The sequence below is a fragment of the Pleurodeles waltl genome, chromosome 6 (assembly GCF_031143425.1).
Source record: "Pleurodeles waltl isolate 20211129_DDA chromosome 6, aPleWal1.hap1.20221129, whole genome shotgun sequence".
Lineage (NCBI taxonomy): Eukaryota > Metazoa > Chordata > Amphibia > Caudata > Salamandridae > Pleurodeles > Pleurodeles waltl.
The window spans coordinates 1,082,640,159-1,083,656,885 of NC_090445.1; the positions used below are offsets into that span (position 1 = coordinate 1,082,640,159).

Consider the following 1,016,727-nt stretch of genomic DNA (forward strand, 5'->3'; position numbering starts at 1 on the left):
GGGCGAAAATGGTCCTGGGTTACTTCTGTTCTGGTTCAGGGAGAACCTGGCCTGGCAGCTAGGGCTGAACCATTGCCAATGGAGCAGGGTCGTGATGTATTTACATATGGCTGGGTCCAAACTGAGGTGGCGTGGTGGGCAAAAGAATGATGGATTGAATGCTACCACGAGCAGTTGTCAGTGGTTAGACATATTGCAAGCATTTATCATCACCTTTTGTATGTTTGATGTAATGCCCCAAGTGGCAAGGGTATGCCCAGATGTGGGTTGCGTGCTCACTGTGACACTAGTGTCAAGCTACACCCGACTGATAAGCCCCAATGAGGGCAGACATCTGTCTTGGGTTGCTTGTGTTCCAGTTCAGGGAGGACCTGGTCTGCCATTTTGGGCTGGACTGTTTTTATTCAGCAGCATTATGACTGATTTGCATATGTCTGGGTCCAAAGGTGGTAGTACTGTGGGCAAAATTAATGATGGTTTGGAATGCTACCCCAGGTGATTGCTAGTGTTTAGACAAACGTCAAGCCTTCATCCTGTCACCTTTTGTTGCTTTTCTTTCACCAAGATAACCTGTGGTAGAAAAGTTGAGAGCCAAATGTGTCTAACTAATTGTCAGCTTTGGTGACCTAATTATCATGGAACAGGATGAGGCTTTATCTGTCTAGGGTGATCCATCTCATGCAGGAACTAGGGTTTGTAATCAGCGAAAGAATTCAGTGATGATTCCAACCCAACGTATAGCTTTTTTGTGGTTTCCAGGTTGACTCTCTCAAAGCCGAGCTACAGTTGCCCACACAAAATATGATAGACATCAATAAGGAGCTGAAAGCAGATCTGGCCAAGCAGACCCTGATTTTGAGTCTAGTAGTCCGGACTGTTGGCCTCTAAGACCCAGATTTACAAAAGTGTCACTCAAAACAGCGCAGAAGCCACAAATGCTGCATTGCATGACAGGGAAGAGATCAGGAGAATGCAAGATATATACAGAGATATGACACTCTTCCTAGTCCCTGTGCAGAAGTTTGCTGCCAAGCACCACACACACCCCTTTGTGCTATAGTTTAAGGGTGTGTGCATGAGTCTAGCATAGGTTTTGTACTGGAAGGTTTACTTTCCAGTACAAAATACTATTCCTAGATCAGTTTTAAAATTTCTTAATACACAATGCCCATGTCCCATAGAGTATGTGTATAGAAACTCAGTAATAAAACATTTACTAGCCGCAATACTAAACTGATGGAGGAAAGCAGTTGCTTGCCAAATGCCTTAATCCTCTTGGATTCTCCACCCGAACAGGGTGTGAATGAGTGTGAAAGAGTTGGAATTCACTTTATTGGTTTAGGACTGTACAACAAGGTGTAGGAGGCTGGCCTGGTTTGTAGTGTACCTATGGTACTTACACCTTATACCAGGTCCAGTTATCCCTTATTAGTGTAGTGTAGGCAGTGTCCAGAAACAAGGCTCTCTAGAGGTAGCTGTGGATGAGCAGCCAAGGCTTATCTATGAGACATGCAAAGCTCATGCAATACCACTGTAATCACATAGTACTCGCACACATGAAAGAAAATCCTCAATGTTACAAGAATAAAGGTACTTCATTTCGGTGACACAAATGCCAAATATACCATAGAAACTATAGTCCCTCAGGAAGTAAGTAATACACAAATTATATACACTAGTGTGCAAAACAGGTGTAAAAACAGAAAACAGTGCAATTAGTGAAAATCACAATAGTTAGAAATGGGCCTGCTGGGAACACAAGCCACATACTAAGAAAGTGGAATGTGAATGTCGGTTTCCCACCTAGGCAAGTGTAGTGTGTTGAGGGGAACTGGGAGTATAAAAAAAAATCAAAGGTAAGTACTAGAACCAACGCCAGTGCCCAGGAAATTAGGAGTAAAGCACAGTAACCTTTCCAGAACACACAAAACGAGAAAAAAGATTATGCAAGAACCAGAAGAGACTGCAAGACACCAACAGTGGATTCCGGGACCAGAAGACCCGTGGAAGAAGGGGTCCAAGTCCAAGAAGCACAGAAGAGTACAGGGAGAACAGGAGCCCCTGCTAATCCGGATGAAGGTGCACGAAGAAGAACCACCAGTGAAGAAGAACAGTTAGTATTGCACCCAAGAATACAGGGCTCCTGGTTGGTGCAAGTGATGTCCCACGCCGGATGGAAGATTGCAGTCTGGTTTTTGTCGCTGGAGTCTGCCAACAAGCCTTGGCATACGCAAAGCTCGCAGTTAGCAAAAACTGGTGCTGCCCGAGACCAGGAAGTACCAGGTGGACTCTACCCTTTGGGGGAGTCGAAGGGGGTTCTCAGCAACTCAGAGAGCCCACAGAAGGTTAGGCAGTGTGCACAGGAGTCCCACAGCATGGGGCTAAAAGAAGGTGCAAACCCAGACCCAGTCAGCCTTATGACAAAGGCTGCTATGCCGCGGGAGAACCACTCAGGAAGCTGTGCGTCGCAGAATAGAGTGCTGGGGGCCGGAGCAGCAAGATGCACAAATAACTTTGTTGAAGTATGCCAACAAGCCTTGGCAACTGCAAAACATGCGGTGCATGAGGGTACTGTCTTGCGTGGGGAGGCAAGCTCATACCTCCACCAAAGTTGGACAGTAGGAAGTCAGGACCGTCAGAACCACTTCTGTCCACCACCTATGATGCAGGATCCACGCAGCTCAGCAGGAGAGAGGATCCACATAGCCGGTCGTCATTGTAATGTGTGCCTGCTGAAGCAGGGGAGGGACTCCTTCACCCCAAGGGAGATTCCATCGCTCTTCTGGTGCAGGCTGAAGACATGCTGTCCTCAGAGGATGCACAACCGGGAAACAGTTGCAGTTCTGGCAGGAGCTGAAGATACAATGTTGCAGAAGGCATCTTGCTTCTTTGTTGCAGTTTGTAGAGTTCCTGGATGGTCCAGATCTAGTTTCTTCGGCAAGAAGTTGAAGTGGAGGATCCAGAGGATTCCTGCTGGAGTCTTGCAATCCAAATCTGAAGAACCACCTGAAGTAGAGACCCTAAATAGCCCTGAAAGGGGGATTGGTCAGCTACACGGGTAAGCACCTATCAGGGGAGGGCTCTGATGTCACCTGCTGGCACTGGCCACTCAGATGCTCCCAGAGTCCCTGCCAACTTGAAATCGAAAATGGCAAAACCCAAGGACCCTCTGGAGGAGCTGTCACTCCCTTTTCCTTTGTCCAGTTTCACACTAAAGCAGGGACTGGGGGTCCCTGAATCGGTGTAGACTGGATTATGCAAGGAGGGCACCAAATGTGCCCTTCAAAGCATTTCCTGTGGCTTGGGGAGGCTACCCCTCCAAAGCGTGTAACACCTATTTCCAAAGGGAGAGGGTGTAACACCCCTCTCCCAAAGGAAATCCTTTATTCTGCCTTCCTGGGCTTGAGCTTTTCAAGCAACAGGAGGGCAGAAACCTGTCTGTGAGGTGGCAGCAGCTGGGGCTGCCTGGAAAACCTCAGAAGGCTGTAAGGGCAGTACCGGAGGTCCTCTAAGGAGACCCCAGAGTGCATGGGATCATACAACCAGTGCTTGCAAAAGCATGGGGGTATGATTCCTACATGTGTGATACCAAACATGCCTATGTTCGGAGTTACCATTATGTAGCTGGGGGTGCAGGGGTGCCCTCACACACAGGTACTTTGCACCATGTCCTCAGGGCCGGAGGGCCTGTCATAGGGGTGACTTATAAGTGACCTGGTGCAGTGTCAATGGCAGTGAAAGGGCGCATGCGCCTTTTCACGCAGGCTGCAACGCCAGTCCTGCAGAAGCCTTTGCATGGGCTCCCTTTGGGTGGCAAAATATATGCTGCAGCCCGTAGGGATCCCCTGGAACCCCAATGCCCTAAGTACCAAGGTACCGTATACTAGGGACTTATAAGGGGGCACCAATATGCCAGTTGTGGTTGAAATACTGTGTTAACAGTATCCTACAACCAATTTCAGAAGGAGAGAGCATAACTACTGGGGTCCTGATTACCAAGATCCCAGTAGACCCAGTCAAACACACTGACAAACGGGCCAAAAGTGGGGGTAACCAAGCTAGAAAGAGGCTACTTTCCTACACAATGATCTCTGGAGTAGGATGTTTAGTAAGAAAATCATGATTGCCGGTCTGTAATGCCTGTCTGTCTGCCTATTCACTGGTTGGTAGGTATAGAGCTTTCACCAAGTGACCTTCAAGATATCAGTGAGGGTGTTGGTAAAAGAGCAAGGGCTCAAACTTAGCTGGCCCAGGTAGTAAAGTCTCTGTAAGGACGTTTGTTTTGGTCTCATCTGAAGGCAGCTGTAAATCTAGCTACACAGCAACCCTCCAGACCCCTACTTCAAAAGAGGCACATTTTTGTATTGGTGGCTCAAGTGGGACTCAAGCCCTACCTAAGGAGGTGACAAGCCTACTGGCAACTTGCAAATCCTTATAGAAAGCCTCATCTGTGTAGTGAGATGGAGAAAGACATCCCCACCATCATCATCGATGTGCTTGGTTATCCCTTGCTTTAGCATATGGTCAGAGTCTGGGCCCAAAAAAGAATGGAGCCTCTGCTGGTGCGTATACTACATGGCCGAGGCACTGGGTCAGAATCTGGGCGCATGTCGTTTGTCTACGCTTTTAGAATTTCTCAGTGATGCATTGGTCCAAATTGATCTGCAGTTGGTTGCATGTCTGATATCCTCTTCTGCTGTGGTGTTGTTGAAAGCCCAGAAAACTGACACCACACTGGGATGAGCTGAAGAATCAGCTCGGCAACTGGAGATTTTGAAGGTGTATGACTGAAAATGTAACACCTTTATTTTTAGGTTCAGCGTAGTGGAGTGTAGTTGAGACCCACTTCACCTTTTTATGTTTGTGCTTGGACTTTGATTTCTACTATGAGCACTAAGGTGACTGCTCACGGGAACTGACTTTGGGACCGTATCTGAGTCCGCGCCCACAGCTTGATTTAGAAACATGACTTATACGAACACTTGACTTCTTGTGTTCAGCCACATACAGCTTCACCTCCCTCTCCTTGTTTGCTTTTGGGTGCATGAGGGCACATTTATGGCACAACTTCACATCGTGGCCCAAGCACAGACACACCTCCTTTTGGTGTGTGACCGACATCTGTTTTTTATGGTTGCAGCATGTTTTGAAACCTGTTACTTGGGTGAGGACATCTTTCCATAGCACAAAGGGATTCATTTTAGGTCAGCAGGAAGGAGTGGGTGGCACTTATATGCAGCTCTGTTCCATCACTTCCAGGGCAGTATGGAGCCAATGCAGAGCGTCACCTACTGGCACACAGGAGCATTTTTAAAGAAAAATGTACAGATCCAGTCTGATGTATGGGGAGTATTAAAAGCTGAGGAGCCTGCAGCTAGGCGTACCCATCAAAAATGCCCAAGTTGAAAGAGCACATAGTGAAAGTATTTCAGGGTTTTAAATTAGCTAAAGCCCCAGGTCCATATGGCTTACAAATGAGTTCTACATGATTAGGCTATCCTGTCTTAGGTTGAAACAATATTAACTGATAAAACGCAACCAAAATGGCTCTCATTAGTGTAAACCTATATACACTGATAAATCCCTGAACACCCACAAACTAAAATGCTATTCATAGAAAGGAAAATGAGATTTAATGAGTTACTCTTATTTCTTCTTGGAGGGGACAATGCATTGTAACTTTAATTTGCAAGGTAGCAGCAAAGAATACTGGTCTAAGCTTATTCTGCTTGAGTTTTGTTGTTTACGGATGTCACTAAACCACAGTTTCTATTTTTTGTTGCTTACAGTATTGTTTTCTTGGATTAAAGGGGCAGGATTTAGAAGCATGTTCTGATTAGTGAAATGACAGTCACATAGGAATCATGGGAAATATAAACTATCACATTAAATCCATAGACACAGAATGGGTAAAACTCTTTCACACATCAGCCGCCATTTCCAACAAGTTATGCTAGGACGTGAACTGGCACACATCCTACGCTTCAAACATTCAATTCAAAGAGTAGTGCAGATACCTGTGAAAAGAGTGCTGTCACCATGGACATGGGATACTGGTGATAACACAACACTTATCAAGAAAATTCACACTTCCAAGGAGCCCCATTGTTATGTGTGATATCTTCAGCTAATACTGGCTGTTGACTCAACTACACTTTATAGCTGGGGCTTTAAAGCCCATAATTACAATGCTAACAGCAACATGTCACATCCTAGAATATAATGTAGTGTTCGTTAAAAGGTAGTGACTCACCTAAAGTGAGACTTTTGCCAAGGGGACAGCTATGAATGCCTACACAACAACATCACCACCTTATTGTAGTAAGGCAAAGAGTGAAGAAAAGCAGTGGCAAGCATACTTCAGGCATCACGTTTCAAGTACCTTAGAATGCAGGGCTAGAAATTAATCTGGTGTAGTTCAGAATAGTAAATGTTTCACAAGGAACTATACTGTTGCAGGCTTGCCCACTCCTACAATGTTATAATATTCAGTAAGGTGTAGGCGAATGATCTCCCATTGTGTCCAGGAATTTGTTTATTAGAACATTTTATTATAGCACTCTTACTGTTTAATCAATTAATAGTCCTGTCAGAGTTGATGTGAGAGGTAATGAGATGCAATCTATGCTTAAACAGTCTAACATAAATCCATTGGACATGCTCCAGATGGAAAGACACTACATACCCTGCATTACTTTTCATTTAAATTTAAAAAGTGCTTTAAAACAAGATTTTGTTTGACACTGGAAACAAAGTTTTTGTCTATTGTGGCAGTTGCTAAACACTGATTTCAAAAGATTTGGAAAACACTGAGAAAACACCACTGACATTCATATAAAATAAACACTGAAAACAGATTTGTTCACTAGTCCTACGCCCTTGGTAAAAGTCTTTAACAAGATCCAACTCACTAAAAAAGTTACCACAACCATCGCTGAAGCCAATATGCCTATACCACTAATTCTTCAGCCAGGCAATAAAGCCATGGACTTCATTTTGCACTGGCCAATATCTCTTCTAAATACAGATGGTAAGCTGTTGACCTGAATCCTAGTGTCAAAACTACTGGGAGTGATACACTGTTTGACCCACCCACCCACAACAAACTTGTCTTTTAGCTGGCAAGCACACCAAGGATAACACTAAGCCAGCATTATACCTCATAGGCATAAGAATACAAAGGCGGAAGAAAGGTGATATTTCTGTCGCTGGATGCACAGAGTGCCTTTGGCAGAATGGACTGGATTTTCCATGGGATACGGTCTCTGTGATCAGATTAGAAAACATCCTTGAGTATGCTGTGGCAGTGTGGAGCTCTTGGCAGTTTGTATTAGTGCTAATGATAACGTCAGCCAATGAGAAGTTGCAGCTGGATCTTTCTTCCATCCCTTCCTTCAGGAAACAACAGAGACTTCCCTCCTGCCACCCGAGATGTAGGCTAGGTTTTTTTTCGTACTGTTGGGTGTGTGTGTGTGTGTGTGTGTGTACATGCATGTACGTATGAATGCTTGTGTTTTTGTGTGTGCATACTTTGAATGGCTATGGGTGTGTAGGAAGTTGGCTCTGTATATACTATTTCAAAGTAAGAAATAGTGTGCACAGAGTCCAAGGGTTCCCCTTAAAGGTAAGATAGTGGCAAAAACAGATGATCTAATGCTCTATTTTGTGGTAGTGTGGTCGAGCAGTAGGCTTATCAGAGTGTAGTGTTAAGCATTTGTTGTACACACACAGGCAATAAATGCGAAACACACACTCAAAGACAAATTCAAGGCCAATAGGTTTTTATATAGAATTTTTTTTTATTAGTTTATTTTAAGAACCACAGGTTCAAGATTTACAAACAATACTTTAAATGGAAGGTATTTCGCTCAGGTATTCTAAGAACTTTAAATAATCACAATAGCATGTACAGTTTTGACAAAAATGGCAATAAGCTATTTTAAAAGTGGACACAGTGCAAAAATCAACAGTTCCTGGGGGAGGTAAGTAATTGTTAAGTTCACAGGTAAGTAAAACACTTACAGGGTTCAAAGTTGAGTCCAAGGTAGCCCACCGTTGGGGGTTCCGAGCAACCCCAAAGCTACCACACCAGCAGCTCAGGGCCGGTCAGGTGCAGATGTCAAAGTGGTGCCCAAAACACATAGGCCTCAATGGAAACAGGGGTGCCCTGGTTCCAGTCTGCCAGCAGGTAAGTACCTGCGTCCGTCGCAGGGCAGACCAGGGGGGTTTTGTAGGGCACTGGGGGGGACACAAGCAGGCACAGAAAGTACACCCTCAGTGGCACAGGGGCGGCCGGGTGCAGAGTGCAAACAGGCGTCGGGTTTCAGATAGGAATCAATGGGGAGACCCGGGGGTCTCTTCAACGATGCAGTCAGGCACAGGGGGTGCTCCTCGGGGTAGCCACCACCTGGGCTAGGCAGAGGGTCGCCTGGGGGTCGCTCCTGCACTTGAGTTCAGTTCCTTCAGGTACTGGGGGTTGCGGGTGCAGTGCTGTTTCCAGGTGTCGGGTTCCTTAAAGCAGGCAGCCGCGGTCAGGGGGAGCCTCTGGATTTCCTCTGCAGGCGTCGCTGTGGGGGCCCAGGGGTGTCAACTATGGCTGCTCATGGGCTCGCAGTCGCCGGGTAGTCCTCCATGTAGTGTTGATTTTCCGCAGGTCGAGCCAGGGGCGTCGGGTGCAGAGTGGAAAGTCTCACGCTTCCGGCAGGAAACGTGTGGTCTTTAAAAGTTGCTTCTTTGTTTCAAAAAGTTGCAGTTTCTTGAACAGGGCCGCTGTTCTCTGGAGCTTCTTGGTCCTATAGATGCAGGGTAGTCCTCTGAGGCTTCAGAGGTCGCTGGACCCTGTTGGATGCGTCGCTGTTGCAGTTTTCTTCAAAGTAGGGAGACAGGCCGGTGGGGCTGGGGCCAAATCAGTTGTCGTCTCCGTCTTCACTGCAGGGCTTCAGGTCATCAGTTCTTCTTCTTCTTTAGGTTGCAGGGATCTATCTTCCTCGGTTCTGGGAGCCCCTAAATACTGAATTTAGGGTGTGTGTTTAGGTCTGGGAGGGCATTAGCCAATGGCTACTGTCCTTGAGGGTGGCTACACCCTCTTTGTGCCTCCTCCCTGTGGCGAGGGGAGCACATCCCTAATCCTATTGGGGGAATCCTCCATCTGCAAGATGGAGGATTTCTAAAAGTAAGAGTCACCTCAGGACACCTTAGGGGCTGTCCTGACTGGTGGGTGACTCCTCCTTGTTTTCCTCATTATCTCCTCCAGCCTTGCCGCCAAATGTGGGGGCAGTGGCCGGAGGGGCGGGCATCTCCACTAGCTGGGATGTCCTGTGGCGCTGTAACAAAGGGGGTGAGCCTTTGAAGATCACCACCAGGTGTTACAGTTCCTGCAGGGGGAGGTGAGAAGCACCTCCACCCAGTACAGGCTTTGTTCCTGGCCACAGAGTGACAAAGGCACTCTCCCCATGTGGCCAGCAACATGTCTGGTGTGTGGCAGGCTGTCAAAAACTAGTCAGCCTACACTAGAAGTCGGGTATGTTTTCAGGGGGCATCTCTAAGATGCCCTCTGGGTGTATTTCACAATAAAGTGCACACTGGCATCAGTGTGAATTTATTGTGCTGAGAAGTTTGATACCAATCTTCCCAGTTTTCAGTGTAGCCATTATGGTGCTGTAGAGTTCGTGTTTGACAGACTCCCAGACCATATACTCTCATGGCTACCTTGCACTTACAATGTCTAAGGTTTTGCTTAGACACTGTAGGGGCATAGTGCTCATGCACATATGCCCTCACCTGTGGTATAGTGCACCCTGCCTTAGGGCTGTAAAGCCTGCTAGAGGGGTGACTTACCTATGCCACAGGCAGTGTGAGGTTGGCATGGCACTCTGAGGGGAGTGCCATGTCGACTTAGTCATATTCTCCCCACGAGCACACACAAGCTGGCAAGCAGTGTGTATGTGCTGAGTGAGGGATCCCCAGGGTGGCATAAGACATGCTGCAGCCCTTAGAGACCTTCCCTGGCATCAGGGCCCTTGGTACCAGGGGTAGCAGTTACAAGGGACTTCCCTGAATGCCAGGGTTGTACCAGTTGTGGAGACAAAGGTACAGTTTAGGGAAAGAACACTGGTGCTGGGGCCTGGTTAGCAGGGTCCCAGCACACTTTCAAATCATAACTTGGCATCAGCAAAGGCAAAAGGTCAGGGGGTAACCATGCCAAGGAGGCATTTCCTTACAGTGTGTGTATGTGCTCAAAGTGAGTATGTATGTGAAAGAAAGTTTGCATGTGTTTCAGCCCCCCTCCTGCAGTACATTAAGGGCCACCACTAAATGTGAGGACTCAGACGCTTCCAGTTGAATCTTAAGAATACCTGACAACAACTTGCAGTTTATTGTACCCAGAGCCACAGAAGCGGAGGTGCAGAATAGCTGGGACTATGTAACAGAGTAAGTCCTCTTTAAGGCAGTGCTTAATTTGAGCCAGTGGTTTCCTGTACTCGGCAACAGCATTTTATTGTCAAGACTGATTCTTATAACTTTTAGCCTGTCACATGGTGGAGCTGTCTATCTAATGTTGTGAGGAGCACAACAACAGTTGTTTTAATACTTAAAAATACATTAAAATCCCTAATACCTGCCATCCAGACCTTTAAGAATAGCTCGGGCGGCATGTATTAGTCATTTTTAATGCATATTTAATCACTGATTTGTCCTATTTGTATGAGTGTGATGGTTAGTTGTGATGGTACTGTCGTTAGCAGCGCTAGTGTGGGCAATGGGTGGTGCAAGCTGCCGTAGCCTTCTGACAAGGGCCTTTCACTTATTTATTATTTTGTTTTTACAAATTAAGTACTGCTGTAAGGAAATCTTTCATTACGAAATGTGCTCCATCCCCCATCTATACATCTTCTCTGGACAAGGACAATCAGTATTTTGACATCTTCAGTGACTGCCACCTGCTAACCAGACCCTGTCACATATGTAATGTGTGATGTTTTTTGTTTTCCAGCTGTCATAACTGTCACCTTTGTAAGGCAACTTTCTGTGTACAGCTCCCCAGTTCATCTGAACAGAATACAGATATGGGAGGCAAGAGTAAAGAATATATTTCCCAAACTACTTTAAAACATAACATGAGTCCAGATTGCCTGTTTACCCAGGAATCTCTGCTCCAGGATATGCTTGCTGCTATAGAGAGTGTAATGTGATAATGATTTTGTAAAGATTGGGAAATGCTGTCATGACCAAATGTGGATTTGGTAATTGGTAAGCTGTACTGAAAAGACTAGTGGTGAAATTAAACTCTAGTTACCAAATTACTTTATTATAATTATGAAACATGAAATGTATTTAGTCTGAGCTCAGCTGCTGTACTTTCCTATGAGATTCAGATTACGGTCTGGAATCATACTTATACGAGGATGACTTGGCACTCCATCTGCCACTTCAAAGGACAGGCCACATAATACTCAGAGTGTACCGAAGGAGTCTCAGAGACCCTGAACAGTGGGGCACCTGTGCTTGACCTAGAAACTGTGGCACCTTTTGCCCTTTGGAAATGAGGCCATGCCCTCCGGTTGATGTGGGACAAGTGTTTTTTTTTTTCAAGATGCATTTTATTGCATTTTGTAGAGCAACAGTCGAGAAACCACCCCATCCCCTTAAGATCAATATATATGGTATCTCTTTGACCAAGTCTTATCTGCCCTGCCCCGCATCACCCTCTCTCATCTCGCTAAACCTCACCCTGCGTACTGGCGAATTTCAGACTCGAGGAGATCCACCCTAGCAGATCCCAGAAGAAGGTAAATCCCTCTGTAGCACATCCAGTCCATATCTTTGTGTACTTTTGAGGGAAGCCTCTGGCCAGATAAACTGTTCTTTCCATGGTCGTGCAGTGATCAAACCCACTCTTCCACTTCCTGACTGCCAGGGGCCTCACCTCTCTCCACAGTGTAAACTTGTGCCTAGCAGCATCTAACTCAGGGTTTACATGTAGTAGTGGTAATTTAGGGTCCTGGGGAATCCTCTATCCCATGGCCAACCCCAGACAGGAGAGTACCTGTGTCAGAAGCGTGATATGCACAGGCAACTCTGAGTTGTATGTAGGAGGTCGCTGCTGGGTGCCTCACACACCTGAGACAGGCCAGGGACACAATCATCCCCATCTCCCACAATCTTTGTCTGGTAAGATGGTCCCTATGGTGGAGCTTCAGCTGTATTAGGCACAGTCCGGAAGGAATCGCCGAGTGCCGCGGGCCCGCCTCGCTGCCGCCCACTCTTCCTCTGGGAGCGATCCTAGGTCACGCTCCCAGGCGACTCGCATTAGGATGAATGAGCCCCTTGTTTTATTAATTATTTTACCAAAGACCTATGTCACCTTATGATCTTCCAATTCCACAAGGAGCAACTTCTCCTCAAACGGATTAAACTCTAGGAGGTCCTCCAACCTGGAGATGTGAGGGGACAGGACGTGTCTGAGCTGCAGGTACCAGTAGACTTGGCTGCGTTGCAGTCTAAGTTCCTCCTGTAATGACTAATCAGGCTTCACAATCATCCCCTCCATCTTGTCTCTTAGTGTTTAGAACCCTATCTTGTTCCATTTCCTAACCCTTGCAAATTAGCTGCCTGCCTAAGGACTGTGCCCTCCCACAGAGGCAGCAGCTTCACCTAGCAGTCACCCCAACTGTGTCAGGGTGGTTCTCCACAGATTAAGCACTACTTTAGTTGCTTGCTGGAGAGTGAGGTGCACCCACCTGCTTTATAGCAAGTGGGAATTGGCACTCCCTCAAGAGCCCATTTCTCGGAAGCATAGGCCGGGTTGTCTGAGGCATCTCACCACCATTCACTATTCTTAGGTGAGAGGCTCTATAATTTCTGACACCCCTCCTTCGAGTGTTGATTTAAAGCACTTGGCCAGAGCTATACACAGGAGGCCTTCCTTCCATTGGAAGTTACGAAGTAGAGAATTAATTTTGCATAAAGGTGGGCTATACTAAGGGTAATTCTGTAGGTGATACAGAAATCATGGCACCAGCACCATCTTGAAGATGGACGATCTGCCAAGGAACAGTATAGGGAGTGCCATCCATGTCTGTAGATCAGTCAAGAGCCTTTCCATTAATGGTTCCTCTCCCAAACGAGCTTAGGCACTTGAGTAATAAAAACTCCTTGATTTCTGAAGCCCTGTGTTGCTATCTGTAGGTTTGACACCCATTCTAGGTCTTGTGGCTAAATGTTAGCTGGGAATAGGATGGACTTGGATCCATTTATTTGAAGTGAAGACATCTCCCTGAAGATCAGCTAGAGCCAGAGCACCTGTGGGCCAGATTCCTCCAGGTTTGTTAAGAATAAGAGGACATCATCTGCATACTGGACAGTCCAGTCGAATACTCAAATCCTCTAATCTGAGCTTCAATACAAAACCATTCCACAAGGAGCTCTATAAGCTATAGCAGAGAGAAATGGGGAGAAGGGGCAGCCCTGTCTGGTTCACCTATGAATCTGGAAGGGCTTTAATACTTCCTGTCCCACTCTGACTTGGGAATAGAGGCCTGTATATAAGGAGTTGGACATACTGTAAGACTTTAGGGCCAAAAATAATGCATTTGAGCAGGAGAAGCAAATGCTCCCACCCAACCGTGTTGAAGGCCTTTTCTATATCTGTCAAGAGAACCTCTGGTGGATTAACCAGCACTAGGAGGTTGTGGAGGTGGCGTATTCAGTGTCTAATTGCCCTGTGCAGCATAAACTCTGCCTGATCGGGATGGACCAGGGAAGGCACCACTCCCACCAGGCACTGCACATGGGCCTTTACAATGATTTTGACCTCAGTGTTCAGGAAGGAGATGGGATAATGAGAAGAACAGCAGTCCGGTGGGCGCTCCGGCCTTAGGATCACCACAATCTTGGCATCTCGCTTATCAGGAGGCAGACTATCAGTCTTTACTGCCTCTGCCAGCATTCGATCTAGGAGTTCCCCTAAAAGGTTCATATAAGATTTGTAGAATCCTGGGGGAACGCCATTGGGGCTGGAGGCTTTGCCCGCACTAATTTGGCCAAGGGCTGCGGTGAGCTCCCCCACTATGAGGCAGTTTTTTAGGGACAACTACTCCAAGCTCAAGAGACTTCATAGGAGAAGGTCGTTGACGAAGTTCACCATCCCTCAGTGCGAGACACTGCCTCACTTAGCATCAGAGGTTAACAACAAAATTAGCTTTACTACATCAGTCAACACCTTGTTAAGTTTCCCCAACTCAGTGCCCTATCCTTTTCCCCTTAATTAGGCTAGAGAGCAGGCAGTATCAGAGTGCATGGGTTTGCAATCTGTTGCACAAATTAATAATTATTGTTATTCCTTTCATATTGTACTCCTAACTATCGATGGTCCAGGTCCTGGGATGCACTTTGCTGGCACAGTGCATGTTATTGCTTCCTGCAGGTTGTCATGGGCTGACTAGAAACCCTGTGCTGGTTGTGTGTTCCGATATCAAATAATGGTTATAATTGTAATACATGCTTGCAGAATAGCACAGATGAAATCCCAAGGAGTGCCTGTAACAGACCTCGATTGTACCGTGGGCAGAGGGACCCTGGGATTTGGGTCTGGCTGAACTTTGGTCGGCCTTGGATTGAATCCGGTGTCTTGAGGCCAAAACCTTCAATCACCGCTTCCAATGAGGGTGATAAATATTGAGTTAGACTTCGGGTTATACCAAATAGTTTATTTTTAAACGAGACAGCGTGTGGTCTTAAAACAGACTTACTAAATATCCTTGTGGATCCATTAAAAATTATTTAGATGTCAACTTTGTGCAGGACTCTTCTAGAAATATGACTGCTTAATTATGTTAAGTGTTTTTTGCATATGGTTCCGTTCGGTGTCTTTTTTTTTTTAATTGTTTTTACACATGATTGTATTGTGTTTTCAGTGAGTTTTGCACACGGCTAGTAGACTTTTGAGTCTTTTTCTTTGAAGGCACATGTTTTCCTCCTTTGAACTAGACAGAGGTCTTGTCTGTCCTTACACATCCAATGCCTGCTTCTGCCTTGGGCTCACCCTGGATCCCAGGCTGCTGAGGTCAGATAGGCGGCTCAACCCAAGAGTGACCCTCAGCTGACCACAGAGGGCATATCTCAGGATATCTCATTACAAGTGGCAACAGCACCTGGTGTGGAGGAAGTCACCCCATCAGGAGTGGGATTCTTGATATAAGGATGTGTTTATCTGTAAGGCTTACTGTAGAGTACAGCTGGTAATTTCAGTTATGGTTATAGACATTTCTGTAATGCCCTAATATGGTCATAGGCACTTTTCAAATGTCATCATATGGAACCTAGCCTGCTGCAAACCAAGAAGCACTTCAGATTGAAATAGCAGTATGTATAAAGCACCGTCTGTTTCTGGCCTAGTTTTTTTAATGCACATCTCAGTCGCAACTTGCGCGCTGTCCAGTTTTTAGAAGAGATGCAGGTTATTGTGCTAATGATGGAGTTAGATATCTGTTTCTCTGACAGTGATGGATAACAAAGTGGTTTTCGAATCCTCCTAAATGTGCATACTTCCGTATATATGTGTCTGACTACTGTTGCATCTATGTTAAAGGCGCCTTAAGGCAGCCTCTCGGCGCAAGGGCCAGATTTATGGTAATAGGACCACTCTGCATGGGGCGTGAAGGTGATACAAATGTAGTCAGTGTTGCTTTTTAAAAAACAGCCTGAAAAATATAGTGGGTTTGTGAAAGCCACATAAAAGGAATAGTTAACCCATATTTGGAAATATGATATGGATGTTTATTTAACCTCCCTGGGATGAGGGCCAGATGCATGAGCCTTTGCACAGTATGGACATTGCTGCCAAAGCTGAGGAAACGTTCAGTTTGGTTTTCCGCCAGTTGTACTCAAGCCAGATGGCGGGAGATATTGTGGTTTCTAATTTATGTTGGGGAAACCGTGGTGTCAGGCCAGTTGTGTTATGAAGACAGCATTGTGCATTTATGAAATTTCTTGCAGTTTAGAAAGCATTTTTAAACCGTTTTGGGAGAAGAAAAATGCCCAAAAATAGGTTTTGTAGGAAAACGCTGGATTTCCTGCTTCAGGTTTGTAAGTTTTTAAAAAGTCAAACAAAATCTGCACATATCCTGTGCCATTCTGTTTGACATCCTCTTGGAGAGAGCGGTGTAAGTGAAATATAGTCAAGCTAGCTTGAAGCCTATCTTATCCTTATTGGGAAGCCACTATAGGAATTTCCTTGTCGTAAAGACACAGTCAACACTTTTCAGGCCATTGCCAGCCTAACTGCATGTTCCCTGCCAACTGCAAACAAGGTTGCCCTCATTCCGGTAAACTGGCAGAGAGAGAGTTGCGATAATTCTGCCTGGCATTGACGAGTTCCCATTACAACAACGTTTGTCTTCAACATAGGTGTTTTCAACATTTTCAAGTTTCTGGAAACAATTCCATGTTTACAGTAGTAATGATCTGAGGTATAAGAGACAAGAAGGAGGTAAAAAAAAATCACCTTGATTTCTACGTTGGTCAATGATGTTATTGGTTTTGCCAAAGTAAATTTCAGAAGTTCTTTGGCAGTATAGCCTTTGTGTCAGGGGATCTTCCCAAAGGTAGTATTGAGCTGTAACTGGCTGTTCTCATACAGCCCTCGATGATTTCAAGCCAGTTTGTCAGCCAGAGCACAAACTTTTACGTATATTTAAAATGCAATTCATGTATTTTCATAGCATAAACAAGACCCATGAGCATTGCGTCACTCTTTATCGCAGCATGGAAAGGAAATGGAAAGTTAGGTTTCCTAATTTACACACTATCAACAAACCTTTTAATGTGATGTAAAAGCAAACTGGAGTTGATGTAGGCCTTAACTGAGAATGCCAATGGTCTGTGATGTTGGCATCTTCTTGACTATGGTCTGTAAAGCTGATCTCTTCTTGAGTATGGCATATGAGGCTTACATCTTCCTGATTATGGTGTGTGATATTGATCTCTTCTTGACTATGGCTTGTAACATCTATGTCACCTTGACTGTGGTCTGTAAAGATGATGCCTTCTTGACAATGGTCTGTGACATTGATGTTCTTGACTTGGGTCTGTGACGCTTATGCTGTTCTTGCCACTGCATTTATTCAGCATGAAGCCCGATTGGTTGACTGAGCCATGCCTTGTGACGCTAAGGCCTGCAGGACTGGGTTTGAGGCAGTTACTTGTTGTACATACAGGTTGTGCCATAAAATACCATCCACAGAATGATGTGCTCAAAGATATTAGTCCTTATTGCTGTGCCAGAGATTAGTTTCTCTAGTTTATTGCGGAGAGACTCTCAGGCATTCTGTTCAGCATGGGTTAAGGCTACACACAGGAGGTGTTTACAGCTGGGGTACAGAGTTTCACAGGTGGAACATACAGCACAGGTATGGAACTTCATGGGGGTGTGCTCAGTACATGCAAAAAATGTAAACGTAGATAGAGTTCTTCACAGTTGACAAGTTAAGCACAGGTAGAGAGCTCAACTAAGAATGCGCTGAGCAAGGTAGAGTGCTTCAGAAAGGGCGAGCTAGATGTCGGTAGACAGATCCACTGGATGTGTGCTCAACAAGCGCAGAGTGCTTCACAGTGGGCAAGATAAGCATAGGTAGAAATCTCTAGGGACATGCTGAGCATGGGTAGCATGCTTAACAGTGTGCGAGTAAGACATGAGTAGATTGCTTCGTAGTGTGCGAGTAAGACAGAGAGTTTCTGTGATTTCTATTGTGTTTAGAAACCCACTGCATCACCTGTTTTTGCCTTGATAAAGCCAAATTTGGGAGTGTGCAACAAGCAGTTTTCAGTGTTTGTTACAATCTTTCCCTTACCTGTAAAGTAGACTCTGCTAGCTTGGAAGTGTGGATTCGGCCTGTCAGTATTCAAGGAGATTCTGAATAGAGCAGCAGCTCTTGCCTCCATTCCAACAGGGTCTGGGCCTTGCTGATTGGCTCTTTGAGTCCCAGGCAAACTGCGCCCTCCTCCTATACCTGCCCTGGCCCCTTAAGTTTGTGTAGGGAACCCCAAGAGAGACCACCTCCAGTTTGTGAGCCCAGCTTTTTCCCTGTGCCCTAATACAGCCCAGTGATTAATGATTCCTAGGAGACTTAGGTAAGGAGCCCCAGACTTTTCTGGTAAATCTTATTATTTGTTTAAAAGTGTTTTCTACCCGCTACCCGTACCTGTTTACTGTATACTTTCTGTGTTTCAGGCAGTGTGGCCTTTTTAAAGTGCTGTTTTATTTAGCCATGACTGTTTGAAATTTCCCTCCTAGTTTGTGGCAAAAGACTGCACAAAGCCCTCCCTTCTTTTTTAAGTAAAAAGGCTACATACACCTCAGTGGCTAACCAGAGTGTGTATAGGAGACTGCTTAATCTGTTTCTGTGATTTAAATTGTGTTTAGAAACAGTATGCGTCACCTGTTTTTGCCTTGAAAAAGCCACATTTCTGAGTGCACAACAAGCAGTATTTCGGTGTTTTTTACAATCTCTCCCTTACCTGGAAAGTAGACTCTGCTAGCTTGGAAGTGTAGATTCAGCCTGTCTGAATCCAAGGAGATTCTGAATACAGCAGCAACTCCCTCCTCCCTTCCCACAGGGACTGGGGCTTCAGTTAACTTGGCCCTTATATATGTTTATAATGGTTGTTGTATATGGTGTTGTGATAGGTTGTTGGGGGGTTGGTCTTTCTATTGGCTTAGGGATTAGGGTTGGCTTTGTCATTGGTACTAGGGTTGAGACTCCTATTGGTTATTAGGGTTGGGTTTATGATTGGTACTAGGGTTGAGATTCCTTTAACACGTATGATCCAAAGTGGGTCCAGCACTCTCTTTCTAGATGCCCTATTTTACGGGATATGGGTTACCAAGGAGGTGTGGACCCCTTATGTTAGCCTCAGTATGTTGAATTTAGCAACAGAGTATTGGTAAACCCATATTTCAATTGATTAGTTCATATCTTGACCTTCACAGTTCTAGGTTAAGTTAACATATCCAGCCAGGTCAGTAGATCCAAGGAAGATTTATTTTGAAGTACATAGATAATAAAGAGCCAATATAACGTGCATAAAAGATTAACAAACACCTACACGTGTTTCGCCCCCTACTGGTATATGTACTTGGGGCTTTCTCAAGGCTGTTCAAATATTCTTAATATTAATAGTCTTAAGACTATCGGTTCCTAATCAAGGGATTTCTCCTGTGAATTTGCTTGATGTGTTCCTTGATCAATCTAACATGATAATGAGGCCTTATAAGAATTCACCTTAAGAATATTTGAACAGCCTTGAGAATGCCCCAGGTACATATACCACTAGGATTGAGATTCCTATTGGTTCCTAGTTATTAGGGTTGAGTTTGCGATTGGTACTAGGGTTGAGAGTCCTATTGGTTCCTGTTTTTTAGCGTTGGGTTTGTGATTGGTACTAGGGTTGAGATTCCTATTGGTTCCTGGTTATTAGGGTGGGGGATGTGATTGGTTGTCAGGATTAGGGGTATGATTGGTGAGAATATGGTTGGGTCTCACATTGGTTGAGAGATTTAGAGTTACAAATCTGATATTGGCCAGTAGGGCTATTTAAGCCTAGGGCTCAATGCGTCTCAGCCCGGGCGTCAAGGCTAAGGGCAGAGAGAACAAGGGCAGAGAGGACAAGGACATTTGCCTGTTTGGGTCTGTTTGGGACTGGTCAGGCCTAGGGCCAGAAATGCTGCCCAAATCTCTATTGACCAGAAAGGACTTTACTCCCTACACATCAATCAACATGCAAGCACATTATCAGCAGACAACCAACTCTTGCATCACAAACTGACCTCATACAGATTGCAGTGTCTCATCAACCAACACAATACCCCATATACAACACCTATACACATATCCACCACAACTACAACAGAAAAACACCTTCATTCTCGCAGCAAACACTACTCTGTCCATTCCACTAACACAACCTGCCATTACCCACACAACACAAAACCACATTATACATTACTTTCAGCCATCCACTTACACACTCCCTTGTTCATACAAACCAACAGCACTATCCTCTATTTCCTACTGCCAGACCCCCTTTTATCATGACAATACCTAAAAACTCAGCCTTCCAACACACCATCTACAAACACCCTTCCCCTCTCTTCACAAATTACACACAACCATACAATCCCCACACTCCACTCCACATAATACCTCTTCCAGTCATCATAAATAACACAAACTCCCCTGACACACACCCATCCCCTCTTACACACCTGATACACTCATCTCCAAAACACATCAACACCCCCTGTAATACTCTAATACCACTCACCATCACTAACTCACATAAAAATCCTTCACAGAAAACCATTACATCAATACCCCGTCTCACTATTCCACAAAACCAATACAGACCACACACATCAGCACATCAAAATAACACAAACTTTCATTATACATTCCATCACACCAGTCCCACCCTCATGACTACACAAAGAATACAAATCCTGACCAATCTTTACCCCTACATTCTGACTCTTCACAAACATCTACTACAAACACCCCCAACACAACAACATTCATTCACGGCCTCTCATCCATTGCACAATTTAGAGCCTTACATTATGATCCACATACTGCTCCACCACCCCTAAGCCATACTCCTTACACACTAAACAAACACAAGCAAAATAAACAACATGCCACTCTTAACAACCGTGCATCCCCTTGTCTATTACATAAGGCTACCCTACAAAAAAAGTACACTTTTCATGTCTCTCTCAGCCACCAAGTCCACCACTGACACACACAGACTCAACAAAATGCCTCCTAAGCCTGCTGGAAGAGGAACACTATATTGAAAAATAGGAATCTTGTGACCCTCACACAGTTATCACAACTAACAACACACCTGCTACAAGCTCAAAATATACTGATCACCCTTCTCCTAAACAAAACAACATCGCCACTAACACACTTTTTCTAAGCTGTCCTCTCATAAATGTTCGATCACTCTCAAAAACCAAGCACCACATCAACGACTTGCTCACGGACACACAACCTGACTAAACAGGACAAAAGGAAACCAACACCTAGGAGAAACACAAAACTTAAAAAGATAAAGCAACAAATCAGAAGGTTGCAGCGGACCTGGCTCAAAACAAACAACATTCAAGACAAACTTTAGCTACACAAACTTAACAGAATATACAAATCATCAATCAAAAAAGCTAAAAACAGGTACTACTCACGCAGAATTCAAAATGTTAAATATGCAACCAAATAATTTTATAAAATTCTCAATTAATTTTGAAAACCTAAATGCATGGAAGGAAGTCATCCCACTACTCAAGATTTCACAAACAAACTGGCAACTCATTACACAACCAAGGCAGACACATTGGACTCCTATTTAAAACAGAAGAAAACAATCAGAACCAACCCCTTTCCTAAAATACCCTTTAAGAATAAACCAACCCAGGAACATGACGGACGCTTAGTATCAGAGCTCCGTCGAGGCCTTAATTAATCCTGAGTAAATCAACATCCTCCAGGGTGCCAAGAGTGCGATCCTGAAGCTGCGGAGCCGGGTTGGCAGTTGGGACCACCGGATCGAGAGGAAGAGCCGTAAGACGAACCCAGGCGACCGGGACCCAGCGCGAGAGTGATCCCGAGCTGGGCCGGGCCAGTGTTATGAAGAGTGAGCAGCGTTCGGCAGAGGTGAGGAGAACCGGACGCCGGTGGGTGACCCCAGGTGAGACAGGCTACGTGCTGCTTGCTGCGGATGAGACGCAGGGCTCCCTTGGCTGCTCCCGGGGCAGCGACGACCTGGTTGCCGAGACCTGCGGAGGGAAGCAGGTGGGATCCAATAAAACTCAGCATCTTCCCGGAGCCGGGTATACGATCTTGAAAGTGCATAGCCGGGCTGGCCGCCGAGACCACCGGGCCGAATGGAAGAACTCCGGTGACGAATCCGGGTGACCGGGACCCGGCGAGCGTGTGCGCCCGGACTAGGCCGGTCCGGGGTTACGAAGCGCGAGCAGCGCTGGGCAGAGAGGAGGAGAGCCGGGCGACAGTCAGTGACTCCGGGTGCGGCTAAGGCTGAGGCTACGTGCTGCTTGATGCGGCTGGGGCGGGGAACTCCTCTGGTTACCTCCGGGGGAGCGACGACCCGGCTGCCGAGACCGGTGGAGGGAAGCAGGCCAGGAAGGCCCCGGCTGGGCCGGACCAGAGTTACGAAGCACAAGCAGCATTGGGCAGAGGTGAGGAGAGCTGGACGCCGGTGAGTGACTCCAGGTGAGGCTGAGGCTACGTGCTGCTTGATGCGGCTGGGGTGGGGAACTCCTCTGGATACCTCCGGGGGAGCGACGACCCGGCTGCCGAGACTGGTGGAGGGAAGCAGACCAGGAAGGCCCAGGCTGGGCCGGACCAGAGTTACGAAGCACGAGCAGCGTTGGGCAGAGGTGCGGAGAGCTGGATGCCAGTGAGTGCCTCCAGGTGAGGCTACGTGCTGCTTGCTGCGGCAGAGGCGTGGAACTCCCCTGGGGGGGCGACGACCCGGCCACTGAGATCGGTCGAGGGAAGCCTACCGGGAAGGCCCCGGCTGGGCCGGACCGGAGTTACAAAGCACAAGCAGAGTTGGGCAGAGGTAAGGAGAGCCGAGCGCCAGTGAGTGACTCCGGGTGAGGTTGAGGCTGCGTGCTGCTAGCTGCAGATGAGACGTGGAACTCCTCTGGTGGCTCCCGGGGGAGCGACGACTCGACAGGCGGGGTCCAATACGAGTGCCGCAGGGAGAGGAGGCATGATGAGGGGCGCCGCAAACGAGCACAGATATGGTACCGCCGCTGGAAGGCCCTGCTGGCCTGGGCCGTGAGGACCCACCTCTCCGAGACAACTTGATTGGAACCAGGCTTGCACATTCTGGCAACCGGTCCGAAGGGCCGGAGATCAGACCAATTGGTCTGATCTGAGAATGAATACCCCCATCCCCAGCCGGTGAGTGGGTCACCACCCTGTTCGACATCTAGCCCACAGCAACACGAGTCCCGAATGTCTTCCAAGGGTAAGACCAGAAGCAAGACATTGCATTGTAATCCTATAAGTACACAACAGAAAGAGACCATGGGGGACTTCGCGCAACCAACGGTTCAGGCAACCCTGGAGAAGATCCTGGGGGCCATTGAAGACACAAAGATAACTTTACGACAAGACATTAACCAAGTGGCAGTGGAGCTAGGGTTGCTGAGGGCAGACCACACCAAACTGGCAGGCAGAGTGAAAGCCATAGAGACAGACCTAGCAGAGCTCACTCCAAAACACGAAAACCTTGCAGCCTCAGTTCTACAGCTGACAGACTGTGTACACCGCCTCGAACGCCGCGTGGAAGATGCAGAAGGCAGGAACCGCAGGAACAACATTCGGGTGGTGGGCCTTCCAGAGGGAGTGGAAGGTTCCGACATGGTGAAATTCCTCGAAGGATGGCTACGCACAGTCGTGGCGCCGGATCACCTTACGGCCTTTTTCTCCCTGGAGAGAGCACACCGAGTCCCCTCGAGACCTTTGGCGCCGGGGAGGCCACCGCAGGTGGTGGTGGCGAAGTTAATGCATTATAGAGACAGGGACTGTCTGCTCCGTAGAGCCAGAGAAGCGGGCCGTTTGAAGTTGAAAACAGCGCGGTGACGCTATTCCCGGACTTCACCTTGGAAGTCCAGTTGAAACGTGCCTCGTTCTTGACCGTGAAAAAAGCCCTCCGCGAGGAGGGGATCCAGTACTCACTCCTCTTCCCAGCCAAACTACGAGTGGTCCTGGATGGCAAAACGGTGTTTCTACAATCGCCAGAGGAAGCATGGGAATGGTTGGAGTTGAGGGGCCTGACAGCGGGCCGCCACGAACAGCCCGGACGAGCCGCCCGCAGAGGTAAGAAGAGACAGCGCAATAGGGATCGGCTGCCCGCAGGGCCAACCAGGGCCCAGAGAGAGTCAGCGAAGATAGAGGCCCTGGATGCGGTGGCCTCGGTGTGCGGGAGTGCGCCCTCACAGGTCAATAGTGCAAAAGACTCGGACGTGGCGTCGGTCTCTTCAGAAGGAGGCTCCAGCTACCCCGGCGACGCCCCTATAGTGACTCCCCAAACTTCGGATGAACTGGCATAAGTGTCTTCCCGACTGGCACGGGAGGATAACAATACTTTGTTGAAGAGGCCTCGACGACCTCGCAGCCACCCCCTCAACCGGTTTCTCGGCCATTCAATCGGAATGGCGAGAACTCAAACTGACTTGTTGTTATTACTGCACTGTTGCAATGTTAACTGGGCAACCTACAGTTTGAGAGGTGCCCTGGGGTTGGGGCTTACAATTTAGTTCTTTGATGGTGGCACTAAGGTTACGATTTACTCACATTAAACTTAACGAGGAGGGTAGGGAACTAAGGCACGGGAAGGAAGGGGGGAACAATGCGGTTCACCACACACCGACATGGCTAGTTATTCATTCTTGACCTGGAACGTCAGGGGACTGGGTTTGCCCTCTAAGAGACATTGTGTACTCTCGTACTTGAAACGGAGGGGGGTACATGTCGGCCTGCTGCAAGAAACCCACCTCACAGCTAATGAGATTGATAAATTGAAGCGCAGATGGAGGGGTCAGATCTTCGCTACTAAATACTCAGCCTACACCAGGGGAGCATTAGTGTGGATAAGAGCGGGGGTTCCTTTTGAGGTTACATCCACCTAAATTGACCACGAAGGTAGGTTTGTGATGGTGGGGGGCCTCCTACATGGTGTACCAACTACCCTATGCAGCATTTACGCCCCCCAATCAGGACCAAATCCCCTTTTTACAGCAATTGTCTAGACATCTTACACGTAGAAACGGGGAGGAATTATTCATCGGAGGAGATTTCAACAGTGTGGTAGATGTGGACATGGACCGTTCCACCCCGCCGCTTAAGCGGGTGATAACACATAAAATAGCAAGCCATTCCAGAGATTGGATGCTGAGTTGGGGACTGATAGACGCTTGGCGTGCCCAACACCCGACAGACAGGGACTACTCATACTATTCTAGCTTACACCGCCTACACACTAGGATAGATAGGATCCTATGCTCTGCACAGGCTACACAAAATGTAACTCACACGGAATACCTAGGTCGCACCCTGTCCGATCATAACTTCTTATTACTGGTATGGAAGGCAACTGAGGATAGGCCCCCCATTCCGTTGTGGAGATTACGTCCGTCTGCCCTGGAGGACCAGTCATACAGAGAGTTACTCTGCTCCCATATAACAGATCATGTTACCCTTAATGCCAGATCAGCAACATCTAGGGGCATAGAATGGGAAACCCTCAAGGTAGCGGTGAGAGGCCAATGCATGAGCCAGACTGATAGAAAGAGCAGCATGGGCCCAGATGTCACAGTTCAATGAAGACAATTCCATACTTTCAGACTACTAAACTGGATTCCTCCTAGGAAGAGGCATTGAATCGGCACTCATAGCAGTCTGGGATGATCTTAAAAACACAGTCAACCATAAAGGAGTTCAACCAAATACATTCAACAAACAAACCTCCGTCAAGATTGGCACCCCACCTTAGAACACCACCATACAAGAAAAAGACTATAGGTGGTACATCCTTCTCCGTTCAAGCAGCCAAACTATGGAATTCATTACCCCCAAATATAAGATCCATGGATAACGATCTTGTCTTCAGAAGACTACTCAAGAGTTGGCTCTTTACTTCATAACCACCATATTTAAACAGCAATGGACCTCATATGCCTGTGTTGATAAATAATATATGTGTGTGTGTGTGTGTGTATGCATGTGTATATTTGTATATGTATGTTATTCTATGTTTAACATGTTCATAGGTTATTGCATAGCTCCTAGATAAGTTGTTATATTTGATACTTATGAATCCCTGCTCTCGTTTTATATCACACTGATCAAATGTTTTATTATCATAAGCATTTCGCTATTCAGAAATTGAGGAAAGATAAACAAATGTTAGACAAGTACACTTATTAATTAACTTAAAATATTAAAAATCTTAAAAGTCCGTTTATACAATACTATACCCATTATTATATTCCTTGAACATATATTCCCTTACTATGTATTTACATATCTATTTATTTATTACTCTACTCCTACTGTACTAGAGGAAAATGAAATAAAAATAGATAAAATAAAATCTACAAATAAAATTTAAATTATAAGTAAATAACATTAAAATAATAATTAATAAATACATTAAATAAAAATAATGATTAAAATGTATATATATATATAAAATATATATATATAAAATTATACATAAATACAAATAATATAAATTTACTTTCTTGTAAGCTTTACTTTGTCTACCCATCACCATATGTCATTTCTCTATCAATCTATCCTCCACCCCCACTCTGACTCATCCCAAACCCATTCTACCACTTTCATCTCCAAAATAACCCTGCCTAAGCTCTTCCCTCCTCTTCCACATCTAGCTCACCCAAACCTCAGTTTACTACCATGATCTCCCAAACAATCCTACTAAATTCTCCCTCCTTTATCTCACTTTTGACTCATCCAAACCCCTCCTGCTACTATGATCTCCCTAACCCTTTCCACAGACTTTTCCCTCCTCCATCTCTCCTTTACTTATCCCAAGCCTCATCCTATTACTATAAACTCGCAATTAACACTTCTGGATTCGTCCCTCCTCTGTCCCCCCATTACTCTAGTTACTCCAACTAACAAACTCACAAATCCTCTGCTCAAATTAACTCATAATAATACTAAAACTGTACTGATATTGCCCTATACTAAGCCACCACTAATTTCTCTTGGGTTCTGGAGAAGTGTGCTACTCGCCGAAAAGTGCTTCAACGCCTCGTCAGGAGTAGTAAGCGTTATATAAATACTATTACAATACAATAGAATATAAATTTGAAAAGTATTGTGCGATTAGAGAGGCTGTCTCTTTCCCACCTGTAACATTTCCCGCTTTTGAAGTCATTAGAGGCAATATCAACTGGTTATGATGTATATTTTGGCAATGTCTATGAAGCATACCTCTCGATTTATCTCCCCATTGGTATATGTGGGACTGAGATCCCACCTATGTCACCCTTGCCTAATCTGTTAAAGATTGTTGGAGGAGGGCTTGAGTATGGGCCAGGGCGGTACGTACCTCTGGATCCAGATGTCTCTGGCACAGTGTTTCTGAAATCCTGAGCTCTTTTTTCCTAAGTTAGTAATGAACTACAGATGCCTTCACCTCTCACCTGTAGAGTAGATTACGATATGGCCTTTGATAGTGGCCTTGAGCACATCCTTGAGGAGACCCGGTAAAGACACCAAATCACGATTACGGTGTAAGTATTGTTCTGTTGTCTTGACTGCCATTGCACTTCTGATCCCAGAACGATCAGGAAGACAATTGCCATCTCAGCCATGTTCTGGTGGGACCCAACTGCATCCTTATCTCCATCGGGGAGTGGTCTCATAGACCTCTAGCGTGTATATGTGCTAGACTGACATGCTGCACAACCGCTGAAGGTACATGGAAATAATCTAGTCTTGACAATGTGGCATGCGCCACTGAATAGTAGGTGTAGCGTCTTATCACCAGGGTGGCTACGTCTCAAGACATCTGAAAGCCCCAGTGCTATCATAAAAGATGCCATCAGAGCTTGGCCTCTAGAGGTTCCATCTCCGCCACGGGAGCTTTCCCACACCTTGTCCACCACCCCGTTCCAGTCTCCCCCATCACCACCAGCCCCTCAGGGAACCCACCTAGCAGCTACACCATCCTGTCTAGGAATGACACAGTCGGAGCGGGCGTAAAAACACTAACTATGGACAGCGTCAAACCATACATGTGGCCACTTACCCCGACCTACCGTCCCAGTCTATCTGTCCATACTTTCTGTGTGACAAAGGGCAAGGAATCCTTGAGCTGCATAGCCATCTCCTAGACCCTCTATTGAATCCTGAGTGGAAAACCCGCAAATAAGCATACCGAACCGGGAAAGGGGGTTTATTGTTCAATATGGTGTTTCCTGGATGAATATAATGTCTACCTGTAGTCGTTTGGCATAGTGCAATACAAGTATCCTCCTTATCCTGTCTAGTAAGCCATTCACAGACTAATCAAGTCTTCTGGAGAACCTGTAGTCATCAAGGGGGGGGAGGGAATTCTTAGTCTCCAAAGGGGGTGGGGTACTAGTTTGGGGGTCATGGACAGCACCAACTATCAACCTTTGCAAATGAACCATAATTTCCCAAATCCGCCCACTGCATACTTTGCGAACTTGAAGTATCTGTTGCAGGAGAAGCCCTCTCCCAGTACCAACTGTGTGCCAGCAAGAGCACCCCATCCCCCACCAACTGAATCCCTCCCCAGCACTATGATGTTAGCTTGTGATACTCAGTGTGGAGGTTGTATCTCCAACTGTCTGCAGTGGGTCAACTGTCTTACACCACATTAAAATGAGAATATAAACAGTAAAACTATGTCTGATGGGGAGGCCACAACTCTGTTTTGTGACTGGCGACTGTACCTCGCCAATTGATGTGTAATTCCATCTCCATCCGAGGAAGTTTTTGCAGGTCGAAATGGGCCCCTACTCTTTGCCCCACCTGGATATTGGGGAATGCTGGTCCACAAGGGAGGAGCATGAATGATTTCTCTTATGCCACTGAGTTCGAGATCTGCTTGGGGAGGATCGGAGCCCATTCCCCACAGGGACTGCGGCCCCCACTCGCTGGGAGGGTTTTGATGCCTCACAGTGACTCTTTCCTCTGTCCATCAAAACACCTCCCCTTGGGATTTAAAGAAGATTGCACAGGTAGAGCAGCATGCAGCGGATGTTGAGGTCTTAGAGTTTTCTTTTGGCCTCCGCAAAGAATTTCCACTGTTGCTGCACCAGTTTGAAATAGTCAGGGAAGATCAATATTTAGTGCGCTTGGCATAGAAGGGCCTTGTGGGAGCGAGGGTATTGCAGAATTGTGTCTCTGTCTGAATAGTTTAAGAAACGGGCAATCATGGACCTAAGATCCACCCTCTGTGGTGACCATTGTAATAAGGTTTTATGTGCCCTCTCAGTTAGGAAGCATGAGGACAAGGATTTCTTTGGCACCAGGGATCTCAACCTGCAAACCAGGAACCCCTCCAGGGTTGTCACCTCACAACCTTCCGGAAATCCCACAAATCTGAGGTTATTTTGAAGCGCTGTGCCTTCTGTGTCCTCCACTCTCGCTGAGAGCTCTCTAGAGAGTGCTGTGAGATGTAGAATAGTCTTTTTCATGTCTGCTACCATGTTCTCTACTCCCAAAACCCTCACCTCTGCCTTCAATATCCTGTCCATCACCTGACAAAGTTCTTGGTGCAGCAGCATCACATCTGCTACCACCGCTCCGATTTTGGTCTCTAGGGTCTCAAAGGCAAAACACGCAATCAGGAACTCCTAGGAGACACAAGAAAGATCCTGAGGGTCGATCCATACTAATAAGTAGCCAAGGTGCTCCTAGCGCTCCCCCTTAAGCAGGACTGGAATCAGGTCATTCTGTCTGGTATCTCAGAGAAGGGTCAGAGGGCCATAACGCCTCCAGGGCACCTCATCAGCTCCTCCCACTTTTCCTGTTCGGGCGCAGCAGGGCGAGTCTAGTGGCCTTAGCCTGTCTCCATCCTCTGGCCTCCACCAACTGCTTTACTGACTGCTTGGCACATCCACAGCTGCATCAGGAGCTGCTGCATCAGGATCGCTTTGTCTCCTTCAATCGGGCACATCACAGATACATCTCATCTCCAGCAGCAGTCTCAGAGAGAGTATTGCTGTGCATCAGGCATGGATCTTCCCCTCCAGGTGGGCAGAGGATCCCTGCAGTCACTGATCTCTGCAGGCCACCCAGTATGCCAGCAACCACTGGCCCCTCCTGCAGCCTCTCTCCGGCTTTACCATGGCACCAGCAACTTGCTCCCCTCATCCCTGCTTGGCTCCTGGGGGCTCTGTCGGCACTCTGTGGCACCCATCCCAAGCAGGGCCAGTGGGCTCCTGAAGGGGAGGGTGAGACAGAATGTATAGTGAGTTACTCAGAGCGGTTGCAGCTCATGTCCACCATGTTAGGCGGTCTGGCCATACCTTGATGTGGGCCAAATGTTGACTGTGTGGAGAAAACGTTTTTTGAAGTCCCAGAGGCCAAACATGAGGGGACATGGCTGATATTGCAAGAAGAGGGAGAGCTCCGGAAAGTTGAAACAAGGATTCAGCATTCTGAATTTTGTGTGCATGGAACTATGGGATAATTGTTATGCTAAAAGCAGGCACACATGCAGGGATTTGGGGAAGGGGGTGCTCCGTGATTTTTCAAGAGCTCTCTTACATAATATAGAAGCCTCGTAAGAAGTAGATGTCAATTTGTTTGTTGAAGAGGATTTATTTATTATCTTGGTGGATTCTGTGCTCTTATGTTTCTTTTTTTTCTGTCTTAGAGGGGCACTGCAAAGTTATCCATTCCTCAGAAAAGGGGTATTCTTGGCTTTAGTTTGTTGGAGTCATCAGTGGAGTTTGCCCTCATGGTCAGCTGACGTTTTGGTTGATAAATTCCTGCAGATTTTACAGTCCAGCTTGTGGCTCAGATAAATGCAGTAGATGCACATTTAAGTTAATCATCAGTGTAGACCCATAGATTTCCACAGGACATTAATAAGCTTCTTTTAGACATTTCCTCCATGTTAAAACATTTTTTTAATCCATTAATAAAGGGTGAGAGTAACACATGGAGAACCCTAGGAACAGGATAGCCAGGATAAATCAAAGATTTGATATTAAACTAGAATTTTCTGCCTTCAGGATGAGCAAAGAGTTGGGACACCCCTCCCCCTCCACCTTTCACACAACGTGCAGTTGAAATCGGAGAAATGCCCTCTCAGAGTGGGGAAACATGAGGTACTGTCATCTCCTTGGCTGGAGTTTGAATTATTTCCATTGAGGTGAGGGTGCTACTAAAGATACACTGCCTTGAGGTCTTTCAGACAGACTATGTGCAGATACTGCTACTATAAGGTCATCATAGAACTTCCACCTCCATGATGGGAAATGTTTCAAGCATGTGAATCTATGAAAAATCTATTGCTGTACAATGTCTTTACCCAGGTGCCATTAGAGATGCAAGGGCAAGCAGGCTGATGAGAGGTGCACTGCTTAATCTGCAGAATAAAGTGCTATATCAGTGTTTCCACACAGCACAGCTTTGCAGCAGCTTGGCAGTGGATGCTCAGTTAGTGTGCCTTTTGAGAGGAAGCACCATGGTCTCAGGGACATCCACAGACCACCCATTCAGAAGTAGGTACAATCCCACCTTGCACTTGCCTGTAGGGGTATGCTAGCCCCTTCTTCAAAGCAGGTTACGCTCCTTGCATTGAAAGTTGGAGTGACAGTTTGAACATTGCAGTATGTCTTTCAATACTGCATTGTCCGTAGTGCAGGTGGGAGTTTGTGCTTGCCCTGGAAACACTACATTAACATGTGGCCTATTAATGTAATACAGCCCTTGTTGTGGCTAGACCCAACTCTCTCTTGAGGATCTATTTGCTCTGAAAGCTCTTTTGCAGCTTAGTAACTCATCTTCACAAAACCCGTTAAACATTAGACATACCTACCCATCTACTTGGCCAACCACACTCTCAACTCTTATGTACACTGGTAACCACTCTCTTTCCATGCAGGCCTCTAGTCATCCTCCTGTTTTTAGGGGAAACCTGCAGTTACCCCACTCCACTATACTGTGTGTAGCACTGTCACCTAAGATGACAGACATGTAGGTTATTCACCCTGTAAATAATGACACCATTCCAGTGACCTAGTTCTACTTTCAACTATGTACTCTGTATGGAGGAGTAATTGAAAATATAAACAAGGGTCGAGAATAACTTTCAGCTGATGAACAACAATAGAGGGCTTTTAAAAGAAAGAACATGAAACTCATACTGTACAAGTGTCAGTTACTGTTGTTGGGGGTGGGTGTTCAAAGGAATTGTGACGGAAGTAGAAAGGCCCACATTGAGGACTTATGATGAGCCTACTAACAAGAGGAAACAAACTGAACAATCTCTTGAAATGGCAAAGTCCTACTGCTTTTGAAAAGGAAGGCATAACGTGGTTTTGATTTCCTGCCAAATAGTTCCTGCTAGTGCTATTTCTAACCAAGACAAGACAAGACAAGTGAGACAATGAAAATTCACCACCAGGTGTACAGGAAGCAGGACTGATGGTTTTCATCAGGACTGCATGGCCAAGCATAAGCCACTTATTATTATATTAGACCCTTAGGGATGGATTTTTCTGGTAGCCTGGGTTAGTAGCCCGAGATCTAGATCTCTCCTACCAAGATGCTAAGAAATCATGTGGTAGTTAAGCACTAGGCTCACTTACTGAAACAGAAGAGTCTAGAATGGTCTACAAATTGTAAATGACTCCTGCAGGTTTATGCATTAGGCCTTAAAAACAACATTTATGTGGCCATTACTACCCCTCCAAATCATGGAACATCCAGTTGAAAGTCTTAACCTCAAAACCACTCTGGAAATCTAAGGGTGCATTTAGGCCATAAAGGGCAGATTGCTCAGTCTATTAGAAACAAGCCCAGACAGAGGGATCTCTCTACTAAGGAAAGAAATGATGCACAGATATTTGGGCCCATATTTATACCTTTTTAGCGTCGCATTTGCATCATTTTTGGCCGCAAAAGCAGAGCAAACTTACAAAATACATTTGTATTTTGTAAGTTTGCGCCGTTTTTGCGTCAAAAAGCAGCGCAGATGCGGCGCAAAAAAAGTATAAATATTTGCCTTGGAGTTTTGTTTGAATGCAAACATTTGCTCTGCGAGTGGCCCCCAAAGATCACACCCATTGGAGACCACCAAACTGTTCACATTTCTCACAAGAGAGATGTGTGTCAGTGTGTTGTGGGGTGTCATATACATTTTTGAGAATGTCCCCTAATTGCACTGCAAAAGCCAGAACCCTATAATAAGTCTCACAGTCGACTAGTCAATAACATAATGTGAAAATTCGGGCCCGAAGCTGTTGATATAAAATGTTTTATGGTCTTGGCCAAGAAAAACACCCGCCATATAAAACGGGCAGAAAGCGGGGTTGTGGCCAAGATGGCAGAAAGATAATGCATTTTTTCTTCTAACCCTCACCATGGCCTAACACCCTTAAAAACAATCCTGACTCTTAGAAATTTTGGCATCCCTGGAAAGTGGGTCTCTGAACATACTGGTGGAGTGAGATGATCCCAAAGACAAATTACTGACTGAAGCCCCACTAATATACAGCTTTTCTGCAAAGCACGGGTCAGATGGCAAAGGCCTAATTGCTTCAAAGATGATGGCGCAAGTTAATCGTGCCAGCAGACAAAGAATCGGCATCTTTGAGCAGGGCGCTAATGCATGCCATGTCTGGTCAGCTGAAGCACCCTGTAATGGAGCTGCATAAGTGAAAAAAGCCATACAGAAAAATATGTTTTCCTTACTACAAAGCAAGCAGCAAGAGTGCCCAGCAGTGCCCCAAAATTGGGGAAGAGATATTCAAGCGACTAGGCACCGGGAGGCCCATCAAGGACCCCAAAGAATGAAAGTCCAGGACCTGGTGTGATGCAGTATGTTAGCAGCAGCTGGTGAGGGACTCTGGTGGTACATTGAGCCCCCACCACCACCAATAAAATCAACAAGGCCCATCAGTGCCAACCTCACCCCTTATTAGAAAACCAGTAAAAGAAAAAGGGGAGGTTATGACCCTGTCTACCTGCCTGACATTACAAAGGCATACAGATTTAGACCCCCCAGTGGTGAATTGGTACCCAATCACCAAGTGAGTGAATGAGTCCCTTACATTCACTCAGAGAAGCTAACCCACATAACAGAGTACGCCAACAGCCTACAGCACTGACCTTGGTGACAGCCTCTTCTTGGGACTCTCACAGTCTTGCCCGAATAATTGCAAACCAGGACTTCCTAATAAACTGTGGCACCTGAAGTACCAATCTGAAACCCAGGGAGGAGCGTCGGTGAGCCCTTCAACACATCCCTCTTTCATTTGGAATACGAAGAAACAACTTGGAGACCGACAGGGAGAATATGAAAGTGTGAATCCTTGACTGGTCTTAGAACTGCCATAAGAAAACATTGAGAGTCTCAACCTTTATTCTATCTGGGATCACCCTACAAGCAACAAAGCTGGAAAGCAGCAAAGCAGGACCCACAGAATGTCCTCCAAAGGAGGAACAATCCTCATAAGACATGCAAAACCATCAGGAACTAAAGTGGACACTTATTCCCATGACAAGCTGTCCGATAAAGGTAAGCCAGGCCTGACTAATGATCACCCCCTTAAGGAAGAGGGGGAAGTCACCTGGACTTTCCTCAAGAATTTAGTAAAGGAACTCAGAGATTAATTTGCACATCTTAGAAACAAACTATGACAGGAACTAGGTAAGGAAAATAAATGAACAAGTTTAGGGGACTGGTGTTAACACTAGAAGAAGCTGAAGGCAACAGAAAAGAAGAGGTGGACTTTCTCAGGAAAGAGATGCTAGAGTTAAGATACCAAGCTAAACTTGATGTCTTAAAAAAGAGGTCCAGAAGAAATAACACTAGGATACAAGGTGCCCCTGACGGTGTGAATTGCAAAAATTTGGAGTGCTTTAATCAGGGACCCTTCTACACAATCCTATACAGGACTGTGGCATGGCCCCAATTGAACTGGATCGCACCCATGGAAAAGCCCCCTTCAAACAACTGAATAACTTCCCAACTGAGATTTTAACAAGAGTACACAACGTCCAAGAGAAGAAAAGGTAGGGGCTTGAAACATCTGTTTTTAAGACCATGATAACTTTTTCAACTTTTGTCAATCATTACTCTACTGGAAATGAGGGGGATTCCACCCTTTTACACAGTGTCTAAGACAACAATAATTACTGTGCAGGTGGGGTCATCCATTTGAGATCATTTTTTTGCAGTGGCAGCAGCAAATCTGCACAACATCACTACAGAAGGCAAAGGAAGTTATGAGCCTCAAAGTTGACGAAGGAAACAAAAATGATCCACATGCTGAGGAAACAAGTCAGTGGAACAGATGGCTATCAGTAGCACACAGAGAGCAGAACAAACCAAGCACAGAAAGCATGAAGAAAGTGCATTTATTGAACAGTTTCACTCTACACTTTAGAAGACAGGCAACAGGAACATTCCAGAAGGCAGCCAACAAGAAGGTGATATGATGGCAAGAGGAGAGAATAGGGAGGGAACTCAACTTCAGAGAACAAGATCTCACACACAAAAAAACAATCAACACTCATACCCCACATCTATAGTTTGAATATTCCTTCCCCTAAATCCACACTTGCTTCCACATTAAGATATTGCTTTTAAATGAGGACACAGATCACAGTGATCTCCATTAACATGAATGTGCCAGCTAAAATTACAGGGAGTGCAGAATTATTAGGCAAGTTGTATTTTTGAGGATTAATTTTATTATTGAACAACAACCATGTTCTCAATGAACCCAAAAAACTCATTAATATCAAAACTGAATATTTTTGGAAGTAGTTTTTAGTTTGTTTTTAGTTTTAGCTATGTTAGGGGGATATCTGTGTGTGCAGGTGACTATCACTGTGCATAATTATTAGGCAATTTAACAAAAAAAAATATATACCAATTTCAATTATTTATCATTACCAGTGAAACCAATATAACATCTCAACATTCACAAATATACATTTCTGACATTCAAAAACAAAACAAAAACAAATCAGTGACCAATATAGCCACCTTTCTTTGCAAGGACACTCAAAAGCCTGCCATCCATGGATTCTGTCAGTGTTTTGATCTGTTCACCATCAACATTGCGTGCAGCAGCAACCACAGCCTCCCAGACACTGTTCAGAGAGGTGTACTGTTTTCCCTCCTTGTAAATCTCACATTTGATGATGGACCACAGGTTCTCAATGGGGTTCAGATCAGGTGAACAAGGAGGCCATGTCATTAGATTTCCTTCTTTTATACCCTTTCTTGCCAGCCACGCTGTGGAGTACTTGGACGCGTGTGATGGAGCATTGTCCTGCATGAAAATCATGTTTTTCTTGAAGGATGCAGACTTCTTCCTGTACCACTGCTTGAAGAAGGTGTCTTCCAGGAACTGGCAGTAGGACTGGGAGTTGAGCTTGACTCCATCCTCAACCCGAAAAGGCCCCACAAGCTCATCTTTGATGATACCAGCCCAAACCAGTACTCCACCTCCACCTTGCTGGCGTCTGAGTCGGACTGGAGCTCTCTGCCCTTTACCAATCCAGCCACGGGCCCATCCATCTGGCCCATCAAGACTCACTCTCATTTCAACAGTCCATAAAACCTTAGAAAAATCAGTCTTGAGATATTTCTTGGCCCAGTCTTGACGTTTCAGCTTGTGTGTCTTGTTCAGTGGTGGTCGTCTTTCAGCCTTTCTTACCTTGGCCATGTCTCTGAGTATTGCACACCTTGTGCTTTTGGGCACTCCAGTGATGTTGCAGCTCTGAAATATGGCCAAACTGGTGGCAAGTGGCATCGTGGCAGCTGCACGCTTGACTTTTCTCAGTTCATGGGCAGTTATTTTGCGCCTTGGTTTTTCCACACGCTTCTTGCGACCCTGTTGACTATTTTGAATGAAACGCTTGATTGTTCGATGATCACGCTTCAGAAGCTTTGCAATTTTAAGAGTGCTGCATCCCTCTGCAAGATATCTCACTATTTTTTACTTTTCTGAGCCTGTCAAGTCCTTCTTTTGACCCATTTTGCCAAAGGAAAGGAAGTTGCCTAATAATTATGCACACCTGATATAGGGTGTTGATGTCATTAGACCACACCCCTTCTCATTACAGAGATGCACATCACCTAATATGCTTAATTGGTAGTAGGCTTTCGAGCCTATACAGCTTGGAGTAAGACAACATGCATAAAGAGGATGATGTGGTCAAAATACTCATTTGCCTAATAATTCTGCACTCCCTGTATAAGAGTAGAAGAAGATTGAGGAACAGTATCATATGTACATAGGAGATACTCATTATAGATAGCTGTATGGAAAATGAGTTCTATATTTGTCCCTGAAACACATTTGCACCTAAGCAAAAAACAAAACTAAAGGGGTTTGAATTCTCATATGCCTGCATGTGGGGTTTACTCAGATAGGGAGTGTCTGATTCTATTTTGTCAGCATGGGCAAGCGCAGTACTGGGTGTACCAAGTCTACATCTGGTACAAACAGCACCACCATAGACTCTTTATTACCACAGGCTTTGGGAGTTATCTTAAAGGAAATCAATCTGGCCGAATGGCGGCTGTCTCTGGGTTTGACAGAGCCTGGTGAAGACACGGTGCCCATTGAGGAGATAGACTCTGGCGCAGAGAAGCACTTGGACCTGATAGATGAGCAAGATACTATCCCTACTGAAATATCAGGAGCCTATAATGGTTAACAATCATTTGCTAATGTGGCCACAACCCCCCATAGCTCATTCTCCTGCAGTCAAACACAAAAGGAAGTGTAGAAAGACTAAAAATGACAATCAGAGCCCCCCCCAACTCTGTTTCGCCTGGTTGCATTAACCAGTCTACTTCTTCAGATTAAATTCTTGGGGGTCCACATTGGAGTAAGCTCCTAGCCACCATTATCGATTTGCTAGTACCCCTCAATGAACAACTGGATAGGCTGGATATGGAGATTGGCAAAGTGTTGTTGTTCTGCCAGAAACTGCATCATAGGAGCACAGTAACTGCTAATTGTAATTGTATTTATCTAGCGCTTACCACTCCCAACGAGGCATTGAAGAGATTTTCAGTGAGTAGCACGCTAATTCAGAACCCAAAATGATTGGTGGTGGATTAGTATAGGGAAATATGATTAAGGTGTTAGTATTCATATGAGTTGATTTGAGCAGAGGATATGTCAGTGTGTTAGTAGATTTGAATAGAATAATGGAGGGATAAAGAAGGGAAGAATTGAGAAGTGTTAATTGGGAGTTTATAGTAATAGGATGAGGATTGGGATGAGTAAAGGAGAGGTGGAGGACGGAGGAATCTGGGGAAAGGGTAGTAGTAGAAGAGTGAGATAAGTGAGGGAGAAGTTAGGAGGGTTGTTTGGGAGATCATAGTAGAAAACTGAGGTTCGGGGTGAGCCAGGAGCGGCAGATGAGGGAAGAGCTCAGGCGGGGTGATTTTGGAGATCATAGTAGTAGAATGGATTTGGGATGAGTCAGAGAGTAGAGATGGAGGATAGGTTGATAGAGGTATAGGGTGATGGGGAGACAGAGTAAAGCTTATGAGAGAGAGGTTTTTTTCTTCCTCTTGTATAGTAGGACTAAAATAATAAATAGATACATAAATATATAGTAAGCAAATACATGTGTAAGGAATATAATAATTGATATATCATTTTAAGATTTGAAGTTGTGTTGTATAAACACAGACTTTAAAGATTAGCAACATTTGAGGTTCATTTATTTTTGTACTGTTCTAACAATATTTTATCTTTCCTTAATTTTCATTAGCGAAATAATTACTGATAAACTAGTTAAGATAACATTTGCTTATTGTGATAGCTAAAATGAAAGCAGGGATTCATAAGTATCTAATTTAATACCTTATCTAGGAACTATGCAATGACCTATGCATATATTAAGCTTAGGTTAATATACACATATATGCACACATGTATATGCACACACACACACACACACACACACACACACACATATATATATAAACATTTAACCATGAGCAAATATATATTTGTTAAAACAGGCTTAAAGAGTATGTACATATTTTATTATTATTATGAAATAGTAATTATACATATTTCTTAAAAATACACATATCTAGATATATATGCATAATCAGATTACAAATGTTTACCCACAAAGGGATATTTAGTCCATTGCTGTTTGGATACCGTGGTTATGAAGGAAAGAGCCAACTCTTGAGTAGCCTTCTGAAGACAAGATAGTTATCCCTGGATCTCATATTTGGGGGTTAATGAATATCCATAGTTTGCATAGATTGAACAGAGAAGGATGTACCACCTACAGAATTTTCTTGTATGGTGGTGTTTTAAGGCGGGGTGCCAATCTTGAGCTGAGGTTTCTTTGTTGAATATATTTGGTGATTTTATTCCAGAGGAAAAGCGGTCCTGTTCCATGTATTGCTTTGTTGGTGATACAAAGCAGCTTGAAGGTGGACCTTCTGGCAACCGGTAACCAATGTAGTGCCTTCAAGGCAGGGGATAAGTGGGCTTGTGGCTTTACATGTACTAGTAGTCTGGCAGCCAAGTTCTGAATGTGTTGTAGTTTTTTCATAGTAGATAGAGATGATCCATGGTAGAGGCCATTGGCGTAAACTAGTTTAGGAAGTACAAGAGAGATAGTAGCCTGGACCTTGTGTGGAAATCTGAGGTGGGGGAAAATGCGTCGCAGAGTTTTGAAGGTGATGAAACTTGATCATGCTAATTTGTCCACTTGGACATTCATTGTTAACTTGGAGTCCATGGTAATTCCAAGGTTTTTAACTTCCTTGGATACTTGAGAATGTGGCCCCAGATTGTCAGGCACACAGTGGGTCATAATTTATCTAGTCACCACATGCGAGTTTTTATGTTTTGGAAACATTCAGTTTGAGATGGCTCCACGTCACTGGCTGATCAACGACTCTGAGGCAACTGAAGATTTGTGAGTTTCCAATGTCATTGGGGCATTCCAATTTAAGGAGTATTTGCATGTCATCTACATAGTTGTAGCATGTGGGTTGTAATTCATTGATCAGTTCTGGTAATGACATCATGTAGATGTTGAAAAGCATTGGTGAAATGATTGATCCTTGAGGGACCCCCTGCTCTTGTGAAGTAGGGTTAGAATGAGAAAGGGGGAGAACAGATGACATTTGTTCTGTTTTGAAGGTAAGATCGAGAGCAGTTCTTTCTATGCCAGCTTTGTGGAGTCTTTGAATTAGGTTATTATGGTCAACAGTGTCAAAGGCAGCTGAGAGGTCCAAGAGAAGTAGTGCAGCAAATCCATTGACGTTGACTGTGTTTTTAAAATCACCCCAGATTGCGATGAGTGTAGATTCAGTGCATCTTCCTGGGCAGAATCAAGTTTGGTAGTCTGAAAGTATGGAGTCATCTTCAGTGAATTGTGACATGTGGGTGAATACTGCTCTATCAGTTTGCCCAGGAAAGGTTCATTTGTAATCCGTCTGTTGTTGTTGGGGTCCTGTGGGTACAGGATTGTTTTCTTTGATAACAAGCATATGTATGCCTTTTTAAGGTCTTCAGGAAAGTTTCCCGTTGTCAAATAATTCTCAATGATTCTTCTTGCAGGTGTGGCAGCAGAAGTAGTTAAAAGAATGTTCTTGAAGATGTGTGCTGGACAAGGGTCGGAAGGGCTGCTGGAAGGCTTGCTGGCTGTGATCAAATCCATTATTGACTTTGTGATATTTGTTTGAAGGAGTGCAGATGCTGGGTTGGCTTACTCTTGGAGGAGATTTTCGGAAACAGGTTGGTGCTGGTGGTTTTCCTTTGTTTAAATAGAAATCCAATGTGTGTAATGGTTTGCCAGTTTGTCTGTGAATTATTGAGTAATGGGATGAGTTCCTTCCAGGCAATTAGGTTTTTGACATTCATTGAGAATTTATATAATTCTTTTTTGGCAGATGTAGCATTTTGAATTCTGTCTGAGTAGTATTGTTTTTAGCTTTTTTGATTGATGATGTGTATATTCTGTTAAGTTTGTATAGGTGAAGTTTGACTTGAATGTTGTTTGTTTTGAGCCAGGTGTTGGTTTTCTTTTGTCCTGTTTAGTTTTTTTCAGTGTTAATAGGATATCAAAAGTTTTCTGTAGCTACTCAAAGCTTTGGAACAGAATTTATGGTGTCTAGATCTGTGTTGTCTGTTAGTTGTGTTTCTAAGTCTTCAAAATTGAGTTTGTTCCATGGTCGATAGATGTATGTATGTAAAGTGGTTTTGGCTGTGGTGTTTAATGTTGGAAAGTTAATAAATGGTGGTCTGACCATGTGACTGGCGTAATGCTTTGAAGGATAACTAGTTCTGGGTTTGCAAAAATGACATCTAGGATGTGTCCAGCGATGTGTGTGGGATTGTGTACAATCTTATGTAGGTTCAATGTGACTAGGCCAGTGGTGATAGTTCATGTATGTGGCACATTGGGTTTGTCAAATCACAGGTTTAGGTCCCCAAGAATGCAGAGGTTGAAGTATAACATTATAAGGATTGAAACTGTGTCTATAAATATGTATGGGAATGTTGAATTGTTAGGCGGAGGTCTCTAAAGGAGGAGAAAGTTAGAGGAGGACGTTGGTGTCTGGTTGCATTTGGTGATGAGGGTCTCACAACCTTGTATAAAAATGTTTTCTGTTTTGCTGAGATTTATTGTTTGTTTGAATATAAAAGTCCACCTCCTCTTTTGCCTATACGGTTTTGTGTGATAGTTTGATAGCCTGGAGGAACGGCTTCATACACACTGGGGCCATGTCATCTCCCAACCATTATTCTGTTATGATGCATTCTAATGTTATTCTAATGCAGCTGGCACCTCTCTACCTTATCATGGGCAGGCCTGACCCATGATTACACCAGATCTAAGCCATCAACAGGGACATACCACGGTCTATCCATCCACAAGATCAGTCTTCTGAAGGTCCTATGGATGGTTATCCACGGGATGTGAACTGTATGCATCTGATGCAGCAGATACCACCAGGGCCTATACCTTCTGCCTGCCTGGATACAAACCCATTACCTAACTCTGGCTCACTGACTCAGCCCTCCAAAGACAATCATGGTTGTTCAGACACCCATTTGACTTCATGCAATCCCGTTGCAATTAATCTGCCTCCAGCTTGTTGCCCGTATGTAACTGTTCTGGTTAATGCCCCCCCTTTACAACCAGGCCAACTAGAAACTCTAGAATTCTTGAAGAACAAAGTTGTGCATTGGTTTGGTTCCAAGGATTCATTTTCTCCAGTTAGGGCACATCAAGTACTGCTCTCAAGGAGAGTGGATTGGGTTGCCCCCCTAAGAAACAACTTTAAAGGCAATTGTATTATTGTAAATTTGAAACATCCTAGCTATCTGGGATAAATCTTTGCAAGGTCAGTGCCACCTTCTTCATTTGCCCAGTCTATGGCTCATTTTCCTCTGGGTTATTTTTACCCACACGTATGTTCCCTTATACAACTGCATCATGTTATACTGATTTCCACAAGATTGCTTGATTCTAGCTACTATGTTCATCCTCCATTGGTCTTATCCAACAGGTACCAGATTTTAGGTTCTTTAAATGATAATGATTGACTAAGCCATGATGGGCTTATCAATTAAAGGGAGGATGTCGATAAATGGAGGGGGTAGTATGATAGCCATTATTAATAAGTTGTGTCCTGCAGACCTTGTAGCTGTTCGAGTACTGGCTAAAGGCCCTCATGTTAGTGGTACTTGGTCAACTACCATTAACATCGGTGAGGATTTTAATACTACCCATCTGTATACTAATGAGGGAGTTCCAGGTGATAGTAAACAAAGCCTGGATGTGGAATGTAGGTGGCTTAATGAAAAACTTAGGTTCTGCTGAATGGGCCAACACTATACATGGTTTTGATGTTATCTGTATTCAAGAAACCTGGTGTGTGAACCCGGTGCATGTGCAAGGGTTTTCAATCTATTTTGTTGGCACTATCCCTTCTCAAGCTGGGAGGGCCAAGGGTGGGATCCAGATTCTAATTTCTAATAATCTTCCTAAAAAAAGTTAAAAAGCAACCTTTAGTGGGCCAACACTCCCAATTAATGTGATTAACTAGCAAGGGGAGTAGGGAGCAGGTGTTGATTAACTTCTATAATAATAACTTTTTTGGTGCTACATGCAGTAGGGTAGCTAATGCTTTGGACGACAGTCGTGAAACGTTTCTACATCCTATTTCTACTATTTTCATATTAGTGTGGGCTGATGATTCTAATATACAGACCTGCTCTTTCTCGGCGACAAGGGTGTGTGTATCTATTAATCAGGATAGGGAGGGCAACGTACACTTTAGTCATAACAAGTATGGGGTCACATGGAATTCTATTATTTCTTAAAAAGACCTACTGTTACTGAAATATTAATGTGATGCCAATGGGGAGGATATTCCAACCTTCACTGGGAGAAATGCCTGTTACGTTATAGATCATATACTGGTGTTTTCTGCTAACGGTATGTGTGGTCCTCCTAACATTGTCTAGTCCATATTAAGTGACCACAACCCCATCGTTCTTTTTTTCTGGGGCATGAAATGTAATGCTTTCTCTTCATGTAATAATATTACCCCCAAAAGGCCCAATGGTATGAATTAAGTGAGTGGATATTGACGCCGGCAGTATACTGTAAAAGATTGCTTCCAGGACACCCAGGAATTGAGTTATTTCCTTCAAGATACGGTGACCCCCTCTTTCCTGCTGGAATGTTTTGACCACATTATGTTTTCCACAGGGTCACTCTTGTTATGTTAATCGAAGGGTATAAAGAAAACAGAGGGTGGTTTAATCAGGTATGTAACCAGGCCTCTGCAGATTTAAGAGAGACCCTCCATAGCAACCCTAGGGACAGTGCAGCAATCAGATTCTTTCGCCTAAGGTATAAAGAGGCTCTGGTGATAAGAAAGAAAACCTTACAGGAAGAAGCCTTGGCAAAATTGGCCCTAGCTGCAGAAACTAACAACACTAAGTTGTTTTGGGAAATAGGTAATGCGCCATTCCTGGAAAATTATACTACCCCCAAGCTTTGTTCTTTTGTCTCCTGCAATGCCTGGGTGTCCCACTTTTCTGAAATGTTTTAATGAAATACAAGGGAAGGTGGCCTATAGGGGCTGGGGGAGACATGGAAATGGAAGGCCTACCCTCTGGACTTTGCTAAATAAGAGGTATTTTCTGCCCTGCATGCTAATGCAGGGCTGCATGCTAATGCAGGGGGTAGGGACCCTGGCCCAGATGGGTTGCAGATAGATGTATTCAAGTCAGCTATAGACTTATGGGGGGGGCAATTTCGACTAGGGTGTTTAATGTCGCAGTCATTGATGAGATTCCTCTTTTGTGGGGGAAAACATTATTATTGTGAAAATTTTGAGTATGGCTGTCCTGATGAGGCTGGAGGAGTGTTTTTGTCTATTCTATCCCCCTGCACAATATGGCTTTAGAAAGGGCCTTGGTACCATCGAATAATGTGTAAATCTGGACTTGCTGATTGGTAAATATACCAGAGGTAAATCAGGGGCCCTGTATCCATGCTTTGCAGATTTAAGTACTGCTTTCAACCTAGATGACCATACTATTCTCTGGTCTTCGCTGCTTACCCTCGGTGCCCAGAGGGATATTATTTGTTTTTTGGCTCGCCTGTATGAAAATGTGTCCTGCAAAGTTCACTTTGGACCACGGGGGAGTGTACTGTGCCTTTTAAAGGTTGGAGAGGTATTAGGCAAGGTTGCATCTTAGCCTCATTATTGTTTTTGTTATTTAATAAAGGGGGGGACAACTTCCTACAGTCCTTGCTGGTTGACGCTCACCCTATACCGGTGTTGTTATACGCCAATGACGCCTTCTTGTTAGCCAGGACTCCAGTGGGTTTACAGAAATTGATGAGTGCCTTTCGGGAGTTTATGAGCTCCAAGGGAATGGTAATTAACAAATCAAAGATGTTCACCATGATCTGTGGGGATAAACCAAGAAAAGGTAGAAACTTGTTTATTGATAATACTGCCATTGGCTACGTAAACTCTTTCTGCTATCTGAGGGTTTTATTTACATGCAATCGATCCTGAGCTCACCAGATTTCAAATGTCAAAGCCAAAATGAGTAGACATTTTAATGGGATTTTCAGATTTTCTAAGAAATTAGGCAATTGGCCAATTAGAGATATGGTGGAAAAATATAGAGCCAGAGTGGTGGCTACCGCTACATATGAGGCGGTCTATGGGGGGTTACAGGGTAAATATTCCTCTGCAAGTAGAGGAAGAGTTTCTTAAAACATCTCCTTTACCTACCTGCCTCGTCATTGGGAGGTAGGCTTACAGCATCTGGAGGACGTGCTTTTGGTAAGACCCTTGGTTTTATGGTATTCTATATGGGTTAAAGATTAAACAAATTTTACCAAATCGATAATTTTAGATTGCCTAAAACTGGATAATGTCTCACGTATCCCTTGGCTTACCTATATCCAGTCATCTTTTAGCACTTTCTACAAATTATCAGTATGGTCAGATCCCTTCCAAGTGCTATCACTAACTGAGAAGACCTTTAAAGAATCCTTTAAGCAGCACAGGACGGAAAGAAGAATGGGTATAGAAATAAAGACGACAACAGTTGCCCTCTATATGTCTCTTCCCCGCAATGAGGGCTGTGCAAATGATTTATCTTGGGTTAGCAATATGCAACCTCGATTGGTGCTGATAAGATTTAGCCTTGGCATTGCGCATCACCTGGTGGCTTTCCCCAACATGAAGTTGTGCCCTCCGGGGACATTCCCATGTCCGTGTGATGGCTTAAGTATTCAAAGCATGACACACTTTATGCTGCTTTGTAACTTTTATGTGCATTACAAGTGTTTTTTTTTTAATCTTAAACCTTTCTTTGCTGACCAGAATGTTAGATCTTTTAGAGTTGCTTTGAAAATTCTACTTGCAGTGAATGATCCTGCTGTATGTCATAATGCTGCACTTTACATTGTAAAGGCTATTAATGTAAGGAAAAGTATTATGTATTAGTTTGACTTTTCTCTGGCTCTTATTCAGGATTTTTATATGTACTTATGAATTTGTAATGTATTTTATGTCGGGGTTTGGAATGATTTTAATATATTTATGTTTCTATGTACTTTTATGGCTATTGCTCTTTAGCCGAATACCGTTTATGAACAAATTAGCTACACCATTATCCTAGCTTTTTATGGACTACCCAAGGTGCATAAAACCCTACACGATCTCCCCCTGAGATCTACTGTGGCTTGCATTGGGTCTCTGCTCGAACCTCTCAGTAAGTATGTTGACCGTTTCTTACATTCATTAGTGTGGAAGCACAGACCTTATATAAGACTCAGCACATATAATCTTGCTGTTGGAAGGTACTAAATTCAATAAAGATAACCAATTTCTGGTCACCCTCGACAGAGTCTTTATTTATGAATTTCCCACAAGATGACACAGTTTATGTGATCAGGAAGGTTTTGACTGCAAGAGATCTCGGTGGTGCCAATAGGGACTTTATAGTTAGGTGCGTTTCTATGGTGCTGAAAAACAACATCTTTTCTTTAAAAATGATCTATAGCTCCAATTAAAAGGTACCAGCACGAAGGCTACTTGTGCACCAAGTCTTGTTTGTCTTTATGTTGGTGAATTTAAAAACAGACATGTTCATAATGAGGTGGCCCCCTTTTTACAAGAATATCAAGTACTGTCATCTCTTTATTGATGATATTGTTTTGTATGGGGAGGCCTCAGAACTATCCTAGATGAATTTCTAGGGTGTTTTAACTTGGAGGATAAACATCTGAAATTTACAGTATATGTAAGCAACAGTAAAGTAGATTTCCTGGACCTTTCCATCAAAGACGTGGGAGGGAAACTGGAGGTGGATTTATACATCAAACCCACAGACAAGAATAAGTTACTCCATTACTCTAGTCACCATCTGAGGACACAGAGAGGCAACAGTCCGTTTTGGCAGTTACTTCGGTTGCAAAGGAACTGTACCTCTCTGGAAGATTTTTATAAACACTCAGAAATGTTAAAAAAGAAGTTTAGGGATAGGGGTTACCCTAAAAAGCTAATAAGTCACACCTTTAAAAGGGCTCAGATTTATAATAGAGAAAGCCCGTTTGATAAATCGAAGAAGACCAACAATAAAAACAGAATTGTATTTGTTGAACAACCAAATAAAGAATATAATCAATCGAAATTCGAATATACTGAATGATAATGAGGAAGGGAAATTAGGAAAACAACTGAGAATGAATAGAAACTTCAGGAGTTCACTAGTTCAAACTTATGGGAAGATAGGCCTCAGGCACAGACGACATTGGGAAGGATCAATGTAATTGGCAACTACTGATGTGGTAGTTGTAATATTTGTGATCAGTGCTATGCTTCTAAAATGATTGAATACCAGGGAGTTAGGTTCACAACAATCACACACAAGAATGGCTGTTGTAGCAATGTAGTCTATTTTTTGATGTGTCCATGTGGCTTAGGATACGTTGGTCAGACTAGCAGGGAACTGAGGCACAGATTCAGTGAGGACAAACCTGCTTTTAGGACTCAAATGATGAATGCACCCTTGGTGGACTACTTTTTAGAAAAAGGTCATGCGTGCACTGATACAAAATGGTTCATTCTACAAAAAAATAGATAACAAAACAAAAGAAGGTAATAGGGATGACTTCAGGAAATTTAGAGAACAGTTGTTCATATCCAGATTTAACACAATGAGAAAGGATCTGAATAGTAAGGAAGAGTGGGATTGTCTCACCGATAGTGTAGTTAGTCGACTGTCTGATCATTTATGGTTTGAGGAATAGTAAGGGTTGTTATCTTGTAAGATATGTGAGATATGTGAGGTCAAAAATGTTCATGCTTTCCTGCAAAGCTGCAACCTCATCCCGCAGTTTTATTATCTCTGCATCTTGTGTTAATGTTTTCCTGTATACCGTACGGAGCGCAGACAGGAAAAGCCATCCCACTTGCCCTGCTGCTTTCAGCTCCAGCTTTGCCCCTCTTAGCATCACACTCTCAACCGCATCTTCCACTAAGAGAGGAGTCACTTTCTCATCTAATGCCTCCCATATCACCGGTGCTGCCCACCGGTTCAGGAGTCCTCCCACACCAGAGAACGGGTCAGTTGCTAACCTCCCGGGAATTGATCTGGCTTCTGCCCCATGCTGCCTTCCGCTCTCTGCCTCACTTTTCTTACGTCCCCAAAGAAGCATTATTGACTTATACCCCACTCCTGCTACCAAATGTCTTATCCAGGTGACTGGTTGACACCTGTTCGGTATAAGTCAATAAGGACGCTCAATGAACGACCACACGCCAATTATAAATACAATTTAGCTTTACTAGAATTGCAGGTAAAATGTAGGCATTTAGCACATTAACAATAGTAGAATAAGAAGAGCAATGAAAAGCATCTATTTATTTATTTATATATATAAGTACACTACAAGGAGCATCTATGTGTATATATATGTATATATATATATATATATATATATATATATATATATATATATATATATGCAAAGAGTTCACTGACAGATATAAGTTTTGATTAACTGTATACTAAAATGTATCACACTACGATATTCAGGAAGCAGAATATGAATGAGTTGAATACTTCAGATAAGCTTTGATTTACTGCACACCAAAATGCATGTTTCAATTACTGCAGCAGGCTCTCACTACGATGTTCAGGAGGCAAAATATAAACGAACTGAATATTTCAGATAAGCTTTGATTTACTGCACACCAAAATGCATGTTTCAGTTATTGTAGCAGTTCACACTAAGAGGTTTAGAAAGCAAAATATAAACGAGCTGAATACTTCAGGTTATAAACACAGTGCAAGCATAAATAATCAGTCATAATAATAGAGCAGAGAAACAAAGGCCTTTCATCCCTGTGTGGAAACTTAACTTAGTCCACATGCTGGGAAGCCCTCTACCACCTGCTTGGACCTCTCTCCCCCTCGAGCACCACGAGCAAACAGGGAGGCAGCGCTGGGCCATGGCAGCTTCCACAGTTCCATCTGCGAGCTTCCAAATCCTTCACCCACACTTCAGTACTTAAATAACTCGAAGCTTGGATTCTATCTCATTCTGGCATTTTCTAGCTATGTTATCAGTACTTGGCTGCCCTTCTCCAGCCTTTGTTTTCATTCCATCTTCTCCCTGTACTCTCGTTCTCAAGGTTGAGACGGAGTCTTCTACACAAACAAGCTTGAAAATAATATCATGAACTTTTCCACGATGTTTGGGAGGGGGTTTCAACAGGCATTACACTCATCTACACTGCTCAAGCTAATTAACCCTTCGCGTTACAATGTCTTCAGCATCTTTCCCTATACTGAACACTCCACCCCTTAGATGAGCGTGATGCATGTTGAAACGGATATCATTTACTTTGACATTCCGCTAGCTAGGTTGCTACTAATACTGGTCAACGTTATTCTAAGCGCTTGCATCTTTAGTATGAAGCTGCTTTGTGCATACATATAGTATACATATAGTCTACATAGTATAGTCATTAGCGTAACACAAACAATCAATAACCAAATTAGCTGTTGTAACACTATAGTTAGCGTCTTTATAGCTCCTAGTGCCCAGCCTAAGAAGATGTCATACCAATGATGCTCAGTTATTTGCTGGTTGCATGAAGCAGTGTGCATAAGCTGTTTAGTGTTTATGGTCATCAGTATGGCTGTATCCTTGGTGTATTTAGCTGCCATATCAAATTTAGCAAAGGTAACTTGTGCGTAGTGCCTGATTGCCTCTTATCTGGGTAGCTTAACAACAAGTGAGATGTTCCACTCTAACTGCGTACGCATTTGCGTCTATAATGTGGTTATGGTGAACTTGGTCGGTACAAGATGTGAGTGCTTATGTCAATAATGCTGGTAATATTGCGCGTACACATTACTTGCTCTCCGGTGGTTTGTATAAATCCGTTAATAAGTAAGGGATGATTAGTAACGTAACATATACTCTCTGTTCCTATCTGATATAAGTCTGTGCCATTAATAGGATAAGGTAACCATTCACATTCTCCTGGTATTGGGTGAAGGCATGGGCCTAGCGCCCGTCCAGTGTGGGTACATACCCACCCCTTAGACCAATCTGCACATCTAGTGGGATCTACGGTGTGATTTGTTTGATCAATCCATTTTTTGTCAGTGTGAGGTATCCACCATTCTTCACCTATTACTACAGGGAGCAATATAAAGGGGCACCATATTTCAGGAGGAAGATTACTTCTAGCTATATCAAAATGAGCATAACACATCTCTCCCTCACAATGGAATTGTATAGGCTTTACCCATATTTCCTCAGGCAAATGCAATTGTTGTCTCCAATATTCACCTTGAAGCTGTCCCCATTCCGCTTTGAAGTCTACATACTGTTGATTAACAGTACTTTGCCATAGTATGCACTGAATTCCTTTGGACATTGTTTGGGTGCTTTGAAAGCTTTTTCCAAATTGTTCATAAGTGAAATTATGCCATTGCCAATCACGATACAACCAACGCAGGACTTTCCATACTTCTTGTGAGTGTGTAGGCCCCCATTGAGAAATTACTTTTATGGCCTCTCCTGTACTATATCCTGTAGAAGATAGCTTATTCCTAATGGCTTCAACATCAAAAGAATTCAGGGCCCCTACCCCAATTCCGGTGGCCCCAGCTACCAAGGACCCTAGATCTCTTCTATTGCGTAACTTTGGCAAGGGCCATAACTGTGGTGTCCATGGTGCACATAATAGATCATACTTTGAGACATTCCCCTTGACAAAATGTATCTGTAACACAATACGATTAATTATGCTTGCATGCAGAACTTGCTTACATCCTATTCTATATCGCATTATAGAAATGTTGCTTAAGTTGTTAACCATGCGTCTTTCGGTTATATAAAACATGAAGGCTGGTGTTCTATTGTTCATTGTAACAAACACCATGTGTCCTGGTATCACAATATTTACATATCATGTTTAGCATGTAACTCAAAGCCTGTACTGTTGCTGGCGTCCTCTCCACCTTGTTCAGTCCATTGGCATGTCAGATTTGCTGTCCAGTTACCTTCCAGGTCACAGCTTTGGCAGCCATCCACTTGCGTCCAAGTACCTCCACGTTGCAAAGTGAAACATTTCCCTGGTCATCAGTTATGTTAGCTGCTTGAGGTGCACAAGTGACATGACGGACTATATTCGATTGGACTCATACACTTTTTCCGGTTCTAATCATGAACCACGTCATCGATGCAGATGTCATAATTTATGACTGTGGGGTGAGTCTCACTGCAAGTACAAATACAGGTACATTTGAGCTCTTTAAAAGTATAATATACGTACTCCCCACCCCTTGACTCAATAGCTCTCCTGCCTCTGGCTTTTTCCCTGGATGGTTCACCCATACTTTTCTTCCTGTGCTTCCAAATCCTCCCTCACCTCTCTGGGTGTTATAGGGAGGGGGGCAGATCTTTCTTCAATGTGAGGGGTGTACGCTTGTTCACAAATCACTTGTGCAAGTCTACCATGTGCTGATAACTTTTTTAGCTGTTCTTTCAACAATTCGTTATATCTCTCAATCATGCCTACAGCTTGTGGATAATAACTAAGGTGCAAAATCCACAGAAGTCCCTGTTCCTGCGCCCAGCCCTGCACTGTTTTCCCTGAAAAGTGTATTCCCCTATCTGTTTGGATCTCATCATGTGCCCCATAATGTTTTATCAGGTAGTTTAGCCCTCGCAAAGTGGACTTTTGGTCTGCAGACTTACAGGGCATACCCAACATAAGGCCAGAGTAGGTGTCCACCATGGTCAATACGTAGCTTTTTCCTCCTTCCTTTGGTAGCGGCCCGATATAGTCCAATTGCCACACTGTAGTAGCTGCAGTTCCTCTTCTGATATGGCCGCTAGGCTTCTTTTGCAAGGGCATTTGTCTAATCTGGTTGCATGTGGGGTCTCCTTTACTGCTTTTTGAACTTGTTCTTTAGTGGCTGGAATTTGTCGTAGCTGTGCCCATGCATAAGTGCCATTCTCTCCTGGATGTCCGGATGTTGCATGGGCCCTGTTTGCTAAAGCGGCTTCAGCTTCCTCCTTGATGACCACCGTTCGCGTTTTGGCCATCTGATCTACGGTGTTGTCGAATAGAGATGCAAGTGAGGTGTCCAATGGGCAATGGGCGTCCACATGTCCCACATAGATTTGACATTTTTGCCCTTTCTCCCACATCTCTTCCCATAGCTGTTCGCCTCCCGAAATGGGGGTGCCTTTAATTTTCCATCCATCCTTGCGCCAAGTCGGGGCCCAGCTTGCTAGTCCTTGGTAAGTGGCCCGACTGTCAGTGTACACAAATGTTTTCTCTCTGATGGGGGCTTGTTCGATCACTGCTGCTACCCCCTGCCGTTCTGCAAGCTGGCTTGATTCATTATCCCCTTCTCGCAGCAACATCGTTTCTGTAGCAAGCTGGAATGCGACTGTTTGCCTTTGTCTTTTTCCTTGATAGTACCCGGCGGTACCATCTGTGAACCATGCATTTTGCCATTCTTCTTCGGTGAATTGTTCAAAAGGCGGGGCTGTCTTAAATGGTGAGGATTCCATTTCAGAGGGCTCTAGTGCAGGGGCCATTGCCTGCAAGTCCACTGCCCATAGTTTATCTTCTTGTAACTTCGACACTCCTGCTGGTCCTGGTTTTGCCCTCTGCTGCAGATACCATTTCCACTTCATGATGGCAAACTCCTGCGCTCTGCCTACTTTATTGCCAACACCTCCGTCTCTTGTCCAACCTAGTAAGGGGACCCATGTTTTTAAAGTGACCGGCCGATCATCAGTTATGCGTTCTATTTCCACTAAGGCCCAATCTTGTGGCACCCTCTTTTTTTCCTGCCTCTGCCATAGGCTCCACATCACTACATCATCTACATCATCCTGTACTATCATTTCCAGCTCAAACGGGTCTCCTTCTGTGATGGGACCTAACGTAAAAGGATTCTGTAATGCATCTTTTGCTCCAGTGTCCCACAACCTCACCAACCATTTAAACAAAGGCTCTGCAGGCATCTGCCTAAACATACGGGTTCTCTGCAACAACTCACTCTGCGTATAATCTCTTACCAAACAAGAATTCTGTATTTGCCCGCCATTCGCTCCCTTTTCACCTTCAATTTCACCTACACGTCCTTATCCACTTTCAACTCCACCTAGTTCTGTTACACGTACTTCCACCTCATCCTCCCAAGTATGTGGATCCCAATTTTCTTTGCGTACCAATGCCCTCACTTGCACAGTTAAGGGTATTTTAGGCTTCTGCCTATTCTTCTGTTTGCGTGTCAATGCCCTCACTTGCACAGTTGAGGGCATTTTAGGCTTCTGCCTACTCTTCTGTTTTGCTACTCGTACTGCTAATGCGGTGCACCTTGCCTCCATTTGATCACCCCGAGTCACTGCACTTTCTATGGTCTCTTTCATAAGTAACTGCCTTTCCTGCAAAGCTGCAACCTCATCCCGCAGTTTTATTATCTCTGCATCTTGTGTTAATGTTTTCCTGTACGGAGCGCAGACAGGAAAAGCCATCCCACTTGCCCTGCTGCTTTCAGCTCCAGCTTTGCCCCTCTTAGCATCACACTCTCAACCGCATCTTCCACTAAGAGAGGAGTCACTTTCTCATCTAATGCCTCCCATATCACCGGCGCTGCCCACCGGTTCAGGAGTCCTGCCACACCAGAGAACGGGTCAGTTGCTAACCTCCCGGGAATTGATCTGGCTTCTGCCCCATGCTGCCTTCCGCTCTCTGCCTCACTTTTCTTACGTCCCCAAAGAAGCATTATTGACTTATACCCCACTCCTGCTACCAAATGTCTTATCCAGGTGACTGGTTGACACCTGTTCGGTATAAGTCAATAAGGACGCTCAATGAACGACCACACGCCAATTATAAATACAATTTAGCTTTTTTAGAATTGCAGGTAAAATGTAGGCATTTAGCACATTAACAATAGTAGAATAAGAAGAGCAATGAAAAGCATCTATTTATTTATTTATATATATAAGTACACTACAAGGAGCATCTATGTGTATATATATATATGTATATATATATATATATATAAGCAAAGAGTTCACTGACAGATATAAGTTTTGATTAACTGTATACTAAAATGCATCACACTACGATATTCAGGAAGCAGAATATGAATGAGTTGAATACTTCAGATAAGCTTTGATTTACTGCACACCAAAATGCATGTTTCAATTACTGCAGCAGGCTCTCACTACGATGTTCAGGAGGCAAAATATAAACAAACTGAATATTTCAGATAAGCTTTGATTTACTGCACACCAAAATGCATGTTTCAGTTATTGTAGCAATTCACACTAAGAGGTTTAGAAAGCAAAATATAAACGAGCTGAATACTTCAGGTTATAAACACAGTGCAAGCATAAATAATCAGTCATAATAATAGAACAGAGAAACAAAGGCCTTTCATCCCTGTGTGGAAACTTAACTTAGTCCACATGCTGGGATGCCCTCTACCGCCTGATTGGACCTCTCTCCCCCTCAAGCACCACGAGCAAACAGGGAGGCATCGCTGGGCCATGGCAGCTTCCACAGTTCCATCTGCGAGCTTCCAAATCCCTCACCCACACTTCAGTGCTTAAATAACTCGAAGCTTGGATTCTATCTCATTCTGGCATTTTCTAGCTATGTTATCAGTACTTGGCTGCTCTGCCCTTCTCCAGCATTTGTTTTCATTCCATCTTCTCCCTGTACTCTCGTTCTCAAGGTTGAGACGGAGTCTTCTACACAAACAAGCTTGAAAATAATATCATGAACTTTTCCACGATGTTTGGGAGGGGGTTTCAACAGGCATTACACTCATCTACACTGCTCAAGCTAATTAACCCTTCGCGTTACAATGTCTTCCGCATCTTTCCCTATACTGAACATATGGGTAATGCAGCATTAAGCAGAGTTTCTTTGGATACTGCGGGCCGTTAGGAAAGCATAGTAAAATGTTGGTGGTGTCTGCCCAAGACTATGTTAACTTTCCAGGTTAGGGCTTATTCAAGAGAGGAGGTCATGTGACCATGGAGGCTATATCCGGTCATGTGATTGGAGCCAGTGTGTATCCCCTTTAAAAGAGTGATGTTAATGTCAGGCTGCTCTATTATTTTGGAGTGCTGTTAGGCGTCTACACAGCTCAAGTACGGGGTATCCCGTCTATACCGAAGGTAAGAAAAGATGGGTCTCATTGAGTACTAGTAGAGCACTTTGAGGACCGACCTATGTGGGCGGTAATTTGAGGCAGGTTGTATCCACGTAATTTAAAAGGAGTGAAATGAGTTGCTCTGATATTTATTAGACAGCGTGTAAGGTCTGTCGATTAGCAATGTAAGTAAATGAGGTAACATATAAGGCCTGTATATATCTGTCCCGATATCATAAAAAGTATGTTGTGGGTTGTATTGAGGGAAATTAAGAGAGCGCTTGATTTATAATGAAGGGGGGTGAGACATTGTATGATGAAGAATGTGGCCCTAATTCCATGTTGTTCCCTTATGGTGGTTTCGATACTGTGGAATTCCAACTCCAAATGAGTCCTGGTGGTTTCTATATGTCGAACAGGTCTATTAGCATATATATTGGATAAAGTTATATAGATAGGTCTAAATTTGTTTAAGGTCCATAATGTTAGTATTTAAAAGGGCGTTCAACTTAAAATGAGAGGGGATGGGGTACTGCATGATGTATAAAGTGCCCATCAGCCCAGGCAGTGCCCTATGGGAGTTTGGGTACTGTAAAATCTCCATTCTGGACAAGCCTTGTGGGTTTCCATATGCCGTAATAAAGGCATTAGTATATCTATCAGGGAAAGTCATATGAATAGACCTGAATTTATTCTGTTCTTACAGCTAACGAACAGTGAGAGGTGTATATACACATGTATGTATTTTAATATCCTAGTAGAGATTTGGCTTTATGAAGTTGAGAGGGACCTATACAATCTAAAAGAAGTGAAAGTATTGACTAAACATACTTCACTCATGTGATAGTGAGCTTGAATATGCTTATATAAATTTTTTAGCTATTTCTTCAAAATGTAGATCATGGAGAGAAGTATGTGGATTTCTTTTGATTTTTATAGCTGATGCCCTTCTAAAAACGAGTTGGGTGATATTTAGGCTAAAAAAGATCATGTACTATAGGTTCTCTTGGGACCAATACATGGAAAGATAGATCCCTGGAAGAATTTGACCTACTTGAGTGAGTTTCTAACGACTGAATGTGATAAGTGTGAGGGGGTTTGTGGACTTTGGCAGGCAAGACGTTGTAGAGGCCCACAGGTTGAACATTCTGTAGGAGAAGGCAGAATGAGAATGCAGATTGCTTACGTATATGGAATGTGTGAGTTGAGAGGGGCTGTGTAAGTGCCACTTCAAGAGGATACAGAATGGACTCCTGTTACCACCTTATATATGCTATGGTGGGGGAGTTTTAAAATGGGGGTATCTGGATATGATGCAAATTAAATGTACTGCATAGGATTGTGGGTGGATGGGAATTGCTTTTAATATAAACAAGTTGTATAATTTTATTTTATGTTGTTCCTATCGTGTGGGAGAATATATGTGTTGCCTTGAAGAAGGTGGTGCTAAATAACCACTGAATTGCATCAACGCTTTGATGGACTGAAACTTTGAAATGGGGGATATGACAAAATGAAGATTTGCGTGTAATGCCGTGGAACTTTGAAAGCAAAGTGCCACTAATGAATGGATCAGTCCAGATACAATCAGACTTGTTTGTGTTGTCTTGTCTGTTTCTAACTTATGTTTGTTTTTAGTCTTTTAATATCTATTTGTTACTGTGATTTTGTTTGCACTATGGGGTTTGGATGCTTTTAATTGTTCTTGAGGAAATAATAGTGGTATAAAATCCCCTTTTTGTACTGGTGGAATCTGCTATAGATACTGAAAGGGGGATTGGTGTTGTTCTTATGCACCATTAAAATTCAGTGCTTTTCAGTGTCACTGCTTGTATTTTTATAAATGTGTAGCGAGTGAGGTGATACCCCTGGTACACTGTAGAGATGTGTATTGCAATTTCCAAGGGGAAACAAATTTCAAGTGCACATATGTGGCCCAACATCCAAAATACACACAATGTTGACTTTTACCCACTACTACAGAAGGTGAGGAATGAGTTACAAAGCTGATATAATCATGGTCTGTCATGGCATTCCTGTATCACAGTAGTACAAATGACTGTATTTCTGAAGATATTGTTCTTCTTCCAGACTATACCACTTAGGTTTGAACCCCTTATCCTAAAACAGCTACAGAAGGCATTTTTGGACTATATGAGGGGCTAAGAAAATGAGAACAGTATCCAAAATTTCTTTCAGATTTATGAACGAAGGTGGTATAAGGATTTTCAATTTAAAGTCCTACTACAGGCTGCCCCATATGAGCTATCCCCTTGACTGGTCTAGGGCAGTAACAGATCACCATTGGTGATTTATTGAATAGATCTTGGCAGAAGTTTCTTTTTTATGGGAGACACGTTTGAACCCCGACAAAGCATTGACATAATTATCACAATGTCTCTGGTTAGAAGGACAACAAACCAAATATAGGACACAATTGGTAAGCCATTATGTCTCATGAAACAACCCTCACAAATTCACACAACTCTTCGACAAGTCAAATTTCACCCTGGAGATGGACAGGGAAGTCCTCTGTCTTTGGCGACAAGGGAGATGCATGTAAATAGGGGACAGGTGTTCAAATGGGGTGTTTAAAATATTTTAACTACTTGATTAAGTCAGATTATGGTCTTCCAGAAACTGAAAGATTTAGGTACCTCCAGATACAACATTGTTTTTTTTTTTTAAAAGAGAGCAAAACAAGTGGTCACCCAATCATTAACTACATTCAAGAAATTGCTTTAGAATTTGACAGATGACAGAAGCTTGTTTTCTAAACTTTACAAAATAGTTAAAGATGGGGACATACCCACTAAGAACAACAGGCGTCTTAGCTGAGAGAGAGAGAAATGGGGTTTTCCTTATTGAATGAACAATGGAAAACCCTGAAACACGAATTGCAGAAAGGAATTTGACATGTACAATGGAAAGAGGTCTCTTGTAAATATTGCACTGATGGCACTGAATCCCAGCTCACTGTAGTGAAATGTGTGTTTTGACCACTGACTTCATGTTGCACCACTTTGCACCTGGCTTAGTTGTCAAGTGTTCACCAGTTACAGACTCCAATGTGTATTCAGTTTAGCCTTAGCTTCATTCTGACTATTGACTTTATTGTAACATTAGACACTGCTAGTGATTTTACACGTTGTGCACTGTGTCTTGTTTTCGTACTTTTTTCTCACCAAGGGCTTTGGTTGATAAGAATGTACTCAGACGGCAGGGAACGGCCTTGCTTTGACTTGACATCTTGGGATTGTGGCCAAATCCCAACGTGTTATTTCCAAAGCATTCCTAAACTAGCCAGCATGTTTGAATACTTTTTGCGCAACTTGAGGGGGTTTTCCAGAAAGATGAGTTTTCGGGTTTTTAAGATATAAAAGAGACCCTGATCGACAGTAGGAGATTCAAAGACCTCAATCAGGATTCAGATGTTGGATGCCTGATATAGATTACGGGCAGAGATCTCTCTTTCTAGCAGTCGAACGGGGTCATCGGCTGGCTGGCAGGAGAAAGATGAAGCACCTGACAGGCCCTAAGGTGATGCATTTTTAATGAATTGTTTGCTTTGCATTATAGCATAGATACATATATTTGCTGTGTATAGTGCAGTGGAGAATCATTTGTGTATGTTTTCATTTCATTGTTGTGACTATTTTTAAACGTGTGCTTTCAACATGCTAATCTCCTTTTAGGAACCTTGCGTAGTGAAATAATAAATGTCTTCTTTGGACTAAGAAGTGCATTCCAGAGATTTTTTTTTGTCATTGCATGAATATTTCAGCTTGGTCATTAGTAAAGAGCAAAACACCAACCTACATACCATTAAAGATTCTCATCCTCCGTGATGGAGAGGATGCAATCAAGAGGGTACACTTACACATATACTCTGGTCCTCCTTGATCTCAGCCAGTGTTTTGGGGGGGATTCCTTAAAGCATTACAGGCAGTAACAGATGCCCCTCTACCAAAAGATCCACTCGCCAAATTTTTGGACTGCATGCTAGACACAAAATGGGAGAAATGTGGGAATCATACCAACCTAAGAAATTTACTGTTGGTTGGAAAACAACTGACCCTTGCAAGCTGGGGGCAAAGTTGAGTACCAACCCTAAAAGACTGGTATGTGAAAAATTGGCTTGTTCTGGGTAGAGAGAAAATGGCACATTTGATTTAAGACGATGGAAAACATTTAGAAAAACGTGAGGATTAGCCTTTGAACACATGGTGAAAGAATTTAGAAGACTGACTTTCCCTAGGACTTTGAGAGCTCCAACACAGACATAGATTTGATGCCACAACGCAACTATAACCTTGTGATCTAGGTAACAAAGGTATGATAATAACACGTTATTCCTGTGATATTCAGCTGCTGAATCAGGAGTGGGGAGAGTTTTGAAAGGAAATGTTTCTTTTTCTCCCTTTCATTTACCTTGTTGGAAACAATTCAGTAAAATTCATTGAAATCTTAAAAGGACAGAAAAGCCTCCAAGGAATGTGAGATTATCTTCAGCACCAGCCTGTTGATGCAAAGGAGGAGTTCCAGGGCGGGAGGGGCATGGGTGGTGAACCTGAAAGTGTTCAATAGCAGTACCTCAGTTTTTTAAAGTCTTTTTAAAAAAACTTTTGCAGCATTCAATACATTTACAGTGTAATGCAACATATTACAGAGGGCATAAAACTGCAGATGATAAATTAACTCTGACAGTGATTCGAAAACAATGTACTTAATCTGTTAGTTGCTAGTGAGTATGAGTGCTCAGTGCTCAAGATAGAATGACGTCTCATACGTTGTGGGAGATTAGACAAAATAAAGAGTTAGAAATGGTGAAAAAGAAACAGTTTGAAAAAACTGAATGGAAGAACACTTTAGCAGGCTTGTAGTTTAAAAAGACAAGGGGTGTCTGATGAGGCGAACACTTGGCATAAGTTTCAGTAATGTATGCTATCGGAACGGTTAGCAGAGAGTTAGGTTATGGGCATCCAGCAGCAAGACTGATTAAATTCAATGACCAGTGAGCGACATACAGTGCAAAGGTGGACTAATCATGGTGTCTGTGGAATCCTTAGTACTGGAGGGTGCTTTAGCTCAGGCAAAATCAGAAATGACTGTTGCTAGCTGGCAGGACATCAAGGGGGATCCATGGTGTATCATGGTGTGCGCAGTAATGTACAAGTGTAGTTTTATGATGGATATCTGTCATCCTTGGTTGTGTAGTGAGCAACCCCGCCACGTCTCATGACCTCACACCCAGATGTACTGCATTCAACCCTCAGGGCAGGCGCAGCCAAGGGTATAAATAAATAGAAGAAAGACTGCTCTGGGTCTTTGCCCATGCATCAACTAGTGGTGTGTGGTGTCTATTATTATTGTGGGGTCTGGTGGCATTCACATGCAGTCAAGATCACTGAGGAGCTGCAACATTCTTAGCGCAGCCTCGCCCGTGAATGTAATCTGGCCAGTTCCACACTGCTGCCTCCACCCAGCAGCTGGCTTCAGCGTTCTGGCCTGCGCTGTTCTGACCGCACCCTGAACCATGCCTTCTCACCCGCCTGGGCCCTGCTTTGTTTGCTGCCTCTACACTATGGCTGACTTCAGACTCCCAACTCGCAACTGTGGCAAACTTAACCTTTTTGCCAATGTGCGTAGGGGTGGCCTGTGGATCTGAGGAACCGGAGGACGTACACCACTAAAAAAGGCAGTTCAACAGCTATCCATTACTGAAGCTGGGCATCAGAGCCCAACTCCTTAGCACAAATGGCTGAATGATCCACAAGATGATGTGACCTCAGAGGAGGAAGACGTATTCCTGATATCATTCACAGAACACCTTAAAAAGCACCAATGGCTGCAGCCCACATGCCCAGTGGATGTAGCTGGCACCACCATTATGGCCCTCATTGACATGGGTGTGTCTGTGAATGATGTGTGCTATCACCAATACTGCCGTCTCTGCACCAGGCTGATGGTTATGCCCTAGTCGACCAAGATCTACACCTAAGGGGACAGCCAACTGTTAATCTGCCTCTTCAAAGGCATTGCGCTTCACCCCCTACTAGGATTGAGAGATAGGTGGTACAACTACAGCAGTACCAATTTGAAGTTGTATACGGGCAAGGCTCCTGGAACCCAGCCGATTTCCTCTCCAGACACCCGCCAGCAGATTATGAAGCAACGAAACACAACAGTGGGGCCCGAGGAATAGATGAGGCTTGACACAAGGGGCATGCCTAAAAGCTTTGAGTCTCCAGAAATGCTGTGCTCCTGAAAGTCAAATTATCTTTAAAGCCTTATGCCTCACTGAAGTCACTAAATGCTTGCTCTATTTCCAGGTGGTCTATAGTGGCGTCCTTAAGGTGGAGCAGCATATTGTCTGCATATAATGAAAATGCATGCTCCAATATGTCCCCAATGCAGGCGAATAGCTATTGGTTCCATGGCAAGGCTGAAAAGAAGAGGAGAGAGGGGGATCCCTGTCTGGTGCCATGATAGATGTCAAGGGACTCTGATATATGACTATTGACTGTGACTCGTGCTGTGGGAGTTACTATTTATTGATATAGCACTCACTACCCCTGATGTCAGCAGAGTAGTTTGATAAGGCAGACTACATGACCCCATAATTCCAGTCTTTTTAGCAGCTCAAGGAAGTATTGCGGGTCAAGAGCGATAAAGGCCTTCTTGAACTCTAAGCACTCTGCCCCAGGGAATGCCTGTGGTGCCGTCTCCATTAACGAAAAATCTGCAGCTGTTTAGGGATGTATTCCTTCCAGGAACAAACCCATTCTGGTTGAGATGTACCAGCTTGGGAAGGAGAGAAATCAGTTGATCAGGCAGAATCCTATTTTGGATTTTATAATCCGTGTTAAGGATTGCAAGAAGGTGGAAAAATGTAAGGTCAGTAGAATCTTCCCCAGCATTCAGAACAAACCCCAATAGAGACTCCCTGAGGGAAGGTGGTAAGGTACCACGTGCAACCACATATTCATATATCTTTTCTAGGTTAGGGACTAAGATCAGCAAAAGCTTGTACCAGTGTTCCAGCCATTGCGCTAAGTGTTTAGTGCTGCAGGTTGTTAGGGCTTGTAGCTTTGGGGGAATTACTTGTTCAATATGACGTCAAGAACACAGTCTTCTCCCAGGATCCAAGGGATAAGGGCCTAAGGTGCTAGGTGATGTGAAAGAGGGGTCAGGATGGAAGATTGATCTACATTAGGTTACATACTGCCACTGCATATTGCAGTCTGGATGTCTCTGTTATACCGCATATCTCCACTCCTGGTGCAAAACTACGGCCAGGCCTGATCCAGAGCAGTGTGCCAAGTGCAAATTCTGGAAAACTAGTAGAATAAAGTGGACCTCTCCACCACTTCTGGAGCCATGGGGTTTCTAAATCAGTAAGGTGCGTTTTTTGGAGAAGTGCTGTATGTGTGCACCTGTGCTGTATATAGGAATGAATAGAGTAGCACTTGCTAGGAGTATGCATTCTTCTAATGTTGCAAGTAATTACTTTATAAGGAGGCTGTGTCCTGGGGCTGTTAGTCGCCATCTGGAGACATGATAGGAGAGCGGTGATGCCCATGAAGCGGAACGGGGAATTGCCAGAGATAACGCCATGCAGCGCTCCCCTGCAAAGGTAGAGAGAAGAAGTTGAGCCCACTTTTTGCTAACCGTAGGGTTTCTAAACCCAAGAGTCAGGAAGTAAATGGCTCCCTGTCCAGACTGGCAACGCTGAATATTAAGCATTACTCTGGGGATGCTAGTACGTAGTTGCGGACGGAGGCACTGTTAGAGGCCTTGGATTGCGTACAGGGGTGAGAATGCTTAAGTAGCATGTTGCACACGTATTTAGTAATAAAGAAGGTGAATAAAACGCCTGGAGGCAAAGTTAATGATAAAGTCTATTGTAGGAGAAGTGTGGGTTTTTTTAACGTTGTGGCACAGTTCGCAGCCAGGGCAAATGACGTTGATAGTTTGTACATAAATGGCCGCAGGGGCACAAGAGATCTTGCTGAGTTAACGCGGCAATCAATAATATCGGAGTCAGGGCGACTGCACAGCAATTGATCTGGGGTGTAACAATTGGAAGGTCGTCCGTTCTGAGTATGGGCAGTTGTGAAGGGGTAATACCACTCACGCTTAAGAGCTACATCTCTGGCTTCCAGGTAGCCGCAGAAGGTAGCCACGATTTCTCGAGCTGATAGTTAATTTCTTCCACTTGGCTCTCCAGCGTGGCCCCGCCTCGCTGATCCGCCGGTTTGGAGCGGTGGCATTCCCATCTGTTACTGGCTTTTGGGATGGTCGTTGACAGCCATCGCCCGCAGTCATGAGGGTAGAAGTGGGAGGTTGTTCCGCCCGGTCGCAGGCTGCAGATGGATCCCCAAAAATTACCAATTTCGCGCAGTGAGCCTTAGCTTGGCTAGAAATGGTAAGGAATATTTGAGGCCTATTTCTCGTATTTTCTGCTTCACCCCAGTGAATGATGCACACAGATGCTGTAGTGCAGCAGTGCGATGAGGGAAAATCACTACGTGGTGGTTGTCTGTTTCCAGCGGGGCGAAACGTCTGGCTTCCTAGAGGATTGCATTGCTGGATTTGTCATGTTAGAGCTTTACCAGCATAGGACAGGGACCCGGGGAGGGAGAGTGTGAGTGTGAGTGTGAGTGTGAGAGAGAGAGAGAGAGAGAGAGAGAGAGAGAGAGAGAGAGAGAGAGAGAGAGAGAGAGAGAGTGTGTGTGTGTGTGTGTGTGTGTGCGCGCGCGCGCAATAGGTACCGCATTTGCTTGAGTTAGAGCTATTGCATTGTAAATTCGTAACTTTCTTGCCAGATAAATTGGTCAACCCTGCCTCATAATTTCGTCTTTCCTGCCATATAATTTGAGTGGCCCTCATTTAACTAAAGCACTTCCATTTACCCTCTTCCTCTGTCTGCAGCAAAAAATGAAAATGTTGCCTTTTAGCACGCTAATTTAAATCTGCCATGCTAATTCCAATAGAATACCATCTTCATCACCCCACCATCAAAGTTGCTGGCTGGCTAACCCAATTCACCAAAAAAAGACACAAGACAGACACAGAGGAGAAACAAACTAGAAGGGTCACCCAAACAAGAGTGTTAAAAAAATCATAGTGTAATAAGGATGTTAAGTTGGCCTCAATTATGGTCATAATGATGCAGGACAGACACACTGAAAAACGAGAAAGTACTTGCTATCGCAGTCTTCTGTGTGCTTCCACGTCTCCAGCCCACTTTAAACTACCAATCACTGTATTTCACACCTGGTCCTTTGAAACCCTGGAGGAGAAGTATGGAAAAAAGCAATATGAAAGGTCCTGCCCTGGCCCGACCCTTGGGCTCATAACAAATTATTGCCAGGGCTTAAGACTCATGAAGCCTAGTAACTTGGCTCCTATCTTGTTGAATCTATTTCACTAGATAGATTTTTTCTGCAAAATGAGTTGATGTGATTGATTATACTGAAACACTATAAACACTATCTGAGAAAGTGGTGTCCTGGCACTAAGGAAAGAAACCTGTGTCCCACCTTAGCAGAGCGTAGTAAATAAGAGTGTTTTAGTAGCTTCCGAAACTTTACCAAACTCTAATTCTACAGTTACAGCACTGCACTTATCCAAACTCTCTTGCGGCAGTACTCAATCATAAAGGAGGAGGGAATCTTGCACTGCAGCCGTGCTGTTCCATGCACATGTGTGGGAAACTTCTACTTTGACTGTCTGTGCTGTTGCTGCAATTTGTGCGCTATAGTATGAAGCTTGGCAAGCAGAAACTTTTCTGTGTGTGCAGCAGAAGCTTGGACTGCTATTCCCACCGCCATTATCATTCTGTGTATCTAAGGAAAGCTTGCTCTGCTGCTTCTCATACTCTGCCTGTGCTGAAAGTGCGCTGGCACAAAAAGGTAGCGAGGCCTTTCAAAACAATTTAACTATTCAGACTCGCTTACTAACAGACTTTTCCTAAAACGTGCACGGTCACAAAATATCAACTATTGGGGCTATGATGACAGAACAACAACCATATTTACCCCATGTTTGTGTATGCCTGTTGTTTTGGACATTGCACTGTTCTTCACCTTGAATACTGAGGTAACTGCTAAAATACAAGAACAACACTATAAAACACAGAAATAAACAAAGCACTTTTTGTTGAAGAGAAATGTGATCACGTCATGACTGTGGCAAGAGGGACCTCAAGATAACAAATATGCAAAAGTACCTACCATGAATGCAGCACCTTATTTGTAAGTGTATTTATATAGCGCTTACTACCCCTGGTGAGGCGTTGAAGTCCTTTTCGTCAAAGTGATGTATTGGTTTGTATGTAAAAGAAGAATGCTATGACATCAGGGGCAGTGGAATGTTGGGGCAGTGGAATGTTGGGGCAGGCTGTGACTGGGGATTGGAATGTTTTCATATGAAAGGTTGGAGTTGTGCCTGTTTGGGGATGGCGAGCACATGTATCTCTGTCTGTACATTATAACTGGAAATAAACTTGTAAGGAAAGAACAAGAAGAGCCAGTGTACTTACTTCACATGGCGACGAGCAGGATCGTAAAGCAGCAAGCATTGGACTAAGAAAACTGTATTGGAAGGCAACGCTACAGACATCAGACTGAGGATTGGAGAGCAGCTATTTTCGGACCTGCTTTGTTAAAGGCAACTTATTTTAAGCAAGTGAGGGCAGTTTTTTTTTTTATTATTATTTATTTATTTTTATTTTTCTCTTTCTCTAATACAGTTGCCTTTTGTTTATTTTGTTTGAGGCGCGTGTGTACTGCTCAAACGTTAGATTTTTCATCGCGTCGGTCCTCGCGTGCACCCCCGCATGGTTACTGGTTGCCTGGACAACATAATGCTTAATAACAATGTCTTGTGAACGTGCTGGTTCTTGCGCTGGAAGTTACATAGGAGCAGGAACAGCGCCCTTTTAATGTTAATTAGTACCAAGTACATGGTATCATTTTTACTATTCTTAACTTTTTAGCAACTTCATTGCTGAAGTTTATCCGGCACAAAGGAAAACTAACAGAAATTATTATAACAGAGATACATGTTTTGCTGAAGAAGTAAGCTAAAGAGTTATATTTTACAGCTAAAATTTTTAGTACACTATTTCTTCGAGTGGAGATTCTTCTGGTACAGGGACGTCGTTTTCTTTGCAGTTGAGTACACCAAAGGAATTTTTAGCATCTCCTGGTGAACCAGCTGTACAATGGAAGGAGTGGAAGGAATATTTTTTGAATTACATAGCAAACTTAGAAGATTGCAATGGTTTAATCTCTGCTGAAAGAAAAAAAAGGATCTTAATGCACTGCTTAGGCCCTGAAGGTCTTCGTATTTACAATCAACTACAAAAACACGATAGAGGCGATGAAGATGTGTTTCAAAGTGCTATTTTGGATTTAAATGATAATTTTTCTCCTGCTGTTTGCATTGCGGTTACTCGTCACACATTTTTCCATAGGAAACAAGAGAAACACGAGGACATAGAGAGCTACGTTTCTGCTTTAAAACATTTAGCTAGCTCATGTAGGTTTGCTGGTCTACATGATGAACTGGTACGGGACCAGATTGTAATGTATACTAAAAACAAATCTATTCAAGAGAGGTTGTGGATTGAAGGCGAATCCAGTCTAAAGGATATTATTGCCTTAGTGAAGAAAGCGGAATTATCCGAAAGATGTGCGAAAATCACTTTGGCACAGGATAAGAACTTTGAAGAAGTTGTTGCCAAAGTTAGTGATCGCAAGCACAACAAATGGTCCATGGATAAGCGGGATAATTACTTTAAAAAAGAGAAAAATCAAACTTTTGCAAAGAATCAAAAATATAACATGTCTGATCGATCCAGAAATGAGTGTTTCCGTTGCGGGAGTTCCTTTCATTCTGCAAAATTTGATGGGTGTCCAGCTAAAAATGCTAAGTGTTTGGAATGTGGAATTGTAGGCCATTTTGCTAGGGTGTGCAGTAATAAACAAATGAAGAAAGTGAACAGTAAAGTGGCCTGCATTAAGGAAGTGGTGGAAGACTGTTCTGATGACAGTGATGAAGATGTAAATTATAAACTGAGGGGTCACAAAACTGTGGTTTTGAACATTTCAGGACAAACGTCAAACAAACCCTTGTGTTGGGTATCATTTGGGGGAGTTATGCTGCAGGTGGCAGCAGACTCTGGTTCCCCATACAGTATTGTTTCAGAATGCACATGGCAAAAGCATTTTGTACATAGTTTAGGAGAACATTTAGAAACCTCTGACATTTCGCCTGAAAGTTACACTGGTGATAGAATAGATATTATTGGTTTTAGATTGCTGGTATTCAAATTTAAGCAAAGACAAGCCGTATGTAAATTATATGTGGCTAAGGATGGTCCGTCGGTATTAGGCTGGAAAGACCAAAAGAAACTGCATATTGTGCTTGATCCTAACAGTGTAGAGCAAGTCTTAGTAATGTGTGATGAAGAAGACACAAAAAAATGGGTCACACAAGAGTTTCCAGGAGTGTTCAATGGGCATGTAGGTCAACTGAAAGGCTTTATACATCAGATTAGACTAAAAAAGGATGCCAAACCAAAAATTCATAAGGTACGGAATATTCCGTTTATTGTCAGGGAAGAGGTAAAAAAAAGAGTTGGACAGGTTACAAAATTCACAGATTATAGAACCAGTTGAAGCTTCTGAGTGGGTTTCACCTTTGGTTGTTGCGCGTAAAGCTAATGGCAAAGTGCGTTTGTGTGTGGATTTGAGAGGTTTGAACAATAATATCATAGTAGATCAGTTTCCTTTGCCTCGTATTGATGAGATGTTGTCTGCCACCAGAGATGCTAAATGGTTTTCCACTTTGGACTTGTCGTCTGCTTACCACCAGGTTAGGTTGGACTATCATAGCAGACATCTTACAACTTTTTGTACACCATGGGGTTGTTTTCGTTTCAAACGTATGCCATTTGGTTTGGCGTCGGCGGCTGCAGTCTTTCAAAGGTTGATGGCGCAGTTATTTGGACATTTGCCTAATGTTACATTCTTTCAGGATGATATTTTAGTTATGGGAAGTAGCAAGAAACATCATGATAAAGAATTGAGGAATGTTTTGAACATCTTACAAGAAAAAGGTCTGACCGCAGAGATCAGTAAATGTAGGTTTGCACAGAGAAAAGTAACGTATTTAGGACATGAGATTGACCATGAAGGCATAAGACCTAAAAAAAAGTTGGTGGAAGCTATTAAGAATGCCCCATGCCCCACATCTAAAGATGATTTGAGATCCTTTTTAGGTCTAGCCGAGTTTTATTCGAAATTTGTAGAAACATTTTCAGCTAAATCCTACCAAATGAGACTGTTACTAAAAAACAAAGTGAAATTTGAATGGAATGTAAGTTGTCAGAAGGCTTTTCAGGAAATTAAGAATGCAATTGTGAGTGCTCCAATGTTGCATGGGTACGATCCAAAAGCTTGTTCTATTATCACTACGGATGCAAGTGGTAAGGGCCTTGGTAGTGTATTAACACAGAGTGACAATGTGGGTAAAGAATATGTGGTTGCATTTGCATCCCGTTCTTTGTCTCCCACAGAGGAAAAATACTCTGTAATAGAGAGAGAAACTTTGGCATGTGTATGGGCATTAGAACACTTTCGGTAATTTGTTTGGGGGCAAAAATGCACCATACGGACTGACCATAAGCCTCTTACTAAATTGTTAACTACAGAAGGTTTATGTAGAGCATCTGCGAGAATAGCTAGACTATCTATGAGACTACAAGATTTCTTATATGAAGTGCAGTATGTTCCTGGGGTAAAAAATGTTACTGCAGATTTTTTAAGTAGAATGTCCTTACCTTTAAGAGAGTTGGATCAACATCCATGGAATGACTGGTGTGTAGCTGGTGTGTTTGATGAGAATACTTTAAGCTCATTGCAAAAAGAAGAATGGATCATGGAGTATGAGAAAGACGAAGTGTTGAAAGAAGTTAAAAACAAAGTGATGTTCAGCTGGTATAATGACAAGAAAGTCAAAAGCAGTGATATGTTAAGAGCTTTTTGGGAAGTGAGAGATGAATTGAGTATTGAAGGTGATTTTGTGTGTAGAGGTGGGAAGATTATTCCCTCCTGTGGTATTAGAAATAAACTTATCGCTATTGGACATGAAGGTCATTCAGGAATATCTCGCACCAAAAGAGGAATTAAAGTACATTATTGGTGGCCAAAAATTGATGTAGAAATTGAGAGATATGTACGTGACTGCATGGAGTGTGAGAATAGTGACAAATCTCAAAAGACACTTAACCCGCCAATTTCTTCTTCAAGTTGTCCTAATATACCATGGGAAGAAGTTGCTTTAGACATTATGGGTCCTATTACGTGGCATGATGGGTCTTCAAAGTTTATTGTGGTTTTAGTTGATTTGTTTTCAAGGTGGATTGAATTTTCTGTGTTATAAAAAATTGATACCAAGGCAGTGATTAATTTTTTGGAGGAAATATTTTTGAGGGAAGGATTTCCCAGAATTTTATTGATGGACAATGGTGTTCAATTTAAATCTGAGGAAATGAAAACTTTTGCTAAAATGACTGGTATTGAACAAAGGTTTACGGCTTTATATCATCCCAGGGGGAATGCTGTATAAATAGGATTTTCAAGGGCATCATTCAAATTGCAAAGCATGGAAACAAAAGTAATATAGATTCTGAGTTAAGGAAAATGTTATGGGCTTATAGAGTGACACCTCATGAGACAATAGGTCAAAGTCCGTTTGATATAATGCGAGGTAGAATTCCATTTTCAAAGATTAACCCTGGTTGGATGCAAAGAAGCAGACAAGTACTTTGGAGCAAAGAACATGTAAGAAAGTGCATAAAGAGTTCACAAGAAAAGAACAAGAGCGTATAAATAGGATTTTCAAGGGCATCATTCAAATTGCAAAGCATGGAAACAAAAGTAATATAGATTCTGAGTTAAGGAAAATGTTATGGGCTTATAGAGTGACACCTCATGAGACAATAGGTCAAAGTCCGTTTGATATAATGCGAGGTAGAATTCCATTTTCAAAGATTAACCCTGGTTGGATGCAAAGAAGCAGACAAGTACTTTGGAGCAAAGAACATGTAAGAAAGTGCATAAAGAGTTCACAAGAAAAGAACAAGAAATATTTTAATAATAAATATGGTACTAAAGAAGCACATTTGAATGTGGGAGATTGGGTGAGAGTGAAATCCGTAAGGAAAGTGGCTAAAGGTGAGATCAAGTTTGGCGAGCCTATAAGAATTAAGAAAGTGATGAGAAATACTGTCATTTTGGATGATGGCAGTGTATATCACATGAGTCGCGTTGCTATTGCTAAGCCTTGCAAACAACAATTTGTGCAGTATGATTTGCTGGAAGGTAATAATAACAAATATTGGTGGTTGGAGTGTGATATTGATGGTAACAAAGATTCTAGAGTTATTGGGGAATTGGGAGCTAGGGGCTGTCAGGAAGGTGTCCAGACTCGTATTAATATGGGAGAATTTGAATGTAATGTGAATGAGCGTGAACAGAATAAAAATGTAGCTTGTGGTGAAGTGAAGAAAAGTTGTTTCGGCAGGGTTTTGAGAAAACCTAAGGTATTAGAAAATTTTGTGTGTGATTAAATAAAAATATATATATTTATTTATATACATATTATAATGTTTTTTTTCTTGTTTTTTTGTTATTTTTTTTAAGGGAAGGGGATGTGTAGTGATGTATTGGTTTGTATGTAAAAGAAGAATGCTATGACATCAGGGGCAGTGGAATGTTGGGGCAGTGGAATGTTGGGGCAGGCTGTGACTGGGGATTGGAATGTTTTCATATGAAAGGTTGGAGTTGTGCCGGTTTGGAGATGGCGAGCACATGTATCTCTGTCTGTACATTATAACTGGAAATAAACTTGTAAGGAAAGAACAAGAAGAGCCAGTGTACTTACTTCATAGAACAAGTTACTTATCTTCAGTAATACGTTATATGGTAGAGACTATCTTGCTGCAGATTCCTTACCTTAGAATTTCCTGGCGTCAGCTTGGAATCCGGAACTTTTGCAGAGCAATACGTTTGAGCGCACTGTTCGGATCCACGTGGCATTGTCAGCGTCATTGGAGCTGTTTGTGACATCACAGTCGCCTATAAAGGCACAACCCAGGCATGCGTATGTCAGTTCCTTTTCCATGAACTTCCACGCCAGAAGAGCAGAGCCATGGAAAGAACCAACAGTTTGTCTATGCAAAAACAAGGGCCCTGAAAGGACAATCCCTGACCATATTAGATATGTCCACATAGCGGGGAGGCATGGGTGGGTGTAAGAAATCAGCAGCTAGATAGAGTCTTTACCAGATAATGCGTTACCGAAGGTAAGTAACTTGTTCATCTGTTGGAGACCTCTAGCTGCAGATTCATTACCTTAGAATAGGTACTCAAGCCATAACCTCCTGGTGGAGGGTGGGCTGCGCACAAATCTTCTATACACTTAAAAGTCCTGGAGGACAGAACGGGCAAAGTGTCCTTCTCTATGGACCTGATTGTCCAGGCAGTAATGTCTTTCAGACATGTGCAATGATGTCCACGTTGCTACCTGACAGATATCCAGGACTGGAACACCTTGGTGTTAGTGCAGTGGTAGCAGCCCTGCCCCTGGTGGAATGAACCCCCTGGAGGCTGCTTCTTGGCCATTGCGTAGCAGATCTTAACGCAGAGAATGGCCCAGCGCAAAATGGCTAGTTTCTGCACTGCCCGACCCTTCTTTGCTCCCATGTACCCCACAAGGAGTTGGTCATCCACCAGGACTCTTTTGTGTGGTGAAGGTAGAACGACAACGTTCTTTTTGGGTCCAGTCAGTGGAGTCACTCCTCTTCCTTAGAGGAATGTGGTGGAGCAAAGAAGGTTGGCAGGGTGATGTTTTGACTCAAGTAAATTGGGGTCACCACCTTGGGGAGGAAAGAGGCACAAGTTCTGACTACCATCTTGTCTGTGAACATGGTGAGATATGGCGGTTTGGATGCAAGAGCCTGCATCTCCCTCACCCACCTGGCAGATGTTATTGCCACTAAAAAGACTCTTTTTGATGGTGAGCAGCCTGAGGGGACAGTTATGTAATGGCTCAAAGGGAGCACACATGAGAACTAGATTTAAGTCCCATTGAGGCATAAGAAAGGGTGTAGTGGAAAACATATGTACAAGCCCTTTGAGAAATCTGTGTACAATAGGTGACTTGAATAATGAAGGCTGATCAGGCAGCTGAAGGAATGCCATAGGGCGGAAAGATAGCCTTTGAGAGTGCCCAAGGCAGAACCCTGTTGGGCAAGGAATAAGATATAGAGAAGGATGTCAGAGAGAGAAGAAGAAAGAGGATCAATAAATCTTTCTGTACAATAATATACAAAGTGTTTCCAACAGCAGCCATTTACCGTCTTAGTGGAGGGATGCCTGTCTGCCAGAATACCTTTACAGACTTCAGGAGGAAAGCCAAAAGCTGTCAACTGTTGCCGCTCAATCTCCACGCATGAAGGCGCAGAGTTGACAGTTTGGCGTGGAGAACCTTCCCCTGCTGCTGCAACAGAAGATCTTCCCAAAGAGGCAGCCTGATTGGAGGATCGATGCTCATTTTCAGAAGCTCGGGATACCGGACTCTCCGCGCCCAGTCCAGAGCCACTAGGATTACTTGGGCCCACTAGTTATTGATCTTCTTGAGAACTCTGGGCAGGAGTGGTGTGGGTGGAAGGGTGTACAGAAGGCCTGAACTCCACTCGTGACAGAAAGCGTCGCTGAGCGAGTGCCACCTTGGAAACTCCAACGCACAATACTGCTGACATTGCGTGTTCTCTGCAGAGGTGGACAGATCTAACCAAGGCTCTCCCCACTGCAGAAAGAGTCCTTGCGCCACCTCCGGATGGAGATATCACTCATGATCCACTAGGCATTGACGGCTGAGTTTGTCTGCCCTGGCGCTCAGAGAACCTGCCAGGTGATGAACCATCATGGTTATGCCCAGCTGTTACAACTATGTCCAGAGACGCAGGGCATCTTGACAAAGGGTCCAGGACCCCACACCACCCTGCTTGTTGCAGTACCACATTGCAGTGGTGTTGTCTGTGAACACCTGCACCATCTTCCCTTTCACAACAGGAAGAAAGCTTTTAATGCCAGTCGGATCGCCTGGAGCTCCAGTAAATTAATATGGAGTCTGGATTCCGCCGGAAACCAGAGGCCTCAGATCTCTATCTCTCACGGATGGCCGCCCCATCCCAGAAGTGACGCATCTGTCACTACTGTGAGATCTGGTTGGGGAAGGGAGAGGAGTCTGTTTCTGACCGAATAGCAGTTCACTAACCACCACTAAAGATCTTTTGCAGTTCCCTCCGAGATCTGAACCGTGATGGTGAGATTTCCCTGACGCTGTGCCCATTGGAACTTCAGGTCCCACTGCAGAGCCCTCATATGCCATCTGGCACACTTAACTAACAGGATGCAGGAGGCCATGAGACCCAACAGCCTCAGAGTCTGTCTCACCGAAATCCAGTATAGAGGCCGAAACATCGGTATCATAACCTGATTATCCTGGACTCGCTACTCGGGAGGATAAGCCCGAAACTGCACTGTGTCCAGAACAGCTCCAATGAAACAGAGCTTCTGAGAACTTCAGCACGTTTCTAGTGAACCCCAGCGAATGCAGGAGGTTCGCCATAGTCTGAAGGTGGGTGGTGACAGCCTGTGGCGAAGGAGCCTTCAACAGTCAGTCGTAGAGATAGGGGAAGACTGAACCTGCGCAGATGAGCTGCAACCACAGCCATCACCTTTGTGAACATCTGAGGGTCACAGGTAAGGCCGAAGGGTAGCTCAGTAAACTGAAAGTGTTTGTGACATACCTTGAACTGCAAGTTGCGCCTGTGGGCAGGCACTATGGGGATGTGAAAATATGCATCCTGTAAGTCCAATGCTACCATCCAGTCTCCTTGATCTAGAGCAAACAAGACCTGAGCCAGGGTGAGCATCTTGAATTTCTCCCTTTTGAGGAAGAGATTGACATTCCGCAAATCTAGAACAGAGCAAAGACCCTTGTTCTTTTTGGGTATCAGAAAGTAGTGGGAATAACAACCACTGCCTACTTCTGATATCAGGACCCTCTCTTTGGCTCCCTTAGCCAAGAGAGCCATGACTTCATTGCAGAGCAAGACTAAGGGGGTCATTTTGACCCCGGCGGGCGGCGGTCGCCGCCCGCCTGGAGGGAACCGCCATATGGCCGCTCCGCGGTCGAAAGACCGCGGAGGCCATTCGGGCTTTCCCGCTGGGCTGGCGGGCGACCGCCAGAAGGCCGCCCGCCAGCCCAGCGGGAAACCCCTCCCCACGAGGAAGCCGGCTCCGAATGGAGCCGGCGGAGTGGGCATGTGCGACGGGTGCAGTTTGCACCCGTCGCGTATTTCAGTGTCTGCTAGGCAGACACTGAAATACACAGTGGGGCCCTCTTACGGGGGCCCCTACCGTGCCCATGCCATTGGCATGGGCACGGCAGGGGCCCCCAGGTGCCCCGCGGCACCCCCTACCGCCATCCTGTTCCTGGCGGGCGAACCGCCAGGAACAGGATGGCGGTAGGGGGTGTCAGAATCCCCCATGGCGGCGCAGCAAGCTGCGCCGCCATGGGGGATTCCAAGGGCAGCGGTAAACCGGCGGGAGACCGCCGGTTTACCCTTTCTGGCCGCGGCAGAACCGCCGCGGTCAGAATGCCCTTTGGAGCACCGCCGGTCTGTCGGCGGTGCTCCCGTGGCCGGTGACCCTGGTGGTCACCGGCCGCCAGGGTCTGAATCAGGCCCTAAGTGATCCTCCATCATCCATTCTTTTAATGGAGACATAGAGGAAGAGAAAGACTGGAAAGGGAGGGAATAGCCCCCTGTATACTCTGCAAGACCCATTTGTCCGATGTTATGGACCGCCAGTGAGGAAGATTACATTGAATCCTCCCTCTCAACTGGATGTGTGTGGCCTTGCATAATCACACTAGGAGGACTTGGGCATTGTGGGGGAGGGGGCCTGGGTGGTGGATGACTTCTGGCCAGACCCTCTGGGTCTGAAGGTACCACAACCTCATCCCCACACAGGATGCTGACCTGACGGAGGCCGGTGGCTGGTCTGGGGATGGCGTGGTTCCCTGCCCCTTCCGAAATCTCAAAAGGGGCGAAAGACGCACTGTTTTTGAGGGATTGCCAAGAGGCCCAAGGCCCTGGCCTTAGCCTGAGAATCTTTGAAACGGTCCAGCGCAGAGTCTGCTTTTTCACCAAATAGGCAGGACCCATCGAAGGGCATCTCCATAAGGTTTGCCTGGACATCCCCCGAAAAGCCAGATGTACAAAGATAGGCGTGGTGACGAAGGGCCACCATTGATGAAGTCGCTCTACCCAGCGAGTCAGTCGTGTCCAACCCACACCTAATAGTAAACTTGGCAGCATCTCTCCATCTTTGACTGCTTGTGAGAGAGTGTCCTTCACGCCCTCCGGGACCTGAGGCAGCACCTGTGCCACCGTATCCCATAAAGTATGAGAAAAACTGCCAAATAGGCATGAGGTGTTTGCTGACCTCAATGCCTGGCTGGAGGAAGAAAATATCTTCTTCCAAAGGTGGTCCAGCCTCTTGGATTCCCTGTCCGGGGGAGTGGAAGGGAAGGCACCATGGGAAGGGGAGGCTTGGACCACCAAGCTCTCCGGGGTGGGGTGTTGTGTGAGGAAGCTAGGATCATTTGGAGCTGGGCGATAGAGGAGGCCAACTGTCCTATTTACAGGTGCCCCTGTGTTGGGTCTGGACCACGTCTCCTGCAGGACATCAGTGAGGGCTTCATTAAAGGGTAACATCGGTTCCGATGTGGAAACCCCTGGCTTAGGCACCACAGTCAGGAGGTTAATACATAAGATGCTCCCTCCTTCATAGCCACAGTAGGAGGTGACAGCATGCCAGTATCTGGCGGGGTGTCCAGGCCACTGGCTTCTCCTAACTCCTCATACCAGTCCATTTGCTCCAAACCATACTCTAGAGCAGTGGTCTCCAAACATTTTAATGCCGCGCCCCCCCAGTTGAAAAATAAAAATCATTGAGCCCCCCTCAGAATTTTTCACAATTATTTTATAAAGATGGCAATGCTTAAATAGGTCTAGACCTATTTAAACATTGCAGTTAAGTACTGGTATATATATATTTGTTTATGTAATAACATGATTTTGCTTAAAACAAAGACCTGTTATCTGTATAATGCTTCTTTTGGCCAGAGTCTGCCCCCCCAGGATCACTTAAGGCCCCCCTAGCGGGCCCGCCCCCCAGTTTGAAGACCTCTGCTCTAGAGGGTCCTGAGACCTATCCCATTCCGCACCAATGCCTGGTTGATCATAATAAGACTCAGGCAATGATCTAGCCCATGTTGGAGCCATCTGCGCCGGAACTGGTGTCACACAACGCTGTTCCGGATCCGGATCATCAGGTATGAGAATGGCTCTTGCCAACGGTGGGCGCTGGTGGCACAGGGAGTGTCGACGTTGGGAACAATGCTGGAGGAGGCTGACTGTGTGGACTCTGTGTTGTTCCAGATCCGATATCGGATCCAAGAGAGACTATTGGCACCAATGCCGAAGCCACCGCATGGGACCTGATGGGGCCTCTGCCAACTCTGCATGGCCTGAAGGAGCACCAGCAGGGCCAGCCCGCTCAAATCCGAGATGCATGGCCTCGTAAAACTGTTTGAACTGAGCTGAGGCCGCTTCGGCTCCTGAAAGGGGGGGGGGGTGAAGGCTCAAAGTCAGTCGACTGGCGAGGTGAAATCGAAGACCACTTGGACTTCTTCTTCTTGTGCCTCTTCCCCGAGTGCCCAGAGGATCTTGAGTGAGATTAAGAGGACTTGGCACTCCTGGAGCGGTCCTGTGACATCCAAGGTGTTGCGCCAACTGACATTGACATCGAGTCGTGGTCTCGGTCCAAACCCGAGAGATATACCTTATGGGGGTTCGACATGGCACAGTGGCGGGCGCCACACAGCTTGAATGCTGTCTTCCTAGATAACGTTCTCACACAGACTTGAAAAAATCTTTGACAAAAAGGTCAAAAAAGGCCTGTCAAGAAAGACAAAGGATAGCTTGATTCTGGATCCGTGCTAACTGGTGCAGAAGGAAAAGAACTGACATATGCACGCCTGGGTGGTGCCTTTATAGGTGATCAGGATGTCACAAACGGCTCCAACGACGCCACGCCGATCCTAACGTTGCCAGCCAACAGCACGTGCAAGAGTGTTGCTCTTCAAAAGTTCAGGATTCCAAGCTGATGTCAGGAAATTCTAAGGTAAGGAAACTGCAGCTAGAAGTCTCTATCAGATGCAAGCTTTAAATATAGTTTTAGCGAAAGTTCAACTAAAAATAACACAGTATCTATATGAGAGGGATTTAACACCCACGCATTTAGGAGCATACCTGTGAGAAGGAAGGACTCTACATTAGTTACCTTCGCAGAGCTCTGAACCAGTGAGAGTAAGACAGGGAAGCTGACTCCATGGCCTCCCCAGGCGCCTCCAGTAACAGCCTTGCAGCCGCAAAGACCCTCGGGCCTCTTGACACCCAGCGGAAGCTGGGGTGGGACAGATAGCATGGGAGAAAAGAAAACAGTACATGAGATTCCAAAGGGTGGGGGTGGAAAGGGGCTGCCGGTGTTTAGTGCTCATATATATATATGTCTTCCCTATGGCGGCTCGACTGGTTTGGGTTGGTGCAGGAGCTGCTGACCTCTTACTGATTCATTAGTTCAAAGGCACTAGAGTTCACTAGTGAACACCAGCTGTATGCAGCAGCCTAGAAAAAGCTGAATCCTGAAGTGCATGATCCGACGAAACAAAAATAAAGATGTGCCTCAGCAGATAGGCCCTTCTTAGAACCCTCAAACAGTTACTGACTTTCCCAAGAAAGGGGAAAGGCAGGAAGCTGTAGCATAACTCCAGGTCACTTGAGAACAGATATTCCACTGCAGGACCATACCATACCTCAGTATCACTAGGAACTACATATACTACTAATAGGATTTCATTCAACTACCCAAAACACTATGGGAGTTGTCATTTTGTTTCGATTTAACAGGACTAGAGAATAGGAAAATAACGATTTGCACTAGTAAAGCCGAGGACCGTAACGTGTGACCCCCCCCCCCTCCCCCCCATCCCCATAAAGTGGCTCGGTCAGCTGGTAACTAGGCCCCTCGGGGATTAAACATAGCTTGTGACGACACAGGCCTGTCAAGAAAGTCTACTAGATGTCTACTAGTCTATAGACAAGGAAAGACCGCACTCGTGAGGCATACGGCGGAAATAATGCTCGCATAGCTTTCTCAACTGGAAAATGAAAAGTAAAACATTAGTTCCCATAAGCGAGCCGATTCAAAGTGCCATGGCCGCCATGAGCGTGAAGGAGAGACACACAAGGAAAAATGTTTGCTCACAGTCAAACATATCGCCAATCGTGCAAATATCCATGTAACAGGGTCAGTCTGCAAGGCGGCAACAAAACCTCCCCAAGACAGGACAAACGTAAAGCATGTACCAATTATATCAAAGGATTAATGAAAGGGAAGTCCACGAACAAGTGAAAGTGCTGGACGTGAGGAGAGCTTGGTTAAAAGCCCATAATACTTACAACAGGTCAAATCGCTTGTACGCTTGACCTAACAAGCGTTTGCAATACAATAGGTCTTGCATTTGTGAGCGTTAGAGTTATTAGTGTAGTAAATGACAATGTCATTTAGGTTGAGCATAGCAACGTGCAAGCGCTGCATTTCCAACGTGTTATGTATATGTGGGCTTTACCAAACCCACCTCACGCCCATCGCTTTCATTCCTTCCTGGGCTTGCTTTGCAAAAATATCTCGATGTCATTGGTGAATGCTTTACGTTTGTCATGCCTTGCAGACTGACCCTGTTACATAGATAATTGCACCATTGCCGAGATGCTTTTGTGTGTGCAAACTATTTTTGCCTTTTGTCTGTCCCCTTTGTGCTCCATGGTGTTTTGAAGTACATAAAATCAGAGGTATATGGCGTGACTGCAGTGAGAAGGAGAGTCATGGTTGTGCTTATAAGGGGCCATGTAGTGCTGCGGTACAGGACTGTGGGCATGCGCTTTTTATTCACATAGTTGTTCACGGTCTGCTATTCGAGTAGTAGATGAACCTTTTTCGCTGTGTTAGCTGGCCCAGAGCATCTATGTGCTGCTGCAGTGGTGAGGATCACACATGACCATGCTACGGAGCAGTGGAAAGTGTGCTCTTTCTGATAGGCTGTATTGGGTTATTGCTGTTCGCGGTAAAGCTCATCATCATAAAATGTGCGTCATCGCAAACAAAACACAATGCGATACAACTTTTGTAAAAGTAGCACAAGAAGAATCTTTAAAGAGAGGAGGAACACTTCGGTGCCCGTCAACTTTGGTGGAGCTGCATTTCTCTGAGCTCCCACCACTGTACCTCTGAAGGGACTCTTTCGTAATGGTCCCCAGGCCACTTTCTGTGTGTGTGTGTGATCCGCTGACTGCACAGGACTACAGCTCCCAGCATGCTCCTGTGTGCCTTCATTTCCGGGTGAAAAGTGCATTGAGGCAGTCAGCATGGTGGAGACAGTAGAGCATAAGCACAAGAATGTTGAGGTGGAGAGCACGAGCTTCAAGGCGCTAGTGAGGAGTATGAGATTATACTTACCTGTTACTTATATCTTCGCAGCCAGGCCTGTTGCCTCTCATGATATTCCGTAGGCTTGCTGCGTGCCCCCTACAGAGGGCTGGTACAAATTCCTCCCCTCTGTCTTATAGACTACAGTCCTGGCACCCTGTCCTTAAGGGATGTCGCTCACTCTTGTTATGCAGGTATACAGGGCCATTGGAATTATGTGACAGACAAAGACCAAATTATAAGGTAGGGTTGACCTATTTATGTGGCAAGAAAAATCCTATTGGGCATTAACGTACAAGTTACTTACCTTCGGTAACGAAATATGTGGTAGAGACATATTCTAGTTGCAGATTCCTTACCTTAGAATTTTACCCTAGGCGTCAGACTGGATCCGGAGATTTTTTCCTTCGAGCAATACCCTTGCGCGTCAGTAGGTGACGTCGGTCGACTCTGCAGGCTTCATAGGCGTCGTGGTCGCCGTGATGACATCGGGAGTAGTACATAGAAGACGCCCTTGCGCAGTGACGTCAGTTTCTTTTAACGACTTTCCACGCCAGAGCGCAGAGCCACTAAGAACACTGAGATTGGTGCGCCAGAGCTAAGGACCTGAAAGGGGGGAATCCCTGTCCCTAGAAATCAATTCGCAAGCGGGGAGGATGGGTGGGCGGTAAGGAATCTGTAACTAGAATATGTCTCTACCAGATATTTCGTTACCGAAGGTAAGTAACTTGTACATCTGATAGAGACTTCTAGTTGCAGATTCCTTACCTTAGAATAGATACCCAAGCAATGCCATCCTCGGTGGTGGGCTGCGAAATAAGATCATACTAGAAAGTCCTGCAGGATCGAATGATCAAAGTATCCGTCCCGACGGACCTGACTGTCCAGGCAGTAATGCTTAGCAAACGTGTGCAGAGACGCCCACTTAGCTGCCTGACAGATATCCAGGACAGGAACTCTGCGTGCTTACGCAGTGGATGCAGCAGTGGCCCTGGTAGAATGAGCCCGCAAGCCGTCAGGAGGTTGCTTTTTCGCAAAGCGTAGCACATTTTGATGCAAAGAAGCACCCATCCAGAGACGGTGCGTTTCTGCACCGCCTTCCCTTTCTTCGCACCCACATAGCCAACAAAGAGTTGATCGTCCACCCAGAAGTCTTTAGTACGATTGAGATAGAACTCCAACGCTCTTTTTGGGTCCAGACGGTGGAGTCTCTCCTCCTCATGGGAAGGATGTGGGGGTGCGTAGAAGGTAGGCAAAGGGATGGACTGGCCTACATGAGACGGTGTAACCAGCTTAGGAAGGAAGGAAGCTCTAGTGCGTAACACCACTTTGTTGGGGTGTACGGACAAGTACGGAGGCTTTGAAGAAAGGGCCTGAAGCTCACTCACCCTGCGAGCAGAGGTGATGGCAATAAGAAAGACAGTTTTGAATGTGAGGGGCCGTAAGGGACAATTATGCATAGGCTCAAAGGGAGTACACATCAGGAAAGTAAGCACAAGATTAAGATCCCACTGAGGCATGATGAAGGGAGTGGGAGGAAATAAGTGGGTGAGCTCCTTTAAGAACCTACTCACAAGAGGAGATTTAAAGAGTGAGGGCTGATCAGGAAGCCTAAGAAAGGCGGAAATGGCAGACAGATACTCCTTAAGGGTGCCCAATGCAGATCCCTGCTGGGCTAAGGAAAGAATGAATAGAAGAACCTCTGAAAGAGGGGCAGATAGGGGGTCAACAGATTTGTTGGTGCACCATGCCACAAATTTATTCCAACGACAGGCATATACAGTTTTAGTCGAGGGACGTCTGGCTGCCAAGATAACATTGCAGACTTCGGGTGGAAGGGCAAATGCCGTCAACTGTTGCCACTCAGTCTCCACGCATGAAGGCGGAGGTTAGACAGGTTCGGGTGGAGGACCGTCCCCTGCTGCTGCAACAGAAGATCCGTCCAAAGAGGCAGTATGAGTGGAGGATCGATAAACATGCTCAGTAACTCGGGATACCACACTCTTCGAGCCCAGTCCGGAGCCACCAAGATAACTTGGGCCCGGTCGCTCTTGATCTTCTAGAGAACTCTGGGCAGAAGAGGGATAGGCGGGAACGCGTAAAGGAGGCCGGAGTTCCACTCGAGATGAAAAGCGTCTCCGAGCGAGTGCCGCCTTGGAAACTCCAACACGCAAAATAGCTGAGCTTGCGCGTTCTCTGCGGAGGAGAACAGATCTAACCAAGGCTCTCCCCACTTGAGAAAGAGACCTTGTGCCACCTCCGGATGGAGATGCCATTTGTGATCGACAGTGCGTCGGCAGCTGAGTTCGTCTGCTCTGGCGTTGAGAGAGCCCACCAGCTGTTGAACAATCAGGGTAATGCCCTGATGTTCCAGCCATGTCCAGAGGTGTAGTGCCTCCTGACATAGGTCCAGGACCCTACCCTGCCTTGTTTGTTGGAGTACCACATGGCGGTAGTGTTATCCGTGAACACCTGCACCACTGTTCCTTTGAGAGAGGGAAAGAATGCTTTCAACGCAAGTCTGATCGCTCGGAGCTCCAGCATGTTTATGTGGAGTCCCAACTCCGCCGGAGACCAGAGGCCTCTGATCTCCGCCTCTCCCATGTGGCCTCCCCAACCCAGAAGCGACGCATCTGTCACTATTGAGAGATCTGGTTTGGGAAGGGAGAGGGATCTGCCATTGATCCAATTGGGATTCGAAAGCCACCACTGCAGGTCTTTCGCAGTCCCCTCTGAGATCTGGACCATGTCGGAGAGATTCCCCTGATGCTGCACCCACTGGAACTTCAAGTCCCACTGCAGAGTCCGCATATGCCACCTGGCATGTGTTACTAGCAGGATGCAGGAGGCCAAAAGGCCCAGCAGCCTCAGAGTCTGTCTCACCGAAACCCAAGACCAAGGCTGAAAGATCGGAATCATAGCCTGAATGTCTTGGACTCGCTTTTGGGGAGGATAAGCCCAGAACCGCACTGTGTCCAGAACTGCCCCGATGAAAGGGAGCGTCTGAGAGGGAGTCAGGTGTGACTTCGGCATGTTGATAGTGAACCCCAGCTGGTGCAGGAGGTTCACCGTAGTCTGAAGGTGTGAGACCACTGTCTGGGGCAAAGGCGCCTTCAACAGCCAGTCGTCTAGGTAGGGGAAGACTGGGACCCCTAACCTGCGCAGATGAGCTGCAACCACCGCCATCACTTTCGTGAACACCCGAGGGGCACTGGTAAGGCTGAAAGGGAGCATGGTAAACTGAAAGTGCTTGTGACCTACCACGAATCGTAGGTAACGTCTGTGGGCAGGCAGGATGGGGATGTTGAAATAAGCGTCCTGCAAGTCCAACACTACCATCCAGTCTTCCGGGTCCCAGGCAGACAGAACCTGAGCCAGGGTGAGAATTTTGAACTTCTCCTTCTTGAGGAAGTGGTTCAGGTCCCGAAGATCTAGGATAGGGTGCAAGCCTTTGTCCTTCTTTGGTATCCGAAAGTAGTGGGAATAACAACCACAACCTACTTCTGGCACAGGGACCCTTTCTATAGCTCCCTTGGCCAAGAGAGCCACGACTTCCTGACGGAGAAGCACCAAATGATCCTCCGAAAGGGGATGGAAGGATGGTGGCATGTGTGGTGGTGCAGATTCGAAAGGGAGGGAGTAGCCCTTACGAATAATTTGCAAAACCCACCCGTCCGTGGTGATATGTGCCCAGTGGGGCAGGTGATGGTGGATTCTGCCACCTACTGGGTGGGAGTGAGGGGACGGACTAGGAAGGTTTGGAGGCTGCTGCTGGGGCAGGGGTGGACTGGACAGACCTCTGGTTCCCTGTCCCACGACCACGTGGGATTCCACCAAGCATAGGCTGTCCAGCGTGCATGGCCCGGTGGCTGGGTTGAGGACGCGACAGGGCGCCCCTTCCGTGGCCACGAAAGGGATGAAAAGCAGACTGTGGGGGGCGTGTGGCGGCAGAAAGGCCAAGGGACCGAGCCGTAGCCCTGGACTCCTTGAACCTCTCCAAGGCCGAGTCCGATTTGTCTCCGAAGAGACGGGTGCCATCAAAGGGCATGTCCATGAGTGACTGTTGGACATCCCTCGGCAAAACAGAAGTACGTAACCAGGCATGGCGTCATAAGGCCACTGTCGTAGCAACCGATCTGCCCAGAATGTCAGTCGTATCCAGCCCACAACGGATGGTGAACTTCGCCACGCCTCTCCCATCTTTGACTGCTTGGGAGACGATAGCACGGGCCCCCTCTGATATCTACGGCAGGACTTGTGCAACCGTATCCCACAGGGAGTGGGAATAACGGCCCAAAAGGCATGCGGTGTTCACGGACCGCAGCACGAGGCTGGAGGAAGAAAATAACTTCTTACCAAATTGTTCCAGCCTTTTGGATGCCCTATCCGGGGGTGCGGAAGGGAACGCGCCAGAAGAAGAGGACGCTTGGATAACAAGAGACTGTCAGGCATAGGATGTTGGGACAGGAACTGCAGGTCGTTCGGTGCAGGCTGATGGCGGCGAGCGATCGTCCTGTTCCCAGGAGCCCCTGTGTTGGGTTTGGACCATGTACCCAAAAGGACGTCAGTGAGGGCTTCATTAAATGGGAGAAGGGGTTCAGATGTAGAAGTCCCAGGCTGAAGCACCTCCGACAGGAGGTTAGACCTGACTTCGATAGTAGGTAGCTCAAGGCCAAGGACCTCAGCCGCCCTACTAACCACCATACCATAGGTAGCTCCCTCCGCCGTAGCCATGGTAGGAGGAGACAGCACGCCAGAGTCAGGAGAAGTATCAAGACCACTGGCTTCACCCAAGTCCTGTGCCCAGTCCATAGTAGAGTCTTCCTGGTATTCATAAGGGTCCAGGGACTCCTCCAATTCCTCCCCATATTCGTACCCATAGGAAAATGGGTCGGAATCTGACCTCAGGCGAATGGGGACCACAGAGGCCGATGGTGGCGTTGGCCGACGCCGCTCCGAGTCGTCGGGAATGAGAATCGGGTCGACGTCGATAGTGGGCACTACCGACATCATGAGCGTCGCTAAATGACCCGGCGCTGGGTAAGTTCTCGACTGTGCGACCGGCGTCTGTGCGGATCCACGCACGGATCCAGAGGCGACCTCAGTGGCCGGGGCCGAAGCCGCCGGCGTGGAACCCGAAGGCCCCTCAGCCAAGCCCCTTGGGCCCAAAGGCACCGTATCGGGGTCAGCACGCCCAAAGATGAGGCACATGGCCTCGTAGAACTTTTTGAGTTGGGCAGGGGTCGCTCCGGCTCAGGGAAACTCAGGGAAGCGCGGAGTCGACCCAGACGTAGGCTCCGAGGACGGAGGCCTAGTTCGTGGACGCTCATCCCCCATCGCGTCGACCAAGCAACGGGTGAAGTCGGAGAGCGATGGGACTTCTTCTTACCTTGACCTGAAGTTTTCGAAGAAGACGAGTGGTGGTGGCTCTGCGACCGATCTCGAGACCTTCCTCTCGAGCGAGATCGAGTGCCGGGCCGCCATCAGCTTTAGGGACCGATCCCTCAAAGCCTTCGGATGCATCGCCTGGCACTCGGAGCACGACTTCGGGTCGCGCTCGAGGCACCACAGACGGACACAATGAGGGTCCGTCACCGACATCATGCAGTGGCAGTCCTCGCACGGCTTGAACCCGGTCTTCGGGGACATCCTCGACGCACCAAAGATCGCACCAAAAATAAAACGACAAAACTGTCGAATTCGCCCAAAAAATAGCCGAGGGTAGCTCTCTCTCAGATCAGCACGTGGCGCGGAAAGAAAAGAACTGACGTCACTGCGTGAGCGGCGTCTATGTACTACTCCAGACATCATCACGGCGACCACGATGCCTACGACGCCTGCGGAGTCGACCGACACCACCTACCGACGCGCAAGGCAATTGCTCAAAGAAAAAATCTCCGGATCCAGTCTGACGCCTGGGGGAAAATTCTAAGGTAAGGAATCTGCAACTAGCAGTCTCTATCAAATAACGCCAACACCTCTAACTCTTGCAAATACGAGACCTATTGCATTGCAAATGCTTGTTTTTCTATGTGTTTTGGTTTGGAGTGAAGGGATCTATGTGGCGTGTAGTTGAAACTATTTTGTATTATAGAAGCAGCACCATAAACACTTTACTCCAGACCTCTTAAACCAAATAGCATCGCAATAGCGCATTAGTCAGAAAGCCACCCCCCCTCCAAAAAAAAAGAAGGAAACCCAAAAGCATTTTACTGAAAAAAAATTAAACAAGCCAGACGTTAAAAAAATTGCCATTGGAAATGTACGATTAAAGGAGATAATCCAAGAGCGTTTTACTAAAAACAAATTTAAATGAGCCAAAGCTCCAAAACGAAATGGCATGTTAAAAGTGCCTTAATTAGAAACGGCAAGCAGCATAACATTAAACCAAAGGAGGAGCCTTTGAAGCTATATGCGTCCACATTCAAGGCTCTTAAAAGCAGTGCAGCGCAACCAGCTTCAAACCGCTATAGAAGCAGCACCATAATCACTTAACTGCAAATAAATTAAGAACCTTTGAAGCCGTATTGTCCGCATTCAAGGCTCCTAAAACACTGCAGCGAAGGCAGCTTCAAGCAGCTAGGCAAGCATCACCCTAAACACTTTCTTAAATAGCAAATACAGTGTGGTGTCAGTGAAATATATAAAGCCCAAATGTTAGTTACTAAATAAATCACACAATTGTTTTGCTAGGCAGCACGTGTTGCTGTTTTTTTTTTTTTTCCACTAACTTTTCCACCAATTGAGCTACAAAAAATTATTATTTTTGTTGAATGTGCACATTATACAACAGATGATGGATTAAGTGTCAAATGCAGCAAATGTGTATTCATGCAAAAACATTTGCAGTCACATAGAAGTATCATTCCAGTGACACATTAGTATAAAAATACACTTAATATATACCGCCAGGAGGGCCAAATTAAAAAGAAAATATGGCAAATACCAGAACGTGTACTATAAAACCCAATGCCTCCTACAGAGCCCTTACAGTGCAGCAGCTACAGGTAGACAGGTTTAGTAAATATTCTTAAATTAACCAAAATAAATCAAGAGGATAACCTGTCAAAACTCCACAACCTCATGTCCCTGAAAGAATTGCAAACCTTTAAACGTTAGTGCCAATGAATAGTCCAGCCAGCGTAATGAAGCAGCTGCTATCTGTTCATATCAATATAATGAATATGCAACTTTAAAAACATGAAATAGTCACACTTGCGATACTCCAAAAATTGCGTTATTACATATAATAATTTATCTGTCGAAAGTATATTGTTGAGTGAATTAAACAATAAAAGTATAGCATTGTTTATACATTAGAAAGCCCTTACTGTTTCCACGTTGTCATTTAAAAAAAAAAAAAAACACAATGTGGCCTTCTTTTATTGTATTTTGGTACTGATAAGAAAAGAAAAAATGCGGCTGACAGGACTAAATATTTCCCCATTAACCAATATAATCCATTTGAACTAAAAACCACTGCTGTAATCATCCAAACGATCCATAAAATATCCGCAAATGTCGGGTTTACAGATAAGCACTGATGTTTTCTAAGCATAGTCCTCTGAAGCCATGTGGCTTTGCGTACGGCCCCTTGTAGCGCCACAGCTGTGCCGGCTTCAAAACACTAAAGATGTTATGGAAAGACTCCTAGTTTAAATAAATAAAGAACAAATACAGTACATACAGGAGCGCTGCAGTTTAAATCACAGAGACTCCACATACGAAGCACAGAAGCGCTGTAGCTACAGATACACATGGCTAATGAATACCCCAAAATTATAAGGTGAAACCAGCAACAAACACAAATGCTCTGTGCATGGTCACTTTCATGAAAAGATTACACAATAGAAAATAATTAACCACCAGCTCACCAAAATATGCTTAATGAAAATAAAAAACACTATGTACCTGTGGGTTATCTTATTGCCCGCAGTCCTCAAGTAAAAAAAAAACAAAAAAACGATTTACTCAGGCTGTCTTTTGTTGGTTGTGTTTATTTAGTGTCTTTTTGTCTCCATCATCTCTTATCTTTTCCTTGTTCTTCCTGTCCAACGCTCTTGCCCGTCTTCTTCTTGTTTACAGGAGCTTAAAGTTTCTCCCTCTTGTTCCTCCCAGGTACCGAAGAGGTAGCTCCTTTGATAGAGGGTGGACCTCGGAGGATTTACAAGAGGCACTTGGTCAGGTAAGTGCTTAACTTATTGGGGAACATGCAGGAAATAGTGCTTGTGTGGGGGTTCCCAAGTAAAATGTCCGTGCGCTCAGGGGTGTCAAACAGGTGGGGTGGCTCGGGTAGGGATCACCAATTCCCTCGGGCTGAAAATGAAACGACCACAAACTCACTGTAAGGGGTAAAAGGCCGCTTTAATAGAACAGGTCTGGCAATAAAAACCTTGGCATTATAGCCTCACAAAACTACCCAAACCTCACTAATACAAAAACCATCAACTAACCCCTCCCCCTCCCTCTAAACTGACCCAACCGCCCCACCCTTTGTCCCATCCCCACCTTGCCCCAACCACCCCATTAAACATCTGTCCTGCAGTCACCTTGTCCAATTACCCTTGACCATTGCAAAATCCCTTCCCTCTCCTCTTTCTGAACTACCCCTTCCCCCCCCCCGAAAGGCCAAACAGTGCATTCCAATAAATACACAATCCATGCCAAACCTGACTATCAGCGGCAATAACATGATAAAAACCCCCACCCACCCTCAAACTCTAACCCACACTAACTAATACCCTTAAACCATGCACCCACACACCCCACAAAACAACCACATAGACCTGCCCTGTTAAAACATAGCTACCATAAAACCAAACATGCCGAAAAAGAGGGAAAAAACCCACCCCAGTGGAAAATTCTTTACCAACAAATTTTTTTGCCCAGCAAAAACTTAGGGAAATAGAATAAGCTAAAAGGGAGGGCGGGAGGGCACGAAGACCAAAACGCCCACTGGGTGTGACAACGGCCAAAGAGGCCGCCCACACCCAGCCCCTCTCCTTTATACCCCTCCCGACGTCACAACCCCAGTTCCCTCCCAAAACCAATCCCCAGTCGAGTCTGTGCAACGTTCCACCACAGCCCGATAAACCCGGGGGGAGACGGGCAAGCCCTGTGCTCCCCCCAAGTCCCCATTCTCACTCATCCTCCGTGCTCAGCAGTTTTCTCTACCCCTTCAACAAGTATCAAACCCTTGCACTCCCACCCAGCCCCCACCTTCCTATTGCCCTCTAGTGGGAGACCGGTGTTCTGCATTTAGCCGCACCCCGTCCGAATCGGGTCGGCTGTGTTATGTGCGCATGCGCACAACTGTGCGCATGCGCACCGGCGATTTTGACAATTTCGCCGTCTGGAACTGCTCCCCTCAACGGGCAGTTCTGTAGCGCATGCGCGCTTTGAATTTTTAATGAGGATGACGCGCATGCGCGTTTTGCATTTTAACGCTCGGCATTGAAAGGGGCACAACGGATTGCGGTCGGAGCAGCAGTACCGCGTTACAGACTCGTCGGAGCGGCGCTACCCCTTCTTTAAGGTCAGTACTCGTGCCAATTATATATTCTATATATATAATCTCGGCTTTCCTCTTTCAGTGACTTTCTTTTGTGTCACTGCCCTTCTACTAGTTACCTGTTCCCGAGCTGCGTCACGGCACCTCGTTGGGCCGTTAGAAGCAGCTCGGGACGCTGCACGCATTTTGTGAGCACTAAAGAATTGTCAGTTACCGCGATTAGCATTATGAAATGCGAGCCTCTGTTTAGGTGGGGCCAGGCGCGCAGGCATGAATGTTACTGTGAGTAGGGTGACCACCTGTTGGTTATTTCCACGGACTGCCTGTAATTTGGCCTTGCCGCCCGTTGTCCGCAATGAAAGGGTTAAGGGACGGTATTTGTCCATAATTTTAGCCTTTCACCAAAAGGACAACGGAGGCAGGGCCAAATTACAGGCAAATTAGTTTCCCCAACTGGACTGAAAGGCAGGGGGTCTCTTGTGCTCCGAGGCAGGGAGGGGCAGATAGATAAGACACTGCCTTCTTGCCAGGGGGTCTCCTTCCCTGAAGAAATGCAAACGTGGGCAACTGGTAAATCTGCAAACATAAAGGGGCTTGAAAACCTGCATTGACTTTAACCAAAGGAGTCACTTGAAGTTTTCTAATAGCAAAGATATTTTCTTTCAGAGAGATACTGTAATGGTGTTCCAAGGTGAGCTGTGGAGTGGGTGGTTTTATTAGACTGTTATAAATAATGTTAGTATTAGGTATAAACTATATATTAATCAAATCTGTATTTGAAAAACACTTTTTTTAAAATTTAACTGGAATGTATTTGCACATTTTGTAGCAGCCTATATTATGATGTAATTGTATTTATATAACGTTTACTACCCCCGACGAGGCATCAGTTGCATGTTTAAAACAAGGACTTACACATTCACAGTTCTTTCAGGGACATCCGACCTCATAGTACTAACAGGCATTGGCAAAGCCAATAGGTCTTGTCTACGCAAGAGTTATTGGCTTTGCCAATGTGTTTTGACCAGAGTGGCTGCTGTTTAGCATGGCTATAAGTTAGTGGCATAGTGGCGTGAAGTTCATTTAGAGTACAGTGCAGTGGGGTACTGTGCAGTTGTTTATAGTGCATTTGCGTAGAGTGCAGTGGCATGGGACAAAGTAGAGTGGAGTAGAGTGGTATACAATAGAGTGGCAGAGTGCAGTAGTGTAGAGTGGTGCAGTGGCATAGAGTGCAGAGTAGACTTGTGTAGCAGAGAGTGCAGTGGCGTAGTGTTGAGTGGTGCAGTGCAGAGTTGATTATAGTGCTGTAGAGTGCAGTTGCGTAGAGTGGATTGATGTAGAGTGGCATAGAGTGCAGTAGCGTAGAATGCAGTAGTACAGAGTAAATTGCTGTACAATGGCGGAGAGTGCAATGTTGCAGAGTAGAAGGTAGTGGTGTACAGTGTAGTTTAGAGTGCAGTGGCATGTGGTAGAGTGGCATACAATAGAGTGGCAGAGAGTGCAGTAATGCAGAGTGGTGCAGTGTCATAGAGTGCAGAGTAGACTCGTTGCAGAGTGCAGTGGCGTAGAGTGGTGCAGAGTATAGTGCCTAGAGTGCAGTGGCATAGGGTGCAGTGATGCAGTGTAGTGGCATAGAGTGCAGTAGTAAAGAATAGTGTGGTGTAGACCTCTGACCTGCTTTAGGTCTAGAGCTCACCCCCCACGTCCGCAGCACCACCCTGCTGTCTCGTGCCCCTGACCCCCGCCCACGCTGCTGCTAGCGTGTTCGAGGCCCTCCTCCACCCGCAGGCATCCTCCTGCGCCTCATCCCTGGTGTCTAGTGGGCTCTGTTTAAGCTTCACTGGACCCGTGTGCCGCTTTTCGCCGTCCTGTAAGTGTTTTTTCCTTTTGTTTCAGCGCCTTGCCTCCTTGCGCTTCTGCCCCCGATGTGCCCCTTCTGATTGCTGTACCCTGATTGTAATTTGTGCCAGAATTGTATTTTGTGACTGTTTTTGAACTTTTCCTTACTGTTTGTGCCTTGCTTTTTTCCCTGTTTTTTTTGCCCCTTGGGCGCTCCCCCTTGCCGATCCACCCTTGCCGCTGCGTCCCTGCGGTCGCGCCCCCATTCGCCGCTCCCTCCCGCCCCCCAGCTGCTCCTCCCTCCCGCCTCCCTTCTTAATGGCTGGCGCAGCACGTCGCGAGTGAGCGACCTCTGACCTGCTTTAGGTCTAGAGCTCGCCCCCCACGTCCGCAGCACCACCCTGCTGTCTCGTGCCCCTGACCCTCGCCCACGCTGCTGCTAGCGTGTTCATGGCCCTCCTCCACCCGCAGGCATCCTCCTGCGCCTCATCCCTGGTGTCTAGTGGGCTCTGTTTAAGCTTCACTTGACCCGTGTGCCGCTTTTCGCCGTCCTGTAAGTGTTTTTTCCTTTTTTTCAGCGCCTTGCCTCCTTGTGCTTCTGCCCCGTTGTGCCCCTTCTGATTGCTGTACCCCGATTGTAATTTGTGCCAGAATTGTATTTTGTGACTGTTTGAACTTTTCCTTACTGTTTGTGCCTTGCTTTTTTCCCTGTTTTTTTCGCCCCTTGGGCGCTCCCCCTTGCCGATCTACCCTTGCCGCTGCCTCCCTGCGGCCCCGCCCCCATTCGCCGCTCCCTCCTGCCTCCCAGCTGCTCCTCCCTCCCCCCTCCCTTCTTAATGGCTGGCGCTGCGCGTCGCGAGTGAGCGACCTCTGACCTGCTTTAGGTCTAGAGCTCGCCCCCCACGTCCGCAGCACCACCCTGCCGTCTCGTGCCCCTGACCCCCGCCCACGCTGCTACTAGCGTGTTCGAGGCCCTCCTCCACCCGCAGGCATCCTCCTGCGTCTCATCCCTGGTGTCTAGTGGGCTCTGTTTAAGCTTCACTTGACCCGTGTGCCGCTTTTCGCCGTCCTGTAAGTGTTTTTTTCTTTTTTCAGCTCCTTGCGCTTCTGCCCCCGTTGTGCCCCTTCTGATTGCTGTACCCCGATTGTAATTTGTGCCAGAATTGTATTTTGTGACTGTTTTTGAACTTATCCTTACTGTTTGTGCCTTGCTTTTTTCCCTGTTTTTTTCGCCCCTTGGGCGCTCCCCCTTGCCGATCTACCCTTGCCGCTGCCTCCCGCCCCCCAGCTGCTCCTCCCTCCCTCCCCCCCTCCCTTCCTAATGGCTGGCACTGCGCGTCCGCGCCTGGATTGCGCCCAGCGCCACCCCCCCCCCCCCTGGTCCTCACGCCCCCGCATCCCCAGCCTTCGCTACTCGGCCAGCGAACTCCTCGCCCTCAACCCTGGCCCATCCACAGCCTGCTTCCAGGCCACCCCGAAGCACACCAAAGGACCCTTCTCCTGCCGCACCGGCAAGTTCACCTGCAACAGAACAACGAAGCCTACAACAACCAACACCAACCACCTGAACTGCATCCTCCTCAACACACGCTCCGCACGAAAGCACGCCATCCAGCTCTGGGACCTGCTCGACACCACCGCCCCAGACGTAGCCTTCCTAACCGAAACCTGGTGGAACGACTCCTCGGCCCCAGACATCGCCCTCCCTGGCGGTTACAAGAGCACCAGAAGAGACCGCACCAACGGAATCGGTAGAGGGATAGCCATCGCCCACAAATCTACCCTCAAGATCCACACCCACATGGAAGACACCCTCAAGACAGCCAAACACCTTCATTTCCAGATCCACACGGACCCCAACACTACCCTCAGAGGAACCCTCATATACCGTCCTCCAGGACCAAGAGCCCCCTTCAGCGACACCATCTCCGACCTCGCAAGCACCCACGCCCTCGCCTCAACAGACTACATCCTCCTGGGAGACCTCAATTTCCACCTGGAGAACAACAATGACGCCAACATCGCATCTCTGACCACCAACCTCAGACTCAGACAACTGGTCAACACACCCACCCACATCGCCGGTCACACCCTAGACCCACTCTACTCTGCAAGCAACCACATCTCTTTCAGCCACACCTCCGAACTCCACTGGACCGACCACCACTGCGTCCATTTCACCTTCAAGAAAAACACCGAACACCACCGCACCCCACTACCGCCTCACCGCCGCTGGGGAAAAGTCACCATAGAAGAACAACTAACCAGCACCCTCGCCAAAAACCCACCACCCGACCCCACCGACCCGGACTCCGCCGCCATCAACCTCCAACAATGGATCCTCAACTGCGCCAACATCCTAGCACCACTCAAGAGACCCACCGTCAACCAAGAAAAGAAAAAACCAGCCTGGTTCACAGACAAACTGATCACCTCCAAACGCAACTGCCAGAAACTCAAGAAAAAATGGATCCTCGAGCGCACACCCGACAGCCTTGCAACCCTCAAGGAAGCCAACCGCGAACACCACCAACTGATCCGACTCGCCAAACGCTCCCACTTCACAGAATGCCTTAACAACAACGCACACGACTGCAAGGAACTTTTCTGCATCGTGAAAGAGCTCTCCAACCCCAACGTCAACGACGTCCCACCATCCCAGAAACTCTGCGACGCACTCTCCACCTTTTTCTACCAGAAAATCGCCGCCATCCACGACAGCCTCAACACCACACCTCCGCCAGACCCCACACCCAACAACTCCTCCCACGCCGACCGCCTCACCACCTGGACCCACGTAGATGACGCCGAAACCCGAAAGACCATGAACTCCATCCACTCAGGATCCCCCTCAGACCCCTGCCCACACCATGTCTACAACAAAGCCGACTCCACCATCGCCCCCCAACTTCGTAAGATCATCAACCTATCCTTCAACACCGCAACCTTTCCGGACAGCTGGAAGCACGCCGATATCCAAGCCTTCCTCAAGAAACCCAAGGCCGACCTCAAAAACTTCCGCCCGATCTCCCTTCTCCCCTTCCCAGCGAAGGTCATTGAGAAGATCGTCAACGCACAGCTCACCCACTACCTCGAAGGCAACTCCACCTTAGACCCCTCTAAATCCGGATTCAGACGCAATCACAGCATCGAGACTGCACTCCTTGCCGCCACAGACGACATCAGACAGCAAATGGACAACGGCGAAACTTCAGCCCTCATCCTCCTAGACCTATCTGCCGCCTTCGATACGGTCTGCCACCGCACCCTACTAACTCGTCTCCACGAAGCCGGAATTCAAGACAAAGCCCTCAACTGGATCTCCTCTTTTCTCTCCGGCAGAACCCAGAGAGTCCGACCCTCACCCTTCCGCTCCGAAGCCACCAACCTCATCTGCGGCGTCCCCCAAGGCTCCTCGCTAAGCCCAACGCTGTTCAACGTATACATGGCACCCCTCGCACAGCTGGCCCGTCAGCATAACCTCACCATCCTCTCCTACGCCGACGACACCCAGCTCATCCTTTCCCTTACTAAAGATCCACACACCGCCAAAGCCAACCTCCACGAGGGACTGAAATCCATTGCCGAATGGATGAGAAACAGCCGCCTGAAATTAAACTCCGATAAGACGGAAGTCCTCATCCTCGGACGCTCACCCTCGGCCTGGGACGACTCCTGGTGGCCCACCGTACTGGGTCCCCCACCTACTCCTGCCAACCACGCACGCAACCTCAGCTTCATCCTCTACTCCGCTCTCACCATGTCCAAACAGGTCAACGCAGTCTCCTCCTCCTGCTTCAACACCCTCCGCATGCTCTGCAGAATCTACAAGTGGATCCCGACGGAAACCAGAAAAACGGTGACTCAGGCCCTTGTCAGTAGCAGACTTGACTACGGCAACACACTCTACACAGGCATCCCAGCAAAAGACATCAAACGACTCCAGCGCATCCCGAACACATCCGCCCGCTTGATCCTCGACATACCCCGCCGATGCCACATCTCCCACCACCTGAAGGACCTCCACTGGCTCCCCGTGGACAAGAGGATCACCTTTAGACTCCTCACCCACGCGCACAAAGCACTACACGACGCCGGACCCGCCTACCTGAACAACAGACTCAACTTCTACGTCCCCCTCCTGCCAACTCCGCTCTGCCAACCTCTCCCTCGCTCCCCGAATTCAACGCAAGACCTCCGGCGGCAGATCCTTCTCCTACCTCGCCGCCAAGACCTGGAACTCACTGCCGACCTCCCTGCGTCAGACCCAGGACCTCCTCACCTTCAGGAAACTCCTCAAGACATGGCTCTTCGACCGATAGCACTCAGGGCATCTTAGAAATGCCCCCTGTATTTTACCCAATCCTTCAATGCAAGACTGACTGGTCTGTGCCAGCCTGCCACAGAGGGACTAGTTTCTGACCTCCTGGCGTGAGAGCCTTTGTGCTCTCTGAGGCCAGAAACCAAGCCTGCACTGGGTGGAGGTGCTTCACACCTCCCCCTGCAGGAACAGTAACACCTAGCAGTGAGCCACAAAGGCTCAGGCTTCGTGTTACACTGCCACAGGGCACTCTGGCTAGTGGAGATGCCCGCCCCCTGGACACAGCCCCAACTTTGGGCGGAAAGTCCGGCGGAGATAATGAGAAAAACAAGGATGTGTCACCCCCTCAGCCAGTTCCACCCCTAAGTTGACCAGAGCTGTAGTGACCCCCTCCCCCTCCTTGGAAAATCCTCCATCTTGTTTTGGAGGATTTACCCAATAAGGATAGGGATGTGCCCCCCTCCCCAAAGAGAGGCACAAGGAGGGTGTAGCCATCCTCAAGGTCAGTAGCCATTGGCTACTGCCCTCCAGCCCTAACACCCTCCTACACTCAGTATTTATGGGCGACCTTGAACCCAGGATTTCAGATTTCCTGAAAACCTAAAGGACTGCTGACCTCAAAACACCAGTGGAGAAGATGGAGACAACAACTGACTTGGCCCCAGCCCTACCTGCCTGTCTCCAGACTCAAAGAACCTGCAACAGCGACTCATCCTGCGGGACCAGCGACCTCGGCCAACTCGGGGTACTGCCCTTCAACCCAAAGGACCAAAAAACTCTAGTGGATATGGGCTCTGTCAAACAACAAGGAAGAAACCATCTTTAAAGTGACACCCACCTCACTCCTGAAGCGTGAGTCCCCACCACTCTGCACCAACGCCCCCAGCTTGTGTCCAGAGAAACCAACACTGCAGCGTGGACCCCCAAGTGACTCCAACGACGTGGCCACCCTGAGACAATCTCCCTGCATCCCCACGTGAAGCATGCAGAGAGAATCCAGAGGCTCCCCCTCACTGCAACTTCCTGGTAACAGAGATCCCAACGCCTGGAAGAAGCACCGCCCCTGCAGCCCCCAGGCCCAAGAGGAACCAACTACCGCTCCAGAAGTGACCAGCAGGCGTCCCTCATCCTAGCCCAGTCGGTGGCTGGCCCATGAAGAACCCCATGCCCTGCCTGCATCACCAGAGTGGCCCCTGAGTCCCTCCATTGATTTCTATTCAAAACCTGACACCTACTTTGCACACTGCACCTGGCTGGCCCTGTGCGCCTGTTTGGGACACCGCCCAACCCAGTGCTATACAAAACTCCCCGGGTCTGCTCCCAGAGGACGCAGGTAGTTACCTGCTAGCAGAGTGGAACCGGAGCACCCCTTTTCTCCATAAGCGCTTATGCTACTTTGACCTCTGCACTTGACCACCCCTGTGTTGCTGGTACTGGGTGTTTGTGGTTGACTTGAACCCCCAACAGTCGGCTGTCTATGCCCTGGAGACTGAACTTGTAAGTGCTTTACTTACCTGCTAAATTAACTTCTACTTACCTCCTACAGGAACTGTTGAATTTTGCAGTGTCCTCTTTTAAAATAGGTTATTTGCATATTTGCCAGAACTGTGTACCTTACTGTTTTCATTCCAAGTTCTATATTTGCTTATGCCAAGTACCTTACAATTTATGTACTTACTTGAATTCAGAATCTTGTGGTTCTAAAGTAAATTAAGAGAAGAATATTTTTCTATATAAAAAACCTATTGGTCTGGGGTTAAGTCATTGAGTGTGTGTTCATATTTACTGCCCGTGTGTGTACAACAAATGTTCCATTTAATACTTGTCTTTTAATTAAACATCACACGCAAGATAGAACATAGTGTGGCAAAATAATAGTCTTTCTTAGAACTGTGGTCTACAACTGTTTGTGTGGGCTCTTTGTCTCTTACCCACTATTATTCCTCAGTCTAGTGTGGTGACATACAGCCTGCTAGTCAATATGAGTCTTTAAAGTCACAGCATAATCTGGCTGAGGTCTATGCGTTTTTGTGCCCTCTGTTATAAAGTTTCAGTTTTAGACACCCACAGGCTCTGCACCAGAAAGTTCAAGCTTGTACACACCATGGAAGATCCACAGGCAGCTATCAAAATGTTCTGCGCTTGTGTGACTAACGCCTCAACATTTGGTGCTGGCAAGGAAGATCAGGCTATGTGGGATCGGCTCTGGATAGGGATCTTCGCAGACTTGACGGTAAAGTGCCTTTGGCTTGGTATTTTTTATTTTTTCAGTGCCAAGGTTTGTGCTGACTAACAGAAATGGGAGGGAGTCATTGGGAGGAATGGAGATGGCAAAAGCAACAGCAGTGGTCATCTACGTTAAGAAACCTGCGAAGCTCATGACCTGTTGCTATGTTCATTCAGTGTCTAATGGAGAGCTAATCTTCCTTGCTCCAGCGGGTGTTTCCATCTCTCTTCTGCACAAGCGCAGAGTAGGTTGTCCTACCTCCAGAGATAGGTTGTGGTTCTTTTTCTTTTTCATTTCTTTGTGCAGAAAAAAAACTAAAAGGTCCTTTTGGGTGGTCAGTCAACAGCTACCTCCACAAAGACAATTTCTAAATGCACACCCTGGCTGAGGTGTTGTCAGTGCTCAAACAGGATACTTTATAGTAGTGCTGGACCTTCACAATGCTTATTCACACACCCGCATCCTGAATTTTTCACACATGTTAACTGTGTTTCAAAGTGAGCAAGTAGCTTTTTAAGTTTACTGTGATCCTCTTTCGTGTCTTCACAAAACTGATGATGGTGGTGTCAGCTCATTGGCGTGGGACTATCGTCATCTTTGAGCACAAACAAAGGTTATCTTTCAGTGTTTCCAGCCTGTTTGCGGGTGCCTGACCGATCTTCCATGTTAGTCACCAGCTGTCGATAGTATTTCAAGCAGCTTGTTTCACTAGCAGCCTAAAAATGTTTTTTTAGAGCACACTGAAATCTTACATTTGTTTTTTGAGATTTTCTCGTGAACGCCATTTGAGTATAATCACTATGGCCCTCATTACAACATTGGCGGTAACACCAAAGGTCAGTGATAAACTTGCGATAACACACCGCCACGCTCAAAATACTCTCTTACAAAACACAACCACATTGGACAATTCCAAATACACGCACCTTATACACATACCCACACCACTCCCACGTCACCCACAAACCCTTACTACCTGATATATTGACGGAGGCCAGAGACACAGCACAGCAAAGATGACACCATACAGAGGCACAAAACACCATCACACACACACATCCATGCACAAAACACCACACACCCCTAAACATCACCTCAGACATCACCCACACCACCCCATGTTCACCGCAAAGACACCCCAGGTTTTCTGAGGAGGAGCTCAGGCTCATGGTGGATGAAATCATCCGGGTAGAGCCACAGCTATTCGGATCACAAGTGCAGGACACCACCATAGCTAGGAAGATGGAGCTATGGCGCAGAATCGTGGACAGGGTCAGCGCAGTGGGACAGCACCCAAGAACACGGGATAACATCAGTAAGAGGTGGAACGGCCCATGGGGGAAGGTGTGTTCCGTGGTCTCAAGACACCACATCGCGGTTCAGAGGACTGGCGGCGGACCCCCACCTCCTCCCCCACAACTAACATGGGAGGAGCAGGTCTTGGCTATACTGCATCCTGAGGGCCTCACAGGAGTAGCTGGAGGAATTGGTAAGTCAAAGCTTTCACTACTTCATCCCCCACCCTACTTGCATGCAATCACATACCCTCACCCCCCATCACTCCCAACTCCTCACAGATGTCCCACCATCTCAAACCACACATCCCAACACCAGGCCCTTCATGCAACAACAAAGCATGGATACACATCATAAATGCATGTCCACTGCACATACCCACACAGACCCCTAAACATCAAGCGCACAAGCTCCTACACAGGAATGCAACCACTGGGGTACAGGGTCACCCACCCATTGCACACCATGGAACACACAGATAAACTATGCCTTTAAACCCCCTGCAGGACCCCTAACCAACGTCACCGGACAGGATGTTCCAGACATGTCCACTCCACCCACAGAAGAGGCCCACATTGATGATAGCAGCTCTGTCCAACTGGATCTAGATGACCAGCCCGGCCCATCTGGGACCTCAGGACAGTCGGTTCCCCTCACACTGGCAGAAGCCACAACAGAGCCTCCCCCCTCTGGAAACACCAGCACCCACCGGGCCCATACCTCTGTCCCCATGACACGTCAAGCAGCAGTGTGTCCACCACTTCAGGGAACTCAGGCTAACCCACCACCACAAGAACAGCAGGGACTTGGGGGCATTGGCAGTGGGCACACGGTTCATGGGACAGAGGCCCAGGAACACAGGGGAACTGGGAGGGCTGCTGGGCAACAGGGGAGGACAGGCCTAGGGAACCCACTCTCCATGAGGCCCTCCAACGTCATGGGAACCTACCACTATTCCCAGGAGACGATGGCAACAGTACTGTCCAAGTTTCAGGAGATCCAGCGGCTGCAGGAGGAACAGTATTTGGGGTTCAGGGAGGAACTCGGATCCATCAATACCACCCTGGGCACCATTGTAGGGGGTGCTGAAGGAACTTGTGAACACCAGGAGGGACACTGTGGCACAACAAGGGGCCCCTGACACTAGCCTGGACGATGAACTGCCCACCGCCGGCACTAGTAGACAGGAGGCACCGCCACAGGACCTCGACACCAGCACCCTACCCCCTGCAGATGGAGAACCACCCCGCAAGCGGTCCCTGAGATCTAGGACAAAGACAGAGCACGATGCCAAGACCCCCGTCAAGAAATAAGACCACCCTGATTGTCATCTTTCTGTCCCACTTTGTCACCCTGTTCAACCACTAACTGCCCCAGCTCCACTTCCTGTGTCCCTTTGGACAATGCACCTGTGAAACAAATAGACTGGACTCTGCCATGGACATTCCTCCATCATCACCCCTGACCATTTTACAATCCCCTCCACTATTTAGCACTTAAATAAACACACTTAAATCACAAAACAATCTGGAGTCAGTCTGTGCTTTCACAAATGTGTATTTGCAATAACTGAGGAAAATAGCAATATCCATTGTATTGTCAGCATACCTATGTCACACCGCTCTAGTCCATGAGGAAACATAGCAGAGGTCACACAGTGGGACCCACATCTGTGAAATCGAAAGTGACAAATCAGGGTCCATACACTGGGTGAAAGTGACAGACAGATGAGAGGTAGAACAAGTGTATCAGATGTAGCAGGCAGTGATGTCGTCTTACCTGTGTCTCACTGGAAGTATTGATGAATCACCTTGTTTCTGTTGTCGATTTCCTGTTCTGCTTCCTCGTCTTCACTATCCACAGGCTCCACAGCTGCCACAAGACCTCCTTCAGGACCATCCTGCAGAAAAGGCAGCTGTCGTCGCAAAGCCAAGTTGTGCAGCATACAGCAGGCCACGATGATCTGGCACACCTTCTTTGGTGCGTAGAATAGGGAAACACCCGTCATGTAGGCACCTAAACCTGGCCTTCAGGAGGCCGAAGGTCTTTCTCTATAACCCTCCTAGTTCGCCCATGTGCCTCATTGTAGCGTTCCTCTGCCCTTGTCCTAAGATTCCTCACTGGGGTCAGTAGCCATGACAGGTTGGGGTAGCCAGAGTCATCTGCAAATGTTGTTACAACTGTTAGACACACACACTAACCCTTAGGGGCAACCCCATTCCCAGACACCTAGTCACACTATATAGGGTCCATGTCCTCACCTAATAGCCACACACAGTGCCTCTGGAGTTGCCCCATCACATAAGGGATGCTGCTATTCCTCAGAATGTAAGCGTCATGCACTGATCCAGGAAACTTGGCATTCACATGGGAGATGTACTGGTCGGCCAAACACACCATCTGCACATTCATTGAATGGTAGCTCTTCCGGTTTCCGTACACCTGTTCACTCCTGCGGGGGGGGGGCCAAGGCCACATGTGTCCCATCAATGGCACCTATGATGTTGGGGATATGTCCCAGGGCATAGAAGTCACCTTTCACTGTAGGCAAATCCTCCATCTGAGGGAGCACCATGTAGCTGTGCATGTGTTTCAGCAGGGCAGACAACACTCTGGACAACACGTTGGAGAACATAGGCTGGGACATCCCAGAGGCTATGGCCACTGTCGTCTGAAAAGACACACTTGCCAGGAAATGGAGTACTAACAGCACCTGCACTATAGGGGGGGATACCTGTGGGATGGCGGATAGCTGACATCAGGTCTGGCTCCAACTGGGCACACAGTTCATGGATTGTGGCACGGTCCAGTCTGTAGGTGACAATTACATGTCGCTCTTCCATTGTCAACAGGTCCACCAGCGGTCTGTACACCGGAGGATGCCGCCATCTCCTCACCTGCCCCAGCGGACGTACTCTGTGGAGGAGAACAGCGAGCAGAGGGTCAGCCAACACTGATGTACGAAAACACAACTTTATTGCACATATTTTTCAGTCCGATATGTGCCTGTCTTAGTGTGTATGCAAGGCCTAGGTATGTGTGACGCATTTAAACATAATGCCATGTGTCCCCCTGAAATGGCGGCTGCCTGTCCTGTAAGGTGGGACAATGGGATATGAGGTAACTGCGCTGGCGTTGTACACCGTCGCAGTAGGCGGTCGAAGACCGCGGCGCAATCCTGCATTGGTTAACATTGGGCCCTATGGGTCCCAGGAGCCAATGACGATGTACGCTGGCGGTGGCGGTACGCACCGCAGCGGACATGACCGCCATTTTCTATCTGTTCACTCACTTGATACCTGATGTTCAACAGGAGATAACCTACACTGCAAGTGCTGCTGTGACCTCAGTCTGGAAGAGACAATAGCTCATGTGTCTGGGGAAAGGGCTCCTGCCTTCACCACGGAGGAGTTTGAGAAACTAGTGGATGGGGTCCTCCCCCCGTACACGCTGCTCTACGTTCCTCCAGACAAACAGGTAAGTACACTGTGAGCATGCTGTATGGGCAATGCCTGTGTGGATGGAAGATGGAAGGGGAGAATTAGGTGTGAATGAAACGACGGTGAGTGTATGTGTGTCATGGCAAGGGTAGGAATGCGGGCCAATGACTGTGACGGTGCGGACGGGACGGTGCGGACGGTTATATCTTCTCCTTTTCCCCTGTCCTATTCCTGTAGGTCAGCGCCCACCAGAAGAAGGATATTTGGCGTGTCATCGCCAAGGAAGTCAGGACCCTGGATGTCCACCACAGACGTAGCACCCACTGCCGGAAAAGATGGGAGGACATTCGCCGCTTGAGCAAGAAGACAGCGGAGGCCCAGCAGGGGATGGCCTCCCAACAGGGGGGGTTGCTGGGGGGGGGGGGGCCGGGGGGTGGGGGGGGTGCCCGTCGCACCATGACACCCCTGATGTTCCAGATCCTGGTGGTGGCTTCCCCGGAGTTGGATGGGCGCTTGAGAGCATCACATCAGCCACAAGGGTGTGAGTACGCTCTCATTCAGCTGATTCAGCGCACATTGGAGGTGTCTGGTTGGGGGAGGTGGGCTGTGGGTACCCCTTGGCCAGGACGAGTTTTGTAGGCATGTTCCCTCCGTAAGGCAGGCTATGTGGCACCCCACCAGTGTTAAAAGCCATCTACACCTAGTCAGGCTCCTGTGACTCATGTGTGCAGCAGTCGGGCATAGGCCTTGTACCCCATGTCCCTGTGATTAATTAGGGAACTCTAAGTGCATGGCGTAGTGCAGAGGGCTGCTGTGTCTGTAGTGTCCGCCAACTGTAGCGGTATTGCATGCACTGAACATGTCTTTCTTCTGTCTTCCCCACCTTTTTGTGGTATACCTGTTCTTGTGTGCATTAGCATCATCAGGCAGAGGAGCAGTGGCACCGGAGCAGGAGGGAGCTGCATCCCACATGGCCCTGGAGGGCGAAACAGCGGACGGCGGGCGAGGGGAGTTCCACAGTGGGGACAGGAGCTGAGACCAGCGACACGGACTCCTCAGCACTGATGGCAGCCATTGTCCCGGTGTCCAGCCTCCCCCCTCCAACTTCCTCCACCCAGACCTAATTCCCTGTACCTCAGCCTATCCCAAGCACACCATCAGACCAGCATGCACACACCTCAACACACAAGGGTAGCTCTGGCAAACATAAGCACCACACATCCCACAGGCACTCACACAAGCATCATACCCATGCAGACATACCAACATCCACTGTGTCCCCCTCCTCCTCGTCTCCCTCATCCCTCCCTGTCACGTCTCCACTCACACCTGCATGCACTACATCTTCAGCCACTACGTCCATCACCACACACCGCTCATGTGCACTCACCACACCACTACCAGTCACACATCCCCAGTTTCCTCTCCCAGTGTGTCTGTGATCCCTCCTCCCAAAGTACACAAACGCAGGCACCCACCCACCCAACACCCATCCACCTCAACAGCCTCCAGCCCATGCACCTTCACCCAAATTCAGCAGATGTACACCTCCTACAACCACTACCTCTTCCTCCACTCCCAAACCCCCTCCATCTACCCTTCCCAGTGTGTCTAAAACTTTTCCTGTCAAACCTTGACCTCTTCCCCCTCACCTCCCCCACCCCTTCCGTCCCCTATGGCACGGCTTTCCAGGTCACAACCCAGCACCTCAGCCACCACATCAACGGGAAAAGTGGTGCCAGCAGTAACCGGCTTCTGGAGTGCACCAAGCAGCAGGGCAGCCAGTGTGCCAAGGAGCCAGACCACAGACAGTCCCCCACCTCAGAAACATAAGAAGTTGGCCACAGCCCGGAGGGAGAAGGGCAAAACACCTGCCACCAAGGGCTCTCCCAGGACTACAGTTGGGAGTGTGAAGACAGCTGCGCCACCATCCAAGGTGGGGAAGGGGCACAGAAAGAAAGGGAAGTCGCCGCCTACCTGCACGGCGGACAAGACCGCTTCCCAGGACACCGCCACCACCAGCACTGCTTCCCAGGACACCGCCAGCACCGCTTCCCAGAACACCGGCGCTACCATCACCGCGTCCCAGGACACCGCCGCCACCAGCACGCTCACTGAGCCACCCACCAGCACTGCAGGCCAATGAGCGCCACAAGCACCGCCGCTACTGAGGCTGCCACAATCACTGACAGTGGACACGCCACATATGCCAGTGGCACCACCGCAGATATGGCTGCCATCCTCCGTGGTCAGTCGTACGGAGCTGGTGGTCATTTTCAGGGGCCTGGACAGCTTCCATGGCCCACCGTGAGTGGAGATTCACATCCACTACCTCTGTCCTTGGCAGGATGAAGCACTCTGGGCACCAAGCCCCCTCCAGAACCAGTGGAGATTCACATCCACTACCTCAGTCCTTGGCAGGATGAAGCACGCTGGGCACAAAGCACCCTCCAGAACCAGTGGAGAAAAGCATCCACTACCTCAGTCCTTGGCAGGATGAAGCACTCTGGGCACAAACCCCCCTCCAGAACCAGGGGAGACTGTTATTCACTTGTGAGATTGTGGCTTTGCACTCCCCAGGATGCAGCAGTGGGCATGGAGCCCCCTCATAGATCTGGCGTTGTACACTCATCCGGCTGAGGTGCCCCCCCTTCCCTTCCCCCTGAGGTGCCTGTTGTATTTCGATCTGATGACCCTGCAGTGTTCGCTCCGTTTTGATTGGATATCTTGTGTGGGCCTCGCCCATGCATTTTGGGCCCAGTGGTCCACGGACTATCTATGTGCAGCACATGGACTTTAATTCTTGGTGTATATATTTGTTAATGGTGTGTATATATATTTATGAGTACTGGATTTTTATTGATCAGAATCGTTACAATCATTTCCATTGTCCTTGCATTCTTCCAGGGGCCTTGGGGGGTGTAACTGTAATGTATCAACATGTATTTGTGTGTGTATGTGTGCTGTAGTGGGTGGGGGTGTTGCGTGTGTGTGTCACTCTTTTCCCTCTCCCCTCCCCTGTGTCGTAGGTGCAATACTCACTGTGGTCTTCGCTGCTGGCGTTCGTGCTCCTGGTAGAGGAGCAGGAAGACAATGGCTGGTAGAATATGGAGTTCCGGCTCCATGGCATCCTGGTTCCTCGTATGGTGTGTAGAGGTGAGCATTTTTCCTTCCAAGTTCTTTTTCCGCCGTGTTTTTGTTCGCATTGAATCCGCCCCTGAAAAAGTGGCGGATTGGCCTCTCATGATTCTGTGGGCGATACATTGTCTTCCACCTGTCTGTTGGTGGTGACCACCATGCTGTTTGTTTGTACCACTGTGGCAGTCAGAGTGTTAAAGTGGCTGTCTATGTTGGCGGTTTCCGCCACGGTTGTGATTACATTTTTTTTACCGCCGGCCTGTTGGCTGTTTTACTGCCGCTTTAACACCGACCGCCAGGGTGGTAATGAGGACCTATAGGTTTGTTGACGATACAATATTCTTTTTTTCCCGTAATTACTTCTTACATAAGGGTTAACGAGCATCTAACCCTCTCTGTAGCCACACATTTAACTACCATCTATTGAGGCAAGCTGGTTCTCTTTTTCCAAAAGTGTTCACTCTTTCACGTTGGTCTAAATATTGTCCTGACGACTTATTCTCTACCTCCTCATTCTTACATATATTTGATCCACAGCAGTCATTCATTGTACTAAACAATGCTAAATGGATGATCAGCTTTTTATTTGCTTAATTGCTGTGAAAATTAGGCAAGCTGATGAGAGAAGAGGACCATCTCCAACTATCTTTTTCTTCCTATTAAAAGGTGCAATGCCTTGGCGAAGAAGCAGACTTCTGATGGCTTATGTGCTCCTCCCACCAGAGCGGAGGCAGCTACTGTGGAGAGATATTCTTATGGTATCCATTTTCAAAAAACGAATGTGTGGGTGCAAATTGTCAATCAGAGGAACACATTATTTACCTTTAACGTATATTCATCCATGTGATTTTATTTTTTTACTATTACGATGTTTAGATTTTCTTCAGTTTATATTTATTTTGTTATTGTAAAGAACAATGGATGCTACAAAGTACAACCAGATTCTGAATTTTATATACGCAGTAATGTGTACCCTGATGATTTCAGTAAAATAATGAAGCATGGATTACGGAGACTTTCCAAAAAAATCACCATTGATGGTAAGTTATTTTTCAAATTACTTTGGAATTAGAAAATTGTTATACATTCATACAATTTACTGTACTTGTTTGAATGAAGCTTCATGAATTGGTGATCCTTTCAATTATATTTATCTACCTACTTATGTGTTAACAAATATTGTTTATTCTTCACTAATTGGAGGTCACTCTGGAACTAACAAAACTAAAAAGAGTATTGGCAGCCATTTCTAGTAGCCAAACATGACTGATTGAACAGTGGGTGAGTTATGTGTTGCTAATCTTTCAAAATAAATTCTAGGTAAAACATTTATTTTCTTTTATGTTTTTATTGAGACATACTTGTAAAGCTATTGTTAGGCAAGTTTTTCATTCCTAATAAAGGTATTTTTGCACACATCAGTCATTTGAGCAATCAGACGCTTTTAAAGGGCGGCTTATCACCCATGGAGGCTCAAATAGCTGTTGCGGACGTGCTGCACACTCTGCGATCCATGTCTTTAGATCCTTTGTGAGCTGGTTCAGTGAGTCTGCATGTCTGAGTTTGAGTGGAAGCGTGTTTGACTGGGCTACAAGGTAAGAAAAGCATCTGCCTTCAGATGTGCTCTTCCTGATTCTGTGGATGGCAGCAAGGGTGGGTTTGGAGGATAAGATCTGCCTGGTGTTCTTTCCCTAACCGGTACCCACAATTGGCACAGCCCTGGCACACAGTTATGTCCATTGTAAATGGTACACCTGGTACCAAGGGCCTGTTGCCAAGGAAGGTCTCTAAGGGCTGCAGCATGCCGTATGACACCCTGGATACCCCTCACTCAACACAGACACACTGCTTGCCAGCTTGTGTGTGCTGGTTGGGAGAAAATGACTAAGTCGACATGGCACTCCCCTCAGGGTGCCATGCCAACCTCACACTGCCTATGGCATAGATAAGTCACCCCTCTAGCAGGCCTTACAGCCCTAAGGCAGGGTGTACTATGCCACAGGTGAGGGAATAGCTGCATGAGCACTATGCCCCTACGGTGTCTTAGCAAAACCTTGGACATTGTAATTGCAGGTTAGCCATAAGAGTATAAGGTCTGGGGGTTTAACAAGCACGAACTCCACAGTTCCATAATGTCTAAACTGAAATATGAGAAGTTTGGTATCCAACTTCTCAGCACAATAAATGCACACTGATGCCAGTGTGGTATTTGTTTTAAAATACACCCAGAGGTCATCTTAGAGAGGGACCCGGAATACCAGTCCGACTACTAGTGCTAGGCTGACCAGTTTCTGCCAGTCTGACACAACCAGATGAGTTTCTGGCAACATGGGGAGAGTACCTTTGTCAATCTGTGGCCAGGAACAAAGACTGTACTGGGTGGATATGCTTCTCACCTCCCCCTGCAGGAACTGTAACACCTCGCGGGGAGCCTCAAAGGCTCATGCCTTTTGTTACAACACCCCAGGGCATCCCAGCTAGTGGAGATGGAGTCTTCCCCCCCCCCACTTTAGGCAGCAAGGCTGGAGGAGATGATGAGGGAAACAAGGAGGAGCCACCCACCAGTCAGGACAGCCCCTAAGGTGCCCTGAGGTGACTCTTAACTTTTATAATTCCTCCATCTTGAGATTGGAAGATGCCCCCATCCCCTCAGGGTGGAGGCACCAAGAGGGTGTAGCCACCCGCAAGGGCAGTAGCCATTTGCTACTGCCCCAAGACCTAAACACACCCCTAAATTGAGTATTTAGGGGCGACCCTGAACCCAGGAAATCAGATTCCTGCAACCTGCACAAATAAGTTCTGCTGACCTGAAAGCCCCGCAGAGATGACGGAAACACCAACTGACTTGGCTCCAGCCCTACCGGCCTGTCCCCAGACTCAAACTGCACAGCAACGCATCTGTCGGGGAACAGCGACCTCTGAGGACACTGCAACATTTTTGCAAGTTTTGAAAGAACTCTCCCTTCCCGCCGGAAGCGTGAGACTTCTCACTCTGCATCCAATGCCCCCACCTCGAGCTCCAGAAAACAAATACCGCAGAGGGGCCTCCCAGGCGACTGCGATAACGTGAGTAACCTGAGTTGAATCTTGTGGTTTTAAAATAAATGTAAATATATTTCTGATGGATACAACTACCTGTGGATTCCTCACCTTGTAAAGCCTGCTTGAGTGTTGACTTACGTATACCATCGGCAGTGGTTTGTGGTGTGGCACACTGAGAGGTGCAATGTCAAATTTGCCTTTTTCTCAGCACCAGCGCACACAATCTGCAATGGCAATGTGCATGTGCTAGGTGAGTGGTCCCCAGGGTGGCATAAGTCATGCTGCAGCACTTGGGGACTTTCCAGTTAACAGGGCCCTTGGTACCGTGGGTACTTTTTACAAGGGACTTAACTGTGTACCAAGGGTGTGCTGTTGTGTGGACACAATGCTACAGTTTTGGGAAAGCACACTAGTGCTGGGGCCTGGTTAGCAGGATCCCATCACGTTCTGTCAAGTTATCACCAATATCCGACAAAAAGTGGGGGGCAACCATGCCAAGAAGGGCACTTTCCTACACAGATTCTCTGACTTTCTTCCATGACACAAAAGGAGTGTGCAACAAGACTGCAAAACCATAGACCTAAGAAGCACGACTGACGTGGTGCCAAGCCTGCTGCGCCTGGCCCTTGAGGAGCATCTGACCTGTCCTTCCACTGCAGGTTCCAAAAATCAGGGAGCGCTGTCCGTGCTTCACAAATCACCAAGAAGAACTCTTTTGGATTACATGAGCTGCTGCCCTGCATCTGCAGGCACCCAAGGAAGAACCATGAGGACCTTGACTGCCACAAACCCAACACTGGGCAACATCACTGCAGCTGAGCTGCCTAGCCCGAGTTGAAGTGGGCCAGTGGTGTCCCCATGGTCCCCAGGCGTTTCAGACACAGCCTACCCAGGCCTTGCCCTATGTGGACTTCCTGACAGCGTTTGCAGCCTGATTCTGCAGACCCCTAGCAACAGTGAGTGACAAAGACCCCATGTCTCAGGACACCTCTGCACCCGTCTGCCCTGGGCCTAGGAGAAGAGGACCAAGGCTGTCCCCACATCTCTCTGCCTCGTGAGACCTGAGGCCACTTGTTGGCTTGTTCGGACTAAACCCCAAGTCGATGCCTATAGACTGTTTCTGCGTGGCTCCTTACAACCACAAGGAACTCCAGCACCAGACCTGATGCTATAAAACACCACTGCACCTGCACCCCACAGCCTGAGGTGAAGTGGATCGGTGGTGTCCCTACGTGCCTAAGGGTCTCAAGGTTCGAAACCCACGTGGGTTCCTCTGATGTGGACTCCCAATCCATCCCTCAAGCAACTTTGTGACCAAACCGGTCCCCATAGACTAACATGGGGCACTTGACGCTGAGCTGTACCCATGCACCCTGCTGCCTGAGGTGAATGGTCCGTGTGGCCGAAGTCCAGGAGATTGATCACGTCAGTCGCTTTACTATACCTGTATGCAGTGCTAGTTCTTCCTTCATAGGATAACTTTACCACATCTGAAAAATGCACTGTATCAAGTTTTGCAAGCTGTAAAAATTAATAAATCAAAATATCAGACTTTATATAAAAGTACATGTTATTACTATAAATTGGTGTGATTTCTTTCAGTGTGTGTCTCACTTACCGTAGGAGTCGCTTGACCACACTACCGAAAAAAGGAGCATTTTGGATGTAATTTGTTCCTCTGATTGCTTTGACTTTTTGCGCAGTGTACCTCGTTTTGGTTCACTATATATGCTGCTTCCTACAATACTCACATACTCATGCACCCAGTAATACACCCACAGAGGCACTTGTGAACTCACACAGACCTGCTCAGATAATCCCCAAGCACTCACACTCACTGAGGTACTCATGCGCACACTCACAGAGCCACTCAGACTAGCGACTCGTGCACCAACTGAGTCTCTCAGACCCAAACAGAGACCGGTAACTCCGCTCTGCACAAGTTGCCCTTGCTGCCACCCCTAGAATTGGTAACAATGCAGCCAGAGGGAGATCCTTTTCCTACATCGCAGCACAGACCTGGAACATGCTACCTCGCCAACTCAGTCAGTCCCCCTCACTCTTTATATACTATATCAAAATGACATGCACAGACTCCAGGTGTTCCACAGAGGCTAAAGTAGATACTACAAATGCATTTGTTCTACACACAGACACAATAGAAGAAGCACACACTTAATGACTAAACTACAGACCAGTAGGTTTTTATATAGAAAAATAAATTTTGTTTATTTCTAGAATCACAAGATTCTCTTTGCATGTAATTACATCAATAGATATTATTTCACATATATATCAATAATAATACTTTGAATGGAATTCATATAGCATACAGTTTTTGAATAAATGCCAATAAAGCTATTTTAAATGTTGACACTGCAATTTTCAGGACACATCCTTGGGGAAGAAACTAAAGCACAGTTTTAGAGGTAAGTACTTGACTTAACAGTTTCAGTCTCTGGGGCTTAGGAAGTCCACAGCTGGGGGTTCAAGTGAACCCCAAGCTCCCAGCAACACTGGGCCGTTCGGGTGCAGAGGTCAAATTTGAGCCATTTTAAAGTGGGCTCCTACGGAGACAGGGTGCACTCTGAATCAGATCTCCCAGCAGAAAAGTACCTGTTCTTTGGTGGGCAGACCTGGGGGTAGGAGGGGGAGGGTTAGAGGGGCACTGTTGGGGCCACAAGGAGGCATCAAACGCACACCCTCAGTGGCACTATGGCAGCTGGGTGCAGGATGCAAACAAGGCATTGGTTTTCCAATAGATCTCTGTGAGGAGACCCCGTGGTCACTCAGATGCTGCATGTGAGGACCAGGGGGTCCCCTGGAGCAAACCCTAAGCTAGACAGGGAGGAATGTACCTGTGCTGGAGGTCGGGTTCTCTGGGGGCTGCGGGTGCAGTGGTCTTTTAGGCATCTGTAGGAGGCTGGCCTTCTATGCAGTGTGCAAAACTAGGCACACTATGCAGTGGGTCCAGGCGACCACACTTTGGTTTCCATGAGCAAAAATTAGACCACTTAATGCTACAATTTTTAAGGTAGGTGGTCGAGCAGTTAGGCTAATCTAGGAGATGTACTAAGCATTTGTTGTGCTCACAAAACCAATCATGCAGCACATGCACTCAATAAATAACTCGAGACCAGAGTTTATAAAAATACTTCAGTTTTATTTAATTTTTAAGACCAAGATCTTTCAAATACTTTTTTATATATTAGTTTTAAAAGTTGTAATAAAGTTAGTCTTTCTGCCCATAATTACGCATCATTGGAATCAATGTACAGTTACCATTCAAAATCGTACAATTGAGTTACCAGTCTCTTTTGTGTGTTTTTTTTTTTGCAGGGTGGTCGCAGCAGTCAGTAGGCACCTTGCACCAGCCGGAGAGCCTCTTGCGGCTCCCGTTTCCGGCGGGAGCAGTGTAGGAAACGCTTTTGGCACAGGGCCACCTGTAGGGGCCACTTGGAAAAGATGGTTTCTGGGGGTCCCCTTGGGCTGTCGAGGTCGCAAGGGTTTGGGGATCAGTGGAGCACAGCTGGTTCCTTGTTGCGGGCGCAGAGCGGCCGGATGCGGGGTGAGATCCAGAGCTGTGCGCAACTGAGTCCTTTTGGAGGTGAGTCTCTCTGGCTGCTTACAGGACACTGTGAGCATTCTGGTGGTAGGTCCCATGGTGTTATTAAAGTCCCTCTACAGGAGCTTCCTCCTGATCCTTTCAGCTCCTGGGGAGCTGGTTTGAGGTTGTCCCAGGGAATTGGCGTAACTCGGCCACTGGAGGGCACAGTGCCACCAATCTTGGCACACTTGTAGGTCACATCCGGGACGGTAGTTAGTGTGTCGTGGGGTCCGGCTGCAAATTCCGGTTGTGGACATATCGGCCAGCCAGTGAAGCGACCTTCACTGGCTTATTGGATCTTGCTTGGTTTTTGAGTGGTGCCTCCACTCAAAAGGGATATCTGGGGTGATTCTTTAAACCTGGATATTACCTGGGTTTCTTGGGCTCGGTCCAGTGTCCAGCTCCTCCACAGCAGCAATTTGCAGTTCCTGGGTGCAGCAGGCAGGGTTTGGCGCCTTTTCTTGTGCAACAGGTCTGTAGTTCTTTTGCTTTGGATCTTCTTTGGTGCAGGTCTTCTTTGTATTTTGAAATCTGATTTCTTGTTCTAGGGATGTCTAATAAATACAGAATTTAGTGGGCGTTCTAGGGGAAACCTGGTAATGTCCAATGGGACACCCACCTATGGGTGGCTCCACCCACTTTAGTGTCCACTTCCTTTGGGAAGGGTGACTTCCCTAAACTTGATTGGCTAGTTTCCTTCATTTCAAGATGGAGGAAACTGAATTTGAGGGTCCACTTCGCAGACAACACCTTAGAGGTGGTGCATGCTAGGCCGCCACTCCTAATCTTTGTGTGGTTTCCCACCTTTGCTCACTCAAAAAGTGGGTGTTTTGCAAAGTGGCAACCCCTCAGATGCTAGCAGCAGGCCTGGAGGCTCGAGTTTCAGGGGCTGTAGCCCTTTGAAGCTCACTACCGGGGTTTTGCACGTTCCTGGGGGAGTGGGTGGTTAGCTCCTCCACCAAGGGAGGGCATTGATTTACGAACCAGGGAGACTGGGCTCTCCACCAAGGTTTGAATATAGACTGTGTGGGTGTGGCAGGCTGGATGAAACCAGTCAGAAAATATGCCAGGATAGTTGTCTTTTGCAGGGGACACCTCTAAGGTGATCCCTGGGTACCTTTTATTATAAATCCAGTACTGGTACCAGTTTGAATTTATCATTCGGAGTGGTTTGATACCAAACAACCCAGGGTTCAGAGTAGCCATTATTTTGCTGGGAATCTCGTGTTGGCCAGTGTCCAGCACATACATTAAAATGGCAGCTCTATTCACTCACTATATCCCAGGTTTGCCAGGGACACAGTGGGAACATACTGCTCATTCAGCTGTGCCCTCACATATAGTATGGAGTATCCTGCCTTAGGTCTGTAAGGCCTGCTATAGGGGTGTCTTACCCATAGTTAATGCAGTGTACGGTGGACCGGGCACACAGGTAGTGTGCCAAGTAGAGTTTGTATTTTAGGTTTGCAGCAGGAGACTGTCTGCTATGGCAGTGCTGTGCACATCTTGATGCATGCCCCTTGAGGTTGTCACAATCAGTGCCACTGCCACCAGGGACTTATCCAAAGTACTGCATGCCCTGGGTACCTAAGTACCTTTTTACTAGGGACTTGTAGTGATAGCTAAACATGTATCCAATCACTTTTAAAATGTTTTATGTAAAGAACACTGGTACCGGGAACCTAGTTAGCAGGATCCCAGTGCACTCCAGTCCAAGTTGCATTCGGAAACCAGGCAAAAATGTGGAGGTGTACTGCAATAAGGTGCCAGTCTCTCACAGGGCGGGTATATTCATCCAGTGCTTTCGCGTTCAGGGGTCGGGGTCCTCTGTCTTCCCTCTGCAGGCATCTTTGTGGGGGGGTTGAAAGGTCAACCCAGGGTGGGCACTTGATCACAATCGCCTGATGATTCTTTAGCTGGTTGGGCCACGTGGTCACCGGCCGTAGGGTGTCTGGTGCAGGGTGGTCAGGACTCGCGTGTCTGGAGGTGTGCCAGAGTCCCTGGATGTTTCCTTCTTGGACAGGGCCACTGTCCACTGCAGTTCTTGGTCCTTTTGGGTGCAGGACAGACTTCTATAACTTGGTCGAGGTGGCTGGCCCCGCTGGATGCCTCACTGTTTTTGTGCAGGTTTTTTGAGGCAGTCAGTTGTCGTTGTCTTCTCTGCTGGGGGTTCAGCTCAGCAGTCCTTCTTCTTTCTTGTCAGGTCAGCCTGAATCTCATGAGCTGGGTTCAGGTAAGCCCTTAAATCCTGGATTTAGGGGGGTTACAGGGGTCAGAGGGCAGTAGCCAATGGCTACTGTCCCAGAGGGTGGCTACACCCCGTTCTTGTGTCCACTCCCTTTGGGGAGGGGGACGCAAACCTAACCCTATTGGTTTCTGTTCTCCAAACTAAGCTGGATGATTCTGCGGGGGGGGGGGCAACCTCCGCTCTGGACACCCTAGGGATGGCCATAGCTTTAGATGGCAGGGGGAGGGGTGAGTTTTGGGGGGGTCACTCCTCCCTGCTTTCCATAATTTTCCTGATCACCTTGCTGCCAAAAGTGGGGCTTTGTCCGTGTGCGGACAACTCCACTAGCTGGAGTGCCCCATGGCACTGTAACAAGAGGCTTCAGCCTTTGAGGCTCACCATCAGCTCCTGCAGGTGTGATATTGGAAATGGCCCTTTTTGCAGGGTTATCCCCAAACGTTTTGCTGCCTTCCTACAATATTTTTCTGGTCCGTTTTTGATGGTTTATTGTCTGTGCACTTCACCACTTCTAATCAGTGCGCAAGTGCTCCCTATAGAGCTTGTACCGTTTGGTTTATCCATGAGTGTCATATTTGATTTACTGGTAAGTCCCTAGTAAAGTGCACTAGAGTTGCCCAGGGACTGTAAATCAAATGATACTAGTGGGCCTGCAGCACATTAGTAGCCCTGTAACCATGGCTCGGACCTGCCACTACAGTGTTAGTGTGTGCAGTTTTAAACTGCCAATTCGACTTGGCAAGCTTACCCACTTGCCAGGCCTAAACCTTCCCTTTTTACTACTTGTCAGGCACCCCGAAGGTAGGCCCTTGGTAGCCTCATGGGCAGGTTGCAGTTTAAGGGAGTACATATATGTAGGACCTTGACTCTGTGTATATACTATTTCAAATTGAGAAGTAGTGTGCACAGAGTGCAAGGGTTCCCCTTAGAGGTAAGATAGTGGCAAAAAGAGATAATTCTAATGCTCTATTTTGTAGTAGTGTGGTTGAGCAGTAGGCTTATCAGAGGGTAGTGTTAAGCATTTGTTGTACACACACAGGCAATAAATGAGGAACACACACTCAGACTTACTCCAGGCCAATAGGTTTTTATATTGAAAAATAGCTTTTCTTAGTTTATTTTAAGAACCACAGGTTCAAGATTTACATCAAACACTTTAAATGCAAGGTACTTCACATAGATACTTTAGGAACTTTGAATAAACACAATATCATGTACAGTCTTTGTAGAAATGGCAATAAGCTATTTTAAGTGGACACAGTGCAAAAATCAACAGTTCCTGGGGGAGGTAAGTAAAGGTTAGTTTTGGAGATGAGACAGACACTTACAAGTCTCAAGTTTGGGGCATAGGCAGCCCACCATTGGGGTTTCAAGGCAACCCCAAAGTTACCACACCAGCAGCTCAGGGCTGGTCACGTGCACAGGAAATAGGTATCCAAAACACATAGGCGTCTATGGGGAACAGGGGTGCTCCGGTTCCAGTCTGCCAGCAGGTAAGTACCTGCGTCCTCTGGGGGGGGCAGACCACGGGGGTTTTGTAGAGCACCGGGGGGGGGAACACGAGAAGGCACACAAGGTACACCCTCAGCGGCACAGGGGCGGCCGGGTGCAGTGAGTAAAGCAGGCATCGGGTTTTAGGTTGAAAACAATGGAGGACCTGGGGGGTGGGGGGGTCACTCTAGCGTTGCAGGCAGGCACAGCGGGGGCTTCTCGGGACAGCCACCACCTGGGTGGGCTCGGCAGAGGGTCACCTGGGAGGCGCTCCTGCATTGAGGTTCGATTCCTTCAGGTCCTGGGGGCTGCGCGTGCAGTGTTGGTTCCAGGCGTCTGGTCCCTTGTTACATGCAGTCGCGGTCAGAGGGAGCCTCTGTATTCTCTCTGCAGGGGTCACTGTGGGGGCCCAGGGGGGTCGTCTCTGGCTACTCACAGGCTTGCAGTCGCCGGGGAGTCCTCTCTGTGGTGTTGGTTCTCTGCATCTCGAGCAGGGGACGTCTGGTGCAGAGTGTAGTGTCTCACGCTTCCGGCAGGAAATGTGCAATCTTTGGAAGTTGTTTCTTTGTTGCAAATAAGTAGCTGGTTTTGAACAGGGCTCCTGTTCACAGGAGGGTCTTGGTCCTTAGGTTCAGGGCAGTCCTCTGAGGCTTCAGAGGTCGCTGGTCCCTGTCGGATGCGTCGCTGTTGCAGTTTTCTTTGAGTCAGGCGACAGGCCAGTAGGGCTGGGTCGAACGCAGTTGTCGTCTCCGTCTTGTCTGCAGGGCTTCAGGTCAGCAGTCCTTCTTGGTTTAGGTTGCCGGATTCTAGTTTCCTAGGTTCTGGGGAGCCCCTAAATACTGAATTTAGGGGTGTGTTTAGGTCTGGGAGGGCAGTAGCCAATGGCTACTGTCCTGGAGGGTGGCTACACCCTCTTTGTGCCTCCTCGCAGTGGGGAGGAGGGCACATCCCTAATCCTATTGGGGAATCCTCCAAACTCAAGATGGAGGATTTCTAAAGGCAGGGATCACCTCAGCTCAGGACACCTTAGGGGCTGTCCTGACTGGTGGGTGGCTCCTCCTTGTTTTCCTCATTATCTCCTCCAGCCTTGCCGCCAAAAGTAGGGGCAGTGGCCGGAGGGGCGGGCATCTCCACTAGTTGGGATGCCCTGTGGTGCTGTAACAAAAGGGGAGAGCCTTTGAGGCTCACCTCCAGGTGTTAACAGTTCCTGCAGGGGGAGGTGAGAAGCACTTCCACCCAGTACAGGCTTTGTTCCTGGCCAGCAACATGTCTGGTCTGTGGCAGGCTGGCAAAAACTAGTCCGCCTACACTAGAATTCTGGTTGGCATTCAGGGGGCATCTCTAAGATGCCCTCTGGGTGTATGTTACAATAAATTGCACACTGGCATCAGTGTGCATTTATTGTGCTGATAAGTTTGATACCAAACTTCCCAGATTTCAGTGTAACCATTATGGAACTGTGGAGTTCATGTTTGACCAACTCCCAGACCATATACTCTTATGGCTACCCTGCACTTACAATGTCTAAGGTTTTGCTTGGCCACTGTATGGGCATAGTACTTATGCCCTCACCTGTGGTAGAGTGCACCCTGCCTTAGGGCTGTAAGGCCTGCTAGCGGGGTGACTTACCTATGCCACAGGCAGTGGGAGGTAGGCATGGCACTCTGAGGGGAGTGCCATGTCGACTTAGTCATTTTCTCCCCACCAGCACACAAGCTGTGAAGCAATGGGCATTAGGGGCAATAGGATTAGGGATGTGCCCTCCTCCCCACAGGGAGGAGGCACAAAGAGGGTGTAGCCACCCTCCAGGACAGTAGCCATCGGCTACTGCCCTCCCAGACCTAAACACACCCCTAAATTCAGTATTTAGGGGCACTCCAGATCCCAGGAATCAGATTCCTGCAACCTGAAGAAACGAGGAGGACTGCTGACCTACAGGCCTGCAGAGAAGACTGGCGACCAAAACTGCTTTATCCCCAGCCCTACCGGCCTGTCTCCAACTTCGAAAACCTACAACCAGCGGCGCATCCATCAGGGACCAGCTTCCTCTGAAGCCTCAAAGGACTGCCCTGGACTAAAGCACCAAGAAACTCCCTTGAACAACGGCCCTGTTCAAAACCAGCTACTTCTTTGCAACAAAGAAGCAACTTTCAAAGACTTCACGTTTCCCGCCGGAAGTGTGAGACTTCACACTCTGCACCCGACACCCCCGGCTCAAGATCCAGAGAACAAACACTACAGGGAGGACTACCCGGTGTCTGAGAGCCAGTGAGTGACAAGAGACGACCCCTCCCTGAGCCCCCACAGCGATGCCTGCAGAGAATCCAGAAGGGCCCCCTGACCGCGACCTCCAACAAGGGTCCGGCGCCTGGAACCAACACTGCACCCTCAGCCCCCAGGACCTGAAGTAACCAAACGTCAGCGCAGGAGTGACCCCCAGGTGACCCTCTGCCTTGTCCAGGTGGTGGCTGTCCCAAGAACCACCCCCTGTGCCTGCCTGCACCACTAGAGTGACCCCCAGGTCCCTCCATTGAAACCAGGCGCCTGCTTTGCACACTGCACCCGGCTGGCCCTGTGCTGCAGAGGATGTATTTTGTATGCCTACTTGTGCACCCAATCCTCCCTCCTTGCCCCCCCTCCATTTCCCCCCCCCAGTCTGCCCCTAAGGACGCAGGTACTAAATTGCTGGCAGACTGGAACCGGAGCACCCCTGTTCTCCATAGGCACCTATGTGTTTTGGGCACCACTTTGACCTCTGCACCTGACTGGCCCTGAGCTGCTGGTGTGGTAACTTTGGGGTTGCCTTGAACCCCCAACGGTGGGCTGCCTATGCCCCAGAACTGAGACTTGAAAGTGTTTTACTTACCTCCTAATCTAACCTTTACTTACCTCCCCCAGGAACTGTTGATTTTTGCACTGTCCATTTTGAAAATAGCTTATTGCCATTTTTACAAACACTGTATATGATAGTGCTTTTATTCAAAGTTCCTAAAGTATCTAAGTGAAGTACCTTACATTTAAAGTGTTAACTGTAAATCTTGAACCTGTGGTTCTTAAAATAAAATAAGAAAATATTTTTCAATATAAAAACCTATTGTACTGGAGTAAGTCTTTGTTCCTCATTTATTGCCTGTGTGTGTACAACAAATGCTTAACACTACTCTCTGATAAGCCTACTGCTCCACCACACTACCACAAATAGTGCATTAGTATTATCAGATTTTGCCACCATCTTACCTGTAAGGGGAAACCTTGGAATTTGTGTAGACTATTTCATACTTTGAAATAGTATACACAGAGCCAACTTCCTACACATGGCCCCAGAGGTTCACACTCCTACTAAAGTCTTCTGCCCACCTCAAGGACCGATAGGTTTTGTGAATCCTAAGGACTTGCGGTTCTTACTCCCTATCAGTTGGTGGATACTGCTCAGAACTCCGAGGCTACAGCTCACTGTTAGTTGCCTTTGGATTCCAGCTCATCTTCTGATCACCTGATTTCATTGGGCTGACTGGATAAGAACCAGTTTTTTCATCCATACAATGTGAGTCATAAAACTTCTTGGTACTAGAAATTGTTTATCCTCCAAATCCAGAGGGTAAAGTACATTGCGTATTTTGTTCCTCATCAGACAACCACATGAAGTCTTGTGTTTTTCCTTCACTTTCTTCTGCCTGTCATTGAAAGTCTTACTGTTACAGAAGCGGCAGCCTCCACTTCATATGTTCTGGAGAACGTAGCAAGGGTGAAAAGGACACTGTGATTTCATACCTGAAATGCCCAAAAAAGGCTCAACCATGTTGGCATTCTAAAGTCTGACCTAAGCAGGGGAAAAGGCTGTAGAGTGTTGTTTGCTGCCCCCAGTTCCCATCTCAACCAGACCTGTATTTTCCTACTTGTATCTTGTTGTATCATACAAAAGTTAAGTACTTCGAAATTGACTGAGGTTCACCTTCCATTAGAGAAACCTTTCAAAAGTCTGTGTATGGATACCTACCTTCCATAAGCCACTACTTTGCCATGCAATCATCCACAACATTTTAGTTCCACTACTTGAGGAAATCGGCGTAGTGACGTCCGTTCTTTTCTGTGCCACACGCTGATGTGGAGAAGAGAGACCCTGTTAATTTTTTAAGTGTATTGGACCCTTTTGTCTGTTTTTTGTGTTGACCCTTGGCGCATCATGATGTCCCCGAAGAACGGGTTCAAGCCTTGCGAGGCCTGTCACCATATGATGTTGGGGACAGATCGGCATCCGGTCCGTTTGTGTTTGTAGTGCAACCCGAAGTTGTGCTTTGAGTGCCAGGCCATGCACCCGAAGGCTTTGAGGGAGCGGTCCCTAAAGCTCATGAAGGCCCGACGCTCGACTCTGCATCGTTCATGGTGTCACTCATGAGTGTCTTGAGACTGTTTGAAGTCACCACCACTCATCATAATATTCATGTCATTCAGGTCAGAGAAAGAAGTCGTCAAAGAAGGCCAGGCGTTTTCCAACTTCACCGCATCGCTCAGCCGATGCGACGTGGGAGGAGTGTCCTTGCTGTGCTCCGCACCTCCCCAATTTTCCGTGAGCCAGGGCGACCCTTGCCAAACTGAAGGAGTTTTGAGGCCATGCGCCTCATATTTGATCATTCTGACCCTTCTGTGGCACCTTCGAGGCCTAGGGGTTCATATGAGGGCCCTTTTGGTTCCACGCCAGCGTCTTTGGCCTCTGCCCCCAGTGGTCCCTCCGGATCCTTGCTGACCCTGGTTGTGCCATCGCGACCTTCCCCGACACCAGCTAGGTCATCAGTGCTTCTGACATTGGTGGTGCACACGATCGACGTTGACCCAATTCTTACCCACGATGACCCGGAGAAAGAACGGTGCCTGCCGACGCTGCTTCTGACTTCGATGTGGTTCTCACCCCAGATTGGGTTTGGACCCTTATTACTATGGGTACAAATACAAGGAAGGATAGGAGGGGACGCTGGACCCTTTAGAATACCAGCTAGATAACCCTGATTTGGACTGGGGACAGGAATAGGGTGAAGCTAATGGTCTAGATACTTCTCCAGATGCTGGCATGCATTCTCCTCCTACCGTGGCTACGGCGGAGGGAACCTCTTATTCTGTTGTGGTCAGTAGGGTGGCTGAGGTCATTGACATGGAGCTGTCCACTGTAGCGGTCAGGACGAATCTCCTGACGGAGGTGCTTCAAGCTGGGGCTTCTACCGCCGAGCCTCCCCTTCAATGAAGCCCTCATTGATGTCCTTCCGGGTACTCGAGGTTCACTATAAACATGCCAAAGTCTCACCTGACTTCCTATCAGATGCTCCGTTTAATCGGGGCTGTTCTGGACACAGTGCAGTTTCGGACCTATCCTCCCAAAAAGCGAATCAAGAATATTCATGCTATGATTCTGATGTTTCAGCCTCTATCCTGGCTTTCGGTGAAAACAACTCAGAGGGTGCAGGGCCTCATGGCGTCCTGCATCCTGCTAGTGACACATGCCAGATGGCATATGCGGGCTCTTCAATGGGACTTAAGTTCCAGTGGGCACAGCATCAGTGTAATCTCTCCGACATGGTCTAGATCTCGGAGGGGACTGTGAAAGATCTGCTGTGGTGGCTTTGGAATCTGGATCTCTTGCTTCCCCAACCAGATATCTCAGTAGTGACAGATGCCTCACTACTGGGATTGGGCGGCCACATAGGAGAGGCGTAGATCATAGGCCTCTGGTCTCATGCGGATTCTGGGCCCAACATCAACCTTCTGGAGCTCCAGGGAATCACGCTTGCATTGAAATCCTTCCCTCTCTCAAAGGGTAAGTAGTGCAAGTGTTCACAGACAGCACTACTGGCATGTGGTACTGCACCAAACAGGGTGGAGTAGGGTCCTGGACCCTTTATAAAGAGGCTCTGTGATTCTGGACATGGCTGGCACATCAGGGCATATCACTGGTGGTTCAACATCTGGTGTGATCCCCAAGCGTCAGAGCAGACAAATGCAGTCATTGAGTCAGTCGATCTAGAATGGCGTCTACATCTAGAAAAGGTGCAAGGTCTCTTTCACAAATGGGGAGAGCCTTGGTTATCTGTTCGGCTCTGTAGAGAGCACTCAATGTCAGCTGTTTTGCATGTTGAAGTTTTCATGACTGCACTCGCTCTGCAACGCTTTTAGTCTTGAGTGGATCTCTGGCTTCCTTTACGCCTTCCTGCCAATACCACTTCTGGCCCAAGTAATCTTTGTGGCTCCAGACTGGGCACGGAGAGTACGGTATCCAGAGCTATTGAGCATGGCCACCGATCTTCCAGTCAGACTGCAAATTAGGGAGGCACTTCTGGTGCAGCAGCAGGGGATGGTTCTCCATCTGAAGCTGTCCAATCTTCGCCTTCCATGTGGCGATAGAGCGGCGGCAGTTGACGGCTTTTGACCTTCCACACGAAGTCTGTGAGTTTATCTTGTCAACAAGGAGTCCCTCCACCAAAATGGTATACGCTTGTCGGCATCAATTTGTGTCATGGTGTAGAAACAAGTCTCTTGATTTCCTCCACCGACCCCCTCCCCCCACCCCCGCTTCTTTCTCTGCAGATCTTTGGTTCATCATATCTTTCACCCAGTAGGGCTCTGCATTGGCACTGTTTAAAGGTTACTTGGCGGCTCTCAGCCTCCCTAATGTTGGCGGACAAACATTCTCTTTAAGTCTCCTCTTTTGGGTAGATTACTTAATGGTCTTACCCATTTGTAAACCCCCCCCACTTTAGCACGCCTCAGTAAGACCTTAATGTTGTTCTTACTTAGCTGATATGTGCTTCCTTTGAGCCATTACACAGCTGTTCTGTGCGGCTCCTTTTTCTTAAAACTGCATTTCTGATGGATACAACTACCTGTGGATTCCTCACCTAATGAATTCTCCCCATGCGCAGCATTCAACGGAAACTTCTCTCTAGCTCTGCACGTCGGCGAGGACATCACAATTGCCCGGCTCCACGTGATGTCATCGTGGCAATAAGAGGTCCTCGCCGCCGTGCTGACGTCAGTTCACTTTTTTCCGTGCCTCCGATAACGGTTACTTTTCTGTTACCTGTATCATTAGCTCTTCGGAAGGTATACTTTGTGTATTTCCAGGATGTCGGCTCCGAAAAAGTCGGGGTTCAAGCCTTGCAGGTTGCATGTCTGTGATTGATCCGCACAACGATTGTCTTTGGTGCCTCAGTTCCGATCACGACTTCCAAGAATGCGGATCCTGCCAAAAGATGAATACGAAGGCATTGAAGGAACGCGAGGCAGCTTTTCTTGGCAAGGTCCAAGAAGGAGAGGAAGCGGCACCATCGGTCCTCTTCTGTTAAGTCATCCCATAAGAAGTGACGTCATTGTGACTCCCGACATCAGTCCAGAAGTCGGTCGAGGTCTCCATCGTCCTGGCACCAAAGGTCTTGGGAAGTGAGTCCGACTGTGTCCCCCTCAACCTGCGATGCCGCAAACGTCCCCGGCCCCGTCAGTCTTTGAAGTTGTGGATCCTCAGTCATCTGGCTTCGCCGGTGCATCCTGAACCTGAAGAGTCCAGCCCGGCTCCGGGTACGGATCTTGAGGCATTCCTTAATGCCATGTCCAGATTTTTCAAAATATGGCTCCGGGAGGTGGTGCGCCGGCTGGCCCCACTGGTCCCCTGGCTTTCAATCTCGTTCCAGCTCCATATAAACCGACGCCGTTTATACCATTTTGTTTGGCTGGAGATTCAAGTCAGGCCCCTCTGCCGACAGTGTAGCCCTCGACGTCGAGGGAGAGACCTTTGATGCTGGTGTTGGAGGTGATGGGGTCGGATGTCGGCATCGGATGCGGGTGCCTTCTCCATGGCGCTGATGGATCCATCTGCGGCGTCGGTGGATCCGGAGAACCTGTCATGACGCCTTCCCAGCGCCATTCACCGACGTTGCTCTGCTCCATGACTTAGACTTTTAGAGGAGAGGGAATCTCAGCAGCAATTCCTCGAAGAAGGGGAGATCACTGACCCCCAGGGTGATTTCCCTGGGTTGGCCACAGCAAGTGGTCTTGATACCTCTCAAATATGATCTGGCCTCCCCTGATGAATATACAGAGGAGGCAGCCTCTTACCAATCTTATTAGGAAGGCCGCAGCATTTCTGGATCTACCTTTACCGACGGCGCAGGTCAAGACCAACCTTTCGACTGAGGATTTGCATTCTGCTACAGCCGTGGTGGATCCTCTTTTACCATTTAATGAAGCCCTGATGGATCCGATCGAAGAGGTTTCGAAGAAGCCTGTTTTTTTCTTTGGCTGATAGTAGGTCGGTGGCCAGGCATTATAGATCTGCACCTGGGGAACCGGAGTTTTTATCCAAACACCCTTCACCAGAGAGCTTGGTGGTGCAAGCATCCTGCTCTTCGAGTGCGGCCCCTGGTTCGTTTCCGGGAGTACCCTCGGACCGGGAATCCAAATGGATGGACCAATCGGCCAGGAAGGTGTTTTTTCTTTTTGCAGCATGGCTCTAAAATTGCCAATGCAACATGTATTCTGGGCAGGTATATCCATGCCATAATGGATGCGACGAAGACTGTACTTCCGGACATGTGCCAGGACTTGTGTAGTCTTCTTTCGGACGCTCGGGTGGCGGCTACACAGGTTATTCAGACAGGGCTGGATACCACGGACTCTATTGCAAGAGCCATGGGGACTTCCGTTGCCTCCAGACAGCATGTGTGGTTACGCACTTCCGGATTTTCGACAGACGTCCAGTCTATGTTGCTGGATCTGCCCTTTGATGGGGCAAAACTGTTTGGTTCAAAAGCGGACTCTTCGCTAGAGCGCTTTAAAGAATGTAGGGCCACAGCTAGATCTTTGGGTCTGCAGGCTGCTGCTACCCCATTTCGATCTCTTAGACGGCTGCATGTTTTTGGAAGAGGTTCTTCCTTTCGTGGGAGATCGCAGCAGTCCTCCAGCCTCCCTTATCGCTCATACAGGGGGCGGGGTAGAGTCGGCACAAGAGGTGCCACCCAGCAGCAGCACCCTTCCTCTTCCGCTGGAGGGTTACCTCAAGGAAAGAAGCCCTAGTCCTCTCACCATTGTTTCTTCTACCTCTCCGGTAGGGGGGAGGCTTTCACTCTTTCTTCCCATATGGGAGTCCATAACAACAGACTTCATCAGTTTGGTGAGAAGAGGTTACGCCCTTCCCTTTCGGGAGATTCCGCCTCACTTCCCTCCCCGTCTTTCCTTTTTGTTCTGAAGATCATCTCTTGCTGTTACAACAGGAGGTTCTCTCCCTATTATTGAAAGGTGCAGTGGAGTTGGTTCCAGAGTAAGAAAGGGGTCAGGGGTGTTATTCCAGGTACTTCCTGATCCCCAAGAAGGATGGTCATCTGAGGCCTATTTTGGACCTGAGGATTTTGAATTGGTTCCTCAAACAGGAGAAATTAAAAATGCTGACTCTATCACAGGTGCTTTTGGTGTTGGACAAGGAGGATTGGATGGTGTTGGTCGGCTTGCAGGATGCTTATTTTCACATTCTCAAGTCGCACAGGAAGTATCTCCGGTTTGTGGTAGGATCGCAGCACTACCAGTTTGCGGTCCTTCCTTTTGGTCTTACTTCCGCACCACGGGTCTTCACGAAGGTGATTGCAGTTGTTGCAGCACACCTCAGGAGAAAGGGAGTAGCAGTATTCCCTTACCTGGACGATTGGTTGATCAAAGCTGAGTCTCCAGGGCTTGTGCTGCGTCATCTGCAGCTGACAACCCAGTTGTTGTTCAGTCTGGGTGTTTCAATAAATGTGCCCAAGTCTCACCTAGAGCCCTCTCAACGTCTCCTGTTCATAGGGGCAGTACTGGACACAACATTGAATCGAGCCTTTCCTCCGCCACAGCGGATACGGGACATTCAGGCGCTGGTTCCAATGTTTCAAGAAGGAGCAGTAGTTCCGGTCCTCAAGGTCCTTTGTTTACTCGGTCTGTTCGCTTCTTGCATTCTGTTGGTCACGCATGCACACTGGCATATGAGGGCTCTTCAGTGGTGCCTCCGCAAGCAGTGGCTTCAGCACAGAGGAGATCTCGGGGAATCGATAAGGGTCTCCAGAGACACTGCAGCGGATCTCCGATGGTGGGCTGTGGAAGGCAACCTTTCTCAAGAGAAGCCGTTCTCGCAGCCAACTCTGGTGGCCACGGTGATAACGGATGCCTCCACCGTAGGGTGGGGAGCTCATCTGGAGGATCTGGAGATCAAGGGTCGTTGGTCTCCAGTAGAGCCGAGGTTTCATATTAATCTGCTGGAACTGCGGGCGATTTGTTTGGCCCTCAAGTCCTTCCTCCCTTCCCTTTGCGGTCAGTCAATTCAGATTCTGATGGACAACACAACTGCGATTTGGTATATCAACAAACGGGGGTGTAGGGTCGTACCTTCTTTGCAGAGAGGCTCTGCGACTCTGGTCCCGGGTGCGGGACCATCAGCTTTGTGTAGTGGCAAACCATTTGGCCGGGGTCTAAAACGTACATGCGGACAAGCTCAGTCGCTTCTTCTCGGACAACCACGAGTGGTGTCTGCATCCGGATCTAGTTCTTTACATCTTTCGGATGGGGTTTTTTCCCTGAATAGACCTCTTTGCCACTCGAGAATGCGCACTGTCGGTCGTTATGCAGCCTCCAGTATCCGACGCAAGGAGCGTTGGGGGGGGCGCGTTTCAGATGTCCTGGTGCGACCAGTTGCTTTACGCATTTCCTCCCATACCCTTGATTCCTCGGGTTTTGAGGAAGATTCGGCAAGACCGGGCCCAAGTCATTCTGAAAGCTCTGGATTGGCCATGAAGGGTGTGGTATGCAGACCTTCTCCGACTCACTGTACCCGCCGCTCCGTCTCCCTCTCAGGATAGACCTCCTTTCGCAGGGGCAGGTTCGACACACCACCTCCAAAGCCTGCAGCTTCATGCCTGGCGCTCGAACGGGGCAACCGGAGTTCCTTTTCTCTCCCACCGAAGGTGGTGGACGTTCTTTTATCAGCCAGACGACACTCCACCAAGTTGGTCTATGCAAGTAGGTGGGCTAATTTTGTTCGTTGGTGTGGGGAGAAGAAAATGTATCCCTTAAGTGCCCATCTTTCTGATGTTTTGTTGTTCGCGTTGTCATTGGCTCAGCGTGGTTGTGCTTTGCCCACGGTTAAGGGCTATCTTTCGGCCCTTTCGACTTTTTTTATATCTTCCAGATCAGCCCTCCCTATTCAGATCTCCTTTGGTTGTTCGATTTTTGAGGGGGCTTACTAATAAATTTCCTCCCAGGCCTTTTATTATGCCGCAGTGGGACTTGAATTTGGTGTTGACTTACTTGCTGCCCATTAGGATATTTGTTTTTCAAAACGGTGGCCATCACTTCGGCTAGACGTGTTAGCAAACTGCAGGCTCTTTCTGCTCACCCGCCTTTCACCACTTTTTATAAGGATTAGGTGGTTTTGAGGACCAGGGTGGCTTTCCTCCCCAAGGTGGTGTCTCCATTTCACTTGGGACAATCAATAACTCTCTTGACGTTCTACCCTCCTCCGCATCCATCTAAGGAGGAGGAAAGACTCCGTCGTCTGGACCCTAAGAGGGCTCTCAGTTTTTATGTCGACAGGACGCGAGAGTTCGGTTGGATGAACAACTCTTTATTGGATACGTGAGGAAGGGGAAGGCCGTCCACAAGAGAGCGATCTCCAGGTGGGCCGTTCTTTGTATTAAAATATGTTACTCATTGGCAAAGAACGATCCTCCTGAGGGGATCAGGGCTCATTCCACCAGGGCCAAGTCAACCTCATCGGCTTTGGCCAGAGGTGTTCCGATGGTGGACATCTGCAAGACTGTGACTTGGTCTTCCCTCTACACCTTTGTGAAGCATTATTGTTTGGATGCAGAGGTGCAAATGGATGGCAATTTTGCGCAGTCGGTGCTGCAGGATTTCCTAGTTTGACCAGACGGACACCCTCCGAGGTGGTACTGCTTTGGGACTCTATTCATTAGGTGAGGAATCCAAAGGTAGTTGTATCCATCAGAAGAGCAAGTTACTTACCTTCGGTAACGCTTTTTCTGGTGGATATATTAGCTACCTGTGGATTCCTCACGGTCCCTCCCGCCTCCCCGTTGTCTGTCTGGTCATACCAGGATCGGCTTGGGTGTGCACTTCAGTTTCAATGTTTCTACATATGTATATATGTTTATAGTTCACATTCAAGTTATTTTCAAGTTTGCAAACCATTCATGTTGGTATGTGCCCTTATTTAAAGAACTGTGCAAAAGTTTTTAGATGAAGATTCTCTATAAAGTTTATTCTTGTTAATCTTAAAGGGTGTAGATTGTCGATGTTCTTTATATGTTTCAAAGGCACCTAAAACATTGCATGAACTGACGTCAGCACGACGGCGAGGACCTCTTATTGCCACGATAACGTCAAGCGGAGCCGCGTGGAGTCGGGCAATTGTGATGTCCTCGCCTGACGTGCAGAGCTAGAGAGAGAAGTTTCCGTCTAATGCTGCGCATGGGGAGAATTCATTAGGTGTGGAATCCACAGTCAGCTAATGTATCCACCAGAAAAAGCATTACCAAAGGTAAGTAACTTGCTCTTCTGGTTGCCGTGATCTGTGCTCGCTGGGTGAGTGAGCTTCAGGCTCTTTCTTCTAAACCCCCGTTGTTGTCTGTTTTTCCTGACAAGGTGGGGCTCCATACGAGGGCCTCATTCCTTCACAAAGTGGTCACGCCCATTCATGAAGCCCAATCCATCACTTACCCTTTTTATTCACTCCCACATTCTTCTCACGAAGAGGAGAGACTCCACCGTCTGGATGCAAAAAGAGCCTAGGCAAATACTACCTCAATCTTACCAAAGATTTTGGGTTGGATGATGAACTCTTTTTTTGGGGGGGGGGGTACGAAGAAAGGGAAGGCGGTGCAGAAGTGTAACATCTCACGATGGGTGCTTCTTAGCATCAAAAAGTGCTACGCTTTGGCTAAGATTTTTTTAAAAAAAAAATACGTATTTATTTTTATTTATATTTTTGCCAACTTTATAGGGATTCGAGAGGTACCCATACATTGTGGGTTCCCCTGGAGGAGAACAAGAATTTATCCCAGACGACTCGGAGAGGCATCGGTCGACTGCACCATCGGCTTCAGTGGGGCCTATTCACCCAAGGTCTGATTCGGAACCTTTTTCCTATGGGGAGGAATTGGATGGATCCCTGGACCATTATGAATACCAGGATGACCATGCTGTGGACTGGGAACAGGATTTGGGCGAAGCCAGTGGTCTGGATACTTCTCCTGACGCTGGCATGCTGTCTCCTCCTACTGTGGCTACGGCGGAGGAAGCAACTTACAGTATGGTGGTCAGTAGGGCAGCTGAGGTCCTCAGCCTTGAGCTACCTACTGTGGAAGTCAGGTCTAATCTCCTGACTGAGGTGCTTCAGCCTGGGGCTTCTACTTCAGAACCCCTTCTCTCATTCAATGAGGCCCTCACAGATGTCCTTTTGGGTACATGGTCCAAACCCAACACAGGGGCTCCTGTGAACAGGACTATTGCTAGCCGCCATTGGCCTGCACCGACCGACCCAAAATTCCTGTCCCAACACCCCACTCCTGAGAGTCGTGTTATCCAGGCGCATTCCCTTCCGTACCCCCAGGATAGTGAATCCAAAAGGCTGGAACAATTTGCAAAGAAGTTTTCTTCCTGCAGCCTCGCACTGCGGTCTGTGAACACTGCATGTTTTTTGTGACGTTATACCCACTCCCTGTGGGTTACAGTTGCGCAAGTCCTGCCGCAGATACCGGAGGAGGCCCGTGCTATCGTCTCCCAAGCAGTGAAAGATGGGAGAGATGCAGAAAAGTTCACTATCCTTTGTGGGCGGGATACGAGAGACTTTCTGGGCAGATCGGTTGCAACAACAGTGGTCTTACTGTGCCATGCCTGGTTACGCACTTGTGGCTTCTTGGGGGATGTCAAACAGTCACTCATGGACATGCCCTTTGATGGCACCCGTCTCTTTGGAGACAAAGCAGACTCTGCCTTGGAGAGATTCAATGATTCCCAGTCTACGGCTCGGACCCTTGGTCTTTCCTCCGCCACTCGTCCACCGCATTCAGCTTTTCATCCATTTTGTGGAACACGGAAGGGGCACCCTGTCATGTCCTCAACCCAGCCATCGTGCCACGCACGCTGGGCAGCCTATGCATGGCCGAGGTCACGGAATTCCACATGGATGTGAGACAGGGAACCATAGGTCTGTCCATTCCACCTCTGCCCCCCCCCTTTCCCCCTGCAGTCTCCAAACCCTCCTAGTCCGTCCCGTCACTCCTACCCAGTTAGGGGCAGGATCCGCCATCACCTGCCCCACTGGGAACTTATCACCACTGATGGGTGGGTTTTGCAGATCATTCGGAAGGGCTACTCCTCCCCACCCTCCTTTGGAATCTGCAGCACCACACATGCCACCATCCTTCCATCATCTTCCGGAGGATCATTTTGTGCTTCTCCACCAGGAAGTCATGGCTCTCTTGGCCAAGGGAGCTATAGAAAGAGTCCCTGTGCCAGAAGTGGGTTGTGGTTGTTATTCCTGCTACTTTCTTATACCAACGAAGGACAAGGGCTTACATCCAATCCTAGACTTTCGGGTCCTTAACTACTTCCTCAAGAAGGAGAAATTAAAAATGGTCACCCTGGCTCATGTTCTTTCTGCCTTAGACCCATGAGACTGGATGGTAGCGTTGGACTTGCAGGACGCTTATTTTCACATCCCCATCCTGCCTGCCCACAGACGTTACCTACGATTCATGGTAGGTCACGAGCACTTTCAGTTTACCATGCTCCTTTTCGGCCTTACCAGCGCCCCTCTGGTGTTCACAAAAATGATGGCGGTGGTTGCAGCTCATCTGTGCAGGTTAGGGGTCTCAGTTTTCCCCTACCTCAATGACTGGCTGTTGAAGGCGCCTTCTCACCAGACAGTCGTCTCTCACCTTCAGACTATGGCGAACCTCCTGCACAAGCTGGGGTTCACTATAAACGTGCCGAAGTCACACCTGACTTCCTCTCAGACGCTCACTTTCATTGGAGCTGTTGTGGATACAGTGCAATTTCTCGCTTATTCTCCAGACAAGCGAGTCCAAGACCTTCAGGCTATGATTCAGATCTTTCTTTCAGCCTCGTTCTTGGGTTTCGGTGAGTGTGAGCCTGCTGGGCCTCATGGCCTCCTGTCTCCTGCTAGTACACATGCCAGATGGCATATGCGCACTCTGCAGTGGGACCTAAAGTTCCAGTGGGCGCAGCATCAGGGAAATCGCTCAGACATGGTCCAGATCTCGGAGGGGACTGCGAAAGACCTGCAGTGGTGGCTTTAGAATCCAAATTGTCAACAGCAGATCCCTCTCCATTCCCCAACCAGATCTCTCTATAGTGACAGATGTGTCACTTGTGGGTTGGTGTGGACACATGGGAGAAGCAGAGATCAGAGGCCTCTGGTTTCCGGCGGAGTCGGGCTCCACATAAAAATGCTGGAGCTCCGGGCTCCGGACAATCAGGCTTAGGTCAAAAACATTCCTTCCCTCTCTCAAAGGGAAAGTGGTGCAGGTGTTCACAGACAACACTACCGCCATGTGGTACTCCAACAGACAAAGCGGGGTAGGGTCCTGGACCCTTTGTCAGGAAGCACTACGCCTCTGGACATGGCTGGAATATCAGGGCATTACGCTGATGGTTGAACATCTGGCAGGCTCTCAACGCCAGAGCAGACAAACTCAGCCGCTGACGCACAGTCGATCACGAATGGCGTCTCTATCTGGAGGTGACGCAAGGTCTCAAGTGGGGAGAGCCTTGGTTAGATCTGTTTGCCTCCGCAGAGAACACGCAATGTCAGCTGTTTTGCACGTTGGAATTTTCGAAGACGGCACTCGCTCGGAGACGCTTTTCATCTCGAGTGGAGCTCCAGCCTCCTGTACACCTTCCCGTCTAGCCCTCTTCTACCCAGAGTTCTCAAGAAAATCAAGTACGACCGGGCCCAAGTTATCTTGGTGGCTCCGGACTGGGCTTGAAGAGTGTGGTATCCAGAGCTATTGAGCATGTCCATCCATCCTCCACTCAGACTGCCTCTTTGGGCGAATCTTCTGTCACAGCAGCAGGGGACGGTTCTCCATCGGCACCTGTCCAACCTCCACCTTCATGCGTGGAGATTGAGCTGCAACAGTTGAATGCATTTGCCCTTCCACCCAAAGTCTGCAATGTTTCTTGGCATCCATCGACTAAAACTGTATATGCCTGTCGTTGGAATAAATCTTGTGGCATGGTGTACCAACAAATCTGTTGATCACATTTGTGCCCCTCTGTCAGAGGTTCTTCTGTTCATTATTTAGCCCAGCAGGGCTCTGCTTTGGGCACCCTTAAAGGTTACCTGATCAGCCCTCACTCTTTAAATCTCCTATTGTCAGTAGGTTCTTAAAAGGGCTCACCCACTTATTATCTCCCACTCCATTCATTATGCCTCAGTGGGATCTTAATCTTGTACTTACTTATTTAATGTGTACCCCCTTTGAGCCAATGCATAATTGTCCCTTGCGGATCCTCGCATTCAAACTGTCTTTCTTTGTCGCTATCACCTCTGCTTGCAGGGTGAGTGAGCTCCAGGTGCTTTCTTCAATGCCTCCAAACTTGTCTGTACACCCTGACAAAGTGGTGTTACGCATTAGAGCTTCATTCCTTCCTAAGGTATTTACACCATTTTATGTAGGCCAGTCCATCACTTTGCCTACCTTCTACACACTCCCACACCCTTCCCATGAGAAGGGGAGAGACTCCACTGTCTGGACCCAAAAAGAGTGTTGGTGTTCTACCTCCATTGTACTAAAGATTTCCAGGTGGACAATCAACTCTTTGGCTATGTGGGTGCTAAGAAAGGGAAGGCAGTGCAAAAGCATATCATCTCTCAATGGGTGCTTCTTTGCATCAAAATGTGCTACACTTTGGCTAAAAAGCAACCTCCTGAAGGCTTGCGTGCTCATTCCAACAGAGAAATTGCGGCTTCCACTGCGTTAGCACGCGGAGTTCCTGTCCTGGATATCTGTCGGGCAGCTACATGGGCATCCCTGCACACGTTTGATAAGCATTACTGCCTGGATAGTCAGGTCCGTCGAGGCGGCTACTTTGGTCGTTCAGTCCTGCAAGACTTTCTAGTATGATCTTTGTTCGCAGCCCACCACATAGGATGGCATTGCTTGGGTATCAATTCTAAGGTAAGGAACCTGCAACTAGAAGTCTCTATCAGATGTACAGGTTAGTTACCTTCGGTATTTGAAATATCTGGTGGGAGACACATTATAGTTGCAGCTTCCTTACCGCCCACCCATCCTCCCCGCTTTGCGAAATTATTTCTGGGGACAGGTGTTCCACCCTTTCAGGTCCTTGGCTCTGTCGCACCAATCTCAGTGTTCTTAGCGGCTCTGCGCTCTGGCGTGGAAAGTCGTTAAAAGAAACTGACATCACTGCTCGAGGGCGGCGTCAATGTACTACTCCAGACGTCAACAAGGCATCAGTCGATGCCTGCGGAGTCGAACGCCACCTACAGATGCCCAAGGGTATTGCTCGAAGAAAAATCTCCAGATACAGTCTAACGCCTGGGGGGAAATTCTAAGGTAAGGAATCTGCAACTAGAATATGTCTCTACCAGATATTTCATTACCGAAGGTAAGTAATTTGTACTTTAGGCCATTTGGGAGCTTGCATAAGGGGTCGCACCCCTTATCAGTATAAAGGTTTAAAAAAAAAAACAACAAAAAAAACATGGTTTCTAGTGGCTTCTGCACCCCACCCCCTGCCAAAAGGGGCAGATCGGCCTAATTAATAAAGGCTAATCTGCCCCCTGGGGGGGCAGAAATGATCTTTTAAAAAAATTGCTTGAGGGGGGGAACAAGCCTTGCCTAAGGGGTCACTCCTGTTCTCAATATAAATAAAAGCATCCCTGGTGCCTAATGGCTTCTGCCCTCCCTGGGGGCAGATCAGCCTATTTCTGATGGATACAACTACCTGTGGATTCCTCACCTAATTAATACTCCCATTGCGCCAGCGTTCGACGGAAATCTTCTTCCTAGCTTCTGCACGTCGACGAGGACGTCGCAGTTGCCCACGCGACGCCGTCTGACGTCATACAGGCAATAAGAGGTCCTCGCCGACGTCAGTTCACTTTTTTCCGTGCCATTCGAAACGGTTATCTTCGAGGGAGCTACTGTTGCTGTTCAACAGTTACAGTGTGTTTTTTGGATCTATTTTTTTCTTTGAGATTACAATGTCGCAAAGAAAGTCAGGATTCAAGCCCTGCCATGAGTGTGGGGGCAAAATGTCGGTAACTAACTAAGACTGTTTGTGGTGTCTTAGTTCCGATCATGATGTTGACAAGTGCGATTCTTGTCAACATATGAATCCTAAGGCCCTGAAAGAGCGCGAGGCTAAGCTTTTTCTGGCGAAGTCGAAAAGGAAGGAAAAGAGACCTCATCGAAAATCCTCGTCACCGAAGTCTCTTAGGCGTCATCGGGACTCCCGGCGTCATCGAGAATCGCGGCGCCGGTCGAGTAAAGAGAGGTCGAGGTCACTATCAACTCGACGTCGGAAGACTTGGGAGGTCAGTCCCACGATCACTCCCCATCCGTCGACGCCGTTGCCTTCTCCAGCCTCACCGACTTCGCCCGGGTCATCGGGCCAACCACTTTCAGTGTTTGAGGTTCCGCAGCCTCAAATATTTTCTCCGTCGTTGCAGACGTCGACGTCGAGGTCAGTGTCGCCTTCGAACCAGGCACCCCAGTACCCAGCTTTCCCGGCCCCTGGAGCTGATTGTACCGCATTTTTAAATGCGATGTTTTCCATCTTCCAGCAGATGGCTCCAGGTGGTGGACCGGCTGGTCCTTCGGGCCCTTTGGCCTTCAACATGGGTGCTCTGGCTCCGCTTATACCGGCACCCTTTATGCCCTTTCTCCCCCTGGGGAACGTGGGCTCGGCGCCGGTATCGGCTCCGGTGGCTCCTGAGACTTCGGCTCCGGCAGCTTCGATGTTTCAACCAGTGGCGCCGTCTAGACCTCCTGCAACTCCGAAGCAGTCTTCTCTCCATGCGACTCCTCGATCGGCGTCGTTCTTCATCATCCGCTGAAGCCATGTTGACGCCGAGGATAGAGGAGAGGCTGCACTCGAGGAGGCTTGCTCTCCGCCTCCTTGAAGAGCAGGAGTACCAGAGACAAAACATGGAGGAAGGAGAGATTGAGGACTCTCATGAGGGTCTCCATGGGCTGGACACTGCTAGTGGCCTAGATACTTCCCCCGAGTGGGACTTGTCATCTCCTGGGGAGTATACAGAAGAGGCGGCCACTTTCCATTCTGTTATCAGGAAGGCAGCTAGCTTCTTGGATCTTCCTTTGCCGGTAACTGAAGCCAAGCAGAATTTGTTGACAGAGGTGTTGCACCCGGCCTCTACATCGGCAGAACCACTTTTGCCATTCAATGAGGCTTTGCTGGACCCTGTTTTGGAAGTCTGGAAGAAGCCGGGGTCTTTATCAGCTGTCAATAGATCTGTGGCTAGGAGGTATTGGGCTGCACCGGCTGACCCTGGTTTTCTTACCAGACATCCAACACCTGAAAGCTTGGTGGTCCAGGCTTCCTGCTCGGCAGGGTCTGCTCCTGGCTCTTTTCCATCTGTGCCCTCAGATAGAGACTCCAAGAAGATGGACATGGCATCCAAAAAGGTGTTCTCTTCGTGTAGCATGGCATTGAAGTCCACCACTGCTACATGTATTTTAGGAAGGTACATTTATGCCCTGATGGACGAGATTGCATCAACGCATACGGAGGTCCCTCAGGGGCTGTTAAATCTAGTATTGGACGCTCAGGCAGCTGCAACTCTGGTTATCCAATCTGGGTTGGATACAACTGACTCCATTGCTAGGGCAATGGGCACTGCTGTAGTTACGAGGAGGCAGGCTTGGCTTCGTAACTCATGATTTTCCTCTGATGTGCAGTCGACCCTACTGGACCTTCCTTTTGATGGGGACAAGCTCTTTGGTGCCAAGGCAGATTCGGCCTTAGAGAGGTTCAAGGAGAGCAAGGCCACGGCCAAGTCGCTGGGCTTGCAAGACACTTCTTCTGCCTCCTCCAGATTTTTTAGGAGGTTTCGAGGATTTGGTCGTGGCTCCTCCTTTCGAGGGAAGTTCCAGCAGCCTACCTCTGCTCTCTCCTATAGATCTTTTAGAGGGAGGGGTAGGGTCCGTACCAGGGGAGCCTCTCAGCAGCACTCTGCCTTTTCCTCTTCCTCTGGAGGGGTGCAGCAGGTGAAGCAGCCTTAGGCTTTCACCAATTCCCACTCACTCCACTCTTGTAGGGGGGAGGTTACTGAATTTTCTCCACAAGTGGGAGGTCATAACTTCAGACTCCTGGGTTACCAGCATTGTGAGAAAATGCTACACCCTTCCCTTTTGGGAGTTTCCGCCCCCCATCCCGCCCGCCCATCTTATTGTTCATAAGAACACCTCCTGTTGTTGGAACAGGAGGTTCAAGTCCTCCTTTCAAAGGAATCGGTGGAGTTGGTCCCAGAGCAGGAAAGGGGTCAAGGTTGTTATTCAAGGTACTTCCTGATTCCCAAGGAGGATGGTCGGTTGAGACCAATCCTGGACCTAAGGATCTTGAATTGGTTCCTCAAACAGGAAAAGTTCAAGATGCTGACCCTAGCTCAGGTGCTTTTGGCGTTGAACAATGGAGATTGGATGGTGTCTGTCGACTTGCAGGATGCTTACTTGCATATCCCGATACTCAGGTTGCACAGGAAGTATCTCCGTTTTGTGGTGGGGTCGCAGCACTATCAGTTTGCGGTCCTCCCGTTTGGTCTTACTTCAGCACCTCGAGTCTTCACGAAGGTGATGTCGGTGGTTGCCGCAGAGCTCAGAAGGAATGGGATAGCAGTATTTCCTTATCTAGACGACTGGTTGATCAAAGCCAGGTCTCCGGAGCTCGTGTTGCATCACCTGCAGTCGACAACCCAGTTGTTGTTCGACCTGGGCTTTTGGGTGAACATGCCCAAATCTCACCTAGAGCCCTCTCAGCGCCTCCTGTTCATAGGGGCAGTACTGGATACAACATTGAACCGAGCCTTTCCTCCGCCTCAGCGGATTCAGGACATTCAGGCGTTGATTCCAATGTTTAAAAGTGGAGCAGTCATTCCAGTCCTCAAGGTCCTACGTCTGCTCGGTCTGTTTGCTTCTTGCATACTGTTGGTCATGCATGCTCGCTGGCACATGAGGGCTCTTCAGTGGTGCCTCCGAAGGCAGTGGTCTCAACACAAAGGGGATCTCGAAGGCTCGGTGAGAATCTCCAGAGATGCTGCCATGGATTTGAAATGGTGGATTGCGGACGGCAATCTTTCCAGAGGAAGGCCGTTGTCGCAAGCTACGCCTGTGGCCACAGTAATAACGGATGCTTCCACTCTAGGGTGGGGAGCTCATCTGTGGGACGTGGAGATCAAGGGACTTTGGTCTCCAGTAGAACAGGTGTTTCATATAAATCTGTTGGAGTTACGGGCTGTACGTCTGGCTCTCAAGGCCTTCCTCCCATCCCTTCGTGGTCAGTCGGTTCAGGTCCTGACGGACAACACTACTGCGATGTGGTATATAAACAAACAGGGAGGGGTAGGGTCGTACCTTCTCTGCAGAGAAGCTCTACGGCTATGGTCCTGGGCAAAGGACCATCAGATTTGCTTGGTAGCAAATAATCTGGCCGGAGTCTTGAACGTACGTGCGGACAATCTCAGTCGCCATTTCTCGGCCGATCACGAGTGGCGTCTCCATCCAGATCAAGTCCGGTTAATCTTCCAGATGTTGGGGTTTCCTCGGATAGATCTGTTTGCCACCCGGGAGAACTCACACTGCCCGTTATTCTGCAGCCTCCAGTATCCGGTACAAGGAGCTTTGGGGGATGCGTTTCAGATGACCTGGTGCGACCAGTTGCTTTACGCGTTTCCCCCCCCATACCCTTGATTCCTTGTGTGTTGAGTAAAATTCGCCAAGACCGGGCTCAAGTCATCTTAATTGCTCCGGATTGGCCAAGGAGGGTGTGGTACTCGGACCTTCTCCAACTCTCACTGTGCCCTCCGCTCCGTCTCCCTCTCAGGGCAGACCTCCTCTCGCAGTCGCAGGGGCAGGTTTTACACCCCCACGTCCAGAACCTGCACCTTCATGCCTGGAGATTGAACGGGGCAACCTGAGTTCTTTCTCTCTCCTGCCTGATGTAGTGGATGTTATCTCATCGGCCAGGCGACACTCCACTAAATCTATCTACGCTAATAGGTGGTCTAAATTTGTGGTTTGGTGTGGAGAGAGGCAGATTGATCCCTTACGTGCTCATTTGTCAGATGTTTTATCTTTTGCTTTGTCTTTAGCACAGAGGGGTTGTGCAAGGGTTACTTGTCTCCCTTGTCAGCCTTTCTTTGTCTTCCAGACCAGCCTTCTTTATTTAAATCCCCAATAGTACTTAGATTCTTGAAGGGCCTTATGAATAAAATCCCTCCAACTCCTTTCGTTATGCCTCAATGGGATTTGACCTTGGTTCTAACTTTCCTTATGGGGGTCCCCTTTTGAGCCTATGCATTCTTGCCCCATAAAATTATTGGTTCTTAAAACGGTTTTCCTGGTTGCAATTACCTCTGCAAGGAGAGTGAGTGCGTTGCAGGCTCTATCGGTAAAACCCCCTTATACATCTTTTTATGGGGATAAGGTGGTGTTGAGGACGAAGGCTGCTTTCCTTCCGAAGGTTGTTTCACCCTTTCATTTGGCCCAGACAATTACTCTATCCACGTTTTATCCTCCGCCTCATCCGTCAAAGGAAGAAGAGAGACTACACCGCTTGGACCCAAAGAGGGCGCTAAGCTTTTATATAGACAGGACAAAGGATTTCAGGCTGGAGGATCAGCTTTTCATCGGATACGTGGGATAGAGGAGAGGAAAGGCAGTCCACAAGAGAACACTCGCCAGGTGGGTTGCTCTTTGCATTAAAATGTGTTGCTCTTTAGCAAAGAAGGATCCTCCTGATGGTATAAGAGCTCATTCCACCAGAGCTAAGTCGGCCTCTTCGGCCTTGGCTAGGGGTGTTCCTGTGGTCGACATCTGCAAGGCCGCAACTTGGTCATCCCTTCATACTTTTGCGAAGCATTACTGCTTGGACTCTGAGGTCAGAAGGGATGGCCATTTTGCACGGTCAGTGCTGCAGGATTTCTTGGTTTGACCATTCAGGCACCCACCACAGAGTGCGGTACTGCTTTGGGTCTCTATTCATTAGGTGAGGAATCCACAGGTAGTTGTATCCATCAGAAGAACGAGTTACTTACCTTCGGTAGCGACTTTTCTGGTGGATACATTAGCTACCTGTGGATTCCTCACGGTCCCACCCGCCTCCCCGTTGCCTGTTTGGTCTAAACAAGTAATTCTTGAGTGTGCTCCTCTTGGTTTTGAGGATTTGTATATATTATGTATATATGTTTATATCTATATATATATATATGTATATATATATATATATATAGTTCATTTATTTACTTGTTTAAAAAAAACAAATGGTAGGTTGAATTCTCAGAATGATGTGCTTGGAATATCATTAAATATTACTATTGTTCTTTCATCTCAATGGCCTAATATTCTCAGGCACGTAAAAAATGTTGGTACTGATGTCGGCGAGGACCTCTTATTGCCTGTATGACGTCAGACGGCATCGCATGGGCAACTGTGACGTCCTCGTCGACGTGCAGAACCTAGGAAGAAGATTTCCGTCGAATCCTGGCGCAATGGGAGTATTCATTAGGTGAGGAATACACAGGAAGCTAATGTATCCACCAGAAAAGTCTCTACCGAAGGTAAGTAACCCGTTCTTTAATAGCATTATGTCCATGGCAGTGAAGGGGTTAAGGACATGAAGACAACACCCGCTTTAGCAAGAGGTTTCTGTTGACCCAGTGACAAAGTTGATGCATGATACATTTGGGACTTTCCTATGGTAGTAGTATGACTATTTTGCCATTATCATGCTTTTGAATACTGTATTTGAGATTTAAGGTGACATTGCTATTTGCGTGCCCTCCACTTGAACGTCATATTGGTTCTGCATGGAATAGTTACAAGGTGTATTTTCTCTTCTAGGGAATGACGGCTCCAAACGGGAATGAACAAGAAGGAACTGACCATTTTTATCTCACGAAGAAAGAGGGGACATAAACATGGACTATGTTATGAATTTAGAGTTTGATAGGTTATGTGGAATACCCCTTCCCTAAGATTTCTGTGAAATAAAGGTTTTTTTTCTAATTGTAAAGGCTGCTGATTAATAAAATGGACAAAGGAAATGCATAATCCATGGCTCCGGTCTTGAGATTGAATCATAGTTCATAATTTCAATAATTATCAAAAGTAAATGTGCTTTGCTAATGTGTCCCTCATTAGTGCTGACCTACCATTAGTATTTTTTAGTGAAAGCTAACTACCCAACTGCATCTCCAATAACTTTTTTTTAACCAGTTTTAAATTGCATTTTCAATATCACAATCTTGAATAAATTACATCTATGAAAGTTACATTATCATTAGTAAAATCCGCAATCCAGCTACATCGTCATTAATAAAATAGTTTCACATCAGTATCAGCAGGAGCCCTTGGTTCAGTCCTTAAACAGCAACATTGGTAAAAACAAGTCATGTGTCGATGTTAACTCACATTCTGCCATTACCATAAGTGCTATTCAATCTTGCTATCTCAAGCAGGTACTGCAAACATTGAAAATCAACAGTGACATCCATGAAGCTATAATGGCCACTAGGAAGCTATTCGGGGACATCAAAAGGTGTAACAGAAGGGTGTTGTCACTCACCCATGGACAGGCTGGAAGGGGTTATGATGGAGGTGTGGGAATGTGGATAAAAGGGGATGGGGGGGGGTTATGTCCCCGCCAGGGTAGGTTTAAGTACGGGCCACCAACTCTTGAATGTGTGCAAGTCAAGTAATAGTGCTTCCCATTCCACATTTCTGGGGTATTTGCGTAGTCCTCATATTTCTTGCCTCCTGAGCTCCTCTCCCTGTCCCCACTTCAGTATTGCCGCACACCAGTGGGCTTTATCTAACAATACCTGGGCTTTCCAGTGCATGGCAATTAGTCTGCATGCTATCAGCAATGTTTGGTTTATAAACCGGTTCGCAGCTTTATCTGTTTTTGAGCACCTGAACAATCCCAACAGTGCAACTTCCATTGTGAACACATCCAGTCACCTCTCAGCAAGTTGGACACTGACACCCATAAGGTTACAGACTGAGCAACTCCAGAATACGTGCATCGTGTCAGCACCTGCATGTTGGCATCTCGGGCAAACAGAGGAGGACCCAAACATTTAGGACAGAGTTGCAGGAGTGAGGTAAGCTACATGAAATATATTATGCAGGATCTACTGAACTTGGTATTCTGCATCATCCTGGGGTATGTAAGTACTGTTTCCAGTATTTCCTTGTCGACTCGCCACCTAAGCCCCACTCCCTAAGGACTACATTTAACAGGTTGTGTGCGGTGTATGCTAGTGCACAAACAAACCAGGTGACAAGTCTACAGCCTCAACCCATTATATACAGTGTGTGTATGAGAGGGGGCTTATGGGGTTGCCATGGAGCCAAAGATGGCAGCCGTGGAGTAACTTTGCTCCAGGACCTGAATGCCGCAATCAACATTAATCCTGCCATTACACACACACACACACACACACGACATAGACACAGTGCTGCATCACACTGTCGACTGGCCAGAACCAACCTTGCATACCATACTGGGGCATGCCCGGCAGAGGGGGAGGGGGAGGGTGTAGGGAGCTGGCTACTACAAAGACCACAGCTGACACTAGCAGACTTTTACCCCACGGAACATGATTTTAGTCATCCTGCATACAGTGATCCAGCAACTATTGGTGCGGTAGACTTGGAACATGCCATGGGTAAACCGAAATCACCAAAACCTCACCCCCGTCCACCCTATCCCACACTCCATCATGGGGAGGAGCCTTGACACAGGGCAAAGACCTCCAGCTCTCCACAGGACTTGGGTGAAAAACAGGCCACCATCCTACTTACCAATAAATCCTCTTGCTCATCAGTAGAAGCGCACATAAAGGAGATGTGTGGAATTTGGTCTCCTTCAGAAGGACCTGCGAAAACTGGCTTCCCGGTTCACCAACACAGAAAGTAATATCACAGAGATGGTACCACAGCTGAAGACCCAAAAACAGACCACCCAAGACCTTATGGACAAAGTGCACTTGTTAGGTACATGCTGAGTCATGCCAGGCTAACGCCAAGTGAAGCATGCCAATGAAACTCATGACCAGGTTGTGACCCTGCCATTAGCAGACTACCTGTAAAAACCAAAAACCACGGGCCAGCCCATCTACTTCTTTCTTCAACACTGTAGGCGGCTTTTTAATCAGTCTGCTCCCCACTATTAACGAGGGCTTCCTGAGGCACCATACTGCAGTATCTCTCAGATTGCCAGCCTAACTCTAGCAAATACACAGCTCGAATCCACTCATAAGTGGACAAACCTTGATAACTGCTGGTGTGGTGGTCCCCTACAAGAACAGAAATCACCCTGCCTACAGGCTGGATATTACAATTGCAATCTGCCATTCTTCAGTATGTATCACTCTGACCTACACAGCTAACTGGCCACCCCTATAATATCTGTCGCCTATTCAGTGTAATAGACCAGGCATCCTCACTATATACTAGATCAGCCTAATAGTCTGTATTGATTGAGTCTTATGGAGCACCTGTTTGCGACCCTATCATCCTTCGTTCTAGGTCCATGCCTCCTAGCTTACAACAAACTACTAAACATAAACCTCCCTTCAAGGGTCCAAGTGGGCTGCCTAATATTGCCCCCCTTTCCTGTTGGTCGTGGTTAAACAGGGTTGTCCCATCTCCCCAATCCTGTTCTCCAAATCCATGTAGCCAATGGCGCACTGCCTCAGTTGGAAGAGCCCTGTTTGTGTGTGGGGGGGGGAGGAGGATACAGCTGCACGGAGGAACTTAGTGTTCCTTTATGCAAATTATGTTCTACTTTACATCTGAGACATGAAAATCAACACCTCCTGTTTGACATCTGCCTTTCAGGACTTCGAAGCGGTGACTGGGCTCCAAGTTAACTAGGGAAAATTCTATACTTTCTTGTTCCGAGGTGAAACCCCACACCGCCAGCATTGCCCCTACACCCTTAGCTTAGAAGTCCACAGCCTTCCGTTACCTGGGGTTCCACTTCACCACTTGCAGGAAGACAAATTTGAGGGCAACTCTGTCAGCAGCTCCCCAGAGCCCTCACCGGCAAGATTGCATTCTCAAAGATGATAATCCTTCCCCAATTGCAGTATTTTGTCAACGTACCAGCCTTTCCACCATACCACTTCTGTGATCTAGATCATTTGATGTGGGGGATACAATCTGGAATGTTGGGTTGACAGTGGTTCAGGGAGGTTTGAGGGGACCCATGTTTCGAGTCTTACTACCTGGTGGCACAGCTTGATTGGGTGGCTCGATGGCTGGCGGGCAAAAACACATTCAAGATCACCACTGATGATGCCCTGCTCCTTTCCTGGATGGTTGCCGTGGAAATGTCTAACCAGAAACTTTCGCCTAACAAACAAACCAGATTGCTCCATATGCCCCTAACATTGCAATACAGGGCCTCACCAGCGTGTAGGGCTCATTGACAAGAGAGCAGCTACCAGACTGGCAGGCACACTCATTTGACACAGTGGAAGACCTCTTCCAGGACGGCCAGCTTTTGACCAGGACTATGCCATCTCCCAGGACAATTCACATACTGATGCCTGCTGCCTCAATGGACTCCCTATGGTAAATCCTTACAGAAAAAACTAGACACAAAGTTGTTTGTACAATATATCAAATGGTACACGGGTGACATCTTATCATTTGGCTTTGTAAAGCCATTGGAACACTTGGACATACCCCTGATGCAACTTAGGCAGTTCTGTACGGAGAACCACAGGAGGCATTTTCATGATCATCAATGTGCCAGGGCCCTGGAATCACATAAGATGGTAAGACATAAAGCATGCTACAAGAATAACCAATAAGTGCTTCTACATAAGGGCTACCTCAACCCCTCCCCCCCCTTAACAGAATATTCCTAGTGGCACACCTCACCTGCCTGAGATGCTCTTTCCCAGTGGTGCACCTTCAACACATGCTCTAGTCCTGCTCCACATTGGCACACTTTTGGGACAAGCTGCATAGCACTTTGGCCACAGTCCCATAACTTAATGCACTGAAAAAATGGGATGCCACCGCACTAGGATTATTCCCATTGATGGAACCAACACAAAGTACAAGCCAAATTTGCTAAGCTGGCCCTCTTATTGGCCAAATGCCTCCTCTCTTTGTATTGAAAGGCCCCGCAACCGCGTCGCAGGCCCATGGCAATTGGCAGTGTCCTGCTAGGATGAGGCAGATAGGCTTGCACTACACTGTTTGTAGGCCGGCTGTATCAGACAGTGCCCCATCGCAGCAGCATGGGATGTGATGTTGCTACAATATAAGGCCCTTACAGCAGGTGCTTCCCCTTGAAAAACCCATAACTCACTAAACCACAGCCTTACCCAATGACAAAGTGGAACCTTACCCATGCCAACGGGAGGCCCCATATTGATGAAGGCATCACGATTTCATCAGTTTACCCACACAACACCTCTCAATTCCCCAGTCAGATGAGAACTTCTCTTGCAATCCCCCTATGCAGGTGTACACATCACAAAGGAGAACCGCCACCTTTCTCCTCAATCCACCCATCCCCTCCTGTTAAAGCAACCTCTCATGTAACTACCCTTTATGTGCTCACTGTCACCAGGAACTTCATACAATTAAGAAGCAACCGACACATGGCCAAAGTTTGCCTTTCTGCTCCCAATTAGAGAGTTCAGCTCTTTTTCCAAATAATTATTTCTGTTTTATTTCCCAACACAGCACTTATTACATACAGCGTAACTCTGAGTGCTCCTGAATTCCTTGACCAGCACCCTTCCACCATAGTTAGCCGCCCTCAAATTGCAAATCGTACCAGGCAATTTCCACTGCCCCAACCAGACAGCCCTCACAATGCAGTGCACATGATACCCCAAGCTGGAGTACGGCCACCCTCGAGTGACGTTCCCATGCACACGAGATTGCAAGGTACCTACATAGCTGATAGCTATGTATTGCATGATGTAATTCACTGCCAAATTTCCTTTTCCACTGTATAAACTATGTGTAATGTGTTGTTTGTCGCTGTACTGGCATATTGTCTGTGATGGCCCAGAGTATTTCCACGGTGGCCCAGCAAGCGCCCGTATGCCAAGAAATGACCTGCTGGAAGGGCATGTTCCTCCTGTAAGCATTTATAAGAAAATAATGTACCCCCCTGATACAAAGCAACTAGTGTACTTATGCCTGCCTCTACCCAGGCCCTCGTGCCCACGCTACCAAACATTTTGCTGAATGAGGTTATGTAGCTCAGTGGTATCTCAAGCAAAGAATCTGCGTGATGTATCGCAAGCTCTGATTAAAAGTCTCATGTGATCAGCAATAATCCATTAGCATCATGTGAAAGCCTGTCCTGGGGGAGGAAGATCCGCTAGACCACAAAGTGTGCTCGGGCTGCTGTGGGAGATTCAAGTTCTTCTGTGTGATGGCCTGACAAACAACTTGCCGACCAATGCACCTGGGCCGCCAACTAGTAATGTTCAAAATCTGGAGCACCAAATACCCCTTAGTCTAGGGACAACTGTAGTTTACGGAGTGCAATGTGGCAACTCCCCTTGTTTTGAATGAAACTCCTTATGGCCAAGTGTAAGGGATGGGATGTGCCTCTGGGTGACACAGACCAGGAGGTTATAGGAAAAGTAAAGTAGCAGAGGGAGCATTACCATCTTAGATAGGGACACTCTACCTTGCAAAGTGCTCCAAAAAGCCATGTGGGGATGCGGGTTGCTATGCTTCTTATAAGGTTGTCATCTATTAGATACTTTGTCTCATGATAGATGTTTATGCCAAGGTATCAAAACGTGCGGGGCTCCTAACACAAAGGATTGGAATCCACAATGAAATGCTGCTGGGGACAGTTCGGGTGCAGCATAAACAGGCATGATTTGGCACAGGTCACCCCCAGGCCAGAAGCAACATGAAACTCCAGGGGTATGTCTTGGATATCAGCTATGCCCTACTGTATGTTTCAGATGTAGAATAATGCATCATCTGCATATAACAAGACTACATGAATCTCCCCAGACAATGGGATACTCCAGGAACGCCCCTGCTGTTGGAGCCTCAGGGATAAGGGCTCCGTTGCGAGGCCAAAGAGCAGAGGGGACAGCAGACAGACTTGCCACATTCCTCTGCTCACTCATAAACAGGGGAAGATACACTGGCCAATATTCACCCGCACTGTGCGTTCAATGTATATGAGTAAAATTAACGCATCTAGTCATCCCTTGATGCCAAAAGTAGTCACGGTCAAAAACGGGCAATTTCAATCCACTATATCAAATGCTTCATGCAAGTCCAGCACCAAGCATGCAGCAAATGGCCACTGGACCACAGGAAGCTTCATTACCCTGTGCAGAAGGTGTATATTTAAAGTGGTGGTGGACCTACCTGTGTGCACCAGACGTGGCATGTGTTCACACAGCCTGCCCGCTATAACCTTGTTCAGGATTTTATAATCAGACCTCAACATAGAATGCGGGTATTAAGAGGCAAGCTCCATGGGGTCTTTCACAGGCTTGGAAAAGGATACTAAGATTTGTGGAGGGTGGGCAGAAGTCAACCGTCCGTTTGGAACTCTTGTTAAGGTTTGAGGAGTTTCAGGGCTAAAAGGTGCTTGTAGGCTTTGTAGAATTAGATTTGGAATCCATACCCAGTGTTTTATGAGTTGCTGTGCCCTGCCTGACACCGTCTCTTTCTCTCATGAAAGGGGTGCGTTAAGATCTTCCCTATCTAGTGGACGACGGACTACTAAGTTGACAGACGCAAGAAAGTGACATATTGCAACCTGACTGTCCATAATAGAGGGTCATATGCGGTCTGATAATGCATAGTAAATGCCTTGTGAATCTGACTGATTTGTGACAATTGCTGGTGAATCCCTGATTATCGTGATCTGTGTGGGCAGGTTCATGCTGCGCAGGAGCCAGGACAATAAACATCTGCATACTGCTTCGCTTGGTACGCACGGATGTCGAGGTGTTGTAGTTGCTCACTCATTTGAGCATGTCTATGCAGTGCCTTAATCATTGCACCCAGCATTGTACAGTCAGCTTGGGCCATAGTTTGCAGTGCACCCAGGGATGTCTAAATACAGGACATGTCACTGTGTGGGCCTGCCTTCACCCCTACAACCGCATGGATGCACTGACCTCTGAGGATAACTTTCATCGCTTCCCAGTCAATTACCTTGGACACAGATGTTCCCCAGTTGTCGAGTAGGCTATGGGAGAGTGTCTCTGCTGTTGTGTCACAGAATACCTTATCTCCAAGCATGGTGGGCTGTAAATGCCTAGTGGGAACCTGTGACTATGACACACCCCACTAAAACTGTACCTGGAGGGGATTAAGGTTGGAATAGGTCTTCCCCCAGATATTCTGCCCTTGATGCCAATAGCCTAGTAGCTGTGACACAGAGTATCCAATCGAATCGGATACGCAAAACATGTGGGGGGGGGAGCGGGAGAATTAAAGGAACATTCCCTAGAGTCTGAGTTCAGCAATCTCCTTCAGTCCAACCAAGTCCAGTGTTGAAGCCTACACCGGGGAGTATGGGAGTTGTAGGTGGGATCAATCACGCTGTGGGTCAACTACACACCTAAAGTCAATGATACAAGGGATGTGGGCCCATTTAGTGAATATGGAGAACAAACGTGAGAAGTAGGCCTGCTATGTTGAATGGAGGGCCCTAAATGCTTCCTAACAAGACCGTCCTCCCATCTAGTTACCCCTCGACCAGCATGGGACCGCCCTTCAGGTCAATTTTGATTACTGTGAGCCTGAAGAGAACACCTGGTCTAAGCAAGATTATGGCTCTGCAAGCAAAGCCAGACTATGTGGTATAAAACATTTCCTTCTACAGCATTTTTTAAAACGGGAACCCTCCTCTCCCATGATATGAGTCTCTTATAGCAGTGCAATTTGAACACCCCATCACCTAAGATACTGCTGAACCGCATGTCTGTTACGTGTGGAGCCCATACCATGGACATTCTACCTGATTATGCTAAGTTTAGACATGTCAGTATCCTAAGTGGGGAGAGTGTGGGCTCTGTAGCGGATCATGAGCCACATCATCACAGTTATGCAAAACTGTAAAAAAAAAAAAATCCCTACCGTGGACAGCCCTCAAACATTCTGATCACCTAAACAGTAAAAAAAAAAAAAAAAAAAAGCCTATGGATGAAAAGGTCCTGCATGTTACCAGCATGCATCATGTTTGCTAGGCAAGGGGGGTAGCCAGGCTGTCTTCAGTTTCCACAGTGTGTAAGCAGTCTGCAGTTCTACTCTGTCTGGGTCAGTTGGGACGACCTGTTACTACAATCTGATGAATACAGATTACTTCACCTGAGGTTCTTGTTGTGATATAAGCTCCTCTGCTGTTTCCCTTGTCAGCTCCTGCAGGGTTGCTGAGACCATGCTTTGACATCGGCTATGCCATCGTCTGAACAGTAAACAAGGGGTGAATGCAGTCTGCCCACAATGTAACCTCCTACCTAAAGTCTGGGTTTGTCCCTCCTTTGCCTGTTCTGGGGTAGATGCCCCTTTGAATCCAGCACCACCATGTTTGCGTGCCCAGTGCTTCTGGCGATGCGATGTTTGTGCCTCAGGTTGTCGGCATGGCAGTGAAGGGAAAGCGGATGTCTCAACCCAGTCCCAGGCATCCATGGGCTTGGTAAAGCAGTAACTTTTAATTCAAACCATGGCCTTCAGTTTAACTTGAAAAAGGAGGGAATAGTGGAGGTCAGCCTGCCTCAATCTGCACGTCACCCCCAAAAAGGGAGCCCTGCGGCACTGCACTGATATAATCCGGGAAGAGGAATACTGGCATTTTTGTAACGGAATGGCTTTGCTGTTCTAGCTGAGAGCCTGTGCACACCACTTGACCAGCAGCAATGTCAGCCCCTGCTGCACTCTACACCCAGTAATATATGTTGTAAGACCCGAATTAACCCACGTAGCAGAGGGGGACAGGCAGTCCCAGTGCTGCACTGGCAAATACTCAAGTGTGGTCACTATAGGCCCTGGGGAAAAAATGGGTGGTAGCCCACACCCACTTTCAGTCTGCACTCCTTCGTGAAGCCCGCAGTGGGGTTGTTGGTCGAAGTTCAGGCCCACTGGGTCGCCGGGATTCTCAGTAACTGGTATCAACCAAAGTCTGTTCACTGATGTGTGGTGCAAGCTCCTATGCTACGGCAGTTCTATGTAAGATGCTATCTAAGGTCGCCTAAGCCCTGAACTCCCCCGGTATCAGGCCTTGCTGTGGCCAAGAGTTTTGTGGTGGCGGGTGGGTCGCAAAAGGGAAGCGGCCTGCTTGGTCAGTTAGCATGACACCAGCACACTCTGATCCCCAAACATTCCATTTCCTGCTTGGGGGTCAACAGCGGATTTGTCAATAATCTCCCACAACTAGTCTGCTTAACCAGCAGAAAAAAAGATGTGGAGGGGTATATGGTGGAGAGGTAAGCCAGTGTATAATACCATTGAAAAATTATCATATAAGCTATTTTACAGTGGGATAAGCTTTCTTAAGTTTTAGGTATGTCTCGCCAAAGGGGTTCCAATTGCTTAGACAAAATGCCATCTGCAGTGGTAGTCTGCCTGAAAGTTTGAAATGTGTGGGTTTGAAGAGGTGTAGAGTGTTGAATGGTCCGGTATGTATTGGAGATTAGTCCTTTAGACCCGTCATATGCGCTCACTAATTTTTCAAGTCAGTATAGGATATGGTAGCCCCAGAATAATTGGAGGGGTGCAATGCCCAATGATGCATCTGGCAGTACTGTAGCCTTGTTGTTTCAGGGAGAGAGTAATAAGCCTTACACTGTTCAAATGACTTAATGGAGGCTCCCGCAAAGAGGTCTGTTAATTTCCTACACTCCTCTGCCTCCAAGCTAGTAAATAATGGAGGCAGTAGCACAAGAGTGAAATCCGGGTTGCGTGCAATTGGAGTGTTGGAGGAGGGGAAGGTAGTAAACCCTCACCCGATTCCCAACCTGTCTCATATGTCAAGTACCGTCCTAATGGGGGGTAGCTATGTAGGTGCTGAACAATGAAACATGCTTGGGTAGCCAGGCTAGAACCCAGAGGGGCTAGCAGTCCACTGACAGATCCATGTGAAACCAGTGTTGCGGCCAATTGGCCTGCGTCCAAGGTGGCAGTGTGGGAGTTAGGTTAATACCCCAATATCTTATTGTGTTAAGAGCCCATTGGATCTACTAGGGCTTGCATATCAGGGAGGTCCTTCTTGGGTATAGTTAAATTGAGCAGTATTCCATGTAGGGGCGTGTGCATGGATCCAGCCCCCCTCCATATACGCAAGACTCCATGTTCTCATAATTTACTCAATGATGGGTTGGCCACTAATTAAACCGGGCCCTTAGTTGAGCGAAACAAGTCCAGTGCAGAGCTTCTTAGCAACATGAAAAACTCCAGTTGTCTGCACATAGGATTCATTCTGCAATCTCATTTTGCACTTATCAGATACAATCTGTGACAGATGATTAGCCCTATAATAAAAGCACATTTTAGGAGACGCAGGCCTTCAGCCTCTGTGTGAGCCTACAGTTTAGTCCTCCGGGTCCTAGGTTTAGTTGACCCCCAATACAAATTGTTTTATCATTCTTTCAACACTCGGCAATAAAGATTTAGCAATTGTAAGCCACAGCATACCATGGACATAACTAAACCTTGATGAAAAGGTAATTTTTATAATCCTTCCATGAGTTATTCTTTCCGGGGGGAGGGGGGCGGTCTTGATTTCTCTTTGCCATGTTCTAGCAACAGGACATCAAAAACTCTACCTAGACCTTTTCTGCCAGAGCATCCATGTAATGTTAGGTAATAGGACGTTTGAGTATTGCAGATTTAGAATTTCAGAGGGCACACACAATAAGGCTCTGTAATGTACCCTGGCAGTCAGACTCACCGAAGAACAAAATAGCCATCCGACATGACATCATCATGTCGGAAATATTTTACAGATTGCCCAAAAAAGTGAGGCCTATTAATATAGGATGGACATAATATGTATATCTCCACGGACTTTCAAATTGGTTAGCTTCTACTGTAATCTGGAAATATCTGTACCCCAATCAGGCGGTTGACCATAGACATGATATATTTCATCTTTACTTTTATTAGTGTTATCTACATGTTGATGAATAAAAATCAGTTCTAATATGAAATATTTTACATTGGGTGCCATGTCTAGTAGAGTAGTGTTAAAGGTTGAGATCTTCATATATAATTAACTTCCTAAAGAATCGTGGCAAGTGTGTCTGTTTCTGCCCTTGAAAACACTAGACCACCTTCAGCCATATTTCGAACACCTGTATTGACGTATGAAAGTTTACGGTTAGCCTCTAATCTGACATGTATATTTTGCTCCACAACAAGTTAAACTCTGATTTAACTTAAAAAGAGAACAAATAAAAACATTTAAAATGATATGACGCAAACACATGTTCACCAATAAATGAAAATTAACACACAGTCTCAGCATCAGTTGCTGCGAATACAGTTATCAATGATATTGGAGGATTACCCACAGTCCAACCGTCATGATCTCTTGAGGTGGGGGCGTGAGGGTTGGTTAAAAACCCATTGCACTCAAAGATGTATCTAAAAATATGAAAGTAAAATATGTTTGGATACCGCCCCCCTCAGACCAGAATTCCAGCCCCTTGGACTCTAATAGTCCTTCTCACTCACCCGTGGGAAAGACTGGAAGATCTGCCCTCATTATACCTCCAGAGAACACAAAGATTATGGGACGCCAAAGGTGTTGCAAAACAAGCATTGGCAAAATCAATAGATCTCACATATGCAGGGGTGGAACCTCCGTTAGGTCGGAGGAGCATCGCCCCCGCCAGCAGCAGCAGCTGCCAAACCTCTACAATACAGCAATAAAGAACTATGTTTATTATTGTTGTATTGTAGAAGGGGTGGGGCCACGGACCCTGACGAGCACAGAGGGGGAATACTCAGTACTCCCCCTCAGTACGCATGTATGTTTAGCCGGCCGTCTCAGGCTGGGCAAACATACATGCGCACTAAGCTCTGTCCAATCCAGCAATGCAGTGCTGGGTTGGAGAGAACAGGCAGACTCTCGCAGTCTGCCTAGGAGCACCCTGGCTTGGCACTCCCCCAAATCTGAACACTTGTGTCATGATGGTAACATTTAGATTGGCCGCAGGGCAGGCTGGGAGCCTGTTCCTGTTGCCAAGGAAAGAGGTGATGCTTGGTGGTGTTGATGGCGGCAGCGCATTCAGGTAAGTTTTTTTTCTTCAATTATTAATTTTTCTTCACCCCCGCACCAGCCGCCCCCGCCACGCACTGCTCCTGCACATATGTAAACTATATTGATTTAGAAGGAGTGGAGTGGCATTGCGTTGCATGGCACTGTGTGGAGTGGAGTGTAGAGGAGTGAAATTTTATTAAGTGGACTTATGTTATGTTGCAAGAAGTATAGTGCACTGACTGAAGTGGAGTGCCTTAGCTTGGGGGAAGTGTCATTTTGTGGCCTGGAGTGTAGTGTATTGTCATTTAGTGGACTGGCATGGTTTGAAGTAGCATTGTGCAACATGTAAAAGAGTAGCATTGTGTGGATTAGAGTAGTGCGGTACATTGTGGGATGGAGTGGCACTGTGTGGCTTGGAGTGTACTGGAGTGGCATTAAGTGGTGTGGAGTTGCACTTAGAGGAGTGGAGTACGGTGCCATTGTGTAGAACAGGGGGCCTTTAAACTGGGAGGTGGGTTCCCCGGGGGGGGCCTCAAATGATCCCAGGGAGGTGAGGCACCAGGCTATGGCCAAGAGAAGCATTATGCTGAGAACCGTGCTGTGTCTTAAGCTGAAGAAAATGAGCAGTACATGCCTGACCAGAATAGTATGGTTGGCATCATGTATTTGATTGCATTTTTTATAACAGTAACACAAGTTATCTGCAATATTTAAAAAAGTTTAAACATTGCACATTTAATAGAATAATTGTGAAAGATTTGGTGTGGGTGTGTGTGTCTGTGTGGGTGTATGTGTCTGTGTGAGCCTGGGGTTAAAAAGTTTGAAGCTCAGTGGTGTAGGGTGGAGTGGCTTAGTGCTGGTGGAGTGGAGTTGGTATTGTGTGGTGTGGTATTAAGAGCGGTGTAATTGTGTGGTGTAGGGTGGCATTGTGTGGCTTGGAGTATAGTGGCATGGAGTGTAGTCATTATGTGGTGTGAGGTGTGAAGTGGTGAGGCACTGAGTATAGTGAAGTGGCACTGTGTGGCTTGCAGTTGCATTGAGTGGAGTGGAGTCATACTGGAACCCACAGATATACATGGACTTATGAGAAAAAGAGGAATAGCAATATTCCGGCCATAGACACAGAGGAGTACACCAAGTACAAAAGAGGACTACATGTTGGAATTTGAATAAGACACTATTAAGTCAATGCAGTAGCAGTAGGACAACAATAAAAGGGCAAAATAAAATGCAAAGAGTGCAAAAGAAACACACAGACCCACCAGCCAAGACATAACCGACAACAAGCATCGAGTGACAGTGCCTAGGGGCCGAGCTGAGCAATGAAAAGGGCAACTGCAGACCAAAAACGGTGCTAGGAGATGGTGGGGCAGAGAAGGAGCCCTGCTAAACAACAAATAACAAGGCATCCACTGGACTAGCAAGAACAGCTAAGGTCACACAACCAAGGGCAAAAAGAGGCCTACCGCTCTATGTGAAGAAAGTTACATAAACACAAACCAGGCTTGGCTACTATTGCGTCTCCAACAAGGTAAGAGTGAGCTACACACTAATGAAATATATTATCATGAGGTGTGAATAAACTGTCATACAGCATGAGCATTGATACATTAAGACAACAGCTCAGCTATATAAGTAAAGATAGATGCAAATGAAGCACCTTGCAGCTGATGCACGTCTCAAAGGAGTAAGTCTGTGTTGATTGCGGTAGATAGGATTGAGGTATATCCGGGTAGGCTGCAGTAGAGTGGACTGAGATACACTGGAATGGGGTAAATTGGGGAACAGTGGATTGGGGTATACTAGAGTAGATTGGAGTGGAGTAGTTTGAAGTGGGTTAAATTATAGTGGAATAGTGTAGGTTGGAGTGGAGAAGAATGGGGTATAGTGGAGTAGATTGAGGTGAAGTAGATTGTAGTGGAGTATACTGCACTAGACTGTAATGCCGTAGATTGGGGTGGAGTGGGTTAGAGTGCAGTGGTGTGTGGTACATTTTTAGTGGGATTGATTGGAGTGAAGTGGGGTAGATTGGGGTTAAATACAGAGTGGTAAAGGGGATTAGAGTGGAGTGGGCTAAACTGTAGTGGAGTACAGTGGGGTGGATTGGACTAAAGTAGAGTGGGGGTAGGTTAACATGGAGTGTGATACACTGGAGCAGAGTAGATTGGGTAATTTAGAGTATGGTAGATTGAAATGGAAGGTTTGAGTGGAGTGGCATAGATTGTAGTGCAGTGGAGTGGGGTAGATTGGGTTGTATTGAATTGGAGTGGAGTGGGGTAGAATGGAGTGTAGCGGTATGGAGTGGAGTGGCGAGCCGTGTCATAGAAAGTCTTACAGTGGAGTGTCTTGGAGTGGAGTAGCACGGTATGAAGTGAGGCTTGCATGGAGTAGAAGGGCATAGAGTGGAGCAGAGTGTTGCAGAGTGAAGTGATGTAGAGTGTTGTAGGGAGGAGTAGTGTAAAGTGGAGTGGTGTGGTGTTGCCCTACGTAGGAAGCTTATGCCCAGATGTTTATCCTGTGGTCACTGTGCCACTGAATTCAAGCTAGCCTGGCCCATAGGTGGTGATACCCTAAAAACAGTCCCAGAATGCTTGTTTATGGTCCAGGGAGGATCTGGCCTGGCATTTCAGGCTGGACTGTTCCTTGAGCAGTAGGGTAAAAACTGCTTTGCATATGGCAGGTTCCAACCTGGGGTGATATGGTGGCATGGTGGGCAAAAGAAAAGTTGTAATGGGATGCTGCCCGAGCAATTTCCATGGGCCGGGATTGATTCAAGCATTCCATCCATCACCTTGTCGTTTTTGCGTCCGGTCCAACAGCAAGCAATGAATAGGCTACAAACCCCAAAAGGTAAGCTGTATATATTGCAGAGGCAGTAAATGCACTGTGGGTAGTGCAGACCTAAGAATGGAGAGGAGGTGACCCCTAAGACATCAGACGTACGTACACTCCTAAATCCCATACATTCTTCCAGGCACCTGTGGAATTCAGCTTCCCAGAGGCCCAATAAAAACATAAAAAGAAAATGTAACGGGATATTTATAGTCTAACACATTAGCTTTGGTCCAGGGGTCCCCCTGGGACCCCACCAGGGCTTAAAGGTATTTTGTTTTTAAATATCTGCAAAATCTGCGGCTGGATCTGTAGATTTTGCAGAGGTTTAAAAAACTGGTCTCCCAAGTTTCACAGTTATTTTGCGCCAGGGTTAGCCAGGTCCTCAGGGCATTATGGCTTAAAAATAGGATGGGGGCACACAGGATCCCCCCTACTAGTGCTTTTAGAAGCCCCAGAGACCACCACCTCCCCAGGGCTAAGCTTAGTAACTATGCAAGGGCTGCGCCTAGCCCCCACATCCTGGAGACCACCACTTCCGCAGGGCTAAAAGTAAAATAATATGATAGAGGTTAAATATAACTTGTGCACTCGCCGTGCGCTGATAATTAACCCATATATTACAGCACTCATTACATCTGTTATAACAAAATTGATGTGTGGTCATAACATTTGTAGGAAAATGTTCGATGACATAACTGCATGGCGGGGCAGAGGTTCTAGTTACTGTAGCACGGCTGGGTGCGTTGCGCTGACTGTGGACTGTACGGCCTAATGGGGGAACAAAACCTTGTTGCAGCAAGCTGTACAGTTAACTAGTGCGCCAATACCGCGCAGGCCGGGCACCTCTTTATTTTATAACCTCCGCCCCGGACAACGTATGGTGTCACAGAGCAGGCAACAATGTAGGGGAGAGCCCGGGTGATTGTCTACTTCCCCCACATGTTTTAGTGAACTACTACAAAAACATTCACCCTCGAACAAGGCATATGAATAACAATAACAACCAGAGATACAAAAGAAAAGAGAGAGAAAGGAAAAGAAGATAACAGCAGGAGTTATTGGCTGTACATGCACACCAGTCACTTTTCTTTTAAACACATGAAGTCTCTTAAGACTTTGGCTGGGTTCAGGGTTGGGCAGCAGGTCGTACCTTTCACTTCTCCCCCTGTGCTTCAACCCTCGTGCGGGTCCCCGATATGGGGAACAGGACCCTTCGAGATCTTTGCTGGGACCTCCGTCACTTCCTGGTCAGCATTCATCTGGAGAACTTGGCTGTGAAACGTAGCCTCCTTCAAGCTCTTCGCCACTCTCCTCCAGCGGGTCAGCTCCTGAATCGCCATCCTGAGGCTCCACCCTCAAGAACCAAGACACATTCCGGGTCACCTGACGCCCCACTTTTGTGGCAGCCGCGATGGTCCCAGCGCTCTTCTCGACTATCTAGATGTCAGGTTCAAAAGGGGTACGGAACTTCCAACCTGGGTGGCGATCCTTCAGAATGACGGATTCCCCCACTTTTAGATCAGAATGTTTCGCCCTTCTCCTCTTGCTGGCCTAGACATTGGTCTGTTTTTGCTTCTCCTGCGTCTTGAGTATATCCAATTCAGTAGGTTGCCACTGCTCATCAGCGTATCTGCAGTCCTGTGGTGGCGAACGAAACATCAACGCTGCCGGGGCACACCCCGTCGTGCTATGGGGTGTCTGCCGGTATGCCCTCAGGAACGCATGCAGGCATATCTTGGCGTTCTCTTGCTGACTTACTCCAGTTCGTAAAGCGGGGTTCATGGTCCACATGAAGTGCTCAACATCCCCGTTTGCCTGGGGATATTGAGGGGTAATTCACCAGTGTGATATGGCAAACAAAACCTGAAACTCCTGGCCGTGAAATGGAGGACCATTGTCCATTGTTATGTCCTCCAGCAGACCCAGGAGAGCGAAAACCTTCTCCAAGACAGGATGAACATGCTCAAATGCCGTGGACGTCACCAGTTCCACCATCGGGAACCGGGCGCCCAAGTCAGTCATGACAGCCGTCAGCCATCCATCAGGAAAACTACCAAAATCCAGGCTTACCCGGGGCCATGGTCGAGTGCTGGGAGGTTTGGTCATCACTGGAGCAAGGACGGGATCTCGAGCGGTGACCGCACAGGGATCACCTGTTGGTATCAGGTCATCTACCATGGCGTTCATCCTGGGGAACCACACCTTCTCACGCAAACAGTCTTCGCTGTCCCCTGATGACCCTGGTAAGCTAATTCTACAACTCTAAGGTGTAGACTGCGGGGTATTACTAAGCGCTGGCCCTGGAGAGGAAGACCTTCTGGACTCACAAAGAGCTCCAGCCCTCACATTCCAAATCCACTGCATCGTCTTGCGCTCCTCAGAGTCAAAATCGTACTTCTTGTCAAAGAAACATTTCCATGACCGATTGGCTCAGCCGATGACTGCATCTCGGATTGAGGCATCAGTGATCTCCGTCACCATCAGTGCTGTGGGACATGCTAGGTTCACAATCATGTTTACGAAACTCTCTGTCCGTCCATCCTCCTCCTCTTCTTCTACCTGCGAGCGTGGCCGCAACAGATGGCGTGATAAGTAATCTGCAGGATTGTTGACTACAGGCCAGTAGACAATGTAAAACCGGTAGGGCTGGAGGAGCACCGCCCACCTTTCAATTCTTGGCGGGGCAATTCGGGCGGTGCCCGCAAAGAGGGATACCAGTGGTTTGTGGTTGGTAACCATCATAAATTTGTGCCCTCAAAAATACAAGTTGAAATGCTGACAGGCATTCCAGCTCAATTTGTGCATACCGGGCATCCGTTGCTGAGAGGGCCATGTTGGCATAGGCCACTGGCGTCCAGTGCTGGTGGCTCTGTCCTGCAGCAATACGGCTCCGAGCCCAATGGGGCTGTAGTCCACCATGACTTCCGTTTTCTTGTGCGGGTGGAAGTATGCAATGACCACAGAGTCCAACAGTGAACTTTTGACTGCTAGGAACGCCTTCGTGAGCTGTTGAAGAGGTTCGGAAAGTGTGGCCAGATTGGGGATGAACCTCCCACAGTACGTTGCCATACCGAGGAAGCTCCTGACTTCAGTGGCGTTGCGAGGTAAGGCTGCTCCTTGGATGGCCTCTACTTTCTTGGGGTCAACCTTCAGAAGTTCCCTTGAAAAGATGTAACCAAAAAAAGTCAATGGAGTTGTGGTACAAGGCGCATTTCTTCCGGTGCAACGTTAGTCCTGCTTCTGCTAACCTCTGGAGAGTGGCTCTCAGCTGTTTTTGATGTTCCTCTAACGTGTTGGAGAAAATTAAGATGTCGATTAATGACGCCGGTCAAACCGGACAGTGTCTCCCGTATGGCATTGTGGAAGATATGCACAGCCGAAGAGCCCCCAAAGCTAAGGCACTTGTAACGTCGCAGCACCACTTGGTTTGAGAATGTGGTGACGTTACGGCTTTCTGGGGTTAACTCCAGCTGATGGTATCCCGAGTATAGGTCCAACTTAGAGAACCACTGGGCCCTGTTAAGATCCACAACAATATCATCCATGGTGGGTGTGATGTGGTGTTCTCAATTTATGGCAATGTTGGGAAGGCGCATGTCCACACACAGGCGAATGGTGTCAGGCTGCTTAGGCTTTGGGGCGATGATGAGTGGCGACACCCATGGCGTCGGGCCGGTCACCTTCTCTATGACCCCCACTGCTCAATTGTCTGTAGTTCACTCTCCACCTGGGGTCGTAAGTGGAAAGTCACCCGCCGGTGCCTTAGGGCAATGGGTCGTACTGCAGGATCAACATGTAACTGGAACTACTTTCCTTTCAGTTTTCCTAGCCCCTGAAACAACTCCGGGAAATGGGCCAGCACCGCCTCAGCCAGGGAGTTGTGGACTTGCCGGGCAAAAAACACTAGCTCCAGGTCTTCCACCGTGTGGCATCGGAGAAGGGTTCCTTTCTTGCCTTCCAACACATGGCATTTGGCATGTGTCGAACGGCGCTCACTACCAACAGTAACCTCTATCGCCCCTCGCCGGAGTAACGGGTCCACGCCCCTATGGGCATATATCTTGGTCCAGCATGGTGTGAGCTCTGGTGGGGGAGATATCTTGCTGTATTGTTCCACATCCATAACGTTTACTGACGCCCCAGTGTCTATGAGCACTGTTGGGCCATTTAACGTTATGGTACACATGGGTGGTGGTCTCCACCTCTGGTCCAACCTGTCAGCAAACGAAACAACAAATATCTCCTTATCTTCATCATCCTCGTAGGGTTTGTTGCCTGGGTATGCGTCAACCGCCACGATCCCAGTGCCATCGTCTGGCGTAACTTGCTTTATTGCCGCCTTCCGGGCCAACATGGTCACGGATCTGGGCCACCTCCCTCGGAAAACGTTGGCAAAATCGTTGGGCTTATCACATTTGGAGAAGTTCTTTCCCTTGGCAGGGCATATTCCTGGTATCCTGTGCTCTAGACCACAGCTACCGTACCTCTTTTCCTCCACTCTCGGTGGTTGAGCCACATGCGGCTGATTGCAGCATGCTTGGACGGCGTCAACCCGTTCTTCCTTTACTGTGCCCAATTTGGCCTGGCCTGGTGCCGGAGCAGATCGCGCTAGGGCAGCATCCATGTCCTCTGCGACTATTGGACAGATTGTGTGACCTTGCAAGGATAAGTATTTCATCCAGCGATATGCCTGTATAACATCACGTTTGGGGAGGCACCGACAGACGTACAAGCTCAAACATACAGGCAGCAGCGGTATTCCTGAGCACCCTCTGACATCAGGGGGAGCGAAGACAGACGGGGATGCGCAGACAGACGGGAATGCGCAGACAGCTAGAACACCGGAAGAGAAATAGCATTTCTGCTGTTCGATCGCAATGCGATTGGGCAGCCAAAATGACCACTAGACACCAGGGAATTTTGTTTTAGGTACTGTCAATAAGGGGAGCAGCCCCTTGGGCAAGGATCGCTCCCTAGGGGTCCATATTATTTTTAGGCCATTTCTGCCGCCCCTGGTGGCAGACAGATCTAATATAATTAGGCCGATCTGCCCCGGGGGGCAGAAAGCCCCTAGACACCAGGGATACATTTTTTTTTTTTTTTTTTTTTTTTTTATGTGTGGGGAGCAACCCCTTAGGCAAGGGTCACTCCCCGGGAGCCAAATTATTTTTAGGCCAATTCTGCCCCACCTGGGGGCAGAAACCACTAGACACCAGGGAATTTTATTTTTTTAGCATGCTGACACATAAGGGGAGCGGCCCCTTGGGCAAGGGTCGCTCTCTAGGGGCCCATAATATTTTTAGCCCATTTCTGCCCAGTCCCACCAACCCCATGGGGGCAGATCGGCCTAATATAAGCCCCAAGACACCAGGGATATATATATATATATTTTTTTTTTTATATGTGGGGAGTGACTCCTTAGGCAAGGGTCACCCCCTGGGGGGGGGGAATTATTTTTAGGCCATTACTGCCCACAGGGAGGCAGAAACCACTAGACACCAGGGAATTTTTATTGTTTTTATAGTTACTCAGAAGGGGAGTGGCCCATTGGGCAAGTGCCGCTCCCAAGGAGGGGCAAAACATTTGTAGGCCATTTCTGCCCCCACGGTGGCAGATCGGCCTAATATAATTAGGACGATCTGCCCCCAGGGTGGGCAGAAAATCCCTAGAGACCAGGGATAACTTATTTTTTTGTTTATTTTTTATTTGTGGGGAGCCACCCCTTAGTCAAGGGTCACTCCCGGTGGGGCCTAATTACTTTTAGGCCATTCCTGCCTCTCCCCCCCCCAATTATTTTGGGTCTTAGTTTTACGTTTGGGCCATGAGAGCTTGGTAACTCTCAAAAGTGTGCCACTTGGAATGTTGAGGGCTGCGCTTTTTGGACTTTGGGACGCTGCCATTTAGAAACATCCACAACACCTAGACACATCTGAAAACTAAACATCTAGTTGATTCCAGGATAGTGTGCTTCACATACACCCCACACCATTTTCTTTCCCACAATGCCTTGCAAACCTCCAACTTTGCTGGGAATCACACATTTCTACTACATTTTTGTGATGGAACCTTCCGGAATCTGCAGGAATACACAAACCTCCTACCTCTCAACATTGTCTCATCTATACCGATAAAAATTATGCTGCATTTGTCAGACAACATTTTTTTTATATGAAACTGCCTTTTTTGACCCGCTTTTGTTCCCCCTCGATTTCCACATGTTTTTGGCTCTTCCCTATCACAGGCACTTGGCCCACCTACACAAGTGAGGTATCATTTTTAACGAGAGACTGAGGGGAACATTGGGTGGTAGGAAATTTGTCCCGGTGGGGTGATCCCAAACAGAAATGTTGGAAAATTTAGATTTTTTAGCTAAATGTGAGGTTTGCTGAGGATTCTGGATAAGAAAACATTGGAGGATCCACGCAAGTCAAACCTCCCTGCACTCCCTCTACAGGGAGTGCAGAATTATTAGGCAAGTTGTATTTTTGAGGATTAATTTTATTATTGAACAACAACCATGTTCTCAATGAACCCAAAAAACTCATTAATATCAAAGCTGAATATTTTTGGAAGTAGTTTTTAGTTTGTTTTTAGTTTTAGCTATGTTAGGGGGATATCTGTGTGTGCAGGTGACTATTACTGTGCATAATTATTAGGCAACTTAACAAAAAAAAATATATACCCATTTCAATTATTTATTATTACCAGTGAAACCAATATAACATCTCAACATTCACAAATATACATTTCTGACATTCAAAAACAAAACAAAAACAAATCAGTGACCAATATAGCCACCTTTCTTTGCAAGGACACTCAAAAGCCTGCCATCCATGGATTCTGTCAGTGTTTTGATCTGTTCACCATCAACATTGCGTGCAGCAGCAACCACAGCCTCCCAGACACTGTTCAGAGAGGTGTACTGTTTTCCCTCCTTGTAAATCTCACATTTGATGATGGACCACAGGTTCTCAATGGGGTTCAGATCAGGTGAACAAGGAGGCCATGTCATTAGATTTCCTTCTTTTATACCCTTTCTTGCCAGCCACGCTGTGGAGTACTTGGACGCGTGTGATGGAGCATTGTCCTGCATGAAAACCATGTTTTTCTTGAAGGATGCAGACTTCTTCCTGTACCGCTGCTTGAAGAAGGTGTCTTCCAGGAACTGGCAGTAGGACTGGGAGTTGAGCTTGACTCCATCCTCAACCCGAAAAGGCCCCACAAGCTCATCTTTGATGATACCAGCCCAAACCAGTACTCCACCTCCACCTTGCTGGCGTCTGAGTCGGACTGGAGCTCTCTGCCTTTTACCAATCCAGCCACGGGCCCATCCATCTGGCCCATCAAGACTCACTCTCATTTCATCAGTCCATAAAACCTTAGAAAAATCAGTCTTGAGATATTTCTTGGCCCAGTCTTGACGTTTCAGCTTGTGTGTCTTGTTCAGTGGTGGTCGTCTTTCAGCCTTTCTTACCTTGGCCATGTCTCTGAGTATTGCACACCTTGTGCTTTTGGGCACTCCAGTGATGTTGCAGCTCTGAAATATGGCCAAACTGGTGGCAAGTGGCATCGTGGCAGCTGCACGCTTGACTTTTCTCAGTTCATGGGCAGTTATTTTGCGCCTTGGTTTTTCCACACGCTTCTTGCGACCCTGTTGACTATTTTGAATGAAACGCTTGATTGTTCGATGATCACGCTTCAGAAGCTTTGCAATTTTAAGAGTGCTGCATCCCTCTGCAAGATATCTCACTATTTTTGACTTTTCTGAGCCTGTCAAGTCCTTCTTTTGACCCATTTTGCCAAAGGAAAGGAAGTTGCCTAATAATTATGCACACCTGATATAGGGTGTTGATGTCATTAGACCACACCCCTTCTCATTACAGAGATGCACATCACCTAATATGCTTAATTGGTAGTAGGCTTTCGAGCCTATACAGCTTGGAGTAAGACAACATGCATAAACAGGATGATGTGGTCAAAATACTCATTTGCCTAATAATTCTGCACTCCCTGTAGTGTCTATTTTTCAGAAATGTCTGGGTTTGGTAGGTTTTCCTAGATGGCTGCTGAATCCAGGAACAAAAACGCAGGTGCCCCCCTCCCCACCAAAACAGGTAGTTTTGTATTTAATAATTTTGATGTGTCCAGATAGTGTTTTGGGGCATTTTCTGTCGCAAGACCTAGGAGTACCCACACAAGTGAGGTACCATTTTTATCGGGAGACTTGGGGGAAATGCACAGGTTTGGTAGGTTTCCCTAGGTGCCGGCTGAGCTTGAAGACAAAATCCACAGCTAGGCACTTTGCTAAAAACAGCTCTGTTTGCTTTAGGAAAATGTGAAGTGTCCACGTTGTGTTTTGGGGCATTTCCTGTTGCAAGTGCTAGGCCTACTCACACAAGTGAAGTACCATTTTTATCAGGACACTTGGGGGAACGCTGGGTGGAAGGAAATTTGTGTCTCCTCTCAGATTACAGAACTTTCTGTCACTGAAATGAGAGGAACATTTTTTTTTTTGGACAAATTGTGAGTTTTGCAAAGGATTCTGGGTAAAGGAACTTGGTGAGTGCCCCACAAGCCAACCCATTCTGTAATCCCATAGGTGTCTAGTTTTCAGAAATGTCCTGGTTTGCTAGGTTTTCTTAGGTGCTGAATGAGCTAGGGGCCCAAATCCACAAGTAGGCACTTTGCAAAAAACACGTCAAATTTCAATGTAAAAATGTGATGTGTCCATGTTACGTTTCCTGTCGCAGGCACTTGGCCTACCCACGCAAGTGAGGTACCATTTTTATCAGGAGACTTGTGGGAAAACAGAATAGAAGAACAAGTGTTATTGGCCTTTGTCTTATTCAACATTTTTTCTTTCCAAATGTAAGACAGTGTGTAAAAAAGACATCTATTTGAGAAATGACCTGTAATTCAAATGCTAGTATGGGACACCGGAATTCAGAGATGTGCAAATAACCACTGCTTCTCAACACCTTATCTTGTGGCCATTTTGGAAATACAAAGGTTTTCCTGAATCCTATCTTTCAATCTTTATATTTCAGCAAATTAATTGATGTACGCCCGGAATAGAATGAAACCCCATTGCAAGGTGCAGCTCGTTTATTGGCTCGGTGTACCTAGGGTTATTGATGAACCGACAAGCCCAATATATCCCCGCAACCAGAAGAGTCCAGCAGACGTAACAGTATATTGCTTTCAAAAATCTAACTTCGCAGAAAAAAGCTACAGAGTAAAACGTGGAGAAAAAGAGTTGTTTTTTTTTTTACGTCAATTTTATTATTTTTTATTTATGTTGTTATTTCAGTAGGACAACACTGTAGGATCTACAGAAATGACCCCTTGGTGAATAATACATTTTGTCTACATTAAAATGGGGTATGTCCCAGTAAAATGCCAAAATTAGGTTGAAAAACTGCGTTTTCTGATTCAAGTCTGCCCGTTCCTGAAAGCTGGGAAGATGGTTATTTTAGCACCGCGAACCCTTTGTTGATGCCATTTTCAAGGAAAAAACCCGAGCCCTCAAGGAAAAAACACGAGCCCTCTTCTGCAGCCCTTTTTTCCCTTGTTTGAAAAAACGAAATTTTTGCTGCATTTTGGCAAATTTCTTTGTCTCCTTCATGGGAACCCAAAAAGTCTGGGTACCTGTCGATTCCCTGGGATGTGGGGAAAAAAGGACTAAAGTTTGGCTTGCGTAGCTTATGTAGACAAAACGTTATGAGGGCCTAAAAGCGAATATCCCCAAAGAGACCAAAAAATCCCTGGCACCTGAGAAGGAAAAGGCCTGGCAGCGAAGGGGTTAAACATTGGCAGCGACGGGGTTAAACACCTCGTTTGAATCTGTGTTGCTGTGAGCGCTCGCGCATGCGCAACATCGCGCTGGGGGAGCGGAGACGGGCACCCGAGCTGAAACATTCAGGAAGGAGCTGACTGAAAAAGCACCCTCTGACGTAGGGGGTGCAGATTCGGACGGGGGAGCGTCAAGCGTCAGTACACCGGTTGTAGTAAGGGCCTACCTTGTGAAGCCACGCCCCTACTGGGATGTGGCGCTAGAGTGGCCTTCTGTTGCTGTCAGCCCTTTTTCCCGGTCTCTCTCCTCCCAGCGTCCTGCCGGCAAGTCTCCTTCCGTCTTCAGGTCCTCCCTTCCTCGGCGTTCGGGTCCCGCGTCTTCAATCCCAGTGGCTGTCGTTGCTACACTCTTCTCCGGCGTTCTCCAGCCGACCTCCTCTGATCCTGCGGTGCTGCTTTTGTCCTGTTGTGGTCCGGCTGTACGTGACCCAGAAGTCCTCCTGTCTTCGGGTGGTTGGGACTTCTGCTGTTCCCCCGGGGCACAGGTCTCGGTCTTCAGGGTACTAATGGCAGGGGCCATGGCCGCGAACCTGTAACACACTACTTCCCAAAGCATCAGATAATGAAAACACAGATAACACATGGTGTCTGAAGCGAGTCCCCGCTCATCATGCCCGAAAAACACACAGATTACCCAGTGATAGTTTTCAGTCCTACTTGTTACAGAAGCTGGTACTTTTAAACAAATTAGCGTCAAAAGCAGGAGCGCCATAACATTATACAAAAGCAGGAGCCTTTGAAGCCATATGTGTCCGTATTTATAGCTCCTAAAGTGCTGCAGTGTAAAATCTTTCAGCTGCTGTAGAAGCAACGCCATAAGCACTTTACTATAAATAACCCAGACCTCTTAAAATAGCATTGAAATGTGTGTTAGTTACCATCCCGAAAAAAGGTAATTCAAATGCATTCTACTGAGAATAAATTAAACAAGCCATACGTCAAAAACAAATTGCTATCGGAAACACGCAATTAAAAGAGGTGATTCATGAGCATTTAACTGAAAACAAATTCAACAAGCCAAGACTCCAAAACGAAATGCCATCTTAAAAGCGCGTTATTCAGAAATAGAAATAAAAAAACAAGCGCGTTTTAATTTGTAAAAATTTCAAACGCGCATTTAAAGGAAGTAATAGAAGCATGGTATAGAAAAAAAATGTAGAATGTAGCAAACCAAACCTCCAAAACTAAATGGCATTGCAAAAGCGTGTTAATAATAAGAAAGCCCCCCAAAAAACCTCCAAAATGAAATGGCATCACAAAAGTGCATTAATCAGATATACTACTCAAACAATAAGTTATCCAAGTGCATTTTATTTGGAAAGGCAACAAGCACATTTTATACGGAATGCCCAAAATAACACTACTCAAACACAAACTAATCCATAAGAAAAAAAAGAGTGCACCAAAGAAACCATAAATAAACAAAGTTGGAAAAGGACATGTAACAGGGGCAGTCTGCAGGGGATGAAACTAAACAACAAAAAGAAGGGCCTCCAAAAACAAAGTCACCATTTAGAAGCAAGAATTTGTGAAGGGCACCACCAACTACAAATCACAAGAGAAGGGCATGAAAGGGAGTGATCAAAGCCCACAGAGTGAACACGAAAAGACGCCCGCATGCACGGTCTAAAGAGACCTAAAAAGGTGTCCCAGCGTGCAGAGAAAATCAAACTTTTATTCTAGGTTTGAAGGAATGTTACCAGGTCAGGGTCCTCTGCCCCGCCTCCATTACCACCTTGTGGTTGACCACTGGCACAAAGACATTAAGCAAAGAAAACTGCTTTCAAAGGCAAATGTTTATGTGTAGTCATATATCATGTCCCGTGAAGCCATATATCACATGTCCTATGAAGCACAAACTAGTACCTGCAGTGAACACACTTATTACCCTCCCAACACTTACCTATCAGGTCTATCATGATGTGTAGTGTTGGCAGATGGAAAGGAAATTCCCACAAGCAGCTTAGGGGCATGATCACATAACCCAGAGGTGGTGTCGTAAGGAGAGGCTTGGACTGCCTATCCAGCAACTGATGGCCGTTTTTGCTAGTCGGAGTTGAATGTAACTTATGGACCATGAGTGATTAACTATCAAGGCTCTTGATAGAGGGAAATCTATATCTCGTTACACATTTATAAAATGTTGCTACGTACCCGTGAGGGTACCCAGTGTAGGAAGTTGGCTCTGTATGCACTATTTCAAAGTAAGGAATAGTATGCACAGAGTCCAAGGGTTCCCCTTAGAGGTAAGATAGTGGTAAAAAGAGATAATACTAATGCTCTATTTTGTGGTAGTGTGGTCGAGCAGTAGGCTTATCAAAGGAGTAGTGTTAAGCATTTGTTGTACACACAAAAGCAATAATTGAGGAACACACACTCAGAGACAATTCCAGGCCAATAGGTTTTTGTATAGAAAAATATATTTTCTTAGTTTATTTTAAGAACCACAGGTTCAAATTTTACATGTAATATCTCAATTGAAAGGTATTGCAGGTAAGTACTTTAGGAACTTTGAATAATCACAATAGCATATATACTTTTCAAATAAAACACATATAGCTATTTTAAAACTAGACAGTGCAATTTTCACAGTTCCTAGGGGAGGTAAGTAATTGTTAGTTCTTGCAGGTTTGGGTCCAAGGTAGCCCACCTTTGGGGGTTCAGAGCTACCCCAAAGTTACCACACCAGTAGCTCAGGGATGGTCAGGTGCAGAGTTCAAAGTGGTGCCCAAAACGCATAGGCTTCAATGGAGAAGGGGGTGCCCCGGTTCCAGTCTGCCAGCAGGTAAGTACCCGCGTCTTCGGAGGGCAGACCAGGGGGTTTTGTAGGGCACCGGGGGGGACACAAGTTAGCACAGAAAGTACACCCTCAGCAGCATAGGGGCGGCCGGGTGCAGTGTGCAAACACACGTCGGGTTTTCAATTGGAATCAATGGGAGACCAAGGGGTCTCTTCAGCGATGCAGGCAGGCAAGGGGGGGGCTTCGGGGTAGCCACCACCTGGGCAAGGGAGAGGGCCTCCTGGGGGTCACTCCTGCACTGGAGTTCCGATCTTTCAGGTCCTGGGGGCTGCGGGTGCAGAGTCTTTTCCAGGCGTCGGGATCTGGGAGCCAGGCGGTCGCGGTCAGGGGGAGCCTCGGGATTCCCTCTGCAGGCGTCGCTGTGGGGGCTCAGGGGGGGCAACTCTGGCTACTCACGGTCTCGTAGTCGCCGGGGAGTCCTCCCTGAAGTGTTGTTTCTCCACAAGTCGAGCGGGGGCGTCGGGTGCAGAGTTGCAAGTCTCACGCTTCTGGCGGGAAACGCAGTTGTCTTGAAGTTGCTTCTTTGGAAACAAAGTTGCAGTCTTTGGTGAACAGGGCCGCTGTTCTCGGGAGTTTCTTGGTCCTTCTAGAGCAGGGCAGTCCTCTGAGGATTCAGAGGTCGCTGGTCCCTGGGGAGAGCGTCGCTGGAGCAGTTTCTTCAGAAGGGGGGGGTAGACAGGCCGATAGAGCTGGGGCCAGAGCAGTTGGTGTCTCCGTCTTCTCTGCAGGGTTTTTCAGCTTAGCAGTCCTCTTCTACTTAGGTTGCAGGAATCTGAGTTCCTAGGTTCAGGGGAGCCCCTAAATACAGAATTTAGGGGTGTGTTTAGGTCAGGGAGGGCAGTAGCCAATGGCTACTAGCCCTGAGGGTGGCTACACCCTCTTTGTGCCTCCTCCCAAGGGGAGGGGGTCACATTCCTATCCCTATTGGGGGGGATCCTCCATCTGCAAGATGGAGGATTCCTAAAAGTCAGAGTCACTTCAGCTCAGGTTGCCTTAGGGGCGGTCCTGACTGGCCAGTGACTCCTCCTTGTTTTTCTCATTATCTCCTCCGGCCTTGCCCCAAAAAGTGGGGCCGTGGCCGGAGGGGGCGGGCAACTCCACTAGCTGGAATGCCCTGTGGTGCTGTAACAAAGGGGGTGAGCCTTTGAGGCTCACCGCCAGGTGTTACAGCTCCTGCAAGGGGGAGGTGATAAGCATCTCCACCCAGTGCAGGCTTTGTTATTAGCCACAGAGTGACAAAGGCACTCTCCCCATGTGGCCAGCAACATGTCTCGAGTGTGGCAGGCTGCTAGAACCAGTCAGCCTACACGGGTAGTTGGTTAAGGTTTCAGTGGGGGCACCTCTAAGGTGCCCTCTGGGGTGTATTTTACAATAAAATGTACACTGGCATCAGTGTGCATTTATTGTGCTGAGAAGTTTGATACCAAACTTCCCAGTTTTCAGTGTAGCCATTATGGTGCTGTGGAGTTCGTGTAAAACAGACTCCCAGACCATATACTCTTATGGCTACCCTGCACTTACAATGTCTAAGGTTTGGCTTAGACACTGTAGGGGCACAGTGGTCATGCACTGGTGCCCTCACCTATGGTATAGTGCACCCTGCCTTAGGGCTGTAAGGCTTGCTAGAGGGGTGACTTATCTATACTGCATAGGCAGTGTGAGGTTGGCATGGCACCCTGAGGGGAGTGCCATGTCGACTTACTCGTTTTGTCCTCACCAGCACACACAAGCTGGTAAGCAGTGTGTCTGTGCTGAGTGAGGGGTCCCCAGGGTGGCATAAGATATGCTGCAGCCCTTGAGACCTTCCCTGGCATCAGGGCCCTTGGTACCAGGGGTACCAGTTACAAGGGACTTACCTGGATGCCAGGGTGTGCCAATTGTGTAAACAAAAGTACAGGTTAGGGAAAGAACACTGGTGCTGGGGCCTGATTAGCAGGCCTCAGCACACTTTCAAATCAAAACATAGCATCAGCAAAGGCAAAAAGTCAGGGGGTAACCATGCCGAGGAGGCATTTCCTTACACCCAGGCAGTGTGGTCTTGCTGGGATCAGTTGAAGAGCCCAGGTCTTGAGTCCCTTTCTATACCCGGTGTACAATGGAGATGTTTGAAGGTGGAAGGGAAGGTCGTCCCAAGGTTTGGCAGCGAGGAAGGAGAAGGAACAGCCTTCTCTGTGGCTTCTGGGAGGTGGACTTGAAAGTCGGTGAAGTTCAGGCAGTGATTGATGTGTGCTGGTCATGTAGGGTTTTGTATGTGTATATATAAGTATCTTGAATTGAATTTCTTACAGTCAGGGAGCCAATGGAGGTTTCTGAGGTGGAGTGTCGGGGTATGCTTAGGGTGGTTGACGATGAGCCTGGCCTCCGAGCTCTGAATCGTCTGGAGTCTCTTCAGGAGTTGGGTGAAGGTTCCAGCAGAGAGGGCATTTCCATAGTCCAGGTGGCTGGTGGCGAGAGCTTAAATGATGGTTTGCCTGATGCTGATGGGGATCCATCTTTTGGAGCATGCGGAGGGTGTGGAAGAAGGCAGATGAGACAGCATTGATCTGACGTTTCATGATGAGTTTGCTGTCCAAGGTGATGCCAAGGTTGCGGGTGTGGTCTGTTGGGCAGGGTGTGGGTCCGAGTGTGGGCCACCAAAATCAGCACTTATGTCTTGTCCTTGTTGAGCTTCGGGCAGTTGGTCTTCTTCCCGCAGTAACATTCTTCATGGGGCTGTGGAAGTTGGTTCACATGGTGGAGGTGTCTTTGGTGAGCGAGAGGATGAGCTGGGTGTCGTCTGTGTAGGATATGATGTTGAGGCCATGGGTTTTCAGGAGGTGATGAAAGGCCCCTGATCCCTGGTAAGAGACAATTCTGCTTCTATCATTTTTTATAAAAGAAGCAGAAGCTATGTCAGGATTTGTTCTCCCTCCCTTTGGCACCATTAGAGCTGCCTTGGCAGATCATGTTTGCTTGTCAAATTATGAAACCCCTGCAAGGATGGGGGAATCTATCCTTCAAGGGTGCAAGTACTGGGCCCTAGAAAGGATTTGAAGCCAGGTTGAATAAAGGGCATAGCACTGAACAACTGGAGTTTAATGGCCACTGAGCAGTCGGTTGTCGACAGACCGACTAAGAAGATAATTTGTTTACTATCAAACAGAAAGTCAAACACCTGTGTCTTATGAGAGAAGCAGAAAAGCCCCAGCTGATCCTGGCAATGTATGTCTACCTCATAATTCATACTAAAGGCAGCAGTTTCAAAGTGCCTTAAAGCAAGCCCAGGAAGCAGATTTGCTGTACGTTTTTCCTCATTCAGAACAGGGATATAGCCTACCAGACACCCTATCTTGTTATCACCCCTCCAATGGGTGAAGAGACTCTTTTGGCAAGCTATTTTCCCCAAAAATATGTTGCACAGGGCAGAGTAGTCCTAGTACCCCTAATTTGATTCAGCTGCGAAGCCACTTCAGCATACCTGTACAGGGCTTTAGCCTACTGAGGAACAGCACTACTCTGAGACCCTAAGTGATTAAGCCAAAAAGATACCTGTAAATATAGGGAGGAAGGGCACATCTGTAACTGATCAAGTGACTTTAGGCCACAGCGGCATCTTGGTATACAAATTAAATTAGTTTTAGACTCGAGGGTTGTCCTGTGTAAAGAACCTTGGTGTTTCCTCTGGTAAAGTTAGTATAGCCAGTTTATTTCTCAAAAGGAATTTATTAAATTGGTTCTCAGAACCAGGTACGCCACTGCCAAACCATGTGGATAAACGTCTTGGATGAGCCATGAATAAGCAACTTTGTTGTAGACTAGTTTCTAGCAATTTAGACATAAGAATAATAATGAGGAAGGCAAGGAACCAATCAAGATCAGGCAAGGCATTCCGTGAGTGATTTTCTCACTAATCTAGCCATCCTACCCAAACGGTAACTCCATCAAAGAGACTTGTTTCCATTTAATCTGTGATGAGTAAGAACTTTCTCCATAGAGCTTGGTTTGATTACATGCAGACACCTCTAACTATAAGGTATTCAAGCTTGATGAATTACTGCAACACAAAAGCTTCTTTCCTGATCATTCTTCTCATCTTGTCACAATAAAACACCTAAACCAACTTCACTGGAAATACACATCATCATTCCTGAAACATACTGGGGCAACCTGCCTCATTGCCTCTATGAAAGAATGGAAAAATCTGTTCCTACTCATCACTGCCTAAGGCAGAACATACTGCAACTACAACTATAGCCCATTCAGATAACACATCAAGTGGATCCCCCGAGTACCTGGTTAGCTCTGATTTTAATTATAGCATAGTCTCAGGAACAGTACACCGTCCACACTTGCTTGGCGAATATTCCTTTCCTGAGTTCCCGACACTACTGTAGGCTGATTGTTATCTGGCATATGAGTGGTATCCACAGCTCCCCTGATCTAAGCCTGAAAACTTCCCAGCCAACGATTGGTTGACACATCTCCGTTCTCCCTGATGGTTTAATGGACACCATTTACCTCCCTCCCTAAATACGACCTGTACCTAGCCATATTGATTAGTTAATTGCTAAGCATGGAACTATCACCTCGCCGCTGGACTCTGAAAGTTGGCTTCATCGACCTCTGGCTTAGGGAACCCTGGATCTGATGAAGTGCGGCCCACACCGCACTTAGGGGATTATTTACAAGCCCCTTGCACTGCAGTTGCGTCACACTTTATTTGGGAAAAAGTGACGCACCAGCGGTGCAAGGGTCTTGTAAATAAGTACCTTAGTGCTTTGAGCATTTTCTACCAAGCCTGAGAAACTTTCCATTATTTCCAATTTCCCATTCTCCCTACCTACACTTCAATCAGCTCACAATACCTCTTTTCATACTGCATCCTGCACACGTTATCTAACCACGTACAGGGACATATTCTCACTGGATCATAATCCTAGCTGGCAGTTGAGGCTGGAGGCAGGACCTTTTAAAAGACATGACTCAACAGACACCATACGACATCTACAATTTCTTAAGTTGGATGGCTGGGGGTGGTAACCATCCAGAAAACAGGGCATACTCTTCCTCACCAGCATCTTCATTTTAGCCCTAATGCTGGTGTGTATATTTGGAACACTTGTAAAGCACAGCAGTAGGAAGAAAGGTTTGGGTCAGGCAGCTTAGCTGTAAGGTCTGATGCCCTACCCTGGACTTAACACATCACCATTATTTCCAGTATCTGTGAAAATAGTGTATGAGAGCCATAGTCAATGAGAGTGATTCTACAATGTAGGAGAAATGGAATATCCATGAAGTTAACTTTACCCTACTTAGACGTGCTGACTTTCTTCCATTCATGTTAACAGTTACTACACCACCAGAAGAATTAATTAAACAGGAGGGCGTAAGGAAATATATTTCCTCCGATCTCTCTTCCAAGTTGCACATAAACTGATGAAACAGCATCAAGAGCACTGGGCCTGCCGAAGATGTTTCAGATGGTCACACTTCTTGGATAGTGCATCTCAAGCACTTTGGCAAGGGACTAATATGAAAGTGATGACCTCTTTAAAGAAGAAACAGTGCTCAATAAAGGAAATAGTTTATCTGGCTGCAGCGATCTTTGATGCTGTTGTCTTTTACAACTCGGAAACAATGTCAGGGGTACAATGTTCCCTGGTCCTACCTACATAAAAATAAATATGTTGAACAGCACGCCGAACATCAATATTATCAAGAATCTTCTGAGACAAAGCAGAGTGAAGCCACAGAAAGAAGACTTGGTGATAAGTGTTACTAAGGTAGGATTATTATAAGAACTTTGAAGCAAATGATGGATGTATGTGAAGAACTACATTGTCCAAGTAGTACTGATTAGGAACTGCAGCTCAGTAATGCACCTACCAGAAGTAACAGTGACTCAAAAAACACGTTTTCCAAGAAAGAAGCTCTAAGTCATATCAGGCCATGTTTCACACATCTTATGTATGAGAAAAGAGAACCTTTAGTTAAAATTATTTTTAAACAATCTTTCTGACACACTAGAAAAAATAAATTATAACTTGTCACTGACATTTGACGACTTTGTTATGGATGGGAAGGATTACTCTAATTGTTCCTGTAAGAACTGTAGACATACTTGTATACATGATTTTACCATGCACCCGTAAAAAAATATGGTAGCTTCCAGAGAGCATTTAAGGTTATTAATTCACTTAACCAAGCCCACTGGTAGAAATACAGCTACTGGTTCAACACCCATGTTGCTGGCGGAAAGACCACGACCTGGAAAAGCTAGTTCCTCAGAAAAAAGGCACTCAGTCTGACTGACTGACCCAACTGCAGGAATGGAGAATCCTACCCTTATCCTCTTTCAGGTGTTAATTCTTGAATGGAGACAACTGGCTGCATTCAAGTCGAGATAAAATAAGTCTGAGAAACAATTCTGGTGAGGATAAACAGGATTAGCATCGATTCCATTCAGTGCTGCTCACCTCCCGAAGAACCTTTTGAAGCAATTAAAGCCAAGGGGCAGGTTGCATTTGGGAACGTACCTGATGAGTGGATTCAGAGACCATCCCACAATTAAAGGAGCCTCTTACCCATCCAAGAGGCAAACCTGTTAAGAATGTAAGTGGTTCACAAAATTGTTGTCCAAATATGGGAGACCCCAGGCCTCCTGAGCTCAGCCTCAGTGGTACACGCTCAGGTTAAGCACCCTGGAAATGCAGGACACTAAGAGGAAGATGGCCTTTTGGGGAAGACTATTTTGTGTTGAGTTTCAAGTTGTTTTACTCAGATTTCTGTAACTAGCTTTTTTGATTGGAAAGACACAGAGGAGTAGAAGAATATGCTATAAGCTCTTTGCAAAATATCACCTTTGCTGCATCTCAAATTATATTCCAAAATACCTTCCCATTATTGTTTCCTACAATATATCTTTCTTGTGATTCTCTGATAGCTGTCTGTAAAACATGGTCCATAAAGGCTATATGATTGATAATCAAGGGGTTTTCAGAGCACCTTAACTGCCGGTGTTGTGCCTAAAGTCAACCAGAATGTTGCATGACCTGACAGGGTGGAAGAGCCTATGGATTTGTTTAGAAGTGCAGGGGCTAAGGATCAGTTAACTAGATAGTAATCTATTCCTGTGTGTACATTAAAAAATAACAAATATGCCCTCATTATGACTTCCACGGTCAAAACAGTTGACCGCCGAAGTCACACCCCCCCCCCAGGAGACCACCATATTATGACTCCTGGCAGCTCTCCGACATAAATTGGGCTGCGAGCTGCAAGCTGCCATACTGGCGGTCTAGTGGAGGTTGCTCCGCTGGCATCATCACAACACTGCCCGCCGTATTACAACTTTTTAATCAGCGTGGCGGTGTTGTGGTGCCGGCAGAGCAGGCCCCATGGACCCAGTTCCCTCCCGGACGACCACCAGGTAAGGTGATCGACCGACAAGGGGGTGTTGAGTGTTGTGAGCGTTTATGGGGGTGTGTGTGAATGGGGGGGGGGTTGTGTGTGTGTGCAAGTGTATGTATGCGGGGAGAGTGTTGTGGCCTGTGTGCATGAGTATGGATGTGTGCGTGTATGTGTGGACGTGTGCATTTATGTCTGTATGTGTGGTGTGTGCGTGGATTGGGGGGGGGCGGTCCATGATCGGGGGTGGGGGGCAGTATGGGATTCGGGGGGAGGGAGGGTTCAGTACAGAGATTGGGGGTGGGGGCCTCCTGATCGGGTCAGGGTGGGGAGGCGTTGGGGAGTCCTGTAGCGGTGACAGGAATTAGTATTCCTGTCGCCAGTATCCTTACCGCCAGGGATTTTGTGGCGGGGCTGCCGCCACAGAATCAATGGCAGTAAGGATACTCATACTGCGGGCGGTGTTAGGTGGACCGCCGGTCCGAAGGTAGTCAACCTTCGGCCAGGCGGTCCCACCCCCCTGGCGGTACAGGCAGTGAACTAGCTGCATAATTTGGCGGTTCTGCACGGCCACGATGTCGGCAGTCTGGCCGCCACCACCGGTGTGGCGGGACAGGACCACCAGGGTCATAATGACCCCCCATAGTCTTTTAAACTTATGCTTTAATATTAAATTTCAAAATGTGAATAGATCACATTGTGACTGATCAACAGATGTACTGTGACAACAGTTAAACTAGATAGATTGCCTACTAGAATATACTACTGTAGTAGATGGGCATCTCGCTAAGAGAAGATGTTTGAGAATATACAAAGGTAAGCAATATGTAGCAACACTTTACCACTCAAGGTTAACACTTGACAATTGTGTTGCAAAATTGGGACCAATCTTATTTCTCCCATTAAAAAGGTCCTATGGAAAGGAATATTTCATGGATTGGTCATAACAAGATATAGAAAATCAGGGTACAAGGAAAACTGACTTTACCAGATACAGTTTATTTAATATTTGTTATTTTTTTAAATCTTGAACTAGATTTACAAGGTGTCAGAGCAATAAAAGAAGAACAAGTTGCACAATAATAACAATGTAATAGCATTAAAATGAGCAGTATGTCATAGTTCTATGACTGAACAGGTAGGTAGTTGAGACCTATTCCAGGAGCAAGAATCAATGAAACAGTAAGTCTCTGTGGTCCGCCTTAATAGTCGAAAGTTAAGATGGGCTCTATTTGGTGGTAGATGGGGTGCCAAATGCTGTGCACATTTCCAGTGAAGGATTGTTTTTTTTTCTTGAGGGGGGAATTTCCAGCATGATGGTGTTCGTACTTCTCTGAAAGCATTGTCTGCCTGAGGTAATCAGTTTTTTGTTTAGGAATCTGGGCACTTCTTTGTGAATAGCTTGGCATGTCATGCATACAAACTTAAACTGGCATCTGGCTAAATCTGGTAGCCAATTGAGTTAGATCAGTAGAGGGGTGCTGTGGATGTGACCCTGTGATGAGCCTGGCTGCCGCATGGAGAGTTACTGTGAGAGGTGCTTTGTGGATTTGGAGAAAACCATAGAGAATGCAGTGGCCGTAGTCAAGTCTTGAGAAAACTAGTGCCTGAGTTTCAAGTTTGAGTTAAATTTCAGGAATGAGGTGCTTAATTCCTTTTTTTAGTTTCAATTGATGTTGTGTTACCTTCGCTTGAATGTTTGTGTGTCTGTAGGTTTAGGTGTATGTCTGATAGAAAGCCAAGTGATTTAGTGCAATTTACAGTCTTTGAATTGTGATCAGGAGAGGCCAGATCTGTGAGCCATTGTTGTATGGGTATGGAGTAGTAAGGGGAGACTGAGTAGCAAATGTTTTGATAAGGTTGAGTTTGCATTGATGGTATGTCATCTAAATTTGCATTTGTTAGCTCTGAGGCTACTTAAGCCATGGCATTTGGAGAGGTGATTTTCAAGTAAAGGGGATGTCAGCATAGAAGAGTAATATAGTGTAATTAGGCTATCCTGTTTTAGGGTTAAACCTATAATACCTGAACAATTCCCACCAAAAGGGAAGTAGTCATCATCAGTGTAAACATATATACACTGATAAACACCTGGACAAGCACAAACTAAAATGACCTTCAAAGAAAGGAAAGTCAGCGAGAATGAGCCATTTTTATTTCTTCCTGAAGGGGCCAACTCAGTCTAACCTTGTTATACAAGGTAGCAGCAAGAAAGACTGGTCTAAGATTATTCTGCTTGCTTTTCATAGCGTAGGGTTGTCACTAAAATATTGATTGTTTTGCATGCCTGTATTAAAGGTGCTGGGTTTTGGAAGAATGGTTTGGGTGTGATCAATTATTTTATGCCTCTAAGAATCAAGAAATATTAAAATAGTACATAATCTTTTCGTAATGTTTAATTATTTCGCTAATTGGTATAATGGCTGGTTCCTAGGAATCTTGGCAACAACATACTATCATATTTATCCATTGACACAGAATGGGTAAAACCCTTCGATACACCAGCCCCCTTTTCTAACAAGTCAGTATTAAGAGAAGGTCAGTTGCCAGACACCCCGTAATTTCAATGTTCATTGCAAGATGTAGTGAGGCTGCCAATATTTCCGCAGGCTTTTTGATTACTGCTTTAAATTGTACCTGTTCAGATATTGCTGGACCCTCTGGAATAGAAACTTCCCGTTTGGGAAAGTATCCAGACCACTAAAGTGCTGCAAGTTCATCAATAAGTGCTACCCGTAGGCCAAAAGAATGTCCATCTCACTTTCTTTATCTTCAGTGTGCCGTACTCTGGCACTGGTGATGAGATATGGTTGAAACTTTACTAAGGTCAGTCTGACATATAGGAAAGAAATTCTTCTAAGGAATCCTTTGGTATTCATTAGATAGGCACAAGCAATGGATTCCAAATCTGGATAAACCTATAGAGTATGTTTCATCAGCAACAAATTTTAAAGTCTTAAGATCCATGAGCCTGGAGTTAATGTCTCTCTTGTTCCACCCAACTGCTATGTTCATTTATGGTGAAGGCATCATATTTGATAATAATGTGTTCATGACACCCAGCGCGCAATTCCAAATCCACCAAGTCATACAGTCCATTTTATCAGATATCCCAGAACTCTTTCAGTTTGGTCTACACCCTTTTTCTTGTAGTGGCTCAACTTCCTAGAGAACCATCAAATGTGCAGTTCATCCCTTTCATATCACATCAATTCAAACAATTTCTATCCATATTTGGATACGCAACATTCATGATCCTGTAAGTTAAGTACTTATTTATAATTTCTCATTATATTGTATATAGCTTCTCTCTGTTGAACATCCCTAGTCTGTGCACGGGGAAAGAGGTTTGTAAAAAGAGTTTGCTGGTATTCCTTAGAAATGTTCAGTTAATGGATTTCAAAGCTCGTAGTCTTAGCAACATCCTTTCAGGTTTTTTCTGTTGCACCTAGTTATCATTGTTGCCACCCCTCGCTCCCATCGACTGGTGAAGGTACAGCCATGAATGAAAAGTCTAGTTTTGTTTAGGACCTTTTTAGGGTCGATCCTGCGTCGCATGCGCTTGTGCATGCGTTTCGCTTGCAAGACACTTTAGGACTTAGAAAAGGGCTCGGAGCCCCATTCATGTCACGTCAGTTGTCTTTCATTGGTTCGTAGGCTTGCCTGTTAAAATCTGCTTGCTTTATTTAGTGGAAGGCACGCATACGTCATGCCTTTTCCGGTGGTTAGCCCTCCTCGAGAGCAGCGATCAAGTACTGAAAACATGCGAGTCTCACTGTTTCCCGTCGGGTTTGTGGATTACTTTTTATCTGTTGTTCGCAGCGCGTTCTCGCTTGGCAGAAGTCGAGCGCTTTGCATAACATCAACCCTGTTACATAGTTAATTGCACTTTCGCCGGTTACGTAGATAATTGCACTTTTGCCGATAGGTTTCCTTACGAGTGAACTGTAACATCGCGATCAAGCAGTTTTTTTATTTTCTTTCAATGTGGAAAGAAAAATCAGGTTGGGAGTTTACAACTGCTAATAGCTGTAACTCGGAGAAATGCGAGACCCTAGTGCATTGCAAATCCTTGTTATATTTGAAATGAGACCTCTATCATGTTTTGACTAGTTAAATTAAAATATAAATGTTTATTATCTACCTTTTCCATTTTTGTTTCTTCCTTCCCGAATGCAAATATAGTATGTCTTAGAATGTTGTGGTGCGAGGATTCTGGAAAAAGGCCGTTAACCCCCTCGGTGCCTGGGGCGAGCAGGTTCCTGTGTGCCCTGGACAAGACCAGCTCGTCCTGCACCCGGCCCACACCCCCCAGTATCGAGGATGGAAGGGGAATCCCTTCCCCTTCCACCCTGACCACCCCCGGCAATCTGATGACGTCAGCGCGCTCACAGCACGCTGTCATCAGAAGCTGCCAAGGACGCGCTGGAAGCCATTTGCTTCCAGTGCGAGGGGGGAGAGGACATCCCTTGAGGTAAGTCCTTCACCTGCGGGGTTTTGAGGGGGGAAAACAGACACGGGGAAACGAAAGTTTTTCCTTTCCCCTGTGCCTGTTTTCAGTGGATTCCTGTTCCACGATCGCGGACCAGGACCGGAACACAGAGGTGTTGGCCACTGGTGCCCCCTGAAGGAAGTTGGCTCTGTATGCACTATTTCAAAGTAAGGAATAGTATACACAGAGTCCAAGGGTTCCCCTTAGAGGTAAGATAGTGGCAAAAAGAGATAATTCTAATGCTCTATTTTGTGGTAGTGTGGTCGAACAGTAGGCTTATCAGAGGGTAGTGTTAAGCATTTGCTGTACACACACAGGCAATAAATGAGGAACACACACTCAGAGACAATTCCAGGCCAATAGGTTTTTTTGTATAGAAAAATATATTTTCTTAATTTATTTTAAGAACCACAGATTCAAGATTTACATGTAATACTTAAAATGAAAGGTATTGCAGGTAGGTACTTTAGGAACTTTGAATTAGCAAAATAGCATGTACAGTTTTCACATAAATCACATATAGCTATTTTAAAACTAGACAGTGCAATTTTCAACAGTTCCTGGGGGGAGTAAGAGTTTGTTAGTTTTTGCAGGTAAGTAAACCACCTACAGGGTTCAAGTTTGGGTCCAAGGTAGCCCACCGTTGGGGGTTCAGAGCAACCCCAAAGTTTCCACACCAGCAGCTCAGGGCCGGTCAGGTGCAGCTCAAAGTGGTGCCCAAAACGCATAGGCTTCAATGGAGAAGGGGGTGCCCCGGTTCCAGTCTGCCAGCAGGTAAGTACCCGCGTCTTCGGAGGGCAGACCAGGGGGGTTTTGTAGGGCACCGGGGGGGACACAAGTCCACACAGAAAGTACACCCTCAGCGGCACGGGGGCGGCCGGGTGCAGTGTGCAAACAAGCGTCGGGTTTTCAATAGAAAGCAATGGGAGACCAAGGGGTCTCTTCAGCGATGCAGGCAGGCAAGGGGGGGCTCCTCGGGGTAGCCACCACCTGGGCAAGGGAGAGGGCCACTTTGGGGCCGCTCCTGCACTGGAGGTCAGATCCTTCAGGTCCTGGGGGCTGCGGGTGCAGTGTCCCTACCAGGCGTCGGGTTCTTAGAAGCAGGCAGTCGCGGTCAGGGGGAGCCTCGGGATTCCCTCTGCAGGCGTCGCTGTGGGGGCTCAGGGGGGGCAACTCTGGCTACTCACGGTCTCGCAGTCGCTGGGGAGTCCTCCCTGAAGTGATTGTTCTCCACAAGTCGAGCCGGGGGCGTCGGGTGCAGAGTGCCAAGTCTCATGCTTCCGGTGGGAAACGCGTGTTGTTTCAAAGTTGCTTCTTTGTTGCAAAGTTGCAGTCTTTGGTGAACAGAGCCGCTGTCCTCTGGAGTTCTTGGTCCTTCTAGATGCAGGGCAGTCCTCTGAGACTTCAGAGGTCGCTGGTCCCTGTGGAAAGCGTCGCTGGAGCAGTGTCTTTAGAAGTGGGGAGACAGGACGGTAGAGCTGGGGCCAAAGCAGTTGGTGTCTCCGTCTTCTCTGCAGGGTTTTTCAGCTTAGCAGTCCTCTTCTTCTTAGGTTGCAGGAATCTGAGTTCCTAGGTTCTGGGGAGCCCCTAAATACTGAATTTAGGGGTGTGTTTAGGTCTGGGGGGTTGGCTACTAGCCCTGAGGGTGGCTACACCCTCTTTGTGCCTGCTCCCTGAGGGGAGGGGGCACATCCCTAATCCTATTGGGGGAATCCGGAGGATTTCTAAAAGTTAGAGTCACCTCAGCTCAGGACACCTTAGGGGATGTCCTGACTGGCCAGTGTCTCCTCCTTGTTTTTCTCATTATCTCCTCCGGCCTTGCCGCCAAAAGTGGGGCCGTGGCCGGAGGGGGCGGGCAACTCCACTAGCTGGAGTGCCCTGTGGTGCTGTAACAAAGGGGATGAGCCTTTGAGGCTCACCGCCAGGTGTTACAGTTCCTGCAGGGGGAGGTGTGAAGCACCTCCACCCAGTACAGGCTTTGTTACTAGCCACAGAGTGACAAAGGCACTCTCCCCATGTGGCCAGCAACATGTCTGGTGTGTGGCAGGCTGCTAAAACTAGTCAGCCTACAATAAAATGTACACTGGCATCAGTGTGCATTTATTGTGCTGAGAAGTTTGATACCAAACTTCACAGTTTTCAGTGTAGCCATTATGGTGCTGTGGAGTTCGTGCATGACAGACTCCCAGACCATATACTCTTATGGCTACCCTGCACTTACAATGTCTAAGGTTTTGCTTAGACACTGTAGGGGCATAGTGCTCATGCACTTGTGCCCTCACCTATGGTATAGTGCACCCTGCCTTAGGGCCGTAAGGCCTGCTAGAGGGGTGACTTATCTATACTTCATAGGCAGTGTGAGGTTGGCATGGCACCCTGAGGGGAGTGCCATGTCGACTTAGTCGTTTTGTCCTCACTAGCATACACAAGCTGGCAAGCAGTGTGTCTGTGCTGAGTGAGGGGTCCCCAGGGTGGCATAAGACATGCTGCAGCCTTTAGAGACCTTCCCTGGCATCAGGGCCCTTGGTACCAGGGGCACCAGTTACAAGGACTTACCTGGATGCCAGGGTGTGCCAATTGTGTAAACAAAAGTACAGGTTAGGGAAAGAACACTGGTGCTGGGGCCTGGTTAGCAGGTCTCAGCACACTTTCAAATCAAAACTTAGCATCAGCAAAGGCAAAAAGTCAGGGGGTAACCATTTCCTTACACCCCCCTTGGGGGCAGATCAGCCTATTTTTTTAGGCCCATCTGCCCACAAGGGGGGCAGAAGCCACTTAGGCACCAGGGACAATTTATACGTTCTTGGTGTTGTGGTGTTTGTCAACTGGCGAAGTATTTGTATTTGTGAGAACAGTTTATTTCTTCTTTTTGTTCTAGTTCAAAGCATTTACTTCCTTTGCTGTGGATCCTTGCGGTTTTGGCAGTAGTTGTCCTGCGGTTTGCATAGTTGCATGTTTTAGGTAAGTGAAAGCAATTTACTCCAAAGTAGTATTGTTGACATGCATGAATGACATGTATGTAGGTGGTGTACTAAATGCAGTATTGTGTGTGAAATTGTCCTTAGATTTGAGCACAATGATATGTGTGTTGTCATATGTCTAATTTGCTTTTTTCTTTTTAGTGGGTTATCATTGGTGATTGCTGTCTCTGTGCAGAGTAGTTGCTGGTGAGTAGCTTTTTCAGACAAGTGAGTGGTATAGTTTTTTAGTACATAACTCTTTGTGATAAAGCTACACTTTGTTTATTACTTATTTTAGTGCTGGTTGTTGTTGGCAATCCATTTGTTGTTAGTGAGGATCATGGCTAGCCGCAGGATGACCGCTCAGCAGGTTGTTGGCATGCTCACTGAGTCGTGTTCAGACCATGATTACGAGACTGACTCTGCATCTGAGGCAGAGGAGGAAGTGAGAGATTCTGGCATTGAGCTTTCTGTCCGAGAGGATTCTTCTGATGAGGAATGTGAGAAAGTAGCCTCTTTCTAGCCTTGTTACCCCCACTTTTGGCCTGTTTGTGAGTGTATGTCAGGGTGTTTTCACTGTCTCACTGGGATCCTGCTAGCCAGGGCCCAGTGCTCATAGTGAAAACCCTATGTTTTCAGTATGTTTGTTATGTGTCACTGGGACCCTGCTAGCCAGGACCCCAGTGCTCATAAGTTTGTGACCTACATGTATGTGTTCCCTGTGTGGTGCCTAACTGTCTCACTGAGGCTCTGCTAACCAGAACCTCAGTGGTTATGCTCTCTCTGTACAAATTGTCACTAACAGGCTAGTGACCAATTTTACCAATTTACATTGGCATACTGGAACACCCTTATAATTCCCTAGTATATGGTACTGAGGTACCCAGGGTATTGGGGTTCCAGGAGATCCCTATGGGCTGCAGCATTTCTTTTGCCACCCATAGGGAGCTCTGACAATTCTTACACAGGCCTGCCACTGCAGCCTGAGTGAAATAACGTCCACGTTATTTCACAGCCATTTTACACTGCACTTAAGTAACTTATAAGTCACCTATATGTCTAACCTTTACCTGGTAAAGGTTGGGTGCTAAGTTACTTAGTGTGTGGGCACCCTGGCACTAGCCAAGGTGCCCCCACATTGTTCAGGGCCAATTCCCCGGACTTTGTGAGTGCGGGGACACCATTACACGCGTGCACTATACATAGGTCACTACCTATGTATAGCTTCACAATGGTAACTCCGAATATGGCCATGTAACATGTCTGAGATCATGGAATTGCCCCCCTAATGCCATCCTGGCATTGGTGAGACAATCCCATGATATCCCGGGTCTCTAGCACGGAACCCGGGTGCTGCCAAACTGCCTTTCCTGGGGTTTCACTGCAGCTGCTGCTGCTGCCAATCCCTCAGACAGGTTTCTGCCCCCCTGGGGTCCAGCCAGGCCTGGCCCAGGAAGGCAGAACAAAGGACTTCCTCAGAGAGAGGGTGTTACACCCTCTCCCTTTGGAAAAAGGTGTTAGGGCTGGGGAGGAGTAGCCTCCCCCAGCCTCTGGAAATGCTTTGATGGGCACAGATGGTGCCCATCTCTGCATAAGCCAGTCTGCAGCGGTTCAGGGATCCCTCAGCCCTGCTCTGGCGCGAAACTGGACAAAGGAAAGGGGAGTGACCACTCCCCTGACCTGCACCTCCCCTGGGAGGTGCCCAGAGCTCCTCCATTGTGCTCCAGACCTCTGCCATCTTGGAAACAGAGGTGCTGCTGGCACTCTGGACTGCTCTGAGTGGCCAGGGCCAGCAGGTGACGTCAGAGACTCCTTCTGATAGGCTCCTTCAGGTGTTGCTAGCCTATCCTCTCTCCTAAGTAGCCAAACCTCCTTTTCTGGCTATTTAGGGTCTCTGCTTTGGGGAATTCCTTAGATAACGAATGCAAGAGCTCATCAGAGTTCCTCTGCATCTCTCTCTTCACCTTCTGCCAAGGAATCGACTGCTGACTGCGCTGGAAGCCTGCAAAACTGCAACAAAGTAGCAACGACGACTACTGCGACACTGTAACGCTGATCCAGCCGCCTTCTCGACTGTTTTCCTGGTGGTGCATGCTGTGGGGGTAGTCTGCCTCCTCTCTGCACTAGAAGCTCCGAAGAAATCTCCTGTGGGTCGACGGAATCTTCCCCCTGCAACCGCAGGCACCAAAGAACTGCATCACCGGTCCTCTGGGTCTCCTCTCAGCACGACGAGCGAGGTCCCTTGAACTCAGCAACTCTGTCCAAGTGACTCCCACAGTCCAGTGACTCTTCAGTCCAAGTTTGGTGGAGGTAAGTCCTTGCCTCCCCACGCCAGACTGCATTGCTGGGAACCGCGTGTTTTGCAGCTACTCCGGCTCCTGTGCACTCCACGAAGATTTCCTTTGTGCACAGCCAAGCCTGGGTCCACGGCACTCTAACCTGCATTGCACGACCTCCTGAGTTGTCCTCCGGCGGCGTGGGACTCTCTTGTGCAACTTCGGGTGAGCACCGTTTCACTCCACTTCGTAGTGCCTGTTCTGGCACTTCTGCGGGTGCTGCCTGCTTCTGAGAGTGCTCCTTGTCTTGCTGGGCGCCCCCTCTGTCCCCTCACGCAGTTGGTGACATCCTGGTCCCTCCTGGGCCACATCAGCATCCAAAAACCCTAACCGCGAGCTTTGCAGCTAGCAAGGCTTGTCTTTCTGCGGGAAAACACTTCTGCACGACTCTTCACGACGTGGGACATCTATCCTCCAAAGGGGAAGTTTCTAGCCCTTGTCGTTCTTGCAGAATCCTCAGCTTCTACTGTCCAGTAGCAGCTTCTTTGCACCCACAGCTGGCATTTCCTGGGCATCTGCCCACTCTCAACTTGATCGTGACTTTTGGACTTGGTCCCCTTGTTCCACAGGTACCCTCGTCTGGAAATCCATCGTTGTTGCATTGCTGGTTTTTGTCTTTCCTGCAGAATTCCCCTATCACGACTTCTGTGCTCTTTGGGGAACTTTAGTGCACTTTGCACTCACTTTTCAGGGTCTTGGGGTGGGCTATGTTTCTAACCCTCACTGTTTTCTTACAGTCCCAGCGACCCTCTACAAGGTCACATAGGTTTGGGGTCCATTCGTGGTTCGCATTCCACTTTTGGAGTATATGGTTTGTGTTGCCCCTATCCCTATGTGTCCCCATTGCATCCTATTGTAACTATACATTGTTTGCACTGTTTTCTATTACTATACTGCATATTTTTGGTATTGTGTACATATATCTTGTGTATATTTGCTATCCTCATACTGAGGGTACTCACTGAGATACTTTGGCATAGTGTCATAAAAATAAAGTACCTTTATTTTTAGTATATCTGTGTATTGTGTTTTCTTATGATATTGTGCATATGACACTAGTGGTACTGTAGGAGCTTCACTCGTCTCCTAGTTCAGCCTAAGCTGCTCTGCTAAGCTACCTTTTCTATCAGCCTAAGCTGCTATACACCCCTATACACTAATAAGGGATACCTGGGCCTGGTGCAAGGTGTAAGTACCCCTTGGTACTTACTACAAGCCAGTCCAGCCTCCTACAAGGAAGCCACTCAGTGCATATGAAGGGCCTGTTTTAGAGGAGGATATTGATGTGCCAAGAGTGCAGCAGCCTGGGGCTGAAGGGTTTCCCATTAGAAGACCTGACACCTGGATTGCCCCAAACATGGAGCAGCCACAGTTACCTGCATTTACTGGTCTCCCAGAGTGTAGAGTCAATACGGAAAACTTTTTGCCTGTCAATTTATTTCACTTGTTTATGGACAATGTATTTTTGAAAGACTGTGGAGCAGACTAATTTGTATGCGGAACAATATTTGAGGGACAACACTGCCAGACTTAGGTCTCAGTCTAGAGCTACTCAGTGGGTTTCCACATATCTGGAAGAGATGAAAAAGTTTTTAGGTTTGACTTTTTTGATGGGGTTGATAAGGAAGCAGTCACTGGCTTCTTATTGGTCTACTAGTCCCTTGATGGCAATGGCTTTATTTCCTGCAACTATGACATGTAATCGCTATTTGCTTTGTCTTCGTATGCTGCATTTTGTAGACAATGCTTTAGCCTTGCTACGAGATCACCCTGATTGTGACCGTCTTTTTAGGGTTAGGTCTGTCTTTGATCATTTTGTAGATCGGTTTTCAGAGGTCTATGTTCCAGGCAAAGAGATAAGTGTGGATGAGTCTTTGGTCCTTTTCAAGGGGCGTTTAGTTTTTAAGCAGTACATTCCTAATAAGAGGGCACGGTATGGGATTAAATTGTATATGCTGTCAGAAAACAGTACAGGATACGTGTATAATTTCTGGGTCTACACTGGTAGGGATTCCAGTATTGACCCTCCTGGTTGTCCGGCCACTTTTGGAGTTAGCGAAAAAATTGTGTGGGAACTTGGTAGACGACTGTTTAACAAAGGTCACCATTTGTACGTAGATAATTTCTACACTGGAGTGCAGTTGTTCAAGGAGTTGTTTAGAGTGGACACTGTTGCTTGTGGCACAATCCGTTTTAACCGGAAAGGCTATCCAAGGGAGCTTGTCTGTAAAAAAAAAAAAAAACTTGATGCAGGACAGTGCAGTACCTTGCGGAATAATGAGCAACTAGCTCTGAAATTTTCAGACAGGAGGGATGTGTACATGCTATCTACCATCCATGATGAGAGTACTTTCCCTGTGAGTGTTTGGGGTCAGGTTGCCGAAGTGCGCAAACCTGCGTGCATTTTGGACTACAATAGGCACATGGTTGGTGTTGATAAAGTAGATCAGAGGTTGGAACCTTACACTGCTCTTCGTAAGTCTTACGTGTGGTATAAAAAGTTGGCCCTACATTTAATTCATTTGGCAACTTTTAATGCTTTTATTGTGTTCAAGGATTGTTCACCTGAGTCAAGGATGAAATTTGTTAAATTTCAGGAGTCAGTGATAGAGAACCTTATTGTGGTGGAACAGGCCAGAGTTTCTAGAGTAGCAGTGGTGAAGAATGTGGCTAGATTAAAAGATCGCCACTTTCCAGATCACGTTCCTCCCACTCCTAAGAAAGACTTGCCCACTAAGAAATGTAGAGTATGTGCCCGAAGAGGTATCCGGAGGGAGAGCCGGATGTACTGCCCCGATTGACCTTCAAAGCCTCGGCTGTGTGTGACCAGCTGTTTCAGAAATTCCCACACTGAGAAATATTTTTAGGAAATACCGTGAGCATAAACTGCCTATTTTATATTTTCATATGTTCAGTTTCATGGTTGGCATTACTGTCATGTATTTAGTTAGAGCTTTTGTGTTTGTAGTTTTTTACTTATTTTATAATTAGTTAGTGGTTTCTTTATTGTTTATAAACAAAAAAAAAGTGATGGCGGTGTGCGTGGGGTGGCGCTTGGCTGGCTGTGTGTGTGTGTGGGGTGGAGCTTGGCTGGCAGTGTGCATGGGGTGGCGCTTGGCTGGCAGTGGGCTTGGGGTGGCGCTTGGCTTGCGGTGTGCTTGGGGTGGCGCTTGGCTGGCGGTGTGCTTGGGGTGGCGCTTGGCTGGCGGTGCCAGCCTAACGTCAGTCCACACACTCCCATCAGCTAGTGTGACTGCTGTATCAGGCATGTGGGCGTATGTAAGTGATGGGCCCTTGAGTGGCGCTGTCTGTCGATGCGAGTGTTGTAATGTGCTGGGCCCGTGGCTGGCGGTGTGAATGGTCTTGTGCATGTCATGTATGAAAGGTGTGTGAATGGACTGTAAAACGGTTGGTGCCTTGACACGGTTTTACAGCTCACGAGCTGTGAGTCATTGGTTCAGTTTTTTGGCCTTTCATTTATTAACAGTGCATTTCACTTTTGTGAAATCTCTTGTTAATAAAATTTGATCTACTGAACCATCACTCACCCTTGTGCCAAATCCAACCGGTATGTGTGGTACAAATGACAAAACCTGCTCCGCTGTAATCAGGCTTCGCATCACACTTGAGACACAGTAGGTGTCTCAGGTGGGACCCAGATGATGAAGCATGCCACCAACTTCGTTGGTAGGTGAGGGATCTTTTTCACATAACCTAAGTGCGTTTCTTTTCACAATTTTAGTGTTTGGCACATCACGGACGTACGTGGACACATCAAAATGATATATTGCAAAACTACCTGTGTTTTGGGGGGGAAGGGCCACCTATGATTTTGGTTGTGGTTGCGGCCTTCATCTAGGGAAACCTACCAAACCCAGACATTTTTTTTAAATTAGACACCCCAAGGAGTCCAGGGAGGTTTGGCTTGCGTGGATCCCCCAAAAGTTTCTTACCCAGACTCCTCTTCAAACCTCAAAATCTGCTTAAAAAAGCATATTTTCCTGACATTTCTTAGTAGGATCACCTCTCCAGCACAAAATTCCTACTCCCCAGTGTTCCCCTCACTCTCCCAAGTAAAATGACACCTCACTTGTGTGGGTCTCCAAAGCAGAGTCAGCCTAAAGATGTATAAAAGAAGAATATGTGCTTATCAACTCGCTGTGCTATCCCCTCAATCCCTACATGTTTTTGGCTTTTTTCTGTTGCAGGCACCTGGCCCACCCACACAAGTGAGGTATCATTTTTATTGGAAAACTTGGGGGGACGCTGGGGGGAAGGAAATTTGTGGCTCCTCTCAGATTACGGAACTTCATGTCACCGAAATTTGAGGAAAAAGTGTTTTTGTAGCCAAATTTAGAGGTTTGCAAAGGATTCTGGGTAACAGAACCTGGTGAGAGCCCCACAACCATCTTGGGTTCCCCTAGGTCTCTAGTTTAAAAAAATGCACAGGTTTGGTAGGTTTCCCTAGGTGCCGGCTGAGCTAGAAGCCAAAATCCACAGGTAGGCACTTTGCAAAAAACACCTCTGTTATCTTTGAGAAAATGTGATGTGTCCACGTTGTGTTTTGGGGCATTTCCTGTCGTAGGCACTAGGCCTACCCACACAAGTGAGGTATGATTTTTATTGGGAGACTTGGGAGACATATAATAGCAAAACAAGTGTTACTGCCCCTTGTCTTTCTCTACATTCTTTCCTTCCAAATATAAGAGTGTGTAAAAAAGACGTCTGTTTGAGAAATGCCCTGTAATTCACATGCTAGTATGGGCACCCCGGAATTCAGAGATGTGAAAATAACCACTGTTCCTCAACACCTTATCTTGTGCCCATTTTGGAAACACAAAGGTTTTCTTAATACCTATTTTTCACTCTTTACATTTCAGCAAATGAATTGCTGTATACCCGGTATAGAATGAAAACCCACTGCTAGGTGCAGCTCGTTTATTGACTCTGGGTACCTAGGATTCTTGATGGACCTACAAGCCCTATATCTCCCTGTAACCAGAAGAGTCCAGCAGACGTAACGGTATATTGCTCTAAAAAATCTGACACTGCAGTAAAAAGTTACAGAGTAAAATGTAGAGAAAAATTGCTGTTTTTTTCACCTCAATGTCAATATTTTTTAATTTCAGTTGTTATTTTCTGTAGGAAACCCTTGTATGATCTACACAAATTACCCATTGCTGAATTCAGAATTGTGTCTACTTTTCAGAATCGTTTGAGTTTCTGGGATCCAGCATTGGTTTCAGACCCATTTCTGTCACTGACTGGAAGGAGGCTGAAAGCACAAAAAAATCGTAAAAATGGGGGATGTCCCAGTAAAATGCCAAAATTGTGTTGAAAAATTTGGTTTTCTGATTCAAGTCTGCCTGTTCCTGAAATTTGGGAAGCTGGTGATTTTAGCACCGCAAACCCTTTGTTGATGCCATTTTCAGGGGGAAAAAAAAACACAAGCCTTCTTCTGCAGCCCTTTATTCCCATTTGTTTTTAAAAAACGAAATTTTCACTGTATTTTGGCTATTTTCTTAGGCGTCCTTCAGGGGAACCCACAAAGTCTGGGTACCTCTAGAATCCCTAGAATGTTGGAAAAAAGGATGCAAATTTGGCGTGGGTAGCTTATGTGGACAAAAAGTTATGAGGGCCTAAGCGCGCCCTGCCCCAAATAGCCAAAAAAAGGCCTGGCATCTGAGGGGGAAAAGGCCTGGCAGCGAAGGGGTTAATGACATTCTGGGGAACATGGACAAGGGCACCTCTTGTGAAAAATAAAGCTTCACTTTGGAACTCCGTGTTTATTTCAATGCGACATGGAGAAATTTTGTTGATGAAGGATCAGAATGTTGCAGCTTTGTTTTCCCGATTCCAGCGGTGTGTGTGAAACTGGCAGTGTGCGTCAGTCAAAGCTATTTTGAGGAGACATTTCATATGAGTCACGGTGAGCACCTACTTATTTCCCCTCATACTCCAGCCTCATTCCGCACTTTTCCAAATTATCAAGAGGAATAGACGGTCTAATCATAATGTATATAATGTCTTCAAGCCATTACTAGTGGTTTATAGACTGTACATTCACAAAACAATTTTAAACATTCTTACCTCATACTTGATATTTTCATATCAAGCATATTACTACATTTTTACAAGACTTCAACCTCATTACTATCCAGAACTGCTTCAGAATGCAATTTGATCCACCTCTGAAGTTTTTACAAAACAAAGGGAATCCGCCAACAGAATGGAAAAAATGGAAAGAGGAGTTTATGACATATGCCAGCAACTGATGCACACAGAATGCCTGTCTAATGGAAAAAATGAAAATTAGTAGCTTACCTGTAACTGCAGTTCTCCTATATTGGTTTCTTTCATACATAGACATGCTTGACTCATTCCCCATCGTCAAGGTGGGAGTCCTACAGAACAAAAAAAGCAGTATTGAAACCCTACATAGAAGTCATTGTTAAAGGACATTCACTTTAAAAGCCTATTCACATCATTTGAAAAGACCCAAAGTCCAGCCAGTTAGATGATAGCACTCTTTAGAACCCTTGTCACAAAGGCTCCAGCCCCTCAGAGTTTCCAGCACAAGTGTGATATAATTCAGAGGAGACCTAAGGGGGGGCCTCTGTGGGGAGGAGGGTTGGTCATGTGAATCTATGAAAAATACCAGTACTGGAGAACTGCAGTTACAGGTAAGTAACTCATTTTCTTCTTCAGTAATGGATCTTTCATAGATTAATATGCTTGAATCAGAATAGCAAGAAGTTACTGTATTTATATATGTTTTATAGCATGAGCACAAGTTGCGGATGGTGGGTAACAAAATCTATATGGAAAATACCCATAATCAATTAAATAGACACGCTATACACTTAAAGTATGTAGAGCTAAAGAAGCAAACATATGAAACCAAAAGAGGCTTATCTTATTGAAATGGAAGGCATAGTATGGCATGTCAAACGACTGCATCACTGCGCTGCACTGACACCAGGTAATAATGTTGCGCAAATGAATATACATTCTTCCAAGTGGTAGCACAATAGTTTCTCCAAAGGCACTCCCACAAACAAAGCAGCTGATGTGGAAACTGCCCTAGCTAAGTGTGCCTTGGATTTAGCCAGCAGAGGCTTGCCAGCCTTTGAGTGGTAGAATGGGATTGTGGATGAGATCCATCTATTGGTGGTTGCTTTTCATGACTGTGGCACCCTTGCAAGTGTTGGTCTCATCTGAGCACACCAACAGTTGGTCAGTCCTCCTGATTTGTTTTGTGCGATGTAAGTAGAATTTCAGACATAATTTGATATCTAGCGTATGCAGAGATCTCTCTGCTGGCAATGTTGGATTTAAGAAGAAAGTTCCCAATATTATAAGCTCATTGAGATGATAATCCAAAGAGAGCGAGATGCACATTAAGACACACAAGCACCGATCCTAACTGAGCTAGCAAGAGGAGATATGGTAGTATCTCATCAGGTGATACTTACAGAGGATGTAAGTTTGATTTTTGGCACCAGAGGGAGAAACCTTTCCATTTTAGACCATAAGTTTTTGTTGTAGCATCTGCTCTAGCCTTTGAGAAAATGTCCCTGCAGTCCTGATTTAGATGTTGGAATTCATGAAATTCAGGAGCCATGCGCATAAGTGGAGAAAAGTCAGGCCCGGATGAAGGACCTGGCTCATTGTTAAGAGTGTTTCGGATGGTTGTAGGCAAATGTGGGTAGATTCCGTTAGTAGGAGAAGCTCTGTGAACCAATGTTGCCTGGGCCACCTGGGGGCCAACACTTCTCTGCTTTCTTTTTGCTGAGTATCAAAGGTACAGGGAGAAAAGCGTATGCCTAGATCCTGGACTATCTGTTTGAAAATGTATTCCCCCATGACCCTGGATGTGGATGCCAACTTGCATGGAACTGGCATTTGCGGTTCTCAGGTGTTGCAAAGAGATCCATTGCTGTCTTTCCCCAGAGAGAGAAGATCTCGTTGAGCCTCAGTTGGACCAGCTCCCATTTGCGGCGAGTGTTTTTTGTCCAGCTTAGCATGTCCGTTAAGATGTTGCTTGTTCCGGAAACATGCTCCGATCGGAGTTTTATCCTATGTGCCAGTGTCCAGCTCCAGATGTTTTGGGCTTCCCAAAGCTGTAAAGATCTTGTGCCCCCTTGGTTGTTCATATAGTGCATGCTGGTGGTATTATCTGTGCAGACCAATACAGATGCACCTTTTATTCTTGGAAGGAAAGCTTGAAGGTTGAGATAAATTGCCTTGAGCTCCAGTTGATTGATATGTATGGTTCTTTGGATCGGATACCACCTTCCCTAAATATGTAAATCCTAAAGATGTACGCCCCAGGCCTCTAGGAAAGCATCCATGGTTATGACATAGCTGGGTACTTGAGCCAGTAATGCAGGCATTTGGAAAGATGGTCTTGGTTGTGCCCACCAATTCAGAGCTGTTATCATGCTTGGTGTAATCTTCACTAGGTCGAATGATCTGATTGTATCCAGTGCTTATCTAGTTCCTCTTGCAATGGCCTTATTTTTAGGTGGGCAAAAGGGACCATGTTTATAGTTGAGGACATCATCCCTATGAGCAACTTGAACAAACACACAGAAACAGCCTTTTTTGTCTGCAGTTTAAGAGCTAGGGGCCATATGTACTAAAGCATTTTCCCCATAGACACAGAATGGGTAAAACTCTTTGATACATCTGGCCCTAAGTGTTGAAGCCTTTGCTGTCTGTCTTGCGATAGAAAAGCTTTGTCTTGGATTGTATCCAAAATGCGCCCAGGAAAATTAACCTTGTTGATGGAACAGAAAATGATTTGTGATATATGACAGTGAGTCCCAATTTGCTGAATAATACTGGGCAAGCTGTGGTGGCTTCGGACACTTGACTGGCCAATGGTGCTTTTATCAGCCATTAGTCGAGGTATGGGAATACCAGTTAACTGTTTGTCCCAAGGGACGCTGCCACAGGAACCAGGCATTTTGTGAAAATCCATGGATCGGACTTGAGGCCAAATGGGAGGACCTTAAATTGGTAATGAGGGCCAGCTACTGTAAATCTCAGGAAGTTTTGATGTTTTGGATGAATGGGGATGTGCAAGTATGCATCTTGTAAATCCAGAGTTGTCATACGGTCTCCGTGGTTGAGGAGTCACAGAATGTCTGAAAGAGTAACCATATAGAAGGATTGCTTGCTTAGACATTTGTTTATCTTCTGGAGATCTAGAATTGGTCGCCATTCCCCTGAGTTCTTTTTGATAAGGAAAAAACAGAGTAGAAAGCCATTCCCTTTTGGGGTTGGGCAGCTTTTTCTATTGCTTCTTTGCTCAACATGGCAAGGGCTTCTTTCTGAAGTAAGTCTAGACGAGGTGGGTGCACTCTCCTTGGTGGAATTATAGGTGTGCTTTTGATGAATTCCAGGGTATGACCATAGGTGTTAAGGTCTAATACGTATTTGTATGTTGTTGCCTCCCGCCAGTGATGGGAGAAGTTGGTAATATTTGCATCCATTGATGGCAATGAGTTGAGTGTTACCGACACCCGAGAAGGGTCACTGCTTCCTACTAGCTTCTTTCCCTTGAGGAGCCTGTTTTCCACTAGGCCCTTGCTTGTTGCAGGCAGTTGCAGGTGGTGGACGATAGGACTGCTGCGGTAAGATTGCCAGTATTGCTGTTGATATGGTTGGTCAAAGTGCTGATAAACCCCCTCGATATGTAGAGACTCCTCTACCCCTTGCTCTTAAAAAAGACACCTTACAAAATTGCAGTGTTCCCAACCACTTTGCTGTGTCGGGATATGTCATGATTTCCTGCAAAGCCTTGTTGATGTGCTTGCTGAAAAGGGCTTCTTGCTCATAAGCCATGTCAAGGATTTTTTATCTGACCTCAGGTCGGAAAAAGGCCACCGTTAGCCATCCTTGACGCCTCAAAACTACAGCTCCTGTTAGCTGCCGGAATCCAGTAGAGGCTATGTCCATCGTACAGTCAATTATTTTGAAGGATGTGTTCTCTCCCTCTTGAAGGATTTTCTTCACCTCAAGCCTTCTATCCTCTGGCACCAGATCTATTAGTGCCCTGATATCAGAACACACCTGCTGGTCGTACCGGCCCAATATGGCAGGGGTATTAGCAACCTGGACTGTGATGGCAAACACTGATGAAAACCTTTTCCCTCAGTTATCTAGTCATCGCCCCTCTCAATCCAGTGGGGCTGAGACAAGCTTAGAAGGGTTTTTTGAACTGTGTTGAGCAGCCTGGGAAATGACCGAGTCTGGCATTGAATGGCCCCTAAATAGGCCAGAGAATCTTCTGGAGCCTTGTATTTCTTATCAATTTGCGGCAAGACGGCTGCCACAGTACCTGTATTTTGCATGATCTTTGTGCCCTCTTCCCAGAAGTAGCCCACTATGGGAATGGCATGCACAGATTTTCTTGCTGGCGTCTTAAAATCATATAAAAAACAGTCCGACTGTTTGACTAACATCAGAAGCTGGAACCTCTTTGCAGCTCTCTCCATAAGAATATGGAAACCCCCTATATCATCTGGAAAAAAATCTACTGGTTGGTGGGGGGGTGGTGGAGATGTGGTAGGGATTTGGTAGTCATCCGATTCCTGGTGTGAGCGATCATCAGAAACCTCTCCGTCCTCCTGATCATCTAGTGAGAAAGGATCCTCCCTTGGAGGCACCACAACATTAGATGCTGGGGTCATACTGGGTGTTATTGGTGGCGGAATAGGCCCTGGTGTCATTGGTGATGGAGGTGAAAGTGGAGCAGTAAACTGCATTGGTGATAGAGGTCGAGCTGGTTCTTGAAACATTCTATGATAATCCTGCAACATGCGTCGCAGGTCTTGTAGCAACGATAGAGGCATTTGTATCATACCTTCTTGTGAAGGAGATTGGTCATGGCACTGAAGATGCTCTCCATGATGTCTGGGTCTATCAGAATATCAGGGTGGCTGATAGTGATCCTCATAGTATTGCTCTTAATCTTCATCATAGTCTTGACACGTCACATTGAGTTCTGAAGGACAGTGAGCTGTCCACAGTGGTCCCTCATCACCTGACTCTTTGAGGTCCAAAATGTGGCTTGGAGTGAGAGGGGACCCTGCTGGGAGAAGTGTGCTCTGGGATGAGGAAGGTTTTTGCACTTTATTGTCAACAACATCATTGTCAAGCCATTCATTGCCTTTAGCAGTAGTAAAGCTGTTTTTGTGGACAGGGCAGTCATTGACTGTTGTACCTGAGTCATCGACGGTGGTTTCGCCAACGAGAGCTTTGTGACGGAATAGACGCCAATGCTAAACTGGAAGGAGTTGATGGTGTTATCATTGACGCCATCGTCAATGTCACTGTTGTGACAGTCCTCATCGACAATGGTGTTATTGACTATATTTTAACATGGTTGGGAGTAGTGTGCTTTTTAGGTCCATCACTGTCTGCCTGTTATACAATACCCATTCATAGTTACGGATGAATTATAAATTGAAGTTTGGACCTTTTTGTCTCAAAGTCAGTATTCTGCAAAAATGAGGTTTGGTGTCCCAATACATAAAGAGACTACACCCGGATGTCGTACTTTTACAGGAGACACATCTTAAAGGCACACAGTGTAAATCCCTGGATAGAGGGCCCTATGTTAGGTTAGCACATGCTGGCTTTACCTCTGGCTCTTGGGGGGTGGTGATCCTGATTTGCCGGACCCCCCTTTTCATATCCTATGACAATAGACAGACCCCGCTGGTAGATATGTGGGGGTGAAAGGGTTCTGGGGCAGGCGGAAGGTTCTGTTCCTCAGCACATATGCCCACCCAGGCATCAGCCTCCTTTGCTGGAGAAATTGACAGATTTTTTGTTGGAGGCTGACTCCCCACTCTGTGTCTTGGGGGGGGGGGGGGGGGGGCGACTTTAATGACATGATGGCAACAGATATGGACAGATTCGGGACGTCTGGGTCGTCCTTTCACCCTACCCAGCTTCACTGTTTTGCTGCAGCCCTAGGATTGTCTGATATGTGGCGCAATGCCCACCCCACTGACAGGCAGTACTCTTACTTCTTGGGGGACCACAAGGTCTTTTCTAGACTAGATTATATTTTTACCCATTAAGGGGAGGTGGGGGACTATACACCAGGCAGACTATTTAGCAAGAGGTCTGTCTGACCACTCTCCCCTGGTGGTGCATCTTGGGAGTCGTGGAGATAGGGTGCAGAGATGGAGATTGGGGGTCTGGGACCTGCAAGATCTAGAGGTGGCACATGGGCTAAGGGTAGTTACTGAACTATACTTCAGGGAAAACGTGGGGTCGGTCGCATCCCCAGTAGTGCTCTGGGAAGCATACAAGACAGTGCTTTGAGATAGTGTCCAAAACGTAGTGGCTTAGAAAAGAAGGAAAGAGTCAGACACCCTAGAAAAACTTGAGCGCCAACTTCTGGCGCTCAAGGCTGCCTTGGGTCAGGAACTGGCCTGCCTGCTCTCCGAAAACTGGACTCAATGAGAGCTTTAATACAGAAAAGGGGCAGAGAGGGAGGTTAAAAGTAATTTATGTACTACCCTGCACAGGCTTTATGAAACGGGAGATAAAGCAGGGAAACTCCTAGCTTGGCTGGGAAGGAGGGAGGTGGAGGTGAGGTGGATACACAAGATAGTGAAGGAGTCAGAGTGTTTTCGGACAAAAAAATTGCAGAGGCCTTGGCCTGCTATTACCGTGATTTGTATAGGGCCTGACTATTGAAGGACGCACGTCAAATTGCAGGATATTTACAGGGCATTTCTGCTTCAGTACTGGATGCAGGGGCACAAGCAGGCTTGGAATGCAACATTACTTTGGAAGAGGTGATTGCTGCTGTGACAAGATTACACTCGGGCAAAGTCCCCAGACCCAACAGGTTTCCGGCTGAGCTACTTTCGCGATTTGGTGGTATATTAGCCCCCCAGCTTCTAAATATGTTCCTGGGGCAAGACAACAGAGAAGTCTCCCTCCTGACTTGAGGAGGGCTGAGAAAGTTATTTATAAGGCAGGAAGGCCTAAACTGTCCGGTGCAGCCTATAGACCAGTTTCCCTCCTTAATGTAGAGGTGAAAGTTCTGGCCACAATATTGGCAACACGCCTTCAAGGTGCATAGCTCCACCGATCCACAGAGACCAATTTGGCTTTATGAAGGGACGCTCCACATGATACAATCTGATGCACACCCACAGTTGGCTGAACGCAATACTGAGATCCTCATGTATTCCTGGCCCTTGACTGAGAAAGTGTTTTAGTGCGGTGCTGTGTCCCTTCTTGGAAGGCACTATGGTGAGATTTGGATTTTGCCCCTGATATCGGGAATTGGTAAGACTGCTCTACAGTGACTCAGTGGCGGCAGAGAGGGTAAATGATACCCTTTGATCTGAGTTCCCCATCACAAAGGGTACTAGGCAGGGGTGCCCCCTATCCTCCCTTTTGTTTGCCCTTACTATAGAGTCCCTGGCGTTCATGATCTGTGCCCACCCTGAAATACATGGGTTCAGACTGAGGGAGGGGGAGATTGAGGAGGAACGCATTGCATTATATGCGGATGACATACTCTTATATGTTACGAAGCCCGTAGAGTCCCTCCAATGATTTTTTCCACCTATTTGAGGAATATAGGAGCTACTTTGGTTACCGCATTAATTAGGATAAATATCTCCCATATACCCCGCTGGGGAAACAGCCTTTCATTCCCTCCCAAACCATCTTCAGTGTTCGCGGGAGGGGTTCAAGTACCTCGGTATATATATGACACATATGGTAGATCTCTGCCATGGGAACAATCTGGGTAGGGCGATGTGAGCCTGTTGAACAGACTTGAAACGCTGGGGAGTCTCCCACTCACACTAATAGGGCGTGTAGCTATGTTTAAGATGATCCCTTGCCCGAAGCTGCTATATATCTTGCAAAATACATATTACCAGATCCCCAGAGGATTCTTTGATGCTTTGGCACGAGATGTGCAACTCTTCTTGTGGGAGGGGAAGCACCCTAAAATTGCCCTCAAAACGCTACAGTGTAATAAATACAATGAGGGCCTGTCTCTCCCTGACCTAGAAGCGTACTATTGGGCAGCTCACTTTATTTACATTAATGATTGGATGTTTGCCCCAGGAGATCACCCTACGTTTAGACTGGAGAGATTGCAGTGGGAGGGGAAATCTTTTCTACACTATCTATACCGGGAGGTGGGAGATGACGCCTTTTACGAGCCACTCATGTGTCCCTCAATGCATGGTTTAGGGCTACAGCTGTACTGGGTTGGCACCACCAACCCACAAGGGAATGCCCCCACTGGGAGGGACATTGGCTACTGGAAATCAGTAAACTGCTGGTCTTTGAGGTCTGGGACCGCATTGGTATTTCCAGGGTGGGGGGCATTACCGAGGGGGAAGATATCATGCCTTTCGCTTCCTTTCAGACCAAGTGTGCGCTTAGTGGGACGCAGTTCTTGCATTATGCATGTTAGAGGCATGCATGGATAGCAGAGGGCCTTCCCGGGAGGGGACCTCTACTCCCCACTAGAAGGCAGATTATTGATGGAGAGCTTAGATACAAAAACAGTGTCTATGACATTTAGGACTATTAATAACATGCCTGACACTTCTCAGACTACGCAGCTGCTGGGAGACCGACCTAGGGGAACTAAAAGATAAGGATTGGGAGGCAGCATTGATTTTTTCACAGGAAGTAGTACTACGATAGACAACCTCTGCATGCTGTGGGAAGGGCAAAACACCTTAACTGTTTAAGATGTCACAGGTATATTGGCACCTTCCTACATACAACCTGGGGATGTCCAGTGCTTCAGGAATACTGGAAAGAAATTGAGGGAATTATGGGAGGTGTTATCGGAGCAGATATCATTAGACCACAAATGTATTCTCATGGGAATTCCTAATGACATTGACTTGCCCTGTGTTAAGCTCCTGGTTTGTGGCCTTGGACTGGTTGTGGCCAAGAGGGACATTGCCAGTCTATGGGGCTCTGAGATATGGCCAACCTTGGAAACTTGGAGAAGAGGGATCAATGTATTTATGATGGCAGAGAAGGTAACATACACCAACAGGTGCTGTACCCAGAAGTTTGGGAAGGTCTGGTGGTGGTGGGGGAGGGGGTGGATGACATTCTACTCCTTGGAGGAATAGATATACAGAGAGCCATGGCCTACTAGGACACGCTACTGAGTGCAAACGGAGGGGTACCGAGAGGCGTATGGTATGGGACGTTTATAGATGGGGAGAGAAAATACTTCCTACAATGCTTACTCGTATGCTTAAGTGAATGTGGATTGTTGGCCATTTCTAGGCAAGTGCAAATTTATCAATATGTGATGCTTCTTTGGCTATGCTATGCGCCTGTTAAAAACCAAATAAAAAGATTTAAAAAACAAACAAAACATAGTAGTCAATAACCATCCCCTCCCTAGGATCAATTTCCTATTGTCTATGTTGGATGGTACTTCCATGTTCTCTAATGCATAGCGCGTATCATCATGTGAAACTTGTACAAGAGTTAAGACCACTCTCAGCCTTTATGACACCATTTGGAGTTTCCCAATATAAGTGTATGGCCTTCAGCTTAGCCTCCGCAGCCTCAGTCTTTCGAAGAATAATGTTCCACATATTCAAAGACACAGAGGCAAATGTCTTTTGTTTTTCAGGATGACGTGTTAGTTTTTGTTAAAGACTTGGAACAGCATGATCGGTATTGACAGATGTTTGCCAAAGGCTTGCACAAAATAGGTTCTTAGTGTTGATAGATGTTGTTTATTCTGCTGAAAAGTGGATTATCTTGGACATACCATTGCAGCAGAAGGTCTCACCCCACAAGTTTATTTAGTGGAAGCTATAAGTCAAGCTCAAGCCCCTTTGTGAACCTTTAAGAAAGAATGCTGACTTTGCGTGGAGTAAAGAACAAGAGGCATTTGACTCTATAAAGCATCAGATTATGAACACTCCTACTTTGCAACCATTTTCTAGTGAAACACACTGCAATATCAAAGTTGATGCCAGTGCATACATATAGTCTTGGTGCCACTCAGTGTTCTGGGAACAGAAAATGGACTGTAGCATTTGCATCCAGAACCCTTATAAAAGTTGAAGTATGTTATTCAGTTTTCAAGAAGGAGTTAATTGCATGTGTTTGAGCTGTTGAGCACTTATGCCATTTTATACGGGGGACCAGATTTACTCTTCAGACTGATCACAACCTTCTAGTAACCATTCTTTCTTCAAAGGGGAGAGCAGCATCCTCAATCTGTATTGCTAGATCAAGCTAATGTTTACAAGTGTATAACGTTGATGTGGTACATATTCCAGGGAAATGTAACCAACCTGCAGATTACTTATCTAGATTACCTTATAAACTAGATAGATGTGAACATTTTATGGGTGAAGCAGATGTAGCGGCATGCATTGGAGATGTATGTGCTGCCAGTAGAATGGATGTGAGTGAAGAGTTTTGAGTCTCATAAGCAAGGCAAGATAAATATTTGTATGAAGTAAATGAATATACATCGAAAAGGGTTGGCTTGAACTTAAATCCTTAAGGGGAAGTCTTCCTTCTTTCCATCATGTATCCTCAGGATCGATAATGGGTTGGTATTCAATGGAGACAAACACATTCCACCTTGGGGCATGCATAAAATTTTGATTAGCCAAGGCCACCAAAGGCACTCAGGTATGTCTTCTCTAAAAAATGTAAGATAGTTTTTCTGGTGGCTCTCCAGGGATGCTGAAATAGAATGGTGTTTGAGTGCGTGTGAGATCTATTCCAACTCTGATAGGAACTTCAGAACAATGTGCACGCTAATGCAGAATGTATCCTGGCCTTGTTGTGCTTGGCAGAGGTTTACCTAGACATTGCTGGACCCTTCAAATGCCTAACCAGCACTGTGTGGTATGCCATTGTCTTGGCTGGTTATCACTCTGAATGGCCCGAGGTATTGATGACGGAGAATGCTACTACAACAGTGGAATATAGTTCACATCCCTGGAAATATCTGAGTCCTAAAATCAAGCACATTGGAATAGCACTCTACAATCCCCAGTATAATGGACAGGTAGAGAGCTTTAATAAGTATCTGAAAGATAGTATTCCTTTGGCAACTGCCAGTAAAATGCCTCCTGCCTTTGCCATTAGGAAACAATTATGGAACTAGTGTATTTCACCACTTTCTGTCACAGGTCTGTCCCCATTTTCATTATTGAAGGGAAGAGAGCTTAGCGCTGCTCTTTGCCCATGGTGACTCAAAAACAAATTGACATTCTCTAGTACTGGTTGTGCCACTAATCACACAAACAGGGCTCACTTGTGAGCAGAAAGACATTAGCATAGATCTAAAGCCCATTTTGATGTTTCCCTCAAGGCAAAAGTCCAGACATCAAAATAGCTGACTGCCAGAATTTGTAATCTCAGGAGAGTGGATGAAGGTAGAAGTAGCTCCCTTTGCCCTATGAGAGTGATAGAGATCAATAAAGGGAATTGTTATCACGTAAGATGGAAAGTATTGAAATCTTAATTGTGCATATCCTGTTAACCCATTGCTAGACCATAGTTGTTCCGATGATTGCTATGAGTGTTAATGATCATTATCAGATGTTCCATTTAGGTAGCTCTACTTCTCATGAAAGACATTGGTTCAGTTTTTGATGGAGAGAATAATACCGTGCGCACATTCGAAGATGACCATGACACCATAAATATTGCATGAGAGAACTCTGGGTCCATTGCAGAAACTGTCATAAATATTCCTCACTGAAGAATGGCCTCTTGAAAGTTCATGCAAGATTTTTAAAGTCATGCTTTGTTGAAGAAGAGAGGTGTGCCCTGTTCTTAATAGCGGAATTAAAATATAAATGTTTATTTCATACCTTTTTTATTTCCTTCGTCACTTTGTTTGGAGCTGATTACCCTTTCTGCATGGAAATACTGTACATCTTAGAATGTTGCAGTGCGAGGATTCTGTAAAAAGACTGCTAACGGAATTTTAGGGAAAATGGATATGGGCGGCTGGTATCAAAAAATAAAGGCTGCTTACTTCACATCAGCTCTCCATGTTTATTTCAATGCAACAACCTCTGGACCCTGAGTGTAACAAAGAGTTTCTCACAGTCACTGGAGTCCCTAGTCCCCACTTGTTTGTTCAGCAAATATATAACCTGTGTCCTATATGTACATATATTTTAATATATCCATTTCACTCACTATTTTTTACTCACTTTCGACAAAGATGAAAAACGTACTAAACTTCAGTAATGCCCTTTCTGTCCACTTAAAAACTGACTGGTCTTGGGGTCAAGTCTGTGGTGTCTCTTCTCCCTTTGCTGGATGTGGAGGAGAGAAGAACGTTGGTAAGATGATGGATTGGCCTAGGTGAAAAGGACTAATGACTTTCAGCAGGAAGACTGCCCTGGTTCTCAACACCTATTTCTCAGGAAAAAAAGGAGGTGACTGGCGGTTCAACCCTTAAAGGTTGTAGCTCATTGACACACATCGCTGACTGTGTAGTGATCAAGAAGACTATCTTAAAAGTCAGCAGTCGTAAAGGGCAACTGTGTAGCGGTTCAACTAGAGAGCACACAAGAACTATGAGAAATAGGATGAGGCCTCATTCAACCGTTAAGAAAGTAGTTAGGGGAAGACTGTAAGCCCTTTCAAGAATTTCCTAACTATGGGTGACTTAAATAGGGGGAGCGGGTCATGCAGGCAGAGGAATGCTAACAAAGCAGATAGGTAGCTCTTAACAGTACTCACTGCACACCCTTGCTGGGCTAGGGAAAGAGTGAAATAAAGAATGGTCCAGAAGTGTGCCCGAAGAGGGTCTGCAGAGTTGTCTACAGACTTTTTGACAAATTTGTTCCATGTGCAGAGTACATTGTCTTGGTGGAGAATCTACAGGCACATAAAATAATATCCACCACTTCAGGAGCCTAGGAAAGGGAACTCCGGTTGCTCCACCTAGTCTCCGGGCATGTACTTTGAAGCTCTGGATGCTCGTGTGCAGACACTGTACCTGAGGCTGTAAGAGGAGGTTTACCCTGTGAGGGAGATGGAGTGGTGTGAACAGGAAGAGATGTATAAGGCCTGCAAACCACACCAGTTATAGCTAGTGTCAGAATTACTTGTGCCTAGTCGAGCAGAGTATTCTTCCAGACACAAGGAATCAAGGGTATGGGAGGTAACGTATAGTGAAGTGGAAGTTCCACTTCAAGCAAAATGCATCCCACAATGCTATCTGCATCAGGTACTTCTCTGAGTGGCAAGGAGTTATACTGGAGGAGTTGCCCAGAGACTGAAGATATACTGGTCTGGTCTCCCTCTAGGTATTGGCGCCACTCGTGGTCGCCAAGATGATGCTGACCGAGATGGTCTGCTTGCACATTGAGCACTCTGGCCAGGTAATTTGCAGCTAAGCAGATCTGATGGTCCTGAGCTCAGAACCAGAGCATCTCAACAGAAAAGGTGTGATGCTACTCCCCCTTGTTTGTTGATGTACTACATTGCAATTGTATAGTCTGTCAAGATCTGGACAGACAGGCTACACAGGGAAGAAAGGAAGGCTTTGAGAGCTAGAAAATGCACTCATAATTCCAACGAATGAATGTCTAATATCGGTTCTAAAGACAAGCATGCTCTGATCTCCATTTCATTCAGATGAGCTCCTCACCCGCGAGACCAGGTACTCGTAATCACTGCTGCCACAGGAGTTTCCCTTGGGAGAGGTTTTGGTGCACACTCCAGGATCGTAGATCTGCCATAGTGTCCATGGAGATTTTGATACAGTTTTGGAGATATTCATCGTGTTAGAACCACTGCCTGTAGAGGCACCACTGGAGGGCTGTTGTGTGCCAGTGCACAGTGACCAACAGAATGCAGGACACTAGCAGACAAAGCAGGCATAAGACCATCGGGGTTGGAACGATCTCTCCATTCTGAAACATCAGAATCACAGCCTGAATGTTATGAATCCTTTGAAGAGTAGGGAAGGTCTGATTCGATGTGGTTGTAGGAATCTGGCTCTTTATATAGTGGACAACAACAAAAAAAAGAGGTCCAAAGAAACCCCAACGGAACTAGAGAGGCCGAAATGACACCCCAAATTATCTTTTGTGGTAGTGTGGGCAAGCAGTTAGGCATATCAGGGGTTAGTGCTAAGCATGTAATACACACACACAGGGAGTAAGTAAGCAACACACACAATAAAAAAATCCAACACCAAATTATAAAAATAATACATACTTTTGTATAAGTTTAGATACAAAGGCCACCGGAATCAGGAGAGTACTTTTTGAGGTATAGATTGTTAGAGTTCGCAAAAGTTGCATTTTTCTGTGGCTGCAATATTAATTTATGGGAGAGAAATCACACATGGCAAACAGTTACTTCACAGTGACTTACAGGACCAGTCTTCTGGCATTAAGGTGAGTGCAGGGCAGGGTCTTAGCCCACACTCCCAAGTCACCTCGGTCAGCACTGGAGTGGGCGGTGTTGCAGTGGTGCAGTTCAACATCGGGTGCTCAGTGTATGTCAATGGGGATCGTCGAGTCACAAAGATGCTGGAGGGCTGGATGGAGAGTCCAGTCCAGGTGAACCACCAAGGGGGTCTAAGTCTTACGATGCTCAGAGATGTCGGGGGCACCAGTGGTCCTGTTCTTCTCGGTCTGGGGTGTCTGGGTGCAGAGGTGTCTTGGACCATTGGGATTCTGTCACGGGTTAGTGGTCGCTGTAAAGGGGGCCTGCAGAAAGAGGCTGCAGACGTGGATTGGGGGTCCAGTCCAACCAAAACAACAAGTGGGCTCAGGTCTCACGAGTCTCAGGGACATAGGTACACCAGTGGTCCTCTTCTCTTCAGTCCTGGGAGACTGGGTGCAGAGGTGAAGTGGATCGTCAGGTCTCTGTCACGAGAGGCAGTCTTGGTAGGGGGGGGGGGGCTGCAGAAAGAGGATGCAGCTGCAGTCGGGAAGTCCACAGTGGGCAAACTCAAGGTGAGCTTTATCTCTGAAGTGCCTGGGAACCACGCTGACACCGTTGGCCCACTTGGTGTCAGGGGTGCTATCCAGCGTCTGATTTTGGCGATCTTTGGTCCTCACAGTTCTTCTTTGGTTGCCTGCAGATTCAGAGAAGCAGCTCCTCTATTCCAAGGCAGTTCTACTTGGTGATTTGTGAAGTACTGGCAGCACTCTCGGGTTCTTGGAGGCTGTAAAGTGGCAGCACAGGTCAGTTGCGCCTGAAGGCTCCAGTGCAGAAGGCCGGCTGGTAGGACTAGCACCAAGTCAGCTGTGCTCCTTTGTTCCAAGGTCAGCAGGCTTCTCTGTGTACTCCTTTTGTGTCCAGCGAAGATCTGATTTCCAGGTATCAGAGGACTCCCTAAATACTCAATTGAGGGGGCGTTAAGCGAGTGAGGGGTAGTAGCTAAGAGACTGCTTACACCTGGGATCATTACACCCCCTACATGACCACTGTCTTTGGGAAATGGGCATCACCCTGTCCCAGAAATCCTAAGTCCACCACACAAAAGATGGTGGAATTCCTAAGGTTGCGTTCACGTCAGGCTAGTCATTGCAGAGATGTGTCTAGCCTGGCAATGCCACCTGCATAGCTCCTTTTCCCACCTGACCAGGAGCTAAATGGGCCCTGGGGCAGGGGGGTCGGCATCTCCCTTCTGAGGGAAGCCAGATCTGCATACCAAAGGCGATGCGCTCCTTTGAAGCCTCCGGTTTTGGAATGCAGATTTGCAGGTCATCCTGTTGAAAGGTGTAGGAAAGTACCCTCTTTTTGGCATGTTACCCCCAATTTCTGCCTGATGTCAGTGTGTTTGACTGTGTCACTGGAGTCCTGCTAACCAGGACCCTAGTGCTAATGCTCTCGCCTCTCAAATTTGTCCCTACCTACTGGTAAACCCAGTATTTCATCCCAAATTAGGATCCTGGTCACCCCTTACAAGTCCATAGTATATGGTACTTAGGTACCCAGGGCATTGGAGTTCCAGGGGATCCCTATGGGCTGCAGCATTACTTTAGCCACCCATAGGGAACCCATGCAAAGGCTTCTACAGGACTGCCATTGCAGCCTGCGTGAAATGGTGCATGCACCATTTCACAGCCATTTACAGTGCACCAGGTCACTTATGTCACCTTTATGTCAGGCCTTCCAACTCTGAAGGCTGGGTGCAAAGTACCTGTGTGTGAGGGCACCCCTGCACTAGTAGAGGTGCCCCCATGTCATCCAGGACCATTTTCCCAGACTTCGTGAGTGCGGGGACGCCATTTTACGCGTGCACTGGCCATAGGTCGATACCTATGTCCAGCTTCACAATGGTAACTCCGAATATGGCCATGTAAGGTGTCCAACAGCTGGGAATTGTACCCCAATACTGATTCTAGTATTGGTTGTATAATCCCATGCACTCTGGGGCTCCACAGTGGACACCCAGTACCGCCATACCAGCCTTCTGAGGTTTTCCAGGCAGCCCCAGCTCCTGCAACCTCACAGACAGGTTTCTGCCCTCCTGTTGCTTGAGCAGGTCAAGCCCAGGAAGACAGAACAAAGTATTTCCTTTGGGAGAGGGGTGTTACACACTCTCCCTTTGAAAATAGGTGTTACAGGCATGGAAGGGGTAGCCTCCCAGAGCCTCTGGAAATGCTTTGAAGGGCACAGATGGTGCCCTCCTTGCAAAATCCAGTCTACACCAGTTCAGGGACCACCAATCCCTGCTCTGGTGCGAAACTGGACAAAGGAAAGTGGAGTGACCACTCCCCTGTCCATCACCACCCCAGGGGTGGTACCCAGAGCTCCTTTAGAGTGTCCCTGGGTTTTGCCATCTTGGATTCCAAGGTGGTGGGGCACTTTGGGGGTATCTGAGTGGCCAGTGCCAGCAGGTGACTTCAGAGACCTCCCCTGATAGGTGCTTACCTGTGTAGCTGACCAATCCCACTTTCAGAGATATTTAGGGTCTCTGTCGTGGGTGTTTCCTCAGATTCGGATTGCAAGACTCCAACAGGAATCCTCTGCATCCTTTACTTCATGTTGTACTGACTGAACCGCAGCTGAAACCTCCAGAAACTCTACAAATTGCAACAAAGAAGCAAAGACAACTTTTGCAACATTGTTGCAACATTGTATCTTCAGCTCTTGCCAGGAACTGGTCGTGCATCCTCTGAGGACTGCCTTTCTTCAGCCTGCACCAGAAGAACCGAAGGAATCTCCTGTGGAATTACAGAGTCACTTCCCTGCTTCAGCAGGCACCTATCTGCAGCGACTGGTGGTGTGGGTCCCCTCTTCTGATGACGAGCGTGGATCCAGCAACATGGGTGGTGGACTAAAGTGACCCCGACAGTCCCAAGGACCTGCAGTCCAACTTTATTCCCTCATGGTCCTGGGCAGCACCATTTTCCGCTAACCGCAAGCTTTGTGTGTACCAAGGCTTGTTGGCAGAATCCAGCGACAAAACCAGACTGCAATGATCCATCCATTGTGGGACATCTTCTGCACCAACCAGGAACCCGCATCTGTCTTCTTGGGTGCATAACTGACTTTGTCGTTTCACCAATGGTTCTTCTTTAGCACCTTCATCAGGGTTAGCAGGGGCTCTTGTTCTCCCTGGACTCTTCAGTGCTTCTTGGACTTGGTCCCCTTCTTCAACAGGTCTTCAGGTCCAGGAATCCATTGTTGGTGACTTGCAGTCTCTTCTGGGTCTTGCATAATCTTCTATCATTACTTCTTGTGTGTACTAGGAAACATACTGTGATTTACTCCTGTTTTCCTGGGATCTGGGGTGGGTTCTATTACTTACCTTTGGTGTTTTCTTACACTACCAGTGCCCCTCTACACACTACACTTGCCAATGTGGGAGTCCGACTTTCGCATTCCACTATTTTAGTATATGGTTTGTGTTCCCCCAGGCCCATTGCAAACTATTGTGATTTTCACTATTTGCACTGTTTAACTGTTTTTACAGTTATTTCTGCATTCTAGTGAATATACTGTGTGTATTACGTACCTCTTAAGGTACGTAATACACACAGTATATACACTAGAATCATTAAGGTAAGGGAACACTGAGATTCTTGCTCATCTGAGATGGGCCACAACCACCCCTCTCACTTTTGTGAAGATACGAAGGGCAGATGTGAGGCAAAGTAGAAGAATCGCAAATTGGAAATATTCAGATCCAGTTGTAAAGGAAACATTCTTCCTGTGTGACCCCCAGTTTAAGTTTTTGGAAATATGCATCCTGCAGGTCAACAGACAACATTCAGCCTCCCTCTTCTACCACAAGCAGAACCTGAGTCAAGGACAGCATTATTAATTTTTCCTTTCTGAAGAACCAGTTCAGAAACCTGAGGTGTAGGACTGGGAGAAGGGTGACACCCTTTTTCGGGAAAAGGAAGTACTGGGAATAACACCCCTGACACTGTTTCTGCTCTGGAATCACAGAACTGCAGGGTTTCTGGTGATTTTGCCCCCAGCCCGGAGGTGCAGGCTGTTTGCTGTGCTGCTGATTGAGGCACCGCTTGTCGTTGGATGAATTGCACTGGAGCTGAACTTTTTATTAAAATTCAGCAATAAGTCAAGCACCTGCTTTATTTGAATCAGGGATTGACAGCCTCTACTTGCCCTATTATACTACATTTACTATTTGACGTTTCCTCTGAAAACATGGCATTATGCAAGTTAATAATTCTAACTCTTCAGGGTCTCTTTGTAGATTACGTCCAAGGTAAAATCCAGGAAAAATATGTTGGTATTAGATAATGCTTTAAGGGCCAATGTTGGAAACCAGTACAAAATAATGCATTAGGACTTAAACTCTCAAACACTGCACCTGTTGTCACTCTTTTAGAGACTTTGCTACCAAACAATTTAGGTCATGAGGAATGAGTTAAGTTTGCTAGGTATGACTGTTAATGGTACTCATTCTGGGTTGTTAATAAATTTAGATATTAGTCCTTCCCACTCTTCCTTGTTTCCTGATGTCCTGTTAATGCAGGGCACATAAAAGGAGATTATGGAACCTTGAATCAAATTAATCAATCAGGAACATTAAAAGATATTACAACATAGTTTCAAAAAGTTAATGTATGTTTGTCAACATGTTTTTGACTTGTACGCTCTGGAAGAGACAGAGCTGGATAAAGACCCTCCCAGAACATGGATTTCATGAAAACATGGACATGCAATAAGGTGATGTCTGGCCTCCTAGGGAGAGTGAGGAATTGCCAAGACCAAAAGCATTATCATATGAATTTGTTTCACGAGGCTCAATGTTGATTAAAAAGGGTCTATTTAATTATGGCTCTTTAAATTTTAATGAAATTAACTTCTTACTAGAAACAGGGCTCCAAAAAGGTTACACTATTGTGGAAAAAATGTAGAATGGTTATATCATCTAAAAAGAATGCAAGACCAAGATTACGGCAGTAGGAGGGAGGGAAGAGGGAAACAGACAAAGCCCCTATTTCCCCAGTTTTAGCTGAAAGATCATAACCGGCAGATGGTACAAAGGGGAATAAAAAGCAGGGTAATATTGGGTCCTCTAAAAGTAATTGTAGACCTGGTGATACCATCTACAAAGTAAAAAGCTGAGGTCCAAAAATTATTAGGCACATTAGAAAGGGAGCCAACAAAAAAATACTATTTACAAAGAGGATCTTTTGAGCTTGAGAATGACAGGGATCAAATTTATTTTTTGATGTCGCTAGGAAAGGAAAGAGGGGAGAAATTGCGATCTATTGGTGGTCTCCGACAAGTAGCTTGTGAGCCACTAGTAGCTTCCAAGCTACCCATAAGTAGCTCTCCTGTGTATAGCCCAGCCTACAAAACTGAAAATGTATATTTAAAACAGACATGTAAACTTGTCTGATGTAGTCAGTATTACAATTCTAATAATATTCCTAGCTCTGGATGATTTTCATCAACATAAGTAGCTTTAACTACAAAAAGGTTAGAGACCCTGAACTGTCAGACATCAGCTCTGAAGATACTTCTGTCTGGTTTGTTGAATTTACACCTGTTAGAGACTTACTAAAAACATCCTTTTCCTCCCCTTTAAATAAAAGCAATAATACTTAAAGCATCTAAATCAATCATCAAGATTGGGTTTGAATAAAAAATTAAATCCAATGTTCATACATCTAGTAATCCAAGTGCCCAAAATAACTTTTGAAAAATAATTTGGGCCTTTTATCTTGTCAGATTGATTAATCTAAAAAAGTTAATTTTAGAGATGGCAAAGAGTGTTGCCAATCCAATTCACGGTTTAGCTCTAAAGTGAATCTTTGTATTGTACTCTCAAATGAAATACAAAGGAGTGATAAAACTCAGAATTTGTGTTAATGCAATCCATTTGCTAGCCCCTGCGACCATGAGACTTCAAACCAGTTTTCCCTTGCAGGAATGTATGTAGAATAGTATGAGGATCTCTCTCACAACCCAATGATACTTAATAGGAAAATACATAATTACGATAGAATAAATAAAGAGGGATAAAAGCAATAGAATTTTTGATCTGCACCATATTTTAGTGTTGCAGGAAACCTGGCTGTGAGAGAGACGAACAGTAAAAGGCTTTACACATTTTTTTTATTGATGGCTTTCAAACAGGGAATGGCAGATCTTCTGGGTGATTATTGATTATGGTATTAACCAAGCCGACAAATTACACTTTTGTGGTAAACTATAGCGGGTGGCTGGAGATTGATGTAGTCCATATAAGAATAAGTAAGATGGTAACAAAGGTCCAAATATTGGTTAATCCATATTGTTAGAAATGGGGTTTGTGGTTGGCTAGTCTATACACCTAAGCCAGGCAGAACTCACCCACTCTAGTCAGGGCAAGGGAGTTACACTTCCAAGATAACCCCTGCTCACCCCCTTGGTAGCTTGGCACAAGCAGTCAGGCCTGAGCGTGTAAAGAGATCGCACAACACACGTGACACAATAAATACACCAAATAGGACCACAACACCAAATTATGTAAAAATAAACTGTATTGCACAAAACATAATTAGACCATACATAACATGTCAGTAATATCCTGCTACCCAGGCAGTTGTCAGAACGTTACATAATACTGTTACTCTCCAGAGACCAGCAGTAGTCACATATAACACACAGGTTACTTAATATTCTGCAACATAAGCAGTAGTCAGGAATCACACTACTAAAGAAATGCACTTGTCATATAAATGGTGATTGAGGGTAGGGTGCAGCACACACTCCCTCTGTTTTTTCTATTGGGGCCCCTCCTGGAACCGGCGATCTCTGGGGCCCTCTCCCCGGACCACAACGGGCCCTCAAACAAGTGGGGGGCAAAGTCAGAACCCCGAAGAGGTGGCAACAGAGGAGACCTTGCGGTGCAGGGGGGCCTCCGGCGAGACTTCCGCCCGCAATCTCCAACAAACAAAATAAGGGGGCCCGGAGGGGTGGGGAGCCTCCGATGAGGCTTCCTTCCCTGCCCGGCCTCAGGAAACAACTGCGGGCCCGGTGGGGCAGGGAGCCTCCATTGAGGCTATCATCCCCACACATCTGGTCCCAGACTGGCCCGTGCCCGCCCTGGTGCGCGTGTCCCTGGCAGCCTGCCCAGGCCACTGTGGTGATTAGTCCTAAGGGAGGGCCTTCTGGTGCCCCCGGGGGCGCTCCTTGGAGCATACCCTGCCCCGGGTGCACAGATAGGAGTGCGCTCGCTCCGCTCTCACTTTCGTCGTGCCCCAGGTGCACAGGTTGGAGCGCGTTTCCGACGTGCTCGGCAATCGAAAAGTGCCTGGGTCGTAGCGGTGATAGTGGCAAGTTAAATAAGTCCCTTCAAAGCACAACACCAGTAAAACCAAAAGCGCTCCCAAGGCTCTATGGGGGCAATTAAGGCAGAGCGCTCTCCAGGCTTTTTGCTGTTAAAATGAAGCGCTCCTCTGGCGCTTCCAGCAGATGAGGGCAGGGCCCACAGCACCCAGTCCCCTGGGGGACACAGCAGAAGGAGCACAGGACAGCAGGGCCCAGCAGCAGGCCAGCACAAAGGGTTTGTTGGCAGTTCCTCCTAGTGACCCACCAGGACACAGGTCAGCACAGCAGCAGCAGTCCCAGGTGGGTCCTGGTGAATCCCTCCAGCAGCATCCTGTGTCCAGGTACAAGTAAGTTCAAGTCCAGAGTGTCTCCAAATTGTGGGGGAAAATCCCCTGTACTTATACTCAGTTTTGCAAAGCATTTCCAATGAGGGGCAGAGGGGATTTCAACCAGTTACAACTGGTTCTGGGAGTGTCCCCTCTCTCCTCCAGCACTGGCTCCAAATATCAGTTGGGGGTAAATGACCCTTTTGTGTGAAGCCAGGGCACAGCCTTTCTAAATGCAAATGCACCTCTGTAACACCTTCACCCTCCCTGTGTTCAGGTTGTCTGAAAAGTATGCACAAAGCCCAACTGTCACTGCCCAGATGTGGACTGTAGTCAAGCTTCAAAACACCAGTCATAAGCACAGAGAAATGCTCACTTTCTAGAAGTGGCATTTCTGTAACAGTAATGAAAAATCCACCTACACCAGTAAGCAGCATTTCTCACTACCATTATAACCATACCAAACATGCCTGTGTTACCCCTCATAAATCAGACAATACCCCGTAGACATAAGCATGGGCATTTCCAATGCAATCCTATGAGAAGGCAGCACTCACAGCAGTGAGAAACCAAATAGGCTGTTTGTCACTACCGGGGCAGGCCACGCTATTAGGCACATGTCCTACCTTCTACGTCCATAGCACCCTGCCCATTGGGCTAGCTAGGGCCTACCTTAGGGGTGATTTACATGTAGTAAAAGGGGAGTTCTGGGCCTGGCAAGTAGATTCAGATGCCAGGTCCCTGTGGCAGCAAACTGCGCACGCAGGTCCTGCGCTAGCAGGCCTGAGACAGGTTTGAAAGGGTACTTCAGTGGGTGGCGCAAGCAGCGCTACAGGCCCACTATTAGCATTTAATTTGAGGCCATGGGTATAGGGATACCACTGTACAAGGGACTTACAGGTAATTTAAATGTGCCAATCAAGAAAAAGCCAATCATACCACATTTACAGGGTGTAAGGAAATGCCTCCTTGGCATGGTTACCCCCTGACTTTTTGCCTTTGCTGATGCCAAGTTATGATTTGAAAGTGTGCTGAGGCCTGCTAACCAGGCCCCAGCACCAGTGTTCTTTCCCTAACCTGTACTTTTGTTTCCACAATTGGCACACCCTGGCATCCAGGTAAGTCCCTTGTAACTGGTACTCTTGGTACCAAGGACCCTGATGCCAGGGAAGGTCTCTAAGGGCTGCAGCATGTCTTATGCCACCCTGGGGACCCCTCACTCAGCACAGACACACTGCTTGCCAGCTTGTGTGTGCTAGTGGGGATAAAATGACTAAGTCGACATGGCACTCCCCTCAGGGTGCCATGCCAACCTCACACTGCCTATAGGTAAGTCACCCCTCTAGCAGACCTTACAGCCCTAAGGCAGGGTGCACTATACCATAGGTGAGGGCATAAGTGCATGAGCACTATGCCCCTACAGTGTCTAAGCAAAACCTTAGACATTGTAAGTGCAGGGTAGCCATGAGAGTATATGGTCTCGGAGTCTGCCATGCACCTAACTCCACAGCACCATAATGGCTACACTGAAAACTGTGAAGTTTGGTATCAAACTTCTCAGCACAATAAATGCACACTGATGCCAGTGTACATTTTATTGTAACATACACCCCAGAGGGCATCTTAGAGATGCCCCCTGAAACCATAACCGACTTCCAGTGTGGGCTGACTAGTTTTAGCAGCCTGCCACACACCAGACATGTTGCTGGCCACATGGGGAGAGTGCCTTTGTCACTCTGTGGCTAGTACCAAAGCCTGTACTGGGTGGAGGTGCTTCTCACCTCCCCCTGCAGGCACTGTAACACCTGGCGGTGAGCCTCAAAGGCTTACCCCCTTTGTTACAGCACCCCAGGGCACTCCAGCTAGTGGAGTTGCCCGCCCCCTCCGGCCATGGCCCCACTTTTGGCGGCAAGGCCGGAGGAGATAATGAGAAAAACAAGGAGGAGTCACTGGCCAGTCAGGACAGCCCCTAAGGTGTCCTGAGCGGAGGTGACTCTGACTTTTAGAAATCCTCCATCTTGCAGATGGAAGATTCCCCCAATAGGATTAGGGATGTGCCCCCCTCCCCTCAGGGAGGAGGCACAAAGAGGGTGTAGCCACCCTCAGGGCTAGTAGCCATTGGCTACTAACCCCCCAGACCTAAACACACCCCTAAATTGAGTATTTAGGGGCTCCCAGAACACAGCAAAATAGATTCCTGCAACCTAAGACGAAGAAGGACTGCTGAGCTGAAAAACCTGCAGAGAAGACGGAGACACCAACTGCTTTGGCCCCAGCTCTACCGGCCTGTCTCCCCACTTCTAAAGAACTGCTCCAGTGACGCGTTCCACAGGGTCCAGCGACCTCTGAAGCCTCAGAGGACTACCCTGCATCTAAAAGGACCAAGAACTCCCAAGTACAGCGGCTCTGCTCCACAAAGACTGCAACTTTGCAACAAAGAAGCAACTTTGAAAGACCACACGTTTCCCGCCGGAAGCGTGAGACTTTGCACTCTGCACCCGACGCCCCCGGCTCGACTTGTGGAGAACAAACACTACAGGGAGGACTCCCCGGCGACTGCGAGCCCGTGAGTAGTCAGAGTTGACCCCCCACAGCGACGCCTGCAGAAGGAATCCAGAGGCTCCCCCTGACCGCGACTGCCTGCTTCTAAGAACCCGACGCCTGGTAAGGACACTGCATCCGCAGCCCCCAGGACCTGAAGGATCCGGCCTCCAGTGCAGGAGCGACCCCCAGGTGGCCCTCGCCCTTGCCCAGGTGGTGGCTACCCCGAGGAGCCCCCCCCTTTGCCTGCCTGCATCGCTGAAGAGACCCCTTGGTCTCCCATTGAACTCCATTGCAAACCCGACGCCTGTTTGCACACTGCACCTGGCTGCCCCTGTGCTGCTGAGGGTGTACGTTTTGTGCTGACTTGTGTCCCCCCCCGGTGCCCTACAAAACCCCCCTGGTCTGCCCTCTGAAGACGCGGGTACTTACCTGCTGGCAGACTGGAACCGGGGCACCCCCTTCTCCATTGAAGCCTATGCGTTTTGGGCACCACTTTGACCTCTGCACCTGACCGGCCCTGAGCTGCTGGTGTGGTAACTTTGGGGTTGCTCTGAACCCCCAACGGTGGGCTACCTTGGACCCAACTTTGAACCCTGAAGGTGGTTTACTTACCTGCAAAACTAACAAACACTTACCTCTCCCCAGGAACTGTTGAAAATTGCACTGTCTAGTTTTAAAATAGCTTATTGCCATTTGTGTGAAAACTGTATATGCTATTTTGCTAATTCAAAGTTCCTAAAGTTCCTAAGTGAAATACCTTTCATTTAAAGTATTGTTTGTAAATCTTGAACCTGTGGTTCTTAAAATAAACTAAGAAAATATATTTTTCTATATAAAAACCTATTGGCCTGGAATTGTCTTTGAGTGTGTTTTCCTCATTTATTGCCTGTATGTGTACAACAAATGCTTAACACTACCCTCTGATAAGCCTACTGCTCGACCATACTACCACAAAATAGAGCATTAGAATTATCTCTTTTTGCCACTATCTTACCTCTAAGGGGAACCCTTGGACTCTGTGCATGCTATTTCTTACTTTGAAATAGTACATACAGAGCCAACTTCCTACATTGGTGGATCAGCAGTGGGGTACAAGACTTTGCATTTGCTGGACTACTCAGCCAATACCTGATCACACGACTAAATTCCAAAAATTGTCATTAGAAACTGATTTTTGAAATTTTAGCTATTTTTTAAAAAAAAATTAAAGTCCTGCTAGGGTCTTGTGTTAGTCCCTGTTAGCATTTCTTTTAGAGTTTAAAACTTTTGTAAAAGTTTGAATTAAGTTGTAGAGATAGTTTTAGATTCTTAAAAAGTATTCCAACTTTTAGAAACATAATGTCTAATGCAGAAGAGATTGTGATGGAACTCAACGTCACCCCTTACCTGCATCTTAGGATGTCAGAGTTAAGGTCTCTCTGCAAAACCAAAAAGATTAAAACTGGTTCAAACCCTACCAAAGTACAGCTCCAGGAGCATTTGGCAGAGTTCGCTAAGAACAACCCCTCTGAGGATATCTTCTCAGAGGAGGAAGCTAGTGAAGTGGAGGATTTCCCACCCCCACTCCTAGTTAGGGAGAAAAGGGTCCCTCAAACTCTGTCTCCACAAGTGATAGTCAAAGATGCTACTTCTCTCACAGGAGAGTCCAGCAACTCTGGAAGCATTAAGGGCAGCCTCAATGAAGATGACATCCTGTTAGCCAGGATGGCCAAAAGATTGGCTTTAGAGAGACAGCTCCTATCATAGAAAGGGAAAGACAAGAGATGGGTTTTGGTCCCATCAATGGTGGCAGCAACATAAATAGGGTCAGATATTCTCCTGACATGTTGAAAATCCCAAAAGGGATTGTAACTAAATATGAAGATGGTGATGACATCACCAAATGGTTCACAGCTTTTGAGAGGGCTTGTGCAACCAGAAAAGTAAACAGATCTCACTGGGGAGCTCTCGTTTGGGAAATGTTCACTGGAAAGTGTAGGGATAGACTCCTCACACTCTCTGGAAAGGATGCAGAATCCTATGACCTCATGAAGGCTACCCTGATTGAGGGCTTTGGATTCTCCACTGAGGAGTATAGAATTAGGTTCAGGGGGTCTAAAAAATCCTCGAGCCAGACCTGGGTTGATTTTGATGACTACTCAGTAAAAACACTGGATGGTTGGATTCAAGGCAGTGGTGTAAATGATTATGATGGGCTGTACAATTTATTTGTGAAAAATTTCTCCCCAAGAATTGGGAAAGAAGGCGGACCATTGGGTCAAGACTAGGGTGACCAAGACTTCCACAGGGGGTGACCAAAAGAAAGGGGTCACAAAGACTCCCCAGGGGAAGAGTGTTGAGACATCCAAAGGGAAAAGTAAAGAGTCTTCTATAGGGCCCCAAAAACCTGCTCAGGAGGCAGGGTCCAGAGCCTCTTCACAATCCAATTGTGGGTACAAGGGTAAAAACTTTGATCCCAAAAAGGCCTGGTGTCGTAGCTGTAATCAGCAAGGACACCAAACTGGAGACAAGGCCTGTCCCAAGAAAGGTTCCACTTCTAACTCTACTCCAGCTAACACTGGAATGGCCAGTCTCCAAGTGGGATCAACAGTGTGCCCAGAGCAAATCAGGGTTCACACTGAAGCTACACTAGTCTCTGAGGGTGGGGTTGATTTAGCCACACTGGCTGCCTGGCCCCCTAATATGCAAAAATACAGGCAGCAACTCTTAATTAATGGGACAAGTGTAGAAGGCCTGATGGGATACAGGTGCCATTGTCACCATGGTGACATATAAACTGGTTTCCTCTGGTCAATACCTGGCTGGACAAACTTATCTAGTCACCAACGCTGACAATCAGACTAAAGTACATCCCATGGCTATGGTAACTTTAGAGTGGGGATGGGTCAATGGCCTGAAACAGGTGGTGGTCTCCTCAAATATCCCTGTAGACTGTTTGCTTGGAAATGACCTGGAGTCCTCAGCATGGGCTGAGGTAGAACTCAAAACACATGCAGCCATGCTGGGTATCCCTGAACTGGTGTGTGTCAAGACAAGGGCACAGTGCAAGGCTCAGGGTGAAAAAGTGGTATTGGAGCCTGGAAAAAGGGCCCAACCCTCCAAGAGAAAAGGAAACAAAACTGGGGAACCAGTTTCAACACAACAAGAAAAAGAGAACCTCTCTTCCCAGGAAGAAGTTCTGCCCTTGAGGGAACTGAGCCCATGCAGTTAGAACCTTATCAGGTTGAGCTCCTAGGCCCAGGGGGACCCTCAAGGGAACAGTTGTGTAAGGGGCAAGAAACCTGCCCCTCTCTTGAAGGCCTTAGGCAGCAAGCTGCTGAAGAGTCCAAAGGAAAAATAACAGGAACACATAGTCTATTGGGAAGATGGACTCCTTTACACTGAGGGAAGAGATCCCAAACCTGGTGCCACTAGGAGAGTGGTAGTGCCTCAGGAGTTTAGGGTGTTCATTCTGACCTTAGCTCATGATATTTCTCTTGCTGGGCATTTGGGACAGACCAAGACGTGGGAGAGATTAGTCAACCACTTCTATTGGCCCAACATGTCCCAGAAGGTCAAGGAGTTTTGTGTTTCCTGTGCCACCTGTCAAGCCAGTGGTAAGACAGGTGAACACCCAAAGGCCCCCCTCATTCCACTTCCAGTGGTGGGGGTCCCCTTTGAAAGAGTGGGTGTGGACATAGTAGGTCCACTTGAACCTCCCACAGCCTCAGGGAACCCATACATACTAGTAGTAGTGGATCATGCTACTAGATACCCTGAAGCAATTCCCCTTAGGTCGACTACTGCCCCTGCAGTAGCCAAAGCACTCATTGGTATTTTTACCAGAGTGGGATTTCCTAAGGAGGTGGTGTCTGACAGAGGTACCAACTTTATGTCAGCATACCTGAAACATATGTGGAATGAGTTTGGGGTGACTTACAAATTCACCACACCATACCATCCACAAACCAATGGTCTTGTTGAAAGATTTAACAAGACATTGAAAGGCATGATCATGGGGCTCCCTGAAAAACTCAAAAGGAGATGGGATGTCCTTTTGCCATGTCTGCTTTTCGCTTACAGAGAGGTGCCTCAGAAGGGAGTAGGGTTTTCCCCTTTTGAACTTCTGTTTGGCCATCCTGTAAGGGGACCACTAACTCTTGTAAAAGAAGGCTGGGAGAGACCTCTTCATGAGGCTAAACAAGATATAGTGGACTATGTACTAGGCCTACGTTCAAGGATGGCAGAGTATATGGAAAAAGCAAGCAAAAACCTTGAGGCCAGCCAACAACTCCAGAAGTTGTGGTATGACCAAAAGGCTGCTATGGTTGAGTTTCAGCCAGGGCAGAAAGTCTGGGTTCTGGAGCCTGTGGCTCCCAGGGCACTTCAGGACAGATGGGGTGGCCCTTACCCAGTACTAGAGAGGAAGAGTCAGATCACCTACCTGGTAGACCTAGGCACTAGCAGGACCCCCAAAAGGGTGATCCATGTGAACCGCCTCAAACTCTTCCATGACAGGGCAGATGTGAATCTGTTGATGGTAACAGATGAGAACCAGGAAGCTGAGAGTGAACCTATCCCTGATCTCCTCTTCACAGACCCTAACGGTGGCTCAGTTGATGGAGTGATCTATTCAGACACCCTCTCTGGCCAACAGCAATCTGACTATAGGAAGGTCCTGCAACAGTTTGCTGCGCTCTTTTCCCTAACCCCTGGTCAGATACACCTGTGTACCCATGATGTGGACACAGGAGACAGCATGCCTGTCAAAAACAAAATTTTCAGACAGTCTGACCAAGTTAAGGAAAGCATCTAGGTGGAAGTCCACAAGATGCTGGAATTGGGAGTCATTGAGCACTCTGACAGCCCCTGGGCTAGCCCAGTGGTCTTAGTCCCCAAACCTCACACCAAAGATGGAAAGAGAGAGATGAGGTTTTGTGTGGACTACAGAGGACTTAATTCTGTCACCAAGACAGATGCCCATTCCATTCCAAGGGCAGATGAATTGATAGACAAACTAGGTGCTGCCAAATACTTAAGTACCTTTCACTTGACAGCAGAGTACTGGCAAATCAAAATGGCACCAGGAGCAAAAGACAAGGCAGCATTCTCCACACCTAATGGGCATTATCAGTTTACTGTTATGCCCTTTTGTTTAAAGAATGCCCATTGCCCCCTTCCAAAGGTTGGTGAATCAAGTCCTTGCTGGCTTGGAGTCCTTTAGTGCAGCTTATCTTGACGATATTGCTGTCTTTAGCTCCAGCTGGCAGGATCACCTGGTCCACCTGAAGAAGGTTTTGAAGGCCCTGCAAGCAGCAGGCCTCTCTATCAAGGCATCCAAATGTCAGATAGGACAGGGAACTGTGGTGTACTTGGGACACCTTGTAGTTGGAGGCCAAGTTCAGCCACTCCAGCCCAAGATCCAGACTATTTTGGACTGGGCAGCTCAAAAAACCCAGACTCAAGTCAGGGCATTCCTTGGCTTGACTGGGTACTACAGGAGGTTTGTGAAGGGATATGGATCCATAGTGACGCCCCTCACAGAACTTACCTCCAAGAAAATGCCCAAGAAGGTAAACTGGACTGTAGAATGCCAACAGGCCTTTGACACCCTGAAACAAGCAATGTGCACAGCAGCAGTTCTCAAAGCTCCAGATTACTCCAAGCAGTTCATTGTGCAGACTGATGCCTCTGAACATGGGATAGGGGCAGTTTTGTCCCAAACAAATGATGATGGCCTTGACCAGCCTGTTGCTTTCATTAGCAGGAGGTTACTCCCCAGGGAGCAGCGTTGGAGTGCCATTGAGAGGGAGGCCTTTGCTGTGGTGTGGTCCCTGTATAAGCTGAGACCATACTTCTTTGGTACTCACTTTGTAGTTCAAACTGACCACAGACCTCTCAGATGGCTAATGCAAATGAAAGGTGAAAATCCAAAACTGTTGAGGTGGTCCATCTCCCTACAGGGAATGGACTTTATAGTGGAACACAGACCTGGGACTGCCCATGCCAATGCAGATGGCCTTTCCAGATTCTTCCACTTAGAAAATGAAGACTCTCTTGGGAAAGGTTAGCCTCATCCTCTTTCGTTTGGGGGGGGGGGGGGGGGGGGTTGTGTAAGGAAATGCCTCCTTGGCATGGTTACCCCCTGACTTTTTGCCTTTGCTGATGCCAAGTTATGATTTGAAAGTGTGCTGAGGCCTGCTAACTAGGCCCCAGCACCAGTGTTCTTTCCCTAACCTGTACTTTTGTTTCCACAATTAGCACACCCTGGCATCCAGGTAAGTCCCTTGTAACTGGTACCCCTGGTACCAAGGACCCTGATGCCAGGGAAGGTCTCTAAGGGCTGCAGCATGTCTTATGCCACCCTGGGGACCCGTCACTCAGCACAGACACACTGCTTGCCAGCTTGTGTGTGCTAGTGGGAATAAAAAGACTAAGTCGACATGGCACTCCCCTCAGGGTGCCATGCCAACCTCACACTGCCTATAGGTATAAGTAAGTCACCCCTCTAGCAGGCCTTACAGCCCTAAGGCAGGGTGCACTATACCATAGGTGAGGGCATAAGTGCATGAGCACTATGCCCCTACAGTGTCTAAGCAAAACCTTAGACATTGTAAGTGCAGGGTAGCCATAAGAGTATATGGTCTGGGAGTCTGTCATGCACGAACTCCACAGCACCATAATGGCTACACTGAAAACTGTGAAGTTTGGTATCAAACTTCTCAGCACAATAAATGCACACTGATGCCAGTGTACATTTTATTGTAACATACACCCCAGAGGGCATCTTAGAGATGCCCCCTGAAACCTTAACCGACTTCCAGTGTGGGCTGACTAGTTTTAGCAGCCTGCCACACACCAGACATGTTGCTGGCCACATGGGGAGAGTGCCTTTGTCACTCTGTGGCTAGTAACAAAGCCTGTACTGGGTGGAGGTGCTTCTCACCTCCCCCTGCAGGCACTCTAACACCTGGCGGTGAGCCTCGTAGGCTCACCCCCTTTGTCACAGCACCCCAGGGCACTCCAGTTAGTGGAGTTGCCCGCCCCCTCCAGCCACGGCCTCACTTTTGGCGGCAAGGCCAGAGGAGAAAATTAGAAAAACAAGGAGGAGTCACTGGCCAGTCAGGACAGCCCCTACGGTGTCCTGAGCTGAGGTCACTCTGACTTTTAGAAATCCGGGATGTGCCCCCCTCTCATCAGGGAGGAGGCACAAAGAGGGTGTAGCCACCCTCAGGGCTAGTAGCCATTGGCTACTAACCCCCCAGACCTAAACACACCCCTAAATTGAGTATTTAGTGGCTCCCAGAACACAGCAAGATAGATTCCTGCAACCTAAGACGAAGAAGGACTGCTGAGCTGAAAAACCTGCAGAGAAGACGGAGACACCAACTGCTTTGGCCCCAGCTCTACCGGCCTGTCTCCCCACTTCTAAAGACACTGCTCCAGCGACGCGTTCCACAGGGTCCAGCGACCTCTGAAGCCTCAGAGGACTACCCTACATCTAAAAGGACCAAGAACTCCCGAGGACAGTGGCTCTGCTCCACAAAGACTGCAACTTTGCAACAAAGAAGCAACTTTGAAAGACCACACGTTTCCCGCCGGAAGCGTGAGACTTTGCACTCTGCACCCAACGCCCCCGGCTCGACTTGTGGAGAACAAACACTACAGGGAGGACTCCCCGACGACTGCGAGCCCATGTGTAGCCAGAGTTGACCCCCCCTGATCCCCCACAGCGACGCCTGCAGAAGGAATCCAGAGGCTCCCCCTGACCACGACTGCCTGCTTCTAAGAACCCGACGCCTGGTAAGGACACTGCATCCACAGCCCCCAGGACCTGAAGGATCCGACCTCCAGTGCAGGAGCGACCCCCAGGTGGCCCACTCCCTTGCCCAGTTGGTGGCTACCCCGAGGAGCCCCCCCTTGCCTGCATCGCTGAAGAGACCCCTTGGTCTCCCATTGAACTCCATTGCAAACCTGACGCCTGTTTGCACACTGCACCCGGCCGCCCCCGTGCCGCTGAGGGTGTACTTTTTGTGCTGACTTGTGTCCCCCCTGGTGCACTACAAAACCCCCCTGGTCTGTACTCCGAAGACGCGGGTACTTATCTGCTGGCAGACTGGAACCAGGGCACCCCCTTCTCCATTGAAGCTGATGCATTTTGGGCACCACTTTGACCTCTGCACCTGACCGGCCCTGAGCTGCTGGTGTGGTAACTTTGGGGTTGCCCTGAACCCCCAACGGTGGGCTACCTTGGACCCAACTTTGATCCCTGTAAGTGCTTTACTTACCTGCAAAACTAACAAACACTTACCTCCCCCAGGAACTGTTGAAAATTGCAGTGTCTAGTTTTAAAATAGCTTATTGCCATTTGTGTGAAAACTGTATATGCTATTTTGCTAATTCAAAGTTCCTAAAGTTCCTAAGTGAAATACCTTTCATTTAAAGTATTGTTTGTAAATCTTGAACCTGTGGTTCTTAAAATAAACTAAGAAAATATATTTTTCTATATAAAAACCTATTAACCTGGAATTGTCTTCGAGTGTGTGTTCCTCATTTATTGCCTGTATGTGTACAACAAATGCTTAACACTACCCTCTGATAAGCCTACTGCTCGACCACACTACCACAAAATAAAGCATTAGAATTATCTCTTTTTGCCACTATCTTACCTCTAAGGGGAACCCTTGGACTCTGTACATGCTATTTCTTACTTTGAAATAGTACAAACAGAGCCAACTTCCTACACTGGGGACCACACATGCACTTTAGCACTGATAAGCAGCGATAAAGAGTCATAACATCAGCCAAAAAGGGTCAGAAAAATTGGGAGGAGAAGACAAAAAGTTTGGGGAATGACCCTGCAGAAAGGGCAGGTCCAACACATGTACACAAAAGTGTGATTGCAACTACACCAAACTAAAATAAATAAGATCAATATTATAATTGATTCTATCAAATACAAATATCCAGGGGCAATCTAAATTATGGCTGTATATTTAAATATAAGAATGCCCTTGGTTAAGGTAGAGTAAGCTTTGAGTAACCTAATTGAGCGTTATGCTAAGCCGACTGCAACATTTCAGTGTTATGCACAGTCTAAAGAATTTAAATAGATATGTAATTGGTTTGTAATAATCGCCTGAATGGGTGCTCTCTGTAGGATTCTCCAGCCAAACAGATAGTAAGGCATGATTAACAAGTTGGCTCTACCTATTATATGCATACATATATTTGCCACTTTCAGTTGTTTTAAAACTTTATATTACTTAACTGTGAAGGAAGTGTTGGTATGTGTCATAGTGGATGTTTTAACAGTGGTCAACAGTGCTATCCTGCAAAATGGATGGGTATTGTAAGACATCAAATTTATTGTGGATTAAACCCGACTTAATGCCCAAGTCAAATTTAATTGTCACTATTAAAGAAATTTAACTTTTAGAAAGTTGCCACTCTGTGATCGTGTTTGTTCAGTGGCCTCACCCAGTCACTGTCCACCAGACAAGCATTCTGCCCACCTGGTAAGTAGTGTGAACGACTCCCAGGCTTAGGAACAATGGTTGCCTGCTGCAGGGCAAGATGTTATCTCCCCTTTGAAGGAAGCCACTTACGGTGTCAGCCCAAAAGAGAAGCTTTGAAGGCGATGTCACTTTGTATGGGCAAATAGCAATCTCACCCCTGAGGGGCTGCCCTTTGTTCAGGTAGATGGGATGGCGACAGGGACAGAGAGAGGAGACCACTGCTTACATCGTTTTTCCCATGGGCATGTAGCCCACAGGTAGCCACACTTCAAAGGCTTTTGAAACGTTGTGCCCCAGACCAAAGAAGTGACTCCAAGGGTCAGCTGGCTGACCCCCTGAACTCAACCTCAGGGATAAAAGAACTGAAGTAGCCCAAACCCTCAAGTAAGTAGCCACTTTGGAAAAATGACTACTGACTGCCACTGGGTGCCCCAAGATACCGTTCCTTGACGGTGAAAGGTTGCACCCAAGTCAGTCGGATCTGGAAGTGTTGTCTGAGTCTACAGCAGTCAACAAGAGGGACACGAGCCTCCAGCAAATTATATCACTGGGACTGCTGTGTATGGTACTGGTTGCCCAGCTGCAGCAGGCTTTCTACTGGCTCGAAGAGGACTTTGAGGGACTCCAACCTCTGTGATCAAAGTCGCAGTACCTGACCCATGGACAGAAGAACCGCAAAGGCATCTCCGTTGACCGCACAGCATCTGGAGTATTCCTGAGCCCCATCTCCTGTATCCTTAGCATCAGGACCACGCCAATGAAGTCTATGATGGTCATGGTGTAAAGCTTGGAACAGAGCTGGAAAATGGTCTGATGGTCCGGTAACTGTCCAAATCCACCCCACTGGCCCTGTCAGATCTGGTTGCCCAAACCGGGCCAGAGTAGTTGTACTAACTTTTACAAATGTTTTAAAAACGTTTTCAGACTTTACTGTTGCCAATGCTTGTTTGCAGTCTGATTAAAAATTAAGATTTATTTTTAAAAATCTGCATTTCTGGAACCCTCCAGTGGATTTTGCTCATCTTTGACTCTAAAAATTCATTACAAAAATATTTTTATAAATTGGTGTTATGTTTCTTTCTTATTTTGTTGCTTGGTACTGTTAAATGCCTTACTCTAGTTCCATGCAAGCCTGCTGGTTGTAGCCATGGCTACCCAGGGTTAAGCTTGAGGTTGTTCAAACGAGCCTAACTGGATCCAAGACAGTTTTTGCGGAGTAATCCACGTTAAGGCTGCATAGCCATACCATATAATACACCTAATCCCTCATAAAAGATATTTGCAAAAATACGTTTACAGCATCTAGAAGAATGGAGTGTAGGTAACAACTTAATGGCATTGGAACAGGGAGGCTTTCGGGAACACCATGCCATGATTAACCATTGTTTTGCCCTTTGGGATATTGTTTTAAAGTCTGTTGAGGTAAACCCAAAACTATGATGTTGCTCTGTAGACTTTTGCACGGCATTTGATACAGTGGACGTGGGCATTTATGGAAAATTTATCTAAATGGATTACGGTAAAAATGCATGGTTACACCATCTCTTTTGTCTTTATATTTCTGAATTGCCATCTTTTTTAAAAATCTGCACTTGTCCCATCACCCAACTACACCCGCCAAAAAATGTGCCATTCACATACCCTCTTGTGTGTTGATGATCTGATTATATTGGAGTGTAAAAAAATCTGCAAAGAAATTTGGATGCACTGAGAATGTACTGTAGCGAAATAAAGTGGAAAAAAGACAAAATTAAAGATATTTGGCAGGAAGTGGGTGAACTACAACTGGGTTTAAATAATGTAATTGAATAAGCCAAAACATATATTTAGGTGTATTCTTTTCAAAGAATTTAAGCTGCAACAACCATTTTAAATCTGTAAATATTAGATCGGTGGTCTTTGCTGGAATTTGTTACAATTTAGTAAAATCTATTAGGGATATTTGTTGTTGCCTCTGCTCACTGCTTATGCTTATAAGATTCCTCTTATATCTCAATATAAAAAAATGTCTGAGAACCTATAGAGAGTACCATTTTGCAAACGGATTTTGCAATTGCAAAAGGAAACAATGGTCCACTCCTGGCAAGGCAATGCAAATTAAAACTTGCAGCTTGGCCTGTTTGTGGATATATACATACAAAGGTATTTTAACAAGCTGTCAGCAGAAGAAAATGTTAATAAAATATCATATATTTGTTCTAAAGAAGCAATTAGTGAAAGAAATTGGCTGATATTCCTAAAGAAACCAATTGCAGCGTGCAGAGATAATTTTAAGGAGTTGGGTAATACTGTAACATGGGGAGTCTTTCCCTGCTAAACTGCTTTCAAAAAATTTGGTAAAGGGATTTAAAGGAAAAAAACGCCCTATGCAATGTCTTGTAATATTGGCCTGGAGTTACTGAAATGTAATTCCTCTGTATCTTTAGCTGTGGGGTATTAGGAAGCGAAGATGCATTTCAGTATTTACCTAGAATACCCTCTCCCACTTAACAGCTGTTTGTACTAACATTTAGGTTTTGTTGCAATCCCATCTATTCGATCCCTGAACTCTATATTAAGATTAAAATGAACAGAAGGCACTGTTCCTATCCACAGAATTGTAAAAGCACTTCGACTCTTGTATTAAGTGTTTGTTTGATGACTAACAATATTACAAAAAAACATTAAAACCCCTTTTGTCACCAACACAATCTTCCGCCCTTGGGCTTTTAACCAGTATTAACAGTTTAGATGTAACAATTGTGCTGTTTTTTCTTCTAGTGTTAAATTACCGCTCTAAGAGATGTAGCATAAGTTTATTGTATTATTATATTTTGTAATGTTTTCAGACTAGGTTTTTGTATACTAATTTTACGGAAATGTTGTCAAACATTTTTGTGAAACTGTTTAAACCTGCAGGTAGGCTGACACTATCTGGCCTTCCCCTTTTAGTGCAAGCAGAGCCAAGTATAGCTTTTTAACTTTTCCTTTTTGAGGAACCTGTTCAGAATCATCAGGCCAAGCATTGGGCAAAGAGCGCTGTCCTTTTAGGGGACCAGTATTTACCGGAAATAGCACGCCTAACCCTGTTCTTAATGGAGCTACGCTGTGCCGTTTTCCAGCAAGGCTTAAACTTCCTGCTGTAGGGCTTGTAACACTCGCACTTGTCTCACTCCAGTAATTTGTATCATACCAATACCGACCCGCCAACGGCGTTCTGTAACAAAACAGGCAATGTGCTACACTTAAGCGTGGATATAACTTGGCCGCTTTTATTGACATGGACAAATGTGCAATGGCCTGTAAGTATTCAATTCCGTTGATTCGGTGAACATTAGTTTCACTGCTAATCAAATCACAATTCTGTCAATACAATCATCAAACTTAGTCATGGACAAGAACAATAAATTTACAATGAATTCAAAACCAGAAATGCAGAACTAGCAGTGACTGATCGGCCTTAGAGTCCTGGCCTCTGTTTGTCATGTCTCTTTGACCCAATATGTTGCAGGCAATCCCACATTTCTTTTTGGAGAGGGCTCAGTCCATAGTGTTTGTTTTACCACGTTTCTCCAAGGGGTTGGCCTCTAATTCTTTGGATTGGGCCCAACTCGCTGCCTGGTGTGTACCTGTGCCCTGCCATCCGACCTGGCGGGTCTGGGCTGCATGGGCTGTGTTCCGCGTCCTCCCTTTAGCTAGCCTCCTTTCATCCTGACGTAAGGCATCCCCAGGTGTGTGGCCTTCCATTTGCACACCGGCTTACTAGGTGTGCTTACCATCCATTTTCGTAAAACATCCTTTTATTTCCCCTTGCCCCTTCCGTCTGTCCAGCATTGCGACTGGATGCTTTATTGTCAGGGTGGGAAGGTGGTATTTTCTTCAATCTTATCTTAAATGCCCTCCCTTGACCTCTTAATGGAATATCCTTGTTTTGCCATTGGGGGGTTTGAATGATTCAAACCCCCCCCATTGGCCGTTAGTGTCTTGCACCTTCTCCCCCAACTTGCTGTTTCGGGGGTGGGGGCGCCACAGCTGTGCTGGTGCGCCCTGCCCAAAACCGGTTAAGCAGTCCCTTTTGGGTCCAAAGCGGCCATTATGGCGCCAGCCTGTTCTGTCCCCTTCGGGGGCAGCCTTTGCTCAAGACTGGTGCTAGTGCACCAGGTCGTCATGAGTCCCTTATCTAAGTGGTGATGTGTGAACTCATTGAGAGGCAGACTCCTGTCATGATGGACGTGACGCCAGTGGAGCAAAGTGACTAGGGTTGTTCTTCTGGCAATGCTGGTTGTGTCGCCAACGGCATAGTCTTCTGCAGCCGGAAGGTGTTGGGTTCCTGTCTCGAGGGTGAAGAGGATGAAACAGTCAGTGGGGCGGTGTCGCTTGTGGAATCAAATCAGACGGCTGGAATGGTGCCCGCATCGGATACACAGTCCACGAAACTGGAGGCGAACTAAAGAATGACGTGAAGGCACTGAATGGTAAGCTGTCTGCAAGCATCCAAACGGAAAAGCCATTGTGCCAGGGGGGCAGTTAGCACTCCAGACGGGACCACGGATCTGCAAAAGATGTCAAACACAACATTTAAGAACACTGATGAATCTGCCACAGGACTGGGAAACTCCGGGTAAGGCTGACTGGACTGGAGCCTTGAAGTTAGCAATAGCCCTCACACATCCACATGGATGTCATAATTCATCATCGGGCCTGCTCCTCGTCAGACCGGCGCTGCAATGTCTGACGGGCACCCCATGAGGGGGTCTCTTTGCCAGAACACGGCCGCGGGGTAGGTTTGCTACAGGAGACCGAGGAGCTTTGAATATTTGCGCTAGTCTCCTGGCCTGTGGTTTCCTATGGAGCCTGATCCATAATGGGGGATGGTTGACCTTTACATATGACTAGCCTTACAGTTTATTCTTGTAAGTGACCGGAGACGTTGAGACTGACAGTTGGAGACTGATTGAGGTCCATATGTAAAATTAAGGAGAAGTATTGAGCTATCTGGTCCTGATGAAGCGTCATTGGATCCGTATGGACCCTTGAGACGCGAAACATGTTGACACATTAAAGGGGATGTAAGGTAGTTACCTCCCCTTGTTTTTCGATGCGATTCAGTTAGTGAATGAACATTATCTCATTCCCCACTCTCCTTGTTTTAATCTTGGCCAAGACCCTCTTAGGATCAATAAATAATTGTTTTGCATTTGGTTTTGAGCCAATTTTATTATTTTTCTCTCCTATCGATTACGTGCCTATATCTCCGTTTACGGCACCAAAACATTGAGAAAAGATCTCCAGCAAAGAGCCCCCCCCGTGGGGTGCCCTTCAGATATTGCAGCGCCGGTCTGACAAGTAGCAGGCCCGATGATGAAGCATGACATCCATGTGGCTCTTGCTTCAAACAATAGGACTTCCTTGTGTTCTCTTTTCGACCTTGGAACAGTGTATCTTTGTTTGTTAATATTAGAGTTGGGAGCGATACACTGGACCATTAATTCTCCCTGTCAGATGGAGCTGCAGGGGCCGGATCCTCTGTCTCTCCCATTGGTTCCTGGTCCGACACTGATGTTGAGGTGAAGCCAGGGGACTTGCAGACTTGTGAGTGGCGTCACCCTGATTAATGTTGCCTCCTCTTTTTATAGTCCTTCATAGATGACTCAGACGGCAGCGGTGATTCCTGTGGCATCAACCTTGGTAAGGATATTCGGCATCCGCAACGATTATCATTTACTCTTGCTATGAACATTTTTGCTTTCCGTTCCTTTGTGGCTTTAGAAGGCATCTTCCAGCATAAGTCGCAGGCCCTGACGTAGTGGTTGGATCCTAAATACTGAAGGCAAACTTCGGCCCATGACAGTACCTACATGGTTTGAAACCTGACTGAGTGTTGAAATAATTGTAAAACTGCACCTGTGGTCACAAAGATGTTCATAAAGCGGGGAAGTGGAGCCAGCACCATGTACCGGCAAACAGAGCCCTTGAAGAGTTTCCGGATTCACACTGGTGCCTGGGACATTCAAAAGATGAGGAAGTCTTATACTTCTGGGTTGCACAAACCTGGGTCTACACTAATCGACTTAAAGATTTACTAATTTGGCATTATAACCCACAGATTAAATCAAACACAACCTGCTCAAGGGAGCCAGTAGGAGGAAGAGAGAAGATAGCAGAATTAAGAACAAGCTACATACCTTTGGGAGCACCTTTTCTAGTAGAGACTAACTGCAGATTGCTCACCTTGTGAATTTCCCACCAGATTCCAAATGCTTTTCTGCAATTCCTTCGCCTAGACAGGTGGCAACGTCGGTTTCTTTGTGATCTGTTCGTGCCGTTGGACACAAAACTATGAAAATCAAACATTACAGTGTGCAGATTGTTAGATTTGTTATCTTATTAATGAACTTTCTTAGCCCCAGAGAAACAGACAAAAAGTTAGTCATCCTGTCAGTAGTCTCCAGTTTGGTCTATATAGAAGCTAAGCACCCTATGAGGGTTAAGTTGGTGGAGCTGTTTTTCCCCCCCTGGGGAGGCTGAGGCAGTGCATGGAAAGCCAGCAAGGTGATGAATTGCCCTATGTGGAAGGGTGTGACTACTTGGGCAGGAACGCTGCTTTTTGTATGGTGTATTAATTTGTCAAGGAAAAACAATGTATATTGTGGAACTACTGACAAAGCCTGGAGTTCACCCACTCGCCTAGCCAATGTTATGGCAATGTGAAAAGCAGTCTTGATGAACAGGACACGAAGAGAACAACTGCATGGGTTCGAAGGGAGTGCACATCAGGCGAGTACCAAATTAAGTCTGCTGCTGCATCACAAACTGTGTTGGCAGGGTCATGTGGATCAACCCTTTAAAAAAACACGCAACAGGTGACTTGAAGGGTGGCCCATCAGTTAAATGTAGGAAGGCTGAGCGGTAACCTTTAACTGTTGCCAAATCAAGGTTTTGCTAGGCGGGGGAAAAACAAAACAGAACACCTGACAGTTGAGCATTTAGGAGTTGGATGTTTCAGAAGGAATACCAAGCAACAAACTTTTCCCAGCGTCCAGGTTTCTTATGGACAAATGCTTGGCTGCCAAGATGACACCAACCTCTCTGGAACGTTTAAAGCCATCAGCTATTGCTGCTCAGTCTCTACACATGGAGGTGTAAGCTGTGCAGGCTCAGGTGCAAGACTTGCCTCTGCTGCAACAAGAGGTTCTCTTAAAGGGGCAACCAGATCAGAGGGCAAATGCTCGTAGGCAGAAGTTCTGCATACCACTCTCCCATGCTCAGTCCGAAGCCACTAGGATGACTTGGATCCAGTCTTTCTTGATCGCTTTTAGTACACTAGGAAGGGGATGGATGGGCGGAAACGGACAACACGACTGCCATTTGGTATTGCAACTTTCAAGATTTCGGCTGGTTGTGGGTTCTATCACAGGAGACACTGCGTTCCTGTCAGTGACTGAACACTCAGGGCATCTCCCTAATTGCTGAGCACCTGGTAGGATCATTCAACACCAGATTGGATGAACCCACCGATGTTGACTAGCGGATTACAAATGGTAGTTACACTCTGAATTGGCATGTAGTATCTTCGAGTAATGAGAACCTTAGCTTGATCTAGTCACCTCCACAGAGAATGTCCAGTGTCATAACTATTGTGCATTGGAGTTCCCAAGGCTGTTCTTCCTGAGATGCCTTCCACCAGTATTGGGAGTGGGCACCTTTGAACACCTATCAGGAGGGGTCTCTGACGTCACCTGCTGGCACTGGCCCCTCAGAGGCCTCCAGATCCTCCTCTGAGGGCTATTTAGGGTCTCTCCAGTGGACTTTTCCTCAGATAACGACTTGCAAGAATTCACCAGAGTTCCTCTGCACCTCTCTCTGACTTCTGCCAAGGATCGACCGCTGACTGCTCCAGGACACCTGCAAAAGTGCAACAAAGTAACAAGAAGACTACCAGCGACATTGTAGGGCCTAATCCTGCCGGCTTTCTCAACTGTTTCCTGGTGGTGCATGCTCTGGGGGCTGCCTGCCTTCACCCTGCACTGGAAGCCACAAAGAAATCTCCTGTGGGATGACGGAATTTTCCCCCTGCTTCAGCAGGCACCAAACTTCAGCTTCACCGGTACTATGGGACCCCTCTCATCCTGACGAGCGTAGCCCCTGGAACACAGGTGGTGGACCAAAGTGACCCAGACTGTCCAGTGGTCCAACTGTCCAAATTTGGAGGAGGTAAGTCCTTGCCTCCCCTCTCCAGACAGTAATCCTGTGCACAGCGTGAACTGCAGCTACAAGGGCTTCTGTGCACATTTTCAAGTAATCCTGCATGCACAGCCGAGCATAGGTTCCCAGCACTCTGTCCTGCGATGCTCAACTCCCTGAGTTGATCTCCAGTGTCATGGGACCTCCTTTTGCAGGGTTGAGACGGCCGCCGTGTTCAGACTTCCTGAACCCGTGTTCAAGGACTTCTGCGGGTGCTTCCTGCTTGTGCGTGGGCTCTCTACGTTGCTGAGGGCCCCCTCTGTCTCCTCACCCAATTGGCGACATCCTGGTCCTTCCTGGGCCCAGGCAGCACCCTTTTTCTCTTGCAGCTAGCAAGGCTTGTTTGCGGTATTTTGCCAAGGAAACAACTCTGCATCCTCCAGCACGCCATGGGACATCTTCTGCACAAAGGAAAAGGTCCTAGCACCTTTTGTTGTTGCAGAATCTTCAGCTTCTTCCATCCAGAGGCAGCCATTTTGCACCTTCATCTGGGTTTAGTGGGCTCCTGCCCCCGCCCCCCGGACACTTTCGTGACTCCTCGACTTGGTCCCCTTCCTTTGCAGGTCCTCAGGTCCAGGAATCCATCTTCAGTGCTTTGCAGTCTGTTGTGGTCTTTGCAAAATCCCTTATCACGACTTTAGTGTGTTTTTGGGGAAATAGTAGTACTTTACTCCTATTTTCTAGGGTTTTGGGGTGCGGTATCTTGGACACCCTTAGTGTTTTCTTACACTCCCAGCAACCCTCTACACACTACACTAGCCTAGAGGTCCATTTGTGGTTCGCATTCCACTTTCTTAGTATATGGTTTGTGTTGCCCGTAGGCCTGTTGCATCCTATTGTATTCTACAGTGTTTGGACTACTTTCTGACTGTTTTACTTACTTGATTTTGGTTTGTGTGTATATTTTGTGTATTTTACTTACCTCCTAAGGGAGTATATCCTCTGAGATATTTTTGGCACATTGTCACTGAGCCAGGCCAGCCTCCTACAGAGCACACATCAGAAAGGTGAGTACTAGATTAAGGTCCCACTGGGGCATCACAAAAAGCACAGGTGGAAACATATGCATAAGCCCTTTTAAGAATCTCTGGACAATTGGAGAATTAAACAAAGATGGCTGATCGGGCAAGTGTAGAAAAGCCGATAAGGCAGCAAGATAGCCCTTAAGAGTCCCTAAGGAAGAACCCTGCTGGGGGGCGAGTGATTGAATAAATAAAAGGATATTAGAAAGAGAAGAAGAAAGAGGATCAATAGACCTCTCTGTACAATATGAAACAAAACACTTCCACTGGCAGGCATAAATTGACAAAGTATAGGGACGCCTAGCTGCCAGAATAACATCACAGACTTCGGAAGGGAGGTCATAAACCATCAACTGTCGCCGCTCAACCTCCACGCATGAAGCAGCAAAGTTGATAGGTTCGGGTGGAGAACCTTCCCCTGTTGCTGCGACAGAAGACCCTCACGAAGAGATAACCTGATTGGAGGACTGATGCTCATTTTGAGAAGCTCTGGATAGCAAACTCTTCGTGCCCAATCCGGAGCCACAAGGGCTTGGGCCCAGTCGTTCTTGATTTTCATGAGAACTCTGGGCAGAAGTGCTATGGGCAGAAAGGAGTACAGGACGCATGAACTCCACTTGCGACGAAAAGCATTGCATAGCGACAGCCCCCTTAGAAACTCCAACGTGCAAAACTGCTGACATTGCGCGTTCTCTGCTGAGGCGAACAGATCTAACCAAGGCTCTCCCCACTGCTGAAAGTCCTTGCGCCACCTCCGGATGGAGATACCACTTGTGATCCACTAAGCATCGCCGGCTGAGTTTGTCCGCCCTGGTGTTCAGAGAACCTGCCAGGTGTTGAACCACCAGGGTTATACCCTGCTGTTTCAGCCATGTCCAGAGACACAGAACCTCTTGACAAATGGTCCACGATCCCACACCACCCTGCTTGTTGAGGTACCATATTGCGGTAGTGTTGTCCATTAACACCTGCACTACCTTCCCTTTCACAACAGGAAGAAATGCTTTTAATGCTAGACGGATCGACCAAAGCTCCAACAAGTTAATATGGAGCCCGGATTCCACCGGAGACCAGCGACCCCTGATCTCCATCTCTCCCGGATGGCCGCCCCATCCCAGAAGTGATGCATCTGTCACTACTGTGAGATCTGGTTGGGGAAGGGAGAGGAGACTGTCTATGACCCAATCGCAGTTCACTAACCACCACTGCAGATCCTTTGCAGTTCCCTCCAAGATCTGAACCACGTTGGTAAGATTTCCCTGATGCTGTGCCCATTGGAACTTCAGGTCCCACTGCAGAGCCCTCATATGCCATGTGGCATGCTTGACCAATAGGATGCAGGAAGCCATGAGTCCTAACAGTCTCAGAGTCTGTCTCACCGAAATAGAGGATAGAGGCAGAAACATCAGTATCATAACCCGAATATCCTGGACTCGCTGTTCGGGAGGATAGGCCCGATAACTCACCGTGTCCAGAACAGCTCCGATGAAAGTGAGCTTCTGAGAGGGAGTCAGGTGTGACTTCTGCACATTTATAGTGAACCCCAGTGAATGCAGGAGGTTTGCCGTCATCTGGAGATGGGTGACGAGAGCCTGGGGCATCGGAGCCCTCAGCAGCCAATCGTCTAGGTAGGGGAAGACTGAAATCCCTAACCTGCGCAGATGAGCTGCCCCCACCGCCATCACTTTGATGAACACCGAGGGGCACTGGTGAGACCGAAGGGGAGCATGGTAAACTGAAAGTGCTCGTGGCCCACCTTGAACCGCAAGTAATGCCTGTTGTCGGGCAGGATGGGGATATGAAAATGTGCATCCTGCAAGTCCAATGCTACCATCCAGTCTCCTTGGTCTAGGGCAGGCTAGACCTGAGCAAGAGTAAGCATCTTGAATTTCTCCTTCTTGAGGAAGAGATTGACGTCCCTTAAATCCAGGATACGGCGAAGGCCCTTGTTCTTTTTGGGAATCAAAAAGTAGCGGGAATAACAACCACTGCCTACTTCTGACATCAGGACCCTTTCTATAGCTCCCTTGGCCAAAAGAGCTGTAACTTCCTTGCAGAGCAAAACCAAATGGTCCTCCATCAGCTGTTCTTTTATCAGAGGGATAGGAGGGAAAGACTGGAAGGGAAGGGAATAGCCCTTCCGTATGATCTGCAAGACCCATTTGTCCGTTGTGATGGAATGCCAGTCAGGGAGATAAAATTGAACCCTTCCTCCAACTGGACAGACATGGTCCTGAGGAACCACACTAGGGTGGCTTGGGCGCTGTGGAGGGGGCTGTGTGGTGGCCGACCTCTGGCCAGACCCTCCGGGTCTGATGGTACCATGACCACGTCCCCTCCCAGGATGCTGTGAAGCCGGAGGACGTTGGCTAAATTGTAGATGGCGTGGCATCGCACCCCTTCCGAAGCCTCAAAAGGGACGGAAGACAGACTGCTGTTGAGCTGGCGCTGAGAGGCCCAAGGATCTGGCCATAGCTCGAGAATCCTTGAACCTCTCGAGAGTGGAGTCTGCCGTTTCACCAAAAAGGCGAGAGCCATCAAAGGGCATGTCCATCAAACTCGACTGGACATCCCCTGAAAAGCCAGTAGAACGAAGCCAGATGTGGCGACATAGGGCCACTGTTGACGCAATCGCTCTACTCAGCGAGTCGGTCGTGTCCTATCCACAACTGCTTGTAAACTTGGCTGCATCTCTCCCATCCCTTGACAGCCTGGGTGAGAGTGTCCTGTATGCCCTCCGGGACCTGTGGCAGCACCTGTGCCACCGTATCCCATAAAGTATCGGAAAAATGGCCCAATAGGCAAGAGGTGTTTACGGGACCTCAATGCCAGCCTGGAGAAGGAAAACAACTTCTTTCCAAGTTGGTCCAGCCTCTTGGATTCCTATCCGGAGGGGTGGAAGGGAAGGCACCACGGGAAGTGGAGGCTTGGACCACCAAGCTTTCTGGGTTGGGGTGTTGGGTAAGGAAACTAGGGTCATTTGGAGCAGGTCTAAGGCGGTGGCCGACTGTCCTATTCATAGGAGCCCCTATGCTGGGTTTGGACCATGTTCCCAGAGGGATGTCCGTTAGGGCCTCATTGAAGAGCACCATCGGCTGTGATGTAGTCACCTCTGGTTGAAGCACCTCTGTCAGGAGATTCGTCCTGACTGGCACCGTGGACAAGTCTAGGTCCAAGACCTCAGACCTATGCACCACCATAGCATAAGAAGACTCCTCCTCCGTAGCCACGTTAGGAGGAGAGAGCATGCCAGTATCTGGAGAAGTGTCCAGTCCACTGGCTTCCCCTATATCCTCATACCAACCCTGTTCTTGCTCCAATTTACATTCTAAAGGGTCCTCAGACCTCTCCCTCTCCTCTCCTGTGCCTGGCTGTTCAAAATAAGGCTCAGGCAATGATCTGAGCCTAATCGGCACCATCAGTCAGCATCGTAAAACGTCGTTCCGGCTCTGGATCATCCGGAATGAGGATGGGGCTACCACCAGTGGGCGCCGGTGGTGGAGGAAGCGTCGACGTCGGACCCGGCCGACTGTGAGAGACCCATGCCGGTCCTGATCCTCTATCGGATCCTGGAGTCTCCAACGGTGCCAAGGCCGAAGCAGCCAACATCGAATCTGATGGGGCTCCTGCTGACCCCACGGGTCCCAAAGACCCACCCGAGGGTGCAGCCCACTCAAAAACAAGGCGCATTTCCTCATAAAACTCTTATCTGAGCGGGGGTCGCTCCGGTCCCCGGAAATGTGGGAAGACGCGCCCTGGTGACGGCTCCGCAGAACCGCACTTGGAACGTCGACGTTCCATAGACGCCTCGTCCACCGATGGGCGAGCCGAAGTCGAAGTCCGCTTGGACTTCTTCTTCTTGTGCCTCTTACCTGAATGATCGGATGACCTCGAATGTGAGGAAGAGGACATGGGGCTCCGGACCCAGTGCCGCGACCTCCTCTTACTGCGGGACTATGATGACTGAAGACGGCTGTCGGGCTGCCAGAAGTTTGACGGCTCTCTCCCTCAAGGTCTTCGGAGCCATGACCTGACAGTCTGAACATAATGTCGAATCATGGTCCTTTTCCAGACACCAGTGACACACTGTGCAGATCCGTAACCAACATGGTGCCATGACATGCACTTTCTGGAAGACATGTTCAAACAATCAAGTGAAAAACCTTGACAATCGCCAAAGAAAAAGGGTAGCTCTTTCCGGATCTGCGCTTAACCGGCGTGGAAGGAAAAGAACTGACGTACGCGCCCCGGGGTGGTGCTTATATGAAAGACCGTGACTTCACAGACGGCTCCAACGCCGCCATGCGGAGCCGGATGACGCACACAGATCCGAACAACGCCACCCGACAGCGTGCGCAGGGTACTGCTCAGCAGAAAAATTCTGGATTCGAAGCGGACGCCAAGGAATTCTAAGGTGAGGAATCTGCAGCTAGAAGTCTCTATCAGATAAGGACCATAATCAAGATAGCTCAGATGAATGGAAGTCATTGTGATTTTGTCGTGTGACTTTGACACATTGATGGAAAAGTCCAACAATGTCAACAGACTGGGTGTCATTCAGAGGTGGCCTAGGACTGCTTGAGGTGTGCCTGTCTGCAGTAGCCAGTATACCCAACCTCTGCAGCTGGACTGACCACCACCATCACCTTGGTGAACACCAGAGGTGCACTGGTAAAGCCAAAGGGGAGCACAGGGAACTGAAAGTGCTCTTGGCCTACCTGAAACCACAAGAAATGCCAGTGGGACTGCAGGATGGGGACATGAAAGTTTGCAACCTTCAAGTCTGGTGCTTCCATCGAGTCTCCTGGATCCAGGGCAGACTGAACTAGGGGCAGGGTGAGCATATTTTACTTGTCCTTCTGGAGGAAGGCCCCCTCCCATCCTTTTTTGGGCACCAGAAAATGACAAGCGTCCCAATCTCTCATGCCGGAACTCTCTCTGTTGCTCCCATGGAAAAGATAGCCTGAACTTTTCTGCAGAGTAAGGACAAGTGGTCCTCAAGGAGTATTTGCGGCTTGGGTGGCATATCCGGGGATAGGACAGGGAGCTTCCGTGCTGCATGATCTGGAGCAGCAAATGGTCTGATGTGATGCTCCGCTGTCAGGGGAAGTAAAAGGTTATTTGACCTACCAGGCGATTGTGTACCTCCAAGGTCAAAATAAAGTAGTTTTGTGGCAGGTGCTGGAGTGGGGAATGGGGTTTGGGTCTAAAAGTGCTCCTGGGGGCCTATATGTTGTCAGCCTCTTCCACCTGCCTCACCATTGAAAGGACTAGAGTCCTGATGCTGCCAAGGTACATACTATTGCTTCCTCTGCTTGTAGCCCCTACCAAAGCCTCAAGAGGGGCTCTGCTTTTCTGGGGACGGGCACTCTTATTTGGAGAACTGCTGACTTGGCTGATCAAGGCCTAGAGATCAGGCAATGGCCTTGCTCTCTTTAAATCCTGCCACAGCAGAGTCAGCCTTCGCTCTAAACAGCCTTGAGCCATCAAAGGTTAACTCGATTAGGTACTGCTGAATGTCAGATAAAACTCCATGCGTGGCACCAAAGCACTACACTGGTTGCAACTGCTACCCAGGCAGCCAGTAGTGTGCAGAACAGAGACAGCATTACTAGCTCTAGATCCGCTTCGGAAGGTGCAGAAAGAAAGAAATGGATGTCTGCACACAGAGGTAATGAATACACTGGAGCCTTATGTCAAATCCAGAGTGGCACAGATTCAACATGGAGCTGCACAACACCACCTGTCAAAGTATGAGGGAACTACTGAAAAGTTTCTGAATTCAGTCTGGCCTCTGGGTAAAATTCATAAGGTATTGAATTTGTGGTTAAAAGTATATTAAAAAGCGAGAGTGCTAGAACTCGAATCGAAACCCACTATCCTTCAATCTTTCCTCTCACAGTGGTCACTACTCTGCTATGCACAGATCAGTATTTACCAAAATCCTTGCCTCTGAGGAAACAACCTCTTTTCAGGGGATACACAATGTACAGAGGTCTCAACAGGCTTCATTCCCAGTACCTTATAACAAAAATCTAGCAGACTTTACATAGAGAAATGATATAGGACTGTACTGGAAACACTGAACCCTTATTGTCTTTGGTAGTTGTTGAGCTATAGATAATTAACAGGAGCAGGAAACTATTCTGCCACCTCACTCCTGTTTTTGCCTGCACTTCCATCCTTTGGTGTTTGTCCAGGCTGTTTGTTGAGCCTAAAGATCAGCGGTGGCCGCCGCAAATCTCAAGGGGAGGGGTGGGGGGAATACCTAAACAAAAATATAATTTTTAAAAAAGTACCTTTTTTCCCCGTTGTCGCCATCGCCGCCTCCTGCTGCGTTGCTCCTCTGATCTTCTTGTGGTGTCCCAGCGAATGTTGGGACTCCATCACAGGCTCCCCAGCAATCCATGCTAAACACAGCATATAAACAGCATCAGGATTGGTCTGAGAGGCTCGGAGTGGCGCTCAGACACAAGCCTGGGGTCTGTGCTGTTTCTCCAGCCTGGATATGTATCCAGCCGGTTTGGAGAAACCTACATGTGCGTTTGTGTTTGGCCGACTTGAGATGGCCGGCCAAACCCTGAATACAGTGTTGGCTGAGCCAGCAGATGAAAGATAAAATGATAATTAAATATCGTTTTATCTTTCATCTCCTGCCTTAACCAGGGGAATGAGGCTCCTTCACCACCTCGAAGGAGCCGCCACTGCTAAAGAGAAAAGAAGTATAGCACCACCTGCAGCAGTGTCTCATACGTTCACATCTCCTCCACCGCACCAGTAAGTAACTACTTTGCAGCAAATTAGTGACACCCAGAGCTGTGAGCCCCTCTTCGGATACCTAGAATTGGATTGTGTAATTCCAATATGATGAAGCACCCAACTGGCACAGTTTTCAAATTAGTGTAATAACGCTTTTGTCGCTCGATTCAGAACTCTTAGCGGTTTCAAAGAGATGGGAACAAATACAGAGCTCACCAAGCCTTTCAGCTTTTTGCTTCTCATCACACTGCTGCTCCAATCCTGCATCTATTCTTCAAGTCTGCATGGAAGGTCTTTACGGATTGCTGTAGGCCTCTTTGACCAGGGTCAGTTCAGTGGTGTCTGGAGGGTGCCCATCCCCATATCTCTGCAGTTTCTCATGTAGACATTCATGGTGAAAAGAGCCCACTTCCTTCTGCTCTCTGTCGCTGGAGTCAGAAGTCCTTTCTAGAGGGCACATTTGAGAGGTGTGGTAGATGGTGCAGGTTCACTGTGTTTCTCACCTCTGCAGTGTCCCCGACCGAGCATGCTCCCCACCAAGGACTCCACCAACAGAAGAATCACAGACTTGAGCAGTGTTCCCATAAAGTTTCCTTGGCACGGCTGTGAATTTCCATTGGCTTAAGGTGCCATGGTTTGAGGCAAGTTAGCAAGGCAGTGGGGCAATCAGCAGGTGCCTCTCAAGATGGTAGCCATCTTGTGTCCTGAATGGAGGTACTTCACTTCAGCCACATTAAAGTCATATTTACATTTTCACAGGTTTTAGTTAATTCATAAAAACATCAGCTGTCGACCTAAACTTGCCTTTGCACCTTTTGTAAACTTACTGTAGAATAACATGGGCAAATTCTGAGTTAATGCATATTGGTGTGCAGATGAAATGGGAAAAATGTCTGGAGCAAAATCGGTAACCAGTGGGTGTCGCACCTCCTTCAGTCTCATAACTGTACTCGCAGGTCTATCCTTGTTAAAACAAATTAAATCCTAAAGATGTTCCCTAACTATCACTTGATCTATGTTGGCACTTGTCTTTTAAACATGTGTTAACACCGCTCCAACATTATATGCAGCTGGCGGCATTACAGTTCATAAAGCGAGATATCCCAAGACAACGTCTGCATTTCGATGCCAGAAGGATGTTTTGGACACAGTCCCTGGCTTACCGATGCCATACAATATTTGTGCTCAAATGGTTTGTCAACCAAGTACTAATGGAGACTTTCACCAAGAGGGAGTGGAATAGATAAAACAGTATTGTTGAGACATTTATTTTTATGATCATTGTTCTATCCAACCACAAAACATTCGATGAGCCCGATGATCCCCTGCCCCTATTGCAAGAATGCTCTTTTCCGTATTTCAATCAATAAATCAGTTGTGGGTGGTTGTCACTATATAGGATCTACATAGTGAGGAAGTAATATATATGTGCCTGTAGCCTACTAATTTGAATAGCGTGTTAATCTGATTGGCCCTTCAGAGTTAAAGTCATAACTTGTAACTTCTAATTAATTTGAAAAACCTGTTATTTCCTGAAGGAGGTCTAGTTCTGGAAGTAACTAGGGGTTGGGTGTGTATGGAACCATTATTATGGCTATAAATATGTTGTAAGAAAGCCTGCACTTTATGTTACTCGAGTAAAAATAAATAACTTATTCATTCTGATGCCCCTTGAGTTTCAGCAGATGAGGCACCGAAGGCAAACGCCTTTGTGTCACAATAACATCTTGGTGCCCATTCAGCACAATCACCACACTTTGTGGTTAACATCCTGCCCGCGCCGACTCTCTTTAGCATCGACACAACAAAGCCGTAACAGCTGAGAGGCAACAAAGAAGCACATTAATGCAAACCCCTGGGAGTTTCTGTAGCACAGCCTGCCACTAACAATGGCAGGCATGAGGCACACCTTGTTTTCTTAGAGAGTACCCGCCCTGAGTTCTCCAAGCCTACAACGTTATGTGTTTTACATTTACCACTGTACATACACATAATGGCTGCTAAAAAAAAAAGATGCACCAAATTAAGCATCCTCTTTGTGGACTTTCTTCGTGCATTTTGAACGGATTCTTAAATAAATAATGTGTGACACGTCAAAACCTGCACAAGAACACATGACAAAAGGGGCAGCTTTTCCACAAGCGTTTCAGGGGACGGCAGCCAATTGTGGGCATTCAAAGTTTACACTATAAACCACAAAGAGCTGCAATTTTTTTAGAAGTGTGTTATGTTTAAGTAGTAGAGGCAAATTATTTTCACGTATGCAACACACTTCCGGATACACTGGAGTTATTCTAAAAGTTATAAATTATAAATACTCCGATAACTCAGAATGTGGTTTATAAATGATAGAGGAGTACTGTGAACAGAATCGAAAGCCCACGTTCTCCCAGTGAAGTTCAGCACTGCTAAAGTAGGGATGCCACTCTGACTTGGTCTCAATTATTTATCACTCCACATAACGTTTTAAGAAATGAATTTAAACTTCTTCTGATTCAAAAGCCATTGAAGGAATATCAACAAACCTTGGCCGTTTTGTGTAACTACAGAATCAGTTACACACTGAAGGCCTATGTCCCAGTACAATCTCTATTCCCATCGGCGCAACCCCTCTCCCCCCCTCCTCTCCTATAGTTCACAATGCGCTATTAGGAAGCTAGGACGACCACACTAAAGTAAAAAACTGTTCACACAGGCAGTTTCAATTATAATTCGATTTTTAATTTACTCTTACTTTCTCTTGATCTGAAGCTTCAAGCTCACAGATGATTGCAAAAAAACGTATTTTGAACAAGTTATTTACAGCAATATCTTCAACCTAACCACATAAACATGGTACGTAGTATAACAGTTATTTCAATGGAAGGTGTTTGCAGAGATGATAATCTTAAAATGTGGTCAAAGTAGGAGGTTAACATCTAAGAAGTGGAGAGTGCACTGGTGTAGAGGATGTAAAGATGAAAACATTGTTTATCATTGAGATGAGGTCTAAACCAATCTCTAGCAAATAGTGTTAGCCTCCACAGAGAAGACACACACTAGTGCTTCACATGCGAGGAAAAAATAACACACTGATTTAATGTTTTTCCTCTAATGCACTCTTTGGTACACCCACATCCATGTAAACACCCTTCCATTGCCATGCTCCTGCAGAGACAATTTTCGGTACCGATATTTCACAGAACTTCCGAATAAATAATAAGAATGGCCCGTTGATAATATAGTAACTGTCATCAATGTTTTGGAATCTGGTTGTTTGTTAGGTCCTTCGTGGTTGCTTACGATATTCAAGACAGGCAGAAAAAAAAAACAGCTTTGAATCGCACTCTGGCTCCCCTGGAGGCTTACGGACATACCATACATGGTCACTGCAGAGCATCAGTCATTTTCCATGTTTTTTTGAGGACATTATAAGATGGAGGCCTGATGCAATTACATCCTGGTCCACACCAGACTTGTAGTTCTCAGGTTGGACAAAGAAAGAAGGGGACACTCTTGACCACAGAATATCATATCCCTTGTAGCATGCTTGTGAAACTCAGTTCCTTTAGTACATTCTTCATGGCATTCAAAATCTTCCCCCACGCAGTTATCAGGTAGAGATTCTTGGCAGAGGGGCAGGGGTGGACAGCAAAGGCTGTTCTCTCTGTTCTGGCCTTCTCCTATTGCTGCATCACATTTAAGAAACCTTTCAATGGTAGCAATCCTCTGCCCTCTCCTGCACCTGTATACGTTTCTACCGCCAAGCTCGATTCAGCAACTTGACCTGAGCCAATCGTTTTGTGATCATTGTAGCAAAGATAAGTCCAAAGAGGACACTACTGATGAGGATGTAGTCGTAGTCATCCTTCAAGACATCAAACTGCTTTGATGGGTAAACCCGGGTTTGGTAAATGTCCAAGCCATATGCCACCACCTAATCATGAAAAAAAAAGAAACATCACTAACACGCTAACAGGTCAAATCACCACACAAAAAGTTACATAAAAGGGCAGCATTTAGAGGTACCTGCAAAATAATGAAAGTAACAATTACTTTCCACAGTAAATCTTCCACTCCTATTTAACGGCCTCACCCAACTCCCCAGACTAATGAGGTAATAAAGTTTTTTTTTTCTTTTTTTTTTTTTAAACCTGGAAGCGCAGAGGTACACGCTAACCTGTCTGTACCAAGGCTATGCTCCAACATTCCCAAAGGATGCCCAGACTTCCACCTCTTTCTCCCTTCCACTTGAAGGTCAGACATACATAATGACCTGGGATGAAAGTTGGGGTCACCTGGCACAGAATGGTCTGCATCATTAGGATTGTTATTCCCTACAGTGAGTTACTTGTACTTACACCAGACTGGAGAGAGGATTCAAAAGTATTTAGAAAACTATTACAATGGTATCAATGGTACAGCGTCATTGTACGTCTAAATCAAATCTTTTTGTAGTGATAAAGAATAAGTTACTCAGCTTGGGTAAAGCCTTTTCTGGTGAAAACTCTAACAGAAAATTGCTCACCTTTAGAGTATCCCCAAGGTCCAGACTGGATACAGAACATATTTCATCATAGCCCCTATGCACCGGTAGGTGGCAAAGCATGGCTCTCTGTGTCAACCATGCTCGGCTACAGAACTGACAGCTGGAACCACATATAGGTGCCACCCAAGCACACAGATGTCAGCTTCTTTCTGGACACTGTCCATGCCCTCAGAGGCAGAACGCAAAGAATAAATGTTCATACTAGAGTGCAGATATCTAAAAGGGGACCTTTTTTGATAAAAGAGTTGATTCTACAGAAGAGAGAGTTGAGACGTGGTAAGGAATCTGCAGTTAGAGAGAGTATCCATCAGGAAAAAGCACTAATGAAGGTAATTAACTTATTGTTCTGATATATACTTCTAACTCCAGACCTCTCATCATTAGAATACATACAACAGTAGTACCTCTGCCATGGTGGGTCTGTGGAATGACTGACAATAAATGTCAGTAGGTCCATACAGTCAAAACGCCCTTCCTGTTGGACCTAGCTGTCAAGGTAGTAGTGCTTTCTGAATAGGTGCACTGATGCCCACGTAGTCTGACAAATATCCAGGACATGCACTCCGCATGCCGGCACAGTACTAGTGGCCTTACCTCTGGTGGACTGAGTTCTCAATCACTTCGGGGTCTGCTTCTTGGCCAATGCATAGCGAATCTTGATGCAGGCAACTAACCACCTGGATAGCATCCTCCTTTTGCAATGCCTTACATTTCATTGCCCCACAAAGATATAATAGTCCACTTGAGGAATTTTGGTGTGATAGATGTAAGAGGTCTGCATTCTTTTGGGATCCAAACGATGGCTTCTTTCCTACTCTTTTGATGGGTGAGGTGGCGCAAAAGACCCCAGGAGCATGATGGACTGGCCAATGTGAAGAAAAGTCACAACCTTCAGTTTTATAGTGAATCCTAGTGATGTAAGGAGGTTCGGTGCTGTCTGAAGGTTGTCCACGACTGATTTTGGAGAGTACGCATTCAACAGATGAGCAGCTACACACCATTACCTTTGTGAACATCCAAGCAGCACTGGTGAGGCTGAAAGAAAGTACAGCAAACTAAAAATGCTTCTGGCCTACTGTGAACCACAAGTAGCGCCTGGGCCTTTAAAAGGGGGATATGGAAATAAGCATCCTGTATGCCCAACACCACCTTCCACTCGCCGGCATCCAGGGATGATAGGACCTGGGCCAGTGTGAGCCTCTTGAATTTGTTTTTCCTCAGGAATAAACTGAGGTCTCAAAGTTCTGGAAAGGGACGGAGGCCACCATTCTTATTCAGCATAAAGAAATAGCAGTTGCACCCTGTTCCGATTTTTGCAGTATAGACACACTCTATGGCACCTTTGTCTAGGTGGTCCTCCAAAAGCCACTCTGATGAGGGTGGTGAATGTGGCAGGATGGAACAGAATGGCAGGGAATAGCCTTGTTGGACTATCTGCACGACCTATCCATTGGATGCAGTTATTGCCCCCAGCGAAGAAAATGTCTGATCCTGTCTACAACAGAGTGGTCGTGGTGTGCAGCTAAGGATAAACTAAAGCAGTCTGGAGGCTGCTACCGGAGAGGCAAGGGACTGGAACATTGTCTACTGGATCACTTGCCTTGACCCCCTGAAGAGACTGGGGGGCCTGTTGGGGTGAGGGGGCTTGACACTGTAGGCAAAACCACTATGATGCCTCGAAATGGGCAGATTTTCAGTGGATACCTCCTTGCGGGTGTGTAAAGACTGGCTGCCCACGTAGCAGCTCCTTCTTTAAAGCACTCAGTGGTGGAATATGAAAGGTCTCTCCTCTTTGGTGAGAAGACGAGGGCATATACATGAGCAAAATGCCTGAGAAAACAATTAATCTCATCCATGCATGGCGAAGAAGCACCACACTAGTGCCACACTACTCCCCCTAAGCATTCTGCTGCATCCAGGCCTGACAGATTGACACACTTGGTCACATCCTGGCTATTTTGAATTGCCTGCACCAAAATAATGTGGAATTGTTCTGGGACTGCTGGTAAAAGTTTAGTGACTGATTTCTATAAGGCACGATAATACCTGCCTAACAAGCAGCTGGTGTTGAAGGAATAATGGGTGAGGTTAGTGGAAGAATACACCCTTTCCCCAAATGCCTCAATTTTCTTTGACTGTCTGTCCGGAGGTGGGGGCAATTGATAAAGAATTGGGGTTAAACCTTCTTTTAGAGGCCTGTAATACCAAGCTGTCAGATGTAGGGTGCTGCATTAGGAAGGCAGGGTCACCCAGAGTCGGACTGTGTTGTACCACCTGTCTGTTTTACTGGTGGGAAAGAGTAAAGTTTGTTCCAAATTCCCATGAGGACTGTCTGGGCTGTAACCCCTCCATAATGACTTTGGTTTTGACATTAATGGAAATTAACTGTAGATCCTTATTTCTGATGACCATGGTGAACAAAGCAGATCCTCCGAGGGGCAGGGGTTGAGACCAGCTCCTATCAGAGGAAGAGGAATTATCCAAGCCCACCGGCCTATTGCAGGCAAAATAAGACTTATGTTGAGGGACAAACTCACCTGTACCATCACCGCCAAAAGGTGGTTTGCTCTGGTCAGAGTCCGATCTGAGAAGCTGGTGGAGCACTGAAGGCCAGCTCCTTTGCAAGGGTAGTGTTTAGTCAGTCAGAATGTGTAGGAAAGTACCATCTTGCCTGGCATGTTACCCCCATTTTTCACTGTATATATGTTGTTTTAGTTGTATGTGTCACTGGGACCCTGGTATCCCAGGGCCCCAGTGTTCATAAGTGTGCCTGGATGTGTTACCTGTGTAGTGACTAACTGTCTCACTGAGGCTCTGCTAATCAGAACCTCAGTGGTTATGCTCTCTCATTTCTTTCAAATTGTCACTAACAGGCTAGTGACCAATTTTACCAATTTACATTGGCTTACTGGAACACCCTTATAATTCCCTAGTATATGGTACTGAGGTACCCAGGGTATTGGGGTTCCAGGAGATCCCTATGGGCTGCAGCATTTCTTTTGCCACCCATAGGGAGCTCTGACAATTCTTACACAGGCCTGCCACTGCAGCCTGAGTGAAATAACGTCCACGTTATTTCACAGCCATTTTACACTGCACTTAAGTAACTTATAAGTCACCTATATGTCTAACCTTTACCTGGTAAAGGTTAGGTGCAAAGTTACTTAGTGTGAGGGCACCCTGGCACTAGCCAAGGTGCCCCCACATTGTTCAGGGCCAATTCCCCGGACTTTGTGAGTGCGGGGACACCATTACACGCGTGCACTACATATAGGTCACTACCTATATGTAGCTTCACAATGGTAACTCCGAATATGGCCATGTAACATGTCTATGATCATGGAATTGCCCCCTCTATACCATCCTGGCATAGTTGGCACAATCCCATGATCCCAGTGGTCTGTAGCACAGACCCTGGTACTGCCAAACTGCCCTTCCTGGGGTTTCACTGCAGCTGCTGCTGCTGCCAACCCCTCAGACAGGCATCTGCCCTCCTGGGGTCCAGCCAGGCCTGGCCCAGGATGGCAGAACAAAGGACTTCCTCTGAGAGAGGGTGTTACACCCTCTCCCTTTGGAAAATGGTGTGAAGGCAGGGGAGGAGTAGCCTCCCCCAGCCTCTGGAAATGCTTTCTTGGGCACAGATGTGCCCAATTCTGCATAAGCCAGTCTACACCGGTTCAGGGGACCCCTTAGCCCTGCTCTGGCGCGAAACTGGACAAAGGAAAGGGGAGTGACCACTCCCCTGACCTGCAACTCCCCTGGGAGGTGTCCAGAGCTCCTCCAGTGTGCTCCAGACCTCTGCCATCTTGGAAACAGAGGTGCTGCTGGCACACTGGACTGCTCTGAGTGGCCAGTGCCACCAGGTGACGTCAGAGACTCCTCCTGATAGGCTCCTTCAGGTGTTGCTAGCCTATCCTCTCTCCTAGATAGCCAAACCCTCTTTTCTGGCTATTTAGGGTCTCTGTCTCTGGGGAAACTTTAGATAACGAGTGCAAGAGCTCATCCGAGTTCCTCTGCATCTCTCTCTTCACCTTCTGCCAAGGAATCGACTGCTGACCGCGCTGGAAGCCTGCAAAACTGCAACATAGTAGCAAAGACGACTACTGCAACTCTGTAACGCTGATCCTGCCGCCTTCTCGACTGTTTTCCTGGTGGTGCATGCTGTGGGGGTAGTCTGCCTCCTCTCTGCACTAGAAGCTCCGAAGAAATCTCCCGTGGGTCGACGGAATCTTCCCCCTGCAACCGCAGGCACCAAAAAGCTGCATTACCGGTCCCTTGGGTCTCCTCTCAGCACGACGAGCGAGGTCCCTCGAATCCAGCAACTCTGTCCAAGTGACCCCCACAGACAAGTGACTCTTCAGTCCAAGTTTGGTGGAGGTAAATCCTTGCCTCACCTCGCTAGACTGCATTGCTGGGAACCGCGACTTTTGCAGCTACTCCGGCCTCCGTGCACTTCCGGCGGAAATCCTTTGTGCACAGTCCAGCCTGGGTCCACGGCACTCTAACCTGCATTGCACGACCTCCTAAGTTGTTCTCCGGCGACGTGGGACTTCTTTGTGCGACTTCGGGTGAGCACCGTTTCACGCATCCTCGTAGTGCCTGTTTCTGGCACTTCTCCGGGTGCTACCTGCTGCTAAGAGGGCTCCTTGTCTTGCTCGACGTCCCCTCTACCTCCTGGTCCAATTTGCGACCTCCTGGTCCCTCCTGGGCCACAGCAGCGTCCAAAAACGCTAACCGCACGATTTGCAGCTAGCAAGGCTTGTTGGCGTTCTTTCGGCGGGAAAACACTTCTGCACGACTCTCCACGGCAAGAGGGATCCGTCCACCAAAGGGGAAGTCTCTAGCCCGTTTCGTTCCTGCAGAAACCTCAGCTTCTTCTGTCCAGTAGAAGCTTCTTTGCACCCGCAGTTGGCATTTCCTGGGCATCTGCCCATCTCCGACTTGCTTGTGACTTTTTGACTTGGTCCCATTGTTCCACAGGTACCCTCGACTGGAAATCCATCGTTGTTGCATTGTTGGTTTGTGTCTTTCCTGCCTTATTCCCTATCACAAGTTCTTCGTCCTTTGGGGAACTTTAGTGCACTTTGCACTCACTTTTCAGGGTCTTGGGGAGGGTTATTTTTCTAACTTTCACTATTTTCTAATAGTCCCAGCGACCCTCTACAAGGTCACATAGGTTTGGGGTCCATTCGTGGTTCGCATTCCACTTTTGGAGTATATGGTTTGTGTTGCCCCTATCCCTATGTGTCCCCATTGCATCCTATTGTAACTATACATTGTTTGCACTGTTTTCTAAGACTATACTGCATATTTTTGGTATTGTGTACATATATCTTGTGTATATTTCCTATCCTCTCACTGAGGGTACACTCTAAGATACTTTGGCATATTGTCATAAAAATAAAGTACCTTTATTTTTAGTATAACTGTGTATTGTGTTTTCTTATGATATTGTGCATATGACACTAAGTGGTACTGTAGTAGCTTCACACGTCTCCTAGTTCAGCCTAAGCTGCTCTGCTAAGCTACCATTATCTATCAGCCTAAGCTGCTAGACACCCTATACACTAATAAGGGATAACTGGGCCTGGTGCAAGGTGCAAGTACCCCTTGGTACTCACTACAAGCCAGTCCAGCCTCCTACATTGGTTGTGCAGCGGTGGGATAAGTGCTTTGAGACTACTTACCACTCTTGTCATTGTACTTTTCATAAGAGAAAAATATACAAAACAAGTTCAGTGTGTGTACACAAAGCTAAAAAGTTTTGCATTTCCTCTTTTCACTCTTTTCTAAGTGCTGAAAAGTACTTCTAAACTTCTAAAAAGTTTTAAAAGTTTTTTTCTCTGTCTTTCTAAAAGCTCTGACAAACTTTTTTCACTTTTTCTATCACTTTAACTCTCTCTAAAAATGTCTGGCACAGGCCAAAATGTTGATCTGTCCAAACTTGCATATGATCACCTTAGCTGGAAAGGAGCAAGGAGTCTCTGCATAGAGAGAGGTTTGAGTGTAGGGAAGAATCCTTCCTTGGAACTGTTACTTAACATGCTTAGAGAACATGATAGGGCCACTATGGCACCATCTGTAGAAAAAGCAGCTAATGGTTCCCAATCTGATCCAGGGACACCCCTAGGAAAAGATTTAGGAAAGAAAAATCAGAGCCTGCCCATTACTAGACAGTCTAGCATAGTTGGTACAGATGTAGAGTCACACCATACAGATAGTGTTGTCTCACATCATAGCAAGAGCATTCATTCTCACCACATTAGAAGTGATGTTTCTGTTAACCAAGCTGTTAGGGTGCCTTCTGTAAGGGATAGGTCTCCTTCTGTCCATTCTCACCATACTTCTGTTTCAAGACATGTCCCTCCCACCCACCCTGATGACAGATTGTTAGAAAGGGAGCTCAATAGATTGAGAGTGGAACAAACCAGACTGAAGGTCAAAAAGCAACAGCTGGATTTGGATAGACAGACTTTAGAAGTAGAGAAGGAGAGACAGAAACTGGGTTTAGAAACCCATGGTGGCAGCAGCAGTATTCCCCATAGTCATCCTGCAAAAGAGCATGATTCCAGGAATCTGCACAAGATAGTTCCCCCTTATAAGGAGGGGGATGACATTAACAAGTGGTTTGCTGCACTTGAGAGGGCCTGTGCTGTACAGGATGTCCCTCAAAGGCAGTAGGCTGCTATCCTATGGCTATCATTTAGTGGAAAAGGTAGGGATAGGCTCCTTACTGTGAAAGAAAATGAAGCTAATGATTACAAAGTTCTTAAGAATGCACTCCTGGATGGTTATGGCTTAACCACTGAACAATACAGGATAAAGTTCAGAGAGACCAAAAAGGAGTCTTCACAAGACTGGGTTGATTTCATTGACCATTCAGTGAAGGCCTTGGAGGGGTGGTTACATGGCAGTAAAGTTACTGATTATGACAGCCTGTATAACTTAATCCTGAGAGAGCATATTCTTAATAATTGTGTGTCTGATTTGTTGCACCAGTACTTGGTGGACTCTGATCTGACCTCTCCCCAAGAATTGGGAAAGAAGGCAGACAAATGGGTCAGAACAAGGGTGAACAGAAAAGTTCATACAGGGGGTGACAAAGATGGCAACAAAAAGAAGGATGGTAAGTCTTCAGACAAGGGTGGGGACAAATCTAAAAATGAGTCTTCATCAGGCCCACAAAAACACTCTGGTGGGGGTGGTGGGTCCAAATCCTCCTTTAATCAAAACAAAGAAAAGAAACCATGGTGCTATTTATGTAAAGTAAAAGGCCCCATTGGACAACAGATCCCAGTTGTCCAAAGAAAAGCACCAAGCCTCCTACCACTACAACCCCTACTGCTACCCCTAGTGTCCCTACTAATAGCAGTGGTGGTGGGAGCAAACCTACTAATTGCCAATCCAAGGGAGTAGCTGGGCTCACTATTGGTAACTTAGTTGGGGTTGGCCTTGTTAGGGAGGCCACAGAGGCTGTGTTAGTCTCTGAGGGGGCTATTGATTTAGCCACCTTAGTTGCTTGTCCCCTTAATATGGATAAGTTCAAGCAGCTACCCCTAATAAATGGTGTTGAGGTTCAGGCCTACAGGGACACTGGAGCCAGTGTGACTATGGTCATAGAGAAACTGGTCCACCCTGAACAACACCTACTTGGTCACCAGTACCAAGTAACCGATGCTCACAACAACACACTTAGCCACCTCATGGCTGTTGTTAATCTCAACGGGGGGGGGGTTACTGGTCCAAAGAAAGTTGTGGTAGCCACAGATTTACCTGTAGACTGTCTACTAGGAAATGATTTGGAGACATCAGCTTGGTCAGATGTGGAGTTGGAGGCCCATACAGCAATGCTGGGCATCCCAGGGCATATTTTTGCTTTGACAAGGGCTCAGGCCAAAAAACAAAAAGGACAGGGAAGCATGGATCCTGGAACAATGGACCAAGTGCTCCCTAAAGCTAGGGCTAGTTGAAGCAAACCACTTCCTACTATCCCTCCCTCTACAGTGGATTCAACTTCTGAGGAAGAAGAATTCCCTCCCTGTGCAGAACCTACACCAGAGGAGCTTGAAGCAGACACTGCTGAGCTTTTGGGTGAAGGGGGGCCTGCCAGGGAGGAGCGGAGTGTGGCACAGCAAACCTGTCCCACATTAGAGGGTCTGAGACAGCAAGCTGTCAAACAGGCTAATGGGGATGTTAGTGACTCTCACAGAGTTTACTGGGAGGACAATCTCTTGTACACTGAGGCAAGGGATCCTAAACCTGGAGCTGCCAGGAGATTAGTGATCCCTCAGGAGTACAGAAAGTTCCTCCTAACTCTTGCTCACGACATTCCCCTAGCAGGACATCTGGGACAAATGAAAACTTGGGAAAGGCTTGTTCCCTTGTTTCATTGGCCTAGGATGTCTGAGGACACAAAAGAGTTTTGTAAGTCCTGTGAAACCTGTCAAGCCAGTGGCAAGACAGGTGGAACACCAAAGGCAACCCTTTATCCACTGCCTGTGGTTGGGGTCCCCTTTGAAAGGGTAGGGGTTGACATAGTTGGCCCCCTTGACCCTCCTACTGCTTCAGGCAATAGATTCATCTTGGTGGTAGTGGACCATGCCACAAGATACCCTGAAGCTATTCCTTTAAGGACCACAACAGCTCCTGCAGTGGCAAAGGCCCTCCTGGGAATATTTTCCAGGGTGGGCTTCCCAAAGGAAGTAGTATCAGACAGGGGAAGCAATTTCATGTCTGCATACTTAAAGGCCATGTGGAAGGAGTGTGGTGTGACTTATAAGTTCACTACACCCTATCATCCACAAACAAATGGACTGGTGGAGAGATTTAATAAAACTCTCAAAGGCATGATTATGGGTCTCCCTGAAAAACTCCGCAGGAGATGGGATATCCTTCTACCATGTCTCCTTTTTGCCTACAGGGAGGTACCCCAGAAAGGAGTGGGCTTCAGCCCATTTGAACTTCTTTTTGGACACCCTGTTAGGGGTCCACTCAAACTTGTAAAGGAGGGTTGGGAACAACCTTTAAAAGCTCCTAAGCAAGATATTGTGGACTATGTACTTGGCCTCAGATCAAGGATGGCTGAGTATATGAAAAAGGCCAGTAAAAACCTTCAGGCCAGCCAAGAGCTCCAGAAGCAATGGCATGATCAGAAGGCTGTTTTGGTTCAGTACCAACCAGGGCAGAAAGTGTGGGTCTTGGAGCCTGTGGCCCCAAGAGCACTCCAAGATAAATGGAGTGGTCCCCACACAATTGTTGAAAAGAAGGGAGAAGTCACCTATTTAGTTGACTTAGGCACTGCCAGGAGTCCCCTTAGGGTGCTCCATGTCAATCGCCTGAAACCCTACTATGACAGGGCTGATCTCACCCTGCTCATGGCAACTGATGAGGGACAGGAAGAAGACAGCGATTCTCTACCTGATCTCTTCTCTTCCACAGAACAAGATGCTCTTGTGGAAGGTGTAGTTTTGGCTGATTGTCTTACTGCTGAGCAGAAAGACCATTGCATAAATCTCCTAGATCAATTCTCTGAACTCTTCTCTACTGTGCCAGGTACCACTTCTTGGTGTGAGCACACTATAGATACTGGAGACAGTTTGCCTGTCAAAAGTAAGATCTATAGGCAGCCTGACCATGTCAGGGACTGCATAAAGCAAGAGGTGCAGAAAATGTTAGAACTAGGAGTGGTTGAGCACTCTGAAAGTCCATGGGCTTCTCCTGTGGTACTTGTACCAAAACCCCATTCCAAAGATGGAAAGAAGGAAATGCGGTTTTGTGTAGACTATAGAGGTCTCAACCTGGTAACCAAAACTGATACTCACCCTATACCCAGGGCAGATGAGCTCATAGATACACTGGCATCTGCCAAGTATCTAAGCACTTTTGATTTGACTGCAGGGTATTGGCAGATCAAATTATCAGAAGATGCTAAACCTAAAACAGCATTTTCAACCATTGGAGGACATTACCAGTTCACTGTAATGCCTTTTGGATTGAAAAATGCACCTGCCACTTTTCAGAGGTTGGTGAACACAGTCCTGCAACGGCTGGAAGCTTTCAGTGCAGCATATTTGGACGATATAGCTGTCTTTAGCTCCAGCTGGGATGATCACCTGGTCCACCTATGGAAAGTTTTGGAGGCCCTGCAAAAGGCAGGCCTCACTATCAAGGCTTCAAAGTGCCAGATAGGGCAGGGTAAGGTGGTTTATCTGGGACACCTTGTTGGTGGGGAACAGATTGCACCACTTCAGGGGAAAATCCAAACAATTATTGATTGGGTTCCCCCTACTACTCAGACTCAGGTGAGAGCCTTCCTAGGCCTCACTGGGTATTACAGGATGTTCATTAAGAACTATGGCTCCATTGCTGCCCCTCTTAATGACCTCACATCCAAGAAAATGCCTAGAAAGGTATTATGGACAGCAAACTGTCAGAAAGCTTTTGAGGAGCTGAAGCAGGCCATGTGCTCTGCACCTGTCCTGAAAAGCCCTTGTTACTCAAAAAAAATTCTATGTCCAAACTGATGCATCTGAATTAGGAGTAGGGGCAGTCCTATCACAACTTAATTCTGAGGGCCAGGATCAACCTGTTGCTTTTATTAGTAGGAGGTTGACCCCTAGAGAAAAGCGTTGGTCTGCCATTGAGAGGGAGGCCTTTGCTGTGGTCTGGGCACTGAAGAAGTTGAGGCCATACCTGTTTGGCACTCACTTCATTGTTCAGACAGACCACAAACCTCTACTTTGGCTAAAACAAATGAAAGGTGAAAATCCTAAACTGTTGAGGTGGTCCATATCCCTACAGGGAATGGACTATACAGTGGAACATAGACCTGGGAGTAGCCACTCCAATGCAGATGGACTCTCCAGATATTTCCACTTAGACAATGAAGACTCATCAGGTCATGGCTAGTCTTATTGTCCTTCGTTTGGGGGGGGGGTGGGGGGGGGGGGTTGTGTAGGAAAGTACCATCTTGCCTGGCATGTTACCCCCATTTTTCACTGTATATATGTTGTTTTAGTTGTATGTGTCACTGGGACCCTGGTATCCCAGGGCCCCAGTGCTCATAAGTGTGCCTGAATGTGTTACCTGTGTAGTGACTAACTGTCTCACTGAGGCTCTGCTAATCAGAACCTCAGTGGTTATGCTCTCTCATTTCTTTCAAATTGTCACTAACAGGCTAGTGACCAATTTTACCAATTTACATTGGCTTACTGGAACACCCTTATAATTCCCTAGTATATGGTACTGAGGTACCCAGGGTATTGGGGTTCCAGGAGATCCCTATGGGCTGCAGCATTTCTTTTGCCACCCATAGGGAGCTCTGACAATTTTTACACAGGCCTGCCACTGCAGCCTGAGTGAAATAACGTCCACGTTATTTCACAGCCATTTTACACTGCACTTAAGTAACTTATAAGTCACCTATATGTCTAACCTTTACCTGGTAAAGGTTAGGTGCAAAGTTACTTAGTCTGAGGGCACCCTGGCACTAGCCAAGGTGCCCCCACATTGTTCAGGGCCAATTCCCCGGACTTTGTGAGTGCGGGGACACCATTACACGCGTGCACTACATATAGGTCACTACCTATATGTAGCTTCACAATGGTAACTCCGAATATGGCCATGTAACATGTCTATGATCATGGAATTGCTCCCTCTATACCATCCTGGCATAGTTGGCACAATCCCATGATCCCAGTGGTCTGTAGCACAGACCCTGGTACTGCCAAACTGCCCTTCCTGGGGTTTCACTGCAGCTGCTGCTGCTGCCAACCCCTCAGACAGGCATCTGCCCTCCTGGGGTCCAGCCAGGCCTGGCCCAGGACGGCAGAACAAAGGACTTTCTCTGAGAGAGGGTGTTACACCCTCTCCCTTTGGAAAATGGTGTGAAGGCAGGGGAGGAGTAGCCTCCCCCAGCCTCTGGAAATGCTTTCTTGGGCACAGATGTGCCCAATTCTGCATAAGCCAGTCTACACCGGTTCAGGGGACCCCTTAGCCCTGCTCTGGCGCGAAACTGGACAAAGGAAAGGGGAGTGACCACTCCCCTGACCTGCACCTCCCCTGGGAGGTGTCCAGAGCTCCTCCAGTGTGCTCCAGACCTCTGCCATCTTGGAAACAGAGGTGCTGCTGGCACACTGGACTGCTCTGAGTGGCCAGTGCCACCAGGTGACGTCAGAGACTCCTCCTGATAGGCTCCTTCAGGTGTTGCTAGCCTATCCTCTCTCCTAGATAGCCAAACCCTCTTTTCTGGCTATTTAGGGTCTGTGTCTCTGGGGAAACTTTAGATAACGAGTGCAAGAGCTCATCCGAGTTCCTCTGCATCTCTCTCTTCACCTTCTGCCAAGGAATCGACTGCTGACCGCGCTGGAAGCCTGCAAAACTGCAACATAGTAGCAAAGACGACTACTGCAACTCTGTAACGCTGATCCTGCCGCCTTCTCGACTGTTTTCCTGGTGGTGCATGCTGTGGGGGTAGTCTGCCTCCTCTCTGCACTAGAAGCTCCGAAGAAATCTCCCGTGGGTCGACGGAATCTTCCCCCTGCAACCGCAGGCACCAAAAAGCTGCATTACCGGTCCCTTGGGTCTCCTCAGCACGACGAGCGAGGTCCCTCGAATCCAGCAACTCTGTCCAAATGACCCCCACAGTCCAGTGACTCTTCAGTCCAAGTTTGGTGGAGGTAAGTCCTTGCCTCACCTCGCTAGACTGCATTGCTGGGAACCGCGACTTTTGCAGCTACTCCGGCCTCCGTGCACTTCCGGCGGAAATCCTTTGTGCACAGTCCAGCCTGGGTCCACGGCACTCTAACCTGCATTGCACGACCTCCTAAGTTGTTCTCCGGCGACGTGGGACTTCTTTGTGCGACTTTGGGTGAGCACTGTTTCACGCATCCTCGTAGTGCCTGTTTCTGGCACTTCTCCGGGTGCTACCTGCTGCTAAGAGGGCTCCTTGTCTTGCTCGACGTCCCTTCTACCTCCTGGTCCAATTTGCGACCTCCTGGTCCCTCCTGGGCCACTGCAGCGTCCAAAAACGCTAACCGCACGATTTGCAGCTAGCAAGGCTTGTTGGCGTTCTTTCGGCGGGAAAACACTTCTGCACGACTCTCCACGGCAAGAGGGATCTGTCCACCAAAGGGGAAGTCTCTAGCCCGTTTCGTTCCTGCAGAAACCTCAGCTTCTTCTGTCCAGTAGAAGCTTCTTTGCACCCGCAGCTGGCATTTCCTGGGCATCTGCCCATCTCCGACTTGCTTGTGACTTTTGGACTTGGTCGCCTTGTTCCACAGGTACCCTCGACTGGAAATCCATTGTTGTTGCATTGTTGGTTTGTGTCTTTCCTGCCTTATTCCCCTATCACGACTTCTTTGTCCTTTGGGGAACTTTAGTGCACTTTGCACTCACTTTTCAGGGTCTTGGGGAGGGTTATTTTTCTAACTTTCACTATTTTCTAATAGTCCCAGCGACCCTCTACAAGGTCACATAGGTTTGGGGTCCATTCGTGGTTCGCATTCCACTTTTGGAGTATATGGTTTGTGTTGCCCCTATCCCTATGTGTCCCCATTGCATCCTATTGTAACTATACATTGTTTGCACTGTTTTCTAAGACTATACTGCATATTTTTGGTATTGTGTACATATATCTTGTGTATATTTCCTATCCTCTCACTGAGGGTACACTCTAAGATACTTTGGCATATTGTCATAAAAATAAAGTACCTTTATTTTTAGTATAACTGTGTATTGTGTTTTCTTATGATATTGTGCACATGACACTAAGTGGTACTGTAGTAGCTTCACACGTCTCCTAGTTCAGCCTAAGCTGCTCTGCTAAGCTACCATTATCTATCAGCCTAAGCTGCTAGACACCCTATACACTAATAAGGGATAACTGGGCCTGGTGCAAGGTGCAAGTACCCCTTGGTACTCACTACAAGCCAGTCCAGCCTCCTACAGAATGTATTGGTTTGGGAACGTCATAACAAAACATCGGAACTACGTCTACTGGTACTGTGGTAGAAAGCCACAAGGATTGCAGTGCTGTATGTGAAGTCAGCTCCAGAGCTGGAGCTGAAACAGAGGAGGGTTTGGTGGCACAGACTGTGCATAGGGCAGACGTTCTGACAGTAACCAGACTGGAGACCTCTATGCATTTGTGGGAGGTCAAAGGCTCGCCAGAGGGAGCTGGCACGGTGCCAAAGATGTTAAGCACAAGCTCCCTGAATGCCTCACTCTTGTGGCAATGCCGACAGACCCAGAAACTCTGGTTACATTGGGACCGGCTGTGGAATCTACTCCTCAGTAGGGGTTCAGGAGCAAGTAGGGAGCATCTTGGCCTGCTCATGCCGTCTCAGGAGGAAAGTGGCAAGGCTAATACAAGCTGGCTTGGACGTCTTGTACTTCGGAAGACTTGGTTTCAGATGATGACTTGTTACAAGACTGATCCCGAAAGCAGGAACGAGTCAGCATCCTCGACTTAGAGCAAGAAAAGGCCTTACATTACTTCCTGTAGTTTTTGAGCCTGACTTCACAGTAATAGGTAGTCTTCAGGTTCATTATGGCACCCTCTCCACATGACTTGGACTTGTGGTCCAAATCCAGACACCAGAGGCACACCTCATGGAGATCCGTCAGACATCTGTTTGCAACTCTCCTTAGAAGGTTTAAACCCTGATGGTAGCTTTAGGAGGGCGCATGGTACTTTGCTCACTGGAAATACATTTGGAGAAAAAAGCTAGTCAACTGGCAAGAAGAAAGTAGCAGGTAGCTCCAAAAACAAATCTGACTTTAGTAAGCTTGTGTAGCAGCTTTATCCATTTAGAGGAATCAGTTCCAGAGCAGAGAGGAGCAGGTGCGAAAGCACACACCACCACCTACTAGCACACAGGGATTACTCTGAAAATGTTTATGGACCCAGTCTGGCACCTAGGGATATTCTAAAGGAGGGAAATCTGCAGTTAGAAGTATCCATCACAAATTACTGTACAGTAGAGGATAGTTGCTATAACCAGTACTCACCTAGCTATCAAAAGTACAGAAATTTGTGGGGTAGTGAGGACTGTAAACCCCTAAAAAAAATTCATGCATCTCGGAAGCACACATAATATACACAGAACTGAGATGGATAGGATGCACGTTTATCACTTGTGTAAAATATAGGTCTTTTCATAAGTGTTTTGACGATTTTTATCAATTATAAAGCTGCTGAGTCCTGATTTACAGCTAAACAGCAAACCCATGTTTAAGCCCCACTTTGGGACTTTTTAAAGGGAGCAAGGATTGAAAATGGTTAATATAATGTTCAATTGGATACATATTCATTAAAAGTACATTTGTTATTCATATTAGCTATCACCTCAAGGTGCTACAAAAGTGAGGGTCTAAGTGTTGATTTAAAGAACAAGTTACCTACCTTTGATAATGAATTGTCTGATAGAGGCATATTCTAGTTGAAGATTCTTTACCCTAAAATTTCTCCCAGTTGTCACTCTGGATCTGGAGAATTTTATTTGAGCAGTACTTTGCACATCACTGTTAAGTGGCGTTGGTCGAGACTGCGCCCATCGTTGGCGTTGTGGTTGCCAGATAGGACCTTGCGGGTTGCATACAGATGCCATACCGGCATCAGTTTCACTTCATCACTTTCCACGCCAGAAGCACAGAGCAATGAAGAACACGGACTCTGGTGCGCTAGAACTAGGTACCTGAACAGGAAGTCCCTATCCCTAGAAATCAGTTTGCAGAGCAGAGAGGATGGGTGGGTCAGTAAGGAATCTGCAACTAGAATATATCTCTACCAGATAAATTGTTACTGAAGGTAAGTAACTAGTTCATCTGATAGAGACTCCTAGTTGCTGATTCCTTACCTTAGAATAGATACCCAAGCAATACCATCCCTGGAGGGTCTGCAAACCAAGCTCATACTAGGAAGTGCTGCAGGACCGAATGGGCAAAGTGCCCGTCCCTTCGGACCTGACTGTCCAGGCAGTATTGTTTAGTAAACATGTTCAGGGATGCCCACGTTGCTGCCTAGCAGATGTTCATGACTGGAATTTCATATGCTAATGCAGTGGTTGCAGCTGGCGCTCTGGTAGAACGAGCGTGCAAGCCCTTCGGGGTTGCTTTTTAGCCAATGCGTAGCACATTTTAATGCAGAGGACGACCCATCTAGAAATGGGTCTCTTCTGCACTGCCAGACCTTTCTCCACGCTGCCATAGCCTACAAAGAGTAGATCATCCACCTTGTATGATCAAGACAGAATGCCAATGCTCTTTTTGGGCCCAGAAGGAGGAGTCTCTCCTCTTCCTTAGAAGGCAAGGTGATTGATTGGCCTATATGAAAGGGTGTGACCACTTTAAGTAGAAAAGAAGACCCAGTACAAAGCACCACCTTGCCAGGGTGGATGGAGATGAAAGGTAGCTTCGAAGAAAGAACCTGCAGTTCACTCCCTCTGCCGGCAGAGGCGATAGCCACGGGGAAGACTGTTTTCACAGTAAGTAGGCGAAGTGGGCAGTTGTGAAGCAGCTCAAAGGGAGAGCACATGACATAGGCAAAATCTATCCATAATCCAAGTGGACGCTGGATCCCACATCCCCCGCCACGCAAAGGCTGAGCAGCATGTGCAGTGGCTGGTGGGGAATGGACGTGGCTGGTCTCCCCTTCCAAAGCCACCAAAGGAGTGAAAAGGAGACTGAGGAGAATGAGTGGCAGCAGCGAGACCAAGGACTGGGCCATAGCCTGAGACTCCTTAAAGCACTTGAGCACGAGTCCTCTTTGTCCCCGAAGAGACAGATGCCTTCAAAGGGTATGTCCATAAAAGTAGATTTGACAGCCCATTTAAAGCCAGATGTCTGTAACCAGACGTGGCGCCTCAAGGCCACCGTCAAAGCAACCGATTTGTCCAGTCTGTCGTATCTAGCCCACATCTGACTGTGAACTTGGCTGCGTCTCTCTCATCAGCAACAGCCTAGGAGAGAATGGCCCGGGCCTCCTCCAGGACCTGCGGAAGCACTTGTGTGACCGTGTCCCATAAAGTATGAGTGTAATGGCCCAAAAGGCATGCAGTCTTCACAGACCTCAATGCCAGGCTGGAGGAAGAAAACAGCTTCTTCCCAAGCGTCAGGCTATTGTCCTATTAACAGGAGCCCTGTACTGGGTTTGGACCAGGTACCCCACACAACATCTGTGAGGTCTTCATTTAGGGGCAAAAGGGTTTCTGACATGGAAGCCCCAGGCTGAAGTACCTCAGTCAGGAGATTGGTCCTGACAGCCACCAAAAGCAGCTCGAGGCCCAAGACCTTGGTTGCTCTCCGCACACCACTGAGTAAGAAGCCCCGTCCTCCATAGCCATGGTAGGGGAGAAAGCATACCAGCGTCAGGGGAGGTATCCAAACCGCTGGCTTCACCCAGTTTCTGAGCCTAGTCCACAGGGCCTTCAAGCTTTAATTCTAAAAGGGTTCAGTGACCTCTCCATACTCTCACCAAACTCTTACCCATAAGAATAATGGGTCAGGATCTGATTAAGGGTCCGATGTCCCTGCCGAAGTCTGAATAGATGCTGCTCCTGCTCGGTGTAGGAGTTGGTGATGAGTATAGGATCGAGGCCACCTGCAGGCCCAAGTGACATTAGGAGTCTGGATGCCAGAACCATTATCAGGGAAGGTCGCAATGGTACGACCAATGCCAGTTTGGATCCGGAAGAGGATCCCTGGGTGCCCCTCAGAGCTGAGGCCAACGCTACCGGCGTGGAACCCAGAGGGGCCCCTTCCTACCCCACTGGGCCCAAAGACTCCCTAACAGGGCTGGACTGCCAAAACATGAGACGCATGGCCTTGTAAAATTCCTGTCATTGGGCAGGGGTGGCTCTGGCTCCGGAAGACTCGAGGAGGCACATAGCCAACCCAGAAACAGGCTCCGAAGACTGAGGCCTAGAGCGAGGACGCTTCTCCTGAGTCATGCCGTCTGACCGACAGGGTGAATTTGAAGAACACTTGTGCTCCTTTGACTGCTTTTAATTGGATGAGGAGGAGGGGTGATGGCTCCGCGAGCAGTCATGGGACCTTCCTCTCAACCGGGAGCCAGATGCCGGGCCACAAGCAGCTTTGAGGACCGCTCCCTCAAAGCCTTTTGCTTCATGGCCTAACAATCAGAGCACGACTTTGGGTTGTGGTCGCGCTCCAATCGTCACAGACACACCAGGTGTGGATCTGTTGCCGACATCATGCAGTGCAGAAGTTGCAGGGCTTGAAGACGGCCTTCCTCGTCGACATCTCAACACACCAGAAGTCAAAAACTTCGACAAAAAGTTGAAAGGTCAGTCAAAAAGCAACAGTAAGGGTAGCTCTCTGTGGATCTGCATGTCGTCTGGTGCAGAAAGAAAAGAACTGATGTCAGTGTGCCAAGGTGGTGCCTATTTTCAACCCGTGACGTCATAGGCGGCGACCAAGATGCTGACGGATGGGAAGTCGACAGACGCCACCTAACGGCATGCAAGGGTACTGCTCGAAGAAAAATCTCTGGATCCAGACTGTCGCCTGGGGGAAATTCTAAGGTGAGGAATCTGCAACTACAAGTCTGTATCAGATAGGGTAATCTTATACTCTTAACATCGATTAGTCACACTTGTAACGCAAACCACAGATAAGTGCAAAAGATTATATGAAATCCCATAAGGGCACAGTCTCCTCCAGACAACATGTCATGACTATAGATTTCCACATTCAACTTTCCATGGGAGATGCTTTGGAGGGTTGGTGTTGGGTAATTTTTGGGGTGAGGCGTGGGGACAAGTAATGTTGTCTTAACTCCTTGCCACTGAATGGCTGCAGGCGATGTGTTATAAAAACTTAATAAACAAATGTGATATTTACATTACAGTGGCCAGTATAGGAAAGTAGCATCTTTCTGGCATAGTTACTCCCCAAGTTTTGCCTGGTGTCAGTGTGTTTAGACTGTAGTACACTGGGAGCCTGCTAACCAGGACCCCACTGTCAGTGCTTTCTCCCCTAAATTTAGTTCTAAAGTAACTTTTACACTGCACAATTGGCATACTGGTGTACCCATGCAAGCCCCTGGAATATGGTACTTGGGTACCCAGGGTATTGGTACACCAGTGGTCCCCATGGCCTGCAGCATGCATTGTGCCACCCATGAGGGCCCATGCAAACTGTAACTGCAGGCCTGCCATTACATCCTGCATTAAATGGTTAATGCACCTTTCATACCAGATATAAAGTTTGCTTTATATCATGGTCACTGCACTGACCCTGTAAGACACCCCTAAGGTAAGTCCTTTAGCCAAAGGGCAGGGTGCATGGTTCTAAGTCTGAAAGCACCGCCTCATAAGCAGAGATGCCACTAAAAACCCCAGACTCCATTCCCTGGGCTTTGGAAGTGTGGGGAAGCCATCTTATGTGATGTAGTGAACAATGGTCCACGAGTGGTCCTACTACATAATGGCTTCACCAAACATAGGCATGTTTGGTATAAAACATGTTGTAATCATGCAAAAACACTGAATCTAGTGTTTGCTGCATGATACCATGTACTTTGAGCTCTCCCTAGGGGGTCCCCCATGTCTGGCTGTACAGCTGCTGCCGACCTCAGACACTGTTCTGCCCTCCTGCTGCTTAGCCTAACTCGGACACGGGAAGGCAGAACAAAGTATTTCCTGTAAGATAGAGGTGTGGCCACCTCTTCTTTATAAATAGGCACCTCTGGGCTTTGATGGGGGTGCCTCTGAGCTCCACCAGACTGCTTTGAAGGGTACATTTGGTGCCCTCCTTGCATAAACTGGTTTGCACCAGTGCAAGAACCCCCGGTTCCTGCTCTTGCACAAAACTACACAAAGGACAGCGGAGCCACCTGTCCAGCTCCTCCCCTAAGGAGGAGGCACAGAGCTCTGCCAGGTGGCCACTTGATTCTGCGATCTTGGAAATAAGATGAGCAGAGGCCTTTCAGCATCTGACTGGTTGATATCCCAGGCCCCACACTGATAGGTAGGTCATTGCATTTATTGTCCAACTTCCTTTCTGGGTTTCTTAAGGGCTCCCTATAAGGGTGGGACCCTAGATGTGTTTGCAAGACGTCAGGAACCGTCTGAAAATCTCCTCTGCAAGACACTACTGAAACTTGGACACCAAAACAACTGCTGTTCTTCGCTGGAACCAGAAGGAAGACTAATTAGTAGGAGGGCTCCTACTGCAACTTTGTTTCTACTTTCTGCAAAGAATTCTGCAACCCCATGGCCGTGCATTCTCCAGAGTCAATGGCACTCTGCACTAAGGGAAGCCAGAAGGAATCTCCCTTGGAGTGAAGGGGTCACTCTCCTGCATCCGCAGGCACCTCAACAACCGGCTTGTGGATCCTGCTGTCCCACAGACTCTTCAAGACTCTGCAACACAAGTGGTGGTTCTAAGGCTCTCCAGAGGCCTGACCTATCTTCCTTGCAACTGGGAAGTTTGTGGTCCCTCTCAAGAGCTGCTTTGCTGGAACCCCTGTGCACCCCCTGTCTGTCATTACCAAGGCATGTTGGCTCTTCTGTCCGCAGACCTTCTAGGTCCAAGAAGTCCCGGCCTCCAGTACTCCTCAAACTCAGCACTTAAACAGCTCTCTCAAACTCCTGCGATGTAGGCATCCCTCCATGCTGTGCTGACGAGGCATACCTGTGACTCCTGGTGCCTGCTGCCAGAGGGTCCTGCTGGGGGGTTTCCAACAATTCCTGGGGGCTTTCCCTCTTGCTGAGGGCCTGGCCCTATCCTACCTGCCAAGGCTGGGTCACCTGCATCTTGCTGGTCCCCAAAACTCCTGCAACCTGCGCACAAAGCTTCTTAGCATTTGCCAAGGCTTATTGGTGGTCCTGCTGACCACTGACCTCTTTGCAATCTGACGACTGGAGTGAGAGAGCTCGTGGACGACTTCTGGGATCCTCCTGCGACGCCTGGACTCCACAGCTGCCCTTCATCGCCCACTCACGAATCATCACCATGAAGGGTGGGCATTGCCCTCCTGCACAGCCTTAGCATCTCTGAGTGGTCTGGACTCTGTCTCCTCTGTAAGATCCTCTTCTTCTGGAATCCACATTTGGGTTCCACAGACCTGGTCCATGGGTCGCAACACCAGCTGGACAACTGAGGTCCCCACAACTTCACCCCTATGCACCTGGGCTCCCTGGTGTAGGTACTGCACTGTTTTGGGTATCCACAGGTGGGGGCACTATGCAACCTCCCTTGTCCCGAAGGGTTTCCTCGGGGATGGGTCCTAAAACTACAACCACGACTTCCCCATGTTAGCCTATGGACACTAACCTGAGATCTCTACACAGCACATGGGCACCTGGGGAACCCTACCTAACCCTACTTACCTTTGGGGTTTTAGTACTTCCTCAGGCCTAATGGTCCTTAGGTGATAGTGTGGGCTGGGAGTGATTGTCACATTCCATTTTTTTGGTATATGGTTTGTACCTCCATATGGGTACACGTTATTTTATGAATGTACTTACCTGTTGCCAAGTATATTTTGTATGACCAAAGCTCTAGATAGGAGATATACCAAAGTTAGTTCTAGAGTGTGTTATAAAATATATTACATATTTTTCTAACACTGGTGTGGTTCTTTCCTGTGTGTACTTCACTTACTTACTGACCTGTATGGTACTTGCAATCGCTTTATCCTCCTGGATAAGCCTTAACTGCTCTCCCCAGCTATCCCTATGAGAGCTCTGGTTATCTAGAACCGCCTACTCTATCACTAAGGGTTGCCTGGACCCAGCACAGGGTGTCTCGCCTATAGGTGTACACCATATTCTGAGCCAGTCTCCTACAAATAGCCATAAAGACAATCAACAGTGCATTTAGAAATTACTGTTGTGGCTATCACCACTATGCCCCGCAAATATACACTCTCAATTAGTGTATTAATTCCACTAAAATCTTTCTTTTACACAGGTCTGTAATCACACTTTCTCAACATATTAAATTTTGATAAGTTACATCCTGTTCATTCTTATACTACTAACCTATGCATATATTAAATCCCTCCTATGTGTATCAACAAATTAAGATCCACAAATTAGGCTCATTGGGTATTATTTCACAAGACTAAATTAGTAAATTGCAAACTTTAATTAAACTAGAATTTAAAACCTATTCCAGACACATTATCTTATTGTAAATTTACGTTTGGGCATTACTCAACTTTATTTACTAGATATTTAAACTTTTGTGGATTTTGATTCCCAAGTACATTTTTGGTAATTTTAGTTGATTAAATTACCTTGTTTCTTCCTACTTCTGTTATCAAGCTTGTTAGCTACACTTATATTTGCTATAATTGTAAATGCTATGCGTCACCTTTCTGCTATTTTATGTGTCTCGAGCGTTTCCTTATGATTGGAGACGTGTTTGACTAGTCAACATAAGGCACACGATTAGCCTTTCAATCAACACAGGCTTTTTCTTTCCGTTTTGAACACTTTCATGCAATGGCTTTTGTAAATATAATAGATGTACTGAACATCAGATTTATTTTTTATACTTTTCTTCCCTCTGTAAAAGCACTTAGGTGTTGATTTTTGCTAGCAATTTAATTCTATTTACCTACATGTATTCAGTCAAATATCATTTTTCAAACAAATACCTTTCCATCTTTAGAACATTGAGAAGGACCTAGTATTCAGCACTCCGAGCAAAACAGCAGCACCTAAGGGAAAGATATTCCTCTACATTGTTTGACCAAACTGAAAGACAGGCCTACAGCTAATGGATAGATTGCAGTGCTTACAGAAAATGAGAAAGGTAAAAAAAAACAAAATGTGGATGCTTTGCAGATCACATCATCTAAAATATGTTTCTGTGCAGCCAATTATGCGGTCTTTTACCCAATTGCATTAATGCCAGCAGAGGAGGAAGTGTCCCAACACTGTACCACTCCAGGTTCTAGGGAACAACCCAACACATACCAAAACCCTTTGGAAACCCGTTTGATTAGCTTAAGAGTGCCATACCCAATGAAGGGACTGTTCCAGCAATGGGGTCACAGTTACAGTAGAAACCGGAGCATTTGGGCTTTAAGTTACAAAAAATTTAAATTGTCATAAGGGGGCATTTTCTGAGTCTCGAAAGCCTCAAATGAAACTAAGTTATCCAATATAGGGTAGATGGTGGCCCAAGAGCTACCGTGGAAGTGGGAGGGGGTGAAGAAGGGGGGCTGAGAAAGCTGCATTGAACCAGAGACTGTAGATGGTAAACACAGATTGGGTTCCTTAGACCTTAGTAAGCCAGATGTCTCAAGTCCTAGGGTTCAGGAAAAAGAACGACACTGAAGCATGGTTAGGGAATTCAAAGTTGCTACATTTCTTAAAGAGGAGTCTAAGTCTATACTGGGTCCTCATTTCCTAGTTGTACTTGCTCTTATCACCCCCCTGTGTCCTGTGGCCACAGGCGGTCTTTTGGAGTACTCTATGAGAAGGCCAAGCAGTTCATTACAAACTAGTACACCGTGGTCAGGGAAAAGAAAAAAAAACATTCAACCTGCATAAGTATTTTCTAAATTGTTTGTTGCATTTTATTTTTAACCAGGCTGTCTTGTCGCATGCCTCGAAATCTGCCAAAGCTTTATGACTTTGGCCTGAGGCCTGGGGATAGAAAGTCTAAACAAAGCACATTTACACAATGATATTGGAAAGAGCTTTGCCCGTTAAGACACAATAAATGAATTTAAGATGAATCTAAAATATAAATGCTCATCTGCTGTTCTCTAGTCACAGGTTAAGTAGCTTGTAGGGGTTTTTGTCAGATGAGGGAGGAGAGTCTACTCCAGATAACAGAAGGTTCTCATTGATAACTGAGCGTGCCCATTCCAGAAAGAGAGGGGATGGACACAAGGCATGCGATGGGAGAAAGAAGGGACTGAGAACATACATGGTGGGGATTTTTTTTGGGGGGGGAGGGGTGAGGGGGAGAGGCGGGGAATCCCATTACAAGGTACAGGATGCATCAGGAGGATGTATAGGTATATCAAAAGGAGATACGTGGGTAGGACAACAGGCTCAGCAAGGCTAACATACGCCTAACTTCGTTTAGTAGTTGCTGAAAGTGTTGCACACTTTTTATTGCAGTTACACTTGACCCTTTCCCAACAACGGTGTTACCTATATCCCAACAATTCCGCAGTCTGTTAGAATCCAGGCAATAAAATATAGCTCCAGTTTACCCTCCAAAATGGCAGTCAGAGCTCGGTAAATATAGATTTCCTACCCCCCCCAAAAAAATCAAGTTGAAAGACTGCAGATTGAAAGAAGCTGATGAATGATCCACCCTCAGCTCAAGCTTTGTACTCACTAGACAGGTGGATTCGAGACCAGAGGGAGCTGTGTAAATTCCCAGCATGCGGGACACAGTCTGGTTGTAGTTGATGAAGCGCTCAGCATGGATCTGCAGGTCTGGAGAGTAAGGTATCAGATTCTCTTCCCTATGGAAGAAAATAAACATAGGTTAAAAGGAAACTATAAAAAGTAGTGATGTCCTACAATAGGATGCTTAATCCAGGAGCAACAATATTAGCATCAAGGGTGTGAATTCCTATAGCCTGACACCCAGAAAATATTGTTTGGGATCAAGGACAAGTTTTCGTGATTATTTTGTCCTTGAGACAAGTAGGCCTAAAACTAGGCATCCCAAACCCTTTGGCTGAAAGTTTACAGTACCACATTATAGAGCAGGGAAGGGATTTGTCTGCAGGTGAGCTAATATTAGTGTCCATATGTTTATGCTGTTCAAGCTTGTATAAATGGTTCATTAATACAAAGTCTTTATTAATAGGGTGAGCACTCTAAATACATGTAAGCTCAGACTGCACTACTGACATTGGTTCCAGTAAAAACAAATGTGTACACATATTTGCAAAGTTTAACAATAGTAGGCTACATGTAATGTTGCCAAAATGCCCTCTGATTAGATGCAAATATTTGTGGAAGCTTGAAAGCAAGAGTGATGTTTTTTTGCTTTCAAAATAAAATGTTCACAAAAAACGCAACTAGGAAAAAACGTTTTGTTAAATTGCTGACATGTTAGGTACTATTTCTTTGAAACATCATTCAGTAAAATGTTTTGATGCATGCTAGTATTTCCCAAAAATATTCATGATGAAAAAAATCATTGAAACTAGTTTCAACAAGATTATGCAAACATGAAAGTAAACAAGCATTGGCAAAGCCCATAGGCATGACATTGGTGGGCAGTATTTTTGTTTTGTCAATGCTTGTTTTATTTTGACATGACTTTTGTAAAACTTTATTGTTGTGTGAGCTTCCAGGCCTTCACCATTGTAACAAACATCATCAAAAATCAAACTTGTGTTGGTCTAAAAAAACACACAATGCCACAGTAGTTACTCCCCTGAACAAAACTACTTTGTGTGCCAATATGCTCTTTGTGAAAGAGCAGAGAGCTATCACTCACAGTGAAGGCAGCAAATTGATTGAGAAAGATACAATTTTAATAAAAACAAAAAGTATTGGTTAACACCAGACCTAATTAGTGGACCAATTGGTAAAGAAAGTCACAATAGTGCACCCATGGTATATGCCTTTGCATTAGTGCAGATTTACATATTTCATTATTTCACAAGAATTTACAGAAGCAGACCATGTAATCCTACTTGTAGATAATATTTCTGAACTATATTTTAGCACGATCATTAAGCATTTGATTTACTCATGCAAAAATATTTTGAGTGTTTACAAGTTCACTTTCCCTCCAACCACATTTTTCCCAACACTGAAAGAAGTTTAACTGCTGCCCCAATCAGGAATATCCAACCTTTTCCAGTATAGGAGAGAACAGCTGGTGAAAATTCATAGAACATGCAAGTCAGTGTGTTTGCAGAGACTACAGTATTAGCCGTGGCATAATCAGAGAGACTATTATCAGAGCTCTTCTATAATGAGATTGCTACCATAATTTGTCACTGCTCTACGTGGCACCAAAGCAGCAAGTAGACTTTTTTTTTACAGAACAAGTAGATTTATGAAGGGACATGTTCTACGGACAAGTATATATTTTATTAAATTCTTCACCCCTGAGCATGCAGCCATTTCAAACAGTTCAATCATCACAAAACTTCATTCATTGACAGAAGGACAAGAAATTCAGTTTACCTATGTTGCCATACATCAAAAAGGAATTAATACAGAATGACCTCTTGAAACTGCAGCCCAGGATTTGTGACCAGGAAAATAAAGCTCATTACTGTAATTACCACTTAAAGCTCAATGACAGCCTAATGTCAGACCTTTGCTCAGTAATTATGAATTTTCAGGAATACGCCACCAAAATAGCTCAGTTGTAGGATCAATGCTCAAATACTTGCTTGCATGTAGGTAGCCCAACTATGGCCCAGTGGCAGGAAAGAAACTCAATAATGGTCAACCATTCGTGTGACTGCAATTTTGAATCGACAACCATTGATTAACAATGGCCTAACAGCAGACCCATACCTTGAAGAAGGACACACCAGCAACATTAGGGTTAAAAAAAGGTAGACCAATGGTAAAGCCCTCTCATTTTAATATAGTAACAATGTGACTGATGGTAATAGCTAGTTCATAAAATAAGCAGAGGATCATTTATTAGTAACTGTTGCCTAGGGTCCCCTTTTTGAGTGGTTCCCTCCAGTGTTCCTTTTTTGGGATTAACCTGCCGGGAACCTTGAACTCTATCAATAGGACACAGCTGTCCAGTGCTCAATATATGGGGTCAGACCCCTTAAATATGTTGAAATTGGCTTAGAATATGATTGCCACATTCAACTAATAAACATATAAAAGAGAACATATAAAATATGTTTTATTATAAACAAACTATAAATAGAAAATTTCGAAGTAAAACCAGAAGAATGACAAAGCCTTTTCATTGTAATATGGAAACAATTGGACTGATGGTGGTAGGTATTTCATAAGAAAGGCTGATCAAAGTGACCCCTTTTAAGGTGTTCACCCCCCAGTATTCCAGATTTTGAAATTAACCTGTTGATAACCCTGAAATCTACCACTAGGACAGTGCTATCCAATGCCCAATATATGTACTCTGACCCCTAAAATATTTCAAAATTGGCTTAATACCGGATTAGCACAATCAACATAGTAAAGGGTTCAGAAATAAACCCATGGTATGAAAGGTTAAACAACACTTCTGTATTGAGGCTCTTACTATGCAAACCACTAACTACAGTGCCAGTCAAAACATGGCTTCATGCCTACCCCATGTAGCCTGACAGCAGTTGCTTAAAACCCTGCTGAACAGACTGTGAAAATCCTCCATAAAACAGATAGAAAACCTTGATTTAAATATTATATAAATCACCCCTAAACACACCTTGCTGCTCACAAGGTAGGGTGCGTAGTATTTAAGAGTGGGACATTGTGTGACATTAGAAATATCATGCCCCTACCCCCAGTGACTAGGCCAAAACATCATGGTCACTGGTCATGCGGAACTTGCACAAAGGAAACCTCTAAGTGTTGATTATACACTATAATCTAAAACTTTTGACATGCACCAGCTACAAACACCATTCAAAGGCAATTTTATACTTAATGAAATTCAAATCTTAACGGTAAAGTCAGATTTTTCTTACATATTTATATAATTATAATAATATAACTTTAAAAAAATTACTTTTAACCAGACTGAAGCTGTTGGATGCTACTTTGCACTGGCTCTCTAGCACCTGTCAGCCTGCACATGGCCTGAATTAGATGTGAAAGAGGCGTGAAAACTGCTCCCATACAAGAAACAATGGCCTAGGATTGGGACGGTGCTTTCTTCCCCTGGCAGGAAGATCAGTTGGTTGGGCTCAAGAACTTAACTACAAAGCAGCCTGCTCAATATAAAATCATGCCAATAGCAATGGACTATTTGCTGGATTAATAAACCTTAATAGACTCCATACAGCACACTAATGGTCCATCCATGGGATTAGAAAATAGTACTGGCCCATACACAAAGATACAGTAATGGCCCATCCTCTGGGTCAGGACACAGTAATGGCCTATCTGCCAAATTAGGACACATTAATCAATTGTCCACAGGATCACACACATGATAATGACCATTTATTAATCAAGGGAGAGTGATAGCCCATCAACAGGATCAAGGCACAGTAATGGCCGACTTACTAAAAAGATATCAGATCCGTGGACATTTGGCTATACCACTACTTTCCTTTAGGATAGTGGCTCTGCAAAAAGATGAGTCACAGTGCCTGTAATCCTAGTACTCCTTTATGGGAATCCTGAAATCATCAACCCCAACCAGTCAGATCCACATGCCAGATCCTGGGGCACGTTTACAAAGAAAATACATTTCACATTTCTCTAAAAAGCCATTTTTCTTCTTTGAAATAAAAAAAATAATAGTCTATAAAAACAAGCTATATTGATCAATTCCATGTATTTAATTTAACATTAGACCCTTATTAAAAGGAATCTACGCGACAGGGAAAAAATACCTATTCCACAAACTTATTTTTTTTTGTAAAGGAAATTAGTGGTATACATACTTCATAGTTGCCATGTACGCTGCAGCCAATTAAGGCCAAAAATGTGACACTGCAGCTTTAAGGCTCAAAAGACCTCCGATGTCATCAAATTCTCCCAGTGACAGATGCTCCAGAGACGGGTGAATTGCTTAAGATTTCGTTGAAAATTCCCAGAAAGCAGAAATAGAATTAAAGGTAAACAACCATTCTTTCTCCTTTAATGGATCTCCACTGATAATCATAAGCAATGCATATATTAGCAAGGTGGAAGGGGAAAAGAAATCTAGACAAAGAGGTTTCTAAAGGAGGTCTACATACTTGGGAATCTGCTCTAGAGTCTATCAAGACAGTAGTTTACCAGTTAAACTCTTATGTTTTCTGTCACAAAATAAGATAAAAAAAGACTATCCAAAGACACAGAGACTGCTCTCAAGTGGGCAGTTCAGTGCTTAAAAGACCATAGTTGACAAAGAACTGTAAATTTCCCTTGTATCTTTTGTTTTGTCAAAATAAAATGTAAGTACTCTCCTCGCATTTAACGTACGGAGACATCTCTCCACACACACATACAGGATTCTGCAAAGGTGGCAGAGATACAGAATGACTGCAGTTTAAATCACTTAGGGAGAAAACTTGGATGAGCCTGCTTATCCATTCTGTTATGAATCACTGTGTAAAGTCAATGGGACTCAAATGCCTGGATCTCGCTTATCCTGTGTGCTAATACACTTGCTACAACAAAAACAGCTTTCCATGAAAGATGCTGTAGGATAGCTTTTTGAATTGGCTCAAACGGTGGATCTATGAGCCTTAAGAGATTAAAGTTCTTATCCTGCGGAGGGAAGTCTCCTTATCGGAGAAAAACTTAATTCCAGCACAAAAGTCCTTAACAACTGGGATTTTGAAAAAAGAGGTTTGTAAAGGACATTTCCTACAGGCAGTAAAATCTTCCAAATGGAACTGAATGAAAGAATTTGAAGCCCAACTTAGCCAAATAAAGAAGATGCAGTAATAGTGATTTTTCTTGACAGGTAGTGGGATTGAAGTTTGTTTTTGCCTACACCAAAAAAAAAAACGTTTCTATTTTAAGGTGCACAAAGCTCTTTTGGATGGTCATTTGCCTTCTTTTAGAATGTCCATACACTCATGCGGAAGACTTAGGTGTACCTTTAAGGAAAGAGCCAGGTTGTCAAATTCAAAGATGATAATTTGGAAATGAGGAATCTGGCTCCAATACCTCTGAAGGAGATTCACCCTGAATGGTAACCGTCTGATTGAAGGTTCCAACAGGTGAAGGAGTTCTGTGATCCACAAGTGTTGGGACAACTTTGGTGCTTTCAGAATACCCTTGGCCCCTCAGCATGTTAGTTTGATAATCACTGTTGGTGTCATGGGATTAGGTGAAAATGAATAGAGAAACTTATTGGGCTTCTAGAGCCATGGGGCACACCCCTTCGTCCCTAGTTCAGAGAACCTGGAGGCAAAGTGGTTGCATTGTTGGTTGTTAACAAAGAGATCTAATTGAGGAAACCTCCAGTTGCAGAAGCTGATTTGGAGGTCACAATAGTTTAGAATCGGCATGTGGTCTTCCTGAAATGTCCTACTCAAGACATCTGTGAGTTTTCTGAATACCTGGAAGATGAAATGCAGTGATGTGGCTTCTTAAGTTTGTAGATGGATTGAGTATCCTGGTGCAGAGCTCTAGATCTCCCTTACCCTTGCTTGGTGCACGTTTGTTGAACTGTACTTCTTAACACGTAGGGAAGTCTATCTTGAAATCTGAAAGGAAAGCGTTTAGGGTCGGCGTACAGCAGATTATACAATACAATACATTTCCTTTGAGGACCATGTTCCCAAAATCTGCCACTGATCCATATGAGCACCTCAACCAGCCATAGAGGTGTTGATCACAATCACCAGGATGTTTTGATGAAAATTCATTGTCATTCTATTTGTCTGAAAACTTGCACCACTGATCTAGATGTTGTAGTGACTTTAGTGTGAAGCTGGGCATTTGGTACCAGAAAAATGGAGGGAGCCATTCAGCTCAGAGTGAGAATATATAAAATTTGCTTCAGCGTTGGACAATTCATTTTCTAATGACGGCAACACTTCAGATGGACAGAAAGTGTAAAGGACACAATTTTTGTTTTCTCTGGGTATCTAATACCGCTCCCTCAGAGTATAGGAATGTACGGGGTAGATGGTGAATTGCCTTGATTGACCTGAAACCCCAGCTGATAAGATAGTGATAACTGTGTGTGAAAATGCGCTTAGTGTAGATATGTACAAAGATGTTCTGCCTCCTGAAGTGAGCAGCAACTATGCCATGCATTTAAAAAAAAAAAAAGTTCTTGGTGAAGGCGTGTAGCCGAACAGAAGAATCTTGGATTAGTGATACTGATTTGTTACCACATCTCAGGATTTTTCGCTGTTTTTTTGCAGTCCTTTTTGGATAGAATACATTCCTACTCTTTTTTTGTGGAGGAGGAACTCTCTCCATTACCTTTTTTTGTTGAATGATGTCAACCTCCTGTTTTAGTTTTTTGGAACAACCTTTTTTTTTTCTTGAGGTATTGCCAGTGGAGGAACTTTAATCCAAAAATGCTATTTGGTTTTGAGCGTGCTTTGGCAATAGCAGTTTTCATTGTTGTTGCTGAAATTGCACATACTTTTTTGCCTACAGAGTCCAACCATTGACGCTTCATGCCTGGAGGCACAGTACACAAAGGACCAGTGGCATGACTCCCTTTTAGCAGAAACAATCTAAATAAGGAGGGGAATCCATTCTGAAGAATTCAGGGATCCTACTCTGGAGGCATATGCTTTTTTATGATCTCAGTTGTAGAACTTTAACAGACACCGGTGTAAGAAAAAGCTCCATTGCTGGTTCTAAGAGGTCTGGGATAAATGGTCTTGAAGTAGAGTTCTTGAAGAGGTTCACTGAAGAAGGATCTCAATCACTGAGGTGGAAGTTGTAGTAGCTGAAAGATGTTCATTTTATTTACACCTACTGCCAGAACCTCTTGGAACGAGTTAATCTAATCAATTGGCAAGTCTCTGGCAGGAGGGAGAGTGACTCAAAGCTCAAGTATACCATCTAGTCCTTCATCTAGATGAAGAACATGATGATGGAGAATATGACCTGAATGTACATTTGAAACAACTTCATGACGATCATTTGGAGTAGAGATACCTTCTTGAGTGCCTGGAATGGCATGAGCAATGACATGACCTTGCTCATGACCTGCAAGGAGATTGTGAACAAGGTCAAGCGTTCTGGAACCCCATGGTGGCATCATGGGTGTTGACAACTGTAGTTTTGAAGATAGCTGAGCCCTTGTAGAAATCCTAGGAGACAGAATAGTCAAACATTTAGGTCTAGTAAGTCAAGACTTCACAGGCATAGTACGGGGAGTTTGAGGAGTATATGGAGATATTGGTGTTGGAGGATTCAGTACTTCCAGTACTGGTGCTGCTGGCATGGTAGATACGTAAGCTTCAGAACATTTGAAATCAAATGTTGTGCGTGGCCTCGGAGATGTTCTCTTCTGCAGTCATTCCACAGAACAAATTCTGAAAGAAGCTGGAGACTGTGTATCCCTCTAAGTTGGATGGTGATTTGACAACAAATGCCTACTTCTAGGGCGAACCGTTCCTCTATGGCAAAGCAGTAGTCACAGAACCTTGCTTCAAGATCATCGATCTTAAAGTAGACTACAAATTATGCTGTGTCATGACAACTTTTCTTGAATCTCCCCTCGAAGAGTCTTAAGAAATGAAAATCGAGCACAGTTCAAGGGTTCTCCTTCTCGCTCCTATGCTCTTCCTGTTTGCCCAGAGAGAGATTCCTGCAGTCTTTCGCTGTTCTTCCTGAAGCTCATGAAAGCGAATCGTCTCTCTGCCCCTCAGGGTGCACCTGGACAAAGGTCCTGCAGTGTTTGCACTGGTCAGTAACGTGCAAACCAAGTATGCAAAGAATGCACTGATCAAGAAAATTTGTTTCTGCCTCGTTTCTACCAAATCAAGGCCACTTCATAAAAAGATGGCATTTTCTGACGAAATTAAAATATTTTCTGTGAGAAAAAGACAGAAGGGTACTATTAGTCCAACTGACATCGAGCAACAGAGGTTTAAAGAAGGTTTGGAAATATTTCCAAGAGATAAAAGCAAAACATTCCAAGCTCACTGCTCCAGGAGTCTGAAAAGAGAGATGTAGCAACTGCAACAGAGAGCGTGTTGGAATACTGTACGGGTGTGATCCCTTAAAGAAGCAATGTCACTTTTTCAGCCATGAATGACTGCGGGGTATGCATGTGTCTAGATTATGCTACGTTTTCTCCCTTTGTTTCTTTTGAAATATATAGCCTGCTTTGATTGGCTGCTACATTATTTTAAGTCATTCATATACAAATATACAGCTTTCCTATACAAATGCAAATGTGAAATTTACTGTGCTTTGGGATCCCGCATGTGGATGGCGGTATTCTGTGCTTCTGATGGTTAACGGAGATGCTCTCAAGGAGAGTCTATTATCTTTTCCACCTCCATCTTGTGAGCACAGTTTCTCTGTGCCCTAAACAGTGCTTTTTTCCCCTACGCATGACCGTTTAAATTTACCTCTTAGTTTCGGTAAATTGTGTACTTTGAAACTGCTGTTTTGTTCTACCTGTGACTGTTTAAATTTGCCTTTTGGCTTCTGCAAATTGCTTACTTTCCAACTGCTGTTCTGTTCTACCCAAGACTGTTTAAATTTACCTCTTTGCTTCTGCAAATTCTGTACTTTTAAACTGCTGTTTTGTTCTACCCTTGCCTGTATACCTTTTCCTCCCAGTTTTTCCCCTATAATGTACTAGCCTGTAAACCCCACCCCGTTTCAAGGCTAAAGAAAGCAAAATACATCTCAGTGGCTAACAAGGGTGTCCTTAGGAGACTGTTTACTGTGGTTTAGGCTGTCTTTTGAACGCAAATGTAACACCTGTTTATGGCTTGTAAAAGTGATTAGTTGAAGTGCGCAAAAAGCAGTATTGCACTGGTTGCAGAGTTGGCCCTTACATGAAGTGTAGAATCAGGAAGCTACAAAGTGTGGATTGAGCCTGTCTGTGTCCAAGGAGATTCTGAACTGAAGAATACCTCCCTGCCCCCCTGATCCAGCAGCATGTGCTTAAGCTCTCTTGTCCTTTATATAAGTTTTTACTGGTTGTTGCATCTTGTGCTCTGATTGGCTGCTGGGGCTAGGGTTTCTGATTGGTGGCTAGGGTTTGAGTTCTGACTGGCTATTTGGGCTAGGCTTCTGACTGGACTGATTGCATAGGGTTTCGGATTGGGTATTAGGGCTAGGGCTATGACCAGTTAATAGGGCCAGGCTTCCCATTGGCTCTTGGGTTTAGGTCTATGGTTCTGATGGGTTAGTGTTCCCATTGGCCAATAGGGCAATTTTATCCTAGGTTTCGGGGTGTCTTCGCGCGGACGTCAAGGCTAAGGGTGGAAAGGGCAAGGGCAGTTGCTTGTCACGGCCAGGTCGGGCCTAGAGCCAGAGATGCTGCCCACTTTTTCCTGTACCAGCAACCCTCTTAAGCTTTCCACAAACATCATAACAATATCAGCAAAGGCATTCTACTCACATACCACAAACATACTTCATACTGATTTCTGTCTCTCAACAACCACTACAAAACCCCATTAACCACACCTATACACCTTTCTACCAAAACTACACCACGATCCTGTGATCAAATCTAACACTCCTAACTCTTGTCCATCCACTCTTACACACACCATACACTTCTTCAAAACACATCACCACCCCTGTGCTATACATATTCCACTCACCAGTAAAACTTTACATACAAATACTTCTATTAAAAAAAAAGAAAAAGCACACCACAAGACCTCCTCTCAGTACTACACTGAAACAAAACAAACACACATGGGCACATGAAGATCTCACACCCATACTGTCATAATACTTTCCGTCACAAATTACAAAACTATAATCCCAGGCCTAGTCACACTGAACCAACATCAAATCGTACACAAACCCACACATCGCTGGACACATCCTAGATGTCATTCTTGCAAATCCAGAACTAGTTGCCTTTGAAAGGTTTACTCCATTCAGATGGTCAGAGCACCATTTGGTAGCTTTTCAACATAAAACACCCCAAGTCAACACACCCAAGACCACCTTACGGGCATCCACCTATCAATCATGGAACAAACTCAACTATGAATACTTAGAAACACAACTAACAGCCAACACAGATCTAGACACAACAGATTTTGTTAAAAAAAAACTATGAGTGGGTACAGGGAGCTTTTAATATCCTGATACCACTAAGAACACCAAACCAGGACAACAGAAAACTAGCACCTTGGACAAATACAGAACAAGAAAAGATAAAACAACAAATCCTAAGACTGCAACAAATGTGGCTCAAAGCAAACAGCAACCAAGATAAGCTTCACCTACACAAGCTTAACAGAATATACAAACAATAATAACAAATACAAAAAAGATAATATTCAGAAAGAATTCAAAATGCTAAATGTGCAATTAAAGAATTTTACAAAATTCTCACCAAATTTCAGAAAACTAAATGCAAAGAAGGAACTCATCCTATTACTGAAGAATTCACAGACAAACTGGCAAATCATTACACAACCATAGCAGAAATGTTGGACTGCAATTTAAAACAAAGGAAAACCACCAGCAACAGCACATTTCCCAAAATCCCCTCCATGAGTAAGCCAACCCAGCCTCTGCATTACTTCAAACAAGTATCACAAAGTGAATTTATGGATCTGGTCAAAGCAAGCAGGCCTTCTGGCTGCCCTTATGGCCATTATCCACCACACATTTTCAAGAACATTCTTATATCTACCTCTGCTGCCACACCAGTAAGAAGAATCATCAATTTGTTAACAACAGGAATCTTTCCAGAGGACCTAAAATAAGCATACGTACGCCCATTATTAACCCCTACGGTGCCCTGGACGAGGTGATCTCGTCCAGGGCACCGGTTCCCAGGTACTTTGGACGAGATCACCTCGTCCTGCACCCGGGAACTGGGGGGAGCGCTAGCGCTCCCCCATGTGCTAGCCACCCCCCCCCCCAAAGCAGGGATGGAAGGGGAAGCCCTTCCCCTTCCACCCCCAACCCCCCCGTGCGTCAGCGCGCATCGCGCAATGACAATCACAGAGGGCCTCCTCCCATCGCGCTGGAAGCATTTCTCTTTCAAGCACGTGGGGGAGGCCCAGAGAGGCTTCAAAGGGAAGGAAAGGAATTTCCTTCCCTTTGAAGGCTCTCTGAGCGTTTCAAAAGCCGGATTGCTTGCAATCCGGCTTTTGAAACGCCCACTAGACACCAGGGATTTTCTTTCTTTTTTTATGAAACTGACATAAGGGAGCGACCCCTTGGGCAAGGGTCGCTCCCCCCGGGGGTGGGGGCGGTGGGGGGGGGGGGGTGGGTTCATTTTTTTTGGAAGGCCTTCAGGCAGAAACCTCTAGGCACCAGGGATCATTTTTTTTTTCTTATTGTTTTTTTTTTTTTTTTTGGAGGTGGGGCGTGACCCCTTAGGCAAGGGTCGCTCCCCTGAGGGGAAAATTTATTTTAGGCCATTTCTGCCCCCCTGGGGGGCAGATCAGCCTATTTTGATTAGGCCGATCTGCCCCCAAGGGGGGCAGAAACCACTAGGCACCGGGGATTTTTGTTTTACAGATGGGGAGCGACCCCTTGGACAAGGGTCGCTCCCCTGGAGGGGAAAATTGTATTTAGGCCATTTCTGCCCCCTTTGGGGGCAGATTGGCCGATTTTTGCTACACCAATCTGGCGATTTTTTTTTGCGCCAATGTCATGCAGGGGGAGCGACCCTGTAGGCAAGGGGGGGCAGAAACCTCTAGGTGCCAGGGCAAAGTTTTTAATTTTTTTTTTTTTTTAGAGATGGGGAGCGACCCATTAGGCAAGGGTCGCTCCCCTGGAGGGCAAATTGTATTTAGACCATTTCTGCCCCCCCTTGGGGGCAGATTGGCCGATTTGAAACCACTAGGCACCGGGGATTTTTTTTTTTTGCGCCAATGTCATGCAAGGGGAGCAACCCCGTAGGCAAGGGTCGCTCCCGGGGAGGGGTTAGGGGGGTGGGGGGCAAATTTATTTTAGGCCATTTCTGCCCACACGGGGCCGGCTGAGCTAGAGGCCAAAATCCACAGGTAGGCACTTTGCAAAAAACACCTCTGTTTTCTGTGAAAAAATGTGATGTGTCCACGTTGTGTTTTGGGCCATTTCCTTTTGTGGGCGCTAGGCCTACCCACACAAGTAAGGTACCATTTTTATCGGGAGACTTGGGGGAAGGCTGGGTGGGAGGAAATTTGTGGCTCCTCTCAGATTCCAGAACTTTCTGTCACCGAAATTAGAGGAAAAAGTGTTTTTTGGGCCACATTTTGATGTTTGCAACGGATTCTGGGTAACAGAACCTGGTCAGAGCACCACAAGTCACCCCATCTTGGATTCCCCTGGATTTCTAGTTTTCACAAATGCGCTGGTTTACTAGGTTTCCCCAGGTGCCGGCTGAGCTAGAGGCCAAAATCCACAGGTAGGCACTGTTTTCTATGAAAAAATGTGATGTGTCCACGTTGTGTTTTGGGCCATTTCCTTTCGTGTGCGCTAGGCCTACCCACACAAGTGAGGTACCATTTTTATCGGGAGACTTGGGGGAACACTGGGTGGAAGGAAATTTGTGGCTCCTCTCAGATTCCACAACTTTCTGTCACCGAAATGAATGGGAACCGTGTTTTTTTTAGCCACATTTTGAGGTTTGCACAGGATTCTGGGTAACAGAACCTGATCAGAGCCCCACAAGTCACCCCATCTTGGATTCCCCTAGGTCTCTAGTTTTAAAAAATGCACAGGTTTGGTAGGATTCCCTAGGTGCCGGCTGATCTAGAGGCCAAAATCTACAGGTAGGCACTTTGCAAAAAAAAACTCTGTTTTCTTAAAAAAAAATGTGATGTGTCCACGTTGTGTTTTGGGGCATTTCCTGTCGCGGGCGCTAGGCCTACCCACACAAGTGAGGTATCATTTTAATCGGGAGACTTGGGGGAACATAGAATAGCAAAACAAGTGTTATTGCCCCTTGTCTTTTCCTACATTTTATCCTTCCAAATATAAGAGAGTGCGTAAAAAAGACGTCTATTTGAGAAATGACCTGTAATTCACATGCTAATATGGTCACCCCGGAATTCAGAGATGTGCAAATAACCACTGCTCCTCAACACCTTATCTTGTGCCCATTTTGGAAATACAAAGGTTTTCTTGATAGCTATTTTTCACTCTTTATAGTTCAGCAAATGAATTGCTGTATACCCAGTGTAGAATGAAAACGCACTGCAGGGTGCAGCTCATTTATTGGCTCTGGGTACCTAGGGTTCTTGATGAACCTACAAGCCCTCTATATCCCGCAACCAGAACAGTCCAGCATACGTAACGGTATATTGATTTCACAAATCTGAAAGTAAAACGTAGAGAAAAATTGCTGTTTTTTTCACTTCAATTTCAATATTTTTCTTTTTCAGTTGTTATTTTATGTAGGAAACCTTGTAGGATTCTACACAAATGACCCCTTGCTGAATTCAGAATTTTTGGCTACTTTTCAGAAATGTTTAGGTTTCTGGGATCCAGCATTGGTTTCACGCCCATTTATGTCACTGACTGGAAGGAGGCTGAAAGCACCAAAAAAGAAATCGAAAAAATTGGGTATGCCCCAGTTAAATGCCAAATTTGTGTTCAAAAATTGGGTTTTCTGATTCAAGTCTGCCTGTTCCTGAAAGCTGGGAAGCTGGTGATTTTAGCACTGCAAACACTTTGTTGATGCCATTTCAGGGAAAAAACCACAAGCCTTCTTCTGCGGACACTTTTTCCCATTTTGTTTTAAAAAAACGAAATTTTCACTGTATTTTGGCAAATTTCTTGGCCTCCTTCAGGGGAACCCACAAAGTCTGGGTACCTCTAGAATCCTGAGGATGTTGGAAAAAAAGGACGCAAATTTGGCTTGGCTAGCTTATGTGGACAAAACATTATGAGGGCCTAAGCGCGAACTGCCCCAAATAGCCAAAAAAAGGCCTGGCACAGGAGGGGGAAAAGGACTGGCAGCGAAGGGGTTAAAGAAAACAAACCTGGACCCGCATGACACCAACAACTACAGACCAATTACAAATGGACATTTGCTGGGCAAACTGATCAAAAGAGCAGCATTTGCCCAAAAGTCACAATTCATTGAAGATAACTCCAGACTTTAAAATTACCAAACTGAGTTCTGCCCAGGAAAAGGCATAAAATTTGTCCTCATTGCCAGCTGGGATGACGTTAAAAACACAGTAGACCACAATGGAGTTACTGCACTACTTCTCTTGGACCACTTAGATGCATATCACACAGTTGACCATGACACCCTAATACAAAGACTCTTCAATGCCGTCTCAGAAGGGATTCCTCTCGCCTGGATTACATCCTACCTTTAAAACAGATCTAATGTCATCCATGCTCCCACTTTATAATCAAACTGTACTTACCAAAAGCAGGGGTCCCTCATGGCTCTATCATTTCACCCATGCTTTTCAACATCTACATGAAGTAATCACCGGCAATGATCAATTAATTTCAGCTCACATGCTAGAACTATGAAGATGACATACAAATACACATTCAACTGGAAAGCCCCAAAGACATTGGAAACTCAAAACTCTTCAGCTGCAGCAGAGGCGTTGATCAGTGGATGACCTGGAGCGATCTCAAATTGAATACTTCCAAAATGAGAATTCTATGTGGCGATAAGAAAAAATATGACCCACTCTGAGCCTGACAAGCTGGGACCACCTCCTAAGGTATCGAAGGACATAAGAAACCTTGCAATTACCATGGACTCCAAGTAAACAATGAATGCCCAAGGGGACAAATTAAAAAGATTCAACCTTCATCACTATGAAAACTCTGCCACACATCTTTTCCCACCTGGGATTTCCACAAAAGGTCCAGCCTACTATCCTTCTTGAAGGGTCTAAATTGGATTATGCCAATGGCCTCTGCCATGGATCATCTCCATCAACTACGAAAAGATAACAATGGATTCAGAACTTTGCTGTCAGACTACTACTATTACATGTAAAGCCACAAGCCCACATCTTCGCTGCCTTGAGGGCCCTACACTGGTTACTGGTTAGCCAAATTTAAGATCCATGGATAACTATCTAACTCAAGAGTTGGATCTTTCCTACATAACCACCATACTTAGACAGTAATCTACAGCATATCCCTGTGTACATAAACTTTCATAATTGTACGTATATATCTAGATATGCATATTTCTTTCTACAAATGTGTATAATAACTATGGTTTTTAAAATATATAGATACTTTTTAGGCCTGCTCAACAAATGTATATATTCATTACGATTGAAAATATATATAGTATTCTATACCCAACACATTCATAGGTCGTTCGTAGTTTTTTGTTTTGTTTTTCATAAGTTTTTTGATTAGAGGCTTTTGGCTATGTTTTATGTATCACAATATGTAAATATTATCATACCAATTAATCTACAAGCACTTCACTACTGAAATATTGAGGAAACAATAATTTCATTTTTTTTTTTTAAACAGTTATAAAAAAAATACACAATTAAATTAACTACAAATACTGCAACACTTGAAAGCGTAGATTTCAATAGATTATCTGAATTCCCTTTCTATGTAATAATGTATCTATATATATTTATTACTTTACTCCTACTGTACAAAAGAAAAAAAACCACTCTCACCAAGGCACTATTTTGTCTCACCCTAGACCTCTCTCAATCGAACCCCTTATCTCCAACTCTCTGGCTCACCTCAAAACGCATTCTACTATGATCTACAAAATAACCCTTCCTAGATATTTCACTCCTGTATCCCTCCTGGCTCACCCCAAACCTCAATTTAGTACTATAATCTCTCCCTACCGACTTCTCCCTGATGTATCTGTCCTTTGAACTCATCCCAAACCTCATTTTACTATGATATCCCTAATCCCTTGCTACACTTTTTTCCTCTATTTCTCCTTTATTCATCCAAAACCTGATCTTACTACTATGCTCTCCCAACTAACGCTTACTGGATTCTTCCCTCTTCTTTACCTCCATTAGTCTATTTAATCCGACTAACAGACTCACTTTTTCACTGCGCAAACTAACTCATATTTCCCTATACTAATCCACCACTAATACTTTGGGTTCCAGAGTAGCGTGTTACTCGCTGAAAAGGGCTTCAACGCCATGTCAGGGGTAGGGAGCACTATATAAATACAATATAGTAAAACACCAATTCTGCCTTGCTTTGACTGTAGAAGGTACTAAACCTTGAACAACAATGGAAAGAAATCACAAACAACTGACTCACCCTTACGGCACAGCAGGCTCAAATAACCCCGTAAAATAGAATCTAGTCTGTCTTTCTTTCGATTCACAAAGACAAATACATTCACCATTACCTTGTGTACTCAGTAGGAATTTCAGGCCGTCTAGGATCAAGCAGAGCCTTGGGTAGAGAAAGGATTGCTCCTGAAGGAAGCCCAACTATAAAGAAAAAAAAAAGCATCAGAGGAGGAGGCTAGATCATAGATACAGATGGTTAATTATAGTTTATTTCTCTGTGTGGAACAAAATAATGCCCAAATCTCCATGACGAAATTTAGAAGGGCATCTAGTGAATGTGAACACATTTTAATAATACAAACTAAGGAACAGCAACTTGGAAACATACTGTCTTAGAAAGAGTCAATCCTCATATTCAAAAAAACGATTCAGAGTCGGAAAAATTAGGTGAAACAGCACCTGTAAGGCACAAAGAGGAATTAGGAGAATAATTTGATAAATTAACACTTGGAGGGCTGCCTCTATTATATCAGATGATCATAAGTCTCTGGGCATGGGATAATGCTAATTAAAAATAAATCATCATATTAGTACACAGAACAAATGCATTCCTTTGTACTACAGACACCCTGATTTAACAATTAGGGGTTAAGCCAACATTTTTTCAAACAAAAGGAGGAAGTGTATTTCTACTTCCAAATAAGTAGGGAGGTAATGAGATATTGGAACTGCCATCTTTTTATTTAACAGAGAAATGGCAGAGGAGCAAAATTCACATGTAGAATCGGAGAGAAAGATCAAATGTGATGTTAATATTTAGTCCTTGGGAAGATGAACTATTATGGTGAATATAGACAGGTGCCTAAGATTAACCTACAATGGAGTTTTTCTCCCAATAACTGGTGCTAATCAGAGTATCAGACTGCCTGATGCACGGATGAGGAGAAGACTAGAGTGTATGGAGTTTTAATTCCATCAAAGTTTGTCCATTAGAAGATAGTCATCAGAGAGAAGCCACATAATTCAACATATCTTATGAAGTCTGTCAGTATATCACTGCATTATCTTTCACTTGTAGGAAAGTGGATTATTATGTGGTGTGGTTGTGAGGCCTCACAATGTAAAAAAGTCAATCTTTATCAGGTCCAGCTAGGTTTCTTTAAGAAAACACTCAGCTCTGTCCTGGGTGGCACAAAACAGTCCGGCTTCATGAAAGAAATAAGTGTGAAGCATGTAGAAGTACCAAAACAACAGATAAGGAAGAAACATGACACAAAAATTCATCAACAATTCATAAAACAAATAGTGTATTTTTAGCTTCAAGTGGACACTAAAACCGCAAATATATACTGACGGAAACCAGAGATAGGATTTTTGAAAAGTAAGTAAAATAATTTAACTTTAATCTTTTAGATTAAATAAATTGTTGCAGGCAGTAAGTTGCATACGGGCTAAAATACCTTTTCAAATCCTCCTGGAATAGCCACAATAGGCTATGGCCAGTCACAGAGACGACTCAGATCAAGGTGACAGTTTACCTATTGTGGTCAGCAGTCTTAGGGTCCTCAGTGCACTTTTTTGCTTCAACATGTACATCTAGGAAGTGGTCCTGATGCTGTGGATGGAGGATGCAGAGATACAAAAGCTGCTGAAGGGATACTAAAGAGATGTGGTGGAATTTTTAAGGGCTACTCTAGGACTGACAAACTTCAGGAGTTGTCTCTCGCCTCAGAACTTGATGCCCAGATTACTGCAGGGGAGTCCAGTGCAGGCCCAGTTGCCACTGGTCAGCAGGTTCAGTGGTTGCTTACAGGTTAGCTAGTCTTTTTCTTTAGGGGGCTAGAGTACACTTCAGCTTTGGCTATGGGTTTCACTGGCTTGGGGACTACTCTGGAAGATCCGGAATAGGTCACCCAGCAGGCACTTTGTCAACCTGCAGCAGACCGGGATCCCTGGCAGCTGGACTCTTGAATGGTGCAGTTTGTTTTAAGCTTTTGCCGGCCTGAGCTTAAGAGAAGGCTAGCCACCTTGCACTTGGAGTCACTTCTTCAGAACTGGCACAGGCGTAGCTATTTTCCAAAATGGGCAGAACAAGCACAGTCCTCTTTGCATGTCGCTTGGGTGTAGAAAGGGCAGTCCAGTATTTGGTGCAGACTTTTTGCTGGGTCCAAGGAGCAGTAGAGCAGTCCTTCTTCTGACTTCTTCCAGTACAGTAATGATCGGAGTACTGTGGGCCTGGGGTGCCACTTTTATGCTATCTTCTGGTTTTCAGGAGGGGAGGACGCACTAGACAATGGGGCAACAGTTCTCAGGAGTCTACCCTATCCATTCTTCCTGGGGATTTGGCTACCAAACAATCCCAGGACACCCTGCTCTACTGAATCCAAGATCGTGCAAGCCTTGTTTCCTTTTGAGGAGCCCTGGGCACAGCTCTGGGATGTACTCAGCATAATAAGCCACTCCTCCTGGGAAACTGGCTTTGCAACTGGTTTTCCTCCTCACGAGGAGAGGCCAGTCTGTCTGCCTACACAAAGGAGCAACAAACGGCGTGATCGCCATTTTCTTCACGGAGGTGGTAGCCCCTTTGATGCTGGCTATCTGTGACCACCGTCCGGAAGCCATCATGCCGGTGGTCACAACACCTCTATTCAGTTTTTTTCCTGCTCCTAGGAGCACTTCACACTTTCTAGCAGACAGGGCAGCATGGTGCCTCGAGTGACAACTGCTGCCGATAATCAAGAAAGGTTACCAAGGGTTGAGGCACAAAATGGTAACTTTCTAAAGTCTTTTTTCTATTAAAAGTTGCCTTTAATCTGATTTCAGCAACAAGTCGGACTTAACGTAATGATTAATTTGATACCTGGAGCAGTACTTTAGGTCATTCCAAAATGGAAGTTAGCCCTTAGCGCAGTGGCTAGTGAAACTCCATGTTATCCAATTAGACCACTGCCCTTGCTACAGTGCAAATGGCAAGTTTGTGTTTCTCACTATCAGGGTATATTAAGCACAAATGTATGTGCTTTGATTATTAAGCATCATGCACGGTGGGCTAACAAGGCCTTCCTACTGGGTGGATTATTTATATTAAAAAGGAAGGATTTGACCTGTCATAAAGGTTTATTTTGCCATGTCTAGATGGAAGGTTTAACACTGCTCAACTAGGCTGCAGCGTCAGCCCTAGAGCCACTGTAGTGGTGGCACAATTACCTGATATGGTCCACTTGTGAGATTTTACTTACTAGATCTGGGTACCTTCTGGACCATATACTAGGGACATAAGTAAAATGAGACAATCAGGTATTAGCCATACATACACTTAGCCGGGGGCGCGATCACGAACTGGGGCCTGGACAGCACAGCCCTTTGCCCTACAGAGTTGAAAAACCAGAAGGATGATTCTAAAAACTTGTGGCATGAGGGGGCATTATTGGGTTTGGGGGGGGGAGGGGGGGGGGGGTTTGTCGATTTATACAACTCATTTCTTTATATCTCAACCCATCAGAGAATGGCTTAAATATCATCAGCATACTTAATGCCCTTCAGCCCAAACAACAGATTTAGCAGACTCATTTAGATTACCAGTGGAAGATTACAAAGAAAAACATATTGTAAATTGCACAGCTTCTTTAAGTACATGAAGCACAATTTCTTGGCCTCATAAATAGCCAAAACAGAAGGACAACATGCTGCACGTTGCACAATTTCTTTAATTTAACCTGGCCAAGATAACTTAGAGTTAAATTAATATTATTTATCTCAGCAAAAGACATCCCATTACTGCAAAAGCAGAATCTCAAGAAGTCAACAGTGCCTGCACATTCCAATCTGGCATTATTTAACGTAAGATATCTTTTCAGAGGACAACAGTTGCCGACCACTAGCACCTTGCGCTTTCAGAGTGGGAGAATATGTTACAAATGGCAAGACAGTGACCCACAGGCGTTCCTATCCCTCCATTTAAAAAATAAGAGGACAATATGAGCTGTGCCCAAGTACCCAGCCAGATCCTGTAGGGGTACTGGGGGTCCTTTCCAGCAATCTGCACAAGGGTATCTGAGCTATTAGTGATACTACAGCCGCCCCAAGCACCCAAGTTTAAAAAATAGTTTGATAAATCATGCTCCCAAGTACGTAGCAATTTACTGCAAGCCATTCAAAGATCACCAAGGGATTTGGAGGAAGTAGAATACTTTAGCAGAGTTTTAGTCGTATTCTCAAAAACCTGGACAAAGTTAAGAAGGCAAAAAACATCTTAGGCCTAGAATGAGTACCCTTAGAGTACAGTTTTTGTTGAGATGGGCAGTCCAACCCACAGAAAAGCATTTGCAAGAGGGAGCAGGAATCTGTTGTTCTCTAACATGACTCATGAAACCCAAAAAATGAGAAGGAGCTACAAATAATACAGGAGTTGCTGACTGTAATGAAATGTACAGTCTATTTAAGTTTGATGTTGCGCAGGCATGCAAGAGTTCACATTTATATATTTGAATATGGGCTTGCTCGTGGCGATCAACGACCTGTGCGTTTGGAACGTGATTCGAGGATTGCAGTCGGAAGGCACAGGAAAAGGTCGCTACGCTGTGGGCTTCTTGATGTAAGAAATAAACTTTAGTTTTAAGGTTAACCTTTTTTCCTGCTCTGGAGTGCTGTTTACTCACACTTTTCATCTGGCGACGAGCTGAAGGAGATATTTATTTTCTCCAGGAGCCCACCAGCTTTCTTTTAGTGGATCTTGGCTGTATCGGCTGCATTTCCTCACCACAGTTGGTTCATTCCTCATCGCTGGAGGCCAGCGGTCGCTGCAATTGTTCCGGCCTAAATGGGGTGAATTTATTCTGCTGTTTTGGCAGTAGTGCTTCCTCGCGCTACCGCACATTGGCTGTCTTGCTGTAAGCCATGCCTGCCTTATTTCAAGCATGGTAGCCATATTGGATTGGGGAGAGTTTGTTTTTGGAGCAACTTAAGAGGATTATTCACGTCTGTCATTTGTCATTGGTTTTCTTCGGATTTAAGCATTAATCATCTGACGTTTTGACGATTTGTGTACCAACCATCTTACTTTGGGTTTAATTGTGAAAATAAATGTTTGGGTCAGAATTTAAGGCAATTTTTGAGCAACAGTTACTTAAACATTTCTCATTTTCCTTAAAAGGCACTACATTCCTGGTAGGTGATAATTCAGTTGTTTTACATAGTTTTTAATATTTATATTCATGGCTACTCCTCAACAAGTTGTTCAACTTTTATCATTTTTACCACTACCTGGGAAACCTATAATACATTGGAGAATTTGGTATGGCTTGTTTGAAAATTATGTAATCGTTACTGATGCTGAAAACTACACTCCCAAGAGAAAACTTGCAGTACTGTTTAGTTATTTTGGCACTGAAGGTCAATAAATGTTTGATAACCTACCCATTGTGGCACCTATATCTGGTGATGGAGTTAATTGGACTGTGTGTACAGAGGCAATAGAAAGGCTAAAGAAAACATGTAATGCTGGAGAGTTTTAACTTCATGTAAAGAAAACAAGAAGTGGACGAGACTGTGGAGGAGTACATTTCTGCTCTTAGAAATTTGGCTGCAAATTGAAATTTTGGTCCAGCGCTGGATACTTACATCAGAGATCGGTTTGTTTACAGTTGCTACTCTAAGAGAGGATCTTAAGCTGCAGGGATCCTCCTCTATCTGAAGTAATTGATATGGCAAAAGAAATTGAAAGAGAAATTGTGTCATCTAAATGTATTTCATCAGTGTTACCTAGTAACTGTAGTTAATTCCATCCAAGGTTCTGATTCAATTAATGCGCTAGCGTTCAAAAATAAGGTTAACAAACCTGAATATAAAAAGTCCACCTAAGCATGCTTCAGATGTGGTTTCACTTTGCATGTAGGCAACAGCCCTAAATGTCCTGCTTTAGGCAAACAATGCATTAAATGTCACAAAATAGGTAATTTCCAATCTGTGTGTAAAGGTAAAGTGTACTGCAGCTTAGTAGTGTTCAAATGCAGGACGCTTTTGTCCCTCTGCAGAATGATTTTGATAAAATGGGTTTAACTGTGGAGTCCGCAGATTCTATTCAACCAAGTTTCAAATATAAAGGTCCTTTTTGTCAAGTGATCATTGCTAATTGCCACACACTGAACATGATGGCTGATTCTGGTTTACCTGTTCTATTATCTCAGATCACTTTATTACGCTCAGTGGTCTGAAAAGTTTCACTTGTATAAAACGGATATTTCTCCAAAAGCATGTGGGGACAATGATATTGATATGTTAGGATTTTTCATTGAAACGTTGTTACGTTTGGGTAGACAAATTACTTCCAAAATCTATGTTGCTGTCAAGGGCAAAATTATTTTGGGCTGGCAAGACTTAGCAAAGATGGGTTTGTAGCTTGTTCCTGGTTCTGACAATCCTGCACAAGTCAATGACACTCAGATTTCTTACATATATGACACTATTGACGACTGTGTCTTAAAAACACTGCTAGATGACTTTCAAGATGTTTTTAATTCAGAAATTGGAAAAATAGACAAGTTTGAGCACGTGATAAGATTGAAGCAGAATGCTATTACTATTGCACATAAAGTCAGAGCTATTCTGTTAAGTGTGAGAGAGGATTAAAACAATTGGATAATTTGATCCTTGAAGGTGTAATTACTACCACTGTTGCTTCTGAATGGGTCAGTCCCATTATTGTAGTGCGCAAATTCGTTTATGTGCTGATCTGAGATCTCTTAACTAGAATATCATAGTTGATTGTCACCCTCTGCCAAAGATTCAAGATCTTCTTGCAAATATTGGTACTGCAAACATTTGTAGCTTATTGGATCTAAAATCTACATATCACCAAATTCCTTTAGCAACAGGGTCAACTGATCTCACTACGTTTGGGACTCCATTTGGAGCATATACATTTTTTAGATTGCCTTTCGGTCTGGCTTCTGCTGCCAGCGTCTTTCAAAACCTTATGGATCACATTTTGAAAGGAATTGACGGTATGCTGGCTTACCAAGATGATGTGCTTATTGTTTCAAAGTCTGTTTCTGAACATCTAGTTATATTAAGAAAGGTTTTGAATGTATTTGAAAAAGTTGGCATCACTTTACGTCTTAAAAACTGTAAATTTCTAACAAATGAGTTGGATTATATAGGTCATTCTACTCCTTCTGAAGGCATTAAACCTAAGTTGTCACTGACTCAAGTCCATCACTGATGTTTCCCAACCAAATGATAAAGATACGCTTAGGTCATTTCTGGGCATGACAGAGTATTATTCTCGTTTTGTTCCAGGTTATGCTCAAGTTGTGCAACCCTTATGGTCTTTGCTCAAAAAGAGCATATCTTTTGGTTGGGACTTTTCTTGTTTTGAAGCTTTCAATTATGTCAAACAGTTGATTATAAAGGCACCAGTTCTATCGTCGCATGTTTCAGATCATAAATGTATTATCACGCTTGATGCTAGCCAACAAGGTTTGGGTGCTGTCCTTTGTCAGGAACGTACTATCGGATTTGCTTCCAGGAGTCTAAAGCAGGCAGTCTCTCATTATAGTACAATTAAGAAAGAAGCTCTTGTGTTCTTGGGCTGTTGAAAAGTTCAAAACATTTATATGGGGTACTCAATTTGAAAGTTTTACAGATCATAAACCGTTATTACATTTGTTGAATGAAAATGGAGCAGAAAAAGCGTTTTCAAGATTGGTTAGGTTGCTTTCTCGCCTACAAGAGTTCAATTTTGTAATTAAATATATTTCTGGAGGTCGAAATGTCAGGGCAGACTGTTTGTCCAGGATGCCAATACAAATTGTCAGTCTAGATGATGAAAATGAAGAGATAGAATGTGTTGTGGCAACCATCGAAGATGTTTTGGACACTGGGGAGGTATTCAATATAAAGATTGGGTGGATGCATCTCAAACAGATGTAGTTTTGCAGAAAGCAATGGTTTATGTAAGAGAAGAGTGGCCAGAAGAACACACTCTGCCCAATTCTTTACAATCTTTTGCTCAAATTATAGCAGAACTTTCGTTAGTTGAAGGAGTTTTAATGCGTGCAGATCATTGTATTCCACCTGTATCTTTACGCAGTAGATTAATTGGCCTTCAGTGGATAAGAATGTTTCTCAATGGATTGACAAATGTGAAACATGCTTTGTTAGACCTGACAGCCTTAGGGTGGTCACCCCTAACTTTTTGCCTGCCTCCCTTCACTTTTTGGACACTGTTTTTGCTGGCTTTTTAGACTCTGCGCACTATACCAATGCTAACCAGTGCGAAAGTGCTTATGCTTTCTCCCTTAAAACATGGTAACCTTGAATCATACCTGATTGGACTATTAATTTACTTATAAGTCCCTAGTAATGTGCACTCTAAGTGCATAGGGCCGGTAGATTAAATGCTACTAGTGGGCTTGCAGCACTGGTTGTGCCACCCACTTAAGTAGCCCCTTTTCCTTGTCTCAGGCCTGCCATTGCAAGGCCTGTGTGTGAAGTTTCACGGTCACCTCGACTTGGCATTTAAAAGTACTTGCCAAGCCTAAACTTCCCCTTTCTCCACATATAAGTCACCTCTAATGTGTGCCCTAGGTAACCCCTAGAGCAGGGTGCTGTGTGGGTGAAAGGCAGGATATGTACCTGTGTAGTTTACATGTCCTGGTAGTGTAAAACTCCTAAATTCGTTTTTGCACTACTGTGAGGCCTGCTCCCTTCATAGGCTAACATTGGGGCTGCCCTCATACAGTATTGAAGTGGTAGCTGCTGATCTGAAAGGAGTAGGAAGGTCATATTTAGTATGGCCAGAATGGTAATATAAAATCCTGCTGACTGGTGAAGTTGGATTTAATATTACTATTCTAGAAATGCCACTTTTAGAAAGTGAGCATTTCTTTGCACTTAAATCTTTCTGTGCCTTACAATCCATGTCTGGCTGGGCTTAGTTGACAGCTCCTTGTGCATTCACTCAGACACACCCCAAACACAGGGTACTCAGCCTCACTTGCATACATCTGCATTTTGAATGAGTTTCCTGGGCTGGGAGGGTGGAGGGCCTGCTCTCACACAAAGGACTGCCACACCCCCTACTGGGACCCTGGCAGACATGATTGAACTGAAAGGGGACCTGGTGCACTTCTTAGCCACTCTTTGAAGTCTCCCCCACTTCAAAGGCACATTTGGGTATAAAACAGGGCCTCTGCCCTACCTCATCAGACACTTGCTGGAGAAGAAACCTGAACCAGAAACTACATCCTGCCAAGAAGAACTGCCTGGCTGCTCAAAGGACTCACCTGTCTGCTTTCTACAAAGGACTGCTGCCTTGCTGTTGGCCTGCTGCCTTGCTGAACTCTTGTCTGGCTGTGAAAGTGCTCTCCAAGGTCTTGGATAGAGCTTGCCTCCTGTTCCCTGAAGTCTCAGGTCCAAAAAGACTTCTCTTTTTCACTTGGACACTCCGTGCGCGAAATTTTCGACGCACAGCTTGTTCCGCGGCGAGAAAAACGCCGCACACCGACGCGACGCCTTCGGGACGACCGGAACTTCGACGCACGGCTTCGCAAGGACAACGCCGCCCGACCTCCAGAGGAGAAATCGACGCCTGCCGTGAGATCGAAATTTCGACGTGCAGCCCCGCAGAACGACGTGCAGCCCGGAAAACAAGCAGGAAAATCCACGCACAGACCCGGGACATCTGGTAATCCCCGCGATCCACAGAAAGAGACTGTCCGCGCGCCGGAAAACGACGCACGACTTCCCCGCGTGAAAAATAACGACGCAAGTCCGTGTGTGCTGGTGAGAAATCGACGCACACACCCTTTTTCCACGTATCTCTTCTTCTGTGGCCCTCTGAGGAGATTTTCCACTCCAAACCAGGTACTTTGTGCTTGAAAGAGACTTTGTTTACTTTTTAAAGACTTAAGATACTTTATATCACTTTTCAGTGATATCTCTACAATTTCACATTGCAACTTTATTCGTTTTGACCTACAATTATCCTGATAAATATTATATATTTTTCTAAACACTGTGTGGTGTATTTTTGTGGTGCTATATGGTGGTATTGTATGATTTATTGCACAAATACTTTACACATTGCCTTCTAAGTTAAGCCTGACTGCTCGTGCCAAGCTACCAGAGGGTGGGCACAGGATAATCTTGGATTGTGTGTGACTTACCCTGACTAGAGTGAGGGCTTTTGCTTGGACAGGGGGTAACCTGACTGCCAACCAAAAACCCCATTTCTAACATGCTTGTTATCTGATAAACATTGGAAAACTTCACAGATGCCGTTACATTGTGTTCCTGCCCCTGTTGAGTCCTGGAACAAGATTGCATTGGATATTACAGGTCCTTTTGATTTCTTACCCCCTGAACAAAGATTTCTAATGGTAATGGTTGACTACTATTCAAAATGGGTTTACTTTGAATTCACTAATACTCCTAACACAGCATCTGTTCAAAAGTTTTTACACAGGATTTTTAATACTGAAAGAGCACTAAAAGAATTGGTAACTGATAATGGTTCACATTTCACTTCAACTCAAATGAAAAACTTTTTAGATTCACATCACACAAAACATCTGAAGGTTGCACTGTATTCGCTTTCTTCAAATGGTCTGGTAGAAAGAATGAACAGGTTTTTGAAGGAGGGGATACAAACTACGCTGCCTGTTAATGCTTCGGTGGAAACTCTTTTGAATAAAAAACGTTTGCTCTTTTCTGATCAGCCCACACCTCACAACAGGGGTTTCTCCGTTTCGTCAGTTACGAAAAAGAGACCCTAGGACTGTAGTTTGTCCTGAATGGATTAAAGACTTAGCAGGACAACCAAAATGTTATTCATGCTCAGACTCAAATAAAATGAGAATTAACTCAATGATTAAACAAAATTTACAGAAAACTCATTTTGATGATACCCATTGTGTAAAAGAACAGAATTTCTTAGTCGGTGATTGGGTTTTAATCAAAAGTCCTGTCAGAGTTAAAAAAGGTTAATCTATATATTCTTCACCACTTCCCATATTAAAAGTATCTAAAGGTTCTTTGTTATTGGACAAAAAGGGGTGGGGCAATAGATGTGTAGTTAAACTTTCTAATGAACAAGCAAAAAAGATTTTGGATAGCAAAAACATCCAAGAAGATGGTTTACAAGATACATCTCATTTGTTTGTTAATCATAAGCAAGATATTGATATAGTCAATGATTCGGAAATTATTCATTTATCGGAGCATGGGAATGAAATTTTAGATTCATGCTTGAGAGCATCAGGAGATGATCCATCTGTTGCAGGCATGTCACAGGTTGTTGATGAAAGTCTTCACTCTCACGATAAAGTTTGCAGGCCATCACGTAATGCTTCTGTACCTTAAAAGTATAAGGATTTCTTTCGCTATTAATTTGTTATAAAATAGAATGTTTTATTTGCAAAAGAGAAAGAAGATGTAATGAAATGTACAGTCTGTTTAACTTTGATGTCGTGCAGGCGAGCACAAGTTCACATGTATATATTTGAATATGGGCTTACTCGTGGTGATCAACGACCTGTGTGTTCGGAACGTGATTCGAAGGTTGCGGTCGGAAGGCCCAGGAGAGGTCGCTATGCTGTGGGCTCCTTGATGTAAGAAATAAACTTTAGCTTTAAGGTTAACCTTTTCCTGCTCTGGAGTGCTGTTTACTCACACTTTTCATCTTAATCTGTTGTTCTCTAACATGACTAATGAAACCCCAAAAATGAGAAGGAGCTACAAATCATAAAGGAGTTGCTGACTTAACTGTGATGTATCCCTTTTTCCCCTTGACCAACTTAAGTTGTCTTTCTAAGAAAAGCCACTTACCCTCACACAACCAAAAGCAGCTAGAACCTTCCTTGAACATAGAAAGAAACTTAATGCCAAAGGTGACTTGGCGGAGATACCAGCATTTTAATCAAACTGGAATAAATATGGGATGTTGTGATGTCCTTTCTACTGGACAACATTAGTCAATGAGTTCACTATAAAAGTGAGCTATTATTGTCTTTATGGTCATTCATATTTATTACTTTTCTCACTCCCCTCCCCCACCGCAGATTCTCCTGCCCACTTTTATTCTGGAGACTAAAAGGCTGGAGACTGCAACTTTAGATGAGACGAGTAATGAGACAGTGAAGGTGAATACTGATGCTCTGTGAATATCTTATTGGATTTTGCTGCTTTATTGATGGCTGTGACCACTCAATAAAATTATTTGTTTGAACCCTATGTGACATTCTAAGCTATTTTACAGCTTGCATTGCCTTCTTAAATTCTAGGTACATCACATTAAAACTACCTTTCCCATTAGAGCTAGCGAAAGGGAAACACAAAAACAGTAACCAAAAGGAACAAGCATTTGCAATGCAGTAGGTCTTGCTTTTGCTCGAGTTCGAGCTATTGGCGTTGTAAATGTATAACTATACTTCTCTTGCCACATAACACTGTCCTCCCCCCAAAAAAACTCCTACCCGGGCAGCAGATGCGACATTCACAACTTTTCACTCTCCACAGCATTTCTTAAGAACAACAACAGTATGGTAATGGTAGTTTAAAGCCTTTCTCCCCCCTCATCTGCTACCTATAAACCATTCATTGTGTCAGAACTCCTCGATTTACAGCAACTTTACTATCAGGGTAGCGTCACTGGAGACGACCACTTGCTCAGACTAGCAGTACAAAAAGTTTCTTCCTCGTATACCCCGACCCCTCCCACTACCCTCGTGCTAAAACACCCTAGGAGCTAGCTATTGGCAGTGCCCAGCTCCCCAAGAATCCTCTGTTAATGGCAGTCGTATCATTCTTCGAAACATTTCAGGGGGCTGCTACAATCACACATGCGCCAAATTACCAGCTCTATGAATCCCATGCAGCTGATAGACAGGAGAAGTCATTCACTTTATATGACTACCGTTTCAAACTCTGCTCCTTGTCACAACTGCAGAAGAAAGTACAATATCCGTAGATTAACTCGAGTCCAGCACCGTCAGGATTGAAATTCAAACATGTCACCGCAGAAATGGAGAACGAATAGCACTTGGACACATTTCAGTATCACAAATGCGTGTGCTGAGACACTTTTGAACAGTTGATTTTGTATTTTTTTTTATGTAGAGCTTCAAATGAGAACCAAATCATAATACACCTTTTTGGACACGAGGAGATTAAGGGGGTCATTCCAACCCCGGCGGTCAAGGACCGCCGGGGATGTGGGAGCACCGCCAACAGGCTGGCGGTGCCCCGCAGGGCATTCTGACCGCGGCGGTTTGGCCGCGGTCAGACAAGGAAAACCAGCGGTCTCCCGCCGGTTTTCCGCTGCCCTGGGAATCCCCCATGGCGGCGCAGCTTGCTGCGCCGCCATGGGTGATTCCGACCCCCTCACCGCCATCCTGTTCCTGGCGGCTCCGACCGCCAGGAACAGGATGACGGTGAGGGGTGTCGTGGGGCCCCTGCAGTGCCCCCCGTAAGAGGGCCCCACTTTGTATTTCAGTGTCTGCTTTGCAGACACTGAAATACGCGACGGGTGCCACTGCACCCGTCGCACATACCCACTCCGCCGGCTCCATTCGGAGCCGGCTTCCTCGTGGGGAGGGGTTTCCTGCTGGGCTCAGAATGAGCCCCTAAGTGACTTGCCCAGGCTCGAATGATAATAATAATTGTGAGTTGAGGTCGGAAATGAAGTGTGTTTGTGTTAGCCATGGCCTGCGAAGCAGCACAATAGTGGAATGCCCAAAACTATAAAGAAACACCATACTTCCACAATCGCAAATCGGCACCATAGCGGCATGCCCCAACAAAGAAAAAACCTTACGGCCACGCAGCATGAAGCGCGCAATAGCCACACGCTCCAAGCAACGAAGAAACAGCTTACGGCCACATAGCACGAAACAGCCATTCAAAAGAAAAAAAAATAGTGTGCCAGATGAAACTATGAGCCCGATCGTGCAATCACCCATGTAACAGGGTCAGTTCTCCAGGGCAGTAACAAAGCAGCCTGAAGGCAGGACAATTGGAAGCATTTACCAATGAAAGCGTGCGCATTTTAAAAGGATGGCGAAGGAACTAATTGAAGTCATGGCCACAGATGGACGTAGTTGAAGCCCACACACAGATTACAACACGTTGGAAAAGCAGCGCTTGCAAGCTGTTCTGCTTGACCTAAACATGGCAGTCCAACCACAGGCCATCTTCTATCATTATGGCTCCTTTCTTCGCTGCTCTGCTGCCTTAACATAGGTGTCTCCTACTCTCTCAAGGATTTGGAGGTATTTCAATGATTTATGTGTGATTAACTACTCTTTCCTGTAGCACAGTGGTGCTACAGGAACGCATCTTAGCGCACTTCACACTGCACCGGTTTGCTGTACTAATTGCTGGCATATCTGGGTGCGGCAAAAGCCTCCACCCAATAGAGGGCCTCTCAGCTCGGTTTGCACCACAGAGGCGCACGAGGGCTGCGGTGATAGTGCAGCTCCGTTTGAAAACTCAAGAGTTTTCTCCACCTTGACAGCTTTAGCCAGAAAACCTGGAGCCGGATGCCCTAATTGGGGTCTGTACAGACTGGGACAATCAGCCCAGATGGCTGTGTGGGCACTCGCGTGGGTCAGTATCTTTGCCTTTGGGGTTCTAAAGACCAGTTATATCCTGTGACACTCCACCTAGGTTCTGTACTTATAAAGCAAGTCTAACACCTGCCCAGACACTGTGGGTTCAGCCCAGATGCATTACCCGTAGAGATATAAGGGTGCAATCGTCCAGGGGCTCAGACCCCCACACCCTTCCTTTCAAAGTCAGAAGCTCCATACACGCTGTACCACACCATATTGCAGTCTCTGGCTGTCACTGTAATTGACCTTAAGGCTTCCAAGGCCACCAAATGCATCTGACAGAGAGACTGTATGGAGGAAAAAACCCTTCTCTACTTCCCCCTTGATGACTAGTTCTGCAATGCTGTGGATGCGTCAATACATCAAGTAGTCACCTCAGCGATCTCTCTTTTAAAGCATAAACTCCTTTAGCTGGCCTACCACCAGCCTGATCTGCCTACCTAGTCAGATACCCCATCCACTATGCATGACGGCCCACAGCAGGAGGATTTCCCGGTCACAAACCCTCAGAAACTAAGGGCCAAATGTAAACACGTCCAAGGCATGGATATGGACGCCTCTAATTGCCTCACATGATATTTTTGTCCCACTCTGTAACCTCAGAGATTCTGAGTCCCAATTGCTTATCTCATTGGGGGTACATTGGGAAGAACTACCCCCCAGTCCGCCATGTTACATGGCGGAGGACCACTCCCAGACACATTATTCTCAGGGGGATTCAGACAGGGACCCACACAATTTAAAGCCATCCCGGACACTGGGGCTACTCCCCTCCCTGAATCTCAAACTGCAGTTACCTCTGATATGCTGGATCCCGATGACCAGATATATCCCTGCTCTTCTGAATGGGCTCCAGCAGAGAAGCTAGCAAATTAATGCTGCAAGTAGACTGGGAAAACTTCTAGAAAAAAAAAGGCTGGCTCACCTGAGGGCAGCATGTCCTCACCCAATGGCAAAGTGGGCCTAACACCAGACACAGATGCCAAGATAGCAACCTTCTAACAAAAATATGAGTTCCCAAAAAAGTTATAGATCACTCAATGTCAGGATAAATTACTTGACATTAGCGTACCCTCATGAAAATTCTTGAAATGGCTAAAGAGGCTAATCTAACAGGCTACTTATCTTCTGTAATGCATTATCTGGTAGAGACTATATATAGCTGCAGATTACTTACCTTTGAATTTCCACAGGTGTCAGACTGGACCTGGAAACTTTTGCTCGAGCAATATCCCTGCATGTGCCATCGGGTAGGGTTATTTGGTTTCGCATGGAGTTGTTGCTGGATCGGATGTCGTAGTCCGCTATGTAGTCGCCACCCAGCGTGCGGACATCAGTTACTTTCTTCACGACTTTCCACACCCGAAGGGCATAGCCATGAAGTAAACTGACAAATGTGTGTCCAAACTAGGGCCCTTAAAGGGATCAACCGAACCGTATCAAATGAGTCAAAGCAGGGAGGCATGGATGGATGTAAGGAATCTGCAGCTAGATATAGTCTCTAACAGTTCTCCATCCTGACGAGGACATCACAAAATCATGGCTCCGCTTGCAACTCCATGTGACATCACTAGAGCCATAAGAAGTCCTTGTTAGCGTGCTGATGTCAGTTTTCACCCACTTTTTTCGTGCCTTCAAGACCAAACGGGTGAAACAAACAGGGCAGATGCAACAACATGTCGCAAACCAGATACAAATATAAACAAATATGTATATGCACTGAAAAATACATATGTAATACACAAATAGATTTCTTTTTGGTATATACAAACAGGCAAAGGGGAGATGGGGGGTTAAGTGAGGAATCCACAGGTAGCTACTATATCCACCAGAATTTTTTTTTACTGAAGGTTAGTAACTTGTTCTTCTAATGGATGCATCTACCTGTGGATTCCTCACCTTTTGAACAGAATCCCCAAGCAGTTCTGCACTCAGAGGTGGGTGCCTCTATACCAAAAATTATTCTAAGACGAAATGGGCAAAGTGACCGTCCCACCTCATCTTGGAGTCCAGGCAGTAATGCATGTGTAAGCTGCCGCCTTACAAATGTCAGCAATAGGGGCAACCCCAGCCAATGCAGAGGTGGAAGATTTAGCTCTGGTGGAATGAGCTCTGATACCTTCAGTTGGCTCTGTGTTAGTCATGCCATAACAGATCTAAATGCAAAGGATGATCCATCTCGACAGTGTTGTCTTGTGGATCGCCTTTCCCTTCATCTTGCCAACATTCCCACAAAGAGCTGGTCTCCGAGTCTGAACTCTCGTGTTCTGTCTATTTAAAAGCTGAAAGCTCTCTTTGGGTCCAAGAGACGAAGCCTTTCCTCTTCCTTAGAAGGCTGGGGAAGAGAATAAAAAGTAGGGAGAGTGACAGACTGGCCCAAGTGGAAGTAAGTAAATACCTTTGGCAGGAAAGCAGCCCTGGTTCTCCTTGTTCTCAATATCAACTTATCTGCATATCAAGTGGTGAAAGGATGCTTAAGACTAAGATTCTTCAATTTGCTGACTCGCCTAGCAGACACTATCGCCACTAGGAACACTGTCTTGAATGTAAGCAATCTTAAAGGACTATTATGTAAAGGTTCAAACAGAAAACCCATTAAAAATGAAGAACTAAATTAAGATCCCACTGAGGCATTATAAACGGATTGAGGGGGATATATAATATTAAGTCCCTTAATAAATTTTAGCACTTAAACAGGGTAGGTTGGTTGGGTAAACAAAGAAAAGCTGAATGGGCAGACAAATATCCCTTAACTGTTGCAAATGCAGAACCTTGCTGCGCCAGGCAAAGTGCAAAACGTAAAATATCAGCTAAACGGGCTTTCAAAAGGTCAACAGAATATTCTTTGCATCATTTCCCAAATTTAGCCCATCTGCCAGTGTACACCGACTTGATGGAGTGTCTTCTGGCTGATAAAATAACATACACCATGTCAGGGGGGGAAGGAAAAAGAACTCCTGTTGTCCCATTCGATCGCCAGGCATGTAGGTGCAGGATCTAGAGGTTGGGGTGTGGAACCTGCCCCTGCAAGAGGAGGTCTTCCCTGTGAAGGAGACAAGGTGGAGGGCACGGTGAGAGTTGAAGGAGGTCTGTGTACCGTACCCTTCTTGGCCAATTTGGGGCTATTAATATGACTTGGGGTAGGTCTTGGCGAATCTTCCTTAGAACCAGAGAAATCAAGGGTATGGAGGGAAACGCATAAAGCAGCTGGGAAATCAAGTCCAATTGAAATGCGTTCCTCAATGCTCCCTGCAGCAGATACTGCAGGTTGCAGAATGACGGGCAGTGCATGTTCTCATGACTGGCAAACAGGTCTAACTGAGGAGTACCCCACAGCCAAAAGATGTGAAGAACATCTCCGGAGGGAGGCGCCACTCAATTAGCTGAAACATGTTGGCTGAGACTGTCCACATGTACATACAGAACTCCAGCCCAGTGATTTGCTTTAAGACAAATCCGATGGTCCTGAACTCATGACCAGAGTTGTAGAGCTTCTCTGCATAGAAGAAACAACCCTCACCTCCTTGTTTATGTACCAGAATGCAGCAGTATTTTCTGTCAAGACCTGCACTAACTGACCACAAATGGAAGAGAGGAAGGCTTTGAGAGCAAGGCCTATCACCCGCAATTTCAAAAGATTGATGTGTAACAACTGTTCCTCTGAAGACCACATTCCCTTGATCTCAAGATCCCTCAGATGTGCTCCCCACCCTAGAGTGGAGGCATCCATAATCACTGTGGCCACTGGAGGTGGGGGACAAAATGCCTTCCCTTGTGATAGATTGCTGTCCACACCCCACCATCAAAGATGCGCTGCAGTGTCTCTGAAAATTCTGACTGACAGATCTCTGTTGTGTTGTGTTGAAACCACTGTCTGCATAGATATCACTTAAGGGCCCTCATGTGCCAGCATGCAAGGGTGACCAACAGAATGAAGGGAGCAATTAGATCGAGCAGTCATTCGACCTTCAGGACTGGAACCATCACTCTAGACTGAAACATCAGAATCATAGCCTGAATGCCTTGAACCCTCTGCAGAGGAGGGTAGGCATGATTCACTGTAGTGTCCAGTACTGCCTCTACGAACAGGGTGCACAGAGGGCTCCAGGTGAGACTTGGGCACATTTATACAAAAGCCCAGTATGTACAACAACTGAGTTGTCAACTGCAAGTGATGCAACACAAACACTAGAGACTTGGCTTTGAGCGGCCAATTGTCCAGGTAAGGGAATACTGGTATGAAGACTCAAGGTGCGGAAGACCAAACCGAAGGACTGGAAACTGATAATGTTGTGACCTCCACCGTGAAAATGAGATATTTCCTGTGCAATTGCAGAACTGGAATGTGAAAATATTTATCCCGCAAATCAATTTAAACCATTCAGGCTTCCTTGTCCAGCACAAAAAGCACCTGTGCTAAGCTCAGCATTTTAAATTTCTACTGTATAAGGCGCCAATCCTGAGATCTAGTATTTGATGTAAACGACCATCCTTTTTGGGATCAGAAAAAATAGTGAGTAACATCCCTGTACTGTTCCTGCTTGCTCTGGAACTAACGTCACTGCACCCTTTAACAGCAGTTTTGGACCTCCTGTTGAAGCAGCGGGAGATGTCCTTTGGAACAAAAACTTTGTTAAAAAGGGAGGGAAGGGTAGGGTGTATCCATTTTCTACAATACTCAACACCCACAGGTCCGATGGTATGGACCTCCACTTTGGTAGAAAGTGAATTAACTGTCCTCCCACTGGTAAGGCATGCTCCAAGATGGCAGAACTAAGGCTGCTTTCTTGTAATGTTGGGCGGGGAGGAAGAGGAGGAGGAGGAGGAGGAGGAGGAGGAAGGCTCGATGGTTGGCTCCTCACGGACTCCCTTAGCCATGCCCTTTGTAGAAATTGTAAAGAGGATTGGCTGACTGTGACTTCTGGAACTCTTGTTTACCACAAAAGGAACAGTTCCAGCCAAACTCCTGGGAACTTATGTAACAGTCTGTATTGCTTAGACTGCGATTGAAGGCCTAAAGAACTCAGTGTTGTCTTGCTGACCACAAACCTCTACAAGTCAGAATCAGCCTTGGCGACAAACAGTCTTGCACCATGAAAAAGACAAATCCATTACAGGGGCTTGCACATCAGGCAAAGATCCAGACCTTCTCACCCAGGCATGCCTTCTTGTAGCGACTGAGGTTCCCATCGCCCTAGCCACTGAATCAGCCATATCCAGACCTGACTGAATGACTTGTCTCGCTGCCGCCTGGCTATCATTCAAAAGTTCTGCATAGTGCCCCTGAACATCCTCAGGCAGCTATGGAACTACAGACCTGGCAGAATTCATCAGGGCATGAATATAGCAGTCCAAAAGACATGTGGCGTTGACAGATTTCAAAGCCATACTTCCCAAAAGAAAAAACCTTCTTCGCGGATTGCTCTATTTTCTTCGACTCCCTGTCCGCTGGAGATGTCAGGAAGGACCCTGGAGTCGATTTTGAAGAACAGGAAGCTTGTAGCACCAAGCTTTCAGGTGTTGGATGACTGCTTAAAAACAGAGTATCCTGTACTTTCTGGCAATTGGACGAGACACTACCGGATCAGACAATGGTTTTTGCTAATGTCTAACACAGGCTCAGTCAAAGACTCATTGAAGGGCAGAAGTGGTTCTGACACCAAAGAAGCAGAATGAAGGACTTCTGTCAGTAAATTAGGCTTAGGTTCTGCTGTAGGAAGAGGTAACTCCAGCATGCCAGCAGCTTTTATCACCACATGATATGAAGTGACCTTAGGGGGAGGCATGTCCTTTGGTGACGATAATTCCCATTCTAGGGAAGTGTCCAGACCACTTGCCACATCCAGTTCTTCAAAGTGAGGATCATGTGACAGAATTTCACCTCCTCCAGATCAGGATCTTCCTGTGAACAGGAAAAACTTCCTTCTCTAGAAGCCATTTACATTTTCTACAGAACCTATGCCTTGACTTCAACAGCAGCACTGTACCCGACTGAGTCGATGCCGCCGGCTCCAGTATCTGCACCGAGGACTTGGACACCTGAGCATCTGAATCCACCGGGACTAGAGTCGAACGATGAGATGCTGGCATGGCTCAATCAGTGCCGATGACCCCTGTCGAGTGTCAGTCGGCGAAGGAATCACCTTCTTGGTGCTGCCAAACGCCAGGCTAACAGGCCATCAGCATGAAAGGCAGAAAAGGAGCCTGCTGATACGGTGTCAGGAAACCTCCCAGGAAGTAAGACATTGGACCCAATGTCACGCAGGCGCACCAGATGGAGTCACAATCATGGCAAAACTACTATACCAAGCATTGAGGAAGCAGGAAGGATCTGTTCTAGGAGCAGGGAAAGCTGGATACTCTTGCTCCTGTCAAGGAGGCTGAGGAATAACTTAAGTCGTTGGGACCACTTCTAGCTCCAGATGAGGCAGCATAGGTAAAACTGAAGAACTTACTGGACTCAAAGTCCAGCAAGTCACAGGGTATGGAGCCGGGGAACCTCCAGTCAACCTCGGATGCGGAGGCACCAAACCTAGAGAGACATCCCTTGATGATAGATGTCGAGAACTGTGACGCCCCTTCTTTTTGCGCTTCCTCTTAGATGACTTAGAGGAGTGGGGAGACGTGTCTCTGAGATTTACAATTGCTTCTCTTTTCTTGTCCATGAAAAGCTTCACCTCCCTCTCTTTCAGGGCCTTCAGGTTCATCTTCTGGCATATGGAAAAGGTGTCAACTTCATGGTCCAAGCTGAGACACCAAACATAGTCACTGTGAGGGTCCGTGATCAACATCTGGCCCTCACGCTCTTAATAGGGCTTGAAACTGGAATTCCCCTGACATTGTTGGAAAAAAAAAAAAAAAAGAATGTAGGAAGCTGGCTCTCTCAATATGGTGCACTAAAAAGTACACGTGCAGAGAGTCCAGTGGATCCCCAATTAATTTGCAGAGGCAAAAGTAGATAGGACTAATGCTCTATTTTGTGGTAGTAAGGGCAAGCAGTTACGCTGGTCAGAGGATAGTCCTAAGCATTCGTTCTACTCACAGAGGCAATAAATGAGACACTCAAATAATAAGTGTGAGACCAATTTAGAAAAATAATATTTTTGTTTATTTATACTTTAAACCCAAGAACTTTGATACAAGTTAAGCACCTTTTCAAGCATAAATACTTTTTAGTTTCAAAAGTCCACAGTGTAATTTCAGAGTTCTTCAATGTTAACCTATGAAGGAAAACAATGTTGAGCAAGGGTGAACAACTTTTTACGAGGCCAATCTCAGGGAGTTAAGGTAAGTACTGGGCATGGATCAGAACCACGCCAGCAGGTCACTCCGGGTATTAATTGGGCGGTGAGGTGCAGCAAGGTGTTGGGTGCCCAGTGGTTTTCTATGGGAGTTGGTCCTTGTGAAGACAGGCTGGGGCTCTGGCTAGGAAGTCAGTCGGGGACAACAAAGAGGTAGGTTGTAGACCTGGGGTGCTCGTGATGTTTGTGAACCCTTAGGTCCTTTTCTTTAAGTCCCAGGGGCAACAGATGCAGGGGTGTCCCTTTTTATTACTGTTTTTATCGATTTCATAATACAGGACCAACAAAAAAAATGCAGTGCATATCAATGCGAGTCATCACAAATATCTTCTTTGAGGACAGAGTACAGACACAATCAGAAATATGCTACAACAGCGACCAGTGCAGTAATATTGCACATCAACCTCCCATCCTAGCTAACATCTTTATGTACCCAGTCCTTATGTATGCTATAAGAGCCAGATTCACATCGCCACAGTTGGTTGTCTCAATTATATTCAACATATACAATCCATTTTTCAATCATCATCATTGTTCCTTTCAGAGCCGTTGGTTGGCTTCACCTTGCATTGTGGATGTGGGTGCAGAGGTCACTTTGGGCATCGGGTCTTTGCTGTTCCGGAAGCTACAGAGTCCTTTCTTGAGACTTTTGTGTGGAGCAGATCCACTGCTCACGGAAGTCTGAGTATTTGTGAAAGGTAGGTAGTCCTCCTGGGTTGCTTGGAGGCTCAGCTGCAGACAAGTTATCTTTTTGGGTAAGGTCCGTCGGGGTCAGCAGGCAGACCGGTGGGGCTGGTACCAAGTCAGCTGCTTTTCTATTCCTCTTCTGCAGGTGAGATTCCTCTGTGCCCTTTTCTTCGTAGGTCATCAGGATCTGAGTTCTAGGGTTCAGGGGTGCTACCTAAATACTCAATTTAGAGGCATTACACTGAGTGCCAGGTGATAGTCAATGGGCTGCCACCTTTAGGGTGACTACACCCTTTCAATGACCACTTCCGCTGGGAAATGGACATAACCCTAACCCTAACCCTGGTAGCCTAATTCCTTCCACACAAGATAGAGGAATTTGAAAACTGGTGTCCACTTCATGCCAGTCCCACCCCTAAGGTGGACAAACTGAAGTGGGCAAACATCCTAATCTGCCTTATTTTCCGGCCTGTGCTGCAGCCAAAAGTGGGGGCAGGACAGGGGATCGGTCATCTCCGCCATCTGGAGAGACTTGGGTGGCATTATAAACTCGGCTAGGTCTTTGAAGCTCTCCAACCTTAAATGTCCTTCCTGCCCGAGTGAGGTGCTATATCCACAGGTAGATGTAGCTATCAGAATTTTTTTTTACCTAAGTTAAGTAACTTGTTCATCTGATACTGACTTCTACCTGCAGATTCCTTACCTTTGAGAAGATACCCAAGCCATACCATCCTGGCAGTGGGCTGCTGACAAATGTTTAAAATCCTGCAGGACTGAACAGACAAAATGCCCATCTCTGCAGACCTACCTATCCAGCCAGTAGAGTTTTGCAAATGTGTGCAGGGATGCAAATACCAGGACTGGAACACTGTGTGCTAATGCTGTGGTCGCAGCTTTGCTCCTGGAGGATTGGGCCTCTAAACCCTTTGGAGGCTGCTTCTTGGCTAGTGCATAGCAGATTTTGCCCAGCACGGAATGGATTCTGACCTATCCAACTTTTCTTTACTCCCACGTATCCCACAATGAGTTGGTCGTCCACCTGGAACTCTTGTGCGATCAAGGTAGAATGGTAATGCTCTTTTTGTATTCAGCCAGTGGAGGTGCTCCTCTTCCTTTGAAGGATGCCGAGCAGCAAAGAAGGTGGGCAGGGTGACAGTCTATCCCAAATGAAATGGAGTCACCACCTTTGGAAGGAAAGAGGCATGGTTGCGAATCACCACTATCAGGAAACACTATGATCTATGGAGGCCTGGATGACAAAGCCTACAGTTCACTCACCCGTCGGGCAGATGGTATGGCCAAGAGAAAAGCTGTTTTGATGGTAAGCAGCATAAGGGTACAATTATGAAGTGGCAAAAAAGGAGCGCACATCAGAAATGTAAAAACAAGGTTCGGGTCCCACATCGGAAATGTAAAAAAAAAAAGGTTCAGGCATAATGAAGGGCGAAGGTGAAACATATGTAAAAGCCCTTTAAGAAACCTATTTACAACTGGGTACTTAAATAAGGAGGGTTGATCAGGAAGCCGCAGAAAAGCAGATAGAGCAGACAGCCGTCAAGAGTGCCAAGAGCAGAGCCCTGCTGTGCAAGGTACCGAAAGAAAAGAAGAACATCAGAGAGAGAAGCTGTAGAAAAGGACCTTTTTTGACATGGCTAGCACACAACTTTTGCCTGGTTTCTGATGTGGCTTTGTCTGTCCCTGCTAACGAGGTCCCTATTGCCAGATCACTTTCCCCAAAACTACACAGTTGTTTTGCACAATTGATAAACTCTTTAGCTGCCACTGTAAGTCCCTAGTAAATGGTACCCCTGGTATCTAGGGTTCTAAGGAAGGTCTTTGAGGGCTGCAGCACCAATTGTGCCACCCTCAGGGACCCCTCACTTAACCCAGACAGTGCTGCCATTGCAGAATGCATGTGTTGGTGAAAGCTAAATTGAAAACACGACCTGTCACCCATACCTGTGTGCCAGCTCCTCTATCACTGCATGTGTGAGGTCTAAGTCAACACTAAAGCTGGGCGCATATAGGCACATATGAGGGCATATGTGCATGAGCAGATATGCCCCTGCTGTGTCTGTTGATTCCGAGACACAGTAAGCGCACAGGGAAGCCATTTTGAATGCATGTGCTGGACATTGGTTATTACAAGTTCCCCAGCTACATGATGGCTTCTCTTAATCCTGGGATGTTTGGTATTAAACACCTCAGAATAATAAACCCTCACTGACCCCAGTGATGGATTTTTTAATAAATGCACACAGATGGCAACTTAGAGGTCCTTCCTGAAAACCTCCACAGCCACTAGTGTGTTCATTGACTGGTACAAACCAGTGCAGCTACCCTGACCAAGGTCTAGCCCCCTGAGGTGAGGGCTAACACTCTCTGAGGCCCAGAAAAAGGCCTGCTTTGGGTGAAGGTGAAAACACCTCATCCAGAGCAGGATGGACATACCAAGCAAGGAGCTTCAAAGGCTTTGCCGCCTTTGAAATGCAATCCAGGTCTCTCCAGATGGTGGAGATGATCGACTCCCCTGTCCTGACCCCACGTTTGGTGGAAGAACAGGCGGGAAAATTTGCTAAATTATGAGGAGTGCCCACATCATGCCAGTCTCACCCCTAAGGTGGATGAGCTAAAGTGGACACCACTTTTCAGATTCTTCCATCTTGTTTGGAAGGAATTAGGCCACTAGGGTTAGGGTTATGGCAACTTCCCAGCTGAAGTGGTCATAAGAAGAGTGTAGTCACCCTAACGGTGGTCAGCTGATTGACTACTGCCTGGCACTCCACACCTGTGAGAAAGTAGCCTCTTTCTAGCATGGTTATCCCCATTTCTGGCCTGTTTGTGAGTGTTTGTCAGTGTGTTTTGCCCGTCTCACTAGGATCCTGCTAGCCAGGACCCCAGTGCTCATAGTTTGTGGCCTATGTGTGTTGTCAGCATGCTTGACTGTGTCACTGAAGTTCTGCTAACCAGAACGCCAGTGCTTCTGCTCTGTCTACTAACTAAATTGGTCACTATAGTTTAGTGACTCTATATTCCAATTTCGATAGGCACACATGACCCCCTCCACCTTATAAGTCCCTAGTGTATGGTACCTAGGTACCCAGGGCACTGGGGTTCCTGGAGATCGGTATAGGCTGCAGAATTTCTTTGGCCACCCATAAGGAGCTCATACAAACCTTTCTTCAGGACTGCCACTGCAGCCTGAGTGAAATAGTGCACACACTATTTCACAAGCATTTTTCACTGCACCAAGTAACTTATATGTCGAACATTCATTTACTGAAGGTTAGGTGCAAAGTTACAGTGTGTGAGGGCACCCTTGCACTAGCAAAGGTGCCCCCACATTGTCCAGGGCCAACTCCCCAGACTTCGTGCATATGGGGACACCATTATAAGCGTGCACTACATATATGTCAATACATATATGTAGCTTCACAATGGTAACTCCGAATATGGCCATGTGAGGTGTCTAAGATCACAGAATCAACCCCCCAATCCAAATCTGGTATTGGGGGTGGCAATTCCATGCACTGTGGGGGCTCCACCATGGACCCCCAGTACTGCCAAACCAGCTCTCTGAGGTTTCCACGGCAGCCCAAGCTGCTGCCACCTAACAGACAGATGTCTGCTCTCCTAGGGATTGAGCAGCTCAATCCCAGGAAGGCAGAGCAATGCATTTTCTTTAGGACAGGGGTGTTACACCCTCTCCCATTGGAAATAGGTGTTACAGGCATAGGAGGGGTCTCCCACCAGAGCCTCTGGAAATGCTTTGAAGGGCACAAACGGTGCCCTCCTTGCATAATCCAGTCTACACTAGCTCAGGGACCCCAGTCCCTGCTCTGGTGTGAAACTGGACAAAGGAAAGGGGAGTGACCACTCCCCTGTCCTCCACCCCAGGGGTGGTGCCAAGAGCTCCTCCAGAGTGTACCAGGTGTTAGCCATCTTGGATTCCACGGTGTTGGGACCCACTGGAGACCTCTGAGTGGCTAGTGCCAGCAGGTGACATCAGAGACCCCTCCTGATAGGTGCATATCTGGGTAGGTAGCCAATCCCCCTCTCAGGGCTGTTTAGGGTCACTCCTCAGATTTGGTTTGCAAGATTCCTCCGGGGCTCTTCTTCACCCTCTGCTTCAGCTTCTGACCGTTGGATCAACCGCAGACTGTTCCAGGAACCGCTGTAACTGCAGCAAAGTATCCAGGACGACTCCTGTGACCTGCAACTTCAGCTTCAGACAGCATTTGCAACAGTTTCCAAGGTGTGCATGCTCTAAAGACTGCCTGTCTTCACCCTGCACCAGAAGAACCGAAGGAATTGTGGAGTGACTGAGTCACTTCCCTGCTTCAGCAGGCACCCTTCTGCGACAACAACCAGTACTTTGGGACTCCTCTCCTGATGATGAGCATGCACCCTGGAACACAGGTGGTGGACCAAAGTGACCCAGACTGTCCAAAGGTCCACTGTCCAAATTTGGTGGAGGTAAGAGCTTGCCTCCACGTGCTGCGACAGTACCCCTGTGCACCGCATCTTCTGCAGCTCCTTGGGCTTCTGTGCTTTTCTTCCAAAAGATTTTCGTGCACAGCGTAGCCCAGGTCCCCAGCAGTCCATCCTGCAACGCACAGCTCTATGAGTTGTTCTCCGGCGGTGTGGGATCCTCCAGTGTAGTATTGCGACGACCGCACTTTGCATCTTCTTTGTCCCCATGTTCTTGGACTCCCGTGGGTGCTGCCTGGTCTTTTGAGGGCTCTCTGACGTGCTGACCCCTCAGTCCGAGGTGAGACCCCCCAGGCCCCTCCTGGGTCCAGGCAGCTCCTCTTTGAAACTAACTGTGTATTTGTTTGAACCAAGGCTTGTCGGCGGAATCCAGTGACACAAACAGCCTGCATCCAACAACTCGACGTGGGACATCTCTTGCACTCATCAGGAACCTGCAGCTATCTTGTTTGGTGCAATTCTGTTCTTTTTCTTCTAACCAGAGAATCCACTTTTGCACCTTCTTCCAGGTTGGCAGGGTGCTCCTGTTCTTCCTGGACACTTCTTCGACTTCTGGACTTGGTCTCCTCTCCCCACAGGTCTTCAGGTCCAGGAATCCATTGTTTGTAGCTTATGGTCTTGCTTGGTTCTTGCATAATTCTTCATCACGACTTGTAGTGTTTTCTGAGGAAACTTGCTGTACTTTACTCCTGCTTTCCTGGGCTCTAGGGTGGGGTACTTTACTTCTCTTTGGTGTTTTCCTACACTTCCAATGCCCCTCTACAAACTACACTTGCCTAGGGGGTAATTCGACATTCGCATTCCACTATTTTAGTATATGGTTTGTGTTGCCCCTAGGCTCATTGTAATCTATTGTATTTTCTACTATTTGCACTATTCTATGACTGTTTACTTACCTGATTTTGGTTACTAGTGTACATATTGTGTATAATACTTACCTCCACAAGGAGTATTGCCTTTAAGATATTTTTGGCCTTGTGTCACTAAAATAAAGTACCTTTATTTTTGGTAACACTGAGTATTGCCTTTTATTGTGTAAAATTACTGTGTAACTATAGTGGTATTGCAGAAGCTTTGCATGTCTCATAGTTCAGACTAAACTGCTCTGCTACAGCTACCACTAGACAGCCTAAGCTGCTAGAACGCTGCCTGCATTTCACGAATAAGGGATAGCTGCACCTGGTATAATGTGTAAGTACCTTAGGTACCCACTACAAACCAGGCCAGCCTCCTACAACGCCTCTGAACTGAGTATTTAGGTCGCACCCCTGGACCCTAGAACTCAGATCCTGACTACCAACAAAGAAGGACAAAGACGAGTCAACCCCGCAGAAGAGGAAGAAGCAGCAGCTGACCAGATACCAGCCCTTCTGGCCTGCCTGCTAATCTCACAAGGCTCTGCACACAAAGATTTGTCCTGCAGCTGCAAGAAACCCAGGAAGCCTGCCTGCCTTCAAAAAAGACTCAGACTCATGTCAGCAGTGGACCTGCTCAGCAACAAAGTATCCAACAAGGACTTTGCAGCCTGGAAACTTGACAACTGAAGTTACATCTGCACCCTATGACTTCAACCCGGTGAGAAGCCCACCAACGGTGAAAGCAGGGCTGCCCTGAGCCCAAGTCCGCCCGAGTGTCACCTCTCCTGGACTCAACCAAGTCACCTGCAGCCTCTGCATGCAGGCCCTCTCTTCCCTAGCCTGGTGGTGAGAGAAAACCTCGATGCCTACATCAACCACTGCACCCGTGACCCCTGACCGTATCTGAGGAGGGTCATCAGTGCCAACAATGTCCCCCAGCTCCTGAGAGCTCGAGTCCAACCTGAGTGCACCGCTGCTGGGCTCCCCCATGATGCCTGCAACATCAACTCACAGGACCCCCCCCTGACCGGGAGTGCTCTTGGATGAGAAAACCCAACACCAAAAGACACCTCCTGCATCGGTCACCCCTGGGCACAGGAGAAGAGGACCAAAGGAGCACCTACGCCCCTGCTCACCCCAAGTCTACTACCTACCTGTTTGTTGCCCCCAACTAGCTTTCCTGCTAGAGCCTGCAGCCTGTTTGTCACTGGGTCAACCTCTCACAGGAAACCACTGGGCACCAACGCCTTACTGCACCTCTGCACCCGGCTGTCCCAGTGCTGCCTGGTATGACTCTGATCAGTGTATGGGACTTACCTTAACTCCCTGAGACTGGCTACGTGAGTCGTTGTTAACCTTGTGTTTGCTGGACATTGTTTTTCCTCTATATGATTACATTGAGAGAACTTTGAAAAAAATGGCACTGTGAATTTTTTTGAAACTACTAAGTATTTATGCTTAAAAGTCTACTTACCTGATTGTGTAGTTCTTGGGTTTGAAAACTATATAAAACAAGTTATTTTTCTAAACTGGTCTCAGATTTATTCTGAGTGTGTGCCTCATTTATTGCTTCTGACTACAGCAAATGCTTAGTACCACCCTGTGACAAGCCTAACTGTTCACCCACACTATCACAAAATGGACATTACTCCTATCTACTATTGCCTCTGTAATACCAATTGGGGATCCACTGGACTCTGCACAGTGTACGTTATTTTAGTGTACTATATAGAGAGCCAGCATCCTACGTTGGTGGAACAGAGGTGGGGTATGCAACTTTGCATTTGCTGATACCACTTGGTCAATAAGTGACTACACAAGTCAATCGAAAAATTGGCTTTATATGAATTGCATTTTTGAACTGAGTATTTTTACAAATTCATAAAAGTACTGTAAGGGCCCTGGTTAGGTCTCTGTAGATTAACAGTAAAAATCTTTAAAACTTACTTCAGCTAGGACTGCAAAAACTTGTGTTAGGATTTTGTCTCTAGCTCAAAAAGGTCCCCACTTTAGTAAAATGAGAACCTCACAGGACAGGGGTGTGAAGCTCAACATCACACCTTACCTTTAGCTTTCCCACCAGCAGTTAATGGACAGCTCCTACCAGTGAAAAGCTCCAGGAGCTACTGGCAGAGTAAGAGCACACCCGTCCTTCTGATGAGGCCGCTGTTACTGTAAATCAGGATCAAGACAACTCAAGTGAGGAGGAAGAATGGGACCCTCCACTACTTGAAAGAGGAATCTGTACCCCAACTGTCTAGGACACCTCGCTCTAGTGAGAGTGACTTTGGTTCCTCAAGGTCCAGAAAAACTCTCTTAAGAGGCACTTTTAGAGAGATTATCTAGGAGCCCTGCCCTGGAAGACAGAACTCTAACAATAGAATAAGAAAGACGAGGCAGCAATTTCATAACTAGGGACATAGCAGAGCACTGTGACCCTTAAATCCCCAAAAAAGGGATTGTCCCCAAATATAAAGAAGCTGATGCTATCTCCAAATGGTTGAGGGCCTATGAGAGGGCCGATGTTGGGAGGAAGGCAGACCACTGGGTCAAAAAAAAGGGTGACCCAACTTCCACTAGTGGGGAAGACAACACAAAGGAGACCAAAGCACCCCCCAAGGGAAAGAGGGTAACCAAAACAAGGAAATAATCAAGGAGTCTTCTAAACTTCCCAAAAACCTGCACAGGATGGTGGGCCCCAAGACTCTTCCCAACCCACTGGTGGGTACAAGAGGAAACATTTGGATACCAGAAAGGCTTGGTGCCATTACTGCAAAACCAATGGACACCAAACTTGAGATCTTAACTGTCCTAACAAAAAGAATGCCTCTAGTGCACCTGAAGTATATGCAGTGGTAAGTCTCCAGATGGCATTACAAGTAGGCCCTGATCATGTCAGTGAGCCTACTTAGGCAACTCTAGTCTCAGAGAGTGGGATTGATGTAGCTGCCCTGGCTGTCTGGTCTAGTAATCTGGCGAAATACAGACAACAGACTCGTATAAATGTGATTCAAGTTGAAGCACAGAGGCATTGGTGCCAGTGTCACCATGGTGGCTGAGCATCTGGTGTCCTCAGAACAGTACCCGAGACCTACACAGTCCTCAACACTGATAATCAGGCTAAGGAAAACCCCAACACTATAGTATCCTTAGAATGGGGAGGGGTTACTGCCCATAAGAAGGTAGTGGTATCTCCTGCTATGCCTGTGCTATGTCTGCTAGGAAATGATCCGAAGTCCTAAGCATGGGCTGAGGTAGAAAGAAAACCCCATGCAGCTATCTGGGTATCCCTGTATGGGTCTGTGTGAAAACAAGCACAAAGCAAGGCCCAGGGTGAAAAAGTAGAGTTGAAGTCTGGAATAATGGCCCAATCTACCAAGAGGGAGGGCAAAAGGTCTGTGAAGGCAGCTTCCAATCAGACAACAGAACAGGTCCCTTCGTCTCAGGGAGAAGACCTGGCAGTCCCAGAGGGAACTTAGCCTCAGGAGTCTGGAACTTACACGTCAAAGCTCCTAGGACCAGGAGGACCCTCTATGGAGGATCTGTGCTAGGGACAGAGGACCAGTCCCACTCTTGAAGGCCTGAGACAGCAAGCTGTTGATCAAGAAAAGGGAAATATCAGTGGCTCCCACAGGACCTATTGGAAGGAGGGACTCCTTTACACTGAGGCCTGAGATTCAAAACCTGGTGCCACTAGGAGAGTGGTAGTGCCTCAGCAGTTCATAGTTTCTCTTCACGTTGGCCCATGATATACCCTTAGCTGGGAATCTCGGCCAGGCAAAAACACATGGAGTAGGATGGTAAACCACTTTTACTGACCAGGTATTTCCCAGTAGGTGAAGGAGTTTTGTAACTCCTGTGCCATCTGTGAATCCAGAGACAAGACAGGTGGCCACCCAAAGGCCCACTTAATTCCACTTCTAGTGGTTGGGGTTCCCTTTGAAAGAGCGGAGATTGACATTGTCTGTCCCCTTGACTCCCCCAATAGCATCAGGGAACAGATTTAAACTGGTTGTAGTAGATCATGCAACCAGCTCCCCTGAAGCAATTTCCCTGCGGACTACTACGGCCCCTGGAGTAGCTAGGGCCTTTATTTGTGTATTTACCAGAGTGGGCTTTCCAAAGGAGGTAGTGTCCGAGAGAGGTACTAACTTCATTTCTGGATACCTAAACACATGTTGTCTGAGTGTGGTGTGACATATAATTTCACTACCCCTTAACACCCACAAACTAATGGCCTTGTTGAGAGATTCAACAAGACACTCAAAGGCATGATTGGTGGACTCCCTGAAAAACTCGGAAGGAGATGGTATGTCTTAATTCCATGCCTGCCCTTTGTTTACAGGGAAGTGTCACAGAAGGAAGTAGGGTTTCCCCCTTTTAAATTTTGTTTGGGCATCCTGTGAGCGGACCACTTTGTCTTATAAATGAGCTGATGGGAAAGACCTCTTAGAGAGCCAAAGCAAGACATTGTGGACTATGTACTTGGCCTTTGCTTTTTAGAATGGCTGAGTACATGGAAAAGACATCCAAAAACATTTAGGCCAGCCATCAGCTCCAGAAGCTCTGGTATGACCAGAAGGCTGCACTGGTGGAGTTCCAACCAGGGAAGAAGGTACGTATGTTAGAGCCTGTGACTCCTAGGGCCCTCCAAGACAAGCTGAGTGGACCCTACCCCATCCTAGAGAGAAAAAGGGGAATTCACCTACCTAGTGGACCTTGGCTTGTGCAGGAGCTTCAAAAGGGTTATCCATGTAACCCACCTGAAACCCTACCATGATAGAGCTGAGATGACCATGGCACTGATGAGGGACAGGAAGCAGAGAGGAATCTCTCCCTGATCTACTCTCCAGCTACCCAAAAGATGGCTCAGTTGAGGGGATGGTCTTTTCAGGCACCCTCACTGGCTAACAGCAGGCTGGTTATAAGCAAGTCTTCAGCAGTTTGGGGAGCTCTTCTCGTTGACCCAGGTCAGACTACCTGGTGCACTTATGATGTGGACACTGGGGAGAACTTGCCTGTCAAAAACAAAATTTAAATTTCCAGTGTGGAAAGAAAGAAATTAGGTTTTGTGTGGACTATAGGGGCCCTAAATGCTGTGACAAGAACTGATGTTCACCCTATTCCTAGGGCTCCGGAGCTAATTGACAGATTAGGGGCACCTAAATATCTCAGGACTTTTGATCATGCATCAGGCTACTGGCAGATAGGTCTGACCCCTGGAGCAAAAGAAAAATATGCATTCTCCATTCCTGATGGGCATTATCAGTTCACTTTATGCCCTTTGGACTAAAGAATGCCACTGCCCCCTTCAAAAGGCTGCTGAACAAAGTGATGGCTGGGTTAGAAGACTTCAGTGCAGCATATCTAGATGATATTGCGTTTTTTAGCTCCACCTGGCAGGATTACCTGATCCACCTGGAGAAGGTCCTTGAGGCTCTGAGAAAGGCAGGTGTAGGAGGCTGGCCTGGTGTGTGGTGGACACCTTTGGAGCTGGCACCTTATACCAAGTCCAGGCAACTCTTATTAGTAAGTGTTACAGTGTCTAGTGGTAGCAGTGGTGTGCAGCCAAGACTTATCTAGGAGGCGTGTGAAGCACTTGCAATACCATTTACCATTTTATTGTTGTCAGCCTGTCCGGCCATAACAATTTTGCACTTGCAATTACCAACACCACATAACACATTAAAAATCACGTAATAAAAACTATACTTAACAATCAATTCTTTCACGTGCGCTATCGCACGACGCCAAGAGTACCCTAAATTATCACGTAAATGCTTTGCGACAATGGCTAACCAAACGCACCGTTGTTTGTTTACATAACACACTAAACAATTCAGTAGAGGCACGATAAAGCTTAAAAATTAGACGGTATTATCCTGGAACTAATCTTGTAGGGCTGTTTGATACGACCCTCCCGCTTAATAATGTTGCAGGAAACTATCCGTCATGCCTTGTCCTGCACCATTTTTCCCAGGCAATAAACACCTATAGGACACCACTGAGCAGTTATTATGCTGAAAGCTGAGTGTGCATTGATGATCGTAACTTCCATGCCTCCAAGATGTTTGTTGAAACAGTCATCATGACGTTGTTTATCTGAACTTGCACACAACACTTCAGCTTCCTTACACTTCCCGACACCATACTTTTTAAAAAGTGGTCGTATGTACAGTTTTCTAAGTTCAAGCGTAAAGTGACATATTAAGAGGAAATGAGAGAATGTTTCTTGACCACCATAAAGGCAAGGACAGCAATCAGGTCTCCCCAAGGGAACAGGCTGCCATTTATTAGTCACTGAAATCACTGGTAGCGTAACCATGCGAAATTTAAAATAAAGAGCTCTTTTTTCCTCTGGGTAAATACTGTCTGTAGGAAGTTGGCTCTGTATATACTATTTCAAAGTAAGAAATAGTGTGCACAGAGTCCAAGGGTTCCCCTTAGAGTTAAGATAGCGTCAAAAAGAGATAATTCTAATGCTCTATTTTGAGGTAGTGTGGTCGAGCAGTAGGCTTATCAGAGGGTGGTGGTAAGCATTTGTTGTACAAACACAGGCAATAAATGAGGGACACACACTGAAAGACTTACTCCAGGCCAATAGGTTTTTATATTGAAAAATATATTTTCTTAGTTTATTTTAAGAACCACAGGTTCAAGATTTACAAGTAATACTTTAAATGTAAGGTACTTCACTTAGATACTTTAGGAACGTTGAATGAACACAATATCATGTACAGTCTTTGTAAAATTGGCAATAAGCTATTTCAAAAGTGGACACAGTGCAAAAATCAACAGTTCCTGGGTGAGGTAAGTAAAGGTTAGTTTTGAAGGGAAGTAAAACACTTACAAGCCTCAAAGTTGGGGCATAGGTAGCCCACCTAGGCAGAGGGTCGCCTGGGGGTCGCTCCTGCACTGGAGTTCGGGTGCAGTGTTGGTTCCAGGCGTCGGGTCCCTTGTTAAAGGCAGTCGCGGTCAGGGGGAGCCTCTGGATTCTCTCTGCAGGAGTCGCTGTGGGGGTCCAGGGGGGTCGTCTCTGGTTACTCACAGGCTTGCAGTCGTCGAGCAGTCCTCCCTGAGGTGTTTGTTTTCTGCAGGTCGGGGGCATCGGGTGCAGAGTGGGAAGTCTCATGCTTCCGGCGTGAAACGTGAAGTCTTTAAAGTTGCTTCTTTGCTGCAAAGAAGTTGCAGGTTTTTGAACAGGGCCGCTGTTCATGGGAGTCTCTTGGTCCTGGGGGTCAGGGCAGTCCTCTGAGGCTTCAGAGGTCGCTGGTCCCTGTCGGATGCCTCGCTGGAGCAGGTTTTCGAAGTTGGAGACAGGCCGGTAGGGTTGGGGCCAAATCAGTTGTCGTCTTCCTCCTTCTCTGCAGGCTTGTAGGTCAGCAGTCCTCCTTCTTTCTTCAGGTTGCAGGAATCTGATTTCCTGGGATCTGGGGAGCCCCTAAATACTGAATTTAGGGGTGTGTTTTTGAGGGTGGCTACACCCTCTTTGTGCCTCCTCCCTGTGGGGAGGGGGGGCACATCCCTAATCCTATTAGGGGAATCCTCCAAACTCAATATGAAGGATTTCTCAAGGCAGGGGGGGTCACCTCAGCTCAGGACACCTTAGGGGCTGTCCTGACTGGTGGGTGGTGACTCCTTGTTTTCTCATTATCTCCTCCAGCCTTGACGCCAAAAGTGGGGGCAGTGGCCGGAGGGGCTGGCATCTCCACTAGCTGGGATGCCCTGGGGTGCTGTAACAAAAGGGGTGAGCCTTTGAGGCTCACCTCCAGGTGTTCCAGTTCCTGCAGGGGGAGGTGGGAAGCATCTCCACCCAGTACAGGCTTTGTTCCTGGCCACAGAGTGACAAAGGAACTCTCCCCATGTGGCCAGCAACCTGTCTGATGTGTGGCAGGCTGGCAGGAACTGTTCAGCCTACACTGGAAGTCGGGTATGTTTTCAGGGGGCATCTCTAAGATGCCCTCTGGGTGTATTTTTACAATAAAAGGCATACTGGCATCAGTGTGCATTTATTGTACTTAGAAGTTTGATACCAAACTTCCCAGTTTTCAGTGTAGCCATTATGGAACTGTGGAGTTCGTGTTTGACAAACTCCCAGACCATATACTCTTATGGCTACCCTGCACTTACAATGTCTAAGGTTTTGCTTAGACACTGTAGGGGCATAGTGCTCATGCACATATGCCCTCACCTGTGGTATAGTGCACCCTACCTTAGGGCTGTAAGGTCTGCTAGAGGGGTGACTTACCTATGCCACAGGCAGTGTGAGGTTGGCATGGCACTCTGAGGGGAGTGCCATGTCGACTTAGTCATTTTCTCCCCACCAGCACACACAAGCTGTGAGGCAGTGTGCATGTGATGAGTGAGGGGTTCCTAGGGTGGCATAAGACATGCTGCAGTCCTTAGAGACCTTCCCTGGCATCAGGGCCCTTGGTACCAGGAGTACCAGTTACAAGGGACTTACCTGAGTGCCAGGGTTGTGCCAATTGTGGAGACAAAAGTACAGTATAGGGAAAGAACACTGGTGCTGAGGCCTGGTTAGCAGGGTCCCAGCACACTTTCAAATCATAACTTAGCATCAGCAAAGGCAAAAAGTTAGGGGGTAACATGCCAAGGAGGCATTTCCTTACACTGTCCATGAAAGCAGCTGGTTTAAGTTCTTGATTAAATAAAATATATTGCTTGAATAAAGGACTAAGTGAGTCACAAATGTTCCGTGTCTTGTGGTCCCAATATGCCTTTTTAACAGCAGCTAGGCTAAGCTTTGTGATTTTCCCTGGATGGAGCCAGAGTTCTTCCAAGCTTATCGTGACCAAGGTGGTTGAAATATGTTTAAACCAGGGCAATTTCCGATGATTTTGTAAGTTCATGATGTCGATCATTATATCTTTATATGATTTAAGCTCCTCCTTTGTCCAAATGCAAATCCAATATCTTATTGGAGCTAATGCAATGTAGTCCTCAATTTTCCTCATTTTTAAGTCTATTCTTATCACTTTCATCGGTGTGCCATTACCTAGACAAATTAATCGTCGTATAAATTTATTTTCAGTTACTTGTAATGGTGGAGTCTTTTTGAATCACCAGATCTCTGCACCATAAAGTGCAGCAGCCCTTCTTTCGTTTTATACGCAAGCAGAGCAGAACTCTGAGTGATTCCCTGAGGCTTTTGCGAATCTGAGTACAGCTCCAGCTTGTTGGGCCAGGGAAATGTTACTTTTATGAACTTGCAGATTCCATGTCAATTTATCATCCACTGGGCAGTCCAGGTAATCATAGGTCGCCACTTGGTCCAGAGACTTTATTTACCTTAAAGGTAGCTCGGATCTTCTGTTTTTGATTGAGAATCATACACTTTGTTTTACCCTCACAAATCGTCAAATTCCTCAAGGCGCAGAATGATTCGAAGCTGTTTAGCAGACAATGCATAGATATCTCAGTTCTTGCCAATAATACAGCATCATCCGTGAAAAGCAAAATAGGTATGCTTTTGTTAGCTAATTTCGGCACATCCAAATTTAAATTCCTCAGTTTTTGGCCTACTTCATTTATATGGCAATTAAAAAGGGTTGGGGCCAAGACACACCCCTGTTTGACACCACGCTGGATTGGAATCTCTGCCGTACAGTCATTTCTCAAGCTGTATCTGACCCTGGTGGTGTTTCCTGTGTGTAATAAGATTAACAGCCTTAAGATCGTTCCTGGGATTCCCATTTCCAACAGTAGTTGCCATAATATTTGGCGATCCACACTGTCAAATGCTGTTTGAAGGTCAACAAATACCAAGTACAGTGGGGAATCCTTTAAGGAGACGTATTTGGAGCAAATCATGTTCAGCTTAAAGAGTTGATCTGTTTTACCTTGGCCCCTCCTAAAACCAGCTTGATGTAACGATAATAGATCTCCTTCCTCTAGCCACTGGTCTAAGCACGACTGAATCAATTTGGCGAAAAAAATTCCAACACTGTCAAGCAATGAGATTGGCCTGTAATTACACACCATATCCCGTGGCCCCTTTTGCGTACTGGAACAACTATTGATTTCCTCCATGAAGACGGGATTTACTCAAAGTACCAAACACTATTATATAGGCGAGTTAGAGCTGGTAACCTTAAGGGTAGTTGATTATGATAGACATCTGAGGGAATACCATCTGGGCCTGCAGCGTTATGCGGCTTTTGGAGAAGGTTAGCTTGTTCGATTTCTTTCTCGCTGAATTCAAGCGGTAGCTCCATGGCGAGGGTGCAGCAAAGATTGTTTGCATAGAGTTTGCACAAGGAGAATTGTTGAGGGCTGATTCAATGTTACATGTTCAGGCACAATGGGCCACTTAGTTGCTACCACGAGATTCTCAGGGAGTAACAGTGTCTTACTTAGTTTACAGTCGCTACCATCTGACCCTTGGTTGTGGCCTATTGAATTATTAATACTTCCAGGTACAATCTTATTCTCTTCTTGATACAAGGCAGTGAAGTGCTGCACCCAGAGTTGTGGGTTGATGTTCAGCTGTAAGATTTTTGGAGGGCCTTCACATCCCCACCTGATTATCTCCCAAAACATTTTGAATTTCCAGCCGAGATTGCGTGCAAGAGATCGCTCCAGAGCTTGTGTGGAAAAGTCTTCTTCTTGTGTTGCAGTAGTTTCTTGTATTGTTGCCTGCATTCGAGAAATTGTTGCCATTAAATTTATTCAGATGCCGGTTCTTTAATGCTCGTGATAGTGCCTTTTTTCAGTTTAAGCACTCATCATCGAACCAACTCTCAGTCTCTTTAGGGGTGATTTTAAAATACCTAGTTCTTTCCTTTGAAGTATGCAATAGAAGATTATTGAATTTTTGCAGAAGGAGAGAGGACTCATTACCTGGCAGATTAAGAAAGATGGAGAGTGATGACATCCAGGTGTTACTGGGACACCCAAAAAAAGGTTTGACCACATCCGTCCTTACAATGTTTTTCCTGTTTGGTCTCAGAGCTATTGTTGGACACTTTTCTTTATATGCAGGAACTGGTTTCCGGGAGCTCATGTCGGGGTGGACCATTTCCATTAACAGCACCTCACTGTCAATCCTGTTCCCTATTTCCATATCTGTGATGTAATGCCAGGCTTCAATGTTTATTGCCATATAGTCAATAATACTTTGCCTTTTTCCAACTCGGAAAGTGGATTTGAATGCTTTGTCCGAATTAGTTCTTCCATTTATGACGCAAAACCCTCCTTTTATTAGAGCTTCAAAAATTAATTCTCCTTTCTTGGAATCTTGGCAAAGTTCAAAGGGGAGGATCGGAATATTCCAAGAGTAGTCTTCTTCTAATACTTGTTCATACCCAGGGATAGAATGGGGTTTGGTGTTAAGTCACCATATATTAATAGGAAGCTATTACAAAACTGGGAAGGGCAACCAGTCACTTGACCAGTCACAGAATTCCACTGGCCACCAGATCTTTTGTTTAGGATATGCTCCTTAAGCAGCCGCACTCCTGGCTTAACTTGAACCCAACTGATAGGTGGGAAGTACACATTCATTATTTCGAGTAACCACACCTCATGTTTTACTACTAGCCTATGGCTATCCTTGCTTAATACGACGTGGGTTGCTTCGGAATTTTCCATTGGTGAGGTTCTAACCCAGATGGTCAGGCCCCCTATTGGTCTTCCTTTATTGTGTTTAGTTGCGGGTAGGTAGAAAGTGGAAAACCCAACTAAGTTGATGGCATTGATAGACCAAGTTTCCTGGAAGCAGCTGATATCTTGTCGTTTGATAAATTCTTGCCCAGTCCTTATTCTCTGTTTTGGCTTTTAGGCCTGCAATGTTCCAGCTTAAGATTTTTAGTGGTGATCTAATTCCATCTTTTATATTCAGGTGATTCATTTTTTGCTACAAGTATGGCTGCTCTTCATACGTTTGTGGCTGTGAGATATTACCAATGATGTTTCTTGGGGAATTAACTAGCAAGCAGAACCTCATGATGCTCAAGTTTGTTCATTCATGTAGTTGTTGTTTGGAGCTAACTGCTCCTTGCAAAATCGAGCTGAAGTTATCTTTAGGCTCGTACTTGCTTGACACGTTTTGTTTTTGAGCTTTTTTAAGAAATATTGATGCATACAGTTCCTTTTGAGGAATGACAGTGGTTATTCCCAGGTCTTCATCAGACTGGACCAATTTAGGATCATATTTACTATCCATGACGAAGCCCAGACTGTTTCTGAAGATTACTCGCTATTTGACCCTTTTCTTTGTATGAATCTTACTGAGAGCAAATCTTCAGTTGTTACATTATGCAGGCCTGGCAAGGAGTTAACCAGATATAAGATATTTACCTGTTTAGAATATCTTGGCTACCCCTTGAGGAATATTCAGGAGTAAACACAATCGAATCTTCATGCTCTGTATTTCTTCCAGAATGGATCTCATTATGCTCGCAGCCTTCCTGTAACACGTCTTCCTTGGAGTTGACTTTCATCTTTCTCTTTGCTATTGGTGTTAGCTACAGGTCGTTTGGACACTAGCTCTTCCTGTTCTTTTATCCTTCCATGATGTATCTCTGTGTTCCTGTATCCTTCGTGTATTTGAGTTTTTGAGGACCAGAATTCAATTTTTACTTTATTTTCCCAGTCGAGTGCAGGGCGTGGTAGAGCGGGCAGGACATTGTCGTACCCCAACTGGCCACTGTGATTTTCTGGCCCGGCCTGAAGATGTTTTGTTTTTGTCTAGAGTGCAGGAGCCGGAGCTATTAGACTGTCGTTAGTTTCCACACAAGTCGTTGGTTTTATACTTTGTTTGCTTTCTGCGGCCTCAGAGCTCTTCAGCCTCCTAATTTTTCTTTTACTAATTACTTGTGGTGTACCCTCAACAGTAGTGTTTTGCTTTTGTTGACAATTTCCATTATAATTTCCCACTATACTTGGATGCTGTACTTGGGCTAGATGTTCTATTTCTGTAACTTCGGGATGCTTGTCTTTATTAGAACTTAACTTTAATTTTGATGTCTCTTGGCTCCGTTTTCCGTTGGCTAAGTCCTCGCTTGCCTCGTTTATCCCTGGATTTACTGCTGGATCTGTATCCAAACACTTTTTGTTCCTTATGCCATGGCTAGATGCTTGACTTTCCCTAAATCCAGTGGGTATACGGTTTATATGAGAGTGATAGGTACAGATTTTGTTACATACCAAACCTGGATTTTCATTCATGAAGTTGCCATCTTTGTCCGTTGCTTTCCCAGGGCTCTCTGTCATGATATTTTGATCTACATACTGTTGTTGGATAGGCTGTACAATTTTTAGAATTTGCCCCACTGCTCTTGACTGCCGTGTGGTGTTTTGTGCCTTTTTTGCTGTGGCTTTTTTAATTCCCCCTAGCTTTTTTCCACTTGCTTTTCCGTTTCCCTATTTGTTGAATCCTTTTATTCTGAATCTTCTTTCTTACTATACTTGAAGCTTCAATTTCTGATGCAGAGATTCGGCTCTTTCCCTCTATCTCATCTATGCAATCACTCACATCTGAGCAGCCTGTTCTATCCATTGGCGTTCTTGACGCTATTTCTGTGGGCTTACGGTTGCACACGTGTACGTTTTTGATGCTATGTTTGCAATCTTCAATTATATTGTTAATTACCTTTGGAACTTCCAGTAATTTTTCCAACAGTGGTCCACATGTTTTCCTATCTGCTGTATCGACAACAGACTGTTGCAGGAGATTTTCCCTTACAGCACCCTCTACCAGGGCCATCCTGTAGTCTTATGGTCTTTATTGTGGCTGTAAATTGTTTAGTCAGCTCAAGTTGATTAACAAGTTTAAGAGACTGGGCCATGATCGCACTTGCAATCGAGTCCAATGTTGTACATATAATTTTCATGATGCTGACAATTGGCTGATCTAATGAAAAGTTGTTTCTGCTGTCCCAATTTTGCCCATTTTGCTTATTGATTGTTTGGCCTTCCAAAATCCTGTCTTCCTTATGCCTGAGGCCTTTTATGAAATTGCCATCCAAAAAATTTAAATCCTACGATGTTATGCTGTGTAATTAGGGTTCTATGTTTCCGATTACAGAGTTATTGAGTGAGGAGAGCTCTAAACTAAATGAATTCATATGTCTGCATAGTGTAGAATTATTTTTCCCTACTTGGCCTTCAAAATAGGACTGCGGTGCTGAGAGCTTACAGGACTGCTTCATTTATAGTTGTTCCATTTCAGATCCATTCTTATTTGTATTCTGATGTACTATTGGCTCCACCTGGACACTTTCTGTTGGGGCTGTTTCTAAGGAATTCCCGGGTTTTTGTGATCCAGATTGGACTCGGGAATGATTCCTGTATAGGTCATGGCTCTTTATTTGCTATCCTAAGGAATGATCCCACTCTAATGGCTTGATTATTTCAAATTCACCACCCTTTGACGAATTATGCATTGGTTGGGATGATTGCAGTGGAGATGGGAGTATTTCCGGCTGCCAATCTTTAATTGCTCCAGTCGAGCCACCATCATATTAGCGTCGCCTTTTTCCCCCAGTAGCTGTACTGTAGGATCACTCGTCATGGAATATTGCATCTGCAACCAATCTGCGCTTGATTTAAGATAGTTGTAGTAGTTAGTTATGGTGTTTACTTTTGGCTTAGCTTTTCTTATCTCCTTGTTCCCAACTGATTCCGAAAACAACAGTGTATTCTATTGTTTCCTGCTTGGAGGAATTGTAGGACTCCCCTCAATTTCTCCCGCGTTCAGAATTGCCCACCCAGTATCTCAGGACGAGCCCTGGCCCGTTCCCCCCAATAGATCCCTTAACCTCAGTATCCTCAGTATCATCGGGGTCAGCACGGGCTGGCAAGGAGAGTTCCAGATTGGACATCCCACCCTTCTTCTCCACTAAATCACTTTCATCGCTAAGGGTTCTGAATTGGAACCCCCCTACCACAGCCTCTACTTGTCTTGCGAGTTTCCCTGGGAATGGCTGTATGATTCCGGGACCCAGATCTAGCCCACAATCTGGTTCCTGCTTAGTACATAGGAATTTAGTTGAGTGAGCTAGCGCCTCCTTAGCCATCTTTGTTTTCCCCCTTGTTCCAAACATCTTGGAAAGAACGTAACCTCCCCTTAGCTCCTTACAGTTCTCTGCGAAAGACCTTTGTTAGGTTCTCGCCGCTTAGAAAAATGTCAACAGTTTTATTTTATGGAGATGTAACTATTCCTTCAACGTCTTGCTCCTTCTCCTCTCCTCACTATTACTGTTGCTTACGCAATTTATTTGCTTATAGTTAATTGCGTTTACCTCGTCTGTTGCCTGCCGTCTGCCGCCTCCTCTCCTCTAGGCACTCAGAGCGACTCTTGAAGTACACTTGAAGTATCCACGTGCCTTGCCCCTTACGAGGCTCTAGATCCAAGCAGGCCTCAGCAACCCCCAGGGACCTGGCTTCTGGGGGTGCTTGTGTGGCTGAAATCAACTGCAGTCAAGTGGCAATCCGGCTATCAGACTGTCAGACAAGAGGCAAACAGCTGCAACATGGGCTGCTATAGATTCCCAAGCGGCAATGGCGGGAGCAAGAGGAACGTTGAGGAATGGTGAGGCCGTGGCCCACCAGTCAGCACCGACGATCTGAGCCCGGCAGCAACAGCACCAACGCAGGGGCTGCACAGCACCAGTGCAGAGAGGAGCAACACAGGCCTGCCAGCACGCCCTAGTCCAGGACCGGCTTCCCCAGGATGCAGCAATGCCACCCCGGCACAGTCAGTCTGCCTCGTCTCACCGCGAGCCATCCGGGGCCAGCGTCGGCGCCGTCAACAGCGGGTGTATCGCGTATCTCAAAGCTTCTTGCAATACCAGAGCAGTCACACGGCAAACTATCACACATTAAAGGAACCATAAAGTCTTGCAAAATAAAGGCACATTATTATAGTAACACTGAACTAAAATCCTATAGGTCATCCCCCTTCATTGAGGTAAGTACATGCAAAATATACACAGCTAAGTACTAAATGTTAGCATAGCAAGGGCCCTATAGGGGGCCAAACCATATACTAAAATAGAGGAATGTGAGATTGGGGACCAGAGGATATGGAGTAGTTAGCCAAGGGCTGGGAGATTATGGAACCCCAAGAGGTGAGTATCTAGAAGACCCCCAGTGACCAGGTGAGCAGAGGTAAATTACCTGGTCGTCCCATAGGCTAACATCGGGACTTAGGAATTGGAACAATGAAAGAACAGAACCAGGATGGTGGAACCCAACAGTGGATTACGGATGAAGAGGACCTGTAAAAGAAGGGGATAGAGTCCAGTCTACCCAGGAGTGTCCAGGCAGGGCAGGAGGCAATGCTCACTCTTTTGTGAGTTAAGATCTGGGACCACAGTGATGGGTGAAGGCCAGCTGCAGAGTCCAGGAGTTTCAGAGGAGTCCCTGAAGTCATCTCAGAGCTGTCCCTCAATGGTTGTCAGATTGCAGTTGGGTCAGTGGTCAGAAGGACCACCAACAAGTACAAGCAAATGCAAGTTGAAGCTGAATAAGATTTGCAGGGCTGAACAGGCCCAGCAAGGTCCTGGGGACTCGACCCTTGGAGGGGAGTCTGGGCCGACACTCAGAAGACAGGAGATACAGCAGAAGCAGCTGGATTCCCCCATGAGCAACCAACTGAAAGCAGGCACAGTAAGTAGCAGTGAGGCCCAGGCAGTACAACTGAGGAGGAGTCCCACTTCGCTAGAACAACAGAGGAGACTGTCTTTGGAGAGGTAGAGTGCTGAGGGCCTGGCTACCTGGAACCTGAAGATCCCTTTGAGCAGGAGTCAACAAGCCTTGGTTGCTGCAACAGTTGCGGTGCACAGGAATCCTGTCCTGGAGGAAAAAGCAAGGGCTCATCGTCTCTCAAGTTGGAGAAAAGGCAGAGGACCCAGAGGACCCCTCAGAACCACCTCCTGTGTTGGAGAATCTGCCGATCCAGAGGACAGCAGATCTGAGCAGCTGTATGTTGTTGCTTTAGGTGTCTGCAAATGCAGGGGAGTGACTATTTCACACCAAGGGAGATTCCTTCTTGCTTCTTTGATGCAGCTGAAGTTTTGCTGACCCCAGAGGACGCACAGCTGTAGAAATGTTACAAAGCGCTGACAGGAGCAGCGGAAACAATGTTGCAGGGCAAGGTTGTCTTGGTGTTGCAGTCTTGTTGTTCTTGTGAAGTCCAGCAGCGGTTTCGGTGGTCAGGAGCAGAAGAGGTTGTTGCAGAGCAGTCCTGGTGGAGTCTTGCATAACAAATCTGGGGACCCACCTGCAAGGGAGTCCCTAAATAGCCCCAAAAGGGGCTTTGTCACTTTGCAAGGTGACCACCTATCAGAGGGGGTCACAGACGTCACCTGACTAACCTGACCTCTCAAATGCTCCCAGGGGCCACTGTCCATCTTGGCTTTAAGATGGCAGAATCAAGTGTCCACCTGTAGGAGCTCTGGGCACCTCCCCTGGGGTGGTGATGGACAGGGTGAGTGGTCACTCCCCTTTCTTTTGTGTACTTTTGCTCCAGAGCAGGGGACTAGATTATGCAAGGAGGCCACCAAATGTGCCATTCAAAGCAAGCCAGAGACGCAGGGAGGCTACCCCTCCACAGCCTTGTAACAGCTATTTCCAAGGGAAAGGAGGTTGCACTCCTCTCCCACAGGAAATACTTTGTTCTGCCTTCCCCTATTTGAGCTGGTCAAGCAGTAGGAGGGCAGAACCCTGTATGGGGGCTGCAGCACTGTGGGCTGTTCGCAGACCCTGGAAGACTGGTAGAAGCTACACTAGAGGGGGTCCTCTAAGGAGTCCCCAGAGTGCATGGAATCATGTCACCAATAGTGGCATCAGTATTGGGGTATGATTCCGACATGTTTGATACCAAACATGCCTAGGTTCAGAGTTATCATTAAGTAGCTGGATCATAGGTAGTGACCCATGGCTAGTACATAGCTAAAATGGCTTTCCCGCATTCACGAAGTCCAGGGAATTGGAACTGGAATTCATAGGGGTGTCTTTCCTCCTACAGTGGTGCCCACACACAGGGATCTGCACCCTGCGCTTAGGGCTTGAAGGGCCTACCATAGGGGTGACTTACAGTGACCTGGTGAAGTGACCAGCAGTGAAAAGGAGCATGCACCTTTTCAAGCAGGCTGCAAATGGCAGGCCTGCAGACACAGTTTGCATGGGCTCCCATGGGTGGCATAATAGATGCTGCAGCACATGGGGGACCCCTGTACCGATGCCCTGAGTACCTAAGTACCATATGCTAGGGACTTACAGGGGTACACCAGTATGACAAATGTGTGGTGTCTAGGGTACTAAGGCAACCACATTTAGAGCCAAGAGCACAGTCACTGGGATACTAGTTAGCAAGATCCCAGTGAAAATAGTCTAGATCCGTACAATTCTGGACTTGGTAGCTCCAATAACCCAGACTCAAGTCATAGCATTACTAGGCTTCACTGGGTATTACAGAAGGTTTGTGAAAAGTTAAGGCTCCATTGTGGCCCCTCTCACAGAACTGACCAAGAAAATGCCAAAGAAGGTAAACTGGACAGTGAGCTGTCAAAAGGCCTTTGAAACCCTGAAAGAAGCAATTTGCTCAGCACCTGTTCTGAAAGCTCCAGATTATACTGAGCAGTTCAGGGTGAAGACAGAAGCATCTGAGCATAGGATAGGAGCAGTCCTGTCCCAAATCAATGATGATGGCCATAACCAACCTGTTGCTTTCATTAGCAGGTCACTCTCCAGAAGGCAGCATTGGAGTGTGTAGGGAGCTACGTCCTGTTTGCAGTACCTCCCCCAACACACACACTTTTTGCCTGGTTTTTGATGCAACTTTGACTGAAATGCACTGGGTGTCTGCTAACGAGGTCCCCACTACCAGTGTTCCTTTCCTAAAACAAGGCACCCAGTCACTTGATTCCCAAGTGACCAGGCTCTTCACTCCCCGTAAGTTCCTAGTAAGTGGTACCCCTGGTACCTGGGGCATGGGTACTGAAGAGGGCCCCCTCAGTCCTGTGGCACAACTTGTGCCACTCTGAGGGACCCAGAACCAACCTTATGCAGACAGCCATTGCAGGCTGTGTAACAGTATGCTTCCAAAATTGAAAACATAACATGATACCCAGTTTGTGTCATGTCCCCTAACACTGCATGCAATATATGCAAGTCACCACTCTTGCAGGCCTTACAGCCCTAAAGCAGGGTGCATTATATTACATGAGCAGATCTGCCCCTGCTAAGTCTTTATTCTCAGACATAGTAAGTGTACAGGGAAGACATTTTAAATGCATGTGCTGGACAGTGGTCATTACAAGTTCCCCAGCAACATGTTGGCTTCTCTGAATCCTGAGATAAACCCTCACTGACCCCAGTGATGGAATTATTTAAAAAATGCACACAGAGACCACCTTAGAGGCGCCCCCCTGAGAACATACCAGCTACTGGTGTGTTGACTGACTGGTCCTGACCAATTCAGCCACCAGAGCAAGTGTCTGGACCTCCATGGTGAGAGCCAGTGCTCTTGAGGACCAGAATCAAAAGCCTGCATTGGGCAAAGGTGTTACTGCCTCTCCAATGAAGGATGGATATTCCAGGGCAGGGAGCTTCAAAGGCCTTGCCGCCTTTGTGATGCGCCCCGGTACTCTCTAGATGGTGGAGATGACCAAAACCCCTGCCCTGATCCCACGTATCGTGACAGCACAGGCAGGAAGAATAGTTAAATTAGGAGTGCCCACTTCATGCCAGTCCCACCACTAAGATAGACGATCTTAAGTGGATACTAAAACAATTCCTCCATCTTGTGTGGAAGGAATTAGGCCAAGACGGTTAGGGCTATGCCCACTTACCAAAGGAAGTGGTCACACGAAGGTTGTAATCACCCTAAAGGTGAGTAGTCCATTGACTACCTCCTGGCACTCCCTGTAATGCCCCTAAATTCAGTATGTAGGTGGCAGCGTCAACCCTAGAACTCAGATTCCAGCCGACCTAAGAAAAGCCGAAAAAACACAGAAGTCACCCAGCAGAGAAGACTGATGACACCAACTGATGTGGCCCCAAGTCCTACCAGCCTACCTGCAGCCTTCAAAGAAATCTGCACCCAGAGGATGTCTGTCCTGTAGCCCAGCAACCTCTAGAGACTTGGGAGGACTGCCTGCCTTCGATAAAGACCAAAAATCACATGGACTGCGGACCTGTCCAAAAGAAACTATCTATAAAGAAGAAGTCGGCCAGAGGATCCACAAAACCTCTGCCTGGCACCACCTCAGCACCAGATGCCCCCATCCCAAGTGGCCCACCAGCTCAGTAAAGGTTCCCAGCACTTCTGACCAAGAATCCACTCTGGGCTGACCCCTGCCGGACTCCACAGCAACGCCTGCAGCCTAAATCGGAGGACTCCCCCCCCCCCCCACCCTCCCCCCCACTTCACCCCCACCCCCCCCACCTCATCCCCCTGCCAATCGCACCCTGCCTGGTAAGCTGTTTCTGATGCCAAAAGACACCCCTGCACTCTGAGACCTTGGGGAGCTGGGCTGTTGGTGTCCCTACGACTCCTGGCATCTCTACTTACCTGGGCAGCTGCGGGTTGACCTCACCCAGTCTCCTGGCCAGAGCCTGCAGCCTGTTTCTGAAAGTGATCTCCTCCATTGAATAATACTGGGTGCTTGATGTTGTGCTGGCACTCTGCACCCGGCCGCCTCTGTGCCACTGAGGGTGTAGGTTTGGTGCTGATTTGTGCCCCACCCCACCAACGGACTGCCTCAATCTCCGGAGACCAACCTCTGACACCGCTTGTACTTACCTGTGAGCAATGCGTCTTCATTCACCTCCAGTCTTTATTGATTAACATTGGGCATCCGACCCAGACTTTGACCTCTGCACACGGCCACCCTTGTGCCGTTGCGGGTGCACTCTTGGTATCAATCTGAACTTTGCCCGGTGCTAGTCTAAAACCCTGAAGATTGGATTTGTAACTAGTGTACTAACCTACAAAACCACAATCTTGTTTTGCTCCAATACGTTAACAGTGAAGACCCTGAAAATTACACTGTCAATTTTTGAAACAGCAAAAAAAATGTAATTTAAAAACTGCTTATCTTGTAACGAAGTTCTTTGGTTCAAAGCATATATAAAAGCAACTGTATTTTTCTAAATTGGTCTTGGATTTATTCTTTGAGTGTGTCTCTCATTTATTGTCTCAGTGAGTACAACAAATGCTTAGCACAACTCCTTGATAAGCCTAACTGCTCACCCACACTACCAAAAACAGAGCATTAGATCTATTTACGCCTTTGTAAGCCTTTGGGGGATCAACTGCGCTATCTGCACATATGTATCACTTTATTATTCAGTTAATTAAAACAGTTACAAAGAGCACAATTGGTAATATTAATAGAAAATGTCCACACAAAAAAAAAAAAAATCTGTTAAGCAGAAGTTCGTATTTGTCTCTGTTTCAACAAAGGTACTCAGGTTTCCTTTGGGCCTGCAGTAGCTTTGCTGTCCGTCCCAAATGACAGAGCTAGCCTCCGTCTTAGAATTGTCACATACTTTGCACATCTAGCCAAGGCCCAGGCAGCGAAGTGTGAAAAGCAGAGATTAGATGTCTTCCTGCAATTCCACGCCTTCAGTGCCAGAGCTACTAGAATTTTAACTGTCTCCTATCGGCTGCTGCAGTAGGGTAGCAGTACAGGAAGTGTAACCAACTTTCTTGGTGGTCAGAGCAGAGCCGGCAAGGTCTTTTGTCCCTGTATGTAGGTCAGGCGTGATTATAGTCCTTGATTGGCAGGGCTAGTGTTTTTATGTAGAAGATCTGGTTTCTAATTCCTGTGTTTATTGCTTCTTGGAGGTATGGTTGAGGGGCGCCAATCAAATCGGAATGGTTTAGCGATGGCACTGTTGGAGATTTGGCTGACAGTAGGTCACACTCCCAAGAGATTTCCTTTTCTCTTAAGTTAATTGATTTTTTTTCCTCAAGCACAGAGTGGCACAGTGTCTGCCAGCTGGATGGAGTTGCCCGTTTCAAAGGTCTTAAGAGCCTTACTTAGCTGTGTGAATCACGGGTTGCCCGGAGTCTCAAAGATAATTCTCAAGTGTTGTTTTAGTGTGGGCATATTGGCCTTCCTGAGCCTGGTGTAATATTTCAGGATGGCGGCTTGACAATCTATCTGCTGTGACACTAGGCCTAGTTCCAGTCTGAGCCAAGAGCGACAAGTATACATTGGTTGTTGGAAGATTTTTAGATCTGCTCTACAAGGAACTAGATCTATGGTGGATTCTAAGGACCCAGGAAATGCACAATAACCATACTGCAGAGCAGGAAGTAGAGTCGCCTTTATTACCCTCGGTATTGGGGCTGCCGAAGTGCTTCTCAGTTGATTACCCAATTGAGCGATTCCATATGAGATGGCTGTAGCACTTTGATCGCAACTTTCTGTTTCCCTGCCGTGTTATTCTCTGCGAACCAGCACCCAGAGGTAATTGTATTTCCTAGCTGTACTGATGGTCTGACTTCCCAAACGCCAGGTTGCGGTCCTTTTGTTCAGGGGCCAGAACACAGCCCTACTTTAGGCCTCTGTTGGTTTCTATTTTTCGTGATAATGTTCCTGGACCTGTTAATACACAGACCCAAGTATGGGTGTACAGCGATATGATGGCCCTTAGGAGTTGTGTGGGAATGCCCCTTGCTGACAGCTTCCTCCATAGTTTATCGCGGTCTACCATGTCAAACACTGCACTGTAGTCCACAAAGCAGCAAAATAGCAGCAGATGAATAGCGGTAACTGCTTGATGCTGCAGGTATGAGAGTGCCACAATGTTGTCCACTGTTGAGGCCCCTGTTCTGAAGCCAGATTGAAAAAAAAAGCTGGATTTGACACTCCTGTACCTAGGCTTCTAGTTGGCCCAGCAGCAATCAACGCCTCCACATCCAGGAGAGCTATTAGATGGTAGTTTGAAGATACTGAGTGGTCTCCTTTTTTATGGATTGGACAGAGTATGGACCCTCTGCAGGAGTCTGGGACGATGGTCAGCTGATACATGCTATTAAAGAGCTGAGATGACCAGTATGCTGTAGAGCAGATTTGAACAGGGAAGCTAGAAGCCCATTTGGCCCTGGGGCACCGTCTTTCCTGGTACTCTTTGGAAAAGTGATCCGGTTCCACACCTTCCGCCATCTCAGGTGCAACTGGCTGGTCTATTTAGTACTCTCGGTGTTCTTCGTCCGTTGCGGGGTGGGGGGTGTTGCTTACACTGTGAGGGAGAGCAGGTTGCGGAGTCTAATTAACCCTGGTCATGGTCGAGTCAGATTCTGGCTTGGAGGTCGAGTACAAGAGACATGAGAGACCCAAGTAGTTTGATACACCGTTCTCCCTTGTCTTATGCCCGTTCCTTAACTTATTTACATGCTCCCAGAGCTGAGCGTGATTTCGATCCTTTAGCCGCTGGAAAATAGTTTCCCATTCTTCTCAATCTTTTTCCATCTTGAGTTCCCATATTTGTTTAGGGGATCCTCTGGTTATTGTTACCGGAGACGCAGTGTCCTGTGTGCCCTGTTGTTTATGCTTGGGTAGGATACTACGTAGTGACTGCCTTGCCTTGATAATGTCTTTTGTCTGGTTGTAATGTGTTACCCCAGTTGTCCAACGACTTGTACCACCATTCGAGATTCAAGTTGGTCTCCCGACGCTGAGATTTTAACCATGAGGATATTTTAGATGCATGCTCCGGTCTCCATTTGATTCTTCTCGCAAAGTGTACTTTCTCTGTGCCCGTTGAAGCTCCAATTACGGTGAACTTCTCTACTGCCCAAGCTTGTAGATTAAGGATACATTTCAGGGGATTGTGATCGCTCTCTGCCCTCTCTGATACTTCAATTTGCTGAAGTCTTTGCATGAATTTCTCTGAGAGATACACATAGTCAATGGATGAGCCTACTTTAAAGGATGGAGGAAAGGGGCAGCCCTTCAGGTTGTTCATGTGCCCCAGGCAGGTTGAACGGAGTCTGAAAGTTGAGGGAATGTTTTAAAGTAACTGACGGCCTCTATCCTGGGAGGACACCTCTGATTGTGCATCTAATCCACTTATGTTGAAGTCTCCCAGCATGACTATTTCATAGCCAGGGTGACTGAAGATAATGGTTTCCAGGTTCTCCAGGAGTTCAAGGATTGTCGCCGTCATTGATTTCCTTGGAACGTTTATATAGCAGTTGATCAGTATCAGATCAATCTTTTCTCGATCAATGTTCACACTGCTAATGGTGATTACTTGGGCCATTTTGCTGTTGATAGTCAACTCAGAGGCTGCTAAACTGACTGAGTTTGATGAAGGTCGATAAGCCCCCAGAAAGCCGTCCAAAAATACTTGGTCGAGTGGCTGGTTGAGAGATCTCATAACAACCTGACAAGTGAGATGGAGCACACTCCCAAGTTTCTTGCACGCAGATGATGTAATTAGAGTTTTAAAGGGACCTTGCTTTACTAGATCTGGTTGTGCTCTTAAGACTTGCCACATTCCAAGAGAGGATTGACAGGGATTTACGTGAGCACAAGTGGGAGTGCTCTGTGCTCCATTTAGTTCTTGGACCTAAACATTATTTCTGTCCCATGCTTTTGTTAGAGCAAATGTGTAACCATGCAGACCTCTCTTCCATTTTGCGCCCACACTATGGTTATAGTTTGCAGGGCCTCTGTTGTTGGGGTCCAGTGATTCCTCCCCCCACTTGAGCCTCTTAAGACGGCTTTCAGCCTATCTTTGGGATCAATACTTAGGAGGATTAACAGGTATTGGTCAGGCGGAGGAATGCATAGTTTAATGCCCCAATCTGCGAAGGACTCTGTTGCGTCCCAAACAGCAACCCTCTGTGCTGAGCTTTTCCAAGTTGTTTTTGTGACCTCCCTGCTTGCATTAAGGAAGGGTGGCTCGAACCTGACCCAGTCTATGTCTTCCGAGGTGATGTGCCTGAGAGCTGGCACCTGAGAAAATAGCTGCAGTAAGTTCCTTCTGTTTAAGATATTTATGAGATTGCGAGGGATAAATATAAGTTCCAGTTCTGCTGGTTCTGATGCAGCATATCCAGCGTGCAGTGGGGTCAGTATGTCACCCTGTTGAGTGCTTGGGGATCTATCCCAGTGAGAGGTGTTCATGTCAGAAGAGACTTGAGATATGTTTGCCGCCAGGTAGTGGGCTATCTCTCTGCTGCTCGCGTAGGTGGTTGTACCGGCTATATCGGTGTGCTGTGATTGTGCTCTCCTTGTGCCAGTTTGCAGATCTGTAAGTTTTCCCTGTTTGCAGTGTGGACTGGAGTACTCCCTTGCGTCTTCAATGCTTGTGCAGGCTGTTGTCATCCTTACTGGGTTTGTTTTTGGACAGGCCCTTAGATCTTGGGTTTGGTGACCAAGGAGGGTTTCCTGAGCCCTTGGTTCAACTGATTGACCTCGTTTTCCAGTTTGTGTTGGTGGGCTAGGCCCAGTAGTTTCTGCCTCGTCCTGCTCTCCGAGAGGTACCAACTTTGTTGCTATTGTGTAATCTTGGATATGATCCGGTTGAGATAACCTGAGTGTGCCAGGTGTTAGTGTTTGTGTTTTAAGCGTAAGTTCCCCTGCCCTTCGTGAGGGGACTGACATCAATTCTGCCAGTTGGTCTTGTTGCGGGCCTTTTTTGTATTGTGTGCATCCGAAAAATTGGAAACAGCTTTTCAGTACCACTTTCTTCCAGTACTTCAGGAGCGAAGTTTATCATGTGCCTTTTGTCCGATCTCATTTGATTTCTTTGTTTCCGGCCTTGCTTTTTTATTTTTTCTGCGCTCTTCTAGTCAGGTCCGTGGTTGTGCTTTGAGGAGACTTTAAGAAGGAGTTACATGATTGCGTTGTGTCACCCTGAATGGTGGTGACTGCTTCGACATGTAGTTCCGATTTCCCATACTTATAGTGCTTTGACTCCCTAATTGGGAAAGGGGGAATGTCTGTGTTTAAGCACTGTTAAAGCAGTTGTTTGTGAAGGGGTGCTTGATGTTGCCAATGGTTCTACTGTATCTGAACCTTGGCTTTGCACCGATTGGTCTAATTGGCATAATTGGGGGGTGGGGTGGAGATGTTACTACTGTGTATTCGTCTCTTCTTGCTCTCACCTTGACTGCTCTAACTACATCACATAGTATGTTAGCTAGGGAGCTTAGCTTGTCGATAAGTGGGGAGCAGGAATATTGAGGTCCCTTCTGTGTTGCTGTGAAGTGACTCTCCATGTGCATAACCTGTGCTCTGACTTCAAGGAGGTGTGTAGCCAGGGACTGAACCAAGTCCAATTGCAACTATATCTTTCTTTGACTGCCAGTGAAGTGCCCTAGCCATGGTGCCCTGTGATGCTCTGATCGTGCTAGCTCTTCTGTGCCTGTGATGCACCGGGGGTTGGTCCACCCCCTTCCTCCCCCAAGAGCGTCTTTGCTGTTGTAGTGCAGCTGAATGTTCTGTCAATCGGCTCCTCGATATTGTTGAGGAACTGTTCAGACAGTGCTCCCAGCTCCTGGTCTGCAAGACATGTTCTGCCCTGGTTGATGGTCAAGGTTTTTGTTTCTTCCTCTGGACTCTAGGATGTCGCTAAGAGATTAGTTACTGCCGCTGACTGCCCATGTACTGGGGACCACTCAAGCGTGTGAACTACTTGGGAAATGGTTGTCATCCTATGCGTTTGATGCCCAACCCCCAGGTGGGGGGAGCAGGGCGTGGGTGTATTTGTTTGCTGTACAGCGGTGGCTGCAGTTGTAGTGAGCTCTCTGTTCGAAGATGGGGTTGGAAAGGTCCCTGCTGCTGGTTTGCTGAAGAATCAGATTATGGAGTCCTTTTCTTCCGGTCGAGCTTGCATGTGTGGTCTAGGGGGACTCTACTGCTTCACTCAGGTTCCCTAGCAGCCAGTGGCGGAGCAGTGTTTCCACCGCAATGCGTTTAAGTTGCGGGGTTGAGCAATCTCCCTTCCCTTGCCGGCGCGTGTTGTATTGCCTTTTTGGCATCACCTACTGGGAAAACAAGGCCAGCCGGAGAGCTATTGTTCCCATCTGCTCTGTAGTTTGTGCACTAAAATTTGGGCTCTAGGGCTCACGCTCTGTATCCAGTCGTTTCGAAGCGCTGCCACACCAGACGCCTCCAGACCAGCTGGTCAACCACTAGTGCGGGTTGAGTGGAGGGGCACGAGCAGACGGCAGGAGCGTGGAAGATATTATTGATGAGATTCTGGGCAGAGGTGTTAAGATATTGTCGGACTGGTTGAGGACCGGATTGAGCGCCTCTTGCATGAGCTTGTCTTCATTCAGGAGCTGCACCGCCTCACCTCCCCCTGATGTTTGCAGGCGGGAGGGAGGGAGGGGGCATGAGCACACAATTTGTGCAGAGTTCTGCGTTCTGCTGGAGCTGCGCCACCTCTCCTCACTGGGTGTCCCTGGGCGACCCTGGATGTCCACTGGTGGTTGAAAGGGGCATGAACACGCAGTTGTGCTGCAGTCTGCTGGATTCTGAGCTCTGATGGAGGGGTCCGCATCCTCCGCGTGGATCTCCTCTGTGCCTCCAGCAGCAAAACGCCTGGTCATGTACAGATGGCGGCAGTGAAAAAAAAAAAAACTCTTTAAAAAAAAAAATCTCTGCACAGTGTACTTCATTTTATTACACTATATAGAGAACCAGCTTCCCACAGAGTGCCAATGAGAAGGAAGCCTTCGCTGTGGTTTGGTCCCTGAAAAGGTTCAGGCCATATTTGTTTGGCTGTCACTTCCCTGTTCAAACTGACCACAGGCCTCTCAGACGGCTTATGCAGGTGAAAGGTGAAAGGTGAAAATACCAAAGTGTTAAGGTGGTCCATCTCCCTACAGGGAATGGACTTCACAGTGGAACACAGATCTGGGACTGATCAATGCAGATGGCCTTTTCCAGGTTCTTCCACTTAGAAGATGAAGATTCTCTAGGGGATGGTTGGTTTCATTTGGGAGGGGGGTCACGTATTAAAGTACCCTTTTTGACCAGGTTAGCTCCGACTTTTTGCCTGATTTCTGATGTGGTTTTGACTGTTAGTTTACTGAGTCCCTGCTAACCAGGTCCCCAGTGCAGGTCTCTTCCCAAAACAGCACAGTTGTTTTGCACAACTGACAGACTTTTTAGCTACTGCTTTAAGTCCCTAGTAAATGGTATCACTTGTACCTAGGGCCTGGAGTACTAAGGAAGGTCTCTGAGGGCTGCATCACCAATTATGCCACCCTCCTGGACCACTCACCTAACCCACACAGTGCTACCATTGCAGACTGCGTGTCTTGGTGCAGGCTAAATTAAAAACACAACCTGTCACTGTAGGAAAGTGCCAGCTTTCTAGCATAGTTACCACCACTTTTTGCCTTATGTCTGTTTAGACTGTAATTCACTGGGATCCTGCTAATCAGGACCCCAGTGACTGTGCCCTCTTCTAAACTTGCTAGCTGGTAAACTTTTTACACCCACAATTGGCATACTGGTGCACCCACGTAAGTCCCTAGTATATGGTACTTAGGTACCCCGGGCAGTGGTACACCAGGGGCCTCCCATGGGCTGCAGCATTTGCTATGTCACTCCACCGACAGTTTTCTGCCCTCCTGCTGCTTAGCCTGCTCAAGCAGAGTATGGCAGAAAAAAGGATTTCTTTTGGGAGTGGAAGGCAACACCCTCTCCCTTTGGAAATAGGTGTTACATGGCTTGGGAGGGGTAGCCGTCCCAAGCCACTGGTATGCTCTGAAGGGCACATTTGGTGCCCTCCTTCCATAAATCAGTTTGCACCAGTCCAGGGACCCCTGGACCCTGATCTGGCACAAAGCTGGACAATGGAAAAGGGAGTGACCACTCCCCTGTCCATCATCACCCCAGGGGTGGTGCCCAGAGCTCCTCAAGGTGGCCACTTGATTCTGCCATCTTGAACCCAAGGTGGGCAGAGGCCCTTGGGAGCAGCTGAGTGACCAGGTCAGGTAGGTGACGTCGCAGCCCCCTCCTGACAGGTGGTCACCCTGCTCGGTGACCAATCCCCCTCCCTGGGCAATTTGGGGTCTCCCTCTAGGGTGGGTACTTCAGATTTGACATGCAAGATTCCAGCAGGTCTCCTCTGCATCGTTTATATCATCTTCTGACCAATGGGACTGCAACTGGACCCTCCAGGAACTGACAATCTGCAACTCCAGCAAGGACTTCGAATGCAACATTGTTTCTCCAGCTCCTTCCAGCAATTGCAACATTTCCCTGGCTGTGCATCCACCGAGGGTGACGTGTCCTCAGCCTGCACAAGAAGCAAGAAGGAATCTCTCTTGGAGTGAAGGAGTCACTCCCTTGCATCCGCAGGCACCAATTGCAACGACGTCCGGCTGTGAGGAACTTCTCTCCTGCAAAACTGAGTGGATCCTTCAACACAGGTGGTGGTCTGTAAGACGTTGCCTCTCCTTACAGGACAGTACCCCTTGCGAAACAGGATTCTTGAAGCTAAAAAGGGTTGTTGGCTCTTCTTCTAAGGGATCTTCAGACTCCCTGTAGCCCCGTCCTCCAGCACTCCTCCCTGAAAAGCATAGTCTCCTGCCTGCTGCTCCAGTGACATGGGACTCTTCAGGCGTGCTAAGTGGGCCTTACTGCGACTCCTGTGCCTATGAGTTGCCTGTGGGGGCTGCATCCTCGTCCTCCAACTCTTCTCACGCTGAGGGTCACCATGGAACTCCCCTCCTTGGTTTGAGTCCCCCTGGACCTTTCTGGTCTCCAGCAGCTCTGCAAGTCATCTGAGACTCTAGCCTTTGGCTTGTTGGTGTTCTTTCCACACCACTGACTGACTGCAACTCTTCTTCCGACGTGGGACAGCGTCTGCATCACTTCTGGAACTCTTCTCCTGCGCTGCATAGCTGACTCCTTGTTTTCACCGTCGACCCGGTCGTGAATCTCCAGAAGGGTGGGTAGTGGGTCCCGCCCCAACTGGACACTCCAACTCGAAGTGGACTTGGTCCTCTTCATTTGCAGGTCCTCTTCTGTCAAGATCCACCTTTGGTTTCTTCCAGTCTTGCACAGCCCTTTCTCAATGTTTATCTGTGGGTTTGGGGAAATAATAGGTACTTATCTCTTCTTTCCTGCTCGCAGAGAGTTCAACAAGTGGCTTAGTCTAATGCCACTTCAAGTTGGAACATATCCAGTTCCTACAAGATATTCTACGTCTTTCAGACTGGATGAGCCATCTGGACTTGAAGGATGTGTATCTCACAATCCCTACCTTCCCGCCACACAAGGGTTTCTACAGTTCATATGTGTAGATCAACCGTACAAATTCCCCTTCCTGCCATTTGGTCTCTCCTCCGCTCCTTGGTGCTTAACCAAGGTACTGAAGCCAGCCCTGGAACACCTAAAACCTCAAGGGATACGTCCGATAGTCTATCTGGAAGATATTCTCCTTCTGGACCAATGTCCAAATAGACTTCGGGAACATCTTTAGACACTGGTGCATATTTTGCAAAGCTTGGGTTTTGTCCTCAAAGCGAAGAAGTTGTTGTTGATGTCACTGCAAAGAACTATGTTTCTGGGGTTTGTCAAGGCTCCTACCAGGCCACTCTGACTCTTCCAACAAAGAAGGTGGCAACGATTAGACAAGAACTTAGCACGCTTCTCACAAAGGAGCAGACCCTTCCTCGTCTATTCATTCAATTTGTCCGGGCCGACTCCAATACCAGGCCCGCTCCAATACCCAGTCCTTCAGCGCATGAAGGAGCACCATCTCTGCAGAGATGCAACAAATATAGAAGAGGTTCCTCTGACAGAAGAGGCAAAGGAAGAAATGAGATGGTGGCAAGCACATATAGAAGTGTAGAACTGACGAGCAATCTTTGGTTCTAATAAAGGCATCATCATAGAATCGGAAGCCAGCAGAGAAGGCTGGGGTGCTCGTTGTGGCACATTATGAGCTGGAAGGGAAGGGTCTGCTCAAGAATGACAATTACACATCAATTGTCTCGAACTTCTAGCGGGTCATTTGACATACTTTGCTGGACCAAAGCAAAAACACAATGCTGCGTGTTACTGAAGACGGACAATGTCTCTGGAGTGCGGTACGTTAATCATCTCCGTGGGACATAGTCAAAAGCACTACTGAAGCTGGTCAAGAGCTTCTGTAACTTTTACCTGGACCACAACATCTCACCGACTGTGTAACATCTTTCTGACTAAGTCAACGAGGAAGCAGAATGGAATTCCAGTTATCTCCAGGACTGGAGTCTAAGGAACCTGCATCCTTCAATGTCATAAAATGATGATGGGGCTCCTTCTCAGTGGACATGTTCGTGTAGAGAATGGAACAAAATCAGGTGATATTCTTTAAATGGAGATTGGATCTACTGGTGTTGGTGGTGATGGACGGCTTTCTCCAGGATTGCAATCAGGAGAGGGGTTACAAGTTTCCCTCGTTCACAAGGATCACAAGGCTATCAGGCTAGGTACGTAGACAGGTTGTGGACTTCGTAGTGACACCCATAAATTGGAGCTCACAAGTCTGGTATCCAGTTCTGAGGGAACTTTCTTTTGATTCTACAATATTTCTTCCCCTAGTCCCAGATCTTCTCCTGGATCCCTAGGGCAACCTGCATCACTTATTATCAGGAGAACTACTGTCTCTCATGGCGTGGAGGATTACAGGGAACAATTGAAGGTACCAGGACTTTTGCAGGAATCTCAATCCTCTTATCGAAGGCATGGCCAGACTGTACAACAAAAAGATATTGGTCTGATTGGTCAAAATGTCTGGGTTAGTGCCTCGAGGGGGACATAGATCCAGTGGGGTCTGAGGATGTTTCAATTTTGAATTTCTTGTCATCCTTGGTGGCCAACGGCACAATTTAAAGAACAGTGAACACCTTTCGCTCAGCTGTTTCAGCGAGGCCTCCTCCAATTGAAGGTTAACCATTGGGGCACATCCCTTAGTATGCAAATTGATCACAGGCATCCGTCTTTCCCTTCCCCTTGAACCAAGATACTCAGGTCTCTGGGAAGTGAACAACATCCTTAAACAAGAAGGTTAAGGATATTATTCACATCCCAGAGAACTGTCACAGAAGAGCAATACATACCTTTCTCAGAATAAATACCTTTCTCAGAAAGAACTCTCTGGTAAATTGGCCACGTTGTTCTGGGTATCTGTTGACAAAGCGCTGGACATTACAGTAAGAGTATTTACCCCGCAAGGGCTTACTTTTCATACGTCTAGAGATACAAAATGTAATTCACAATTAATTTCTTACCCAGTGTTTGATGAACATCTTGAACTATGTATGGTACTATGCATATGAAACTATGACTGAATCATTCGGACCCACAGAAGAACACCAACTCCTCACTGCACTGCAGAAACATTTTCTGTTCTATCTTCTCCGACCACTGCTAGATGGGTGATGCAGGAAGCAGGTACTGATACCTCCAGGTTTGGTGTGGATTCTGCTAGGGGTGCCATGGCATCGAACAACTTTGCTTGGGGGGCTCATCTGGAGAACTTTCTTAATGCTGCAGACTGGCCCTCAGATTCTACCTTTAAGCATTTTTACTTCAAGCTTGTGATAGACTTGGCATCTCTAGTGGTCAACAAGCTTTGACCAACCATAATCCTTGCCACCGATCCTAACATATAACAAAGAATTTCCTAGCTTTCATAAAGGAAAGTTTCAATTCATTTAAGGACTCAAAGGCGAGGGTTATCCCACCTGGACTTACACCAGCTCTCATCTAAATTGGAAGGTCAGCAGCACCTCGTCAGTCATCTTCTGGGTAGCAAGTAAAACTTTTGAACTGCTTGCATTTTGTGGATAATGTATTGGTTATTTAATACTGTTACCGCTTATAGAAATCCTATGGTCAGGACTCTTACAGTACCGTAAGACTTCATGCATCTTCTGAGAATCAGCTTTCATTAGATATTATTTGTTCTTTAGGAAACAAATCAGTCAAACATGAATAGTAAACAAGAAGAAATGGATCCTGATCACGAGAAGAAAGAGGAGACATGATGATGTTGTTGGACTGTGAATGTTCCTATTGGCTACTGTTTTTTTGTTTCTCTTTCCCTAGGTTTCATGGGAAAAGTAGTTTTAATATGATATTTAAAATGGCAGCTGTAAAAAAAAAAAAAAAAAAATAAGCAAAGAAAGCAAGCATAATCCTCACCTCAGAGTCCTTAATAGAATTGAAACTTTGTTACGAAAGCTAGGATTTTTTTCTTCCTAATGCTTTTCTTTTACATTGCTTACAATTACAAAACATACAAATATAAGTTTCCTGGTGGTATAGATAGACAGACAGCTACAATTTAGACAACAGAGCTAGCCTACTTGGCAAATAGCAACGTCTTTAAAATGTTCCATAATTGGAGAAAATAGGATTCATTTCATAATATAAGGGTGCGATTGTCCAATGCTCTGATCTTTTTTGTTTTGGCCTAAAACTGTGACAAAATAAAAGCAGACAAGGTGCAAAGAATATTAACGTGCCTCCATGTAGGCACCACAATCCCAGTGCTAAGCAGTGAGCAGGTCCAGTATGGATAGCTTTGTGTGCCAGTGGCACAGATTTTCTCAAGGTACAGGCAGTGTAGAGAAGTCGGGATGCTGATTTATAATTGAGTTTGCATAGTTTCTCAAAAGTTCCCAGGGCTCGCTGATTAAGCTGCAGTAAATGAATAATTAATGGGTACGACGAAACATAACTGCATAAATTTGCTTGGCTCCATCAACCAGAGATAAGGAGTCAAAACAGTATATTGGGCTTTGCAACATGTCAAGGGCAAAACAAGCTAGTAGGTGCTGAAATACGGCGATTTACATCCACTGACTGCTGTCAGAAGCGAGACATCTAGAGATGGAGGGCAAGTGATCACCACTCTAAAGTTTAAGAAATGTATAGCCTTTACCATCAGACCCATTCAGAAAGAAAGAGCAGATATTTAAGTCCGTAAGGTAGTTTGCAAAACTGAAGATCCTAATCCATCACTTTCTCCACCATCTCGAAAATAAAGTCATAAAAAAAAACCATATCCTAAATCCTGTGGTAATATTTCAACAGTAATAGGGGCCTAAATTCTCAGTAGATCTACCCCCCTTCCCCAACATCTCAACTTAACCTAGAATCAGGAATAGCAAATCTTTAACGCTGCACATGACCCTAAGAAACAGCAAATACGGAAACATCTAAATTCAAAGTTTCCTTAAGCTGAAACTTTGGAAGAGTAATGTCTGAAAGAGATCAGGGATCGAGTATGTGAATGGTTCTACTGCAACTGCACAGGTAAAATGGCAAATGTAACAGGAACAATGCAAAAGTGAGGCTAATGTAGGCCTTCTAGATCGTGCTTTTTAGAGTTCAATTTGTATTTTAGCTAGAAAATGTTTACTATATAAGAACATTTTGTGAAAAAGCCAATTTAAATCGCAACTAAAATAAACAGGACAAGTGTACACATAAACAGATAAGGCATATGTACATACAAACTCCTATACTCACGGAGAACATGCCGGCTTGTTATGCCTCGCTCAGTGATTGTCGCCTCCATTGCACTGATGGCCGATGGAAAGATGTAAGACTGCTGCAGAACATGAGGCATGTGTGGGTGGTCAAGGGAACTGAAAGCTGTTGTATTATACTGCTCCATCCCCTCAAAGAGTTCCAGCACCGTCAGCTCATTTCGCCGGGACTTTGTGTTCCAGAACTGGTACTAAGGAAAACAGGAGATGGAGTTTGTGAACCATGAAAGTCAGGGAACACTGTGCAGCATGTTCGACGCTGTACGACCATCTGCCCCCACAAATTACAGCATGTGGTACATCCAGGGATCATAACAAGTATCAGAGGCAATAAGACATATTATAATCTGTGCTCAACGACAGCTAGTGCGAATTGAAGAGGAGTTTGGATGCACATGGAAAAAGTGCATTACAATGGCCCAACAGAAAACAAAGCACTTACCCTGACAAAGTTGTTTAGGATGGGTAGTTGACATTTCCATAGGTTTTTTTGTCTTAGAAGTGAGATATGTCAGTGAGGGTCTAAAAGGTTTTTCATCAGAGTTTCTTATTAGGAACCAGGTGGCACACAAGGAGCTCTGAGTGCAAGTTGGAAACATCACTACTGGAAGTAATGAAACCAAGCAAGGATGAAACAGACAAAGCAAACCAGAAAACAAAGTTACAAATATAATGCCATAAGCTCCAAGAGGAGTGAAATGTAGCTTGTTTGTCGTAGTCAGATTTGTAGTGCAAAAAAGATGGGCGTTCTTTCTTCTCCTTCTTTTGCACTGCTGGCAGGACCACTTTTCTTGGATTAAGAGAGTGACTTTTTGACTGTGGCAGACACAAAAGTACTTAGTGCCCTATCTTGATTGCTTTACAACAAAACATTGCTTAGCATGCCTCTTGGGGTCTTAGGACGGAATGGTTCCCTGGCCTGTGCTTCATAGTCCAGACACCACATTCCAGTAACCTGAAGATCCACTTCAGAGATGTTTCTTAAATGACTTAAACTCCAAGGTTTTCGGAGGGAGAATGGTTTCTCACTAAAGTCAGTGCTTTTAACAAACATTAAACCAGTGAGAAAAATGCTAAGGAAATTCAGAATGGTAGAATTTAGGTCCTCTGGACAGGGTGATGCCCACTCCCCACAGGAAGTGGTCATCTGGGGGTGGGGTGGGAGGGGGGTATAGTGATTGTATGGGTAAGTAGCCCATTGGCTACTACCCTTCATTTCCCTTAACGTGCCCTAAATTGAAGGAAAAATGAAGGAGTGGACAAGAAGCCTGCTAAACCGGAACAGAGTAGCACAAATGATTTGGCAGCTACCCTGCTAGCATGCCTGCTGCACCAAACTCTCGAGGAGTGACTGACCTGTCTTGGGGCTGCAGCTTCCAAGAATCCGGGAGAGCTGCCAGTGCTTTGCAAATCACCTAGAACTCCTCCCTTGGAGCAGAGGCACTGCTTCCCTGCATCTGCAGACACCAAAGAAAGAACTGTGAGGACTCGGACTGTCACAAACCCTATGCCCGGACATCACCACTGCACACAGCCGCCTAGCCTGAGCTGAAGTGGGCCAATGGTGTCAATGTGGTCCCCAGGCCCTCCAGAGACAAAGCTCCCCTTGAGTTTGCCCACCCTGGACTTCATGATGGCATCTGCAGCCTATTTCTGTAGACCCCCCCAGCAACCACGAGTGACCTGAAGGCAAAGACCTGATGCCTCAGGACACATCTGCACCTGTCCGCCCCAGACCAGGGAGAAGAGGACCAAGGGTGTCCTGTCCCCATGCCTCAAGAGACCTGAGCCCACTTGCTGTCTGTGTCGGACTGGACCTCCAGTGCATGCCTGCAGACTGTTTATTCGGGCCCCCCTGCAACAGCAAGGAACTACAGCACCGGACCTGATGCCCGAAGACAGCACTGCACCTTGCAAACTCCCCACCCCCACAACAGCCCGAGGAGAAGTGGACCAACGGTGTCCCCACATGCTCGAGGACCTCAAAGGTCGAGCCCACCACGTGGGTTCTCCTGGACTGATCTTCCAGTCCATCCCTGCAGAACTTTGTAACTGGAGCGATCCCCATAGACTTACATGGGTGCACTCGGTGCCGAACTGCACTCCTAGGCCCAGCTACCCCAGTGACCTGCTGGTGTGGCCTTGGACCCATACTCATCCTAAATCTAGGAGATTTGACACGTAAGTTGCTGTACTATACCTGTATGAGGTGCTTGTTCTTCCTCCATAGGATAACATTACCACTTCTGAAAAATGCGGTAAAGGATCAACTTTTAAAAACGCTAAAAATTCCTAACTCGAAAAGTACTCACTGATTCCAGAGATCTTGGTATCAAAAGTTATATAAAAGTACGTGTTATTGTTATAAATTGGTGCCAGTTTTCTTTATTGTGTCTCACTGTATGAGTGCGTGCATTACATGCTTAGTACTACCCTCTGATTTTTTTGATTGAATCTGTTTTTATTGCATTGTTACATGTTTTGTATACGTTGCAATGTCATTACTGTTACAGAAAAACAGCATGTACAAGAGAAAAATTGACGATGATAGACATATGACATCATATCGTGTACACACTAAGGACTTAGTGCAGCAAGCTATTGTTTAGAGTGAGTCTAAAGGATAAGTTATTGAGCTGTCTTCTGGAGTAAACATATGTAGTTTCAAGTTGGTGCATTTCAGGGTCAGTGTACATGCGTGTGGAGTTACAGGATTGGAGGCAATACATTAGGTTCAACATTTTAAAACTGGCAATAACTAATACTTTAAGAAAGGAACAGTTAAGGAAACTGGAAAAGAGGGGGGAAAGAGAAGGTATTAAGAGGGGAAATACTGAGTCAAAGGGGCAAAAGGGAGGGAAGGGGGGAAAAAAGGAGGGGGCATACTAAAGGCATGTAGACTCAGTCAGCCTTGTTTAAATCCAAGAGGGTGTTAATGACGCTTCTCCAGTAAGATGGTGGATAAATTTGCAAATGTAGCAGAAATGGTGGCGTTGGAACGTAATAAGACACGGTCAGTGGGGAGCCAGTGGGTGCTACGCAGTGCGCCTGATGAGTCAAGTGGTGGGGGGAATTTGACGTATCAGCAGAATTGTTTGGTGTTAACGTAGTCTGATGTTCAGATGTTGTGGGTATGGGTGTGTGAAGGTCTGCCAGGATCCTGTCCCAATTAGTGGCAATTGGGTGTTTACGCAGGCCGAGATTATCCTCTCGGTGAATGGCGGCTTCTTCTGCTTGCGCCCAGACACTGAGGGATTGTAGCCATGCTTCATAGTTTGGTGGGTCTGGTGAACGCCATCAAGGGGTGACAAGCCATTTAGCTAGTGTAAGGCCTCAGTCTAGGAACCCGGGATGTGGCTTTCTGTGTTTTGCTTCTGTGGAAGAGTCCCCACATCCCAATTTTGCGGTATAGTTCAGATCACACAGTGGACAAGCAGCATAGTACCTTGATCCAATAATGATGTAGGCACAGACATGCCCATAGCACATGTATGAGGTCTGCATTTATCAAGTGACAGTGTGGGCACTCAGCATAAGTTCAGTTAGAATATCTATTAATTTTATCAGGCGTGAGGAAGGCTCTCTGTGTGATGTAGATCTGTATTAATCAAAACTGTGTTGAGCGGTATGTGTATGGGACCTTCTAGCAGGGTGGACTACTCTTTATCTGTAAAGGGTCTCCCTATGTCCACTTTCCATTGGTCACAGAGAGCCACTAATGGTTTGGAGGCATGTTGTTGAAGCTAGTATGCCAGCCAACGTATCAGATGTCTCCCGTTGCCTAACACATGTAAATACTGCAGGGTAAGGTGTGTTAAAGGTTCATGTGTTCGGTCTCCCCATGCATACTGCAGTGTGCTAATAAAGGAGCGATAAAGTAAAAACCCTCTGTAGGGTATTCCGGCATCATTTATTAGGGAATTCGTATTGGAGGAGTGTACCGTTGTCATAAAGGTCGCCCAGAGGGTGAACTCCTGCAGTGTGCCAAGGTCTTAGTACTGTCCATGTGGTGACGTGAGTGGCTTTGTGGTGCCTCCAGGAGGGCAATGGCAAAGCATAGGGAATAGCTGCCTTAGTGAGATTTAGATGGCTGCAGTAGCAGCTATATGCCACATAGTAATAGGGGCTGAGGTATAGGGCATTTGGCACAAGGGTGGAACAAGTGTAGAAGTTTAGAATGTGCCCAAGGGGAGGGATGCTGTAGCTGTTTCTGACAGGTCACTAGAAGTCAGCCATTGTGCCACCCACTGCAGCTGTGCCTCCGGGTAGTAGTGTTCTAGGTTCAGGAGTGCCAGTTCTCCTTGATTTGTCAGTTTATAGAGTTTGCAGCGAGAAGTGTTCTAAATAAACCCACAAATGACATGTTCGAATGAGCCAAAAAATAAAGTAGAAATATATAATGGGAGGATAGCAAAGAAGTACAGGAGGTGGCCATCTTAAGGAGTGCCACCCTGCCAATCACTGACAAAGGTAGTGTGTTCCAGAATGTCAACCGGAATTTGAGGGAGGTGACTGTCAGATTACCCTCGAATAGGTTGGTATCTGCATGGTAAATCTGGACCCGCAAGGTACCAAAAAGTGGCTGGCTGCCAAGATAGGGAATGGCCAAGCAGGGTGTGAACCAGGATCATATTTAGTGGAGCTTGGCAGGAAGATTTACATTTGGAACAGTTAACTTGTAGTCTGGATAGGGACATGCAATAATTAAGCGTATTTGTTATTGTCATGGTGAATAGGGCGAGGTCTTTCAAGTAGCTGAGGAGATCGTCAGCTTAAAGAGACACTGAATGGGTTCAGTCTTCCAGGGTTATGCCCCAATCATGGCTCTGTATTCACAGCTCAACACGTAGGGATTCCACAGCTAGAGTAAGGAGACGTGAGACAGGGGGCACCCCTGTCTTGTGCCTCTCTCTATCTTAAGGGGTTCTGAGATAAAGGGGCCTGTTTTTATTCTAGCTGCTGGCAAAGTGCTTAGTAGTCTTAGCTGGATGAATCGGGGCCCATTCCAAACCAAGGCAGGATATTGAATAGAAAGCAACACTCTAGGGAATCAAACATGTAAGGAAATGCCTCCTTGGCATGGTTACCCCCTGACTTTTTGCCTTTGCTGATGCTAAGTTTTGATTTGAAAGTGTGCTGAGGCCTGCTAACCAGGCCCCAGCACCAGTGTTCTTTCCCTAACCTGTACCTTTGTTTCCACAATTGGCACACCCTGGCATCCAGGTAAGTCCCTTGTAACTGGTACCCCTGGTACCAAGGGCCCTGATGCCAGGGAAGGTCTCTAAGGGCTGCAGCATGTCTTATGCCACCCTGGGGACCCCTCACTCAGCACAGACACACTGCTTGCCAGCTTGTGTGTGCTAGTGGGGACAAAACGACTAAGTTGACATGGCACTCCCCTCAGGGTGCCATGCCAACCTCACACTGCCTATAGAGTATAGATATGTCACCCCTCTAGCAGGCCTTACAACCCTAAGGCAGGGTGCACTATACCATAGGTGAGGGCATAAGTGCATGAGCACTATGCCCCTACAGTGTCTAAGCAAAGCCTTAGACATTGTAAGTGCAGGGTAGCTATAAGAGTATATGGTCTGGGAGTCTGTCATGCACGAACTCCACAGCACCATAATGGCTACATTGAAAACTGTGAAGTTTGGTATCAAACTTCTCAGCACAATAAATGCACACTGACGCCAGTGTACATTTTATTGTAACATACACCCCAGAGGGCACCTTAGAGGTGCCCCCTGAAACCTTAACCGACAACCCGTGTAGGCTGACTGGTTTTAGCAGCCTGCCACACACCAGACATGTTGCTTGCCACATGGGGAGAGTGCCTTTGTCACTCTGTGGCTAGTAACAAAGCCTGTACTGGGTGGAGGTGTTTCACACCTCCCCCTGCAGGAACTGTAACACTTGGCGGTCAGCCTCAAAGCCTCACCCCCTTTGTTACAGCACCCCAGGGCACTCCAGCTAGTGGAGTTGCCCGCCCCCTCCGGCCACGGCCCCACTTTTGGCGGCAAGGCTGGAGGAGATGATGAGAAAAACAAGGAGGAGTCACTGGCCAGTCAGGACAGCCCCTAAAGCATCCTGAGCTGAGGTGACTCTGACTTTTAGAAATCCTCCATCTTGCAGATGGAGGATTCCCCCAATAGGGATAGGAATGTGCCCCCCCCCCTCAGGGAGGAGGCACAAAGAGGGTGTAGCCACCCTCAGGGCTAGTAGCCATTGGCTACTAACCCCCCAGACCTAAACACACCCCTAAATTCAGTATTTAGGGGCTCCCCAGAACCTAGGAACTCAGATTCCTGCAACCTAAGAAGAAGAGGACTGCTAAGCTGAAAAACCCTGCAGAGAAGACGGAGACACCAACTGCTTTGGCCCCAGCTCTACCGGCCTGTCTCCCCACTTCTAAAGACACTGCTCCAGCGACGCTTTCCACAGGGACCAGCGACCTCTGAAGCCTCAGAGGACTGCCCTGCATTTAGAAGGACCAAGAACTCCTGAGGACAGAGGCTCTATTCACCAAAGACTGCAACTTTGCAACAAAGAAGCAACTTTGAAACAACACGCGTTTCCCGCCGGAAGCGTGAGACTTGGCACTCTGCACCCAACGCCCCCGGCTCGACTTATGGAGAACAATCCCTTCAGGGAGGACTCCCCGGCGACTGCGAGACCGTGAGTAGCCAGAGTTGACCCCCCTGAGCCCCCACAGCGAAGCCTGCAGAGGGAATCCCGAGGCTCCCCCTGACCGCGACTGCCTTCTTCTAAGAACCCGACGCCTGGTAAAGACACTGCACCCGCAGCCCCCAGGACCTGAAGGATCTGACCTCCAGTGCAGGAGCAACCCCCAGATGGCCCTCTCCCTTGCCCAGGTGGTGGCTACCCCGAGGAGCCCCCCCCCCCCCCCTTGCCTGCATCGCTGAAGAGACCCCTTGGTCTCCCACTGTTTTCTATTGAAAACCCGACGCTTGTTTGCACACTGCACCCGGCCGCCCCCGTGCTGCTGAGGGTGTACTTTCTGTGTGGACTTGTGTCCCCCCCCGGTGCCCTACAAAACCCCCCTGGTCTGCCCTCCGAAGACGCGGGTACCTACCTGCTGGCAGACTGGAACCGGGGCACCCCCTTCTCCATTGAAGCCTATGTGTTTTGGGCACCACTTTGACCTCTGCACCTGACCGGCCGGCCCGGAGCTGCTGGTGTGGTAACTTTGGGGTTGCTCTGAACCCCCAACGGTGGGCTACCTTGGACCCAAACTTGAACCCCGTAGGTGGTTTACTTACCTGCAAAAACTAACAAACACTTACTCCCCCCAGGAACTGTTGAAAATTGCACTGTGTCTAGTTTTAAAATAGCTATATGTGATTTATGTGAAAACTGTATATGCTATTTTGCTAATTCAAAGTTCCTAAAGTACCTTCCTGCAATACCTTTCATTTGAAGTATTACATGTAAATCTTGAACCTGTGGTTATTAAAATAAACTAAGAAAAGATACTTTTCTATACAAAAACCTATCGGCCTGGAATTGTCTCCGAGTGTGTGTTCCTCATTTATTGCTTGTGTATGTACAACAAATGCTTAACACTACTCCTTTGATAAGCCTACTGCTCGACCACACTACCACAAAATAGAGCATTAGAATTATCTCTTTTTGCCACTATCTTACCTCTAAGGGGAACCCTTGGACTATGTGCATACTATTCCTTACTTTGAAATAGTGCATACAGAGCCAACTTCCTACAGAACACTTTCTATAAATCAAGCACTAGGCATCCCACTTGGGTCCAATGGAGTGGTTAATATTTAAGGATCCGAAAGAAGCATTGTATATAAAGGGACAGGGTGCGGGCTGACACAAATCCGTTCTGGTCGGCATGCCTCAGTGTAGGGATCAGGGGTGCCAAACGTTCGCTATTATTTTAGCTAGTATTTTACAATCAGAGTTCAGCAGTCCCAACGGTATGTACGAGTGTATGATGGTTGGGTCCTTATGTGGTTTAGGCAGAGAAATTAGCATGGCGTCCCTGAGTATGACAGGGAACTGTGCTATAGCAAGAGCTTCATCAAAGCTTATGGAGATGGGGCGCAAGTTGTAGTGCATATGCTTTGTAAAATTCTGCTGACAGTGCATCTAGGCTAAGGGTTTTTCCACTGGCAAGGGCTCAGATGGCGTCTTGGATTGTCAGTGTAATAGGTTCATCTAATTACACCTTTTGGTTTAGAGTGATACAGTGGAGGGGTATATTGGAAAGAAAGGAATCAATGTCAGCTTGGAAGGATGCATGGCGGACTGGTACAGTGCCTTGGAGTGGAGGTGGAATGTCTCAGGGATCTCAGGTTGCGTGTAAAGCAATTGGCAAGCAGCTGCATTTAGTGCTGTGATGGGGTGCTGGGGTTGATCATGACAGATCAGCCAAGCGAGGAGGGAGCCTGTTCTATCTGCATCACGTGCACTTTGGCAGAGTGTGACGCATAGCTTAAGCATAGCAGCCTTTCAAGGAGTTCACAGTGTTCTTTGTGTGTCTTTACAAGCGGCAGCTGGTTATTTGGGTTTTGTGTCACCGCGGCTTCAAGGTGCAGCAGCTGGCGTTTCACAGTGAGTAACTCCCTATCTAACTGCTTGCGCATGTTCCAAGTCAGTCTCAGGCAATGGCCAAGGAGGGTCACCTTAAAGGCACCCCACTCCGTGGAGCACGAGGTAACAGAACCTTCATTTAAATCAAAGTAATCATTAATCATCAGGCTACAGAGGCTTGAAATGCAGAGTCTACGAATGCTGTGGGCTGCAGCTGCTATGTGGGGATATGGGGTCTGCATCCCAGTTTAGGTGCTAAGGATTGTGGTCTGAGTGCCTAGATAGTCAGTTTACATGATTACTGGAGCAAGATCTGTTGTACAGACCACTGTGTCAATACATACATGGCGCCCATGTGGGACTGAGTAGAAGGACTATACCCTGGTGGAGCCATTAAGAAACCGCCATATCTCTAATAGGTTCCAGTGTCGTAACCAGCATTCTAACGAAAGCGCAGTAGAGAACGCAACAGTGCGGGACAGTGGAGGGAATGACTGGTCCAGTTGTGTGTCTAAAACACTATTGAAGTTGCCTCCCAGCAACCAGAGAAGACCTTGTCAGTGAGAAAGCACATCTGTGAGTGTGCGCAGGAGGGAGTCCTGATCAGTGTTGGAAGCATAAATGCTGCCAACAAGTATGTGTCTGCCGTCTAGTCTCCCCTTAAACATAAGACGCCCTAATCATCTATGATCTCCTCTTCCTCCTCCACTAAAAACAGGATCCCAGGATGATCCTTATTAGTACCCCTCAAGCTTAGGAAGAGTTGTTTGTAGAGTAAGCCTTGCTGCGCCATCTCTATTTGAGTTTGCCGCCTCTGAGGCCATTTAGCACTACTCTCTGATATGCCTAACTACTCAAACAAAATACCCAAAAAGAGATCATTTGGGATGTCATTTGTGCCTCTGTGATACCTCTGGGGATTGCTTGGACTCTTCACATAGTGTACCTCATTTTGGTCCACTATATAAAGAGCCAGCTTCCTACCTACCACATTTATCAAATGAAGCTAGTGATGGCAGATGGAGACAGCAAGCAAACCGATACAAGGAAAGAGTTCAAAGTAAGGAAATGGGTATGTTGATTTGGGGTGGGAAAGTGGAGGTTTGATGGATCAGGAGGAAGAGCTTGTTTGACAGTCATGACTCACATGGTAGATACCAGACAATCAGTGAGGGACATAAGGAAGACAGATGGCAGATACAGCATGCAGAAACATCTTGGAGCACACGAAGCAAAGCAACACCAGATAATCGTCTACTGTCATAATTACTTACCAGCACCCAGTTCTCAGCGTGTATGATGTGCACAGGACCCTTGGCCTTTCGCTGAACAGAGGAGTGAATAATGTGCCCAGTAACACTGTCGATAAGGTATATCCCAATGAAACTGCGTTCATGGTGCAGGTCTGTGCTCTCAGTCACCACTGCCAGTAGGTTGGGGTTCAGGTACTGGGAGGAGAGAAGAAGCAATAAAAACCAGTGCAACGATTGAGATGTTTATAGTACTCCTCTAGGGTAAATTCAAAGTAAAACACATCCATACAATCAACACAAGACCTTCTTTTTTTTTTTTTAAAAGACATACCTATTTTATGAAGTAAATAGTTTCTTATCTGTAGGAGTTGTTTTTGCAGCTTGAATAATTTTCTGGATGTACATGCTGTGCATTGTTCCGCAACACAGTGGTTGGGTCTGGAATTATTTTGTATCATTGTAGTTCCTACTTCGTTTTTTTTTTTTTTTTTTTGGGTGTCAATCGCCCTATCATTTGGTGTCTAATCCAGCCTATCTTGACGCCATACACCCTCCCCAGAAGCTTCCACACGTGGTCATCTTCAGATTCATGTTGAATTTTTTGCCCCCCGTTTTGTATAGCTCCCTCATTTTCTGGGGAGGTGGGTGGGTTTCATGTGAATCCACAAAATTGTTCAAGCTGCAAAACTACTCTTACAGGTAAGAAATCATTTTGTTTTGCGGTATGAACCTTTTCTGGATTCACATGTGCATTGATTTGGAGCGGTTTTTTTTTACCCTGTGGTGGTTGGGTTGAAGGAGAGTTTGAGCTTGTAAATAAACGCATCAGTACTCTACTTGAGCTTCCTTGTTCATTTGAATGTCTCTGCAATAGTGCCTCGTAAAAGGGTGCACTTATGACCAAGTGCCAGCTCTGCAAATATCCTGTAATGGTATATCTGCGTAAAAGGATATTGTTGCACATTTTTTGCGAGTCGAGTGTGCCCTTGGTTTGATCTTGAGTTGTATTCCTGCTGTTTCATGACATCTGTATACTCTGTGAGGGTCATCTAAAAAATGCTACTCTTTTTAATTGGTTTTCCTTTGTTATTTTCTGCACGACACAGAGTTGTTTTCCTCTTCTGATTGGTCTAGTTTTCTCCATATAATACATTATAGCTCTTCTGGCATCTAGCGTGTACATTATAGCTCTTCTTGCATCTAGCATGTGCAATGCTCTTTATGCTGGAGTTTTTGGATCTTGAGAGAAACTTGGTATTTGAATTGATTGCTGCAGAAAAAATATATGACCTTCTACAGGAAACGTGGGTCTGTCCTCATGTCTATCCTCTCTTTGTGTATTTGCATGTATGGTTCTTGAATTGTGAGTGTTTGTAAGACACTTACTCTACGCAGAGACATCACTGCAATAAGGAAAGCTGTTTTTAAAGTGAACAGGTTCAGCTTTGCGAAGAGGTTCGAAAGGTGTCTTCATTATTTGCGTTAGCACTAAATTTAAGTTCCATGTAGGAGCTGATATTTTTCTTGGAGGTGCTAAACTTTTTGCTCCATCCAGGAATCTTTCGATTACTGGTGCTGTGAAGAAACTCCTTCCTGTATTGCCTCTTGTGTAAGTCACTATTGCTGCCAAATGTACTTTTAAATGAAGAATAATTTGGTTTGCTGTCCAGCAGAAGAGTAAGGTGTTGAAAGACTGTTGTTTTTCATATTGTCATGTAGTAAGACCGATCTTTGGCCCAATTTGAGTATCTTTTCCTCTTGGCTGAGTAGCATTTCCTCGTAGTTGGGCTTCTTGCTTCCCTGAGAACTGCCATTGTGTTCTCTGGCAGGTTTAAGCGACCAAACTCTGTATCCTCTGGAGCCAGGCTGCCAGACATAGCCTTTTTGGCTCTAGATGGAGAACTATTTCCCACTTGCATGGAGAGTAGATTCTGTAGACCGGGTAGTCACTGTACATTATACAGTGCTATTTCTATAAAGTCTGCAAATCAGATCTGTCTCGACCACTGTTGTACGATGAGCATTGGTGTCACTGGTGATTGTTTGCATTTGTTGATTACCTAGAAAACGTAAGCAAATTTCCCTGACCGGTCAATCGACAGAGCATTCTCCAGAGACTGAAAATAGATCTATATTTGGCATTCCCCATTGTCTGCAAGCCTGTCAGTATTATTTGGTTGCGTTCCTATTCGTGTTAAGTGGAGAGTTGCCCACTCAGCTTGTGTGCTTGTAACAATGGCCTTCTCTGACAGGTGTATTGCTGTATGTTTATCTGTCTCTGGATGGCCTACATCCACAACTCTTGAGCTAGCCTTGACAGAACAAAGGCTCTTGTTCCACCCTGTTTGTTGAGACAGAAAATCGTCGTGGTGAGGTCTGTCTGAATTAACAATGATTTTCCCTACAGCTATTTCTTGAAATGCTCTTAAGGTAAGGAACACTGTCTTTCGCTCTAGTACACTGATTTGTTGCACTGCTTCCTTTTCTCGCTAAAGTCCTCTAATCTTCAGTCTTGCCATATGTGCTTTCCAACCCATATGCAAGGCGTCTGTGGTAATGGTTATCTGAGAATGGTCTAATGATTCTGCATGGCAACCACTAGATCTTCCCAGCACCACCCTGTGACTTGTGACCATTGATTTTTAATCCATTCCTGGATTGGTCTCGTATGTAGCCTCGCATGTGGTATGAGCGTTATATGCAGGATTCCATTTTTCCCAGCATTTTCCCCCTAGTCCTCACTGTCAGAGGATGACCGTTCTGGTACTGGTGAGTTTCTGACAGTAAAGACATTTTTCTTTTCTTGTAAAAGATATACTTTCCCCCTCTCTGGAATTAATTATTGGTCGTAGCAACTATTTTTCTTGTTCCGGTGTGGGTGACAATTTCTCTCTCTTTAAAAGAAATCCCAGATTGTGTAACATTGATATCAGTAGGTCTATGTGTTCTTTGCATTTGTGTTGGGACTTTTCTTTTACCAGCCAATTGTCTAAATAAGGCTATATATGTATTCCCTGCCAATTTTAATGTGCCACCACTGCTGCCAGACACTTTGTAAACACTCTTGGTCGGAATGCTAGCACCTTGAACTGATAATGTTCTCCGTTTACCACAAAAACACAAACATTTCTTGTGCCTGTGGTTCATTGGAACATGGAGATATGCATCTTTTAGATCGATTGGTGCATAAAATCTCCCTTTTGCAGTTGTGGTATGACATCCTGCAGAGTTGTCATTTTGAATTTCTGTGTCCTTGAATTTGTTTAGGAATCTGAGATCTCGAGCTGGACTAAGATTTGTCTTATTTTGGTATTAAGAGGTATGTTGAGTAGTTTCCCTGGTTGAGCTCGTCTTCAGGCACTCTTTCCTGTTGTTTCCTTTTGAAATACTTCTTGTACTTCCTGGAATATTTTCCTCTTTTGTATGAACCCGTTTCTTTGGGGCCTTTCCGGGTGGTGTTTTGATCAGTTCTATGCAACAGCCAAATCATACAATGTGGAGTATACATTGGTCTGTTAATTCCTGCCACTTTTAGAAGAAATCGTTTATCCTCCCTATCACAGGTTTTGTGGGAGAGATAGCTGCTTTGTACAGAGTCATTTGTTAGTTGGAGTTGACGCTCCTCTTTGTGACAGCGGTCTCCCTCTTCCTATCCACTGAAAGGGTTGCCATTGAGCAGATTGATACTGCCACTGTTGAACCTGTGTTTGTGATTGGCTGAAACTATGCATCCCTTGCTGTGAGGGTTTGCCTTGCAAACTCCATTTCCCAACAGGTCTTCAAGTAAGTTTGGATCCTTTTAAGTTTCCCCTGAATTGCAATGCCCCCATAGATTTTGTGGCTTTTATAGTTGTTGTAATGTCTCAACCACCACACTTCTGAAGACTTGTTCCCCATTAAAGGGGGTGTTAAATATATTAGCTTGGACCTCGCTCATAAAACCACACATCCTTAGCCAAGTGTCTTCTTAGAGTGTTTCCGGCCATCATTTGTCTGCTTGCTGTATGTGCACCGTCTAGAGACGATTTTAGACAGGTATTTGTAATATTTTTCCCCTCCTCTGCGAGGGATAATGCGCTCTTCTTTTTGCTTTGAGATGGTAATAAAGTAAAGTAAAAAGCCTGATTGTGCTTTTTCCTCCTCCAACTGTACAATGTACTTATCTGCATCTTTTTTGATAAGCTGATTGTACATCCCGATGTTATCTGGGGGTGAAGGCCTCCAACATTAAGCGTCTAACCCCTCTTCTAGGGAGTCTGTTTCAAGGTCTTGCTACTTGGTCTCGAGGTACTCAGACCCTTCTGTGTCCCGGAGCATGCCCTGTGACTCTAGATCTTCCTCACAGAAGAGATCTTGCTCTTCATCCTCTAGAGGTTCTGGTGTTGTTGGAGGTTTGAGGTTTTTTTAAGTCCTTTATCCCTTTTGTGTGTACTGTCGAGGCTTTCGGCAGAATTCTGTACAGCCTAATAGGGGTGTCTAACTCTTTTGTCTGAAGAAATGCAGTAGTCTTGGCTTTGAGATGCTATTTCTTGCATTTGATTTCAGCAGACTGATCTTTGACTTCGAGCAGGGGCGTTTCTTTTCAAAGTCAAGGCTTCCGTTGCAGAGTTCTCACTCAATGGCTTTTTTGACTTATCGTGGCTTCTGATGTTTTTCGATGCTGTGGCCTTCTTGGAAGTGGTGCCGCCACTGGTGTCCTTCGACTGGGACTCAAGTTTTTTTTTTCAACTTCTACTTACCTTTGGTCGAAAAAATCTTTGACACCAAGGCAGCTTTTACTGAGTTAGAGCTTGATGAATGAGACTCACCCCTTCCCATGCTTCACCGGTGTTACCTGAGGTCTTTTTGTCCTTCAACTTTCGAAGTTCTACTTCAACGTCTATGACCCTCATCTGGACGTCCGATCCCTCTCCTTTGGCTACAGTGGTGAGAATATCCACCTCCTCGCTCGACAACCCCAGGTCTCTAGCGACTCCCTTTTTTTCCGGCCCTGCAAGGCGTGGTGTGCCTGCCTCGGTATCTCTCTCACCTTCAGAGTCTTTGGTTTAAACACTGCACAGGGGTTGCAGTTGTTGCATTGGTGATCTAACAGAAGATCTAATGGAAGATAGAGGAGACACACTTGGTGGCTAACCTTCGGTGCAAACTTGTGGGGACCCAACGGTGGAAAAAAATAATCTGAAAATGGCAACCACTGTGGAATATTCCGGGGAGGGTGTATGATGTGAGGAGAGGCTGGATTAGACCTCAAATGCTGGTACCATCAACAACACCAAAAAAAATAAAAAAATAAACCCAGAGGGGAAGGACTACTACTATACAAAAGAATTTCAGACCCAACCACTAGATGGCGGAATAATGCACACCATGTGAATCCACAAAAGATTCATGCTACAAAACGCAAGACAAGTTTTTTTGATGAGAAATTGTGACTCTACTGGTTCAATTGAGTCCCTGTCTGAAACTCCATTACGATGAGCTATTTGCAATCTACTAAACGAAGATTGGTACAAGCAGGGAGTTATACCGTTTTGATATTAGTACCAAAAAAGAACAATGTTTCACCAATTTTCAATCACTGCAGGACGAATTTGTTTTCTATGGAAGACGTTGAGACCAAGGGCCAGATGTAGGTAGCCTTTTGCACCTCGCAAATGGCAAAAAACGCCGCTTGCGAGGCTCAAAAGGCCTCATACGATGCAGAATCACATTTTGCGAGTCGGTACCGACTCGCAAATAGGAAGGGGTGTTCCCTTACTATTTGCGACTCGCACCGCGATGTAGAGCTGATTTGTGACTGCGAAAGCGGTTGCAACTCAACTCACAGTTACCATCCACTTGAAGTGGATGGTAACTCATTCGCAAACGGGAAGGGGTCCTCATGGGACCCCTTCCCCTTTGTGAATGCTCACAAAAATATTTTTTCAGACCAGGCAGTGGTCCTATGGACCACTGCCTACTCTGAAAAAAAACGAAACAAAAAGGTTTCGGTATTTTTTCTATTTGCAGCTCGTTTTCCTTTAAGGAAAACGGGCTGCAAACAGAAAAAAAAAACTGCTTTATTTAAAAGCAGTCACGGACATGGTGGTCTGCTGTCTCCAGCAGGCCACCATCCCCGTGAGTGCCTAGACTCGCTATGGGGTCGCAAACTGCGACCCACCTCAAATATTTATGAGGTGGGTCTTTGCGACCCCATAGCGAGTCGCAGAAGGTGCCCGAGACACATTTCTGCATTTCCTTTTGCGAGTTTCAAATTGCGAGTCGCTGGGACTCGCAATTTGCAACTCACAAACGGATACCTACCTACACCTGGCCCCAAGTGTGTCAGTCTTCCCAACCTGTGACAAGTATGTGATTCAAGACTAATCTGTTCTATTACTTGACACCACTCGAAACCAGAAAATGTCTGTTTTACTTCTCTAAGACTACTGTAAACTAAATCCAATATTCAACTATTCAACTCCCTTGAGCTCAGGGCAAGGCAAATGGCTACTATGCTTTTCTAATCCCAGAACAAAGCATGTTAACATGCCAAATCGTCTTTCAAGATCTGTGAATGCCAAGACACATCTATCTTACTCAAGACTAGGGTGTGACAACAGCTTCCACTCACGCAAAATAAGTATACTTCGCACACTATTATTCTACTCTTTTCAGACTAGTACGAGATATGTCCATTTTACGCCTAGGAAATTAGAGGAGAGCTACAGCACTTCTATTTGAAGGATACTACTATATTGTATTGTGGCATGTACACAGTATTTTGCTCCCAGTGATGAGTCCATCAAAGCACTACAATAGTGCAAGAGACATATGTTCTACTCCTCTTAGACTAGTGCAAGATATGACTAAGACATTCAAGTTCCTTCGGACCACATAAAAGCAAGATACCTCTCCTGCTTCCTAGACAATAGCACAAGGTAAGGCATACCTGTTTTACTTCGGGCTCTGGTTTAGTGTAAGATAGTAAGATACATTTGGATCTACTCCCATTTGACTAGTGAAAGAAAACCCGTTTTACTTCCCAGTGATCAGTTTAATGTTCACAAATGAACTCTACCCATGACACCAATGTAAACTATGGATATTTTGGAGACAATTGTGGTAGACCATCACCCTCCATCCCTTTTAACCTACACAAAACACCATTATTAAGATTCTTTCTAAGATTTCATCCTACATCTCAAGCCAAGATAGATGCAGGTGAGGTTTAAGAGAAAAAACAAGACATGCATCCTAGGGACAGCCCTAGATGGAAGCACGTATGACAAGCTGATACATACACTTTGGATAATAAATTGAAACACCATCTGCAGTCAACAAGTAGTGCAAATAAGATAATGTCTACATGACATGAACAATGCAACCAGCACTCACATAAGTATAGAGAAATGAATAGAGTATAACAGTGGAACAAAGCATACAGGAATCAATAAAAGAAACAGACAGTGGTATGGTACAGCACACCATACAGATTTGGCAAAAGGCTTCTGCTGGGAGTGTAAAGAGTGGTATATGATGCTTTAGTTAATACATGCTCTTTTATTTAATGAATCAAGTATGATGTTTTAATAGAATGAAGATCTTCTCAAAATCTTAGTGTCTGGAGCCCATCACTGAAAGGTCTTGAGCAGAAGGCTAATTCTGATTTCTGTGCCAGATGCCACAATGCCTCATATTTTCATGCAGAGCTAGAGGTTGATTATTTAAAAGTGACAAAGAAATCCTGTGGATGAAAGTAGTTATGAGGCCAGGAAGTCTGGAATCACTATTTGTACATTCCTTAAAATGGTGTAAAATAATGCACTTTTGGAGCGACTATCACATTGATAACTGCACCTATAATTCTTTTTTTGTTTTGCGAGAAATAAAGTAACATTTCTTTTTAAAGGCAGATTGTAGGAAACTGGAATTCTCTTTGCATATATCCCCACACTTTGTCCCTATCTGAACAACTGGATGCTGGCTCTCAACGCTGACATTGCACTGAAGCCTGCTAACCAGGCTCCGTTGGCAGTGCTCTTTCCCCTAAAATCGAAATACTCAATTGCACCCCAATTGGCAAGGACTTTAGGAACCTCTAAGTATCTAGTAAAGGGTACCTCTGGTACCTAGGGAATGGGCACTAAAGAGGGTCCCTACAGGCTGCACCATGTATGATGCAACCCTAGGTGACCCACACTAAAACACATGCAGACTGCCATTCCAGAATGCTGGATATGGTGCAAGCCATGAGTGAAAACATGACATGACACACTCATTGTGTGCCATGTCAAAATCGCTGCATATAATATATGTAAGTCACTCCTACAGCAGGTCTTAATAGTCCTAAGACAGGGTGTATTATGATTCATGTGAGGGCATATCTGAATGAGCAGATATGCCCCGGTGATGTCTAATTCCATTACTAGATACTGCAAGTGAACAGGGAAGCCATCTTAAGGTACTGGTTACTGATTATTACGAGTTACCCAGCTACATAATGGCGTCACTGAAACCTATGGTGTTTGGTATCAAACTCCTCATGGTAATAAATCTATACTGATGCCATTATTGGGTGTATTATGACATGCACCCAGGGGGCACCTCTAAGGTGCCCCCTGAAACATACTAGTCTTCTAGTGTGCTGGCTGACTGGTATCGACCAGTCTGTCACAAAAGACACGTTTCTGACTCCTTGCAGGTGAGAGCCCCCACTCTCAAAAGCCAGAAACAATGCCTGCTCTAGGGACGGTGTTATCACTTCATCCAGCAGGATGGCTAGTAAATCTGTAAACCAAGGCTAGAGGATTCAAAGTCTCTTCCACCTTCGATATGCAACTCCGGCTTCCCCCAGACCTGGGAGATGACACCCTCTGCCCGGAGGCCAATTTGGCACCAGGGCAGGTGGGAAATTAGCTATGCAAGGGGGAGTGTTGCACTACCATGCTAGCTACATTCACCTACGTGGGCTGCCTGATGTGCTACACTACGGAAGGGTTCCACCACGTTGTTTTTGGTGGAATTAGTAACTCTGGGACAGGATTATGCCCACTTCCCACAGGAAGTGGTCAGATAGGGGATCTAGTAACCACAGGTGTAAGTAGCCCATTAGTCACTACCCTACATTCCCCTAAACGCCTCTAAAATCAGTAATTAGGTGCCCCCCTGTCACCAGGAACTCAGATTCGCCTGACAAGGAGAAGAAAGAAGAGCAGACTTCTGCAAGAACTGTGGACTAGCTGTGGACTTTGGTGCCAAAACCCTGCCTACCTGCTTCTGTCCTGACAATTGCAAAGACCCAGACTCATCCTGCAGCTTGGCATCCTCCCAAAGCCTCGGAGGCCTGCCAGCACTTCGCCAACCAGTTAGCATCGCCCTTGGAGTGGAGGAGCTAATTCCCTGCACCAGCAGGCACCAACCGTGACTGTCCAGTCTACTTTTTGCTGACCATCGGGTCCACCAATGGAGCAACTCACCAGGAAGAGGATACAGAGTGTACAGGAGCGCAGCCCCCATCGACCTAGCCTGTCTTTGAGACACTGAGCCTGTGCAGAGCCTCCCTGCGTCGATGCTCAGAGTACGACTGCCAGTTGCAAGCACCAAGGTTGGTTTACTGTCCAGTCCAGACACCAACCCCACGAGACCCACCTACCGGCGAGGGACGCAAGCATAACCAAGGCCAGCACAGACAGTGGCCCTGCTGTCTTGTATTCGCCCATCTTCAGTCGACCCCCAAAAAGTGAGAGCCTCTAATGCCAGTGACCTGCCACACAAAACACCTCTGCACCCGAGCTCCGCAGCCCAGGCTCAAGAACTTCAACGGTGTCTCTATGGTCCTGAGACCCCTACAAGCCAAGCCCCCCATTGAGTTCTTTTGGATTGATTCCCCCAGTCACTATTTGCAGCCTCTTTTTACAGGTACTTTTTCCCCCACTGACTTTAGAATGTAGCATCTAAGGCTACAGCTGCTGGAAGCACATCTGCACCCGGACACACCAGCGCAGGTAAACAATAAACTGCTGTTTGTTCTAAGGACCTTGGCTCCTACTTGCCTTAGTTCCAGAATAACATTCCTGTAAGTCTTTTGCAAGTGACCGTATGCAATGTAAGCTTTATATGATAACACTATCATGTTTGAGGCTCATGTATTTTTTAAGTTTTGAAATATCACTAACTCAAAAATTACTTATCTGATTTTGAAGATCTTGGTGTCTAAATGAATATTAATGTCTCTGTTACTTTCCTAAATTGTTCTCAAGTTTCTCTTTGAGTGTGTCTTATTTATTGACTCTGTGTATTCAACAAATGCTTAACACTGCTTTTTGATAAGTAAACTGCTCGCTCACACTACCACAAAAGAGAGCACTTGGAATAATTAATTTAAGCCCTGTAAGTCAATAAGGGTCAGTAGAAAAGTACCCTTGTTTTAAGGATGGTTCCCCCCCACCACCCATTTTGCCTGCAATCAGTATGCTCTGACTGTTTTCACTGGGATCATGCTAACCAGGACCAGAGTAATTGTGCTCTCTCCCTCTAAATTTGGTTGCCCAGGACTTGGCACACCCAGGAACTAGCATACGGGTGCCCCCATATAAGCCCCTAGTATATGGTACGTAGGTACCCAAGGCATTGGGGCATCAAGGGTTTCCCATGGGCTGCAGCATGTATTATGCCACCCATGGGAGCAGATGGAAAATGTGTGTGCAGGCCTGCCATTGCAGACTCCGTGAAAAGGTGCATACACTCTTTCACTACAGGTCACTGCACTAATGACTTTAAGTCACCCCTATGCTAGGCCTTCCTAGCCCAGGGGGCAGGGCGCAAGTACCTGTGTGTGAGGGCACCCCTGCATGAGCAGAGGTGCCCCTACGAACTCAAATTCCATTACACTGGACTTTGTAAGTGTGGGGAAGCCATTTTACCTGTGTACTGCCCACCTGTGTCCAGCTACATAATGGTAACTCCAAACCTGGGCATGTTTGGTATCAAACATGTCGGAATCAAACCCCAATACTGTTGCCAGTATTGATTGTATGATTCCATGCACTCTGTGGGCTCCTTAGAGGACCCCAGTATTGCTCCTATCACTCTTCCAGGATTTTGCAAGCAGCCCACGCTGCTACCAACCTCCAGACAGGTTTGTGTCCTCCTGCTGCTTTGCTGCTTGCCCAGCTCAAGCAGGGGAAGGCAGAAGAAAGGATTTCCTGTGGGAGAGCGAGGCAACACCGTCTCCCCTTAGAAATAGGTGTGACATGGCTTGAGCGGGGAACCCCCCCCCCCCCCCCAAGCCACTGGTATGCTTCGAAGGGCACATTTTGTGCCCTCCTTGCATAAACTGGTTTGCACCAGCCCAGGGACCCCTGGTCCCTGCTTTGGCGTGAAACTGGCAAAGGAAAGGGGAGTGACCACTCCCCTGTCCATCACCACCCCAGGGGAGGTGTCTAGAGCTCCTCCAGGTGGCCATTTGGTTTTGCAATCCTGAATCCAAGATGTGCAGAGGCCCCTGGGAGCATCTGAGTGCCCAGGTCAGGTAGGTGACGTCGCAGCCCTCTCCAGATAGGTGGTCATCCTGCTAGGTGACCAATCCCCATTCCTGGGCTATTTAGGGTCTCCCATTTGGGTGGGTCCTCAGATTCCACGTGCAAGATTCCAGCAGGGCTCCTCTGCATCGTTTACTTCATCTTCTGGCCATTGGGACTCCAATTGAATCCTCCAGGAACCGACAATCTGCAACTTCAGTGAGGACTCCGCTCTGCAACATTGTTTCACTGGCACCTTCCAGCAACTGCAACATTTCTCCCACTGTGCGTCCTCTGAGGGCAGCGAGTCTTCACCCTGCACAAGAAGTAAGAAGGAATATCTCTTGGAGTGAAGGAGTCACTTCCCTGCAATTGCAGGCACCAACTGCAACAACAATCCACTTCAAGGATCTGCTCTCCTTCTCAACTGCGTGGATCCTGCATCACAGGTGGTAGTCTGGATTGGTCCCCTTTGCCCTCTCTGCCAGCTGTCCAACTTGGGAGACTAAATTCTTGCCTCTCCTTGCAGGACAGTATCCTTGTGCACTGCGACTCCTGCAGCTACCAAGGCTTGTTTTCTCATCCTCCAAGGGATCGTCAGGCTTAGTGTAGCCCCAGCCCCCAGCACCTCTTCCTGCAAAGCACTGTCTCCTGCCTGCTGCTCCAGCGACGTGGGACTGCTCTTCAGGTGTGCTGAGTGGGCCTCACTGCAACTGCCGTGCCTGCGCCAGTGGGTTGCCTGTGGGGGCTGCCTCCTCTTCTTGTGACTCTCACATCTGTTGAGGGTCACCCTGGATTCCCCTCCTTGGATCGAATCTCCTGGACCTTGTTGGTCCTCTTCAGCCTTGCAAAACCTCTTATCCATCTCTTGCATTTGCCAAGGCTTGTTGGTGGTTTTCCCACACCACTAGCCGACTGCAACCTGACCGCGACGTGATACACCACTTTCATCACTCCTGAGACTTCTCTTCAGCTTCTGTGCTTCACTAATGCCCGTTTCATTTAACGTCAACCTGGTCCGGCAACCACAGAAGGGTGGGTAGTGGCTCCTGCCACAACCGGACGCTCCATCACGAACTGGACTTGGTCCCCTTCCTTTGCAGGTCCTCTTCTGTCAGGATCCACCTTTGGGTTCTCCCACTTTTGTTTGGGTCTTGCACAATCCTTGTCCAAAGTCCTCCTGTTGGGTTTGGGGAAAACAAGGTACTTACCTCTGCTCTCCTGGTCGCTAGGGGGTCACTCTGGTACTCACCTCTTGGGGTTCCTAGTTCCTCCAGCTCCCTTCTACTGACTCCACATCCTTGGGTGCAGGACTGTATCTCGCATTCCACTTTCTTGGTATATGGTGTGGCCCTCCCCTAGGGCCTACACTATTCTCTGTTGCTTTTGCCAATGCCTATTGCTTTCTATGCTCTTTACTGATTGCTAATGTGTACATAATAGTGTTTTTATATACACATCCAGTGGGGGGACTACCTAGTAGTATTTTAGTATTTGTGTTAACATAATAAAGTACCTTTATTTTTTTTTTTTAACATTGTGCGGTTCTTTAATGTGTGATAGTGCCCTGTGACCGTAGTGGTATTGCGTAAGCTTTGCATGTCTCCTAGACAAGTCTTGGCTGCACATTCACAGCTACCTCTAGAGAGCCCTGGCTTCCTAGACACTGCCTACACTTCACTAATAGGTGAATATCTGGACCTGGTATAAGGTCATAACACCACAGGTGTTCACCACACACCAGGCCAGCTTCCCACAGAGTCACCTGGCCTGTCTGCATTATGTGCCCCTACATAGCCACCTTCCTATATAGATAAACTACTTGCCTGTGCTGTGTATGCATACTGACATAGGCTCTTTAAAATAAAGACTAACTAATCCTATGTAGGAAGCTGGCTCTGTACATACTATTTCAAAATGAGATTTAGGGGGTCATTATGACCCTGGTGATCGATGTTAATGTGGCGGTAGTACCGCCAACAGGCTGGCGGTACATACCGCCACATTATGACATTGGCGGGTTGGCTGAAGCCAAAATGTACCACACTAAGCACCATGGCGGTAGCAGCTGCTAGGCTGGAGATAATCTCAAACTGGGTGACTGCTACTGTCACGCCAGCAGCATTATGACCCTACCTACCGCCATGGTTTTCGTGGCGTTCGTAATGCAATGAAAAGCATGGCAGTAGGCCCTACCAGTGACAGGGAATTCCTTCCCTGTCAGTGGTAGGAGGTCCACTCCCCAACACTCCCTATATAAGCCATCCACTCTGCCCCCTCCATCCACTCTCCACCCTTCCAATCCCCCATACACGCACACTCACTCACACAGGCATACACGCATTCAAACATGCATGCATCCATTCATTGACGCACACCTCCATACACAAATCCAAACTTACACACAGACACTCATTCACATTTGCATTCATACACACAGTCTCACACATGCACACACAAACTAAATCCACACTACACACTCATCCCACACACTCAACACCCCCCACCCCTCCACCTGTCAGAAACCCAGCTTACCTGAATCCAGGGGGTCTTCCGGCAGGGTATGGGATGGGGCACTGCTACCTCCAGCAGCACACCGCCAGGCCGTATTATTTCTCATAATACAGCTGGCGGCGGTCTACTGGCGTGGCGCTGCTGGTGGTAGCAGTGCCACCTTAATACCGTTGCAAGCATGACCACACCTGGATTTCTGCCCTTCTTGTGGCGGAAATCTGGCTGTGGTCATATTGTGGCGGGCGGATGTTAGCTGCGGCGACGGTCTTTTGGCAGCCGTTGCCGCAGCGGTAGGCAGTTTTTACCACCAATGACATAATGAGGGCCAAATTGTGCACAAAGTCGAGGGTTTCCCCAAGAGTCTTGACAGAGAAAATAATAGATTATACTAATGCTCTATTTGTGGTAGTGTGGTCGAGCATTTAGGTTCACCAGAGGGTAGGGTTAAGCATTTGTCGTACACACACAAGCAATAACTGAAAACACACATTTAATGACTTAACTGCAGGCCAGTAGATTTTTAAATAGAAAAATATTCTTTTGTTAATTTATTTCTAGAACCACAAGATTCATTTAGCAGGTAAGTGCATCAAATGAAAGGAACTTTGCAAAGTAATAATTAGGACTGTGAATAGAATCAATATTGTACACTGTTTTCTTTAAAATGGCAAAAAGCTATTTTAAAAGTGGACACAATGCAATTTTAAAGAGTTCCTGGGGGAGGTAAGTAAAGTACAGCTTCTCAGTTAGGCACCACACACATAGGTAGCCCACCGTTGGGGGTTCAAGGTAACCCCAAACACCCAACACAGGGCAGGGCAGGTACAGAGGTTAAACAGAAGCCAAAATAATGTGGGCCCCTATGGAGACAGGGGGTACTCCGGTTCCAGTCTGCTGGCAGGTAGGTACCCGCGTTGTCAGAGGGCAGACCTAGGGGTTTTGAGGAGTACTGGAGGGGCCCCAAGTAGGGACAAAAATGACACCCTCAGCAGCACGGTGTGGAGGGGTGCAGTGTGCAAACAGAGCATCGGGTTCTCAATAGAACTCTATGGGGGGACTCGGGGTCACTTAGGCACTGCAGGCAGGACACAGGGGGGCCTCTCGGGCAAGCCACCGACTGGGCAAGGGTGAGTGCCGCCTGCTGGTCGTTGCTGCACCGGTGGTTGGTTTCCCTCTGGCCTGAGGGCTGCGGGTTCAGTGCTTTTCCAGGCATCAGATATCTTTGTCCCGGGCAGTCCCGGTCCCGGGAGGTCCTTGGGATTCCCTCTGCAGGTGTCGTCGTGGGGGTGCAGGGAGGTCAGCCCAGGGTGGGCACGTCATCTGAGTCGCCTGGGGGTCCTCTCTGGATACTTGTTTTTTCTGGACACGGGCCGGGGGCGTCAGGTGCAGAGTAGTTCGACTCATGCTTCTGGAGCGAGGTGAGAGTCCCTTTAAAGTTGGTTTATTGGTCTTCTCTTTGGACGGGTCCGCTGTCCACGAGAGTTTCTTCGCCCTCGGTGAGGCAGACCGTCCCCAGAGGCTTTTCTGCAGTCGCTGGTCCTGCAGAACATGTTGCTTATTTTCTTGCAGCTTTTCGAAGCGGGAGATGGGCTGGGGTCGAGTCAGTTGTTGTTTCCTTCTCTTCTCTGTGGAGTTTTCAGCTCAGCAGTCCTCCTTTCTTGAGGTCATCAGGAATCTGAAGGGCTGGGTTCCCGGTTGCCTCTAAATACTAAATTTACGGGTGTGTTGGGGTCAGAGGGCAATAGCCAATGGCTACTGTCCCCGAGGGGGGGCTACATCCTCCTTGTGCTCACTTCCCTCTGGGGAGGGCACACATCCCTATCCCTATTGGTCCTAATCCTCCAAAGCAAGATGGAGGATTTCTCAAGGGTTGGAGGGGGAGGTGGGGCACTTCAACTCTGGACACCCTAGGGGTGGTCCTTGCTGAGGGGGTGACGCCTCCTTGATTTTCTCATTATCCCGCTTGACTTGCCGCCAAAAAGTGGGGGCTTGTCTGGGGGGCGGGCACCTCCACGAGCTGGAATGCCCTGGGGCACTGTAACACCAGGCTTGAGCCTTTGAGGCTCACTGCCAGGTGTTGCAGTTCCTGCATGGGGAGGTGTGAAGCATCACCACCCGGGACAGGCTTTGTTTCTGACCACAGAGTGCACAAAGCACTCACCCCATGTGGTCAGAAACTCATCTGGAAGTGGCAGGCTGGCAGAGACCGGTCAGCCTTACACTAGCAGTTGGGCTAACATGCAGGGGGCATCTCTAAGATGCCCTATGTGTGCATTTTTCAATAAATCCTACACTGGCATCAGTGTGGGTTCATTGTGCTGAGAAGTTTGATACCAAACTTCCCAGTATTCAGTGTAGCCATCATGGTGCTGTGGAGCTTGTAATGACAAACTCCCAGACCATATATTAAGTATGGCTACACTGCTCTTACAATGTCGAAGAATGACTCAGACACTTTAGAGGCATAGGGCTCATGCATATATGCCCTCACCTGGGGTTAAGTGCACCCTGCCTTAGGACTGTAAGGCCTGCTAGAGGGGTGACTTACCTATGCCACAGGCAGTGGTTTGTGGGCATGGCACTCTGAGAGGAGTGCCATGTCGACTGTCTTTTCTCCCCACTAGCACACACTAGCTGCAAAGCAGTGTGCATGTACTGAGTAAGGGGTCCCTGAAGGTGGCATAGTACATGCTGCAGTCCTTAGGGACCTTCCCGGGCCACAGGGCCCTTGGTTTCAGGGGCACCTTTTACAAGGGATTTAACTGTGTGCCAGAGCTGTGTCAATTGTGGTAATAAAGGTACAGTTTTAGGGAAAGAACACTGGTGCTGGGGACTGGTTAGCATGGTCCCAGCACACTTCCAATCAAAGTTGGCATAAACACTAAGCAAAAAGCGAGGTGTGACAATCCCAACAGTGGCATTTTGCTACATCCTCCAAGAAGGGGGATGGGTGAACTATAGTTTAGCAGCCTTTGGCAGCCGTCACAAAAGAACAGCTTTTTAAACACACTCTTTTTGGGGGTTCAGGCTCAGACCAAAACTTATTTGTAGTTCGGACTCAGTTTCAAACTACAGGTTCAAAGAGTCTTATTTGAATACGGAAATGAGTGTCCTGGAGATTTACCAACCCACACAACCTCCAAAGCAGGTGCAAGAATAATCACGGGGAAGGATTTCTCAAGAAGATATTAGATCAGAATAAATATATCTAGGACCTGTCTTAGCCAAACCCCACCCCGCCAACCCCCAGTTTATTTTGAACAAACATGTTTAGAGTAAAATTCCAGACCTTTCTTATTATATAGACTCACTTGTTTTGCCCCTAAAATAACATGCTTTTGGGCCTCTTGTATAAGTCTCTGAAATTTTAGAGACTTAGAGAAAGACCACTGTTAATGTCAGGATTCATTACCATAATGTGTGTTCCCCCTCTGTCAAAACAGTGAATTTGCAATCAATGGAGATGAAAGCTCCAAGGTGACCTCTGGAGTCGTGAAGTAGTTTAATCACACACAGTATTTATAGGCTTCAAGTAAAAGCTCCACTTACAGGTTTGAGCCAACAAGGGATTTCCAATCCAAAGGCAGTTCTACTGTCTTTCTGCTTCAATGCAAAATAATTAGTAAAAAAGGACTGGAAGTTTCACCTACATGAAAACAGGTCAAGTACATGTAACAAGAGCAAAGGATTACAAGTTCAGATGTACACCAAGTCCGCTGCTGTGGTTGCCTCAACCCACATTACCAGAACATTTTAAAATACAAAACATCAAGACATAACAGGGCAGCTAAAGCAAAAGGTGGCATTTCTACTCCAAAAGAACAGGTGACAAGTTCCACATATGACACAAAAAGCTTGATGAAAATCAAGTCTTGCCGTTTTCAAAATGATGATTTAATAGAAAGGAGCAACATCATTGTTACCAAATGCCAGGAACCATGCAGGGCGAAAAACTCAAAGTCAACAAGCTTGAGCCATCCTCCCTTCAGAACTCAACCTCACATATATGGCATCCAAAAATAAAAAATGAAAAATAAAAGCAATGAAAGCTGGCACCCAAGCCAAATGATTAGTGGACTCAAAGAAAGAGTTCCACATATGTCTATTATCAGATGCATACAAAATACACTGAAGGGGTGCTTACCACTACTGTGATTACTACCGCTGAGATTACCACTGCAGGGAGTACCACTGCTGAATTACCATTACTGTGAAAACTACCTCTGAGAGTACCACTGCTCTGATTACCAACTCTGAGATTACCAGTGCTATTACCACTACTGTGATTACTGCCTCTAAAATTACCCCTGCAGAGGGTTACCACTACTGATATTACCACTACTGTGATTACTACCTCTGAAATGACCAGTGCAGGGATTACCACTGCTGACATTACCACTACTGTTATTACTACCGCTGACATTACCACTGCAGGGAGTACCACTGCTATTACCACTACTGTGATCACTACCTCCGAGATTGCCAGTGCAGGGATTACTTCTGCTCAGACTACCACCCCTGAAATGATCACTGCAGGGATTACCACTGCTAAATTACCACTATTGTAATTACTACCTCAGAGTATCACTGCAGGGATTACCACTGCTCTGATTACTAGCTCTGGAATTACCACTATTGTGATTACTACCTCTGGGATTACCCCTCCAGCGATTACCACTGCTGAGATTACCACTATTGTGATTACCACTGGTGAGATTACCACTGCAGGGAGTACCACCACTGAATTACTACTACTGTGTTTACTAACTCAGAGTACCACTGCAGGGATTACCACTGCTGAGATTACCACTACTGTGATTACTGCTTTCAAGATTACCAGTACAGGGATTACCTCTGCTCAGATTACCACAGTTGAGATTATCATTGCAGGGACTACCACTGCTGAGATTACTACTACTGAGATGACTACCTTTGAGATTACCACTGCAGGGATTACCTCTGAGATTACCACTGTAGGGAGTACCACTACTGAATTACCACTACTGTGATTACTACCTTTGAGTACCACTGCTGAGATTACCACTGATGTGATTACTATCACTGATATTACCACTAGTGGTATTACCACTACTGTGATTCCTACCTCTAGAATTACCCCTGCAGGGGTTACCACTACTGATATTACGACTACTGTGATTACTAACGCCAACATTACCACTGCAGGGGGTACCACTGATGAATTACCACTACTGTGATTACTACCTCTGAGAGTACCACTGCTGAGATTACCACTACTTCGATTATTAACTCTGAGATTACCACTGCTGATATTACCACTACTGTGATTACTACCTCTGAAATTACCCCTGCAGGGGTTACCACTGCTGAGGTTACCAGTACTGTTATTATTACATCTGAGATTACCAGTGCAGGGATTACCTCTGCTGAGATTACCACTACCGGGATTACTACCTCTGAGATTACCACTGCAGGGGTTACAAATGCTGAGGTTATCACTACTGTGATTACTACCCCAGATATTACCAGACCAGTGCAGTGATGACCTCTGCTCACATTACCACAGTTGAAACTATCACTGCAGGGATTACCAATGCTGAGATTACCACTACTGGGATTACTACCTCAGAGTACCACTGCAGGGATTACCACTGATGTGATTACCACTGATGTGATTACTACCACTGAGATTACCACTACTGATATTACCGTCATTACTAACTCTGAGATTATCACTGCAGGGATTACCACTGCTGAGATTACCACTACTGTGATTACCACCGCTGAGAGTACCACTGCAGGGAATACAACTACTGTGATTACTACCTCAGAGGACCACCGCAGGGATTACCACTACTGTGATTACTAACTCTGAGATTACCACTGCTGATATTACCCCTCCTGTGATTACTAACCTCTGAAATTATCCCTGCAGGGGGTTCCACTGCTGAGGTCACCACTACTCTGATTATTACCTCCGAGATTACCAGTGCAGGGATTACCTCTGCTGAGATTACCACAGTTGAAAGTTTCACAGCAGGAATTACCACTGCTGAGATTATCACTACTGGGATTATTACAGTTTAGATTACCACCACAGGTATTACCACTGCTGAGATTACCACTGATGGGATTACTACCACTGATATTACCACTACTGTGATTACTACCTGAGATTACCACTGCAGGGATTATCACTTCAAAGATTACCACAACATTGAGTAAAATAGATTCAAGAATAAGAGTACTGACCCTATGCTAACCTACACCTTAAAATGAAACTTTACTTTATAACTACCCACCACCCTATCTTTATGGCCATGCAGTGCCCTCTTCTTAACCCAATGGTTACATTGCGCCGGGGGTGCCAGTGGGACACCAGTACATATTTTTGAGGACCAGCACTCTTCCACTCTATCTCATGGTGACCGTGTCCATTAATCCCACCCAGGCCAAGGCATAGACATGACTGTGGCATTCTGAAATGGCAGGGAACCAAGCGCCTAATTTTCCTGCATCCATTCATATATTAAACCATTCTGTGCCCAGGTAAAGACGCTTTCATTTTCATAAAATAATATTTTGTATCATGTAAAAAGTCCAACATTTCAGGATTTTTATTGAATATTTCCCTGTTCTTTGTCCATGCACACAGGCATGCTATCAGTTTTAGGTAGACCAACCCCTTTGATATTTTAGAAGATGCTGCTTTGTTTCACTCTTTGCCTTTTATTTCGGTGGAACACTAAAAAATTTGTTCCCATGACATCGACCCTGTTACATGGATATTTGTACTTTTGCGGTTAATTGGATAATTGCACTTTTGCCGATAATTTTCACTGCAAGTGGATTTTCCTTTTGTGTGTTTGCTTTGCACTCTTGGTGGCCGTCGGCTCGCTTATGTGAAACGGTTTTACTTTTCAGTTTATGTGGCAAGAAAAGTCTGGTTAGGAGTTTACAACGCTAATAGCTTTAAACTCGAGTAAACACAAGACCTATTGCATTGCAAATGCTTGTTTCTTTTGGCATACAATAATCCATTCTCAAAAGTGCTGGTTGTGATGCCTGTTTTTTTTTTTTACGTCTAATGTATGAATGCCTATGTGCAGTGTACCCTTTCAAAATTACATATGTGTAAAAGTGGTTCCGGCCGCGATTTAAAACAGCATTGGCAATGTTGCTCAGTTTGCCTCATATAGTGAAATTATTATACTGACAGTGACAAGATTGTCCCTTACATACCTAAACAGACCATACATTCCAGAAATGTCATAAGGAGAAACCCTTCAAAAAGCATCGGACAATACACTAGGGTAAAGTTAAGACTCGATGTAACCAAGGACACACAGCTCTAGTCCTGGGCGTATTTATTTATTTAGCAGTTTGACATAGAATAACGTTATAGAAGTGATTTACATAAGCATCAGTTACATTACATAAGGTAACACTTATTTTTTTAGGCACACGGAGAGAATAAGTGATTTGCTTAGAACTGCAGGATTATAAGTAGCCAACGCTTTAACATGGTTCACTAGTTCCAAAATCTGAAAGTCCGGCAGTAAAACCACATTCTCTCCCCGCTGCTTTCTCGAACAAGAAATCAGTTTTAATAACTGAAATCAGACAAAACTGCAACTCCCAGGAAGCATGAGATTATTAAACAAAAATGCAAGGCAGGAGCATTGTGTTTTTATTGATCTTTAATAAAATGCTAACATTTAGAAGAAGGGTCAGAACGATACGCAACTCTCCAGATGATCGACAAAGTTCTGCTGAGCCCCCAGTAACACATTCTGATGGAAACTGGCTCATGACCCACACTTGGAAATCATGCTACCGTGACCCCAACTTAGACTCCTCGCCATAAACAAGTCTCAAATTGTTACAAATGTTTCGTGAACAAAGACCACGTGACAGTCAGATACGACTAGTGCCTTGGTGCACAGAAGATGCTTGTACAAATGAAACGTCTGAGCGTGGGGCGCTTCCCCAACCCTGGTGAGAGGAAAGAAGATAAATCAGGCCCAAGACTTCTTACAGCTCAAACTGCGCACAAGATAACACTCCCATATTACTGTTGTGACGAGTAGGAACACTAGAAAATATCAGATGCAAACTTCAGGGTAAAATGCTTCGGCCATTATAAAAAGGAAAATATGTATTTTGGTTGACACGTATGGCGAACGAAGGCAATTTAGGCACTATATGCACACTAACCCCAAGCGATTTAAAAATTAACGACAAAGACACTGAGCATCTATAAATGCCACACGCGCTACCCTATAAAAACTAATGCGTTATTCTCATTTTGCAAAGTTGAGGATATTCAGTACAGCCGATATGAGCGTCGTTCACTCAGCTAACATTCAACTTATTTTGGACAGTAAACTATTTTAAAAAAGTATTTTACCTTTCCTTAAACTCTTCTTCTACATGGTCATTTGTGACTGTCACTGCCTCAGCGAATATAGCACAGCATTCGTGAATCCTGGAAAAACAAGAGGCACAGAGTGCGAGCTTCCCGAGTCAGGCGGACATCGAGTCACTGGAAGGTAACACTGCTCCTCACGTGGGGCAGTCTGCCTACACTTTCGTACCCCAGCGTCCCGCGGGCTGAGCAACACTGAAAAACACTCACATACATGACGTCAGTGTGCGTTACAGTAAAGAACCGATGTGTAGTTTTTTTTCCCCCAGTGACTATGAGCGGCCTAAACAGTGGGAAAATAGCACTTAGGAGGTGCTCACATCTTAAATAGAAGAAGCATCAGTTAGAACAGCTAGCTTAGCCAATTTGCTTGAGTTGTTAAACCAACCCAACCCCCACCTCCACCTCCCCAGTGACAGCACTATGGTAGAGTACTGAAAAACTAAGAAAAAAGTAGGTCCTAAAACAGGTCTTAAAATGGGAGTTGTGGAGGAATATTAGTAACTGATCCATGCTCCGGGGAGGGATAAACAAAACAAGGGGCATGATGTATGCATGCCATGGACAAATGATGAGAAACAATGTGAGAGCAATGAAGGAGCTACCAAATGGGAAGCCTATGGGCAGGCTGAAGCGCAGGAAGTAGATACACCATGTCACTGACCTGAAAGCACCTACTTCAGGGTCTAAGGCTTTTTTCAGGATCAGATCCCTTTCCGTGTAAACTTCTCTATGGACTGCCCACTATAAAGTGGTGTCAGTCTGAACAATAATAGATTTAAAGACTGCCTACACCAAATCGATTATATTTCTCTATTTCCTAGTTTGCAATAGGAGGCAAGTAACACACTAAATATATACACTAGTTATTAGCAATAGGCATAGGAAGTGAGAGAAAACAATGCAAATGCAATTAGACAATAGTGACCCTAGGAGGAGCCCAAAACAAATTTAAAAAAATGGAATGTGAACACAGGACCCCCACCTAGATAAGTTGAATGTGTAGAGGGGGGTTGGGGTTACTAAGAAACCCCAAAGTTAAGTACCACAGTGCCCCCTACAGACCAGGAAGAAGAGAGTAAATTACTAGATTTTCCCCAAACCACCCAAAAGAAAGAAAAAGAAAATGCAACACCCCGACAAGACTGCAAGAAACCAGCAGTGGATTCCTGAAGAGGAGCACCTGTGGAAGAAGGGGACCAAGTCCAGAAGTCACAGAAGAGTAGAAGCTACTACCCACCCAGCTGTGGATGCAGGAGTTGGTCTACAGTAAGACAAAGATGGCCAGGAATGCAGCCGTGGAGCAAGTGAAGAGTTCCTGGAGGATGTAGTCAATGTCCTACACCGGATGGATGGTTGCAGTCAGTCAGTGGTGTGTGAAAGCCACCAACAAGCCGTAGAAAAGGCAGAAGTGGCGGTGAAGCAAAAGTGGAGCTGCCAGAGACCAGGAAGGTCAAGGAGGACTCAACCCACTGGGGTGGCGGGAGTGAGGGGAGGGAGGCCTAGGGGGACCCTCAGCAAGTCAGAGTCCACAGAAGAAGAGGCAGCCCCCACAGGAGACCCACTGGACGAGGAGTCACAGAGGAACCCACACAGCACTACTTGAGAGGCATGCAGAGGGCTGTGCGTCGCAGGAAGGAGAGCAGGAGCTAGACGGAGCCTGAAGATCCTGTGGATGAAATGCAAACAAGTCTTGGCAGTCACAAGAGATGGGGTGCACGGGGTACTGTCCTGTGTGGGAAGGCAAGAGCGTACCTCCACCAAAGTTGGACAGCTGGCATAGAGGACCAAGAGGACTACTACGGACCACCACCTGTGATGCAGGATCCACGCAGCTCAGGATGAGAGGAGATCCACACAGCCGGTCGTCATTGCAGTTGGTGCCTGCAGATGCAGGGGAGTGACTCCTTCCCTCCAAGGGAGATTCCTTCTTCTTTCTCATGCAGACTGAAGACTTATCACCCTCAGAGGATGAACAGCCGGAGAAATGTTGCAGAAGCTGGAAGGAGCCGTGGAAACAATGTTGCAAGTAGAGTCTTTGTCGTGGATGCAGATTGTTGGTTCCTGGAGGGTCCATTTGTGTTTCCAGTGGCTAGAAATCAAAGTAAGGTTGCAGAGGAGGTCCTGCTGGAATCTTGCAAGCCGAATCTGAAGACCCACTGAAGAGACATACCCTAAATAGCCCTGAAAGGGGACTGGTCGCCTAGCCCAGTGACTACGTATCGTGAGGGGGCTCCAACGTCACCTGCCTGACCTAGCCACTCAGATGCTCCCAGCAGTCCCTGCCATCTTTGGATTCAAGATGGCAGAACCCAAGGACCCTCAGCAGGAGCTCTGGGCACCACCCCTGAGTGGTCAGTCAGTTTCAGACCAGAGCAGGGACTGGAGGTCTGACCTTCAAAGCATACAAGTGGCTTGGGGAGGCTACCTCTCCCCAGCCACGTAACATCTATTTCCAAAGGGAGAGGGTGTAACCCCCCTCTCCCAAGGGAAATCCTTTGTTCTGCCTTCTTGGGATTGAGCTGTTCAAGCAGCAGGACGGCAGAAGTCTGTCTGAGAGGTGCCAACAACTTGGGCTGCCCGGAAAATCCCAGAAGGCTGATAGGAGCAATGCTGGGGGTCATCTAAGGAGCCCCCAGAGTGCACGGAATCATACTTCCAATACTGGCAACAGTATTGGGGTATGATTCTGACATGTATGATACCAAACATGCCCAGGTTCAGAGTTACTATTATGTAGCTGGACAAAGGTAGTAACCTATGTCCAGTACCCGCATAAAATGGAGTCCCTGCACTCACAAAGTCCATCAAAATGGCAGTGGAGTTCGTGGGGGCACCTCTGCTAGTGCACGGTTGCCCACACATAGAGGTACTTGCACCCTGCCCTCTGGGCTGGGAGGGCCTGCCACAGAGGCGACTTACGATGACCTGGTGCAGTGACCTGTAGTGAAAGTGTGCATGCACCCTGTGACGCAGGCTGAAATGGCAGGCCTGCAGAACACTTTGCACGGGCTCCTCATGGGTGACATAATACATGCTGCAGCCCATGGGTGTCCCCTGGTACCCCAATGCCCTGGGTACCATAAACTAGGGACTTACATGGGGGCACCAGTATGCCAAATTAGTGTGAAAATGGTACAAGTTACCAAGTTAGAAGGGAGAGAGCATAATCACCGGGGTTCTAGTTAGCAGGATCCCAGTGAACACAGTCAAACACATTGACAACAGGTAACACATGGGGGGTAACCATGCTAGTAAGAGGCTACTTTCCTACAATCATGGACTCTAAAAGAATATGCAAAATAATCTTTCAACATAGATGTGACCAAACCATATTCTTTATACTGTCTTTTTACTCAGGTTCGTCGGAACGCAGAGTCAACTTTTAGTACAGTCGATGGAGGTCCTACTGTAGGCAGAGTCCTATAGTAGTTTAGGAAGTGTTCTGACAGTATGGAAACCAAACAAGAAGAGACAACGGATGGAATGAGAGCTTTGGCAGATTCCCAAGGGGATCCCTTGACCTGCTGCAGCCCGGTTTATCTTGCACTGCAGGTACAGCAGATATTTGAGCCCATTCAATAGTTTGAGTCAAAGATATGGTTGCTCTAGAACCCACTTGCCTTGCCTCACTGTGTGCCTCTTGTTTGCAGCTGAGTATGGAGGCAGCAACTGTAAAAGTAGGGAAGAAGCAGAATGAGGCACTGGCTGTATAGCAAACAGACTAGAAAGGGTCAACTGTGAGAGCAACAACCCACCTTGCTGTCAAACAACCAGAACTACATCACTCACTCTCAGCTGCACATTGTTGTCTTCATAGCCTATCTTCTGGGAACAACCGTCCTCACTGGTGTTTCTTCCTGCTAGAAATCAGCTTGCAATAGGTCGTTAGCAACGAGGCTGAGGCAGTGAGCATTCATGAAGTATCAAGCATGGCCACCTTCAGGCACACAAAACATTGTGGAAGATACTGGAACACAATGTGGAATACAACAACAGTGGAATACAACAACAATGGAATAATGCTGCATCGTGTGCCTGTATTTATCAGCATGGATCAATTGAGAGGCATGGACAGTATTTGACTGAACTTTGAATTTGGCTCAGATCTGTGCGATGTGTCTTCTACTGCTTTATCAGTGCCACCATACTGTTAGCATCATTGTGGAGGACAACTGAAGAATCTTAAGCCAGACTCCCTGGTCTCTACCAGCATCCTGTACACTACAGCCACTTTATTCTAAAGAACCATCCTCCATTCTGGTCTGCAACATGCCCACACACACGTTGGCAACCTATGCAGTACCTGCCAAGTTGTAAACACTGATAAAGTTAATTCTCTTAAGAACGCAATGGGATCAGTAATTGATATCATTAAATGACTTAAAACAATCAGTCTCAGACTATCATACAGACAGGAAATGACTCAGGCCCTATGAAACCACATGCACTAGTAATGACGATGTGCGTGCAACCGAATAGCATTCACTTCATGGAAATATCTACACAGTACCAATGAATACAAACCCCAAATTCAAACAGATGCTTATAGTCAGTACCCACCTTCCACCAAATAAAATAGACTTACCTTCTCTAAGTTCACACAAACACAGAAAGGCCCAGACTTTCCACCCCTATAATCAATTACAGACAGCAACAAATATTCCTCAATGTTATCAACAATACATTAAAAGGAATTTCCACTAACTGACATGCTTTACTTAGTGTGCTGCCTTCCATAATCAAACAAACCTTATAGAGGACGCTGCGATCACCCATTACACGTCCCTGGGAATGCACATGTTCATTTGACCTTTTTCCTTTCACAGTGGTGATACGTTGAATATCTGTGGGTATTACGATCTCCCAACTCTCCTCTGTCATCAAGTCCTGAAATCAAAGGATTCAGATTGATATGTCTTGGGAAGCACTGATACATAATCAAAAGGTTGCTCATATTTAACTGTCAATATTATCCCAAAATTCATAAATTCAAAAAATGAGTACACTACACAGTATACACAATGTACTCATTTTAGTATAATCTCACTCGATTACTAAATGTAAGCACTGGAGTGAATCTTGAGAGCACAGCTAAAACAATACAGTATGTTATTTAAGCTCAGAGATGAGTTTTTATGAGCTTAGAAATGGGAAAATCTGCTTTCATTGGGAGAAGGATGAAGCCAGCAGGCTGATAAAGACAAACCAGCTTAATTTACTTAGGCCAGACTTACAGTATCAATAAACTAGAACAAGTCTATGTTGCTCTGGTTCTAGATACCTGGAAATGCCAATTGTCCTTGTGGCCCTATCATGAAAATACTATATTTACCCACATTAAAAAAAAAACAGTTTCAGAGACAAGAACTTGAGGAATTACTATCCAGATCTCAAATAAATGTGCCAATGGTACTCCATTTCTCCTTTTGGGTCAACTGCAATTAATAGTACAACCCCTGAAATGTAATATCATCCATTAAATGGGGAGGGTGGATAGCTTTAAGCTCTTACAGATTGGTGACATTTAGATCTACAACTAGGTAATTTGACATTATTTCCAAATTATGAAGGAACAGAAATATGAATTTTAAATGAGATTACTGAACTATGCATTTCCAGCCAATTCACGAAACATATGAAGCTGAAAGAGGACTGTGGTCATATTTGGGAGGACTAAATTAAATAGATGCACCATTGATTGTTAAAAAAGAATCTTGAAATAACTATTTCTGCTTAAAGAACAAGTCATTTACCTTCTGTAATGCTTTTTCTGGTGGATACAGTAGCTACCTGTGCATTCCTCACCTTCTGAATTCTCCCAATTCGCCAACATTCGACGGACATTTTCTTCCTAGCTCCACACGTTGACGAGGACGTCACAATTGCACGGCTCCGCACGCAACTCTTTGTGGAGTGTCGACAGGTCAATAAGATAACATCCACCACTTCTGGAGGGAGAGACAAAGGAACTCAGATTGCCCCGTTCAAAGATATGTAGGTGCAGGCTCTGGAGGTGGGGGTGTAGAACCTGCCCCTGCAAGAGTAGGTCTACCCTGTAAGGGAGATGAAGCAGACAGCGCAGTGAAAGTTGGAGAAGGTCTGTGTACCACACCCTTCTTGGCCAATTTGGGGCTAATAAAAGGACTATCCCGATTTTGGCGAATCTTCCTCAGAACTTGAGGAATGAAGGGTGTGAGGGGAAACAAGTAAAACAACTTGTTGCACCAACACATCTGAAACGCGTCCCCCAACGCCCCCTGCACTGGATACTGGAGGCTGCAGAACAACGGGCAGTGTACGTTCTCCTGAGTGGCAAACAGGTCTATCTGTGGAAATCCCCACATCTGGGAGATGTGAAGAACCAGGTCTGGATGGAGACGCCACTTGTGATCGGCTGAGAAATGCCGACTGAGACTGTCCGCATGTACGTTGAGAACTCCGGCCAGATGGTTTGCTATGTAAATCCAATGGTCCTGTGCCCCAGACCAGGGCCGCAGAGTCTATCTGCAGAGAAGGTACGACCCTACTACTCCCTGCTTGTTGATGTACCACATCGCGGGAGTGTTGTCTGTCAAGACTTGAACTGACTGACCGTGAATGGACGGGAGGAAGGCCTTGAGAGCCAGACGTATTGCCTGCAATACAAACAGATTGATGTGAAACATGACCTTTGATCTCCAGGTCCCCTAGATGAGCTCCTCACCCTAGAGTGGAAGCATCAGTTATGACCGTGGCCACCGGAGGTGGTAGACAAAATGGTCTTCATTGGGAAAAGTTGCCGTCCACAGCCCACCATTGTAGATCCACTGCAGCATCTCTCGAGATCGTTATCGACTTCTCGATATCCCCTTTGTGTTGAAACCACGGCCTGCGGAGGCACCACTGGAGAGCCCTCATGTGCCAACGTGAATGAGTGACCAACAGAATGCAGGAAGCGAACAGACCGAGCAGACGTAGGATCTTGAGGACTGGAACAGCCGCTCCATTCTGAAACATTGGAATCAACGGATGAATGTCCTGTACCCTCTGAAGAGGAGGGAAGGCCCGATCCAATGAAGTGTCCAGTATTGCCCCTATGAACAGGAGGCACTGAGAGGGCCCCAGGTGAGATTTGGGCACATTTACTGAAAAGCCCAGGTTGAACAACAACTGTGTTGTCATTGGCAAGGGATGCAGCACCAGCTCCGGGGACCCGGCTATGATCAGCCAATCGTCCAGGTAAGGGAATACAGATATTCCCTTCCTTCTGAGGGCCACTGCAACCACTGCCATCACCTTTGTGTAGACTCAAGGTGCGAAAGAAAGACCAAAAGGAGGGACCGCAAACTGGTAGTGTTACGACCCTACAACAAACCGGAGATACTTCCTGTGCGACTTCAGAATAGGGATATGAAAATAAGCATCCTGCAAGTCGATAGACACCACCCAGTCTCCCTTGATCATCGCAAGAAGCACCTGTGCTAGGGTCAGCATTTTGAACTTCTCCTGTTTGAGGAACCAATTCAAAATCCTCAGATCCAGGATAGGCCTCAATCAACCATGCGTCTTAGGAATCAGGAAATACCTCGAATAGTATCCCTGACTCTTTTCCTGCTCTGGAACAAACTCCACTGCACCCTTTAACAAAAGGACCTGCACCTCCTGTTCAAGCAACAGGAGATGATCTTCCTTGCAAAACGAATGACGGGGAGGGATGGGAGGGGGAAACTCCCAAAAAGGAAGGGCATAACTTTTCCCCACAATATTCAGCAACCAAGAGTCTGCTGTGATTAACTCCCACTCGTGGAAAAAATGAGATAACCTCCCCCCTACGGGAGAAACAGGATGTACTTGATGGGTTACTCCACAGGAAGAGGAAGAAGCGGACGGTTGATGAGTGGCTCCTCGCATTCTAACCATACCCTGGCCTCTATAAGACCTATAGGAGGGTTGGCAGGCAGGCTGCTGAACACTGGATTGTGGCCTTCCACGGAAAGAGGACCCCCAGCCAAAACCCCATAACCTTCGAAAAGACCTAAAGGGTGTAGACGATAAAGCTTGGAGTTCCAAAGACCTTGCAGTAGCCCTGCTGTCTTTAAACCATTCCAAAGCTGAGTCGGCTTTGGACCCAAACAACTTCTCGCCATCAAAAGCAAGGTCCATCAGAGTAGCCTGAACATCAGTGGGGGAAACCAGAAGCCCTGAGCCAGGCATGACTCCTGGTTGCCACTGAAGTGCTCATCGAACTGGCAACCGAATCTGTTGTGTCCAAGCCAGATTGATGAACCTGCTTGGCTGCCGCTTAACTGTCCAACAGGAGTTCATCAAACAGTCCCTGCACATTCTGAGGCAATCTTGGCACAACAGCTCTTGCTGAGTCCATCAGGGTATGGATATACCTCCCATTGAGAGACATCAAGGCCATACTGCACGAGAAGACCTTTTTAGCAGTTTGCTCCATACGCTTAGAGTCCCTATCTGAAGGAGTTTCAGGGAACGAACCAGGAGCAGACCGCGCATAACAAGAGGCATAACAAGAGGCTTGCACAACCAGCTCTCAGGCGTTGGATGCTGTCACAGAAACTGCAGATCCCCTGGAGCAACTCTGTACCTTTTCTAGCCACAGACCTGGAAACCACTGGAGTCGTGACAAGGTTCCCCAGATGTCCAGAATGGGCTCAGTAAGGGCATCATTAAAAGGGAGTAGAGGCTCAGAAGATGTAGCCAATGGATGCAACACCTCAGTTAAAATGTTTGTCTTTGCCTCAGATGCCTGCAAAGGAAGGTCCAAAAACTCAGCCTTTCTTATTACACTGTGGTAAGAAGCTGCCTCCGCTGTGAGCTCACCAGGGGATGAGAAATACCACTAAGAAGATGTATCCAAGCCACTTGCAGAGTCTAGGCCCTAAAATTCACCCATAAACTTTGAATTTCTCCTTCCTCCAACAGCGGTTGCCGATACTCCGGCTCCTCCAAGAGCCTCAAGGCCCTTCTTCTCGACCTCAATCTGGACTCCAAACGCGGCGTCGACAGAGAATTAGCTGACGTCGATGATACCGGTTTCAATGCAGATGGACGGTCCGGCGGAGGAGAGGGTGGAGAGACACTGTGGGTCGAACGGGATCCATCCGGCGCCAGCATCGACTCCATCGGCGCCTTCAGCTGCATCATCCGGGGTGGCGAAGTCATCGGCACTGAACCAGCACCTTCACCCGGTTAGAAGGGTACAAATGGAGCCTGCTTGACGGCACTGGTGAACCCAACGTGAATGCTAACGGACCTGTGGGACCAGCAGGCGCACCAGCGGGGGCCATAGCTCTGTTAAAAATGCTAAACATAGCATTGAGGAACGCTGATGGATCCTCTCCTGGAATCGGAAAGGCAGGAAACCTCTGCTCCTTCTGAGGCGTCTGAACAGACTCCGATGCTTGTACAACAGACTCCTGACCATGAGTGGACACAGGAGAAAACTGAGCTGTAGGGTTCGCCGGGGGCTCTGAGACCTCTATAAAAGTCGGCACCGGAGAAACCTGTGGACTCTGAGGCTGAGGAGTCACCTTAGGACTGATCTCCCACGCCGCCGTCTCAGAGGGGACCAAGACTAATCCCTGGAAGAACGGCAGCAGAGATTCGTGCTGGCATCGCTTCTTATTCAACCTCGAGGACTTATGCGAAGAAGTATCCCTCATCTTTGATCTTCGAAGACCCCCTTTGCTCCTTCTTCGCTTTTGCCAAGAAGAGCTTAGCCTCTCACTCCTTCAAGGCCTTTGGGTTCATCCACTGGCAGGACATGCATCCCTCCAAGTCGTGGTCCGAGCTCAGGCACCACAAGCAATTCTCATAAGGATCCGTCACCGACATGCGCATTCATAACAAGGCTTAAATCTGATTTTTTCGGTGGAGATATTGTAATGCTCAACAACAATTTCTCGAAACAGTAACTGTTCAAGAGGTAGGAAAAACCGTTGGCGTCGAAGGTGCGGAGAAAAGGGAACTGACGTCAGCACACCGGAGAGGACTTCTTATTGCCACAATGACGTCAGATGGAGTCGTGTGCTGAGCTGTCTGTGCATTTGTGATGTCCTTGTTGATGTGGGGCGCTAGGAAGAAAATTTCCGTCTAATGCTGGCGCATTGGGAGAATTCATAAGGTGAGGAATCGACAGGTAGTTGTATCCATGAGAATGATCAATTACAATGTTCACCCCAAAGGGAAACGATGAAAGGAAAAGGAAGTTGGTGGTGCCCACGTTCAGGGGATGCTATACATGCCAGAAGGTCTCTTTTTTAGTACTACACCTGCTAAGGTACTGCCAATAATAGACATGAATGTCCCATGTTTACAATTAAAGGCACCAGAGACTCAAGAGCCTGAAGATACCTGGCTGTGTCCATAGAAGCAAAGGGACATCTCTATGAACCAACAATATTTAGTGATGGCTTCAGGACAGTATGGGTAATCACTAACACATGAACATTTATAGTGACCACCACCCATCTGTGCTAATGGGCTTCTGAAATCAACCCCCCCAGCCCATACCAGAGGGAATAGTTGACCACCAGTACCCTGGTTGAGAAATATCCATGATCAGTACGTCCTCTTCCCACCCACCCACTCCCCCCACCCCTGCATCAACCACTAATATCCTCCCAAAAGTTGCCAGTTGTAAAAGTGATCCCCATCTGTACCACTAGACTGTCCACATCAGAACTTCTCCTGAGCATTATCTATTGCCCCCAGGGATTTTTAGCAGTGTCCTGGATCAGATGTCCATTGACTAACGTGGAGCATCCTCCTACAGTGCACCTTAGCATCCATCAGCAGTGCCCCAGAGGATCCCCTCCCCCTGCCCCATCAGTCCCCTGAAGTGTTTGTCAACTGTGGCTCAAAGTGCCATCTGTCACCATCAGTACCTCAGAGCTCCCCTCATTGGCACTCTAGTGCACTGCTCAAATGTGCCTCGAAGCACCTTTAGAACACCAAAGAGTCCATTTTTAGAATATTAATGTGTCCACCACTGGCAACTCACAGCATTAAAACATGTACCAATGGTGTTTCAAACTGTTTGCAGATGCACCCAAAGATTCAATTCCACATGTGTTTCAGAAATAAAAATGTTTTGTACCTGCTTCAGCCTGATGCCCGTCAGTTTCCCTTGCTCAGGGTCCACCAGGTACAGAAAGGTTATTGGAGCGATCTCCTGTAACTGGTGCAGTACATTCTTGGTAGATGGGAATGCAGTCACCTGTGCAGTGGGTAGAATAGTGACCAAAAACGTTAACAGTGGCTACTCAAAGGCACTGTTCAACCTAAACATGAATACAATCAAAAAAATATACCACCCATCAACACTTCAGCCAAAGACTGGGTACTACTGGGGATCTGGCTCAATGGTCTGGAAGGAGAAGACATCAAATCACTTTTGTGAACTTCTGCACCTCCTCAAAGTTCCATGTCAGAGCTTCAGAACATTAAAGTACAAAAGTCAACTAAATGGCACGTTCTGCATAAGCAACTAAAATTTGCTTTCTATGCACATTTATTTAAGAGCCAAACCTGCGGATTCATGCAGTCCACAGGAAGATAGAAAAGCACCTTAAAAAGTTTAAATAGTGAGCAGTTACTTTGTATTACTTGGAAGCAATCATAATGTCACCCAGAATTATCGGGACAATAGGAAACCTGGAGCTACTACTACTACCAGCAGCACACCCTGGAGATCATACAAACTCTTCTACAACTTCCTGCTCAGTATATTACCTAGAATGGACATTACTACCATCAGGGCACTCTGTAAACTACATTTTCTGGAGTTGATAACATTGCTCCATGCGCTCAGAGTATAGTTAGTAAATGGAATGGACTGTAGCTCACTCATCAGTCTCTATAAAGAACACCAGTTGATCTTTCTCTCAACATAAACCGCAGTGCATTACTAAAAACAGTTATGTCACCCAGGACTCATGGTATATTATATTTGCTGGATCATCAGCTATACTCCTGAGTAAGTAGATTAGCTCAAGAGTATCATATTTGCCCCAGTTCCCTGAACAATTTAATAACTAGACTTTATGCTATCACTCCCAACACTGCATACGAAGTAAATAATCTGGAGGATCATATTTGCTCCAGAACTTTCTGCTACAATACACAAGCCCACAAACACTCTCCACATTACTTCACCTGGAGATAAAATTTCACCCTTAATCAACCCATTCCTCGCTACATTACTAACCACAGATTGCATCCTCACCATATTAACAGCATTCACTAACAGGACACAATTTGGATCTGGTGCTGTTGCGCCTCTACCCATACCCTTACATTCCATGTCTTGACATCGATTTCATGTCTCCCAATAGTAATTGTACTGGGTTTATTGTGCGATTGTTTTGTTCACATTAACACATATGAATAATGCTTTTAATTACAGATAAAGTCACAGGGGTAGGATTGATGATTCAATGTTAGTTTAATATTTAGTTAGAGCACCAACAATGCCATTTTGGGTTAAGAGGACTAGTCATCCTGAGGACTCTTTTGAATATGATTAAGTACTATTATGCAATGTATTATCACTACAAAATGGTGAGCATATGCTGACTCGGATTCCAGTCCTTTGCTCACGTCTGCCACTTATATTGTGGTGTATCGCACTTGAGCCAGTGGGCAGGAGCAAGGCAGTGGAGCCGTAACGGGTCACTGAGCTGAACCATAACAATAAACATGATTACTGAAGTCAGTTCTGAGTGGGCATTTTACTGATCAGCTGTGCTGGTTCTGAGAGACGACGGGCAGGTCACGCACAGCAGGAGCAACACCCCTTTTACAGCTGGGCAACACAAGCGGGTTGCTGCTACGAGAAGATGGAAAATGTCACTTACCCAGTGTACATCTGTTCGTGGCATGAGACGCTGCAGATTCACATGCTTTGCACATCCCGCCATCTAGTGTTGGGCTCGGAGTGATACAAGTTGTTTTTCTTCGAAGAAGTCTTTTCGAGTCACGAGATCGAGGGACTCCTCCCCTTTCAGCTCCATTGCGCATGGGCGTCGACTGCATCTTAGATTGTTTTCCCCGCAGAGGGTGAGGTAGGAGTTGTGTATTATAGTAATAGTGCCCATGCAATAGAGTAAATATGTATGTACATAATGTGGTTAAAGCGATATATTTACAAATGTACAAATGTTCAAGATCAACTTCAAAACGGCTACAGGCTCCCGGGGAGGCGGGAGGGCGCATATGAATCTGCAGCGTCTCATGCCACGAACAGATGTACACTGGGTAAGTGACATTTTCCGTTCGATGGCATGTGTAGCTGCAGATACACATGCTTTGCATAGACTAGTAAGCAGTTATCTCCCCAAAAGCGGTGGCTCAGCCTGTAGGAGTTGAAGTTGTTTGAAATAAAGTTCGTAGTACTGCTTGTCCTACTATGGCTTGCTGTGTTGTTAACACATTGTAGGAAGTTGGCTCTGTATGTGCTATTTCAAAGTAAGGAATAGCATGCACAGAGTCCAAGGGTTCCCCTTAGAGGTAAAATAGTGGTAAAAATAGATAATACTAATGCTCTATTTTTGTGGTAGTGTGGTCGAGCAGTAGGCTTATCCAAGGAGTAGTGTTAAGCATTTGTTGTACATACACATAGACAATAAATGAGGTACACACACTCAGAGACAAATCCAGCCAATAGGTTTTGTTATAGAAAAATATCTTTTTTTAGTTTATTTTAAGAACCACAGGTTCAAATTTAACATGTAATATCTTGTTTGAAAGGTATTGCAGGTAAGTACATTAGGAACTTTGAATCATTTCAATTGCATGTATACTTTTCAAGTTATTCACAAATAGCTACTTTAAAAGTGGACACAGTGCAATTTTCACAGTTCCTGGGGGAGGTAAGTTTTTGTTAGTTTTACCAGGTAAGTAAGACACTTACAGGGTTCAGTTCTTGGTCCAAGGTAGCCCACCGTTGGGGGTTCAGAGCAACCCCAAAGTTACCACACCAGCAGCTCAGGGCCGGTCAGGTGCAGAGTTCAAAGTGGTGCCCAAAACGCATAGGCTTCAATGGAGAGGAGGGGGTGCCCCGGTTCCAGTCTGCCAGCAGGTAAGTACCCGCGTTTTCGGAGGGCAGACCAGGGGGGTTTTGTAGGGCACCGGGGGGGACACAAGCCCACACAGAAATTTCACCCTCAGCGGCGCGGGGGCGGCCGGGTGCAGTGTTAGAACAAGCGTCGGGTTCGCAATGGAAGTCAATGAGAGATCAAGGGATCTCTTCAGCGCTGCAGGCAGGCAAGGGGGGGCTTCCTCGGGGAAACCTCCACTTGGGCAAGGGAGAGGGACTCCTGGGGGTCACGTCTGCAGTGAAAGTCCGGTCCTTCAGGTCCTGGGGGCTGCGGGTGCAGGGTCTTTTCCGGGCGTCGGGACTTAGGTTTCAGAGAGTCGCGGTCAGGGGAAGCCTCAGGATTCCCTCTGCAGGCGGCGCTGTGGGGGCTCAGGGGGGGGACAGGTTTTGGTACTCACAGTCGTAGAGTAGTCCGGGGGTCCTCCCTGAGGTGTTGGTTCTCCACCAGCCGAGTCGGGGTCGCCGGGTGCAGTGTTGCAAGTCTCACGCTTCTTGCGGGGAGTTGCAGGGGTCTTTAAATCTGCTCCTTTGGATAAAGTTGCAGTCTTTTTGGAGCAGGTCCGCTGTCCTCAGGAGTTTCTTGTCGTCGTCGAAGCAGGGCAGTCCTCAGAGGATTCAGAGGTCGCTGGTCCCTTTGGAAGGCGTCGCTGGAGCAGAGTTTCTTTGGAAGGCAGGAGACAGGCCGGTGAGTTTCTGGAGCCAAGGCAGTTGTTGTCTTCTGGTCTTCCTCTGCAGGGGTTTTCAGCTAGGCAGTCCTTCTTCTTGTAGTTGCAGGAATCAAATTTTCTAGGGTTCAGGGTAGCCCTTAAATACTAAATTTAAGGGCGTGTTTAGGTCTGGGGGGTTAGTAGCCAATGGCTACTAGCCCTGAGGGTGGGTACACCCTCTTTGTGCCTCCTCCCAAGGGGAGGGGGTCACAATCCTAACCCTATTGGGGGAATCCTCCATCTGCAAGATGGAGGATTTCTAAAAGTTAGAGTCACCTCAGCTCAGGACACCTTAGGGGCTGTCCTGACTGGCCAGTGACGACTCCTTGTTATTCTCATTATTTTCTCCGGCCTTGCCGCCAAAAGTGGGGGCCGGGGCCGGAGGGGGCGGGCAACTCCACTAGCTGGAGTGTCCTGCGGTGCTGTGACAAAGGGGTGAGCCTTTGAGGCTCACCGCCAGGTGTTACAGCTCCTGCCTGGGGGAGGTGTTAGCATCTCCACCCAGTGCAGGCTTTGTTACTGGCCTCAGAGTGACAAAGGCACTCTCCCCATGGGGCCAGCAACATGTCTCTAGTGTGGCAGGCTGCTGGAACTAGTCAGCCTACACAGATAGTCGGTTAAGTTTCAGGGGGCACCTCTAAGGTGCCCTCTGGGGTGTATTTTGCAATAAAATGTACACTGGCATCAGTGTGCATTTATTGTGCTGAGAAGTTTGATACCAAACTTCCCAGTTTTCAGTGTAGCCATTATGGTGCTGTGGAGTTCGTGTAAAACAGACTCCCAGACCATATACTCTTATGGCTACCCTGCACTTACAAGGTCTAAGGTTTTGCTTAGACACTGTAGGGGTACAGTGCTCATGCACTGGTACCCTCACCTATGGTATAGTGCACCCTGCCTTAGGGCTGTAGGGCCTGCTAGAGGGGTGTCTTACCTATACTGCATAGGCAGTGAGAGGCTGGCATGGCACCCTGAGGGGAGTGCCATGTCGACTTACTCGTTTTGTCCTCACTAGCACACACAAGCTGGCAAGCAGTGTGTCTGTGCTGAGTGAGAGGTCTCCAGGGTGGCATAAGACATGCTGCAGCCCTTAGAGACCTTCCTTGGCATCAGGGCCCTTGGTACTAGAAGTACCAGTTACAAGGGACTTATCTGGATGCCAGGGTCTGCCAATTGTGGATACAAAAGTACAGGTTAGGGAAAGAACACTGGTGCTGGGGCCTGGTTAGCAGGCCTCAGCACACTTTCAATTGTAAACATAGCATCAGCAAAGGCAAAAAGTCAGGGGGCAACCATGCCAAGGAGGCATTTCCTTACACACATCCATGCAGTAATGCCTGGTAAACGTATGAGGCATAGACCATGTGGCTGCCTTACATATTTTGGTCACTGGAATGTTTCCTAGAAAGGCCATGGTAGCACCTTTCTTTCTAGTTGAGTGTGCCTTTGGTGTTATAGGCAGTTCTCTTTTTGCTTTGAGATAACAGGTTTGAATGCATTTAACTATCCATCTGGCAATGCCTTGTTTTGATATTGGATTCCCTGTATGAGGTTTTTGGAAAGCAACGAACAATTGTTTTGTTTTCCGAATTTGTTTTGTTCTATCAATGTAGTACATTAATGCTCTTTTGATGTCTAGTGTATGTAGTGCTCTTTCAGCTACAGAATCTGGTTCTGGAAAGAACACTGGTAGTTCTACTGTTTGATTTAAGTGGAACGGTGATATAACTTTTGGTAAGAACTTAGGATTTGTTCTTAAAACTACTTTATGCTTGTGTATCTGAATAAAGGGTTCTTGTATGGTAAATGCTTGTATTTCACTTACTCTTCTTAGAGATGTGATGGCAATTAGAAAGGCTACTTTCCATGTTAAGTATTGTATCTCACATGAGTGCATGGGTTCAAACGGTGGACCCATGAGCCGAGTTAAGACAATGTTGAGGTTCCACGAAGGAACTGGTGGTGTTCTTGGTGGGATAATTCTTTTCAGGCCCTCCATAAAAGCTTTTATGACTGGGATCCTAAATAGTGAAGTTGAGTGCGTAATTTGCAGATAAGCTGAAATTGCGGTGAGATGTATTTTAATGGATGAAAAAGCTAGCTTTGACTTTTGTAAGTGCAGTAGGTAGCTGACAATGTTTTTAGGAGATGCGTGTAAGGGTTGAATTTGATTATTATGGCAGTAATAAACAAATCTTTTCCACTTATTTGCATAGCAATGTCTTGTGGTTGGTTTTCTAGCTTGTTTTAAGACCTCCATACATTCCTGTGTAAGGTCTAGATGTCCGAATTCTAAGACTTCAGGAGCCAAATTGCTATATTCAGTGATGCTGGATTTGGGTGTCTGATCTGTTGTTTGTTTTAACAGATCTGGTCTGTTTGGTAGCTTGACATGAGGCACTACTGAGAGGTCTAGTAGTGTTGTGTACCAAGGTTGTCTTGCCCAAGTTGGTGCTATTAGTATGAGTTTGAGTTTGTTTTGACTCAATTTGTTTACCAGATATGGAAGGAGTGGGAGAGGGGGAAAAGCGTATGCAAATATCCCTGACCAACTCATCCATAACGCATTGCCCTGAGACTGATCCTGTGGGTACCTGGATGCGAAGTTTTGGCATTTTGCGTTTTCTTTTGTTGCAAATAGGTCTTTTTGTGGTGTTCCCCATCTTTGGAAGTAAGTGTTTAGTATTTGGGGGTGAATTTCCCATTCGTGGATCTGTTGGTGATCCCGAGAGAGATTGTCTGCTAACTGGTTCTGAATTCCTGGAATGAACTGCACTATTAGGCGAATGTGGTTGTGAATCGCCCAATGCCATATTTTTTGTGCCAGGAGACACAACTGTGTTGAGTGTGTTCCTCCCTGTTTGTTCAGATAATACATCATTGTCATGTTGTCTGTTTTGACAAGAATGTGTTTGTGGGTTATTATAGGTTGAAATGCTTTCAGCGCTAGAAATACTGCAAGTAGTTCTAAGTGATTTATGTGAAACTGTCTCTGCTGAGTGTCCCATTGTCCTTGGATGCTGTGCTGGTTGAGGTGTGCTCCCCACCCTACCATGGAGGCATCCGTTGTTATTACGTATTGAAGCACTGGGTCTTGAAAAGGCCGCCCTTTGTTTAAATTTATAGTGTTCCACCATTGAAGCGAGGTGTATGTTTGGCGGTCTATCAACACTAGATCTTGAAGTTGACCCTGTGCCTGTGACCACTGTGATGCTAGGCACTGTTGTAAGGGCCGCATGTGCAATCTTGCGTTTGGGACAACGGCTATGCATGAGGACATCATGCTTGTAGCTTCATCACTATTTTGACTTGTATCTTTTGTTTTGGGTGCATGGCCTGTATTATATTGTGAAATGCCTGTACCCTTTGTGGACTTGGAGTGGCAATCCCTTTTGTTGTGTTGATTGTTGCTCCTGAGTATTGTTGTATTTGACACAGCTGAAGGTGTGACTTGTTGTAGTTGAGTGAGAAACCTAGTTTGTGAAGGGTTTCTATGACCTACTTTGTGTGTAGTGAACATCGTTCCTGCGTGTTGGTTTTGATTAACCAATCGTCTAGGTACGGGAACACATGTATTTACTGTCTTCTGATATGAGCAGCCACTACTGCCAGGCATTTTGTAAAAACTCTTGGCGCAGTTGTTATCCCGAATGGCAACACTTTGAATTGGTAATGTACCCCTTTGAATACAAACCTTAAGTACTTTCTGTGTGAAGGATGTATCGGTATATGGAAGTATGCATCCTTTAGGTCTAGTGTTGTCATGTAGTCTTGTTGTTTGAGCAATGGGATTACGTCCTGCAGTGTCACCATGTGAAAGTGATCTGATTTGATGTAGATATTTAATGTTCTGAGATCTAATATAGGTCTTAGAGTTTGGTCTTTTTTGGGTATGAGAAAGTACAGTGAGTAAACTCCTGTTCCTTTCTGATGAATTGGTACCAGCTCTATTGCATCTTTTTGCAACAACGCTTGGACCTCCAGTTGTAGAAGATCCATGTGTTTTGACATGTTGTGTGTTTTCGGTTGGACATTTGGAGGGAATTCTAGAAATTCTATGCAATATCCATGCTGGATAATTGCTAGGACCCACATGTCTGTTGTTATTTCCTCCCAGTTTTTGTAGAACTTGGTTAGTCTCCCCCCCACTGCTGTTATGTGTTGGGGATTTGTGACGCCAAAGTCACTGTTTATTTTGTGGAGTTTTGGGACTTTGGAACTTCCCTCTACTCTTTGGGAACTGTCCCCCTCTATATTGTCCCCGAAAATATCCCCGCTGGTATTGGCTCTGATAAGTGGGCCTTATTTGTGAGGTTGTGGGTTCTGTGCTTTGTCCTCGAAACCCCCTCTAAACTGTGATTTTTGAAAAGTGCCTCTGCTCTGTGGGGAGTAGAGTGCGCCCATGGCTTTGGCCGTATCCGTGTCCTTTTTAAGTTTTTCGATAGCAGTGTCCTCCTCCGGCCCAAACAACTGCTGTCCGTTAAATGGCATATTCAGCACGGCTTGTTGTATTTCCGGCTTGAATCCTGATGTACGCAGCCATGCATGTCTCCGTATTGTCACTGCTGTATTTACAGGCCTAGCAGCTGTGTCTGCTGCATCCATTGCTGACCGTATCTGATTGTTCGAGATACTCTGTCCTTCCTCCACCACTTGTTGTGCTCTCTTTTGGAACTCCTTGGGCAAATGTTCTATAAAATGTTGCATTTCATCCCAATTGGCCCTATCATATCTCGCCAACAAGGCCTGTGAGTTGGCAATGCGCAATTGGTTGGCTGCTTGTGCCGCCACTCTTTTCCCCGCCGCGTCGAACTTACGACTTTCTTTGTCTGGAGGTGGTGCATCTCCTGAGGTGTGTGAGTTCGCCCTCTTGCGAGCTGCCCCTACTACCACTGAGTCTGGTGTTAACTGCTGTGTGATGTACACAGGGTCTGTTGATGGCGGTTTATATTTTTTCTCCACCCTTGGAGTAATGGCTCTGCCTTTCACAGGCTCCTCAAACACTTGTCTGGAGTGTTTTAGCATTCCAGGTAGCATGGGGAGGCTCTGGTATTAGCTATGTGTGGACGACGGTGTGTTAAATAGAAAGTCGTCTTCAATTGGCTCTGCATGCAGGGTGACATTATGAAACGCCGCTGCTCTTGACACCACTTGTGTGTAGGCGGTACTGTCCTCAGGTGGTGACGGTCTAGCTGGATAACAGTCAGGACTGTTATCTGACACTGGCGCATCTTAAAGATCCCACGCATCGGGATCATCCTAACTCATCCCTGTATGAGTTGGGGACTGCATCATTGGTGGAGTGGCTACCGGTGATGGTTGTGGAGAGCGTTGTGGAGATGGTGGAGGGGTTACTTGTCTTGCCACCTTTGCCTGTGGCTGCTTGTCTTTCTCTTGGAAGGCAAGTTTCCATTTCATTCGTATCGGAGGGAGAGTACTGATCTTCCCTGTCTCCTTTTGAATGTGGAGCCTTCTTTGAGTGTAATCTGGCTCCATTGTCTCTAGCTCCTGTCCAAATCTATGTGTTTGCATTTGTGAGGACAGGCCTTGTTCCTCTGTGTAGGAACTTGTTTTCGGTTCCGAGGCCAGATGTTTCGGTACTGAAACCTTTTCGGCTACTTTTTTCGGTTCAGACGATACTTTTTTTCTCTTCGGCGTACTGATTTCTCAGTGCCGACTTGTTTCGGTGCCGCCCTCTCGGTGCCGAGATTGCTCTGACCCGGTGTTGAGTCTGCTCTGTGCCGGTATCTCGACCGGAGTCGGATGACTTTGACACATGCATGCCCTTTTTCGGTGCTGATGCTCGGTCACCTATTTTTCGGGTTAAGCCATGGCCTGCCGGCGGTGGCGTCCCCTTGGCTTTAGTGCTCTTTGTGTGAGTTGTGTATCGACGTCTTACTCATGGTTTTCGGCGTCTGTTCAGGATCGAGCTCTTCCGAGTCCGAATCCTCGATGGAGAAGGTTTCTTCTTCTTCCTCCACGTGTTTTTGTCCTGTCGGCACTGACGCCATTTGTAGTCTTCTTGCTCTTCGGTCCCTTAAGGTCTTCCTGGACCGAAACGCTCGACAGGCCTCACAGGTATCCTCCTTGTGTTTTGGAGACAAACACAAATTACAGACCAGATGCTGATCTGTATAAGGATACTTGTTGTGACATTCGGGGCAGAAGCGGAATGGGGTCCGTTCCATTAGCCTTGTAGATGCACGTGGTCGGGCCGACCAGGCCCCGCCGGGGAATCGAAAACCCCGAAGGGCCACCGGAGCTCTTAAAAATTCAGTGTTGATCTGTTGTAACTAACCCAATACCGAACGCAAACAATACAGTCTAATTTTCTGAGATTTTCACTAACTTTCCGAACCGAAACACGGAGCGAAGAGGAACACGTCCAAACCCGATGGCGGAAAGAAAACAATCTAAGATGGAGTCAACGCCCATGTGCAATGGAGCTGAAAGGGGAGGAGTCCCTCAATCTCGTGACTCGAAAAGACTTCTTCGAAGAAAAACAACTTGTAACACTCCGAGCCCAACACTAGATGGCGGGATGTGCAAAGCATGTGTGTCTGCAGCTACACATGCCATCGAACATATAACATATATATAATTATATATATATGGAAAATGTCACTTACCCAGTGTACATCTGTTCGTGGCATGTAGTGCTGCAGATTCACATGCTATGCATAACTCTTCCGACATCTAGTGTTAGGCTCGGAGTGTTACAAGTTGTTTTTCTTCGAAGTCGTCTTTTCGGAGTCACAGGATCGAGTGACTCCTCCTCTTGGTTCCATTGCGCATGGGCATCGACTCCATTGTTAGATTGTTTTTCCGCAGAGGGTGCAGGAAGGAGTGATAGAGTATAAGAATATAAAGAGGAGTCCATGCAAGTGTAAATGTACCTACATATGTACAAATGATAAACTTAAACGACTACAGGCTTCTGGGTAGGAGGGGGCGTGCATGTGAATCTGCAACACTACATGCTACGAACAGATGTACACTGGGTAAGTGACATTTTTCATAAGATGGCATGTGTAGCTGCAGATACACATGCTATGCATAGACTACAAAGCAGTTAGTCCTCCCAAAAAAGCGGTGAGTAACCTGTAGGAGTTGAAGTTGTTTAAAATGGTGTTCTTAAGACAGCTTGGCCTACAGTGGCGTGTTGCTGTGAAAAAACATCCACACAGTTGTGTTTTGTAAACGTATGAGGAGTTGACCATGTGGCTGCTTTACATATATCAACCATTGGCATGTTCCCTAAGAATGCCATTGATGCACCTTTCTTTCTCGTAGAATGTGCTCTAGGAGTGATTAAAAGTTGTCTTTTTGCTTTGATGTAGCATGTTTGTATACATTTAACAATCCATCTTGATAAACCTTGTTTTGATATAGGATTGCCTTTATGTGGTTGTTGGAAAGCAACAAAAAGTTGTTTTGTTGTCCTAAAATCTTTGGTTCTGTCTATATAGTACATATGAGCTCTTCTGAGATCTAGGGTATGAAGAGCTCTTTCTGTCGGGCTGTGGAAATGAGACTGGCAATTCCACTGTTTGGTTGATGTGAAAAGGAGATACTACTTTTGGTAGAAATTTAGAATTTGTTCTAAGTACAACGTTATGTTTGAGCTTTTGAAAAAAAGGTTGTTCAAGAGTGAAGGCTTGTGTTTCACTAACTCTTCTTAAAGAAGTAATAGCTACAATGAAAGTGGCCTTCCATGTTAAATACTGAATTTGACAAGAGTGCATGGGTTCAGAAGGTGGTCCCACGGTCTGGTAAGTACGATATTTGGTGGTGTTCTAGGTGGAATAATGAGTTTTAATCCTTCCATGAACGCTTTAATAACAGGAATTTTGAACAGAGAAGTATGTTGAATATTTTGTAAATATGAAGATTTTGCAGTGGGGTGTATTGTGATGGGTGAGAAAGCCAAATGTGAATTTTGCAAATTAAGTAAATAGCATACAATATCTTGTATGGATGCTGTAAGTGGGTCAGTGTTTTTAGACTGACAGTAGTATACAAATCTTTTCCAGTTGTTTGCATAGCATTCTCTAGGAGTAGGTTTACATGCTTGTTTAATTACTTCCATACATTCTGGTGGAAGTTTTAGGTAACCAAATTCTATGACTTCACAAGCCAAATCGCTAGATTGAGAGCATTGGGATTTGGATGCCTGATTTGACCTTTGTTCTGGGTTAACAAATCTGGTCTGTTTGGGAGTTTGGAATGGGGTACTACAGACAGATCTAGGAGTGTTGGGTACCAATGCTGGCGTGCCCATGTTGGTGCTATTAGAATCATGGTGAGTGGTGTTTGACGTAGTTTGCTGACCAGAAAGGGAAGGAGTGGGAGAGGGGGAAAAGCGTAAGCAAATATCCCTGACCAATTAATCCATAGAACATTGCCCTTGGACAGAGGATGTGGGTGTCTGGATGCGAAGTTTAGGCATTTTGCGTTTTCGCTTGTTGGGAATAGATCTATCTCCGGTGTTCCTAACTTCTGAAAGTACTTTTGAAGTACTTGGGAGTGAATCTCCCATTAGTGTGTTTGTTGGTGATTTCTGCTTAGGTCATCTGCCAGCTGATTGTCTATCCCTGGAATGTATTGTGCTAATAGATGAATGTGATTGTGAATTGCCCATTTCCATATTGTATGGGCTAGCAGGGACCGTTGAGATGAGTGTGTCCCTCCCTGTTTGTTTAGGTAATACATGGTTGTCATGTTGTCTGTTTTTATTAGAACAGTCTTCTGTTTGAGAAGAGGATGCAATGCTTTTAGAGCAAGAAATACAGCTAATAGTTCTAGGTGGTTTATATGAAGCTGTTTCTGTTGGGCATCCCATTGCCTTGAATGGTCTGATTGTTGAGGTGAGCTCCCCAACCGATCATTGATGCGTCTGTTGTGATTATGGTCTGAGACACAGGGTCTTGGAATGACCGCCCCTTCATTAGATTGCTGCGATTCCACAATTGAAGGGACTTACATGTTTGGCAGTCCATCAACACTAGATCTTGAAGTTGACCGTGTGTCTGAGACCATTATTGTGAGAGGCACTGTTGTAAGGGCCTCATGTTTAATCTTGCATGTGGAACTAGGACTATGCAAGATGCCATCATTTATAGAATCTTCATGATACATTTTACAGCATATTGTTGATTTTGCTGTATGCGTGATATGAGATTTTGGTATCCTTTGTGTATTTGGATAAGCTAGGGCTTTTTGAGTATTTAGGATAGCACCTAGGTAAGGTTGTACTTGTGCTGGTTGAAGATGTGATTTTTGATCACTGAGAGTGAACCCTAGTGTATGCAAGGTTTCTATCACATAACAAGTGTGTTGTTGACATTGGCTAATAAAAGCAAGCAATTTTACACAATCGTCTAGATATGGAACAACGTGGATGTGTTGTCTTCTTAAGTAGGCTGCTACTACTGCTAGACATGTTGTGAACACTCTTGGAGCTGCTGTTATGCCGAATGGCAACACCTTGAAATGGTAATGTTTTCCTGCTATGACAAACCTGAGGTATTTTCTGTGAGCGAGACGGATGGGTATGTGGAAATATGCATCCTTGAGGTCTAAAGCAGTCATGTAATCTTGTTTTTGTAGTAGTGGAATGACATCTTGCAGAGTTAACAAGTGGAAATGTTCTGACAGAATGTATAGATGGAGGGGCCTGAGGTCCAAAATGGGAAGGAGAAGTGTGGAGTAGACGGGCGGGAAGGAAGTCACTGTATAGGTTGTGTTGTGGTTTGCTTTGAGGTTTGGAATTTACCTCTGCTCCTGAAATATTGGCCTCTGTAGGACCCTCTAAACCCCCCTCTGATATTTGGTTTGTTGTCCCTGCTTTGTGAGGTGGAAGCATCACTGGATTGTGGCTTAAAACCTCCTCTAAACTGGAGTCTGCAAAAGGATCCCCTGTATGGTGTGGTGTATAAAGCCCCCATTGCTTTCGCAGTATCTGAGTCTTTTCTCAGTTTCTCAATAGTGGTGTCTACTTCTGGGCCAAATAGATGTTTCTTGTCAAAATGCATATTAAGTATTGCCCATTGAATTTCTGGTTTAAACCCAGAGGAGTGTAGACATGCATGTCTTCTAATTGTGATGGCATTATTTACACTCCTTGCGGCTGTATCAGTAGCATCGAGGGCAGACCTTATCTGGTTATTGCAGATAGCTTGTCCCTCTTCTACAACCTGTTGTGCTCTCTTTTGATGCTCCTATGGGAGGTGCTGCATAAGACCTTGCATCTCGTCCCAATGAGCCCTGTCATATATGTCTAGAAGTGCCTGAGAATTGGCAATTCTTCATTGGTTAGCTGCTTGTGTGGCAACTCTTTTCCCAGCTGCATCAAATTTCCTGCTTTCCTTATCAGGAGGAGGTGCGTCTCCTGAGGACTGGCTGTTTTCTCTTTTCCTTGCCGCACTGACTACCACTGAGTCTGGAGAGACCTGATGAGTGATATAGTCTGGGTCCGTAGGAGCAGGCTTAAGAAGTAGGGAGAGGTGCTGGTTTCTCCTTTTGTTTCTGCACTTTTGCTGGTGGTTTAACAGAGTCTAACTCCTCTTGAAAAGCGACCTTTCTTTTGCTTTTTAAAGGAGGTGCAGTGATGATTCGTCCAGTCTCCTTATGTATATGGATTCTCGATTGTCTCTCATCCATAACCTCTAGTATTGGTTCAGTCTCAGTCTTTTCTTCTCAAGTTTTATGAGATTCTAGCAAGGGCTTTGGGATTTGCTTTATTTTTCCTAAAGTCCCTGCTCCTCTGTGTATGAGGATTTTTTCGGCTCCGAAATGTGGATCTCTTTTGGTCACGAAATAGTACTCAGTTGTCTCGGGTCCGAAACCAATTGCCAAATTTTCGACTCCGAGAAATGAGGTCTTTTACCGGAGTCTGAACTGGAGGTTTTAGATGATTTACTCGACTCCGAGGTGGACGGAGGAGTGGCCTTTTTCTGTGCCGACCCCAAAGGTCGGTCGCCAACAGTCTTTTTTCGGGCCGATTCCATGGCCTTACAGCAGTGGTGTACCCAAGGCCTTCAAATGTTTTTTCTGCAGGGGTGTAGGGGCAGACGTACTCACATGCTGGCCAGCTGAGATGGGTCTATCGTATTCCGATTCTGGTTAGGAGTTGGTGTCGCGGATGAAGACTACTGTCTGCGCCTGCTCTTCCTCCATGACGTTGAGATATTCGGTGCTTTTCAGCGCCATTTCGAGTCTTCGGGCTCTGCGATCTCTCAGGATCTTCTTTGATTGAAATGATCGACAGGCCTCGCATTCTTCCTCCCGATGGGTTGGAGAAAGGCACAAATTACAAACGAGGTGTTGGTCTGTATAGGGGTACTTCGTATGGTACCGAGGGCAGAATCGGAATGGAGTCTGATCCATCAGGCTTCCCACGCGGTAGGCCAGAGTTGGGCGCACGCACACCCCGAAGGGCGAGATGAAGGTTTCGGCGGTTCTACCGGTTCGATGCTAGATGGGAAACGCGATTGAAACAACACTGACGAATAGGTAGGTTTTTTGAGGTTTTCCAAATCGAAATCTCAGTGTGAGAGGAAACATATCTGAACCCGACCGCGGAAAGAAAACAATCTAACAATAGAGTCGATGCCCATGCGCACTGTAACCGAGAGGAGGAGTCACTTGATCCCGTGACTCCGAAAAGACTTCTTAGAAGAAAAACAACTTGTAACACTCTGAGCCCAACACTAGATGTCGGAAGACTTATACACAGTATGTGTATCTGCAGCTACACATGCCATTGAACATATACACATATATATATCCATCCATCCATCCTTTTGGCATGGTTAGCCCACACCTTTTGCCTGGTATATGATGTAATTTCAACTGAAAGTACACTGGGTTCCTGTTGAACAGGTCCAGAGTGCCAGATCCCTTTCCCCAAAACTGCACAGTCATTAACCCAATTGGCAAGACCTTTCGCATCCTCTATAACCCCCTAGTGAATGGTACCCCTGGTACCAAGGGCACGGGGTACTAAAAAGGGTCCCCTCAGGGAAGAAGCACGTATTGTGCCACCCTAAGGAACCCCTCACCAAGCACTAGACAGGCTGACATTGCAGGCTTCGTGTCTTGGTGCAGACAAAAGTGAAAAAACAACATGGCACACTGCCTCTGTGCCATGTCCCCTAACGTTGCATGCGATATATGCAAGTCACCCCTCTAGCAAGCCTTACAGCCCTAAGGCATGGTGCATTATATTATATCTGAGGGCATATCTGCGCAAGCCGATATGGTCCTGCTATGTCTTTGTTGATTCTCAGACAGCAAGTGACAAGGGAAGCCATTTCAAATACATGTGCTGGATACTGGTCACTAGGAGTCCTCCAGCTACATGATGACTTCTCTGAAGATAGTGATGTTTGGTATCAAACATCTCGTATTTGTGAACCCACACTAATGCCAGTGTTGGAGTTACCAATACATGCACACAGAGGGCACCTTAGAGGTGACCCCTGAAAAACTACCTACTACTAGTGTGTTAACTGACTGGCCCCGACCAGTTCAGTCACCTTAGCCAGGTTGCTGACACCCTAAGGTGACAGCCAGAGCTCTCGGGGTCCAGAGACAAAAGTATGCACTAGACGGGGTATTGACACCTATTCCAGCCAGGTAGGATCAACATTCTAGGGCAGGAAGCTTCAAAGGCCTACCCGCCTTTGTAATGTGACCCACGTCTCTCCAAATGGTCGAGATGACTAACCCACCCTATCCTTATCCCACTTTTAGCAGCAAGATAGGCAGGAAAATTAGGCAGATTAGAGGTGTGCCCACTTCATACCCGTCCCACCCCTAAGGAGGTTGAGCTGAAGGGGACACCACTTTTTAGATTCCTCCATTTTGGTTTGGAAAGAATTAGGCCACTAGGGTCAGAGTTATGCCCACTTCCGTCATAGAAAGGGAGTAGTCACCCTAAAGGTGGGCAACCTATTGGCTGCCACCTGACACCCCCTGAGACACCCATAAATTGAGTAGTTGGTGGCACCACTGAATCCCGGAACTCAGATCCTGACGACCTAAGTAGACAAAAAAGAATCGCACCTGCAGAAGAGAAGAGAAGCAGCTGACTTGGTACCAACCTCTCCGGAATGTCTGCAACCCTCAATGGATTCTGCACCAAAATATGGACAGTCCTCCAGCTGAGCCTCCAAAAACCCAGCAGGGCTTCCTGCCTTCAACAAAGACTCAAGACTCCCATGAGCAGCGGACCTGCTCCCCAAACAACTCTAAGTAAAGGACTGTGCAGCCTCCAGAACCGCAAAGACCTGACACCTGAAGTCAGAACTGCACCAGCTGTCATGACCCAAGGTGAAGTGGGCCACTGGTGCAAACAAGGTTCCCCAAGTTTCCAGAGTCCCAGTCTATCGTGGTTTCACCCTTCCTGGACTCTGTGAAATCATCTGCAGCCTTTGCATGCAGGTCCTGTAGTTTAACAGTTTAAAAATGTCAAGTATTTATTTTAGTTAGGACTAAAATCTGTTAGGAATTTTTGCCTAGCTCCAAAAAGGTGCCAAATGTAGTACAAAAATGAGTACCTCAGAGGGTATGGCTAAGGAGCTTGACCGTATCCCTTACCTCCAGCTTTCTCATAAGCAGTTAAGGACCCTCTTCAAAGGGTACAAATCAAAACGGGCTCACACTCTACCACTGAAAAGCTCCAGAAGCTGTTGGCAGAGTATGAGCAGGCCCTACTACTGATGGGGCTACTGACCCTGATGATCAGGGCAGACTGAGTGAGGAGGAGGAACTGGACCCTTCGCCATTTGAAAGAGAGGAACATGCACCTCGCAAACAGCCCAAGGTGCCTAGAGCACCTCCCTCTAGTGAGGATTGCTCAGTTTCCCTAAAGGTCCAGTGAAGAACTCTCTGAAGAGCTGAATCTTTTAGAAAGACTGGCTGGAAGAATTGCCCTGGAAGACAGAATATTGGCCATAGAAAGGGAAAGAGCAGAAATGGGGTTTCACCAAAGAATGGTGGCAGCAACTTTATAACTAGGGACAGGGTAGGACACTTTAGCCTCCAAAGGGATTGTCCTCAGATAGGAGGATGGTGATGATATCACCAAGTAGTTCAGAGCCTTTGAGAGAGTCTGTTTTTCCAGGGAGCTTAGCAAACAGCTCTCGCCTTTGGGAAATGTTCTCATGAAATTGCGGGTATAGACTCCTGACACTGAATGAGCCAGGTGCTAGGCCCTATGACCTCATGAAGGTCACCCTGATTGAAGGCTTTGGATTCACTCCTGAGTACGAAATCAGGTTTTGGGAGACTCGAAAAATCCAGAGTCTGTCCTGGTAGATATTGTAGACTTTTCAGTAAAGACACTAGGCAACTATCATATGTTGAGTGATTATGTTCAAGAGAAGTTACATCAGTACCTGGAAGATGTAGGTCCACTTTCTCCTTAAGAGCTGAGAAAGAAGGCAGACCACTGGGTCAAGACAAGGGTGACCAAAACTTCCACTGGCGGGGGAGGCCACAAAAAGGAGGCCAAAAAGCCCCCCCTCCTCCCTCACCTCCCCAAGGGAAAAGAGGGTAACCAGAACAAGGATTAAAGTGAAGAGTCTTCTAAAGGCCCCCAAAAAACTGCAAAGGAGGGTGAGTACGAGACTCTTCACAATCCAAGGGTGGGTACAATGATAAAAACTGGGATCCTAATAAGCCTTGGTGTCATGACTAAAGCCCATGGATACCAACCTGGAGACCTTATCTGTCCCAACAAAAAAATGCCTCTAGTGCACCTGCAGTAAATGCCGTAGCAATGTCAGTGAGTCTATAGATGAACTCTAGTTGAAGAGGGTGGGGTAGATGTAGCTGCCCTGGCTGTCTGGCCCAGTAATCTGGAGAGATACAGACATCAGCCACATACTAATGGGATTAGGGTTGAAGTAGTGAGAGATGCTGGTGCCAGTGTCACCATGGTGACTGAGCAACTTGTGTCCTCAGATCAATACTTGACTGGTGAGACATATACAGTCCCCAATGCTGATAAGCAGGCTAAGGTGCATCCCAGGTGATGGTATCCTTAGAATATTGGTTGGGGTGAGAAGAGAGGGTGGTTGCAGGCCAGAAGATGGTGGTGGTATCTCCTGCAATCCCTGTACAATGTCTGCTAGGCAATGATCTGGAGACCTCAGAATGGGTTAAGGTTGAAAGAAAGACCCATGCAGCTATGTTGGTATACCTGAATGGGAGTGCATCAAAACCAGAGCGTAAAGCTCAGGGTGAAAAAGAAGAGTTTGAGTCTGGAATAATGGCTCAAACTATCAAGAGAAAGGCCAAGAAGTCTGGGCAACCAGCTTACAAACAGATGCCAGAGCAGGTCGCCTCACCTCAGGGAGAAGACCTGTCAGCCCCAGAGGAAACTGAGCCCCAGGAACTTGGGCCTTATGCAACAGAGCTCTTGCACCCAGGGGGACCCTCAAGGGAAGATCTGAGCAAGGGGCAGAGCACCTATCCCACTCGAAGGCCTGAGACAACAAGCTGCTGATCAGGAGTAAGGATATATCAGTGGCTTCCACAGGACCTATTGGGAAGAGACTCCTTTTCACTGAGGCCATAAAGCTTAAACCTAGTGTCACTAGGAGTGTGGTAGTGCCTCAGCAGTTTAGAGAGCTTCTCTTCACTTTGGCCCATAAAATGCCCCCCAGCTGGACATCTGGGACTAACTAAAACATGGAGTAGGTTGGTGAACCACTTCTACTGGCCAGGGATATCCCAGAAGGTGAAGGAGTTTAGTAATTCCAGTGCCACCTGTCAAGCCAGTGGCAAGACAGGTAGCCACTCAAAGTCCCCCTTAATTCCACCTCCAGTGGTTGTGGTTCCCTTTGGAAGGGTAGAGACTGACATTGCTGGTCCCCTTGATCCTCCAACTGCATCAGGGAACAGATCTATACTGGTTGTAGTGGACCATGCAACTAGGTATCCTGAAGCAATTCCCCTGATGACTACAACTCCAGCTAGGGCTCTCATTGATATATTAACCAGAGTGGGCTTTCCAAAGAAGGTGGTGTCAGACAGAGGTACAAGCCCCATGACTGGCTATGTGAAACAGGCTGAATGTGATGTGACATATATGTTCACTACCCCACATCACCCACAAACCAATGGCCTTGTTGAGAGATTCAACAAGACATTGAAAGGTATTATTGGTGGACTCCCTGAATAACTCAGGAGATGGGCGTCTTACTTCCATGCCTACTTTTCTCTTACAGGGACGTGCCACAGAAGGGAGTATGTTTTCCCCCTTTAAACTTCTGTTTGAACATCCTGTGAGGATAACATTTTGTCTTGAAAAGGAGGGATGGGAGAGACCTCTCAGAGAACCTAAACAAGATATTGTGGACTACGTACTTGGCCTTTGCTCCAAAATGGCTGAGTATATATAAAAATCATCTAAAAACCCTGAGGCCAGCCAAGAGCTCCAGAAGCTCTGGTATGACCAAAAGGCTGCACTGGTGGAATTCCAACCAGGGCAGAAGGTGTGGGTTTTGAAGCCTGTGACTCCTAGGGCCCTCCAAGACAAGTGGAGTGGATCCTACCCTATCCTATCCCATCCCATCCCATTGAGATAAGGGGAAGTCACCAACCTGGTGGACTTTGGATTTTGCAGGACCCTCAAAAGGGTTATCCATGTCAATCACCTTTAACCCTATCACACCAGAGCTGAGATGACCATGCTCATGGTCAATGATGAGGGACAGGAAGTTGAGATTGAATCTTTCCCTGATCTCTTATCCAGCAAACCAAAAGACGGCTCAGTGGAAGGAGTGGTCTTTTCGGACACCCTCACGGACCAGCAAGTCTTGCAGAAGTATGCTGAGCTCTTCTCTCTGATCCCTGGTCAGCCTACCTGGTGTACCTGGTGTTCAGATGATGGGAGACAACTTACCTATCAAAAGAAAATAAGTTAATTACCTCTAACTGCAGTTCCCAGTATTGGTATCTTTCATAGATTCACATGCTTGAATCATTCCCCGAAGTGGAAGTCTCGTGGTACCATAATAAAGCAGTATATATATATATATATATATATATCACTTTCATAGGCTATAATGGCAAAGAAAAAGTCAGTTTAATAGCCTGCCATAGTTGGACTCTCACTCCTAGGCGAGACTGCTGGATTAGGGATGACAGTACTTTTGTTTGTGGGTAACTGAGTCACTCCTACAGCAAGTCGCAACTGTCAGCCATCCCTCCCTGCTCACAAGCAGTACCTTACCGAAACCCAAACAGTAAAAGGTGATTTCTGGCAGCCTTACATATGGACTCTAGGTTGTGACATCTCAGGGGAGTTGTGGAACTGGAGTTACCCTTTTGTCACGTTAGGAATAGGTCTCAGTCACACACAGGAGATGAAGGAAATGCAGAAAAGTTTTCAAGATATTTATTAAGAAGACTGCAATCAACGGTAAAATGCATGAGGTGCAATGATTAGGATAATGAACAATAAAAGATGCATATTTGTGAGGATGAGAGTCGTGATTACAAAAAAAAAAAAAACATTTTACAAAACACATGAGATGTAAAATCCCTATCAAAGAGAACCAAACCCCTAACCTAATCAGAGCTGGGTATGATAAACCTAGTCTGCCAGTACCATGTCCATGAGAAGCGACCCCCAACTGTCTTTACCTTGGAATGAGGTCTCTAGGTCAGACTCTGCGGTAACACAAAGGCTGTTTTCTGCAGTGAGGTGACGTGCAGCATAGATGGCGTACATGGCATCTGTAAGGAATCCCTCTGAAAACCTTGTCTGTGTGTGATGTATTTATACAGTTCATGTAGAACCCCTGATGCAGGTATGTTCCCAAACAATTGACAAGGAGGCAGACTTGTGGCGGCAATTATGTAGACAATCCGGAACAAGTGTACATTATGTTCCTGTCATAGGCAAGTGAGAAAGGGACAGGATTTGAATACCTACGTACATCACTTGATTATGACGCTGATAGGGACGCCTTCACAGAGTGGCACTGATAATGCAAATCAAAACATTTTTATAACTATAAACAATGGCAGCCATCTTAACAGAAATAATCAAATAAATGGGCTAAAAACAGAGCAAGCTAAGTAGGTTAAAGGTCACTAGGTGACGGGGGCACAGGCCTGCAAGCCAAAAGGCTAAGATAACCTCCTGAGTCCCAATAAAAACTACATTCAATTCACTACAAACCTATCTATGTCCTTTTAAAAAAAGGACCAAACTATAACTATAATTAATCTTGCAACAGCACTCTCTAGAAACACTCCCAACAGAGGTAGAGTCCCTCAGATTTTCAAGCACAAGAGGGAATACATAATCCTGAGTTAAAAGGGGAGTCTCTCTGGGGAGGAAGGTGGGCCGCATATCCATCTATGTAAGATACCAATGCTGGAGAACTGCAGTTACAGGTAAGTAACTTATTTTCTTCTCCAGTATTGGATCTTTCATAGATTCACATGCTTGAATCAGAGTAGCAAGCAGTTACTGTATTTGTACATCTCATAGTATTAACGCAAACAGCGGATGGTCGGTAGAAAATATAAAGAACATTCATATGCAATTTAATAAATATATAAACACACACATATATACACACACAATAGATTAAAATGTGAATGAATACATAAACACATGGAACCAAAAGAGGCTCCCCTTATTGAAATAAGAGGTGTAGTAAAACCTGTCCAATCGCCGTATCACTGCGCTTGCCGATTCCCAGTAATAATGCTGCAAGAATTCTATGCACACTTTTCCAAGTCGCAGCACGACATATCTTCGCCAGAGGCACTTCTGCAAATAAAGTAGTTGAGGTGAAAACTGCCCTAGCGAGTGTGCCAAAGTTTTCTCTATGAGGGGCTTGCTGGTTTTTGAGTGGCACAACTGGACTGCAGCTGGCATTCATCAGGCGTTGGTTTCCATTGTGACGGGAGCACCCTTATTAGTGTGTTCATCTGAGTCCAACAGTTGGTCAGTTCTCATGAGCTGTTTAGTGCTATTTAAATCAAATTTTAGACATCACTTGATACCCAGCGCATGAATAGACCACTGAGCTGGTGATGTTGAATTTAGGGAGAAATACCAAAATATTATAAGTATATAGCATTGATGCAAAATCCGAAGGAACATTGGGAATAAATCTTTGGATTGATTCAGAGAAGTACTAAACTACCTCTGACGTGCAAGAAGGTTCGTAAGTTGAGAAAGCGTGCAACTCCTCTACCCTATTTCTCAGAGTGAGCGCTCATAACAAGGTGACCTTTCATTTGAGGTGTGCTCGGTGAATGAGTTCGGATGAACACTTCACGAGTTGAGCTATGTTCAGGTGCCAGCACAGGGAAAAAGCCCCTTACTGAAGGAAATAACTTCTAATAATTCCTTAATGAACTGCTTGATGATTCTATAAGAGTAAAAAAGAGAAAATGTGATGAGCATCTATATCTTGATATTGCTGCAAGCTGCACCTTAACGGACGCATGTACCAACCGTGACTAAGCCAGTGAGATGAGAAAGGGTAGATCTTTGCCAGATTATGCTAGTAGAGGATGTAGGTTTGAATTCTGGCACCACAGGCGGGAACATTTCCATTAACGTTTACATGTCTTTATCGTGGTTTCCACCTCGCCTAGAGAGAATACACCTGAAGTTCTGAGGGATATTGAGATTTTGAATTCCTGCACATAACAGGAGACAGGTCGGGTCAGGATGACGGACCTGGCATTAGTTCATCATCAAAAGTTTACAGAATGTTGGTAGGTGAATGTGGTTGTATTTCGATAGCAGGAGAAGCTCTGTGAACCAATAATGTGTGGGCCACTTGGAGGCTATCAGGATTAGACACCGCTCTGTTTTCCTCTTGGTGAGAACCTTTGATATTAAAAGGTATCTGGGGAAAAAGGTAGGCATAGATCCGGACTATCTGTAGAAAAGCATTCCCCCAGGATCCTGGATGTGGCTGCCAACTTTCATAGAACTGGCATTTGTACTTTTCATTGTTGCAAAGGGATTCAGCCCCAGTTTGCCCCAGAAAAAAGAAGATTATACTTAGTGTCGACTAATCAAACTCCCATTCGTGGAGGCTGTTTTCAGTTGCTTAGCAAGTTTGCTATGAGATTTCTAGTCCAAAGAACATGTTTGGCCCGAAGAGTTATTCTGTGTGGTGTTAGCTGGATTCAGATTTCCTGAACTTCCTTGGACAGCACCAGTCATCTTGTGCCGCTTTGTTTATTCACATATTGCACGATGGTGATATTGCCCGTGCGATCTAGCACCGAAGATTCGGCTATCATGGACAGGAAAGTTTGGAGTCTGGGTAGATGGCTTTAAGCTCTAGGTTATTGATATGTTTGCTGTTCTGGAGCAGAGACAACTTTTCTTGAATTTGGAGGTTCTGTAGATGACTTCCCCAGTTTTCCAGGGAAGCATCTGTATTCTGGGGCCACCAGGCTATCTGTGTGAAATTCACCATGCCCTTGAACGATTTGTTTGATTGAATCTATTGTTTTTGTAGCTGTTCCTGTATGGCTTTCTGTAGGAAGTTGGCTCTGTATGTGCTATTTCAAAGTAAGGAATAGCATGCACAGAGTCCAAGGTTTCCCCTTAGAGGTAAAATAGTGGTAAAAATAGATAATACTAATGCTCTATTTTGTGGTAGTGTGGTCGAGCAGTAGGCTTATCCAAGGAGTAGTGTTAAGCATTTGTTGTACATACACATAGACAATAAATGAGGTACACACACTCAGAGACAAATCCAGCCAATAGGTTTTGTTATAGAAAATGAAAATGTCACTTACCCAGTGTACATCTGTTCGTGGCATCAGTCGCTGAGATTCACATGGTATGCATGAGCTCGCCATCTGGTGCTGGGTCGGAGTGTTACAAGTTGTTTTTCTTCGAAGAAGTGTTTTCGAGTCACGGGACCGAGTGACTCCTCCTTCTGTGCTCATTGCGCATGGGCGTCGACTCCATCTTCAATTGTTTTCCCCGCAGAGGGTGAGGTAGGAGTTGTACTATAGTAATAGTGCCCGCGCAATGAAAAATGTAAGTATGTACCTATTAAAGGATTAAGTAATATATATACAAATGTACAAAATTGAAGGTAACTTCTGAACTGCTACAGGCTTCCGGGGAGGTGGGTGGGTCCATGTGAATCTCAGCGACTGATGCCACGAACAGATGTACACTGAGTAAGTGACATTTTCAGTTCGATGGCATCTGTCGCTGTAGATACACATGGTATGCATAGACTAGTAAGCAGTTAGTTCCCCATAAGCGGTGGTTTAGCCTGTAGGAGTAGAAGTTGTCTGAAATAGAGTTCTTAATACAGCTTGACCTACTGTAGCTTGTTGTGCGGATAGCACATCTATACAGTAGTGTTTGGTGAATGTGTGAGGCGTAGACCAAGTGGCTGCCTTACATATTTCCTGCATTGGGATGTTTCCTAAAAAGGCCATTGAAGCACCTTTTTTCCTTGTTGAATGTGCCCTGGGAGTAATGGGCAGTTGTCTTTTTGCTTTAAGGTAGCAGATTTGGATGCATTTAACTATCCATCTGGCTATACCTTGTTTTGATATTGGGTTACCTGCATGAGGTTTTTGGAATGCAATAAATAGCTGTTTAGTTTTTCTGATGTTCTTTGTTCTGTCAATGTAGTACATTAATGCTCTTTTGACATCTAATGTATGTAGTGCTCTTTCAGCCACAGAATCTGGCTGTGGGAAAAATACTGGTAGTTCTACCGTTTGATTTAGATGGAATGGTGAAATAACTTTTGGTAAAAATTTTGGATTAGGTCGTAGGACGACCTTATTTTTATGTATTTGTATAAAAGGCTCTTGTGTTGTGAACGCTTGAATTTCACTTACTCTTCTTAGAGATGTAATGGCGATGAGAAAGGCAACTTTCCAGGTTAGGAATTGTATTCCGCAAGAGTGCATGGGTTCGAAAGGTGGGCCCATGAGTCTTGTTAGAACCACGTTTAGGTTCCATGAAGGAACAGGTGGTGTTCTTGGTGGTATAATTCTTTTAAGCCCTTCTATAAATGCTTTGATAACTGGTATCCTATACAAGGAAGTTGAATAGGTAGTTTGCAGGTATGCAGATATTGCTGCAAGGTGTATTTTAATAGAAGAGAAGGCTAGCTTTGCTTTTTGTAAATGGAGCAAGTAATTTACTATATGTTTTGGAGTTGCATCTAGCGGTTGTATCTGATTATGATGGCAGTACCAAACAAATCTTTTCCACTTACTTGCGTAGCAGTGTCTAGTGGATGGCCTTCTGGCCTGCTTTATGACTTCCATACACTCTTGGCTAAGTTGTAAGTGTCCGAATTCTAGGATTTCAGGAGCCAGATTGCTAGATTCAGCGATGCTGGGTCTGGGTGTCTGATCTGTTGGTTGTGTTGCGTTAACAGATCTGGTTTGTTGGGTAGTTTGATGTGTGGTACTACAGACAGATCTAGCAGTGTTGTGTACCAGGGTTGTCTTGCCCACGTTGGTGCTATTAAAATGAGTTTGAGTTTGTTTTGACTCAATTTGTTTACTAGGTAAGGAAGGAGAGGGAGAGGAGGAAAAGCGTAAGCAAATATTCCTGACCAGTTCATCCATAGGGCATTGCCTTGGGATTGCTTGTGTGGGTATCTGGACGCGAAGTTTTGGCATTTTGCGTTCTCTTTTGTTGCAAATAAGTCTATTTGTGGTGTTCCCCAGAGTGTGAAGTAGGTGTTCAGAATCTGTGGGTGGATTTCCCATTTGTGGACTTGCTGGTGATCTCGAGAGAGATTGTCTGCCAGCTGATTCTGGATCCCCGGAATAAACTGTGCTATTAGACCAATTTGATGGTGGATTGCCCACTTCCATATTTTTTGAGCTAACAAGCTTAACTGCGTTGAATGTGTTCCTCCTTGTTTGTTGAGATAATACATCGTTGTCATGTTGTCTGTTTTGACAAGGATGTATTTGTGGGTTATGATTGGTTGGAAAGCTTTTAGTGCTTGAAAAACTGCTAATAATTCTAGATGATTTATATGCAGTTTTGTTTGATGTATGTTCCATTGTCCTCTTATGTTGTGTTGATTGAGATGTGCTCCCCACCCTGTCATGGAAGCATCTGTTGTTATTACGTACTGTGGCACTGGGTCTTGGAAAGGCCGCCCTATGTTTAAATTTATACTGTTCCACCATAGAAGCGAGAGGTAAGTTTGGCGGTCTAGCAACACCAGATCTAGAAGGTGACCCTGTGCTTGAGACCACTGTGAGGCTAGGCACTGTTGTAAGGGCCTCATGTGCAGTCTTGCGTTTGGGACAATGGCTATGCATGAGGACATCATGCCTAGGAGCTGTAGTATTGTTCTTGCTTGTATTGTTTGGTTTGGAGACATGTGTTGAATGACTCTGTTGAAATTGTGGATCCTTTGTGGGGTTGGCGTTGCTACTCCATTTGTCGTGTCTATTATGGCTCCTAGATATTGCTGTACTTTGCTTGGCTGAATGTTGGATTTTGCAAAGTTGACGGTGAACCCTAGTTTGTAGAGGGTTTGTATGACTTGATTTGTGTGGTTTGAGCATTGTGTGAGCGAACTGGTTTTGATTAGCCAGTCGTCTAGATACGGGAACACATGTATTTGCTGCCTTCTGATGTGTGCAGCGACTACTGCTAGGCATTTTGTGAATACTCTTGGAGCGGTTGTTAAACCAAAAGGCAATACTTTGAATTGGTAATGTATTCCTTTGAATACAAACCTTAGATATTTCCTGTGTGATTGATGTATTGGTATATGGAAATATGCGTCCTTGAGGTCTAGGGTTGTCATGTAGTTGTGTTTTTTGAGCAATGGTAACACTTCTTGTAGTGTGACCATGTGAAAGTGGTCTGATTTGATGAATGTGTTTACTACTCTGAGGTCTAGAATTGGTCTCAGTGTTTCGTCCTTTTTTGGTATCAAGAAGTACAGTGAATAAACTCCTGTGTTTATTTGTGTGCTTGGTACTAATTCTATTGCATTTTTTTGCAGTAGTGCTTGAACTTCTATCTCTAGAAGCTGTGAATGGTATTTTGATAAATTTTGTGATTTTGGTGGTATGTCTGGGGGGAATTGCAGGAATTCTATGCAATAACCATGTTGGATAATTGCTAGGACCCATGTGTCTGTAGTTATTTTGTCCCATGCTTCGTAATATTGACGTATCCTCCCCCCCACTGGTGTTGTGTGGGAGGGGTGAGTGACGTGTGAGTCACTGCTTGTTGGTAGTGGTTTTGGTGCTTTGAAATCTTCCTCTATTCCTAGGGAATTGCCCCCCTCTATACTGGCCCCGAAAACCTCCCCTGTACTGTCCCTGGTAGGTGGGCGGTGCGGACTGTGAGGTGCTAGCTTGTGTGGCCTGACCCCGAAACCCTCCTCTAAAAGGTGTTTTGCGGAAGGTGTTATAAGATCCTCTGCTCTGCGGGGAGTAGAGTGCGCCCATGGCCTTGGCAGTGTCAGTGTCCTTCTTGAGCTTTTCTATGGCTGTGTCGACCTCCGGACCGAACAGAAGTTTTTCGTTGACTGGCATGTTAAGCACTGCCTGCTGAATTTCTGACTTGAATCCAGACGTTCTGAGCCATGCGTGCATACGGATGGTAACCGACGTATTAATGGTCCTTGCGGCTGTGTCTGCTGCATCCATGGAGGAGCGTATTTGATTGTTGGAAATGTTTTGACCCTCCTCAACAACCTGTTTTGCTCTTTTTTGCAGATCTTTTGGGAGATGTTCAATGAGATGCTGCATCTCATCCCAGTGGGCTCTGTCGTATCGCGCTAGCAGCGCTTGTGAATTTGCGATGCGCCACTGGTTTGCTGCTTGGACAGCAACCCTCTTCCCGGCTGCATCGAACTTCCTGCTTTCTTTATCTGGGGGAGGTGCATCCCCAGAAGTGTGTGAATTTGCCCGTTTTCTGGCAGCCCCTACTACCACAGAATCTGGTGGCAGCTGAGAGGTGATGAATACAGGGTCCGTAGGAGGCGCCTTATACTTTTTGTCCACCCTAGGCATCACTGCCCTACTTTTAACTGGCTCCTTGAAAATGTCCTTTGCATGGCGTAGCATGCCTGGGAGCATCGGCAGGCTTTGGTAGGAGCTGTGGGTTGAAGAGAGGGTGTTAAATAAAAAATCATCCTCTACTTGTTCCGAGTGGAGTTCCACATTATGGAATAGTGCTGCTCTAGCCACCACTTGTGAGTAGGCTGTGCTGTCTTCCGGTGATGATGGCCTAGTTGGGTATGTGTCTGGGCTGTTATCAGACACTGGTGCGTCGTACAAGTCCCACGCATCCTGATCTTGGTCATCGTGGCTCATGGCGGTGTGAGCTGGCGAATGTGACGGGGTGTAAGTTGGCGAAGCCGGAGTTACAGGTGGAGGTGAGGGAGGAGGTGTTACCTTTTGTGCTGTTTGTTGCTGAGAAGTAAACTGAAGCGTTCTCTTTCGTTTGACAGGTGGAAGAGTACTGATCTTCCCAGTCCCCTGCTGAATAAAGATACGCTTTTGCGTGTGATCCACGTCAGTGGATTGCAGTTCTTGTTCAAATCTATGTTTCTTCATTTGAGAAGACATAGATTCCTCCTGTTCCTCTTCTGTCTCGAACTGTCGACGCTCTTTTGGCGTGGACGCCATCTGCAGTCTTCTCGCTCGACGGTCGCGCAGAGTTTTTCGGGACCGGAACGCCCGACAGGCCTCACAGGATTCTTCGCTGTGCTCGGGTGACAGGCACAGGTTACAGACCGAGTGTAGGTCCGTATAAGGATATTTGTTGTGGCATTCGGGGCAGAATCGAAACGGGGTCCGTTCCATCGGCGTTGTTCTCCACGCGGTCGGGCCGACTAGGCCCCGACGGGGTGCCGAAATCTACCCCGAAGGGCACCGAAGCGCTTCGATGTTCAACGCGTCGTCGTATGTGTATCTCGAACCGGATCGCAACGATAGCGTCGAAAATCTTCCGTTTTCAGCTATCTTTCCGTTCCGAAACTCGGAGCGACAGGAACACGTCCGAACCCGATGGCGGAAAGAAAACAATCGAAGATGGAGTCGACGCCCATGCGCAATGAGCACAGAAGGAGGAGTCACTCGGTCCCGTGACTCGAAAACACTTCTTCGAAGAAAAACAACTTGTAACACTCCGACCCAACACCAGATGGCGAGCTCATGCATACCATGTGTATCTACAGCGACAGATGCCATCGAACATATCTTTTCTTAGTTTATTTTAAGAACCACAGGTTCAAATTTAACATGTAATATCTTGTTTGAAAGGTATTGCAGGTAAGTACATTAGGAACTTTGAATCATTTCAATTGCATGTATACTTTTCAAGTTATTCACAAATGGCTACTTTAAAAGTGGACACTTAGTGCAATTTTCACAGTTCCTGGGGGAGGTAAGTTTTTGTTAGTTTTACCAGGTAAGTAAGACACTTACAGGGTTCAGTTCTTGGTCCAAGGTAGCCCACCGTTGGGGGTTCAGAGCAACCCCAAAGTTACCACACCAGCAGCTCAGGGCCGGTCAGGTGCAGAGTTCAAAGTGGTGCCCAAAACGCATAGGCTTCAATGGAGAGAAGGGGGTGCCCCGGTTCCGGTCTGCTTGCAGGTAAGTACCCGCGTCTTCGGAGGGCAGACCAGGGGGGTTTTGTAGGGCACCGGGGGGGACACAAGCCCACACAGAAATTTCACCCTCAGCGGCGCGGTGGCGGCCGGGTGCAGTGTTAGAACAAGCGTTGGGTTCGCAATGTAAGTCAATGAGAGATCAAGGGATCTCTTCAGCGCTGCAGGCAGGCAAGGGGGGGCTTCCTCGGGGAAACCTCCACTTGGGCAAGGGAGGGGGACTCCTGGGGGTCACTTCTGCAGTGAAAGTCCGGTCCTTCAGGTCCTGGGGGCTGTGGGTGCAGGGTCTTTTCCAGGCGTCGGGACTTAGGTTTCAGAGAGTCGCGGTCAGGGGAAGCCTCGGGATTCCCTCTGCAGGCGGCGCTGTGGGGGCTCAGGGGGGGACAGGTTTTGGTACTCACAGTCGTAGAGTAGTCCGGGGGTCCTCCCTGAGGTGTTGGTTCTCCACCAGCCGAGTCGGGGTCGCCGGGTGCAGTGTTGCAAGTCTCACGCTTCTTGCGGGGAGTTGCAGGGGTCTTTAAATCTGCGCCTTTGGATAAAGTTGCAGTCTTTTTGGAGCAGGTCCGCTGTCCTCGGGAGTTTCTGGTCGTCGTCGAAGCAGGGCAGTCCTCAGAGGATTCAGAGGTCGCTGGTCCCTTTGGAAGGCGTCGCTGGAGCAGAGTTCTTTGGAAGGCAGGAGACAGGCCGGTGAGTTTCTGGAGCCAAGGCAGTTGTTGTCTTCTGGTCTTCCTCTGCAGGGGTTTTCAGCTAGGCAGTCCTTCTTCTTGTAGTTGCAGGAATCTAATTTTCAAGGGTTCAGGGTAGCCCTTAAATACTAAATTTAAGGGCGTGTTTAGGTCTGGGGGGTTAGTAGCCAATGGCTACTAGCCCTGAGGGTGGGTACACCCTCTTTGTGCCTCCTCGCAAGGGGAGGGGGTCACAATCCTAACCCTATTGGGGGAATCCTCCATCTGCAAGATGGAGGATTTCTAAAAGTTAGAGTCACCTCAGCTCAGGACACCTTAGGGGCTGTCCTGACTGGCCAGTGACTCCTCCTTGTTGCTTTCTTTGTTCCCTCCAGCCTTGCCGCCAAAAGTGGGGGCCGTGGCCGGAGGGGGCGGGCAACTCCACTAAGCTGGAGTGCCCTGCTGGGCTGTGACAAAGGGGTGAGCCTTTGAGGCTCACCGCCAGGTGTCACAGCTCCTGCCTGGGGGAGGTGTTAGCATCTCCACCCAGTGCAGGCTTTGTTACTGGCCTCAGAGTGACAAAGGCACTCTCCCCATGGGGCCAGCAACATGTCTCTAGTGTGGCAGGCTGCTGGAACTAGTCAGCCTACACAGACAGTCGGTTAAGTTTCAGGGGGCACCTCTAAGGTGCCCTCTGGGGTGTATTTTGCAATAAAATGTACACTGGCATCAGTGTGCATTTATTGTGCTGAGAAGTTTGATACCAAACTTCCCAGTTTTCAGTGTAGCCATTATGGTGCTGTGGAGTTCGTGTTTGACAAACTCCCAGACCATATACTCTTATGGCTACCCTGCACTTACAATGTCTAAGGTTTTGTTTGGACACTGTAGGGGTACCATGCTCATGCACTGGTACCCTCACCTATGGTATAGTGCACCCTGCCTTAGGGCTGTAAGGCCTGCTAGAGGGGTGACTGACCTATACTTGCATAGGCAGTGAGAGGCTGGCATGGCACCCTGAGGGGAGTGCCATGTCGACTTACTCGTTTTGTTCTCACTAGCACACACAAGCTGGCAAGCAGTGTGTCTGTGCTGAGTGAGAGGTCTCCAGGGTGGCATAAGACATGCTGCAGCCCTTAGAGACCTTCCTTGGCATCAGGGCCCTTGGTACTAGAAGTACCAGTTACAAGGGACTTATCTGGATGCCAGGGTCTGCCAATTGTGGATACAAAAGTACAGGTTAGGGAAAGAACACTGGTGCTGGGGCCTGGTTAGCAGGCCTCAGCACACTTTTAATTGTAAACATAGCATCAGCAAAGGCAAAAAGTCAGGGGGCAACCATGCCAAGGAGGCATTTCCTTACACTTTCATTTCCAGGCGTGCAAGAGGGATCATATTGACCGCTGAGGACATGATGCCCAAAAGCTAATTGAACAGATGCACTGATTTAGTTTTTCCCTGAGCCAGTTCCTAGAGCCTTCTTTGTTTGTCTTATGATAGAAAGGCTTTGTTTTGCAAAGCATAAAGTGGTGAGGCCTAGGAACAGTATCTTCTTGGATGGAGGAATTGATGATCTTTGATAATTCAAAAGAAATCTTAATTTGTGAAACAACTTTAGGCAAGCCTCTGTGGCCTTGGACGCTTGAAATGACTTTGTTGCTTTTATCAACCAATTGTCGTAGTAGGGGAATACAGTATGACCTCCTTCCTGAAAAAGCTGATTTGAAGCCAAATGGGAGAACTCTGATGAGTGGGTGGGAATGAGGAAGTATGAATACTGTAAATTCAGAGCTGCCATGGGCGAGGGTGCCCACGTAAAAGGATTGTCTCCATAAATATTTGTTTAATTTCTGGAGGTCTGAGATGGATGGCCACTCCTATGTTTTTGTGCTTCCTTGCCGAGAATGTGGACCTTTCCCTTTGGAACCTTTGGTCAGTGTAGCTAGAAATGCCTTCCAAAGGAGGTGGTGATAAGATTTGAGCCCTCGTTTTGGTGGAATAGTTGGCAGAATCTGGGTGAACTGAAACATCTGCCTATATGTGATGACATCCAGGACTTATTTGTACAATGCAATTTTCCGCCATGAATGACAACATTTATGGAATTGTTTCTCCCACAGGATGGGGTAAACTTCACCAGAACCAGAACGGTGTCACTGTAGGTAAGCTAGCCAAAGGGCTACCGAGAGGGTTGATAAGTCAGAAACACCTGGGGTACCCCTCCTTGATACGAATTAAGTGTCTCTCGCGGCTCCCTCTAAAAAAGTGTTTCTTTCAAACTTATAATATGCCAAAAGATCTTGCGGTGTCAGAGTCAGCCTTGACTGCCTGCAAGGCGTTGTCGACGTGCTTGCCAAACAGAGTGTCTGCATGGTGAGGTAAAAATATCAGATATACTTGCACCTCAGATTATAAATGTGTCCTTAAACCGTTTTTTATCTATCCTTTCGGTCTTCCGACAGACATATGTATGTGGCCATGTCTAACCACATCTGGTGGTTATACCTGACCCGCACTGCCAGTGAACTGGCAGCTCGTACAATAGCACTGGACATAGATGAGAATGTGTCTTTGCTGGTTAGGCAGGATTGTGAGTAACAGGGTTTTCAATGATTGTAATTCCTCCTGGATATATCAACAACTGGTATAGGTCTTACAGCTTTTCTATTTAAAATCATGAAGAAAAAAAACTGATTGGTTGTTTGCTATTGGAAGATTGAAGTGTTCGGCTGCTCACTCCCAAATGGTATGGAAATCACCAAAATTCATGTAGTGGAGGGATCCACCAGTTGTGGGTGTAACCTGCCTTGTAGGTCCAGTCTAGAGCTACATGGACCGGACCCATCCTCTGAAGTTGGAGGCGGAGTGGTGTAATTGCTCTCCATATATTGCTGTCTGTTGTAGACATGCTCTTATTAGGCCCCTTAATTCCTGACATTATGTTATCCTGTTTTGCTTCCGTTGACGATTATGTGCTTTTGTCTTGGTTTGTATTGTAATCGAGATAGACGTCGACGAGGCGGACGTAAACGACTAGGCTCGTTGTTGACAAGGCCTTTGTGGTAGAGGATGCAGCCCTAGACAAGGCTGTTGTAGACGATGCAGTCAAAGATGACACTGTTGTAAAGAGTGCAGACGTACACAAGACCGTCGTAGACGTGGTTACGTAGACTAGGTCATTGTAGACAAGGCCTCATAGGCGACCGTCAGATGAGGCCGTCATAGATTACCATGGTAGATGAGGCTGTCGTAGACGACCATCATAGATGAGGCAGTTGTGGACGACCTTCGTAGATGAATATTGTGGATGAGGCGGTTGTAGATGACTATCATAGTTGAGGCCATCGTAGACGACCATCATAAATGAGGCGGTTGTAGACCATCATAGCGGAGGCTGTCATGGATGACCACCGCAGATGATCGTCGTCAACAGCCACTGTAGAAGAATGTCATCAACGACTACTGTAGATGACCGTCATCGACCACATTAGATGACCACCTTAGATGACCGTTGTCAATGACCACTTGTAAGGAAATGCCTCCTTGGCATGGTTGCCCCCTGACTTTTTGCCTTTGCTGATGCTATGTTTACAATTGAAAGTGTGCTGAGGCCTGCTAACCAGGCCCCAGCACCAGTGTTCTTTCCCTAACCTGTACTTTTGTATCCACAATTGGCAGACCCTGGCATCCAGATAAGTCCCTTGTAACTGGTACTTCTAGTACCAAGGGCCCTGATGCCAAGGAAGGTCTCTAAGGGCTGCAGCATGTCTTATGCCACCCTGGAGACCTCTCACTCAGCACAGACACACTGCTTGCCAGCTTGTGTGTGCTAGTGAGGACAAAACGAGTAAGTCGACATGGCACTCCCCTCAGGGTGCCATGCCAGCCTCTCACTGCCTATGCAGTATAGGTAAGACACCCCTCTAGCAGGCCTTACAGCCCTAAGGCAGGGTGCACTATACCATAGGTGAGGGTACCAGTGCATGAGCATGGTACCCCTACAGTGTCTAAACAAAACCTTAGACATTGTAAGTGCAGGGTAGCCATAAGAGTATATGGTCTGGGAGTTTGTCAAACACGAACTCCACAGCACCATAATGGCTACACTGAAAACTGGGAAGTTTGGTATCAAACTTCTCAGCACAATAAATGCACACTGATGCCAGTGTACATTTTATTGTAAAATACACCCCAGAGGGCACCTTAGAGGTGCCCCCTGAAACTTAACCGACTATCTGTGTAGGCTGACTAGTTTTAGCAGCCTGCCACAAACCGAGACATGTTGCTGGCCCCATGGGGAGAGTGCCTTTGTCACTCTGAGGCCAGTAACAAAGCCTGCACTGGGTGGAGATGCTAACACCTCCCCCAGGCAGGAATTGTCACACCTGGCGGTGAGCCTCAAAGGCTCACCTCCTTTGTGCCAACCCAGCAGGACACTCCAGCTAGTGGAGTTGCCCGCCCCCTCCGGCCAGGCCCCACTTTTGGCGGCAAGGCCGGAGAAAATAATGAGAAAAACAAGGAGGAGTCACTGGCCAGTCAGGACAGCCCCTAAGGTGTCCTGAGCTGAGGTGACTCTGACTTTTAGAAATCCTCCATCTTGCAGATGGAGGATTCCCCCAATAGGGTTAGGATTGTGACCCCCTCCCCTTGGGAGGAGGCACAAAGAGGGTGTACCCACCCTCAGGGCTAGTAGCCATTGGCTACTAACCCCCCAGACCTAAACACGCCCTTAAATTTAGTATTTAAGGGCTACCCTGAACCCTAGAAAATTAGATTCCTGCAACTACAAGAAGAAGGACTGCCTAGCTGAAAACCCCTGCAGAGGAAGACCAGAAGACGACAACTGCCTTGGCTCCAGAAACTCACCGGCCTGTCTCCTGCCTTCCAAAGATCCTGCTCCAGCGACGCCTTCCAAAGGGACCAGCGACCTCGACATCCTCTGAGGACTGCCCCTGCTTCGAAAAGACAAGAAACTCCCGAGGACAGCGGACCTGCTCCAAGAAAAGCTGCAACTTTGTTTCCAGCAGCTTTAAAGAACCCTGCAAGCTCCCCGCAAGAAGCGTGAGACTTGCAACACTGCACCCGGCGACCCCGACTCGGTTGGTGGAGATCCGACACCTCAGGAGGGACCCCAGGACTACTCTGATACTGTGAGTACCAAAACCTGTCCCCCCTGAGCCCCCACAGCGCCGCCTGCAGAGGGAATCCCGAGGCTTCCCCTGACCGCGACTCTTTGAACCTAAAGTCCCGACGCCTGGGAGAGACCCTGCACCCGCAGCCCCCAGGACCTGAAGGACCGGACTTTCACTGGAGAAGTGACCCCCAGGAGTCCCTCTCCCTTGCCCAAGTGGAGGTTTCCCCGAGGAATCCCCCCCTTGCCTGCCTGCAGCGCTGAAGAGATCCCGAGATCTCTCATAGACTAACTTTGCGAACCCGACGCCTGTTCCTACACTGCACCCGGCCGCCCCCGCGCTGCTGAGGGTGAAATCTCTGTGTGGACTTGTGTCCCCCCCGGTGTCCTACAAAACCCCCCTGGTCTGCCCTCGAAGACGCGGGTACTTACCTGCAAGCAGACCGGAACCGGGGCACCCCCTTCTCTCCATTCTAGCCTATGTGTTTTGGGCACCACTTTGAACTCTGCACCTGACCGGCCCTGAGCTGCTGGTGTGGTGACTTTGGGGTTGCTCTGAACCCCCAACTGTGGGCTACCTTGGACCAAGAACTGAACCCTGTAAGTGTCTTACTTACCTGGTAAAACTAACCAAAACTTACCTCCCCCAGGAACTGTGAAAATTGCACTAAGTGTCCACTTTTAAAACAGCTATTTGTCAATAACTTGTAAAGTATACATGCAATTTTTATGATTTAAAGTTCCTAAAGTACTTACCTGCAATACCTTTCGAATGAGATATTACATGTAGAATTTGAACCTGTGGTTCTTAAAATAAACTAAGAAAAGATATTTTTCTATACAAAACCTATTGGCTGGATTTGTCTCTGAGTGTGTGTACCTCATTTATTGTCTATGTGTATGTACAACAAATGCTTAACACTACTCCTTGGATAAGCCTACTGCTCGACCACACTACCACAAAATAGAGCATTAGTATTATCTCTTTTTGCCACTATCTTACCTCTAAGGGGAACCCTTGGACTCTGTGCATGCTATTCCTTACTTTGAAATAGCACATACAGAGCCAACTTCCTACATTGGTGGATCAGCGGTGGGGTACAAGACTTTGCATTTGCTGGACTACTCAGCCAATACCTGATCACACGACAAATTCCAAAATTGTCATTAGAAATTCATTTTTGCAATTTGAAATTTTTCTAAATTCTTAAAAGTCCTGCTAGGGCCTTGTGTGTTAAGTCCCTGTTTAGCATTGTCTTTTAGAGTTTAAAAGTTTGTTAAAAGTTTGAAATTAGATTCTAGAAACAGTTTTAGATTCTTTAAAAAGTATTCCAACTCTTAGCAGAGTAATGTCTGATACAGAGATGCAGGTGGTGGAACTCGACACCACACCTTACCTCCATCTTAAGATGAGGGAGCTAAGGTCTCTCTGTAATATCAAAAAAATAACCATTGGCTCCAGACCTACCAAAATTCAGCTCCAGGAGCTGTTGGCAGAGTTTGAAAAAGCCAACCCCTCTGATGATGACCTCACAGAGGAAGAAATTAGTGACTTGGAGGCCAATGTCCCTCCTCCAGTCCTAAATAGGGAGAACAGGACCCCTCAAGTCCTGTCTCCAACTGTGTTAGTCAGAAATAGTGAGTCCCTCACAGGAGGGTCCCACATTTCTGAAATCACTGAGGATGCTCTCAGTGAAGATGACCTCCTGTTAGCCAGGATGGCCAAAAGATTGGCTTTAGAGAGACAGCTCCTAGCCATAGAAAGGGAAAGACAAGAGATGGGCCTAGGACCCATCAATGGTGGCAGCAATATAAATAGGGTCAGAGATTCTCCTGACATGTTAAAAATCCCCAAAGGGATTGTGACAAAATTTGAAGATGGTGATGACATCACCAAGTGGTTCACAGCTTTTGAGAGGGCTTGTGTAACCAGAAAAGTGAACAGATCTCACTGGGGTGCTCTCCTTTGGGAAATGTTCACTGGAAAGTGTAGGGATAGACTCCTCACACTCTCTGGAAAAGATGCAGAATCTTATGACCTCATGAAGGGTACCCTGATTGAGGGCTTTGGATTCTCCACTGAGGAGTACAGGATTAGGTTCAGGGGGGCTCAAAAATCCTCGAGCCAGACCTGGGTTGACTTTGTTGACTACTCAGTGAAAACACTAGATGGTTGGATTCAAGGCAGTGGTGTAAGTAATTATGATGGGCTGTACAATTTATTTGTGAAAGAACACCTGTTAAGTAATTGTTTCAATGATAAACTGCATCAGCATCTGGTAGACCTAGGACCAATTTCTCCCCAAGAATTGGGAAAGAAGGCGGACCATTGGGTCAAGACAAGGGTGTCCAAGACTTCAACAGGGGGTGACCAAAAGAAAGGGGTCACAAAGACTCCCCAGGGGAAGGGTGATGAGACAACCAAAACTAAAAATAGTAAAGAGTCTTCTACAGGCCCCCAAAAACCTGCACAGGAGGGTGGGCCCAGAGCCTCTTCACAAAACAATGGGTACAAGGGTAAAAACTTTGATCCCAAAAAGGCCTGGTGTCATGGCTGTAAACAGCATGGACACCAAACTGGAGACAAGGCCTGTCCCAAGAAAGGTTCCACTCCAAACTCCCATCCAGGTAACACTGGTATGGCTAGTCTCCAAGTGGGATCAACAGTGTGCCCAGAGCAAATCAGGGTCCACACTGAAGCTATTCTAGTTTCTGAGGGTGGGGTGGATTTAGCCACACTAGCTGTCTGGCCGCCTAACATGCAAAAATACAGACAGCAACTCTTAATTAATGGGACTAGAATAGAGGGCCTGAGGGATACAGGTGCCAGTGTCACCATGGTGACAGAGAAACTGGTTTCCCCTGGCCAATACCTGACTGGAAAAACTTACACAGTCACCAACGCTGACAATCAGAGAAAAGTACATCCCATGGCAATGGTTACTTTAGAATGGGGAGGGGTCAATGGCCTGAAACAGGTGGTGGTCTCCTCAAATATCCCAGTGGACTGTCTGCTTGGAAATGACCTGGAGTCCTCAGCATGGGCTGAGGTAGAACTAAAAACCCATGCAGCAATGCTGGGTATCCCTGAACTGGTGTGTGTGAAAACAAGAGCACAGTGCAAGGCACAGGGTGAACAAGTAGAGCTGGAGTCTGGAAGAATGGCCCAGCCTACCAAGAGGAAGGGAAAGTCAGTTGGGAAACCAACTGCAACACAGCAAAAGAAAGGGAACCTCTCTTCTCAGGAAGAAGTTCTGCCCTCTGAGGGAACTGAGCCTTTGGAGCTTGAACCTTATCAGGTTGAGCTCTTAGGCCCAGGGGGACCCTCAAGGGAGGAGCTGTGTAAGGGACAAGAAACCTGTCCCTCTCTTGAAGGCCTTAGGCAGCAAGCTGCTGAAGAGTCCAAAGGCAAGAAAAATGGAACGCATAGGGTCTATTGGGAAGATGGACTCCTGTACACTGAGGCCAGAGACCCCAAGCCTGGTGCCACTAGGAGAGTGGTAGTGCCTCAGCTGTTCAGGAAGTTCATCCTAACATTGGCCCATGACATTCCCCTTGCTGGACATTTGGGACAAACCAAGACGTGGGAGAGGTTAGTCAACCACTTCTACTGGCCCAATATGTCCAACATGGTTAAGGAGTTTTGCCTCTCCTGCCCCACCTGTCAAGCCAGTGGTAAGACAGGTGGGCATCCAAAGGCCCCCCTCATTCCACTTCCAGTGGTGGGGGTGCCCTTTGAAAGAGTGGGTGTGGACATAGTTGGTCCACTAGAACCTCCCACAGCCTCAGGAAATATGTATATCCTGGTAGTAGTGGATCATGCTACCAGGTATCCTGAAGCTATTCCCCTTAGGTCGACTACTGCCCCTGCAGTAGCCAAGGCCCTCATTGGTATCTTTACCAGAGTGGGTTTCCCTAAGGAGGTGGTGTCTGACAGAGGTACCAACTTCATGTCAGCATACCTAAAGCACATGTGGAATGAGTGTGGAGTGACTTATAAATTCACTACACCATACCATCCACAAACTAATGGCTTAGTTGAGAGATTCAACAAGACATTAAAAGGCATGATCATGGGGCTCCCAGAAAAACTCAAAAGGAGATGGGATGTCCTCTTGCCATGTCTGCTCTTCGCTTACAGAGAGGTGCCACAGAAGGGAGTAGGATTCTCACCCTTTGAACTTCTGTTTGGTCATCCTGTAAGGGGACCACTTGCCCTGGTTAAAGAAGGCTGGGAGAGACCTCTCCATGAGCCTAAACAGGACATAGTGGACTATGTACTTGGCCTTCGCTCTAGAATGGCAGAGTACATGGAAAAGGCAACCAAAAACCTTGAGGCCAGCCAACAGCTCCAGAAGTTTTGGTATGACCAAAAGGCTGCACTGGTTGAGTTCCAACCAGGGCAGAAAGTCTGGGTTCTGGAGCCTGTGGCTCCCAGGGCACTCCAGGACAAATGGAGTGGCCCTTACCCAGTACTAGAAAGGAAGAGTCAGGTCACCTACCTGGTGGACCTGGGCACAAGCAGGAGCCCCAAGAGGGTGATCCATGTGAACCGCCTTAAGCTCTTCCATGACAGGGCTGATGTGAATCTGTTGATGGTAACAGATGAGGATCAGGAGGCAGAGAGTGAACCTCTCCCTGATCTTCTGTCATCAGACCCAAAAGATGGCACAGTAGATGGAGTGATCTACTCAGACACCCTCTCTGGCCAACAGCAAGCTGATTGTAGGAGAGTCCTACAACAGTTTCCTGAACTCTTCTCCTTAACCCCTGGTCAGACACACCTGTGTACCCATGATGTGGACACAGGAGACAGCATGCCTGTCAAGAACAAAATCTTTAGACAGTCTGACCATGTTAAGGAAAGCATCAAGGTGGAAGTCCACAAGATGCTGGAATTGGGAGTAATTGAGCGCTCTGACAGCCCCTGGGCTAGCCCAGTGGTCTTAGTCCCCAAACCTCACACCAAAGATGGAAAGAAAGAGATGAGGTTTTGTGTGGACTACAGAGGGCTCAATTCTGTCACCAAGACAGATGCCCATCCAATTCCAAGAGCTGATGAGCTCATTGATAAATTAGGTGCTGCCAAATTTCTAAGTACCTTTGACTTGACAGCAGGGTACTGGCAAATAAAAATGGCACCTGGAGCAAAAGAAAAGACAGCATTCTCCACACCTGATGGGCATTATCAGTTTACTGTTATGCCCTTTGGTTTAAAGAATGCCCCTGCCACCTTCCAAAGGTTGGTGAATCAAGTCCTTGCTGGCTTGGAGTCCTTTAGCACAGCTTATCTTGATGATATTGCTGTCTTTAGCTCCACCTGGCAGGATCACCTGGTCCACCTGAAGAAGGTTTTGAAGGCTCTGCAATCTGCAGGCCTCTCTATCAAGGCATCCAAATGCCAGATAGGGCAGGGAACTGTGGTTTACTTGGGCCACCTTGTAGGTGGAGGCCAAGTTCAGCCACTCCAACCCAAGATCCAGACTATTCTGGACTGGGTAGCTCCAAAAACCCAGACTCAAGTCAGGGCATTCCTTGGCTTGACTGGGTATTACAGGAGGTTTGTGAAGGGATATGGATCCATTGTGACAGCCCTCACTGAACTCACCTCCAAGAAAATGCCCAAGAAAGTGAACTGGACTGTGGAATGCCAACAGGCCTTTGACACCCTGAAACAAGCAATGTGCTCAGCACCAGTTCTAAAAGCTCCAGATTATTCTAAGCAGTTCATTGTGCAGACTGATGCCTCTGAACATGGGATAGGGGCAGTTTTGTCCCAAACAAATGATGATGGCCTTGACCAGCCTGTTGCTTTCATTAGCAGGAGGTTACTCCCCAGGGAGCAGCGTTGGAGTGCCATTGAGAGGGAGGCCTTTGCTGTGGTTTGGTCCCTGAAGAAGCTGAGACCATACCTCTTTGGGACTCACTTCCTAGTTCAAACTGACCACAGACCTCTCAAATGGCTGATGCAAATGAAAGGTGAAAATCCTAAACTGTTGAGGTGGTCCATCTCCCTACAGGGAATGGACTTTATAGTGGAACACAGACCTGGGACTGCCCATGCCAATGCAGATGGCCTTTCCAGGTTCTTCCACTTAGAAAATGAAGACTCTCTTGGGAAAGGTTAGTCTCATCCTCTTTCGTTTGGGGGGGGGGTTGTGTAAGGAAATGCCTCCTTGGCATGGTTGCCCCCTGACTTTTTGCCTTTGCTGATGCTATGTTTACAATTGAAAGTGTGCTGAGGCCTGCTAACCAGGCCCCAGCACCAGTGTTCTTTCCCTAACCTGTACTTTTGTATCCACAATTGGCAGACCCTGGCATCCAGATAAGTCCCTTGTAACTGGTACTTCTAGTACCAAGGGCCCTGATGCCAAGGAAGGTCTCTAAGGGCTGCAGCATGTCTTATGCCACCCTGGAGACCTCTCACTCAGCACAGACACACTGCTTGCCAGCTTGTGTGTGCTAGTGAGGACAAAACGAGTAAGTCGACATGGCACTCCCCTCAGGGTGCCATGCCAGCCTCTCACTGCCTATGCAGTATAGGTAAGACACCCCTCTAGCAGGCCTTACAGCCCTAAGGCAGGGTGCACTATACCATAGGTGAGGGTACCAGTGCATGAGCATGGTACCCCTACAGTGTCTAAACAAAACCTTAGACATTGTAAGTGCAGGGTAGCCATAAGAGTATATGGTCTGGGAGTTTGTCAAACACGAACTCCACAGCACCATAATGGCTACACTGAAAACTGGGAAGTTTGGTATCAAACTTCTCAGCACAATAAATGCACACTGATGCCAGTGTACATTTTATTGTAAAATACACCCCAGAGGGCACCTTAGAGGTGCCCCCTGAAACTTAACCGACTATCTGTGTAGGCTGACTAGTTTTAGCAGCCTGCCACAAACCGAGACATGTTGCTGGCCCCATGGGGAGAGTGCCTTTGTCACTCTGAGGCCAGTAACAAAGCCTGCACTGGGTGGAGATGCTAACACCTCCCCCAGGCAGGAATTGTCACACCTGGCGGTGAGCCTCAAAGGCTCACCTCCTTTGTGCCAACCCAGCAGGACACTCCAGCTAGTGGAGTTGCCCGCCCCCTCCGGCCAGGCCCCACTTTTGGCGGCAAGGCCGGAGAAAATAATGAGAAAAACAAGGAGGAGTCACTGGCCAGTCAGGACAGCCCCTAAGGTGTCCTGAGCTGAGGTGAGACTGACTTTTAGAAATCCTCCATCTTGCAGATGGAGGATTCCCCCAATAGGGTTAGGATTGTGACCCCCTCCCCTTGGGAGGAGGCACAAAGAGGGTGTACCCACCCTCAGGGCTAGTAGCCATTGGCTACTAACCCCCCAGACCTAAACACGCCCTTAAATTTAGTATTTAAGGGCTACCCTGAACCCTAGAAAATTAGATTCCTGCAACTACAAGAAGAAGGACTGCCTAGCTGAAAACCCCTGCAGAGGAAGACCAGAAGACGACAACTGCCTTGGCTCCAGAAACTCACCGGCCTGTCTCCTGCCTTCCAAAGATCCTGCTCCAGCGACGCCTTCCAAAGGGACCAGCGACCTCGACATCCTCGGAGGACTGCCCCTGCTTCGAAAAGACAAGAAACTCCCGAGGACAGCGGACCTGCTCCAAGAAAAGCTGCAACTTTGTTTCCAGCAGCTTTAAAGAACCCTGCAAGCTCCCCGCAAGAAGCGTGAGACTTGCAACACTGCACCCGGCGACCCCGACTCGGTTGGTGGAGATCCGACACCTCAGGAGGGACCCCAGGACTACTCTGATACTGTGAGTACCAAAACCTGTCCCCCCTGAGCCCCCACAGCGCCGCCTGCAGAGGGAATCCCGAGGCTTCCCCTGACCGCGACTCTTTGAACCTAAAGTCCCGACGCCTGGGAGAGACCCTGCACCCGCAGCCCCCAGGACCTGAAGGACCGGACTTTCACTGGAGAAGTGACCCCCAGGAGTCCCTCTCCCTTGCCCAAGTGGAGGTTTCCCCGAGGAATCCCCCCCTTGCCTGCCTGCAGCGCTGAAGAGATCCCGAGATCTCTCATAGACTAACTTTGCGAACCCGACGCCTGTTCCTACACTGCACCCGGCCGCCCCCGCGCTGCTGAGGGTGAAATCTCTGTGTGGACTTGTGTCCCCCCCGGTGCCCTACAAAACCCCCCTGGTCTGCCCTCCGAAGACGCGGGTACTTACCTGCAAGCAGACCGGAACCGGGGCACCCCCTTCTCTCCATTCTAGCCTATGTGTTTTGGGCACCACTTTGAACTCTGCACCTGACCGGCCCTGAGCTGCTGGTGTGGTGACTTTGGGGTTGCTCTGAACCCCCAACGGTGGGCTACCTTGGACCAAGAACTGAACCCTGTAAGTGTCTTACTTACCTGGTAAAACTAACCAAAACTTACCTCCCCCAGGAACTGTGAAAATTGCACTAAGTGTCCACTTTTAAAACAGCTATTTGTCAATAACTTGTAAAGTATACATGCAATTTTTATGATTTAAAGTTCCTAAAGTACTTACCTGCAATACCTTTCGAATGAGATATTACATGTAGAATTTGAACCTGTGGTTCTTAAAATAAACTAAGAAAAGATATTTTTCTATACAAAAACCTATTGGCTGGATTTGTCTCTGAGTGTGTGTACCTCATTTATTGTCTATGTGTATGTACAACAAATGCTTAACACTACTCCTTGGATAAGCCTACTGCTCGACCACACTACCACAAAATAGAGCATTAGTATTATCTCTTTTTGCCACTATCTTACCTCTAAGGGGAACCCTTGGACTCTGTGCATGCTATTCCTTACTTTGAAATAGCACATACAGAGCCAACTTCCTACACCACTGTAGAGGACCGTCATAGATGAGGCTGTCGTAGTCGAATGTCATAAAAGAGGCAATCATGGAAAAAGTCACTGCAGATGAGGGCTATCGTAGACAAGGTCATCATAGACCAGGCCATTGTAGATGAGGGCTATCATAGACAAGGCTGTCATAGACCAGGCCATCATAGGTAAGGCAATAATAGTCAACATAGTTGTGGTCGTTGACAAGGTCATCGTAACTGTTAATGATGACAGCGTTTTTTAGGCACCTCACTGTAAGGTTATGAGGATCTCTCTGAGGTGTCAGGACTGAAGAGGGAGTTGAGGGTCTGTTTTTTCCAATTTTCTCTCTCTGTGAGAAGTGCCTTATGAAGACTGATATTAAGACTTTTTATGGCTTTTCTGCGCAACGTCTGGGGACCTTTGGTGTAACCTCTCCCTCTGACCTTTCCTGTGAGGTGAAGGAATCTTCACTCCTCTCATCATCAGTGACAGATTTAAGTTTCTGCAGGAAGTGAGAGTTCTTGAAGGAAAAGTTAGACATATTTTGTAGTCCTTTACCTTGTTTTCTGCTACTCTGACATAATAGTGCCAAGGTTAGAGAAATTAAATATAATCTTGGATGATCCAAAAAGAAGTCATAGCTGAGGAACTGAGCAAAGCTCAGGAAGATTCCGTTCACACGACATGCGGTAGAAAATCTGAGGGACTCAGCCTCCTTTGGGAGTGTTCTAGCGGGTGCTGTCGCCTAATTGGTTATAGTTCAAGTTTGGTCCTTTTCTTAAAAAACGACAGATAGGCTATTAAACTGACTTTTTCATTCCCATTATAGCCACGATAGTGCTATATATACTGCTTTAGTATGGTACCGTGGAACTCCCAATTCGACGGGGAATGAATAAAGCATGTGAATATATAAAAGATCCAATACTGGAGAAATAAAATGTACAGAAAGTCTGATCATGTCAAAGCGGAAGTCAGCAAGATGCTGGAATTGGGCGTCACTGAGCACTCAGAGCCTCTTGGCCAGCCCAGTCATCTTGGTCCCCAAGCCTAATTCCCCGCGTGGAAAGAAAAAATAGGTTTTCTGCAAACTATCGTGGCCTCAATGCTGTGACCAAAACAGATGCCCACCCAATTCCTAGGGCTGAAGAACTGATTGACAGGTTAGGGGCCGGTAAATATATCAGTACTCTTGAACTCTTATCACGGTACTGGCAGATAGGTCTGACCCTGACGCAAAGGAGAAATAAGCATTCTCCACTCCCGATGGGCAATGTCAGTTTACTGTTATGCTCTTTGGATTGAAGAATGTTACTGCCACCTTTCAAAAAAGTTAGTGAACAAAGTCCTTGCTGGGTTACAAGACTTTAGAGCACCATATCTTCATGATATTGCTGTCTTTAGCTCTACCTGGCAAGATCACCTGATCCACTCTAGAAAGATTCTATGGGCTCTGAAAAGTACAGGCCTCACTATCAAGGCGAGCAAGTGCCAGATACGGCAGGGTCAGGTTGTATACTTGGGACACATCTGTGGGTGAAGGCCAAGTTTAAACACTAAAACCCAAAATCCAAACTATTCTGGAATGGGTAGCTTCCAACAATCCAGACCCAGGTCTGTTCATTCCTTGGCTTGACTGGCTACTACAGGATGTTCGTGAAAGGGTAAGACATCGCTGTGGCACCTCCTAAAGAAATGACCAACAAGAAAATGCCCAAAAAGATAAACCGGTCAGTGAGCTGCCAAAAGGCCTTTGCCACCGTGAAAAAAGCAATGTGCTCAGCACCTGTTGTAAAAGCTCCAGGTTACACCAAGCAATTAATAGTGCCAACAGATGCCTCTGAACATGGGATTGGAGCAGTCCTGTCCCAACTCGATGATGATGGCCATGACCAACCTGTTTCTTTCATTAGCAAGAGGTTACTCCCCTAACAGCAGTGTTGGAGTGCCATTGAAAGGGAAGCCTTTTTTGTGGCCTGGTCCCTGAAAAAGGTGAAGCAATACATGTTTGACTCTCACTTCCTTGTTCAAACTGACCACAGGCCATCACAGATGGCTAATTCAGATGAAAGGTGAAAACCCCAAACTGCTGAAGTGATCTATATCCCTCCAGGGAATGGACGTTTAAGTAGAACATGGATCTGGGACTGACCATTCCAATGCAGATGGTCTTTCCAGGTTCTTCCACTTAGAAGATGAAGACTCTCTTGGGAACGGTTAGTTTCATCCTCTTTTTTGGGGTGGAGGATCAAGTAGGGTGCACCCTTTTTGGCAAGGGTAGCCCTCATTGCTTGCCTTGTATCTGATGTGATTTCGACTGAAAGTACACGGGGTTCCTGCTAACCAAGGCCCCAGTGCTCTTTCCCCAAAACTGCACAGTTGTTTTGCCTGTTGGCAAGACCTTTAGCACCCTTTGTAAGTCCCTAGTAAAAAGGCACCCTGGTGCCTAGTGTAGAAGGCTGGCTCATTTTATGGTGTACACCTATGCTGTGGCACCCTTACTGAGTGCAGGTATCCCTTAGTGATAGTGAATAGGTGTCCAGATAGCAGACCCTCTAAAGGGGTAGCTGAGGTGAGCAGTTAAAGCTTATCTAGGAGAAACGTAAAGCACTTGCAATACAAAAGTAGTCAGACAATAATTTAGTCACAAGAACCACACAAGTGTTGCAAAAATAAAGATACTTTATTATAGCACCGCCCCCATAGACCCATTGATAGCCGTGGGGACCATTAAATAACCCTGCCCCTCCCCCCAACCGAGCCAGCTCACCAGTCTCCCTAGGTTCCCACCCTTGGAAGATAGTTTGCTTCTGCCTGGTCAAAGCTTGGCAGGCCTCAGGTCATTCGTGGCGCGACGTTGTATGCTTGCAGGTTGTTTAGAGGCTTGGACTTTACCTCTATTTCTAGTGTATTGTCCTCTCTATATGCCTCTAAGCCCACCTCAATGGTACTGGGTTTGATAAGTTGTTTTTGCTTGCAAATTTGATGCCTCTTAGGGTTGTGGTCTAAAACCTCCTCGAAACTGAGGCTTACGAAATGACCCTCTATATGGTGTAGAATAGAGCGCACCCGTTGCCTTTTGTGTGCCTGAGTCTTTTTTTAGTTTTTCTATTGTTGTGTCTACCTCTGGCCCAAAAATATTTATAAAAGGGCATGTTTAACACAGCCTGTTGTGTTTCTGGTTTAAAACCAGAGGAGCGCAGCCATGCATGTCTACGAAATCTCGGAGCGAGAGGAAACACGTCTGAACCCGACGGTGGAAAGAAAGCAATCTAACACTGGAGTCTATGACCATGCACAATGGAACCGAGAGGAGTCGCCGCTCGATCCCATGACTCTAAAACACTTCTTCAAATAAAAACAACTTGCAACACTCCGAGCCCAACACTAGACGTTGCAATCTATATACATAGCATGTGTATCTGCAGCTACACATGCCATCGAACACATATATGGAAAATGTCACTTACCCAGTGTACATCTGTTCGTGGCATTAGTCGCTGCAGATTCACATGCTGTGCACAATCCGCCGTCTGGTGTTGGGCTCGGAGTGTTACAAGTTGTTTTTCTTCGAAGAAGTCTTTTCGAGTCACGAGACCGAGGGACTCCTCCCATTTCGATTCCATTGCGCATGGGCGTCGACTCCATCTTAGATTGTTTTCCCCGCAGAGGGTGAGGTAGGAGTTGTGTATGCTAGGAATAGTGCCCATGCAATGGAATGAATATGTATGCACATAATAAAGGTTAAAGTAATATATTTACAAATGTACAAATGCTGAAGATCTACTTCTAAACGGCTACAGGCTCCCGGGGAGGCGGGTGGGCGCATGTGAATCTGCAGCGACTAATGCCACGAACAGATGTACACTGGGTAAGTGACATTTTCCGTTTGATGGCATGTGTAGCTGCAGATACACATGCTGTGCATAGACTAGTAAGCAGTTATCTCCCCAAAAGCGGTGGTTCAGCCTGTAGGAGTTGAAGTAGTTTGAAATAATGTTCTTAGTACAGCTTGACCTACTGTGGCTTGTTGTGTAGTTAACACATCTACACAGTAGTGCTTGGTAAATGTATGAGGCGTAGACCATGTTGCTGCCTTACATATTTCGTTCATTGGAATATTTCCTAGAAAGGCCATGGTAGCACCTTTCTTTCTGGTTGAGTGTGCCTTTGGTGTAATAGGCAGCTCTCTTTTTGCTTTAAGATAGCAGGTTTGAATACACTTAACTATCCATCTAGCAATGCCTTGTTTTGAAATTGGATTTCCTGTATGAGGTTTTTGAAAGGCAATAAATAGTTGTTTTGTTTTTCTAATTAGTTTTGTCCTGTCAATGTAGTACATTAGTGCTCTTTTGATGTCTAATGTATGTAGTGCTCTTTCAGCTACAGAATCTGGTTGTGGGAAGAACACTGTTAATTCTACTGTTTGATTTAAGTGGAACGGTGAGATAACCTTTGGTAAAAATTTTGGATTTGTCCTGAGAACGACTTTATTTTTATGTATTTGAATAAATGGTTCTTGTATGGTAAATGCATGAATCTCGCTCACTCTTCTTAGAGATGTGATGGCAATCAAAAATGCAACTTTCCACGTTAAGTATTGCATTTCACAAGAATGCATGGGCTCGAAAGGTGGACCCATGAGTCTTGTTAAGACAATGTTGATGCTCCATGAAGGAACAGGTGGTGTTCTTGGTGGTATGATTCTCTTTAGGCCTTCCATAAAAGCTTTAATGACTGGTATTCTAAATAGTGAAGTTGAATGAGTAATTTGCAGGTAAGCTGATATTGCGGTGAGATGTATCTTTATGGAAGAGAAAGCTAGATTTGATTTTTGCAAATGTAGTAAATATCCTACTATATCTTTTGGAGATGCGTGTAATGGCTGAATTTGATTATTGTGGCAGTAATACACAAATCTTTTCCACTTATTTGCGTAGCAGTGTCTAGTGGTAGGTTTTCTAGCTTGTCTTATGATCTCCATACATTCTTGTGTGAGGTCTAAGTGTCCGAATTCTAGGATTTTAGGAGCCAAATTGCTAGATTCAAAGATGCTGGATTTGGATGTCTGATCTGTTGTTTGTGTTGTGTTAACAGATCTGGTTTGTTGGGTAGTTTGACATGAGGTACTACTGACAGGTCTAGTAGTGTCGTGTACCAAGGTTGCCTTGCCCATGTTGGTGCTATTAGTACGAGTTTGAGTTTGTTTTGACTCAACCTGTTTACTAGATATGGAAGGAGAGGGAGAGGGGGAAAAGCGTATGCAAAGATCCCTGACCAGTTCATCCATAGAGCATTGCCTTGGGATTGATCTTGTGGGTACCTGGATGCGAAGTTTTGGCATTTTGAGTTTTCCTTTGTTGCAAATAGATCTATTTGAGGTGTTCCCCAAATTTGAAAGTAATTGTTTAGTATTTGGAGGTGAATTTCCCATTCGTGGGTTTGTTGGTGATCTCGAGAGAGATTGTCTGCCAACTGGTTCTGAATCCCTGGAATAAATTGTGCTATTAGGCGAATGTGGTTGTGAATCGCCCAATGCCATATTTTCTGTGTTAGGAGGCACAACTGTGTTGAGTGTGTCCCTCCTTGTTTGTTTAGATAATACATTGTTGTCATGTTGTCTGTTTTGACAAGAATGTATTTTTGGGTTATTATGGGTTGAAATGCTTTTAGCGCTAGAAATACTGCTAACATTTCCAAGTGATTTATGTGAAACTGTCTCTGATGTATGTCCCATTGTCCTTGGATGCTGTGTTGATTGAGGTGTGCTCCCCACCCTGTCATGGAAGCATCTGTTGTTATGACGTATTGTGGCACTGGGTCTTGGAAAGGCCGCCCTCGGTTTAAATTTGTACTGTTCCACCATAGAAGTGAGATGTATGTTTGGCGGTCTATCAACACCAGATCTAGAAGTTGACCCTGTGCTTGTGACCATTGTGATGCTAGGCACTGTTGTAAGGGCCGCATGTGCAATCTTGCGTTTGGGACAATGGCTATGCATGAAGACATCATGCCTAGTAGTTTCATTACCATTCTGACTTGTATCTTTTGTGTTGGATACATGGCCTGTATTACTTTGTGAAATGTTTGAACCCGTTGTGGACTTGGAGTGGCAATCCCTTTTGCTGTGTTGATTGTCGCTCCTAAGTATTGCTGCGTTTGACACGGCAAAAGGTGTGACTTCACGTAGTTGATGGAGAAACCTAGCCTGTGAAGGGTTTGTATGACATATTTTGTGTGCTGTGAACACTGTTTTAGCGTGTTGGTTTTGATTAACCAATCGTCTAAGTACGGGAACACATGTATTTGCTGCCTTCTGATATGTGCAGCTACTACTGCCAGGCATTTTGTAAAAACTCTTGGCGCAGTTGTTATTCCGAATGGCAACACTTTGAATTGGTAATGTATTCCTTGGAATACGAACCTTAGGTATTTCCTGTGTGAAGGATGTATTGGTATATGGAAATACGCATCTTTTAGGTCTAATGTTGTCATGTAGTCTTGCTGTTTGAGCAGTGGTATTACGTCTTGTAACGTGACCATGTGAAAGTGGTCTGATTTTATGTAGGTATTTATTGTTCTGAGATCTAGTATTGGTCTCAGAGTTTTGTCCTTTTTGGGTATTAGAAAATACAGTGAGTAAACTCCTGTGTTTTTTTGTTGAATTGGTACTAATTCTATTGCGTCCTTTTGTAACAATGCTTGAACTTCTAGTCCTAGAAGATCTATATGTTGTTTTGACATATTGTGTGTTTTCGGTGGGACGTTTGGAGGGAATTGGCGAAATTCTATGCAATAACCATGCTGGATAATTGCTAAGACCCAAGTGTCTGTTGTTATTTCCTCCCAAAGTTTGTAAAATTGGCTTAGTCTTCCCCCCACAGGTGTTATGTGATGGGGGATGTGTGACTTGTGAGTCACTGCTTATTTTGAGGGGTTTTGGGGCCTTGGAATTTTCCTTGATTTTTTGGGAATTGGCCCCCTCTAAATTGCCCCCGAAAACCTCCCCTCTGATATTGACCCTGGTAGGTAGGCCTTGTTTGTGAGGTTGTGGTTTCTGTGGGTTGACCTCGAAACCCTCCCCTAAAAGGTGTTTTCCGAAATGTGCCTCTGCTCTGCGGGGAGTAGAGTGCGCCCATGGCTTTGGCTGTATCGGTGTTCTTCTTGAGTTTTTCGATGGCAGTGTCTACCTCCGGCCCAAACAATTGCTGTTCATTAAATGGCATATTGAGCACAGCCTGCTGGATTTCCGGTTTGAACCCAGAAGTGCGCAGCCATGCGTGCCTTCGTATTGTGACTGCAGTGTTTATTGTCCTTGCAGCTGTATCTGCTGCATCCATGGAAGACCGTATCTGATTATTTGAGATACTTTGTCCTTCTTCCACCACCTGTTGCGCTCTTTTTTGGAACTCCTTGGGTAAGTGTTCGATGAAATGTTGCATTTCATCCCAATGAGCCCTGTTGTATCTTGCCAAAAGTGCTTGTGAATTGGCGATACGCCACTGATTTGCTGCTTGTGCTGCAACCCTTTTTCCCGCAGCATCAAATTTGCGGCTCTCCTTGTCTGGAGGTGGTGCGTCGCCTGAGGTATGAGAGTTGGCTCTCTTACGAGCTGCCCCCACAACTACTGAGTCTGGTGTTAGTTGTGTTGTAATATATATTGGATCAGTGGGTGGTGGCTTATATTTTTTCTCCACCCTTGGAGTTATGGCTCTGCCTTTAACTGGATCCTGAAATATTTGTTTTGAATGTCTTAGCATTCCTGGGAGCATGGGAAGGCTTTGATACTGGCTATGGGTGGAGGATAGGGTGTTAAAGAGAAAGTCATCCTCAATTGGTTCCGAATGTAAGGACACATTGTGAAACTCGGCTGCCCTTGCGACCGCCTGTGTATAGGATGTACTGTCCTCAGGTGGTGACGGTTTTGTAGGATAAGAGTCTGGGCTATTGTCAGACACTGGAGCATCGTAGAGGTCCCATGCATCGGGATCATCCTGACTCATTGTGGTATTAGCTGGTGAGTGCATCAGTGGTGGAGTTGTTGCTGGTGATGCATGTATTGATGGTGGTGGAGACGATGGTGGGGTTGTTTTCTTTGCCACCTTTGCCTGTGGTTGCTTGTCCTTTTGTTGAAAGGCAAGTTTCCTTTTTATTTTGATTGGGGGAAGAGTGGTTATCTTCCCTGTGTCCTCATGAATATGAAGCCTTCTTTGTGTGTAGTCAGGCTCTACAGATTGAAGCTCCTCGCCAAATCAATGTAATTGGGAGGTTAATCCTTGTTCCTCTGTATAGGAACTAGTTTTCGGTTCCGATGCTGGCTGTTTCGGAACCGAAACCTTTTCAGAAGTCTTTTTAGGCTCCGAAGAAACCTTCTTTGTTTTCGGCGTGGTGTCTCGGTGCCGAAATTCTTCGGTGCCGCTGCCTCTGTGCCGAAGTTTCTCGGAGCCGCTGTCTCGGCTCCGAGGTTGCTGTGTGGCGGTATCTCGACCGGAGTCGGATGACTTCGACACCAGCATGCCCTTTTTCGGTGCCTTGGATGGGTCACCTATTTTTCGGGTTAAGCCATGGCCTGTTGGCGGTGGCGTCCCCATGGCTTTTGTAGACTTCTCGTGAGTCTTGATTTTCGACGTCTTACTCACGGTTTTGGTTGTTTCTTCGGTGTCGAGTTCTTCTGAATCCGACTCGCGGACGGAGAAAGCTTCTTCTTCCTCCTCGAAACGATCTTGACCTGTCGGCGTGGACGCCATTTGTCGTCTCCTGGCTCTTCGGTCTCTCAGCGTCTTCCTCGACCGAAACGCTCGACAGGCTTCACAAGTATCCTCCTTGTGCTCGGGGGACAAGCACAAGTTACAGACCAGATGGTGATCCGTATACGGATACTTGTGATGGCATTTTGGGCAGAAGCGGAATGGGGTCCGTTCCATGAGCCTTGAAGTCGCACGTGGCCGGGCCGACCAGGCCCCGACGGGGGATCGAAAAAACCCCGAAGGGCCACCGGAGCTCTTCAAAATTCAGTGTCGATTTGTTCTAACTAACCCGATACCGAACGCAAACAATACCGACGTTTTTTTCCGAGATTCTAACTAACTTTCCGACCCGAAACACGTAGCGAAAAGGAACACGTCCGAACCCGATGGCGGAAAAAAAACAATCTAAGATGGAGTCGACGCCCATGCGCAATGGAATCGAAGTGGGAGGAGTCCCTCGGTCTCGTGACTCGAAAAGACTTATTTGAAGAAAAACAACTTGTAACACTCCGAGCCCAACACCAGACGGCGGACTGAGCACAGCATGTGTATCTGCAGCTACACATGCCATCAAACATATATATATATATATATATATATATATATATATATATATATATATATATATATATATATATATATATATATATATATATATATATATATATATATATATATATATATATATATATATATATATATATATATATATATATATATATATATATATATATATATATATATAAATAAAATAACTTTCTTTGAGCAATGAGCAGATATTTGCAGACCTCCCTGCACAGTATTTTACCTGATCTTCACCACAAATCACCCTAAGACCACATCTGCCCACCATATGACCCATTCCCCTATAAACGACCTCATAGGAATTTTAATATGTATTACCTGAAGTTTGTCATCCACTAGTAAGAGTACTTTGGCATAATCATTATCCATAATAGGCAGCAGCAGAGACTGGAGGATGGGGCGTTGCAGAACTGGTGGTGCCACGTGACTCCATTTGCCAAAGATTGGGTTAAAAACATACAGGGAGCTCCTTCCAGTTTCCTAAACAAGGAATGACAAGAGGAATGTTGCCATCAGGTGATTGAGAGACTAAATAACAATGATGAAAAGGGAAGAGAGGCTTAAAGCTAGTTAGAGAAACAAAAGGAAGAACACATTAAAATAGCAAGTCTGGAAGAACAGCTGAGAGGAAAAGCATGGAAAGAAGCTGGAACTTGAAATATACCAGAGAAAGAAGGCTAATACAGTCGCTAACAGAGTGACAAAAGATGCCATTTAGCCAATAGTGAAAGCGTAAGGATAAAATCATGATGTCCTGAAAAGGTGGTGTACAGGGGCTTGGGGATGTGGGTGTGTGCATCAGTGTTTAATTTTATCAACTGCCTTGGTACAATAGGCAAACTAAAACTGTGTTACGTTCAGCTAGGTGCACCGGTTTGCTTTCACTACGTAGCCACAGAAAATTGCTGAATGAAATCGGAGAGTGTCCCTGCCTTAAAAGGTGCTTGAAAGACCTCTACCCAAACATGTTATCTGTTTCCTGGCTCTGTTTTTCCACTTAAGCAAAAATGCACAAGAAACAGACGAAGGCTGAATTTCACCAACACAAACCACATTGTATTTCTTAATTAGTTACAGTTCGTCTTTCCAGGTTGAACACACCACAATATTAACATAGATGTAGGCAGCAAATGTATAAAAAAAAAAACTTACAAATGTATAAACCCAAAGAATAGAAAAATACAGCCACTTTTAGAAGGGGCTGGCAAAGAATGTATTTGCAGCTGAGATGATGGGCATAAATCAAGCTCTGATGTAGTAAGAAAGATTCTAACTTTCCAGAAGACGGACCCGACCTTCAAAGCACAAATATCACTTATGACAGTACTTTGCCTTTAGCTTTTTAGCCGCGCTTAAGGAGGTGCAGAGGTAGAATAAAAATATACAGGAGAAACTGCAGTAAGTGTGTAAGTTAAACTCCCCTCATTTACATGCAAGATTTCAGTACTGGGCAATGAGCGGCTAAGACCTTACTGCTCCCAAATCTGTGCTTGCAATCCAACAGCAGTCTCCCGCTTTTCCCTCCCCTCCAACCTACCCACATTGGCTCATCATTAAATAAGCTCCATTGCACAGGTCTGAGTTCCATGGATGAAAGACTGGTCTTTGTATAGAAACTGTGGGGCAAAGGTTAGCAGTACTGAAATTACTCGATTGTTATTACTCTTTTCTTTTATTACACATAACATCTTGAGAAACAATAGTACATCATCTCTTTTAATGGGAAAATGTAAAGACATTTAGTCAAGAAACTGTAGAATCATGTTAATAGATACTTTACCAGCAAAACAACTTCTGCCCCAGTATGAGAGCATACAAAATTACTACTCTTTAATTCTCATGATTCTCAGGACCTTGGCAAAGAAATGTCATTTTTGGCCTAGAAAATGATGTTATTCAACACGGCATGGCTGATTAATCAACAGCATTGAAAGTGATGTCTGCCACACTGTTTGCACCATCTGTATTGAGTAGCTTAAGGGGCTACATATTATAGTATGCCAATGAAAGTGGACAGATTCTGGATTAGGGTGGATATTGTTAGAAGTTAATTTTTATTTGTTTTCTGGCCCTATAGTTTACTGTGGAATTTTCCCTTTATTAGGTCAAGCGCTTTTCGACCTGTTGTAATTATTCTGTGGGCTTTTAACCATGCCCATCGCTTTCACTGGTTTGTGGGCTTGCCTTTCAAAAAACCCTTGATGTCATTGGTAAATGCTTCACGTTTGTCCCACCTTCGGGACGTTTTGTTACCACCTTGCAGACTGACTCTGTTACATGGATTATTGCATGATTGCCTATATACTTCAGCACGGGCAAACTTTTTTTTTTTTGGGCCTCTCCCTTTCGTGCTCCACGGCGGCCATGGTGCTCACAGCGCAGAACTGCGCGAACTCCATAATGGTGGCAATGAAGCGCTTGTCACACTGTTACCAAATCAAAGTCATTTCTTTGGCTCTCCCATTTACACTCAATAGCTTTCACGAAAACACTTGTAATTGATAAATGCTTTACGTAAAAAACACAGACATCCTCAAAGACTCCAGACACAGCAGGAGAGCCGATACTACAATAATCCCTGCAGTCAGGAAACCTGCCCCATAATGCTTTCCAAACCATTACTTTTAGAAAAGTTTTTTGCTCATAAATCAGCCTGTGGTACCCAAGGACAATGGGACCACCTTCAAAACGTTCACGACAATGTGCTCTTTCTGTCTACATCATTTCTGGGTCCACAATCCAAATTAGTGGGGACCCCAAAATAGTAGCCCCTCTCACCATTCAGTGTCTTTTTACGTGCTCTCATTGTTGGCACTTTTGTTTTACAGCTGGGAGTAGTTTGTGTTTTAAAGGCCTTGTTTGTAATGTCATTGGAGTAGGCCTGCTAGCGTTAAAAATGTGTAATGTGCTATGCCTTCTATGGGCTAAATATATTGTTATATATGTAATTGTATTGTAATCGTATTTATATAGCGCTTACTACCCCTGACGAGGCGTCGATTACTTTCAGACATTTTCTTTTCATGTGGGTATGCCCTCTATGGGCTTACTATATGGTTACATGACCATGTTTCTTACAAATGCTATTTTCATTGTGGTGTCCTCTAGGGGCTATTCTGAGCATTCCAGTCTAATGCCAAAAGTTCATTTCTGATAAAGGGTTTTATTGGGTGTAAAGAAATGGCTCCCTGTTGCAGTTACCCCCCACTTTTTGCCTGATGCTGACTTGACTGAGAAGTGTGCTGGGACCCTGCTAACCAGGCCCGAGCACCAGTGTTCTTTCACCTAAAATGTACCCTTGTCTCCACAATTGGCTATTACCTGGCACCCAGGTAAGTCCCTTGTAACTGGTACCCCTTGTACCAAGGGCCCTGATGCAAAACGTTCACGACAATGTGCTCTTTCTGTCTACATCATTTCTGGGTCCACAATCCAAATTAGTGGGGACCCCAAAATAGTAACCCCTCTCACCATTCAGTGTCTTTTTACGTGCTCTCATTGTTGGCACTTTTGTTTTACAGCTGGGAGTAGTTTGTGTTTTAAAGGCCTTGTTTATAATGTCATTGGAGTAGGCCTGCTAGCGTTAAAAATGTGTAATGTGCTATGCCTTCTATGGGCTAAATATATTGTTATATATTGTATTGTATTGTAATCGTATTTATATAGCGCTTACTACCCCTGACGAGGCGTCGATTACTTTCAGACATTTTCTTTTCATGTGGTTATGCCCTCTATGGGCTTACTATATGGTTACATGACCATGTTTCTTACAAATGCTATTTTCATTGTGGTGTCCTCTAGGGGCTATTCTGAGCATTCCAGTCTAATGCCAAAAGTTCATTTCTGATAAAGGGTTTTATTGGGTGTAAAGAAATGGCTCCCTGTTGCAGTTACCCCCCACTTTTTGCCTGATGCTGACTTGACTGAGAAGTGTGCTGGGACCCTGCTAACCAGGCCCGAGCACCAGTGTTCTTTCACCTAAAATGTACCATTGTCTCCACAATTGGCACTTACCTGGCACCCAGGTAAGTCCCTTGTAACTGGTACCCCTGGTACCAAGGGCCCTGATGCCAGGGAAGGTCTCTAAGGGCTGCAGCATGTTTTATGCCACCCTAGGGACCCCTCACTCAGCACAGACACACTGCTTGCCAGCTTGTGTGTACTGGTGGGGAGAAAATGACCAAGTCGACATGACACTCCCCTCAGGGTGCCATGCCAACCTCACACTGCCTATGGCATAGGTAAGTCACCCCTCAAACAGGCCTTATAGCCCTAAGGCAGGGTGCACTATACCACAGGTGAGGACATAGGTGCATGAGCACTATGCCCCTACAGTGTCTAAGCAAAACCTTAGACAATGTAAGTGCAGGGTAGCCATAAGAGTATATGGTCTGGGAGTCTGTCAAAAACGAACTTCACAGGTCCATAATGGCTACAGTGAATACTGGGAAGTTTGGTACCAAACTTCTCAGAATAATAAACCCACACTGATGCCAGTGTTGGATTTATTAAAAAATGCACACAGAGGGCATCTTAGAGATGATCCCTGTATTTTACCCAATTGTTCAGTGAAGGACTGACTGGTCTGTGCCAGCCTGCTGCTGAGAGACGAGTTTCTGACCCCATGTGGTGAGAGCCTTTGTGCTCTCTGAGGACAGAAACAAAGCCTGCTCTGGGTGGAGGTGCTTCACACCTCCCCCCCTGCAGGAACTGTAACACCTAGCAGTGAGCCTCAAAGGCTCAGGCTTCGTGTTACAATGCCCCAGGGCACTCCAGCTAGTGGAGATGCCCACCCCTGGACACAGCCCCCACTTTTGGCGGCAAGTCCAGGAGAGATAATGAGAAAAACAATTAGGAGTCACTGGCCAGTCAGGACAGCCCCTAAGGTGTCCTGAGCTGAGGTGACTCTGACTTTTAGAAATCCTCCATCTTTGCAGATGGAAGATTCCTCCAATAGGAATAGGGATGTGCCCCCCTCCACTCAGGGAGGCGGCGCAAAGAGGGTGTAGTCACCCTCAAGGACAGTAGCCATTGGCTACTGCCCTCCCAGACCTAAACACACCCCTAAATTCAGTATTTAGGGGCTCCCCTGAACCTAGGAACTCAGATTCCTGCAACCTAAGAAGAAGAGGACTGCTAAGCTGAAAAACTCTGCAGAGAAGACGGAGACACCAACTGCTTTGGCCCCAGCTCTACCGGCCTGTCTCCCCACTTCTAAAGACACTGCTCCAGCGATGCTTTCCCCAGGGACCAGCGGCCTCTGAATCCTCAGAGGACTGCCCTGCTCTAGAAGGACCAAGAACTCCAGAGGACAGCGGCTCTGTTCACCCAAGACTGCAACTTTGTAACAAAGGAGCAACTTTAAAACAACTTGTGTTTCCCGTCGGAAGCGTGAGACTTGCTGCTCTGCACCCAAGGCCCCGGCTCGACTTGTGGAGATCAATCACTTCAGGGAGGACTCACCGGCGACTGCAAGACCGTGAGTAGCCAGAGTTGCCCCACCTGAGCCCCCACAGCGACGCCTGCAGAGGGAATCCAGAGTCTCCCCCTGACCGAGACTGCCTGCTCCTCAGATCCCGATGCCTGGTAAAGACTCTGCACCCGCAGCCCCCAGGCCCTGAAGGATCCGAACTCCAGTGCAGGAGTGACCCCCAGGAGGCCCTCTCCCTTGCCCAGGTGGTGGCTACCCCGAGGAGCCCCCCCCCCCTTGCCTGCATCGCTGAAGAGACCCCTTGGTCTCCCATTGATTTCAACTACAAACCTGACGCTTGTTTGCACACTGCACCCGGCTGCCCCCGTGCCGCTGAGGGTGTACTTTCTGTGCTGACTTGTGTCCCCCCCGGTGCCCTACAAAACCCCCCTGGTCTGCCCTCCGAAGACGCGGGTACTTACCTGCTGGCAGACTGGAACCAGGCCACCCCCTTCTCCATTGAAGCCTATGCGTTTTGGGCACCAATTTGACCTCTGCACCTGACCGGCCCTGAGCTGCTGGTGTGGTAACTTTGGGGTTGCTCTGAACCCCCAACGGTGGGCTACCTTGGACCCAAACTTCAACCCCGTAGGTGGTTTACTTACCTGCAAAAACTAACAAACTCTTACTCCCCCTAGGAACTGTGAAAATTGTACTGTCTAGTTTTAAAATAGCTATATGTGATTTATATGACAACTGTGTATGCTATTTTGATTATTCAAAGTTCCTAAAGTACCTACCTGCAATACCTTTCATTTGAAGTATTACATGTAAATCTTGAACCTGTGGTTCTTAAAATAAACTTAAATACAAAAACCTATTGGCCTGGAATTGTCTTTGAGTGTGTGTTCCTCATTTATTGCTTGTGTATGTACAACAAATGCTTAACACTACTCCTTTGATAAGCCTACTGCTCGACCACGCTCCCACAAAATAGAGCATTAGTATTATCTCTTTTTGCCACTATCTTACCTCTAAGGGGAACCCTTGGACTCTGTGCATACTATTCCTTACTTTGAAATAGTGCATACAGAGCCAACTTCCTATATTGGGTTTACATGATAATTGTATATGTTTTATTAATCTTTCCTTATTGCAATTAGAACCATGGTTCAGGTCAACTTAACATGCTTATTACACTGTTTGAACACTCTTGATATGTTTGGGCGACCCTTCTAGTTTATTTCTCTCGTAACTCCTCTGTGGCTGTCTTCTGTCTTTTTTGGGGGGAATTGTGTTAGCGAGCCAGGAACTCTGATGGAACTCGGATGGTGGGATGGTGAAAGTGGTAATCTGTTGGATTTAGCAAAGCAGATTTAAATTAGGAAGCTAAATGGCAACATTTTCATTTTTGGCTGTAGATAGAGGAAGAAGGTAAATGGAAATTGTTTAGTTATATGCCGGGCCACTGGAATTATGTGGCAGGAAAATAAATTATGAGCCAGGGTTGACCAACGTATGTGGCAAGAAAAGTTCAGATATGAATTTACAACACAAATAGCTCTAACTCAAGCAAATGCAAGACCTGTTGCATTGCATATGTTTTTTTTTTCTGGGTTGTGCTTTGCTTTAGCTCAGAGTTCTAATCTGACTCGTGTCAGTATGTGCTTGGACTCTGGCCTGGTATGTAGGCTGGTCTGTGAGCTCTTAGAAAGTTTGGAGAATGGAAGACTCAATACTTTCTCTTCATATTGTCCTGCCTCATTTTTCACACTTAAAACAAACTGCTGGGGAGCACTGTTGTTTCTGTATATCACTCATGAGTTTTTTTGCACTAATCTAATATTGCTATCTTGCTCTAATCCTATAGTGCCTTCAGAACCGCCATGATCTCTTATTAGCGCTGCTGGACTCAGGACAGATCTTGACACCTGAAGAAGAGTGTCTACTCTGCTTCAACAACTTTGATTTATGTCAGTGATGTGAGTTAGTCCCATTTTGCATTCCGCTAAAGTCAACTTTAAGTACTGATGAATGTCAGGATTAGCAGCATGCATGTGAGAAAAGCTTTAACAGCTACAAGAATACTTCTTTCAATCAATCAATTGATCGAGTTTATAAAGTGCGAAGCGCAGCTACCAACCTGTTAGGGTTTCAATGCTGGGGGGGGGGAGGGTGTAGCGTGTATCGGAGGTGGGTTAAAAAGCCATGGCTTCAGTTCCTTCGTGAAGCTGGGGAGGGAAGTGATTTGTTTGATGTGGATGGGTAGGGCGTTCCAGGTGGTGGTGGCGAGGTAGAAGGAGCGTCCTCCTGTTCTGGCAGGGTACCTCTGCGAAAGAGAGCTGGGCTGCGCGTAGGGTCCTGTGGGGTACATGGAAGTTGAGTCACCTGTTAAGGTAGGCAGGTCTGGTGTTGTGGAGGGCTTTGTGTGCGTAGGTGAGTGTAGGAAGTTGGCTCTGTATGTGCTATTTCAAAGTAAGGAATAGCATGCACAGAGTCCAAGGGTTCCCCTTAGAGGTAAAATAGTGGTAAAAATAGATAATACTAATGCTCTATTTTGTGGTAGTGTGGTCGAGCAGTAGGCTTATCCAAGGAGTAGTGTTAAGCATTTGTTGTACATACACATAGACAATAAATGAGGTACACACACTCAGAGACAAATCCAGCCAATAGGTTTTTGTATAAAAAAGTATCTTTTCTTAGTTTATTTTAAGAACCACAGGTTCAAATTCTACATGTAATATCTCATTCGAAAGGTATTGCAGGTAAGTACTTTAGGAACTTTAAATCATAAAAATTGCATGTATACTTTTCAAGTTATTGACAAATAGCTGTTTTAAAAGTGGACACAGTGCAATTTTCACAGTTCCTATGGGAGGTAAGTATTTGTTAGGTTAACCAGGTAAGTAGGACACTTACAGGGTTCAGTTCTTGGTCCAAGGTAGCCCACCGTTGGGGGTTCAGAGCAACCCCAAAGTCACCACACCAGCAGCTCAGGGCCGGTCAGGTGCAGAGTTCAAAGTGGTGCCCAAAACACATAGGCTAGAATGGAGAGAAGGGGGTGCCCCGGTTCCGGTCTGCTTGCAGGTAAGTACCCGCGTCTTCGGAGGGCAGACCAGGGGGGTTTTGTAGGGCACCGGGGGGGACACAAGCCCACACAGAAATTTCACCCTCAGCAGCGCGGGGGCGGCCGGGTGCAGTGTAGAAACAAGCGTCGGGTTCGCAATGTTAGTCTATGAGAGATCTCGGGATCTCTTCAGCGCTGCAGGCAGGCAAGGGGGGGATTCCTCGGGGAAACCTCCACTTGGGCAAGGGAGAGGGACTCCTGGGGGTCACTTCTCCAGTGAAAGTCCGGTCCTTCAGGTCCTGGGGGCTGCGGGTGCAGGGTCTCTCCCAGGCGTCGGGACTTTGGATTCAAAGAGTCGCGGTCAGGGGAAGCCTCGGGATTCCCTCTGCAGGCGGCGCTGTGGGGGCTCAGGGGGGACAGGTTTTGGTACTCACAGTATCAGAGTAGTCCTGGGGTCCCTCCTGAGGTGTTGGATCTCCACCAGCCGAGTCGGGGTCGCCGGGTGCAGTGTTGCAAGTCTCACGCTTCTTGCGGGGAGCTTGCAGGGTTCTTTCAAGGCTGCTGGAAACAAAGTTGCAGCCTTTCTTGGAGCAGGTCCGCTGTCCTCGGGAGTTTCTTGTCTTTTCGAAGCAGGGGCAGTCCTCAGAGGATGTCGAGGTCGCTGGTCCCTTTGGAAGGCGTCGCTGGAGCAGGATCTTTGGAAGGCAGGAGACAGGCCGGTGAGTTTCTGGAGCCAAGGCAGTTGTCGTCTTCTGGTCTTCCTCTGCAGGGGTTTTCAGCTAGGCAGTCCTTCTTCTTGTAGTTGCAGGAATCTAATTTTCTAGGGTTCAGGGTAGCCCTTAAATACTAAATTTAAGGGCGTGTTTAGGTCTGGGGGGTTAGTAGCCAATGGCTACTAGCCCTGAGGGTGGGTACACCCTCTTTGTGCCTCCTCCCAAGGGGAGGGGGTCACAATCCTAACCCTATTGGGGGAATCCTCCATCTGCAAGAGGGAGGATTTCTAAAAGTCAGAGTCACCTCAGCTCAGGACACCTTAGGGGCTGTCCTGACTGGCCAGTGACTCCTCCTTGTTGCTTTCTTTGTTCCCTCCAGCCTTGCCGCCAAAAGTGGGGGCCGTGGCCGGAGGGGGCGGGCAACTCCACTAAGCTGGAGTGCCCTGCTGGGCTGTGACAAAGGGGTGAGCCTTTGAGGCTCACCGCCAGGTGTCACAGCTCCTGCCTGGGGGAGGTGTTAGCATCTCCACCCAGTGCAGGCTTTGTTACTGGCCTCAGAGTGACAAAGGCACTCTCCCCATGGGGCCAGCAACATGTCTCTGGTGTGGCAGGCTGCTGGAACTAGTCAGCCTACACAGACAGTCGGTTAAGTTTCAGGGGGCACCTCTAAGGTGCCCTCTGTGGTGTATTTTACAATAAAATGTACACTGGCATCAGTGTGCATTTATTGTGCTGAGAAGTTTGATACCAAACTTCCCAGTTTTCAGTGTAGCCATTATGGTGCTGTGGAGTTCGTGTTTGACAGACTCCCAGACCATATACTCTTATGGCTACCCTGCACTTACAATGTCTAAGGTTTTGTTTAGACACTGTAGGGGTACCATGCTCATGCACTGGTACCCTCACCTATGGTATAGTGCACCCTGCCTTAGGGCTGTAAGGCCTGCTAGAGGGGTGGCTTACCTATACTGCATAGGCAGTGAGAGGCTGGCATGGCACCCTGAGGGGAGTGCCATGTCGACTTACTCGTTTTGTCCTCACTAGCACACACAAGCTGGCAAGCAGTGTGTCTGTGCTGAGTGAGAGGTCTCCAGGGTGGCATAAGACATGCTGCAGCCCTTAGAGACCTTCCTTGGCATCAGGGCCCTTGGTACTAGAAGTACCAGTTACAAGGGACTTATCTGGATGCCAGGGTCTGCCAATTGTGGATACAAAAGTACAGGTTAGGGAAAGAACACTGGTGCTGGGGCCTGGTTAGCAGGCCTCAGCACACTTTCAATTGTAAACATAGCATCAGCAAAGGCAAAAAGTCAGGGGGCAACCATGCCAAGGAGGCATTTCCTTACAGTGAGGATTTTAAATGTGATTGTTTTCTCAATGGGGAGCCAGTGCAATGAGATGTGGCAGTGTCAGGGTAGGTCGAGGATCAACCTGGCGGCGGCGTTCTGGATGTTTGCAGGTGAGTTTTTGTTAATTCAGGTGAAGAGTGCGTTGCCGTAATCCATTTGAAGGTCTTGCGTAGGACGCGGAGGGTGCGGAAGCAGCTGGAGGTGACTGAGTTGATATGATGGTTCATGCTGAGGTCGGGGTCCAGGATGATTCCGAGGTTGCAAGCTTGGTTGGCAGGGGTGGGTGGGTGGGTTTTCAAAGGTGGGTGGCCACCAGGAGTCGCTCCATGCGTTGGGTTGAGGGCCCAAGATGAGTACCTGAGTCTTGTTTGTGTGGACTTGATGGCAGCTATCTCTCATCCAGCTGGCGACTGCTTTCATGCCCTTGTGGAAGTTGTCTGGCCTCGTCTGGTTCGTTGGAGAGGATGAGTTGGGTGTCGTCGGCGTAGGAGATTATGTTTATTCCGTAGCTTCCAATGATGGTGGCTAGTGGGGCAATGTAGGCGTTGAACAGCGTGGGACACTCCACAGGTGGTGGGTGTAGGTTCTGTGGGGAAGGGGGAGAGTCTCACTCGTTGCGTTCTGCCAGAGAGGAAGGACTCCACCCAGTCGACGGCTTTTTCTCTAATGCCGGCTTTGTGGAGTCTTCCTATCAGGGTGTGATGGGAGGCTGTGTCAAACGCTGCAGAGAGGTCTAGTAGGGTGAGTGCCGCCATCGCTCCCTTGTCCAGTAGGGAGTGGATGTCGTCTGTTGCGGACAGGAGGGTCGTTTTTGTGCTGTGGTTTGACCTGAATCCGGATTGGGAGATGTTGAGGATGTTGTTACTTTCTAAAAACGTGGTGAGTTGGCTGTTTACTGCTTTTTCTATGACTTTCGCAGGAAATTGAATTAGGGAGATGGGCCTGACGTTTTTTAGGTTGGTGGTGTCGGCTTCCTTGTAGATGTTAATAGAACATGCATTCCAGGGACATTCCAAGCAAGGAAGTGTCAGAATGCTGTGACGCACAGGACTATACTCGTCACAACTAGGAGTGCATCTATGGTCCAAGTATACCTCCGGGGGTGCAGGCTACTATTCCAGAATAAGTGCTGTAGTCATGTTTTGTACTTTGTTTTAATACAGAGTTTGGTTTGAAAGGCAAAGTGTGTGTTATTCAATATTTTTTTTCTTTTCAGAGCAGTACCATCACTAATTTATTGGCATACATTTAATATAATTCCCTCAAAATAAAAACTGATAAGAGACATAACTGTCTTGATAAGGTTTTTTTTTTCCTTTTTTTTTTTTTTAAACACCTTTAGAAGTTTGAGCAGTAAATGCTTTACAATTCAATTGTTTGGGAGATGTGGTCACTGTGTCTGATAATTGGTCTGAGTTGGAGACTCCACCTGGTTGGCACATTTAGAAACTTGGATTTATAAACAGAGGCAGTCACCAGGATGAACAAACAGTATACAGAAGTGTAGGGAACTGTGATTTTGTTGCCATACCCCTGCCACTTCTTGCCTGGTATCTGATGCAACTTTGACTGAAGTGCACTGTGTCCTTGCCAACCAGGTCCCCAGTGCCAGTGTTCTTCCCCTAAACTGTACCATTGTTTCACCAACTGACAAATCCTTTAGCACCATCAGTAAGTCCCTAGTAAATGGTACCCCTGGTACCTAGGGCCTAAGGTGGAAAAAAGGTTCTCTAAGGGCTGCAGCACAAATTGGGCACAAATCACCAAGCACATGACAGACTACCACTGCAGGTTGCGTCTTGGTGCAGACAAAAGTGAAAAAACAACATGGAACACAGCTTGTGGCTCATGTCCCTTAACACTGCATGCAATATGTGTAAGCCATCCCTCTAGCAGGAGCATTATATTACATGAGGGCATATCTGCAAGAGCAGATATGTCACTTCTATGCCTTTGTCTATTCTTAGACATAGCAAGTGACCAGGAAAGCCATTTAAATATTTGTGCAAGACACTGGTCAATAACAGTTCCCCAGCTACATGTTTGCTTCACTGAAGATTGGGATGTTTGGTATCAAACATATCATATTGGTGAATCCACACCGATGCCAGTGTTGGATTTACCAATACATGCACCCAGAGGGCACCTTAGAGGTGCCCCCTGAAACTCTACTAGTCTCTGGTGTGTTCACTGATCAGTTTCTGCCAATGTTCTGTTTGTTACCAATGGGGACCTCAGAAAGACGTTTCCAGTCTTTAAACAGGATTAGGTAAAAATGGATTGCTTCAGCCATACAATTTTGTCATCAGCAAGCAGGAAAAAAACGCTGGCTACCAAGGTCAAGGCCAGACAGAAATGGACTTTCTGAAAGCTAAGCTCAGTGCAAGTCTTTGAACCTTGTCTTGCCTCTCCTGGGAATTAAAGGCTTTCATTTGCACTGTATCCATAACTGCTCTCAAAAAGGTGATGGTAGTCGTGAGTGTTAGATGAGACTTTTGGTCGTTCACTGTAAGACCTAAGGTATGGAACAGATTTAGATGTTGCTCTATCTCTTGTTGCTTGTTTGGATGTGTGTGCCTTTATCAACCAATCGTCCAAATAAAGGAATAATTGGACAACCTTGTGTCTCAGACAGGCCGCCACTGAAGCTCAAATTGGTGAAGATTTGAGGTGCTGACTGCAGTACGGACGGCAACACTTTGTAATGGGTGTTGGCTACCCTAAAATGCAAGAATTTCCTGCGTTTGGGGTGGATTGGAACATGGACATCGGCAAACTGGAGATCCAAGGCTGTCATAGGATCCCCTTGAGTGAGTAGATGCAGCAAATTCTTAAGAGTCACCATGCAAGACAATTGCTTCTTCAGAAATTTGAGTTGTCTTTAATCTAAGATGGAGGACCAGTCTCCAGTCTTTGGACTATTTCTAGTGCCCCTTTGTGAATCATACTGGAAATCTGCAATAGAAACTCATTCAAGTTGGAAGGTGCTGCTCCTTTCAGTGAGGGGGAGTTCTATGAAACTATGGTATGTCCTTGGGCGATGATATTGAGCAACACCTGTCGGACGTTATATGGGATCACTGATGCATTCAATTCGAAATTCTGCCCCCAATTTGAATTGACACAGTGGGGTAGTAACCAGCACCCAACAGGTCACTGTTTTGTGACAGTGTCTCTATCTCCGGAGGACAACTTTCCTCTGGTGGAATGTTTGTATGCTGTGGACAGTGGTTGTCTATGTGACTGCTGGTGTTGCTGGCCATAGGGAAGCAATATTGATCTTGGTAGGATTATTATTAGTATTTGTTATATTGATATCCTCCTCTGAATGTGGATACACCTCGGTCTCTGGCTTCCCGAAAGGCCTGTTTTCTAAATTTTAGAGTGCCTAGAGATCTGGCTGTTTCGGTGTCTGTCTTGATGGACTGAAGAGCGTCATCCACATCCTTGCCAAATAATGACTCCCTGTCATCTGGCATGTCCAAGGTCCTGGTTTGAATCTCCAGGCTGAAGGAAGTAGCCTTAAGCCATCCCCGATGTCTGAAGACAGCTGCCACCACCAACTGTCTAAAGCCTGTGGATGACATCTATGGCGCAGTCTATTATTTCTGCCACAGTGTTTCACCCTTCCTGCACAATTTTTCGAACCTCCAGTTTTGCTTCGCCCGGTAAGACGTCAATATATGTGGAGATGTCCGACTACATTTTGAGGTCATAACAGCCTAGAACCGCTAGTGAGTTTGACACTCGAATGGTAGTGGCCGCCATGGTAGAGAACCTCTTCACTACACTCTCTAGATGCCAGCCATTTCTGTCTGGTGGAGTAGAGAGGGGAGTGAACTGATTCCTAGAGTGACATTGGGCCACCAGTGAAATAAACTGAATCAGGTTTTGGTAGGCTGATTAGACAAGCAGACGAATCCTTAGGCGCATTATATTTCTTGTCTAGCCTGGGGAGGACTGCCTGTATTGATACTGGAGTCATTGTAACTTTTAAGCCTCTTCCCATATTAAATGTAAAGACAGTCTTTCTGGTTGGGTCTTTAAAATAATAGAGGAAGCACTACTAGGAGCTGAAACCTCTTGGAAGCCCGTTCCATAAGGCTATGGATTCCACTGATGTCATCAGTTGGAGAATAGACTAGTGGTGGTGTGGAAGGTGATGGTGTTTGATAGTCGTTCCTCTTGTTAGGGACGGAAGCTGTGCCCCTGATCTCACCCTCTTCTCTATCATCATCAGTGAAAGATCCATCATCCGCTGGAGGCTCAGAAAATGTAGCAGAAAATTTTGGCAGTTTAGGAGGTGCCATGAAAAAGTGGTGAAGTATGCGCTCTATGAGAGCGTGCTTGAGGAGACAGTCTGTGCGGAGGCGTCTGTGGTAACAGGGTAGCATATTCTGATTGTGGAAATCTGCAGTAACAGTCCTGCAGCATATTTTGCAAGTTGGTGAATAGCGACGCTGGCATCTGTATTGCAGGTTCCTGCTGCTGCTGTTCACTATAATCAACAAACTGTTCATTGTGCCCATATTTATCTCTCGCATTATGTTACCCATAATATTGCTGTTCTTCTTCATCCTCCTCCTGACCTTTGACACGTATCTCTGATGGGCTATGAGCCACTTTAAATGGGCTCTTCAGTCGATTGGTCTCTTGTAGACGGTCCTCTGGATGTCGACTTCATCAATGTTGTTGCTGAAGATGGTGTTGCCACAGTCACTGTTGCCACTGAATGTGCTTCCGGCGTTGATGAGGTCGCCTGCGGTACTAGCTTGTGCACTGATGAAGTGACTGACCTTGACGGGCCTTTCATGGACGTCTTCGTCAACAGTTTTTTTGTCTGGATAGCGAAGACTTTGCTGCCCGAGAGTGCAATGGTGCCATCACTGGTGATTTTGGCTTTGCAAGAAACCTAACCGATGTAATCATCGTTGATGATAGAGGCGACTGAAGGAAAGTGACATCTTTCTGGCATAGCTAGCCCCAATTTTTGCCTGATGTCAGTGGACTGTAGTTCACTGGGATGCTGCTAACTAGGACCACAGTGACTGAGCTCTCTACCCTAAATTTAATTGTTGGTAACGCTTCACACCCACAATTGGCATACTGGTGTACCCCTGTAAGTCGATAGTATATGGTACCTAGGTACACAGCGCATTGGTACACCAGGTGTGTCCCATCGGCTGCAGCATGTATTATGCAAACTGACTGCGGGCCTGCCATTGCAGCCTGCGTGAAAGCGTGCATGCACCCTTTCACTGCCAAACCTGACCACTCCACTTAGACATTGTAAGTCACCCCTATGGTATGCCCTTCAGTCCAAGGGCAGGGTACATGTTAAGAAGTGTGAGGGTATCCCTGCATGAGCAGGGTGCCCCTACAAATCAAAGGCAAATTCCTGGACTCCAAGTGTAGGGAAGTCATCTTAAGGTATGTAGTGGATCCTGGTCAACGTGAGTGGTACAACTACATAGTGGGTTCGATGAACCTAGTCATGTTTGGTATCAAACATGTTGGAATCATGCCACTACACAGATTCCAGTGTTAGTTGCATAATACTATGTACTCTGGGGGTTCCCTAGGTGATCCCCCAGTTGTGCCTGTGCAGCCTGATGAGGTCCATCTGCCAGCCCACACTGCTGCTGACCCCAGACACTGTTCTACCCTCCTGTCAGTGCACCAGGTTCAGGCTGGAGGCACAGAACAAAGGATTTCCTGCAAGGGAGGTGTGACCACCTCTTCCTGTGTATTAGGTGCCTAAGGGCTGGGGTGAGGTGGCCTCTGAGCGCCACCAGACTGCTTTGAAGGGCACATTTGGTGCCCTCCTTGCATAATCCGGTTTGCACCAGTTCAGGAACCCCTGGTTTCAGCTCTGGCACGAAACTACACAAAGGACAGGGGAGTGACCACCCCCCTTTCCAGCTCCTCCCCTAGGGAGGTGCACAGAGCCAGAGGGCCACTTGATTCTTCCATCTTGAAAACAATATGTGCAGAGGCCCCTGGGAACATCTGACTAGTTAGGCCAGGTACATGAGGGCCCCTGATCCATTCTCATAGGTGTGTCACTGCAGAGTGTGACCAATCCCCTTCTAGGGTTACATAAGGGCTCCCTCTGGGTGGCTCCTCAGATTTATCAAGCAAGACTGTACTAGGATCTCTCTCCAAGACATCTTCTGCTCCTGGCCTCTTGAACAGCTGTTGGTCTTCGCTGGAACAGACCAACTCTGCTTCTGTTGGGAAGGCTCCCACTGCAGCATTGTTTCTCCGGATACCCCAAGAATTCAGCAACATCTAAGGCTGTGCATCCTCCAGGATCACAAGGACTCTGTTTGCACCAGGATGAACAAAGGGATCTCCTATTGGAGTAAACGAGTCACTACCCTGCAACCGCAGGCACCTTAAGACAATGTTGACCAGCTGGTGGGGTCTGCTGTCCACGAACATCTGAAGATCCTACAACAGAAGTGGCGAGTCTGTGGCCTCCTCTGGGTCCTGCTTGTCTTCTATCCAACTTGTAAAACTGTAGGCCCCTGCCACTGGACTGGCAGCCCTGTGCGCCGCGACTGTTGCACTTGCCAAGACTTGTTGACTCTTCCTCCAGGAAATCTTCAGGCCCCAAGAAGCCCAACCTCCCGCACTCTACAAACCGATGACCAGCTGCTGTCCTGCAACTCCTGCGACGTATTGCTGGGCTGGTAAGGCCTCCGTGTGACTCCCTGTGTCCTGCGCTTGTGGGTTACTCGTGGGGGCTCCACTGACTTCCGTTGGCCTTCCTGTGTGGTGAGAGCCAGCCAAGGCTGCCCCTCCTGGGCAGAGTCTCCTGGACCTTGCTGGGCCCCAAAACTTTGCAAATCTCTTCTGGAACTCCTGTTTGCCAGTGCGTGTTGGTGACCAGGCTGGTCACTAACCCTCCTGCAATCAGGCAACCGTTGAGAGAGAGCGCACAGGCAACTCCTAGACCCTGTGGCTGGACCTCTTCTCCCACCGACTTGCTTGAACTTCACCTTCAGGAAGTTAGGCACTGCCACCTGCACCATTTGGGCACCTCCAAGGGCGCTGAACTCTGTCCCCTTCCTTTATAGGTCCTCCATGTCTAGAATCCATCCCTGTATTCCATCCTCCTGGTTCACGGGTTGTGACAGCAGCTGGACAATCTGAGGCAGCCAGTCTTCAGAGTGAGTCCCTTCTCCCCTCTGCATCCAGGTACCTGGTGCAGGTACTCCTGTATTCTGGGAATCCTGGGTTGGGGGCCCTCTCCATCCATCCTCGTGCCTGCTGGTTTCTTTGGGGTCCGCTGGGAAGGGTCATGAATTCCAGAAACTCCGACCAACACTTTGTGTTAGCCTATGGAACAACTGGGTGTGTAACTGCCTTACTCCTGGTTGCTGGGGTCACTTACTGTACTTACGTCTGGTGTTCCTAACTGCCCCCAGGCCCTAGCTAACTACCACACTTTGCTTGGTTGGAATCACTATTTCACATTCCACTTTTTTTAGTATATGGTTTGGTGCTCCTCTAGGGCCCTGTACATTTCTATGCTATTTGATGGTTATTTTGTGTACATACTGTAATATCCCCAAAGAGAGATATACCAATGTAAGTTTAGTAGGAGGGCTGTAGTGAAGTATCCTTTATTTTGTAACACTTGTGTGGCTCTTTCTTGTGAGTGAGTTACTGTCAGGCTACTGTGGTATTACAAGTGACTTACATTCCTCCTGGATAAGCTTTAGCTACCCCTCAAGAGCTTCTGCTATCTGGACAACTGTTCACTATCACTGAGGGTTGCCAGGACTTAGTAAAGGGTGCCACACCATAAAACTGAGTCAGCCTCCTACAGAAACGACTATATTATCATGTACAAAGCTGCTGTAGTGTTTGCTGATGTAGCGTAGAGGCAGTTACAATGAAGACTGCCATCAACGAGGCACCCGTTGATGGTGTTGACCAGAAAATATATATTTTCAGTATGAGATAATAATACTGATTTTGTCAACGCCGGCAGGGACTCCAGCTTTTTAACCTGGGCTTTCTTGGTATAAGGTGTGAAGGGTTCAGGATGAACCTTTTCTAAGGCAACCTGTGCCTTCTTGGAAGTAGCTGGACATTCCTCTGTCCTGGAATGCGAATGATGGGCTTTTTAAACGTCCAATTGTGATTATGGGGCAAACTCTCCTCAGATCTTTCTCTCTTCCTTGAAGCGAGAGTCTTTGAGGAGCTATCACTATCCTCCTCAGATAGCGGGCAGTCATTGGTTTAAGCTTCTGAAGCTGTAACAGAAGTCTGGCCTCTCTATTTCCCAAAGCCTTTTTTTTTTTTAAAGTGTGACAAATCATACAGTCTCTCAACTGGTGGTGAGGGTGATGGCAGTAGATGCATTTCTTTTGTGGGTAATCTGAGCGAAACCTTATATTCCCACAGGTGTCACAGGATCTAAAAAAAATCTTTCTTGGTAGGGGATGATGTGTTAAGTCTAATATATATCAGCCAAGAGAACAAACATTGTTTTGAAGAAAAAACTTCTCTCAAACAGGTCAGAATGAGGAAAATAAGCAGAGCTCAGAGAGAGTCCCATCACACAATGCGCAGTAGAAAGTCTGAGACTGGAGAATCTGTGGTGAAAGTTCTGTAGGGTGCTGTTGCCTGCTTGGTGGACTGGGTCATTTCTAATAACACTGATAAGCTATTAAAATGAATGTCTTTTGTATTCACTTCAATGTAGTTTTTTCCTTTACTGCTTTCTATGGTGCCGTGGGGTTCCCTCTTCGATGACAGGGAATGATTCAGGCATGTGAATCTATGAAAGATCCAAGTGTGTCTGCTACAGGATGTAGTGACTCCAAGGGTGTGTAGCCCATTCCCGTCACTCCACTTAACACCCTCTAAGTCGAGTATTTAGGTCACCCCCTGATAGCAGATCCTAAGATCTTTGCTGGACACTAAAGAACGAATGGACAAACAGGACTGGTGACCAGAGATCAGACCACTTGGCATCAACCCTGCTAGCTAGCCTGTTGAACTCGACTCTCGATGAGCAAATAACATGTCCTGCGGCAGCAGTCTCCAAGAAACCGGGAGAGCTGCCAGTGCTTCGCCAATTAGAAGAACTCCTCCCTCAGAGAAGCTGCTTTGGTGCACCTGCAGGCAACCCAAGAAAGAACTGAGGACCAAAACCCAACACAGGACAGCATCACTGCACCCGAGCCGCCTAGCCCGAGCTGAAGTGGCCAAATGGTGACAGCATAGTTCCCAGGTCCTGCAGAGACAAGGCACAAGGTGGGCCTGCCGGCAGTGGATTCCCCAATGACGTCTGCAGCCTGGTTCTGCAGACCCCCCCCAATCACAAGCAACTCCAGCACTGGACCCAATGGCAAAAGATACCACTGCACCAGAGCCCCACAGCCAGAGGAGTGAACCAACGGTGTCCTCATGTGCCAAAGGACCTCAAGGGTAGAGCCCCATGTGGGTTCCCCCGGACTGACTTTCCAGTCACAGCTTGTAGCGCTCTGTGACCGGACCAGTTCCCAATGAGGTGAATGGACACCCGATGCCGTAACACACCTCTGCATCCAGACACCCCAAAACGCCCCTCCTCCTTGGTCCTTGTCCCATACTCACCTCATGTCCAGAAGAACAGTCCTGTAAGTCAATGCTAAGTGCCTATATGCAGTATACATTTCTTTTCTGATAGGATAACATTAGGGCAGCAGAGGCTGATAAGAACCTCTGCACCCAGATGCCCCTGTGTCTCCTGAAGTGACCCGTTGGTGCTGCTTTGGACCTTGTCCCATACTTACATTAACTCCAGAAGATTGGTTCTGTAAGCTTTGGAGAGGGACACGGGTATTGATGCCTAGTGCTGCTGTATCAGTGGCGTCCAAGGCACACAAATTCAATTATTTGAAGTGACCTGCCCTTCTGCGACTACCTCCTGCCATCTTTTATACTTCTCACCTGGTAAGAACTGGAGGAGCTCCTCCATTTCTCCCCAGTGAGCCCGGTTGCAGCAGACTAACAAGGGTGGTGAGTTAGCGATACACCAGTGTGGCCTGTGCTGTGACTCTCCTGCCAGCAGCCTTTAATCTTTTTACTCTCCCTCTTAGGGGAGGGAAAGACCCCAGTGGTTTGGCTATTGGCTAGCTTACAGGCTGTGATGTCTTCCATAGTCAGGTGAAATCTGAGACCTAACGTGGAGAGGGTTAGAAGGAGCTGGTTTGTATTTCTTATCCACCCTTGGTGTGATAACTCTAGAGCGGAAAGGCTCCTAAAAAATCTTGCTTGCATGGCATAGCCTGGCAGGGAGCACTGGGAAATTTTAAATGTCCCTGTGGGTGGTAGCGAGTATCTAACACTAAATCCTGCTCAATGGCGTCTTTATGCAGCTCCACATTGTGGAACGTTGCTGCCCAGCTACTGGTATGAGGCAGGGTCTTCAGGTGGTGAAGGGCGTGTGGGGGAGAGGTCAGAGTCATTAGAGGGGACAGGGTCAGAATCATAAGAATCCCAATGGTCTGGTTCATTTTGAGGCACACCTAAATCACCAGTAGAGACATGAGGAAAACCTTGAGCAGTGTAAACTCCTGGTGTGGGTGAAGTGGGAGAATGAGGGGATGGAGGTGAAGAAGGAAGTCGAGGAGAAGGTTTACATTTTGAACTGGTAGCCTTGGTCATCTTTTTGGCTGGAAGAGGAACGTCCAAAGCCTCCTGGAAAGAAAGTTTCCGTTTGAGAAGAACAGGAGAAGGCGGCGTGGCAATACTACCTCTTGTACTCTCCTGACAAGTGTCCATGGTTTCCAGTATGGGCTCCACTCGAGAAGGGGTATTGGAAGAGTGGCCTCAGTCTGTATGTTCCAATGATTTGGGCTCTGATGTTTCGGCATCAAAGGTTTCGGTTGGTGTTGCTTGGTCGGCACCGAAATGGAGGCCGATGATTTTCTGCTCGGCGCTGAAACTCAAATCTACGTGGAGACTATTTCTCGGTCTGAGGAAAATGAAGTAGATGCCAAAGGTAGAACCTTGGACTTTGCAGCTAGTTTTAGTTTTGGTGTAGAGCCGGAGGGTGGGGCATCCAAAGTAGCCTATCAGTAACGACCATGGCCTGGTGGCAGTGGTGGACCAGTGACCTTGAGAAGGGGCTGAAGATACTTTTTTTTACAGTCCTATGGCGGGTGGAAGGGGCCACGGCACTGGGTTGAGGTGAGGTGATGTCATGGCTTTCCATGTCCAACTGAACGTCCGAGGCCAAATTGTGTTGGATGGAGAGGGAGTCTGTTCCATCAGGGTAGCATTTCCTTCGGTGCCGCGTGGAAGGTAGGCTCGAGTTTGGTGTTGGCGGCCTGACGGGCTGTCGGTCGGTGTCCGACTCGACAAACCGAAGAGAACACTAAGATGGAAGAAGCACAAACGAAAACTAAACAGTCGAAATAGGTGAAGTGTAAACGAGTTGAATGACTGAGCGGGGAGACACATGTCCGAAACTGACAGTGGAGAGTCAGTGTCCATGCGTAATATCACCTAGAGGAGGAGACACTTGATCCCATGACTCAGAACACTTCTTCGAAGAAAAACAACTGGTACCACTCCAGACCCAACTCTGGATTGCAGGAGTATACAGCGTATGCTTATTTATAGCCACACATGCCACTGAACAGTAAATTCTGGATATTACAATTAGGATATAAAAACAATGTACTTTTAAACACATTAATTAGATGTCTTTCTACACCCCTATTTTATGTAGACTTACTATTTGAAGTAATACCGGTCATTAGTTTGGGTGTGTAGGAAGCTGACCTGGTGTGTGAGGAGTACCTAAGGTACTTACACCTTATACCAGGTCCAGGTTCCGGGATTAGTGTAGTGTACGCAGAGTCTCTTAGCCAGGCTTTCTGGAGGTAGCTGTGGATGGGCAGCCAAGGCTTATCTAGGAGACATACAAAGCTCATGCAATACCACCGTAGTCACACAGCACTTACATACATGAAAGAAAACACTCAGTGTTACGAAAATAAAGGTACTCTTTTTTAGTGACACAATTATCAAAAGTACTAGATAGGCAGTTACCACAACTGGAGGTAAGTAACACACTAAATATGTACACTAGTAATCAGAAATAGGCATAAGTAGCAGTAGAAAACAGTGCAATAGCCAAAATTGACCCTAGGGGGAGCCCAAACCATATACTAAAACAAGCATTTGCAATGCAATAGGTCTTGCATTTTCTTGAGTTAGAGCTACTGGCATTGTAAATTCATAACCGGACTTTTATTGCCAGATAAATTGGTGAACCCTGCCTCATAATTTTGTCTTTTTGTGCCATAAATTCCATTGGCCCTGCATAAAACTAAAGCACTTCCATGTACCTTCTTCCTCTATCTGTAGCAAAAAAATGAAAATGTTGCTATTTAGCAGCTTTTAATTGGGCAAAGCTTAATTGAAGCACGCCAACGTTGTGTATACTGAAGGCAAATATGTGCTTACGAAATACACAATTTCCACTTAAAAACTACAGTCGAACCACAGAACACATAGGCCACACGGAAAATAAATATTTTTTAAAAGCTAATGCCTTCATATTAATACAATTGTGTCATTTAATATTTATGTTTACATGTTGTTTTACTGGTATGTCCCATATGATGTTTGGCTGCAATTTACACTGTTTAGGTGTGATTCACTTCACAAAGTTTAATAGCATCTGATAACATCGCTGCTGTTTACAGAGCAAGCCAGCCAGTCATTTACACTCATCTGTGTGATACTGCCGAACACATGCTAATGTTTCTGCTCTGTGTTTTTGTTTTTCACGTTAAACTTTCGTCTCCCGAGCAAACCTTTTTACGTTAAGTTTCTTGATTTCACAGTGTTTACGTGTAAAGAGTGACTCAAGTCCTTGTTTTCAAAATGTTTTCTACAACATGATAACATCTTGCTGTTTGAACTTTCAGCCTGGCAGCTTGTTTATAGTTTGGTGCGAAAGGACGTTTTCACATGTTAGAGTTTGCATTTCTAATAAGTTATTCTTTCTTTTGCCCACAGTAAGTCAGTGAGGCAGAAATATAACTGATGGCCCCTTTAACAGAAATAGTTTGTGCCCTGCATCGGAACAGACCGCCTCAAATTAAGCACTGCTAACATAATAAGTGTGCCTTCTTTAGATCCTTCTGGTACTCTACACAGAAGGCTGATTTATTTTTCCTTGGTAGTGAAGTCATAAGCTTTATGTTTTTAGCTTACGAGACCACCAATTGTCAAAAAGTATGTTTTTCTAGGTTCAGCCGTCACTTTACACCACACGCTAATAACTGCTGCATATAAGTTTACAAGTACTGAATTCTTAAGCAGGCTAATTTGAAATTGAAAAGAAGCAAATTTTCCAATGTTTGTGTTGTGCTTTCTGTAGGAAGTTGGCTCTGTATGTGCTATTTCAAAGTAAGGAATAGCATGCACAGAGTCCAAGGGTTCCCCTTAGAGGTAAAATAGTGGTAAAAATAGATAATACTAATGCTCTATTTTGTGGTAGTGTGGTCGAGCAGTAGGCTTATCCAAGGAGTAGTGTTAAGCATTTGTTGTACATACACATAGACAATAAATGAGGTACACACACTCAGAGACAAATCCAGCCAATAGGTTTTGTATAGAAAAATATCTTTTCTTAGTTTATTTTAAGAACCACAGGTTCAAATTCTACATGTAATATCTCATTTGAAAGGTATTGCAGGTAAGTACTTTAGGAACTTTAAATCATAAAAATTGCATGTATACTTTTCAAGTTATTGACAAATAGCTGTTTTAAAAGTGGACACTTAGTGCAATTTTCACAGTTCCTGGGGGAGGTAAGTTTTTGTTAGTTTTACCAGGTAAGTAAGACACTTACAGGGTTCAGTTCTTGGTCCAAGGTAGCCCACCGTTGGGGGTTCAGAGCAACCCCAAAGTCACCACACCAGCAGCTCAGGGCCGGTCAGGTGCAGAGTTCAAAGTGGTGCCCAAAACACATAGGCTAGAATGGAGAGAAGGGGGTGCCCCGGTTCCGGTCTGCTTGCAGGTAAGTACCCGCGTCTTCGGAGGGCAGACCAGGGGGGGTTTGTAGGGCACCGGGGGGGACACAAGCCCACACAGAAATTTCACCCTCAGCAGCGCGGGGGCGGCCGGGTGCAGTGTAGAAACAAGCGTCGGGTTTGAATTGGAAGTCAATGGGAGATCTCGGGATCTCTTCAGCGCTGCAGGCAGGCAAGGGGGGGGTTCCTCGGGGAAACCTCCACTTGGTCAAGGGAGAGGGACTCCTGGGGGTCACTCCTCCAGTGAAAGTCCGGTCCTTCAGGTCCTGGGGGCTGCGGGTGCAGGGTCTCTCCCAGGCGTCGGGACTTTGGATTCAAAGAGTCGCGGTCAGGGGAAGCCTCGGGATTCCCTCTGCAGGCGGCGCGGTGGGGGCTCAGGGGGGACAGGTTTTGGTACTCACAGTATCAGAGTAGTCCTGGGGTCCCTCCTGAGGTGTTGGATCTCCACCAGCCGAGTCGGGGTCGCCGGGTGCAGTGTTGCAAGTCTCACGCCTTTTGCGGGGAGCTTGCAGGGTTCTTTAAAGCTGCTGGAAACAAAGTTGCAGCTTTTCTTGGAGCAGGTCCGCTGTCCTCGGGAGTTTCTTGTCTTTTCGAAGCAGGGGCAGTCCTCAGAGGATGTCGAGGTCGCTGGTCCCTTTGGAAGGCGTCGCTGGAGCAGGATCTTTGGAAGGCAGGAGACAGGCCGGTGAGTTTCTGGAGCCAAGGCAGTTGTCGTCTTCTGGTCTTCCTCTGCAGGGGTTTTCAGCTAGGCAGTCCTTCTTCTTGTAGTTGCAGGAATCTAATTTTCTAGGGTTCAGGGTAGCCCTTAAATACTAAATTTAAGGGCGTGTTTAGGTCTGGGGGGTTAGTAGCCAATGGCTACTAGCCCTGAGGGTGGGTACACCCTCTTTGTGCCTCCTCCCAAGGGGAGGGGGTCACAATCCTAACCCTATTGGGGGAATCCTCCATCTGCAAGATGGAGGATTTCTAAAAGTTAGAGTCACCTCAGCTCAGGACACCTTAGGGGCTGTCCTGACTGGCCAGTGACTCCTCCTTGTTTTTCTCATTATTTTCTCCGGCCTTGCCGCCAAAAGTGGGGCCTGGCCGGAGGGGGCGGGCAACTCCACTAGCTGGAGTGTCCTGCTGGGTTGGCACAAAGGAGGTGAGCCTTTGAGGCTCACCGCCAGGTGTGACAATTCCTGCCTGGGGGAGGTGTTAGCATCTCCACCCAGTGCAGGCTTTGTTACTGGCCTCAGAGTGACAAAGGCACTCTCCCCATGGGGCCAGCAACATGTCTCGGTTTGTGGCAGGCTGCTAAAACTAGTCAGCCTACACAGATAGTCGGTTAAGTTTCAGGGGGCACCTCTAAGGTGCCCTCTGTGGTGTATTTTACAATAAAATGTACACTGGCATCAGTGTGCATTTATTGTGCTGAGAAGTTTGATACCAAACTTCCCAGTTTTCAGTGTAGCCATTATGGTGCTGTGGAGTTCGTGTTTGACAGACTCCCAGACCATATACTCTTATGGCTACCCTGCACTTACAATGTCTAAGGTTTTGTTTAGACACTGTAGGGGTACCATGCTCATGCACTGGTACCCTCACCTATGGTATAGTGCACCCTGCCTTAGGGCTGTAAGGCCTGCTAGAGGGGTGTCTTACCTATACTGCATAGGCAGTGAGAGGCTGGCATGGCACCCTGAGGGGAGTGCCATGTCGACTTACTCGTTTTTGTTCTCACTAGCACACACAAGCTGGCAAGCAGTGTGTCTGTGCTGAGTGAGAGGTCTCCAGGGTGGCATAAGACATGCTGCAGCCCTTAGAGACCTTCCTTGGCATCAGGGCCCTTGGTACTAGAAGTACCAGTTACAAGGGACTTATCTGGATGCCAGGGTCTGCCAATTGTGGATACAAAAGTACAGGTTAGGGAAAGAACACTGGTGCTGGGGCCTGGTTAGCAGGCCTCAGCACACTTTCAATTGTAAACATAGCATCAGCAAAGGCAAAAAGTCAGGGGGCAACCATGCCAAGGAGGCATTTCCTTACACAACCCCCCCCCAAACGAAAGAGGATGAGACTAACCTTTCCCAAGAGAGTCTTCATTTTCTAAGTGGAAGAACCTGGAAAGGCCATCTGCATTGGCATGGGCAGTCCCAGGTCTGTGTTCCACTATAAAGTCCATTCCCTGTAGGGAGATGGACCACCTCAACAGTTTAGGATTTTCACCTTTCATTTGCATCAGCCATTTGAGAGGTCTGTGGTCAGTTTGAACTAGGAAGTGAGTCCCAAAGAGGTATGGTCTCAGCTTCTTCAGGGACCAAACCACAGCAAAGGCCTCCCTCTCAATGGCACTCCAACGCTGCTCCCTGGGGAGTAACCTCCTGCTAATGAAAGCAACAGGCTGGTCAAGGCCATCATCATTTGTTTGGGACAAAACTGCCCCTATCCCATGTTCAGAGGCATCAGTCTGCACAATGAACTGCTTAGAATAATCTGGAGCTTTGAGAACTGGTGCTGAGCACATTGCCTGTTTCAGGGTGTCAAAGGCCTGTTGGCATTCCACAGTCCAGTTCACTTTCTTGGGCATTTTCTTGGAGGTGAGTTCAGTGAGGGCTGTCACAATGGATCCATATCCCTTCACAAACCTCCTGTAGTACCCAGTCAAGCCAAGGAATGCCCTGACTTGAGTCTGGGTTTTTGGAGCTACCCAGTCCAGAATAGTCTGGATCTTGGGTTGGAGTGGCTGAACTTGGCCTCCACCTACAAGGTGTCCCAAGTAAACCACAGTTCCCTGCCCTATCTGGCATTTGGATGCCTTGATAGAGAGGCCTGCAGATTGCAGAGCCTTCAAAACCTTCCTCAGGTGGACCAGGTGATCCTGCCAGGTGGAGCTAAAGACAGCAATATCATCAAGATAAGCTGTGCTAAAGGACTCCAAGCCAGCAAGGACTTGATTCACCAACCGTTGGAAGGTGGCAGGGGCATTCTTTAAACCAAAGGGCATAACAGTAAACTGATAATGCCCATCAGGTGTGGAGAATGCTGTCTTTTCTTTTGCTCCAGGTGCCATTTTTATTTGCCAGTACCCTGCTGTCAAGTCAAAGGTACTTAGAAATTTGGCAGCACCTAATTTATCAATGAGCTCATCAGCTCTTGGAATTGGATGGGCATCTGTCTTGGTGACAGAATTGAGCCCTCTGTAGTCCACACAAAACCTCATCTCTTTCTTTCCATCTTTGGTGTGAGGTTTGGGGACTAAGACCACTGGGCTAGCCCAGGGGCTGTCAGAGCGCTCAATCACTCCCAATTCCAGCATCTTGTGGACTTCCACCTTGATGCTTTCCTTAACATGGTCAGATTGTCTAAAGATTTTATTTTTGACAGGCATGCTGTCTCCTGTGTCCACATCATGGGTACACAGGTGTGTCTGACCAGGGGTTAAGGAGAAGAGTTCAGGAAACTGTTGTAGGACTCTCCTACAATCAGCTTGCTGTTGGCCAGAGAGGGTGTCTGAGTAGATCACTCCATCTACTGTGCCATCTTTCGGGTCTGATGACAGAAGATCAGGGAGAGGTTCACTCTCTGCCTCCTGATCCTCATCTGTTACCATTAACAGATTCACATCAGCCCTGTCATGGAAGAGCTTAAGGCGGTTCACATGGATCACCCTCTTGGGGCTCCTGCTTGTGCCCAGGTCCACCAGGTAGGTGACCTGACTCTTCCTCTCTAGCACTGGGTAAGGGCCACTCCATTTGTCCTGGAGTGCCCTGGGAGCCACAGGCTCCAGAACCCAGACTTTCTGCCCTGGTTGGAACTCAACCAGTGCAGCCTTTTGGTCATACCAAAACTTCTGGAGTTGTTGGCTGGCCTCAAGGTTTTTGGTTGCCTTTTCCATGTACTCTGCCATTCTAGAGCGAAGGCCAAGTACATAGTCCACTATGTCCTGTTTAGGCTCATGGAGAGGTCTCTCCCAGCCTTCTTTAACAAGGGCAAGTGGTCCCCTTACAGGATGACCAAACAGAAGTTCAAAGGGTGAGAATCCTACTCCCTTCTGTGGTACCTCCCTGTAAGCGAAAAGCAGACATGGCAGGAGGACATCCCATCTCCTTTTGAGCTTTTCTGGGAGCCCCATGATCATGCCTTTTAATGTCTTGTTGAATCTCTCCACCAAGCCATTAGTTTGTGGATGGTATGGTGTAGTGAATTTATAAGTCACTCCACACTCATTCCACATGTGCTTTAGGTATGCTGACATGAAGTTGGTACCTCTGTCAGACACCACCTCCTTAGGGAAACCCACTCTGGTAAAGATACCAATGAGGGCCTTGGCTACTGCAGGGGCAGTAGTCGACCTAAGGGGAATAGCTTCAGGATACCTGGTAGCATGATCCACTACTACCAGGATATACATATTTCCTGAGGCTGTGGGAGGTTCTAGTGGACCAACTATGTCCACACCCACTCTTTCAAAGGGCACCCCCACCACTGGAAGTGGAATGAGGGGGGCCTTTGGATGCCCACCTGTCTTACCACTGGCTTGACAGGTGGGGCAGGAGAGGCAAAACTCCTTAACCATGTTGGACATATTGGGCCAGTAGAAGTGGTTGACTAACCTCTCCCACGTCTTGGTTTGTCCCAAATGTCCAGCAAGGGGAATGTCATGGGCCAATGTTAGGATGAACTCTCTGAACAGCTGAGGCACTACCACTCTCCTAGTGGCACCAGGTTGGGGGTCTCTGGCCTCAGTGTACAGGAGCCCATCTTCCCAATAGACCCTATGTGTTCCATTTTTCTTGCCTTTGGACTCTTCAGCAGCTTGCTGCCTAAGGCCTTCAAGAGAGGGACAGGTTTCTTGTCCCTTACACAGCTCTTCCCTTGAGGGTCCCCCTGGGCCCAAGAGCTCAACCTGATAAGGTTCAAGCTCCAAAGGCTCAGTTCCCTCAGAGGGCAGAACTTCTTCCTGAGAAGAGAGGTTCCCTTTCTTTTGCTGTGTTGCAGTTGGTTTCCCAACTGACTTTCCTTTTCTCTTGGTAGGCTGGGCCATTCTTCCAGACTCCAGCTCTACTTGTTCACCCTGTGCCTTGCATTGTGCTCTGGTTTTCACACACACCAGTTCAGGGATACCCAGCATTGCTGCATGGGTTTTTAGTTCTACCTCAGCCCATGCTGAGGACTCCAGGTCATTTCCAAGCAGACAGTCCACTGGGATATTTGAGGAGACCACCACCTGTTTCAGGCCATTGACCCCTCCCCATTCTAAAGTAACCATTGCCATGGGATGTACTTTTCTCTGATTGTCAGCGTTGGTGACTGTGTAAGTTTTTCCAGTCAGGTATTGGCCAGGGGAAACCAGTTTCTCTGTCACCATGGTGACACTGGCACCTGTATCCCTCAGGCCCTCTATTCTAGTCCCATTAATTAAGAGTTGCTGTCTGTATTTTTGCATGTTAGGCGGCCAGACAGCTAGTGTGGCTAAATCCACCCCACCCTCAGAAACTAGAGTAGCTTCAGTGTGGACCCTGATTTGCTCTGGGCACACTGTTGATCCCACTTGGAGACTAGCCATACCAGTGTTACCTGGATGGGAGTTTGGAGTGGAACCTTTCTTGGGACAGGCCTTGTCTCCAGTTTGGTGTCCATGCTGTTTACAGCTATGACACCAGGCCTTTTTGGGATCAAAGTTTTTACCCTTGTACCCATTGTTTTGTGAAGAGGCTCTGGGCCCACCCTCCTGTGCAGGTTTTTGGGGGCCTGTAGAAGACTCTTTACTATTTTTAGTTTTGGTTGTCTCATCACCCTTCCCCTGGGGAGTCTTTGTGACCCCTTTCTTTTGGTCACCCCCTGTTGAAGTCTTGGACACCCTTGTCTTGACCCAATGGTCCGCCTTCTTTCCCAATTCTTGGGGAGAAATTGGTCCTAGGTCTACCAGATGCTGATGTAGTTTATCATTGAAACAATTACTTAACAGGTGTTCTTTCACAAATAAATTGTACAGCCCATCATAATTACTTACACCACTGCCTTGAATCCAACCATCTAGTGTTTTCACTGAGTAGTCTACAAAGTCAACCCAGGTCTGGCTCGAGGATTTTTGAGCCCCCCTGAATCTAATCCTATACTCCTCAGTGGAGAATCCAAAGCCCTCAATCAGGGTACCCTTCATGAGGTCATAAGATTCTGCATCTTGTCCAGAGAGTGTGAGGAGTCTATCCCTACACTTTCCTGTGAACATTTCCCAAAGGAGAGCACCCCAGTGAGATCTGTTCACTTTTCTGGTTACACAAGCCCTCTCAAAAGCTGTGAACCACTTGGTGATGTCATCACCATCTTCATATTTAGTTACAATCCCTTTAGGGATTTTCAACATGTCAGGAGAATCTCTGACCCTATTTATGTTGCTGCCACCATTGATGGGTCCTAGGCCCATCTCTTGTCTTTCCCTCTCTATGGCTAGGATCTGTCTTTCCAAAGCCAATCTTTTGGCCATCCTGGCTAACTGGATGTCCTCTTCACTGGGGCTATCCTCAGTGATTTCAGAGGTGTTGGTCTCTCCTGTGAGGGAACCAGCATCTCTGACTATTATTTTAGGAGTCAGGGTTTGAGGGACCCTGTTCTCCCTAGATAGGACTGGTAGGGGGGAATTTTCCTCCAAGTCACTATCCTCTTCCTCTGAGTTGCCACCCTCAGAGGGGTTGGCCTTTTCAAACTCTGCCAAAAGCTCCTGGAGCTGTATTTTGGTAGGTTTGGGGCCCATTGTTATTTTCTTTATTTTACAGAGTGACCTTAGCTCCCTCATCTTAAGATGGAGGTAAGGTGTGGTGTCGAGTTCCACCACAGTCACATCTGTGCTAGACATTTTGCTTCTAAAAGTTGGAATACTTTTTAAGAATCTACAACTGGTTCTAGAATCTAATTCAAACTTTTACAAACTTTTAAACTCTAAAAGAAATGCTAAACAGGATCTAACACAAGGCCCTAGCAGGTCTTTTAAGAATTTAGAAAACTTTTCAAATTGCAAAAATCAATTTCTAATGACAATTTTGGAATTTGTCGTGTGATCAGGTATTGGCTGAGTAGTCCAGCAAATGCAAAGTCTTGTACCCCACCGCTGATCCACCAATGTAGGAAGTTGGCTCTGTATGTGCTATTTCAAAGTAAGGAATAGCATGCACAGAGTCCAAGGGTTCCCCTTAGAGGTAAAATAGTGGTAAAAAGAGATAATACTAATGCTCTATTTTGTGGTAGTGTGGTCGAGCAGTAGGCTTATCCAAGGAGTAGTGTTAAGCATTTGTTGTACATACACATAGACAATAAATGAGGTACACACACTCAGAGACAAATCCAGCCAATAGGTTTTGTATAGAAAAATATCTTTTCTTAGTTTATTTTAAGAACCACAGGTTCAAATTCTACATGTAATATCTCATGAAAGGTATTGCAGGTAAGTACTTTAGGAACTTTAAATCATAAAAATTGCATGTATACTTTTCAAGTTATTGACAAATAGCTGTTTTAAAAGTGGACACTTAGTGCAATTTTCACAGTTCCTGGGGGAGGTAAGTTTTTGTTAGTTTTACCAGGTAAGTAAGACACTTACAGGGTTCAGTTCTTGGTCCAAGGTAGCCCACCGTTGGGGGTTCAGAGCAACCCCAAAGTCACCACACCAGCAGCTCAGGGCCGGTCAGGTGCAGAGTTCAAAGTGGTGCCCAAAACACATAGGCTAGAATGGAGAGAAGGGGGTGCCCCGGTTCCGGTCTGCTTGCAGGTAAGTACCCGCATCTTCGGAGGGCAGACCAGGGGGGGTTTGTAGGGCACCGGGGGGGACACAAGCCCACACAGAAATTTCACCCTCAGCAGCGCGGGGGCGGCCGGGTGCAGTGTAGAAACAAGCGTCGGGTTTGTAATGGAAGTCAATGGGAGATCTCGGGATCTCTTCAGCGCTGCAGGCAGGCAAGGGGGGGGTTCCTCGGGGAAACCTCCACTTGGTCAAGGGAGAGGGACTCCTGGGGGTCACTCCTCCAGTGAAAGTCCGGTCCTTCAGGTCCTGGGGGCTGCGGGTGCAGGGTCTCTCCCAGGCGTCGGGACTTTGGATTCAAAGAGTCGCGGTCAGGGGAAGCCTCGGGATTCCCTCTGCAGGCGGCGCGGTGGGGGCTCAGGGGGGACAGGTTTTGGTACTCACAGTATCAGAGTAGTCCTGGGGTCCCTCCTGAGGTGTTGGATCTCCACCAGCCGAGTCGGGGTCGCCGGGTGCAGTGTTGCAAGTCTCACGCCTTTTGCGGGGAGCTTGCAGGGTTCTTTAAAGCTGCTGGAAACAAAGTTGCAGCTTTTCTTGGAGCAGGTCCGCTGTCCTCGGGAGTTTCTTGTCTTTTCGAAGCAGGGGCAGTCCTCAGAGGATGTCGAGGTCGCTGGTCCCTTTGGAAGGCGTCGCTGGAGCAGGATCTTTGGAAGGCAGGAGACAGGCCGGTGAGTTTCTGGAGCCAAGGCAGTTGTCTTCTGGTCTTCCTCTGCAGGGGTTTTCAGCTAGGCAGTCCTTCTTCTTGTAGTTGCAGGAATCTAATTTTCTAGGGTTCAGGGTAGCCCTTAAATACTAAATTTAAGGGCGTGTTTAGGTCTGGGGGGTTAGTAGCCAATGGCTACTAGCCCTGAGGGTGGGTACACCCTCTTTGTGCCTCCTCCCAAGGGGAGGGGGTCACAATCCTAACCCTATTGGGGGAATCCTCCATCTGCAAGATGGAGGATTTCTAAAAGTTAGAGTCACCTCAGCTCAGGACACCTTAGGGGCTGTCCTGACTGGCCAGTGACTCCTCCTTGTTTTTCTCATTATTTTCTCCGGCCTTGCCGCCAAAAGTGGGGCCTGGCCGGAGGGGGCGGGCAACTCCACTAGCTGGAGTGTCCTGCTGGGTTGGCACAAAGGAGGTGAGCCTTTGAGGCTCACCGCCAGGTGTGACAATTCCTGCCTGGGGGAGGTGTTAGCATCTCCACCCAGTGCAGGCTTTGTTACTGGCCTCAGAGTGACAAAGGCACTCTCCCCATGGGGCCAGCAACATGTCTCGGTTTGTGGCAGGCTGCTAAAACTAGTCAGCCTACACAGATAGTCGGTTAAGTTTCAGGGGGCACCTCTAAGGTGCCCTCTGTGGTGTATTTTACAATAAAATGTACACTGGCATCAGTGTGCATTTATTGTGCTGAGAAGTTTGATACCAAACTTCCCAGTTTTCAGTGTAGCCATTATGGTGCTGTGGAGTTCGTGTTTGACAGACTCCCAGACCATATACTCTTATGGCTACCCTGCACTTACAATGTCTAAGGTTTTGTTTAGACACTGTAGGGGTACCATGCTCATGCACTGGTACCCTCACCTATGGTATAGTGCACCCTGCCTTAGGGCTGTAAGGCCTGCTAGAGGGGTGTCTTACCTATACTGCATAGGCAGTGAGAGGCTGGCATGGCACCCTGAGGGGAGTGCCATGTCGACTTACTCGTTTTTGTTCTCACTAGCACACACAAGCTGGCAAGCAGTGTGTCTGTGCTGAGTGAGAGGTCTCCAGGGTGGCATAAGACATGCTGCAGCCCTTAGAGACCTTCCTTGGCATCAGGGCCCTTGGTACTAGAAGTACCAGTTACAAGGGACTTATCTGGATGCCAGGGTCTGCCAATTGTGGATACAAAAGTACAGGTTAGGGAAAGAACACTGGTGCTGGGGCCTGGTTAGCAGGCCTCAGCACACTTTCAATTGTAAACATAGCATCAGCAAAGGCAAAAAGTCAGGGGGCAACCATGCCAAGGAGGCATTTCCTTACACTTTCATTTTGGTTTTGTTATGACTTTCCAAAGTCTCTCTTTTGGTCATACTAAATGCAGCGCTGTAAGCAAGAGATGAAACTTCAAATTATTATAAGGCAGTGCAGAGGGTTAATGAGGCTGCTGCAAAGAACGTGTTGTAGGCAGATCACAGACAGCATTCAATCTTCAAATGTTAAAATAACTCTGGTGATTAATGTTATTTCTGGAGAGAACTTACTTTTCTCTCGTGGAAGCTTGGACTAATAAGGTAGTGCAGAAGGTTAATGTGCCTGCTGCGAGGAACATCAACTAGACAGATCAGAACTAGCAACTAATGTAACAAGCCCACATGAAAGGCAATATTTACGAGCTGCTGGCAACAAGTGGAAACTTCACTGGAAGGACAGATGGGGATTGTTTTTTTAAATCCCTTTTCCCCTTTGGAGGTATTTCTGAAAGCAATCGAAACCAGAGGCCAGTTCAGCCCCTTCGCCCCTGACAGCCTGGGAGGATTTAGGTTTGTGCGCCGTTTCTAAGCAGTACCATAGTACCTCCATAGTGAAAAACGAAAACATGAGCTGCTCAGAATGAAATATTCCAAAAAACAAAAACAGGCTGATCGGCCCGTGCCCTTAAAACCAAGGCTGTTGTGAGAGGAAGAAAGGGCATAAAGGAAAAATAAATACAACACACACCAAATACATGACCAGTAAACAACTAATAAAAAATTAAAGTAATACAGTTTCACATAAGCGAGCTGACGGCTGCCATAAGCATCAGTATGAAGAGACACAAAAGGAAAAAGAAGTTCGTTCGCAGTCAAACAAATCAACAAAAATGCAATTAGCCATGTAACAGGGGCTATAGTCAAAGCGGTAACAAAACCTCCCTAAGGAGGGAGGAACGTAAAGCATTTACCAACGAAAAGAAAGGATTTTTGAAAGGCAAGCCTATAAACGAGTGATAGCAATGGGCGTGTGGCGGGTTTGGTTAAAAGCCCAGATACATACCAACACTTCGGAAAAGCAGCGCTTGCGCGCTGCTATGCTCAACCTAAAAATGGAATGCGAATGTAGGACCCCCACCTAGATAAGTGGAATCTGTAGGAGGGGGCTGGAGGAACTAGGAAACCCCAAAAGTAGGTACCATAGTGCCCTCCCCAGCGACCAGGACGAAACAAGTATGTTACTGGATTTTCCTCAAACTACCAGAAGAACTGAAAATGAAGATAATGCAACACCCAGAAAACACTGCAAGAAACCAGTAGTGGATTACTGGAGAGGAAGATCTGAAAAAGAAGCAGACTGAGTTGAGAAGTCACAGAAGCGTCCCGTGGCAGGAGCCACTACCCACCTATATGTGGTTGCAGGAGTTGGTAAAAGGTAAGACGAAAACGGACAGCAATGCAGCCCCCTGGAGTCGGTGAAGAGTTCCTGGAGGATGGAAGATTACAGTGTCTATGGCGTGGAAAAGGCTCCAACAAGCCTTGGCAACAGCAAGAGTCGCGGTATAGGATAAGTGGAGCTGCAGGGGACCAGCAAGGTCCAGGAGGACTCAACCCACGGGGGGAGTCTCATGGGCACCCTCAGCAAGGCAAAGAGTCCACAGCAGGAAGGGGACCCAGGAGTCGCAGAGGAGACCACGCAGCACAACTGAAGAAGGGTCCTACGACACAGGAGAAGCACACAGAGGGCTGTGCGCCGCAGGAAAGAGTGCTGGGGGGCTGCAGCTACACGGAGCCTGAAGAAGCACGTGGAGGAGACATCAACAAGCCTTGGTAGCTGCAAGTGACGCAGTGCAAGGGGGTACTGTCCTGCGTGGGATGGCAAGGGCTTACCTTCACTAAAGTTGGACAGCTGGCAGAGAGGACGAAGATGACTGGTGCCTGTGGCTACAGGGGTGTGACTCCTTAATTCCAAAGAAGATTCCTCCTTCCTTCACGTGCAGACTGAAGACTTGCTGCTGTTCTCAGAGGATGCACAACTGAGGAAATGTTGCTGAAGCCGAAAGGAGCCGTGAAAACAATGTTACAAGCAGAGTCTTCATCATGGATGCAGATTGTCGGTTCCAGGACGGTCGAGTCGCAGTTACAGTGGCCAGAAGTCAAAGTAGAGGTTACAGAGGAGTCCTGCTGGAAACTTGCAAGTCGAATCTGAGGACCCCACCCAAGAGGGAGACCCTAAATAGTCCTGGAAAGGGGATTGGTGACCTAGCCAGGTGACCACTGTAAGGAAATGCCTCCTTGGCATGGTTGCCCCCTGACTTTTTGCCTTTGCTGATGCTATGTTTACAATTGAAAGTGTGCTGAGGCCTGCTAACCAGGCCCCAGCACCAGTGTTCTTTCCCTAACCTGTACTTTTGTATCCACAATTGGCAGACCCTGGCATCCAGATAAGTCCCTTGTAACTGGTACTTCTAGTACCAAGGGCCCTGATGCCAAGGAAGGTCTCTAAGGGCTGCAGCATGTCTTATGCCACCCTGGAGACCTCTCACTCAGCACAGACACACTGCTTGCCAGCTTGTGTGTGCTAGTGAGGACAAAACGAGTAAGTCGACATGGCACTCCCCTCAGGGTGCCATGCCAGCCTCTCACTGCCTATGCAGTATAGGTAAGACACCCCTCTAGCAGGCCTTACAGCCCTAAGGCAGGGTGCACTATACCATAGGTGAGGGTACCAGTGCATGAGCATGGTACCCCTACAGTGTCTAAACAAAACCTTGGACATTGTAAGTGCAGGGTAGCCATAAGAGTATATGGTCTGGGAGTTTGTCAAACACGAACTCCACAGCACCATAATGGCTACACTGAAAACTGGGAAGTTTGGTATCAAACTTCTCAGCACAATAAATGCACACTGATGCCAGTGTACATTTTATTGTAAAATACACCCCAGAGGGCACCTTAGAGGTGCCCCCTGAAACTTAACCGACTATCTGTGTAGGCTGACTAGTTTTAGCAGCCTGCCACACACCGAGACATGTTGCTGGCCCCATGGGGAGAGTGCCTTTGTCACTCTGAGGCCAGTAACAAAGCCTGCACGGGGTGGAGATGCTAACACCTCCCCCAGGCAGGAATTGTCACACCTGGCGGTGAGCCTCAAAGGCTCACCTCCTTTGTGCCAACCCAGCAGGACACTCCAGCTAGTGGAGTTGCCCGCCCCCTCCGGCCAGGCCCCACTTTTGGCGGCAAGGCCGGAGAAAATAATGAGAATAACAAGGAGGAGTCACTGGCCAGTCAGGACAGCCCCTAAGGTGTCCTGAGCTGAGGTGACTCTAACTTTTAGAAATCCTCCATCTTGCAGATGGAGGATTCCCCCAATAGGGTTAGGATTGTGACACCCTCCCCTTGGGAGGAGGCACAAAGAGGGTGTACCCACCCTCAGGGCTAGTAGCCATTGGCTACTAACCCCCCAGACCTAAACACGCCCTTAAATTTAGTATTTAAGGGCTACCCTGAACCCTAGAAAATTAGATTCCTGCAACTACAAGAAGAAGGACTGCCTAGCTGAAAACCCCTGCAGAGGAAGACCAGAAGACGACAACTGCCTTGGCTCCAGAAACTCACCGGCCTGTCTCCTGCCTTCCAAAGATCCTGCTCCAGCGACGCCTTCCAAAGGGACCAGCGACCTCGACATCCTCTGAGGACTGCCCCTGCTTCGAAAAGACAAGAAACTCCCGAGGACAGCGGACCTGCTCCAAGAAAAGCTGCAACTTTGTTTCCAGCAGCTTTAAAGAACCCTGCAAGCTCCCCGCAAGAAGCGTGAGACTTGCAACACTGCACCCGGCGACCCCGACTCGGCTGGTGGAGATCCAACACCTCAGGAGGGACCCCAGGACTACTCTGATACTGTGAGTACCAAAACCTGTCCCCCCTGAGCCCCCACAGCGCCGCCTGCAGAGGGAATCCCGAGGCTTCCCCTGACCGCGACTCTTTGAATCCAAAGTCCCGACACCTGGGAGAGACCCTGCACCCGCAGCCCCCAGGACCTGAAGGACCGGACTTTCACTGGAGAAGTGACCCCCAGGAGTCCCTCTCCCTTGCCCAAGTGGAGGTTTCCCCGAGGAACCCCCCCCTTGCCTGCCTGCAGCGCTGAAGAGATCCCGAGATCTCTCATAGACTAACATTGCGAACCCGACGCTTGTTTCTACACTGCACCCGGACGCCCCCGCGCCGCTGAGGGTGAAATTTCTGTGTGGGCTTGTGTCCCCCCCGGTGCCCTACAAAACCCCCCTGGTCTGACCTCCGAAGACGCGGGTACTTACCTGCAAGCAGACCGGAACCGGGGCACCCCCTTCTCTCCATTCTAGCCTATGTGTTTTGGGCACCACTGTGAACTCTGCACCTGACCGGCCCTGAGCTGCTGGTGTGGTGACTTTGGGGTTGCTCTGAACCCCCAACGGTGGGCTACCTTGGACCAAGAACTAAGCCCTGTAAGTGTCTTACTTACCTGGTTAACCTAACAAATACTTACCTCCCCTAGGAACTGTGAAAATTGCACTAAGTGTCCACTTTTAAAACAGCTATTTGTGAATAACTTGAAAAGTATACATGCAATTTTGATGATTTGAAGTTCCTAAAGTACTTACCTGCAATACCTTTCGAATGAGATATTACATGTAGAATTTGAACCTGTGGTTCTTAAAATAAACTAAGAAAATATATTTTTCTATACAAAAACCTATTGGCTGGATTTGTCTCTGAGTGTGTGTACCTCATTTATTGTCTATGTGTATGTACAACAAATGCTTAACACTACTCCTTGGATAAGCCTACTGCTCGACCACACTACCACAAAATAGAGCATTAGTATTATCTATTTTTACCACTATTTTACCTCTAAGGGGAACCCTTGGACTCTGTGCATGCTATTCCTTACTTTGAAATAGCACATACAGAGCCAACTTCCTACAACCACCTACCAGGAGGGAGCTCTGACGTCACCTGCCTGACCTGGCCACTCAGATGCTCCCAGAGGCCTCTGCCCACCTTGGATTCAAGATGGCAGAATCAAGGGACCCTCTGGAGTAGCTCCGGGTACCACCCCTGGGGTGGTGCTGGACAAGGGAGTGGTCACTCCCCTTCCCATTGTTTGGTTTTGTGCCAGATCAGGGACTGGAGGTCCCTGAACCGGTGTAGACTGGTTTATGCAAGAGGGCCCCAAATGTGACTTCAAAGCATACAGGTGGCTTGGGGAGCCTACCCCTCCCAAGCTGTGTAACACCTGTTCCCAAAGGGAGAGGGTCTTACTCCCCTCTTCCAAATGAAATTCTTTGTTCTCTCTTCCTGGGCTTGAGCTGTTCAAGCAGCAGGTGGGCAGAAAACTGTCAGAGGGGTGGCAGCAGCTTGGGCTGCCCAGAAAACCCCAGAAAGCAGGTACGAGCAATGCTGGGGGTCCTCTAAGGCGCTCCCAGAGTGCACTGAATCATACTTCCAATACTAGCAATAGGACTGGCGTATGATTCTGACATGTTTGATACCAAACATGCCTAGGTTCGGAGTTACCATTATGTAGCTGGACATAGGTAGTCACCTTTGTCTAGTACACACGAAAATGGCATCCCTGCACTCACAAAGTCCATGAAAATGGGGCCAGAGTTCATTGGGGCACCTCTGCACATGCAGTGGTGCCCTCACACAGAGGTACCTGCACCCTGCCCTCTGGGCTGGAAGGGCCTACTCACTTAAAGTGACCTGGTGCAGTAACCTGTAGTGAATGCAATGGCAGGCCTGCAAATACACTTTGCATGGCTTCCCCATGGGTGGCATAATAAATGCTGCAGCCCATGGGGACCCCTGGTGCCCCAATGCCCTGGGTAACTGGGTGCTATATACTAGGGACTTAAATGGGAGCATCGGTAAGTCAAATGTGGGGTGTGTGTGGTCCAAGCAACCAAAATTAAACGGAAAGAGCATGGACACTGGGGTCCTGGTCAGTAGGTTCACAGTGAACATAGTCAAAATATACTGACAACAGGCAAAACGTGGGAGTAACCATGCCAGACAAGAGGGTACATCTTGTGTAGTGCTACGATGCAATTTAGCATTTCTCGCAACGTCTTTCGCGACTGTGTTCATAAAAGTTGGGGAGCTGTCTGGTTGTATTTAGAGTATATGACTTGCAGCAATTTCATTATGTATGTTAGCACAACACCGTCTCTCCAAGGATTGATACTGAAGTCTGTCAACTCCTGCAGAAGCAGGGCGTATGAATCCACATCTAATGTAGTTTGAGATAGGCCAAACAAACCATTTTTAATTCAATCAGGAGCAGGCAATTGAAGACAATATTGTGAGCTTGCAGTGAGCATTTCAACGTTAAACACTATTCTGCACTTCTTCATAGAATGTTATGTCCCATTATGCCAAATGCCAGCTAAGTTCTTGAGATCCCTGTATTCATTTGTTTTAAATAGGACTTAAATCATTTGCATATTAAATTTGCCATTTCTAGATGTCGAAGGATAAGGTAATAGCCTGGAGTTCAGACTGGACTGTTCCCAATGGGGCAGGGTCAAGAATAATTTGTATATGGCTGGGCCCAAACTGAGGTGGTATGGTGTGCAACATAATGATGGACTGGATGCAGCCCAAGCGATTCCCAGTGGCTGAGATTAAGTCCAGCATTTTGTCCATTACCTTGATGCTGCAGCTGATGTAAATGAAGTCGTAGCCCATAAACAGGGACTCCACAGAGATTACTCTGGTCAGACAGAGACCTTAGACATCAAAAGAGTGCCCTTGACATGAAGAGGGTATCCTGAGAACACTTTCGCTTAAGTCAAGCAAATGATTTATGAGAAGGCTAGGAGGCAACAATCTTCTACTATACAATCATGCATGGGCAAAGAGGTCAAAGGCAGTCAAATTAGCCCTGCTTGTCACTGATGTTCACTGACAAAGTTACATGACCTGTCCACTACACTAGTACACAATTGAGTGACAGAGACCAATACCTATGGGAGGTGCCACATCACAAGTATTTTCAATGCAACAGGTCTCACATTTACTTGAGTTGGAGCTATCGGCATTGTAAATGCATAACTGGACTTTTTTGCCACTTTAATTGGTCAACCCTGCTGAATATTTTGGTCATTTCTGCCACATAATTCCAAAGGCTCTGCATATAATTAAAGGGCTAGTAGGACTACTGGATTTTTTGTTTAAACAAGGTCCTTAAAACACAAACTACTCCCAGCTGAAAATATATTTACTTGGCAGTTGGTACAGGCGACAGTGCCCGCAGTTAATAAATAATTGTACTCCAAGAATGCGTGCTTACTGGATCACTGTCTCTTTACTGTCATCTGGGGAGTCGTGCAAAACACCCATGATTTTGCACACGCTTGAGGAGAGCCATCTCACACGATCTGAATGATCCTCAGTCTTGAACTGAAATGAAAATGTCACTTACCCAGTGTACATCTGTTCGTGGCATCAGTCGCTGAGATTCAAATGGTATGCATTAGCTCGCCATCTGGTGTTGGGTCGGAGTGTTACAAGTTGTTTTTCTTCGAAGAAGTGTTTTCGAGTCACTGGACCGAGTGGCTCCTCCTTCTGTGCTCATTGCGCATGGGCGTCGACTCCATCTTCGATTGTTTTCCCCGCAGAGGGTGAGGTAGGAGTTGTACTATAGTAATAGTGCCCGCGCAATGAAATGTGTAAGTATGTACCTATTAAAGGTTTAAATAATATATATACAAATGTACAAAATTGAAGGTAACTTCTGAACTGCTACAGGCTTCCGGGGAGGTGGGTGGGCCCATGTGAATCTCAGCGACTGATGCCACGAACAGATGTACACTGGGTAAGTGACATTTTCAGTTCGATGGCATCTGTCGCTGTAGATACACATGGTATGCATAGACTAGTAAGCAGTTATTTCCCCATAAGCGGTGGATTAGCCTGTAGGAGTAGAAGTTGTCTGAAATAGAGTTCTTAATACAGCTTGACCTACTGCGGCTTGTTGTGCGGATAGCACATCTATACAGTAGTGTTTGGTGAATGTGTGAGGCGTAGACCATGTGGCTGCCTTACATATTTCATGCATTGGGATGTTTCCTAAAAAGGCCATTGAAGCACCTTTTTTCCTGGTTGAATGTGCCCTGGGAGTAATGGGCAGTTGTCTTTTTGCTTTAAGGTAGCAGATTTGGATGCATTTAACAATCCATCTGGCTATACCTTGTTTTGATATTGGGTTACCTGCATGAGGTTTTTGGAATGCAATAAATAGCTGTTTAGTCTTTCTGATGTTCTTTGTTCTGTCAATGTAGTACATTAATGCTCTTTTGACATCTAATGTATGTAGTGCTCTTTCAGCCACAGAATCTGGCTGTGGGAAAAAAACAGGTAGTTCTACCGTTTGATTTAGATGGAACGGTGAAATAACTTTTGGTAAAAATTTTGGATTAGGTCGTAGGACGACCTTATTTTTATGTATTTGTATAAAAGGTTCCTGTGTTGTGAACGCTTGAATTTCACTTACTCTTCTCAGAGATGTAATGGCGATGAGAAAGGCAACTTTCCAGGTTAGGAATTGTATTCCGCAAGAGTGCATGGGTTCGAAAGGTGGGCCCATGAGTCTTGTTAGGACCACGTTTAGGTTCCATGAAGGAACAGGTGGTGTTCTTGGTGGTATAATTCTTTTAAGACCTTCTATGAATGCTTTGATGACTGGTATCCTATACAAGGAAGTTGAATAGGTAGTCTGCAGGTATGCAGATATTGCTGCAAGGTGTATTTTAATAGAAGAGAAGGCTAGCCTTGCTTTTTGTAAATGGAGCAAGTAATTTATTATATGTTTTGGAGTTGCGTCTAGTGGTTGTATCTGATTATGATGGCAGTAGCAAACAAATTTTTTCCACTTACTTGCGTAGCAGTGTCTAGTGGATGGCCTTCTGGCCTGCTTTATGACCTCCATACACTCTTGGCTAAGTTGTAAGTGTCCGAATTCTAGGATTTCAGGAGCCAGATTGCTAGATTCAGCGATGCTGGATCTGGGTGTCTGATCTGTTGGTTGTGTTGCGTTAACAGATCTGGTTTGTTCGGCAGTTTGATGTGGGGTACTACAGAAAGATCTAGCAGTGTTGTGTACCAGGGTTGTCTTGCCCACGTTGGTGCTATTAAAATGAGTTTGAGTTTGTTTTGACTCAATTTGTTCACTAGATAAGGGAGGAGAGGGAGAGGAGGAAAAGCGTAAGCAAATATTCCTGACCAGTTCATCCATAGGGCATTGCCTTGGGATTGCTTGTGTGGGTATCTGGACGCGAAGTTTTGGCATTTTGCGTTCTCTTTTGTTGCAAATAAGTCTATCTGAGGTGTTCCCCAGAGTGTGAAGTAGGTGTTCAGAATTTGTGGGTGGATTTCCCATTCGTGGACTTGTTGGTGATCTCGAGAGAGATTGTCTGCCAGTTGATTCTGGATCCCTGGAATAAACTGTGCTATGAGGCGAATTTGATGGTGGATTGCCCACTTCCATATGTTTTGAGCTAATAAGCTTAACTGCGTTGAATGTTGTAGGAAGTTGGCTCTGTACGTGCTATTTCAAAGTAAGGAATAGCATGCACAGAGTCCAAGGGTTCCCCTTAGAGGTAAGATAGTGGCAAAAAGAGATAATACTAATGCTCTATTTTGTGGTAGTGTGGTCGAGCAGTAGGCTTATCCAAGGAGTAGTGTTAAGCATTTGTTGTACATACACATAGACAATAAATGAGGTACACACACTCAGAGACAAATCCAGCCAATAGGTTTTTGTATAGAAAAATATCTTTTCTTAGTTTATTTTACGAACCACAGGTTCAAATTCTACATGTAATATCTCATTCGAAAGGTATTGCAGGTAAGTACTTTAGGAACTTTAAATCATAAAAATTGCATGTATACTTTACAAGTTATTGACAAATAGCTGCTTTAAAAGTGGACACTTAGAGCAATTTTCACAGTTCCTGGGGGAGGTAAGTTTTGGTTAGTTTTACCAGGTAAGTAAGACACTTACAGGGTTCAGTTCTTGGTCCAAGGTAGCCCACCGTTGGGGGTTCAGAGCAACCCCAAAGTCACCACACCAGCAGCTCAGGGCCGGTCAGGTGCAGAGTTCAAAGTGGTGCCCAAAACACATAGGCTAGAATGGAGAGAAGGGGGTGCCCCGGTTCCGGTCTGCTTGCAGGTAAGTACCCGCGTCTTCGGAGGGCAGACCAGGGGGGTTTTGTAGGGCACCGGGGGGGACACAAGTCCACACAGAGATTTCACCCTCAGCAGCGCGGGGGCGGCCGGGTGCAGTGTAGGAACAGGCGTCGGGTTCGCAAAGTTAGTCTATGAGAGATCTCGGGATCTCTTCAGCGCTGCAGGCAGGCAAGGGGGGGATTCCTCGGGGAAACCTCCACTTGGGCAAGGGAGAGGGACTCCTGGGGGTCACTTCTCCAGTGAAAGTCCGGTCCTTCAGGTCCTGGGGGCTGCGGGTGCAGGGTCTCTCCCAGGCGTCGGGACTTTAGGTTCAAAGAGTCGCGGTCAGGGGAAGCCTCGGGATTCCCTCTGCAGGCGGCGCTGTGGGGGCTCAGGGGGGACAGGTTTTGGTACTCACAGTATCAGAGTAGTCCTGGGGTCCCTCCTGAGGTGTCGGATCTCCACCAACCGAGTCGGGGTCGCCGGGTGCAGTGTTGCAAGTCTCACGCTTCTTGCGGGGAGCTTGCAGGGTTCTTTAAAGCTGCTGGAAACAAAGTTGCAGCTTTTCTTGGAGCAGGTCCGCTGTCCTCGGGAGTTTCTTGTCTTTTCGAAGCAGGGGCAGTCCTCAGAGGATGTCGAGGTCGCTGGTCCCTTTGGAAGGCGTCGCTGGAGCAGGATCTTTGGAAGGCAGGAGACAGGCCGGTGAGTTTCTGGAGCCAAGGCAGTTGTCGTCTTCTGGTCTTCCTCTGCAGGGGTTTTCAGCTAGGCAGTCCTTCTTCTTGTAGTTGCAGGAATCTAATTTTCTAGGGTTCAGGGTAGCCCTTAAATACTAAATTTAAGGGCGTGTTTAGGTCTGGGGGGTTAGTAGCCAATGGCTACTAGCCCTGAGGGTGGGTACACCCTCTTTGTGCCTCCTCCCAAGGGGAGGGGGTCACAATCCTAACCCTATTGGGGGAATCCTCCATCTGCAAGATGGAGGATTTCTAAAAGTCAGAGTCACCTCAGCTCAGGACACCTTAGGGGCTGTCCTGACTGGCCAGTGACTCCTCCTTGTTTTTCTCATTATTTTCTCCGGCCTTGCCGCCAAAAGTGGGGCCTGGCCGGAGGGGGCGGGCAACTCCACTAGCTGGAGTGTCCTGCTGGGTTGGCACAAAGGAGGTGAGCCTTTGAGGCTCACCGCCAGGTGTGACAATTCCTGCCTGGGGGAGGTGTTAGCATCTCCACCCAGTGCAGGCTTTGTTACTGGCCTCAGAGTGACAAAGGCACTCTCCCCATGGGGCCAGCAACATGTCTCGGTTTGTGGCAGGCTGCTAAAACTAGTCAGCCTACACAGATAGTCGGTTAAGTTTCAGGGGGCACCTCTAAGGTGCCCTCTGGGGTGTATTTTACAATAAAATGTACACTGGCATCAGTGTGCATTTATTGTGCTGAGAAGTTTGATACCAAACTTCCCAGTTTTCAGTGTAGCCATTATGGTGCTGTGGAGTTCGTGTTTGACAAACTCCCAGACCATATACTCTTATGGCTACCCTGCACTTACAATGTCTAAGGTTTTGTTTAGACACTGTAGGGGTACCATGCTCATGCACTGGTACCCTCACCTATGGTATAGTGCACCCTGCCTTAGGGCTGTAAGGCCTGCTAGAGGGGTGTCTTACCTATACTGCATAGGCAGTGAGAGGCTGGCATGGCACCCTGAGGGGAGTGCCATGTCGACTTACTCGTTTTGTCCTCACTAGCACACACAAGCTGGCAAGCAGTGTGTCTGTGCTGAGTGAGAGGTCTCCAGGGTGGCATAAGACATGCTGCAGCCCTTAGAGACCTTCCTTGGCATCAGGGCCCTTGGTACTAGAAGTACCAGTTACAAGGGACTTATCTGGATGCCAGGGTCTGCCAATTGTGGATACAAAAGTACAGGTTAGGGAAAGAACACTGGTGCTGGGGCCTGGTTAGCAGGCCTCAGCACACTTTCAATTGTAAACATAGCATCAGCAAAGGCAAAAAGTCAGGGGGCAACCATGCCAAGGAGGCATTTCCTTACAAATGTGTTCCACCTTGTTTGTTTAGATAATACTTCGTTGTCATGTTGTCTGTTTTGACAAGGATGTATTTGTGGGTTATGATTGGTTGGAAAGCTTTTAGTGCTTGAAAAACTGCTAATAATTCTAGATGATTTATATGCAGTTTTGTTTGATGTATGTTCCATTGTCCTCTTATGGTGTGTTGATTGAGATGTGCTCCCCACCCTGTCATGGAAGCATCTGTTGTTATTACGTACTGTGGCACTGGGTCTTGGAAAGGCCGCCCTTTGTTTAAATTTATACTGTTCCACCATAGAAGCGAGAGGTAAGTTTGGCGGTCTATTAACACCAGATCTAGAAGGTGACCCTGTGCTTGAGACCACTGTGAGGCTAGGCATTGTTGTAAGGGCCTCATGTGCAGTCTTGCGTTTGGGACAATGGCTATGCATGAGGACATCATGCCTAGGAGCTGTAGTATTGTTCTTGCTTGTATTGTTTGATTTGGGGACATGTGTTGAATGACTCTGTTGAAATTGTGAATTCTTTGTGGAGTTGGCGTTGCTACTCCCTTTGTCGTGTCTATTATGGCCCCTAGATATTGCTGTACTTTGCTTGGCTGAATGTTGGATTTTGCAAAGTTGACGGTGAACCCTAGTTTGTAGAGGGTTTGTATGACTTGATTTGTGTGGTTTGAGCATTGTGTGAGCGAACTGGTTTTGATTAGCCAGTCGTCTAGATACGGGAATACATGTATTTGCTGCCTTCTGATGTGTGCAGCGACTACTGCTAGGCATTTTGTGAATACCCTTGGAGCGGTTGTTAAACCGAAAGGCAATACTTTGAATTGGTAATGTATTCCTTTGAATACAAACCTTAGATATTTTCTGTGTGATTGATGTATTGGTATATGGAAATATGCGTCTTTGAGGTCTAGGGTTGTCATGTAGTTGTGTTTTTTGAGCAATGGTAACACTTCTTGTAGAGTGACCATGTGAAAGTGTTCTGATTTGATGAATGTGTTTACTACTCTGAGGTCCAGAATTGGTGTAAAGAAATGGCTCCCTGTTGCAGTTACCCCCCACTTTTTGCCTGATACTGATGCTGGCTTGACTGAGAAGAGTGCTGGGACCCTGCTAACCAGGCCCCAGCACCAGTGTTCCTTCACCTAAAATGTACCATTGTATCCACAATTGGCACACCCTGGCATTCAGATAAGTCCCTTGTAACTGGTACTTCTAGTACCAAGGGCCCTGATGCCAAGGAAGGTCTCTAAGGGCTGCAGCATGTCTTATGCCACCCTAGAGACCCCTCACTCAGCACAGACACACTGCTTACAAGCCTGTGTGTGCTAGTGAGAACGAAATGAGTAAGTCGACATGGCACTCCCCTCAGGGTGCCATGCCAGCCTCTCACTGCCTATGCAGTATAGGTAAGACACCCCTCTAGCAGGCCTTACAGCCCTAAGGCAGGGTGCACTATACCATAGGTGAGGGTACCAGTGCATGAGCATGGTACCCCTACAGTGTCTAAACAAAACCTTAGACCTTGTAAGTGCAGGGTAGCCATAAGAGTATATGGTCTGGGAGTCTGTCAAACACGAACTCCACAGCACCATAATGGCTACACTGAAAACTGGGAAGTTTGGTATCAAACTTCTCAGCACAATAAATGCACACTGATGCCAGTGTACATTTTATTGTAAAATACACCCCAGAGGGCACCTTAGAGGTGCCCCCTGAAACTTAACCGACTATCTGTGTAGGCTGACTAGTTTTAGCAGCCTGCCACAAACCGAGACATGTTGCTGGCCCCATGGGGAGAGTGCCTTTGTCACTCTGAGGCCAGTAACAAAGCCTGCACTGGGTGGAGATGCTAACACCTCCCCCAGGCAGGAATTGTCACACCTGGCGGTGAGCCTCAAAGGCTCACCTCCTTTGTGCCAACCCAGCAGGACACTCCAGCTAGTGGAGTTGCCCGCCCCCTCCGGCCAGGCCCCACTTTTGGCGGCAAGGCCGGAGAAAATAATGAGAAAAACAAGGAGGAGTCACTGGCCAGTCAGGACAGCCCCTAAGGTGTCCTGAGCTGAAGTGACTCTAACTTTTAGAAATCCTCCATCTTGCAGATGGAGGATTCCCCCAATAGGGTTAGGATTGTGACCCCCTCCCCTTGGGAGGAGGCACAAAGAGGGTGTACCCACCCTCAGGGCTAGTAGCCATTGGCTACTAACCCCCCAGACCTAAACACGCCCTTAAATTTAGTATTTAAGGGCTACCCTGAACCCTAGAAAATTAGATTCCTGCAACTACAAGAAGAAGGACTGCCTAGCTGAAAACCCCTGCAGCGGAAGACCAGAAGACGACAACTGCCTTGGCTCCAGAAACTCACCGGCCTGTCTCCTGCCTTCCAAAGATCCTGCTCCAGCGACGCCTTCCAAAGGGACCAGCGACCTCGACATCCTCTGAGGACTGCCCCTGCTTCGAAAAGACAAGAAACTCCCGAGGACAGCGGACCTGCTCCAAGAAAAGCTGCAACTTTGTTTCCAGCAGCTTTAAAGAACCCTGCAAGCTCCCCGCAAGAAGCGTGAGACTTGCAACACTGCACCAGGCGACCCCGACTCGGCTGGTGGCGATCCAACACCTCAGGAGGGACCCCAGGACTACTCTGATACTGTGAGTACCAAAACCTGTCCCCCCTGAGCCCCCACAGCGCCGCCTGCAGAGGGAATCCCGAGGCTTCCCCTGACCGCGACTCTTTGAACCTAAAGTCCCGACGCCTGGGAGAGACCCTGCACCCGCAGCCCCCAGGACCTGAAGGACCGGACTTTCACTGGAGAAGTGACCCCCAGGAGTCCCTCTCCCTTGCCCAAGTGGAGGTTTCCCCGAGGAATCCCCCCCTTGCCTGCCTGCAGCGCTGAAGAGATCCCGAGATCTCTCATAGACTAACATTGCGAACCCGACGCCTGTTCCTACACTGCACCCGGCCGCCCCCGCGCTGCTGAGGGTGAAATTTCTGTGTGGACTTGTGTCCCCCCCGGTGCCCTACAAAACCCCCCTGGTCTGCCCTCCGAAGACGCGGGTACTTACCTGCAAGCAGACCGGAACCGGGGCACCCCCTTCTCCCCATTCTAGCCTATGTGTTTTGGGCACCACTTTGAACTCTGCACCTGACCGGCCCTGAGCTGCTGGTGTGGTGACTTTGGGGTTGCTCTGAACCCCCAACGGTGGGCTACCTTGGACCAAGAACTGAACCCTGTAAGTGTCTTACTTACCTGGTAAAACTAACAAAAACTTACCTCCCCCAGGAACTGTGAAAATTGCACTGTGTCCACTTTTAAAACAGCTATTTGTCAATAACTTGTAAAGTATACATGCAATTTTTATGATTTGAAGTTCCTAAAGTACTTACCTGCAATACCTTTCGAATGAGATATTACATGTAAAATTTGAACCTGTGGTTCTTAAAATAAACTAAGAAAAGATATTTTTCTATACAAAAACCTATTGGCTGGATTTGTCTCTGAGTGTGTGTACCTCATTTATTGTCTATGTGTATGTACAACAAATGCTTAACACTACTCCTTGGATAAGCCTACTGCTCGACCACACTACCACAAAATAGAGCATTAGTATTATCTCTTTTTGCCACTATCTTACCTCTAAGGGGAACCCTTGGACTCTGTGCATGCTATTCCTTACTTTGAAATAGTGCATACAGAGCCCACTTCCTACATTGGTGGATCAGCGGTGGGGTACAAGACTTTGCATTTGCTGGACTACTCAGCCAATACCTGATCACACGACAAATTCCAAAATTGTCATTAGAAATTCATTTTTGCAATTTGAAATTTTTCTAAATTCTTAAAAGTCCTGCTAGGGCCTTGTGTGTTAAGTCCCTGTTTAGCATTGTCTTTTAGAGTTTAAAAGTTTGTTAAAAGTTTGAAATTAGATTCTAGAAACAGTTTTAGATTCTTTAAAAAGTCTTCCAACTTTTAGCAAAATAATGTCTGATACAGAGATGAATGTGGTGGAACTCGACACCACACCTTACCTCCATCTTAAGATGAGGGAGCTAAGGTCTCTCTGTAATATAAAGAAAATAACCATTGGCTCCAGACCTACCAAAATTCAGCTCCAGGAGCTGTTGGCAGAGTTTGAAAAAGCCAACCCCTCTGAGGATGACTTCACAGAGGAAGAAATTAGTGACTTGGAGGGCAATTCCCCCCTTCCAGTCCTAAATAGGGAGACCAGGGCCTCTCAAGCCCTGTCTCCAAAAATGATAGTCAGAAATGTTGCTTCCCTCACAGGAGGGTCCAGCATTTCTGAAATCACTGAGGATGCTCTCTGTGAAGATGACCCCCTGTTAGCCAGGATGGTCAAAAGATTGGCTTTGGAAAAGCAGCTCCTAGCCATAGAAAGGGAAAGAAAAGAGATGGGCCTAGGTCCCATCAATGGTGGCAGCAACTTAAATAGGGTCAGAGATTCTCCTGACATCCTAAAAATCCCCAAAGGGATTGTAACAAAATATGAAGATGGTGATGACATCACCAAATGGTTCACAGCTTTTGAGAGGGCTTGTGTAACCAGAAAAGTGAACAGATCTCACTGGGGTGCTCTCCTTTGGGAAATGTTCACTGGAAAGTGTAGGGATAGACTCCTCACACTCTCTGGAAAAGATGCAGAATCTTATGACCTCATGAAGGGTACCCTGATTGAGGGCTTTGGATTCTCCACTGAGGAGTATAGAATTAGATTCAGGGGGGCTCAAAAATCCTCGAGCCAGACCTGGGTTGATTTTGTAGACTACTCAGTAAAAACACTAGATGGTTGGTTAACTGGAAATGAAGTGTGTGACTATGTTGGGCTTTATAATTTGTTTATGAAAGAACACATTTTAAGTAACTGCTTCAATGAAAAGTTGCATCAGTATCTGGTAGACCTAGGTCCAATTTCTCCCCAAGAATTGGGAAAGAAGGCAGACCACTGGGTCAAGACTAGGGTAACCAAAACTTCCACTGGGGGTGACCAAAAGAAAGGGGTTACAAAAACTCCCCAGGAGAAAGTGGGTAACACTAGAAACAAAGAAAAAGAGTCCTCTGTTGTAAGGAAATGCCTCCTTGGCATGGTTGCCCCCTGACTTTTTGCCTTTGCTGATGCTATGTTTACAATTGAAAGTGTGCTGAGGCCTGCTAACCAGGCCCCAGCACCAGTGTTCTTTCCCTAACCTGTACTTTTGTATCCACAATTGGCAGACCCTGGCATCCAGATAAGTCCCTTGTAACTGGTATTTCTAGTACCAAGGGCCCTGATGCCAAGGAAGGTCTCTAAGGGCTGCAGCATGTCTTATGCCACCCTGGAGACCTCTCACTCAGCACAGACACACTGCTACCAGCTTGTGTGTGCTAGTGAGGACAAAACGAGTAAGTCGACATGGCACTCCCCTCAGGGTGCCATGCCAGCCTCTCACTGCCTATGCAGTATAGGTAAGACACCCCTCTAGCAGGCCTTACAGCCCTAAGGCAGGGTGCACTATACCATAGGTGAGGGTACCAGTGCATGAGCATGGTACCCCTACAGTGTCTAAACAAAACCTTAGACATTGTAAGTGCAGGGTAGCCATAAGAGTATATGGTCTGGGAGTCTGTCAAACACGAACTCCACAGCACCATAATGGCTACACTGAAAACTGGGAAGTTTGGTATCAAACTTCTCAGCACAATAAATGCACACTGATGCCAGTGTACATTTTATTGTAAAATACACCACAGAGGGCACCTTAGAGGTGCCCCCTGAAACTTAACCGACTATCTGTGTAGGCTGACTAGTTTTAGCAGCCTGCCACGAACCGAGACATGTTGCTGGCCCCATGGGGAGAGTGCCTTTGTCACTCTGAGGCCAGTAACAAAGCCTGCACTGGGTGGAGATGCTAACACCTCCCCCAGGCAGGAATTGTCACACCTGGCGGTGAGCCTCAAAGGCTCACCTCCTTTGTGCCAACCCAGCAGGACACTCCAGCTAGTGGAGTTGCCCGCCCCCTCCGGCCAGGCCCCACTTTTGGCGGCAAGGCCGGAGAAAATAATGAGAAAAACAAGGAGGAGTCACTGGCCAGTCAGGACAGCCCCTAAGGTGTCCTGAGCTGAAGTGACTCTAACTTTTAGAAATCCTCCATCTTGCAGATGGAGGATTCCCCCAATAGGGTTAGGATTGTGACCCCCTCCCCTTGGGAGGAGGCACAAAGAGGGTGTACCCACCCTCAGGGCTAGTAGCCATTGGCTACTAACCCCCCAGACCTAAACACGCCCTTAAATTTAGTATTTAAGGGCTACCCTGAACCCTAGAAAATTAGATTCCTGAAACTACAAGAAGAAGGACTGCCTAGCTGAAAAACCCCTGCAGAGGAAGACCAGAAGACGACAACTGCCTTGGCTCCAGAAACTCACCGGCCTGTCTCCTGCCTTCCAAAGATCCTGCTCCAGCGACGCCTTCCGAAGGGACCAGCGACCTCGACATCCTCTGAGGACTGCCCCTGCTTCGAAAAGACAAGAAACTCCCGAGGACAGCGGACCTGCTCCAAGAAAAGCTGCAACTTTGTTTCCAGCAGCTTTAAAGATCCCTGCAAGCTCCCCGCAAGAAGCGTGAGACTTGCAACACTGCACCCGGCGACCCCGACTCGGCTGGTGGCGATCCAACACCTCAGGAGGGACCCCAGGACTACTCTGATACTGTGAGTACCAAAACCTGTCCCCCCTGAGCCCCCACAGCGCCGCCTGCAGAGGGAATCCCGAGGCTTCCCCTGACCGCGACTCTTTGAACCTAAAGTCCCGACGCCTGGGAGAGACCCTGCACCCGCAGCCCCCAGGACCTGACGGACCGGACTTTCACTGGAGAAGTGACCCCCAGGAGTCCCTCTCCCTTGCCCAAGTGGAGGTTTCCCCGAGGAATCCCCCCCTTGCCTGCCTGCAGCGCTGCAGAGATCCCGAGATCTCTCATAGACTAACATTGCGAACCCGACGCTTGTTTCTACACTGCACCCGGCCGCCCCCGCGCCGCTGAGGGTGAAATTTCTCTGTGGACTTGTGTCCCCCCCGGTGCCCTACAAAACCCCCCTGGTCTGCCCTCCGAAGACGCGGGTACTTACCTGCAAGCAGACCGGAACCGGGGCACCCCCTTCTCTCCATTCTAGCCTATGTGTTTTGGGCACCACTTTGAACTCTGCACCTAACCGGCCCTGAGCTGCTGGTGTGGTAACTTTGGGGTTGCTCTGAACCCCCAACGGTGGGCTACCTTGGACCAAGAACTAAGCCCTGTAAGTGTCTTACTTACCTGGTTAACCTAACAAATACTTACCTCCCCTAGGAACTGTGAAAATTGCACTAAGTGTCCACTTTTAAAACAGCTATTTGTGAATAACTTGAAAAGTATACATGCAATTTTGATGATTTGAAGTTCCTAAAGTACTTACCTGCAATACCTTTCGAATGAGATATTACATGTAGAATTTGAACCTGTGGTTCTTAAAATAAACTAAGAAAAGATATTTTTCTATATAAAAACCTATTGGCTGGATTTGTCTCTGAGTGTGTGTACCTCATTTATTGTCTATGTGTATGTACAACAAATGCTTAACACTACTCCTTGGATAAGCCTACTGCTCGACCACACTACCACAAAATAGAGCATTAGTATTATCTATTTTTACCACTATTTTACCTCTAAGGGGAACCCTTGGACTCTGTGCATGCTATTCCTTACTTTGAAATAGCACATACAGAGCCAACTTCCTACATTGGTGGATCAGCGGTGGGGTACAAGACTTTGCATTTGCTGGACTACTCAGCCAATACCTGATCACACGACAAATTCCAAAATTGTCATTAGAAATTGATTTTTGCAATTTGAAAAGTTTTCTAAATTCTTAAAAGACCTGCTAGGGCCTTGTGTTAGATCCTGTTTAGCATTTCTTTTAGAGTTTAAAAGTTTGTAAAAGTTTGAATTAGATTCTAGAACCAGTTGTAGATTCTTAAAAAGTATTCCAACTTTTAGAAGCAAAATGTCTAGCACAGATGTGACTGTGGTGGAACTCGACACCACACCTTACCTCCATCTTAAGATGAGGGAGCTAAGGTCACTCTGTAAAATAAAGAAAATAACAATGGGCCCCAAACCTACCAAAATACAGCTCCAGGAGCTTCTGGCAGAGTTTGAAAAGGCCAACCCCTCTGAGGGTGGCAACTCACAGGAAGAGGATAGTGACTTGGAGGACAATTCCCCCCTACCAGTCCTATCTAGGGAGAACAGGGTCCCTCAAACCCTGACTCCAAAAATAATAGTCAGAGATGCTGGGTCCCTCACAGGAGAGACCAACACCTCTGAAATCACTGAGGATAGCCCCAGTGAAGAGGACATCCAGTTAGCCAGGATGGCCAAAAGATTGGCTTTGGAAAGACAGATCCTAGCCATAGAGAGGGAAAGACAAGAGATGGGCCTAGGACCCATCAATGGTGGCAGCAATATAAATAGGGTCAGAGATTCTCCTGACATGTTAAAAATCCCCAAAGGGATTGTGACAAAATATGAAGATGGTGATGACATCACCAAATGGTTCACAGCTTTTGAGAGGGCTTGTGTAACCAGAAAAGTGAACAGATCTCACTGGGGTGCTCTCCTTTGGGAAATGTTCACAGGAAAGTGTAGGGATAGACTCCTCACACTCTCTGGACAAGATGCAGAATCTTATGACCTCATGAAGGGTACCCTGATTGAGGGCTTTGGATTCTCCACTGAGGAGTACAGGATTAGGTTCAGGGGGGCTCAAAAATCCTCGAGCCAGACCTGGGTTGACTTTGTTGACTACTCAGTGAAAACACTAGATGGTTGGATTCAAGGCAGTGGTGTAAGTAATTATGATGGGCTGTACAATTTATTTGTGAAAGAACACCTGTTAAGTAATTGTTTCAATGATAAACTGCATCAGCATCTGGTAGACCTAGGACCAATTTCTCCCCAAGAATTGGGAAAGAAGGCGGACCATTGGGTCAAGACAAGGGTGTCCAAGACTTCAACAGGGGGTGACCAAAAGAAAGGGGTCACAAAGACTCCCCAGCAGAAGGGTGATGAGACAACCAAAACTAAAAATAGTAAAGAGTCTTCTACAGGCCCCCAAAAACCTGCACAGGAGGGTGGGCCCAGAGCCTCTTCACAAAACAATGGGTACAAGGGTAAAAACTTTGATCCCAAAAAGGCCTGGTGTCATAGCTGTAAACAGCATGGACACCAAACTGGAGACAAGGCCTGTCCCAAGAAAGGTTCCACTCCAAACTCCCATCCAGGTAACACTGGTATGGCTAGTCTCCAAGTGGGATCAACAGTGTGCCCAGAGCAAATCAGGGTCCACACTGAAGCTACTCTAGTTTCTGAGGGTGGGGTGGATTTAGCCACACTAGCTGTCTGGCCGCCTAACATGCAAAAATACAGACAGCAACTCTTAATTAATGGGACTAGAATAGAGGGCCTGAGGGATACAGGTGCCAGTGTCACCATGGTGACAGAGAAACTGGTTTCCCCTGGCCAATACCTGACTGGAAAAACTTACACAGTCACCAACTGTAGGAAGTTGGCTCTGTATGTGCTATTTCAAAGTAAGGAATAGCATGCACAGAGTCCAAGGGTTCCCCTTAGAGGTAAAATAGTGGTAAAAATAGATAATACTAATGCTCTATTTTGTGGTAGTGTGGTCGAGCAGTAGGCTTATCCAAGGAGTAGTGTTAAGCATTTGTTGTACATACACAAGACAATAAATGAGGTACACACACTCAGAGACAAATCCAGCCAATAGGTTTTTATATAGAAAAATATCTTTTCTTAGTTTATTTTAAGAACCACAGGTTCAAATTCTACATGTAATATCTCATTCGAAAGGTATTGCAGGTAAGTACTTTAGGAACTTCAAATCATCAAAATTGCATGTATACTTTTCAAGTTATTGACAAATAGCTGTTTTGAAAGTGGACACTTAGTGCAATTTTCACAGTTCCTAGGGGAGGTAAGTATTTGTTAGATTAACCAGGTAAGTAAGACACTTACAGGGCTCAGTTCTTGGTCCAAGGTAGCCCACCGTTGGGGGTTCAGAGCAACCCCAAAGTCACCACACCAGCAGCTCAGGGCCGGTCAGGTGCAGAGTCCAAAGTGGTGCCCAAAACACATAGGCTAGAATGGAGAGAAGGGGGTGCCCCGATTCCGGTCTGCTTGCAGGTAAGTACCCGCGTCTTCGGAGGGCAGACCAGGGGGGTTTTGTAGGGCACCGGGGGGGACACAAGTCCACACAGAAATTTCACCCTCAGCGGCGCGGGGGCGGCCGGGTGCAGTGTAGAAACAAGCGTCGGGTTCGCAATGTTAGTCTATGAGAGATCTCGGGATCTCTTCAGCGCTGCAGGCAGGCAAGGGGGGGATTCCTCGGGGAAACCTCCTCTTGGGCAAGGGAGAGGGACTCCTGGGGGTCACTCCTCCAGTGAAAGTCCGGTCCTTCAGGTCCTGGGGGCTGCGGGTGCAGGGTCTCTCCCAGGTGTCGGGACTTTGGATTCAAGGAGTCGCGGTCAGGGGAAGCCTCGGGATTCCCTCTGCAGGCGGCGCTGTGGGGGCTCAGGGGGGACAGGTTTTTGTACTCACAGTCTTAGAGTAGTCCTGGGGTCCCTCCTGAGGCGTCGGATCTCCACCAGCCGAGTCGGGGTCGCCGGGTGCAGTGTTGCAAGTCTCACGCTTCTTGCGGGGAGCTTGCAGGGTTCTTTAAAGCTGCTGGAAACAAAGTTGCAGCTTTTCTTGGAGCAGGTCCGCTGTCCTCGGGAGTTTCTTGTCTTTTCGAAGCAGGGGCAGTCCTCAGAGGATGTCGAGGTCGCTGGTCCCTTCGGAAGGCGTCGCTGGAGCAGGATCTTTGGAAGGCAGGAGACAGGCCGGTGAGTTTCTGGAGCCAAGGCAGTTGTCGTCTTCTGGTCTTCCTCTGCAGGGGTTTTTCAGCTAGGCAGTCCTTCTTCTTGTAGTTGCAGGAATCTGATTTTCTAGGGTTCAGGGTAGCCCTTAAATACTAAATTTAAGGGCGTGTTTTAGGTCTGGGGGGTTAGTAGCCAATGGCTACTAGCCCTGAGGGTGGGTACACCCTCTTTGTGCCTCCTCCCAAGGGGAGGGGGTCACAATCCTAACCCTATTGGGGGAATCCTCCATCTGCAAGATGGAGGATTTCTAAAAGTTAGAGTCACCTCAGCTCAGGACACCTTAGGGGCTGTCCTGACTGGCCAGTGACTCCTCCTTGTTATTCTCATTATTTTCTCCGGCCTTGCCGCCAAAAGTGGGGCCTGGCCGGAGGGGGCGGGCAACTCCACTAGCTGGAGTGTCCTGCTGGGTTGGCACAAAGGAGGTGAGCCTTTGAGGCTCACCGCCAGGTGTGACAATTCCTGCCTGGGAGAGGTGTTAGCATCTCCACCCAGTGCAGGCTTTGTTACTGGCCTCAGAGTGACAAAGGCACTCTCCCCATGGGGCCAGCAACATGTCTCGGTTTGTGGCAGGCTGCTAAAACTAGTCAGCCTACACAGATAGTCGGTTAAGTTTCAGGGGGCACCTCTAAGGTGCCCTCTGTGGTGTATTTTACAATAAAATGTACACTGGCATCAGTGTGCATTTATTGTGCTGAGAAGTTTGATACCAAACTTCCCAGTTTTCAGTGTAGCCATTATGGTGCTGTGGAGTTCGTGTAAAACAGACTCCCAGACCATATACTCTTATGGCTACCCTGCACTTACAATGTCTAAGGTTTTGTTTAGACACTGTAGGGGTACCATGCTCATGCACTGGTACCCTCACCTATGGTATAGTGCACCCTGCCTTAGGGCTGTAAGGCCTGCTAGAGGGGTGTCTTACCTATACTGCATAGGCAGTGAGAGGCTGGCATGGCACCCTGAGGGGAGTGCCATGTCGACTTACTCGTTTTGTCCTCACTAGCACACACAAGCTGGTAAGCAGTGTGTCTGGGCTGAGTGAGAGGTCTCTAGGGTGGCATAAGACATGCTGCAGCCCTTAGAGACCTTCCTTGGCATCAGGGCCCTTGGTACTAGAAGTACCAGTTACAAGGGACTTATCTGGATGCCAGGGTCTGCCAATTGTGGATACAAAAGTACAGGTTAAGGAAAGAACACTGGTGCTGGGGCCTGGTTAGCAGGCCTCAGCACACTTTCAATTGTAAACATAGCATCAGCAAAGGCAAAAAGTCAGGGGGCAACCATGCCAAGGAGGCATTTCCTTACACAACCCCCCCCCAAACGAAAGAGGATGAGACTAACCTTTCCCAAGAGAGTCTTCATTTTCTAAGTGGAAGAACCTGGAAAGGCCATCTGCATTGGCATGGGCAGTCCCAGGTCTGTGTTCCACTATAAAGTCCATTCCCTGTAGGGAGATGGACCACCTCAACAGTTTAGGATTTTCACCTTTCATTTGCATCAGCCATTTGAGAGGTCTGTGGTCAGTTTGAACTAGGAAGTGAGTCCCAAAGAGGTATGGTCTCAGCTTCTTCAGGGACCAGACCACAGCAAAGGCCTCCCTCTCAATGGCACTCCAACGCTGCTCCCTGGGGAGTAACCTCCTGCTAATGAAAGCAACAGGCTGGTCAAGGCCATCATCATTTGTTTGGGACAAAACTGCCCCTATCCCATGTTCAGAGGCATCAGTCTGCACAATGAACTGCTTAGAATAATCTGGAGCTTTGAGAACTGGTGCTGAGCACATTGCCTGTTTCAGGGTGTCAAAGGCCTGTTGGCAGTCCACAGTCCAGTTCACTTTCTTGGGCATTTTCTTGGAGGTGAGCTCAGTGAGGGCTGTCACAATGGATCCATATCCCTTCACAAACCTCCTGTAGTACCCAGTCAAGCCAAGGAATGCCCTGACTTGAGTCTGGGTTTTTGGAGCTACCCAGTCCAGAATAGTCTGGATCTTGGGTTGGAGTGGCTGAACTTGGCCTCCACCTACAAGGTGTCCCAAGTAAACCACAGTTCCCTGCCCTATCTGGCATTTGGATGCCTTGATAGAGAGGCCTGCAGATTGCAGAGCCTTTAAAACCTTCCTCAGGTGGACCAGGTGATCCTGCCAGGTGGAGCTAAAGACAGCAATATCATCAAGATAAGCTGTGCTAAAGGACTCCAAGCCAGCAAGGACTTGATTCACCAACCTTTGGAAGGTGGCAGGGGCATTCTTTAAACCAAAGGGCATAACAGTAAACTGATAATGCCCATCAGGTGTGGAGAATGCTGTCTTTTCTTTTGCTCCAGGTGCCATTTTTATTTGCCAGTACCCTGCTGTCAAGTCAAAGGTACTTAGAAATTTGGCAGCACCTAATTTATCAATGAGCTCATCAGCTCTTGGAATTGGATGAGCATCTGTCTTGGTGACAGAATTGAGCCCTCTGTAGTCCACACAAAACCTCATCTCTTTCTTTCCATCTGTGGTGTGAGGTTTGGGGACTAAGACCACTGGGCTAGCCCAGGGGCTGTCAGAGCGCTCAATGACTCCCAATTCCAGCATCTTGTGGACTTCCACCTTGATGCTTTCCTTAACATGGTCAGACTGTCTAAAGATTTTGTTCTTGACAGGCATGCTGTCTCCTGTGTCCACATCATGGGTACACAGGTGTGTCTGACCAGGGGTTAAGGAGAAGAGTTCAGGAAACTGTTGTAGGACTCTCCTACAATCAGCTTGCTGTTGGCCAGAGAGGGTGTCTGAGTAGATCACTCCATCTACTGTACCATCTTTTGGGTCTGATGACAGAAGATCAGGGAGAGGTTCACTCTCTGCCTCCTGATCCTCATCTGTTACCATCAACAGATTGACATCAGCCCTGTCGTGGAAGAGCTTAAGGCGGTTTACATGGATCACCCTTTTGGGGCTCCTGCTTGTGCCCAGGTCCACCAAGTAGGTGACCTGACTCTTCCTCTCTAGTACTGGGTAAGGGCCACTCCATTTGTCCTGGAGTGCCCTGGGAGCCACAGGCTCCAGAACCCAGACTTTCTGCCCTGGTTGGAACTCAACCAGTGCAGCCTTTTGGTCATACCAAAACTTCTGGAGCTGTTGGCTGGCCTCAAGGTTTTTGGTTGCCTTTTCCATGTACTCTGCCATTCTAGAGCGAAGGCCAAGTACATAGTCCACTATGTCCTGTTTAGGCTCATGGAGAGGTCTCTCCCAGCCTTCTTTAACAAGGGCAAGTGGTCCCCTTACAGGATGACCAAACAGAAGTTCAAAGGGTGAGAACCCTACTCCCTTCTGTGGTACTTCCCTGTAAGCGAAAAGCAGACATGGCAGGAGGACATCCCATCTCCTTTTGAGTTTTTCTGGGAGCCCCATGATCATGCCTTTTAATGTCTTGTTGAATCTCTCAACTAAGCCATTAGTTTGTGGATGGTAAGGTGTAGTGAATTTATAAGTCACTCCACACTCATTCCACATGTGCTTTAGGTATGCTGACATGAAGTTGGTACCTCTGTCAGACACCACCTCCTTAGGGAAACCCACTCTGGTAAAGATACCAATGAGGGCCTTGGCTACTGCAGGGGCAGTAGTCGACCTAAGGGGAATAGCTTCAGGATACCTGGTAGCATGATCCACTACTACCAGGATATACATATTTCCTGAGGCTGTGGGAGGTTCCAGTGGACCAACTATGTCCACACCCACTCTTTCAAAGGGCACCCCCACCACTGGAAGTGGAATGAGGGGGGCCTTTGGATGCCCACCTGTCTTACCACTGGCTTGACAGGTGGGGCAGGAGAGGCAAAACTCCTTAACCATGTTGGACATATTGGGCCAGTAGAAGTGGTTGACTAACCTCTCCCACGTCTTGGTTTGTCCCAAATGTCCAGCAAGGGGAATGTCATGGGCCAATGTTAGGATGAACTTCCTGAACAGCTGAGGCACTACCACTCTCCTAGTGGCACCAGGTTTGGGGTCTCTGGCCTCAGAGTACAGGAGTCCATCTTCCCAATAGACCCTATGTGTTCCATTTTTCTTGCCTTTGGACTCTTCAGCAGCTTGCTGCCTAAGGCCTTCAAGAGAGGGACAGGTTTCTTGTCCCTTACACAGCTCTTCCCTGGAGGGTCCCCCTGGGCCTAAGAGCTCAACCTGATAAGGTTCAAGCTCCAAAGGCTCAGTTCCCTCAGAGGGCAGAACTTCTTCCTGAGAAGAGAGGTTCCCTTTCTTTTGCTGTGTTGCAGTTGGTTTCCCAACTGACTTTCCTGTTCTCTTGGTAGGCTGGGCCATTTTTCCAGACTCCAGCTCTACTTTTTCACCCTGTGCCTTGCTTTGTGCTCTTGTTTTCACACACACCAGTTCAGGGATACCCAGCATGGCTGCATGGGTTTTTAGCTCTACCTCAGCCCATGCTGAGGACTCCAGGTCATTTCCAAGCAGACAGTCCACTGGGATATTTGAGGAGACCACCACCTGTTTCAGGCCATTGACCCCTCCCCATTCTAAAGTAACCATTGCCATGGGATGTACTTTTCTCTGATTGTCAGCGTTGGTGACTGTGTAAGTTTTTCCAGTCAGGTATTGGCCAGGGGAAACCAGTTTCTCTGTCACCATGGTGACACTGGCACCTGTATCCCTCAGGCCCTCTATTCTAGTCCCATTAATTAAGAGTTGCTGTCTGTATTTTTGCATGTTAGGCGGCCAGACAGCTAGTGTGGCTAAATCCACCCCACCCTCAGAAACTAGAGTAGCTTCAGTGTGGACCCTGATTTGCTCTGGGCACACTGTTGATCCCACTTGGAGACTAGCCATACCAGTGTTACCTGGATGGGAGTTTGGAGTGGAACCTTTCTTGGGACAGGCCTTGTCTCCAGTTTGGTGTCCATGCTGTTTACAGCTATGACACCAGGCCTTTTTGGGATCAAAGTTTTTACCCTTGTACCCATTGTTTTGTGAAGAGGCTCTGGGCCCACCCTCCTGTGCAGGTTTTTGGGGGCCTGTAGAAGACTCTTTACTATTTTTAGTTTTGGTTGTCTCATCACCCTTCTGCTGGGGAGTCTTTGTGACCCCTTTCTTTTGGTCACCCCCTGTTGAAGTCTTGGACACCCTTGTCTTGACCCAATGGTCCGCCTTCTTTCCCAATTCTTGGGGAGAAATTGGTCCTAGGTCTACCAGATGCTGATGCAGTTTATCATTGAAACAATTACTTAACAGGTGTTCTTTCACAAATAAATTGTACAGCCCATCATAATTACTTACACCACTGCCTTGAATCCAACCATCTAGTGTTTTCACTGAGTAGTCAACAAAGTCAACCCAGGTCTGGCTCGAGGATTTTTGAGCCCCCCTGAACCTAATCCTGTACTCCTCAGTGGAGAATCCAAAGCCCTCAATCAGGGTACCCTTCATGAGGTCATAAGATTCTGCATCTTGTCCAGAGAGTGTGAGGAGTCTATCCCTACACTTTCCTGTGAACATTTCCCAAAGGAGAGCACCCCAGTGAGATCTGTTCACTTTTCTGGTTACACAAGCCCTCTCAAAAGCTGTGAACCATTTGGTGATGTCATCACCATCTTCATATTTAGTTACAATCCCTTTGGGGATTTTCAACATGTCAGGAGAATCTCTGACCCTATTTATGTTGCTGCCACCATTGATGGGTCCTAGGCCCATCTCTTGTCTTTCCCTCTCTATGGCTAGGATCTGTCTTTCCAAAGCCAATCTTTTGGCCATCCTGGCTAACTGGATGTCCTCTTCACTGGAGTTATCCTCAGTGATTTCAGAGTTGTTGGTCCCTCCTGTGAGGGAACCAGCATCTCTGACTATTATTTGTGGAGTCAGGGCTTGAGAAGCCCTGCTCTCCCTAAGTAGGACTGGAGGGGGGGAATTTCCCTCCAAGTCACTATCTTCATCCTCTGAGTTGCCATCCTCAGAGGGGTTGGCCTTTTCAAACTCTGCCAACAGCTCCTGGAGCTGTACTTTGGTAGGTTTGGGGCCCATTGCTATTTTCTTTAGTTTACAGAGTGACCTTAGCTCTCTCATCTGTAGATGGAGGTAAGGTGTGGTGTCGAGTTCCACCACATTCACATCTGTGCTAGACATTATGCTTCTAAAAGTTGGAATACTTTTTAAGAAACTAAAACTGGTTCTAGAATCTAATTCAAACTTTTACAAACTTTTAAACTCTAAAAGACAATGCTAAACAGGGACTTAACACACAAGGCCCTAGCAGGACTTTTAAGAATTTAGAAAACTTTTCAAATTGCAAAAATCAATTTCTAATGACAATTTTGGAATTTGTCGTGTGATCAGGTATTGGCTGAGTAGTCCAGCAAATGCAAAGTCTTGTACCCCACCGCTGATCCACCAATGTAGGAAGTTGGCTCTGTATGTGCTATTTCAAAGTAAGGAATAGCATGCACAGAGTCCAAGGGTTCCCCTTAGAGGTAAAATAGTGGTAAAAATAGATAATACTAATGCTCTATTTTGTGGTAGTGTGGTCGAGCAGTAGGCTTATCCAAGGAGTAGTGTTAAGCATTTGTTGTACATACACAAGACAATAAATGAGGTACACACACTCAGAGACAAATCCAGCCAATAGGTTTTTATATAGAAAAATATCTTTTCTTAGTTTATTTTAAGAACCACAGGTTCAAATTCTACATGTAATATCTCATTCGAAAGGTATTGCAGGTAAGTACTTTAGGAACTTCAAATCATCAAAATTGCATGTATACTTTTCAAGTTATTGACAAATAGCTGTTTTGAAAGTGGACACTTAGTGCAATTTTCACAGTTCCTAGGGGAGGTAAGTATTTGTTAGATTAACCAGGTAAGTAAGACACTTACAGGGCTCAGTTCTTGGTCCAAGGTAGCCCACCGTTGGGGGTTCAGAGCAACCCCAAAGTCACCACACCAGCAGCTCAGGGCCGGTCAGGTGCAGAGTCCAAAGTGGTGCCCAAAACACATAGGCTAGAATGGAGAGAAGGGGGTGCCCCGATTCCGGTCTGCTTGCAGGTAAGTACCCGCGTCTTCGGAGGGCAGACCAGGGGGGTTTTGTAGGGCACCGGGGGGGACACAAGTCCACACAGAAATTTCACCCTCAGCGGCGCGGGGGCGGCCGGGTGCAGTGTAGAAACAAGCGTCGGGTTCGCAATGTTAGTCTATGAGAGATCTCGGGATCTCTTCAGCGCTGCAGGCAGGCAAGGGGGGGATTCCTCGGGGAAACCTCCTCTTGGGCAAGGGAGAGGGACTCCTGGGGGTCACTCCTCCAGTGAAAGTCCGGTCCTTCAGGTCCTGGGGGCTGCGGGTGCAGGGTCTCTCCCAGGTGTCGGGACTTTGGATTCAAGGAGTCGCGGTCAGGGGAAGCCTCGGGATTCCCTCTGCAGGCGGCGCTGTGGGGGCTCAGGGGGGACAGGTTTTTGTACTCACAGTCTTAGAGTAGTCCTGGGGTCCCTCCTGAGGCGTCGGATCTCCACCAGCCGAGTCGGGGTCGCCGGGTGCAGTGTTGCAAGTCTCACGCTTCTTGCGGGGAGCTTGCAGGGTTCTTTAAAGCTGCTGGAAACAAAGTTGCAGCTTTTCTTGGAGCAGGTCCGCTGTCCTCGGGAGTTTCTTGTCTTTTCGAAGCAGGGGCAGTCCTCAGAGGATGTCGAGGTCGCTGGTCCCTTCGGAAGGCGTCGCTGGAGCAGGATCTTTGGAAGGCAGGAGACAGGCCGGTGAGTTTCTGGAGCCAAGGCAGTTGTCGTCTTCTGGTCTTCCTCTGCAGGGGTTTTTCAGCTAGGCAGTCCTTCTTCTTGTAGTTGCAGGAATCTGATTTTCTAGGGTTCAGGGTAGCCCTTAAATACTAAATTTAAGGGCGTGTTTTAGGTCTGGGGGGTTAGTAGCCAATGGCTACTAGCCCTGAGGGTGGGTACACCCTCTTTGTGCCTCCTCCCAAGGGGAGGGGGTCACAATCCTAACCCTATTGGGGGAATCCTCCATCTGCAAGATGGAGGATTTCTAAAAGTTAGAGTCACCTCAGCTCAGGACACCTTAGGGGCTGTCCTGACTGGCCAGTGACTCCTCCTTGTTATTCTCATTATTTTCTCCGGCCTTGCCGCCAAAAGTGGGGCCTGGCCGGAGGGGGCGGGCAACTCCACTAGCTGGAGTGTCCTGCTGGGTTGGCACAAAGGAGGTGAGCCTTTGAGGCTCACCGCCAGGTGTGACAATTCCTGCCTGGGAGAGGTGTTAGCATCTCCACCCAGTGCAGGCTTTGTTACTGGCCTCAGAGTGACAAAGGCACTCTCCCCATGGGGCCAGCAACATGTCTCGGTTTGTGGCAGGCTGCTAAAACTAGTCAGCCTACACAGATAGTCGGTTAAGTTTCAGGGGGCACCTCTAAGGTGCCCTCTGTGGTGTATTTTACAATAAAATGTACACTGGCATCAGTGTGCATTTATTGTGCTGAGAAGTTTGATACCAAACTTCCCAGTTTTCAGTGTAGCCATTATGGTGCTGTGGAGTTCGTGTAAAACAGACTCCCAGACCATATACTCTTATGGCTACCCTGCACTTACAATGTCTAAGGTTTTGTTTAGACACTGTAGGGGTACCATGCTCATGCACTGGTACCCTCACCTATGGTATAGTGCACCCTGCCTTAGGGCTGTAAGGCCTGCTAGAGGGGTGTCTTACCTATACTGCATAGGCAGTGAGAGGCTGGCATGGCACCCTGAGGGGAGTGCCATGTCGACTTACTCGTTTTGTCCTCACTAGCACACACAAGCTGGTAAGCAGTGTGTCTGTGCTGAGTGAGAGGTCTCTAGGGTGGCATAAGACATGCTGCAGCCCTTAGAGACCTTCCTTGGCATCAGGGCCCTTGGTACTAGAAGTACCAGTTACAAGGGACTTATCTGGATGCCAGGGTCTGCCAATTGTGGATACAAAAGTACAGGTTAAGGAAAGAACACTGGTGCTGGGGCCTGGTTAGCAGGCCTCAGCACACTTTCAATTGTAAACATAGCATCAGCAAAGGCAAAAAGTCAGGGGGCAACCATGCCAAGGAGGCATTTCCTTACACCAACGCTGACAATCAGAGAAAAGTACATCCCATGGCAATGGTTACTTTAGAATGGGGAGGGGTCAATGGCCTGAAACAGGTGGTGGTCTCCTCAAATATCCCAGTGGACTGTCTGCTTGGAAATGACCTGGAGTCCTCAGCATGGGCTGAGGTAGAACTAAAAACCCATGCAGCAATGCTGGGTATCCCTGAACTGGTGTGTGTGAAAACAAGAGCACAGTGCAAGGCACAGGGTGAACAAGTAGAGCTGGAGTCTGGAAGAATGGCCCAGCCTACCAAGAGAAAAGGAAAGTCAGTTGGGAAACCAACTGCAACACAGCAAAAGAAAGGGAACCTCTCTTCTCAGGAAGAAGTTCTGCCCTCTGAGGGAACTGAGCCTTTGGAGCTTGAACCTTATCAGGTTGAGCTCTTGGGCCCAGGGGGACCCTCAAGGGAAGAGCTGTGTAAGGGACAAGAAACCTGTCCCTCTCTTGAAGGCCTTAGGCAGCAAGCTGCTGAAGAGTCCAAAGGCAAGAAAAATGGAACACATAGGGTCTATTGGGAAGATGGGCTCCTGTACACTGAGGCCAGAGACCCCAAACCTGGTGCCACTAGGAGAGTGGTAGTGCCTCAGCTGTTCAGAGAGTTCATCCTAACATTGGCCCATGACATTCCCCTTGCTGGACATTTGGGACAAACCAAGACGTGGGAGAGGTTAGTCAACCACTTCTACTGGCCCAATATGTCCAACATGGTTAAGGAGTTTTGCCTCTCCTGCCCCACCTGTCAAGCCAGTGGTAAGACAGGTGGGCATCCAAAGGCCCCCCCTCATTCCACTTCCTGTGGTGGGGGTGCCCTTTGAAAGAGTGGGTGTGGACATAGTTGGTCCACTAGAACCTCCCACAGCCTCAGGAAATATGTATATCCTGGTAGTAGTGGATCATGCTACCAGGTATCCTGAAGCTATTCCCCTTAGGTCGACTACTGCCCCTGCAGTAGCCAAGGCCCTCATTGGTATCTTTACCAGAGTGGGTTTCCCTAAGGAGGTGGTGTCTGACAGAGGTACCAACTTCATGTCAGCATACCTAAAGCACATGTGGAATGAGTGTGGAGTGACTTATAAATTCACTACACCATACCATCCACAAACTAATGGCTTGGTTGAGAGATTCAACAAGACATTAAAAGGCATGATCATGGGGCTCCCAGAAAAACTCAAAAGGAGATGGGATGTCCTCCTGCCATGTCTGCTTTTCGCTTACAGGGAGGTACCACAGAAGGGAGTAGGATTCTCACCCTTTGAACTTCTGTTTGGTCATCCTGTAAGGGGACCACTTGCCCTTGTTAAAGAAGGCTGGGAGAGACCTCTCCATGAGCCTAAACAGGACATAGTGGACTATGTACTTGGCCTTCGCTCTAGAATGGCAGAGTACATGGAAAAGGCAACCAAAAACCTTGAGGCCAGCCAACAACTCCAGAAGTTTTGGTATGACCAAAAGGCTGCACTGGTTGAGTTCCAACCAGGGCAGAAAGTCTGGGTTCTGGAGCCTGTGGCTCCCAGGGCACTCCAGGACAAATGGAGTGGCCCTTACCCAGTGCTAGAGAGGAAGAGTCAGGTCACCTACCTGGTGGACCTGGGCACAAGCAGGAGCCCCAAGAGGGTGATCCATGTGAACCGCCTTAAGCTCTTCCATGACAGGGCTGATGTGAATCTGTTAATGGTAACAGATGAGGATCAGGAGGCAGAGAGTGAACCTCTCCCTGATCTTCTGTCATCAGACCCAAAAGATGGCACAGTAGATGGAGTGATCTACTCAGACACCCTCTCTGGCCAACAGCAGGCTGATTGTAGGAGAGTCCTACAACAGTTTCCTGAGCTTTTCTCCCTAACCCCTGGTCAGACACACCTGTGTACCCATGATGTGGACACAGGAGACAGCATGCCTGTCAAGAACAAAATCTTCAGACAGTCTGACCATGTTAAGGAAAGCATCAAGGTGGAAGTCCACAAGATGCTGGAATTGGGAGTAATTGAGCGCTCTGACAGCCCCTGGGCTAGCCCAGTGGTCTTAGTCCCCAAACCTCACACCACAGATGGAAAGAAAGAGATGAGGTTTTGTGTGGACTACAGAGGGCTCAACTCTGTCACCAAGACAGATGCCCATCCAATTCCAAGAGCTGATGAGCTCATTGATAAATTAGGTGCTGCCAAATTTCTAAGTACCTTTGACTTGACAGCCGGGTACTGGCAAATAAAAATGGCACCTGGAGCAAAAGAAAAGACAGCATTCTCCACACCTGATGGGCATTACCAGTTTACTGTTATGCCCTTTGGTTTAAAGAATGCCCCTGCCACCTTCCAAAGGTTGGTGAATCAAGTCCTTGCTGGCTTGGAGTCCTTTAGCACAGCTTATCTTGATGATATTGCTGTCTTTAGCTCCACCTGGCAGGATCACCTGATCCACCTGAGGAAGGTTTTGAAGGCTCTGCAATCTGCAGGCCTCTCTATCAAGGCATCCAAATGCCAGATAGGGCAGGGAACTGTGGTTTACTTGGGACACCTTGTAGGTGGAGGCCAAGTTCAGCCACTCCAACCCAAGATCCAGACTATTCTGGACTGGGTAGCTCCAAAAACCCAGACTCAAGTCAGGGCATTCCTTGGCTTGACTGGGTATTACAGGAGGTTTGTGAAGGGATATGGATCCATTGTGACAGCCCTCACTGAACTCACCTCCAAGAAAATGCCCAAGAAAGTAAACTGGACTGTGGAATGCCAACAGGCCTTTGACACCCTGAAACAGGCAATGTGCTCAGCACCAGTTCTCAAAGCTCCAGATTATTCTAAGCAGTTCATTGTGCAGACTGATGCCTCTGAACATGGGATAGGGGCAGTGTTGTCCCAAACAAATGATGATGGCCTTGACCAGCCTGTTGCTTTCATTAGCAGGAGGTTACTCCCCAGGGAGCAGCGTTGGAGTGCCATTGAGAGGGAGGCCTTTGCTGTGGTTTGGTCCCTGAAGAAGCTGAGACCATACCTCTTTGGGACTCACTTCCTAGTTCAAACTGACCACAGACCTCTCAAATGGCTGATGCAAATGAAAGGTGAAAATCCTAAACTGTTGAGGTGGTCCATCTCCCTACAGGGAATGGACTTTATAGTGGAACACAGACCTGGGACTGCCCATGCCAATGCAGATGGCCTTTCCAGGTTCTTCCACTTAGAAAATGAAGACTCTCTTGGGAAAGGTTAGTCTCATCCTCTTTCGTTTGGGGGGGGGTTGTGTAAGGAAATGCCTCCTTGGCATGGTTGCCCCCTGACTTTTTGCCTTTGCTGATGCTATGTTTACAATTGAAAGTGTGCTGAGGCCTGCTAACCAGGCCCCAGCACCAGTGTTCTTTCCCTAACCTGTACTTTTGTATCCACAATTGGCAGACCCTGGCATCCAGATAAGTCCCTTGTAACTGGTACTTCTAGTACCAAGGGCCCTGATGCCAAGGAAGGTCTCTAAGGGCTGCAGCATGTCTTATGCCACCCTGGAGACCTCTCACTCAGCACAGACACACTGCTACCAGCTTGTGTGTGCTAGTGAGGACAAAACGAGTAAGTCGACATGGCACTCCCCTCAGGGTGCCATGCCAGCCTCTCACTGCCTATGCAGTATAGGTAAGACACCCCTCTAGCAGGCCTTACAGCCCTAAGGCAGGGTGCACTATACCATAGGTGAGGGTACCAGTGCATGAGCATGGTACCCCTACAGTGTCTAAACAAAACCTTAGACATTGTAAGTGCAGGGTAGCCATAAGAGTATATGGTCTGGGAGTCTGTCAAACACGAACTCCACAGCACCATAATGGCTACACTGAAAACTGGGAAGTTTGGTATCAAACTTCTCAGCACAATAAATGCACACTGATGCCAGTGTACATTTTATTGTAAAATACACCACAGAGGGCACCTTAGAGGTGCCCCCTGAAACTTAACCGACTATCTGTGTAGGCTGACTAGTTTTAGCAGCCTGCCACGAACCGAGACATGTTGCTGGCCCCATGGGGAGAGTGCCTTTGTCACTCTGAGGCCAGTAACAAAGCCTGCACTGGGTGGAGATGCTAACACCTCCCCCAGGCAGGAATTGTCACACCTGGCGGTGAGCCTCAAAGGCTCACCTCCTTTGTGCCAACCCAGCAGGACACTCCAGCTAGTGGAGTTGCCCGCCCCCTCCGGCCAGGCCCCACTTTTGGCGGCAAGGCCGGAGAAAATAATGAGAAAAACAAGGAGGAGTCACTGGCCAGTCAGGACAGCCCCTAAGGTGTCCTGAGCTGAAGTGACTCTAACTTTTAGAAATCCTCCATCTTGCAGATGGAGGATTCCCCCAATAGGGTTAGGATTGTGACCCCCTCCCCTTGGGAGGAGGCACAAAGAGGGTGTACCCACCCTCAGGGCTAGTAGCCATTGGCTACTAACCCCCCAGACCTAAACACGCCCTTAAATTTAGTATTTAAGGGCTACCCTGAACCCTAGAAAATTAGATTCCTGAAACTACAAGAAGAAGGACTGCCTAGCTGAAAAACCCCTGCAGAGGAAGACCAGAAGACGACAACTGCCTTGGCTCCAGAAACTCACCGGCCTGTCTCCTGCCTTCCAAAGATCCTGCTCCAGCGACGCCTTCCGAAGGGACCAGCGACCTCGACATCCTCTGAGGACTGCCCCTGCTTCGAAAAGACAAGAAATTCCCGAGGACAGCGGACCTGCTCCAAGAAAAGCTGCAACTTTGTTTCCAGCAGCTTTAAAGATCCCTGCAAGCTCCCCGCAAGAAGCGTGAGACTTGCAACACTGCACCCGGCGACCCCGACTCGGCTGGTGGCGATCCAACACCTCAGGAGGGACCCCAGGACTACTCTGATACTGTGAGTACCAAAACCTGTCCCCCCTGAGCCCCCACAGCGCCGCCTGCAGAGGGAATCCCGAGGCTTCCCCTGACCGCGACTCTTTGAACCTAAAGTCCCGACGCCTGGGAGAGACCCTGCACCCGCAGCCCCCAGGACCTGACGGACCGGACTTTCACTGGAGAAGTGACCCCCAGGAGTCCCTCTCCCTTGCCCAAGTGGAGGTTTCCCCGAGGAATCCCCCCCTTGCCTGCCGGCAGCGCTGCAGAGATCCCGAGATCTCTCATAGACTAACATTGCGAACCCGACGCTTGTTTCTACACTGCACCCGGCCGCCCCCGCGCCGCTGAGGGTGAAATTTCTGTGTGGACTTGTGTCCCCCCCGGTGCCCTACAAAACCCCCCTGGTCTGCCCTCCGAAGACGCGGGTACTTACCTGCAAGCAGACCGGAACCGGGGCACCCCCTTCTCTCCATTCTAGCCTATGTGTTTTGGGCACCACTTTGAACTCTGCACCTAACCGGCCCTGAGCTGCTGGTGTGGTAACTTTGGGGTTGCTCTGAACCCCCAACGGTGGGCTACCTTGGACCAAGAACTAAGCCCTGTAAGTGTCTTACTTACCTGGTTAACCTAACAAATACTTACCTCCCCTAGGAACTGTGAAAATTGCACTAAGTGTCCACTTTTAAAACAGCTATTTGTGAATAACTTGAAAAGTATACATGCAATTTTGATGATTTGAAGTTCCTAAAGTACTTACCTGCAATACCTTTCGAATGAGATATTACATGTAGAATTTGAACCTGTGGTTCTTAAAATAAACTAAGAAAAGATATTTTTCTATATAAAAACCTATTGGCTGGATTTGTCTCTGAGTGTGTGTACCTCATTTATTGTCTATGTGTATGTACAACAAATGCTTAACACTACTCCTTGGATAAGCCTACTGCTCGACCACACTACCACAAAATAGAGCATTAGTATTATCTATTTTTACCACTATTTTACCTCTAAGGGGAACCCTTGGACTCTGTGCATGCTATTCCTTACTTTGAAATAGCACATACAGAGCCAACTTCCTACATCTGTAGGCCCCCAAAAACCAGAACAGGTGGGTGGGCCCCAGGACACAACCCAAAACAAAGGTGGGTACCAGGGTAAGAACTGGGATGCCACTAAGGCATGGTGCCACAACTGTAAACAGTCTGGGCACCACACCAAGGACACTTCTTGTCCCAAAAACAAACCCCAGAACAAAATTCCTGGGGTAACCAGTGTAGCCATGGGAGATGACTCCTCAGATGAGGAGGTCTTCCTAGCCTTCAACTGGAAACAGGGCCCAACAGGTGAGTTGGAGATTCCAGAGGGAAGTAGACACTTCCACCACCTACTGGTGAATGGAATCCCAACCACTGCCCTGAGAGACACTTGTGCCAGTCACACTATTGTGCATGACAGGCTGGTGCTCTCAAACCAGTACATCCCAGGTGAGACTGCCAGGGTAAGAGTTAGCCTAGACAGGGTCACTAAGAGGCCTGTGGCTTTAGTGCCCATAGAAGTGGGTGGCACTCTTAGCTGGAGAAGGGTAGTAGTCAGTACAGACCTCCCCCTTGATTGTCTCCTTGGAAATGACTACCCAGAGGTTAGTCAGAGCCCAAGAGAGGAACTGGTCCAGTGTCAGTCCTCTCCCAAGGATTCTGGAAGTCCTGCCTCTGCAGTAAATGCAAGCAGGCCCCAGAAGAAGAAGAAAAGAAAACAGAGTAGGAAGGGTGGACAACCTTTAGCCAAGGTTACAGCAAGCCAAGGAGATTCTGCTCCAGTAGGGGAGAACTCCAAAAATGGCCCTGATAAAGTCCAACCTGACCCACAAGAAGTCCTGGCTAGTCAGGCAACTGTTAAACCTGAGTGGGTGGCTCCTCAGCTAACAGAAGAAAGAGTGGAAGAAGGGTGTTTACTACAAGATGTGGTAACCCCCCACTCTAATACAGCAGACAGGCAACCTGAACCCCAAGAGGCCTGTAACTTAGCCCCTTCCCTTTTAGGTGAAGAGCTAAAGGTGTGGTTCTGGGCACTGACAGCTGTCAGTGGCCTCTGCTGGGTGTTAGCCTTTATGGCTGCACTATCCTTAGCATGGTGGTCTGACCCCATGCCAAATAGCAAGTTAGGCCCCCTGACCCTATTGGTCATGGTGGGGTTACTCCAGCTCTGGGTAACCTCTCTGGGTAAGCTAGGGGTAACCCTGGCCAAGATAAGGTTAGCAGAGGTGGATACCTCTAAGACCAAAATAGAAAGAGTGGGTGGAGACATTGAAGAGGCAGACAAAAGGCAATTCAGGCTAGGTCCTATCACTGTGGAAGTAGGTCAGTTCCCCAAAGGGAATGACCTGAACAGAAGGATGTAAGGCAGAGTAGGCCCTGCAACTAACCAGCCTATTTCTCCTACTCTTCCTCGCCTGACAGACTAGGAAGACTCTCCCAGCTTGGGCTGAGTCTCCTGGCCTGTGGGCTGGGGGGGGCTTGTGTAAAGAAATGGCTCCCTGTTGCAGTTACCCCCCACTTTTTGCCTGATACTGATGCTGGCTTGACTGAGAAGAGTGCTGGGACCCTGCTAACCAGGCCCCAGCACCAGTGTTCCTTCACCTAAAATGTACCATTGTATCCACAATTGGCACACCCTGGCATTCAGATAAGTCCCTTGTAACTGGTACTTCTAGTACCAAGGGCCCTGATGCCAAGGAAGGTCTCTAAGGGCTGCAGCATGTCTTATGCCACCCTAGAGACCCCTCACTCAGCACAGACACACTGCTTACAAGCCTGTGTGTGCTAGTGAGAACGAAATGAGTAAGTCGACATGGCACTCCCCTCAGGGTGCCATGCCAGCCTCTCACTGCCTATGCAGTATAGGTAAGACACCCCTCTAGCAGGCCTTACAGCCCTAAGGCAGGGTGCACTATACCATAGGTGAGGGTACCAGTGCATGAGCATGGTACCCCTACAGTGTCTAAACAAAACCTTAGACCTTGTAAGTGCAGGGTAGCCATAAGAGTATATGGTCTGGGAGTCTGTCAAACACGAACTCCACAGCACCATAATGGCTACACTGAAAACTGGGAAGTTTGGTATCAAACTTCTCAGCACAATAAATGCACACTGATGCCAGTGTACATTTTATTGTAAAATACACCCCAGAGGGCACCTTAGAGGTGCCCCCTGAAACTTAACCGACTATCTGTGTAGGCTGACTAGTTTTAGCAGCCTGCCACAAACCGAGACATGTTGCTGGCCCCATGGGGAGAGTGCCTTTGTCACTCTGAGGCCAGTAACAAAGCCTGCACTGGGTGGAGATGCTAACACCTCCCCCAGGCAGGAATTGTCACACCTGGCGGTGAGCCTCAAAGGCTCACCTCCTTTGTGCCAACCCAGCAGGACACTCCAGCTAGTGGAGTTGCCCGCCCCCTCCGGCCAGGCCCCACTTTTGGCGGCAAGGCCGGAGAAAATAATGAGAAAAACAAGGAGGAGTCACTGGCCAGTCAGGACAGCCCCTAAGGTGTCCTGAGCTGAAGTGACTCTAACTTTTAGAAATCCTCCATCTTGCAGATGGAGGATTCCCCCAATAGGGTTAGGATTGTGACCCCCTCCCCTTGGGAGGAGGCACAAAGAGGGTGTACCCACCCTCAGCTCTAGTAGCCATTGGCTACTAACCCCCCAGACCTAAACACGCCCTTAAATTTAGTATTTAAGGGCTACCCTGAACCCTAGAAAATTAGATTCCTGCAACTACAAGAAGAAGGACTGCCTAGCTGAAAACCCCTGCAGCGGAAGACCAGAAGACGACAACTGCCTTGGCTCCAGAAACTCACCGGCCTGTCTCCTGCCTTCCAAAGATCCTGCTCCAGCGACGCCTTCCAAAGGGACCAGCGACCTCGACATCCTCTGAGGACTGCCCCTGCTTCGAAAAGACAAGAAACTCCCGAGGACAGCGGACCTGCTCCAAGAAAAGCTGCAACTTTGTTTCCAGCAGCTTTAAAGAACCCTGCAAGCTCCCCGCAAGAAGCGTGAGACTTGCAACACTGCACCCGGCGACCCCGACTCGGCTGGTGGCGATCCAACACCTCAGGAGGGACCCCAGGACTACTCTGATACTGTGAGTACCAAAACCTGTCCCCCCTGAGCCCCCACAGCGCCGCCTGCAGAGGGAATCCCGAGGCTTCCCCTGACCGCGACTCTTTGAACCTAAAGTCCCGACGCCTGGGAGAGACCCTGCACCCGCAGCCCCCAGGACCTGAAGGACCGGACTTTCACTGGAGAAGTGACCCCCAGGAGTCCCTCTCCCTTGCCCAAGTGGAGGTTTCCCCGAGGAATCCCCCCCTTGCCTGCCTGCAGCGCTGAAGAGATCCCGAGATCTCTCATAGACTAACATTGCGAACCCGACGCCTGTTCCTACACTGCACCCGGCCGCCCCCGCGCTGCTGAGGGTGAAATTTCTGTGTGGACTTGTGTCCCCCCCGGTGCCCTACAAAACCCCCCTGGTCTGCCCTCCGAAGACGCGGGTACTTACCTGCAAGCAGACCGGAACCGGGGCACCCCCTTCTCCCCATTCTAGCCTATGTGTTTTGGGCACCACTTTGAACTCTGCACCTGACCGGCCCTGAGCTGCTGGTGTGGTGACTTTGGGGTTGCTCTGAACCCCCAACGGTGGGCTACCTTGGACCAAGAACTGAACCCTGTAAGTGTCTTACTTACCTGGTAAAACTAACAAAAACTTACCTCCCCCAGGAACTGTGAAAATTGCACTGTGTCCACTTTTAAAACAGCTATTTGTCAATAACTTGTAAAGTATACATGCAATTTTTATGATTTGAAGTTCCTAAAGTACTTACCTGCAATACCTTTCGAATGAGATATTACATGTAAAATTTGAACCTGTGGTTCTTAAAATAAACTAAGAAAAGATATTTTTCTATACAAAAACCTATTGGCTGGAATTGTCTCTGAGTGTGTGTACCTCATTTATTGTCTATGTGTATGTACAACAAATGCTTAACACTACTCCTTGGATAAGCCTACTGCTCGACCACACTACCACAAAATAGAGCATTAGTATTATCTCTTTTTGCCACTATCTTACCTCTAAGGGGAACCCTTGGACTCTGTGCATGCTATTCCTTACTTTGAAATAGTGCATACAGAGCCAACTTCCTACAATTGGTCTCAGTGTTTTGTCCTTTTTTGGTATCAAGAAGTACAGTGAATAAACTCCTGTGTTTATTTGTGTGCTTGGTACTAATTCTATTGCATTTTTTTGCAGTAGTGCTTGAACTTCTATCTCTAGAAGCTGTGAATGGTGTTTTGATAAATTTTGTGATTTTGGTGGTATGTCTGGAGGGAATTGCAGGAATTCTATGCAATAACCATGTTGGATAATTGCTAGGACCCATGTGTCTGTAGTTATTTCCTCCCATGCTTCGTAATATTGACCTATCCTTCCCCCCACTGGTGTTGTGTGGGGGGGGTGAGTGACGTGTGAGTCACTGCTTGTTGGTAGTGGTTTTGGGGCTTTGAAATCTTCCTCTATTCTTAGGGAATTGCCCTCCTCTATACTGGCCCCGAAAGCCTCCCCTGTACTGTCCCTGGTAGGTGGACGGTGCGGACTGTGAGGTACTGGCTTGTGTGGCCTGACCCCGAAACCCTCCTCTAAAAGGTGTTTTGCGGAAGGTGGTATAAGATCCTCTGCTCTGCGGGGAGTAGAGTGCGCCCATGGCCTTGGCAGTGTCAGTGTCCTTTTTGAGCTTTTCTATGGCTGTGTCGACCTCCGGACCGAACAGCATTTTTTCGTTTACTGGCATGTTAAGTACTGCCTGCTGAATTTCCGGCTTGAATCCAGACGTTCTGAGCCATGCGTGCCTACGGATGGTAACCGACGTATTAATGGTCCTTGCGGCTGTGTCTGCTGCATCCATAGAGGAGCGTATTTGATTGTTGGAAATGTTTTGACCTTCTTCAACAACCTGTTTTGCTCTTTTTTGTAGATCTTTTGGGAGATGTTCAATGAGATGCTGCATCTCATCCCAGTGGGCTCTGTCGTATCGCGCTAGCAGCGCTTGTGAGTTTGCGATGCGCCACTGGTTTGCTGCCTGGACAGCGACCCTTTTCCCGGCTGCATCAAACTTTCTGCTTTCTTTATCTGGGGGAGGTGCATCCCCAGAAGTGTGTGAATTTGCCCGTTTTCTGGCAGCCCCTACCACCACAGAATCTGGTGGCAGCTGAGGTGATGAATACAGGGTCCGTAGGAGGCGCCTTATATTTTTTGTCCACTCTAGGCGTTACTGCCCTGCTTTTGACTGGCTCTTTGAAGATGTCCTTTGCATGGCGAAGCATGCCTGGGAGCATAGGCAGGCTTTGGTAGGAGCTGTGGGTGGAGGAGAGGGTGTTAAATAAAAAGTCATCCTCTACTTGTTCAGAGTGTAGTTCCACATTATGGAACTGAGCTGCTCTAGCCACCACTTGTGAATAGGCTGTGCTGTCCTCAGGTGGTGATGGCCTAGTTGGGTATGTGTCTGGGCTGTTATCAGACACTGGTGCATCGTACAAGTCCCACGCGTCTTGATCTTGGTCGTCGTGGCTCATGGCGGTGTGAGCTGGCGAATGTGACGGGGTGTAAGTTGGTGAAGCCGAGTTACAGGTGGAGGCGAGGGAGGAGGTGTTACCGTCTTTGCTGTTTGTTGCTGAGGAGCCTCTCGTGCTACAAACTGAAGTGTTCTCTTTCTTTTGACAGGTGGAAGGGTACTGATCTTCCCTGTCCCCTGCTGAATAAAGATACGCTTCTGCGTGTGATCCACTTCAGTGGATTGCAGTTCCTGTTCGAATCTGTGTCTTTTCATTTGTGAAGACATAGAAAGTTCTTCAGTATAGGAGCCTGAAACTGGGTCTGTTGGTGCTTTTTTCGGCTCCGAAAACCCTGTTGTTTGTTTTTTCGGCTCCGAGGTAACCTTCCTCTTCTTTTGTGCCGAAAAATCTTGGCCTCTATGATCTTCGGCGCCACTGTCTCGGCGTCGATCCGTGTCGACACCGAACTCTCGGTGTCGATGCTTCTCTTTAGCACTCTCTCGGTCCCGAGGAGGCTGCGTGCCGGTGTCTCGACCGGAGTCGGACGATCTCGACACTGAATGGGCCTTTTTCGGTGCCGATTGTTGGTCACCGTGAATTTGGGTTGAGCCATGGCCGGTTGGCAGTGGCGTCCCCTGGGCCTTTTTGCCTTTTTTAATTTCTGATCTCGACGTCTTACTCACTGTTTTTGGATGGTCGAGTTCGTCGGAGTCTGAATCCTGGATGGAAAAGGATTCCTCCTGTTCCTCTTCTGTCTCGAACTGTCGATGCTCTTTTGGCGTGGACGCCATCTGCAGTCTTCTCGCTCGACGGTCGCGCAGAGTTTTTCGGGACCGGAACGCCCGACAGGCCTCACAGGATTCTTCGCTGTGCTCGGGTGACAGGCACAGGTTACAGACCGAGTGTTGGTCCGTATAAGGATATTTGTTGTGGCATTCAGGGCAGAATCGAAACGGGGTCCGTTCCATCGGCGTTGTTCTCCACGCGGTCGGGCCGACTAGGCCCCGACGGTGTGCCGAAATCTACCCCGAAGGGCACCGAAGCGCTTCGATGTTCAATGCGTTGTCGTATGTGTTTATCTCGAACCGGATCGCAACGATACCGTCGAAAATCTTCCGTTTTCAGCTATCTTTCTGTTCCGAAACTCGGAGCGACAGGAACACGTCCAAACCCGATGGCGGAAAGAAAACAATCGAAGATGGAGTCGACGCCCATGCGCAATGAGCACAGAAGGAGGAGCCACTCGGTCCAGTGACTCGAAAACACTTCTTCGAAGAAAAACAACTTGTAACACTCCGACCCAACACCAGATGGCGAGCTAATGCATACCATGTGTATCTACAGCGACAGATGCCATCGAACTATTAGTTACAAAATATTAACCATTATACAGCATAATCAACTGTAAGCTCTCCTCGAGGTTAGTTTTATCAATACAAGTAGACACAGCTCAAGTTTGACAGACTCAAACGTGTGTAGTTCATCTAGTCAGGTTTCTGCTTTGTATGTGCAGCCTGTATTGCATTATGAAAATAAAACTACATGTCCCAAAATGTAAAGCAGAAACAAACAAATTACATTTTGAACTGGGGAGCTGGACAACTCTCCGAATACCACTCCAAGGGCTGGCTTCCAGCTTTACGATATTACAGTTGGAATGCCCTATTGAATAGTAGTCTATCATAGTAAACACACAGCAAAGCCAGGATTTCAGCACCTTAGCTGAATGTTTTCATCACAGACTGCAGCTACAGCTCATGATCTGGGGTTGGATGTTTGCACATGGTTTGGAAGTGGCCGCAGTGCACATATTTCAAAGGCATTCCTTAAGGAGTTCAGTAGAGATGTAATATTGCGCTCAAACAAATAACTATTCCTGGAGGCCCAAAAAAACGTACATCTTCAAAGTAGAAAATAGCTTTAAAGCGCTATGCAGTAACACAGCTGCTGCATATAAATGTTCAAGCACTAAATTCTGAGGCAACATAATTTTAAAGCTATATTGAGTCTATATATTCCATGTCCAGCCACTACCGGCCCCTTCAGCTCACTGTTACAGCTTTTTTTTCCCATTTGTTATGTTTTTCTGTTTAGAGATCGTACTTTTGTCTAGTGGAAGCTTGGAGTCATTATAAGGTAGAGCAGAGGGTTAATGAGCCTGCTACAAAGAACATGTACTAGGCAAATCACAAAGTACATACAATGTAAAAATAACTTTGGTGATTAATGTTCTTTCAGGAGACAGAATGGCTTTGTATTTCCGTCTTGGGGTCACATCTTGACAAATAAGTCCCTCGTGGTCTCTGCTATGTGTCCTCATGACCCTTTGTTTTGTCCATGCTCCTTACCCCATGCTTCTTACTCCACAGAGACATCATTTCCCACACCGGACACAGTGAAACCTGCCTACAGCTTAGCCGGGCATGGAAAAAAATGCTTTCCGATGTGCCTGGAAGCTCTAGCTTTAATTAAAAAAAAATCCATAAATATTTACTATGCATTATCCAAGAAGGTAATCCGGTAACCTACAGATCACCTAAATAAAAGCCAAAAGCAAAAGTGAAAGGACTTATTGGCTAACAGTGTAAACAATGTAAGCAGCGCTCCAATACCGCCAATCGAGTTCACGTTCTGAGCGCCATGGCATCCACGGAGCGCAGACAAAAGAAAAAAAGTTGTTCGCCCATGCTGAAGTATATTGGCAACTGTGCAATAAACCATGGAACAGGGTCGGTCTGCAAGGCAGTAACGAAACCGACCCAGGGCGGGAAAAACGTGAAGCATTTACCAATGACATCAAGGGATTTTTGAAAGCGAATGAAAGTGACTGGCGTGAGGTGGGCTTGGTTAAATGCCCACAGAACTTACAACAGGTCAAAGTGATTGCGTGCTCGACCTAAAAATAAGGCATATCACCAAAATGAGACTCCTCCAGACCATGAAAGAACTGCCATTTGTTAGGTTCCTTGAACACTATGGCTACCAGAGGGCCAAGCATCCAGAAGAGAACACCACCAAAGGACTAGGCCGCTAAAAGGTTCACACACCTTTTAATAGCCAGTAGGTAGTTCTAGTTAGGATCAACTTTTCCCATAGGCAAATTGTTTGTTTTGCTAAAAACGCTGGCGCCTTTTGACATATCTACACAAAATGTATAATGTACGAGTTACTTCAATTGCTGTCTGTAAAATTTTGGGGTGCTTCGTCAAGTGGGGGCTAAGAAAAAAGGGGTTTCTGTAAGGAAATGCCTCCTTGGCATTGTTACCCCCTGACTCTTTGTCTTTTGCTGATGCCAAGTTATGATTGAAAGTGTGCTGGGACCTTGCTAACCAGGCCCGAGCACCAGTGTTCTTTCCCTAAACTGTACCTTTGTCCCCACAATTGGCACAGCCCTGGCACACAGATAAGTCCCTTGTAAATGGTAGTCCTGGTACGAAAGGCCCTGATGCCAGGGAAGGTCTCTTAAGGTTGCAGCATGTCTTATGCCACCCTGGGGACCCCTCACTCAGCACATGCACACTGTCTCACACAGCTTGTGTGTGCTGGTGGGGAGAAAATGACTAAGTCGAAATGGTACTCCCCTCAGAGTGCCATGCCCACCTCACACTGCCTGGGGCATAGGTAAGTCACCCTTCTAGCAGGCCTTACAGCCCTAAGGCAAGGTGCACTATACCACAGGTGAGGACATATGGGCATGAGCACTATGCCCCTACAGTGTCTAAGCAAAACCTTAGACATTGTAAGTGCAGGGTAGCCATAAAGAGTATATGGTCTGGAAGTTTGTCAAACACGAACCCCACAGTTCCATAATGGCTACACTGAAATCTGGTATCAAACTTCTCAGCACAATAAATGCACACTGATGCCAGTGTGGAATTTATTGTACAATGCATCCAGAGGGCATCTTAGAGATGCCCTCTGAATACCACTCCGACTCCTAGTGCTAGGCTGACCAGTTTCTGCCAGCCTGCCACAACCAGACAAGTTTCTGGCCACATGGGGAGAGTGCCGTTGTCACTCTGTGGCCAGGAACAAAGCCTGTACTGGGTGGAGGTGCTTCTCACCTCCCCCTGCAGGAACTGTAACACCTGGCGGTGAGCCTCAAAGGCTCATGCTTTTTGTTACAGCACCCCAGGACATCCCACTAGTGGAGATGCATGCCCCTCCAGCCACTGCCCCCACTTTTGGCGGCGAGGCTGGAGGAGATAATGAGAAAAACCAAGGAGGAGTCACCCACCACTCAGGACAGCCCCTAAGGTGTCCTGAACTGAGGTGACCCCTGCCTTTAGAAATCCTCCATCTTGAGCTTGGAGGATTCCCCCAATGGGATTAGGGATGTGCCCCGCTCCCCTCAGGGAGGAGGCACAAAGAGGGTATAGCCACCCTCCACGACAGTAGCCATTGGCTACTGCCCTCCTGACCTAAACACGCCCCTAAATTCAGTATTTAGGGGCACCCCAGAACCCAAGAAATCAGATTCCTGCAACCTACACCAAGAAGAAGGTCTGCTGACCTTAAAACCCTGCAGAGACGACAATTGCTTTGGCCCCAGCCCTACCGGCCTGTCTCCAGACTCGAAGAAAACTGCACAGCGACGCATCTGACAGGGACCAGCGACCTCTGAAGCCTCAGAGGATTGCCCTGAACCCGAAGGACCAAGAAACTCTCATGAACAGCAACTCTATTAAAAAACAGAAACCTTTTTGCAACAAAGAAGCAACTTTTAAAGAACTCACTTTTACTGTCGGAAGCATGAGACTTCATCCTCTGCACCCGATGCCCCCGGCTCGAGCTCCAGAGAACCAACACTACAGGGAGGACTCCCAGACGACTGCGACCTCGTGAGTAACCTGAGACGACCCCCTCCCCTAGACCCCCACAGTGACGCATTCAGAGAGAATCCAGAGGCTCCCCCTGATCGCCACTGCCTGTAACAAGGAACCCGACACCTGGACCAAGCACTGCACCTGCAGCCCCCAGGACCAGAAGGAACAGAACTTCAGTGCAGGAGTGACCATCAGGCAACCCTCTGCCTAGCCCTGTTAGTGGTGGCCCTAGTCGGTGGCCCTGCCTGCACCGCTAGAGTGACCCCTGGGCCTCTCCATTTATTTCTATTACAAACCCGACACCTGCTTTGCACACTGCACCCGGCCGCCCCTGTGCCGCAGAAGGTGTGTTTTGTGTGCCTACCTGTGTCCCTCCCAGTGCTCTACAAAACCCCCCTGGTCTGCCTTCCGATGATGCAGGTACTTACCTGTTGGCAGACTGGAACCGGAGCACCCCTGTTGTTTACAGGCACCTATGTGTTTTGGGCCCTCCTTTGACCTCTGCACCTGACCGGCCCTGTGTCGCTCGTACGGTGACTTTGGGGTTGCCTTGAACCCCCAATGGTGGGCTGCCTATGCCCAGGAACTTGTAAGTGCCTTGCTTACCTAAAAAACTAACCATTACTTACCTTCCCCAGGAACTGTTGATTTTTGCACTGTGTCCACTTTAAAAAAAGCTTATTGCCATTTTAACTAAAACTGTGTACGTTTCTGCTCTAATTCAAAGTTCCTAAGTTACCTGTGTGGAGTACATTGCATTTTATGTATTTACTTAAAATCCTGAAACTTGTGGTTCTAAAATAAATTAAGAAAATATATTTTTCTCTATAAAAACTATTGGCCTGGAGTTAAGTCTTTGAGTGTGTGTTCCTCATTTATTGCCTGTGTGTGTACAACAAATACTTAACACATCCCTCTGATGAGCCTACTGCTTGACCACACTACCACAAAATAGAGCATTAGAATTATCTAATTTTGCCACTATCTTACCTCTAAGGGGAACCCTTGGACTCTGTGCACACTATCTCTCACTTTAAGATAGTATAGACAGACCCAACTACCCACAGGTTCTTAAAATGCTTTTTCGCTATGCAGTGTCTATGGGGTTTTTGCAGTTTTTAGACACGACTACAGCCTAACCGCTGAACGGAATTACACCAAATTTTGCAGAAAGGTAGATCTTGGTCTATAAAGAGCCCTTTCTGGAATTTTGTTTATATCTGTTCAGTAGTTTTAGGGTTATTAAAGAAAGAAAAATATAGATATATAAGGATGCCTATCTTACGGGTACCCGTTAGGGATATGGAGCAGAAAGCAAGGCTCTGATTGGCTGGCAGCACCCTGAAAGGAAAGCTGTGGCCGCCATTTTGTTTCTTGGCTGCATCCCAGGGGAGGAAGCAAATAAAAACACACATAAGGGGTCAGTATAGAGGAATCCTGACACCAAAGGACATAATCATGGGCATAAAATGTGCCCGAATTTTGTTTTTGGCCCATCTGGGGATCCAACTCGATGCACAGTGCAATCCCCAGGGTATATCCACAATCAAAGCAAAATACAAACGCTGTGGGATAGCGTAACTGGATGGACGGAATGCGGAATCAATCAAACATTCACCCCCAGTCACAGATCTGGGTTTAATCCATCCATTATTTTGCTCACCATGCCACCCCAGTTTGAACCCAGCCATATGCAAATCAGTCTTGACCCTGTTCCACATGGGAACAGTCCAGCCCGAACTGCCAGGCCAGGTTCTCCCTGGACCGGAAACAAGCATCCTGGGACCGGTTTCGGGGTTTCACCCCTCTTCAGCCAGGCTAGCTTGAATCCAGTGGCACAGTGAGCCCGGGACCCACGTCTGGGCATACCCGGCGCACTTAGGGCGGCAAAAGCAAAGCAAAATACAAACGCTGTGGGATAGCGTAACTGGATGGACGGAATGCGGAATCAATCAAACATTCACCCCCAGTCACAGATCTGGGTTTAATCCATCCATTATTTTGCTCACCATGCCACCCCAGTTTGAACCCAGCCATATGCAAATCAGTCTTGACCCTGTTCCACATGGGAACAGTCCAGCCCGAACTGCCAGGCCAGGTTCTCCCTGGACCGGAAACAAGCATCCTGGGACCGGTTTCGGGGTTTCACCCCTCTTCAGCCAGGCTAGCTTGAATCCAGTGGCACAGTGAGCCCGGGACCCACGTCTGGGCATACCCGGCGCACTTAGGCCGGCAAAAGCAAAGCAAAATACAAACGCTGTGGGATAGCGTAACTGGATGGACGGAATGCGGAATCAATCAAACATTCACCCCCAGTCACAGATCTGGGTTTAATCCATCCATTATTTTGCTCACCATGCCACCCCAGTTTGAACCCAGCCATATGCAAATCAGTCTTGACCCTGTTCCACATGGGAACAGTCCAGCCCGAACTGCCAGGCCAGGTTCTCCCTGGACCGGAAACAAGCATCCTGGGACCGGTTTCGGGGTTTCACCCCGTCCATCATTCTTTTGTGTTGTTAATGTCGCCCTAAGTGGGAAGGGTATGCCCAGACGTGGGTCCCGTGCTTCCCATGCCACTGGATTCAAGCTAGCCTGGCTGATGAGGGGTGAAACCCCGAAACCGGTCCCAGGATGCTTGTTTCCAGTCCAGGGAAGACCTGGCCTGGCAGTTCGGGCTGGACTGTTCCCATGGGGAACAGGGTCGAGACTGATTTGCATATGGCTGGGTCCAAACTGGAATGGCATGGGCAGCAAAAAAACGATGGATTAAACCCAGATCTGGGACTGGGGGAGAGTGTTTGCATTGTCAGCACTCCGTCCATCATTCTTTTGTGTTGTTAATGTCGCCCTAAGTGGGAAGGGTATGCCCAGACGTGGGTCCCGTGCTTCCCATGCCACTGGATTCAAGCTAGCCTGGCTGATGAGGGGTGAAACCCCGAAACCGGTCCCAGGATGCTTGTTTCCAGTCCAGGGAAGACCTGGCCTGGCAGTTCGGGCTGGACTGTTCCCATGGGGAACAGGGTCGAGACTGATTTGCATATGGCTGGGTCCAAACTGGAATGGCATAGGCAGCAAAAAAAAACAACAAAAAAAAAAAACGATGGATTAAACCCAGATCTGGGACTGGGGGAGAGTGTTTGCATTGTCAGCACTCCGTCCATCATTCTTTTGTGTTGTTTATATCCACAATCAGGATGGCCAAAGGCAGTGTGCAGTGGTAGCTGTATTAACTTATGGTAGCTACCTAATACCTTACATTTAAAAAAAAAAAAAAATCACCGAAAAAAAAAAAAAATGTTAAAGGGACATTATAGTTAAGTCAACTTTTTGTCCACACAAAACAAAAGAAACTCAGCAGTTATAGTTATGTTCATCTGAATAAACTAGAACGTGTGCCATTACGTAACTTTAGGCCACAAGTTATAGTTTAACGTAAGAAACAGTATAACTATAATTGCTTAATTTCTATGGTTTTGTGTAGGTAAAACGTCAACCTAACTATAAGATCCGCAAAACACCATTATTTTTTTCATTGAATAGTATGGAAAATGCTACTTACCCAATAGACATCAGTTCGTAGCACGTAGTGCTGTAGATTCACGTGCTTTGCATAATTCTGCCATCTAGTGTTGGGCTTGGAGTGTTACAAATTGCTTTTCTTCGAGTCACGAGTCTCCTCCCCTCAGTGATGGTGAGCATGGGCACCAAGTCCTTTGTTAGATTGTTTTCCTGCAGGAAGGTGAAGTAAAGTTTGTAGAAGTGTATATGTAGATATATGGTCAAGAAAAGAGATGTCCATGCAATGTATATAAATATTTACAATACATAATACTACAACGGCTACAGGCTTCCGGGTAGGAGGGAGGGCACATGTGAATCCACAGCACTACATGCCACGAACAGATGTCTACTGGGTAAGTAGCATTTTTTCGATGGCATGTGTAGCTGTAGATAGATATGCTTTGCATAGACTGTAAAGCAGCCCCGTACAAAGGAGGGGACTGCTTGGAGTAGTTTGGAATAGTGTTTAAGGCACTGCTTGTCCAACATTTGCTTGTTGGCAAGTTAATACATGTTCACAGTAGTGTTTAGTAAATGTGTGTGGTGTAGACCATGTGGCTGCTTTAAATATTTCTGCCATTGGTATATTCCCTAAGAATGCCATTGGAGCTCTTTTTTCCTGATGGAATGTGCTTTAGGAGTTACTGGAAACTGTCTTTTAGCTTTAAGATAGCAAGTTTGGATACATTTGACTATTCATCTTGCTAATCTATTTTTTGAAATGGGATTCCCTTTGCGAGGTTGTGAAATACCACAAAGAGTTGTTTGGATTTTCTGAAATCTTTTGTTTTGTCTATATAGTACACGAGAGCACTTTTAACATCAAGAGTGTGAAGAGTTCTTTCAGACACTGAATCTGGTTGTGGAAAGAAGATTGGCGATTTCACTGACTGATTGATATGAAAAGGGGAAACCACCTTTCGTAGGAATTTTGGATTTGTTCTAAGAACTACTTTGTTTTTGTGAATTTGAAAGAAAGGTTCTTGTAAAGTGAATGCTTGAATTTCACTAACTCTCCTTGGAGACGTGATTGCTACTAACAAGGCAACCTTCCCTGATAAAAACGGAAGAGGGCAAGAATGCATGAGTTCAAATGGTGGACTCATAAGTCTTGTGAGTACAATATTATTATTCCACACCACAGCTGGTAGAACTCTAGGTGGAATAACACTTTAAGACCCTCCATAAAAGCCTTTATAACAGGAAACCTAAACAGGGAAGTATGTTGTCGGTTCACTTCTATTTAACATTGTCTAGTTGTGGGTTTGCATGCCTCTTTTAGAATGAGCCAAATCACCAGGTTGAGTATGCTGGGACTTGGATGTCTGATTTGACCTCTCCTTTGAGTTAACAGATCTGGTCTGTTTGCTAGTTTGTGATGTGGTACTACAGACAGGTCCAATAGTGTTGTGTACCAATGTTGGTGTGCCCATATTGGAGCTATGAGTATCACAGGAAGCTAGGCTTGTTTCGTCTTTTTGATCAGAAATGGAATTAGTGGGAGAGGTGGAAAAGCGTAAGGAAATATCCATGACCAGTTTATCCATAGAACATTGCCCTTGTATTGAGGGTGTGGGTACCTGGATGCAAGGCTTTGGCATTTTGTATTTTCTTTTGAGGTGAAAAAGTATATTTGTGGTGTTACCCACATTTGGAAGTACTGTTGAATTACCTGTAGGTTCATCTCCCATTCATGTATTTGTTGTTGCGTCCTACTTAAGAGGTCCGCTAATCGATTGTGTATCCCTGGGATATACTCTGCCACTAGCTGAACATGATTGTGAACTGCCCTTTTCTAAATTGTCTGTGCTAAAAGGGACAATTGACATGAATGTGTCCAGCCCGTTTTTGTAGATATAAATTGTGGTCATATTGTCTGTCCTTAGCAACACTGTCTTGTGTGTGACTTGTGTCTGAAACGCTTTGAGTGCTAGGAATACTGCTAGTAATTCCAAGTGGTTTATGTGATAAGTTTAATGGATTGAGTACCATTTCCCTTATATAGTAAAGTTGTTGAGATGAGCTCCCCAACCCATCATTGATGCATCTGTGTTGATTATGGTGTGGGGCACAGGGTCCTGAAATAGCCACTGTTTTGATAGATTGGTGGAATTCCACCAGTGCAGAGAGTGGTAAGTTTGGCAGTCCAACAACACTAGGTCCTGAATTTGACAGTGTGCCTGAGACCATTGTTGAAAGAGACACTGCTGTAGCATGTGGAGTCTGGCATTTGGTACTATTGCTATGCATGAAGCCATCATCCCTAATAGTTTCATCACTAACTTTACTGTATAAGTGTGGTTGTATTGTAGTTGTGATATGAGATTGTGAATTGCTTGAATCCTGACTGGGTTTGAGTGTTCAGAATTGCTCTTAGACACGGTTGTATCTGTGATGGTTGCAGGTGAGATTTTTGGAAATTAATGGTGCATCCTAGATTGTGTATGGTATTTATGGTACATTGGGTATGTTGTTGACAAATTTGAAGTGTACTCTCTTTTATGAGCCAGACGTCGAGATATGGGAAGACATGTATTTGTTGTCTTGTGAGGAATGCTGCAACCACAGCTAAGCATTTGGTGAACACCCTTGGTGCTGTTGTTATCCCGAATGGTAGCACTTTGAATTGGTAGTGTTTTCCTGCTACAACAAATCTTAGATACTTTCGATGTGCTGGATGTATGGGAATGTGGAAATAAGCATCCTTGAAGTCTAATGCTGTCACGTAATCCTGTTTTTATAGTAGGGGAATGACTTCTTGTAGAGTGACCATATGAAAATGTTCTGAAAGTATGTATAGATTGGGGGGGTCTGAGATCTAAGATTGGTTTGAGAGTACCATCTTTTTTTTGGTATGAGAAAGTATAGGGAATATACTCCGGATCCCTGTTGGGATATAGGTACTAGCTCTATGGCTCCTTTAAGCAGTAGTGAATGTACCTCCTGTTTTAATAGAGTGAGATGCTCCTGAGTAAGTCTGACTGAACGCGGAGGAATGTTTGGTGGAGTGGAAATAAGTTCTAGACAAGAACCATGTTGTATAATTGATAGAACCCACTTATCAGTAGTGATGTCGTGCCATTGTGGATATAAATTTACCAGTCTTCTTCCCACGGGTGATGTAGGCTCTGTCGGAATGGTAAGAAAATCACTGTTTATTTGAGTTAGAGGAACCTCTGGAGGTGTATGGTTTCCCTCTTAATCTATTGTTGGATCCTCTGTAGGAGCCTCTAAATGATCCTCTTGTATAGAATTGTGAGGACTGTTTTTGTTGAGAGTTTGCCGTTTCTGAGGCCGATGGTTTGAAACCCCCTCTAAACTGTAGTCTACAAAAATGACCTCTAGTGGGTGTGGTATATAACGCGCCATTGCTTTGGAGGTTTCAGAGTCCTTTTTCAGTTTGTCTATGGTTGTGTCAACTTCTGGGCCAAACAGATGTTTTTTGTCAAACGGTATAATTAAAACAGCTTTCTGCAGTTTTCAACAGTGGTGTTGATTTATCTGGCTGCTGTATTAGCTGCATCCCTAGCAGAACTAATAGCATCTATTTTCTTGTTTTCTTTGTCTGGAGGGGGGAGTGTCTCCTGTGGACTGACTGTTGGCCCTTTTCCTTGCTGACCATTGAGTCAGGTGGTAACTGAGTTTTTAAACAGTGGGTCTGAGGGTACAGGGTTGTATTTTTTATCTACTCTATGAGTGATAATTATGGCCTTCATGGGTTGCTGGCAAATAACAGAAGCATGTCTGAGCATTCCGGAAGCACTGAAAGACATTGACACTCTAGCATCTACACATAACCAATATCAATGAGGAAATCTTGTTCTATTTGATCTGTATGCATCTGCACGGTATGATAGACCACAGCCAAGGCTATTTCTTGGTTATATGCAGTAGTGTCTCCTGGTGAGGAAGGTCTAGCAGGATACAATGCTGGATCATTTGGAAGAATGGGATCCGGATCATACATATAGCCTATTGATCTTTATCCTGCTGGTCATCACTGAAATCATCCCTATGCGGTGATAGTGAGGATGTGTGTGGTGACAACTGTGTTTCATATGTGAGTGATGGTGGTGGTGTGGAAGGAAGAACAGGCGAATGTGGTGGTGAAGGCTGTTTGTGTCTTGTAGCCTCTTTCTGCTCTTTATCCTTGGAGACCTTTTTTGGTAGAGGTGCATCCTTTAATGTGCCTTTAAAAGTTAATTTCCTCTTAAAGGACATTGGAGGAGAAGCAATTACTCTTCCTGGGTCCTTCTGAATGTGTAATTTTCGCCGTTTTGCGTCCATCACCCCCTAAAATAGGTTGTATGTCCATAGTTTCATGGGTAGAATTAGTTTGCTTGCTACCTACCCGTGTCTTTCGACTCCAACGGTTTATGTATAGATTGCTTGGCTTGAACTGAAAACATCAGCTCCTAAGGTGGTAATTTTTTCAGCTCTGAAGCTTTCGCTTTTGACTTTCAGCTCGATTCCGAGACACATGTAGCAGTGTGCTTGGCCAGTGCCAAATGCACTTTAGTTTTTGTTCTCGGTGCCGAACCCGAAGGTTGGTCATCCAGATTTTCTTTTCGAATCCGACCAGGGCCCGAAGGCAGTGGAGGACCGACAACTAGTGCTGGAGTCTTTTTAACTATCTTTGTATGGTGCGATGGAGCAGCTGTACTCACATACTGTGCCGGAGACATGTAGTGGATACCATCATCGGAGTGTTGATCGGAGTCCGAGTCTTGGATGGAAAACTCTGTCCCCTATTGAACTTTTTCCTGGGCATGTTCTTCACCGAAGATATCAGGTGTGTCTTCTGTGGATTGGGTCGCCATTACAAGACGATGAGCTCTACGGTTCCGGAGAGTCTTTTTAGACTGAAATGATCTGCAAGCGTCGCAGGTCTCTTCTCAATGATCAGGAGATAGAGATTACACACTGAATGTTGATTGGGGTATAGGACAGAATTGAAACTGAGTGTGTTTCATCAGCCAGACATTGAAGTAGGCCCTAAAAGGGCGAGTCCCTTGTCAGGGCGAGAATTCCACCCCGATGGTCTAAATCAGACCCAGTATAGACGGAAAAACACGATCGAAACAATACCGATAATATTATAGAAAGGTAGAGAGAGGAAACACGTCCGAACCCGACGATGGAAAGAAAACAATCTAACGAAGGACTGGATGCCCACGCGCACTATGACTGAGATCAAGTGACTCCTCCTCTCCTGACTCGAAAACCTTCTTTGAAGAAAAATAACTTGTAACACTCCGATCCTAACACTAGACGGCGGACTTATGCAAAGCATGTACATCTACAGCTACACATGCCATCGAACATATATATTCACTGAAAAAACAAAGATTAATGGGGAATTACAGTCAGGTGAAAATGTCAGTTAAAACAGTGTTTTAAACGCACAAAACCACTTAAACTCATCAGTTAAGGATATCTTAAGCCACTATAACTACTGCCCTAAAGTAACTATAAAGCACACTACCGCCATATGCAGTGTAATCAATGATGTAATTTCAGATGCTGCACTGATCAATGGTGTCATAGAACTGGTCATTAGTGATGTAATATGTGAGGTCACAAAGCGCTTCTTTTGTTAATTTAAACAGTATGTATTACCTGACATTTGATAAAAAAAGATATGTTTTGTTAACCAGGCCTGTGACTTGAACGTCTTGATATAGTAGTTGTGAGTACTGGTGCCTCAAAAAAAGAGGGTTGAAAGAGTACACATCCACAGCTTAAGTACCAACTCAAAAGACATGTTTGGCTCTTGACAACTGAGGACAACAGTTGACTCATGAAACATAGAAAAAGTAGGCCAATAGTAACGTTTTGATAGTCTATCACAAAGGACTCTTCTCCCTGGGAATCCGGATTTCAAACAATCCCTTTATTATTAAAGTGCATGGCCTGACATCTAGCACAACACGTCTTTGGGGTAATAAAAAGGCCCACAGCATATATTAAGCATTCTCGTATCATTTGTAAGCATTGGAATAAATAATGTGTCCTGCTGAAGAAACATTTGAAAGAACAAAATCAATCTGTCTTACTGTAAGAGCACTGTGGCTACTTAAGCAAACCTTTTCAAAGGTGGATTCACAGGGTAATTCCTATATATTTTTTAATCACTCTACTATTTAACATTTTTCACAGTATATTGTTAGGTTCAAGCCAAGTATCAATTAAAAATTCCTTCTCCCAAGAAGTATGGATGTTATAACTGGCACACCCTTCGGGCTGTCTATAAGTGAGACCTGCACACTATCACAGGTTCAGACCATCACTTCAAGCTTAACTGTTTTCTGAGAGTATTTCAGTAATCATATTTTTTTAACACTAAGTCATGGTTTTGGAGACTATAGGAAGGTGGCTATGTAGTCTACCAAATGTAAGAAGGCACTATGCAGATAGTTCAGGCGACCCTTATTGGTTGACATGGGTTAAAATAATAATCCTATAAGCTTTGCTCTGTGGGGGTGCAGGTGTAGAAACGTGCCCCGAGGTCACTACACCCCCTATATGACCACTTCCTGTGGGAAGCAGGCACAACCCTGACCAAGTTCCTAGTTCTACCATCACCAAGGTGGCAGACTTTCAAAATGTGTGCCTTATCAGAGCAATTCACCTTAGGGGTGTGACTGGCCTGAGAAGTTGGCACGCCTCTCTGACCTAATTTTCCCACTGGTCCAGGTGCTAAAAGGGGCATGGGGAGTTGAGGTCAGCATCTCTCCTTTGAGAGAAGCCAGATCTCCACACCGAGGGCGATGGGCTTCCCTGAAGCACCCAGGCCCAGAATGCAGATTTGCAGGTCAACTTGGTGGGTGGGGTGTGTAAACACCACTCCCAGAGCAGGCTCTGTTCTCGACTGCCCGAAAGCAAAGGTTCTCACCCTTGGGGGTCATAGGCATGTCTGATAATGGCAGGCTGGCTAAAACTAGTCAGTCAGCACACCGGTAGTTGGTAGGTTTTCCGGGGGCACTTCTAAGATGCACTCTCTGTGCATGTATTAATAAATACATCACTGGAATCAGTGAGTGTTTATTAATAAGGGATGTTTGGGCATATCTCTTATTACAGATATGCCCTTATGTGTAATATAATGCACCCTGGCTTAGGGCTGTAAGGCCTATTTTAGGGGTGACGGGCATATATTGCATGCAGTGTAATGGGACAGGGCACGGAGTCTGTGTGCCATGCTGTGCTTTCAATTTTAGCTGTACCAAGAGACACAGCCTGCAATGGCAGTTACCATGTGCTAGGAGAGGGGTCCTCGAGGGTTGCACAATACATGCTGGAGCCCTTGGGGACCCTCTTAGGTACCCATGCTATAGGTATCAGGGGTACCATTTACTAGGAATTTATGGGGGGACAAAGTTATTGTCAATTGAGGGACAATTGCACAGTTTTAGAGAAAGGAATCACGTACTGGGGGACCTGGTTACCAGGAACAGTGCACCTTCAATAAAAATTGCATCAATTACCAGGCGAAATGTGGGGGTGTCCATGTCTAAAAGGAGCACTTTCCTATTGCTACTACCAAAGACTCTCCTAAACGTTCCTAAATTCAGTATTTACGGGAGACCCTGGCACCAGGAAATCACATTCCTGCTGTCCCACAAAGGTGAAGGACACTCAAGAGCAGAAAGAGGCAAAGACTGAGGAAGAAGCAACTAACAAAACACCAGCCCTGCCGGCCTGCCTTATGTTCCCATCGAATTGCGCCAAAGACGTCTCGCACTGCAAACTGTTGTGCCTCCAAAAGCCTGAGAGGACTGCTTGCCTTCAACAAAGACCCAGAAACTCCAGTGGAGAAGCGGAGCTGCTCCCCTGCATCAACACCAAGACACATAGGAGGACTCTGGACTGCCAAAACCTGACACTGCACCTGTGCCACCTAGCCAGAGCTGGAAAAGAACCACTCTGGTCCCCTGGCCCTCCAGAGACAAAGCCTAATATGGACCTTCCCACTGTGGACTCACTGCCACCTGCAGCCTCGGTTTGAAGGCCCCCAAGACTGAAAGTACGCCCAGAGATGTAAATCTGATGCCTCAAGACACCTCTGCACCCATTGCCCCTGGCTTGTGGAGAAGAGGACCTGCGGTGTCCCCACCTCCCGAGAATCGTAAGAGTTGAGCCCACTTGCTGGATCAGCCGACTGGCCTCTCTGTCTAGACTTGCGGCCTCTTTTTAAGCATATTGATGCCCATTGCCTATCATTGGGCACCCAATGCTCTATTGCATCTCTGTACGCGGCTTTCCCAGTGCCAGTCTGTCCTTTTGGCGTGGCCTTGACCTTGCCCCATACTTACCTTAAGTCCAAGAGATTGGCCCGTAAGTAGCTGTGAAGTGTCCAAATGCAGTACATGTGCTCCCCCATAGGATAACATAGGGGAACCAATGCTGAAAAGCACTTCTGCAACCGGCTGCCCCAGTGCTGCCAGAGGTAACCTGTTGGTGCTACCTTGGACCTCCCCTCATACTTACAAAAACTGGAGTAGGGTAGTCCCTCACTTCTACTGGCCAGGTATGTCCCAGACATTGGAAGCATTTTGTAATTCCTGTCTCACCTGTCTAGCCAGTGGCAAGACAGGTGGCCACCCAAAAGTCCCCTGAATCCCACTTACAGTGGTTGGTGTCTCTGCTGAAAGGGTAGGGGTTCACGTTGTTGGCCCCCAGACCCTCCAACAGCACCTGGGAACAGATTCATACTAGTGGCAGTGGATCATGCCACCAGGTACCCTGAAGCTATAACCCTTAGGACTACCACTGCTCCTGCAGTAGCTAGGGCTCTACTCATTATCTTTACAAGAGTGGGCTTCCTGGAGTGGGTGGTATCAGAGAGTGGCAGTAACTTCATGTCTGCATACCTCAAAGCAAGTTGAATGCATGTGGAGTGACTTATAAGTTTACTACCCCATATCACCCACAAAGAAATGGTTTAGTTGAGAGTCAACAAAACCATGAAGGGCATGACTGCAGGCCCCCCTGAAAAACTCAGGCTGTGGGTCATCATGTTACCATGCTTGCTTTTCACCTACAGAGAAGTGCCACAGAAGGGAGTTGTTTTTTCACCCTTTGAACATCTGTTTGGTCATCCTGTAAAGGGACCTCTGTGTTTGGAAAGGGAAGGTTGGAAGAGACCTCTCAAAGAGCCCAAAAAAGACATTGTGGACTATGTGCTTGGCCTACATTCTAAGATGGCTCAGTACATGGAGAAGCCATCCAAATACCTTGGGGCCAGCCAAAAGGTCTAGAAGCTCTAGTATGACAAAAAGGCTCCCGTGGTGGAGTACCAACTAGGGCAGAAGATGTGGGTTTTTGAGCCAGTGGTTACCAGGGCACTTCAGGGCAAAAGGTGTGGCCCTCATCCTACCCTCGCAAAGAAGAGGGGCGTCACCTATCTGGTTGACCTAGGCACTCCCAGAAGCCCTGATAGGGTCATCTTGTTAACCACCTAAAACTCTTCCAAGACAGGGCTGATGTGAATATGCCTATGGTCAGTGATAAGGATCAGGAAGAAGAGGGTGAGCCTCTCCCTGACCTCCTCTCCCACAGCCCAAAAGATAGATCAGTTGATGGATGGTCTTTTCAGACACCTTCCCTATCCAGCAGCGAGCTGACTGCATGCACGTCGTACAGCAGTACGGTGAGCTATTTTCCCTTACCCCTGGTCAGACTAAATGGTGTGTCCATGATGTGGACACTGGGGACCATATGCCTGTCATAAGCAAAATATACAGGTGTGACAAAGTGAAGGATAACATCAGAGCTAAAGTAAGCAAGATGCTGTATTTAGGGGGTAATTGAGCCTTCTAACAGTTCCTGAGCCAGCCCAGTGGTCTTAGTCGTCAAACCTCATTCCAACGGAGGTCTCAATGCTGTCACTAAGACAGATGCACAACCTATCCCCAGAGCATATGAATTGATTGACAAGTTAGGTGTTGCCAAATTTCTGAGTACCTTTGACTTAACTGCAGGGTACTGGCAAATTAGGGTGGTACCTAGAGCAATAGAAAAGACAGCTTTCTCTACACCTGATGGGCGTTATCAGTTTACTGTTATGCACTTTGGCTTAAAGAATGCCCCTGCCACCTTCCAAAGGTTGGTGAATCAGGTCCTTGCTGGTTTGGAGTCCTTTAGTACAGCATATCTAGACAATATCGCTGTCTTTATCTCCAGCTGGCAGGATCACCTGGTCCACCTGGGGAAGGTTTTGTAGGCCTTGCAATCAGCAGGCTGCTCCATTAAAGCATCGAAGTGCATAATAGGGCAGGGCAGAGTTGTATACTTGGGTCACCTTTTAGGTGGAGGCCAAGAGCAACCTTTACAACCCAAGATCCAGACCATTCTGGACTGTGAAGCTCCAAAAACCCAGACTCAAGTCAGGGCATTCCTGGGCTTGACTGGGTACTACTGGAGGTTTGTGAAGGGGATATGAATCCATTGGGACTCCCCTCACTGAACTGACCCCTCAGAAGATGCCAAAGAAGGTAAATTGGACTCTTGACTGTCAAAAGGCCTTTGACGCCCTGAAAGAAGCGATGTGCTTAGCACCGGTTCTTAAAGCTCTAGATTATTCTAGGCAGTTCATTGTGCAGACAGATGCCTCTGAACATGGGATAGGAGCAGACCTGTCCCAAACCAATGATGATGGCCCTGACCAGCCTGTTGCTTTCATTAGCAGAAGGTTACTCCCCAGGAAGCAGCGTTGGAGTTCCATTGAGAGGGAGGCCTTTGCTGTGGTCTGGTCCCTGAGAAAGCTGAGACCATACTTGTTTGGTACTCACTTTGTTGTTCAAACCGGCCACAGACCTCTCAGATGGCTGAGGCAAAATGAAAGAAAGAACCCTAAACTTTTGAGGTGGTCCATATCCCTACAGGGAATGGACTTCGTAGTGGAACACAGACCTGGGACTGCCCATGCCAATGCAGATGGCCTTTACAGGTTCTTCCACTTAGACAATGAAGACTCTCTTGGGAAAAGTTATTCTCATCCTCTTTCATTGGTGTGGGTGGGGGTGGGGGGGGGATGAATTTGTGTAGGAAAGTGCAACTATTGGCATGGTTACCCCCCCCACCCCCCCTAATTTTTGCCTAGTGTTGATGCCAACTTTGAGTGAAAGTGGCCAGGGACCCTGCTAACCAGGCCCCAGCCCCAGTGTTATTTCCCTAAAACTGTACCTTTGTTTCCACATTTGACACAACAACCCTGGCACACAGTTAAGTCCCTTGTAAAAGGTACCCCTGGTACCAAGGGCTCCATGGCCAGGGAAGGTCTCTAAGGGCTGCAGCATGTATTATGCCATCCTAGGGGACCCCTCACCAAGCACATACACACTTGCCTTGCACCTTGTGAGTGCTGGTGAGGAGAAAAAGACAAAGTCGACACCATCTCAGGGTGCCATGGCCACGAACCACTGCCTGTGCCATGGGTAAGTCACCCCTCTAGCAGGCTTACAGCCCTACCAGGCAAGGACACAGCTGCATGAGCAATATGCCCCTACAGTGTCTAAGTCCATTCTTAGACATTGTAAGAGCAGTGTAGCCATACTGAACATATGGTCTGGGAGTTTGTCATAACGAACTCAACAGCTCCATAATGGCTTCACTGAATACTGGGAAGTTTGGTATCAAACCTCTCAACACAATAAACCCACACTGATGCCAGTGTGGAATTTATTGAAAAATGCACACAGAGGGCATTCTTAGAGATACCCCCTGTAAGTTAGAGAAACTGCTAGTGTGGGACTGACCGGTCTGTGCCAGCCTGCCACTTTCAGACAAGTTTCTGACCACATAGGGTGAGTGCCTTTGTGGTCAGAAACAAAGCCTCTCCTGGGTGTAGGTGCTTCACACCTCCCCCCTACAGGAACTGTAACGCCAGGCACTGAGTCTCAAAGTCACAATCCTTGGATTTACAGTGCCTCATGGCACTCCAGCCAGTGGAGATGCCCGCCCCCACGAACTAAGCCCCACTTTTGGCGGCAAGCCAGGCAGGAAACTTAGGGAAAACAGGAAGAAGTGACCACCCTAGCCAGGACCCCCTCCTAAGGTGACCCCCTCCCTGCAGAATCCTCCATCTTCGTTTGGAGGACAGGGACCAATAGGATTAGGTTTTTTCCGCCCTCCCCAAAGGTAGTGGGGACACGGAGGGTGTAGCCACCCTCAGGGACAGTTGCCATTGACTACTGTCTCTCTGACCCTTAAAACGCCCATAAATCTAAGATTTAAGGGCCTCCCAGAACTCAGCTCACCAGATTCCTGGTGACCTACAAGAAGAAGGACTGCTTAGATGAAACTCCCAGCAGAGAAGATGGAAGACAACAACTGCTTTGGCCCCAGCACTTCCCAGCCTGTCTCCTGCTTCAAAGAACCTGTAAAAGACCAGCTACACATCCAGCGGGGCCAGTGACATCTGCCCAACTCCAGAGGACTGCCCTACTCCCAAAAGGTCCAAGAACTCCCACCTCACTGCGGATGCGTGAGTCCTGACTCCTGTGCACCCAACAACAACAGCCCGTGTCGTGGTGGTCCACCCAGCAAGAGAGGGTCACCAGGCGATTGCAAGCAAGTGCCCACCCTGGGTTGAGCTCTCAACCGTTCCATGACAACGCCTGCAGAGGGAATCCCAAGGACCACCCTGACCGCGGAGCTCCTAAGATATCCGATGCCTAAAGACACACTGCACCCACAGCCCCCAGGCCTTGAAAAATCCGGCGCATCTACATTCAGCCGGTGGCCTTCCTCATTGTCCAACCACTGGGGTGTCCGAGACACCCCCCGGACCTCGCCTGCAACTTCTGACTGACCACCGGGGTCTCCTCATGGACCAGCAATGAAAATCCGACGTCCTGTTTGCACCCTGCACCCGGCTGCCCTGTACCACTGAGCGTGTGTGTTTGGTGCCTACTTGTGATCCCTCCAGTGCTCCTTCAAACACCTCGTGTCTGCCCTCCGAGCCATGGGTACTTACCTGCAGGCAGACCTGATTCTGAGTACCCCCTGTCTCCACCCGGGCCCACATTAAAATTTGCTCATCTTTGACCTCTGCACCCATCTGGCCTGTGTTGCTGGTGGTGGGTGTTTGGGGTTAACATGAACCCCAACTGGAGGACTTCCTAAAACCCAGAGACTGAAACTGTAAGTGTTGTACTTACCCATAAAATTATCTAACATTTCTTCCCCCCAGGAACTTTTTCTGAAAATTGTAGTGTCCATTTTTAAAACAGATGATTGTCAATAATTCTAAATCTGTATTACTTACCTATTTCAAACAAAGTACTGTTGATACCTGTGTGAAATACGAAACTTTGAAGGTGCTTGCCTACAAGTTGAATCTTGTGGTTCTAAAAGTAAATTAAGAAAATATATATTTGCTATTTACAAAACTTTGGTCTGGAATTAAGTCATTGAGTGTGTGCTTCTTCTATTGTCTGTTTGTGTACAACAAATGCTTTGCACTACCCTCTGATAAGCCTAACTGCTTGACCACACTACCACAAAGGAGAGCATTAGTATTATCTACTTTAGCCTCTGTTAAGCCTCTGAGGAATACCTGGACTCTGTGCACACTGTATCTCACTTTGATATAGTATATACAGAGCCAGCTTCCTACACTGGGTACCTAAGTACCATATACTAGGGACTTGCATAGGTGCACCAGTATGCCACTTGTCAGTGTAAAAAGAATACCAGGAACCAAATTTAGAGGGGAGAGCAGAGACATCGGGTCCTGGTTAGCAGGATTCCAGTGAACTACCGTCTAAACAAATTGACATCAGGCAAAAAGTTGGGGTAACTATGCTAGATGGCACTTTCCTACAACCTAGAGACAATGATCCAGTGCCTCAGGACACCTCTGCACCCAGCCCCCCGGACCGAGGAGAAGAGGACCAAGGGTGTCCCCCATGAGGCCTTAGCCCACTTGTTGGTTCAGTCAGACTTCACCGCCAGTACATACCTGGAGCATCTTTCTAAAGGCCCCCTGTACAGCAATTGCCTCCAGTGACAAAAACTTGATGCCTCAGGACACCTCTGCACCCGACTGCCCAGCCCCAGGAGAAGAGGACCAAAGTTGTCCTCACATCCCTGAGCACCACAAGATTAGAACCCCCTTGTTGGATCACCCGAACTGGTCTCTTCAACCCCTACCTGCAACATATTTCTAACCAGACAGATCTCCATTGACTTCCACAGGGCACTAGACACTGAACTGCACTTCTGCTACCGGCCACCCCAGTGCCGTCCAGGGTGACGTGATAATGTAGCCTAGGACCCTGCCCTATAAATCATCTTAAGTCTGGAAAATTGGTCCTGTACGTTGCTGCTGAGTACCTTTTTGCTGTATATTCTTTTCCTCCATAGGTTAACACTGCAGCTTCAGAAAATTGCAGTCTACTTTTCAAAATTATAATAATTTCTATTACAATATGTACTTACCTGGTTGTATTGGTTTTGGTGCCTAAACATATATAAAAATACCTGTTATATTTAAAAATAGGTTTGGCTCTCCTTATTGAGTCGTGTGCATCATTTATTGCCTATGTGCCTACTGCAGATGTCTAACACTCCTCGCTGACACAACCACAATACCCCTAAGAGAGCACCTTGGGATTGCCTGTCCACTTATAAGGGAACCTCTAAACTCTGCACGGTATACCTCATTTTGGTATAGCATATAAAGAGCCGGCTTCCTATATTGATTGGTTGTAGGCTCTCTCTATGACAAGCTTCATGAACTACTGAAATTCACACAACTTCAGGTAATTCATAGAAAACGTAATTCAATTTGAGTCTAACGCAGACCAGCTGGTAAATGTTTCCAGAAACAAAAATACAAAGGATCAGAGTACCAGAAGATCTCAAAATTAACTTGGAGTTAAAAACGTTTTTGAAGCAATGTTTAAGATACCATTTACCTGATTTTCCTTCAAAATTAACTTGGCAGAGGAAATCCAGCAAATACACAGAGAGCCAAAGTATAAATCTAAACAAAATGTAATGCATTTCCTGCATATTCTCTCATTAGGATGATAATTTTAAGGCTGTAGAAATCTGTGAAGCCTAATAATGTATCAATTCTGGTTAGCCTAGGCATCTCGACCAATGAAGATAGCAGAATCACCAAGTTATCCCAAGATTTAGGGAACTGGGCCAATAAATGTTTTTGTGACCTCCTTTGAGATTGAAGATCATTTGAACAGTAAAGAAAAATTCTTATTATGAACGGAAGATGCTGAGATTGACCGACCAAGTTAAAGCCAGTATGACTGGAAAAGAATTGCTTTATGAATGACAAAAATATCATCCAGAACCACTTATGCCTAGGTTCCTCTTTGAAAAAAGCAGGGCCCTAGGAATCAACAAAGCAGCAAGTTCAGTGACACCAGGGCAAAAGGGTGCAAGCATCCTCTGAGATGTAAATTATGGCTATCATTTACTATGCTAGCAGGGGCTGGCGTACAATTTTCCTTGTCCCCTGCACTCTCAGGTCAATGGCTACTTGATGACATGCCCAATACATATAGGAAGCACAGGAGGCTATAATACAAAGTAGTACTTAATGAGCAGCAGAGAAAACTCACTAGGAACTATGGGGACATTATGTACTATAAACTAAAAAACAACCAAACCTACTTTCTTTCTAGAATTTTCTGAACACCCAACTCCACCCGCTAAACCTGAACACATAGCTTTTGAATGTCTTCCTCTCCTCAGCTCTCACGGTTGTTTTTCTTTTCAACTGAAACCTCTTTTACCAAAAGGTTTATCAGAAACTTGGAAAATACAGCTTTATTTTTCTATGTACTACTTAAACAGCACCACCATTGAATAGATTTTAAATAAATGCGGAGTTGAAAAAGTCAAACAGACATATGGGTGAGAGAACAGCTGTGACTGTTTGCAAGATAATATAATTACAATGTGCAAAATATGTGAGTGAATATTCTTAGGTAGCAATCAAGAAGTTGGGTAGAAGAATAAAATCACCCAACATTGTATTGGTAAGAAAGCTGTTACACAGGTGTTAAATCATCTCATCATACAGAGGTGAGAACTGGTAGTGGCATACCTTATTATTCACTAACAGAGGGCATTAGTGGGAAAACCTTCATAGAAGGGTGTAAAATGTTGGGAACCTTACTTTGTCGGTTGCAGGACGAGGGCTTGAGGGGCAGGGGTTGTTCCTTTTGAATAGTTGCCATCTCATTTAACATTAAAGGGATCATAGGTAAGAACTCACCTTATCCTTCACCAGCAAAGTGCACTGTGGAGGGTGGGGGAAATGGGCTGTAGTTCTCTGGACCACTAGTTTGAAAGATGATCCGGGACGAACACTGGGCAAGTACTGCTTCCACACAATGGTTCCTAAACTGCTCTCAATGCCAAAAAGCTAAACAGAAGACAAGGAAGATAAAAAAAAACAGTTTAAATAAGGAACAAATTCTAAGCAATGTGAGCCAATATTGACCTCATCTTGGCCAAGAAAAACACACTGCACTTTCCTAATAAAACAACAAGTGATAAACAGAATGCCTGACTTAATCCCAGCCAATGGTAATTGCTCGGGCCGCATTCCACTCTATTGTTTGCTGCCCCTCATGTCACTTTAGACATAGGGCCACTTTATGCAGATCAGTACGGAATGTATTTCTCATGGGAACAGTCCATCCCAAACTGCCAAGCATGCCCCCCGCCCCCCCCCTATTCCCACCAGAAGAACCAACAAGAAACCCTAGACCGGTTTCACCCTCTTGAAGCCTTGTCAGTGAGGTATACCTCATGTCCCAAGTTTGTTGTAGTAAACATCTTTAGTGCAACAGGTACACCCAGATACTGGCTTCTTGTTCACTATGCCATAGTACTGAAGCTGCCCTCTACTGAAAATGCCAAAATGGGCAGAATCCATTCTGGGGTTGCTTGTGTTTCCGTCTGGAGGAAACCTTGCCTGGCAGATTGGGACAGACCACCTTCATGAGGAGCAGTGTCAGTAATTATTTCCCTAAGGACGGCCTAGTTCTAGAGTTCCACTTAACTTTACTGTTCTTCTTTGCTGTGTCTGTTTATAACCCATGTACAATTTCCCTCTCTTCCTTATAGAGGAGAGAAGTTATCCCAACTCCCATTCTGTGTTCATTACTTCTTATCAGTGGCCTTCATTTCAAATATTCTGCCCAAATTCCCATTCATGAGTTACATGTTCCTGTAGTGGTTCCCTTTAATCTACGACTTGAATCCTTTTTCTGGATGAGCAGCACAACTAAACTGCATAATCAGACTTTTTACAACTTTTGTAGACCTAGACAAATACCATCATACAACTCCTGAATATTGTTAGAGGTATTAAATACTGTAATTTACTATCTCAGTGAACACACTATTATTACTTCCAAATGTTATCATCTAACAACTAAAAATGTTCACGATCTTCCTACTTTTCCAGAAAACCAACTTATGTAAATGCAGATCTGCATCGCCACTTTGCTCACTGGGCAAACAGACCTCCATACTTACAAATCCTGTTAAATTCTTGTGTCATCCATATTCTTAAAAGACAACTAAAGGAAACATTTATTTCAATCTTACATGGATAAAGACTTTCTGTACATCCAAGAATATGAGTAACTTTAAAGTGCCAGGTGAACTTTTTTTAAACTTCGGAGGTAAAACGTTTTTTTTTTGTTTTTTTTTTAAATTAAATGTGTAAAAGTCGGAAATGCTAATAAATGAACCAAACAACACAAACCAAAGTGCCTCTCTGCACTCAACCATATCATATAGCCAAGGAAACAATGTCCACCCTAACCACTCACATCCATCTTCCCTTAGTAATTCAGCCAGAAAACCAACAACAACTTAGCAGGTGACCTATCTCTTCGAAACAAAGTAAACGGATGAGGAGCCTCAAGGCCACTCATCAATCCTAGGGAAAAACAAAAGCTGGAAGTCTAATAGTTGGTATTTGTGGAATTTCAAACTAGTATAAACTGGAAATAAACTATCTTCAATTACACTTTAGGATACATCTAGTCCTTTTTTAAGGGCTCACTAATAACATCAGTTTGCCCAGGTTTTAGATCAGACATTTGCCAAAGTCTCCTAGCACACTGCATTTTGTGCCTATCATGCTAAAGCGAAGACATGGTGACAAGTTCATGAAGTATTAAACAGCACCAACAATACTTTAATCAATGGAAGAATAAAGTACTGAAACATCTCCCACCTACACTTCTCAGTTAAATCAACTTGATTTCAAGAAATATTTCAATAATCTGCAGAACAATGTGTGAGTAGCACTGCCACAATTAAAAAAAATGTCAGCTTTCTTCAAGTCTAGGCCCACTTATAATTTAGGATGCCACATCAAATCACAAAGGCATGAAATAGTTCCTGCAACAACCATCATGCACAGAATCCATGCTCGCCCCTTCATAATTCTCAGTCTCCCCTCGCAGCCCCACACCCTCCTTACAGCACAGCTTGCACATATTTCTCTATGCTTATAAAACACTTATGTTCATGATAGTGTTGCTAACAATTATTCCCTTTAAAGCACCAGTGTTTCCCCTCATAGTACTCAAGTGTCCTACACAAATCAGTATGTGTTCCTTCACAGGCACCATAGCTGTCACACAGCTTCGGGTATCTGACAGCCTCAGTCTCCCCCATAGCCACAGGATCTTTTCCACAGCTGCAGGTCTCCAGCACAACCCCACAGTCCAGCTCGAAGCCCTTCTCATAATCCTCCTTCAGGAGTGCACTTAGTAGGTTTACAATACATATCATGATCCCCACATCTTCTCCCAAAGTGTGCCCACCTTTCCCGAAGCTGTAACCATAACCATCATCTTCTGCAAGTTGAACTCATCCCTTGCCAACGTGTCAATGTTTATCTCATTCTTTATCTGGCTCCGAGGTTTGCGGGCATCATAGAACATCTTCCAGAGGTGAGCTGTCCAAGACTGCAGGAGGATCAGCTGCGAGGACAGGCGTTTCAGGAACATTCCCAGTAGGCCATCTGCGTGAAACAGGACACAAATGATCACAGCTGCGAGCTATCAATGGACTAAGTAGCAAACAAGTGAGTTGGGGAGAAAGTTTAAAGACCCAATATCAAAGATCCACAAGATGGACACCTCAAACCCACAGGAGCTGAAAAAGTGGAACTGAGATGACAGGGACAATCAGCTGGGAAATGCGGGGACCTAATAAAGATGGAACGAGTCAGCGACTAACAGTGAGGTGGCATGGTGTCCAATAGCCCCTAAGCTATGCAAGTGACTTCCAACCATCTTTTTTTTATACTGAAAACTAAGCATGCAGACCCATTTCCCCTTACAGGACCTTCAAATTCCACCATGAATTAAGATGCTTGCTAAAAACTCAGAATAGGATTAAAATCCTGACGTGATATGAGCTCAGTTGACAGCTCTGGGGTAGGAGAAACTAATGATTGCTGAGCAAGTCAAAGACTAGCACAAGAGCTACAGAGACCTGCTGGTGGCATCAAGAGCTACTAGAGCCTTGAGAGAAAGAGACCAAAGCATAGTAAGAGTTATGGACCGTAGGATGGGCAGCATAAATCCACTAGAGCTCAGGAAAGTTAAGAGGATGGAGGAACTCACAGGTAAAGACACTCAGCAGAAATAGTCTTGAAGCTCATCATGGGCTAGGAAAATCATGAGAAGATGGAGTACATTCTCGCAAGACAATTATATCCCAAGAGTCCATACACGTGGGTAGAGAAACAGACCACCAAAAACATTTGTGGAGCTATTGGAATCAGCAAAAGAGCTCATTAGTAAATATTAACATAATGAGACAAAGGTCTGCACTTAGTAAATGTGCCATGGGGAAGGAGGTACATAAGAGGCTTCAGATAACTACAGGGCGCACACAACCTTGTGAATTACCTTGTATAGCTGATCCATGGCAGCGAAAAAATATAAGTGAAGAAATTCAGTCAGTTAAACAACAACATGCTTACAAAAGGAATAAGTGAAATAATTATGTTTATGGTTTATGGCACGCACTGTACTCACTGTACACAAGGAAGCCCGAGGGCACAGTCAATGTACACATCAAATGCTTGTATTATATAAATAGTAAATGGTTAATCACTAGATATAACAACTGAGGCACAAGATTCCAGGGCATGGAATTGCTGTTTTAACTACTTTCCCACACAATGGTGTCACCTATTAATAAAAAGCTCCTTAACCTTGTTTCACATGGTAATCACTGCCTCTGTATGGTATTCTGATTTAGGGATATTCAAAATTAGATCATTTGTTACCTTTTCAGCCTGCCTTTATTTTCTTGCCTAACATCTACTGACTCTGTTGCACAGTGGCAGAGAAAAAAGCCTATTAACTGACTGGAAAGCACTGTTCTGCAGCAACAAATACCTGAATTAGCAACCTTTATTGAATCCTGAGCACTTTCCAGGCAATCAGAAAACTCCATTTGCAGGCCGTAGCTACCATAACAGGCCCTTACAGGTAGCATGCGCTGACTGCAATCTCCTTGCCTCTCTTGACGCTCTCCTAACTTAACTTCTTCTGAAATCTGCAGTGGTGAATTAAGCTCACTGTGGACAAGGGAACAAACAGCATCTGCACAACTCCTGTTTTAACACAAGATATTCTCTATGTCAGACGGGGCTAGCCACTGCTCCTCTCCCTGTTGCACGAATGAAAATCCTAGTAGTCAGCGGAGAAACAAGAAAAGAGAGACTGACGTCCCTAAAACACTCACAGAGCCTTAAAGAAACTGACTACTGATGTGTCAGAACCAAGGCCCTGAAAGGGGAGAACCTGCCAGTGTAAATCAGTTTGCAGAGAGGGTAGGATGGTTGGGTCAATAAGGGATGTGCAGCCAAGGCCTTACCAAAGGTAACTTGTTCACCTGATAGAGACTTGTAGCTGCAGCTTGTATGAAGCTGGGTTCTGCTGGCAGTTCTCCCCCACTGTTTGCCTGTTTTTTTTGTTAATGCAACTCTGACCGAAGTACACAGGGTTTCTGCTAACCAGATCCCCAGTGCCAGTGTTTCTTCCCCAAAACAAGACACCTGGTTGCTGCATCCCCAAGTGGCAAGGCCCTTTAGCAACTCTGTAAGACCGTAGTAAATGGTACCTCTGGTAACTGCAGCCTATCTACAGATCTCTGCATGAGCTAGTCATTATTCGGCAACAGATATACAAATTTGAATTTCCCTAAATTTCAGATTAACACCAAAAATCTGAGACCACAACCTGCGGACCTTTCTGGAAAATTTGGTGCAATTCATCCAGTGGTTTGGGCCATAGTGGTGTTTAAAGCCTCTATGGTAATTTACATGAGAAACACTTTTTTTTTTTTTTTTTTAAAACCCTTCCCCCTTTCTTAGCCCCCATTTGACATATTGCCCTGAATTTTTCAATGCGCAACAAGATTAACCGGCACATTGTTTTTTGGAAAATTTCATGAAGATTCGTCAAACGGCGCCAAAGATATAGGCAAGTTGAAAAACGCTTTTCCTATCGAAACTTGGTCCTAAGTATAACTACCTTCTGGAGACCGCCAGTAGGTATAGGCATAGGTGTACACATATATATATATATATATATATATATATATATATATATGGAAAATGTCACTTACCCAGTGTACATCTGTTCGTGGCATGAGACGCTACAGATTCACATGTTTTGCACATCCCGCATCTAGTGTTGGGCTCGGAGTGTTACAAGTTGTTTTTCTTCTAAGAAGTCTTTTCAAGTCATGAAATCGAGGGACTCCTCCCCTTTCGGCTCCATTGCGCATGGGCGTCGACTCCATCTTAGATTGTTTTCCCCGCAGAGGGTGAGGTAGGAGTTGTGTATTACAGTAATAGTGCCCATGCAATGGAGTAAACATGTATGTACATAATGTAGTTTAAGGTGATATATTTACAAATTTACAAATGTTCAAGATCAACTTCGAAACAGCTACAGGCTCCCGGGGAGGCGGGTGGGCGCATGTGAATCTGCATCGTCTCATGCCACAAACAGATGTACACTGGGTAAGTGACATTTTCCGTTCGATGGCATGTGTAGCTGCAGATACACATGCTTTGCATAGACTAGTAAGCAGTTATCTCCCCAAAAGCGGTGGTTCAGCCTGTAGGAGTTGAAGTTGTTTGATACAAAGTTCGTAGTACTGCCTGGCCTACTGTGGCTTGTTGTGCTATTAACACATCCACGCAATAGTGCTTGGTAAACGTATGAGGTGTAGACCATGTGGCTGCCTTACATATCTCATTTATTGGAATGTTTCCTAGAAAGGCCATAGTAGCACCCTTCTTTCTAGTTGAGTGTGCCTTTGGTGTAATAGGCAGTTGTCTCTTTGCTTTGAGATAACAGGTTTGAATGCATTTAACTATCCATCTAGCAATGCCTTGTTTGGAAATTGGATTTCCTGAATGAGGTTTTTGGAAAGCAACAAACAATTGTTTTGTTTTCCGAATTTGTTTTGTTCTGTCAATGTAGTACATTAACGCTCTTTTGATGTCTAATGTATGTAGTGCTCTCTCAGCTACAGAATCTGGTTGTGGGAAGAACACTGGTAGTTCTACTGTTTGATTCAAGTGGAACAGTGATATGACTTTTGGTAAGAATTTTGGATCTGTCCGTAGAACTACTTTATGCTTGTGTATTTGAATAAATGGTTCTTGTATGGTAAATGCTTGGATTTCACTTACTCTTCGTAGAGATGTGATGGCAATTAGAAATGAAACTTTCCATGTTAAATATTGCATTTCACATGAGTGCATGGGCTCAAAAGGTGGCCCCATGTGTCGTGTTAAGACAATGTTGAGGTTCCATGAAGGAACTGGTGGTGTTCTTGGTGGTATAATTCTTTTTAGGCCTTCCATAAAGGCTTTAATGACTGGTATCCTAAACAGTGAAGTTGAGTGGGTAATTTGCAGGTAAGCTGAAATTGCAGTAAGATGTATTTTAATGGATGAAAAAGCTAGTTTTGGCTTTTGTAAATCCTTACGATATCTTTAGCAGATGCGTGTAAAGGTTGAATTTGATTATTATGGCAATAATAAACAAACCTTTTCCACTTATTTGCATAGCAATGTCTAGTGGTTGGTTTCCTAGATTGTTTTATGACTTCCATACATTGTTGTGTAAGGTCTAAGGGTCCGAACTCTAAGACCTCAGGAGCCAAATTGCTAGATTCAGCGATGCTGGATTGGGGTGTCTGATCTGTTGATTGTGTTGAGTTAACAGATCTGGTCCGTTTGGTAGTTTGATATGAGGTACTACTGAGAGGTCTAGTAGTGTTGTGTACCAAGGTTGTCTTGCCCAAGTTGGTGCTATGAGTATGAGTTTGAGTTTGTTTTGACTCAACTTGTTTACTAGATATGGAAGGAGGGGGAGAGGGGGAAAAGCGTATGCAAATATCCCTGACCAACTCATCCATAATGCATTGCCCAGAGACTGATCTTGTGGTACCTGGATGCGAAGTTTTGGCATTTTTTTTGCGTTTTCTTTTGTTGCAAATAGGTCTATTTGTGGTGTCCCCCAATTTTGGAAGTACGTATGTAGTACTTGGGGGTTAATCTCCCATTCATGGATCGGTTGGTGATCCCGAGAGAGATTGTCTCCTAACTGATTCTGAATCCCTGGAATGAACTGTCCTATTAGGCGAATGTGGTTGTGTATCGCCCAATGCGATATTTTCTGTGTCAGGAGACACAACTGTGTTGAGTGTGTCCCTCCATGTCTGTTTAGGTAATACATTGTTGTCATGTTGTCTGTTTTGACAAGAATGTGTTTGTGGCTTATTATTGGTTGAAATGCTTTTAACGCTAGAAATACTGCCAATAGTTCTAGGTGATTTATGTGAAGCTGTTTTTGCAGAGTGTTCCATTGTCCCTGAATGCTGTGTTGATTGAGGTGTGCTCCCCACCTTATCATGGAGGCATCTGTAGTTATTACGAACTGAGGCACTGGGTCTTGAAAAGGCCGCCCCTGGTTTAAATTTATATTGTTCCACCATTGAAGCGAGGTGTATGTTTGGCGGTCTATCAACACTAGATCTAGAAGTTGACCCTGTGCCTGTGACCATTGTGATGCTAGGCACTGTTGTAAGGGCCGCATGTGCAATCTTGCGTTTGGGACAATGGCTATGCATGAGGACATCATGCCTAGGAGTTGCATTACTATTTTGACTTGTATCCTTTGGTTTGGATACATGACCTGTATTACATTGTGAAATGCTTGTACTCTTTGTGGACTTGGCGTGGCAATCGCTCTTGCTGTGTCGATTGTTGCCCCTAAGTATTGCTGTGTCTGACACAGCTGAAGGTGTGACTTTGTGTAGTTGATTGAGAAACCTAGTTTGTGTAGGGTTTCTATGACGTACTTTGTGTGTTGCGAACACCGTTCTAGTGTGTTGGTTTTGATTAACCAATCATCTAGGTACGGGAACACATATATTTGCTGCCTTCTGATATGCGCAGCTACTACTGCCAGGCATTTTGTAAAGACTCTTGGCGCAGTAGTTATTCCGAATGGCAACACTTTGAATTGGCAGTGTACCCCTTGGAATACAAATCTTAGGTACTTTCTGTGTGAAGGATGTATTGGTATATGGAAATATGCATCCTTTAGGTCTAGTGTTGTCATGTAGTCTTGTTGTTTGAGCAGTGGGATTACGTCTTGTAATGTCACCATGTGAAAGTGGTCTGATTTGATGTAGGTATTTAATGTTCTCAGATCTAATATAGGTCTCAGTGTTTTGTCCTTTTTGGGTATGAGAAAGTACAGAGAGTAAACTCCTGTTCCTTTTTGTTGTATTGGTACTAATTCTATTGCTCCTTTCTGTAGCAATGCCTGGACCTCTAGTCCTATAAGATCCATGTGTTGTTTCGACATATTGTGTGTTTTCGGTGGGACGTTTGGAGGGAATTTGAGAAATTCTATGCAATAACCATGCTGGATAATTGCCAGTACCCAAGTGTCTGTTGTTATCTCCTCCCAATGTTTGTAAAAATTGCTTAGTCTCCCCCCCACAGGTGTTATGTGTTGGGGATTTGTGACTTGGAAGTTACTGCTTGTTTTGAGGAGTTTTGGGGCTTTGGAACTTCCCTCTATTCTTTTGGAATTGTCCCCCTCTATATTGCCCCCGAAAACTTCCCCGCTGATATTGGCTTTGATAAGTGGGCCTTGCTTGTGAGGTTGTGGGTTCTGTAGGTTGACCTCGAAACCCCCCTTTAAATTGTGTTTTGCGAAATGTGCCTCTGCTCTGTGGGGAGTAGAGTGCGCCCATGGCTTTAGCCGTATCAGTGTCCTTTTTAAGTTTCTCGATAGCAGTGTCCACCTCCGGCCCAAACAACTGCTGTCCATTAAAAGGCATATTCAGCACGGCTTGTTGTATTTCCGGCTTGAATCCTGGCGTACGCAACCATGCGTGTCTCCTTATTGTTACTGCAGTATTTACTGTCCTTGCAGATGTATCTGCTGCATCCATTGCTGACCGTATCTGATTATTTGAGATACTTTGTCCTTCCTCCACCACTTGTTGTGCCCTTTTCTGGAACTCTTTGGGTAAGTGTTCTATGAAATGCTGCATTTCATCCCAATGAGCCCTATCATATCTTGCCAGAAGTGCTTGTGAGTTGGCAATGCGCCATTGGTTTGCTGCTTGTGCTGCAACCCTTTTCCCCGCAGCGTCAAATTTGTGACTCTCCATGTCTGGAGGTGGAGTGTCTCCCGAGGTGTGAGAGTTTGCTCTCTTGCGAGCTGCCCCTACAACCACAGAGTCTGGTGTTAATTGCTGCGTAATATACACAGGGTCTGTTGGCGGTGGCTTGTACTTTTTCTCCACCCTTGAAGTTATGGCCCTGCCTTTCACAGGCTCCAGAAATACCTGTTTGGAGTGTTTTAGCATTCCAGGTAGCATAGGTAAGCTCTGGTATTGGCTATGAGTGGAGGATAGTGTATTAAACAAAAAGTCATCCTCAATCGGTTCAGCATGCAAGGTGACATTATGAAAAGCAGCTGCCCTTGAGACCACCTGCGGGTAGGATGTACTGTCCTCAGGTGGCGACGGTCTCGCTGGGTAACAGTCTGGGCTGTTATCTGATACCGGAGCATCATAAAGGTCCCATGCGTCTGCGTCATCTTGACTCATTGCAGTATGAGTCGGGGATTGCATCAGTGGTGGAGTGGCTACCGGTGATGTGTGCATTGATGGTGGTGGAGATGGTGGCGGAGTTGTTTGCCTTGCCACCTTTGCCTGTGGCTGCTTGTCCTTTTCTTGAAAGGCAAGTCTTCTTTTCATTTTAATTGGGGGAAGAGTGCTTATCTTCCCTGTGTCCTTTTGAATGTGGAGCCTCCTTTGAGTGTAGTCTGGCTCCATTGATTCTAGTTCTTGTCCGAACTTATGTCCTTGCATTTGGGAGGACAATCCCTGTTCCTCTGTGTAGGAACCTGATTTCGGTTCCGAGGCTGGATGTTTCGGAATCGAAACCTTTTCGGTCGCCTTTTTGGGCTCCGACGAAACTTTCTTTATTTTCGGCGTCGTGGTGTCTCGGTGCCGACCCATTTCGGTGCCACTGTCTCGGTGCCGAACTTGCTCGGAGCCTCTGTCTCGGGCCCGAGATTGCTGTGTGCCGGTATCTCGACCAGAGTCGGATGACTTCGACACATGCGTGCCCTTTTTCGGTGCCAATGATCGGTCACCTATCTTTCGAGTTAAGCCATGGCCTGTTGGCAGTGGCGTCTCCTGGGCTTTTGTGGTCTTCTCGTGAGTTTTATGTTTCGACGTCTTACTCACGGTTTTAGGCGTTTCTTCGGGATCGAGCTCGTCCGAGTCTGACTCCTGGATGGAGAAGGTTTCTTCTTCCTCCTCCAAATGCCTTTGTTCTGTCGGCGCCGACGCCATCTGCAGTCTTCTCGCTCTTCGGTCTCTTAATGTCTTCCTCGACTGAAACGCTCGACAGGCTTCACAAGTATCTTCCCTGTGTTCTGGAGACAAACACAAGTTACAGACCAGGTGCTGATCTTTATACGGATACTTGTTGTGACATTTTGGGCGGAAGCGGAATGGGGTCCGTTCTATCAGCCTTGAAGAGACATGTGGCTGGGCTGACCAGGCCCGACGGGGGATCGTAAAAACCCCGAAGGGCTACCGGAGCTCTTCAAAAGTCGGTGTCGATCTGTTGTAACTAACCCGATACCGATCGCAAACAATACCGACGATTTTTCCGAGATTCTAACTAACTTTCCGACCTGAAACACGAAGCGAAAAGGAACACGTCCGAACCTGATGGCGGAAAAAAAACAATCTAAGATGGAGTCGACGCCCATGCGCAATGGAGCCGAAAGGGGAGGAGTCCCTCCATCTCGTGACTCGAAAAGACTTCGAAGAAAAACAACTTGTAACACTCTGCACCCAACACTAGATGGCGGGATGTGCAAAACATGTGTATCTGCAGCTACACATGCCATCAAACACATATATATATATATATATATATATATATATATATATATATATATATATATATAAATATTATTTTACTTACTGGTGGTCGCCAGAGCGATTTTTGTTTTGCCAATAACTTTTGAACCGTTTTGATAAATCTTCATGAAATTTTCAAAACTTATACTTTGGTCAGTTCAGCTTCTGTCTTGAAAGTTTTGGGTTGATCTGTTAAGCAGTGGCCGGGAAGGGAGGGTGGGGTGGGGTATGGGGCCTGTAATGGGACTCAAAACTGTTATTCCCCATTCTACGTCAACAGATTTTTCACTTTTTTTTTTAACATGACTACAGCCCGAACCCATGAACGAAATTACACTAAATTTGGTAGAAAGCTAGCTTTTGGTCCAGAAAGCTTGCATTTTTGTGTAAATACCTTCAGTAGCTTTGGAGATATTTGAGTTTAAAAAATATAGATATCTAGGGACGTGGATCATCTGCGGATCCAACTGTCCTCGGTGCTGATATCGGATTGGCTGCCAGCACTTCAACAAGGAAGTGATGGCAGCCATCTTGGGACTCTGCTTCAGTCGAATCACAGAAAAAAGATTAGAAAAAATGAAAAAAAGAAAAAATGAAAAAAAGAAAAAGGGGCAGGGTACAGTCACCCTGACCTCTTAGCACTAATACTAGGGTCCCACATGGACCTGCCAGAGCAAAAACAAATTTTTATTTTGTAAAAAAAATTTTAAACGTCAGAAAAATCAGCAGATCCGGAACTGATATAAAAAAAAAAAAAAAAAAAAAAAAAAAAAAAAAGAACAAAAGAAAAAAAAGGGGTGGTTTCCTGCCCTCTTCTTTTAATTAGACTAGAACTGGGGAGGTCTGGGGCTTTGAAAAAGGAGAGGGGAAGAGAGCCTCCCAGGGTGATCAGAAATAATAATGCTGGGGTGGACGCACGTCCCCGCGGCCTCCACAGGAGCCCTGAAGACCACTGCCCTTCCTGGGGCTAAATACACTGAGGCCCTCATTATGACTTCGGCTGTCTTTTGCAAGAATGCCAAAGCTGCTGTGGCCAACAGATCGCCAGTGTCGGTGGTACGAAGACTGCCATATTTGGAGATGGTTTGGATTCCCACCCGTTTACTGGCAGAAATCTGACCCTGCCGTCCTGGCCGATGGAGTAAGAGAGGTGGTTCCACCACCAGCACCGCCCGCCGATGCGTAATATGGCCCGGCGGTATCCTGTACAGCGGTGTGGTGCTGGCAGACGCTAGGACCCATCCCCTCCTGGACGACCACCTTGCCAAACAGGTAAGTGGACCATCCGAAAAGGGGGGGGGGCCGCATTGGGTGTGTGTGTGTGTATGTATAGCAGGATAGGTGTGAGTGAATGCAAGTGTGTATGTATGTGTGCTTGGAGGGTGTGTGTGTGTCTGCATGTATGCGGAGGGGGGTGTTGTGGGTGCGAGTGAGTAGGTGTGTGTATTGGAATGCATGCAAGTGGGGGTACATGTGTGCAATTCTGCAAGTGAGTGGGGGTGTCTGTATATGCGTGCAGATGTTTGTATGGAAGTGTGTGGATGTGGGGGTGTTTGTATGAAGTGTGTTGATTTGGGGGTGTTTGTATGGAAGTGTGCGGATGTGGGGGTGTTTGTATGGAAGCGTGTGGACGGGTGGGAGGGGTGTGTGCATGTGGGTGGATGTGTGGGGGTGTGTGTGCAGACAGGTGGATTCCGATCGCCGGGTGCATTACCGCCAGGGTTTTCGTGGCGGAGCGACTGCTGCAAAAAGCCTGGCTGTTCGCTGCCCTGTAATATGAAGGCAGCCTTAGGCCTGCCGCCGGCCTGGATGAGCTCACCGCCGGCCCCGGCGGTTTGGCTTTGTCCAAACCCCACAATTCGTAATGTGGCAGTCTTTACTGCCGGATCCGCGTCGGTTAGATTGCTGCCATGAGTTTGGAGGTCTCATGATCGCCAAACTCATAATGAGGGCCTGAATGTGGAGGGCCTGAATGTGGAGGGACACCACCAAGCGAGGTTGGGTGGGGTCAGCAGCCCCGGGGACAGACACTTTCCTGGGGCTTACTAAATTAAGAATGCAGGGGGACCACGCAGACCACCCACAGCCCAAGGGATCGCCACCTCCCTGTAGCTAAATACATTCTGTATGTGGGAGGAGGGGGCTGAGCTGCCCGACCCGTAGCCCCGGGGACTGCCACCTCCCCAGGACTAAATACATTAAGAATGTGGGTGGGGAGGGGCACGGCCCCACCCACAGCCCAGGAACCACCAACTCCAAAGGCACTCAATTTAAATAATAAAGGTTGTCCATCATGGACCCCTGCCATGGGGTCTGCCACTTCCCAGAGACTAAATACATTAAGAATGCATTTGGTTGGGTGCGGGAGGTGGGGGCTGTAAACTTGAGGGCCATATATAGCTGTGGGCACTGCCATCCCCCGTGGGCCGACTCCTGTGTCCCGGGGTGCCTCCCCACCGGGACATAGCTGTTTACTCTGACTTGACGGGAGCTGACAGCTCGTGCCAAGTCAGAGCAAACACTCTGCTTGCAGAAAGTGACAGCTGTGAAACAGCTCTCACTTGCTACGAGTGGAGGTTTCCTCTGTTTCCTTGCCTGCAGACATGCAAGGAAACTACTGCTCTCACAGAGAGGGAGCTGCATCATTAGCAGCATCCTTTTTAGGTCGAGCGTGCAAGGGCTCTGAGTTGTTGTAATTATCTGTGGGCTTTTAACCACACCTACCGCACGCACGTCAGAATTACTCATTCATGAGTTTGCATTTCAAAAATCCTTTATCATTAGTAAATGCTTTATTTTTGTCCCTCCTTGGGTCAATTTTGTTACTGCCTTGGCCATCGACCCAATTACATAGACAATTGCACATTTGCAGATACGTTTGACCGCAAGCAACATTTTTCATCCTTCTGTGTCTCTCCTTCACACACACACTCACAAAGGCCGTGGCTTTTTGTATTGGCTTGCTTATTTCACCCTTTTTACTTTTCATTTTCAATTTATGTGGCAAGAAAAGTCCAGTTAGGAATTTACAACGCTAATATCTCTAACTCATGCAAATGCAAGACCCATTGCATTGCAAATGCTTGTTGTGACAGCAATGCCAGCTCCCGCCAGAGGCAGGGAGCTGGCTGGGACTGTGGGAGCCTTTAGGCTCCCCCTGCGGTCCCCAAACATTTTGACTGGGTGCCCTAGGGGACATCCCCACTGCCGCACCCCCTCCCTGCACTCCGCCCCCCCCACCTCCTCCCCCACACCCACCCACCAAAACCCAACCTGCCCCTCTCCTCCCCTCCACTGACAAATCATGAGATTCAGTTCAGAGAGGACCAAACATTGTGACTAATGTCACCTTTTATCAATGATGTCCTAAATCACACCTGCACACTGGTACAAATGCACGTCTCTAATGTTTTGATAACAAAATGTTAAGCTTGCAAGGTGGCCCCGTTTAAAGGTAATACATTTCTATTCATCATCCAAGAAAGGTAAACACAAAGAATAATAATTATTTTCTGTTTTTTCCTTTGGATAATAATTGGCTCTTTGATGGGTGCAAAGGTCTTCTCTTCGTCACAAGGTAGAAAAAAAAAAAAAAAAAAGATTAAACAAATCAATTTTTTTTCTTTCTATAATGGAAATATCTTCTGGTCTACACCACACAGTCAAATATTTTTGCTGCATACAGCTTTTCAGTTTGTAACAAACCTTCAAACAATACACTCTCCAAGTCCAACCCCTAGAGTCAGTTATCCAAGTTTACAAAGGTAAAGTAGTGAACAGGCACACAGCAGCATAAGATATCTGGTTGCCCTCATCCTCTATTTCTCATGCATGTTTTGGGGCTCCCTCAATAATGTATTCCTTGTGCGAGGCCATCATCCACTTTATCTCTTGTACTTTGAGGTTCAAACCTTTTTGTTGCTTCCGCCTTCAACACAACACTCTGCCGCACTACGAGTTCTCGGATCTCCTCTGCAGCTCATTGCTGTCATCTTGCAATCTCTGCTGAGGTGGGCATGCAAATAACTCGAGAATTATTACCACTCAGGACTTAAACTTGAAAATGTAACGGCCTTTTACACAATTAGGGGCTTCCAACTTCCATTTCTCTGACTTGAGTGCACAAGCTCTTGCTCAGAGAGTGGGATGCGCTTGAGAAAGTAATCTACAGCCCAGCTGTTCGGAGAGAGCTACCATGTTGAAGCCCCAGGGAGCAGACCCCCTTCATTTCACGTTTTAACAACTAGCCTACTTTTGCCAGCAGTTTCTCTTGCCCGATGTGGTTTCAGGTTCCAAGCAGAGATTCATGTTTTTGAAAACTCCAATGAATGGGAATGAAAGGAAAATGGCATTTACCCAGTGTACATCTGTTTGTGGCATGTAAAGCTGCAGATTCTCATGGTATGCATTATTCTGCCATCTAGTGTTGGGCTCACAGTGTTACAAGTGTTTTTTTTCGAAGAAGTCTTTTCGGAGTCATGGGATCGAGTGACTCCTCATCTGGGTCATGCAGAGCATGGGCATCAACTCCGTTGTTAGATTGTTTTCCCGCAAAAGGGTGTCGGAGGGACTGACAGAGTGTAATAATATAAATGTTGTATAAAAATAGTAAGTAAAAATAGATGTCCATGCAAATGTAAATGTATTTACATATGTACAAATTAGAAAAACTGCAATGACTACAGGCTTCCGGGGAGGAAGGAGGGTGCATGTGAATCTGCAGCACTACATGTCACGAACAGATGCACACTGGGTAAGTGATATTTTCTGTTTGATGGCATGTGTGGCATATGTAGCTGCAGATTCACATGCTATGCGCAGACTACAAAGCAGTTACTCTCCCCCAAGAAATGCGGTGGCTAGCATGTAGGAGTTGGAGTTGTTTGAAATAATGTTCTTAAGACAGCTTGACCAACACTGGCCTGTTTTGAAAATACATTCACACAGTAATGCTTTGTAAATATATGTGGTGTAGACCATGTGGCAGCTTTACATATGTCTGCCATTGGTATGTTTCCTAAAAATGCCGTAGATGACCCTTTCTTAGTGGAATGTGCTTTAGGTGTGATTAAAAGTTGTCTTTTTGCCTTAATGTAACATTTATGTATACATTTAACAATCCATCTTGCTAATCCTTGTTTAGAGATAGGATTCCCTTTATGTGGTTGTTGAAAAGCAAAAAAAAGCTGTTTTGTTTTTCTGAATTATTTTGTTCTGTCCACATAGTACATTAGAACTCTTTCAAGGTCAAGAGTGTGAAGGGCTCTTTCTACAGTTGAATCTGGCTGTGGGAAGAAGACTGGTAATTCCACTGTTTGGTTTATGTGAAAAGGTGATACAACTTTTGGTAGAAATTTTGGATTAGTTCTAAGTACAACTTTATGTTTGTGTACTTGGAAAAAAGGTTCTTCAAGAGTGAATGCTTGTATTTCACTAACTCTTCATAAGGAAGGAATGGCCACAAGGAAAGCACCTTTCTAGGTTAAGAATTGAATCTCACAGGAATGCATGGATTCAAAAGGTGGGCCCATTAGTCTTGTGAGTACAATATTGAGATTCCAAGCAGGAACAGGTGGTGTTCTTGGTGGAATAATACGTTTTAGTCCTTCCATGAAGGATTTTATAACTGGAACTCTAAAGAGTGAGGTGTATTGTCTGCATATATGGTGATATGGCAGGAAGAGTAATTTTGACTAGATGAGAAAGCTAAATTTGACTTCTGTAAATTAAGTAGGTAGCATACAATATCTTGTATTGATGCTGTAAGTGGGTCAGTATTTTTAAATTGACAGTAATAAATAAATTGTTTCCATTTGTTAGCATAGCATTGCCTAGTTGTAGGCTTGCATGCTTGTATGAGAACTTACATGCAGTCTAATGGAAGTTGTAGGTATCCAAATTCTATGACTTCAGAAGCCAAATCGCTAAGTTGAGAGCACTGGGATTTGGATGTCTGATTTGTCCTTTGTTTTGTGTTAACAAATCCGGTCTGTTTGGAAGTTTGTAGTGAGGTACTACTGACAGGTCTAGAAGTATTGAATACCAATTTTGTCAAGCCCATGTTGGAGCTATGAGTACCATGGTGAGAGAGGTCTGATGCAGTGTGTTGACCAGAAATAGAAGTAGTGGGAGAGGGGGAAAAGCGTAAGCACATATCCCTGACCATTTATTCCATTGAGCATTGCTCTTGGACAGAGGGTGTGGGTGTCTGGATGCGAAGTTTTCGCATTTTGTTTTTTCGCTTGTTGCGAATAGGTCTGTGTAAGGAAATGGCTCCCTGTTGCAGTTACCCCCCACTTTTTGCCTGATACTGAGGCTGACTTGACTGAGAAGTGTGCTGGGACCCTGCTAACCAGGCCCCAGAACCAGTGTTCTTTCACCTATAATGTACCATTGTTTCCACAATTGGCACACCCCTGGCGCACAGATAAGTCCCTTGTACCAGTGGTATCAAGGGCCCAGTGACCAGGGAAGGTCCGTAAGAGCTGCAGCATATGTTGTGCCACCCTAAGGCACCCTTCACCTAACATGCACACTGCCAATTGTGTGTGTTGGTGGGGAGAAAAAGGCAAAGTCGACATGGCATCCCCCTCAGGATGCCATGCACACAAAATGCTGCCTGTGGCATAGGCAAGTCACCCCTCTAGCAGGCCTTACAGCCCTAAGCCAGGGTGCACTATACCACGGGTGAGGGCATAGCTGCATGAGCAATATGCCCCTACAGTGTCTAAGTCTATTCTTAGACATAGTAATTACAGTGTGGCATTATTAAGTATATGGTCTGGGAGTTGGTCGGAAAAAAAACTCCACAGATCCATAATGGCTACACTGAATACTGGGAAGTTTGGTATCAAACTTCTCAGAATAATAACCCCACACTGATGCCAGTGTTGGATTTATTAAAAAATGCACACAGAGGGCATCTTAGAAATGCCCCCCTGTATTTTACCAATCCTTCAGTTTAGGCTGACTGGTCTGTGCCAGCCTGCTGCTGAGAGACGAGTTTCTGACCCCCTGGGGTGAGTGCCTTTGTGCTCTCTGAGGACAGAAACAAAAGGCTGCTCTGGTTGGAGGTGTTTAACACCTCCTCCCTGCAGGAACTGTAACACCTAGCAGTGAGCCTCAAAGGCTCAGGCTTCGTGTTACAATGCCACAGGGCACTCCAGCTAGTGGAGATGCCCGCCCCATGGACACAGCCCCACTTTTGGCGGCAAGTCCAGGGGAGATAATGAGAAAAACAAGGAGGAGTCACCCACCAGTCAGGACAGCCCCTAAGGTGCCCTGAGCTGAGGTGACCCCTGCCTTTAGAAAACCTCCATCTTGGTTTTGGAGGATTCCGCCAATAGGCACAGGGATGTGCCCCCCCTCCCCTCAGGGAGGGGGCACACGGCGGGTGTAGCTACCCTCAAGGACAGTAGCCATTGGCTACTGCCCCCAGACCTAAACACACCCCTAACTTGAGTACTTAGGGGTGACCCTGAACCCAGGAAAGGAGATTCCTGCAACCTTAACAAGAAGAAGGACTGCTGACCTGAAGCCCTGCAGTGAAGACAGAGATGACAACTGCTTTGGCCCTAGCCTTACCGGCCTGTCTCCCAACTTTGAAGAAAACTGCAACAGCGACGCAGAACTGCCCTGCAACCAAGGTCCAAGAAACTCCTGTGAACAGCGACCCTGTTCAACAACCTGCAACTTTCTTGCAACAAAGAAACAACTTTAAAGACTTCACGTTTCCCGCCGGAAGCGTGAGACTTTCCACTCTGCACCCGACGCCCCCGGCTTGACCTGCGGAAAACTAACGCTTCAGGGAGGACTCCCTGGCGACTGCGAGCCTGTGAGTAACCAGAGACGACCCCCCTGAGCCCCCACAGCGACGCCTGCAGATGAAATCCAGAGGCTCCCCCTGACCGCGACTGCCTGTAACACAGGACCCGACGCCTGGAACCAACACTGCACCGCAGCCCCCAGGACCTGAAGGAACCGAACTCCAGTGCAGGAGCGACCCTCAGGCGACCCTTTGCCTAGCCCAGTTGGTGGCTACCCCGAGGACCCCCCCTGTGCCTGCTTGCATCGCTGAAGTGACCCTCGGGTCCCTCGATTACTTCCTATCTAAAACACGATGCCTGTTTGCACACTGCACCCAGCCGCCCCTGTGCGGCTGAGGGTGTACTTTCTGTGCCTTCTTGTGCCCCCCCACCCCTGGTGCCCTACAAAACCCCCCTGGTCTGCCCCCCCGAGGACGCGGGTACTTACCTGCTGGCAGACTGGAAACCGGGGCACCCCTGTTCTCCATTGAAGCCTATGCGTTTTGGGCACCTCTTTGACCTCTGCACCTGACCGGCCCGGAGCTGCTGGTGTGGTAACTTTGGGGTTGCCTTGAACCCCCAACGGTGGGCTACCTATGCCCCAACTTTGAGACTCGTAAGTGTTTTACTTATTTGCAAAACTAACCTTTACTTACCTCCCCCAGGAACTGTTGATTTTTGCAGTGTCCACCTTTAAAATAGCGTATTGCCATTTTTACAAAGCCTGTACATGATACTGTGATCAATCTAAGTTCCTAGAGTATCTAAGTGAAATACCTTTCATTTGATTTTTATAGTATTACTTGTAAATCTTGAACCTGTGGTTCTTAAAATAAACTAAGAAAATATATTTTTCAATATAAAAACCTATTGGCCTGGATTAAGTCTTTGAGTGAGTGTTCCTCATTTATTGCCTGTGTGTGTACAACAAATGCTTAACACTACCCTCTGATAAGCCTACTGCTCGACCACACTACCACAAAACAGAGCATTAGAATTCTCTTTTTGCCACTATCTTACCTCTAAGGGGAACCCTTGGACTCTGTGCACACTATCCCTTACTTTGAAATATTATATACAGAGCTAACTTCCTACAGTCTATTTCTGGTGTCCCCCACTTTTGAAAGTACTTGAGTGAATTTCCCATTCGTGTATCTGTTGGTGTGTTCTGCCTAGGAGATCCACTAGCTGATTGTGTATTCCTGTGGTGTATTCTGTTAGCAGATGAATGTGAATTTCCCATTTCCATATTGTTTGGGCTAGAAGGGATAGTTGGGATGAATGTGTCCCACCTTGTTTCTTTAGGTAATACATGGTCATCATATTGTCTCTTTTTATCAAGACAGTCTTGTGTTTGAGAAGTGGTTGAAACGCTTTTAGGGCAAGGAACACAGCTAATAATTCTAAATGGTTTATGTGATAATTTAGCTGTTTTGAATCCCATTCCCCTTGAATGATAGGTTCTGGAACTCATCTCAACAACCTTATCATTGATGCATCTGTGGTTATTGTGGTCTGAGGCACAGGGTCATGAAATGACCGCCCCTTCCTTAAATTGCTGAGATTTCACCATTGAAGGGACCTGTGCATTTAATTTACCTGTCTAACTCTAGATCTTGCAATTGACCTTGTGCTTGAGACCAGTGCTGTGAGAGGCACTGTTTTAGTGTTCTCATGTTTAGCCTTGCATGCGGTACTATTGCTATGTAGGATGCCATCATTCCCAATAGTTTCATGATAAATCTTACAGTGTATGGTTGATTTGGCTGCATTTGTGGTATGAGATTTTGGAAAGCTTACAGGGAGTGCAGAATTATTAGGCAAGTTGTATTTTTGAGGATTAATTTTATTATTGAACAACAACCATGTTCTCAATGAACCCAAAAAACTCATTAATATCAAAGCTGAATATTTTTGGAAGTAGTTTTTAGTTTGTTTTTAGTTTTAGCTATGTTAGGGGGATATCTGTGTGTGCAGGTGACTATTACTGTGCATAATTATTAGGCAACTTAACAAAAAAATATATATACCCATTTCAATTATTTATTATTACCAGTTGTAAGGAAATGCCTCCTTGGCATGGTTGCCCCCTGACTTTTTGCCTTTGCTGATGCTATGTTTACAATTGAAAGTGTGCTGAGGCCTGCTAACCAGGCCCCAGCACCAGTGTTCTTTCCCTAACCTGTACTTTTGTATCCACAATTGGCAGACCCTGGCATCCAGATAAGTCCCTTGTAACTGGTACTTCTAGTACCAAGGGCCCTGATGCCAAGGAAGGTCTCTAAGGGCTGCAGCATGGCTTATGCCACCCTGGAGACCTCTCACTCAGCACAGACACACTGCTTGCCAGCTTGTGTGTGCTAGTGAGGACAAAACGAGTAAGTCGACATGGCACTCCCCTCAGGGTGCCATGCCAGCCTCTCACTGCCTATGCAGTATAGGTAAGACACCCCTCTAGCAGGCCTTACAGCCCTAAGGCAGGGTGCACTATACCATAGGTGAGGGTACCAGTGCATGAGCATGGTACCCCTACAGTGTCTAAACAAAACCTTAGACATTGTAAGTGCAGGGTAGCCATAAGAGTATATGGTCTGGGAGTCTGTTTTACACGAACTCCACAGCACCATAATGGCTACACTGAAAACTGGGAAGTTTGGTATCAAACTTCTCAGCACAATAAATGCACACTGAAGCCAGTGTACATTTTATTGTAAAATACACCCCAGAGGGCACCTTAGAGGTGCCCCCTGAAACCTATCCGACTATCTGTGTAGGCTGACTGGTTCCAGCAGCCTGCCACACTAGAGACATGTTGCTGGCCCCATGGGGAGAGTGCCTTTGTCACTCTGAGGCCAGTAACAAAGCCTGCACTGGGTGGAGATGCTAACACCTCCCCCAGGCAGGAGCTGTGACACCTGGCGGTGAGCCTCAAAGGCTCACCCCTTTGTCACAGCCCAGCAGGGCACTCCAGCTTAGTGGAGTTGCCCGCCCCCTCCGGCCACGGCCCCCACTTTTGGCGGCAAGGCTGGAGGGAACAAAGAAAGCAACAAGGAGGAGTCACTGGCCAGTCAGGACAGCCCCTAAGGTGTCCTGAGCTGAGGTGACTCTAACTTTTAGAAATCCTCCATCTTGCAGATGGAGGATTCCCCCAATAGGGTTAGGATTGTGACCCCCTCCCCTTGGGAGGAGGCACAAAGAGGGTGTACCCACCCTCAGGGCTAGTAGCCATTGGCTACTAACCCCCCAGACCTAAACACGCCCTTAAATTTAGTATTTAAGGGCTACCCTGAACCCTAGAAAATTAGATTCCTGCAACTACAAGAAGAAGGACTGCCTAGCTGAAAAACCCCTGCAGAGGAAGACCAGAAGACGACAACTGCCTTGGCTCCAGAAACTCACCGGCCTGTCTCCTGCCTTCCAAAGATCCTGCTCCAGCGACGCCTTCCAAAGGGACCAGCGACCTCGACATCCTCTGAGGACTGCCCCTGCTTCGAAAAGACAAGAAACTCCCGAGGACAGCGGACCTGCTCCAAGAAAAGCTGCAACTTTGTTTCCAGCAGCTTTAAAGAACCCTGCAAGCTCCCCGCAAAAGGCGTGAGACTTGCAACACTGCACCCGGCGACCCCGACTCGGTTGGTGGCGATCCAACACCTCAGGAGGGACCCCAGGACTACTCTAAGACCGTGAGTACAAAAACCTGTCCCCCCTGAGCCCCCACAGCGCCGCCTGCAGAGGGAATCCCGAGGCTTCCCCTGACCGCGACTCTTTGAATCCAAAGTCCCGACACCTGGGAGAGACCCTGCACCCGCAGCCCCCAGGACCTGAAGGACCGGACTTTCACTGGAGGAGTGACCCCCAGGAGTCCCTCTCCCTTGCCCAAGTGGAGGTTTCCCCGAGGAACCCCCCCCTTGCCTGCCTGCAGCGCTGAAGAGATCCCTAGATCTCCCATTGACTTCCATTACAAACCCGACGCTTGTTTCTACACTGCACCCGGCCGCCCCCGCGCTGCTGAGGGTGAAATTTCTGTGTGGGCTTGTGTCCCCCCCGGTGCCCTACAAAACCCCCCTGGTCTGCCCTCCGAAGACGCGGGTACTTACCTGCAAGCAGACCGGAACCGGGGCACCCCCTTCTCTCCATTCTAGCCTATGTGTTTTGGGCACCACTTTGAACTCTGCACCTGACCGGCCCTGAGCTGCTGGTGTGGTGACTTTGGGGTTGCTCTGAACCCCCAACGGTGGGCGACCTTGGACCAAGAACTGAGCCCTGTAAGTGTCTTACTTACCTGGTTAATCTAACAAATACTTACCTCCCCTAGGAACTGTGAAAATTGCACTAAGTGTCCACTTTTAAAACAGCTATTTGTCAATAACTTGAAAAGTATACATGCAATTTTGATGATTTGAAGTTCCTAAAGTACTTACCTGCAATACCTTTCGAATGAGATATTACATGTAGAATTTGAACCTGTGGTTCTTAAAATAAACTAAGAAAAGATATTTTTCTATATAAAAACCTATTGGCTGGATTTGTCTCTGAGTGTGTGTACCTCATTTATTGTCTTGTGTATGTACAACAAATGCTTAACACTACTCCTTGGATAAGCCTACTGCTCGACCACACTACCACAAAATAGAGCATTAGTATTATCTATTTTTACCACTATTTTACCTCTAAGGGGAACCCTTGGACTCTGTGCATGCTATTCCTTACTTTGAAATAGCACATACAGAGCCAACTTCCTACATTGGTGGATCAGCGGTGGGATACAAGACTTTGCATTTGCTGGACTACTCAGCCAATACCTGATCACACGACAAATTCCAAAATTGTCATTAGAAATTGATTTTTGCAATTTGAAAAGTTTTCTAAATTCTTAAAAGACCTGCTAGGGCCTTGTGTTAGATCCTGTTTAGCATTTCTTTTAGAGTTTAAAAGTTTGTTAAAAGTTTGAATTAGATTCTAGAACCAGTTTTAGTTTCTTAAAAAGTATTCCAACTTTTAGAAGCATAATGTCTAGCACAGATGTGAATGTGGTGGAACTCGACACCACACCTTACCTCCATCTACAGATGAGAGAGCTAAGGTCACTCTGTAAACTAAAGAAAATAGCAATGGGCCCCAAACCTACCAAAGTACAGCTCCAGGAGCTTTTGGCAGAGTTTGAAAAGGCCAACCCCTCTGAGGATGGCAACTCAGAGGATGAAGATAGTGACTTGGAGGGAAATTCCCCCCCTCCAGTCCTACTTAGGGAGAGCAGGGCTTCTCAAGCCCTGACTCCACAAATAATAGTCAGAGATGCTGGTTCCCTCACAGGAGGGACCAACAACTCTGAAATCACTGAGGATAACTCCAGTGAAGAGGACATCCAGTTAGCCAGGATGGCCAAAAGATTGGCTTTGGAAAGACAGATCCTAGCCATAGAGAGGGAAAGACAAGAGATGGGCCTAGGACCCATCAATGGTGGCAGCAATATAAATAGGGTCAGAGATTCTCCTGACATGTTGAAAATCCCCAAAGGGATTGTAACTAAATATGAAGATGGTGATGACATCACCAAATGGTTCACAGCTTTTGAGAGGGCTTGTGTAACCAGAAAAGTGAACAAATCTCACTGGGGTGCTCTCCTTTGGGAAATGTTCACAGGAAAGTGTAGGGATAGACTCCTCACACTCTCTGGACAAGATGCAGAATCTTATGACCTCATGAAGGGTACCCTGATTGAGGGCTTTGGATTCTCCACTGAGGAGTACAGGATTAGGTTCAGGGGGGCTCAAAAATCCTCGAGCCAGACCTGGGTTGACTTTGTTGACTACTCAGTGAAAACACTAGATGGTTGGATTCAAGGCAGTGGTGTAAGTAATTATGATGGGCTGTACAATTTATTTGTGAAAGAACACCTGTTAAGTAATTGTTTCAATGATAAACTGCATCAGCATCTGGTAGACCTAGGACCAATTTCTCCCCAAGAATTGGGAAAGAAGGCGGACCATTGGGTCAAGACAAGGGTGTCCAAGACTTCAACAGGGGGTGACCAAAAGAAAGGGGTCACAAAGACTCCCCAGCAGAAGGGTGATGAGACAACCAAAACTAAAAATAGTAAAGAGTCTTCTACAGGCCCCCAAAAACCTGCACAGGAGGGTGGGCCCAGAGCCTCTTCACAAAACAATGGGTACAAGGGTAAAAACTTTGATCCCAAAAAGGCCTGGTGTCATAGCTGTAAACAGCATGGACACCAAACTGGAGACAAGGCCTGTCCCAAGAAAGGTTCCACTCCAAACTCCCATCCAGGTAACACTGGTATGGCTAGTCTCCAAGTGGGATCAACAGTGTGCCCAGAGCAAATCAGGGTCCACACTGAAGCTACTCTAGTTTCTGAGGGTGGGGTGGATTTAGCCACACTAGCTGTCTGGCCGCCTAACATGCAAAAATACAGACAGCAACTCTTAATTAATGGGACTAGAATAGAGGGCCTAAGGGATACAGGTGCCAGTGTCACCATGGTGACAGAGAAACTGGTTTCCCCTGGCCAATACCTGACTGGAAAAACTTACACAGTCACCAACGCTGACAATCAGAGAAAAGTACATCCCATGGCAATGGTTACTTTAGAATGGGGAGGGGTCAATGGCCTGAAACAGGTGGTGGTCTCCTCAAATATCCCAGTGGACTGTCTGCTTGGAAATGACCTGGAGTCCTCAGCATGGGCTGAGGTAGAACTAAAAACCCATGCAGCAATGCTGGGTATCCCTGAACTGGTGTGTGTGAAAACAAGAGCACAGTGCAAGGCACAGGGTGAACAAGTAGAGCTGGAGTCTGGAAGAATGGCCCAGCCTACCAAGAGAAAAGGAAAGTCAGTTGGGAAACCAACTGCAACACAGCAAAAGAAAGGGAACCTCTCTTCTCAGGAAGAAGTTCTGCCCTCTGAGGGAACTGAGCCTTTGGAGCTTGAACCTTATCAGGTTGAGCTCTTGGGCCCAGGGGGACCCTCAAGGGAAGAGCTGTGTAAGGGACAAGAAACCTGTCCCTCTCTTGAAGGCCTTAGGCAGCAAGCTGCTGAAGAGTCCAAAGGCAAGAAAAATGGAACACATAGGGTCTATTGGGAAGATGGGCTCCTGTACACTGAGGCCAGAGACCCCAAACCTGGTGCCACTAGGAGAGTGGTAGTGCCTCAGCTGTTCAGAGAGTTCATCCTAACATTGGCCCATGACATTCCCCTTGCTGGACATTTGGGACAAACCAAGACGTGGGAGAGGTTAGTCAACCACTTCTACTGGCCCAATATGTCCAACATGGTTAAGGAGTTTTGCCTCTCCTGCCCCACCTGTCAAGCCAGTGGTAAGACAGGTGGGCATCCCAAGGCCCCCCTCATTCCACTTCCAGTGGTGGGGGTGCCCTTTGAAAGAGTGGGTGTGGACATAGTTGGTCCACTGGAACCTCCCACAGCCTCAGGAAATATGTATATCCTGGTAGTAGTGGATCATGCTACCAGGTATCCTGAAGCTATTCCCCTTAGGTCGACTACTGCCCCTGCAGTAGCCAAGGCCCTCATTGGTATCTTTACCAGAGTGGGTTTCCCTAAGGAGGTGGTGTCTGACAGAGGTACCAACTTCATGTCAGCATACCTAAAGCACATGTGGAATGAGTGTGGAGTGACTTATAAGTTCACTACACCATACCATCCACAAACTAATGGCTTAGTTGAGAGATTCAACAAGACATTAAAGGGCATGATCATGGGGCTCCCAGAAAAACTCAAAAGGAGATGGGATGTCCTCTTGCCATGTCTGCTTTTCGCTTACAGAGAGGTGCCACAGAAGGGAGTAGGATTCTCACCCTTTGAACTTCTGTTTGGTCATCCTGTAAGGGGACCACTTGCCCTTGTTAAAGAAGGCTGGGAGAGACCTCTCCATGAGCCTAAACAGGACATAGTGGACTATGTACTTGGCCTTCGCTCTAGAATGGCAGAGTACATGGAAAAGGCAACCAAAAACCTTGAGGCCAGCCAACAGCTCCAGAAGTTTTGGTATGACCAAAAGGCTGCACTGGTTGAGTTCCAACCAGGGCAGAAAGTCTGGGTTCTGGAGCCTGTGGCTCCCAGGGCACTCCAGGACAAATGGAGTGGCCCTTACCCAGTGCTAGAAAGGAAGAGTCAGGTCACCTACCTGGTGGACCTGGGCACAAGCAGGAGCCCCAAGAGGGTAATCCATGTGAACCGCCTTAAGCTCTTCCATGACAGGGCTGATGTGAATCTGTTGATGGTAACAGATGAGGATCAGGAGGCAGAGAGTGAACCTCTCCCTGATCTTCTGTCATCAGACCCAAGAGATGGCACAGTAGATGGAGTGACCTACTCAGACACCCTCTCTGGCCAACAGCAGGCTGATTGTAGGAGAGTCCTACAACAGTTTCCTGAGCTTTTCTCCCTAACCCCTGGTCAGACACACCTGTGTACCCATGATGTGGACACAGGAGACAGCATGCCTGTCAAGAACAAAATCTTCAGACAGTCTGACCATGTTAAGGAAAGCATCAAGGTGGAAGTCCACAAGATGCTGGAATTGGGAGTGATTGAGCGCTCTGACAGCCCCTGGGCTAGCCCAGTGGTCTTAGTCCCCAAACCTCACACTAAAGATGGAAAGAAAGAGATGAGGTTTTGTGTGGACTACAGAGGGCTCAACTCTGTCACCAAGACAGATGCCCATCCAATTCCAAGAGCTGATGAGCTCATTGATAAATTAGGTGCTGCCAAATTTCTAAGTACCTTTGACTTGACAGCAGGGTACTGGCAAATAAAAATGGCACCTGGAGCAAAAGAAAAGACAGCATTCTCCACACCTGATGGGCATTATCAGTTTACTGTTATGCCCTTTGGTTTAAAGAATGCCCCTGCCACCTTCCAAAGGTTGGTGAATCAAGTCCTTGCTGGCTTGGAGTCCTTTAGCACAGCTTATCTTGATGATATTGCTGTCTTTAGCTCCACCTGGCAGGATCACCTGGTCCACCTGAGGAAGGTTTTGAAGGCTCTGCAATCTGCAGGCCTCTCTATCAAGGCATCCAAATGCCAGATAGGGCAGGGAACTGTGGTTTACTTGGGACACCTTGTAGGTGGAGGCCAAGTTCAGCCACTCCAACCCAAGATCCAGACCATTCTGGACTGGGTAGCTCCAAAAACCCAGACTCAAGTCAGGGCATTCCTTGGCTTGACTGGGTACTACAGGAGGTTTGTGAAGGGATATGGATCCATTGTGACAGCCCTCACTGAGCTCACCTCCAAGAAAATGCCCAAGAAAGTGAACTGGACTGTGGACTGCCAACAGGCCTTTGACACCCTGAAACAAGCAATGTGCTCAGCACCAGTTCTCAAAGCTCCAGATTATTCTAAGCAGTTCATTGTGCAGACTGATGCCTCTGAACATGGGATAGGGGCAGTTTTGTCCCAAACAAATGATGATGGCCTTGACCAGCCTGTTGCTTTCATTAGCAGGAGGTTACTCCCCAGGGAGCAGCGTTGGAGTGCCATTGAGAGGGAGGCCTTTGCTGTGGTTTGGTCCCTGAAGAAGCTGAGACCATACCTCTTTGGGACTCACTTCCTAGTTCAAACTGACCACAGACCTCTCAAATGGCTGATGCAAATGAAAGGTGAAAATCCTAAACTGTTGAGGTGGTCCATCTCCCTACAGGGAATGGACTTTATAGTGGAACACAGACCTGGGACTGCCCATGCCAATGCAGATGGCCTTTCCAGGTTCTTCCACTTAGAAAATGAAGACTCTCTTGGGAAAGGTTAGTCTCATCCTCTTTCGTTTGGGGGGGGGTTGTGTAAGGAAATGCCTCCTTGGCATGGTTGCCCCCTGACTTTTTGCCTTTGCTGATGCTATGTTTACAATTGAAAGTGTGCTGAGGCCTGCTAACCAGGCCCCAGCACCAGTGTTCTTTCCCTAACCTGTACTTTTGTATCCACAATTGGCAGACCCTGGCATCCAGATAAGTCCCTTGTAACTGGTACTTCTAGTACCAAGGGCCCTGATGCCAAGGAAGGTCTCTAAGGGCTGCAGCATGGCTTATGCCACCCTGGAGACCTCTCACTCAGCACAGACACACTGCTTGCCAGCTTGTGTGTGCTAGTGAGGACAAAACGAGTAAGTCGACATGGCACTCCCCTCAGGGTGCCATGCCAGCCTCTCACTGCCTATGCAGTATAGGTAAGACACCCCTCTAGCAGGCCTTACAGCCCTAAGGCAGGGTGCACTATACCATAGGTGAGGGTACCAGTGCATGAGCATGGTACCCCTACAGTGTCTAAACAAAACCTTAGACATTGTAAGTGCAGGGTAGCCATAAGAGTATATGGTCTGGGAGTCTGTTTTACACGAACTCCACAGCACCATAATGGCTACACTGAAAACTGGGAAGTTTGGTATCAAACTTCTCAGCACAATAAATGCACACTGAAGCCAGTGTACATTTTATTGTAAAATACACCCCAGAGGGCACCTTAGAGGTGCCCCCTGAAACCTATCCGACTATCTGTGTAGGCTGACTGGTTCCAGCAGCCTGCCACACTAGAGACATGTTGCTGGCCCCATGGGGAGAGTGCCTTTGTCACTCTGAGGCCAGTAACAAAGCCTGCACTGGGTGGAGATGCTAACACCTCCCCCAGGCAGGAGCTGTGACACCTGGCGGTGAGCCTCAAAGGCTCACCCCTTTGTCACAGCCCAGCAGGGCACTCCAGCTTAGTGGAGTTGCCCGCCCCCTCCGGCCACGGCCCCCACTTTTGGCGGCAAGGCTGGAGGGAACAAAGAAAGCAACAAGGAGGAGTCACTGGCCAGTCAGGACAGCCCCTAAGGTGTCCTGAGCTGAGGTGACTCTAACTTTTAGAAATCCTCCATCTTGCAGATGGAGGATTCCCCCAATAGGGTTAGGATTGTGACCCCCTCCCCTTGGGAGGAGGCACAAAGAGGGTGTACCCACCCTCAGGGCTAGTAGCCATTGGCTACTAACCCCCCAGACCTAAACACGCCCTTAAATTTAGTATTTAAGGGCTACCCTGAACCCTAGAAAATTAGATTCCTGCAACTACAAGAAGAAGGACTGCCTAGCTGAAAAACCCCTGCAGAGGAAGACCAGAAGACGACAACTGCCTTGGCTCCAGAAACTCACCGGCCTGTCTCCTGCCTTCCAAAGATCCTGCTCCAGCGACGCCTTCCAAAGGGACCAGCGACCTCGACATCCTCTGAGGACTGCCCCTGCTTCGAAAAGACAAGAAACTCCCGAGGACAGCGGACCTGCTCCAAGAAAAGCTGCAACTTTGTTTCCAGCAGCTTTAAAGAACCCTGCAAGCTCCCCGCAAAAGGCGTGAGACTTGCAACACTGCACCCGGCGACCCCGACTCGGTTGGTGGCGATCCAACACCTCAGGAGGGACCCCAGGACTACTCTAAGACCGTGAGTACAAAAACCTGTCCCCCCTGAGCCCCCACAGCGCCGCCTGCAGAGGGAATCCCGAGGCTTCCCCTGACCGCGACTCTTTGAATCCAAAGTCCCGACACCTGGGAGAGACCCTGCACCCGCAGCCCCCAGGACCTGAAGGACCGGACTTTCACTGGAGGAGTGACCCCCAGGAGTCCCTCTCCCTTGCCCAAGTGGAGGTTTCCCCGAGGAACCCCCCCCTTGCCTGCCTGCAGCGCTGAAGAGATCCCTAGATCTCCCATTGACTTCCATTACAAACCCGACGCTTGTTTCTACACTGCACCCGGCCGCCCCCGCGCTGCTGAGGGTGAAATTTCTGTGTGGGCTTGTGTCCCCCCCGGTGCCCTACAAAACCCCCCTGGTCTGCCCTCCGAAGACGCGGGTACTTACCTGCAAGCAGACCGGAACCGGGGCACCCCCTTCTCTCCATTCTAGCCTATGTGTTTTGGGCACCACTTTGAACTCTGCACCTGACCGGCCCTGAGCTGCTGGTGTGGTGACTTTGGGGTTGCTCTGAACCCCCAACGGTGGGCGACCTTGGACCAAGAACTGAGCCCTGTAAGTGTCTTACTTACCTGGTTAATCTAACAAATACTTACCTCCCCTAGGAACTGTGAAAATTGCACTAAGTGTCCACTTTTAAAACAGCTATTTGTCAATAACTTGAAAAGTATACATGCAATTTTGATGATTTGAAGTTCCTAAAGTACTTACCTGCAATACCTTTCGAATGAGATATTACATGTAGAATTTGAACCTGTGGTTCTTAAAATAAACTAAGAAAAGATATTTTTCTATATAAAAACCTATTGGCTGGATTTGTCTCTGAGTGTGTGTACCTCATTTATTGTCTTGTGTATGTACAACAAATGCTTAACACTACTCCTTGGATAAGCCTACTGCTCGACCACACTACCACAAAATAGAGCATTAGTATTATCTATTTTTACCACTATTTTACCTCTAAGGGGAACCCTTGGACTCTGTGCATGCTATTCCTTACTTTGAAATAGCACATACAGAGCCAACTTCCTACACCAGTGAAACCAATATAACATCTCAACATTCACAAATATACATTTCTGACATTCAAAAACAAAACAAAAACAAATCCGTGACCAATATAGCCACCTTTCTTTGCAAGGACACTCAAAAGCCTGCCATCCATGGATTCTGTCAGTGTTTTGATCTGTTCACCATCAACATTGCGTGCAGCAGCAACCACAGCCTCCTAGACACTGTTCAGAGAGGTGTACTGTTTTCCCTCCTTGTAAATCTCACATTTGATGATGGACCACAGGTTCCCAATGGGGTTCAGATCAGGTGAACAAGGAGGCCATGTCATTAGATTTCCTTCTTTTATACCCTTTCTTGCCAGCCACGCTGTGGAGTACTTGGACGCGTGTGATGGAGCATTGTCCTGCATGAAAATCATGTTTTTCTTGAAGGATGCAGACTTCTTCCTGTACCACTGCTTGAAGAAGGTGTCTTCCAGGAACTGGCAGTAGGACTGGGAGTTGAGCTTGACTCCATCCTCAACCCGAAAAGGCCCCACAAGCTCATCTTTGATGATACCAGCCCAAACCAGTACTCCACCTCCACCTTGCTGGCGTCTGAGTCGGACTGGAGCTCTCTGCCCTTTACCAATCCAGCCACGGGCCCATCCATCTGGCCCATCAAGACTCACTCTCATTTCATCAGTCCATAAAACCTTAGAAAAATCAGTCTTGAGATATTTCTTGGCCCAGTCTTGACGTTTCAGCTTGTGTGTCTTGTTCAGTGGTGGTCGTCTTTCAGCCTTTCTTACCTTGGCCATGTCTCAAGTATTGCACACCTTGTGCTTTTGGGCACTCCAGTGATGTTGCAGCTCTGAAATATGGCCAAACTGGTGGCAAGTGGCATCGTGGCAGCTGCACGCTTGACTTTTCTCAGTTCATGGGCAGTTATTTTGCGCCTTGGTTTTTCCACACGCTTCTTGCGACCCTGTTGACTATTTTGAATGAAACGCTTGATTGTTCGATGATCACGCTTCAGAAGCTTTGCAATTTTAAGAGTGCTGCATCCCTCTGCAAGATATCTCACTATTTTTGACTTTTCTGAGCCTGTCAAGTCTTTCTTTTGACCCATTTTGCCAAAGGAAAGGAAGTTGCCTAATAATTATGCACACCTGATATAAGGTGTTGATGTCATTAGACCACACCCCTTCTCATTACAGAGATGCACATCACCTAATATGCTTAATTGGTAGTAGGCTTTCGAGCCTATACAGCTTGGAGTAAGACAACATGCATAAAGAGGATGATGTGGTCAAAATACTCATTTGCCTAATAATTCTGCACTCCCTGTATATCCTTTGTGGATTTGGATAGGCTAAGGCTTTTTGTGAATTGAGAATAACACCTACATAAAGGTTGCACCTGTGCTGGCTGAAGATGGGATGTTTGGTAGTTGAGAGTGAACCCTGGTGTATGTAGGGTCTCTATTGTGTATTGAGTGTGTTGTTGACACTGTATAAAATTGCCTGATTTTATTAGTCAATCGTCTAGATAAGGATAGACATGTATATGTTGTCTTCTTAGGTAAGCTGCTATTACTTCTAGACATTTTGTAAATACTCTGGGAGCTGTTGTCCTGCCGAATTGCAGAACTTTGAATTGGTAATTTTTTCCTGCTATTACAAATCTGAGATTTTTCTGTGAGCTGGATGGATGGGTATATGGAAATACGCATCCTTGAGATCTAATGCAGTCATGTAATCTTGCTTTTGTGTGCAATGACGTCCTGCAGAGTTACCATGTGACAGTGTTCTGACAGGATATTTAGATTTAGGGATCGGAGGTCTAGGATGGGTCTGAGATTGCCATCCTTTTTGGGACTGAGGCAGTATAGTGAGCTTACTCCTGTTACTTGTTGAGAATGTGTGACTAATTCTATTGCCTGTTTTAGTAGTAGTGATTGTACCTCTTGTTGTAATACAACATTGTGTTCTGGGGACAACTTGTGATAACGTGGAGGTACGTTTGGAGGGGTAGAAATCTATTCTAGGCAATAGCCATTGTGGATAATTGACAATACCCATTGGTCCGTGGTGATATTTTGCCATTGGGAGAGGAATTGCTGCAGTCCGCCCCCCACAGGAGATGTGTGGGATTGAGGAATGGTAAATAAGCCACTGTTTAGATGGGGTAGTGGCTTGTTTTGAGGCCTGGAATTTGCCTCTGGTTCTAAAGTGTTGGCCTCTATAAGAACCTCTAAATCCCCCTCTCTGGTACTGCTGTTTTTGCCCTTGTTTTGCCTGGGAGGTAGAAGTCCCTGTGGATTGTGGCCTGAATCCTCCTCTAAATTGTTGCCCACAAAAGGAGCCTCCGTAAGGTGTTGTATATAAGGCTACCATTGCTTTGGCAGTGTCTGAGTCCTTCCTGAGTTTTTCTATGGCAGTGTCAACCTCAGGACCAAACAGGTGTTTTTTTTATTTTATTGAAAGGCATATTCAGCACTGCCTGCTGTATTTCTGGCTTGAATCCAGAGGAACGCAGCGATGCGTGTCTGCGTATGGTGACAGCAGTATTTACGCTTCTAGCTGCTGTATCTGCAGCATCAAGGGCAGACCATATTTGGTTGTTACTTATGGCCTGACCCTCCTCAACAATCTGTTGTGCTATTTTTTTGTGTTCTTTTGGCAGGTGCTGTAGGAGTTCCTGCATCTCGTCCCAGTGGGCTCTATCATTCCTTGCTAGCAAGGCTTGCACGTTTGCAATTCACCATTGGTTTGCAGCTTGTGTCGCTACCCTCTTGCCAGCAGCATCAAATTTCCTACTCTCTGTGTCAGGGGAGAAGCATCCCCTGACGACTGGCTATTAGCCCTCTTTCTGGTGGCACTCACAACCACTGAGTCTGGAGGTACTTGGTGGGTAATGTAAGCAGGGTCTGTAGGTGCAGGCTTAAATTGTTTGTCAATGCGTGGTGTCAAATCTCACTGAGTATCTCATCCGCATACTGAATCATGCCAGATAGCATTGGGAGGCACTGATATGAGTGCTCGGAGGATAAGGTGTTAAAAAGAAAATCCTCTTCTAAAGGTTCACTGTGCATAAGCACCCCGTGGTACGCTGCTGCTCTAGAAATAACATGCTTGTATGCAGCAGTGTCTTCTGGTGGAGAAGGTTTGGAAGGGTATAAGTCCGGGTTATTGGCAGGAATAGGATCAGGATCATAGAGATCACAAGGTTCAACTGTATCACCATGAGAATATTGTAAATGAGTTGGTGAAGGCAAAGGTGGTGAGCTAGTGGGTGGTGGCGAAAAAGAAAATTGTGGTGAATGAGGGGCAGAAGTATGCATAGGTAATGGCTTCTCCTTCTGTTTAAATTTTTTTGCTGGTGGTGGAGTAGTATCTAAATGTTCTTGAAAAGCCAACTTTCTCTTGGTCTGTAGAGGAGGTGCAGTAATTATTCTGCCAGTCTCTTTATGGATATGAATCCTTGATTGGCTCTCATCCATGATTTCAAGGATTGGTTGAATCTCTGTGTCCTCAGAAACATAATCAGATGGTCTATATGACTGTTCATCAAGTGATTTTGAGCTCTACTTAAGATGGCTCGAAAGTCCTTGTTCTTCTGAATGAGAAGACTTTTTCGTCTCCTAAGAGAATAGTTGTTATTTTTTTCGGGCCCGAAAATACAGCTGATTGTTTCGTCTCCGAAGCAGGACGTCAAGGCTTCGACTCCGCAGAGTGGGGACACCGACTCGGTTCGGAAGTTGAGCTTTTGGTGGACTTGCTCGACTCCGGTATCGACAGAGGTGTGGCCTTTTTCGGCACCCAACCCGAAGGTCGGTCGACGAGAATCTTCTTTCGGGTCGAACCATGGCTCTCTGGCAGTGGTGCACCCAAGGCCTTCAAGGACTTTTTATGAGTGGGTGCACTCACGTGCTGAACAGCAGTGATGGGTCTATCTTCCTCCGAGTCGGTGTCTCTGATGGAAACTGCCGTCTGTGCCTGTTCTTCCTCCATGGTGTCGATATGTTCTGTACTCTTCGACACCATTTTGAGTCTCCTGGCTCTCCAATCACGCAGGGTCTTTTTGGTTTGAAACGATCTACAGGCCTTGCAATCCTCTTCTCGGTGATCGGGTGAAAGACACAGGTGTTGGTCTGTGTATGGAAATTTCGCATGGCAGCGGGGACAAAATCGAAATGGAGTCCGATCCATCTGGCTTCGACGTGGTAGGCCCAAACAGGCCAGAGTCGGGCGCACGCGCCCAGAAGGGTGAAATTTAGTTTTCAACTGTACTATCTGTTTGAGTCTAGGTGGAAACGCGATTGAAACAATACCGAAGGTCAAAGAAAGTTATCTAAAGTTTCCGATTCGAAATCTCGGAGTGAGAGGAAACACGTCCAAAGCCGACAGCAGAAAGAAAACAATCTAACAATGGAGTTGATGCCCATGCGCAGTATGACCGAGAAGAGGAGTCAGTCGATCCTGTGACTCCGAAAATACTTTTTCAAAGAAAAACAACTTGTAACACTCCGAGCACAACACTAGATGGCGGAATAATGCATAGCATGTGTATCTGCTGCTACACATGCCATCAACCATATACATATTCCCAGTGTACATCTGTTTGTGGCATGTAGCGTTGCAGATTTACATGCTGTGCATAGATCGCCATCTAGTGTTGGGCTCGGAGTGTTACAAGTTGTTTTTCTTCGAATAAGTCTTTGTTTTGTGGGAGTGGTACCTCTGAGGTATTAAACTTTCCTCTGGCTCTAAAGTGTTGGCCTCTGTAAGAGCCTCTAAATGACCCTCTTGGAAAATATTGCTGCGTTTGTTTGGGATAGGAGGTGGAAGCTTCTGTAGTTTGGGGTTTGAAGCCTCCCCTAAACTGTTGTTTGTGAAAGGAACCCCGAAAAGGTGTGGTATATAGGGCTCCCATGGCCTTTGCCGTGTCAGAATCCTTTCAGAGTTTTTGGATAGTAGTATCTACTTCAGGTCCGAATAGATGCTCTTTATCGAAAGGCATGTTAACCACTGCCTGCTGTATTTTGCGTTTAAACCCGGAGGATCTTAGCCATGCATGTCTACGAATTGTTAAGCTAGTGTTGATACTTGTATCAGCTGCATCAAGGGCAGATCTAATTTGATTATTAGTGATTGCTTTTCCCTCTTCAACAATTTGTTGTGCTCTCTTCTGATGTTCTTTGGGCAAATATTACAAGTCTTGCATTTCATCCCAGTGTGCACCCTTCATACCTTTCTAACAGGGCTTGGGCATTGGCAATACGCCATTGGTTATCTGATTGCGTAGCCACCCTTTTACCCGCAGCATCAAACGTCCTACTTTTCTAGTCAGTCCCCTGAAGACTGGCTATTAGCCCTTTTCCTAGCAGCACTAACCACAATGGAGTCTGGTGGTATTTGTTGGGAAATGTAGACTGGGTCTGTTGGCGCAGGCTTATATTTTTTTAAATCAATTCTTGGGGTGAAAACCCTAGTCTTGACTGGTTCCTTAAATATTTCATCAGCATGTCTAAGCATACCAGGCAGCATTGGTAAACACTGGTAGTGTGAGTGGGTGGAGGATAATGTATTAAAAAGAAAATCCTCCTCCAGTGGTTCTACGTGCATCTGAACCCCATGGTATGCAGCCGCCCTAGAAAAGACCTGAGTGTAAACTGTACTATCCTCTGGTGGTGAAGATTTAGTAGGATAGAGATCTGGGTCATTTGACAATATAGGATTTGAGTCATACAAGTCCCAAGGGTCCACTGTATCTCTCTGTGAGTAGGTGTGGGAGTGTGATGGTGAGGGTAGTGGTGGTGGGTTAGAAGGTGATGGAGAAAAAGAAAGCTGTGGCGAATGTGGTGGAGAGAGCTGTAGAGGTGAAGGCTTCTCCTTTCCTTTAAATATTTTTGCTGGTGGTGGAGCAGTGTCAAGAGTTTCTTGAAGCACCAGCTTCCTTTTGGTTTGAGGAGGAGGTGAAGCAATAATTTTTCCAGTCTCCCTATGGATATGTATCCTTCTCTGTCTACTGTCCATAACCTCCAAGAATGGCTGGATATCAGTCCTCAGACTGATATTCAGATGGTTTCAAGCCTTTAGAGGATTGCTCAGTAGTTGTCTTTGATACGTGCTTCAGACTGCTCAAAAGTCCTGCCTCTTCTGTGCAGAAGGATTTTTTCGGCTCCGAAATGGTACTTAGTTTTTTACAGTCCTGAAGATACCATCTGAGATTTCGGCTCCAAAGCTAGCTGCTGTATTTTTCGACTCCTAAGAGTGTAGACGTCGGCTCAGCTCGGAGGTAGAGCTTTTTATCTGTTTGCTCGACTCTAGCACTGAAACAGGTGTGGCCTGTAGATGGGGGTGACTTGACCTTTTTTGGCGCCGAACCAGAGGGTCGGTCGCCGACAAATTTCTTTCTGGTGGGACCATGGTTTTCATGCAGTGGTGCAGTGGTGCACCGAAGGCATTGGTAGATTTCTTGGAAGTGGGCGTAGGGGCAGGTGTATTCTCATGCTGAGCCACTGTGATAGGATGGCTGTCTTCACCTGAGGCTGCTTCGGAGTCGGTGTCCTGAATGGAAACAGCAGTCTGTGCCCACTCCTCCTCTAAGGTGTTGGTGGAATCTGTATACTTCAATGCCATTTCGAGTCTTCTTGCTCTCCGGTCACGCAATGTCTTTTTCGACCGCAACGACCGACAGGCTTCACAATCTTCTTCTCGATGTTCTGGAGAAAGACAGAGATTACATACCAAGTGCTGATCAGTGTAAGGGAATTTCTCAAGGTTTCGAGGACAAAATCGGAATGGTGCCTGATCCATCAGGCTATGGCGTAGTAGGCTTGAACAGGCTCACGTAGGGCGCAAGCGCCCGAAAGGGCGTTTTCTTGATCCCAACGGTACTATCGGATCAATTGCAGATGTAAACATGGTCGAAACAATACCAACGGTAGAATAAAGTTAAAATAAAGTTTCTGAATCCGAAGTCTCAGAGAGAGAGGAAAGACGTCCGAAACCTACGGCGGAAAGAAAACAATCTAACAAAGGAGTCGATGCCCATGCGCATTAGTCACTCGATCCCGTGACTCGAGAAAAGACTTCTTTGAAGAAAAACAGCATGTAACACTCTGAGTCCAAAACTAGATGGCAATCTACACACACACACACACACACACACACACACACCCACCCACCCCCCCCCCCCCAGTGGCTGGCACAAGGCACACTTTCCTGCTGTACTCAGAAGCAATGTGACATTCCAACTTTTATTTTAAAACGTTGGCTTTGGTTACAACTGGTAAACAACTGGTAAACAATTATAAAACAATTCATGAACAGCACTGTATAAAATAGCACAACATTATTTGCAACATTCCTACACTTGGCCTTCGTACATAATGTTATTCTTCTTGTACTGAGGTCTTCATCCTGTTGATCAAAAGAGCAGAAATCCATTTGCTCATGACCATTGTAGGAAGTTGGCTCTGTATGTGCTATTTCAAAGTAAGGAATAGCATGCACAGAGTCCAAGGGTTCCCCTTAGAGGTAAGATAGTGGCAAAAAGAGATAATACTAATGCTCTATTTTGTGGTAGTGTGGTCGAGCAGTAGGCTTATCCAAGGAGTAGTGTTAAGCATTTGTTGTACATACACATAGACAATAAATGAGGTACACACACTCAGAGACAAATCCAGCCAATAGGTTTTTGTATAGAAAAATATCTTTTCTTAGTATATTTTAAGAACCACAGGTTCAAATTCTACATGTAATATCTCATTCGAAAGGTATTGCAGGTAAGTACTTTAGGAACTTCAAATCATCAAAATTGCATGTATACTTTTCAAGTTATTCACAAATAGCTGTTTTAAAAGTGGACACAGTGCAATTTTCACAGTTCCTAGGGGAGGTAAGTATTTGTTAGGTTAACCAGGTAAGTAAGACAATTCCAGGGCTTAGTTCTTGGTCCAAGGTAGCCCACCGTTGGGGGTTCAGAGCAACCCCAAAGTCACCACACCCGCAGCTCAGGGCCGGTCAGGTGCAGAGTTCAAAGTGGTGCCCAAAACACATAGGCTAGAATGGAGAGAAGGGGGTGCCCCGGTTCCGGTCTGCTTGCAGGTAAGTACCCGCGTCTTCGGAGGGCAGACCAGGGGGGTTTTGTAGGGCACCGGGGGGGACACAAGTCCACACAGAAATTTCACCCTCAGCGGCGCGGTGGCGGCCGGGTGCAGTGTAGAAACAAGCATCGGGTTCGCAATGTTAGTCTATGAGAGATCTCGGGATCTCTTCAGGCTGCAGGCAGGCAAGGGGGGGATTCCTCGGGGAAACCTCCACTTGGGCAAGGGAGAGGGACTCCTGGGGGTCACTTCTCCAGTGAAAGTCCGGTCCTTCAGGTCCTGGGGGCTGCGGGTGCAGGGTCTCTCCCAGGCGTCGGGACTTTAGGTTCAAAGAGTCGCGGTCAGGGGAAGCCTCGGGATTCCCTCTGCAGGCGGCGCTGTGGGGGCTCAGGGGGGACAGGTTTTTGTACTCACAGTCTTAGAGTAGTCCTGGGGTCCCTCCTGAGGTGTTGGATCGCCACCAGCCGAGTCGGGGTCGCCGGGTGCAGTGTTGCAAGTCTCACGCTTCTTGCGGGGAGCTTGCAGGGTTCTTTCAAAGCTGCTGGAAACAAAGTTGCAGCCTTTCTTGGAGCAGGTCCGCTGTCCTCGGGAGTTTCTTGTCTTTTCGAAGCAGGGGCAGTCCTCAGAGGATGTCGAGGTCGCTGGTCCCTTTGGAAGGCGTCGCTGGAGCAGGATCTTTGGAAGGCAGGAGACAGGCCGGTGAGTTTCTGGAGCCAAGGCAGTTGTCGTCTTCTGGTCTTCCGCTGCAGGGGTTTTCAGCTGGGCAGTCCTTCTTCTTGTAGTTGCAGGAATCTAATTTTCTAGGGTTCAGGGTAGCCCTTAAATACTAAATTTAAGGGCGTGTTTAGGTCTGGGGGGTTAGTAGCCAATGGCTACTAGCCCTGAGGGTGGGTACACCCTCTTTGTGCCTCCTCCCAAGGGGAGGGGGTCACAATCCTAACCCTATTGGGGGAATCCTCCATCTGCAAGATGGAGGATTTCTAAAAGTTAGAGTCACTTCAGCTCAGGACACCTTAGGGGCTGTCCTGACTGGCCAGTGACTCCTCCTTGTTTTTCTCATTATTTTCTCCGGCCTTGCCGCCAAAAGTGGGGCCTGGCCGGAGGGGGCGGGCAACTCCACTAGCTGGAGTGTCCTGCTGGGTTGGCACAAAGGAGGTGAGCCTTTGAGGCTCACCGCCAGGTGTGACAATTCCTGCCTGGGGGAGGTGTTAGCATCTCCACCCAGTGCAGGCTTTGTTACTGGCCTCAGAGTGACAAAGGCACTCTCCCCATGGGGCCAGCAACATGTCTCGGTTTGTGGCAGGCTGCTAGAACTAGTCAGCCTACTCAGATAGTCGGTTAAGTTTCAGGGGGCACCTCTAAGGTGCCCTCTGGGGTGTATTTTACAATAAAATGTACACTGGCATCAGTGTGCATTTATTGTGCTGAGAAGTTTGATACCAAACTTCCCAGTTTTCAGTGTAGCCATTATGGTGCTGTGGAGTTCGTGTTTGACAGACTCCCAGACCATATACTCTTATGGCTACCCTGCACTTACAATGTCTAAGGTTTTGTTCAGACACTGTAGGGGTACCATGCTCATGCACTGGTACCCTCACCTATGGTATAGTGCACCCTGCCTTAGGGCTGTAAGGCCTGCTAGAGGGGTGTCTTACCTATACTGCATAGGCAGTGAGAGGCTGGCATGGCACCCTGAGGGGAGTGCCATGTCGACTTACTCGTTTTGTCCTCACTAGCACACACAAGCTGGCAAGCAGTGTGTCTGTGCTGAGTGAGAGGTCTCCAGGGTGGCATAAGACATGCTGCAGCCCTTAGAGACCTTCCTTGGCATCAGGGCCCTTGGTACTAGAAGTACCAGTTACAAGGGACTTATCTGGATGCCAGGGTCTGCCAATTGTGGATACAAAAGTACAGGTTAGGGAAAGAACACTGGTGCTGGGGCCTGGTTAGCAGGCCTCAGCACACTTTCAATTGTAAACATAGCATCAGCAAAGGCAAAAAGTCAGGGGGCAACCATGCCAAGGAGGCATTTCCTTACAACCATGCCTTAAAATTTTGAAGACCAAAAAAGAAACTGCTCAGTGGGTCCCACAAAAGAACCACAATCCGCAAACTCAAGAAGTCTCCCTAAGCAGGCTCCAGTTAACTCAAGTAGTGGTAAACTATCTCATCAAAATATTAGGGGTAAATGTCCAAATTTGTGTTGTAGGGTTACTCATTAAGCAATATGAAGCATCCCACTGTCTTGAACAACTAAGATATTGGTGATACGAATACTTTGCAGCGAACAGGGTAAACCTTGTTGCTTAAAACCCTACTGTATCATTGTTTTCAGTGATTACTTAAGATGGATTTCAGCCATTGTATCTTCCTGAATTGTACCTCAAAAGGAAAACAAGTGAAGCCTTCAGAAAGATTATAATTTTCGGATGACTGTGGCAAATCAATCCAAACTGTTTGCATGTGTTATAGCTAATAGCAAATGCCCCAAAGCCAGAAAGAATAAACAAAGTTGGTGCCTAATCGCTTGGGCGTGGACGCAGCTACAAAGAGTTGTCTTTTTTTTTGTTAATGATCCAGTAGTTGAATGTAAATGTCAGGACACTGCTATATCAAGTGTGACAGTAGGAAACATATTAGCTGGATTAATCATGGTGTGCAAATACTTCTTCAAAATATTTTTTTTAGATAATGTTACATGTGTCACAGACCATGAAGCTGTGATGTGTGTTACAATAGTCTACATCCATGTATGAAATGAATCGGAGTTTAGACATCCACTAACGAGCTCTTTAGTTTCATTTTTTGTGTGCAATGTAACAGTTTTATATGTATCAACTTGTTGATTAGTTTTATGCAGTTCATACTGTAGTAGATGGTCAAGAGGTTTCCATTCTCTGCTGCAGTGCTGGCAGTGACTAAACATTTACTGCGAAACAAAACACTGTACAACTTCCACACCAGCGTTCACGAGATACAATAATTGAGGATTCCTTCATGCTTTCTAAAGAACAGAAACATTGGTTTCAACACTGTGTAGCAAACTTAGGGTCTCAGTGCAAGAAGACCCAACATGCTCCATAGATTTCAAGGCTAACAAAAGTACAAAAGCACTGGCAACAGGGGCAGGAAACGCAGATTGACCAATTACTGTGGGAAAATGCTGTTAATTAGCAAACCATATGTGATGCAAAATGGCATACAGCCAGGCAAGAATATTTGCATGATTGAGCAAGTAGATTGTCAATCAATACATGGAGCTGCATTGCGACTTAGCATAATACTGTTATGGACTTTACAGTAATAAATTAGGGACGCATGGTGAACAATGTTTTGGGTATTTTATACTCTAACCTTTTTTTTAGTCACTCAGTTGATTATGATAATTTGCATGAAAAACTGCACATAATTAAATTTGCCTCATGCTAATACATTAACATGTTTGTACTTATTTTGAGGTTTCAGAGTCAGGATCTGCAACATACCGGAAGGACTACTGGGTATAACCACTAAATTATTGACATTAGTTTGGTACCTTTATGAATAAATACTATTTATAGAGTTCACTGGATGTCCTGGTGCTAAAGGTGGGTATTCGATTTTATTTCCTATCAAACAATGCATGCCAGAGCAGAAAAACCCTAAAAAAATAAATATTCACACATTATTATTATTGCCACCACCAGCTCTTTCCAAACATATTTTTGTGTCTTACTGCAATTAACTTTTTATTTTCCACACAATATCACAACTTAGTTAGGAAATGCTGGGACCAAAATGTGAAATACTTAACTTGACAGTGTCATCAGAGTACAATAAATGCAGTACATGCCTAACCCCTATTTTAGTGGGGCCTTTATTTATGTTGCCCAGGCTCTAAGGGAAGGTCAAAATGAAAATGATTTAACAGTAGCAGTGCTAACAAGAAACCCTGCTTAACACCTTTCTAGTAGGTTTTGAGAGGGGTAAGCTCAGTTTGCTCCATTGCCTCTATTTACAGATCACTGGGTAGGTATAGCAATACAGCACTTACTGACGACTCGTAACTTGGTTGGCAAGCCTAACTCATTGACCTTGCTTAAAAGGAAAAGCATTCACAGTAAAAGGAGAAGGGGAAATTTGTTTTTACTAAAGCTATCTTGACAAAAGTGGTAGGTATAATGCAATGTGCCAATGTACAATAATTTTCACAAACTGCATGCCATCGAACATGTAGTTTTCCTCCATCCATTGCCGGAGTTGAAAAACTAACACTTTGGTAAGATCTTGCTAGGACAACACCCCAGAACAAAATGTCAAGAGTTTTGTGCGTTTCTGGTAATAATTTTTGTAAGTACCAACAAAGAATCTCTCAGTGTGTCTGGGGCCCTTACAGAATGCATTCTGGAAGAAAAGGTGCCACACATCAGGAAAAGCTATTAAGCACAATAACAGTGCAATCCTCTAGGCCAATCGCTTTAGTTGAGATTTCTTAAAATTATATGTATGGTTAATATTTAGATGTTGTAGGATTCAAACAAGACATCACAAAGGAAAGCTGGTAAAATATTAAAGCTGGAGTGCTTCATAGTGTCATTAGGGGGCTGAAGCACTACACAAATTAATACAATATGATTGAAAATGTCAGAGGATTATGATGGAGATGGCATGTATGATCTTAGCTGTGGCTGGAAATATTAGCCACTTTCATAGCCAAACTGTCAGCAACTATGTTCCCACATCTAATCATTTTTAACATCTTATCTTAATCAGTCTGGTACCCAACTCTCCGTATACATCAATTAATGTTTTAGAACCACTATTTCATCTTCCTTACCACTGGTTGTTTGTCATGATATATCAACTCTAGTTACTACATTGAGCTCTTATTTGCTTTAAAATTTACTTTTGTCTAATCTAGAAGTCCTGTTCAGCCCCTCTATTGGCTTGCAGTGTGTTTCTTTTCCAAGAGACTTAGGTTTGGATTTACAGCATCTCACAAGATTGATCAACATTTAACAAAGGAAAACGAGATACAAGTAGGTGTTTTTTGGGTCACACACATAATAAAGCAGTTTGACCAACTTTTAAGTGATATGCTTGTCAAAGCCTATAAAATACAAATCTATCACGTAAGACAAAAGATCAAAAAAGTACATTACTTGTTCCCTCAATCATAAATGATCCTTGAAGCCGTTGTCACACTGAAACATTATCTTAGCAAATTTGGGATCAAACAGAAAAAGCACACACCTTGGGAAATTTGGAACCCAGATCCCACACACATGCTGATTCTTGAACTGAATGAGGAGTTAAATAAGATGATGTCAAACCACAAGAAATTCTGGGGTTCAGGTTGACTATGTACGTTTTGAGATCAAAGAGACTCATCTGCTGATAACCCAAGTTAGTTTCCAAACATTATAAAACTACAAGGCAAACATATTCTAAGCAGGTATTTATGGAGGTTGGCTGCAAAAATACACTTATAAGCTATAAACACATCTTGCACCACGTGTCTCTTATATTAGAACAAGGAAGAGATCAAGTATAGGATAGTATTGAATTAGCGACTGAACGTAACTAAAGAAGAAAGTAGCATTGGTCAATTTAAAGACGTGCTAATGTGAGTTTGTAAATATTTCCAAGTTGTCACTGAGTGACATTTTACTAGAGCATGAGGTGTTACTCTTAAAAACAAAAAAACTGCATGAATTGGGTCTTGAGTGACAATTCATCTCCTGCAGCAAAAAACACATAATAAAATGACATAATACTAAACATTATGATCCCTATCAGCCCTAAATAAAATCTACTCGCTATGGCAAGTCATATTTCATTTGGTCAAGCTATTTTTAGGACCTACACGCTCTTATGGTCAGAAAGTGAAAGGGCAATAAAGAGGTTTTTAAATCTCATCTAGTCACATTTGCTCTGTGTTTAGAGACAGAGGTCAAACGTCAGTTTGTCTTCTTAGACTTATTTTTCCTTCTGACAGCAGAGTTCCAGGATTTTGTAAGGTGAAATGTGTAACCTGCTGTACAAAGTGTGTGGAACGAAAAGCTGTTGGGTGTCAGGTTTTTCCTAACACACACCCTTTAAATACCTAAGTTAACTGTGCAGACATTTCAAAATATAATTCAGTAGTTGTGAAAGCCCATTTTTGCTGCGTATGTGTGATGAAAAAATGTTGTAACAGGATGAAAACAAATCACAACATTTTACTTGGTGATGCGCAAATAGTAAGTAGATTGTCTGAAACCTTATTTTCACAGATTATTGTTAATACACTATATAGTTTATCAGTAAAGCTGCAAGTTAGTGGGAAAGTTTTTGGTCATTTCTTGGAAATGTACTGTCTTTAAATGACAGTGCACTACCTCATCATGCTCCAGTGATATATTTATTAAAAATGAGTGTTTAAACAAAGTTGAGAAACTCACCTGCCCTCATGTCATTACTATTAGTAAGCTAGGAGGCAAGTCATGTATCATGTGTACCCTATATGTGGGATATATTCTTATTATACATGGAGCATATATTCAGTATATTTAATCAAACAGGCGATTTTTTGCACAACAGAAATGCTTAACTCACACACTTGAAGGTGGACTTGTGTGAGAATGAAGAAAAAGGCAACTCTGTAAAATAAAATATTTGCTAGGATCACACAATCTGCGACCCCTTTATGGGTCAAGTAAATTACAATTAGGTAGAGTAGATTATTCAAGTTAATCGACCTGCAGGTCTAGTAAAATTTTAATGATTTTTCGAGGCCTGTCTAAACATGCCGTACCTGCTTTCTTGCCAAACTCTCCCTCCAGCTCTGCTTGAGCACCAGTCAGGGGAAGATCAACCATCTCCATAGTTACTACCTCTGCTAAAGCCTCCTCTCGGCTCCACAAGGCTTTTCCTGAAACAAAAGATAGGATTTTATTCAAGGGACTGAAGAGGACAGAAAATACTAAAAGAGAAGAGCACCAGGAGGTATACTGGAAGAATTGAAGTGGAATATAAGTATCTGGCCTTGTTGGAGGATGGATGTACCTGTCAGAGACTATGTGAGATGGATGTATATTGTAAGAACACTATGGCAGGTAAGACAGAGGTGCATGGTCCAAAATGCAGACTTCCTTAAAATGCATGGTGTAGGAAGTTGGCTCTGTATGTGCTATTTCAAAGTAAGGAATAGCATGCACAGAGTCCAAGGGTTCCCCTTAGAGGTAAAATAGTGGTAAAAATAGATAATACTAATGCTCTATTTTGTGGTAGTGTGGTCGAGCAGTAGGCTTATCCAAGGAGTAGTGTTAAGCATTTGTTGTACATACACATAGACAATAAATGAGGTACACACACTCAGAGACAATTCCAGCCAATAGGTTTTGTATAGAAAAATATCTTTTCTTAGTTTATTTTAAGAACCACAGGTTCAAATTTAACATGTAATATCTTGTTTGAAAGGTATTGCAGGTAAGTACATTAGGAACTTTGAATCATTTCAATTGCATGTATACGTTTCAAGTTATTCACAAATAGCTATTTTAAAAGTGGACACTTAGTGCAATTTTCACAGTTCCTGGGGGAGGTAAGTTTTTGTTAGTTTTACCAGGTAAGTAAGACACTTACAGGGTTCAGTTCTTGGTCCAAGGTAGCCCACCGTTGGGGGTTCAGAGCAACCCCAAAGTTACCACACCAGCAGCTCAGGGCCGGTCAGGTGCAGAGTTCAAAAGTGGTGCCCAAAACGCATAGGCTTCAATGGAGAGAAGGGGGTGCCCCGGTTCCAGTCTGCCAGTAGGTAAGTACCCGCGTCTTCGGAGGGCAGACCAGGGGGGTTTTGTAGGGCACCGGGGGGGACACAAGCCCACACAGAAATTTCACCCTCAGCGGCGCGGGGGCGGCCGGGTGCAGTGTTAGAACAAGCGTCGGGTTCGCAATGGAAGTCAATGAGAGATCAAGGGATCTCTTCAGCGCTGCAGGCAGGCAAGGGGGGGCTTCCTCGGGGAAACCTCCACTTGGGCAAGGGAGAGGGACTCCTGGGGGTCACTTCTGCAGTGAAAGTCCGGTCCTTCAGGTCCTGGGGGCTGCGGGTGCAGGGTCTTTTCCAGGCGTCGGGACTTAGGTTTCAGAGAGTCGCGGTCAGGGGAAGCCTCGGGATTCCCTCTGCAGGCGGCGCTGTGGGGGCTCAGGTTTTGGTACTCACAGTCGTAGAGTAGTCCGGGGGTCCTCCCTGAGGTGTTTGTTCTCCACCAGCCGAGTCGGGGTCGCCGGGTGCAGTGTTGCAAGTCTCACGCTTCTTGCGGGGAGATTGCAGGGGTCTTTAAAGCTGCTCCTTTGGATAAAGTTGCAGTCTTTTTGGAGCAGGTCCGCTGTCCTCGGGAGTTTCTTGTCGTCGAAGTAGGGCAGTCCTCAGAGGATTCAGAGGTCGCTGGTCCCTTTGGAAGGCGTCGCTGGAGCAGAGTTCTTTGGAAGGCAGGAGACAGGCCGGTGAGTTTCTGGAGCCAAGGCAGTTGTTGTCTTCAGGCCTTCCTCTGCAGGGGTTTTAAGCTAGGCAGTCCTTCTTCTTGTTGTTGCAGGAATCTAGTTTCTAGGTTCAGGGAGAGCCCTTAAATACTAAATTTAAGGGCGTGTTTAGGTCTGGGGGGTTAGTAGCCAATGGCTACTAGCCCTGAGGGTGGGTACACCCTCTTTGTGCCTCCTCCCAAGGGGAGGGGGTCACATCCCTAATCCTATTGGGGGAATCCTCCATCTGCAAGATGGAGGATTTCTAAAAGTTAGAGTCACCTCAGCTCAGGACACCTTAGGGGCTCTCCTGACTGGCCAGTGACTCCTCCTTGTTATTCTCATTATTTTCTCCGGCCTTGCCGCCAAAAGTGGGGGCCGGGGCCGGAGGGGGCGGGCAACTCCACTAGCTGGAGTGTCCTGCGGTGCTGTGACAAAGGGGTGAGCCTTTGAGGCTCACCGCCAGGTGTTACAGCTCCTGCCTGGGGGAGGTGTTCGCATCTCCACCCAGTGCAGGCTTTGTTACTGGCCTCAGAGTGACAAAGGCACTCTCCCCATGGGGCCAGCAACATGTCTCTAGTGTGGCAGGCTGCTGGAACCAGTCAGCCTACACAGATAGTCGGTTAAGTTTCAGGGGGCACCTCTAAGGTGCCCTCTGTGGTGTATTTTACAATAAAATGTACACTGGCATCAGTGTGCATTTATTGTGCTGAGAAGTTTGATACCAAACTTCCCAGTTTTCAGTGTAGCCATTATGGTGCTGTGGAGTTCGTGTAAAACAGACTCCCAGACCATATACTCTTATGGCTACCCTGCACTTACAATGTCTAAGGTTTTGTTTAGACACTGTAGGGGCACAGTGCTCATGCACTGGTACCCTCACCTATGGTATAGTGCACCCTGCCTTAGGGCTGTAAGGCCTGCTAGAGGGGTGTCTTACCTATACTGCATAGGCAGTGAGAGGCTGGCATGGCACCCTGAGGGGAGTGCCATGTCGACTTACTCATTTTGTTCTCACTAGCACACACAAGCTGGTAAGCAGTGTGTCTGTGCTGAGTGAGGGGTCTCTAGGGTGGCATAATACATGCTGCAGCCCTTAGAGACCTTCCCTGGCATCAGGGCCCTTGGTACCAGAGGTACCAGTTACAAGGGACTTATCTGGATGCCAGGGTGTGCCAATTGTGGAATCAAAAGTACAGGTTAGGGAAAGAACACTGGTAGCATCAGCAAAGGCAAAAAGTCAGGGGGTAACCATGCCAAGGAGGCATTTCCTTACACATGGGCAGGATACCACACAGCAGGAAGGTAACTTGTTAGATAGAGCACTTAGCTGGAAAGTGATAGACTGACTGCAGGCAACTGAGATGAAGCTACAAAGTGGAAAGGTGACATGAGATAGAGGTACACAGTCATGCTGTTGAGATACATCAGACAGACACTGAATGGTAGAGAGGTACACAAGGTACAGAAGTACAGGGCAAAACACTGCATAAGAAGTAAATGGCTTTATGCAGAACTTGGTGCACTCTAGGAGCACTTTTACATTGATACTGATTTCACTTACAATTCTTGATTCACTGGGTGAGGGATAGACAAAACACTATGTGGGAGGGAACCAGTAGAAGATTAGACATGAAAGACAAAGAAGGACCCTGCTTTTTACTGTACCTGGCTGCTGGAGAAAAATCAGCAGGTGATCCTCAGTCTGCACCAGGCTCCGATATCCCACAGAATCATCCTTCTTCAAGTATGCCTGGATATAAAGCTGCCAAGAGAAAGCAGGACATTAGAAGGTAAATTTCTGCCTGGCAATAACGCTGACAATGTGAAGGACGACAAAATCTTTTCAGGCACTTTGGTGTCACAGTGGAGGAAATGTCAAGGAGTAGAGTTTGTGAAACAAAATCTCTTGTAGTTGCTGTTCTTTGACATATGTAATAGTGCACCCTTCCAGAAGATGTGCTTAGATTGTACCTGTAAGCTGTGGTTCAAAGTCACCGGGGATATAAGCTACCACATACATTTTAAGTGTGGTTGTTTGGAATCAAAGGGAGACTGAAATGAACAAATAGGTGAAGGAGGAAAATGGGGTCTGAAAGAAACTGAGGAAGAATGAATACTCAGAGTGGTACATTAGAAAGGGGTGTAAATGATGTAGCGCTGGAACGGGGAAGAGTTAAAGTAAGAACATTAAGTGGAACAATCAGAGGGAAAGGAGGACACTGACATTCTTCAGTATTACAATCTGGGCATTGAGATTTATAATGCTGTTCAAGACATATGTGGTATAATCTGTAATGCAGAGAGAGTTGAGCTTCCTTCTTAAGAGTAGGGAAGTGGGGGATATTCATGTTTTGTTAACGAGTTAAAAACAATGAAGTATTATACAAAAAAATTGGTAATTTGTACTTGAAAGAGTCACAGACAGAAACTTGGATGGGGTGAAGGTTACAGGAAGTGAGGACTGTTTTTTTGCCCCAGTGTGAACTTGATGTCCGTAAGTAACCCCATCCGGGTCTCTCTAGGTTGTTATGAAAAAGGCTCTTTTTTGTTCAATGTGTGGATATCAACAAGAATGTCCAGAACAACCTTGACAAGTACACAGAAATGTTAGAAACTACAGGCCTTTTAAGTAATACTGGGAAGTGGGCTGAGGAGAAAATATCTGCAAAAAGTTCAGAGAAACAAAACATGCCAAAAAGCACACCACATCCAGCAAACGCATAAACAATTTCTTACTTTTTTTGTTAACAATTTTACTACAGATGAATGTAAAACTCTTATACAAAATACAATTCAATGCAATACATGAATTCAGAGTACAGTTCAGTACTTCTACAGCTCCATTCTTCCCCTCCTAATTCCACAACAGCACTTTGCTCACTGAGCTATTTTCTTTAATAGAAATGAATCATACATAATTCAGGTGACAGTCATATTGAGACAGGATAGATTCTAACAAAAACAAACGTGCTCCATGAAACGAAGGCACAGTGATTTAGAGTATTACTTATTTCCTTTGCGACATCACAGTCATGGTTAGTTTTGACTCGGAAAACTGGCTTCTATCCTCATGTCAGGGTTGAAAAAAGGGTGAAAATGTCAGACAACATTTAATTTGTTTTTTAATTAACACTTGACAAGACAGCTGAGAAACTGCAACACAAATTCAATAAAATCCCTGTTTGGCCTTTTCAAATTATCACTGCATAACTGGAAATAAAGGTAAGTAAGTATAATCAGAGTTTGCAAGTGTGTTTTGTTTCAGAATCATGCAAGAGCCAGAACAGGTTAGGTTGTGAGACCATTTTGCTTCAAACAGTGATTTAAGAAATCCAAAATAGAACTGCCATACTCTGTGAGCTTTAATTTTTAAGAAGGTGTTGGTCTCCCCGTGATGCCTGGAACACAACCCCCCATCCTTTAACTACTGTAGACTGCATGCCAGTGAAAAGAACCCACCTAGCTCCTAAATCCCAGTTAGGGAAACAAAGCCCGTTCACAATCCTCAAGTGCCTCAATGTTTTGTATCATCTAAGGTAAGTGCCTTTATCCATTTCTGAGCATCACAAGGCATTAAGTATCTCCTTTGTTCAAAGGCTGCTCCTCACATCTCCATTTTCTCATGTCTGAAAATGTGTTAATCAAAATCTTTCTATTATCTTAAACTCCTGATTCTCTCGATCTACAGGGTTAGATGCAATGACCCAGGCATTCTACAAGGGCAGTGATAGTTAAAAACTGTTTTTTTGGGGTTTTTTTTTTAAATGGAGGCTGTTCTGCAGGCAAATTAACCTTGCACTAAACATAACTGTCCTTCTCTATGCTTCTCAAACCATACTTTTAAAACTTGAAGTAAGGGAAGCTCTGAAGCATATGCCTTCGCACTAGTTTGCAGTGATGTACTGGATGGAAACAGCTGATTGGATTACCTTTAGTGCAGTCTGAAATGATCAAATAAGCTCTGCTAAACAGAAACATTTCCCTAACGAGGACACAGAAATGCAGTATTTTGATAATTGCACAAGCTATGTTAAAAAATGTTTTAATAGGCATCTACAAAAGATCCATTGCTGGAGATATTGCTCTCCATGGCACATCTAACCCCCATTCCGCCATACACACAGGACTAAAAAGCATCACAAGCAGCACAAGTGCCAGAACAGGAACTACTTCCCATTATCACACACTTTGTGATGAATGAGCAAGGACATAACATCAGTATAAGAAGCAAGATTAGCATAGGAGCCAAACTGTTGTGGTGTGGGGCAGGGATTTCAACTTACAATAGAACCTTAAAATTAGAGAAAAAACACAGTGCTTCAGAGAGCCCAGGGAATTCTAGCTAACAACTACAAAGGGCAGATGGTCATGGCACGAAAGGCCACTGAGCATGGATGATGCAAAAGGGAAAAACAAGAGAAAAGGAAGAGAGAAAAACGTTCACCAGCTTTGGTTTCTTTGGTAAGCTTTCCTCTCCACCAAATAGTTATTTAATCCTAAAGTACATTAATACGATCACCTCAAAGACAATTTTCACCTGCCAATGGACCCTCCACAAGCCTTCTCCTGCACAAATTGCTCTAACCTCATAAAGGGGTCAAGTACAGTTTAAAGTTCTATGCGGACAAAGGTTGGACCAGCACTTTATCTCTTTCTGAAATTCCAAGTAAGCCACATTTTGAAAAAAAGGACTTGCCCACTGGATTACATCTTGCTTTCATTTCTGCCACAAAAGGCTGTTATACTTTGAGCCACAGTATGGGCTTCCTCCATCAGACACATGGGAGATATTGCAGCAGTCTTCCTCACAGACATTTGCAAAGTGACAACATGGGCCTCTCCAGAAACCTTCAACAAAGACTACTGCTTTGAAACGTAGTCAAGATTGAAGTTATAGCAGGGCAGGGAGGGGTGTGTGAATTATGCCCCACAACATGAGCCTCATTCCAGCTTCCCAGTTGTATGCATCACATTTTTACAGTATTTGAAGTTGTAATTCAAGCAAGATACATATTCTATGAAAGTTCTATTGCTGGAGAAGAAAAATGTAGACACCTTAACTACAGTTCTCTAGCACTGGTATCTTTAGTAGACTAACATGCAACCTGCCCTCTTTCATTTCTTGAGTCTTTTACTTATTCTTGACAAGGTCACAAAATCTTAGCAGTCGGGGTCTGAGAGGGCAGGGGGGACAGCTGTGTCTTTCTACCTTATTTGCTGGAGTCTGGGTCAAACAATGAGATTGACAGACTGTAGGAAGCTGGCTCTTTATATCTTGGAAGAAAAGAGGTGCATTGTGCAAACAGTCCAGCCAAACCCCAAAGGAATCACGGAGACACAACTGACATCCCAAATGCTTTCTTTTGTGTTAGTGTGGGCGAGCAGTTAGGCATATCAGAGGGTAGTGCTAAGCATGTTAGGCACGCACATAGGCAGTGAGACACACTCAAAGACATTTGACACTAATTTATAAAAGTAGCATATCTTTAAACAAAAAAAAATGTAGATACCAAGATCACCGGAATCAGGTGAGTACTTTTTGAATTATGAGTTTTTAGAGTTTGCAAAAGCTTACATTTTTCAGGAGCGGCAAGGTTATCCTATGGAGAAAGAACAAGCATTGCATATGGGTATAGTACAGCAACTTACAGGACCATTCTACTGGAATTAAGGTAAGTATGGGCTTAGGTCCACGGCCATACCGTCAGGTCACCTTGGGTGTCACTGGGGCGACTGGATTCAGTGGGGTAGTTTGGCATTGGGTTCTCTTTGTAAGTCCATGGCGATTGGCCCGGTCACAAAGATGCTGCAGTGAGGGACTGAGAGTCCAGTCTGGGAAACTACCAAGGGGGTTCAAGTCTTGTGATACGCGGGGATGCAAGGACACCAATGGTTCTGTTATCCTCGGTCTGGGGAGTCCAGATACAGAAGTGGTTTGGGCCGTCAGGTTTACAGTCATCAGGGACGGTTGCGATGGGGGTGGCACAGAAACAGGCTGCAGGTGTGGACTAGGGGTTCCTTCTGGCCAAACCAACAAGAGGGATGGGTTCTCTTGAGCCTGGGTAACGTAGGGACACTAGTGTTCCTTTCCTCGGTCCAGGCGTCCAGGTGCAGAAGTGCAGTGGACAGTCAGGTCTCTTTCACCAATGGCAGCCCTAGTGAAAGGAGGGGGTCTGCAGAAACAGGCTGCTGATGCCGCCGGGAAGTCCACAATGGGCGAAATCAAAATGGGCTTCATCTGCAGACGGCCTGGGAACCACTTGGACACCTTTGGCCCACGTGAGCTCGGTCTAGGCTGCTCAGGTGCAGTGGTGATCTCAGACTTCAGGTTTTTGGCAGTCCCGGTTCTCACAGTTCGTTCTTAGATTGCCTGCAAATGCATGGAAGCTGTTCCTCTGCTTTAAGGGAGTTCTTCTAGGCGAACTGGGAAGGAGGAGCAGCTCTCCCAGTTTCTTAGTGGCTGCACCGGCAGGGCGGGGCAGGTCAGTTGCTGCTTGATGGTCAGGTGTAGCAGGCAGGCTAGCATGGTAGTCGCCGAGTCAGTCATGCTCCTCGGTTCTCTCCTTCAGCAGGCTTCTGGTCCACTTTTTTGTATCCAGCAAAGATCTGTTTTCCTGGCACCAGAAGGTCCCCTAAAAACTAACTTTAAGGGTGTTAAGGGGAGCGAAGTGTAGTAGTGTAGGAAGTTGGCTCTGTATGTGCTATTTCAAAGTAAGGAATAGCATGCACAGAGTCCAAGGGTTCCCCTTAGAGGTAAAATAGTGGTAAAAAGAGATAATACTAATGCTCTATTTTGTGGTAGTGTGGTCGAGCAGTAGGCTTATCCAAGGAGTAGTGTTAAGCATTTGTTGTACATACACATAGACAATAAATGAGGTACACACACTCAGAGACAAATCCAGCCAATAGGTTTTGTTATAGAAAAATATCTTTTCTTAGTTTATTTTAAGAACCACAGGTTCAAATTTAACATGTAATATCTTGTTTGAAAGGTATTGCAGGTAAGTACATTAGGAACTTTGAATCATTTCAATTGCATGTATACTTTTCAAGTTATTCACAAATAGCTATTTTAAAAGTGGACACAGTGCAATTTTCACAGTTCCTGGGGGAGGTAAGTTTTTGTTAGTTTTAACAGGTAAGTAAGACACTTACAGGGTTCAGTTCTTGGTCCAAGGTAGCCCACCGTTGGGGGTTCAGAGCAACCCCAAAGTTACCACACCAGCAGCTCAGGGCCGGTCAGGTGCAGAGTTCAAAGTGGTGCCCAAAACGCATAGGCTTCAATGGAGAGAAGGGGGTGCCCCGGTTCCAGTCTGCCAGCAGGTAAGTACCCGCGTCTTCGGAGGGCAGACCAGGGGGGTTTTGTAGGGCACCGGGGGGACACAAGCCCACACAGAAATTTCACCCTCAGCGGCGCGGGGCGGCCGGGTGCAGTGTTAGAACAAGCGTCGGGTTCGCAATGGAAGTCAATGAGAGATCAAGGGATCTCTTCAGCGCTGCAGGCAGGCAAGGGGGGGCTTCCTCGGGGAAACCTCCACTTGGGCAAGGGAGAGGGACTCCTGGGGGTCACTTCTGCAGTGAAAGTCCGGTCCTTCAGGTCCTGGGGGCTGCGGGTGCAGGGTCTTTTCCAGGCGTCGGGACTTAGGTTTCAGAGAGTCGCGGTCAGGGGAAGCCTCGGGATTCCCTCTGCAGGCGGCGCTGTGGGGGCTTAGGGGGGACAGGTTTTGGTACTCACAGTCGTAGAGTAGTCCGGGGGTCCTCCCTGAGGTGTTGGTTCTCCACCAGCCGAGTCGGGGTCGCCGGGTGCAGTGTTGCAAGTCTCACGCTTCTTGCGGGGAGATTGCAGGGTCTTTAAAGCTGCTCCTTGAAACAAAGTTGCAGTCTTTTTGGAGCAGGTCCGCTGTCCTCTGGAGTTTCTTGTTATTTTCGAAGCAGGGCAGTCCTCAGAGGAGTCAGAGGTCGCTGGTCCCTTGGAAGGCGTCGCTGGAGCAGAGTTCTTTGGAAGGCAGGAGACAGGCCGGTGAGTTTCTGGAGCCAAGGCAGTTGTTGTCTTCTGGTCTTCCTCTGCAGGGGTTTTCAGCTAGGCAGTCCTTCTTGTAGTTGCAGGAATCTAATTTTCTAGGGTTCAGGGTAGCCCTTAAATACTAAATTTAAGGGCGTGTTTAGGTCTGGGGGGTTAGTAGCCAATGCTCTCTGAAGGTCCGAATCGAAACCTGCTTGGGCAGGGGTGTTACAAACCCCTCCCAACAACATAACCTGCAAATCTGCATTCCGTGGCAGGAGGCTTTGAAGAAGCCAACCACCTTTAGTATGCAGATCTGGCCTTCCTCAGAGGAAGATGCCAGTCCCCTGCTTCAGGCACCATCTGGACAGATGGGAAAATTAGCTGTGCAGGAGACGTGTTGCATTTCCAGGCTGGACACACCCATAGTGTGACCAGCCTGAAATAAACATAGCCTTAGAAATTTTACCATCTTGTGTGTGGTGGAATTTGGAATTCTGGGACAAGGTTATTCCCATTCTCCTAAGGAAGTGGTCATCTAGGGAGAATAGTGACCCCACGGATAAGTAGCCCAATGGCTACTTGTAAGGAAATGCCTCCTTGGCATGGTTGCCCCCTGACTTTTTGCCTTTGCTGATGCTATGTTTACAATTGAAAGTGTGCTGAGGCCTGCTAACCAGGCCCCAGCACCAGTGTTCTTTCCCTAACCTGTACTTTTGTATCCACAATTGGCAGACCCTGGCATGCAGATAAGTCCCTTGTAACTGGTACTTCTAGTACCAAGGGCCCTGATGCCAAGGAAGGTCTCTAAGGGCTGCAGCATGTCTTATGCCACCCTGGAGACCTCTCACTCAGCACAGACACACTGCTTGCCAGCTTGTGTGTGCTAGTGAGAACAAAACGAGTAAGTCGACATGGCACTCCCCTCAGGGTGCCATGCCAGCCTCTCACTGCCTATGCAAGTATAGGTCAGTCACCCCTCTAGCAGGCCTTACAGCCCTAAGGCAGGGTGCACTATACCATAGGTGAGGGTACCAGTGCATGAGCATGGTACCCCTACAGTGTCTAAACAAAACCTTAGACATTGTAAGTGCAGGGTAGCCCTAAGAGTATATGGTCTGGGAGTTTGTCAAACACGAACTCCACAGCACCATAATGGCTACACTGAAAACTGGGAAGTTTGGTATCAAACTTCTCAGCACAATAAATGCACACTGATGCCAGTGTACATTTTATTGTAAAATACACCACAGGGGGCACCTCTAAGTCTGTGTGGGCTGACTAGTTCCAGCAGCCTGCCACACTAGAGACATGTTGCTGGCCCCATGGGGAGAGTGCCTTTGTCACTCTGAGGCCAGTAACAAAGCCTGCACTGGGTGGAGATGCTAACACCTCCCCCAGGCAGGAGCTGTGACACCTGGCGGTGAGCCTCAAAGGCTCACCCCTTTGTCACAGCCCAGCAGGGCACTCCAGCTTAGTGGAGTTGCCCGCCCCCTCCGGCCACGGCCCCCACTTTTGGCGGCAAGGCTGGAGGGAACAAAGAAAGCAACAAGGAGGAGTCACTGGCCAGTCAGGACAGCCCCTAAGGTGTCCTGAGCTGAGGTGACTCTGACTTTTAGAAATCCTCCATCTTGCAGATGGAGGATTCCCCCAATAGGGTTAGGATTGTGACCCCCTCCCCTTGGGAGGAGGCACAAAGAGGGTGTACCCACCCTCAGGGCTAGTAGCCATTGGCTACTAACCCCCCAGACCTAAACACGCCCTTAAATTTAGTATTTAAGGGCTACCCTGAACCCTAGAAAATTAGATTCCTGCAACAACAAGAAGAAGGACTGCCTAGCTGAAAACCCCTGCAGAGGAAGACCAGAAGACAACAACTGCCTTGGCTCCAGAAACTCACCGGCCTGTCTCCTGCCTTCCAAAGAACTCTGCTCCAGCGACGCCTTCCAAAGGGACCAGCGACCTCGACATCCTCTGAGGACTGCCCCTGCTTCGAAAAGACAAGAAACTCCCGAGGACAGCGGACCTGCTCCAAGAAAGGCTGCAACTTTGTTTCCAGCAGCTTTGAAAGGACCCTGCAAGCTCCCCGCAAGAAGCGTGAGACTTGCAACACTGCACCCGGCGACCCCGACTCGGCTGGTGGAGATCCAACACCTCAGGAGGGACCCCAGGACTACTCTGATACTGTGAGTACCAAAACCTGTCCCCCCTGAGCCCCCACAGCGCCGCCTGCAGAGGGAATCCCGAGGCTTCCCCTGACCGCGACTCTTTGAATCCTAAGTCCCGACGCCTGGGAGAGACCCTGCACCCGCAGCCCCCAGGACCTGAAGGACCGGACTTTCGCTGGAGAAGTGACCCCCAGGAGTCCCTCTCCCTTGCCCAAGTGGAGGTTTCCCCGAGGAACCCCCCCCTTGCCTGCCTGCAGCGCTGAAGAGATCCGTTGATCTCTCATAGACTAACACTACAAACCCGACGCTTGTTTCTACACTGCACCCGGCCGCCCCCGCGCTGCTGAGGGTGAAATTCCTGTGTGGGCTTGTGTCCCCCCCGGTGCCCTACAAAACCCCCCTGGTCTGCCCTCCGAAGACGCGGGTACTTACCTGCTGGCAGACTGGAACCGGGGCACCCCCTTCTCCATTGAAGCCTATGTGTTTTGGGCACCACTTTGAACTCTGCACCTGACCGGCCCTGAGCTGCTGGTGTGGTGACTTTGGGGTTGCTCTGAACCCCCAACGGTGGGCTACTTTGGACCAAGAACTAAGCCCTGTAAGTGTCCTACTTACCTGGTTAACCTAACAAATACTTACCTCCCCTAGGAACTGTGAAAATTGCACTAAGTGTCCACTTTTAAAACAGCTATTTGTCAATAACTTGAAAAGTATACATGCAATTTTTATGATTTAAAGTTCCTAAAGTACTTACCTGCAATACCTTTCGAATGAGATATTACATGTAGAATTTGAACCTGTGGTTCTTAAAATAAACTAAGAAAATACATTTTTCTATACAAAAACCTATTGGCTGGATTTGTCTCTGAGTGTGTGTACCTCATTTATTGTCTATGTGTATGTACAACAAATGCTTAACACTACTCCTTGGATAAGCCTACTGCTCGACCACACTACCACAAAATAGAGCATTAGTATTATCTATTTTTACCACTATTTTACCTCTAAGGGGAACCCTTGGACTCTGTGCATGCTATTCCTTACTTTGAAATAGCACATACAGAGCCAACTTCCTACATTGGTGGATCAGCGGTGGGGTACAAGACTTTGCATTTGCTGGACTACTCAGCCAATACCTGATCACACGACAAATTCCAAAATTGTCATTAGAAATAGATTTTTGCAATTTGAAAAGTTTTCTAAATTCTTAAAAGACCTGCTAGGGCCTTGTGTTAGATCCTGTTTAGCATTTCTTTTAGAGTTTAAAAGTTTGTAAAAGTTTGAATTAGATTCTAGAACCAGTTGTAGATTCTTAAAAAGTATTCCAACTTTTAGAAGCAAAATGTCTAGCACAGATGTGACTGTGGTGGAACTCGACACCACACCTTACCTCCATCTTAAGATGAGGGAGCTAAGGTCACTCTGTAAAATAAAGAAAATAACAATGGGCCCCAAACCTACCAAAATACAGCTCCAGGAGCTTTTGGCAGAGTTTGAAAAGGCCAACCCCTCTGAGGGTGGCAACTCAGAGGAAGAGGATAGTGACTTGGAGGAAAATTCCCCCCTACCAGTCCTATCTAGGGAGAACAGGGTCCCTCAAACCCTGACTCCAAAAATAATAGTCAGAGATGCTGGTTCCCTCACAGGAGAGACCAACACCTCTGAAATCACTGAGGATAACCCCAGTGAAGAGGACATCCAGTTAGCCAGGATGGCCAAAAGATTGGCTTTGGAAAGACAGATCCTAGCCATAGAGAGGGAAAGACAAGAGATGGGCCTAGGACCCATCAATGGTGGCAGCAACATAAATAGGGTCAGAGATTCTCCTGACATGTTGAAAATCCCTAAAGGGATTGTAACTAAATATGAAGATGGTGATGACATCACCAAATGGTTCACAGCTTTTGAGAGGGCTTGTGTAACCAGAAAAGTGAACAGATCTCACTGGGGTGCTCTCCTTTGGGAAATGTTCACAGGAAAGTGTAGGGATAGACTCCTCACACTCTCTGGACAAGATGCAGAATCTTATGACCTCATGAAGGGTACCCTGATTGAGGGCTTTGGATTCTCCACTGAGGAGTATAGGATTAGATTCAGGGGGGCTCAAAAATCCTCGAGCCAGACCTGGGTTGACTTTGTAGACTACTCAGTGAAAACACTAGATGGTTGGATTCAAGGCAGTGGTGTAAGTAATTATGATGGGCTGTACAATTTATTTGTGAAAGAACACCTATTGAGTAATTGTTTCAATGATAAACTGCATCAGCATCTGGTAGACCTAGGACCAATTTCTCCCCAAGAATTGGGAAAGAAGGCGGACCATTGGGTCAAGACAAGGGTGTCCAAGACTTCAACAGGGGGTGACCAAAAGAAAGGGGTCACAAAGACTCCCCAGGGGAAGGTTGATGAGACAACCAAAACTAAAAATAGTAAAGAGTCTTCTACAGGCCCCCAAAAACCTGCACAGGAGGGTGGGCCCAGAGCCTCTTCACAAAACAATGGGTACAAGGGTAAAAACTTTGATCCCAAAAAGGCCTGGTGTCATAGCTGTAAACAGCATGGACACCAAACTGGAGACAAGGCCTGTCCCAAGAAAGGTTCCACTCCAAACTCCCATCCAGGTAACACTGGTATGGCTAGTCTCCAAGTGGGATCAACAGTGTGCCCAGAGCAAATCAGGGTCCACACTGAAGCTACTCTAGTTTCTGAGGGTGGGGTGGATTTAGCCACACTAGCTGTCTGGCCGCCTAACATGCAAAAATACAGACAGCAACTCTTAATTAATGGGACTAGAATAGAGGGCCTGAGGGATACAGGTGCCAGTGTCACCATGGTGACAGAGAAACTGGTTTCCCCTGGCCAATACCTGACTGGAAAAACTTACACAGTCACCAACGCTGACAATCAGAGAAAAGTACATCCCATGGCAATGGTTACTTTAGAATGGGGAGGGGTCAATGGCCTGAAACAGGTGGTGGTCTCCTCAAATATCCCAGTGGACTGTCTGCTTGGAAATGACCTGGAGTCCTCAGCATGGGCTGAGGTAGAACTAAAAACCCATGCAGCAATGCTGGGTATCCCTGAACTGGTGTGTGTGAAAACAAGAGCACAATGCAAGGCACAGGGTGAACAAGTAGAGCTGGAGTCTGGAAGAATGGCCCAGCCTACCAAGAGGAAAGGAAAGTCAGTTGGGAAACCAACTGCAACACAGCAAAAGAAAGGGAACCTCTCTTCTCAGGAAGAAGTTCTGCCCTCTGAGGGAACTGAGCCTTTGGAGCTTGAACCTTATCAGGTTGAGCTCTTAGGCCCAGGGGGACCCTCAAGGGAGGAGCTGTGTAAGGGACAAGAAACCTGTCCCTCTCTTGAAGGCCTTAGGCAGCAAGCTGCTGAAGAGTCCAAGGGCAAGAAAAATGGAACACATAGGGTCTATTGGGAAGATGGACTCCTGTACACTGAGGCCAGAGACCCCAAACCTGGTGCCACTAGGAGAGTGGTAGTGCCTCAGCTGTTCAGAGAGTTCATCCTAACATTGGCCCATGACATTCCCCTTGCTGGACATTTGGGACAAACCAAGACGTGGGAGAGGCTAGTCAACCACTTCTACTGGCCCAATATGTCCAACATGGTTAAGGAGTTTTGCCTCTCCTGCCCCACCTGTCAAGCCAGTGGTAAGACAGGTGGGCATCCAAAGGCCCCCCTCATTCCACTTCCAGTGGTGGGGGTTCCCTTTGAAGGAGTGGGTGTGGACATAGTTGGTCCACTAGAACCTCCCACAGCCTCAGGAAATATGTATATCCTGGTAGTAGTGGATCATGCTACCAGGTATCCTGAAGCTATTCCCCTTAGGTCGACTACTGCCCCTGCAGTAGCCAAGGCCCTCATTGGTATCTTTACCAGAGTGGGTTTCCCTAAGGAGGTGGTGTCTGACAGAGGTACCAACTTCATGTCAGCATACCTGAAACATATGTGGAATGACTTATAAATTCACTACACCTTACCATCCACAAACTAATGGCTTAGTTGAGAGATTCAACAAGACATTAAAGGGCATGATCATGGGGCTCCCAGAAAAACTCAAAAGGAGATGGGATGTCCTCCTGCCATGTCTGCTTTTCGCTTACAGGGAGGTGCCACAGAAGGGAGTAGGATTCTCACCCTTTGAACTTCTGTTTGGTCATCCTGTAAGGGGACCACTTGCTCTTGTTAAAGAAGGCTGGGAGAGACCTCTTCATGAGCCTAAACAAGACATAGTGGACTATGTACTTGGCCTTCGCTCTAGAATGGCAGAGTACATGGAAAAGGCAACCAAAAACCTTGAGGCCAGCCAACAGCTCCAGAAGTTTTGGTATGACCAAAAGGCTGCACTGGTTGAGTTCCAACCTGGACAGAAAGTCTGGGTTCTGGAGCCAGTGGCTCCCAGGGCACTCCAGGACAAATGGAGTGGCCCTTACCCAGTGCTAGAAAGGAAGAGTCAGGTCACCTACCTGGTGGACCTGGGCACAAGCAGGAGCCCCAAGAGGGTGATCCATGTGAACCGCCTTAAGCTCTTCCATGACAGGGCTGATGTGAATCTGTTGATGGTAACAGATGAGGATCAGGAGGCAGAGAGTGAACCTCTCCCTGATCTTCTGTCATCAGACCCAAAAGATGGCACAGTAGATGGAGTGATCTACTCAGACACCCTCTCTGGCCAACAGCAAGCTGATTGTAGGAGAGTCCTACAACAGTTTCCTGAACTCTTCTCCTTAACCCCTGGTCAGACACACCTGTGTACCCATGATGTGGACACAGGAGACAGCATGCCTGTCAAAAACAAAATCTTTAGACAGTCTGACCATGTTAAGGAAAGCATCAAGGTGGAAGTCCACAAGATGCTAGAATTGGGAGTAATTGAGCGCTCTGACAGCCCCTGGGCTAGCCCAGTGGTCTTAGTCCCCAAACCTCACACCAAAGATGGAAAGAAAGAGATGAGGTTTTGTGTGGACTACCGAGGGCTCAATTCTGTCACCAAGACAGATGCTCATCCAATTCCAAGAGCTGATGAGCTCATAGATAAATTAGGTGCTGCCAAATTCTTATGTACCTTTGACTTGACAGCAGGGTACTGGCAAATAAAAATGGCACCTGGAGCAAAAGAGAAAACAGCATTCTCCACACCTGATGGGCATTATCAGTTTACTGTTATGCCCTTTGGTTTAAAGAATGCCCCTGCCACCTTCCAAAGGTTGGTGAATCAAGTCCTTGCTGGCTTGGAATCCTTTAGCACAGCTTATCTTGATGATATTGCTGTATTTAGCTCACCTGGCAGGATCACCTGGTCCACCTGAAGAAGGTTTTGAAGGCTCTGCAATCTGCAGGCCTCTCTATCAAGGCATCCAAATGCCAGATAGGGCAGGGAACTGTGGTTTACTTGGGCCACCTTGTAGGTGGAGGCCAAGTTCAGCCACTCCAACCCAAGATCCAGACTATTCTGGACTGGGTAGCTCCAAAAACCCAGACTCAAGTCAGGGCATTCCTTGGCTTGACTGGGTATTACAGGAGGTTTGTGAAGGGATATGGATCCATTGTGACAGCCCTCACTGAACTCACCTCCAAGAAAATGCCCAAGAAAGTGAACTGGACTGTGGAATGCCAACAGGCCTTTGACACCCTGAAACAGGCAATGTGCTCAGCACCAGTTCTAAAAGCTCCAGATTATTCTAAGCAGTTCATTGTGCAGACAGATGCCTCTGAACATGGGATAGGGGCAGTTTTGTCCCAAACAAATGATGATGGCCTTGACCAGCCTGTTGCTTTCATTAGCAGGAGGTTACTCCCCAGGGAGCAGCGTTGGAGTGCCATTGAGAGGGAGGCCTTTGCTGTGGTTTGGTCCCTGAAGAAGCTGAGACCATACCTCTTTGGGACTCACTTCCTAGTTCAAACTGACCACAGACCTCTCAAATGGCTGATGCAAATGAAAGGTGAAAATCCTAAACTGTTGAGGTGGTCCATCTCCCTACAGGGAATGGACTTTATAGTGGAACACAGACCTGGGACTGCCCATGCCAATGCAGATGGCCTTTCCAGGTTCTTCCACTTAGAAAATGAAGACTCTCTTGGGAAAGGTTAGTCTCATCCTCTTTCGTTTGGGGGGGGGGTTGTGTAAGGAAATGCCTCCTTGGCATGGTTACCCCCTGACTTCTTGCCTTTGCTGATGCTATGTTTACAATTGAAAGTGTGCTGAGGCCTGCTAACCAGGCCCCAGCACCAGTGTTCTTTCCCTAACCTGTACTTTTGTATCCACAATTGGCAGACCCTGGCATCCAGATAAGTCCCTTGTAACTGGTACTTCTGGTACCAAGGGCCCTGATGCCAAGGAAGGTCTCTAAGGGCTGCAGCATGTCTTATGCCACCCTGGAGACCTCTCACTCAGCACAGACACACTGCTTGCAGCTTGTGTGTGCTAGTGAGGACAAAACGAGTAAGTCGACATGGCACTCCCCTCAGGGTGCCATGCCAGCCTCTCACTGCCTATGCAGTATAGGTAAGACACCCCTCTAGCAGGCCTTACAGCCCTAAGGCAGGGTGCACTATACCATAGGTGAGGGTACCAGTGCATGAGCATGGTACCCCTACAGTGTCTAAACAAAACCTTAGACATTGTAAGTGCAGGGTAGCCATAAGAGTATATGGTCTGGGAGTTTGTCAAACACGAACTCCACAGCACCATAATGGCTACACTGAAAACTGGGAAGTTTGGTATCAAACTTCTCAGCACAATAAATGCACACTGATGCCAGTGTACATTTTATTGCAAAATACACCCCAGAGGGCACCTTAGAGGTGCCCCCTGAAACTTAACCGACTGTCTGTGTAGGCTGACTAGTTCCAGCAGCCTGCCACACTAGAGACATGTTGCTGGCCCCATGGGGAGAGTGCCTTTGTCACTCTGAGGCCAGTAACAAAGCCTGCACTGAGTGGAGATGCTAACACCTCCCCCAGGCAGGAGCTGTAACACCTGGCGGTGAGCCTCAAAGGCTCACCCCTTTGTCACAGCCCAGCAGGGCACTCCAGCTTAGTGGAGTTGCCCGCCCCCTCCGGCCACGGCCCCCACTTTTGGCGGCAAGGCTGGAGGGAACAAAGAAAGCAACAAGGAGGAGTCACTGGCCAGTCAGGACAGCCCCTAAGGTGTCCTGAGCTGAAGTGACTCTAACTTTTAGAAATCCTCCATCTTGCAGATGGAGGATTCCCCCAATAGGGTTAGGATTGTGACCCCCTCCCCTTGGGAGGAGGCACAAAGAGGGTGTACCCACCCTCAGGGCTAGTAGCCATTGGCTACTAACCCCCCAGACCTAAACACGCCCTTAAATTTAGTATTTAAGGGCTACCCTGAACCCTAGAAAATTAGATTCCTGCAACTACAAGAAGAAGGACTGCCTAGCTGAAAACCCCTGCAGAGGAAGACCAGAAGACGACAACTGCCTTGGCCCCAGAAACTCACCGGCCTGTCTCCTGCCTTCCAAAGATCCTGCTCCAGCGACGCCTTCCAAAGGGACCAGCGACCTCGACATCCTCTGAGGACTGCCCCTGCTTCGAAAAGACAAGAAACTCCGAAGACAGCGGACCTGCTCCAAGAAAGGCTGCAACTTTGTTTCCAGCAGCTTTGAAAGGACCCTGCAAGCTCCCCGCAAGAAGCGTGAGACTTGCAACACTGCACCCGGCGACCCCGACTCGGCTGGTGGAGATCCAACACCTCAGGAGGGACCCCAGGACTACTCTGATACTGTGAGTACCAAAACCTGTCCCCCCTGAGCCCCCACAGCGCCGCCTGCAGAGGGAATCCCGAGGCTTCCCCTGACCGCGACTCTTTGAATCCTAAGTCCCGACGCCTGGGAGAGACCCTGCACCCGCAGCCCCCAGGACCTGAAGGACCGGACTTTCGCTGGAGAAGTGACCCCCAGGAGTCCCTCTCCCTTGCCCAAGTGGAGGTTTCCCCGAGGAACCCCCCCCTTGCCTGCCTGCAGCGCTGAAGAGATCCGTTGATCTCTCATAGACTAACACTACAAACCCGACGCTTGTTTCTACACTGCACCCGGCCGCCCCCGCGCTGCTGAGGGTGAAATTCCTGTGTGGGCTTGTGTCCCCCCCGGTGCCCTACAAAACCCCCCTGGTCTGCCCTCCGAAGACGCGGGTACTTACCTGCTGGCAGACTGGAACCGGGGCACCCCCTTCTCCATTGAAGCCTATGTGTTTTGGGCACCACTTTGAACTCTGCACCTGACCGGCCCTGAGCTGCTGGTGTGGTGACTTTGGGGTTGCTCTGAACCCCCAACGGTGGGCTACTTTGGACCAAGAACTAAGCCCTGTAAGTGTCCTACTTACCTGGTTAACCTAACAAATACTTACCTCCCCTAGGAACTGTGAAAATTGCACTAAGTGTCCACTTTTAAAACAGCTATTTGTCAATAACTTGAAAAGTATACATGCAATTTTTATGATTTAAAGTTCCTAAAGTACTTACCTGCAATACCTTTCGAATGAGATATTACATGTAGAATTTGAACCTGTGGTTCTTAAAATAAACTAAGAAAAGACATTTTTCTATACAAAAACCTATTGGCTGGATTTGTCTCTGAGTGTGTGTACCTCATTTATTGTCTATGTGTATGTACAACAAATGCTTAACACTACTCCTTGGATAAGCCTACTGCTCGACCACACTACCACAAAATAGAGCATTAGTATTATCTATTTTTACCACTATTTTACCTCTAAGGGGAACCCTTGGACTCTGTGCATGCTATTCCTTACTTTGAAATAGCACATACAGAGCCAACTTCCTACAATTAGTATTATCTATTTTTACCACTATTTTACCTCTAAGGGGAACCCTTGGACTCTGTGCATGCTATTCCTTACTTTGAAATAGCACATACAGAGCCAACTTCCTACAGTGTCGATCTGTTGTAACTAACCCGATACCGAACGCAAACAATACCGTCGAATTTTCAGAGATTCTATATTTCCGATCCGAAACGCGGAGCGAAAAGTAACACGTCCGAACCCGATGGCGGAAAAAAAACAATCTAAGATGGAGTCGACGCCCATGCGCAATGGAGCCGAAAGGGGAGGAGTCCCTCGATCTCATGACTCGAAAAGACTTCTTCGAAGAAAAACAACTTGTAACACTCCGAGCCCAACACTAGATGGCGGGATGTGCAAAGCATGTGTATCTGCAGCTACACATGCCATCGAACATATATATATATATATATATATATATATATATTCTAAACAACTTATATATATGGAAAATGTCACTTACCCAGTGTACATCTGTTTGTGGCATGTTCCGCTGCAGATTCACATGCTGTGCATATACTTCTGCCATCTAGTGCCACGATTACAATACTAGATAGGACAGCATGAGGCTGAATGATACTCCAGCATTAGTCTCCCAGCCACTGCTCTAATCACTGGCCCCAGACAACAAACACCACACCATTCAAGCCGTTGCACCATCTATTCAGATGTGAGCTGGAAAGGTGGTACATGCAGGGCCGAAAAAATACTATAGTGACTTGGTTTCTTTTTACTATAGACTTACGGGACCAAACCACTTGGGGTGAGGAAGCAAGGCATATTCTGGATGAAACATCCAATAGGACATAGACAAAAGGCCACAGGACCATACCATAGATAACCATACAGATCCTGAAACATACAAAAGGTGTAAGGTCAGAAAAGTACCATATTCAGACGCAAGATGCCTGTGGCAGAAAATATCAGAGGACCTCTGTAGGGAAAGTGTATGCCACACCCAGACAGAGACAGACAAACAAGGCGAAACAGGTGTAGAAAACACATGAGTCCAGAACAAGACCTGGGTAAGTTCAGGATGGGCACCCCAGTAAGGGGACTGCACAGGCCTTAAGGAACTGCAAGTAGTGTACAGAACAACCTTCAAGTGCAGCCAAAGTGCAGTGCCAAGGACAGAGGGTATGCTAGAATTCCTAGCAATTTACTGATAAGCAGTCATTCGGGGCTACATCCAGAGAGGTGCTTCACACAGCAAACCACAAAGAGCATGTCAATGAAGCCTAGAATATAACCCAAAATGATATTTCTCTCACTCTCAAGCGAAGTATGTGGTCTAAGGGAGAAGTAGTACTAAGAACATCCATGCTTGAGGTGTGCATTGCACAAAGTCCAGGCACATGGCTCCATAGGTTGCCTCGGGCAAAACCAAGTATGTTGTCCAAAGGGTGTCCCAGGTAAAGCCTGACTGAAAGACACAGAGTGCTTCAAGGAAAGGCAAATTTCAGGTCCAAAGGATCTGTGGCAAAAAGACTGATAGATAAGGCATTAAGACTCAGGTTGGAAGGCAACTGGTGGTTCTTTGCTATGTATCCAGGAAGCCTTAAAGCAAACATATTGAAACAAACAGGAATGAAATACACCTGCTATACAGGAAAAGAAACATTCCCGAACACACACATCAGGAATATATCAATAGCTGTACTCATTAGCAGAAAAGGAGGAAAATCCAATGAGGCACCCCCAGGTGACCGCATGGAATGGAATTGGGTGTCTGGCAACATCTGAATGCGAATGAAGACAGGACAAGGCTGGTAAGTGCATTGCCTTAGTCTTCTCCTCATACTATTTTTCTCCTGGGCAACATTTATCACAATACATGCTGCTAGTCCTGATACCCATTAGAATGGAGTAAGGTTGTTATGAAATACAAGTAAAAATGTTAAATAAAATGGTGTTGCAATTTATTACCAGCGAGTCCCAACGGCTACATCCCCACTAGCTTTTGTCAGTTCGATCCTATCAAAAACAGATAATGCCAACCATTTATTATGGAACTTGTAAAATTAACCACATTTTTTGGCAAAACAAAGTAATTTACAGTGGCTGTAGGAAGTTGGCTCTGTATGTGCTATTTCAAAGTAAGGGATAGCATGCACAGAGTCCAAGGGTTCCCCTTAGAGGTAAAATAGTGGTAAAAATAGATAATACTAATGCTCTATTTTGTGGTAGTGTGGTCGAGCAGTAGGCTTATCCAAGGAGTAGTGTTAACCATTTGTTGTACATACACAAGACAATAAATGAGGTACACACACTCAGAGACAAATCCAGCCAATAGGTTTTGTATAGAAAAATATATTTTCTTAGTTTATTTTAAGAACCACAGGTTCAAATTCTACATGTAATATCTCATTCGAAAGGTATTGCAGGTAAGTACTTTAGGAACTTCAAATCATCAAAATTGCATGTATACTTTTCAAGTTATTCACAAATAGCTGTTTTAAAAGTGGACACTTAGTGCAATTTTCACAGTTCCTAGGGGAGGTAAGTATTTGTTAGATTAACCAGGTAAGTAAGACACTTACAGGGCTTAGTTCTTGGTCCAAGGTAGCCCACCGTTGGGGGTTCAGAGCAACCCCAAAGTCACCACACCAGCAGCTCAGGGCCGGTCAGGTGCAGAGTTCAAAGTGGTGCCCAAAACGCATAGGCTAGAATGGAGAGAAGGGGGTGCCCCGGTTCCGGTCTGCTTGCAGGTAAGTACCCGCGTCTTCGGAGGGCAGACCAGGGGGGTTTTGTAGGGCACCGGGGGGGACACAAGCCCACACAGAAATTTCACCCTCAGCAGCACGGGGGCGGCCGGGTGCAGTGTAGAGACAAGCGTCGGGTTCGCAATGTTAGTCTATGAGAGATCTCGGGATCTCTTCAGCGCTGCAGGCAGGCAAGGGGGGGGTTCCTCGGGGAAACCTCCACTTGGGCAAGGGAGAGGGACTCCTGGGGGTCACTTCTCCAGTGAAAGTCCGGTCCTTCAGGTCCTGGGGGCTGCGGGTGCAGGGTCTCTCCCAGGCGTCGGGACTTAGGATTCAAAGAGTCGCGGTCAGGGGAAGCCTCGGGATTCCCTCTGCAGGCGGCGCTGTGGGGGCTCAGGGGGGACAGGTTTTGGTACTCACAGTATCAAGAGTAGTCCTGGGGTCCCTCCTGAGGTGTTGGATCTCCACCAGCCGAGTCGGGGTCGCCGGGTGCAGTGTTGCAAGTCTCACGCTTCTTGCGGGGAGCTTGCAGGGTTCTTTAAAGCTGCTGGAAACAAAGTTGCAGCTTTTCTTGGAGCAGGTCCGCTGTCCTCGGGAGTTTCTTGTCTTTTCGAAGCAGGGGCAGTCCTCAGAGGATGTCGAGGTCGCTGGTCCCTTTGGAAGGCGTCGCTGGAGCAGGATCTTTGGAAGGCAGGAGACAGGCCGGTGAGTTTCTGGAGCCAAGGCAGTTGTCGTCTTCTGGTCTTCCTCTGCAGGGGTTTTCAGCTAGGCAGTCCTTCTTCTTGTAGTTGCAGGAATCTAAATTCTTAGGTTCAGGGGAGCCCTTAAATACTAAATTTAAGGGCGTGTTTAGGTCTGGGGGGTTAGTAGCCAATGGCTACTAGCCCTGAGGGTGGGTACACCCTCTTTGTGCCTCCTCCCAAGGGGAGGGGGTCACAATCCTAACCCTATTGGGGGAATCCTCCATCTGCAAGATGGAGGATTTCTAAAAGTCAGAGTCACCTCAGCTCAGGACACCTTAGGGGCTGTCCTGACTGGCCAGTGACTCCTCCTTGTTGCTTTCTTTGTTCCCTCCAGCCTTGCCGCCAAAAGTGGGGGCCGTGGCCGGAGGGGGCGGGCAACTCCACTAAGCTGGAGTGCCCTGCTGGGCTGTGACAAAGGGGTGAGCCTTTGAGGCTCACCGCCAGGTGTTACAGCTCCTGCCTGGGGGAGGTGTTAGCATCTCCACCCAGTGCAGGCTTTGTTACTGGCCTCAGAGTGACAAAGGCACTCTCCCCATGGGGCCAGCAACATGTCTCTGGTGTGGCAGGCTGCTGGAACTAGTCAGCCTACACAGACAGTCGGTTAAGTTTCAGGGGGCACCTCTAAGGTGCCCTCTGTGGTGTATTTTACAATAAAATGTACACTGGCATCAGTGTGCATTTATTGTGCTGAGAAGTTTGATACCAAACTTCCCAGTTTTCAGTGTAGCCATTATGGTGCTGTGGAGTTCGTGTAAAACAGACTCCCAGACCATATACTCTTATGGCTACCCTGCACTTACAATGTCTAAGGTTTTGTGTAGACACTGTAGGGGCACAGTGCTCATGCACTGGTACCCTCACCTATGGTATAGTGCACCCTGCCTTAGGGCTGTAAGGCCTGCTAGAGGGGTGTCTTACCTATACTGCATAGGCAGTGAGAGGCTGGCATGGCACCCTGAGGGGAGTGCCATGTCGACTTACTCATTTTGTTCTCACTAGCACACACAGGCTTGTAAGCAGTGTGTCTGTGCTGAGTGAGGGGTCTCTAGGGTGGCATAAGACATGCTGCAGCCCTTAGAGACCTTTCTTGGCATCAGGGCCCTTGGTACTAGAAGTACCAGTTACAAGGGACTTATCTGAATGCCAGGGTGTGCCAATTGTGGATACAATGGTACATTTTAGGTGAAGGAACACTGGTGCTGGGGCCTGGTTAGCAGGGTCCCAGCACACTTCTCAGTCAAGTCAGCATCAGTATCAGGCAAAAAGTGGGGGGTAACTGCAACAGGGAGCCATTTCTTTACAGTGGCTGTCTGTCATACCTCCATTTGCACATCAGCCAACCACTCACCTTCTCAGGTCTGGCACACCCGTGCTCCAAACTGAAGGTGACCTTGGTATCTAACAGACGCCGTCCAGTTTCTGCCAAGTACAGGTTGATGTTGTAGGTCTGGTTGGGGCACAGCAAGGATTCCTAGAGGAAATAAGAGGAGTAAAATGAACATGCTGAATTCAGTATGACATAATCAGTCAATTGTTTGAGGGCAGGACATAGCCTATTCACATGTTAAGTATGAATGACACTCCCTCTCCGCAGCCCAGGAAGACTATCAATGCCTCTTCTGTCACACCCTGCACCTACTGTGTAATGGGTGTCTGGAAAGTATGCACCAAGTGGAGCCATCGCTCTGCCCCAGACGTGAATTGGAGTCAGGCTGACAAAGCACTAGTGTTGTGAGCACACCGAAATGCCCACTTTATAAAAGTGGCATTCCCACAATGGTAATAATAAATCCACCTACACCAATAAGCAGGAGTTCTCACTACCTTTCCAAACATACTGAAAATGCTCACACTATTCCTCATAGATCAGGAGATACCATTTAGACTTGTGTCAGGGCATTTCCAATGCAATCCTATGAGAGAAGCAGCACTCACAGTAGTGAGAAACGCAATAGGCTGTTTGTCACTACAAGGACTTGTAGTACATAAATACCTACTTTTTACATACACAACACCCTGCCCATAAAGCTACCAACGGCAGTCACCTTAGGGGTGACTTAGGTGTTGCAAAAGGGAGTTTAAACATTGGCAAGTATTTGACTTGCCAAGTCAGGGTGGCAGTAAACTGGGTATGCTGGCTCTGCAGTGGCAGGTCTGAGACAGGTTTGAAAGGCTAATTATATGGATGGCGCAAGATGCGTTGCAGGCCCACTAGTAGCATTTAATTTAGTCCCTGGGTAAAGGAGATACCACTGTATAAGGAACTTATTGGTAAATTAAATGTGCCAACCAGGTGTAAGCTAATCATACCACATTTAGAAGGGAAGGAACATGCACTTAAACACTGCTCAGCAGGGATAAAGTGCTCAGAGTCCTAAAGCCAACAAAAAGAGGGTCAGAAAAATAGGAGGAGGAGGGGAAAATGACTGGGGATGATCCTACAAAAAGGGCCAGGACAAATTTTCTATTTTCTTCTTTGCCAGTTACCCAGGCTTCTACAGAATAATGTACAACCACTGGTGTATGAGTAGGGTGGAATGGACAGAACTTTAAAACCATGTAGTCACAGAAAATAGTCACGTGTGTAGATCAACAACATTTTTTTTCTTAAATTGAGCCAATTGGGAAGGAAAAGCCAGACAAGAACTGTTCAAGAGCACCATCCAAGCTCTAAGGTCTGTGAAACATAGAAAGACTGACGGAAGGCTTCAGAAGTATTTCAGTTTTTTTTAATTATCTTATCAATTCATACAACTGCCAGGATTGAGTTAAATCACAATACACAAGCAACTAGCCAATATTGGTTTTGTGAGGTGCAATAACTGTCACTTCATTCAAGCTCAGTACACAGATTTATTTTTAAATATACACCAATTGATGTAAGATCAACATTATGGCACAATTTGTTTTTTCATTCAACAGTTCCCGACACTGACTTTTTCCATTTTCTTATCCAATTATAATATGAGCACCTGGGAACCAATTTCATATGATGGTCCTTGAAGTGGGATCAATATTTTCTGGTCAGTACTATAATCAAAAATAGTTTGTCAAGGTAAGTGGTTACTGTGTAGTCTGGGGCCAACATATGAAGTTATGCAAGCTGGAGGGTTGTTCATAGACATCAAATTGTGTTCAAACCGTGGGATCAATTTGAAGTCAACAAAATCTTGACCATTTTTTAGCTTAAGGACTCTAAACAGCAATGCCTTTACACTAACTACAAAGGGATGCTTGGTGTGCTCTTTGCTATTTCTGCTTGGAAGGCAAGATCTCAACTGGTAAAGTTCACAATAGAAATATGAAGCTTATAGCAGTTTTAAGATGTGCTAGATTTATACAAAATTAATGTAATGTTGCACAGACATGAGCGGGTTTTTCAAGCACTCAAATAAATGTAAGAGATTTTATTTTGTAAAATATTTTTCTGATGAATTTAAACACTTTGTAAAACAATGAATATTGTACATGTCCAAATGAACGGATATTTCAAATCGAAATAAACTAAGACCTGGCTTGAGGTAGTAGCAGTTTGCTTAAGTGAGCCCACAATGCCAATATTTTCCATATTTACCTGGATTTTGTCAACATTTACCAGTTGTGCAGAGAACCTACTTGACATGGGATCTCTTACCTGGGCATGTGTGTGACCCTCAGCATCTTGCAATCGGTCATTAGAAGAGTCCATATTCAGCCCCTGTATAAACAGAAGTCAGATTAAGCTGTGCTGGCCGAACCAAGGAGCAACAGGTGAGGGGTGTCTCTAAGAGAGCAGAATGAGAGTCTCAAAACAGATATGAAGAAGAGTGGAACATGTAATTATAAACTTCCTGGTAGAAGTAGTGTAATCTGACCAAAGGATTAAATTGACCTGCACAGCCTCTGTTGGATAGGATCAGAAAGCCCCAAGATAGCTTGTCTTCCCCTAGGTTCCCTACAGTTTACACCCGTGGTACTCAAAGTACGGCCCGCGGGCCGCCAGCGGCCCCACGGATCTAGCTTGGCGGCCCGCAGACACGTCAGACAAACGCCATATGATAATGGCCGCCGTACATAAACATAGAAGAGGGCTGCGGGAGCATGCGCAATAGTGGCTTCTTTGCGCATGCTCCCTCGGCCCTCCTCTATATTTACGTAAGGCGGCCATTATCGTATAGCGGGGTGGTTGTGCCCACTGTAAGCCCCCTCCCCCCCACGCTGTCACTCCAGTGCAGCCCTCGGCCGCAAACCATACAGCAATTTTGGCCCCCGAGCAAAAGTTAGTGAGTACCCATGGTTTACACCCTTTAAGCTCCCTTTTCCCCTCCAGCATAACTTGCTACGGAAACTAAAGAATACCTCTAGGTCATGGGTACTCACAAATATTTTCCCAGGGGCCGCACTGTTCAGTCTTTGATGTGGCCGAGGGCCTCATTGTTGCCAGCATGGTGGCGGTTGGAGGGATGGGGGGAGGGTGGGGCGGGGCAGTGGTAAAGTGTGTGTAGGGCAAGTGAAGCATATACATCTAGCGTCTGAATTGCCCAATGTGAAACCAGAGACTTGGGTATAAATCCCGGCTTCTCCACTTAACCAAATTGTGTGATCCTAGGCAAATGTTTTATTTCACTTTACCTCCTTTTTCGTTTTTCTTCATCATCACACATAAGAACCTTGAACTATGTCTTCAGGACGTATGCTGTATAAAACCTTTGGTGTCTGATTTAATAAACTATAATGTTGTTCATGTTTTATAGAAACCCAGCCCTCCCAAAGAGTTCACATACCAACTGACTTACTTGCCTTTTAGTTCACAGTTCACATTGTTGTCAGGGTGTGGGGGATGGAAGGGGATGAAAGTTTCTAAATTCATGTTTGAAACTAAGACTTTAAAAAATACTTATCAATGCAGTGATATAATGTTGTGTACTAAGGTGAAATGTTTCTGTAGGTTAATGAAATGCACTGTTTGAATTTCACACAGATAATACTTTTATATTTTTGCTGCAAGATGTCAGTTATAATGAAGGTGTAAGGAAATGCCTCCTTGGCATGGTTACCCCCTGACTTTTTGCCTTTGCTGATGCTATGTTTTGAATTGAAAGTGTGCTGAGGCCTGCTAACCAGGCCCCAGCACCAGTGTTCTTTCCCTAACCTGTACTTTTGATTCCACAATTGGCAAACCCTGGCATCCAGATAAGTCCCTTGTAACTGGTACCTCTGGTACCAAGGGCCCTGATGCCAGGGAAGGTCTCTAAGGGCTGCAGCATGTATTATGCCACCCTAAGAAACCCCTCACTCAGCACAGACACCCTGCTTACCAGCTTGTGTGTGCTAGTGAGAACAAAAGGAGTAAGTCGACATGGCACTCCCCTCAGGGTGCCATGCCAGCCTCTCACTGCCTATGCAGTATAGGTAAGACACCCCTCTAGCAGGCCTTACAGCCCTAAGGCAGGGTGCACTATACCATAGGTGAGGGTACCAGTGCATGAGCACTGTGCCCCTACAGTGTCTAAGCAAAACCTTAGACATTGTAAGTGCAGGGTAGCCATAAGAGTATATGGTCTGGAAGTCTGTTTTACACGAACTCCACAGCACCATAATGGCTACACTGAAAACTGGGAAGTTTGGTATCAAACTTCTCAGCACAATAAATGCACACTGATGCCAGTGTACATTTTATTGTAAAATACACCACAGAGGGCACCTTAGAGGTGCCCCCTGAAACTTAACCGACTATCTGTGTAGGCTGACTGGTTCCAGCAGCCTGCCACACCAGAGACATGTTGCTGGCCCCATGAGGAGAGTGCCTTTGTCACTCTGAGGCCAGTAACAAAGCCTGCACTGGGTGGAGATGCTAACACCTCCCCCAGGCAGGAGCTGTAACACCTGGCGGTGAGCCTCAAAGGCTCACCCCTTTGTCACAGCCCAGCAGGGCACTCCAGCTTAGTGGAGTTGCCCGCCCCCTCCGGCCACGGCCCCCACTTTTGGCGGCAAGGCTGGAGGGAACAAAGAAAGCAACAAGGAGGAGTCACTGGCCAGTCAGGACAGCCCCTAAGGTGTCCTGAGCTGAGGTGACTCTAACTTTGAGAAATCCTCCATCTTGCAGATGGAGGATTCCCCCAATAGGATTAGGGATGTGACCCCCTCCCCTTGGGAGGAGGCACAAAGAGGGTGTACTCACCCTCAGGGCTAGTAGCCATTGGCTACTAACCCCCCAGACCTAAACACGCCCTTAAATTTAGTATTTAAGGGCTTCCCTGAACCTAAGAATTTAGATTCCTGCAACAACAAGAAGAAGGACTGCCTAGCTGAAAACCCCTGCAGAGGAAGACCAGAAGACAACAACTGCTTTGGCTCCAGAAACTCACCGGCCTGTCTCCTGCCTTCCAAAGAACTCTGCTCCAGCGACGCCTTCCAAAAGGGACCAGCGACCTCTGCATCCTCTGAGGACTGCCCTGCTTCGACGACGACCAGAAACTCCCGAGGACAGCGGACCTGCTCCAAAAAGACTGCAACTTTATCCAAAGGAGCAGCTTTAAAGAACCCTGCAATCTCCCCGCAAGAAGCGTGAGACTTGCAACACTGCACCCGGCGACCCCGACTCGGCTGGTGGAGAACCAACACCTCAGGGAGGACCCCCGGACTACTCTACGACTGAGTACCAAAACCTTTACCCCCTGAGCCCCCACAGCGCCGCCTGCAGAGGGAATCCCGAGGCTTCCCCTGACCGCGACTCTCTGAAACCTAAGTCCCGACGCCTGGAAAAGACCCTGCACCCGCAGCCCCCAGGACCTGAAGGACCGGACTTTCACTGCAGAAGTGACCCACAGGAGTCCCTCTCCCTTGCCCAAGTGGAGGTTTCCCCGAGGAAGCCCCCCCTTGCCTGCCTGCAGCGCTGAAGAGATCCCTTGATCTCTCATTGACTTCCATTGCGAACCCGACGCTTGTTCTAACACTGCACCCGGCCGCCCCCGCGCCGCTGAGGGTGAAATTTCTGTGTGGGCTTGTGTCCCCCCCGGTGCCCTACAAAACCCCCCTGGTCTGCCCTCCGAAGACGCGGGTACTTACCTGCTGGCAGACTGGAACCGGGGCACCCCCTTCTCTCCATTGAAGCCTATGCGTTTTGGGCACCACTTTGAACTCTGCACCTGACCGGCCCTGAGCTGCTGGTGTGGTAACTTTGGGGTTGCTCTGAACCCCCAACGGTGGGCTACCTTGGACCAAGAACTGAACCCTGTAAGTGTCTTACTTACCTGGTAAAACTAACAAAAACTTACCTCCCCCAGGAACTGTGAAAATTGCACTGTGTCCACTTTTAAAATAGCTATTTGTGAATAACTTGAAAAGTATACATGCAATTGAAATGATTCAAAGTTCCTAATGTACTTACCTGCAATACCTTTCAAACAAGATATTACATGTTAAATTTGAACCTGTGGTTCTTAAAATAAACTAAGAAAATATATTTTTCTATAACAAAACCTATTGGCTGGATTTGTCTCTGAGTGTGTGTACCTCATTTATTGTCTATGTGTATGTACAACAAATGCTTAACACTACTCCTTGGATAAGCCTACTGCTCGACCACACTACCACAAAATAGAGCATTAGTATTATCTCTTTTTACCACTATTTTACCTCTAAGGGGAACCCTTGGACTCTGTGCATGCTATTCCTTACTTTGAAATAGCACATACAGAGCCAACTTCCTACATTGGTGGATCAGCGGTGGGGTACAAGACTTTGCATTTGCTGGACTACTCAGCCAATACCTGATCACACGACAAATTCCAAAATTGTCATTAGAAATTGATTTTTGCAATTTGAAAAGTTTTCTAAATTCTTTAAAGTCCTGCTAGGGCCTTGTGTTAGTCCCTGTTAGCATTTCTTTTAGAGTTTAAAAGTTTGTAAAAGTTTGAATTAGATTCTAGAACCAGTTTAGTTTCTTAAAAAGTATTCCAACTTTTAGAAGCATAATGTCTAGCACAGATGTGAATGTGGTGGAACTCGACACCACACCTTACCTCCATCTCCAGATGAGAGAGCTAAGGTCACTCTGTAACATAAGAAAAATAACAATGGGCTCCAGACCTACCAAAGCACAGCTCCAGGAGCTGTTGGCAGAGTATGATAGAGCCAACCCCTCTGTGGGCAACACAGAGGATGAAGATAGTGACTTGGAGGGAAATTCCCCCCCTCCAGTCCTAATTAGGGAGAACAGGGCTTCTCAAGCCCTGACTCCACAAATAATAGTCAGAGATGATGGTTCCCTCACAGGAGGGACCAACCTCTCTGAAATCACTGAGGATAACTCCAGTGAAGAGGACATCCAGTTAGCCAGGATGGCCAAAAGATTGGCTTTGGAAAGACAGATCCTAGCCATAGAAAGGGAAAGACAAGAGATGGGCCTAGGACCCATCAATGGTGGCAGCAACATAACTAGGGTCAGAGATTCTCCTGACATGTTGAAAATCCCCAAAGGGATTGTAACTAAATATGAAGATGGTGATGACATCACCAAATGGTTCACAGCTTTTGAGAGGGCTTGTGAAACCAGAAAAGTGAACAAATCTCACTGGGGTGCTCTCCTTTGGGAAATGTTCACAGGAAAGTGTAGGGATAGACTCCTCACACTCTCTAAAAAAGATGCAGAATCTTATGACCTCATGAAGGGTACCCTGATTGAGGGCTTTGGATTCTCCACTGAGGAGTATAGGATTAGATTCAGGGGGGCTCAAAAAACCTCGAGCCAGACCTGGGTTGATTTTGTAGACTACTCAGTAAAAACACTAGATGGTTGGATTGAAGGAAATGGTGTAAATGATTATGATGGGCTGTACAATTTATTTGTGAAAGAACACCTATTAAGTATTTGTTTCAATGATAAACTGCATCAGCATCTGGTGGACCTAGGACCAATTTCTCCCCAAGAATTGGGAAAGAAGGCGGACCATTGGGTCAAGACTAGGGTGTCCAAAACTTCCACAGGGGGTGACCAAAAAAAAGGGGTCACAAAACCTCCCTAGGGGAAAGGTGGTGAGACAGCCAAAAATAAAAATAGTAAAGAGTCTTCTACAGGCCCCCAAAAACCTGCACAGGAGGGTGGGCCCAGAGCCTCTTCACAAAACAATTCTGGGTACAAGGGTAAAAACTTTGATCCCAAAAAGGCCTGGTGTCGAAACTGTAGTCAGTCTGGACACCAAACTGGAGACAAGGCCTGTCCCAAGAAAGATACCACTTCTAACTCCCATCCAGCTAAAACTGGAATGGCCAGTCTCCAAGTGGGATCAACAGTGTGCCCAGAGCAAATTAGGTGTCACACTGAAGCTACATTAGTCTCTGAGGGTGGGGTGGATTTAGCCACACTGGCTGCCTGGCCCCCTAACATGCAAAAATACAGGCAGCAGCTCTTAATTAATGGGACAAGTGTAGAGGGCCTGAGGGATACAGGTGCCAGTGTCACTATGGTGACAGAGAAACTGGTTTCCCCTGGCCAATACCTGACTGGACAAACTTATCCAGTCACCAACGCTAACAATCAGACTAAAGTACATCCCATGGCTATGGTAACTTTAGAGTGGGGAGGGGTCAATGGCCTGAAACAGGTGGTGGTCTCCTCAAATATCCCAGTAGACTGTTTGCTTGGAAATGACCTGGAGTCCTCAGCATGGGCTGAGGTAGAACTGAAAACCCATGCAGCCATGCTGGGTATCCCTGAACTGGTGTGTGTCAAGACTAGGGCACAGTGCAAGGCACAGGGTGAAAAAGTAGAGCTGGAGTCTGGAAAAATGGCCCAGCCTACCAAGAGACAAGGAAAGTCAGCTGGGAAACCAGCTGCAACACAACACCAAAAAGAGAACCTCTCTTCTCAGGAAGAAGTTCTGCCCTCTGAGGGAACTGAGCCTATGGAGCTGGAACCTTATCAGGTTGAGCTCTTGGGCCCAGGGGGACCCTCAAGGGAAGAGTTGTGTAAGGGACAAGAAACCTGTCCCTCTCTTGAAGGCCTTAGGCAGCAAGCTGCTGAAGAGTCCAAAGGCAAGAAAAATGGAACACATAGGGTCTATTGGGAAGATGGACTCCTGTACACTGAGGCAAGAGATCCCAAACCTGGTGCCACTAGGAGAGTGGTAGTGCCTCAGGGTTTCAGAGAGTTTATTCTGACCTTAGCCCATGATATTTCCCTTGCTGGGCATTTGGGACAAACCAAGACGTGGGAGAGGTTAGTCAACCACTTCTACTGGCCCAATATGTCCCAGAAGGTTAAGGAGTTTTGCCTCTCCTGCCCCACCTGTCAATCCAGTGGTAAGACAGGTGGGCATCCAAAGGCCCCCCTCATTCCACTTCCAGTGGTGGGGGTCCCCTTTGAAAGAGTGGGTGTGGACATAGTTGGTCCACTAGAACCTCCCACAGCCTCAGGAAATATGTACATCCTAGTAGTAGTGGATCATGCTACTAGGTATCCTGAAGCTATTCCCCTTAGGTCGACTACTGCCCCTGCAGTAGCCAAGGCCCTCATTGGTATCTTTACCAGAGTGGGTTTCCCTAAGGAGGTGGTGTCTGACAGAGGTACCAACTTAATGTCAGCATACCTAAAACACATGTGGAATGAGTGTGGAGTGACTTACAAATTCACTACACCATATCATCCACAAACTAATGGCCTTGTTGAGAGATTCAACAAGACATTAAAGGGCATGATCATGGGGCTCCCAGAAAAACTCAAAAGGAGATGGGATGTCCTCCTGCCATGTCTGCTTTTCGCTTACAGAGAGGTGCCTCAGAAGGGAGTAGGATTCTCACCCTTTGAACTTCTGTTTGGCCACCCTGTAAGGGGACCACTTGCTCTTGTTAAAGAAGGCTGGGAGAGACCTCTTCATGAGCCTAAACAAGACATAGTGGACTATGTACTTGGCCTTCGCTCAAGGATGGCAGAGTACATGGAAAAGGCAAGTAAAAACCTTGAGGCCAGCCAACAACTCCAGAAGTTGTGGTATGACCAAAAGGCTGCACTGGTTGAATTTCAACCAGGACAGAAAGTCTGGGTTCTGGAGCCTGTGGCTCCCAGGGCACTTCAGGACAAATGGAGTGGCCCTTACCCAGTACTAGAAAGGAAGAGTCAGGTCACCTACCTGGTGGACCTGGGCACAAGCAGGAGCCCCAAGAGGGTGATCCATGTGAACCGCCTTAAGCTCTTCCATGACAGGGCTGATGTAAATCTGTTGATGGTAACAGATGAGGACCAGGAAGCTGAGAGTGAACCTCTCCCTGATCTCCTCTCATCAGACCCTAAAGATGGCTCAGTAGATGGAGTGATCTACTCAGACACCCTCTCTAGCCAACAGCAGTCTGACTGCAGGAAGGTCCTGCAGCAGTTTGCTGAACTCTTTTCCCTAACCCCTGGTCAGACACACCTGTGTACCCATGATGTGGACACAGGAGACAGCATGCCTGTCAAAAACAAAATATTTAGACAGTCTGACCAAGTTAAGGAAAGCATCAAGGTGGAAGTCCACAAGATGCTGGAATTGGGAGTAATTGAGTACTCTGACAGCCCCTGGGCTAGCCCAGTGGTCTTAGTCCCCAAACCTCACACCAAAGAAGGAAAGAGAGAGATGAGGTTTTGTGTGGACTACAGAGGTCTCAACTCTGTCACCAAGACAGATGCTCACCCCATTCCTAGAGCTGATGAGCTAATAGACAAATTAGGGGCTGCCAAATTCTTAAGTACCTTTGACTTAACAGCAGGGTACTGGCAAATCAAAATGGCCCCTGGAGCAAAAGAAAAGACAGCATTCTCCACACCTGATGGGCATTATCAGTTCACTGTTATGCCCTTTGGTTTAAAGAATGCCCCTGCCACCTTCCAAAGGTTGGTGAATCAAGTCCTTGCTGGGCTGGAATCCTTTAGTGCAGCCTATCTTGATGATATTGCTGTCTTCAGCTCCACCTGGCAGGATCACCTGGTCCACCTGAAGAAGGTTTTGAAGGCTCTGCAATCTGCAGGCCTCTCTATCAAGGCATCCAAATGCCAGATAGGGCAGGGAACTGTGGTTTACTTGGGACACCTTGTAGGTGGAGGCCAAGTTCAGCCACTCCAACCCAAGATCCAGACTATTCTGGACTGGGTAGCTCCAAAAACCCAGACTCAAGTCAGGGCATTCCTTGGCTTGACAGGGTACTATAGGAGGTTTGTGAAGGGATATGGATCCATTGTGACAGCCCTCACAGAACTCACCTCCAAGAAAGTAAACTGGACTGTAGAATGCCAACAGGCCTTTGACACCCTGAAACATGCTATGTGCACAGCACCAGTTCTAAAAGCTCCAGATTACTCCAAGCAGTTCATTGTGCAAACAGATGCCTCTGAACATGGGATAGGGGCAGTTTTGTCCCAAACAAATGATGATGGCCTTGACCAGCCTGTTGCTTTCATTAGCAGGAGGTTACTCCCCAGGGAGCAGCGTTGGAGTGCCATTGAGAGGGAGGCCTTTGCTGTGGTTTGGTCCCTGAAGAAGCTGAGACCATACCTCTTTGGTACTCACTTCCTAGTTCAGACTGACCTCAGACCTCTCAGATGGCTGATGCAAATGAAAGGTGAAAATCCAAAACTGTTGAGGTGGTCCATCTCCCTACAGGGAATGGACTTTATAGTGGAACACAGACCTGGGACTGCCCATGCCAATGCAGATGGCCTTTCCAGGTTCTTCCACTTAGAAAATGAAGACTCTCTTGGGAAAGGTTAGTCTCATCCTCTTTCGTTTGGGGGGGGGGTTGTGTAAGGAAATGCCTCCTTGGCATGGTTACCCCCTGACTTTTTGCCTTTGCTGATGCTATGTTTTGAATTGAAAGTGTGCTGAGGCCTGCTAACCAGGCCCCAGCACCAGTGTTCTTTCCCTAACCTGTACTTTTGATTCCACAATTGGCACACCCTGGCATCCAGATAAGTCCCTTGTAACTGGTACCTCTGGTACCAAGGGCCCTGATGCCAGGGAAGGTCTCTAAGGGCTGCAGCATGTATTATGCCACCCTAAGAGACCCCTCACTCAGCACAGACACCCTGCTTACCAGCTTGTGTGTGCTAGTGAGAACAAAAGGAGTAAGTCGACATGGCACTCCCCTCAGGGTGCCATGCCAGCCTCTCACTGCCTATGCAGTATAGGTAAGACACCCCTCTAGCAGGCCTTACAGCCCTAAGGCAGGGTGCACTATACCATAGGTGAGGGTACCAGTGCATGAGCACTGTGCCCCTACAGTGTCTAAGCAAAACCTTAGACATTGTAAGTGCAGGGTAGCCATAAGAGTATATGGTCTGGAAGTCTGTTTTACACGAACTCCACAGCACCATAATGGCTACACTGAAAACTGGGAAGTTTGGTATCAAACTTCTCAGCACAATAAATGCACACTGATGCCAGTGTACATTTTATTGTAAAATACACCACAGAGGGCACCTTAGAGGTGCCCCCTGAAACTTAACCGACTATCTGTGTAGGCTGACTGGTTCCAGCAGCCTGCCACACCAGAGACATGTTGCTGGCCCCATGAGGAGAGTGCCTTTGTCACTCTGAGGCCAGTAACAAAGCCTGCACTGGGTGGAGATGCTAACACCTCCCCCAGGCAGGAGCTGTAACACCTGGCGGTGAGCCTCAAAGGCTCACCCCTTTGTCACAGCCCAGCAGGGCACTCCAGCTTAGTGGAGTTGCCCGCCCCCTCCGGCCACGGCCCCCACTTTTGGCAGCAAGGCTGGAGGGAACAAAGAAAGCAACAAGGAGGAGTCACTGGCCAGTCAGGACAGCCCCTAAGGTGTCCTGAGCTGAGGTGACTAACTTTGAGAAATCCTCCATCTTGCAGATGGAGGATTCCCCCAATAGGATTAGGGATGTGACCCCCTCCCCTTGGGAGGAGGCACAAAGAGGGTGTACTCACCCTCAGGACTAGTAGCCATTGGCTACTAACCCCCCAGACCTAAACACGCCCTTAAATTTAGTATTTAAGGGCTTCCCTGAACCTAAGAATTTAGATTCCTGCAACAACAAGAAGAAGGACTGCCTAGCTGAAAACCCCTGCAGAGGAAGACCAGAAGACAACAACTGATTTGGCTCCAGAAACTCACCGGCCTGTCTCCTGCCTTCCAAAGAACTCTGCTCCAGCGACGCCTTCCAAAAGGGACCAGCGACCTCTGCATCCTCTGAGGACTGCCCTGCTTCGACGACGACCAGAAACTCCCGAGGACAGTGGACCTGCTCCAAAAAGACTGCAACTTTATCCAAAGGAGCAGCTTTAAAGAACCCTGCAATCTCCCCGCAAGAAGCGTGAGACTTGCAACACTGCACCCGGCGACCCCGACTCGGCTGGTGGAGAACCAACACCTCAGGGAGGACCCCCGGACTACTCTACGACTGTGAGTACCAAAACCTGTCCCCCCTGAGCCCCCACAGCGCCACCTGCAGAGGGAATCCCGAGGCTTCCCCTGACCGCGACTCTCTGAAACCTAAGTCCCGACGCCTGGAAAAGACCCTGCACCCGCAGCCCCCAGGACCTGAAGGACCGGACTTTCACTGCAGAAGTGACCCCCAGGAGTCCCTCTCCCTTGCCCAAGTGGAGGTTTCCCCGAGGAAGCCCCCCCTTGCCTGCCTGCAGCGCTGAAGAGATCCCTTGATCTCTTATTGACTTCCATTGCGAACCCGACGCTTGTTCTAACACTGCACCCGGCCGCCCCGCGCCGCTGAGGGTGAAATTTCTGTGTGGGCTTGTGTCCCCCCGGTGCCCTACAAAACCCCCCTGGTCTGCCCTCCGAAGACGCGGGTACTTACCTGCTGGCAGACTGGAACCGGGGCACCCCCTGCTCTCCATTGAAGCCTATGCGTTTTGGGCACCACTTTGAACTCTGCACCGGACTGGCCCTGAGCTGCTGGTGTGGTAACTTTGGGGTTGCTCTGAACCCCCAACGGTGGGCTACCTTGGACCAAGAACTGAACCCTGTAAGTGTCTTACTTACCTGGAAAAACTAACAAAAACTTACCTCCCCCAGGAACTGTGAAAATTGCACTAAGTGTCCACTTTTAAAATAGCTATTTGTGAATAACTTGAAAAGTATACATGCAATTGAAATGATTCAAAGTTCCTAATGTACTTATATGCAATACCTTTCAAACAAGATATTACATGTTAAATTTGAACCTGTGGTTCTTAAAATAAACTAAGAAAAGATATTTTTCTATAACAAAACCTATTGGCTGGATTTGTCTCTGAGTGTGTGTACCTCATTTATTGTCTATGTGTATGTACAACAAATGCTTAACACTACTCCTTGGATAAGCCTACTGCTCGACCACACTACCACAAAATAGAGCATTAGCATTATCTCTTTTTACCACTATTTTACCTCTAAGGGGAACCCTTGGACTCTGTGCATGCTATTCCTTACTTTGAAATAGCACATACAGAGCCAACTTCCTACAGAAGGTGTTTCTAAAGTTAAGAATTCCAGAACACCCTAGTTACTCCTTTTCGTTAACTTCAATTAGACGCCAAATAAATACTTGCCCGTTTATTTTACAATTTTTAGTGCCAGTGCTGAGTCGAATAAACAGCAGTGCTGCTGTTGACCTGGGGGCCGCATGTAAATGTCAGGAGGGCCACATGCGGCCCCTGGGCCGTACTTTGAGTATCACTGCTCTAGGCGTTACTTTCTGGCATAGTACAGTTCCATCCGCAAACTACCAGCATGTCTGGAAGTTATTAGAATGTATATTGTTGGTACCACCAGGTGCAATGTATATGCTTTGTAAGCAGACAGATATCTTGCCAAATTTATTTCAATATCGAGCACTATATGATTGTAAGTTGACTTCAGGAACTAAATAAAGCTTTAAAAACAAAACAACTACCAGCATGTTTGAGTTCAGATGTGCAATACATACCTCATCACTCTTCAACTGCAGAACAGCAGCTACTGTCTTGTCTGCTGTTGTAGCGAAACTCACTAAAGATACCTGAAAAGTGAGGGTAATAAATGCAATAATTAGGTATGGCAGGACAGCTGCAGCTCTAAATAGATTATTCAGTGACCGATCAGCAATCTACAATAGGGCTTTGAAAAACTAAATAATTACCCTTCTCACTGATAAAAACTTGTGAAGAACAATAGGCCTACAACAAATGCTGCACAACACATCTCTCTTCTAGCACACTGACAAATACAGTGAGAGAGAAGAGAAAATACTCTTTGGATAATAACTTCTCATTTGATCCATTGCCAAAACACCAAACAAAACACTTTTTTTCCTGTGGACAAGTGGTTACCAATATTTTACACAACATTTCAGAGGTGTATTGGAGCTATGAACCATGGAGAACTTAATGCATCAACTATTTTGGTATATTTTTAGTGACAGATAATCCAATTCCACATTTTTATGGTGCAGTGGGTGTACATGCAGCCCATTAACTGACAGAGAGGCATGGTGGTTCTCGTTCTGGTTAAGCTATGTATGTGACATATTCTATGGCCATAATTGTTTTGGCTTAGGTTTTGTCAATATTCTGATAATACAAAGATATATGAGTGTAGGAAGTTGGCTCTGTATGCACTATTTCAAAGTAAGGAATAGTATGCACAGAGTCCAAGGGTTCCCCTTAGAGGTAAGATAGTGGCAAAAAGAGATAATACTAATGCTCTATTTTGTGGTAGTGTGGTCGAGCAGTAGGCTTATCCAAGGAGTAGTGTTAAGCATTTGTTGTACATACACATAGACAATAAATGAGGTACACACACTCAGAGACAAATCCAGCCAATAGGTTTTTATATAGAAAAATATCTTTTCTTAGTTTATTTTAAGAACCACAGGTTCAAATTCTACATGTAATATCTCATTCGAATGGTATTGCAGGTAAGTACTTTAGGAACTTCAAATCATCAAAATTGCATGTATACTTTTCAAGTTATTCACAAATAGCTGTTTTAAAAGTGGACACAGTGCAATTTTCACAGTTCCTAGGGGAGGTAAGTATTTGTTAGGTTAACCAGGTAAGTAAGACACTTACAGGGCTTAGTTCTTGGTGCAAGGTAGCCCACCGTTGGGGGTTCAGAGCAACCCCAAAGTCACCACACCAGCAGCTCAGGGCCGGTCAGGTGCAGAGTTCAAAGTGGTGCCCAAAACACATAGGCTAGAATGGAGAGAAGGGGGTGCCCCGGTTCCGGTCTGCTTGCAGGTAAGTACCCGCGTCTTCGGAGGGCAGACCAGGGGGGTTTTGTAGGGCACCGGGGGGGACACAAGCCCACACAGAAATTTCACCCTCAGCAGCGCGGGGGCGGCCGGGTGCAGTGTAGAAACAAGCGTCGGGTTTGTAATGGAAGTCAATGGGAGATCTAGGGATCTCTTCAGCGCTGCAGGCAGGCAAGGGGGGGGTTCCTCGGGGAAACCTCCACTTGGTCAAGGGAGAGGGACTCCTGGGGGTCACTCCTCCAGTGAAAGTCCGGTCCTTCAGGTCCTGGGGGCTGCGGGTGCAGGGTCTCTCCCAGGCGTCGGGACTTAGGATTCAAAGAGTCGCGGTCAGGGGAAGCCTCGGGATTCCCTCTGCAGGCGGCGCTGTGGGGGCTCAGGGGGGACAGGTTTTTGTACTCACAGTCTTAGAGTAGTCCTGGGGTCCCTCCTGAGGTGTTGGAACGCCACCAGCCGAGTCGGGGTCGCCGGGTGCAGTGTTGCAAGTCTCACGCTTCTTGCGGGGAGCTTGCAGGGTTCTTTAAAGCTGCTGGAAACAAAGTTGCAGCTTTTCTTGGAGCAGGTCCGCTGTCCTCGGAAGTTTCTTGTCTTTTCGAAGCCGGGGCAGTCCTCAGAGGATGTCGAGGTCGCTGGTCCCTTTGGAAGGCGTCGCTGGAGCAGGATCTTTGGAAGGCAGGAGACAGGCCGGTGAGTTTCTGGAGCCAAGGCAGTTGTCGTCTTCTGGTCTTCCTCTGCAGGGGTTTTCAGCTAGGCAGTCCTTCTTCTTGTAGTTGCAGGAATCTAATTTTCTAGGGTTCAGGGTAGCCCTTAAATACTAAATTTAAGGGCGTGTTTAGGTCTGGGGGGTTAGTAGCCAATGTCTACTAGCCCTGAGGGTGGGTACACCCTCTTTGTGCCTCCTCCCAAGGGGAGGGGGTCACAATCCTAACCCTATTGGGGGAATCCTCCATCTGCAAGATGGAGGATTTCTAAAAGTTAGAGTCACTTCAGCTCAGGACACCTTAGGGGCTGTCCTGACTGGCCAGTGACTCCTCCTTGTTGCTTTCTTTGTTCCCTCCAGCCTTGCCGCCAAAAGTGGGGGCCGTGGCCGGAGGGGGCGGGCAACTCCACTAAGCTGGAGTGCCCTGCTGGGCTGTGACAAAGGGGTGAGCCTTTGAGGCTCACCGCCAGGTGTCACAGCTCCTGCCTGGGGGAGGTGTTAGCATCTCCACCCAGTGCAGGCTTTGTTACTGGCCTCAGAGTGACAAAGGCACTCTCCCCATGGGGCCAGCAACATGTCTCTGGTGTGGCAGGCTGCTGGAACTAGTCAGCCTACACAGACAGTCGGTTAAGTTTCAGGGGGCACCTCTAAGGTGCCCTCTGGGGTGTGTTTTGCAATAAAATGTACACTGGCATCAGTGTGCTTTTATTGTGCTGAGAAGTTTGATACCAAACTTCCCAGTTTTCAGTGTAGCCATTATGGTGCTGTGGAGTTCGTGTTTGACAGACTCCCAGACCATATACTCTTATGGCTACCCTGCACTTACAATGTCTAAGGTTTTGTTTAGACACTGTAGGGGTACCATGCTCATGCACTGGTACCCTCACCTATGGTATAGTGCACCCTGCCTTAGGGCTGTAAGGCCTGCTAGAGGGGTGTCTTACCTATACTGCATAGGCAGTGAGAGGCTGGCATGGCACCCTGAGGGGAGTGCCATGTCGACTTACTCATTTTGTTCTCACTAGCACACACAGGCTTGTAAGCAGTGTGTCTGTGCTGAGTGAGGGGTCTCTAGGGTGGCATAAGACATGCTGCAGCCCTTAGAGACCTTCCTTGGCATCAGGGCCCTTGGTACTAGAAGTACCAGTTACAAGGGACTTATCTGAATGCCAGGGTGTGCCAATTGTGGATACAATGGTACATTTTAGGTGAAGGAACACTGGTGCTGGGGTCTGGTTAGCAGGGTCCCAGCACTCTTCTCAGTCAAGTCAGCATCAGTATCAGGCAAAAAGTGGGGGGTAACTGCAACAGGGAGCCATTTCTTTACAATGAGTGTTTGGGTCAAGGCTAGGTTTGTGAAGTTTTTTCAACTAAAGAAAGGGACTCTGGATGCAATATTTTGACAGAGCTATGCCAGAAAGAATTTACTCGTGCTGGCCCACTGATTCCCGTCCTAGCAAGGACTAAATTGCACAAAGACCCTGCCTTGGTCTCTGAACAAAGCCCCAAGCTGTGTGCTATGCTATAGGGTTCCTACGGAGTTAGTAGGACTGTGTATGTAACAACAACTTCAAAATGTACAGATTTAGTCTACATATATAATCAGTAATTGTTGGTTTCTTTTGGCTAGCTCACAGTACCACATCCAGTCTCCTAAACTGGCCAGGGTAATAGATGTTATCGGTAATCTCAAACATGACACTGATTCCCAGGGAATCTGTGGAAACAGATCTGCCTTTTGATTTGGCCGCTAATGCATGCCCAAGATAAAACCCAAGAAAGATACGAAATTGCATTTTCAAAACATTTATTTAAATTATTGCATTCTTGCAAAGAAAGCATGACTTCAATTATTAGTATGAGACCACATGCTACTGTAATTAATCAGCATTATTAAAATGGTAAATAATTTAACCATGTAAATTGTTACTAATATTGGCTCACTCCTAGCTGTATCTAATAATATACTAGAGAGAGCATAGCAGGAGTACCCTCTGCCAGATCAGCTGGGATAGTCATCCCCCATACCATGGTCTTATGTGTCAAGAAGCAGATATAAGTGAACAGGTTATCTTCCTTTGCAGGATGGAAGTCAGAGTCAACAGGGCTGCATCTCACAGTTCACAGTGGTTCCATGATCATCTGGGGTGAAGTGCTCGTCTCAACAAGTTTAGCATTGACTTTGCTTAAATAATAAACACTCTCCCTATCGCACTGTGAAAGGGGTGCAGAGTAGCCACTTTGGTTCGTCTAGAAATAAAATAGTTGTCTCCTAGCAAGCACAGAAAAAGAAAACAAGGGTGCTGGGTTACGACTGTACAGCGCTTGAATGAATGTACAATGGACAGGACGATAATGGCGACAAAGAACAAATGCGTGAGATGCACATTTTCCTGTTAGTAGGACCGTATGTGAAAAGCCACCATTAGAAAGAGATGTCAAGATAAAAGTTAAAATCTAAAATGGAGAACTAGCACGGGCCATGTAAAAGGGTGATTAGAATGAAAGAAGAAAAAGTTAACTGGCCTTCGATAATGCTCCTTCTAGTAAAGACTATCTAATCGCAAATTTCTTACCTTTTGAAAATTTCCCAAGCATTAGACTGGATCTGGAAACTTTTCTTCAGTACCTCTGTGTGCCAGCAGGCAGCACCATGCGGCTCTCCACTGACAGTTACAGTCCATAAATGACATACAGAGCCCATATAGCCGCCACTCCTTCACATGGACATCAGCTGATTTCAAGACAATCTACCTCCACACCCTGGAGCAACTTGGTTGTAACCGGTATGCAGATTCCTAGACTTAGAATCTTATTAATGTATAAAGTTCAATTCGCAGAACAGGGAGGACAGGCGGGGTGGGTGGGGAGTCTGCTGTTAGTCTCCAAACTGAAAAGTACATTTCTGAAGGAAACTAACATGCTGTTTTGACAGACTTGTAACTGCAGATTCCAAGCCTTCTAAATGGATACCACAGCAACACCCATTTTGCAGTAGGCCTGTGAAAGGAGTCAAACCAGAAAGTCCTATAGGACCAAGAGACAAAATATCCATCTCTACGAACCTGGCTGACCAGACAGTAGTGATTTGCTATGGAATGATGCCCAGGTAGCTGTCTGGCAGTTGCCTAGGAGGGGAACTCCATGTGGCAATGCAGTGGTAGCAAGTTTTGTCTCTGGTTCACAGTCCTTCCAGAAGCTGCTTTTTGGCCACAATGTGGCACGTCTTAATACAGAGCACAATCCAGGGAGAAATGGCACTACCTTGCCATTTTTTCCACTCCTGCGAACCCCACAAAAAGCTGACCCACTCGGTGTTCTCTGGTACAATTGATGTAAAAGCCCAGTGCTGTGGTGAGGTCCAAGCAATGGAGTCTCTTACTCCATATATGGGTGAGCAGAGCACAGAACGGCAGCAAGGTCATATGTTGACCAATGGGAAACTGCGTTACAACTTTCAGCAAGAAGGATGTTAGAGTTCACAGAACTAGTTTGTCTCAGAAAAAAGTGGTGTATAGAGGGTTTGACAGAAAGCTTGAAGCTAGCTCACTCGTCACACCAACTGTATGAATACAAGGAACACCTTGAGGGTGAGAAGCCACAAAAGACACATGTGAAGTGATTCAAAGGAAGTGAACAAATATTATGTGAGGATCAAGCTGAGGTTCCACTGTGGCATGACAAAGGGAGAGAGAGGAAACAGATGTTGTACACCTTTCTAAAAATGTGTCACAGCAAGTGATTTAAATAATAAAGATTTGTCTGGAAACTGTAAAAAGATAGAAGAAACTAAAACGGTACCCTTTTACTGTACCCATAACAACCAAATTTCAAATAAGTTTATGGGGGGGGTCAATCTGCTGTGTGCCTAAACAAGCCCCAGATTTGTTCCAAAGTCTGGCATATACAGTCTTTGTCAAAAGATGCCTGGCTGCCAAGATAACATGAGCTACCTGCGGAGGAAAGTCAAAGGTGTTCAGTTACTGCTGTTCAATCTTCACACATGAACTTGAAGACTGCAATACCTAGCACATTGCTGCAAAAACAGATCCTCTCGAAGGGACATCCTGATCGAAAGACAGATGCTCATGCCCAGGATCTGTGATAATCTCACTCTCCATGCCCAATCCAGGACTACTAGAAGATCTTGGTCCCAATCAGTCCTGATCTTCCTTAGAGCTCTTACCAGAAGTAGTATCTGTCAGAAGGCATGTAGGAGTCACAACAGATTTTCTAGCGAGACACATCTTGCAAACTCAGACACGCAGAACTGCTGGCACTGCGCCTTCTTGGTTGTGGCAAATAGATCGAGTCAAGGTTCTCCTCATTCGGAGAAGAGAGTGAACTACATTCCAGGTATAACAGCCCCTTGTGATCTGCCAGGAACGGATGGCTGAGCTTGTCCACCTGGCATTCAAAGATCATGCCAGGTGGTTCACAACTAGAAACATTCCTTGATTGTAGGAAGTTGGCTCTGTATGTGCTATTTCAAAGTAAGGAATAGCATGCACAGAGTCCAAGGGTTCCCCTTAGAGGTAAGATAGTGGCAAAAAGAGATAATACCAATGCTCTATTTTGTGGTAGTGTGGTCGAGCAGTAGGCTTATCCAAGGAGTAGTGTCAAGCATTTGTTGTACATACACATAGACAATAAATGAGGTACACACACTCAGAGACAAATCCAGCCAATAGGTTTTTGTATAGAAAAATATCTTTTCTTAGTTTATTTTAAGAACCACAGGTTCAAATTCTACATGTAATATCTCATTCGAAAGGTATTGCAGGTAAGTACTTTAGGAACTTCAAATCATAAAAATTGCATGTATACTTTTCAAGTTATTGACAAATAGCTGTTTTAAAAGTGGACACTTAGTGCAATTTTCACAGTTCCTAGGGGAGGTAAGTATTTGTTAGTTTTACCAGGTAAGTAAGACACTTACAGGGTTCAGTTCTTGGTCCAAGGTAGCCCACCGTTGGGGGTTCAGAGCAACCCCAAAGTTACCACACCAGCAGCTCAGGGCCGGTCAGGTGCAGAGTTCAAAGTGGTGCCCAAAACACATAGGCTAGGATGGAGAGAAGGGGGTGCCCCGGTTCCGGTCTGCTTGCAGGTAAGTACCCACGTCTTCGGAGGGCAGACCAGGGGGGTTTTGTAGGGCACCGGGGGGGGACACAAGCCCACACAGAAATTTCACCCTCAGCAGCGCTGGGGCGGCCGGGTGCAGTGTAGAAACAGGCGTCGGGTTCGCAATGTTAGTCTATGAGAGATCTCGGGATCTCTTCAGCGCTGCAGGCAGGCAAGGGGGGGATTCCTCGGGGAAACCTCCACTTGGGCAAGGGAGAGGGACTCCTGGGGGTCACTTCTCCAGTGAAAGTCCGGTCCTTCAGGTCCTGGGGGCTGCGGGTGCAGGGTCTCTCCCAGGTGTCGGGACTTTAGGATTCAAAGAGTCGCGGTCAGGGGAAGCCTCGGGATTCCCTCTGCAGGCGGCGCTGTGGGGGCTCAGGGGGGACAGGTTTTTGTACTCACAGTCTTAGAGTAGTCCTGGGGTCCCTCCTGAGGTGTTGGATCGCCACCAGCCGAGTCGGGGTCGCCGGGTGCAGTGTTGCAAGTCTCACGCCTTTTGCGGGGAGCTTGCAGGGTTCTTTAAAGCTGCTGGAAACAAAGTTGCAGCTTTTCTTGGAGCAGGTCCGCTGTCCTCGGGAGTTTCTTGTCTTTTCGAAGCAGGGGCAGTCCTCAGAGGATGTCGAGGTCGCTGGTCCCTTTGGAAGGCGTCGCTGGAGCAGGATCTTTGGAAGGCAGGAGACAGGCCGGTGAGTTTCTGGAGCCAAGGCAGTTGTCGTCTTCTGGTCTTCCTCTGCAGGGGTTTTTCAGCTAGGCAGTCCTTCTTCTTGTAGTTGCAGGAATCTAATTTTCTAGGGTTCAGGGTAGCCCTTAAATACTAAATTTAAGGGCGTGTTTAGGTCTGGGGGGTTAGTAGCCAATGGCTACTAGCCCTGAGGGTGGGTACACCCTCTTTGTGCCTCCTCCCAAGGGGAGGGGGTCACAATCCTAACCCTATTGGGGGAATCCTCCATCTGCAAGATGGAGGATTTCTAAAAGTTAGAGTCACTTCAGCTCAGGACACCTTAGGGGCTGTCCTGACTGGCCAGTGACTCCTCCTTGTTGCTTTCTTTGTTCCCTCCAGCCTTGCCGCCAAAAGTGGGGGCCGTGGCCGGAGGGGGCGGGCAACTCCACTAAGCTGGAGTGCCCTGCTGGGCTGTGACAAAGGGGTGAGCCTTTGAGGCTCACCGCCAGGTGTCACAGCTTCTGCCTGGGGGAGGTGTTAGCATCTCCACCCAGTGCAGGCTTTGTTACTGGCCTCAGAGTGACAAAGGCACTCTCCCCATGGGGCCAGCAACATGTCTCTAGTGTGGCAGGCTGCTGGAACCAGTCAGCCTACACAGATAGTCGGTTAAGTTTCAGGGGGCACCTCTAAGGTGTATTTTACAATGAAATGTACACTGGCATCAGTGTGCATTTATTGTGCTGAGGAGTTTGATACCAAACTTCCCAGTTTTCAGCGTAGCCATTATGGTGCTGTGGAGTTCGTGTTTGACAGACTCCCAGACCATATACTCTTATGGCTACCCTGCACTTACAATGTCTAAGGTTTTGTTTAGACACTGTAGGGGTACCATGCTCATGCACTGGTACCCTCACCTATGGTATAGTGCACCCTGCCTTAGGGCTGTAAGGCCTGCTAGAGGGGTGTCTTACCTATACTGCATAGGCAGTGAGAGGCTGGCATGGCACCCTGAGGGGAGTGCCATGTCGACTTACTCATTTTGTTCTCACTAGCACACACAGGCTTGTAAGCAGTGTGTCTGTGCTGAGTGAGGGGTCTCTAGGGTGGCATAAGACATGCTGCAGCCCTTAGAGACCTTTCCTTGGCATCAGGGCCCTTGGTACTAGAAGTACCAGTTTACAAGGGACTTATCTGAATGCTAGGGTGTGCCAATTGTGGATACAATGGTACATTTTAGGTGAAGGAACACTGGTGCTGGGGCCTGGTTAGCAGGGTCCCAGCACACTTCTCAGTCAAGTCAGCATCAGTATCAGGCAAAAAGTGGGGGGGTAACTGCAACAGGGAGCCATTTCTTTACATTGATGGTCCAGCAATTAGCAGATGGGCGGGAATCTCCTGGCACTTGGTCTGTGACTCTACCCTGTTAGCTGCAATACCACATGGCAGTGGTGTTGTCTGTAAACACTTTATCAGACTCCTGTTGATGGATAAAAGAAAGGCTTTCAACTTAAGTGGATAGCCCTTGGCTCCAAAAAGTTGAAATGAACCTGGGACTCTTCTGGAGACCATAGCCCACCAAACTCCACCTCTTCCAGGTTGCCACCCAAATCCAGAAGTGATGCATAGTGTCGTAGTTGGACTCTTGCTCTAGGCAAGACTGCTGGTTTGGGGATGACAGCACTTTGGTTTGTAGGCGTCTAGACCAGTCTGCCCAGTTCTCCTGGCTCACAAGCCGTACCTCACCAAAAACCCAAATAGTAAAAGGTGATTTGTGGCAGCCTTTACGCTTGGACTCAAGAGTGTGACATCTCAGGGGAGTCGTGGTTAAACAGAGATTACCCTTTTCTCACATGAGCAACAAGTCTTAGTCACACACAGGCAATGAAGGAGATGGAGTAAAGTCTTCAATAGGTTTTATTAACAAGACTGCAATCTACTGTAAAATGTATGGGCTGCAATGATTAGGATAATGAACAATGCAAGAAACAGAATTGTAAAAGCGCAAGTCGTGAATATAAAGACCCCATCATCTTGAAATAAGATAAGATGTGAAATAGGCCCTAAAACCCTAGCATGATGAACCTAATTGCTAATCTAAAGAGAGCTAGGTGTGTAAAACCAAATATGCCAGTACCATGTCCATGAGAAGAGTCCCACAACCCTCATTACCTTTGAATGAGGTCTCTAGATCAGGCTCCGCAGGGACACGAAGGCTTGGTCTGCATCAAGGCAACATGTAGCATAGATGGCATTGATAGCATCTGGTAAAAATTCCTATGATAACCTTGTCTGCGTGAGATGTATTTATACAGATCTTGTAGGATCCCTGATGTAGGTATGTTCCTAAACAATAGGTAAGATAGCAAGCTTGGGGTGGCAGTCACAAACAGTTCCCTCCAAAAGTACATTATGTTCCTGTCGCACGTAAGTGGGAAAGAACATGATGTGAATAGCTACGTATATCACTTTTCTTTGACGCTGATAGCGAGGCCTTCACAGAGTGACAATGATAGTGTAAAATCAAAGCATCTTCCGAACTATAAACATAACAGCCATCTTGGAAGAAATAACTGAATTAATGTGTAAAACAGAGTAGGTTAAGTATGTTAAAAGTCATTAGGAGTCGCCTGTTGAGGCTGGAGTGGCTGTCGGAATGGGATACCTCTGCTGAAACCGCAAAAGGAACAGTAGGGGTGATGCGGCTGGACAGGTGCCGCAGATAAGCTAAAGGAGCGTGCTGTAGCCCTACTCTCTTTGAACTGTTGCAGAGCAAAATCTGCCTCGTCTTCAAATAGTCAAGTCCCATCCGAGGGCATGTCCATGAGGGACGACTAGACATCTCTTAAAAAACCTTTTCACTGCACCTAGGCCTGGTGACAAATGGTGACACCAGTGCCAACGGCTTGCCATATGGAATCTGTGGTATCCAGGCCACATTAAATTATCAATTTGTCAGAATCATGGTTGTTCTGTATGGCTTGGGTTAGGGCAGGTTGAAAGTCTTCCAAAATACCTGTGAGGACAATCCCATGCATCATCGGAGCTCTAGCATAGAACCCGGGTACTGCCAAACTAGCTCTCTGCGGTTTTCCTGGCAGCCGCAGCTGCTGCCAACCCTCAGACAGGTTTCTGCCCTCCTGGGGTCTAGGCAACCCAGTCCCAGGAAGGCAGAACAAAGGATTTCCTCTGAGAGAGGGTGTTACACCCTCTCCCTTTGGAAATAGGTGTGAATGGCTGGGGAGGAGTAGCCTCCCCCAGCCTCTGGAAATGCTTTGAAGGGCACAGATGGTGCCCTCCTTGCATAATCCAGTCTACACCGGTTCAGGGATCCCCCAGCCCTGCTCTGGCGCGAAACTGGACAAAGGAAAGGGGAGTGACCACTCCCCTTACCTGCACCTCCCCAGGGGAGGTGTCCAGAGCTCCTCCAGTGTATCCCAGACCTCTGCCATCTTGGATGCAGAGGTGTGAGGGCACAATGGACAGCTCTGAGTGGCCAGTGCCAGCAGGTGACGTCAGAGACCCCTCCTGATAGGTGCTTACCTCTCTCTGTAGCCAATCCTCCTTTGAGGGCTATTTAGGGTCTCTCCCGTGGGTTTCTCTTCAGATAACGAATACAAGAGCTCACCAGAGTTCCTTTGCACTTCCCTCTTCGACTTCTGCCAAGGATCGACCGCTGACTGCTCCAGGACACCTGCATAACCGCAACAAAGTAGCAAGAAGACTATCAGCAACATTGTAGCGCCTCATCCTGCCAGCTTTCTCGACTGTTTCCTGGTGGTGCATGCTCTGAGGGCTGTCTGCCTTCACCCTGCAGTGGAAGCCAAGAAGAAATCTCCCGTGGGTCGACGGAATCTTCCCCCTGCCAACGCAGGCACCAAACTTCTGCATCACCGGTCCTCTGGGTTCCCTCTCATCCTGACGAGCGTGGTCCCTGGAACACAGGAGATGGGTCCAAGTGTCCCCGACAGTCCAGTGGCCCTTCTGTCCAAATTTGGTGGAGGTAAGTCATTGCCTCCCCACGCCAGACAGTAATCCTGTGTACTGCGTGAACTGCAGCTGCTCGGGCTTCTGTGCACTTTTGCAATACTTCCTTTGTGCACAGCCTAGCCCAGGTCCCGAGCACTCCATCCTGCATTGCCCAACTCGCCGAGTTGGACTCTGACATTGTGGGACCCTCTTTTGATGTTCTGAGTCGACCGTCGTCCTCAGATCTTCTGAGTGCCTGTTCAGGTGCTTCTGCGGGTGCTGCATGCTTCTGCGTGGGCTCTCTGTGTTGCTGAGCGCCCCCTCGGTCTCCTCCTCCAAGGGGCGACCTCCTGGTCCTTCCTGGGCCCTAGCAGCACCCAAAAGCCTCAACCACGACTCCTGCAGCTAGCAAGGCTTGATTGTGGTTTTTCTGCGTGGAAACAACTCTGCTTCCTCCAGCGCGCCGTGGGACATCCACTGACCAAAGGAGAAGTTCCTGGCACCTTCCGTTGTTGCAGAATCTTCGGCTTCTTCCACCCGGAGGCAGCCGTTGTGCACCTTCATCTGGGGTTTAGTGGGCTCTTGCCCCCCCCAGACACTTGCGTGACTCTTGGACTTGGTCCCCTTCCTTTACAGGTCCTCACTTCCAGGAATCCGTCTTTAGTGTTTTGCAGTCAGTTGTCCTTGCAGAATCCCCTATCTCGACTTTACTGTCTTTCTGGGTAGTAGGGTAACTTTACTCCCACTTTTCAGGGTCTTGGGGTGGGGTATCTTGGACACCCTTAGTGTTTTCTTACACTCCCAGCGACCCTCTGCACACTACACTAGGCCTGGGGTCCATTTGTGGTTCGCATTCCACTTTTGGAGTATATGGTTTGTGTTGTCCCTAGGCCTATTTTTTCCTATTGCATTCTATTGTTTTCTACAGTGTTTGCACTACTTTTCTAAATGTTACTTACCTGATTTTGGTTTGTGTGTGTATATTTTGTGTATATTACCTCCTAAGGGAGTATATCCTCTGAGATACTTTTGGCATATTGTCATAAAAATAAAGTACCTGTATTTTTAGTAACTCTGAGTATTGTGTTTTCTTATGATATAGTGTTTAGTGATATATGTGGTATAGCAGGAGCTTTGCATGTCTCCTAGTTCACCCTAAGCTGCTCTGCTATAGCTACCTCTATCAGCCTAAGCTGCTAGAACACTACTAATATACTAATAAGGGATAACTGGACCTGGCACAAGGTGTAAGTACCACAAGGTACCCACTATAAGCCAGGCCAGCCTCCTACACCTCCTCCCAAGGGTTTTCACTCTCTGACTCCCTATCAGGGGTAGTAGCTAGGAAAGCATGTAGGTTTGCCCAACTGGTGAAAGCCTGCACCACCGAGCTCTCAGGAGAAGGGTGCAGAGACAAAAAGTTGGGGTTGCCAGGGGCATGCTTGTGGCACCTCGCAACCTAGCGACTGACTTGAGGGCCAGAGGAAGGTTTGCCCCAGGTTCCTGGGAGGGTACTAGTGAGTGCCTTGTTAAAAGATTGTAGGGGCTCAGTAGTGGTTTGCCTCAGCTGGAGTACTTGGTTTTGATTTGTAAGGTGGGAAGCTAGAGTTGAGAAATTCAGCAGCCCTTCGCATGATTACAGCAAAGAAAGCACTTTCTTCAGTGTGCGGGCCTGGGGCTGAGAGAATGCCAGAATCAAGAGATGTCAAGGCCACTGGTCTCCTGAAGTTCATCATACCAGTATCTTTTGAGGTGGATTTCGCTAGTTTCTTCACCTGTGTCAGCCATTGTCAGAGTCTGACTCGAACAAGGAATGCAATGTAGGAGATCTACCTTGTGGAGGTAGGATGTTTAAGCAAGTCAGGTTGCTGTCTGATGGAAAAACAAGCAGGACCTCAGTGGCGGTCAAAGCGCTCTCGACTTCGAATCAGAGAACACAGTAGGCACCTCCTCCTCCAGTTTCAGTTGAATCGGTATCGGTGTAAACACCCCATGAACTGGCAAGGACCTTTGAGCCAAAGTCGGTACAGGAGACAGGAGATGTCCAGTGAAAGGTGCGGAAGGTTCAACTGGCGCTGAACGTGAAACCACTAGCAGTGTCTCAGATGGGAGGCCGCACATCTCCTTGGAGCCCACAGGCTCATCACAGAGATTCTTCAGGGATCTGAAGAGACTGAGCACGGCCTCTTAGAATTCTTGGATTTGCCTTGATGTCGTCGACTGCCCAGGAAATTCAGGTTGTGCCAGAGTATGTTACAGAATTTGGCTCCGATGGTGATAGACTACAGGAAAGAAAGATCACGAGGCACAGTGATGGTCTTGCACCTTCTCAGGAGTACAAGAGTGGCGGGAAGAGGCAAAATCCCAGTTGTATTTGTTTATGATTTTTCTGCAACTTTAACTAATCAGAGGATTTAGAACATAACAACGATTAACCACAGGATCAACTCCTATGTTCTGGACCATGAACAGGATCAAGACTGACCTTTGTATTCAGACTGGTCTCAGCAAATTTAATAAGAATTCGTCACAGATATTTACCTGCGGCAGTCCTTACAAGGGATAAAACATTTCGCTTTGGGAGATTACATTTCTCCTGCACTTCGTAATTTTTTTTAGGTAAAGGGTGGTCTCAAATAGACGAGAGGTAACTCCGGATGAGTGTCTGGTGGAGCAGAAAGAAAATAACTGACATCAGCAAACAGGTGTCTATGTAAGCTCTGCATGTAATTTCCTGCACTGTTTCAGTATGGAGCCACATGGTAGCTGTAGGAAACTAGCATCTTTCTAACATAATTACCCCCACGTTTTAACTGGTGTCAGTAAGTTTATACTGTAGTAAACTAGGATCCTGCTAATCATGACCCCAGAGTCTGTGCTTGGTTGCTGGTAAACTTTTACATCCCACCATTTGATATACTGGTGCTCCTATGTAAGTCCCTAGTATATGATACTTAGGTACCCAGTACATTTGTACCCAGTACATTTGTACACCAGGGGGTCTCCCATGAGTTGCAGCATGTATTATGCCCCGCATGGTAGCCCGTGCAAAATGTGTCTGCAGGCCTGCCGTTCAGTCTGCGTGAGATGGTGCATTCATCTTTCACTTCAGATATAAGGCTTGACTTATATCACGTCACTGCACTTGGGCACTGTAAGTCACCCCGCCCTCCCCCATGGTAGGCCCCTTAGCCCAAGGGCAGGGTGCATGCCTTAAGTGTGAGCATCCTCCTGCATGAGCAGGGTATCCCTACAAACCCCAGACTCCATTGCCTAGGGTTTGTAAGCCCGGGGGAAGCCAGCTTAAGGTATGTAGTGGACACTGGTCAGCACGACTGGTCGAACTACATTATGACTTCTCCGAACCTAGGCATGTTTGCTACCACACATGTTGGAATTATACAACACCACAAATTCCAGTGTTAGTTGGATGATCCAATGTACTATAAAAGATTCTTTAGAGGATCTCCCAGTTCTGCCTGTGCAGCCTTACGGGGTCTGGCTGCCAGCCCACGCTGCTGCTGACCCCAGGCACTGTTCTGCCCTCCTGCTGATGAGCCTAACTCACACTGGGGAAGACAGACAAAGGATTTCCTACAAGAGAGGTGTACATCTCTCCCTTTGAAATAGGTGTCTCTGGACTGGGGTGGGGTGGCCTCTGAGTGCCACCAGGCTGCTTTGAAGGGCACATTTGGTGCTCTCCTTGCATAATCTGGTTTGCACCAGTTCAGGAACCCCTGGTTCCTGCTCTTGCACAAAACCACACAAGAGACAGGGGAGTGACCACCCCACTATCCAGCTCCTCCCCTAGGGAGCATCTGACTGGTTAGGCCAGGTACATGACGTTCTGCCCCCTTCTCATAGGTGGGTCTTCTCATAGGTGGGTCACTACAGAGTGACCAAAACCCCTTTTAGGGTTACTTGAGGGCTCATCTGAGGGTGAGTCCTCAGATTTGTCGAGCAAGACTCTTCAAGGAACTCTCTTGCAAGGCATCTTCTGCTCCAGGCCTCTGGAAAGGCTGCTGGTCTGCTTTTGGAACTGAAACAAAACTGTATCCATTTGGGAGGGCTCCCACTGCAACATTGTTTCTCCAGATGCTACAAGATTTCTGCAACATCCGTTGCTGTGCATATCCTAGGGTCACAAGGACTCTGACTGTATCCAAGAAGCAAGAAGGAATCTCCCATATAGTGAAGGAATCATTCCACTGCATCTGCAGGCACCTCAAGATGATGATGACCAGCTGATGGATCCTGCTCTAACACAGATAACGAAAAGGCTCTAATCACAGGTGATGGTTCTGTGGTCCTCTCCAGGTTCAACTTGTATGCTGACAATTGGGAGACGATGAACCCTTGCTCCAGCCAGTGAAACGGAATCCCTGTGCACTGTGACTGTTGCTCTTGCCAAGGCTTGTTGGCTCTTCCTCCAAGAGATCTTCGAGCTCCAAGAATCCCCAGCCTACAGCACTCTACAACTCCAGGATCGACTTCCACTCTGCATCTTCTGCGACATGGGACTCCAGTTTTGTTGTGATGCTGAGGCTGTGTCTTTCCGTGCCTGCTGCCAGCGGGTCACTCGTGGGGGTTCCTCCATCTGGCATTCCTTCCTGCTGAAGGCTTGTCCTGACTCCCTTCCAAGGTTAGAGTCACTGGGACCTTGCTGGTCTGGCAAAACCTGCAATCTTCCTTGAATCCGCTATTTGCCAAGGCTTGTTGGTGGTCCTACTGGCCACTGACCCTCCTGCAATCCGGCAACCGACATGGGACAGCTCGCGGGCGACTCCAAGGATCTCCTGCATCCCCCTCGACTCCGCAGCTGGACTTCTTCCTTCACCGTCCTGCAGTAACTTCACCTCGAAGAGGGTGGGCATTGCCTACATGCACTGCCTGGACATCTCAGAGTGGTCTAAACACTGTCCCTTACTGTTTCAGGTTCTTCACGTCCGGAATCTACCCTTGGGTATCACCAGCCTGGTCCACAGGCCACAACAGCAGCTGGACAACTGAGGCTTCCACTGCCTCAAACAAGGGTTTCCATTGCCACTTCAGCCCTATGCACCTGGGCTCCCTAGGGGAGGTACTCCGGTCTTCTGGGTATCCACAGATGGGACACTATCCAACCTTCTTTGTGCCAACTGGTTTCCTAGGGGTCCACTGGGAAGGGTCCTGAAACCATAAAAATCCGACCATGACAGTCCTGTGTTAGCCTATTGGAAACCTGGCTCAATAACTTTGCACCCAGGCGCCTGTGGGATTTCCAGTACTTACCACTGGTAATTTCTTACTCCCCAAGCCCCGGGGATTCTAACACACTTACCTTGATTGGTCACCTCCATTTTTATACCATTTTCTTAGTATATGGTTTGGTCCTCCCATAGGGCCCCATGCAGTTCTATGGTATTACTGCTTGTTCCATAGTATATATTTTGTGTGTAGATAGCTCCAATTGGAGATACACCAGTATTAGTATAGCACTAGTGTTGTAATAAAGAATACTTTATTTTTGCAACACCTGGTGTGGTTCTTTCTTATGTGAGAGTTACTGACTATTATGGTATTGCAAATGCTTTACACTCCTCCTACATAAGCTTTGGTTGCTCACCACAGCTACCCCTAGAGTGATTTTGCTATCTGGACACTTGAACACCATCGTTAAGGGTTGCCTGGACTCAGTATAGGGTGCCACACCATAGGTGTGCACCATAAACTGAGCCAGCCTCCTACAGTGTCACCAACCAGTGTTCCCCAGCTCCAAAGTCAGCAGCTCTGGCCCTACGCCACATCCTCTCCCCTAGGGTTCGTTGTCTGGTGTGTGTTGGGGCAGTCAATGTCACTTACCCAGTGTGACTCTGTAGCACTACATGCCATGAACAGATGTACACTGGGTAGGTGACATTTTCTGTTCAATGGCATGTGTAGCTGCAGATACACAAGCTATGCATAGACTACAAAGCAGTTACTCCTCCCACAAATAGCGATGGCTAGCCTGTAGGAGTTAAAGTTGTTTGAAATAGTGTTCCTAAGACAGCTTGACCAACAATGGCCTGTTGCTGTGAGAAAACAAACACAATAGTGTATTGTGAATGTATGAGTAGTAGACCACCATGTGGCAGCTTTACATATATGAGCCATTGGTATGTTTCCTAAAAATGCCAATGACGCAGCTTTTTTCCTTGTAGGTAGAATGTGCTCTAGGAGAGATCAAAAGTTGTCTTTTTGCTTTGATGTAGCATGTTTGTATGCATCTAAAAATCCATCTTGCTAAGCCTTGTTTAGATACAGGATTGCCTTTATGTGGTTGTTAGAAAGCATCAAAAAGTTGTTTGGTTTTCCTAAAATCTTTAGTTCTATCTATATGGTACATAAGAGCTCTTGTGAGATCTAGAGCATGAAGAGCTCTTTCTGCAACTGAGTCTGGCTGTGGAAAGAAGACTGGTAATTCCACTGTTTGGTTGATGTGAAAAGGAGATACTACTTTTTGTAGAAATTGTGGATTTGTCGTAAGTACATCTTTATGTTTGTGTACTTGGACAAAAGGTTCCTCAAGAGTGAACGCTTGTATTTCATTAATTCTTCGTAATGAAGTAATAGCTACATGGAAGGCAACCTTCCATGTTAAAAATTGGATTTGACAAGAGTGCATGGGTTCGAAAGGTGGGCCCATGAGTCTGGTAAGTATGAGATTTAGATTCCAAGAAGGAATAGGTGGCGTTCTAGGTGGAATAATGCATCTTAATACTTCCATGAAAGCTTTAATAACAGGGACTCTGAATAGAGAAGTGTGTTGAATAGTTTGTAAGTATGCAGATATTGCAGTAAGGTGGATTTTGATCTTCTATAGATGCTGTAAGTTGATCTGTGGTTTTAGATTGACAGTAGTAAACAAATCTTTTCCATTTGTTAGCATAACATTGTCTGGTAGTAGGTTTACGTGCCTGCTTAAGCACTTCCATACATTCTGATGGAAGTTTTAGGTAACCAACTTCTATGACTTCAAGAGCCAAATCGTTAAATTGAGCGCATTGGGGTTTGGGTGCCTGATTTGACCTTTGTTCTGTGTTAGCAAATCTGGTCTGTTTGGGGGTTTGGAATGAGGAACTACAGTCTAGAAGTGTTGTGTACCAATGTTGACGTGCCCATATTGGGGCTATAAGTATCATGGACAGAGATGTCTGACGTAGTTTGTTGACCAGAAAGGGAAGGAGTGGGAGGGGGGAAAAGCGTAAGCAAATATCCCTGTCCAATTGATCCATAGTGCATTGCCCTTGGATAGGGGATGTGAGTGTCTGGATGCGAAGTTTTGGCATTTTGCGTTTTCGCTTGTTGCGAATAGGTCTATTTCTGGTGTTCCCTACTTTTGAAAGTACTTTTGAAGTACTTGGGAGTGAAACTCCCATTTGAGAGTTTGCTGGTGATTCCTGCTTAGGAGATCCGCTGACTGATTGTCTATTCCTGGAATGTATTCTGCTAAACGATGAATGTGAATGTGATTGTGAATTGCCCATTTCCATATTGTCTGGGCTTGCAGACACCACCATTGAAGGGACGTGCGCTTTTGGCGGTCCATCAACACTAGATCTTGAAGTTGACCGTGTGCCTGAGACCATTGTTGCGAGAGGCACTGTTGTACGGGCCTCATGCTTAGTCTTGCATGTGGAACTATGGCTATGTAAGATGCCATCATCCCTAGAATTTTCAAGCTAAATTTTACAGTGTATCGTTGATTTGGTTGGATATGTGGGATGAGATTCTGGAAAGCCTGTATCCTTTGTGTATTTGGATATTGTAAGGAAATGCCTCCTTGGCATGGTTACCCCCTAACTTTTTGCCTTTGCTTATGCTAAGTTATGATTTGAAATTGTGCTGGGACCCTGCTAACCAGGCCCCAGCACCAGTGTTCTTTCCCTAAACTGTACATTTGTCTCCACAATTGGCACAACCCTGGCATTCAGGTAAGTCCCTTGTAACTGGTACCCTTGGTACCAAGGGCCCTGATGCCAGGGAAGGTCTCTAAGGGCTGCAGCATGTCTTGTGCCACCCTGGGGACCTCCCACACTCAGCACATGCACACTGCCTCACAGTTTGTGTGTGCTGGTGGGGAGAAAATGACTAAGTCGAAATGGCGCTCCCCTCAGAGTGCCATGCCAACCTCACACTGCCTGTGGCATAGGTAAGACACCTCTCTAGCAGGCCTTAAGGCCCTAAGGCAGGGTGCATTATACCACAGGTGAAGGCATAAGTGCATGAGCACTATGCCCCTACAGTGTCTAAGCAAAACTCTAGACATTGTAAGTGCAGGGTAGCCATAAGAATATATGGTCTAGGAGTTTGTCAAACACGAACTCCACAGTTCCATAATGGCTACACTGAAAACTGGGAAGTTTGGTGTCAAACCTCTCAGCACAATAAATGCACACTGATGCCAGTGTGCAATTTATTGTGACATACACCCAGAGGGCATCTTAGAGATGCCCCCTGAATACCAATTTGACTTCTAGTGTAGGGTGACCAGTTTCTGCCAGCCTACCACACACCAGACATTTTACTGGCCACATGGGGAGAGTCCCTTTCTCACTCTGTGGCCAGGAACAAAGCCTGTACTGGGTGGAGGTGCTTCACACCTCCCACTGCAGGAACTGTAACACCTGGCGGTGAGCCTCAAAGGCTCACCCCTTTTGTTACAGCACCCCAGGGCATCCCAGCTATTGGAGACACCCGCCCCTCCGGCCACTGCGCCCACTTTTGGCAGCAAGGCTGGAGGAGATAATGAGAAAAACAAGGAGGAGTCACTCACCAGTCAGGACAGCCCCTGAGGTGTCCTGAGCTGAGGTGACCCCTGCCTTTAGAAATCCTCCATCTTAAGTTAAGGATTAGGGATGTGCCACCCTCCCCACAGGGAGGAGGCACAAAGAGGGTGTAGCCATCCTCAAGGACAGTAGCCATTGGCTACTGCCCTCCCAGACCTAAACACACCCCTAAGTTCAGTATTTAGGGGCACCCGGATCCCAGGAAATCAGATTCCTGCAACCTGAAGAAACAAGAAGGACTGCTGACCTACAAGCCTGCAGAGAGGGGGAAGACGACAACTACCAGCCTGTCTCCAACTTCGAAAACCAGCAACACATCCGACAGGGACCAGCGACCTCTGAAGCCTCAGAGGACTGCCCCGGACTAAAGGACCAAGAAACGCCTGTGAACAGTGGCCCTGTTCAAAACCAGCTACTTCTTCGCAACAAAGAAGCAACTTTCAGAGACTGCACGTTTCAGAGACTGAGACTTCTCACCCTGCACCCGACGCCCCCAGCTCGAGATTCAGAGAACCAACACCTCAGGGAAGACTCCCCAGCGACTGCGAGCCTGTGAGTAACCAGAGACAACCCGTTCCCCCCCCCCCCACACACCTGAGCCCTCACAGCGACGCCTGCAGAGAAAATCCAGAGGCTCCCCCTGACCGCGACTCCCTGTAACAAGGGACCCGACGCCTGGAACCAGCACTGCACCCGCAGCCCCCAGGACCTGAAGAAACCGAACTTCAGTGCAGGAGTGACCCCCAGGTGACCCTCTGCCTAGCCCAGATGGCAGCTGTCCCGAAAAGCCTCCCCCCCTGTGTCTGCCTGCACCACTAGAGTGACCCCTGGGTCCCTCCATTGTTTTCTACCTGAAACCTGACGCCTGCTTTGCACACTGCACCCAGCTGACCCTGTGCCGCTGAAGGTGTGTTTTGTGTGCCTACTTGTGCCCCCCCCCCCCCCCCCCCCAGTGCTCTACAAAACCCCCCTGGTCTGCCCCCGAGGACGCAGGTACTTACCTGCTGGCACACTGGAACCAGAGCACCCCTGTTTTCCATAGGCGCCAATGTGTTTTGGGCACCTCTTTGACCTCTGCACCTGACCGGCCCTGAGCTGCTGCTGTGGTAACTTTGGGGTTGTCTTGAACCCCCAACGGTGGGCTGCCTATGCCCTAGAACTGAGACTTGTAAATGTTTTACTTACATCCTAATATAACCTTTACTTACCTCCCCCAGGAACTGTTGATTTGTGCACTGTGTCCACTTTGAAAATAGCTTATTGCCATTTTTACAAAGACTGTATATGATATTGCTTTTATTCAAAGTTCCTAAAGTATCTAAGTGAAGTACCTTACATTTAAAGTGTTTACTGTAAATCTTGAACCTGTGGTTCTTAAAATAAACTAAGAAAACATATTTTTCAATATAAAAACCTATTGGCCTGGATTAAGTCTTTCAGTGTGTGTTCCTCATTTATTGCCCGGGTGTGTACAACAAATGCTTAACACTACCCTCTAATAAGCCTACTGCTCGACCACACTACCACAAAAAAGAGCATTAGAATTATCTAATTTTGCCACTATCTTACCTCTAAGGGGAAAACCCTTGGACTCTGTGCACACTATTTCTTACTTTGAAATAGTATATACAGAGCCACCTTTCTACAGATATGCTAGGGCTATTTGAGTATTTAGAATAGCACCTAGGTAAGGTTGTACCTGTGCTGGTTGAAGGTGTGATTTCTGATGATTTAGAGTGAACCCTAGTGTATGCAGGGTTTCTATTACATACTGAGTTTGTTGTTGGCATTGTGTAAAATTGCTTGATTTTATTAGCCAATCGTCTAGATATAGAAAGACGTGAATGTGTTGTCTTCTTAAGTAGGCTGCTCCTACTGCTGGACATTTTGTGAACACTCGAGGAGCTGTTGTTATGCCGAAGGTAAAACTTTGAACTGGTAATGTTTTCCTGCTATGACGAACCTGAGGTATTTTCTGTGAGCTGGCTGGATGGATGGATGGATATATGGAAATACGCATCTTTGAGGTCTAAAGCAGTCATGTAACCCTGTTTCTGTAGTAGTGAATGACATCCTGCAGAGATCCATGTTAAAATGTTCTGACAAGATGTATAGATTGAGAGCCCTGAGGTCTAGGATAGGCCTTAGAGTGCCATCTTTTTTGGGAATGAGGAAATATATTGAGTATACTCCTGTTCCTTGCTGAGTACGTGGGACCAATTCTATTGCTTGTTTTATTAGTAGTGATTGTACCTCCTGTTGCAACAGAACGTTGTGTTCTGGGGACAATTTGTGGCAACATGGTGGAATGTTTGGAGGGGTGGAAATTAATTCTAGGCATTAGCCACTGCGGATCATTGATTAAACCCATTTGTCTGTGGTGATATTTTGCCAATGAGAGTGGAATTGCTGTAGTCTTCCCCCCACAGGAGATGTGGTCCGGAGAAAGGCACAAATTACAAACCAGATCTTGGTCCGTATATGGGAACTTCGTGTGGCACCGAGGACAGAATCGAAATGGAGTCCAATCCATCAAGCACGCGCCCAAAAGGGTGAAATTTAGATTCCGATGGTACTATTGGTTCGATGCTACATGGAAAACGCGACCGAAACAATACTGACGATTAAATAGGTTTTCTAAGGTTTTCCGGTCCGAAATCTCCGAGCGAGAGGAAACATGTCCGAACCCGACAGCAGAAAGAAAACAATGTAGTCGATGCCCATGCGCTCTGTAACCGAGAGGAGGAGTCACTCGATCCAGTGACTCCGAAAAGACTTCTGCAAAGAAAAACAACTTGTAACACTCCGAGCCCAACACTAGATGTCAGAAGAGCTATGCATAGCATGTGTATCTGCAGCTACACATGCCATCAACATATATATATATTTATATAGCGCTTTGTAATACAGGTTCTGCAATTTCATGGCGCTGCAAAGCAGGTGCCATTTTTAACAAAATCGTTATAATTCATTTGCAGTTAAGCTGCCTCTTCTGTTATTCTCTTTGTATACAGTCAATGATTACAAAAGTTATGCTGGTATTGGCGATGCAGAGGAATAATTCCTTTAAAAGTTTAACACACAGACGTATATGACTGCCCCCTTTTCTTTGCCCCAATTTCTTTTGGACCCCCCCAAATTCTCTGGGTTAAATGCCTTGAATGTGCCTCTTTGGGGCTTGTTTGGTGTTCTAAAGGTTTAGGTAAACAAACTAGAGAGGATTGCAACTCTAAGGTATTACAGCCAGTCTGTAAAAATGAGGCAAAAACACATAGAAGATGGCCTTGTTGTGTCCTCTCCTGCAGCGACAGGCCTGGGAGGGTTGCTGTGGCACCTGGTATATATCTACTACACTACAAACCAAACCACATAAGTAAAAGACATTGTCATTTACAAAACCAATAGCTCTAACTCTTACAAATGTGAGACCTACTGCTTTGCAAATGCTTGCTCTCTTTTTGTTTGTTTCTAAAGCAATTTGATCAGTTTGCATACTAGGTCCTTAATTGTGCATTACATTTTTTTTCTTTTTGAGGTGGTCACGCATAATGGTGACCTGTTCCAAGGTGGTCTTGAAGTGTGGGTGAAGTTCTACCACCAGGCGGTGGTCTCGGACTTGGTGCACACCACCTTACCATTGCAGGTCTTGACCGCACTGCTCCCTGTCTCCATCCTGGAGTTCCCATTTAGAGTCTCTTATTCACTGCCAGCCTGTAGCATGACACAGCCAATGGAGGTCTCTGCTGGCTAGTTATCAGGATATTGTAGAGGTGTAGAAAGCTGGGTTTATGCAGTAACCCCAACCCCCCTCCCCCCAACACACACACACACACACACGTGTTGGGTTTTTCATGCAACTTTGACTGAAGTGCACTGGGTTCCTGCTATCTAGGTCCTGAGTGCCAGTGTTCCTTCCCCAAAAACTAGACCCCTCACCACTTGATCCACAAGTGACCAGGCCTTTAGCCACCTCTGTAAGCTCCTAGTAAGTGGTGTCTCTGGTACCTAGGGCATATGTATTAAAGCGTCCCAAAGAACTGCAGCATAACTTGTGCCACACTAAGGGATCCAGCATCAACCTCATACAGATTGCAACTGTCAGCTGTGTGACAAGGTGCTACAAAAAGTGAAAACACAAATTGGCACACAGCCTGTGTGCCAAGTCCCCTAACACTACCTGCAAGATAAATAAGTCACCCCTACGGCAGACCGACCTTGCAGCTTTCAGGCAGAGTGCATTATATTACGTGTGGACATGTCTTCAAGAGCAGAAATGCTTGTGCTATGTCTTTGTAGATTCTTAGACATTGTAAGTGAACAGGAAAGCCATTTTAAGTACATCTGCTGGAGACTTGCTCAATGAGAGTTCCTCAGCTACATGATAGCCATCCAGTAAAGATCTTATTTCCTGGTATAAGGGGCTACCCTTAATACTTAGTTTAGAGGGTGTTGAGGGGAGTGAGGGGTAGGAGCCAATAAGCCACTTACCCCCTGGGGTCACTATCCCTCTAGATGACCACTTCCTTTGGGGAGTGGGCATCACCCTGTCCCAGAATTCATAATCTCACCACACACAAGATGGTGGAATTCCTAAGGTTGCGTTCATGTCAGGCTGGTCACCCTTGAGGTGTGTCCAGCCTGGCACTGCAACACGCCTCATGCATAGCTAATTTTCCAATATGTCCCGGTGCCATGGGGGCCTAGGGCAGGGGGCTCGGCATCTCCCTTCTGAAGGAAGCCAGATCTGCATACCAAAGGCAGTGGGCTACTTTGAAGCCACCCGGCCATGGAATGCAGATTTGCAGGTCATCCTGTTGCAAGGGGTGTTTCTGATCTCCCAAGGTTCTCACCCTTAGGGGTAAGAAACCTGTCTGTTGGTGACAGGCTGGCTAAACTAGTCAGTCAGCACACCAGTAGTTGGTAGGTATTCAGGGTGCACCTCTAAGGTGCCATCTAGGTGCGTTTATTAATAAATCCATCACTGAGGGTTTAATAATATGAGATGTTTGATACCAAACATTCCTATGTTCAGTAAAGCCATCGAGCCAGGGGGAGGTGGGTAGGGGAACTCTCATTGACCAGTGTCCAAAACACGTCCTCACTATATGCAATAATCAATAATGAAACAGCAGGGGGATATCTGCCCTTCCTTAGGGCTGTAAGGACTGCTGTAGGGGTGACTTACATATATTGCATGCAGTGTAAGGGAACAGGGCACAAAGGCTGTGTGCCATGTTGTGTTTTCAATTTTAGCTGCACCAAGACACGCAGCCTGCAATGGCAGTCTGCATGTACTAGGTACGGGGTCCCGGAGGGTGGCACAATACATGCTGCAGCCCTTGGGGACCCTCTTTGGTACCCATGCCCTAGGTACAATGGTTACTATTTTTACTAGGGACTTATGGGAGGACCAAAGGTATTGCCAACTGAGAAACAGTTGTACAGTTTTAGGGAAAGAGATCTGGCACTGGGGGTCCTGGACAGCAGGAACTTGGTGCACTTTCAGGCAAAACTGAATGGTGTACCAGACAAAAGTGGGGGGTGACAATGTCAAAAAGGGGCACTTTCCTACAATAATTAAAGAACATTTTTAGACAAAGGGTATTAAGGAAGAGGACACTCATCTGGCTGTTTCCAATTCCATGGCACTTTAAGACATCAAGAACGGGATAACGGCATGCATGCATCCCTCAGGCAATCTGAGGATTCTAAATATAGTCCTAAGGCTTGAAAAAGCAGTGGAGGTGGACAGTTCCCAAGGAAGGCATTTTAAACCCCAAAAAACTATTGGTCAACCAGGAGATATCAGCAATGGAAAATAAAGTGTAATTTACAGGAATTAACTTCTCTCCAGAGGTTTCAGGATCAAACTGTCCGTGGTAGAGAAAAAGGGCCAAGTGACACACACTAGTGATCAGTTTCAAGGATTTCAACAAGTTGCTGGCGTTCTACCACTAACTTCAAGCAGGAGGTAATTTACCTCTTAAAAGACAACTTGTACAAGGGAAAGGATTCCTATCCAGCAGCTCCCTCCACATTGCAGATCCCTGCAGTTCACATAGGGAAGGATGACATACAAGTTCACAACTCTTCCCTTCCGCCTCTCCCTCACAGCGTGATACTTAAGGGTCCTTGAGCTGGTTGTGGAATTCCTCAGAACAAGAGGAATACAAATGATACGTTTTATCGACGATCTATTCATAAAGAACCATCAATTACCTTCAGCTGCCAGTAAAAGTGAGGAGTTGGGGTTTTATTATAAACTAATGCAAATCTGAACTGAAGCCCAGTCACGCCACAACATTTTGAAGATTTGTCAAATTCAAGGTCTGCAATTCCAAAACTTTCAAAGAAAGATCGGACAGAGGCTGAGGAGGACATTAACGAAACCCAGGATTTTGCAGTCATCATACCAGGCCATCTTCCCAGAGCTGCTAGACTACAGAGCCCTCCAACATCTGAAGCCCGAAGCCCCTCAGAAAGTGTAACTTATTCTGAGCACATTCCGCTATCAGAGGTAAGGTAGGAGATTTACTAGCATTTCAATCATAAGGACTTGGAATGCATGGGTGATCTTTTTGACTCAACCGCAGACTACTGAATCGGATGCCAGTAACGGGGGCTAGAGTGCCAGATGTGGTGAGTCATATTTTGGTGAACAGCGGTCCAAGACGGAACTGAATCTTCTCATCAACTGCCTCAAATGTCTTGCATGCTCTTTTGCAATAAAGTGCTGGACCAGAGAGAGTTAAATGTGATGTCCTTTATGTATGCAAAATAGGAGATGCCAATTAAAACGGTAAAAGACTTTTGGCTGACTGTAGAACAAGGTAGTGGTATAAATGCAAAGGAGAGACAATGTAGAGGAAGAATAGCATTACAGATATCTCAAAGCTGTTGGAAGAGGAGACTTTCCACCTCAGGGCCGGAAGGATTATCAGGATTGTTGAATGACTCTAGCGCTTTTCCATCACGCTGTAGGTGTGCATGGGCACACAGCATGGTCAAGAGGTGCAAGCCTGTATGCCACCTTTTGTCCGTTGGTGTATGGCATAGGGTCCATTATTTTCTTTTTTACTTAATTGGAATTGGTGACAGGACGGCTAACAGGTCAGTAAATACCTTTAATTCTGCATTTTTGACGGGACACATTCCCATTGATGTAACGTTTGTGGAATACCTGCGGGTTTGCAATATCATTAAAGGCATAGGTCTGTCCAACTCTCCTGACCGTAGGTATTCAGCGCTATGGAACATAAAAGTGTGCTAAACTTGCTCATATCCTGGAATAATATCCTTATCCTTTCCCCAGGACGAACCATCTAGTAAATTGGTCATGCTTCTATGCCACGATTCTCGCAGAGGATTTCATTCATCAGTGCCCTGCATATGTCAGGCGCATGTTTACTCCAAAATTATTACATTTACAATTACTAGGACAACAAAATCCAATACTAAGGTTATTTGCTATAAAAATTTAGAGAGTGCCCAAAGTTGTGTGTGGTGGAATGTGTGAAACCATATAAGAACATGAGCAATTTTTTAGAGGTGGTGATGCAGGGAGTGGATATTGATACTTCTATTTTTTATATTTATGCAGCACAGGAAGCCATGGCCTCCAAGCCTTTCTGTTTGGATGGATGTCTCAAGGAAATCATGGCTGCAGCAGACTGGTCATCTTAATCCACCTTCAAAAGATTTTACTTTAAACCAGTGAGCGACAGCTTAATTGGTGATGAGTAATCGTTGAAGATGCAGAACCCTCACCTCCAAACCTGAAAGAATGAAACATTTCCTAGCCAATGTAACGTTAAGTCTCAGTTTTTAGATCAGGACTGCCAAATCAAGTTCTGGCTCAAGGGAACATTTTCAAACCTCTAACTATTCTGCAACATCAGGGATGAAAATAGGCATTTATGCATTTAGATGCTCCACTGTTATATCTCTGTCCCCATTCGAGTCCCAGACACTTGAGGGGTGCTTGAGCTTTTGACTGGAATCCTACCTTTTGTCAATGGGAACTGTTGGATAACTCACTAAATTCAATACAATTTTCACCCAAGGCAAGAAATGACTGAACCCAAGCAGCAATCTGGAAATCTCACATAATATAGGCTCCTCTTCACTTCACCTCTGCAGACAGTTATGTGCTCAAATCAGGAATGGTGATTATCTTTTGGATTTTAGTAGATCTACCTAAAACCTAAGTTCATTCCTTTAACACAGTTAGCAACAAATTCAGGCTGTCCTCTATGCTGGGACCACAGAATGCTGCAGCCGATGCGTCATTGCTGCCAAGATTTGTAAACTTCAATCACAACAGTTTTCACCTAGTCTTTAGATGTAACTGGTCACAACGGGGCACAATGCAAACAACTTGAGAAGTTGGTTTATTAACTAGCTTCCATCTGCCTGTAATAATGCTATGAATTAGAAAAATCAAACCACTCCTTCTCATACTCCTTTATTTAAGTATCACAGAGTAGTGAAGACTGACACTTTTCCAGCAGGATCATTCTAGCACATCTGCTTTCAACCAAAAACCTTATTTCACAGTTACCCTAGAGCAGCTTGTAAGTTGGTGAGGCTGCACTGGGACCCTATTGAGATAAACTCAAAGTATTGTTATTTCTCTTTTCTGACATGTAAAAGGCAAATGTTACTTACCCAGTAAGCATCTATTTGTGGCATGTACTGCTGTAGATTCACATGCTCTGCGTACTCCTGCCATATAGTGTTGGGTCCGGAGTGTTGGAAGTAGTTTTTCTTCGAAGAAGAGTTTCGAATCATGGGATCAAGTGACTCTTCTCTGTGATACTGCGCATGGGCATCGACTCCTTTGTTAATGAAAATGTCACTTACCCAGTGTACATCTGTTCGTGGCATCAGTCGCAGTAGATTCGCATGTTTTGCAATAGCTCACCATCTGGTGTTGGGCCGGAGTGTTACAAGTTGTTTTTCTTCGAAGAAGTCTTTCGAGTCACGGGACCGAGTGACTCCTCCTTTTGTCTCCATTGCGCATGGGCGTCGACTCCATCTTCGATTGTTTTTCCCCGCAGAGGGTGAGGTAGGAGTTGAATTGTAGTAATAGTGCCCATGCAATGGAGTGACTAAGTATGCACCTATTTAAGGTTGAGATGATACATATATAAATAGTTGAAGGTAACTTCCAAACTGCTACAGGCTCCCGGGGAGGCGGGTGGGTGTAGGAAGTTGGCTCTGTATGTGCTATTTCAAAGTAAGGAATAGCATGCACAGAGTCCAAGGGTTCCCCTTAGAGGTAAAATAGTGGTAAAAATAGATAATACTAATGCTCTATTTTGTGGTAGTGTGGTCGAGCAGTAGGCTTATCCAAGGAGTAGTGTTAAGCATTTGTTGTACATCCACATAGACAATAAATGAGGTACACACACTCAGAGACAAATCCAGCCAATAGGTTTTGTATAGAAAAATATATTTTCTTAGTTTATTTTAAGAACCACAGGTTCAAATTTAACATGTAATATCTTGTTTGAAAGGTATTGCAGGTAAGTACATTAGGAACTTTGAATCATTTCAATTGCATGTATACCTTTCAAGTTATTCACAAATAGCTACTTTAAAAGTGGACACTTAGTGCAATTTTCACAGTTCCTGGGGGAGGTAAGTTTTTGTTAGTTTTACCAGGTAAGTACGACACTTACAGGTTTCAGTTCTTGGTCCAAGGTAGCCCACCGTTGGGGGTTCAGAGCAACCCCAAAGTTACCACACCAGCAGCTCAGGGCCGGTCAGGTGCAGAGTTCAAAGTGGTGCCCAAAACGCATAGGCTTCAATGGAGAGAAGGGGGTGCCCCGGTTCCAGTCTGCCAGCAGGTAAGTACCCGCGTCTTCGGAGGGCAGACCAGGGGGGTTTTGTAGGGCACCGGGGGGGACACAAGCCCACACAGAAATTTCACCCTCAGCGGCGCGGGGGCGGCCGGGTGCAGTGTTAGAACAAGCGTCGGGTTCGCAATGGAAGTCAATGAGAGATCAAGGGATCTCTTCAGCGCTGCAGGCAGGCAAGGGGGGGCTTCCTCGGGGAAACCTCCACTTGGGCAAGGGAGAGGGACTCCTGGGGGTCACTTCTGCAGTGAAAGTCCGGTCCTTCAGGTCCTGGGGGCTGCGGGTGCAGGGTCTTTTCCAGGCGTCGGGACTTAGGTTTCAGAGAGTCGCGGTCAGGGGAAGCCTCAGGATTCCCTCTGCAGGCGGCGCTGTGGGGGCTCAGGGGGGACAGGTTTTGGTACTCACAGTCGTAGAGTAGTCCGGGGGTCCTCCCTGAGGTGTTGGTTCTCCACCAGCCGAGTCGGGGTCGCCGGGTGCAGTGTTGCAAGTCTCACGCTTCTTGCGGGGAGTTGCAGGGTTCTTTAAAGCTGCTTCTTGAAACAAAGTTGCAGTCTTTTTGGAGCAGGTCCGCTGTCCTCGGGAGTTTCTTGTCGTCGTCGAAGCAGGGCAGTCCTCAGAGGATTCAGAGGTCGCTGGTCCCTTTGGAAGGCGTCGCTGGAGCAGAGTTCTTTGGAAGGCAGGAGACAGGCCGGTGAGTTTCTTGAGCCAAGGCAGTTGTTGTCTTCTGGTCTTCCTCTGCAGGGGTTTTCAGCTAGGCAGTCCTTCTTCTTGTTGTTGCAGGAATCTAATTTTCTAGGGTTCAGGGTAGCCCTTAAATACTAAATTTAAGGGCGTGTTTAGGTCTGGGGGGTTAGTAGCCAATGGCTACTAGCCCTGAGGGTGGGTACACCCTCTTTGTGCCTCCTCCCAAGGGGAGGGGGGCACAATCCTAACCCTATTGGGGGAATCCTCCATCTGCAAGATGGAGGATTTCTAAAAGTTAGAGTCACCTCAGCTCAGGACACCTTAGGGGGCTGTCCTGACTGGCCAGTGACTCCTCCTTGTTGCTTTCTTTGTTCCCTCCAGCCTTGCCGCCAAAAGTGGGGGCCGTGGCCGGAGGGGGCGGGCAACTCCACTAAGCTGGAGTGCCCTGCTGGGCTGTGACAAAGGGGTGAGCCTTTGAGGCTCACCGCCAGGTGTTACAGCTCCTGCCTGGGGGAGGTGTTAGCATCTCCACCCAGTGCAGGCTTTGTTACTGGCCTCAGAGTGACAAAGGCACTCTCCCCATGGGGCCAGCAACATGTCTCTAGTGTGGCAGGCTGCTGGAACTAGTCAGCCTACACAGACAGTCGGTTAAGTTTCAGGGGGCACCTCTAAGGTGCCCTCTGTGGTGTATTTTACAATAAAATGTACACTGGCATCAGTGTGCATTTATTGTGCTGAGAAGTTTGATACCAAACTTCCCAGTTTTCAGTGTAGCCATTATGGTGCTGTGGAGTTCGTGTTTGACAGACTCCCAGACCATATACTCTTATGGCTACCCTGCACTTACAATGTCTAAGGTTTTGTTTAGACACTGTAGGGGTACCATGCTCATGCACTGGTACCCTCACCTATGGTATAGTGCACCCTGCCTTAGGGCTGTAAGGCCTGCTAGAGGGGTGACTGACCTATACTTGCATAGGCAGTGAGAGGCTGGCATGGCACCCTGAGGGGAGTGCCATGTCGACTTACTCGTTTTGTTCTCACTAGCACACACAAGCTGGCAAGCAGTGTGTCTGTGCTGAGTGAGAGGTCTCCAGGGTGGCATAAGACATGCTGCAGCCTCTTAGAGACCTTCCTTGGCATCAGGGCCCTTGGTACTAGAAGTACCAGTTACAAGGGACTTATCTGGATGCCAGGGTCTGCCAATTGTGGATACCAAAGTACAGGTTAGGGAAAGAACACTGGTGCTGGGGCCTGGTTAGCAGGCCTCAGCACACTTTCAATTGTAAACATAGCATCAGCAAAGGCAAAAAGTCAGGGGGCAACCATGCCAAGGAGGCATTTCCTTACAGTGGGCACATGCGAATCTACTGCGACTGATGCCACGAACAGATGTACACTGGGTAAGTGACATTTTCAGTTCAATGGCATCTGTCGCTGTAGATACGCATGTTTTGCATAGACTAGTAAGCAGTTATCTCCCCAAAAGCGGTGGATCAGCCTGTAGGAGTGGAAGTAGTCTGAAATAATGTTCTTAATACGGCTTGACCTACTGTGGCTTGTTGTGCGGATAACACGTCTACACAGTAGTGCTTGGTGAATGTGTGAGGCGTAGACCATGTGGCTGCCTTACATATTTCTTGCATTGGGATGTTTCCTAGAAAGGCCATGGTAGCACCTTTCTTTCTGGTTGAGTGTGCCCTTGGTGTAATGGGCAGCTGTCGTTTAGCTTTAAGGTAGCAGATTTGGATGCATTTAACTATCCATCTGGCTATACCTTGTTTTGATATTGGGTTTCCTGCATGAGGTTTTTGAAATGCAATAAATAGTTGTTTAGTCTTTCTGATGTTTTTTGTTCTGTCAATGTAATACATCAATGCTCTTTTGACATCTAATGTATGTAGTGCCCTTTCAGCTACGGTATCTGGCTGTGGAAAGAACACTGGAAGTTCCACTGTTTGATTTAGATGGAACGGTGAAATAACCTTTGGCAAAAATTTAGGATTGGTCCTTAGGACGACCTTATTCTTGTGTAGTTGTATAAAAGGTTCCTGTATTGTAAACGCCTGAATCTCGCTTACTCTTCTTAGGGAAGTAATGGCGATGAGAAATGCCACCTTCCAGGTTAGGAACTGTATTTCGCAGGAGTGCATGGGTTCAAAAGGTGGACCCATAAGTCTAGTTAGGACAACATTTAGGTTCCATGAAGGAACAGGTGGTGTTCTTGGTGGTATAATTCTCCTAAGGCCCTCCATGAATGCTTTAATGACTGGTATCTTATATAGGGAAGTTGAATAGGTAGTCTGCAGGTATGCAGATATTGCTGCAAGGTGTATTTTAATGGAAGAGAAAGCCAGGTTAGATTTTTGTAAGTGAAGCAAGTAACCCACTACATGTTCTGGAGTTGTGTGTAATGGTTGTATTTGATTAATATGGCAGTAGCAAACAAACCTCTTCCATTTACTTGCATAGCAGTGCCTGGTGGATGGCCTTCTGGCTTGTTTTATGACTTCCATACATTCTTGGGTAAGTTGTAAGTGCCCGAATTCTAGGATTTCAGGAGCCAGATTGCTAGATTCAGCGATGCTGGATCTGGGTGTCTGATCTTTTGGTTGTGCTGTGTCAACAGATCTGGCCTGTTGGGCAATTTGATGCAGGGTACTACTGATAGGTCTAGCAGCGTTGTGTACCAGGGTTGCCTTGCCCAAGTTGGTGCTATTAATATGAGTTTGAGTTTGTTTTGACTGAGTTTGTTTACCAGGTAAGGAAGGAGAGGGAGAGGAGGAAAAGCGTAAGCAAATATCCCTGACCAGTTCATCCATAGGGCATTGCCTTGGGACTGTTTGTGTGGGTATCTGGATGCGAAGTTTTGGCATTTTGCGTTCTCCTTTGTCGCAAACAAGTCTATCTGAGGTGTTCCCCAGAGTTTGAAATAAGTGTTCAGAATTTGGGGGTGAATTTCCCATTCGTGGACCTGTTGGTGATCTCGAGAGAGATTGTCTGAGAGTTGATTTTGGATCCCTGGTATAAATTGTGCTATTAGGCGAATTTGGTTGTGAATTGCCCAACGCCAAATCTTTTGTGCTAGCAGGCTTAACTGCGTGGAGTGCGTCCCCCCTTGCTTGTTTAGATAATACATTGTTGTCATGTTGTCTGTTTTGACGAGAATGTATTTGTGAACTATTATTGGTTGGAAAGCTTTTAGTGCTTGAAAAACTGCTAGAAGTTCTAGGTGATTTATATGCAGTTTTGTTTGATGTACGTTCCATTGTCCTTGTATGCTGTGTTGATCGAGGTGTGCTCCCCACCCTGTCATGGAAGCATCTGTTATTACGTATTGTGGCACTGGGTCTTGGAAAGGCCGCCCTTTGTTTAAATTTATGTTGTTCCACCACAGAAGCGAGAGGTAAGTTTGGCGGTCTATTAACACCAGATCTAGAAGGTGACCCTGTGCTTGTGACCATTGTGATGCTAGGCACTGTTGTAAGGGCCTCATGTGCAGTCTTGCGTTTGGGACAATGGCTATGCATGAAGACATCATGCCTAGGAGTTGTAGTACCATCTTTGCTTGTATCCTTTGTGTTGGATACATGCGTTGTATGATGGTGTTGAAATTTTGAATTCTTTGTGGACTTGGAGTGGCTACTCCTTTTGATGTGTCTATTATGGCTCCCAGGTATTGTTGTACCTTGCGCGGCAGAATTTTGGATTTTGTGAAATTGACGGTGAACCCTAGTTTGAAGAGGGTTTGTATGATATGATTTGTGTGATTTGAGCACTCTATTAACGAATGGGCCTTGATTAGCCAGTCGTCTAGATATGGGAACACATGTATTTGCTGCCTTCTTATGTGTGCAGCGACTACCGCTAGTCATTTGGTAAAGACTCTTGGTGCGGTTGTTAATCCGAAAGGCAGTACCTTGAATTGGTAATGTATTCCCTTGAATACAAACCTTAGGTATTTCCTGTGCGATGGGTGTATTGGTATATGGAAATAAGCATCCTTGAGGTCTAAAGTTGCCATGTAGTCGTGTAGTTTTAGCAATGGCAATACTTCTTGTAGTGTGACCATGTGAAAGTGGTCTGATTTGATGAAAGTGTTCACTACTCTGAGGTCTAGGATTGGTCTCAGCGTTTTGTCCTTCTTTGGTATCAGAAAGTACAGTGAGTAAACTCCTGTGTTTATTTGTGTGTTTGGCACTAATTCGATTGCATTCTTTTGCAATAGTGCCTGCACTTCTATCTCCAGGAGATAGGAATGGTGTGTTGTCAAATTTTGTGCTTTTGGTGGTATGGTTGGAGGGAATTGTAGAAATTCTATGCAATAACCATGTTGGATAATTGCTAGAACTCAAGTGTCTGTAGTGATTTCCTCCCATGCTTTGTAATAATGACTTATTCTTCCCCCCACTGGTGTTGTGTGGAGGGGGTGAGTGACATGTGAGTCACTGTTTAGTAGTAGGGGTTTTGGGGCTCTGAAATCTTCCTCTATTCCTAGGGAATTGCCCTCCTCTATATTGTCCCCGAAAACCTCCTCTATACTGTCCCTGGTAACTGGACGGTGTTGCTTGTGAGGTGCTGGCTTGTGTGCTCTGACCCCGAAACCCCCCTCGAAAGGGTGTTTTACGGAATGTGCTGTAATTGCCTCTGCTCTGCGGGGAGCAGAGTGCGCCCATGGCTTTAGCAGTGTCCGTATCTTTTTTGGGTTTCTCAATCGCTGTGTCCACTTCTGGACCGAACAGTTCTTTTTCGTTAAAAGGCATATTGAGAACTGCTTGTTGAATCTCTGGTTTAAATCCAGACGTTCGGAGCCATGCATGCCTTCTGATAGTTACAGATGTATTAATTGTCCGTGCAGCTGTATCTGCAGCGTCCATGGAGGAGCGGATCTGGTTGTTGGAAATGGTCTGTCCCTCCTCAACCACTTGTTTTGCCCTATTTTGTAAGTCCTTGGGCAGATGTTCAATGAGATGTTGCATCTCGTCCCAGTGGGCTCTGTCATAGCGCGCAAGTAGTGCCTGGGAGTTCGCGATGCGCCACTGGTTTGCAGCTTGTGCTGCGACTCTCTTACCAGCTGCATCGAACTTGCGGCTTTCTGTATCTGGGGGTGGTGCATCTCCAGATGTGTGGGAGTTGGCCCTTTTCCTAGCTGCTCCTACAACGACAGAGTCTGGTGGCAGCTGTGTAGTGATGAAAACCGGGTCTGTAGGAGGCGCCTTATACTTTTTTTCCACCCTTGGTGTGATAGCCCTACTTTTGACCGGCTCCTTAAAGATTTCTTTTGCGTGCCGGAGCATACCAGGGAGCATAGGCAGGCTTTGGTATGAGCTGTGGGTGGAGGAGAGTGTGTTGAATAAAAAATCATCCTCGACCTGTTCTGAGTGGAGGCTTACGTTGTGAAATTGTGCTGCTCTAGCCACCACTTGAGAATACGCGGTGCTGTCCTCTGGTGGAGATGGCTTCGTAGGGTATGCCTCCGGACTGTTATCTGACACTGGGGCGTCGTATAGGTCCCATGCGTCTTGATCTTGGTCACCCTGGCTTATGGTGGTGTGAGCTGGGGAGTGTGATGGAGTTTGTGCTGGCGAGACGTTAATCACGGGCGGAGGAGAGGGTGGTGGGGTAACTCTTTTCACCACTTTTGGTTGTGGTGTCTGTTCAGTTTGGAACTCCAACCTTCTCTTTCTTCTAATGGGGGGAACGGTGCTTATTTTTCCTGTCCCCTGCTGAATGAAAATACGCTTTTGCGTATGGTCTACATCAGTTGATTGTAGCTCTTCCTCAAACCTATGCTTTTGCATTTGGGAGGTTAGCGAGTGCTCTTCTGTATAAGAGCCTGAAGCTGGGTCGCTTGAAGTTTGTTTCGGCACCGAAACCCTGTCTGCGTGTTTTTTCGGCTCCGAGGTGACTTTTTTCTTTTTCGGGGCCGAAACCTCTTGGCGTCGATCTTCTTCGGTGCCGCTGTCTCGGCGTCGAGCCGTGTCCACACCGGCATCTCGGTGTCGAGGCTTGTCTCCAGCACTTTCTCGGTCCCGAGAAGGCTGCGTGCCGGTGTCTCGACCGGAGTCGGACGATCTCGGCACTGTTTGGGCCTTTTTCGGTGCCGACGGTCGGTCACCGAATTTATGGGTGGAGCCATGGCCTGATGGCAGTGGCGTCCCCTGGGCCTTGTAAATCTTCCTCTGAGTGGTTTTCGACGTCTTACTCACGGTTTGTGTCTCGTCGAATCCTTCGGAGTCCGATTCTTGGATCGAGAAGGTACCTTCCTCTTCTTGTTCCTCGAACTCTCGGTGGGCTGTCGGCGCGGACGCCATCTGAAGTCTTCTGGCTCGACGGTCTCGGAGTGTTTTTCGGGACCGGAACGCACGACAGGCCTCGCAGGTGTCTTCACTGTGCTCAGGTGACAGGCACAGGTTACAGACCAAGTGTTGGTCTGTATAGGGGTATTTATTGTGGCATTTGGGGCAGAAACAGAACGGGGTCCGTTCCATCGGCGTTCTTCAGCACGCGGTCGGGCCGACCAGGCCCCGACGGGGGATCGAAAAAACTACCCCGAAGGGCACCGGAGCTCTTCGATCTTCGATGCGGTGTTGAATCTAACTACGCCGATCCCGAACGCAACAATACCGACGAAAATCTTCCGAAATTAGCTATCTTTCCGTTCCGAAACTCGGAGCGACAGGAACACGTCCGAACCCGATGGCGGAAAAAAAACAATCGAAGATGGAGTCGACGCCCATGCGCAATGGAGACAAAAGGAGGAGTCACTCGGTCCCGTGACTCGAAAGACTTCTTCGAAGAAAAACAACTTGTAACACTCCGGCCCAACACCAGGTGGCGAGCTATTGCAAAACATGCGTATCTACAGCGACAGATGCCATCGAACATTGGTTTCCATAGGCGAGTGAGAAAAGGTGTGTAGAGTAAGTATAGAGAAAGAGCTATTCAAGCAAATGTAACTACTTATGTACAACTATATACAAATATATAAAGTAACTGAAATGGCCACTGGTGTCTGGGGACGAAGGAGGGCACATGTGAATCTACAGCACTACGTGCCATGAACAGATGCTTACTCGGTACATAACATTTATGTTGTCTGTTCTGTAGATATGCAGTTACAGCTGCAAGATGTAAGGAAATGGAAGCGCAAGCTAAATTTCCTTTCTGTGAATGGAGCAAATAAAAGATGTCTTAAACAGTAGCTGTAATGTAGTTAATACGTTTGGGTTGGCAGTAGCATACAAAACGTTTCCATTTTGCAGCATAACATGCTCTGGTTGGGGGTCTACGAGTTTCCCTGAGAAAGTCCATACATTCCTACAATCCACAGGTAATCCTAAATAATCAAACTCTATGACTTCAGGAGCCATATCACAGGGTTGCCTGACTTGGGGTCTGGATGTCTGATCTGTCCGTGATTTTGAGTTAGAAGGTCCGGCCTGGTGGTGAGCTTCTCGATGGGGAACTACTAACAGGTCCAGAATTGTGGTGAACCATGGCTGACATGCCCAAGTGGGAGCTGCAAGGATCATTGCATGATCCTCCAACCTATCCTCCTGAGAAGGAGAGGTGGAAAAGTATAAAGCAAAGATCCCTGACCAGTTCATTTATAAAGTGTTGCCCTTGGATGGAAGGTGTGGGTACCAGGAGGAGGTCTGCAAAGCCATTGTCCGTTCCTGGGAGATATTATGCCACCAAGTGATTGTGGTGGTGGAGAGCATACTTCCATATTGTCTGAGTGAGTTGTGACAATTGGGACGAACGTGACCCCCTGGCCATCATGCTGTCCATGCAGACTAAAGCAACCTGTGAGACAGGTGATGAAGAAATGCTTTTAGGGCTAGAAATACAGCCTGAAGCATGAGGTAAATGATATGAAGGGATTGGTGCTGAAATCCCAAAAGCACCATACTGTGATATCTTGAAGGAAAGCACACCAACCCGTGAGTGAAGCATTTGTGACTTGAGGCACAGGGTCCAGAAAAGCCTCCCCCTTTAAACAGGCTGGTGGTGTTCCACCATTGCATAGAGCAGGGAGTATGGCGGTCTAACACTAGATCTTCCCGATGACCCTGTGACTGAGTCTACTGATAAGACCGACACTGCTGTGCAGGATGTATGTGGAGTCTGGCATGGGGAACAATGGCAATGCAGGATGACATCATCCCTAAGAGGCGCATAGTAGTCCTGACGGGGTGGTGATTCACCTGAAACTGGGGGAAGAGGAGACTGAAAACTGTGAACCCAAGCTGGATTGGAGTATGCTAGGCACAACTCAACACTGAGAATATCCTAGATAGGGCTATATCTGAAGGGGATGGAGGTGGGTTTTGGCAAAGTTGATTGTGAAGCTCAGTGTGTGAAGGAGAGTAACTGCCAACAGAGTATGATAGTGATATTGTGGTAATATGCTGGCTTTGATGAACCAGTTGTCTACGTAAGGGAACACGTGTATGTTTTGTCTTCTGAGGTGTACGGCAACTACTGCTAAGCACTTTGTGAAGACTCTGGGAGCAGTTGTGACTCCAAAAAGCAGGACTTTGAACTGGTAATGTTTGCCTGCAACCACAAACCTTAGGTATTTTTGGTGTGCAGGGTGGATGGGAATATGGAAGCAGGTGTCCTTTACATCTAGAGCCATCATGAAGTCACCCTGTTGTAGAAGTTGAATAACATCTTTAGGAGTCAACACGTGAAAGTGTTCTGAGAGAATGTACCGATTTATTGGTCTGAGCTCCAGATTAGGCCTGAGAGAGCTGTCTTTTACGGGAATGAGGAAATATAGGGAGCATACTCCTGATCCCTGGTGTTGTAAGGGTACAGGCTTGATGGTCCCTTTGAGAAGAAGGGATAAAACCTCTTGTTTGAGAAGGGTGAGGTGGCTTGTGGGATAGCCTTTGAGTGTGAGGGGGAACATTTGGAAGATTGGTAATAGGCTCCAGACAATAAACATGTTGGATAATGGAAAGGACCCATTGGTCCATGGTTATGCTGACCCATTCTGGATGGAAATCTTGAAGCTGTCCCCTGACAGGTGTGAAGTGGGCAGGGGGAAGACAGAGGTAGTCACTTCCATGCAGTAAAGGTACAGCCCGAGAAGTGGTGGCGTTACCTCTGTCCTTATTGTTTCTTCCGTAGGACACCCTATAGAAGCACCTAGAATAGGAGGGTAGATGCTGTCTGGTTGGGAATTATATGCCTCAGAGGATGTGGATGTGTAACCACCTCTGAAGGAGGGGTGACGAAAAGTGCACCTATGTGTGGGTGACTGTAGAGCACCCATGGCTTTAGCTGTGTATGCCTTTTTTTCAGCCTCTCAAGGGTAGAATCCGCTTGAGGGCCAAAAGATACTCCTTATCAAAGGGCATGTTAAGCACCGCTTGCTGGACCTCTGGTTTGAAAGCAGAGCATTGAGTTCACACATGCCTTCTTATTAAGACACTTGTATTAATGCCACGTGCAGCTGTATCTGTGGCATCTAGGGAACAGCGTATGAAATTATGAGTTATCGTTTGCACCTCTGCAACAATCTGCTGCCCTCTCTTGCAGTACTCCTTTGGGAGAAACTGGAGGAGCTTCTCCATTCCATCCAAGTGAGCCCAGTCATACCTAGCCAGTAAAGCCTATGAATTGGTGCTATGCCAATGGTTAACTGCCTGTACAGCCACTCTTTTGCCTGTGGCATCTATTTTCTTACTCTCCTTGTCAGAAGGAGGAGAGTCTCCTATGGTCTGGCTACCTGCACGATTTTGTGCAGTGGTGACTACTATCGAATCTGGAGGGACCTGTGACCTAATGTATATTAGATCAGAGGAAGCAGGCTTATATTTCTTATCTACTCTAGGGGTGTTGACCTTAGAGCGGATGGGCTCTTTGAAAATTTACGTTAACAAAGCATGCCAGGGAGCCTAGGGAGAAACTCCATATTCCTATGGGTAGATGTAAGGGAATCGAGCAGGAAGTCTGTTCAATAGGGTCCCCGTGTAGCTCCACATTGTGGGAAGCGGCTGCCCTTGCCACTTCCTGCTGATAGTATGTACTATCCTCTGGTGGTGAGGAGAGTGTGGGGTACAAATCTTGATCATTGGTCAGTATGGGGTCAGGGTCATAAGAGTCCCATGGATCCGGGTCATGCTGTGTCCCACCAAAATCTTCCCCCAGCAGATAAAGGGGATCCCTGAGGGGTATAATCTCCTGCAGTCAGTGAGGCAGGTGAATGAGCGGAGGGAGGTGGGTGTGAAGGGATGGAGAAGGTGGATGAGGAGAAGGAGGTGGTGAAGGTTTGTGAGGTGTACTGATAGCCTTTTCCTTGGTAGACTTCTATGGAAGTGGAGAAGTGTCCAAAACTTCTTGGAAAGACAGCTTCCTTTGGAAAAGTACAATAATGCGTCCTGTACCCTCATAGATATGGAGGCAGCATTAACTAGTGTCCATAGACTCCAGAATAGATTCCACTAGAGAAGGTGTGGCTGGATAAGGGTTGAAGTCCTAATGATCCGATGTTTTCGGTCCAGTTAGTACGATTTTGTTTGCACTGAGGTGGAGGTGATAGACTGTCGGCTCGTGGCCGAAGAACTCAGAGCTAAAAGTCGTGCTAAAGGCCAAAGCTGAAGACGCTGCCTTTGTCTTGGATATTTTTGGAGCCGAGCCAGAGGGCGGGGCAGCCGAAACTGATTTTTAGATCAAGCCATGGCCTGGTGGCAGTGGTGATCCAGCGACCTCTACAAGGGGCTTTATGATAGTCTTAGGGTGGGCAGGAAGGGCCATGGTACTCATGGGTTGTGCAAATGTTGCCTCCTGGGTTTCAGTATCTGACTGCACATGGGAGAACCTGGATCGAGAAGGCCTTCTCTTGTTTAGCTTCCTCCTGGGTGTGTTTCTCCCTGAAGATGTCCAAGGTGTCGTCCCGAGTCTTGTGTGCCATCTCAAGTCGATGAGCTCTTCGGTTCCGAAGCATCTTCTTCGACTGGAAGGATCTGCAAGCGTCACAGGTAGCTTCCCAGTGATCGGGGAGAGGCACAAGTTACACACAAGATGTTGGTTGGCGTGGGGAAATTTAGCGTGGCACCTAGGACAGAAACTAAACTGCATTTGTTCCATCAGCTCAGCATAATGGTCAGTGCCGCGTGGTGAGGTGGTCCGAGACGGAGCCAGGATACCCCGGAGAGTGCATGATCGGAGCCAGGCAGACGAATCGAGGCAGACGAATCGAGACACACGCATAGATAGGAATGTGTGACCGAGGTACAATACCGTCTATACAGAGAAGACAAAGATTTGCAAATGGAGCAAGTCAAAATATAGAGCAAAGAACTACATTTCCCAGCAGCCTTGGAGCAACACCGGGTCACATGACCGTTGCTGACACCGCACTTCCGGTCCCCGCATAGGACCGTGAATCCAGCGGCGGTGAACGCGCCCGTCTCGTGCCGAGCATTCCACAATCTTGTAAAAAAAGTCTGTCCCTACCCTGGCTAACTCAGTCAAGCGGTCCAGAGAGAGGACAGAGTAGGCGCACAGTGAGAGCCCCCTTTGGAGTTGTGAGTCGACACTCGGCGATCATCATGGCACAGATAAGATCTCCCCTGTCTTTTCCCTTGTTTATTTCCCTGATGTGACTACAATTATCTCAATTTTTGCCTGTATTATCACCCTTATTGTTCACCATTAGTTCAGAGTACTTGCGACTTTTCCTGGTACACGATACAGACCCTGGGGGACGTATTCTGTGTCCTCTGACCTCTTCCCATTAACAGCGCACTCACCATTAGGCGCAGTTTCAGCCGGGCACCGGCCCGGTTTCTTAGTTAATCCTATATTTGATAAAACAGTCTTTGCAATTGGTGTTTATTGTTTGTATCCTTATCCTTAGTGTGTGACTTTAAGGGGACACTCCCTCTCCTGGTTACCTGAGGCTAGTAGCCTTTGGGGATAGGGTAAGATTAGTTCCCTCCTATGCAGTTTTAGATGTGTTATTTACACATGTGCTTTGCATGATTTCTTGTTATGTCACGTGTGTGCGTGGTTTGCTGTGTTGTGTTACACAATCCAACTATTTGTATATGTGTTTTGTCTTCCCTTAGGCCTCCACAAGGTATTCCCTTGCTTAAGGTATGCCCATTATCACTGTTCCTTTACTCTCCATTCCTTTGGAGTAGGCTCTCATATACTAGTTTGAGACGTAGGGATCCAAGGCCCTGAAGAATGCCCTAGACCTTCCTTGGCTCATTTTCGAGGGCAGAAACATGTTGGCAATCGACTTTTAGATAGGTGACCCAGTGAGTCCTTGTTCTCTCAGAGGTGTCCCAATTTTTTGTTTTTAATCACACCAACAGACACCATTATTAAATGTGTACTTTCACACCGGTGGCTGTTTAGGTGTTTTTAATTATACCCTAGGTTAGCTGGATCCCATATCTTTCCAGATCGGAACAAATTTTCGCACTCCCCTCTGTTCTTTTAACAGGGAGGTTGAGTCCGCCCAGGTGGCACTGTCCTACCTGGGTGGGGCTAGGTGGTCAAATGATGAAGCATCACACTATATAGTGTGTGAGACCACCTAGTCCGTAAAGGATACTCTGCCCGCCCCCCCCCCCCTCGCTCCCTCCCCCCCCCCCCAAGCCCCCCATCGACATCCTTTTTCGCACAGCATCCACCAATCCTAATATGGAATGAGAGCGGCAGGGGTTTAAATACATCCTCTGTTAGCAGCCCCCCCTGTGATTAGTGAGCCCCGTACTACTTTGTGTGATTTTCGGAGCAAAGACACACACACACACACACACACACACACACACACACACACACACACACACACACACGTCAAAACTCAATGGCGGCGGGAAAACAATCTAACAAAAGGAGTCAATGCCCAAGTGCAGTATCACCCAGAGGAGGAGTCACTCGATCCAGGACTCTAAACACGTCTTCGAAGAAAAACAACTTGCACCACTCCAGACACAATACCAGATGTCAGGAATATGCAGAGCATGTGTATCTACTGCCACATATTCCATCAAACATACAACTTTTCCGAGCAACAAGAGACTCCCGAAGCAACCTCTAAGGGTGTGATTATAATTTTGTCAGAATCTTAACAGGACCATTATTCCCACACTTGGAAAATCCAGCCCGTAAAAATCACATAAGGTTCAGGCTGCAAGCAAAGCCAGTTTACACCTGCATTCCTCCCCCATGCCATAGAACATTCTCCTCCGTCAGCTCAGTGCCTCTTCTGCCCTCCACAACCCATGCCTCACATGTGCAGGGGGGGACATGGTAATTGATTTCTCCCAGGAATGGGACACCACATATGGGTTTTGACAGGTGTCTATGTTATTACTGCACAAGCAAATATTCATAATAGCTGGATTAATGACTTGGGAATAATGGCGAGAAACTGTATTTCCAGGAGAAATGGTATAACAGCATATAAATCTGGACATCTCGTAACCAGGGCCAATGAAATAGTTCACTTTAGCAAAGAGGTCTTTCAAAGCCTACTCTGGGAGGGAGTTTGCTGTTTTAGTGAGGTCTCTTGGTGCAAGTCTAGTGCAGCAAGATCACCTTCTGGAGGAAGACTAAAGCGAGAGCCACTGACAGTAGGAGTGGCAGTGAAGCATGTTTTTTTTTTATATAACTTTATTTAAAGTTTTAATAATAAAAACATCACACACATTGACATCACAGTTGGTTACAGTATGTTACGTTCTTATACATTCGCACAGGGTAACCCTGACAGATCCACTTGGTCTCATCCAACAAGGGGTAATGGACCTTGTGACATTGGAGTAAACTACTGTCAGTATGCATAGCATGGGGCAGGTAAAAAAAAGGGATGGTGTAGGCCCAATTAGCTTACTTGAGAGGGCTGGCTGTTAACCTCAGAGTCTGACAATTTGCATATGCCAGAGGCGCTCAGACTCTTGGACACAAATGTGCAGGCCCCCAGAACACTGCAGCTGTTTTACGGGAGTAGTAAAATGGGCTCCAGTTTTTGTCAAATTTGGCGTGGACTAGTGCTGTCAGTTTTTCCATTGCAAAAACTGACCACACTTTGCCCCACCACAGGTTGAGTGTTGGAGCCTGGGGTTGCTTCCCCAGTTAGGATATGCACATCCGTGCAGTTGAAAGGAAGTGGGAGAACAGCTTCCCCATTGGTGTACATGTGGTGTATATTCTTTGGTCTCCACGTCTTCGTACCAAGATAAGTAGCGGGTTGTGGGGCAATGCAGGACTTGTGATATCTCCTATCGTTTGAAGGGTTGCATCCCAAAAAGAATGGATGTTTGGACAGGGTCATCACATACGTCAGAAAGTACCCCTGTCTCTGTAGCCTTTCCAGCACACGGTAGAGACACCGGATACGTTATGCAAACCTACAGGAGCGAGGTTCCATCAAATGATGCATTCTTAAAGAAGACAACACGAGAACCTTAACTCCAGCATTGGGCTCTACTAGTGGCAAACTATACATATATATATAAAAACATATATAGATAGCTCTGATGTCTACTGGAAACAACTTAAAGGGGGTTTAGAGCAGTAGTGGCAAATCCCTTGAGATAACTGACAGAAGACGTTTACTGTTACAATGTAGTATTACCACAATAAGCTTACTGTCAAAGAGAGGTCCTTAGAGTTTCACCAATCACATCTTCCTGTAGCACTTTACCAAAAGCAAGATTGGAGTCAAGAACCACCCTTGTATGATGGACCCAATCTCTGAAACAGTATGGCCCTAAATGCTGCAATAAAGTGCAAGAAACCTGACCACCTTTCTCTTTCACATTCAAGACATCCACCTTGGCAAATGTCAAAATGGCCCATGGCATGCACAGTAATGCAATTGTGATTTGCTTAAACAGTGCTATGAAGATACCCAACGGTGTTCAATGCATACTGCTTCTTCGTAACATTTCACTGGAAAATACCTGCGGAAAGTCCCTGTGGATGCTGAAGAGTCCATCTTGGAAATGTAACAGGGCAAAATGGCTTGAAGAAAGACGCAGGATGAACTGTGACTTGGAAGCCATGGCAACATTGGGTTGGGTGGTGGTAATTAGTGGACGAACCTCCTCCATAATGTCAAGGACCAGGGTCTGAGGATAAGAAGAAAGACTATGGATGATCAAAAGAAAACTCTGAACCTCTTCATCACTGCCCCATGCAATAACTACTTTTAGAAACAATATAAGTACACACAAAGACAAATTCTGTTGACCCTCTCAACACATCTGTTGTCAAAACACATTCAGGTTAACTGCTGCACACTGCAGGTCGCAGTGAGCTCTCTTCAGAGTACAAGTTCACCAGAAGAGGGTGTCACTGAATGTCCAGCTGGTTAGCCATTGTGACTATCTGACTGGATAGTGTTTATATCATATGAAATCTAAAGCGGTGGGATAAAGATAAAATTCTCAGATTAGTGGAGTGTTTCAGCAAAAAAAAAAAAAAAAAAAGTGGTGGATGTTCCATTCCAATAGACGTTTGGTGAATACTAAGCCAACATTCTTCTAAGCCAAGTACCAAAATTAAATGTAATACAGAAACTAGTAAAATATACTTTTTTCCACAGGCAAAAACGAACAATGTCATGTCTATAGGAAACCACCTTTTTTGCATGGCCACCCTGGATTTTTCTGGATTTGTTTTTTCCTTTTGCTGGACCCTATATTTTTTCTAGCTTTAGAATTGTGCAATTTATCCCTGCTAGACCCATTATTCTAGTGCTTCCAGATTCCTCTGCTTTTCCTTGGGTTGAATGCTTAATTTGCTTCCTTCCCTGTATAGCTAGTGTAAGGAAATGCCTCCTTGGCATGGTTACCCCCTGACCTTTTGCCTTTGCTGATGCTATGTTTTGAATTGAAAGTGTGCTGAGGCCTGCTAACCAGGCCCCAGCATCAGTGTTCTTTCCCTAACCTGTACTTTTGTATCCACAATTGGCACACCCTGGCATCCAGATAAATCCCTTGTAACTGGTACCCCTGGTACCAAGGGCTCTGATGCCAGGGAAGGTCTCTAAGGGCTGCAGCATATCTTATGCCACCCTGGGGACCCCTCACTCAGCACAGACACCCTGCTTGCCAGCTTGTGTGTGCTGGTGAGGACAAAACTAGTAAGTCGACATGGCACTCCCCCCAGGGTGCCATGCCAACCTCACACTGCCTATGCAGTATAGATAAGTCACCCCTCTAGCAGGCCTTACAGCCCTAAGGCAGGGTGCACTATACCAGAGGTGAGGGCACCAGTGCATAAGCACTGTGCCCCTACAGTGTCTAAGCCAAACCTTAGACATTGTAAGTGCAGGGTAGCCATAAGAGTATATGGTCTGGGAGTCTGTCAAACACGAACTCCACAGCACCATAATGGCTACTCTGAAAACTGGGAAGTTTGGTATCAAACTTCTCAGCACAATAAATGCACACTGATGCCAGTGTACATTTTATTGTGAAATACACCCCAGAGGGCACCTTAGAGGTGCCCCCTGAAACCTTAACCGACTATCTGTGTAGGCTGACTGGTTCCAGCAGCCTGCCCCAACCGAGACATGTTGCTGGCCCCATGGGGAGAGTGCCTTTGTCACTCTGAGGCCAGTAACAAAGCCTGCACTGGGTGGAGATGTTAACACCTCCCCCAGGCAGGAGCTGTAACACCTGGCGGTAAGCCTCAAAGGCTCACCCCCTTTGTTCCAGCACCACAGGGCACTCCAGCTAGTGGAGTTGCCCGCCCCCTCCGGCCACGGCCCCACTTTTGGCGGCAATGCCAGGGGAAATAATGAGAATAACAAGGAGGAGTCATTGGCCAGTCAGGACAGCCCCTGAGCTGAAGTGACTAACTTTTAGAAATCCTCCATCTTGCAGATGGAGGATTCCCCCAATAGGGATAGGATTGTGACCCCCCTCCCCTTGGGAGGAGGCACAAAGAGGGTGTACCCACCCTCAGGGCTAGTAGCCATTGGCTACTAACCCCCCAGACCTAAACACGCCCTTAAATTTAGTATTTAAGGGCTCCCCTGAACCTAAGAATTGAGATTCCTGCAACTACAAGAAGAAGAGGACTGCTGAGCTGAAAGACCCCTGCAGAAGAAGAAAAGAAGACACCAACTGCTTTGGCCCCTGACCTACCGGCCTGTCTCCTGCCTTCTAAAGAACCCTGCTCCAGCGACGCTTTCCCCAGGACCAGCGACCTCTGAATCCTCAGAGGACTGCCCTGCTTCAAGAAAGACAAGAAACTCCCGAGGACAGCGGCACTGCTCCAAAAAGACTGCAACTTTGTTACAGAGGAGCAGATTTAAAGACCCCTGCAAATCCCCGCAAGAAGCGTGAGACTTGCAACACTGCACCCGGCGACCCCGACTCGACTGGTGGAGAACCAACACCTCAGGGAGGACCCTCCGGCGACTCAGAGACTGTGAGTAACCAAAGTAGTCCCCCCTGAGCCCCCACAGCGACGCCTGCAGAGGGAATCCCCAGGCTCCCCCTGACTGCGACTGCCTGACTCTAAAATCCCGACGGCTGGAAAAGACCCTGCACCCGCAGCCCCCAGCACCTGAAGGATCGGAACTTCAGTGCAGGAGTGACCCCCAGGTGGCCCTCTCCCTTGCCCAGGTGGTGGCTACCCCGAGGAGCCCCCCCCTTGCCTGCCTGCATCGCTGAAGAGACCCCTTGGTCTCCCATTGATTTACATTGGAAACCCGACGCGTGTTTGCACACTGCACCCGGCCACCCCAGTGTCGCTGAGGGTGTACTTTTGGTGTGAGCTTGTGTCCCCCCCGGTGCCCTACAAAACCCCCCTGGTCTGCCCTCCGAAGACGCGGGTACTTACCTGCTGGCAGACTGGAACCGGGGCACCCCCTTCTCTCCATTGAAGCCTATGCGTTTTGGGCACCACTTTGAACTCTGCACCTGACCGGCCCTGAGCTGCTGGTGTGGTGGCTTTGGGGTTGCTCTGAACCCCCAACGGTGGGCTACCTTGGATGCCAATCTTAACCCCGTAGGTGGTTTACTTACCTGCAAAACCTAACAATACTTTACCTCCCCCAGGAACTGTGAAAATTGCACTGTGTCCACTTTTAAAACAGCTAAATGTGTTTTATGTAAAAAGTATATATGCTACTGTAATTATTCAAAGTTCCTAAAGTACTTACCTGCAATACCTTTCAAATGAGATATTACATGTAGAATTTGAACCTGTGGTTCTTAAAATAAACTAAGAAAATATATTTTTCTATAACAAAACCTATTGGCCTGGAATTGTCTCTGAGTGTGTGTTCCTCATTTATTGCCTGTGTGTATGTACAACAAATGCTTAACACTACTCCTTTGATAAGCCTACTGCTCGGCCACACTACCACAAAATAGAGCATTGGTATTATCTCTTTTTGCCACTATCTTACCTCTAAGGGGAACCCTTGGACTCTGTGCATACTATTCCTTACTTTGAAATAGTGCATACAGAGCCAACTTCCTACAGCTAGTTTTCAAGTAATGTTCCTAAATCTTAATCCAATTCTTATGCATGCATTCAGAGACCTTGAATGGTTCTCAATCTCCTGTTATCTTCTTATGGAATGTCTCAGGTGTCTGTCCTGTGTCAACTGCTCTTCTCACTGTATGAGACACCTCACCTCAGGGCCAGACTGACTGAAACTAGAGGTGTTTCTTGGAACCTCAAGCTGGTTGTTCGTCGGCTCACAACTGTATTAATCTAGTAGAGGAAAGAAGCTAAATTATTCAACCATTGCTCTGATTGTCAAGAAGGGTTCTGAAAAGAAATTCTTCTTCTTATAGACTGATCACACTGTAAGAAGTAATCACTAAAATATGTACACCAGATTTATACTGTTAAGGTTAAGAGCAAACCCCCAGGCACTCCCACCCAAAATAAAAAGCTACTTTTAGAGCTGGACAAGGTGCACAGACATGAACTGAAACAATTATTAAGAAGAACATTGAGATCAGAGGGAGCACTCATGTTTCCTTCTCTGATGAAAGGACAGTTTTTGATTCCCTAAACTGACATTTACTCTGGTAAAATTTGGACAGCTCAGGGCAAGACAATGGACTGCTTACCAAAATCCAAATATTATTATATATATATATATATATATATATATATATATATATATATATATATATATATATATATATATATATATATATATATATATCTGTTCGTGGCATGAGTTGCTGCAGATTCACATGCTTTGCACATCCCGCCATCTAGTGTTGGGCTCAGAGTGTTACACGTTGTTTTTCTTCGAAGAAGTCTTTTCGAGTCACGAGATCGAGGGACTCCTCCCCTTTCGGCTCCATTGCGCATGGGCGGCGACTCCATCTTAGATTGTTTTCCCCGCAGAGGGTGAGGTAGGAGTTGTGTATTACAGTAATAGTGCCCATACAATGGAGTAAACATGTATGTACATAATGTAGTTTAAGGTGATATATTTACAAATGTACAAATGTTCAAGATTAACTTCGAAACGGCTACAGGCTCCCGGGGAGGCGGGTGGGCGCATGTGAATCTGCAGCGACTCATGCCACGAACAGATGTACACTGGGTAAGTGACATTTTCCGTTCAATGGCATGTGTAGCTGCAGATACACATGCTTTGCATTGACTAGTAAGCAGTTATCTCCCCAAAAGCGGTGGTTCAGCCTGTACGAGTTGAAGTTGTTTGAAACAAAGTTCGTAGTACTGCCTAGCCTACTGTAGCTTGTGGTGCTGTTAACACATCCATGCAATAGTGCTTGGTAAACGTATGAGGCGTAGACCATGAGGCTGCCTTACATATCTCAGTCATTGGAATGTTTCCTAGAAAGGCCATGGTAGCACACTTCTTTCGAGTTGAGTGTGCCTTTGGTGTAATAAGCAGTTGTCTCTTTGCTTTGAGATAACAGGTTTGAATGCATTTAACTATCCATCTAGCAATGCCTTGTTTGGAAATTGGATTTCCTGAATGAGGTTTTTGGAAAGCAACAAATAATTGTTTTGTTTTCCGAATTTGTTTGGTTCTGTCACTGTAGTACATTAACGCTCTTTTGATGTCTAACGTATGTAGTGCTCTCTCAGCTACAGAATCTGGTTGTGGGAAGAACACTGGTAGTTCTACTGTTTGATTCAAGTGGAACGGTGATATGACTTTTGGTAAGAATTTTGGATTTGTTCAAAGAACTACTTTATGCTTGTGTGTAGGAAGTTGGCTCTGTATGTGCTATTTCAAAGTAAGGAATAGCATGCACAGAGTCCAAGGGTTCCCCTTAGAGGTAAAATAGTGGTAAAAATAGATAATACTAATGCTCTATTTTGTGGTAGTGTGGTCGAGCAGTAGGCTTATCCAAGGAGTAGTGTTAAGCATTTGTTGTACATACACATAGACAATAAATGAGGTACACACACTCAGAGACAAATCCAGCCAATAGGTTTTTGTATAGAAAAATATCTTTTCTTAGTTTATTTTAAGAACCACAGGTTCAAATTTAACATGTAATATCTTGTTCGAAAGGTATTGCAGGTAAGTACTTTAGGAACTTCAAATCATCAAAATTGCATGTATACTTTTCAAGTTATTCACAAATAGCTGTTTTAAAAGTGGACACAGTGCAATTTTCACAGTTCCTAGGGGAGGTAAGTATTTGTTAGGTTAACCAGGTAAGTAAGACACTTACAGGGCTTAGTTCTTGGTCCAAGGTAGCCCACCGTTGGGGGTTCAGAGCAACCCCAAAGTCACCACACCAGCAGCTCAGGGCCGGTCAGGTGCAGAGTTCAAAGTGGTGCCCAAAACACATAGGCTAGAATGGAGAGAAGGGGGTGCCCCGGTTCCGGTCTGCTTGCAGGTAAGTACCCGCGTCTTCGGAGGGCAGACCAGGGGGGTTTTGTAGGGCACCGGGGGGGACACAAGTCCACACAGAAATTTCACCCTCAGCGGCGCGGGGGCGGTCGGGTGCAGTGTAGAAACAAGCGTCGGGTTCGCAATGTTAGTCTATGAGAGATCTCGGGATCTCTTCAGCGCTGCAGGCAGGCAAGGGGGGCTTCCTCGGGGAAACCTCCACTTGGGCAAGGGAGAGGGACTCCTGGGGGTCACTTCTTCAGTGAAAGTCCGGTCCTTCAGGTCCTGGGGGCTGCGGGTGCAGGGTCTCTCCCAGGTGTCGGGACTTTGGATTCAAAGAGTCGCGGTCAGGGGAAGCCTCGGGATTCCCTCTGCAGGCGGCGCTGTGGGGGCTCAGGGGGGACAGGTTTTGGTACTCACAGTATCAGAGTAGTCCTGGGGTCCCTCCTGAGGTGTTGGATCTCCACCAGCCGAGTCGGGGTCGCCGGGTGCAGTGTTGCAAGTCTCACGCTTCTTGCGGGGAGCTTGCAGGGATCTTTAAAGCTGCTGGAAACAAAGTTGCAGCTTTTCTTGGAGCAGGTCCGCTGTCCTCGGGAGTTTCTTGTCTTTTCGAAGCAGGGGCAGTCCTCAGAGGATGTCGAGGTCGCTGGTCCCTTTGGAAGGCGTCGCTGGAGCAGGATCTTTGGAAGGCAGGAGACAGGCCGGTGAGTTTCTGGAGCCAAGGCAGTTGTCGTCTTCTGGTCTTCCTCTGCAGGGGTTTTTCAGCTAGGCAGTCCTTCTTCTTGTAGTTGCAGGAATCTAATTTTCTAGGGTTCAGGGTAGCCCTTAAATACTAAATTTAAGGGCGTGTTTAGGTCTGGGGGGTTAGTAGCCAATGGCTACTAGCCCTGAGGGTGGGTACACCCTCTTTGTGCCTCCTCCCAAGGGGAGGGGGTCACAATCCTAACCCTATTGGGGGAATCCTCCATCTGCAAGATGGAGGATTTCTAAAAGTTAGAGTCACTTCAGCTCAGGACACCTTAGGGGCTGTCCTGACTGGCCAGTGACTCCTCCTTGTTGCTTTCTTTGTTCCCTCCAGCCTTGCCGCCAAAAGTGGGGGCCGTGGCCGGAGGGGGCGGGCAACTCCACTAAGCTGGAGTGCCCTGCTGGGCTGTGACAAAGGGGTGAGCCTTTGAGGCTCACCGCCAGGTGTCACAGCTCCTGCCTGGGGGAGGTGTTAGCATCTCCACCCAGTGCAGGCTTTGTTACTGGCCTCAGAGTGACAAAGGCACTCTCCCCATGGGGCCAGCAACATGTCTCTGGTGTGGCAGGCTGCTGGAACTAGTCAGCCTACACAGACAGTCGGTTAAGTTTCAGGGGGCACCTCTAAGGTGCCCTCTGTGGTGTATTTTACAATAAAATGTACACTGGCATCAGTGTGCATTTATTGTGCTGAGAAGTTTGATACCAAACTTCCCAGTTTTCAGTGTAGCCATTATGGTGCTGTGGAGTTCGTGTTTGACAGACTCCCAGACCATATACTCTTATGGCTACCCTGCACTTACAATGTCTAAGGTTTTGTTTAGACACTGTAGGGGTACCATGCTCATGCACTGGTACCCTCACCTATGGTATAGTGCACCCTGCCTTAGGGCTGTAAGGCCTGCTAGAGGGGTGTCTTACCTATACTGCATAGGCAGTGAGAGGCTGGCATGGCACCCTGAGGGGAGTGCCATGTCGACTTACTCATTTTGTTCTCACTAGCACACACAGGCTTGTAAGCAGTGTGTCTGTGCTGAGTGAGGGGTCTCTAGGGTGGCATAAGACATGCTGCAGCCCTTACAGACCTTCCTCGGCATCAGGGCCCTTGGTACTAGAAGTACCAGTTACAAGGGACTTATCTGAATGCCAGGGTGTGCCAATTGTGGATACAATGGTACATTTTAGGTGAAGGAACACTGGTGCTGGGGCCTGGTTAGCAGGGTCCCAGCACTCTTCTCAGTCAAGTCAGCATCAGTATCAGGCAAAAAGTGGGGGGTAACTGCAACAGGGAGCCATTTCTTTACACAAGCCCCCCCCAGCCCACAGGCCAGGAGCCTCAGCCCAAGCTGGGAGAGTCTTCCTAGTCTGTCAGGCGAGGAAGAGTAGGAGAAATAGGCTGGTTAGTTGCAGGGTCTACTCTGCCTTACATCCTTCTGTTCAGGTCATTCCCTTTGGGGAACTGACCTACTTCCACAGTGATAGGACCTAGTCTGAATTGCCTCTTGTCTGCCTCTTCAATGTCTCCACCCATTCTTTCTATTTTGGTCTTAGAGGTATCCACCTCTGCTAACCTTATCTTGGCCAGGGTTACCCCTAGCTTACCCAGAGAGGTTACCCAGAGCTGGAGTAACCCCACCATGACCAATAGGGTCAGGGGGCCTAACTTGCTATTTGGCATGGGGTCAGACCACCATGCTAAGGATAGTGCAGCCATAAAGGCTAACACCCAGCAGAGGCCACTGACAGCTGTCAGTGCCCAGAACCACACCTTTAGCTCTTCACCTAAAAGGGAAGGGGCTAAGTTACAGGCCTCTTTGGGTTCAGGTTGCCTGTCTGCTGTATTAGAGTGGGGGGTTACCACATCTTGTAGTAAACACCCTTCTTCCACTCTTTCTTCTGTTAGCTGAGGAGCCACCCACTCAGGTTTAACAGTTGCCTGACTAGCCAGGACTTCTTGTGGGTCAGGTTGGACTTTATCAGGGCCATTTTTGGAGTTCTCCCCTACTGGAGCAGAATCTCCTTGGCTTGCTGTAACCTTGGCTAAAGGTTGTCCACCCTTCCTACTCTGTTTTCTTTTCTTCTTCTTCTGGGGCCTGCTTGCATTTACTGCAGAGGCAGGACTTCCAGAATCCTTGGGAGAGGACTGGCACTGGACCAGTTCCTCTCTTGGGCTCTGACTAACCTCTGGGTAGTCATTTCCAAGGAGACAATCAAGGGGGAGGTCTGTACTGACTACTACCCTTCTCCAGCTAAGAGTGCCACCCACTTCTATGGGTACTAAAGCCACAGGCCTCTTAGTGACCCGGTCTAGGCTAACTCTTACCCTGGCAGTCTCACCTGGGATGTACTGGTTTGAGAGCACCAGCCTGTCATGCACAATAGTGTGACTGGCACAAGTGTCTCTCAGGGCAGTGGTGGGGATTCCATTCACCAGTAGGTGGTGGAAGTGTCTACTTCCCTCTGGAATCTCCAACTCACCTGTTGGGCCCTGTTTCCAGTTGAAGGCTATGAAGACCTCCTCATCTGAGGAGTCATCTCCCATGGCTACACTGGTTACCCCTGGAATTTTGTTCTGGGGTTTGTTTTTGGGACAAGAAGTGTCCTTGGTGTGGTGCCCAGACTGTTTACAGTTGTGGCACCATGCCTTAGTGGCATCCCAGTTCTTACCCTGGTACCCACCTTTGTTTTGGGTTGTGTCTTGGGGCCCACCCACCTGTTCTGGTTTTTGGGGGCCTACAGAGGACTCTTTTTCTTTGTTTCTAGTGTCACCCACTTTCTCCTGGGGAGTTTTTGTAACCCCTTTCTTTTGGTCACCCCCAGTGGAAGTTTTGGTTACCCTAGTCTTGACCCAGTGGTCTGCCTTCCTTCCCAATTCTTGGGGAGAAATTGGACCTAGGTCTACCAGATACTGATGCAACTTTTCATTGAAGCAGTTACTTAGAATGTGTTCTTTCATAAACAAATTATAAAGCCCAACATAGTCACACACTTCATTTCCAGTTAACCAACCATCTAGTGTTTTTACTGAGTAGTCTACAAAATCAACCCAGGTCTGGCTCGAGGATTTTTGAGCCCCCCTGAATCTAATTCTATACTCCTCAGTGGAGAATCCAAAGCCCTCAATCAGGGTACCCTTCATGAGGTCATAAGATTCTGCATCTTTTCCAGAGAGTGTGAGGAGTCTATCCCTACACTTTCCAGTGAACATTTCCCAAAGGAGAGCACCCCAGTGAGATCTGTTTACTTTTCTGGTTACACAAGCCCTCTCAAAAGCTGTGAACCATTTGGTGATGTCATCACCATCTTCATATTTTGTTACAATCCCTTTGGGGATTTTTAGGATGTCAGGAGAATCTCTGACCCTATTTAAGTTGCTGCCACCATCGATGGGACCTAGGCCCATCTCTTTTCTTTCCCTTTCTATGGCTAGGAGCTGCTTTTCCAAAGCCAATCTTTTGACCATCCTGGCTAACAGGGGGTCATCTTCACTGGAGTTATCCTCAGTGATTTCAGAGGTGTTGGTCTCTCCTGTGAGGGAACCAGCATCTCTGACTATTATTTTTGGAGTCAGGGTTTGAGGGACCCTGTTCTCCCTAGATAGGACTGGTAGGGGGGAATTTTCCTCCAAGTCACTATCCTCTTCCTCTGAGTTGCTACCCTCAGAGGGGTTGGCCTTTTCAAACTCTGCCAAAAGCTCCTGGAGCTGTATTTTGGTAGGTTTGGGGCCCATTGTTATTTTCTTTATTTTACAGAGTGACCTTAGCTCCCTCATCTTAAGATGGAGGTAAGGTGTGGTGTCGAGTTCCACCACAGTCACATCTGTGCTAGACATTTTGCTTCTAAAAGTTGGAATACTTTTTAAGAATCTACAACTGGTTCTAGAATCTAATTCAAACTTTTACAAACTTTTAAACTCTAAAAGAAATGCTAAACAGGATCTAACACAAGGCCCTAGCAGGTCTTTTAAGAATTTAGAAAAATTTCAAATTGCAAAAATCAATTTCTAATGACAATTTTGGAATTTGTCGTGTGATCAGGTATTGGCTGAGTAGTCCAGCAAATGCAAAGTCTTGTACCCCACCGCTGATCCACCAATGTAGGAAGTTGGCTCTGTATGTGCTATTTCAAAGTAAGGAATAGCATGCACAGAGTCCAAGGGTTCCCCTTAGAGGTAAAATAGTGGTAAAAATAGATAATACTAATGCTCTATTTTGTGGTAGTGTGGTCGAGCAGTAGGCTTATCCAAGGAGTAGTGTTAAGCATTTGTTGTACATACACATAGACAATAAATGAGGTACACACACTCAGAGACAAATCCAGCCAATAGGTTTTTGTATAGAAAAATATCTTTTCTTAGTTTATTTTAAGAACCACAGGTTCAAATTTAACATGTAATATCTTGTTCGAAAGGTATTGCAGGTAAGTACTTTAGGAACTTCAAATCATCAAAATTGCATGTATACTTTTCAAGTTATTCACAAATAGCTGTTTTAAAAGTGGACACTTAGTGCAATTTTCACAGTTCCTAGGGGAGGTAAGTATTTGTTAGGTTAACCAGGTAAGTAAGACACTTACAGGGCTTAGTTCTTGGTCCAAGGTAGCCCACCGTTGGGGGTTCAGAGCAACCCCAAAGTCACCACACCAGCAGCTCAGGGCCGGTCAGGTGCAGAGTTCAAAGTGGTGCCCAAAACACATAGGCTAGAATGGAGAGAAGGGGGTGCCCCGGTTCCGGTCTGCTTGCAGGTAAGTACCCGCGTCTTCGGAGGGCAGACCAGGGGGGTTTTGTAGGGCACCGGGGGGGACACAAGTCCACACAGAAATTTCACCCTCAGCGGCGCGGGGGCGGCCGGGTGCAGTGTAGAAACAAGCGTCGGGTTCGCAATGTTAGTCTATGAGAGATCTCGGGATCTCTTCAGCGCTGCAGGCAGGCAAGGGGGGCTTCCTCGGGGAAACCTCCACTTGGGCAAGGGAGAGGGACTCCTGGGGGTCACTTCTTCAGTGAAAGTCCGGTCCTTCAGGTCCTGGGGGCTGCGGGTGCAGGGTCTCTCCCAGGTGTCGGGACTTTGGATTCAAAGAGTCGCGGTCAGGGGAAGCCTCGGGATTCCCTCTGCGGGCGGCGCTGTGGGGGCTCAGGGGGGACAGGTTTTGGTACTCACAGTATCAGAGTAGTCCTGGGGTCCCTCCTGAGGTGTTGGATCTCCACCAGCCGAGTCGGGGTCGCCGGGTGCAGTGTTGCAAGTCTCACGCTTCTTGCGGGGAGCTTGCAGGGATCTTTAAAGCTGCTGGAAACAAAGTTGCAGCTTTTCTTGGAGCAGGTCCGCTGTCCTCGGGAGTTTCTTGTCTTTTCGAAGCAGGGGCAGTCCTCAGAGGATGTCGAGGTCGCTGGTCCCTTTGGAAGGCGTCGCTGGAGCAGGATCTTTGGAAGGCAGGAGACAGGCCGGTGAGTTTCTGGAGCCAAGGCAGTTGTCGTCTTCTGGTCTTCCTCTGCAGGGGTTTTTCAGCTAGGCAGTCCTTCTTCTTGTAGTTGCAGGAATCTAATTTTCTAGGGTTCAGGGTAGCCCTTAAATACTAAATTTAAGGGCGTGTTTAGGTCTGGGGGGTTAGTAGCCAATGGCTACTAGCCCTGAGGGTGGGTACACCCTCTTTGTGCCTCCTCCCAAGGGGAGGGGGTCACAATCCTAACCCTATTGGGGGAATCCTCCATCTGCAAGATGGAGGATTTCTAAAAGTTAGAGTCACTTCAGCTCAGGACACCTTAGGGGCTGTCCTGACTGGCCAGTGACTCCTCCTTGTTGCTTTCTTTGTTCCCTCCAGCCTTGCCGCCAAAAGTGGGGGCCGTGGCCGGAGGGGGCGGGCAACTCCACTAAGCTGGAGTGCCCTGCTGGGCTGTGACAAAGGGGTGAGCCTTTGAGGCTCACCGCCAGGTGTCACAGCTCCTGCCTGGGGGAGGTGTTAGCATCTCCACCCAGTGCAGGCTTTGTTACTGGCCTCAGAGTGACAAAGGCACTCTCCCCATGGGGCCAGCAACATGTCTCTGGTGTGGCAGGCTGCTGGAACTAGTCAGCCTACACAGACAGTCGGTTAAGTTTCAGGGGGCACCTCTAAGGTGCCCTCTGTGGTGTATTTTACAATAAAATGTACACTGGCATCAGTGTGCATTTATTGTGCTGAGAAGTTTGATACCAAACTTCCCAGTTTTCAGTGTAGCCATTATGGTGCTGTGGAGTTCGTGTTTGACAGACTCCCAGACCATATACTCTTATGGCTACCCTGCACTTACAATGTCTAAGGTTTTGTTTAGACACTGTAGGGGTACCATGCTCATGCACTGGTACCCTCACCTATGGTATAGTGCACCCTGCCTTAGGGCTGTAAGGCCTGCTAGAGGGGTGTCTTACCTATACTGCATAGGCAGTGAGAGGCTGGCATGGCACCCTGAGGGGAGTGCCATGTCGACTTACTCATTTTGTTCTCACTAGCACACACAGGCTTGTAAGCAGTGTGTCTGTGCTGAGTGAGGGGTCTCTAGGGTGGCATAAGACATGCTGCAGCCCTTACAGACCTTCCTCGGCATCAGGGCCCTTGGTACTAGAAGTACCAGTTACAAGGGACTTATCTGAATGCCAGGGTGTGCCAATTGTGGATACAATGGTACATTTTAGGTGAAGGAACACTGGTGCTGGGGCCTGGTTAGCAGGGTCCCAGCACTCTTCTCAGTCAAGTCAGCATCAGTATCAGGCAAAAAGTGGGGGGTAACTGCAACAGGGAGCCATTTCTTTACATTGTGTATTTGAATAAATGGTTCTTGTATGGTAAATGCTTGGATTTCACTTACTCTTCTTAGAGATGTGATGGCAATTAGAAATGCAACTTTCCATGTTAAATATTGCATTTCACATGAGTGCATGGGCTCAAAAGGTGGCCCCATGAGTCGTGTTAAGACAATGTTGAGGTTCCATGAAGGAACTGGTGGTGTTCTTGGTGGGATAATTCTTTTTAGGCCTTCCATAAAGGCTTTAATGCCTGGTAGTTGAGTGGGTAATTTGTAGGTAAGCTGAAATTGCGGTAAGATGTATCTTAATGGATGAAAAAGCTAGTTTTGACTTTTGCAAATGTAGCAAGTAGCTTACGATGTCTTTAGCAGATGCATGTAAAGGTTGAATTTGATTATTATGGCAATAATAAACTAACATTTTCCCCTTTTGCATAGCAATGTCTTGTGGTTGGTTTCCTAGCTTGTATTATGACTTCCATACATTCTTGTGTAAGGTCTAAGTGTCCGAACTCTAAGACCTCAGGAGCCAAATTGCTAGATTCAGCGATGCTGGATTGGGGCGTCTGATCTGTTGATTGTGTTGAGTTAACAGATCTGGTCTGTTTGGTAGTTTGACATGAGGTACTACTGAGAGGTTTAGTAGTGTTGTGTACCAATGTTGTCTTGCCCAAGGTGGTGCTATGAGTATGAGTTTGAGTTTGTTTTGACTCAACTTGTTTACTAGATATGGAAGGAGTGGGAGAGGGGGAAAAGAGTATGAAAATATCCCTGACCAACTCATCCATAATGCATTGCCCAGAGACTGATCTTGTGGGTACCTGGATGCGAAGCTTTGGCTTTTTGCGTTTTCTTTTGTTGCAAATAGGTCTATTTGTGGTGTCCCCCAATTTTGGAAGTACATACGTAGTACTTGGGGGTGAATCTCCCATTCGTGGATCTGTTGGTGATCCAGAGAGAGATTGTCTGCTAATTGATTCTGAATCCCTGGAATAAACTGTGCTATTAGGCGAATGTGGCTGTGTATCGCCCAATGCCATATTTTCTGTGTCAGGAGACACAACTGTGTTGAGTGTGTCCCCCCGTTTGTTTAGGTAATACATCGTTGTCATGTTGTCTGTTTTGACAAGAATGTGTTTGTGGCTCATTACTGGTTGAAAAGCTTTTAACACTAGAAATACTGCCAATAGTTCTAGGTGATTTATGTGAAACTGTTTTTGCCGAGTGTTCCATTGTCCTTGAATGCTGTGTTGATTGAGGTGTGCTCCCCACCCTATCATGGAGGCATCTGTAGTTATTACGAATTGAGGCACTGGGTCTTGAAAAGGCCGCCCTTGGTTTAAATTTATATTGTTCCACCATTGAAACGAGGTGTATGTTTGGCGGTCTATCAACACTAGATCTAGAAGTTGACCCTGTGCCTGTGACCATTGTGATGCTAGGCACTGTTGTAAGGGCCGCATGTGCAATCTTGCGTTTGGGACAATGGCTATGCATGAGGACATCATGCCTAGGAGTTTCATTACTATTCTGACTTGTATACTTTGGTTTGGATACATGACCTGTATTACATTGTGAAATGCTTTTACTCTTTGTGGACTTGACGTGGCAATCGCTCTTGCTGTGTCGATTGTAGCCCCTAAGTATTGCTGTGTCTGACACTGCTGAAGGTGTGACTTTGTGTAGTTGATTGAGAAACCTAGTTTGTGTAGGGTTTCTATTACGTACTTTGTGTGTTGCGAACACCGTTCTAGTGTGTTGGTTTTGATTAACCAATCGTCTAGGTACGGGAACACATGTATTTGCTGCCTTCTGATATGCGCAGCTACTACTGCCAGACATTTTGTAAAGACTCTTGGCGCAGTAGTTATTCCGAATGGCAACACTTTGAATTGGTAGTGTACCCCTTGGAATACAAATCTTAGGTACTTTCTGTGTGAAGGATGTATTGGTATATGGAAATATGCATCCTTTAGGTCTAGTGTTGTCATGTAGTCTTGCTGTTTGAGCAGTGGGATTACGTCTTGTAATGTCACCATGTGAAAGTGGTCTGATCTGATGTAGGTATTTAATGTTCTCAGATCTAATATAGGTCTCAGTGTATGAGAAGGTACAGAGAGTAAACTGGTACTAATTCTATTGCTTTTTTCTGTAGCAATGCCTGGACCTCTAGTCCTAGAAGATCCATGTGTTGTTTCGACATATTGTGCTTTTTCAGTGGGTCGTTTGGAGGGAATTTGAGAAATTCTATGCAATAACCATGCTGGATAATTGCCAGTACCCAAGTGTCTGTTATTATCTCCTCCCAATGTTTGTAAAAATTGCTTAGTCTCCCCCCCCACAGGTGTTATGTGTTGGGGATTTGTGACTTGGAAGTCACTGCTTGTTCTGAGGAGTTTTGGGGCTTTGGAACTTCCCTCTATTCTTTTGGAATTGTCCCCCTCTATATTGCCCCCGAAAACTTCACCGCTGATATGGGCTTTGATAAGTGGGCCTTGCTTGTGAGGTTGTGGGTTCTGTAGGTTGACCTCAAAACCCCCCTCTAAATTGTGTTTTGCGAAATGTGCCTCTGCTCTGTGGGGAGTAGAGTGCGCCCATGGCTTTTGCCGTATCAGTGTCTTTTTTTAAGTTTCTCGATAGCAGTGTCCACCTCCAGCCCAAACAACTGCTGTCCATTAAGAGGCATATTCAGCACGGCTTGTTGTATTTCCGGCTTGAATCCTGACGTACGCAACCATGCGTGTCTCCTTATTGTTACTGCAGTATTTACTGTCCTTGCAGCTGTATCTGCTGCATCCATTGATGACCGTATCTGATTATTGGAGATACTTTGTCCTTCCTCCACCACTTGTTGTGCCCTTTTCTGGAACACTTTGGGTAAGTGTTCTATGAAATGCTGCATTTCGTCCCAATGAGCCCTATCATATCTTGCCAGAAGTGCTTGTGAGTTGGCAATGCGCCATTGGTTTGCTGCTTGTGCTGCAACCCTTTTCCCTGCAATGTCGAATTTGCGACTCCTTGTCTGGAGGTGGAGCGTCTCCCGAGGTGTGAGAGTTTGCTCTCTTGCGAGCTGCCCCTACAACCACAGAGTCTGGTGTTAATTGCTGCGTAATATACACAGGGTCTGTTGGCGGTGGCTTGTACTTTTTCTCCACCCTTGGAGTTATGGCCCTGCCTTTCACCGGCTCCTGAAATACCTATTTGGAGTGTTTTAGCATTCCAGGTAGCATAGGTAAGCTCTGGTATTGGCTATGAGTGGAGGATAGTGTATTAAACAAAAAGTCATCCTCAATCGGTTCTGCATGCAAGGTGACATTATGAAAAGCAGCTGCCCTTGAGACCACCTGCGGGTAGGATGTACTGTCCTCAGGTGGCGACGGTCTCGCTGGGTAACAGTCTGGTCTGTTATCTGATACCGGAGCATCATAAAGGTCCCATGCGTCTGGATCATCTTGACTCATTGCAGTATGAGTCGGGGATTGCATCAGTGGTGGAGTGGGCATTGATGGTGGTGGTGATGGTGGCGGAGTTGTTTGTCTTGCCACCTTTGCCTGTGGCTGCTTGTCCTTTTCTTGAAAGGCAAGTCTTCTTTTCATTTTAATTGGGGGAAGAGTGCTTATCTTCCCTGTGTCCTTTTGAATGTGGAGCCTCCTTTGAGTGTAGTCTGGCTCCATTGATTCTAGTTCGAACTTATGCCCTTGCATTTGGGAGGACAATCCCTGTTCCTCTGTGTAGGAACCTGTTTCCGGTTCCGAGGCTGGATGTTTCGGAATCGAAACCTTTTCGGTCGCCTTTTTGGGCTCTGACGAAACCTTCTTTATTTTCAGCGTCGTGGTGTCTCGGTGCCGACCCATTTCGGTGCCACTGTCTCGGTGCCGAACTTGCTCGGAGCCGCTGTCTCGGGCCTGAGATTGCTGTGTGCCGGTATGTCGACGGGAGTCGGATAACTTCGACACATGCGTGCCCTTTTTCGGTGCCGATGATCGGTCACCTATTTTTCGGGTTAAGCCATGGCCTGTTGGCGGTGGCGTCCCCTGGGCTTTTGTGGTCTTCTCGTGAGTTTTATGTTTCGACGTCTTACTCATGATTTTCGACGTTTCTTCGGGATCGAGCTCGTCCGAGTCCGACTCCTGGATGGAGAAGGTTTCTTCTTCCTCCTCAAAACGCCCTTGTCCTGTCGGCGCCGACGCCATCTGCAGTCTTCTCGCTCTTCGGTTTCTTAATGTCTTCCTCGACCGAAACGCTCGACAGGCTTCACAAGTATCTTCCCTGTGCTCTGGAGACAAACACAGATGCTGATCTGTATACGGATACTTGTTGTGACATTTGGGGCAGAAGCGGAATGGGGTCCGTTCCGTCAGCCTTGAAGAGACACGTGGCCGGGCCGACCAGGCTCCGACGGGGGATCGAAAAAACCCCGAAGGGCCACCGGAGCTCTTCAAAAGTCGGTGCCGATCTGTTGTAACTAGCCCGATACCGAACACAAACAATACCAACGATTTTTCCGAGATTCTAACTAACTTTCCGACCCGAAACACGGAGCGAAAAGGAACACGTCCGAACCCAATGGCGGAAAAAAAACAATCTAAGATGGAGTCGACGCCCATGCGCAATGGAGCCGAAATAGGAGGAGTCCCTCGATCTCGTGACTCGAAAAGACTTCTTCGAAGAAAAACAACTTGTAACACTCCGAGCCCAACAATAGATGGCGGGATGTGCAAAGCATGTGTATCTGCAGCTACACATGCCATCGAACATAGATATATATCTATCACCCGCTATTCCAGCTTAAGCGAGGGTGTTTGTGCTACAGATAAAAGTTAAGAAGAGCCGTAAAACAATTTAATCTATCTCAAAGGTCATTGCAAGACAGAAGAAGAAATTTATAAATACTGGCAGACTAAATGACTGGTATACAACTGTGGAATGGAGGTGACCAGCTTAAAGCGGTAACATAAAAGGGAGTTTTACAATGGCAAAGAAAAAATACGTTAGAAGCAAATACAATGAGCGCGCGAAGGGAGGAAATAAGAATGCAAATAAGAAAACAGAAGGAAAGGTAGAAGGAAGCCGGATGTGATGTACGTAAAAAAAAAAAAATTGAAAAAAGGATGCAAAGGAGACAAATGGAAGAGCAATAGAAGGAATGAGAACGTGTGGAAGGAATACACAAAGAAAGAAGAGTTGTAAGAGGGTCAAAGGAAGAATTGAAGGATGAACAGAAAAACAATAAAACATGATAATAAAATGGGAGGATGGGAAGAATGAAAGATGCAAAAATTAAAAGCAGCAAAGAAAATTACATCAAAATATAAAGTAGGACAGAAATCTAAAAAGAAAGATGCACTAAATGAAAGAAGAATGAAGAGTGAAAGGAAGAATGAGAGAAGAACGGAAAAGGGGAAAGAAACCAATAGAAAGTAGGAAAGAATGATGAAGATAAAAAAAGATAATGAAAGAAATATGTCAGTACTGGTAAATGTGCAGTTTTTGACAAAAGTATTTTAAAATGACGGTGTAAAATGAGTGTCGTGATCCCTCACTTTGGTAGGATATTTAGTTTTATGTGGCTCAAAAGTAAGGGTCATTTTATTTTCCTGGCTACTCCACTTGATGCAATTCCCGGTTATTGAAATCGGTCAGGCCACTGCCTTACTACAGGAAAGAAAAAAACCCGACAGCTGGCACGTGGACTCTTAACATATCGTGGCTTGGCAAGCAGAAGGTAAAAAGTCCCATCAGGGAGGAAACTGTACAATACTTTGCACTCAACAGGGTCCCCTGTGACATCTCCAACTACACTTTAAATGGCCCTCAATCCTCTGGTGCATGGCAAGGATATTGGTATCCTCTCTTACCTTAAGGGACAACATACTGACAAAATAAAAAATCTGGGCGAGGAATTAATCAAACTTCAACAACAAGCGACCTCTGGCAAAGTTCTACATCATCATAAAACTCATAAAAATGCAATATGAATAATCGCTTTATAATGGGGCGAGCCTGGCATAGCAGGTATTACAAAACTTGCAATATGTGCATGGCAATAAAACAGGTAAAACTGGTTCTGTTGCAAATACTAGACCGACAGACACACTTGAGGGATTCATATTCATAACAACACATTTGTCAATCACCCAGATGACATAGCCTGTACATTTGGCTCAGTTTCACCAACAACTCTGCAGTCCCTAAGACATCAAACAGCTCGATAGAATTAAACAAATCATCGACAATTTACCAAACTTAAGCCTCACTGGCGCAGATTGTGCTGCACTAGATTGTGAGATCACAACTGGAAAGATATCAGAGGCAAATAGCCAGCTGAAATTACATAAAACCCCTAGTCCCAACAGATTCCCAGGGGAATCCTTCAAGGCATATGCATCTCTGCACACAGAGCTGCGGTGTCAATTCTTCCAGTCCTTCAAAGAGAGGAGTTTGATCCCTTGGAAACAATGCAAAGACGTCATTAGTATATTATTCAACCCCAGTCGCCCAGCTTTGGAATGCACTTCATATTGATCAATTTCACTCATTACAACCAAATTTAAAATCCTAGCTACCCGCCTCCTGACAGTAATTCACAAGCTGGACAAATCTCATGCGACTGGCTTTATGCCACACTGATCCACCAGGCACAATATTCGGAGAGTGAATAGTGCAACTGCATTGGCCCCTAGGCTTTGAAAGTCCCAGGCACTGTGCCTGGTGGATTTTTGAAAAGAGATTTGATGAATTACATTGGTGCTACTACTTTTACCTGCTACACAGGGTGAACTTTGAGGCAAATTCTACTGAGAATATCAAGCTACTATATACCAGTGTGACAGCTGGAGCATGAACCAATTGAATCCTCTCGAAACCCATCCAAAGATGAGCCCTGTCTATTTTTTTGCATTTTCCATTGAGCATCTGGCAGAATGGCTGCTTCGTGGTGTGACAGAGGGTTACCGTTGAACTTTGGAACTAGAAAAAAAAGGTCTCATTAAATGCAGAAAACTCTCTGCGTTTCCTTTCATGTCCAAGTACTACATGCCCGAAGTAGAGCTGGTTGTAAATAAACACTGAATTTACTCCAGACTCTCGGTAAACTGAGACAAATCCTGTGTCTTAACTCCAATTGAACCCGAAGCAACAGAACAACGGGCCTCACAGTCGCCAGTTAAGACAGTTTGTCATGCATATTACTCCTGCACCCTCAGTTGCCCTTACACAAAAAAACAATAACACACTTTCACTACAATGTGTTGAGAGCTAGCTCATTGGAATATACTTCACCTCTCTCTTGGGCAGGACTGAAATCGTGGTGAAGTAATATATGCTCCAAAACGACACTTCTCATCTTACACGCCCTTTCTTCATTAGGTTTTTGTTTGCTCTACACCCTTTCTATGGCAAAGAAAACCCTGTTGTTCCTAGGTTAAATTGCTACAAATCTACTTACGATGGGGGCTTAGCAAAGGCTGGTGATCTCTCGTACTATAGAGCTGCCAGCTCATAGTAATCGATGCATGGCTTTTAGATAAGGAAGATTAGCATACAGAGCTGTGGGAACGGGGACCATAACCCCCCCCCCTCCTCCCCCCCCCACTCCATTATATATGGCAGAACTCCTCCAAATGACATCCCGGAGAAACCAGAACAGTCCTAAAAAACCTGGTCTGACACCCTGAAACAGATACACTGGCAAGGCCAAATAACCAACAGAACCACAGTATGGGATGGCACACTGTTCTCGCAGATGGCTCCACTACCAGACTTCGTGGGATGGGACAGACTAGGCATCTCTACTTTGGTGGAGGTCTTCCTGCACAATATGCTTAAATCTTCTGCGGAGCTCCAGGAAGAACTTGGCCAGGTAAATGCACAATATTATACATTAAACATTTAAGACACTAAATACTTCCAAACATACAGCAAATAAACTAGCTACCTTATTTCTACCCATTAGCAATAAAGAATACAATGGAAGATCTCAGAGAAAAGAGTAAGCTTTCCTGTCTCTATATATCCATAATAATAAATATACCAGATGCCTTTGGCAAGGTTAGAGAGGCTTGTGCGGCAGACATTGAGCCCACGGAAGACTGAGTATGACAGGGGGCACTAGCAGAGCCCACATAGTTTGCAATAGCAGCCAAATTCTACCTAACACAACTTAAATACTTGCACCAGACATATTATACTGGAGCATCAATAGAGATTCCTGACCTATGTGCCTCAGGAAATTTGTTGACAGTATCAAATGAATAGAGATTATACAATAGGGGCAACTTTGTTAAAGAGGCACTGATCAGGAAAATATTCTTTCAATTTAATAATTTTATTGATTTAGAGGCAGTAGGTAACAAATTGTACATTAATAGTTGTAGTGATATTAGTGTTTTGACCACTGACTCCGTGTTGCAACCCTTTGCACTTGGCTTAGCTGTCCACCGTCACAAGTTACAGACTCCATTTTGTATTGAGCTTATCCTTAGCTTCACCGCCACGTTAGAAGTGCGAGTATCTTTCCGTACAAAACATGTTATGCAACGTATTTTCTACTCTACGTGTCTGCTTGTTCTTTTCTTATCAAAGGGCTAGGACATAACGTGGAGGAGACAGTCAGCACAATAAGGATGTACTAGAATGATGTTTATAGTACAGCAGAGAACGGCTTAGGCTCGGGAGAGACACCTAGGGAAACTGGCCAGTTCCAACCTGTTTCTTTCAACCCTGACCTAAAATAGCCAGCATTTTTTTTTTATTAATTCTTGCGGAGCGGGAGGGTTTTTTCCAGAAATCTCCTTCCTCGTTTAAGGTATATAAGAAACCCAGGTTGACAGTGGGAGATTGAGATTCCTCAATCAGGACTGAGACGTTGAATGCCTGATATATTTCCAGTGAGGGTAGATCTCTCTCTTTCTCGTTGCAATTGAACCGGGGTCAATGACTTACTGGCAGGAGAAAGATGAAGCACCAGACAGGCCCTACGGTGATGCATTTTTATTAATTATTTGCTTTGCATTGTTTATGAATGGAAAATGTCACTTACCCAGTGTACATCTGTTTGTGGCATGTAGTGCTGCAGATTCACATGCTATGCATAGCTTCCGCCATCTAGTGTTGGGCTTGGAGTGTTACAAGTTGTTTTTCTTCGAAGAAGTATTTTTTTGAGTCACAGGTTCAAGTGACTCCTCCTCTCGGTCATAGTGCGCATGGGCATCGACTCCTTTGTTAGATTGTTTTCCCTGCAGAAGGGTGTATGAAGGAGTGATAGAGTGAAAGAATGTCAATGTGCTATAAAATGTAATAAGTAAATAAGATGTCCATGCAAATGTAAATGTATATACATATGTACAAATAAGAAAACTGCAAAGACTACAGGCTTCCGGAGAGGAGGGAGGGTGCAGGTGAATCTACAGCATTACATGCCACGAACAGATGTACACTGGGTGACATTTTCCGATCGATTGCATGTGTAGCTGCAGATACACATGCTATGCATAGACTAAAAAGGAGTTGCCCTCCCCAAAAGAAGTGGTGGCTAGCCTGTAGGAGTTGAAGGTGTTTGAAATAATGTTTTTAGTACAGCTTGACCAACATTGGCCTGTTGCTTTGAAAATACATCCACACAGTAATGCTTTGTAAATGTATGTGGTGTAGACCATGTGGCAGCTTTGCATATGTCTGCCATTGGTATGTTTCCTGAAAATGTCATAGAAGCACCTTTTTTCCTAGTGAAATGAGCTTTGGGTATTATCAAAAGTTATCATTTTGCCTTAATGTAACATGTTTGAATACATTTAACAATCTGTCTAGCTAATCCTTGTTTAGAGATAGGATTACCTTTAAGTGGTTGTTGAAAAGCAACGAAAAAATGTTTCGTTTTTCTAAACTCTTTTATTCTATCCGCATAATACATTAGAGCTCTTTTAAGGTCAAGATTGTGAAGGGCTGTTTCAGCAGTCGAAACCGGCTGTGGGAAGAAGTCTGGCAATTCCACTGTATGGTTAATATGAAAAGGCGATACTACCTTTGGCAATCATTTTGGATTAGTTCTAAGTACAACTTTATGCTTGTGTACTGGGAAAAATGGTTCCTCTAGAGTGAATGCCTATATTTCACTAACTCTTCTTTATGAAGTAATTGTTACTAAGAAAGCAACTTTCCAAGATAGAAATTGAATCTGACACGAATGCATGGGTTCAAATGGTGGCCCCATCAGTCTAGTGAGTATAATATTTAGATTCCAAGAAGGAACTGGTGGGGTTCTTGGTGGAATAATACTTTTAGTCCTTTAAGGCTTTAATAACTGGAACTCTAAAGAGAGAGATTATTGTATAGTTTGTAAGTATGCTCATTAAGATGAATTTTAATAAATGAGAAAGCTAAACTTTGCTTTGGCAAATGAAGTAGGTAGGATACGATATCTTGTATAGATGTGCTGTAAGTGGGTCAATAGTTTTAGATTGACAGTAATAAACAAAAAGTTTCCACTTGTTAGCATAACATTGTCTAGTTGTAGGTTTGCATGCTTGTTTCAGAACTTCCATACATTCTAGTGGAAGTTGCAAGTATCCAAATTCTATGACTTCAGGAGCCAAATCACTAAGTTGAGAGCACTGGGATGTCTGATTTGACCTTTGAATTGTGTTAACAAATCCAGTATGTTTGGAAGTTTGCAGTGAGGTACTACAGACAGGTGTACGAGTGTTGTGTACCAATGTTGTTTTGCCCACGTGGAGATATGAGTATCATGGTGAGAGAAGTTTGACACAGTTTGTTGACCAGAAATGTAATTAGTGTGGGGAGGGGCGGGGTGGGCATAAGCATATATCCCTGGCCAGTTGTACCATAGAGCATTGCCCTTGGAGAGAAGGTGTGGGTGCCTGGACGCGAAGTTTTGGCATTTTATATTTTCGCTTGTTGCAAAAAGGTCTATTTCCGGTGTCCCCCACCTTTGAAAGTACTGTTGAAGTACCTGTTGGTGTGTCCTGCTTAGCAGGTCCACTACCTGATTGTGTATTCCTTGGATGTATTCTGATAGTAAGTAAATATGATTGTGATTCGCCCATTTACAAATTGTTTGGGCTAGAAGGGACAGTTGAGATGAATTTGTCCCCCTTTGTTTCTTCAGATAGTACATGGTTGTCATATTGTCTGTTTTTATCAAGACAGTTGTGTTTTTGATAAGTGGTTGAAATGCTTTTAGGGCAAGGAACACAGCTAGCAATTCTAAATCGTTTATGTGATAAGATAACTGTTTTGAGTTCCATTCCCCCTGTATGGTAAGGTTGTTGAGATGAGCTCCCCAACCAATTATTGATGCATATGTTGTTATTGTGGTTTGAGTCACAGGGTCCTGAAATGACCGCCCCTTCATCAAACTGTTGTGATTCCACTATTGAAGGGACTTGTGCGTCTGGCGGTCTAACAACACTGGATCTTGAAATTGACCCTGTGCCTGAGACTATTTTTGTGAGAGGCACTGCTGAAGTGTTCTCATATTTAATCTTGCATTCTGTACTATTGCTATGCAGGATGCCATCCTTCCCAATAATTTAGTGAAATCTTACTGTGTAATGTTGATTTTACTGCATTTGTGGTATGAGGTTTTTGAAAAGCTTGTATCCTTTGGGTATTTGGCTTTTTGTGTATTTAGAATTGCACATAGGTAAGGTTGAACCTGTGCTGGTTGAAGATGAGATTTTTGGTAAACTGACATTAAACCCCAATGTGTGAAGGATTTGTATTGTGTATTGACTGTGTTGTTGACATTGCATAATAGTGCTTGATTTTATTAGTCAATCGTCTAGATAAGGAAAAACATGTATGTGTTGTCTTCTTAGGTAAGCTGCTACTATTGCTAGAAATTGTGAATACTCTTGGAACTGTTGTTATGCCGAATGGCAGAACTTTGAATTGGTAATGCTTTCCAGCTATCACAAACCTTAGGTATTTTCGGTGAGCTGGATGTATGGGGATATGAAAATACGCATCTTTGAGATCTAATGCAGTCATGTAATCTTGTTTTTGTAGTAGTGGACCTGCAGAGTTACCACATGAAAGTGTTCTGACAAGATATATAGATTTAGTGGTCTGAGATCTAGAATGGGTCTGAGAGTGTCATCCTTTTTGGGAATGAGGAAGTATAGTGAGTATACCCCGTCCCGTGTTGAGATTTTGGAGCTAATTCTATTGCCTCTTTTAGTAGTAGCAATTCCAGGCAATAATCATTGCGGATAATTGAGTACCCATTGGCCTGTAGTGATATTTTGCCATTGGGAGTGGACTTGCTGTAGTGTGCCCACACAGGAGGTGTGTGGGGTTGTGGTATGCTTAGGAAGTCACTGTTTTGTTGAAGTGGTAACACTTTTTGAGGCCTGGAATTTTCCTCTGGCTCGGACGTGTTGGCCTCTATTAGAGCCTCTAAATGTTCCTCTTTGATATTGTTGTTGGCCTTTTTTAGGTTGGGAGGTAGAAGCATCTGTAGATTGGGGATTGAAGCCTCCTCTAAATTGTTGTTTACAAAAAGAGCCTCTATAAGGTGGTGTGTATAGAGCTCCCATTGCTTTTGCAGTGTCTGAATCTTTCCTGAGGTTCTCGATTGTTGTATCAACCTCAGGACCAAACAGGAGTTTTTTGTCAAAAGGCATATTTAGTACTGCTTGTTCTATTTCTGGTTTGAAGCCAGAAGATCTTAACCATGCATGTCTACGTGTGGTTATAGCAGTATTTGCACTCCTAGTTGCTGTATCTGCAGCACCAAGAGCAGACCTTATCAGGTTGTTGCTTATTGCATGACCTTCAACAATTTGTTGAGCCCTTTTTTGATGTTCTTTTAGCAGGTGTTGTAATAATTCCAGCATTTCGTCCCAGTGTGCCCTATCATATCTTGCTAGCAAGGCTTGTGAATTGGCACTGCACCATTGGTTATCTACCTGTGTAGCTACCCTCCTGCCAGCATCAAACTTCCTGCTTTCTTTGTCAGGGGAGGGGTATCCCCTGACGATTGGCTATTGGCCCTTTTTGTGGCAGCACTGACAACAGAGTCTGGTGGTACCTTATGCGTGATGTAAGCTGGATCTGTAGGTGAAGGCGTGTATTTTTTGTCTATTCATTGTGTTAAAATCCTAGCCTTACCAGGTTCTTTAAATATTTTTCCTGCATGCCTGATCATACCAGGCAGCATTAGTAGGCACTGGTAACGTGAATGCGTGGAGGATAGTGTATTGAAAAGGAAATCCTCTTCTAAAGGCTCACTATGCACAAGAACTCTATGGTACGCAGTTGCCCTTGAAATTACCTGTGTGTATGCTGTTGTAGCCCTCTGGTGGCGGATGTTTGGAAGGATAAAGGTCTGGGTCATTTAGTGGTATGGGATCTGGATCATACAGATCCCAGGGATCAATTGTATCACCATGCGAATATGTGTGGTTGTGTGTTGGTGAAAGAAATGGTGGTGGGCTAACGGGTGGTGGTGAGAAAAAGTTGTGGTGAATGTGGTGGAGAATGTTGCAAAGGTAATGGCCTCTCCTTCCTTTTAAATCTTTGCTGGTGGTGGAACAGTATCAAGATGTTCTTGAAAAACCGACTTTCTTTTTGTTTGTGGAGGAGGTGCAGCAATGATCCTCCCACTCTCTTTGTGGATATGAATTCTTGATTGTTTGTTATCCATGATCTCAAGTATAGGCTGAATGTCAGAATCTTTAGAAATATATTCTGATGTCTTTGGTGATTTAGAGGACTGTTCATCGAATGTCTTTGAGCTCTACTTTAATCAGCTTGAAAGTCCTTGTTCTTCTGTATATAAATATTTTTTCGGCTCTGAAGTGGACACTTTTTTCAGTCCCGAAGATACAGCCTGTTTCGGCTCCGAAAGTGGGCGGCGAGCTTTCAACTCCAAAGAGTGTGGACGCCCGCTCGGCTCTGATGTGGAGCTTTTGATAGATTTGCTCGGCTCCGGTATCTAAGCTGTTGTGGACTTTTTTGTGCCGAACCCAAAGGTCGGTCACCGATTATTTTCTTTTAGGTAGAACCATGGCTCTCTTGCTGCGGTGCACCCAAGGCCCTAGATGGTCTTTTAGTAGTGGGCGTAGGGGCAGTTGTACTTGCATGCTGATCCGCAGTGATCGGTTGGCTATCATCCCCTGAGTCTTCTTCAGAGTCGGTGTCTTAAATGGCAACTGCCGCCTTGGCCTGTTCTTCCTCTACAGTGTCGACATACTCTGTATTTTTCTACGCCATCTCAAGTCTTCTGGTTCTCCGGTCATGCAGTGTCCTTTTCGGCCAGAACGACCGACATGCTTCACAGTCTTCTTCTCGATGGTCAGGATAGAGACCGAGATTACATACCACGTGTTTATCTGTGTACGAAAGTTTTGCGTGGCATCAAGGACAGAATCGGAATGGAGTCTGATCCATCAGGCTTTGGTGTGGCAGGCCTGAACAGGCCCGATGTGGGCATGCGCCCCCAAAAGGGCGTAATTTGGTTTTCTATGATACTATCGGTTCAACTATAGATGGAAACACGATCAAAACAATACCGACGGTCAAATAAAGTTATATAAAGTTTCCGAATCGAAAATCTAAGAGCGAGAGGAAACACGTCTGAACCCGACAGCGGAAAGAAAACAATCTAACAAAGGAGTCGATGCCCAAGCGCACTATGACCGAAAGGAGGAGTCACTCGATCCTGTGACTCGAAAAAGACTTCTTCAAAGAAAAACAACTTGTAACACTCCAAGCCCAACACTATATGGCAGAAGCTATGCATGCATGTGTATCTGCATCTACACATGCCATCGAACAAATATATGCATATATCAATATAGGTGTTTGTATCTTTACATGTACATGTTTGCTGTTTAGAGATTGAAGATCAATGTACATGTTCTTACTTCACTGTTGCACATTATAAAAGTACACTTCCAGTTATACTGACCTTTCTTCACAAGCCTTGCAAAAAGATATAATAAATGTCTTCTTTAGACTAAGAAGTGCATTACAGAGAATCTTTTCGACTCCTCTCAGTGTGTCTATTTTGGTTCGGTCAGCAGTAAAACAAAACAATGGTATATGGTCACAAGAACGATTGAGGAAAAGTTAAATAAGGGGGGGAAGTGGTATGAAAGGGAAATAAAGGGAATAATAGTTTACGTGAGGATGTATGAGGTATTATTCGTCAATGCCAGCCGATCAAGAGGGTAGGAATGTGGAATGGGATGAAAAAGGTGGTCAGTTGGGGGCCTTTATGAGGCAAATATTAGGTTGTTACATGCTTCATGGTTATTTGTCGAGTATCACTTAAGCAACAGTCTTTCTTGGTAGTGATTCTTGTGTGCTGTCCGTTAAGGAAGCCTGAGTATTGACCAATGATTGCATTTCCCTGATTTTTCTGGCGTGGGTATTTTTTGTTCTAATCTAAGAGTCTGTGTGGTATACTGCATTTCATTAGAGATTTATGCTTGGTGGGTAGGGTGTTTGCATACACTCCTAATTAATATTCTTTATTATATTAATTTGGCTATTTTTAATGTACATCAGCTAGAGTCTTTAGGCACAGGAAACATAGATTCAATCATTAAGCCCTCATAAATAACTACTGGCACAATAGCCACATCTTTAATTGCTTCCTGCATTTCAAGAGTTTGGCTTCAGCTCTTTCACAAGCTTGTATTTGGTGACGGCAAATTGAAATGTATTCTCTTATCTCAGCATGTGTATGGGAGTGTACCTTTTTCTTAAGAAAACCTGGATTGTGACTGTAGTACATTTTGTGCAGGATGCATGTCACTTTGAATTGAATTTGCTTGTAGACTAGGGCAATGGACTTATTTTCTATATTGTGACACACAACCAAACTTCTGTATATTCAAAAGAATTCAAACAAAATGCTCTTTTTTGAAAGAACAAGGTAAATGGCATTGTCAAAGTCTATCTTAGATTGAGCAAAAGCATAGGCCCAGTGTTTAATTTGAGCTGGTGATGTCTAGTGCTCGCAGTGGGACTTAATAATCAACAGCAATTATGACAGTGTGCCACATGGTGGCAATGTTTATTCTAATTTAAGGATGAGCGCAGTCACCGTTGTTTATTAACTCGATATGCATTAAAAATAACTAATACCTGCTGCCCAAGCGATTCTTACCAACTTGGGGGCCCGAATTTGTATCAATTGTATCTCTTGAAGGAGTGTAATGGTTAGGAGTTGTGTTGGTACTGACTCTGATGTTGCTGTCAATGGCAATGCATGGTGCAAGCTGCAGTGGCAGCCTCCTGACAAGGGCCCTAGCATTTGTTTCAAGCAATTAAGCACTGTATAGGCCATTACAATTATGTGGGAAGGCTAAGTGTAGGAAAGTGGATTATGTTGTGTGGTTGTGAGACCTCACCATGCAATAATGTGACAGCCTTTATCAGGTTCAGCTAGGTTCATTTGAAAAATCTTAGCTCACTCCTGGGTAGCTGCGGAACACAACAGTCAGGCGTAGACAATGAAACAAGTGTAATACATTTAGGAGTGCCAAAACAGTTAATAAAAAATATGTGCAGCTGGCCCTTTATATGATATGCGATACTGTGTAGAGGATCCAGGGGTTCCCCAGTGAGTGGACAGGGCTTGCTATGCAACCTCAAAGTGCTCTTTTTAGGGGTAATGTGGTCGAGCAGCCTTAGACTTAACACAGAGGAGTGCAAGATAGCTACAATAATCAATAAATGAGGCACATGATTCAAAAAGGAGATCCACACCAATTTAGAAAAATAGCAAGTATCTTTATGTTTAGGCATTAGAGAAAAATCGTTCAGGTAAGCAACTTTTTAATTAGGATTTCTTTTCACTTTAAAATGTGGACACTGCAATTTTTGAGTTCTTCAATGTTAACCTATAGGAGAAAAAAAAGTTCTTCAGACAGGTAGAGTGCAGCGACTTACAAGACCAGCCTCCAGGACTTAAGGTGAGTAGTGGGCAAGGTCCAACGCAGCAACAGCAGTACACCCTTAGCAGCACAGGGGCAGCCGGGTGCAGAGTCAAAACAGCATTGGGTGTCCAATGCATTTCAATGGGGATCAGTCAATGCAAAAAAGAGGCTGCATGCTATGGCCAGGAGGCACAGGTAGGCACATTTGGTCCTCTTATCCACGGCTCGGGGTGACAGTGCAGAGGTGTCCTTACGTGTCAGGTTTTGTTTACTGATGCGGTCACGGTGGAGGGAGGCTGATTGCAGAGGCTGCAGGCGTCATCAGGGCGTCCAGGAAGGGTGAAACCACAATCAATTCAGAATTTGGAGGGCAGTGCAACCTTGTTGGGACCAATGGTCCATTTCATCTTAGGTTGGAGATGGTAGGTGCAGTGGTGACTTCAGGTGGGTCCAGGGTCCATTGTTTTTGCTGGAGAACAGGTCCTCTGTTCACAAAGGTCTTGATTCTTTAATAAAAGCAGGCAGTCCTTCTGGATTTCTGGAGTCACTGTAGAAGGATAAGTCGACTTTGGTGCGGATTTCAATGAGGGATGGAGACAGGCCGGCGGGGTTGGCACTAGGTCAATTGCTTCTTTTATCCTCTTCTGCTGTTGCGGCTCTTCGGTGTCCTTGGTCTTCTTAGGTCATCAGAATCTGCTTCTCTGGTGCCAGAGGCACCCCTAAACACTGAATTTAGGGGCACAGGGGTATGTAGGGTATAGCCAAAGGCTACATACCCTTGGGCTCACTACGCCCCCTATATGACCACTTCTTGTGGGAAGTGTGGTCATAACCCTGTCCCAGAATTCCTAGGTATGCCATCACAAAGAAGACTACCTTTGAAATTTCATGTCCATCTCGCAGTAGCCTACTTTATGGGTGGGACTAGCCTGGAGGTCACAAATATATAGTCCATTCTCAAGAACAAAGTGTCCGGATTGCAGAAAAAGGAATAATGTTTGATTTGTGACAGATTCTTCAGGTCATTTCCCTTTTATATGCAAAGGGTAGAGATATTTTACATAGTATTGTGTCAAACATATGTATTGCCATCACCACCTAGAATTAAACTGTCACTGCGTGGTAGAGTGAGAGATACTGTATTCCCTTGCAGATGTTTGTATTAGGGGTTGAGGGTGCATAGATATTGATCAGTATGTATTTTTCTTTACGGATCTCAATGATGGTTCTAAACTATCTTCGTTGGTCATCTAACGAAGATATAATAACTGATAAATTTAGCTTTTTATGGATCAGGATTCCCTCAAATTCTTCTTCCCATCTGCTGTGAGTAGCTATCACTTCGAACCCATCTCTACTTTTGTCGCGTGGGCTCTCATCATTCTAAATGAGACTACTGGATTTCTAGGTAGCAGGATCTATAACGGTGTGGGGGACTGAGTCTGACCCACGTGTAAAGATCTCTATCACCCTAAATCCGGTTTTTGCTCCGGCTAACTAGCAGTGCCTCATTTCTCCCATGTGGAAGAAATGATTTGGCAGCCGAGTGCATGACATCTTTGGAACTTCTCAGGGAAGTCGTGGTTACTCAGATCCAAACCAACTCTCTTATTTCCAATATGATCTCATATACAAATGACAAAGACAGTATAAGTTTTATATAATATTTTTAATAAAACGACTGTATTTTAGATATTAAGGCGTGAGCCGCAATAACCAGAACGATACAACACAGTAGGATTGAAATCGTCACCAGGAGAGCAAAACATAAGAACAAAGCTATCATATTGTCTAACAGTTTCTACTCTCCCTCTGCTTGTTCTATTTAGAGCACAGCATGTTAAGCTTCTAGCTTGCCTATTAGAATCACTGTGGAGACATCAGCCCTCATACCTGAGTAAAGACCTGTGATCTTGGTTCAGCATCTGCAACGAAGCAGTCAGCGTCTAGTTGTGGTTCCCTGGTCGGAATCTCCCTCTTGCGTGTATTGGGACAAGGAAGTGATTTTATAACTAACATGTCATCGTGATCACAAAATGTCCCTACGCAGGAATGCCAAGTCTAAACTCCTACCACGTCTATCGGCAATGTACCAGACTGTATCCTTGACTGAAGCACAGAGTAAATATGTTATGGAGAACTCCAGTGCTGAAGTAGGCAAAACAGTGTGATATGAATAAAAAACAACACCGTAGAACTAGCTATTTGAAAAATAACAGTACGAAGCCTAATAAAAAGCATGTAGAGCAAAGTGCACAGAGGCTCTAAGCTGTCAGCAAATGAATAAAATATATTCAGGGCAAAATGCACAAAGGCCTAAAGCCTGAAGCTAAAGCGCAATGAATACGTAAAACTAACCACACTACACTTTGAATTGATGGATTCTGGATTGTCTAAATGTGTATCTTGTAGGTAGGCAATGGGTGACTCCTGCTTGCTTAGGTGAGGTAGGATTTGCTGCCTTTATATTTTGTTGTGAATTTCCCTTCAAGTTTCAGGATAAACAATTATCTCCTCTCTTTTTCCAGTTTGTCTGTAGCAGATGTGGGGTAGTATTGCCTCTGTTGTTCTTTGTTCTAATCTAGAATTTGGCTGTTAGCCTAATTTTGGCTTCTTTGCTATTCATATACTTTTACCCCACAGTTATTTTGTAGTTCTCAACTTCTTCAGCTTTTTTTTTTTTTGTCGTTGCGGCAGAAGTCATGTTTGTGGTTACAGTGGTAAATACAACATCTAAAATTTGCATGAGTCGGCTGATATGTAAGAATGGAATAGACCGCCAACTTAGCTATGAACATGACTGAGATGTTCACTTCTCTTGTAGCTATAATAGGTGAGGGCCAGGCAACTCTGTCTGCATATACATTTTGGGCCTAAGTGACAATTATATTTGTTGGTGTTCTAGATTTCATCAGAAAGCCTTGTGCTCAATTAGTTTGCATGTCTTGCTCTGTGGGGATTTCCAGAAATGTATTGGGTTCATCTGGGTCTTTAAACAATGCAGTTCACCCTTGACAACTCTAAATTTACTTGAGTAGATAATTCCATCTGCATGTGATGTTACCACAATAGTGGTCTCATACCAAAGAATTACTTATTCCACATTGCTATAACCTTTGCCATGTCAAACAGATATGTTGTTCAGCCTAAGTGATTTCCATTTTTTCTTAGCAGTTGTAGGAAAGTACCTCGTTTTGACATGGCTAACCCCCCACTTTTTGCCTGGTACATGATGTGATTTTGACTGAAAGTGCATTGGGTTCCTGCTAACCAAGTCGCCAGTGCCAGAGCTCTTTTCTACAACTTCACAGTTATTTCCCCAATTGGTAAAACCTTTACCACCTTCCGTAAGTTCCTAGTAAATGGCATCCCTGGTACCTAGGCCTGTGGTAATAAGTAAGGTCCCTAAGAGATGCAGCACAAATTGTGCCACCTTAAGGAATCCCTCACCAAGCACATGACAAGCTGCCATTGCAGGCTGCGTGTTTTGGTCCTGATGTAAGTGACAACATGACATGGCACACTGCGTGTGTGCAATGCCCCCTAAAACTACATTCAATATATGTAAGTCTCCCCTCTAGCAGGCCTTACAGCCAGCCCTAAGTCAGGGAGCATTATATTACATGTGATGGCATAGGTGCACGAGCAGATAGGCCCCTGCTATGTCTTAGTCAATTCTCAGACATAGTAAGTGCCCGGGAAAGCCATTTTAAATGCAGGTGCTGGACACTGGCCCATACGAGTCACCCCAGCTACAAAACGGCTTCACTGAAGATAGGGATGTTTGGTATCAAACATCTCGTAATGGTGAGGCCACACTGATGCCGGTGTTGGATTTATCAATACATGCTCCCAGAGGGCACATTAGAGGTGATCCCTTAAACCCTACCAGCCACTGGTGTGCTCACAGACTGTTTTCTGCCACATGAGACACTGTCCTGGCCGCCTAGGGTAAGAGCAGTGGTCTCCAAACTTGTTAATGCCGCGCCCCTCCCAGTTGAAAAATAAAAATCATTGGGGCCCCCTTCAGAATTTCTCACAATTATTTTATAAAGATGACAATGGTTAAATATGTGTATCTCTATTTAAACATTGCAGTTAAGTACTATTACCTTTTTTTTAATTCTGTAACATGCTTCTGCTTTAACAAAGGCCTATTATCTGTATAATGCTTCTTTGGGCATAAACCCAGGAGGACTGCCTACCTTCGAAAAAGACCAAAGCCTGTCGGTGAACAGCGGACTTATTCTTCTGCAAACTCCAAAAGAAGGGACTCTGACCAGCCAAAACCCAGCACCTGAAGTCACCACTACACCTGCCATCTCAGAGCAGAGTTGAGGTGGACCACCGGTACTATCAATGTTCCTCAGCGAGAGTGAGAGTCCATTGTGGTTTCATCCATCCTTGATTACCAGATGATACCTTCAGCCTCTGCACGCAGCCCCACTCTACAGCGACCGCTCTGATCAGAAAAACCCGGCATCTAAGGACACCTCCGCATCCGTCGACCCTAAGCCATGGAGAAGATGACCAAAAGTGCCTATTGGTGCCCAAGCAACGCGAGGCCCGAGTCCCGTTGTTGGTTCAGCCCTACTGGCCTTCCGGGCAGAGCCAGCAGCCTCTTTTTGCAGTGACTGATCTCCAAAGGAACACACCCAACGCTGTTTTGCACTTGCACCAGGCCACTCCCATGCTGCTGAAGGAGTACTGTTGGTGCTGCCTTGGAGTGTGCCCACTACTCATTAACTCCTGGAGATTGGTCCTGTAAGTTGCTGTACTCTACTTACTTGAACGATTTTTCTCTGATGCCTTAACATATAGAGATACCTGCTATTTTTATAAATTGGTGTGGATCTCTGAGCCGTGTGTCTCGTTTATTGACTATTGTATGTATTTGAAGTTGTCTTGCACTCCTCTGTGTTAAGCGTAAGGCTGCTCAACCATATTACCCCTAAATAGAGCACTATGGGATTGCATAGCAAGCAGTGTCCACCCACTGGGGAACCTCTGGACTCTTTACACAGTTTTCACATACCACATAAAGGGCTACCTTCCTACATTGGTTTATGCACAGGAGGGATACATGACTTGACATCTACTGTACCACTTGGTTGATAAGTGATTACACAGAGAAATCCAAACATGGTCTCTATTTTTTTCTAAATTGTTTAAAATAGCTATAGGGCCGTGGTTAAGTCCCTTTTTCAAAATCTTCAGAACTTAAAATAGTAAATAAGTTAGTCTTTTAGAACAATACTTAGCAATATTTTTATTAGTTCCTTAAAAAAGTTCCCAACTACTTTAAACACCATGTCTGAACAAGGGATTTCCCAGGTACTCAACCTGGCACCCTATCAGCACCATAAGCTACCCCAACTTAAGGAGCTCTGCAATGCACGGAAACTTTCCACAGGGCCTAAAACCACAAATGTCCATCTTCAGAAGTTGCTGGTAGAGAATGTTAAGGCCCTTCACTTGGGAAGAGGAGGAAAATGAAGAGGTGGAGGAAGTCTAAGATGAATCAAGCTCTACCAACTCAAACAATACCTCCACCGAGAAAAGTTCTAGTAGTGTCTCAGAAGATGTACCTCTTAGCTATATATAAAGAAAGGGTTGAGATGGGCCTAGGACCCTCTCTGGTGGCATCAAACTCATAACTAGGGAGGGCACGAGTGATCCTAAAATTCCCAACGGGATTCTCTCAAAATACTCAGAAGGTGATGATATCACCAAATGGTTCACAGTATTTGAGAGAGCATGTAGATCCAGAAAGAACAGCCAGAAGTAATGGGACTCCTTTTTTGGGAGTTGTTCTCTGGTAAATTCAGGGATAGACTCCGGACACTGAATGAGGCAGATGCTGAGTGCTGCGACCTCATGAATGATACCCTGATTGAGGGCTTTGGACTCCCCACTTAGTACAGGTCCAGAAAGATACGAAAAATAAGATCTGGGTAGATTTTGTGGACTTTTCAGTGAATACACTAGGTGGCTGGCTAAAAGGTAACAATGTGCATGGGTATGAAGGACTTTATAATTTAATTATAGAAGAGCATCTAACTAATTGTGCTCAAGAGAAGTTATATCACTACCTAATAGAACTAAGTCCACGTTCTCCTCAGGAGTAGGGTAAGAAGGCCAACCACTAGGTCAAACAAGGGTGACCAAAACTACCACTGGGGAAGTGGGGGAGGGCGAATGGAGGTAGCCATAAGAGAGGCCACCAAGCAAAGAATGACACAACAAAGCCTTCTAAAGGGCCCCAAAAACCTTCTCAGGAAGATGGGCTCCAAGACTCTTCCCAATCCAAGGGTGGGTACAAAGGTAAAAACTGAGATCACAAAAATGCTTGGAGTCATGACTATAAAGCTCATACACACCAAACTGGAGACCTTATCTGTCCCAGTAAAAGGAATCCCTCTGGTGCGCCTGCAGTATAAGCAGTGGTAAGTCTCCTGATGAGATTCCAGGTGGGTCCTTACCATGCCTGTGAACCCACTGAGGCAACTCTAGTTTCAGAGGGTGGGGTGGATGTAGCTGCTCTGAAACCTGGCCCAGTGATGTGAAGAGAAACAGACAACAGCCATGTATCAATCGGTTAGACTTGAAGCCCTGAGAGACATTGGTGCCAGTGTCACCATGGTGACAGAGCAACTGGTGTCCTAAGATCAATACTTTACTGGTGAGACATATACAGTCCTCAATGCTGATAATCAGGCTACCGTAGATTCCATGGTGATGGTATCCTTAGAATGGGGAGGGGTTGCAGGCCAAACGAAGGTGGAGGTATCGCCTGCAATCCCTGTACAATATCTGCTAGGCAATAATCTGGAGTCCGCAGCATGGGCTATGTTGGGTATACCTGAATGGGTGTGTGGGGAAAAAAAGAGCACAGTACAAAGCCCAGGGTGAAAAAGTAGAGTTGGAGTCTGCAATAATGGTCCAACTTACCAAGAGAAAGGGCAAGAAGTCTAGGAAGCCAGATTCTAAACCAACACCAGACCAGATCCCCTCTCCTCAGGGGAAGACCTGTCACCCCCAGAGGGAACTGCGCCTCAGAAACGTGGGCCTTACACAGCAGAACTCTTGGGCCCAGGGAGGCCCTCTAGAGAGGATCTGTGCCAGGAGCAGAGGACATGTCCCACCTTGAAGGCCTTAGACTGCAAGCTTCTGATCAGGAAAAGGGAGATGTCAGTGGCTCCCACAGGACCTATTGGAAGGAGGAACTCCTTTTCACCGAGGTCAGAGACACCAAACCTGGTCCCACTAAGAGAGTGGTAGTTCCTCAGGCGGTTAGAGAATTTCTCCTCACATTGGCCCATGACATCTCCCAAGCTGGGCACCCTGACCAGGCTAAAACATGGGAGTAGGTTAGTGAACCACTTCTAGTGGCCATGTATGTCCCAGAAGGAGAAGGAATTGTCTAACTCCTGTGCTACCTGTGAAGCCAGTGGCAAGACAGGTAGCCACCCAAAGGCTCCCTTAATTCCACTTCCAGTGGCTGGGGTTCCCTTTGAGAGAGTAGGGATTGACATTCCTGGTCCCCTAGACCCTCCAACAGCATCAAGCAAGTGATTTATACTGGTTGTAGTGGATCATGCAATCCAGTATCCTGAAGCAATTCTCCTGAGGACCACAACTGCTCCTGCAGTAGCTAGGGTCCTTGGTATCTTTACCAGAGTGGGTTTTCCAGAAGAAGTGGTGTCAGACAGAGGCAACACATGTGGGCTGAATGTGATGTGACCTATAAGTCCACTATCCCATTAAACCCACAAACTAATGGCTTTCGTGAAAGATTCAACAAGAAATTGAAAGGTACAACTGGTGGACTCCCTGAAAAACTCAGAAGAAGATGGGATGTCTTACTTCCATGCCTGCTTTTCGCTTACAGGGAAGTGCCACAGAAGGAAGTAGGGTTTTCCCCCTTTGAACTTCTATTAGTTATCTGTGAGGAGACCACTTTGTCTTGTGAAGGATGGAAGAGACCTCTCAGAGAACCTAAACAGGATATTGTGGACTATGTACTTGACCTTGGCTCTCGAATGGCTGAGTATATGGAAAAGTATCTAAAAACCTTGAGGCCAACCAAGTGCTCCAGAAGAACAAGTTACTTACCTTCGGTACTGCCTTTTCTGGTGGATACACTAGCTACCTATGGATTCCTTATGGGTGATGGACAGGAAGCCAAGAGTGAACCTCTCCCTGATCCCCGCTCCAGAAAGCTAAAAAATGGTTCAGTTTAAGGAGTGGTCTTTTCAGACACCCTCACTGACCAACAGCACACAGACTGCAATCCAGTCTTGCCGCAGTATGCTGAGCACTCCTCTTTGACCACTGGTAAGACTACCTGGTGTAAACATGGATGTGGACACTGGGGACAGCTTACCTGTCAAAAATAATATCTACAGACAATCTGGCCATGTCAAAGAGAGCATCAAAGCAGAGGTAAGCAAGAAGCTGGAATAGGGAGTCATTGAGCACTCAGGGGCCCTGGGACAGCCCAGTTGTCTTAGTCTCCGCGCCTCATTCCCAGGGTGGAAAGAGAGAAATAAGGTTTTGATTGGACTATGGAAGCCTCAATACTGTGACTAAAAAAAATGCACACCCAATTCCTAGGACTGATGAGCTAATTGACAGGTTAGGGGGTGCCAAACATCTTAGTACTTTTGATCTCACATCAAGTTAATGGCAGACAGGACTGATCCCTGTAGCAAAAGAGAAATCCGCATTCTCCACTCCTGTCCCGATGGACAGTATCAGTTTACTGTTATGCCTTTTGGACTAAAAGATGCCCCTGCCACCATCCAAAGGTTGGTGAATAAAGTCCTGGCTGGGTTAGAATACTTTAGTGCAGCATATCTAGACAGTATTGCTGTCTTTAGCTTTACATGGGGGGGGGTCACCTGATCAAGCTTGGCAACATCACGGAGGTTCTAAAGAGTGCAGGCCTCACTATCAAGGCAAGCAAGTACCAGATAGGGCAGGGTCAGGTTCTACACTTGGGTCACCTTGTAGGTGGAGGCCCAGTTCAACCACTAAAACACATGTTCCAGACAATTATGGACTGGGTAGCTCCAACCACCCAGATCCAAGTCATGGCATTCCTTGGCTTGAATGGGTACTTCAGGAGGTTCATGAAAGGGGATGGCACCCATGTGGCACTTCTCACAGAACTGACCTTCAAAAACATGCCTAAGATAGTGAATTGGACAGCGAGCTGTCCAAAGACCTTTGACACTCTGAAGGAAGCAATGTGCTCAGCACCTGTTCTAAAAAGCTCCAGATTACACCTATAGTGCAGACAGATCCTTCTGAACATGGGATAGGGGCAGTCCTATACCAAATCAATGATGATGGCCATGATTAGCCTGTTGCTTTCACAAGCAGGAGGTTATTCCCATGACAGCAGTGTTGGAGTGTCACTGAGAGGGAAGCCTTTGCTGTGGTTTGGTCCTCAAAGAAGCTGAGGCCATACTTGTTTGGCTCTCACTCCCTTGTTCAAACTGACCACAGGCCTCAGATGCCTAATGCAAATGAAAGGTTAAAAAAAAAAACTGTTGAGGTGATCCATCTCCCTACAGGGCATGGACTTTACAGTGGCACACCGACCGGACCATGCCAATGCAGATGGCCTTTTCAGGTTCTCCCACTCAGTAGATGAAGACTCTCTTGGGAGAGGTCAGTTTCATCCTCTTTTCTTTGGGAGGGGATCATGCAGGAAAGTACCTATTTTCAACACGGTTAACCCCCCCATTTTTTGCCCGGTACATTATGTAATTTCAACTGACAGTGCAGTGGGTGTCTGCTACCCAGGTCCCCATTGTCACAGCTCTTTCCCAAAACTGCTCAGTTGTGTCCCCAATTGGCAAAACCTTTAGCACCCTCTGTAAGTCTCTACTAAATGGTACCGCTGGTATCTAGGGCTGGAATACTAAGGAAGGTCCCTAAGGGCTGCAGCACTTATTGTGCCACCATAAGGGACCTCTCAACAAGCACATTGCAGGCTGGCACTGCAGGCTGCGTATCTTGGTTGAGACTGAAGTGAAAACATGGCACAGACACAGTCTGTGTGCCATGTCCCCTAAACACTGCAAGCAATATATGTAAGTCACTTCTGTAGTAGGCCTTACTGCCCTAAAGCAGGGCACATTATATTACATGTGAGGGCATATCTGCACAAACAGATATTCACCTTGTAGGAAGTTGGCTCTATATATACGATTTCAAAGTAAGAAATAGTGTGCAGAGAGTCCAAGGGTTCCCCTTAGAGGTAAGATAGTGTCAAAAGTAGATAATTCTAGTGCTCTATTTTGTGGTAGTGTGGTCGAGCAGTAGGCTTATCAGAGGGCAGTGTTAAGCATTTGTTGTACACACACAGGCAATAAATGAGGAACACACACTCAGACTTACTCCAGGCCAATAGGTTTTTATATTGAAAAATATATTTTCTTAGTTTATTTTAAGAACCACAGGTTCAAGATTTACATCAAACATTTTAAATGTAAGGTACTTCACTTAGATACTTTAGGAACTTTGAATGAAAGAAATATCATATAAAGTCTTTGTAAAAATGGCAATAAGCTATTTTCAAAGTGGACACTGCAAAAATCAACAGTTCCTGGGGGAGGTAGGTAAAGGTTAGATTAGGAGGTAAGTAAAACACTTACAAGTCTCAGTTCTGGGGCATAGGCAGCCCACTGTTGGGGGTTCAAGGCAACCCCAAAGTTACCACACCAGCAGCTCAGGGACGGTCAGGTGCAGAGGTCAAAGAGGTGCCCAAAACACATAGGCACCTATGGAGAACAGGGGTGCTCCGGTTCCAGTCTGCCAGCAGGTAAGTACCTGCGTCCTCGGGGGGGGAAGACCATTTTTTTTTTGTAGAGCACTGGTGGGGGGGGGGGGGGGGAATGTGGACACACACAAGTAGACACACAAAACACACCCTCAGCGGCACAGGGGTGCAAAAGAGGTGTCGGGTACAATAGAGGGACCTGGGGGTCACTCTAGTAGTGCAGTCAGGCAAGGAGGGGGGTTCTCGGGACAGCCACCACCTGGGCTAGGCAGAGAGTCACCTGGGGGTCACTCCTGCGCTGAAGTTCGGTTCCATCAGGTCCTGGGGGCCGCGGGTGCAGTGTTGGATCCAGGCATCGAGCCCCTTGTTACAGGCAGTCGCGGTCAGGGGGGAGCCTCTGGATTCTCTCTGCAGCCGTCGCTGTGAGGGCTCAGGGGGGTCGTCTCTGGTTACTCACAGGCTTGCAGTCGCCGGGGAGTCCTCCCTGAGGTGTTTGTTCTCTGGATCTCGAGCCAGGGGGCGTCGGGTGCAGAGTGTGAAATCTCATGCTTCCGGCGGGAAACATGCAGTCTTTGAAAGTTGCTTCTTTGTTGCTAAGAAGTAGCTGGTTTTGAACGGGGCCACTGTTCACGGGACTTTCTTGGTTCTTTAGTCCAGGGCAGTCCTCTGAGGCTTTAGAGTTCGCTAGTCCCTGTCGGATGCGTCACTGGAGCAGGTTTTCGAAGTTGGAGACAGGCCAGTAGGGCTGGGGCCAAAGCAGTTGCCTTCCTCCTTCTCTGCAGTCTTGTAGGTCAGCAGTCCTTCTCGTTTATTCAGGTTGCAGGAATCTGATTTCCTGGGATCTAGGGAGCCCCTAAATACAGAATTTAGGGGTGTGTTTAGATCTGGGAGGGCAATAGCCAATGGCTACTGTCCTTGAGGGTGGCTATACCCTGTTTGTGCCTCCTCCCTGTGGGGAGGGGGTGCACATCCCTAATCCTATTGGGGGAATCCTTCAAACTTAGGATGGAGGATTTCTCAAGGCAGGGGTCACCTCAGCTCAGGACACCTTAGGGGCTGTCCTGACTGGTGGGTGACTCCTACTTGTTTTTCTCATTATCTCCTACAGCCTTGCCGCCAAAAGTGGGGGCAGTGGCCGGAGGGGCGGGCATCTCCACTAGCTGGGACGCCTTGGGGCGCTGTAACAAAAGGGGTGAGCCTTTGAGGCTCACCGCCAGGTGTTACAGTTCCTGCAGGGGGAGGTGAGAAACACCTCCACCCAGTACAGGCTTTGTTCCCGGCCCCAGAGTGACAAAGGCACTCTCCCCATGTGGCGAGCAACATGTCTGGTGTGTGGCAGGCTGGCAGAAACTGGCCAGCCTACACTAGAAGGCGGGTTGGTATTCAGGGGGCATCTCTAAGATGCCCTCTGGGTGTATGTTACAATAAATTGCTGTACCAAACTTCACAGATTTCAGTGTAGCCATTATGGAACTGTGGCGTTCGTATTTGACAAACTCCCAGACCATATACTCTTATGGCTACCGTGCACTTACAATGTCAAAAGTTTTGCTTAGACACTGTAGGGGCATAGTGCTCATGCACATATGCCATCACCTGTGGTACAGTGCACCCTGCCTTAGGGATGTAAGGCCTGCTAGAGGGGTGACTTACCTACGCCACAGGCAGTGTGAGGTTGGCATGACACTCTGAGCGGATTGCCATGTTGACTTAGTCATTTTCTCCCCTCCAGCACACACAAGCTGGCAAGCAGTGTGTATGTGCTGAGTGAGGGGTCCCTAGGGTGGCATAAGACATGCTGCAGCCCTTAGAAACCTTCCCTGGCATCAGGGCCCTTTGTACCAGTTGTACCAGTCACAAGAAAATTAGTTACTTACCTGTAACTGCAGTTCTCCAGTATTGGTATCTTTCATAGATTCACATGCTTGAATCATCCCCGTCGTCGAGGTGGGAGCCTCACGGTAAACTTAAATATATAAAAAGCAGTAAGTCAGTAAAAGTAAAACCAGTAGGCCCTAGTAGGCCTCATAGGGTATTTTACAGTCTATCCACTTTGTTTTGTGAAAAGACCCAAACTTGAGTATCAACCAATCAGGATTCAGCCCCTCCCAAACACTCCCAACAGAGGCTGAATTCCCTCAGATTTTCTAGTAGGAGTGTGAAGTTTAATATCTGTATAATAGGGGAGCCTCTGAGGGGAGGAGGGTGGGTCGCATGTGAATCTATGAAAGATACCAATACTGGAGAACTGCAGTTACAGGTAAGTAACTAATTTTCTTCTCCAGTATTGGATCTTTCATAGATTCACATGCTTGAATCAGAGTAACGAGCAGTAATGTTTTCTTACTTACTGAATTACATTGACTGTAATTCCATCGTAATTCTATACGTGATGTGATTCATATTAGTTCAGTTTTAAATATGCACTTACATATAATTATATTTATATTCATAAACATCCGAATATAAGAGCAATAAAAGGTGTGTGGCAAGAAATCCTGACACAATTTATGCTATTATTATGGAGAATACGACACGTTAACACAGTATAAGAAAATGAACCATTAATGACCATACCTCGAGTGTGGTGGTGGGATGTGTAAGAGGCTCACCTTAACGAAATAGATGCCTCAGCACTGCTTGTCCCACTGCTGTATCAACCTGGTTAGTCTCCTCTAGACAGTAATGTCTTGTAAATGTGTGTTGGCTGGACCATGTCGCTGCTCTACAGATGCTATGTAGTGGTACACCTGCAAAGAGTGCAGCTGAAGTGGCTACCGATCTTGTAGAGTGGGCTCTCACCCTGGTGTGGAGCGGCTTTCCTGCTTTTGAATGGCAGAACTGAATCGCCAGGCCAATCCATCTTGCTAAAGTCTGTTTGGACACCGCGTGTCCCTTTTTTGTTCCGCCGAATGCTACAAATAATTGATCCGACTGGCGGATGGCCTGAGTTTTCTGTAGATAAAACTTTAAACATCTTTTAATATCGAGAGAATGTAATGTTTTTTCCGCCACTGTTTGCAGATTTGGAAAAAAGGTTTTTAAGATGACTGGTTCATTTAAATGAAATGTTGAGGGAACTTTCGGAATGAATTTAGGATTTGTCCGCAGGATGACACCTGAGTTTGTAAACTGGAGGAACGGCTGTTTGATAGTGAACGCCTGAATGTCACTGACTCTTTTTGCCGAAGTAAGAGCTAACAGTAACGCTGTTTTCCATGCGAGGAATTTTAGGTCAGCTTTGTGGATCGGCTCAAAAGGAGCTTTCATGAGCTGCATCAACACAACATTCAATGACCATAGAGGCGGAGGTTTCCTAATTGGCGGGAAGACCCGAAAAAGGCCCTTCATAAATTGTTTGACAATTCTTGTGGAACACAAAGAGAGTCTGTCTGGTGATCTGCGGTATCTGGAAATTGCTGCCAGATGTACCCGTATGGAAGAATATGCAAGTCCTGATTTTGCCAGGAGCAGGAGATATGGAAGTATCTGTTCCGGAGTAGAAGATAAAGGATGTATATTTTCCGCTGCACACCAAACACAAAACCGTTTCCATTTAAGTCTATAGGTTTTGTTGGTAGTGTCAGCTCTAGCTTTTGCTAAGATGTCTCTACACTCTGGGGAAATTTTGAGATTTAAGTATTCATTGTGTTCAGGAGCCAAGCCGACAAATGAAGAGACGACGGATGTGGGTGTGTGACTTGTCCCTGGTGCATCGTTAAGAGTCGGACTCTGTCTGAGTGGTAGATGTGGTCGTTCGGAGAGCATGAGGAGCTCCGTATACCATATTTGTCTGGGCCATCTGGGAGCTATGAGTAGAAGTCGACACCCCTCCGTCTTCATTTTTCTGATGACTCTCGGAATAAGCGGGATCGGAGGAAAAGCGTAGGCATAAACTCCTGACCATCTCATCGAAAACGCATTCCCCCACGAATCTTTTTGGGGAAGCCAACTTGCGTAGAACTGGCATTTCTTGTTCTCGAGAGTGGCAAATAGGTCTAAGTTTGGTTTGCCCCATAATAGAAACAGGCCATTGAGAGTTTTCTGGTCTAGCTCCCACTCGTGATAAGGAATTACTGTCCTGCTCAGGGTGTCTGCTAGAACATTGATCTGTCCTGGCACATGCTCCGCTTTTAGTGAAATATTGTGTTTGATGGCCCATGTCCAAATTTGTTGGGCTAGCTGCGAGAGTTGTAGGGATCTTGTGCCTCCTTGCTTGTTTAGATAAAACATGCTGGTCATGTTGTCCGTCCGGATTAAGACGCTTGAACATTGTATCTTTGGCAAGAAAGCTTTTAGAGCTAAGTGTATTGCTTTGAGTTCTAGATAATTGACGTGGAGCTGGCTCTCTTGCTGATTCCAGATTCCGCTGATTTGCAGGTCCTGGCAGTGTGCACCCCATCCTTCGAGAGAGGCATCCGTTGTTACTATGTAACTTGGTGTTTGAAGAAGAAAAGACAGCCCTTTTGAGAAATTGGTTGGAGTCGCCCACCACCTCATAGTGTTCTTCATTAGAGGCGTTATGCGAATCTTGTCTTCGAAGGAGCCGTGGACCTGTGTCCATTGTATGTCCAATTGTTCTTGCAGGGGTCGCATATGGAGCCTGCAATCTGGGACTAGCGGAATGCACGATGATATCATTCCGAGCAATGATTTGTAGATGCGGACTGAAACGAACTTTTTTCTGGATAGGTTGTCTGCCAAAGAGGTTAACTTTTGTTTCCTCTCGTGTGATGGGTACGCTTTGCTGCGTACTGTGTCCAAAATTGCTCCCAAGAAACTCAATTCTTGTTTGGGGTATATCTGAGATTTCTGGTAGTTGACTACAAACCCCAGGCTGTGTAACAATTGAAGGCAATAGGAAATATGATTTGTTACTTGGAATTTTGAGGGTGCCTTTATAAGCCAGTCGTCCAGGTAAGGGAAGACCTGGATACCTGACTGGCGAAGATGTGCTGCTACTGGAGCTAACATTTTTGTGAAGATTCTGGGGGCTGATTTGAGACCGAATGGTAGAACCCGGAATTGGAGGTGCATACTTCCAACCCTGAACCTTAAAAATCTGCGATGTTTGCGATATATGGGGATATGAAAATAAGCATCCTGGAGGTCTAGGGATGCCATCCAATCTCCCGTGTTTAAGAGACGCAGGACATCCTGCAACGTTACCATCCTGAATGATTGTTTCTTTAGAAACTTGTTTAGTGCTCTCAAGTCCAGGATGGGGCGCCAGTCTCCTGAGGGTTTCTTTAGAAGGAAAAACCGGGAGTAGAATCCTTTGTTCTTTTGAGATAAAGGGACTGGTTCTATTGCTCCTTTTGTTAGCATTATTCTTACTTCCCTGAGAAGTTGGTTCAACCTCGGAGGCGGTGTACCCGATGGAGGGACACTCGGTGGTGTTTGCATGAATTCCAGAGTATGACCTCTGGTCACTACATCTAGTACCCATCTGTCCGATGTTATAGCCTTCCACTTGGGGAAATAAGAATTGATGCGAAGTCCGACCTTCAATATTGATTGGGGAGGTGTTGAGATTATCCGCTGGTCATTGCTTTCTGCCTGTATCTCTTCCTCGGGCAGCTCCTCTTCCTCTAGCCGGATGTTTGTAAGCTGCGGCTGGTGGTAATCGATAATGCTGCTGTTGTTGATGGTGCTGATGTCCTGGTCCTGTGGAGGAAGATGGATATTGTGACCTGTATTGTTGGTATCCACCTCGAAAGGAGTAATTACCTCTACCCCTTGCTCCACGAAAAGGTAGTTTTTTATACTGCAGGGTACCTAGGGATTTTGCTGTATCGGTATCCGTCTTGATAGCCTGCAGCATGTCGTCGACATGTTTGCCAAACAAACTCTCTCCATCGAAGGGCATGTCGAGAACACGAGTCTGGACTTCTGGTCTGAATGAAGTAGCTTTAAGCCACCCTTGTCTGCGCAGGACTGCTGCTCCAGCTAATTGTCGAAAGCCAGTGAGGGAAATATCTATTGAACTGTCTATTATCTCTGCGGAGACCCTTTCTCCCTCCTGCAAGACCTTTTTAGCTTCCACCTTGAGATCTTCTGGCAGTGAATCTACAAAAGCGGACATGTCTGCCCACATCTGGCGATCGTACCTTCCCAGGATGGCGAGGGAATTGGCCGCCTTGACCGTTACTGCAGCAACCGAGGAGAATTTCTTACCGATATTGTCTAGTCTCCTTCCCTCTTTGTCTGGGGGAGACGCAATAGGCGTAGAGGGGTTTTTGGATCGTCGTTGAGCCGCCTGTGATATAACCGAGTCAGGTTTCGGCTGTGAGACTAAACAGGCCGGAGAATCATCTGGGGCCTTGTATTTTTTCTCTAGCCTTGGCATTTGTGAAGGCACTGTTGCCGGGTTTTTCATTGCCTTCAAACCCTCCTGCCATAAGAAATCCACAATCGGTATGGCTCTTACAGATCTCTTTGATGGCTCTTTAAAGTCATACAAAAAACACTCAGTTTCATGGGAAACAATTGCCAGGCCAAAACGTTTCGCCGCTCTCTCCATGATATTATGGAAACCTCCTATGTCTTCTGGAGGAGAATCCACTGGAGCTGCTGGAGGTGGAGATGGTGTGGGAACGAGATAATCGTCCCATTCACTAGCTGCTGAATTTGCTAGCTCGCCCTCTTCCCTTTCGTCGTCCGACGAGAGGTAAGCTTCCGGAGCTTGGCTAGTTACAGGTCTACTAGCCTGTGGCTTTTCGGAAACATTAGTAGTTTGAGCTTGCTGGTAACTTTGAGGTCTAGGTGGCGTGGACTGAGTTGACGGTGGGAACCTTTTATAGTAGTCCTTCAACATATGTTGTAAATCTGTCACTAATGTGCTAGGCATAGCTAGTGGCGATGGTTGGTTTGCCTGTGGATAAGATGTTGAAGCATAACTATGCTGGTAATGTTGATCCTCTTCTTCATCAAACTCTTGACATTTGACATTTAGTTGGGACGGGCTACTAGCTGCCCCAAACATTCCTTGATCCTCATCATCGTCTAAAAGATGTTGCGGTGGGTATGGCAGCACTTTACTTGGTGATGTATGCATCGGCAAAATGTCAGATGGCTTGTCCCCTATATTAATAAGGGAAAGGGGTAAGAATCTGGTGGAGTCCTCATGATGGTATGAGGAATGATCTGGTGAAATGTCCAAAGGTTTGTAAACTGTTAATGCTGTGGTGATCGTCGGTTCCATCGTCGTCGGTTCCATCGTCGACGGTTCCCTCGTCGACGATTCCCTCGTCGACGGTACTGTCGTCGACGGTACTGTCGTCGACGGTACTGTCGTCGACGCTTCCGTCCATGACTGCGTCTTTGTCAATGGGTTAGTCGACGGTCCCTTCGTCGACGGGTATTTTACCGACGGTCGCTTCGCCGACGTATCTTGCGTAGATGGGAGTGCCCTGGATGATTTGTGAACCCAGGAGGCCTCCGCTGTCGACGCTGTGGTTGCCGACGAAGCTCTTTTGAAGATTTTTGCAGTAATAATCGTCGTCGATGACAACGGCGACGACGTCATAATCATCGGTGAGCATGGTGTTGTGAACGTCGACGATACCGTGGTCGCTGTTACCGTCGACACTGTCGTCGACGGGGCGGTCGTCGACGGTTGTTTTTTCACCGAAAAGAGTTTTCTGGCTCTTTTTGTGGTGACAGAGACAGGGATGGTTTCTTTGAGGTGCTTTTCCTGTGTAACGGCGTAGTAGGTTCTGAATGAACCTTTTTTGTCTTTTTGTGCATTTTTCTTGGTGGTTCATCCGCACCTCTATCTCTCTCACCTGTTCTTTTCTGAGGGCGAGAAGTTTGTGGTGACTCTTCGCTGTCTGATGAAGGATGCTCTAAGGCTTTCTGTTTTTGCAGCCATAAGAGAAGTCTACCCTCTCGGTCTTTGAGGGTTTTTTGACTAAAGGTGCGACAGATTTTGCAGTCTCTCACCTTATGGTCTGGATGAAGGCAGTAAATACACTTCTTGGGGGGGTCATCAATATGTAGTCTCTTCTTCCCACAGTTGTCACAGACTCTGAACAGACCCTTCTCTGCCTTTTCAGACATAGTAAAGTTGTAACTAGTTTCCTGAAAGAAAAAACAATCTTCAGTCAGAAAATAGGAAAAAAACTGAGCAGAGCTCAGGGAGACTCCCTTCACACGACGTGCGGTAGAAAATCTGAGGGAATTCAGCCTCTGTTGGGAGTGTTTGGGAGGGGCTGAATCCTGATTGGTTGATACTCAAGTTTGGGTCTTTTCACAAAACAAAGTGGATAGACTGTAAAATACCCTATGAGGCCTACTAGGGCCTACTGGTTTTACTTTTACTGACTTACTGCTTTTTATATATTTAAGTTTACCGTGAGGCTCCCACCTCGACGACGGGGATGATTCAAGCATGTGAATCTATGAAAGATCCAATACTGGAGAAGGGACTTACCTGAGTGCCAGGGTTGTGCCAATTGTGGAGACTAATGTACAGTTTAGGGAAAGAACACTGGTGCTGGGGCCTGGTTAGCAGGGCCCCAGCACACTTTCAAATCATAACTTAGCATCAGCAAAGACAAAACGTCAGGGGGTAACCATGCCAAGGAGGCATTTCCTTACACACTGCAAATGCTTGTTGGACTTTTATGGTTATTTAGTTAATTTGCAAGATCATTTTTAGTAGTGTTCTTCTCTTGTAGTATTATAAGCAAAGGAGGTCTGGTTTATTCATCTGTCTTGTTTCCTTTTTTGTGGGCTTCCTATTGTAATTTTTACAGCATGACCAGGACTGTACATAGTTTAACTTTTTAACTGTGTTTTTTTCAGTTTGGTGTTTAACTATAAAACAGCCATATTGCTACTAATGTTTGGTAGCCCTCGTAACATTGAATATCAGTTACACCTTTCCATTCCATCTTATTTTCCATTAATAATTCCACAATAATTCATAGTGACCCTCATCAGATCATTTAATTTCATTTAGAAAATCCAAATATTCTGAAAAGGGCACAGTTCACTTAAATTGGCACTTAAAAATGTCACTGACATACTTAAAGATGACATCTATATTGTGGTAAATGAGTTCCTATACGCTGTCAATGTTTGACCTAGATCAAAAGTAGCCTAGAGCATGGACCAGCTTGATAGCAATCCTCTTCTGGTTCGGTTGTGCGCCACCTGCAATGTTTCGCCACTGAGCCTCTGGAACCTGGGTGGAGAGCGCAGTCAATAAAGAAGCTTTGAGCACAAGCCTCGAGGATGGTGGAATGGTGGCTGCATTCTAGCGAGGCTCCTACTCAAAGACGAAGGTTACAGTGTATTTAGTGTGAAAAGTATCCCACAGTGTGGTTATACTATTTCACAGCTCTTTTAGATAGCCTCTGTAGGAAGTTGGATCTGTATGCACTATTTCAAAGTAAGGAATAGTATGCACAGAGTCCAAGGGTTCCCCTTAGAGATAAGATAGTGGCAAAAAGAGATAATTCTAATGCTCTATTTTGTGGTAATGTGGCCGAGCAGTAGGCTTATCAAAGGAGTAGTGTTAAGCACTTGTTGTACACACACAGGCAATAAATGAGGAACACACACTCGGAGACAATTCCAGGCCAATAGGTTTTTGTATAGAAAAATATATTTTCTTAGTTTATTTTAAGAACCACAGGTTCAAGATTTACATGTAATACTTCAAATGAAAGGTATTGCAGGTAGGTACTGTAGGAAGTTGGTTCTGTATGCACTATTTCAAAGTAAGGAATAGTATGCACAGAGTCCAAGGGTTCCCCTTAGAGGTAAGATAGTGGCAAAAAGAGATAATACTAATGCTCTATTTTGTGGTAGTGTGGTCGAGCAGTAGGCTTATCAAAGGAGTAGTGTTAAGCATTTGTTGTACATACACACAGGCAATAAATGAGGAACACACACTCAGAGACAAATCCAGCCAATAGGTTTTGTTATAGAAAAATATATTTTCTTAGTTTATTTTAAGAACCACAGGTTCAAATTCTACATGTAATATCTCATTTGAAAGGTATTGCAGGTAAGTACTTTAGGAACTTTGAATCATTACATTAGCATGTATGTTTAACATAAAACACAATAAGCTGTTTTAAAAGTGGACACTTAGTGCAATTTTCACAGTTCCTGGGGAGGTAAGTTTTTGTTAGTTTTTGTCAGGTAAGTAAATCACTTACAAGTCTCAGGTTTGGGTCCAAGGTAGCCCACCGTTGGGGGTTCAGAGCAACCCCAAAGTTACCACACCAGCAGCTCAGGGCCGGTCAGGTGCAGAGGTCAAAGAGGTGCCCAAAACGCATGGGCTTCAATGGAGAGAAGGGGGTGCCCCGGTTCCAGTCTGCCAGCAGGTAAGTACCCGCGTCTTCGGAGGGCAGACCAGGGGGGTTTTGTAGGGCACCGGGGGGGACACAAGTCCACACAAAAAGTACACCCTCAGCGGCACTGGGGCGGCCGGGTGCAGTGTAGGAACAAGCGTCGGGTTTTCAATGGAAATCAATGAGAGATCAAGGGATCTCTTCAGCGTTGCAGGCAGGCAAGGGGGGGGCTCCTCGGGGTAGCCACCACCTGGGCAAGGGAGAGGGCCTCCTGGGGGTCACTCCTGCACAGGAGTTCCGTTCCTTTCGGTGCTGGGGGCTGCGGGTGCAGAGTCTTTTCCAGCCGTCGGGAAATGGAGTTCAGGCAGTCGCGGTCAGGGGGAGCCTCGGGATTCCCTCTGCAGGCGTCGCTGTGGGGGCTCAGGGGGGACAACTTTGGTTACTCACGGACTCGGAGTCGTCGGAGGGTCCTCCCTGAGGTGTTGGTTCTCCACCAGTCGAGTCGGGGTCGCCGGGTGCAGTGTTGCAAGTCTCACGCTTCTTGCGGGGAGTTGCAGGGGTCTTTAAATCTGCTCCTTGAAACAAAGTCGCAGTTCTTTTGGAGCAGTGCCGCTGTCCTCGGGAGTTTCTTGGTCTCTTGGAAGCAGGGCAGTCCTCTGAGGATTCAGAGGTCGCTGGTCCTGGAGAAAGCGTCGCTGGAGCAGGGTTCTTTAGAAGGCAGGAGACAGGCCGGTAGGACTGGGGCCAAAGCAGTTGGTGTCTTCTTTCTTCTTCTGCAGGGGTTTTCAGCTCAGCAGTCTTCTTCTTCGGTAAGTTGCAGGAATCTAAATTCTTAGGTTCAGGGGAGCCCTTAAATACTAAATTTAAGGGCGTGTTTAGGTCTGGGGGGTTAGTAGCCAATGGCTACTAGCCCTGAGGGTGGGTACACCCTCTTTGTGCCTCCTCCCAGGGGGAGGGGGTCACACCCCTAATCCTATTGGGGAATCCTCCATCTGCAAGATGGAGGATTTCTAAAAGTTAGAGTCACTTCAGCTCAGGACACCTTAGGGGCTGTCCTGACTGGCCAGTGACTCCTCCTTGTTATTCTCATTATTTTCTCCGGCCTTGCCGCCAAAAGTGGGGGCCGTGGCCGGAGGGGGCGGGCAACTCCACTAGCTGGAGTGTCCTGCGGTGCTGGCACAAAGGGGTGAGCCTTTGAGGCTCACCGCCAGGTGTGACAGCTCCTGCCTGGGGGAGGTGTTAGCATCTCCACCCAGTGCAGGCTTTGTTACTGGCCTCAGAGTGACAAAGGCACTCTCCCCATGGGGCCAGCAACAAGTCTCGGTTGTGGCAGGCTGCTGGAACCAGTCAGCCTACACTGAACAATTGGGTAAAATACAGGGGGCATCTCTAAGATGCCCTCTGTGTGCATTTCTTAATAAATCCAACACTGGCATCAGTGTGGGTTTATTATTCTGAGAAGTTTGATACTAAACTTCCCAGTATTCAGTGTAGCCATTATGGAGCTGTGGAGTTCGTTTTTGACAGACTCCCAGACCATATATTCTTATGGCTACCCTGCACTTACAATGTCTAAGGTTTTGCTTAGACACTGTAGGGGCATAGTGCTCATGCACCTATGCCCTCACCTGTGGTATAGTGCACCCTGCCTTAGGGCTGTAAGGCCTGCTAGAGGGGTGACTTACCTATGCCACAGGCAGTGTGAGGTTGGCATGGCACCCTGAGTGGAGTGCCATGTCGACTTACTCGTTTTGTCCTCACCAGCACACACAAGTTGGCAAGCAGTGTGTCTGTGCTGAGTGAGGGGTCCCTAGGGTGGCATAAGACGTGCTGCAGCCCTTAGAGACCTTCCCTGGCATCAGGGCCCTTGGTACCAGGGGTACCAGTTACAAGGGACTTACCTGGGTGCCAGGGTTGTGCCAATTGTGGAAACAACTGTACATTTTAGGTGAAAGAACACTGGTGCTGGGGCCTGGTTAGCAGGGTCCCAGCACACTTCTCAGTCAAGTCAGCATCAGTATCAGGCAAAAAGTGGGGGGTAACTGCAACAGGGAGCCATTTCTTTACAGGTACTTTAGGAACTTTGAATTAGCATAATAGCACATACAGTTTTCACATAAATGGCATATAGCTATTTTAAAACTAGACAGTGCAATTTTCAACAGTTCCTGGGGGGAGTAAGAGTTTGTTAGTTTTTGCAGGTAAGTAAACCACCTACGGGGTTCAAGTTTGGGTCCAAGGTAGTCCACCGTTGGGGGTTCAGAGCAACCCCAAAGTTACCACACCAGCAGCTCAGGGCCGGTCAGGTGCAGAGGTCAAAGTGGTGCCCTGGTTCCAGTCTGCCAGTAGGTAAGTACCCGCGTCTTCGGAGGGCAGACCAGGGGGGTTTTGTAGGGCACCGGGGGGGACACACAAGTCCACACAGAAAGTACATCCTCAGCGGCACGGGGCGGCCGGGTGCAGTGTGTAAACAAGCGTTGGGTTTTCAATAGAAATCAATGGGAGACCAAGGGGTCTCTTCAGCGATGCAGGCAAGCAAAGGGTGTGGGGGGTGCTCCTCGGATAGCCACCACCTGGGCAAGGGAGAGGGCCACCTGGGGGTCGCTCCTGCACTGGAGGTCGGATCCTTCAGGTCCTGGGGGCTGCGGATGCAGAGTCTTTACCAGGCGTCAGGTCTTTGAAGCAGGCAGTCGCGGTCAGGGGGAGCCTCGGGATTCCCTCTGCAGGCGTCGCTGTGGGGGATCGGGGGGGGGGGGTCAACTCTGGCAACTCACGGTCTCGTAGTCGCCGGGGAGTCCTCCCTGAAGTGGTTTTTCTCCGCAAGTCGAGCTGGGGGCGTCGGGTGCAGAGTGCCAAGTCTCACGCTTCCGGCAGGAAACGCAAGTTGTTTCAAAGTTGCTTCTTTGTTGCAAAGTTGCAGTCTTTGGTGAACAGAGCCGCTGTCCTCGGGAGTTCTTGGTCCTTCTAGATGCAGGGCAGTCCTCTGAGGATTCAGAGGTCGCTGGTCCATGAGGAAAGCGTCACTGGAGCAGTGTCTTTAGAAGTGGGGAGACAGGCCGGAAGAGCTGGGGCCAAAGCAGGTGGTGTCTTCTTTTCTTCTTCTGCAGGGGTCTTTCAGCTCAGCAGTCCTCTTCTTCTTGTAGTTGCAGGAATCTCAATTCTTAGGTTCAGGGGAGCCCTTAAATACTAAATTTAGGAGTGTGTTTAGGTCTGGGGGGTTAGTAGCCAATGGCTACTAGCCCTGAGGGTGGCTACACCCTCTTTGTGCCTCCTCCCTGAGGGGAGGGGGGCACATTCCTATCCCTATTGGGGGAATCCTCCATCTGCAAGATGGAGGATTTCTAAAAGTCAGAGTCACCTCAGCTCAGGATGGCTTAGGGGCTGTCCTGACTGGCCAGTGACGACTCCTTGTTTTTCTCATTATCTCCTCCGGCCTCGCCGCCAAAAGTGGGGCCGTGGCCGGAGGCGGCGGGCAACTCCACTAGCTGGAATGCCCTGGGGTGCTGTAACAAAGGGGGTGAGACTTTGAGGCTCACCGCCTGGTGTTACAGTTCCTGCGGGGGGGATAAGCATCTCCACGTAGTACAGGCTTTGTTACTAGCCACAGAGTGACAAAGGCACTCTCCCCATGCGGCTAGCAACATGTCTGGGGTGTGGCAGGCTGCTAAAACCAGTCAGCCTACACGGGTAGTCGGTTAAGGTTTCAGGGGGCACCTCTAAGGTGCCCTCTGGGGTGTATGTTACAATAAAATGTACACTGGCATCAGTGTGCATTTATTGTGCTGAGAAGTTTGATACCAAACTTCACAGTTTTCAGTGTAGCCATTATGGTGCTGTGGAGTTCATGCATGACAGACTCCCAGACCATATACTCTTATGGCAATCCTGCACTTACAATGTCTAAGGTTTTGCTTAGACACTATAGAGGCATAGTGCTCATACACTTATGCCCTCACCTATGGTATAGTGCACCCTGCCTTAGGGCTGTAAGGCCTGCTAGAGGGGTGACTTATCTATACTTCATAGGCGGTGTGAGGTTGGCATGGCACCCTGAGGGGAATGCCATGTCGACTTAGTCATTTTATCCCCACTAGCACACACAAGCTGGCAAGCGGTGTGTCTGTGCTGAGTGAGGGGTCCCTAGGGTGGCATAAGATATGCTGCAGCCCTTATAGACCTTCCCTGGCATCAGGGCCCTTGGTACCAGGGGTAACAGTTATAAGGGACTTACCTGGATGGCAGGGTGTGCCAATTGTGGAAACAAAAGTACAGGTTAGGGAAAGAACACTGGTGCTGGGGCCTGGTTAGCAGGCCTCAGCACACTTTCAAATCAAAACTTAGCATTAGCAAAGGCAAAAAGTCAGGGGGTAACCATGCCAAGGAGGCATTTCCTTACAGCCTCTCTTGATTCAAGGATCTGTTTCTGACCTGATTTTTGATAATTGTTTAGCTTCTGCCAGGTTGAATGATTATGGTGTTGCTTTTCCAGTTTTTTAAGGATCTTCCATTTACTGAAAAAAATTAGGTATAAGGTGATCCACAAATTATTATGCCACACAAATTAACTTTATACAGTATTAAAAATTCCATATTGCTATGAATTCCTTTCGCTCAAAGACTGTACTGGTTTTGGCCTAGTTCTCTCAGCTGAGGAAGTGTTCCGCTGGGAAAGCCTTGGCTTTCATTAGATTAGTTGTAAGGAAATGCCTCCTTGGCATGGTTGCCCCCTGACTTTTTGCCTTTGCTGATGCTATGTTTACAATTGAAAGTGTGCTGAGGCCTGCTAACCAGGCCCCAGCACCAGTGTTCTTTCCCTAACCTGTACTTTTGTATCCACAATTGGCAGACCCTGGCATCCAGATAAGTCCCTTGTAACTGGTACTTCTAGTACCAAGGGCCCTGATGCCAAGGAAGGTCTCTAAGGGCTGCAGCATGTCTTTTGCCACCCTGGAGACCTCTCACTCAGCACAGACACACTGCTTGCCAGCTTGTGTGTGCTAGTGAGGGCAAAACGAGTAAGTCGACATGGCACTCCCCTCAGGGTGCCATGCCAGCCTCTCACTGCCTATGCAGTATAGGTAAGACACCCCTCTAGCAGGCCTTACAGCCCTAAGGCAGGGTGCACTATACCATAGGTGAGGGTACCAGTGCATGAGCATGGTACCCCTACAGTGTCTAAACAAAACCTTAGACATTGTAAGTGCAGGGTAGCCATAAGAGTATATGGTCTGGGAGTCTGTCAAACACGAACTCCACAGCACCATAATGGCTACACTGAAAACTGGGAAGTTTGGTATCAAACTTCTCAGCACAATAAATGCACACTGATGCCAGTGTACATTTTATTGTAAAATACACCACAGAGGGCACCTTAGAGGTGCCCCCTGAAACTTAACCGACTGTCTGTGTAGGCTGACTAGTTCCAGCAGCCTGCCACACCAGAGACATGTTGCTGGCCCCATGGGGAGAGTGCCTTTGTCACTCTGAGGCCAGTAACAAAGCCTGCACTGGGTGGAGATGCTAACACCTCCCCCAGGCAGGAGCTGTAACACCTGGCGGTGAGCCTCAAAGGCTCACCCCTTTGTCACAGCCCAGCAGGGCACTCCAGCTTAGTGGAGTTGCCCGCCCCCTCCGGCCACGGCCCCCACTTTTGGCGGCAAGGCTGGAGGGAACAAAGAAAGCAACAAGGAGGAGTCACTGGCCAGTCAGGACAGCCCCTAAGGTGTCCTGAGCTGAGGTGACTCTGACTTTTAGAAATCCTCCATCTTGCAGATGGAGGATTCCCCCAATAGGGTTAGGATTGTGACCCCCTCCCCTTGGGAGGAGGCACAAAGAGGGTGTACCCACCCTCAGGGCTAGTAGCCATTGGCTACTAACCCCCCAGACCTAAACACGCCCTTAAATTTAGTATTTAAGGGCTACCCTGAACCCTAGAAAATTAGATTCCTGCAACTACAAGAAGAAGGACTGCCTAGCTGAAAACCCCTGCAGCGGAAGACCAGAAGACGACAACTGCCTTGGCTCCAGAAACTCACCGGCCTGTCTCCTGCCTTCCAAAGATCCTGCTCCAGCGACGCCTTCCAAAGGGACCAGCGACCTCGACATCCTCTGAGGACTGCCCCTGCTTCGAAAAGACAAGAAACTCCCGAGGACAGCGGACCTGCTCCAAGAAAAGCTGCAACTTTGTTTCCAGCAGCTTTAAAGAACCCTGCAAGCTCCCCGCAAGAAGCGTGAGACTTGCAACACTGCACCCGGCGACCCCGACTCGGCTGGTGGAGATCCGACACCTCAGGAGGGACCCCAGGACTACTCTGATACTGTGAGTACCAAAACCTGTCCCCCCTGAGCCCCCACAGCGCCGCCTGCAGAGGGAATCCCGAGGCTTCCCCTGACCGCGACTCTTTGAATCCAAAGTCCCGACGCCTGGGAGAGACCCTGCACCCGCAGCCCCCAGGACCTGAAGGACCGGACTTTCACTGGAGAAGTGACCCCCAGGAGTCCCTCTCCCTTGCCCAAGTGGAGGTTTCCCCGAGGAACCCCCCCCTTGCCTGCCTGCAGCGCTGAAGAGATCCCGAGATCTCTCATAGACTAACATTGCGAACCCGACGCTTGTTTCTACACTGCACCCGGCCGCCCCCGCGCCGCTGAGGGTGAAATTTCTGTGTGGGCTTGTGTGTCCCCCCGGTGCCCTACAAAACCCCCCTGGTCTGCCCTCCGAAGACGCGGGTACTTACCTGCAAGCAGACCGGAACCGGGGCACCCCCTTCTCTCCATTCTAGCCTATGCGTTTTGGGCACCACTTTGAACTCTGCACCTGACCGGCCCTGAGCTGCTGGTATGGTGACTTTGGGGTTGCTCTGAACCCCCAACGGTGGGCTACCTTGGACCAAGAACTGAACCCTGTAAGTGTCTTACTTACCTGGTAAAACTAACCAAAACTTACCTCCCCCAGGAACTGTGAAAATTGCACTGTGTCCACTTTTAAAACAGCTATTTGTCAATAACTTGTAAAGTATACATGCAATTTTTATGATTTAAAGTTCCTAAAGTACTTACCTGCAATACCTTTCAAATGAGATATTACATGTAGAATTTGAACCTGTGGTTCTTAAAATAAACTAAGAAAAGATATTTTTCTATATAAAAACCTATTGGCTGGATTTGTCTCTGAGTGTGTGTACCTCATTTATTGTCTATGTGTATGTACAACAAATGCTTAACACTACTCCTTGGATAAGCCTACTGCTCGACCACACTACCACAAAATAGAGCATTAGTATTATCTCTTTTTGCCACTATCTTACCTCTAAGGGGAACCCTTGGACTCTGTGCATACTATTCCTTACTTTGAAATAGTGCATACAGAGCCAACTTCCTACATTGGTGGATCAGCGGTGGGGTACAAGACTTTGCATTTGCTGGACTACTCAGCCAATACCTGATCACACGACAAATTCCAAAATTGTCATTAGAAATTCATTTTTGCAATTTGAAATTTTTCAAAATTCTTAAAAGTCCTGCTAGGGCCTTGTGTGTTAAGTCCCTGTTTAGCATTGTCTTTTAGAGTTTAAAAGTTTGTTAAAAGTTTGAAATTAGATTCTAGAAACAGTTTTAGATTCTTAAAAAAGTATTCCAACTCTTAGCAGAATAATGTCTGATACAGAGATGCAGGTGGTGGAACTCGACACCACACCTTACCTCCATCTTAAGATGAGGGAGCTAAGGTCTCTCTGTAATATAAAGAAAATAACCATTGGCTCCAGACCTACCAAAATTCAGCTCCAGGAGCTGTTGGCAGAGTTTGAAAAAGCCAACCCCTCTGATGATGACATCACAGAGGAAGAAATTAGTGACTTGGAGGCCAATGTCCCTCCTCCAGTCCTAAATAGGGAGAACAGGACCCCTCAAGTCCTGTCTCCAACTGTGTTAGTCAGAAATAGTGGGTCCCTCACAGGAGGGTCCCACATTTCTGAAATCACTGAGGATGCTCTCAGTGAAGATGACCTCCTGTTAGCCAGGATGGCCAGAAGATTGGCTTTAGAGAGACAGCTCCTAGCCATAGAAAGGGAAAGACAAGAGATGGGCCTAGGACCCATCAATGGTGGCAGCAATATAAATAGGGTCAGAGATTCTCCTGACATGTTAAAAATCCCCAAAGGGATTGTGACAAAATTTGAAGATGGTGATGACATCACCAAGTGGTTCACAGCTTTTGAGAGGGCTTGTGTAACCAGAAAAGTGAACAGATCTCACTGGGGTGCTCTCCTTTGGGAAATGTTCACTGGAAAGTGTAGGGATAGACTCCTCACACTCTCTGGAAAAGATGCAGAATCTTATGACCTCATGAAGGGTACCCTGATTGAGGGCTTTGGATTCTCCACTGAGGAGTACAGGATTAGGTTCAGGGGGGCTCAAAAATCCTCGAGCCAGACCTGGGTTGACTTTGTTGACTACTCAGTGAAAACACTAGATGGTTGGATTCAAGGCAGTGGTGTAAGTAATTATGATGGGCTGTACAATTTATTTGTGAAAGAACACCTGTTAAGTAATTGTTTCAATGATAAACTGCATCAGCATCTGGTAGACCTAGGACCAATTTCTCCCCAAGAATTGGGAAAGAAGGCGGACCATTGGGTCAAGACAAGGGTGTCCAAGACTTCAACAGGGGGTGACCAAAAGAAAGGGGTCACAAAGACTCCCCAGGGGAAGGGTGATGAGACAACCAAAACTAAAAATAGTAAAGAGTCTTCTACAGGCCCCCAAAAACCTGCACAGGAGGGTGGGCCCAGAGCCTCTTCACAAAACAATGGGTACAAGGGTAAAAACTTTGATCCCAAAAAGGCCTGGTGTCATAGCTGTAAACAGCATGGACACCAAACTGGAGACAAGGCCTGTCCCAAGAAAGGTTCCACTCCAAACTCCCATCCAGGTAACACTGGTATGGCTAGTCTCCAAGTGGGATCAACAGTGTGCCCAGAGCAAATCAGGGTCCACACTGAGGCTACTCTAGTCTCTGAGGGTGGGGTGGATTTAGCCACACTAGCTGTCTGGCCGCCTAACATGCAAAAATACAGACAGCAACTCTTAATTAATGGGACTAGAATAGAGGGCCTGAGGGATACAGGTGCCAGTGTCACCATGGTGACAGAGAAACTGGTTTCCCCTGGCCAATACCTGACTGGAAAAACTTACACAGTCACCAACGCTGACAATGAGAGAAAAGTACATCCCATGGCAATGGTTACTTTAGAATGGGGAGGGGTCAATGGCCTGAAACAGGTGGTGGTCTCCTCAAATATCCCAGTGGACTGTCTGCTTGGAAATGACCTGGAGTCCTCAGCATGGGCTGAGGTAGAACTAAAAACCCATGCAGCAATGCTGGGTATCCCTGAACTGGTGTGTGTGAAAACAAGAGCACAATGCAAGGCACAGGGTGAACAAGAAGAGCTGGAGTCTGGAAGAATGGCCCAGCCTACCAAGAGAACAGGAAAGTCAGTTGGGAAACCAACTGCAACACAGCAAAAGAAAGGGAACCTCTCTTCTCAGGAAGAAGTTCTGCCCTCTGAGGGAACTGAGCCTTTGGAGCTTGAACCTTATCAGGTTGAGCTCTTAGGCCCAGGGGGACCCTCAAGGGAGGAGCTGTGTAAGGGACAAGAAACCTGTCCCTCTCTTGAAGGTCTTAGGCAGCAAGCTGCTGAAGAGTCCAAGGGCAAGAAAACTGGAACCCATAGGGTCTATTGGGAAGATGGACTCCTGTACACTGAGGCCAGAGACCCCAAACCTGGTGCCACTAGGAGAGTGGTAGTGCCTCAGCTGTTCAGAGAGTTCATCCTAACATTGGCCCATGACATTCCCCTTGCTGGACATTTGGGACAAACCAAGACGTGGGAGAGGTTAGTCAACCACTTCTACTGGCCCAATATGTCCAACATGGTTAAGGAGTTTTGCCTCTCCTGCCCCACCTGTCAAGCCAGTGGTAAGACAGGTGGGCATCCAAAGGCCCCCCTCATTCCACTTCCAGTGGTGGGGGTTCCCTTTGAAAGAGTGGGTGTGGACATAGTTGGTCCACTGGAACCTCCCACAGCCTCAGGAAATATGTATATCCTGGTAGTAGTGGATCATGCTACCAGGTATCCTGAAGCTATTCCCCTTAGGTAGACTACTGCCCCTGCAGTAGCCAAGGCCCTCATTGGTATCTTTACCAGAGTGGGTTTCCCTAAGGAGGTGGTGTCTGACAGAGGTACCAACTTCATGTCAGCATACCTCAAGCACATGTGGAATGAGTGTGGAGTGACTTATAAATTCACTACACCATACCATCCACAAACTAATGGCTTGGTTGAGAGATTCAACAAGACATTAAAAGGCATGATCATGGGGCTCCCAGAAAAACTCAAAAGGAGATGGGATGTCCTCTTGCCATGTCTGCTTTTCGCTTACAGAGAGGTGCCACAGAAGGGAGTAGGATTCTCACCCTTTGAACTTCTGTTTGGTCATCCTGTAAGGGGACCACTTGCCCTTGTTAAAGAAGGCTGGGAGAGACCTCTCCATGAGCCTAAACAGGACATAGTGGACTATGTACTTGGCCTTCGCTCTAGAATGGCAGAGTACATGGAAAAGGCAACCAAAAACCTTGAGGCCAGCCAACAGCTCCAGAAGTTTTGGTATGACCAAAAGGCTGCACTGGTTGAGTTCCAACCAGGGCAGAAAGTCTGGGTTCTGGAGCCTGTGGCTCCCAGGGCACTCCAGGACAAATGGAGTGGCCCTTACCCAGTGCTAGAAAGGAAGAGTCAGGTCACCTACCTGGTGGACCTGGGCACAAGCAGGAGCCCCAAGAGGGTGATCCATGTGAACCGCCTTAAGCTCTTCCATGACAGGGCTGATGTGAATCTGTTGATGGTGACAGATGAGGATCAGGAGGCAGAGAGTGAACCTCTCCCTGATCTTCTGTCATCAGACCCAAAAGATGGCACAGTAGATGGAGTGATCTACTCAGACACCCTCTCTGGCCAACAGCAAGCTGATTGTAGGAGAGTCCTACAACAGTTTCCTGAACTCTTCTCCTTAACCCCTGGTCAGACACACCTGTGTACCCATGATGTGGACACAGGAGACAGCATGCCTGTCAAAAACAAAATCTTTAGACAATCTGACCATGTTAAGGAAAGCATCAAGGTGGAAGTCCACAAGATGCTGGAATTGGGAGTAATTGAGCGCTCTGACAGCCCCTGGGCTAGCCCAGTGGTCTTAGTCCCCAAACCTCACACCACAGATGGAAAGAAAGAGATGAGGTTTTGTGTGGACTACAGAGGGCTCAATTCTGTCACCAAGACAGATGCTCATCCAATTCCAAGAGCTGATGAGCTCATAGACAAATTAGGTGCTGCCAAATTCCTAAGTACCTTTGACTTGACAGCAGGGTACTGGCAAATAAAAATGGCACCTGGAGCAAAAGAGAAAACAGCCTTCTCCACACCTGATGGGCATTATCAGTTTACTGTTATGCCCTTTGGTTTAAAGAATGCCCCTGCCACCTTCCAAAGGTTGGTGAATCAAGTCCTTGCTGGCTTGGAGTCCTTTAGCACAGCTTATCTTGATGATATTGCTGTCTTTAGCTCCACCTGGCAGGATCACCTGGTCCACCTGAAGAAGGTTTTGAAGGCTCTGCAATCTGCAGGCCTCTCTATCAAGGCATCCAAATGCCAGATAGGGCAGGGAACTGTGGTTTACTTGGGCCACCTTGTAGGTGGAGGCCAAGTTCAGCCACTCCAACCCAAGATCCAGACTATTCTGGACTGGGTAGCTCCAAAAACCCAGACTCAAGTCAGGGCATTCCTTGGCTTGACTGGGTATTACAGGAGGTTTGTGAAGGGATATGGATCCATTGTGACAGCCCTCACTGAACTCACCTCCAAGAAAATGCCCAAGAAAGTGAACTGGACTGTGGAATGCCAACAGGCCTTTGACACCCTGAAACAGGCAATGTGCTCAGCACCAGTTCTAAAAGCTCCAGATTATTCTAAGCAGTTCATTGTGCAGACTGATGCCTCTGAACATGGGATAGGGGCAGTTTTGTCCCAAACAAATGATGATGGCCTTGACCAGCCTGTTGCTTTCATTAGCAGGAGGTTACTCCCCAGGGAGCAGCGTTGGAGTGCCATTGAGAGGGAGGCCTTTGCTGTGGTTTGGTCCCTGAAGAAGCTGAGACCATACCTCTTTGGGACTCACTTCCTAGTTCAAACTGACCACAGACCTCTCAAATGGCTGATGCAAATGAAAGGTGAAAATCCTAAACTGTTGAGGTGGTCCATCTCCCTACAGGGAATGGACTTTATAGTGGAACACAGACCTGGGACTGCCCATGCCAATGCAGATGGCCTTTCCAGGTTCTTCCACTTAGAAAATGAAGACTCTCTTGGGAAAGGTTAGTCTCATCCTCTTTCGTTTGGGGGGGGGGGGTTGTGTAAGGAAATGCCTCCTTGGCATGGTTGCCCCCTGACTTTTTGCCTTTGCTGATGCTATGTTTACAATTGAAAGTGTGCTGAGGCCTGCTAACCAGGCCCCAGCACCAGTGTTCTTTCCCTAACCTGTACTTTTGTATCCACAATTGGCAGACCCTGGCATCCAGATAAGTCCCTTGTAACTGGTACTTCTAGTACCAAGGGCCCTGATGCCAAGGAAGGTCTCTAAGGGCTGCAGCATGTCTTATGCCACCCTGGAGACCTCTCACTCAGCACAGACACACTGCTTGCCAGCTTGTGTGTGCTAGTGAGGGCAAAACGAGTAAGTCGACATGGCACTCCCCTCAGGGTGCCATGCCAGCCTCTCACTGCCTATGCAGTATAGGTAAGACACCCCTCTAGCAGGCCTTACAGCCCTAAGGCAGGGTGCACTATACCATAGGTGAGGGTACCAGTGCATGAGCATGGTACCCCTACAGTGTCTAAACAAAACCTTAGACATTGTAAGTGCAGGGTAGCCATAAGAGTATATGGTCTGGGAGTCTGTCAAACACGAACTCCACAGCACCATAATGGCTACACTGAAAACTGGGAAGTTTGGTATCAAACTTCTCAGCACAATAAATGCACACTGATGCCAGTGTACATTTTATTGTAAAATACACCACAGAGGGCACCTTAGAGGTGCCCCCTGAAACTTAACCGACTGTCTGTGTAGGCTGACTAGTTCCAGCAGCCTGCCACACCAGAGACATGTTGCTGGCCCCATGGGGAGAGTGCCTTTGTCACTCTGAGGCCAGTAACAAAGCCTGCACTGGGTGGAGATGCTAACACCTCCCCCAGGCAGGAGCTGTAACACCTGGCGGTGAGCCTCAAAGGCTCACCCCTTTGTCACAGCCCAGCAGGGCACTCCAGCTTAGTGGAGTTGCCCGCCCCCTCCGGCCACGGCCCCCACTTTTGGCGGCAAGGCTGGAGGGAACAAAGAAAGCAACAAGGAGGAGTCACTGGCCAGTCAGGACAGCCCCTAAGGTGTCCTGAGCTGAGGTGACTCTGACTTTTAGAAATCCTCCATCTTGCAGATGGAGGATTCCCCCAATAGGGTTAGGATTGTGACCCCCTCCCCTTGGGAGGAGGCACAAAGAGGGTGTACCCACCCTCAGGGCTAGTAGCCATTGGCTACTAACCCCCCAGACCTAAACACGCCCTTAAATTTAGTATTTAAGGGCTACCCTGAACCCTAGAAAATTAGATTCCTGCAACTACAAGAAGAAGGACTGCCTAGCTGAAAACCCCTGCAGCGGAAGACCAGAAGACGACAACTGCCTTGGCTCCAGAAACTCACCGGCCTGTCTCCTGCCTTCCAAAGATCCTGCTCCAGCGACGCCTTCCAAAGGGACCAGCGACCTCGACATCCTCTGAGGACTGCCCCTGCTTCGAAAAGACAAGAAACTCCCGAGGACAGCGGACCTGCTCCAAGAAAAGCTGCAACTTTGTTTCCAGCAGCTTTAAAGAACCCTGCAAGCTCCCCGCAAGAAGCGTGAGACTTGCAACACTGCACCCGGCGACCCCGACTCGGCTGGTGGAGATCCGACACCTCAGGAGGGACCCCAGGACTACTCTGATACTGTGAGTACCAAAACCTGTCCCCCCTGAGCCCCCACAGCGCCGCCTGCAGAGGGAATCCCGAGGCTTCCCCTGACCGCGACTCTTTGAATCCAAAGTCCCGACGCCTGGGAGAGACCCTGCACCCGCAGCCCCCAGGACCTGAAGGACCGGACTTTCACTGGAGAAGTGACCCCCAGGAGTTCCTCTCCCTTGCCCAAGTGGAGGTTTCCCCGAGGAACCCCCCCCTTGCCTGCCTGCAGCGCTGAAGAGATCCCGAGATCTCTCATAGACTAACATTGCGAACCCGACGCTTGTTTCTACACTGCACCCGGCCGCCCCCGCGCCGCTGAGGGTGAAATTTCTGTGTGGGCTTGTGTCCCCCCCGGTGCCCTACAAAACCCCCCTGGTCTGCCCTCCGAAGACGCGGGTACTTACCTGCAAGCAGACCGGAACCGGGGCACCCCCTTCTCTCCATTCTAGCCTATGCGTTTTGGGCACCACTTTGAACTCTGCACCTGACCGGCCCTGAGCTGCTGGTGTGGTGACTTTGGGGTTGCTCTGAACCCCCAACGGTGGGCTACCTTGGACCAAGAACTGAACCCTGTAAGTGTCTTACTTACCTGGTAAAACTAACCAAAACTTACCTCCCCCAGGAACTGTGAAAATTGCACTAAGTGTCCACTTTTAAAACAGCTATTTGTCAATAACTTGTAAAGTATACATGCAATTTTTATGATTTAAAGTTCCTAAAGTACTTACCTGCAATACCTTTCAAATGAGATATTACATGTAGAATTTGAACCTGTGGTTCTTAAAATAAACTAAGAAAAGATATTTTTCTATATAAAAACCTATTGGCTGGATTTGTCTCTGAGTGTGTGTACCTCATTTATTGTCTATGTGTATGTACAACAAATGCTTAACACTACTCCTTGGATAAGCCTACTGCTCGACCACACTACCACAAAATAGAGCATTAGTATTATCTATTTTTGCCACTATCTTACCTCTAAGGGGAACCCTTGGACTCTGTGCATACTATTCCTTACTTTGAAATAGTGCATACAGAGCCAACTTCCTACATTAGTCATTTTAAATTTAACACATGGAAAACTTGGGATCATCTAGGCCTGGCAGAGGATTTCTCAGGTAAAAGGGTTAGTTTAGTTTCTTAACATTTTAAAATCTGTTAATGATGTATTTAGCATTCCTCCCTGGGCAGGCTTGAGGCAATCTAATGTTATTAGTGTGAGGAACCCTGTCAGTTTAGTTATAAAAGTCACTCAAAGGTGCTAATTTTAGACGCATGGAGTTTTTCTTACGCTAGCTTCTCTATTATATTCCCAAGCGTTTTGGTGGCTTCTTCCCTTCTTCTTGAGTTCTATATTAAAAAAGTGTTTTGGATCCTTTTATTTGGTATAATTAGGCATTATTCTAATTTGGTTGTCCTTCATTATTTGAGCGCAGGCTCGTTTTTATTGCAATTTCGGTTGGCCGTCCTTTGATTGTGCAACAGTGGAATTCAACTGATATTCCCCTTTTGATTTACAGGTGTAATAATATGAATAGAGTTATATTTTTAGAATATCTGTATGATAAAAGAATTCATCAATTGAAGAAGTACAGTTGTATATCCTGTAAATTTTATTTTGGCTGTGTACGTTCTTCAGCTTGTCATTGTAGGTTTGTGTAACTTTTTATGTGCTCCCTGTTTATATTTCTGCATTTGTATTGACATTTTCAATCATACATTCTTAGAAGGGCCTTTTTTTGGTTTACTACCAATGAAAATAAAAATAATAAAAAAGAAGCCTAGAGATAGGGAAATTATACGTTCTTGCCAGGGTTGGTTCAATGACAACACTCTCATCAGCAGATACAGAATAACCTTGCATAGGGACATGACCAGGTTTGTATCATTTTGGGCAATGTACACATTTTAATTGGTACATCCATTTGACAAAAATGGCATTCTTAATAGCATCAAATAAACATACTTTCTTTATTCAATGTATTTATGCATCTCCTATCTGCAAAATGAAACTCATTTTGAACCACTTGCAAACAACCATGTAGTTTGACCTCTATAGTACAGGTGAGGACCCAATTGAAAGTAGCTTTGATATCGTCATAATCAAACTTTTCAGCTCTCTTGTGGATCAGGATTACTTATTGTTTACCTCTGCTGATTTTACAGTTGCACTTTTGTGCTTCAGGGGCCAGTCTCACAGGCAGGAACACTGCTAAGCTGTCCCTGTATAGCTCCCTGGTTTCTCCAAACTTAGCACTCGATCCTTATCACGCTGGTAATTAGATCTTCCACTTTGATTTGCTGTTAACAGCTGGATGGGGATAGGTTCACTATTGTGTGTAGATTGCCTGTTTCGCTTTTGGTGCAAGTTAGACTGTGGTATTTCAATTAATTTGCCCACCTGAGCTGAAGTCTCTGGTCCGTACAGCCATCTTGGTGATTAGATAAACCACATACCCCTCGCACAAAAATCTTTTCATTCATTAATTGAAATGTTAAGTGGAATTCTATAGTCTAAAATCAAATGTTTGTACTGCATTTTTGCAATAACACTTTTATTGTTTTATAGTTTATTAAAATCTATGGATAATGAATTGTTAACCTGCCCTGGTGTTTAAGAACAGTTCATTTTCTAAGTATAATTGTTTTTTTAATTGTTTCAAAATTAATTAAAAAACAAATGCATCTTTCTACTTGGCAGATTATAGCTTTTTATGTATTTAATTTCTTTTTTAGACACTAAACTGTCTAATTTCTTTCCTTTTTTATATGTAGTTGAAAGCTGAATAGCATTTTATTTTCATCACCGAGGGAAGGAAATGAAAATGTCACTTACCCAGTGTACATCTGTTCGTGGCATCAGTCGCTGTAGATTCGCATGTTTTGCATAGCTCGCCATCTGGTGTTGGGCCGGAGTGTTACAAGTTGTTTTTCTTCGAAGAAGTCTTTCGAGTCACGGGACCGAGTGACTCCTCCTTTTGTCTCCATTGCGCATGGGCGTCGACTCCATCTTCGATTGTTTTTCCCCGCAGAGGGTGAGGTAGGAGTTGAATTGTAGTAATAGTGCCCATGCAATGGAGTGACTAAGTATGTACCTATTTAAGGTTGAGATGATACATATACAAATAGTTGAAGGTAACTTCCAAACTGCTACAGGCTCCCGGGGAGGCGGGTGGGCACATGCGAATCTACAGCGACTGATGCCACGAACAGATGTACACTGGGTAAGTGACATTTTCAGTTCGATGGCATCTGTCGCTGTAGATACACATGTTCTGCATAGACTAGTAAGCAGTTATCTCCCCAAAAGCGGTGGCTCAGCCTGTAGGAGTGGAAGTAGTTTGAAATAATGTTCTTAATACGGCTTGACCTACTGTGGCTTGTTGTGCGGATAACACGTCTACACAGTAGTGCTTGGTGAATGTGTGAGGCGTAGACCATGTGGCTGCCTTACATATTTCTTGCATTGGGATGTTTCCTAGAAAGGCCATGGTAGCACCTTTCTTTCTGGTTGAGTGTGCCCTTGGTGTAATGGGCAGCTGTCGTTTAGCTTTAAGGTAGCAGATTTGGATGCATTTAACTATCCATCTGGCTATACCTTGTTTTGATATTGGGTTTCCTGCATGAGGTTTTTGAAATGCAATAAATAGTTGTTTAGTCTTTCTGATGTTCTTTGTTCTGTCAATGTAATACATTAATGCTCTTTTGACATCTAATGTATGTAGTGCCCTTTCAGCTACGGTATCTGGCTGTGGAAATAACACTGGAAGTTCCACTGTTTGATTTAGATGGAACGGTGAAATAACCTTTGGCAAAAATTTAGGATTAGTCCTTAGGACGACCTTATTCTTGTGTAGTTGTATAAAAGGTTCTTGTATTGTAAACGCCTGAATCTCGCTTACTCTTCTTAGGGAAGTAATGGTGATGAGAAATGCAACCTTCCAGGTTAGGAACTGTATTTCGCAGGAGTGCATGGGTTCAAAAGGTGGACCCATAAGTCTAGTTAGGACAACATTTAGGTTCCATGAAGGAACAGGTGGTGTTCTTGGTGGTATAATTCTCCTAAGGCCCTCCATGAATGCTTTAATGACTGGTATCTTATATAGGGAAGTTGAATAGGTAGTCTGCAGGTATGCAGATATTGCTGCAAGATGTATTTTAATGGAAGAGAAAGCCAGGTTAGATTTTTGTAAGTGAAGCAAGTAACCCACTACATGTTCTGGAGTTGTGTGTAATGGTTGTATTTGATTAATATGGCAGTAGCAAACAAACCTCTTCCATTTACTTGCATAGCAGTGCCTGGTGGATGGCCTTCTGGCTTGCTTTATGACTTCCATACATTCTTGGGTAAGTTGTAAGTGCCCGAATTCTAGGATTTCAGGAGCCAGATTGCTAGATTCAGCGATGCTGGATCTGGGTGTCTGATCTTTTGGTTGTGTTGTGTCAACAGATCTGGCCTGTTGGGCAACTTGATGTGGGGTACTACTGATAGGTCTAGCAGCGTTGTGTACCAAGGTTGCCTTGCTCAAGTTGGTGCTATTAATATGAGTTTGAGTTTGTTTTGACTGAGTTTGTTTACCAGGTAAGGAAGGAGAGGGAGAGGAGGAAAAGCGTAAGCAAATATCCCTGACCAGTTCATCCATAGGGCATTGCCTTGGGGCTGTTTGTGTGGGTATCTGGATGCGAAGTTTTGGCATTTTGCGTTCTCCTTCGTCGCAAACAAGTCTATTTGAGGTGTTCCCCAGAGTTTGAAATAGGTGTTCAGAATTTGGGGGTGAATTTCCCATTCGGGGACCTGTTGGTGATCTCGAGAGAGATTGTCTGCGAGTTGATTTTGGATCCCTGGTATAAATTGTGCTATTAGGCGAATTTGGTTGTGAATTGCCCAACGCCAATTTTTTTGTGCTAGCAGGCTTAACTGCGTGGAGTGCGTCCCCCCTTGCTTGTTTAGATAATACATTGTTGTCATGTTGTCTGTCTTGACGAGAATGTATTTGTGAACTATTATTGGTTGGAAAGCTTTTAGTGCTTGAAAAACTGCTAGAAGTTCTAGGTGATTTATATGCAGTTTTGTTTGATGTACGTTCCATTGTCCTTGTATGCTGTGTTGATCGAGGTGTGCTCTCCACCCTGTCATGGAAGCATCTGTTGTTATTACGTATTGTGGCACTGGGTCTTGGAAAGGCCGCCCTTTGTTTAAATTTATGTTGTTCCACCACAGAAGCGAGAGGTAAGTTTGGCGGTCTATTAACACCAGATCTAGAAGATGACCCTGTGCTTGAGACCACTGTGATGCTAGGCACTGTTGTAAGGGCCTCATGTGCAGTCTTGCGTTTGGGACAATGGCTATGCATGAAGACATCATGCCTAGGAGTTGTAATATCATCTTTGCTTGTATCTTTTGTGTTGGATACATGCGTTGTATGATGGTGTTGAAATTTTGAATTCTTTGGGGACTTGGAGTGGCTACTCCTTTTGTTGTGTCTATTATGGCTCCTAGGTATTGTTGTACCTTGCACGGCAGAATGTTGGATTTCGTGAAGTTGACGGTGAACCCTAGTTTGAAGAGGGTTTGTATGATCTGATTTGTGTGATTTGAGCACTCTATTAACGAATGGGCCTTGATTAGCCAGTCGTCTAGATATGGGAACACATGTATTTGCTGCCTTCTGATGTGTGCAGCGACTACCGCTAGACATTTGGTAAAGACTCTTGGTGCGGTTGTTAATCCGAAAGGCAGTACCTTGAATTGGTAATGTATTCCTTTGAATACAAACCTTAGGTATTTCCTGTGCGATGGGTGTATTGGTATATGGAAATACGCGTCCTTGAGGTCTAAAGTTGTCATGTAGTCGTGTAGTTTTAGCAATGGTAATACTTCTTGTAGTGTGACCATGTGAAAGTGGTCTGATTTGATGAATGTGTTCACTATTCTGAGGTCTAGGATTGGTCTCAGCGTTTTGTCCTTCTTTGGTATCAGAAAGTACAGTGAGTAAACTCCTGTGTTTATTTGTGTGTTTGGCACTAATTCGATTGCATTCTTTTGCAATAGTGCCTGCACTTCTATCTCCAGGAGATTGGAATGATGTTTTGTCAAATTTTGTGCTTTTGGTGGTATGTTTGGAGGGAATTGTAGAAATTCTATGCAATAACCATGTTGGATAATTGCTAGAACCCAAGTGTCTGTAGTGATTTCCTCCCATGCTTTGTAATAATGACTTATTCTTCCCCCCACTGGTGTTGTGTGGAGGGGGTGAGTGACATGTGAGTCACTGCTTAGTAGTTGGGGTTTTGGGGCTTTGAAATTTTACTCTATTCCTAGGGAATTGCCCTCCTCTATATTGTCCCCGAAAACCTCCTCTGTACTGTCCCTGGTAACTGGACGGTGTTGCCTGTGAGGTGCTGGCTTGTGTGCTCTGACCCCGAAACCCCCCTCTAAAGGGTGTTTTACGGAATGTGCTGTAATTCCCTCTGCTCTGCGGGGAGTAGAGTGCGCCCATGGCTTTAGCAGTGTCCGTGTCTTTGAGTTTCTCAATCGCTGTGTCCACTTCTGGACCGAACAGTTCTTTTTCGTTAAAAGGCATATTGAGAACTGCTTGCTGAATCTCTGGTTTAAATCCAGACGTTCGGAGCCATGCATGCCTTCTGATAGTTACAGATGTATTAATTGTCCGTGCAGCTGTATCTGCAGCGTCCATGGAGGAGCGGATTTGGTTGTTGGAAATGGTCTGTCCCTCTTCAACCACTTGTTTTGCCCTATTTTGTAGGTCCTTGGGCAGATGGTCAATGAGCTGTTGCATCTCATCCTAATGGGCTCTGTCATAGCGCGCAAGTAGTGCCTGGGAGTTAGCGATGCGCCACTGGTTTGCAGCTTGTGCTGCGACTCTCTTACCAGCTGCATCGAACTTGCGGCTTTCTTTATCTGGGGGTGGTGCATCTCCAGATGTGTGGGAGTTGGCCCTTTTCCTAGCTGCTCCTACAACGACAGAGTCTGGTGGCAGCTGTGTAGTGATGAAAACCGGGTCTGTAGGAGGCGCCTTATACTTTTTTTCCACTCTTGGTGTGATTGCCCTACTTTTGACCGGCTCCTTAAAGATTTCTTTTGCGTGCCGGAGCATACCAGGGAGCATAGGCAGGCTTTGGTAGGAGCTGTGGGTGGAGGAGAGTGTGTTGAATAAAAAGTCATCCTCGACCTGTTCTGAGTGGAGGCTTACATTGTGAAATTGTGCTGCTCCAGCCACCACTTGAGAATACGCAGTGCTGTCCTCTGGTGGAGATGGCTTCGTAGGGTATGCCTCCGGACTGTTATCTGACACTGGGGCGTCGTATAAGTCCCATGCGTCTTGATCTTGGTCACCCTGGCTCATGGTGGTGTGAGCTGGGGAATGTGATGGAGTTTGTGCTGGTGAGACGTTAATCACAGGTGGAGGAGAGGGTGGTGGGGTAACTTTTTTCACCACTTTTGTTTGTGGTGTTTGTTCAGTTTGGAACTCCAATCTTCTCTTTCTTCTAATAGGGGGAATGGTGCTTATTTTTCCTGTCCCCTGCTGTATGAAAATACGCTTTTGCGTATGGTCTACATCAGTTGAGTGTAGCTCTTCCTCAAACCTATGCTTTTGCATTTGGGAGGTTAGCGAGTGCTCTTCTGTATAAGAGCCTGAAACTGGGTCGGTTGCAGTTTGTTTTGGCACCGAAACCCTGTCTGCATCTTTTTTCGGCTCCGAGGTGACTTTTTTCTTTTTCGGGGCCGAAACCTCTCGGCGTCGATCTTCTTCGGTGCCGCTGTCTCGGCGTCGAGCCGTGTCTACACCGGTATCTCGGTGTCGATGCTTGTCTCTAGCACTTTCTCGGTCCCGAGAAGGCTGCGTGCCGGTGTCTCGACCGGAGTCGGACGATCTCGGCACTGTTTGGGCCTTTTTCGGTGCCGACGGTCGGTCACCGAATTTATGGGTCGAGCCATGGCCTGGTGGCAGTGGCGTCCCCTGGGCCTTGTAAATCTTCTTCTGAGTGGTTTTCAACGTCTTACTCACGGTTTGTGTATCGTCGAATCCTTCGGAGTCCGATTCTTGGATCGAAAAGGTTCCCTCCTCTTCTTGTTCCTCGAACTCCCGGTGGGCTGTCGGCGCGGACGCCATCTGAAGTCTTCTGGCTCGACGGTCTCGGAGTGTTTTTCGGGACCGGAACGCACGACAGGCCTCGCAGGTGTCTTCACTGTGCTCAGGTGACAGGCACAGGTTGCAGACCAAGTGTTGGTCTGTATAGGGGTATTTATTGTGGCATTTGGGACAGAAACGGAACGGGGTCCGTTCCATCGGCGTTCTTCTGCACGCGGTCGGGCCGACCAGGCCCCGACGGGGGATCGAAAGAATTACCCCGAAGGGCACCGGAGCTCTTCGATCTTAGACGCGGTGTTGAATCTAACTACGCCGATCCCGAACGCAACAATACCGACGAAAATCTTCCGAAATTAGCTATCTTTCCGTTCCGAAACTCGGAGCGACAGGAACACGTCCGAACCCGATGGCGGAAAAAAAACAATCGAAGATGGAGTCGACGCCCATGCGCAATGGAGACAAAAGGAGGAGTCACTCGGTCCCGTGACTCGAAAGACTTCTTCGAAGAAAAACAACTTGTAACACTCCGGCCCAACACCAGATGGCGAGCTATGCAAAACATGCGTATCTACAACGAAACATGCGTATCTACAGCGACAGATGCCATCGAACTAATGGTTTCTTCTGCTTCTAGGTTGACTGACAGCATTTTGTTTAGAACTTTTCACCTGCCTCTGATTTCCTCAACCAAAATGTAGTGAATCTAAAGTGAAAATTCAAAAGCTGTCAAGTTCATTATAAATGTAGACATTTGTGTACAAAGTAGGTTTCCATGAGAAAAACTCAGCTGAGTTTCCAATACTAGCACAACTTAAATGTCACACTCCCCTATGTCCAAACTTGGGCTTTCAGTTTAATCAGTGGCTGAACCCTTCCATAAGCAAATCCAGCCCGAGTTCGCCAGTTACAGTTTTCTATTTAACATTTTCATGATCTGTTTTGTTCTTTCATTCTGTTACCTCAAATAAACTTCTTTGGTATTCTCTTACCTAAATTACTGCAGATCCCTTTATATAGACTTCGCCTAAACTTGCCAATTTTCACTTGTCTGTTTTTCTTCAGCCCACATTTTAGAAGGACAACCTTTTCTTGTTATCCATTTCTCCTTACTTACCAGGATTTAGATAGCATCCTATCTTCTGCTTATTTCAATTAAACATCTGCTACATCAGAAAATCTTCAATGTTAGATATCCTTTCTCTTTATTCATTCCGTTGTTTTAACAACAATTTCAGTCTTTTAAATTTCACCTCATTCAGCCTTGTCTGTACTCAAGCCACCCCATACGCCTGCTCCAAGTCCTGCTCTTTACTCACTTCTGAGTTCTGACCCAGTTTACCAAATCCTAAATGCCTATTTAACAGTGATCAAGAGTCAACATTAAAATCATGCTCTTTTCCTGTTCTATCCTACAACTTAAACTATTTTTGTAAGGTGTACTGTAAATAGGCTGTGAAACATCTTGGTTACAAAACTATACAATTTAAATAAATTAAATGTACATTTCCATTTGCCTCTACCTACATTCCCAAAGTTAGTTTTGACAGTTAAATTGTGCTCTGTACCTTCATTATGCTAAAGCTACGTCTGCGTAGCAATCTGATTATATTGATCCCCAATATCTGCCCTAAATCACTAAGACCCTAATAACCAATGTTCTGAGAAAATTGGACTTCTTGGGTGACACTCACTATTCCTTTGAGCTCCTTGGAAAAGTCCTGAACTTTATCAATAACAGCCACGTCTATTCACCTTCATCTACATCACTAGGATGAATGGCTTAAGATACGTGCCCCTCTTTAAAGTTCTTCTACTAGTGTTCAAATCAGCCCAAGGATTCCTTTCATCAGTTGTCATAAAGTGATTTTGTCTAACACCAAATCAACATTTAATCACAAACCAAAAGCAACCATATGACCCTGCTCTGCTGCACGGTTCTGATTGTTCTCCATCCTATACAGACTTCCTTCTTCATCAGAAGATTGAGCAACCTTTAACAGCACTCATGCAATCCACCCATATAAATGTAGGGCTTCTACGCCAATTACAAGGCTCCTTTCAAGTGATTCCTGGAGCACAAACAGCATCTTGATTGTTCCTTCAGCTCACTCGTAACTGCCAAGCAGCAATTTAGAGGTAACCTCATAATAGTCTCGCTTGTTTTAATGCCGCCATGATCCCTGCAATATTGTTAATACCATTCACTATACATCTAAGGCCTCTTTGGCATGATCCTGGAAATCATTTCAAATCAAATGGCAAACATGAGGAATCCAATACATTCATTAACACTACTCCTCACCTGTAGCAGCATCTGTGTCATCTCATGGTCTGACTCCAAAGACAGGCTGTAGAGAGATTGTGTCTTCTTGTCTGCACAAACTAGTATTCCTTCACTGATGACTCCACAAGTACCAGTAAGAACAGATATCCATGGAGCAGCAACCCTCACCTGCACAGAAGAAGACAAGGGCACCTTAATCATTCAAGAAGAACTTTCAGGCTAGGTGACAAATGAAGGTTTTAAACTAACCACCCGGCACCAATTAAAGCTCAGCATTCATGTACTATGTCATTATGCACTGCTATGACCTCGAACCACAGTCACAACTGTTACACTATTGACCAATCCTCTGTGTGTGCATCCGAATGTGAGTGAAAAAGGGTATATCACATTCCTCTACCAACAATCATGGACTATCTCGACTTGTACATCAACAACCAACCCATTGTAACTTTGTTCTTTATGCATGTACACTCCACACACACATTCATCCAACATAGTACAGCCAGTCATTTACTTTTGGGATCTACCTCTCAAAAACAACCTTCAGGAAAAGCCAAACCCAATTTTTTGGTCGACAGTTCATCGCTTCCTATGTTTTTGGATACAAATGTCCTCTGCATGGTAAATAGGTGTGTAACCTTGACCCGAGTGCCTGACTGCATGTGAAATGCATACCCTGACTTTTTGTTGGACCCTGGCATCCTGCTATTCTAGCATGCATGCACAGGTTTCAGCCTGTCTAGCAATACAAGGTCCAGAACCTTTTCTGAGATCTGGAGGAGTGCACCAAGCATGAACTCCTGGTGGACACAGGACTACTGACCACGCCCTGGGTGAATAACAAAGCAGTGGTGGCAGTATACCAGGTTTTCATAATCTTTGACCAGTCCTTTTTTCAATCTGTGTCAGCAAGAATGCCTGGTCTACTAACCTACTTGCCTAAAATTCCACTATTATGAGAACCACAGACCTTTGCACGGACATCATGTATGTGTTCACTGAATGTGTATCACATGCACAGTAGCAGAACTCTGTGTGTGTGGTACAAGTCTGACAGCTGGGCCTAGTGGCTTAATGCTGTATGCCCCCGATTTAGCCAGACGCAAGACGGAGAATGAGGACATCGTCCTCAGGCAGCAGAAGTGGGTTCACTGTATTCCTGTGGCTGGAAGGTGAGGTCCCATTTGCTGAAGTGAGGACGGATGGAAACAGTGCTTCCCTTAGAAATTTCTGAATTGTCATGCTTTTAGTTTGCTGCATACTGCTGTAACGAGAAACATGGCGAGGGAAGAGGAGTCTTCATACAGTGAGTATATGAAACCAAGTTCTGGAGACATGTCACAGTATAAAACCTAGCATCAACCCCTGGGTTTCAGCTTACTCCGACGACTTCCACTAACTAACTGGGTGGCCTTCAATCAAATGCTGTCACTGAGGAGGAGAAAGGAAAAGAACAAGCTGACAGGTTTGAAAATAGCAATGAAAATAAATCTGCGAAAGCACAGAGTAACAGAACACCCAATGTAGTGATAATTGGACGTTAAAGATTACAGGTTTGAATAAACACAGCTAGTGCTGGAGGAAAAGGGAAACCCTGGCGTTCTACATAAAAGCCCTGTTGAAGCTCTGTGTGCGTGGGTGAAACACACTGGCTGTGGAAAGAAAATTAGTAACTGAATGTGATCATCACCATTTCAAGATGTGCAAAGCTTTAATTTTTGGGCTCATGAATTAGTTGCCTCTCCTTTGGCTGCAACCTTAGGACTGTAGATAGGACACTGTTAGAAAAAGAGTGTTGATCAATTCTTCCTGAGTACTGCTATTTGAGCAAACTGTATGGATGAGGAAAGGGACTGCAGTTTCTGTTGGTCAAGAAGTGGAAGTTTCTAGGCAGTGCCTGTCCTTTTTACTGTCTCAGACTGTTGCTTCAGCAAGGCTGAAGACAGCCTATTGTACAGATCGCACACTTTATTGTGCCCCTGTTTAAGATACTCCTGCTTGAAGTCAGTCCAATTGTTACATGCTGTGAGAGCCATCACCTTGCACAAAGGCTCCATCTGTTGAGCAGCCAGAAAATTACATGAAAGAAAACGAACCTAAACCGGTTCAGGAGGCTTTGACAGCAGATGCAAATCCCATTTTGAAAACTTTGTATAACATTGAAATGCAAACCACCCCACTTAGTTCTACTTATAAGTTCTTCTTAACCAAGTAAGGGAGGGATTTGCACACTATGCAAACACCTACTGTGTAATCAGGCCTGGTGTTTGCCTGAAGGCTATTCAGACAACGAGAGGATATCACCTCAAGTGTGCACTTTCAGCTAGAGGAGCAGCAGGTTTGTCTAGCGGCTACAGGTCAGTCTGCTTGTAGGGGGAGGAGTATGACTGGCCCTGCAGGAGAAGAGATTGTTAAGGAAGAGAAGCCCAGCATGTTCCTGAGGTGAGAAGCACCCAGAGAAAGTGGATGTAGGAAGTTGGCTCTGTATGTGCTATTTCAAAGTAAGGAATAGCATGCACAGAGTCCAAGGGTTCCCCTTAGAGGTAAAATAGTGGTAAAAATAGATAATACTAATGCTCTATTTTGTGGTAGTGTGGTCGAGCAGTAGGCTTATCCAAGGAGTAGTGTTAAGCATTTGTTGTACATACACATAGACAATAAATGAGGTACACACACTCAGAGACAAATCCAGCAAATAGGTTTTGTTATAGAAAAATATCTTTTCTTAGTTTATTTTAAGAACCACAGGTTCAAATTTAACATGTAATATCTTGTTTGAAAGGTATTGCAGGTAAGTACATTAGGAACTTTGAATCATTTCAATTGCATGTATACTTTTCAAGTTATTGACAAATAGCTACTTTAAAAGTGGACACTTAGTGCAATTTTCACAGTTCCTGGGGGAGGTAAGTTTTTGTTAATTTTACCAGGTAAGTAAGACACTTACAGGGTTCAGTTCTTGGTCCAAGGTAGCCCACCGTTGGGGGTTCAGAGCAACCCCAAAGTCACCACACCAGCAGCTCAGGGCCGGTCAGGTGCAGAGTTCAAAGTGGTGCCAAAAACGCATAGGCTAGAATGGAGAGAAGGGGGTGCCCCGGTTCCGGTCTGCTTGCAGGTAAGTGCCCGCGTCTTCGGAGGGCAGACCAGGGGGGTTTTGTAGGGCACCGGGGGGGACACAAGCCCACACAGAAATTTCACCCTCAGCAGCGCGGGGGCGGCCGGGTGCAGTGTAGAAACAAGCGTCGGGTTCGCAATGTTAGTCAATGAGAGATCAAGGGATCTCTTTAGCGCTGCAGGCAGGCAAGGGGGGGCTTCCTCGGGGAAACCTCCACTTGGGCAAGGGAGAGGGACTCCTGGGGGTCACGTCTCCAGTGAAAGTCCGGTCCTTCAGGTCCTGGGGGCTGCAGGTGCAGGGTCTTTTCCAGGCGTCGGGACTTAGGTTTCAGAGAGTCGCGGTCAGGGGAAGCCTCGGGATTCCCTCTGCAGGCGGCGCTGTGGGGGCTCAGGGGCGACAGGTTTTGGTACTCACAGTCGTAGAGTAGTCCGGGGGTCCTCCCTGAGGTGTTGGTTCTCCACCAGCCGAGTCGGGGTCGCCGGGTGCAGTGTTGCAAGTCTCACGCTTCTTGCGGGGAGTTGCAGGGTTCTTTAAAGCTGCTTCTGGAAACAAAGTTGCAGTCTTTTTGGAGCAGGTCCGCTGTCCTCGGGAGTTTCTTGTCGTCGTCGAAGCAGGGCAGTCCTCAGAGGATTCAGAGGTCGCTGGTCCCTTTGGAAGGCGTCGCTGGAGCAGAGTTCTTTGGAAGGCAGGAGACAGGCCGGTGAGTTTCTGGAGCCAAGGCAGTTGTTGTCTTCTGGTCTTCCTCTGCAGGGGTTTTCAGCTAGGCAGTCCTTCTTCTTGTTGTTGCAGGAATCTAATTTTCTAGGGTTCAGGGTAGCCCTTAAATACTAAATTTAAGGGCGTGTTTAGGTCTGGGGGGTTAGTAGCCAATGGCTACTAGCCCTGAGGGTGGGTACACCCTCTTTGTGCCTCCTCCCAAGGGGAGGGGGTCACAATCCTAACCCTATTGGGGGAATCCTCCATCTGCAAGATGGAGGATTTCTAAAAGTTAGAGTCACTTCAGCTCAGGACACCTTAGGGGCTGTCCTGACTGGCCAGTGACTCCTCCTTGTTGCTTTCTTTGTTCCCTCCAGCCTTGCCGCCAAAAGTGGGGGCCGTGGCCGGAGGGGGCGGGCAACTCCACTAAGCTGGAGTGCCCTGCTGGGCTGTGACAAAGGGGTGAGCCTTTGAGGCTCACCGCCAGGTGTTACAGTTCCTGCCTGGGGGAGGTGTTAGCATCTCCACCCAGTGCAGGCTTGGTTACTGGCCTCAGAGTGACAAAGGCACTCTCCCCATGGGGCCAGCAACATGTCTCTAGTGTGGCAGGCTGCTGGAACTAGTCAGCCTACACAGACAGTCGGTTAAGTTTCAGGGGGCACCTCTAAGGTGCCCTCTGGGGTGTATTTTGCAATAAAATGTACACTGGCATCAGTGTGCATTTATTGTGCTGAGAAGTTTGATACCAAACTTCCCAGTTTTCAGTGTAGCCATTATGGTGCTGTGGAGTTTGTGTTTGACAAACTCCCAGACCATATACTCTTATGGCTACCCTGCACTTACAATGTCTAAGGTTTTGTTTAGACACTGTAGGGGTACCATGCTCATGCACTGGTACCCTCACCTATGGTATAGTGCACCCTGCCTTAGGGCTGTAAGGCCTGCTAGAGGGGTGTCTTACCTATACTGCATAGGCAGTGAGAGGCTGGCATGGCACCCTGAGGGGAGTGCCATGTCGACTTACTCGTTTTGTCCTCACTAGCACACACAAGCTGGCAAGCAGTGTGTCTGTGCTGAGTGAGAGGTCTCCAGGGTGGCATAAGACATGCTGCAGCCCTTAGAGACCTTCCTTGGCATCAGGGCCCTTGGTACTAGAAGTACCCGTTACAAGGGACTTATCTGGATGCCAGGGTCTGCCAATTGTGGATACAAAAGTACAGGTTAGGGAAAGAACACTGGTGCTGGGGCCTGGTTAGCAGGCCTCAGCACACTTTCAATTGTAAACATAGCATCAGCAAAGGCAAAAAGTCAGGGGGCAACCATGCCAAGGAGGCATTTCCTTACAGTGGACTAAAACAATGAACGAAGAAAAGAGCAACCTGTGCATTAAGGGGATACTGTGGTCTCTCTAAACAGTTCCCGCTGTGAAATGAGCAATACTTTGTGGGAAGAAGCATCACTGTGACTTAAAGCAATCTACCATGAGTCCAAGAGACCAGTGCTGCCACTATCGGGAAGAGGAGCCATGTCATTGCTAAAAAAAGAATTCCCAATAGGCTGTGAAGCTGCAATTGCTAAAAAGAAAAAAAGAGGTATGATTCGCACCAATGGAAAATGATATGCAGCACAACGGTTGGGGGACCAGTAGCTCTTCTGCCATGTCGCTCCCCTGCCACCCTAAGGGGTGTGTTACAGAATGCATGTTCCACTTGAATTTTTATAAAAACATTTCGTTTTAGTGTCATTGTTAGTTTAGAACCTGTACCTCATTCTAACCCATGTGGCCCCATGTAGGTATGTATGTAGTCTACATATATGTCTTGATTTGCTACGCTTTGTCCCACCCATAGTGATTAGGTCAGTCATAAGGAAGGGTGAAGGACACAAGCAACAGACTTCCCAGTCTATGTGAATATTCAACCTATGTTCTAAACTAGGACTTTACCTGTCTGGAAATCTCGCCATCTTCAATGCTGAAGGTAATAATACTGAGGTGGCTTCCAGGAGCGACCCCAATGACATGGATGTTGCCATTGCCATAAGAGTAAACCATCTGGTAACTGACACTGTCACTGCAAGAAAAACAAACAATTTTGGTTGATAATCACAGAACACGTAAATAAGCTATTCTAATGTCTGAGACTTAAACAATCTTTACATAACAGAAGACCCTTAAAACTGTACAGAACATTGAGCTTCACCATTCAGACATGAGCCAAAGTGAAGCCACGTTAAACACTATGGTTCACTTCTCAAAAGAATAATAGCAGCCTTACATGTTCTTCTCATTCTCAAACTATAGGTGAGCCTATATCCCTGGATACACTCCTAGCATGGTACTCCCAACTGCTCCAAAAGTGTCAATACAACCAGAACTGATGATTCCTGTCAAAGAGAGCCAATAAGATACTGTCAGCAAATAGTCTGACTGTGTTCTGCCTCACTAAGAGGTATGATCTGAGCTGCAAGCGGCTCAGCTTCATCACCAGAGTGAAAATGACAAAGGGTAGCCTTCCCTCTATTATTTTTCAATAACTCGAAACAAACACCTGATTTGTTTGGTCCCATCTGATACAAAACGTGACTTGTGACTTTGTTTGTTACCAAATAAAATTGCTGAAAAACATATTTTCTTGTTTGACATCTCAAGGTTGTCAAACACGTGGGACAGCTCTGACTGGCTTCCATTTAGAACACAGGAATGTATTATACTTGGTTGCAGCCATATTCCTATATGGGGCTACCACCTTTTCCAGGGCAAGGGCTGTACTGAAGAAACTCCATTGTCTGACATTTAGGGACAAACCTGTCTAATACCCGATGCTTTGTTCCCCACTCCAATTATATAAGGGCTTCAGCCCTCCTATATCACAAGCTTAAATGATACATTCCCTTCTGATCAAATCACCGCCAATCTTTCCTCTGTCAAATCTTTTCAAAGGTCAGGAAAAAAGTGTGTTCCTTCAGGATTCTTGTGCCACACTATTGCAACAGATAACCTCTTTCTTTATGGAAGACTACAAACATCTTCCTGCTCTAAAACAAAATCTGAGAAAATGGCTCATCAAGCTTCATCAGAGAGCATCGTGCCTCCTGAATTCTTCTCTGTGATGCATACTGCTTGACAACTCAAGTACGAAGATATTGAGCATTGTTCTTAGATAAGGAAATTCACTATCCTACAGGTTTTTTTTTTTTAACTGGGTTTTGAGATGTTAATACCAGTGACAAAGCATCCGCCTACAATTTCATCCGCTTGCAGACAATGCAAGAATGTGTGTGAAATTGTCACTTCCAACTTTGGATTTGTTCTAAAGTCTTCAAAACACTTAAAACTGAAAGAAAGATGAAAATGTCAAATTAAGGCCCAAAGACATGCCAAAGGTTCCATATGAAGAATTGACAGGTCTTTCATTGTTACATCTGTTATTCACTGAATAAATATTATAAGCAGTTAGTAGGGCAAAACAGATAAATATTTACTATAAGAATGTTAATCATGCGCTACTGTGTCACTTTGTTTATGCAATGTGTATGGATACTGCTAGAAATGCATTTAACCACTTAAATCTGTTTAAAGTGAAAATTACTACCCTCTATCTCTTGATGGGGCCCCTCCTTTTCCTAAAATAGCAGGTTTACAAAAAAAGGATTAGTCTTCCAGCAAGCAAATGATGTTCTATTCTTTGGGAAATAATCAAACATCACCACAACTCTCTAGATGGGTAAAGCTTTGTCAGCAAAGAATAAATCTCGTAGGAGCAGTTACAGCTCTGTCCCTCTTCCCTAAAGCTCTATTTGCCAGATGTGAAGACAGGTGAGCAGGGCACAGGGTGGGAAGATGAGGAGCACTAAATCAAAGTAGGTCACTGTTGAAAGTGCTTTATACAGGCTCTCAAAATGGAGGTAGAGTACATTCATTAAAGCATAAACTTACTGGGTAATGCACTTAAAAAGGGCAGATGGACAATTTGAAAGCATTGTAGTAATGTCACGTCCTAGTTGTTGTCTCCATCTACACTTGACAATCTCAATGCACTATAAAACAACACTGGACAATCTTTTTAATGTGCATGTTCATATTCTAAAACCACCTGTCTGAACTATGACACTTTTACTGCATATGCCAACAGCATACAATCACTGTTACACCTTTTTTTTTTTAAAAGCGCACACACACACACACACACGAGAAAAACCTCTATAACAGCTCTCCACACAACATCTTCCCCATATCAAATGTCAGAACTTGCTAAGGTACCAACCATATAAGATCATGAGCAGCCACAGCCTGTACTTACCTTTCAGGTAGGTGCTCCAGCCATTTCTGATGCCCATTGGAAAGGTAATGAAGGGAAACAGTAGTCTTCTTTAGAACCACAACAAATCTAACTGCATCCTGGCTCGCAACCAAATTTGCCATCTGGAAACTGAAAGCAGAGCAAATGCAAAGGTCACACTAAAGACTACTTCAAAGTAGGGTTCTACCACCTACTACAAAGGAGAAAGTGAGTTCATAAAAGCATTTAAGAGTGGCCACAAGGAACAGTTCAGAAAAGTGCTAAGCACAAAGCAAACCAACTTCCACATGAACGGAGTTCAAGGTTCCTTTATTTTAGTATTTTAAGTTATATCTTAGAATCCATCCCAAGTGCCGAGCCAACATGTTCTTGCATCATCTCAAAAAGGCAAATGACACCATCCTTTTCAAACCTTTGGTCATTCCTACACCACGCAAGAGTATCAACATAGGAAGGTTTTTCAGATAGCAATGTATATTTAACTATGAGTTACAGATTAAAACAAAAACATTATGAAAAGAATTGAGTCAGTTGCATTTAAGGTCGGGTGAAACACTATTTACTTAATTGAAAAGGTAAGAGTCACAGAAAAAATATTATAGGGGCTCTGCAGAAGTAACTTGTTAAAAAATATGTAGGGAACTGCAGACTGCATCATATTGAAGACATGGCTCTTCATCGAGCCCCAACTCTAGCATGGTCCATAAAGCACCTGCTTCAAGGCAATAATATCCTTCCAGGCGAGTTGTGTGCTATACAAATAAATACAATATAGATAAAGGACACTCAGGAATGTCCACAAATACAAAATGTTAGGACTGAAAAGTCCCTTTTCATACTCCAAATCTCCTGCAGAGAAAGGGCTATAGAGAAGTGACTACTTGTCAGTTGTCAGAGTTTCCAGGTGGTTAAATAATTGCCTGCCTGTTAACTTTTGTTGAGGTTAGAACAGACTCTTCATATCAAAGGAGTGCTATGAATCCCATAGCCAAATAGTATTCAATATCCTCTTCTTAAAATGGGATTTCATAGTTGAGATACCTAAAAAAAAAAGGTTTCACTGTCACCTCTCATGATTTCTTTTCATAAATGGACCCTCGTGTTTCACTTCTTGGTGCCAAATGTTAATTTACTTATCCTTGCCAATCAATTTCTGCTTTCTCATAGCAGGAGCAGCTCCAAAATGCCATAATTTGACAGTTTGGAGTTGCAACGTCATCCCAAAAGAGCACAGTGTTAACCTCATAGTTAACTATAGCCAATCATTCTAGAAAGGGAATCTTCTTCAAGCACTGAGAAATGGAGAGAGAAAGAGTGCGAGTGAGAGGGGAAGAATAGCTGTGCCATGGCAGTGAAAATAGATGTGACCTAATAACATGATATTTAGAGCGACAGTGCTAAAACACATTCACAGATTTATTACTACTACAAGTCAAAAACATTAGACTGATTCTCAGATTGCATGTAACAGTTAATTTAAACAGGGGAACAATTGTACTAATTGACTTTTCACTGTGAGGTTACCATAATAACCCCATGAATCCTGGTTGCACTAGGATATCTTGTGGTAAAACAAGTATCCATGAACAAATACCATGGCACAAACCATATGCGCAGATGTGAAGAGTAAAATGTGATAATTGTTACTATTGTTGGGGGGGCATCATGACTCACTAGCGGCTTCACCTCTTATAAGACATGGCCATTCCCCAAAGAGGGTGTGTAGGTAGTTGTAGTTAGGACCTAGTTTCGATAGGAAAGGTGTTTTTTGTTTCGCCAATAACTGGCACCGTCTAATGAATTTTCACAAAATTTTCAAAAACTAGTAAGACAGTCAGTTCAGCTGCTGTGTTGAAAGTTTTGGGGTGATTTGTCAAGTGAGGTCCTAGAAAAAGGAGGAGAGGGGATTCCAAAACGCCTTTCCCCTAATTCAATCTCCATAGGGATTGTTATAAACTTATATGGCCTGAACCACTGGACAGAATTAAACCAAATTTGGTAGAAAGGTATCACTTAGTCTGGAAAGCGCCCTTTTTGTGATTTGATATAAATCCTTTCAGTAGTTTGAGATATTAAAGGAAAAAGAAATGTATATATTCAGGGAAGTGGATCCTCTGCAAATCTGACAGTCCCTGTGCCGATATCTGAGTGATTGCCAACACTTCCTGATTCAAGTGTTGGCAGCCATTTTGGGACTCTGACTGAGCAGAGTCCCAACAGAAAAGTAAAAAGTAAAGAAGAGGGGACAGGGGAGGAATACTCTGAACCCAAGGCCTGATGATGGGTGTAGGAAGTTGCCCCCCCAGCCCCACACACACTTTTTGCTGGATGTTGATGCTAACTTGAGTGAGTGTGTGCTGGGATCTTGCTAACCAGGCCATAGCACCAGTGTTCTTTCCCTAAACTGTACCATTGTTTACACAATTGACACACCCCTGGCACAGAGTTATGTCCCTTGTGAAAGGTACCAATAGTGCCAAGGGCTCTGTTGTCAGGGAGGGCTGCAGCATGTATTATTCCACCCTAAGGGACCGCTCACCAAACAACATTGCAGCTTGGGTATGTTTTTGGGGAGAAAAAGGTAAAGTCGACATGGCATCCCTCTATGGGTGCCATGCCTACCAAACACTACCTGTCGCATATGTAAGTCACCCCCCTAGCAGGCCTTACAGCCATAAGGCAGGGTGCACTATACCACAGGTGAGGGCATAGCTGCATGAGCAAGGTGTCCCTACAGTGTCAAAGGCCATTCTTAAACATTTTAAGTTCATTGTGGCCATATTAAGAACATAGGCCGGGAGTTTGTCATTATGAACTCCACAGCTCTATGGTGGCTTCACTGAAGACTGGGACATTTTGGATTACACTTCTCAGCACAATAAACTCACACTGAAGCCAGTATTGGATTTATTGTAAAATGCACACAGAGGGCATCTTAGAGATGCCCCCTGTGTATTACCCAACCCCCTAGTGCAGGGCTGACCGGTCTGTGCCAGTCTGCCACGAACAGACAGGTTTGTGACCCTATGGGGTGAGAGCCTTTGTGCTCTCTGGGGTCAGGTACAAAGTCTGCTCTGGGTGGAGGTGCTTCACACTTTCCCCCTGCAGGAACTGCAATACTTGGTGGTGAGGCTCAAAGGATCAGGCCTCCTGGTACAGTGACTCAGGGCACTCCAGCTAGTTGAGATGCCCACCCCCTGTATCAAGACCCCCCCCCACTTTTGGCGGCAGGTCCAGCAGGAAAATTAGGAAAAACAAGGAGTGACCACTGTAGCTAGGAACACCCCTAAGATGTCGACAGCTAAAGTGAGCCCCCCCTCCTTACAGAATCATCCATCTTGTTTTAGAGGAGTGACCAATAGGGATAGGTAAGTGGCCCCATCCCCAAAAGAAGTGGGCACAGGAAGGGTGTAGCCACCATCAGGACATTGGCTACTGCCCTCTGACCCCTGTAACATCCCTAATTCTAGTATTTAGGGGCACCCCTGAACCTTGCTCTTCAGATTCCTAGCGACTTCAAGAAGAAGGACTGAAGAACCGACCCTAGCAGTGAAGACTCCAGATGACAACTGACTTGACCCCCAGCCCTACCAGCCTGCCTGCAGCTTCAAGACTCTTGCTACAAAAAGGTGACCCATCATGCAGGTCCAGCGACCTCTACAAACCCCCAGAGACCTGCCTGCCAGCAGAGGACCAAGAACTCCCGAGGACAGCAGCCCTGTCCACAAGAAACATCCAAGAAGGACTCTAAAACCACCCTGGATCCACAAGCCCAGCCCACTCTGCACCCAACGCCCACGGCCCATGTCCAGGACCAGGACCAGGTGGCCCACTGGTCCAGAGAAGGTCCTGAGGTGATTTCGCCCTGGAGTCCAACCTAGGATGACTCCACCCTGGCCAACACAACGATGCCTGCAGGCCGAATCCAGATAGCCCCCATGATCGCAACCAGATATGATGAAGACTCTCAATGCCTAAAGGTACCTCCCCCCTCCTCACCTAACTAGTAGGATAGGGCCTCGGTGCCCTTCACTGCAAGGATAGTGCTCACATGTTCAGGGTCTCCCACAGGAGAGTCTGGTTCCTCTGGGAACACTGAGGGCAACCTCAGTGAAGAGGACCTCCTTTTAGCAAGAATGGCCAAAAGGTTACCTTTGGAGAGACAGCTTCTGGCTATAGAGAGGACGAGATCAGAAATGGGCCTAGTACCCACTAATGGTGGCAGCAACTTAGCCCCTAGGGACAAAGAGCAATCTGATGCCCCTAAATACCCCAAAGGGATTGTCCACAAGTATGAAAATGGTGATGACATCAAGTCGTTCACAGCCTTTGAGAGGGCCTGTGGAACCAGAAGACTGACAAAGACTCACTGGGCAGCTCTCCTTTGGGAACTGTTTACTGGTAAGTGTAGGGATAGGCTCCTCACACTCACTGGTGGTGATGCTGAATACTATGGCCGCATGAAGGCTACCTTGACGCTGGGCTTTGGATTCACCACTGAGGAGTATGGAATTAGGTTGAGGGGGTCTCACAAAATCTCAAGCCAGTCCTGGGTTGATTTTGTAGACTACCCAGTGAAAACACTATATGGATGGATTACTGGTAGTGAAGTGCATAATTATGATGGGCTTTATAACTTGTTTATGAAAGAACACATTTTAAGTAATTACGTCAATGAAATGTTGCATCAATATCTGGTAGACCTAGGTCCAATTTCTTTCCAAGAATTGGGAAAGAAGGCAGACCACTGGGTCAAGACTAGGGTGACCAAGACTTCCACTGGGGGTGACCAAAAGAAAGTGGTTACAAAGCCTTTGCAGGGGAAGGGTGGTGAGTCACCTAAGGATAAAAGTAAAGAGTCTTCTAAAGGCTCCAAACACCCGAGTAGGAATGTGGGTCCTGAACCTCTTCACAATCTTCTCATGGGTACAAAGGTAAAAACCTTGATCCCAAAAAGGCCTGGTGTTTCAACCGTAGGCAAAATGGACACCAAACTGGAGACTAGGCCTGTCCAAAAAAGAATCCCCCTAGTACTTTACCAGCTAGCTCTGGTATAACCAGTCTCCAGATGCCCATAGCAAATCAGGGTTAACACTGAAGCTACCTTAATTTCCGAGGGTGGGGTAGATGTTGCCACTCTTGCTGTCTGGCCCTATTTTTTTATTTATTTTTTTTAACTGAATTTATTAGGGTATTTAGAGAAACAATCAGTCACAAACAAGGAGGCCCCACAATACAACAACAGTGACATTATAGATAACATTCACAATAACATATGTTCAACCCCTCAGCGATATAGGACGGAGTGTGGGTTATTTATACTCTTTTGAAACATGGGTGCATTCCTCTCACTTGAATGTGGGCCTTTTCCGGGTCCTGACTTGACCGAAATTAAAGTAGTCAAACTTCTTCCCCCCACCACCCCAACTAGCTTTAACCTACTCTTTGCTCCGTATAGTTCTGACAGTACATGCACCGAATTGCGGGGAGGGAAGGGGACCCCAATGATCAAGCCCCGTCCATTAGGACTTTGGAATGGCATAATGTAAAGAAAGGAAGGGGTTTGCAAATTGTGTGATAAAGGAATCCCAGCTCAGCTTACCTCATTCATTTCCATGCACTCTGCAGTTTTCTATGTGTCATTTGTCCCATGTTGTCAGAGGTACTCCAACAATATCTCCCATGCCTTTGTGCTCTCTGGGGTCAGGTACAAAGTCTGCTCTGGGTGGAGGTGCTTCACACTTTCCCCCTGCAGGAACTGCAATACTTGGTGGTGAGGCTCAAAGGATCAGGCCTCCTGGTACAGTGACTCAGGGCACTCCAGCTAGTTGAGATGCCCACCCCCTGTATCAAGACCCCCCCCCACTTTTGGCGGCAGGTCCAGCAGGAAAATTAGGAAAAACAAGGAGTGACCACTGTAGCTAGGAACACCCCTAAGATGTCGACAGCTAAAGTGAGCCCCCCCTCCTTACAGAATCATCCATCTTGTTTTAGAGGAGTGACCAATAGGGATAGGTAAGTGGCCCCATCCCCAAAAGAAGTGGGCACAGGAAGGGTGTAGCCACCATCAGGACATTGGCTACTGCCCTCTGACCCCTGTAACATCCCTAATTCTAGTATTTAGGGGCACCCCTGAACCTTGCTCTTCAGATTCCTAGCGACTTCAAGAAGAAGGACTGAAGAACCGACCCTAGCAGTGAAGACTCCAGATGACAACTGACTTGACCCCCAGCCCTACCAGCCTGCCTGCAGCTTCAAGACTCTTGCTACAAAAAGGTGACCCATCATGCAGGTCCAGCGACCTCTACAAACCCCCAGAGACCTGCCTGCCAGCAGAGGACCAAGAACTCCCGAGGACAGCAGCCCTGTCCACAAGAAACATCCAAGAAGGACTCTAAAACCACCCTGGATCCACAAGCCCATCCCACTCTGCACCCAACGCCCACGGCCCATGTCCAGGACCAGGACCAGGTGGCCCACTGGTCCAGAGAAGGTCCTGAGGTGATTTCGCCCTGGAGTCCAACCTAGGATGACTCCACCCTGGCCAACACAACGATGCCTGCAGGCCGAATCCAGATAGCCCCCATGATCGCAACCAGATATGATGAAGACTCTCAATGCCTAAAGGTACCTCCCCCCTCCTCACCTAACTAGTAGGATAGGGCCTCGGTGCCCTTCACTGCAAGGATAGTGCTCACAGGTTCAGGGTCTCCCACAGGAGAGTCTGGTTCCTCTGGGAACACTGAGGGCAACCTCAGTGAAGAGGACCTCCTTTTAGCAAGAATGGCCAAAAGGTTACCTTTGGAGAGACAGCTTCTGGCTATAGAGAGGACGAGATCAGAAATGGGCCTAGTACCCACTAATGGTGGCAGCAACTTAGCCCCTAGGGACAAAGAGCAATCTGATGCCCCTAAATACCCCAAAGGGATTGTCCACAAGTATGAAAATGGTGATGACATCAAGTCGTTCACAGCCTTTGAGAGGGCCTGTGGAACCAGAAGACTGACAAAGACTCACTGGGCAGCTCTCCTTTGGGAACTGTTTACTGGTAAGTGTAGGGATAGGCTCCTCACACTCACTGGTGGTGATGCTGAATACTATGGCCGCATGAAGGCTACCTTGACGCTGGGCTTTGGATTCACCACTGAGGAGTATGGAATTAGGTTGAGGGGGTCTCACAAAATCTCAAGCCAGTCCTGGGTTGATTTTGTAGACTACCCAGTGAAAACACTATATGGATGGATTACTGGTAGTGAAGTGCATAATTATGATGGGCTTTATAACTTGTTTATGAAAGAACACATTTTAAGTAATTACGTCAATGAAATGTTGCATCAATATCTGGTAGACCTAGGTCCAATTTCTTTCCAAGAATTGGGAAAGAAGGCAGACCACTGGGTCAAGACTAGGGTGACCAAGACTTCCACTGGGGGTGACCAAAAGAAAGTGGTTACAAAGCCTTTGCAGGGGAAGGGTGGTGAGTCACCTAAGGATAAAAGTAAAGAGTCTTCTAAAGGCTCCAAACACCCGAGTAGGAATGTGGGTCCTGAACCTCTTCACAATCTTCTCATGGGTACAAAGGTAAAAACCTTGATCCCAAAAAGGCCTGGTGTTTCAACCGTAGGCAAAATGGACACCAAACTGGAGACTAGGCCTGTCCAAAAAAGAATCCCCCTAGTACTTTACCAGCTAGCTCTGGTATAACCAGTCTCCAGATGCCCATAGCAAATCAGGGTTAACACTGAAGCTACCTTAATTTCCGAGGGTGGGGTAGATGTTGCCACTCTTGCTGTCTGGCCCTATTTTTTTATTTATTTTTTTAACTGAATTTATTAGGGTATTTAGAGAAACAATCAGTCACAAACAAGGAGGCCCCACAATACAACAACAGTGACATTATAGATAACATTCACAATAACATATGTTCAACCCCTCAGCGATATAGGACGGAGTGTGGGTTATTTATACTCTTTTGAAACATGGGTGCATTCCTCTCACTTGAATGTGGGCCTTTTCCGGGTCCTGACTTGACCGAAATTAAAGTAGTCAAACTTCTTCCCCCCACCACCCCAACTAGCTTTAACCTACTCTTTGCTCCGTATAGTTCTGACAGTACATGCACCGAATTGCGGGGAGGGAAGGGGACCCCAATGATCAAGCCCCGTCCATTAGGACTTTGGAATGGCATAATGTAAAGAAAGGAAGGGGTTTGCAAATTGTGTGATAAAGGAATCCCAGCTCAGCTTACCTCATTCATTTCCATGCACTCTGCAGTTTTCTATGTGTCATTTGTCCCATGTTGTCAGAGGTACTCCAACAATATCTCCCATTCTGCTGATACAGGGCGTTTCCGCAGTCCCCTATAATCCTCTCTACGTAAGGCTGCACCCTTCGCCTCCCCTAAACAGAGCAAATCAGTCTTCCATGTTAGGTCTGATGGATGAGTGAGATTTCCAGCGAATTGTGATTAGTCTCTTGGGTAGTATGAGTGCCAGGTCTGCAAATCTAGAAACCGCTACAGCTTTACCAGGTCTAGGGTAAAGGTCTAGTATACAGTGATGTACCGAATTCCAGTGTGAGGACTCAGTGATCACATGAAGTGTGTCGCCGATTTTAATCCAACAGGGTCTCAGGGACAGACAGGCCCACAACATGTGGAGAAGATCAGCTTCCTCTGCATCGCATCGGGCCATGTAGATTCTGCAGCTGGAAAAAGAGAGTGTACCTTTTGAGGAGTCAAGTAGGCTCTATGGAAGATTGCAAATTGGATAAATTTAAAATCGTGCATTGCGTGGTATATGGGATGTGTGTTCTGTAAGGAATTCCCATTCCTTATCATGTAAAGGGAGTGCCAGACCTGTTTCCCATTTTTCCAGGCGTGGGGTCAGAGATGTGCGATAGTGTGTGCGCTGTGCTTTACATACCCATTTAACCAAGTGCCTCCCCAATCCCATATCAGAGTGATTGCACCAGGTTGTGTGTTTGGGGCTCTTCCCGGTTGGAGTCCACTGTTGGCGTGTGTAATGCAATATATTGGCGTGCTTTAGAAATAGGGTGCCCGGTAGCTGAATCTGTGCTGTAAACTCTCTATGGAATACAAGGTGACACTCCTCGAAAAGATCCCCCAAAGTTGAAACTCCGCTCTCCTCCTAATAACTCAGCCAGGATGTGGAAAGAACACCAGATTGGGTGGGAATGCTGTATTAGAGGATATTGGGAGCATACAATATTGTGGGCTTGGTTAGTCTGAGTGCCATGCGCTAGTACCACAGCGGGTTCTGCAATAAAAGTGGCAGCCACAGTGCGTGTGTGCAGGTCTCCCGGGTAGTAGCTGCGACTGTAATTCCCCACCATTCAAGTATCCCTGTGTGTAGTTTATCTCCTGTAGGTGAATACTCGCTAGCCAGTGGGCTAGCCATTGCAATTGTCCTGCGAGGCAGTATGTTTAGAAATCAGGAGCGCCCATCCTCCACCCCCCATCCATTGGCAGTGGCAGTTTTTGAAGGCTAATTCTGCAGAGTCCTGTGGCCCTTGTTAGCTCTGTTCAGAGGACATTCAGTGTTTTGAAGATCAACCGCAGTATATGGAATAGGAGGTTTACAAAGTAGAGAGTATACTAGGAAGCATCACCATCTTGGCCAATGCCAAGCACCCGGCCACTGATAGGGGCAAAGAGACCCAGAATTAAATCTGGGCTCCGAATCACGTTATTGCCTTATATTAATTGCACTCTAGTAGGTCAGTGTGGGAGCAATATATCTGTATATCCAAATATCTAAATGTTTGTTGGGCCACGGGGACCTCGGTTGCGCCCTAGAAGACTGAATTGGTGGAAGCTAATCCCTCTCAAAATGAAAACGCTAGTGACTGAGTGGTTTACTTTCAGGCCAGAGATTGCGCCAAATTGCTTGAGGGTGTGGCTTATTTGCTCGAGATCCCTATTCATGTCACGCACATATAGTAGCATGTCATCCGCATATAGGGACAGTGTGTGTTCGACACCCATCATGTATTCACCATCTGCTCCCCATCTTGTGCTTTTGAACAAGGGGCTCCACTGCCAGAAGAAATAGCAATGGGGACAGTGGGCAACCCTGTTGGGTGCCCTGAGATATCAGGTAAGGTGGGGAGATATGTTTGCCCGTTTTCGCTCCGGCCGTTGGGCAGGCGTATAGTACTTTAACCCATCTGATATAGACAGCCGGTATGATGAACTTCCTGAGTACCGTAAATAGATAGTCCTATTTTAATTAATCGAATGCCAGCTGCAGGTCTAAGGAATAGCACTCTGCTTTTGGGTAAACAGATTGTGCTGCTTCCATCACCTGCTATAGGGAGGGGATGTTCAGAAGTGCTCCTACGGGGTATAAATCCACAATGATCTACATCGATCAATTGAGGGAGAAGCGGTAATAGCCTCTGTGCAAGGACTTTGCTGAGTATTTTGTAATCGGTAATTAATATCGACAGTGGTTTATAAGAGGAAAGCTTGGTTGGTGCACGGCCTGGCTTTAATAAGAAGGTGACTAAAGCTTGACTCGATGTTGCAGGGAGCTCCCAACTTTCTAGTGCAGTTTCATACATTTTCACAAGTTTTGGGGTGCACTGTGAGGCAAATATCGAGTAAAATTGATGGGTAGCCAATCTATACTCGGGGGCCTTATTGCGTGGCATCTCTCTTATGGCCAGCTGTATTTCCTCTTCTGATATAGGCCCGACAAATGTGTGCTGGATTCACCGGTCAGGGAAAGAAATCGGAGGTCTCAAAGAAAGTCTGCGCAATGATCGGGGCCGGGGGAGAGGGGGCATGGGACTGGCCCTGGCCCTATACAGGGATCTATAATATCCTTGGAATGCCCGATTCACCTCCAATTGTGTGGAGTATTGTTGGCCAGTGTGCAATATCACTTGTAGAACCGGAGTTGGGGCCCTAGGAGGTTATATCATACGCGATAGCAAGGCACTAAGCTTTGTCCTCATCTACGTGTGTCCAGTGCATGTTTGTTTTGTAGTCATAGACCCGCAATTGCTCTAAGAGTTTTGCATGTTTTTTTTTTTTATTTCTAGTAAATCGGTTAAGGGGTTGTCGTCATTGATCGCCGCCTGCTCTAGGCTGCCCATTTGATCCTCAACTTCAGTCAACTCCCGTACGATCCGACATCTGGCCCCCATCAGGGTTTTATAAGGCCACTCTTCTGACAACCACCTTAAAAGCCCCTGTAGGAAGTTAGCTCTGTATATACTATCTCAAAGTGAGAGATAGTGCACAGAGTCCAACGGTTCCCCTTAGAGGTTGATAGTGGCAAAATTAGATAAAACTAATGCTCTATTTTGCGGTAATGCGGTCGAGCAGTAGGCGTATCAGAGGGTAGTGTTAAGCATTTGTTGTACACACACAGGCGATAAATGAGGAACAGACACTCAAAGACTTAACTCCAGGCCAATAGGTTTTTATATAGAAAAATATATTTTCTTAATTTATTTTAGAACCACAAGATTCAAGATTTGAGGTAAGTACATAAAATGCAAGGTACTTCACACAGATAAGTAGGGAACTTTGATTTAAAACAGTAGTACACACAGTTTAGGTTAAAATGGCAATAAGCTATTTTAAAAGTGGACACAGTGCAAAAATCAACAGTTCCTGGGGGAGGTAAGTTTGGTTACGTTTTTCATGTAAGTAAGGCACTTACACAGTCAGTCTCCTGGGCATAGGCAGCCCACCGTTGGGGGTTCAACGCAACACCAAGTCACTGCACCAGCAACACAGGGCCGGTCAGAGGTCAAAGGAGGGCCCAAAACATATAGGTGCCTATGGAGAACAAGGGTGCTCCGGTTCCGGCCTGCTTGCGAGCAGACCAGGGGGGTTTTGTAGAGCACTGGGGGGGGGGGGGGGGGGGCAGGCGCACAAATCACACCCTCAGCGGCACAGGGGCGCCTGGGTGCAGTGTGCAAAGTAGGCATCGGGTTTGCTATAGGAAGCAATGGAGGGACCCGGGGGTCACTAAGGCAATGCAGGCAGGGCACAGGGGAGCTTCTCGGGCTAGCCACAGGCTCGGCTAGGAAGAGGGCCACCTGCTGGTCACTCCTGCACTGGAAGCTGGTTCCTCTCGGTCCTGGGGGCTGCGGGAGCAGTGCTTGGTCCAGGCGTCAGGTTCCTTGTTACCAGGCAGTCGCAGTCATGCGGAGCCTCTGGATCCTCTCTGCAGGCGTCACTGTGGGGTGCAGGGGGGTCGACTCAGGTTACTCACATCATTGTAGTCGCCTGGGATTCCTCTCTGCGGTGTTTGTTCTCTAGAGCTCGAGCCGTGGGCATGGGGTGCAGAGTGAGATGTCTCATGCTTCCGGCAGGAAGGGTGAGTTCTTTCAAAGTTGCGAAAAAGTTGCAAAGTTGGTGCAGTTTTTGAACAGTGCTGCTGTTCTCGGGAGTTTCTTGGTCCTTCGGGTTCAGGGCAGTCCTCTGGGTCCTCAGAGGTCACTGGTCCCTGTCGGTTCTTTGAGTCTGGAGACAGGCAGGTAGGGCTGGGGCCAAGTCAGTTGTCGTCTCCTTCGTCTCTGCAGGGCTTTCAGGTCAGCAGTCCTTGTTGTAGGTTGCAGGAATCTGATTTTCTGGGTTCAGGGTCACCCCTAAATACTGAGTTATGGGGGTGTTTAGGTCTGGGGGGGCAGTAGCCAATGGCTACTGTCCTGTAGGGTGGCTACACCCTCTTTGTGCCTCCTCCCTGAGGCGAGGGGGTACATCCCTATTCCTATTGGGGGAATCCTCCAATCTCAAGATGGAGGATTTCTAAAGGCAGGGGTCACCTCAGCTCAGGGCACCTTAGGGGCTGTCCTGACTGGTGGGTGGCTCCTCCTCGTTTTCCTCATTATCTCCTCCAGCTTAGCCATCAAAAGTGGGGGCAGTGGCTGGAGGGGCGGGCATCTCCACTAGATGGGATGCACTGGGGTGCTGTAACAAAAGGCATGAGCCTTTGAGGCTCACCGCCAGGTGTTACAGTTCCTGCAGGGGGAGGTGAGAGGCACCTCTACCCAGTGCAGGCTTTCTTTATGTCCTCAGAGAGCACAAAGGCTCTTGCCCCAGGGGGGGCAGAAACTCGTCTCAGTGGCAGGCTGGCACACATCAGCCAGTCCTGCACTGAAGGACTGGGTCAAATACAGGGGGCATCTTCTAAGATGCCCTCTGTGTGCATTTTGTAATAAATCCAACACTGGCATCAGTGTGGGTTTATTATTCTGAGACGTTTGATACCAAGCTTCCCAGTATTCAGTGTAGCCATTATGGAGCTGTAGAGCTCGTGTTGACAGACTCCCAGACCATATACTTAATATGGCCACCCTGTACTTACAATGTCTAAGAATGGACTTAAGACACTGTAGGGGCATATTGCTCTTGCAGCTATGCCCTCAGCTGTGGTATAGCGCACCCTGCCTTAGGGCTGTAAGGCCTGCTAGAGGGGTGACTTACCTATGCCACAGGCAGTATTTTGTGTGCATGGCGTCCTGAGGGGGATGCCATGTCGACTTTGCCTTTTACTCCCCACCAACACACAAAATCTGCAATGGCGGTGTGCATGTGTTAGGTAAGGGGTCCCTTAGGGTGGCACAACACATGCTGCAGCCCTTAGAGACCTTCCCTGGTCACAGGGCCCTTGGTACCACTGGTACCTTTTACAAGGGACTTATCTGTGTGCCAGGGGTGTGCCAATTGTGGAAACAATGGTACATTTTTAGTGAAAGAACACTGGTGCTGGGGCCTGGTTAGCAGGGTCCCAGCACTCTTCTCAGTCAAGTCAGCATCACTATCAGGCAAAAAGTGGGGGATAACTGCAACAGGGAGGCATTTTCCTATAGCCCCCAACTCCACAAGTCTTGGCGTGGTAGTACCCTCCTTCATGGCAAAATAATCTTCTAAGGCTGTGTTCATAGTGCCACATAATGCTGCATCCTCGGAGTCGGCTGCATGCACCCTGTGGGGATTGGTACAGGGACGCAACCCCAATAGTGTCACTTCCAGTGGGTTGTGATCTGAGAAGGTTTTAGTTAAATAAGTTGTGTCTGTGAATTGCCCCACCATATGGGTTGTGAAGAGGATGAGGTCCAATCGGGTATGTAACCTGTGTGGTGTGGAGAAGAAAGAATACTCTCTCAATCCCATCATGGTGTGTTCTCCACACATCTTCAAGATCCCAGTGGGTGGTCCAAGCTGCGAGGGCCTGCGCCTGCTTTACTGACATAGTGTTAGGCGGTGGTGGTGGTGGGTGTGAGCGGTCAAGTGTGATATCAAACACTGAGTTAAAATCCCCTCCTATTAACCAGCGTATAGGCATCCATTCTGCTAGTAGTGTAGACAGGCGTTGCAAAAACACATTTTTCTCATTGCTTGGACAATAAATACTCCCCAAGCCTACCTGTACTCCATCTAAGTGACCCATGGCGAAGGTATAACAACCAAGATTGTCTATTTTAGTGTGCATTATCCAGACAGCTGCCCCCCTGGCGAGTAGGAAGTGGCTACTACTTGACAACGCCCCCCCACCCCCCAAACTTTGCTCTGAGCCAGGCCACTTCAGGTGATGAGAGATGTGTTTCCTGCAGGTAAACAATAGATGTCTTACAGCGATGTAACTGGGCTAACAGCCTGTGACGTTTCTGAACGGAACCCAATCCTCTAAGAATCAGAGTCATAATCTTATAATGGTATGGTGTCGTTGCCATTGTTCTGTTCTTGTAAATGTGCGGTCAGCTGTGTTCTCATACCCCTCCCCCACCTCTAGCAGAACATGACGCATGCATGATTCAGGGTTTTCATATGGGGAAATACCAGTACAGTCAGATAATAGTGTCTGTGGACTGTGGAGTAATGGAAGGGAACAAGGCCACAGTAAAGTTCGATTTGGGAGTCTGACAAGGATATAGTAGAGTGATATGAGGGCGATTGACTGGCTCGTGCCTCCATGGTCTTCACCATCTGCAGTACTGCTACTCTACACTCGCGGGCCTCCCAGGGCAAGGCATTCCTTTTTGTCGATGTTTGCGTTGTCTTGATCTCTTACGGTGCGATTCTGGGCTTTTCCTTCCATCACTTGCCGGCAGGCCGCTGGGTATGGGCGCTCTAGCAAGTCCCAAGCAGGCTCCGGTAACTCAAAGAACAGAGCACGATTGCTGTGTAGTATTTTCAATTGTAGTGGAAATAACAGGACATATGTCAGTCCCTCCTTCCAAAGTTACTTTTTCACAGACTGGTATGATGCGTGGCATTTCTGCACTTCCAGGGTATAATCTGGAATAATGAGATGGGTGATGCTTTCTGGGCCATTTGCAACAGGTGGTCTTGATTGTGAACGTTCAGGATCTGTGCCACCGCAGGGCAGGTTGGCACTCCCGGAGGTGGGCGACATGTTGGCACTCGATGAGCTCTCTTAACAATAAAGAGAGACAATAGGCCTTCTGGTGCCACAGCTGTCAGAAACCATTCCTTGATGTACTGGGTGGGACTGGCTCCCTCCTCGCCTTCGTGCAGTACCACTATCCTCACGTTATTTTGCAACACCTGGCCCTCCGCATCCTCTGCACGATAATGCCGCTGCTGCATCCAACGTTGAAGATCAGAAATAGTGTCTGTATTCCAAGTGTGCTGGGGAGTCAGCTCAGCGAGGGTACCCTCTGCGGCATGTACTTTGTCAGCTAGTTTCTTGTGGTCATCCTTTAAGATACTGAGGTCTGTGGAAATAGTTTCTATGCAGTGCTCGATTGCAGCAAGCGACTCACGGATTTCTTGCAAAATCAAGTGCAGCTTATCTGCAGGGGGAGAAGGATTGGTAGGTAGGATTGGTGCAGTCCCCAGATGCTGAATTGTTGTGCCTCTCTGTCAGGAACTGGTGAGCACCGGAGTCCACAAAGGGGGGGGGGGGGGGGGGGGGGGGGGTGTAAACAGGGTGCGTGTTGTCTTCATGCATCGCAATGTAATTGTGCTCAAAGCTCATTTTCATGTCTAAATTGGCAGCGTGGGAGCAAACACCCACATGCACCTCCGAGCACTTTTTGCTTGGAAGCCCTGTAACAGGGCAGAGAGCAGCAGTGGCCCGACAGGCCTTGGACAATAGACATGTTGCAGAGTAACTTATGGGTGGCTCCAACTGATGCCAACTTCCCCCTCAATTATCTCAGTCTGGGTATTGGGGGGGGGGGGGTGGACCAGGATGGGAGGGGTAGATCGCCCACACCTCCTTGCCAGACCGTACGTGCACAAATCAGGGACCCCCCCAAATGCATGTCCTCCACGCTGCGCTGCACCTTCAAGCAGGGGTTTATATTACAGCAGTCCTGACCCATTAGGGTAAGCAGGGTGGTCCATCCAGGAGTTCCACACCCCAGCGCTGGTTGCTATGGGGGGCCCTATGCAGCCCTGGCACACCGCTCCTCAGGCTCCCACCCGTGGCTACTGGCGCGAGCATATGACCTCCTGGCAGGTCGAGACAGTCTACAGGTGAGGCCCATGAAGGCCTCGCTGCCTTCTGCCACAGTCAGTGTCATTCAGCCGAGGGCCCTGGGGGGGGCGCGGAGGGGATCCCTTGCAGGTCTCCCCACATTTTCCCACTCAGCTCTAGCTGTGGCTCATAGCTAGAACTGCAGGATGCATCTGGACTCCAGGGCATACTATGGGAGCTCTACTTGGTCGCGTCCACCATGCTTGGTGCCTAGCCACCCCCCATCCCACCCTTAGCTGTCCCCACAACCCCACCCCCAGGTCTAGCCCTAATATGAAAAAATACAGACAGCATCCCTTGATTAATGGGACTAAGGAAGAAGCCTTGAGCGATTCAGGGGCCAGTGTCACCATGGCGATAGAAAAACTGGTTTCCCCAGGACAGTATTTGGCTGGACAGACATATCCAGTTACCAATGCTGACAATGTAACTAAGGTTCATCCCATGGCTATGGTGAACTTAGAATGGGGTGAGGTTACTGGCCTGCAACAAGTAGTGGTCTCTTCTGCAATCACAGTTCAATGGCAGCTAGGAAATGACCTGCAGTCCTCAGCTGGGCGGAGGTAGTACTAAAAACCCATGCAACCATGCTGGGAATCAATGAGATGGTGCCTGAAGGCTAGAGCACAAAGCCGAGCATGGGGTGAAAAAGAAGTGTTGGAGTCTGGAATAATGGCCCAACCTTCAAAGAAAAAAGGCAAGATGACTGGGGGACCAGCTTCTATACAGCCAAAAGCGCCTCTTCCCAGCAAAAAGTCTTAATATCCTGAGAGGGAATTGAGCCCATGGAACTTGACCATTAACAGGTAGTGCTCTTGGGCCCAGGGTGACCCTCTAGGGACTAGCTGGGCCAAGTACAGAGGACTTGTCCCACTCTTGAAGGACTGAGGAAGCAAGCTGTTGCACATTAGAAGGGAGATGTCAGTGGCTCCCACAGCGTCTGTTGGGAGTAGAGACGTGTACACGGAGTCAGAGACCCCCAACCCTGGTGCCACCAAGCAAGTGGTAGTGCCTCAGCAGTTCGGGGAATTCACCTGAGGAAGGTTTTGCAGGCCCCTCACTATCAAGGCATCCGAGTGCCAAACAGGACAGGGCACTATTGTATACTTGGGCCACCTTTTATGTGAAGGCCACATACAACCCTTACAGCCCAAAATCCATGCAATTCTGGACTGGGAAACTCCTACCACCCAGACTCAAGTCAGGACATTCTTTGGCTTGACTGGTTATTACAGGAGGTTTCTGAAGGGGTATGGACTCATTGTGACCCCCCTCCGGAATCTGACATCTAATAAGTGCCCAAGAAAGATAACTGGACGATTAGTTGTCAAAAGGCCTTTCACATCCTGAAGGAGGCCAAATACTCAGCAGCTGTTCTCAAAATGCAGGCAAATGCCTTGGAACACGAGATAGGAGCAGTCCTGTCCCAGACCAACAATGATGTCCATGACCAGCCTATTGCTTTTATAAGTAGGGGGTTCCTCCCCAGGGAACAGTGCTGGAGTTCCGCTGAGAGGGAAGCCCTTGCTGTGGTTTGGCTCCTGAAGAAGTTGAGACCCTACTTGTTTGGTACACACTCCATTGTTCAAACTGACCAGAGACATCTTAGATGGCTGATGCAAATGAAAGGTGAGAACCCTAAAATTCTGAGGCAGTCCAACTCACTACAGCGAATGGACTTTACAGTGGAACATAGACCTGAGACTACCCATGCCAATGCAGATGTACTTTCCAGGTTTTTCCACTTAGACAATGAGGACTCTCTTGGGAAAGGTTAGTCTCATCCTCTTTCATTTGGGAGGGGGGTTGTGTGATAAAGTGCCACTTTTGGCATGGTTACCCTCTACTTTTTTACCTGATGTTGATGCTAATTTGCCAGAGTGTGCTGGGATCCTGCTAACCACGCCCCAGCACCAGAGTCCTTTCCCTAAACTGTACCATCGTTTCCGCAATTGGCACACCCCTGATACACAGCTAAGTCATTTGTACAAGGTACCAGTGATATCAAGGGCTCCCTGGCTAGGGAGCGTTCTTAGGGATACAGCAAGTATTATGCCACCTTAAGGGATCCCTCGACAAAAACATGCACACTTCTATTGCAACGTATGTGTGCTGGGGGGGAGGAAAAGGTAAAGTCGACATGGCATCCCACTCTGGGTGCCTTGCCTACCAACCACTACCTGTGGCATAGGTAAGCCACCCTCTAGCAGGCCTTACAGCCCTAAGGCAGGGTGTACTATACCACACATGAGGGCATAGCTGCATTTCCATTCTTAGACATTGTAAGTGCAGTGTGGCCATATTAAGAACATGGGTTGGGAATTTGTCATTACGAACTCCACAGCTCTGTGGTGGCTTCACTAAAGACTGGGAAGTTTGGTAACAAATGTCTCAGCACAATAAACCCACACTGATTCCAGTGTTGGATTCATTGTAAAATGTGTTTACCCCTGACAGGGGGCATCTTAGTAATGCCCCCTGTCAGGGGTGTGAAATCTAATAAAATATTTACTTGTCCGTGGGACTGGTTGCTTCTTAAATCTACTTGTCCTGTAAAAAAAATCTACTTGTGCCTTTGGTGCAGACACAGACAAGTTTCTGACCCCCATGGGGTGAGAGCCTTTGTGCTCTCTGGGGCCAGGAACAAAGCCTGCCCTGGAAGGAGGTGCTTCACACCTCACCCCTGCAGGAACTGCAACCCTTGGAAATGAGCCTTAAAGGCTCAGGCCTCCTGGTACAATACAGTACAGTACTTCAGGGCACTCTAACTAGTGGAGATGCCCTACCCATGGACCAAGCCACCCAACTTTTGGCAGCAGGTCTGCCTGGAAAATTAGGAAAAACAAGGAGGAGTGACCACTCTGACCCATGTAATGCCCCTAAATCTAGTATTAAGGAGCACCCATGAACCTTGCTCTTCAGATTACTGGCTGTGAGAAATGCGATTTCTGGTTGGCTAGGGTGTGCACCTGAGCCAGGCAGAACCCACCCACTCTAGTCAGGGCAAGGGAGTTACACGTCCAAGTTAACCCCTGCTCACCCCCTTGGTAGCTTGGCATGAGCAGTCAAGAGGCAATGTGTAAAGCGATTGCACAATACACACATGATGCACTGTCCCCACTGAATGGGGGCAGTTTGGTGATTTTGGGGAAGAGGGGGTGGCACGCACCCCCTCCGGTTTCTATATCGGGCCCCTCCTGGGACAGGAGGTTCCAACTAGTTCTGGGAGTGCCCCCTCTCTCCTCCAGCACAGGGCTCCAAACATCAGTTGGGGGTAAATGACCCTTTTGTGTGAGGCCAGGCCAAAGCCTTTACAGATGCATGGGTGCCTAGCCTTCCCCTTTTCTCAGCCCAGGAAGACTATTCAAAATGCAGATGCACTTCTGTGACAACTCCACCCTCCGTGTGTACAAGCTGTCTGAAAAGTATGCACAAAGCCCAACTGTCACTCTGCCCAGACGTGGAATGGAGTCAAGCTGAAAAACTCCAGAGTCATAAGCACAGAGAAATGCTCACTTTCTAGAATTGACATTTCTGTCAGAGTAATAAAACATTCACTTACACCAGTAATCAGCGTTTCTCACTACCATTACAACCATACCAAACATGCCTATGCTACCACTCATAAATCAGACAATACCCCCTAGACATAAGTCAGGGCATTTTCCAATGCACTCCTATGAGAAGGCAGCACTCACAGCAGTGAGAAACTAAATAGGCTGTTTGTCACTATCAGGACAGACCACGCTACTAGTCACATGTCCTGCCTTCTACATAATTAGCACCCTGCCCATAGGGCCTACTTTAGGGGTGACTTACATGTAATAAAAGGGGAGTTCTGGGCCTGGCAAGTACATTTAGATGGCAGGTCCCCTTGGCAGCAAACAGCGCATGCAGGCACTGCGCTAGCAAGCCTGAGACAGGTTTGAAAGGCTACTGGTGGCACAAGCAGTGTTGCAGGCCCACTAGTAGCATTTAATTTATAGGCCCTGGGTATAGAGATACCACTGTACAAGAGACATAAAGGTAAATAAAATATGTCAATTAGGTATAAGCCAATCATACCAACTTTAGAAGGGAGAGCACCTGCACTTTAGCAATGATTAGCAGTGATAAAGTACTCAGAGTCTTACAGCCAACAGCGAGAGGTCAGAAAAAAATAGGAGGAAGGAGGCAAAACATCTGGGGATGAACCTGCAAAAAGGGCCAGGTCCAACACTGGCAAACTCAAGAAGAAGAAAGACTGAAGAACCAACCAAAGCAGTGAAGACTCCAGACGACAACTGACTTGGCCCCAGCCCCACTGGCCTCTCTGCAGCTTTAAGACTCCTGCTACAAAAAGGCCACGCATCCTCCAGCACCAGGGACTGTCTGCCCTGCAACGGACCAAAAACTCCTGAGGACAGCAGCCCTGTGCGCAAAAAAAATCCAAGGAGGACTCTAGAACCGCCCTGGATCCAGGAGCCCTGCTCACTCTGTACCTGACTCCCATGGTCCATGTCGAGGTGGTCCACCGGTCCAGAGAAGGTCCCCAGGTGATTCCGACCACAAGTCCACCCTGCTCCTGGACAACATGACAAGGCCTGCAGCCTGAATCCGGGAACCCCCTGACCGCAATGAGAGATGACAGACAGTCCTGATGCCCAAAGGTACCCCTGCAACCATGGGGAATACAACTGACGGTTCAGCAACGTTCAGCGGGCACCTCTCCTACATGTCCAGCCTTTGGCTTTCCAAGTCCACCCCCCCCGGACCAAGCCTGCATCATCTTTGTGACCCCCCCACGGGCTTCCCCCCTGAAAAGCACTGGGTACCTAATGCTGTGATGGCACTCTGCACCCGGCTGCCCCTGTGCTGCTGAGGGTGTGTGTTTGGTGCTGACATGTGCCCCCCCCACCCCCAGTGCTCACCTAGACCGCTCCCCTCCCCCTCTCCCCCCCCCCCCCCCCCCAAGTCTGAACCCTGAAGTCTGGGTGCTTACCTGCAACCTGTTTCTATCTGAGTGCCCAGAGTCCTCATAGGATTCCACTGAAAACGCGACACCAACTATGACCTCTGAACCCGGCCGGACCTGTGTTGCTGGTGGTGCACTTTTTAAGTCAACTTGAACTTTTACCTTTGGGCATTCTAACCACCGAAGACTGGTATTGTAAGTCCAGTACTTACCTGTTAACTGTGCTAACACTTTTCCTCCCCTAAGACTACATTGGTTCCTATGAGAAATTGCAATGTCAACTTTTGAAATTGAAAAGTGTTACTTACTTGTAAACTTTTTAATCGGCAAAGCCTAAACAAAGTGCATTTGATATATAAGCATGATAAAAACTTACAACTGTACTTACCTGCAACAAAAATCCTTTTGGCTCTAGAAATAAAGCAACAAAAGATATTTTTGCTATATAAAACATTGGCCTGGAGTTAGTCATTGAGTGTGTGCCTCATTTCTTGACTGTGTTTACAACAAATGCTTTGCACTACCCTCTAATAAGCCTAACTGCTCGACCACACTACCACAAAAAGAAACCATTAGTATTATCTACTTGAGTCTCCGTTAAGCCTCTGGGTTTCCACTGCACTCTGTGACCACTATACCTGATTTTGGTATAGTATATACAGAGCCAGCTTCCTACACGGGGGTCCCATAGGGACCCCACCAAGGCAAAAGAGCATTTTTCATCTGAAATCACGGTGGACCCACGGATCGGAGAAAAATGACGAATAAAACCAAGTGCAGGTTCCTGTGCTTGTGTTTTTTTTGTTTTTTTTTGTCCCAGGTAGGGCCGGTCCCGGAGGCATAAGTTAATTTAAGAAGTGTGGGGTGGTTGCATGCACCCCCCCCCCCCTCCTCGAGGGCAGTTTGAACCTTGGGGACCACCACCCCCCCAAGGTTTATTAATTAATTAATTAATTATAGGTGGGGCTGCGTGGCACCCTCCTTAGGCCTTTAGAGGGCCTGCGGACTACCACCTCCCCGGGGCTTGTCACCTGAAAAGGAGGAGGAGGGGGCGGGGGGGTGGAGTGACAGAAATTTGCTTTCACTTGGCAGAGCTTTGATAGCTCCTGCCAAGCGAGAGCTAACGGTAAGTCCACTCCAAGCTGGTGGGAAAACTGCTGTCAAGCGGGTAGGAAAACAGATGAAAGGATTGTTCCCGCACAAAGGAAGCACAATTTTTAGCTGTTCCCTGTGTGTGTGAGCAATGTCCCCTCCCATTGGAGGAGGTAACCCGGCAGGGACAGTGTGGGCCTTGAGGCTCCTTCCGCGGTCACAAGAAAACATATGGCACATGCGAAATGCAAGACTAGTCTCTTTTCTCTGCAGTACCACCTTGAAAAGATGCCTGAAATCCTTGATGGATGTGTTTGCATCATTGCTCTTTCCAGCACAGTATGTTATGTAGTGACTTGAGTGGTTCTTTCTTGTCATCTCCTGTTGAAAACAGAGCTTGTTGTTCTCCCTTTTAACTACTACGAGTAAGAAAATGCACAAAATGACCAAGAAGCGCCATCCGTTGGGCCAAAGGCCCTGCTTGGCGTGGGGTTGGGAGCTTAGACGGGTTGGCCGCAGGCCAGGCCCGGAGGCCAACCCTGCCAAAGGCTGGGTGCAGCATGGGGCTGAATGCATGCGAGGTGTTGGCTACCCCAGCTGCATTAAAAAACCCATAGAAATGTACTGGAAAGAAACAATGGTTACAGGGGTGTTATAGTTAGGAATTAAAATTTAAAATAAAAAACTTAGAAATCCACTAAAAAAAAATTTTTTTTTAAAGTTACAGGGACGTTATAGTTAGGTTCTGAATTTACATGCACAAATCATAAAAATTCAGCTATTATAGAGTTAACTTGTGCCCATGCCATGCACAGCTAATTATCCCACATAAATCTGCATAGGCCCGTCACACTCCGACTTTTTGGGGCATTCAGACATATGATAATTTCGGCACAAACATAATTTACAGCCCTGTAAGAAAGATTTGCACTAGTCATGAGTGTGACATCTAAGAAAAAAGGTTCTGACTGGCTAGATTGAAAATGTCACTTACCCAGTGTACATCTGTTCGTGGCATTAGTCGCTGCAGATTCACATGTTGTGCATAGTCCGCCGTCTGGTGTTGGGTCGGAGTGTTACAAGTTGTTTTTCTTCGAAGAAGTCTTTTCGAGTCACGAGACCGAGGGACTCCTCCTCCTTTGTTCCATTGCGCATGGGCGTCGACTCCATGTTAGATTGTTTTCCCCGCAGAGGGTGAGGTAGGAGTTGTGTATGTTAGTAATAGTGCCCATGCAATGGAATGAATAAGTATGTACCAAATAAGGTTTAAGTAATATATTTACAAATATACAAATGTTAAAGATAACTTCCAAACGGCTACAGGCTCCCGGGGAGGCGGGTGGGCACATGTGAATCTGCAGCGACTAATGCCACGAACAGATGTACACTGGGTAAGTGACATTTTCAGTTCGGTGGCATGTGTAGCTGCAGATACACATGTTGTGCATAGACTAGTAAGCAGTTATCTCCCCAAAAGCGGTGGCTCAGCCTGTAGGAGTGGAAGTAGTATGAAATAAAGTTCTTAGTACGGCTTGACCTACTGTGGCTTGTTGTGCGGATAGCACGTCTACACAGTAGTGCTTAGTAAATGTGTGAGGCGTAGACCATGTGGCTGCCTTACATATCTCGTTCATTGGAATGTTTCCTAGGAAGGCCATGGTAGCGCCTTTCTTTCTGGTTGAATGTGCCCTTGGTGTAATGGGCAGTTCTCTCTTTGCTTTAAGGTAGCAGGTTTGGATGCACTTAACTATCCATCTGGCTATACCCTGTTTTGATATTGGGTTTCCTGTATGAGGTTTTTGAAATGCAATAAACAGTTGTTTTGTTTTTCTAATTTCTTTTGTTCTGTCAATGTAGTACATTAGTGCTCTTCTGATGTCTAATGTATGTAGTGCCCTTTCAGCTACTGAGTCTGGCTGTGGGAAGAACACTGGTAGTTCTACCGTTTGATTTAAGTGGAACGGTGAAATAACTTTTGGTAAAAAGTTTGGATTGGTTCTTAGGACCACCTTATTTTTGTGTATTTGAATAAAAGGTTCTTGTATAGTAAACGCCTGAATTTCACTTACTCTTCTTAGAGATGTGATGGCAATGAGAAATGCAACCTTCCACGTTAAGAATTGCATTTCGCAAGAGTGCATGGGTTCAAAAGGTGGGCCCATGAGTCTTGTTAAGACGATGTTGAGGTTCCATGAAGGAACAGGTGGTGTTCTTGGTGGTATAATTCTTTTCAGGCCTTCCATAAACGCTTTAATGACAGGTATCCTAAATAGTGAAGTTGAATGGGTAATTTGCAGGTATGCAGATATTGCTGCGAGGTGTATCTTTATGGAAGAGAAGGCTAGATTTGATTTTTGTAAATGTAGCAAGTATCCCACTATATCTTTTGGAGATGCATGTAATGGGTGAACTTGATTATTATGGCAGAAGCAAACAAATCTTTTCCATTTGCTTGCATAGCAGTGTCTAGTGGATGGTCTTCTAGCTTGTTTTATGACTTCCATACATTCTTGGGTGAGGTTTAAATGTCCGAATTCTAGGATCTCAGGAGCCAGATTGCTAGATTCAGCGATGCTGGGTTTGGATGCCTGATCTGTTGTTTGTGTTGTGTTAACAGATCTGGTCTGTTGGGCAACCTGACATGGGGTACTACTGACAGGTCTAGTAGTGTTGTGTACCAAGGTTGTCTTGCCCATGTTGGTGCTATTAGTATGAGTTTGAGTTTGTTTTGACTCAATTTGTTTACTAGATATGGAAGGAGAGGGGGAAAAGCGTACGCAAATATCCCTGACCAGTTCATCCATAGAGCATTGCCTTGAGACTGCCTGTGTGGGTACCTGGATGCGAAGTTTCAGCATTTTGCGTTCTCCTTTGTTGCAAATAGGTCTATTTGAGGTGTCCCCCAAATTTTGAAGTAAATGTTTAGAATTTGGGGGTGAATCTCCCATTCGTGGACCTGTTGGTGATCTCGAGAGAGATTGTCTGCTAGTTGATTTTGGTTCCCCGGAATAAATTGTGCTATTAGGCGAATGTGGTTGTGAATTGCCCATTGCCATATCTTTTGTGCCAGGAGGCACAGCTGTGTCGAGTGTGTTCCCCCCTGTTTGTTTAGATAATACATTGTTGTCATGTTGTCTGTTTTGACAAGAAAGTATTTGTGGGTTATGATGGGTTGAAATGCTTTCAACGCTAGGAATACTGCTAACAATTCGAGGTGATTTATATGCAGCTTTGTTTGATGTACGTCCCATTGTCCTTGGATGCTGTGTTGATTGAGGTGTGCTCCCCACCCTGTCATGGAAGCATCTGTTGTTATCACGTATTGTGGCACTGGGTCTTGGAAAGGCCGCCCTTTGTTTAAATTTATACTGTTCCACCATAGAAGCGAGATGTATGTTTGGCGGTCTATCAACACCAGATCTAGAAGGTGACCCTGTGCATGTGACCACTGTGATGCTAGGCACTGTTGTAAGGGCCTCATGTGCAGTCTTGCGTTTGGGACAATGGCTATGCATGAGGACATCATGCCTAGGAGTTTTAATACCGTCTTTGCCTGTATCTTTTGTGTTGGATACATTGCTTGTATAACCTTGTGAAAATTTTGAACCCGTTGTGGACTTGGAGTGGCTATTCCCTTTGTTGTGTTGATTGTCGCTCCTAAGTATTGCTGTGTTTTGCACGGCAGAATGTGAGATTTTGTATAGTTGATGGAGAAACCGAGTTTGTAGAGGGTTTGTATGACATAATCTGTGTGGTGTAAACACTTTGTGAGGGAGTTGGTCTTGATTAGCCAATCGTCTAGGTACGGGAATACGTGTATATGCTGCCTTCTGATGTGTGCAGCTACTACTGCTAGGCATTTTGTAAATACTCTTGGTGCGGTTGTGATACCGAACGGCAACACTTTGAATTGGTAATGTATTCCCTTGAATACGAACCTTAGGTATTTCCTGTGCGAGGGATGTATCGGTATGTGGAAATACGCGTCCTTTAGATCTAAGGTTGTCATGTAGTCTTGTTGCTTTAGCAGTGGTAACACGTCTTGTAGCGTGACCATGTGAAAGTGGTCTGATTTGATGTAGGTGTTTAGTGTTCTGAGATCTAGGATTGGTCTCAGTGTTTTGTCCTTTTTTGGTATTAGAAAGTACAGTGAGTAAACTCCCGTGTTTTTTTGTGTACATGGTACCAATTCTATTGCGTCCTTTTGCAGTAATGCTTGAACTTCTAGTTCTAGAAGGTCTAGATGTTGTTTTGACATATTCTGTGTTTTTGGTGGGACATCTGGAGGGAGTTGGAGAAATTCTATGCAATAACCATGTCGGATAATTGCTAAGACCCAAGTGTCTGTTGTTATCTCCTCCCAAGGTTTGTAAAACTGACTTAGTCTTCCCCCCACTGGTGTTGTGTGAAGGGGTTGAGTGACTTGTGAGTCACTGTTTGGTTGGAGGGGTTTTTGGACTTTGAAATTTTCCCCGGTTTCTAGGGAATTGTCCTCCTCTATACTGGCCCCGAAAGCCTCCCCTTTGGTACTGTCCCTGGTAGGTAGACGGTGTAGATTGTGAGGTGCTGGCTTGTGTGGCTTGACCCCGAAACCCCCCTCTGAAGGTCGTTTTGCGGAAGGTGCCGAAAGTGCCTCTGCCCTGCGGGGAATAGAGTGCGCCCATGGCCTTGGCTGTGTCAGTGTCCTTTTTCAATTTCTCAATTGCCGTGTCGACTTCGGGTCCAAACAATTGTTGTTCATTGAACGGCATATTGAGCACCGCTTGCTGTATTTCCGGTTTAAAGCCAGATGTGCGCAACCATGCGTGCCTTCTTATGGTTACTGCGGTATTTATTGTTCTTGCAGCTGTGTCCGCTGCATCCATAGAGGAGCGTATTTGGTTATTGGAGATGTTTTGTCCCTCCTCAACCACTTGTTTTGCCCGTTTCTGAAATTCCTTGGGTAGATGCTCGATGAGATGCTGCATCTCGTCCCAATGGGCTCTATCATATCGCGCTAGGAGCGCCTGAGAGTTGGCGATGCTCCATTGGTTTGCAGCTTGTACTGCGACCCTTTTCCCAGCCGCGTCGAACTTGCGGCTCTCCTTATCCGGAGGTGGTGCCTCGCCTGATGTGTGCGAGTTGGCTCTCTTGCGAGCTGCCCCTACCACGACTGAATCTGGTGGCAGCTGTGAGGTGATAAAAGTAGGGTCCGTGGGCGGTGCTTTATATTTTTTCTCCACCCTTGCAGTTATCGCTCTACTCTTGACAGGTTCTTTGAAGATCTGCTTTGCGTGCCTTAGCATTCCTGGAAGCATAGGCAGGCTTTGGTAGGTGCTACGGGTGGAAGAGAGGGTGTTGAAAAGGAAGTCATCCTCGACAGGTTCTGCGTGTAACGACACGTTATGGAACTCTGCTGCCCTAGCTACCACCTGTGCATACGCTGTGCTGTCCTCAGGTGGTGAGGGCTTGGTAGGGTACGACTCAGGACTATTGTCTGATACTGGGGCGTCGTATAGGTCCCAAGCGTCTTGGTCATCTTGGCTCATGGTGGTATGAGCCGGTGAATGTGACGGAGTCTGTGCCGGTGATACATGAGTTACAGGTGGAGGAGAGGGAGGCGGGGTTACCTTTTTAACCACTTTTGTTTGTGGTGTTTGCTCCTGTGTTTGGAACTTGAGTCTCCTTTTTCTCCTGATTGGGGGAAGGGTGCTGATTTTCCCTGTCCCACTTTGTATGAAGATCCTCTTTTGTGTGTGGTCCACGTCAGTGGTCTGCAACTCTTCCTCAAATCTGTGCTTGCGCATTTGAGAGGACAGTGATTGTTCCTCTGAATACGAGCTGGCAGTCGGTTCGGTTGCCGGTCGTTTTGGCACCGAAACTGTGTCTTTGCTTGTTTTCGGCTCCGAGGAGAATTTCCTCTTTTTCGGAGTCAAGCCTTCTCGGCGTCGATCCTCCTCGGTGCCGCTGTCTCTGCGTCGAGCAGCTTCGGTTCCGCTGTCTCGGCGTCGATCTTTTTCGGCAGCAGTGTCTCGGTCCCGAGATTGCTGCATGCCTGTGTCTCGACCCGAGTCGGACGATCTCAGCACCGGTTCGGCCTTTTTCGGTGCCGATGGTCGGTCACCTACTTTATGGGTTGAGCCATGGCCTGTTGGCAGTGGCATCCCCTGGGCCTTGTTTGTTTTCTTGTGTGGAGCTTGCTTCGACGTCTTACTCACGGTTTCTTCGACGTCGAATCCGTCCAAGTCCGATTCATGAATGGAGAAGGCTTCCTCTTCTTCTCCTTGTTCCTCGAACCCTTGTTGTCCTGTCGGCGTGGCCGCCATCTGTAATCTTCTGGCTCGCCGGTCACGGAGCGTCTTTCGGGACCGAAACGCACGACAGGCCTCACACGTCTCTTCCTTGTGCTCAGCGACAGGCACAAGTTACAGACCAAATGTTGGTCTGTATATGGAAATTTATTGTGGCATTTAGGACAGAATCGGAACGGGGTCGTTCCATCAGTGTCGATCTTACACGCGGTCGGGCCGACCAGGCCCCGACGGGGGATCGAAATTACCCCGAAGGGCTACCGGAGCTCTTCACGATTCGGTGTCGATTCTATTCTAACCCGATACCGAACGAAACAATACCGACGTAGTTTTCCGAAGTTATGACTATCTTTCCGTCCTGAAACCCGGAGCGAAAAGGAACACGTCCGAACCCGATGGCGGAAAAAAAACAATCTAACATGGAGTCGACGCCCATGCGCAATGGAACAAAGGAGGAGGAGTCCCTCGGTCTCGTGACTCGAAAAGACTTCTTCGAAGAAAAACAACTTGTAACACTCCGACCCAACACCAGACGGCGGACTATGCACAACATGTGTATCTGCAGCTACACATGCCACCGAACACATATTTATTTGCAGCTCCCACAGCTGTTTTAAAATAAACCCACAAGGGGTGTAAGGTAAAGGGTAAAAACTCACAAGATATTGACACGTGCCTATGTCTGTTTTTTTTAAGTTTTTTTTTTTTATCTTCCTGCACTAATCCAGTATTATTCCAGTACAAAAGAAAGGACCAGTAGGTGTACATAACCCTTTCTCCAAAAACGGAAATTTTACAGTCAATATATAATCTATACCTGCCCTTAGCGTATAGATATTTGATTTCTGCTAAGCTCACTGGCAACAAACAAAGGAGCTATTTAGCCGAGATGAAGATCTTGTGAAAATAGTCCCCTAGGTGATCGAAACATGTTAGCTTTACATGAGAATGCTTCGGTTTCTTACACTAGATGGATAATTTCTTCACGCTTCACTTAAGGATATCTAAAAGCACCTAAACTGGCGGCAAACATTAAACGAAGTTACGTTTTCATTTTTCATACCATACTTGAGTCAGGGATAAGACTGAAAAGTGAAACTGAGAGACTTTTACTGTTCTGGTCTAAACCTTTTCCCTAAAACATGACAAATAATTTATATGCACATTGTACTGTTACTAAATGCACTGAACGTGTTTTTAAAAAGAGACTTGAACACTGTTCTTGTGAAACATGTACACAATAGCATTTTCTGTGCTGTATACAGTGATGTATTTTGTTTGATTATTCACTGTGGTATCCAAAAATTGGTCTTGCATGTCTGAGGTAGAAAAATATTTTTGGAAGTAAAGAAATTAAACAAAAAGTGCTCAAAAAGGTCTGCATGTGACAACACAAAATAAGTATTTTAATCCATGGTAAATGAGGGTCACTGTTATTCTGACTACTTTCAAACAAAGAGCGCATATACACAAGCTGTGTGGCAAACCCAATTTAATGTTAATATCTTAGTGAAGGGAAATGGAAAAGGAAACAAGGGAGAGAAGATCTTTTAAACTAAATGAACATTGGTAGTTATACCAATTGAAAAACTGTTTCAATCAATCCTTCCTTAAAATCTTTTAGACTATGCAAACTAAAATGCTTGCTTATCTTTATTTCCTACATACTTTCTTAATATCCTCCTGAAGGGACAGAAATAACCAAAAACAAGTGGAGTATATTGTTTTAAATTGTCAGTTGCAAACATTAAAGGGAGTTAACCTGCTTTGTTTAAAGGTGTGCCGTACTACCATGGGTGACAGCCAGGATTTGTAGACGCGCAATGATTAGTCATGAGCATTGAGAGAAACAGCACACACGTAAAACTTGAACATTAAATGGACAAAGAAATTGATATATTAGGAGTGCTGGTCCACAACTAACTTTATAGCTGGTATATAAGCAAGCAATTTCCCCCTTAAAATCTTAACAAAAAAGCCTTAGTCTATCTTGCTCCCCTCTCATTATTTTTAAGAGGCTAGGTTCAGTTACCGCCCTGGAGAACCCAGTTGAGTGCTCCCAAGTATGCCAGAGAACGTCAGCAGCAGGACACTGGTAGAGTGTAACTGCAAAGCCATTGCAGCAGCTGCAGCTCAAGTATCTGCATCAAACTTTTTTTCTGCTTTCTAACAGAGTATCCGCAGGTGGAAGACGCATGCCCAGTCATGGGTTCCTAGGTCTCTGTGTCAATGAACTCCAGTTGTACAACATCAATAACACTCCTAACAGTCTGATTGCTCGAACTGCCTTGCACAGGGAACAAGACTTAGCATTTCTGGCAGAAATTCTCCTTTGGGGAACAGGGTATAAGATGAGTTTTTCCATGTCTGTATCTCTGCTCTTTTGTGAGATTAATGGAAGACTACTCAGCCATGCTGTCAGTGGTTTAGAAGGACTGGCTTATGTATTTCCATCCATTATGTATTTATTGATCGATGAAAGCGAACAGTGGAAGGCTACAGCCACAGAGAGATAGCTGCCTGGTGCATTGACAATGTTGTGCACCTGCAGTTATAGCATGGCACTGGAGGAGGAGGATTTGGGGTGGGGGGGAGGTTTCAGGAAGAGGAGCGCGCACACACACACACACACACACACACATTTACCTGCCTGTCTCCAGGGGCATCTCCCAGTTGACTCCACCAACATTAGTCTCCCAAGAACGCAGAATCCGGCCCCCACCCGAGACAGTGATGGCATCTGAATTGGAGTGAAAAGCAGTTGACAAAGCAAATGTTAGCAGAAAATCCAGTAAAGCAAGGAAGGGCAGAAAGATGTCATACATCTAAAATGTATGTATGTATGTATGTATTTATGTGTGTATATATGTATATAAATACACACACAGAACCACCCACCCACTTTTTTCTCTCTCTCTCTCTCTCTCTCTCTCTCTCTCTCTCTGGAAACTACTAAATATCTCCACACTATCCTGTCCCTATATGTTCCACATGCAGGCATCTCCAACTGCTTCCCTGACAGTCCTGTCACTAGCTAAGATAAACACCTAGCCCTAGTACCAACTACACCTCAGGGTTCGCTATAAGCTCCTCAACCCTAACACCTCAATTCCTGCCACAAGCAACAAATATACACATGCCATTATCAAAAATATCATCATCTTTGCCTGCCTGTAGTACTTGGTCTATTCACCCTTAAACCCTGCACCCGCCATACTTTCTCCCACCAAGGAATTCCAACACATTAACACAGTGCTCTTGCACCTGCCACAGTCCTTTGCCCTTCCACTAATAATATACATCTGTGAAAATCACTGCTCACCCACGCAATGTTACACAAATAATTAACATAGTCATGTGCAGTGCTATTAAAACCACAATGCTGATACACACACACAATCCACAGCATATGGGAGTCACATTTTCTCTTTCACAGGTCACATTCATCTACACACTTAGCACTTGCAACATACAGATTCACCACACTTAACTTACATCTAATGACACAACTCACTCTCACTTGCAACAACAGCATCTCCAATCTCACTCTTGTAAACCTCCATGCATTCTGCTCACCCAATTATAACAGAAAAAGGAACACTCACCATGTCCATGGCTTAGCATGGCATCAATGGCTCCCTCTGCTGTTACTTTGTCTACATGACGCCACACTATAAGAAAACAAGGTTAAAACATTAGTACACACTTGGTTGTGTCAATCAGTTTCTTTGAATACCCATGGCAAAAAGATACTACAGTCTCTACCCTTGTCAATCCACTGCAAAACAATTAACCAGTTTCCATGACCTCAAAACCAACCCATGACAAACTGCAAGCCTTTCACATCCAGCTATTGGTGCAATCAGATTACGTTTCTCATGAGTAGTAAGCCAATTTTTTGTGTAGTGCTCAGTACCCAAATAGGTCACACATGTTGTCTCTTGCAAGAGGTTTGCTATAAGGCTGAAGCAGATATTCCCTTTACAGTAGACAGTGGTGTAATTGCATTTCACAACAGTAATTAAGAAAAGTACCATTTGCACTTGATTTGCAGACTATTTGCACTTGATCTCCTTTTAGGAGCCTGCAACTGCAGACATCGATTCAAGACACGACATTTAATGAAGTGGTTGCTTTAAAAATCTTTGAGAACACCAGTCTAAATTTTCTTCTGTGCGCCACCTAGTGTTTGCTCTAGACCATCCTATGTTCCAGAAGGCAAGGTTGAGGTACTTCACATGCTCCAGAGAATGGTTGACCAGGTGTCTCCAAGGAGGGAGAAAAAGGATCAGAGTAGCCTAAAGGAAATTTGTCTTATCCCATCATTCTCCTCTACCATGTTCCCAACTAAATGTGGACATGACACTGCAGTCAAGGAGTGTTCAGAGATGTTGATGCAAACCCGTATTTAAGCAAATAGGTCTTCTGTCGAAAAGTAACCCCTGGTCGTTTGTGCTGACCTTTACTCTAGAATGCATTAAGGATCTGAGGAGTAATGGTTACAAAATGCGTGAGTAGCAGAACATTTCTGAAACAGCTCAAGACCCTGAAAGACCACCACTGCCAACCTTGTTCTGGTTGATAAAGGCATAAAGTTTCCAAGGAACCAATGTGTCACATATTTCATAACATTTGGAAACAAAGAGGATTGTCTAGAAGGCAATAGCATCGCCATCAACCACAAGAACACCCTCAGGATCACGACCAGCACCAAAGACACCCTCAGCATCGCCGAACACCTGCACTTTCAGATCAACACTGACCCAAACACCACCCTCCGAGGGACCCTGGTCCATAGGACCCCCCGGCCTCGACAGCAGTTCAGCAACTCCATCAACGACATCATCAGCACGCACGCTCTCGCGTCCACCGACTACATATTCCTCAGGGACTTAAACTTCCACCCCGAGAACACCAACGACAACAACACCGCCACCCTGCTCAACAACCTCTCCAACCTCGCCCTCAAACAGCTCATCACGACACCGACCCACCCCGCAGGACACACACTCGACCCTATACTCTCTGCCAGCAATCACGTCTCCTTCAGCCACACCACGAACTCCACTGGACAGATCACCGCTGCAACCACTTCTCCATCAAGAAACCCACAACACACCACCACCCACAATGGATCCCCCACCGCAGTTGGAACAAAGTCACTGAAGACTAACTTATCGTAACCCTGTCCCAGAACCCACCCATCGACACCACCGACACTGATGCAGCTACTCGCAACTTCAGGCCATGGGTCGAGACCTGTGCCAATACTCTTGCCCCAGTCAAGAATCCCTTGAACAGACGCACTGACAGAAAGGCCTTTTGGTTTACCGCCGACCTCCACCAATCTAAGCAAAACTGTCAAAGGCTCAAAAGAAAGCGGTGCCGAGATCAGAGTATGGACAACCACACAGCCTTCAAAAACGCCATCCGCAAACACCACCAACTCATCCAAGCCGCAAAGGGAACCACCTTCAAAGACCAAATCAACAACGCACACAGCCACAAAGAGCTCTTCAACGTCGTGAAGTAACTCTCCAACCCCAGCTCCCACGGCAACAACATCCCGCCATCCCAAGACCTCTGCGTCTCCCCCAGCCTCCTTCTTCCACAGCAAGATTGCAGACATTCACAACAGCATCAGCACCCAGACCTCTCTGGCAACCACCTACACCACAGATTCACCTCCGACCAACCAACTGCTCTCCTGAACCCCCGTCAACGACACCATCGAAATCATGAACACCATCCACTTCGGCTTTCCATCTGAACCCTGCCCTCACCACAGCCTCAACAAAGCAAGCTCCATCATCGCACCCCAACTACGGAAGATCATCAACGGCTGCTTAGAGTCTGCCACCTTCCCGGAGAGCTGAAAACACGCAGAGATCAACGCCCTCCTCAAAAAACCCAAGGCGGACACAAGAACTTCTGGCCTATCTCCCGGCTCCCCTTCCCGGCAAAAGTAATTAAGAAGGCTGTCAACAGACAACTAACCCGCTTCCTCGAGGAGAACTGCACCCTGGACACTTACCAATCCGGATTCCGCAGTAACCACAGTACTGAAACCGCCCTCATCGCCACCAGAACCACACTGGACAATGGCGAAACTGCAGCCCTCATCCTCCTGGACCTCTTGGCCATGATAGACACCGTCTGCCACCACACCCTACGCTCATGCCTCAGCAATGCAGGAATCCGCAACTTTTGGTTCTGCTGGTGAGAAAGGAGGTGACGCAGTCCAGGGCTGAGAGTCCGCCTCCCCCCATTCCGCTCGGAGGCCACCGAAATTATCTGCGGCGTCCCCCAGGGTTTGTCCCTCAGCCCGACCCTCTTCAACGTTTACATGGCCCGCTCGCTAACATTGCCCGATCCCTCAACATCATCTCATACGCCGACGACACCCTGCTGATCTTCTCCCTCACCAAGGACTCCGCCAAGACCAACCTCCACGAAGGAATGAAGGCCATCGCCGAATGGATGAAGAGCAGCTGCCTCAAACTCAATTCCAACAAGACGGAAGTCCTCATCTTCGGCTCCACCCCCTCCACATGGGATGATTCCTGGTGGCCTGCCACTCTTGGAGCCACTCATACTCCCACCGACTACGCACCCAACAAAGGATTCGTCTTGGGCTCCTCATTATCCATGACCCAGCAAGTCAACGCCATCTCCTCCTCCTGCTTCAACACCCTCTGCATGTTCCAAAAGATCTACAAATGGATACCCACCGAAACCAGAAGAACTGTCACCCAAGCCCTTGTAAGCAGCAAACTGGACTACGGCAATGCGGCCAAACTCCAGAAGAGGCTGCAAGGCATCCAGACCGCCTTTGCACGCCTCATCCTGGACATCCCCGGCCACTGTCACATTACAGACCACCTAAGAAACCTGCACTGGCTCCTAGTCAACAAGAGAATTGCCTTCAAACTCCTCACCCACGCTCACAAAGCACTGCACAACACCAGACCAGAATACCTCAGATGGCTCTCCTTCTACACCTCGACCCGGCACCTCTGCTCCGATGACCTCGCCCTAGCAACAGTCCCAGGCGTCCGCAAAACTACAAATGGTGGCAGATCATTCTCGCACCTCGCCACCAAAATGTGGAACACTCTTCCCACCCACCTGCACCAGACCAAGGACCTCCTTACCTTCAGGAAACTTCAAGACCTGGCTGTTCCAGCAGTAGCAACACCTCCCACCCTTTTCCCCCCTCCTCAGCGCCTTGAGACCCTCACAGGTGAGTAGTGCGCTTTATAAATTCCTGATTAACTGATTGAATGGTGGCTGTGGCTACGTATCCAGGGTATGTTCACAGCAGGTAATAAATACATTATCTCAAAGCGCTTGCTTGTTCCTAATACCATTTAAATGCTCTGGGAACAGTAAAGTGGTATGGTAAGGATAAGAAAATGGGCACTGTTGTAAGACAAGACTCTCTGGAGTACGCAATATGAGGCATGTTGAGGTACTGAAGTATTTAACCACTGCTCCATCTTGACCACTGACTCCACTTTGTGTTTAACTTAGCTTCAAACAGCGTCACATTGGTGGTACAGGTATTTTTCCTCGCACAACTTATGCAACATGTTTTCCGCTGATGTTTTCATTCTTCGTGCTCTATTCTTACCCAGGGCAAGAACACAAAGGAGGAGTGTGGGAGAGAAGGATGAGGTTTATAGTACGGCAAGGAACAGTTTGGTCTTGAGTGCGCACCTTGGGATGTGGCCAATCTCTAACTCTAATACTCTTTCAACACGGACTGGTACATCAAGCGTTTGAACAACGTACAGTATGGGAGAAGGGAGTTTCTAGAATTCTCCTCTCCAGCTTGTTTAAGGTATTTAAGAGAAACTTGACGACTGGGGTTGGATCAAACTCATTCTGGAGAGGGGACACCTTTGCCCGGGTCATTCCATTGGCAAAGAGATGATGACCCTATCACGCCCCATGGTGATGTATTTTTAATTCTTATTTTTAGCTTTGCATTGTACATATATTATATATATATATATATATATATATATATATATATATATATATATATATATATATGGAAAATGTCACTTACCCAGTGTACATCTGTTCATGGCATGTTCCGCTGCAGATTCACATGCTATGCATAGGTCCTGCCATCTAGTGTTGGGCTCGGAGAGTTACAAGTTGTTTTTCTTCGAATTAGTGTTTTCGAGTCACAGGATCGAGTGACTCCTCCTCTTCGGCTCCATTGCGCATAGGCATCGAATCCATCTTAGATTGTTTTACGGCAGAGGGTAAGGTAGAAGTGATAGAGTATAAAGAAAAGAGATGTCCATGCTAATGGAATAGAATGAAAATGTCACTTACCCAGTGTACATCTGTTCGTGGCATCAGTCGCAGTAGATTTGCATGTTTTGCAATAGCTCGCCATCTGGTGTTGGGCCGGAGTGTTACAAGTTGTTTTTCTTCGAAGAAGTCTTTCGAGTCACGGGACCGAGTGACTCCTCCTTTTGTCTCCATTGCGCATGGGCGTCGACTCCATCTTCGATTGTTTTTCCCCGCAGAGGGTGAGGTAGGAGTTGAATTGTAGTAATAGTGCCCATGCAATGGTGTGACTAAGTATGCACCTATTTAAGGTTGAGATGATACATATACAAATAGTTGAAGGTAACTTCCAAACTGCTACAGGCTCCCGGGGAGGCGGGTGGGCACATGCGAATCTACTGCGACTGATGCCACGAACAGATGTACACTGGGTAAGTGACATTTTCAGTTCGATGGCATCTGTCGCTGTAGATACGCATGTTTTGCATAGACTAGTAAGCAGTTATCTCCCCAAAAGCGGTGGATCAGCCTGTAGGAGTGGAAGTAGTCTGAAATAATGTTCTTAATACGGCTTGACCTACTGTGGCTTGTTGTGCGGATAACACGTCTACACAGTAGTGCTTGGTGAATGTGTGAGGCGTAGACCATGTGGCTGCCTTAGATATTTCTTGCATTGGGATGTTTCCTAGAAAGGCCATGGTAGCACCTTTCTTTCTGGTTGAGTGTGCCCTTGGTGTAATGGGCAGCTGTCGTTTAGCTTTAAGGTAGCAGATTTGGATGCATTTAACTATCCATCTGGCTATACCTTGTTTTGATATTGGGTTTCCTGCATGAGGTTTTTGAAATGCAATAAATAGTTGTTTAGTCTTTCTGATGTTCTTTGTTCTGTCAATGTAATACATCAATGCTCTTTTGACATCTAATGTATGTAGTGCCCTTTCAGCTACGGTATCTGGCTGTGGAAAGAACACTGGAAGTTCCACTGTTTGATTTAGATGGAACGGTGAAATAACCTTTGGCAAAAATTTAGGATTGGTCCTTAGGACGACCTTATTCTTGTGTAGTTGTATAAAAGGTTCCTGTATTGTAAACGCCTGAATCTCGCTTACTCTTCTTAGGGAAGTAATGGCGATGAGAAATGCCACCTTCCAGGTTAGGAACTGTATTTCGCAGGAGTGCATGGGTTCAAAAGGTGGACCCATAAGTCTAGTTAGGACAACATTTAGGTTCCATGAAGGAACAGGTGGTGTTCTTGGTGGTATAATTCTCCTAAGGCCCTTCATGAATGCTTTAATGACTGGTATCTTATATAGGGAAGTTGAATAGGTAGTCTGCAGGTATGCAGATATTGCTGCAAGGTGTATTTTAATGGAAGAGAAAGCCAGGTTAGATTTTTGTAAGTGAAGCAAGTAACCCACTACATGTTCTGGAGTTGTGTGTAATGGTTGTATTTGATTAATATGGCAGTAGCAAACAAACCTCTTCCATTTACTTGCATAGCAGTGCCTGGTGGATGGCCTTCTGGCTTGTTTTATGACTTCCATACATTCTTGGGTAAGTTGTAAGTGCCCGAATTCTAGGATTTCAGGAGCCAGATTGCTAGATTCAGCGATGCTGGATCTGGGTGTCTGATCTTTTGGTTGTGTTGTGTCAACAGATCTGGCCTGTTGGGCAATTTGATGCAGGGTACTACTGATAGGTCTAGCAGCGTTGTGTACCAGGGTTGCCTTGCCCAAGTTGGTGCTATTAATATGAGTTTGTTTTGACTGAGTTTGTTTACCAGGTAAGGAAGGAGAGGGAGAGGAGGAAAAGCGTAAGCAAATATCCCTGACCAGTTCATCCATAGGGCATTGCCTTGGGACTGTTTGTGTGGGTATCTGGATGCAAAGTTTTGGCATTTTGCGTTCTCCTTTGTCGCAAACAAGTCTATCTAAGGTGTTCCCCAGAGTTTGAAATAAGTGTTCAGAATTTGGGGGTGAATTTCCCATTCGTGGACCTGTTGGTGATCTCGAGAGAGATTGTCTGCGAGTTGATTTTGGATCCCTGGTATAAATTGTGCTATTAGGCGAATTTGGTTGTGAATTGCCCAACGCCAAATCTTTTGTGCTAGCAGGCTTAACTGCGTGGAGTGCGTCCCCCCTTGCTTGTTTAGATAATACATTGTTGTCATGTTGTCTGTTTTGACGAGAATGTATTTGTGAACTATTATTGGTTGGAAAGCTTTTAGTGCTTGAAAAACTGCTAGAAGTTCTAGGTGATTTATATGCAGTTTTGTTTGATGTACGTTCCATTGTCCTTGTATGCTGTGTTGATCGAGGTGTGCTCCCCACCCTGTCATGGAAGCATCTGTTGTTATTACATATTGTGGCACTGGGTCTTGGAAAGGCCGCCCTTTGTTTAAATTTATGTTGTTCCACCACAGAAGCGAGAGGTAAGTTTGGCGGTCTATTAACACCAGATCTAGAAGGTGACCCTGTGCTTGTGACCATTGTGATGCTAGGCACTGTTGTAAGGGCCTCATGTGCAGTCTTGCGTTTGGGACAATGGCTATGCATGAAGACATCATGCCTAGGAGTTGTAGTACCATCTTTGCTTGTATCCTTTGTGTTGGATACATGCGTTGTATGATGGTGTTGAAATTTTGAATTCTTTGTGGACTTGGAGTGGCTACTCCTTTTGATGTGTCTATTATGGCTCCTAGGTATTGTTGTACCTTGCGCGGCAGAATTTTGGATTTTGTGAAGTTGACTGTGAACCCTAGTTTGAAGAGGGTTTGTATGATATGATTTGTGTGATTTGAGCACTCTATTAACGAATGGGCCTTGATTAGCCAGTCGTCTAGATATGGGAACACATGTATTTGCTGCCTTCTTATGTGTGCAGCGACTACCGCTAGACATTTGGTAAAGACTCTTGGTGCGGTTGTTAATCCGAAAGGCAGTACCTTGAATTGGTAATGTATTCCCTTGAATACAAACCTTAGGTATTTCCTGTGCGATGGGTGTATTGGTATATGGAAATAAGCATCCTTGAGGTCTAAAGTTGCCATGTAGTCGTGTAGTTTTAGCAATGGCAATACTTCTTGTAGTGTGACCATGTGAAAGTGGTCTGATTTGATGAAAGTGTTCACTACTCTGAGGTCTAGGATTGGTCTCAGCGTTTTGCCCTTCTTTGGTATCAGAAAGTACAGTGAGTAAACTCCTGTGTTTATTTGTGTGTTTGGCACTAATTCGATTGCATTCTTTTGCAATAGTGCCTGCACTTCTATCTCCAGGAGATTGGAATGATGTTTTGTCAAATTTTGTGCTTTTGGTGGTATGTTTGGAGGGAATTGTAGAAATTCTATGCAATAACCATGTTGGATAATTGCTAGAACCCAAGTGTCTGTAGTGATTTCCTCCCATGCTTTGTAATAATGACTTATTCTTCCCCCCACTGGTGTTGTGTGGAGGGGGTGAGTGACATGTGAGTCACTGTTTAGTAGTAGGGGTTTTGGGGCTCTGAAATCTTCCTCTATTCCTAGGGAATTGCCCTCCTCTATATTGTCCCCGAAAACTTCCTCTATACTGTCCCTGGTAACTGGACGGTGTTGTTTGTGAGGTGCTGGCTTGTGTGCTCTGACCCCGAAACCCCCCTCTAAAGGGTGTTTTACGGAATGTGCTGTAATTCCCTCTGCTCTGCGGGGAGTAGAGTGCGCCCATGGCTTTGGCAGTGTCCGTATCTTTTTTGAGTTTCTCAATCGCTGTGTCCACTTCTGGACCGAACAGTTCTTTTTCGTTAAAAGGCATATTGAGAACTGCTTGTTGAATCTCTGGTTTAAATCCAGACGTTCGGAGCCATGCATGCCTTCTGATAGTTACAGATGTATTAATTGTCCGTGCAGCTGTATCTGCAGCGTCCATGGAGGAGCGGATCTGGTTGTTGGAAATGGTCTGTCCCTCCTCAACCACTTGTTTTGCCCTATTTTGTAAGTCCTTGGGCAGATGTTCAATGAGATGTTGCATCTCGTCCCAATGGGCTCTGTCATAGCGCGCAAGTAGTGCCTGGGAGTTCGCGATGCGCCACTGGTTTGCAGCTTGTGCTGCGACTCTCTTACCAGCTGCATCGAACTTGCAGCTTTCTTTATCTGGGGGTGGTGCATCTCCAGATGTGTGGGAGTTGGCCCTTTTCCTAGCTGCTCCTACAACGACAGAGTCTGGTGGCAGCTGTGTAGTGATGAAAACCGGGTCTGTAGGAGGCGCCTTATACTTTTTTTCCACCCTTGGTGTGATTGCCCTACTTTTGACCGGCTCCTTAAAGATTTCTTTTGCGTGCCGGCCGGAGCATACCAGGGAGCATAGGCAGGCTTTGGTATGAGCTGTGGGTGGAGGAGAGTGTGTTGAATAAAAAATCATCCTCGACCTGTTCTGAGTGGAGGCTTACGTTGTGAAATTGTGCTGCTCTAGCCACCACTTGAGAATACGCGGTGCTGTCCTCTGGTGGAGATGGCTTCGTAGGGTATGCCTCCGGACTGTTATCTGACACTGGGGCGTCGTATAGGTCCCATGCGTCTTGATCTTGGTCACCCTGGCTTATGGTGGTGTGAGCTGGGGAGTGTGATGGAGTTTGTGCTGGTGAGACGTTAATCACGGGCGGAGGAGAGGGTGGTGGGGTAACTCTTTTCACCACTTTTGGTTGTGGTGTCTGTTCAGTTTGGAACTCCAACCTTCTCTTTCTTCTAATAGGGGGAAGGGTGCTTATTTTTCCTGTCCCCTGCTGTATGAAAATTCGCTTTTGCGTATGGTCCACATCAGTTGATTGTAGCTCTTCCTCAAACCTATGCTTTTGCATTTGGGAGGTTAGCGAGTGCTCTTCTGTATAAGAGCCTGAAGCTGGGTCGGTTGCAGTTTGTTTCGGGACCGAAACCCTGTCTGCGTCCTTTTTCGGCTCCGAGGTGACTTTTTTCATTTTCGGGGCCGAAACCTGTCGGCGCCGATCTTCTTCGGGGCCGCTGTCTCGGCGTTGAGCCGTGTCTACACCGGCATCTCGGTGTCGATGCTTGTCTCCAGCACTTTCTCGGTCCCGAGAAGGCTGCGTGCCGGTGTCTCGACCGGAGTCGGACGATCTCGGCACTGTTTGGGCCTTTTTCGGTGCCGACGGTCGGTCACCGAATTTATGGGTGGAGCCATGGCCTGGTGGCAGTGGCGTCCCCTGGGCCTTGTAAATCTTCCTCTGAGTGGTTTTCGACGTCTTACTCACGGTTTGTGTATCGTCGAATCCTTCGGAGTCTGAGTCTTGGATCGAGAAGGTACCTTCCTCTTCTTGTTCCTCGAACTCTCGGTGGGCTGTCGGCGCGGACGCCATCTGAAGTCTTCTGACTCGACGGTCTCGGAGTGTTTTTCGGGCCCGGACGCACGACAGGCCTCGCAGGTGTCTTCACTGTGCTCAGGTGACAGGCACAGGTTACAGACCAAGTGTTGGTCTGTATAGGGGTATTTATTGTGGCATTTGGGGCAGAAACGGAACGGGGTCCGTTCCATCGGCGTTCTTCAGCACGCGGTCGGGCCGACCAGGCCCCGACGGGGATCGAAAAAACTACCCCCGAAGGGCACCGGAGCTCTTCGATCCTTCGACGCGGTGTTGAATCTAACTACGCCGATCCCGAACGCAACAATACCGACGAAAATCTTCCGAAAGTAGCTATCTTTCCGTTCCGAAACTCGGAGCGACAGGAACACGTCCGAACCCGATGGCGGAAAAAAAACAATCGAAGATGGAGTCGACGCCCATGCGCAATGGAGACAAAAGGAGGAGTCACTCGGTCCCGTGACTCGAAAGACTTCTTCGAAGAAAAACAACTTGTAACACTCCGGCCCAACACCAGATGGCGAGCTATTGCAAAACATGCGTATCTACAGCGACAGATGCCATCGAACATATATATACATATGTACAAATGCTTGTTTTAACTTAAACGGCTGCAGGCTCCCGGGCAGGCAGGTGGGCGCAGGTGAATCTGCAGCGGAACATGCCACGAACAGATGTACACTGGGTAAGTGACATTTTCCGTTCAATGGCATGTGTAGCTGCAGATACACAGGCTATGCATAGACTACAAAGCAGTTTTCCTCCCATAAGCGGTGGTCAGCCTGTAGGAGTTGAAGTTGTTTGAAATAGTGTTCTTAGTACAGGCTGCCCTACTGTTGCTTGTTCTGTTGCTAACACATCTATACAGTAAGGCTTGGTAAATGTATGGGGTGTTAACCAAGTGGCTACTTTACAGATTTCTGTCATTGGTATATTTCCTAAAAAGGCCATTGTAGCTCCTTTTTTTCTGGTGGAATGTGCTTTTGGTGTTACTAATAGCTGCCTTTTGGCCTTTAAGTAACAAGTTTGGATGAATTTTACTATCCATCTAGCTAATCCTTGTTTTGAGATTGGATTTCCAGTATGTGGTTTTTTGAACGCCGCAAATAACGGTTTAGTTTTCCTAAATGATTTTGTTCTGTGAATGTAATACATTATAGCTCTTTTAATGTCTAATGTATGCAGCGCTCTTTCTGCTACTGAGTCTGGCTGTAGGAAGAAGACTGGAAGTTCCACTGTTTGATTGATATGAAACGGTGAAATCACCTTAGGTAGGAATTTTGGGTTTGTCCAAAGTACTACTTTATGTTTGTGTACTTGTATGAAGGGTTGCTCAATAGTGAAAGCTTGTATTTCACTAACTCTTCTTAATGAAGTGATTGCAACAAGGCATACTACTTTCCACGTTAGGTATTGCTTCTGACACGAATGCATGGGATTAAACGGTGGACCCATGAGTCGTGTGAGTACAATATTAAGATTCCATGAAGGCACTGTAGGAGTTCTTGGTGGTATGATACGTTTTAGCCTTTCCATAAAGGCTTTGATAACAGAGACTCTAAATAGAGACGTGTGTTGTATATTTTGCAAATACGCAGAAATAGCAGTGAGATGTATTTTGATGGATGAAAAAGCCAAATTTGCCTTTTGCAGATGAAGTAAGTAACCTACAATGTCTTGAAGCGATGCGGAAAGAGGGACAATTTGTTTGGATTGACAGTAAAACACAAACCTTTTCCAGTTGTTTGCATAGCACTGCCTGGTAGTGGGTTTTCTTGCTTGTTTAATTACTTCCATACATTCTGTTGGAAGATGTAGATATCCAAACTCTATGACTTCAGGAGCCAAATCGCTAGATTGAGTATTGCTGGATTTGGATGCCTGATCAGTTGTTTGTTTTGTGTTAACAGATCTGGTCTGTTCGGCAGTTTGACGTGTGGTACTACTGACAGGTCTAACAATGTTGTGTACCATGGTTGACGTGCCCACGTTGGTGCTATAAGTATGAGTTTGAGTCTGTTTTGATGCAGTTTGTTGACCAGAAATGGAATGAGCAGGAGAGGGGGAAAAGCGTAAGCAAATATCCCTGACCAGTTGATCCATAGGGCATTGCCCTTGGATAGAGGGTGTGGGAACCTGGAGGCGAAGATTTTGCATTTTGCGTTTTCGCTGGTGGCAAATAGGTCTATGTCTGGTGTTCCCCAGTGATGGAAGTATGTTTGAAGTACTTGGGGGTGAATTTCCCACTTGTGTGTTTGTTAATCTCAGCTGAGAGCATCTGCTAATTGGTTGTGTACCCCTGGAATGTATTGTGCTACAGGGTGAATGTTGTTGTGTATTGCCCAATGCCAAGTCTTTTGTGCTAGAAGGCACAGTTGTGATAAGTGGGTCCCTCCTTGTTTGTTTAGGTAATACATTGTAGTCATGTTGTCTGTCTTGATGAGAATGTATTTGTGAACGAGAAGAGGTTGAAAGGCTTTGAGTGCTAGGAATACGGCTAGCAATTCTAAGTGATTAATGTGAAGTTGTTTGTGTTTGTTGTCCCATTGTCCCTGAATGCTGCGATTGTTGAGGTGTGCTCCCCGTCCAATCATTGATGCATCTGTTCTAAGTGTGGTTTGAGGCACAGGGTCTTGAAATGGCAGCCCTTTGTTTAAATTTGTGGAATTCCACCACTGAAGCGAGATGTGAGTTTGGCGGTCTATCAACACTAGATCTTGAAGTTGACCATGTGCCTGTGACCATTGTTTTGCAAGGCACTGTTGTAAGGGCTGCATGTTTAGTCTTGCATTTGGGACAATGGCGATGCATGATACCATCATGCCCAACAGTTTCATGACAGACTTGACTGTGCACTGTTGGTCTGACTGAATTTGTGCTAATATATTGTGGAATGATTGTACCCTTTGTGGACTTGGGCTTGCAAGTACTGTTGGCGTATTTAGTGTGGCTCCTAAATACTGTTGAACTTGCGCTGCTTGTAAGTGAGATTTTTGGTAGTTTATTGAGCACCCTAAAGTGTGTAGGGTTTGTATTGCATAATGTGTATGGTTTTGACACTGTGTCTGGCTGTTGGATTTTATTAGCCAGTCGTCGAGATATGAGAAGACATGGATGTGTTGCCTTCTTAGGTAGGCTGCCACTACGGCAAGGCATTTTGGAAATACTCTGGGAGCTGTTGTTATCCCGAAGGGTAACACTTTGAACTGGTAATGTTTTCCTTGTATTACAAACCTGAGATATTTCCTGTGCGCTGGATGGATGGGTATGTGAAAATACACATCTCTGAGGTCTAAGGTTGCCATAAAATCTTGTTCTTGTAAAAGTGGGACTACATCCTGTAGTGTTACCACGTGAAAGTGTTCTGATAGTATGTAAAGATTGAGGGTTCTGAGATCTAGTATTGGTCTCAATATTCCATCTTTTGGGGGAATTAGGAAGTACAGGGAGTAAACCCCTGTTCCTATTTGATGTTGTGGGACAAGCTCTGTGGCTTGTTTGAGTAATAGTGACTGTACTTCTGTTTGCAACATGGAAATGCGTTGGGAGAAGAGTTTGTGTGGTTTTGGAGGTATATCTGGAGGAATCTGTGCAAATTCTATGCAGTAACCATTTTGGATATTAGATAATACCCAGTTGTCTGCTGCAATGGATAACTAGTGTTTGTGGAACTTTTGCAGTCTTCCTCCCACAGGGGAAGGGTGGTGAGGGAAGATGTGGAGCAAGTCAGTGTTTTGTGTGTGAGGTTTGCTTTGTTGGCTGGTATTTTCCCCTACCTCTGGGGAATTGGCCTCTGTAAGTTCCTCTAAACCCACCTTGTTGGTAAGGAGGCTGGTAAGACGGTTTTGATTGTGAGGTGGATGCCTCAGATGTTTGGGCTCTAAAACCAACCCCGTATGGAGGCTTTTGAAATGAACCTCTGTACTGTGTAGAATATTAAAACCTGACGACCGAAGCCATGTGTGTCTCCGAATGGTGACGGCAGTATTGATTGTCCTTGCTGCTGTGTCTGCTGAGTCTAGAGCTGACCTCTTTTGGTTATTTGTAATAGCCTTCCCTTCCTCAACTATTTGCTGAGCTCTTTTTTGTTGATCTTTTGGGAGATGTTGGATGATATCTTTCATCTCGTCCCAGTGGGCCCTATCGTACCTAGCCAGTAGTGCTTGGGAGTTGGCTATTCTCCATTAATTAGCTGCTTGCGATGCCACTCTTTTACCAGCAGCATCGAATTTTCTGCTTTCTTTGTCTGGTGGCGGTGCATCACCAGATGACTGGGAGTTAGCCCTTTTCCTTGCCGCACTGACAACTACGGAATCAGGAGGTAGCTGCTGGGTAATAAATGTCAGATCAGAAGGAGGCGGCTTATATTTCTTTTTTACTCTAGGAGTGATGACTCTGGCCTTAACTGGTTCTTGAAAGATTTGCTGTGCATGTTTTAACATGCCTGGAAGCATGGGAAGGGACTGGTAGGTAGTGTGAGTGGAGGATAACGTATTAGAGAGAAAATCCTCCTTTAGAGGTTCTGTGTGCATGGCTACGTTATGGTATGATGCTGCCCTAGCTAGAACCTGAGTGTATGAAGTGCTATCTTCTGGTGGCGATGGTTTTGAAGGATAGCAGTCTGGACTGTTATCAGAAATGGGATCATCGTAGAGATCCCATGGGTCGATATTATCTCGGTGTGAATCTGCAGAGTGTACTGGAGACTGTGCGATAGGGGTAGTAGGTGGAGAGACAGTCAGGTGAGGAGAATGGGGAGGAGACTGATGAGGTGAGAATTGAGGAGGCAGAGTTTTTTGTTTGGGTTTTGGCACTTTAGCTGATGGCTGATCAGTGTCCAATTGTCCTTGAAAGGCTAGCTTCCTCTGTTTTTAGAGGAGGTGCAGTCAGGATCTTGCCAGTGTCTTTATGAATATGAATTCTGGCCTGCCTTTCATCAAATTCCTCCATTTGCGTGAGCTCCTCCGAAAATCTATGGCTTTCTTTAAGTTGTTTCGAAAGTCCATGCTCCTCTGTGTATATGGGTCTTTTCGGCTCCAAAGCCAGTTTCTTCTGGATCGAAAGGCCTGGGGTGGATGTTGTCCAACAAGGATTTGAGGCTTCGACTCGATGGGTCGGTGTTTGCCTATTTCGGAGCCTGTGCTTTGGCTCGAGTCAGAAGGCTTCAGTGGTGTGGCCTTTCTCGGTGCCGAAGTTGTTGCTTGGTCACCAGAAGTCTTTTTGCGGGTGGAGCCATGGCGTTCCCGAGGCCTTGTGTTTGGGCTTGGTTTGGACAGGGGCAGGCATACTCACGTGCTGTCCTGACGTGACCAGTCTGTCCTCCTCAGACTCCTGCTCGGAGTTGGACCCCCAAACGGAGACTGCGGTGTGCATAATATCCTCTTGCTCCACGTCGAAACGTTTGGTGCTTCTCAATGCCATTTCCAACCTTCGCGCTCTTCTGTCTCGTAGAGTCTTCTTCGAGCTGAATGATCTGCAGGCCTCGCAAGTATCCTCTCGATGGTCTGGAGATAGGCAAAGGTTACAGACGAGTTGTTGGTCCGTATATGGGAACTTGGCGTGGAACAGAGGGTAGAAGCAAAATGGGGTCCGGTCCATGAGGCTTCGACAAGGCTTTGGTCGGCACGACCAGGCCAGAGTTGGGCACGGGTGCCCCGAAGGGTGAGTAAAGGAGTTGGATCTGCTAGTACCAAAGTGTCGATGATAGTTGATACGCGATCGAAACAATACCGACGAATTAGAGAGTTTGTAGGACTTTTCTGACTCGAACTACCGGAGCAAAAAGAAACACGTCCACACCCGATGGCGAAAAGAAAACAATCTAAGATGGAGTCGATGCCCATGCGCAATGGAGCCGAAGAGGAGGAGTCACTCAATCCTGTGACTCGAAAACACTTCTTCGAAGAAAAACAACTTGTAACACTCCGAGCCCAACACTAGATGGCAGGACCTATGCATAGCATGTGTATCTGAAGCTACACATGCCATCGAACATATATATATATATATATATATATATATATATATATATATATATATATATATATATATATATATATATAAATAATGGTGCATTTAAATTATTTGTTTCTATGATCATTATTATTCTACTGCTGTGATTTATTTTAGAAGTGCTCTTGTGTGCTACATTTGACAAATACGCCTTCCCTGTACAAACCTTGAGAAGTACCTTAATAAATTAATTACTCAAACTATGAGCTCTGCATTATTGAAATTCCTTTTATTTGTGTTGCCTATCAGTCTGAAGTAAAAGCAAAACAGGTATGTAGCATGGATTCTCTTGCATGGAAATCAGGTGGGATTTCTCCTGATTGATGGAACTCCAGAATCTGAACTAAGTGCCACAAGCAAGTTGGAGGCATAAATGTGTTTGGCATGCAGATTGACTTCGAATCAGCCGGTTGTGTGAAGGTTTCAAGAAAAATATCCTGAAGAAAGTTTGCAGCCAATATCAAAAGCACCTGTGTAACTTTGCGTAGCAGTGTTAATTCAGGCCAAAAGACAGAACTGCAATGGCAGTTCTAACCCTTTAGAGAAAACTTCTGGAGTAGTCAATCCTTGTCTGTAAAAGTAAATATCTTGGAGCTCAATTCAAAACATATAGTCTCTCAAATGAATGACCAACAAAGCCCAAACCACAGTTCAAGTTACCATGTGGAAAGATTTTGTTAGAATGGATTGGAGAAGACAGAGGACTAGTTTGTAAACCACTTTTCCTTGTCAGAATTTAATCTTGGAGAGATGCCTTTCCTTAAAATCTTTAGATCCGTAATATGGTTGATTTGACGAAGCTTTATTGTAAGAAGATCAGACGGAACAAAGGTTTATCAGTGGCAACGTCTCACTTGCATTATGAAACATTATTTGTGAATGGTAAAGTACAGCTATCCCAACAGAGAGTTAATCCAAACCGAGACCCAATGTCAGAGTGCAAGATGGAGTAGGTAACCAAGCCCATCTCTGAAGCAAATGGTAGCATTTATTGTCCTAGGTGTTGCATCCCCTTAATGATTAACTTGAAGCTGCTGTAAAGTAGTTTCTTTTCAAGCAACCAAAACCCAAAATTCTCACGATGCCAGTAAGACACACATCTGTGGAGTGATCTATTTTATCACTTTTTTTAAAGTTATATCAGTGTAGAATTCATTTTTTCAAAAGGTTAACCATGTATTCTGGTAAGATCTACTGACTTGCAAAGATCTAATTTTGTGCCCCCTTGTGAAAAAGCTGGAGTCTTTTCATTTCGCAAGTGAGGTAGTTCTACTGAAGAATGAACAAGCAAGTTGCTCATTATACAAAGGGTACATTTCTGACATCTTGCACTTTGTGGCAAGACGTCTAGATAATAAAGGTTGCGAACAGGACCAATTTCAGGCAGAAAGTGGTTGTTCTATTACAGACGGTATTATTAATAAAAGTGTCTTGGAAGCAGAAAATGTAGGTGGAAAGAGGCTGGTGTGGGTGACAGCACAAAATTTGAAGAGTTCATAGATTCAGACACTAACAAAGTGCATAATTTAGTACAATGCGAAAGCACTTTATTCAGGGTCATCATTAAGAGTTGCAACCATATGGCTCTTTAGTCAACTGGTATTAAACAAAACAGCCAGAGCTAATTGTGGATTAATTAAAGATGTTGAAGTATTGCAGGCTGCACTGTATCCTAAATCTAGTTGATGACTACATCAAGGAAGCAGCTGACATGCATACCATAAAGACATGTGTAATGTTTCTGCCATGTTAAAACGAGCAAGAGGATCATGACTAGGCTCTTCTACAGCCACTAGCTGATCTACTATTACCCGTTAGAGAAACTAAAAGATTCAGTGGCGAACTAGTATTATTGTGTTGTGGTAAACAATCAGCCTTGATACATATGTGGTTCTTGGGCAGCAGAGAGAGTCTTTTGAGGTAACAATGCTTGACACACAACGGCTGACAAACCGGAAGGTAAAAACTGAGAAAACAGATTTCCTTGTTTATGCAAGTGTTTACAAATGCTCCTCCCTCACTGTGAAATGGTTTAGGCATTATCATCCTGACTCTTCTTCAAAGTATGTTGATAAAATCAGTCTTAAAAGATTTCAAAGATGGTAACTAGATCATGGGAAGCGAAGATGCACTAAAAATCATGGACCTAGCCATGAGCTAAGAGGTAGAATTTAAAGTATGTACCAAAGAGTGGTGTTCAGAATGTTACTCTCTTATCTTTGTTTTTTTCTTTAAAAATTTGTCAGAATGAGTATAATGAACGAAAGTAGAACTCCGTACCAGTTTCAGTACCAGTGATTTCAAGGAAGCCTTGTCTGCTTCTCAAAGCAGAGGTGGTTTTACACTGCTGGTTTCCATATTTTGAAACTCTTTCTCTCTACTAGGTACTCCAAGTGTGTGTTCCCAGAGGCAGAAAGAGCTAAAAGAGTTGTTAAGGGCTCTAAATCAGGGATAGTGCTTATACAGGGAGAACTTTTTTCAAAATAAATATTTGCTCAACCTCACCCCTGAAAGGACCTTATTTTTACTCATCAGTCTTTCATTCAAAGCAAGCGAGAACAACACAAAGGGAACAATGAAAGAGGAAGGGAAAGATGGAAAAAAAGATTACAAATTGAGAGCAGCCGTGGAAAATCCTGAATCCTTAACCATTTAAACCACATTTCTGTCTCAAAACATTTCAGAGACCTCTTCCTTTTAATTCACAACTAAATGTTAACCAAGAGGTACAGCTCACAGAGGGAAGTTGTGAAACTTTGGGGATAGATGGACGTCTAAAAACCTCAACTGATCCAGCGACCAGAGAATCTGGACAAGGACAGTCTGAGCCAACATGCCCCAAACCCCTCAACACATATTTATGGGGTCCTTATCTGCCCTTTCCTATTCCTCTCGGAAACTGAAGACTCTGCATCTCTGGCAGGGTATGGAATACTGTTGGCAGGAATCGTCCATCCTGATTTTGGGATTGTATGAATTACCTTTTTAGTCTTCACTGGACCAGACATACTGTCAAAATAATTGTGCGTAAACTTAATATTCCCTCATATATTTTATGGCTTTAAAACAACATACCTTATTTTAGCAAGCACAGCTTTGCCTTATGAGTAATATTTAATCATAAAGCACCGTTGTATGAGCTGCCAGCCAGACCACGTCTCCATGGCACTCTACAGTGCTTTTTCACACTGACTATACCTTAATAGCTGCAATATGACTTCACTACTGCTACCTCTGTGTAGTCAATAAATACCTTAGAAAGGTGGATTTGCATTCCATTCCCCTAACAGGACTGGCTAGGATACTAAAGCACTACTCGTTCCCCACTACTGACCACTGTAAAGTGCCCAGGATACGATATCTCATAGAAATTCTCTACATAATATGCCCAACAAATAACCATTGCCTTCGGAAAGCCCCAGGCCTGCGCACCAACTAAGGTATGAAAAACGGGTTGCCCCTTCATACTGTGTAATGTACATTTAGTAAAATCATCAACCGATAAGGAATTAAAAATACCATTGAGACAATACTCAATTTGTTATATTCTTGAACAACTGAACTTTGAATCATAACTAAACATATGCTAATTTGAAACCGTCTTCCCATTACCCCTTTTTAATGCTTATGGCAATGTGGAAAAAAAGGTGTATTTTCCTAACAAGAAGGTAATTCAGATATAACTTCCTTATAGCTGCTACTAAGAGGTTTAGGTCCCAGGACAGTTACCCCTTTGTGTACTTAGATCTTGCTCCTCATGGGAACGTGAGTGGCACTTCAGGATGCTATACTCTATTTCATAGGTAAGTTGTTCTGTGGGGAGACTTTAAAGAAAGTGGACAAAAATAATTTTTCTTTTATAAGTGGATATGTTACTCAAAATTTTAGGGGTGAAGTTTAATAAAGTGTGAGATTATGTGACGATCTTGTAAGAGGGATGGTTTTCCATAATGAGATTGTTTGAACTATGCTGATCTGATTAATTCATTTTTTTGTTAGCCATTTTGAACAAGCATTGGCAAAGCCAATAGATCTTGCTTTTGGGACCTTGTGAGTATTTAGCCAGGCAGCAAATTTTCCTGGGTATTTCAACATCTACTGTTATTTCACGTGCCCCTGGTGAACGGCCACACACACACCCAACAACCCAATCATTGGCAAAGCCAATAGATATCAGCAATCCAAACGGTACTGGCATTGCCAGTGTTAATGTTTTTTAGCCATGTGTTATGGAGGGAAGTGGATGTCTGATGTGGAATGGAATTCTGTGGGTTGGATTGGAATTGTTTGTTGTGTAATTGTGTGCCGTGGTGCTGAGGAGAGTTGTGTGTTGGAATGATGTGGCATGGTGGACAGTAGAATTATGTGGATAGTAATTAGGTGGTATTGAGTGTAATGGAATTGTGTTGAGTGGGATTGTGCGACATGGAGTGTACTGATGTGCAGTGGTATTGTGCGTCGTAGAGTGGCATGTAATGAGTGGAATTATGTGGTGGTGTTTTGAATTTTATGCCATGATGTGGAATTCTGTGATGTGGAATAGATATATGTGGTGTGGAGTGTAATTATTTGGTGTGGAACTGTCTGGCGTACAGTCAAATTATGCTGAGTGGAATTATGTGGCATGGCGTGTATTTATGTGGATTGTTGTTATGTGGCATTGGGTGAATTTATGTTGGTTGCATTTTTGCAACAAAATAATAATTCAATCTTTGCAAAGAGCCTTCCACTGTCTGCAAGATATGGCACCACGTTTTATTAGGTTTGGATCAATTTAAAGTTGAAACAATTTTTGGTGAAATCTGCAGATTACGCAGCAGAAGATGGATTATGTGGCAAATGTGTCAAATACAATTATGCAGAAAAAACAGATGAGGCACATCACATAATGCCAGCAGCTGTGGTCATAGCGAACCGTAATTCACAGTCATGGTCCGCGAAATGAAGTTGCAAACAAGTTAGGAGAAAATAAAACCTGGCTAATTCAGCTCATATTGCTATATTGATTGCCGATTCCCGTTTTGCTAGGGTGACTTGGCTGATGGTTGCACCTATGATGAGGTCAGTGTTTGCATAAAAGGGTCTAAAGCATAGGGCTGTTCCACTCTGTGATCCACCTTATCATTTTGTGTATAGGTCTGCCTGGGTCAACGTCATGCGCATCTGACAGATCCAGGCTGCAGGATAGGTGAAAACTTTATAGTATACTGCATCATCCAGTAAGTACTGCCTACATCCAACACAACATTATGAGTTTTGGCATGTTTACTATATGCTGATGTTGACAACTCCAGATGAGTAGGGCACTTCAATGGCATTTACATTGTCATACAACATCATCGACATGCAAGTCTATTTAAGCAACAGGTAGAACACTCGAAAAGTTCTAAAAGCAGGTCAGAAACGCAGCACACGTGACAATTGTCTTGCCTCTTGATTCAGTAATGGAACTGTTCCCATTATGGGGAAGAGGTCACGAACGGTTCGAAGTTCATTTTTTTCAAAACTATCACTTTTAGTAAGTACTTCTCATTGCAGGGCTATAATGCGATAAACTAACGTCAAAGTATGCAAGTTAAATAAACAGACTTTTTTTTTCAATTTTGAAGAGACTAACATATTTTACGTGATATTTGCTGTATGATTTACACAGCAAACATTTTCAGGTCCTGGCTCATGCACGGGCTCTAAGAGCCAAGCCACACTATTGGCTGGGCTGGTTCTCCCTGTTCATTTCTTGGCTTGCCCACCATTAATCCCCACGCAAACAAGGGATGTAGGCAGCGACCAGAATTTGACAGCCCACCCGGCATCTAAGCAAATGGTGTTTTTATCCGAGCCAAGAACACTCCTTTATCGACCCCAGAAAGATGATAGACTGAAAGTTACATTCAGCCTATTCAGTAACTGTGAACCATCGGTCGCTCAAACCTTTGAGCCAGAAGGTAACTTCAGTTGCCTGATGTGAGAAAATAATTACTTTGGGGGTTAATAACCATAACATTTTTACTTTTAGTTAAACAGGACAACCAGCCTATGGGTGTGGTTTGAATAAAGGATGTGCGTTAGCGTGCTGACTGGTCATTGTAGTAAGTTTATCTGTAGCTGCAAGGCATCCCCTCTCGGTTCCTGCTCTGTTACTTGAACCTGTCTAGAGATATGGGCCTACTGAATGGCGTACAGGCAGAGCATGAACTCAAAAAGATTTTTAAAAAGAAACCTTCAATAAACACTGCCAGACTGGCATTCAGTCATCTTCTGTTCATCAAACTCCACGACTAAAGCAATCCTTTTTAATCCAAATGAGCCCTAAATTAACATTTGCTTTAACATTTCGAATGTGAAATGTGCGACTTTCCAGAGACACACAGCAGCGATGCCACTGCAAACATTTAAGGGGGGTGGGCGAGGGGTAGCAGGGTGATAAATGTGTGAAAAGAAGCGACAGGCCACCACGTCCTTTGCTTCTGTCGCCTACACCAGCAAATGCCGCCACTCCGGCAATCCTCCGCCCTGCAACGCCTGGGGAGCCGGGAACATATATTTAAGTCAAAAACCATAATAGTAGGTTCACATGAAGAACAAATAGCGCATAACCTATTTAAAAAAAAAAAAAAAAAAAACACACACAAGTGGAGAAATTGTACACGGCTTCACATCTGCCATCGTTTCACGTCCATTCCTTAATCAATGGACAAGCCGCCTCACACACACACATTGCTGACTAGCGGGTGGTATAGATAAAGATCAGCTCAGCCTCCAGGCAGGAGAGAGCTTGTTGTGTAATGGCCAAATGCGAACTGAGTTCCAATCTCGGCGTCAGCTCAACATTCTGTGATTCTCCCCAAATAACATATTTCCGCACATAACTTTAATTAAAAACATATTTTAAAAAACACTACTTTTGGTCCTTTATGCAACAAAATTGGTGATAATGTAAAGCACGCCAATACGTTCGGATCAATTTTGAGTTATTTAAAACAGCAAACAAAATGTCACCTAGCCTATCTGGTCAGTTCGACTCTGCATGCCGTCCTCACTTTTAATTTGAGAGAAAGGAAGAGTCACCTCAGAGGTTTCGCAGAAGCATTTTACGGCAGCTAGAGAATCAATCACACGACGTGCGCGCTGCTTCACGCACAATGCGCTTAAGGAAAACGCATAACTCCCGCACATGGCACACTGCAGATTAACATCCTCATGTAATTAGTTGACTGTTTAGTTATACTGTATTAACATGCACAAAACAGAATTTGACAAAGTCTGAAGTAGTGGATATTACTTGGCCGCTTTATTAACCTGGACAAAGTGTGACTGCCCTGATCACATGTCTTGAGCATGAGACGAAAATCACTGTCAATCAAAGTCTGTAAACATGCCTTTCACATTCTGCTTAATCTTTTTGAACACATCTACATTAAAAAATATTTTTCAATTGCAGTGAGTGACTGGTGGGCTCTCAAGTCCTGGCCTCCGTTTGTCACGCCTCTTTTTCCGTTCGACTGTTTAGGCAGTCCCAACTTTCCTTCTTTGGAGGGGCTCGCTCAAATAGAGTTATTGTTTTACCATGTTGTTGAGGGGGTAGCTTCAAGTTCTTTGTATTAGGCCCAACTCGCTACCTGGCGTGTCCTATGCCCTGCCATCCGATTTGGCGGGTCTGGGCTGCGAGTGCCGTGTTCCGCTTACTCCCCACGCTTGGCCATCTTACACCCTGCCGTGAGGCATCCCCAGGTGTGTGGCTTTGTTGACACACCCCCTTACTGGGTGTGTCTTTTGCACCTTTGTTTGGTAAAACTTTTTCCTTTCCGCCCTTGACTCCGTCCGGTGTAGCGACTGATTATGTTTCCGTAGGGGTGGGTGGGTGGTGTTTGTCGTAGCCGTGGTGCCCGCGCTTACGTCCCGGTCCTGTTTGCAGGTTACCCCGGGATGCACCTTCTTAAGGGCACCTCACCTTGCACCCCTGGGGTTGGCATCGCGTCGCGATTGGGGGGTTTGAATATGGCAAACCCCCCCATTGGTTGCTTTCGCTGTACCCGCTTTAAGCCCAACCGGTTAAACCGGTCCCTTCCGGGCCAAGGCGTCCGTTAAGGCGCCGGCCCTTTATGCCCCCTGCGGGGGCGGCCTTTGCACTAACTCCCGCACATGGCACACTGCAGGTTAACATCCTCATGTAATTAGTTGACTGTTTAGTTATACTGTATTAACATGCACAAAACAGAATTTGACAAAGTCTGAAGTAGTGGATATTACTTGGCCGCTTTATTAACCTGGACAACGTGTGACTACCCTGATCACATGTCTTGAGCATGAGACGAAAATCACTGTCAATCAAAGTTTGTAAACATGCCTTTCACATTCTGCTTAATCTTTTTTAACACATCTACATTAAAAATTATTTTTCAATTGCAGTGAGTGACTGGTGGGCTCTCAAGTCCTGGCCTCCGTTTGTCACGCCTCTTTTTCCGTTCGACTGTTTAGGCAGTCCCAACTTTCCTTCTTTGGAGGGGCTCGCTCAAATAGAGTTATTGTTTTACCATGTTGTTGAGGGGGTAGCTTCAAGTTCTTTGTATTAGGCCCAACTCGCTACCTGGCGTGTCCTATGCCCTGCCATCCGATTTGGCGGGTCTGGGCTGCGAGTGCCGTGTTCCGCTTACTCCCCACGCTTGGCCATCTTACACCCTGCCGTGAGGCATCCCCAGGTGTGTGGCTTTGTTGACACACCCCCTTACTGGGTGTGTCTTTTGCACCTTTGTTTGGTAAAACTTTTTCCTTTCCGCCATGCTGTCAGAGAGGCTCACGTCTCCTGGCAGCTCCTCCACAATTTTTTTTTATTTTTTTTATTCCATTGCTGTCATTAAATTGGACAGGAATATTTCCATCCCCACTGGTGATAAATGGACGCCATCCGGTCCGTACAGTTCTGGACGCCTGGGGTGGATCAACCCATGGCGGATACTTTCCATCCCGTTGATTTTGCAGTGTTTGGCGACCGCCATGTTGAGCTTCCTCCTGGAGTTGTCTACTGCTTTGATGGATGTTGCTCCCCGCCAATTGATTCTAGGGATTATTTCGGACCAGATGATGGTAGTGTTGTCTAGGAGCCTGGTGAGATGCTTTAGGGTCTCCCTGATGTCGTTAAGGAGTGCTTTCCTTCCCAGGGATGTCAGGTCATTACCCCCCAGGTGGATAATTAGTATATCTGGGTGTTTCTGGCTGGATTCTAGCATCTTATGCAGGGTTGGCTGGAGCTGTGCCCATTTCATGCCTGGCGAACCCATCCATCTGATTGAATCTGCCAGGGTTCGTCCTAAGTTTAACTTCTTGTCTTGCTTCACCCAGCCTTGTAGGCGGGCTATGAATGAGTGCCCCATCACCCAGATGAGTCTGGGGGGCGTACCTGGTACTGTAATGAAAAATTACCATCAAGATAGGTGTGGGCGGATATAGCCCTTGTATGCTTTTGATCGCCATCTGCCAACCCCTTGTATTGTGCTTGCGTCTAGGCCCCAGCTGGCGGCTGTGGTGGCTGCCCCGATGCGGAATGAATGAGAGCCAAAGGCTGTTGGAGGCAACCCTCCCTTCTCGAGCGTTTTACGCATGACCGCGGTAAATTGAAAACGGCTCAGGTGGTCGCCATTAGCATGTTTGAACAACGGGCCTGGTCCCGATGGGCGCATCGTTAAGTAATCTTTCATGCTGCAGACCGGGCAATATTTTGTCTGGGTTATGCAATTCAGGATGATGTCAGTTCCCCTGCCCAGCTGGTCCGTTTTGGATCGCCTCAGGGTTACGCGCACCTTGTCAGCCTCCAAATGGAAATCCCCTATTTGCAAGCAATGATTGCCTCCTGAGCTTCTCGCTGATGCCACCAGCTCGCCTACTCTAAAGGCACCAAAGAAGGCCAAGGTGAATGCTGATCTGAACAATAGGACTTCATACCGGTTCTCTGCTACCGTTTGCAGTAGGTCTATCAGGAGGCTCAATTTGTTAAAGTCGATAGGATGTCTGGTGTCTTGCCTGCTCCCCTCAAGGCGCTTCCAGCCCTTCATTGCTGCCTTAATGTAGTGTGATGCGGTGGGATCCGCCCCTGTATGTAGTTTTGTGTGGTAGGCCACCCCGCAAGGTGAGCCTGAGCCCAGGACTTCGTTTTTCCTTGTTTGAATGACCACATGATGAAATGCTCTGCCGCCGCTCGGGTTGCGGTCGGGTCGGTTAATGTTTCTAGGCCCCCAACATCCATGAATAGCTCGACATATTTGGCGTATCTCTGCTGCGTCTCAGGGGTGAGGGCGCTGTTGACTAATACGGACAGGTCTGTTCCGCCAGCTCCCACAGCTTTGGTGGGAAAGGGGTCATGCTGGTGTTTGCTTCTGGGGCGAGCTTCCTGAACTTGTCCATCTGGAAACGACAAAGGGCATCCGCCCGTGAGTTCTTAATCCCCTGGACGTGTCTGGCCCTAATGTCCAGGTTACCTTTGAGCTGCATGTACACCAGGCGCCTTAAAAGCCTCAGTGTGTTGGGACAAGAAGCGGACCCTTTGTTTATTGCCATTACCACGCCTAGATTGTCAGACCATAATGTTATTTTTAGGTCCTGCAAGCAGGATTTCCAAATTGTCAGGGCTACTACTATAGGAAATAGCTCCAAAAAAGTGATGTTCCTGGTGATCTTTAGATCGTGCCACCTGGGAGGCCATTTTCCTGCACACCAATCCTTCCCCAAGATGGCCCCGAAACCACAGCCTCCTGCAGCGTCTGTGTACAGTGAGATCTCTCTGGCTGATATCCAGCCCTCTCTCCAGATGAGCCGACCGTTAAAGTCTTCTAGAAAAGAATGCCACATGGCGAGGTCATTTTTGACCCCCCTGCTAAGCCTCACGTGGTGGTGTTTCGACCGCAGCCCTGCTGTCAGTCTGCTGAGTCGCCTGGCAAAAACTCTGCCAGCCGGGATCACCCTAGTTGCGAAGTTGAGTTTTCCCACCATGCTCTGTAGCTCCCCCAGGGTCGCTTTCTGCTTCTTTAGCAGGGAGTCAATGTCTGCTCTCAATTCTGTCACTTTTTCCTCTGGTAGGCTGGAGGTTCCGGCTACTGTGTCGAGCTCTATGCCTAGGAATACCAATGATGTGGTGGGCCCAACCGTCTTGTCGCCTGCTAAGGGGACCCCCAATTCCTTTGCCAGAGACTGAAAAGATTGTAATAGACTGGCGCAGGACCCGTCTTTGGTTCCCCCTATGAACAGGAAATCATCTAGGTAATGCATTTGACCTCCTGCCGGGTGTCTCTTGTGGAGGGCCCTTTCCAAAAATGAACTGAATTGTTTGAAATACGCGCATGCGATGGAGCACCCCATGGGCATGGCTTTGTCCACGAAAAACTGCCCTTCGTGTTGAAAACCTAGTAGGTGGAAACTGTCTGGGTGTACGGGAAGTAATCTGAATGCCGACTCAATGTCCGCCTTTGCTAGCAGCGCGCCTTTGCCTGTTGCTTTAATTATGTCAATTGCATCGTCCAGGGTGGCGTAGCCAACCGCGCAGGCTTCTTCTGGGATGCTGTCATTAACTGACGTGCCCTCCGGGAAAGATAGATGGTGTATTAGCCTAAATTGGCCAGGCTCCTTCTTGGGCACCACCCCCAGTGGTGATATGATTAAGTCTGGGGGTAGGGGGGGCTGGAGAGGACCCTCTATGCGTCCGAGCCTCAGTTCTTTCTCAATTTTTTGTGACACAACCTGCGGTTGTTCTCTAGCTGACTTAAGGTTCCTGGGGATGCCACCTGTTATGCCCCCTTTTACTGGGATGGCGAAACCTTCCTCAAAACCTTTTACTAATGAGCTTGCCTATTTCTTGTTGTAATATTCGTTTGCTAGTTTTCTCAGGTTTTTTGTATTGATTGGGGACTTGGCTAGTTTGAATTTCCGCTGGTTTGTTTTGGGCCCGGTGTGGGGGAGGAAACTATTGCTTTTTTTTTTGTCTTTTCTGTCGGATTTGTGCTTGTGTTTCCTACAAGAGGACGCCGGGTGATCGCCCCCGCATGTAGAGCAAGAGTGTCTAAATTTGCAGCTCTGCCCCCAAGAGCATTCGTCTGACTCAAACTTCCAGCATATGGCTTGTGACCCTTTGTCCCCCTGGGTTTTGTTGCTGTGCCAGGGCTTGTGTCTAGGTGTCGTTTTGAATTTGTCCTGCCTCCCTTTATTGTGACCGCTCCGAAAGGGCTGTTCACCTCTGCCTGCCCATGCACTCGCTTCCCTGGCTACCATCATTTTATGTATGTAGCTGGAGACATCCTCCTGGTTCCACTCCATTTCTGGGTGGGCCTGCATTTTCAGCCTAAAGCTTTTATCGTACTCTAGCCAGGCATCTCCTGAAAATTGGCGGTGCGCTTCGTGTATTTTAGATTCATACAACCATAGGTCAGCTGCGCTGCGCGGGAATTTCTCAACTATGACACAGGCCATGATTCTGAAAGCGTCTAGCCAGTTCTCAAAATTCCTCTCTTTCCTAGCTCTCTTCCTCTCCCTTCTGTCATCATCTTTTTTGTCGCATACAGTCAGGTCTAGGCCTTCTAGCTGTATTTCTAATAGTGTGAAAATATCTATGAATTCTTTCCTCCAAATGCGCTCCTTTACTGTCAGGGGGATGGCTGTCGCCAAACCTGCTGCCCTAGTTGTCATGGATGGGGCCCCCCAGGGATGGTCTTGCGTAAGATTCAGGCGCGCTCCCCATGCTACGTGGTGCCTCTGCTCCTGCTGTTAACGCGCCCCAAGCTGCTGCTGGGTCCCCAGTGGAATGGAGTTCCCTGGCTGTTGCCTGGATGTTTGGCTGCCTGTCTGCGGGGGCGCTCTCTTCTGCCACCCCCCCTTAGCCCGCATTAGCAATGGCGCAAGCGATTTAAAGCACTCTTTAATAATTGCGCTTATATGCTCACCCTCTGCCGGCGCTCTTGCTATGCTGGGTCCTGGATTCAGCGCTGTGGTCTCCTCCGCGCTCTGCGCTGGTCCCCTTGGCCTTTTGGTCGTTTTTCTTGCAGGTTTTCGTTCTGTCTTTTGCCGCTTGCGTGCCTTCTGTGAGGGTGAAGGGGTCCGCTCTGTCAGCACCATGTCATCTGTCACTTTTGCAGCTGCTGGGGCTTCCTGGTCTCGATGTTCCTCACTTCTATCCCCCATTTTCGTGCGCAGCCAGTCCTTTCCGCGTTTCAGCACTTCTGTGCGCATGTGTGCAATCATAGCTTCCAATTCGTCCTGTTGCTCGACCACCTGGTCCTCCTCCATGGTACAAGATTTGTTTGTGGGGGGAGAGGGGGCGTTGGTATGTCTCGCCTGTTTTGCTTTACTGAGGTAACAACCTCCCCCAAAGGGAGCCTATATGACGAGGTCGGCTGCCGTTTGTTGCTCGTTGGCCCCGCAAGTCCTCTTTCAGAATGGGCCTTTGGGCAATGCAGGCGTAATGACACTGTTGTTTCCTGAGGGGTCGCGTCGCTTTTAAAAAAGCGGTCCCCCACAGGCCGGGCAAGGTTATGCCCCGAAACACAGGAGCGTTCGAAAGTTCGAGTCTGTAAGCCCCACGCACTGCGCACCTAGCAGCGGGCGTGTGCAGGCTTAAACGGCAGGTGTGTCGTAATTGGAGCAGGGCCGGGGCAGCAAAACACAGGGTGGGGGCCGGCTGGGGGGTTGCCGATATTCGGCCAAAAGGCTCCTGGGCAATCCCCGAGGGGAGAGACGGCTAGGTCCGGCGCTGCTTTGTCAGCGCAGCTGTTCTGCCTCGCTCGCTAGAACGCGGCAGCCCGTGGCGAGGCTTTCACGCCAGCAACAGCGTTCGGCGCTGCCTCTCGGCCCGCAGCACGTGGGTCGAATGAGGCTCCAATGACGGCAGTCGCGTCCGGCGCTGCCTATCGACTCGCAGCAGGCGTCGGTCGCTGGCCCCCCAAATACTTTGCTGGCCCGGGAACAACAGGGGCGGAGCCGACGACGCGGAAGCGGCAAGACCTGCGGCAAGACCAGCGGATTGAAAAGCCGGTCCTGCACCGCCCGAGCGAAAGCCTCCGTCCGGCGCACGAGCAGCGCTTCCCCCGGAGGTAAGGAGGTAAACAGTCTGCTCGCTCTTTGTTGGGGTGGCGAGGGGGCCCTCTCTTGCAGATCTGCGATGCCCTCTCTGCTGTAGGGTCGCATCGCTCGGGATGAGCGGTCCCCGTACAGCTCACCAGTTGGATGGGTTTGAGGACGGCGGCGATGAGGGTCTTCTAGGCGCTAGGAGATTTGTAAACAGCTCTCGGGTCGCGTCGCTCGGAGGGAGCGGTCTCCGTACTGCCAAGTCGGTCGGTAGTTGCCTCTTCTTTCCGTCTGCGTCTTTTGTTTGTCGTAGCCGTGGTGCCCGCGCTTACGTCCCGGTCCTGTTTGCAGGTTACCCCGGGATGCGCCTTCTTAAGGGCACCTCACCTTGCACCCCTGGGGTTGGCATCGCGTCGCGATTGGGGGGTTTGAATATGGCAAACCCCCCCCATTGGTTGCTTTCGCTGTACCTTCCCTCCCCCCCTCAGCTGGTGCCTGGGGTGGGGGCGCGCTGTGACGCGCTTTAAGCCCAACCGGTTAAACCGGTCCCTTCCGGGCCAAGGCGGCCGTTAAGGCGCCGGCCCTTTATGCCCCCTGCGGGGGCGGCCTTTGCACTTCTGTGTAGCCACTTAGAGGCAACTATAGATGGGGGATTAGTGCATCACGTTGGTTCACAGAGTGTCAAAAGGCAGCTGTCTTCATTCACTCGCTGTTTACACAGCAAATTTGACTGGCATTTATGGGTCCGTGCCAAAGACCAAACACAAGCCCGCTTGAAGGCTTACAGTAGGGGCGTGCCATGGGGGCAGTTAATGTGCGACTTTCCAGGGAGGCAAAGAAGCGATACAATTTCAAGAGAAGCAACAGACCACAACATCCTTCGCTTCTGTCACCTACACCACAAATGCTGCCAGTCTGGCTTTCCTCTGCCTGCAACGCCTGAGGAGCCAGGAACACGGCCTCCCTTCTTTAAAAGGCATTTTGGGCCCAATCCCCATCGTGATCATCTCTGCTGTTCCAAATGGAAGCAGAGCGGCAGATGCTCATCGGGCCCACCACCTCGCCAGCACTTTATTCACTGTTAAAAGAAAATTAAGGAAATTAAAGAGGCAATTAAAGTCACAACAATTAATGCTAATTGCTCTGCATATCAAGCTGAACCTGGGAGCTCTATTTTCTTCGGTTCAATGGGGAAAGCAGATGTCCAAGGAGTGGAGGAAAAGGGCAGTATGAATGCAAAAGAATGTCATGGGAGGAGGCAGGAAGGGTGAATGCTGCAATAAACAGCTACGAGCCTTTAACTCCCGCACTTGTCACACTGCAGAGCCGGTCCTGATTGACAATTTACCACTCACAATAAGCGTTTACATTATAGCCAACCTCATGCATGAAATAGACGTATACACGTTTTCTAGAGTGGATAATAACTGGCCGCTTTATTATTGTGGACAATCATGACTGCCCAGCGCTGTGGGATATACGGGCCTGAGGCCAATATATTCATATTAATCATTTGATACATCACATTATCTTTTCCAAATATTACAGTGATTAAATGGGGGGCCTTCAAGTCCTGGCCTCCATTTTTCTTGCATCCTTTTGGCCTTCGCATATTGGCAGTCCCACCTTTGATTTTGAAGGGGCTCACTCCATTATAGTTTGTTTTACCATGCTTGCGTTGTTTCAGGGGGTAGCTTCCAGTTCTTTGCATTAGGCCCAACTCGCTAGCTGGCGTATCTTATGCCCTGCCATCCGACGTGGCGGGTCTGGGCTGCGAGTGCCGTGTTGTGCTTACTCCCCTTGCTTGGCCACTTTACACCCTGCCGTTAAGGCATCCCCAGGTGCGTGATTTTGCTCGCACACCCCCTTACTGGGTGTGTCTTCCAATCGCTTTTTGGTAAAACCTTGTTACCTTCCGCCATGCAGACAGAGAGGCGTACGTCTCCTGGCTGCTCCCCTGCTGCTTCCGTTTTTTTTTTTTTTTTAGTAATCCATTGCTGCTGCCAGGTTGGACCAGAAAATGCCCATCCCTTCCTTTGACAAATGAACGCCGTCTGGCGCGTACAGCTCTGGTCGCCTGGGGTGAATCAGCCCGTGGCGGATGCTTTCCAGCCCATTGAATTTGCAATATTTGGCGACGGCAATGTTCAGCTTCCTCCTGGAATTATCTATTGCTCTGTCTGAAGTTGCCCCTCGCCATGTGATTCTGGGGATTATTTCTGACCATATAATGGTGGTTTTGTCGAACAGCCTAGTGAAACTCCAGAGCCCTTCCCTGATGTAGTTCAGGAGTACTTTTCTACCTAGTGTTGTTAAGTCGTTCCCGCCCAGGTGTATGATGATGGCATCTGGTTGGCTATGGGCGTTTTTGGCTATGTTTTGCATGTCACCTGGAGTGGAGCCCATTTCATCCCTGGGACTCCCCACCATCTGATGCCAACTGTTGGTCTGTCTCTTGTGGTGGGTATCTGGTTCTGCTTCCACCAGGCTTCTAGCCTGGTTATGAATGAGTGGCCTATGATCCATACGAGCTTGTTGGGCGCACCTGCCGCAGAAATGATAAAATATCATTATAGTAAGTTTGGGCGAATGTATCCTTTATATGCTTTGGAACGCCATCTACCAACTGCTTTGACTGCGTCTGCTTCTAGCCCCAAACCGGCGGCTGTGGTGGCTGCCCCAATGCGAAAGGAATGAGCACTAAAATCGGATGGGCGCAAGCCCCCCTTGCCTATGGCTTTTCGCATAACTGCCGTGAATTGGTATTTGCTCAGATGGTCCCCGTTGGTAAGTCTGAAAAGGGGACCGGGCCCTGCAGGGCGTACTTCTACGAACTCCCTTATGCTGCACACTGGGCAGTACCTTGTTTGCTTAATGCATTTTAGTATAATGTCGGTGCCCTTGCCCTGCTGGTCCGTTTTGGATCGCCTTAGTGTGAGGCGCACCTCGTCAGGCTCTAGCCGGCAGTCCTCCATTTGAAGGCAAACCCTGCCCCCTGTGTTCTTAGCTGCCGCCACTATTTCACTCACTCTGAACGCCCCAAAGAAAGCTGTGATGAACGCTGCGCAGAACAGTACTAGCTCGTACTGATCAACCGTGATCATTTGCAGCGTGTTTATTACCTGTGTCAGTTTGCTAAAATCTATGGGGTGTCTGGTATCTTTTTTGGGGCCCTCGATGCGTCTCCACCCTTTCATTGCTGTCTTGATGTAGTGGGAGGCCGTGGGGTCTAAGCCTGTTTGAACTTTTGAATAATGTGCCACTGCCGCCAAGTGTGCTTGGGCCCAGGACTTTGATTTTCCCTGCTTGAATGCCCATAGAATGAATTGTTCTGCTGCTGCTCGGGTTGCAGCTGGATCGTTAAGAGACTCGAGCCCCCCAATGTCCATGAGTGTTTTGGCGTGCTTGGCATATCTGCGTTGTGTCTCAGTTGTAAATGCGTTCTGGATTAGAAAGGACAGGTCTGGTCTGCCAGGTCCCACAGCTCTGGAGGGAAAGGGGTCATCTTGCTGCTTGCTTCTGGTGCGAGCCTCCTGAATCTTTCCATCTGGAAACAAGAAAGGGTGTCCGCCCCTGAGTTCTTTGTGCCCTGTACATGTCTGGCCCTGATGACCAGATTGCTTTTTAGCTGTATGAGGACCAGGTGCTTTAGAAGCCTCAATGTGTTGGGGCATGACGCGGACCCTCTGTTGATGGCCATGACTACCCCTAGATTGTCAGACCATAAAGTTATTTTTAGATCCTTCAACTGTGCCGTCCAGATCGACAGAGCCACAACGATGGGGAATAGCTCTAAAAATGTAATGTTTTTGGTGATCCCCGACTCATGCCATTTTGGTGGCCATTTGCCTGCGCACCACTCCCGGCCTAAAATGGCCCCAAAACCGCATCCCCCTGCGGCGTCTGTGTAGAGTGAGATCTTGCTGGCGGATAGCCAGCCATCCCTCCAAATGAGTCGGCCGTTGAAATCTTTTAGAAAAGAATGCCACATGGCAAGGTCTCTTTTTACCCCCCGCATAGTCTTGCGTGGTGATGTTTTTCCCGTAACCCTGCTGTTAGCCTGCTTAGACGTCTGGCAAATACTTTGCCTGCTGGTATGACCCTGGTAGCAAAATTGAGTTTTCCCATCATACTCTGTATTTCCCCCAGGGTTGCCTTCTGTTTACCTAACAGGTACTCAATGTCTGTTCTCAGGTCTGCTACTTTATCGGCGGGTAATCTGGAGGTACCGGCCACTGAATCTAGCTCTATGCCTAGGAATATCAGGGAGGTGGCGGGACCCACTGTTTTCTCGTGCGCTAGGGGGACCCCCAACTCGCTTGTCAGTGATTGAAAAGCGGTTAGTAGGCTGGCGCAGGTGCCATCGTCTGGCCCCCCTATGAATAGAAAATCGTCCAGGTAATGCATCTTCCCCCCTCCCGGATGTTTCTTATGTAGAGCCCATTCCAAGAATGTGCTGAATTGCTCAAAGTAGGCGCAGGCTATGGTGCAACCCATTGGCATGGCCTTGTCTATGAACACCTGCCCATTGTGTTGGAAACCCAACAGACGGTGACTGTCCGGGTGGACCGGCAGTAGGCGGAATGCCAACTCTATGTCTGCCTTTGCCAGCAGCGCCTTTCTACCTGCTGTTTTAATCATGTCTATTGCATCATCCAGTGTGGTGTACCCTACCGCGCACGCCTCCTCTGGAATGCTGTCGTTTACCGATGTACCCTCGGGGTATGATAGGTGGTGTATTAGTCTGTATTGCCCTGGTTCTTTCTTGGGTCCCAATGGAGAGATGATTATGTCTGCTGGCAGTGGGGCTGAGAGGGGGCCCTCAATGCAGCCCAGCTTCAGTTCTTTCTCAATTTTTTGCTGGACTACCTCTGGTTGTTGCATTGCTGATTTTAAGTTCTTGTGGGTTCCGCCTGTTACCTGCCTTTTTAAAGGGATGATGAATCCCTCCTCAAAACCCTTTATTAATGTGCACGCGTCTTGTTTGTTCTGGTATTCGTTTGCTAATTTTCTCAACCTTTTTGTGTTGATGGGGGACCTGGCCAGAGTCAAGTTCAATTGGTTGGTCGTGGGGGGTCTTGCGGACGAGGATGTATTGCTTTTTCTTTTTGTCCTTTCTCTCTGACTTATGCTTGTGCTTTCTACATGTTGATGCTGGATGGTCTCCCCCGCACGCTGAGCAAGAGTGTCTGAATTTACATTTCTGTCCCCAGGTGCATTCGTCCGACTCGAACTTCCAGCATATAGCCTGGGATCCCTTGTCCTTTGCTACTGTGCCAGGGCTTGTGTCTGAATGGTGTTTTGTATTTTTCTTGCCTCCTTTTATGATGGGCTGTCCGAAAGGACTGCTCCCCCTTCCCAGCCCAAGCGCCAAATTCTTTCGCTACCATCATTTTATGTATGTAACTAGACACATCCTCTTGGTTCCATTCCATCTCTGGGTGACCTTACATTTTTAGCCTAAAGCTTTTGTCATATTCTAGCCATGCATCCCCTGGGAATTGGCGGTGCGCTTCGTGTATTTTGGCCTCGTACAGCCAGAGGTCGGCAGCGCAGTGGGGAAATTTCTCCACTATAACACAGGCCATGATCCTAAATGCATCTAACCAATTTTCAAAGTTCCTCTCTTTCCTTGCTCTCTTCCTCTCCCTTCTATCTTCATCTTTTTTATCACACACAGTGAGGTCCAGGCCCTCCAATTGAATTTCTAACAGTGTGAAAATGTCTATAAACTCCTTTCTCCAAATTCTTTCTTTTACTGTCAATGGGATGTTTGTTGCTAGGCCTGCGGCCCTGGTGGTCATGGAGGGGGGGGCCTAGGGACGGTCGAGTGTAAGACTCGGGGGGGTTCCCTGTGCCTGTGTCGGTTGGCTTGGAGGTCGCGCCCCAAGCAGGTAATGGGTCCTCCGGGGAAAGGCGGTCTCTGTGCCCTGCTGCTAAGACTGTTTGTTTGTTGGAATTACTGCTCCCCTCTGGTATTAGCCCAGCCCCCTCGCCTCTCAGCAGTAGCGGCGCAAGCGATTTAAAGCATTCTTTAATTAGTGTGCTTATATGCTCACCCTCTGCTAGTATTTGTGGCATTTGTGTGCTGGTCTCCGGCATCGCTGGTGCGCCGTCGTCGGTGTCCTGCGCCATGGCTTTGGCTCTCCTGGATGGTTTCCCTGTTGGTTTCTTCTCCGCCCTCTGTCTTTTGACTGCCTTCTACCTTGTGGGAGAGGTGTCCTCCATTGCCGTTGTGATGTTAGCCTCACTCTGGGTGGCTGGCTGTTCTGCCACACGTTCCTGTGCTTCGCCTCCCTTGTCCTCTATCTTAGCCTGCAGCCAATCCTTGCCGCGTTTTAGTGCTTCTGCCCTCATGTGAGCGATCATTCTCTCCAAGTCATCCTGCTGCTCGACAACTTGATCTTCCTCCATACTTTCAGCAGCCCCTTGGGATGTCACTGGTGGGGGTGCTCAGGCCTTTTGCGGATGAGAAGGGTTCTTTCACTTGCAGATGTATTTTTTGTGTAAGTCAGAAATTGAGGGCCAACTCTGTTCAATTTCTTCCCGAAAATGCGGCTATTCGATGTCTCCTGCAATTAATGCTTGCCCCGTGTCTTGTTCGTCGCTCCGTTGGTGTTGGTTTCCTTTTTTGAGGCAAGAACGTTGGGAGCGGCGTGTGGGTTGCTGTGGAAACGTGCATGCGGCTTTACTTCACTGGTGCGCATGCGGGGTCGCGTCACTTCTTGTCGCGGGGTCGCGTCGCCTATGAGGCGGTCCCCCGTACCGGCAGTGGTACAGAGTTGGAGCTCGCACTCAATGGCTGCTCCAAGGCGCGTAGGTTCTGGATCACGCAGTGCTTGCCGCGGGGTCGCGTTGCCTGTTAGGCGGTCCCCCGCAGCGACAGTGCTACCGAGTTGGAGCTCACACCCGATGGCTGCTCCACGGCGCGTAGGTTCTGGATCACGCGGTGCTTGCCGCGGGGTCGCGTCGCCTGGTAGGCGGTCCCCCGCAGTGGCAGCGCCTCTGAGTTGGTGCTCCTTAGGCTGCTGAACAGGCGTGGTGGTGGACTCTCCGCCGGACTCAATGTGGGGTCGCGTCGCCTGCCTGGTGGTCCCCAGGTGAGGCAAAGCTTTCCTCAAACGGACTGAAGCTCCCCGGCGGAAGGTCGCTGACGAGTGCAGACTTCAAAGAGCTGCGGGGTCACGTCGCCTGAAGGCGGTCCCCCGCAGCGGCTGGGCTCCGGTTATTTGGGCCGGGCTGAATGTTTGTGGATCCTGGACGGCGGTCCGACGCAGCGGCTGTCCCACGGACCTGGTGCACAGGCAGGCTCGCCCTCTGTTGGAACGCGTCGACGAGAATGGTCCCCACACCTTCGATGCTTCTCTCTGTAAGTCTAGCCTGCTCCGATGTGCCCGATGGCTGTCGTGGGGTGCTCTTCGCCGGGTGGGTAGATCTCCTAGGTGATCGTTGAGATAGCCCGGGATATTCGCTGGTCTCTGGCTCGTAGTCTGGTGTCCGTAATTGAAGTCTCCGTGTTTCTCTTCTGCAGACGCTGCCGGGGTGCGTTGTCCTGGTCTTGATTAGACCTTCGTGCCAGCAGTGCTGCTTAAATCCCTTTACCTGTCCCCCCCCTCTACTTTGATTCTATTGGGGGGGTCTGTAAATAGCAAACCCTCCCAATTGGTGGCCGCAGGATGGCCAAACCCCCCTGAGACCTTCCTGGGAGGAAGGGGGGTGCGTTGGCACCTATTTGGTGCGTGCCCCCCCAAAACCGGTTTAACCGGTCTCTTCCGGGCCAAGGCGACCGTTAAGGCGCCGGCCCTCAATGCCCCCTGCGGGGGCGGCCTATGCATAAGTTGACAGGCACCCACAGTATAACACCAGCAGGGGGGGGAAAAAATGATAAAATAGCTGTGAGAAAGTAGCCTCTTTCTAGCCTTGTTACCCCCACTTTTGGCCTGTTTGTGAGTGTATGTCAGGGTGTTTTCACTGTCTCACTGGGATCCTGCTAGCCAGGGCCCAGTGCTCATAGTGAAAACCCTATGTTTTCAGTATGTTTGTTATGTGTCACTGGGACCCTGCTAGTCAGGACCCCAGTGCTCATAAGTTTGTGGCCTATATGTATGTGTTCCCTGTGTGGTGCCTAACTGTCTCACTGAGGCTCTGCTAACCAGAACCTCAGTGGTTATGCTCTCTCATTTCTTTCAAATTGTCACTAACAGGCTAGTGACCAATTTTACCAATTTACATTGGCTTACTGGAACACCCTTATAATTCCCTAGTATATGGTACTGAGGTACCCAGGATATTGGGGTTCCAGGAGATCCCTATGGGCTGCAGCATTTCTTTTGCCACCCATAGGGAGCTCTGACAATTCTTACACAGGCCTGCCACTGCAGCCTGAGTGAAATAACGTCCACGTTATTTCACAGCCATTTTACACTGCACTTAAGTAACTTATAAGTCACCTATATGTCTAACCTTTACCTGGTAAAGGTTAGGTGCAAAGTTACTTAGTGTGAGGGCACCCTGGCACTAGCCAAGGTGCCCCTACATTGTTCAGGGCCAATTCCCCAGACTTTGTGAGTGCGGGGACACCATTACACGCGTGCACTACATATAGGTCACTACCTATATGTAGCTTCACAATGGTAACTCCGAATATGGCCATGTAACATGTCTATGATCATGGAATTGCCCCCTCTATACCATCCTGGCATAGTTGGCACAATCCCATGATCCCAGTGGTCTGTAGCACAGACCCTGGTACTGCCAAACTGCCCTTCCTGGGGTTTCACTGCAGCTGCTGCTGCTGCCAACCCCTCAGACAGGCATCTGCCCTCCTGGGGTCCAGCCAGGCCTGGCCCAGGATGGCAGAACAAAGGACTTCCTCTGAGAGAGGGTGTTACACCCTCTCCCTTTGGAAAATGGTGTGAAGGCAGGGGAGGAGTAGCCTCCCCCAGCCTCTGGAAATGCTTTCTCGGGCACAGATGTGCCCAATTCTGCATAAGCCAGTCTACACCGGTTCAGGGGACCCCTTAGCCCTGCTCTGGCGCGAAACTGGACAAAGGAAAGGGGAGTGACCACTCCCCTGACCTGCACCTCCCCTGGGAGGTGTCCAGAGCTCCTCCAGTGTGCTCCAGACCTCTGCCATCTTGGAAACAGAGGTGCTGCTGGCACACTGGACTGCTCTGAGTGGCCAGTGCCACCAGGTGACGTCAGAGACTCCTTCTGATAGGCTCCTTCAGGTGTTGCTAGCCTATCCTCTCTCTCCTAGGTAGCCAAACCCTCTTTTCTGGCTATTTAGGGTCTCTGTCTCTGGGGAAACTTTAGATAACGAGTGCAAGAGCTCATCCGAGTTCCTCTGCATCTCTCTCTTCACCTTCTGCCAAGGAATCGACTGCTGACCGCGCTGGAAGCCTGCAAAACTGCAACATAGTAGCAAAGACGACTACTGCAACTCTGTAACGCTGATCCTGCCGCCTTCTCGACTGTTTTCCTGGTGGTGCATGCTGTGGGGGTAGTCTGCCTCCTCTCTGCACTAGAAGCTCCGAAGAAATCTCCCGTGGGTCGACGGAATCTTCCCCCTGCAACCGCAGGCACCAAAAAGCTGCATTACCGGTCCCTTGGGTCTCCTCTCAGCACGACGAGCGAGGTCCCTCGAATCCAGCAACTCTGTCCAAGTGACTCCCACAGTCCAGTGACTCTTCAGTCCAAGTCTGGTGGAGGTAAGTCCTTGCCTCACCTCGCTAGACTGCATTGCTGGGAACCGCGACTTTTGCAGCTACTCCGGCCTCCGTGCACTTCCGGCGGAAATCCTTTGTGCACAGTCCAGCCTGGGTCCACGGCACTCTAACCTGCATTGCACGACCTCCTAAGTTGTTCTCCGGCGACGTGGGACTTCTTTGTGCGACTTCGGGTGAGCACTGTTTCACGCATCCTCGTAGTGCCTGTTTCTGGCACTTCTCCGGGTGCTACCTGCTGCTAAGAGGGCTCCTTGTCTTGCTTGACGTCCCCTCTACCTCCTGGTCCAATTTGCGACCTCCTGGTCCCTCCTGGGCCACAGCAGCATCCAAAAACGCTAACCGCATGATTTGCAGCTAGCAAGGCTTGTTGGCGTTCTTTCGGCGGGAAAACACTTCTGCATGACTCTCCACGGCGAGAGGGATCCGTCCACCAAAGGGGAAGTCTCTAGCCCTTTTCGTTCCTGCAGAAACCTCAGCTTCTTCTGTCCAGTCGAAGCTCCTTTGCACCCACAGCTGGCATTTCCTGGGCATCTGCCCATCTCCGACTTGCTTGTGACTTTTGGACTTGGTCCCCTTGTTCCACAGGTACCCTCGACTGGAAATCCATTGTTGTTGCATTGCTGGTTTGTGTCTTTCCTGCATTATTCCTCTATCACGACTTCTTTGTCCTTAGGGGAACTTTAGTGCACTTTGCACTCACTTTTCAGGGTCTTGGGGTGGGCTATTTTTCTAACCCTCACTATTTTCTAATAGTCCCAGCGACCCTCTACAAGGTCACATAGGTTTGGGGTCCATTCGTGGTTCGCATTCCACTTTTGGAGTATATGGTTTGTGTTGCCCCTATCCCTATGTGCCCCCATTGCATCCTATTGTAACTATACATTGTTTGCACTGTTTTCTAAGACTATACTGCATATTTTTGGTATTGTGTACATATATCTTGTGTATATTTCCTATCCTCTCACTGAGGGTACACTCTAAGATACTTTGGCATATTGTCATAAAAATAAAGTACCTTTATTTTTAGTATAACTGTGTATTGTGTTTTCTTATGATATTGTGCATATGACACTAAGTGGTACTGTAGTAGCTTCACACGTCTCCTAGTTCAGCCTAAGCTGCTCTGCTAAGCTACCATTATCTATCAGCCTAAGCTGCTAGACACCCTATACACTAATAAGGGACAACTGGGCCTGGTGCAAGTACCCCTTGGTACTCACTACAAGCCAGTCCAGCCTCCTACAATAGCCACCCCACGAACTGATAAACATGGAAAAGCGTAATGACATAGTACTTAGTCCTTGCTCCATGGAAGGAACAAAAGACGACAAGCATTTGCAATATAATCGGTCTCGCGTTTGCTCGAGTTAGAGCTATTTGCGTTGTAGATTCCAAATTGGACATTTGTCATATAAAATTAAAGTAAAGAGTAAAACACAAGTTCGCTGGCAGTCAAACGTATTAATCGGCAAAAATGCAATTATTCATGTAACAGGGTCGATGTGACGCAAATCGCTTCACTACTGCGAGATCATGCTGCGTAGGAAATAAATAGGAAAAAGTAGTCCAGGAACCATACGAAAACACGGAGTCTCGTATGTTTATAGTAGTTCGCCGGGGGGCTCGAGGAGGGCTAAACACCGGAAAAGGCATGACGTATGCATGCCTTCCACTAATGAAAGCAAGCAAATTTTAAAAGGCAAGCCCACAAACCAACCAAACTCATGGGCGTACGGTGGGCGTGGTTACAAGCCCACAGAGAGATTACAGCAGGGACAGAGGGCTTTGCGCTCGACCCTAAAAAGGAGGGACAAAGAGGCAGGACTGACCATTAGTAAGCAAGGATTTTCACAGGAAACAAACAAAAAGCAGGGATGGCTTTAACCCCAGTGCGATCACGCGCGGACATCATTACACACTGCCGGTCGCACAGGAGAACAAGTGAGTTTCTCCTCCGGCGGGTTGGGGATTTGGGACAAAGAGGCACCGAGGGAAAGGAAAGGCTTTTCCTTTCCCCCGGTGTCTCTTTGAGCATTCCTTCTGCCCGATCGCATTGCGATCGGGCAGCAGGAATGCCCACTAGACAACAGGGAATTTGTCTGTTTGTTGTACTTTGTTTTTTTACCTGTCGGGGAGCGGCCCTTTGGGCAAGGGTCGCTCCCATTTGGGGGCATGTTTCTTGTGGCCATTTCTGCCCCCCTTGGGGGCAGATCGGCCTATTATTTTTAGGCTGATCTGCCCCCAAGGTGGGCAGAAACCACTAGAACGCCAGGGATTTTTTTGCATGTTCATTTTTGTTTGGGGGGGGGGGGGGCTTGGGCAAGGGGTGCCCCCCCCCCCCCAGGGGGTATTGAACTGTTGGCCATTTCTGCCCCCCTTGGGAGGGGGAGAAAGAGAAAGAGAGAGAGTGTGTGTGTGTGTGTTAGTTAGTGGAGGGAGGGGACAACCCCTTGGGGGCATGTGTACCAAGGCCATTTCTGCCCCCCTTGGGGACAGATCGGCCTATTATTTTTAGGCCCATCTGCAGAAACCACTAGAACACCTGGGATTTTTTTTAAATATGTTTATTTATGTGGGGGGCGTCTCCTTGGGCAAGGGACGCCCCCCCCCCAAGGGGGGCATTGAATTGTTGGCCATTTCTGCCCCCCTTGGGGGCAGATGGGCCTTTTTTTTAGGCCCATCTGCCCCCAAGGGGGGCAGAAGTCACGTAGGCACCAGGGATAGTGTGTGTGTGTGGTTTGTTTTTTTGTTTGGGGGTGGGCCCTTGGGCAAGGGTTGCTCCCCCTAGCGACACACTACTAAAGGTATTTTTTGCCCTCCTTGGGGCAGATAGGCCTATTTTTTAGTAGGCCCATCTGCCCCTATGGCAGAATCCACATAGGCACCAATTTCTAAATGCTTGATGGTGGGATGTTTGTCAAATGACGAAGTATTTGCATTTGTGATCTTTTTTTTCCTCCTTTTTGTTCTAGTTCAAAGCTTTTGCTTTCTTTGCTGTGGCTCCTTGCGGTTTTAGCGGTGGTTGACCTGCGGATTGCATAGTTGCATGTTTTAGGTAAGTAAAAACAATTTACTCCAAAGGAGTATTGTTTCCATGCACGAATGACATGTTTGTAGGTGGTGTACTAAATGCAGGTTTGTGTGAAATTGTCCTTAGATTTGTGCACAATGATATTTGTGTTGTCTTATTTCTAATTTGCTTTTCTTTCTTTCGTTTTAGTGGGATATCATTGGTGATTGCTGTGTCTGTGCAGAGTAGTTGCTGCTGATTCAAGCTTTTTCAGGCAAGTGAGCGGTATAGTTTTTGCATTTATAACTCTTACTAATAAAGCTACACTTTATTACTTATCTTACACAGGGCTGGTTGTTGGTGGTGCATTTGTCCAGTTAATTTTCATAGGAAAGATCATGGGTAGCCGCAGGATGACCGCTCAGCAGGTAGTTGGTATGCTTTTTGAGTCATTGTCTGATCATGATTATGAGACGGACTCTGCATCTGAGGCAGAGGAGGAAGTGAGAGATTCTGGAAGTGAGAGATTCTGGCAGTGAAGTTTCTGTCGGAGAGGAATCTTCTGATGAGGAAGCCACACTCAGTGCAGATGAAGAGCCTGTTTCAGAGGAGGACACTGATGTGCCATTAGTGCAGCAACCTGAGGCTGAAAGGTTTCCCGTTAGAAGACCTGAACTCTGGGTTGCCCCAAACATGGAGCTGCCAGAGTTGCCTGCCTTTACTGGTCTCCAGGGATGTAGAGTCAATACAGAGAACTTTTTGCCTGTCAATTTCTTTGAGTTATTTGTGGATGATGTGTTTTTGGAAGAGATTGTTGAGCAGACTAATTTGTACGCGGAGCAGTATTTGAGGGACAACGCTGCTAGACTTAGGCCACACTCTAGAGCTGCCCAGTGGATTCCCACAAACTTGGAGGAGATGAAAAGGTTTTTAGGTTTGACTCTCTTGATGGGGTTCATACGGAAGCCGTCATTCTTATTGGTCTACTAGTCCCTTGATGGCAACAGCTATATTTTCTGCAACAATGAGTCGTAATCGGTATTTGCTTCTTCTTAGGATGCTGCATTTTATTGACAATGCATTAGCCTTGCCACGAGATCACCCTGATTCTGACCGTCTTTTTAAGATTAGGCCTGTCCTTGATCATTTTGTAGATCGGTTTTCAGAGGTCTATGTTCCAGGCAAAGAAATAGCTGTGGGCGAGTCTTTGGTGCTCTTCAAGGGTTTTTAGGCAGTACATTCCTAGCAAGAGGGCACGATGTGGAATTAAATTGTATATGCTGTCTGAAAGTAGTACAGGATGTGTATAATTTCCGTGTCTACACTGGTAGGGATTCCAGTATTGACCCCCCTGGTTGTCCTCCCAATTTTGGAGTTACTGAAGAAACTGTGTGGGAAGTTGGTAGACGACTGTTCAACAAAGGTCACCATTTGTATGTAGATAACTTCTACACTGGAGTGCAGTTGTTCAAGGAATTGTTTATAGAGGGGACATTGTTGCTTGTGGCACAATTCGTTGTAACCGGAAAGGCTATCCAAGGGAGCTTGTCTGTAAAAAAAACTTCAGAGGGGACAGTGCAGTGCCAGGCGGAATGATGAACTGCTAGCTTTGAAGTTTTCAGACAGGAGGGATGTCTACATGCTAAGTACCATCCATGATGAGAGTACTTCCCCCGTGACTGTTTGGGGCCAAGTTGCTGAAGTGCGCAAACCTGTGTGCATTTTAGATTATAATAAGCACATGGGAGGTTTAGAAAGAGTTGATCAAAGGTTGGAACCTTATACTGCTAATCGTAAGTCTTACGTTTGGTATAAGAAGTTAGCAATTCACCTCTTCCACTTAGCAACTTTTAATACTTTTATTGTGTTTAAGGATAGGTCTCCGGAGTCAAAGATGACATTTGTGAAATTTCAGGAGTCAGTGATAGAGAGACTTATTGTGGTGGAACAGGCCAGAGTTCCTAGAGAAGCAGTGGTGGAGGATGTGGCTAGATTGAAAGATCGCCACTTTGCTGAGCACATTCCTCCCACACCCAAAAAAGACTTTCCAGCTAAGAAATGTAGAGTGTGTTTTCGAAGAGGTATCCGGAGGGAGACTCGAATGTACTGCTCAGATTTTCCTTCAAAGCCTGGGCTGTGGGTGGGTGGTTGTTTTAAGAATTACCACACCCAGAAGAATTACTGGGAACAACCATGTGTAAAATCATGTCTGTTTTGTATTTTCATGTGTTCAGTTTCATGGTTAGCATTTCTGTCATGTACTTAGTTAGAGCTTTTGTGTTTGTAGTTTTGTAATTATTTCTAATTAGTTAGGGGTTTCTTTGTTTAAAAAAAAAAAAAAGTAATGCCATTGTATGTGGAGTGGGGCTTGGCTGAGGGTGTACATAGTGTACATATTGACTTGCTGTTGGCTACTGCAACACACTGCCAGCCAAACTCCAGTTCACACACTCCCATCAGCTGGTGTGATTGCTGTACCAGGACTGTGGGCGTATGTAAGTGATGGGCTCTTGAGTGGCGCTGTCTGTTGATGCGAGTGTTGTAATGTGCTGGGCCCGTGGCTGGCGGTGTGAATGGTCTTGTGCATGTCATGTATGAAAGGTGTGTGAATGGACTGTAAAGCGGTTGTTGCCTTGCTGTTGCTTTGCAGCTCACGAGCTGGGAGTCATTGGTTCAGTTTTTGGGCCTTTCAGTTATTAACAGTGCATTTAATTTTTGTGAATATTCTTGTTAATAAAATTTGATCCACTGAACCATCACTCACCCTTGTGCCAAATCCAACCAGAATGTGTGGTAAAAATGACAAAACCTGCTCCGCTGTAATCAGGCGTCGCAGCACACCTGTGACACGCTAGGTGCCTTGGGTGGGATCCCGATGATGAAGCATGCCACAAACTTGGTTGGTGGGTGAGGGGTCTTTTTCACATAACCTAAGTGCGTTTCTTTTCACAATTTTAGTGTTTGGCACATCACAGACGTATGTGGACACATCAAAATGATATATTACAAAACTACCTGTGTTTGGGGGGGGTGAGGAGGGGGCACCTATGTTTTTGGTCCTGGGTGCAGCCTTCATCTAGGGAAACCTACCAAACCCAGACATTTTTTAAAACTAGACACCCCAAGGAGTCCATGGAGGCGTGGCTTGCGTGGATCCCCCAACATTTTCTTACCCAGACTCCTCTGCAAACCTGAAAATTTACTTAAAAAAACATATTTTCCTGACTTTCGTTTGTACGATCACCGCTCCAGCACAAAATTCCTACTCCCCAGCATTCCCCTCAGTCTCCCAAGTAAAATGACACCTCACTTGTGTGGGTCCCCAAAGCAGAGTCAGCCTAAAGATGTATAAAAGAAGACTATGTCCTTATCAACTCGCTGTGCTATCCCCTCTATCTCTACAAGTTTTTGGTCTTATTCTGTTGCAGGCACCAGGCGCACCCACACAAGTGAGGTATCATTTTTATCGGGAGACTTAGGGGAACGCTGGGTGGAAGAAAATTTGTGGCTCCTCTCAGATTCCAGAACTTTCTGTCACTTTATGTGAGGAAAATGTGTTTTTTAGCCAAATTTTGAGGTTTGCAAAGGATTCTGGGTAACAGAACCTGGTCAGAGCCCCACAAGTCACCCCATCTTGGATTCCCCTAGGTCTCTAGTTTTCAAAAATCCACAGGTTTGGTAGGTTTCCCTAGGTGCCGGCTGAGCTAGAGGCCAAAATCTACAGGTAGGCACTTAGCATAAAACACTTGTTTTCTGTCAAAAAATGGGATGTGCCCACGTTGTGTTTGGGGGCATTTCCTGTCGCGGGCGCTAGGCCTACCCACACAAGTGAGGTATAATTTTTATCGGGAGACTTGGGGAAAACATAGAATAGCAAAACAAGTGTTATTGCCCTTTGTCTTTCGCTATATTTTTTCCTTCCAAATATAAGAGAGTGTGTAAAAAAGACGTCTATTTGAGAAATGCCCTGTAATTCACATGCTAGTATGGGCACCCCGGAATTCAGAGATGTGCAAATAACCACTGCTCCTCAACACCTTATCTTGTGCCCATTTTGTAAGTACAAAGGTTTTCTTGATAGCTATTTTTCACACTCTATATTTCAGCAAATTAATTACTGTATACCCGCTATAGAATGAAAACCCACTGCAGTGTGCAGCTCATTTATTGGCTCTGGGTACCTAGGGTTCTTGATGAACCTACAAGCCCTATATATCACCGCAACCAGAAGAGTCCAGCAGACTTGAGGGTATATTGCTTTAAAAAATCTGACATTGCAGGAAAAAGTTACAGTGTAAAACGTAGAGAAAAAATGCTGTTTTTTCACCTCAATTTCAATTAAAAATAAATTCAGTTGTTATTTTCTGTCGGAAACCCTTGTAGGATCTACACAAATTATCCCTTGCTGAATTCAGAATTTTGTCTACTTTTCAGAAATGTTTAGGTGTCAGGGATCCAGCACTGGTTTCACGCCCATTTTGGTCACTGACTGGAAGGAGGCTGAAAGCACACAAAAAATCATAAAAATGGGGTATCTCCCAGTAAAATGCCAAAATTGTGTTGAAAAATTGGGTTTTCTGATTCAAGTCTGCCTGTTCCTGAAAGCTGGGAAGCTGGTGATTTTAACACCGCAAACCCTTTGTTGATGCCATTTTCAGGGAAAAAAACACAAGCCTTCTTCTTTAAAAAAAAAAACACATTTTTCACTGTATTTTGGCTAATTTCTTGGCCTCCTTCTGGGGGACCCACAAAGTCTGGGTACCTCTAGAATCCCTAGGATGTTGGAAAAAAAAGGAAGCAAATTTGGCGTGGGTAGCTTAGGTGAACAAAAAGTTATGACGGCCTAAGCGCGAACTGCCCCAAATAGCCAAAAAAAGGCTCGGCACTGGAGGGTGAAAAGGCCTGGCAGCGAAGGGGGTAAGCCCACAACGAAGTATACAAGAGGTCGAAAGCTCGAGCTAAAAAGGATCTGGGTTTCACTAGTCACAAGCTTTATGAGCTTCACCCTACCAACAACATTCAACAAGATGCTTTATAAAGAAAACATGGGCCTTTTACATCTTCATGTTGACCAATTTTGGAATAGACGATTATCCAAAAGGGCACCTGCGGAAAAACTCCTGGAGATTCTTGACCTAAGCTAAGCATATTTAGACTGCCACAGGAAAGGTTGAAATTAGCTGGTGGTGTAATCCTTCTAAAACAGAATATTTAGCTTGAGACAGAAAAGGAGGGAACACGTTCTCCTTGTTCTTTGGAATGATCTCTTCTTGATACAATTCATGAAGTGTTAATAAACATGTTAAATAAACCGTAGGTGATTAGTCCAGCGATAGACTCTTTCTTTATCTACTCAACAATAAAAATATAAACCAGGAATCTAAGAACTGCACATTCCTATGTGTTATGTTAACACTTAACTGCGAGGCCTACACAGGAATATTAACGATGCACCGCGATGGTCTAAATAACTGCTCGGATTTTCAGCTAATGGGCGATCATGTGTAGCTTTAATTTATTATCTTTAACGGAAGCCTGAAATTTAATTAATTAACCACAGGTCTTCTGAAGCGCATATAATACCATCAAGGGTGTAAGAAAAACACACTGATTGTGCTGCTGTTTATAATATGTAACACAACATATATTTGATGTGCTGTATTATAATGATATTGTGTTTTAAGGGTGAAAACATCAAACAAATATGGCTTGGCAGAGGCTACTCACAAAGATCGCCAGTCCTTGCATTTAATGCTGCAATCACATTCTTCTCTGTGGTGACAATTAGCTTCTTAGCACCAAGGGATGACTCCAGCGATGCAAACTTCAGTTTTCCAATATACTGCTGCCTCCTAATATCATGAACAAAAATGGCAAGATGGGCATTAAACATAGCAATTTCCTAAGAACATGGAAAATGTCAGAAAAGCTATCATCCAACGCAAAAATTAAGGATTAGAAGGGAACAACATACTGCTGTCTTCTACATACATGCACATAAAGGATAACACTAGAATTACAAATGCTTACCATATGAAGAAAGAGAAATCAAGGAGAATTGCAGAAGTGCAAAACAGTTTCCCAAGAATGGAACAGACAGGATCAGAGGAGAAATGCTTACTGATATTTCTCCAGTTGGGAGCAGACAGGATGGGAGAAGTAGCATTCTGCTCCTGCCTCTTAAGCAAGTGAAAAGACTGTGTGGGAGGTACACAATGTCACTATGTAACTATGAGGGCCAAAGGTTATGAGGTTGCAACATATCAGTGCCTACTTAGAACCAGCTTCGAAACAGTGACAGACTCATGGGGCTCTGCATCTTCCAGAGGACAGAGGTTGAAAAGGGTACAACATTCTGCTGCCTCCCAAGAATGGTGCAGAAAGGATGAGAAAGACACAACATAGTACTGCTTGAGAACCGGGTGCAAAAAGAATGAAATGAATAGAGCGTATGGCTCCATCATCAGGCTTACACAAACATGGGGAACGTGACATAACAGGAACAATTAACTTAAATTCCGTAGGCCCTTTCTATTTGGGAACTGACTGTGCCACAGAAAGCCCTGACGAAAACAAAATCACTAAAAACTGCTCTGTCATTTTGAAAGAAAGAATTTGATAAAAAAAACAAGGCGTGCAAGTCCCTCTAAGTTCACGAGTTCCACATACACACACATCACCTACCAGTACATCAATTTTTGGAGTACGCTAATCCCTAGCTGTCCAAGAAATACATTTGGAGTCTAAAATGATCAGAGTGTATGCCAGGGCCGTTGGGACAAGTATAAGACAGGCATACTGTATCGACCTGGCTCCTACTCATTTCTTATATAAATTTAGTCATAGCAAAATTAACTCTAACTCATTAGAAAAGTACATTTTTCAAAAGAATGTGACTACTATAATTTCCCAACTGAGTATAATGCCAGGACATTGGTCAAAGATGCAGTTACACAATTCGGTTGTATTGAATTAAAAAAAAAAAAACACTGTGCTTTAATCAGGCCATTACAGCATATAGAAGATATTACCATCTTACATAAACAACGGTTTCAACTACGTTTAACTGACCAAAAGCTGCGTAGATATTGCTCTCTCTCTCTCTCAACTATACGTAGCGAACCTGCCTATTACGCAGAGGAGAAATGCAAAATTAGTAAGTGATGCTCACCTCCTCCTACTAAGGCTACTTGCTTGAGGTACCTAAAAAGGATCTTTTTGAGGAAGAAGACTCAAAACTGTCTATGCTCTCGAGCTTTTCTTATCTTCCCCATTTATAACTAATGGAGAATGGATATACAACTTTGAAGAGTTTTTTTTTTGGGGTGGAGGGGGGAACCATTATAAAATATTTGTTTTTTACTTTCCTGTCAGCAGAAGATTTCTAATTGATTTTAAGTTGGTGTGGCTTACATTATGATCACCTGTGCAGTTTGTGTCAATGGTTTGTAGTTCTCCTTGAAGACCAATGTCAACTCTAATCATTTCTTACAAATGTAACCCCTAGACCCAGTTCCTAAAATATGATTCTCAGACATCCATAGTTGCACGCGAGGGTAGATGGGTTCATGTTTGGAATAGGGATAGCAAAGACTATCAGAAATCTCATGAAGATCATTTTATTTTTCTTACTGTCATCCTATTCTCTCCTTGGTGCACTTTGGGTGCTCCTTGTATCAGAGTTCAACTCTGGGTCTCAGTGCATTAAAATGAGAAAATGCTTAGTGGCCTAAAAACACTGGGAGAAATGCACAAGGCTATCCAGAAACGTATAGGAGAATGGGGGCATAGCTCTCAAGAGCCATGTATAGCAGTTTTGTTGCATTACCTGCAGATGACTGACAAGCAGGTATCTACACAGCAGGATCCAGAGGCCATAATCCTCTGCTCATGGCAGTAAGAGGGTTACTCCCGTGAGCCCCACACCTGCACACATTGAAACATTTGCTAAATAAAATAGTAGCGATGAAACAGTGAAAAAGAGGCTCCTTCATAAAGTTGGACTCCAGGATCAACGAATCAAGAGACTGCCATACTGGGCTGGAAACTATAATATTCTAGAGGGCAAGTGTAATGGTTGATTTCGGGTGGTATTTCAAACCTGACCTATGAAGCTATTTTTGTTAGCAGTCCAGGAGCCTAAAACCCTGCTACTCCACCCCTACAAAAGCCACTCTGGGGCACGGATGTGCAGTGGGTGCGCCACTGTGCCTGTCCACATCCGATCGTGGGCAGGGGCCAGAAGCCCTGCCAGATTTATATACCATGCAGCTCACATACTTGAGTAGTGAACTAAATGCACTCAATACAGTTCCAACAAACAATTGCCTGCACTCTATAATGCCATTGACACTCCCTATGATACGTAAATACTGTAAAGGCATCTCAGGACCCCAAAGACCCTGTGTTGCTCTGTTTTAAAATAAGAGGAAACAATGCCAAAGAATGCAGCACTCTTGGTCTGAGTAATGAATTTATTAAGGCACTTGCCAGATACCAAATAAAAGCACACTAAAATATAAACATAAGCTTTTCACTTTAATGCAGTGAAACACGTGTATATGCCAAAACACTCACAGCAGTTAAACAATGACAGGCAAAAAAATGTGCAATACATTAACAGTGAATATATGCAATGAATATAGTCAAGCTAAATAATTAAGAATTAAAATGCATTGCCATAAGCGTTGAATCCCTGTTCCTTGCCAGCATCAAGCTGAGGAACCCTGAAAGGCGGCGGCAGGAGAACATCCCCAAAATGGGATCCTGAACAGCGCTTACACTTTCAAGTGAGCTTCTCCCTCAGTGCCAAGTTTCCCCATCTTATATACCTTAAACTATCTCAAGAGGAAAATTCTAGTAACCCCCTCCCCCTTTGGTTATGAAATTCAAGCATTGGCTGTACTCTGTGTGTCGAAAACGTCAAAGGAATGGGTTCCGCCCCAATGCACATTCCAGAGACTGAGCTGTACTTTTTCTTGATGAAAACATTCCCAGCCTGAGACTCTCTTATGTCTACATTCCACATCCCCTATGTTATGTTCCTGCACGGTGTGACCATGTTCTTGGGAGAAAAGTGAAAACATGTTCTGTATGGAAAACAAGCTTGGTGTGGAAAAACCCTGGGCCGCCGCTGTGGCTGCACCGAAAGCTAAGCACAAAATGGAGTGAGTGGTCAAGATGGAGTGGGTAGTCAAATACACATAGCATTACAGGGCCAGAGGATGTGAGGAAGGAATCGATGTTGCCGCCTCCAGGTCCGAAACAGATTAAAATGCTACTATTGAACTGTAGGTCCCTTCCAAAACACAGTATTGAGATTTTCACTCTTCTTGAAGATAATTGCCCAGATGCCCTACTCAGTCCCTGATACTGTTACACCCCTTCCTAGGGGTACTCCATTTTTAGGCTTGATAGAAAAGATAAAAGAGGGGGAGGCATAGCCATTATCTTTAAAGATATTTATGCTGTGTAAGCACACCCATTGATATTGAGGGCAGTGAATGTCTTCATTCTCCCTTGAACTTTCATCTACCTTTGCGTTCTCTGGGATCCTTATCTATCGACCCCCTAGGGCCAACAACAGAATTTACATCAGCGTTGCCTGATATTGTTGCAGAAAGTAGCTTAAGTGAATCAAGCTTCACTGTACTAGGTGATCTCAATCTGTATTTTGAAGATAAAGATATTTTAGCAACCAGATCAACACATGACCTTGCAGCATTGCAATTAAATATAATTCCGAGGTTGGCAACACATAGTGAGGGTCATGTATCAGATCCCATCTTCTCCAACCTTACTCGCCTAGATGCTGAAGAGGGACACTCCGTACAATGGTCAGACCATTTTATCATGCCCTTCTAGTTTAGCCTCCCTTTACCTAGTCGGAAAGGAATTTCTTTTGCCAAGATTAGAAGCCCACGGAAAAAACTAGAAACCAATAAATGGTGAACTAAGTTAAACAAAACTATCCCAACGGAGGAGGGTGACAGAAAGTATGTCCATCCACTTTGAAAACTGGCTAAGAGAGTCACTTGATTCTTATTCCGTTGGAATCCTTGCCCCCAAAACAGAGAGGGGGACGGGCTCCCTGGTATACCCTAGAGCTAGGGAGCTCAATAAGTAATCTAAGAAAATGGAAAAAATCTGGAGGAAGAGATATGACCCATTCAAAAAAACAATCTATAGACAATTGGTAAAAAAACAAAAAAAAAAACACCAGCAAGCTGTAAGACTGGTCAGGGTCTTCTATTTTAGCATCAAAATTGAAATGGGCTGTACTTAGTCAAAAGAGTCATATAGATTAATTAACACCCTTATGACTACACCTACCCACGTGGTAACCCCTCCACCTTCCATAGAGCGATGTAATATGCTCATTACTGCTTTTATAAGCAAATTAATGAATATCTTAGACTCCCTTCCAAAGGGATTATCCCCTTGCTCAATTCCCTTTGAAGAACCAGCAACAGCAGCTCAATTTACCACCTTCCCACCCTCAATGTTAGAGGATGATATTACTATCTTAAAGTCTATAAAACCTGTCTCACCATGAGATCCATCTCTACCAGATGCTTTATTGATGGTCTGTGATATTATTTTTCCTATCCTACTGAAGATTTTGGTCAGGTGTTTGTCTTTTAGTAGTATTCCCCTGTTATGAAAGCAAGCTATAGGTAAGCCTTTACTAAAGAGACCAGAGGCAGACCCCTGAGGGTCGAGATTTATAGACCAATTTTACTACTTCCAATTGCCAGTAAAATCTTAGAGAAACATGTTAATAAATCTGTCTAACATTATGGAATATCATTCTATTCTTAATCCCACTCAAATTGGTTTTAGACCTGGAAACAGCACTGAGACTGCATTGTTGTTGGCCGCTGAGGAGATCCGAGGCATTTTACACTGGGGTGATTAAGCAGCAATGATCATGCTTGATCTCAGTGCAGCTTTTGTCACTGTTTCAACGTATTTTAATCCAGAGACTGGCGAATGCTGGTATCACAGGTCCTGCACTCAAATGGATCAAGGCCTTTTTACACAACTGAATAGAAGCTTTCAGGTTAGCAACAAGCCCTTTCTTTCAGCCTCATACCCTACTGAATGCGGAGTTCCACAAGGCTCTTTGCTAAGGCCAACTCTTTTAATCGTATATGTTCTTCTGCTGGCAAAAACTGTTCAGGCACACAGCACAGATCGGGTTTCCTATGCTGATGATATTTAGCTGATTTTAGCACTTACACCTGAATCTAATCATGCATCAACAAGCCTGCAAACCTGTCTGAAAGAAGTCACCGAGTGGATGTCAGCCAGCAATCTTAAACTCAATGGGGAGAAGACAGAAGTGCTCATTGTTGGCAACAACACATCTTGCTGGAAAGAACAGGAATGGCACCAATGCCTTGGAGAGTAGACAAGTATTTCTATGGCGGCAAAAAGCATTGGCTTTTGGTTGGACAGCAAGCTTACTGGGGAGACTCTTGCTAAACAAGCATTTACAATGCTATGGGTCTCGCGTTCTCATGTTAGAGCTGTTAACATTGTAAATTCCTAAATGGATCTTTCTTGCCACAGAAATTGAAAATGAAAAGTAAAACAGTCGACATAAGCGTGCCGATTCAAAGCGCCATGGCAGCCATGAGCGTGATGGAAAGACACAAAAGGAAAAAGAAGTTTGCTCGCAGTCAAACGTATCGGCAACTGTGCAATTAACCATGTAACAGGGTCGATGGCCAAGGAAGTAACAAAAATGCCCCAAGGAGGGACAAACTTAACACATTTACCAATGATGATAAAGAATTTTTGAAAGGCAAGCCCATAAACAAGTGATAGCGATGGACGTGCTGTGGGCATGGTTAAAAGACCAGATAGATTACAACACGTCAGAGCACTTGCGCGCTCAACCTAAAAACTGTCCGCAACCTCCTTCGGGCTGCTATGTATACTAAGGAAGATTATACAATGGCTACCTCCCTCATCAAAAAGGATTGTTAAACAAGGACTGATCAACTCCTGGATTGATTATGGGAATTCCTTGTTTCTAGAAAGTCCTTAATACATTTTAAAGTGGCTACAAGTTATTCAAAATGCTGCAGCACGGTCACTTTTTTAAGATGCCTAAATTTCAACTGGCAGCCTTGCATTGACAGCCTGTGCAGAAAAGGATCAATTTTAAAGCTTTATGCATAGCCCATCAAGCCATGCAGGGAAAAGGCCCTCTTCTGATCTAGAAAATGATGTGCCCGTATATACCCAGGAGATCACTGTTTTCCGAGAGTCCAGAGTCCGACTGACCATGCACTCCTAAAATAAGGAAAGCTAGGTGTGGTGGTCGTTCATTTGCCTTCCTCACCGCCAAGCTGTGGAATGGTCTTCCTCTCAAACTAAGACAAGCCCAGCAAGAAACTTCCTTCAGGAAACAACTGAAGACCTATCTATTCTAGGTCCAGGATAGAGCTGGACTGATTTTACAGGTGTTTGTCTCAGCGCCAGGAGGCCTTTCGGGGTATTTGCACGCTATATAAAACATTATGAATAGAATACAGTGAACAAGTGAAAAGTCCATACCATGAAATACTGTTTCAAGTAACAAAGGTCTTCTAAGGAACAATAAAGTACCTGAAATAAAATGTCAGTTTCTTTTCATTTTCAGTTAAAAACTTAATGTTGCTATATTACCTTCAATCTTGGATGGCTGTTTCAGGAAAAAGCTTCCTGGATAATATTTAGCAACCCTTGACTCAAATTATTAACTTCATTGATCGTAATTATAAACTGATCTTTCTACTCTGGGGACGAATGCTCAAAGATACCCATTTGGAACTCCAAACATCTCCACAAATAAAGTTATCCAAACTTTTTGGAGGGATAAGAGCAGATACCAAGGTAAAATCAGACGCTTTGGTTTTTAACAAAACCGCCAATTCTTGTTAGAAGCTTGCTCTGACTGTTGTATAGCTTAAACATTTAAAGGTATGAAAAGAACTTTGTGTTTGTGAAGAGCAATAATACAGCACTCAAGGATTTTACATTCCTCATGCACCTCATCTCTTAACGTCAAATGAAAAGTCTTGCCATGGAAGGCCAGATGCATGATTGTCTTTAGTATCAATCTGTGAAGACGAATCGTAAATCAAGGTGTGCTGCTACATGCAGACAGAATTATTGACTGCACTGGTATTCACTACTGTGCTGGCGAAGGAACTTGGAAAATGTCTCCACATACAATTTGTAGAACTGAAAGTAAGCTTTCAACATGTCCGCTGGGTTTTTCAGTCTAAGAGCAAGACATAAATCTTGGTATTCTTTTTTGCCCTGGCTCTCCAATAACCTTGCCCAGCATGGATGGCAGTGGAGGAGCTTGGTGTATTCCCCTTCACAAAGCTTCAATAAATACTCTAGGTTGAGTTGAATGCATTGGAGATTTGTACTTCAAAAGATAATTTTTAAATAGTTCACCCGGATCATGGCCTAGACCTAGCCACCAATGATTAAACCAATAATGTATTTTAGGTACTTAAGTGATAAATTCTGTCGACAGAGGGAGATAACATTAAAATAAACAGGACAGAATTAGTTTAGGAGTGCGCAATTACAAAGCCTCTTCAGTTTAGACATTATAATGGAGTCTACCTGTAATCACAGATTCTAACTCAACACCAGAATCAAAACAGTCAGCATTAGTTACAACATTTTACTTATTTGCTTGCAAGAGACCTGCCTATAAAGGGACCAACTGCTTTCTAAAATGAAGAGAAATTAGTTCCATAAAGAACAATAAATTCATTGCTGCAGACTTCTTTTTTAGAGTATTGAATAACTGGTTGCTAAAGTCACTGTAAATAGGAGTGATTTATTAACCGTCTTGTCGAAAGAGAGAGTTAGGTCTTCTTGGTAGAAACTGGAGAAGGTCTGTGTGCTGAAATCAGCAAATCCATCTCAAATGAAAAGAAAAGTTTGATAAAATCCTTTTCTGAAGAAATGGTTTCTTGTGTGTCTGTCTAGGCACTTTGTGGGCCATTCAATAAGTCAAGCGTTGTCTGCCTTATTCTGAGGGTCTCTGGTATTGAAGCCCTGCTATGACTCCTGGGACACATGGGGGAGGTAGTTTTAAAAGCAAAGTACAGTTGTTTGGTCAAGAAACAGTCAAACTCTTGGAAGGATTTGGCTTCAGGACTCAATCAACTCATGTATGCTATGGACCTGTTTAGTGGAGTTCTGCTGTACCATTCAGACTGGGTTATATTTTGCTGTTCACTACTGCAGGACATCAAGCTTTGTGCATTTGTACCTTTCCTCAAAGGTAATTTTAAAAGCTTATGGTCACCCTCCCTGAACTAACACTACAAAACCTTCAAAGGACAACTTTCTTAGTATAGATAGTAATTACAGATACAGTAATTGTGACCAGCCTTGACAGCTTCTGTCTTATGACAAAAATAAGGATCTCCTTAACATGGCCTTCTACTCAGAACAGGAAGCAGTTCTTCAGCAAGTTCTCACGAATTGCAGCACAGTACACCCGATGCTTGTTCCAAGTCATGCTAAGCAAGCCTTGAGAGGTCAGAAACTAGAACACAGTAAGGATGAGACGGTACAACATATTACATTCGCCCAAGTGCACTGTCAAGGTGAGAAGTCCAATCGATGTATGTGGACCTAAGTAGATAGCAAAGGTGAGAATAGCACAATACTCTGCCCTCTCGCTTTTGAGAACACATACTGCCACATTAAGAGTAAGATGGGCAAAATATCACAAATAGTTCAGATATTCCATGCAGCTAAGTATGCTTGAGCTCACAACAGTACTAATAATATTAACCAATTCAAACACCCTAACGGAACAAAATAATTAGAACAATACACTAACATCGAACACTGCTCAAAAGCAGCTAACATTTCTACCTACCACCGATCACAACAGTACCCCACTCGTCATAAAACAACTTGGCACTCTGATAGCACAAAGCATGTGTAAAGAAATGGCTCCCTGTTGCAGTTACCCCCCACTTTTTGCCTGATACTGATGCTGACTTGACTGAGAAGAGTGCTGGGACCCTGCTAACCAGGCCCCAGCACCAGTGTTCCTTCACCTAAAATGTACCATTGTATCCACAATTGGCACACCCTGGCATTCAGATAAGTCCCTTGTAACTGGTACTTCTAGTACCAAGGGCCCTGATGCCAAGGAAGGTCTCTAAGGGCTGCAGCATGTCTTATGCCACCCTAGAGACCCCTCACTCAGCACAGACACACTGCTTACAAGCCTGTGTGTGCTAGTGAGAACAAAATGAGTAAGTCGACATGGCACTCCCCTCAGGGTGCCATGCCAGCCTCTCACTGCCTATGCAGTATAGGTAAGACACCCCTCTAGCAGGCCTTACAGCCCTAAGGCAGGGTGCACTATACCATAGGTGAGGGTACCAGTGCATGAGCATGGTACCCCTACAGTGTCTAAACAAAACCTTAGACATTGTAAGTGCAGGGTAGCCATAAGAGTATATGGTCTGGGAGTCTGTTTTACACGAACTCCACAGCACCATAATGGCTACACTGAAAACTGGGAAGTTTGGTATCAAACTTCTCAGCACAATAAATGCACACTGATGCCAGTGTACATTTTATTGTAAAATACACCACAGAGGGCACCTTAGAGGTGCCCCCTGAAACTTAACCGACTATCTGTGTAGGCTGACTGGTTCCAGCAGCCTGCCACACTAGAGACATGTTGCTGGCCCCATGGGGAGAGTGCCTTTGTCACTCTGAGGCCAGTAACAAAGCCTGCACTGGGTGGAGATGCTAACACCTCCCCCAGGCAGGAGCTGTGACACCTGGCGGTGAGCCTCAAAGGCTCACCCCTTTGTCACAGCCCAGCAGGGCACTCCAGCTTAGTGGAGTTGCCCGCCCCCTCCGGCCACGGCCCCCACTTTTGGCGGCAAGGCTGGAGGGAACAAAGAAAGCAACAAGGAGGAGTCACTGGCCAGTCAGGACAGCCCCTAAGGTGTCCTGAGCTGAAGTGACTCTAACTTTTAGAAATCCTCCATCTTGCAGATGGAGGATTCCCCCAATAGGGTTAGGATTGTGACCCCCTCCCCTTGGGAGGAGGCACAAAGAGGGTGTACCCACCCTCAGGGCTAGTAGCCATTGGCTACTAACCCCCCAGACCTAAACACGCCCTTAAATTTAGTATTTAAGGGCTACCCTGAACCCTAGAAGATTAGATTCCTGCAACTACAAGAAGAAGGACTGCCTAGCTGAAAACCCCTGCAGCGGAAGACCAGAAGACGACAACTGCCTTGGCTCCAGAAACTCACCGGCCTGTCTCCTGCCTTCCAAAGATCCTGCTCCAGTGACGCCTTCCAAAGGGACCAGCGACCTCGACATCCTCTGAGGACTGCCCCTGCTTCGAAAAGACAAGAAACTCCCGAGGACAGCGGACCTGCTCCAAGAAAAGCTGCAACTTTGTTTCCAGCAGCTTTAAAGAACCCTGCAAGCTCCCCGCAAGAAGCGTGAGACTTGCAACACTGCACCCGGCGACCCCGACTCGGCTGGTGGCGATCCAACACCTCAGGAGGGACCCCAGGACTACTCTGATACTGTGAGTACCAAAACCTGTCCCCCCTGAGCCCCCACAGCGCCGCCTGCAGAGGGAATCCCGAGGCTTCCCCTGACCGCGACTCTTTGAACCTAAAGTCCCGACGCCTGGGAGAGACCCTGCACCCGCAGCCCCCAGGACCTGAAGGACCGGACTTTCACTGGAGAAGTGACCCCCAGGAGTCCCTCTCCCTTGCCCAAGTGGAGGTTTCCCCGAGGAATCCCCCCCTTGCCTGCCTGCAGCGCTGAAGAGATCCCGAGATCTCTCATAGACTAACATTGCGAACCCGACGCCTGTTCCTACACTGCACCCGGCCGCCCCCGCGCTGCTGAGGGTGAAATTTCTGTGTGGACTTGTGTCCCCCCCGGTGCCCTACAAAACCCCCCTGGTCTGCCCTCCGAAGACGCGGGTACTTACCTGCAAGCAGACCGGAACCGGGGCACCCCCTTCTCTCCATTCTAGCCTATGTGTTTTGGGCACCACTTTGAACTCTGCACCTGACCGGCCCTGAGCTGCTGGTGTGGTGACTTTGGGGTTGCTCTGAACCCCCAACGGTGGGCTACCTTGGACCAAGAACTGAACCCTGTAAGTGTCTTACTTACCTGGTAAAACTAACAAAAACTTACCTCCCCCAGGAACTGTGAAAATTGCACTAAGTGTCCACTTTTAAAACAGCTATTTGTCAATAACTTGTAAAGTATACATGCAATTTTTATGATTTGAAGTTCCTAAAGTACTTACCTGCAATACCTTTCGAATGAGATATTACATGTAGAATTTGAACCTGTGGTTCTTAAAATAAACTAAGAAAAGATATTTTTCTATACAAAAACCTATTGGCTGGATTTGTCTCTGAGTGTGTGTACCTCATTTATTGTCTATGTGTATGTACAACAAATGCTTAACACTACTCCTTGGATAAGCCTACTGCTCGACCACACTACCACAAAATAGAGCATTAGTATTATCTCTTTTTGCCACTATCTTACCTCTAAGGGGAACCCTTGGACTCTGTGCATGCTATTCCTTACTTTGAAATAGCACATACAGAGCCAACTTCCTACATTGGTGGATCAGCGGTGGGGTACAAGACTTTGCATTTGCTGGACTACTCAGCCAATACCTGATCACACGACAAATTCCAAAATTGTCATTAGAAATTCATTTTTGCAATTTGAAATTTTTCTAAATTCTTAAAAGTCCTGCTAGGGCCTTGTGTGTTAAGTCCCTGTTTAGCATTGTCTTTTAGAGTTTAAAAGTTTGTTAAAAGTTTGAAATTAGATTCTAGAAACAGTTTTAGATTCTTTAAAAAGTCTTCCAACTTTTAGCAAAATAATGTCTGATACAGAGATGAATGTGGTGGAACTCGACACCACACCTTACCTCCATCTTAAGATGAGGGAGCTAAGGTCTCTCTGTAATATCAAAAAAATAACCATTGGCTCCAGACCTACCAAAATTCAGCTCCAGGAGCTGTTGGCAGAGTTTGAAAAAGCCAACCCCTCTGAGGATGACTTCACAGAGGAAGAAATTAGTGACTTGGAGGGCAATTCCCCCCTTCCAGTCCTAAATAGGGAGACCAGGGCCTCTCAAGCCCTGTCTCCAAAAATGATAGTCAGAAATGTTGCTTCCCTCACAGGAGGGTCCAGCATTTCTGAAATCACTGAGGATGCTCTCAGTGAAGATGACCCCCTGTTAGCCAGGATGGTCAAAAGATTGGCTTTGGAAAAGCAGCTCCTAGCCATAGAAAGGGAAAGAAAAGAGATGGGCCTAGGTCCCATCGATGGTGGCAGCAACTTAAATAGGGTCAGAGATTCTCCTGACATCCTAAAAATCCCCAAAGGGATTGTAACAAAATATGAAGATGGTGATGACATCACCAAATGGTTCACAGCTTTTGAGAGGGCTTGTGTAACCAGAAAAGTAAACAGATCTCACTGGGGTGCTCTCCTTTGGGAAATGTTCACTGGAAAGTGTAGGGATAGACTCCTCACACTCTCTGGAAAAGATGCAGAATCTTATGACCTCATGAAGGGTACCCTGATTGAGGGCTTTGGATTCTCCACTGAGGAGTATAGAATTAGATTCAGGGGGGCTCAAAAATCCTCGAGCCAGACCTGGGTTGACTTTGTAGACTACTCAGTAAAAACACTAGATGGTTGGTTAACTGGAAATGAAGTGTGTGACTATGTTGGGCTTTATAATTTGTTTATGAAAGAACACATTTTAAGTAACTGCTTCAATGAAAAGTTGCATCAGTATCTGGTAGACCTAGGTCCAATTTCTCCCCAAGAATTGGGAAAGAAGGCAGACCACTGGGTCAAGACTAGGGTAACCAAAACTTCCACTGGGGGTGACCAAAAGAAAGGGGTTACAAAAACTCCCCAGGAGAAAGTGGGTGACACTAGAAACAAAGAAAAAGAGTCCTCTGTAGGCCCCCAAAAACCAGAACAGGTGGGTGGGCCCCAAGACACAACCCAAAACAAAGGTGGGTACCAGGGTAAGAACTGGGATGCCACTAAGGCATGGTGCCACAACTGTAAACAGTCTGGGCACCACACCAAGGACACTTCTTGTCCCCAAAACAAACCCCAGAACAAAATTCCAGGGGTAACCAGTGTAGCCATGGGAGATGACTCCTCAGATGAGGAGGTCTTCCTAGCCTTCAACTGGAAACAGGGCCCAACAGGTGAGTTGGAGATTCCAGAGGGAAGTAGACACTTCCACCACCTACTGGTGAATGGAATCCCAACCACTGCCCTGAGAGACACTTGTGCCAGTCACACTATTGTGCATGACAGGCTGGTGCTCTCAAACCAGTACATCCCAGGTGAGACGGCCAGGGTAAGAGTTAGCCTAGACAGGGTCACTAAGAGGCCTGTGGCTTTAGTGCCCATAGAAGTGGGTGGCACTCTTAGCTGGAGAAGGGTAGTAGTCAGTACAGACCTCCCCCTTGATTGTCTCCTTGGAAATGACTACCCAGAGGTTAGTCAGAGCCCAAGAGAGGAACTGGTCCAGTGCCAGTCCTCTCCCAAGGATTCTGGAAGTCCTGCCTCTGCAGTAAATGCAAGCAGGCCCCAGAAGAAGAAGAAAAGAAAACAGAGTAGGAAGGGTGGACAACCTTTAGCCAAGGTTACAGCAAGCCAAGGAGATTCTGCTCCAGTAGGGGAGAACTCCAAAAATGGCCCTGATAAAGTCCAACCTGACCCACAAGAAGTCCTGGCTAGTCAGGCAACTGTTAAACCTGAGTGGGTGGCTCCTCAGCTAACAGAAGAAAGAGTGGAAGAAGGGTGTTTACTACAAGATGTGGTAACCCCCCACTCTAATACAGCAGACAGGCAACCTGAACCCAAAGAGGCCTGTAACTTAGCCCCTTCCCTTTTAGGTGAAGAGCTAAAGGTGTGGTTCTGGGCACTGACAGCTGTCAGTGGCCTCTGCTGGGTGTTAGCCTTTATGGCTGCACTATCCTTAGCATGGTGGTCTGACCCCATGCCAAATAGCAAGTTAGGCCCCCTGACCCTATTGGTCATGGTGGGGTTACTCCAGCTCTGGGTAACCTCTCTGGGTAAGCTAGGGGTAACCCTGGCCAAGATAAGGTTAGCAGAGGTGGATACCTCTAAGACCAAAATAGAAAGAATGGGTGGAGACATTGAAGAGGCAGACAAGAGGCAATTCAGACTAGGTCCTATCACTGTGGAAGTAGGTCAGTTCCCCAAAGGGAATGACCTGAACAGAAGGATGTAAGGCAGAGTAGGCCCTGCAACTAACCAGCCTATTTCTCCTACTCTTCCTCGCCTGACAGACTAGGAAGACTCTCCCAGCTTGGGCTGAGTCTCCTGGCCTGTGGGCTGGGGGGGGCTTGTGTAAAGAAATGGCTCCCTGTTGCAGTTACCCCCCACTTTTTGCCTGATACTGATGCTGACTTGACTGAGAAGAGTGCTGGGACCCTGCTAACCAGGCCCCAGCACCAGTGTTCCTTCACCTAAAATGTACCATTGTATCCACAATTGGCACACCCTGGCATTCAGATAAGTCCCTTGTAACTGGTACTTCTAGTACCAAGGGCCCTGATGCCAAGGAAGGTCTCTAAGGGCTGCAGCATGTCTTATGCCACCCTAGAGACCCCTCACTCAGCACAGACACACTGCTTACAAGCCTGTGTGTGCTAGTGAGAACAAAATGAGTAAGTCGACATGGCACTCCCCTCAGGGTGCCATGCCAGCCTCTCACTGCCTATGCAGTATAGGTAAGACACCCCTCTAGCAGGCCTTACAGCCCTAAGGCAGGGTGCACTATACCATAGGTGAGGGTACCAGTGCATGAGCATGGTACCCCTACAGTGTCTAAACAAAACCTTAGACATTGTAAGTGCAGGGTAGCCATAAGAGTATATGGTCTGGGAGTCTGTTTTACACGAACTCCACAGCACCATAATGGCTACACTGAAAACTGGGAAGTTTGGTATCAAACTTCTCAGCACAATAAATGCACACTGATGCCAGTGTACATTTTATTGTAAAATACACCACAGAGGGCACCTTAGAGGTGCCCCCTGAAACTTAACCAACTATCTGTGTAGGCTGACTGGTTCCAGCAGCCTGCCACACTAGAGACATGTTGCTGGCCCCATGGGGAGAGTGCCTTTGTCACTCTGAGGCCAGTAACAAAGCCTGCACTGGGTGGAGATGCTAACACCTCCCCCAGGCAGGAGCTGTGACACCTGGCGGTGAGCCTCAAAGGCTCACCCCTTTGTCACAGCCCAGCAGGGCACTCCAGCTTAGTGGAGTTGCCCGCCCCCTCCGGCCACGGCCCCCACTTTTGGCGGCAAGGCTGGAGGGAACAAAGAAAGCAACAAGGAGGAGTCACTGGCCAGTCAGGACAGCCCCTAAGGTGTCCTGAGCTGAAGTGACTCTAACTTTTAGAAATCCTCCATCTTGCAGATGGAGGATTCCCCCAATAGGGTTAGGATTGTGACCCCCTCCCCTTGGGAGGAGGCACAAAGAGGGTGTACCCACCCTCAGGGCTAGTAGCCATTGGCTACTAACCCCCCAGACCTAAACACGCCCTTAAATTTAGTATTTAAGGGCTACCCTGAACCCTAGAAGATTAGATTCCTGCAACTACAAGAAGAAGGACTGCCTAGCTGAAAACCCCTGCAGCGGAAGACCAGAAGACGACAACTGCCTTGGCTCCAGAAACTCACCGGCCTGTCTCCTGCCTTCCAAAGATCCTGCTCCAGCGACGCCTTCCAAAGGGACCAGCGACCTCGACATCCTCTGAGGACTGCCCCTGCTTCGAAAAGACAAGAAACTCCCGAGGACAGCGGACCTGCTCCAAGAAAAGCTGCAACTTTGTTTCCAGCAGCTTTAAAGAACCCTGCAAGCTCCCCGCAAGAAGCGTGAGACTTGCAACACTGCACCCGGCGACCCCGACTCGGCTGGTGGCGATCCAACACCTCAGGAGGGACCCCAGGACTACTCTGATACTGTGAGTACCAAAACCTGTCCCCCCTGAGCCCCCACAGCGCCGCCTGCAGAGGGAATCCCGAGGCTTCCCCTGACCGCGACTCTTTGAACCTAAAGTCCCGACGCCTGGGAGAGACCCTGCACCCGCAGCCCCCAGGACCTGAAGGACCGGACTTTCACTGGAGAAGTGACCCCCAGGAGTCCCTCTCCCTTGCCCAAGTGGAGGTTTCCCCGAGGAATCCCCCCCTTGCCTGCCTGCAGCGCTGAAGAGATCCCGAGATCTCTCATAGACTAACATTGCGAACCCGACGCCTGTTCCTACACTGCACCCGGCCGCCCCCGCGCTGCTGAGGGTGTAATTTCTGTGTGGACTTGTGTCCCCCCCGGTGCCCTACAAAACCCCCCTGGTCTGCCCTCCGAAGACGCGGGTACTTACCTGCAAGCAGACCGGAACCGGGGCACCCCCTTCTCTCCATTCTAGCCTATGTGTTTTGGGCACCACTTTGAACTCTGCACCTGACCGGCCCTGAGCTGCTGGTGTGGTGACTTTGGGGTTGCTCTGAACCCCCAACGGTGGGCTACCTTGGACCAAGAACTGAACCCTGTAAGTGTCTTACTTACCTGGTAAAACTAACAAAAACTTACCTCCCCCAGGAACTGTGAAAATTGCACTAAGTGTCCACTTTTAAAACAGCTATTTGTCAATAACTTGTAAAGTATACATGCAATTTTTATGATTTGAAGTTCCTAAAGTACTTACCTGCAATACCTTTCGAATGAGATATTACATGTAGAATTTGAACCTGTGGTTCTTAAAATAAACTAAGAAAAGATATTTTTCTATACAAAAACCTATTGGCTGGATTTGTCTCTGAGTGTGTGTACCTCATTTATTGTCTATGTGTATGTACAACAAATGCTTAACACTACTCCTTGGATAAGCCTACTGCTCGACCACACTACCACAAAATAGAGCATTAGTATTATCTCTTTTTGCCACTATCTTACCTCTAAGGGGAACCCTTGGACTCTGTGCATGCTATTCCTTACTTTGAAATAGCACATACAGAGCCAACTTCCTACAGCATGCTAAGCTCCTATCCGCTCAGCAGCTATTCTGGTTTAAAGGGATAATTTCGACCCTAACTACTCGCTAGACTCTCAATTGAGTCAGACCCGTTATCCACCGTAACCAAACATCGGGCATAAAATCTAAAACCTAAATGGAACACACTAAACCACACCAACATGGATGAATGATTATCAAGCTCAGAAAACAGACTTCAAACTGTGACGGAATTCTCGAAACCAGGGCATGAAAGTCCCCGAGCTCAGAAAGGCCATATTACTTGCAATACAGTGCTATTATATACACCCCAGACACATAACAAACAGTTGCCACACCAGCAAGGACACGAAGGAGATTTCATTGCAAGTCCATAGAGACTGTGCTACAGGGAGGGTGTCATGCTTTCGCATTTCGGTTGAGGCCGTGAGGTTGTATCCACAAGAGAATAAGTCCTTCGGTACTGAAGCAATCGATCTTAATCCTAATGCAAAACAGATGACAGATATTTTTGAGGTAGAAACTGCTTTGCACACACAAGCTTTAATATGGACTGGTTTCATTTGGTTAGCAGAAGGTGAGATGTATTTTGGAAATGGGTCATTCCTGGACATGTAATGGCGGTTCGGGAATAGGGGTAAGGAGTAAACTAAAGAAGGGTTTAGCAAAACGAAGGGTATTCAGAGAGGGTCGGTCTGCTATCTATAAGCAAAAGATGAAAACTTCACATCATTGATCGCATCGAGGTCAGAGGTTCAGGAAGCAGTGGGGAAAGCATTTCAAAGAGCAACTGAGAACGGCCATTTGTGTGCAGAAAGGACAATGTTGAATGAAAATGTTGCAGTGGTATGTAGCGTTCCTTTCCCTGCCCTCCACGTACCAATCAAACTTCCCCACTTGATCTTCATATACAGCCGCTACTAAAGCCGGTAACAAAAGCAACAGCAGCGCCATGACAGGAACACAGATGAGGCGAAGAAGGGACAAGTGCAGGTATCATAGAGAGGAAGGTGGGGCTAGAAAGCCGACCATAGAGCGACGGGGAGAGGAGGGAGCAGGCCACTGCAGAACAAAACTAGAATGCATATTCCCTATGACTAGAAGCTGAAGCTGGGGCATCCACAGGGGCCATGTTGAATATATAGAATTGCTATTATTCCCTATGGCGCTGGCTAACGGAAATACATTCTTAACGATTTTTAGGTATTGACTGAAGCCTGAGAGAAAGGTTGTTTTAGTATGTTGTGAAATTCTGTAGCTGCAATGGTTCACAAAGAAAATACGAAGTAATGCATGGAAAGATTAAACAGAAGTCCTCCTAAAAACGAATTTCCCTAACTAGCGATGATTCAATACTATAAACCACCATACTTTCTTTTCCAGTGTCTTGAGTATGAATTATAGTATTTTTTTTTAAATAGTAAATTGTGCTCTATTTTGTTTGCCATGTCGTTTTTGCATTTGTATGTTTAGTGTTAGTCAAGATCTTTCTAGCTCTGGGGTTAGCCAAGACCTTTTGATTTGAATACATTATGTATGTTATACTTTCTGAGGGCTTTCAGTCAGGTTTCTTCATCCATTCGTCTATCAATGTGTCATTAACATTTTTGTTACGCCCTCCACTGCATACAGCAGAGGGCAGAGGTCTTCAAACTTTTTGATGCCTGGACCCCTTCTCAAAGGTTTTCAGGATTAAGGACCCTTTTCTGAAAAAACTTCTAGAACCTGGTACTCATTATCATCGACAATCATAATTGTCCACAATTCCCACAAAAAATCATTTTTACGGTGAAGAAATAATATTAAACAGTGTTTAGCAAATTAAAGGTCAGTGAGTGTGGTGGAGTGGTCAAGGATGTGGCTAAAAACAAAGGTCCTCATTAATGAGGAATTGGCGTAGGGCAGCACTGCAAGTCTTGCTACACTGCCCTACGCCAATATAAAAGGGCAGGAATGGACCTTATTTATGAAATACAGAGCATTCCTGTCCTTTCCCCCTGCGCTGGCTCACAAATTTCTGCCTAGCGCCGAATGTAGGTAGGATTGTTTTTGTGCAAGAAAGAGATCCTTCCTGCACAAAGACAATCCAAGAGTCATTTTCCTATTTCTATGCGTGCTGCAGAATGCAACACACACGGAAAGAGGAAAAAACGAGGAGAAACAAAAACATTTCTCCTCCTTAAGTCTGCTCTGGAGAGGCGTAAAGTTTTGGCACTGTTCCATTTTACATGATTTAGAAAATCTGGGACAGCGTCAAAATCCATGGGTGTTGCATTGGAACAGCCACCTCAACGCCCATGGAACGCCTCCATGGCAAAGATTAAGACAATGCATCAGCTTGCGCTGCTTTGCCTTACTGCATATCTATGAGGCCATTCAAAGCCACGTAGGGTGGCTTTGCATCGCATCATAGGTATGACTGAGAGGCTTGTGCCGCCAAAGCATCAAAAATGTGATACTCCGGCATCACAAGCCTTTCATAATAAGCCCCAAAATATTCTGTAAGTTTTTTAGGTCTTTCACTGTCAGGTAGCTACATATAAAATAACAGCCAGCTTAAATAAAAAATAAATAAAAGAAAGTTGTTCTCAGTGGGAAATACACTGAGGTGCATTATGAAACTTCTATTAGTTAATGCACTGCAGAGGTCTGTGTGTAACCGGAGAGGACAGAAAGCACTGTAAATATGCAAATCATTATTTTGTATTTGCATTACACACAGCATAAAATAGACTACTACAAAATGTGCAAAATGTTTTACCATAAAATAGTGCTTCCAAAATATAGATTTTAGTAATATGCAGACCATACGTAATACAATTGTTTTTTTAACATAACTGTCCCTTGAACACCTTCTTAGGGGAAGTAAACAGTATGTAAAAACGATTACAATTAAAAGCACACACTTCACAGTTCAGTTGTTAACTCTTTTTACTACTACTCAAAATGAATAACTCTTTGCCATCACAAAGCTTCTAGTGATTTGATCAGTACCAGCTCCCAAGCATCCTTTACATTTGCAGATTACTGTTTAATTCTGCAGATTAACTGGTAGCGCATATTTGCATTTCTTTCAGGCAACCAGGCACCCTGGCAAGAACGCTTCTTTAGACGTCTGCCCATCACTTGGAGTCTCTTAACAGAAGACCTCATGAATGACAATTCAGCTGAAGTATGTTAAACTATCTAAATTAACCGTCCCAGGATGGTTGTTGTTTTCCAAAATGAGGAGTTTTGGATTCGAGGCAGAAATGGCTGAGAAATGCGCGCAACCCTTTGATGACTCAACAGCCACCCTGGGAGTTATGACCCAGTTTATAGACCTGTGACATAGGGTCAGCTCAGCTACCCTCTCTGTTGGCATTTTCTTCTTGCACAGTGTTCACTTTCAGATAAAACGTAGTCCCGTAATACAGTTTTCCACAAACAATTCACAAACATTGAAAAGCCAAAAGTCAGCCATCCACCCCAGACCTATTGCCTTTGCCAAGGCATGCATGCCAACAGACCCAATTCAGGCTGAAGACTTAAGATTTTTTAAAGTAAAAAATAGCTTTATTTTAGTTATCTCCGTCCTAAAACTGTCTCTGGTAAAGTCAATAAGAAACATACATTCTCAAGGTTTTTTTTCTTCGAAATGTCCTACTTTCCTGTCCCAAAATGTTGGCATGTATCCCAAAGCTTGTTCAATATGTAATAACTTGAGATGGGAGCTGAAAGAGTCCCTATTCGTGTGATGTATGTGTGGCTTCCAGGCTTTACAACCATCTTTAGGCCTCTCCTAAAGACAGCTTTGCAAAATACTTCTTGTGAACCTTACCAAAAACGTACAATGGGCCTACAGGATGCCTATGTCTTACTATTCGTTGGCTTTATTGTCACTCATTTGATGGCTTTCCTTCCTCTTCTTTTGGCTATCCCTCTACTAGAGCATGGCTTCTTTACCACACTTTTGATAGGATGACTTGTATCCTTTCACTGTTTACACTCCGGGAACTATTTCTTTCTTTTCAGTACAGTACTTCATGGGAGTGCATGCGTCTTCGTGCTCTCTCTTGTGTGCTGCTTACTCACTCAAATTAACATGATATCCCCATCCCCACCCATGGATCTCCAGGTTGCTCCTCCCTGCCACTACTCTTCAGGATGTCCATCGAGTTCCACACCTCTCCCAACTTAATTTTTTTTTTTTTCACCCAACCACATGCCTTCAAACTACTCCATTGTTCCTGTTGGTCCTTCTCCCAGGTTGCCAATTGCATGCCACACACCTCTCATTGTTTTTATTTTTTATCCACTGTTTACATTCCCAAAACGGATCTGCTGTTCCAGCAAGCCCACCCCCCACCCCTGGTCTTTGCCATTGTCATTCCACCTCCTCCACCATTGAATTTTGACTCGCATCTCTATTGCTCACCCTACTCTCCCTGATGCATTACCTTTTTTTTTTTTTTTTTTTTTTTCAAACACATTTGTTTTGAGGAGAGGGCACAGCGGCTGCAATCTGCTACCGGGCCACTCATTTCTATTCAATGCTCTTTCGTGCATTCCTTTTCTTGTCATTTTTAGCTACAAGACAGGCGTCTTCTATCTCGGAACATATATTAAAGAAAAATAAAAAGAAATAGCTGCCACATAAGGACACATAAGAGCACATGTATGGTGACGTATGAGAATGTATAGTTCAGAATGCTGCGGCATCTTTCTTTTTTGCCCATGCTGTTCCGCAGCACAAACATTTTCTCTTTTCTTATTACCAATGCAAAACTGTATGGGCAAAAAGAAAATGCTTGATCTCCCAGACAGCTGGGAATTAACTTCACTAACAGTAGCTATTCTGGTAGTTGTAGCATCTTTCCCAGCCTGGGTACCCACTGAAGACTTGGCCACACACAGAGCTATAAATCACATGCCTTTAATCCTCTGCATGTATCAGTGAGCTCCAACATTTTAAACCAAGCTTTCATTACATTCTAATCTAGAAATTACGTCACAATGATTTGGCGTCCACTGGGAGCCAAAAAGGTTCCATTCTAAATAATTCAAGACACCACATCTCCCCTTCTGGTAAATGAAAAATGACAGGCTTAAAGTGAGACGAGTCTCTGGTAATAGACTTCCCAAAGCTCTGAGCAGTCACCAAGTGTCCTTTGGTAGACACCACTTGAAAATGAAAAGATTCAACATCATAAGGAGCATCAGATTTTTGTGTATCTGTCGAGCTATCACCAAATCTCCTTTGCTGAATAAGATGCCTTTTGCATTTCACATCTTGTCTGTACAAACTTTCATTTTCTGTTTGTTAACCAAGTCCCTTGTATAAATCATGTTTTCATCTTTATCTCTTTCTCTCAAGAGTTGCATGCTGCACTGTTTCTTTAGTGTACTCATTAAATGCTCAACATGTCCATTGGCCTATGGCCATAAAGGTGTGATCTTTTGATTCTTTATGTTCAGATGCTCCAGAAACTCTTTATATTCTTTACTGTTGAATGGAGGATCATTGTCAGACTTTATAATGGCTAGTATACCCAAAGTTGCAAAGATGTCATTGAGTTTTTCAATTACTCGTTCACGAGTCGTGGATGAGAGTTCTTCAACCGAAGGAAAACGTGACTATTCGTCTATAATCACCATTAGATGTACATTATCAAGTGGACCAAAGAAATCAATGGCTATTCTCTCCAAGGCATGTTTAGGGCGTTCTGATATGTTCAGAGTATGCTGCATAAGTCTGGTTGACAGCGAATTGCATATGTGACAGGCCTTGAGTTCCTTTTCAACTCTTTCATCTAAATATGGAAACAAAAAGTCTCGAGATCTTTCTTTGTGGCAACAATACCACAATGTCCTTAGGGAACCACTTCAATCACTCTTTGTTGCAGACTGTCTGGAATCAGGATCCTCATCCCCCACAATGTAACTCCTTTCTGAGTTATGGACTATTCATCTTTGACATTTTTGCACTTCTGATATTCACTATCATTACTTAGAGGTCGAATGTGTCTGTTCCACAACTGATGTTTAATTATGTCTTTTAACTTCAGCAGGTCACTATCATGACTTGTGGTTGTGACAATTTGGGCTAACAATACAGCAGCTGGTGAACTTGACTTGACAATGAAATTGATGTAGGCCTCAGCCGTCTTAGATGGAGTAATGTGACGTTAAATAGGCACTCTCAAAAAGTAATCAGCAGAATTCTGATCCTCTCCTGGACAATACACAATTGTATAATCATACTCTTGCAATCTCGATCCCCGTCATTCAGTTCAAGGAGGCCTCTTGGCTTTTGGATGGTCTGCAAAGCTTGATGATCAATCACCAACGTAAACAGCTTTCTACAAAGGAACACATGGAAATGTTCACAAGCCCATACCACAGCCTACATTTTTTTTCTCAAGTGGCGAGTAAGTACCTTCTGTTTGAGATAAACTTCTATCATCGTAGGCCATGATATGCCATCTAGCAGTTGGGCGTTCGCTGCTGTGCAAGTATAGCACCTAATCCGACCAAACTAGCATCAACCACACGCTCTGTATGACGCTTTGCATTCAAGTGTGCCATTTCTGTAGCATTTTCAATGGCATATTTCATTCTCTTGAAACTTTTCTCATATTCTTTTGACCATTGAAACAAAACACTTTTGTCAACTCTCATAATGGAGCACTAACAGTGGCAAAGTCTGGTATGTATCTTGCACAGTATCTGGCCATTTCAAGAAAAGAACATACCTTTGAAAAATCTTATGGTGGTTCAGCATTTGCCAAAGCTTGTACTTTTACAGGATCAGGTGTCATGTCCCCATCAAAAATGATATGGCCAAAGAATCAAACTTGTGTGAGAGCTCTATCATGCTTCTGTATCTGTGTCCCCCAGGCTCGTGCAACTTGAGCCACTTGTTAATGCACCCACACTGGTTCCCCAGTCCATGCCAGCAGCCTGTTTCTGTAGGCCTCCCTCCATGGTGACTGCCACCGATGACAGACACCTGACGGTCCTAGAACTCTCTGCACCCGGCCGCCCTGGACCAAGGAGAAGAGGAGCACTGGTGTCCCTACAGCCCTGAGCATCCAAGACATGAGCGCACATGGTGGCTCACCTAAACTTGACACTTAGTTCTAACCTGCAGCCTCTGTCCAATTGGACTGATCCCCATTGACTAATACTGGACACCTAATGCTGTACTACACCTCTGCTCCTAGCCACCCCAGTGCCGCCTGGTGTGACCTGTTGGTATGGTCCTGACCCTTGCCCAATGCTCACCTTAAGTCCACGAGATTGGTCCCTAAGTTTCCGTAATATACATGAATGCAGTACTTGTTTTCATCTCAATAGGATACCATCGCAACTTCCAAAAATTGCACTGTTGACTTTTCAAAAGTGTAAAGATTTTTCTTGTAAAACGTACTTACCTGATTGTAAAGAAATGGCTCCCTGTTGCAGTTACCCCCCACTTTTTGCCTGATACTGATGCTGACTTGACGGAGAAGTGTGCTGGGACCCTGCTAACCAGGCCCCAGCACCAGTGTTCTTTCACCTAAAATGTACCATTGTTTCCACAATTGGCACAACCCTGGCACCTAGGTAAGTCCCTTGTAACTGGTACCCCTGGTACCAAGGGCCCTGATGCCAGGGAAGGTCTCTAAGGGCTGCAGCATGTCTTATGCCACCCTAGGGACCCCTCACTCAGCACAGACACACTGCTTGCCAGCTTGTGTGTGCTGATGGGGAGAAAATGACTAAGTCGACATGGCACTCCCCTCAGGGTGCCATGCCAACCTCCCACTGCCTATGGCATAGGTAAGTCACCCCTCTAGTAGGCCTTACAGCCCTAAGGCAGGGTGCACTATACCACAGGTGAGGGCATATGTGCATGAGCACTATGCCCCTACAGTGTCTAAGCAAAACCTTAGACATTGTAAGTGCAGGGTAGCCATAAGAGTATATGGGCTGGGAGTCTGTCAAAAACGAACTCCACAGCTCCATAATGGCTACACTGAATACTGGGAAGTTTAGTATCAAACTTCTCAGAATAATAAACCCACACTGATGCCAGTGTTGGATTTATTAAAAAATGCACACAGAGGGCATCTTAGAGATACCCCCTGTATTTTACCCAATTGTTCAGTGCAGGACTGACTGGTCTGTGCCAGCCTGCTGCTGAGAGACGAGTGTCTGACCTCATGCGGTGAGAGCCTTTGTGCTCTCTGAGGACAGAAACAAAGCCTGCTCTGGGTGGAGGTGCTTCACACCTCCCCCCTGCAGGAACTGTAACACCTAGCAGTGAGCTTCAAAGGCTCAAGCTTCGTGTTACAATGCCCCAGGGCACTCCAGCTAGTGGAGATGCCCGCCTCCTGGACCCAGCCCCCACTTTTGGCGGCAAGTCCAGGAGAGATAATGAGAAAAACAAGGAGGAGTCACTGGCCAGTCAGGACAGCCCCTAAGGTGTCCTGAGCTGAGGTGACTCTGACTTTTAGAAATCCTCCATCTTGCAGATGGAGGATTCCCCCAATAGGATTAGGGATGTGACCCCCTCCCCTTGGGAGGAGGCACAAAGAGGGTGTACTCACCCTCAGGGCTAGTAGCCATTGGCTACTAACCCCCCAGACCTAAACACGCCCTTAAATTTAGTATTTAAGGGCTACCCTGAACCCTAGAAAAATTAGATTCCTGCAACAACAAGAAGAAGGACTGCCTAGCTGAAAACCCCTGCAGAGGAAGACCAGAAGACAACAACTGCCTTGGCTCCAGAAACTCACCGGCCTGTCTCCTGCCTTCCAAAGAACTCTGCTCCAGCGACGCCTTCCAAAGGGACCAGCGACCTCTGAATCCTCTGAGGACTGCCCTGCTTCGACGACGACAAGAAACTCCAGAGGACAGCGGACCTGCTCCAAAAAGACTGCAACTTTATCCAAAGGAGCAGCTTTAAAGAACCCTGCAATCTCCCCGCAAGAAGCGTGAGACTTGCAACACTGCACCCGGCGACCCCGACTCGGCTGGTGGAGAACCAACACCTCAGGGAGGACCCCCGGACTACTCTACGACTGTGAGTACCAAAACCTGTCCCCCCTGAGCCCCCACAGCGCCGCCTGCAGAGGGAATCCCGAGGCTTCCCCTGACCGCGACTCTCTGAAACCTAAGTCCCGACGCCTGGAAAAGACCCTGCACCCGCAGCCCCCAGGACCTGAAGGACCGGACTTTCACTGCAGAAGTGACCCCCAGTAGTCCCTCTCCCTTGCCCAAGTGGAGGTTTCCCCGAGGAAGCCCCCCCTTGCCTGCCTGCAGCGCTGAAGAGATCCCTTGATCTCTCATTGACTTCCATTGCGAACCCGACGCTTGTTCTAACACTGCACCCGGCCGCCCCCGCGCCGCTGAGGGTGAAATTTCTGTGTGGGCTTGTGTCCCCCCCGGTGCCCTACAAAACCCCCCTGGTCTGCCCTCCGAAGACGCGGGTACTTTCCTGCTGGCAGACTGGAACCGGGGCACCCCCTTCTCTCCATTGAAGCCTATGCGTTTTGGGCACCACTTTGAACTCTGCACCTGACCGGCCCTGAGCTGCTGGTGTGGTAACTTTGGGGTTGCTCTGAACCCCCAACGGTGGGCTACCTTGGACCAAGAACTGAACCCTGTAAGTGTCTTACTTACCTGGTAAAACTAACAAATACTTACCTCCCCCAGGAACTGTGAAAATTGCACTGTGTCCACTTTTGAAATAGCTATTTGTGAATAACTTGAAAAGTATACATGCAATTGAAATGATTCAAAGTTCCTAATGTACTTACCTGCAATACCTTTCAAACAAGATATTACATGTTAAATTTGAACCTGTGGTTCTTAAAATAAACTAAGAAAATATATTTTTCTATAACAAAACCTATTGGCTGGATTTGTCTCTGAGTGTGTGTACCTCATTTATTGTCTATGTGTATGTACAACAAATGCTTAACACTACTCCTTGGATAAGCCTACTGCTCGACCACACTACCACAAAATAGAGCATTAGTATTATCTCTTTTTACCACTATTTTACCTCTAAGGGGAACCCTTGGACTCTGTGCATGCTATTCCTTACTTTGAAATAGCACATACAGAGCCAACTTCCTACATTGGTGGATCAGCGGTGGGGTACAAGACTTTGCATTTGCTGGACTACTCAGCCAATACCTGATCACACGACAAATTCCAAAATTGTCATTAGAAATTGATTTTTGCAATTTGAAAAGTTTTCTAAATTCTTAAAAGTCCTGCTAGGGCCTTGTGTTAGTCCCTGTTAGCATTTCTTTTAGAGTTTAAAAGTTTGGTAAAAGTTTGAATTAGAACCTAGAACTAGTTTTAGTTTCTTAAAAAGTATTCCAACTTTTAGAAGCATAATGTCTAGCACAGATGTGAATATGGTGGAACTCGACACCACACCTTACCTCCATCTTAAGATGAGGGAGCTAAGGTCACTCTGTAAAATAAAGAAAATAACAATGGGCCCCAGACCTTCCAAACTACAGCTCCAGGAGCTGTTGGCAGAGTTTAAAAAGGCCAACACCTCTGAGGATGGCAACACAGAGGATGAGTATAGTGACTTGGAGGGTGATTCCCCCCCACCAGTCCTATCTAGGGAGAACAGGGCCTCTCAAGCCATGACTCCACAAATAATAGTCAGAGATGCTGGCTCCCTCACAGGAGGGACCAACCTCTCTGAAATCACTGAGGATAACTCCAGTGAAGAGGACATCCAGTTAGCCAGGATGGCCAAAAGATTGGCTTTGGAAAGACAGATCCTAGCCATAGAAAGGGAAAGACAAGAGATGGGCCTAGGACCCATCAATGGTGGCAGCAACATAACTAGGGTCAGAGATTCTCCTGACATGTTGAAAATCCCCAAAGGGATTGTAACTAAATATGAAGATGGTGATGACATCACCAAGTGGTTCACAGCTTTTGAGAGGGCTTGTGAAACCAGAAAAGTGAACAAATCTCACTGGGGTGCTCTCCTTTGGGAAATGTTCACAGGAAAGTGTAGGGATAGACTCCTCACACTCTCTAAAAAAGATGCAGAATCTTATGACCTCATGAAGGGAACCCTGATTGAGGGCTTTGGATTCTCCACTGAGGAGTATAGAATTAGATTCAGGGGGGCTCAAAAATCCTCGAGCCAGACCTAGGTTGATTTTGTGGACTACTCTGTGAAAACACTGGATGGTTGGGTAACTGGAAATGAAGTGCATGACTATGTTGGGCTTTATAATTTGTTTATGAAAGAACACATTTTAAGTAACTGCTTCAATGAAAAGTTGCATCAGTATCTGGTAGACCTAGGTCCAATTTCTCCCCAAGAATTGGGAAAGAAGGCAGACCACTGGGTCAAGACTAGGGTAACCAAAACTTCCACTGGGGGTGACCAAAAGAAAGGGGTTACAAAGACTCCCCAGGAGAAAGTGGGTGACACTAGAAACAAAGAAAAAGAGTCCTCTGTAGGCCCCCAAAAACCAGAACAGGTGGGTGGGCCCCAAGACACAACCCAAAACAAAGGTGGGTACCAGGGTAAGAACTGGGATGCCACTAAGGCATGGTGCCATAACTGTAGACAGACAGGGCACCACACCAAGGACACTTCTTGTCCCAAAAACAAACCCCCTAGCAAAATCCCAGGGGTAACCAGTGTAGCCATTGGGGATGACTCCTCAGATGAGGAGGTCTTCATAGCCTTCAACTGGAAAAAGGGCCCAACAGGTGAGTTGGAGATTCCAGAGGGAAGTAGACACTTCCACCACCTACTGGTGAATGGAATCCCAGCCACTGCCCTGAGAGACACTTGTGCCAGTCACACTATTGTGCATGACAGGCTGGTGTTCTCAAACCAGTACATCCCAGGTGAGATGGCCAGAGTAAGAGTTAGCCCAGACAGGGTCACTGATAGGCCTGTGGCTTTTGTGCCCATAGAAGTGGGTGGGACTTTTAGCTGGAGAAGGGTGGTAGTCAGTACAGACCTCCCCCTTGATTGTCTCCTTGGAAATGACTACCCAGAGGTTAGTCAGAGCCCAAGAGAGGAACTGGTCCAGTGCCAGTCCTCTCCCAAGGATTCTGGAGTGCCTGCCTCTGCAGTAAATGCAAGTAGGCCCCAGAAGAAAAAGAAAAGGAAACAGAGTAGGAAAGGTGGACAACCTTTAGCCAAGGTTCCAGCAAGCCAAGGAGATTCTGCTCCAGTAGGGGAGAACTCCAAAAGTGGCTCTGATAAAGTCCAACCTGACCCACAAGAAGTCCTGGCTAGTCAGGCAACTGTTAAGCCTGAGTGGGTGGCTCCTCAGCTAACAGAAGAAAGAGTGGAAGAAGGGTGTTTACTACAAGATGTGGTAACCCCCCACTCTAATACAGCAGACAGGCACCCTGAACCCAAAGAAGCCTGTAACTTAGCCCCTTCCCTTGTAGGTGAAGAGCTAAAGGTGTGGTTCTGGGCACTGATAGCTGTCAGTGGCCTCTGCTGGGTGTTAGCCTTTATGGCTGCACTATCCTTGGCATGGTGGTCTGACCCCATGCCAAATAGCAAGTTAGGCCCCCTGACCCTGTTGGTCATGGTGGGGTTACTCCAGCTCTGGGTAACCTCTTTGGGTAAGCTAGGGGTGACCCTGGCTAAGATAAGATTAGCAGAGGTGGATACCTCTAACCCCAAAATAGAGAGAATGGGTGAAGACATAAAAAGCACAGACAAGAGGCAGTTCAGACTAGGTCCTATCACTGTGGAAATGGGTCAGTTCCCCAGAGGGAATGACCTGAACAGGAGGATGTAAGGCAGAGTAGGCCCTGCAACAAACCAGCCTATTTCCTCTACTCTTCCTCGCCTGACAGACTAGGAAGACTCTCCCAGCTTTGGCTGAGTCTCCTGGCCTGTGGGCTGGGGGGGCTTGTGTAAAGAAATGGCTCCCTGTTGCAGTTACCCCCCACTTTTTGCCTGATACTGATGCTGACTTGACGGAGAAGTGTGCTGGGACCCTGCTAACCAGGCCCCAGCACCAGTGTTCTTTCACCTAAAATGTACCATTGTTTCCACAATTGGCACAACCCTGGCACCTAGGTAAGTCCCTTGTAACTGGTACCCCTGGTACCAAGGGCCCTGATGCCAGGGAAGGTCTCTAAGGGCTGCAGCATGTCTTATGCCACCCTAGGGACCCCTCACTCAGCACAGACACACTGCTTGCCAGCTTGTGTGTGCTGATGGGTAGAAAATGACTAAGTCGACATGGCACTCCCCTCAGGGTGCCATGCCAACCTCCCACTGCCTGTGGCATAGGTAAGTCACCCCTCTAGTAGGCCTTACAGCCCTAAGGCAGGGTGCACTATACCACAGGTGAGGGCATATGTGCATGAGCACTATGCCCCTACAGTGTCTAAGCAAAACCTTAGACATTGTAAGTGCAGGGTAGCCATAAGAGTATATGGGCTGGGAGTCTGTCAAAAACGAACTCCACAGCTCCATAATGGCTACACTGAATACTGGGAAGTTTAGTATCAAACTTCTCAGAATAATAAACCCACACTGATGCCAGTGTTGGATTTATTAAAAAATGCACACAGAGGGCATCTTAGAGATACCCCCTGTATTTTACCCAATTGTTCAGTGCAGGACTGACTGGTCTGTGCCAGCCTGCTGCTGAGAGACGAGTGTCTGACCTCATGCGGTGAGAGCCTTTGTGCTCTCTGAGGACAGAAACAAAGCCTGCTCTGGGTGGAGGTGCTTCACACCTCCCCCCTGCAGGAACTGTAACACCTAGCAGTGAGCTTCAAAGGCTCAAGCTTCGTGTTACAATGCCCCAGGGCACTCCAGCTAGTGGAGATGCCCGCCTCCTGGACCCAGCCCCCACTTTTGGCGGCAAGTCCAGGAGAGATAATGAGAAAAACAAGGAGGAGTCACTGGCCAGTCAGGACAGCCCCTAAGGTGTCCTGAGCTGAGGTGACTCTGACTTTTAGAAATCCTCCATCTTGCAGATGGAGGATTCCCCCAATAGGATTAGGGATGTGACCCCCTCCCCTTGGGAGGAGGCACAAAGAGGGTGTACTCACCCTCAGGGCTAGTAGCCATTGGCTACTAACCCCCCAGACCTAAACACGCCCTTAAATTTAGTATTTAAGGGCTACCCTGAACCCTAGAAAAATTAGATTCCTGCAACAACAAGAAGAAGGACTGCCTAGCTGAAAACCCCTGCAGAGGAAGACCAGAAGACAACAACTGCCTTGGCTCCAGAAACTCACCGGCCTGTCTCCTGCCTTCCAAAGAACTCTGCTCCAGCGACGCCTTCCAAAGGGACCAGCGACCTCTGAATCCTCTGAGGACTGCCCTGCTTCGACGACGACAAGAAACTCCCGAGGACAGCGGACCTGCTCCAAAAAGACTGCAACTTTATCCAAAGGAGCAGCTTTAAAGAACCCTGCAATCTCCCCGCAAGAAGCGTGAGACTTGCAACACTGCACCCGGCGACCCCGACTCGGCTGGTGGAGAACCAACACCTCAGGGAGGACCCCCGGACTACTCTACGACTGTGAGTACCAAAACCTGTCCCCCCTGAGCCCCCACAGCGCCGCCTGCAGAGGGAATCCCGAGGCTTCCCCTGACCGCGACTCTCTGAAACCTAAGTCCCGACGCCTGGAAAAGACCCTGCACCCGCAGCCCCCAGGACCTGAAGGACCGGACTTTCACTGCAGAAGTGACCCCCAGGAGTCCCTCTCCCTTGCCCAAGTGGAGGTTTCCCCGAGGAAGCCCCCCCTTGCCTGCCTGCAGCGCTGAAGAGATCCCTTGATCTCTCATTGACTTCCATTGCGAACCCGACGCTTGTTCTAACACTGCACCCGGCCGCCCCCGCGCCGCTGAGGGTGAAATTTCTGTGTGGGCTTGTGTCCCCCCCGGTGCCCTACAAAACCCCCCTGGTCAGCCCTCCGAAGACGCGGGTACTTACCTGCTGGCAGACTGGAACCGGGGCACCCCCTTCTCTCCATTGAAGCCTATGCGTTTTGGGCACCACTTTGAACTCTGCACCTGACCGGCCCTGAGCTGCTGGTGTGGTAACTTTGGGGTTGCTCTGAACCCCCAACGGTGGGCTACCTTGGACCAAGAACTGAACCATGTAAGTGTCTTACTTACCTGGTAAAACTAACAAATACTTACCTCCCCCAGGAACTGTGAAAATTGCACTGTGTCCACTTTTGAAATAGCTATTTGTGAATAACTTGAAAAGTATACATGCAATTGAAATGATTCAAAGTTCCTAATGTACTTACCTGCAATACCTTTCAAACAAGATATTACATGTTAAATTTGAACCTGTGGTTCTTAAAATAAACTAAGAAAAGATATTTTTCTATAACAAAACCTATTGGCTGGATTTGTCTCTGAGTGTGTGTACCTCATTTATTGTCTATGTGTATGTACAACAAATGCTTAACACTACTCCTTGGATAAGCCTACTGCTCGACCACACTACCACAAAATAGAGCATTAGTATTATCTCTTTTTACCACTATTTTACCTCTAAGGGGAACCCTTGGACTCTGTGCATGCTATTCCTTACTTTGAAATAGCACATACAGAGCCAACTTCCTACATTGGTGGATCAGCGGTGGGGTACAAGACTTTGCATTTGCTGGACTACTCAGCCAATACCTGATCACACGACAAATTCCAAAATTGTCATTAGAAATTGATTTTTGCAATTTGAAAAGTTTTCTAAATTCTTAAAAGTCCTGCTAGGGCCTTGTGTTAGTCCCTGTTAGCATTTCTTTTAGAGTTTAAAAGTTTGGTAAAAGTTTGAATTAGAACCTAGAACTAGTTTTAGTTTCTTAAAAAGTATTCCAACTTTTAGAAGCATAATGTCTAGCACAGATGTGAATATGGTGGAACTCGACACCACACCTTACCTCCATCTTAAGATGAGGGAGCTAAGGTCACTCTGTAAAATAAAGAAAATAACAATGGGCCCCAGACCTTCCAAACTACAGCTCCAGGAGCTGTTGGCAGAGTTTAAAAAGGCCAACCCCTCTGAGGATGGCAACACAGAGGATGAGTATAGTGACTTGGAGGGTGATTCCCCCCCACCAGTCCTATCTAGGGAGAACAGGGCCTCTCAAGCCCTGACTCCATAAATAATAGTCAGAGATGCTGGCTCCCTCACAGGAGGGACCAACCTCTCTGAAATCACGGAGGATAACTCCAGTGAAGAGGACATCCAGTTAGCCAGGATGGCCAAAAGATTGGCTTTGGAAAGACAGATCCTAGCCATAGAAAGGGAAAGACAAGAGATGGGCCTAGGACCCATCAATGGTGGCAGCAACATAACTAGGGTCAGAGATTCTCCTGACATGTTGAAAATCCCCAAAGCGATTGTAACTAAATATGAAGATGGTGATGACATCACCAAGTGGTTCACAGCTTTTGAGAGGGCTTGTGAAACCAGAAAAGTGAACAAATCTCACTGGGGTGCTCTCCTTTGGGAAATGTTCACAGGAAAGTGTAGGGATAGACTCCTCACACTCTCTAAAAAAGATGCAGAATCTTATGACCTCATGAAGGGAACCCTGATTGAGGGTTTTGGATTCTCCACTGAGGAGTATAGAATTAGATTCAGGGGGGCTCAAAAATCCTCGAGCCAGACCTGGGTTGATTTTGTGGACTACTCAGTGAAAACACTGGATGGTTGGGTAACTGGAAATGAAGTGCATGACTATGTTGGGCTTTATAATTTGTTTATGAAAGAACACATTTTAAGTAACTGCTTCAATGAAAAGTTGCATCAGTATCTGGTAGACCTAGGTCCAATTTCTCCCCAAGAATTGGGAAAGAAGGCAGACCACTGGGTCAAGACTAGGGTAACCAAAACTTCCACTGGGGGTGACCAAAAGAAAGGGGTTACAAAGACTCCCCAGGAGAAAGTGGGTGACACTAGAAACAAAGAAAAAGAGTCCTCTGTAGGCCCCCAAAAACCAGAACAGGTGGGTGGGCCCCAAGACACAACCCAAAACAAAGGTGGGTACCAGGGTAAGAACTGGGATGCCACTAAGGCATGGTGCCATAACTGTAGACAGACAGGGCACCACACCAAGGACACTTCTTGTCCCAAAAACAAACCCCCTAGCAAAATCCCAGGGGTAACCAGTGTAGCCATTGGGGATGACTCCTCAGATGAGGAGGTCTTCATAGCCTTCAACTGGAAAAAGGGCCCAACAGGTGAGTTGGAGATTCCAGAGGGAAGTAGACACTTCCACCACCTACTGGTGAATGGAATCCCAGCCACTGCCCTGAGAGACACTGTTGCCAGTCACACTATTGTGCATGACAGGCTGGTGTTCTCAAACCAGTACATCCCAGGTGAGATGGCCAGAGTAAGAGTTAGCCCAGACAGGGTCACTGATAGGCCTGTGGCTTTTGTGCCCATAGAAGTGGGTGGGACTTTTAGCTGGAGAAGGGTGGTAGTCAGTACAGACCTCCCCCTTGATTGTCTCCTTGGAAATGACTACCCAGAGGTTAGTCAGAGCCCAAGAGAGGAACTGGTCCAGTGCCAGTCCTCTCCCAAGGATTCTGGAGTGCCTGCCTCTGCAGTAAATGCAAGTAGGCCCCAGAAGAAAAAGAAAAGGAAACAGAGTAGGAAAGGTGGACAACCTTTAGCCAAGGTTCCAGCAAGCCAAGGAGATTCTGCTCCAGTAGGGGAGAACTCCAAAAGTGGCTCTGATAAAGTCCAACCTGACCCACAAGAAGTCCTGGCTAGTCAGGCAACTGTTAAGCCTGAGTGGGTGGCTCCTCAGCTAACAGAAGAAAGAGTGGAAGAAGGGTGTTTACTACAAGATGTGGTAACCCCCCACTCTAATACAGCAGACAGGCACCCTGAACCCAAAGAAGCCTGTAACTTAGCCCCTTCCCTTGTAGGTGAAGAGCTAAAGGTGTGGTTCTGGGCACTGATAGCTGTCAGTGGCCTCTGCTGGGTGTTAGCCTTTATGGCTGCACTATCCTTGGCATGGTGGTCTGACCCCATGCCAAATAGCAAGTTAGGCCCCCTGACCCTGTTGGTCATGGTGGGGTTACTCCAGCTCTGGGTAACCTCTTTGGGTAAGCTAGGGGTGACCCTGGCTAAGATAAGATTAGCAGAGGTGGATACCTCTAACCCCAAAATAGAGAGAATGGGTGAAGACATAAAAAGCACAGACAAGAGGCAGTTCAGACTAGGTCCTATCACTGTGGAAATGGGTCAGTTCCCCAGAGGGAATGACCTGAACAGGAGGATGTAAGGCAGAGTAGGCCCTGCAACAAACCAGCCTATTTCCTCTACTCTTCCTCGCCTGACAGACTAGGAAGACTCTCCCAGCTTTGGCTGAGTCTCCTGGCCTGTGGGCTGGGGGGGGCTTGTGTAAAGAAATGGCTCCCTGTTGCAGTTACCCCCCACTTTTTGCCTGATACTGATGCTGACTTGACGGAGAAGTGTGCTGGGACCCTGTTAACCAGGCCCCAGCACCAGTGTTCTTTCACCTAAAATGTACCATTGTTTCCACAATTGGCACAACCCTGGCACCTAGGTAAGTCCCTTGTAACTGGTACCCCTGGTACCAAGGGCCCTGATGCCAGGGAAGGTCTCTAAGGGCTGCAGCATGTCTTATGCCACCCTAGGGACCCCTCACTCAGCACAGACACACTGCTTGCCAGCTTGTGTGTGCTGATGGGGAGAAAATGACTAAGTCGACATGGCACTCCCCTCAGGGTGCCATGCCAACCTCCCACTGCCTGTGGCATAGGTAAGTCACCCCTCTAGTAGGCCTTACAGCCCTAAGGCAGGGTGCACTATACCACAGGTGAGGGCATATGTGCATGAGCACTATGCCCCTACAGTGTCTAAGCAAAACCTTAGACATTGTAAGTGCAGGGTAGCCATAAGAGTATATGGGCTGGGAGTCTGTCAAAAACGAACTCCACAGCTCCATAATGGCTACACTGAATACTGGGAAGTTTAGTATCAAACTTCTCAGAATAATAAACCCACACTGATGCCAGTGTTGGATTTATTAAAAAATGCACACAGAGGGCATCTTAGAGATACCCCCTGTATTTTACCCAATTGTTCAGTGCAGGACTGACTGGTCTGTGCCAGCCTGCTGCTGAGAGACGAGTGTCTGACCTCATGCGGTGAGAGCCTTTGTGCTCTCTGAGGACAGAAACAAAGCCTGCTCTGGGTGGAGGTGCTTCACACCTCCCCCCTGCAGGAACTGTAACACCTAGCAGTGAGCTTCAAAGGCTCAAGCTTCGTGTTACAATGCCCCAGGGCACTCCAGCTAGTGGAGATGCCCGCCTCCTGGACCCAGCCCCCACTTTTGGCGGCAAGTCCAGGAGATATAATGAGAAAAACAAGGAGGAGTCACTGGCCAGTCAGGACAGCCCCTAAGGTGTCCTGAGCTGAGGTGACTCTGACTTTTAGAAATCCTCCATCTTGCAGATGGAGGATTCCCCCAATAGGATTAGGGATGTGACCCCCTCCCCTTGGGAGGAGGCACAAAGAGGGTGTACTCACCCTCAGGGCTAGTAGCCATTGGCTACTAACCCCCCAGACCTAAACACGCCCTTAAATTTAGTATTTAAGGGCTACCCTGAACCCTAGAAAAATTAGATTCCTGCAACAACAAGAAGAAGGACTGCCTAGCTGAAAACCCCTGCAGAGGAAGACCAGAAGACAACAACTGCCTTGGCTCCAGAAACTCACCGGCCTGTCTCCTGCCTTCCAAAGAACTCTGCTCCAGCGACGCCTTCCAAAGGGACCAGCGACCTCTGAATCCTCTGAGGACTGCCCTGCTTCGACGACGACAAGAAACTCCCGAGGACAGCGGACCTGCTCCAAAAAGACTGCAACTTTATCCAAAGGAGCAGCTTTAAAGAACCCTGCAATCTCCCCGCAAGAAGCGTGAGACTTGCAACACTGCACCCGGCGACCCCGACTCGGCTGGTGGAGAACTAACACCTCAGGGAGGACCCCCGGACTACTCTACGACTGTGAGTACCAAAACCTGTCCCCCCTGAGCCCCCACAGCGCCGCCTGCAGAGGGAATCCCGAGGCTTCCCCTGACCGCGACTCTCTGAAACCTAAGTCCCGACGCCTGGAAAAGACCCTGCACCCGCAGCCCCCAGGACCTGAAGGACCGGACTTTCACTGCAGAAGTGACCCCCAGGTGTCCCTCTCCCTTGCCCAAGTGGAGGTTTCCCCGAGGAAGCCCCCCCTTGCCTGCCTGCAGCGCTGAAGAGATCCCTTGATCTCTCATTGACTTCCATTGCGAACCCGACGCTTGTTCTAACACTGCACCCGGCCGCCCCCGCGCCGCTGAGGGTGAAATTTCTGTGTGGGCTTGTGTCCCCCCCGGTGCCCTACAAAACCCCCCTGGTCTGCCCTCCGAAGACGCGGGTACTTACCTGCTGGCAGACTGGAACCGGGGCACCCCCTTCTCTCCATTGAAGCCTATGCGTTTTGGGCACCACTTTGAACTCTGCACCTGACCGGCCCTGAGCTGCTGGTGTGGTAACTTTGGGGTTGCTCTGAACCCCCAACGGTGGGCTACCTTGGACCAAGAACTGAACCCTGTAAGTGTCTTACTTACCTGGTAAAACTAACAAATACTTACCTCCCCCAGGAACTGTGAAAATTGCACTGTGTCCACTTTTGAAATAGCTATTTGTGAATAACTTGAAAAGTATACATGCAATTGAAATGATTCAAAGTTCCTAATGTACTTACCTGCAATACCTTTCAAACAAGATATTACATGTTAAATTTGAACCTGTGGTTCTTAAAATAAACTAAGAAAAGATATTTTTCTATAACAAAACCTATTGGCTGGATTTGTCTCTGAGTGTGTGTACCTCATTTATTGTCTATGTGTATGTACAACAAATGCTTAACACTACTCCTTGGATAAGCCTACTGCTCGACCACACTACCACAAAATAGAGCATTAGTATTATCTCTTTTTACCACTATTTTACCTCTAAGGGGAACCCTTGGACTCTGTGCATGCTATTCCTTACTTTGAAATAGCACATACAGAGCCAACTTCCTACACTGATCGTATGGATTGTGGTGCCTAAACACATACGACATACTTGTTATTTTTGTAAATCACTGTGGATCTCCTTCTTGAGTTGTGTGTCTCACTTTTTGATTGTGTGTATATTTGCAAGTATCTAACACTCCTCTCCGAGAAGCCTAAGGCTGCTCGACCACACTACCCCCTAAAAAGAGCATTTTAGGATTGTTGGAGCAATCCCCTGTCCATTGGTAAGGGAACCCCTGGACTCTTTGCACAGTATGTATCACATTTTGATATATCATAAAGAGCCGGGTTCCTACACATTCCTACAAGGCCTTCTGCTAAGGAGGGGTTACATAATTCCAAAGAGGTTAACACATTGTCATCTGTATTAGGACAGAAGGAATCATTATCTGTGTCTTGAATACTGGAAATAACTATTTTTGTCAATGTGTTAACCTCTTTGGAATTATGTAACCTCTCCTTAGCAGAAGGCCTTGTAGGAATGTGTAGGAACCCGGCTCTTTATGATACATACTGTGCAAAGAGTCCAGATGATAGCTCGGATTTCTGGCTGGGTCCCAAACAAGAGAAAAGAAAGGTTTCATCTCCTAAAGCTGACCCTTTAACATCCAAATCTATAATTTATTCTTCAGGAATTCCCATGTTTGATCCCAAGAATATCCACCATCCAAACTCCACTGAATCGCTCCTGGTAGAGCATGTGAGTGACTATATTTCTAGCAGGTTATGCCTTCATGCAGAAATCTGCTAGACTAGACAATACTGTAATTGATGCTGTGGAGTTAACCATTTGGATGCAGCGAGTACTCTGCCTTTTAGGTCACACTAATTCCTCCAAGACACACGAGAGGGAAAGGTCCCTTTTTTTTAAACTGCATCACAAGTTAGTTAATATGGCATCTTTACAGCCTGAGGTCAAAGCAGACGGATTTCTGTTTGGAGGTTCTTTCATAAAGGAGTTGAGTAAATATTTTACCACATTTGCCCCGTTAGATAAGGTTCAGCAGTCCTTCAAGAAGGTTTTTGTCCAATTGTTTTTTGCCAGGGCCACCAGAGGAAGAAGCCACTTTGCCAACCGTAGCTTCAGAGGTCATTAAGACAGAGGCTTCAATAACTACAACTACAACTCCCAAGAGTTCAGGCCCCAGTTTTATCCTCAGAAGAGTAGGGTATTCTGAAACAGAGGTCAAAGGTGCATTTGGGCAGCAACGGCTAACAGGTAGGTCTTCCTTCTGTTCCTCTTTCTGTTGAGGGTTGACTAAGATTCTTTTTCCTCAAATGGCAGTCCATCACCGCAGATCCCTGGGAGCTAGACGCCATTCAGGGCTATTCAATAGAACTCTTTTCCAGACCTTTTCAATTACAACTCCCAGAGCCTCTTCACTTTTCACAGGACATTAATGCGTTAGTAACACAAGAGATATCCTCTCTTCTTCAGAAATGGGCAATTCAAGAGTTGTTCCTTCATCCCAAGGGATTTCTAAGATGTCTCTTTCTGGTTCAAAAGAAAAACAAAAAAATGAGACCGGCCATGAATCTCAAACAGTTCAATCAATTTATAGTTTAACAACTTTTCAAATTGGAGACCATATTTACCTACTCATATTCATCATTTTTCAAAAAACATATCTTCAATTCCAATGACAGGGAAAGCCATATCAATTCTATTTCAGGACCGGAGGCTCCGATTCTGCTATCTCCTGCTTTACTGACCCAAACACAGCAGCCAATTAGAACACAGAAAAAACATTAACTACATTGCCCATGATGCTCAGTCCTGATATCACATGGTCCAATCACCTCCCATGCCCTCTGTCCATAAATGTCTTGACCCCCAACGTCACTTCCTCTTTCTTTGCTGCTCTGCAGCAGATAAGTGACATTTTATTTCTCTTCTATATTTGACTGTTAAATATTGCTGTTATTATCAGTGTTACTGTTGTTGGTAGCGACGCGATTTCGCGTGCTGTGACCCGTTTGCTTTTAGCGCCTTTCACGCTCATAGATTTCGGCTCAATGCCGATATATCAATTAAGTCTTGTGGAGCGGGAGCTTTCTACACGTCCCGTGTAGAACCTCTTCTATTTCTTCACTCGCGCTTCACGCGGGCGTTCCAAGCCTATCGCATCACTTTCACTATTCGATGGATCAGATCGATAGCGGACGCGCGGGCCGCCAGTAAGCCCGAAATTGGAAGTCCAGACCTATTTTCATGCTCCCTGATGCCCGGTTTATATAAAAAAAAAATTAAAAAATAAGAACTTGGGCTGTAATAATTTATGAGGCTCTGCCTCGAGTGCCATTCACAGGCTGCTCCCTCCACGCTTTAATTGGCCTTTCTTTGCCTGTCAGGGGTTTGCACTCCCCCTCTTTTGTTCTTCATAATAAGGCTATTAACCCACCTTCTGATGGCTCAGTGGAGCGAAAATGAAACAGGGTACTACCCTGAAGAGTTGGACAATCAACTTGAAGTAAACTTGGTGGAAGCCCTTGATAATAGGGTCCAACAATCTGTAAATGACGCCCTGGTAAGAGCTCTAGGACCCTTTTCAGGGCAACTCTTTGACTACACCAAGTCCCAGGGTTGGCTTAATGAACAACAGCCATCTTCAAATGAGAGAAAATCAAAATGCAAATCCAAAACCAAGAACTTTGAGGGAAACGAAGACACGGTTACTGGTTTACATGCAGATGCATTTAATAAATTGTTTAAGAAACACTCGACTGAACATAATTATAGCTCCTCAAAGGATGTGGTATCCTCTCAGTCCTCTTCTGATTCTGACTCCAATTCCAGTGACTCAGACAAACCGGATTCTCCGGTCCCCAATAAAAAACCTAGGAAACAGGCATCCACATCTAGAACCCTGGATTTCGATCCAACGGAAATCATACATCCTAGAGCCTCCAATTGTGTTACATCATCAGAAGTGGCGCAATCCGTCCATGACAATATCAGGAGGAGTTTTGACAAGAAAGTCAGTTCACGCCTTAGAGCTGAATGTCCTAGACCGGATGTAGAAGGGAAGGTAACGGACACTCCGGACATCGACCCTACGATGGTCACCTTTATGAAAAAGTTTGGTAAAGACCCCAAGAAAGGATTAGACAGTTCTTGGCGGATCTGCCAAGATAAATTACTTGATGTCACAGGCCCCTTGACTAAGATCCTAGACATGGCTTTTCTTGCCAAAGAGTCGGGTGACCCAGTGGACACTGATGTCCTGATTGGTTGGGCTCAGAGGTCCCTTTGCCTTTTGGGCAATGCAAATTGTGCGATTTCGTCAGAACAACGTAAATCAATCCTCATGAGGATTGATCCTAAATTAACAGACCTGGCCACTTCTGAAGCTGGCCCATCTGCTGATGGCCTCCTGTTTGGGTCATCCTTTATTAAGGAGTTAGCTAAGTTTTGCTCCACATTCTCATCCCTAGATAAAGCGCAAATGTCGCTTAAAAAAGTGTTCAAAAGAAACCTTTTTGCCAGGGCCGGACATTTCGGAGGGTGTATGCCCAGCCGGGGATCCTTTCAAAGCTCTCAATACCACTACCCTAGAGGGAGAGGAAATTGGTACTCTGACCAAACGGACGCCACCTTCTACCCCACTCGCAACCGAGGGGCCGCTCCAGATATAGAAGATGACCCCGCAGGGGTTAACAGGGAGCGATTCAAGAATCCAGTTATTCAGGTGAGAGTTATTCATTATTCTCAAGTACGTCTTGGGGGCAGGGTGGGTTTATTTCTGGAAAATTGGAAAAGGATCTCAGGAGACCCCTGGATTCTTCAGACAGTATTAGGGTTTCATCTAGAGTTCCTAGAGACCCCTGTTCAACTAATCCCTCCAACACAAATGTATTTTTCCTTTGCAGATCAGTCTTTTATAGACACAGAGGTTCAGGCCTTATTACACAAAGGAGCAGTGAGTTTTTCATCTCCTCATCCATTCGGATTCCTCAGTCCCATACATCGTCTAGTATTGAATCTAAAGGAATTCAACTACTGGATATTATACAGACACTTCAAGATGGAAGGAACCCACATGTTACGAGACATTCTATTAGAGGGAGATTGGATGGTTCGTCTCGATCTGAAAGACGCATACCTTTCGGTCCCCATCTTCCCCCCTCACAGGAGGTTCCTACAATTCCCATGTGTTAGAAATGGTGTTTTTGGTTGGCAGTCAGGTTACCCTCTGACCAAGCAAAAGCCCTCACTCAAGTCAGGGTAAGTCACACACAATCCAAGATTAGCCTGTGCCCACCCTCTGGTAGCTTGGCACGAGCAGTCAGGCTTAACCTATAAGGCAATGTGTAAAGAATTTGTGCAATAAATCATACAATACTACCATATAGCACCACAAAAATACACCACACAGTGTTTAGAAAAATATATAATATTTATCAGGATAATTGTAGGTGAAAACGAATAAAATTGCAATGTGAATTTGTAGAGATATCACTGAAAAGTGATATAAAGTGTCTTAAGTCTTTAAAAAGCAAACAAAGTCTCTTTCAAGCACGAAGTACCTGGTTTGGAGTGGAACATCTCCTCAGAGGGCCACAGAAGAAGAGATACGTGGAAAAATGGTGTGTGCGTCGATTTCTCCCCAGCACACACAGACTAGCGTCGTTATTTTTCACCCGGGGAAGCCGTGCGTTGTTTTCCGGCGCGCGGACAGTCTCTTTCTGTGGATCGCGGGGATTACCAGATGTCCCGGGTCTGTGCGTGGATTCTCCTGCTTGTTTTCCGGCTGCGCATCGTTCTGCGGGGCTGCGCGTCGAAGTTTCGCGCTCACAGCAGGCGTTGCGTCGATTTCTCCTCTGGAGGTCGGGCTGCGTTGTCTTTGCGAGGCCGTGCGTCGAAGTTCCGGACGTCCCAAAGGCGTCGCGTCGATCAGCGTCAGTGTGCGGCGTTTTTCTCGCCACAGAACAAGCTGTGCGTCGAAAATTTCGGTGCACGAAGCGTCCAAGTGGAAAAGAGAAGTCTTTTTGGTCATGAGACTTCAGGGAACAGGAGGCAAGCTCTATCCAAGCCCTTGGAGAGCACTTTCACAGCCAGACAAGAGTTCAGCAAGGCAACAGCAAGGCAGCAGTCCTTTGTAGAAAGCAGTCAGGTGAGTCCTATAGGCAGCCAGGCAGTTCTTCTTGGCAGGATGCAGGTTCTGGTTCAGGTTTCTTCTCCAGCAGGTGTCTGATGAGGTAGGGCAGAGGCTCTGTTTTATACCCAAATGTGCCTTTGAAGTGGGAGAGACTTCAAAGAGTGGCTAAGAAGTGCACCAGGTCCCCTTTCAGTCCAATCCTGTCTGCCAGGGTCCCAGTAGGGGGTGTGGCAGTCCTTTGTGTGAGAGCAGGCCCTCCACCCTCCCAGCCCAGGAAGACCCATTCAAAATGCAGATGTATGCAAGTGAGGCTGAGTACCCTGTGTTTGGGATGTGTCTTAGTGAATGCACAAGGAGCTGTCAACCAAGCCCAGCCAGACGTAGATTGTAAGGCACAGAAAGATTTAAGTGCAAAGAAATGCTCACTTTCTAAAAGTGGCATTTCTAGAATAGTAATATTAAATCCAACTTCACCAGTGAGCAGGATTTGGTATTACTATTCTGGCCATACTAAATATGACCTTTCTACTCCTTTCAGATCAGCAGCTACCACTTCAATATTGTATGAGGGCAGCCCCAATGTTAGCCTATGAAGGAAGCAGGCCCCACAGTAGTGTAAAATTAATTTAGGAGTTTTACACTATCAGGACATGTAAACTACACAGGTACATGTCCTACCTTTCCCCCACACAGCACCCTGCTCTAGGGGTTACCTAGGGCACACATTAGAGGTGACTTATATGTGGAGAAAGGGGAGGTTTAGGCTTGGCAAGTACTCTTAAATGCCAAGTTGAGGTGTCAGTGAAACTGCACACACAGGCCATGCAATGGCAGGCCTGAGACAAGGAAAAGGGGCTACTTAAGTGGTTGGCACAACCAATGCTGCAGGCCCACTAGTAGCATTTAATCTACCGGCCCTAGGCACATATAGTGCACATTACTAGGGACGTATAAGTAAATTAAATAGTCCAATCAGGTATGATCCAAGATAACCATGTTTAAAGGGAGAGAGCATATGCACATTAGCACTGGTTAGCAGTGGTAAAGTGCGCAGAGTCTAAAAGATAGCAAAAACAGTGTCCAAAAAGTGGAGGGAGGCAGGCAAAAAGTAAGGGGTGACCACCCTAAGGCTGTCAGGTCTAACATGTGTCCCCCCCAGCTGAAAGTGGGGAGAGCTACTCGACCTCCTGGGAGCTCTCATCGCTAAGGCGGAAGTATCTGGAGAGACCATCAGCATTGGCGTGGTCAACCCCTGGGCGACGCTCCACCGTAAGGTCCATCCCCTGTAGGGAAATGGACCACCTCAAGAGTTTTGGATTCTCACCCCTCATCTGCATGAGCCATCTGAGGGGCCTGTGGTCTGTCTGAACCCGGAAGTGAGTCCCAAACAGGTAGGGTATTAGCTTCTTCAGTGCCCAGACCACAGCAAAAGCTTCTCTCTCAATAGCACTCCACCTCTGTTCCCGTGGTAATAGCCTTCTGCTAATAAAGACTACTGGTTGGTCTAGGCCCTCCTCATTTAGCTGTGCTAGGACCACCCCTATACCATGCTCTGAAGCGTCTGTCTGCACAATAAATTCCTGGGAGTAGTCAGGGGCCTTGAGCACGGGGGGCGTGCACATGGCTTCCTTCAGAGAGTCAAAGGCTTTCTGACAAGCCTCTGTCCAATTCACCAACCTAGGTGGTTTTTTGGAAGTGAGTTCTGTCAAGGGTGTCACGGTTTTCATTGGGCTTACCGTCGAGGTTGATGAGGGTTGGGGAACGACCCCGATTCCGGCAGGTTCTGCTCTGGCCGAGGTAGGGGCGACCCCTTCCGGTAGCCACGGTGCTGTTTGACAAAAGCAAGCCACTACAGTCCGTGCCCTCCAGAAGGAGTCACAGAGGAAAAACCCCAAAAGGGTAAAAAAGCTCCAAATAGGAACTCCCTGAAACAGAAGGAGGACACAAGGGCGTTAGAACTGGAGATCCGAGAGTACAGGAAAAAACTGGAGACGAAGATAGGTCAGGAAATACTGGATCCACAAGAGGAAACCAGCCGGAGCGTGACTACCACCAAAGGAGTGTTGCAACGCAATGAGCAAGAAGCTGAATTCCCCTTATATACCCCTAGACAGGAAGTAGGAAACAGGAAGTAGAAACACCACCATCTTGGATTGGGGAAAAGAGTATAACAGTGACTAAACAACATGTGTCCAAACAAAGAGAAACAATGCATGCTGGGAAGAGGGGAAGTGAGCAGCATGCTGGGAAAGGAAAAAAGGCATGCATAAAAACACCACCATGTGCAGGCATCCGGCGTTGCCTGTTGTGACCGGTAAGTGGTGGACAGAGTGATACCCAGTATTCCGATGTTTAATTCATGTGTGCGCCTAAGCGCGGCAAACGCTGCCCTCGCAGCAAGGACTGTGGCCCAATTTGGGTCCTCTGGCCCTGCCACGTGTATCCAGGAATCCGCGGCCGGAGAAAAGGAGCGCGGCGAGTGCCGCGACCCCTGACTCGAGCCGCGGCTTCCCCCGCGGTCCGACCGCGGCCCGCTGCAGCCCCAAAGTGCTGCGTCGCGGCGGCGCAACAAAGGGTGACACAATGGTACCATAGCCCTTGACAAATCTGCGGTAATATCCTGTGAGGCCTAAAAAGGCTCTCACCTCAGTCTGTGTTCTAGGTGGTTGCCAGGCCTTGATAGTTTCAATCTTGGCCTGGAGTGGCTGCACCTTGCCACCACCCACTAGGTGTCCCAAGTACACCACGGAACCCTGCCCAATCTGGCACTTACTAGCCTTGATGGTCAGGCCTGCCTGTTGCAGGGCCTGAAGCACCTCCTTGAGGTAGAGCAGGTGTTCCTCCCAGCTGGAACTGTAGACAGCTATGTCATCCAGGTAGGCTGCACAGAAGGCATCCTTGCCAGCTAGGACCCCGTTAACCAACCGTTGGAAGGTAGAGGGGGCATTTTTCAACCCAAATGGCATCACCCGGAACTGGTAATGGCCCTCAGGGGTTGAAAATGCAGATCTCCCTTTAGCCCCCTCAGTCAGGGCGATCTGCCAGTACCCTGAAGTAAGATCAAACGTACTCAGGAACTTGGCAGCGCCCAGTCTGTCAACGAGCTCATCAGCTTTGGGGATGGGGTGAGCATCAGTCCGTGTGACTGAGTTGAGACCCCGGTAGTCCACACAGAACGGGAGTTCTGGCTTCGCACCTGGGGCAGTAGCCTTAGGGACCAACACCACCGGGCTGGCCCAGGGACTACTGGATTTCTCGATAACCCCTAAAGCTAACATCTTGGAGACCTCCTCCTTAATGCTGGCCTTCACCTTATCAGATAACCTGTAAATTGTGTTCTTCACAGGGACACTGTCACTTGTGTCAATGTCATGAACACAGAGGTGGGTCAGTCCAGGAGTAAGGGAGAACAGGGGGGAGAACTGCTCCAACAGCTCATAGCAGTCTCCTTTCTGGTTTAGAGTCAGGGAGTCAGAGAGAATGACCCCTTTCACTGACCCATCACCTTCTTGGGCAGATAGGAGGTCGGGGAGAGGTTCACTCTCCTCTTCCATTCCTTCATCCGTGACCAGAAGCATGTTGATCTCAGACCTCTGAAAATGAGCCTTTAGTCGGTTGACATGGAGCACCCTTAGGGAGTTCCTAGGGGTTTGGAGGTCCACTAGGTAAGTGGCCTCTCCTTTCTGCTCCTTTACTTCAAATGGGCCATACCAGCGGTCCTGGAGAGCTCTAGGCTCTACTGGCTCCACACTTGTCTCCAGGTTGAAACTCTACCAGGGTGGCCTTCTGGTCATACAAGCGTTTCATTACCTCTGACTGGCCTCAAGGTTACTTTGGGCCTCTTTCCAGAAGCGGTTCATCTGGTTGCGGAGGGCCAACATGTAGCTGACCACATCCTGAGGGGGCGCCTTTGGAGCTTTCTCCAACCACTCCTTGACAATGCTTAAGGGGCCCCTGACAGGGTACCCATAGAGAAGCTCAAAGGGACTGAACCCCACCCCCCTCTGGGGGACCTCTCTGTAAGCAAAGAGAAGGCATGGTAAGAGGACGTCCCACTTACCCCTCATGGCCTCAGGGAGGCCACCAATCATGCCTTTCAAGGTCTTGTTGAATCTCTCCACAAGACCATTAGATTGGGGGTGATAGGGTGTGGTGAACTTATAGGTTACACCACACGCATCTCACAGAGACTTCATGTATGCAGACATGAAGTTAGTGCCTCTGTCAGACACTATCTCCTTTGGGAATCCCACACGGGTAAATATCCCCATCAGAGTTCTGGTCACCACCGGTGCAGTTACGGTCCTCAGAGGGATTGCCTCTGGGTAACGGGTGGCATGGTCCACCAAAACCAGGATGAACCTGTTGCCTAGGGCAGTTTTGGGGTCCAATGGACCAACAATGTCGATGCCCACCCTTTCAAAGGGGGTGCCAACGACAGGAAGTGGAATCAGGGGTGTTTTAACCCTTTTTCCTGCTTTACCACTGGCCTGGCAGGTAGGACAAGATCTACAGAACTTATCTGAGTTTGTCCTCATTCTGGGCCAATAAAAGTGGGTGACAAGCCTGTCAAAGGTCTTGCCTTGCCCCAAATGTCCTGCCAGGGGAATGTCGTGAGCCAGACCCAGTAGGAAGGTTCGATAACACTGGGGGACCACCATCGCATGCGCTGCCCCAATGGCCGGAACCTTAGGCTCACTGTAGAGGAGATCATTCTCCCAATATATGTGGTGATCGCCAGAGGCTTCACCTGCCGCCTGGTCTGAGGCTTGCTTCCTCAGACCCACTAGAGTGGGACATTCTTTCTGCGTCTTGCAGAATTCCTCCCTGGTGGGTCTACCCTCAACTTGCCAGCCAGCAAGCTCAGGTAGGTCACCTAGGGTGGCAATGTCTTCCCCAGTTGGTTCGGGAGCCTCCTCCTTAGGAGTCCCGTCAACCACTGCAGGAACTTCTGGGGCCGGTTCCCCGTGCCCCTTGTCCCTCCTCTTGGCAGTTCTCTGGGCCATTGTTCCAGGCTCCAGACGCCCTTGACTTCCCTCTCAGTCAGCCATGGACCGTGTGGTCATGCAGAGCCACTCAGGTAACCCTAACATCTCCAGGTGAGATCTGAGCTCTACTTCTTTCCAAGCAGTATGCTCCAGATCATTGCCTAACAGACAATCTACAGGCATGGCAGGACTCGCAGCTACTTTCAGAGTACCAGAGACCCCCCCCCCACTCAAAGGGAACCAGAGCCACCGGTAGGTGACTCTCACGATTGTCAACAACTATGACCTGGTGGAATGTATTAGGGACTATCTGCTCTGTTGACACCAGCTGACTCTTGATAGTAGTCATACTGGCTCCTGTGTCACGCAGAGCCTCCACCTTCTGTGCCCATCAATGGTGACTCACTGCCTGTACTTGGAAGTATTTCGGGGCATGTGGGCTTTGGGCACCATCTCTCCTTCTCCCAGGGACACTAGGGAAATCTCTACCTGTTCCCCAAAGCTATCTGGATCCATCTCCCCCCCAAGCGCTACACTAGTCAACCCAGGTGTCTGTCCGGTAGTGGACGGTGCCCTCTTGGAGCACTGGGGGTCGCCCTTATAGTGACCATACTGGTAACACTCCAGGCATTTGGGGTTGGCTTTCCCTGACCTATCATATGTCCCTGGCTTTTTCCCACATCTGGAAAAGGAATGGTTGCCACCCCCTCCCTGGGAATTCTTTTGGGGGCCTTTTGAGAGTTCCTTATCTGTAAGTTTATCTCCCCCCTCTTTCTTCTGTTGGGAACCCTGACCACCTTTGTGGGTGTCCCCCCCCCAGGTACCTTTTTGGACACTCTGGTGCTAACCCAGAGGTCCGCCTCCTCAGCAAGCTTCCTGGGATCAGTCAGCTTACTATCTACCAAGTGCTGGCGCAACTCTGTATAGGTAACATTGAGTATATGCTCTCCCAGAATCAAGTCATATAGTCCTTTATAATTATCTACTTTGTTGCCCCGCACCCATCCATTCAGTAACTTACTGGAAAAGTCAAAGAAATCTACCCATGTTTGTGTGGTTTGTTTGGTGCTGTCCCTGAACATCTGACGGTATCCTTCAGGGGTCAGCCCAAACTTGGCAAGTAAAGTGGCTTTTTGAAGGGGGTATGTGTTTTGATCCGGTTGATCCAATGTGAGAAGTGTGTCCCTCCCCAATGGCGGCACATAACCCCACATAGCTACCCCCCATTGCCCTTCAGGAACCTCATGGGCCCTTAGTGCAACTTCATAAGCAGCTAACCATGTATCTATGTCATCTCCCACCACAAAACTGGGCACCACATATTTGGGTATACAAACCTTTTTTTCTCCAGCAGGTCCTGTCTGTATGAAGCCACCATTATTGCTGGATTCAGAATGTCTCGCCTTGATCTCCAGCTCCTTGAGACTCAGTTCATGAGCCAACAATAGTTTCTTTTCAGCCAAAGCTCTTTCAGCTTCCTTGGCTTCTCTCTCTGCCCTTCTTTCCTCCTGTTGAGCCTCAATTTTCAGTTTTGACATTTGCAATTGAAACTCCCTTTCCTCTCTCCTTTCCTCTGCGGTCAGGCTTTGCACAGAGACACTGCTCCCTGGTCTGGAAGGGGGCACAATTGCATTGGTAATACCATCCACAGATAGCAACAAATCCTCTGAGGGGGGCGTTTTCTGGCTCCTCTTCCTCATCATCCTCTTCTAAATGGGCTTCTGCCCAGGCCCTCAGCGCCACTTGAAAGTCCGCCTTTTTGGAGGCCTGTAGGAGGCTGGACTGGCTTGTAGTGAGTACCAAGGGGTACTTGCACCTTGCACCAGGCCCAGTTATCCCTTATTAGTGTATAGGGTGTCTAGCAGCTTAGGCTGATAGATAATGGTAGCTTAGCAGAGCAGCTTAGGCTGAATTAGGAGACGTGTGAAGCTACTACAGTACCACCTAGTGTCATATGCACAATATCATAAGAAAACACAATACACAGTTATACTAAAAATAAAGGTACTTTATTTTTATGACAATATGCCAAAGTATCTTAGAGTGTACCCTCAGTGAGAGGATAGGAAATATACACAAGATATATATACACAATAGCAAAAATATGCAGTATAGTCTTAGAAAACAGTGCAAACAATGTATAGTTACAATAGGATGCAATGGGGAAACATAGGGATAGGGGCAACACAAACCATATACTCCAAAAGTGGAATGCGAACCACGAATGGACCCCAAACCTATGTGACCTTGTAGAGGGTCGCTGGGACTATTAGAAAATAGTGAGAGTTAGAAAAATAACCCTCCCCAAGACCCTGAAAAGTGAGTGCAAAGTGCACTAAAGTTCCCCTAAGGACAAAGTAGTCGTGTTAGAGGAATAATGCAGGAAAGACACAAACCAGCAATGCAACAACTGTGGATTTCCAATCTAGGGTACCTGTGGAACAAGGGGACCAAGTCCAAAAGTCACAAGCAAGTCGGAGATGGGCAAATGCCCAGGAAATGCCAGCTGCGGGTGCAAAGAAGCTTCTACTGGACAGAAGAAGCTGAGGTTTCTGCAGGAACGAAAAGGGCTAGAGACTTCCCCTTTGGTGGACGGATCCCTCTCGCCGTGGAGAGTCGTGCAGAAGTGTTTTCCCGCCGAAAGAACGCCAACAAGCCTTGCTAGCTGCAAATCGTGTGGTTAGCGTTTTTGGACGCTGCTGAGGCCCAGGAGGGACCAGGAGGTCGCAAATTGGACCAGCAGAGAGAGGGGACGTCGAGCAAGACAAGGAGCCCTCCCTGAAGCAGGTAGCACCCGGAGAAGTGCCAGAAACAGGCACTACGAGGATGCGTGAAACGGTGCTCGCCGAGGTTGCACAAAGGAGTCCCACGTCGCCGGAGACCAACTTAGAAAGTCGTGCAATGCAGGTTAGAGTGCCGTTGACCCAGGCTTGGCTGTGCACAAAGGATTTCCGCCGGAAGTGCACAGGGGCCGGAGTAGCTGCAAAGTCACGGTTCCCAGCAATGCAGCCCAGCGAGGTGAGGCAAGGACTTACCTCCACCAAACTTGGACTGAAGAGTCACTGGACTGTGGGGGTCACTTGGACAGAGTTGCTGGATTCGAGGGACCTCGCTCGTCGTGCTGAGAGGAGACCCAAGGGACCGGTAATGCAGCTTTTTGGTGCCTGCGGTGGCAGGGGGGAAGATTCCGTCGACCCACGCGAGATTTCTTCGGAGCTTCTGGTGCAGAGAGGAGGCAGACTACCCCCACAGCATGCACAAGCAGGAAAACAGTCAAGAAGGCGACAGGATCAGCGTTACAGAGTTGCAGTAGTCGTCTTTGCTACTATGTTGCAGGTTTGCAGGCTTCCAGCGCGGTCAGCGGTCGATTCCTTATCAGAAGGTGAAGAGAGAGATGCAGAGGAACTCGGCTGAGCTCATGCATTCGTTATCTGAAGTTTCCCCAGAGACAGAGACCCTAAATAGCCAGAAAAGAGGGTTTGGCTACTTAGGAGAGAGGATAGGCTACTAACACCTGAAGGAGCCTATCAGAAGGAGTCTCTGACGTCACCTGGTGGCACTGGCCACTCAGAGCAGTCCAGTGTGCCAGCAGCACCTCTGTTTCCAAGATGGCAGAGGTCTGGAGCACACTGGAGGAGCTCTGGACACCTCCCAGGGGAGGTGCAGGTCAGGGGAGTGGTCACTCCCCTTTCCTTTGTCCAGTTTCGCGCCAGAGCAGGGGCTAAGGGGTCCCTGAACCGGTGTAGACTGGCTTATGCAGAATTGGGCACATCTGTGCCCAACAAAGCATTTCCAGAGGCTGGGGGAGGCTACTCCTCCCCTGCCTTCACACCATTTTCCAAAGGGAGAGGGTGTCACACCCTCTCTCAGAGGAAGTTCTTTGTTCTGCCATCCTGGGCCAGGCCTGGCTGGACCCCAGGAGGGCAGATGCCTGTCTGAGGGGTTGGCAGCAGCAGCAGCTGCAGTGAAACCCCAGGAAGGGCAGTTTGGCAGTACCAGGGTCTGTGCTACAGACCACTGGGATCATGGAATTGTACCAACAATGCCAGGATGGCATAGAGGGGGCAATTCCATGATCTTAGACATGTTACATGGCCATATTCGGAGTTACCATTGTGAAGCTACATATAGGTAGTGACCTATATGTAGTGCACGCGTGTAATGGTGTCCCCGCACTCACAAAGTTCAGGGAATTGGCTCTGAACAATGTGGGGGCACCTTGGCTAGTGCCAGGGTGCCCTCACACTAAGTAACTTTGCACCTAACCTTTACCAGGTAAAGGTTAGACATATAGGTGACTTATAAGTTACTTAAGTGCAGTGTAAAATGGCTGTGAAATAACGTGGACGTTATTTCACCCAGGCTGCAGTGGCAGGCCTGTGTAAGAATTGTCAGAGCTCCCTATGGGTGGCAAAAGAAATGCTGCAGCCCATAGGGATCTCCTGGAACCCCAATACCCTGGGTACCTCAGTACCATATACTAGGGAATTATAAGGGTGTTCCAGTAAGCCAATGTAAATTGGTAAAAATGGTCACTAGCCTGTTAGTGACAATTTGGAAAGAAATGAGAGAGCATAACCACTGAGGTTCTGATTAGCAGAGCCTCAGTGAGACAGTTAGTCACTACACAGGTAACACATTCAGGCACACTTATGAGCACTGGGGCCCTGGGTTACCAGGGTCCCAGTGACACATACAACTAAAACAACATATATACAGTGAAAAATGGGGGTAACATGCCAGGCAAGATGGTACTTTCCTACACAACCCCCCCCCCCAAACGAAGGACAATAAGACTAGCCATGACCTGATGAGTCTTCATTGTCTAAGTGGAAATATCTGGAAAGTCCATCTGCATTGGAGTGGCTACTCCCAGGTCTATATTCCACTGTATAGTCCATTCCCTGTAGGGATATGGACCACCTCAACAATTTAGGATTTTCACCTTTCATTTGTTTTAGCCAAAGTAGAGGTTTGTGGTCTGTCTGAACAATGAAGTGAGTGCCAAACAGGTATGGCCTCAACTTCTTCAGAGCCCAGACCACAGCAAAGGCCTCCCTCTCAATGGCAGACCAACGCTTTTCTCTAGGGGTCAACCTCCTACTAATAAAAGCAACAGGTTGATCCTGGCCCTCAGAATTAAGTTGTGATAGGACTGCCCCTACTCCTAATTCAGATGCATCAGTTTGGACATAGAATTTTTTAGAGTAACAAGGGCTTTTCAGGACAGGTGCAGAGCACATGGCCTGCTTCAGCTCCTCAAAAGCTTTCTGACAGTTTGCTGTCCATAATACCTTTTTAGGCATTTTCTTGGATGTGAGGTCATTAAGAGGGGCTGCAATGGAGCCATAGTTCTTAATGAACCTCCTGTAATACCCAGTGAGGCCTAGGAAGGCTCTCACCTGAGTCTGAGTGGTAGGGGGAACCCAATCAATAATTGTTTGGATTTTCCCATGAAGTGGTGCAATCTGTTCCCCACCAACAAGGTGTCCCAGATAAACCACCTTACCCTGCCCTATCTGGCACTTTGAAGCCTTGATAGTGAGGCCTGCCTTTTGCAGGGCCTCCAAAACTTTCCATAGGTGGACCAGGTGATCATCCAAGCTGGAGCTAAAGACAGCTATATTGTCCAAATATGCTGCACTGAAAGCTTCCAGCCCTTGCAGGACTGTGTTCACCAACCTCTGAAAAGTGGCAGGTGCATTTTTCAAACCAAAAGGCATTACAGTAAACTGGTAATGTCCTCCAATGGTAGAAAATGCAGTCTTAGGTTTAGCATCTTCTGATAATTTGATCTGCCAATACCCTGCAGTCCAATCAAAAGTGCTTAGATACTTGGCAGATGCCAGTGTATCTATGAGCTCATCTGCCCTGGGTATAGGGTGAGCATCAGTTTTGGTTACCAAGTTGAGACCTCTATAGTCTACACAAAACCGCATTTCCTTCTTTCCATCTTTGGAATGGGGTTTTGGTACCAGTACCACAGGAGAAGCCCATGGACTGTCAGAGTGCTCAACCACTCCTAGTTCTAACATTTTCTGGACCTCTTGCTTTATGCAGTCCCTGACATGGTCAGGCTGCCTATAGATCTTACTTTTGACAGGTAAACTGTCTCCAGTATCTATAGTGTGCTCACACCAAGAAGTGGTACCTGGCACAGTAGAGAAGAGTTCAGAGAATTGATCTAGGAGATTTATGCAATTATCTTTCTGCTCAGCAGTAAGACAATCAGCCAAAACTACACCTTCCACAAGAGCATCTTGTTCTGTGGAAGAGAAGAGATCAGGTAGAGGATCACTGTCTTCTTCCTGTCCCTCATCAGTTGCCATGAGCAGGGTGAGATCAGCCCTGTCATAGTAGGGTTTCAGGCGGTTGACATGGAGCACCCTAAGGGGACTCCTGGCAGTGCCTAAGTCAACTAAATAGGTGACTTCTCCCTTCTTTTCAACAATTGTGTGGGGACCACTCCATTTATCTTGGAGTGCTCTTGGGGCCACAGGCTCCAAGACCCACACTTTCTGCCCTGGTTGGTACTGAACCAAAACAGCCTTCTGATCATGCCATTGCTTCTGGAGCTCTTGGCTGGCCTGAAGGTTTTTACTGGCCTTTTTCATGTACCCAGCCATCCTTGATCTGAGGCCAAGTACATAATCCACAATATCCTGCTTAGGAGCTTTTAAAGGTTGTTCCCAACCCTCCTTTACAAGTGTGAGTGGACCCCTAACAGGGTGTCCAAAAAGAAGTTCAAAGGGGCTGAAGCCCACTCCTTTCTGGGGTACCTCCCTGTAGGCAAAAAGGAGGCATGGTAGAAGGATATCCCATCTCCTGCGGAGTTTTTCAGGGAGACCCATAATCATGCCTTTGAGAGTTTTATTAAATCTCTCCACCAGTCCATTTGTTTGTGGATGATAGGGTGTTGTGAACTTGTACGTTACACCACACTCCTTCCACATGGCCTTTAAGTATGCAGACATGAAATTGCTTCACCTGTCTGATACTACTTCCTTTGGGAAGCCCACCCTGGAAAATATTCCCAGGAGGGCCTTTGCCACTGCAGGTGCTGTAGTGGTCCTTAAAGGAATAGCTTCAGGATATCTTGTGGCATGGTCCACTACCACCAAGATAAATCTATTGCCTGAAGCAGTAGGAGGGTCAAGGGGGCCAACTATGTCAACCCCTACCCTTTCAAAGGGAACCCCAACCACAGGCAGTGGAATAAGGGGTACCTTTGGGGTGCCACCTGTCTTGCCACTGGCTTGACAGGTTTCACAGGACTTACAAAATTCCTTTGTGTCCTCAGACATCCTAGGCCAATGAAACAGGGGAACAAGCCTGTCCCAAGTTTTCATTTGTCCTAGGTGCCCAGCTAAGGGAATGTCATGTGCCAGTGTTAGGAGGAACTTTCTGTACTCCTGAGGAATCACTAATCTCCTGGCAGCTCCAGGTTTAGGATCCCTATGCTCAGTGTACAAGAGGTTGTCCTCCCAGTAAACTCTGTGAGAGTCACTGACATCCCCATTAGCCTGTTTGACAGCTTGCTGTCTGAGACCCTCTAATGTGGGACAGGTTTGCTGTGCCACACTCAGCTCCTCTCTGGCAGGCCCCCTTCACCCAAAAGCTCAGCAGTGTCTGCTTCCAGCTCCTCTGGTGTAGGTTCTGCACAGGGAGGGAATTCTTCTTCCTCAGAAGTTGAATCCACTGTAGAGGGAGGGATAGTAGGAAGTGGTTTGCTTCTACTAGCCCTAGCTTTAGGGAGCACTTGGTCCATTGTTCCAGGATCCAAGCTTCCCTGTCCTTTTTGCTTTTTGGCCTGAGCCCTTGTCAAAGCAAAAATATGCCCTGGGATGCCCAGCATTGCTGCATGGGCCTCCGACTCCACATCTGACCAAGCTGATGTCTCCAAATCATTCCCTAATAGACAGTCTACAGGTAAATCTGAAGCTACCACAACTTTCTTTGGACCAGTAACCCCCCCCCAGTTGAGATTAACAACAGCCATGGGGTGGCTAAGTGTGTTGTTGTGAGCATCGGTTACTTGGTACTGGTGACCAATTGGTGTTGTTCAGGGTGGACCAGTTTTTCTATGACCATAGTCACACTGGCACCAGTGTCCCTGTAGGCCTGAACCTCAACACCATTTATTAGGGGTAGCTGCTTGTACTTATCCATATTAAGGGGACAAGCAACTAAGGTGGCTAAATCAATAGCCCCCTCAGAGACTAACACAGCCTCTGTGGCCTCCCTAACAAGGCCAACCCCAACTAAGTTACCAATAGTGAGCCCAGCTACTCCCTTGGATTGGCTATTAGTAGGTTTGCTCCCACCACCACTGCTATTAGTAGGGACACTAGGTGTAGCAGTAGGGGTTGTAGTGGTAGGAGGCTTGGTGCCTTTCTTTTGACAACTGGGATCTGTTGTCCAATGGCCTTTTATTTTACATAAATAGCACCATGGTTTCTTTTCCTTGTTCTGATTAAAAGAGGATTTGGGCCCACCACCCTCACCAGAGTGTTTTTGTGGGCCTGATGAAGACTCATTTTTAGATTTGTCCCCACCCTTGTCAGAAGACTTACCATCCTTCTTTTTGTTGCCATATTTGTCACCCCCTGTATGAACTTTTCTGTTCACCCTTGTTCTGACCCATTTGTCTTCCTTCTTTCCCAATTCTTGGGGAGAGGTCAGATCAGAGTCCACCAAGTACTGGTGCAACAAATCAGACACACAATTATTAAGAATATGCTCTCTCAGGATCAAGTTATACAGGCTTTCAAAGTCAGTAACCTTACTGCCATGTAACCACCCCTCCAAGGCCTTCACTGAATGGTCAATGAAATCAACCCAGTCTTGTGAAGACTCCTTTTTGGTCTCTCTGAACTTTATCCTGTACTGTTCAGTGGTTAAGCCATAACCATCCAGGAGTGCATTCTTAAGAACTTGGAAATTATTAGCATCATTTTCTTTCACAGTAAGGAGCCTATCCCTACCTTTTCCACTAAATGATATCCATAGGATAGCAGCCCACTGCCTTTGAGGGACATCCTGTACAACACAGGCCCTCTCAAGTGCAGCAAACCACTCGTTAATGTCATCCCCCTCCTTATAAGGGGGAACTATCTTGTGCAGATTCCTGGAATCATGCTCTTTTGCAGGATGACTATGGGGAATACTGCTGCTGCCACCATGGGTTTCTAAACCCAGTTTCTGTCTCTCCTTCTCTACTTCTAAAGTCTGTCTATCCAAATCCAGCTGTTGCTTCTTGAGCTTCAGTCTGGTTTGTTCCACTCTCAATCTATTGAGTTCCCTTTCTAACAATCTGTCATCAGGGTGGGTGGGAGGGACATGCCTTGAAACAGAAGTATGGTGAGAATGGACAGAAGGAGACCTGTCCCTTACAGAAGCCACCCTAACAGCTTGGCTAGCAGAAACATCACTACCAGTATGGTGAGAATAAATGCTTTTGCTATGATGTGAGACAACACTATTTCTATGGTGTGGCTCATCATCATTACCAACTATGCTAGACTGTCTAGTAATGGGCAGGCTAGGAAGTTTCTTTCCTGAATCTTTTCCTGGGGGAGTCCCTGGATCAGATTGAGAACCATTAGCTACTTTTTCTACAGATTGGGCACTTATGGCCTTATCCTGTACTCTAAGCATGTTAATTAACAGTTCTAAGGAAGGATTCTTCCCTACACTCAAACCTCTCTCTATGCAGAGATTCCTTGCTCCTTTCCAGCTAAGGTGATCATATGCAAGTTTGGACAGATCAACATTTTGGCCTGTGCCAGACATTTTTAGAGAGAGTTAAATTGATAGTAAAAGATAAAAAGTTTGTCAGAGCTTTTAGAAAGACAGAGAAAAAAACTTTTTAAACTTTTTAGAACTTTTTAGAAAGTTAGAAGTACTTTTCAGCACTTTGAAAAGAGTGAAAAGAGGAAATGCAAAACTTTTTGGCTATGTGTATATACACTGACCTTGTTTTGTATATTTTTCTCTTATGAAAAGTACAATGACAAGAGTGGTAAGTAGTCTCAAAGCACTTATCCCACCGCTGCACAACCAATGTAGGAGGCTGGACTGGCTTGTAGTGAGTACCAAGGGGTACTTGCACCTTGCACCAGGCCCAGTTATCCCTTATTAGTGTATAGGGTGTCTAGCAGCTTAGGCTGATAGATAATGGTAGCTTAGCAGAGCAGCTTAGGCTGAACTAGGAGACGTGTGAAGCTACTACAGTACCACCTAGTGTCATTTGCACAATATCATAAGAAAACACAATACACAGTTATACTAAAAATAAAGGTACTTTATTTTTATGACAATATGCCAAAGTATCTTAGAGTGTACCCTCAGTGAGAGGATAGGAAATATACACAAGATATATATACACAATAGCAAAAATATGCAGTATAGTCTTAGAAAACAGTGCAAACAATGTATAGTTACAATAGGATGCAATGGGGAAACATAGGGATTGGGGCAACACAAACCATATACTCCAAAAGTGGAATGCGAACCACGAATGGACCCCAAACCTATGTGACCTTGTAGAGGGTCGCTGGGATTATTAGAAAATAGTGAGAGTTAGAAAAATAACCCTCCCCAAGACCCTGAAAAGTGAGTGCAAAGTGCACTAAAGTTCCCCTAAGGACAAAGTAGTCGTGTTAGAGGAATAATGCAGGAAAGACACAAACCAGCAATGCAACAACTGTGGATTTCCAATCTAGGGTACCTGTGGAACAAGGGGACCTAGTCCAAAAGTCACAAGCAAGTCGGAGATGGGCAAATGCCCAGGAAATGCCAGCTGCGGGTGCAAAGAAGCTTCTACTGGACAGAAGAAGCTGAGGTTTCTGCAGGAACGAAAAGGGCTAGAGACTTCCCCTTTGGTGGACGGATCCCTCTCGCCGTGGAGAGTTGTGCAGAAGTGTTTTCCCGCCGAAAGAACGCCAACAAGCCTTGCTAGCTGCAAATCGTGCGGTTAGCGTTTTTGGACGCTGCTGAGGCCCAGGAGGGACCAGGAGGTCGCAAATTGGACCAGCAGAGAGAGGGGACGTCGAGCAAGACAAGGAGCCCTCTCTGAAGCAGGTAGCACCCGGAGAAGTGCCAGAAACAGGCACTACGAGGATGCGTGAAACGGTGCTCGCCGAGGTTGCACAAAGGAGTCCCACGTCGCCGGAGACCAACTTAGAAAGTCGTGCAATGCAGGTTAGAGTGCCGTGGACCCAGGCTTGGCTGTGCACAAAGGATTTCCGCCGGAAGTGCACAGGGGCCGGAGTAGCTGCAAAGTCGCGGTTCCCAGCAATGCAGCCCAGCGAGGTGAGGCAAGGACTTACCTCCACCAAACTTGGACTGAAGAGTCACTGGACTGTGGGGGTCACTTGGACAGAGTTGCTGGATTCGAGGGACCTCGCTCGTCGTGCTGAGAGGAGACCCAAGGAACCGGTAATGCAGCTTTTTGGTGCCTGCGGTTGCAGGGGGAAGATTCCGTCGACCCACGGGAGATTTCTTCGGAGCTTCTGGTGCAGAGAGGAGGCAGACTACCCCCACAGCATGCACAAGCAGGAAAACAGTCGAGAAGTCGGCAGGATCAGCGTTACAGAGTTGCAGTAGTCGTCTTTGCTACTATGTTGCAGGTTTGCAGGCTTCCAGCGCGGTCAGCAGTCGATTCCTTATCAGAAGGTGAAGAGAGAGATGCAGAGGAACTCGGCTGAGCTCATGCATTCGTTATCTGAAGTTTCCCCAGAGACAGAGACCCTAAATAGCCAGAAAAGAGGGTTTGGCTACTTAGGAGAGAGGATAGGCTACTAACACCTGAAGGAGCCTATCAGAAGGAGTCTCTGACGTCACCTGGTGGCACTGGCCACTCAGAGCAGTCCAGTGTGCCAGCAGCACCTCTGTTTCCAAGATGGCAGAGGTCTGGAGCACACTGGAGGAGCTCTGGACACCTCCCAGGGGAGGTGCAGGTCAGGGGAGTGGTCACTCCCCTTTCCTTTGTCCAGTTTCGCGCCAGAGCAGGGGCCAAGGGGTCCCTGAACCGGTGTAGACTGGCTTATGCAGAATTGGGCACATCTGTGCCCAACAAAGCATTTTCCAAAGGGAGAGGGTGTCACACCCTCTCTCAGAGGAAGTTCTTTGTTCTGCCATCCTGGGCCAGGCCTGGCTGGACCCCAGGAGGGCAGATGCCTGTCTGAGGGGTTGGCAGCAGCAGCAGCTGCAGTGAAACCCCAGGAAGGGCAGTTTGGCAGTACCAGGGTCTGTGCTACAGACCACTGGGATCATGGAATTGTACCAACAATGCCAGGATGGCATAGAGGGGGCAATTCCATGATCTTAGACATGTTACATGGCCATATTCGGAGTTACCATTGTGAAGCTACATATAGGTAGTGACCTATATGTAGTGCACGCGTGTAATGGTGTCCCCGCACTCACAAAGTTCAGGGAATTGGCTCTGAACAATGTGGGGGCATCTTGGCTAGTGCCAGGGTGCCCTCACACTAAGTAACTTTGCACCTAACCTTTACCAGGTAAAGGTTAGACATATAGGTGACTTATAAGTTACTTAAGTGCAGTGTAAAATGGCTGTGAAATAACGTGGACGTTATTTCACTCAGGCTGCAGTGGCAGGCCTGTGTAAGAATTGTCAGAGCTCCCTATGGGTGGCAAAAGAAATGCTGCAGCCCATAGGGATCTCCTGGAACCCCAATACCCTGGGTACCTCAGTACCATATACTAGGGAATTATAAGGGTGTTCCAGTAAGCCAATGTAAATTGGTAAAAATGGTCACTAGCCTGTTAGTGACAATTTGGAAAGAAATGAGAGAGCATAACCACTGAGGTTCTGATTAGCAGAGCCTCAGTGAGACAGTTAGTCACTACACAGGTAACACATTCAGGCACACTTATGAGCACTGGGGCCCTGGGTTACCAGGGTCCCAGTGACACATACAACTAAAACAACATATATACAGTGAAAAATGGGGGTAACATGCCAGGCAAGATGGTACTTTCCTACAAGGCCCCTTGGGTGGGTACCCTCATTGCTCTGCAGAACCCTTTTAGTTGCTTGACCGTATATGTATCCAACAGGACTAGGTCAAAGTCTCCTATCTGAGACCCAGTCAGAGACATGTTGAGTGAGGATTTAGTTTTTGAAAATTGTCAGGAAAAAACGAATTTGCAAAAAGAGATAAAAATCAAGTTGACCTTCAACTGTGGGTAGGTAGTGAAATACTTAGCTACTGTATGTCACTGCACAAACACAAGTCCTATCCTCACCGCTGATCACCAATGTTAGAAATGGGGTTTTTGGTTGGCAGTCAGGTTACCCTCTGACCAAGCAAAAGCCCTCACTCTAGTCAGAGTAAGTCACACACAATCCAAGATTATCCTGTGCCCACCCTCTGGTAGCTTGGCACAAGCAGTCAGGCTTAACTTAGAAGGCAATGTGTAAAGTATTTGTGCAATAAATCATACAATACCACCATATAGCACCACAAAAATACACCACACAGTGTTTAGAAAAATATATAATATTTATCAGGATAATTGTAGGTCAAAACGAATAAAGTTGCAATGTGAATTTGTAGAGATATCACTGAAAAGTGATATAAAGTGTCTTAAGTCTTTAAAAAGCAAACAAAGTCTCTTTCAAGCACAAAGTACCAGGTTTGGAGTGGAAAATCTCCTCAGAGGGCCACAGAAGAAGAGATACGTGGAAAAATGGTGTGTGCGTCGATTTCTCCCCAGCACATGTGCGTCGTTATTTTTCATGCGGGGAAGCCGTGCGTCGTTTTCCGGTGCGGTGACAGTCTCCTTCTGTGGATCGCGGGGATTACCAGATGTCCCGGGTCTGTGCGTGGATTCTCCTGCTTGTTTTTCGGCTGCGCGTCGTTCTGCGGGGCTGCGCGTCGAAGTTTCGCTCTCACGGCAGGTGTTGCGTCGATTTCTCCTCTGGAGGTCGGGCGGCGTTGTCCTTGCGAGGCCGTGCGTCGAAGTTCCGGTCGTCCCGAAGGCTTCGTGTCGATAAGCGTCGGTGTGCGGCATTTTTCTCGCCGCGGAACAAGCTGTGCATCGAAAATTTTGGCGCACGAAGCGTCCAAGTGAAAAAGATAAGTCTTTTTGGTCCTGAGACTTCAGGGAACAGGAGGCAAGCTCAATCCAGGCCCTTGGAGAGCACATTCACAGCCAGACAAGAGTTCAGCAAGGCAGCAGGGCAACAGCAAGGCAGCAGTCCTTTGTAGAAAGCAGTCAGGTGAGTCCTTTAGGCAGCCAGGCAGTTCTTCTTGGCAGGATGCAGGTTCTGGTTCAGGTTTCTTCTCCAGCAAGTGTCTGATGAGGTAGGGTAGAGGCCCTGTTTTATACCCAAATGTGCCTTTGAAGTTGGGGAGACTTCAAAGAGTGGCTAAGAAGTGCACCAGGTCCCCTTTCAGTCAAATCCTGTCTGCCAGGGTCCCAGTAAGGGGTGTGGCAGTCCTTTGTGTGAGAGCAGGCCCTCCACCCTCCCAGCCCAGGAAGACCCATTCAAAATGCAGATGTATGCAAGTGAGGCTGAGTACCCTGTGTTTGGGGTGTGTCTGAGTGAATGCACAAGGAGCTGTCAACCAAGCCCAGCCAGACGTGGACTGTAAGGCACAGAAAGATTTAAGTGCAAAGAAATGCTCACTTTCTAAAAGTGGCATTTCTAGAATAGTAATATTAAATCCAACTTCACCAGTCAGCAGGATTTGGTATTACTATTCTGGCCATACTAAATATGACCTTCCTACTCCTTCCAGATCAGCAGCTACCACTTCAATATTGTATGAGGGCAGCCCCAATGTTAGCCTATGAAGGGAGCAGGCCTCACAGTAGTGTAAAATGAATTTAGGTGTTTTACACTACCAGGACATGTAAACTACACAGGTACATGTCCTACCTTTCCCCCCACACAGCACCCTGCTCTAGGGGTTACCTAGGGCACACATTAGAGGTGACTTATATGTGGAGAAAGGGGAGGTTTAGGCTTGGCAAGTACTTTTAAATGCCAAGTCGAGGTGTCAGTGAAACTGCACACACAGGCCATGCAATGGCAGGCCTGAGACAAGGAAAAGGGGCTACTTAAGTGGGTGGCACAACCAGTGCTGCAGGCCCACTAGTAGCATTTACTCTACCGGCCCTAGGCACATATAGTGCACATTACTAGGGACTTATAAGTAAATTAAATAGTCCAATCAAGTGTGATCCAAGATAACCATGTTTAAAGGGAGAGAGCATATGCACTTTAGCACTGGTTAGCAGTGGCAAAGTGCGCAGAGTCTAAAAGCCAGCAAAAACAGTGTCCAAAAAGTGGAGGGAGGCAGGCAAAAAGTTAGGGGTGACCACCCTAAGGTTGTCGGGTCTAACACTATGGAAGGGGCACTGTCTAGAATTCAATGCGCTTCCTTTCGGCCTCTCGTCAGCCCCTTGGTGCTTCACAAAACTGTTGAGAGCAGTGATGGAATGGCTGAGAACCAAGGGAGTCTGATAATTTATCTGGATGACATTTTGCAGATGGCTCAGAGCCCTCAAACGCTCTTGTCTAAACTGGAATGGACCATCAGTCTTCTGCAGGATCTGGGTTTCTTTATCAATGTGCAGAAGTCATTATTGAATCCCTCCCAGGTGATAGATTTCCTGGGATTCAAGATAGATTGTATCCGCTCCCTACTGATTCTCCTATCTCAGAAGATTCGAAGTATCAAGAGAGAATTGAGATCTGCTCTTTCCAATCAGATGATTTCTTTGAGGAACAATGCCTGAATGGTGGGCCTTCTAGCCTCTTCAATTCAGGCAATCTTCCCAGCCCCACTACATTATCGAGCCCTACAGAGACTCAAGATCAGACATTTGCAACAGGGTCTGAGTTACTCAGAGTAGATTCCCCTGACCAACGAGGTAAAAGCAGAAATTCGTTGCTGGCTCCGACACATGGAAGCTTGGAACAGCAGAGCGATTTTCGGTTCTCTCCCAGAAATAGTGATAGAATCTGACGCCAGCTGATGGGGATGGGGAGCCCGATGCGGCTCAGTAGTAACTGGAGGTCGCTGGTCGACTTGGGAGCAGACTCTCCATATCAATTGTCTAGAGCTCCTAGCAGGGTCGTTTGCCATAAGGAGCCTTTCTCCTCAGAAGACGGACTGCTGCATCTTGTTACGAATGGACAACATCTCTGCAGTGAAGTACGTCAACAAACTAGGGGGGACGAAATCCAGAATCTTGGCAGAGATAGCCAAATAGTTCTGGCATTATTGTCTCAGTCATCGCCTGACTGTCATGGCAGAATATCTCCCAGGCGATCAGAATGCAATAGCGGACTGGAACTGACAGATTTCAGCGACTGGAGACTAGATCCGATAATTTTCCTACAGTTTACCAAGGTATGGGGCCCTTGCAAAGTGGATCTATTTGCCTCTCGGCTCAATACACAGATGCCGAAGTTCTTCAGCTGGCGCCCGGACCCTCTGGCATTGGCGACGGATGCATTTCTTAAGGATTGGTCAAAGTTTCGGGGATATGCCTTCCCCCCTTTTCTAATGATCCTCAGAGTTCTCTCTCAGATAAGGCGTCAGAAAGCGGAGATTATATTAGTGGCTCCCTTTTGGAGAGCTCAGCCTTGGTTCCCGCTTGCTCTTCAGTTAACCTGCGCTCTCCCTCTACTCATTCCTCCACGTCGGATCTTCTTTGAACCCGGAGAACCATCAACATCCAATTATCATTTCAGGGAAACTAACATTGATGGCTTGGAGGGTTTCAGGGCAAGATGGAATGCCCCAGGAATTTCGCAACAGGCTGCTGATTTTATCAGGCAAGCCTGGGCATCAGGCACCCATAAAAGATACGCATCTGCATGGCGCAGATGGACTGGTTGGTGTGTTGGACGGGATCTCAATCCCATGGACTCAAGTGTGGAAATGATAGTTAACTTTCTAGCAGAATTGTCAGGTTCAGGATTAGCTTATAGAACCATCAATAACTTTAGACCGGCCATTTCAACTGGTCATGCTCACTTTGAGGGTAAACCTGTTGGTGAACATCCTCTTATCTGTAAGTTACTCAGAGGTATTAGTTTATCTAATTGCAGGTCAGTAACATATCCAATGTTTTTAGATAATCCTAAACTTTGTGTTGTTCAATGTTTAAAAGAATATGAAGTGGTTACAGAAGAATTTAGACAGGATGCTACTGGTCAGTTGCTTATAGCTTTAAAAAAACCTTTCAAACCAGTCTCGTCAGCCACATTGTCTCGATGGGTTAAATGGTTAATGAATGAAGCTGGGATAGATATTAATCAATTTGGAGCTCACTCAGTGAGAGGGGCAATGGCATCCAAGACATATGCATTAGGTTCCCGTCTAGAGGACATTATGAAGGCGGCTGATTGGTCGTAAGAATCTACGTTTCGCAAATTTTATCATAAACCTGTTGTAGATGTTGCTTCTGTAGTTATTGGTCAGCTTTAAACGAGCATAATCGGAGCCTCCGGTCCAGAAATGGAATAAAAACAATTCTAGCTTACGCGTCAAGAGTTTTCAGTTCTATTAAGGACACGGAGGCGAGGATTATCCCTCCCAAAGAAACAATACTGATAGAGTAAAAAATGTTTTTCATGATTTATTGGTTATATATCAAAGTTATTTCTTTCCACCCTGAGATATCTGTATGGCATTAAAGCTTTTCTTTTTATACTAAATTACATGATATTACCTTTTGATTATGTTATTTTTCTTAGGTTCTGATCAGAAGAATACTTAAAGCATTCGATATATTCCTCTAAAGATATCGTTATTCGGATCTGTTGTCTGGCTCAGTTTGAAAAGTATTGGTTCCGGTGGAGTTCGGATCGTATTACACTTAGGAGTCTGAGAACCCTTGACTCTTCGACTATGTAAGAAGTTTCATTTCTGAAGTTCAATATTGTCGGATTTGGACAAAGAAAGAGGAAGTGACGTTGGGGGTCAAGACATTTATGGACAGAGGGCATCGGATGTGATTGGACCATGTGATATCAGGACTGAGCATCATGGGAAATGTAGTTAATGTTTTTTCTGTGTTCTAATTGGCTGCTGTGTTAGGGTCAGTAAAGAAGGAGATAGCATAATCCTTGCCTCCGTGTCCTTAATGGAATTGAACATTCATGACGCGTAAGCTAGAAAACTTTTTATTTACCTCTTCCCCCACTGGGTCCTTCTTCAGCACTTTGGTGCTTTACAAAGGTCATGAAACCTGTCGTAGCTCTTCTGAGGTCTCAGTGGATCCGGCTAATCACCTACCTGGATGGCAACCTTCTGATGAGTCAATGTCTGTCAACTCTTCAGCCCCAACTTCAAACTACCTGTTCTCTATTACAGGACGTAGACTTTGTAATCAATATGGAAAAATCTATTCTTGCTCCCTCCCAACAGTTGGAGTTCTTAGGGTTTCTAATCAATTCGGAGTCAGCTACCCTACAACACCGATGTCCAAGGTCAAAGAGATCAAAGGTGAAATGTCTCACACCATACTCACTCCTTTACCACTTTCCTTATCAATTCAGGCCATTTTCAGGGGCCTCTTCACTATCGGGCTCTCAAAAGACTCAAAATCTGTAATCTTCAACACGGCTTTTCTCATTCTGATCTAGTGCAATTAAATCCCAAGTCTCCCACGGAGTTTCAATGGTGGATAGACCATTTTAGATGCATGGAACAGCAGGACAATGTTTGCCTTGACCCCAGATCTGTTAGAATCCGATGCAAGACAGAGAGGTTTGGGTGCCCGGTGTGGACAGACCTTTACTGGAGGCAAATGGTCATTGACAGAGTCAAAACTGCATATAAATTGTCTAGAGCTGCTCGCAGGCTCCTTTGCTATCCACAGTTTCACAAAAAACACAGTAAAGTGTTCCGTCCTTCTTCGATGGAAAATCTTACTGCAGTGCGGTATATAAATCATCTCAGCCGCACTCGATCCAAACCTTTGGCAGAGCTAACAAAATGTTTTTGGGAGGTTTGCCTCCATCACAATATCTTTGTTCAAGCAGAATATCTTCCAGGCACTCTCAACACCATCGCAGACTGGCACTCACATTTTCTTCACAACTGCCAGCGACTGGCAATAACATCCTTCCATCTCCAGTCTCTTTACCAAAAATAAGGCTACTTTCACACAGACCAGTTTGTATCTCGACTCAATTCATATCTTCCTCAGTTCTCCAGCTGGAGGCCAGATCAATTAGCATTGGCGACGGATGCTTTTTCCAAGATTGGTCCCAGAACACTAACTACGCCTTTCCTCCCTTCACCATGATCAGAAGAGTCCTGGCTCAAGTCAGGCATCAGGGAGCAATTCTAGTTTTGGTGGCCCACTGTGATGCTATTGATTAAGTTTGACCAATGACTTTGTGTTTCACCACTGCGCATATTAGTTGCTCAATGTTCACCAGTAGCACATTATATGTTTTGTTCAGCCTAGCCGCCTATTGGCTTTGACATGCTATTAGATATTACATTCTGTATCCACCTTAGCTGCCTATTGGCTTTGACATGATATTATATATTACATTTTGTATTCAGCTCAGCTGCCTATTGGCTTTGACATGATATTAGACATTGCATTTTGTATTTAGCTCAGCTGCCTATTGGCTTTGACATGATATTAGACATTACATTTTGTATTCAGCTCAGCTGCCTATTGGCTTTGACATGATATTAGAAATTACATTTTGTATTCAGCTCAGCTGCCTATTGGCTTTGACATGACATTAGACATTACATTTGATATTTAGGTTAGCTGCCTATTGCCTTTAACGTGGAGTTAGACATTGCAGTTGAGAATCCAAGCTGTATTTTTCCAAGCTATGTTTTTGCACAAGATGAACCAAGATGTTTTCTTCACACCAGCCTAGACCTGATAAGAGAGAGTACATTTGGTGTTTTCCTTTCTGCTCAGGCTTGGGAAGAGGAGAAGTCTAGGAGATCTGGCCAGTCTCCAAAGGCTTGCGTAGTTTTCCCGAGTCTGAGAGGAGGGGGCACGCTTTTGTAACGGATGGCTCGGGGCTTCAGAGAATTAGATTGAAATCTGCTGGACTTCGGGCTGGAACTTGGTGCCAGTTGCCAGTCTCCCATGTGGGTAGATAATCTCTTTCTCGCAGTTGACCGGAGTCATCAACTTGCAGACCCCAGAAAGATGAAGCTGTAAATAGTTTCTCACACAGTGAAGTATTTGATTTGCTTTGCATTAAATATATAACCTGCTGTGTACGTTGCAACTGAGATATACTTTGTTTTAATGCTGTGACTACTTTTGTGCTTGACATCTATTAATTCGTCCCTCAAGAACTTGTGGGTGGGGAAGAATTAACAACAATAAAGGTCTTCTTTGAACTCAGAAGTGCATTCTTGATATGTTCTGTAAGCTCTGATACGAGATAAGAAGGAAAGCAGAACACCCACTTTTGGCAATCTCAGGTTTGGTTCCTGATTCTCCTAGAACTAACAATAGATTACCCCATGCTTCACCCACTCTTTTCCGATCTGTTCAAGCCCAGTCGATCCAGGTACACTCTCATTCTCAACAAAACACTCTTACTCTCCACATAGAAGGTAGTGAGATGGTCCAATCTAATCCAGGTACTTCAACAGAAGCTGCAGACTATATTAGTAAATCTTGGGCCCCAGGCACCATCAAGATTTATAAATCAGCCTGGTCCTCATTGACAAGCTGGTATGTTCGACAATCTGCTGATCCCATTTCAATGGATATCACAAATGTAGTACATTTTTTGCCACCCCTGGCTAGTGGGGGAAAAAACGTATCATTCAGTCAATTTGTACAGATCCACAATCTCAGCTAATCATCCTTGGATCGATGGAAAACCTGTGGGGGAGCATCCAATGGTATGTCGCCTTTTAAAAGGAGTAAGATTTTGTGATCCCCCCTCTTCCTAAATACAGTCAGTTATGGGATGTTAACTTGATTTTACAATTGTTTATAAATTGGCAAGACAATCTTTCTCTCTCACTATCAAATGGCTGTCTGATCTCAAGGCTCTAGACATTTCTTCTTGTCAGTTTACTCCTTTAGGGATTCTGTTAAATATACGAAGATGCACCAAGACCAGTGTAACTTCTGTGATTTATCCTTTCTTTCCTGACCAGCCTCAATTGAGTATGGCCAACTGTTTGAAATTGTATGAAAAACAACCCAATCATCTCAGAACGTCCTCCAAAACTCAACTCCTCCTTTCCTTAAAATAAACCCTTAGACTGGTTTCTTCCCCTTCCCTGGGTCATTGGGTAAGGTGAGTGAGGTCCATAGCTGGGGTTGATACCTCCATATTTGGAGCCAACTCCTCTGGGAAGAAGGGGGAGGTGGCAAGGCATCCAAAGCCTTTAGGGCGGGTTCTCGTTTGGAGAACATTTTGAGATCGGCTGATTGGTTGAATGATAATACTTCTCATACTTCCTATTGCAAACCTGTACATACTGCTTCTAGATCTAGATCTTCCTAGTTTTACGAAGTAAAGTTTTCATATTGTTAAAGACAAAAAGGCGAGTATTATCCCATCACAATATTTTATCAACAATGTTATTTTCCACCGTACAGTTGCTGTGCTACAACTTCATCTACTTGAGTTGCCTTCTACATCTTCTGACTCCGGAGCTTCAGTGGGTTCCTCTGCACGTTGTTACTGCTATGGACTTATTTTTACAGAGGTTCCACCACCAGGATTCAGAATCTTGGACTTTACTCAGGATATGTGTACTCTTGTTTTGGCAGCTGTGCTGATTTTTCTAATTCAACTGTTATTCCATTCCTCTACATGACTTCTTGTCAAAAAGAGGATGGTTAGCAGTCAATATAGGTGTTAAAGGCTGTGTCGTATCCTGACTGGTGGTCATATTACCCCACAGTTCCATCCTTACTGGCTGTTGTCTCTCAGCTTCCTAGGACTGGTTGTTTTTATTTTTGTTCTTGACTGCTGCTGTTGAAAATAAAGCAAGTTAAGAAGGAATGATACTCTCCTCAGTGTCTCTAATAAAATTAAAACTTTCCTTTGTACAACTAAAGCAAGTCTAGATTCCTTCCTCAGTGGTAAACATAACTCTTTTGATATATCCACATTCATGATTGAAATGTTCTCAATTAAATAATCACTGAGTTTATTGTAGAACTGCTGGTTTGATATCAAGCTCGGCTCCAGTGGCCTGGGTAATGTCAAAGGTTCTATATTGATTGAGAAAATCTTTTTGCTTATTAGTAGCTTCACAGATGCAAGACACATAATAAACCTGTCTTACTGAATTTATTAGCTTTTTTTAGTATGCAAGGCCATTTTTACAGGTAAACTTGCCCTAGTTATTATAACCTTACCTCCTGGCAGGCACTATTCTCCTGAGGTCTTGGCCTAGGTGAGCTCAAAAGATTGTCAAGGAGCTTGTTTCCTAAGGTTTATATGGCATCTGACCATTACAGAAGCATGACAATCACTTGCAGAAGCTATCAGGCATGGAAAGCCTTACAATGTAATTCATTTGAGTGTTTTGGTCAAAACCTGTCTGTTGTAGAGATTTAGGTCATTCACAAAGATTAACTTTGTTCCAGTTGTGATGGGGTAAACAGGATGTAGTTGTGGGAGAACTCTCCATACACAATAACAAGACACATTTAATTAAACAATGATGTCACCAAATACAGGGAGAAACTGAGCATATATCACAACTAATATTAGCAACCCACAGATGTTACAAGGTATGGCCTTCGTCATGTATGAGGATTTCAATCAACTGAATAAGGTTCCGGGAATTCATTAAATCAAAGTATTCTTTATGTTTTAATTTCAGCTCATCCTTAATGTTGTCAAAGCAGTTCAAATTCACATTAACCAATCAAGAGCTTACTACTTCAAAAAATTCAAGCCTAATATTTGCCGTATAGTTACGAGGGCAATAGGAGAACAATTTAAAGTGTGAAATAGAATTGATAGGTAACCCTATGTGTAGTTCAGTGTCCTGAACATCCCCAAAGGGGCATGAAAAGGACACAATATTGTCCCTTACTATCATAGTTACCCCAACCCATACCTTGTTGTTCATCTTATTTTGAAAATGTGGATTGAACTCTTTGGAATAGTCAGGAGTATACTGGCTGCTGATGTGTCTTGTCTGTAAGCCATGTCTCTCTTAAGGAAAGGACATCAACCAAGCAGTCGATAAATACATCAAATAATGCCTCCTTAAGCCTGCCCTTGTATAAATATATTGGTTTAGAGCAAACTAACAGAGCACTGTCCATTACTTGGGGGGATATGGGCAGTTTACAAGACTGTGTACATCAAATAGAGTTACACAAATACAATCCACATATTGCATTTCACATTAGGCACAGAGAGGTCAAGTGATTTGACCAGAATCATCTGATGTTGAGTCAAGTCCCAAGTCCTGGATTTGAACCTTGGTCTCACAGTTCCCAAGTCGGCAGCTCTAGCCGTTAGGTCACAGTGGTCGTTCCTCCATAGGAGCAGAGGAGCATTGCACCCCCCTCCCACTGCTGTAGAAAGAGTGAAAAATAAAATGGTTATTATTTTATTATCATTTCATTTTTTACTCCCTGCCAAATGGAGTGTGGGGGTGGGGCCAGTGCGTCATTGCTGCTGATTGGCAGCAAAGAGGAGTGACCCCTTTGTTTGAAGTGCGCATGTAGGTTTTCCCGGCTATCTTCCTACGCCAGACTGACATGCCCAATTCAAACCTCTCCAACCCAGCTGCCTTAGACAGCTGGGTTGGAGAGCAGGCACAGGGTTCCAGTGCCTTCCAGAGTGCTGAGGCAGCCTGCTCCATTCAATCCAGATGCTTCACTCATGCTTCTTCAGAGCATGAGAACAGCGCCTGGATTGAATAAGGTAGTTGGCTGTGTGACATCACCTCATGCTTGGAGGAGCCTGGAGCCTGGGACTAGAAAGCATTGAGGACGTGCTGTAGGATAAGGCAACTAACTTTTTTTCAAAAATGTTTATTTTAATGTGTTATATTGTAATTGTTTAATGTATGTGCGTTTTAATGTATGTAGAGCCCCACCCCACTGTAGTCTGATGTCACCAAACACCAATGCTAGGCCATATCTCCTTCTTGCTCACAGAGCATCTATTTAAATATACAAAGTGTAATTCAGATCTTACCCTCTTTTGGGTCTGTACAACTCATAAAAATGTCCAACCTAAAAGGCAGCACCACGTTTCCACCTGTAATTCAATAACTAGTGGCTATATAGCTCTGACCCGGGCCGAAGAGTACGTGAGGAAACCAGCATAATGGACTGCCCCAGGCCTACTGTAGCTTAGTGCTAGGCATCCATAGGATCTACACCTCAAGCCCGGATAATGGTGAATGTTGTATGCGGACATAACAACACTCCTAGTTTAGGAAGTAGCCACCCACTTTTAAAAGATAAATATGATTTATTTTAGGTTTCTCACACTTAAATCGTCCGCTTCAATGCAAATTAATCGGGAAATAAAGCTTTACATTTTTTTTCCTAAAGCTCCCTTTTACTTGTTCCTAAATATTGGCATGTGTAGTGCTGCTTCATAAATAAATGATACTGCCTGTAAACTGCATATATCTATAGTGCCAATCTTAAATGTGGGGTAGCAGTTTATAAGCACAGATTATTGATCTCTGTCTTCCTTCCCCCCATAATTCCCCATTTCCCAGTGGTGTGAAACCTCACTACTTCTTGTCTGAGAAAGTACCTGGCATCTTAGTCTTCTAGGAGGCTGTTGGCAAGAGAGCATCACATTGCGTGGTCATGATCTCTACTGCTCCTGTGAGAAACTTGCTAGCATGAGGGGAATGTGCTGATCTGGGACAGGTTCAATATGCAAACCCCGGACCAGGCATTTTCTTTCCACTGGCGACAGTGCTTGAAGACTCTAGATATTCCCGCTGTAAGAAGACTGTTGATCTCAGATGCTCTATTGTGGTGGGCTGTTTAAATTAATCTCTTCCGGAATGTAGACCTGTGTCTTCACCCCCCGTAGTTTTGGCAGTAGGTGCCAGCTGGAAGGGGTTTGGCACAAGTCTAAGGGGACGCTTGGCTGCTGGCCTCTATAGGAGTCAGACTGATCCCTGTATTGGGGGATGTTTCCAGCAACCAGTATGCAACTCAATTCTTTGCTTATCTACTCTAGAGAAAGGTAATTTGGTGCACACTGGCAACCTGGTGGCAAATACATGAATTATCAGGGGGTTCTAGTTCAATCCATGGATTTGTTTCCACTCCTCCTGTGCTCCTAGGCAGAACTTCATCTTCACTTTTTGTCTGTGATAAACATTGTGCGTAAGGAGAATGTTTGGGCAGGCGCTGTGAAAGGGGTTCTTCCACGCTGGCGGATCTCAAACTCCAGTAGTTAATTTATCTGGGGGTTGACAATGGGCTGCACTGGCACTTAGTTTCAGGGACCATAATACACATAGCATCAAATTTTAAAAAATGAAACGCACTGGAACTGAAAACATATGAGAGCTTGCAGAGGCAGTGTGCTGCATTTTGACATCTAGTGATGCAAATGATTTGTAATGGACATGAGACATTGGGGCTGATTCTAATTCTGGCGGGCGGCGGAGGCCGCCCGCCAGAATTCCGCCCCCATAATACCGCTCCGCGGTCAGAAGACCGCGGAGGGTATTATGAGTTTTTCCCTGGGCTGGCGGGCGGTCTCCAAAAGACCGCCCGCCAGCCCAGGGAAAATCTCCCTTCCCACGAGGATGCCGGCTCGTAATCGAGCCGGCGGAGTGGGAAGGTGCGACGGGTGCAGTAGCACCCGTCGCGTATTTCAGTGTCTGCAAGGCAGACACTGAAATACCTTGCAGGGCCCTCTTACGGGGGCCCCTGCCGTGCCCATGCCATTGGCATGGGCACGGCAGGGGCCCCCAGGGGCCCCGCGACCCCCCCTACCGCCATCCTGTTCATGGCGGCTTTCCCGCCATGAACAGGATGGCGGTAGGGGGGGTCAGAATCCTCATGGCTGCGGAGCGCGCTCCGCAGCCATGGAGGATTCAAACGAGCAGCGGAAAGTCGGCGGGAGACCGCTGACTTTCCGCTTCTGACCGCGGCTGAACCGCCGCGGTCAGAATGCTCGTTGGAGCACCGCCAGCCTGTTGGCGGTGCTCCCGTGGTCGGTGGCCCTGGCGGCCACCGGCCGCCAGGGTCAGAATGACCCCCATAATGTTAATGGAAGTGAGTTGTGTGGAGTGGAACTGTTTGGAGGTGCCTAGTCTTCGTGAGATCTTTATTGTGAAGTGCAGGCCTCACTATCAAGGCAAGCAAGTGCAACACAGGGCAGGGCAAGGTTGTATACTTGGTATGTTGAGGCCAAGTTCAACCACTTCAACCCAAGATCCAGACAAGTCTGGACTGGGAAGCTGCAACCACCCAGACCCAAGTCAAGGCATTCCTTGGCTTTACTGGGTATTACAGGAGGTTTGTGAAGGGGCATTGTGCCATTGTGGCACCCCTCAGACAATTGACTTTCAAAAAGATGCCCAAGAAAGTAAACTGGACAGTGAGCTCTCAAAAGGCTTTTGATACTCTGAAAGAAGCAATGTGCTCAGCTCCCAATCTTAAAGCTCCAAATTATTCTAATCAGTTCATCGTGCAGACTGATGCCTTTAAACATGGGATGGGAGTAGTCCTATCCCAGAACAATGATGATGGCCATGACCAAGCTGTTGCTTTCATTAGCAGGAGGTTACTCCACAGAGACCAACGTTTGAGTGCCATTGAGAGGAAAGCCTTTGCTGTGGTTTTGTCCCTGAAGAAGATGAGACCAGTTTGGTTCTCACTTCCTTGTTCAAACTGATCACAGGCCTCTCAGATGGCTGATGCACTTCCCTAAGGCAGAAACTAGGGGTAGCGCTAGCATTAGTGCAACCGCTGCACAGGCAATGATAGCCACGGGTGTCAGCTGCACCCTGAAGCATACTTGTATTTGTTGTTTATTATGCAACAGAGACTCGGTTTAAAAATATTATTGGGAATAAACCCCAAATCCTTTTTAAGGAAGTTGGGTTTGCTTGCAACTCAGGTCAGATATTACATCGATCTTTGAAAGGCGCCAGCTGTAGAAGTGGATGGCACCAGTGGTGGAAATGGGCAAAGGCCTCTTAAGAATAATTTTGGGCACTTCATTATATATATATATCTATATATATCTATATATATAATATATATATTTACAAATTGACGTTGGCAGACAAGGATGATGTTGGATTTGATCCCCATGGTGATGCATTTTTAATTCTTAATATCTAGCTTTACTGTAGTCACTGCATATATATATTCATTGTTGATGTATTGCATTTTCTTTGATTATTATCCAATTGCTGAGATTTTTTTTTGTAGCTGCATGTGTGTTGCTGCAGTCAAATTAAAGGCTCAGGTTATTCTTTTCATATATGAAACATGGGAAGTGCCTTAATAAATTAATTACACATTCTAAAGGTGCTGCATTCTTTAGCTTCATTCCCTCTAAGTCTGAAGCAAAGCAGAACAAATTGGCGTACTCAGCAGCATGAGGTGGAAGGCTGAAATGTGAAAGATTTAAAGATTTAAAAGTGAAATATGTTTGGCAAGAAGTCAAAAGTGGTTTCCCAGGTTTCACATGAGATTCCGGGGTGGGAGAAAGAACCTTATAATGTTCTCGCAAATGAATGGTCTTGTAGTGCAGATTTATGCGAGAGCTGGGGCGGATGTCTTTGCAATGCTGACCCAAAACTAGGTTTTACTCTGGAACGGGGATGAGATTAATCTATTTTAGGCAGATAGGGTAAGTTACTATTATCTGCTTATGGAAAAATGCATGAAAAATGTAGGCAGCTAGAACAAGAAAACCAACAGAGAGGCAGCTAGTTGAAGCTAAAAATAATGTAACTATGCTGTCTTGTCAGAATAAGTTATTACAAGATAAAGCAGATACTTATCATTCTGTAGCCGAGAAGGCAGCTGTCAGAGTCGCTCAATAGAGGTATCCGAAACAGAGGGGTAAAATCAATTAAAAGAAAGTTAATTTAGCTATTTAGCTATTGCTTAAGCAGGGTTAGACTAGGATCCCGAAATCTGGGACTCAAATATCTGAGAATCCACTGATTTTCCAGATTCCAGTGATGAAGCACTTAAAAAAGGTGGGGGCCAGCTTGAGCCAGACGAACCAAAAGTGGTTTGCGCACCACCAATATTTAGATGAAAGATACAGGGCATTCCACAGAATCCGGCAGGAATTGAGAGGCACTCCCTAGAAGATTTCACCCAGCAAGAAGTTAATGATATTACAGACAGATTCAAGCAGAGATCTGGGGAAACAATACTTACATGGATGGTGTGATTATTTGACACAGGAGCCTCTGGAGTAATGTTAGATATAGGAGACACTCCTACGTTTTGTACTCTTAGCACTGACCCCATAATACAGGATCAGTTCAATGGTTATCAGGGTAACCAATAGATCACCCTACTGCATGCTAGCAGTCGTGCGGTGTAACCAAAAGTATCCTACAGAATTAGATTGGCCACAAAATGACAAGCCCTGCTACACCTTAAGAGATGCAATGCAGAGAAATAAGGAGGAGGGAATGAAAACTGCTATTTTTCTGGGTGATGCTCACCGTCGATTAGATGGACCGCTCTCTGTGTCAGTGCGAAATAAAATAATTTGCATTGTCCCTGCAGCTTACAAGCAGGTAATAGTGACTCTTTTAATTAAACAGGCAGGGCAGACAATGAAAGATATGCTGGAGGCAGTTTGCGAGGTAGGAGAACTTGGAGAATGGACAAAACCTGAGAGACCCTTGAGGTCAGATAAAAACAGAGTACCTAGGAGAGACATGTTTATGGCATTACTGAAGGATGGAGTCAACAAGGATCAGATTGATGGGATAGATAGCAAAAGCTTGTGGGGGATGTACTGTAAGAGAGGGCTGGACAGAAAGAAAGTCAGCAGGAAAGTTAATAAGCAAGATAATAACCAAGTGAATCAGGGTCAGCCACCAATGTAGAAGGAACTCATTTCTGAAGGTGGACGCATTGCTCAGGAAGATCAGAGTCCCACTGGGGAAATTCTTCCTGTCTCAGCTGTTCCGGGTTCCACAGCTTGACGTTGGCTGACAAGGGTGATGTTGGATTCGATCTCCATGGTGATGCATTTTTAATTCTTAATATCTAGCTTTACTTTGTGCATGCATACATATACGTAGTCACTGCATATATATTAATTGTTGATGTATTACATTTTCTTTGACTATTATCCAATTTTTTGATTATTTCAGTAGCTGCACATGTGTTGCTGCATTCAAATTAAATGCTCACATTATTCTTTTCGTATATGAAACCTGGGAAGCATATTAATGAATGTATTACTAAGAGTGCTGGATTCCTCACATTCTTTAGCTTTGTTACCTCTGTTTTGCTTTCACTAATGACCGAGCTGACAAAAATCTCTGGAATGCACTTCTCAGTTCAAAGAAGACATTTATTATTATTTCATCATAAGGTTCCTAAAAAATTAGAATAGTAGGTCGAAAGCACACGTTTAAAAATAGTCACAGCATTGAGAGGAAAATATACCACAATGATTCTCAACTGCAATGTACACAGCGAATATAGGTGATTATATTATAGCATAATTGCAAAGCAAAGAATAAAATAAAAATTCATCACCGTAGGGCCTGCCAAGCTCTTCATCCTTCTCATGCCAGCAAGGAGATGACCCTGTTCAACAGTGAGAAAGAGATATCCACCCTCACAGGACAAGTGTGTATGTGTCAGGCATTTAACATCTAATACTGACGGAGGTTTTGGACATTCCCTTGCTACTGAGCAGGGCCACCTTTTTTATACCTTAAAGAACCAAAAGGGCTTCCTGGAAAAAACAACTCCCACGAAAGAGAAATATTCAAACATGCTGGCTACTGTAGGTCAGAGTTGGAAGAAAAACGTTGAAAACTGGCCAACATTTCAAGGCTCTCCTCCCAAGGCCGAACCGTTCCCTGCACTGAAAAAAATATGTACTTTCTTATCATGCTGACTGACTGACTGTTCGTGTTCGGTGAGAAAGAAATACAAGAAGCAAGCACAGTTTACCATGTGGAAAAACACAGCTCGACTGCAATGTCTCAACTGCAATGTCTAACGCCACGATAAAGTCAATAGGCAGCTAAACTGAATACAAAATGTAATCTGCAGCTGGTAAACACTGAACAATTAATCCAAACGCAAAGTGGTGCAACACAAAGTCAGTGGTCAAACATATATTTTCATTACATTTCCACCCTTTGATCAATTACTTTGTGTATTTTTCTCTTATTTAAAAAAAAACATAAGCAAATCAGGTTGCATTGTATACAGCAACACAATGCAATGATAAAAGCAATCACTAGAAAGCAATGGAAGTAGAATAATGTATTGATCTTATAGACCTTTAAATTAGACACACCTACAGTGAAAAGACTGAAGCTTATATAGTCTGATTGGGGTAATAACTGATTGAATAGTGTCTCTAGGATAGCAAGTTGGTGTAGAATTAGATGAAAACATTGTGAGTTCTAATCATGTAAAGGTACACGGTCCACCTGAAAGGTTTACTGGAATATAAGTGTTCCCATAGAGGAAGAATAAGCCAACTGGCAATTTTGTGTAATGACACTGGCAGCAGTCATCAAATGATAACAAGCCACGGGCTAGTTCCAGTGAAAGAATGTAATCAAACAAGTTGACAGAACATCCATGGTGCTCTGTATTGTTCCCATGTAGAACTTTGATCTGTGAAGCACAATTTGCGCAAAATGGATCCATAGGTTTTGTACTTTAAAAGCAGCAGGAGCGTTGCACAAATGTTATCAATCATGTTCAGGTTGGGGGTGCGGTCTCTCCCCCGACCCCACACGCAAACGCCCGAAGGGAGACCACACAGCACACTCATGGTCAGTGGCAAGTCGTAGTAGGGTCTGGAAAAGAAACAAGTAGGACTTTTCTTGCAAATAATATTGGTCATCTGTTTGTGCTCTCCTTTTTCCTTTCCTGGCTTGGGCCATTTGCTATAATTTCTGCAGGTTCTGAAGGGCCACTTGGGGATTCAACCCAGACCTTAGCACTGAGGTTTGTATCTGCTGAAGTACAGCTACCCTTTCCTTGCACTGTCAGAAGGGCTGGGGCAGTCCCCTTCCTTACCAAACCTCCATACACTGCACTTATGACAAGTTGGACAATTCTGTCTCTAATCTGTATGAATAAATCAGCGTCTCCACTATTTAACAGAATAGCTTTGATTTCTATCTGTCCTGATAACTTTCCTCTCCCCAATTGAAATTTGACTGTTTGTGGGAGAGATCTCTATTGTGTGTGCTGACAAATAGGACATTGCAAAAATCACAGTTTTTATCAAATCTAGGGGAATGTGCATCCCTCTAACCTCTGCCCACCTGTAAGTGGCTTTCTCTCCCAGGTGTCCACATTTCTGGTGCGCCCACTTAGCCATCCCCACCAAGTCAGAATTCTGGGTTGACACTTCTGCCTCTGAACTTTTGTCTTTGACGTCTGCAAGGGAATTGAACCAGCATTCTAGTGAGTCAATGGGACAATGAGCACCTATGACTTTACTCTGTTTTAACATTTCCCAAATGTCCTGCCACACCTCTTTGCTCCACACCTCCTTTGAATAAATGAACCAGTTATGTGCATGCCATGTGGAAAACCAAACAGCTAATCCATTGACACTGGACCAAGAATCAGTGTAAAAATGACAAGTCCCAGGCAGCTTTTGCTTTACAACCTCACACACAGTGTACAACTCTGCATATTGGCTACTTTTTCCTTCTCCTGTGGTAGTCAACAACTTTTCAGTAACTGGATTGTATGACACTGCTTTCCAATGCCTTTTAGTACCCACATATTTCAATGAATGATTAGTGAAACAAACATGCATCCTATCCTCAGGGGACAAAAATTCAAATGGCACACTCAATTTCACTGGTGACTCTTTTACCTGTGGTACCTTCTGCACTCTCTCCTCATCCTGTACAGGGGCTTGTGACGCCTGTGTAGGGAGGGCTGCAGTGCCTGTCGGTCCTACTCGAGCCCTGTCTTCTATGTACCAGATCCAGTGTATGATACTAGTCTCTTGTGCATGTCCTATACGGTGAGATTAAGGTGAACTCCTCACCCACTGCATGATTGATATTTCAGGTTTCAGAATTACATTATAACCTAGTGTTATTTCCTCAATATCCACTAGAGCCCAATAACAAGTCAAAAGCTGTTTTTCAAAAGGAGTATAGCTCTCCCCAAAGTCAGGTAGTTTTCTAATCCAAAATCGTAGGGACACCCTTGTCCTCCCCTGTTTCTGCCACAAACTCCAGTTTGCCTATTGTCCCTGAACAGTTACATGTAACTCAATGTTTCCCTCTTGCACTGTAAACAAGTCTAAAGTCTGTTGAATTATTTCATTTGCAAAATCAAAAGCACATAGCTGCTCTTTACTCCATTCAAACTCATGTTTTTCCTAGTTACTTTGTACCAGAGGGTTAATATTTTACTCAGATGAGAGTCATGCTGTTCCAAAAAAAAAAAACATTTCATGAAAGTCGGTGTCTCTTGCTTAGTGCAAAGAGAAAGAAACTCCAAAATCTTTTTTTTTTACCTGTAACAACATCGCTCTATGTTCTGTATTCCACTGAATTCCCAGAAACAGCACATTTTGCGACAGTACCTGTGTCTTGTCTGAATTAATTGTACACATCGTACTCTGCAAAATTGGTCTGAATATACTGATAACATTGTTAACTTCTTGCTCAGTGTAATCTTTTAAAGACTGTAGTTCAACCCCTGCCAAAAAGTGTGGGCTTCTCTGCGCATGAAGAACTACGCTCTGCTCATGAGACTCACATTGACCCCCACCTTTTTAACCTCCTCATTACTGGAATGTGAAAAGCTAGATTTTCCTGTAACAGCTTGGTAGATTTCAGTTTTATCTTGCAATAATTTGTTGTGGCTGACTTGCTCCTTTAAATTCTTATTTTCATATTCTAACTGTTTACATCTCTCATGCATTTTTCTGTAAGCAGACAAAAGTATCCAAACCCTCCTGTCAAGGTCAAAAGGGACATCATTCTGTTCAAAAAGCACCTTTTCTAAATATGTAAAAACATTTAACATTTTTGTTTTATCCAAGCACCCATCCCAAAACTTAGAAAGTCCTGATAAACAAGAAAATACATTACCCAAAACATCATAAGGCATTTTAATTTCACATGCATGTTCAAACATGGTTTGCAGTGCTTCCTTTAATTCTCTGAACAAAAACATATTTACATTTTTAAATCGTGCACTTACAACCTCCAATCCCTTTTTTTTTTTTACACTGACGACTACGCCAAAATGTTTTGCTTTCACTAATGACCGAGCTGACAAAAATCTCTGGAATGCACTTATCAGTTCAAAGAAGACATTTATTATTATTTCACCACGAGGTTCCTAACAAATTAGATTAGTAGGTCAAAAGCAAACTTTTAAAAATAGTCACAGCAATGAAAGGAAAATATACCACAATGATTCTCAACTGCAATGTACACAGCAAATATATGTGATTATACTATATCATAATTGCAAAGCAAAGAATAAAGTAAAAATTAATCGCCGTAGGGCCTGCCAAGCTCTTCATCTTTCTCATGCCAGCAAGAAGATGACCCCGTTCAACTGCGAGAAAGAGATATCTACCCTCACGGGACAAGTGTGTGTGTCAGGCATTCAACGTCTAATCCTGACTGAGGTCTTGGAAATTCCCTCACTACTGAGCAGGGACACCTTTGCTATACCTTAAAGAACCAAAAGGGCTTTCTGGAAATACAAACTCCCATGAAAGAGAAATATTCAAACATGCCGGCTAATGTAGGTCAGAGTTGGAAGAAAAACGTTGAAAACTGGCCAACATTTCAAGGCTCTCCTCCCAAGGCCGAACCATTCCCTGCACTGAAAAAAACATGTACTTTCTTCTCATGCTGACTGACTAACTGTTGTGCTCAGTGAGAAAGAAATACAAAAAAAAATCACAGTTTACCATGTGGAAAAACACAGCTCAACTGCAATGTCTAATGCCATGATAAAGTCAGTAGGCAGCTAAACTGAATACAAAATGTAATCTGCAACTGGTGAACACTGGACAATTAATCCAAATGCAAAGTGGCGCAACACAGTCAGTGGTCAAACATATATATTTTCATTACAACCTCTCAGACTGAAGCAAAGCAGAACATGCGCCAAGTACGCATTCCTCCTCTCCTCTAAGGTACCATCACTGGGATTGATCTGACTTGTAATCCTCAAGGACTGATATTTGCATTTTGGACTTGATTCAAATTAGATCGGAGAACATTTGCTTCCTGCTGTGGCATTGGTGCTAGTGGAACCTGCATTGATGGACCTTGGGACGCATTAAAATGTTGCATTTGCTGTCTCTGCATTTGCTGTGACCAAACCAGATTATTTCCCCGAGACTGTACAAATCATCCATTCTGTACCCGATACTCATTTGCCGTGGTATTCAGATCAAAACAACATTCCCTCTTACAATGGCCCACCTTGCCGCACATATGACATGGATTAGTCCTTTCCAAAGTCACCACTTCCACTCCTGTACTCAGGTCAATTAGAACACCCCATCCGCTACCCTGCTGTTGAAATCTCTTACTTCCTTGCACCATTGCAACTCCCTGATGACAGACTCCCTGCATAGCACCAACATTCCCTACAAACTGTGGATTCTGACTCCTTTGTGCTGCTTTCACTTGTGCTATAATCAACTTTTCTTTAAATTTTTGTTGTGTCATCTACAATTCATCACTCCAATATTTTGCATTCCTCAGGATTTCATCAATATGTTTACTCTGCCAACAAATCAAATGGTGATAAATCATTGAATTAACCTCGGGCTTCAATCCCTGCACAAATCTGAAGACAAAATGTCCCATGTCGTTCCCCTCAACAGTCTCTGTACTACTGTATTGTTTGATCGCCTGCAACAATCTCTCTTAATATTAATGTATTGACTCTTTGGACTCTTTAGTTGTTCTGTCAATCTTAACCCAATCAGTATCTTTGGGAAAAACTTTTAATTTTAAGAATTAAATCACCTGATTCTTTCTCAGGATAAGCAACAGACACTCTGCATTAAACTCACTAATCATTTGGACCAACAATGTCAAACAAGGTGTTCAAACCTTCCCACAAAACTTTTTTAAGTTTCCCAAATCGCTTGACCTTGTTGTACCATTCGAGAGGCTCCTCCCTCAATAGTAGGAAATCATTTGTGAATGACACAATGTCACTCCCACTCCAAGATGCATGGACATAACCTCACACCTATAACTTCTCTCATTGAAAGCATTTAGACATCTTCCACATCCTCATATGCCCCAGTCGAACGTATTTCTAACCTCACTTTCTTCGGATCCTTCTTCTTTACCTATCTCCCTTACGATTTATCTAATTGACTCCATTTTCGAATGAAGCCAATTAATTCCCTGATATGTAATTTTTCTCCTAGATGTCTCATGTTTGCAATATCTTGATCACTGGAACTCAAGCAATAGCTTTTCTATAATGCTTTGGACCTATCCAAATCAATTAAATATCTCCAGGTTTATTCAGCTAATCTCTCATAAGCTTGCCCTGCACATCTTGCAATGTCTATGCACATGAACATTAGTTTGTCTTCTCTATAGGTGTCTAACTGGGCTAAGTCAAGAGTTACCAGTATCATTTCATTTAATTCCAATTTCAATTTAGACACATTTAGCATTCTTTCTTTTTCCAGTGTTTGAAATGCTCTCACACTAGATCCTGAAACTTCAGCCTCATTTGGAATATCAATAATTTTTTGGCCAATCATCAAACTCTTGAGCAGTAAGACCTGGTTGTTCTGCAGGGGTATGAGCATATCCTCTCCTTTGGGATGTGTTCAACTTTGCATGGGCTGGAGTATTTGCAATGGACACTGCAGAATTTGGCACGTCCAAAGACATCTGTCGATTAGTAGTCCTACAGTCAGCATTTGGAATGGGGTTTGTTCTGGGCATGAAAAATGGCAGAGATCACTGAGCAAACCTGGCAGCAGGAGTAAATCCTGTCTGACTTGTTGTTGGGTCTGTGTCTGCAATGCATGTAGGGGTTATCCGGAACTGAAGGAAGTCTCCTCATTGTCGAATTCCCTGAATCATTACTATTCCGGACATTCCTGTCTACATGAACAGTGGGAACGGTCAATGTATGTGAATTATTCGCTGTTGCTCCTGAGTCATACAATTGAACAATAGGACCAATTGTCACAGGAACTGTCAAAGCATTTGGTGTATCTAAAGCTTCTGGGCGCTTAGGCATTGTCATCCCTAAATTTCCTCATGTCTGATTTGAATTTGGTTCTACTGGTGCAGTAGGTATACCAAAATTCTCATTTCCTAGCGCCTCAGTTGTCCCTCCTATTTAAACCATATTGTAAGGTGGTGGATGATTCAACAATAGCTCATTTATGGAATTATCATCAGAATCAATCTCACAGTTATCACCCTTATTCTCAGTATCTTTTCGTTGATTGTTCCGTCCTGCATGTGCACAAGGTGTGGCTCTTTCCTAACTTTTCCCCCATATTTCTCTTTCTGTCTCTCATAAGCTATGTGCTCCCAAGCATTAAGTCCTTTTGTGTGGGTCTAGGAGGTGGTTTCATCTCATACAGAATTTGTCTAAAATGTTCAAGGTTTCCCAGACTATGTGTTCCAAACGTGGAAATGCCAGTGCATACACTTTCTCAGTGCCCTTGTGTCATTGTTCAAGCCAAAGATGTGTGTGAAGCCCTATGTTTGACACCATATAATGACCTGTTGTACCTTTGGGAGGAGTCTACACACCCTCTATAACTGGTATAAATGCATCTCCCTTCATCAAACTTCCAAATCCTTTAAAGAATTTCATTTCCAATCAAATTACAATCTTTCTATAATGTTTCGTTTACAAACAGGAAGAGATTTTTCACCCACAAGTCTCTATTCTACAGTCACAACCAATACAGCACAGCTCTTTGTGATATAGTCCACCAATACCAGCTGGGTTTACACCAACCGACCTCTACCAGCACGGCACAATGTGGCGTCAATCTCATTCCTTGCAGAGGCTTACCTCTCAATTAAAATTTCCCTTGTGATCACTCTCTCACTCAAACCTGTGCGCAAAAACAATCAAAATGATTTTTAACAACTTTGTCTGCTCCTATAAAGGTTTGGGGTAATCAATCACTTTGAAAAGGGATCGGAGCTACACTTTCTTACCTTCTCTCAAACACACTTGAATGAAGCCTCAAACAGCGGATCTCACTCTGATTGATACAGTTTCTCCCTGCGTTTGATATTCACTATACCAACTTCTCACAATAGAAAGTCCCTTTTTTGCGGTACTGTTGACGTTTCACTAACAGCACTGCTAAAAAGCAGACAAGAAGAACAACAACTGTCTTCCACACTTTCTCATATATCTCATATGCCTGAATCGTAGGCCACGATGGACCTGTTAACCATTACAACTTCTTAGCAGTAAGCGCCACATTCACACAACTTTAAATTTCTCTGCAAAACACTTCACTGTCACCACAAATCATGGCAATCCAAGCTTAAGCAAGGCAAAGAACAACCCTATTAATGCTCACACATCTGCTGAATTGGAACAACACCAGAACTCCAACAATCCTCCGAACAAGTAATGGGCATAGCATTTTGGGCTGGATTTGGGCAATTTTATTACAGGCCTCACTAATTCCCTAGCTCGCTCTCTCCCCGAGGAAAACCCCACCCTCTGCTACCAACTTTGATGGAGCATTTTGTATGCTCTTATTCTGAGGTCAACAATCTTTAGATCCATGCATAGGGGGTTTAACTAGGGAATCAGGTAATAAGCAATAAACATTAATTTACAGTGTAACCAATTAGGCCACACAATAAGGACTCAAAACGGAAATAAAGTTAAAGGATTTTAATACAAATTAACATTCAATTTAATGTAAACAAATCACAAAAACATGCTGTAAAGATACAGAATACCAATTAGGCAAATCAGATCTTCTGAAGAAATTTAGACAAATTAACTTAAGACTAACCAGAAATTTGGTCACTGCAATGTAAAATATCAATAACAAAATTTGGTGCTCCAAAAACAAATGCTGGCCATTTCTCTTACCAATGAGGGCAAATAAAAAGCATCTAACTAAATCGAACTACGGGCAGTTATCGGAAATCTCCTAAAAGTCTAAGCTTACTGGAAAAAAGAAAAATCTAACTAGAACACCAGGACGAAAGGTGAGAAATAAAAATAAGACAAAAAGCATTTGAAAAAAAAAAAGGAAGGTGTCAGCATTTCAGAAGCTTGGTCTAGAGTCTTCTTAGAGAGTTAAGTGTAAGCCTAAGCCACACTCAGCAAAGGTTGGGGAACAAAGGGAAAGTCAGAGGTCTGTGCCTCTCAAAGTCCAAGGGAATCTGCTCTACAATCAATTAGTGAAAGCCCTAGTTAGTATCACAAAATCCAGTCAGGTAAGGCCTTCTTGGCCACCCCACTACAAGCTTCATTGTATTTTTCTGTCCCACGGTGTAACTTGCAACATCAACTTCAGCTTTGAAGGCAGTCCAAAGAACGTTGCTGTCCTTGGTCTTCTGGATATCTTTGCAACATGGATGAACAAAGATCAGTCATCTCTCTTTAGCTTCTCACGTTCCACATCCAAGGACTTTTTCTCAGACTCTATTAGTAAAGCAATAGCACAACTATTCCCAAACTAGCATTGCGTGTAAATGCACCTGCAATTAAATAACATTTTAGCAGAAATGAAAAACAATGTCTCATGTTAAAGGAATCTCAGGCCTAATGAAGCTAAAGTTAAACTAATACACACTTAACTTTACATCACATTCAAATAGCACGAGGATGGTTATGAAATTACACTCAATGATTATTTCTCATTTAATAAGATTAAGGCATACCGCATACAACATTCATAACTGCAGTGAATGTACTTTATTATTAACTTTGAGTGCACCCCTGTACATCGATCAAATGTTAAAATACAGAGTCTAAACTATTGTACGGGTACATATTGCTCAAGATTGTGACGTCAGGTGTGGCAGCAAATTCTACACTGTTCCAATAGTGTTGATACTGTGTTGTTTTTGTTAGATGTTGGGCGTGCACGTGCACATTAAGACCAGGGAAAGTCTTAGTAGACTAAACTGACTGCCTCAAAACATGTAAATTAGAACAGGTGCCATCAGGGTCAGAAACAATGTGAGATGCATACTAAATGGGAACTCCCATCTATAGAGTGCTAGGGCAGTAAACCAGTAAAGTGGGAGATTTTGAACAAAGAATTGTTGGGAATGTATTTTTGTCATTGACTTCTGTTGAAGGAGAGGTAATTTTAGCCGGGAGTTGTCGGGATCGTGGCACTAGGACTACGTATCTGCTGCCCGCTGACCAGACCACGAACCAGACACCACTTCCGGTCACCAAGGGGCATGATAACTGCATCAGTTTCTCTTGCAGTCTCTCTCTCCTGCACTATATCCACATATATCAGGTCGCAAACAAAAGGTGGGGGACAAGCATATTTTTGTTAACAACAGTGGAAATGTTGGAATGTGGAACTAGGACTACGTATCTGCCAACTCTTGACCAGACCGGGAACCTGACACCACTTCATGTCAGCGAGGGGTAGAAAGCAGACACAGACCGGATACGTGCGAGGAAGAGAATAAAGGTTGTTGTCCCCCCTACCTGGTCTCCGTCTGCTTTCCAGGGGCGGGGCACTACGACACTACAGGTGTCAGATAAAATAAACTAATTTTTGGCTTAAAGAATCTGGAGTCTCCGACCTCAGTCGGGTCCGTTGGTATGTCTTCTAAGGGTTTTTATACGTGCCTATTAAACAAATAATATCTTATATTTACATTAATGTCAACAACTTAAAACATACATACCATTGTCTAAGATACAAAGATATACAACTATACCCCTAACCAACATATTAATTTCAAAATTCATATTTGCTACCGCGCTCTTTATCATATTGAACACCGTTTCCACATCTGGATATTTATGTGTTATGCTATGGCATTATGGGCGTAAAGCCTTAACTTGTTTCCATCATTTTAGACTCACCTGATAGTTATGATTTGAGAATTAAAATGGAAAAAAATCACAAAAGAATATAAACGTGTCCTTTTCCTTTCATTAACAAAACTTTAAATGAACATTAACGAAAACATCATACCTTTAAATGCCATTTGGCTTTGCGGAGCTGCTATAAACTCCACCATGGTTGCGAAGGACCAGGACGAGTATCATGGCGCCCACGGGAAGCCTTCCTATCGTCTGTCCAAAGCACCATCACGCTCCAGTTCTTTCAGCGGCCTGCTCGCAGGCGCTGTAGAGGCAACTTTGATTTCCCAGTAACCCTTGCGAGCAGGGCTTTGACCAGGGAGGCTACACGTGTGGCTCTAGTGCGGCTTGGAGCGGTGGTAACTTTCCTAAGAGTCAGAACGATCTAAGTTTTTATCGTCTCTCTCCCCGGTTCAGAGTTGCACTATGCCGAAGTCAAAGCGGGACAAAAAGGGTGAGTGCAGATCTGGAGAAAACTGTTAGTCTCAACCGCAGCATGAGCTGTATTAACTCAATCATTTCCATTACGTACCCCACGTAGCACCACTCACCGTCACCCCCATAATGTACTCGTGCCCTCAAGTGGCAGTTCGCTCAGTCCCTGTTTGTTGTCTCCCCATAACAACTCCCTGGACACGTAACCCACAACGGCCACGTTTGACCATGGAGTCCTCGTTTATCTCGCAACCTCTACATGTGAGCACCAGTGAATACTATGGCCGCCCTAAGGGGGTGAGGTGGGGTTAACATCTCCCAACAATAATGCTGGAAAATCTTGTTAAAACACTTGGGCCCGTATTTATACTTTTTTTTTAGCGCCGCATGTGCCTCGTCTTTTGACGCAAAATCGTCGCAAACTTACAAAATACTATTGTTTTTTGTAAATTTGCGCCGATTTTGCGTCAAAAAACGACGCAAATGCGGCGCTACAAAGGCATAAATATGGGCCTCAATATGTGAAACAGGACATGGGTGGGATTAACGTGCAGTGGAAAGTGAGAGGAAGGCATTGGTAGGGGTACTTAAAACACCATTTCTCAAACTAGTCAATGTTTTTTAACACCTTCAAAACGGTGTGTGTGTGTGTTTTTGTCAGTGTGGGCGTGTAAAAATTCCAGGTGACAAGGCAGTTCATCACACCCTACTGAAAGCCCTTGTACCCAACTATTTACTATGTTTATGGGGGTGTTGGAATACCCCGAACAACCCCGCAGCCCACACCCCGAAGCTACACCTGTGGCCATATGTCAGTACGAGGCAGTGAACACTCGGATAGCAATACACCACAATAATCTGGCATCACTAAATGTGGGCAATGTTTAAATGTTCTTTGCACTATTTTTATTGTTCAAACTGAAAGTGTTTGCAGCCCTAACGTAACGGATTATGATTAAGTCCCTTGTACACATGGTTTCACCCGGTTTGATCCAAAAGGCCTTGTTGGGCATAACTGCACACAGTAGGTGATACAGAGACAAGTGCTTTTATTCAGAGGCATTCCCTATTGCTGGTTTCTATTCTTGTACCTTCTTAGAGGAATCCGTTGTAGAGATGGGCGAGGCAAGAAATTAGTAGGGAGAGTTGAGCGTTGAGCCAAATCGTGCACGAGCTGAGCCATGAAAATATATGGCATGTAAATCATGCAACAAACATGTAAAAATATGATACATATTTTTGAACGTTGAAGAGATTTTTATTAGGTTAACATGCTGAAGAGTTTCAATTTCTACATCAGATTATATCACTGTATTGAGAGGTATTTATTCATAGTGATAGTGTGTGAACATGAACTTGGAAAAGGTCACCACTTCACCCTGACGAAATTGCCTCTAGTGAACTGAGGCAAGTCAGTTTTTACGTGCATCCAAAATGTGGATTAGATTCATTTCATACCTGGAGCAATATTAGTCAGTTAAATCAAACATGAGGTGTTTGTACAGCTCACATCCTGAGCTTACGTATTCAAAGGTGCTTTCAAATGTGATGATGAGCATAGGCAAAGTGTGTAAGTCTTGTCTATGCAAAACTATTGTCTTTGTTAATGTCTTTTAGTCATGTTGTATAGTAGCCTGGCTGCTGTGGAGCATGGCTAAATATTAGGGAAAAAGCACTATGGCACGACCAAGCGTTGGCTGCGCCATAGTACTTTTTTTCTGTAGGGCAGGTAGATTTTGGCAACCCGGACAATGGGAGATAAGGAACACACGGACATCAGTGAGAGCAGACAACGAGGTGGGGGACAGGGGTAAGTGCTTTGATGAGGCCAGCACTGTTCTAAATAAGCAGCATGGGTAGTGGGAGGGTGTGAGGGAATAAGTACAGACAATGGAAGGGAATAAGTAATGCACAGCAGTAGGTTGTGAGGGTGGGAAGGAAGAAGCAACACAGACAAAAGGAGTGTGGGGCATAGGAGTTAAGAAACAACACAAGAGTAAGAAAGAAAAAAAGCAAAATAGTACCTCACGGTGGCAGCAGTAGAAGGACTCTAATCAAGATAAAGCAATCAATACTTGGTCCATGCTCTACACGAAAGAAGAGGAAGTGAAGCAATTGCAATGGACAGCAAATAAGAGTGACAAATGAATGGTAGGCATGGGAAGACTCCAGGACCCTTGTAGAACACAGTATATCTTGCAAGGGAGAGCACGTGTTGGCGCAAGCGAGACTTAAAAAAGAAAAAAAGGAGACCCGGTGAAATAACATAAAGGATAACAGTGTGGTGAAGCTGACAGTGATCCCACTTTTTTCTGGTCCCACATTGTGGTCTCCAGCTTTCTCTTGCCTGTTTTACATTGAAGTTTACTGATTTATCTTTATTTCTTGGTGCATGTCGTTATAACATATGGGTGGCAGGCAAAAGTCAGATGAAAGCTTGGCTTTTTTTTTTAGCTGAGACCGAGACTGAGCCAGACATCTGACTAACACGTTCAATGGCTTACCCTCCTCTAATCTGTTATCTCAGCTACTGAGAACACATAACTGATGTTTGAGAAGTGACATTTCTCCCACTTACAAGGAGAGTCTCTTCTATTAAAGGTGCTGGACTTCCTGAAACTCTCCCTTGGCAATGGCTTTTGATGATGATTCAGGAAATCTAGGTGGTTGAAACCCTTGTTCATTAAAATAACCCCTATGCCCTCCAAGTTTTGCAATTCTTGCTGTACCAGTTTCCTGCTTTGAAAGGGGATACTTTGGTGTTAGGAAGCAGCCAGGGGCTTGATAGTGTCACTGTGCAGTTTCATTTTCTTGTCCTTTATGCAGTGCATGACTCGGAACAGTGATGGAAAAGTAAGTGAGAATGTCTTTGACTGTTTGAAAGCTGAATGCGGATTGAAGTAGTAACTATTCCACAAATTGGCATCACAGCTGTGTTCCACTGTGAAAAGGAAGTGGCTGCTCTATTCTGACTGCCACTTGTGACTTTGGCTGCAAAATACTAATCTGTCAGACTTACAAAAAGGTTTCTTTGCTTCCATAAGAAGATGCAGGAAAGTCTAGTATACGAAAATCCAACTTGATCGAAACCTTTGACCAAAGCAAAGGGCATTGAATCTTCAGTTGAAGCATACAAGGAGGTTCACGATGTTGGGGCACCGGTACACAAAAATACTGGAAAAGAGGAGAAACAACATGCTTGAAGCGTAGATCTAAGTCTGATTTAATTCATGCTACATTGGCTAAATGACCTTTGCTTTTCATTCTATCGGAGCAGCTTGTCATATGGAGATTACTTTCAGCAGGTAGGATTAGAAATTGACTACCATGCCTATGTTTATTCATCCTGGTAGTCGTATGTTGGTTAAGAGAGAGGGGTTTGAACTGCTTGGCTAACATTATATTTACAATGGCTCCAGTGTTTTCCCATTGGGTTGTGTTTTCTTGTTCGCAGGCCAACTGCCCATTACACAAAAGAATCAGAATTATCATCAGATATCTTTGTTGTGGAACTGGGGCAAATTTTTCTTTGTGATCTAGAAGGACCCGGTGGCATCTCAGTGCTTTGCCATAATTTTTGCTGGTAGTTTTTGTCTGCCATTTTGCATGCCTTTCCAATGTACTTTTCCAGCTTAATTGAGTTATCACCAGTGAACCTTCTCTGCTGGCCATTCTTTCTTGTGGCCTGTGCAGTAAACTGTCTTGTAATCTGATAATGCTGCAGAGCACTGTCGCTCAGTAGTGTCTGACACTCCATTTTGGTGGGGCTTTCTTCCATTTTTACCACTGTAAAAGGTTTGTCCTATTGAACCACTCAAAGCGTTTGATATTTCTAGCACCCTGGAACTAAAGTCATGTGTTGATATCGCTATACAAGCTGTCAGTTTGGAGGATTTGCAGGCCTTTAGGATTTGAGCTATAACCGCTTCTTCTGGGGCCTCCACCTCACACTTACTCAACATGTTTAACAATAATGCATAGACAGGGCATTAAAGTGAATTAGCCGATGTTTTGCATACTAGACTTTGGAGAAGTACTTCCTTGTAAGATAATTACATTAACGTTTGTCCTGTGTGGGAAATGCTTTGGTGATAAGCATGATGACTTGAGAAGTGAATTTATCACGACTTCAATTTCGACCCCTAAGTGTTTAATACAGTGAAAAGGAGCAAGGGATAGGACGCTTGCACTTCTGGTCTTCCGACTAGATGGGGTGTGAGTTATGATTGTAATCTTTGGGGAAAGACTTGTATTGTCGTCATTTATGAATACGGGAATGCACGCCTCTTTTGAGGTAGTTGTAGCACTCCTTAAAGGGCCATGCATATTCAGGATTATAGATAAAAATCTGTACAAATCACTTTTTTTTAAAAAAGAGGGTCTTCTAGCAAATCTTTGCCCCTTGCGCAACACATGAGTGCTCACACTATGTAAACAGCACCTCATCATCACTTTGTCATATGACAAAACAAAACAAAAAGAGGAAAAGCAAACGGGAAATCCATACTCTAATCCACATGCCCGGAAAGGGATAGTGGGGTGGCGGCGTAGGAGGCAATAAGGGTAGAGAAGGGAAAGAGGATAGTGCCGGAGGTAGGCATGCACCCTCAAGGATTGACCACATGGGATCTCAAGGGCAATGTGATATAATATCTGGTCACCCTTTTGGGGCCAGGGGCTTCTCTAGTAAGGGCTAGTGGGCTTCATCTGGGAGGAAAGGCACCCAGGTGAGGAGGAAGATATGTCTTATATTGTAGGTTATATGTGACCCACTCATAGGAGGCTGTGTGGTACATGGTCGAGAGTAATTCTTCATGGGGGGGGGGGGGGGTTTGGGGGAATGCCAGTGGTGGAGAATGCAGCTTTTAGCTGTGACGAGAGCTGCATGTAGTAGTCGGCCCTGAAGGTGTTCAGTGTTTTGTTGGAATGGATAAGGCACACCCTTGATTTTAAGCATTATTGATTTTAACACTTTTAGAGCATTTTTCCCTAATAAAGTTACGCTTGAACACAGGGAGTAAAATTTGTTAACCACACAAGCTGTACACATTGTCCAGCCAGCTGTCCGCACATATCTCTTCTGCCCCATTGCTGTGATGTGTATGTCCTCTGCGTAAAATATAGGCTTGTCCACCTTCATGAGTGTCTGGCTGTATGTGAAACTGATATCCTGAAATTTTATTGGGACCTGGCATTATGCTAATCTAGTGTGTGCCCTGAAGCCTAGGCCTGTCTCTGGTAATGTGATGTCCGGAACCTGTTTGTGACCTGGATGGGTGCAGAAGGATGTCCTTGTAGTTGTTGGAGGACTGCTGCACGTGCCCTTGTAAAATCATGGAGTGAGGGCAATGTAGTGAGTTTTTGTGCATCAGTGGTGTGACCAGACCTTTTTCTCTGTCACGAAAAGGAGAATCCACTAACTTCTCCCATGTAAAGGTCCACTTTCAGAAGTTACTGTGTAGCAACAAGTATGGTAGTAGGACTGTATGGTATGAGTCTGAGAACTGGCGCCAGCAGGATCCATTTTGATGACCCCAGGTTTAGGGTGGCCTAGCTTCCTCACACAGTGGAAGTGCTGGCTACATTCACAAATTCCATGAAGACTTAGTTTGCAAAGGGCTACTAATTAGTTCTTCCTGAGCACTGCCGTTTGTTGATTGTATGGGTGAGATTTGCAACAACAATTTCTGTTGTTCAAGGTGAGGACGTTTCTAGGCAGGATCTGTCCCTTTGTCTGTCCCCGATGACTGACTGTTTCAGGAAGTTCGACAGTCAGATACAAAGATCTTAAACATGGCACCCTTGGATACTCATGCTTTAAGCTAGCATCACTGCTACCTGCTGTGCGTGCCATCACACTGCAAATGGCTTTATTTGAACAGCAATTGGAAAATTTAATTTGAATGAGAACTAATCCAAATATGGTCAGAGCTGCCACTTTTATAGAATAAGTGTGAGAAACTATCTTCCGTGGGTGTGGGGCATGAGGAGCGGCATTTGAAACGTTTAAAGATAATTGAAGTAAACACCTCAGAATTGTAGTTGGAATTACAACTCTATACCTGAGCTCCAATCAGTGGTGTACATTTTGCTACTATGAAAGCAGTTTCTTTTTTCTAAGATTAGCACTGGGCTGGACAATGCATTATTGTGTCTGTTGTTTGATTGCTAAGGTCTGGGCTTTGTCACTCGCACTACCTCCCTAAGAAGTCTTTGATTGGTGTTACTACCCTAAGCTTCAAGTGTGTATTTGTCAGTTTGCATTTCCATTGTGGGACAGACTGCAGGACACCAGTGAAAAACAACCTCAATCACCACAGTTTGGGTCGTGTAAGCGCAATGCTTTTCTGCCCACTGAGTTAAGATTTTTCAATAAGCATGTCCTTTTTTCTGCTCTATTAACCCATGTTCCTTGCATCGAATGAATAGCTGGCTTGCATAAACTACATTTAGAACTTCTATTAATCCCAAAACCTTTCTTTTCCCTTTAGTGTCCTTAACTAAAACAACAAAGAAGGGTTTGCAAGTAAAACAGACTTTGATTGAAGAGGTGAGGAGCAGCGCTGCACTTTAAAAAAAAAAAAAAAAAAAAAAAAAAAAAAAACTAGATTGAAGTTATTTCTTTGACTTGTTCTCTCTCAGGTGTGCTTTAAAAAAAAATATCTTACTGCTTGCAGCTGCGCAAATGTGTGGATACCTACAAGTACCTCTTCGTTTTATCCATCGAGAACATGAGAAACAACAGATTAAAGGATGTGAGGAATGCATGGAAGCACAGCCGGTGAGTTGAACATGAAGTGGGTACTAGCCAAGGGGCCAGGCGCTTGTGGCCATGGGTGTCACAGCTGGTATCATGAGTTCTGAAGGATTGGTGAAGATGGACTTGGGCAAATGACAGCAAGCCTGTGCTAACTGCAACTGAGGTAAAAGAGGGGCTTTTCCTATTTGTTTGGGGGGGGGGGGGGAGAAAGAGACTTGAGCTCTGAGTAGTATAGCTGAATGAGAGTCACAGATGTGCCACTGCTGTATATGTGTCTGGAAAATTTGTATTGGACTGTTTGGCACATGAATATTTGGGAAAATGCCCCAGTCTCCATGTAATCATGTTTTGTAGATTGCTGGAGTGATTTCGGGGGCTGCTTACTGTCCACTTGTATAATGTACACCCATACAGAGACTAGTTGGGAGTGTTTATATGAAACTGTTGATCTCCTCTAAATTGGACATGGTGACTTCCATAACTACATCATGCTCAAATTGGCAGAGCACCCTTGTCATTTAATTGCCCCTCCCTAACTCCTGTTGACGAGCCTTAAATCCGTTCAGTTTGTTTGACAAAGTTTCTGGAGTGTTGTTGGCACCGGGAAGGCTAGGCTGAGTTGCCAGACCCTCCGCCCCAACAGCTCATCCAAATACCAAGGTTAACCATTTGCACGGTTCTGTGTTTAGTCAACAAAAGTATATATTGGAGACTTTGAAAGACAGATAATTGACATGGCACCACAAAATTTATTGCATGCAGACACTCCACACAATACACGCACTCCAAAACAAATTGATGGGAACGATTCAGTGTATAGGATTAGTCTGTTATAGACAGAGGGATATGGAAATGGCCCTGATGTGGCGACTAAATAGTAGAAATCCATGTTGCTGGGAAATGCATGTAAAGGAATCTTGCTTCCAGTTTGCAGTAGTGCCATTAAAATGGCTGACTGACACACCTCAGGACCTAAAACGTAGCCACCAAATGATTTAAAAACTGTTTTTACTTCCCAGCCTCAGCAGATGGGATGGAGTACACCTGATGAATGTGGACACCCCTGTCCGTAGCTCGAGAAGGAAGGGCTAATCGGGTGGCTTCAGTTTTGCTGTATATCTTTATAGGTTGAAAAGTATGCACCAAGCCTTGTCCAGTGATTATATGTAGGATCCTACCTTTAACATGTCCTTACTCCCTACATGCCTGTGTGTTGCGGAGCAAGAACAGGTCTGTCACTCAATCAAATCATATGATTAAAAATTCCCATTGAGTATAGTTGATAAACTGAAAAAGAATAACAATACTTTCATGGTTACTCCAGCACTCTCAACGTGCGGGTACAACACTACCTGTTAGTGTGAATAGAAACTGTTGCTGTTAAAATCTGTGTTTGCATGAATGTGGGGTCATGCACCCTCACCCGTTGTCCAGTTGTTTAGGGAGTTGGTGTTTTTGTTTTGACTGAGGGATTAGCAATAGAATGTTGATAATGAGATACAGCCTGGGGACCTAGAGCAATAATCTTCTACATCGTGGCTCTCCATTCTCAATGTGTACCAGGAATTTCAAGCATTAGAAGGGTGTCCGAGACTGAAGATTAAATCACTGTATAGGGTTTGGAGGATAGGGACTATAGCAGACACAACACTGCAGATCCACAGGTGAGCGACTCTGGTGTGGATATGCCAATTCACTCTCAAATCAGTTTTCAAAAGGTTACACAAATGGATGTGTAGCACTTCTGATATACACTAAGAGTACTCAATAACATGACAAGAATAAAGTTAAGAGTTTAATTATGTACTATTTCATCAGTTCTCACCAGACTATTGTGTTGCTCTTAATGGAAAAAAAAACTAAAGTAGCGAGGATTTTGGCACTGAGGCAAAGCTCAGAACAGCCAGGAGGAGAAAGTACACCAATCAGTTGTCACTGCATGAGATGGAATTAAAAGGCAAGCACCACACAAATCCCAAGTCTCTATGAACGGAGAGGGAACGAAGGGGGAAAACAACGTGGAGAATGTAATACTGCAGGTGAACATCTGACAAAAAGCTCTAACGCACAATATTGTGAGGCATGCAGACAGTTGCAGCATCCTCCTTAAGGGATGCATCTTCTAAGACAACGTGTCCGAACTCTTTGTTGGCTGGGGCCCCAACCACCATAACTGAACTTCTAAAGTCAGAAGGAAGAATTGACTGTGAAACTGGAAGTAGTGCTGAGACACATTTTGCCTGCAAACCTAGATAAGGCATGCTGAATCCTATCAGTGTGTGGCTAGATTTCAGAGCACAGGGGAAAAAAGGGAAGTCAATCTAAGGCCAAACAGGCTTCTTAGATTCCTGTGCCAAAATAGTGCAGAACTTCTCTAGAAAGCCTCAAGAACAGAATGCCTGCAGAATTTGTAGAATATCCTTCAAAACTGCTCTAACTGTTTTAAAAAGCACATTGTGTAGAGTCATGGATTTTGCCTTTGCTCTAGTAGTATTTCAGCAGCAGGTGGATGATCCTTTCTGTGCTGGCAGTAGCAGTGGAAGATACATATGGGATGAAACCTTTGCTATAGTTCAGCTAGCTTTAGTATCAAAAAGTCACAAATGGTTGATTTGGAGATGTTTGGCCCTGAACAGATAGCAAAATAGAGTGCTCTAGACAATAAGAAGATGGCTAGGAGACAAATACACCCATTTAGATTGAAATAATGCAACCTTTTGGAAACAAAGCTGTGTTGAGTTTGCAACACTGCCATCTTTCTTCGGAACTCTGTTTCATTGGCACATAGGTCATGTAGCCTAGTAATGTGCCTGGCAGATTTGGTGGTGAGTAATAAGTTAATGAGGCCATGAAGTTGTATATCAGCGTAGTCATGATCAAGTTTCATCTGTTATTAGGGTGTTGTAGAGTGAGAAAAATGATCCAACAAGCTGGCTTGATGGTGCTTCAATTTTTTTTTCCTTCAGTCCCCACTGACTGCTAGGTAGGCATTACAGTTGTCTATCTGGACATGGTGATGCAACCAGATGTCTGGCGAAAGACGCTATATTATCTACCGAGGAGGCGAGTGAGTCAATGATCCTTTACAGGGTTCAGCAACACCAACCATTTACTTTTCTACTGTGATCTGGTGAAAAACGCCTCAGTAGCTGATGGGGAGGCCAATGTGTTCAAAGCCCGCTAGAACCAGATGCTTAAGTTATGTGATAGTAAGAAATAGTGTAGAATCTACCCTAACTTTATTGACAGTAAGTTTACTCTCTCTGGAAAATGTGGCTGATGCCCTAGAACCACAACAGATGAACCTAATCATTGAATCCAACAGGGCATTCCATGGGGGATACGGTATGCATGGCTAGCCACAAATTTGATTGGTCTTGGCCTTCTCAATGCATGGGGAAGTGGAGCCAACTTATTATACATAGTCTGTTTTCCAGTTGTGACCCACATCAATTTAAGGAACCAGTAAGAAATGACTTCTAAAAGAAAATGAGCTGTTCCAGTGTTTAATATAATGATTATTATTATAAATTATTTTTGAAGTTGGTAGGTGTCTACCTGTTTGGTCCAGATGACAACTCTATTACCAACTGATATTTAGGGGTTGAAACATTGATGTACATGTGTTGAATTAATTGAACATTTGCTGCAAGTGGACCTTGTTGGGTCATTTAGGACCTGGGCTCCGTGTTATAAAAGCTTAAACATATTTCAAGTCAACTGTTTATTTGGTGTATTCAACATTGTGTGTGATTGCTCAGTATCTTGCAGTATTCACTAAACTCTACGCAGTTCACAAGGAACACCTACTGTTATTGTGTGAAACCTTGTCTGTAAAATATTGTCATTTTGTATTTTTAATGTATATACCCGAAACTTGTGCATCTAGATACATGGGTACTTACTAAACAACTGGATTTTTAAGAACTTTGTTTTTATTTAATAACCTAGCATTACAGGTACGTTGGAAGTGAAGGCTGTTAATTTCTCTCAGTGAAACAGTCAGAAATCCTGCACCTAAAGAGACATGTTTGTGCCACAGTGAAGCTCTTGCTTTTGATGGTGTGCCCTGGTAGGGAATGGAAATACACTCGCCATTTCTGAGCTCTTGGCCCCCTTCCCTCGCCAGGTTGTCAGGCACCTAGTGAAATTGGTTTTAGAAAGTTATTTTCACGCTTGTTATTACTAGCATATTTTGGTTATGTTGGAGGTGGGTGGTGTCAGGAAAAGACGCCCTATTACCTTAATAACACCAGAGACGTCGGTTTAAATCCATGTCATTCCTTTCTGACTCTTTATGCCAAAGTCCAATTTCTGTTGTTCGATCAATTTACCCTGTCTCCGCCTGCAAGGCAAATGTTTCCAGAGGGACCTCATGCCAGTGAGACAGCTCTAGTGCATACAGAATGACTACAGAACAGATGCAGAAGGTATACAGGTCAGCTGTTGGCAATGACCAAAGGCACTAAGCGCATAGTTTAAAACTGAAACACTGGGGCTTATGTATGGAAGAAGAGACAAACAGAGGAAGGAATACTGCAATAAAGTGAAAAAGCAACCAAGTCCTTGCCCTCTAGTAGAAATTACTGAGCAGAAGAAAACTAAGTTTCAATCTTTTATATCCTTGTCCTTTCCTTAATTTCCTCCTTTGGTATCTCCCTCTCTCCCCCACACCCATTGTCCTGACCGTGGAGTGTTCTGTGGTCTGTCATTATCAACTGACATGAGCTGTCTGACTAAGGTAGGAATAGCTGCTCCTCTGACTAGACTGGTGATGGTGAATAAACCTGTTTTACCCAACAGAACTTGGATTCATCATAATTTTAACACTGGCAACTGAGACCATTTGGAGATGGTGCAATCCCCAATATGTCTTTCATCTGAACGTTACACCATGCCTGCAAGAAAGTAGTTTATTTACCTTACCCTCACCTTCCACCTCAGCTGCAACATTTCCTGAGTAATCCCTTGGTCTCCAGTCATTAGTTCCTTTTTTGGTAGCGCCCTTACTTCAGAGTACCTGCTTTGACTGTTTTCAATAAAAGTTACTGCTGCTCTGATTGTATACAGTGCTACCGTTGCCGTAACCCATGGTGAGACTGTGGGAAAGTGCCCCATTTTTTGACATGGTCACCCATTTTTTTTGCTTGATATTCGATGCAGTTTTTACTGAAAGTGCACTGGGTTCCTTATGACCAGGCCCCCAGTGCCAGATCTCTTTCATTAAAACTATGCAGTTGTTCTGCAATTGGCAATACCTGTGGGCCACCCCTGTAGGTCCCCAGTAAATGGTACCATTGGTACCTGGGTACCAAAGAGGCACCCCAAGGACTGCAGCATGTATTGTGCCACCCCCAGGGACGCTTCACCTGGCACATGCAGACTGCCATTGCAGGCTGTGCGTCTTGGTGCAGCTAAAAGTGAAAACATGATGTATGCCATGACTCATAAACACTGCTTAAATTATATGTAAGTCACCCCTACAGCAGGCCTTGCATCCCTAAGGCAGGGTGCTTTATATTACAGGTGAGGGCATATCTGCAAGAGCACATATGCCCCTGCTATGTCTGTTGATTATTAGACATAGTGAGTAAACAGGGAAGCTTTTTTAAGTAAATGTGCTGGACACTTCCAGCTACATGATGGCTTTACCATAAATAGGGATATTTGGTATCAAACATAACATATTATTAAACCTTCATCAATGGATTTATTAATACATGCACCTAGAGGGTACCTTAAAGGTGTTCTGAAAACCTACCATCTGCCTGTGTGCAGACTAATCAGCCTGTCACCACCAGACACAAGTCTGACCCCTGAGGGTGAAAGCCTTTGTTCTCGTATGATCATTAAAAAGGCCTGTTGTGGGGGAGGTTTCTACATACCTTATGAAACAGGATGACCTGCATTCCAAAGCAGGGGCTCCAATGAAACCCTTGGTTATGCAGATCTGTCTTCACTCAAAGGAGAGATGCCGATTCCCCCTGCCCAGTGCCCATTTGGCACCAGGACAGGCAGGAAATGTAGTATTCAGAGAGGTGTTTCCCCCCCCTTCAGGTCATTCTTGCCTTTTATGTGAGTTACCTGATGTGGACACCAGATTTAGAAATCTGCCATCTTGGTGTTGGTAGATTTAGGAACTCTCGGACAGAGTTATGCTCACTTCCCACAGGAAGTGGTCATATATGGAGTGTAGTGACTCCACGGGTAAGTAACCAATTGGCTCCTACCCTACACTCCCTGAAACACCCCAAAATGTAGTAATTAGGGGAGGCCCTGGCACTAGGAATTTAGATTCCTGCAAACCTACAAAGAAAGACACCCAAGAGCCGCAAAGCAAAGCCCCAGGAAGAAGCACCTGACTTGGCCCCAGCCCCACCATCCTGTCTGCTGTTCCTGCAGATTAGTGCCAAGGTCGACTTCTGCAAGCTGCTGTACCTATAAAAGCCTGGGAGACCTGCCTTCAACAGAGACCCAGGAACTCCTGTGGAACAGCAGAGCTGCTCCCTGCAACTTGCAGGCACCCCAAGACGGACTATGAGGACTCCATACTGCCAAGTATCGACACCTGGAAACACCACTGCACCTGTGCCGCACAGCCCAAGTTGAAGTGGACCAACGGCGCTAGAGTGGTTCCCCAGCCCTACAGAGACCAAGTCCACCTTGTACTGGCCCACTGTGGACCCTCCAGCATCTCCTGCAGCCTCTGCACGCAGACCCCATCAACTAAGAGTGCTCTAGTGGAGAAAAACCTGTCACCTCAGGGCACCTCTGCACCGGTCGCCCTTGGCCTGTGGCGAATAGGACTGAATGTGCCCACTCATTCCTGGACATCTCAAGACTGGAACCCACTGGTTGTTCCTCCCGACTGGATCCCCCAGTCCTCACCAGCAGCATCTTTTCAACCAGACTGATTCCTATAGAGTAACATTGGGCACCCAGTGCCATACTACACCTCTGCACCCGGAGTGACCTGTTGGTGTGGCCTGATCCTTACCCAGTACTTACCTTTGGTCCAGGAGATTGGGTCCTGCAAGTTGCTGTACTATATCTTTTTTGCCGTCTGTTTTTCCTCCATGGAATAACATTACAGCTTCCAGAAATTGCAGTGTCGACTTTACCAAACTGTAAAGATTTCTCTTGTAAAATGTACTTACCTAATTGTACTGTTTCTGGTGCCAAAACATTTATAAAGATACTCAATATTTTTATGAATTGGTGTGGATCTCCTTCTTGAGTCTTGTGCCTCATTTATTGGCTGACTGTGTGTATTTGGAGATGTCTAATACTCCTCTCTAAGCCTAAGGCTGTTTGAACACAGCACCCCTAAAAAGAGCACCTTGGGATTGCTAGAGCAGGCCCTGGTTCACTGGTAAGGGAACCCTTGGACTCTTTGCACAAAAGATCTCATTTTGACACATCACATAAGGAACCAGCTTCCTACACTGGTGGCGCAGCGGTGGGATATAAGACTTTACATTTCCTGTACCACTCGGTTAATAAGTGATAGCACTAAGGAATCCAAAATTCTTTAGTAGGGAAAAACACTTTCCAATTTAAAATTGGTCAAAAATAGCTGTAGGGCCTTGTGTTAAGTCCCCCAGTTCAAACTGTTTAGAATTTTAAATACTTTAATTAGGCCTCTTAGAAGTTCACTTTGATTTTCTTCAAGTTTCGAAAAAGGTCCCAAACACTTAAAAACCATGACTGAAGCAGCAGGTACATCCCAGGAGCTCAACTTGGGCCCATACATACATCTTGAGGTTGCCCAACTTAAGACCGTCTGCCAAGCATGGAAACTTGCTGTGGGCCCTAAACCCAGAAAAGTCCATCTGCAGCTGCTGTTTGCAGAAAATAGAGCAGTGGCAAACAAAGTAACCCCTCCTGAAAGTTGTGGTGGTGGGGTGGAAGAGGATGATGAATGCCCACAACGCCACTGACAGTAATACCGCTGTAGGCATTTCTGATAGTACCCCAGGAGATGGAGACAGTGAAGATGCTGAACTCCAAAAGCTAGCTAAGAGGATAGAGTTAGAGAAAGAGAGAGCTGAGATAAGCCTAGGACCTATCTCTGGTGGCAGAAAGATTTTAAATGGGGAGGAAGAAGCTTTTGTCCCTAAGATCCCCATAAGGATTGCCCACAAATGTTCAGAGGTTGATGATATCACCAAATGGTTCACTGCATTTGAGAGGGCCTGTACCACGAGGATACTCAGCCAGAAGTATTGGGACTTTTCTACTCTGGGAGCTTTTCTCAGGAAAATGTAGGGATAGACTCCTGACACTGGCTGGAGCAGATACTGGGTCCTATGACCGTATGAAGGGTACCCTGATTTAACTTAGGAGTACAGGATCAGGTTCAAGGGAACTAGAAAAACCTCTAGGCCATCCTGGGTAGATTATGTTGACTTCTCAGTCAAAACACTAGGTGGCTGGTTAAAAGGGAACCAGGTGCAAGACTATGATAGGCTTTATAATCGTATTATGAAAGAGCATCTGTTGAGTAGCTGTGTTTCTGAAAAATTGTACCTGGTAGACTTGGGTCCAATTTCTCCTGAGAGATACAGGTGCAAGTGTCACCATGCTGACTGAAAACCTGATATCCCTAGAACAGTATCTGACTGGTGAAATCTTTACAGTCATCAGGGCTGACAACCAAGCTAAGGCCCATCCCATGGCAATGGTGTCCTTTGAGTGGGGAGGGGTTACTGGCGACAAAAAGCAGGTGGTATCTACGGCAATTCTTGTAGCCTGTCTGCTAGGAAATGATCTGCACTCCTCAGCATGGGCTGAGGTCGAAAGAAAGACCTATGCAGCTATGCTGGGTATACCTGAATGGGTGTGTGTGAAAACCGGAGCACAATGCAAAGCCCAGGGTGAAAAAAAAGGTGCTGGAGCCTGGAAAAATGGCACAGCCCTCCAACAGAAAAGACAGGAAGTCAGGTAAGCCTACTTCTGAGCATCTCCAAACTCAGGTCCCCTCTCCTCAGGGAGGGAGCTGAGCCCCGGGAACTTGGGCCTTACACGGCAGAGCTCCTGGGCAGAGGAGGACCCTCTAAGGAAGAGCCGTGCCAAAGACAGAGGACCGGTCTCCTCCTGAGAGCCTGAGACCGCAAACTGCTGACCAGGAAGAGGTAGATGACAGTGGCTCCCACAGGACCTCTTGGGAGGAGGGACTCCTGTATACTGAGGCCAGAGACACCAAACCTTATGCCACTAGGAGAGCGGCAGTGCCTCAGATGTATAGAGTTCCTGCCTACTTTGGCTGATGACATCCCCTTAACTGTGCATCTTGGCCAGACCAAAACTTGGAGTAGGTTGGTACCTCACTTCAACTGACCAGGAATGTCCCAGAAGGTGAAGGAGTTTTGTAACTCCTGTGTCACCTGTCAAGCCAGTGGCAAGGCAGATGGCCACCCAAAGACCCCCTTAATTCCACTTCTTCTGGTTGGGGTTCCCTTTGAAAGTGTAGGGGTTGATGTTGTTGGCCCGCTAGACCCTCCAATAGCACCAGGCAACAGATTTATACAGGCTGTAGTGGATCATGCTACCAGGTACCCTGAAGATACACCTCTTAAGATTGCCATTGCTTCTGCAGTTGCTAGGGCCCCACTCAGTACCTTTAGTAGAGTGGGCTTCCCTAAGGAGGTGGTATCAGACAGAGGTAGTAACTTCATGCCTGCATACCTCAAGAACATGTGGAATGAATGTGGAGTGACATACAAGCTCACTACCCTATTTCACCACTAGGAAATGGTTTAGTTGAGATGTTCAGTGAAACCATGAAGGGCAGGATTGCAGGTCTCCCATAAAAACTCAAAAGGAGATGGGATATCCAGTTACTATGCTTGTTTTTCGCCTACAGAGAAGTGCCACAAAAAGGAGTAGATTTTCCCCCCTTTGAACTTATTTCTGGACATTCTGTCAGGGGACCACTGTGTCCAGTGAAGGAAGGCTGAGAGAGACCCCCTTAAAGAGCCCAAACAAGACATTGTGGACTATGTGCTAGGCCTACGTTCAGGAATGACTGAGTACATGGGAACAGCATCCAGAAGCCTTGAGGCCAGCCAAGAGCTCCAGAAGCTCAGGTATGAACAAAAGGCTTATACAGTGGTGTTACAACCAGGGCAGAAGGTGTGGGTACTAGAGCCTGTGGCTCGCAGGGCACTGCAGGACAAATGGAGTGGCCCTTACCCTATCCTTGAAAAGAAAAGTGAGGTAACTATCTTATTGACCTAGGCACTCCCAGGAACCTTCACAGGGTTATCCATGTGAACCATCTAGAGCTCTTCCATGACAAGGCTGGTGTGGCCATGCTAACAGTCACTGATGAGGCGCAGGGAAAAGAAAGCGAGCCTCTCCCTGGCCTCCTCTCCCACAGCCCCAAAAGTGGGTCAGTGGATGGTGTGGTCTTTACAGGAACCCTTTCAGCCCATTAGCAAGCTGACTGCAGGCAAGTCCTACAGCAGTATGCTGGGCTCTTTTCCCCTCACGCCTGGTCTGACTAACTGGTGTGTCCATGATGTGGACACTGGTGACCACATGCCTGTCAAAAGCGAAACATACAGACAGTCTGATCATGTGAATGGTAGCATCAAAGCTGGAGTTAGCAAGATGCTGGAGTTGGGGTGATTGAGCCCCCTGATAGTCCCTGTACCAGCCCAGCGGTCTTAGTCCCCAAACCTCATTCCAAGGGAAGTAAACCAGGGTTGAGGATTTGTGTGGACTACAGAGAGATCTCAATGTTGTCACCAAGACAGGTGCACACCCTATTCCAAGAGCAGATGAACTGATTGACAGGATTGGGGCAGCCATATTTCTCAGTACTTTTGATTTGACATCAGGGTACTGGCAGATTGCTCTAACCCCCAGCAGCAAAAAAAAAAAAGAACATTCTCCACCCCAGATGGACCTTACAATTTCATTTGATTTTAAGAATGCCCCTGCCACCTTCCAAAAGTTGTTAAATAAGGTCCTTGCTGGGTTGGAAGCCTTTAGTGCAACATATCGTGATGATTCTGCGGTCTTTAGCTCCACTTGGTGGGAACACCCGATTCACTTTGGCAATGTTCTTGATGCTATGCGAAGTGCAGGCCTCACTGTAAGTGCCAGATAGAGCAGGGCTAGGTTGTATACTTGTCACCTGGTAGGTGGAGGCCAACTTCAACCACTACAACCCAAGATCCAGACAATTCTGGACTGGGAAGCTCCAACGACTGAGACTAAGGTCAGGGCATTCCTTGGCTTGACTGGGTACTACTGGAGGTTTGTGAAGGGGTCTGGTACTGGTGTGTCACCCTTCACAAGACTGACCTCCCAAAAAGATGCTAAAGAAAGTAAACTGGAGTAAGCTGTCAAAAGGCTTTTGTAACTCTGAAAGAAGCTATGTGCTCCACACCCATTCTAAAAGCTCCAGATTATTCTAAGCAGTTCATAGTGGAGACAGATGCATCTGATCATCAGATAGGAGCAGTCCTAACCCAAACCAATTATGATGGCCATGGCCAACCTGTTGCTTTCCTTAGCAGGAGGTTACTTCCCAGAGAGCAGTGTTGGAGTGCCATTGAGAGGGAAGCCTTTGCTGTGGTCTCGTCCCAGAAGAACCTGAGACCATACCTGTTTGGTTCTCACGTCCTTGTTCGAACTCACCACAGGCCTCTCATATGGCTGATGCAAATGAAAGGTGAAAAACCAAAACTGTTGAGGTGGTCCATCTCCTTACAGGGAATGGACAGTGGTACATAGACTTGAGACACTGACCACGCCAGGCGCAAATGTTTTTTCCTGTTTTTTCCACTTAGACAATGGACACTCTCTTGGAAAAGGTTAGTCTTGTTCTCTTTCATTTGGAGTGGTTGTGGGGGGTTGTGTAGGAAAGTGCCTGTTTTTGACATTGTGATCCCCACCTTTTGCCCGGTATTAGATGCAGTTTTGACTGAAAGTGCTCTGTGGTCCTGCTAATCAGGTCCCTAATGCCAGATCTCTTTCCCTAAAACTGTGCAGTTGTTCCGCATTTGGGAATACCTTTGGCCCTCCTTTAATTCCCTTGTAAATGGCACACCTGGTACCTAGGGCCTGGGCACCAAAGAGGCAGGGTGTATTATATTCAAGAGCAGATATGCTCTGCTGTGTCTTTGTCGATTATTATATGTAGTGAGGGAACAGGGAAGCCATTTTAAGTACATGGGCTGGACACTGATCAGTAAGAGTTCCCCAGCTACATGATGGCTTCACCGAAATATGGGATGTTTGGTATCAAAACATCTTGTATTATTAAACTGTCACTGATGCCAGTGATAGATTTATTAATACATGCACCCAGAGGGCACCATAGAAAACCTACCATCTACCCGTGTGCAGACTGACAAGTTGTAGCCAGCCTGCCACCACCAGACATATGCATATAACTTTCAAGGGTAGATCAACCATAGGAAATGTTTGTCAAAAAAAGAGGTTCTAATTTACTAGGGAGGAGTAGCCAAAAAGACCTAGGGATCAAACTTGACCCAAATTACACTGATCTTGACCTCTTGGTTATTCCATGGATGTGCAGTGAGGAGGGTTGTCAAGAGTTTTCAGATAAATTAGGTGTATTGAAGAATTACCAATATTGCATTAAACTAAAGTCCAACGCCAAACTGACAACTGACAAGGTGTGTCCTACTCCCCTGTTCATGCAGGCACCTTTGAAGAAGGAAATTGGTGTATTACTATTCTTTTGGATCATAGAACCCACTGAATACTCAGATTGGCTTTTACCAGAGGTCATTGCCAAGTCGAGAGAGAAGGACATAAGACTGTTTCGGCCTGCAAGATTTAAATGCCAATATTTTTACGTAGACAGGCACCAACTTCCCTGCGTCAATTACATATTTGCTTTGATTAAGGATGCTTCCTGCTTCAGTGTGCTTGATCTTTCCTCAACCTACTATCACGTTGAGCTGCATCCTTTACTGTGCAATCTTACCTTGTTTCACTCCTGTTACGTAATTGCTGCTACATGCGTATGCCATTTGGTCTAGCCTCTGCAGCATTCCAATCCCTAATACAACATACTCTAGAAAGTATCATTTTGTGCTCTGCTTCCAGGACTGATATTTGGAGGGAACTAAATAGACCACAGTCACTCTTTCAGGAGTTTTATGCTTGCAAAATGCTTATTTAGGGAGGATCTATGGAGTACCTCGCCCCATACCTATCTTGAGGCCGGATTAGACCCAAACTGGATCTAATTGAAGCTATTGTTAAAGCTTCCCCCCAACAAAGAAAGATGCAGAAGTCCTTCCTGGGCCATGCAGAGTTTTAAAGCAAATTGGGGAGTGCACTTTTCATGGAATTCAGATTGTCAAAATGCTTTTGAACAAGTTAAGTTAGCCATAACCAAATCCCTAGCATTACAAACTTTGATCATAATAAACCCAACATGCTGACCACAGTTGCCAGCAATAAAGGATTGGGCGCCTCTCACCCAGCTTGTTGATAGCAATGAGCATATTGTTGTATCTGCTTCTGTTCCTTAAAAGGACCAAAGTCACTACTCTGTTGTAGAGAAAGTTAAGCAGTGGGCTGTTAGTAGTCAGTAAGACATCACAAGCTGTTTTTTCGTGTGGGGCATACCTCTTGTAATTAGGACAGACCACAAAACCCTTAGTGTTTTCCAGGAATGTCTTGCTGACTTCTGGGCTGTCTCACAGATTTGGGAAGAGTGTAAGAAACATTATTACGGAATGGAAATGCTAATAAACAGCATTCAGGATGGATGACTTAATTTTTGTTGTAACCAAGATTGTTTATATAAGTATTAGGAAGTCAAAAATTCATCAGGTATAATGAATTGGACTGTGTGCATGGATGGAAAAATCATTCCTCCATGCAGCATGAGAAAGACTTTTAGGCTTGGCGACCCTTTTACTCCCTCAAAGGTAGGCAACAATAGAAAAGCACCACTCAAATGGCATGGAAGGAATAGGTTACCCTGTAAGCATCTATTAGTAGCATGTAGTGCTGTTGATTCATATGCTTGGCATACTCCTGCCATCTAGTTTTGGGCTCAGATGTTTACAAGTTGGGTTTTTTCGAATAAGTTATTTGTGTCACTAGATATGACTCATCCTCTAGTATATACTGTGCATGTTCATCAGCTTCTTTGTTACATTGTTTTCAGCTCATCTGGTGAGTGTTAGGATAGTAGCAGTATATTGACAGAAAAGATGAACATGCAAGTGAATGATGTGGTAATATAAAAAACTTTTAATAAGTAAATATATATATGAATCAAAAGCTGCCCCGGAGGAGGGTGGATGCATATGAATCTACGGCACTACATCCTAACAATAGATGCTCACAGGGTAAATAACATATTCCATTCGTAACATGTGTTGGCCATAGATACATATGCTTAGCACTGAATGTGAAGCAGTGCTCCTCAAACATGGTGGTTAGCTCTTGCTTGAGGTAGATCTTTGAAAGTGTTTGTAATAAAGCTTGACCCATTCTAGCTTGTTGATTAGCTAAGGCATCAACACAATAGTGTTTCGTGAATATATGTGGGTTATTCCATGTAACTGTCTTACAAATGTCCTCCATTGGAATGTTCCTAATAAAGCCATTGAGGCTCCTTTTTTGCGTGTAAAGTGAGCTCTAGGAGTTAGTACTGTTTGCCTTGCAATAGCAAGTCTGAATATACAACACTATCCATCTGGCTATTTCAGCTTTGGATATGGGAGATCCTTCTTGTGGTTTTGTGAATGCAACAAACAGCTGTTGTGTTTTTGCAGAAAGGTTTTGTTCTTTCTATGTAATATATTAATGCTCTTAACATCTTGTGTGTAGAGCTCTTTCTGCTACTGAATCTGGTTTAGGGAAGAAAACGGGTAACTCAGTTGTCTGGTTTGTATGAAAGGCTGACACTACCTTCGGTTTCAAACCTAGGATTAGTACAAAGTACCAATTTATTTGAAAGAAAGGCTCTTCCAGTGTAAGTGTCTGTAACTCACTTATTCTTCTAAGTGAAGTGATAGCCACTAAAAAGGTCACTTTCCCTGTGAGGAATTGAAGATCATAGGAACGAAGCGACTCAGACTAATGGGTTCATATTTTCTTGAAACCAGTATTTAGATTCCAGACTGGTACTGGTGGTGTGGAAGGTGGGATTATTTCCATAAATGCTTTTATTACTGGATCTTTAAAAAAAAAAAAAAAAGTGACATGTTGTCTAATTTGCATGTAGGCAGCTAAGGCTACTAAATGTAATGTAACTGAAGTATAGGCAAGCCCTGCATGCTGTAAATGAAAAAAATAACCAATAAGACATTGTATATTGGTGATAGTTGTTGTTTATGTTTGTTTAAATAGTAATGTGCAACTCTCTTCCATTTTGGCGGATGGCAATCTTGTGTTGTTGGTCCACGCACTTTTTTGAGAATGTTCATGAACTTCTGTGACAGATTAAGGTATCCAAACTCCTTAATATCTCAACAGCTAAATAACTAAGTTGAGCTGTGTGGGATTTTGGTGCATTACATGCCCTGTTCCTGGCCAGGGAGACAATTTTGCTTAGGGCACTGTAGTAGGTTTGTGTACCACAGCTGCCGGGCCCATGTTGGGGCTAATAGGATGAGTGTAAGGGATGTTTGGATTTTGCAGCATGAATCTTTTCTGGATTCACATGCTGTGCATTCATCCCCTATCTAGTGGTTGGGTCTGGAATATTTCCCTTGTGGTCGTAGTCCTTCTCTTTCTTCCTTTTTAGGGGAGTGAGGGGGAGGGAATTTGGGCCTCAAGAGGTCCAACATTTGGTGCTTTGTGCAGCCCCCGTAAGTGTCGTACATCCTCTCCTTATGCTGTTTCCGTGATCGCTATCTTCAGATTTTTTTTTTTTCTGCCATTGGATCTGGATGCGCAGCTGAAGGGTTTCCATGTCGTGAATAAAAAGCCAGATTGTGTCAAAGTTTCCGTTGAGGAGACGGAGGAAATCCTAGCGGCATTATCTAAAAAGGTATCATTTAAAAAATAAAAAAAAACACCATCTATACGTGAACCACTCGGTGTGGAGAATGCCTGGACAGGTGAACTATTGATCCCAGTACTGGAAAAAACACCATTTTAGTTTTACGCCAACTACCACCACAGATTTGCACAAAAGGATCAACACCATGTCTGTAGTCTTTGCCTACCTTCTTATCACCAGAGAGTGAGCTGTAAGGTGTGCACAGAGCTCCAAGTCAAAAACATTGAAAGTTAGGATAAAAACAAAGGCAGACACACCATGCCATGCCCAAGCAGAAGCCCGCATCTTCCCTAAAAGATCTCGGACTCTCAAGTGATGAAGAGGACAAAACGTTCAGGGAGCAGAAGATGAAAGCTCAGATGCAAACCTAAAAATCGTTGTGGGGGAGCCAAAAAAAAAAAGGAGATGGCAACTCTGATAACGCCGAAAAAAAACAACAAAAAAAACACTTGGGCGGGGAAACTGTTTGGAGAGTCGAAATCAAAAAATCTGCCTCAAGAACAAAAAAAATGTTGACTGAAAGATAGGTTTACCAAAGAGGTCCACTCTGGTACGTTCATAGGGATACCGCAAGGGGAAAACCTAAAGAACAGATCAAGACATTAAAGGAGTTGGAAAGATTCAAAGGTGAACAAAATGCGGAAAAATACGGTGGTCGAGACCCTAAAAAAAGACAATTAGACGCCAAAAATAAAATCGTCAATGGCCATCGAGTTAGAAAATCAGGGTACCAAATTAGAACAAAAAAAAACTTTGCAAAGCCAAAATGGCTTCTTTGCTCCAGAAGGAAAAACATTTTGATGCATCATTGAGGGACCAGAAAGGGTAAAACATTGAATAGATGTCGCAGATTTAGAACCATCATTAACTCCTGAACCCCCGGTAGAGGAGGAAGATGAGCAACAAATTTTCTAGAAGAATGAAGAAGAGGCAGGTGAGAGCATTGAAGTCTTCGATGATGAAGAGGGCTGTCAAATTTCAGAAACTCAGTGACTGGATTTAGAGAGACTCTCCTGAAGAGGTTATTGACAGTTACACATCAAGACCTTCCCCTCCTTTTCGCATCACTGTGTATGGGCAGGTAATTAAGAGAGTAGCAAATAAATACAGCGTATAACTGGAAGATGAGAAAACACAACTGTTTTTTTTTATTAGCAACTCTTTTACCATCACAGTCAGAAAACAATTAGTGCCCATGCTTGCAGGCATTTTGGATCAAGGCAGGGAAACTTTTAAGGAGCCTGCAACTTGCAGAGCCATAACACCACGAGCAGAGTAAAAAATATATAAGATCCAGCTTACATAAGGCACAGTACCTGCTGACTAAATTACAGCAACTGTTAGGAAATGAGCCAACATCCTAGATATTTCAGGGCCACCCCTCTGATAAAGTAAAAAGATGGACTTGGTTCGGAGGAAGTTTAAAAGGGATGCAGCTTATCAGTGGAGGATAGCTAATTCAAATGCCCTTGTAAACAGATATCCCTATCAGCAATAGGAGGAAATTGTTGAATTAATGAAGCATCTTCCAGAGCAATAAAGAAAAAGAGCTGCAGGAAATTGCTAAGGAATGCCAAATTATCACCAATACATGCTTAAAATCTGCACTAGATGCTGCTGACACAGCAAGCAGACAAATAATGGCTGAAAGTACTCTAAGATGCCACACATGCCTAAGAATTTCAGGCTTCAAGCCCGAGGTACAAGCAAATACCATAAACATTATGTTTAATGGGGAACAACTTTATGGAAGTTCTGTAGATGAGACACTTCAACAAATTAAGAAAAGATAATGATACAGCAAAATCAATGGGAGCATTACAGTTCAGAGGCAATATAATAAAAGGACATCCTACCACCAGAAGACCTTCAGGAAGATGAAGCCTCATTTCTGCAACATCCCATCAAGGATCTCAGGCCTCTCCACAAACAATGTGATCATCGCATCAATGGCCGTTTCAGTTAGTCATGACAGCCCTTTTGAAGTCAAGCACGAGAGCAACCGTAAGCCCACAGAGGAGGAACAACCACTACTTGAAAGTGAGTGCATAACTCAAATAAACCTTTCACTCAAAACAATTGTGGGAGGAAGAATAAAAAAAAAATCTCCCAAAATTGAGGAAAATAATATCAGACAAGTGGATTCCAAATATAACAACATTTGGATATTGCACAGAATTATTGAAGTTGCCTCCAACAAAAGAAATACAAAGAAAAAGAAGATACTGCAAGATTAATAAAGGAAATAAGAGGAGTTTCAAAAAGATGCAACAGAGAGGGTTCCAATTAACAAAGGTAACTACTCGACTTATTTCCTAATTTCAAAACCAGATGGAAGTCTTTGTCCAATTCTGGATCTAAGATTCATAAACAAATTCATCAAAAAACAAACTATACAAAAGGGCATCACACAAATTCAAAAGGAGGACTATTTGGCAACGAAAAATCTAAAAGATGCTTACTTACACATTCGAGTGAACCACAAACACAAGAGGTATGTACAGTTTGTGATGAACAAACATTACCAATTCAGGGTCTTAGCTTTCGCATCAAATCTGCATCAAGGGTGTTTACAAAATGCCTGTCAGCAGTGGAAGCATATCTGAGAAGACTCGGCATACATGAATACCCCTACTTAGACAACTGGCTGATAAGAGCAAACTCTTACAAGAAATGTGAAGAAGATATTTCAAAAGTGGTATCAACTATGCAATAAAGGATTTTCAATAAGTATAGAAAAATCATCAACAAAGCCAGAACAAGAAACGTTATTTCTAGGAGCAAGAACAAACACAATCGAGGGGAGATCATACCCCAGTAAGAAGAGAATAGAATCCATTCTGCGGAAAACTCTCCTCTACCAGAAGGGTCAGTCTCTGACAGCTAGGACATTGGGGAAAACACTAGGAAAGATGGCATCTTACATACTTTTAATACCAAATGCAAGACTACATATGAGACCAATTCAGGAATGGTTACAGTCACAATGGTCACAAACAATAGGAAGTTGGTAAGATTTAGTGGTTGTAACTCAGAAGGTACAGGAAGAAATGGCATGGTGGAATAGAATTCATTTTTTAGAGGGAAGATTATTAATGCAACCAGCCCCATCGGAAATCATCACTAGGGATGCCTCTCACTTGGGTTGAGATGCTCACGTGGGCACTTTGAAAATCAGAGGCATTTGGAAAGAATACGAAACCTAGTACAACATATCAATATCTTGGAACTAAAAACAGTGTTCCTAGCCTTAAAGGCCTTTCAGAAGCAGTTGTGGGAAAATGTCACTATAATCCAAACAGACAATACAATAGCAATGTTTTACATCAACAAACAGGGGAACTCTATCTTACCCCGTATCCAGACTAACGCAAATTATATGGATTTGGTCACTCAAAAGGAAGATATATTTTACAGTGATTCATCTTCCAGGGAAAGACAATGTTCAGGTGGACTGATTAAGCAGAAAGGCTTCATTCATTCCTAAGTGGGAGTTGAATCAATCAGTACTCAGATTTTTTAGCAGTGGGGAACACCATATATAGTTTGATTTTGCCACACTAGCCAAGACAAACGTGGTACTCTGAACTAATACAAATGTCTCAAGCAAAAATTCTAAAACGTCCAAAAAGACCAGATCTGCTATTAATGCAAGAAGACAAGGTGTCCATCCCCAATCTGATTCCTTGAATCTAGCAGCCTGGCTCCTGAAGATTTAGAATTTGGACATCTAAACTTACCTGACAAGACAGTGGCAGTAGTAAGAGAAGCGAGAAGTTCAACAACCAGAATACCGCACTACGGGTACATATAGCTGCAATTGTAACCTATACAAGAGGTTGCACAGGGAAAAGCTTCTTTACATCCCCACTCCTAAAATATTTTTAGTAGGAGGGAAAAAAAGCCATGCCAAGAAAGGTGACATTGACAGCATGGAATCTAAATCTAGTATTAACACAACCCATGATTAATCCTTTTGAGCCTTCACGTATAGCCTCTTTAAAAATGCTCATATATGTAAAACTATCATTTTAGTGGCTATGACATCTCTCCACGGAATAAGTTAACTACAGGCATTTACAATACAGGAACCATTTCTACAAATAAAGTCTTCTTAAGAACGGACCCCCAATTTCTTCCAAAAGTAATTTTTCAACTTCGTATTACAGTCTATTCAAATACCAAGTTTCTTCCAAGAACCAAAAACAAAAGCGGAGAAGGCAAGAAGATCAATCATGTCTTATATTGAAAGAACAAAGACCATAAGAAAGGCAAAGCAGCTGTTTGTTTCATTTGCAAACAACTTGGGCAAAGCAGTGATAAAAAGGAACTACTGCCAAATGGATTTCTCAAACTATCCAACTTTGTCATACAAATGCTGGAGTACAGCCAACTAGCACGCCAAGGGCACATTTGACAAGAAAGAAAGGAGCAACTATTGCCTTTTTAGCAAATATTTAACTTCAAGACAGCTGCATGGACGCTACTTGGACATCAATTTATACATTTACAAAACAGTGTTGTATAGACATTCAAATGAACAAGGAAGCTCAGGTGGGACAAAAGGTTTTGAAACATATTTTTGTATGGGGCCAGTGGGAGAGGGGGGAAAAACCTAGACAAATACACCTGACCAGTTGATCCATAGGGCATTGACCTTCGATTGGGAGTGAGGAAACTGAGGTGAAGTTTGGGTATTTTTGTGTTGTGTGGCAAATAGCTGGGGTTCTCCCACCGTCTGAAGTATGAGTGCAGGGAGACTTTGTTCATTTTCCCACTTGTGTACTTGCTGATGTGTTCTGCTGAGCATATCTGCAAAGTTGCTGTCCACTCCTAATAGGTATTCTGCTAGGAGGTGGATTTTGTGATGCCTGGCCCAACGCCATATGCGCTTTGCTGGGAGAGAGTGTTGTAATGAATGTGGTCCACAATTTGGGGAAGAAGGTTGATTACCTGCTGCATGTCCTGTAGACATTTGTTTGTTAGGACATTTGATGAGCAATTAATCTATATGGGGGAAAGCATGTATGGGCCTCCCTTCTGAAATGAACTGCAACCACTGCAAGGCATTTGGTGAATACCCTTAAAACCCTAGTTACTCTGAATGTTAACCTTGAATTGGTAGTGATGTCCGTAGAGCTGAAAATGGAGATAGCGTTGGTGTGCTGGATGTATGGGGATATGCAAGTAATATTCCATCTTGCAATGTGACTATGAAAATGTTCTGGGGAGAGGTAACTGTTTGGTGGCTTGAGGTCTAGAATGAGCCGTAATGTATTGTACTTCTTGGAATGACTAAGTAAGTACACTGAGTATACTCCATATCTCTGGTGTTGTATTGGAACTATTTCTAAAGCCCATTTGAAGGAGAACTTGAACCTCTTCTTGGAGATTTTGTGTTCTTGGTGGCATTGTGGGTGCAGTAGTTGTGAGTTCTAGGCCACACTTGTCTCTGATGATGGAGCAAACCCACTGAGCAGTGCTAATTTTTGTCCATTGTTGAAGGTAGCGTTGTAGTGCCTTCCCTCCCCGTGTTACATGTGGAGGGTGGAGCCTTAGTTGGTAACTGCTTGGTAGGTGTGGTAGGTTCGGAGGTGGACCCATGACCTCTACCTCTATTATTTGTGTATTGTTGCCTATAGTAGGATCCCCTTGAGTATTGTGCTTAAACTTTGTTTTTGTGTGTTGCCTGAGTATAATGTATCAGTATCAGGTCTTGTGGCACCTCTGTACTGCCCCCTCTAAAAGGAACCCGTCTGCAGGCAGGTTTGGTGGGCACCCGTGGTCATTGCAGTATCTAGTTTCCTTTTTAGATTTCTATAGCATCTTATCCACCTGGGGCCCAAAAAGATTTTGTCCATCAAATGGTAGGTTTAAAAGAAGCTGTTGGACATCTGACGGAAATCCTGGTACCTTAAGCCATGTGTAGTGTGTTATAAGGATGCTAGTGTTTATGTCTCTGGTGCTGGTGTCAGTGGAATCCAGCACACACTGGATAGTGGAATTGGATATGACCCTACCTTTCGCTACTAACGGAGTTTCCCTGTTGCAGTATTGTTCTGGGAGTTGTTGCAGTAGCTCCTGTATTTTCTCCCACTGTGCCTGATTATACCAAGACAGTACTATCACAGAATTGGCGATGCATTTATGGTTAACTGTCTGTGCAGCCACTCCATTTCCTGCTGCATCATACTCCTTTCATTCCTTATCTGTGGTTGTGGCATCTCGAGTACCTTGTACGTTGTTCCTCTTCATTGCAGGGTGGACAATTGACGAGTCAGGGGGACCTGTCCGCTAATAATATACAAAGTCTGATGGACACGCCTTATACTTTTATTGTCCACACTTGGAGTGATGACTCTAGCTTTAACTGGCTGCTTAAAAATCTCTGTAGTAGGTTTGTGGGATTTATTTAGAGTCTCCACTTAAGTCGTCGTCATGCTGTAAAATGTGGAGATCTACCTTATGGTATTAAGCTGTCCTACTGAGCACCTCATGGTATGACATGGCATCATCTGGCGGTGATGGTTTTGAGGGATATAGGTCATGCATGCCCTGTCATCTATTGGGTCTGCGTCATAATTCTCCCAAGGATCCTGTATATTGTCTGGGTCCTCTTGGGGTTCAGGAAAATTTGTTACGTTTCATTTCACCTCCTCCCCTATATCAGCATCTTCTGTGGATGATGTGCGGGTGATGGATGTAGCTGCTCAGAAGGCAAATGTTCTGGTGGCTGTGGGCGAATGGTGACAGTGCAAGTGATTGTAGCACTGGTAATGTAGGAGGGAAAAGAATAGGGCTAGTGCTTATGTCCTTTCTCTTCTTTTTGTGAGGTCTGGGCGGATCTGGCCACGTGATCTCCTCTTCAAACATCTTCCTCTTTGGGAGAGTTTGTGAAATATCTGGAGGTGTCTTTGTCCCTACTTTCCCAGTGTCCGGTTGAATAAACAATGTTTTTTCTAATTTGTCTAATTTACCTTGAGGTTTGTCAATAATTGGTTGGATAGGCTGCTGCGTAGGCTGCAACACAGCCTATGTGTGTTTCAGCGCCAAAACAATGTTAACCCCAGATGAAGGTTTTGGTAGGTGCTGCTTCGACGCCGAATGCGTCTTTGGGGGTTACAGTGCTGAAGGCACCGCTGATGCCCATTTCGGCTCTGATGCCTTATGGTGTGCTGTAGGCGTCAAGTCTGTTTTTAGGGTCGAGCCTGCGTTGCATGCGCTCTTGCATGCGTATCGCAGCGAGACGCTTTAGTTATCAGAAAAGGGCTCGGAGCCCTGTCAACATCACGTCAGTGTGTTCGATTGGTTTGTGGGCTTGCCTAGTAAAATCTGCTTGCTTTCATTAGTGGAAGGCATGCATACGTCATGCCTTCCGGTGATTAGCCCTCCTCGAGCGCAGCGACCCAAGTACAGAAAACATGCGAGGCTCGCTGTTTTCTGTCGGATCGTGGACTACTTTTTCACTATTTTCTTAGCGCGATTTGCTTGGCAGAAGTCGAGCGCTTTACACAGTTAATTTCACTTTTTCGGGTTACGTACATAAAAGCACTTTTGCCGATAGATGAAAAGTTGGGTTAGGAGTTTACAACGCGATCAGCTCTAACATGAGCAAACGCTAGACCCGTTGCATTGCAAATGCTTGTTTGTTTTTGGTGTCTGCAGCGATGAAAGATTTGGGGCTTTAACTTTGCGACACTTTTCACTTGTTTAGCAGCGGATGGACGTGAGTCTGTTCCTATACCTGTTTTCGGACCCCACCATGGACCGATGGCAGTAGGGTTCCGGGAGTCACTTTAGTTGGCCTTGTAGGTTTTGACAGGGTATGGGAGGCTTTTTCCTGCGTACTCATGTGCCCTTGTGTGGAAAGGTCAGGGTCTGAGTCCGAGTTCTCCACTACTAGCCAGCAGTGTAGGGCTGTCCATCACCGTGGGTTCTTCCACTTCGTGTTCTTAAAGCGCTGTTGTGCTGCTTAGTGGAGTGGACCGGAAGCCGTTCTCGTTGCTGTGAAAGCGTCTTTTTGGAAGGGAAAGCCAAACTCACTTCACTCGATACCTCGATGTGCTCTGGGGACAAGCAAAGATTACACATCTTGTGCTAGTCCTGCCTGGAATATTTGGGGTGATAATTACGGCAACAGCTGGATGGCGTCTTTTCCATCCCTCGTTGATGTTGAGTGCAAAGAGTTTGTCGTCGTTGAAGTTGGTGTCAAAGTTATAAAAAAATATAGGCCTGGGCATGCGGATCGAAAATGATGAGTACAGTTGGTGTGGTGATTGTCGCAGTTCCGTCGACAGTGGAGAAAGAGAACGAAGCGCTGGAAAGGCCTCGAGCTTCAGTCCTGGGGCTCCGTGATTGACGTCCAAACACAACGGTGAAGAAAAAAAAATCTAGCAAAGGACCTGATGAACATGCCCAATACAAACTATAGGAGTCATTATATCTTGTGAATTGAAAAACAACTTGTAAACATCTGAGTCTAACGCTAGATGGCAGGAGTACGCTAAGCATATGTATCTACAGCCAATAATGTTGTTACTTAACAATATTTTCCCTTGATGTGCAATTCACCTTGTTATTTTTCGTTGGAGAAGGAAGTGATCTATCCGTGTCCCTCCCTTCCCCAGATATCTACCTCCTTCCATTGTCCTCACCGTGGAACGTTCCATGGGCAGCTGTTAACTGCCATTATCAAATGAGGCAAGCTGTCTGACTTAGGTGGGAGTAGCTGCTCCTCTTACTAGACTGGTGATGTCGAGTAAACCTGTTCCACTAGCTAACATAACTTAGATTGGTCGTAATTTTTACACAGTCAGTGGCAATGGATAGGGAAATGGAATGCTTGGGGTGCACATATGCACTTGAGTAAGGATGCAACTGAAAATCGTGACTACATTTGAAACTGAGCATACAAGCTCTGATTGCAACAGCTGCAGACTGTTACCTATCGTGCCTCTGGATCTTGACGTTTGCATATGTACTCGAAATGGCCTAGTTCTCAAGTTTGTGACCTGAGGTGCATTAAGGATCTGGCATTATCCATATTTGAGCAAATGTTTCTCCAGAAAGAGCCAGACCCTTTTGGCACTAAGTTATGCTAACTATGGATCTCTCAGAAAGTACAGCAATCGCAGAACACACACAGGTGGAGTTAACTAAAAAACGCTTCCCATTTCACTCCAGCACACCCATTGGCACTTCAGATTGTGTTTCATTTTGTAAATATCCCCATGCCGTAATGAGCATGCAAACGTAGGGAAACGGGACAGTATTGCATTGTCAAAGGGGGGATTTTATCTTGCTCAAGTATTTATTTCCTAACCCCTTCTTGCATCACCCTACACACATACAAACACAATGCAAGTTAATCATAGGTGCCCTTCATAACTGGTGTTTTTCTCCTTTTTTTAGCATTTTCTTTGGGAAGAACAAAGTAATGATGGTGGCGCTGGGAAAGGGTCCGACGGACGAGTACAAGGACAATCTACACAAAGTGAGTGCTGCATCCCCATCACCTGGAGTGATTGATTGCACTGCTTTCCACGGCGCAAATGCACCGTTTCCCTGGAGGTTAGTTCACCTGCCAGTGCTCTTGCAGAGCGTGAATGAGTAGTGTGGTCCGAAATACTCCACCTCATCCATCGCTGCAGCGACAGACTGTTTGTATGTTCAGGCCAGTGAGTTCCCTTACCTGTGCAAGGGTGTGTTGTCAGTCCATCCTCACTGTTTGGTAGCGGGCAAGGTTACTACACAACCCTCGAGTACAGGGACTGGTTGGTTTATTTGTGGCACCCACAAAGCCACCAAGTTAAGCAAATAAATACAAGAAACATAAAGCTAAGGTTCTACTTAATTTCGGGAAAAGGCTAGTGCCAATACAATCAGAGCAGACGTAATCGGTCATCCCACAACAGTTTTAAGGACAGGAGCTATAGTACTGATGTCTTAAAAGCCAGCTCTGCTGTCTGGGCTCTTGTAAATGTTGCTGCAGCTTGGACGGCCAGAGCTTTGACAGGTATCAAGGCATGGCAATGCCTGTAAAACCCAGTAAAACATTGCCATGTTTCTCCAAGCACATCCATTCTGACTACTAATGACCATCAGCGCAGGAGTACATCTATACAGAATCCATGTGTGAAATAAAACGGTGTCAGAAGCTAAGCATTTAAGCGCCCTGTGGGTATCTATTTGAGGTTAACCTGCGTTGGATGCTAGGATTGCATCTGACTTATTATTTTTTTTTTTTCAGCTGAGCAAGTGCCTGAGAGGGGAAGTGGGTCTCTTGTTCACGAATCGCACAAGGGAAGAAGTGAAAGGGTAAGTACAGCACACCCCACAACTTGCAGGGACCTTCTCCAGCGTGGGAGAATGGTACTGTTTGCCTTGGCCATTCGCTGTGGTTTCCTTGTTGCCTTGTCTGCTACTGAGGTCCACCTTTCCTGATAATTGGCTTGTCTGTCACTGAGAAACTTCCCCCCTATGGCCTTGTTTGTCAGTGAGGTCATTTTGCTCCACTTATCTCCTTTCGAATGTAGGTAACCAAGCTCCATAGTTCCATTTCATACCATTCCTCAAACCATGGTCTTGTCTAAATGAAGTTCACTCTTACACTAATGTAAATTTTTCAGGAACAGTTTAGTGCTGCTCACTTAACTCTGCCACCAAAAGTCAATATTTTGTTCTCCTTTGCGATTTGTGACTGAGCCTGATCTTCTCATTGGGGCTGTTGTTTAGGCCCATTTGTGGCCTTGTCTTATGAGGTGAACCGTATGCAGCATTATGTGGACTTGTCTGTAATTTTTCCTTCTTTCCTCATGGCTTTGACTGCCATAGATCCCTGTGTTGCCTTGCCTGTGGCATTCTTCTCCACCAGTTGCCCTCCAATCCAGCCTCAGTGGATATGATTAAGTATGGTTCTTCTTTATTCACAGATGGTTTGATCAGTTTAAAGAGATGGACTTTGCTCGAGCTGGGAACAAAGCCATCTTTGATGTGACTCTAGATGAAGGTCCATTAGAGCAGTTCTCACACTCCATGGAGCCACAGCTACGGCAGCTAGGTTTGCCCACCTCGTTGAAGAAGGGTGAGTTCAGAAAGCTGGTGTGAGACATCAGGTTGCATGCCAATAGAGAACAGAATGGGAAGGAGGATTGAATTATGGTGTGTAAATGTGGTATGGAATTTACTTGTATTTTCCCTCTAAAGGTAAAGCCACTTTAATGCACTTGTTGACCCACTCTTTGCCTCAAAAACCCACCTCGGGCTGCAGGTTGTTTTAAGATGTGGTGGCTGTTGACCATTGTGGGGCAGGGTTTGTGGGACCAACTGCTAAGACTAGATCTTCCCTCAGTGACTACAAATCTGTATCTGCCTTCCAGGTGTAGTAACACTGCTGTCGGATTATGAAGTGTGCAAAGAAGGCGATGTACTGACCCCTGAACAGGCTCGCGTTCTGGTGAGTTGAATGAAGTTGGCATCGGTAGGCACCGCCTGTGTGCTGCTTATCTGCAGTGTTGTGTTTAACACCAGAGTACTGTATCTTTTACATTGTTAAAATTGTGTGAGTGCAGTGCCTATCTGCACACAGGCCTGAGTTGGACTAAGGTGGCATGTTGCTGTAATCTTGTGTTACTTTGTGGAGACGAGACAGAGATGTTAATGCCAGTAAAGCTGAAGGAGTAGCACAAGATTACCAGCATAGTTTTTGGGGGTGTCATTGGAACTGTGGGAAATTGTATGTCGGCCAGATGAACTGAATATGGGGTAGTTGGAGTGTCGGGTGTCAAGGGGACTGCGAGTGTTGCAAATGATTAGAGGTCAGATTGAGACAGTGTTAAAACCAGTTTATATTTCTCTGTGCAGAAGCTCTTGGGGTACGAGATGGCAGAGTTCAATGTCTGCATCAAGTGCATGTGGAGCTCTGAAAGTGGGGAGTTTCAGCAGCTAGAGGAAGAGTCCAGCGAGAAGGCAGCAACACATGAAGAGGACATGGCAGATGATGACTGAATAATGTTAACGACATCCGAGCTGCAGTACTTTCGTAAATGCTGTTGATACCACTGGCCTGAAGTCAGTGAACAGGAAGGACTGCTGGTTCATCAAGGTTGTTCCTTTGCAGAGGTGCAACACATTTGTTTCGGACACCCAAGGAAACCTATTTAAATTTCTGGAAGGGCTGCTGCTGAATGAACACTCTGCTACATGTTCACAGGAACCAGCCTCATTCCCAGTGTTGTGCGTACCAGGCAGTGTCCACAGGATTTGCAGATTCAACTTCAAGAAGAAGAGAGAACTTGTGTGCAATTAAGGAATTCCTGCAGGAGTTTGGCCTTGCTCAGCAATAAATATACATTTTATATATAAAGAATTCTGTTTTCCTTTCGTGAATGCAAGTCGTGTGCTTTGGGTGATCTAGGACCTTAGAGGAGCTACGTCATATGAAGGAACATTTGCATTCAGGTGTTGCCATAAAGTTTGTCCCATCCCCAGTATGATTATTGCAAAACAACCACTGCATGTGCTCCGTCTGATCAGAGGCAGGAGAAAACCCCTAGATTCTAACTGCAGAGCTCTCCTTCCCCTGGAGCTGTGGAAAGCAGTGCGTAAATCAAGTGCTGTGCTAGCCGAGGGATTGGTTGACTGCCGGAGGTGGCTTGGCTGAATTACCAGCTACACAGTGGGAACAACAAAGCAGTTTTACATGCACCCACATTTCACTGAATCGTGCACAGTAGGGCAGTACAGTGCTTTTCTACACCCCAGTCTTTCTCTGAAGGTTTTTGAACATGTATTCCTCCTACCTCTAAAAGCAACACCAACATTCTGTCCTCGACCTGCTTTTATAGGTGGCTAGTTTTTAACTTGGTGTAGAGGTATGGAAACTGTAAAGATGAATAGTCTACAGTAGCTCCTCTAAAGGCAAAGACTTTCATTCTGTTAATTTAATTGAAATGTGTAGGTAGATGTCTCTTTTATAGTATACAAAAGTGAGTTATGCTGTGTAAAGAGTTCAGGGGTTCCCTTATAAGTGGACCGGGGCTTGCTATAGTAATCCCAAGGTGCTCTCTTTGGGGCAGTATGGTCGAGCAGCCTTAGGCTTATCAGAGATGAGTGTTAAACATTTGCTATAGGCACACAGTCAATAAATGATGCACACAACTCAAGGAGATAGACAACAATTTATGAAAAAATAAGTATCTTTATGTTCTGTGGCATGTGTAGCTGCAGATACACATGCTGTGCACAGTCCGCCGTCTGGTGTTGGGCTCGGAGTGTTACAAGTTGTTTTTCTTCGAAGAAGTCTTTTCGAGTCACGAGACCGAGGGACTCCTCCCACTTCGGTTCCATTGCGCATGGGTGTCGACTCCATCTTAGATTGTTTTTTTTCCGCCCTCGGGTTCGGACGTGTTCCTTTTCGCTCCGTGTTTCGGGTCGGAAAGTTAGTTAGAATCTCAGAAAAAAATCGTCGGTATTGTTGCGTTCGGTATCGGGTTAGTTAGAACAAATCGACACCGAATCTTGAAGAGCTCCGGTGGCACTTCGGGGTAATTTCGATCCCCCGTCGGGGCCTGGTCGGCCCGACTGCGTGCGACTTCAAGACTGATGGAACGGACCCCGTTCCGCTTCTGTCCTAAATGCCATAACAAATATCCGTATACGGATCAGCATCTGGTCTGTAACTTGTGCCTGTCCCCCGAGCACAAGGAGGATACGTGTGAAGCCTGTCGAGCGTTTCGGTCGAGGAAGACGCTCGGAGACCGAAGAGCCAGGAGATTGCAAATGGCGTCCACGCCGACAGGACAACAACGGTTCGAGGACGAAGAGGAAGCGTTCTCCATCCACGAGTCGGATTCGGGGGAATCCGACGCCGAAGACATAACAACCGTGAGTAAGACGTCGAAAATTAGGACTCACGAAAAGTCCACAAAAGCCCAGGGGACGCCACTGCCAACAGGCCATGGCTTAACCCAAAAACTAGGTGACCGAGCCAAGGCACCGAAAAAGGGCATGCTGGTGTCGAAGTCATCCGACTCCGGTCGTGATACCGTCACACAGCAACCTCGGGGCCGAGACACCGGCTCCGAGAAGCTTTGGCGCAGAGACAGCGGCACAGAAGATGTTCGGCACCGAGATACCACGCCGAAATCAAAGAAAACTTCTTCGGAGCCTAAAAAGACTACCGAAACGGTTTCGGTACCGAAAAAAGCCTCGGAACCGAAAATTAGTTCCTATACAGAGGAACAAGGACTAAGCACCCAATTGCATAGATTTGGGGGAAGAGCTTCAAACTGTAGAAACTGACTACACTCAAAGGAGGCTTCACATCCAGGAAGACACAGGAAAGATAACCACTCTTCCCCCAATCAAGATGAAAAGGAAACTTGCCTTCCAACATGGGGACAAGCAACCACAAGCAAAGGTGGTAAAGAAAGTAACACCACCACCTTCTCCACCACAACCAACACATGCATCACCGGCGCAAACTCCACCACTAACGCACTCACCAGCTCATACCACAATGAGCCAGGATGATCCCGATGCATGGGACCTCTATGACGCTCCAGTGTCTGACAATAGCCCAGACTCGTATCCAACTAAACCGTCACCACCTGAGGACAGTACATCATATGCACAGGTGGTCGCAAGGGCAGCCGAATTTCACGTCTCACTACATTCGGAACCTATTGAGGATGACTTTCTCTTTAACACCATGTCCTCCACCCATAGCCAGTATCTGAGCCTTCCCATGCTCCCAGGAATGCTAAGGCACTCAAAACAAATATTTCAAGAGCCAGTTAAAGGCAGAGCCATAACTCCAAGGGTGGAGAAAAAATATAAGGCACCGCCCACAGACCCAATATTTATTACAACACAACTAACACCGGACTCCGTAGTTGTGGGGGCAGCTCGTAAGAGAGCCAACTCTCATACATCAGGCGACGCACCACCTTCAGACAAGGAGAGCCGCAAATTTGATGCAGCAGGAAAGAGAGTTGCAGCACAAGCAGCAAATCATTGGCGTATCACCAACTCGCAAGCACTCTTGGCAAGATACGACCGGGCTCATTGGGATGAAATGCAACATTTCATCGAACACCTACCCAAAGAGTTCCAAAAAAGAGCGCAACAAGTGGTGGAAGAGGGACAAAGTATCTTGAACAATCAGATACGGTCTTCCATGGATGCAGCCGATACAGCTGCAAGGACAATAAACCCTGCAGTCACAATACGGAGACACGCATGGCTGCGCACTTCTGGGTTCAAACCCGAAATCCAACAGGCTGTGCTCAATATGCCGTTTAATGAACAGCAATTGTTTGGCCCGGAGGTAGACACTGCCATTGAAAAACTAAAAAAGGACACCGATACAGCCAAAGCCATGGGCACACTCTACTCCCCGCAGAGCAGAGGCACATTTCGAAAAACACCTTTTAGGGGAGGGTTTCGGGGTCAACCCACAGAAACCAACACTTCACAGACAAGACCACCTACCTACCAGGGTCAATATCAAAGGGGAGGTTTTCGGGGACAATATAGAGGAGGCCAATTCCCAAGAAATCGGGGAAAAGTTCAAGGTCCCAAAACCCCTCAAAATAAACAGTGACTCACAAGTCACACAACCCCTTCACACAACACCTGTGGGGGGAAGACTAAGCCAATTCTACAAATCTTGGGAAGAAATAACAACAGACACTTGGGTCTTAGCAATTATCCAACATGGCTATTGCATAGAATTTCTCAAATTCCCTCCAAACGTCCCACCGAAAACACACAATATGTCAAAACAGCATATAGATCTTCTAGGACTAGAAGTTCAGGCATTACTACAAAAGGACGCAATAGAATTAGTACCAAGCTTACAGGAAAACACAGGAGTTTACTCACTGTACTTTCTAATACCAAAGAAGGACAAAACTCTGAGACCAATACTAGATCTCAGAACACTAAATACCTACATCAAATCAGACCACTTTCACATGGTCACATTACAAGACGTAATCCCACTGCTCAAACAGCAAGACTACATGACCACATTAGACCTAAAAGATGCGTATTTCCATATACCGATACATCCTTCCCACAGGAAATACCTAAGGTTCGTATTCAAAGGAATACATTACCAATTCAAAGTGTTGCCATTCGGAATAACAACTGCGCCAAGAGTCTTTACAAAATGCCTGGCAGTAGTAGCTGCGCATATCAGAAGGCAGCAAATACACGTGTTCCCTTACTTAGACGACTGGTTAATCAAGACCAACACGCTAACAAGGTGTTCACGTCACACAAAGTATGTCATACAGACCCTTCACAAGCTGGGTTTCTCCATCAACTATGCAAAGTCACACCTTTTGCCGTGTCAAACACAGCAATACTTATTAGCGACAATCAACACAACAGAAGGGATAGCCACTCCAAGTCCACAAAGGGTTCAAACATTTCACAAGGTAATACAGGCCATGTATCCAACACAAAAGATACAAGCAAAAATGGTATTAAAACTCCTAGGCATGATGTCTTCATGCATAGCCATTGTCCCAAACGCAAGATTGCACATGCGGCCCTTACAACAGTGCCTAGCATCACAATGGTCACATGCACAGGGTCAACTTCTAGATCTGGTGCTGATAGACCGCCAAACATACATCTCGCTTCTATGGTGGAACAGTACAAATTTAAACAAAGGGCGGCCTTTTCAAGACCCAGTGCCACAATACGTCATAACAACGGATGCTTCCGTGACAGGGTGGGGAGCACACCTCAATCATCACAGCATTCAAGGACAATGGGACATACATCAAAGGAAGTTTCACATAAATCACTTAGAACTGCTAGCAGTATTTCTAGCGTTGAAAGCGTTTCAACCCATGATAACCCACAAATACATTCTTGTCAAAACAGACAACATGACAACAATGTATTATTTAAACAAACAAGGGGGGACACACTCGACACAGTTGTGTCTCCTAACACAAAAAATATGGCATTGGGCAATTCACAACCACATTCGCCTAATAGCACAATTTATTCCAGGGATCCAAAACCAGCTAGCAGACAATCTCTCTCGGGATCACCAACATATCCACAAATGGGAAAGTCACCCCCAAATACTGAACACTTACTTTCAAATTTGGGGAACACCTCAAATAGATCTATTTGCAACAAAACAAAACTCAAAATGCCAAAACTTCGCATCCAGGTACCCACACCATCAATCCCAAGGCAATGCTCTATGGATGAATTGGTCAGGGATATTTGCGTACGCTTTTCCCCCTCTCCTTCCATATCTAGTAAACAGATTGAGTCAAAACAAACTCAAACTCATACTAATGGCACCAACTTGGGCAAGACAACCTTGGTATACAACACTACTAGACCTATCAGTAGTACCTCATGTCAAGCTACCCAACAGACCAGATCTGTTAACACAACACAAACAACAGATCAGGCATCCAAACCCAGCATCGCTGAATCTAGCAATTTGGCTCCTGAAATCCTAGAATTCGGACACTTAGACCTCACACAGGAATGTATGGAGGTCATAAAACATGCTAGAAAACCTTCCACTAGACACTGGTATGCAAATAAATGGAAAAGATTTGTTTGTTACTGCCATAATAATCAAATTCAACCATTGCACGCATCTCCAAAAGATGTAGTAGGATATTTACTACATTTGCAAAAATCAAATCTAGCTTTCTCTTCCATAAAGATACATCTCACCGCAATTTCTGCTTACCTGCAGATTACTCATTCAACTTCCCTATTTAGAATACCAGTCATTAAAGCGTTTATGGAAGGCCTAAAGAGAATTATACCACCAAGGACACCACCTGTTCCTTCATGGAATCTCAACATTGTCTTAACAAGACTCATGGGTCCACCTTTCGAGCCTATGCATTCTTGTGAAATGCAATACTTAACGTGGAAAGTTACATTTCTCATTGCCATCACATCTCTAAGAAGAGTGAGTGAGTGAGATTCAGGCATTTACCATACAAGAACCATTTATTCAAATACACAAGAATAAGGTAGTTCTAAGGACAAATCCAAAATTCTTACCAAAGGTTATCTCACCGTTCCACTTAAATCAAACAGTAGAATTACCAGTGTTCTTCCCACAGCCAGATTCAGTAGCTGAAAGAGCACTACATACATTAGACATCAAAAGAGCACTAATGTACTACATTGACAGAACAAAACTAATCAGGAAGACAAAACAACTATTTATTGCCTTTCAAAAACCTCATACAGGAAATCCAATTTCAAAACAAGGCATTGCTAGATGGATAGTTAGGTGCATTCAAACCTGCTATCTTAAAGCAAAGAGAGAGCTGCCTATTACACCAAAGGCACACTCAACCAGAAAGAAAGGTGCTACCATGGCCTTTCTAGGAAATATTCCAATGAACGAAATTTGTAAGGCAGTAACATGGTCTACGCCTCATACATTTACTAAGCACTACTGTGTAGATGTGTTATTTGCACAACAAGCCACAGTAGATTGAGCTGTACTAAGAACTTTATTTCAAACTACTTCAACTCCTACAGGCTGAACCACCGCTTTTCGGGATAACTGCTTACTAGTCTATGCACAGCATGTGTATCTGCAGCTACACATGCCACCGAACGGAAAATATCACTTACCCAGTGTACATCTGTTCGTGGCATTAGTCGCTGCAGATTCACATGCGCCCACCTGCCTCCCCGGGAGCCTGTAGCCGGTTAGAAGTAGATCTTGAACATTTGTAAATATATTACTTTAAACCTTCATTTTGTACATACGTATTCATTCCATTGCATGGGCACTATTACTAGCATACACAACTCCTACCTCACCCTCTGCGGGGGAAACAATCTAAGATGGAGTCGACGCCCATGCGCAATGGAACCGAAGTGGGAGGAGTCCCTCGGTCTCGTGACTCGAAAAGACTTCTTCGAAGAAAAACAACTTGTAACACTCCGAGCCCAACACCAGACGGCGGACTGTGCACAGCATGTGAATCTGCAGCGACTAATGCCACGAACAGATGTACACTGGGTAAGTGACATTTTCCATACATTTAGGCACCAGAACAGAATCAATCAGGTTAGTATGTTTTACAATAGAAAGTTCAAGTTTTGAAAAGTCCATGCTTGGTGCAATTCTTTGAAGATGCAATGTTAGCCTGTGGGAGAGAAAACATGTACAGCAAACAAGCACTTCTCAGAAACTTACAGGACCAATCTTCTGGACTTAAGGTGAATAAAGGGCAGCGTCCTAGGCCACTCCAACAGGTCACCTCGGGCAGCAGGGTGCAGTTCGGCGTTGGGTGCCCTGTTGAAGTCAAGGGGGATTGGCACTGTCAAAAAAAATGCTGCAGATAGGACTGGGGGCAAGTTTCTACAAGGGGGTTCAATTCTTTTGATGCTCTGGGATGTGGGGACACCTTTGGTCCTCTTCTCCTCGGGCTGGGGTGGCAGGGTGCAGCGGTGTCCTGGACCATCAGGTTTCAGTCCATCTGAGGCAGTTGCGATAGAGATGGGCCTGGAGAAAGAGGCTGCAGGCGTAGATTGGGTGTCCAGTCTGACCGAACCAACAAGTGGGCTCGAGTCTTAGGAGACTTGGGGACATAGACACACCTCTTCTCCTCAGTCCGGGGTGGCTGGGTGCAGAGATGTACAGGGCCATCTGTTTTCTGTCATGGGAGGAATTTGCGATTAAAAAAAGGGACCTGCAGAAAGATGCTGCAGGCGTCGACGGGAAGTTCACAGTGGGCAACCTCAACATGGTCTTAATTTCTGGAGTGTCTAGGAACCATGTTGACACCGTTGGCCCACTTAAACTCTGGCTAGGAGGCACGGCTGTAGTGGTGCATGTCCGCTGTCTGGTTTTTGCCTTCCTAGTAGCTCTTAGACCCTATTAGGTAAGTTGATACTGGTGGTTACTGTGGAGGTGCGGAGGGGGGAGAGGTGGGGAAAGTTTCCTTTACAGACTAGGTGGTCTCACACACTATATAGTGTCATGCTTCATCATATGACCACCTAGCCCACCCAGGTAGGGCAGTGCCACCTGGGCGGACTCAACCTCACTGTTAAAAGAACAGGAAGGAGTGTGTGAATTATCACTGTTCTGGAAGAGTGTGGGATACAGCTAACCTAGGGGTATATGTAAAAACACCTAAACAGTCACCTATGTGAGAGTACACTTTAATGGTGGAGACTGTTGGTGTGATTAAAAACAAAAATGGGGACACCTCTGTGAGAGCAAGGACTCACAGGGTCGCCTCGCTAAGATTCAATGGCCAACTTGTTTCTGCCCTCTCTATTGAGCCAAGGAAGGTCTCGGAGCATTCATCAGGGCAGAGGATCCCTAAGTCTCATATAATATGAGGGAACAAGAACATACTCCGTGCAATGAGAGAGTAGGTGGAAGAAGCTGCAATGAACGTCAGGGGCCTACCTTACGCAAGGAATTATCTTGGGTAGGCCTGGAAGGAATAAAGCACACATCAGAGTTGACATAGAAAGCAGAATACATGCATAGCACACATGTGTGAAACAAAACTAAAAACGGGAAGAAACATATTCTTACCCTAAACCTGGAGGCAACTAGCCCCAGGTGTCCAGGAGGGGGGGAGAGTCCCCTTATTGTCACTATATGGATAGAGTAATGAAATATGGTAAAAAGGAATGGCAATATATAAACTACATAGCGTTCTATCTGATCAAGGCAATTAGGAAAAATGGTGATGGGTCCCACCATGGGGCACATATTGTCTCAGGAAGACCAAGCAATGAAATACGATGAAATCAGCCTAATAGTAATGAAATGCATAGCAGCAAAGGAAATAAGAAATCATAATTAAAAATTAAAGATAATCAATAAACAGGAGAGATCTTATCTTTGCGACGGGGGCCGACGAATCTCAACTCCAAAGGGGGCGCTCACTGTGCACCTATACCGTCCCCTCGCTGGACCGCTTGTGTAAAATGTCCAGGGGAAAGGCGGTATTTGAAGGGAAGAGATAATTGGCCCCAGCGCGTCAAATCTCGCAATCACCGTTAAGGCCCCAGGTGTATCAATTTAAGATAATAAGGGCCAGTGCGCCGAGATGCGTAATCACCGCTGACAGCCCGGGCTGTGTAGCCGGATGCAGCACGCGGCATCTGGAGAGCGACGTCGCGTGACAGCACGTCACGCAGCGCTACCGACGGAATGCTGAGGAGTGTAGTTCCCAGGATTGCCGGTGGCAGAGTCTACCCCTCTCGTGTTTCGGGAGGGGCAACTGAAAGAAAATAACGTGGAAGGAGAGAAAGAGGGAGGCGCTAACAAAAGGGAGGGGAAGGAAGGGGGAAAAAAGAAAGATGAAAAGAAGAACGGGAAAGGGTAAACAAAAAGGACTAGGGGGAAGGGCAAGAACAAGACAGAACGAAGGGAGAGGAGGGGAAATAGAAAGGGAGAGGGGGAAGCCCAGGGGTTTGGTAAAACGGATTGGGGCAGAAAGGTATAAAGGTAGATTGGGGGGAGGGGAAGAGAGAGAAAAGAAAAAAGCGAAGGAAAAGGACGTAAGAAATAAAGGGGGGGAAAAGAAAAGCGAAGAGAAGCACAGGAAAAAGAAGGGCAAGGGGAGGGTGTAAGGGGGGCAGCGGTGATTGAGAGGGAAACAGAGCAACAGGGGAAAAAGAGGAATAGAGGGGGAAAAAACAAAGCACCAAGGAGTGTGCAGAGGGTGAAGAAGGCGGTGGGCGACTTTTCCGCACCGCAGGTTGGATATCAGGCAAAGTATTGTTGTATGTCAAAATTATAGCGGACCAAATTATTTGTTAAGTGAGAACCATGGAATCTCATCATTCAGGCCATCAGTGTCTGAGTGTAGTCTCCAGACCCAACGTTGTTCGTAGAAAAATAACTTCTGTCCCATATTGATGGTTGTGGGTGGTAATTGTTCTAGAACAGTCCAAGATAAATCATCCGGCGAGTGGTTGTTCAAAATGAAATGACTTGTGAGTTTAGTTGCGTCGCGCTTGCAGCGGATAGTGCTCCTGTGCTCTCAGATTCTGGTGCCCACTTTCCTCGTCATTTCAATGTATTTTAGCTGGCAGGGGCACTTGATCAAATAAACCAAATTTTTATTGTTGCAGTTAGTAAGTGACTTAAGAACCCACGGGGTTTTCAGACAGAGGTTCACCGTTGTAGATTTCTGTGTAAACCGGCATATACTACACTTACCACATGGATAGTGTCCATTAGGGGGTGGTAGATGCCATAGTGTTGTCTGTTTATCGGATGGTTTAACGGTGGGTCTAGTATGGACCACCATGTCACGTATGTTTGTGGCTCTTTTATAGCCTTGCATTGGTTGTTGAAAGGGGAGGCCTCCAGATGTCAGGATCTTCCAGTCATCTATGATGATTTTTTGGATCCTGTTGGACAAGGGATTGAATGTAGTTACACACACTATCTGTTCCGAGTTGGGTTTGTTGAGGCGTGGTTGCAACAATTGATCTCTGTTATTATTGCAAGCTCTTTTGTTGGCTCTTCTGACAAGGTGTGTGGGGTAATCTTTTTCTTGCAGTTTGGTAGAAAGTTTGTTGCCATGTTTTGCATAGTCTGTAAGATTCAAGCAATTCCGTCTCAGGCGTAAGAACTGTCCCACGGGGGAGGTTTTCCTTAAGAGACCTAGGGTGACAGCTCTGAAACGGAAGAAGGTTGTTACGATCCGTGGGTTTGTAGTAGACCTCCGTAGCTAAGGATCCATTATTCTCATAAATAAGTAGATCTAGGAACCGCAGTTGGTTATCGCCTATAGTCATAGTGAATTTCATGAAAGGGTTAGCCGTATTTAGCCAGTTCAAGAAGGCTAAGGCTTCTTATCTGGTACCTGTCCAAACCAGTAAGATGTCGTCTATATACCGTTTCCATAATTTGATCTGTTGAAGGAACAGATTGTCATCATTGAGAACCACTTGTTTCGCAAAACTGTCTACATACAGACAGGCCAAGCTCGGGGCAAAGGTGCTACCCATTGAGGTCCCCTGAATTTGTAGATAGAAGGTATTTTCAAATTTGAAGTAGTTCCTTGTTAGTGCAAGGTGGGCCAGATCAAGTACAAATTCAGGGTGTGTGTGTGAAACCCCTCTGTTGGCTTCCTGGATGTCGCATGTGACACCCAGGGTTGCTTCCGGGGGGGATATTCGTATATAGGGTTTCGACGTCTAATGTAATAAAGAGTTCAGCCACAGAGTTGAACAGGACCAGGACATGGGTAGTGTCTTTCAAATTGGTGGGAATTTGTTTCACTAGCGGTTGCAGGAAGAAGTCACAGAATTTAGAAAGTGGTTCAAGAATCGAGCCAATCCCAGACACTATGGTCCTCCCTGGAGGCGGGATTTTTCTTTTATGTACCTTTGGGAGTATGTAGAAATAAGGTATTTTGGGATTAGATTGTATCAAAAAGGCTGCTTCGTGTTTAGTGAGTCAATCATTGTTGACTCCTTTTGTCACCAGGAAGATTTCTTCCAGGATATCTGATGTTGAATCGCGGGACAAGTGTTTGTAGTGTTGGGTATTTTCCAGCAGGCGGAGGCATTCCTCCCCGTACATTTTGTGAGGTAGAATAACCGTAGACCCACCTTTGTCTGCTGGTGTGATTACGATCAAGGGGTCGGCTGTTAGACGTTTCAGGGCAGTCAGTTCGCCCGAACTCATGTTGTTAAATGGTTTATTCAATGTCTCTGCAAGCCCGTTGATTTTGCGGGACACTGATTTTTCAAAGGCTAGGACTTCGGGTGGCTTCTGTCCTGTGGTAGGGCAGAACGTAGATTTCGGGCGTAGTTCTGTATTTTGCTCTGGTTCAACAAAGTTTCTGTCTAGGAAAAAGTTTTGAGGCTGATTTTGCGAAACAGATCTGCCAGCTCTGTCCTCGTTTTAAACAGGTCTATTTTGGGTGTGGGGATAAAGTTGAGACCTTTGTTCAGTGCTTTGGATTCAAGAATGTCAATTATTCTGTCGATCAAGTTGATGATGTTGTCATTAGGGCCTGTCACCTTAGTGGTCACTACATTTTGCTTGTCCCAGGAGCATTTTCTCGCTGTACCTCCATCTCTGGGTAATCCTCACTTGGGCGCCAATGTACCCCTTTCCTTTTCCCTTTGCCCATTCCTTGGCCTCTGCCTAAAAAAATGGCGGAGGTGGTTCGGGCAATGACCATTGTGCTGGGTGCTGGAAGAAGGGTGCCTGATACTGGGGTGGGCGTCCATACTGACCTGACATCCCCATTGCTGGTTGTTATACAGGGGGAAGGGAAGGGATCTGTGGTGGATAATTCCACCTTCCCCGATGTTGTCCGCGACATTGTCGTGTAATATCTGTTGAGTCACTGTCCCTATCCGAACTGGTGTTACTGCCTGCTGAAGTGTCCGACATGTTACTGGTCTTAGCCACGTAATCTGGTCTAGTGTAAGGATACACTTTTCTCCTGCAAGAACCGAGTTTAGGTCCTTTTGAAATTTTTTGTTGAGTAAGGTATTCTTTATACTCATTCATGTTTTTATTGACCTCTTCTAATTTCTTTTTGAAAGAGAGGATACTTAAGCCTGATTTTAGATTATCATCACTTGTCTTGATCTGTATCAGTAGTGCCTCTGAGAGTCTGGTTGCTGTCTTAATGATAAGAACAAGCCAGCCCCGGGTGCACTTCCATGCTATTAGTGCCCAGTCTTTCCGAAATTCTAGGTCCTCTAGAAATATTCGGGGCTCATTGGACACTATGAGGCCGTTAGGGGCTGCGTTACCACGTAGATACTTGGATAATATGGCTCCGTGAAGGATGGTCTTAACGTGTGTACGTTTGAGCTCTATTAGCGTATCCCAGTCCCCCAGCTGAGATAAGCTTTTAGAGAACGCCATTTAACTGAGGAGTGAGGGGGCTGTTAGAATTGCTGTCACGTCTTCATCATCAAAAGTCAGACCCTCCGTCATGTTTGGGTGAGAGTGAAAGTGGAGGGTGGGAAACGTATTGCCATATCTGTGCATCTCCCCTGTGTCCTGATACAGCCCAGTGTTCAAGGATTGCAAAAAGACCTAGGTAAGGAGCCCAAAGATATTTTCTAGTTAAATAGTATTAATTGTTCAAAAAGTGTTTGTTTTACTGTGGACTCTCTGTGTTTTCAGGCAGCCTGGCCTCTTTTAAAGTGGTGTTTGTTAAAAAATCGTTTTTGCCGTGACTGTGTGAATTCCCTTGCTAGTTTGTGGCTCCCCCCCTCCCCCGCCCCCATTTTTCTCTTAAACAATCCCCCCCCCCCCTTACCTGGAAAGTAGACTCTGCTAGATTGGAAGTGTGGATTCAGCCTGTCTGTATCCAAGGAGATACTGAATAAAGCAGCAGTAGCCTTCCCCCAGGCTACAGGGACTGGAGTTTAGTTAACTTGCTCCTTATATAGGTTCCTCGTGGTTGTTGCATATGCTGTTGTGATTGGTTTTTGGGAGATGGTGTTTCATTGGTTGCTAGCTCCAGGGATGCAGTTATGATTGATATTGGTGGATAGGGCTAGGATTCTGATTGGCTGTTTGTTCGTTCTAGGGCTGTGATTGGTGGATAGGGATAGGATTTTGATTGATTGGCTGTTTGTTCGTTCTAGGGCTGTGATATTGGTGGATAGGGCTAGGATTTTTATTGGCTGTTTGTTCGTTCTAGGGCTGTGATTGGTGGATAGGGATAGGATTTTGATTGATTGGCTGTTTGTTCGTTCTAGGGCTGTGATGATTGGATAGGGCTAGGATTTTGAGTGGCTGTTTGTTCTAGGGCTGTGATGATATTGGTGGATAGGGCTAGGATTTTGATGATTGGCTGTCGGTTCTAGGGCTGTGATGATTGGTGGATAGGGCTAGGATTTTGATGATTGGCTGTCGGTTCTAGGGCTGTGATGATATTGGTGGATAGGGCTAGGATTTTGATGATTGGCTGTCGGTTCTAGGGCTGTGATATTGGTGGATAGGGCTAGGATTTTGATGATTGGCTGTTTGTTGGTTCTAGGGCTGTGATGATATTGGTGGATAGGGCTAGGATTTTGATGATTGGCTGTTTGTTGGTTTTAGGGCTGTGGTGATATTGGTGGATAGGGCTAGGATTTTGATGATTGGCTGTTGGTTCTGGGGCTGTGATGATTGGTGGATAGGGCTAGGATTTTGATGATTGGCTGTCGGTTCTAGGGCTGTGATTGGTTGGTGGATAGGGCTAGGATTTTGAGATTGGCTTTCGCTTCTAGGGCTGTGATATTGGTGGATCGGGCTAGGATTTTGAGATTGGCTGTCGCTTCTAGGGCTGATATATTGGTGGATCGGGCTAGGATTTTGAGATTGGCTGTCGCTTCTAGGGCTGTGATATTGGTGGATCGGGCTAGGATTTTGAGATTGGCTGTCGCTTCTAGGGCTGTGATATTGGTGGATCGGGCTAGGATTTTGAGATTGGCTGTCGCTTCTAGGGCTGTGATATTGGTGGATCGGGCTAGGATTTTGAGATTGGCTGTCGCTTCTAGGGCTGTGATATTAGTGGATAGGGCTAGGATTGTGATTGGCTGTCGCTTCTAGGGCTGTGACTGGTGAATAGGGCTGGGTCTTCCATTAGTTGGCTAAATCAGGGTTTAAAATAGGATTGGCTAGGGTTAGGACAAGCTTCTTATAGGCCGGTAGGGCTATAAAAGGCCAGGATTCAGGGTGTCTCAGCCCGGGCGTCGAGGGAAAGGGCGGAGAGGACAAGGGCAGCTGTCTGTCTGGGTCTGTTCGGGACAGGTAGGGACTAGGGACTAGGGCCAGAAATGCTGTCCAATTCATATTCCCCCAGGAATGGTTTCTACCCCAACACATCCCTCAACATGCAAACACATTATCTGCAAAGATATCCAACTCATGCATCACAAACTGACCACAGACATATTGCACTGCCCCACCACCCAACACAATACCCTACATACAACACATATACACATACCCCCCATAACTACTACAATCAAACACCTTCATTCTCACAGCAAACACTACTCTGTCCCCTCCCACTAACACTACCTGCCATCACCCACACAATACAAAACTACAACATACAATTCTCTCAGTTTCAGTCTCCCAGATACACACTCTCTGCTCATACTAACCAAAAACACTATCCACTGTTTGCTCTACACAGACCGCCTGTCTTCATAACAATGCCCAAACCCTGCCTTCAAACACATTATCTACAAACACTCTTCCCCTCTCCTCACCAATTACACACAACCATACAATCCCCACATTTCACTCCACCACACATATTACCCCTTCCGGTCATCTCAACTAATACTTATTTCCCTGACACACACCCATCACCTCTTACACACCTCATACATTCATCTCCAAAACACAGCAACACCCCATCTAACACTCAAATTCCACTTAGCAGCACTAACTCACATACAAATCCCTCACCAAAAACTACACCAATAACCCCTCTCATTCTTCCACAAAAACAATACCGACCACAAACATCAGCACATCAAAGCAACACAAACTTACATTACACTCATCATCATACCCACTCCCACCCCCAGGACTACACAAAGGATACAAATTCCATCCTATCTCCACCCCTACCCCCCCACTCTTCACAAACACCTACCAAAAGCACCCCATCCCAGCAACCTTCATTCACTCGCCTCTCCTCCATTGCACAATTTAGGGCCTTACATCATGATCCACATGCTCCTCCTCCACCCCTAACCCATACTCCATCCACACAAACGCAAACAAAATAAAAAACATGCCACTCATAGCAACCTCGCATCCCCTTGTCTGTTACATAATAACACTACCCTACAAAAAACACTACACTCCTCATGGCTCTTTCAGCCACCAAGTCCACCACCCACACACACAGACCCAACAAAATGCCTCCTTAACCTGCTGGAAGAGGAACACTACATTGAAAAGCAAGACTATTGTGAGCCTCAAACAGATATCACAACTAGCAACACTCCTGCTTCAAGCTCACATTACACTACTTACACTTCTACTAAACAAAACAACACTACCACTAACACACCCTATCTAAACTGCCAGCTCATAAATGCTCGATCACTCTCAAAAAACAAGCACCACATCTACAACCTGCTCACAGACACACAACCTGACTTACTATTCATAACGGAATCCTGGTTGGGAGATGATATGGCACCAGTGTTGCACGAAGCCCTTCCTCCGGGCTATCAAACCATCACACAAAACCGTATAGCCAAGAGAGGAGGTGGACTAGCTATTATATTCAAACAGGCAATAACGTCAGTAAATCAGACAACATCTCCATACAAGGTTGTGAAGCCCTCCTTACCAGATGCCACCCTACTCCAACTTCCTCCTGTAACTTTCTCCTCCTTTACAGACCTCCACCTAACAACTCCACTTTCCCTGATGCTTTTCTTGACACAGTCTCAAACCTTATTACACTATACTCCAATCTATGCATTCTTGGGGATCTAAACATTTGGTTTGACAAACCCAATATGCCCCATCCAAAAGCTATCACCACTGGCCTACTCACATTGAACCTACATCAGATTGTACACAATCCCACACACATCGCTGGTCACATCCTAGATGTCATTTTTGCTAAGCCTGAACTCGTTACTATTCATAGCATCACACCAACCACCTGGTCAGACCACCATCTGATAACTTTCCGGCAGACAGCTCCACAAATCAACACACCCCACAACCACTTACATACATACACCTATCGACCATGGAGCAAACTCAAATTGGATCACTTAGAAACACAACTAACAGCAAACACAGATCTAGATACAATCAATTCTGTACCAAAACGTTATGAGTGGCTACAGAAAGCTTTTGATGTCCTAATACCACTCAGAAAAACTAAACATGACAAAAGAAAACCAACACCTTGGAGAAACACAGAACTTAAAAAGATAAAGCAACAAATCAGAAAGTTGCAGCGGACCTGGCTCAAAACAAACAACAGTCAAGACAAACTGCAGCTACACAAACTTAACAGGATATACAAATCATCAATCAAAAAAGCTAAAAAAAGATACTACTCAGACCGAATTCTAAATGCTCAATCTACAACCAAGGAATTTTATAAAATTCTCAATGAAAACCCACATGCATGGAAGGAAGTCATCCCACCACTTAAGGTTTCACAAACAAATTGGCAACTCACTACACAACCAAGGCAGACACATTGGACTCCTATTTAAAACTGAAGAAAACTATCAGCACCAACACCTTTACTAAAATACCCTTTAAGAATAAACCATCCCAACCTCTACAGTCTTTCAAACAAATATCCCAGGATGAATTTATGGATTTGGTCAAAGCAAGCAGACCTTCTGGTTGCCCTTCTGACCCTTGCCCACCACAAATCTTCAAGAACATCCTGCTATCTACTTCTGCTGCCACACCGGTAAGAAGAATCATCAACAACTCTTTAACTTCAGGAACTTTTCAGACAGACCTGAAAAAGGCATACATATGACCATTATTAAAGAAAACAAACCTAGACCCGCAAGACCCCAACAACTACAGACCTATCACAAATGGACCTTTCCTGGGCAAATTGATAGAAACAGCAGCATTTGCCCAGATGTCACAATTCATTGAAGACAATTCTATACTTTCAGACTTCCAAACTGGATTCCGCCCAGGAAGAAGCACTGAATCGGCACTCATGGCAATCTGGGACGATCTTAAAAACACAGTCGACCGAAATGGAGTTGCTGCACTACTTCTCTTGGACCTCTCAGCTGCCTTTGATACGGTTGACCATGACACCCTAACTCAAAGACTCCACAAAGCCGGCATATTAGGGATTGCTCTCAACTGGATTACTTCCTATATCCAAAAAAGAGCAAATATCATCCACTCGCCCCCCTTCTCGTCCGAACCCTACCTCACAAAAACAGGGCTCCCCCAAGGGTCAATCATCTCACCTTTGCTTTTTAACATCTACATGATATCTTTACCAGAACTGATCAATGATTTCCATCTCACATGCTACAACTATGCAGATGACACACAAATACTACTTCAATTAGAAGACCCCAAAAACATTGAAAACTCACAAATCTTCAGTTGCCTCAGAGCCGTTGATCAGTGGATGACCTGGAGTCATCTCAAACTAAATACCTCCAAATCAGAAATACTCATATGTGGTGACTGGAAAAATTATGACCCTCTGTGCATCTGGCCTGAAGATCTCGGACCACCTCCTCAATTATCCAAGGAAGTGAAAAACCTAGGAATCACCATGGATTCCAAGCTAACTATGAACGCCCAAGTAGACAAATTAGCACGCACAAGCTTCATCACCTTAAAGACTTTACGACGCATCTTCCCCCACCTCGGATTTCCACACAAGGTGCAAGCTACTATCTCACTTGTATTATCCAAACTGGATTATGCCAATAGCCTCTACCATGGATCATCTCTATCTGTTATGAAAAAACTACAACGTATTCAGAATTCCGCAGCCAGGCTACTACTACATATAAAGCCGCAAGCCCACATCTCCCCTGGCTTGAGAGCACTACACTGGTTACCCATTGCCAGAAGATGCACTTTCAAACTGCTTTGTATCACCCACAAAGCTATACATGGAACAGGACCACTTTTTATCAGAAAGAAAATTACCAAATACATCCAACAAAGAACCCTCCGCTCAAGACTGGCACCCCGCCTTAGAACACCACCATACAAGAAAAAGACTGTAGGTGGTACATCCTTCTCCGTCCAAGCAGCCAAACTATGGAATTCATTACCCCCAACTATAAGAGCCACAGATAACTTTCATGTTTTCAGAAAACTACTCAAGAGTTGGCTCTTTCCTTCATAACCACCTTTTTCAAACAACTATGAACTGCATATGCCTATGTGGATAAATATTTTTTCAGATTATATGTATATTTCTATTTATTTATAGTTTCTTTGGAAAATATGTATTGCTACTGTCATAACAATAAAATACACACACACTCTTTTAAACCTGTCTGACTAAGTATTTTTTTACCCATGATTCTAATTATGTATTGTATGTGCATATGTGTGTGTATTCATGTGTGTCTGTATAAATATATATATGTATGTGTATATGTTGTTTCTGTGCGTGGCATGTTTGTGGATCATTGCATGGCTCCTGGTTTTTGGGTTGTTATACTAGATATCTATGAATTTCTGCTCTTATTTTTCATCACTCTTATGTCATATCTCTATCAAACTATCCTCCATTCTCACTCTGACTCATCCCAAATCCCTTTGACCACTTTCATCTCCTAAATATCTCTGCCTAAGCTCTTCCCTCCACCTCCACATCTAACTCACCAAACCTCACTCTACCTCTGTGACCTCCCACACAACCCTACTAAATTCTCCTGCATTCATCTCACCCTGCTACTTTGCTCTCCCCAACCCTTCCACATACTCTTCCCCCCTCTGCCCCCCTTTATTCATCCCAAGCCTTTGGATTGAGTAAATGAAGGATATACTCCCAATTAACACTTCTGGATTTCTTTCCTCCTTTACCCCTCCATTACTCCAGTCAATCTAACTAACAAACTCTCATATCCGCGGCTCAAATTAACTCATAATAATACTAAAACTGTACTCATTATTAAATGATACTAATCCATCACTAATTCTTGTTGGGTTCCGGAGTAGCGTGCTACTCATCGAAAAGTGCTTCGACACCTCGTCAGGGGTAGTAAGCGCTATATAAATACGATTACAATACAATTACAATATCTAAAATTCTAAGTGTGGACGTATGAGTCTGGAGATTACGGGAGCGAATTTCGCTCACCAGAGAACTCTCACAGCTAAAAGGCTGCTCTAACTATCATAACACAACTGGAGAGTAAGGGAGAGTAGAGGATATAAAAAAAAACTGTATGTATATCCCCAAAGGGGAACAAGACCGTACAAATCTCCCAAAATACAAAACCAAAATCACACAAGGAAGTACGGGGTTCAAAGAAAGCTCTAAGCTGTGGAAAGTTTCCTAGTAGCTTTTAGACCCCATTAGGTAAGTTGATACTGGTGGTTACTGTGGCGGTGGTTGGGGGGTGGACGTTTCCTTTACGGACTAGGTGGTCTCACACACACTATATAGTGTCATGCTTCATCATATGACCACCTAGCCCCACCCAGGTAGGACAGTGCCACCTGGGCAGACTCAACCTCACTGTTAAAAGAACAGGAGGGAGTCCATAAATTATCACTGTTCTGGAAGAGTGTGGGATCCAGCTGACCTAGGGGTATACGTAAAAACACCTAAACAGTCACCTATGTGAGAGTACACTTTAATGTGGAGACTGTTGGTGTGATTAAAAACAAAAGTGGGGACACCTCTGTGAGAGCAAGGACTCACAGGGTCGCCTAGCTAAGATTCAATGGCCAACATTTTTCTGCCCTCTCGATTGAGCCAAGGAAGGTCTCTGGGCATGCATCAGGGCCGGGGATCTCTAAGTCTCATATAATATGAGGGAACAAGAACATACTCCGTGCAATGAGAGAGTAGGTGGAAGAAGGTGCAATTACCGTCAGGGGCCTACCTTACGCAGGGAATTATCTTGGGTAGGCCTGGGGGGGAATAAAGCACACATCAGAGTTGTGAAACAGCACTCCACAGCAAAGCAAACACACATGTGACACAGAAAGCAGAATACATGCGTAGCACACGTGCGTGAATCAAAACTAAAAACTGGGAGAAACATGTTCTTACCCTAAACCTGGAGGCAACTAGCCCCAGGTGTCCAGGAGGGGGAGAGTCCCCTTATTGTCACACACTATATGGATTGAGTAATTAAATATGGTAAAAAAGAATGGCAATATATAAACTACATAGCGTTCTATCTGATCAAGGCAATTAGGAAAAATGGTGATGGGTCCCACGATGGGGTACATATTGTCTCAGGAGGACCAAGCATTGAAATACGATGAAATCAGCCTAATAGTAATGAAATGCACAGCAGCAAAGGAAATAAAAATTAAAGATAATCAATAAACAGGAGAGATCTTATCTGTGCCATGGGGGCCGACGCCTCACAACTCCAAAGGGGGCGCTCACTGTGCGCCTATACCGTCCCCTCGCTGGACCGCTTGCGTGAAATGTCCAGGGGAAAGGCGGTATTTGAAGGGAAGAGATAATAAGCCCCAGCGTGTCAATTTACCGTTCAGGGCCCAGGGGTATCAATTTAAGATAATATGGGCCAGCGCGCCGAGACGTGCAATCACCGCTGCCGGCCCAGGCTGTGTAGCCAGATGCAGCGTGCGGCATCGGGAGAGCGACGCTGTGCCGCCGATGGAATGCTGGGCAGTGTAGTTCCTAGCATTGCCAGCGGTAGAGTCTACCCCTCTCGCGTTCTTCGGGAGGGGCAACTGGAAGAAAATAACGTAGAAGGGGGGGGGGGGAGACGCTAACAAAAGGGGGGGGAGGAAGGGGAAAAAAAGAAAGACGAAAAGAACGGAAAAGGGGAAACAAAAAGGACTAGGGGGAAGGGCAAGAACAAGACAGAATGAAGAGAGAGGAGGGGAAATAGAAATGGAGAGGGAGAAGCCCAGGGGTTTGGTAAAAACGGATTGGGGCAGAAAGGTATAAAGGTAGATTTGGGGGGGGGGGGGGGGAAGAGAGGGAGGGAAAGAGAAAAGAAAAAAGTGAAGGAAAAGTACAAAAGAAACGAAAGGGGGGGAAGAAAAGCAAAGAGAGGCACAGGAAAAAGGAGGGCAAGGGGGGGGTATAAGGGGGGCAGCGGTGACGGAGAGAGATGGAGGGGGAAACAGAGCAACAGGGGAAAGAGAGGGATAGAGGGGGGAAAAAACAAAGCACCGAGGAGTGTGCAGAGGGTGAAGAAGGCAGTGGGTGACACTTCCGCACAGCAGGTTGGTTATCAGGCAAAGTATTGCTGTATGTCAAAATTATAGTGGACCAAATTATTTGTTCAGTGAGAACCATGGAATCTCATCATTCAGGCCATCGGTGTCTGAGTGTAGTCTCCAGACCCAACATTGTTCGTAGAAAAATAACTTGTGTGTCAAATTGATGGTCGTGGGTGGTAATTGTTCTAGAACAGTCCAAGATAAATCATCTGGCGAGTGGTTGTTCAAAATGAAATGACTTGTGAGTTTAGTTGTGTCACGCTTGCAGCAGATAGTGCTCCTGTGCTCGCAGATTCTGGTGCCCACTTTCCTTTTCCTTTTATGTCGGCAGGATTTGATTTTTTGGTGCCAGGAGCTCCCCTAAAGACTGAATTTAGGAGTGTTAGGGGAGTGTAAGGTAGTAGCCAATGGGCTACTTACCCCTTTGGGTCACTGTGCCCCCCTATATGACCACTTCCTGTGGGAAGTGGGCATAACCCTGGCCCAGACTTCCTAGTTCTGCCATCACCAAGGTGGCAGACTTTTTCATTTCGTGTCCACATCAGGTATCTCACCTTAGGAGTGGAACTGATCTGAGGCTTAGCATGCCCTCACCTCTGAGGCATTGTTCCTGGCCGCCAGTTCAGGATCAGAAACATCTCTGTTGGTGGCAGGCTGGTTAAGACTAGTCCACCAGCACACCAGTAGCGGGTAGGTTGTTCAGACAACACCTCTAAGGTACCATCTGGATGCATGTATTAATAAATCCATCACTGAAGTCAGTGAGGGTTTAATAATACAAGATGTTTGATACCAAACATTCCTAATTCAGTGAAGCCATCATGTAGCTGGGGAACTCGTATTGACCAGTGGCCAGCACATGTACTTACAATGGCTTCCCTGATCACTTACTAATTCTACGACTCAACAAGGACATTGTAGGGGCATATCTGCTCTTGCAGTTATGTCCACACATGTAATGTAATGCACCCTGCCCTTAAGGCTGGAAGGCCAGCTGTAGGGGGTGACTTGCATGTATTGCATGCAGTGCTACTGGACATGGCACACTATCTGCTCTTGCAGATATGTACGCACATGTGATATAATGCAAATTGCCTTAAGGCTGGAAGGCCTACTGTAGCCGTGACTTGCATGTATTGTATGCAGTGTTAGTGGACATGGCACGTCGTGTTTCCACTTTCAGCTGCACCAAGACATGCAGTGGCAGTCGCATGAGCGAGGTGAGGGTCCCTAAGGGTGGCACAATACATGCTACAGCCCTTGAGAACCATCTTTGGTACCCGTGCCCTAGGTTCCTGTGGTACCACCTACTAGGGACTTACAGGGGTGCCAAGGGTATTGTCAATTGGGGAACAGTTGTACAGTTTAGGGAAAGAGATCTTGCACTGGGTACCTGGTTAGCAGAAACCCAGTGCACTGTCAAATGTTGCATCGAATACAAGGCAAAAAGAGGGGGTGACCAAGTTAAAAGTGGCGCTTTCCTACAAGATGTAAACAGTCAAGTACAATAAAAGTGAACCTGGCCCTCTGCACCACTCAGTGCCACATGTGCTATAACCAGGCCCCTTGAGATTAGACCACTCTCTCTCTACTGCTCTGAAAATTGTGCTGGCACAGGTGGTGCCTACAATATAAGTGCATATAGCTTGGGAGATGGTGCTACTATACTTCAGCAAGCTTTTTTCTAAATGTTATTAGCAGCTACCCGATGGGAAAAATAAGTGGTTACTAATCACAGCAGTGGTCAGAGTGAGCTCACTTCTAGCTTCCTTAAATCTAATATCTATAACATAAAGGGATTTATGATTGATTGGTGAGGGTACCATCAACAGATAACAAGCGTAGACTGCCTTATTGTGAGTGGAAAACATCTTGTTTCTTTTTTAATGCTGAATCTTAGAATGCCCCACTTTTCCAAAAGACTGCTTGAGATCTGATTTGAATTTTAGGCATGTTGGCATAGCTTGTTCCAAGTAGAGAAGGCTGCTCTGCTTGTGCATATATAGAGTCTGTCCTAGTCCAGGCTGATTCAGTGTTTTGCAACATGAATCCCTTTCTGAATTCACGTGTTGTGCATCATTCTGCCATCTAGCGGTTAGGTCAGGAATAGTCTGTTTTTCCCCTTTCCTTTTTTGGCCTCGTCTACCATCATTTAGTGCTTGGACTGTCCCCTCCTGTGTGACGTCAGAGGGTGCCCCAGAAGTTCCTGTGCATGGTAGCCATCTTCAGATTCTTTCTTCCACCATTGGGTCTGGAAACATAAGGAGAAGCTCCGAAGTTGTTTTTTAACCATCTACGCCGAAGAAACCAAAATAAATCAAGTCTTACGACAATCATAGAAAGACAGGCAGAGTAGAGTGAGAGAATGGACTCCTCTCCCCCCCCCCCCCCCCCCCCCCCCCCGTTCCCTCAAGGGAGACCCCTCCAGATTTCTCCACATGGCCAAAGAATGAAGCAAGGTAGGGGTCATGGAGAATAGCCCCTTTTAAGTTTTGCCTGAACTGCCACCACTAATTCGCACAGCATGACCCACTCAACGTCTGCGACCTTTGCCTGCCGAGAGACCACGAGGAAGTGGACTGTGAGGCCTGGGCCGCATTTGTGCTGAACACTCTTAAGGCGTGCCAAGAGCAGAGAAAAGAGCATCACTCTGCAATGTTTACCCAAAGACCACAACTGTCCCTGAAGGACCTAGGCCTCTCTAGCTATGACTAGGAACAGGCTGGAGGTGCGGAATCAACCCACGGGGGGGAGTGGGTCAGACATAGAAATCCTCAAGGGTGACACCGTGAAGAAACGTGCAGTGAAAGAAATGGGTGGGCGCTGAGAAAAGACCAGATAAGGTAAGAAGACTACCAAAACCCTCAGAGACCCGATTCGTTGAAAAGGAGTTGCACAAGGCAGCCCTGACGACCAAGAAAATAGCGATTGAGGGCCAGCCGCGAAACAAAGAGGACCACGGATCCCAGCACAGGAAGACAGATTAAAGCAGAACGTCGAAACAGACAAAACCCACCACGGAGCGAGAACCCTCAAAAGAGGCCCCAAGACCTTCTGAGGAGGGACAGACTGCTCCGAAAGAGAGGGCATCTTCAACGCAGAATGTCAAAAAGGCCTTGGAGGGGGAGAAGAAAAACGGAAGGCTGGAAGCCGAAATGGCAACACTTCTTTAGTGAAAGAAGGAATTTGATGAGGTGCTGGAGGAATTCAGAGTCCCAAGCCTTCCACGACCACAGACGTAGAGGAAGAGACCACCTTAGAAAGCCCTGCAACATCAGAACCATATGGGGAAGAGACTGAGGAAGACTTCTATGACCATGAAGAGGAGGAAGAAATCTGTTTTTCAGAAAATATGGAATGACCTTGAAACAGAAGGCCTGGAAGAGGAGGTCAACAACTCCCTATCACGGCCTGTGCCCCAAAGAAGTCATCACCTTTTAAAATGGCCTCATCAAACGAGGTGCTAAAACCTATGGAATACCCCTGGAGGAGGTGAAAGGAGAATCCTGGAAACCCTTATGCCAACAAGCAAGGGGAACCTTTATCTTCCTATCCTACCTAGCATACTGGACCAAGGCAAGGAAGCTTTCAAGGAACCAGCCTCCAGTAAAGGCATACCACCAAGAATAGAGAAGAAGTACAAACCCTCTTGAGAGGTCCCAAATACATACATGGAAACACTGTGGCAGACTCCATCATCATCGTCACTACGGCCAGAAGGAGTGATGCCCATACCTCCACAGCACCACTTCCTGAGAAGGAAGACAAAAGACTGGACTTGGTAGGGAGAAAAATGGAAAGAAAAGTGGCCACACAATGGCGTATAGCCAAATGTAATGCCCTCCTCAACAGATATGGTCACCAACAATGGGACGAGATTTAAGAGCTAATGAAAATTCCCAGAAGAGGACAGGAGAAGAACCAAAGCAATGTATTGAGGAGGGGAAAAATGTTGCCAACACTTGTTCAAAATGAGCATTGGATGCAGCAGGTACTGCTAGCAGACGAATGTGTACGGGCACAACCCTCAGAAGACATGCCTGCCCCAGAATCTCAGGTTTTAAAGCTGAAGTCTAGGCCTCAGTTATTAATAAACACTTCACAGGAGATGCCTTATTCGGACAGGAAGTAGATGAGTCCTTGCAACAATTAAAGAAGGACAAAGATGGCAAAGACAATGGTTGCTCTACAATACAGTGGTACTTTCAGGAGATGAAACAACCAGAAGACCCTCAGGAAGAGGACTTTTCCCAACAGGACAACAGCAGCAACAAGGCCAAGGCTCTACACAACAGGCTGTCCAGCAATCTGGATTCCAGCAATGGCAATGCCCCGCAATAGCCCTTTCGTAATAGAGGTGGGGCCAGAGGCCACACCCCCAGAGGAATTGGAGGAACCTCAAAGTGACTCAGATTCAGCCTCAGACCTACACACAACAGTTCACAAGTGGGAGGTAGAATAGCGTATTACCTATAAGAATAGGCAAAGTTAACCGATTATTGGGTTTTAAATGTGGTACACCACTGTTACCGTATAGAACTAACAAGTCCTCCAATACCAAGAACACCAAAGGGGGAAGAAGTATCAGGAAAAATAACTCGTACAATTAAGAGGAGGTAAAATAATTCCTACACAAACATGGAATAGAAAGAGTATCAAAAAGGGAGTTGAACAAGGGACTACTCCACTTACTTTCTAGTTCCAAAACAGGACCTCACACTAAGAGCAATACTGGACCTCCGATTCATCAACAAATTCATCCGCACACAACATATCAAAATAACAACACTACAAGAGGTCCTCCCACTTCTACAAAGGGGGACTACATGGCAAATAGACTTAAAAGATGCTTACCTGCACATACCCATAAATTGAGCACACAAAATGGGTTCATACTCGAAGGTTCACTATAAATTCAAGGTCTTACCTTTCAGACTGAAGTCCGCACCAAGGGTTTTTCAAAATGCATGGCTGCAGCATCCCTGAGAAGGAAGGGGATTCACATATACACCTAACTGGAGGACTGGCTGACAAAATCAAATACAAAGGATAAATGTCAAAGGGATACTCAAACAGTGATCACAACCCTACAAAAACTTGGGTTCAGCATAAACCACAAGAAATCATCCCCACAACTAGAGAAGAGTTTCCTAGGAGTAAGACTGGATGCAAGAAAAGTACACGCACACCCTACTCAGAAGAGAGTACAGGCATACACAAAGCAAACTCACTCTTACCAGAGGGGGCAATCTCTGACAGTGAGGACAGTCATGAGAATAATGGGCATGATGGCATCATGCATCTCCCTCATAACACATGCAAGACACCACATGCACCCATTCCATGAATGGCTGGTCACAAGCCACTGTAACAGAGAGAATACAGAGGGATATACAATGGTGGGTATCCAAAGACATAAACCATTACAACAGATGCGTCTCACAAGGGATGGGGAGCACACGCAGGCAACTTGAGAATTCTAGGCCAGTGGAACAAGGCAGATGCAATAAAACACATCAACCTCCAGAGATGAAGACAGTGCTACTAGCCTTGAAAGCCATTCACACACAAGTAGCAGGGAAAACCATACTAATCCAAACAGACAATACTACAACAACATTCTACCTGAACAAGCACAAGGTCACAAGGTCTTTTACCCTAAGCAAACTAGCCCAAGAAATCTGTAAGTGGACGATACCACAAGAGATCAACTTAGAAACAGTCGACCTATTGGAGAAGGACAACATCGAGGCAGACAGACTGAGCCGGCAGGAAAGCAGCTGACATAAATAGGAGATAAAACTAAGTCTAGAAAAAATCTTCAGGATTTGGGGCACACCAACAATTGACCTGTTCGCATCAGCAAAAAAACAGAAAATGCCAACTCTTCGCCGCCAGATTTCAACACCACCAATCAGAAGGGAATGCCCCGTCGCTAAATTGGTCAGAGAGATTTGCCTATACCTTTCCTCTGATTTCCCCTAATACCAAAAGTGTTGGAGAAAACCAGGCAACCTGGGACAGATCTCATCCAGATAGCCCCTCAGTGGGCCAGACGAATTTAGTATTCAAATCTACTCAAGCTGTCCAAAGGACAAATTATCAAGATCAAGGTGGAGAGAGACCTGCTTACAATGCAAAAGGGGCGAGTGTTCTACCTGGAACCAGCAACACTCGGTCTAACAGCATGGCGCCTGAATACATAGAATTTGGGCGCCTAAACCTATGAACTAGGACCATGGAAATACTGAAGAAGGCTAGAAAGCCAACAACAACACTGCTACGCATCAAAATGGAAATGGTCCCTCCTATGGTGCACAAAGAACAATACCTTGGAGAAGATATCTAGACAGGAAACCGTAATAATCTACCTCACACACCTGCTAGACAGCTGGATCAACTACTCATCCCTCAAAGTACACGTAGCAACAATTGTGGCTTACACCAGGGGATCTTTGTGTGAAAGTTTCCTCACAGCACATGTGATAAAAAGGTTCCTGGAGGGATCCAAGACAATTGACCCCCCCCCCCCCCCCACACTTTCAGGAACGCACCAGTCCCAATGTGGAGCTTGAACATGGTATTAACGTAGATGATGACAAAACCATTTGAACCTATGCATAAAATTGAGCTCTGGTTTACCACATTAAAAACTGAGTTCCTGATACCAATCACATCACTAGGAAGCGTAAGCGAGCTTCAAGCACTAACAATAGAGGAACCATACATACAAATTCACAAGGACAAGGTAGTCCTTAGGACAAATCTTGAATTCCTACCTAAAGTGGCGATTCCACTTCAATCAAATCGTCCATTTGACATTATTCTTTAAGAACCCACAAACACAACTGGAAAAGACGTTACATACTCTTGATGTAAGAAGAGCACTGATGCTACCTAAAGGAAATGAAACAGTTTCACATGGGAATCCAACTGTTCGTTCCACATGCCAAATCCAGCAAAGGGTCATCTGTCACAAAGGGAACTATTGCACGATGGATTGTGGAGACAATCCAAACATGCTACACTTTAGCTGGCAAATGCCTACCTCATGGCCCTAAATAATACTCAACAAGAAAGAAAGGCGCAACACTAGCATTCATGGCAAATGTGCCCATAGACACTATCTGTGTAGCAGCAACATGGGCATCCTCAAACGCATTATTTTATGGACATACAAAGTCATAAGAAAGCTCAAGTGGGACAGAAAGTACTACTGCACCTGTTTGTGAGCTCATCATTTCTCTTCACCAAACCCAAGGAAGGGGAAACCGCAAAATAATCCAATGCACAACATGTGACAACAGAAAAGGATTCATGCTGCTAATCCGGAACAGACTGTTTTTACCTTTTTCTTTGTTTCCCGTTGTCAACCACCATTTGGTGGATCTCCTGTGTGACGTCAGATGGCACCCTGAAAGTTCCTGTACGTGGTAGCCATCTTCAGATTATTTTCCCTTTTGTTCTTCTCATTTCCTAAACAGTTCACCTTTATATATGACCTCTTCCCCACCTGTTTGGCTTGTTCTCATTTTCAGGGAGCTGGGTGGGGTGCATGTTAATCCAGAAAACTATTCAAGCTGCAAAACTACTCCTACTGGTAAGTAACCATTTTGTTTCCTTTTGCCTACCCCTTTTAAAATATTCCAGTATTTGGATGTGATCCCTCTCATTTCTCAGTCTGAACCAAGGACCTGCACACGGAGGACTCATCAGAAATAATGCTATAGCACAACATATATTTTTTCATCTAAAGTATACTATTCCCTCTGCAGACTTTTTTTTCCTTTGAAATATTTTACACCAGTAAGCAATATTTTGGATGCATGGCCCCTTAAAAACTAAGACGAAAAGCAATCCCAATATTTACTGTGCCACTGACCAGGCAAACAAAGATTATGCATTGGCATCAGTGTTCAGGTAGTACTAATTGGAAACTAGGGAAGTTTAAAGAGCAGATGGTTGCCTTGCAAATCTTCTGCAAAAGCACCCCTCTCAAGGATGCAGCAAGGCTTCTTAAGCATTCATACTAGTCATCTTGAATTTCTGTCTTGTAACAGTCACATCCTTTTAGAGATATCCCTAGGAAACAAAAAGCCATGCATTCTTGGATCTGGAAAGTTAGTGGCCAAACCTTTAACTGACACCATGTGTACAGCCTCTCCACTCCATTCTTTCTACCTACACAATGGATGAGTAGGCAGAAAGAATGGTGCCAAGTCTAGAGACTGGCTTGGATGATGTTTGGTGTGACTTTCGGAGGTAGTCTACTTCTTTCTCAGTTAACTCACTCTTGCAAAAGACCCTGTATGGTAAATCTGCAGTCAAGGCCTATAACTCATTAGGCCACCGCACTAAAGTTACCACTATTTTTGGAGGCTTACGTTTTTACATCCAACTACGCAAAGGCTTCAATGGGGGAGCCATCAACTGAGCCAAAAAAAGATTGAGACTTAAAGACCGGTGTTTTTTGCAAGAAACATACTCACAAATTATTTCAGAAAGCAAAAGCACATGAATCTACAAAAGGAAACCCATTCCAGCATCTTCAGGAAAATGAACATGGCGCCAAACATCATCTTGGCCTAGACCTTCAACCCCTCTGGATAGCTGTAGAAAAGCACCGGTTCTTCCTGTCCCATGGCAGAATTAAAACGGGAAAATCTTAATTGCATATCCACAAACACCTTTCTGTACTACTTCATCTGATGGAGCCTTCTACCTGCAGATTCCTTACCTTTGATTTTCCCAGGCATCAGGCTGTCTTCAGAAAATGTTGCTGGTAATTACCCCTTGCAAGTGCTGTCGTGGTATCGTTCGTGCTGGATGTGATGTCGCAGCCACCTATACAGGAGCCACAGAGGCGCGTGGGCATTAGTTCTTTCCGCACGAGTTAGTGCAGATCCAGAGAGAGCAACCCCTCTGTCGCTCTTGACGGCCCTTTTTAAAAAAATTTTTTTTTACATTTTGTCTAGTTTTTTTTCTTCTAAGTGTGTCGAGAATGTCTTCGAGGAAGGCTGGGTTCAAACCATGCAGCGCTTGTCACTACGCAATGTCAATCACTGATCCCCATCTCATCTGCCTGTGGTGCCTTGAGTGCGACCATGACTCCAAGTTGTGCTTGGACTGCCAGGCCATGGCGCCGAAAGCTTTGAAGGAGCTGTCCCTACATTTGCTGGCAGCCCAGCAGTTGGCAACACTGGCGCACGTGCCTCCAAGAAGGTCTCTGCCACTGTTAAGAAGGAGGTCACTGGACTGATCTGAGTTCTCTTCCTCCCATTCGAGGTCCTCAGGACACTCGGGAAAGAGGCACAAGAAGTCCTAGAGGACTTCGACTTCACCTCGTCCGTCGGCTGACAAGAGGAGTGGGGAACATTGGTGTTCCCCGCACTGTTCTGCAGAGCCGTTAGCCAGTTCGACTCCGCGTCTCTCACCTTTTCCCAGGACCGGGTCCACACCTGCTCAAAACAAGGATTTTTATGTGGCCATGTGCTGCTTATTTAAATGGACCGACCCCTCTGGTGTGCCGCCGGGCTCCGCAGGTTTGAATGAGACTCCCTCTGGATTATCACCGGCGGCTTTGGCCTCAGCTCCAGCAGAGTCTCAGGGATCTGACTCTGGATTCAGACCAGTGCCAGTCATACCCAGGCGACCTTTCTCTGGGCTGGTCACGGTACTGATGCTCCCAGTGCCAGCCCCATTGTTATATCTGATGAACCGGGGCTGGAAAGGTGCTGATTCTGGTGCCGATGGCGCACACAGGTGCCACATCATTGCCTAACTGTTATTTAATGAATCCAGGCATGGGAGAAGATTGGAGGGTTTGGTGGACCCTTTAGAACACCAACTGGAAAGATCTGTGGTCTGGTATTAGGAGAGGCCAGTGGTCTGGACACCTCTGCAGACACTGAACTGCTATCTCCTCACACTGTGGCTAAGGAGGAAGGCGCATCCTATGCGACGGTGGTGCATAGGGCAGCGGAGGTCCTCGACCTTAAACTGCCGTCAGTGGTGGTCAAGACCAACATCTTGACAGAAGTGCTTCAGCCTGGGGCTTCCACATCTGAACCCCTTTTGCCCTTCAATGAGGCACTGACAGACATCCAAGCCCAGCACAGGGGCTCCAGTTAATAGGAAGATTACCTGCTGCCATCGGCCTGCTCCAGGTGAGACTAGCTTTCTCAGCCAATACCCCACCGCTGAGAGCTTGGTAGTCCAAGCCTCTACATCCCATGGCACATTCCCTTCCGGTCCTCCAGACAGGGAATCCAAGAGGCTCGACCATCTTGGGAAAAAGTTGTTACTTCCACCAACCTGACGCTGAGGTTGGTGAACACCTCATGCTTACTGGGCCGTTTCTCTCATACCATTTGGTACACAGTTGTGCAAGTGCTGCCTCAGGTCCCGAAGGAGGCCCGGGCCATACGCTCTGCACCAGTGAAATATGGGAGAGATGCAGCTAAGTTCACCATTCGGTGTGAACTAGACACAACTGATTTGCTGAGCAGAGTGGTTACGTTGACAGTGGCCCTAAGGCGCCACACCTGGCTTTTCAGGGGATGTCCAAGCAGATCTGATGGACATGCCCTTCAATGGCACTCAATTGTTTGGCGAGAAGGCATCCTTGGCGCTGAAGCGATTTAAGGACTCTTGGACTACGGCCAAGTCCTTGGGCGTCTCGGTGACCCCTCAACCACAGTCAAGCTTCTTGTCCCATTCATAGCTACAGAAGGGGCATGGCTTCACACCAGTCCTATGACAGCCACCATCCCACGCAACCATCCCAAGGTATGCAAGGACGTGGACGCTGTGTCTTTAGATCTAGAGGATCTGTTGGCCAGAAGTTTACCACACAGCCCCCGGCAGCTGCAGCCTCTAAGCCCTCCTAGTTTGCTTCTGCAGAACCATGCTTGCCCAGTTGGTGGAACAATATATCATCATCTCTTCCACTGGAAGTCAACAACATCAGATGCATGGGTACTGCAGATCATCCGGAAGGGCTATTGTAGGAGGTTGGCCTGGCTTGTAGTGGGTACCAGAGGTACGTACACCTTGTGCCAGGTCCAGTTATCCCTTATTAGTGTAGAAGAGGTGTTTCTAGCAGCTTAGGCTGATAGCAGGTAGCTATGGCAAAGCAGCTTAGGCTGAACTAGGAGACATGTAAAGCTTCTACTATACCACTGGTGTCATATGCACAATATCATAAGAAAACACAATACACAGAGTTACTAAAAATAAAGGTACTTTATTTTTATGACAATATGCCAAAAGTATCTCAGTGAGTACCCTCAGTATGAGGATAAGTTATATACACAAGATATATGTACACAAACCAAAATTAGGTAAGTAATAGCAAGAGAAGTAATGCAAACAATGTAGAATTACAATAGATTGCAATAGGAGCACATAGGTATAGGGGCAACACAAACCATATACTCCAAAAGTGGAATGCGAACCACAAATGGACCCCAGGCCTAGTGTAGTGTGTAGAGGGTCGCTGGGACAGTAAGAAAACAGTGAGGGTTAGAAAAATAGCCCACCCCAAGACCCTGAAAGGTAGGTGTAAAGTGCACCTACTACCCCCAGAGAGCACAGAAGTTGTGATAGGGGGATTCTGCAGGAAGAACAAACACCAGCAATGCAACAACAGTGGATTTCCGGACCTGAGTACCTGTAAGACAAGGTGACCAAGTCCAATAGTTGCGACAGTGTCGAGAGTGGGCAGGAGCCCAGGAAATGCCAGCTGAGGGTGCAAGGAAGCTGCACCGGGTGGAAGAAACTTGAAGTTCTGCAAGAAAGAAGAGGACTAGGAACTTCTCCTTTGGAGGATGGATGTCCCACGTCGCAATCAAGCTTGCAGAGGTGTTCCCACGCAGAAAGATCGCAAACAAGCCTTGCTAGCTGCAAGGGTCGCGGTACAAGTTTTTGGGTGCTGCTGTGGCCCAGGAGGGACCAGGATGTCGCCACTTGGATGAGGAGACAGAGGGGGCGCCCAGCAAGTCAGGGAGCCCTCACAGAAGCAGGGAGCACCCGCAAAAGTACCTGAACAGGCACTTGGAAGGAAAGTGAACTGGAGTCCACGCAAAGTCGGAAAAGGGAGTCCCACGACGCCAGAGGACAACTCAGAAGCTTGTGCACTGCAGGAAGGAGTGCTGGGGACCCAGGCTTGGCTGTGCACGAAGTAAATCCTGAAAGAGTGCACAGGAGCCGGAACAGCTGCAAATCACGCGGTACCCACAATGCAGTCTAGCGTGGGGAGGCAAGGACTTACCTCCACCAAACTTGGACTGAAGAGTCACTGGACTATGGGAGTCACTTGGACAGAGTTGCTGAGTTCCAGGGACCACGCTCGTCAGGATGAGAGGTGACCCAGAGGACCAGTGATGCAGTCTTTTGATGCCTGCATTAGCAGGGGGAAGATTCTGTCGACCCATGGGAGATTTCTTCGGAGCTTCTGGTTCAGGGTGAAGGCAGGCTACCCCTAGAGCATGCACCACCTGGAAACAGTCAATAAAGCCGGCAGGATTAGGCGCTACAGTGTTGCTGGTATTTGTTGCAGTTTTGCAGGCGTCCTGAGTAGTCAGCGGTTGATCCTTAGGTAGAAGGTGAAAAGGGAGATGCAGAGGAACTCTGATGAGCTCTTGCATTCGTTATCTAAAGAATTCCCCAAAGCAGAGACCCTAAATAGCCAGAAAAGTAGGTTTGGCTACCAAGTTAGGAGGATTGGCTACCAAGAGAGGTAAGAGCCTATCAGGAGGAGCCTCTGACATCACCTTCTGGCACTGGCCACTCAGAGCAGTCCAGTGTGCCCAAAACACCTCTGGTCTGGGACACACTGGAGGAGCTCTGTGCACCTCCCCTGAGAGGTGCAGGTCAGGGGAGTGGTCACTCCTCATTCCTTTGTTCAGTTTCGCGCCAGAGCAGGGCTGGGGGATCCCTGAACCGGTGTGGACTGGCTTATGCAGGGATGGGCACCATCTGTGCCCATCAAAGCATTTCCGGAGGCTGGGGGAGGCTACTCCTCCCCAGCTCTTCACACCTATTTCCAAAGGGAGAGGGTGTAACACCCTCTCTCAGAGAAAATCCTTTGTTCTGCCTTCCTGGGCCAGGGCTGCCCGGACCCCAGGGGGGGCAGAAACCTGTCTGAGGGGTTGGCAGCAGCCGCAGCTGCAGTGGAGACCCCAAAATGGCAGTTTGGCAGTACCTGGGTTTTGTGCTAGAGACCCAGGGGATCATGGAATTGTCCCCCAATACCAAAATAGTATTGGGGTGATAATTCCATGATCTTAGACATGTTACATGGCCATGTTCGGAGTTGCCATTGTGATGCTAAACATAGGTAGTGACCTATGTATAGTGCACGCGTGTAATGGTGTCCCCGCACTCACAAAGTCCGGGGAATTTGCCCTGAACAATGTGGGGGCACCTTGGCTAGTGCCAGGGTGCCCACACACTAAGTAACTTTGCACCCAACCTTCACCAGGTGAGGGTTAGACATATAGGTGACTTATAAGTTACTTAAGTGCAGTGGTAAATGGCTGTGAAATAACGTGGACGTTATTTCACTCAGGCTGCACTGGCAGGCATGAGTAAGAATTGTCAGAGCTCCCTATGGGTGGCAAAAGAAATGCTGCAGCCCACAGGGATCTCCTGGAACCCCAATACCCTGGGTACCTCAGTACCATTTACTAGGGAATTATATGGGTGTACCAGTATGCCAATGTGAATTGGTAAATTTAGTCACTAGCCTGTTAGTGACAAATTTAGAAAGCAGAGAGAGCATAACCACTGAGGTTCTGGTTAGCAGAGCCTCAGTGAGACAGTTAGGCATCACACAGGGAACACATATAGGCCACAAACCTATGAGCACTGGGGTCCTGGCTAGCAGGATCCCAATGACACATAACAAACACACTTACAACATAGGGTTTTCACTATGAGCACTGGGCCCTGGCTAGCAGGATCCCAGTGACACAGTGAAAAAACCCTGACATATACTCACAAATAGGCCAAAAGTGGGGATAACAAGGCTAGAAAGAGGCTACTTTCCTACAGCTATGCCTTACCTTTTTAATCCTTTCCTCCTCCTATTCTTCCTATGTTCGAATGCCTGGCGGAGGATCATTTGTTTCTGTTCCAAGAGGAAGTCACAGCTCTCTTGACCAAGAGAGCCATAGAAAAGGTCCCGATATCAGAAGTAGGCAGTGACTGTTATTCCCGCTACTTTCTGATATTTAAAAAGAACAAGGGTCTTCACCCTATTCCAGAGTTACAGGGTGTAAATCTTTTCCTCAAGAAGAAGTTCAAGATGTTCATGTTAGCTCCGGTCTTGTCTGCCCTAGACGACTGGTTGGTAGTGCTAGACTTGCTGAATTCATATTTTTCAGATCCCCATCATTCCTGCCCACTTTCAGTTCACTTTGTTGCCCTTTGGCCTTAGCTGTGCCCCTTGGGTGTTCACCAAGGTGATAGCGGTAGTCGCAGCTCATCTGCACAGGTCAGGGATTTGTCACCTCCTACCTCGACGGCTGGCTGTTGAAGGCAAGTTCACCCCAAGCAGTAGTCTCCAACCTCCAGTTTATGGAGCAGCTCCTGCATTCGCTGGGGTAAAACATGCCTCATGGCATAAGCAGGCTCTGCAGTGGGACCTGAAGTTCCAGTGGGTGCAGCAACAGGGAAATCGCTCCAACATGGTCCAGATCTCGAAGGGAACTGAGAAAGACCAGCAGTGGTGGTTAACAAACCCAACTGGGTCAGAGGCAGACTCCTCTCCCTTTCCCAGCCAGACATCAAAGTAGTCTCAGATGCATCACTTCTGGGGTGGGGCGGCCTTCTGGGAGAGGTGGAGATTAGAGGACTGTGGTCTCCGGCGAAATCTATGCTCCATATCAACATGTTGGCGCTAAGAGTAATCTGACTAACGTTGAAAGCATTTCTTCCCTCTGTCGAGGGTGTTATGCAGGCGTTCACGGACAACACCACTGCCATGTGGTACTGCAACGGGCAGCATGGGTGGGGTCGTGGACCATTTGTCAAGAGGCCCTGCGTCTCTGGACATGGCAAGAACAGCAGGGCATAACCCTGGTGGTTCAACACCTGGTAGGTTCTCTTAACACCAGAGCGGACTAAGTCAGATGGAGACACCACTTGTGATCCACTAGACATCAACAGATATTTGCCTCAGAAGAAAACACACAATGTCAGCAGTATTGTGCATTGGAGTTTTCTAGGCGGCAATGCTTTTTGTTGACAGTAGAGTTCAGGCCTCCTGTACGCCTTTTCACCCATACCACTCCTGCCCAGAGTTCTCAAGAACGACCGGGCACAAGTAATCCTTGTGGCTCTGGATTGGGCATGGAAAGTCTGGTATCGGGATACTGAAAATGAGCATCTTTCCTTCGATCAGGCTGCCCCTTCTGGAAGATCTTCTGTCGCAGCAGGGGATGGTCCTCGACCCGAACCTGTCAACTCTGTGTCTTTGGGCATGGAGATTGAGCGGCGGGCAGTTGACACATTTTGACCTTCCTCCTGAAGTCTGTAACCTTATCTTGGCGTTCCTCCTCAAAAACTGTACACGCCTGCAATTGGCAAAAATGTGTAAGATATTTTACAGAGAAGTCTATAGATATTTTCCTCTGCTTCTTTATCTGATATTCTTATTTTCAGGTGTTCTCTGGCCCAGAGTTCCTCTTTGGGGACACTGAAAGGCTACCTCTTTTTCTGCGACCGCCTGATCAACCCCCTCTTTTCAGATCCCCAACTGTAAGTCGGTTCCTTAATCCCTTCGCTGCCAGGTCTTTTCCCCATCAGGTGCCAGGCCTTTTTTTGGCTATTTGGAGCAGTTTGCTTTGAGGCCTCCAAAACATTTGGTCCACATAAGCTACCCATGCCAAATTTGCGTCCTTTTTTCCCCCAACATTCTAGGGATTCTCGAGGTACCCAGAGTTTGTGGGTTCCCCTGAAGGAGACCAAGAAATTAGCCAAAATACAGTAAAGATTTCGGGTTTTTTTTTAAATGGGGGAAAAGGGCTGCCGACGAAGGGGTCATTTGTGTAGATCTACAAGGTTTTCCTACAGGAAAATAACAGCTGAAATACAAAATAGAGACATTGAGGTGAAAAAAACAGCCATTTGTCTTCACGTTTTATTCTCTAACTTTTTACTGCGATGTCAGATTTTTTAAAGTAATATACCTTTACATCTGCTGGACTCTTCTGGTTGTGGGGATATATAGATCTTATAGGTTTATCAAGATCCCTAGGTACCCAGAGCCAATAAATGAGCTGCACCTTGCAATGGGTTTTCATTTTATACCAGGTATACAGCAATTCATTTGGTGAAATATAAAGAGTGAAAAATAGGTATCAAGAAAACCTTTATATTCCCAAAATGGGCACAAGATATGGTGTTGAAAAGCAGTGGTTATATGCGCATCTCTGAATTCTGGGGTCCCCATACTAGCATGTGAATTACAGGGCATTTCTCAAATAGATGTCTTTTTTACACACTGCCTTACATTTGGAAGGAAAAAATGTAGAGAAACACACTTGTTCTGCTATTCTGTGTTCCCCCAAGTCTCCTGTTAAAATGGTACCTCACTTGCATTAATGCCCGCAACATGGACACACCACATTTTCCCAAAGAAAACTGACATGTTTTTTGGAAAGTGCCTAGCTGTGGATTGTGGGGCTCTTTCCAGGTTCTGTTACCCAGAATCCTTTGCAAACCTGAATTTGGCCAAAAAACACTTTTTCCTCGCATTTCGGTGACAGAAAGTTCTGGAATCTGACAGGAGCCACAAATTTCCTTCCACCCAGTGCTCCCCCAAGTCTCCCGATAAAAATGGTACCTCACTTGTATGGGGAGGCCTAGTGCCTTCGAAAGGAAATGCCCCAAACTACTATGTGGACACATCAAAATTATCAAATACTAAACTACCTGTTTTTGCGTGGGGGGGGGAGGGGGAGGGGGGGGGGGGGGGAAACGGGGGGTGTCTTGGGGCGTTGGGGAACCTGCGTTTTTGGTCCTGGGCTCAGCCGCCATATAGGGAAACCTACTAAAGCCAAACATTTCTGAAAAAGACACCCGAGGGAATCCAGCGAGGTGGGATGTGCGTGGGTTCCCCATAGTTTTCTTACCTAGAATCCTTAGAAAACCTCAAATTCAGCTTAAAAAAAGTCACATTTTTCCCACATTTCTGTGTGGGATCACCGCACTGGGATAAATTTCCTACAACCCAGCGTTCCCCCTCAGTCTCCCGGTAAAAATGATACCTCACTTGTGTAGGTGGGCCAAGTGCCTGTGACAGGGAAGAGCCAAAAACATGTTGAAATTGGGGGGGAACCAAAGCCGGTCCAAAAGGGCAGTTTAAAAAAAAAAAAAAAACATTTTTAGGCTGACAAGTGGGGCAGAATTTTTGTCGCTATAGATGCGACAATGCTTGGTGGTAGGAACTGTGTGGATTTCCTCAGATTCCGGAAGGTTCCATCACAAAAATGTGGGAAAAATGTGTGATTTCCAGCAAAGTTGGTTTGCAGGGCATAGTGACTAAGAAAATGGTGCAGGTGCATGTGAAGCACACCACCCTGGACGCACCCAGATGATTAGTTTTCAGATGTGTCTAGGTCTAGTGGATTTTTCTACATGGCAGCGTCCCAAAGTCCAAAAAGTGCAGCCCTCACAATTCCAAGTGGGACAATTTTGAGAGTTAGCCAAGTTTTCATGGCCCAAATGTAAAACCAAAACCCAAAATAATCAAACGTCCTCTTGCTTGCCGTGGGATAAGATGTTTTAGTGTGCGGGGCAGAGCTGAAAGTTGGGGTGGGAGCATAACCAGGCCCATACTGGTTGGTAGCCACTACCACACTTTTTTTTTTTTTATTCCCTTGCATCTAGTAGACTTTCTTGGTGTGGATGGTGAGGGGGGTTGGGTAATTGCTCCATCAGCCCACTGGTGGGCAGAACAACTTTGGCCCCATTTTGAAAAAAAAATATTCCCTAGTCTCTGGTGGGATTTCTGCCCTGCTTGGGGGCTGATAGGCCTTCCAAAAATAGGCCGATCAGAAATGGCCAACAGTAATATGCCCCCATGGGGAGCGACCCTTGCCCAAGGGGCTACCTCCCCAAAGAAAACATACACACACACCAATCCCTGGTGCCTAAGTGGTTTCTGCCGGCCCCCCCACGGGGGGGGGGTAGATTTGCCTAATAGAAAGCAGAAATGGCCTAAAATAAATTTGCCACCCGGCCTTGCCTAAAAGGGGTCATGGAATTGCATGAAATTGGTGCAAAAAAAATAATAATAAATCCCTGGTGCCTAGAGGTTTCTGCCCCCCTCCCCTGGGGCAGATCGGCCTAATTACAATAGGCTGATCTGCCCCAAGAGTGGCAGAAATGGCCTAAAACAAATTTGCTCCCCTCGCATGATGACAAAAAAATAAAATAAATCCCTGGTGTCTGGTGGTTTCTGCCACCCCCCCCAGATGCAGATTGATTGCCGTAACTGTAATAGGCCGATCTGAGAGAGGTCTTTCCTCTCTTTTCTTGCCTCTCTCGCCCCCCTCCACGTGATCGGAGGAGGGGGTAGGCCTCTGATGGGGTCAGCATGCGATTGGGCAGTGATGTCATGGGGGGGTGGGGGGATGGGGTAATCGGGGAAGCGTTTCCCCTTCCATCCCTTCCCAGGGGAGTGGGGTGAGGCGGAGGGGGAGGGGTGCCTCCGCTTCCCCCGAGTGCCCCAACTTGAACATAACGGTTATGTCCATCAAGCCAGCCTTCTTAGTGGCAATAACATCTGCCCAGAGGGTGAGATACAGGCATTATCATCCAAGCTGCCATATCTCACTGTGTTTCCAGAAAAAGTGGTGCTTTGCACCTTTGCCTCTTTCCTCCCCAAGGCGGTGACCCCATTCTATCTGGGTCAAACAATCACCATGTCTACTTTTTTTTGCTCTCCACATCCCTCTAAGGAAGAGGGACGACGCCACTGGCTGGACTCAATAAGAGCGTGGTCATTCTACCTTGACTACACTAAAGCGTTCACAGTGGACTACCAACTGTTTGTGAGGTATGTGGGAGCAAACAAGGGACGGGCAGTACAGAAGCGGACCATTACATGCTCTGTAGTTCTCTCTATCAAAATCTGCTACTCCCTGGCTAAGGAACAGCCTCCTGAGGTTATAAGGGCCCATTCCACCAGGGAAAACTTGTGACCATGGTGCTAGCACATGGAGTCCCAGACCTGGGCATCTGCCAGGCAGCCACGTGGGCATCCCTGCACACATATGCCAAACACTACTGCTTGGAATGTCAGGTCCACAGGGACTGGCATTTAGCTCGTTTGGTCCTGCAGGACTTTTTAGTCTAAAACACTGTCCACAACCCACTGCCAGGAGGATATAACTTGGATATCTAATCAAAGGTAAGGAATCTGCTGGGAGAAATCTCAATCTGATGAACTAGTTACTTACCTTTGGTAACCCATTATCTGGTGGAAACACTATCTGCAAAGTCCTTACACCTACCCATACCTCCCCGCTCGGCGGACTTGTTATTAGGGCAAGAGTGATCCTTTTTCAGGGCCCTAGTTTTGACAAAATTGTGCCAGTTCTTATCATGGATCTGCACTTCTGGCGTGAAAAGTTATGGTAAGAAGTAACTGACGCCCACTCGCCTTGGCAGTGCCTGGATAGGTTGCCGCAATGTCGCATCTGACACCAATGATGCCACGCAGAGCTGAATGGAGCCACCTTACGGCACGTGCAAGGGTTATTGCTCAGCAAAAGTTTGCTGTTCTAGCCTGATGCCTGGGAAAATCAAAGGAAAGGAATCTGCAGCAAGATAGTCTCTACCAGATAGTGTTACCGAAGGTAACTTGTCCTTTTAACTTGTTACGTTGCCTTGGACTGATATTAACCTTAAATACCCAAATCCAAGCCTACCTCTGAACAAAACTTTGTCATAAACACCCCATTTAATATAATTCTGACTCTTCATTGCTTTAAACCAATCATAGTGAAATGTTTGAAAAGTATCAAAAGGTTTGTGTTTTCATTTCTTGTCTTGAATAGTTGATTATTCAGTCAGTTTCGTATTATGCCAATGACCACCAACCAGAGGACAATTAAAACGTAGATTTGAGATGGCAAACCCCTTAACCTTAGAAGGCATTTTAGCAACTCTCCGGTAAAGGGTATCTGGTACTGAACACCTTGGAAAGGTAAATCTGTCTTTTACTTCTCAAAGAGAGGAGCCTTGTGCTGCCCCATGTATTCTGGAGGTTAGGAAAGTGCATTTACTCCTGCTATACCCTTCTGAGGATAATGGAAAAAGATAGTACGTCAACACTAACACTATGTAGTCAAACACAGCCCTGGTGCCAGTGGGATTGAGTAGAGAACATCTATTTGGTTCTAGGAGCTGTGGACGCCACAGTACAAAATTTCCTTTACTAACGGTGATCCAGAATTATTTTCCTCTTGATCCTGATAACTGCAGCTCCAAACACGTATTACAGGATGTCCTGTAAATCTGTCCATCATACCTTTTTTCATATGAGGCAAACTATAGGTGTGTTTACTTAAAGTTTTATATATATATATGTTCCATGGCATATGTAGCTGCAGATACAGATGCTATGCATATCGATTCCGACATCTAGTGTTGGGCTCAGAGTGTTACAAGTTGTTTTTCTTCGAAGAAGTCTTTTAGAGTCACCGGATCGAGGGACTCCTCCTGTCTGTTCCATTGCGTATGGTCATGGACTCCATTGTTAAATTGTTTTCTTTCCGCCACCGGGTTTGGACGTGTTTTCTCTTGCTCCAACATTTCGATTCAGAAAACTTAAAAAAAAACCCTTCCTTTTCATCAGTATTGTATCGATCGCGTTATTCTTCTACCATCGAAACAGCAGTACCGTCGGAAAACAACTGTGTTCGCCCTTTGGGGCGCGCGCGCCCAACTCGGGCCGACCGCATGGAGAGCCTCATGGATCGGACTCCATTCAGATTCTGACCTCAATGCCACGCTAAGTACCCATACACAGACCAGCACAAGTACAACCGTATTTAGGTGTTAACCTAAATACTCAACTAGCTCTAGCGTATCCAAATACACAAAGGATACAGGCTTTTAAAATGTAATTCCACTTATACAACTAAATCAACAATACACTAAGATTTGTCATGAAAATCCTAGGAATGATGGCATCCTGCATTGCAATAGTTCCACATGCAAGATTAAACATGAGGCCCTTACAACAGTGCCTTGCACAACAATGGTCACAGGAACACAGTCAACTTCAAGATCTAGTGTTGATAAACCACCAGACACATATGTCCCTTTGGTGGTGGAATTGCAGCAATTTAATCAAAGGGCGGTCATTTCAAGACCCTGTGCCTCAAACCACCTTTACAACAGATGCATCAATGATTGGTTGGGGAGCTCACCTAAACAATCACAATATTCAAGGGCAATGGGATGTCAAACAGAAGCAGCTACACATAAACCATTTAGAGTTATTAATCGTGTTTCTTTCCCTCAAAGCCTTTCAAACCTCTTCTCAGACAGAAGAATGTTCTTATAAAGACAGACAACATCACAACCAAGTATTATCTCAACAATAAGGGAGGGACACATTCATCTGAACTGTCCCTTCAGGCCCAAAAAAATGGTAAATGGGCAATTCACAACCAAATTTATCTATTAGCACAGTACATTCCAGGGATAGACAGTCTGTTGGCAGAAGTCCTCAGCAGAAATCACCAACAAACACACGAATGGGAGATTCATCCTCAAGTACTTCAAAAGTACTTTCAAAAGTGAGAAACACCACACATAGATCTATTCGCAAAAACACAAAGTGCCGAAACTGCGCATCCAGACACCCACATCCCCTATCCAAAGGCAATGCTCTATGGATCAATTGATCAGGGATATTTGCTTATGCTTTTCCCCTTTTCCCACTCCTTCCATTTCTGGTCAACAAGTTGCGTCAAACTTCACTCAACATGATACTCCTAGCACCAACATGGGCACGTCAGCCATGGTACACAACACTACTAGATCTGTCTGTAGTACCGCACTCCAAACTCCAGTGCAGACCAGATTTGTTAACACAAAACAAAGGTCATATCAGACATTCAGGCCCCAATGCTCTCGAACTAGCGATTTGGCTCCTGAAGTCATAGAATTTGGATATATAAAACTCTAATCAGAATGTATGGAAGTTATTAAACAAGCATTAAAACCCACTACTAGACAGTGCTACACAAACAAATGGAAAAAAATGTGTCTATTATTGTCAATCTAAACACTTACATCATCAATACAAGACACTGTATGCTATTGACTTCATTTGCAAAAATCAAATTTAGCATTTTCCTCAATAAAAATACACCTTACTGCAATATCTGCATATTTACAAACTATTCAACATAGCTCTTTATTTAGAGTTCCTGTCATTAACGCTTTCATGGAAGGCTTAAAATACATATTTCCTCCAAGAACACCACCAGTTCCATCTTGGAATCTAAATATAGTGCTTACAAGACTTTTGGGACCATCTTTTGAACCCATGAACTCTTTTCAATTTCTAACATGTTGCCTTCCTGGTGGCAATTACTTCTTTAAGAAGAGTAAGTGAAATACAAGCTTTTACTCTTGAGGAACCTTTCTTCCAAGTACACGAACACAAAGTTGTACTAAGAACAAATCCAAAATTTCTAACAAAAGTAGTCTCACCATTTCATATCAATCAAACAATGAGAACTGCCAGTCTTCTTCCCACAGCCAGATTCTGTGGCAGAAAGAGCTCTACATGCATTAGACTACAAAAGAGCTCTAATGTACTACAGACAGAACTAAACAATTTAGGAAAACAAAACAACTTTTGTAGCTTTTCAACAACCACATACAGGTAATCCTATATCAAAACAAGGTTTAGCAAGATGGATTGTAAAGTGCATACAAACATGCTATACCAAAGTAAAAAGACAACTTTAATCACCCCTAAAGCACATTCTACACGAAAGAAAGGTCAACAATGTTTTTTTTTTTTAGGAAATATACCAATGGCTGAAATATGTAACGCAGGTACATGGTCAACACCTCATACATTTACTAAACACTACTGTGTGGATGTAGTATCACAATAACAAGCCAAAGTAGGACAAGCTGTTCTGAGAACGTTATTTCAAACAACTTCAACTCCTACAGGCTAGCCACCGCTATTTTTGGAGGACTAACTGCTTTCTAGTCTATGCATAGCATGTGTATCTGCAGCTACACATGCCATTGAACTGAAAATGTCACTTACCCAGTGTACATCTGTTCGAGGCATGTTGTGCTGCAGATTCACATGCACCCTTCCCTCCTCCCCGGAAGCCTGTAGTTTAAGTTTTTAACATTTGTATATATGTATATACATTTACATGGACATCTCTATTTTCACTTATATACTTTATCACTCCTTCCTTTACCCTCTGAGGGAAAACAATCTAACATTGGAGTCCATGACCATGCACAATGGAACCGAGAGGAGGAGTCACTCGATCCCGTGTCTCTAAAAGACTTCTTCGAAGAAAAACAACTTGTAACACTCCGAGACCAACACTAGATGTCGGAATCGATATGCATAGCATGTGAATCTGCAGCACAACATGCCACGAACAGATGTACACTGGGTAAGTGACATTTTCCATATGTATGTAGAAACTGATGAGTCAAATATTCTATGAATTGATCTACTGTTTTGTTTGTTAAACAAGCTGATTCCAACATGCGAGAATAAAAACTGAATTGGTTGTAAAGACGAGATCAAGC

At 46.4% G+C, this 1,016,727-nt stretch overlaps 2 protein-coding genes and 1 long non-coding RNA gene across 5 annotated transcripts; 2 read left to right on the top strand and 1 right to left on the bottom strand.

Moving 5' to 3' along the window:
• Positions 1-89,162: 89,162 nt before the first annotated feature.
• LOC138300575 (uncharacterized) lies at positions 89,163-140,263 on the top strand. Of its 2 annotated transcripts, XR_011204960.1 has the most exons (3): positions 89,167-89,263; positions 106,464-106,540; positions 140,035-140,263. It is a non-coding gene; the product is annotated as an uncharacterized lncRNA (long non-coding RNA). The 2 variants fall into 2 exon arrangements; XR_011204961.1 differs by lacking the exon at positions 106,464-106,540 and having other exon boundaries at positions 89,163-89,263.
• A 103,673-nt stretch (positions 140,264-243,936) lies between these two features.
• Positions 243,937-865,450, bottom strand: EMC1 (ER membrane protein complex subunit 1). 2 transcript variants are annotated; one of them, XM_069240147.1, is made up of 23 exons: positions 865,309-865,450; positions 847,031-847,155; positions 798,463-798,528; positions 797,504-797,597; positions 766,035-766,163; positions 763,679-763,805; positions 757,938-758,087; positions 682,006-682,173; positions 635,966-636,037; positions 623,698-623,760; positions 621,412-621,534; positions 599,273-599,369; positions 595,902-596,018; positions 552,063-552,262; positions 549,488-549,637; positions 447,116-447,277; positions 392,495-392,614; positions 386,140-386,277; positions 358,987-359,160; positions 349,116-349,326; positions 286,812-286,896; positions 270,096-270,225; positions 243,937-245,153 (listed from the first exon to the last, which is right to left on the bottom strand). In XM_069240147.1, exons 1-23 carry the CDS (start codon positions 865,380-865,382, stop codon positions 244,974-244,976), a joined length of 2,955 nt encoding a protein of 984 aa, XP_069096248.1. In that variant the 5' UTR covers positions 865,383-865,450; the 3' UTR covers positions 243,937-244,973. The 2 variants fall into 2 exon arrangements, with proteins under 2 accessions (XP_069096248.1, XP_069096249.1); XM_069240148.1 differs by lacking the exon at positions 635,966-636,037.
• A 70,649-nt stretch (positions 865,451-936,099) lies between these two features.
• Positions 936,100-971,376, top strand: MRTO4 (MRT4 homolog, ribosome maturation factor). Its single transcript, XM_069240149.1, has 8 exons — positions 936,100-936,259; positions 942,732-942,790; positions 942,918-943,021; positions 968,421-968,502; positions 969,259-969,326; positions 969,941-970,092; positions 970,388-970,464; positions 970,872-971,376. Exons 1-8 carry the CDS (start codon positions 936,232-936,234, stop codon positions 971,013-971,015), a joined length of 714 nt encoding a protein of 237 aa, XP_069096250.1. The 5' UTR covers positions 936,100-936,231; the 3' UTR covers positions 971,016-971,376.
• The last annotated feature ends 45,351 nt before the right edge of the window (positions 971,377-1,016,727 follow it).

Bases quoted from the DNA above. Each gene is read 5' to 3' on its own strand.
- EMC1 (XM_069240147.1), bottom strand. From the start codon at position 865,382: ATGGCGCTGCTGTTGCTTTTGTTACCGGCTTTAGTAGCGGCTGTATAT. The intron at 636,038-682,005 runs GTATTTTCCAGT...CTCACTTTTCAG, and splicing joins TCCACAGGGACTTTCCGCAG to GTATCTTTAGTGAGTTTCGC. The intron at 359,161-386,139 runs GTTTGTTTGATT...CTCTCCTCCCAG, and splicing joins ATCGCAGCGTCCTCTATAAG to TACCTGAACCCCAACCTACT.
- MRTO4 (XM_069240149.1), top strand. From the start codon at position 936,232: ATGCCGAAGTCAAAGCGGGACAAAAAGG. The intron at 969,327-969,940 runs GTAAGTACAGCA...CTTTATTCACAG, and splicing joins ACAAGGGAAGAAGTGAAAGG to ATGGTTTGATCAGTTTAAAG. The intron at 970,093-970,387 runs GTGAGTTCAGAA...TCTGCCTTCCAG, and splicing joins GCCCACCTCGTTGAAGAAGG to GTGTAGTAACACTGCTGTCG.